The sequence below is a fragment of the Tauraco erythrolophus genome, chromosome 3, assembly GCF_009769465.1.
Source record: "Tauraco erythrolophus isolate bTauEry1 chromosome 3, bTauEry1.pri, whole genome shotgun sequence".
Classification (NCBI taxonomy): Eukaryota; Metazoa; Chordata; class Aves; order Musophagiformes; family Musophagidae; genus Tauraco; species Tauraco erythrolophus.
Genome location: NC_141467.1, coordinates 100,441,628 through 101,577,999, shown reverse-complemented (window position 1 = coordinate 101,577,999; position 1,136,372 = coordinate 100,441,628). Strand labels below are relative to the sequence as shown.

Here is a 1,136,372-nt window from a genome sequence, read left to right as displayed (position 1 = left end):
CTGGCAAGAGCTCCAGCTGCACAGCCCAAGTCACAGAAGGCAAAGGCAGGGACTGGGAGAATGAAGAACCACCCACTGTAGGAGAAGATCGAGTTTGGGACCATCTAAGGAACCTGAAGGTGCACAAGTCCATGGGACCTGATGAGGTGCATCCACAGGTCCTGAAGGAACTGGCAGATAAAGTTGCTAAGCCACTATCCATCAGATTTGAGAAGCTGTGGCAATCTGGAGAAGCTCCCACCAACAGGAAAAGAGAAAACATAACCCCATTTTTAAAAGAGAATAAAGGAAGACCCAGGGAAACTACGGACCAGTCAGTCTTATATCTGTGCCTGGCAAGATCACGAAGCAGATACTCCTGACAGCTATGCTAGGACACATGGGAAAAAAGGAGGTGATTGGTGACAGCCAACGTGGCTTCACTAAGGGCAAATCATGCCTGACAAATTTGGTGGCCTTCTATGATGGGGTTACAGCAACTGATGTCATCTACCTGGACTTGTCCAAAGCATTTGATGATGTCCCACATGACATCTTTGTCTCTAAACTGGAAAGACATAGTTTTGATGGATGGACCACTCGGTGGTTAAGGAATTGACTGGATGGTCGCACTCAAAGAGTTGCAGTCAATGGTTCGATGTCCAAGTGGAGACTAGCAATGAGTGGTGTTCCTCAGGGGTCAGTACTGGGACCAGTGCTATTTAACATCTTTGTTGGTGACATGGACAGTGGGATTGAGTGCACCCTCAAAAAGTTTGCAGATGACACCAAGCTGTGTGGTGTTGTGGCCATGCTGGAGGGAAGGGATGCCATCCAGAGGGACCTTGACAGGCTGGAGAGGTGGGCCTGTGAGAACCTCAAGAAGTTCAACAAGGCCAAGTGCAAGGTCCTGCACATGGGTCAGGGCAATCCCAAGCACAAGTACAGGCTGGGCGGAGAATGGATTGAGAGCAGCACGGAGGAGAAGGACTTTGGAGTGTTGGTTGATGAAAAGCTCAACATGAGCTGGCAATGTGCATTGGCAGCTGTCACGGTTTATCCCAGCCGGCGGCTCAGCCACCGCTCAGCCGCTCACGGCTCCCCTCGGTTAGGGGGAGAGGAGAGAAATGGAACAGAGGGGCTGAGGGTGAGACAGGAACAGGGAGGGAGCACCCATCGACTGTGGCCCCGGGTGAAACGGACTCAGCTCGAGGATAAATCAATTCAATTTATTGACAGTTACTTGAGAGGACAACAAGAAACAAAACCAGATCTTGAAAACAACACCTCCCCCCTCCCGCCTTTCCCTTCTTCCCGCCTCTCCCTCCTCCCCAGCGGCGCAGGGGATGGGGAATGGGGCTGCAGGTCAGTTCATCCATGTTGTTACTGCCGCTCCTTTCCCAAAGGAGGAGGACTCCTGACACTCTTTCCCTGCTCCAGTGGATCCCCTCCTCACGGGACAGCCCACAGACTTCTCCACCGTGAGCCCTTCCTGCAGGATGCGATCCTGACCCATCAGATCGCTCTGGCGCGGGCTGTTACCACAGTCACAGATCTGAGGGAGCTGCCGCCCGCTCTGCCATGGGTCTTTCCATGAACTTCAGATGCATCTCTACCTTGTCGTGCACCTCATTCTCCATGACCTCCCTCAGGCTCAGCCATCTCTTCTCCAATGTGGGCTTCTCCACAGGCTGCGAGTGGGTCTCTGCTCCACCGAGTGTCTGTCCTGGCTGCAGGGTGGCTGCCTGCCGTCTCGCCACTGGTTGCAGGGGAAAACTCAGCTCCGGCACACCTCATCCCGTTCCATCTTCACTGACCTGGTGTAGGTGTGGCCGTTTCTCTGTCTCAGCCCTCTCTGGATGCACTCAGCCCAGCAGCACCCCAGGAGCGGGGCGCTTCCGAGTTCTCCAAGCGGCACCGCCGCAGCCATCTCCAGCCGGGTGGCACTGGCTCAGTGTGGGCAGCCCCCACCCAGGAGGCTGGGGTGGGGGGAAGCCCCTGCCTCTCCCCTCTCTTCACTGCGGGTCCGAAGCACAAAGCATGTTTTCCGGCTCTTTTGTCCCCGGCTTAAATCAGGCATTGGCAGAGGTGCTGATGGCTCAACCCAGGCCTGAGGGGATGGGGAATCTGATCTGGCCAGAGACAGGTCTGACTGGTTTTGAGCCCCAGGAAGTTACAGGGGGTGAATTCCCTCTCCCGCTACCAAAACCCTTTCACATAAACCTGGCACACCCACCAAGGAAGGAGAGAGTGCTAATGAGGAGAAGAAAGTCTCCTTCACTCCACTGTCATCCCATAACCCAGTAAAAGCTTCTGCCAAGGACTGTATGATAACCATATGCAAGACTGGGATAAAGACATTGATAAACCGGAACAAATTCAGAGGAGAGCTGCCAAGGTGGTCAGGGCTGAAGCACTTGCCCTGTGAGAAGAGTCTGAGGTGACAGGACTGGAGAAGAGATGGCTTCAGGGACACTAACAGCAGCCCCAGTACCTACAGGGAGGTCATCGAGAAGACAGAGCCAGGCTTTGGTAAAGAGCAGCCAGAGGTGGAGAAATAATGATCATAAACTGAAACGGAGGAAGTACTGACTGATCTAAGGAAAATGGTTTTCATTCTGAGAGTAGCTGAGCACTGCAGAAGAGGCTTAAAGATGTGCTGTCTCCATCTTCAGAGGTTTTCAAAAAGAAACTGAACAAAGCCAGGAGCAAACTGGTCTGACCTGACAGCTGACCCTGCTTTGAGCAGGAGGTTGGACTAGAGATCTCCTGAGGTCTCTTCTGACCTGGATGATTCTGTCATTCTCATGGACTCTGTGTACAAACACAGCAAAAGGGTTAAAAATTTTTATGCGAAGGGAACAAAATGTTAGAATTCCAGTCAACCAAGTAGGGAAAATCCTCAGACGGTTGTACAGTCAATGACTTTTCAATTTAACATGAATAATTTTTTGTGAAGGGATAGCTGAGGCCCAAGGAAATAGCTTTGGGTGTCAATGCAGCACTTATTCCTCATCATCTCTATATTTCTGATAAGAAGGCTGGCTGTAGTTTCGTTTTTCTGAGAAAAAAAAGTAAATCTTTTGAAAGTCCTGGGAGAGGGGGGAAAAAAATCTGAGCTTTATCACAGCCGCTGCATCTAGAGAAATGTCGCAACACTAAGCTGTCAGGTCTTGGCGAAGAACCAGAGTAATGTGAGTGCTCAGAATATTAGAAACACTTTGCATTGGAGATACTGTGAGATGTTCCTGAGGCTACAGAAGAGCTTATTCCTGAATTTAATCACTCTAGGGTCAGTTTTAGCAGTGTTTTATTTACGTGGGATGCATAACATGTCCCTCAAATCTGACTTGCTTAACATGACATTTATTATACTGCCAGTTTTTTACCATCTGGCACAATCTCCAGCAGTCAGAGGTTTTGATAGTTTTGCAGCTGCTTCTCTAGTATCATTAAGACTCCATAACAGTTGTCCTTTTGCTGCAGTGCTGTAAAAGAAGTGCAGGTTCAGAATTACTGAAGTAGTGGGACAAGAGAGAGGAGAGATCGATTAGTGCACAAAGATAGACATATACAGAAAATAAAATTTCATGTAGAACAGTTTTTGTGTAATAGCTTCTTGTCTACATCAGTGTAAGAAACCTTAGAATACATAAACAGAGATACCATAATTCGTTACTATGAAATGTTGAGGTTTTTGTAATAAACTTGTTTTTTTCCCTGGAATCTAAAAAATGTCTTGGGATGCTCCACTGTGTTCAGAAAAGATTTATCAGCAGCTCATAGCTCAACAAAAGCACAACGTTGTAAGTTTCACCGGTAATTAATGTTAGCTTAGTGAAACACCTATTAAAAGCCAAACTTTCCAGTGCTTAAAGGGGGCCTGCAGGAAAGCTGGAGAGGGACTTTTTACAAGGGCGTGTAGTGATGGGACAAGGGGCAATGGCTTTAAACTGAAAGAGGGGAGATTTAGATTGGATATAAGGAAGAAATTTTTCATTCAGAGGGTGGTGAGGCACTGGAACAGGTTACCCAGAGAAGTTGTGGATGCCCCATCCCTGGAAGTGTTGAAGGCCAGGTTGGATGAGGCTTTGAGCAACATGGTGTAGTGGAGGGTGTCCCTGCCCATGGCAGGGTGCTTGGAACTAGATGATCTTTGAGGTCCCTTCCAACCCAAACCATTCTATGATTCTATGATTCCTCTTGATCTTTTTGTAGCTCCCCCTACATCACTCTCTTTATGAAGAAACATCATATATAAATGAAATGAACTTTGTTATATAGAAACCAATCTTCTCTGATCTTGGAAACTGTTTAAATATAAGGTTGTTAATTTTTAAATGTTCATATTAAAAGGTTGTTGAAGAAGATTAATCCAGGTGTGGATCCAACCAGAATACCAAACAGCTGTATTTTCCATATAAAATAACTGGCTTCCAAGTGACCTCTCTTTATCCACAGATAAAAAATTCATCAAGAAGAACTGCAATAAGGCAGCATACAACAAGTATCCGTAAACAGAAAAAGAAGATAATCCATGGGCATTAGCCAGTATGGGTACGTAGAGTGTGAGAGCATTCCAACTTCAGAGCATTTCGTGCTGCTGCTCCTCGTTCTCTAGTAGGCAGTGCAACATTGTAGAGAAGGCCTCATGAAAGCCATTTCTAAGCACGGAAGGGGCAGAAAGCACCTAGAAGTGGTGAGTGTGGGTTTACCAAGGCCAATCATGCCTTACCGACCTGTGTGCCTTCCTTTGATGACTGACTCTGTGGAGGAAAGAAGACAAATGGATGTAGTTTACCTTCTCACAAGGCTTTGACACAGTCTCCCATAGGTGCCTTGTAGCCAAGCTAAGAAATGGACTAGATAGGTGGACCACAAGGTGGTTGAAAACTGTCTGGACCGCCAGGTTCAAAGGGATGTGGTGAAGAGTTTGAGATCTGTCAGCTGGTTATGAGTGGCATTCCTCACTATTTGATACTGGGGCTGATAATACTTAGCATCTTCACCATGAACGTGGACCATGGGATGAAAGGCATTCTCAGCAAACTCGTGGATGCCACTACGGGGGCAGAGGTTGGTATGCTGAAGGGCAGAGGTGGCAGAAGAGAAGGCTAAGGAGAGCTCTAATTGCAATCTGTCTGAAGAGGGGTTATAAAGAGTGACACAGATTCTTCTCAGAGGTGCACAGTGGGAGGACAAGAGACAACATCCAAAAGTTGCAGCAAAGGATATTCTGACTGAATATAAGGAAGAAGATTTTCACCACAAGAGTGATTAAGCACTTGAGCAGGTTCCCCAGGGAGGCAGCGTAATCTCCTCCTTTAGAGATTTTTGAAACTTGGCTGGATGAGGAGCAGGGCAACCGGATCTGACTTTGAAGTCATTGCTGCTTTGAGCAAAGAGTTCAACTAGAGACCTCCAAAGGTCCCTTCTAAACAGCATTTGTCTTTGATTCTATAATTAATTAAGCCCATATTGTCTTATTTGCATCCGAGGGTCCTTAGAGATTTAAAAGTGCAGCAGACAGAGAACAAAGTTCTACAATTTGCATAGCCAAACATATCATACTTTTAGGTGTATTTCTATATCACTATAAAAGGAGTACGACTAAATGTTGCCTGACGTGTCAAATATAGCAAGTAGGCACATGTTGCTGGATTATGCATGACTGAAACGGGACAGAACGTGACTTCTCGTAAATAATTAACATCCGTTTACTGCTTCAAAATCCCAGATTTGCATGAGGACATCTTGGGGCACCTTCTACCATGAGAGAAGGTATGCTGTGCTGCCACGAGGCCACGGACGATTCTGCATAGCTGGCTGTATAAAGAAAAATTACAGTAGTACAAACACCACACAACAGTCTCTGCTTGTTTTCCGTGTTGCACTTCTCCTAATATTAAAAACCAGAATTGCCAAATTTGGGGATGGAAAATTTAATTGACAGTGTGTGCCCACTGTCTCATTTTCTGTGGTTCTTGTTTATTCCTCCATAATAGCTATTTCAGTTTTCTGTAGGGCATCTGGTTAGTTGAAGAACAAAGGTGAATTATTCATCAAAAGTATTTTAAGGAATCATTTTTAGAGCAATTTAGGCTTTCTTTTCTGGCACAACTGAATCTAATGCTGTCTTTCCTTATTTCAATTTATCTTTCTTTGGTGTTTGGAGGATTTTTCAGAGTTGATTTACCTTAAATCTTCAAATCTTCCAGTAGGAGAAAGCCACCAAAATATAATGTTTCAACTTGGTGAAGTAACATAACCTGACATAAATGGAAATGACTGAAAATTATGAAAGTAGGTTCATATTCCACAACGATTAACCTTATGTCAAATTTTCAAGTGTCAGAACGAGCAAACTGGTTATGACAGCTCTGGCCTTCCTGGCATGAGAGGATCCTTCTGAAGGGTGGCTGTGAGTTTGCTGTGTTTGTAGAGCACACACAAGGTCAGGAGCTCAGTTTGGTCAGCTGCCGAGTACTTTTGTGATGTGTTCCAGGGTTGCTCGTGGTGATCGTGAAAAAGGAGAGTTTTCTATTTGTTGTTGTGAATGCAATTATTGAATGCTGGAGTGGAAAAAGCATTTGTTGGGTGATTGGGGAAAGCTTCCTCTTAAGCAGTTACTCAGAATACGCTGCTGGTAGCTTCTGCAACGTTGTCACCAAAGCTGTTCACCTACTGAGGGCAAACAATGTAAGATAAAAATACATAGAATTTTCAGAGCTTGTATTAAGTACATTTATATGAAAAACTAAAAATAGATATAGCTCAAGCTAGAGTTGGAAACAAATTGATTAGTCCTTCCACTAAGTATTTATTTTTAAATCCTGGCTAAAAGAGACAGACCTCGTTTGAGTTCTCAGGTCACACAGACTGAAGGCTTAAACAACTAGGTTTTCTTCCTAGTTTTGTTCTCATCCATCTGTTACATATTGCAAATTCCCTTGCTGCAGCTTTTCTAAAATTAAGCCTTCAGCCCTTGGTTTCTTCTTCAGGATCAAGCCCACACAACTCATTATTGCATTGCAGCCTTAGACTGTAAATGCCTCGGGGTAGGAGGCGTTTCTCTGCTTGTTGTACAACAGCACCACAGCAATATCTGATTGCTTTCTGGTATTTCTGTGTTAAAATTCTGCCATTGTTTTGAAAGAAAGCTGGTTTACACCTCTCAGCAGGTTGCATTTTGGCCCCTTCACCAAACATGGCTGAAGTGACATTAATATAAATCCTGAAACGTGTCGTTCTACACTGTGCCATATTGCTCCAAAAGAGAGGTAATTTTTAAAGCATGCCAGGAATGTGTAGTTTGGCACAACCTTCCTTCAGGCAGTGCAAGTTGCTCATAGGTCAAAAAGTTGATCACACACTGATAGAATCCATATGTCTTTAATGTCCAGACTACATGCTCCCAGTAAAAGCTGCTTCAACAAAATTCCTTGTGTCTTTCCTTTGCTATAGTTGTAAAAAGCAGCATTGTTTAACTAAGAAAGCACATTAGTGGAGTTCATAAATGAATCTATGAACGGATTTTCCTCTGTTCTTTCACGTTTCCCTGAGTTTTCTCCTGGTTTTAACAAGATTTTTCACAGAAGCTTTCTTCCAGCGATTTGCTGCCAATATATTGCAGCACCTAATAATATAGAGATATTATATAATATATAATAATATAGAGAGCTGAGAGACTTGAACAAGATACGATCACCTCTGCATAGTGACATGCATGATTACCCCTGCAAATCATGCAATGATGATAAAGATTTCAAAGGAAAGAAGGTGATTTATTTACATACCGTCCAGAAACATTCAGCCTCCTGCTGTGGAGCAAGACCTGAATCTCAATACGGAAGTCTTCAGAGTTACTGCAACAAGACCAACTTGAGTTGGAAGGAAGGAAGCAAAGAAGCCATTCATAAAGCAGTGCCGAGAAAAGCGCTACAGGGCACTGTCCTGCAGTGTGGATTCACAATATGTTCTGAAGGCTGCATTTATTTCAAAATTAACATCTCTAAAAATCGGCACGTTTTGTTTGGGAGAAAAAAACCCTCAAACTGAGTTTCTGAGTGTCCTGGACCTATCTAGATCTTGTGAAATAACAACAGTCAAGCCTTCTGTTCTTCAGCTCAGCCAAAAAGCAAACCTTAAACATAAACAGCACAAAAGCTTTGGCACTAAGCAGAAGCTGTAATTCAGTGCTTAGCCAGCTATCGAATCGCTCGTACAATATTTCTGTACTCTGATTTATTTTTCCTAACACCTAGATACACCCAGGGGGGCTCAAAACACCATTGATCCTTGGTGCTGTATGGACCTACGGCATGGTCTTTTCTCTGAAGAGCTTACAGAGCCAACAGCCAAAGCCACATGGGCTTGTTTTGTCTTCATTCTCTGAGTGCAGATGGTGTTCAGTTCTGCTAAGTTAAAATAAATATCAGAACTTAAATATAACAGCTCCATCCTCCAGACAAGTGATTGCATAAATATGCAGAATTTGCAGCCTTATTTGCGTATTAATTCTCACTGCATCTCACGTATCATCGGGCAATGTTTTCCCCTTATTGTCGTTCACTACCAGTCACGTTTCAGCGAAGCCAGCTCCCGACACATGCCAATTCTATGACAGTAAAACATCCACGGCGACCTCTGTGGCAGAGCTCTGAAAAGCTATGCTTACCCCTCCAGCCACCAGCAGGAAAAGGGAAAAGGACTGTGAGATGAAGATTCAGACATTGCCGGCACATAAGCACCAGCTACTGATTTCTACTTTCCTATTCTGTTTAAGGCAGAACGAGCAAGCCCAGCTCTTCAAGGTTTTCCCATGAGTTTTCTAGCCCAGGTCTTCTCCTTCACCTGCACATCTTGTTTCACGTGCCAGGAAGCACTTGGTCTCAGCCAGGCATCTGTCCTCACTTCTTAGGATGACAGTATTCAGATTTCCTGCGATGAACAGTAGCCCTGAACTATCTATACCTGAAAAAAACAGGGGTTTATAGGTGTCCTCTGGTTTCAGTGCTTAACATTTGTTAATGTTGCTTTCACCCTGTAGCTATAGCACCACTTAAATCATCATGGAAATACCCAATTAATATTTTTTTCCTTTCGTCACTGTTACAAGGCAGTTTCTGGTTTGCAGCAGGGGAGCATGCAAGGTTTCTACAAAAGAAAAGGGTCTGGAAGGAGGCTGAGATCATCAGGTTTTTCAGTTACATGCAGATTTTCTACAGACTGTGACCCTTACCTCTGGCAATGGAGCTCAAAATGGTTCTTGTAGAAGTCATTAGTACTTGTACTCCAGTGGTACCTAAAGCCATCAGGATCCAGACTTTGCTAAATGCAGTGTAAACTCATAGTCTTTGCCCTAGGGAACAGTCACTCTCCATCTTTCCTCTACCTCGTTGCATATTCTGCCCCAAGGCAGAATGGGAGCAGTTAATGGCAGCTGTACCAATGATGACGGCTGTTATGTGAGCACTTTCCACTGCAAACTGTGTGGATGTCAATACTGATTTCTCTTCAAACACCGTACTAATTTCATGGCTTTCAGCCGCCCTCAGTACTGGCTATGTCTGAATTGCAGACTAGGCTCTAGTCTCCACACTTGCAATCACTTACCCATCCAGTTTTAATTCCTTTAGTAGATGAGGAGAGATGGTGAAGTTCCTACTCGGAGGCAACCTAATCTAATGTCCATGTTAGTCCTGCTTTGAGCAGGGGATGGGGCTAGAGACCTCCAGAGATCCCTTCCAACTTGAATTTTTCTCTGATTCTATATTTTATAAAAACAGGTGTATTGGGTGTCCCTGTCCAGGGGTACTCTCAGTGAGAAGAGGCCAGGGGCTGCCCCTGCGCCAGACAGAGCCGGCTCCAGCCAGCTTCAAAATGGACCCCCCGCAGGACACAGCTGAGCTCATCAGCAACGTTGGTGGCACCTCTGGGGAAATATAGTCAAGAAAGGACAAAAAAACAGCGCAGCAGCTGAGAAGAGTGAGAAAGATGTAAGAGAAACAACACTGTAGACACCAAGGTCACTAAAGAAGGAGGGGGAGGAGGTGCTGCAGGTGCCAGAGCAGAGATTCCCCTTGAGTCCATGGTGAAGCAGGTTGTCTCCCTGCAGCCTACAGATGGCCCTGCTGGAGCAAATATCCACACTGCAGCCTGTGGAGGACCCCACACCAGAGCAGACGGATGTGACCTGAAAGAAGCTACAGCCTGTGGAAAGCCCACATCAGAGCAGGCTCCTAGCAGGAGCTGTGGCCTGTGGAGAGGAGCCCATGCTGGAATAGGTTTTCTGGCAGGACTTGCAGCCCATGGGGGACCCATGTTGGAACAGTTTGTTCCTGAAGGACCGTACCTCATGAAAAGGACCCATGATGGAGCAGTTCTGGAAGAACTACAGCTCGTGAGAAAGACTTACACTGGAGAACTTTGTGAACGACTGTATCCTGTTGGAGGGACCCCATGCTGGAGCAGGGAAAGAGTGTGAGGAGGAAGGAGTGGCAGAGATGAAATGTTATAGGCTGATTACAACCCCTAGTCCCCATCCCCTTGCGCTGAATGGGGAGCAGGGAGGTAGAAGAGTTGGGAATGAAGGAGTGAAGTTGAGCCTGGAAAACAGGGAGGAGTGAGGGAAAGATGTTTTATCTTTGTTTCTCGCCACCCTGCTCTATTTTAAATTGGCAATAAATTAAATTAGTTTTCCCCAAGTCGAGTCTGTTTTGCCCATGACGGTAACTGGTAAGCGATCTCCTGTCTTTATCTTGACCTGTGAGCTTTTTTCTCTTATTTCCCCTCCTATCCTATCCTTTTGAGGAGGGGGAATGAGAGAGCAGCTGAGTGGGGTCTGGCAGCCAGCCAAGGTCAAACTCACCACAGCAGGTATTGAATTTTACAAGCAATTGCAGCCATGCCCTGATCTCTTTAAGCACATGAACACCACTATAGACTTCATACTGGGATTTATTGAGGTGCATAAAGGCATCAGGATAATGATTGTACTGGATCTCCACCACTACCAAATCTGCTCTCTGCGCACAGCAGAGTTCATGAAGTGTTGCACTCTGCCCCTCGCAGTACAAAATACTAACACACAAAAATACCTGTATCTCGTATGGTACAACTGTAAACCTGTACCTCGTTATGAAACTGATGCTGACAGACTCAATGCCAGTATTTTTTGCATAGAATGTTGAGGAAAATACGAGTGAAAGAAAATTTTGCAGTAAGGCTTTTTCCTATTTACAGTTAGACAGGCTACTTGAATCATTTCATATCACTCAAACCATTTAACAATTTCCTAATTTAATTAGGAAACAAAACTTTTGATGATCAATTTAAGTTATTTGCTTTCATTGCTGATCTTTTGGGTGAATAAATACAAGCATGATACATAAATGTAACACTGACTATTTCTCAACAGGGTTAGGAAAACCAAGAAAACCCAGTAGTAAGGCCATACTAAATGCTGGAGTTACTTACTCCAAATTGAAGGACTGATTGGTTTCGCACAAATGGTGAGCAGGAGTCATTGTTATCTCCCTTCCTCCAATGCAGCTATTTTCATTGTGAATTTTAATCCTCTCTTCTCACTAGTGTCCACTTTTTTCCAGAAGGAGGGAAAAAAAGATACTTCTGGTAGTGCCAAGATGGAAAGAATATGAAAAAGACAAGCTTGGGAAAAGACCGCACACATTTACTTGTGAGTACTGTTTGTACTGCATGTGGAGGTAAAACCTGCTTTGAGTGTTTCAAAACTAGGCACTTGCAGATCAAACAAAAGCAAAGCTCCAAAAACTCAGCAGCTGCAGAACAGAGTTACAGGCTCAGATGACAGCTAGGGAATTAGCAATGCCAAATGAAGTATGTCACATTAGATTCACAACGTCAAATCCAGCCATCCCTGCTTGCAACATGTACCAGCTCTAGCTGCACATAAAGAATAGGAAAAATCAAGAGGTGAGTTGGTAAAAAAAGCTTGGATGGAAAGATGACATTTCCTGGGGAAGAGAAGGGAAATGATATATTATTATTGGTGTTTTTATTAATATGACAGATATGACAGCTGTTTGTGACACACCACAGATATGCAAGGTCCTACTGGAAGGAACCTGTCTGTAAGTGTGTGCAAAAATCCTGGATGCAGACCATGAAACCATAAAAAAAGGTGGAAAGGTCTGCTTTTGACTAGTAGCGGTGTGGGCAAATGTGGTATGAGAAAATAATTGCAGCTCTGTAACCAGAATTTCCCTGTCTCCCCAGACTACCCCCAAGTAACCAACTCTGCAAAAGCTACTGACAATTAAGGATGTTCGACAAGCATTTGAATTTCTGAGCAATACTGCCTCTAATTTTTTGTGTTAGCAGAACAGAGCAGGTCTTTTCCCTCCAGCCTGTCGTGCTTCAGGCTTGTAGATATTGCTTGTGCACAGCAGTAGCTAAAGATGATCAGTTGGTTTTAAAAGTCTACCTTTTGCTCCTATCAACTGTGGAACAACTCATACTAGGATTCAAACTGACACTGGGATGAAGACACCACTGAGAACAGAAGGAGCTTAAAGTGGGTTTCAGCTTCAGGTACTTCAGCTGGTACCTAAAGACTGTGATAGGACAAGGGGCAATGGCTTTAAACTGAAAGACGGGAGATTTAGATTAGATATAAGGAAGAAATTTTTCACTCAGAGGGTGGTGAGGCACTGGAACAGGTTACCTAGAGGAGTTGTGGATGCCCCATCCCTGGAAGTGTTCAAGGCCAGGTTGGATGAGGCTTTGGGCAACCTGGTGTAGTGGAGGGTGTCCCTGCCCATGGCAGGGGGGTTGGAACTAGATGATTTTCAAGGTCCCTTGCAACCCAAACCATTCTATGATTCTGTGATTCTATGATCCTATGACTGATGCTATAAACCTCAGTTTAATTGTTCTAATAAGAGTACAGAGACACAGAATAACTAAGAAATACATATAGGAAGTTGCAAATTTCTCAAGAAACATTTGCACAGCTGTATCTTTCCAGTTACGACTGAGGGGAAAAAAAAAAAATCACGTTTGATGTAGTCTATGCATTCAGTGCTTAGACTCTCGTTGGAATGATTAAGAAGGTGCTAGATTATTTAGTATTTTTTCACCTGTTTTTGAATGCTAACAAGTTACTAAGACTAGCAAAAGACTCTGCCCGAAAGATTAGTCCAAAGTTTATAGTTCAGATGAGCAAGAAATAACAAGCTGGACTTCCCTTCCCTGCTAGCCCATTCGTGTTGAGTAGCACCGGCATCGTTTTCCATATGAAGCGTGGTAATGCTGTTATTTTGTTCCTCTGGTTAATAAATAAAATACTTGTATCTGCACCTCTGCCATGACTCACCTCTGTAAGATCACATGGGAAAAACCAGTGCATTGCTTTCTTCTTTGTCAGACAGAGCTGGCTGCCGTCATGCCTTGACATTCAGGACCTGAGCTGTCTGCTTCCTTGTTTCACTTTCTGTGCAGAAAAAGCAGGTGCAATATCTCCATAGGATTCATTTTTAACCAGCTTGGTTACCTTGCTCCATGTGTTCAAAGCAAACAAACATTGTGAACAGGACAGGGAAGAGGCTGGGCCAGATATATGGAGGTGGTTATGAGCATTAACTTTTATCTGTGAAGGAGCAGGTAGGAAGCAACCATTTCTTATTGCAGCTTTCCGGTACTTAAAGGGGGCTACAGGAAAGCTGGAGAGGGACTTTTTACAAGGGCGTGTAGTGATAGGACAAGGGGCAATGGATTTAAACTGAAAGAGGGGAAATTTAGATTGGATATAAGGAAGAAATTCTTCCCTCTGAGGGTGGTGAGGCACTGGAAGAGGTTGCCCAGAGAAGTTGTAGATGCCCCATCCCTGGAAGTGTTCAAGGCCAGGTTGGATGAGGCTTTGGGCAACCTGGTGTAGTGGAGGGTTTCCCTGCCCATGGCAGGGGGCTTGGAACTAGATGATCTTTGAGGTGCCTTCCGCCCCAAACCATTCTATGATTCTAAATGGAGGCAACAAATTTCAGAAGTAGGTATTGATTTTGACAATGTTTTCATATGTTGAGTTTGAAGTAGCTTAAAAGAAATCTTCAGAAATGCTGTGTCTCTCACTACGATTGTATTCAATATCAACTGGAAGTATATGGCCATCATGGCTTCTTGGCAGCCCAAGACACCTCTGAGGAAGCTTAGGGGAAAATTACTTACCCTTTTTCTGAAAAACAGAAGTCAAATAAAATGCTGGTGAAGTGTGGACTTCCCTTCCCTAGTACTGCTGGTAACAGAGGAGAAAAAGCTATAATTATTTCTTCCTTGCCAGCATGTGTACAGACTGAAATCAAAGTCCTGTCTTCTCCAAAGGGCATACTTGGAGCGAACTGTTTCCTTCAACCGAGATCAGGGTTTCCCCCACCACAAAGTCCTCCTTTTATCTTCCTCTTTACTTGCAGTATCTTCCAGCTGAGAAAACCCCAGCTCCTTTTGCCCACTGCCACTTAACTCTTGGTAGGCCTAGTTGCAGATTCTCTGGAAAAACTGTGTATTTGATTTTCACTGAGACTCAACAATCCTCTTTTAGGTTTCAGAGAGACTTAAAAAAAATTGGACTTGATAAAATACCCCAACACATGTGTCCACAGCCACAGAGTGAGCTCATGTCTGAGCTAGCCTGAAACTAGAGCTTAGGACTTGTTAAATTAGTACCCTAAGATACCTACAGAGATCGTCTAACCCACCACCTCTCTTCAAGAACAAGGAAATACTTCCCCATGTCACAAACCTCCCTTTGCTGTAGGGTGATCAGACTTAGGATTGCGTGAAAGAGGAAGAATGCTGTTCTTCTATGGGGCTCCAGCTCTGAAGGTCATGAGGAGAAGGCAGGAGTTATTTCAATTGGTAATGACAGAAAATATTCATTCAAATACATTCGGCACGTCTAGTGGCATTTTAAAAATCCTTTGAGGGCACAATGGACACAGCTGCAGGCGACTGCTTCTGTCAAGGCAGGAATAGGGCACAGAGGGGTCACATTTGCTCAGGCCTGAATCATCTTGCACAAATCACACCAGAAAGATCTTTCTACAGGCTTCCTGAAAAAGATCAGATTTGACAACCTCAAATTCAACTCTTAAAACTAGGACAGAGAACATATCATACGTTTAAAAAAATCACAACAAAAAAATCTCTGCAGTCATTCAAAGGGATACAAAACCAGAGGATCTGTGTTTCAGGAAATACACTTTAGCTGCTGTTGCATGTCATGGATAACTAACTTCATACAAAGTCTTTTTCACAGTGGTCCTCTCAGTTGTCTTCACTGCAGACAGCAGACTAAGAGTATTCAGGGTCAGTGAGTTGTGTCAGGAAATGACTCTGAGGAGCTTCGTGAGATTAAAAGTTGGAGTCCTTTTAAAGTTATTTTCTGTTCCAAATAATAATTTCAAAACCAAATTTTATGTGGCACTGCGACATGCTTAAGAGAAATGTTGGGTTTCGATATGACAGTTCATTATGGTTACCTCACTTGTGCTGGGACGGGCTAACCGTGCTGCGAGTCTTGCTGTGTATTTTACATCTTTCATGCCAACATGCAGGTGAGCAGCGCTCTCGCTCCCAGGGAAATGTCTTCTACTTCCTGACGTGAATGCACATACTAGTACTGAAGTCAGAGGACCCACAACCAATATTTCAGCCACTGCAAATTAAAATGAAATCCAATCTGATATGGCAGAGTCTGCAATTGCTAAAAAATCCCTTTGGCAATTTTTGTGTTAATGATGTCCTCTGCTTGTCAGAAGGTTATGGCCTAGTGGCTTCCAATTTCTTTGCTCATCGTCTGTCTAAAATCGTGCTGCCTTTCTTTAAAATGATTCTGTGACTTTCCCCTGGAATGATTAATTTAACAATTCCCTACTCTTCAATGGTATTTAAACACACTTAGACCCGCTTATGAATTAACCTTCGTAACCTCCATTACGAATTCATGGGTTTCATACTTACTACACAAATTAGTTACTGTTAGATGTTCAAACAATCAGTTTCATGCTTTCTCTCATGTTTTGGGCTTACAAAAACATTTACAGAGCTCTCTCATTACCTTTTCTCAAATCTGTCATTAAAATTTTTTTGCCACAATACAGAAGCCTTGGCAGCAGCTCATCCCCTGTGCTGGCTGCCTATCACGCTGATCAGTATTGCTTCCCTGCTGCCCTGAACTCCCCTCTGTGACTGTCTGCATCTGTTGTTTCTTGTCTCACACCTCAAAAGCAATTTGGGGCAGGATTACGGTTTCATTTCACAGTTTTATTGCTTCAGTCACAATGGAATCGTTTTCTGTGATTGAAATTCCCACATGAAAAATGCAGAGTAGCGAACAAATGGGGAGACAGATAGGAAGAGGGTAAACGACTTGCCTAAAATACTCTGTGATGGCTAGGAGTCAGGGCACTATCCATCTTTCTGTATTTGTGTCCTGTTTCTCATGGTTGTCATCCTTCTCATTACAGAGCAAGTCCAAGCATTCTAGCAAGGATGAAAAATCAAATTTAAAAAAGGAAGGGAGATTACAGTGGGTAATTCTATGGAAAGGGAAGAGTTACTCATCCAATTTCCAAGTGCCTCAAAACTGCGGAGCTCATATAAAACATGTCATGGGTGCTTTTAACCACTAGGAGCCGTATTCAGACTGTCTCCTGCCTCTATCGGACCTGGCAAATTTTAACATTTAGGTCAGGGAATAGTTAAGAGCTTCTGTCATCCAGTGCTGCCAGATGCTGCAATCACCTACACCTCATCTGTCCTTGTGTTCGGGATTGCCAGGCTCCCAAGACACCCAGGAATGCTCATGTCCCAGCCTGAGCTGAGACATAAGTTCCGTTGTAACACCAACTCGTAAAGAGGTACCTACCTCCAGTCTAGATTTCCTCACTGTCTCGGTGCAATCCCATCACATCCAGCACAGACAGCCGGTATCGACAGAGCTGGAGGGAAGGGAAGTGGTTCCACTGAATCTTACTCAAGAACTATAGGCAAAACGTGCAAAGAGAGGGTCGTAGGCCTTTCTGGTTCTCGAGGGGTTTGCAGCTGTAACTCCTGCTTCTCAGGAAGTGACTTCAGCTGAAGGACCGTTCTCATTAATGACCCATCCTGTTTTCACAGAACTCTGGACTCCACAAAGGTCTGGAAAGGGGGCAAACATGGCTTGGCTAGGACTGTTAATTGCTATGGTTTAATACACTTTTTTGCCTTCAGTTTGCCTAAAAAAAAATGGTGACATTGGGTGTTTGATTGTTGTAACCATTTATTCTTGCAAAGCTTGAAATGTCTCTTTGGGGAGATTTTGCACCTCCTGTGATCAATTCACCATTTCAAAGCTCAGATATCACAAATGCTTTCAGAAAAATACGCTGGGTCAGCTGCAGAAAGACTGTCATCTCTCTATCCACTGCCTGGTTTACCAAACAGGCTTCAAAAATATAACGAGCTTAATGCAAAAAATCCAGATCTTTGCCACTTTTCTCAATCAAATTCTGTCTGATTTAACCAGTTTGCACATACACAAGTTTGCAGGACAAATTCAGAAGCTGGTAGAGAATTCAAAAGCTCAGAAAATTATTTAGAAAGCTAACCTTTTGTTCACATTTTCATTATCCAAGGAAGTAAATAATAAACAAATCTGCATTTAAAAATGCATATGCAATTTTTTAGATATTATGCTGTGATTTATTATAGCAACTTCCACAGCCTAACTACATTGGTCACCTCCCTGGAAGCTGAAACACATCATCTCATATTTGCCAGCCACCTACAGGAAAGCTGGAGAGAGACTTTTTACAAGGGCATGTAGTGATAGGACAAGGGGCAATGGCTTTAAACTGAAAGAGGGGAGATTTAGATTAGATCTAAGGAAGAAATTCTTCACTCTGAGGGTGGTGAGGCACGGGAAGAGGTTGCCCAGAGAAGTTGTAGATGCCCCATCCCTGGAAGTGTTCAAGGCCAGGTTGGATGAGGCTTTGGGCAACCTGGTGTAGTGGAGGGTGTCCCTGCCCATGGCAGGGAGGTTGGAACTAGATGATCTTTGAGGTCCCTTCCAACTCTAACCTTTCTATGATTCTATGATTCTATGAGCAACGAAGATTAATTATTTGATACTTTTAGACATATTTAACTTCTATGTGATGCAACAGGATTGCAGTGCTGTGCGATTCTCATGTAAAGAACAAGCACTTAATAAACACCTAAATAACCCACAAACGAAATTTAGTCCCATGAAGTTTAGAGTCAAACAGGCACAAGCCAAACGCCGCTTTCTACAGTTGCAGGAATGAGAAGAAGTAGCCCTGATGGCATCTTTAATTCAGTGAGTGGCATCAGAGTGACCAACGTGTTAGAGTTTGGACATAGGTTTGAACATTGCTTGGCAAAAAAGTTGAAAGTTGGCTGGCTCAGCTGTCAACTCTATCTATTTATAGCTGATCATTCAAGGTAAAGACTCAGCTGGCTGGATGTGCAGCTAGCTACGTCTCTCTTCTGTGTGCTAGTGGCTACTGAAATCAGCATGCCTTAGCCCTGCTGCCTTTGGCACACCACGGTCTTCATGTATTGTACTGAAGTGTGACAGCTTGTTGTTACTTAACCTGGCTGGCAACTAGGCACCGTGAAGCAGCTCGCTCACTCTCTCCCACCCCCAAGGAATAAGGAAGAGAATTAAGGCGGAAAAGGGAAGGAGACTTGTGGGTTGAGATAAGAAAAATATAATCATAATACTACGAAATTAAAAGTAGTAATGAAATAATAATAATATATGAATATATATATCTATAGAATAATATATACAAACAAGTGATGCACAGTATAATTGCTCATCACCCAGTGACCAATGTCTGTCCCATTCTGGCAACCAATCCTGAAACAGATAAATCCCTATAGCACAATTCCAGTGAGAGGCCGGAAAAGAGAGTGAGAGAGAGAGAAAACTCCAAGAGTTCAAGTCTGAGAAGAGACCAAAAGAGTCCTCCCAGAAGAGAGAGAATAAGATTCAAACTTCCTGGTCAGCCCTCGTCACCTATGTACTGGGTGTGATGTCACATGGTATGGAATAAGCCATTGGCCAATCTGTCCCTCAATCCTAAATCTAAATTCAAATCATGAGAGGAGTTGTGGGCCCTTTGAACCGGCTATGCTGCACCGCAGCCTGTTGAGCTCCTGCACTCTGGCAAATCATGGGAAGCTGAAAGCTCCTTGATGTCTCAGGATCAACTATAAATACCAGTGTGCTATCAATATTCTTCTCATAACAAATCCCATACTAAATCCAAAACACAGTGCTACTCTAGCTGAAAAAGAAACTAACCCTGTCCCCGTCAAAACCAGGGCACAGATACATAAAATAAGCTGGTTGTACATGACCTGATGGTTCTCTGAACTTCATCTGCAAAGACTACAGAGCCAGAGCTTGAAAACTGTTGTGCTGGGCAACCAAACCAATGGGAACCAAATAGGTGGGACCAGGCCATGGTGTGTGGCAGCAGTGTGATGGACACATATCAGCCAAAAAACTGTGTCTAATGCACGCTCATGTGTCTTCAGGGCTGGACCTCCTTTCCCAGCCTGTCACGTAACCCTGAGCAAACCATTTTACCTGCCTGCCATCTATTTTTCCTCTGTAAAATGAGAATGAGAAGGCTTCTGTCATCCATGGGGATCACTTCCTAACATATGCAAAGTGCTTTGAGAACCTCTGATTAAAGGGGTAAATTTGGACGTTTATTCAGTACTACGTGAATTGTTTCAGAGGTCAGACTGCATTTGTAGCGTGTGATGCTGACACGCTGACAGCCTTTCCTAAAAGGCAGCAGTGTCACGGCTGTGGACTAGGGTTTTTTTAAACCACTTACACAGAGAAGTCTTTCTAGCAACCTGCAAAACTTGCACAAGTAATTTTTGAGCACCAGTGAATCCTGGTTTCCTAGAGAATTGTGGCATTATTAGCTGACTTTCTCATCTAAAGAAGCAAAATCACCAAGTGAAGTAGCACCTACAAGATCTCTCTCCCACCTGGATTCTCTAATGACTCATGAGTTTCCAGCCTTTACTTCAGTAAGTGTTCCTACAAGTGCTTTATTTTCTACTTATCTACCTATTTTCACAAAGGTGACATGAACTTCTGTTCAATATTTTGCCCTTCTGTCATATTTGACTGAAAACAGATTTAAACATTATTAGCAAGAGAAGGAAGGATGGGGGAAAATCCATCAGGTGCCGTGGTTCTGCAAGTGTCTATAGGAAACCAATCAGAAAATAAGCAATTAAACTCCAGTCAGCATCAGAGAAAGACGGGAGGACACGGCTCTCATCAGACAGAATGAAAATGCTCCGACAGTAAAAAATAAGAACTGTTTCACTCTCTGTGACGGTCTCTTTTCAGGCGGCACAGAACATCCAAACGCAACCTTTTCCTCTGGGATCCAGCACTGCCTGGACTTTCGCTCAGTTTGCATATGTTGTTGCTGTACCAGGAAGCACCTAGGTCTTTTATCTAATCTCCATGACAAAAAGCAAGAATAGATAGGCAAATTTGCAAAATCTGCTTTTTATTTCCCTGCTTAGAGAAAATAAATTCCATAGAGGAGGCGCAGAGAGGGCTGACAACTTCCTGGAGACGGTGAGGAAACCTCCTTTGGCTACATTCCCAGTAGGAAAACATTCGTCGTCGTGATGCTAATTATGTCACACACATCTGTACCTTTTTGTGCCTTTCGAGGAGTTAGTAGTTGCTGCCGCAGATCCCTCCCCGCTGCGCAGGGTTAATGTTGGCAAACAAAGGCACAGCCATTTGTTCACGCTCAGCTGCACGGACAATTCAGGCACAGTGATGTGCAAACAACACCTCCTTGTAGGCAGCAAGTCACGTGTCTGACGTCAAGCGTAAGTCGTGCAGACTCATCTCTGGCCCTTGTCCAGTCCCTGCTCACCCGCCCGTGTACGGATACACAACATTAGATGGCACCGAGTACCTAAAGAGAAACTCTCCTTGGTTTTACTGGAGTAACGGACTGCAGTTCCTTTTGGTCTTTGCCAGCACACAGGTGGGAACAGCCGTCTTGGTCCCGAGTTACATGCAGAAGGTGGCACGTTTAAGCATCTTACTACATTACTACAGCGTCTTAAATGACTTCTAACAACAGTTCAGAGACCTCCTACCCAGGCTTGGCAGGGCCTGGCCCCCATGGCCTGGTAGCTGTAGGGAGCAGGTGGCCTGAATTGCTCCCATGAACTCGGTACGCTGTGTTATTCCATCTGTCACAGGCACCATAAGGTGCGTCCACCCTATACATTAAGCCTGCCATGCCCAGCTGAGGCTGTGTTTGCTCGTGAGTTCCTCCGGCCCTTTCATTTCTCTGTCTCCTGGATCATTGAGCAGAGCTGAGCTCAGGGATCAGCTGAACCAGAGGAAGTAGCAGCTGAATAGCAATTAGGAGCAGCTCAGTGCCACCCCAGCCCACTCCACCAAGTTCTGACCCTGGGGTCTCCTAAAGACTTTGACCTTTGGCTAAAGGGCACTGTGGCCTGGAGATAGAGGTTTTACAGTGTGATCAGCAGGCTCAGGTTTAGAATCACAGAATCATAGAATCATAGAATGGTTAGGATTGGAAGGGACCTCAAAGATCATCTAGTTCCAACCCCCCTGCCATGGGCAGGGACACCCTCCACTACACCAGGTTGCCCAAAGCCTCATCCAACCTGGCCTTGAACACTTCCAGGGATGGGGCATCTACAACTTCTCTGGGCAACCTGTTCCAATACCTCACCACCCTCAATGTAAAGAATTTCTTTCTTATATCTAACCTAAATCTGCCCTCTTTCAGTTTAAAGCCATTGCCCCTTGTCCTATCACTACACACCCTTGTCAAAAGTCCCTCTCCAGCTTTCCTGTAGGCCCCCTTTAGGTACTGGAAAGCTGCTATAAGATCACCCCGGAGCCTTCTCTTCTCCAGGCTGAACAGCCCCAACTCTCTCAGCCTGTCTTCATAGGAGAGGTGCTCCAGCCCTCGGATCATCTTCGTGGCCTCCTCTGGACCCGCTCCAGCAGCTCCATGTCCTTCTTGTGTTGGGGACTCCAGAGGTGATGTGAACACAGCTATAGTAAGCAAGTGGGTGAAGTATTTGAAGTTATAATAAAATTATAGTTAAAAATATGTAAATATATATTTTTATTTTATTTTAATTTTTAAAATTATAGTTAAAATATGTAAATATGTAAATACATATTTTTAGATCTGTTTTAGGATATAGCCTAAAAAAACCCGTAGGTGTGATTCAGTGTGCTTTCCGAACTGTACATACAATTACCAGCACTCTGGGATTCAGGGAGGGGAAGGCCAGTGCCTGCCTCCTGGATAAAACCGCCTGCTGAGATCTGGCTTTGAAATGTTTTGTGCTTGTGGTCAAGATACTGTTTGTGCACAGCCCGAATCGTGCACGGGGGCCAGCACAGCCAACAGTGCTTCTCCTGGGAAGAGTCACCTCCAGGCTCCCATATGAGACCGGAGATTGCTTGGACCCATCGCTCGGCAGAGCGTCCGAGTGCCATCCCCTCCCTCGGCTGGCCTTGAGATGTGGTTCCAGGCGGTGCTCAGTAATTTCGGTATTCTGGCTAGAGGTTGTAGCACTTCAGATATGCTTTTTAACTTCAAAAAAAAGCACACTTGAGAGCACAAATTAGTCACAGCTAAGGAAAAACCAAGAAAATGCATTAAAATTAGAGCAAAGACTTGGCTCCCAGGAGAGACTCGTGTTTTCATTAGCTGCAAAATACAGATAAGATTTTGTGACTGTTTTCTATTTACATTTTGAGAGGCAGAGTTGCTGGATATTCCCTTCAACCAGGAGCTCTCGAGTGCTTCACACCCCAGTTGTTTTCCTTGATTTCTGCGCTAATCACTTCTCTTCTTGAAAATTCAATTCAAGCCCATGTCTACTTCTAATGTAGGGAAGCTTCAAAGAATCTGGGGTATATTCTTTTTGCATCAGTCTGTTTTTGTAACACGACAAAACGTTTTCCTGCTGCGGGGGTCTGCAGTAAAGTCCTTGCTATGAAACTCTTACCTTCTGAGGTACAATGGAGAAGGAAACCCGAAGGGAAATGTCCCTTTTTTCATGTCGTGGAGAGGCCTTGTGAGCCAAGGCATGGCCAAGCTGAAAGGCAGACGAGATCAAAAGGCCACACACAAGTGCCAGACGTGTCCACCTCTCACCGCTCGTGCCGCACACAGCAGCTGGAGCAGGATATTTTGCCAGGAAGGAAGGAAGTCACCTCCTCACCCCTGGTGGGATTTCCCCTGGCATGCAGATGGCTCTGGCGTTATCCTAAGCAACTTCTCATCCACCTCCTGTACCATCAGCAGCCGCTGTCTCGTCGCCGAGGTTGCTCTCAGGTTTTCCAGGGAGCCAGTCACAGCAAAGGGTGCTGGGTGGCTGGATCAGCCTTGCCTAAGCAGCAGCATCCGTGGAATGAGCAAGGATCCGGCCACAATAAAGAGATCGTAGGGCCTTTGGTTTACAGTCCAGCTCTAGTATTCTGCTGAGGAAGAATTTTGCCAGGTTATGTTCAGGATCAGTAATTAGACTGTTTCCAGATTTTGCCCAGAGAGACACTCAGAAAGAGGAAAGGAGGTGGTGGATTTTTGTTTTAATGAAGGTAGAAGTTTGTTTTCTGACAGCTGAACTGCGTTTAAACAGCCTGGCAAAACCTTTCATCGGTTTTAAAGAAGCACTTTACTACAAAGTGATTTCTGCTACAAAAAAAAAAAAACAACAAACCAACACTGGGGAAGTAGACTGTTTTTTATAAAAATATTTCAAAGGAACATTCTAGCAGAGGAAGCCAGAGAAGAGGCAAGCTCAAAGTTTCACTTTGTCTTCCTCATGAAGAGTAATCCATCACTGTCTATCACACACGGAGCAGGCAGTTGGGAAAGGAGGAGGTGAGCTCCTGCTGGACCAGGACACGGGAGTTCAAACTCGGAAGGAAGATGGCACGTTCTTTGGTGTTATCGTATGCAGAGGCAATAGTTAACCAGCAGTAATGTCCCGATAGCACAAAATACTACAAGATTTTCGTAATAAAGACAGAGCTGATTAGCCACAAAGAAACAATTAGTTTAGAGGACAGATAAATGAAAGTTTGGCCATCTACCTGAAGCCTCATATCAACACATTAATCAGGAGGAGAGCAAGAGACGGATCCCAGAGTGAAGGAAATGGATGGTGCCAAAACCAGTTCTATGAAGATAAATCTCCACAGAGGAAGAGCATGAATATTAATTTAGTAATTAATATTAATTTGTATGTCTGTGTTTTTTAGGGGCTTGAGATAAATTCCATTTGAGGTGCACCTACCAGAGTCCTGCGCAGTGCTGGAGAATTTGCTCCTGAAATTCAGGGCTGAAATCAGAAACTCTGTGGTCACACATACGAGAACCTCCAGCTATATATACACACGCTTTACACTTTGGAGAGGTGGCAAGCAATGTCTGTAATAGCTTTAAGTTGCTCAAACTTTATAGTAAAGTAGACTGAAAATATGAAGTGAGGGAAATGGGCTGGACAAGGATGAATTACTCTGGACTAAAGGGTCTGAGTAAGATGATTGAAAGTGAGGGTTTGAGCTAGAGATCCTGAAAAGACCCTGGAACAGGATAAGACCTGGGAGATTTCCTTCCTCCAGATATGGTTAAGCACGATTATCATTTCCACTGCAGTTGAGATGGCAGTCTCCTGCCTGAGCTGTTGCTGTAAGCATGGTGGCTCATTTCTATTTTGCAAATGTGTTTCTTTCTGCCCACCATAAACAATTCCCTGCTGGCAGCACCCTGCACCACCACTCACATGGCTTTTGGCCAGACCCGGAAGATGCAGCACCTAATGCTTCTAGTTGTGAACTGACACATGACATGCAGAACCACTCTGCAAGGGCTGCATCGAGCTACCCGCCAGACGACCTGTCCCCACCTGCCATCCTTCTCCAGGCAGCACAGGACCTCTTGCCTTTTTTGTGGTGGCCGTTGGGCAAGCAGCCTCTCCCTGCTTCCCATACTGTGGACAGAGGTGATTTTTTCTTCTCCTTGGGTCCCTTCCTCCCTTTGCATGGGCGTTGCTGCCCACTCGCTGCAGCAGCACTGGATACCAGCACTGTGAGTAAAAGCTGGGACATTACCAGCAGAGGAAATGCTTTGAAAATGAGATCTCCTAGTTCTGTGCAGAGGAACAGGCTATTTTAGGACCAGATTGTGTTGGAGATATGGGCTGGGACAGGATTACTGCAGCTAAAGGAAATGCTGTTGTATCCAAAGCTTCCCAATAAGCAAGGCGATAGACATCGCATAAAGAAACCCTCCAGGCTCATCAGCTCCTCTCCTCCCTCCTTAGCATGGCATCTGGAGTCAGAAGCTGTAGGTAGGAGTTTCCCCAACCACAGAGACCACCGCTGGATTACAGCAATGTAAGAGAGCAAATGCACCATTCACACCTTATAGAATCATAGAATCATAGAATGCTTTGGGCTGGAAGGGACCTCAAAGATCATCTAGTTTCAACCCCCCTGCCATGGGCAGGGACACCCTCCACTACACCAGGTTGCTCAAAGCCTCATCCAGCCTGGCCTTGAACACTTCCAGGGATGGGGCAGCCACAACTTCTCTGGGCAACCTGGTCCACTGACTCACCACCCTCAGAGTGAAAAATTTCTTCATTGTATCTATCTGAATCTTCCCGTCTTTCAGTTTAAAGCCATTGCCCCTTGTCCTGTCATTACAGACCTTCATCAGTCCCTATCCAGCTTTCTTGCAGGCCCCTTTAGGTAGTGGAAGGCTGCTAGAAGGTCTCCCCGGAGCCTTCTCTTCTCCAGGCTGAACAGCCCCAACTCTCTCAGCCTGTCTTCATAGCAGAGGTGCTCCAGTCCTCTCATCATCTTCGTGAGCCTCATCTGGTCTTGCTCCAACAGGTTCATGTTCCTCTTCAGTTGAGGCCCCAGAGCTGAACACAGCACTGCAGGTGGGGTCTGACAAGAGCAGAGCAGAGGGGCAGAAGCTCCTCCCTCGACCTGCTGGCCTCGCTACTTTGGATGCAGCCCAGGATACGGTTGCCTTCCTAGAAGAATAATGATTTCTGCACAGGCTCCTAATTACAGCAGAAAGAAAGGGTTGTCAGTCTAAGGGCAGCACAAAGGAGCATGGTAACCGACAAAATTCCAGCAGTCCTGGGCATGTTTAATAACACTGCTAAGAAAAACTCAGTCCTGAGCCGCTCCCAATGAAATCACAGCCCCTTGTCTGCCTGAGATTGACTGATTCCCCTTCCAGCTGCAGCTCCCCAGCCATTTAAGTGACATCAGATAATTAAACATACTATGAAGGCAGCTACAGTGTGTGTCAAAGCTCTGTTGGGTTTCACCAGAGATGCTTTAGATGAAACCTTCTTAAATTTTCTTGCAAGCTGTCCGTGGGGACTGGCAGGCCACGTACATTTGTCATCACCTGTGTCTTCAGTACATAGGTCCAATCTGCCTGTAGTGTGCAGTACTCAAAAGCAATTCCAGTAGCCTGACTTGGTATATACTTCTCCAAGCTACGTCTCCGAGCTACAAGCAGGAGAAGCTGCAAGCCACGCTGCAGAGCCCTGCAGACCTTTGTCCGTCATCGTGCTGAATGGTTGCTCCGAGAATTACCTGCAGATTTATTACCCTTCAGCATAACTTGAGAAGAATGTTGCTGTCTCTATTCTTACAGAGATTTACAGGTCATTCTGCCTAGAAATGGGGCTTCTTTCTTTTTTAATTGAGTGATCTGTCTTTTGGGGAAATATTTTATTTTGGGCTGTATGTTTCAAGGTCTTTGACCGTGTCACTTCCACTTTATTTAGCTACCCCGTCATACCAGCCTTGTTGTACTCCCTGTTCCACTATCCATGGCAACATTCATGGCTCATACATTGATTTTTCCTTTTATGCATCTCCATGATTCTTCCCAAACTGACTCTTGAGACTGGAATGTGGCCCTAAATTAGGACTTATCTATATGGGAGACTTTTCTAGAGATTTTGGGATAACTCCTCTCTGTGGAGAGACTTGCTGCAGCATACATGTGCACAGCTGGGAGTTACACCAGTGAGCTGTCACAGTTCACTGTGCCTTTGTGCCACGATAAATTAGTACAAGCACTAACTCAGAGAAAGTCCTTGGCTATTACTGGAGAAAGGTCAGTTCAGAACTGTGTTCACTGCGTGGCTGCATCCAAAAAGCAAACATATATGAGGCTATATGAAGGATGGGATAGAGGGTTATATAATTCAGTTACACAATGTATGTGATTGCTGTCATTGGAACACTGTCTTCAGTGCTTGTTACTCTGCTTCAAAAATAAATAACAGGACTGGGGAGTTCAGGGACAAGCAGCATTCTTATAGCGATGAACAAAAGAAACTAAAAGAAGGACTGGAGCCATTTATCTGGGAAAGATAAGATGTGAAAAATCAAATAATGAACAATCTAGAACATGTGGATAAGAATGCCTTATGTTTTCACTTTCATAGAACAAAACAACAAAGTGTCTCTCATTCAGAGAGAAATAGCAACTTACAATTTTACAGCAGAAGCACTTGCTCCACATAATTACAAACCACGGAGCTCTGGAATTTGCTTAAAACCCAAAAGTGAGAAATCTTGATGTGGTAACAGGAACATATACAGTTGCAACACTGAAAGCTAAAAAAACAGAAGGGAGGTGAATGCTTGAGTATCTATTATATATAGGGGATTGATATTACACCATGAGGGAAAAAGATATCAGGGCTTGTTTCTACCCTCTACTGATGTCTCCATTACTACACCCTCTCAGAAACAAGCTATCCCACCAAATGACCATGCATCCAACAGGACAGTGCTGTCTGTGTTCCTAAGGAACAATAACAGCACTGAAGGCAAAGGAGCTGCCTCTTATTTCCAGAAATGTGCAATGTCTGCCTATTGTGCCCTTGCTGATACTTAGCATGGCTGCACACACTAGAACCACTGTTCAGAAACAACTTTCAAAGATGCCAGTTCAGCCAGTGAAAAATATTATGTCTGAAAGAGTTCAGATTTGGTGAACTTTTATCAGATCTGAATTCCAGCTCTGGTTGCCCTGGAAACACTGGGATGCTGAAGACACTTCATCTCAGGGCATCTTTGTCTGAGGAGTTTGCTCGGCGTCCGGAGCCGCGGCCACCACAGCACTTGCCGAGACAGCAACAAGAGCATCGATTTCGCTCAGCAACTGCAGGGTGGGTCAAGTTGCACCTTCCTGGAATTAATATTGCTTCACATCCAGGCCAGACCTTTTGACCCGAGTTTTCTTAGTTCAAATGTACATCTGTGCCATATGGCAGCTGCTCCTGGCTTTGAGTTACTTGTTCCCCCAGGTGGGTGCAGACACTGCGTCTCTTATTTGCCCTGAGAAAGTAGCAGAAGGACCTCAGGCAGTTCAAACATCACCAAGAAGAAAGAGAAGAGTGAATAGACTTCTGGCCAGCATATCACGGTTTGCTACCACACAGCTGTTCTCCAGTTGCATTGCGAGATAGAATCAGATCAACTATTCTTCTCAGCTCCATTAGCAGTTTTCCCCTGATCTTCTCGGCTGCCTGGCTTCTGTGCTACATGAAGCCGAGAAACTGCAGCATTTACAGATTTAATTAGGAGTTACGTGTGCTCAGTGCCTCTCAGACCAGGACCCTATTTTATTCTGCTCTAAAGGATGATATTTAGTGGCCAAGTTTCTCGCTCAATGCCAAGGTTTTACAAAACTCTAAAAAAATATTTACACAGCCAGGATCTAAATCCCCATATTACGGGACATTCCAGGAGTTAATCATAGAATCATTTAGGTTGGAAAAGACCCTTTAGATAATGGAGGAGTCCAACCATTAACCTAGCACTGCCAAGTCCACCAGTAAACCATGTCCATAAGCACCACATCTACACATCTTTTAAACACCTCCAGGGATGGTCACTCAACCACTTCCCTGGGAAGTCTGTTCCAATGCTTGACAACCCTTTCAGTGAAGACATTTATCGTGTTATCCAATCTAAACCTGCTCTGGCACAACTTGAGGCTATTTCTTCTTGTCCTATCACTTGTTACTTGGGAGAAGAGACTGACCCCCACCTCCCTACAACCTCCTTTCAGGTAGTTTTGGAGAGCGATGAGGTCTCCCCTCAGCCTCCTTTTCTCCAGGCTAAACCACCCCAGTTCCCTCAGCTGCCCCTCATAAGACTTGTGCTCCAGACCCTTCACCAGCTTCATTGCCCTTCTTTGGACACACTCCAGCACCTCAATGTTTTTAAGTACCTCAGTCTTTTCCTCAGCCTTTGTCACTATGTTTCCCTCCACATCTAATAAAGAATGGAGAATCACCTTAGTTCTTCTTTTGTTGTGAATGTATTTATAGAAACATTTTGTCTTTTGGCACATAAGGATGGCCTGCTCCTGCGCCTACAAGATTTTTTTCTTGAAGAATGTCCAGCCTTCCTGGACTTCTTTGCCCTTCCGGACTGCCTCCCAAGGGACTCTGTCAACTAGTTTCCTAAACAGGCCAAAGCTGACCCTACTTCCTTACTTCTCTGAGAACTGAAAACTATCATTTCATGATCCCTGTGCTCAAGATGGCCTCCAACCATCACATCACCCACAAGTCCTTCTCTGTTCACAAACTACAGATCCAGCGGGACGCCTTCCCTAGTTGGCTTACTCACCAGCTACATCAGCAAGTTATCTTCCAGACACTCCAGGAACCTCATAGACAGTTTCCTCTCTGCTGTACTGTATTTCCAGCAGACATCTGGTGACTCCCTATGAGAACAAGGGCTAGAGATTGTGAGACTTCTCCCAGCTGCTTATAGAATATTTCACCTAATTCTTCATTCTTGTTGGGTGGTCTATAAGAGGTTCTCACCATGAGGATGAGGCTTTGAGCAACCTGGTATAGTGGAAGATGTCCCTGCCCATGGCAGGGGAGTTGAAACTAGATGATCTTTAAAGTCCCTTCCAACTCAAACCATTCTATGATTCTGTGATATCTGCCTTGTTGGCCTTCCCCCTGATTCTTACCATTAAACACGCAACTCTTTCATCACCATCATCAAGCTCTAGACAGTCAAAACACTCCCTAACATACAGGGCTACTCCACCACCTCTCCTTCCATGCCTATCTATACCCTCTGAAGTGCTTATAGCCATCCGTTGCAGCACTCCAGTAGCACTCCAGTTGTGTGAGTCATCCCACCACGTTTCCGTGATTGTAATTACATCATAGTTTTCCAACTGCACAATGGAAACTCATGTTTGTTGCCCGTGTTGCATACATTGGTGTATATGCACTTCAGTTGGGCTATTGATCCTGCCACCCTTATTGCAGGAGAAGCCTTAATTCCCATGTGACTGTTCTCAGGTGCTTCTGTGGTTCCTGACACATCAATAATCCTTGTGTCTTTGCTGCCACATGGATCTCCATCCTCTATCCCCGCTGAAATGGCTGCGGTGCTGCACGCATTAGTACAGGGACATTTCAGATGTGCTCCAGTGCACTCTGCACATCATGGAGCAGACTGAAGAACCCCACTAGCACTGTCCTTCAAACATTGGTGTGCTGCCCCCAGCTTATCTCTAGTGAGCCTGGTTTTATCCCTTTCCCCCTTCCAATCTAGTTTAAAGCTCTTTTGATCAGCCCTGCTAACTCCTGTGCGAAGATCCTTTTCCCCCTTCGAGACAGGTGTCGCCAGCAGCCCTAGTGTTGTGCAGACTGACCTGTGATCAAAAAATCCTAAACTCTGCCAGAGACACCAGGCTCAGAGCCAGGTGTTGATCAGCTGGGTCCTCCTGTTTCTTCCCTTGTCATTCCCTGCAACTAGAAGGATAGAGGAGAACACTACTTGTGCACCTGAACCCTTAACCAATCCTCTCAAGTCCCTGAAGTCTCTCTTGATCGCCCTTGGACTTCTTGTTGCAATTTCATCACTGCCTGCATGAAAAATCAATAATGGATTGATTGATCTGAGGCCTGTACCAGAATAGATCATTTTCTCATCACATCTTTAACCCAGGCCCCAGGGACGCAGCAGACTTCCCTGAGAAGTGGGTCCAGTTGGCATATTGGGCCTTCTGTTCCCCTCAGAGCAGAGTCTTCCATAAAGAAAAAGAGTTGGGTCACTGTCATAGAAGTGAGTTTGTTGCAGGGCGTAGGCTGACTTAACCTTGGTGACACCTTCAACCTGGATGAACCATCGTCCTCGTCATTGTTTGGTTCCACCTGCATAGTCTCGTACCTATTATGCAAAGGCATCAGGGAAGGTGGGGGAGTCACGAAGAAGATGCCCTGCTGCACCAGGCAGGAACTTGTTGCCATTACCACCTATCACTTAAGTCACCATGTTCAGCCAGGCTGAGAGAGGACAGGGAATCCTCCATATCATGAGTCCCGTCTGCCTGCAGGGCCTGTCCCAGGGAAGGTAGGGTGCGATTCCAGTGGTCTCTCTCTCTCCCATGCACCCTCTGATACTCCTTAACCTGCTCACCTCCTCCTGGAGCTCTGTCACTAAGCAGAGCAGTTCCTCCACCTGGGTGCATCTCCCACAGCTGTGCTTGCTGCTGCTGTCTGGGGCTGGCATAAGAGCAGGGCACACCCTGCAGCCTGGCACTGGGGTGGCAGCGTCTTCCTGCTGGAGCTCTGTCTGGGAAGCTGCATCAGTCATGGTGGGTACAGACTTTAGAGAGGATGCAGCCTTCTAAATGCAGCCACCTCAATGGTGGGTGCCATTGTTCTCTGGTTGATCCAGCAAAGTCACAGTGCTCTGCCATGCCAAGGCCCTTCATGGCATTCCTGTTTGCTGGCACTCCCTAGGAGTTTCTTTTATAGGTGTGGATCATGCCGGCACTGGAGCTGTTCCCATCGGTGGCTGAGTGGAAGTGTCTTCACTGCAGAGCACTCAATAGCTATGACAGCTGATGAGCATATGCCAGAACATCATGACTAGGACCCAACCATAACTGATATGTGCTTGTTTTTTAAAAGCAGCAAGTAGTTAATGACCACCATAATTAATTATGATAATTACTGTTCTCTGCGGAGTGCCTTCTACTTAAGAATCTCCACAAGCTCTTTTTGCACTGGTTTAATTGATGGCCCTGTTCTGTGAGATATGTGATATCTACAACTATGGGCAAGTGACACTCTTTAACTTCCATGTTAACAGAATGAGGTTAATGAAAACATCCTGTTTCACCAGTTGGAAGATACTATTTGAGACTATGGGATGTTCAACTTAGAAGAAGCTGGAGACCATATAAGTATCTAAGTAGAGAGACCTGTCAAGGGAATAGATGTAGACGGAAGCACCAGAGCTGGAAGCTTAACTGTTCTCTGCACTTGCTGCAGACCACACCAGTGGCATACCAGCTTGAGGCAACCCAGAGTCAAAGTGGATTTGGAGACTGGCTGTGGGCAAGGTTTCCCTGGAAGTGTTCAAGGCCAGGTTGGATGGGGCTTTGGGCAACCTGGTGTAGTAGAGGGTGTCCCTGCCCATGGCAGGGGGCTTGGAACTAGATGATCCTTGATGTCCCTTCCAACCCAAACCATTCTATGATTCTATGATTCCACAGATATTTTTCTGGTAAGTGCCTTCAGGCTAAGCAGCCATTAGGACTAAACACAAGCTTTGGTTTAGATTTTTGTTTTCTCGAGCTAGCCAAGCCAAAACAATCCCAGTTGTTTCCTTAGTAACCAGTCCATATGTCAGGAACATATTTAAGATTATTATATATGAGTTAACCAACTCAAGATTAAAATAGGTTCGAACAGTAGCCCATAGCTACCTAATTTAGGGATGAAGACACAGAATTTCCTGCATTTCTATTAATTCTTTTCCATACATGAGAGGAAGTGTCTGTGGACAAGAAATCATGAAATTATCAGCTCTGCTGTGGATTTATTGTCTGGGTAGAGAAAGAAGCAATTACAGTTAAGGGAGTGATATGAAAAATAACTGCTTCTGAATATTTCTTCCCAATTTTAATCAATGTTAGATATAACAGTGGAAAAGTTAGTGTTTATATTTAATGTCATAAGTTCGTAATTCTGCAAATTATAAAGTCCTTTTCAGGTAAAAGCAGTGATAGGGCGCACATCTCACATTCAGAATGAATGGCTAAGAAGAGTTTCATTTTCAGACAAATATTCACGCCTGATGTTTCATGCCCTTGAATGCAGAGGGAACAGCATCACATTACTTCTCCGACTAGGTGGAAATGACACAGCCCTAATGTTGAATCAATTCACAGAACAAATCCTGTGAAGAGCTGCTGAGGAAATCAATATGAGGAAATAGTGAACTGAACATCTGTTCTGCAAATAGTCAGAAAAAGAAAAATAGATTGCGCTGTCCTATTTTTAGTATCCCTGAAAAGTCTGGGCCTAAAAGCCAGTTGGGTGCCCAGTTCCCATCTAGATGAACAACTTAATTGAGAACCAAGTGGGGAGGTTGTGGATAAAGAAACAAAGGAAATAAATTGAAATAAAAGAAGGGTGATGGAGGGAAGCTGGGTAGTTACAGATTATCAGTAGCATGGATAGGTGAGAGGAGAAGAGTATCAAATGAAGGAACCGTTCAAAAGAGGAAGGAGCAGAAAGAGGAAGTGGGATGCGGTTAAAGGCAGCAGGTAGAGAATAAGTTCTGTGTTTTTCTTTCTGATACAAGATGGGAGTACCAGGAGGGACTTGCCTGTAAGAGAAAAACTGCCAGATAAGAGGACAAGACCTCTGAGAAGGTGGAGGGAGAAAGATACCAGAAATAGAGCCAGATGTGACCACTGGATTTGATGTCCTGTATAGCACAGCCCTTAAATTTCACTCTGCTGCCCTCTCCTTTTTTGATAAATGGCAGATTTCTCTGAAGTGATGCAGTCTTAAAGACTCAAAGAGTTGTGAAATGATCTTGGATAGCTGTGATCTTGTCCGTGATAGAGGAAGGATTCCAGGGACAGCATGACCAGTAGAGAAGGACAGGAGGAAGATGGTTGCAAGGAGTGAGAGTACACAGAGGCTATGGGAGGGGAGAGTCAGGAAAGAGAAATGTCAAAGATGAGGAAGGAAAAGAGTGTAAATCAAGCTTTATGCTGGTGAGAGAAGGGGAGGAATGGGGTGGGGGAGGAGAGAAGGAAGAGATGATTTTTCTAATGTGGATTAGGATGACATCAGAAAAACTGTCTGTGCATTGATGCTGACAGCAACCAGTTTGCCCAGGCTAGAAATAGATAATTGATACCATCCTTTGGGAGCTGCTGTTCATCAAAGTCCTTTAGTATAACCCTAGAAACCACCAGCCTCTCCTTCCCCTTAATTTGTTTTAATGGAACACTTTTCCTGCCTCTTCCTGTATTTTTTAGCAACTCCTTGCAACCTTTCTTTATGCTCAGCACTTTAAGCAAGTGATAAGCTGCTGGTGACTTTGTTTGCAATTTGCAGTCCATTAGAATGAAGTTCAGGCAAGGGCAGCTCTTGCGTGCAGGGCAAATTGCGGAGCAGATGTGTTTGGGCTGAGCCTCTCTCTGCCAGCCACTTACAGGTCCCACATAATCCTGACCAGTCAGCACTCACTGGGGTTTCCTGCTCTTCAACTCTGGTGTCAGTGGTGACAATCCTCAAAATGGGGAAAAAAAAACAACTCTTAGCTGTGCAAAAAGCACAAAGTTAAGTGCAAGGTCACAGAGAGAAACAAGGGGCAGGATAAGATGAGGCAGGAACAAGGTAAGTGAGCATTGAGGAGGTACTTACCGCATCCATCAGTTGCCACTGAATCGCAGGTTGCCAAACTCAGTCCCCACTCCCTTGTTTCGCACTCACCAAAATGCCACTCAAGGGAGGTGACGATTTTTGGTGCTCCACTTCTCTCTGACCTGCAAGCTGGTCAATGCTAGGAGGCCTGCAGACCCAGGACTGTGCCTCTCTTCCCTAGAGCATAGGTCACACACCCAATCCTGCAATTAGGCTGGGAAAGAAAAATGGAGGTGGATGAGCAATAAGGTTACAAGATTTATATTTGAAAAGAGGGAAGCCCATCTCCACTAGGCACGGTGCCTTAATCGTATATAGAGTGCCCTAATCGTATATAGAGTGCCCTAATCCTATATACAGTGCAATGTGACTCCAGGAACTTAATACTCTTCTCAGCCTCTCTGGTTTCCACTGCTGTTCCCCAAGCAGCACCTTTAAGCAGTGCAAGGAGGCTCAAAAGGGTGCCAGAAGGAACAGGGGCGGCTCCCACATACTCTGAAAGAGATGCAGGATTTCAGCCTGTCACATGGGAAATGTCCTCTAACACGGAATTTCTAGAAAAGCTGTGGCTCAGCAATATAACTCCTTATCATAGAATGGTTTGGGTTAGAAGGTACCTTAAAGATCATCTAGTTCCAACCCCTCTGCCATGGGCAGGGACACCTTCCACTAGATCAGGTTGCTCAAAGCCTCATCCAACCTGGCCTTGAACACTTCCAGGGTTGGGGCACCCACAACTTCTCTGGACAACCTGTTCCAGTGCCTCACCACCCCCAGAGTGAAAAATTTAACCTCTGCTCTCTCCTGGAAGAGGAAGTTGACTCCCTAGTCCATACAGTCAGAGCCCTTCTGCATTTTATTGGTCTGTATCTTCTTGCCCTGTTACAGTATTTCAAGGATCTCCAAGATTCTTGCCCAGATCTTAGCCGAGATCTCTTCTGATGAAGTTTCACAATGTAATTTCTGTTTTACAGTCCAAGACTGGTCCCTTAAGGTGGCCCTTACTGAGTGTTTGTGCTCTCATCCATCTTCGTGCAGGTCCAGAGCTTTATGCTGACACACGTACATAGATCAGTGCTGGGGACTGCATCCCAGCACATTGAAGGGATATCTGAAATAAAGTCAATAACCTGGGAAGTGTCTCCTTTTTCTTCCACTGCTGCTCAGTATGTTCATGCAACAGATGTACCAAACCAACCTAAGCATCTCCTAGATTGTCAGGTGTTGTGTGCTTTAGAATCTTGTGTCTCCACGATTTGCTCTTTTTTCTTCAATTTGCTGGACAGAGGTGATGAAGATTTAAGTACTAGGTGTGAACCCATCTGTCCTGGCAGAGTGGCTGGAGCTGCACAGAGCTGCAGAGCTGAGGATCACTGTAATCAGCTCGATGGGTAGTTCTGCCTGTGGCCAAATGGATTCCATATGTGAGATCATCTGTTATGCAGCCAGAAGGCACCATCTTTAGCTCCCTTTCTAAGAAGTCTTTCTGCTCTCCCAGATGAAATACACTTTCACGTACCCCAGCATATTGACTTGCCATGATGGTGTCAGTATGGAGCGAGCTCTCCGTTGGTAACTTTCAAAATTGCAATGCCCCTGCTCACTTTTTTGGACTCCAGACAGATAAGTTGCTGTTTTATTAATTTTATTCTTGATGCAATTTTGAGCCTCTGCATGAAGGTGATTCCAGTGTTCAGATACCTTTGAGAAACATCGACTTGGTGAGAAGAATAGTCTAGATTGAAGATATGCCCTATCTGTGCTGTTAATTTTAGGCTTACATTATTAACCAAAGAGCAACAAGCTGCTGCTCTGCATATTTGTGTAACATGCTGGACAATCAATCTATTGCAGCCAACATCTTCACCCTCATTTCTCTTTTTATAAGGAAGCAGGTTCTTATGCCCAGAGTTCCTCACAGAATCCTATATGACAATGGGCACGGTAGCTGCAGAAAGGGAGGATGTGAACTGCTCTCCATGTGCCCTGGGGCCACCCACACTCATTACACTTAGGTGTAACGAGTTTAAACTGAAACAGAAGAATTAAGTCAGAGATGACAGAAACCTGTTTGATAGAGGAGAGGACAGTGGGGAGATGCCTAGGGAGACTGTGAAACCTCTAGCACTGGCAGTTTGTCCAATCTGTTTCTCATCTCCCAGGAATTAGTTGGAGGCTAATTCATCTGGATTTTTTAGCAGCCAGTTTTTCAACTCTGCTTTCTACTGTTAAGTAGTGGCAGATGTTCAGGTTCTGAATATTTTCCAAAGCTGCCCAGTTATTATTAGGTATAATTAACACCAGAACCCTTAATCCATAAACCTGCTTTAGATTGGACCCAGTCCTATTCTGGTTTTACAAAAAACCCACCAAAACCTCAATGTGAAGATCACCTCTTTGAAAAGCAAGAAGCAATCCTAGCTCCCAGTCTCTACCTGCGAGGCAGAGAAATACTTGTAGAATATAGAAAGCAAGGAATATTCCTGGGACACGTAGCTGTTTGCCGTAACAGTAGCACAACTCAACACTTACCGACTCCCCAAATTTATTAGTGCTGAGTTAGCTACCTAGCCATACATCTAAACTTACATCTTCAGAAAAGTGATTAATATTACTCAGAAGTACCAGTTTGTGGATCATTGTCTGTAATCAGGTTATAGCAGTTCAATGAGATCCACATTTCCTGTGGCTGACAATGGATTATTCACATAGGATGTGCGGCATAATTGAGTTAAGGTTATGGAAGCAAACATACCTTCTGGAATTTGCCCAGTCTGAGTCACATAGTTTGGTAAAGGTAAAGTTGCACAATCCAGGGGTATTTTTATGCACTTACACTAAACAAACACTATGGTCATGCATCCTGAAGAACAACAACAATGTGGTAGGAACAGTCTTGGTTCAAACTAGGATCTAGTTGGATAAATTTGAAGTACGGTGCGGGGAGGTTTCATTCGTAAAGCTATTTCAAGAAACCCATGAGGATTTCACTGAACTCTGCAGCTGCAATGTGTGCAGGCAAACAGGATGCTGTTCTATCACCAAAGGAATAACAAACAATTCCAAAAGAGGGGGTAATTTAGTTAAATATAGTACTTGAAATAATATACTAAGAATTCACTTTTTTTTCGTGGTCATTCTACCTTTTTTATGCAGTGGATAGTAGCAAAATCCTCAAAGTGCTAATAACTGCAAATGGTGTTCCCATAAGAGAAGAAATGAAAAGCTGGAGATAACAGGCTGAAGGACAGCAGGGCGAGCACAGGCTCTAGGAAACAAGATAAAAAGAAAAAACCACCCAACTCTCCGAGATCATTGCTTTGTCTGCTTCCTAGGCCAAATCCTTGAGGTCTGAAACTCACAGCAATGCTGAGGAAAACATGCAATACTCCAACCACTGTGAAAGTGTTGATGGTTGGTGCTTGAGCGTATTCCCTGATTTAGTGCAGCCCAAGGACCAGCCTCTGTTGTCTCTAAGAATCCTGCACTGACTTCAGCCAAAGTAGATGCTTCAGGAAGAGGGTAAGAATTGGATAAAACAGGCTCTCCGTTTGCAATCATCTGCAGTTCAGGGACTTCCTGAGAAGGTGGGCTTGGTATATTAATAGCCCTCAGTCTCTCTCTCTTCCTTCAAGAGGCTGCTTGAAGGGATGCTTTTGAAGCCCCATCAGCTCTTAGTTCCCACAACATACTGTGGCAGGAAGTTCTAAAGTGTAACTACAGGCATGAAGAGTCACTTCCTTCCCTTTGCTTTGAGCTTGTCCTCTCCTACTTAAAATTGCTGCTTCCTTGTTGTTTTATTGGGAAATGCAATGAAAAATCAGTCTCTTCACTTTCTCCACGATGTTCATGATGATGTAGACTTATCCTGGTCATCTCTTAGATTGAAGAGGTGAACCTATTTAATTCTTCCTTATATTGAATAGTTCCTTACTCCTGTCATCCTTGTTATTCTCATCTGAGTCTTTTTAGCTCTATTGTTTCCGTTTTAAGTGAGAGGATCAAAGCTGCACGCAGGATTCAAGCTAGAAGAGCCACAGACTTACACAGTTGTGTCACAACGTTCTCTGTTTTGTTCTCTGTCGCTTTCCTGGTGATTCCTAACATTTGATTTCCTTTACTGAGTGCTACTAAATGCTTAGCTGATATTTTCATGGAACTATCTATTACAGCTGCAAGTTTTCACTCCTGGCCAGGAATGGCCAGCTCAGGGCCACGTGAGCTGAGGGCTGCTTTTCCCCTTGTGCATCGTTTCACCTTCCAGTCACTGAGATTCTGCAGTTCTGCACAGTCTATCCTCATCTTTAATACCCAGAGTAGTTTCATATCCTGAGTAAACCTTGTCACTTCACTCTTTACTCCTTTCTAGCTCGTGTATGAGTTGGCTGAGCAAACAGCACATATCTCCAGGGACACCACTGCTGATCAGCCTCTACCACAAGACCTGACCAGGAGCTCCCACTCCCTGTTTCCTAGGTTTTTTATTGATTCCTTTTTTTATTCATCCCGGGACCTGCCCATTTACGCCTTGACTTTCCTTAAAAGCCTTTGGTGAGAGATGCTGTCTGCAGCTCTCAGGAAATAAAAGCTGGTTATATCAACAGGATATCCTTTATCCAAAGGCTTATTGACACCTTCAGAGAACTCCAGGGGGACCATATGGCAGTACTTCCCTTTATAAAAGCCATGCTGACTCTTCCATGGCACATCACATTTACCCACGTGTCCACTAATTTAATTTTTTTTCGGCTAGTTTCTGCAAAGCAGCAGTACAACAGCAATCTGCACTCAGCTTCCTACACTGCTGGAAAGGCTGAGACCTCACGTTAATCTGACAGGCTGGGACAAAGGTGCTCCCGCTGGATCTGTATTTTCCAGACTGCAACTTTCAGCTGCCGGAAGAGCAGTTGGGATATTTTTACCAGAATTTCATCTTCGTGTTTATTGTTTTCGGTCAGATATACAAGCGGATGCAGGACACTCAGAGAGCAGCATCGTCTTTCCATGTCAGGATTAGTCTACCTATCCCAAAATGTTACAAGCAAAATTCCCTGCTGTGGTCAGTCCCCTCCACGTTGTCAGAACCGCAAGACGAGCTCTCACCTCCCGTCACTTACACCTCCAAGGGCAGGAAATGCCTCTTTCTCACCATGAACCCCTAAAAACCTGGGGGTGGGAGACCTGCCAAAGGAGGGGACACAGCACCAGACAAGTCAGCTGCTGCCAGCCGCCAGTTGCAGTCGGTCCCCATGTGCTGAAATGATTCTGTGTGGTGAATCAGGAACACGTTGATAGCTCCCAGGCAGCCAAACTTCCCTCTCCCTTTTAAGAGAGAAGCTCATGCAGGCAGCAATCTGGCTTCATCGAATCAGCCAACATGAATTATTTCCTGATCACTTCGGTGATGATTTTTGGTTTTGGGGTTCCAGATTCATTAGTCAATTTATCGGCACTGGGAACACAGAGGACTGGCTAAATCATCTAACCAGTCTCTGATTGCTCTTCTTCTTGGGGTGGTGGGGTTATGACTTCTTTAAATTTTGGAAAAATATGGAAAGCAAAATAAATGATGGAAAAAGAACAGCTGCTAAGCAGCTCAAGAAGGGCCTTGTGGTCATTTCCTCAAAAATAAACCACTGAAAGGTAAACAAGCATGCTTCCCTCTCATGAGAAGTACATTTCATCCCTTTCTAAGTTTTAACAACTTGTGAATGAAGTGAAACACCAACACTTTTGAGACTTGCGTTGGCTCCAGAGATCTTTCTGGATCCCTGAGCTACCCCAAGGAATGTATTGCTTTGCCTCTTCACAAAACCCATTCCCATATATTTTATGGGGCTCACAGCACGAAGCTAACCTCTGCGGGAAGCTTGACGAGGTGTAAAGGTTTTAGCAGACACCGGTAGGAGCCAGCTGTCACGCTGCAGAGTGACTCATGTTAGAGAGTGCTGCTGGCAGGAGCACAGATGTGCAGGAAGCAAACCTTCGTCAGGCTGAGTAATTCAGGTGAGCACAAGCGCGACACCTGAAGGCACGTACGCGCTGGGTGTGATGCATAAGGCTGTGTAACCCGGTGTGTCCTTATACAGGTGACCTCAGGGGTCTATCATATGACTTCCCAGTACTTTGAATGTGAACCACACTGTCCAATGTCATGGAGAAGAGCTTCCACTTGCCTGCACCAAAGGAAGCATGGTATGCTTGCTTGCTGTGCCTCCTGCCTTTCTCCCAGCAGCCCTGGGATGCTCTCAGATTGCCAAATCAAGAAGCCTCTGGTTTTGTTGAGGTTCCTGAGATCACCCACTGTGAGGGAAGACAGGATCTGTAGGCTGGCAGACCTCAGGATTCACTTTACTCTGCTGCTTATCTCATTCCCTTTGGAAGGGCAGAGATAGTCTAAATCCCATCTGATTTACCAGGACTTTGAACACCTCTTTCCTACTAACTTCAGTAAGGAGCATCCATATCCTGTAGGAATCTTTGAACACAAGGCTCTGACACGTTTTGATTCAACCCCTTCCCAATACATCAAGTAAAGAAGTGACCATGAAAAGAAAATAAAGGAAAATCTTAAACAAAGCCCAAAGCCTTATGAATTCAGAAGACCAAGATCCACCTACAACTTTGACTGTAGGTGAATTATAATAAGAATAAAATAAGTAATTTCCATGCATTTTTTTTTAATAAATGGAAAAGCCATTAAAATAACATGGACCACAGTCTAAAATCCATTACAGGCATGGAATAGCTGCCATGAAAATGGCCCAGTAAATGGTCATGGAATCTGGAATGTGAGTTGTCAGCAAAATTGCATCTTCATTGAAAACAATGATACAAGAATCTTCTTTTGCTAATTTATTTGTACTCTGCTTCCAGAGAAACAGGAGCAATGCGAAGTCTTTAGTCTCTTCTAGGCACTCTTTTCAAGCAGTTGTCCCAAAATCAGTATAAAGGTACCAGTTATAAAGTGGCATCTAAGAGAAATTGGTGGCTTGCCCATTTGCTCCAGAAGAAGATGCCCATGCAGAACAACTTCCTCCAAAATGTCCTAGAAGAATTTTCCAGTAGGTAAAAACCTAGGTAGTTTTGATAAGGAGCTTGATAAATGAACGAACTGCCTTGTAAATTATGACTGTCCTACTTAGGAGAACATTGGATTAATTTGGTTTCCAATTTTAGACTTTGCTACTCCTGTGTTACTCAGTTTATGCTGGACATGTACAAAGCATACATTGCACGCGCCAGCATATCGACAGCAAAGGAGAAAGGAGAGTTTGAAATATAGGTGCTACGGTGATCTCGTGTGCCCTGTTCTTCTATTGAGATAAATCCCAGTATGCAGAGCAGTGTAAAGAGCTGTCCTTCTTCACTCATGCCTGGAAACCTACCCTGAAAGCCAGGGGCAGCAAAGGAAGTTCTCCTATGGAAAACTCACAGTATTGTCTTAAGATCTCACCTTCTGTCCAGCTGCAGGATGGTTGCACATCTATGGGAGCAATGCAGAGATGAAAACAAGGGGCCATACGAAAACAAGCAGCAATTGGAGCTACTGGAACGAGTCCAGAGGAGGCCACGAAGATGACCAGAGGGCTGGAGCACCTCTGCTGTGAAGACAGGCTGAGAGAGTTGGGGCTGTTCAGCCTGGAGAAGAGAAGGCTCCAGGGTGATCTTATAGCAGCTTTCCAGTACCTAAAGGGGGCCTACAGGAAAGCTGGAGAGGGACTTTTTACAAGGGCATGTAGTGATAGGACAAAGGGCAATGGATTTAAACTGAAAGAGGGCAGATTTAGATTAGATATAAGGAAGAAATTCTTGACTGTGAGGGTGGTGAGGCACTGGAACAGGTTGCCCAGAGAAGTTGTGGCTGCCCCATCCCTGGAGGTGTTCAAGGCCAGGTTGGATGAGGCTTTGGGCAACCTGGTGTAGTGGAGGGTTTCCCTGCCCATGGCAGGGGAGTTGGAACTAGATGATCTTTGAGGTCCCTTCCAACCCAAACCATTCTGTGATTCTATGATTCTATAACAGCAGGGAATGGATGGATGGAAAATCCTGGAACTGCCACCTACATGCCTGGATCATCAAGCTGTGATTCATCTCAGTTACACAGGGTTTGCTGTAGGAAAATCTGGAATATACTGAGCTCCATGACTCTCCTTGCAAACCTCGTAGAGCTGTACACGATGTACCTGAACTGCAATCTCTCGGTCTCCATTTCCAGCTCACGTTTGCCGCTTTTTGCCTTTTGCTCAGTTCACAGTGAGGAATGTTCATATAAACACAAATTGGAAGGAAACGCCTAGGGAGTAGCTGCCTGCTGTGGAAATGCATGTGGAGGTCATTTGTGAATATCTGCAAAGGAGAGATACTTCTGGGTTAACCTTCTCCAGCCAAGGAAGATAAACTTGTCTCGTGATTCATGTGTCCAGTCAAAACTGACAGCACAGTTCAGTGTAACCCATCTACCATGTGCTGCTAATGCATAATTGATAAGCCATGACTTACTGAAAAATATGATGTGAAAAATACAGAATAACTGTGATAAAAATAATGACCTGCTCTGTTAGCTCCTGAAGAAGAAAAGAGATTGCATTTGTTGAACAAATTTCAATACCTTGCTTCTCACACTGGTTACTGAAGGGCAATCATCACAGGATACGCAGCTCCGTAGGGGTCTAGGTGACTATGATTTTATTATACAGCGGAGCTAACCTACCTTTAACTACTGCCAAGAAGGATGTCCGGCTCCCCGATGCTGTCCCTGACCTCGGCATGCATCCTGCAACTTCCATTTCACTGCACTGCTATGTCTCTGACCCACACTATGCCAGTCCAGGGAGCTAAACCAGCATGGAGTCCCCCAGTTTTTATGCCACAGAAGGTTTTTTTGCTGGTGTAGTTCCCAGCACCAGCGTGCAGCAGGATCAGCACAACGGACATAGTGGAAATGTGCCGCCTGGTGAACCTGATCATTCTTTCCAACAACAGCTACTCATTAATTAGGATCAAAAATATGATAAAATCTCATTCTCAGCCTCCTAATACCACCATGACATGCAGAGAACAACAGTTGATGCCAGGGAAGAAGCAAAGGGCCGTAAGGGGAAGAAACACGCAGTCAAGAATGACCATGAGAATTAATTTCTGCCATGAAATATGGCTCATAATATGAAACATCTGAGAACCACCTCGAAACCTTGTCCTCTAGCAGTTCATTTTAAAAGTATTAGTTATGGCTTAACATCCCCTGAAAGTGCACGGATGCCTCGCAGCACAGACTGACGGACAGGACTGCAGACCCGGGGAACTTGCAACCCAATTAGCGCTAGCCAGCACGAGGGCCACCGCCGATGAAAGAGAAATGGAAGGGCACCAGGTGAAGCTCCTGACCACAACAAGTGTCAGCGTGTGGCTTAGTCATGGGCACAATGTGGTGGTTCGTTAGACAGGGAGGAGGGAGTGCCTCCAGTGCCTGGCAGTGAAGGGACCAAGGGAAGGGACCAAGATGAAGGGACCCGGCCAACGCTGTTTTAAAGTTTTTCAGAAGCTTTTCGTATTGATTCACCCCAGGGAGATAAGTGGGGAAAGGAGAGTTGTTCGGGAGGAATCTGAAGCAAAAGGGGCTGCAGGGCTGTCCCTGCTCTCAGCACGGCCTTGCACTGCTGCAGGCGTCGATGCAGGAAGCGAGCGTACCGAATTAGTGTGCAGAGTAGGGGGTGACAGGGACACATCTGCTGCCTGGAAAACTGACCTGGAGGAACAGGGAGAGATGTGAGCAGCTGGATGCGTGAGCACGTATCGTATCGATTAGCGAACGGGCTCCTGTAACTGTCAGAGTCACACACGGTGTCAATACAAGTTACGGAGAGGCACTTCAATTAAGAGAAAAAACAAGAATAAAAAGACCTTTCTGTTCTTCGGAAACACTGGAAGAAGAAGGTTATTTTTAAATCGCTGCCCACACTGAGTCATGTTGTTCACATAAATTAGTGTGGCCCAAAAGTTCAGGAGCTGGCAACAGCCAAGCCAGCCAGGGGTATGAGCTCATGAGAGGCTGCCAGTCCCACGGAGTTCCATCACGGTTGGGAAAGGTCTAAAAGAAAGCCGGAGTGTGGGAAGGTGTGTTGGGTGACCTGCTTCCATCGGACACAGTGCTGAGCCAGGGGCTTTGCATGGTGATGAAGAACACCTCTGGGGGAGCCACGCAGCCTAACCATGTACATAACAGACATCGTGCATCCTTTAAACGCTGTGTCTCTCTCCGCAGCCTGCTGGATCAATGGTGTTATTCTGCTCCAGGCGGTACAGCAGGAGACAACTCAATGCAGATACACTTTTACATTCAAGTCATCCCACAAAATAGGAGGCTTGCTGTCTTTTCCAGAGATGACACTGAAATTCCATTAAACCCTCTGACCCATGCTCGAAGAGAAAGTATTCAGGTTTCTCCTGTCCACCGTTAGGGATTAGTGTTAACAATAATCAATGCTTCACACTTGCGTCTCTCCGCTTACGCAGCATTCCTAAGGTGTGTGTTTTTCATAGTCACCCAGCCTGTGTTCATCCATTTTGGCTCTGAAATCAGCTGTTACACACTCACATCCTCTAAACTGAACTCAGAAGTGTTTACTGGGCTGAAAAAGACATCACCAGATGGCTCCAGTATCAGCCTAGGAGGATTTCTGTTCTTCAACAGGCACCAAATGTGGCTGAAAAATCAGCAGGCTGTAGAGTGTCTGCATAGTCAAATCACCTCTAAGAGGCTTGATAATTGCGTCCAGTTCTGCCGTGCTGGAAAACAGGATAATAAACTCCATGTATTACACTTAAACGGAGAGGACAGACTCCACGTACAGTGGTAACAAGAAACACAGGCCGAGCTTGAAACAAAGGCAGCTAGTGGGGCTCAGCACTTTGCTGGGTGGCAAAGGAGATGCCAAGCTACCTTAGCTCACTTGAGAGTCACAGCTACCAACTCCTGAGTTTCCAGAAGTCCCCAGTGGTGGGGGATCACCTGTTTCAGTTGGGGTGAAAAGGCTCAGTTCTGAGAAGTCTAGTCTTCTGCTTTCTCTAAAAATCAGGCTCATGCAGTGATCGTAGGGTGAGAAACTAACGAACTACATAAAAAAAAAATCTGTAGGCATTTTTTGGACATTCAGATCAAAAATTGTTATTTTATTAGTCACTAGCTTTAAGGCTACAAGACTCTTTCTGATCCTGACGCTTTACTAATCATTAAGGTATTTAGTTTTGTCTTGCTTTGCCTCACTTTTGTTTCTAGCTTTCGTTTTCTGGCTCTGCACATGAGTTACGCTGAGGAGTTTCCTAAGAGTTGGCCATACTATCTACCAAAAAGTCTTGAACACTTTTCCATGAACATCTGCTCTGTGTATCAAGTTCTTTTCAACAAAACCTAAAAAGACCTGGCCTTCTACTCTCTTTTGTCTTTTTTTGCTGCACTGGGGATGGTGCGCTGGATGGGTAAGTCAGTAGTAGATAAGTCAATGTGTAGATAGATCACTCCACTGGGTTTCACTTTAAAGGAATACTTTTCCTTTATATACCATAGGCTGGAAAACACTTTTTTCTAGCTACTAGCCAGTTCAAGCAATCCCAACATCTCTTCCTGCTGTCCACTCCGTTGTGCCAGTGCAACTTTCCATGGGCTGCCCAATAAACCCTGCAGGGATTGATCTGGGATAATAATAGCCTGGCAAAACACGACTCCCTTTTTTTCTTAAAGCCCTTTTAACCCTTGTTGAGTCTACTTAGCTTCGTGCTTCCACTGGAAAGTTGCATGCTCGACTGCACCAAAAGCAAAAGGGAATAAATTTGAAAGTTGATTTTTAATTACTTTTGTGAGTCAACCAGCCACATCATTCTATGGAAATTCAGTGCAAAGTCTAATGTAGTCGTTTATCATCAAGCTCAGATCAGAGAACGTGCAGCCCCACAAACTCTCACTCTGTCGTTGTCACCACGTTCCAGGCACTAAACCATCTATTTTTACGTGTCAGAGCAAAGACTCACAAAACCTTCAGTAAAATTAGTCCCACCAAGGATTTGAAAGCCCAGTGAGGGATGCTAAAGTTCTTCTGCAGTCCCTGGGGAGAGCAAGGCATTTTATACAGACACCATGACACCACAAACACTGATCAGGAGGTTGGATGGAGTGAACCAACAGGAAACACGAAGCATATGGCTGCGTCAGAACATCTCCCAGTTGTGCAGCCCATGGGCTGCAAAATCATAGAATCATAGAGGCATAGAATCATAGAATCATAGAATCATAGAAAGGTTTGGGTTGGAAAGGACCTCAAAGATCATCTAGTTCCAACCCCCCTGCTATGGGCAGGGAAGCCCTCCACTACACTAAAAAATAGACCCCTTCTGTCAGCCTGGCTGTCAAAGCCTTCTTCTGGGGCTCAGCACTGTTGGGAGGAGCACAGTATTCACTTAACCCATCCTTAGCTGGTTTGTCACCCTAAGTGCCCTCTCTGGTCTTTGGTTAGGGACATTCAAAGGAATTCTGAAGAAGACTTTTCAGGTCAGACAATGACACTTAGGATATGATTCGTTCACCTCACTTTATCAGCCCACAAAATGCAGGGTTGGGATTCATTTGCCTAGGTAGGTACTAGATACCTAGTTCTGTATGGGATATTCTGGGTCACCCAAGACCTCTGTGCAGGGCTGGCAGATGTAACACCAAACATACACGAGACCTGCACGTTCTGCAATGGCAGCCAGCATTGCTCTTGTCACCTTTGTTAAGGCAACTAAATGTCACCCAAGAAGTCTACATCTGAACTAATGGTCGGGGTACTCATCGTGGCTAGAAGAGGTCTAATCATCAGCATTAAGTGTAGGGTGCTGTTCACCCAAACAAATGCAGGTATCTTCTTCAGGAGATTAACTGCACTCTGTGTAGTTACTACTGATTGCAAAGGTGACATGAGTGGGTTCTCAGGACCCATTCTGTAGATCTACATATAGTCAAATGAATCCCATGCCTGGGAGTTTTCAGGATGTGGTAGCTGCATAGGCAGGATTGGCTGGACTGCAACTGTACCAGGATCATTTCTTTAACCAAGAAGAATTTGTTGGCTCAATCCTTTGGACCTTTCAGGTCACAGACTATCACCAGCAGTGAAGGCAATAAAAACTGATGTTTGTTTTAATGGTCTTCAAATCACTTGACAAAGATCACTAAAAAGACAGTGCCTTGTTCTAAAATAGTTGATTGAACTGGTTTGCAAGCTACTGGGCCCAGCGTAGGACACTCTGAGGCCTTTGCTCCTTGAATGCCAGTGGAGAGGGTCATCTTGGCCCTTTATGACTGTTGATGGCTGTTACCTAACTGCTGCCAGACCAGGCACGCAAAACCACTGTCGTGGTTTTTTTTTTTTTTTTGGACTGAGGGTCGTGACAAGAACTGAAAGGGAGCACCCACCAAACATGGTCTCGGGCAAAACATGACTCAGGCTTTCTTAATAAAACAAAACAATTTATTAACAGTTACTAAACAAAAGACAAAAGGGAAAGAAACCGGTTACTTGAGAGGAGAAAGAGAAAACAAGGCCAGATCTTAAAACAACACCTCCCCACCCCCTATTTTCCTTTCGTTCCTGGCTCTGCCTTCCCCCCAGCGGCGCAGGGAGACAGGGAATGGGGGAGTACAGGTCAGTTCATCCATGTTGTTCACTGCCGCTCCTTTCTTAAAGGAGGAGGAGTCTTTACACCATTTTTCCCTTGCTTCGGTGGATCCCCTACTCACAAAGAAAAAGTCCCCAAACTTTTCCAAAGTAAGTCCTGCCCGCAGGATTGCAATCCTCCCCATGGATCGCACCAGTTCGGGCTTTACCAGTCTCGGCCTCTTAGGGAGCTGCTGCCACTCGCGTCGGCGTGGGTCGTCCCACGGTCTCCAGATGCCTCCACGACCTCGTCGTGCATTCCATGCCCCATTATCAACAGTACCTGGTCGTGCATCCCCTGCTCCACGACCTCTCCTGGGCTCAGGCATCTCCTTCCCGACGTGGGTTTCTCCACAGGCCACGAGTGGGTCTCTGCTCCGCCGAGCACACCCTGGCTGCAGGGGGGCCGCCTGCCATCTCACACCGATTGCAAGGGAAGCCTCAGCTCCAGTACACCTCCTCCTGCTCCATCTTTGCTGACCCGGTCGTTGTGGTTGTCTTCTCTTAGATATTAATCCTCTCTGGGGGAGCTCGGCCCGGCGGGCACCCCGGGAGCGGGGCGCTTACTGAGCCCCCCATGCGGCTCCCCGGCGCCATCTTGAGCACATGGCGCCGGCCCGGGCCCGGGCCCGAGCGGCCGCTCGGCCGGGAGCCGGGAGCGAGGGCAGCGCCCTCCTGCTCTCTCCTCGCTCCTGAGCAAAAAAAGCCCCTTTCCCGCCCCTTTGTCTCAACTTAAATAGGGCAATTCGCAGAGGCGCCGATTTGGCTCAACCTCCCCCGGGGGGGGGATGGGACTCAGATCTGGTGGCACAGGGAGCAAATCCCCTCTCCTGCCACCAGAACACCCCCCCACACATCAAACTATCACAACCACCTATGATGTGGGCCACAGGAGGTCAGGGTTCCTTCTCACGACCTTCTCTGTGAGCTTCAACAAAGCCTGCAGAGAAAGACAGTCTGTGGTGCAGGAGCAACTTCTGACTCATGTCAGCCAAACTTTGGCAGTCGTCCTCTCTGTGATTTTCACCATTCCACATCTCCTCACATACTCGTTTTCTCATCTGTACCATGTAAAAAACTACAGGATCTCCCAACGCTCAAAAACTGTCTTTCCATCACAATTACCTGGAGCTGCACTCCAACGACGAGCTCTGAACTGAAAGGTTTCTAGCAACTCACCTTTCTGTTGCCCAACGCTTCCTTCAAGCTAGTTGGACATTTCTGGTTAACCAGACTGTAAGTCCCTGCCCAGAAGAAGGTGGCTGTTATCACACAGCCTGCATCATTCCTTTGCTTGGCTCATTCAAGACAAATCACGTAACTGGGTACTGCCTCATGCTGCCTGCAGCTTAAACTAGAAAGAATAGAGCACAAGAACAACTGCAGCAGCAGAGGTGACTATAAATAAGAACAGGAAAATGTTTCTCTTAGAAACCTTTGTTCCACAGAGGGAAAGTGTAAAAGTAGTTCAGGATATTTTTGTTGCTGCTTTTTAATTTGAAATTTCATCTCTGGAATCATTTACAGACGTGGAGAGTTGTGCAATGTTTTTGCTGCAGAATGGTGATTGCCAAGATTAGCACAGTGACAGATCTTTTCAGAGTAAACTGCGTATAATTAATAGGAAGCAGGAGTAAAAAGAAATAATTGTACTTTCATCTAAATGCAAGTTCAGTTCTCCCAGAAGGTGGAAGCGGCACTAAGGCCACGCTAAAGAGGGGCTTTTCTGTTCCTTTCCGCTGGGTAATGAACAACTACGGACCCGTATTGCAGATTCTCATTTCCACTTTGAGACTAGTTTTACCAAAGTGCAGGGATGTTCCGAGCTGGAATTTGTTTCAGGTCCTTCCTAGCAGCGCTGGAGATTGTTATTGCTTTGTGCTTCTGACTTTTCTCCCGTCCAATGTCAAAATACATTGCAGACATTAAAACAATGATGTTTCTTTGTGAAGGAGCTGTATAAAACACAACTTAAATTTTGACCTCTAAGGCAGGACTTCATTGATGATCTAAACACAGCTTCAGTTCACCATTTCTGAAGTGAGAACTCAATGTCCTGTGGAAGGCAAGAGCAGTTCCTCTCCAGGTGGACACACAGAGGTTAAGCACCAGGACAAAAGCTCCTACACTCCAGACAGGGTTTCTTTGTGTTGGGAACACCATGACACCTCACAAGAGGGGATCCCACATCTCATTCTACCATGAGTAATTACAGTCTTCTCAAACCCTTTTGGAGCTCATGGTCAATAGGGAACCTGTGCTGAAGCCACATGGCACATCACATGATGAGCTCCCATCTTCTATCCCACTTAAGAAACCAAATTTCCCAGTGGGTCATTGTGTGCAGCAATAAGGAGGGACAAGTCATAAAATCATAGAATTATAGGATGGTTTGGATTGGAAGGGACCTTGAGGACCATTTAGTTCCAACCCCACTGCCACAGGCAGGGACACCTTCCACTAGATCAGGTTGCTCAAAGCCTCATCCAACCTCGCCTTGAACACCTCCAGGGATGGGACATCCACAACTGCTCTGGGCAATCTGTTCCAGTGTTTCACCACCGTAATTTTAAAAATTTCTTCCTTAGATCTAATCAAAATCTACTTTCTTTCAGTTTAAAGCCATTACTCCTTGTCCTATCACTACACACCTTTGTAAAATGTTCCTCTCCAGCTTTCCTGTAGGCCCCCTTTAGGTACTGGAAGGCTGCTGTAAGATCTCCACAGAGCCTTCTCTTCTCCAAGCTGAACAGCCCCAACTCTCTCAGCCTGTCTTCATAGTCCACACACCTGCTTCACTCAAAGCGTTTCTCAGCTCTTCGCTTCCCCAAACAGACGTTTCTCCCTGAAGACGTTCGAGCATCACAATATTGCCAGATGCACGGCTCAATAAAAGCACTGAAATAAATCATTGCCGCCAAGGTTTCACTTAGCTGCTGTTATTAATCATTAGCAAGAGCTATTGCTCATTAATGTCATTACACATCATGACTATTAATCATAATCTGCTGATGCAAGACATATTGTCTCTCATACATAAGAAAGAGGGAAAAAGCAAGCAAGCGATAACCAAACTGGAAAATGGTGATGGGCAGCGTCTGCAAACTCGCATGGCAAACTTCATGCGAGAAGTAAGCCAACGTCCCTGCCTCCATGGCTGCATCTCAACTGTGTTTAAGCAATGCCACTTGTCACAAAACCACACACCACCAAACCGGGAATACAGCTTTAAAATATGATTTAGTAGATGACATCTTTTGATGATACAAGCTCTTAACCATGTGGGAATGAGATTGGAGTTAAACTGTTTCGCCCATCATGCTAAACTGCTCCCCCCACACCAAGAACACTCCCACGCTGCTATCTTTACATCAAGGTCTTTCAGAAAGAGTTAAACTGTTCAGTTCAAATACGAGCTGCTAGGCTGTACACAAAATCACCAAGAAAATGCCCATGACCTTTGCTAGGTAGAAGGTGCCATTAGCTGACCCTAAAGATCTTTTGGTCCACATAGTCTACAAAACACTACGGTGCAGCAAATTATTTGACATCAGAAGTGCTGGGTCATTAAGATTTGTTTGTCATTAGGATTTAAACCTTCATTAATCACTTTTTTATTTCCTCCTAAGGAAGGAAAGGGATATTTCCTTCGTTTTATGTTTTAATCTCAAGTGGAAATTTAAATGCAGGTGTCTGAAGGTGAAATGCAAGAGTGGAATCAATTCTGTAGCTCACAAAATTGGTTTGCCCCAGACCTGAATGTGTAATATATCCCCTGAAGCAGGCAGTTGGGAGCTGCAAGCACTCCAGCACACCTGCTTTCCCCGTGGCACAGGAGAGAGCTCACATACAGCCTCTGGCTACCTACCTTCGTACTGATGAACGTGGATGTTGCCGGCTCAGAAAAGAAATCTCGAAGCAGGAAGCTATTGGCAGTGGTTTAAACGGGAATTCACTGCAACAGCAGTCTCACAAAGGCACAGTGCAAAGAGCAGGACATATCTGCTGGCTTTGGGTCCACAGACTCAGGGGTAATGGGGTGCCGAGGACAGTTGTATGGAGGAGAAGGTGTCAGTCCACTGAAACAAAAGTATTTCTGTCGCACGTTCAGATGGCCACATCTCCATCTGCTACAGGAGAAAGAGCTGTTGGTCACAGTGGTTAGCTCATTAAAATGAGATCAATAGAGATTTAATCTAATGCTGAGGATTATTCGAAGCGGAATGCTCAATTAAGTGTGGAGGAAAAAATGTAACACATCAAATGAATTGCCAGCTGATTCCCCTGCTTTATTTGGAATTTAGCCCAATATTGGGGAGGGCTGATGAGCTAAAGCAGAACTGCGAAGAACAGCTGATGCTGGAGTGCAGCGGTCAGCAAACACAAGTCAAATGTGCCACATCATTGCTCAAATATTTTGCAGTAAGCTCCCAGGTATGTAGCGTTTGGCCAGGATTATATACCTGCCCATTTCCCCTTTGTTCACACCAGTGGCTCTAAGAATATTTGAAAACTGCTGAGGTGAGGATTTGCATAAATAGAATTTACCATGGCTCTTGGAAAATTGGAAGAGTTAAGCGTGAGGAGTGCTACGAAACTTGCCTTTTCTTTGCAGTTCTTCTGTAACCCTCGTCATTTCTCCCTCCCTCCTCCTCCACCTCCAAAATCGAAACCGCTGCCTCCTCCCCAGCTCCCTCACCTCTCCAAGCAGTGGCCACACACGGGGACAAAGAGGATTCTGTTTTGAACAAAACACTTTATTCTCAAGGCATGAAAACGCGGTACCAGGCAGTAAGCCAAGAAGTAAGAAAAGAGAAACATATTCATTAATTAAAACAAGCGTTGCTTGCTTTGAACTAACGAAATCACCTTAAAAAAGTTGGAGCGATGAGTTCTCAGCCTCTCGAAGAGAAGAACATGCTCCAGCCCAAGCAGAGGCAGCGGCACAGCGAGCGCCCGCGTTGCTGCAGGAGAAGAGAGCAGTGGGAGGTGCGTTCCCCAAACTTGCTAATTGGCAGGCGCAGGGCTCCGTGCCGCTTACAGAGAGAAGAATTAATCTTAACATGAACAGCTATGTGGCCTGTTGGCACAATATCACAGCTTTTTTTTTTTTTTTTTTTTCCCCAGCAAGTAGGATTTAATCTTTGCCCAAGACATTTCAGAGCTGCCCTATTTCTCCCATTATGGCAGGACACTTTCCCATGCCATTTCCTAAAGCCAGAATTTTTGGGAGACCAGCAGCATGAGGTCCAGCCAACCACAACCTCCCTCATGCGTCGTCTTCTTCTCTTCCTCTAAGAGCCTCACTACTATTAAGGATTATGATTGCCTCTAAGAAGTTCAGCAATTTGCCATCCTGAGTATTTCACCCGAGCTCCCACACTCTGCCCCCATCTTCATGACCACAGAGGTTAAAAATATCCCGAGGCTGCACATTGTTGGCAGCGTATGAAGCAATGGTGCCTCTGAGGTTCTCCACACTGCTCCATGTCCTGGTCTGAGAAAGGTCAAGCACAGTTATCTTCCGTTGCCTGTTACCACCTACCCATGGCCCTGTTTCTTTGTGATTTATCACTGTTGTTATTGCTGTTTATCACTATTAGGATCATCTCCATTTATCTGTGGTCCGCGGTACACAGCAGGAGTCTTCCTCCCGCCCTCTCCGTGCTGTTCAACACACTAAAGAGGGGGTATGTTTTATACAGTGCTTCAAGATGTGCTGAGGAGAGTGGGAAAACACAATCCAAGGGATTTAAAAGACTGAGCGACACCTACGGCTATGGATTTCTCAAAGCAACTGATTTTGGTATGTTTTGTTGCAGTTAACCACTCAGTGGAAACAGTGGTTTTGCAGGGCCACCAGCACTGATCCCTCCGCTGTCTGTCCTGCTTCTGCAAAGTTTTTCCAGAGCGTTTTGCAAAACTTTTTGAACTCAGAGGGACAAGAGCTGCACTGGTGCTGCGGGGGGGGGCTGCATTACTCCATCTGGGCCCAAAGTGGAGCAAATGCCTGTAGCTTTTCTAGCCTCTCCTGTCATTGCCCTCAGGAGGCTCCCAACTGATCCCACAGACAACAAACTGTGTTGTCCTGTGCTTATAGTGCAGAAGAACACTCTGATGTTCAATCCACATCCATGCCCCTGTAGCAAACTGGTAGAACAGCACAAAAAAAAAGAGCTACTCTAGGATGAAACAGAGAGATTTGATGGAAACTTCCTCCAAAGTCTTCTCATGTGTTTATACAGGGGAAAAACATCCTGCAGGACATACTGTGGGATGTGGGATACAGCATCCTGGCTTCCCCAAGTACTGTGGGACCTGCTGAGCCTTGAAGGCAGCCAGAAGGGACTGTGCATCTACCGGAAGAGCCTCCTGGCTCCCCAACATAGGTAAAACATCTCCCCACCAATGCTTCTGGTGTTAGCACGTTGCCAATAGCTTGCGAGTCTGGGATAAAAGCTCCAGGTGAGAGAGGCATTTGAAATGCAAAAAACTCCTACATCATGGAGTCTAAGCTCCTTGACCCCACAACGAACACATTCTGGATGCCAGCAAGTGTGGTACTTTCTGTGGCACGAATAGCCGTGCAAAGGAAGTTTGGCAGGAGTTACCACGGGGCGCAAAGCAGAAATGTTTGAAGGACTCGCTATTTTAGTGATGGTGAGTACAAAACCCCAGAAGTGCTTTAACTTTGTACAAATACAGCAGTTAAATAAAAAACAAACAGCACTCAGTGGAGAAAAGGATAAATGATGAGGAAAAACCCAACAAAACGTGATTTATATATAGCATAGATCTGTGTGCTTGGCACTTTTACAGTCATAAATTCTACAAGACTTTCTATAATGTTCTGGCAATGTTTTGTCTCGGGGTTATTTTGAGGCTATTAGGAGAGACAGAGCGTGCCCAACTTCAGGGACATTTGAAGTGGAAGATGCAGAGTTGCTGGTGCAATTCCACCCCGACCACGCCGTCACCTTGCAGCCGCCACAGGGCAACGGCACCAGCCCCAACTCCTGCGTGCGCTGTGTCAAGTGCCAGGATCGATATCTTCATAAAGAAATGCTGTTGTGACTGAACACGCCTGTCGAGCAGCCCCGCTCACTGTGTCCTTGCTATAGCCAGCATCAGAAGAAGCTTTGGAAGATGAAGATCAATGCCCAGGCTAGACATTTTCAAGGAGAAGAGTAAGAAGCAGAATTCAATCCAGAATCGGTGCAGAATCTGGCATGGCTGTGCAGCCCCGAGCACCCTGCGTTGTTCCTAGTCGTGCAATCCTTTAAAAACAAGCAACTTTTTGCAATTATTTGCTGGCACTCCATGAAAAGCAATGCCTCCTTCAATTCTTTCTTTCTGGACTTTTTATTGAAACCAGGCAGTCAAAAAAAATGCAGTTCTATTGGAACCAGGACGTGAGGACAGTTTTCGCCTGTGTGGCAATTTTCTCCTTCCAATCTGCTCCCAGCAGCAGCCTATTCTTCTCCAGCACTTGAACAATAAAGGTCTCAGACAAAGGCGCATCACACAGCTGGAGAAAGGATGCTCGAGGTCAGGGCTCCTTCCCCAACCTCTGGTAAGGTCAGTAAGACAGGTTGTGCTGGTCCCACTTTCCTGGGTGAGGCTTGCCAGAGCCTGTGGGAGCTGCTTCGCCGAGCCCAGGAGATGAAGGAAATAGAAGGTCTCCTACAAGGCAGGGTTCACAGTGCTCATAGACTTTTGGGGTTTGGCCCCTTGTGCTGAGGAGAGGTTCTCTCCACCAAGATCCATGCCATTCCTGGGCTGAGGGGCTCCCTCCATTGCTCTAATCTGAAGCCTCTATTTAAAAGGGTGATTTTTGTCAGCTGCAGTCATTTTTAAGCCACAATTTTAGACTTTCTGGCTGTGATTTCTTTTTAACATTTTCTAAGCCCACTCCATCCATTTGGGAACACACGCACATACAGAAATACTCAAATCCGTATTTCGCATGCAGCTCTGGACCACTTACTAAGACTTTTTTATTTTTTTGCCCTTCGGACTCCGTGCCCCTCTCTAACACAGAAAGCCCGTTTGTCTGCCTCGCTGGATGCTGAGTGGATAAATACATGAAATACTTGAAGCACATTGGCCTGTTTTTTCCCTGGTCAGGGCATTGACGTATTCGCACCACGGCAAAACTCGGGAGAACAGGGGAACCATGTAAACCACAACACCGTGGGGAGACTGAAGTGAGCTAACGCTCAGCTCATACAAAACTCAGGTGGTTATTCAAAACTCAGGATGGAAAAGAAACTGATGGCAGAGCCAGGTAAAGCTGGCACAATCCAGTGTATTTGTGTGGTTAAACTGTTTTCCCTGGCAAAGCAAGACACAAATGGCAGGGACCATCTTTGCTCTCTCTTTTTACTCCCTCCCTGCCACTCAGTGCCAAAATGCCTGGTTTTTGTTGGAAATTTTGTCTCATCCATCCCAGAGGCGGTGCTCTGTGCTTTCCTGTTGCCTCCTCTAGCTTCTCTGGAGCCTTTCTGCCTCCGCAGACATTTTCATAAAGCAGTAGATGCAAAACCTTCCAATCAGCCACCACAAGCAGAGACATCTCCTTCTGCCACGTAACTTGTACGCATGAAGCTTCCCTTCTGCAAACCTTGCCACCACGGCTGACTTGCCATGACCACAGCTTTCTGTCCTGGGTGCTTTGCCCATGCTTTCCACAGTGATACTCATTCTCGAAGCCAGGAGAGACACTTTCCCTTGGATATAAGTTTGAACTGATTATGAAGGATCTTTTCTTTTAATTCCAGCACAGGCTTTACTGTACAATTGACACGTTGGGACTCTGACTTGCAGATCTGACTTGCTCTGAGCCTTAAATCATAGAATGCTTTGGGTTGGAAGGGACCTTTAAAGATCACCTAGTCCAAACCCTCGTGTCATTGGCAGGGACGCCTTCCACTTGAGCAGGTTACACAAAGCCCCGTCCAACCTGAACTTTGAATGTTCAAACACTTCCAAATCAAAGATGTTTCTCTTTGCTGTAGTGATGTAAACACAGCCTGAAAACGAAGGGATCCAGCTGTTCATTGTGCTTCTCGCATCATCACCAGCAGTAAAAACCCTGATGTCGATATTCTGCAAGCAGCCAGCCTTACAGCCCAGCCAGCAGCCGAGAGCCTGGCAGTATTCACTTGTAGGGTGGAACACATTTTTGCCCAGTAAAGCCAGCAGACTGAGCACAAGACCGGACACACCAAGCAAGAAGATGCACTTTTACATAGCCACTGTCCTGTCTGCACCAGCACTTGAAGGTACTAACGGCAGAAACATGATGTAGTAGCAAAGATGTGAATTTACAGATTTAAACTTTCAGGACTATCATTTCAGTCCCTGGAATCTCCTGTGGGAGTTTGGCAAGAGCCCAAGGCATTTCTCTTTGCACAGAGCGTTGCAAGGCATTTCTCTTCGCCCTCACATTTACAGTAGAACTCCCACTTTCTTTTTCTTGCCATGTTCTTTTACCCTCCTTTCGCACGTCTCCAGCCTTTGCACGGAAAACTGCCCTCACTCACGCTACGTAACGACTGCTATTGAAACTCAAACGGTATTAGCAGCTTATCCATGGTGCAGCCTTGCTTCAAGGATTGTCAAGGACATTTCCAGATTTAAGACCTGTTCTTGGTAAAACTGTCGTTTTGAACTTGTGGCAACACACATCTTCCCCAATGGCAGCTTATTGATGAATTTGGCTTTTTTGCTTTGGAATTGTTTGGTTTGTTGAGATAAAACACACAGTTTTTTCACTTCACTGTGCATATTCCTTTACAAGCCATTTGTACCTCTAAAACAGCAACATGAAAGGGTTTGTTTAGGAGTGGAGAGATATTTGGCTACTTCAATTCTGTCATTTTGTAAAAGCACGTGGTTCAGACGTGCAGTGGAGCAGATTCTTGTGGATTCATTTGGCATCAGTTTAATCTGAAATCTGGATGTTGATGACCTACGGAGGAGTTTTTGCCTAAAGGAATGGCTCTACATGAGGCATCACTTTAGGTGTGGGTGGCTATGCCATTATTTGCAGATAAAACCCTGGATGCTTTCAGCTTGCACTCAAAGGGAGTCACGTCAGATAACAGAAGTCCAAAATGGTAGACAAATTAAGGATTTTGAAACTTTAATATGAGAGTAACTTTTACTCCAGTCACCATGTGTGCAAGCATGCAGGTATGCTTTTATGCTATCAAAGTGTAGTGGAAAATTCCCCAACGATGGTAGTAATAAAGGCTCCTTCATGCTGATACACCAAGAGATCTCAGTGCAATTGTCATTAAAAAGAGCATCTCTGGAGCATCATCCTGCAGTTCAGGCTGGGAGGGATATGAAGGTGCCCATGTCTCTGCTCCTGGCAAAGAGGGAGGCTGTGCTCCTCACTTGCAGCACTATTTGGTATAAATATCCCTTTCATGGCAGAAGAAGCCACCTACAAGCACTGGAGTGGCTCCCTCCCAGCTTGGGACTCCCTCCTTGCCTTGTATACAGCTGGAAACCAAACTATACATATCCCATTCCCAGTGAATTGCTACCAGAAAACCATGTTTATTTTTCTTCTACTGTGTTTGCAAATTGGATGTTTTGGTTCGTTCCTAATTCAGAACATTTAACATATTTTTACTCTGATAACAGAAAGGAGCCAGCTATTGCTGTTACATCAAAAAGCAAGTCAGCACCAGGTGGTTTTGGCCCGTGTTAGTACATAGTGGGAACTTGACTACGTGAAGAGTGGAAGAGAAATACTGAGCCACTGAGCAAAAAAAAATCATCCTTGCCTGCAATCATCCCCAATGTCTCCTTTTCTTGCGATAGCCCCAAAGCAGGTGGCAGCTGAGAGGGCAAGCACAGGGCTTCATTTCTTTCTACAAAACAGAATGTAAAACGTCGTCACTTATGCTGGTTGGGGGCCGTCTGGTAGTGTTAAATTTTTTAATAACTTTCTCAGCTGGAACCAGCTTCCCCTTTGATGTGGTGCTGGTTTCATTAGTAGTTGTTCAAGGTGAATACCTGATTAGCTATGGGGATCTGAAGGAGGTTTTCTTTCCTTTTTTCTTTTGATTTTCGTAATACTTACTACAGACAAAGAGCACCTGTGCCCTTCCCATGTTAGAAATATAACAAGTGATGTTAGGCCAGAAAAAGGGAGTTTGGGTATGTTTGGCAGTTCAAATGAACTAATTCATGCAGCCATGGCCGAAATTTTTGTGTGAGCTGTTTCCACGCTGCACTTTGCAGTGATTTCAGTCTTTTGGGGCTCTTCTCTCTCTCAAATCCAAGGCAGCTGCAGAATGGCTTGTAACAAATATTTCACTGCCCCTCAACCTCAGTGGCTCTTCTCCACAATGGCCATGAAGGATTTGTGAGCACACGAGGTCTTACTGCAGGTCTGATTCCTACCCCTGAAGAAATGGAGCTCTGCAGATGGACGAGTTTCAGCAAGATCAAGGCTCGCTCTTTCAGTTTTCTGCTGAAATAGACCTATCAACCCACTTGGAAATGGTCCTTCTGAAAAGCTAGATAGGTCCTAAATGTCTTTTTATCCCTTCTTTCCCTGGGAAAGCACTGTAATAAGAGACAGATTATCCAGTATTATATGTGAGATCAAGAAAAGGGCTGCAATTTTGGGGAAAAAAGATAAGAAAACTGGTTACCTGAGAACTCCTAAGAAATAAATTAATCTGATCACTTACAAAAACCTCACAGATTTCTCTCTTTTATTTCCTGCATGATTCTGAAGACAGAAGACACAGTAATAAGTACTCAGAAGGCTTCTCAGAGATGCTACAAGCTGTCGACTGAATTTCGGGCCAGTTTAGACATCGCTCCTGCTCCCTTTCCAGAGCCCATCAATGTGTCATTCTTGCATAAGTTCAATTATTGGTGCAAAGGGAAAGAAACTACTTTCTCCCACTTTGGAATAAAAATATAATCATGGCAGCAAGCACTTAAAAAGCCGTTCTCCACAAAGAGATGCCAATGTCCTCTGTAAAAGATTGTTTTGCAGCCAGGGCAATGGGGATGCGGGAAGGTAGTGACTTGCTTGTTGTCATTCAGGAGAGCTGAGACGAGGATATGGGTCCCCTGAGAGGGATGTAGTGGCATAGCTACAGTCAGCTTTGCATAAAACCTCCAGCCTTTTCCACAATATATTGCCATTTCACAGTATTTCTGGTTTTGAACTTATTTTTTCCCATTCTCCTAGCCTTCTCCTCCTACCTTCCTCCCCTGCCATTCATTTGGCAAGTAGTTCCTTCGACTTACATTTGTCCTCAGGTGTCTGGGGGACTTAGGCAAAACTGGCCCTTTTTTCACTTCCTGCCAGGATGCTTCTGGCCTGGTCGACCTGTGGTCCCCATCTATCTAGAAAACAGCAATCAGGAAATAACAGGAACCAGAGCAACGCCCTCTCTGCCCAACATCCTCATTACAGCTTTTCTTTTTCCCTAGTAGAATGACAGGGCTCCAGGACTCCAAAATTCCTACCAAAACTCCCATCTTGCTCCAACCTGGGTTTCAATAGATCATGAGGCTCAATACAAAAGCAGAGAACCTTTGAATAACGTTCCCCAAGCGTACCTCACTGGAACTAGTCTCTCCTGGCACCCTGCCGAGTTTACGCCTGTGAAAGACAATGTTGCATCATTCCAGAAAGCTGCATGGAAAAATGAACAGTCTTTGTATAATAAAATGTCACCAGTGTCCTTACCAGCTTCTCGCAGATCCAGCTTTTTAAAGGCAGGAAGAACCACTGACTCACTTCCCAAGAGTACACAGCACAGTCTCCTCCTCTAGCCCTGTTTTCAGCCCCGGAGCTGCTCTTCAATTCAAGAGAATCCAAAGCCATCAAGAGGTGGAGAGTCTGTCACCAACTGGCTGCTGTGTTCCTGTGTTTAATGAAACTCTTATTTCTCATTTCAATTTGTCCAGCTTTCATCTCCCAGCACTGGCTGCTATCGTGCCTTTCTGCCCAAGATTAAAGAGCCTCCAGTTACCAGGTGCTTCCCCCACAAAATACGCAAGCACAGATACCAAGTCATCCCTTGGTCTTCTTTTGGATAAACTAAACAGATGGAGCTCCTAAATCTGGCTACGAAGAATTTTTGGTAGGCCTCAGGCTGTCTCTAGCTTGTCCCTCCCACCAACACCAGCTCAGCTCAGTCTTCAACATTTTCTAAATCTGAACGTGCAAACTGGGTGCAGCGTTTCAGCCACCAAAGGCAAAAGCTCACGCCCGCGCTGCCCTCTGGCATGCCCCTGCAGCGTGGCTGCTGTCGTGTCTAACTCTGCATCTGCCTGCTTTGAGGTAGAGTTTATTTGTCCCAATCGGCTTATTGAGTCATTTATCTCATACTCTGTGACATTTCCCCTTTTTAGTGGGATGGGGTTTTAATCAAAGTCATCCTCTGACATCACTGTGAAATCAAGGTGGTTGGTCAGCTGGTAAAATCCTCTTACAGAAAGCTCAACTTTCATTTTTTCATGTTCTGCTTCAGTACTGGGAAATTATCCCTTTTGAACTCCCCAATAGATTCATTACTGCCTCGGTCCATCCTCTGCCTCTATTGTAACGGAGTCCCAGCCATATGTTCCTAAGATATCGTCAGCTTCCAACGCACAGAGCAATCTGTCAGAATGAAATCTGAAATACTGTTATCTCGTGTTGGGTGTAATATCTTCTGGGCTAGAAAATGATCACACATCATTTGAGAAACTTCAGAGAGATTTATTTCTGGTTATATGAGACTTCCAGCATACATCTTTATGATTGAAATCTCCTATTACCCAGTACTTTTTTCCATTTATTACAGATAAAAGGCTCCAGGAGCAAGTCACCTCTTCATGTGGACCCATGGTCTATAAACCCCTTTACAGGCACATGCACACTCACGCTTCGCTACACCCCCTAACTTCTTTACTTAGAGGTTTAATATATCTGTATTTAAGAGCTAAACGGGTCACAGTCTTCTTCCCACTCAGCCTTTTCTCTTGGACACACACTACTGTTCTTACACAGACCGTGGTCAGCAGTTTTAATGTTCCAGTCATGTAAGTCAGCCTCCTCTCACTCCATTTTGGCAATTATACCAAATTTCTTGTAAATAACAAGAATTTGCAATTCCTGACATTGCCCACATTCCTCAGAAAGATGAAGAAGGAAAGTGTTCACACAGCCACTGAATTTCAAGCCCTGGTAACGACAATCAGACAATTTGCTTGGGCACGTGATCTGCCTCAACGGATAAACCAAATCTGCCAGTCGCATTTCGGTAGGTGCTTTTAGGCAAATAACGGCCCCTGCCCTGCTACACCAGGCAGCACGATTGAGGAATGCTATTCAGCATTGTCAGTCAGTCATCTGAGGCATAAAAAATAAAATTCACAGAAGAAATGGGATAAAGGTAGAGAGCTGCAGAGGACTGTCCAGTTCTGGGCCCCTCAGTCCGAAAAGGACAAGGAACTGCTGGAGAGAGTCCAGCGCAGGGCCACAAAGATGATGAAGGGAGTGGAGCATCTCCCTTATGAGGAAAGGCTGAGGGAGCTGGGTCTCTTTAGCTTGGAGAAGAGGAGACTGAGGGGGGACCTCATTAATGTTTATAAATATGGAAAGGGTGACTGTCATGAGGATGGAGCCAGGCTCTGCTCAGTGGCATCCAATGATAGGACAAGGGGAAATGGATATAAGCTGGAACACAGGAGGTTCCGCTTAAACGTGAGGAAGAACTTCTTCCCAGTAAGGGTAACAGAACACTGGAACAGGCTGCCCATAGAGGTTGTGGAGTCTCCTTCTCTGGAGATGTTCAAACCCATCTGGACGCGTTCTTGTGTGGTCTGATGTAGGGGGTCCTGCTCCGGCAGGGGGATTGGACTAGATGATCCTTTGAGGTCCCTTCCAATCCCTGACATTCTGTGATTCTGTGATTCTGTGATCTACAGAAGACGTTCAAAGTCAATCTTACTGCGTCCTGCTCGGAGGAAGGCCCTTTGCCTTTGTTTGGACCTTAGCAGGACAGGATGTTTATAGGTTGTGCCTTTTAAAGTACACCATGGCTGAGTCAGAGAGTGTGTTTACATCTGGTTGTTGGGTGCTTTTAATATCAGCACCAAGTCCAAAGAATAAATGGCTATAACGGGAAAATAAGGTAACGTCACTTTTAACTGACATGACAAATTTTAGTGCTGCAAAGCTAATGGGTAACAGGGCAAATCTGGCTCTGTTGATCTACCTGCTGCAGTAGTATTTGCTCACAAAGCTGAGCACTGGCAGGTCCATGGGATTTAGAAACAGAAAGACACACATGGTGGTACAAAACACCACCTTACCGATGGCAACTTTTTGGTCCAGGCATATGTAAACAGGGCAGGGAGGAGGGATGGCAGTAATTACTCCAGGACTAGGAGGCAATCGTGCCTGAAATAATAAAAACTTCTTAAAAGTCTCCAAAAACACTCTCCATACCCAGAGCAAGAAGAAAATGGGACTAATTCCAACCAGCACTGCACTGTGTACTGGGATTCCTCTCCCCGGTGGGGAGCGGTTCCCCCTTGGCAGAGCAAAACATCTTAGAGACCCCCAGCCAGCCCAGGAAGAGTTAAAATCTCACTGGAATTATTTAGCCCAGACCTAAAGCAAATAAATTGTTTCATATCAAGCCATGACACTCAGCACGATCAGATGCTGACAGGGGCGCAGAACACTCTCCAACCATCACAATGCCGTGTTATTCTAGAGTAGCTGTTTCCAGGACATTTTGGACTGAGCAGACTGACTAACTCCCCAAAGCAAACCTTGATGCAAGCAGGAAGAATATCTCCATTTTTCCCAATCAGGTGCTAAGAGCCTGGGCCCAGCTTAAAAGAAATTGGTCTCAACTTAGCAGAGAGGCTTGCACAGGTGTGAAATCCAAATGAATGGGCAGCAGAAACTGGTACGGGGATTGGAGGTGAGACCTCTAAACAAGCTGTCCCAGTGTTTTCATTGGGAGGGGCTCCTGTTCTTCTCAAAATTATTTCCTGCTGTTACGTTTGGTTTATTCTGTATTTTTATACACCACTGATACGGTGGAGTTCTGCCAAAATTGGACGTTAAAATGCCAAAAGGAGGAGAGGCTCTGCTGGAACCTGAGTCAGTAGGAGCCAGGAAGCAGGGAAGCCACAGGCACTTCTGGTCGTGCACCAGTTCCAGCCCCAAACTGCTGTCTCTGGAAGCTGGATTTTAGCTCATTATCCGAATTAAACCTATAATGGTCTGTCAAAGCTCGTAAGCAGGTGCACTTTTTCCAAGGATACTAATTGCCCTGGAAATAACGCTGAGAGCGCTGCAGCCCAAAAGCCCCAGAGAGTCCAAATCCCTAAGCGAGACACTAACAGTATTAATTTCACACAGAAGACCTTTTTTTGTTTGTTTTTAACATGAATACTGTCCTTGGCATCCTGTAAGACATGCTACATTCCTATGGGGATAAATGGAGGTTTGTTGCAGCTTTGACTAGTCTCTTGTCAGACACACAACATCTAATTCACTGCGGAATTTCTACTTGCCCACTCTGGTTGGACATACGTACTCCCACCATGACATTACTACTTTTAGCTGGGAGGGTTGATATTTTCTTTAATTGCTTTATTTCCTGTAAAGTAAAGGAAAAAGGGATGATCTTGGAGATCAATGTGTGGCTCGGCCCCAAGGTCAGGGCAACAAGTCTCGAGGGACCTTTCCATTTCTACAGAATGATACAGTGGGGTTTGCCTACAAGTAGCACCCAGTCTCTCTCCCTGGGTATTCCTCTCATCCCAACCTCCACTCGCCGAATTCAACTCACCTGTAGGTGTCTACATCTGGACTTGTTTTATGAGTTGCTCTTTTAATCAGTGGAGAGAAGCAGGTTCACAAAGGATGTGGTTCATCTCATCTTAAACTCGGTGTCTGAACCAGCTCAGGTGAACTGCCCCACGATGACTCTGCCTTCATCAGTGAAAAGAGAAGCCCAGATGCTCAGATGGAGCTGATCTCACTGAGAGGCCTGCTTTTAGGTTAGATCTGAGGAAAAATGTAGAGACCTTCTGCCCTTCAGTCGTCCTCGCTGAGCTGGGAAAGAAAGAATCTCAGACACAGCGTGTAAAACATTTCCCTTCCCACAGCCTTTTCCTTTCTTGTCATTGAGAAGATGACATTTATAGTCACATAGCATTTAGCACAAGGGACCCCCACTCTCATTTCATCCTTGGGCGCCGCTGTAGTAAAAATAATAAACAGTTGAATGTGGTGGGGGAGTTTGGGAATGATGCCAGCTAACATTTAAAGGACAGGCCGAGTTATTTCTTGATGAATAACAGCATTTACAGAAGGCCTTTCACCCCGAGGTGCTTCACAAATTATAAACATACATCACCACATCACAGAACGGGCAAACCAGCCAGCTTCAAAGTTTTGGCTGGGAAAATCCCACACGCAGCCCACTGCAGGGAATGATTCACCTGCCAGATACCGAAAGGCAAGGCAGTCCTACACACAAAGAGAGGTTTGCTGCTAGACTCGAGGCACGTCCAATCTGAAAAGCAGACTATAGGATCATCTTTCTCCTCTCTAGAAATTATCTGGACGGTCTTTGAGTGTCTGTGTTTAAACAACGTTACTCCTTCACTGCCAAAGTTGAAACTATCTATGTTTTATTGTGTTTCAACACGTTTGCGAGGTCCATGATTGTTCACTTTTATTTCCTCTCCAAACAAGTGTTCCTCTCCGTTTCCTTCACACGTGCTCTTGCCAGCCACCCCTTCCTCACAACCAGCAGTTGTGTAACACCACACCAGTGCAAAGACCCAAAGGAGAAACTAAAAAGATGCATGTCTCTATAAAAGTGACAGCCAAAGAAACCTTGAATAAGATGATTCAGGAGTTCTAACAGAGAGTATGTCAGGGAAATCCAGCTGCTGGAATTTGCTTTTATACCTTCTGAAAACCTTGGGAAATGAAAGAGCCTGAAACTGAGCATTCCCCGAAGGTGGGTCTGGAAGGACTTCCAGCCCCCTGCCCTGAAGTGTGCAGCCACCTTCCCTCTAACAGCAAACATGGGACTGGACCAGGACCATGTCATATGCAAGCTGCATTGCTGACATTTCCCAGCATCACCGACCAGCCGGGTGTTTGTCTATATATCTTCAGAAGCCTAGACAGTGATCAGCAAATCCAACCTCACGCTACAGTATAGTCACACTTTTACAGAGAAATCACAGGATACAAAGCGTATATAAAAACCAATGGTCCAGAGAGAAACTTCAATGTCCAACCGACATGCTTTAATTTGCATTCACCAGTTCATACTGGGACTTTCTGCTTTCTACAGCACTCCCCACCTGTCCCAGTGAAGATCAAGAGGCTTCGGTGCTGGTGGTGAGTGCAGAGGCTTTACAACCAGGATTTTTCTCATGTGATAGGTAGGGCAATGCAGATTCATTCCCTTCCATCTGGAGTAGACTGAATCAGCAGATAGACAGGACAGTAGAAGGACACCATTATAGTCAGAAGTAAATGGGGAATAATAAATTGAAGTATTTGGATGTAACTGTCCAGGAAAATGCAGACTGTGCAAAAAGAAAAGCTTCTCAACAGTGTAATCTATCAGACTACAAAATAATCACACAGGTGAAATACAGGAAACCCCTAGTTAGAGACATCGGAGCATCTAGAAACCACCGGAATACTTTCTTCCTCTCCCTAATTTCCCCAGTGTTCCGATTGCACTGTTAGTTCTGCAAGGCCAGGTTTGTTTTCAGAGGGATTAACGATCAGCAGCAGCAACAATTTTTTTCAATCCCTTCTGCAGACCAAGGGAGGAAAAAACCGCAGCTCAGACAGAATTTCTGCCTCACGCTTCCTGCTCTCGGCAGGGCCGGACTCTCTGAATAGCAAAGGCAGCTACAGGTGCTTGGAGCAAGAGTATTACCAGGAGAGGATTTGCTCCATCTCTTAACTGACCCACCCACTCATCCTTTCAGAGCTGACGTTCCTTTTCTTTTATTATATTCATGAACTCCACCTCAAATAGTTTGCTGCATGAGAAGAACTCGGATAATCTATTAACCACCTCCTGTCGAGCGGCTGCCCCCGTTGAAATGAGATTTGCATGTTGTCGGAGGTGCGTTCCTGAAATTTGGAGCCTGCCCTAACTGCATTCTTGTGCATATTAGCGTGAATTAAAGCCTGGTTGCAGAGATCTTGCCTTCCTACTTCGCTTTTGCTCGGGCTGTTGCTGCTGAACAATCCCCGCTTCGGCAATCAAACTGAACCTGAAAGCATCATCGGGCTTCGCAGCAAATGAGCCCGTTTTAGGCAGCAGATAAAGTTTCCGGTGGAAGAGCATTGCCCTTGAGGAGTTAACCTCCCTCTGCTCCAGTGTTTCCTGTTTTCTCAATGTCCTTTAAGCTGTATATTTAAGTTATTCATAAGCATTAAACCAGAATTTATGTACACTGAGAAATGTTGAAATTACAAATAATCTAATCCTAATAAATGTATCGAAATAAATAGGTATGGAATACTGAAAAGGTATCATTAGTTTGTCCTTTTAAATAGACGGTGTAGAAGACATTATTATGCATTCTTATGCCAAGAAGTGAGGCCATATCATGCCTAGACATTATCTCATTAACATCCTGTTCATTCCTAAATCTAAATCCAGATTACAATTGTTTAATTTTGTGTGTATATACAATTTGTGGCTTGTCTACCTTTTGGAGAAGTCACGAGATCCAAGGCTCCCGCAAATACATGAATTTCTATTCCCACATAAGACTAGCATATTCCACAGGACACTTCTCTGAGTTCAAAAGGTGTCTTTGGAAAGGACAACTCTTTGAATTGTCCTCTTTGCATCCAAGGAAATGATTACATTTGTACTGACCATACCACTTAGAGGTAACTAAAGATACGTGCAGTGACCTAAACCCTATTCCAGTCATCTCTAGCAGGACAAATACATTAGGAGCATATCATGTAAGATGTTGCTATAGCTGGAAAAAAGAAAGAGAGTCTGATCAACCTCATTCCCTGATAAAATCACACCAAACACTCTAGGAGAAGAGGATAAACATCCTGCCTCAAAGTTTCATTCCGCCCGTGTTGCCCTCCAAGTGGTTGAGAAACCAGAGAGGTGCTGCACTTTATTGACAGCTGAACGGAAGGCTGAGGTTACCTCCAACGTGCCAGAAATTTTTTTAAACACCTTCAGCTTAAAAATACTTTATGGAATTGTAAACAAGAGAGTCTCTGGTTACAAAGGAGTGGCATTAGTCTCGGGAAAACAGACTCTCCTCCAGGACGTCGCTCACTGGATCGTCTAACCGGCTTCCGAAGAGAGACCCTGGAACGCCAGCACTGTCTGCAGCAGCTTTTCACCACGAGCAAGGCTGCAGGGGGGAGCAGGGGGCAAAGATCATTTACACAGCACCGTCCTGGTGTGCCCACCTTGCTACTGATACCCAAGAGAGGCAGTTTAAGGCTATGATGGGTCTCTCCGCGCTATGCTGCTGTGTAGTGGGGCGGGTATCTCCCCTTACACCATTTTTTCATGCAGGTCAGGGGAAGTTTGCATTAGATTATGAGTTTGGCTGATGAGGTTAAGCTTCTGTAAGAAATGTGCCTCGTAACAGTACAGCACACTGAAGAAGTAACTAAAACAATACAAACCCACTGTAAAACACATTAAATGGATTAAGAATTGGCTAACTTCAGGTCTCAAATACAATTACAACCAGAGAAACTTGGAGTGGGTGTGTGTTTGGAGAGATTCCATGGGGACTGGTTCTTGGCTCTACTCTATTGTATTTTATCAACAACTTAGAAAAAAAAACACCTTTAAATCATTACCAACAAATTTTTCAGATGAGAAAGGCTGGGAAAATGGTAAAAAGAAGCAATAGAGGTCACTGATACAAATGGGTAATCTGAAGGTAAGCAAGTACAACCAAGCTCAGACACAAGATCAGAGAAAGAAGGTATGTGCCCAGGGCGGCTGCAACAGTTCTACACTGGAAAGCCATGACCAAAAAAGGGTTGCAAGACATGGTGAGCAATCAGCTGCCCATGAACTGACCAATCTGTATATATATAAGCAGAAGAAATCCAAGGAAAAGAGGATTATGTTGTCTGAGTATTCCCCTTCTCCCAAAACTGCCGCTGATGCATTGTGCCCTGCTCTTGCATCCACAAAGCAAGCGGGAGGTTGAAAAGCTGGAGACAATTCAAGAAAGAGACACAAGAATGTACACAAGTCTGAGAAAGATGACTTGCAGGGAGAGATTTAAGGGGCTTAGTCCATTTAGCTACTCAAAAGAAAGCTAAGGGTGGCTGCACACTGATCCAAGAGCCTCCAGGGAGAAATCCAATACCAGAAGTTGTCTTCAGTCTAGCAAACAGAAATGTCCCATGCCACCAGTCTTGGTCTGAGTTCCCATGCCAGCTGCACACCTTCGCCATGTCCTGCCACCATAGGTGGGGAACACACCAACCTTTCAAAGAGAAATCCAAGTGCCTGGTCCTACATCATGCTTTGACACGTCCTCCCATCTAGTCAAGCCGGGGACTGGGAGCCTGTTGGGCACCAGCTTTTGAGTGTGAATGTGGCCAAAGAATTTGGGTCCGGAATTCTCCAGCTCTGTTTTTATTCTGTGGCTTTTGTCTGTGTTCTGATCCCGGTGCCAAAGAAATGTTGTATTGTTTGAGAGATTTGAATCTGGTGGCATAGCCTGTGTCCAAACAAGCACTTTCAAAGCTCTCGTCTAATCTCTCAAGAGAGAAGCTAAACCAAGAGATGAAGATAGCAGGCTCAAGCAAGGAAGGTGCTGTGCCTTCTCCCCTCAAAGGATGGAAGGATTATGCATTGACCAGTTTGAGCAAGAGAAAAATGGAAAAGCTGGAGAGCAGCAACATTTTGCAATCCTGTACATGAGAAAGACACTAAAAATAACAGTTGTTTACTGGGCCCATATCTCAGCAGCATTTATTTCTGTCATCCTACCTGCCCCTTTTGGAGACCTCTTATCCCGTCACTTCAAAGGCCAGTAGCCAAACGTGACAGTTAAAGGTCAGAAAGGGGTGGCTGACATCAGACTGACTCCATCTGGCTGCAGATACTGCCTCGAGCGCAGTCCCGCCCTTTTCATGTGTGTGGGTTGTCTTCTTCAGCTCTACTGGGAGATAGCTGGAAGCACTAAAAGGGGAAAAATAACTGGTGAATACATAACAGGAACAATTTGTTCTTGGATTTAGAGCTGTCTATGGACAATATGTAAGCCAGTGTTTTGAGCAGAATATTTGACTAATGATCTCTGCAAGGAGTAGGGAATAATTAAGACCTTGAAGTGATATATGGGGTTATGGGGAAGTTGGAAATGAGTGTAACAGAGTGGGATATACGGGGTTATGGGGAAGTTGGAACTGGGTGTAACAGAGTGGGAGCATTTGAGAAAAGCCCACACCATTGGAGGCAGCTTTTCATGGGGGAACAAGCTGTGAAGAAAGTACGTGATGAAGAATAAGGTGGATGCTTTAGCACACGTTTAAGTGTCTTTAACAAGTTATAAGAATGTGTTTAAAAAAATGTTCCCGTATTTTGCAAGCAATCACAATGCTAGCTGCATATTTTTAACAGCAGCAAATTACTGACTTGCACAAGTTTTACAAAACGTTGTTGAAACTCAGGCCATTATACTTAAGAGTAATTGCATGAACTACTCGAATATCCAAACGCTGGTGAATAAGCAACTATCGTTCTGTAGTAAGTTCTCAAGAAATTGTCGCTTCTTCTGGTTGAACCTTGTGTTCACTGTAAAGACGACTTCCTTGTGGCACTTCTAAAAGCTGATGTGCAAGTGCAACATATAATTTGAGGTCCTTTTAGTTAATTGCCCACACAGCTGAGTTCCACATAACTGCTAAACTCCAAAAAGGCAAAATCGGAGCTGTTTGTTTATTTGCTCTTCAGTGGGAACTAAGCTTTCTACTAATCGGTGTCTGCAGCTGAAATGAATTCATCACCACAATGGCAAGACAAGAAGTGCATTCATTGAACAGCACGTTAAACTAGGCATGCATTTCAGCCCCTTTGCAATGTGGTTGCTATGGCATTTGTGGGTGGTGGTGAAGATGACAGGAGATTCTCCACATAAATGCCAGACCACGCTCTAAGATATGTCATACTGACCTGCTATTAATTCAGTGGCTGCTCTTTTATCATAAAAAAAACCCAAGATCAGCTCAACTTTCACTTCAAGAATAGATGTGAAATTCAAACCAGCAGTGGCTATAAGAGTGTAAATCACATGACAGAAACTTTAAAGGGTTTTTTTTTGTGTTGCTGGGGTTTTCTGAAACCACAGAAGGATTATAAGGAAATGGGAATAAGCTGACAGTCGCACTAAAAAGTTGGGCTGTGCACCTGCCCATGGACTGCATTCCAGCAATTTCATCTTGCCATAAAATGTGATGGTTGTCAGGAACATATGTGAGCTTAAATATAAGGTTTTATTTCCCTGTGAGTTTTTTCTAGGTGGATGTGAAACCTGTAGCAAAGCTGGTATTTCTTCGGTCCCATGCTCTCTATTTACAAAGGATTTGGAAGTTTTTTTTCCTTAACATTGAGAAGAATAATTTCAAATAATGAAAAATCTCTTTCATGGTCCTTTTGCTTGGGACTGTGCTTCTCATCTTTGTGCCAGGGTCTGGGACTTCTTTTAAAGCTCCATGGAAGCCCACCAACCATGGTCCTGGGCAAAACAGATTCAGCCTGGGGACAAATCAGTTTAATCCAGTAACGGTTACTTGAGAGGATAAAAAGAAACAAAGCCAGATCTTAAAAACACCTTCTCCCTGTTGCTCACCAGCCTGGGCTGCGGCACCAAGGACGCTGTTGCATCTTCCACAGCCAGGAGGAAATGGCCTGCCTCTTGTAGGCAGGGTCGCTACCTTGAGTTGCTTAGTAATTAGTTCATTATCTCAACTCAATCCAGCTGGGTAATAATGACTGGTTGCCATATCTCCCCATCGCTCCCTTCTTCCTGTCTCTACCTCCTCCCCTAGTGACACAGGAGGACAGGGAATGGGGGGCGTTGCAAATCAGTTGGTCACACGTTGTTTCTGCCTCTCTTTTTTTAAAGGGGGAAGACTCCTTACACTGTTTCCCCTGCTCCAACGGATCACTCACTTCTCCAATGTGAGTCCTTCCTGCAGGATGCAATCCTTACCCATCACATTGCTCCAGCGTGGGTTTTTCCCACAGAGTAATGACTTCTTAGGGCACAGCCACCTGCTCTGGTGTGGGGTCCTCCAGGGACTTCAGATGCATTTCTCTTTGTGATCAGTCTCCAGCAGTGTAGGGGGTCCTTCCCATGGAGACAATCTACAACCTCCCTTAGGCATAGGCATCTCTTCTCCAGCATGGGCTTCTCCTCAGGCTGCAGGTGGATCTCTGCTCCACTGTTAATCTCCACGGGCAGCAGAGGGTCCGTCTGCTGTCTCACCATGGGCTGCAGAGGAATCTCAGCTCTGGCACACCTTCTCCCACTCCATCTTCACTGACCTTGGTGTCTGCATAGCTGTTTCTCTCAGGTCTTGGTCCTCTCTCTGCTGCAGCTGTGCCAAGCCCAACTGCCTGATGAACCTCAGTAGTGCTGACAGGACGGACTCTGCTCAGCAGGCACCCCAGGAGCGAGGCACTTTGGAGCTCTCCAAACCATGTCACTGCGGTCATCTCCAGTCTAGTGGCGGTGGCCCAGTGCGGGCAGCCACCTGCCCTAGGAGGCCATGAGGCCCAGCTCCTGGCTTCCCCCTCCCCTTCACTGTAGGTCCAGCCCAGTTCAGGCTCCTTTGTCCCCGTCTTAAATAGGGCATTCGCAGAGGCACCGATTGGCTCAGCCCTGGCCAGAGGGGATGGAGGATCCGACCTGGCCAGAGGAAATGGGGGATCCAACCTGGCTAGAGGCCGGTCCAGCTGGTTTTGGAGCCTGGGAAGCTTTTGCCAGATTCTTACAGAGGCGATCTCTGCAGCCTTTCCCCTGCTACCAAAACCAAATCACATAAATCCAGCACAGAAGCAGAAGGTATCGATTTGTGTTTTCTCCCCAAAATTAGCAACCTCATGAGCATCCTGTCTAGACCATACCCATGGCTGATGCCTTCTTGTTCATGGAAAGGCGATACACTTCCTGCAGATACACATTTCTGAAACTACTTTGACAGCTGAGTATCAGCGGGCATTTAGAGTATGCTGGCACTGGACTATTCTCAGAAGAGTAACCTGTCTTAAACCTGAGCTTCTCTGATGGCTGTCGTATGGTGAGAAAGGTGGTGATGAAGACATTGCCTGCTGCTTGCATTGGCAAGTGAAATACTGCCAGAAATAAGTTCAGCAGAGGATGCGAAACCGGCTTGTAGGTGCCAAGGCTTGTCCTCTTGTCTTTCCTTGCATTGTTTTCTGCCCTGCAGATCCTGACCAAGGTCACAGCTGGCGATATGCCCATTTCCGCCAGCCCCCAACCATGGAGGGAGCCTGAGCAGTGAATACCAGGACTATTCACAGAGAGCACACAGGCTCTCTGCACAGAGGCAGCCAGAGTTTCTCTTGTTCTGTATAAGCATTTCAGCTCGTCTGGCATTTTTCATTCAGGAGCATTAACCTACAGTCCAATATAATTATGTTCTATATGCTCTTAAATTTTTAATTAGTTACATGCACTCAAGAGCAAACGGTCTCTTTTTTCCCCTGATAGACATATATAACTCCTCTCAGCGTTAATGGGATTTACATGGGTTTATCAAGTGATAATAACAGCCTAAACATCAGCTTCTGCTAACATTTACTATGTAATTTCCCACTCTCTCAACACACAGGGAGTATAACTATGTGCTATTACGTGCGACGTAACAAGGAGAAAAAGCATTTAAGGCTAATGCTCATCTTTATCCACGTCATCGTTGGAAATCTGTTACGTACGCGGCTCTTTCTGAAGTGTTAGGACAGATCACACAGAACGAAGCAAATCAAAGGGAAAACTGATTTAAAAGTCACAGATGGGTCTTTTCTCCCCTGCAAAAGGGCAGGTCCGTGCTTTGAAACATCTGGGTGAGCAGAAGTCTTTGTAGGAGTCTGTGTCAGAGGTTGCAGCAGAAGAACAGGAGGGTCCATGCAGCACCTTCTCTTGCTCCTGGGGGAATATATGAAGAAGATAACACCAGCTGGGCTGATTTAATCTATTCTTATGTGTCTCGAGTCTCCCGTCAGGCAGGCATGAAACAACAAGTCCTTCAATGCTACCTTGGCATTCCCTGGGGCTTTTTAGTCCCAAAGGGTGGGACTCATCTCTCCCAACTTCAGCTCTCTGCAGCGCAGGTGCCTCCCATAGCCTTCTTGTCCCTAAAGTGCCTATGTCTTTCCCCCAAATACTAAGGAATCCAACTAGCATACCTGAAGTTTGGTGGCAGCAATTCCACCTGAACTGTGCATGAAGCTTCTCCATGATTTCTAGCTACAAAGCTGTGGCCTGTTTCTTCCCTTGGAAGTGCCCTGGTCTTTAATGACAAGAGGAAACTGCTTCCAACGGGTGTGCACAAGGCTTGTCTCACCCCTGCTCCGTCCAGGCAGCTTTAGAGTAGAAAGGGCTACGTTATAAACTGGACTACTGAGGCACAGCCATTTCTGCAGTTGTTCAAAACAAACCGTTTCAAAATCTCTTCATAATGCCAGTATTTTTTAATCCTTTGAGGGATGAATTTTGTATGAAGAACTTACTTTCTGCGAAGGCTTCGCACGCAACACGCAGAAACACAGAGCTTGGATACATTTCTTATGCAGCTTCAGTGCAGAGTCTCAGTGTTGTTCTTCCAGCCATTTCTCACGTGCCACGACAGAGGTGACTTGGTAAAGTGGGAGCTGAATGGGGAGGGAGTGTGGAAACACAAGTGATTTTATTAACTGCTAATACAAATTCACACCACATGCTTAACCACCTCCCAGAGAAAATCAGATTAGCGTCAGCAATAACACCGGGCAGATTCATTTATTGGAAAAATTGAAAAGGAAAACCTCCACAGGGGGTGACTGCTCCAGGCTGAACTTCTGGTGGACAGATGCTGAAAACTGATCTCCCCTAGCACCCTACAGCCAGAAGGACCGACACTCATTTATCATGCCACCGTGACACGCCTGGATGGAATAGCCATGCGATTTGCTGCCTTATATCTAGCAGTTGAAATAAAATAGGAGAGAGGGTTGGTTTTTCTAAACTTTCATATTGCAAAACTTGTCTGTTCTAAGGGGAATGTTGTGCAGGCTCAGCTGCAGGCGAATACGGCCAGAGGCATCCCACACACATACCAACACATACATAGGGAGCCATACACAATGTGCAAACACCCTGAAATCCCAAATAAATATCTTGAAAAATCAGTTGTGCTCCAGGGGAAACAAGGGGCCTGCCCACACACAGAATTAAGAAGTTAATTAGTGTTTAAATATTTCCTTGCAAGCTTTGGCACTATTACTGCATCAATGAGTACAAAACTAGCAAGAACAAGTGACTGTATGGGAGAAGATTGACTCTGTTTTTCAGCATGCAAAGACAAACGATAAACAAAAATCGCGCAGGTGAACTGTACATGTTTTTTATTAGAGCTTTAATATGGCATGATTGGGAACTGAGGGAAATACTTTTTTTTAAAAAGCATATTCATTTTGATCTAGCAGTGACCTTTTAATATGTTCAGGTCCCTGCAGGGGAGACGAAGTTACTTGTGGTCTTCTGTAAGAGAGGATGAAGAAAAAAGGCACTTCAAGATCACATAAAGTCAAGGATCAGCCATGGGGAAATATGTTTTCACCCTCTAAAGTATTTCATTGGACTTGATGGTCTATTCATTTTGATACATTCCCCTGTATGACCTCAAGGTCGGATGGGTTTTGTTGGGTCTGCCAAGAAGAGTCATCTGTCACCTACAGTTAGAGAAGAATGGGGTATCTGTTGTTGGAGTGAGTCCAGAGGAGGGCCACGGAGATGATCCAAGGGCTGGAGAGGCTATGAAGACAGGCTGAGAGAGTTGGGGCTGTTCAGCCTGGAGAAGAGAAGGCTCCGGGGTGATCTTATAGCAGCCTTCCAGTACTTAAAGGGGGCCTACAGGAAAGCTGGAGAGGGACTTTTGACAAGGGCGTGTAGTGACAGGACAAGGGGTAATGGATTTAAACTGAAAGAGGGCAGATTTAGATTGGATATAAGGAAGAAATTCTTCACTCTGATGGTGGTGATGCACTGGAAGAGGTTGCCCAGAGAAGTTGTAGATGCCCCATCCCTGGAAGTGTTCAAGGCCAGGTTGGATGAGGCTTTGGGCAACCTGGTGTAGTGGAGGGTGTCCTTGCCCATGGCAGGGGGGTTGGAACTAGATGATCTTTGAGGTCCCTTCCAACCCAAACCATTCTGTGATTCTGTGATTCTACAACTCCAATGGGAATTTGGGAGGGGAAAAGGCAGCTCCTCCGGAGCCGGCCCGACCCGCTGCGGAGCGGCAGATCCCGGCGCCGCGGGCTTTTCCCGAAGGAAGGAAACGCCCGGGGAGAGGAGAGACCCCCGGGAACCGGCAGCCCTGGCGGGAGACGCTGGCGCGGCGCGGGCGTTGCCAGAGCAACGGCGGCCAGTCCCGCCCCGGCACGGCCCGCCCGCTCCCGCCGTGCCCGGGCCGGGCGCGGGCGGTGCCGGCTCAGGGCGGCGCTCAGCGGGGGCCGCCACCCGCCCCGAGGGGCTCCGCGGCGGCAGCGCCCGGCGGGAGGCTGAGCCCGCTGCGCCCGCAGGAGCGAGGTGGCAGCGCAGGCGGAGCTCCCGCAGAAACACGGCCCTGCCCGGGCCTCGGGGGCGGGGGGTGCCGGAGCCTGTCCCTGGGGAGGGCCGGCGGTGGGAGAGCGGCTGTGGGGGGGTGAGCAGTGGGGGATCTGCTCAGCGGGGTGGCAGAGCTGGGAGAGGGGTGAGAAAGGTGAGGGGCGTCAGGGGGTCCGAGAGAGAGAGAGAGAGTGGTGGTGTCATGGTCTGCCCCACCTGAGACAGCAACAGGGAGAGCACAGGAGAAACCCAAGGTGAAGGGCATTTTGTGTTATCTCCCCACCAGGCTGAAGGCAGCAGCTTAAAGGAAATCATAGAGCCATAGAATGGCATAGGCTGGAAGGGACCTCAGAGATCATCTAATCCAACCTCCCTGTCATGGGCAGGGACGCCTCCCAACTAGACCAGGCTACTCAAGGCTCCGTCCAACGCGGCCTTGAACACCTCCAGGGAGGGGGCATCCACAACTTCTCTGGGAAATTTATTCCAAAGTCTTACCACCCTCGTACTGAAGAATTTCTTCCTAAGATCTAATCTAAATCTGTTCTCCTTCCACTTAAACCCATTTCCCCTTGTCCTATCAGTGAACACTCTTGCAAAAAGTCCCTCCCCAGCCTTCTTGTAGGTTCCCTTCAGGTATTGGAAGGCAGCTATTAGATCCCCCCGAAATCTTCTCTTTTCGAGGCTGAACAATCCCAGCTCCCGCAACCTGTCCTTGTAGCAAAGGTGCTCCAGTCCCTGGATCATCTTTGTGGCCCTCCTCTGAACACGCTCCAACAGATCTGTGTCTCTGTTATGCTAGGGAAAGGAGTGAACTGAGCCAAGTCTGTGCTCAGGGCAGCAGACGAACCCCCTCCTTACCCACCTCTCCTCCCCAGGTGCCTCTGCATAACAGGTATGAGGCTCTGGAGGTGGAAGGCCCATCGACGGATGATGTGGCTGATGGTCTATCTACACCGGAGGTGTTGCCAGGGTCGGAAAGGACTACCCTCCAGATCACAACCACCTCAATGAGGAAGAAAAGAGGGGTAATAGTTATAGGTGACTCCCAACTGAGGGGAACAGAAGGTCTGATATGCCAGGCAGATCCTTCTCTTAGGCAAGCCTGCTGCCTCCCTGGTGCACAGGTGAAGGACAGGACAGGTTAAGGGCATCACTAGGAAATTTCCTAGCCTGGTATGACCCTCGGACTATTACCCATTACTGGTCTTCCACATGGGTGTTGATGAAGCTGCAACACAAAGTCCAAGGGTGATCAAGAGAGACTTCAGGGCCCAGGGACAGCTGGTAAACGGATCTAGGGCACAGGATATCTTTTCTTCTCTCCTTTCAGTTGCCAGCAGTGACACTGGAAGAAACAGATGTGTCCATTCTATTAATACGTGGCTCTGTGGCTGGTGTTATCACCACAGTTTCGGGTTTTTCGACCATGGGATGGCCTACATGGCACCAGGCTTGCTGGCACCAGATGAGATTCACCTTTCTCAGAGGGGAACAAGGGCCTTAGCACAACAGCTAGCAGGGCTCATTCACAGGGCTTTAAATTGGATTTGAAGTGGGGGATGGATAATATCAAGCCTGATCAAGACAAGCTGAGACACCTGAAGAGCAGCAGAAAGGAATTCCAGCCACTCCAACCAGGAAGTCAGATTCATCTGGGGCCCAACTTAAACGCCTCTGTGCTAATGCACACAGCATGGGGAATAAACAAGAGGAGTTAGAAGGTGTGTGCGTGCCTGCAGGGATGTGATCTTACTGACATCATGGAGATGCGGTGGGATGAACCCTATGACTGGAGTGTTGGAATGGAAGAACAGGCAAGGCAGATGAGGAGGAGGTGTCGCTCTCTAAGTCAAAGACCAGCTGGAGTGCATGGAGCTGCACCTGGGGATGGATGAGGAGCTGACAGAGCTTATGGGTCAGGACTAAAGGGAGGGCAGGGACAGGTGACGTTGTAGCGGGGGTCTGCTACAGACCACCTGACCAGGAAGACCGAGTGGTTGAGGCCCTCTATAGACAGATAGAAGCAGCCTCACGTTCATGAGCTCTGGTCCTCATGGGGGATTTCAACCACCCTGACATCTTTTGGAGGGACAACACAGCAGGGCAGAAGCAATCCAGGAGGTTCCTGGAACATGTTGATGATAACTTCCTTCTCCAAGTGATAGAGGAGCCAACGAGGAGAGGTGTTATGCTGGACCTTGTTCTCAGCAACAAGGAGGAGCTGGTGGGGAATGTGAAGCTCAAGGACAGCCTTGGCTGTAGTGACCATGAAATGGTGGAGTTCAAGATCCTTAGGGCAGCGAGGAGGGCACTCAGCAAGCTCACTACCCTGGATTTCAGAGATTTCCAGGTTGGATGAGGCTTTGAGCAACCTGCTGTAGCGGAAGGTGTCCCTGCCCATGGCAGGAGAGTTGGAACTGGATGATCTTTAAGGTCCCTTCCAACCTAAACCATTCTATGATTCTATTCAGCCTGGCCTTGAACACCTCCAAGGATGGGGCATCCACAACTTCTCTGGGCAACCTGTTCCAGTACTTTACCACTCTCATTGTAAAAAATTTCTTCCTTAGATCTAATCTAAATCTCCCCTCTTTCATAGAATCATAGAATGGTTAGGGCTGGAAGGGACCTTCAAAGGTCATCTAGTCCAACCCCCCTGCAAGGAACAGGGATATCTCCAACTAGATCAGGTTGCTCAGGGCCTCATCCAACCGGGCCTTGAACGTCTCCAGGGATGGAGCATCCACCACCTCTCTGGGCAACCTGTTCCAGTGTTCTACAACTCTCATGGTAAAAAATTTTTTCCTAATATCCAACCTGAATCTACCTCCCTCTATTTTAAAACCATTACCCCTTGTCCTATCACAACAGGCCCTCCTGAACAGCCTCTCCCCATCTTTCCTGTAGGCCCCCTTGAGGTACTGGAAGACTGCTATAAGGTCACCCCGGAGCCTCCTCTTCTCCAGGCTGAACAGCCCCAACTCTTTCAGCCTGTCCTCATAGGAAAGGTGCTCCAGCCCTCTTATCATCTTCGTGGCCCTCCTCTGGACCCTCTCCAACTGGTCCATGTCCTTCTTATGTTGGGGACTCCAGAACTGGACGCAGTACTCCAGGTGAGGTCTCACGAGGGCAGAGTAGAGGGGGAGAATCACCTCCCTCGACCTGCTGGCCACGCTCCTCTTGATGCAGCCCAGGACGCGGTTGGCCTTCTGGGCCACAAGAGCACATTGCCGGCTCATATTGAGCTTCTCGTCCACCAGTACTCCCAAGTCCTTCTCCTCAGGGCTGCTCTCGATCCATTCTCCGCCCAGTCTGTATTTGTGCCTGGGATTGCCACGACCCAGATGTAGGACCTTGCATTTCGCCTGGTTGAACTTCATGAGGTTGACACGGGCCCACTTCTCCAGCCTGTCAAGGTCCCTCTGGATGGCATCCCTCCCTTCCAGCATGTCGACAGCACCACACAGCTTGGTGTCATCAGCGAACTTGCTGAGGGTGCACTCCATGCCACTGTCCACGTCACCGACAAAGATGTTGAAGAGGGCCGGGCCCAACACGGACCCCTGAGGGACGCCACTCGTGACCGGTCTCCACTTGGACATCGAGCCGTTGACCACTACTCTCTGAGTGCGGCCATTGAGCCAATTCCTTATCCACCGAGTGGTCCATCCATCAAACCCATGCCTCTCTAGTTTAGAGAGAAGAATGTCGTGCGGGACAGTGTCAAAAGCTTTGCACAAGTCCAGGTAGATGATATCCATTGGTTGACCCTTGTCCACCGATGCTGTCACCCCATCGTAAAAGGCCACCAAGTTGGTCAGGCACGATCTGCCTTTGGTGAAGCCATGTTGGCTGTCACCCACCACCTCCTTGCTCTCCATGTGCCTTAGCATGGTTCCAGGAGAATCTGCTCCATGACCTTGCCAGGCACAGAGATGAGGCTGACCGGCCTGTAATTGCCCGGGTCCTCAGTTTAAATCCATTGCCCCTTGTCCTATCACTACACGCCCTTGTTCAAAAGTCCCTCTCCAGCTTTCCTGTAGGCCCCCTTTAAGTACTGGAAAGCTGCAATAAGATCACCCCGGAGCCTTCTCTTCTCCAGGCTGAACAGCCCCAACTCTCTCAGCCTGTCTTCATAGCAGAGGTACTCCAGCCCTCAGATCATCTTCATGGCCCTCCTCTGGACCCGCTCCAGCACCTCCATGTCCTTCTTGCATTGAGGACTCCAGAGCTGAACGCAGTATTCCAGGTGGGGTCTCACCAGAGCTGAGTAGAGGGGCAGAATCCCCTCCCTCGACCTGCTGGCCACGCTTCTTTGGATGCAGCCCAGGATGGCTTTCTGGGCTGCAAGTGCATGTTGCCAGTTCATGTCCAGCTTTTCATCCACCAGTACCTCCAAGTCCTTCTCCTACACAGGGCTGCTCTCAATCTCTTCATCCTCCAGATTTCACAGATTTCACAGATTTTTCTAGGTTGGAAAAGACCTTAGAGATCATCCAGTCCAACTGTCCCTAATCTCCCATTAAACCATATCCCTAAGTAGTTCATCCACCCTTTTCTTAAACACATCCAGGGATGGAGACTCAACCACCTCCCTGGGCAGCCTATTCCAGTGGCTGACAACACTTTCAGAGAAGAAATTCTTTCTAACATCCAACCTGAATCTCCCCTGTCTAAGCTTATACCCATTTCCTCTTGTCCTATCACCCATCACTAATGTAGCATACTGGGGGTTGCCCCAACTCATGTGCAGGACCTTGCACTTGGCCTTTTTGAACCTCATGAGGTTCACATGGGCCTACTTCTCGAGCTTGCCCAGGTCCCTCTGAATGGCATCCCGTTCCTGAGGCATGTCAACCGCACCACTCAGCTCGGTGTCATCAGCAGACTTGCTGAGGGTGCACTCGATCCCGCTATGTCATTGATGAAGATACTAAACAGTACTGGACCCAATACAGAGGCCTGAGGGACACCACTTGTCACTAACCTCCATCTGAACATTGAGGACGTTGAGTTTTCCATAGGTCCAAACCTTTACGGGAACATGCAAGAAGGATAGAGAGGAAAAACATCACCACTTTAGTGCTTACTAATTGCTGCCTGCATTGCAGTTGTGACAGCCTCACGTTTTACAGTTCACTTCTCCTAACGGCTGCTGAACGGTTTGGGTTTATGTGTGATTCTTTGTCTAGAGAAGTTCATTTGTAGCAACGAGAGGAAGATCCACGTTCCCAAGCACAGCTGCAGCCAGCAGCTGGCTGCCATCAGTACGTATTAAACACACCTCTCCAAGTTCTCTTCCAGCTTTGCCACTGACTCGTTTTTCTGACCTTGAGCAGGATGTTTTATCTGTTGAGGTTCCACCTGGTGTGCCTGCAGATGGGAATCCTTCTCACCTCTCAGAGACCGCTATCCATTTAGCTAAACCTGTATCCGTAATGCGCTTTGAGCTCTTTGGATGAAACCTCACAGAAGTGCAGGTATTATTGCAACACGGGTAGAAGCTGTGGATAAAACAGTCTTTCTGGAAATGACTCTCACGGTTTCGATTGCCTGTAGGCACTATTTGTCCTCGGTGCATTCTGGCCACAAAGGTCTGAATGTGTTTTTTCTTTTAGACATGAAGAGGTGGATCAGCAATGAGAATATTCCTTTATTTTATTAGAAACCGATGATTCTGTTTAACACTGAGTAAGAGGAAAAGTAAATAAATGGAAGTAAATCTCAAGGTTTTTTCCTCTCTTCTGGTTTCTGCAACTGATGTGCATGTTTCTGTGCATTTATCTAACAACTTTTAATTATATTTGAGAAAACTGTGTAATGGTTGAGAACCTCAAGATGCTTTTTTAAGCCAGACACGCTCCACAGTCCAGTTACCAGCCCAGCCCCTCAAGCATCATTACTGATACAGCTGTAGTAGCATCGGGCCGGAGTGAAAAGCAAGGAATGAGCGTGCTTTAATTGAACATGGCTGTTGAGGACTCAGCATCTTAAAACCCCGGCCCAAAGGACTCTCCTTCATCAGAGAAACTGCCAGCCTGAGAATACTAGGGATGCTGAACGTATCTGCCACAATATCTGATCCCTGGCCTGAAGGGAAGGAAGTGCGAAGCCATGATGTGCTTTGCCTCGCCATGGGAAGCGTTCAAGGTCAGGCTGGTCAGGCCTTTGAGCAACCTGATCTAGTGGAAGGTGTCCGTGTCCACGGCAGAGGGGTTGGAACTAGTTGATCTTTGAGGTCCCTTCCAGCCCGAACCATTCTATGATTCTGCGCTCTGTGTGAATTTCAGGGCTGAACTCTCTCTAGAGCAGACTGACACATCTACTTGGGGCTTCTGAGGCTCATCTCTGTCCCCATAAGGGCTAATCGAGTTTTTTTTGAGGGTGTGAAGCCTTTTAGTAGGGTGTTGGAGGACTGTGTAAGACAAAGGGAGATGAACCTGCCTGTATGGTCCCCTGGGAGCGGTCCTTGAAGTGAACAAACCCAAACACTACAGCTAGTTTTTATTTCAGAGAGAAGTATCTGAGAGACTCCCAAAGGCAGCTGGGACTGAACTAGTGGTTTGGCATTGTGGATGCTCAAGGGAGAGGACCCAAAAGTGAATGGGAAACTAAGTTATTTGGGAGGGTGGAGGCATCTGAAAGGGAGAGAGGGAACTGGCTGCTACCTGTAGATACCGAGCAGGAGAAAAGAAGGGAAGGGAAAGAAAAGAACTGTTTAACGGAAGGCACAACCTGGGGAAAAAGGCAAACACACGAAACGTCACAGACGAATGTATGGTGGAGACTGGAAGAAGGTTTCATGAGTAGTTTCCTACACACCCTTGAGTAGGACTGAGAAGTTAACTGTTTTGTGGCTGAATTTGACCAATTCTGGATCAGGCTTATGCCACGAGGTGGCTGGTGACAGCAGGGCACCGCACTGATGAGTCTTGGGCTTCCTTTCAGTCCCAACCTCGCCTTTTGCAGGATGGTCCCAATCTATGTGTTGCCATACTTTCCTCAGGATAGGTCCCCAGGGCTGAGTATTTCCTTTCCTAGAAATAATAATGAATATTAAATAAAAGCATTTATTTTAAAATAAATAATAAATATGAATAAAAGGGTAAGATAAAGGGCTTGCTCCTCAGTTGGGATGACTAGGGGCAGTTCTCACTTCTGTGACCACATTATGGCAACGAAGGATTTCGTTCGGATAAAATTAATCACCAAAAAAGGACTTGATCTTCTTTTGGACTGGGAGCATCATTAGCTCCTTCCTTAATCTGCTCTTTCAAAATCATACTGAACAAGAGAGGAAAAAGGGTGAATCATTGCAAAACTGCAAATATTTGGCTACTTTACCAGCAGTAAAAGCCTTTCTCCTATAATAATTTTTCCTCCGTGGGCTCACTTCAGTTTATTTTAGCTCACGCATGAATGTATCAAGCATGTCTCTTGAAATTCAAGACAAATACTTGAATTTAGAGCGAAAAGGCAAAATTACGAAGGATTGTTGATCTATATACCTAAAGATAAACATCACCAAGCCTATACTGAAGGACATAAAATATTCCACAGGTGACTTTTCAGTAATTTTAATACTTGACACTGCAGCTGCAGTGTGAGAAAGATGACAGCAGCCTAATGGACTCTGAAACAGTCCTCGTTTATTTTGGCCAATAGTCCAGTATTTGTATGGTATTTACTAAGGGGGTCATCGTTCAACACAATAGCTTAAAAATAACACTACTGTTGCTATTGAATTGGTTCTTTATAATTTCCATTTCCTGTGGAATACTTCTCAGGCAGAGAGTGACTGAAGTGGTGCAGGGACTGAAACTATCCACATAAAAACTAGGAACTTTTTCGTAATTTCCGCTAGATGTAAATAAAACTACTCCAACTCTTCACCAGCCCTAGAGAAAGGGTGTTCTCTCCACTGCAGGGAAGTTACAGATAAACTTGAAATTCCAGAAGCTCTATTGCCAAACTTCATGTAATATTTTATCTAAATTTCCCATTTCTATCTTTCCCACATGAACCACACTGCTTTCAAACAGTTCAGTGGTTACACCTCTTAGGTACCATGTTAAAGTGGGCCTCGTAAGGTAGTAACTCTGTGCACAAAACATTGGAAGTTAGAGTTTTTGGAATGCAGTATATTTAGAAAGACGTTAAATAACTGTTTTGAAACTTTTCAACTCACAAAGAGAAATCCAACTGTAAGACTGAACATAAGCATTTGAGACCAAAATAGCAACAACTGTAAAATGAATAATTTTATTAAAAGATAAAGTTTTGTAAAAGAAAAGTACTCATTTATACCATGACCCAGTGGTATTAAACGACACTAGCACGTTTTGCTGTATTTTGGCTGAAAAAGTTAGCTTGCAATTTGTTTTCAATACAGCAAAAACTTTAGAATTAATGTTAAAAATCTGTGAGGTCAGTCTCAGCTTTACAACCTGGCTAAGTAAAGCTGTGCGTGGCTCGGCAAACCGAAAATGGAACCGGAAGCTGGGTACTCCGACGGCATTTTCAGTAAGTGGTTTCTCTTTTTCTATCTAAAAATTTTGGAATTCTTTAGAAATCTGTTTGGTGTATAGTGAGTCATCTTAAAACACGCTAAATTAAAAACTTCTCTAAAACGTACTGGTGTTTTAGAGCTAATAACACTAGAGTGAAGTCCTACTTTCTGCACTGGTTCCATACACTCTCTATATTTACCATATGCATTTTCTCGCTCCCGGTAGCACGCTGTAATCCTGTGCACATGCATGGACACCATTGCAACGGGGTATTCTGTGCGTGTACAAACCATGTTATATTATGGCAGTTGGTATAGCCTGGTCCTTAGCAAAGACAAGTGCTTCTAAATGTACTAAAAGCTCCTAATTATTCTTGAACTCTCATGTGGGTTGGGGCAACCCCAAGCACAAGTATAGGCTGGGCGGAGAATGGATCGAGAGCAGCCCTGAGGAAAAGGACTTGGGAGTGCTGGTGGATGAGAAGCTCAACATGAGCCGGCAATGTGCGCTGGCAGCCCAGAAAGCCAGCTGTATCCTGGGCTGCATCCAAAGGAGCGTGGCCAGCAGGTCGAGGGAGGGGATTCTGCCCCTCTGCTCTGCTCTCGTGAGACCCCACCTGGAATACTGTGTTCAGCTCTGGAGTCTCCAGCACAAGAAGGACATGGAGCTGCTGGAGCAGGTCCAGAGGAGGGCCACGAAGATGATCCGAGGGCTGGAGCACCTCTGCTGTGGAGACAGACTGAGAGAGTTGGGGCTGTTCAGCCTGGAGAAGAGAAGGCTCCGGGGTGATCTTATTGCAGCCTTCCAGTACCTAAAGGGGGCCTACAGGAAAGCTGGAGAGGGACTTTTGACAAGGGCGTGTAGTGACAGGACAAGGGGCAATGGCTTTAAACTGAAAGAGGGGAGATTTAGATTAGATCTAAGGAAGAAATTTTTCACTGTGAGGGTGGTTAGGCACTGGACCAGTTTGCCCAGAGAAGTTGTGGATGCCCCATCCCTGGCAGTGTTCAAGGCCAGGTTGGATGAGGCTTTGGGCAACCTGGTGTAGTGGAAGGTGTCCCTGCCCATGGCAGGGGGGTTGGAATTAGATGATCTTTGAGGTCCCTTCCAACCCAAATCATTCTATGATTCTATGATTCTGAAACGTTATAAAGATTATCAGAGACTCTTTAAAGGATACAGAGAACGGTATAAAATAAGACTAAAGCTCACAAGTGGTCTCTTGCTACAGGGGGGCAGGAGAGATACACGTGCCACGTAGCCCAGGTGCCAATATCGGGAAGAAACACTGCGAACAGCACCCGGCTCTTTGTTTGCCTACCCGGGCGTTTCAATGGGTGGCTCTGCAGGTGCTTCCCAGTTTCAGAACTAGTCACTGGAATACCTGGATACGCTCAAGGAGCTTTTCATCCTTATTGAATCATAATAAGGACAAAATATAGAAATACTCCTGAAAGCTTCGCAGAATAGGCTGCCCAGGGAGGTGGTTGAGTCCCCATCCCTGAATGTGTTTAAGAAAAGGGTGGATGAACTACTTAGGGATATGGTTTAATGGGGATTAGGGACGGTTGGACTGGATGATCTCTTCCAACCTAGAAAATCTATGAAATCTATGAAATATTTACATATTTTTTCAATGTGAGCTTAAGGAAAACAACATTCTCTGCAGGCAGTAAGGTTTGCCTTGGCACCTGGTTAGAAGCAATGGACTTTCTTTCTGTTCTTGACACCAACACCTGGGAGTTTCTGCTGTCAGACAGATCGCAGGGCTGCTCTCATGACAGCAAACGGAATCAGTATGTACCTCTACAGACAAGAATTTGCTTTTTAAGCATGAAGTCTCTCAAATGTCTTAATGGTCTTTTTTATTACATATTTATTACATATTTAGTACTTATTTTTATTACATTTTGGTTGCATTAATCTGATTTAAATCATAGTGAAAGACAGCACTGGGGTAACTAACAGGAGCTTGAGAAATCTCTACTCTTGCTGCACCTGCTTGGTAAATAAACAAAGCAGCTCAGACTGTAACTAGCTTAACATAAGCAGATTTTTAAACAAAGTCTGACGCAGGAGCTGATCTAGCAACATCAAAACAAAACAGTAAGGATATCTTCACTTCTCTGCTATGCACAACTCTAATCTTTCACTGAAACTGTAGGGTTTTTTCTAAGATACAGATAAGAGGGTTGAGAAAACAACAACTGTATGAAAAAAAAGAGAAAAAACCTGGTTTATACACTTGCCTTCAATGTTCAGGAAGCTTCAGCCTCTTTTCTGAACCTCTGCTAATTGTAACTCCCAGTATCTTCCCATAGCTATGAAATTACTACGTCTGTTTTATAGACTAGAACAGGAGGCATCAAAACACTAAATGACATTAAACCCCACACGAAGTTCATAGCAGAAAAAAAAGATCTAACATTGCACAGCTTCTTCTCTAGCTTGCAAACTCTTTGACACTTAAATATCCTGTATATGTATTGTGCTCATAAGTAATACTTACAAAGTTAATGTTGTCATGTGCAAAAAATAGGTTCCTAAATAAATAATATGAAATAAGCCACATCTGATTTAGGAGGCTCTTTCCCTTCCTGCACACCAAAGCAGCTAGATAACTTTCTAGAGAGGCAGACATCCATCAGGAAGAAATGTTTGACTCTTTTAGAAAGAGAAATCTGTAATTTGGTACGCTCCTCTCTTGCTGTTCCTGAAGCAGCCTTTATTCAATGCAATAATTCCATTACAAAGCTAACTAGTCATACTTTTTAAACTGGTTCAATAAAAATTACTATTACATTTTTTTTCTTTTTGAGGAGAGAGTAACATTTTCAACAACAAATTCTGACGAAAAGTGGTGTGATAGATGATTCAGCTGCTGTCAATTCAGTTTTCTATAGCTAATAGTGACTTTGATGCAAGATTGCCACAAAGAAGAAAAATCTGTGCAAAATGAAATGCATCTGGCTGCAATCTTTCTATTATAGCAGTTGGGTTTGGAGTAAAGGAAACCAAGAGAAATATTTGTGCTTTTCAGTGTTTGCTACATCAAAGTGAAATGGCAGACAGGACGAGGAGATATACAATTGTCAAGGAATGTGGTCTGGTCTTCAGAGGTTATTGCAAATCAGAGAACGGTTTGGGTTGGAAGGGACTTTAAAGATCATCTAGTTCCAATCCCCCTGTCATGGGCAGGGACACCTTCCACTTCATCAGGTTGCTCAATCCAACTTGGCCTTGAACACCTCCAGGGTGACCTGTTCCAGTGCTTCGCCACCCTCATTGTAAAAAATTTCTTCCTTATATCTAATCTAAATCTCCCCTCTTTCAGTTTAAAGCCATTGCTCCTTGTCCTATGACCACATGCCCTTGTAAAAAGTCCCTCTCCTGCTCTCTTGTAGGCCCCCTTTAGGTACTAGAAGGCTGCTACAAGATCTCCCCAGGCTCCTTTCTCTGCAGAATCCTAAAAGAGAATAAATGGTCAATTTTTAATTAGGCAACGGAAGAGCAAGGACCTGAACTCAAGAAAATGACAATCCTCTTTTATTCCATTTTTGTTCCAGCTTTCAAAGTAGCACAGGATAAATGAATTAGAGGAATGTCAGAAGCCTTCTACCTTCTGGCTGACTGAAATTTATGAAGTCACTCCTTCAGTGGTTCCCAAGTAATGACTTCATGCAGACAGCAGGGACTCTCTATGCAGCCATTGTAAAATGAATTCACACTGGTCAGCAATATCTTGCCTATAACTTAGAGTAACTCTTCTTAACAAAAGGAAAATGTAAGGCAAGGGATTGCCTCTGAAACAGGATACAGGATAGGAATACTCAACCCACCCCAGAAGTAAGTGCTAGAACATGTCCTCTTCATGTCCCACAGTGCAACACAGCTAGTGAAGCCAAGGACATCTGGTCCAGTGGAGTGATTAGAGCGCCTGTCCCCTCTTCTTTTGTTAGAGAGGAGAAAAACAGTAGATTTCCAGGGCCACAATTTTAGGGCAGATGAAGAGAACCCTATAACTCAGAGGAAAGACATAAAGAACAAGTACGAGTCCTGTATCCCACTTCTAAAATCCAAATCAAAGTACTATCAAAGTCTCATGATTCTGGGACAGATTCCAAGATGACTGGTCACATTGTCTCATCAGAACTCCTTCTACCTAGAATTAAAAATGGGGTTCATAACAAATTTGTAGATACTACAGCTGAATAAACAGAGACTGGAAAATAAAACATTAGAAAAATCAATATTCACATACATTAAAAATCATTCACTGAGTATGAGACTGGTCAGCAGTGACCATTAATACCTACTGAAAATAGTTTCCTACTTAAATAATTTGGTGCTGTGTTTGAAAATAAATCTACAGAAAATTATTCTCTGATGTCTAAAATGCCATTTAAAGTAGCCAAAAGGATTGCAGAAATGAGATATTTTTTGGCCATTTGCTCAGATATTGAAAAAAAAAGTAAAACCACAAGTTTTCCCAAATGTGGTCATTGTAACCTTTTAGACAATAGGTGTTCTTATCATAAATGAATAAAGCATAACACAGGCTGAAAATAAAATAAAGAAGTCAAAATATTCCTCACCAATCATTGCTGCCCTCCTTGCTAGCTGGACTGATGTCCCGTGGGCCCGTGTCACTCTGAAGATCAGGAGGATCAGATCTATACATCTGACTGCTGTAAGCGTTTTGAACTTTGCATCAAGTACAAGAACTCCTTTGATCAAAACATCGCATACATTTTACACATCAAGAGGCTCTACAGAAAAAGTGTAAGCTTACCAAAGCAGCTGAAGGGATTTTTGGGAGGGATTTGACAGAGAACAGAGTGATGACACTACTGTCACAGTTCCTGCAAAAAGCCAACTTGATCTGATTAGTGACAAAGAACCAGAACTGCTTAAGGACAAAAATAATAATAATAAAAAAAAAGAGTTTTTTCAGTATCAGTCTGAATAAATGAAAATATAAGGATCATGGGGTGGCTCAGAACTGGACGAGATGAACGGCTGTGTCTTTATGGGAAAAGCCACCAAGTGCACTGCTGGAACATAAGCGCTGCGGCTCCAACCCTGGCTGCCCCACAAGCTGCCCCACTGACAGCACATACTCCTGAATCCTCTCCTCTCGAACCCTTCTGAGAAGAGCATGCCACGCAGCTCAAGGTCTCCAAGTGGCAGAAAATTGCAGAAGAGAAGTCAAAGAATTCATGTCCGTACGAGCGCCATCCCTTTCCGCTGCTTGGGCTCAACAGAACGCCGTTTTAAAATACGTGGTTTGATTTGGCTCAGCTGCAAGTTTGTCTGAGAGTTGGTTGGCAAAAAGAAAACAAAAGGTTGATTTCTGTCACGGAAGCCAAAATAAAATGAGAAGGAAAGGATCTCTGACGGGAAGAACAGCCCTTTAGGACACATCATGAATTTTGCTTCCCATGCCATCACACCAGGGCTCTGTCTGAGAGTCTCCTGACTGTCTTGTGCTTTTGTATCGGCAGACAGAGAATCTCTCCTCTTCCTTTTTAATTTTCATTCTTACCTGGAACCCGTCTAAGCCAATCTGGGACCTTTCCTTTCTTTCTAGAAATCAAAGCTACCAGTCAGGACAGAGATTTTGTTTGATTTTCTAGAAAGAGAAATAAACTTCTAGATCCCACACTGAAAAGCCAGGTAAGGTGGTCTATGTTACCATTAGGGGAGCAATGCTGCAAATACATATCAAAAAAAAAAAAAAAGTAGCTGTACTGGGAGGGTTCCTTTGCTACCATGTTTGGTTTTAGCCAGTTATTTTCAGAAAAAAATGGTCTTGTTTTTGTTTTGGTTTGTTGTTTTGTTTCCCACTGGGAAATCTAGATTATTACCCTGCTTCTAATTAACACATTAACATTTGCTTTGGAGGTTTTAGTTAATAACAGCAACTCATCAAGTAGGTCCTCCAGCTGCTAATTAGTTTTTTCCACACCAAATTTTCTACCTGAAATTTCCTTCCTGATTCTGTGGAATTTTGTTGATTTTCCTTGGACCTTTTCTTAAGAATTTGTGTTTGGTTTTTTGGGGTTTTTTTTAATAAACTAGAAGAACCTCCACCAGTGACTTTCTATTCAGCTTCTACTCTAGATGCTGCACAGAAATGCTAATATAATGGTTTGCCTTTTTTTTTTAATCCTGAGAGAAGCAGAGAGGTGCATGTTAACATTATTAACATTTTGGTGCCTTTAATCGTTTAAGTCTGTACCTTCCAACCACGAGGCTGCACATACCACTCTGCCCCTAGTTCTTGTAACATTCACCCTCCATCTGTGTGGTGTCACTCATTGTTAAATGTAGGACTTGATCCCTCAAGGTAACCCACGCCACCGACCCTACCGATTAAATACGAAAACGCCGACATCAGAAAAACTTGCAGCATCAGGTTTGCAGAAGATTGTAACTCTGATAAGATGGGCATTGTCATTTGATTTCTATCTACTTATAAAATAGGTATTTACTATAAGTTTTTCCTTCACCAGTGTCAGAGTACTATGTGGTTTCCTTATGTATGTAGTTGAAGACTTCATCTGGGGTTGATTTAAAAGATTTTTAAAAAATCTTTTTTTTTTTCCCCTCTTACGATGAAGAATGTTACTGTGTATTTTGTGAAATGTTCAACATCTTGCCACTTTCTCCTTTCCTCCAAATCTCCCTGTGTTTCATTGTCACATCTTGACATAGCCCTGAAGTTCAGAGCAACCCGTCTCCCATAAGCCTGATCAACTCCCGTTGCTTTAATGAATATTTACTATCCCGCAGAAAAGCTGAAGGTACCTGGCTGCAGCCGTGCTCCAAAACACTAGAAAGAACTAGTTCTCTGTAGAGCTTTCACCCCCAGCTCCATCACGTAATAAAAGGAAAGACAATAAGTGGTCCACTATAATGAAATTTCCTACGTTTTTGTTTATAGCGATGCAGCGCAGGTTTAATAACCACTGTAAATTAAATGAGGCAATGGCATGGACTGGGCAGATAACACCATTAGTATTAAACTGAATGGCTTACCTCAACATTAATCATTCTGTAATAAATTATAGAGGATAGTCTTTTTTCCACCTACCAACAACATCTGTGTAGACAGAGCAGCCAAGACAATTATTTTATTTTTCTGCATAAGTTCTTAAGAATCAGAAGAAAACAAGGTTCTTAGAAGACAAAGGTGCAAGTCGCAACTTACAAAAGTTTAGCTGTGTGAAGATTTAGGCTGATGACCTAAGCTCTCCTGTAGCTGATTGAGAAAAATAGGGGTAATCAGAGAGTGACTCGTTGTGTCCTCAGTAGGTGGGATGGATGAGCTTCTGGAGGTGCCTTTGTCCTAGGCAGTTAGTTCGGATGAGACTCAGCTTGAAGAGGTCAAAAAAGGGCACCTATAGACAGTGCAGACAGAGATTTGAATCTGGACACTTTATAGTCCCTACAGAAGCCATGACTGTCATCCTACTTGTGTCTCACGAGTTTCTGCTGAAACTATCATTTTGGATAATCGTGTAACTTTTCATTGGACTTCCAACACAGCTCCCCACTCCCAGCTGAGAGCTTGAATCACCAGATTTTATGGAACTTCCTCTACTCTGCTCTTGTGAGACCCCACCTGGAATACTGCATTCAGCTCTGGAGTCCCCAACACAAGAAGGACATGGAGCTGCTGGAGCGGGTCCAGAGGAGGGCCACGAAGATGATCCGAGGGCTGGAACACCTCTGCTATGAAGACAGGCTGAGAGAGTTGGGGCTGTTCAGCCTGGAGAAGAGAAGGCTCCGGGGTGATCTTATTGCAGCTTTCCAGTACTTAAAGGGGGCCTACAGGAAAGCTGGAGAGAGACTTTTGACAAGGGCGTGTAGTGACAGGACAAGGGGTAATGGCAAGAGGGGAGATTTAGATTAGATCTAAGGAAGAAATTTTTCACTGTGAGGGTGGTGAGGCACTGGAACAGTTTGCCCAGAGAAGCTGTGGCTGCCCCATCCCTGGCAGTGTTCAAGGCCAGGTTGGATGAGGCTTTGGGCAACCTGGTGTAGTGGAGGGTGTCCCTGCCCATGGCAGGGGGGTTGGAACTAGATGATCTCTGAGGTTCCTTCCAACCCAAACCATTCTGTGATTCTATGATTTGACTAAAAATTGCATTCTGTAACATGAGAAAGATTTTCCAGCAAGTGTTTTATCAAAATCAGTACATTGCTGGAGGCTTCTGTTTTTACAAGCATTTTGCTGATGAAAGAAAGCAACAAGAAACTAACAAAAAAATTCTCACCAGGACCTGAAACAGAGACTTTCCAGGAATTGCTAAGAACCATCAATTTGATATATTATTTTAGGCTTGTGTTCATCCCATTAGAACCAATGGGAAAGCTCCCAAGGACTGCAGACAGCATGCTTCTCTTCCATATGAAAAAGTGTAACGGTTAAAAGATTGAGCAGAAATATAAGAATCAGATTCACAGTTCTACGATCTCTCTGGCTTTTTTCTGTCTTCTCCGTAAATCATCCACGTATCTCTTGTTGGTTTTTCCACCTGTAAAATGGAGAGAATTGGTAAACCGATGTTGCCCAAAGAACCTGCAGAAGACAGTTACAAAAACACAGGAATAGAAATTATTTATTAAAGCAAGGACATTTGAAAGGATATCTAAATGAAGAATGTTTATTAAACCTGTATATAAAATCAATCATCTATACTATGCATGACAGAAAACAGGTATTCCAGCTATCTTACATGTGTAGGATATAGCCCTGGAGAGGAGCTATTTACTTTTAGGCCTGTTCATCCAGTGAATAATGTGTGAATTTGGCAACTCAAATACTGTCTCAGCTTTCCAGTGCAAAAAATGGGGATAACGATGTTCTTCACAAAGTTTGCTCAGAGGGTAGAGCACTTTGACATCTTTGGATAAAGGCTCAGACAAAGGAGAAATGATTAATAGTTGGGATCAAATGCCTGGAAGGGTCATTTAGTGCAATTCCTTGCTATTGCTAACAACCATATCATAAACATTCATGAAGTTCCATTTTCCCTTTCTAGTATTTATACCACGCCTTCCCTGTGTATTAATCAGAAAATATGCTCCTGTTTTACTCATGCATTCCCTTCCACTTTCACTATCTCAGTCCTCAAAAGCATCCAATTTTTCCTGTGTGTTACTGTGACCGTCCTCTTTATCGATGTCTCCCAACTTTCTGTCATCAGTAATTTTAATTAGTACATTTCTACCTTTTCTGGCAAGACGATCAATAGTGACCCCAAGACCAATTACTATAAAATGGCTGAAATCATTCTTCCTTCCTTCCTTCCTTCCTTTCTAGTGGCCAAGCTTCAGCAGAAAGGATCAAGTGTATTTGCCATCCTGTCCAGCCTACAGCCGGCTGGTTAAAGGACTCTCCCAGGAGACTGACGGATTCAGGTAGGGATCTTTTGGGCTAAGAAAGTCACAGAGTCTCCCATTTTGTTAGCAACTACTCTAATGGCCAAGCATTTCTACGAAAGATGCATAGGAATGCTGTATTAAAAGAGAGTTTCTAGGACTTATTTTTATATGGTGCTCAATGCATTTGTGTCATGTTCAAAGCTTACCTGGCAGATTTGCTGCTGTAAGGATGTGAGACATTCCAGGTGGGATTTCACCTGAAAAACTGTATTTACAATCTAGGTGTGTAGCACGTCTCCCTTGAGTTTCCTGGTAGTGCCTGGAAGTAATAAACATAGCAATGGCTTTAAACTGAAAGAGGATTTAGATTAGGTGTGAGGAAGAAATTTTTTCCATTGAGGGTGGTGAGGCACTGGAACAGGTTGCCCAGGGGAGTTGTGGATGCCCCATCCCTGGAAGTGTTGGATGAGGCTTTGGGCAACCTGGTGTAGTGGCAGGTGTCCCTGCCCATGGCAGGGGGGTTGGAACTGGATGATTTGAGGTCTGTTCCAACCCAAACCAGTCTGTGATTCTGATGGGTGAGTTTAAGAGTGTGACTTGTCTTACCCTGAAGTAAACCCCTCATGTTTGATCAGATGGATCACACCCCAGGTGGGACTACACTGACTGGTTCTCCATCAGCCACAAAGGCAGCCCGCCCAGCTGCAGGTACACTTAAACCAAAGCAAAACCCATCCTACTTCCAGTTTCCAGACACAGCATCAACTTCCAGAGGCGGAGGTTCGGGGGGGCCTGGGGCACGCAGAGGAGCAAAACCTGAGTTCGGCTGCCACTAGATGTAAGCGACGGATCAACAGCGACTTTTAGAATTCCCATTTCGGACTTGGGTTGTTAAGCACACTCCGTGACTGACGGCGGCGCAAGCCCTGTGGCCACACGTACGTGAATACCCGAGTGTTCCCATGGGAGAGGATATCCCAGCCTCGAAACGAGAGAACAACCGTGCCAACCGGTGCCACCGCGGAGGCGCGGCAAGGCCGGAGCTTCCCGCAGAGGCCACGGAGCGAGTCCGCCTGCAGCGCTTATCCCGCCCCGCGCAGCCGGGACGCCCGGTCACGGACGGACCGGGAGGCACGGCGGGCGCGAGCCGCAGCGCGGAGAGCCGCTTCCCAAACGCGAAGTGAGCACAAGGGGTTAAACTTCCCCTCCTCCCAGCTCGCCCCCCACCCCCGCCCTTTCCACCGGGGAGTCCGCGGGGAAGGAGGGCGGGAAGAGGCCGGCGAAGGGACGGGATGCGCCCCGGACACGATCCGAGGTGGAGGCGGCGGCGACGACGACTAACGGGCTCGCGCCACCGGCGGGCCGCGCGCCTGCGCAGGCGGGGCGGGGCGGCTCCCCCCGGCCGGAGGGGCGGCAGCCCGACCCCCCCGCCATCCCCCGCAGCCATGTTAGTGCGGGGAGCGAGCCGGGCGGGGAGGGGGAGCCAGGGCAGCGGCGCATCCCATGGTGCAGCGCGCCGGGAGGGCGGGGGAGCGGCCTGGAGTGGCCGGGGCGGGTGAGGCGGCTGGTCGCGCCGCCGCGCAGAGCCAGCGAGTGAGGGGCGGCAGCCCGGCGGCCTCGGCTGACGGGACAATTCCGCTGCTTCTCCTCCCCTCGCCCCAGCTCGCCGCGGCCCCTCCGCCCGCCGGGGGCCGGCCGGCCGGAGGCGGCTGCCCGCAGCGCGGTGAGTGCTGGCGGCAGCGGCTGCCCGAGAGGAGGAGGAGGAGGGGGCGGAAGGGGCGCGGGGGACAGGCGGAGTGAGGCACGGCGGCCCCCACGGCCTGAACTTACATAACGGGAAAGGGGGGAGAGGGAGGCGGGGGAAGGGGTGTGTGGGGGCAGCGGCTTCTCCTTCCGCGTCCCCCCCGGCTCGGGGTGCGAACGGCGGCCACGTCCCCTTACGGGAGCAGCCGCCCGTTTCTCTGTATCCCTCGGGAGGGGCTGCCTTGGGCACCGGGGAGGGGGCGGCACAGGAGACATCACCCTTCCCCTTCCCCCGCGGGGCACGCGTGTGTGTGACATGCCCACGAACCGCACGCCGGGAGTGCCTCCCCCGGGTGCGGGCACCCGGCGGCCGAGGTGCGAGCGAAGGGTGCGGGGGAGGTGGGCCGGGGGTCCGGGCAGAGCCGCTTCCCTCCTCCGCGGCGCCTTCGTTGGGCGGTGTTGGGGGGCCGGACAGGACGGGGAGGGAACGGGAGAAGAGGCTGCGGGGAGAGGTCATCCGGTGCACCGCCTGCCCCTTTCCCCCCGCCTCCCCGGGGCGAAGCCGGCCGCCCCCTCCGCCCTGCCCGGCCGCCCGCGCCGGTCCGGTCCCACCGGATGTGGCGGGAGGCGGCTCGATGCCGGCGGCTGGGCTCAGCGGAGCGGGACGGTCCGTAAAGTAAACAAAGGGAAAGGGAAGGGAGGAGGAGGAGGTGTCCCCCCGCTGCCGGAGCCGGGCTGCCTGGCGTGCCCCTTCCTCTCTCCAGGCGCGCTGGTAAATCTGTGGTTGCCTCTTAGAGCCTGGGTGGGAGCGCAGGGGAAGTGGTTGAGGTTTCTTCTTTTTGTGCGTGTTGGGGTTTTTGGGGGTTTGGTTTTGGGTGGTTTTTGGTTTTCTTTTTTTTGTTTGTTTGTTTGTTCTGTTACTGCGCTCGGTGGAGAGTGGGATTGTTTGAGTCAGAGAAGGAGCAGGGGCAGCGCTTGGGTCACATAGACATTTTAACCCGGGGGTAGCTTCCTAAATCTGTAGCGGAGAAGGGACAGCAAGTGCTCCTCAGCGTGGCTTTTGATTCACCCGACTGGTGCCACAGAAGTTGGATGACATAAAGGAGCCTTTACACTTCGTGAAGAAATTTGGTTTGATTTTTTTTTTTTTTTGGTTGTAAACCCGATTTTGGAGTGAGAGTTGTACTTCTGCAGCTGTAACAGAATATCTGTTTCCTCAAATCCCTGGGACTAATTTCGAAGCAAATGCTGTATATTTCCAATTTTCATATCCATTCTCTTTTCAAACCTCCTTTACTCAGATGGTTCTTTTTTGGAACAAGGAGCAGCCTTTCTCTTTGGTTTTCCTTTTTTGTTCCCTTCCCCTGGCTGAAAGGCTGTTCACTGTATTGTTTCTGTTAGCTGACTTGCAGTCAGTCTTATTTAAGTGCTCTGAAATCAGAGTGTATCCTGTAGGCCCTTGCAGCGATGTTGGACTCTGGCAGCGTCAGCCAGCAGCTCAGTTTTTGGCAGTTTGAGTAGGATAATAGCGGTGCTGTAGTAAACGTGTTGAACCAAAAGTTCACTTGAAAGAAGAAACACTCGGAGATTCATATTGAAGTATTTAATGTAAATGTTAGCTTAAAAGTGAAGTGGTATGGCGGTGTCACTTAAAAATTCAGACTTCTTTGGCCTTTGGTTGTTTAATAGCTTTTTTTTCCCCCTATGTTAATTGGAAAAGTCCCGCATTCCTCAAAGCTAATCTGCCTTTATCATCTCTGATTCTATTAAACCTGGGTAAGGTCAAGAGCATTAACTGGATTGGGGCCAGAAAATATTAAATGCTACGTAGTTATTTGAAACAGCTTGTTATCTTACCGGTGTCGATGTCCAGAATTCCACTGCTTCCATTCTCCACCCGGCTCCTTTTTTGTTACCTCTGAAATTAGCCTACCTTGTGTCTTTGTTGGAGCACCTTTGCCCATATGGTGTGATTTGCAGGATGGGGGCCACAGCCTCTGGATTTCTTAAAACAAGGATTTTGGCTGAGAGTTTGTAAAGAATGTGTGTGTGTACCTGTGAGATCAGAGCCTGTGCAGTAAATTCAGTGGACCTAAAATCTGGGGTACTGTTAACAAAACAAACAAACAAAAACCCAAAAGAGGGAGGAAACGCTTTACTAGTTGCTGGGAAACATTTTCTCTTGCAGGACTGTAAACTCTACTGCCTATTCCACAAGAGAAAAACAGTTCTGAACTTAATTCGTCTTTTGTGCTATTATGTCTGAAATCCAACTTTTGTAGACCGTGGCTTGGGTTGATGTTTGTGTTGGTTGACCTTTTATTTTGCGGGAAGGCTGAAATGTACGCATAAAAGGAAGAATCATAGAATCGTAGAAGAAGGCATAGTAATTATTTGTCAAAAGCTCTAGGCTTTATTCCGCCTCAGCCTTAGGTATTACTAAGAGTACTATGCACGTGTAGTTGATGTAGCAATCAACTAGCAGTGTGTTGGAGTACTTAATCCAGAAATGACAGCGCTCTTGTGTCTTGAATGTGTAATTTGCTTAAATAAATTTAAAAATTGTTTCAACCTCTAGGTATCTAGTGATGCAACTTTGCTTCAAAGCATGTTACGTGTTGAAAGGGCACTTTTAAAAATAATATAATGATTTAACCACACAGTGGCTAATAGTTGAATGGGGGAGTCTTGCTTTTGTAAATTCCACCAAGTTAAGAGATACTTGGGGGAATGACAGGAGGAGAGAAAAGCAGGAGTGCTTTTTGGAGATTAAGTAGTAAACCAGGAGGCTTCGATGATTTATTTTCTGTTTTTTAATGTATATATAAATGTGGCGAGGTGGTTTTTCAGTGGTAGGGTAACTCACGGAGCTGAGTGTCTCTGGAAACAAGAAGTTATTTCTTGCTGTTTGTGTAACAAAATGATGGGTTTTCTTCCTCTGGTAGGCATTGCTGTCTTTCATATGATGTAACATTCATAATAACAATACAGGCTGCTCCCTTTTTTCTCTCTTAGGATTTATGGAAAGGTCTTTTTCACTGTGATAGAACTTTCTGTGTTCTCAAAGTATAGTTTTAAAGGACATTGTGTTGCTGCTTGCTCTTAAATATATGTACCTGTATTCACCTGCAGGTTTTTGGCAGCTGCCTGTACTGGTGTTTAGACAATAAGTCATTTTTGCAAAATATTGGTAACTATAAATGGGTTGTAATTTTGCTGTAAAAACTGTATGTTCAAATCTTGCATATTTTTAGTCTTGTATAATTTTTTGTCTTAAATCAAACATTATAGCTTTACTTTTGATGTAGATTATTGCATATAGTGCCTCCATATTCCCACGTTCTGGACAAATTTCAATGACTTGGAAGAAGGTATTTAAAAAGGACACTTTTATGCTGGAATTCATACTCCAGATCTTTTTTCCTTGTGTTACGACTATCACAGTGGATACTAGTAGTGAAAACATGGGTTTTATTTACTTCCTACCAGTAAGCTTATGAGTCTTCATTTCGGACAGCTGTCAGTGAAAACTCAAGTGTGTGACTTATATTTAGCGCTATCAGATGTGGTTTCCAAGCTAAAATCTGTTTTTTTCGTCTCATCTGGTGATAGTGTAATTCTAAAGTACCGAGTGCCATTGCGGAATAACAGGAAAACATGGACATACTGACTTAATTTCTTGAAAAGGTTTTAATTACAGGTCAGGATTTTAAAAACAAATCCATACTGTGTCACTGTGAGCTCTTGTGTGGAATGGCAGCAGAAATGATTTAGGAACACTCTGAAACTGATTTTGGATGTGCTTGTTTAGCATCTGAACTATGTTGATTCTTAGCTCCCTGAATGGTAACTTCTATGGGGTAGTTATTTTGTACTAAAAGCTGTCTTTTTAAATTTTTTTTTTTTAGTGTTTGGAAAAAAGCTATAACTTAATGCAGATTAACGCAAGAGTAGAGTTTGTAAATTGGTAGCAATTTCATATGAGTCTCTTGATCTGTGTGTGACTGACACTTGGGAACCTTGAAGTCCAGGGTGTCCTGAGCAGCGTTCAATGAGTGTGGTGTATTGTCTGTTAGAAAGACATGAAGTTGAAAGAATGGGAAATTAAATGGAAAATGCGATATCCAGATAAATACCTGACTTCAAATAGTCTCTTTAGTGCAGGAGGGGAAGAACTTCTGTGGAGATGAGAGAGTAGGTATTTCTAAAAGCTCTCATTTTTCATGTTCTGCTCTCCATATTCAGGCAGTGGTTGATGGCTAATCAGATGAACTGTTGAAAAAAGTGACTTTCGGGGCTGAGCGGCTTAAAAACCTGCAAGTTTTGTGTTGTAGGCTTAGATTTTTATTTTACCTATCCCATTCCTTTGTAATTTTGTGTTCTTCTACCATGTAAGCTTCCTAAGGTCAGAGTCTTACTTGCTCAACATTTAGTGTTCCCGATACAAGTCGTGCAACTGGAGGGGACTTCTGAGTGTTAAGTCTTCATGAATAGAAAGTGATTAAAAAAAATCCCCATCTGCACAAAAAAAAAACCAAACCACAAACAATCAAAAGCACTGAAAACTTCAGACAGCTTGATCTGATTTTTCTCTCTCTGTATTAAAGCAGACACAAGAACCAGTTGTGATTACCCAGGTGTGCTGTGCTGAAAGGTGTATGAACTACGAAAATTTGCAAGGGGATGTTTGGAAAGCTGTGTCAGAGGGATGTGGTGTTGGAGAGAGTTGACACAGGGAATCATGTACATGGAATAAATAGTTTCAGAGGTGGCAGAACCACAGAAACAATGCTCTCTGGGTCTGACAGTACTTGAAATCTAGAGATGCGGATCACTGGTGGTGTCAGTCGTTCGTACATTGAGAAAAGATTGGAGAATAGTTTCTGAAATCTGGTTTACAATGCTATTTCTGTCAAGCAAAAATCAGAGTGGAAGAGGTAGGTAACAAAAGCTTAAGGCAACACACTTTGTTAGAGAGCATCTGATGATTCACTTGCATCAGAGTTAATTGTGGGTACGTCTGAACTTTCTTCAGATCTGCAGCAGTCCATGGCTGAACTGGTAAAACTCTCCTGTACTGGATTTTTATGCCCTGGGACTTCAAGACTTCCCCCCCCACCCCATCTAACTCTGCATTGGCTTACCTGTTCCTCTGCTCCTTTTTTAATCGTGTTCAGTGTGGAAAGGGCATCTAGAAAAAGCTTAAAGTAGTTTTAGGTAGCTTCCTACTGCACCGAAGTTTTACTACTACTCTTTTTTTTTTGTCTTGGAAGGGGAACTGATAAATGCCCAACTCCGTTTTGTTTTGGTACGGGGTCACAACTTCGTACAGTGTGATATAGGTGAGTTTAGAGCTTAATCCTTAAGATTAATCTTGACCTTTCCCCTGCCCATGGAGCTGTAATGTAACTTATTTTAAGACCCTGGACTAATTTCCTTCCTTTTGACCAAAAGCGTGTAAGGAAAATGTGTGCATCAGTTGTCCTGGAGACAGTGATGCGAGATGACGTGTTCTTTGCCACTGCTGTCATTGTAGGTATGTGGATGGCCAGTACATTTAGAAACATTTAGAGGGTGCATAAGTCGAGATCTTGGAGAAGGCACTTCTCGTTGTCTCTGCAGAGACAGAGCTGAGGGTTCTCGCTGTTTGGGCAGTAAGAAAGGGGTCAGAGGGCTCTGCTAGCTGCTCCTGCTTCCTGCTGCCATGCCTGGGGGTTTTCATTGTTTACCCACATGAGAAAATGTGCAATTCCTGCTTTTGTTTTATTTTGTTTTGGGGGAGGGGAGAGGGAGTAGACCATCTCAAGCTATAAAGTGTCTTTGGAAGGCAAAGGTAAATTTTTCCTTTAGTCCCATTAAAGTTCCTGGGAAGGATTTGAAGCAGCAGTTGATTATTTTTTTTTTTTTTTTTTTTTAATGTGGGAAGGAGGAGCTGCTGCTCTTTCCTGTTTTCTTGCTGTCAGGATAGCAAATAATTTGGTTGCAAGGGGGTAGCAGAAATCTAGCTTAGCAGAAGCTCAAAATGAGCTAAATGATCTGTTTTGGGGATCTGCCTGCACCTCTTTAACCACGTACCAAGCTTTCTCGCAGACCTTTCTCAGCTCTGCGAGGAGTGTTTACTGGTATAATAGGTGTGCAATTGCCAGTAAGATCTCCGGTCTATCAGCATTTGATACGTAATTTCCTAGCGTTGCCTTCAAGATTACTATTACTGAAGGTACCAGTAAAGGATTTACAAATCCCAGTGTTTGAATTATTCCCAGTGGTGGAGATTGATATCAGTGGATACCTGTTTCATCCCGTCTGTTGTAGGTTTTATGTGCAGTGTGAATGCTGAGGCCAGTTTGGCCGCAGTAACAGTTTGTAGCATTAAGATTCAGAAATTCTGTGATCTTGCAAAGAGAATTTCCTCTTACTGATTGTAGGCAATCTTTTAAATTCTTTTTCTATGAAAGATCGCATGAAAGCATGAAATGTACTGCCATTTTCTTATTTTCACACAGATATCTGTTCTTGATTTCATTTTCTGGACTAGGCAGTTGTAATCTTTCTGTCCTTTGAGGGAAAAGTTGTCTGTGTTCTGGTTTAGAATACTGAAACTTTTATTGCTTGCATTTCTCAAGTAAAGGTTAATACTGAAGGGAGAAAAATAAAGTTAGTGTTTAAAAGAGTACAGTTCCTTTTTATTTTCACTTAATTAATCAAGCTGTTTCCTAGATTTTTTCCCGCTATTTCTAATACACTTTTTTCCAAGCAAATATTCCTTTTGCTAGTGGCTCTTGTGGTTCTTCTACGCCTGCTTATACCTCAGGTTTTAGCTGTCTCCTTCTCCATCCTGTTTGCTTTTTTTACTGATGCTCTTCTGTAGTGGAAGCTGTTCAAAGCCAGGATTTCTACTTCAAAATGGATTTTACGGTCTAGGCAGTAGCATGCAAAATTAACATGTGTAACAGGTGCCTTTGTAGTTCAGTTGCTTGAACTAGTTTGGAAAGAGTTAAACTTCATACTACTTTAATTTCGTATCAGTTCTTATCTCCCTTTCTTCACCCTTTCTCCTAGCAAGTTCCAGAACCTGATGGAGTTACTGTGTTTTTGCCAGTGCCTAGGACCTCTTGTGCCCGATACCACTGTTTAGTTAACCAGTGGTGGAAAGAGATGGGAGACGTTGGTATAACCACAGTATTGGAAGTCAGGAGGAAAGAGCTTTATTTCTTCCTCTTCTGTGGCTTCAATTTTACCTTTAGATGTTGACTAAACTAATTTACCTGCTGTGCCGGTGTTTGTTCCCCTTTAAAATCAGGACAGTGCTTTGTTTGGAGTTCGTCCACTGGCATATAAACACATGGCACTTCAGGAGTGTTTTCTGTAAGAGGGATTTGAAGCACTCCCTGCGAGGAAAAGTAGAAACCATGGTGTTGGGTCCAGGTTGTTCATTAAAGGTGCCATCTTACTGCTTGGAATGAGCCTTGTCATGGTCATTGCAATTAAATCCCGTTTGTCAGTGTACTGGTTAACCTTTTAACCTTTCGTGATGCCTGACTTGGAACTGCGTTGGGATTTACTAAATAAAATGCTCTTGCGTTATGTTTCATGAGTAGGAACAAAAGATGGTTGATAATATGTATTTAAAAATGCACATCCCTCTGAGATGAGCCACAAGTTGGAGGTTTTTAGTCTACAAGTTTCATTTTTAGTTGTTGAAGACTGTTTAGTTTTGTTACATTTTTAACTGGTTCTGTATTGCCAGCCTTTCACCCAGGAAACCTTTACACACTGCTGACATGTAAGAGTCTTCCTTTCAGTGAAGCTCTCTGTAAATGTTACAAATTACAGTTTCTGCTCTTACTCCTGTGTTAACAGCACCATTATGAGAATTCTGTTAATTAATGGCTAAAGAAGTAATTCTGAATTTTTATCAGCTCTCATTTTCTATTCGAGGCTTAAGCACTATATCCTAGAGGCTTCTAGATTCCAGTTGGTGTATTAATTATCTTGTCACTTTCACTTTAGTTCGTATAAACCATAAAGCTGGCTGTTTTCTGTACTTGTGCCTCTTAACTCCACAGCTTCTTTCTACTCCATATTTAGTGCATTTTTAATTTTGTTGTTCAAATGCCTGCTCAAAACGTATTCGTCAAGTTCCACAACAGCTGAGTAAGAATGATGTGCAGATTATTGATTGATTGGTGCTCAGTTTATGATTAACCTTGTTCTGCTGGTGTAGAAAAAGAAATGTTCCCCTGTGGTGTAGCAAGGGGGTAGATGCTTGGAGTAATGGTTCTACTGAATTTGGTACTGGTAGGATGTAGTTAGAATGCTATTTTCAGTTTTGAGCACTGTTCATGGAGAAAGGGTTTCCCTGTCTTTTGGCTGCTTTCAGTAGCAGATCAGATACCTGAAGAATATGATGCCCAAGAATTGAACAAATTAAGATGCTAACTTTTTTTTTCCTCATAGTCTTAAGTTATTCACATGCTACTAGTTATAACTAGTAGCCTAGTTATTAGGCTACTGCAAGGAAGATGAGATAAAGGCTTATGGAGGCCAAGACAAGAAGTCATTGACTTAAATAGTAGGACTGAAGACTTGGGTTACTTGAGGAGGAAGGCTTCTAACGCTAAGAATAACAACCCATTGGACTAGATTGGGGGCTGACAGTCTCTAAGAACAAATCAGACATCTGTCAGAAAGGAAATGCAGTTTATCCTCACCTCAGGAGTGGCAGGTTGGCAGGATGACCTCTTGAGTACTATACAGCGCTGATTTCAGTGATGCTAGCAGGTAAAGAACGTGGGGTTATTATTTTCCGGTTTATGCCAATAGTCAAAAGGTACTTGACAGTCACCCCAGCAGCTGATGGTTTTCTCTGAGCTCGTGTAAACAAGTCCTGTCTGTTGCCTTGTTAGCTGTTGCCTGAGACTCTGCAGCTTTGATGGAAACCTGTTGCAAGCAAAGCGTTTTGTATTTTCTTTGTGGAATGCTGTTCTCGGCTTGGACTGTAAAGGTCACAGGGAGAAGATCCTTTCCATAAATGAAATTCGTGTTCTTCTGTAGATGCAGGTGTTACCTAGATATGGCTTGAAAAACAGAATTATAAACTGGTTACTGATACTGGAACAATTAGCTTAGTTGCCATTTTGTTGTACACTTAAAATTTCATGGAAGAAAACATGCAAGACTTCTAAACTCTGCAAGCAAGTTCTTAAAAGTGTAGAGGATGACTTTTCTTATTCCTTTTGGGATTGCCCTTGAATTAATGACTGTGTTTTATTACATATTAATAAACTGAGCTTTGCTTTCGGAATAATAGGAACTTCTGATGAATCTATACTTTTATGTCTTTCACTCTTTAATGTGATAGCTTGTAATTTGATGAGGCACCAGTAGGCTTCCTCTTAATCGTAACTCGAATTAATCTGGTTTAAAGCAAGTAAAAATATTTCTCAGCATTTTGTCATGGAAGGAGTAAGTCACCACTGAGACTGGGAAACAGAATTAAGTAATCTTTAATGAAACTGTGTACAGAGAAAAATTAAAATGTGGCATGCATGGCTGTCTGCTCAGTACAGCCTCTGCTGGAAACCGGTAATAACGACACACCTTTCATTTGAGATGTTCCTTCTGAAAGTAAAGAATAAACTCATTGATCTAATAGCTTTTTAAACACTTCTGTTAAAAATTTAGAGGCAGAAGCTGCTGAAATCAACAGCTTCTGAGCTTGACAGAACAGCTATATCTGAGTTTTCAGAAGCCTTGAAGCTGAAAGGTCAAGCTAAGAGTGTAGATCTGTAAAATGTGTATAAGCTTTTGTAAGCTCTTTGCTATGGTGTGGGGAAAGAAAAGTCGTTAAAAAAACCCAAACACCTATGTGGTGTGGAGGCAAGGGGAAACCTCTCTTGTCATTTGTATTAAATTCTGTTTAATCAGTTGTAAAAGCACCTAGTCAGACTAGATACTAAATCTTCTTTATCAGGATAATCTGGTAATTTCAGAGTTATGGGGATTTCTTGTTTAACACTGCCTTTCTAAACGGTGCGATTTTGGCTGGCAGGAGGGGGGATCTCCTCCCAGGAGGAGGATAGCATTGTTATATTAATATACCTTAGTGCATATGTACGTAAATTGTTTTGGATGTATTAATTAATCAATGGTTATCAGGAAAAATTAATCCATTTCCAGAAGTGAATAATCCTTTTATTTTGCTCATGTGTTTTGATGGTACAGTTTAACGATTGGAGTTTATAGGAGAAATAGGGGAGAAAAGTATATGGCATGCGATTCTCCTGTGGGAATATTCTGACTGTCTCTTGTTGAACACTTTGTGAATATTGGATTGAGTTTATTGCTTGTATTTCTTGGGTTGTGGGCAGAAACAAAAGTAACACAGTCAGAGCCCCTGTCAAACTGAGCTGTAGGATGGAGTTAAAAGAAGGAGCTGTATGTAGCACCAGGTAGGTTTTTGTTCCGTCTTCTGCTTAAAGTTCACGCCAATATTTCATTTCTACAAGAAATCGAGCTTTAGTACTCTGGCTTTCATTTCCTTGCTGATGGAAATTGGTTACCTATGTGAAATAAATAAACAAGTGGAAACGAGGCACCTTTAGAAGAAGGTGGTGTGCAGCACGGGTGGTTGATTCTCAGAAGGGGATTTAAATGCAGTGAAAGTTTAGCTGTGTCGTAGGCTGCAAAGCTCCCCGCTTATTCAGCCTTAGTAGAAGGAGGAGAGTTTCTTTGTGTGGTGGCAGTACTGCTTGTCTCATGCTGTTTCGGTGCTTCCGAGAGCTAGTTTTGTGCCTTGCTCTCTTTTCATCAAAAGAGGAGAGGGAATTCTGAAAGACAGGAGTGTGCATCATTGGCTTCCTTTTACAACTCAGTCAGCTTTTTCTTCTCTTAAAGGCAAACAAAACCTTTAAACTGTTTCATCATCTGAGAGCAGTATTGAACATAAGAACTCCCTCTCCGAGGAAGCAAATTTTGGAGTTCTGTTGTGTGTTTATCTGTGTGGCTTTTAGGAGATGAATGAGGATTGCATTGAAGCTCTTTCTCTCAAAAGTCTTTGTTACTTCTGCTGAAATAGATACCGAGCTACGGTATTCTCAAGTGGGAGTAGGAACTTTGGTCGTTATAGCAAGCAGGAGATCGTAGAGTGGACGTATGGGAAGGGTGAAGACTGAAGCAAGCTGTGAAAATAAATGTACATAAAGCACATTTGCTGTAATACCTTGTTCTTGAAGTTGATAGAAGTAGTAAATAAGGCACAACTGTGAGTTGCTGAGTCGAGATCAGTTTTGGAAAGGCAAGATGAAAGTAGTGAGTCTTGACAAAGGATTGGAAGCATAGTCGAAATGGGGAGGGGGTAACTGTGGTGACCATGTGCATATAATGGGAGTACTTAATGCACAGCTGTCACTTGAAATATGATACTTCTAGACTGAGACTATGTTACAGCAGTTTTAAGCATTATATGGAATTTGTGTTCTATGTTGTTAAATCTTTGTCTTTATTTTGTGTGATGGCCCTTATGAATAGGAGGTGATAGTAAGTATGGGCTCCTTTATTCTTTGGTGGTTTTAATATGATATGAAAATGCCATCTTACTGAAGTTTGCCATTCTTCCCCAATGAAGTTACAACAATCTGTTTAAAAGTTTCTGTAGAACTGCTGGTGGTGAGGCTGACAGCCATATGGATATGTTTTGTGGTGACATGCTTAGGATCTGTGTTAGGGTCCAACGAATCTGTTCCAAATTCTGCTTTTCTGGACTACGTTCTTCTGGTGTCTAAGCCACTAAGCAATGTTAGGATCAAGTTAATGCTTTTACACCAGTTATCCCAAAACACTAAGGGTTCAAGACTTCTTAATCTCTGAGGTCCCTTCCAACCCTAACCATTCTATGATTCTATGAAATCTTCACAGCATTGTTTTTGTGCAAATAGCGCCTTTAAGTCAGTCTAGAATTCAGTAACTGCCTCGACTGTTCTGGGACTTTTCCTGAAGGCCATAGGTCGTTTGTTAGTAGACTGTACTTAAAGCTGTGCTGTACTATTCTTCTGCATAGGTGGCTTCTTGGTGCTGCTGCTGAAAGTGCTCCAGGCAGGTCCATTACCCTTATTGCTTGAGGTGTTGAGAGGTGTGTACATACAGTTGTTTATGCAAGATATAGGAGAGTATCTAACAACCTCTATGTACTGTATGACTAGCAGGAACAATGCATTGCAGATAACTTAGTTATAATTATCATAGACTCATAGAATGGTTTGAGTTAGAAGGGACCTTAAAGATCATCTAGTTCCAACACCCCTGCCACGGGCAGGGACACCCACCACTACATCGGGTTGCTCAACACCATATCCAACCTGGCCTTGAACACTTCCAGGGATGGGGCAGCCACAACTTCTCTGGGCAACCTGTGCCAGTGCCTCGCCACCCTCAATGTAAAAAATTTCTTCTTTAGATCTAGTCAGAATCTACTTTCTTTCAGTTTAAAGCCATTGCCCCTTGTCCTGTCACTACATGCCCTTGTCAAAAGTCCCTCTCCAGCTTTCCTGTAGGCCCCCTTTAAGTACTGGAAGGCTGCAATAAGATCACCCTGGAGCCTTCTCTTCTCCAGGCTGAAAAGCCCCAACTCTCTCAGCCTGTCTTTGTAGCAGAGGTGTTCCAGCCCTCGGATCATCTTTGTGGCCTCCTCTAGACCCGCTCCAGCAGCTCCATGTCCTTCTTATGTTGGGGACCCCAGAGCTGAACACAGTATTCCAGGTGGGGTCTCACGAGAGCAGAGTAGAGGGGTAGAATCCCCTCCCTCGACCTGCTGCCCACACTGCTTTTGATGCAGCCTGGGACATGATTGGCTCATCTCTGCTGAAGAAAATATAACTGGTGTTCTGAAATTATTGTGCTGTTCTTCCCCTGCACTGGCAGAGCTCTTGAAGTGTTTGTATCTACCATGAGCTTTTGTGGCGTTTTCCTGTGACTAACTCTAGTGCCAAAGGGACATGATTAGACCAGATCTGATCACGTTGAATGTTTTATAGGATAAAAATGTTTATTCATTTTGTTGCTGTGGATGAGAGGTAGGAGAGGGAAGTGACACAAGTCATATTGACCTTTAGTGGTCCACCTTTCGTTTTGTAAGCTTTGAGATGATGAATCGCTCTATTGAAGTTAAGTGGAGGATCTGGGAGAGGGTTAGGAGGAGAGCTATTTGTGAAGACTAAACTAATGGAATGATGAGAAAAGAGCAAAGAGGACGAATTTTCTTGAAGAACATGATCAAAGACCATTAAAGGTAGCTGAAAATATGAGAAAGCTGAGGAACAAGCTCCATGCCTAGGAGGTACTTCAAGATTTTTCTTCTTGGATACTGGTAATTGGTTTGTGTCTTCAGTGGTTTGCTTAGTCAAAGAAGTCAGGCTGGAAAGGGAATGGAATGATACTGGAACACAAAACTTAAAATTTCATATGGTGTATATGAAGGTTTAGATCTGCAAGTAAGATGCTCTATCTTTTAATTGAAAACCAGGATTATTGTGATTTTTAAGAGGAAAATAAGGTAAGACAGAGCAATAGGTAAAGCTGAGTAAAAATGAATAAGGAAACAAGTAAAACTGGACCAAATGGGCGACTTACAGCTGCCATTTGGAAAAAGTCTAAAGAGGAGTAGTTTTGCACCACAAAAAAAAGTGTTAAGTTTAGCATTTAGATATTGTCAGTTTACTGAAAATCTTTCCCTTTTGGAGAAAGGTAGAGAAATTTCCAAAGTTAGGAAAAATTCCTCGCAATTACACCACCAGATGTATTTTGGTTTGTTTACTTCAAAGAAATAATTTTCTAAGACATACAGATTTTTTTTTTTTTACAAAAACTTGAAGTAAAAGCACAATATTTTGCTTAACCCAAACCACCTTTAACGTCCTTTTGACCACTTGAGAAGCTTTCAGCATTTATCCCAATTAGAATGAGACTAATTGATGTTTTAAGGAGCGTTACAACTGGTCAGACTTGTTAAGCATAGGAGAGTTCCTGTTACTGCTTGCTTCCTGAGCAACTGATGGATAAATTAAATCAGTAAGTAACCTGGAGAACAAATCTTGGGAAGGTGTGCTGGGAAGGCTGTGGGCGTAAGGGAGATGGAACGATCCCGTGTTTGGATCATCGGAAAGCGAGGCCCTTTATCGGTGCTCTGGGGTTGTCGTCCAACATCAAAGCACGTTTGTACACTGAATTTTACATGCATGGATGGTTCTATTGAAAATCAGTGGGATAACTTGTCTGGAAAATTCAGCAGGCTTGGAAATGTTTGCGTTATTGATGCCTAAGCAATTAAAATAATATTTTTTCTAGTGCTTGTGTTTGGTGCATTTTTGATGTTGCGTGTAAGTCCCATGGTATTACGCACACAATTATTTTAACAAATGCTTTAGGGGTACTAGTGACGTAACTTCCCAGGGTGGGGAAAGGTCACTACTGTTGGCCTTGGAAATTAAAAGTAGCTTTTCCCGTATCTGAAAACACCTTTAATTACATCAGTAACTGCACAGGTTTTTCAATCGGAGACAGTCTCATGAGCAATTTCCCTTTTCATAAAGGAATTGTCATGATGTCATTTCCATTGTGTTAATTGTTGGTGCTTTCATGAATTGTCCCAAATCACGACTAATTCCCTAAAAATATTCAGAGCAGACATGATTCTGCAGAAAACTCTCGTTTGCCACTCAGTCTGGCAGAGACAATGTTAAGCCAGCTGACTTAACAGATTCTGTGTTAACTTTAAAATTAGTATTTTGAGGCAATGCCGTTCCTCTTACATGTGTCCACAAAAGCAATTCAAGTTCTCGGTGATATTTTTCCCGATGGTACGAATAGGTGTTTCACGTGAGTGTCTGTGGCTCACTTCTGGGGCTTTCATTTAGAAATTCTGTTTAATTCTCTTCTGGTTTTAATGTCTTTATCAATGAGGTCCCTTCCAACCCTAACCATTCCATGATTCTATGATCTGGACGAGGGGATCTAGTGCACCCTCACTGAGTTTGAGGATGACACCAAATTGGGTGGGAGTGTTGGTCTGCTTAGGGGTAGGAAGGCTCTGCAGAGGGATCTGGACAGGCTGGATCAATGGTCTGAGGCCAGCTGTATGAGGTTCAACAAGGCTGAGTGTTGGGTCCTGCACTTGGGTCACCACAACCCGGTACAACGCTACAGGCTTGGGGAAGATTGGCTGGAAAGCTGCCTGGCAGAAAAGGACCTGGGAATGTTGGTTGACAGCTGGCTGAATATGAGCCAGCAGTGTGTCCAGGTGGCTTGTATCAGAAATAGTGTGGCCAGCAGGACTAGGGAAGTGATTGTACCCCTGTACCCAGCACTGGTGAGTCTGCACCTCAAATACTGTGATCAGTTTTGGGCCCCCCACTACAAGAAAGACTTTGAGGTGCTGGAGTGTGTCCAAAGAAGGGCAATGAAGCTGGTGGAGGGTCTGGAGCACAAGTCTTATGAGGAGCAGCTGAGGGAACTGGGATTGTTTAGCCTGGAGAAAAGGAGGCTGAGGGGAGACCATATTGCTCTCCAAAACTACCTGAAAGGAGGTCGTAGTGAGGTGGGTGTTGGTCTCTTCTCCCAAGTGACAAGAGAGAGGACAAGAGGAAACGGGCTCTTCATGGAGAGGGTTGTCAAGCATTGGCACAGGCTACCCAGGGAAGTGGTTGACTGACCATCCCTGGAGGTGTTTAAGATGTGTAGATGTGGTACTTATGGACATGGTTTAGTGGTGGACTTGGCAGTGCTAGGTTAACAGTTGGACTCAATATCTTCAAGGTCTCTTCTAACCTGAAAGATTCTGTGATAAATTTAAGTATTTTGGTTCTCTTCCTTTTTTAGTTATAGCTTAGATGAACACTTAAAATAGGCTTTGAGTGTTGTATTTTTATATATATATAAATAAATCTCTGCATGTTTTCTTTGAGCTTTTTTGTGTTAATCTCATCAGATTCTCTTCTCTTGGGAAATCTTTCGGTGGCCTTTGTGTGTGGGAATAGCTTAAGTAGCTAAGGTGAATAAAGGTTCAGAAATAGTTCTTAAAAATTTATTTTCAAGTGCTTAATATGTCAGCTCAGGCGTTCTTCTGGTACTGCCTTTGTCCTTCTAGTGTATATTTGTTCAAGAGGCAAAATAGCAAAACCAACTCTGTAGATTACTCAGCTCTGGAATTCCTTCAGTTCAATCATTTCCTTTAAGGAAAAAAAACCACAACTTACTACATGTGTATTGTGAGCTGTGTCTGTATGTGCCTGTTACTTCAGCTAAGAACTGCGTTGTCTGTCCTGTGATGCACATACCCCGAGGAAATAAATGCTTTTCACTAGTTCCTCCCACGTGGGGTGTTGTTTTTTTTTTTTCCAGGGAAGCACTCTTCTTATTCTAGATCTGGATGCAGCTAAGGTTTTGAATCGCTCACCAAAGTTTTCAGCGGAATTGTTTCCTTTAAATGTATGTTAGCTATATTAAAGCTTCACTTAAGAATCTTTAACCTTTCTTCTTCAAAATACCAAAACCATACGACGTGTGAAATTTCTGGTTTACTTTCATGGGACCTACAGGATTGCTTTGTAAGATATCTGTTTTGAGCTCTAATGTAAGCCCCTGGCTTCTGCTTCTACAACTCTTTTGTGAGGTCCCCCCGTCCCAGAACCTCCAGCGAAATAATCTGCCCTCGTAAAGTAGGATATATGCCTATATATCCTTCCTTGGGAAGGTTAGCTTGTCTTCATAAGAAGAGTGTCAGGGATTTCCCATTAAGTTTGTTGGATATTGGACGACTTTGATGGTAGGTCAAGAAAAGATCTGAATGAATTCTAAATGTTTGTTTCAGATTTGATGTTTCATCCTGTACTGAGCACCGGCTGCTGAGAGCTGGAAAGTCTGTTGAAGGTATGTGGAACAGCTGATGATTTCCTTTCTCAAAGGGTTTTATTCGGGGTAAAACAATTCAAGTCGGGATTTTTTTTTTTCTTGTTCTTGTAATTTTTTTTTGAAAATGCTAATTTTTTTAAACAGTGAATGTTAAAACAGAATTTCCAGATTTGTCTTTTTCCCTGAGCCTCTTTGAACTGGCCTTTCTGTGACATCCCATTCATGGCCCTTCCATTCAGCCGAGGGGTACAGAGGTGGGTGGGCTCGTGCAGCAGGTAATTCCTCGTGCACAGGAGGAATCTGTAAGGTGTTTTCTCACCTGCCAGATCTACTTAGCTGGAAGTTGTCGTGTCAGATCGATGCGCTGGCTTTGGAGCGAAATGTTAATGGTTCTCTGTTTTCACGTTCTGCTTTTCTGTAGCACATAAATTTTTCTTAAGCAAAATCTTCACTGTAGGGACACGTGGCCCAACCTTAAGTAGTTTTGCTATAAGCAGGAGTAGAGAAGCCTGTAACCGTGGTGTTCTTTGTGTTACAGGAATCTTTCTGGTTTTCTTTTTTTTTTTTTTGATTCGTTGTGACCCCTCCTGTCCCAGAGTGAATGGTTTTATTTGCAAACTTCAGTTTTTGCTCCTCAGTATACTTGGTATTTCTGACTTCTGCTTTTATTGCTGCTGACATGTATGGATGTTTGGAGTATTCTTACATTTGAGTGTGGCTAGAGAAGTGTATCCTTTTTTTTTTTCTTTTGCTTTCTTTCTACAGGCTTTTCTGTGGTTAGTCATTTGGGAGCCTGCATTACGTTACTTTTTTTTCTATTGCTTAGGCTCTGGCAGGTAGCAAAATTCATCTGCTACTTCAGAAGCACTTTTACATCTGACTTACTGATGCAGAGAGCCTTATTTAACAATTTTATATAACCTGTTTTAGACTACATTAATGTTCCCTTGCCTGGGCTGTGATGCACTTGAGAACAAAGGCGATGGGACTGCTAGCGTTTCACATGGACTCGGCCACTAATGGGATTTCAGACTTACCTTGCAGTTCAGCTTGAGTCTTGCCTCTCCGAGATCTCTCCATATTTTCACCTTCAGGAGACAGCAGAGGATCACTTAGTGTCTCCTGACTATTTAAATTCACAGGGCAAGATGTCTTTATTCTTCAGTGGCTTTTTTTTGCCTAACTTCTTACTTCATGAATGGTCTGCATTTTAGTCAGCCTTTCTTAAACTTCAATTCTCATGTTTATGGTGATTAATTACTTCTCCTTTCTAATGTCTCCCTTCCCTTTTCTGGTATGGGATGATGTTTGTATTATGCAGTTAGTTTTTTCCAAGGAATTCCATTTACTTTCACCACTCCAAGGAATAAGTTGAGTATGAAAAATAGTAGTCTTCAATTTTGTCACCTAAACTGGAAAAAAACACAAAATACTTTGAATAAAAAGGACCAATACTGGTATTTTTATCAGTTAAGACTAAAACTTGTTGCCTTATTTATCATGTTAAATCTGAATTATGATTCAGATGGAAACCCAGACATTTTTACAATAGTTTTTGAACATGGCAAACTAATAGCATGACAAAACCAGAAAACAAGGGGAAGAGGGCAAAACAGGCCCCCTCCTTCAGTTAATCGTACATAAAGGCCTACAAATCAAACCTGTGATTCCAGGTTTTTTATACTGGCTTTCATTTTGCTTGACCTTTTAAAAGGAACAGCTCTGACTGTCGTGATGTCATAGATGAAAAAGCACACTTGCACGTTTTGTGAACTGAAGCCGTTTGTTCTTTGGAATACATGGTTTGTAAAAGGCTGAAGTGAGTCATATCCTGGTAAAACCATGACAACTGAGTATTTATTCGTTTGTTAGGTAAATATCTTGCGGTACCTTCCTAGATAAGACTTTGTAGGAAACCAGCCCTGTGAATATCAAGGCTGTGAAATATAATGGCAAGTGAGGAGAAACAGCAAAAGGTCTTAAATGTAAATTGCAAGTACTTCTGACTTGTCAGGTTTGCATTGAAATATGTGTGTGTTTTCTGGCTGGGGATTTGGTAGGAGGAAGAGATTAGTGCTACTTACTCTTTGAAATTGGTATTATATATGCAAATACTAGAATGACAGTTCCAGTGGAAATGACAGAAAAATGTTCTGAATCTCTTGCTTACCCAGCTGCTTTATAAACTGGTCTTGTAAGTTTTGTCTTCGTATTGCAAAAACCTAAGCTCTTACATGTATCGCGATAGTCTTTTCGTTACATGATCGCATAGATTCCCCAGAACCACTGCCTTTTTTAGTGCCAAAAATGTACTTGTCTGTTCACTGCACTCCTCAAACCCTTGGATTTTTCAACAATGTGGATTTTTCCTGTTAAGTTTACCATGGTAGTGCTGACTTTACCCATTCGTCTTGTGGTGGTATTAATATCTGTATTGGATTGGATGGATCAAAGGTTTCAGTTTTAGGTCCCCGCTCAGACATGCCTTTTTTTGTTGTAACACTTAAAATTTGGTCTCACAGCAGATCTCGCTGATTTCAATAGCACCTGAAAGTACCTGGCAGTTCTGTATTTAACCCACAGGTATCAAGGCATGTGTCCATGAAAGAAGAGCGTTGTGGTTGCAGAAAACTTGACTAAATGACTCTGTTAACATCATCCAGAAACCCTGAATGCATAGATGACACTTCATTGCTTCAGCTCAGAAATTATTTGTTGTCTTCTTCCTGATGCTGATTACAGGCAATTGCAGAAGACATGGATCAATACTGAGGGATTATGAGCAACAGTTCTGTTTAGCTTCATAATTCTGACTTAGTCCTCAGGCAAGTTTTTAAGCACTGAGTTGGTGCTGGGATTCTGTAAGTAAAGTGTGTGTAATTCATATTTATTGTGTTTTCACAGTTGTGGGACAGCCATTGACAGTAGGTGGTGCTAGCACTTCCACCTAAGCAGCAGCTTCCAAAAGATGTTCTCCTGATTGTATCATTGCTACAAGTGACATCAGATCTTTCCCACTTTATGGTTTTATTTCCGTTGAAATTAAACTAGTATTTGATGAGCAGCCTTGTGTTCAGCGTGGCACTCGTTTAAAAACAATATGGCAGATCGATAAATTAATGTTCCTTTTTATCTCTTGCAGTAAGAAGTGCTTCCCTAATGGAGTCCTTAAAGATCCATGTTTTCTATTTTGGACATTATGCTTGTAATCTTGTTTTAATACATTCAGGGCTTTTCCCTTCTTGCAACAAAATCTGTTTCAAAAGATTGTACTTTGCACTTAAAACTCTAAAGACTAAGCACTCTCTTCTCAAGTGTTGAGGCAATTAATATATATTGCTTCTTGCCCATAACACCCATGTGCTTTTAGCTCCTCCTGCCTTCTGAAAGTGGAATTTTGCTGGGCTTGCTCTCTGGTTTATTGTTCTGGATGTTTGGGGCATTGGAGAAAGAGTTACTTTTCCACTACGCTTATGGTAAACTTCAGCTTCTCCTGAGCAGGCTGGGTTCACAAGCATGTGCGAGTTCACCAGCACTTCAGTGCAGAACAGGCTCTTCTCTCTGGCTGGGCTCTTGCTGTGAAGGTCTCTGTGCTCTGTCTGTACTGGCAGGCATCTCCAGAGTTTTAAAAGCAATGAACTTGAAAGTAATGGACACAAACCATGCCCTGTGATGCTTAACGCCTTCCCGAACTCTGTCCTGGCCTTTGCTCAGCATAGTTGTTGTTCCACAGCCTGACCCCAGAGCAACTAGTGTCTTTTACGTAGAGATAAGTGGGCTGGGAGAAATAAATTTCAGTGCTTGTGAGATCCTCCTTAGTTGTCTCATTCTTCTGTGGAGTTTAATAAAACCTCAGCCTGTATGGATTATCTTGGAATATGTTACTGAGGCAGAATGAAGTAGGGTTTTAGTCTTCCCTCTGGAGGTGCCAAAGGTCTTCTGTGTACCAAAACAAATTATTTGCTTTGGTTGCTAGCCGTTCTGGTAAGTGTGAGTAGGGAAATACAAAGCAGAAAGCAAAGTTTGACTCTGTAAGTAGTACTCCTTTGTGATACAGCTTGGATGGATCTGTGGTGGTATGTTCTGATGATGCCAGGCATAGCCATGTGCTGCTGCCACCTTCCAGCTTTCTGAATGTCTTGGTGAGGCCCTTCCCCCCTTGCATCAGGGCGTTAGCCTGTGCGTTGTACCATTATTTCAGCTTGGAAATGTTGAAACCTTTTCAGAGTAGATTTTTCTTCCCATCTTGGGGCAACTAATTTTTTCTTCATCCCAGCCCTGCAGACACATACCTGTTCAAATTTGTGCAACCATGCTGAACCTGTTCAAGTCAGCAGGAGTGGTTCTTATGTCTGAAGTCAAGCATGCTTATTTATGTGTGGTTGGTTGGTTTTTTTTTTTTAGCTGTTATGGTGGTAGGCTGTTATAGTCGTAATGAAGGTGGATGCAACCCATTTTATTGGTCTAAAAAGCAAAATGACTTCTATTTCATTATGGCTGTTCTGCTCCATCCCACTAGTGTATCACTTTCCTAAAAATAGACTTAGAGCTTTTGGGAACGCAGGGTTGTGTTTGCAGTGAAGTTCACTGTAGCCCATTTTCATGAGAACACTTCATTTGCTCGCTGGTGATGTCTAATCGTCCTTTGAGCCTGCATTTTGGTTAGTGGGTTAAGGTCTGTTCTGCCTGTTATTTGCTGTGGGAGATACACGACGCTTTTCAACACTGGCCCAGGAAAGCTTCTAAAAGCAGCAGGTTATTCTGAATCATTCACCAAGACCATTCTTATACAGAATAATCCATGATAATGTGCATCTCACTGATAGCTGGTAGGCTTTTTAACTTTCCACTGTGTCCAAATTTCAGAGACTTAAAGGATCAACTGCACATCACCCTTGAAAATCCTATTACCTTCCTGCTCATAAGCAGAAAACTTGAAGAGAATTTTCAGAGATAAAAAAAAAAGACAAATTTAAACCAGACCATCATCTTTTCAAGGCTTGAAAAGTTTGATTTTTACCTGTGAACTGAGGTAGACCTGCCAAGCTGCCTGATACCTGTTGTGATGGCGTTTGTTACTGGTATAGCATCTTGAGTTGTAGTTGTAGACCAGGTTGTAATGAGTACCCTTAGAAGAAAAAGAAAATTAGTGGATACAGATGTATTGACAAGTCATAAAGTACCATGGAAAAAGTATTGGCCAGCTTGATAGGCAGCAGGACCACCAAGTGACAACCCAGGGGTTGCCAAGGTTGGTTTGTGTGCGCTGTTGTAAAGGAAAGATCTGGATTTTTTCCTGGCAGATGTTCATGGAGAACTTCAGAGGGAGAGAAGCAATATGGAGTGCAGTCCCTGAAACATGTTTTAATTAGCAGTGCCTGAGTTGGAGGGAATTTCACTCCTCGGGAAATTCAGGGGTTTTATAAATATTGTGCTGTGCTCAAAATGGGACCCGATATTCTACCTTAACGCTTATCAACATTGTATAAAATGCGAAGATTACTTGTCTGCCTTATTTATGTGTGGCACCCCTTGTTCAGAAGTCCCAACATAATATTAGTTTTTTATTTTCCCCTTCTCTTAGTAGTCTAAATAGTTCTTCGCTTTCGGTTCACTAAAACCCCCAAATCTTCTGTGGCATTGTAATCTCACTCCTAATCTCATTTTGTCTATGCGTGGTTGGTTCTTCTTACCTAGTTGTAAAGCTGGTGGGAAATCATGCAGTACAGCGTTAGAAGCCTTTAACACGGCGTCTTTCCTTCTCATGTATTTACAAGACATGTCACCAGTTACGTGTGAACAGCCAGTATAAATCCCTTCCAATTGGCCTGACTCCCCTTTATGTATAGATGCGTGCAGATAATTCGGTTGGCTTGTTCTCCCATTTCTTTGGGACCTTGAGTTGTGTAAGTCTTCATAATGCTTCATAACTCTTTAGATGCCAGTTTCTTTTGAAATTAAATGCTTTGAATTTGTTTGCTAAGCTCTTAGTTGAGTAAAATATATTTATAAAAGGCTTTTTTCCTGTTTAGTGCGCTTGTGCTTCTGACTGTCTCCATTTAAAAACTCCAGCTTGGCAACAGAGTTTTTAGCCAGTGGATTTGTGGGCCAAAAGTGTTGACAGTTAAATTTTGGAAATAATACTGCTTTTTCATGTGCTTGAAGTTCATTAAATCCCTTTACAGTAGCAGGAATTGGCAGAAGTAGTGGTTTATTTTTGATTATCCACTGTTCACACATACTCCTGTCTTGGTTATAGAGTAGATGACTGTCAGAAGTGATGCGATTTTCTTCTGGTTCTTTCTTACTGGTAGCTATGAATGAGTACTTTTTCTGTGGTAAGAAGTAAAGCAGAAAACTTGAATTCTCTGCAATATTCTGGACAAATGCAGCTTGGACAGTGTTTCCTTATTAAGGAGTATGAAGAGGATGTGAGAAGGCAATAGGAACTCTGTAACTGCATCCATAAATGAATGCTTTAAATGAGTTATAATGTTCTGTACCAAGAGGGAGCCTTGATCACCTAGCAGAAGTTATTAATAGCTCTTCCATGTACCACTGAAATACTGCCCATAAACAACATGTGGAAGGTATTTTGTGACACAATCCACTCCCAGCTATATTGTGGCAGATGTGTCTTTAAATTGCTAACCAAGATTCTTTTTTTCTTTTCTTTTTTTCTTTTCTTATAAAAAGGTCATTTCTTATTTTAGTAAAACACACTTTAGAATGTGGAAAGGAAAAGGACACTTAAAAAAGCCACAGTCGTCAACAGAACTCCAAGTTTTGGCATTCCAGGTTATATTTGTATGTACTGTAAGCAGGTGGCTGTGCTGTCATTTCCCTCTTCCAAGATCAGTCTACTCGGTTGAACTTTCAGGATAGCGTGATAAAAGTCTGGCAGAATCATGGCAAATGTTAAGGTCCAAAGGAATTGAGGCAGCTGTGATCATGGAGTTCTTCATTTCAGTCTGTTCCTTTATTCTAAATGATCTCTGCAAGAACAATGTCCAAAAGGAACGGTAGGCTTTGTCTCATAGTATAATGCCCGAAGTATTTTAACTTTCTCCTGTTTCTGGAAGTCTTTTCATGTTGCTTTGCTGGTAGTAATATTCTCACGAGTCTGAACATTGCATCATAGTTATTTTAAGCAGCACAATTCGGGTTGTACTCCTCTGCCTTTAATATATGCTGACTCTAACAAATCACCTTACATGTAAATTTGAATTGGACTCTTATTATGGTGAATAGTTTACCTTAGAAGCCTCTGCATAATCGTATTTGGTTTTGAAAAACAGTCAAGCAAACAGGACGTTAACTTGCCCCTCCTTTTTACATGATGTTAGGATCTGCGTATTAATCCTTATATAGCACTCTAAAAAAAAATCCCAAGCACAGGATGTATTTGCATCCAGCTTGAGTCCTTGTGCTTCTAGCTCTGTGCTAAATCCTAAACAGATGTAGCCTGAAATGAAGGTGGTCATTAAACGACAACCGCTACATCTTTTTGGGAGGAGGCTTTTTTGGGTGGCTATTTTTATTTTAAGAGGCTTGCTTGCTCCAGGATATCTCGTGTAGATGTAGGTAGTTAGTAGGACATCTGGTGGTAGTGGCGAAATGTAGGCTTCAGTTCAGAGGTTTCCTGTTCACAAGGTCTGAAGAGAAGCCACACCAAAGCTACCTGGAAACTTGGTTTGGGGTGTGTATAAACATAAGTATATGGCGTGAGACATCACCAGTTCTTCTGCTTCTTGAAGGAATAGGGTAAGAGTTAGAGCTCTGTACCAAACCTAGAGTTCCAGTGACATAAAAATTACTGAATCCCAATCATAATACAAGGAATTCACATTTTTGATGTTGCTTTTGGTGAGAAACACTTAGCTATGGAGACATAACATAAAAGAAGCTCTCCCCCAGGACAAGAGAGAGAATGACATAAGGAAACCAGTAAATTACATTACTTAATATGTTGATGGTCCATTTTATGACAAAACTGCTGTATTTGCTTGCCTCACCTGCAAAAGCAACATACTTTCATTTTGAATGGGTTTAGTTTTAGATTTTGGGATGAAGGGAGACAATGGGGATTTAAGTCCTACTGAGACTAAATCTTGGAAGCCTGAATAGACACGAAGTCCTTAGTTTCTTAGGCTAGCTTGTTATTTTTGTCCTTTGGGGAAGAGATAGAGGAGTTGGAACTTTATATTCTTGTAGTATTATCAGTAGAATGGTTTGGGTTGGAAGGGACCTCAAAGATCATCTAGTTCCAACCCACCTTCCATGGGCAGGGACACCTTCCACTAGATAGAGCCTCATCCAACCTGGCCTTGAACGCTTCCAGGGATGGGGCAGCCACAGCTTCTCTGTGCAACCTGTTCCAGTATTTCACCACTGTCATTGTAAAAAATCCAAGCAAGACAGTATTTTTCTTCAGACTTCTCAGAAATAGATGTTCTGGATGTGGGATGGTCAGAAAGGTCAAACTCAGGTGTTCTTGCATTCACACTGGTGCTTTGGAAAGAGGCCTCAGGATGAGTCATGGCAAGTCACCGCTGTCTGCCCAGCCTCAAAACTGCACTTTAGGATTTTGTGGAACAGTGTCTAATGAATTTGTAGACTTTAAATTTTAGAGCTGTATGTAGTTGCCAGATGTCGTGGTTTAGGCTGCTCCGGCAACTAAACTCCTCGCAGCGGCTCGCTCACCCTCCCCCAGCCCCAGGGGATGGGGAAGGGAATTAAAGGGGAAAAGGGAAAGAGGCCTGTGGGTTGAGATAAGAACAATTTAATACTGTTGCTACTAATATATGAATATACACATATGTACAATAACATTTAGAAACAAGAGATGCACCGTGTAATTGCTCACCACCCCTTGAACAAGGGCCGGCCCGGACTAACCATCCCGAAACAGATAAGTCCCGACACTGCAATCCCAGATGAGCAAGAGGCCCGAAAAGAGAGAGAGAGCGCGCACTCTGAGAGTGAGAGCCCCGGAAGAGCAAAGGCCCTTCTTTCCAGCTGTCCCGCATTTTATACTGGGCACGACGCTGCATGATAGGGAATACTAATTGGCCAGGTTGGCCCTCAGTCCTAAGTTCAAGTACAAATCGTAAGGAGAGTCGTGGACCCCTTGTCCTGGCCATGCTCCTCCCTTATCCTGTTGTGCTCCTACACACTGGCGAGAACACGGGAAGCTGAAAAGTCTTTGAGACCTCAGTGCCAACTATAACCATCAGAGCGCTGTCAGCGTTCTCAGAGCGAGTCTCAGACTAAAACCAAAACACGGAGCTCTTCTGGCTGTTAAAAAGAAGAGCCAGCTCTGTCCCAGCTCAAACCAGGACACCAAACCTGTTGACATTGTATAATTTCTACAGGCAGATGTGAAAATGTCTTCGTTAGAAAAGTCTATGTGGGAAAAACCTGAAATCTGTCTTTTTTGGTATTGCTTTTTCTGAGGTGGCCTAATGAATTTTAGGCAGCATATTGTAATCGTGCATTGTTGGAATAAGCCTTTTTGTGTATGGTGTCTGTAAGAGGTAGTTTGGGCCAGATGGTGCCCTTCTTTCCTGCACAAAAACTCCCTTGGGTGGGATGAAATCATTACAAGTCACCACCTCTGACATCACACTTCCCCTCTCTCTGCAGTCATATTCTTAATGACAGTGTTGTCTGTTGTTACCTTGCTCTCCTAAATAATTAGATTTGTGCTGCATACCATGTCTGTTCTCACCCCTGCGCTTTTTGGCCATAAGCTGCTTCCTGCTGAATTCAGCACAGAGGCAGAAGCTTCAAAACACTGGATGGAGCTGCTGGCTTCAGGCTGCCCACATCAGCGTGCATGCAGTGTCCCACTAACCGTTAGAGTTGGGACGTCGAACCGTCCAGAGCCCTGTGATGCTTCTTGCCAACTGGTCCCACTAACCGTTACACTTGGGACTTGGAACCATCCAGAGCCTTATGATGCTTCTTGCAACTGGTAGCAAGGAGATGGGATTGGGGCTTGGGGGTTAGCCAGAATGGCTGTCAGAAGGCAGGTAGTGGTAGGTTGGATGAGCTTCATGAGAGATTTGCTAGTGGACAGGTGCACTGGGATAAAGGGGCTGTGCTGGTGGTGGTTGTGCTTTCTCCTTGCTCAAGGGTGTTCTGAACACTGTGATGGTGTTGAGTATAGAATCACAGAATGGTTTGGGTTGGAAGGGACCTTAAAGATCATCTAGTGCCAACCTCCCTGCCATGGGCAGGGAAACCCTCCACTACACCAGGTATACGAGTGTGTGATAGGTAATGCTTTATTAAGAAGATTCTCAGTTTTAAAATATTTTAATTCTGTATTTCAAAACAATGTATTGAAGTATTTTAATATTTTTAGGAAGGTAAAATTGTGTTGGAACTGTTTAAGGTGGTCTTGTGATCTTGGATATCCTGTTAAGCACCGTACTGTGCCATTCATTTGCATCTTACTCTTACTCTCCGGCATTGCTTTCAGTTTTGCTTTGCAGTGTAAAAAGTGAGGCGATCTTGATGGCTGCTGAGAGAAGAATAAGTCTGAAAACTTGTCTGAAAACATGGCTAAATGGGGTAGCAGGAGGAATTAGTCTTTTTCTAGAGTTCCAGTTTTGGAAGTTTCTAGTTTGGAGGGGGAAGGCTGTGTACTCAAACTGTACTTGTGTACTACCAGACCGTATACTTGAAGAACGGTACCAGACAGAGGTTTCCAGCTAGTTCTCCAGCTGTGGAGAGTTTGTTGTAGGGTGGTTTGTGTTTTTTTTTACTGAAGATTGATCAGGGAGTCCAGTCTAAAAGATGATGCATTTGCACAATGTGCACTGGCAGCCCAGAAAGCCAGCCGTATCCTGGGCTGCATCCAAAGCAGCGTGGCCAGCAGGTCAAGGGAGGGGATTCTGCCCCTATACTCTGCTCTCGTGAGACCCCACCTGGAATACTGTGTTCAGCTCTGGAGTCCCCAGCACAAGAAGGACATGGAGCTGTTGGAGCGGGTCCAGAGGAGGGCCATGAAGATGATCCGAGGGTTGGAGCACCTCTCCTATGAAATCAGGTGGAGAGAGTTGGGGTTATTCAGCCTGGAGAAGGCTCCGGGGGGACTTTATTGCGACCTTCCAATATGGAAAGGGGGCTTACGAGAAAGGCAGAGAGAGGCTTTTTGCCAGGGCCTGTAGCGATGGGACAAAGAGCAATGGTCTTAAACTCAAAGATGGTGGATTTAGGTTGGACAAAAGAAAGAAAATTATTTTGATGAGGGTGATGAGGCACTAGAATAAGTTTCCCAGAGGAGTTGTGGATGCCTGATCCCTGGAAGTGTTCAAGGTCGGGCTTGTCTGGGATTTTGACCAGCCTGATCCAGGGGAAGGTGTCCCTGCCCATGACAGGAAGTTGGACTTACATGATCTTTAAGGTCCCTTCCAACGCAAACCGTTCTATGATTCACTGATTCTGGCCTTGCTGGGTTACTGGGGAATGCTTTAGGCCACTGGCAGACCTGATCCAGCCGGATCTTTTACAGTTGCATGAAAAGTTACTGCTCTGCTCTTCCGGAGGTCAGAGTTGCCCAGTTTGCCCCACATTCTTCTGGAGGATTTCTGCAATTTTCCCTTAGCTATAGGAACAGAGACACGCTCCATAGGTTTTCTTCTGGGCTCATGACTTTTGTCACTGCTCTCTGATTCAGGAGCTGGGAGGAAGGAGGTAAATGGACTTACTTAAATTGTGTTCACGTGGCAGCAGGGTTAACATCCCTGTTCTTTGAGCTCCCTCTGGTTTGCTCTGAGCTTTCACTGTCCTTTTATTAAGAACTCGTGCATTTCTTACGTGATGCTGCAGCAGACACACGCAAAGTAGAAATTATTTCAACTCCAGTTCCGTGACATGTTGTTAGCACGTGCAGCCCGAAATTCTGTTGTACTGTCACAAATGCTTAGTTTGCAGAATGAGAAATAAACATTAACTGTGCCAGAGCTGACACTGGAAGAAGTAGGCACTACAGCTCTTTAATTTGATCTCTTTCTGCATATCAGCAAAGACCGATGTGTTCAGAAGTTCCTGAAATACAGACATCGTTATGCAGTAGCTGAATAATTTTGTGCCAGAATTACTTTAACGTTTTCGAGCAAATTCAAGTTCACGTCCGCTCTGAACCTGGTTAGATCTTGAACAGCTTGTGCTTAAAATGAGTCTTTCTGTAATAATTATTGGAAATTTGAATAAGGCTTTTATTTTGCACCTTAAGCCGTTTTCTTATGTTTCAAGCTTGAATTTGAATAATTTTTATTTTTTTATGGGGGTAAGTTTTCAGGATACCTTCACCAGCAATCTGGAGAGGAAAGATTGGAGGAAAGAGATCTTGATGAACTCAATGTTGTTTCAATATTTTAATTAATTTTAATAAGTACTGCATATGTATTCAGCATGCTATGGGAGACAGAAGATATCATTGCAATGTAATCTAAATAACTTAGTGTGCTGGGTGTACCTGACACTTCATACATGAAAAATTGAGAACTAGATCGTAGTGTGACTAAAAAAATGTTCCCCTTCTTCATGTTACTGAGGCTGAAAGCGTGTGAAACAACTGTCAGTTCGGTTCTAGACAATCATTGTGACCAAATTTAATTCTTTGTTCTTACTTGTGTGGGATTCAGTGGCATCTGATTTTGTCCAAGTTGGATCAGGAGCAGAGAAAGCTGCATAGCTTTTGGGTTTTTGCTGGTCGTTCCTTCTTCCATGCTCAATGAATGATCAGAAAAGGAAAAGCTTTTTAGAGAACAGTCCTCAAATAATTTATCTTTGTTGGAAATGACAAAAGCAGTGAGCTGGCCTTGGTTTTTCAGGCACACGGAATGGTGGGGTAAGAAATAAACTACAATATCAGTGAAGAATTTAAAAAGCTTAACGTTTTTTTTGCTTGCTTTAGGCTTTATTATTGTTTCTGTAATTTCCTACAGGTTATATTATGGTACAAAAGACTTACATTTTACTGCCTCCTAGCACTCATTGCTGAGGCAAAAGCACACATTTCTTCTGTGTTCTTCTTTGTGGTCTTGAATTCTTATCTTTGTGCAGAAAATATTTATTCTCTGAGTCCACCCTACACAGGGCTGTACCAAATAAGCTTACATAATTAGGATCTTTGTGGTCCTTTTCTGTTTATTCTTCAAGGACTACATCATGATTTTCTTTATTTCTGCCAGGGCCCATTACAGCTAACTTGGCTTGGTGATAAGGAATCGTTCTCCATCAGCAGTGTGTGTACTCGCCATTGGAATTGCCTTTTACATATCAACAAAGCAAGTCCAAGTAAGATGTGATTGTACAAATGTGCACACTATATAATCCCCTTCCATAAACGGAAAAAGCTGGTTCTGGAATATTTGACTATTTACTGTTCAAGGGAGACAGCACTGTTTCTTAACATCAGCAGCAGAAATAGTAAATTTCAAATGGTTTATTTTAATTGTAGATGCATTTTGTGTTGGAAAAATATTTTTTTTCTGAGAAATCATGTCTATATACAAAATCATGACAGTCTTAAAAATCTGTTTTAAATAGACCTGTGATACTCTGCAGTACTTAACTACTTATCAATGTAAGGTAAGGTAGAGTTACTAAGGGACTTGCTAATTTTTAGCTAAGAAAGTAACGAGCGTGTTTTGTGAGCAGCACTCTGTCAGGATTCCTTTCCCTGCTGCTGTCCTCGAAAATTGGTCTGTTAATTATTGGTGAGGAAAATGGGTTTGACAGCCCTGAAGGCGGAAGTGTTCACAGTACAAATAGTGCTGTCACGCCGGTGTCTTGGCACTGGGATGACAAGAACTGCTTCTCAGAGAACCAGCTCCAGTCTCACTCCGGGACCATTTGGGTACCTCCAGCTCTGAGATTACTAGTAGATGTGGATAGGGACTTTTGAACTTTTGGAGAGGGACTTTTTACAAGGGCGTGTAGTGATAGGACAAGGGGCAATGGCTTTAAACTGAAAGAGGGAAGATTTAGATTGGATATAAGGAAGAAATTCTTCACTCAGAGGGTGATGAGGCACTGGAACAGGTTGCCCAGAGAAGTTGTAGATGCCCCATCCCTGGAAGTGTTCAAGGCCAGGTTGGATGAGGCTTTGAGCAACCTGGTGTAGTGGAGGGTTTCCCTGCCCATGGCAGGGGGGGTTGGAACTAGATGATCTTTGAGGTCCCTTCCAACCCAAACCATTCTATGATTCTATGTGTTTCCTGTAACGTATATTAAGTTCTAGTGTCAAACTATTCTATATGGACCTCCAAACATTCGTATATGGCAGCTTTCTGTCTTGTCTTTTGCTATTTCTGGGGATGATCCAATTAGTTTAAATTGAACTTTGATAAATTTGAGGTAGGGTTGTAAGCTGCCTGTTCTCACCTGAGGCAGGAGAGACTTGGATGTTCTGTTCTGACCCATGCACTTACCCAGTCTGGTTTTGGCCAGAAGCCTACACAGGAGATAAAAGTGTAATAAGTTGAGAGTTGGCTTTGCTGTCCTTGTTCTTTCTCCCTGGTGTCCGTGGAGTTTGTCAGTAGTGTATGAAATAATACTTTATGAGATGTTACTTTAAAAATCAGTCGTGATTTGTGTAGGAGATGCAACTTGGGTTAGGTTAACTGAAAAACCCATAGCTCTTAGACACAGCGTTGAGTCTGCAGATGATAGAGTTTATAGCATATCTAATGTTTATCTGCCACCTAAGATGTAATGAGTCTTAAATCTTTCTGCAAGTATTTCTGGTAGTCTTAATCTGTTTCACGCCAGAGGCAGAGAGAAAGAATGCATTCAATTGTGTCAAATTAAGTTTTTACTGTGCGTTAAATTGATTAAATAGAGCAGCAGATTAAGGCGAAAACTACTGTCTTAAATTACAATTCAGGACTGATCGAGTCTTAATGATGCTGAGCTGAAGTTTTTCGGTGGGTCTGTGGATGTGAAATCCATTAATCGCATGCGCCAGACCGCGTGTTCCTGTGTTGGGAACAAACCATCTGACTGGCTCACGTGGCTGATGTGTGAGTAGCGGCCGTGTTTGGAAGTCACAGCAAACGCAATATGGAAGCTGCACGCGTGTTGTGTTCCGTCAGGCCAGCTGAGTCTCTTGTTTGATCATGTTCTTGCAGAGAACAGACGTGTTGGGGTTTTTCCTTTTACGCCAACGGCATTGTCTCTTGACAGTCACTCTTCGATGGCTGCATGACAGAACCAGTTAGGAGAAGAAAGCCTGTCTCATGTTGTGTCCTGAAAATCTTCTGTCTGCAGTCTTCTTGGCCCCTCACTACCCTCTCTTTTTTTTTTCCTTCGTAATTTAGTTTTTGTCAGTCATCTCTTGGTTTCTTTGTCCTGACGTGTGTGTGTGGTTTTTCTTTTGCTGTTTTTTCTGCCTGTGGTTCGTCCTCACCTCACTTGTCATCTTTTTGTTGCCTTAATTCATCCTCCATTTCTTTTCCTTCTGGAAAACTGTATAAAAGGGGATAGAAGCGGAGGAGAAGCTAGGGAGAAGATTCTTCTCTATTTCTGGTGGTACATCTACCTTGCAGGGGAAAAAGGGAACTGATCTAACACAAATACCGCTATCATGAAAGATAGCAAGAAAAAGTAATTATATCAGTTTAGATGAATGCATGATATATAGCTCTCTTATGACTCTTTTGCCCTTTCCTGATTTGTTGTCTTTATTTCTGTTGCCCCTAAATTGCTATTTAAGACCCTGAGATAGGCTCTTTTTGGCTTAAAAATAATTGTATATGTTTGTTTCACAATAGAAATAGTAACATTTGTTTGTATCTCTTTGCTGATTCTCATTACCCCATGTCCGCTCTGTTCTTTGACGAATAATTATTTGATCTAGATGGTTCTTGAAACAACATTCCTTTGTGACCTAGGTTTTGGAAAGCTTTTTTGACTTTCTTCCAAAAAAAAACCAAACCAGCAAACCCCTCAAACCCCACCAGAATTCCACTTTGCAGCAGGTTGTGCCTCTGCACAGTGCAGCAGTTGGGAGCGTTACAATCTGTGTCCCTAGAAAGACACGTAAGACTTGCTGGAACAACAAGATCATATTGAAGGAGTTGTCCTTGTGCCTGTGGTGGTAAGTTTATGGGATGCTTGTCTAGCACACTGAGCATGCTGTCCTCAGTGCTCTGTTATTTCTGACAGCGTTGAGATGCAAAACTGTCATGTCTCACTGGAGAACTGACTTCAGACCCGCTGCAGATGCCTTAAGCCATACGCTCGTGGAAGTGCCCGTTGCTTGTGTTATGCTTCACTTTGAGAACAAGTTCTAAATGCAGCAAAATTTTTCTCCATCTATAGTCTGTTAGACTAAGAAAACACTGGTATTCTTGTTAAAAATACATTTCATCTTGTTTATTGAGGCAGATTCCTTTATAGAACAAAACTTGAGCAGCTGCTGCCAAGCTGACTGTGAATGCCTTGCAGTAATCCCATTGAGATCAAGAAAATGTTTTATTTTTTAAGGCACTAAGTTAGTCTTTTCATGCATGCAAGTGTTAACTAGCAACAGTCCTTTTTTAGCTAAGTACAATGTATGTGCAAAGATGATAATCTTCTGTTAAACTTTTGTCAAAACTTATTTGTGTGTGTTCTTTACTGAAAAGTTGTCCTTTAAATTTTTTTTTCCTCCCTCCCTCTGTGCTGGTTGCATTGATTATCTTCAACCTTCTTTCACTCATCTTGAATGTTCTGTAACTTCAAATGCAAAAACTTAAAACTTTAATTCTAGCTTCTGCAAAACTGCTGTAACAATGGAATCCATGTGTGGGCCATAACCATGGAAACGGCATAATTTTACAGTGGTGGAACATGAAGGGAAGTGACTCCGAACTTTCTAAGAATTTATCTTTGAAAAAAATAAAAAAAAAATACAAAAAACCTGGTTGCAATATACTGTTGTAGTATTCCAAGGGAAACTTTGAGTGTTTTTTTGTTACTCTAAATCTGCTTAACTAGTTACCCTTATAAAAACAAAACAAACCCCTAAAACCCTGTAAAAAAAACAAAAACAAAACCAAAAAAACAACAACCTGAAACAAAAAAAAACACCGAAGAAAGTGGTTTTCTCTTAGTGTTCTGGGATCTGTAGCTCAGCTTGAGTTAATCTTTAGTATTTTACCTGAAGTAATTTCTCCTGACTCTCTCCTGTTCTTGGTTTTGCCCTTGGTGTTCGTTTCTGTACCTGGAAAAACACTTATTTGCCCTTCTGAAACATCGACACGCTCTCGCTGAGCTCCTGCCGTACCCACAGTGCGGAACAGCTTTACGGCCGTGCAGTGCTAACTCGTGTTTGAGCACAGGAACCACGAAATCCTGTCACCTTTTGCAAACGCGGGTGACTTGTGGTGGCACACTGCATGTCACAAGTCCATCATGGAAAACGACAAAAGACATTCAATGGCAACAAGCAATATGCAGACAATGTGTGTGTTTGGCTTGTTTGTTTGTTGTTGTTTTTTAAATACTCCACTAAAGTTATCATTTTTCACAGCAAGCACTCTGTAGTGCAAAGGGAGAGGAGTTACAAACATACAGAGTGCGCATCTGTGGCTTTCCCTACGCTTGCCTGAGCGCCTGAACTGGTGGGTTCATAAAACGTCACAGTATTTCTGTCAGAATTACATGATCGCAGGCCATAGTGCTGGAGATACTCCTGGTAGATCTGAACCATTGTCAGCACATGAATGTCCCTCCTTAAACATAGAATCATAGAATGCTTAGGGTTGGAAGGGACCTTAAAGATCATCTGGTTCCAACCCCCCTGCCATGGGCAGGGAAACCCTCAACTACAGCAGGTTGCCCAAAGCCTCATCCAACCTGGCCTTGAACACTTCCAGGGATGGGGCAGCCACAACTTCTCTGTGCAACCTGTTCCACTGCCTCACCACCCTCACAGTGAAAAATTTCTTTCTTATATCTAACCTAAACATCCCCTCTTTCTGTTTAAATCCATTGCCCCTTGTCCTATCCCTACACACCCTTGTCATAAGTCCCTCTCCAGCTTTCCTGTAGGCCCCCATTAGGTACTGGAAGGCTGCAATAAGATCACCCCGGAGCCTTCTCTTCTCCAGGCTGAACAGCCCCAACTCTCTCAGCCTGTCTTCATAGCAGAGGTGCACCAGCTCTCTCATCATCTTCGTGGCCTCCTCTGGACCTGCTCCAGCAGCTCCATGTCCTTCTTATGTTGGGGACTCCAGAGCTGAACACAGTATTCCAGGTGGGGTCTCACGAGAGCAGAATAGAGGGGCAGAATCACTTCCCTCGACCTGCTGGCCACGCTCCTTTTGATACAGCCCAGGACACGGTTGGCTTTCTGGGCTGCCAGCGCACATTGCCGGCTCATGTTGAGCTTCTCATCCACCAGCACTCCCAAGTCCTTTTCCTCAGGGCTACTCTCAATCCATTCTCCGCCCAGCCTGTACTTGTGCATGGGATTGCCCCGACCCATGTGCAGGACCTTGCACTTGGCCTTGTTGAACTTCATGAGGTTCTCACAGGCCCATCTCTCTAGCCTGTCAAGGTCCCTCTGGATGGCATCCCTTCCCTCCAGCGTGTCCACAACACCACACAACTTGGTGTCATCTGCAAACTTGCTGAGGGTGCACTCGATCCCACTGTCCATGTCACCAACAAAGATGTTAAATAGCACTGGCCCCAGTACCGACCCCTGAGGAACACCACTCGTCACTGGCCTCCACAGGGACATTGAACCGTTGACCACAACTCTTTGAGTGCGACCATCCAGCCAATTCCTTATCCACCGAGTGGCCCATCCATCAAAACCACGTCTTTCCAGTTTAGAGATGAGGATGTCGTGTAGGACAGTGTCAAATGCTTTGGATAAGTCCAGGCAGACAATGTCAGTTGCTCTTCCCCTATCCATCAATGCTGTAACCTCATCATAGAAGGCCACCAAATTAGTCAGGCAGGATTTGCCCTTAGTGAAGCCACGTTGGCTGTCACCAATCACCTCCTTGTTTTCTATGTGCCTTAGCATAGTCGCCAGGAGGATCTGCTCCATGATCTTGCCAGGCACAGAGGTGAGACTGACTGGCCTGTAGTTGCCTGGGTCTTCTTTTTTCCCCTTTTTAAAGATGGGGGTTATGTTTCCCTTTTTCCAGTCATTGGGAACTTCACCACATTGCCACAACTTCTGAAATATGATGGATAGTGGCTTAGCAACTTCATCTGCCAGTTCCCTCAGGACCCGCGGATGCACCTCATCAGGTCCCATGGACTTGTCCACCTTCAGGTTCTTTAGATGGTCTCGAACCTGGTCTTCTCCTACAGTGGGCGGTTCTTCATTCTCCCAGTCCGTGCCTTTGCCTTCCGTGACTTGGGCCATGCCGCTAGAGCTCTTCCCAGTGAAGACTGAGGCAAAGAAGTCATTGACAACCTCAGCCTTCTCCATATCCTAGGTGGCCAGGTCTCTCTTTTCCTTCCGGAGAGGGCCTACATTTTCCCTAGATCTCTTTTTATCGCTGGCATATCTATAGAAGTTTTTCTTGTTGCCCTTGATGTCCCTGGCCAGATTTAACTCTATCAGGGCTTTGACTTTCCTAACCTGATCTCTGGTTACTCGGACAATTTCTCTGTATTCTTCCCAGGCTACCTGTCCTTGCTTCTACCCACTATAGGCTTTCTTTTTCTGCCCAAGTTGATCCAGGAGCTCCTTGTTCATCCATGCGGGCCTCCTGGTGTTCCTACCTGACTTCCTCTTTGTTGGGATGCACCGCTCCTGAGTTTGGAGAAGGTGATCCTTGAATATTAACTAGCTTTCTTGTGCCCCTCTTCCCTCCAGGGCCTCATCCCATTGTGCTCTAGCGAGGAGATCCTTGAAGAGGCCAAAGTCTGCTTTCCTGAAATCCAGGGTAGTGAGCCTGCTATGCATCCTCCTTGCTTGTCTAAGTAGCTTGAATTCTACCATTTCATGATCGCTGCAACCAAGACTGTCCTTGAGCGTCACGTTCCCCACCAGCCCTTCACTGTTAGTGAGAACAAGGTCCAGCGTAGCACCTCTCCTCGTTGGTTCCTCTACCACTCGAAGAAGGAAGTTATCATCCATGCATTCCAGGAACCTCCTGGATTGCCTGTGCCTTGCTGTGTTGTCCTTCCAAGAGATATCAGGGTGGTTGAAGTCCCCCATGAGGACCAGGGCTTGTGAACGTGAGGCAGCTCCTATCTGTCTGTAGAGGGCCTCATCCACCCAGTCCTCCTGGTCAGGTGGTCTGTAGCAGACCCCTACTACTATGTCTTAAGTGGTTTTAAAGTTTCTTGGGCTTGTTCAGAGTTAAACACGTCTCCTTTTGCTATAAGCTGTTCAAGGGTAAGAACATCTTTGTTGGCGACATGGACAGTGGGATCGAGTGCACCCTCAGCAAGTTTGCGGATGACACCAAGCTGTGTGGTGTTGTGGACACGCTGGAGGGAAGGGATGCCATCCAGAGGGACCTTGACAGGCTGGAGAGGTGGGCCTGTGAGAACCTCATGAAGTTCAACAAGGCCAAGTGCAAGGTCCTGCACATGGGTCGGGGCAATCCCAAGCACAAGTACAGGCTGGGCGGAGAATGGATTGAGAGCAGCCCTGAGGAAAAGGACTTGGGAGTGCTGGTGGATGAGAAGTTCAACATGAGCCGGCAATGTGTGCTGGCAGCCCAGAAAGCCAACTGTGTCCCGGGCTGCATCAAAAGAAGCGTGGCCAGCAGGTCGAGGGAGGTGATTGTGCCCCTCTACTCTGCTCTCGTGAGACCCCACCTGGAATACTGTGTTCAGCTCTGGAGTCTCCAGCACAGGAAGGACATGGAGCTGCTGGAGCAGGTCCAGAGGAGGGCCACGAAGATGATTCGAGGGCTGGTGCACCTCTGCTATGAAGACAGGCTGAGAGAGTTGGGGCTGTTCAGCCTGGAGAAGAGAAGGCTCCAGGGTGATATTATAGCAGCCTTCCCTGCCCATTGCAGGGGAGTTGGAACTAGATGATCTTTGAGGTCCCTTCCAACCCAAACCATTCTATGATTACTATAATGTAGCTGACATAGTCTTAAAACTGCGCTTCTGATTGAGTATTCAGATCATGCCTGAAGGTCATGCCTGAAGCTTGTGACTGTCCTACATCTTCACAGAGCCATAATGGGGAGTTTAAGAGCACAAAAGATGCTGCTGGATGAGACCAGTGATCCTGCAGCCCAGCAGTGTGCCTCAGTGGCAGCAGCAAGTGTTGTTTCAGTAGGGTTTGCACACCTGGCCCTGTGTTTCTTCAGCATCTCCATTGCATCAGGGATGCCATCTGGTACCTTCCTGGTTAGTTCTTGTCATCTTTCCGTGTCAATCCGCTGTGAATCTGACAACTGCCTTTGAACTTGCTGGTGGTACCTGCCTCCACATCCTTCTCCAGCAGGAACTTCAGGAACCTCACTGCCAACTGTGAAGAGAGGCACTCTCACTGGTTTGAAGCTGATCCAGTAGTTTCCTCAAATGTCTCCTACTCATACTGGCAGGATTTGATGAACACTGGTGCTGCATTGATTTGCTTTTCCTTTTTCCTTTTCTTTTCTCTCTTTTTTAATTTTTTTTTTTCCCCACTACATGTAAGCTGTGGTCATGTTCACTGTGTGCCTCATCCTCCCAGCTGAGAGGTCCCAGGTTTTGTAGTCTGGCCTCACATGGCAGCGGCTCCTTCCCTTGATCACTTCAGCTGTCCTGCTCTAGACATTCTCTGCCTCTACTGTGTGTTCCTTCTTTTGCAGAGACCAGAGCTGGACACAAAATGTGATGCTTTATTGTTTTATACAGTGATGTGTTTAAGGACCATGTTTTCAGTACTCTTCCAAATCGTGCACAGTATTTTATTGCCTTTTTTTGGTCGGCTACTGCACTTTGAGCTGATGATTTCAGAGAAAACAGTGACTCAGCCTTCTGCCGCAGTTGGAACTGGAGAAAGTGCAAGTGTGAAGTGGTTAAGGAGGTATTGCTCAGAATACTTTTTCCCCTAGATGCATTACATCACGTCTGTCTACATCGAAGTGTATTGGCTGTCTTTTAGCATCTTGCTTCATACTGTGAGATCCTTCTGTTTTGTGGTTCTTTTTTTTCTCCTATCCCATTGACATGGCTCTTACCTACCCATAAGAGCTTAATGTCACCTGCAGACTTGAAGATTTCACTTGCTCATTTTGTGATGCTGAATAAAACCAATTTTTGGGGACCTTACTCCAGTCTCTTCTCTATCGATACCTCTCATCCTTCCAGGCAAAAGTTTTGTATAGAACTTGTGTAGATATTGAGAATGAATTCTTTATCTGAGTTGCTCAGATGCTGCATGTTCTGTAATTGTGTGTAATGAGATTGATCCCACCTGCCCCGAGTAATGATTGAGTAATTTCTTTTGCTGCTCTTAACCTCCTTGAATGTAGCTTCCATCACAACTCTTTCATTTAATCTCTTACTGTTCAGTATGTCTGGTCTATAATTTGGCTCCTGATGGCTGGATGGATAGCTTTACGGACATGCTCAATGATGTGGTGTAAATGAATTGAAAGTTTCCAGGTGCATGCCCCTTTAGTTCAGGGCAGAAGTCAACTGAGATGAAGGAAAACACATGGATTACTCTCAGCATCATCATTTTTTATTTCAGTTTCGAAAGCTAGTATTTAACAACCATAAGTGAAGAGATTTAGGAGGAGTTTCAGTGGGAGAGGGGAAATTGTGATTGGAAGCTGTTGAGAGACTTTTGTAGATGCTGTAAACTAAAAAAATCATTGCTTTTGGTTTTGTATCACGGTGGGTGGGAAGCGTAAGGCTGGTGTAATAGGAGATTAGGGCAGTGAGAAGAATGCAGCAGTTAATTAGCCACTGATTTATCAATTTGTTGTCAGTTGTGGAAGCAAATATAAACTGAACATGTTCTTGAGGTGCAGGACAGGTTAGCTGACTCTGACACTTGTACAGCTGAAATAACGTTATGCTCATGTGTCTTTAAAGCTATTTGAAGTGTGTCAGAGATGGTGATGATCACACTGTAAGTGTGCCTAGTACGTATTTTGTCAACCAAATATATAATCTGAAAAAAAGGTGTTCTGTGCAGTACTTCAGTTGGTCCTCCAACTCTTCCTTGCCTTAATTTTGTGTTGCTTTTGTGATTCAGAGGCAGCCACTTGCCGTAAAACCAGTAACTACTTCAACAGAACTTCTCAGAAATACAACGTAGGCTGCACATGGTTCCCGAGGAGGGTCTCACAGCGGTTCGTTCTCGGCTGTTTGCTGGTTAACCTTCTCAGCAGACGTAAGTGGGAGCATTACATCGTTGCTGCTGATACTCCCTGTTGAAGCCAAGAGTTAAATAAAGATAATACAAGACTCCAGTGCAATGCGAATCGCCTATGAAGCAGAGTTGTAAACGAAAGATGGGTGGTTTTCTACACTGAATTTCTTCTCATCTGGCCAAAGCACAAAAAATATGCTGGCAAATTCCATGGATGGAGGTGTCAGTCCTGTAAGCATCCCCTCCCATCTCTGCCCGGGGTAACTGATACAAATTTCCAGCTAATGGTGGATATTCAGCTGCTGCTGTGCCTAAGGCAAATGCAATAAATATGTCAATAGGGGGGAAAAACTCTAAACAAATGTTATTTTTAGTGCTGTTATCACTGACTTACGAACACTGTGTCAGGTATTGGTGTCTGCAGATTGTGGAAGCTACTAAAAGTAAAAATAGTTTAAGCATTAAAAAACTTGTAAGGATGATCAAAGATTTAGAAAAACAGGCCTTTTTAGTGATCTACTTCTGCCTCTCCTTCTACATAGCTAATATAAGAAAAGATTTGATTGAGTTGCTCTTTAAAATTGCCCTAAAATTGCCGTAATGGGAAATGATATAATAAAAGGCTGTTAAAATTCAGCTTGCAGACTGCTAAATTAGAAGTAGGTTAGAAATAAGGGATGCACTTTTAAGGATGAAGGAAAAAAAGTGCACACGTGGTACAATCTAACCGGTGGATTATGTAATCTTTTAATCATATTGTAAAACTTTTCAACAGCTTTTCCTGAGTGGGTGTGCTGTCAGAATGAATTCATCGTATCTCTGAGGTCAGATGATCATGGGTTAATCCTTGAGATTCTCAACACATGTCATTTTACAAAACTGGTTTTGTGAAAGGTGACTTGTGTTTTCTGCTGAATTATTTGCTCTTTAAAAAAAGAAAAATATTTTGACGTAGATGATGAGATCTCAACTTCATTAAAGATTACGGGAACATCAGGTCTCTTTTAGTCTGCCAGAGTGTGGGAGGAAGGGAGACTTCCAGGCTGTTGAATCCAGCCTTTAAGGCAACATCCTTCAGCATCAGTCACGCAAGGGCTAAAAGTTGAATACCCGCGTGTTTTACTGGGTGGTTTTGGTACCAGTAGTTAAACAGGAAAATTGAGGTCGAGTCTGTGATATTCCTCGTTCAGTTGGAAGGATTGCTGTCGAATGACGTGTGCTGCTCGGCTTCCTGGAGACTGTGGTCTGTGGCTCCTCGTGTGCTGTGAGCCTTTACTCTTCACTGGAATTAGAGATGGGTTCATGAACTGAATATCTGAATTAATCTCAAGGGAATACTGTTAGGTTGGAGTCAGTCGGTTCCTGCTACAGGAGAACAGGATTAAATTGTGGTCTGTTGCTTACCACAGCTCTGGAGAGAGATCAGTGCTGCAGATGAGGCGAGAGCCTGAGCCTCTCTAGTTGTCCATGGAGCCGTATTCTCATTTTACCTTGAGGTAGGAACATGAAACTCACAAAATATTTCCGTTTTCGATGATTAGATGTTACTCTTGGAAAGAAGATGTTAAACTGCAGCTCCATTTCCAAGAAAACATTTGAGGAAACTCTGCAATGCAAAATGCATAGTTTCATAAAAACAAATATAGTGTTAGAGAGATCCGGTAGTAAAGGCACCCATAAATCACAGAAAAAGCTATTTGTGACAGGATCCACAAAGCCTATTTCAGGGCTATACTGTGCTCAAAACCATCTCAATGGGTATAGAAGTAACAGTAGTATTCTTTCTTCAAAATGGTCTTTTTTTGTTCCTCAGTGAATTCATAGACGTAATTGGTTTACTTGGCAAGTTCTTTTTGGCTGAGAAACTTACTTATTTTGTAGTACCTCTTATGTTGTTACAGCTTCTTTTCTGTTCTGTTATTGTCATCTGGGTATGGTATTACAGAAAGCTTGGTTGGAAAGGACCTCTTGAGGCCATCTGCTCCATCCTCTCAATATTTATTTGGAATAAAACCAGCTTTCCTTGAGAACTGGTTTACTTTTACAAGATGTGTAGAAATTTGTGAAGAATATTGTCCAAAATTTTTTTTTTTTTTTTGCCTACTCAAACTGACCATTTGTTCCCTACCTGGTAGCACAGTAAGACATAAGAACAGAAGTGTAGAACATGATTGATCCCTTGAAAGTATCAGTAGGATTAGGAATACATGAAATCTGATTAATTTTAAATTTTGCTTTGAAGAACTACTGTGGAGCAGATAGGAGACGTAAGGTTTGGTTGTGTTGTACAAAACTGTGATTTGTGCATTCACATGCATCCAGGAAATGAGTTGTAGGAGAAACGTCAGTCCAGGCTTCCATCCTGTGAAGGAATGCTTACCAACAGGACTTCTCCCTCAGATGCTCTCAAGTCTCTCCTTAGAGTCACAAAGCAGATTAGGAGCCTAATTTTTGGGTTTTTTTCCTGTTCAAATTTCAGCATTGAATGACTTTCTCTTACACAGAGATCTGAACGCTATAAGGTGCTTCAAAAAGGGAAAGGTTTTGCACGGCGAAGAAGGCAAGTTTGGAAACGTGATCTGAAACAAGTAGCTACCTACATGTGTAGTCTTAGTTTACTTCTCCGTGAATGAAGTTTTTAAAATGTTGCCAGATGCACTAATCTCTGTTCAGTGTTAAATGAAAACCTTGTTTGAAGAAAAAAGCTAAGAAGTTTCAAACCAGAAAAGATCAGAGCGCTCTGGGGACAGGGTAAACCCGAGGGTAAGAAATGGTGGAGGGTTGCTGGTGTGACTCTGCAGCTACTAAAAATACATGAAAGTAATGAACAGTCACGTACTGTTGTGGTGTCGGAATACACAAACACACACAAAAAAAGTGGAATTGCTACTTTTTGGAATCGTGACAGTGTTTGCTTCGTTTATGCTATCATGAGTCGTTGTTTCTGTAGTGATTGATGCTTGCCAGAATGAAGGTGCATTAGTGTATAGAGGACCTTGTGCTTAATGGGAATCTCAAAAAAATATGACCCAAGCAACTTGCCAAGTGCGTTTATACAATATTAAGTAGACTAGTAAGACTTTCAGGCTCCAATTTCTTTGGCCCTATTTGTTTTTAAATCTAGTGTGTGTCAATTAATTGTAAAAAACAATCTTTCTTACACTAAATTGCATAAAAAGAACGTGCACTCGTGAGGTGTAGCATCTCCTCAGTTGATGCACTTACGGAACTAATTTGCAGTGGAGCATGGAAGTAAGAAATAATTACAGGCTTTGACTGAAATACGGGAACGGTGCTGATCTTGTAGGTACTCTGGGTAGGTTCCAGTGCAGTAATGGGATCGATGTGAATGCTGGTGCCTGTGTGGGGAGAGATGACAGCGGCTCAGGTGTTAAGGACAAGCACTAAAATACAACCAAGGCTTTCTTAAGTGAAAAATATGTGCATGTCTTAGCTGCAGAGCTTTCCCTGGAGGTGTTTGAAATTGCATGGCTAAGTTCCTGGAATGTAAATTAATGTTTTCTGCCTATCTGTGTGTATAGGATAACGTGTTTTTCTAGCAGTTATGTTTACTGTTACTTTCCTGAAATCTGCTCTGTAGGCACACTTAACCAAATGGTCTGCTCCAAGAGTAATAAATGCTGTGATAAAGCATTTCCAGAACATCAAGAATTGGTGAATCAAGAATATAGCAAGAAAATTTGAATGCAGCTTGTCATATTTTTGTAGTAACTTTTTCAATGTTCTTTATTTTTACTTATAAATGGAATTTAGAAATTAGTTCCTATCACTGTAGAAAGATTAACATCGAATACAGTATTTTCTATTCTACAGTTGTTTTACTCAAGTGACTACAGTTGTTTGGATTGTATATCCTAGTGACAAGCAGGATTTTTTTTGTGTCTTCTTAAAAAAGTGCACGGAAACTATTAGACATAGAAGCAGACAAAAAGATGCAACACTTCTCTTCATTTAACTTTCCAAATTAATTGTCACTGCAGCATGTTTTTCTGCCAGAGGAAAGCTCTGTTCTGCATGTGCTGATCTGGATTCTGTGCAGGAGGCGGCGTGAGGTTTTCCTTTCCTGCAGTTTTTGTGTCTTCTTGCTGTCTGGGTTTCTTCTATCTCCAGGCATTTCTTATTCATCAGATGATTTTGTTCATAACCAGACAGCATGATGAGCATCTTTTAAATTACCTTATTACCTTTTTAAACTCTGTATGTTCTACCGGAATAAAACATGCAATATTTCAGTGGAGTCTCCTTTTCTGGAGATGTTCAAAACCCACCTGGATGCGTTCTTGTGTGATCTGATCTAGGTGGTCCTGCTCAGGCAGGGGGATTGGACTAGATGATCCTTTAAGGTCCCTTCCAATCCCTAACGTTCTGATTCTGGGATTTTCTCTGTGTGTTTTTTTTTGTTTTTTTTTTTTTGTGGTGTCCTATTGCTATTTTCATTTTGTGTTTTAAGTGTATTTTAAATGTGTTTCAACTTTGTGTGGTGCCATTTCTTTGTCTCAGAGTACTACATTTCATTTTTGAAAATTTTAGTAGGCTGCCTTTAAATTTCAGGTGTAATTCTCTTTGATATTCAAATTTTATCATGCTTTGCAGCCGCAAACCTGAATTGTAAATGAAAGCAAGCATGATGTTAAGAACCTGTTGGTGAGAGCAGGGCTAATAAATTTATTAAGCCTTGTTATTTTTTCTAATAGGTAGCAAAGCAGTGACCATCTGCCCTGATAATCTTTGAGTCTGTTCCAGTTGCTACTGCTGTGATTAAAGTGCAGTTTCCATGTGGATTTTGTACTCAGTGTGACGATTTTATTACTCAACATTACTGTCTCCTTTTAACCAAACAACTGTGCAGACTTTGTTCTTGTTCAGCTCAGTTTCTTACCTATTTGTTTGCCTAGTTCCCCTTTCTCGTCCCCCCATGCTGGTATTTATTTCAGCTTTCGTTAACCCCTTGACGTGTATCCCCAGTTCTTGTACTGACAGACTGAGTAATTCTTGCTTTCTTGTTCTTTGTGGATTCCAGTTTCTGTTCTGGACTCTGATGGGCACTTCAGGCCCCAGTTACCATCATGGGTACTGAGATGCCAAGCAGATGTATAAAAAGCAGGCAGAAGGAATAGAATGAGTTATAGTCTATGCAATTACCTATTTAGGAAAAAGTAATGTATATTCATTTATATCTATCTTTCTTTAGGGTATAATTTTTAATATGATCTATTTAGACTGAGACTTGTGAAGTTGGTTGCAGCTCAAGACAGCCTTGACATTTACTGTAAAAATATTCAGCAACTGTCTCGTTTGCCTCAATGACAAAAATCAGTCCCCTTTCTTTTAATATTATTTCTTGTGTTCCATGCTTATCCATTTGTAAGTTTGGCTGCCTTTTCTCTGAAGGTTTAAGAATAAAGAAAACACATAATAATGTCCTATTCATATGCAAAGACTACCCCTGCCACTTTCAGCTCTGAAATTACGTATAACACTTAATTTGCGCGCAGTGACCTGTGTTCTGCTGTAGTAATTACCCTCACTGCCTGGCTGTATAATCTTCGTCCTGCAGTTAGGTGGGCAAAACGAAATCTTGTTAACAAACAGGGTGAGACAAGGAAAAGGCTTTTCATTTGCACGTGGCGTGCCTAGCAGCTAGCAAATTGCTTCAGATAAAGTGCTTTTTTTAAACAAGCACAGTCTTGCAGAAAAGTGATCAGGCCAATGCGATTTTACAGCTGTTGCTCTTTTTGTTTCTAAATGTATTTCTTTATTGTTACAGATATTTCAAGACTTTCCTTGCCAGCAGGTAAGTTCTCTTCTTTTATTTATGTCTTGATATGACAGCAGGCAGCTTTTGAGGGCTTGCTTGCAATGCAGTCTTGCTTTTATATAATGAGAGTATCGGTTCTTATTGTCGCTGTCACGGTGCTTACTCGTGGGGATCTGAGGTCAAAACAAAACCTGTTGAGATACCAACTTCTTTACATTGAAATAATGTATTTTGACAAGAGAGGAGGTACCTGAGACATAAATACGTGCAGTTGTTAAATACGTGTGTGATGTAGTTAATGCTCAGAACGACTCAGCACAGTGCGTGATGCAGCTGTCAAAGAACAGATCAGCAGCAGCCACAAACAGTATGAGTGGTGAATCCAAGGGACAATGTGCAGGGAAACGTGGATGGGCTGTTTATGGTGGAAGAAATCTCCCCAGGTGCTAGTGGGGACGGTGAAACAGACAGTCACTTGCCTGGGGTCACAAGTGACTTGTGCCAGAGCTGGAAATATCCCTCTGCTCCGTTGGACCCTGTGTCTACTACTAGTGGTGGTTAAAAACAGAAAAAAAACTCAACCCAACTCATCAGCCAGTCCCACCAAAACAAACCAACTCTGAAACAACATCAACCAATCCCACCAAAAAAATCCAAAAACCAAAACACCAAGCCAGAAGACCTGATTTATAAAACCAGCATCTTTAGTTTATTGTTTAATAGGTTTGGTCTTTAACCAAGTATTAAGCTTTATAAATGCACTTGTGCTGTCAGCTCAAGTTGTGCTGCAGAATGATGATGTCTTCTGTTCCCCAGCATTTTATCCATCTAGTTACTGTTTGTAACGTGAGCTCTAGAATCATAACCGTGGTGTGCTTTTACTCCTGGTTGAGCAAGTTTGGGATTAGATGTTTGTTATCAGGCCTGTTGCTTTTTGTCCTTACTCTGCGTTGGTGATTTTGCTTATGTACCTGTTCTTTTATTTCTTCTTACTGAGATGTGCTTCATATCAGTCCACAAAATACCTTTTTACAAGTGAGTATCTGAAGTGTAATGGTACTTAGTCAATATGAATCTGCTCTGGATGTAGTTGCTCTTACCTGTTTGAATCAAATAGCAATTAATTAAATGAAAATTAATTAATTAAAAGCTTGATAGCTGGTCAGTTGTGTCCTTGTGGAAGGACTTTAGAGTGACTGTTCTGAAAAAAAATTATGTTCGCTTGAAGCAGTGAAGAGAACTCTAAATGTGGAAAACACTAAATGTGGAAAAAAGGTTTTTGGTGTGTTGCTTTTTGTTGGGAGATGGTTTTTATTTTTCATTTAAGGAAGGCATCTATAAATGATTTTCAATACTGAGAGCAGTTGTCAGGAAGGGAAGTACTTGGGGACAGTATTGGACAAATAAATGCCTGGTGTTTAGGTCAGGCTGATGGGAAGATAAGGGTTGTTGTAGTGGTTTGGTGGGTTCTTTTGTTTGTTTTATTTTTGCTGCAGCTTCTAAAACAAGGATGTGTGATGAAACTTCTTCCGAGTTTCCATTTGGAACTTGAAGATTTGTCTGATACCGTGAATCTGAGTCACGCTGAGATTATTCTTTCAGTTTAGATGTGTGTGTGGGAGACTGTCCTAATTGTACTTTTTAGCTGCGTCGTTGAAGTACTGATAGATGGCAAAATTTTCCCCAGGATTTTGAAATGGTAATCTTTTTCCATGGTAAGGCAAGAGGCCTTTTTAGAGGGCAGAAAAGTTGTACACCACAACTTGCCCATAGCAGGGATTTAACAGTACTCACTGAGGAGCTAACTAAGGAAACCTGATTTTTTAAAAATGCTTAAAATACTGTCAGAAGTGAAGGGTCTGTCAAATGGAGTCCCACAGAGGTCTGACTTGTCCTCTGTATTACAGTATCTTAATTAATGACCATAATGACGGACTTTACGTGCCTGTTCAGTCTGCCAGTAACACCAATACAAAAAGTTACAGGCACATTGGATGATGGGATTAAATTCCAAAGAAGTTTGACAAATTGGAGAAATAGTCAGGCTAAAAGATACATTTGACTAAAGATGAGGTTCGACATTCCGATGAGAAGTTTAAGTCATCAGAACTTGTATTTGCAATAAATAATGGTATTTCCTTATTGAAAGAAGTTTTCTCTTTTTTTCTGGGTGTCACTTTTAGCAGTGGACAATAGATGTCACTAGACATGCTCTCTCAGTCTTGCCACCTAATTTTAGTACTCCAAATTTGCATCATAATACGGTGGGCTTTCTGCAGTGTTTGAAGACTTTGTAGTAGAGAAGACAAAACTTCAAATGATCTTTGTTGTAGCGTCTCTCGTTTGAGGTTGTATTGCATGTGGATTCGTCCTAGTCAGTGGTGCACCAAGGCCAGCCAGAAGATTGCCGTTTCGCTCCGATTTCCTAGCAAAATCTTCTTGTAAAGGATTGTTTGTGCGCTGTTGAACGCGTTAGTTGATTCGGTCATTAGTTAAATCGTTACTCAGGAGAGGTATCCTACATTAATGTATATCAGTGCTTTGAAGTCTGTGGGTTCCATGGGTAACTTGGTTTTTTACAACCTTGTAATTGAGGCCATGGATATGAGCATAAAGAATTTTTGGAATGTGAACCAGTAGGGGCTTGGAGGGCAACTTGCTAAAATATTATAATTCCAAAGCCGGACAGAGAACAGAGTGCTCGTGTCCACGTGGGAAGTTATCTTGGAACATTCCTTCTTCACGGTTCGCCGGGAGGAATGAAAGACGATTTGCCTTTGGTAAATGCAGTGAAACTTTGTCCGTTGGCATGGTTGGGATTTAAACCAATCTTTCCTGAGTTTTGTCACCAGCTGAATTTAAAACAGGTACAGTGTCTGTGCGATGCAAGGTGACTTTTCTTTAGACTTGCTCCTTTGTTCTCGATCCTGTAGTGCAAATAAGTATTCATTACCAGAATCAAGAAATAGTAAGAAAGCAAAAAGTGATGCTAAAGAACTGTACCAGATTGGTAGCGGAGAATAAAAAGAAATAAAAGAAATGGGCATATGCTGGGTTTTTGGTTAGAAATGGAAAAAAACCTTCTCCCAGAATGGAATCTTTGATACAGACTCTTGTTACTGATGACTGTTCTTCAGAGAACATCTGGTGAGTTGAGGAAAATCAACTGGTATTAAAAAATTAACAGGAAATTAGTATCCTTTGTGTAGCTTAATTCCAGTTATGCAGTATATTTGAAGCCTGTCTGATGTTTTTATGTGCATTTTTTGGATGCGTAGTGTACAATTTAGGTAAGCACCATCCGCACACAATCATCGTTTTCTTGAAATATTAAATCGTTTGGAAATGATTTTTAGTTCCAAGTGCTCATTTAGGACTAAAAAAGAAGAAAATTGTTACATAATTTCAGCTCAACCTAAAGAAATTGATCTTTCTGAATTACAAACATGTCCTCATTCAATCTTTCGTTAGTGAGTATGGCCTTGCTTCTTGTATAAGGCCTGGTAGTAATCCATGTGATTGAGCAGGAATCATCTCCTGGTACCTTCCAGAGAAGCCCACTGCCTCAAAACAACCTGCTGCTGCTTTTTTCTCTTACCCACCAGATACGAGGTGAGGTGTTTAATGCTGTAACTGTGTAATTAGATCATCCTTATCCTAAATCTACACCTGCCTCTGTGCTGAACTTAAATATAGCAGCTTGAAATGCAACTTAGCTTTTTAGACCAGAATAAAACAAAACAAAACAAAAAACTAAAAACACCAACAAAAAAAAAAGGCATGGGCACTTTCTAGGATGTTAAAAGATGGAAAATTAAAAATTGGTTGAGGAATTGCCAGATGAAGTTGCAGTAGCAAGAACTGGCACAATTGAGGATATGCAGAATTCTCAAAATAAATGTTCACATGTATTGCAGGGCATAACAAATTATGCAGCGATTATTCTGCAGCTGAGAACAAACTCAATAACGTGAGCAGAGAACTGTTGTTAACGTCCCTGCTTAAAGGGGGGAAAGAAGTAACCATGTAGGCAAAAGTAAGAAAGTGCAAATTAGTGGCGTTTTGATTTGTCACTTTAATTTTCAATAATCACTAAATACAAGCTGCACTGAGACTGTAAACAGCTCCTGTCGTGTCAGAGTGCCTGACATGGTGCTTCAGGGATTGCCCATGGAAACCTGCACTGTCTTTTCACTAAAGGTTATTTTGCTATTGTAAAAGCATTTTCAGTAATCCCTTTCAAAATCAGAGTTGTTTTTTTTTTTTTTCTTTGAGGAATCTTTCCAAGTTTTGTTAAGAATTCTGATTTTATTCAGCATTAAACTTAATTTTAAATATATTTCATAGAATCATAGAATCGTCTGGTGGGAAGAGACCTTCAAGATCATCGAGCCCAACCATTCACCCTGCACTGTCAGGGTCCCTAAACCATGTTGCTCAACACCAAATCCACATGGTTTTTAAACACCTCCAGGGATGGGGACTCCACCACCTCCCTGGGCAGCCTGTTCCAATACTTCACAACCCTCTCTGGAAAGAAATTTTTCCTGATATCTAACCTAAATTTCCCCTGGCGCAACTTGAGGCCATTCCCTCTTGTCTTGTCATTCATAACGTGCGAGAAGAGACCGACCCCCATCTCCCTACAACTTCCTTTCAGGTAATTTGTAATTATTTTGGCTGTAATTTTTTTATTTGCACTTAAATTTTGAAGTACTCTTACAAAGGAAAGAGTACGGAACTGAAAGCTCAGTTTACAAAATGCGAGTGCCACGAAGCTGGGATAGCTGTCGGCATGCCCCTTGTGGTCCCGAAGATGTGAGAAGGCTTCTCTTCCTTTGATGCAGATATGCCTTAGAGTTCTAATTCTTTTTGCAACCAGTGAGGTGTGTGCTATTTCTAGATTTCCAAATACCATGTCACAAAACTTCTGTTACTACTGGGTGAGATTATTGCCGACAAAACTTAAATGTCACTTTGAGGAAGTTTCCCTTGCTATTGGTGTGTTAAATCTTCCTATTTTAAAATTTTGTGGAATAGTTTCAATAATCTAATCGTCTGTACCTCATAAAATGCATTTTCCCATTGCTCTACACCTCTGATACTCAGAAAAGCAATGTATTTATCCTTGGTCAGCTCTTGCAATTAGGTGTGTGGTTTTCTGCGCTGAACGCTTTGGAGAGGAGGGGACATGGCAACAAAGATCTTGATGTTAAATCTAATTGCAGCCCTTTCTAGTGAAGCTTTCTATGCTTATTTTGGCTGTGCTTTTGACACTGCCCTCTTCCCTGCACGCCCATCCATGTTTTCTGGCAAATGTCCACACAGGTCAATAGCGACAGCGTGGTTTGATAAGAAAAAGGTCACATTTTTATCAGTGAACCTGACCTGTGTGTAGTAGTGTCGTTCATGAGACATACTAAATACCTCACTAAAATTTAAATAACTTAAAATTTCTTCTTTTTCCTTTAGAAATTGATATTCTTACTAATCTTTCTTCAGCAAGACTTAAAGCTGTCGATCACAACCCTTTGAGCCTGGCAGTCCAGACAGTTTCCAGTCAGTGAGTTTCATCCCGCTGTCCGTTTATGTAGTCCATACTTCATCAGTTTGTCTATTAGGATGTTGTCATGGGAGGCAGTGTTGAAAGCCTTGCTGAAGTAAAGACAAACAGCATCCCCTAGTCCACCAAGCTAGGACTTTCATCATAGGAGTCCATCAGGTTGGTCAGGCCTACAGGAAAGCTGGAGAGGGACTTTTTACAAGGCTGTGTAGTGATAGGACAAGGGGCAATGGATTTAAACTGAAAGAGGGCAGATTTAGGTTAGGTATAAGGAAGAAATTCTTCACTCTGAGGGTGGTGAGGCAGTGGAACAGGTTGCCCAGAGAAGTTGTGGCTGCCCCATCCCTGGAAGTGTTCAAGGCCAGGTTGGATGAGGCTTTGGGCAGCCTCATCTAGTGGAAGGTTTCCCTGCCCGTGGCAGGGGGGTTGGAACTAGATGATCTTGAAGGTCCTTTCCAACCCAAACCATGCTATGATTTCCCCTTCATATATCCATGCTGGCTACTTCAGATCTCCTTGTCCTCATATGTTTAGAAATAGCTTCCAGAGTTTTTTGCTCCATCATCTTGTCAGGAATGGAGGTAAGACTAACCAGCCTGTATCCAAACCCACCCTCCTTGCCCTTCTTGAAGACAGGAGTACCGTTTGCTTTCTTCCAGCTATCAGGAACCTCCTCCATTTTCCATGACAGTCTGTAAAATCATTTACAGTTAAGAAACTTGTCCTGGCTGCAGACCATTGTTTATCTGGGAGTATATAGAGGGATAGAGGAAAAAGGAGGCGACGGGTAGAAGGCAAGCAGTTTCAATACAGTGCAGTGAGAGTTAGGAGTATTGGGAATGACATGGCACACTTAATAACTGCTTTAGTCTGTTTGATGCTCGAAGAAGGTGAAATTTGATATATTTATCACTTAACAAGGCTGTGATGTGATTGCATGAGGAATTAGGGAGTAGGAGTTGATGATGTGAAAGGTCCTTTGAGTCCTGTGCCTGATGTTCCTGTAAATGTTAACAAGCTGGGTTAATAGTCTGAGAGTTTAAAACAAACAAATAAACAAAAAAAATGCAGCGGTTCAGCACATTCCTCTATTGTGTTCTGCCTGGAGTTCTGGCTCCCAAGGTTTTGGGGACATGGGCGCTGCTGTGAGGGTTGTTCTTGCTTGCTCCTATGCAATCGTCTCCAAGTAGAAGAATTCCAGTAGTCAAGGGTACCTCATATACAGATTGTATCGTTTCAATATAGAGTATGTAAGATTTTATTCTTCTGTGTTCGAATTAATTGCAATTTTAGGACAATTGGATTTTTTTATCTGCTTCCTTAGAATTTAATATTACAAACAATGTCTTTGGAATAGGAATTTTGCAGTGTCTGTTAAAGCCACACAGCACATTGGTCTCCTATCCACTTACATTCACATCCCATATTGTAGTGTCCTACTGCGGAAGCAACCTGAATGAATGAGCCTTGATAGGATTTTCAAGATGTTACCTTTTTTTTAAAGTTTTTAGGTTTTCTGTTTCTCCCTGCTGATAAAACACAAAGCTTTCCCCATCCCTCAGTCTTGTCAAGAAGTTAATGCTGATGGAATTGGGCACAATTAGCAGTAGGTTTTGATGAGACCTGAAGCTTTCTTGGATGAGTGCACTGGATATGTTTTCTGTAGTGTCAGAGAATGTTAGTACCTACGGTTTTCGTAGCAGCAGCTGTGAAGTAAAGGAGGGGTGGGATGACAGTGTTACTGGAAGATTCAGAAAATCAAGCTGGATCTTGTGTAGTTGGTTTATATAAAATGTTAGTTGTTAGAGTATGTTTTTTGTTCTGCAAGACCTAGGTTGGGAGTGGCTTGGGATCTTCTCCCAAAATACACATAAGCTTGTTTGAAGTAGAACATCATGGGCTACAGTGAACCAAGAGGAAAAACACTGCATGGCTGAACTTTTATCAACTATTTTGTTACAAGTTACGCCTAAAATTACCATGAATGAAAGATTATATGAGCTTTCTTCTAGTCTATTTTTACATCCTTGACAGCTCTTAATGTACAGCTCCACTGCTTTCCCTGTGTAGTTAGCCAATAACTCTTTATTTGTGCAAAATTTCTTTGCTCAGCTGAAGACTGGAAAAAGGAATTAGTAAGAAATATTACAGGTATTGTACCTATGACTTCTTCCCTTTTTTGTTTTCGGAAGGTAAAGAATATATTTAAGAAAATATCCAAGCAGCTTATGATAGCTGCGATGTTTCCTGCAGGCCTTTCCCCTGTTGGATGGGAGTTGGGGATCAATAATTTAAATATGAAAAACTGCAGAAGTTATTTTGTCGGGCAGAAAGCTCATGTTCTTCAGGTTTTCATATGGAAGGGTCAAACTTAAAAAATAAATAAATCTGTTCTCCTAACGAGCACATTTTTCCTCAGGGCTTTGTTCTGATGAGGGGTCAGAAGAATAGAAGTGATGTGTTAAATGCTTGCGCTTCCGTTGGTGGGCTGGAATTACGTTTGAATCTATAAAGATTGGCTGGGCCAGGGTGTTAACACACATGGTTGTGATTGTTTTTCTGCTTATCCTGCAGACACTTTCAGCAAAACGGTTCTATGTCCCAGTGAAGGAAACTTCCACGGCCTCGAAGAGCAGCTGAACTGCTAATGAAAACTTAGAACACAACTAAGGCTTTTCGTCTCAGTAACACAAATTGCTGCCGACTGTTCCCTGGTCAACTGTGCATCCTCCAAGAGGAGGGGTAAAAGGTGTTACTGAAACTTGAGGCCTTATGATAGAGAAAGGTGGGGAACCAAATGATACGGTGGGATGTTAGAGGTAGTCATGATCGTTGAGGTTCTGGAAACATCGGTAACTGAATTATTAAGATTTTTATGCAGAACTTCTTAAATAGGGTTTTAAATAGAAATTTCAAGGACAGTGATCAGGATTTGTTTAATGACCTGAATCCTTGAAAACTTGAGGGGGAGAACAAAGTCTGTCCTTCTGCTCCAAGGCAGAATTGACTAGTCTTAAGTCATTCCTTGAAGATATTTAACCTATTAGGATGGCAGTTTCACAGCTCCTTCTGCAATTTAATAATTCTTACTATGCTTTCCTTTCAGGGTACTTGAACTTCTCTACTACCAGTTTAAGTTTACTACACTTTGTTCTCCGTGTCGTGGTGGCAGGATAAGGCTTATAGTCTTCCTGTTTATATTTTCACTGATTTTTGCCTCAGTCTCTTCTTCTCTTAAAAGCTTAAATACTGTGTCTTGGTTGAAATGCATCAAATGGGATTGTGGAGACCAATACCACAGGTTTTTTGGAAGCGGTGCTCAACATCTCAGTACCGCACAAGAGATGAGCTCTTGGCCCTCCCAGATGCTGTAACATGCCAACAAAGTTGTTTCTGTGATATTTGGTTACTGTAGGTCATACAGGCTGCGATCAGAAAGGGAATTTTTTAATGTTCCTTTTACCACTGCAAAACACTGGATATTTATTTAATATTGTGGAGGCCAGTGACGAGTGGTGTTCCTCAGGGGTTGGTACTGGGGCCGGTGCTGTTTAACATCTTTGTTGGTGACATGGGCAGTGGGATCGAGTGCACCCTCAGCAAGTTTGCAGATGACACCAAGCTGTGTGGTGTTGTGGACACGCTGGAGGGAAGGGTGCCATCCAGAGGGACCTTGACAGGCTGGAGAGGTCGGCCTGTGAGAACCTCATGAAATTCAACAAGGCCAAGTGCAAGGTCCTGCACGTGGGTTGGGGCAATCCCAAGCACAAGTACAGGCTGGGCGGAGAATGGATTGAGAGCAGCCCTGAGGAAAAGGACTTGGGAGTGCTGGTGGATGAGAAGCTCAACATGAGCTGGCAATGTGCGCTGGCAGCCCAGAAAGCCAACCGTGTCCTGGGCTGCATCCAAAGCAGCGTGGGCAGCAGGTCGAGGGAGGGGATTCTGCCCCTCAGCTCTGGTGAGACCCCATCTGGAATACTGTGTTGAGCTCTGGAGTCCCCAACATAAGAAGGACATGGAGCTGCTGGAGCAGGTCCAGAGGAGGGCTGTGAAGATGATCCGAGGGCTGGAGCACCTCTCCTCTGAAGACAGGCTGAGAGAGTTGGGGCTGTTCAGCCTGGAGAAGAGAAGGCTCCGGGGTGATCTTATAGCAGCTTTTCAGTACTTAAAGGGGGCCTACAGGAAAGCTGGAGAGGGACATTTGACAAGGGTGTGTAGTGATAGGACAAGAGGCAATGGCTTTAAACTGAAATAGGGCAGATTTAGATTAGATCTGAGCAAGAAATTTTTTACATTGAGGGTGATGAAGGTTGCCCAGAGAAGTTGTGGATACCCCATCCCTGGAAGTGTTCAGGGCCAGGTTGGATGACACTTTGGGCAACCTGGTGTAGTGGAGGATTTCCCTGCCCATGGCAGGGGGGTTAGAACTAGACGATCTTTAAGGTCCCTTCCAACCCAAACCATTCCATGATTCTATGATCTCTTCTGAAACGAAAGAAAGGCTGTGCCCAAAAAATCAGCTGTATCAGTTGGTCATGTAGATTTTGTTCTTGCCTAGTTTAATTTTTGTAGGAGTGTTCTTGACCATCTCTTCAGCTTCATCAAAACACCACCTGTTGTGCTTAAGTTGTCCTCCAGTCAACGGATGAAGTTTAATACACTGAAAGTTCAGTTGAATTTGAAGCTACAGAGAAGAGGTTGTGTTTGTCTGCTCACAAATTTACGTATTATAAAAATATGCAGACTGGGGATATTTGCTGTCTTTGAAATACCGAGTGCTGTTTCATCTAGTTTCACAGCTGGTTAGTGAAACTAACTTGGGCTTTATTTGGTGGTGAGCTCCTGGAAGCCTTTTCAAACTGGGCAACATGTGCTTGTGTTTTCCGAGCACTTCGATATGGCTCTGCAGGCATTTATGTAGGTAAACATCACTCGTTCAGCAGAACCGTGCTGACAACAAGCTGTCTTGTGTAATTGGAGGAACAAATGAGGCTATTTAAGGTGTTGGATTTTGCATCAAATAAAAGGTTTTGCGTTGCCTCAACATGACCTTTGATTCTCCATAATGGAGCAGCAAATGCCTGAGGAATTGCTCCTTGCAAGTTTATTGCTGTTCTCATGAAGCAGCAATATAGGTGAAAGCTCTTTTAAAGTTAATGTCCCTTCTTAGCATAAAATTGGGAGAGGGATTGATGAAGGTGCAGAGGAGTTGAATTTTCTGTGGTTTAGAGGCTCAGCTACACCAGGACTCTGCTAGAGGTTCTCCTAAACAAAACATCAAACTCTATTTATTGGAGTTTATCTATGATCCTATGAATTTCTCATGCAACAGTTTTGAATACAAGTTATGCTGATTGGAGAAGGAAAAGGGGGATTCGTGTCTGTTTAAAAATATTTTCTTCATTTTTTTAAAAAATACATAGTCTGATATTTTAGCCACAGAATTTATTTGGTTAATAGAGCAGCCTTAATGTTTGTGTTATAAAACTTTAAAAAGATGTTATGTGAAAATTAATTTTTAATTTCCTGTTTTCTTAGACTTCAATGGTGTCAACATTGACTGGTTGATTTGTTCTGTAACACTGCGACTTTAAAGTTAGCTAGCTGTTTGTCTCAGCCTGGAAGTGTGTGTTTATACATAGGGGATTTATGCTATGCTCATCCTTCACTAAGAAATACAATGTTAATGGTTCCACCAGTATCTTTTCAAGCATAACTGGAATAATGTTGCATTATTGTGAGCTCATGGATTTTATTTTTATTCAGTTTGTAATGGCATTTACTCGTTTGGAAGTCTGAGGAACTGCTAATGTTCTATTTGTGGTTTATGTAACACTGAGAGGGGCAGTGATACAGAGATGAGGTGCAATTCTTTGTGCTAAAAGGATGTTTACAACTGACTTTTTTAGTAAGCTGTTGTTCTAACTCTGTGTTTATCGTATGGAGGAGAAGCAGGACAAGGCAGACATGTCCAGACTACACCATTTCTGGTAAATTCATTGGACCTTCCGTGGCTGCACAGCGTTCTTACTTTCTTTTGTGTAACCGGTTACTGCATAGGTGAGAGAGAAAGCGGCTCAGATATTAACAGATGCTTAAGAGATTTGCTGACCCATAAGCAACTTCATTTTCCTATGTCCCTCTTAGATGATGTGACTAATTATTTCTAGGTTACCCTTGAATTAACGAGGAGAGGTTTGAAGAAGTATCTGTAAGGTCACCTGATCCACTCGTGGATCCCGTCCACAGAACAAAAGTAATCCTCGCAGAATGTGTTTCCTTTACACAGCATTGAAGGAGTGGTGTCCTCCCCCTTCAGGTACCTTCTACTTTGTTTACCTCATAACCAGAAGGTTTTCCCCATAAATAGAGGAGGCTTTCTGAAGTCAGGAAAGGTTCTGGTGACCATTGTGGATAGCTTTGTCTCCCTCCTCCTTCTGTCACCCCTGCTCTTTCTTCCCATCTGAGAAGGTTAGAGAGAATCAGTGCAAACAGCTAAGCACAGTGAGCCTGTCCCAGAGCAAAAATTAGACTTTTACTTTGCAGTAAAACAAGGAGCAGGATGTGTAGGGTTCACTTTTTCTCCTCTTAGTTTTCCAGGTCTCCATGAAGCAGAGTTTTGCTTTAAACGCTGGAATTGTGAAGGAACTTCTTAAAGATGTTTTGAGGATATTAACAGTTTTGTTGGTTTTTTTTGTTGTTGTTGTTGTAAATCGCCTAGAAAATGAACAGGCAGAGGATCGGAATCAGTGCCCTAAGGAAGGAATAATTTTAAACCATTCTCAGCTTTCATGGTGCTGACTTTGTACTTCTTTACAGTAACCCTTCAAAAAGTAGATGGAAGGAAGTAGGAGAATATGAGCGGGTTAGTCCACCCACAAGAAAATCTGCTACAACTGCCATGCCTGAAAATTAATACAACCCATATGGGTTTGAAAAATGGCTAGTCTTTATTTATGAAATAATAAAAATAAAGTTAACATAGTGGTCCTTCGAACATCTGTGATTTTAACAGCATGGGCTGCCTGCTCTGCTGCTCAACATCAGAGGATCCTTTGGGAAGTATGGGAATCTTCATCAACACTAGTTCCTCCTGCTCTCTCCCAACATCCTGTTCTATTTCCCTTCCCCACCGCACTCCTACCAATAAATTGAGATTTGAAAATAAAAGCGGAGAATTCTGTCAACTACTCTTAAAATGTAGCTCAGAGGATCCTGAGGCTTATTAGGTGACTGTGGCCCAGCAGGTGAGAAAGTTTTGCTTTAGAACGGTGCTTTTCAGAAGTACGTTAGCTGTGTTCTGCTAATAAAGCTCACCAAATGAAGGAAAATAACAATAAATTCAGTATTGGATTGAATTTTTGTCAGAAGAATGTCTTAAGCAGAAATCTGAAGCAGTTTATATTCTAGAATGAGTTGATGTTGGAATACTGGCATCTTCTTCTGGTCAGCTGGAGCACTGTGGTGCGAATCTTGCGGTGTGTTTTCTTCTTGTCTCGGCTGTCCACTGCCCCCGGTTGAAGCTCGGGAGTGTGAGCTTCACTGTCGCACTCGTTCAAATCTCAAGCTTCCTCCGAGCAAGAAATCTTAAAGCAGATACCATGGGAAGTTCAAAATGAAGACTAAAATCACAAATCCAAATTTTTCATTTGACTGATGGGAACCTCACAGAACAGCACTTAACTTTGCAGGCAATGGATGTTATTAGGAGTTTGCGTTGCCTTTTTTTAATTTTTTTTTTCTCTCTCTCCGGTTTATTTCCTAAGTCCTCTTTACCTTTTTCCAAGGAAAAGTGACCTAATCCAATGGAGAGCGTGGAATTAGACTTTGTCCATATTGCAGAGGGTCAAATGAATTCATGGAGATGATGTTGCTTCTCAGTTGTACTGAATTATTTCTGTCGGAGGACTGGGCTTGGATTTTGACACTTAGAGTAAAATGTCATTTGTCTTCCAGTTTTATCTGTCAGAATGCTCATAGTTAATTAAGAAAGAACATCTCTGGTGGCAGTATAATGATGACTGAGCTTCTCAGTCTTCAGAGATCCTTTTGAGTTCATGGAACCTGTCATCTTTGTTCGCTGCTGTGCCCTTTAGCAAAGGGTCTTCAGGAGAAGACTGTGCTAGAGAAGATGTGGGAGGGGAAGGGGTTGCTAGTGGGCAAGGATGGTTAGACCGGATAATCCAAGGCACATTTCCAAGACAGTCTTAGTAAACTTGAGCTTAGTGTAAGGTAGACTTCAGGAGCTGTAATTCCAGATTTGATGTAAGAGCGATGCACCATTTTTCAGTAGTTCCTGGGAACAAAGGAGATGTTTGTTTGACTTTGGCTAAAGGGGAGCTTAAGGCAGAATCTTTCCCACTCTTAAACATTATGCACATGCACACAAAATAATTATAGTAATTAAAAAAAAAAGCATAAGGAACAAGCTTGAGAGAATGAAGATTAATGAAGATTACAGTGCAGTTTCAATATTTGGAGCACACCTTTGCAGAATTCTGGATATAAACATGGAAAAGCAAATTAATTAGGATGCAGAAAACTGTCACATAAGCAATAAACATTTTAATTTTTAGAACAGTCATCAGGCACTCTTAGTTTTACGGGCTGTTCTGCAATTGTCTCAGTAAAAAGCATTTGTGGCTTTACAAAAAAAACCCCAAAATTCTTCACTTTTCCTGGAGCAAACTTGGTTTGGGAGCTCTCATTTTTTTATTAGCAAAATGAATGCGATGAAATGTCCTTCTCCTGTCTCTTACATCAATATGCAGATCTTCTTAAAATAAATGTTGTTGTTCTTCAGCTTCTGGTAACTAGTAGGGGTAAGCAATAGCCCGTGAGGTGGCTCAGACTGAGAATGATCAAGTCCAAAATAATAACGATGATGATGGTGTGGTTGCTGTGCTCGGGGCTGTAGCTCGTCATTTTGTCGTCACAAGCAAATGGGCGGCTCGTCTCCCTGTTGGAAGGAGATCTCTGTTGCTGCTGTGTTCATCTGGAAGCAGAGGTGTTGCAGAAGAGGAGCTGCAAAACAAATCTTTATTCCGCTGTCAAACGCTGCTTTGGAACAGATCTGCATGCTTTCTTCACAAAATTTCTGAATACTGAGTTCGGTTTGCTTTCTCGGGGCAGCGAAACGCAGACATTGCTCTCTGCTTGGCTCCGTCCTGTTCCCCTTCCCAACAGCGCTCACACGCGCCAGCCAGTTTGATCAAGATCTGATGAGCAGAGACATGAAGTGATGTGAAAATAATTGGTTGGATAGCAGAGAGATCCTAACGATGCCATTCACTGGGGAAGCTGCAGTTGGCTCTCTGCTGAGTGGGTACCCGAGACACCCCGCAGGAGCTCCGTCTCTAGACACAACCCCTGAGAAAGCCAGGCTTTGCCAGTTCATGATAGGCCTTTGACATCTTTAGTTTTGTTTGGATAAACGTGAGCAGAAAAAAATTGTACAACCTTTTATCTGCCTCTCAGTTGTACAAACCTGTTGTTTAACCCTTTATTCCACAAGGCTTGGTGATTTTTTTTTTTTTTTTTGCTGTCGACTTCAGTAGGAGACAGAATCAGCCCTGCAGGCAGAATTAAAACAAACAACTAAATGCCTTGATACAATTCAAAAGCTTCTGACTTTTTTTCCCCTTGCTTTCAAAAAGCTGCTGCTGGTATTCAGTAGTCTTTAAAACCAGGCTGAAATTGAGCAACCAAAGTCGTAGTCATAGTAGAAAAGTCTTGACTTGAATTTCCTTGGAGGCAAAATACCATTTCTTAGCTGAGGACCTTGGCCTGTCTGTTACTCCTTGGGGTAGTATGAGTTTTTTCTGGTTCTAATGTGTATTTTAGGAAAAAAACAGCCAGTGCTTCTACACGTTCTTAGCATAAACTGATGTATTCATTTTTTAAATAAATATTTTTAGCATTTTCTTTGATAGCTGTTAGCATCATTGCTTACACAGTGAGTACTAGGCAGATACTATCAGTGCATGTCAGCATATGCACCTTACACAACAAGAACCAGTGTTCCTGTTCCACAGTCCTAATTTCTGACAGATGTTCCTTACCTCAGTAAATGTTATGATCTGATTGGCATTACTTAAATGGATTATTTTACATAAATGGTACTCGGATACCTACTTGATGAACATTATGAAATGTTGCAAATACTTGGTATTAAGTATACTGGAGACATATTTAACTTTTTCAGGTTTTTCAGGGTTTTTTGTGTTGGTGTTTTTTTTTTTTTTTCCTCCACTTTATGCGTTGTCTTCTGCTCTATTCTTGCCTCAGTTCCCCCCTGCAACTGAAAGTTTTTGGGGTTTCTGACTTTCTCCAGGACACAAATGTTATGCTTTTGGCTTTTTTTTGTGCAGAAAAACTGACCATCTTATTTGAAAGAGGAGAATTGAGTATGTCTACTGGTTACTTTTAAGTAATTAAAAAAAAAAACCTACCTTAGCATCAAGGAAGCACTTGACTTATTTTGAAAAATCTGTACTCGGAGTGTAAACTACTGGCTAACTTCTGAAACTGAATTAAAAAAAAAAATCATCCTATGTAGTGCTTTTCACCTTCATTTTGTAGCCTAATCTTACAACAAGAAAGCATGTCCTTGAGGAGAATGATTATAATACTCATAGCATCAGTGAGGACAGCTCCAACAAGCAGACACTTGGACAGATAATCTGTTAGTCTCATCTGTTACAAGCTTAAAGAAAAATGCAAGTCCACACATTCTGTTTATTAAAATTCTCCTTGGTAATGCACTTACCAGTTGATATTTAAGGGTTTGGTTTTCCTTAATAAAGCTTAATTTAGGCCCTACCATTTTTACGTGTTGAATTTTTTTTTAGCTAGTTTTCTGCAAAAAAAGAAAAATGTTTTCACTTTATGGAAGAAATGGGCCTTTTCTATTTTACACCCTAAAGCACGGACCAAGGCAACTTGGGGAAAACTGAAGTAGGATCAGCAGCTTTCTGTTTTGTAATGACTTGCTCAAGGTCATCGCAGAAGCCTGGAGCAGAGCTGCGTGTTTGAAAGCAGCTTTCCTGCGCTGCCAGCTGCAGCATGAGCCAGAAAGGACCTATCCTGCGTCCGTGCATCTTCTGGAGACACACAAATACAGAAATCCATCTTCTGAATATTGCTGTAACAGTCTGTAACGTGTTTGGCTTTATTATTGAAGGTAAATACAGTCGACCTTGTTGCCGAAAGTATTTGGCTGCCCATGCAGCACTTGGAGGCTTGGAAAACTTCATGGTGGGGTGGGGGAGGAAGGCATCCAGGCATGTCTTCAGTTCCCTTTGGCTTTCTTCAGCCCCAGAAAGAGCTTTGTGCCTGAGCAGTGATGCAGAACAGCTGATGGGCCTGGTTGTGGCCTAATCTCTTTCTCACTCTTTTTTTTTTTTTTTCCTACCAGTGAATATTTTTTCGCCTTTAAATATAGAAGAAAACAATACTTAAAAAAAAGTCAGGAACTGTGTTTATTGATAGTTTTGATGTACACCACTGTAGTTCTGCGTAGCCAGTGTTTTGGGAAATGGAGATGGCAGTGTTACAGGTAAAGAATGGTGATTAAACACGCACTGCAGACGAGTGCGTGCTGCTACAAGTAGGCAGATCGGTTCGGCTGAAGGCTGCTGGCTTTAGATTAATTCCCTTTCGGTTATAGTCTTGGATAAGCCTTGTGCCTTACTGCTGAGGGCTGGGAGTGAGAAGGGATTACCATGGAATATAGAAAGAGCTTTAATGATCTGTATGTGCATCTTGTTCCTGTTGATTTTTTTTAAAATACATATTAATCAGTAATTAATCAGTTGTTTATAATTTTTATGAAACCTTTTGCTAGGAATAAAATGGGGGTTTTCTTTATTTCTGTATACATACAATGCGTGTTTATAAACATATGCTTTTGCAACGTTTATACTCACATTTTTAAAAGAAGAAAAATTGTTGTAAGTAGTTTTGATGTTACATGCTGCGAGGTTCAGAAGGAACAAATGTGCAGCCATGTGGTGTGTACGTTTGTGGTGACCTTTGCCTTCTGATTAGAAGCATAGAAAGCAGCTCTGGTTTTAGAGGAAGGTCAGACATGGTACGGGCAATGAGTGGTGTGGGCTGTGATTTTGGCTCTTTGTTTAAGGCAAGGGAAGCCACCAGCGTGCTTTCATCCATAACCTTGTTGTGGTGAGCCAGGCAGGTGGTGATGGAGGGTCTCACCCCAGTTCTGCTGAAGTTATGGAAGTTCCGTGCACTTTTAGGGTGTTGGGTTCTTTTTTCATTACCGCCCTGTTCAAGTATAGATGTAAAACGTTAAAAAGCGATGCCAAAACCGGGCTGCTCGGTGGGAAGGTGTGATCTGCTGGCGCAGTCGCGGGCCCCGGGCCCTGTGCGGGGCTCGTTGCCCGGGGCTGGGGCCGGCGGAGAGGCCGGGGGCTGAGTGCGGAACAGCGGCAAAAGCGGGGGGGGGAAGCGGATCTCGGGGCACGACCCGGGCCGGGCTGGATCTGCAGCTCGGAGCCTTTCAGGAGCGGCTGTCGGTTCGGCAACAGGCGGCTGCCGGGTGCTGGAACAGCAGGCGGAGATTAGCATGTTAATGCGGCGGCCGCTGACCGCCTCCCCGCCTCCCGCCGCCCTCCCGCCTCTGCGAAGGCGGTACGGGCGCCCCCGCTCGCTCCGCCGCCCGCTTTCGCCCTCCCGGGAGAAGGATGCTCCGCGCTTTCCGGCGCCGAGGCGGGAGAAGATGAAGCAGCGGCGCGGCCGTCCCCGCGCTGCGGAGCGCGCTGCCCCGGGCGCGCTGCCGGGCCGCGCTCCCGCCGCGCCCGCCGCCAGGTGAAGGCGGCACGGCCGGGCAGCGCCGGCGGGTCGCGTACGGCTCCCGGCTCCCGCAGGCCCGCGCGCTGCCGAGCGCCGAACCGGGACGCTGTGCCGCAGCCCGGCTGGGGTCGCTACGGCCGGGTGTATGTGGCTGCTGGAGGTGGCCGGCCAGCGGGCCCCGCGGCGAGCAGGTGCTGGCTATATGGAGAGAAGCGGCTGTAGCCCATTCCCGATGTGCTGGGCTAAAGGTACACGTACCTTTTATATATATCTATTTTTTTTTCTCCCCATTAATTTAGTGTTTTACCACCTATGGGTCTCTAGGTGTTGGTGGGTTTTTTCCCTATTTAAAAAAAAAGTAAAGCTAGAAAATAAAATATTCTTATTCCGGTCATGCGCTTGTAATGCGAAGCAGTCCGCAGGATCTTCTTTCACCTGACAGCTGGAATGCTTTTTTTTTTTTCCCCCATTGCTTTTCAGTATTATTTGAAATGAAGAGCACTTGAACTGCTTGGCTTTTACTTTCACTGATGGGAGAAGCTGAGGGCTTTGTTTTTGGCCTTTGTATGTTTGAAGCCACCGCGAGTGTAATTCTGCTGTCACTTACCTTTTGGAAGGAGTAGTTTCCAAGTGGCCGATCGTGGGTATCTTTTTACTTGATATCTTGGAAGTCGCCACCCCCCTTCACCCTCCCGGAAACAGACAAATGCTGCTTTGTAGCTAGTTACTATTACAGTGAGAGGGGGGTTCACTTGAATTTGGAGCTTAACAATAATTACATGGAAATGGGAAACTTGTTCACATGATTATCTTAACTCGCATCCCAAGACATTTATAACATTATAGATATCCCAAAGATATTTACCCTGTTATAATCTAGAAAGTGTTTGTACGTTGATGTTGCGGGTGGGAGTGTGTACGTGGAGGTACAGTACAGGGGTAAAGCTCGAAATTCCGTTAGTAGTCAAAGAATCAGATTTTCCTTAGATGGAAAACAACTGTAAAAGGTTGAGTGTTGCTGATTGTAAGCATAACTTTCCTCGTGTTCACTTCCATTTCAATGTACTTTCTTTTTTGGAAGAGAAACTGGTAGTGAAGTGTTGCGTCACCATAACCTTGGATCACAGACAGAGGCAGTTACTTCAGAAGTTCCGGGGAAACGTAACTGAGCTAACCAGTTGGTGGGCATAGCTGGTGATTAGTTGTCTGGGAAAAAATAGCAGTAAATTTATTCAGAGTTTTTATTGTCTCGACATTTAGAGGGGGCACGAAGGAGCGTTTAACGCGGTCTTTGTCTCGCTGGTCTGCTCAGGCTCAACCAGCGTTTGCCACGTATTGACTTGTTGTAGTAGCACAGATAGTGGAAATAACTTAAGAAATCCCAAAACTTGAACACCGCATCCTGGTAACGTCTCCTGAAGCTCAGAATCTGTCAGCTCACTGGGGAATAATAGCTAATAAAAGAGTGATTAACAGTAGCTGGAAACAAAGCTAGAACAAAGCTGTCCTTTGCTTTTACTAAAACTTGTTTACCAGGAAGAGGCAATAGGGAATCCTACTCCTGTGTTATGAATTGGATAATAAAAGTATTAGGTGACTTAGAGATTAATCTCCCTCTTGGGCTATTCTAAGGGTCAGAATGAAGGTACTTTCTAGAGAACAACTTTCAGAAGTAGAGAAGAAATAGCTTTTCCAAGAAGAAGCAAGTTGTTACCATCTGTCGCTAAGGCTGGTTAGTATTGGGGCTATCAGTTTTCTCCCTCCTGCTCCAGCACCAGAGGATGACTACCGCAGGGATGATGGCTGCGTTGGGCCATGATAAAAGGTATCGATTCCACCCCCTGCCCCCCAGCAACTAAAATCACTGAAAACTGATCCCTCCCTCTTCCCCTGGTCGCCTGCGAAGTGTAACTTCAGGAAAGATTACTTCTCCATCCTCCTCTGCCCTGAAATGGAGAACAGCCATGTAATCTCTCTTTATTCCTGGCAGGGGGGAGAAGGGGGACACCAGGAATTGCATAAGAGGACAAAGGCACCAGCAGCTTCGAGGCTGCCAATTGTGGTGATTTCTAGAAAAAACTACTTCTCAGCCTCCAAAAAAAATAGGGCAGATGAGAAATAGCTTGTGCTATATTTGTCATCGAATGGTGGCCATTCCTTAGTTGATGAATACTCTGTATACTGTTCAGCAGCTGAACCTCAGGGAAATGAAACGGATCTGGCCTACTTTGATAAGGGCTGTGAGATATCTACAGTCGAAGAAAGGTAATATATTAACGAGAGAAACGTTTAATTTGGATGGCTTTATTCTGAACCCTGTGGCTTTTCTGTTAAAGCTTCAGGTTACCTGCAACAAAAATTAATACAACTTTTTAAGTGTCTTATAATGTCTTAAAATGGGATCTTGATTTATATGTTTTATTATCCATAACTTCTTTCTAAATTGTCTGTTCTCTATTTGAATGTGATAGATTAAGCTTTTGATGTGTTGTGTGGTCTCATAGGAAATGTTCGTTCTTTGAAAATGCTTTGAAATGTTTCAGGTGGTCTGTGTTCATGTAGAGAGTGCTTCTACTTTTTTTTTTTTAGTGTTCTTAAATCTAAAATCTTCAGTCTTCTTAGTGGTGCTGTGTGCTGACCTAATTGCAGCCAATTCTGTGTGCTCTATCTGTAGGACCGCATCAAAGAATAAGATAAGTTTTGCTTTTTTATAAAGTATTTGTGTAATCTGTATTGCACGATTTTTGACTCCTCTTCATGCTCAAGTCAGACCTGAGCAATGCTGCTGAATTCCGTAGTTTAGTCTGCATCTTCATACTCCAGATTTGAGAGCATTGTGATTGGCAAACGAAGAGAAAGTGTGTGTTTTGTTTACTGGTGTACTTCCCAGCAAGCGAGTCTGTATTACTTGACTTCAGTAGTGACAGGAGCAAGACGATTTTGGCTGGTTTTTTCCCCTCTTTCTCTTATTAAGTAATGTGAAACTTAAAATCTCAGGTTTTGTGCAATAAAAAGCCTCAAGCTTCGTTACAGCTTTGGGGGATGCTGAAGTGGGTGGCTTGGTTCCCGAGAAGGCAGTGCGTGTCTTCAGCTCAGTACTGGAAATTTGTGCCAGCATCATACAGGGGTGTTTTCTTTCTGACCATAACGATAGACTAGAGTATACTTCAGTTGCCTTAAATTGTAACAGATTTTTTTTTTTTTTTATCATTAATAATCATTCCAAAGCTTAGAGATGTTAATTAAAAGTTTTAAATGGTATGATGGTGGTGTGGTTTGTTTTTTGTACTTTTGCTCGTGGCCTTTTTTCCTCGAGTTTCACATGGCATACTGTTCGAATTTTACAAAATAACTCAGTAAAAAATGCAAATGGAGGATAGTTGGGTAGCTGAGCTGTATAGCTGTAAATTATCCACCTAGAGAAGGAAGAAGTTTCTTAAATATCTTCCCTGAGACGAGCTCTGTTTAATAATTTATGAACAATAAATTGACGTGGTGTTGTTAAGTGTATGTCATGCGAGTGGTTAGTGAAGGGTGATCACAGTTCTTAACTCAGTTCTTCAGTTCAGACTGGCATGAAAAGATCTGCCCAATTCAGTCAAAAACCTTCTCTTGATTTTAGGAAAAAAGAAATTGAGCCAGCTATGTTGTGAAATTTATTTAATCAACTGGGAAGGGGTTTTAACTGATTTATTGCGATCTGTTAATGTCACAATCTTTTTTTTTAAAGTGATAAGCAATTCCAAGTTAAATGTGGTTGGTGGTTGGTTTTTTTCTGATGAGCCCTGCTGTTTCAGGAGGTGTGTTCAGAGGGAACCTGCTGGTCATCTGTTGAGTATGAGCAAGATAGTTGTATATATATAAGGGAAAAGTTCAGTGCTGTTTCTCCTTTGTCTCCATCTCCTAAGTCTCTGCTGTTTTGCTCACAGAAAAATACTGGGTGGTAACTTGAAGTTAACAGATGCTTCGATTTTTAGGTAAGCGGTGAGGACTAGAAGGGACACAGTGGTAGAAACGGAATGAGAGAAGTTGCTGATACCACAGCAGGGAGTATATAGTCTCTAAACCAAGATTGCCTACTTTTTTGGCAAAGACACTGTATATATAACACAGAAATATAATAGCTGTTGTGTTTTAGGAAAGAAAAAAGCCTGAGTGTTCTGCTGCGTCTTCGTAGTGAGCTTCAGTGGAGGTGACTGGAGGGTGGCACCCGCTTTTGCGCTTTTTATGGATCTATAGGTGTAGTTTGGGAATGCCATGAAGTCCTTTTTCCTTGGTTTCTGAGGGCGTAACAACCGGGAAAAAGAGCCTAGTCTGTAGTGTGACAGTCTGTTGTTGCCTTACTGCATTGGCAACATCAACTGGCACATCAGCCGTTTCCTTCCAAACCCTAAATTTGTCTAAACTAGTGTTGAACTTTATTAACTTAGTGGCTTCTTAAGGTGTGAAATTTGCAAACTGTTAAAGCATCTGTTATTTCAATTCCCGTGTGCCTGTTTTTTTGTTGAAAATCTTTGTAGAAAAAAGAATAGTGTTAATCTCATCAAACTACTAATTTTCAATGGCAGTTTAAAAACAATTCCTGAAATGCCTGTGTTTATGTAAAAGTAGAAAATAGTCTGGAAAAGCAAGGGAATTTCTTCAGCCTTGCCGCAGCATTGATATTCTTCGAAATGTGCAGGAATTATGCAGCTATGAGAGCACCGATGCATTTCCATGAGGGTGATTTGTTTGGTATTCAAAGACTACTGGAATAGAAGATGGAGCTCGAGATATTTCTACAAAAAAGGAAAGTGATTGTTTTAAACGCTGGGGGAGCATTCAGTGTTCCCTGTGTAATGGAGATGGATGATCTTATCAATTGTAGCACCTAGTAATGAAGCAGTGAGCCAGCCTGGAATTAAATTCTGAGTTGCCTGGAGAAAACTAAAACTTCACAAGGAAAAGGAAATGTTTTCAATATCCTTTCGAAGAAGCATTAGGAAAAGGCCGAAGAGCAAAGTTTGGAAGTCAGCATTTAAGAGAACAGTGCATTGATTGAAATGATGCATTTTTGCTGAAAAGTCAAGCAGGAGTTTGTGGCCTGAATAGCTTTCTTATTCAGTTTATATTTGAAATTTTTTTATCACAAGTCACCGCGTGTGTGTATATATTTTTGATATGGCACGCACACACACACACATATATGTATGTATATATACACGCTTGCACGTGTGAGCACGCACACACAGCATCGTTTTCCTTACCCAGGTAGCCTGGCAACAGCTGCAGTATTTCAAAATTAGCATCCTTAGATACCAAAAATGATCCTTTACCTGATTTTGATGCATTTTTAGTGAACAGTTTTAGTGATTCATTGGGCAACTGATCTTCATGCACAGCTTTTATTGAAAGAAGTATTGTAATTGAAATTAAATTGAAATAAGCTTTTTTGACTGGTGTTGCATTTGTAAGAAATACATTGGCTTGTCTCAATCCTGCCACTTGCTGAAGTGTCGCTTACACGGAATAGTTGCAAATTCATGTCTTGTAAAAAAAATTTTGTTGTATCAACACGAGTACCTAGGTTTCATTAATTACTAGTCTGGGAAAAAAACCTCACTAGCATAGAATCACAGAATGGTTAGAGTTGGAAGGGACCTCAAAGATCATCTAGTTCCAAGCCCCCTGCCATGGGCAGGGACACCCTCCACTACACCAGGTTGCCCAACGCCTCATCCAACCTGGCCTTGAACACTGCCAGGGATGGGGCATCCACAACTTCTCTGGGAAACCTGTTCCAGTGCCTCACCACCCTCTGAATGAAAAATTTCTTCCTTATATCTAATCTAAATCTCCCCTTTTTCAGTTTAAGTCCATTGCCCCTTGTCCTGTCACTACACGCCCTTGTCAAAAGTCCCTCTCCAGCTTTCCTGTAGGCCCCCTTTAAGTACTGGAAGGCTGCAATAAGATCACCCCGGAGCCTTCTCTTCTCCAGGCTGAACAGCCCCAACTCTCTCAGTCTGTCTCCATAGCAGAGGTGCTCCAGCCCTCGGATCATCTTTGTGGCCTCCTCTGGACTCGCTCCAGCAGTTCCATGTCCTTCTTGTGCTGGGGACTCCAGAGCTGAACACAGTATTGCAGGTGGGGTCTCACGAGAGCAGAGTAGAGGGGCAGAATCACCTCCCTCGACCCGCTGGCTACGCTGCTTTGGATGCATCCTTGAAGTCATGACCTGATACGGATTTGTTGATGGTAATTATTAAAAACTGGAGACATATTAAATCCCATTACAGTAGGCAAGCCTGCACAAGCTACTGAGTTCCATAAACTAGCACAGCCAGCAAAAGACAGATATGAAGGATATGAGGAAACGTCTTTGTAAATGTTATATTAAACCAAGCCTAAATACAGCGTGTTATAAATGTATTTGATTACAGTGGTTGTAAAAATATTGTAGTGTTTGCAAAGATTTCATCTTGCCAGATGAGATCACTGCAATATCTACTGCCGAGTTCATGTTGAGAATTAAGGATGCTGGTTTTTCCTGACAGGTTGTAGAGGATGAAGACTGCAGAGGTTATGGAGTTAGCTGGTGGTTGCTGAGCACCTACGTGACGTTTTATTTACTGCATATAGGAGGAGGATTGGGTTTTCCTCTTCTGATATTGAATGTAGCTTATCAAAGATGTTATGAAAAGTGTTTCTGGGTGGAATTCAATCCTGCTGAGTCATTTCATTGGAAATAATCTGTAAACAAACTTCTCTTTTTGTTTGTTTTTAATTGATAACTAAGATTTATTTCTTTGCCGGAAGAGAGATTGCTTATCACTTTTCCCAAGCACCATCACTGCTTTCCAAAATAGCATGTCCCCTGCCAATGATTTCAAATCCATAAAACTAAGCACTAGAGGTTTGGTTTTTCTTTCTTTTTTTTTTTTTTTATTATTATTTATTTAAATTGGACTCACTTTGTGAATTAAGTATTGTCCCTTGCTTTATGGAGGAAATTTCTGAGGAAAAACAGCTTCTGTGGCCTAAGTCTCCTCGTCTTGAGACCAGGAAGAAAATCAGTGTGTGACCTTCAGTTCTACTATTGGTACAACTACTCAGTGAAGAGCTGTAGAAGGTGTTGTATCAACAGATGAAAAGCATAATAAATCGAAGTGTGGCATTTTGAGACTGAAAGCTAAACTCTGACATCAATTTGATGTGCTGTAGAACTAAAAGTCTCTTTTTGTCAGATGAAATTGGAAGTGTCTTAACTTCTCCTGCAGCCAGTGTTTGGTGGCTCATCTTATGTTGGCTGAGTGGGCCCTCAAGGATGTGGCAGTTTCCTTCCAGAATTAGAAGAGGTGCAGATACAATAATTTTAAACATGTCCAAAACGATGGAAAGCTTTTGCTTCTCAGCCTTGTAGAAGATGCAGATCATTTTCACTGTCATGTTCCATATAGCATGTGACATCCTGGGGTTGTCTAACAATTAAAGAATGCTAGAGCCTTACTTTTATTGCGAATTTTTTTCTAATTCCTGTAAGAATTTGGCCTAAGCCAATTCTACTTAAAATTGTCAGTAAAACCAGACTGTTCTTCATTTAAACGATATTACTTCTTGATGAAGCTAGACTAATTACTTTATTGAATCATAGAATCATAGAATGGTTTGGATTGTAAGGGACCTCAAAGATCATCTAGTGCCAACCCCCCTGCTATGGGCAGGGACACCCTCCACTGCACCAGGTTGCCCAAAGCCTCATCCAACCTGGCCTTGAACACTTCCAGGGATGGGGCATCTACAACTTCTCTGGGCAACCTGTTCCACTGCCTCACCACTCTCAGAGTGAAAAATTTCTTTCTTAGATCTAATCTAAATCTCCCCTCTTTCAGCTTAAATCCATTGCCCCTTGTCTTGTCACTACACGCCCTTGTCAAAAGTCCCTCTCCAGCTTTCCTGTAGGCCCCCTTTAAGTACTGGAAAGCTGCTGTAAGATCACCCTGGAACCTTCTCTTCTCCAGGCTGAACAGCCCCAACTCTCTCAGCCTGTCTTCATAGCAGAGGTGTTCCAGCCCTCGGATCATCTTCATGACCCTCCTCTGGACCTGCTCCAGCAGCTCCATGTCCTTCGTGTGCTGGGGACTCCAGAGCTGAACGTAGTATTCCAGGTGGGGCCTCACGAGAGCAGAGCAGAGGGGCAGAATCATCTCCCTCGACCTGCTGGCCACGGTCCTTTTGATGCAGCCCAGGACATGGTTAGTTGCTGGTATTTGGTCATGAATTCCCATAGTGGTTGAGTTTTCCCCTTTAATAAGCATGTAAAGGTTATTGTAGCAGAGAACTTTGTCATCACAAGTAGTTGCAGGATGAGTAATGATCTGCAGTTCTGTTAAATCTTTATTTCTAGGGAGGAGGATGGGAAGGACCTGGATGGTTTCCTGAAACTTCTCAGCTGGCTTCTGAAGATAAGGGGCAATAAGATTTAAGCTCTTCTCATAGACTTTCTGCTATTACGCTTGCAGCTCAGCAATGGTTTGTTGTCCTTGCTGTTATGGGGAGATAGCAGAAGGAATCGTGTTCCTGAAACCCTAGTGTACTTGACTCAGAGGGTTTTGTCTGGTCTGACATGATGGTTGGTCAAGATAAGCTGAGGAATTGCAACAAAGATACTTGAGAGTAGAGCGATCTTTTCAACGGGATCATGATGGCTGGTTCCCATCCAACACCTTGCATTGCCCGTCGGCTCGAACAGCAGCTTTTTGTCCATTCAGGTGTTTGATTGCAATGATCTTGGATCATACTGGCTGCAGTAAAAGTCTGGCTTAACAGGTCCCTGATTTTCGGTTGTGTGGAGCTGTACCTGTCAAAGCGTACGTGTGCTGCAGATACCCGTCCCGAACCTTCAGCAGAGGGTACAGGTGCCACTCGGATGGCAGCGACTTGTGTATCTGTTCTTCAGCCGGCGGGGCTGGCAGTGCAGAGCTAATTGCTGTGCAGTTTTTATCACGCCAGTGGCAAATAAAACCGGAGGATTTGCACCCTCACCTGTTCTGGGCACAGTGCCCTCTGGCACAGCAGTGGGATGGGCAGATAGCACTGGTGCCTGTCAGCTTCGTGCGTTAATGTTTTATCAACCAACTGTAGGTTTTAGCAGAAGACAGGCTTTTCTGTACGTGTTTCTAAATCTGGGCTTTCTAATATTTTTTTTCTTTTTCTCTAGTTACAATGGGACACTTAATGCCTGGGGTTGCAGGAGAATGTCATTGCACTGTTCCTGTTCTGCCCTCGAAACAAGGGATTTACACCTTCCTACTTTTACTACCAAGTTCCTTCGCCACTTTGCTTTTGCTTTTCTATTTTTTTATATATATACACACACACATTATTTTATAGAGTATAGAATATAAAGCATAAACTAAATAAATGGATGAAATGAATAGTCCATGCTTGGATAGGAAAATGTCCATTACTTGTTCTTTCTTCCAGAGTCATTTTAGGAGTTGCACAGGTTCTGGTTTAATCTGGATATTGAACAAACTTTGAGCTGGTTTTAGATGCACTCGTCTCGTTTTACTGAAACAAGCTGTGTGACCTGTATTGGCCAGTAGTCGTGGACATGATGTTTGAAGTACCAAGTTTGAACATCTAAACATAATTTAAATATCTTCTGTTGATCTGGAGGTGCAGTAAGAATTCACTTGGAATATCGCTGTCGTCTGTCGCATCTCACTTTTTGCAGACCTCTTGAGTTTGATGGTTGTACAGTTTGAGTATGCTCTACCTCGATGAAAACCAAGGTATTGCAGTTGGAACAGCAGCACTTGCTATGGCTGTGGCTACCTGATAACTTCTGTGATAAACCCTCCTTCAGGTTGTTTTCTGAACTCAAAGTTAATGAAGTTCTTATTGTTCATGCTGAAATTAATTTCTGGAATGTCTTTGCTCCAAAATTGCTCATTCCAGAAATTTGAAGGAAAAGTAGTGACGCCGTTTCTGTGGGCGGTCTGATCTGCAAGGTAGCATTGACTAAGAGATATGAGTGGGGATGACCTGGCAATAAGGATTGTCTGAAATCAGGAACAAGCACACCCTGGATACAACTGGATACACAAAAAGGTCATGTTCATTATTCCTGTTTCATACTGTAGGAAAAGCCTGGCAAGTTACTTTTTTTTTTTTTAACTCCAAGATTTCATCTATGTTTCTGTTGTTGTTCCTCTACTCCAGTTAACAACCACGTTGCTCACTGAAAATATCAGAGGGCTGGAGCACCTCTCCTCTGAAGACAGGCTGAGAGAGTTGGGGCTGTTCAGCCTGGAGAGGAGAAGGCTCTGGGGAGACCTTATTGCAGCCTTCCAGTACCTAAAGGGGGCCTACAGGAAAGCTGGAGAGGGGCTTTTGACAAGGGCGTGTAGTGATAGGACAAGGGGCAATGGATTTAAACTGAAAGAGGGGAGATTTAGATTTGATCTAAGGAAGAAATTTTTCACTGTGAGTGTGGTGAGGCACTGGACCAGGTTGTGCAGAGAAGTTGTGGATGCCCCATCCCTGGAAGTGTTCAAGGCCAGGCTGGGTGAGGCTTTGGGCAACGTGGTGTAGTGGAGGGTTTCCCTGCCCATGGCAGGGGGATTGGAACTAGATAATCTTTGAGGTCCCTTCCAACCCAAACCATTCTGCGATTCTGCATTAAGAAGAACTACTAAATAAAAGAAATTATTTTCTAATTGTTAACATTTTATTTTTATGTTTTCTGGTTAGGTGCCAAGTAGAAAATACTTTTAGTTGCTAAAGATTGACTGGAAAGTAGCAGTAGATTTGAAAAAGTTGATACCATAGTGCAAAGCAATGATGAAAATAGCTGTAAGCATCTGCTTAGCACTTCTTGAAGGGCATTAGTTCAACAATTTAAAGAAAAGCGTAACAGATTGCTTAAAGAAGAGTGAGGAAGGAGAGGAAAGTGTAGTTAAGCACTTTAGTGATGCTGTCATTAAGACACCAGCATCCTTTAAGTCATGAATGTCAAGTACTGACATAAGCCAGTGAAGGTCACAACCTGTTCCTCTGCCTTTTCAAGTCTTGCACACCCTTACCTGATGTGTGATACCCACCAGCCCACTTCTACTTAGAGAAAATACTGAAGGAAAGAATTGTTTTTCTGAAACATTCATAGTTCAGCAATTAAAGAGAAAGCAGAAATAATAAGTAAAGAAATAATCACTCATCCCGTGTGAATGTCTTTGATATCCTGTGTCTGCTTTGTGAGCTGATAGAAATAAATTTGAGGACTTGTTGCATAGAAAGTTTGCAGGAATTCAGATATGTGAATTAAAAAAACCCCACAACACTACTGACCACCACGAATGTTTATCCAGCACAGAAGAGCAATGGGAGATGCTCACTTCTGTTTAATCTAGATTTATCTCCAATTTTTTTTTTTTTTTTTTTTTTAATGTTAGAATCACAGTCAAGCCAAAGTGAAATTAACCAAGGTGGAAGGGTTTGCACTTAAGAATGTCAGGAACAAGTAAAATTTACCTAGAATGTGGAAAAACCCTGTACTGGAAACTAGATATTCAAAACTGGTTGTAAGATGGGGTCATACTCAGGTACTTATTTATGAGTACAGAGATGTCCAAAATATTAACTCAAGGGCTTTTACGTTCAAGTATCCCCAGTTGCTGTACTCACTCGTGTAGCCATGGTGGCTTGTGCATCTCCAGGAGAATGGGCAATGAAGTGAGCTTTGAAACTGGCACTTGGATCTCTTCTGTCTTTCTTCAGTGTGACATTAGGTGGTTCAGAGGCGTTTAGTGTAACACACTGTATTTGGAGCATAAAAACAAAGAGGACAGACCAGAGTTTGCAAACCAAACCTCATCTTAAACTGGATTTACTTGTTTGTTAAGCGTGCTTGCCTGTTGTGTGTGTGTTTATGGATCTACAAGAGCTGTTGTTATGCTGTAACGATTGATTTCGGTGCTTTTTTTAAAGAATCAGTCACTGATGCCTTAAGCCAGTCAGTATTTTCCTGTTTGGGGATGGGAACATAAGCAAGAAGTTGAGTAAATGTCACTACATTTGGGGGAGTGGGAGCCATTCCCTTTTCGCTGGTGTGGATGGGACCTGGACCAAGGATGTGGCAAATATCAAGAATTTTAATTTCATTTCTGTCTCTATGATATACGTGATGCTTCGGCATCATATGAAGCAAGAGTTCATCTGTAGCTTTTTGTAGCTTATTACCGTAAAATTCTTGGAGGGAACATTTTTCCTTCTTTTAATTAGACTTTCCTTGCTCTTTAATATCCAGTCTACACTCATTATTAATATTGCTCTAGTTCTGTTGGAAATGGAAGTAAAAATGCTGTCTTGTTCCTTTCCTCCAATGGGAAAAATATTTCTTGGAGCAGGAATAGGTAGGACATAAGCTGTTACCGTGTCCTGTGCTGCATCCAAAGCAGCGTGGCCAGCAGGTCGAGGGAGGGGATTCTGCCCCTCTGCTCTGCTCTCATGAGACCCCACCAAGAATACTGCGTTCAGATCTGGGGTCCCCAACACAAGAAGAACATGGAGCTGCTGGAGTGGGTCCAGAGGAGGCCATGAAGATGATGAGAGGGCTGGAGCACCTCTCCTATGAAGACAGGCTGAGAGAGTTGGGGCTGTTCAGCCTGGAGAAGAGAAGGATTCAGAGTGATCTTATAGCAGCCTTCCAGTTCTTAACGGGGCCTACAGGAAAGCTGGAGAGGGAATTTTGACAAGGGCGTGTAGTGACAGGACAAGTGGCAATGGCTTTAAACTGAAAGAGCGGAGATTTAGATTGGATCTAAGAAAGAATTTTTTCATTCAGAGGGTGGTGAGGCACTGGAACAGGTTGCCCAGACAAGTTGTGGCTGCCCCATCCCTGGCAGTGTTCAAGGTCAGGCTGGATGAGGCTTTGGGCAACCTGGTGCAGTGGAGGGTGTCCCTGCCCATGGCAGGGGGGTTGGAACTAGATGATCTTTGAGGTCCCTTCCACCCCAAACCATTTTGTGATTCTGTTCCTCGCAAGGACAGTCAACCTACTGTAACACAATGAAGTTGCTCATAAAATGTGTCCTTTTTGACCGACTGTGCAGTTTTTTACAGGTTTGTGGGGTCAGGTCTTTTCAGGTGTTAAACGCTTCCTCTTTCCCTATCCACGGGCACACATATGTCCCAGTGTTTTATCACCTGAACACGAATGTGCTTGTCTGTTCAAATCTGCCATTCTCTCCGAAATCCAGAGGTATCGTCTTCGCTTTGCCAAATTAAGGCCAAACTGAAGAAGGTGGATCCTGAACACTCAGATTGTTCATTTAATTATGGCATTACGTTTTCTTTGGCATTGGTGGTACAGTGTAATTTGCTACAGGATTTTTAGGTGGACTGTTGTTTCTGGCTTTGAGTACTTCTTTGTGTTCTTTCCCTTTTTCTCTCGCTCCTTTGAGGCCACTGAGATGCTGTTTGTTCTGTCACTGTGAACTGTTTTGTTTAGCATGTAAGAGTAGATTATATAAATGTTATAATAACTGGATGTATAAGTTCTTAGTTGTCTGTCAAAACAACATGTTCTTAGGAATATTCCCAAAGAAATTTGTTCTCTGTCTCATGTTAATTTTGTTGCATTAAAACAAACTAATAAAGCTTTTAAGCCTCTCCTGCAAGATATCGTGGAAGAATTGACAAACCCTTTCCTAAAGAATTTCTTTCTCAATACCTTAAATTTGTATATATTTTTGCTAAATGCCATATAAAGTAAAATAAAATGATCACGTAAATCTGTAAGGTTAAGATGGAATACTTGCTGTGCAGCAACATATTATGTCTTTTAAATTAAACTCTAACAGAACAAGTCCAGTTGTAAAAGTATGACTTACATTTGGAAAATGAGAACATTTATCTGGTAAAAGCAACAACTAATTTTAAATACTTGTTTTTATCAAGTATTTTGCAAATGGCAGAAAATGAAAGAATCGAAGGAGACACACCAGTGAAGTAGTTTTTCAAATAAAGAAATTACATTTTTTTTTAAGTCCTCATTTTAAATACTGTTCAAGTATCTGAATTGGTGTGTGTAAGGAAAGATGGATAAGTGATAACCAACTGTATCCTAAATGTGAAGTAAAGAGAAACTGAAACAAGTTTTTGCATAGCTTTAGCATCAGTTGTCTTCATCTGAAATGTTTGAGCTGCAAGTTTATTTTGAGTAGTTGTGAAAATGAAGAATCTTCAGTTGTCTAGATTAAAACCCAGGACTCTCACGTTGGGATGAGGAAAGGCTTCCGTAGTTCAGGTTGGCCTTGGAAACCCGAACGACAAATCTTGTCAGAAATGCCGCTTTCTGACCTTCAGCAGGAGCTTGCTATAGGGGATGGTTAATTGAAGTGAGTGAGACCTCACTTTCAGAAGGAGATCTTTTGGCAGGGACTGATCCTCCTCACTCTTTCCTTTTTGCTGTAAGAAGGGGATGTTCCTGGGTAAGAAGATTTTGATAGCAGCACATTCAAATAGCAGAGGTGCTCCCAAGGGCAGCAGCTAGCTGTAAAACCTGAGATGGGGGCCAGGGTCACTGCTGGCAGACCCATGGGCACAAAGGAAGAAGTCATAAGTATTTGGCAAGAGAAACAACAAACCATCATCTGCACAGTTCTCCAAGACCAAGGCGAGTCTACTACAGAGCAGGCGTGTTGGGAGGAGGCAGCAGTGGCAACCCCAGCTTCATTTTTTTCACCGTCTCTTCTTTTTGGGTTCCTCATTCTCATCTGGCTGCTCCGCGGTGCTGCTCTGGAGAGGGAGGGAGAGAGCAGCAGTACAGAGTGTGATTGTTTTTGTGTGATTAGTCTAAGGAATGTTTACTTGAAGCAAGAAACCAGATATGCAGAATAGGATTTAGCTTTTTCCTCTCTAACACAATGGCCTTAACATGGGACTCCTCTCAACCACTGAAACTTTCCCCGTAGACCTCCTGAAATTCCTGCTGGAACTCAGGCCCCAGTTTATGAATGGCACAAGATGGGGACTTTGTGCCGGACTTTTGCTTGTTGAAACACGCAGGAAAACGTGGACAGAGGCACCAATAAAAACCTAGACAATTAGCAATAAAATTTTTTTTTTATTAGTTGTGGATGCCCCATCCCTGGAAGTGTTCAAGGCCAGGTTGGATGAGGCTTTGGGCAACCTGCTGTAGTGGAGGGTGTCCCTGCCCATGGCAGGGGGGTTGGAACTTGATGATCTTTGAGGTCCCTTCCAACCCAAACCGTTCCATGATTCTATGATTCTATGAGTGGGGCAGGGCTGTGCTGGCACTTCGGCAATATCTGTTTCTGCAGGTTTTTTCTTACACCAACACCCTTTTTGTGTGGATCTCGCTTTAGCTGAGAGGTGTAGCCGTGAAACAGTCCGTGCAGCTGAAGTTCTTGTCATGACAAATAACATTTTTTTTCACAAGAAGTGAACAGATGTTTTCAGTGTGTTTATTAACTGATGCCTTACATGAGGAGTTAATACTGTACATTAATGAATCAGAATTTGCTCTTCTTGAAACTTTCTAACTGTGTAGTTTTACAGTAAGTGAAAGATGACGGCTTGGGGTGTTTTAGGGGGCTGTTGGGTTTTGGGGTGATTTTTTTGTGTGTTTTTGTTGTTGTTGTTCTTTTTTGTTTTTTTGGTAGGTGTTTGGTTTTTTTTGTGGGTGTTTTATTTTTTTTTTACCTGAAGGGGCAGAGTAAAAGACAATGGCTCATAAAGTATGCTGCTCTGTACTCCTCATTGTGTTACTGAACTGTTCTTCTGTTCAGTCTTTAAGGTGGGAAAACTCATTTCCTTCTGCAGTGTGAAAATAATCTCCAGCTTATTTCTTTGGAGCAGATCTTATTAACTCTTAATGTCTCAAATTTGACGTTTGTGTAGAAGGAACGTTGGCATTACAGGGGCAGAGCAGTATGTACCCTGCGTCCCACAAGGTCAGTTCCTCCTTGTCTGAGTGGAACAAATATGTTCTCGAAGCCTGACAAGCTCTGCTTTTTGCTCTTTGCTTCTCATCACCTCTTTTTGGTGTCCATCATGTCTCTAAATAGTGTTGTCTTGGACAGAAGAATGAGCTTTTGTCTTTGAATGCCTGTTGTCTGTGAAACTTGGTTCACTTGCTCAATGAAACATTCTGCAGCAGATTACGATGTAATGGAATCATGTTTCAGACAGATGCTGGGCATCTTTAAAAACCATACTTTGACGTTTACAAAATGTTGGGAAATAATTAGAGGTTAGATGTGCATATGCGTTGACTGTGCCAGGCAAATTTCAAATTAACCTTTTTTCTTTACATTTCATTGTCAGTACTTACTCTATCACGTGTTCAAATGGTCTCTGGCCCAAAAGTTGCTTTTAACAGGTAATGTGGTGCTTGTACCACCTCTTTAAATTCTGATCCCTTGCTGAAGATCTCTAGATGGTGCCATGATGGTTCACTCTCAGGTGCTTTGTTGATTGTGGTGCAAATTACAGGTGCTCATCACCCTCTGTCTTGTGTCAATGGAAGCAAGCCTTACTTGGTCTGTCCTGTTCCTCAGGAATTAATAAACTTCTGCCCCTGTCCAAATTACTGGAATTAAATATTTCATTGGTAAGAATGTATCAAATTATAAAACCTGCTGTAGTACCAGAACTACTGTCTAACCTGTTAGTAAACACTGATCCTAAACAAAGGGAAATTGTAATTGTTTTGAGTTAACTAGAGAGACATTTTTTTTTCCCCTTCAGACTCTGCCTTCAAGGCCTTCAGCTCGTTAGTCTCATCTGAACCCAAAGTCAGGAGATGCCTCAATTTTTAACAGTAAAAGTTTCTAGAAATAGGAAGTTCTGATACACTTTTGTGAATGCGTTCAATATTTCACAAATACACTTCCCATACCCTGTTACTCTTCCTTCACCTACATTTTATAATGCCATCAAAGTGCATGTTGCAAAACATGGAATCATAGAATCATTTAGGGTGGAAAAGACCTTGAAGATCATCAAGTCCAACACTGCCAAGTCCACCACTAAACCGTGTCCCTAAGCACCACATCTACATGTCTTGAAAACACTTCCAGGGATGGTCACTCAACCACTTCCCTGGGCAGCCTGTTCCAATGCTTGACAACCCTTTCAGTGAAGACTTTTTTACTAATATCTAATCTAAATCTCCCCTGGCATAACTTGAGGCCATTTCCCCTTGTGCTATTGCTTGTTACTTGGGAGTAGAGACCAACACCCACCTCACTACGACCTCCTTTCAGGTAGTTTTGGAGAGCGATCAGGTCTCCCCTCAGCCTCCTTTTCTCCAGGCTGAACAACCCCAGTTCACTCAGCTGCTCCTCATAAGACTTGTGCTCCAGACCCTTCACCAGCTTCATTGCCCTTCATTGGACACACTAAGAAAAATTTCTTTCTTAGATCCAATCTAAATCTCCCCTCTTTCAGCTTAAATCCATTGCCCCTTGTCCTGTCACTACACGCCCTTGTCAAAAGTCCCTCTCCACCTTTCCTGTAGGCCCCCTTTAAGTACTGGAAAGCTGCTATAAGATCACCCCGGAGCTTTCTCTTCTCCAGGCTGAACAGCCCCAACTCTCTCAGCCTGTCTTCATAGCAGAGGTGCTCCAGCCCTCGGATCATCTTTGTGGCCCTTCTCTGGACCCGCTCCAGCAGCTCCATGTCCTTGTTGTGCTGGGGACTCCAGAGCTGAACACAGTATTCCAGGTGGGGTCTCACAAGAGCAGAGCAGAGGGGCAGAATCCCCTCCCTCGACCTGCTGGCCACACTGCTTTGGATGCAGCCCAGGACACGGTTGGCTTTCTGGGCTGCCAGCGCACATTGCCGGCTCATGTTGAGCTTCTCATCCACCAGCACTCCCAAGTCCTTTTCCTCAGGGCTGCTCTCAAGTAAAGGCTGTTTCGTATTTCAGCGTCGGAGGCTTAGAGCTGCCAGATTTGGACTGCGAATGATTTGTGCCGCTGTACTGAAAAAAGCAGTTTCACCAAAACAAAACTCACTCGTTTCACTTCTGTGAGTGCAGGGGAAGATGGTTTCTGTCTCCCATTGATGTATTCATCCCCCTGCCCCAAGATGTAGGCCAAGAGCAGTGAGCCAACATAGCAGCTGCCAAAAATTGGAAGCCTCTTCCTCCTACTACTGACCATGTGCTTGTGCTGTTTACTCCGTGCTGGCTCCAGAGCTTTTTAGAGGTTTTCTGAGCCACTTCACCTCATTTAAATGGACCTCCCCCCTAAAAGAAACCCACACAAAACAAAACCAACCCCCCCACCAAAGCCAGAAAAAAGAAACTTGGACTTTTTTCTTCTGTCTTAATAAGTTAAAGCAGCTCAAAAACTGTTTTAAGAGGCAGCAGGAGGCCACAGGAGGGAAGCAAGGGCTGTATGGTCAGGAGAAGTGAATGAGGGCACACTTGGCACAGAGGAAAGGGGTAGCAAGCTCCACAGCCTTGGCAGCAGCAGGAGCAGACTGGTTATATTAAGTTGGTTCAGCAGCCTGTGGTGACAACTTACTTGCCTTTAAAAAATTAACTCAAACCTCTGTACAAAAACGTTCTTCAGAAATAATCGTGTATCAGTTCTGCAGCTTCTTACAGAGGCAGATCTGGGAAACCAGATGTAAAAATCCTTTAATGATATTTAAACATTAAACTATCCACGGGAACCTGAACTGCGTGCAAGAAAGTATTTAACACGCTTAAAAAGCCTCTGAAAATATTGCATGAGTGATGGGCCAACTTTATTTTTTCTTTTTCTTAAATATACTTATATGAACCCTTATAAGGATCCGAATATAGAGTGTAGGCTTTTCTGATGCATTCATAGATGCGCTTTTTTCTTGGATTGTTTCATTTTCTGATTTGTTCTATGCCAGAAAATTGTCAAAATGTTATTTGACTTTTTATTTCTGACTTGATGGCAGTCTTTTCCAAGCCTGGGAATCATCGTCTTGCCTTGGCAACTATTTACTATAAAGCATAAGATATGAGAAAGCTCATGGAGGTGGTGTATCTGAGCTTTCTGGAAGCACTCAGGGTCATAGTTCAGCTTCAACAGTAGCAGTAAGAGGTTAAGCTTTTATGGATGGTCTTAATATAAAAAAATATATCTCATCAGTGGTCTTTTAATATGTATTGATGCACCTGTTGTCCATACCTTTCTGAATTTGCTGCTACCATCTGCCTCCACAAACTCCTGCCTCCTGTTTTAGAAATAAATCTCATGCCTGGAACTAATAGGGGATTCTTTTAGGGTTCAGTTTATCCATCATTTTAGATTTTGTAGATATTGATCAAGTTAATATTTTGTAAATACTGATCCCTGCCCATGGCAGGCGGTGGTTGGAACTAGATGATCTTCGAGGTCCATTCCAACCCAAACCATTCTATGATTCTATGAAAAGTTCTAGGCTGGAGTCTCCGCTTTTTTAGGCTCCCCTCACATGGCTGCTTCTCTGTCCTTAATCATTCTGATTGCCCTTCTCTGGACTTTCTGGACAGTACTCAAGATGTGGTGGAAATTCCATTGACTTTTCCACTCTGTTGCACCTTGGGGTTAAAGAAGAGTAAACTTATTCCACAGTTCTCTGCTGACGAGGGATTACATGATGCTGAAGATGCTAGACAGCCACTCCCTGCCTTTAGTGTGCCCTGACAGAACCTCTTCCAAGTTCCAAAGATCCTGAAGACCCAGTTTCAGGTGAAAATGAATAATGCAATGAAATTCCCTATCCTTCGGTTGGAATACGTAATCATGTTTTATCCTTTTGTCAGTCTTTGATAAAGCTAGCTGCTCTACCAGTTTGCATAGGGGTTTGAGTGACAGTAGGTACCTCTGACCCGTGAAATACTGCTGCATGGAAAAAAAAGAATTGTCTGTAATGTGGAGGGTGTATTGTTGCAACAATATTCTGTTTTTGTGCGGAAATGTGTGTATTTTCATACATATTAAAGCACATATTCTCCTTGTTGAAGGAGACTGTTTTCATGTTTTCTCTCTAGCTACTCTGAAGTACTTATTTTAAAATGGGTTTAAACATATTAAGAGCACAGATTGCAGATGCATAAAGACTCTTTACTTCCTGAAGCTCTTGTGCAAAGGTGTTTTAATTATCGGATCCTCTTGGAGGAGATTGTATTTTCAGGCCAGGTGCAGCTCAGCCTTTAAAAAACTGCACGTGTTTAAGCAGCCCCCCCAAATTAATGTTTCTCTGCTCCAATAGGGATTGAAGGAAGATTGGATTGGTAGCTCTGTGTGTGGTGTTGGCTTGTGGAGGTGTCTTGTTCGTGTACCACCAACTTAATTTATTACCACCTGCTGTTTCTGCAAGTGGTTGGATCGTAGTACACAAATTGCATATTTCATCACTATGATGTGGTAGGAAATTGATTTGTCGTTTCCAGAGAAATAATTGAGTAGAATAAAAACACTATAAAGTAACAGTTTCATTTTTATGAGTCGTCTTAATGCTGTGAGCAAGAATATAAAACCTGTGAGCAAGTATATTATAAAAAGATGCAATAAATTCTTGTGCACGTAGCGATACCTACTTACTTGACTTCTTCAGGTTTTGCCTAGTTTCTGGACCATAAAGATGTTACACCAGTCATGCCGTGTGTCCTTTGGTGCTCCTGCATGATGAGGGACAGCACAGGCTGCTGGTTTTGGACCTAAGTGAGTGTTGATAGATCTATCGTTATGTTTTTGCTCATTAACTAGCTGGTGGGCTGTCAAAGAATGCAAAGACTGAATTTTGCTACTGATTTTTTCAAAATGTGCAGCAATTTCATTACCCGATACTTCTGTCCCCATTCTAAGTTGTTTGAAATCAGATAACTGTCAGTAACTAATAAATATCTGGGGTTGTTCAGGTGGGATGAGATGACTAGACGAAACAACACAAAAACTTGCTCTAATGGAACAGGCTGAAGCTCGCCGTGGCACAGACTGTGGTTTATTTATTGCTCATGCATTGCAAAGCATGGTGTAGTTTTCACCCAGGGTGCCCCCTACCATGGGAGGGCAGAGGGGAGAGGAAAACAGCGCCACACATACTGTGAAATCATCTTGAGATGTTCCTGCATGATTTTTTCCACAAGTTGAAGTGACAAAAACAATAAAGCTTAATTGGAACAAAACTTGTCTTGCTGTAGGGGATTGAACTCAGCTCTTCCAGGTTCTAATTATTTTTTCTACCACAGGCCAATATCTTATCCTTTGAAGTATTAAATTTCTCTTTATTTTGAAGAGAACTTTGTTGAAGGAAGCCCTAAAGTAGATGTATTTCAGCTGGTCAATACCTAGTTTAAAAATTGCTTTTGTTCTTTGTTTAAAAAGTTAAGGAAATAGTGACTCGGTTGGAAATACAATGGTCTAATTAACAGCTTTTACAGTCTTTGACTTAGAAGTCTTAACCTTTTTGATGGCTTATATCTCATGCAAAGCTAAATCTTTGGTGATCCAACACACATCTTGGAGATGGTTATAGAAAAAAACTTCCTAAAGTAGTTTTTCTAAAATCAGTTGTTTAGTAAGTGGTTGTCTGTCTTCTGTCTCATTTACTACACCTTGAGAAAATTCCCATTCTGAACCCACTTTGTGTCCTAATCAGGTTACCTAAATGACAGCTTTCCCTTAAAATTGTGAATTCCTTTATTTCTCAGTGCAGTGCAAATGTTGAATCTCAGGACCTCTAGTATATTAAACATGCTTCTTTTCTCTGATGTAAACTCAAGGAAGGTTCAGTAGCCCTGTGTTAGTAGATTGGAGGTAAAAGACTGAAAAATGCCTTTGGTGAGGGCCAAGGGCGTTCTCTTGGATGATAACCTGTCTTCAGAGCTTTTCAGCATTAATGGTTCTATTCCAAGACTTAATGGAGCATTCACTGGAAAAACCCACAAGAGTCAGTAGCATAAACTCAATCTTTGTGTTAAAACCAACAAAGATAGCGAATGCTCCTCCCGCTAGATGTGCAGTGGACAGGACAGCAGTCCCTAGTTTTTTGGGGAGAGAACATGGGAACAGTGGCTATGTCCAAGGGAGAATTCCAGCTGTTCTGAGATAGTGAGTGAACGGGCAGAGGTCCTGGGTTTAGATTCAGCCCTCCACAGCATGTCAAGAGGATCCACCTAGGATGAAAGCACAGGTAGAGAAACCTTAGATCTTACTCCGCCACAAAGCAGTGTGGAATCACTGGTATCAACACCAGAAGTCTAGAGAGGGCCCTGATGTACTACTGTTCATGAGGCCGTATCAAGTTGGGGTTTTTAATAAAGAAAATCTTGAAGTGGACCATACAGTGTATATCTTTTCTGCTTCTAGCTTGACTTATCAGCGTACTGAGACTCATTAGTCATCATAGTAGAGGTTTGGACTTGTGCCTGTTTCACGATCATGTCAGTACTTGAATCCTGGAGGTCACCAATCGGCTTCTTATCAGACATTATGCCTTTGACTTGAGTGGTAAATACCAAATTTGAGAAGGTATCACTTCTGTTCTTTGACTAATTAAGCTAATTCTGCTTGCTCTTCTATTTTTTGGGTGCGGTGGATGGAGACTTCAGGAGAAACAAATACCTAGCTAAGAATGATGTGGCTAGTGTTTAGGTCCTCAATGGAGGAGTCTTGAGCTCTTGAGGAGCCAAGACCTTTGATTCCTAGGGGGATCCAAGGGAATATCGCAATTTACTGTACTTTTCAGGATCTTATGTGAAGATGCAAGGAGACACGTGGCACACAGAATCATAGAATTGGTACATAGAACCGTACGTGTCAGGTTCCCATGACCGCAACTATGAAAATCACAGGTTGTTTCTTTTTTTAATAATGTATGTGGAGATATGCAGAAGCATCATCTGAAAAAGTTTGTAATTAGGAGAATTACTATGGTCAGCCTACAATGAACTTCCATTCAATCCCTTGAATAAGAATCACTTTGATCTTCATTTCTTCCTCTGAACCAGAAGCTGTAATTACTGGCTTTGGAAAACACTTGAGCTGGAATAGGTCAGACTTTTTACAGGTCATTGATTTTTGTCGTAGGCCGTGGTCATGCAGCACAACAAGGTAACTGTTGTCATGCTCTGTTCCTCTTGAGCACTTAAGATGCTTCTTGTTTTCATCAAAACCAGGGATAACGCAAACACAGTTAAAACTGTATTAAAGGGGATTAAAAATGAAAAGCCGATAAAGTTGAATATTTTTAAATATGGAGCTGGGATGATATATTCATCAACTAGCTGCTTCTAGTTCAAACACTTCTAGTTCTTGATTTCTGGGAAATCACTAATTCTAATTTATTTTTTGCTTTTAATATTCTAGAAAGACAGTATACACTCAGTGCGTAGAGCGGTATTTCAGTAAGTGGTATTAAAGCAAAATTACTTGAATTTGTGTAGCTTCACTCTTATTTCCACCTTCATAAGTAAGACTTCTGCCAACCAGTGGTGCAGCTTCAAAATAAAATTTTAACCTTTTTATAAAAATACAGAATTTTTACTTGCTCAATTCTGTGGTGTCTTTTTTTAAGAAAACTGCATCACTGTAGTTCTCCACAACTTGCCAGTGAAATTTAAGAAAATCAGCAACAGAAGATGTAAAGAGAGGTTAGTGTTTACTTGGGTTTTAGTGGTACCCGGGGACCTCGGTGAAGGTTCAAAGTGCTGTTGAGAAATGAAGCAAGTGTCTAGCTGGATGCCTCCTTCTAATGAAAGCATACACAGACGTTGATTTTCTTTTATTGCCAACACAGCTGATGTTTCTTCATTATTAATTTTTCTTAATGTTTCAAATAGAAATTGGTGCCGACTCCAAAGGGAATTGCTGATAGCACAGGTTATGCAATGTTAACAATAAAATTGGGTTAAATTGAGTGTTTAAGGTATGTCAGAACGTAATCCTGTGGGTTTCTTAATGAGAACGATGGGTACCATTTGGAATGTCGCTGGATGGACGGAGTGCAGGACATCTTGGTAAATTTGAATTGCTGCTTGACAGTACAGACAGTTCAGCTGGTTGTCTGTACCCGTTGCAACTTTTCTCAACCTCTTCATCCCAAGGTGCAGTGCTACTGGAGTGACAGGCTACTGCTTCTGCAGCACTTAAAAAAAAGTGACTTACAAGTCCTTAAAACAGCCCGCATCAGTAGCAGCTGTACATGGAATATGCCCTTGTTTCACATAGTTTAGGCAATATGTATATTTATTGATTGATGTTTTGCTGAAATAAGCTTGCTTTCTGTTTAACAGGCTAAAGGTTGTCATGGAATCGTGGAATGGTTTGGGTTGGAAGGCATCTTTAAAGGGCATCTAGTCCAACCCTCCTGCAATGAGCAGGGATGACTTCAACTAGCTGAGGTTGCTCAGAGCACCAATTGCTTTGATTCGTATGGGTTTTGTAGTTCACGCTTTCTCGGAATTCCTCCTGCATGCTCCCCTGAATGTTTAATCTCCTAAAACAGTCGTATAATGGAAATAAGTTTTCCCATGTTAGCAACGTCCATTGTTAAACTGGTTTTGACTTTGGTCTGTATTATCTTTTCACGTTGATTTTCTAGTGTGTTTCTAAAATACTTAACTCTACCAAGGAAGAAAAAGTGTATGTTTCTGCTTTGAGCTGTATTGAGACATAGAGTTAGTAACTGTTTAGGCAATATTCCCTGGGGGGGCGGGAAATGTTCGGAGAAATTGTGAGTACCAGGCCGTTCTTCCATTTCATATCGATGTAGTGAAATCACTACCCAGTGTTTCAATTTAGACTAAAATAAATACTAAGAACTCATTATTTAAATTGTTTTAAAGTGACTGGCCAGGCTGCTTTATACTTTGACCTGGCGCCCTTGTTAAGTGCTTTTGACAACAATTAGTGCACTTTCAAAATACACATTTATCTGGAGGAGGGGGAAGACAGCAGTGAGCAGGAAGGGATCTGAGAGGAGGCAGCAAGAGAAAGAAACGTGTTCTTGGATGTAGTCCTAGCAAGTATTACCAAGGAGAGTGAATATAGCTGAAGGTGTCTAAGGTGGAAGAAAAGATTACTGCTTCTTTCTTTTGCTTTTGAACATCAGCATGAGCTGAAAGAACAAGAAAAATAAACTCGGCAGGAAATAAACAGAGATTCCAGTGTGACTTATGGAAATAGGTGAAGTTATGGACACTTTCTGAAGGCAAAAGTGATGATAATAGGAAAAAATACCCTTTCTCCTCGCTTTCTATGTTTGTCCCTTATTTGAAATCGCAAACCTAATGGTTTTCTCAAAGTTTCATCTGTAAATGTGCATCCTTAAATTTGTAACGAGATGTTAACATCAGATAAACACAAAAAAACCCCATTCTGTCTGGTCTTCTGGGAATGGGACTGTTGCCATAACCAGGCACTCCAAACGTGCAGCCGTGCCACATGACCATCAACATGTAGTTGAATACACGGTGACTGTTTTCTTGGAAGAAACATGTCTTTTAAGTGCTGCTAAGAAGGATTTTAGTGAGTTCATGCACGTTATGTCCAACAGCAAGTATTGGGACTGGATCTCATGATAAATGCGTGTGTGTATATGTATCACAGAATATGATATGATATATCACAGAATATGTATGAGGAGATGCCATACCAAAAGTCAGCAATGTGCTGACTCGTAAGAGACTCCTGAAAACACAAGCTTTGTCATGAGGAACGAAGTTAAAATTGTATTTAACATCCTTCCTTTCTGTGAGGTCGAGATACACCAGTTAATGTTTGCCAGGTGAGCTACAGCAGGATTTTACATAAACTGTGAAAATGGATTAAGCTTGAAATTCATGAGGTGTTTAGTGCCATGTGTGAGATGCAAGGAATTTGGAGTGTGGAATAACCTCTTAATTGCCAAATCACAAAATCGCTGAGGTTGGAAGGGGCCTGTGGAGATAGTTTGGTCCAACTGCCCTGCTGAGAGCAGAGTCAGCTAGAACAGGTTGTTCAGGGCTGTGTCCAGTTGTGTTTTGAGTATCCGCATGGGTGGAGACCCTACAACCTCTCTGGGCTACCTCTTGTGGTGTTGATCCACCCATATATTGCAAAAGCTTTCTCTTAAATGGAATTCCTGTTTGTTGCTTTATGCCCATCGCTTCAAGGGCCCACTTTGCTGCAAGGGCGTGTTACTGGCTCATGGTTGGCTTCTTGTCCACCAGAACCTCCAGGTCCTTCTCTGCCAAGCCACCTTCCAGCCAGTCAGTCTGGTAAAGCAGCATTGGTTATTGACGATGCGAGTAACCTGAAAGCTTTTGTTCATTTTAGTAACTTCAGTATTTAAAGTATTTTAAGTCTTGTAGAATTTTTACAGCAGGACCAAAGAAAGAAATGAACTCTGAATTTTTACTGTGTTTTTAAAAGATTCTTAGGATTTTTTATAGATTTGCCTAAGTTTTAATTGAGATGGACTGAGTTATTTTGTGGAAATGCAGCCTAGATGGGACATTATTTCATAGATGTCGGTACGTTCAATCCTGAGATAGGGATCAGAATATGGAGGATGGGCAACATTTTAAACCTTCATCATACCTACACAGGACACCATGGACTCTCAGTGTGAGCAATTACAGCTTGGTTCTTTGTCACAGGGACTTGCTAACACTCTGTTCTTGGCCATCTGCCAAGGCTAGTATGAGGAACAGTTTTGTTTATTTTTGATTTTTAGTATATTATCAAACTGCTAATGTTGGAGACATTACTGGCATTGAAAAGATTTTGCTTACAAGACCACTTCAACTTTTGTATTAGTTTACTAACCAATTTTTAGTTGATTTAAATATTTTCTAAATGATTTTTTGGCTCTCATTAATGGAAGTGATTTATAGAATCATGGAATGGTTAGGATTGGAAGGGATCTCAAAGATCATCTAATTCTGATTTAGTTTCTAGTTTCCATTTAGTTTCTAGGTACTCAGAGCTGGTAGTAAAAGATGACTTTGAACTTTGTGCCACTGAGAGTCATAACACTGACTTTGTTTTTAGAAAATATGGGGAATGTGCATTGCTCATACGATGTGTCAGCAGGAGTCAAGTGGAGCAACAATTGACTTGCAAACAGAATTCTAGAGGATTCAATTAGTTCTCTCATCATTTCGTGGTGGGTTTTTTTGAGAAAATAAAACAACTCCTATGATACTTTCCTAATGTAACCGGTGCCTAAGTAATGAAAATGGCAGGTATTCAAAACCAGGTTGTATAAAGACAGGAGCACAAGAGAGTTCAACAGTGCTTTCTTGTAATTCGCTTTAAAAGCTGTGAAGTGCAGTATTGTGGATTTTGTTTTTAGATTCTTTTGAAAAGCTTTATCTTCTAAACCTCAAGTACTCCACCACAGTGGAACAAATCATCTGAAGGATAACACACATTGTAGTTTGGTAATAACTACATTATCTTAGCAGAGCTGCTAAATTTCAGCAGGCCAGGTTTGGTTTGCTCCGCTCTGCTCCCCAAACTTACAATAAGCCTTTACAGTACTGAGAAATGTGGGGTTTTTTGGAAAGTGCGAGCATTTGGGGAACAACAGTCTTTACTCTGGCAGCTCAAAGGGATTGCTGGCACACAGCTTTGTGTACAGACAAGTTTGACCAGACTTGATTAGATCATTAGTCTTCAGGGACATCTTTCAGTAGATGAGGTTGCTCAAACCCCGTCCAGCCTGACCTTGAACACTTCCAGTGATGGGGCATTCACAACTTGTCTGGAAAACCTGTTTCAGTGTCTCACCACTCTCATAGTAAAAGATTTCTTCCTTCTATTTAATCTAAAACTACTCTCTCTTAGTTGACTGTAGATTATTTCCGTTCCATAATAGTATACTACTTGTCTCTTTGTAAGAGGAGGACCAAAGCTGCTATTTTAAATTGAGATCTGCAATGGCAGGGTTACAAACCAGCCTGGTTTTAATTGAGAAGAACCCAAGTACGCATCCTAGTCTTGTAATCTTGGCTTTCTTTGTCTCTTAAAACCAAGCAGATCTTGTAAAATAGTTGTTTAACTATCCCTGCATTGAGAGCGGCGATGTTTTACAAAGTTTTGTCCTGTGGCAGAGTTTTACAGTCACATTATAAACACAAACTCAAGGGTTAGTTTTAGTGGGAATCTTAATAGGTCCATAACCAGAGACAGAGCATGTGTTTCTATAACCTGAGCTGTATCAAATTTATTGCTCTTTTGGTACCTCATGAAGTAAGCATTGGGATTTGTAAAGAAGATGTAAGGAACCCAAAGATGATCCAATTATGAAGGAAGACTGCTTTTCAGTTTTGCATAGAAGGTTGTTTTACTTTTAAAAACCTCCATCCCATAAAACTGTGTGAAAACTGGCAATGCCCTATACCCAGTCTATATACCACTCTGCTGTTTGAGCCCACATATTCCCCTCAATGTGGTCAATATGAAGAAATTGCAGTAGGGTTTTGCCGGCCCACTGACGTTCCGCTGCCTCGGGGTGCTGCTGTGCGTAGGAACCGGTGTCTTTCATCGCCTTGCTGCTCCCCAGGGATGGGTTGTCTGTGGTCACGCGTCCTCTTAGCGCTTGTTTTGCTGTTTTCCTGTAGCTTTTCTCCCTGTTCTTTTTCTGCCAAATAAAACTTGATTAATGTGTATGTTAGGTGGATGAAATGGAACAAATTAATATTAAAGCAGGCTTTCTTTTAGTTCTCCTTTACTAAAAAAAGAATTACTGATCTCACTTTGGTTTATAGTGAATTTTCCTGCTGTTTGCGTGTGTAAGCTTGAAATAAATCTTAGCGTTTTCACTAGTGACTTTGAGGTAGAGTCGGTTGTTCTGAAGGAGGCAGAAAATAATGCAGAAGGATTAAAAGTGGCCCAAGTCTGAGCCTGAAAACTGCCCCTTTATTCCTAGCAGTTGCACTGTTGGAGGACTTCATCTTCACGAATTGGTCCTGATGAAACTCCCCGGCCTGCAGACATTTTGAGTTTCACAGTGGCTATTTTAACCTTACAGGAGAGGAGCCCTGCAGTTAGAACTATGGAATGGTTTGGGTTGGAAGGAACCTCAAAGATCACCTAATTCCAACCTCCCTGCCATGGGCAGGGACACCCTCTACTACACCAGGTTGCCCAAAGCCTCATCCAACCTGGTCTTGAACACTTCCAGGGATGGGGCATCTACAACTTCTCTGGGCAACCAGTTCCAGTGCCTCACCACCCTCACAGTGAAAAATTTCTTCCTTAAATCTAATAAAAATCTCCCCTCTTTCAGGTCAAAGCCATTGCCCCTTCTCCTGTCACTACACGCCCTTGTAAAAAGTCCCTCTCCAGCTTTCCTGTAGGCCCCCTTTAAGTACTGGAAGGCTGCAATAAGATCACCCCGGCGCCTTCTCTTCTCCAGGCTGAACAACCCCAACTCTCTCAGCCTGTTGCATGTGCAGTCATGTTGTCCTGGTATTAGCCTGCCACAGGGGAGATCTCTGTACCAACTTCAGCTTTGAAGTCAAGGCTTGTATGAAAACAGCTTGCAAGCCCTTTGGTGAGGAAAAGTCAAAAGTAACATTGCTGAGGGGTTCCTGGCGTTTTCGGATCTGTATCTGTTCGTGTAGAGTGGATAGAAGGAAAGTTTTTAACGTGGGCATAAGGTTGGCTTAATACATGATTTTGTTTTAATTGATTGCCAGAAAAGAGAACAATAGAGCAAGATACAAAAGCTGTAATAGTTTCTTGAGTTTTCAGACCGAGGCAACATGGATATGAAACGAAGCTAGCACTTGGCAGGTGGGGAAAGTCCGTGAAGGGTCAGGTACTGGGGGAATGCTTGGGAGAAGTGTCTCCTTGGTGTGCTCTTTCCATCTTCCCTGCGGGCAGGACACAGAGGCCTTTTGTCTGACCCAATACTGCCAATTCTAATGACGAATGCAGTTCAGCCATTTATCCAAGAGGTGAAGAGTATAGCACAGATGGGCTGTTTGTTTCCTCTTTGCCTCTGGGTCTGAATTAGGTAGATGCTGAAGATCATTGTGTTAGGCTTCAAGTCCTGTTTTAGCTTCTAGCAAACATTATTATCTACAGTCTGGAGATTTCAAGCCCCGATATTGCTGGTGCTGGATTCCTGTTAGCTGAGCTCATGGTGTGGTTTGACATGACTGGTGGCTGCTTGCTGGAGGGGACACCAGCTTCCCCTTTGCCGCTGACCACCGGCTGCTTCTGCTTCTCTTTCTCTGTGCTTGTCTGACGTCTACAGTGAGCTTCTCCAGGCAGCTGTGGTATAAAACTAAGCCAACTCTAAAAAGACAAATAATTTTTTTCTTTTCTTTTTTTCTTCCCCTGGTAGTTTCCTGAACCAGTTGTCGGGGAGGTCAGCAGAGCACCGTGGTGGGTGGCAGGTTGGTGGCTGAAGCTCTGTTGAGAAGCAGCCAGGTGTTACAGGAGCTCAGCTGGAAGCATCGGGTCTCTCTTCTGCCTCGTGATGAAGTAAACTAAGGCTCAGGCGTTCAGTGGCTGTGCTGCTTGAAGCAGTGTCACTCTCCTCCAGCCTCCTTTTGCAGGCCAGCTTTACTACCAGAAAAGCATTCAGCCTACTATGCCAAAAAGCAGGTTTATTTTATTTTTAATGTCTCCACATTTCCAAAACTACCTCCCTACTGGCCGCTCGCTGTGAGGAGGAGGAGGTACAGAGAGCTCAGTGCTCTCGTCCAAGGCCTGGAGCAAAGTCCCGCAGCAGTTTGCTCTTTCCAGCCAGCAGACTGGAATGATGCTTGAGACTGTCAGGCAGGGAGGAGGTATTGTTTGCTCTTTTTCTCTCGTGCTGCATTGATTTCTCAGACGCCATCTGCTGTGGCTGACTAATTCACAGCAGTAGCCAAGAGGAATTTTTTCTTTGTGATGCAGACTTGTACAATGGTCCGTGCCTTTTTGTGTCCATACTTGGAAATCACTTGGAAACCAGGCTGGTCAATGGTAAAACTAGCCACTTATTTAGTAGTTGATGAGATGAGGGACAGTGGTGTTCTTAGTGATTCCTCAGTGAGGAATTAATTTCGCTCTGGATGGTTTTGAGTTGTACTGGTTCCCAAAATAGCACGAAACGAGTGATATGACAATGTCTTAGCGTTGAACAGGAGAACCTGGTGTTGGTGTGTGGCTTCTTAGTGGAGACCTCCAGTTCGGTGACTGGGCTGTCAGGGTTTCCCAGTTCTCATCTCTAGAGGCTTGTTGGGAGGTTTTAGGAATGGGAACTCCTGTTAAAACTGGAAGAGCTTATTCGAGCTTGACGGATTTGACGGGGCCCTGCGTTATTGAGAATCTAAAGGGAGAAGTCTTGCCAAAGATACGACTTCTGTTGGTGATTGTGGTGTTCAAATTCGGATCACTTGCTCCAGGGGGCTTGGAGTTTTTGTGGTAGTCATCTGGGTAGATTTTTTTTTAAATGTTTGTAGATGGTATAACTGTTTTAGGAGATAACTCCAAAAAAGGAAACTAAATGACCTTTAAAAATGAGTCTTTATGGGTTTCCAGTAAATGTGTTGTATGAATTGGTGTAAGATTCAGGGATAACTGAAATTAATTTATTTTTTGTTTCCCTTTCCTAGAATATGACAGATACCTAGCATCTAGCAAAACCATGGCAGCAGCTTACCTTGATCCGAACTTGAATCATACACCAAGTTCAAGTGCAAAGACACACCTCAGTACTGGGATGGAGCGTTCCCCAGGGGCCATGGAACGAGTCTTAAAGGTTTTTCACTACTTCGAAACTAGCAGCGAACCGACAACATGGGCCAGCATTATCCGGCATGGAGATGCTACTGATGTCCGAGTAAGTCTGGTTTTAGCATTCTCATCCCGTCTTTAGGTTAAGTGTCAACTTCATGCTCAAAAAATGAGAGGTGAAAGTCTGGAAGCAAACAAACACAGACATTTTGTGGTTTATTTTAAAAAAAACTTTACCTGTTGTATATTGTGATAAACTTCAGAAAAAGCTTTGAGAGGTACCAGCTTTCCTTGAGAACAAAAACCACATCATATATAATTGTGTATTATCTTAAAGAAATGAGAACTCTTCCTGTTTGTGCAGAATAGAAACTCGAAATTTAGAACAGTGGTCATCAGATACTACTACTGAAGTATGTCAGTTGAATTTTACCATGTCATACTCCCCAAAAGCCTGTGTGGCACCTCATGGCAGGATGGCAGGGACGAGAGCTGGGACAAAGGTGACATTAAATCACAGGTTTTATGTTTTTTTAAAAAATAGTAAATTTTTATATGTTTAAAGGTAAGATGTGTATATTTAAATGTTAAAAATGTTTAAACGTAATGTGTGCATGACTTTTTTTTTTTTTTAATAAAAAAAATATTCTTGTTTGGGGACTCATTCCCTCACAGTGTGGGGAAATTGAGTGCTGAAGAGTTCTTTCTCCCCCTAGTAGGTCTCTTTGTTTCCCTCTCCCTGGTAATCACCTGCTGCTTGTGTTTGTACAGTGTTGTCCTTCAGTTTATGCAAAAAAAACGAAGGTTAGGATTTTTTAAAAAATAACTTTAAGTATCTGTAATGTTAAAAGTATGTGGAAATGTCATGCATGCATGAAAAACCAGTGTTTATCCTGAAGCATATGTTCTCTCTAATACTGAGACCTTTACGTACCATTTGCTACACGTATAATTTTTTGAGGTGTTGCGGTATTTAAGCTGAAATGATGCTCAATTTAACATGTCAAATGGTTTTAAAACTTCGTGGTTTGCTTGTTTTTTAATTATCCTCCAGGAGCAGAATCTTGCATGGTGGTAGGTGGTGTGTGGGGTTGTTTTATTCTATGATGTTCTTACCGTAGGAGCAGGTTCCCATCTGCGCATTTGTTCCAACATTTGTATTCGCTGCCTGGTACTTCAAATTCCACTACAAAGATTCCAGTCTGCTGAAGGGAGAGGGTTGTCAGAGTCAGGGAGACCTGTTGTCTCCTTCTGCCCACTATTAAGTTTCCTTTGTGCGCGAGAAAACCAAGTAAAAAAAGACTAAAGAGTTTTCTCTGTTTTCTCTTCCTTTCCCACTGTTTATTTGCTAGCGTGGCTGCGTATGAAAAGACCTAACAGCATTCCCAACTGGAATAGATCTTGTGACAGTGATCCTAAACCTATGAAATTCAAGGATTTTCATTGGTGGCCATCAGAAAATGTGTCTCTTGTCAATTTAATAAGCTCCTGTCTGTGTTTAGGGATGGCTTGGTGAGTGAGCAGATTAGAGGTCAATGAGAATCGTTATCATAGATAACCTGTGCTTATTTTACATGGAAGAGGGTTTTTGGGTGCTGCTTGAACCATCTTTCCTCTCTGGCTTAAGTGTAATGGTTTGATATATCTATAGTGATTGATTTGTTTCATAAAGTGTATTACTTGGTACAAGGGAAGAAAAACTGAAGTTCTGCATTTATATTCAAGTTCATACTTGAAATCGAGGTGATCTTTCCCAAGAACTGTGTAGAAACTTGAAAAACAGAAGCAGAGATTACATCTCTGGTTTCTCCAGCTCAGAAATAAATACTTGTGGTTATGGGCTTTAAGGATCCAGAACTTATACTCCCTGTAAGAAATTCAATGCTGAGTTCAATTTGCAGAGCTACATATCCTTGTTTTAAGCAAAAATGTGTTACATTTTTAGTAAAAGGAGGATCAAAGGAGCAGGCAAGTAGCAGATATTTGAAGCTTGCCTTAATTTTTAGTTTCCTTATATGCACATTTAATTGGATGGTTGTTTCTAAAAGTAATGGGATTTTTGTAGTGTTCTCCTTTCCGGATAAGAATGTGATGGGTTGCTGTTAATCTTTCTTTTAACAAATGTGGGTCTCTTTATTTTGTTAAATAGGGACAATGACTGTTGAATGTGCAGGTACTCCAGTAGTAAAGATCCAGCACTGGTGTATTCCACATCCTGACATTTATTTTAGAAAGAGTAAACCCTTGTTGGAGTACAAGCCTACATTCCATTGGGATGACTGCTATTCAACCAAGCCGAATAATTTAAGATTAAAATAGCCTTTAAGGTTTTTATACCTTAGTTTTACACCCCCCTCCTCCCCTTTTGTGAAGGAGATGGTCTGCAGTAGAGCTTCCATTTCTTCTGAATTACAAAATGAGGAGGAGACTGGTGCTGAGTTTGGCCTTTGGCTTGTTTCCAAGGAGCTGTGTAAGAATATTCAGAGGTGAAGGTCTTTGAGACAGCTCTGCAATTAAAGGGAGAAGAAAAAAAGGGTTTTCAAGACTACTCCCTGGTTAACATAGCTTCTGGGATGATAGCCGAGGAACCTTTCCAATATTCAAAGGAAGTGAGACTTGGTCTGAAATCTCCAGAAGAGCCAATTAAAGGTATTTCTGCTGGTAAATCAGAGGACTTTGTGGAATGTACTAATACTAAGGAAACTAAGGGTGGAATTTTCTTTCCTGATTTGTGATTTCTAACATCTTCTCTTTCTAACAAAGTCAGGTTTGCCTTTGTCAATGCAAAGGCTGTGTTTGACACTGAAAGAAATGAGGAAAGACCCTCACAAAAGAAACCCACAACAAACCAAAACAACCCCAAACTTTTACCTCTTCCTAAGAGGAGAATTGGAACAGAGATTTAACTGTGAACCTGATACACAAATTCTTGATCATGAGGGGAAACCCTTTTCAGTAAAAATCTCGTGTTGTTAAGCTCAGATGAACAGAATTTAGCGTTCTCCAAGAGTCTCTGAAGTGGCTAGACTAAAGGTACGGTTTCTTTGCTATTTGACTTGAAATATCTTTAACTAAGACAGCAGTGTGGCTCTTCATAGGCTTTGCTTGAGGAGGACTTCTGGCTGTGGACCTCTGCTTATTCTGGATGGATTTAGTCAGTCAAAGACAGCTGTTTCCTCCAAGGGATGAGTCTATTCTGCAATGGATTCCAGGGCAGCTTTTCAATTCCTGGAAATGCTTTCTTGGATTTCAAAGAACTGGCACGCTCTCTTTACCCTTTTTTCCTTGGTATTACACTAAAGACCTGCTTGTTTTCCAAAAGAAAAAAAAAAAGGCTTTTATGAGTGTGCAAACAGAGTTCTCCTGCTGTGAATGCGTGTATGGATAGCCATGCCCATTCCAGAGAAAGAAAGGTTGTTTATCTTCCCTATTTATCTTGGTATGGCTTGTTTGGATATGTTGTCTACGTGCATATTCACAGAGAGGGATTTCCAGGGCTTCCGGGGTTGGAGAGGATGCAGGACATGCTCTGCCCTGTTCACAGCCTCAGGTGTGGTGTGCAAGTAGGTGGGTGTTGCTGAGATGGAATTTCTTTGTCTCTAGTGCACCCTAAAAGTAAACACTGCCACCACATCTTGGTCAGCAGTTACAAGTAAATCACTTTTCTGTTTCCAGAAGATGTGGTTGAAGCAGAATTGTAACCATGTTTGACAGAGAAGTGTGTGCACTGCATTTAGCAGACTGAGGAGGTGGGGAAGGGTTGGGTTTTTTACAAAACAGACTTTTGGGAACCTTATGTGAGCCCATATAGATGACTTTTGGTGAGGTGCAGTTCTGCTCCCTGGTCTGCGTTCCCACCCCAGGGGTGCCCAACTTGCATCGATTACACCTTCCTTTAAACTTCTGGCCCTCAAAACTTATCTTTGATTTTTGAATAGTAATTGTGAGGAATAAAGATGACGTTATTTATGTGGAAATAACAACTAGAAATCTCAAACTAGGTTATTGCCAGGCATGCATCACACCTTGATTCTTACACAGGTTTGTTTTCTTCCAGTTTTGTAAGACTGGCTGGCTACAATGTAAACTGGAAAGAAATAGCATTAAAACTTTTAGCTGTCAGCTTTGTCTCTACTTCTAGAGCTAGAGAGAAGCATGATTAGAAATCTTGGACAAATAAAGATACAGGTTCAGGGTCTCTTAGCCTGTTCATCATTTGTCTTTTTCTCCCTTTTCTATGCAGCACCATCCTGAAATGTTGGCTTCTTTAATGTTGACAGAATGAGAACTCAAAAAGCTGAAGAAAAAAAGATCATCATCAGCTAATGATAAGGATATACCTAACTGGAGAGACTTGGAAATTTTGAAGTCAAGGGGTGTGCCTTGACTGTGTCCCATCCCTACATCAGGGAAGAAGACCAGAGCAGATTCATCTGCTTCTCTACTTCCCTGCAGAATCTTATTTTTCGTGGGTAGAAGGCATGGGTGCAGGGTTGGAAGATTGTGTATTCCAGCCAGTTCCCTATTTCGAGGTTTTTCAGAAGAAGGGCTGAAGCACATTCAGCCAAGACATCACTGGAGCAGTTCAGTAAACTGCTTTACTGTGTTAGTATTTGTTGCTTGCTTTTCTCCTAATTGCCTCTCCCCTTCTATCCATATCCAGTTTTTATCTTCCCAAACCATGTGTAATTTGCATGTCTTGGTCCATCCAGCAGTGTCTGTATTTCATTTCGTTTTAGCTAGCTGTTCTTGCAGTATTTCCTTTCCTTCCAGGTTTTTCTGCATTAGGCTCCTGAGTTTTTGCAGGTACTTCTGCGCCATGGATTGTTGATGTATTTTGCCCAGTAATACGTGAGACCTGAGTGTTTGATTGGAGATCCAGTTTGTGGTAGAAGAATTGAAAGAGCCTCTAGTGCAAAGGTCTGTAACTCAAATGATACCCTAGTTAGAGAAGTGTTTCTTCTGGCAACAGGCAGTGCCAGCATCCTTCTTGCTGTTTGTACACCTGCAGGGTGACACAGTTAAGAAGACAGGGAATAGAATCATGGTTAGGGTTGGAAGGGACCTCAAAGATTATCTAGTTCCAACCTCCCTACCATGGGCAGGGACACCTTCCACTACACCAGGTTGCCCAAAGCCTTATCCAACCTGGCCTTGAACACTTCCAGGGATGGGGCAGCCACAACTTCTCTGGGCAACCTGTGCCAGTGCCTCACCACCCTCACAGTGTAAAAAATTTCTTCCTTATATCCAATCTAAATCTGCCCTCTTTCAGTTTAAATCCATTGCCCCTTGTCCTGTCACTACATGCCCTTGTAAAAAGCCCCTCTCCAGCTTTCCTGTAGGCTCCTTTAAGTACTGGAAAGCTGCTATAAGATCACCTCGGAGCCTTCTCTTCTCCAGGCTGAACAGCCCCAACTCTCTCAGCCTGTCTTCATAGCAGAGGTGCTCCAGCTCTCGGATCATCTGCATGGCCTCCTCTGGACTTGCTCCAGCAGCTCCATGTCCTTCTTATGTTGGGGACTTCTAGAGCTGAATGCAGTATTCCAGGTGGGGAAGAAAGGAAATGCCCGCTTGTGCTGGCACTGCAGTGTTACTGCCCTATCAGGGAACAGGCTATTAAAGCCTCATTTTTTAGCATCCCTCATCAGCCACTGCAGCATTCCTTGTTTCCAGACACTTCTGAGGAAGGATATTGCCCATCTTGATAAAGGGCAAGAGGCCTGTCAGTCTAACCTCAGACACTGAGAAGACTTAACTTTTAGCCACGATTCCGTTCCGCCTGTTCACCTTCATCGCTGTCCTCCAAGTCATTGTCACTTTCTCGAACCCGCCTTCTTTTGACCCGTTACATGGACGAAAGGGAGCAGATGCTGTGGCTAGTCTGGAGCATAGCTGCTCCACACGATACCAATCGTGATTGACTACCAGGTAGCCAGATGTTGGACACGCTGCTTTCCGACTGCGGAATGGGCTAAATACGCTTTATTGCTTCTGGATTCCTCCTAAACCCAGCAGATAGCTTGAAGAGTTACAGGGGAATGAGCATGTGGTAGGGCTGTTCTGATGTCTCTGCTGCTGTCTGTGAAGTAGAATGCAAATATATTACACAGGAAGCTTTTTTAATCTGCTGAGTTTCTCTTTGAAAATTGATTCTTATGATAATACAGTACAGGAGTAGCAGGCTGGTCATGCAAGGTTCTGCAGAAAGAGCCTGTGAACATTGGCAGGACTCAAAACCATGGCAGGTGAGTATTTTTGGTGTTACAGAAGTCAGCTGTAGGCAGCAATCGTTACATATCCAAATCTAATTTCTACGCATACGGAGTAATACATGTGCTTTGAGGCAGTGGAGCTTTTTGATGGATAGAAGCAGACTAGAGTGCACTGGTTACTAACGTCGATTAGATACATGTAGAAATGTTTAAAATCATTTGTGATCTAGTAAAAGAGCTGGAAAATAGGCACCGTTTACCTTTTTTCTCCTTCCTTTTCTCCGCTGCATGCCTCCATGCATCGTACCAGGTGAAAAGGCATAGCCGCGTTGTGAGTTATTCCGTGCCTGCCTTCTGAGAACTTGGAAAAAGTACCAAGAACTCTAAACTCTAGACTTCCAAATGTATACAAAAGAAGGTATATGGTACTGTGATATTCAGAATAATTACAACAGACAAAAATACCCTTGGTCTTTAGAATGCCACTTCTACTTGTGCAAAATACTCTTGATGTCCTTGGATGAGACACGTGCAAAATAACATTTTAAGAACAACGTAAGTAGCTGTTTGACATTTTTCTGAAAATGCCTGGATCTACAGATGACTTCACGTCAACAGCACGTCCTGCATTAGTGTTTAACCCTACAAGCACTGGATCCAGGGGAGCTCTTAGGCTTTGCAGGTGCAACTGAGGATAGGGGATAGTGAGTTCTGGATGTTAAGCTTCTGGAAAACTAAAGTTACTGTCAACACTGAAATTACTGTTGTGTTCCTTTGGGAAGTGTGCAGTAGGATCAGAAAAATGCTGGTTCAGCCAAGGAGAATGGAAAGCACTGCTGTGCCAGCTCTGCTCTGTCAGTAGTGTCAGCGTGTGCTTGGAGGTTCCCTGTGGAATTACTGTGAGTGTGGAGAGGTGCTTTGGGTGACAGATCTGTGTAGGGCTTAAGCGTGAAAGATGCCGAGGCACTTAGGTGCATGCGTTCCGTGAGTTGGTGTGTCTGGGCTTGCATGGTGACTACATACTAGGCACCGGAATAATGTGTTTCCAGGCTGTAGTTTCAACATACACTTGTTGCTGGCCTTCAAGTTCTGGGCCCCTCAGTTCAAGAAGGACAGGGAACTGCTTGAGAGAGTCCAGCGCTGGGCCACAAAGATGATGAAGGGTGTGAAGCATCTCCCTTATGAGGAAAGGCTGAGGGAGCTGGGTCTCTTTAGCTTGGAGAAGAGGAGACTAAGGGGGGACCTCATTAATGTTTATAAATATGGAAAGGGTGACTGTCATGAGGATGGAGCCAGGCTCTTCTCAGTGGCATCCAATGATAGGACAAGGGGAAATGGATATAAGCTGGAACATAGGAGGAAGAACTTCTTCCCAGTAAGGGTAACAGAACACTGGAACAGGCTACCCAGAGAGATTGTGGAGTCTCCTCTGGAGATGTTCAAACCCGCCTGGATGAGTTCTTGTGTGATCTGATCTAGGTGGTCCTGCTCTGGCAGGGGGATTGGACTAGGTGGTCCTTTGAGGTCCCTTCCAATCCCTGACATTCTGTGATTCTGCAGGAATTTCTTGTTCAGCTGGATCAGTTCCCTAGCTCATCATGCAATCATAAATGCGTTTACTGGATCAGTGCAGGAGAGAGAAAGCAGTGCAATACTGAGAAAGAGGGATGTGGGCTTTTCTCCTTAAATGTCAGACGCAGTGTCACCAGAGGACAACCTGCATTTTGGTGTTGTGAGGGCATTCTGGAGTTTTCCTTTATGGAAATTGTGAATTGATTTGCATCAGAGCTTTGTAGTTTACTTTTGTCCATCTTTTCATTTAAGCTCCCCAAAGAAATCTCTCATCAGGAGTTAGAATACTTGATACATGAACAGTGTTTGACATATTTGAGGTGCTTCGCAAACATGAACACTGTGTCCCTGTGTCAGAGGTGCTACTTGGACTTTTTCTAGTGCAAGACACTTTCTCCTTCCTACTAAATTGGGAAATTAGGTTTGTAGTCACACTGGGAGTATATTGTTCCAACTTCAATTTATTCATAGTATCACATCAGCTTTGTTAATTTACAAGCAAGCAATTCATTTTCACTCATTTGCAGAAGCACAAGGTATTATGGATACATACTGGGAGAGCCTGGGATGTCCTGTGCCTTTTGGCCTTTCTCTGGTCTGTCTTGATTTTTCAACAACCTCCTAAATATACTGTACTATAAAATCTAGTTTTGGACACGTTACCCTAATTTAGGACAAATATTAATCTCTTTTTTCAGATTAACTGTGTTTTGAGTATCTGTGGGTTCTTTAGACAAATGAATAAAAATGAGTGCTATCCAACTATTGAAAAAGCCTTTTTTTTTCTTTTTTTCTTTTTTTTCCCCCTTCCCTCTGGGTGAAAGGGAGGAAAGGTGACCTATCACTTATCTATTATTGATAGAAAATACCTCTGAGGGCTTCCCATTCTCTTTGCTCAGCTATACTCGCCTATTTTATGTTCGGGATGTAAATGTTAGCTCTGGAAACCTAATTCAAGTCAATGTGATTACAGTAAAAAACGTTCAACTGGCATGGGATTGCGTGACTTGCTCGCAGTTGTAGAGTATTTATGAGAAGTACAATAGGCACGCGAAAACTCCTCGTAGAAATGTATATTCATGTGTACACCCAAAGTGAAATCTCATTCTGGAGCGGGTTTCTGCAGGAGTCAAGCTCTCCTGCGAGTATTTCTAGCTGTATTAATTTGAGGTTGTGAGTTTGTAATGAAGGTTGAAACTGTGATGTTCCTTACTAGTTTGTTTTTTTTTTTTGACTTCAGTAGTGCATCTGAGGAGCTTCCTGAGCTAAAAGGCTAGTTGTAGTCAAGTCTGCAGAGATTTCAGCTTTCTTTGGCTATGCTTCCAGTGAAAAGATTGTCATGACATATCTCAGCGGGATGTCTTAGTCGCTATTGTGCAGTGGTTAAGCAGTTAAATTGTTTGTCTGGAAACCTCTGATTAAGCATTCTGATCACTACAAAGAACATCAGGCTGCTTCTGGCGACCAGGAAAGACTGTCACCCATCCTGGAGGGATGGCGGTGGCTTTGTTCAACGCTCCAAGCGTCTCCACTTGGTCTGTGAAGGCTGTCCAGAACCCAAGGAGACTCTACGCGTTGTTTACTACTGATCAGAGTTAAATGGCTGCGGTGCCAGTGCTGCTCATGGAGATCAGTCTTGCACTGTTTGGAAATAGCAGCCAAAGAAAACGAAGCCTGCCCTGCCGCATGGGAACCTCTTCTGTTCATCTGCTGCACTTCCCTGCTGTGAGTTCTGGTTGCTGGATGAACAGCATGTTTGTGGTGCTGGGTCGTGTTGGTCGAAGGTGTGTCTAAATGTCTTAAAATTCAGCTTCTCTGGTTTATTGATAAGAAAGTAAATAAGCAAATAGAAATTTTACTTGAGTCTTCCCCTGCAGATCAGCCATTCTGAGTGTCTTAGTCACCATGTTTCTGTCTTAATAACCGTTTCCTTATTTCTGTGGGTTTAGATTCTGCATACGGTTTGTTAGCATCTGGAATGAGCTCTCTGGCATTCCTAAATGAAAAAGAGAAGCCACTTCTGTGTTTGTTTCACATAAAGCATCGGTTCTTCCTTTCTGGGCATGCATAAGTTCTTAGAGTATATTTTCAAACACTTGCACTTAGCAGTGTTGGTGCAAAGGAGGTCATCTCCGTAATGTTTACTTTGAAGTTGACTTTTCCTTGAGTTGCACTGTGTACTAATTGTTGCTAATTGTGTACTAATTGGGCATGTGAGAACCTCATGAAGTATAACAAGGCCAAGTGCAAGGTCCTGCACGTGGATCGGGGCAATCCCAAGCACAAGTACAGGCTGGGCGGAGAATGGATTGAGAGCAGCCCTGAGGAAAAGGACTTGGGAGTGCTGGTGGATGAGAAGCTCAACATGAGCCGGCAATGTGCGCTGGCAGCCCAGAAAGCCAACCGTGTCATGGGCTGTATCAAAAGGAGAGTGGCCAGCAGGTCGAGGGAAGTGATTATGCCTCTCTACTCTGCTCTCGTGAGACCCCACCTGGAATACTGCGTTCAGCTCTGGAGTCCCCAGCACAAGAAGGACATGGAGCTACTGGAACGAGTCCAGAGGAGGCCACGAAGATGATCCGAGGGCTGTAGCACCTCTCCTATGAAGACAGGCTGAGAGAGTTGGGGCTGTTCAGCCTGGAGAAGAGAAGGCTCCAGGGTGATCTTATAGCAGCTTTCCAGTACCTAAAGGGGGCCTACAGGAAAGCTGGAGAGGGACTTTTTACAGGAGTGTGTAGTGATAGGACAAGGGGCAATGGCTGTAAACTGAAAGAGGGCAGATTTAGGTTAAATGTAAGAAAGAAATTCTTGACATTGAGGGTAGTGAGGTACTGGAACAGGTTGCCCATGGCAGGGGGGTTGGAACTAGATGATCTTTGAGGTCCCTTCCAACCCAAACCATTCTATGATTCTATGATTCTAATTATTTTCTTAGGGTGGTACTAACTACCTGACCAGAAGGGATGTGGTACCCTTCTTAAATAACATAGAAAATACATTTACTTCTTTCGTTATTATTTACTTTAGGTGCTGCAACATGTTTAGAATTGATGATACAAAAGGGATAGAGGCTTAAAAATATCACTTGCTTTTGGTGGGAATTAAGACATCTGATTTCTTCAGTCCTTTTGAAATCCCAAACTGAAAATTTGAGAAGTTCTGAGACTGAGGTCTGGCTTGGTTCTTTCTTGACTATGTACTAATGGTTTCAGCTGCCTTATGCATCGGTACTCTTGGTGGTTCAGGGTCATATACCATTTTGCCTTCCTTTTTGTCCTTCCAAAGCCATTTGTTGTCACAGCAGGAGCAACTGCCTTTTCGGAACATGTACCCCCCCGACGTCGGCAGGGGAAGGGGTGGATTTCGGAAAACAGGCGCTGCGTGTTATGTGCCCTGTTTATCCAGGGTGTAGAAGGAGATGAAAATGAATGAGTCTCTCCTCTCCGCGTGCTTGCAGAAAAGCTGGCAGTGTGCCCTTCAGAGGAGAGCGCGCCTGCCAGAATGTTGGGCTTCCCTGACTAAGCAGAGATTGTCCTTTGGGTGAAGAAGGGGTTAAATGTGCTGCTCTCACTTCTGAGAGTACTTGGTGGTTGTTAAGTGTTTCCCTGGATACGGGCGACTGTTCTCCTTCGCAGTAATTGATACAAAGACCCTTAAATACAGGGGAGAAATAAATTTAACGGATTTTTGTTTTAGTTCAGATATGAAACCGTTCACTGACCTGATAATAGATCTTTGGAACTGGCTGGGAAAGGTTGCAAAAAGTTGGGTGCTTTAAGAGGAGACAGGATGAGTAACTGGAAGAGTTTCACTGAAGGTTCAGGAATGACAGAAACAATGCTTGGCTCTGGAAATCCAGTCGGATAAAAATAGGCAGAGGCTGCGAGGGCACTTGGGGGAAGTGTCGGCTGTGCTTGTCTGCGGTCACCGCTTCCCCCACCATCCGTCTGTGGCCACTGTGGCTCTTCCTTCAGTTGTTCTACCAATGTACCTGGACTTTTTGGTTTTATCAGGCGTTCCCAGCTTCTTGGGCTCCTTCTGGCTGCCGGGACTCAGCTGTTGCTGGTTAGTGCTGCCAGCCAGTAGTGCCACTTGGAAACTTTGATTTGACAGGGTGTTTTAAAGTCTCCCACTCACATGATACAGTCCTCCTCCAGCATCTTTCGTGCTTTGTTGTTTGTGTCCGCCTTCCTTCAAGTGTAGGGCTTGTCATCCATCCACTTAGCAGTAGATGTCCAGCTCCTGGGCATGGAAAAAGATGAGGGTGTTGGGAGGCACTGCTGGTGCTGAAGCAAACGATGCTTCTGAGGATGCTCGTACTGCTTCTGTTGGAGACAGGGTGCTGGGCTTGATGGAACCTCTTCTGACTCAGACTCCATGAACTTACAAACATGGCTTACGCTTCCTTCTTTTAGGCTTGGGGAGTTTATATTTACATTTCACTGTGCACCGTGTTGCTTCTGGAAGATTATTTAAAGGTTGCAGTTCCGTAAGATGTGTGAGCTGATGTTAAGAACTCGCTGTCACCTCACCAAAACCATGATGCCACTCCAGTACGTGTCATCGTCCCCCTCCGTTCGGATTTAGTGCTTCCTTGATTCTTTTTTTTTTTGCAGTTAGTTTTCTGCTTGCTTAATTTGCAGAGTCAGGGTCTTAAACAGTTTCTTTGGGTTATAAAATAATACATTTTGGGAAACAATGTCATCCTGTGAAAAAAAGCTTTTACCTAAGTCATTCCAGTAGCCCATCTCTGGCTCCTGTAGTACTTAACCACTGGCTACATGTTGATGTTTTCCAAAATTCTGAGCAGGAACCAGCAGCTTACGCATCTGTGTGTGTATGTGTATATATATGTGTATACACAGTCTTACACATGGAAGTAGGAAATTTTCAGACCATTGCAGAGTCAGAAGCAGAGGACTGCGAATTCCTGACAAAAGCATCTGGGAACAGCGATAGACTGTGCTCCTGCTGAGCTCCAAACTCTGCACCGGCAGGGATCTGCTGCTGTGCAGAGAGACGAGCCTTCCCTTCCAGCGGGTCGTGAGGTTGCGGCTCTGATCTCCTGCCGACTCTTTAATCCGGGTAAGAGCAGGACAGCCTGGCACGCTGCACCTGAGAGGCTGCTAATCCATGATCTGCTAACACATTGGAATTTTAGTTACTGCCTGTTAGACCTTTCATTTGGGAAGGAAAGCAGTGATCTGTGACGTGATGGTTTTTAAAGGGTCCTTTCTTGGGCGAGAGATCCTCAAACGCTGAAATTTTCCTCAAGACAAACAAGTAGGATGTTTGTTTGGTTTGAGAATCTTCCCAAATAATTATCTGTTTCCTCATTTTATAAAGGATCCGTGCTGAAGCTCAGGAGCAAATGAGTGGGGGAGAGAGGAGGAAGGAAACTAAAGGGCTGTGGCATGACCTACAAATCCTGACTGTTTGAGCACTAAATAGGATGAAAGTCAAGACGATTTTCCAGCTGTAGATGACGAGTGACTTTTAAAGACCAGTGATGGGATTTTTTTTTTGGGGGGGGGGGGGGAACAAATACATCTCACTTTCATCCACAAATCTGCTCTTTATATTTTGACTTCTGTGTTATTCTGTTTTACATAGAGGAAGTAGTGGCTTAATTCTGATAAGATGCACAGAAACGTATTTACTGATGTTTTGTGAAGCCGTGCTGGTAAAACTTCAGAAATTGTAAATGATTATCTGAAACAGGAGCTTACAATTGAACATGTTTAGTATTCTTTACAAAGGTGATACCTGATTTATTGAGTGGTATTTTGTGTAGGGTATTACATGGTGATGTTTAATTTTTTTTCAAAATATATATTGCATTTTTACGGTTGTAAGGAGTGTATGTTTCTCTGTTTTAGGGCATAATTCAGAAGATTGTGGACAGTCACAAAGTGAAAAATGTGGCCTGCTATGGGTTACGACTCAGTCATCTGCAGTCTGAGGAGGTTCACTGGCTACACCTGGACATGGGGGTGTCCAATGTGAGAGAGAAATTTGAACTAGCCCACCCTCCAGAAGAATGGAAGTAAGAGCATAAATCTGTTCAGTGTCAAAATCAAGTCATATAAGTCTTTTTACCTTATCATTAAATATGACTAATTTGCATTGTTAAGGAACATCCTTGTGTTGTGTAATAGAGGTGTGGAACGGGGTGTGGGGGAGTGGAATAAACAAAAAAGCCACCAACCAACCAAACTTTTCACAGAGCTGGAAGTGGTGTTTTCTTTGCTTTAAAGGTTTTTTGATGTCGTAAGGAGTTTCCTGCAAACTGAGGGGAACAGATATGTGTAACCTGGGATTTAGAGGGGGCATAAAGTAGGAGCAGAAAACTCCTGGTTGTTTCTCCTGAAAATCTGCAAAAATTCTGATATATGTGATTAACCAGCCTCATCTCAGGTTTTGTCATCCTTAAAGTTTTAGGATAAGAATCCTATTCCTGTCTGTAGTATAAGCACACTTCTGAAAATTTAAGAGTAAGTATTGTTATTTAAGTGAAAACAAGAAAATATTGTTAAGTACTGGTTGTATTTATATATAGACTAAGTAGGAGAAATGTAGTTTGAAAAGAGTGAAATGCAGGGAATAAATCAGTTTATCCCTCTGCTGTTGTAAAACTTTTCAGTTGTAAAACCGCTTATTGAGTAATCTCCCAGAGCAATAAGTGACATCTGCCTTTCTTCTAACTGGAATCTTCAGTTATTCCAGGAGCAATGAACAATAGAAAGGTAACTCCAGAATTTGGAGGGTTTTTTTATAGCTTAGGTACATTTGCCAAGATATTTTCATGATACCAGTTAGTTGGATAAAAGAAGTGGTATGAGCTATGCTCTGCTGAAGGTTGAGTTCACTTCAGCTTTGTAGTAGAGTAAGCTGATGGTGCAAGCTCAGGAGAGGAAGAAGGGAAAGACTGGCTGCTTTCCTGGTAGGAAGACAAGAGGAAACTAAAATTATTTGCAGAAGGACACAATAGTCTACTAGAGAAGACGGGACACAGAGTTTTAAAATACCATTCAAGCATGGTTACTGGTTCATTGCAGGGGTTTTGTGCATGTTTTTCTGTGGTTTGTGTTCATAACCTTAACTTGTGCAGAAGTTGCTGGTTATTTGAAAGGCTCACGTCTCCTGCAGAATTATTGTAAATAGTCTATACTTATTTTCTTGCAAATGGAGTTGTTACATACTAGCAGATGTGACAGTTGGCAACCTTCAGTTTACAAATCCTCTCTAGGGGCCTGATTTTAACAAATGCAACAAATTCAACCGATTATGAATGCTTAAAACTTGGGTTTCAGAAATGTTGCACGTTGTCTTCTGTGCATGTTACGTTTTATCGTTTCTGGGATGTGTGTCAGAATTTTTCCTTCTGTACCTCACAAGAAGTTTTTAATTGATAATGCTGTGAAATCACAGCTTAGGAGGTAGACAGTTCCATGATAGTAGTGCTTCATGTAAGATATGATTAATAGATGCTGTGGAAATTTGTTACATAGTGTACAACTGTCAGTTCCAATTTTATTAGGCAGCACAGCTTGCGTTGTACGTGTTGCAGAACAAAGTTAATCAGTTTCAAAAGCAAAATTAGATGATTGTTTTGAAGTTTGTGTAAAGGAATTGTATAAAATACTCATGAAAGAGCTATGGCAAGATGTAAATTATTCAGTAGCTTTCCGGAGTGTCATTTAATGTTTTATCAAACACATGCAGCCTGACATACCTTTTAAACCTGTGGAGATTTGCTGTGCGTAATCGAAACGCTGCTGTCATATCTGTAATACCATAACACAGAGTGTTTAAGATCATATGACAGTACTTGTGAAAATATTTAGATTATTAAAGGGAGAGAAGTCTTCGAAGGGTTGTTACATTAATAAGCTTCCTATAGAGTTAATAAACCAGTAACTGCCTCTTGTGTAATTATTATTTTTTTAATCATCCAAATTAAAAGGGCTGTATATTCACAGTTGTCAGAAATTAGATCTCAGACATTCTCCTGGACTAATCTTGATACTAGAAGTTAGAAAATCTGTCTCCTGTATAGACAGCTTTTGTTTGATGCTGTACTGTTTGTAATCCTGCAGAGGATGAGTAGTGAGGGGGAGCAATAGGGATATGACTGCTTCAGATGACATAGCTGTAGTTAGAGCTTGGGAAGAGTAAATAATAGTGGACTTCAGGGCACCAAGGTCACTGAGAATTCTGTCACTTCAAATTTGCTTCCCTCTTCCTGTGACACACAGCTTAGTTGAAGGAGCACACACGAGTTAGCTTTGCCAAACTGCCAGTGGATAACCTCAATTGCGTTGCAAAAGATGAACAGGAAATCATTGCTTACTGGAAGCCTTCTTTTTCCCATCCTTATGTTTGCTTTTATATACTACTTTGACCTTTTTGCTATAAAAAGGTTTGTATTTTGCACAAGACAGCAAAAGTTGGAACTGTCTTGTGGTGGGTTCTTGTTTGATTTTTTAAATAAAAAACAGGATAGACCTAATATTTTGTTTTTCTGTACAAAGAAGAAAGATTGACTCTAAAAGTCACATAGAAGCCTTTTAAAGACCATGCCCGCGTCTTCACTTATGTTTGCTTTGAGAACATTCGTGCTAGTTAACTGTATCAAACCAAATAACCTTTTTTAATTTTATTTTTTTTCCTCTGGCAATGAAGATAATTCCATCCAGTATCAGAAAATTCTAAATACCTCTAAATTGTGGTGCCAGAAATGATCAGAGTTACAATTATTGGAACTGCTTGCTTATTTGTTTGTAGTAGTTTGTTCAGGACATAAATATTCTGGAGTCTGCTGTGGTTTATATCACATTGGGTAATACTGTCTTCTTTGAGTTTTGCAGGATGCAGCACTACAGAAGCATTGTATAGTTTGAGTGTAATTCCATGCAATTGCTTTAAAATAACTGGAGTCTTCCAAGTGCAGTCTGAAAGTTTGTTCGTTACTGAATTCCAGTAACACTGCTGCTGTTTGGTTCGTCTGACAGTAGCACAAGTAGTTGATTCTTCTTTCAGCCTTCCTGTGAAGATGTTATCAACCATCTGGGTGAGGGGATCAAGTGCACCCTCAGTGGGTTTGCAGAGGACACCAAGTTGGCCAGGGGTTTTGGTCTGCTTGAGAGCAGGAAGGCTTTACAGAGGGATCTGCACAGGTTGGATTGATGGGCTGAGGCATGAGGTTCAACACGGCTGAGTGTTGGGTCCTGCACTTGGGTCACCACAACCCCATGCAATGCTACAGGCTTGGGGAAGAGTGGCTGGAAAGCTGCCTGGTGGAAAAGGACCTGGGAGTGTTGGTTGGCATCTGGCTGAGTATGAGCCAGCAGTGTGCCCAGGTGGCCAAGAAGGCCAATAGCATCCTGGCTTGTATCAGAAACAGTGTGGCCAGCAGGACTAGGAAAGTGATCATCCCCCTATACTCTGCACTGGTGAGGCTGCACCTCAAACACTATGATCAGTTTTGGGCCCCTCACTACAAGAAGGACATTGAGATGCTGGAGTGTGTCCAAAGAAGGGCAATGAAGCTGGTGAAGGGTCTGGAGCACAAGTCTTATGAGGAGCAGCTGAGTGAACTGGGGTTGTTCAGCCTGGAGAAAAGGAGGCTGAGGGGAGACCTTATTGCTCTCCAAAACTACCTGAAAGGAGGTTGTAGGGAGGTGGGGGTCAGTCTCTTCTCCCAAGTAACAAGAGATAGGACAAGAGGAAATGGCCTCACATTATGCCAGGGGAGATTTTGACTGGATATTAGTAAAAAAGTCTTCATGGTAGGGGTTGTCAGGCATTGGAACAGGCTGCCCAGGGAAGTGGTTGAGTCACCATCTGTGGAGGTGTTTTCAAGACATGTAGATGTGGTGCTTAGGGACATGATTTAGTGGTGGACTTGTCAGTGCTGGATTAATGATTGGACTTGATGATCTTAAGGGTCTCTACCAACCTAAACAATTCTGTAATTCTGGTTGCTTGTATGAAGGCCTGTATAGCTGTGCATGTGAGAGATGATCCCAGATGATAAGTGAAATACAAACAAAATCCCAGAGCTCTTTTGTGGGAAGACAAAAAAGACTGGAGTGGATTTGTTTGCTTCAGGTTTCCTCTTAGTGTTTATGCTAGCAAGGCAGACTTGGGCATGTGTTAAACTCACTTTTTAATGAAGAAATTAATCTTTACTTGTAGTATTATTTTAATGATTGGATGTTTTCAAGGGCATGAGGGTGAAAGATTAAAGAGCCTTCCTCCCTTAAGCTTCATTTTTACCCTGTACAGGTAGGTGAGCTAGAGTCAGCAGGATGTGGGACTCCTAAATCATGGCATCGACCCTGGTTGGTTTTGATAATATTGAGCCTTCAAGAGCAATCACAGCAGCTGTCCTTTCTGTCCATTCACTGGTCTTCTTTGTCCCACAAGGGGAGAATCAACAGGTTGTAGTAACAAATTTTGCCTCAGTCTTTGCCTCAGTCTTTGCCTCAGTCTTTAATAATAAGGTCAGCAGTTCCCAGGTGAGCTGGCCTTCGGTGTCTGAGTGCAGGGAGGGAGAGCAGATCGAAGCTCCTGTGATCCAAGAGGAACGGGTCAAGGATCTGCTCCTTCGGCTGGATGCCCACAAGTCTATGGGGCCTGATGGTATCCACCCGAGAGTCCTGAGAGAGCTGGCGGATGTCATTGCCAAACCCCTGTCCATTATCTTTGGGCAGTCTTGGCTCACTGGGGAAGTTCCGCTGGACTGGAGGCTGGCGGATGTTACCCCCATTTACAAAAAAGGGCGGAAGGAGGATCCGGGGAACTACAGGCCTGTCAGTTTGACCTCGGTGACGGGCAAAATCATGGAACAGGTTATCTTGAGTGCTATTAATGAGCACATACAGGTTAACCAGGTGATCAGGCCCAATCAACATGGGTTTATGAAAGGCAGGTCCTGCCAATCAAACCTGATCACCTTCTATGATGGGGTGACTCGCCTAGTTGACGAGGGAAGGGCTGTGGATGTAGTTTTCCTTGACCTCAGTAAAGCCTTTGATACAGTTTCTCATAGTGTTCTGGTGGAGAAACTGGTAACTGCTGGCCTGGATAGGCACACCCTCCTTTGGGTTAAAAACTGGCTGGATGGCCGGGCCCAAAGAGTGGTGGTAAATGGGGCTATATCCGGCTGGAGGCCGGTCACCAGTGGGGTTCCCCAGGGCTCAGTGCTGGGTCCAGTTCTGTTTAACATCTTTATCAATGACCTCGATGAGGGGATTGAATGTACCCTCAGTAAATTTGCGGACGACACCAAGCTGGGAGGCTGTGTCGATCTGCTCGAGGGTAGGGAGGCTCTTCAGAGGGATTTGAACAGACTGGATCGTTGGGCTGAGGCCAATGGCATGAGCTTTAATAAGGCCAAGTGCAGAGTCCTTCACTTGAGGTATAAAAACCCCAAGCATCGCTATAGGCTCGGGGAGGAGTGGCTGGAGAGCTGCCTGGCGGAGAAGGACCTGGGGGTGTTGGTTGACTACCGGCTTGATATGAGCCAGCAGTGTGCCCAGGTGGCCAAAAAGGCCAATGGGATACTGGCGTGTATCAAGAATAGTGTGACCAGCAGGAGCAGGGAAGTGATCCTGCCCCTGTACTCGGCACTGGTGAGGCCGCACCTGGAATATTGTGTCCAGTTTTGGGCCCCTCGCTTTAAGAGAGATATTGAGCTCCTGGAGCGGGTCCAAAGAAGGGCGACTAAACTGGTCAAGGGGCTGGAAAATAAAACTTATGGGGAGCGGCTGAGGGAGTTGGGGCTGTTTAGCCTGGAGAAGAGGAGGCTGAGGGGAGACCTGATTACGGCCTATAAATACTTGAGAAAAGATGGTGGGGAGGTGGGGGAAGGGCTCTTTACATTAGTGATGGGTGATAGGACAAGAGGAAACGGGCATAAGCTTAGTCAGGGGAGATTCAGGTTGGATGTTAGGAAGTATTTCTTCTCTGAAAGGGTTGTCAGCCACTGGAATAGGCTGCCCAGGGAGGTGGTTGAGTCCCCATCCCTGGATGTGTTTAAGAATAGGGTGGATGATCTACTTGAGGATATGGTTTAATGGGGATTAGGGATGGTTGGACTCGATGATCTCTAAGGTCTTTTCCAACCTAGAAATCTATTAATCTATGAAATTGTTCCCCACAGGGTACCCATCTGGTTCTACACCGATTTGTAGGTAAAGCAGGTAACATTCAGGCTTTGGCTCTGACAGGTGGAGGGTGCCCCAGTGCTTAGCAGTCCTGTTCTGTAGGTTTCGATAGCTGCAGTACACGTGCTGTGGCACGGACACAGCCCAGACCACCTGCAGAATGATTTCCTGAGTTGACTAAGTTGATCTAACGGCTCTATACCTCTTCTCTCCACAGTCTGTCTTCTCCCCTCTCTTGCTTCCCATTATCCAGTCCTTTTCCTTTTCTTCTATGAGTCTTAATGCTTGTCTAATCCTTCAGCAAGCTGATTCAGCTCATTAAGCTCACACAAGGCTCCTCCTTTGTCTGCCCTTTTTGTTCCCGTCTTCTCCTTTCTGGTCACTATTCTGCTGTTGTGAACTGAATCGGAACCTGCTGGAAGCAACCTAGGTGGTTGGGACTGTTGGGATTATTTCTTTCAGTGCCACAAAATGTTGAGTTGGATCATCCTTCTTTTTTTTTTGGCTCCACCAACTGCCCAGATAGTGCTTGTTATCAAAGGGAAGCTCCGAGAACTGCTCAGCAGTGTATGCTATGCTATGGACTGGTCACTCCACCATACAACTTGTTAACTCTATAGGTGCCCACTTTCAGGTCTGAGTGGAGGCCCATAGTGTGCGTCAGAGTGCTTCTGTACCCCAGCGTAGATGTAAAGCAGTAAATGGATTTGCAGTCTTCCAGTAATAGTTTTATCACATGTAAGGGAGGCGATCAGCAGCTGGGATACTTGCTCGGAAAGCAAACATGGTTTGTGGAAAAGGGTCTTATCATCAGTTGGCTGTGCTCCAAAGACAGTAGGTGTAGAGGATATTGAAAATGAAGCCCTGAGTTGGCCTTTGGAAGTCAGCTGCTTCATTCCCATAGGTGTAGTCAGAGAGTAGGTTATAAATAGGTAATGAAGATCACTCTCAGTGACTGTCACAGCCAAGCTGCTTTGCCTTACCTGATTTTTCTCATGAGATCGTGTTGCAAAAAGCAGTACTTTTCATGGCTCCTCAGTTAAGAAGTCCCTGCAAAGGAGAAAATAAGCTTTTCCTTTATTTATTTTTTTTTCAATCGCAGAGAGTACAGGTGTTTTACATCCCGATCCAGATCAGGGTGACAGACAGTATGTTCGCTGCTGAAGGTCTGACATCAGTTCCACCTGCACTTTGACAGGCCTAAATGGTCTCTGACTTTAGGATTTACAGGATGACTGAAAAATAGGAAAAGAGGTGGTGTGGAGTGACTACCAGTCAGCATTTGTTCGTAGTGCACTGGGAGACCAAATAAAGGATTCTTTGCGTTTGCGTAGCGTGAAAATTCAATCCCATCTTCAGTATCTTATTATGAATGAAGATGTCTGAAACACACTGCCCCACTGCCAACACCGGGGCACCCAATACAGCTCCATCGGGGAGGAACCCTTACTAACTTATTCTTCTTTTATTTGAAATGATTGAAAATACCTGATCCATTAACTGCGAAGCGCTGTGTGCTGGTAGTCTGTGCACAAACCAAGTGTGTAGAGATCCGTTCAGATACAGCATAGCTTTGTGCCCAAGAAAACTGACCACTGTTAGCTTGCAAGATCCTGAATTGTCTTCAGTTGACTTCACTGTCTGTTTTATAAGTTCTCTTCTGCCATGGTAATGCCCTCTAGTTGCACATCAACCTTTGCTGCGTGTTTGCCAGTCCGTCACAAAGATTGATCAGTGCAGTAAGAGAACAGGCATCAGATTTAGTGTTAACATCCAGTGGTCTGAGAAAGTGCCGTTCCAGTGAGAAGAGATGAAACTGTTTAACTGGGAGGTACTGCAATAACCAGTTAGCCAGCCACCTTCAAGTGTCAGATCAATCAGCTTCTCCTTGCTCAGAGGTCAGATCTTCACTTTTGAATGCTCTTTTCCCTGCTTGTTTTTTCGTGCAGCGAGGCTTGGAAGGTGATTTGGAAACCTAGTGCCCTGGAGAGGAATTCAAATAGAAACAGATAAAGGACGAAGAGAGAATAGCAGGAGAAAATACATCTGGGAGATGATGAGAAATACATAAGGACAGTTTTCAGAGAACAGTGTTGGTTTTAATCTTAAAATGTAGAATGCACTGGGTTATAGATCAAAAATAAATGCAAACGAGTAATTTTTTACACAGATTTGTTTTATTCCATATTAGTCTCTGTAGTGGTGTTCAGTGGTAGGTTTGAGGGGACATGGCAGAAGCAGGCAATGGGTGAGGCTCTGCTTTCCTGCTTCTGGACAGTGTGCTCATGCTGCTTTCTCTCCCTGGCATTTAAACACCTGCAGGTACCATTTGGCTTACATCTGAAATTTTAGTGAATAACTAGTTACCTGCTGTGTGTCATAAACTGTAAACACTGATCAGCAATAGAAGGCGATTCTGCGTGCCTTCTCAGTGGGAGTAATTTTTGAGAGTTTGTCTTAACTGTGACTTTGAATTGGCTTTTGTTTATACCTGTCTCTGTCATTGTATCAGAGAATGGTTTGGGTTGGAAGGGACCTCCAAGATCATCTAGTTCCAACCCCCCTGCCATGGGCAGGGACACCCTCCACTACACCATGTTGCTCAAAGCCTCATCCAACCTGGCCTTGAACACTTCCAGGGATGGGGCATCTACAACTTCTCTGGGCAACCTGTTCCAGTGCCTCACCACCCTCTGAGTGAAAAATTTCTTCCTTATGTCTGATCTAAATCTACCCTCTTTCAGATGTCCTCCACCTCTCTTGTGTATCTTACAGAATGAAGATTCTTTTTAGTTTAAGAATGTATTTTCTGTGCACAAGACTTAAGTGTGCATTTTCCTTTATGAAAAAAAACTTGGAACACTACGAAAAAGCATTCTATTTTAAAGAATTAAAAAAATTCTAAACATTCTTTGTTTGTATACAGTGTGTGCATGTGTTTTCACTTTCTAAATATTTTGTGTTTTCACTTTCTAAATGTTTTCCTTATTTTAATGATTTCTAATGGGACAATGTATTTCCAATTATTTCAAAGCAAAGAAGAATACTGCAACTTCTGTTTGGGGTGGAATCCTAAGCAGCAGCAGCAACTCTTAGTAACTTTTTATCAAATTCCATATAAATCTTGAACACAGGCAGCCAAATCACTTGCTGAAAAGAAGTTCTTGTCCTACTGAAGCCAACAGATTGAAATGCTGCAATATTAGCCCTTACCATCATGAGTAGGTTGTTCAATATACTTATTTCGGGGAAGGGCTGTAAAGAGTTATATATTTATGATATTATTGGCATACCCAAAGGGATGAGAACATTTATTATCAGAATTTCACTGCAGGAACGTGGCAGAGGAAGAAGCATGCAGTATGTGGCAGACCTCATAGGCTGTAACCGCAGGACGAGCAATAACTCTGAATACAGAGTTTGGAAGCAGAAGTTTAGGGTTTGAGAAGGGATGCAGATTTGGCAGAGGTCATGAATCAAGGCTCATTCTGAGTCTCCCTCACTCTGTGGTGTACTATTAACTTGGCAAATATGACTGTCACTGGTTCATTCAGCTTTTGCCTACATCTTGATGAAGAATAGGGAAGTAGGAAACTACTTTACAGAGAAATCCCTTCAAAACCTTGGGAACAATTCAGAGGTGAATATTGCAGCTCTTGATCAGAGAAGGAGCAGAGCCATCTTCCTTGACTCAGCCCTTGTTTTATCTGTAGGATGAGGCTCCCTGGTGAGTAACACTGATCAGCACTCTTACTTGGAGCGGTGGGATCTGTGTTTTAAGCACCCTGCTTGTGGTAACCAGAGATAAAAGCTGTTGCCAGGGGGTCACATCAGTGGTTTGGCAGCTCATCTGCTGTCCTCACCTGGTTGAGGCCTCCCTTCCCATGGATCTGGACCTGACAGCTTATCTGCTCCAAGTCTTGGTGCTTCAGTCCTCACTGGAGCTTTGAGAAGGCAGCAGGGGTTTAGGTTTGCTTCTGGTAGAATGATTCTTCGTAACTGTGAGATGGCAGGTGCTGCATTCCATTGTGGTTCTCTTGAGAAGTCAAAAGAGGAAATTCTGCCTTAGTTTTCTGAGTTCGTTTCGATCTTATCCTTCTTTTTAAGAATGTTTGAAAACATGTTTTATTTGTGAGCAAATCTCAATTATTATTTTTCTCATCAGTTTAATTCTCTTTTTCTTGCTTTTTAGATACGAATTGAGAATTCGATATTTGCCAAAAGGATTTCTAAACCAGTTCACGGAGGACAAACCAACTCTAAATTTTTTCTATCAGCAGGTATGTTCAGTCCTACTACTTTTTCTTTTGTGAATTTGCTGAATTTTTGCTGAATTTGGAAAATTCTGGATTTGTTTATGTGGATAACATATTACTGCAGAAACAGAAGTTGGTAAAATTTAAAGTTGCGTATATAAAGCAGAAGGGGCATGAAGCCCATGGCATTTTTCTCCTTGAGAAACGGTGAGGAATATTTTCCAAAGACACGGTAATTCTGCAGTCATCTTCTTAACTCAGCTAAAATTTACTGTTGGTCAGTTGACTTCTTACTGTTGTTTCACACTTAAATTGCTGAATTTCCTTATTTTTGCAAGCAGAAATAAATGGGCAATTTCGCTACAACCATGGAATGTTTTTTCCACTTATACTGTAGGTTATTTTCTCGATTTCATTCTCTTATTGATTAGTAAAACTATATAATAGTAAAAGTTTTGTAAATTAAGCACCTAAATCTTCATTTTGTTCATTCAAATAATTTTAATCTGCTTTTAGACTGGCAAGCTCAAAGTTAAACTTCATGGGGGTATTAGAGGAGTCTGGACTAGAACGGTTACAGTATCCTCTAACTTTTTAAGAATCCATGCATCTCTGAGAATAAAAACCTAAACGTACTTGTTGGCTACTTGTTAGGTGGGTCTTTTCCAGGGTCTGGATGGAACGATGTCTGTGTTCATACACTGAAATACTGTTAGTGTTTAACAAAGAGTTGTGTTGCTAATGGTGATAGGTTTGTGAACCACGTATGTGTTTGTGTCATAGTTGTAAGCAATGCTTTATACTACTGTATGGAGGATTAGTTTTAATCTAGATTATTTAAAGAGTCATTTTATGGAGTATTGTCATGACAGAGATGGAATACAGTAAGAATGAGAGGCAGGAGGAGAGGGCTTGTGAAGTCTGCTGAAATGGGAGAGCTCAAGAACTACACCATGAAAGCTCTGGAGTTTAGTCTTGAAATAAGAATTTTTATTTTTTTTTTTTTTTACCTGATGCATTTTGTTGTGTCAAAGGACCAACAATATGAAGTGCTGATAATGTTACTCAAGCCCCAAAGGCTTCTACCAAGGAAAACTATTCCCATGCACTGCCATTCTTTTTGTTGTGCCTCTGTCACGTTCAGAAATATCCTCATGTTAGGTTGGTTGCTTGGTACATACCATAATTCTTGAGCAACATCCCCTAAATTAGGATATAGCTGGAGCTGATCCAGAGCGTGGCACTGTTCTGCCCTTGTGAACAGGCACGTTTGCAGATGAAGAACCGGGAAACAGTAATTCTAATTAAATTTTCTTATTAAGTTTCTAAAAAGAGGAAAACATAATCCTCTGTCTGTCCAGTACTTCAGCTGAAAGCAGAATATGGAATTAACATGCTCAGACTCATTTTTTAGATGTCTTCTGTCCTTTAGTGTACAGACACACATCCCTGCCTGAAGTAAATGACTTAACTTTTTTCATGTGTGATGAAATTCTTGTATTGATATATGATGGAGTTGACTTCTCAGAAGACAATTCTAATGCAGTGCTTATCTGAACTTAGCATTCGAGTTTAACTCATCCTTGTGATAAGCTTGTTTCAGCCTAAAAATATCTGCATTTTGGCAACGTTTTATTACTGCCAGGGCTTCCTATAGAAGCAAACAAATCATGTTCCTTATATATAACCTCAGCAGAAAGTGACTTAGTTCATATTGGCTTTAAATATAGGACAGTTGTGTTTCCCATGATGCCTAAGTGGGTGATGAGTTCTGAAAAAATGTCCTGAACTCCGTCATTTACCTATTCAAGAGCTGGGAAGGCTGCAGCATCCTTTCGTTTGTGCCTCAGAGAACTTTCTTTTTTCAAGTAAGGAATTTAAATTGCCAGAGGAATATTTTTTAGCATTTTCTGTGAAACATGTTTTTACTAAATTTGTGAAAATCATTAGGAACAGATACAAATAGCTCAGAAGAGCAAGCAGGTTTGTAAAGGCTGGCAGGAACTGATATGCAAAGGCGACAGCTGTGCGTACCTGATGATGCCCTGAATCCTAGCTCTGTCATAAAATGAAAATCAGAGGTTCTTATCTCCTTGCTCTGCACGCCACACTATTGTTCCTCTTCCTTTTTCTTCTCCATCTTATCGTGAGGTATTTCTAAATCCAGTTCTTCAGAAGTCACTGGTCTTGCTTCTGGGTGCTGCAAGGTATTTGGGTCTCCATTGTCATGGAGGTCAGGTGCCTAACTTTTTAGAGCTGTCATTCACTGTCCATGATTCTGTTTTGCTCCAGAAGTCTCACTTGGCCTCTTACATAAATTAGAGCAATTACTTTTATCTGGTAAAGTGTTAAGGCAACTCCACTGGCTTACGAAAAGAATTTGAGCGGTAACGCTGCATCATAAACCAGACCTAAATAGAGGAGGATTTGGAAAAACAAGGAAGAACGATTTTTCATGTTCTGTTCCTCTTGTCATTCCTGCAACATTTTAACATTCTCTTTTGCTAACCACAACTCACAGTCAAACACATCATGTTCTATATAGGCAAGAACAACAGAATGGACGTAAATCCTACACGTGCACATAGATATCTTAAGTTTTCTGCGCAGAAATAACTGTTGGAGAAAATGAACGTAGGACCCAGTTACACAATTAAAAAACATCCAACAGAATAACACTTCTGTACATCAAGTTGGCTTTTGTAAATGTAAAAGTTGAATACTTTGCTGTCTCATATGTTATAAATGGGGAAAAAAAAGATTTTGAGGACCAGATGCTGCCCGTGACTAAATCTTTTTTTTTTTTTCAAGATGAGGCTGAGAATCTGTTACTAACTTGCTAACATCTAAACACATGTTGTCTGGCTTATTAAAAATGTAGAACATCAAATTAAAAAGTTCACAGAGAAGGAAAAGAAATATGGTGACCTCTCTCACCCATGAATTGTCCATGGATTTTAGAAAAATGTAATTATCTTCTTGAATTATAATTGCAGTGCAGCAGCATTGTTGAAAAACAAGCTGAAAGTTTGAGGCTGGATCCTCAAGTGATCTTCATCTTCCGGAAAAGCGCAGAACATTTGTAAAGATAACAAAACATTACCTTAATTGCTGTCAACAGACACAGTTTATTGACAATTATCAGGCTGTTCCACTGAAAACTGGCACAGGCTGGTCACTGCCCATGCATGACTGCTCCCATTCACGTCAGCGGGTGCATTGCCCTGTATAAATCGGTGCCAGCTTTGCAGTCTTCTTAGCTTGGATGTCATATGTGAAATCTTCACCCTCTGCCCCTTAATTTTGACTGCTTTAAGGTTGCTGTGACCTCTCTTTGATTTGGGCATTCTTGATTTTTCAGAGTTTTGAACAAATCAAGACCCAATGACCAGCACCGTTGGTAGCTTTCCGCGCAGCCGTAATGAGTGGCGGTCGTTCTGCCATCTGCAGCGGGCGTAAGCCGTTCTAATTGGGAGTGTAAAAGCAGAGCACTTAATGAGACTTTTCGTAAGGGTGCCCCTGGTTTGCAATCTGTACACAAGGGATTAAAATTAGTGTGTGTGAGGGGAGGAACCACGGAACTTGTTCGTAACGTCGGCATTGGCCATATTGGTGCCGTGCGGTTCGGCGGCGCGTCTGTGTTTCGGGCTGTGCTTCAGCTTTGAGACTCGAGTGGGGTAGAGGCTGATGCTTAGGCCATTCCTCTCGACTGGAGGAGTTGTGTGTTCAAGACATGTCGTTTTACGTCTGGGTGGAGAGCTCTGATCAACAGAGTAATGCTGGAATAGTTGTCTTTTTTACTTGTCTGTTTGGAAGGTGTCAAAGGTGGTGGGTAACTTGTCTTTGGAGGTGTCTTCTCTGTTTTTCATTAAGTGGAGCATTTGGGCGGTGATTCTGGGTTGACTGCATTATTCCCTTGGGTCTAACTGCTTACAGTTTCAGCCAAATTAGGCAAATTGGATCCCACCCAGTGCTCTTTGAATTGTGAGGTTAAAGAATTAGAAAATGGGGAAATGCCAGATTTATGGTTGTCTGCACAGTTGGCAGATGCTTGCTGTGTGGGTTTTATGTGCCAACCTTCAGTTGTGTCCTGGTGGTGTGTACCCAAATCTGAACCACAGTGAACTCTCATCCCTCCCCCAAAACCTCCAACATGAAGTAGACTTAGGATTGCTGAGTAAATGAATGTAAGTTAATTTTTATCAATAAGTAACGTGCTCTTTTTGTTGTCGTTGTTCAGTTGCCTTTTGTAAATCTCAAAAGAATAAAGTTACCTATCTTCGGTATGAATTTTTGCCATTTTTCAAGAAAACTTGAAACAAGGTACGAAAAGAGAATTAAAAATTGGAGTTTTTCGAGTAATGAAAATTAGGCTTCCCATTTTTCTTGTACTTTTGGGAGCATTTCCAGTTGCTTTAAATAATTGTTGGTGAAATTCACTGCGAGTGTCTTCCTTTCTCTCTGTTCCAGTGACACGGCTGTTGGGAGGTGTAAATAAAGGAGACAGGCTTCTGTTTTTTTCCTGAATAGCTGAGTGAGGAATGAAAGCCATATCTCACATCAAGATAGAATACAGCTTTTAAAAACATTCGTATAATGAGAATCAGCCATAAGCTACTTGAATGGCTTTCCTTTTATTGTGGGACAAGAGCCTGCACACATTTATCCTTGAATAACGTGCTAGCCCCCAGTAATTGGAGATGGTTTATCCCTTGCTGAAAAGGGAGAAAGCATCTGTATGAGAGGAGGGGGGAAACCAGCTCTTAAGCATCAGCTGTTCCATTGTTTCTGTCCTTGTGCTTCAACCAGAAGACTTAAAGTAACTTTTGGGTTGTTTTTTTTTTTTTTTTAAAAAAATCCCAAAGAACAAGAAAAGGGCATTTTTATCAGCATAGAATTTTTCTCTATGCTGCCTCTTTCAGCCTTGCAACGTGGAACTGCCCTGAAAGTGTACATATATAATCGAGACCATAGGACTGGATCATGTCTTGGTTTTGCTTTTTAAAATGAACCAAAGTTTGTGTAACGCCCAAGAGAAGGAATTACAAGCAGAGGGAGAATAATCTCAAAGTTAGGGCAGGTAAATGATGATGTTCTGTAAAAACTGAGCTGAATTCTGTGCTGCAAGGGACTGTTTCACCACACAAGTACAATGCAGGTTCATTTTCATAAGAAAACTATCTTTTCAAATAAAAGAGAAAAAAATAATACTTATTTTCTTCAAAAAAGATGAAAATTCTCTAAAAAAAGAGGAGGCAAAGTTTCTCATGGACAAATGGCACTTTCTTGCTCTTTCTCTGTCGTGTCTGTGAAGATAATGTTAGTGCTTAAAATGTATTTCCCTAAATGAAAATTCTCATTTATATTGTGGTAGATAAAAGCATCATGCAAATTAAATTATTTTTATAACATTGTTCCCCAACATGTAGGAAGTTTTAAGTCCAGGCAATTACTGTAATAACTTAATGATTAAAGTTTTATAAGGCTTAGGTGCATGAGATGTAATTTGAAGTGCAGTCTGGGAATTAGACTCTTTAACCTAATTAAATAACAACATCTCTTATACCCTAATAAAAATAGGAGACCTAAAGCAAATGACTTTGACAGGAAAAGCTTTGAAGAATATCAAGGACAGAGAGAGAAAAGCTGATGCTGTTCCTGATACTGGCAGCCTATTTAAACCAAAAAAAGAAACCAAAAAAAGGTCTTTCAGGAAGAGTTGATGGGTGACACATAAACTATGCCCTAAAGGGAAGTGGTAATAAATGTAAGAATTGCAGCTGCTTAAAAAGATACTTTAATTTTTTTTTTTTAAATTGATAAAAATATAAATCAAACTGAACATCACCTGTCTGCTCCTTACAGCTTGTAAAAGTAATTATAAGTGAGATATCCTTTACAGGGATCGGTTTCGTGAAGCTGCAGAAATTCACAATTCCTCATAAAGTACTTGATTTTTTACCTGTAAAAGTTGATTTACACTCTGAAAACTATGCTGACATTCTTGCTGTCGATCTTGCTGTTAAAAGTAGCTACACAACTACACAGTGTCTTCCAAATGTTTGTGTCAAACGTCTGGTTTCTGTTAGCAGTGCTGTATGATAGGAATGTAAAGCCTACTCATGTTCCTAAATACTTCTTAAATAGCCAGCCAAGCTCAGTCCGAAGAAAAATGACTGCTTTGATTTTAAGATTTCCACCTGCCAACTAGAGCGGTGAAAATAGTGCTTGTGGACTTTCTTCCAGTTGTATGTGAATTACTCTTAATTCAAGACGATAAGGATAAGGCTCAGGACAGGTTTCCAGGTACCCGATGCGTGGATATGCCTGTGTTAGTGATCTTGAGTAAAATGTGATTCCCATTAGTGTATTATCATAGAATGGATAGAATCACAGAATTAGATTCTATGTAACGTGCATCAGACAAAAAAAAATAAAAGGTGAATCGCGTTGATGCTTGGATCATTTGTTCTGGAAAAGCCAAGTTGTGTGTCGGAGAGGAGAATTATAAAATAAGCTGTTAGCAAGGCGTGCTTAGTAGGTTGAGTACTATATGGCTCCCAAGAGTATAGACCTACTTTATAGAAGATCTGAGGCAGCAGCGTGTGTTGCAGTGACATCTGGAGACCAGCCCGCTCGGACAGAAGGGGTCAGTTTTAGTCATTCTGTCCCCAACAATGCCTCATCAGAAGTTGATTCCCCCCCACCCCCCCATCTCTAATGCCCTTATTATTAACAGAGGAGCTTCCAAAATTAGTTAGAGATGTCAAAGATCACCTCTAGATAATACAGAGACTGTGACCTTGGAAGACAAACAGGAGGAGCAGCTGAGGGCAGATGGCAAGTGAACGTTGCCCTGAGACTGAATCGGTGCTTTTAACTCCACTAGAAAAGGCCACAGCCTCAATTTTCTCTAATGTGGACTTGTCTTCTGTAATCAGTCTGATATTATCAGGTGGGTAAATAGGGGTGGAGAGCAACCACATGTGTTTCGCTCTTGTGCATGTTTTAAAAACTACCATTACAATCACTAAGCTGGGCCCTAAAAATACTGATGACACGAGAAGTGTGCTTTGGGCTTTTGTGCAGCTGGTACCTCATCCAAAGCAGGTGAGGCACAAATCTTTGAGGGTTAATTTTGCGTAAGATTACTGGAGCTGTAGTAATGTGGGTTGAGACCCTACTCTTTCAAGCTGCTTATTCTGATTCTGTAGTGCAGAAAATTCCATGTCCAACAGGAGCCTGCTACTGGGAAACCAGAATGGGCTCCGCTGTGGAAAAGCGGAGGAGCTATCTCCTTTTGCAGTTTGGTGCTTACAGTTACAAACAATGACACTGGGTGACTGGTTTACGTCCAGCTAATGCTATATCTGTCCCAGGGTACACTACAGCGTTTCTATGGTGCATTTAATGCATAAACTACAGAATATTTGAGTTTGTTGTCTGATAGGGTGCCACGAAAGAGCTGTGTCGTGGATCACGGTGGACTTGCACGTGGTACCTGCTGCGGGTGTGGAACAAAACGCTGTCTGAACAGGAGTGCTCTGACCACAGAGCAACATTGTTCGTCTTGAACATGAAATTGTGGGGAAAGGACATGGTACGTGCTCCAGTCGTCGTCTTGGTCACATAAGTAGTTGCTGAAGATCAGCTTTTTCGATGGGTATGGTGTAAGGTTTCATAGATTTCATAGATTTCTAGGTTGGAAAAGACCTTAGAGATCATCGAGTCCAACCGTCCCTAATCCCCATTAAACCATATCCCTAAGTAGATCATCCACCCTTTTCTTAAACACATCCAAGGATGGGGACTCAACCACCTCCCTGGGCAGCCTATTCCAGTGGCTGACAACCCTTTCAGAGAAGAAATACTTCCTAACATCCAACCTGAATCTCCCCTGACTAACCTTATGCCCATTTCCTCTTGTTCTATCACCCATCACTAATGTAAAGAGCCCTTCCCCCACCTCCCCACCATCTTTTCTCAAGTATTTCTGGACTTTTCTCAAGGTGAAAAGTGAAAGTATTTCACTTTTCTCAAGGTGTTCTGGACTTTGGTGTTACAGAAGCTGGAATTTAAGAGCTGGTAAATTACAGGAAAAATTTCACTGGACTTTCGTAGGAGCGATGTCACCAGAAGCGTGGTGTGGTAGTGTAAAACAAAGATCCCGAGGAGAAGTTTCTGTGGTGGCTGAGAGTGAGCTATGACATACAAAAAACAAACGTCAAAATGCTTCCAGGTATGAGAAACTTGATGTTTAAAAGCGGGTGCTAGAACACACCTGAGCTGTTGAAAAGGGAGAATAAATCAGTAATTATTGCAGATACAGGAAGGTTAAGAGGAAGGTTGTGTTTGTTAATATAAATGCCACTACCTAAGCACATCATTCCTGAATATAAAAAAGCAAAACCACTAAAAATACCTGGATATAACAAATGGGTAAGGAGAAAATGATGTAATGCAAATCTTTGTTTTCCATGCTTCGTTAAACTTTTACACTTACAGTTCTCGTGCTGTTTACTAATGGAGTACAGAAGACATTTTGTTTCTTTGTTTGCTTATCTGCATCTCTTATAATTTGTGGTGGTGATTTTTTTTGGTTATGCACTTAACTCTTTAGGGGGTACTTCATCACTGAAGTGCTGTTTAAGTGCAGTTTTCAAAGCAATTGCGATTTGAAAAAAAAAAAATTAGAAAGGACAAGTTGTGTAAGTAGGTCATAGGCATTGAAAGTAAAGCAAGAGAAATGGATTGCTTATTTTTAAACTGTCCTCTTACAAAATTGAAGATTATCCTGTGGGAAATTTCTTGGTGACATTAAATGAGCTGGGAAAGCCAATGCAGTGGCTAATTATTGGTATTCGCCCTTTTTGAGGCATCATTTGATAGTACTGTTGCTAAAGAATTTCCACAGTAGTTATGCTTGAAAAGAAGACTCAGTAGAAAGTTTGAGAATTCTATTTATCATTCTAAGTATGCAAACAAATTTAAACCTAAAATTTTTTTTTAGGGCACAGCAAGTAGGCTTTGGTTTAAAATCCCTGAACTCCTGGAGAGCATTCAGTACTAAGTTCAGAATGATTTTACTCTTTGTCTTAATAAAGAAATTTAAATCCAGCGTGGTGTTTTTATGAACTGCACTGACAAGATGGCTTGTCAGCCTGAGTGAACATTTTTCTGAAATACTGCAGCTGGGTAAAAAAATCGTGTGCAGAAAAATGAAGCAGATGGCTTTTGAAAGTAGCAGCTGGTATATAAAATACAAGGCCTGTGATAGATTTCTTCTTAAATCATGTGTGCTAGCACAAGGCTATTCTCTAATTTCTTCATCTTCACAAACATGGGCTTTGCCCTGTCTACCGATTTTTGTTTTAAATTACACCAGCTGGAATTTGCTAGCCATTTATGTAGCTAGGAAAGTGCCCGTTATTTCTTAGTAAATTTGGATAAGTTCGCAGTTACACCATCAGTAATTTGTTCATTCAAGTAAAAGAACAAATGTTTTAAAAGTCTGACATCAGGAGTGACACTGGGCTTTTGTTTACACGCCTGTCTTCCTTGTGGAAAAAACTGTTAGTTTATGGTTCAGTGTTCACCTCCTTTTATTCTTACGATTTAAGAGTATCTTTGAACTTTTAATGCTCAAAACACTAGAGACGTAGCAAGAATTTTGTTCTGGTTAACCAGTGAAGAATAGTGAGAAAAATATTTTAATAAATTGGTGAGAATAGAAGATAATAAAGTGAATTAATATGGCAAGAAATACATTATGGCGTAGGATTATGTCGGTTTTCTAAATTCTTGAGGTTTTTAAAATACTACTGCCCTTTCTAAGCATGTATTCATGGAACACAGGTAGTGTATGTTGGGAGGGGGGTGATAGTTTTGTTTCACTTTCTATTTTATCAGGACATGTAAAAGACTTCTTTTTCCTACCTCCGTGAGGTTTGTTTATGCTTGGCAGTCGTGTTTTCCACGTACTACATCCCTTCCTTGTCGTAGACTATTTGTAGCTGCTGTGACCAAGAACTTGACCACAAATGTGAAGTGTAGGTCGTGTTTTAATTCTTATTGTCCAGCCTGTGAACCGGCAAATGCAAGTTCAGTTAACTTCTTCTAACACTGGCATTCAGTAGTACTCATCTAGAAGCCTGAAGTAGTTTTCATTTCCATTATACCGTGTTTAATGGAACTTAAATAGACTAATCCTTTCCCCCCTAAAGTATACACCTGCTTGACTGTAAATCTCATTTAAACTTGTTACATTTGCAAAAAAAAAAAAAATCTGAGGGAAAAGGTGCTTGAAATCAACACCACACTTACAGCAAGGAATTATTTTTGTCTCCATCCTCCTGTAAACTGTTTTCCGATATATTTGTCTCTGTAAGGTCAGAGAAGTGCATTCTGCTAGAAAGCAGAACAGGTAAGTGGAAGCAAGTGTGCTGCAAGCAACATAAACCAAAGTGATTCATTTAAGGCATCATATTTTGGGGTTTCGATGGTTACCAAATAAAAAGTATATAGACTTGTAGCAGTATAACACTTGAATTCATAATCCTAGTGTAAATCTAAGGGTTTGTTATCTTTATGCATTTTTACTGCTGAAAAATCATGACCAGGAAACGTTTGAGATCACTGGAGGCTTCACGTAGTCTTATTGCCAGAGCATCTGGTCTCTAGTGTGGTCTAACTGGGGTAATCATAGAATCACAGAATGGTTTGGGTTGGAAGGGACCTCAAAGATCATCTAGTTCCAAACCCCCTGCCATGGGCAGGGACACCCTCCACTACACCAGGTTGCTCAAAGCCTCCTCCAACCTGGCCTTGAACACTTCCAGGGATGGGGCAGCCACAACTTCTCTGGGCAACCTGTTCCACTGCTTCACCACCCTCTGAGTAAAAAATTTCTTCCTTAGATCTAATCGAAATCTCCCCTCTTTCAGTTTAAAGCCATTTCCCTTTGTCCTATCACTACATGCCCTTGTCAAAAGTCCCTCTCCAGCTTTCCTGTAGGCCCTCTTTAGGTACTGGAAGACTGCTATAAGATCACCCCGGAGCCTTCTCTTCTCCAGGCTGAACAGCCCCAACTCTCTCAGCCTGTCTTCATAGCAGAGGTGCTCCAGCCCTCGGATCATCTACATGGCCTCCTCTGGACTTGTTCCAGCAGCTCCATGTCCTTCTTATGTTGGGGACTCCAGAGCTGAACACAGTATTCCAGGTGGGGTCTCACGAGAGCAGAGTAGAGGGGCAGAATCACTTCCCTCGACCTGCTGGCCACGCTTCTTTTGATGCAGCCCAGGATATGATTTGCTTTCTGGGCTGCCAGTGCACGTTGCCGGCTCATGTTGAGCTTCTCATCCACCAGCACTCCCAAGTCCTTTTCTTCCGTGCTGCTCTCAATCCATTCTCCGCCCAGTCTATAATGCCACATAGATTTTAGCAGGAGGACTTCAAAGGCTTCCTTGGGTTGGTGGAATTGGTAAGGGTTGCTGCTTTGCCATTTCTTGTTTGGCCGGTTGTTTTTTGGGGGGTGACTTCTTCAGAACCGGGTTTGTGTGACAAGTTTATGTAAATACGTGTTCTCTTACAAACTGGGTAAAATTAAGGTATATTAAATAGCATCCTACAGTTTTTTTCTGATTTAGCCTTTGGAGAGATCCCATTCTGAACAATTGCCATGGGGAGCAGAACACCACCAGTGGTACTTGATCTGCTTGAAGAGTATCTGTGTCTTGATGACGTTCTCTTCAGCCTTCCTTCAGGCGTTGCATGCTGTCAGCTGAACTTCGAGCCGTGCCGAGGAGGGCGGTTCTGCAGGTATAACATGAGCTCTCAGATAACAGAATCTTCAAAACCCACAGATCAGGGTTCATCCTCTGCCTTAACACCTTTCTTCTGAATTCATAAACAGAAAAAACTGGAAGAATTCTTTAAATTTATCAGAGTTTCATTTTCTGCTCTTAAAGATAGGCCCTTTTTTCTCTTAGACAAAAAATGTTCTCGTTTGTTTCATTTAACTGTATTAACAACAATAATAAAGTAATAATTGAGCAAACACAAAAGATTTCTGGAAAACTATTCAGTTGCCTTGTGGCAGTGCACTTAATTACCATTAAATTATCTCTTGTGTCTCTTCCATTTAATATTTGTTCAGACTTTTTCCTTAGGAGGTTGTGCAGCTCGTGCTGAACCTCTTGCAAAATCCTTATCTAATCTGCACGACCGTTAGTTCATGCATCGATCTAATGCCATCTCAAAGAGAACAGTCAAGAAAAATTAAAGGTAGTAAGAGGAGTTCTCATTAGTATTCTGAGAGTAGAAATTGAAACTGCTTTTTTTTTTTTTTTCCTTAGACTTACTGAAATTTAAAGAAGAATGTGTGTGGACAGGTTTCTGAAAAAAGCAAGATAAAATTAATTCCTTCTATCAATTTATTACCTTTACTGTCTATAATAGGACACTGCTCAGTCTAATTAGACCACAAGATTATGGCCATAGGCTTCCTGAAGTTTATAATTTCTTTATATACCTTCCAAATTTTAAACACAAAAATAAATAGGTGTGTATAACGTATACATGGTGCTTCGTGATAATCAAGTGCAGCTATTAATCTCGATGCGAAGATGTCAGGGCTGATTTTGTGAACACTGCTATTAGTCACTTGTAGGCACTGGATTAGGGTATTTTTTCTGTTTTCGTCTCATTTCTTAGGTGAATGAAAACATTTTTATCCCACTCTTCAGGTTGAGTAAAGCAGTGAGTTTGAAAGACTTGAAACTTCGTGTTACTGTACTGAGGAACTTCAGAACCAGCACCCTCCTGCACCCCCACCCCCCCAATAAGTAAGCAGGGGAGAGCCTCTGTTGGCTGAAACGTGAGGTGGAAGGAATATATGTAATTTACTCCACCTTTATGAAATATCAGTGTTTGTCCATCTCTTTTGGATTGGGATGTGCCAAAAACCTCCTTTTTTTTCTGCTTGTCACTGGCAAAATTATGCACTGGAGGAGGCAACTGTCTGCATTATGGTGAAAATGCCTCACTTTTGTCTTGCAAATAAGCTGAGAATTTTCACAGTACTTACTTTTTCTTCCAAATTGTTGGCATTGGGAGTGTGTTTGAAATTTTCTTAGTCAAGTTCTGGTGCCTGTAGTTGCGGAGTCAAACTGGGAAAACGTGACTGGAATTTCTGAAAGCTCACACGCTGGAGGGAAAGAGGAAAAAAGACTCCAAACTTTAAATGTTTGGGTAATGTTGCTTATTTATTTATGGCATAGTAGTTACTTGAGGCTAGCAGCATTTTAAAATATGTTTGCATGAAACTGAAGATGTTCTTAAGCTGTTTAGTTTCACAAATGAAGTACTTTGGTACTGGGATCTACAAGGCAGTGAGCTGTGAAGATAAATGCATACAAATTTGATCATGATATACTAGTAGCCTCAAATTAGCATAGTTTCTGCAAGAGGGAGTGTTCTATATGTCAGGACTGAAAAAACGCTTTGCTACAGTCAGTTCTTTTTGGTGTCTGAGTGCCTCAAGGAATAGGTGGGTAACAGCTCTGAAATTTCCTGGTGATGCAAAATTGTTGAAATGGTTCAAAAAATTAAATGTGTAGCTTAAATAAAAAAAGTAAATACAAGTGAACTAGCCAATGGATATTTGATTTGGCTGGATATAAGGTAGGCTAGCTAATGGATTTCGTAAACTGGAATGGTCACACTCAAAGAGTTGTGGTCAATGGCACAACGTCTACATGGAGACCAGTGTCAAGTGGTGTTCCTCAGGGGTCTGTTCTGGGTCCAGTGCTGTTCAACATCTTTGTCAGCGACATGGATGACGGCATTGAGTGCACCCTCAGTAAGTTTGCTGATGACACCAAGCTGTGTGGTGCCGTGGACTCACTTGAGGGAAGAGATGCCATCCAGAGGGACCTTGATAGGCTTGAGAAATGGGCCAGTGCTAACTGCATCAGCTTCAACAAGTCAAAAGGCAAGGTCCTTCACCTGGGTCAGGCCAATCCTAGGCACAAATACAAACTGGGCACAGAGTGGGTTGAGAGTAGCCCTGAAGAGAAGGATTTGGGGGTGTTTATGATGAGAAGCTCAACATGAGCCGGCAGTGTGCTCATGCAGCCCAGAAGGCCAACCGCATCCTGGGATGTATCAAGAGAAGCGTGGTCAGCAGGTCAAGAGAGGTGATTCTCCCCCTTTACTCTGCTCTTGTGAGACCCCACCTCGAATACTGCATCCAGTTCTGGTGTCCCCAGCATAAGAGAGACACAGATCTATTGGAGCGTGTTCAGAGGAGGGCCACAAAGATGATCCAGGGGCTGGAGCACCTCTGCTACGAAGACAGGTTGCGGGAGCCGGGATTGTTCAGCCTTGAAAAGAGAAGACTTCGGGGGGACCTAATAGCTGCCTTCCAATACCTGAAGGGAACCTACAGGAAGGCTGGGGAGGGACTTTTTACAAGAGTGTCCACTGATAGGACAAGGGGAAATGGGTTTAAGTTGAAGGAGAACAGATTTAGATTAGATCTTAGGAAGAAATTCTTCAGTACGAGGGTGGTAAGACTTCGGAATAAATTTCCCAGAGAAGTTGTGGATGCCCCCTCCCTGGAGGTGTTCAAGGCTAAGTTGGACAGAACCTTGAGTAGCCTGATCTAGTTGAGAGGCGTCCCTGCCCATGACAGGGAGGTTGGATTAGATGATCTCTAAGGTCCCTTCCAGCCTATGCCCTTCTATGATTCTATGAATGTTGGGTTTTTAGGTGAAGTAACTTGACCTATGCATGAAGGTGAGTTCTCAGAAAAAAAGACAGAAGAATGAAAGGAAAGCTTGTGTTTAAAGTACGTCTGAAGTTCATTAAACCTCAGTACGGATGATATAAACGAGAAGTAAATTGATGGTCGTTTATTTTAATTTGGTACGTTTCTGGAATACAGGCATTCATATAAGAACTGAACTCACGTAGAATTTGCATTTTCAGTTTGTTTCTTACTTTTCAAATATCCCCATGTAGGCTTGGAGACGAAGAGTGCTGTTCTGTTGTTTGCCACTGTGAGTATTGCAGAGGTTATTTATGGTCATAACACAGGAGCCTGGAAATTGCAGTCCTGGTTTTAAACGCTCTGAATTTGTGTCTGACAGTTTGAATGCAGGACAGGTTTCATGTCCTTACTGATGGACAGAAGTTCTAATTTTCTGTTTAACTTGTTACATTGTGCCGTTTGTGAAGGCGTCCAGGTGGTTATGAGTTACACAAAACCTTGGATATAGAAGATTTTCTCTTAGAGAAATACTATGCTATTCTGCAGGAGAATGAAGAGTAATTGGAAATTGACACCAGTTGGGATAAGATACTACTCAAGATCTCTGTGGTTTTTGTCTTGTTCCCAGAAGTGCCCTTTCCAGGGAAGCTACTTCCCACTTTGGCACATGGTAATACTGAGCAGTACAGGCTGCTCAGAAATGCCCAACCTTCTGAATCGCCAAATTTCTTGAAAATGCCTCCACACTTTGTAATGGCTTTTGAGTACCAGAGAGATCAAGCTTCTGGAGAGAGTGCAGTGAAGGGCCACAAAGGTGATGAAGGACCTGGAGCATCTCTCCTATGAGGAAAGGCTGAGAGAGCTGGGACTGCTCAACCTCAAGAAGAGAAGGCTCAGGGGGACCGTACCAATGTCTATAAATACCTGAAGGGAGGGTGCAAAGAAGATAGATCCAGGCTCTTTTTAGTGGTGCCCAGTGCCGGGACCAGAGGCAGTGGGCACAAACTGAAACACAGGAGGTTCCCTCTGAACATCAGGAAAGTTTTTTTTACTGTGAGGGTGACTTAGAGTACTGGCACAGGTATTCCAGGGAGGTGGTGGAGTCTCCATCATGGGAGATACTCAAAAGCCGTCTGGACATGGTGGGCAGCTGGCTCTAGGCGGCCCTGCTTGAGCAGGAAGTTGGACCAGGTGACTCCCAGAGTGCCTTCGCTGGGTGATTCAGATGGGAGAACTCTTCAGTCACTTCATAATATTAGGCAGTGTTTTACACCTAGTGCTAAAGACTGGTACCTTGAGTTCCCCCTGAGTTCTCCAATGCCATCTTTGCCAAGTTTTTCAGCTGAATGGAGTGTATCTGCCATATCTCTTAAATAAATAGATAAGATGATATGTACTGTGGGTACACAGAATATGTGTGGTCATATAACTGACAGTTCTCTCTAATTTATACGTGGTTGTTTGTAAATGTTTTGGTCAATTAGAAGATGTTTAATCCATTAGAGCAACGACTGTGTGCGTGGCTTACACGTAGGACTCTGCACTTGAGGACCTTCATGGTTTTGAATGAAAAGATGGAATCAAAACATCTTTACTTCCTGGAAGGTGCATCTCTCTCCCAGTTCATACCACTTACAGCCATTGTAATTACCAGATTATAGAGTCTGTAGTTTTGGGGGGGGGGCTTCTGTTTTTTAACCTTTAATCAGATAGATCTTTGTAAATGTTGCCAGAAAAACTCAAATAGAATGCTGTTTCACATGAGAAGTTATTTTTTTAATTGTAAGCACAATGAAGAAAAGGACTATTATTATTTCTGTGCATTCTAATTTGTGTATTGCCGCCATGGGAATACGGAATGACCGTTTGCGTGTGTGTTTACAAATTGCAAACCGTATGATGCTGAAGGACAGTTATTTCTTCTCCTGTCTCTCTCAGTATGTGTGGGAGCTGAATGGAGAAGAGTGAAAAGCTTATTGTTTTGTCATGTGGAGTATCCGGATGCATGAAGCTTTCTCCTGATGTTGCAGCTTTTGTGATAATTCATATTCTCGCTCTTTTCACAGTTTATCATATTTCTTATTTCACATCCTTCAGTAACAAAATTTCTCATGCACTTCATAACTAGGAAGGTCTCATGTCTTTGTTGCTTTGTAGTCTAGGGCTGGATCCAGCTGTCGTATTAGTGGTGGGGGAACGCTGGGGTGCATGCTCATGTGTTACTGGGAGAATGCTGACTGGAGAGAACCTCCAGCTGTTGAATCTGCTGCTATTCTTCTATATCTTTTAAATTACGGAATTTTATAGTGGTAGCAGTTTGAAAGAGTTTTTCTTACAACCTGTCATCACTCAAAAAACATGTTGTGAAGTATATTTCTTGCATAATGTATAATCTCCTCTTTGATCTGCAAGTAAGTCATGTGGATTTTTGTGATATTTCAGGACTTTCTGCAATTTTAGGGTCTTAGGCTTTAGGATCTCAATAGCACATTTCTGATTTCATAAGTTGGAGCCGTTAAAGACAAGCACCTCTGTAGAGATATGTTACTGGTAAAAAATGCCTGTTGCACAGAAGACAGGATTTGCAAAGTTCTTCAGCACTAATTCTCTCTTATTGTCTTTTTTTTTTTTTGTTAATTAACTGTATAAATTACTCCGATGTGGTGAAGTATTACCTAAAAAGTAAGCTGGCTGCCTACATTGATGTTAGTAAATAAAACAAGTCCAGGACACGTGATGAAACTTTGACTCGCCGTAGTCCATCTTGTTGAATCCTTAGCATGCTCTGTGGTACATCTTTTGCATGTGCCACTCTACCACTCTTCTAGACTGTGCCCAAGCACAGCTGGGGGATGTGACATGCCAGCAGTGGTCCAAATATGCTGGTTTGGCCCAACCATCCTCCTCAGGAGGGATGACGAGTTGGCCATAGCATTTGACCTCCTCCAGGTCAGAGCAGACTCCTTGGCCCGTTTTATTTCCTGCTGTATTATAGACTCATAGAACGGTTTGGGTTGGAAGGGACCTCAAAGATCATCTAGTTCCACCCTCCCTGCTATCTAGTTTGACTCTTGTTTCTTCTTCTTGCTAGTTCAAACATTATTTGAAGTCACTATGTAGTATGATCATAGAATCATATAATGATTTGGATTGGAGGAGACCTTAAAGGTCATCTAGTTCCAACCTCCCTGCCATGGGCAGGGACACCTTCCCAAAGATCAGGTTGCTCAAAGTCTCATCCAACCTGGCCTTGAACCCTTCCAGGGATGGGGCATCCACACCTTCTCTGGGCAACTTGTTCCAGTGCCTCACCGCCCTCAGAGTAAAGAATTTCTTCCTTAGATCCAATCTAAATCTCCCCTCTTTCAGTTTAAAGCCATTGCCCCTTGTCCTATCACTACATGCCCTTGTAAAAAGTCCCTCTCCAGCTCTGATTTTCACATACTACTCTTTTCACTTGCTGCTACTTTTATTTTCACAGTCATGCACGAACATTTGTGTATATGCATGATTAGATGCACCTACAAAACTAAAAACTCTTGACCAAGATGGTTCAAGAATACAGCGTATGTTCACATATCTTGAATGCAGGTGCGACCATCTGCTTAGCCTCCTGTGGAGATTTTGATTATATTTAATAAACATGGGTAATACTGATGCAGATAGGGAAGATTTGCCTTATCAAATTCATTGCCGTTGAAATGGGTTTCTTAAAAAAAGGGGTGGCTATTTGTGGAGAACTTGAACATAACTTCATGCACTGAAAATAGTAATTCCAAAAAAATTAAACTCAAGACGTATTTGCTCTGAAGTTGTTTGAGTAGTATTTTAGTCCGTATCGGCACTGACCTGATCTTTCTGTGATGCGTACCTACTTCTTTTGCTGTAGGTGAAAAATGACTATATGTTAGAAATAGCAGATCAAGTGGACCAGGAAATTGCTTTGAAACTAGGTTGCCTTGAAATCCGGTAAGCTGATAATTTCATTTATTATTCAACATGTTTCTGGCATAATAGATACATTAATTTTGAAACTGCTTATAGTTCATCAGTTTCTGACCAGTATAGCTGAATAAAACATCGTAAGAATTTTTGGTTAAAAAGTAGTTTGAAGAAAAACTGAATAGACTTATTGTAACCAATTTCTAGTGATTTTTAAATTACCATTAATTTTAAAATGATAATTAATTACATTTCATGCTGCCTTTTGGGTGAATTCTTTGTCTGAATAATTCAGAGGCCTGTAGAGTACAGTGAAGTATAATTTAAAAAAAAAAAATGCATCTGTGATGTTATTTAGCAAATAGTCTTGTCATTATGCGTGTATAAATCCTTCAGCCAAAGAATGTAATTAAAGGTAAATGCTACTACCTTTCCTCTCTGCATTTACTCAATTTTTAATGTGCTATTTTCAAATTATTAAATCTTAAGGTTTCTTTTGGGTGGTTTTGGTGTTCTTGTCAACTGTATAGACAGCTGGAAAAGAAAGATAAATTTATCAGATTAAGAGATCCTTGAGAGAGCTCCCAGCACAGGCTTTGAAATGCATGTTTTGGTTTTTGCTAATTTATGGAGAACTTCCAGCCTGAAGCATTTGCTTTAGTTCTGCTGTTGTCTCGCACAGGGAGATTAGGGTAGAAGTAAAATTGATAAGAAACTAATGGCAAATGTAAACTTGTTAGCAGAGAAGAAAAGTGTTCTTTGAACAGAACTTTCCAAAATAAAACAAAATACCGGCTTATGAAATTGCCCAGGTATTATAGGAGAACCTGGTGTCTTTGCTGTAAGTTTTGCTGGTGGCCCCAGAGAAAACAAAAATTCTGTATGTAACTGCAGACTCCCTACACACTTGGAAGATTGTTGGTTCCTTATTTCAAAACATGTAATGAGTATCATAATCCGTGATTATTTTGTCAGCCAAGTCCTGCTTTCCATGGTTCTCATGCGTGGCTCTTCAGAGCATCTTCATGAGCTGTTTCTAGTAGGTCACTACTAGGACTAGTAACCATAAGTGTTACTAGTCCACTTTCTCGGAGAAAACAATGAGTCCAGCCCTCTCCCAACAACAGCTACTCATTCTTGATTTATTTATTTATTATTTTGATGTGAACATGTCTGGATTGAAAATACTCATTTTCGTCATTCTGTGCTTCCTCTGGTTTTCCCTGTTAAGTGCACAGGCACGAGTGGGATACCGTTGGAGGTAGAAGGGAGCTGCTGGAGGGGGTTAGATCGCTTCTTTGGGTAGTGGTGTAGCCAAACTGGTTTGAAGTGCTTCTTAAAATGCAGTTCTGCTGTTGTCCTGTGTAATGTTCCATACTTGAAATCATTTTGTAAAATAAAAATCTGATCTAGGAGGTAGGAGAAAAATTTGCTAATATTTATATTTGAATTCATTCTACCAGTGTTTTCTAATGATAAATCTTTGAAAGATTTGACTACGTTGTTGTGTTAGTTATAGGCTGGATCATCCAATAATTGTTGCTTTCAAATATTTTTCCTGACTTCAGGAGATCCTACGGAGAGATGAGAGGCAATGCATTAGAAAAGAAGTCCAACTATGAAGTGTTAGAGTAAGTATTGTGTTCTAGCTTGAGGTTTGAACTGTTTCTTAATCAGGAACATTAAATTCAGTTCTGTAACAGAACATTTCTGTTGTAACTTTTTATTCCACGAGGTTTGTTGGAATCTTCAAGTGCTTTAATACAAGAAAAGAATGATGAAACCTATCGAGGTATGGAAGTAGAAGGAACACCTTTAACTGGGGTCCAGGGAAACAGGATTGGAATTGTTTAAACTTGACTGTGAGGATGCTTATGATTTTTTGGAATTTTGCAAATGTTTATGAGTTCATCAAGTCTAGTTCTAAGGTGATTTCGTTTCTAAATGGTTTTCTGCACATAGTGGCGTTCAGTTGTGACTCACCTGTCGTAAAGCTTGAGTTACTTGTAAATGTTTGCGGTTTTGTTTTTTCTTCCGTTTGCTCAATATGTGGATTTCCTGAATCTTGCAGTTAGCAAATTTATTATTTGTTTGTGTGACACAAATTTTAAGAAGACTAAGAAGCATCCCCTACGCTGAAAGTACTTCAGTTACTTAATCATGTTGTACAGTAGATGGCTTCATTCCAAACAATCCAAAGTCCTTTAGAAGCTTCAGGGATTGCAAACTGGTTCTGTTTGTATTAATTTAGTGGAACAACGTTTCATACATACACACACCAACAATCTGCTCTTCACTACTGGTGTCTTTGTGAAAAGATGCTGTACAGTTTAACATAAAATTGGGATAAAAGGTTGGTGTAGCAGTAAAGTCTATTTTTTATTTGTAATAAAACGTGCTTTTAGAGGGGTGAGATTAGAGAATTTGGAGGTGGAATATAAGATTTTTTTCAACACTGAGTAAGTTCACAAGGATTTGTGAGGGAACTATATTATTTGAATAGGTAAAGATAACTTTAATGAATTGCTTTCTTATTTATATAGTGCTGCTATTTATATAGTGCTTCTCTACCTGTTACAAATTTTTAAAGCTTTGGGTTTTTTTGAATTAGGGGTTTTTTGAAGGACTTTAGTTTTTTTGCCAGTAGTAGAAATATCCTGGTGGAGGAACCGCAGAGAAAGGACTAATAAAGACTAGCAGGATGGGCAGAGAGACAAGGCTAAAAGTTATTATAGAAAAGATTTGAAAGTACTGTGACCTGGAGAAATTCTGATCCCATTTCATCCTCTTCAGGGAAAAGGGAGCCTGTGAGTTACAGTGGTTGCAGTTGACACATGTTCCCACAAGAACTTGAGAAAGGTATTTTGAAGTCAGTTATTTAGCAGCTCCAAGGCTACAAACATCAGTAATTAGGTTATCAACTTTGGAAACAATGAGACAAAGGAAACAAGGGTCGTAACAGATGACACAAAATATTAATTAATAATTGTAACAGGTGAGAGTTCCTGGAGGACTCAGTATGGAGCTGCTTCCAGTTTAACACTGACTTGTTTCTTTCAATGCATGTGTTTTCCAAGCAGTAACTGTTTTGATAGGAAATAATTTCCTGCTGTGAAAGACAAAGTGAAGCAAAACTCTAATATGCAAAATCTAACAGCTTAATGCCATGCAAAATCGGAAATGTAGAGTTGTGCACTTGGAGATTTTATTTTTTTGAGGGGGGAGGAAGCAAAGTGTGTTTTGTATGGGATTCGGCTGGAAGAGATGAGGGATTAAAGCACCTTAAGTGGTCATAGATAATTATAAGCCAGTAAGAGTCTGCAAAATGTGCCAGCCATCCTCAAAATGTACTAATTTGATCTTGCCACCTTAATAACCTATAAAGGTTTATCTACACAAGTAATATTTATTTCTGAAGTGAGTTTTTTTTGTTTATTTGGGTTTTTTTTTGCTAGTTTTAGTGCATTATGAGGCACTTAACCAGCTGAGTGCAATTTTTAAATGGCACTTTCTTGCATTTGGTGTGATTGCTTCTAGCCTGTCTTTGTCAGATGTCTATTTGATATATATTTGTCTTTGATCAGATTTTCATACAAGACCAAATCTGCATGGGAAATAGTAGATAGAATCAAACTGCTAAGTAGCCTTTAATAGTTGTGCCTTCATGTAATGAAAGAAGAATTTTTTGGTAATGAATGTGAAGTCTGTTAGCACAGAACAGGGATAATTACAAGTACAAAAATGGGAGCTATATGAAGGAACAGCTGCAGCCACGATTTTGTAAAAAGCATGTTGAAGTCCATTATGTTAATCTAACATTATTTTTTGTTGTAACTTCAGTTGAGATAAAAACCAGAAATAAAGATATATGTTGCCTAAAGCTGCTTATTGTTATATGGCAAGCGGTATCATCTATCTGTAGTTGTTATTTTATTAATCCTGTTGAAGTTTATGCATTTAAAAAGATACATTTACATTTAAGCCCACAAGTAGGGTAGAGAAGCTGGGGTTAAATACAAAACCATAATAGAACTGTATGAACCAGGACCTCGCTACTAATTGTCATATATTGTCACTAATTGTCTCTTACTGGCAATCAGAAAACAGATGTCTGAGTTCTTAATCTGGAGGACTGAGTTGGTGTGTGCCCCCACGCAGTGCAGCTGAGGAGGGGAGGGAAGGAGGTTGTGGGATTGTGTGTTTAAAACTGTTTGTATGTTCCAATTTCAGTGCTTTTTTTTTTTTTCAGAAATTTTTCAGAATTTTATTCTCATATTTATAGGTACCCATGTTGTTGACCATGGCATTAAATCTGTATGCTTCTTACATTAAATTCTCCTGCAGTCAATAAAGTTACCATCTCAGTCAAACACAGGATATGCTCTATTAACAAATTTTATTAAGAGTTGAGAATTTCTTCTGAATGTGTTGCACACAGATCTGCACAAAAGGCTGCAACTCCTTTTGATAATGAATGGAATCAAATTGTGGCAGCCATGTGCTGCAGTGCTGTTAAAATGAGTAACACTGGAGTAATGTAGGGTGCTTCGTTTTTGAAAACACCATTTCTCTCTCAAAAGCTTAATGCTAAACTAATATATTCCTTGTCAAAATGTCTTTGCATGTTATTTAGATGGTAATAGTGTGTTAGATTTATTTAACTGTGTGGGATGATAAACCGCATATAATTTGCATTTGAGAAGAAATGCATCAAAGGAATTAACACTTAGGAAAGTTTTCTAATCTTTCAGCTTACTGTCACTGCACAGATGCCAGTGTTCACTGCTGCACGTGACCGTTCTGCACCTCTTAGTTGAGGATGTTTCTAGTATACTACTTGTCTTCAGAGAGCTTTACACATACCCTGTTTCATTCTTTGAGTCAGCTTTTCGTATTGACTTTAATATTGACTCTCTTCTTGTGCCATTAGTTAGCAGTAAATACAGACTGTATATCTCAGGCTCGCTAATGGCTCTTTTTTTTTTTTGGCCAAATGTAAGAATTTCAAATGTGTATCTGTTTATGTTCAAAGGAAGCAGTCATGGAAGGTTTGATTTCATACTCATTTCAGAAGCAGATAAGAGTTTGTTTAGAAGAGATCATAACCTCTTATTTAAAGGACAAAAGTTAGTAACACCTTTGAGAGGCAAGGATATAAGTCCTTTTCCTATTCACATTTTTATTTCCGTTTTTCTTTTTTCTTATGCAGATTTTCTGCTAGTGCTATAAAAGTAGTTCACGGTCATGCAATGTTTGTTATACCTGATTGTATGATCCTATGCCTCTGGGTTTCAAACTAGGGCTGCAGCCCTATTTACAAGTGTGAAGGTGAAATTGGTGAAATTCAGTTTGCAAAATCCAAGCTTACAGACAGAATTAGGATCCTGATTTACAGATGCAAAAAGTAAGATTACTTGCAGTGAAAAGCTGGGAATTTTAACATTCGATACTCACTATGAGCAAAAAGTGACAGCAGAAATTAAAAAAACCCTTCAATTATAGTGCTGCAAAGGGTAAAACAGTAGTGGAATGGCAGTCAATGTGCTTACTGAGGTGATATCATGAGAAATCCTTTTCTTTATCTTGTATTTCCTACTCAATTCTAATAAATGTTTGTTAGAAATTGCAGTTTTCATGTTGTTTGCTTCTCACCTGACTACATGCTGTAAGAATATTTTTTTCAATATTCTTTAAATTATTAAAACACGTACAAAGAACAGTTTTTATTCTCTAAACTTCTCTGTGCCCAAGCCACCATTTCAAATAATACTCTTTCCATGCCAGGTACCTGCCATAAATGCACTATCCTTTTGAGTTGTTTAAACTAGGAGATACTGCTATCCCAGGGTTGCTGTGGAGCAGCTGTGGTTAGCATATTAATGGTACTGTGTTTGTTCCTCTGAGATTGTCAAGCACCTTACTATGAAAATCACTTACTATATTGCATGTGCTAGTTAAAAAAAAAAAAAAAAAAAAAAATCAAAAAACACCCACACACACACAAAAAAAACCCAACAAAACCAAACCAAACCCATAACACCACCCTGAAAAAGAGCAACATAATATAGGATGATGTTTTTTGTATTAATGCTTTGTGTATTTTTTATTTCAGGAAAGATGTTGGTTTAAGACGTTTTTTTCCGAAGAGTTTACTAGATTCAGTGAAGGTAATTCTAGTTCCAGTCAATTACATACTACTACTAAAAAAAAAAAGTGAGAGAAATCTGAAAATTGCATTATTGTTTTCACCATATAGTTGTAAAGGAATTGCTGTGCGGTTGTGCTGGTAGAACTAAAATAATAGTGATTTACATGGCCTTGACCTCTGCCTCTCAAACTTGGTGAACAGAAGTTCAAAACGAGTCCTCAGATCCTTTAATATCAAATAACTCCCCTGCCAAGAGAAATGAGACTTCTGGAGAAAGAGGAAGGGGACCTGTAAGAAACGAGCATGTTTTCAGTGGCGGCTCGATAAACCATATTCTGCCTTTATTGCTCAAGACTCTGTTCGACTCATACAAGGAATATTTCCAGTAATTTCCACTTGTGTTAAGTCTAGAAGACTATAAACATTAGTTGAATCTCACTTCCATTGAAGTCTGTATGTTCCCAGAGTAAAAAAATGCAAATTTTTCTTGACATGTTTTGGAAAAGGGGATTAAGAATGGTCACCAACTATTTTTACAGCTATAGCTGTCTTGGTATGAATGTCTTGGTAAAATATCTTGTACCATTCATATGTGAAAGTAGAAATCATAAATTGGTGTTTCAGTACTAGCTTTGGTAAGCAGTGACTTTTTTACAGAAATAATACAATTCAACTTCAGATTTAGAAAGCTTCTACATTGTGATTTAAATGGATAAACAGAAGAGGTCTGTCATGAAGGAGCTTTGTTTCGAAAGACTTTTGAAAATCAGGAGCTAATGGACTCAAGTGGATTTAAGTAATCCCTCTGCATTTTAATTTAAGCAATTATCTGACACTGTATTCTCTGCTAAAGGGAGAAATTGCGGTGAAAGGCTCCACACGACAAAGAATTAATAACTATCTCAAAAATGATATTACAGAGCCAGAAAACTGACCAACAAAGAAAACTGCTCTTTAGAAATCATGAAACGGCAAGAATTGCCAGAAGGTGACACTGAGTAGAACCTTGCAAAGACAAAAAATGTTGGACATACGAAGAGGAAGAATGGGTCTGCTTTTGAATGAAAGTGAAATCCCTATTAAAAATAATCTAGGATTGGTTCAAATGATTAAATGACTCACTTTTTGAAGACCAGTGATTTTGAACTGGCAAGCAAAGGAGGGCTCCTGATGGTCATGAAATATAAAATTAATTATTTCTCTCTATTAGTGCAGTAAAGCTTAGAGTGTAGTGCAATAGTGATCAAATTTGTTGATGTTAGGTACTTGGGAGATGCCAGCTCTACAGAGGATATTGCTCTGTATATAAGAAGACTAGAAGGCTGGAAAAATGAAAATTAAAATATTTAACAGTGTAAATTATGAGGTGATTTACAGGGGTTTAAAAACACAAAGTGCAACTTTATTTGGAGAGCTTATTAACTAAAGAAGTCAGGAGTTTAAAGACATCTCTGTGTTAGCAGATCACAGTGTCTGTAAGACATAACGTTTTAAAAGAAAGCAAGGGCTGTCCCAGGAGGTGTCTAGGGAGGTTTCTCCAGGAGGAAACATTGAAGTTATCTCTGCATTGAAGTTATCTCGTGCTCTCTGTATGTGGGTATGTCAAGTATGGAAAGACCATAGGGGAAAAAAAATTAAAATCTACTGACACTTTGGGGGATGGAGGGGTGCAAGGAAATGGATGTAAGCCAGGTTGTGTTTGGTTTGCAAATTAGGAATCTTCCCTGTCACTCTAGAGCATGCCTTGAGCAAAAAAAAAGATTGTTCTTGGGAAATATTTTAGTATTTTAAGAGCAAATTTTCAGTGTGTTTCCCTTGAAGTTGTCATTTGCAGATATTTCTCATAAATGGCTCTCTTCTGTTACGGAAGAAGTGTGTTTCTCTAACTGGCTTCCGATGTTTCTACCTTATTAATGATCTCAAGGTCTTCTTAGTGGACTTAAAAGAGCCCAATAGCATGCCATTATCCATGGAAGTCCAGATGATGCTGAATGAGGCCAGGAGAGCAAACTGTGGGCAGAATAAAGTGTTTTTCAACAACTGAGTGCCTGAAATACTTGGTACAACTTGAGCTACCAGATTTTTTTTCATTGCTTCTGGTATTTGTCAGGCATTCAGTTAAGGCTAAGGCCTTCAGTTCCCTTACCATTGGTTTTCTCTGTAAAAAGGTGGATAACAGAAGGGTCCCATGTAGTCTGTCTGAGTCCTATCAAAGTCTGAGGCAGCTCTGGGTGCAGTAGGGAGGTTTCCTGACTGACAGATGCTTTCTTTATCCTACCCAAGTATCTGCAGCCTGCTAGAGCAATGATCCACCTGATGGTAGAAGGTTCTGCTCAAGTGACACCATGGTTTGAAGTGACACCAGAATGGCAGATGGCTTTGTTAATGTCCTGACATAGAGTTCATGTTCTGAGCTGAGGGGGTTTTTCAACCCATAACTCCATCACTGCAAAACTGATCCTCGTTTTGCGTGTGAATATATAGCACCGTTGGATCACTGCTAGCAGAGTAACTCTTTTCTGAACACTCCTTTTAAAAAAAGCTCTTGACTATTTCAAGTTCTGAGTGGTTTTTAAATTTTATTGCTCCCTAATTTGACTGGAAGTGCTCACAACGACAGGAAGTTTGTATTTGTGCAGTGCCTGGAGCCGTTACAGGCAGCATCAAAGAATGAAGAGTTTTAATGCTGGTACAATAGGACATTCTGGTATGTTTTGGGAGAGGAACAATGGTAATTCCTGTCTTAACCTTGACATATTGCAAAAATAAGCATGGTTTTGCCTTCTGTCATTGTTGTTCGTTGGAAGATATATTAGAAATGGGTATTATTAAGGTTTTTTTAAGTCCATCCAGTCACTTCAGACACTGGTCAAGCTTTGGCAAAGGGAAAAAGAATAGATGTGTCTGTGATTTTGACATTTTGGCACTATGTGACGTAACCAGTGGGTCGCTGACTCCACACTGCTCACAGTGCATGCCTGCGCGCTTACGATCGGGGCAGGTGAGGAGAACATACTGCACTTTTGCCTAGGTGAATTCTAGAGTTTAGAAACATGTTTTTATTCACGATTCTCATTTGCTTGTTCAGTTTTGGGGCATGTTAAAGAGATTGTTTCTCAGATTCCGTTTTTATTATGATATGGGTGGCAGCCTTCCCAGGGATTATGTTATCTACAGGCAGATACTTCACTTTTCATAGGTCTTAGTTATTTTATACATTTTTTTTTTTAAATGCAGTAGTTTGAAAGCCCGCTTGTATCCTCTACATGATTCATTTTTCAGGATGTGTAATTAGGTGTCTTGCTCTATCCCACTGTCCCAGATGTTGGGAGGATGGTTTGTGCTGCTCTAAGTGGTTATTTCGACCCTGAAAACAGTTAATAAAATCATAGAATCATAGAATCATAGAATGGTTAGGGCTGGAAGGGACCTTCAAAGGTCATCTAGTCCAACCCCCCTGCAAGGAACAGGGATATCTCCAACTAGATCAGGTTGCTCAGGGCCTTGTCCAACCTGGCCTGGAACGTCTCCAGGGATGGAGCATCCACCACCTCTCTGGGCAACCTGTTCCAGTGTTCTACCACTCTCATAGTAAAAAATTTTTTCCTAATATCCAACCTGAACCTACCTCCCTCTATTTTAAAACCATTACCCCTTGTCCTATCACAACAGGCCCTCCTGAACAGCCTCTCCCCATCTTTCCTGTAGGCCCCCTTGAGGTACTGGAAGACCGCTATAAGGTCACCCCGGAGCCTCCTCTTCTCCAGGCTGAACAGCCCCAACTCTTTCAGCCTGTCCTCATAGGAAAGGTGCTCCAGCCCTCTTATCATCTTCGTGGCCCTCCTCTGGACCCTCTCCAACTGGTCCATGTCCTTCTTATGTTGGGGACTCCAGAACTGGACGCAGTACTCCAAGTGAGGTCTCACGAGGGCAGAGTAGAGGGGGAGAATCACCTCCCTCGACCTGCTGGCCACGCTCCTCTTGATGCAGCCCAGGACGCGGTTGGCCTTCTGGGCCGCAAGAGCACATTGCCGGCTCATATTGAGCTTCTCGTCCACCAGTACTCCCAAGTCCTTCTCCTCAGGGCTGCTCTCGATCCAATCACCACCCAGTCTGTATTTATGCCTGGGATTGCCACGACCCAGATGTAGGATCTTGCATTTGGCCTGGTTAAACTTCATGAGGTTGGTACGGGCCCACCTCTCCAGCCTGTCGAGGTCCCTCTGGATGGCATCCCTCCCTTCCAGCGTGTCGACGGCACCACACAGCTTGGTGTCATCGGCGAACTTGCTGAGGGTGCACTCCATGCCACTGTCCACGTCACCGACAAAGATGTTGAAGAGGGCCGGGCCCAACACGGACCCCTGAGGGACGCCACTCGTGACCGGTCTCCACTTGGACATTGAGCCGTTGACCACTACTCTCTGAGTGCGGCCATTGAGCCAATTCCTTATCCACCGAGTGGTCCATCCATCAAACCCATGACTCTCTAATTTAGAGAGAAGAATGTCGTGCGGGACAGTGTCAAAAGCTTTGCACAAGTCCAGGTAGATGACATCCATTGGTCGACCCTTGTCCACCGATGCTGTCACCCCATCATAAAAGGCCACCAAGTTGGTCAGGCACGATCTGCCTTTGGTGAAGCCATGTTGGCTGTCACCCACCACCTCCTTGCTCTCCATGTGCCTTAGCATGGTTCCCAGGAGAATCTGCTCCATGACCTTGCCAGGCACAGAGGTGAGGCTGACCGGTCTGTAGTTGCCCGGGTCCTCCTTGTTCCCCTTTTTAAAAATGGGGGTTATGTTCCCTCTCTTCCAGTCATCGGGGACCTCGCCAGACCGCCACGACTTCTCAAATACAATGGCCAGTGGCTTGGCAACTTCATCCGCCAGTTCCTTCAGGACCCGCGGATGGATCTCATCAGGTCCCATGGACTTGTGCACCTTCAAGTTCCTCAGATGTTCTCGAACCTGGTCTTCAAGTACAGTGGGCGGTGGTTCATCCTCACAGTCCCTGCTAGTTCTTTCCACAGCTTGGGTGGTAAGACAAGAGGCTTTACCATTGAAGACTGAGGCAAAAAATTCATTGAGTACCTCAGCCTTCTCTATGTCCCGGGTAACCAGAGCACCAGTATCCTTCCGGAGGGGGCCTACATTCTCTTTGGACTTCCTTTTGTCCCCTATATACCTATAGAAGCATTTCTTGTTGCTTTTTATATCCCTTGCCAAATTCAATTCCTTCAGGGCTTTAGCCTTCCTCACTTGATCCCTGGTCACTCTTACAGCTTCTCTGTATTCCTCCCAGGCTATCTGTCTCCGCTTCCACCCTCTGTAGGCTAACCTCTTCATTTTCAGTTGGTCCAGGAGCTCCTTGCTCATCCACGCCGGTCTCCTGGTCTTTTTGCCCGACTTGTTCTTCGTCGGGATGCACCTCTGCTGAGCTTGGAGAAGGTGCTCCTTGAATGTGGACCAACTTTCCTGGGCCCCTTGTCCCTCCAGGGCCACCTCCCACGGCACTTTGCCCATCATGCAATATATTTTAAATAGTTTAATTTAAATGTTTGGTTTAGTTTTGACATTAATTTTAATTTACTATTTAAATGTTATCTTTTTATATGGAAGTTATTTTGCATATTATCAGACTTCAAGAATCCACTATATTATAGATAGCCGAAGATACAGTGTGCAGAGATTAAGATACAGCTACAGCAGGATTGTTACTACTAGGTATAAGAATGGTGATTTAAGATTATAACCTTGTATGAAGGTGTAGGTTTGCTTAAGAAGTTGGGAGAAATGAAGAATCTAGAAAAAATAGTTCCCACAAAGGTTAGCATGGTGTCTTTTGTTATAACTTACTCAAAACGTTATTAGTTATATAGTCCCTTTATAACGTATAGCAGAAATAATTTTGTTCCCAAGCAGGCGTTAGAAGGCAGAATTATTGTATTTGGAAGCTTCTTTTTTTCCTTGAGAATTGTCTGCATCTCATTGAGAAAGAAACTTCTAGTGATACTAAGTGACTGAAACTCTTGAAATGCACCGTCGCTGATTAGATTCAAAATAATCCATTTTTAAACATTTTAATACACAGGCCAAAACGCTGCGAAAATTAATCCAACAAACATTTCGACAATTTGCCAACCTCAATAGCGAAGAAAGTATTTTGAAATTCTTTGAGATCCTCTCTCCGGTGTACAGATTTGACAAGGAATGCTTCAAGTGTGCTCTTGGTGTAAGTAGAGGAGGAACGCGACAGTCACCGGAATACATGCTGTGGTTATGAGTCCAATTGATTTTGCTTTTTTCTGCAACTAATTACTTGCATAGTTCCTGTTTTGATGTAGAGATGAGATCTTGGATTTCATTTAACAACAAAATATACTTATTGATGTTATTTAGAACGTTCTCAGTTGACTGTTAGTAGGGTAAGAATTGTACGTTATTAAATATTTTACTGGTGCTTCGGTTGTGAAAGTCAAGCAATTTTTAATCTGGTTTCCTGAGGAAATGAGGCTTCTCAGCTTCTTCCGATTGTAAATTTTGCTCTAATGCCTTTTAAAATCTACCAATTTCAAACAAATTTTGAGAAAGGGTCTTAAGTCTGCGAGCTTTATGAAAATAGAAATAGAAAGTAGAAATTAGAACACGAACAGCAATGTCCCCAAGAAGAGAAGAGGAAATATAGGAAATACGTAGTTCTCATGTAAGCCTAAGATAAAACACATGGAAACATATTTTAAGTAGCACGGATCCCCAGGAAACCAGTCATGAGGAGTTTTGCTACTTAGAGAATTACTTGATTTCACTATTTTTTAAATTGCTTGAAGAGTTTAAAAGCTTCTGGAGATTATTTGCTAAAAAGTGTGTTTAAAACGCTGGAGTATAGTGTTGCATAGCAAGGTCTTGTCTTACTGTTGAAATTTTGCCCTTTCTCCTTCAATTCTGAAGTCAAGCTGGATTATTTCAGTGGAACTGGCAATCGGCCCAGAAGAAGGAATCAGTTACCTTACAGACAAGGGTGCAAATGTAAGTCTACTTCTGTTTGCTTTTCTCAGTTACTGTCTTAACAACCATGACCTGTCGTGAACTGAACTTCACACAAAGGGGAACGACAAGTCTAGTCTTTGAGTTAAACACACAAGAGCTGGTAAATTCAGCATACACAGCTGTTATTCACGTGTTAACTCATGATTTGGGGTCGGAGACAATGCAGTGGGGTTAAGCAGAGAGACAGTGTCAGCCTTAGCACTGAATTTTTTGGGTTTTGTACCCAGGGAAGTGCTCACTTGCAGAATTCGAAGCATTAGTGTCGACTTTTTAACAGTGAAACATGAAAATTATTCTGAATTATTCTCCTCTTTTTTAAGAACATGTACATGAAGAGCTTGTTTGATCAGTTAGTGGTGAGCATTTGTGCAGTAATTGCTGGCTTATTTGCTTTACTTCGTCCCCTTAACAGCTTTTTTATTCCCTGATATTGACTGTGTTACTGTATTTCCGTGGTGCAACGAAGTATGTTCAGACAGATTCTCATAGCAAAATGCTTCAGACCTTTACAGTCAGGACTGAGGTTGAGCCCATGTCCAACTTCTGTTGAAATTAACTCAAAGGTAGTGGCCAGCTCTAAGAGCATACCGTGTACAGCAGCCTAATGGGTGTTAAGTGTGCTGTGAGTGCATGTTCCATGTGGTTAACCCGTTGAGTCTGCCTGACCTCCAAGAGGTTGTTTCCACTGTGTACTTAGGCGTGTGCCTGGAGTTACTCAACAGTGACCTCTCTAGGCAAACTTGGGGCTTGGTTTCGTTTTGCAAACACTGTATTTGTGTATGTTGGTCAAAGTGTGAGGAAACTGTAGAAAGAAACAAAGGAACAGCCTTCTGCAAGTGTAATTTGGAGAACAAATTCTACATGTGCTTTTGCAACTTTAGGAATAAAGGCAAAGTCTTTCGCTGAAATTTTGAAATTTTCTCCACTCTTTCTGTTGTCTTTCTGCAGCCAACTCATCTAGCAGACTTTAATCAAGTGCAAACGATTCAGTATTCAAACAGCGAAGACAAGGACAGAAAAGGGATGTTGCAACTCAAGATAGCAGGTGCACCTGAGGTACGATATTAACAGTTGTGATAAACTTACTGTCTTTGGTTTTCCCGGGCAGGAGTGGTGATTATCTCTTAATGAAGATATTCTGTATGTTGTACTTTTGTTCTGGTCTGTAACTTTGTTGTAGATTTTTCTACTGTCAGCATAGTTACGATGTACTAAAAGTGTACTTGACTTTTGCATGTGCATGTTTAATCTGGGGACTGCCTGTTTGTGTGTGTCTACAAAGACCTCGGTCACTGTTGAACTTTTTTGCTCCTCCTGTAGTTACGGCCGGTGCATTATGTTGTAACATTTTGCATTCTGGCTGTTCTGCAGTTGTTTGATTTTTCTTGTTCTTTAAGGGCAAAGAGAAGTTGAGTGTGAGCAGTCATCGTTGTACTAGTCAGATGTTTTTCTTTTTAAAATAGATTTAGAGCTCATGACATGTTTTAGGTTTTGCATCTGGTGCTTGTATAGTTGGATGTTTCGAAAAGAAGCTTGATTTAAAAATGCTGGCCCTTAAGAGCAACTCAGTAGTAGCCTCTCTATGTATACGATGCTGCATCCTAAAGAGGAAACTGAACAATTTCACTTTTATGAAAAGGGGAAATATGAAAGTGGAAAAACTTGTTCCTTTGTATTACATGGAGGCAGAGCTGGAAGTGATATCAAATCTTTTCCTTGGTCCAGTGCACAGGAAAACAGTCACTGTGGTAGAGGAGGATTGAGGGCGAGTTAGCAAATCTGTGCAGAGGATGATGCATGTTGGTGGTATTAAAATTGAACAGCTCGTCTGTATGTCTCTCATCTTCTTTTCCACTATCTGTCTTATTTTTTTTCCTTTATGTTTTTTGAAACTGGGAGATTGATTTTTAAGGACAAAAAATAAATTGCTGCAAAAGAGTGGAAAAAAAAATACCACCTTGTGGTGGGTTGGCTCTGACTGGTTGCCAGGTGCCCACCAAAGCTGCTTTATCACACCACCCCCCCCACTGAACAGGAGGGAGGAAATAAAGTGAAAGGCTCGTGGGTCAAGATAAGGACAGAGAGAGATCGCTCACCAGTTACCGTCATGGGCAAAACAGACTCTACTTGGGGACAAATTAGTTTAATTTATTACAAAGCAAATCTGAGTATGATGCTGAGCAATAAAGCCAAATCTTTAAAACACCTTCTCCTACCTCTCCCTTCTTCCTGGGTTTACCTTTACTCCTGACTTTCTCTACCTCCTCCCCACCACGGCGCAGGTAGACAGGGAATGGGGGTTGCAGTCAGTTCATCACACATTGTTTCTTCCACTCCTTCCTCCTCAGGGGAGGACTCCTCACACTCTTCCCCTACTCCAGCGTGGGGTCCCTCTCACAGGAGGCAGTTCTCCACGAACTTCTCCAACGTGAGCCCATCTCACAGGCTGTAGTTCATCATGCTCCAGCGTGGGTCCCTCCCATGGAGTGCAGTCCTTCAGGAACAGACTGCTCCAGCACAGGTCCCCCCACAGGGTCACAAATTCTGCCAGCAAACCTGCTCCAGCATAGGCTTGTCTTTCCATGGGTCCACAGGTCCTGCCAGGAGCTTGCTCCAGTGCAGTTTTCCCATGGGCTCACATCCTTCATCAGGCAGAGACACCTGCTCTGGTGTGGGATCCTCCACAGGCTGCTGGTGGATATCTGCTCCACCATGGACCTCCATGGGCTCTAGGGGGACAGCCTGTCTCATCATGGTCTTCACCACAGCCTACAGGGGAATCTCTACTCTGGCACCTGGAGCACCTCCTGCCCTTCCTTCTTCACTGGTGTTGGTGTCTACAGAGTTGTTTCTCTCACATATGCTCACTCCTCTCTCCAGCTGCAGTTTTTCTTGCCTATTTTTTTTTCCCCCCTTCTTAAAGATGTTATCACAGAGGCATTACCACCATCGCTGATGGGCTTGGCCTCGACCAGTGGCAGGTCCATCTTGGAGCGGGCCGGCACTGTCTCTGTCAGACATAGGGGAAGCTTCTAGCAGCTTCTCACAGAAGCCACACCAGTAGCCCCCCCACTACCAAATCTTGCCACTCAAACCTAACAAACATCTGTAAGAGTTTTAAAGAACAAGCATCTGCCCCAGAATTGCCATAATTATAGCCGTAAAAGTCATAGCAGTTGTAATGAACAGTGGTTGACAAAAAGTTTAGCTGGCAAGCCACTTAATAAGCCCAGATTTTTATGTTTGGGTGGAGGGTTTCCTCAGCTGTGCTTTCTGAACCTCGTCTTTTAAATTTGCTACATAAAAGGTAAAGGAAGAATCTAATTGTTCTTTGCTCACCCACATTTTTTTGTTTACTATTTGGAAGTTTGTGTGAAGTTCTGATGCAATGACACAGCTGTTCTACTCAGTGTTTGCAATGACAATAATACGTCTTTGTTGGTGCCTTGTTTTTTTCCTTCTTCAGCCTCTGACAGTGACAGCACCATCCTTAACCATTGCAGAGAACATGGCTGACTTGATAGACGGATATTGCCGACTGGTGAATGGAGCTACGCAGTCCTTTATTATCAGGCCACAGAAAGGTAAGGAGATGTTTCGTTCTGGTAGTTGCAATACTCGTATCTACTGATGCATTCTTTTGCATTTGAATAAAAGACACAAGGTATCAGCAAAAACCTCACTTGGAGGCTTTTGACTTTCAGAGAAGAACCATGAAGTACTTTTGTGATGAGAAAGCACTGATAGTAAAATGTCACTCCATCAAAAATTACTTAGTGGCTGATAATTTAGATGAGTTTTCAGTAATCACTGCTTCACACTATTCTAATCTTAACTAGCAGGTGTAAATAAATTGTGAGCAAAGGCACTCCTAACAAGGGCGTGTTATCTTGAAATGTGATTCCCTAATATACAAGTGGAAATTCAGAGGCATTGGTTAGAATGCATTTGGATAAGGTTCTGATTAGTGAAAGGTTTTTTTAAAATTTCTGCCTTCCTCCTAGATACTCAAAACATCTGTTTAAAAAATAGAAACTTTGAGAGAAGTCTGTCTCATGAGCTTTTCTCAGAAAGTAGGACTAAAGCAGAGATACGCATTCTGTAGTGTTGATCAGTTGCTTTTTGTAGCAACCCACAAACTGGAAACAGTGAGACCAGGGTACAGGTACACCTAACTTTGAAGAGAAAATTTCAATTAAATTTCATTAGAATTTCTGATTTCAGCCAGCTTTAATTATTGGAAAACACCCACGCAAAGCTGCTTAAGAATGGACATTTCTGTCCTCTTGTACTAATCTTTACTTCTGGAAATTAATCCAACATTGTTTGGTATCCGAAACAATTAATAAAATATTTCCGTCCTCCCTATTTATAATACAAGAAAGTACACAACCATCCCAGAAGCTCTCCAGTCTAAAGCTGAGTCCCTTTTTAGCCATGTTTTTGCTTTTCTGTGCCACTGGTTTTCCCTGGTCTTTAGTTGTTCAAATGGGATGATGTTATTGATGTAGTTCAGGTCTTTCACGGGTCCATGTATAGCATCCTGCCTGTGCATGGCTCTGAAGTCTTCCTGTACCCTTACATTGTCAAAAAACCCAAAGAAATGTGATTGCAGGGTGTTAGACGTTTTGATAGCGCTTAGTAAGTGTTCAGATTATTCTTAAATTTGCATGTTTGTTATTTCTCACCCTTAGTGTGTGTGACTAACCCTTAGCTCCAACGCAAGCAGCTTTGTTAGAGTTTCTGTTAGTCATAGAATCATAGAATGGTTTGGGTTGGAAGGGACCTCAAAGATCATCTAGTTCCAGCCCCCTGCCATGGGCAGGGTAACCCTCCACTACACCTATCTCCATGCAACGGAAAATCTTCCCTCTTGACACAAACTCCGCTCTTCTTAAGTCAGATTAGTGCACAACTCAGTGATGAGGAACCGCTGGCATGAAACTCCACCCCAAAAGGATGAGCTAGTGTCAGTGCTAATGCTGGTTTATTGTTCTAAAAGTAAAACAGGCATCACAAACCAAGATTTTAATTTCATTTGTCTAGTCTGTACCTGTGAGCGATTGTCTTCTGTGCCTCCTCTTTTCGGAAAAATCATAGTTTGGGGTTTGTTACAATCCTTGTTATTCACTCCCCAAACTTTCCTGTTAATACCCAGTGGATTGGCTGGTTTTCAGCCTGAACTACAGTAGCCAGAGTTGAGCTTTTAGAACTTTTTCACATCCTGATGCATCACTTCTCTCCACCTCTCAGTCTTACTGCGGTAATGGATAGCTCTGACTCTGCCCTCTGCCTTTTTTTTAGAGGCACATATGCAGAGTGTGTCCAGTTCTTGCCACTTCTGCACTGGTGGTGTTTCAGAAACTGGGTCCCTTCAGTCTACATTGCCAGTGCTGTTACTGGCGTGTTCCTCTGCTACTAGAGTGGCTTTCCTTTCCCTTTCTTACCTGTACATAAATGCTCTTAACTCCACAAAATACCACTCCTTGATGGTTTCCAGTTCTGTCATTCACAGCAGCAACCGCCGGCAGCTCTTAGCTCCGTTCATCCAGCGGGTAAGCTTCCAGCGCTGCGCATTGTGACGTTGATTGTGCTCCAGTCACGTGTGTTTCCATTTCTCAGCCAAACCCTGCTCTGCTGGCCTCTGTGCTGTTCTTGCCCAAGCAAGGGAGCAGCTCCCACCCAAAATCTCTACGGGATTTACCGTGTCGTCTTCAATACTTGTTTCATGATGCATAGGAACAACTGCTGTCTAAGATTAGCAGGGCACGTGGGTCTTGGCTTACTGCTGCTGCAGGGGGCAATAAAAACAGACCCACTCTATTTGTATTTTTTCCAATTCTTGTCTTCCTCTGACCTGACTTCCTTATCATTCAACTGTTACGTCTTCTAAGCTCCGTAAGGGCAAGATCTCTGTTTTCTCCATGTGTTGGGCAGTACTAGGCACAGCTGTGCCTTGCACTGTGTTTGTTGGTAGGCACGGATGCAAAATAAATCGATGCATTTAATGGAGTGTGTTGATTTGTGTGATGTTCTTATGGGTGTATTTTAACCTAGAGCAGATGAGCAGCGATCGAGTTAAAGGAACATTATATAGCGCTCTGGGAACGCTCCTCTTTATGCAAACATTAAGAGGATCCCTCCAGTTAAAATAAATGGTGGGGTTCTTTTGTCTGAGGTTTCGTTTTTGAAGTTCACAGCAATACTCAACATATGAATTAAACATTTCATAGAAGAGCTGTCCCCACCATGGTCTGCATTGCCAGATCCCTCCCACAGTGAGCTTTGATTCTACGATGCACATCAGAAACAAATCATGTAGCAACTCTTGATCCAACAGATGTGTTTTCTCCTCTCTTTGAGCTTTTCCACTCCCTCTTTGTTGTAAATTTACATGTTTCTTGCAAATCTCCTCATAAATTATCCTTCTTGATTACTAAAAGAACCTGTGTTTTTGTGACATTATCTGTCTCGCTATCCGTTAATAATCCAGTTTCTCTGGAGAGCACTCGGTAATGTTTAAGACCTGGACAGTGTTTGGCAATTTCCATTCAGTTTGTTTAATTTTTCATAAACATTTTGGTATATAGGTCCCTTTAGACCCCTGCAGAAACTTGAAACTTAATATTTGTGTTTCCATTATCACACTTAACTCTTACAGGCAAAGAACACAACTGAAGCAACTGATAAAAACTTAAACTGATATTAAGTAGCTATTTACTGATTGGACTGTGCAGTAAGTAGCTTTTTTATGATGTAAGTCTAGTGGCTGAATTTTATCTCTATTAGTCACCTTAAAGAGGCTTTATAGGTAATGCAGAATTGTCAGAACTCTTAAGAAAAGGCTAAAAAAACCCTGGACAAAAAACACTTGAGCAACTGCAATAGTTATTTGGTAGTCATTCCATTATACCAGAACTCACCTTTACATTAAAATATGCCTTTGAATCTAAAAGGATTACAGCTAAATAAAACCTCAAAATTTTGGGTTTCAAAATACCAAAATTAAATAATCTGTGAAGTTCTCCAAATAAGTGTTTTCTGTTTTCATATAGATTAACTGTGAGCACCATTTTCATTTTAATTGAATGGTAGAGTGTATTCTAATTCTTAGGAGATCGTTATCACTTCGACTAATTTGGCCCCTCACTCATTTTACTTTCACAATTACATTGGATCATTTACATTGTGGTAAATCAAAATACTTGAGAGATCTTTTCACATCTCCTGGAGCAAGGGCTGATAGGAATGGTGGAAGGTACTGGGTGTACGTGCCAAAGTTTTGGTAGTAGCTGGGCTGCAGGGGTGGCTGCTGCGAAAACAGCCCAGGGGCTGCCCTGTGCGGTCACAGCTGCTTCCGCACCGTTGTGCCCCTTGGCTCTGTGACACACACGCTTGATAATTATCATTAAAACACACATTCGTCACACGTTCTTTAAGGTATCATCATCACAAAAGCAAAAAAACCCAGTATGTACACAATAAAACTCCTCTCCTTCACCCATCAGCACTTCACGACAGCAAGTTCCCAACACCAGCATCCAAGCTCCCACAATTATTGCTCTCCCTGGTATTCTCCAGCCTGACTTTTGGCTGCTACCTCTTCCAGTTCCTGTTGCTCCCTTGAACTCCTGAAGCCCCAGCAGCCAGCCTCAGCTGTGTGCTCCCCGGCACTCCTCAGCAGGACGAGGGGAGAAAGTAGGATGAGAAGATTCATGGGTTGAGATACAGGCAGGAAGATCATTTACTAATGGCCGTCAAGGGCAAAACAGACTTGAATCAGGGAAAATTAATTTAAAATAATTTGAGGAGTGACAAACAAAACAAAACTAGAGGAAGAACTCCCCCCTCCCCCCATATGATTTGCATATCCTTTTTTTTTTAATATAAAATTGAGCAAAATGTTCATAGATTTCTTAAACACATCCAGGGATGGGGACTCAACCACCTCCCTGGGCAGCCTATTCCAGTGGCTGACAACCCTTTCAGAGAAGAAATACTTCCTAACATCCAACCTGAATCTGCCCTGACTAAGCTTTTACCCATTTCCTCTTGTTCTATCACCCATCACTAATGTAAAGAGCCCTTCCCCTACCTCCCCACCATCCCTTCTCAAGTATTTGTAGGCTGTAATCAGGTCTCCCCTCAGCCTCCTCTTCTCCAGGCTGAACAGCCCCAACTCCCAACCTCCGGGGTGATCTTATTGCAACCTTCCAGGTTGCCCAGAGAAGTTGAAGATGCCCCATCCCTGGAAGTGTTCAAGGCCAGGTTGGATGAGGCTTTGGGCAACCAGATGTAGTGGAGGGTGTCCCTGCCCGTGGCAGGGGGTTTGGAACTAGATGATCTTTGAGGTCACTTCCAACCCAAACCATGCTATGATTCTATGATTTCTCTACTCAGTCCCATAATACACAAAGGCAAAACTGTAATTTTCTTTTGTAAGGTCTGGAAATTTCAGGAATTTTAACATAGGATAAGAACAAACCAGAATTTACATGATTTTTGTGTCATCAATACGTATCACCATTTTCTAGAAGTGTGGCTCTTCCATTTTCTCTCAGGTCGCTTGATCAGTACTGCAGTGATTTAGAGAGTGATGCCCATTGTAATTGCCCACTTTCTCTCTTTCCCTTCATACTTTGATCTACTAGAAATCATTGATGTTTTACTAAAGGATTAGTAACTTCCCCTCATGCTTCTCCTTGTGGATACCAAGTATCTCACCAAATCCAGTAGAGAAAAAAAAACTTGTTTACGTACATCCAAGGTTTTATTATGCCACACCATTATCAGAGGACAACTGACAAGGATTTGGAAGTAGTTTATGAGAAGCTAACTTTGTCTCTGGCTGCTAAGCATTACTGTTGTGTAATATCAACCAAATATGAAATCGATATGCTATTTATGTGCTTTAATGATTGATTTCAGTTGTCTTGCCTGCAAGTCCAAGTTGACTTCATTTGCTTTATTTATATGTTAGCACTTAGCACATCTTGGAGATAAAAGGAAAGCATTTCTTACTAGAGAGATGAGATACTGTCACATTTTCTGCAGGTGATTTATCTGCATTAGTTGTTGAGAATAAAAAAGAACTTTTATATTCTGTATACGTTGTTTTCGCAGATAAGAGTTTGCCATAGAGTCTGTCAGTGGTTAGAAGGAGTTGTGTTGATACGCTGCTCTTAATATATGTATAGAACAGGTTTTTGAATCAACATAAGTTTCCCTGAGAGATTGTGATGGTTATTGTTTCAGGCATGTATGTATTGCACGTTGAGAGAGGTTATTTGGAAACTTGAAAAAAAATTAATCCTGTTTTCTCCTTGTTTACACAGAAGGTGAAAGAGCTTTACCATCAATACCAAAGTAAGTTTTATGCTTTCTTTTCTTATATATTAAAAATATGTTTGAAAAATAGTTTTGCTTAAATGATGCTTTAAGACTTTTTATGTGTGCTTGATTTTTATTGTTGCTTTTGGATTCCAGCACCAATAGACGGTCATTTGGGACCATGGGGCATAAATGACTGACAGCAGCATTAAACTGTAAAGATACCAGAAATAAAATCTGAGGGAAAAAAGTGCATAATGCATTGATCATATTTGACGGTAACAAAAGAAGGATGTTTTGGAAAAAAACTTGACTGGGATTCAGGCTATTTATTTTGAGTCCATGAGTAAATTTAGTTATATAAGTGGTGCTAAACAGTTTCTGAATTGTGGTTTTAGTCTTTGAGTCAGTCTATGCTCTTGTTTTTCCTACTTACACTCTTTTCTGCGTATGTGAAATACAGAAAATACTTTTTTTTCTCCTATCATAAATCTGTAATGTTACCTTTTGGTAAAAAAATTTCCATAATGGGGCCAGTCTGTAAGTTGGGATCCCTAGGTTCAGTGTAAGAAAGAATATCATTTACGTAGCAAATACTTCTTAATCTATTTTTTTAATATAGTAATATAGAAAAATTCTTAGATACTGATCATGGATTTGTAGAAAATGCTAATCTGCATCAGGCAAACAGTCTTTTTTTCCCTCTGGCTAGTTTTATGGTGATGCAGTATCTAAGGTATGCTGAGAATTGCTGTCTGCATCTAACAATTCTTTGCCCCATCCCTGGAAGTGTTCAAGGCCAGGTTGGATGAGGCTTTGGGCAACCTGGTGCAGTGGAGGATTTCTCTGCCCATGGCAGGGGGGTTGGAACTGGATGATCTTTAAGGTCCCTTCCAACTCAAACCGTTCTATGATTCTAAAGTATGCTAAGATAATTCTCTGCATTTTTCTCCTTCTCAAGCTTTAAGGTAAATAAGAAAAGATTTCTAATTTAGCTCTGGTTGATCTAAGAATACTTCTGATGTTGTTGGAGTTGGTAGTCCATAACACAGTGGTAGGAAAGCCTGTTCACTTTTCCTGCTGATTCTCTGCACTCCTGCTGTCAGTGGCTAGGTCTCCATCCTATCAGGCAAGTGGTGATGGTTGTCTCCCCTTTCCATGTGTACTTTCTTATTGTGGCCTCCTAAACTTCAGTCCTTCAACCAAGCCACCCTTTTTGCTTGTTTGTCATCTGTTTTCTCAACAGCCATGTTGAGACCCAAAGCCACATCTCATCAGACTGTCCTCCGTGAACCTTATCAGGCAGTATCACCCGTACCAGTAGCAGGACATAACTGTTGGGAGACCAAATGAAATTTAGCAGTTTATAGTGACTTATTTCTTCCTTTTTGCATTGGGAGACAAGGACTGTGCCCACTTTGACCCAGCCACCTCATTCTCTTTCTTCCTTGATTCTTGGAAAGAGTCCAGAATTATTATTACTACTTTTTTAACTATTGGGTGGAATATGGAACACGATTTGTTCCCAATTCTGCAAGAAACTGGCCACTTAGACACCAGTGGTTGCTCTTCCTTCCCAGGTCCTGCTGCCATCCTCGCTAGCCAAGTAGCATTCTCATGGTGCAGAAAGAGAGGGGTTAAAATCCAGGGAGGAAAAGGAAATGAGAGTTGAGGCTGAGAGCAATAAAATTGGTAAACTTAGTGTGCACTTATATGGAAGAGGAAAATTTATTTTTACTTCAATAGATGCAACTTTGAAACACAAAACAACTTTCTAATTACATTTTATCCTTTTTAAGTTTGTAGGAATTTCTGGAATAAAACAAGGTTTGAAGGAAAAGCTTCTTTCCTTTTTGGGACAGTTTGCCAAAACAATTTGTACGTTTGAGTCTGTTTGAAGAAGGGCACCACATATGCTGTTAGTCTGGCAGCAGAGGAGTGGGGTTTTGTCAAATAAATGAAACTACTGGCCAACACCATCTTGCATCTGGAAAGATTTGCCTTTGCCGGATGAAATTCCACATTTCTGAAAGCATGACGTGCAGTACTCTTGTTTTACCAGTAAAATTAGGTTTATGTATATACATGAAAAAAAACGTAGGCAGCTTCATTGGAATTTATGTTACTAATGAACATTTACAGGTAACTACATTTAAATGTAATTGTTTTTCTGAATTCACTTGACATGTAAATCAATTTAAAATTGTTGTACAGGGTAGGTCATCTTACAGACAAAAACTCGATTCATACTTTGTTTCCAGTCGATGATACAGAAAGTAGAAGCACCATCAAATCACATACATTGACAAAGTTTAGACATGGACAGATTGACCTAAAAGTTCATAAAACCTAGGTTTGGTTTTTTCCCCCTGAAATTCGCTGGTCGTGGTGAATCAATGTGCTAATTAAAACGGTAACGCGTTGGCTCTTACTCCCCCGGATGGGTTTGAGGTGGTAGATTCCTTTCTGACTTCTCTCCCCCTCGCAGTCCGTCACTGTGGGGAATGGATTGGCCCTGCTAATTACAGTAGGTGCCCTGTTGGGATGAATTCCCAGTGTGTGTGCCTGGGAAGAATGTACAGCATTCAGCGATTCCAACCTCTGTCTTACAGGCTGGCCAACAATGAGAAGCAAGGAGTCAGGTCACACACAGTCTCTGTCTCAGGTAAGACTCATTAAGAAAAAAAAAAAAGCAAGTTTATTTATAAAGCTAGCTTAGGCAGATTTTTCACTTGCATTTAGCTCACATTTTGACTTTTCCAAGACCATGGCTGTGCTGGCTTCATAGTGCAGTTTCTAAAGAGAAACTTCCTGCAGCTCTCCGGGGTAGCATCGCTTGCGAGAGCGGCCGTATCCCTGCAGGAGCGCAGGGCCGGTGTGCTTCAAAGCCAGCCTGCTGCCAGCACGTCCGCTTTGCCTTGCAGTGAAGTGGGCTGGGATGGGCTGGAGCGTAAATTACCTGAGGATGTGTTAATTATGAAGGAGCAGCCTTGAAAAGTGAAAATAGGCAATTAAATAGTAATAGTCGCTTTTCGGAAAGAAGAAACTCAACCGCTGGTTTTTTGTAGCTGCTGTTTAGATCAAAGCTTTAAGTTTTGCTGTTGAAAGTCACAAGTTAGTTGAAGGATGAGCATGTGAGGTAATATATGTTGTTTCTATAGCTCATAGGCTTCTGAGATTTCTGTTAGTCGCTGTGGGGTTTTTTAAGTTTTTACACTAGAGAGAAAATATTTTTCTTTTACAGAATCTCAAAGCAAATCCTTTCAAGGGATTTATTCAGTGTCTTAGTAGGAAATGCATTTCTAAATCCTTATACATAATATTTATTAAGCAGATTATTCAATGCAAAAGTGTATTGATATTATGATATGTTCCTATAGATTTCTAGTATTTGGCCATGAACTTCAGGAACCAATACTGTGACCCAGTGGAGTTGCCACACCTGACTCACACAGAGGCTACAGCCCCACTTTAACATTTATGTGAGCGCTTATTAGCACATATTCAAAAACCCAACACATTTCATTGAAGAAGGAGGAAAGATATGTAGATATTTGATCAATTTCCTACTTTTCAGATTCCTCTCCCCACCCTTAACCTTTTTTTTTAAAGATGTTTGAGATTCATCCCGTGGCGTAGGAAGCCCAAGTAAACAGACCTTGTGCAAGAAAATAGGTGAGAGGATGTGGAATTAAATCGTGTATCTCTCTGCAGAGGTGTAATAGAGCTTCACCAGTTACTCTTACCTCTCAGAGTCAGATAGCAGCTCTTCTTCCTTCAGTACCTATCGAGCAAGCATGGGTGATAAGGTAACATGAAGCATGGTCAGCGTGCTCTCCCTTGGTTCTGACCTGTGTGGCTCATTTCAGCTGTTAGAAAAAGTTGGAATTTCTGAAGTGATTAGTGCTGTGCTTTTTAATCACTCCACTCACAAAAAAAGCTAGTCTTGGGGCTAAAAAAGTCATACTCCCCTGCCACCTCAAATTTTCGCCCTTTACATTTTTCTGAGAAAGTTCTGATACACTTTTACTATTAAAAGCAGCAATAAATGCTTACTTCGTGATCCTTTATTGCTGTCTCTTTAACTTTGCAAACTTAGGTCTCTTTTACTCGATGCAGTATATCTAAATACTGTTGTGTCTCATAGTACAAGCTCATTTCTTCTCTACTCTTTTGAACTAGTGTTTTGATGTTAATGTAGTGAAGTTAGTTGTAATCCCTCATAACTCTGGCGTTTAGGGTGTCACATAAAGGTGTCTGATGAGAAAATGAGAGCTTTGCTGTAGCACCACAGGAAAACAGCAGTAGCAGTGCTGGGGACGAGCTCATTTTTCCAAGTGAACATCAAGGACGCTGTAAGGCATGAAACTGGCTCCTGATGCCATAAGCAAAACAATCGAATTATACCAGCAAATGTCCTTCCCTTTCTTTCCAGTATTGAAATCAAAACCAGTTAGGTATTTTTCTGGTATTGTAGTAGGGTTTTGTATCTTTCCACTTGTGGAATTGTTGTGCCTGGTTCTTGTTTTTTGTATTGTGTTACAAACCACTGGAAACACTGACATAATACTGGAATGATTCGAGCCATTGCATTTATTATTCATTCTCAAGGGTTCTTTTTAATAAAGGTGCATAGAACACTCACATACTTTCCTTTTTGTTGGTTTTTAGTTTGAGGTTTTTGCCCCCAGATTGTTTGAAATGCATCGAGCATGGCACGGATGTCAGTATATTGAATTTAAACCACAGGCAGATTGTTGAGATGAGGTGGTGTGGTGAGGGTTTTTCCTCGGCAGGTGCTTTCTGTAAGAATCTCTGAGTCCCCAAAGGAATCAACTTGTTATAAATGAAGTAATACTTCACGTAGATGTGAAGAAGTGTCACTCCTGTTGTCACATGAAACTGATCCACCAGTGCACAACATCGGAGGCAACAGATGTACATGATGTTCAGTTAACCCCAGAGTTACAGGTCAGCAGAGTCTGACAGCTGACAGCATCCAGTGCAAAGCCAGCTGTGGGGGCTGCTGTCTCGGTTTGCAGAATAAGAGCTTTTCTCTGGTGACATTTAAATGACTTGGAGCTCAAGGCTTCTAATAAGACAAGCTTTTATAACTTAGTGACAGCTGTAACATCCTTCATGCCTTTGATGTTTAAATCATACATTAACTCTGCTGGTTGTTTTCAGTGAGATCACTGCCCTTTGTTGAAACCTTTTCCAGTGCTAAAGCTGAATAGCAGAAATGTGAGACACATATTCAGCGAGAAAATTAATCAGTTAGACATATTTATAGTATCAATACTCTTTGTTCTAAAGGAAAGTTTCGCGGTGAGTTCCCCACCACACTTTGGGGAAATCAGCAATAGCCAGAAACCAGTATGGAATATGATTTGGTGGTCTAAAAGTTCAGGTATTTCTCTGAAGTTTCGTAGGTTTAAAAACGAGGCTGTCAATGAAAGACGCCTTGTCTTTCTTTTTGAAATATTTATTAACATACCTTGAAATATTTCTGGTCTAGTGAAATGAAAACTTGTTCTTTCCAAGTGTTTCAGTATTCCAAAGCATACAAAGATAGAAGGTTTTTAAAAACTTTTTATTTTTTCTCTCTGAATAAAAGCCTTTTCAAACTAGTGAAGGGTGAAGTTGGTTTCAGGAATCCAAAGCAGCAGATTGCTTGACCAGGGAGCCAAGAAACGTTCTCTTACGGCTGTGTGTCACTGCACCAGGTTTCACCACACACCTCTTACTGCATGCTTCTGTTTCTGGGTTTCTGGTGTTATTTGTCTGTCTTGCTTCTTCAAATTATATGTTCCTTGCAGTGGGCTCTGTCTTTAGCTGTGTACAAGTAATTTCCCGTTTTTATTTAACCACTGTAATAATTTTATCCCTCAAATTTTACATGGAGGGGTACAAATAAATATAAATAAAAAGCCCAATTAAATATGAGTCGGAGTTCAGATTTCTTTGGAATCTATCTGGTGTTTGATTTAAGTTACTGTGATTCACCAGAAGCAATTAGTGTCTTAGCTAATGGATAGTACCAAATTTTCTCTCCTCCTCCCTCTACTTCTCTCTTTACATTAAAAAAGAATTCTTTGTCCTTGGCCAAGAGTGTGCACTCAGGAAACAGTAAGGCTAAACCATTTGCTATGTGCAAATCGTGTATCACATTTGTAAGAAGCAGCGTACCAGCTTACTATAGTTTTATTGACTAGATTTCCTCCTGGTTTACTTGGAGTCACCTTATTAAAATGCTCTGCTCTAGCCTACAGGAACTTATTTTGACCACCAAAAGTGGTTTTGAGATAGCAAACATAGGCTTAGTAAGGTGATGCACGTATTTCCTGATAAACATATTTCCAAAAATAATAATTTACCCAGTCAATTATGTATTATAGAAAGTTCTTCATAAAATGAAATCAAGAAAGCCTTCGTTTACTTGCTCCCTCTTTACATAAATTCTTTCTGACACAGGGTTCTTTGGTTTCCACTGCCCTGTTCTCACTCACATAAATATGACTGGGAAGAATAAATACGTTTTTGCTTCCTTTGGCTAATCACTGGGCCTCCTTTGCACTGGAGAATTCTAGGAACATAAATTTTTTTAATCGTAGCTCAAACATTTACATCAGTGCTGCAGAATATGACATTCAGGCCTCCTTGTTTCGGTGCGTATTGAACAAGCAGGAGTATTGAACAAGTCTTGGCAGTGTTGGGTTCTTGGCAGTGTTGGTTTTATGGTTGGACTGGATCTTAAGGGTCTTTTCCAACCCAAATGACTCTGTGATTCTAAGCAGTCACTCTTGGCGTTTGGATATTCAGGTACTGCTGAATAAAATACCATGTTTGTGGGAAGGAACTGTAGCTGGAAAGATGACAGTGAGGAAGAAGATGAGCTGTTCTGCAGGAGCCAACACAAAGCATGTTCCTGAAGTAGGGTTTTAGGGCCTGGCACAGGGTTGGTCTCGGTTCAAAGCAGGTGCTGGTTTGGCACTTTCAGTACGTGCTTATTTGGTGAAGGAAATTGAAAGGTGTTTAAAAACACTGTTTCAGATGTGAAGGCAAGCTGTTCAAGCCATCTAAGTCACAGATCCCAGGACATACACTTTTAATAGGGAAATAGGTGTCTTAGAGAAATTCATTTGTCACCTTGTTCCCTCGCTGGCGTGGCTGTCATTAGCACAAGCGGCGTTTTGAAGTCAGTAAGTGCACGCTAATACCATGGCATAAGTTTCTAATAACGCTGGTGTGCCATTGCCTCTTTATAGAGGAAAAAAAGGAAATTTGTTTGCTTACAGGGACTCTGTAAGAAATTATAACTGCATCCCATGGTTTGGATCTATCCAGTAGCGTCCCCTGTGAAGAACAAATTGGAGCTCTTGGAGAGAGCTTCCTTATGAAGCATAAGGAAGGAAGGTTTTTAGCATCCTGAAAGGGGCTTCGCAGCAAGTTTCCAAGTTCTGCCTTAGAATCACAGCTTTGTAGTATAATATCAATCATTCTGTATAATATCAATCACTATGTTTAAATCACAGAGTGTGGTTAACTCCTGATCGTGGCAGTGAAGTGGCATGAGAGTTCTTCTCTAAGGTGCTTCTTATGAGCAGATCCTGTTTGAAGTAGTTGGCGATTTAGTCATATCGTAGCTGAAATTTCAATTTGAATGAAAGTAATTCTCTTTTGAAGGAGACAAGCATGATTTAAGTGAGATTTTAGCATGCAGGAAAAAATCATATGGTAGAGTTATCTGTAAGAGAGACTTCCAGTAGGTTACCTAGAACAAACTGAAATATAGTGGGAGCCAAATGTCAAAACACCACAAACAGGAGAGAAAAAAAAATAATAAATGTATTCACCTGATTTCAGTATTTACAACACTTCAAAATGTTCTTAATGAAGGAGATGTTGGCATGTGAAAAGACCTGAATGTACAAGTGAACGATGTGGACTAATGACAAGCAAAGCTGTGAGCAAGGATGGAAAGAAAAATAGAATTTTATTGAAGCACTTCTGCAGAGCACAGTGCGTGTTCTGTGTCGTGGTTCCTGTGCTCAACATGAAGGTCTGGCCGGTGCTGGACTCGGAAAGTTTCTTGTGCAGGACCTCTATTTCCTAGTTCCATTTGAATTGGTAGGGGGGAAGGTATTCTTTGCTCGAAGTTGTAAAGTTGTGGGTTTTTTTGTGGTTGTTTTATCAAGTCACTCCAAAAGGCGACGCTGAAAAGCATAAGTAAGTTTTTAAAATGAAAAATTGTATCTTGAGTGCTTATGACTGTGTCTGCCAGCTCAGATATGTTGTACTCTCCAGCTTACTACTTCTGAAAAGAAAGACTTAACAGTCTCAGCATAAATTGCATAGTTCTACTTTCAAATTATTAAGTAATTAGAGGCACTGGAACAGGTTGCCCAGAGAAGTTGTAGATGCCCCATCCCTGAAAGAGTTTAAGGCCAGGTTGGCTGAGGCTTTGGGCACCCTGGTGTAGTGGAGGGTTTCCCTCCCCATGGCAGGGGGGTTGGAACTAGATGATCTTTGAGGTCCCTTCCAACCCAAACCATTCTGTGATTCTATGACTATAAAGGCTCTGTACAGCTGTAGCTCTGCCACATGGTCAGGACTGGGAGACATTTAAGCCTAAGGCTTACTGCAGATAAATTTTACAAACCTTGAGCAAGTCATTAGGCTCCAGGTTCACAGTTACCTACTTCTTACCCAGCTATTCTGCTGATTAATAAAATCATACAGTTGAGTGTACCCTTAATGCTAATAAGTTACAGTATTTTATATTCCCATCAGAGCTGAATAGACTGGTGCTGTTATCTTTTTGTATTTTAGACTGACTAAAATGTGTCTTTTCATGCATAAGACGACCAGGATGAACTGTGGTGGTAGTCTAAACAGATTTCTTCCATATCAGCACCTGGGAAGTTGCTGCATTGATTTCATCACTTTGTTGTTGGCTGACGAGGTCTTGCCCTCCTACGGCTCCTCCTTTTTGTTCCATTCATTTGATTTGAGCAAACACTTTTGCTTTGCTAGTAATAACACTGTAGTATGACTAAAGAAATGTTCCATGCAGTATTGGGTTTGGGATTTTGTTGTTTGTGTATAAACATACTTGATGTGACAACTGCATAGTACTCATTTTATTTCAAAAGATTGAAATCATCTACAGATTTTTTTTTTCTTTTTTTTTTCCTCAAACTGGTTCAGGAATTTATGACTTAAATAGAATGGATCATTGTAAGTTCCAGTGTTGGTTGTCTAACGAGGAGCTCCAACAGTAACTGCCCTCTAGCCTGGTTACTCCTTTCGTAACATAGTCCATTGCAGAGCAAGGGATGCGTTCTTTTCATATGCAATAATTTTAGTGAATACTTAGCATTGGGAAGAGGAACTAAATAAAAATGTTCAGCAAGGTCTGTTTTCAGCCCCATTTCTGATGTTTAGGTAGACACTGGTGATATCCTGGCTGGAAGCTGGTGTGGAATGGTGGAAATCCTTCTAAGTAGTATTCATTTCAAGCAGGTACTCTATAAGATCCTGAAAAATTGTTGTAACTTTTTTTTTTTTTCAACTTAGAGTCACCTTTTCACCTAAATAAACTTTCTTTTGTAGCTAGACTTGAAGATGCTTTAAGTTTAAGACAAAGCAGTCTTCCATTTAGTGTGGCAGAATAGCTGAACAAACTTTGGACAGAATCATAAAGGCAAAGTTTGAAATGCAGAAGACGAGTTGGACTGAGTACCACAGGGCATCAGGACGTGTACCCGATAAATTAAACCCACCTTTGTCGTTTCGATGTGCCCTTCATGTGAAGCAGGTTAGTCAGGTTTCAGTCCGCTTCTGCTACCCGTGCATCAACACAAGAGTGAGGAGCATTTCAGGCTGAAATTAGCTTTGTAGCCTGAGCAGACAGGTCAGGAGTTGAAACATCTTTTCGCTCTCAGATAGCTTACGTTGCTTCCAGTGACTCTATACCTGTTCTTCTGTTTCAGTTCGGAGTATTGGATTCCTTTATTCTCATTTCAGTGCCTTTTCAGCACTCTCTTAAAATAGCTGTAGTATTTTTTTTCTTTTCTTTCATACTATGTCTGAAGCGTTTTATGAATGTTGTCTTGGATTTGTGCTAAAATGATAGTGCTGAAAATTGTGCAGTGTGATGGTAGGAAGGGAAGTCCCTAGGAGTGCAGTAACGTGGTGTACACGAAATGCTGATACACTGACTTACTCAATAATTTTGCCTTCTTCTTGCACCTCTTTTAGTTTTTTAGTGTTGAGTCTGACTCATGTTCTGTCATTTTCAATGACATGGAAATTTTCACAATGGAATGATTTCTGTTTATTTAATCACCCCAGCAGTTTTTATTGTTTAGGGTACAATGATAAATCTCACCCACTTGTTTTAACTTTGAATTAAAATTGCCATCTCAGCAAAGCATGGGCTGTACATGGTACTGTGTTACCCATTAGATTTGCATGTGTCAAATTCAACATGCAGCTTCCAGATTGAAGTGATGGAACACACTTCATGCACCCTAAAAAAAGTTCTGCACATTATCCCTCAAAATCTGGCCACTAAAAACTGCACAACTGTGTGTAAGATGGTGCTTTGGTGTAAGTACAGCTGCTTTGATGGGTCATACATTACCAGAATCTGTTAAAAGCGTGAAGTTGTTTTTATTAAAACGTGATTTTCCTTTTCCACCCTTCCTCTGCTCCTCCCACCACTGACTGGTATTCTGTGCCAGCAGCTGCCTCTGTGGTACGTGGGCTGCTTTTTTAACAACGGTGCCTCCAGCCTGTATAACTCAGGGTGGTTGGACCTTGCTCTTGAGTTTTGACTGTGAAGGAGTACCAGCAACAAGATGCAGGTTTTTAGTTGATTGGCTTTTTGAACCATCTCTTGTGTTTTCTGAGATAGAGGAGAGAGGGGAAAGAAGCAGAGAGGACCAAACAGATAACAAGAAATAAAAGGAGCAGCTATCCTCACGTTCTTAGTGTCGTCTTATGTCCTCCATTCTCACCTTGTGAAATTGGTTCTGGCTTCTTTGTATTTTCTCCCACTCAAAAATCTCTCTCCTCCTAAGTGCTTTGCTAATGAAATGCAGTAGGGTGACTAGGAATGGGGACAGTGAGGACAGCACCAGGGGGCATTTGCCCAGTGATCATTGGAGAGTTAAAGTATCAGTTGGCAAGACAGGTCAGCCCTGGGATGGAACTCCGGTGGCAGATCTCTGATCATATGGTATGTCAGTGTTGTGTTTCAGTGGAACAGAGAAACTGTGCTTTTGCTTGCTCTGTGTGACTCTGCTGTGTGAAATACTTGTTTTGTGTTATATTCTTCTTTTGAAGGTCTATAAAGTCAATACTGTCAGGTTTAAGTCTGGTGACTGCCACTTACGACAGGATTTAGCTGTAGCACAATCTAGTGGAACACAGATGGGGAGCTTACACTCTGGGATGGATGGTGTTCTTTGTGCTAGCAGTGAGTGGTATATGTAGTTGGCAAAAGCTGACTTTTTAATGGATTCTAGTCTCACTTTTAAAAAGTGAAGTAATAATAACTTTACTGTCGAAAGGAATTTGAAGGAAAACACCAAATGTGCTTTCGAGTTTCAGCAACATCCGTCTATCCATGTTGCGTACACCGAATCGTAATGTAAACCTTGACTTTTATGTTCATTCGTTGAAGATGTTCTTTCCGGTCTCTTTTCTTTTGTTTCCAAATAATTTGTTTCTGTTTTTCTCTTTCCTTTCTTGCCTCTTTGTAAAGGAGTCAGTCACTGTCAGCATAAAGTAAAGAAAGCTAGACGCTTTCTCCCCTTCGTCTTCTGTTCCCATGAGTCGCCGCCTAAGGGTACTGCACTGCTCTTTGCACAGGCTGCCTTGTTAACCCAAAAGCTGAATATACTCACTCAGTTACTGGTTTTTTACTACTTTAGCCTGAGGTAAACAGAGTTCCAAGAATAATTTCATTAAATTTTTGCTGCTCCTTCCCTCCTACTCAATTGGATTTTCATGCAGTGTCACAAACTTACTGGTCCCTGTTTTTACGGGGGGTTTGTTTTTAAGTACCGTATGCTACAGTGACAAACGTATTAATAATTTCATTTGCATAGCTCTGCAGCCCTCATGCACCATGTGGTTTTTATTCATTTGTTTTGACTTCATTCTTGGACCCCTGATACAGCATGCTTATGAATGAAATAAAATAGCAACAATAAGCATCAGCTCTGATCACCTCAAGCAGTGATGCTTTTGGCTGCATACTGGTTCAGCACTTGGTCTGGACCAGTTTGGCTTTGTTAGGGGTAAGAAGAATGGGAGTAATAGATATAATAATAATACTTTTGCAACATTAATGCACATTTTCCTTTTACTTATGAATAATGCCTAAAGTGCATCAGCTTGTGCTGTGGGTATTGGTGTGCAGTAGGGCCGCTACAGTCCATGTGGAATGGTGCTGGTTTGAACGTCTTCCCAGTAGAGTTGCTCCGTTTGCCACTCGTTTAGATTTCAGCGTTGTATAATTGCAATATGCTCTGTGTAATTGATACTTAGATGGTTGAGTTTCTTGCTTATGTTGTAGCGTTAACACGGAAGTGCATTTCCTTTGAAGGGATCTACACCAACTCATCCAAAGCCAGAATTGTGAGTGCCAGGTCAAATCAAACTGGCTCATGTGGCTGTACATCTATTTTGTAGCGAAGTATTGAGTAGAACCAGAAATTGACATTTCTTAGCGATGCATTAAAGTAACTAGTTCCACTCCCAAATTTATTTTTTGTGTAATTTTGTATTTGAAAGTCGTTAACTCTGTTTCATCATGCAAGCTTCTTAGAACGTACCTTTGTCCCCTAGGTTTTAGGTGAGAAGTCTTAAATTCTGCTACTTTTCTGGTTTCTCTTGAGTCAGGTATATAAGATAACTGCAGTCTGAATACTTTTGGATTACTCATGAATTTAATAGTATATTTTCCCCTCCCCCTTCTCTGTCCCTCCTCTCTCCCCCTCTGTTTTTCTCTTTCCTTGCATGCCACCTGGATCTGCAGATGAAATTAGTGGGGACGGTAATATGTTTTCTAGTCTGTGTATTACTAACGTGCAATATGCAACTCTTATATCCATATACCACTTAATGCACATTTCAGTAGTGAATTTTACACAGATTTTAGTATTAAAAAGCAGTCTGCTTTGGTCATTAGCTGATAAATATTGTACTTTTCAGGCTGTGCAACTAACACTTACTGCTAAACTGGAATTGAAAAAGGAAAAACTATTTCAAACGCGCAGGGATGTGGCGTTGCATGTGTTTACAATGAGACTTCTGGCATGATGCTGAGAAGGTTTATAGGTTTGCAAGAGTGTCCGTTCAGTTGGATTGAAATAGTTGTGTCACCGAGTGTTTTTGACTAGTGGATGAGATGGACGGATGTAACACGTGAGAAACGAGTCTGCTAAACGACGCTTTAAAGGCGTGAGAGCGTCCAAGTGCTCTGTAGTCCCCTACTGCTCCTTGCATAAAGAGAAGCTGTACAAGATAGATCAATGTGGATTGAATATCAATCAGGTTTCAAACACTCAAAATTCTAATTTTAAAGAGATTTTAATGTTTTTCTTCAAAATTCTGAAATTTATTACAAAATATTTAACTTTTCTGGAATTCTGAAGTCTTTTTTTTCTAGAAAATATTGACTTGCTATCCTCTGCAGACAAGTTGGGTTTTGCTGGGGTTTTTTTTAAGAGATTTTTAGCTGTTTTTCTAGAGGATTCTATCTGATATTGGGAAAAAATCAAACTGCTACTACTGGTAGTGTATGTGTCTGTCTTCTCATAGGTAGGAGGTACTAAAAGGATGTAAAAAGCGTTATGCAAAGGAAGGCAATAAGAAGAAACAGATATTTCTTGTAGCCTTTCTCTTAGTAAAATATAAAGGGGTGTATAAATTCTCATCTCCTTTCTCTGCTTCAAATACAAATCATGTTAAGATAATTCTACCTAAATTTTCTTTCTTTTCTCAGACATTGCAAATGCCTCAAAGGGTGTTTTTTCTGTCATAAATTCAGAAATTGTATTTCAGATACTAACCCTACATTGGTTTTTCTTGGTGCTTATCATCTTTTATAAATTACAGTCTCTGATAAATGGAGAAAAAAATCATGGAAAGAGAAGTATCAAAGAAGTGGTTAAAATCATAGATGAGCTATTACGGATTTAATGTACTGAGATTTTTTTTCCTACTGTTTAATAAATGCATTCAGATTTAGTAAAGCTCAAATTGGCTCACTCACCTCTACCACCAACACTGTATCTTTGTCCAAAAGCAACCTATTTGTATTTCCACCTAGAAAAGTCTAGGGTTGACCAGCAGAAGAGGGTCAGTGCTGGTTTTAAAACGCGCAAGAGAGCAGCAGTAACGAGCCCTATTTTGAAACATTCGTTTTACTAGACTTACCAAGGGCCTCCAAGATAGAACATCCCCTGGAATCGCTGCTTGTTGCGTGTTTGGCTCTCGAGACTGCTGTAGCACGTCCTTCTTCACAAAGCAGCCTGGAGAGCCTCCAAGAGCATGGGCTCTGGAGTGTCTCGTAGCAGACACAGTCCTAGTCCTCGCACACTTGGTGGTAGTGTCACTATGTGACTCTAACCGTGGGGTGATGACTGTACGTGAGAGAGGTCAGTCGTCTTTGTGGCAGAAACTTTGAGCACATCACTGCTAATGCCTTGATTGAATTTTCCTCTAACTCCCAGAAACAGTGCCAGACATGTGTAGGAAATATTTTCTGAATTTGTATTATGTATTCCTCTCCAGAGTGTTAACTGTGTAACAGAAAATATTTGTTTCATTAATTGCATGCATTTAATTTATTTGAATTGGCTACTGAACACCCTTTTAATGTCAGGACGTTTTTAAGGAATGTATCAAAACCGTATAAAGTGCTCTGCAGTGTTCTGATAATGCTTTTAATACGAATTAACTTCATTGATTTAAAATAGAGAGATGCACAAGCCAAACTGTTTATCCCATTTTGTAAGCACTGTTCCATAATCTAGCGGGACAAATGTTTTGATTTTTTAGAGACGAGTGTAGCACCAGTTCTAGTTTCCAGACATTTAAATTCTTCTAAAATATGTTTATTTTTCATTCAGTCTTGCTTTTTAATATAGAGTAAGAACTTTCTGGTATCCTCAGATACTAGCTTGTGACAATAGTTGATATATATCACACTTAACAAAAGTTTAAAACATCTTACACGATATTACAAGGAAACAGAGAGATTTATCCCCATCACATTGGTGTCACACTAACGATTTATTTCAAATGAATGTTTATTTTTGAGATCAAACTGGGGCTTATTTTCTACAGAAGCATGATGTAGGGCAGAAAAAACATACCGAGAAAGAGTGTAGTTCCTCTGGAGTATGCTGCCTGTTTAGAATCATGCACTGTCTTTACAATTAATTGAATTTTCATTAGGTGACTCTCTTTTGCTGTGTGCTAAACAGAAATTGCCTAGCAAAAATCTAAATGGCATAGAATTTCCTGGTTCTATTTTTACAAGACATGATATATTCCTACAGGGGTTAGAAAGAAAAATAGCTTTAATTTTATTTAAGTAATACAAAATTAGGATCATAAAACCACATTTACTCACTGAAGTGTGTTGAACTTCAAACGTTACAGGCTACGTGTAGTTTCCTGATTGTTGAATATTCAGTTTATCTGAAAATTAAGCCTCTTGTTTATGTATGTGTATAAAATTTATTAGCTTTGCTCTGGTTTCAGAGTTGGCTTAAGTTGGTTGCACTGAGGGCTGCTGCCAAAAGGGATCGTCCCATCCTTCTTTCCAGTCTCACTGTGGCTTTGTCCCATTCACCCATACTTCTAGAAATTATGCTGGAGAGTTGTAGGAGTATACATACGCTCCAGGGCAGATGGGGAGAAAGGGGGAGTGAATCATGCCTTTCAGAGGTGGCCCAGTATGTGATCACCTGAAACCAACCATCAAAAAAAATCACATACTGGATTTGCAATGATTCATTTCCAGAACCTCTCTATGCATTTCAGGTTGGTGAGTAGAATTTAACAGTCTTGAAGTTGTGGACTGGTTTTGTAACCCCCAGAGGAATTTATCTGACTGTTAGGAAACAACCTACACACACTGCAAGTTCTTTAGGGCAAGAAAAGAACCTTCTGATGTGACTTGACACCATTTAAACTATTTTGAGAACAGATGATGTAAAAGTTGTAGGTTTTAAACAGAGGAAGAAAAACAGTATCATTTTTCGGAATATTTTGAAAACTGGTTGTTTTCAAACACTGTCCATGAGATGTTGATTCTTGACAGGAAAACTGGTGGTGAACTTCCACTAAACAAGGAAAATTGAGACTAATGCAAGAAAAAATGGGTGTAAGGTGAGAGTGTAACTTAAAAGCTCTTCATGCTCTATGGAAAATAACTCACCTTGCCACACTAATAGCAGGTAGATGCTGCCCTGGCACATCTTTACTGTCTGTTCTGGCTGTTCGACATAAAAAAACTAGTGAAGTGTTATTCACACTTTATTGATGGTAAAGCAGTTTAGTCCCTTAGTAATGTTTTCTACTTACTGCAGTGGAATTAGCTGTTAAAAAGATTTTGGTTTTAAGTCAAGAGTTTAGATGGGTTTCAATTACTGACCTTGAATTTCTTTGAATACAAATGAATCTTCCTTTTATTCCTTGTTGAATGCATCTATGTGACGTAGTATAATTGACACTGAGGTCATTATCATACCATAAATTATGCATGAGCAAGTTTTATTCATGCTGTTGTAAATGCATCCCAGCAATGTTGCAGTTGGGGGTTGTGACATATCAGCCTTGATAAATTGGAGATATTGTTCTGGAGAATTGTTTTCATCTGCTTTTCCCGAAACTCTTCAATTCCTCCCTTTACAGAGACAGATGACTATGCAGAGATTATAGATGAAGAAGATACTTATACAATGCCATCCAGTAAGTATGTGGGTAACGTGGGAACTTTTCTGTCTGGAAGCTTCTTTGATTTAGCAGGGACTGAATCTTGTATTTCAGCCTTAAGTAATATTTGTGGAATGGAAATATTCTTTATGAGGTTTCGAAAACTCATCGATTCAGTGTTGATTTCAAGTTCAGATTTTGAAGCAAATAAAATCAAACTGTTTTGCTGCTGTTAGTGGCTTCACAGTGAAATTCTTTTCATGTCTCAAAATGCAGATTTTTTGGATTGTGGTGCTGAACACAATGCTTAAAGGAAGATTGGATAGGATTTCTGTGATAAGAGCAAAGAATTTGGAAAGCTTCTGTGTGTTGCTGTCTAACTGTATCTCACCCTTGCTCTATGACACACTTGCTGCTTTCGAATTCCTTGATAGAGGATAGTCGTGTATGCCACATGCAATTTTGTTAAAGATGAAAGACTTTAAGAACAAAAACAAAAACGCAAAAGTTCTTCTGAGTCTTCATCTTTGAAGTCAAAAAAAAAGATGCTTTTAGCCACCATAAGGATTTCATCTTATGGTATATTTAAATTACAATATAATTGGGATATTTGAATTACAATATAATCTTAAACTGGTCAAGGCTGACTAATTTAATGTGAAAGTCTAGTATTCTGATCTTAAATATGTGTCTGCAAAATCACAGATTTGTTCTCACAACCAAGAACTTCTCTAGAAGTAGATGGTCAGATATGCAGATCTGTAAAAACAACGGGTTTAGTTCGTGTAAGAGGGGAGGATGGTGGTGAACTGGTGCCATGTTCTGCTGAAGAACCATGAATGTATGGATGGATTTCCAGTGTTTATCATGTGGCAGGAATGTTTCATGATCACTTCAGTGTTTACAGCATAGTTTCCACTCCTGTGGAAAATATTGAAAAAGCAAGAATATGTGTTTTGAAAAACACATATACTTGAACATAAATATTTGAAAAGCAAGAATATGTTTTCCAGAAATGAACAGTCTGTTTTGAATGTCTTGCAGTAAGTCACTACATGATTCTACTAAAATAATTGCAGGATCAGAGAGTACTGTGATAAATTATAGCCTTCATTTTTTAATTTACATATTAACTTTGTGTGATTTTTTTTTTTTTTTTTTTTGGTAATTCTCATGGAAGTAATTCCTTGTGGGCCCAGCCCTGGATGGTGCTGAACGCTCAAGTGTGCCTTCAATCTGAAGCCCATGAGATGGGCTATTGAAGTGAAATTCGTGAACTGCTTTGCTGGATTGAAGTGGACTTGAGTGTTCAGCTCTCAAGGGGCTGAGTCAGTAAAGATCACAAGAACAGACCTGTGACTTCTGCTAATGTAAACTTAAAATTGCATCAGTATATTTCTTCATTTTTAAAAAAAATGTTAAAAAATATTTGTCCTTGTCTTGATTTTAAGAAGCTGTGTCTAAGTAAGCATTTGATTTTTCTCTTAATTGCACTGCAGAAAGCTATGGAATAGATGAAGGTAACAGGAGACCCTTTACCCATCCCTGTGTGCTTGCAATTTGGAATGATGTGGAATTTTTAAGTTTACTATTCACTTTCATTTAATAAACATTATTTATTTATAGTTAAACCAGTTAGCTTTGGGATTTTAAAGAGGAAAATGCAGTACTTCAAAAAGAAATGAAAAAAGGCATTTATCACTTTGTTATCCAGCTCTAGATGACATTATTTCTTAGTGTTAATGAAGTCACAAAATCCTAAGCTGGTTGATTATATTTTTTTTTCTCTGAATAATACAAGTAGACGTGAAAACATATACTGTATGTGCTTTTCTGCTATTCTTGAAATATTTTTCCATGTCTGCTAGAAATTAAATTGCAAATGAAGTAATTCAATTGCAATTGATTAAATGTTTTGCCGAAGTACTGAGCCATTTTTATCAGTGATATTCTCAATCTATTAAACCACAAAATTAACAAAATTGCATAAGTCCATAAAACATATCAATTTTACTTCAGTTATACACTGGTAGAGGTGTAGTGCACTCAAAATTTTGCTCTTTGATTTTATCTTTATTTGCCATGTTCTTGTTTCTGTATTTCTTTCTTGCAGTTACCTCTTTAAAAATTCTCTGGGCTCATTTGATGGTTCCAAGATCTAAAATGCCACATAGTGGAGTTCTCTTAAACATGCGAAGGGATTTGTGCTAAAGCTGTATTTAATATCATCGGTATTGCCCGAGGCTATTTGTGTTCTTTTTCTTTTACTAGCTATAATTAAGAAGGATTCAGTTGTGTCTATTGCATTGAAATAAATAATGCATAGTAGTTAATTTAGCAAATTAGATTTTACAATTTCTTTTTCATTGCTTTGATTCAAACCTTTGTTTAAGAGGTTTCCACTGTGTGTGTGCAGCATTTGTATAGGTTGGTGTGCAGCAAACGTTAATCTTAGTTATTCATATGTGAGACATTTGAGTGACTGACTTCGAGTTTCGTATCTTGTGGATTATTTCTTTGCCCTCCATCAGAAATTTAATATTTTAAGTGCATTATATTCTTATAGCCAGAGATTATGAAATTCAAAGGGAGAGAATTGAACTGGGGCGCTGCATTGGCGAAGGACAGTTTGGAGATGTACACCAAGGAGTTTACATGAGTCCGGTAAGCCTCACTTCTGAAACAGCAATAAACAAACAATAAAACCCTTCTAGTTAAAAAAAAAAAAAAAATATATATATTCCTTAGGTGCCTTGGTTTGAGTCTTCCAGAACAAATAAAAGCTGACTTCGTGATTTATTTTTCAGAATAATCAGCATGTAGAGAATATTTTCCATGTTTCAGATAAGTAGAAAGTAGCTTCAGAGTACTTTCTCTGCTCCTGTATCCCCATTTCTTACAGATTAGGAAAGGAATCAAAAGAAACAAGTAAATTATTCAGGACCTTACCAAAGCCATTGGCTGAGTCGGAATTAGAAGTCATTGCTTTTAACCCCAACCGTACACTTTCTCCCTTATTTTGAGTGTGTCCAAGCATGGTAAGCACACATCCCTTCGGCCGTACTCCCCCACTGAGCACTCAGTGCTTCAGAACCTTTTCCAAAGTTTAAACCTGCACTTCTGGGCATTCAGCCTGACTTGGGTTTCGATGCAGCGTTCGGTGCAGAAGCTGCCAGCTGTGTCGGGATAAGCTGATCTTCCTGTGCTGAAATACAGAGAAGAAATTTTAGTTTGTTACGCTGGAAGGGCAGTAGCCTACAAGAGAGGGACAATAACATTAAACAAATGTGTCTGTTTCTCCAGTGAGCATCTTATTATATGTCTCACAAAGGAGCTTGTATGTTAATAAAGTTACAACTTTTCTTCTGAAAGAAAAGATACAGAATCCTTGGGCACTGATCCAGCAAAACTTGGGCCTGTGAGAACCTCATGAAGTTCAACAAGGCCAAGTGCAAAGTCCTGCATGTGGGTCGGGGCAATCCCAAGCACAAGTACAGGCTGGGCGGAGAATGGATTGAGAGCAGCCCAGAGGAAAAGGACTTGGGAGTGCTGGTGGGTGAGAAGCTCAACATGAGCCGGCAATGTGCGCTGGCAGCCCAGAAAGCCAACCGTGTCCTGGGCTGCATCCAGAGCAGCGTGGCCAGCAGGTCGAGGGAGGGGATTCTGCCCCTCTACTCAGCTCTCCTGAGACCCCACCTGGAATACTGTGTTCAGCTCTGGAGTCCCCAACACAAGAAGGACACGGAGCTGCTGGAACGAGTCCAGAGGAGGCCACGAAGATGATCCGAGGGCTGTCTTTACCACCACTGTTGCGCCTTTTGTTTTTTGGGATCAAAAACCCAGGATGGTGCAAACGCAGACCTCACCATCAGCAAAGGAAGAGTTGGGATGAGAACTGTTCCAGGAGCTGACCCCTACACATTGATGGGCCTGACAATATCTACCTGAGGGTGTTAAGAGATCTGGCTGGCATTGTTGTGAGGCTGTTCTCCATAACATTTGAGAAGTCATGGAGATGGGCGGACGTCCCAGAAGACTGGAAGGCAGCTAATGTCCCCCCCATCTACAAGAAGGGCTTAAAGGAGGATTCAGGAAATTATAGGCCCATCAGTCTTACTTCAGTCCCTGAGAAAGTTATGGAACGAATCCTCCTGGGGCTATCGCAAGTCAAATGAAGCACGTGATTGGGAAAAGCCAGCACGGATTCACCAAGGACAAATCATAGATTTCATAGATTTCTAGGTTGGAAAAGACCTTAGAGATCATCCAATCCAACCGTCCCTAATCCCTCATTAAACCATATCCCTAAGTAGTTCATCCACCCTATTCTTAAACACATCAGGGATGGGGACTCAACCACCCCCCTGGGCAGCCTATTCCAGTGGCTGACAACCCTTTCAGAGAAGAAATACTTCCTAACATCCAACCTGAATCTGCCCTGACTAAGCTTTTACCCATTTCCTCTTGTTCTATCACCCATCACTAATGTAAAGAGCCCTTCCCCTACCTCCCCACCATCCCTTCTCAAGTATTTGTAGGCTGTAATCAGGTCTCCCCTCAGCCTCCTCTTCTCCAGGCTAAACAGCCCCAACTCCCAATCATGCTTAATAAACCTGATGGCCTTCTACAGCAAAGTGACCTGCTCGGTTGGTGTGCAGCAAGCAGTGGACATTGTCTGCCTGGATTTCTCCAAGGCTTTTGATACGGTTTCCCACAGCCTCCTCCTAGAGAAACTGATGCCTTACAGTCTCGACAAGTGGTCTCTGCGGTGGGTGGGGAACGGGCTGACTGGTCACACTCAGAAGGTGGTGGTCAATAGCTCCTTTTCAAACTGGCAACCTGTAGCAAGTGGGGTCGCCCTGGGATTGATCTGGGGCCCAGCGCTGTTTAATATCTTCATAAGTGATCTGAATGGTGGGATCAGGTGTACCCTGATGAAGTTTGCTGATGATACCAAACTGAGTGGGGAAGCTGACACCAGAAAGGAGATGCACTCTGCAGGAAGACCTGGATAGGCTGGAAAAGTGGTCTAACAAGAACCCTAGGAAAGTTCAGCAAGGACAAGTGTAAGATCTTGCACCTGGGAAATCATAATCCAGGAGTGCAGCACAGCCCGGGATCTACCAGGCTGGGGTTCCTGGTGACAAGCACCTCAATGTGAGTAAACACTCTGCTGCTGCGGTAAAGAAAGCCAACAGGATGCTGGGTTACATCAACAAGGACACGACCAGCAGAGATAAAGAAGTCATTACTCCACTGTATTAACACTTGCCAGGCCACACCTGGAATGCTGTGTTCATTTTTAGTCCCCACTATACAAAAAAGATGTGGACAGGCTGGAGAGGGTCTAGAGAAGGACCACAAAGATGATGAAAGGTGTGGGAAGCCTGCTGTATGAGGAAAGGCTGAGAGAACTGGGTTTGTTCAGCCTGGAGGAGGCTTAGGGGAGACCTTATCACCATGTTCCAGTGTTTAAAGGGTGGCTACAAAGAAGATGGAGACTCCATTTTTACAAGGAGTCCCATGGAAAAGGGGTAATGGATACAGGTTGCTTCTGGGAAGATTCCAATTGTATACAAGAGGAAAAATTTTCACAATGAGAACAGTCAGCCGTTGGAATAATCTCCCCAGGGAACTGGTGGATTCCCCAACACTGGACACAAAATTTTAAGATTTGGCTGGGAAGGCTGCTGGGCCATGTTGTCTAGATCATGCTTTTGCCAAGATAGGTTGGACCAGATGATCCTTGAGGTCCCTTCCAACCTCATATTCTGTGATTCTAATGTAGAAACTTGCCTTTAAAACATTGCAGCTGCTTTCAGCCCGTTGAGAACTTGTGTGAGTGGCATCTTCTGAGCACCGCATGTTATGGTGGGCATACACCCTTGTAAAAATACCGTTTTCTAAGGAAGTCGTGGCGTTTTGAAAACCAGTGAAGCTCAAATACCTAAAGCTTCTTTTCAGGAGAAAAACGCCTGCAGCTGCTCTGTGCTGTCTGTAACTTATGGAAAGGGTATTTGTAGAACACACCAAAGCAAGAGAAGATGAAAGATGCCACCTGAGCCAAGAGGCCTCCTTTGGGCTGCCTCAGTGCTTCTCATTTTTCAGAATTCTGAGGTTAAGCAATCGGATAGTAAATTCTGTTTCTGGTTTTGAATACGTGTGTTCTGTTTACCTCAATTTTAAGCCATTGATATAACTGTGAGGCTAATACGTAAAATCTCTTTTACTTTCCTTTGTAGTCTGAGTTCAAAATTGTAGCCAGTCTTCGCTCTGCGAGAGCTACAAAAAGTCCTTGATTTGGCTTTCCAGGTGGCTTGTTTGCATAAGCCCAGCGTGGTTTTTAGGCATGTGTCTACTTGTTTCCTCTTCTTTTGTTAAGTGTTGTCAAGAGTTTACCAGCCTCAAGAACACAAAAAGTTAAACTTCCTATCTTCTGTTATAATTTTCATACAATTTAACATAGCTTTAAACAGATTAAGTATTTCCTAGGTGCATTTGGTGTAAATGTTGTACATTAGGTGTCTTGGTTACTTCAGTTTTAACATCGAAGCTTTCAAAATGTAATATCTTTATTTAAGATATTTTAGTTTGTAGTCATTTTCTCTAAAGTAATTTTGCTGGAATTTTAAGAGACTTAGCTTTTGCTGGGCTGTGTTTCAGTTATTTCTCAATAATATCTTTCAGGAAAATCCAGCTATGGCTGTTGCAATCAAAACATGTAAAAACTGCACCTCAGACAGCGTTAGAGAAAAATTCTTACAAGAAGCCTGTGAGTATTAAAATACTTCTTTTGGGATAGCTTCTGAAAGCGGTGCTTGCAAAGACTGCAGCCGTCTGTGCCAGAACTTCTGATACTAATGTGGATCTTTCCTAAATATATGGCATGATCATCTCCTTTCCTGCAGTATGTGCCGGGAAGACCGCTTTACATCCTTGCGTTGCCCATGTGTGTGATTATATGTGGGTTCTTCAGTTTTCTAGGTTGAACAGTGATGTCTGACTCGTGGAAGGCTTCAGTTTTGGAATGAGATGTGATCCTCTATTTCCTTCTTTCTCCTTAATGAGTTAAAAAAAACCCATATCACTTGTCAGGTGGTTGTCTTTGTTAACAAAGTTGCTAATGTCTAAGAGAGATCTGTTCTGAAAATTTGGAATTAAAAATTACGATAGAATAGACCAATTTTGGAAGTGATTGCCCACAAATATTGCATTCCCCAAACGGGACGTTTCATACCTGGAGGAAGGCTTTGTGTTGAGATGAGTGCTAACACAAAACTTCTAGAAGCATATTGTGGTTAACTGATTTCTCTACTGTTTGGTTTTGTAAGCAAATTAAGATATTAATTAGGTCTTAATTTTTGCCTGTTATCCTCTGCTATTGTTTATCTATCAATCTCACAGAGGTATTGTATTATACCAATAAATTATTTGGTTATGGCCAGATGTTACAGTATACTTTTATTCACTATTCCTTTGATCAAGGATTTTTTCCTAATTGTTCAGAACATCTGTGTTGATAGCTAATAGGTTCTTATTTTTGGATGTCAGATTTTTCTTAAATTACTATAATTTTTCCCATTACATTTCTAGCTGTTGGAAAAGTAAATACCATTGCTTATAGTAATAACTTAGCAGTCAAAGGTAGGCTGCTGTCTCTTAACAATGTGGAAAATAATTGCTCATTGAATGCTCCTTATTATGCTCTGCACTTGACAGATTAGGAAATGCCAATGTAGTAGACAGGTAAATAGTGCTTTTCAATTTTGATTTAATAGTTTTGCCATTTCTTCTTTCTTTTTTATATTCTACGTCCCATCTGTTACCTTTCTCTCGTTTGTGTGCAGATTGCAAACTCTCTCAGAAGATACTGCCTCCTAGTTTTTAAAAGCACTCTGCAAAAGGCCCAAATCCAATATCTGGAGAGGCAGAGTTGGTTATTTCACTGAGTTAAGAAATTTATTTCCTAATATTTTAATATTAGCAACATTAAAATATTTTTGGGGTTTAGTTCTTTGCTGGTGGTAGAGTTTTCAATGCTGAAATGATTTAGTATTGATTCTTGCAAGGAGGAACACATCAGTATAAAAAGTAGATGAAAGAAAATGTTTTTATGAGCAGCACCTGTCGCTTCATTCCTATCCACTTTTTTGTAGCAGTATATTATTATTAATTTATTTATGTATGCTAAAGTACAAACCACCTGATTTGGGGAGATTTGTATTGATGTTCCACTGGCTTTTGTAAATTGCATCTTTCTGCAAGTAGTTCATTCCTCTCACCTCTAGAAGCTGGATGGCAAAAAGATGTAATAACTCTACTACCTTTCTCAATTTGTGAGCTTGTCAGCTAACATTGAATTAATTACTGGGAAGTACTTTCTAATAATGGAGTATTTTATGTTTAGAACTGGTAGGACGATATGATATAAAACTACTTGTGTTAATTGCCTTGCCATTGCTTTGATAATTAAAACTGTATTCCTGCTTCATTTTTGGATCAATGAAGCAACGTTTCCATGTTACAAAACAATGTAAATTGCATTGAATTAGATTAGCACAAGAGAACCCTAAAGCTAAATAATTAGGGTTTTTTTTGAATATGCACTTTATTTACCAAGATTTTAATACTAACATTGGGTTCAGGTACACTAGTTTAGCAATGCACACTTTTTCAGGGTGTCAGAAATAGCTTCCCTCTTCGGAATTCATTTACTTCAAAAGGGAAGAGGGGAATTGAGTGATGTAGGAATCTGGCTTCAATTCTATGTAGTATTTTAGCAGTTGTTATGTTTCACCACATTATTTATTCCTTTTTGTTAATGCATTAAGCTATATCGTTGATAGGGATGTTTGTTTTACTGATTTTTTTTCTGTATTATTCGTAACACATTAATATTTAAAAGAATATGTTACCTTAAGGTTGCAACTGTAAGTTTGCCCATATAAGTTTCTTTGCAGGAAAACACATTGTTGAACTTTTACAACACTAGGTCTTACAAACATCATTGCACAAGGATTTTTCTTAGACTTTCTGTCGTTGCAAGTTGTTTGGTTATACAGCTGCACAGAAGTAGAATTCAGAGCTTATCAGAGTAGAAATCCAAAAAACACCTCCTGGTTTTTGCTTGTGGTTAATTGAATGCCAAAAAATAGCATTTTTTATTCTTGTCCAGTTTGGCAATTACCATGTATTTCTGTTGACACTACAAATTAAATGTAAAGGAGATACTAATTTAATATTAAATTAAGGATATTTGTCAAGATTAAGTTAAGGATATTTGTCATGCATGTGTTGGAAGAGAAGAACTTAATCAGAGGACTGATGTTTCATTTAACCTCCCCAAAACGTTGATAAGCAGCGAGTCACTCACTGAAGCGAGCAGCTCCCGTGCTGGCATGGTCAGCGGTGGGGAGCTCTAGCGTGGTGTGCAGAGGGGTTTCCTGAACTGAGGAAACCTCAGGGGAGCATAGACACCTGCCAGGAGCCACAGTGCCTGAGGAGGCCTGGGCAGGGCCAGGAGCAGCAGTGCAACTGCCACTGGCACTCATTCGCCAAAGCGAGCAGCTCCGGTGCCAGCAAGTTCCGCAGCAGAGCGGAGGATTGTGGTGTACAGGGGGATGTACAGACACCACTTGGAACACTGCATTCAGCTCTGGAGGCCCCAGCACAAGAAGGACATGGAGCTGCTGGAGTGGGTCCAGAGGAGGGCCACGAAGATGATCCGAGGGCTGGAGCACCTCTGCTATGGAGACAGGCTGAGAGTGTTGGGGCTGTTCAGCCTGGAGAAGAGAAGGCTCCAGGGTGATCTTATAGCAGCCTTCCAGTACCTAAAGGGGGCCTACAGGAAAGCTGGAGAGGGACTTTTGACAAGGGCGTGTAGTGATAGGACAAGGGGCAATGGATTTAAATTGAAAGAGGGCAGATTTAGGTTAGATCTAAGGAAGAAATTCTTCACTCTGAGGGTGGTGAGGCACTGGAACAGGTTGCCCAGAACAGTTGTGGCTGCCCCATCCCTGGAAGTGTTCAAGGCCAGGTTGGATGAGGCTTTGGGCAACCTGGTGTAGTAGAGGGTTTCCTTGCCCATGACAGGGGGGGCTGGAACAATATTATGTTTAAGATCCCTTCCAACTTAAACCATTCTATGATTTGTGTGTCTTACTGCATAAAATGCACTGTGAATGCACTGCTGAGACTGAAAAATTAATTAAGTCCATGGGAAATAAAATGAGATGTGAACATAATCGTTAAATGAGATTTTTTTCTCTGTCATAAGCTGGCACACATTTTTTCCAGACATTGTGAATTGCACATACTGTTCTCTTGTAGTAGAAAGGCGCAGGTTAATTGTTCATGCACTGGAGTGGCAGGTCGTTGTGTTCACTTCGGTTGTGCTCAGCTGGGGCAGAAGAGCCGCAGAGCCTGGCCTGACTTGCACCATCCACAGCAGGTTACTTTATAAGAGTGGGAGTAGCACCACTAGAGCGAGCAGCGTTCCATGCTGCCTGCAGAACCTTGAATGACCAGATACTGTTGCTTGCAAGCAGCTGTTTTCAAGTCCTGCAGAGCTGTGATGATGTTTTCTGATCAGGGACTAAGTGCTTCTTAAGTTACTTTTTATTTTTGTTTTAAAAAATGTTTTATTTAACACGCCAACGTGTTTCTTTTCCTTTTAGTAACGATGCGTCAGTTTGATCATCCTCACATTGTGAAGCTCATTGGAGTTATTACGGAAAACCCAGTTTGGATAATCATGGAGCTCTGTACGCTTGGAGAGGTAAGAAAAATCTCCGTGCAGCTTTGCTGTTCTCTCTTTTAGCTCATGGGTACCTTTACAAAAGGCTGAAAAAATCACTTCTCAGTACTAATGTGAGGGCACTCTTCTCACACGTGGTCTCATACTCGTTTACAGAATTGTAGTGGAGGATTTCTCTGCCCATGACAGGGGGGTTGGAACTAGATGATCTTTGAGGTCCCTTCCAACCCAAACCATTCTATGATTCTATTCTATGGATTATGCACTCAGAAACAGGAGTGGCAGAATTCAACCTAACTCCTGCTGAGGGAAGTGCATCAGCTCATGCCAGAGGGATTTAGTCATAGTTTGCAGAGAACTTCAGTTGCTCTTCCCGAGTGAGAGCGTGACCTGCGTCAAGATGATGATAATGCAATATCATTTAAACAGCAGTTGCAGACATTCCTTCTGAAAGTTAAATGATATGGTCCATCTTTATTCTTCCTGAGTAAGACAGCATTTTCCCTTGGAACACTGAATTTCTAAGGATTTTTTTCTGTACAGCTTCTGCAGCAGAGACCCTAGATAAGATGACTTTCCTTTTTATTATGTCTTTTGGATGGATGGTTTAAACAAAACTAGGTCTCAGTTTTTATAATCAGATTGTTTTCTTGGAGCTGTGTGTTTCTGAAAACATGAGCTGAAGTGATAGTTCATACTGCATTGTAAGATAGCCAGTGTCATTATCAAACTGCAGGATGTTGTCCAAGAGAAAAAAAAGGCAAAAAAACTTGTAGTGGAGAAGTCATTTTCTGTCAAAAGTCACTTTTCAAAACCTTGTTTTAATTTGTAAGGAGACTCTAGTGCCACCTTCCATGAGGTCCTAACTGCCTTTTACTAGGAATACAGCTTATAAAAATCCTGCATTGATATTGGCTCCTCTGAGCTAAATCCAGTTGTTTTAGCAAATGTAGATTAAAATTAATGCTTCCAAAACCGTACTGATCTAATAAATGTTCAGATTGGCCATGTCCTGTTTTGTTCTGAAATTATTTAGGCCAAAAACGTGCAGAGTTCTCAAGGGAATAATGCATGAAAAGTCCAGGGGTGCTTTACTCTGGAAGAGCAGCAGCATCTGCTCTCATTCTTCAAAAGGAGCCTGAAAGCAATGCACAAAGTTTTTGTTTTGTTTGCTAACAGTTTTCATGTAGAAAAAACTGCTCAGATTAAACCCAGAGTCAGATTTCTCATGGCAAGTGATTTTCTTCTCTTGTCCAGTCTGAAGGGGAAGATACCCATTGATTCTTATGCCCCATCTTATGCCCCAACTTTAAAATTTGAGATACGTCTTGTTCCAATTTATTAATTTTTTTGTCCTAACTGCTTTCCTTTTTTTTTTTTTGTTCTTCATGCACAAAGTTGAGATCGTTTTTGCAAGTAAGAAAATACAGCTTGGATCTGGCTTCTCTGATACTCTATGCTTACCAGCTTAGCACAGCACTTGCCTACTTAGAGAGCAAAAGATTTGTACATAGGTAAGATTTTATACATATATATGTGTATGTATGTATTTTTATATGTAACCATTTGAAATGCTAGAGAGTATGAGGTGTCCTAGATTATTAGATTTTTGACTGGCAGTGTTCTGGCTTTTAGATACACTACCTCTAGTGAAGAGAAACTCTTACATCACATCGTTGGATTCTTGCAAGCTTTCCTTTTGTGTTTCTTTTCCTTGACTACGATGATTGTGTAGCAGCAATACTTTGAAACTCCTAAAATCCACTGACCTGTTTCATGTCAGCCTCTATAGCAGTATGTCACTTTTTCCAGAGGCTGTCACCAAAATCACACCCTTTTCAAGAGTGACACCTGCTGGCCGCCTCCTAGATTGACCCGGAGATGGTGCTGGATTTTTAATTTTAAAGCTGAGTTGTTGCTTTGTAGTTACAATATGTTTTAAAGCTGCGGGTCAACTCTAATCTTCCAAACATAGAAGAGCAAAACAAGGGGCAACCAGCTTCTTAAGTAACAGAGAAAACAAAATATTTATAAAATATAAGTATTTGCTTAACCAAAAGAGAATCTAAATTTTCTTTTAGGTGTGTTTTGAATTTTATTCCTTTGAATTTGAACTTGAGCTTTCTAAGGAGAGTAAAGTGGCTTTAGCCTACTACTGTATGCAATTAAAAGTTCACAGCACTCCAATTATCATGTACCATTTCATTTTGGATTTGAGTGGTTTATTTGTGTTTAAATATTTTGGTTCAAATTGTATATACATGTTGTATATACTGTATATAGAAACACTTATATATTTTTATATATATAAGTATTAGGTATGTATATAGAAACATTGTAAATAACAGACCCTTGCAATTGTTATGGATACTTGGATTTCAGCCAGGTTAACTGCAGCAGAAGTTGTTCCATATATGACTTTCTCATACTGTGCTGAAATGGGAGGAAATGGCACCGCTCGGTTTGCTGTGCTTATTGTTGCTCAAAGCAAAATCTGCCCATGCTTAGTCAAGCCTGCTGAAATCCAGAATCTATGGACACATAAGGTGTGTTGTCTCTCCTGGGAAACTGCAGGAGAAAAATGCCCCATAATATTATCATGCCATAATCCCTGTGGCGTCACTAAAAACTGAGCTCCTTGTTAGGAAGCCTCTTACAGGACTGAGATCTTAAAGCAATTCCTTACCTTCACAAGGTCAGGAGGCAACTTTTCTTCTTTCCATCAATTCTAATTGCCAAAAATTGTTAGCCTGTGATATTTCGGTAGATGAAGAATAAAACTTTTTCCTCTGATGTTGACATTGATGGTTATACTCTTCCAGTACCTCAAGGGGGCCTACAAGAAAGATGGGGAGAGGCTGTTCAGGAGGGCCAGTTGTGATAGGACAAGGGGTAATGGTTTTAAAATAGAGGGAGGTAGATTCAGGTTGGATATTAGGAAAAAATTTTTTACCATGAGAGTTGTAGAACACTGGAACAGGTTGCCCAGAGAGGTGGTGGATGCTCCATCCCTGGAGACGTTCAAGGCCCGGTTGGATGAGGCCCTGAGCAACCTGATCTAGTTGGAGATATCCCTGTTCCTTGCAGGGGGGTTGGACTAGATGACCTTTGAAGGTCCCTTCCAGCCCTAACGATTCTATGATTCTATGATTCTATACTTCCAGAGAGTTACTGCTCATAAGGATCAGATATACTTAGCTTCTCAGAATCACTGGACAAACATGTAGTCCTCTTTTTCTGTACGTGCACACCCAAACCGTGACTAGAAAGATAATTCAGTCCTCTCAAAGGCATTTGATACTTCTGGGGTTTGACAATTTTTTCCAAATGGTATTTCACCACTCGAAGTTTTTCTGATTACTAGAAATGTCTCCTCTGTTTGGCAGGGACATTGCTGCTAGAAACGTGCTGGTGTCTGCCACTGACTGTGTCAAATTAGGGGACTTTGGTTTATCCCGATACATGGAAGACAGTACTTACTATAAAGGTGAGTTGACACTGGATCCTCCTTGCAGGCCAGTTAGGACATGATTGCTTCTCACACATACTGAGTTTGTTCTCAGAAGAAATTAACCAGAATTTCTCGGTCTAGCTGTTGTATTTGTATAAAAAAGCAAGCTATTCAGAGAAGCTGTGGATGCCCCATCCCTGGAGGTGTTCAAGGCCACGTTGGTTGAGGCTTTGGGCAACCTGGTGTAGTGGAGGGTGTCCCTGCCCATGGCAGGGGGGTCGGAACTAGATGATCTTTGAGGTCCCTTCCAACCCAAACCATTCTATGATTCTATGATTCTATGATTCTATGATTCTATTCAACAATTTAATAGATAGAAATCAATTCCTATTCCTGTATAGGTAAAATTCCACTTTTTAGGACAAGCTCATACTGCTTTCTTCACGATTTTTAGAAGATTATCCACATTTGAGGCCTCTTTGAGATAATATTCATATTCATGGCATAATACAGGTGTTCTGCAATGATTTCAAGGTTACCTACGTATAAATTCTGAGTTTGTGCTGTCATTGTATGCTACATAGTTCGGATGCTGCTGGACTAGGGAGATTGAGGTCAAAGAAGTCTTTGAAGCCTACATTTTCACCCATTTTGGATGGAATACTGATCTTCCGTGGCTCCAGCAGCTGTGAGATGTCCTGCAGTGCCTGATAGATTGGAGATACAGCAGGAGAGTAGGGATTGCGTGTAGGGTACTAAACAGCAGCATTTTAAATCTGGTGTATATTATGAAACCATGTATTCAGAAATCTGATCTTCAGTGCCTCTCTAGTTTCAGTCTTACATTTTCAAATAACCTTCATCTGTCCCCTTACACTCCGTCATGTTTCCTTGTTCCGTTTGTCTCGAATCGCTGCAAGCTATGTATCGTCGTTTTAATTGCCGAGAGGAGAGGAGGAATACTTTTGACTTAATCATTTCTTGTTGTGCTTTTGGTGTTAGTTGTTGGAGGCTTTATTGGGAGGTTTGGGGGATTATTTGGGGGTTTGTTGGTTCTTTTTTCTGTTTTATGTAAGGCCAAACCAACCTCCCCTTTTTTAATGAATCATTTAAAAACACCTACTTCCTTGCTGAGGTTTTGTGACTGTTTCAGAGTCGGTGCGAGCACGTTCTTAACTGGAAGCAACAGTCGCATCTCGAAATAAGAATTAACTTGAAGGAGCTCAGTCAGTCTGAATATTTAGGCAAAGTGCTGCTCTTCTCTCTAGATAAAAGACTGCCAGCAGAACTGATCAGACCATGCAGAAACCTCTTGTACAAAATCTAAGCGCTTCGCTGAAGATCGGTTTTGCCTGTGAATTATTTCACTGAGAACAAAATCTATGAGCTCAGTAGTAAGAATAAAAGCCTTCCTTCTCTTACCTTCCCTGTAGCTTCCAAAGGAAAATTACCTATCAAATGGATGGCTCCAGAGTCAATCAACTTCCGACGCTTTACCTCAGCTAGCGATGTGTGGATGTTTGGTAAGTGCATACCAAATGGTGGGATTTCTGAAGTGTTGTGTTGGCAGAGTTCAGTGTTTTTAACATTTTCACTATTGTAAATGAATAATTTCCGGATATTTGGCACTGTTGTTCCTGTACTTTCTGAAAAATCTCGTTTCTTCCAGTGCATTTTCCATCCTGTATTTTCCTTTCCTTTTCCCACTCAATAAGCCTAACTTTCGTGTGCCTTTTCACCTGTAGTAAGAAGCTGACAGAAATGAAGGTACAAGGAAATCAGGGCATAGTCATAACGGAGATGATTTTTTTTTTTACTGTTATTTTTCCCTCTGATTTCTTTTTGTTAAATCATTGTTATTTAGCCACTGGAATAGGCTGCCCAGGGAGGTGGTTGAGTCCCCATCCCTGGATGTGTTTAAGAATAGGGTGGATGATCTACTTGAGGATATGGTTTAATGGGGATTAGGGATGGTTGGACTCGATGATCTCTAAGGTCTTTTCCAACCTAGAAATCTATGAATTTACTGTTTCTATTTTATATTTTCACTTTTTCTTTTGTGGTGATATGCCTACTTTCTTGCTTAATGCATAGCTCAGCCTACATGATGTCCTGTTTCCAGATCTTTAATGCTAAATTCCTACTTAATTTGTCTTTCATAGCTCCTGCTAGCTTACAAAATATGACCAGAAACTGAGTAAAAATAAGGGGAAATGGAAATATCCTGAAGCCTTGGTCTTTTTTCCTAAATATGCAGACTTGTATATGTATCTATTCACCTGTGCTCAAACTGGTCCAAACTACTGTAGGTCTGGACAAACAGGACAAAGATAGTGTAAGAGAACAAAACTGATGAGGCTTGAAATAATAGCAGGGCAGACAAGTTAGGGCTCACCTTCTCGACAAAATAAAATTTGAATGGTTTTAAGTGAAGAGTATGTGAATTTTAGCAGATTTATAACAGTTTGAAGAAAACTCTAGTACAGTCTGAGTTAGAAAAATGAAGTCTATGGAACATTCTGGCCAATCCCAAACTGACAGACCGTTTTTCCCTTTGTGCTTTTAACGTAGTTTCAACAGAAACTGTTTTATTACATAGTTTCAGCACAAAAGATTTGGATCAATGCCAGCGTTAAAACACTCTCAAAGTGAAAACACGCTCTACGTGTCGAAACAAGCCAGTGGGAACTCGTCAAAGGGAAAAGCAAACACAGCTCATTCTGCCTCATAAAAGAGGAGGTTTGAATATGAGCAACCATTCTGATTTACAACAGGTAAAAGGTAGCTACATGTGAAGCTGCCATGAGCCAGCTGTGGGTCATGCTTCCTCATAAATAGTTCAGATGAATTCTGTGTGTATAATCCTACTGCACATCACTCCTCCCTGCTGCCAGCCGGTAAGTCAAAACTGATTCCCTGGCTATACGTTTCAGAAGAAATTGTGTTTGGCTGTACAAAACTGGGCTTCGCTTCTTTTTTAAGAGGTTTTGTTGTTTGCTGACACTGGGGAAAACTGTTTGTGTGCCTTTCTCAGGTGTGTGTATGTGGGAGATCCTAATGCATGGGGTAAAGCCCTTCCAGGGAGTGAAGAACAATGATGTGATTGGGCGAATTGAGAACGGTGAGCGGCTCCCAATGCCTCCAAACTGCCCTCCTACCCTCTACAGCCTTATGACCAAGTGCTGGGCGTACGACCCTAGCAGACGACCCAGGTTTACTGAACTTAAAGCACAACTCAGGTAGGGTTATACTTCTGAAAGGTTCATTCCTTGTTCAGAAATATTTCTTTACGCTGTATCTTCTCTTACGGTATTTCTTTCCGTGGAAAATGCAAGACAGAGGTTTTCAGTTATCTTCAGAAGGCCAGGTTGCCGGTAGTCTTTTGGAAATCCAAACTTTATCTGTTGGAGAGAATTAGACTAGACAATAAATTCACGTAACTGGAAATATGAATCACCTTTCTCTCTCAAGAAGAACTTCATATTTTACTAGAAATTTGTTTTATAATTTTAACTATTTACGCTACAGTCCTTGGGGAGGGGAGTAGAAAGAATTTAGAGTGATGACTTAGTCAAACATGCATTGTACAGTTTTAAGGTAGAAATATGTCCTTTCTTAAGTGAACCATCAGGTGAGTGCTGTTGAAAGTTATTTCCTTAACATATGCAGCACACTGGCTGCCCCGTGGCAGCTGTGTCTCTGCAATTGCGGAGTCTGCAATAAATGCAGCGTCATTAACTAGAAATTCCTTTGCCCTTTGTAAACCAGGATATAGACTACCTTATGTTTATCTTGGAATAAATGTGAGCACACACTTTAGACACCAGACTAAATTCACACCCTAGTTTATTCTGCAATGATTTGTTCCAGTGTCTGTATCTCCATTTCACCAGGCACAAAATGGGAGTGCTGTTTAAACTGTGAAACATCACTGAGAGATTGTGTAGACAAATTTTATATTTATGACCACCTTTAGGATTTAATGAGTGCTCAGTATCTATTTTACCTACGTCAATATAAGCCTCAAACAGTATGTAGGTATTGTACACTGCAAATTCACTCTTGGAATTGTTGTCATTCATTGCCAAATTCTTCAGTTTTATGTCTTGTTTCAAAGTTGTGCTTTGTGGCATATTTTATTTTCGTAATATGATTTTATGCTGTCACTGGGTGTTCATGGTAGAAGAGAATTCACAGGTGGTTAAAAAAAGAGACAATTTTAATATGATGCTGTTTCAGAGTTGCTGTATGGATAACTTAGCTACCTCTAAGTTTCATCCCATTTCTTAAAATGTGTGGTTCTGCCATCTGTTACTCTGGGAGCTCCTGTGTAGACGAGTAATTTACTAGGTAGAGGAAGACGTAGCCCTTCTCACCAAGAACTTATGCTATTGACTGGGTGGAGTTAACTGCAAAGGAAGGAATGGTAAAGCTTGGTAGGGATTGCAAGGAAAAGATATGACACGGTTGTGTGATTTGAGTAATAGGAGGAAATTGGCAATTCACTTGCTTTTTTTTTTTTGGCTCTGGAAGAATAGAATTCTTATTAATTTGCAGTCAGATTGTACTGATAATTTACAGCTGGCTGGCACAGAGAAGAGTGAAGCCCTAAAAAAATGTGACTGGGGAGATGGCTGTGGCATGTAAACCCAGGCAGAGAGAGTATCTCACTAGCAAGGGAAGAGGATGAGTAAATTCAGAATAAAAGTAATTGTGTTGGAGAGTGAAATGAATGTAGGCTGTACTCAGAGAGAGAGCGAAGGCAGCAGCCCTTGTAACAGCATGAGTCTGGAGGGGGAAGAGGTGAGGAGAAGTGAAAGATGTGGAAAGATATCACCAGTTCAACAGGACAGATGAGTTCCCAAGAGCCTGGCCCTCCTCGGAAGCGCAGAGCCAAAGAGCGAGAGCCAACGGTCACAACTCGCAGCAGCGCAAGTTCTTGTTAGTCACAAAAGCATCTGGGTAAGCACTGAAACAGGGCACGCAGAGAGATTCTGGAATTTTCCATGCTGGGAAGTTTTCAGACCTTGACTGGAAAAGGATCTGAGCAACTTGACCTTGCTGTGCATGGAGCCCAGCTTTGCCAGGAGACTGGATTCAAAACCTCCAGGAGCCTCTTCCAACCTAAACGATTCTCTGGTTCTGAATGAGACATGCGCCAAGGGGGGTGGTTTTTTGTTCCTCTGGTCATGCCAGATGATTTGAAGCATTGTTTAGAGGACAAGCTCTCTCCTGAGGCCACAGCAACCCTGGTTTTACTCTCTTCTCACCAAAGCAGAGAGTTTTCTACCACTCCAAACTGGTGACCTTTATCTCCTGGAAGTTAGGCACCACGGTTGTCCTTACGGTGTATTTGCGCTGCTCACAGTTGGAGTCAGCGTCTCGTTGGAGAGGCTGCCAATTCTCTTAGGATGAGGCAATCTCAGGCAGCTAGGAAAGATTGTGTTTCAAAACTCAGATTCCCATGAACTTGCAAAAACAAGCCATTTCCCTGGTGGCCTTTTCTGTGTGGTGTTGCCGCTGCTCGTTCTGGATCCTGTCCAGGGTAGTCTTTTCAAGCTGAGAGCAGACTAGTTGTTTGCTCGAAGCCAATGATACAGCACCGCAACGTTTCTCTCTGTTTTAATGAGAAAAAGTCCATGGCTTTGGGAAAAAACTTCTTTTCTGCATCTGAAATAGCACTGATGGGAGCATAAGCATTTCGTGTGTTCTCTGTTATTTGATGCTTTTCCCATTTCAGAGTAACATCTGCTTTCCACAAACTTGATTTGCAGCAGATTGTGCACTGCAAAGATGCTGATTTCTGTAGAATTTATTTAGTGTTATTAAGGTACTAATAAGGCCTGGTATTTTATAGCATTTGGTCTGTCTGAAGTGGGTAGGGGTGAGTTGATCTTCGTGGCAAACGTAGAAACAAATGGGTGGATTGTGGATTTCGAAGTGTAATTCCTCCTCACATCCTAGGTCCCTTTTTCGATTTGCAGGGAGGAAAGGTGATAAAAGTGAGATTAAGTCAGGAAGGTGAGGTGCTACCCTGCTGCTCTACTCTGACTGACTGGGCCAGACTTAGAATCTGGGATATTTTAATCAGGAAGCGTGTGTTCCCTTGCTGGTTTTGTGTAGAAGAGATTTTTCGTCTTGCTAAATAATATAAAAGGCCCTTTGCAAAGTGTTCAGTGTACCCAAGTCATGCAATGTGACTTCTAGTGTGTTTCTCTTCAGAATGACTCCCAGCCCCTTACTATACTGTAATTGTACACTCGCTATTACCATACACTTTCATACACATGTGTATTATCAAATTTAATTTATTCTTTGCCGTGTTCAATATGCTGCAAGTGTGCATTGCTAAGGTAGCACCAGTATACACCCAGGTTTTCTTACAAGGTCCCAGGCTTGTGCTTGTGGGTCGTGGTGCCCTGAATGTCCCTTTGGTTGGTAATTCTGTTAAAACTGGGGTTTTTTGCGTTGGAGGTTAAGTTGGATTCTAATTTTGAGGTTTTGGATTAATGTAGTTGCACATTTTTCACTGCATCATTGAATTAATTTCATCTAAAGTACCTGTTGATAACTTTCTCTCTACCAAAAATAGCAAAACAAAGAGCAGAGGTATCACTGCCGTGGTACGAGTGCCAGTCCCAACTTCTGTTGGTCACTGATGAAGAAGCACAGGTTTTAACACAGTGGATGACCCCACTAACATCCCAACGCTGCAGGTCACATATTAAATACAGCTCTAAAAAGAGTTTTTAAAAAAAAAAGAAAAAATACTTATTCATGCTTTTAACATCTGTTTTTATGACAACAGTGAGATAATTAACTGATGAGAACTTGAGTAGAGCCTTTTTGTGACTGTATTTGATGTAGGTCTTGAAACGTTGCTTCTAAGTAAAAGAAACAAAACTGATGAAAGTGAGGGCAGTTTGAGTCCTCTCCTTTTGTGGCATCCTGCCAAAAAAATATTTTGACACATACTTCAAATACATGATGGAGGATGCAGAATGCTTCATTTGCCTTTTGCTCTTTGACAGCGACCATTAGGAATAATCTATAATCCACAGGAAAGTCTATTTAAATTAGAGCAGGATGTGAAAATATGTTCTTCTGCGTCCAGCTTTGCATTTCTGCTGGGCAGAGACCTCAGAGGGGAAAAAAAAATGCTGCTTGTTCGGGGTCAGCGTTTACTGTAGGTTCCCTCACCACCATAGCAGCAAACACTGGCATTGCTGTGCCTTTTGAAATGTAAGGATACATTTTAGTTCTTCGGATATTCCTACACTGAAGCTCCCAGTAAATGTTTCGTTTTCAACATCACAGGCCAATTTCAGTAAAAAGATTATTTGTAAATGAAGTAAGTTGATCAATTATGCAGCCTTGCAGTAGTTGAGATTCTTCGTCAGGCTTCACCTAGCCAAGATGATGGGTTGAGATTTGCTAGAGAAATCAAATGAATAGAAGTACTTCTCTGCTTGCTCCTCTTTGCTGCTAAAAATATGTGCAGTTTGGGAAAATATGCCTAGATTTGACTTTCCTGACCTTCTGCAAATTATAATAAACTGTTCAGAGTTCTTAAGCAGCTGCACTGAGAAACAGTCAAAAATATCTCTTGGCACGCTTTGACTTCGTCTATGGATTAGTTTTCCCTTTGTAAAAACAAAGATGTTTCTGTGAGTCATTTACATCCTGTGTGGTTTTTTTGAATAATGCTTCTCTGAGGCATTTCTATTTTATATTCTCGTCAGTAGTACTCAAGGGCATCCGAGTACCAGTTCTGCGGCAGCTGAGCAGCCTTTGCCCAGGCTGCTTTACTGGGTTGCTGGGGAAAGGACCTCCTGATGACACAGGCAAAGAAATAGCAAGATGGGATGAAACGGAGTTGTAAGGCAAGAAGCTGAGGCTATGTGATGAAAAACAAGTTGTTTCAGTAGAAATTTGTCATTTCCAGTAATATGATTGAAGTTGGTTGTATTATATTAAATATCGTGACATAACAGATACAATGGCTTTGGTAGCCCAGCGGATGGGCATTGGTGTTTCATTCCTTTTTATGGAAAAAACAGGACCGTGCTGTGACCAATTATGTTCATGGCCCCAAATTGTCAATAAGCCATCTCTAAATTTAGGCAACGGCTTTTAGCCGCCTCCTGTTCCAGTCCTTTTGCTGAGATTAGAGCAACGCTGTATCAACAGCTTCCTTAGAACAGCTTTGGTTTTGCCGGGGTGGGATTTTTTGTGTTGTTGCGGTTTTTAGATCTTGAGATATTTCTTGGAAGATCATAATGCTGGTTCGTGGCTATGGATGTGTGTTGGCCGATTTCTCCTGCTGCATACAAATATCTGAATTATGACCAAACTTCAAAGCAGTGGGTTTTTTGCTAGTTCTTCATGGGTTCAAGTAAGAAATACTGCTGTTTTCCTTGTTCTGAAGGAAGAGAATGGTGAAATCAAAAGATTTTCTCTTTTTACTTCCCTCCATTGGGCTGTGGCTGAGTTTCCGTGGTAGTTTTATCAGGATGGCTTTTGCAAATAGCTCGACTGATTTTGTTTTTGTTCCACATTCTTGTGTTACTCCAGCAATGATGGATTGAAATTGCAGCAATACTTATAAACTCGGTTTAGCTGCAGTGGGACGAGATGGCTTCTCTGCTTTTTAGAAGTGGCACAGATTTTTATTTTTTGGCTGAGTAAGGAATAGCAAAGTTCACATCTCCAACCAAGCAGGAATTTATTCTTGAAATAAGCAGTAAAGTTCCAAGATTAGAATAGATTGCTGTAGTTGATCTCATCCCCTGCATGAGTAATTCTGGGTGGTTATTTAGCAGGCTGAACAGGAGATTATAAACGCAGAACCTAGCTTTGTTCTGGGAGCTCTGGAGTGATAAAGAAGCTGGAATAGCTCCTTTACAGGATTATTTTTGCTCTGGGGATAGCGATACGTAAATCGTCAGCCCTAGTCACATCTCCAGACTATCCATGCAGCGTGCAGCTCCAGCGAATTTGCAGCTCACTATTTCAAAGCTTCATTCCGAGTATTTTTCAAATGGCAAATATCCAACATTAATAATCCACATAGCAGAACTGGGAGGAGGCAGCTGCGGGGGCAGCAGTATCACGTTGAACTTCAAACAGTCTTTTTAATAGTCAGAACAGTGGTAAGTAGCAAACTGCTTTTACTACTGTCTCGTTCTTCGGTGAAAGTGTAGCCTTTTGACCTGAGTGTTCGGAAGCCGAGTGAATACTGTCAGATATTTCTGTTTTGCTGAATTAGTTTGCTGAATGTGTTCCTGGTTAGACTAAAACGTAAGAGCTGAAGCCATAGTATTTAAAATGTTTTTGATTACTTTGTTTAAAACAAAAACCAAAAAAACAGGGATTTGAAGCTCTGTCGAGTTTCAGTAAAGAACATTTTCAGTTTAGAACCTTTGCAGTGGTTCAGCAGAATGTTTTCTTGTGAAAAATAAGTTTTCATGCAAGTAAGTGCTCAATTAATTGTCTTTGACGATTTCTCTGTGTAATTGCACATCAAAAGAACTGTTAACATGCAAAAAAACATTTTGTGCCGGATCAACAGCTTTCTAAACACTCGGTGCTGCTTGTGTTGTTAAAATTATGCTGGTAATCCTGTGGAGTTTCTTCCTGGTACTGGTTTTCAGAAACCTGACCAATATAAGTAAAAGAAGTTTGTGTTTCAGTGCTCAATCACTTTGTCAAATGGTGTTTGTTAGTCTGAACAATGCGAGAGCTCTGGGGAGAGGTTTTTTAGACCCTGAACTGGAGTTTTACTTAAATATGATGCGTTTTTCTTAGTACAATACTGGAGGAAGAGAAGCTGCAGCAAGAAGAACGAATGAGAATGGAATCCAGGCGACAAGTCACAGTATCCTGGGACTCAGGAGGATCAGATGAAGCTCCTCCCAAGGTACCTAAGACTGCAAATGATATGTGTTTAAAAAAACAAACAAAAAAACGCCTTTTTATTCCATTTATTTCTTCAAAGCCTCCTTTGACAGGTTTTTTCAAACAATGGCATTCTGGCCAGTTTTGTCATCATCTGCTAGTACTTTCCTGAAACGACCCAGCTCTACTCGAACTGTTATTAGAACTGATCCAGGCTGTAATGTCACACTAACGATTTTCTGTTTCTTGTTATTTAACTTGAAAAAGACTACCATAGTTGCCACAAAATTGTTACCTGGCCTTTGCTTTTTTCTGTTTTCTCACAGCACTCCTAAGAAACGTTAGCTGGTGAGTTCTCAGACCACCATGAAGTTTATAGCGAAAGGATAGAAATCAACTAATTGCATTTTCCTAATTCTGGACAGAAAATTAAGGGGTTATTTCCAAGGACCTTATATATTTTAGTTTACACTTAATTTTACTTCATTGCATGTCTGTCCTGTTTGGATTGCTGATAACATAACACATTGCTGATGTGTTCTGCAGCTGTGGTAGTCTAACCCCACCAGTTGCTGAGCGCTCTCTTCTTTCACTAACTTGTCTGCTTCTCATTGGAATTATTTTGCACTTCGTGGGATCAGCCCTGTGTTTCAAGAATTTCATTTCGTGCGGTTACCACTGAAATGTGGAATATTATCTGCGTTCTGATCAGTTTGTGATGAATTCTTTTAGCTCCCTGCTTGAGCTCTGGTGCTGCTAATGGTTTCAGTAGTATTCATGTGACACCTTCTGCCGCACATATCCCCCAACAGTCGCAGGAAAGCAACTTATTTTGATTTTGTTTTATTTCCAGATTGTTGCCTGATAGATTTCCCAGCTTGGTTCTGCAGTTTGATAGCTTTATGGCAACCAAGAAATATGGGCACTGGAATTGTTGCTTTCATTTCAAGCTAGAAACAGCAAACAATCCATCAACCTGTTCAGTCATCTGAGATTAACTAGCAGGATTTGGTGTATATATCAACAGACAGTGTTCCAAGTTAAAGAAGCGGATAAACTGCATAAATTGGAACAATATGCTACTTAATTATTAGAACCTTGTTTTAAGAATTTGTTTAGTCTTGAAGCTTTGGGGCTAATCCAGATAGAATAAATACTTTTTACTGATGTCATGTATGAGCTACACCGTATTAGAAATTGCCATCATTTGAGCTTTAGGTGTGATGTGTGAACTGAAACACTTGACAAAAGATGTGGTAAGATTGGCATTAATTATAGCACAGCATATCTATTTTGAGGGGGTGTCCACATATCCTCGCTGTATATGTGATGCAGTTGTTGGTTAGGGTTTTTATACATTATTTTTGTGTAAAATATGGGTGCGTGTACTAATGACGTTTGAACGAGTTGAATTTCGTAGATACGAGATTTTAAGTATCTCTGAAGTTATTATTTAATTTTCTAATGGTGAAAACTGATTTTTTTCATCCAGCAATTCATTATGAAAGTTTCAGATCTTTATAGGTCTTAAACTCCATTTTATTTATAGCCCTGAACTCCTACATATTCTCAAACAATTCACGGATATCGCAGTTTGTACTGTGAAATTACTTGTATCTCACAGTGATTTCACTTAGAAACCTAAGACAGAAGATACCCTAGTACAGAGTGATAATGACATTTTTCTTAAAGTGATGATAAAATTCTGCAATCTCAAAGTAAAGTGGTCGTTGCCTTTAACTGCCAGAAGGACTGAAAGAGCCCATTTGCAGAATGATGAGGTTTGGAGATTTTTTTTTCCACTCTTGAGTTGATTATTCTCCTCCCGAATCACCCAGCAGCACTGTTCCTCATAAGAAAAAAAAAAAAAAGTATATATATACCTTTGGAGGTTAATATCAAACAAAATAACAGAACACTTCTGCTTAGAACATAAAAACATGTTGTTCTGAGCAACATTTTCCAACATCACTTGTTTCAGTAGTGTGAAATTCATATACCTATTATGCCAAAAGGATAATCTGTTCCACGTGTGCAGAAAACCAGGCTCCTTTTCTTGCAGTTTATTGTAATACTGCTGTCCAAATTTCAGGTGACTTTTCTCAAGCATTCCTGTGATTATACATCTTGTTTGTTTAGGTGGAAATTATTGTTGTTTCTTCTGAAGGGGTAAAGTAAGATAGTCAGATAAAGACGCTTGGTAGCCTGTTCTTTCGTTGTCCTTTCTAATAGGAGCTAGTTCTGTCTTGTGTTTTCGTGGCTGGAAATGGGTTGCAAAATAAAGCATGGATAATGAAGCGACCGTGGAGTTCAGAACATGATCAAAAGCAGCTTCCACATTGAGGCAATTAGTTACACAGAAGTTAATTATCAGAACTAACTTTAGTCCTCAGAATAACACATGGAAATATTCATGCTAAACAAACTAGTTTGATGTGTGTTCTGACTGAAGCAAAAGAATTTAGTTTCGGGAACAGTCACAAAAGCAACAAATTAATAGCAAAACTTTATCTACTGCAGATTATGAACTTAAAAACAATCCTTTATTTGCACCTGGAGGCTTGATTTAAGAATTACATTCTTAGCTCATGTCATCTCTAGAGTTAAACAGCACAGAGCAAGTCATTTAGTGTAAGCAATTACATGTGCACAAAGGATTCACAGAGCAAGCACTGTTTTTTGACATACCTAGCAAACAGTTCAGCTGCTTCCATTTCTAAGGAGTGGTGGAGGAAAACTAAATTTTAGTTTTTCAGAAAAACGTTAGTCATTTTGCAATATTTATTTCAGGGTGGTTTTATTTTTAAGCTTGCTTTTGTGATGCATCACCTGTAAATGTTTGTCTCACTGAAAAGTAATTTTCTGGTTTTAGTCTTCTGTTTCTAAAGACTATAAACATTCCTTTACATTTGCAGCCCAGTAGGCCTGGTTACCCCAGTCCGAGATCCAGTGAAGGGTTTTATCCAAGTCCGCAGCATATGGTGCAGCCGAATCATTACCAGGTATTACATCCAACACTGTCCATGCATTTTTTCAAACGTGGGGTTTGTAACTCGGTTGCAGCTGGTGGGAATGATTCACTGAGGTGGTTTAGTTTCATTGAGTTCTGTTAAATGGTTTTTGGTTTACGTCAGAACAAACCCCAGACTGAGGCTGGTAGGTTTACTCCACGTGGTAAATATTTTCATATCTGATACGGTGCTTAAATTCCTAAAACTGCGATGAAACACATCAGGCATTTTTGTGTTTATTGAAGGAACGTGGGGTTCACGTTAACTTTATGCTAAGCCATAAAATTACTTGCCTTATAAAATGGCACGAACTGATAGACTTTCCTGGGGCTTATTGATACTCTGCTCCCTGATGTTTCTCTGGAATGTTTCTATTTTCTGTTGGCGTTAGATCTACTACACCGTATACTCGCAGGTTTTGCTTTTCACCCTAACGCTGCTGAAGAAATTTAAATCAAAAGTTTGTCATGAAAGTACTTTAGGCATTCTTGGGTGTGTTCAAAGCTACAGCCATATACAGGAGTCTCAGTCGAGGGTTGTCTTTTTTTTTCCATGGAGAGAGGGACATTTTCGTTGTTTTAATGAGTACTTGAGACTCATTAAAACTATTCTGTTTTTTCTGCGGAGAAGTTCTCAGGCGGCGCAGCTAAGCACACTAATTACGTGCTGTCACTCAAGAATTAAGCTTGTAACATACACTGGGGGTACATTTTTGTGTGGCTCCACAGGGCCGTGTGTGCTGGCTCCTGTGGAGTATGAGGTCTGCATGTGTAGCTCTTGCAAATGCATCAATAGATTTATTTTTGTTCGTCAGAGGACATTGATTTCTTGGCTGCGGAGGTGAAAACACACTTTCTGATGCTTCTGTTTTGATAACAATCCTAAAATAATTACAGTTATCCTCTAAAGTTACATATTTCTGTATATTTAGATACAGTTGTCCTCAAATAGTTATTGTTATGTTAATGGTAGGCGTCCTCAAAGACTTCAAAAAGAGGATTTGTGTCGTATTTTGGCTTGGCTTCCTTCTTCTGGTGTTGCTTCCCCTCCTCCTCCTCCATCTCAGTGGCTACTTGAATTGGGAGTTTCTGCACTCGTGTATTTGCTGCCTTGGGGATGGGGAGCTATTAATTATGGGGAAGCATAGGTCTTATTAATATAACTCTTTTTTTTTTTAACCCTAAAGGTGTCTGGCTACCCTGGTTCTCATGGAATACCAGCCATGGCAGGCAGCATTTATCCTGGACAGGCCTCTCTCTTGGATCAAGCAGATTCCTGGAACCATCGGCCTCAGGAAATATCAGTGTGGCAACCAAACATGGAGGTACTGTGAACTGTCCCATCTCTTGTTGCACTCTGTACAGGAATTTTTGATTATTTAGGTACATGTGGAGATTACTGTAGGAAAATTAAATGTTTCTCTGGTGTTTTTTACATTGCCTCACTGCAGTGGGATGGGAGTCACAACTGAATTCTGTTCTTTTTGAAGCAAATCCTCCTGTGTGAGGTTGGGCTTGAAGTGAACTCTTAACACAAATTTTTGATGAAGCTATTACTCCCTATCGTCTTAACGAAGTGAGTGGTAGCAAATATTTTGCATTTGTTGAAAGAAGGCTTTAGTGAAACTTATTGCCGTTAGTAGAAATGGGAACATTCATGCAGAAATACATAATATCATAACTGTTTAAAAATACCTCTCGTGGGAGATATCCAGCATAGCTAAAGTATGAGAGGCATCTCCGTAATTTACCCGGAACAGAAAATGGATCATAGAATCATGGAATGGTTTGGGTTGGAAGGGACCTCAAAGATCATCGAGTTCCAACCCTCCTGCCATGGGCAGGGAAACCCTCCACTACACCAGGTTGCCCAAAGCCTCATCCAACCTGGCCTTGAACACTTCCAGGGATGGGGCAGCCACAACTTCTCTGGGCAACCTGTTCCAGTGCCTCACCACCCTCAGAGCAAAAAATTTCTTCCTTATATCTAATCTAAATCTGCCCTCTTTCAATTTAAAGCCATTGCCCCTTGTCCTATCCCTACACACCCTTGTCAAAAGTCCTTTTCCAGCTTTCCTGTAGGCCCCCTTCAGGTACTGGAAGGCTGCTATAAGATCACCCCGGAGCCTTCTCTTCTCCAGGCTGAACAGCCCCAACTCTCTCTTTTGAAACGGCCTGCAAAACTGTTCTTGAGTTATATTCCTGTTAAGTGCTTTTCAGCCTGTCACGACTGCACAGAGCTGCTGCGAGGAGCATCAAATTAATTCCCTCTTTAACCTTCCGTCTTTTTTTTTTTCTGTTCTCCTCCAGTACTTTATACTTTTGTCATTCTGGTCTATCCTCCCGCAGAGATTCACTTTGTGCAGTTTCTGTCTTAAATCCTTTTCCTCTCTAACCAGTGCTCTGTTCTCTCTGCCTTTGATAAACATTTAAGTGATAACTGAGGCTCACCCCTTAACTGCAGGTGAGCAGACAGGTGTCTGAGTCTGCAGTCTGACTGCCCTACTCTCCATGGATTTTCCATTGCAACTTGCTGTCATCCTGTCGTTGCTCACACTGGATATGGCTGAGGGTTGTAGTCTCAAGTAGCTCAACATCCCTGTGGTTTATTGACTGTGGAAACAGCTTAGTCTAACTATGTTGTCCTTGAATAAAGTGTTGGTGGAAGCATGTGAATGCTTTGCAAGTGTTGGTAATAATCAATTGCAGCCAAAGTTTTCACAAAAGCTTGGCAAGTCGGTTACTTACAAACAGTCTTAATGAAGTTTGTTACCAAAGTCCCTTTGGCTTCATTAAAAATACTAATTTGTACACTGTTTGCTAATGATTTCCAGACAGTATTGGGATATGGTATATTCAGTATCATAAGCTTAAGATATGCATAAAAACTTGCTCAAAAATAATTTAAAATGTTTTTGTGACATGGTTTTTGCAAGTGTCGGCTAAAACTGAAAAGCATATTTGTTTTGGGTAAAAATGTATCTTGCATCTTTTAACAATTGCATAGTTACATTATTGCTCAAGACCAAGAAAACAAAATTGATAAATCTGGTTTTGTTGTCCAACGTAAATGATGTGCAATATATGATGTTACAATGTTGCTGAAAAACAAAACAGAATTTTTCAAATTTTTTTGGTTCCAGTGATTAGGAACAAGACAGATAAAATGTTTGTAGTTGGAAAGTGTTTCTTCTGATGGTCTGCTTCAGTTTATAAAGAGTTGAAGGAACTCTACTTGACTGCTGTTATGCATTTGGACTTCTAAAAATCTATTCTTTTATAATCTGTCAGTTCTTGTAACTGTTTATACAAATTTTAAGTTGTTGTGAGACTGAATAAACCTACTCTGTTTTGCAGGATTCAGGCACTTTGGACATAAGGGGAATGGGGCAGATTCTACCCACGCATCTCATGGAGGAGAGATTGATACGACAACAACAAGAGATGGAAGAAGACCAGCGTTGGCTTGAAAAAGAGGAACGATTCCTGGTAATACTTTGTTTCATAGTGTTTCTTAATTTATTTTGGTTTTTCTTTTTTTATTGCAGCTTGATAAAACTAGTCGCTTTGTGAAATGAGAGCATTTACTGAACATAGGAGTTACTACTAAAATGTAGGTTTGGAAACAGTTTTTAAATTAAGTATTCAGCTAGTAAGTGAATCCTGTATTACAAATAACCTTCAACAGCTGGGTTTTTTAGTCAGTCTCACTTTATCCAGCTGAGTATTTGTGTGGGAAGTTGTGGGTATAATTCTGTGCCAATCTGGAGATTGGTTTGAAGCCTGTTTGGTTGTAAGGAGATAGATCTGTTCATACTTTACTCCTCAAAAAGGGATAACCCTCAAGCATCTAACAATCCTGACTGTAGTAAGAGTTGTAAGCAGTCTTGCACTGAAGGAATAATGAGACACGTTAATGAGAAGAAGTAATTTAAGAGAGCTCTGTGAGGATGGGAAAAAGTTCTAAACATCACCTGGATGAGGAAGAAGAAATGCATTGGTGATGAGATCTTCTGTTGCTGTTTCTCTGCTGTTCTATGTGTTCTCATTGTTAGTGCCACTAGTGTATGGTTTTCAGTTTAAATCTGGCTTCTCAGTTGTCAAAATTCAAGTTCTGTGTTAGAATTCTCCTACTGGAGGCTGATGACTACAGACGCAGCAGAAGATGGTAGTGCCACATCACTCTGTATTGGGCTCATGCTGGGGAGCCTACAGGTGCGTGAGCCTCACTGGGCAGGTGGATCATTTACAGTGATGTGGTACAGGTCATGACAAACATCGGTCGTGTGTTTGTTCTGAAGTGTATTTCAAGGAATGTTTCGCTTTGGAAGCATTTTGTTTCATGTCGTTACAAGACATGCCTCTCTAAATGCAGGTGCCATGGGTTTGTTACGAGAGGTAAGTTTGAATAAATGTGATCTCTGTTTAAAGCAGATGATGATGATGGTCTGTGGTTTCTGTAAGAGTTCTCAGCACTGTCTACAGCTGGTGTCCAGGAAGATCTTAGTTGTTGTCGTGGCTCAGCCCCGCCGGCGGCTCAGCCACCGCTCAGCTGTTCACGGCTGCCCTCGGTGAGGGGGAGAGGAGAGAAATGGAACAGAAGGGCTGAGGGTGAGACAGGAACAGAGGGAGCACCCACTGACCGTGGCCCCGAGTGGAACAGACTGGGCTCGGGGACAAATCAATTCAATTTATTGACAGTTACTTGGGAGGACAACAAGAAACAAAACCAGATCTTGAAAACAACACCTCCCCCCTCCCGCCTTTCCCTTCATCCCGCCTCTCCCTCCTCCCCAGCAGTGCAGAGGGACAGCGAATGGGGCTGCAGGTCAGTTCATCCATGTTGTTACTGCTGCTCCTTTTCAAAGGAGGAGGACTCCTGACACTCTTTCCCTGCTCCAGTGGATCCCCCCCTCACTGGACAGTCCACAGACTTCTCCACCGTGAGCCCTTCCTGCAGGACGCGATCCTGACCCATCGGATCACTCCAGCGCGGGCTGTTGCCGCAGTCACGGATCGGAGGGAGCTGCTGCCCACTCCGCCGTGGGTCTTTCCACAGACTTCAGATGCGTTTCTGCTCAGTCGTGCATCCCTTTCCCCACGCCCCCCCTCAGGCTCAGCCATCCCCGCTCCAGCGCGGGCTCTCCCCGGGCTGCGGTGGGTCTGTGCCCCACAGCCTGCCATGGCTGCGGGGGCTGCAGCCCCTCCCCGCGGGCTGAGGGCGATCCCCGCTCCGGCACCTCCTCCCGCCCCACCGCACTGACCGCCGTGCTCTCCGGATCCCTCGGCCCAGCGGCACCAGCACAGGGCGCTCCCGTGCCATTTCCAGCCGGCGCCGCCGGCCGGGGGTGGGGAGGGGCAGCCCCCGCTCCCCCCTCTCCTCCCCGCAGGGCCGGAGCACCATTGGGCTCCTTTGTCCCGACTGAAATCGGGCACTGGCAGAGGCGCTGATGGCTGACCCGGGCTGAGGGGATGGGGGTCCGACCTGGGCAGAGACCGGTCCGAGCGGTTTTGGAGCCCAGGAAGGTACAGGGGGTGAATCCTCTCTCCTACCACCAGAACCCCTTACACAAACCCAGCACAGTTGTGCGGATGAATTATTTTTATTTTAGACACCAAAGTTGCTGGTTGTGGTTCTCATGGAACTTAAAACAGTCTTTTAGGGATCTTGAAGTCAGGACGTTGAGATCCTTCGAAGTAAGAATTTATGCTTCATTCTACAGGAAGCCAGTGGGTGGGAATGGAGAGCTCATCTTGTACATAGACAGTGTTACCAAGACATTTAATCCTTGACAATGGAATTGTCTTAGTCTCTCAGGGGTCAGTTACGTATAGCATTCAGAATCGTTCTGAACAGCCGATGGCTGTGAAGACAACCAAGGTAGGATAAATCTCTACTAGCTCTTGAGAGCTACCGGTAGATGCCCCCACGTCCAGTACAAGTTCTGGCCAAGGTCCAGATAGTGCCGGAGTTAAGATGTTACTTCTGATTAAAGGATGTTGACGCTTGCTTTTGGCTGGTTTCCTTGTAAGTGCACGTGGGAATTCACAGTTTGCCATTGGATGACCGTAAAGAAACCACTGTCCCCAGCTTGCTTTCTCCAGTTTATTACAAGCTGAAGAGAAGGAGGGGAAAGGAAAATTTCTTCCCTAATTTAGGCATTAGCTTTTCCAGTCTTGAGTGGCACCAGTTGCTTGTGACTTTCACAAGGAGGTCAGATTGATCCATTGTCGGTTAAAACTTTCAAGATGGTCAAGAACTTTTTGAGGAATCAATGTACTTACTGAGACATTGTGATTTCAAGTGGCAGGAGATTGTGTGGGAACTTTCTGCAGAAAACTTTCTGACCTTTTTGAATTTTCTGACTTTTTCTGCAGAAGAGATTATAATTATTGGTGGAGTTTGTTACTCTTGTTTTGATTCAACCTCTGGACCATTAGGATGTTTACCGTCCTCCAAATTGCTGCTTGAGGAGGGACTTGCTGATTTTTCTTTTGATCTGTTATGCAGTCTTAGCATACGTTTGGAAAAAAAATTACTGTGTTTTCATTATGTGTTAGTTTTTATCGCAGCCACCCACTCAAAGGAGAACTAGCACTGATGAACTCGTTAGCAGCCTTACAGCTGTGCAGCTTTGCCAGAGCTGGATTTGGTTGATGTAAACCCTTAGAGAGTTAAAAAGACAAAAACCAGAGGAAGTCTTGAGTGGAAGTAAGCATGAACTTAAAGGGCCAAAATGAGGAACTGGAATCCATAACAGACTTCAGTTCTTTTTCTTTCCATACTAACGTTTTGACTACACAGACTTTGGGGGTTATATTTTAGCCGCAGGGTATATTTTAACCCATAGCAGGATGGATGTCAGAGGAATCTTCAGTTTATAGATTAGTCTGTTGTGGTAAAGGAGTGTCATTTTCTAGGTTTAGCCCTGAAGAAGTCAAAATGGTAGAAAAGTCACTGTGGGGAGTCACACTTGGAGTTCTTACAGATCTCCTGAAAGATCCACAATTCATACATGAGAGTCCAAACACAGGTCCAGTGTAGAAATAATCCATATATTACACACACACACACATTTTGCTTCGTATCCTCTAGTGAGTGACTAGTGACATTTCTTCTTTTGGGAGAAGGTGCTTCCCGAATTTCACTCCAGGTGATTTAGGAGGGAGAAGCAACTTACTTTTTTCAAATCTGATGTCGTGTCTCTCACTTGCTTTGAGACCCGTTTCTGCACTAACCTTTAGATGTTGATAAAATTGCTTTGCTGAAGCGTTGCTGTCCCTTGCCTGCTACAGGCAGGTTTCAGAAGAATATTTTTCCTTTTGAGCACAGAGAACAATAGAGAGAGTAGAGTCAGATTTTATTTTTTAACTTGTGTAACTATACAGTGTAGTGTTCTCAGTCAAAACTGCCTACTTTCGAAATCTGCTCTGTTTACACAGTCTTCAGGCTCCTACAGTGTATCTCGATTCTACTGCTGAGAATTGGACTCACAGGGGAGTAACTGCAAATCGTTTGATGTAAGACACTGCAACGAGAAGCAAAATCCTCAGTGAGGTTTCTGTTAGTACAATTTTTGTTTCCCCAGAGTGACACCAGTTTGCTCAGGACTCGAAATTTATTGCTGCTTCTACAGGGAAAAAAATACGACTCAAAGCATGTTAGTACAAGTACAAACAGCACCGATGCTGTATCTGCTAGAAGAGACACCCCAGGTGAAGAATGCAATTGCAGTGGCACTGAGAGGGAAATTTGCCGGTCTTCGGAGAGGTTGTTATCTGTGTTAGCAGTTTGCCTGAAACTGGTCCGTTGAGAATATGTGCCTAGTCAATACTTGAAAGGAGATAGAAATTTTGTTTGCAAGCTGCAGCCTTAAAAGAATTCAGAATTCTGAAATTCTGCTCAAAAAAAAAGAGAAAACAAACATTTCTCTTCATGGGAAGCTCCTGGATGAAAATAAATCTGTTGTGTAAAAACTACAGAGTAAAGAAGAGTTTAAATTTAAATTGTACTAAATATATCCCTTGGGACCTGAGAGGAGAACTAGGGGGAGGGCGTGATTTGGGGGACTTTTATCCAAGGACTGACACTCCCTCCCACACCCTGATAGAGAGCTGATGTTGCACACTACGCCGGTAGCTTTAATAGACACCATAAGCTTGTGGGCTTTCGTGCTCTCTTGGTAGCAGCACCTCCAGGAAGGAGGACAGGAATCTCTGAATTATTTTTGAGGAAGCCGAAGTGAAGACAAAGCATAACTGCACTTAAAGCTTGGTGCAGGTTAACTGTAGAAGACAGTCTCTGTCCATGTGCAGGCGGAGGGGTGAGATGGCTGCAGTACAAACTCGTTGCGCCAAACAAGTGGGCATCTGGGTGGCCTTCTCCGTAAGGAATCTTACTGTTAGGGTTTTTTTTTGGTGCTGCAGTCTTGAGGACTGAGCTTTTCACTCATCGTTACATCCTGTGGTGTGTAGACCTCAGCAGACAAGCAGGATGACAAGAAATTAATGAAGTTCTCACGCTGCACTTTCTCCTGAGTTGTTTCTGCACTTTCTCCTTTCAAGGGGAAATGGATATAAGCTGGAACAGAGGAGGTTCCGCTTAAACATGAGGAAGAACTTCTTCCCAGTAAGGGCAGCAGAACACTGGAACAGGCTGCCTAGAGAGGTTGTGGAGTCTCCTTCTCTGGAGATGTTCAAAACCCGCCTGGACGCGTTCTTGTGTGATCTGATCTAGGTGGTCCTGCTCCAGCAGGGGGATTGGACTAGATGATCCTTTGAGGTCCCTTCCAATCCTTGACATTCTGGGATTCTGTGATTTTTTTTTTTTTTTTTTTTTTTTGGTAGGGTTGGAAGGGACCTCAAAGATCATCTAGTTCCAACCCCCCTGCCATGGGCAGGGACACCCTCCACTACACCAGGTTGCCCAAAGCCTCATCCAACCCGGCCTTGAACACTGCCAGGGATGGGGCAGCCACAACTGTTCTGGGCAACCTGTTCCAGTGCCTCACCACCCTCAGAGTGAAGAATTTCTTCCTTATATCTAATCTAAATCTGCCCTCTTTCAATTTAAAGCCATTGCATTTCTTCTGAGTTGTTTTTTGATCATATGGGTACTTCCACCCCAAAAAAAATTAAAATTGGCAGGGATTAATCAAGATTTTGCTTGTACACAGTGCATAGCAAATAGGAGCCGAAGGAACAGCCTCCATCCCCAAAAGTGATGCTCCACAGACACAAGAGCACCTCTCTCCTGCTGGCACTTGCAGCTTGCTGTGACTGAAAGATTTGGCCCACGACTTGGCAGGCTGGCAGACACGCCGCGATACTCGCACTTATGTCCAGCTGGCTTTCCTTCGCAGTATTTGCACACACAGAAAATCATCCCATGAGGATCAAGTTACTCCCTTAGGGCCACAGTATGTGTATGTTCAGTCTTCCAGCCCTGACTTTTTGTGTGTAGAATTAATTTAAAAGCAAATCAATCAATTCATTGAGTTAAAAGGCCCTCTGAGGATGCTTTGGTTTTGACAGAAGTTTGGAACTACCAAAACCTATCCTCATATTTAATTTTTTTTAATTGCTTCTAAGACAGGGTATCCCTTCTGTATTTTCATGTAGAGTTTGACTTGGAAGGAGAATCATCAGTAACCAGAGATAGGAGACCGAGGGAGGTGATGATGCCAGGAGAGAGCCTGCTGAACTGGTCACTAGTTAGTTTGCTTCGCAGAAGTTCCAGCAAAGAAACTGTGTCACTCGGTGTCTTCTCAGGTGGCCTTTTAAGTTCAGCAGTGCAGTGAAGTTAGTGATTTTTATTTTGTCACTTTTGGCATTGTTGCTAACTCTCTGAACGTTTTGCAGAATGCTTTTCTTCTTTTGGGCCTGTTTAATTACCTGCTTCCTCGTTTGTCTTTAGTTTCCAGTTTGAACCTTTCTTTTGTGGCTGTATTGCTAAGATGTGGCATTGTTTTTTAATTGTATAAAATAAAGATCTATATATGTGCATGCCTTTTAGTACTCCTCAGCAGACAGAGCAGTGTTGTGCCAAGAAACTTATAGTCCTTTCCTGTGAAAGGTTAGGAAGAAATAACTCACATAGTTTCCTTATCATGTTTGGCTTTGTTTTTTTTCTGAAATTCCCACATAGTTGTGGGTTTGTGCTATTTTGACACTGAGAACTGCAATTCAAATATAATTGATGTGAACTGTTGCTAAAATAAGATTTTAATTTTTAGCCTGAGAAAATCCCACCGAGACATTACAAATTGGCATGTCCTGAGAATGCCAAGACTTCCATGTTCTCTTATTAGTGAGTAACCAGAAATGCTGGAAATAAAGTAGGTTATGTTCCAGTTTGTCAACATACACATTCTGTCTGAAAAGTCCTCTTGACGTTTCCAAAGATTTCAGGTAGTAGACTATTAGAAAATAATCCATTGACTTTTGAACAATTTTTATTTTCTGTAAGGTTTTAATACCATATATTTCCTCCTTTAAATATGCATCTGTAATGGATATAATAGTGAGTAGAAAAGGCTTTGCTTAAACTTGCATTTTAGTTTAGCACAGTTGGCACTTTCACCAAAAAAAATAGTTCAGAGCACTATGGTCTGTATGCTTGAGAAGTCCCATCTGAAGAATCTCAGTATTAAAAATTCAGCAATGCATTGCTAAGTAATGCCAGAATGAGGGACTGAAATTAAAGCTCTTACTGCTGTAGGAAGGCAAGGATTGCTGCTAAATAATATTTAGAAATACAATGAGAGTTTGAGCTTAGATATCACCTCTCCTATAAAATGGTCTGTCTTGTGAAATTTCTGCAGCTATACAAATGAATAAATTTGAATATCATTTAAGGAAATGGAAGTTGTGAGAATTTATTAGAACACAGTCAAGTCACTAGAAATATATTTGGCCCTCCTCTTAGTCATTGGGCACAAAAGCGTGTTGAATATTTCTCTGTTGTTCCCTGTGTTCCCAACTATCTGAGTTCTGGTGGGGCAGAGGGAAGAAAATGTTGGGAGAAGTTGAAAGGGCTTGTGTTTATGTACCACTAAAGATTTTCAGTCCTTCCACCACGTCAACATGCAGTTCGCTGAGGTGCAGGTGAGTTGTGTCGCTGCACAAACTGCTCATGGACCCTCTGGTTTGCCAGTACCCATTGGCACTTGGCATCTTCATTTTCAGATGAGGTTGTTGGAGATGCCTGAGCAACATCACGGTCTTCCATGGCTTCGCTTGCATGGGAGTAGTCAACAGGACTCAGTATTTTTGTTGGCAATGTGTGAACCAAGCGTTTGTCAAGTTAATGCTACTCATTTTAGTAATATGTTATGATTATTTGTAACTCTTCTGTTAAATTATTATTAGACTGTAGCTAGATGGTTGTATACTGGTTCATGTACGTGATGTCCTGAATTCCACTTTGATTTTAGGCACTTCCCTGGCCAGAAACAAGCATGAAACGAAGGCAGATTGGGAACATCAGTGCGACAGAAATGTTGTTAGTCATGTGCTTAGATAAACAATGATAGCTATTTGCTTTAGTTTAAAAATAGAATGAGAATCACAACTTAAGTAGCTAACATACCCATATCAAATGAGACTTTAATCAGAAAAAATTCCTTCATTATAATAAAGGAAATAAACGAGATTCGTCAATGGTAGGTTTCATCATCAAATTTGTCACAAATTCCCAGAGAAACATGGGAGAATCACTTGTTTGTGTCTGCATCAGTTCTTCGTGCTTAAGATGGGGTAAAATATTTCCCTGTCTGGTACGATTTGTCTATTTTTAATCTGCAAGTTCTTTCAGGCAACGACTGTCTCTGGTTGTGTCTCTGGCTGCGGAAAACCGAATGAAAATCCAAAGTATGAGCCCTTCTGACAGACTACCAGCACAACTGGAGTATTTTTAATGATAAAAAAAATCAATATTGGTGTGTCTTTGCGAGTTCCATCTTCTCTGCTGGCTTTTTAAGGTCATTTAGCAGGATATGCGAGTTGAATTATTCTTTAGTGCTTTTAGAAAGAAAGAAGGAAAGGGATCTGGAGCAGCTTTAAACAAGAAACAGATACATTTGTCCCCCAAAACTGACCCTGAAAGAACATGTGTCTGTTCATGGGGTCGGTTTAGTTACAGTCAATACTCGCGTGCCTGCATTTCTCTAAACAAAAGATTTTCATTCTCGTTTCTGCGCATCCATTTTATGTGTATATCCACACAGACTTAGGAAATAAGTCGTATTTACACTGATGCAGATGTGCATTTTATCTGTTTTCAGAAGAGGAGGAACTCCAAGTCTCATAGGTTAGTGAGAGTCAGATAAATCCTCCTCCTTTGTTGCTGTGTCCCAGAATTCGGGCACTGGAAGAGCACTCTCATTTTGCTGAACTAGTATCTTCGGATCGGCGTTGACCTTTGTTTCACATCCGCTCTTCCTTTGTCTTCTCATGTACTTAACGTTGTCCTCGAAGAATAATCATGCCTAGATTTGCTGGGGAGATGAGAAAAATGACCAGTTTCTATGCAAAAAAAAAGGGCCAGTCTTATTTTCACTTTTTAAAACAACCAAGCCCTGGGTTCCTATAGCTTGCTTAAAACATATAAAATAGAAATTCATTTGTTGGTGGCTTGTATCAGGAGAACAGTGCATCTGGACATCTTTATTAGCTTTCCATATCCAAATGCCGTGTTTAAAGGGCTCCAGTAATTGGCCCCATTTGCAGGCTTGGAGAGGGAGCCAAGTACATATAAACCGTCCTCCGGCAGGAAGCGGGAATTAATGCGCAGCGTTTCTCATCCCGTGGCTGAAATTTTGCTCTTGGGGAGCAAAAAATTTGCTTTTTGCTGCCTTTGAGAAAATGAAAATGCAGGTTTTCCGATGTTGTGTTAGAGAAATGGTACTGTGGATATTTATAGCATGGATTTTTCCCGGGGTGCTGAGGACGGGCGGTCGAGAAGGTGCCAGGAGTTTCCGTAGCTGCGGGCACGCGTAGTCGCAGCGGCGGGGCTGCGTGGACTGGAGTGAAATGACATCTTTGGCAGTGCAAACTTCCAACAGAATCTTCCTGGCCTTGGAATGACTTTAAGCGTAGGTCGCGCGAATCGGTAAGCGGAGCACGGAATGACATTTTGAATTTCTGTTTTAGAAACCCGATGTGCGGCTCTCCAGAAGCAGCGTTGACCGAGAGGACGGAGGTCTCCAGGGCCCAGTAAGTATGTGTGGGATCTTTTCGTCTCCCAACTCTCCCTCTGGTCTCCTTGTAGAACATGTACGCCGTCTTGATTAGGGGAGATGATTTGAAGTTTTTGCTAAATGTTTCCACTATTATTACGTGGTTCTGCAGCTTTCCAAGAGGCTCAGCTTCTGTGGGAAGAGCAGCCGTGGCAAACTTGTTCATGCAGCAGTCTGGGGGATTTGGGGTTTGCTGGGCTTTTTCCCCTTGGAGCAGCTGTTGAAACAAACACTAAAATGTTTCCACAAATATGTTGCAATAATTTTTAAACGTTCGTGTGCTGTATAATTGGGCCTTTTATCTAAAAAATGTGGATATTTTTCTGAAAGTTCTGTCAACAGGAAGCAGGATTAAAATAACTTTTGCAGTTGTTTAGATATCTGAAGGGTTTTCTTAAAAGGAATGTAAATGTTACTGTTGCATTACCCAGAAATCTGTTTGGGGTACATGATCTGCTATGAAACAAACGGAATAAACCCCATAGCCATTCATTTATTGCCAGACAGCAGCTGTGGTGTTCTTTCTTTCTGGCTTAACTCCTGTCTGTTTAACTAAAAATGTCTCTCCAATTGCTGAATTGCCATTGGAATCTCTGAATCATCCCGATCAAAAGGAGGGGTTGGGCTGGGGGCTGTTAATAATAAGAACCTGATGCTTCATCTGCTGTTTGTCCCCAGGGATCGCCTTTAGAAGAGTTAAGTTAATATTTTAAATTCAGTTTCCTAGTTTATTTGGGATGTGATTGTAAACTCATAGTTTGGCTTCAGTATTTCTTCACTACCTAAGAATTTAGGCACTCTTGCCACACTTGCAGCCGAAGTACAATCATGAATGAGTATATTAATGACACGCTGCAGCATGGTCTCTAGAGACATTCATGTCTGGAAGCTGCTGGGATTTTTTCCGTGAAATTGGAGAAGACTGTTAGTTATTGTTGTGTCTTTGCTATTGTTGCATCTTTATAAAAGAACAAGGAAAGTGCTGCTGTATTTTGTGCTGCTCATGAAGATGCTTTGAGATAACAGGGCGGTTTTGAAGTCATGTCAGAGGCTTGATTCAGGTGGCCGGTGGTGGCAATGGGTTTAAGGTACAGCTTCTTGCAGCCAGCTCGTTTCTCTGACTGCTGCTTGATTGCAGAATGCCTGCCTGGGGTTAGAATAAAAAACAAAACCCAGATCCCGAACTGCTTGTAGGGGAAATCCTGTCTTCCCAGACAAGGTGGTACAATTTCACATCTCATTTGAAAGCGTGAGGAAAACACTTAGTGATCATTGAAAAAATGAGTTTTAAAAGAGACTCCAGTTCGTGATAATGACATTTCTAGTTGCAGAATTTGATTTTGCTGTTTTTATAGTTCTTAATACGTTCAGAACATCACTCTGACTGACTTTGTTTGCAGTGGAAATGGCTAATGCTTCTGTGAGTCAATTTCGCATCGAGAGGATGAGGAACAGGCAGTAGTTATTTCTAGGAGAACTAGGATTAAACAATTGTCCAGTGTAGCACAGAGGTTTCTGTGACAGTGGTGAAGACAGGATCCAGCTCACTGAGGTGTCGTTTACATCTTCTCCACAGAGTGATTTTTTATTTGGGTAGTCATCGTGGTAGGAGGAGCGAGAAAGCTCAGCAGCTCTGATTCCTGCTCAGAGCAGCAGCATCTGTGCAGTTCAGGGACACTGGGAGGGAGAAGGAATAATACATGATTCTGTTCTTGGATGTGTTGGTGCAAACAAAAAGGTACCACACGCGTTTTGGTAGTTCCTGACTGACGAGCACGTGGCTTTGTGCACATTCTTCTGACATGTACTTTTAATACACAGTTTTCTGGAAGTGAAAATGCAAGAATTAATTCAGTGGAATTTTACTCTCCTTCTTCTCTTCCCCTCTTTCTTTTCCCCCAGGGTTATCAGATTTTAAATATTTAGGTTACCGACACAAATCAAAGTTAGTGACGTGGCTGATGGTGGTGGCAGAAAGCAGATGTTTTTTCTAACTGTAGAGGGCAGTTTGACAGTGTGTGAGATGATCGGCCGCTGGGTTTCAGAGGTTTGTGGTGACAGCAGAAGAGTTTCAGGGCTTTGGATCTTTCGTTTCTACACCTGGTTCCTGAAAGTGAAATACGATTTTTTTCAAGTCCGTAGTTACACTCTGGATTAGGCAGGGTGAACGTGGTCTTTTATTTCTAGCCATCACGTTTCTGCTCTAAAGTATTAAGTTGATAGAATATCATCTATGAAATTTAGAAGAACTTAAGATTCCTCCCTATGCAATACGTTTTTATGTGACCTTACTTTCTGGAAGTTGTGCTTCTTGATACAGTTTCCCAGAGCAAACTGTTAGAAATGAGCTTAGAGTAGATTTAGTGTGACAATTTTCATTTCATATAGTTAAAATTTGAAAAATTTTTAAGCCACTGAAAGCAGGCTTCACAAAGTGCTACGCAACCTTGGCCATAGGAGCCATTGTCAGAGCTGCCTGTAATTTTGAAACTGTAACATGAATTTCTAAAAGTGCCAGGATGAAGCTTTGGATAAATGCTGAACTACAATCTGAGTATCCTTCGAGTTTCTTAATGAGTTGGTTGCAAGGTGTGAGCTTCTTGGTTCAGTTCGGAGGATCTCCTGCAGACTTTCTCTGTGCTTGGTATCCTCACAGTCATCTAGCACTGAAATGAGGTGATGCTGGAGTTAGAAGCTGAGGAATAGAATCATAGAATGGTTAGGGTTGGAAGGGACCTTAAAGATCATCTAGTTCCAACCCCCCTGCCATGGCAGGGACACCCTCCACTACACCAGGTTGCCCAAAGCCTCATCCAACCTGGCCTTGAACACTTCCAGGGATGGGGCATCTACAACTTCTCTGGGCAACCTGTTCCACTGCTTCACCAACCTCAGAGGGAAGAATTTCTTCCTTAGATCTAACCTAAATCTGCCCTCTTTCAGTTTAAAGCCATTGCCCCTTGTCCTATCACTACACGCCCTTGTAAAAAGCCCCTCTCCAGCTTTCCTGTAGGCCTCCTTCAGGTACTGGAAGGCTGCTAGAAGGTCTCCCTGGAGCCCTCTCTTCTCCAGGCTGAACAGCCCCAACTCTCTCAGCCTGTCTTCATAGCCGAGGTGCTCCAGCCTTCGGATCAGCTTAGTAGCCCTCCTCTGGACCCACTCCCAACAGGTCCATGGCCTTTTTATGTTGGGGGCCCCAGAGTTGAATGCAGTACTGCAGGTGGGATCTCAGAAGAGCAGATCAGAGGGGCAGAATCTCCTCCCTTTCCGATTGCAAGCAGTAAATGTAGGAGGGCACCTTTCCTACTCAGCTCCCTTAGTACTTGTTCCAAGAAGTTATTAGCCTCGATGTAGCCCTGTACTGGTCAGGCAGTTGGACTCGATGATCGTTGTAGGTCTCTTCCAACCAAAATAATCTGGTTTGTTCTATTCTAACATGCTTCAAAAATTTCCTGGACCTCTTTGTGTCTGTATATGATACTCCTAGCTGACATCGGGAAGTTAGAATTACCCATAAGGACAAGGGCAGTTGATCTAGAGATATCCCTTAATTCCTTGTAGGAATTCATCGATGTCACTGTCCTGGGTGGGTGGTCGATAGCAGGTCACCACAACAACATCCGCTTTCTTTGCTTTCTCCTTCATCCTTATGCAGAGGCTCTCAACCATATCATCACCTACTGGAAGCACCACACAATCCAACCCCTCCCTTACATACAATGCCAGTCTTCCCAGCCTCACCTGTCCCTCCTGAGGAGCCCTGTAACCATCTGTCATGGTGCACCAGTCACAGGACTCATCCCACCAGGTTTCATTTATGCCAACAATGTCCTAGCTCTGGGACTGGGCCAAATCTTCTAGCTCCTCTTGTTTATTCCTCATGCTGCATGCATTAGTATAAAGACATTTCAAATGTTCTCCGGTGTAATCAGTACATCATGGAGCAGACTGCAGGACCTCACTAGTACACTGTCCCTCAAACACTGGTGTGCTGCCCCCAGGCTTATCTCTAGCAAGCCTGGTTCTATCCTTTTCCCCTTCAAATCCAGTTTAAAGCTGTTTCGATGAGCCCTGCTAACTCCAGCGCAAAGATCCTTTTCCTGCTTTGAGACAGGCTTACTCCGTGTGTTGCCAGCAGGCCTGGTGTTGTGTAAACCAACCTGTGATCAAAAAACCCTAAACTCAGATGGAGACACCAGGCTCAGAGCCAGGTATTGACCAGCTGGGTCTTCCTGTCATTCCCTGCAACTGGAAGGAGAGAGAACATGACTTACATGACTTGTGCTCCTGATCCCTTCTTAACCAGTCATCCCAAGTCCCTGAAGTCTCTCTTGACTGCTCTTGGACTTCTTACTGCAACTTCAGCACTGCCTACATGAAAAACCAATAACGGATAATAATCCAAGGCCTGTACCAGGGTAGGGTGTTTTGTCTTCACATCTTTAACATGGGACCTAGAGAGGCAGCAGACTTCCCTAAGAAGTGGGTCCAGTCTGCATATTGGGCCTTCTGGTCCCTCCAGAAGAAAGTCTCCTATGGCAATCCCCGACTTTTCCTTTATGGAAGTGGTTTTGACACAGGGTGTAGGCTGACTTAACCTCGGCAACACCTCCAACCCAGATGAACCATTGTCCTTGTTACTGTTCAGTTCCACCTGCAGAGCCTCGTACCTGTTATGCAGAGGCACCTGGGAGGTGGGACGTCACTGAGGAGGTGTGCCTGCTGCGCCAGGCCAGAACGTGTCACCACTGCCCTCTGTCCCTTAGGTCACCCCGTTCTGCTGGGTGGAGAGAGGATAGGGAGTCCTCCGTGTCATGCATCCTGGCTGCCCGCCTCGGCAGCCGAGGTTGGCATAAAGGTTGTGTGACTGCAATCACCACGGAGGAGCACTTCAATCTCTTAGGAAATACTTCCAGATGAATAAGCAAGTTGACCTAGATGCAGAGCTTTGCAACAAAACCGAAAAGTAACCTGGCTTAGGAACCTGTGGCCACCATGGAGGCCGTTCCGCAGTGCAGGAACACCTGAGCCTTCTGGTTGTGGCGCTGCCACTGCGACAGTTCGATGGCTGAGCACAGACTGGGAATAATGGTGAACGTTCCACCACGTTTAGTTAATAATGAAGGATGAACTGTAGCGCAGAGGCCAGGGCTGTTGGGAGTGATGGGAAATAAATGAAAATTCTTTTCTTACTATATAAATAATGTACCTGTAGGCAGGAGCTTAGCTAGTGATGGTGAAGAGAGACGTGTTTGTTGGGAAATGTGCTACTCTCATTGTGCTGATGAACCTTGTGAGCACTGTAATAACTAGTCTAAATGTATATTTTATTTTATAGGCTGGTAACCAGCACATATATCAGCCTGTGGGTAAACCAGGTAAGCAGTAAATTCATAGACTGTCATCTTGAATCCTTGATTGCAAGTCTTCTCGCAGCAGTAATGAGCAAATATTTATGCCAATATTTCCATACAAGGGGTGGATTCAATTCCAGATACCTACACATAGATGTTTTCGTGCACTGGGGGTTGAAATTCCCCCTGCAGTCCCCAGAGGTGTAGTCAGCAAAGCCAAGACAGTGTTTCGTCAACGGGCGGGAAGCGTCTGGAGGAAGCTGAGTCGCTGTGTAGGACTTCACCATGTGTGGAGTCCGGACATGTAAAACAAAAGTAGACACCGAAATTTAGGTTTCTCAATCTCAAAGCCAGGATTTCTGCCATGAAGAAGTCCGATTTTCCCAGACCTAGGCAGCATGTGTGGCACTCAGCTGTGGTACGAAGGGCTGAGTACTTCCCAGCTCTGGGGTAGATGTACTGAGAGCAGTAGCAGTTGCCCCACGAAGGGATTTTCAAAGTATCATACTGAAAGAGCCATGTTCTCATAATCACAGGAGAACTTTATGAATTCCACCATCTTTTCTGTCTGCATTTCTTCAGTTGAAATACAGGTTGAAGTGTAGCACCTACAAGCAGTGGATTTACTGTAAGACATGTACATCTCCTGCTACTACAGTAAAGCACGTGTAGTCTTTGCAGTGTTGACAGACCAGAATTGTGCAGGTATATCTGTTATGTTGCTCCTCTGTAATGCAAGTTGTTTTGTTCATCAGATCACGCAGCTCCACCAAAGAAACCTCCCCGCCCTGGAGCCCCCAGCCATTTGGGCAGCCTTGCAAGCCTCAACAGCCCCGTGGACAGCTACAACGAAGGCGTGAAGGTACGTTGCTCAGTGTCACACGAAATACACTTCAGAAAATTAAACATTACCACTCTGAGATAGTTTCCTGTTCCTGAAGTAGAGACCGTGGAAAACAAAAGCAGCTAAACTTCCCAAGTAAATGTTGTCATGGGGCAAACATGCACTGGCATCTCTCCAGGGAAGTGGGGAGTTAACTGGTAGTCTCATATCCTCCATTATTGTGATTCAGCATGTTCCTGACCTAGAACCTTTCCCAGGTGAGCTTATTTCTAGTTTGAAGAGCAAACGAGATCTCCTGTGTGGACTCAGCCTCCCTGCTCAGCAGCTCTGTTAAGCAGGAAGCACACCCAGGGTTCCCAGTTAGTCAGGTACTACCAGAGTCTCCTGCCCTCAGTCCCAGAGAAGTGAGACATGTCCCAGCTGTGCTACTCCAAAAAGCTCTTATTGGAGCACCAAGGCTCCTAAAACCTTAGTAGCTCTGAGGAACAAGGGGAGAGGGGAAATGGTGTAGTCAGGGCTGTCTGAACTGTGATTGAGACAGTTCTAATGTGTTGTTTCATCTCCAATAAATAGGCAATAAAGCCAAAAATGAAACTTTACCGTTTTCTGGCAGAGAGATGCTGCAGGGTGCTGTAAAACACAGCATCTTGTCCCCTGCTGCAGCTGGTGTCAGTGGAACTGCTCCTTAGTGTCAGTCACTTTTCAAATTGTGCCTCGAGGTGTTGTTCCCAGCCTTTATCTTTCTAATCTTCAGGAAACAGAAACCTGGGTGACCTCAGGGCCTCCCAGGGGAAAGAGTTGGGGCTGTTCAGCCTGGAGAAGAGGAGGCTCCGGGGTGACCTTATAGCGGTCTTCCAGTACCTCAAGGGGGCCTACAGGAAAGATGGGGAGAGGCTGTTCAGGAGGGCCAGTTATGATAGGACAAGGGGTAACGGTTTTAAAATAGAGGGAGGTAGGTTCAGGTTGGATATTAGGAAAAAATTTTTTACCATGAGAGTGGTAGAACACTGGAACAGGTTGCCCAGAGAGGTGGTGGATGCTCCATCCCTGGAGACGTTCAAGGCCAGGTTGGACAAGGCCCTGAGCAACCTGATCTAGTTGGAGATATCCCTGTTCCTTGCAGGGGGGTTGGACTAGATGACCTTTGAAGGTCCCTTCCAGCCCTAACGATTCTATGATTCTATGATTCTATGATTCTATGAACCAGTGAAGCTACTTCTGATGCTAACAGTTTCCAGCAGCCAGATGTGATAGTGGTTGGGAATTCTCTGTCAGTAACACTTGACAGAAACGCAGCTGATCTATAGACATGGCCAGTTTATTGTCTCACAACCTTTGCAGCCAGACAAACCCCTCCACCAAGACGGTTGGTCCCACGGCAGTATCACTGACTGGAGCGTTAAAGCAGGATCACTCCTGCTGCTGCTCCCATTCTGTCAGTTGATGCCATCAGTAGCCCCCAGGGAGGTGATGTGTTTGTGCTCCGGCTGCTTCTCCAGAGGAGGAAGATGGAGACTGTGTTAGATCACAGGCTTCTGCAAATACACCGGGGCGATCTCTAACACAACAGCTAGTGCCAGTAGTACAGCTCCTCACGGAAGGAGAACCTCCTGCTCATCTAAGCCCTGCCAAGCCTGGAGTAAAGAACCACAGTCCATGTTGTGGTAGACACAGCTGTTGTGATCAGCGACATTTATGTCAGATGGTTTAAGAAAACAGAGGAAAAATCCAGTTCATCTGACCATGAAATTCAGAACTTGCCATCAAAGCAGTATGTTTAGCACAACTCAGTCTCGGCCACTGCCTGCCTGTGTCACTCTTGCTTTCTTGTTCTGAGATTATCAGAATGTTGAAGAGTCAGAGTAAGTAGACAGCAGTGGGAAATTTGAGCAGAATTATTTATTAGAAAGTGAGGCCAGAGCTTTTCAAGCTGCCAAGCCTCGGAAAATGCCAAAAAGCAGTAATGGATGTGTTGCTAAACTTGGCTTCTCTAAAATTTCCTTTCTAAATGCTGATACTGGAACATGAAAAATGTTTTCTGAAATACATCCTTTCGACAACAAACAAACCTGAGCAGCCAGAGTCATCAGTAACAACAAGTGAACAAGATTCGTGTACTAAATAGCTGCTTCAGTAGAAAAGAAGGGCTGATTTTGTTTTTTCTTTCAAGAGTTTCTTAAAATTGGGTTGATTTATGCCCTTTCAAGAAAACAGCCCATTATTTTTGATAGCATATAGCTTGGTTATTGTCTGCAGTCCTAAACTGAAGATGCTTCTGGGGTTCATTTCAGACTCCGTTCTCTGTACACCCATTTCAGGCTCCTGTTTCGGTCACCCCTTTCTGCAGAATACAAATGGAAGTAAGAGGATTCCCCTGAGGGCTTCAGGAAGCCCTTCAGGGCTTCACCTTTAGGGCACGCACCAGGAATTACTTGGGTTTCTGTTACTTGCTGAGGCAGAGTCAGCCAGTCCACACAAACAAACTCCTGACTTCATGGTCTGCAGAGCAATAGTGTTGATGTTGGGTAGAAACAAAAAAAACTCTTGAGTGTTAAGAAACACCTATGTCCATGGTTTTGAAATGTTCAAAATGAATTTTGAAATGACTGTAGGAATTCAATGAGCTTGGTATAATCCATCTAGAATTAAATGAGGTGGGTATAATCCCTCTAGAATTCAATGAGGTGGGTATAATCCCTCTAGAATTCAATGAGGTGGGTATAATCCATCTGGAATGGGTTCTTGGTAGTTCTTGACCGCAGCTGTGATTAGCCATCACGAACTGGAGCTGCACAATTAGACGACCTTATATTCCCTATGACTTTCCTAAAGTAAAATAAAGTTCCAGAAAGAGGGATACAACGTTTTCTTAAATCCATTGAGCACTGGATTGCGTGTGTAAAGGGACCAAGGTTGTGCAGGACACGTTTCCCACCGCTGCAGAGGCCCTCTGCTGCACTCACCACTTGCCAGACTGGCTTGCTCCTGTCGAGCTTTGCATGATCTCTTCCCCGTGTGTTGGGAAGTCAGCATGGGTGCATGGCAAACACTTCCACTTCCTACGCGGGCGCACAGCAGGTCGCCAGCACACGGAGCTTCCGTAACAAATGGACCGGGAGCTAACGTGAATGACTGCCCATACTGTTGAGGACGCGTTTTTTGTTGCAGGCTTTTTAACTGGTCTCTTATTGCTACACATGTTTTGGTTTGGGTTTGGGTTTTTTCCTGCTGAGTTTTATTAATATTGTTTTTCTTTTTTCCCTTCTTTTGGTAAAATTCTTTAACATTCCCCCACATTCTGCTCAACCATAGCCATGGAGGGTAAGCAGTGCGTGAGCGTGTGTGTACGTGCCCTATTCCAAAATGTCTTTGCATGCAACTTTGCCAGGTGACTGTTTAACTTCTCGGTTGCTGGAACCAATTAGAATCACAGCCTTTCTCTGGTGATTGAGGCAATTTCCGTGTTCTTTCTCCTACGGTGTTTTCCAATCGATACATCACATCAAATCTCTGTAACCGTTGTCAGTACCCTCTTAGTGAAACGTAACAAAATGGGATCACCATGCACTAAATTCTGCGCTCCTTCCTTAGACAAAGTTTCATCGAAGTATTTTATAGTTTCATCAAGGTAGTATCTCAGGTTCTCCCAGTGAAACATCCCTGTAGCTAGGACCAGTTGAAAGAGCCAGTAGTAACCCAGTGTGATGGGCTGAAATGGGGTGAGCCATCTCAGATCATCAGGATGGACGGCCGCTGTGTGACCAGTAGGAAATAAGCAATTTTTTTACCTCCTGCTTCCCCTGAGTGGTTGCTTGGGCATCCCATAGTAGTGAAGAGCTGCAGGGAACTGGGATGCTTGGAGTTGTGCAGTTCAGCAGCAGGGGTACTGAGGGACCTCATGGAGGGAGTTCTCAAAATTTCTTTTCCAACAGGTGATCATTGCAGTCTGTCTTGGATTTAGCTCCAGACAGAGCTGGCCCAGTGCCAGTTTTGCTTGAGTAAGGACTGCAGGATTTTTAACCTGTGGAGTTTTTTTGATCTATTGGGAACAAACTGTAGGAAAACATTCAGTGTTCCCCACCTGTACTGGTGACACCCTTTTCACTAATTTGCTGTGCGTTTTCACTAACAAAACAATAACACATGCTGCAATATTCTCTCTGTGCTGTGTCACTGTGTTAAGTGCGTACTCTGAGGTTGTTTTGGGGCACAAAACAACTTTCTGGAACGAGGGACCTGACCTCTGTTGCCTTAGCCATAGAACTTGTCCATCAGTAGTGAACCACTTAGATGCGTCAAGTACTCTGTACTCCTCGTTCCTCAGATTATTTTCTTCTCTATTGTGGGAGTTATACTGGAAACTCTGCAGGGAAATCTTGGTAAAAGTTCTCCAGCGTCGTTTCACAGATCAGGTTCAGTCAGAAGAACTAAAAAGCAGCTTCCTTCCGATGCGGGAGCTAGCGCGGGACCGGGCGGGGGGCTGTTGGGAATAGGAGACCTTCTCGGCGGTCTGCGGAGGTTGGGAAGCTGCTGAGCCCCATCTGCTGGGAACAGGAGGTTAAACAACCCCTCTCTGCTTCCAGATTCAGCCGCAGGAAATCAGCCCTCCTCCTACGGCCAACCTGGACCGCTCCAACGACAAAGTCTACGAGAATGTAACTGGGCTGGTGAAAGCAGTCATAGAAATGTCCAGTAAAATACAGCCAGCTCCGCCAGAGGAGTACGTGCCCATGGTAAAGGTATGGCAGCAATTCCTAAAATCAGCATTTCATTTCTCTCCTGAACGAGGACTTCAAGTGGTGTAGGAGAAACTTTCTGGAAAGTTGGAGGTAGAAGAGCCTTTTGCATTTGCGGGGCGGGTGACTTGTGGTCAGAGGGCTGGGGCTTTGGGTACTGTTGGCATTATTCTGGGCAGCAGTGCTTTTATTTCCCAGCTTGCCTGCGCTTTTCCAGGTGCAGCCAGTTGTGCGCTGTCTTCTCCGTGTTTCACTTTTTTAAGAAAAACTTTTTTTTTTTTAATTAACCCCTTGGCATCTTTTTTTGATGGTGAAACACAGAACTGCAGGTGGGTTCTAAAGTCTCTCAGCCATGTTCTAACTCCCTTCTTATCCAGATGAGGAATTGAGTGGATCTGTTGCTTCCTGCACTCCTACAATTCTCTGATCCATTCGTTTTTAAAGTTTATTTCCCTAATTTTTTTTTCATAGGAGGTTGGTTTGGCACTAAGAACCTTACTGGCAACAGTAGATGAGACTCTCCCAGTGCTTCCCGCAAGCACCCACAGAGAGGTACGTAGAGCTCCACTCCCGATGCTCAGTTGTTAGGTTTCAAGGTAGGCTCAGCCAGGACAGCTGCCTCATGTGTTGCAGCTCTCTCTTCCATTGCACATGCAGATGTTTGGTTCACTAAGCACTCTGAACTCCTGTGTTAGAATTCTACACGAAATAAATTTTATTAGAACTGCTGCGTGGACGTAGGCTTGTATTGACTTAAGTGCAGACGCTCCAACTGGATGTAATGGAAGCGTGTACAGCACACCCCAGGAAAAAAATCACCCTGGCTTGGCTACGTGGTTCTGTGAAGTGACCTGTATCTGGCTTCTTGACCAGTTTTGTTTTTAGAGCTACTTTTATGCTTTAGAGCTACTTTATTCATAGTAATAAAGAGCGTGATGATAATCATAGAATCACAGAATGGTTTGGGTTGGAAGGAACGTCAAAGATCATCTAGTTCCACCTGCCATAGGCAGGGACACCCCCCACTACACCAGGTTGCTCAAAGCCTCATCCAACCTGGCCTTGAACACTTCCAGGGATGGGGCATCCACAACTTCTCTGGGCAACCTGTTCCAGTGCCTCACCACCCTCAGAGTGAAAAATTTCTTCCTTAGATCTGATCAAAATCTATCATAGGGACCTGGAAACCTGTAACAAGGTGTTAAAACCCACTGTTAGCAGTTTGGGTCTTGGTGCTGTTTAACAGTGGACGGCTCAGCAGCTGACAAGGCTGCTCTTGATCTCCAGGCAGCGTAGAGCAGCAGGTGCCGAAATTCCACCTGCCCCCCGCGGTGCCCACAGAAACAGCCCCAGTTTCAATCGGGAGTCTCAAGCCAGGGCTCCGGAGGGAGGGAGGGAGGGAGGGAGGGTGGTGCCGTTGCTCTGCAGCGTGGCTGTCACGAAGGCAGCGCGTCCGACGGCTGCATCTTCTCGTTGCAGATCGAGATGGCGCAGAAGCTGCTGAACTCCGACTTGGCCGAGCTCATTAACAAGATGAAGCTGGCGCAGCAGTACGTCATGACCAGCCTGCAGCAGGAGTACAAGAAGCAAATGCTGACGGCTGCTCACGCGCTGGCTGTGGATGCCAAAAATCTGCTGGATGTTATTGATCAAGCCAGACTGAAAATGATCAGTCAGTCCAGGCCGCACTAAGTCCCGAGGGAAGAGTTTCATCAGTCCTAAGAATTCTGCTTGCGAAAGGATGTTGTTTCACCTTCCACCAGCAGTGAGGATTAACCCGGTGTAGTCCTGGCTTTCCAGCACCTCTTGCTTCAGCAGAGCTGACTGGCAGCTGTTGGTTCTCCCTCCTTACAAGTTTAACCAAGTTTTTGGCGTAAAGCCAAGCTGGTCTGGGATTCAAAGAGTGGCATTATCCCAAGATGAGGTTTGTCCAGAAGTCCTCGGGAACTCACAGCTGCGGAGCACACTTCAGTTTTACACCATCGCATGGGACACGCTTAGCCTAGAGCTGCCGCGGGGCTACGGTCGCAGAGCCCAACCCTGTCGGAGCAGCGGATCGGGGAAAGATATTGTGAAGTGAAGAATTCGGGGAAACCTCAGGGCTGAGAATTCTTGCCCACAGTATACGAACTATCCAGACTGGAATTTTTTTATTAGAACACTTAAGTCGCAATATGCTAATCACGATTTACAGAGAAAGAATAAAAAGCTATATTTTCAAGACTTCGGCCATTTCAAGACAAACTAAAGCCCTCTCCATCTTCCTGCCTTTTACTTCCATGTGAATGTGTGAAGCATTTGTTTGGAACTAGCTGTAGAACACAACTGAAAACTCGTCTTTTTCACCAGAATAACGTGCCAGTTCTTTTGTAGCAATGTTGTTTTCCTTGGAAGCAAAAATGCTGCTTTGTACCAGAGCAATTCAGAGCTGCATTTAGAGGAGTTCCGTAGCCATCCATGTCCCCCAGTTTTATATAATTTATAAAGACAGAGCAAAGCCATGTGGAATATTTTAAACCCACTGTAGTTAACTAACCCATCCTTTCGTCTGTCTTGCCTGGGAGGAGTGACAGTAGAGCAGTGTAATTAGATTTTCCTTGGTTTTCCAGTTATGCCATCTGTTCTGTTAAAATAAAAACCACACTCCCTTTTTGCTGTTGAGGGATATAAATTATTCTCAGGAAGAATATAATGAACTGTACAGTTACTTTGACCTATTAAAAAGGTGTTACCAGTGAAATTCGGGCTGTATTGGTTTTTGTGTGCATGCGCTGCAGAAGAATCCACTCCCAACTTTTCTCTGCTTGGAATTTTTCCCCAACTCTAATCCGTAAGCTTTTAGGAATTGACTTATGCAGGACTTCAGGAGCAACAGTAAGTATTCAAGGAGGAAATCCAAGATTTTAGTCTTCCAGAAAGCAGTTTTTCCTCCCAACTGTGGAGCACAGGAACAAGTCAGTGTTACCATCTGTGCGAGTGACTTATAATTATGTGGTGTCGCTCCTTGCACTCCTTTGGACTTTTTAAAAATCAGTTTTCCGAGGGGAAGGTTCCTTTAAAAAAGGGGTGGGGGGGATGTAGCGGTTGAGTGGTTTACAGGAACTATTTTTGAAGCTCCACAGAGCATCCCAGCTCTCCCAGCAGCAGCAGGGGGTGCCAGCATCTTACAAAAACCAAAGGTGCTCCACTTTTGTGTGAAGATGGGACAGTGCAGAGCGCATCAGTTTTCGGTCTAGATGTGCAACAACTCTCCTACACAACTCCAGAGTCCTCCTTACACACTGGAAACATTTTGCTTATTCATAATTTTCATTTAATACTTCAGAATACACATTTGAGAGGCAGCCCTTACCTTGGTTCAGCTGCTCTGGACAAGTCCTGCTCAAAAGTTAGTTTAGAAATCACAAACTTGTCAAGTTACTCCTTTCATATGCAAAGTTACACACTTCCACACTCACCCTTCAAAGCAGTTTTCAGAGTGGCTCCTTTTTTCTGGAAAGGCAAAAAAAACCAAATCACACACCTATACAACGTGGGCTCGGTGCCTGGCACAGCAAGACTCAGCCTGCTTGTAACTTACACCTACTCACAAGTAGTATCCTGGCTTTAGCCTCCAACAAGGGCCTTTCCCGGAGAACTGGAGCATTTTCCCTGCTCAACAACTGTCCTCTGCTGCCCCATGGCCCTTGGCTGCCCCTGAGGAGGTTGTTACTGGAACTAGAAGCTGCGCCGGTGCTGAAGCTTTAACAACACATTGCAGCTCCACCACGAGGCTGCAGCACCAGCAGCTCCCGCCTGGAGCTGCCAGGCAGGACATGGCACTGTTGCCAAAGCTGACCACAGCCTGTGCTCACCATGACTGGTTTCCACTTTTGTCCGTATGCCATGAATGCAATTTGGAGCTGGAACCATTGCTGTGCCGGTGTGAAGCATGAAGAACTGACAAGGAATGGTGTAAAACGCTACGTTAACACGTGACAAGTCTCGGTACCTGCAAGAAATCTGGCCCCCTTCCTCACTCCCCTTCACGTGCACCCACAAAGACCAGAATACAATTAAACGTTCTTTATTACGGACAGGTACAAAACCAATTAGTCAAAAAGACCAAAGCCCATGTCGTCATCAGATTCCTCTGACTCTTCCTTCTTTTCTTCTTCTTTCTTCTCCTCAGCTAAAAAAATAAAGAGAAAGGAATCAGGATTTTTCCACTTTATCAACTCATAAAAGTGACATGTCACAAAAGATTTCATATGCAGTGACTGTAACAACATCAAGAAGCAAGACCTGAGCAACCCTAACAAGCCACGGAGACTGGCGTTTCCACTATAAGAAAGTGGTTTTGTGCCTTCAAAATTAATTTCTACCAAATCTGAAAAACTTTGGAGAAGATCCTGACGATACACAGGAAGATCAGCCTTAATTCTGATGCTGACTCGGTGCAATCCCAGCCCTCCCAGTGAGGGTCTGGTTTGCCGTGGAACACCCACACTGCGAGGCACAAACCACGTCAGCGCTGCCAGGGGAAGAGCCAAGCGCCGACTCCCCAGGTGGCACCGAGCCGCTTTTTACCCCGGAGTCTCTCCCAGCGGCAGATGAGGACATCGGACATGGAAACCCACTTACCAGGGGCAGCACCGCCCGCGGGCGCGGCACCGCCCGCGGGAGCCGCCGCCGCCGGAGCCCCGCCGCCGCCGGCCCCCACGTTGCAGATGAGGCTGCCGATGTCGATGTTGGCCAGAGCCTGCGGAGAACGAGCAGCGTCAGCGCCGGGGGAAGCTCCGCGCCCGTCCTGGGCGCTGCTCGCTCTGTCGTGAGCGCCGCAAGACCGACCGGCAGCCGCCGCAGTTCGGTGCTTCTAACGGAGTTCCGAACGCGAACGCCCCCTGCCCAAACCGGCACCACCGGGAGCCGCGCTTCGGTGGCGATCTGCGCCCGGCAGCGCCCACACCGAGACGGGGACGCGCCCAGACCCTTCCCGCCGCTCCACCCGGCCCAGCGCTCGCTGCTCACCTTGGCGAAGAGGCCCGGCCAGAACGGCTCCACGTTCACCCCGGCCGCCTTGATGAGCGCGTTGATCTTGTCCTCCTGCAACGGCAGCAGCGCTCAGCAGCCAGCCCGGCCCGGCCCGGCCCCGCCGCCCCTCGGCCCGGCCCCGCCGCCCGCCATGCCGCGCCTCGCCGCCATCTTGCGCCGGCGGGGCCGGGCCCGCGCTTACCGTGACGGTGACCTCGTCGTCGTGCAGAATGAGGGCGGAGTAGATGCAGGCGAGCTCGGAGACGGAGGCCATGGCGGGGCGCGGTGCCAGTCGCCGGGCGGGTCGGCCTTAGCTTCGGCTGAAGGACAGGGCACCTTGGGCCGCCGCGCACGGAAGGGGCCGCGGGCCCGCGAGGCAGCTTTATAACGGCGCCCCCAGCCAATGGCGAGCGCGGCGAGCCGAGACGCGACGGTGTCGTCAGCACCGCCGCCCAACCCGCGACGGGCCAGGCGGCCCTGGCCAATGGTGGCAGGGAGCGCTCCGCCAATCGCCGCCGAGCGGGGGGTGACGGCAGCGTCGCGTGGGCGCGGCGCGGCCGGGCGGGCGCTAAGGCTGCTGGCGGCGCCTGCGCGGCTTCTGCGCACCTACCTGCGCGGCTCCCTGCGCGCCTTCTGCGCACTTCCCTGCGCGGCTCCCTGCGCGCCTTCTCCAGCACCACCGCTGCTTCCCTCCGCCTGGGCCACCGCGGGCGCGGAGCCGGCTCCCGCCTGCGTCCCGGCCCCGGGAAAGGCAGGCGCACTGCCGGCTTTTGTGCGGCTCTGCACACTCCAGAGTTCTCCACGATATACACGTTGTTTCCTTGTAGAGGCCTTTCTTTTCCCCGCTTTTTGTCAGGAAAAAAAATAGTCTCAGATGTTGTTACACTCCAGAGAGGGAGTATGGACTGTGAGCAACCAGAAAAAGAAAATAGGATATGGAATGCTCACCAGAGCCGACAGCGGCGATGCAATGATGATCAAGAGGGCAACGCCGTGGATGGGAGCGGCTGGAACCTGCGTGTCCTGTGTCCAGCTGTGTCCCCGGGCCTTCCATAGAGACACAAACCATTTAAATCAGAGCACGGAATTGCCAGTTTTTGTTAACGTTCTCCAAAACCAGTCGGAATCTGCCGTGTTCCAGGTGTAAGCGGTGCTGTTGTTTAGGGTGTCATCGCTTGGCTAAACATACTGTTTTCTGTAACGTGTAAAAAGTTAAAAAAACAAAGGGTGCAGGATGAGCCCCTGGAGAAAACATCCCACTTCCCAACTTTGCATAACGTTGTAACCTTAGGAGCCTTAGCAAATTCCAGTGTTCCACTCCAGAATGGAAAACAAACATGCTCTGATTTTCACGTGTTCTTTGCAGGCGCATGTTTGATGGGTGTCCCTCGGGAGTCCCGCGGAGAGCGGTTTATGCCCGGAGTCCTGGGACACAGGATGGATTTAGACCTTTGGGAAGGCGCCTGCAGGAAGGACTGAATCCATTGTGCTCTGCCTGTTGCTTTCGGCAAATGAGGCCCGCTCCCAGCTGTGGTCTCCGGGAAAACACCGGGTCCCAGGGAATCCGCAGAGGCGTTGTGGCTGGGTCACATGCAGCCGAACCAGGAAGGGCTGCGTTTTAGTTTAAATGTCGAACTGGTGAGATGGGCGTGTTCGTCGTTCCTACAGAAAGACAGGAGGTTGGTTGGAAAATATTTTGTCCAAAGGAGCGTGAGAAGATAGTTATTTTGAGCGAGAGGTGGGTACTGAACCGAATCAGAATATCTTCCCCACCAAAACAGCTTTAGTTTCTATTTCTGTGTCATCAGCTGACTTCCGGACAAGGGTGAAGGTCAAAAGGGTGAACTGACAAAAGGGCAGTTCAGTTGGTCGCCATCGCCTTCTCAGCAGGAGCTGAGCTGTGGTACCACCCAGCAGAAAGCTATGATGTCCTCTGCGCTCGCCAGAACTGATGTGGCAACTCAGGCAGAGCTCCCAGGAGAAGGTGCAGCTGCCCAGGTCTCAGCTGCAGGGAGGGCCAGAGGCATTCCCTGGTAACAAGTGGCAGCAGCAAGAACACCTGTGTCAGGTGTGACCAAGTGGACCATCTGCTCAGCCTGGTGGCAGAGCTGTGAGAGGAAGTAAAAAGATTAAGGAGCATCAGGGAGTCTGAGTAGAGAGACAGACTGGTAGAACCATGCTCTGCTGTCCGAGACAGAAACAGGAACAGCCACCAGGAAAAACCAAGATCAAGAGGATCATGTACCCTCCTCCACCAGGCTGACAGCAGTAACTTAAAGGAAAGGAGTGAATGGAGGCACGTCCATGCTCGGGGCAGCAGGCGAACTCTCTCCTTGCCCACCTCGCCTTCCCAGGCACTTCTGTGCAACAGCTATGAGGCTCTGGATGTGGAAGACCAGTCAGTGGATGATGATCCATCTAGACCAGAGGTGATGCCAAGGCCAGAAAAGCCTAGCCCCATGTCATGACCACCTCCATGAGGAAGAAAAGACGGTTATAGTTGTAGGTGACTCTCTTCTGAGAGGAACAGAGGGTGGGATATGCTGGATAGGGAAGTCTGCTGCCTCCCTGGGGCCTGGGTTAGTGCAGCTGTCAACTAAGTGCCACACAGCCATTCGCTCCCTCTTCTCCACCCCCAGGGAACGGGGAAGAGAACTAAAGGGGCAAATGGAAAGAGACTCGTGGGTTGAGGTAAGTGCAATTTAATATCACATTAAAAGTAATAATGATAATAATAAAATATGAATTATATGTATGTATGATTATAATAATATATATGAACAAGTGATGCACAGTGTGATTGCTCACCACCCGGTGAACAATGCCTGTCCTGTCCCAGTAAACAGTTCTGAAACAGGTAAGTCCCAACACCACATTCCCGGATGAGCGAGGGGTCCAAAAAGAGAATGAGAGAGAGAGCACTCGGAGAGTCCAAGAGAGAGGGCCCTCAGGAGAGAGTCCTGGAAGAGCAAAAGCCCTTCTTCCTGGTCACCCCTCATCTATACACTGGGCATGACATTGCGTGATACAGAATACTCCATTGGCCACTTTGGCCCTCAATCCTAACTCTAAATTCAAATCATAAGATGAGGTGTGGACCCTCCGTCCCAGCTGCGCTCCCCCCTCTCCTGTTGTGCTCCTGTACACCGGCAAAAACACGGCAAGCGGAAAAGTCCTCGAGGTCTCAGTACCAACTACAAACATCAGTGCGCTGTCAGCGTTCTTCTCATAACAAATCCCAGACTAAAACCAGAACACAGAGCTGCTCTAGCTGCTAAAAGGGAAAACTAACTCTGTCCCAGTCAAAACCAGGACAGCCAGGAAACTTCCCAGCCTGGTATGCCCTGGGACTATTACCCATTACTGCATTTCCATGTGGGTGGCGATGAAGCTGCAGTGTGCATCCAGAGCAATCAAAAGAGACTTCAGGGCCTTGGGACAGTTGGCAAGGGAATCCAGAGCAGCACGGGTTATTTTTTCCTCTCTCCTTCCAGTTGTGGGCAGTGACATTGCAACAAACAGATGGACCCAGTTTCGTAATACATGGGTCCATGGCTGGTGTCACCACCAGAATTTTGGGTTTTTCAATAGTGGGATGTCTACAGGGCACCAGGCCTTCTGGTGTCAGATGGGATTCCACTTTCTCAAAGGGGTCTTTGCTCATGAGCTGGCTCTGGTGAGACCCCACCTGTAGGACTGCGTCCGGCTCTGGAGTCTTCAGCATGGGAAAGACATGGATCTGTTGGAGCGGGCCCAGAGGAGGGCCACAAAAATGATCAGAGGGATGGAATACCTCTCCTATGAGGAAAGGCTGAGACAGTTGGGGTTCTTCAGCCTGGAAAGAGAAGACAGACCTTATTTTGGTCTTTCAATACTTAAAGGGGGCTTGTAAGAAAGATGGGGGACAGACTTTTTAGGAGGGCCTGTTGCGATAGGACAAGGGGTCATGGGTTTGAACTAAAAGAGGGTAGATTGAGACTAGACACAAGGAAGACATTTTTTATGATGAAGGTAGTGAAATATTGGAACAGGTTGCCCCATCCCTGGAAACATTCAAAGTCAGGCTGGATGGGGCTTTGAACAACCTGATTCAGTTGCAGACGTCGCTGATCATTGCAGAGGGCTGGACTAGATGACTGTTATGGTTTAGCCCCAGGTGGCAACTAAGCCACCATGCAGCTGCTTGCTCACTCGTCCTCTTCGGTGGGGTGGAGAGGAGAAAAATGTAAGAAAAGGCCTGAGGGTCGACATGAGAACAGGGAGCTATCACACTCCAAACATGGTCCCAGGCAAAACAGGCTCGGCTTGGGGACAAATCAGTTTAATTTGTTTTCAGGTCATTCAGGGAGGATAATGAGAAACAAAGCCAGATCTTACATACGCCTTCCCCCCATCCCTCCCTTCTTCCCGGCTCTATCTCCTCCCCCGAGCAGTGCAGGAGGACAGGGAATGAGGGTTGTGCTCAGTTCATCACACGTTGTTTCTGCTGGTCCTTCCTCTTCAGGAGGAGGACTCCTTACTTGCTTCCCCTGCTCTAATGTGGGGTCCCTTCCCACCAAAGACAGTTCTCCCCAAACTTCTCTGACATGAGTCGTTCCCACAGAATCCAGTCCTTACCCATCAGACTGTTCCAGTGCGGGCTTTTCCCACGGAGTCACAGCTTCTTAGGGCGCAGCGTGGGGTCACTTCCCACGGACTGCAGATGTATCTCTGCTCCACCGCTAATCTCCAGCAGCGTGGGGTCCTTTCCCACAGGAAAGAGTTCTCTATTAACTCCTTTGGGTGCAGCTACCCACTTCAGCATGGGGGCTTCCATGGGCTGCAGGTGGATCTCTGCTCCACTGTTAATCTCCATGGGCTGCAGGGGGGCTGCTGCCATCTCACCACAGGCTGCAGGGGAATCTCAGCTCCGGCACACCTCCTCCTGCTCCATCTTCACTGACCTTGGTGTCTGCATAGTTGTTTCTCTCACATCCCACTCTTCTCTCTGCTGCAGCCACCCCAGGCCTGACCAGCCCAATGAACCTTGGTGGTCCTGGCAGGACGAGCTCTGCATAGTGGGCACCATGGGAGCAGGGCGCTTTGCAGCACTCCAAGCTGTGCCGCCACAGCCATCACCAGTTGAGTGGTGGGAGCCCAGTGTGGGCAGATGCCCGTGCGGGAGGCCAGGAGCCAAGTCTCCCTCCTTGCCCCTCTCTCTTAACTACATGTCCCTCAGGTTTCTTTGTCCCCTTCTTAAATATGTTTATTCACAGAGGCTCAGTCCTGGCCAGAGGCGGCTCTGACTTGGAGCCTGGAGCATGGGAAGCTTCTTGCAGCTACTTACAGGGGCTATCCCTGTAGCCCCTCCCCTGCTATCAAGAACCTCACCACATAAACCCAGCACAATGACCTGTAAAGGTCCCTTCCAGCCTAAACCATTCTATGATTCTCTTACAAGTCAAACTTTCAAAAAAATGTTTAAACAAAATCATTCAAGGACTTGCAAAAAGCCTGAAAGCTTAGAATCCTAAAAGGACAATTTTCCAGTAGTAGCAAAGCATATCCAAAAGTCTAATGTTGTAATGCTCTTTCATAAAACTCTGAGGATTTGTTAGACCATTGCAAGTTAAAACTGAGGTAGGCAGTAGGGACTTGACCTCTTGTATCCATCCCTTTCCTCATGATCAGAAATAACGCAAAGTTTCACTAAACAAAGATTTGACACTCCTACTCACTAAATGCAGAGTGTTGCAGCACTTAACTTGTGGGTGCTTAACCCTATCAGCGGAGTCACCAGCTCCGAATTTAAGCATTTGCTTAAACCTCCTATACAAGGCACAGGGCAAACGTCCACATTTTTAGTACCGAACACAAAGTAGCAAATAAATGCATCCTTCCGTTAGGATGTGATATCCTGGAACCTCTGTCATTGTTAGGTGCTTGAGGATGGGATTTCACAAATGACTTGTATGAACCTCCCTTGTCTGTCCCTCACTCCAGTGTTGCCGTGGCCTCCCATGTGAAAGCACTCAGAGCTGTGCCAGTAGGTCCGCGAGATGATCCGACTGAAAACTCGCAACACGGAAAGACGAGATTCGTTTTCAGTCAAATGAACTTGCCACTGATGGTGGCCTGGGAAGTGAGTAACGGAAGTGTGCAAACAAACAACAAAATTGTAGGCTTGATAGAGACCCGTCATAATTTGCTTCTGAAGGAAAGTTCACATGAAATTCACATACAGTATAGAATTGTGTTCCAAGTATCAGGAAGCAGAAACTGGAATTTGTTCAAGGGCCTCAGGATCTCACAGTAACTCCTCTGGAAATGTATAGCTTGTGAACAGGCTAAAAAAACCTGCAGGAGACCCAAGCTATTCAAATAAGAAAGATTCCCTCCTAAGTGGATCTCACACCAGATTACAGTTATACATGTAAGGAAGGAACTAAAGATTAGACCAGCCCACATCAGGAACAGCTCAGATGGCTCTTACTTTATGGCTAAAGGTACTGCCAGCTAAGAAACTAAAAAATCAGAAAGCTAAAAAAAACAGTTTTATTGCTTCCCAAACCTTTTTAAAGCCCAGCTATCCGGTCAGGATTGCTGGTTAACAAAGCTCAATTCCAAGGCAGACCAAGGAGGAAGGTCTAGCAATCTGCAGTGGTATGTGCTTTTCATAGAATCATAGAATCATATGGTTTGGGTTGGAAGGGACCTTAAAGATCATCTAGTTCCAACCCCCCTGCCATGGGCAGGCACACCCTCCACTACACCAGGTTGCCCAAAGCTTCATCCAACCTGGCCTTGAACACTTCCAGGGATGGGGCATCCACAACTTCTCTGGGCAACCTGTTCCAGTGCCTCACCACCCTCAATGTAAAAAATTTCTTCCTTATATCTAACCTAAATCTCCCCTCTTTCAGTTTAAATCCATTGCCCCTTGTCCTGTCACTACACGCCCTTGTAAAAAGACCCTCTCCAGCTTTTCTGTAGGCCCCCTTTAGGTACTGGAAAGTTGCTATAAGATCACAACTTCTCTGGGCAACCTGTTCCAGTGCCTCGCCACTCTCAGAGTGAAGAATTGCTTCCTTTTTCCCTCATAACTAGGTTATTACAACAAAGAACAAAACTCTGTTACTACTTAAAACGATAATAATCAGCATGCCTAAGAGATCCCCAATAGGTGGTGCTGCATCTTTTTCATAGTCTTTAATTGTTGTACTGTTGGCCCTGATCACCTAGAAAAGTTAAGTCTTTCTTGAGTGAACTGAAGTCAGTAATCTAATAATAGTATATATTTCGGAGTTTTTCTTATAAATAAGTATTGCAATTTGTTTGGCAAAAGAAATGAAGTGTGGCTTTGTAGGAGAGTAATTGGGACAGTCATCTGGTTGTGGAGAGACAAAAATCAGGTTTTGGTCCCTCTACTATGGATTAATTGGGATTGAATCAGTAATTGTAAAATAATAAACAGTCCCTGGGGAGAGGACCAAACCCTCAAAGTCTTTGCAACCATGTGAACACATTGGATCATAGAGTCATGGTCGTCTTCACTTTTGTTCTGATCTCGCTCAGTTTACATTGTGCAGAGCAGAACACAGAATACGTGCGAGGTCTGACGCACACACTCTATGCTAATGGCTTCAAAGTTGGGCCTGCTGAGAGCTGGAAAATGTAAGCTTAAATCCCCACAGCGCCAAGAATAAAATTTACATCTTTCTGCTCCGAGTACGTTTTTTTTTGCCACTGGGTCATTGTTATCAATGACTGAAAGACATTTATAAACTGTGGAGGGTTTTAATTAATTTACTTTAAAAAGGGAAGTGTTGTTACCTAGTGTTGTGGGGGCTGAGGGATTTAAGTGACTTAGAAAGTCACTGTTCAAGATATTAGCAACAATGCTGGAATGATTTGCACAGGGATGAGGGAAAAGATGAGGAAGATCCTTTCCTTGAGTCACAAGATTTAGAACGGACCCCCTTGCTCTCTAAACTTCTCAGAGAGGACTCCAGGTGCAGCTGGATCCAGACTTAGTCCCAGACTTGGTCAATAGTTTATGTCTAAAAGGGGTGAGGGAAAACCTCTCATTGAGTCACAAGGTTCGTAGTGGACCTGAACCCACTCCTTGTCCCAGACTTGGTCAATGTTTTTGTGACTAGGGATTAGATAAGGAGAATTTTCTGATAAGTGTCCCATGGGGTTAAGGATGCCAGACTAGATTTTTGTATCTGTCTGTCTCTCTCTCTCTCTCTCTCTCTCTCTCTCTCTCTCTCTCTCTCTCAAACGTTTATTGTAATTAATAATTAATAATAATAAATACGTAAAGTGAAAAGTTTGTTGTAATTGATAACAATATATTCCAGGCTGAACCCCATTAATTAGAACATTTACTACGTTACAGCAGCTGTAGCATTAAATCACTATTCAAGTTCTCAGTGATCACTACTAAATTAATACTCGATGTGTTGAATAATAGTTCAAAGTTGGCTTAATATGTTACAGAGACTGATGTTTTGTACCCATATTGATGATGACGGTGGGTAGATCTCTTGCTTAGCCTCAAGAGGTAACTTGGAGGAGCATCCCCACTCAAAGGAGAGATCCCACACACGCACTCCTTGGAGAGGTGTGTCAGGATCTCAACCATCTAAAGCTGGGACTGGGCTTTTATAGTATGAAGTAATTGACTGTCAGTCATTTGTTGCGAAGCCAAGCCTTCTGGCTCAGCAAAACAGTGTTTAGTTTATTCTTACTGTTCTTTGCTCACTCTCCAGAATGATCTGGATTCACTTCCTCCCCTGCAACATCAGTTGGGTTATTCTTGGGGTTGTAGTTGCTGAGCTTGTAGTGTTCTCCACTGTGGGAGAGCTGGGCGGGGAGAAATTTAATGAAATATCACAAGGGCAAGTGTAGAGTCTTGCATCTGGGTAAGAACAACCCCATGTACCAGTACAAGTTGGGGACTGAACTGTTGGGGAACAGCGCAGGGGAAAGGGACCTGGGCGTCTTGGTGGACAGCAGGATGACCATGAGCCAGCAATGTGCCCTTGTGGCCAAGAAGGCCAATGGCATCCTGGGCTGTATTAGAAGGGGTGTGGTTAGCAGGTCGAGAGAGGTTCTCCTCCCCCTCTATTCTGCCCTGGTGAGGCCGCATCTGGAATATTGTGTCCAGTTCTGGGCCCCTCAGTTCAAGAAGGACAAGGAACTGCTGGAGAGAGTGCAGCGCGGGGCCACAAAGATGATGAAGGGAGTGGAGCATCTCCCTTATGAGGAAAGGCTGAGGGAGCTGGGTCTCTTTAGCTTGGAGAAGAGGACACTGAGGGGGGACCTCATTAATGTTTACAAATATGTAAAGGGTGACTGTCATGAGGATGGAGCCAAGCTCTTCTCAGTGGCATCCAATGATAGGACAAGGGGAAATGGATATAAGCTGGAACATAGAAGGTTCCGCTTAAACAGGAGGAAGAACTTCTTCCCAGTAAGGGTAACAGAACACTGGAACAGGCTGCCCATAGAGGTTGTGGAGTCTCCTTCTCTAGAGATGTTCCAAACCCGCCTGGACGCGTTCTTGTGTGATCTGATCTAGGTGGTCCTGCTCCGGCAGGGGGATTGGACTAGATGATCTTTTGAGGTCCCTTCCAATCCCTAACATTCTGTGATTCTGTGATTCTGTTCTCCAACACTAAAGTCAGTGTTACCTTCCACTATGTCTGGCTATGGATGTAGGATAGAGTGAATGTCCAGTTTTACTCAAGTAGGATGAAGTTCTTATTTCACCCCTCTTTTTAGGCAGAGTGTTTTGCTACACCCAGTAAGATCAACCTGTGTTTTCTCATCACAACAAAAGCCATAACATTTGTCACTATCCTATTTGTACATAAAATACTTTCTCAAGATTGCTCCTGCTAGTATGAATTATTTTTGAAAGCTATTCCTAAATACCATCTTTGCTTCCAAAATAATTAGGAAGCGCTCAGTTTTTCCAAATTTAATAATTCCTTCTTTCAGAGATATCAGTTCTGGGAAATATCAACTTGAAATCTTGTAGATATGACAGGTATTGTGTCCAACAGTCACTCAGTTTTTTCTTTAAAGAAAACACTGATTTTACATGTTCAAGCAGTTCTTCTTATCGTAGAATCACAGAATGGTTTAGGTTGGAAGGGTACCTTAAAGATCATCATGTTCCAAGCACCCTGCCATGGGCAGGAACACCTTCCACTACACCAGGTTGCTCAAAGCCTCATCCAGTCTGGCCCTGAACACTTCCAGGGATGGGGCAGTCACAGCTCCTCTGGGCAACCTATTCCAGTGTTTAACCACTCTCATTGTAAAAAATTTCTTCCTTGGATCTGATCTAAATCTGCCCTCTTTCAGTTTAAATCCATTGCCCCTTGTCCTATCTCTACATGCCCTTGTCAAAAGTCCCTCTCCAGCTTTCCTGTAGGCCCCCTTTAGGTACTGGAAGGCTGCTATAAGATCACCCCGGAGCCTTCTCTTCTCCAGGCTGAACAGCCCCAACTCTCTCAGCCTGTCTCCATAGCAGAGGTGCTCCAGCCCTCAGATCATCTTCGTGGCCTCCTCTGGACCCGCTCCAGCAGCTCCATGTCCTTCTTGTGCTGGGGACTCCAGAGCTGAACACAGTATTCCAGGTGGGGCCTCATGAGAGCAGAGCAGAGGGGCAGAATCGCCTCCCTTGACCTGCTGCCCACGCTGCTTTGGATACAGCCCAGGATACGATTTGCTTTCTGGGCTGCCAGCGCACATTGCCGGCTCAGGTTGAGCTTCTCATCCACCAGCACTCCCAAGTCCTTCTCCTCAGGGCTGCTCTCAATCCATTCTCTGCTCAGCCTGTACTTGTGCTTGGGATTGCCCCGACCCATGTGCAGGACCTTGCACTTGGCCTTGTTGAACTTCATGAGGTTCACATGAAGTTCATATGCGAAATATGTATAACGAACTATATAATTGTTAACACAGCATATGAAGAACTTGTATAAAAGAACACTTTTATACACCTTTCAAGCTACTCTGTCAAATAAAAGCTTTTCAAAAACTGAGGTCTTTTTGTCTTTTTTGGATGAAATTGCCCAGTAAGACATAATTAGGTTTCACTGTGCTCTGAAACACTCATTCTCAGAGACAGAAAGCATTAGAAATGTCGCAAGTGACATCGCCCAAAATGAGTGTGCGTCCTGTTACTTCAACAACAGAGGTAGAAGAGAGCTGTAACTCCTCTTTCCTCTTCCTCAGTAACACAGAAACACTCTGGAAGTGTGCAGTAGCATGAAAATAGCCTGCAGGAACAGCAGGACTTCTACATGAGAAAACCTCTGAAATAAAACTATTTAATTTATTATTTAACTGATTGTGCAAGCTTGTGGTCATGTATACACAGCGATAAGCCCTTTTGCTTATGAAGTGCTAAATCCACAAAAATCAGCTTTAAATCAATACGAGCATATTGCACTCTAGGATGTTCCGGGTATTAATTGCTGTTTTCGAGATCTCTGTTTTCCAGGGAATTTCTGAAATCGATTGCAGAGTATCCTGTGGAGCCCGAGAAGAGTCTGGGATACGTGTTCATTGCTTTGTGAAACCTCTCCTTGTATTTCACCTGCCGTCTGTTGCTTGTTAGCTTGTTATTTTCAAACTGCTAGCAGAATCCCATAATCTACTTTTATTTTTTTCTTTCGCAATTGTGTGAAGTATCCAATGAAGTTCCACGTGGCCACATCCCTTCAGCATGTAAGCTTCACTGGCTGTTGCTTTCAGGCCAAGATTTCACAAGCAGAATGATGTAGTAGAAAGGTGAGACAGAATTATCTGTGTTCATGTGTCCAACAGCCAGCCAGTTTGGTTTTTGTCCCTCCATAGGGCGGAGATGGCCATTTTCCTGGAAGTCTGTGTTGAGCTCACTCCACATGTCTACAAACATGATCTGATGGAGGTTGGCTTCAGTGCTGCTAGTCAAGGTGACCAAACGAGTCAAGTGGACTGTTCTAGAAACCTGTCAGTGTATTTTTATGCTCTCTTGTACTTAAATGCAGGAGGTCTAACAGGCATGACAATATGCGAAATGTTGGAGCGCGTTATCCTCCTAATGAGATTGAAGAGATTGATTTAAATATAGTAGCAAAAAAATGGGATGTCGGTACAGGGACTGCATGGTTTCCTCTGTCACTTTAGCATTTAGTGCTATCTAAAAAAGCAGAAAGGCCAAATTTGCCTCAGATAACTCTCTTCTGACTCTTAGTTTTGGGGATTTCCCCACCTCCCTTCCCTGTTTCGAGCCTCTAGGAAGATTATATAGCATAAACCAGGAATTACTGGTGGTTGTGCAAGAATGTTACCCAACTCCTCACGGAGGGGAAAACAGCAACCCCAGCCAGCAAACTCGGCAAGTCTCTCTTCAAAATTTATAATTTTGCTAGAGCTACTTGACTTTACTCTAGAACTAAATTTGAGCCATCATTTTGTCCTTTATTTGTTTACAGTTACTGGTAAATTTTTACTTTCCAGCAACTTGAGGAGCTTGGAATGCAGACGGATCCAAAAGCACTTCAATGGAAATTCTAGTGGTGACAACGGCTTCAGGAACAGTATGCTTGAAGTGACAGCTGAGCTGTTAAGAGCAACCCTTGAATATCTACAAGTATGACCCAAAAGGAAGAGCAAACATGTAGTTGATGTAACTTTGAAACACCAAGATGCTTCTGTATCACTTCAAACATATGATCCGATGAAGGAAGATTTTAATTGGTTTGACGAACCACACAAGCAGTATGTTCGCCTCATCTTTGGCAGATAATACTCACTGAAGGTATTCAGTTGACCTTGAAGGGGCTTGACTATTCCAGGATGAGAACTGCATTTTTTTTAAAGACTTCCACACCAAACCAGAGCACGTAAATGAAAGTATGGATCACAGCTACTATGCTGTAATTCTGCAGGTAACACTTTCTGGTGGAAGCGCGCATCATGCTCTTTGCCTCCTTAGCAGGTTTAAGAGGGTTTTTTTCCTGCTTTCTCTTCCTGAAAGGAAGAGGTGCCAATGAGGTGATTACAAAAGGACGACAGTTCCTGCAGGAATCATCACCACTGATATCTCCTATCATACTGACCAATACTATGCCTCTTCCACGTTGTTGCTAGTTGGTATTCCCCCTGACTAAACTTTACATGTGTACGGCCAGAGATTATCATAGAATCATAGAATCATGGAATGGTTTGGGTTGGAAGGGACCTCAAAGATCATCTAGTTCCAACCCCCCTGCCATGGGCAGGGAAACCCTCCACTACACCAGGTTGCCCAAAGCCTCATCCAACCTGGCCTTGAACACTTCCAGGGATGGGGCATCCACAACTTCTCTGGGCAACCTGTGCCAGTGCCTCACCACTCTCACAGTGAAAAATTTCTTCCTTATATCTAATCTAAATCTGCCCTCTTTCAGTTTAAAGCCATTGCCCCTTGTCCTATCACTACATGCCCGTGTCAAAAGTCCCTCTCCAGCTTTCCTGTAGGCCCCCTTTAAGTACTGGAAGGCTGCTATAAGATCACCCTGGTGCCTTCTCTTCTCCAGGCTGAACAGCCCCAACTCTCTCAGCCTGTCTTCATAGCAGAGGTGCTCCAGCCCTCGGATCATCTTCGTGGCCCTCCTCTGGACCCGCTCCAGTAGCTCCATGTCCTTTTATCTGTACAACCAGATTATCTGGTTGTACACAACAGTAGGGTATCTGTCGCAGATGAAATGTTTTAACACAGCTACGATTTAGAAACAATTCAAGATTTACTAATAGTATGAGGTAAATCAAAGGTTGAATTGTAGCAGCTCTTAATGATTAACCAGTTTAAATATTAATAAGATGATTCAGTAAGATATGTTATAATTAAAACAGTGACTTAATTAGACATTCGAAAATGACAAGATTCACACTAACTTACTACAAAGTATCCTAAATGAAAATGCATATATGTATATGGAACTAGATGATCTTTGAGGTTCCTTCCAACCCTAACCATTCTATGATTCTATGAATCTATAATGATTCTATATATGTATAAAACGTAAAGCACACAGATAGAAATATTTGGATCCAGTGAAATAAATAAAAGACACCCACATTTGTAAGGACAAAGGTGTATATTCAAACACGTAGATAGGTAGAGAGATGGATGGAAGAGGCTAGCCTACAGGTAACATTTCCCTCTCAGGTTTTGAGTAAATACTCACGGTGCACCTGCATTCCTCAACGGACAACAACTGAGCCTCGAGGAGGACGATCCGCCTCAGCCTTCCGTCAGCTTTGTCAGCAGAGAGTCTGCAGGGCTGGTGCCTTAGAGGTATACCAGCTCAGGGGAGATGCTGGTCACAGCCTGCTGTGATCAAAGGGTCTCACTTAAAATGGCTATTTATAAGGTCCAAGATAATTGACTTTTGTCAGGTACTTTTCCATTTCGGCCCAACTCAAATGGTGAAATATTCTAGTATTTTCCACCAGTTGCTCAGGTCCAGAACTTGGTATATTTTGAGATTCTGATATCCCCCTTTTTGGGCCACAACTCAGGTACAGCTGTACCAGGTCAAGTGACAGGGGAAGCAGGAGCCAGGTTGGTTAAGGGGGTGCCTTAACACACTCCGTTCCACTGCCTTTTGCAATCCACACCCGACTCATCCCGGGCTGGCCTGTGGCCCAGGAAAGACGGGGGGAATCACACTGAGCACCACTGCGTGGCCCAGGAGGGTTTGAAGGGGTTGCACCATCACAGCACCACCCCACACCTGGGCTTCATAGATATAAGGAAAGTGGATGTGGTACGGAGGTGTGAGATCCAGGCGGTGGGACTGATCTGAGGTTTTCACAGCAGCGTTGCCTTCGTCTCACAGGGCAGCAGGGAGAAATAACAGAAGTGAAACAATCGAGTCCAGTTTTCAAGTAAACAGGGCGTACCGAGATCAGGCAGTATGCGTAATACTGATGCCATTCCAGCATCCCTTTTAAGTATGCATAACTAGGGAAAATGCCTTGGAGGAGAGGTAGTGGAGAGAGCTAGAGGCACGGAGTTATTTTCCAAGGTCTCTCCGGAAGACGGAACAAGTCTCCATCCAGCAGCCCTGGCTGCAGCACGCACTTCGGCTGCTGATGTTGCCCCTGCCTAAGGCAGAGGCTTGCCACAAACGAGCCGTGGTTCGTCTTGGTGGGTGACTCCAGGGCCTGGAAAGGCTCCTGCCACGAACGGCTGGTGCCCGGCTCGCCGCACCGGCCGGCTGCAAGGGGCGCAAAGCGCACGGTGCGCGGGCACCGACGGCCGGGCCGGGGAAGCGCTGTCCGAGCCGATGGAATTCCTGCGGGGCAGGCGGCAGAAAGGCGCCGGGAGCGCGGCCCGGCTGCGGGGACCGGGGCCCCCGGGCGCGCCGCCCGCCCGCTTTCCCGCCCGCCGCGGGGCCGCGGGCGGAGCAGGCGGCGGCGGGCGGAGCGCCCCTCTCCCGTGACCCCGCGGCTCCTCCCTTCTCCCCACCCACCGCCCCGCTCCTCAGTGCCGCCGAGTAACCTGGTTTCCCGGCGTCGGCCCGGCCCTCCTCCCTCTTTTCTTTTCTTTTTTTTTTTTTTTTTTCCCCCTTTCCCCTTTTCTTTTCCTCCCCCCTCCCCTCCCCCTCCTCCTCCCCCTTCCCCCGACGGCGTAGCCGGGGCTCGGGCTCGCTCCCTCCCCCCTTCCCTCCCCTCGAGCTGCCGCCGCGGTAGGGACCTGGAGAGAGGCGCCGCCTCCGCCGCCGCACACGGAGACATGTACCCGGGAGCCCCCTCCGCCGGACCCGGTGAGGCTTCGGCCGGTTTGCTTCCCCCCCTCCCCCCCGTCGGGCCTCCTCCGAGCCGCCGGCGCGACTTTCCCGTTCTCTCTCGGGGCGGCGGGGGCCGAGCTCGGCGGCCCGTCTGTGCGGTGACCGCGGGCGCACGAGGCGCTCTGTCAGCGCGGGGGGCGGCACGAGCCCCCGCTGCGGCCCGCGCTGCCGCCCGCCCCGGCGCCGCGAGACGCGGGGCGCGAGGCGGCGGCGGCCCGGGGGGGAGGCACGGACGGACGGCACGCGACCCTCTCCTCTCTTCCTTCTCCCGCCCCAGGCCCGGCCTGGCCCGAGCCGCCGAGGCCGCGGCCGGCGGCGCTGGCGGGGGAAGGAGGGGTCAGGCCGCTGCCGCCACCGCGGGGACGGCGGCGAGCGAGGCTGCGCGTCCGGAGGCCCCTTTCAGGGGAGGGTCGCCTCCCCCTGCGCTCCTCTCCCCCTCCCGCTGCCGCGGCGGGAGGCTGGCCCCCGCCTGAGGAGAGGAGAGGCGAGCCCCGGGGCGGTGGGGAAGGAGGGGCGAGGCGAGGGGGCTGCTGGGCGAGAGGAGCCCTCGCGGCGCTCCGGTAGCCGCTGCGGGGTCTGCTGGGGCGGTGGGAGACGGCAGAGATCCCCCCCTCCTCCCCGCCGCTCCCCTTCCCGGTGCTTCCCGGCCCGTCCCAGAGGTGTCCCTGGGCTGTGCGCTACGTGCTGCCTTCCCCAGGCCCGCGCCCGGCTGTTCTGCCAGCTCGGCCTCCTGCTGGCAGCGCGGCACGGACTGGGGTCTCCATTTCCTCCCTCCTGCATCCTCGTAGCGGCTGCATCCTCCCGGGCGAGCCCGGGATACCCGTCTCGGCGTGCACACGAGCTCAGGCCGCTGTGGCTGCGCTTCTCTGTTTGTCAACGACTTGCTGCGCTAGTTTGTGTTGTTTAGATGTCGGGAAAGCGTATCCAGACGTTGGGTAGGGCTGGGAGAGGTTATCAGCTTCCTTACATGTCTTCAGGCTCTGCCGTGTAGCGAAATCTGGGAGCAAAGGAAAGATGAAGGTGGAGAGAAGAAAGGTTACCAGCTCACTCAGGGGCGTGTAATATTTAGGGGAAAGATAGTTAATATTGTGGGAGTTCGTGCAGTTAATAGGGACTGTTTTTGCTTTCCACTGTTAGGCTGTTTCTGTGGTAAGGATTCTTGTGTAGAAACAACGTTTGCGTCACTGGTACCTGGTTTTCTTCTAGAAAAGTTTCAGAAGAAGTAGAATTTTATATTACTGTTCTCAACAGTTTTGCTTAAAATCTTTTCCTTAGAGGGATAATGTAGCAAAGATTAGTGTAGTGAAATACAGGACCTGTAGCTGAGGTGTCTTTTACTGCTTCTCGTATGAATGCTTCTACTGTAAGAGCATTCACATCTTAGCATCCACAGTTAGGTGCTGGCTTCTTTTGTTTTCTCACTTGATTCTCTTGGAGGGACAAGAATCAAGAAAGACAATCAGGATGGTTGTTTTCCTCTTAGAATACAGCTCCTCTGTTTTTACTTTCTTACTTTTGTTTTTACAGTGCACGAAGGCTTTTACTAGGCACACCAGGAAGATAGGTCTGTGCAGCTGTGTGTATCCAGACTGATGTTCGAGATTTTGGTTTCATGTATAACATCATTTCCACATTTCAGTACCAGTGACTGTATATAAGTATTGATGTAATCTTTTGGTGGCTTCTAGTGTCAGGTTCTCTTTCAGTTTACAGATATTCAGGGTGCTCAAACTGTGCTGTGTTGCTGAGGCTGTTATGTTCATATCCTACTGATACATCTTTTCCAGAGCTGTACGTAAGGAGCTAAGTCATTTAAAATATTGCCAATGTATGGGCTGAGAGTAGTTTTACATGTGGGAGTCTCTTGATCTTCCTTTATTTACTCTCTGTCTGATCCTGCCACTCTCCCTTTTGCTCAGACCGATCTTACTTCCACGACACCAGGACTGGTGGCTGCTGTTTACCATCAGAGACTCACGTTCTGTGTGTAAGGGTATTTTCCCCTTACCAGAACAACCCTCTCTTCACCTCGGGTTCGTGATAGAGCGAACACTATACTTCTACTGAGTTCTAGGTTGCTACATGTTACTGGTGCGTGTCTCAGGCTCCTGCTATTCTGCTCCTTCCAGCCAAGCTCATCTTTTTTCTTGTTTACCTCCTAGTTTATCTCTGTGGCTCAGCCCTTTCCCTGTGTGCAGAGCTGGGCAGTGACAGTGTCTCTCTGGGGTATGAGCTGTGAGTTGTTCTCCACATCGTGAGGCTCTCTGTTTCCTTCCTGTGAAATCATCCACAGAGAGAGCCTTAGCAGCACAGCGGCTTCTAGCAATCCAAACAGCTTCCTGCTCCACACCAAATCATAAGGCAGGGCATTTGAGTGGAATTTTTGAGAGAGTGTGGCTGTGCTGTGAACCGGTCTGGAAACAGGGACTGTCAGCAGGATGCTTAGTTGTCTTGTGTAAGGCTACGTGTGGCCCGTGAGCTGCCAGTGGAAGTTAAATCTGGTACCTATAAAATGAATGCACGCTGAAATCCTGTTCTGAGGAGCGAGCAAGAAGTGCTTTACAACCATTCACTGAGCCGCAGCTGCCATGAATACACAAGAACTTCAGCCTCTGCACGTCTGTCAGCACATCCTTGACAACCACTTAAATGCTCCATTCATATCTCCTGTAGCTTGGATCTTGCCGCCGTTTGCTTCTCCGAACGTTGCCGATGCATGCGAGCTACTCGGCTCTTCCGGCTCCCGTCGCCAAACTGGACACCGCGGCCAACCCCGTTCTGAGGGTGCCGCTGGCGCTGGCCTCCTGCCAGTGTAATCGCTCCGTTTGCCACAGGGTTTGCTATTTTAATCTTAATTCTTTTTCTGGAAACAGTATAAAGCAAGTTAGGAGGCTGTATCTGACTAATTTTTAAAAATTGCTGCTGAACATGGAAACTTTGTTCAAACATGCTGTTACATCGGGAGTAAGATGTTTTTTATACAAAAGGGACACGTCATGAAATCATTGTTTTCATGGTTAGGAAACCTATGAGTTCTTGACTTGGTGTTGAATTCGCTGAAACATTACGCTATACGCTTTTTTTTGCCTTCAAGAAAAAAAAAAGCGAAAAATCTGAAAATACAATAGAGGGTTTTTTTTTTTTAAGAAAAAGAAGTTTGATACTGCTACATTTTGGTATATCTTTTTCTAGAAGGACAAAAAATGTCAAAGCAGCATAATAAAAATACTGTCATTCAGTTTAAAGAATTGATTAAAACCTGTGTAAGCTTCTGTTACTTACACTGCTTGGTATTTGTGTATTTATAAATGCTAAACCTTGCACACTATAGATTGTCTTTTTATTTGGGAGGATATTTGATTTTTGCCTGAATACCCAAGGTCTTTATTGTTGAAGCAGCAGTTGTCTGAAAAAGAGTGACTTCATGAAGGGGGTGTGTAAAAATATAACCTTTTTTTTTCCCTACTGCAAGAAAGAACTTTGAGCCCTCTTTGTCAAACTAGTGAAACTAAGGTTATTTTCTCACTTGTTTAATTGTAAGTTACCTCTTTAAAATTGTTAATAGACTTCTGAAAATTTAGATCTTTCTTGTCGTTTTTCAGTGCGTGCACTTGTTTCTAACTCCCGTGTATTTTTTTCAAGAAACGCGATGGTTGGATGTTGATTCTCTTCAGGACTGTCTAGTCCTGGAATGTGGTGCAGGGAAGAGGGTGTGTTCCTGCCTTACTTTGGCAACATCTCCATTTCGTGGGATTCACCTCCACCAGCGTCCTCTTAGCTCGCGCCCCAGTAGCAGCAAGAACTCCTGTGTACCTCCTGTACAGGGTCTGCTCTTCTCATCTTGGAAAGGCTTTTTGTGTTCTTTTGGGGATGGATCTGCACCTGCTCCTACTGTGCTAGCTCTGCTGTTAGCACAGTTGCCCGGTTTCTTCGACTTAATTTTAGACAATAAATTATGTTGAAATTCGTTGTAAACTGCCATACGTAGAAGAGGAAATGAGAAGTTAATGTACAGCTTCAGCTCTCTTCCTTTTTGTGTGAGAATTGTTCCTCACGTTTAAATTGCGTTTGACAATGTTGCAGCCTACAAAATGCAGCGTCACTTTTTCAAGCGTATTGTCGGCGTAGCCAGTATGTTTTCCTAAGGAAGAAAAAAATTATGTGTTATTGTGTTGCTTCAGCTAGTTGTGTAGTCTTAAGGTGGCTTAAAGATGAGGTAGTAATTTGATGAAGAGATAATCGTTGTTGTTATATCTGTGAGCCAAACTTTCTCCTCTCCTTAGTGAAATGTCCTATTTGCTATATGAAAAGTGAAAGATTTTTTGAGCAATGATTCTCTGACTCTGCAGTTACATGGGATTTCGTACGCTTATTTTTCCTTTGGCTTGAAGTTTTTCGCTTTTGCAGAATCGTCGTGCGCTCGTACGCACTTTGTGCTGTGCTGTAATGTATGTAGAAAGAGTATGGAGGAACAGCCAAACCTTCCTGACTTCCAGGAAAGTACCCCTTTCACTGTTCTTTATACCTGCTCCTGCACCGCTGTCACCACCAGTCTTCCTCTCTTTTACAGAAGGGTGAGAAAGAGAGTTAAATGCTTTAACTTGGTGAGAGAAAATACGTCTTAGATTATGATGTGATGGTCTGTTCTTCCACCCACTTTGAACAGGATAGGAGGGAAAGATTTTTCCATTTCAGAAAACACTTCTAAATACTTCTGGCCTTCCATTGAGCCGATGAACGCAGTAAGCGTCTAACTGCTAAACTGGCTTTGCAAACACACACAGTTCTAACTAATTAGGAACTTTGCATGCCTAATGAAAGTCTTGTTCCTGTCGACTGGGCATGTGCCAACCATAGCTGTACAAAACTTAGAAGACTTGTCAAAACTTTGTCGAGTATCGCCTCCCTTATTTCAAGTTTCAGCGGAATACTTGGTCGTGTTTTTAGTGACGGAATTTTTAATATTCAAGGTACCAGAAAATATTACTAAATTTGAAAATTAAGAAAAGTCAACCTCCAGTATCTTATTTTTGGTAAGTTATGAGCTAGAAAAAAATAGCTGGTGGAAAATATGAGGTAGTTTTAACTGTAGTGGCTGTGGGTAGGGATCAGTTCCATGCATTGTCCAATTAATTTTCTTTAGTATCATGCATCCTTTCTGATGCACACACAAAGCAGCCCACTAAAATGTAAAATATCTCTTATCCTGTCAACTAGGGAAGTACAGCACTTTCCGACTCAGTGCAAGGGTGTTTTTTTGTTTTCACATTTATTGTAATACCCGAAGTTGAACTTAAACATTCCCTTATATGTTTTATGCGATCGAAATTGGGAAAAGTAAGACAGACCTGAGTAACTTCATCCCTGGATACACTATGCAAGTCCAGTCTATATCGTGTCTTACACCAGAGCTGTAATTTATTAGCACACAGTTCTCTTTGGTAGCCATTTCTAAGAAGTAGTGCTTCGAAGAGACTTTTTAGTACTGTCCAGGAAGTGTTATATTTTAATCCTAAGACTGAGGGGATGCCCTTTTTTTTTTTATACTCACGACTGTTTTAATAGATGATATCTTTCAGTGTGTTTAGTGAGCGCCATGGGTTAGTCTAATTTATTTTAGCTTCTCCATTTTAATTTCTTTTACTTCTGCTGGAAGGGAGGGATGCCATCCAGAGGGACCTCGACAGGCTGGAGAGGTGGGCCCGTACCAACCTCATGAAGTTTAACCAGGCCAAGTGCAAGGTCCTACATCTGGGTCATGGCAATCCCAGGCACAGATACAGACTGGGCGGAGAATGGATCGAGAGCAGCCCTGAGGAGAAGGACTTGGGAGTACTGGTGGACGAGAAGCTCAATATGAGCCGGCAATGTGCTCTTGCGGCCCAGAAGGCCAACCGCGTCCTGGGCTGCATCAAGAGGAGCGTGGCCAGCAGGTCGAGGGAGGTGATTCTCCCCCTCTACTCTGCCCTCGTGAGACCTCACTTGGAGTATTGCGTCCAGTTCTGGAGTCCCCAACATAAGAAGGACATGGACCAGTTGGAGAGGGTCCAGAGGAGGGCCACGAAGATGATAAGAGGGCTGGAGCACCTTTCCTATGAGGACAGGCTGAAAGAGTTGGGGCTGTTCAGCCTGGAGAAGAGGAGGCTCCGGGGTGACCTTATAGTGGTCTTCCAGTACCTCAAGGGGGCCTACAAGAAAGATGGGAGAGGCTGTTCAGGAGGGCCAGTTGTGATAGGACAAGGGGTAATGGTTTTAAAATAGAGGGAGGTAGATTCAGATTGGATATTAGGAAAAAATTTTTTACCATGAGAGTTGTGGAACACTGGAACAGGTTGCCCAGAGAGGTGGTGGATGCCCCATCCCTGGAGACGTTCAAGGCCAGGTTGGACAAGGCCCTGAGCAACCTGATCTAGTTGGAGATATCCCTGTTCCTTGCAGGGGGATTGGACTAGATGACCTTTGAAGGCCCCTTCCAGCCCTAACGATTCTGTGATTCTATGCTATTTTAAGAGTAAACTTAGTACTTTTAAATAAAAAGTTTTAATATGAGTGTTATTTCGTCTGTTTCTGTAGTCTCTCTTTACATTTTGCGTTAAGGAAAACTATTTTTCCTAAATATCTTTCTTTAGCTTCGCTACAGCTGTGAAGCCACGTGGTGCCTGATGACCAGGCTTTCTAGAAAGAAAAGTTTTGTTTTTTTTTTTTTAAACTGTATGACTTCACCAAACTGGACACAACCAAGGTAGAAGCAAACCATTGATTTAGATGGGAAAGTATTTAATGACATAATCAAGTCAGTCCAAAGCTTGCTTTGATGTTTTTCTCTCTTGTTGCTCTAAGTGTTGGCTTTTGAATTCAGTTCTCATTGAGCTGTCCACAGTGCTGCCAAATTTTCTTTGTATTTGGGTTGTGAAACATATTCTTTTCTTTTAATCATGATGTGGTGAGAGTAGTTCATTCTCTCCTGTCGTAATTTGTTCATCCTCTTCTGTTTTTTGCCAGTGCTGCTCAGTTGTGTTTTGTCTCTGCTGTAGGTTTTAGTCTCCATTCAACCTTCATTAAACAGGCAACTGAAAAATAAACCTCTTTGTGCTGAAACTAGGTTTAAAAGCTGTCCATGTGTTAGCCTGTAGTTTTACATTCCTTTTAATCTAGCCTAATGGAGCCCTGCTGCAGGAAGAAATGGTTGTGCAGGCGTTGGTGTGGGAGGCTGCCATGTGCACTGTTGAGCAGACAGATCCCAACCGAAACCATATCCCTTTCATTCCCTGCCTTCGTGCCCCCCTCCCAGTTAGTTTTAGCTGCTTCGCTTCCCTGCAGGAACGCTCGTGATAACGCAAGTTTGGGGATCACAGGGCAGACTGAACAGCCGTGTGAATGCAGGATTTCTCTTTTAGTGCTGGCTCTGTCTTACAGCAGCTTAAGTTGTATGTGAGCTTATTATGGGCTGAAGCGAAGGTGGTAAGGGCTGGGTGTCGGCGGTAATGTGTGCCACGGTAGCTCTGCAGGCATGAAAGTCCCTGTCTTTGAATGAAGTGTTGAAATATTTAACTTTTCAGAGATGCAGAATAACTGCGTACATCTGCAGCGTTCTGGGCTCCACATGCCTTTCCTAACAGCTCTTCTGGCAGCAACCTGATTGCATTCCCTCCTGCAAGTTGCTTAGAATCACAACGTGGAGAATGGGGTTAACTCTTTCAACTATGTGAAGAGTTAAATCACATAACATGTAATTCTATAAAATATGTGTAAGTCTGAAGACTGTGTGTTTAAACACTACATGGATTTTATGTCTCGTGATGTCGCTTCCAACCTGTATCGGGGTGTGAATGAAACGAGGGGACTGCAGAGCAAAAGTTCAGTCTTCAGTCTTTTAAGGAGTAAACTAATCTCAGCGTGTCATCTTGGGGAACTTGAAAACATGCTTTTGAAACTGTGTTGGTTTTACAGTGCAGATTTGCATATAGGGAATCAAGCTGATGATTTTGTGTGCAGTCTAAGAAAAAAAAAAAAAAAAATTGAAACTCTTTTCTGGCCAGACAAGGAGCTGGCTTGGCAGTGTTGGGTACCGTGGGTGGCTCTGTTCAGCACTAATGTCACAGATTGGAGCTCTAGAACTTTTTGTCTTGTTGGTCTTTTTTTTTTGGTGTTCTTAGTTCAATCATGAAATTTATATTAGAACTTATTAATGTGAGAAAATAATGAAATTTCAATTTTAATTTAGTAGTAGGAAGTGCGTGGATGTGCTAATTTAGATTTGTTTTAAATAAGCCAATTTTAGAAGAATTCCCAAGAGGGGAGGTTTCACTGGCTTAGCTAGATCAATGTAGAAATTGTTTGAAGTTAAACTTGTCATGTAGATGAATAAGGCTTTAAAACATCATTATATACCTTCTGAAACTCGTTTAGCAAGTGTTTGCTATTAAAGGACAGGCGTCTATTCATATGGAGGGTAAATTCCTATCTAAATGTTGCTGTGTTCTTGGCTTCCCTTATCCTTTGATAATGAACTTATTTCATTGTCCTTTCATACAACTTGTGGTTTGCAGTGAATGCTCCCTTTCTACTGTTTGGTGGTTTTGTTTTTCGTTTTTGTTTTTAAATCAGTCCCTCTGTTGGTTGTGCTCTCTTGCCCCTTCATACTCCTCCATTGTTTCTGAAATCTTTGTTCGCTCCCATGTGGGGGACATGTCTGAGGACTTTGGGAGAGCAGGGGTTTTCTTGTTTGTGCTTTTTCACTGCCGGCGACATGTAAAGTTTCTCAAACAATAGTTACTTGTGGATTTCAGTTCTTCTGAGTTGAGTGTTTCTGTTGAGAAAGCTAATGAGACATAGGTTTAAAAAGAAAACCCAAAAACCCACTAACCCTCTAAACCGCAAACAAACCAAAAATAAGATAGAGAAGAAACCCAAGTTTAGGTAGAAATGACAATAGAGAAGAATGAATGTTTGGGTGAGACAGTATGTTGGTTGTTTTTTTTTTTTTCAGGAAGAGCTTCAGTGTTTAATGAGGGAATGCTTAGAGACAATTTGTATGGATTCAGAATATTTGCATAAGGGTGTGTTTAAAAAGTGAGAGCTTCATTGAGAAGGAGGAAACTTCCCACCAGGGCAAGGAAGTGGAGCTTTATTGTTTGGGTCTCGTTATGTGATTAGAATACAGTAGTGGCATTTTTTTTTTTTAATTGTTTCTGACTTGCAAACCCCCTTTAATGTAAAATTTCAATGGAGATGCAGACCTCTCTAGGAATCTTGCATGTGCCTTTTTTTTTTTTAAACTTAACCTTTCACAGAATCCTTAAAGTAATGCGCAGACCAAAAATGGCAATTTATAGGACGAAGTGTCACGTGGAGTAAGGTTTTGATAGTGGCACTGCAAGACAAAGTCAATTATTTCCAGAGGAAAAAAATCTGTGGGGATTCAAGTCTTCCTGTAGTAAGATGCCATTATTTGCGGTCGCCTCCCATGTTGTTGCCGTGATGGCTGGGGTGGTGCAGTGCCACAGCTGAGTTTTGGTTTGTGTCAACTCATAGGAGAACTTAAGTTACTTACAAGAAGCAGGTGGAGGAAAAAAACCCAAAGATGTAATAGGAAAAAAAAATTCTCACAGGACAGAATTTGTCATGTCTCGGTTGTTCCATTATTACGATCCTGTGTTTTACCCCTCTTCTCAGTGGTGCTGCAAACCACAGCCATATCTCTCGAAACCACATTAGGTGCTGTTGGATCTCTTGCGTGTTAAAGATGCTCCTACAGCTGCTTTCACTATCTAAAATGATAAAATAAAGCATAACCTCAGCTCTTAACTGTGAATTTTCTATTTTGAAACCAGGCCACGGGAGTGTTCATGTTTTTGTAGATTAATCCAGTGTGGGTATGGGGAAAGATTTTTATTTTTTTTTTTCCCTTCAGGGAAAGCATGACTGCTTCTGAGTTACAGCTCAACAGTTGAGTTTTGTAAATTAAAAAAATATTATAGGTATGAATACGACTTACAATTTTTATTTTTAGATTTTAGACAAAAACACGGCTAGCCAAAGTCTGTTTGGGGTATGAATGTGCTTCCAAAGATACAGCGCAAAATATGGCTGTCCTAGCTTATTGCTTTAATAAGCTGAAGGCAAATTATTTCTGTGTTTCATTAAATTGTATACAATGTGAATACCACAGGGATCAGGGATTTGGGGCCTCTGTGGCACCAGTTGCCAGCTGGTGAGGCACAGCTCACTAGAAAGATGTGCCAGGGGCAACAGGGCAAAGCCCAAGCTGAAGCCCAAGCCCTTGGAGCTCGGCAAGCCTAGCGGAGCTTGTGTGCATGTGGGCACTGCCTCTAGTAATATGGAAGGCTGGAGCAGAGGCATGGGATGTGATGGCAAGAGATCTGGAAGGAGGACGAGAGGGAGGAAAAGGTGTGAGTAGAAATGTTGGGAGAGCAACACTGTGCTGAGAACTACCACTCATTCAGGCAGCTTCATCTGTCCAGTGTCTGCTCGTGGGCTATAATAGAGAGACCAGTTCTTACTATTTCTAAGGGGAAAAATAAATAATCTATGAAATATTGAGATCTTGAGTGTGATAGCAGAGTGGCCAGCAGGTCGAGGGAGGTGATTCTGTCCCTCTACTCTGCTCTCGTGAGACCCCACCTAGAATACTGCATTCAGCTCTGGAGTCCCCAGCACAAGAAGGACATGGAGCTGCTGGAGCGGGTCCAGAGGAGGGCCACGAAGATGATCCGATGGCTGGAGCACCTCTGCTATGAAGACAGGCTGAGAGAGTTGGGGCTGTTCAGCCTGGAGAAGAGAAGACTCGGGGGTGATCTTACAGCAGCCTTCCAGTACTTTAAGGGGGCCTACAGGAAAGCTGGAGAGGGACTTTTTACAAGGGTGTGTAGTGATAGGACAAGGGACAATGGCTTTAAACTGAAAGAGGGCAGATTTAGATTAGATTTAAGGAAGAAATTTTTCACTCAGAGGGTGGTGAGGCACTGGAACAGGTTTCCCAGAGGAGTTGTGGCTGCCCCATCCCTGGAAGTGTTCAAGGCCAGGTTGGATGAGGCTTTGGGCAACCTGGTGTAGTGGAGGGTTTCCTTGCCCATGGCAGGGGGGTTGGAACTAGGTGATCTTTGAGGTCCCTTCCAACTCAAACCATTCTATGATTCTATAGTGAGGTGTACAGTACTAATGGTGTTATTTGATGGCAGATTGTGTGTGTAAAAGGTGTTGAAGTACTTAGTGTGGGGGATCTGGGGCTAAGTACCCCTTGGCTGAGCTCCGTTCTGCGCCGGGCACTACTTGGAATGACTCTGCGTGCTCTCCTCGGGACTGAATGTGAGCGCTTGTGCGTCTGATGTTCACATCAAGTAGTTTGATGGAAACTTCAGTCTGTGCATTGAAGTAAATATTATTGGAGGAGTCGGTATTGATGGATAAAGAAGTTGTAAAGAAGGATGGGTTATGTTGTTTCGCAGATACACATGCAGTCAGTCAGCTAATAGGGATGGCGGGGAAGCCACATTTCTTTTCTAACATAAATGCAACATTTCAGCAAACAGGGGTAAGGGAATGGTAACGTGGGGTGAAGAATACAGATTTTCTGGTCTTGCATTCTATAGGGAAGAAGGAACATAAAGGGAGGAATAGAGGCTAGTGGGTGTTTTTATTCCTCTCGTAGAAGGTGTGTGTATTCACTACGTAGGCCTTTTGGAGTAGCAAAGAACAGGGATTGTATTGAATGGAGGCATTGCTCTTTATGAATGCAGAAAATAGTTACATTCTTTATTTTAAATTGTTAGAAAAAGCATCTGGAATTAGTTCAGCATCGTTTTCTAAGGTATGGAAAAGTGAAGAAATCATTAAAGTCAAGTGTGATAAGTAGCACTAAATGTTCTCCATTTCCTCCTTCATCGAGTAGACGTTTGCCTGAAGAGGGAGTTATTTTGTAGTTTGAGTTCACATTTTACTTCAAACTGGGTAGCTGACTTGTAGGTTAGCCGTAAGCATCCTCTCCGTTGTTTGGATGAGCCTCGCTATTTGGGTGACAATTCAATACTGCAGTTTGTAATTAAATGCATTTCTCTGCATCTCTTAAGGTTTGCAGTAGTACTTTGTACAATTTTGCATACAGGAATCAGTTAAAGCACTTGGCTTGTTAATAGTAAGGATGGATGTTGTGTGCTCTTTGTGTGCTTTGATGGTGCACTTCTGCCACTTGCCCCACTTGCAGGTGGCCAGTGGAGTGCTGAGAGCCAACTCATTAGCATTTGAAAATTTGGAGAATAACTTTGAAGGTCTAGACTGGAAGGAGAATGTAGAAGGTAAAAAAAAAAAAAAGGTACTAAGAGTTGGTGTCTTTTGCAAGTTGGCATTGTCCAGAAGAAGCTTGTGGACTAGAGAGAAGAACCATTCTTTTTTTTCTCACCTGCTGCTTTCTAGTGGAGCATTGCTGTCTTCGTCTTTGCTTCTCTGACATTTTGTTCTTGTAGTCTTTCACATATTCTTACTTGAAATGTGTTCATAACTTAAGCTGTATTGCTGTCTTGTTTCTCCTTTTCATCTCTGACTGCAACACCTGTTCACACCATTGGTGTCTGGGAGTGGTTCTGGCCTCTCTGGATCATCTCACTTCTGGCATTATGAAGAGATCCTGCCTCTATCTTACAGGGGTCAAAAAGTAACCAGGATAACCCAGAGAGCGACAGATCTGTAACGGATTATTTATTCCAGACAAAATAATCATGTAATGATTTTGGTTGAAAGGGGCCTTTAAAGATCATCTAGTCCAACCTCTCCGCCAGGGGCAGCGACACCTTTCATTAGATAAAAGGATTGACTTGAGAATTACCATTGCTTGAATTCTTTTGCAGTAAGTGACAGTTATTCCATAAAATTCATGTCTCAGTTAGGCCTACTGAACATGATGAGATTATGAAGAACATAATGACGGCAATGCTGTTTGTCTAACAAATTGACTCTTTGTTAAGGATTTTAATTTCACACTACAACACTGACAAATTAAAAGAGTAGGATCCCTAAACTTCTCAATAGTCATATGTGGGACATAAAATATGACCAAATATGAGGACAACTCCTTCTTTTTTGCCTGTCAGTACTGAAGCAGCCCTAGGTCTGATAGCTCAGCTCGGCATACACAATGTGCTGTGGTTAGAAAGTGTTAGTTGCTCAGTGAGAGACCAAAAGAACATTTACAGAGGAACTCCATCAAAAATTACATGAAAGGCATCATATATGAATCCTTGACAGGATCCAGGCACAGTTTATATGTGGTCAGAGTGAGAAAAGAAACAACAGAAATGTAAGACAGGTTGAAAAAATGAGGAATGCAAGAAGATGGTTGAGCTAAGCGTCTTTAAGGGTTGGCTTCCGCACGTAAATGGAGACATGTGATGTCCTGGAATGAGCAGGTACTGGAGAGAAGTACAGGAACAGACTGAATGCAATGGGCAACGGGAACACCTCATCCCTAAATGATCTAACTCTTGATAACATTCTAGGGGCCATTCCAGGAGAATAATGTTTTACCAACTTGGAGTGATACATGGCTTAGAAACTTGTGACAAATGCTAGCTTAATGTTACCAGGTACGTGTTTAGAGGGGGAGGGCACTCTGGTGATGAAGAATGTACTTTGGATTTCTAGGACAATAAGGATTTACACTAAATTTATGGATTCCTTGTAGTGGATATAGATAAGGTTTACAGGCTTACCTCTTCCTCGCTCCTCTTTTTTTCTGAGGACACCTTTAGTAATCTGTTAGCCTTCCACCCAGTTGCATAATTGTCCCAATTGGTATAGCTAAGACAGCAAGTGGGTAAAAGGAGTTGTTCTAAGTATTCTTAGATGTACTTTATTTGCATAAAAAGGTAAGAAGAATTGGGTTTCCCTTTCAGTCTTTAACTGGTTCCATTCCTCCAGATGCTTATCAGTTTGGTTGCCATGCTGGGCTCTGCAAAGCACTGTTGTTCTAGAACATGAATTATTAGCAGAAAACCTCATGAAATTTTCTGACAGTCGCATGTTCATGAAGAACCTTCAATAGTTGATATTTAAAATAGTCCTATAACAGATATTAGATTTAAATGAAGTTCTGATTACATCATCTTGTTTCTCAATTGGAGAGACATGGTATTTGACAGATGGACCACTCGGTGGATAAGGAATTGGCTGGATGGTCGCACTCAGAAGTTGTGGTCAACGGTTCAATGTCCAGGTGGAGGCCAGTGACGAGTGGTGTTCCTCAGGGGTCAGTACTGGGGCCAGTGCTATTTAACATCTTTTTCGGTGACATGGACAGTGGGATCGAGTGCACCCTCAGCAAGTTTGCAGAAGACACCAAGCTGTGTGGTGTTGTGGACACGCTGGAGGGAAGGGCTCGTCCTGGGCTGCATCAAGAGGAGCGTGGCCAGCAGGTCGAGGGAGGTGATTCTCCCCCTCTACTCTGCCCTCGTGAGACCTCACTTGGAGTACTGCGTCCAGTTCTGGAGTCCCCAACATAAGAAGGACATGGACCAGTTGGAGAGGGTCCAGAGGAGGGCCACGAAGATGATAAGAGGGCTGGAGCACCTTTCCTATGAGGACAGGCTGAAAGAGTTGGGGCTGTTCAGCCTGGAGAAGAGGAGGCTCCGGGGTGACCTTATAGCGGTCTTCCAGTACCTCAAGGGGGCCTACAGGAAAGATGGGGAGAGGCTGTTCAGGAGGGCCAGTTATGATAGGACAAGGGGTAATGGTTTTAAAATAGAGGGAGGTAGTTTCAGGTTGGATATTAGGAAAAAATTTTTTACTATGAGAGTGGTAGAACACTGGAACAGGTTGCCCAGAGAGGTGGTGGATGCTCCATCCCTGGAGACGTTCAAGGCCAGGTTGGACAAGGCCCTGAGCAACCTGATCTAGTTGGAGATATCCCTGTTCCTTGCAGGGGGGTTGGACTAGATGACCTTTGAAGGTCCCTTCCAGCCCTAACCATTCTATGATTCTAAGGGATGCCATCCAGAGGGACCTTGACAGGCTGGCGAGGTGGGTGTGTGCAAACTTACAAAGTTCAACAAGGCCAAGTGCAAGGTCCTGCATGTGGATCGGGGCAATCCCAAGCACAAATCCAGGCTGGGTGGAGAATGGATTGAGAGCAGCCCTGAGGAGAAGGACTTGGGAGTGTTGGTTGATAAGCTCAGCATGAGCCGGCAATGTGCGCTGGCAGCCCAGAAAGCCAAACTTAGCTTGGGCTGCATCCAAAGCAGCGTGGGCAGCAGGTCGAGGGAGGGGATTCTGCCCCTCTGTTCTGCTCTGGTGAGGCCCCACCTGGAATACTGTGTTCAACTCTGTGAGCCCCAACATAAGAAGGACATGGATCTGTTGGAGTGGGTCCAGAGGAGGGCGACGAAAATGATGAGAGAGCTGGAGCACCTCTCCTCTGAAGACAGGCTGAGAGAGTTGAGGCTGTTGAGCCTGGAGAACAGAAGGCTCCGGGGAGACTTTCTAGCAGCCTTCCAGCACCTAAAGGGGGCCTACAACAAAGCTGGAGAGGGACTTTTTGCAAGGGAGCATAGTGATAGGACAAGGGGCAATGGATTTAAACTGAAAGAGGGGAGATTTAAATTAGATCTGAGGAAGAAATTCGCTCTGAGGGTAGTGAAACGCTGGAAGAGGTTGCCGATAGAAGTTGTGGCTGCCCCATCCCTGGAAGTGTTCAAGGCCAGGTTGGATGAGGCTTTGAGCAACCTGGTGTAGTGGAGGGTGTCCCTGCCCATTGGCAGGGGGGTTGGAACATGATGATCTGTAATGTCCCTTCTAACCCAAACCATTCTATGATCTTTTCCTCCGCTTCCTTCTGGGACTTTCCGTGTGGCTTGTTGATTTTTTGAGGATAAGTCAGTTGCTTTTATTTTTTGTGCATCATTTAATCCAGCAATGCTATAGTTTGACTGAAGAACTTTTAATTTCCATACTCCAAAATATGCTTAATGAGTAGCAAGGACAGACCTACAGGTTCCATATAGGTTCCTCTACCCCCGTAATATCAAGGGACTATGAGCTGCAGCTTTGAGCATTCCTTATCTCATAGAGAACACTGCCAGCCTTCTTCCTATCTTTCTCTAACGGTTCTTAACAGAAAGCCAGTGCAAAGGTTAAACTTCTCTATATAACCCAGACTTTAAGAGAACTTGAAGACACCCCAAAGCTTTTTTAGTTGGGTCCTATAAAGAACTGAACTGAACTCCCCGTATTCCTTTTCTTGCTCTGACCACATATATATAAATAAAATACTTAAAAACTCTGTGCAGATCCTGTCAAGGATCCGTATTGGATGTTTTCCATATTATTTCTGAACTCCCTCTGTTACTGGTATTTGAATAATTGTTTATGGAAATCCTTTTTGCTGCGCCATGGGATATCCTCTCTCCAAGCCTCCCATTCTCCCACTTCAGATTGCACTTGAAAAAGGGAACATTACCTGTTTGCAAGCCCAGGGACAGGCCACGGAGGTGGCATGGGGAAGGAGCACATGACATTGCAGGAGAGGCTGAGAGAATCAGGTTTTTTCAGCCTTAAGAAGAGAAGGCTAAAGGGTGATCTTCTGGCTGCCTCCAACTACCTAAGGGGAAGTTATGGAGAAGATGGAGCCAGACTCATGGCAGGTGCGCCAGAACAGAGCAGGAGGCGATGGGCAGAGGCTGGAACACAGGAAACTCCAGTTAAGTGTAAGTCAAGTTTATTTTACCATGGAGGTGATCAAACACTGGAACAGGTTGCAGGAGATGTTGTGGAAACTGTCCTGGAAGGTAGTCAAAACTTGACTGGACAAGTCAGCCTGGTCCCTTCCAACCTACGTTATTCTGTGTTCCTGATACTTGGCACCTCTGCAGCAGCTGTGGGAAAGCCTTTCCAAGCAGATATGTCTGTTCCTTTGCCAGTCTTGGTTCTTTTTAACCTGATCATGATGAGCACATTTGTCCTTTTGTGTTTTTGTTGTTTGTTTTTTTTTTTTTTTTGTTCCCTGCAGTTCTGGAGGCAAAACAGCTGATTGCTAGCTGAGGACAAGTTATTAACTGCCTTTTTTTTCCAAGGAGCAACACCTCCTTTCCGTGTCTGTGTGATGGAATCAGTAACTGACTTGGAGGCAGCAAAGTATATGCACAATGGTTGTAATAGCCCGTGCTGTCTGCAAGGCTGGGATTGGCAAGCAAGGTAGATCAAATCAAGCGCTACAGGAGAACTGAATTACGTATTGAGTTAAAATTCTGTGTACTGGCATGAAATTTGGCCTTTTATGCTTGGGTATTGAGTAATCAGTGTATCTAACATACTTGGAAAAGTGCATCTTTTCTTGCACAGCAACATCTGAAAACAGCCGTAGTGATGATCCGGAAGAGCAAGCCCTGTTGTCTGATATTAGAAACCTTAACTGAAAGTGAAGCTTCCAAATAAGGCTTCCTTCCTCATCCTAGTTTCACTTATAGACTATATTTTTAGAAAAATGGTTTTAGAGAGACTTCCAATCGACAAACATAGGTTGCTTTAGCCCAATGCTAAAACATGCCCTGATCTGAGAAAACATCACCTGATTATTAAATATGCGTTAGGACTTGCCACAGGAGGAACCTTACTGATATAATTGCACTCGTATAATTATGCTCGGATGATTTCCTGTGTTGACAAGCCTTTAGATGCAACTAGTTTGGCCCCTTCTTATTTAGTAACTTACTAGACTTCTGACTGCACATTAAAATTGCATAATTCTTTGCTAAAAAAACTTCAACGTGCAAGTTTAGTGCTGACTGGCAGTGCTTCCAGGGTGCTGAGCAGACCAGCAGTTAAGCTTTAAAAAATGAAGAAGAATGAAGGACAAAAGAAATGAGCGCTCCGAGTCTGGGAAATGGTTATAAATTAACTGGTCCTGAAAAATCGTCATCACATAATTGCGCGGATTTTGGAGTAGACGAGCTGAGCCCTGCTCATTAAAGAGCGTGGCTCGTTTGCAGTTTTTATGTACTAGGAGTGTCTTGGCCAGCTGACTCCTTGAGTCACTTTCTTGTCTTTGGTTTTGATCCACAGTAGGGTGCTGGAGTAGGACCACGCACACAGGCAGCTTTGCGTTTGCGGTCCTGTTCTCAATTTGCAAAACTTGGTGTTTGTACTAAATTTCTGAGATTGTGCAGAGTTTCTCTACCATCCGCTTTTCCCTGCTGCTCTCTTTTGACAGAGTGATATTGCTTGATGTTTAATTCTATATCAGAGAACTGCCACAAGAATGTTATTTTTCTAATATCTGTCTTCTTCCAGACTTCTTTTTTTTTTGAATTTTAGAAATTATAATTCTTAAGATTGATAACTATGAACGTTTGGTCTATGTAAATTGGATGAATTATAATAGGAAGTCTGTTTTTTCATGATAAAATAAGCCTAAAGACACTATGCTGGCACCTTAATATTCAATACACAGCTTACTTTACTTCACACCTTTAAAATGAGGCTCTTGATGGTCTCAATCATCATATCAAGGCTGAAACGTTCTTATTATTCATATTATCATCTAGCAAATGAGCGAGGCGCTTCTGATATTTATCACACGGATGCTCCAGTTTATTAGTCTTTCATCTTTCTTCCAATTCATTCTTCCTTGACAGTGCTTTAAAAGTAAAATCCAGGGACGCATGTAGATTTTCCAACGCTTTGAAATACTGACTCTGCAAGCGTCATCTGTGCTCGTGAAGGAGTCTCTGAAAAACAGGAACGGAGCAGATGACATGCGTTGGGGTATGAAGTTTGGCAGGTTTCCATGGGCAGGGCGTCACCTCAAGCTCCGGTGTCCAGCCGTATCCTCTGTTTTATACCTCATCATGCTGCAAAACCTCCTTAGTAGGAACCTTTCATGCCAAGAAAAGCGTTGATACGGCTTCTGTCACATTTAAGAGTGAGCAGATGATAGGAATTTTTCAGGAGGGCTTGAAAAAGATTTTGGGGCAGCTGAAACACTTTGAATGTAGCAACTGTGGTTTATGATTGAGGCTCACGGCTTTTTGACTTCAATAGAAGAGAATAATAAGGCTCTAACCTCTCCTGTCAGCACCAAACTCGGTATTTTGTGACACTAAACTTCACAGCTGGTTGTTGTATACATTTTACACAAGATAGTTTGATTTTTGTGTTCTTAAATTTCAGGCAGTAGACCAAAAAGTGATTTCAGAGCAACAGGTGAAATTCACATCCCTCAGTTTTATGGTTAGCACATACGCATCTGGTTTATGCCACAAAAATACAGGTTGGCTGCTTATCGGGTCAATGCTGCTGTTTAATAAACAGTGCTTATCTCCTTGGAGCAACACCCTGCCCTAAATTAAGTTTGCACTAGGGAGTTGAGCCAGAAATAGCTGCTTCTTTTTTTTTTTTTTCTGTTAATTGAATTGTAAAAAAAAAAAACAACATTGAAAAAAAAATGTTAAAAATGAAAATACAGGCTGGTAGTAGCCTTGCTTTCTGAACAGCTTAGTGTTTTTATTTTTCCTCCATCAGAATTTCAGGTTGTAAAACTGTGATCCCATCTTTTCGCAGGAGTCTGTACTTCTCTCAGCATTTCATGTTATTCTCAAAACTGAATCTATGCCCTCACTTTTCCTTACTGTTTGTCACTCAGACTCCAGTGCGGGAATGTCATGATGATGTTGAGCAACATGTGATTGTATTGATCCCTGAACACTTATAGGTACAGCTTCGTTATGCCCCTGTGAGAAGTAGTAAATGATCTCATTTTAATACAGCAGAAAGAAGATGTATTACTTAATCAAAAATTACTTAATTTTGCAGTGTCAATAGCTTGGAGGGGGTTCTCCCCTCCATGATGCTAGTTTTTGCACTTCCAAATCTTGTTAGCTTTTATTTTATGTTTCTGAAAACTACTGTGACCTGGACTTGTGCAAAGCGTTAGACACTGTCCTGCATGACATCCTTGTCTCTAAATTGGAAACATACAGAGATACAGATTTGACAGATGGACCACTCGGTGGATAAGGAATTGGCTGGATGGTCGCACTCAGAAGTGTTAGAGTCAGCGGATCAATGTCCAAGTGGAGACTAGTGACGAGTGGTGTTCCTCAGGGGTTGGTATTGGGGCTGGTGTTGTTTAACATATTTGTCAATGACATGGACAGTGGGATCGAGAGCACCATCAGCAAGTTTGCAGAAGACACCAAGCTGTGTGGTGTTGTGGACACGCTGGAGGGAAGGGATGCCATCCAGAGGGACCTTGACAGGCTGGAGAGGTGGGTGTGTGCAAACTTAAAAAGTTCAACAAGGCCGAGTGCAAGGTCCTGCACAGGAGTCGGGGCAATCCTACGCACAAATCCAGGCTGGGTGGGCAATGGATTGAGAGCAGCCCTGAAGAGAAGGACTTGGGAGTGTTGGTTGATGAGAAGCTCCACGTGAGCCAGCAATGTGCGCAGCCCAGAAAGCCAACTGTGTCCTGGGCTGCATCCGAAGCAGCGTGGGCAGCAGGTCAAGGGAGAGGATTCTCCCCCTTTGCTTTTGTGAGGCCCCACCTGGAATACTGTGTTCAACTCTGTGGCCCCCAACACAAGAAGGACATGGAGCTGTTGGAGCAAGTTCAGAGGAGGGCCATGAAGATCGTCCAAGGGCTGGAGCACCTCTCCTCTGAAGACAGGCTGAGAGAGTTGGGATTGTTGAACTTGGAGAAGAGAAGGCTCTGGGGAGACCTTCTAGCAGGCTTCCATTACCTAAGGGGGCCTACAACAAAGCTGGAGAGGGACTTTTTGCAAGGGTGTGTAGTGATAGGGCAAGGGGAAATGGCTTTAAACTGAAAGAGGGGAGATTTTGGTTAGGTTTTAGGAACAAATTTTTCTCTGTGAAGGTGGTGAGACACTGGAACAAGTTGTGCAGAGAAGTTGTGGCTGCCCCATCCCTGGAACTGTTCAAGGCTAGGATGGATGAGGCTTTGAGCAATCTGATGCAGTGGAGGGTGTCCCTGCCCATGGCAGAGGAGTTGGAAGATGATGATCTTTAATGTCCATTCCAACCCAAACTGTTCTGTGATTTAATGATGTACGAAATCTGACACAGAAAAAGAAAAGGGAGGGGAGCTGGGATGTGGCAATAGATACAGAAATGTTAGAAGGTATAAAAATAGACAGCAATGAGAAGGGAAACGCGTAGTATTGATACCAGTTTGCCAGGTAATAGTGGTAAGGCAATATGTAATGTGGATAGAATGCAGTAGGGGCTTAAGAAATGGACATGTTAAAATACAAACAAATGCCAGGAGCCTGGGCTGAAAATGAAAATATTTTTGAATGGGTGGTGCGATGGGGATCATGGAACAACACAAAAAAAACCCATAGTGTAACATTAATGTCTCGGACATGACTTTCAAATGGGAACGTTCTGTTATGGAAAGATAGAAATGAAAATATGTGCAGTGATGAGCTGTGAAGTATTAAGCAACAGAACGGCTAAAATCATAAGTGGGAGCCAGATTGCTTTGGGAAAGTGGTGGTAAACAAGATTGTGGTGGAGTAGAGGTAGCTACTTGATGTGTGTGCCCCTGACCTGGTTTGGAGGTGGATAACAGAAACCTTTGTCATATTGCAAGTATAAATATTTGTGGGAGTATTTTTTTGTGTTACTTTCCAGCTGTAGTGATAGTGCTATAATTAACTTTGTTAGTTGTCATATCCACTGCGGAGGGTTCTTTCTGCGTAATGACACAGAAACTTGGCGGATTTGTCATACCAAGCAAGGGATATGGTGACTGCGGGGGCCACCTGAGTGAGTTAACCACCTTCCGACAAATATGTGAAGTAAGCAGAGGTCCTGTAAGTGTTGGGAGAAGATGAGAAATCCGTGTCTTACAAGTGTGGATGGGCAGAGATAAAAAAGAATTGCTGAAGGTTGAGCGGAATTAGTCAGCTAGGTATTTCGACTTGCCTTCAGGGATGTAGATAGGAAAGGTCAGATGCAGAGGCAGATGGGCTGCTTGTGGTGAGGACTGGGTTGCAGATAAGAGTCTAGACCTATTGTGTGAAAACAAGAAGCTACTTTGCTTCATTTCTCAGTACAGGTGTGGATATTGCAAAGGCAAGACGGATAAATAGTAAGAGTAATACTCAAATGATAATTACTCTTACTTCCATTGAAAGGAAGACTGAAGCTGTCAGTGTATTTAAATTAGGGAGACAGAATAATCTTTTATCACAGAAACCTGAAGTTTTAAGTCATGAGAATGCAAGTCTTCAACAATAAGCATCTTTAACTTGATCAATACGTTAGTGTTAGAGAATCACAGACTTTAAGGCTATATTTATGAAAGGGAGGGATAGAAGCAAACTGAACTTCAGTAACACGGCATCAAAAGGGTGTATGCCTCAGAACATATTTGGAAGACAATATATGAAAGAAGCTTCCTAAACGTAAACCAAATGAGAAAACCCAAGATTAAAAAAAAAAACCAAACAAACAAAAAAACCAAACTAACAAAACCCCCTATCATATTCCCAATGTCAAACCAAACTATCTGGATTCTAATGAAATGTCTGGTATGTGGGGAAATTGGTGCTGAAAGATTAGTAAAATGGTAAAAATAAGTAGGGAGATGCTGATAAGTTGGAAACTGGCGAGAGGAGATGTGGAAAGGTAAAGTGAGGAAATGATGGTGCACAGGTTGAGAATGGTGTTGTTGATTATTTCTTTAACAATCTTTGCATAAATGTTAGGGATAAGTACACGAAACTTCGTCAGGGGACGTAGGAGGCGTTGTCAGAAAAGGAGGACCCGAGCATCATTCAGAAAGTAGTAGGGTAATAGGTATGGGTTAAAAAAAAAATATATATATATAAAAGATCACGTAGCTGGGAGTTACTAGTGAACTGGGAGGCAATCAATCATAAACAAGAGACCAGCATGCACCTACTGACTGGCCACTGGATGGCCAGGAGCTGCCATGAGGCAGTGGTACAACAGCCAAATGCAGTTTAGGGCTCATTAACCCAACATTTCCAGTTGAGAGATGAAAGTATCAGTGTGGTTGTGCTGGACCCCGATGGGACCTCATGTAGAATAACACTTGATCTTCTTCAGGAAAGGTGAGCTGAAAATGCATTAACTTGAAAAAATGACTGGAAGGATGAGAATGAGGTCTGTTTTATGAGAAAAGGGTAATAGAACTAGTAAGGCTTAGGATTCAGAAGGAAATGGAAATTTGGTTTAAATCTAAAAATGCGATAAGGAGTACTTAATCTGAAGGTCAGCGAGTATAACCTGACAATGAATAAATAAAAGTGTAAAGATGTTTCTGAGCATTAGAGCATCTCAGTTCTGGAACAGCTTTCCAGTAGGGAAAGCGAGGGTGGAAAAGTGGTGACTAATCTGATCGTGAAGGGATGTGTATTGGTTTTGGTTCTAGCAGAGGACTGAATTTGATAATCCCAGGAAACCACACCTGGATTCTTACATAACTAATGAGAAACCTCCTGGGTTATTTCACATGTGAAGATTTTGCTGCAAGTTATTATTGCTCTAGACCTTGGAAAACCTCAGTACTGATGCTGCAGGAGTTTTGAATACTTGAGTTGGTACCTTATGAACTTCTCCGTGGATTTTTAGTGGAATTTCCTAGATTGAAACAACTGCAAGCAGCTATTACACTTCTACTTCACGTTGTCTGATCTAGGGTTGGCATTTGAGCTCAAGAATATAGTACAGCAGCAGCAGACTATTTGTGCCGTTTCCTTTCTGTTTAAAGGAAGCAGTAGGATGTAGTTTAATAAATAGCATTTGCCAGACAGCTGCAACACGCAGGAATGGCTCCTGTGCTTTCAAATTCCCACCTAGCTGACTTGTAGTGTAGGAAAATGCAATTGGTTTTACGATATTGTTCAGTAATCAGGGCTAGGAAAGAACAGCAAATGGTGAACCAGCATGGGAAGAAGCGAGTCAGAATTCATGGACTCCTGTTAGCAGGGCTTTTTTTTTTCAGATTTTAGATTGCTCAAAAAAAGTTGCCAGTTTAAATGTGCTGTGCTCTGTTGGTCAGATAGCCTGTAAATTTGTTTACTGTCAGTTTGATATAGCTGATGGCTAATTTGTGCTTTCTCTTTTTTCAGTGCTTGCACCTCCTCCACCATTGCCACCACCAATACAGGGATATGCCTTTAAACCCCCTCCTCGACCAGATTTTGGGACTTCTGGGAGAACAATCAAACTGCAGGCCAACTTCTTTGAAATGGACATTCCTAAAATAGATATCTACCATTACGAATTGGATATAAAGCCAGAAAAATGCCCTAGAAGAGTTAACAGGTAATACTGTGTTTTGCTTTTCCTCAGTTTGTTTACATTCTTGTTTTTCTTTGAAAATGCTGGAGTGTGCCAGGCTTCACTGATAGTTTGGAGGATGTGGCTGTCTTTGTACTGATAGATTCCAACTTTGCATGTCCATCAACAGGGACTTTTCTTCTCCAAGTCTTTCTGTGCCAATCCAAGATTTCTATGCTAATTGCCCCTTATTTTGCTTGATCTTGTCAGTATCCTGAGATGCTGATCAAAACCACTGGTGACAGATGGATAAACTGTTGTAACTCTAGTGGAGCTAGGTCAGTATAAGACAACTTGCTAAATTGCTTGGTTAAATATCGGAGTCCAATTGGCTGACAAATCCTTCCATAGGGAGTTGGTTTTACCAGCTTGTTTTCCCACGTTCCCCTACTGACAAGGGGAGGCAAAACCCATTTGTTTGTGCTACTGCGAGAGGATGGTGGAGGGACTAAATTAGGTAAGAAATTGTCCTTCATCAGTAGATTCTATATAAGGGAAAGCTATGCTCCTGAAACAGATAGCGAGGTGAAAACATGGATCAGTTGGCCAAGGAAACAAGCAATTAGATCTTGTGTTTTGCATATGTGCCCCATTAGTCACAGTGTGGCAACCTCATTGACTTGAAAAAGAGTGGTGTTGCCAGAAGTGAAACTTGAGAACAAGATTTGGCACTAACTGGAAACCACAAGTGTCTTCCTCGTAACTACCTACATCTTGACTGTAGAGGATTGGAATGGCATGTTCATATATTCAAGAGCAAAACTTTTCCTTATTAAAAAAGGTCACATAGGTGGAATATGCAGTCATGAGCAAAGCGCGGAGTTGAAAAAGCCACCCAAAAGCCAAAGTTTTCCTAACATGAATTAATAAACTGGAGTGTGTTATCCGTTGTTAAACTAAAGAGTTGGTAATGATAGCCTTTTCATAAAGCAGCATCACTGTGCTTTGCTGGCTTGTTTTCTTTCTGTGGTGATCTGCTGTAAATTTAATTTTTAAGCTAGTTAAAAACTGAATTTAATTTTAAAAGCCAACACTGTTGTAAGTGTATTAAACTGAACTCTCTTCTTGCCCAAGGCCAACCCTGCCGATTTCACTTACTGCATTGGAGCGCTGAAAAAAATTCCCAGCAGTCACTTTTTTCCTAGTTGAGAGCCTTACTTTCATGAACTGATATCCCTGCCACCAGTTCCAGCCCCGACGACTGGCATGCCACTGGCTGCGGCAGCTTGCCAGGCGTCTGTACCTCCTTGAGGAGCCAACTGCTGCGTGTTGTAGTTCTGTGTGATGGTCCAGCACATGGGCTTTGTCCTACATGTGTACCTATATCTTTGTGTGTGCTTATATATATATATATATATATATAGGATTATGCAGGATGCACATGGCCAATTCTAAATGATAGTTTTTTCAGCTGGTTTACATGTTTCTGGTATTTTGGTTATATAATTCAGATGCATATTTATAGTAAATAGTTTTTATCATTGCTTCATATGTCGTAACCTGTAGAAAGGATAGAGGGAGATTTTGTTTTCATTTCTGCTACTGTCGTGGTTTAACCCCAGTCGGCAGCTAAGGCCCACACAGCCGCTCGCTCACTCCCCCCCAGTGGTGTAGGGAAGAGAATAGGAAGAGTGAAAGTGAGAAAACTCGTGGGTTGAGATAAAGACAGGTTAACAGGTAAGGCAAAAGCCGCACACACAAGCAAAGCAAAACAAGGAATTCATTCAATATTCCCATTGGCAGGTGAATGTTCAGCCATCTCCAGGAAAGCAGGACTCCATCATGTGTAACGGTTGCTTGGGAAGACAAACACCATCGCTCCAAACATCCCCCCCTTCCTTCTTCTTTCCCCTCAGCTTTACATGTGCTGAGCAGGATGTCAAGATGATCCGAGGGCTGGAGCACCTCTCCTGTGAAGACAGGCTGAGAGAGTTGGGGCTGTTCAGCCTGGAGAAGAGAAGGCTCCGGGGTGGTCTTCTAGCAGCCTTCCAGTACTTAAAGGGGGCCTACAGGAAAGCTGGAGAGGGACTTTTGACAAGGACGTGTAGCGACAGGACAAGGGGCAATGGATTTAAACTGAAAGAGGGGAGATTTAGATTAGATATAAGGAAGAAAATTTTTACACTGAGGGTGGTGAAACACTGGACCAGGTTTCCCAGAGAAGTTGTGGATGCCCCATCCCTGGAAGTGTTCAAGGCCAGGTTGGATGAGGCTTTGGACAACCTGGTGTAGTGGAGGGTTTCCCTGCCCATGGCAGGGGGGTTGGAACGAGATGATCTTTGAGGTCCCTTCCAACCCAAACAATTTCATGATTCTGTGGTATGGTGTCCTGGTTTCAGCTGGGACAGAGCTGGCTCTTCTTTTTAGCAGCTGGAAGAGCTCCATGTTTTGGTTTTAGTCTGAGACTCGCTCTGAGAACGCTGACAGCGCTCTGATGGTTATAGTTGGCACTGAGGCCTCAAGGACTTTTCAGCTGCCATGTTCTTGCCGGTGTGCAGGAGCTCAACAGGAGAGGGGGGAGCATGGCTGGGACGGAGGGTCCACGATTTGTACTGAGAGTTAGGATTGAGGCCAAACTGGCCAATTAGTATTCCGTATCATGCAGCATCATGCCCAGTATAAAAGTGAGGGACAGCTGGAAAGAAGGGCCTTTGCTCTTGCGGGGCTCTCACTGTCGGAGTCTGAGTGCGCTCTCTCTCTCTCTCTCTCTCTCTGTTTTCGGGCCTCTCACTCGTCCAGGATTGCGGTATCGGGACTTACCTGTTTTGGGATTGTTAGTTCAGGACGAGATGGGCCTCAGTCAAGGGGTGGTGAGCAATTACACCGTGCATCACTCGTTTGTATATATTTTTCTCATTTAATTCTCTTCCTCATCCCAGGGGGGTGGGAGAGGGTGAGTGAGCGGCTGTGAGGAGTTTAGCTGCTGGAGCAGCCTAAGCCACGACATATGGAATATCCCTTTGGTCAGCTGGAGTTGGCTGTCCTGGCTGTCTCCCTTCCCAAATTCTTGTGCACCCCCAGCCTACTCACTGGTAGGATGGTGTGAGAAGCAGAAAAGGCCTCGACTCTGTGTAAGCTCTGCTCAGCGATAACGAAAACATCCCTGTGTTACCAACGCTGTTTTCAGCACAAATCCATCTGTCCCAGCTTCGTTCTTGAGCTTTATTCTAGGACTTAACTGTGATTTGGGCTGCGACTCTGCAGGCCCACTGCAGGGATGTGTACAGTGTAACGTGCAAGTTCCACGCTGATGAGACAGGAGCTGGAGCAGGACGTGAAAACACAGCTGAGACAACACACTGCTGTGCAAAATTACTGCAGTCTGGTTACAATTATTCACGTGTCACAGAAAGCTCAGATCTGTTTGGATAGTTAGATAGAGTGGGCTACGTGGGTTTGGTTCTGCACCATGGACGCCCTTGGTTTAACTCATGGGGACAGCTAGGACCTTTACAAGGTTCAAAATGAACTCTGCTTGCAGTCACTGGCCCCCGGGTTCTTGGTGTGCTTGTGTGATCTCAGTACAATAGCAGTCCCAAAGGGCTGAAGTGAGTGAATTGGTAAATAACTCTTATTTCAACTTCACATGGAGAAAATAACTTACTTTTCATTAAGATATCTCCACCCACCGCTGAGACGCACCATTGCTAAATGTGATTTGAAGCTTGAAAACCTTAATTAAGTGGAAGTGTTTGTTTTTATATAAAGTAGTTCACCATCGGAAGAACTTGCTCAGTAAGAGAATGGGTTTTCCGTTGCTCAATCTTTACTCAAGGTTGAAAAATACCTCCTCCCTCCCTCCCACCCTCCAGATTATGTACTTGTTCAGTCAGACATTGCAGAGGCAGATATTACTGGGTCAAGTTTTATTCATACTTCTCAGGAGGTCAAACAAATTTCTTTCAGTGGTTACATCTTGTCTGAAAACCTTGGGACACAGCAAAAAAAATGTAAATTAAAACAGTCTTCGTTGTTTTCTTGAATGAATTCAGAGTTTCATCTCAATTTTGCATCGCTATAGTATCTAACTGTATGCTGAGTTAATTAACTTTCCCAGTCAAGGTATGTGAAACGGTCACCTGCAGCATCTCTGAGCTGCTGGATGACAACAATACTGAAAAAATGGTGTTTTCCTTTCTGTGTCAGTTTAATTTCTTAATGTCCTTTTGCCCCAAGCTGTATGTTACGGATCTTGTAGGCAGCATATTGCAGACTGCTGATGGATTTCAGATTCTACAGCTTTGTGATACTGATAGCCTGAAGGATGTCTCTTTGTGGCATTTGAACCAAAGACCTTTGGCATCTAAGGATGTTATTATTCCAAAAGACCTCTCATCGGCTGGTGAACTGCTTTGCATGACCAGCGTGTAAACACTGTGGTTTGACAAGAACTTTGTGAATGGTTACTTCATTCATACAAACATGCAATCTTATTCCAGCTGTGCTTTAATGAGTATGTATTTTTTAATATGCACGGGTCTCAGCGAATGCACATACCCAGTTTTGATGGAGGGATCCCAGTTTTGTTGCATGTATGAAGAAATTACATTTAAAAGTAATCTTTCTCGTGCCGTGCAAAAAGTTAGCGTATCACCGTCATCATAGAACTATCATCCTTACGCTAAGGCTATAAGCTTGGATAGTAATTTTTTGGAAAGCTTCTCAGGCTGCTGAGCTTTTGGTCCATGGTCCTCTGCAGAAAGGGCTGTAGGACAGGGGAGCAGAAGCTCTAGGAGAATACCAAGCACCTCTCATTTTGAGCTTGAGAGTGCAGGAGCTTTTGCTTTACCGCTTTCAGTAGATCACAGAAAAGAGGAAGGAAAGTTTCAATCTGAAAAAGCTAAAAATAGATGCTTTAAGAAAACAGTCTGTGAAAACATTGCTTTGATTCAGATCAGTCAAACAAATCTTGCCTTTGATACCCAGAAGTGGACAACCCTTTCGTTTGCTTAATGCCTCTATTCATAAATATCAGTGCTGGTGTTCGTTTGCTGCTTAACATCAAAAGTAAAAAGTTGGATTAATGTAATCTTTTTGTATTTTCAGAGAAATAGTGGAGCATATGGTTCAGCACTTTAAAACCCAGATTTTTGGGGATCGCAAACCAGTGTTTGATGGAAGAAAAAACCTTTATACAGCTATGCCGCTTCCCATTGGGAGAGATAAAGTAAGTTTTAAATAGAAAAGTTTCTATTTGGAGATTTTAATGTAATATTTGCAGAGTCTTTCTAATAACTGATAGGAAATGATTTTATATTTCTGGAATAGATGTCTCTTCCTTTTGCCACTCAGGGTATGCCTTGCCAGGACAGAAATGTGAGCTTGTTGTCATCAGAATAGTTACTCTCTTTTCCATATTCCCTCTTTCCTCCCTCTCTTTCTCCCCACTTGCGTGGTTTCTGCGGGTTGGGTGAGCTGGATCAACTGCCCAAGGCAGCGGACAAGCTCCATACTGGCACTAGGTAGAAAGTGAAAGCACAGTTGAGTTTGGGAGAGGGGAGTAGAAGCACCCCTCTGGGCAGCAGCAAGCTGTCGTGTCAGCTTTTTAATCCCATCAAAGCCCACTGGGATTGTTGTCCATCAAAGCTGGTTGTCACTATCTACTAGCTGGAAGAAACTCCTCCATCCCTCTGTTGGCAGTATGGAACCTCTTCTCTAGTCCTTTACTATGTGAGAACCGAATTAACTCAAATTGCACAGGTTAAGACCTGTTAGCTTAGCCCTGGGCCAGTTGAGGACTTGCATGTTCTGTTTGCCAGCTCAGCACGTGGGGCAGTGACCTCTTCGTTGGTCACTCCGGTTGTAGCTGTGAAGCGTACCCACGTCTGTGCCCATTGATGACTGGTGAAGCAGAAGGGACTGTGTTGAAACATGCTGACACACAAACCTGGTAAAATAACTTAGCCTACGCTTCTGTGGTCTTAATATCAGGCTGAATTTTCTGTGACCTTTTTTATTTAGATGATGAACACTTGAGGATACAATCATTCTCGTTACTCCCTCACACTACGGTAGTTCCCAGAGGCCATTAAATTCTGCTGAGGGTGCAAGGTGAGGCATGCACAGGTAGAGAGGAAGACTGCCTGATCCTGTAGGAGTTGATTACAACCTAATTAGACAAAAGTAAACTGTCAAGGGGAAAGGGCAATACAGAGAAACCTGGAAACTTGCTTACTGATAAAACTGGGAGCAGAGCTTAGGTCTTCCTAGAGCGAGTAGCAGTGTGCTACAAAATAGTTCGTGCTGGCCTTCCCTGTCTGGTGTCGTATGCCTGTGCAGCACTTGACATAGTTAATAGTTCTACTTGAATCGAGCTCTTCATCTTATATGTGTAATTTTTATTTCCCCCAAATGTATTTAAGTGAATGTCATGCAGTAAAGGTCAGTATATACTCCAGTCTTGGATATTTTTCATAAACTGATAACCTAAAGTCTAGGAAAACTATAAAGGCATCATTTAAAAATATTGAAGATAATTATTTCTTTTTCACTTTTGCATGTGGTATTCCAGTTCCTACAGACTTGCCATGCAAGATTGCAAAGCATTTGCTGAAGATGGAATGATACTTGTTGAGTTTCTCCCAGGGATTTAAACAAGTCCTCTGGATGCACACAGAGTTGCTGTGTAATACTTGGCAAGTTGTAGGAGACTGACTATATTTCATGACAAGTATGAAGTTCTGCATTTCATCAGTAAAGATGAATGAAAAATAGTTGTATGTCCGTGCAAATGAGTGTTGTATCCTGCGGCTGGGAAAAGGCTGACTTTAATGATTTTGTTACCCATTTTGGGAGGGACAGTATTATCATAGAATCACAGAATGGTCAGCATTGGAAGGGACCTCAGAGATCTAGTTCCAATCCCCCTGCCATGGGCAGGGACACCCTCCACTACACCAGGTTGCCCAAAGCCTCATCCAACCTGGCCTTGAACACTTCCAGGGATGGGGCATCTACAGCTTCTCTGGGCAACCTGTTCCACTGCCTCACCAGCCTCTGAGTGAAATTTTTTTTTCTTATATCCAAATCTAATCAGCACGTTTGCAAAAGACGGTCACTGAGGAGAGCGGTTTTGGTGGAGGGTACCACGAGATGGTTCAGATAGTTTCATCTGTGGCTCACATTTGGGCTCGCTTTTAATAAACTCGTCTCTTTTCCATATTTCTATGGAATATAGGATTTTGTCGTTTTTTCTGCCATACATATATTAATGTTATTACCCTGGAGGAAAGAGCTGATAGAGATAAATCTTCAGTTGGTTTAAGTGGGACGCGGGGAAATTTAGCTTAATGAGGGAAGTTTTTTATGTGATGCTAAATTGGTTTAAGCGTGGTTCAGACCAGTGCAAAGCTTGTAAGTATTATGCCTTTCCTCCAGCATAATTAGATTAGGTTTCTTTGGGGTTTTTTTGACTGTTCTGTACAGAACAAATGTAGCAAGTTTACTGCACATCTGATTACATTTAGGATCATATTGAAAAGGGTCATGAACATACAGTGATTAATAGATGATCCTTAATCTAAGTGGAAGGACTTGATTTCCTTGCAGCGTGCATCGGTGGTGGAAGAACTGATGCTAAACAGAAGGCTGACACCAAATTGGCAACGTTTTTGTCCCTCCTGTTGCACTTTAACTTAATGAATGCACTCTGTCCTCATCTCTTGTCAGTGGTGGTTGTTCTGGGGTTGTGTTTTTGTTTTGTTTTTTCCTTGCTGACAACTCTGCTTATTTTCTAACTTTTTCTATTATATGAATAATCTTTTCTGCTTGGCCTTCATGGTTATCATACCTATTTTCATTCCTTGCTCATCGTACCTTATTTTCACTCTTTACTTCCTTTGTTTCTGTAGACCTTTCGGAACAAATACAGAATATGTAAATATTAACAGAATGTTTTTGTGGTTTTTTACTCCTACACATTGAGAAGAAAGAAGTGTATAGAACACTGTCAGGGTATAAAGATGGTAATAGTCTGCCCTTCCCTCATAGGTTCTAACAGCAAGCCCAGGTCACCTCTAACTGTGTCTTTGTACTCTACTGCTCCGTGACTTATTTCCCTAAAATGTCCGTCTACAGTTAGAAGCTAGAATTATATTTTAACTGGACTTGAAAATTTTCTTGCCTAGCAAGATTCAAGAACAACTGATATATCTTAGCATATATCTTCAACAGTCTGTAATTATAAAACCAGTAATTATGAGTGAACCAAGCTGCAGTTTGATAGAGAAATCCTACTGCTGTTCCCTTTTTCAGAAGGAAAGTGTTAGAATCATAGAATCATAGAATGGTTTGGGTTGGAAGGGACCTCAAAGATCATCTAGTTCCAACCCCCCTGCCATGGGCAGGGAAATCCTCCACTACACCAGGTTGCCCAAAGCCTCATCCAACCTGGATGTAGCTACCAGCTTACTCCTCTTGACTTTATCTGTTTGAAGCACCGCTAATGACTCTGTACCTGAGAGCAGCAGACCTCTGTGTTACATCCATAGCTCGAGATTTCCAGACAAGTCCATGGGAGGCAGGCACCCAAATATTTGCTCGGAAACTGTGCATCTGTTTTCCTCTGAATCACTGGGAAGGAATGACTCTTAGATTAATAAGATAAAAGGTACATTGTATGCTGAAAACGTGATAAAATATGCAAATATTTTGTAGAGAAGAAGAAATGCTAAGAATTCCCCAGAAACATATGATCAGGTTTGATTTTTATTGTTTTAAAACACTAGTGTATGCTGATTTGTATGAATCAATCAGACTACATCAGCTACAAGACCTCTTCTTTTTAAGAATGACTTTCGAATTTTTACACAGGCTTCATGATTTTTCACATCCCTACTTCGTTTAGTTCTTTTAGCTGCAAAATGATGTCAACTGCGCTGCAATTTAGCAATGGATCTAGCAGGTAGTAGATTAGTGACTAAGGTTGTAAATTTTTTTTATTTGGAAATAGATTACACCTAGTGAAACTGTAGGAAATCAAATATTTAGAGTTTATTCCTAATAAAGTACATGGTAAAGTTCTCATTTAAAACTATTTTGTCTTGACATTTTTCATATTTTGCTTACTCTGTCAAACACGAGCATGTTCGTTTGCCCTTAAAAATATAGAGTGGGATAAATAAAATATTACTGAGAGATTTAAATTCTGATTTGCAGTGCCTAAAAGTGAACGCAGTCTTGTGAACGTGAGTTAAGGACACATTTTTTGGTCCTAATATGTTTTTCTGTTTTTTTGTTTGTTTGTTTTTTTTTTAAAAACGTAAACTCTTCAAGTTGTTAATCATCTCGATGAGTTGTGTGTTAAAGGTATCGGGAATAATAGAAATTACAAAACTGGATTTGGAAGAGGAGGAGAGAATTAAAAGGAAAACGCAGTTCCGGTGTGGCAGATGTCTTCCAGCCGCTGTTGAAGACTTCTTGATGGCATGGTGGAAAAAAAGGCTTCTTATAAAAACTTCCAGCCTGTGTCAGCTGAAAACCTGTACCTTTATTTGCACAGCTTTTCAGCAGAATTAACCTTCTGGGCCGGATTCAGACCAGGGACCCTGCAATTACAGACTCCAATTCCTGTTACTTTGCCACGGTCATACAGCTCCTTCCTCTGCTCAGTTCTCCTACTCAATGATGTTTGACCTAGAGGAGAGATACAGCTGTAATATTAATTTTGCCTGCCTACTGTAAATTGTCAGCTCGTTTATTTTGGAGCACAGGCAAAATATTTGTGTTTTATCTTTCTTTGCTGTTTTTGAACTGAAGCAGCTAACTGTGGCAGAAGACCAGATGAGCGCATACGTGAGCTTGCTGTCACCCATGTTATTATTTTTGCTAACTGACTAATTACAGTTTGTCTGTTAAGTGGATGCCTTTTATATTTAAATTGTAAGCTTTCTAGGACAGGAAAATGCAGTGGTTTTGTTTATATCCAGCACAAAGGATACTCTGATCTTGTTATTTCTTGTAGTCCTCCCAGAACTGCTCATCATTTCAGACAAGCCTTAATTTTAGTTGGTTTCAGAACTTATGTGCTCAGGCTTTCTTTCTTTTAATAAAGAGGAAAAATCAGCATTACAAGTAATTACAAGTAATCAGCAAAGTAGTTTACCATAATGTAGTTTGTCCGTGGTTTTTTGACAAATTCAAAGTAGGGCATAAAATGCCAAAGGAGTGCCCCTGTTTCCTGCCGGATAGCGTCACTAGTACTTAGGGGTCATCGTTTATTCTTTCTTTGGTATTTAAAAATAAGAGGTTTTTTGGGTTGGTGGGTTTTGTGGGGTTTTTTATTTTGCTTGGGAGATGATGGTGCTTGGGTTTTTTCCCTTTGAAAGCTCTTTGTAAATTTTATTTTCTCTCATTTGATCTATGCCTGCAGTAATTTTATGTAAAGCTCCCTGGTGCTCTAGAGAGTGAATACCAGAAATTCGTGAATCTTGGCAGGTAGTGACAGACCACTTTTTATTTTAGGCGTGCAGGAGCTGACATGAGCGGTGATGCATTAGTATGTGTTAGGTATCTGAAATCAGGGATATTATGGGAAATAAAAATTATGAGATTTTCACAGAGACCTCCCTGTTGACACGCAAGCACTTCCAAATTCCCATGTTGCCTTAAAGAGGAAGATAGATGCCAGCTGGGAAGCATGCCAACTTTCTGAAATACGCCTTTGGAAAGAACTAGCTATAAAAAGAGGCTGTACCTAATGTATGCTGTTTCTTCATCCTTGCTTTTTGTCTCCTCCCATGCTTTATAGCGCTATTCAGAGGAATGCATCATCCCTTCCAAGCCCCTTCCATTTTCCCCTTTAAATGGAAAGAATCATCTTGGTTTGTTGTTTGGCATTGTTGCAGGTGGAGCTGGAGGTCACGCTACCAGGAGAAGGAAAGGACAGAATATTTAAGGTGGCTATAAAGTGGATGTCCTGTGTGAGTTTGCAGGCTTTACATGATGCTCTTTCTGGTCGGCTGCCGAGTGTCCCGTTTGAAACCATCCAGGCACTGGATATAGTGATGAGGCACTTGCCTTCCATGAGGTGAGGGGAAGACCTGGACGTTGTTTAGGAAGTTGCATTGCTATTTGCATCGCTTCAGTGGCTTTTTGGATAGGATGTACTTTCATAGCTCAACCAAAATAACAGCTATCTAGCAGACGGCGTGCTCAGGCAAGAGGCAATCCGGTGCTTTTCTGCTCATCCGGTGGAATTAGTAGCTTCCAGCCTGGACGCAAGTCTCTTTCCTCGCTGTTCTCCGGACTCGCTCCATGCTTGTGTGCTCTCAGGTCAGGGGTGCCCTCATACCCTGTTTCCCTGTAGGCCTCAGGGAAGAAGGCCTTTCCTGAGTGGAAAGCAGTTGGAGGTTGGTAGACACGTAAGGGTGGCTTTAGAACTTGTTACCCTGGTCCTCCGTGTCCTTGGGCAGACGATTATGGCCAATTTGTATAAAGGAGACTGCTAGCAGGACATTAACATCATTCAGTATAGCTGTTTCTATAGAAAAGAAAAGTTTGAAGATTATTTAGTTTTTTTCCAAGCAGGTGGAGTCTACAGCGCTTGCAGTCAAACCCAAGAGATACTGAGTTTAATGAAACTGCCATGAAACAAGTCACTGAAGACAACTGTTCAAATTACTTTCAGTTGGAAAATGAAGAACAAAGCTTAGCAGGGCTGAACTTTCTGATTTTAAAGGGCTAAAAAGGGGAAATGAGTTAAATTTATGTAACTATCTTTAAATAGCCTTTTGTTATATTGACTTTATCCTCACTTTAAGGATAAAAAAAAAAAAAAATCACTTTAGTCAGGTTTTGCAACGCAGGAAACGTCCCAGACTAGTTGGTCATGCATCTTTGTTCTGATAAACATATGAGCACTGGTTTTGAGTAGTTTGATATTAAGTGTGCAGTAGCGAATTACCAAGATGAAAGATGCATGAAAAATATTTGTTAGATCAGTCGTTAACCCGCACAAAGTTTCTATGGTTTTTGGAGGAGGCTGTGTGCAAGTAAGGAGAGAGATTATTACATTGTTGTTTTAATAGCAGAGATGTTTAATTATTTACTTACTGAAGTGTAGCTGAGTTTTTAATGGAGTACACAAAAAATTATTAATGCTTTTTGTTTGGATTAGTAGGTAAATTAAGGAGTATACTGACAATAATTTAAAAAAACCCGTGAGTAGTAGCCAGTTTCTTACTGCAACTACCTGGATTTTGAGAGGTGTAACCTGAGTCCTGACAGGACTGACACAGTAATTTGAAACACTGATATTTCTGTACTTTTGTGAATAGGAATTTGCATTAGTTATGGCTTTATTGCAAATTTTTTTTTGCTTTAGTCTGAATCTGAATTTATTTTCTTTATTGCAGATATACTCCTGTGGGGCGATCGTTTTTTACAGCATCAGAAGGGTGCTCAAATCCTTTGGGTGGGGGCAGAGAAGTTTGGTTTGGCTTCCATCAATCGGTCAGACCTTCGTTATGGAAAATGATGTTAAATATTGATGGTAGGTCCTACAAAAATCTTTTCTTTTTCCTTCTTTGCCTTTCAGTGGAAAGGCAAAACTTTAGTTCCATTTGTTGGATTTCTTGTCAATTCCTTCAGTAATAAAACATCAACATTTTTGTCTACAGTCTCTGCAACTGCATTTTACAAAGCACAGCCAGTTATCGAGTTTGTATGTGAAGTTTTGGACTTCAAAAGTATTGAAGAACAACAAAAACCTCTGACAGATTCCCAAAGGGTAAAGTTTACCAAAGAAATCAAAGGTAATAATTAAATTACATAAACCTGCTTTATTCTGTCTAATGATGTGTTGCCACTACATGTTCAAAATATTTTCTATGGCAGTTGCCTTACTGGGCAACAGATTATCACAACGAACAGCGCACCTACAATTTTGAGCAAAACTAAGAGAATCATAGAATCATAGAATGGTTTGGGTTGGAAGCAGCCTTCAAGGTCATCTAGTTCCAACCCCCTGCTATGGGCAGGGACACTTTCACTACATCAGGTTGCTCAAAGCCTCATCCAACCTGGCCTTGAACACATCCAGGGATGGGGCATCCACAACTTCTCTGCACAACCTAATCCAGTGTCTTACCACCTTCACAGAGAAGATTTGCTTCCTTAAATCTAATCTCAATCTCCCCTCTTTCAGTTTAAAGCCATTGCCCCTTGTGCTATCACTCCATGCCCTTGTCAAAAATCCCTCTCCAGCTTTCCTGTAGGCCACCTTCAGGTACCAGAAGGTTGCTAGAAGGTCTCCCCAGAGCCTTCTCTTCTCCAGGCTCAACAACCCCCATTCTCTCAGCCTGTCTTCATAGCAGAGGTGCTTCGTGGAGTTCCTCTGGACCCGCTCCAATAGTTCCATGTCCTTCTTATTTTGAGGGCCCAGAGCTGAACGCAGTATTCCAGGTGGGGTCTCACAAGAGCAGAGCAGAGGGGCAGAATCCCCTCCCTCGACCTGCTGCCCACGCTGCTTCAGATGCATCCCAGGACACGGTTGACTTTCTGGGCTGCCAGCGCACATTGCCGGCTCATGTTGAGCTTCTCATCCACCAGCACTCCCAAGTCCTTTTCCTCAGGGCTGCTCTCAATCCATTCTCCACCCAGCCTGTGTTTGTGCTTGGGATTGGCCCAACCCATATACAAAGAATCGTTTTATTACTTGCATACCTATTAAGACTTTCAGAAGTCTACTGATCAATTTTATGTTTCCGTCTACTTGTCCTTTTTTCTTACGCCATCGATCAATCTCTGTAGCTTGACAGAGTTACTTTGCAAATATAAGTAAAGTTGGGTCAGTGCAGGTAAGTATGTGGCTTCAGGTTTGATGAATCACTGATATGAAAAGTTAAGTGAACGTTTTTTTTATTATTCTTTTTTGAACCAGCCACATTCAGAGCTCAGGTATGCACATAAGTGAATTGTCACATATTCGAGAATCTGTGGTAACTGTATATGCATGTGCGTTTTGCCTGTGGCAAATATAGGGTAATTTAATTAGCTTTGTCATTAATGGAAGCGCTTTAGTGAAAGCATCAAGATTTTACTCTGATGAGATGAACTAAAACTCGTAGCAGATGGATGGTAATTCATTTTAGTGAGATTAGTTAGTGGGTTGTGACTTGTGCAAGCTTCTCTTCATTTAAGTGTAAGTTCTCTTGACATACCTTCCCTTTTTTTTGTGCCTCACCACCACCCAGTCACTTGATCAAATATCATGTCAAAATTACTGGTGTGCGTTGGCATCTGAGAGCATCTCAGTGCAGAGGTGCTGCTGAGATCTTTTCTTTTCAGTAGGTAGGGCAGCATCCCTTTTTATGTCAGTCTCCTTCAAAACAATTTATTTACTCTTCTTAAAGTACCCTCATCACTAGAGTAAATATGAGTTAACAGTTAGAAATACAAAAATTTCGCTTTTTTCACTTTGAAATATATCGATAGTGCCAATCCCAGTTCCGTGACAAAGATACTCCAGTTCCTAATCTAATGATTTCAAAATCATAGAACCATAGAATGGCATAGGCTGGAAGGGACCTTAGAGATCATCTAATCCAACCTCCCTGTCATGGGCAGGGACGCCTCCCAACTAGACCAGGCTACTCAAGGCTCCGTCCAACCTGGCCTTGAACACCTCCAGGGAGGGGGCATCCACAACTTCCCTGGGCAATTTATTCCAAAGTCTTACCACCCTCGTACTGAAGAATTTCTTCCTAAGATCTAATCTAAATCTGTTCTCCTTCAACTTAAACCCATTTCCCCTTGTCCTATCAGTGGACACTCTTGTAAAAAGTCCTTCCCCAGCTTTCCTGTAGGTTCGCTTCAGGTACTGGAAGGCAGCTATTAGGTCCCCCCGAAGTCTTCTCTTCTCAAGGCTGAACAATCTCAGCTCCCGCAACCTGTCCTTGTAGCAGAGGTGCTCCAGCCCCTGGATCATCTTTGTGGCCCTCCTCTGAACACGCTCCAACAGATCTGTGTCTCTCTTATGGTGGGGACACCAGAACTGGGCGCAGTGTTCGAGGTGAGGTCTCACAAGAGCAGAGTAAAGGGGGAGAATCACCTCTCTTGACCTGCTGACCACGCTTCTCTTGATACATCTCAGGATGCGATTGGCCTTCTGGGCCGCATGAGTGCACTGCTGGCTCATGTTGAGCTTCTCATCTATAAACACCCCCAAATCCTTCTCTTCAGGGCTACTCTCAACCCACTCTGTGCCCAGTTTGTATTTGTGCTTAGGACTGGCCCGTCCCAGGTGAAGGACCTTGCATTTGGACTTGTTGAAGCTGATGCAGTTTGCACTGGCCCATTTCTCAAGCCTCAAGTCAAAATGTTTACAAAGACTGGGATTTAGTATTTTTTTAAATCACCTGACCCTAAATTTTTCCAATTACTGATGTCAAGATTTTCATATTCGAGGTTTAACTAATAATTTAGCAATATGTTTTTGCATAATTTGACGTTTTTGCATAATTCGATATATTTCATATATGTACTCTCCTGGAAGTAAATTACAGTTATTCTAATACATAATGACTGAATCAAAGAGTAGGAGGAAGGAATCTTACTATTTTTGTTCACTAAAGGTTTCTTCTGGAAAATGAAGGTCTTTCCTTCATGATATGCTTGATAGAAAGAAAGCAAGTTAAAAAAGAAAAACAAACTCCATAAATCTATCATGCAGCTTCCTTCTTTCTACAAAACGTCCACAAAATCATCTTTGCCCAACTAGAAGTGAGCAAGAAAAGCATAAATAAATCCTGAGATTGTACTGGTTGTAAGTGTTTTGAAAAAATACTCAAGCTACTGAATTGCCATCTGTTTTTGTAATTTTTTCCATGAGGATTTTTGTTCTTCAGACAGAAGCCGTCGTCTCAAGTTTGTAGCAAAGCTAGTTGTCAGCTGAGGTATTGAGGTAACAGTTTATCTTTTAATGAAAACACTGTGATACAGATTTGGGAGATATCTGTGAAAACTTTGTATTTATTGAAGGTTTCGTACTGGATGGCACTTTGAGCTGTAACAAATTATGTGGAAAGATGAGTCTGTTGTTTGGCAAATTATTAGTGCTTTGACAGATAGGGGCAATGTGCACTGTTAACTCGGCAGCAGCCGGAGCTTATACGCACGTGCGGATACGTAAGGAATTGCTGTCTACAGCCCCCTCTTTCCTATTCCCACACATTCAGCTTCCTATCCCTAATAGCCCACCTCCATCTGCTTCTGCCTAAGCATGAAAGTATGTAAATGAAACTGCTGTATTCAAGCTTGTGTTTGTGGGTAATGGTCAATCAGAAACAATTCTGAGGACAAATTAAGGACAATTCGAAACAAAGGAAGAAATGTTTCACTCAGAGGGTGGTGAGGCACTGGACCAGGTTTCCCAGAGAAGTTGTAGATGCCCCATCCCTGGAAGTGTTCAAGGCCAAGTTGGATGAGGCTTTGGGCAACCTGGTGTAGTGGAGGGTGTCCCTGCCCATGGCAGGGGGGTCGGAACTAGATGATCTTAGAGGTCCCTTCCAACCCAAACCATTCTGTGATTCTATGAATTCTTCACGGATAGCGGTGTTGTGCTGGCTTCGAGTGGATAATTCGTTCTTGAAGTTCCTGGCTTTCAGGTGGGGAACTTTCCCTTATGCCAGTGGGGGTTGCAGCAGATGTTTGTCTTCATGAAGACTAAAGCCCTGTGGCTTTGTTCCCACGGGCTCCTAGAGGCTGTGTGGGTATTTCCTCCCCTCCCCCTGACGCCGTAGTTCAGGGGTGGTTGCAGTAGTTGGAGGTCTCACAGGCGCCGTATGTTTAGACATAAAGTATAAACGAGCTTCTTGTTACAAGGAGCTTGTGTGCCCTTTTTGTCCTTCCGCCATCCTCGACTTCCTTAGAGGTACAGAATTGGAACTCACAGAATGCAGTCAGCTTCATCTGTGAACTCTTGGGGCTTTGGGGTTTCATCTTGTCTCTAAAATTCATTGTTGAACTTTGGCTGAAGCTCAGGGGTTTTGAATTTTAAGACTATGAAATATTTTTTTGGGTTCTGTCTAGAATACCCTTCAGTGCTTGGAGAAGGTGCTAAATAGTGAATAGCTTTACTGTACAGTTTAAGTGGGTTTGTGTAGCAATTTAGGGAGATGACACTGATTTGGAAGAAATGGTGATACGTGTTTTCCAATTTTTAGGTCTAAAGGTGGAGATAACACACTGTGGACAGATGAAGAGAAAGTACAGAGTGTGCAATGTCACCAGACGACCAGCAAGTCACCAAACGTAAAATTATTCTGCTTCCTTTTAAGCGTAATTTTAATTTTAGGCTGGGAAAGTATCTTGCCTGCCTTACTGGCATAGGAGGAGATGTGTGGAAAAACGATGCTTGCTTGGCTCAATACATTTAAAATTCACCACAAAGAATTTCCTAATTTTGCTGTTCTTTTTTGTTTAAATTTTTTTCCTATAATGAATATTATGGCAGTTGAACCAATTGCTTTGTTTTAAATGAGTGGTGGTTTTTTGGTTTTGGGTGTGTCATTTTTGGTTTTGTGGGTTTTTTTTCCATTTATAGATTTCTTCAACATTGAAACAACAGGGTGCTCTATTGGTAACATAATGTTTCCCAGAACTGTTGAGCAGAAAAGTAGTGCCAGTTGGGATCAAGTTTCTAATCTTGCTTATTACCAATCTATTTTTCTTCTGAAAAAAAGTTTATATTTAATCACTAACCAGAGATTTACAGATAACTTGAATATGAAGGTATTTATTCCCATTTTTAAGAGAGCAGTATGAGGAACAAAACTATTACCAGCTTTTTATAATAAGATAACTGATCAATATCTAAATCTGATATTTAATTGTTTGGGCTTTGGTTCGTACTTTTTCAGTGACGTATTATTATTAATGAAAAGACCATATTTGTGCCACCTCGATGTAAGTATATGCAAATATGTGTGCATATATTGCATATACTTGTAAAGAAATATATTTGTAAAGAAAGATATAAATTTTTGTAGCAATAATTGATTTTGTGACGTTCATAGTAGGCTTACTATTTTCTGTGCATGACATGCCATAAAATGTAGTACTGCAAGTATCCCAAATAAGCAGGAAACATTAGTCTCTTTCTCTAAGGCACCTGCTCTTAGGAAACTTCATTTATAGCTTCAGATATCAAGAACGTTAGAGAAATAGCCTTCTGTGGTAGTATTAAAAGACTCACTGTAGTGGCAATGATGGATTCTTAATTACAGAAGTACACTTGCATCGTTTCAGCAAGGCAGGTTTAATCTCCAGTGAGGTTAACTCGTGCCAAGAAGTGTATTGGGCAAGTGCAGGAAAGTATTCTGCGTAAAGTAATGGCTTATTCTCGTCTTTGATTCCCAACAGATTCCCACTTCAGCAGGAGAATGGACAAACAGTTGAATGCACTGTAGCTCAGTATTTTAAGGACAGGCACAAATTAGTTTTACGCTATCCTCACCTTCCATGTTTACAAGTTGGACAGGAGCAGAAGCACACATACCTTCCTCTTGAGGCAAGTAAATTTTGAGATAATACTGTGTTCTGGGATTGGGGGAAGAGGGTCAGAGTTAAAAAGGCTCAAATGTTGACAAGCTGTTTTCTGAGTAGCCAGCTTTAGAAATTGTGTAATGCAGCAACGAAAGAGAAAAAAAAACAAAAAAAAACCCCAAAAAACAGTGCATGGTAGGTTTTAACTTCATTTGTGTGGGCATGTTTTAGGTGTGCAACATAGTGGCAGGACAAAGATGCATAAAGAAACTCACTGACAATCAAACTTCCACTATGATCCGAGCAACTGCCAGATCAGCACCTGACCGTCAAGAAGAGATTAGCAAATTGGTGAGTGTTCTGTTGAAGTTGAGAAGTGTAGTCATGGACTTAATTTTGCTCTTACTATCAGCAGATATTACATAGTTTATCCACTACACACAGATTATGAACTTGATTTTATAAGACTTTCTCCATTAATCACAGAGAAATACATTCTCACAAAAGATTTCCGAGTGTTCTTTTGCTGCTTTACTTCAAATTTTGAGGCATCCATGTATCCAATTGGAATTAACAGAGGCTCTGAGTGCTTGGCATCACTCATATATAAGGGAGATGTGCCTGAATACAGATTATCTCGGAAAGTTTTAGATTTCATAAAAAGAACTTCTTTTTCTGCAAGAAATATCTAATTTGTTTTAATTTCAGATGCGGAGTGCGAGTTTTAATACTGACCCTTACGTTCGTGAATTTGGAATAATGGTCAAAGATGAAATGACAGATGTGACTGGTAGAGTCCTACAGCCTCCTTCAATCCTCTACGGAGGCAGGGTACGTTGGACAGATCCTGTACAGTCCGTGATAGCTTCCATCGCCAGCGGTGATAACTTCTATAACGTGGTTGTTTTAAATGAATGATGTTGGGCGTAGAGGGATAAAATCATAGGTGTAATGTTTAGAACTTAAGTAATTTTTCAGAGTCCTTAAGTGTAGTGAGCGTGTTGCGTGGGATAATGCTCTGTGCCTCAATCACTTCTTTGTTTCGGAAAGTAAAGCTGGGGTAAAAATGCACTTACGTAAACTTAAGAGAAAAATGTGTGTAAGCTGTGCTTTTTCTTTCCCATACTGTTCTATTGTGTGTTGGAAGAAGAAACCTGCCACTAGTGGTTCAAATCGGTGCGTATGGAGAACAGACACAACTTCAATTATTCCTCTTCGTTTTTGCCTCCCCTAACTCTGAAATCTTCCTGAACTTCTGGTTGTTTTTTTTGTGTTCTGGGTGGAGCAGCTGTGTTTAGGACAACTGTCTTAAGGTATTATCTCTATCAGCATGCTCTTCTCTAGAGCCATCTCTTCCTGTTGGAGTATTTACTCACAGGTTTTTTCTTTACAATGGCTTGTAAAGAAAATTTCTTTACAAGGGCTTTACCTGAAGGTGGTATTTCTGACATAATCTTCTTACCCTGGTGTCCTTCAAAAAAAAGCTTGAGAAACAGCTTTTTCTATCAATTACGTAACGTGTCTTGGTTTTATGCAAGATGAAACCTTTGATAGCTGGGATAACTTGATTTGTGAAGGCTTCTGATGAACCTCTTCTAGATGCATTGCCAACTGAAGATAGTTCTGTCTCTCTGCACAAATCAAACTCTTACTTCCATAAACCTGCACCAGGAGAGGATCTTGCGTCTTCTACCTAAAGCTCTTCAGACAAAATCAGACGGATTAGCTCAAACCTTCCTTTACTGACAGGTTAAGATAACCCAGCTGTCTTTCCCTGATCCTCATTAGGGAGAGTGCTCTCATGAACTACTCTGGCACCAGGGGAACAGGAGGAGCAAGAGCTTAATGGCATATGAGTGATGGAAAGTCAAGAGTGCGGGAGGTACTGGTTTTAGCAGACACAACACTTTGCAAAATGAATCATTGAATTTGTGCATGTCCTGAAGAATTCCTGTAAATTTTAGCTATTGCTGCTAAATGAGAAGGCAGACATCATGGTAACTTGTCTAAAATATATACTGGATACTGATACTTCTTAGGGTAATTAACATCACTGGTAGTCATCGTGTCATGTCCCTTGTCTTGTAGATAATCCATCACAGTAATGTCTGTTTGATGGTTGAAAAAAAGTGTTGCACAGGTCAAGGATGAATAACTGAGTTTGGTAACTCCAGCCAGTAAGACAGCTTCGCTGGGGGATGAACTGGTGTCGTGGCTCAGCCACCGCTCAGCCGCTCATGGCTCCCCTCCGTGAGGGGGAGAGGAGAGAAATGGAACAGAAGGGCTGAGGGTGAGACAGGAACAGAGGGAGCACCCACCGACCGTGGCCCCGAGTGGAACAGACTCGACTCGGGGACAAATCAATTCAATTTATTGACAGTTACTTGAGAGGACAACAAGAAACAAAACCAGATCTTGAAAACAACACCTCCCCTGTCCCGCCTTTCCCTTCTTCCCGCCTCTCCCTCCTCCCCAGCGGCGCAGGGGAATGGGGCTGCAGGTCAGTTCATCCATGTTGTTAACTGCTGCTCCTTTCCCAAAGGAGGAGGACTCCTGACACCTTTTTCCCCTCCCCTCGGCAAGTTTGCAGATGACACCAAGCTGTGTGGTGTCGTGGCCACGCTGGAGGGAAGGGATGCCATCCAGAGGGACCTCGACAGGCTGGAGAGGTGGGCCTGTGAGAACCTCATGAAGTTCAACAAGGCCAAGTGCAAGGTCCTGCACGTGGGTCAGGGCAATCCCAAGCGCAAGTACGGGTTGGGCGGAGAATGGATTGAGAGCAGCCCTGAGGAAAAGGACTTGGGAGTGCTGGTGGATGAGAAGCTCAACATGAGCCAGCAATGTGCGCTGGCAGCCCAGAAAGCCAACCGTGTCCTGGGCTGCATCCAAAGCAGCGTGGGCAGCAGGTCGAGGGAGGGGATTCTGCCCCTCTACTCTGCTCTCGTGAGACCCCACCTGGAATACTGCATTCAGCTCTGGAGTCCCCAGCACAAGAAGGACATGGAGCTGCTGGAGCGGGTCCAGAGGAGGGCCACAAAGATGATCCGAGGGCTGGAGCACCTCTGCTATGAAGACAGGCTGAGAGAGTTGGGGCTGTTCAGCCTGCAGAAGAGAAGGCTCCAGGGTGATCTTATAGCAGCTTTCCAGTACCTAAAGGGGGCCTACAGGAAAGCTGGAGAGGGACTTTTTACAAGGGTGTGTAGTGATAGGACAAGGGGCAATGGCTTTAAACTGAAAGAGGGCAGATTTAGATTAGATTTAAGGAAGAAATTTTTCACTGTGAGGGTGGTGGGGCACTGGAACTGGTTGCTCAGAGAAGATGTGGATGCCCCATCCCTGAAAGTGTTCAAAGCCAGGTTGGATGAGGCTTTGGGCAACCTGATATAGGGGAAGGTGTCCCTGCCCATGGCAGGGGGGTTGGAACATGATGATCTTTGAGGTTCCTTCCAACCCAAACCATTCTATGATTCTACGATCATATTTTGTCAGCTTGTTCGCATTTTTTTCTAGAGTTGTGTAAGTGACATCACATCACTGTTTGCATCTACTTAGTGATGTGTAAAATATTGATAATACTTAAAATAAGTCACGCTCAGAAAGTTCACTGAGCAGTTGCAAAGTTGCTGCAGAAACGTACGTTGTTGTTAACGTGACATACTGAGCATGAATTTGACTTACTGTCCATATGTAATTTCTATCTGCTGCTGATTTATATAACCAAAGGAAACCATCAAGAATAAAAATGTACAATATGAGCTTAATTTTAATGAGCTTCATTTCTCACCAGGCTAGCAAGGTGTCTTGCTACAGTGATAGAATGAGATGTGTAAGATAGGGTAGATGTTTGTACCATGGAGAGGAAGACCTGCGATTATAAATAGCCTGCTAGTTGGAGGGCAGCAGAAGCATAACTGGTTTTTGTTAGCATGATTCAACTTTTGCACTAGTTTTTGTTTTTCTTTTCACTTCCAGAATAAAGCAATTGCTACGCCAGTTCAAGGAGTCTGGGACATGAGGAACAAACAGTTTCACACTGGAATTGAAATAAAGGTTTGGGCAATTGCGTGCTTTGCTCCCCAGCGCCAGTGCACTGAAGTTCATCTTAAGTAAGTGTGTTTCATCAGATGGTGATTTTATTATTTATTATGTATGGAAATATCATAATTTTGCTTACTTATTTAGAATATATATTTTTTTTAAATTGTTTAACGTATGACAATACATCTTCAACAGTGGTTTTGAAGTTCTGTCTCTTTTTCTATTTTGAATGACACCAGTATGATTTCAATTCTAGCATCATGGAATCCTCCAGATGAGACTGAACCAAAAGCAATTTGTACTGTGTGGCGGGTTTCTGACCAGTGAGGCCTTACGACAGAGTTCTGGTGTTTATCAAAATGAAGATAGATAAAGATAGAAGATCTTTGATAAAGATGACCAAAATGAAGGGTGTTTATCACTAAGTATTTGTCAAGAGCGAAAGCAAACACATATGTCATCTCAGGTTCTTTTCCTGGTTATATGGAATAGATTTATTCGTGCTGAACTTATTTAAAAGGAAAATTTTAAAAAGCAATCAAACTTTTGTCTAAAACTTTCTACCCGCTAGATTTACCGTAACGTGAAAGTTGCTGTATTTGCAAGATGAGTAGGACTAGTTGTTGTTTTGTTGACTTTGAGCATTTGAATGAAAATTTCCCATTTGGCTTTGCTGTCTTTGGATGGAACGTGGTTGTTGAAAGACAATTGTTAAAAGTGACATCTGCCATTCTTAAATCAGGGAAAGCGTGCGTGCTTTTGTGGATTAATTGCCTTAATCCCTTCTTTTGCACGCAGTTGCCTTCCCTTCATGCGTGGGCAAGTGCAGCTCTTATAGCTGCCCTAGCAGGTGACTCAACTGCTCTTTGTATGGGGAATGCAAGACAGTGCTTATTCATGACAACGGTATTGCCATAGCACAGTTCCTTTAGATGATTTGCCAAATAGCTTGGGAATTTTTCCCTAACAAGTGGTGAGAAAACAGTGGGAATCTTACCTTTTCCTTTCCTTCCCATGGTGTAAGGCTAGGGACTTGTTCTCTCCAGGTACATGGCAGGAACTAAGGTGCCAGAGAATTTTTCCCTTTCACACTGTTGCTTCTAGTGGAAATGTTGCGTGGGAGAAGTTAGTTTTGAGAGATAGGTGGAAGTCTTCAACATAATGAGCCAAAATAAAATTATTTGATGGCTTAATGGAGTTTGTTCTTACCATGAAAGGACATTCCTTCATACCAGGAATACGGCTGCATCCAGTTGCCTCCTGTTACATCTTGTTGAGCAAGTTGAAGCTTGGCTGCTGTAGATCCATCAGAGTAAACACCTTCAAAATCCATAAAAGTCTTCAAAATCATCCTGCTTTACCCTCAGGAACAGGGAGAGAACCTTTCCTCTTAGGCATCATGCTTACAGGTGGACTTCTAAAGGCTCAAAACCTGTGATGTTTTAGACTTGTGTATTCTGCCACTGACTTTTTCTGCTTATAGTTGTGAGTAGTGCCTGTTTTGCCAGGGAAAACGCTTAATGTCCCTATTTTCTGCAAGAAGCTGCAGGGCTGAAGCTCACAGACTGTTATGATTTGTGAAAGTTAATGATGGGTTTGGAAGAAACAAAATCTTCACACCCTCTCAGTGGGCAAGATGGTATTATCTGGCACCCTTTGGTGAAGACAAGCAACTTTTTGGACACCCACGGAGGCATCCACTCCAAAATAATCAAAGGGGCTTTGTCAGCATCTATGTCAGTTAAGTGTTGCTACCTGGAATCACACTTTTACTGTGCTGGTCGTTAAACCAGGTGCCAAAGAAGGACATCTCTGAGTGCATCTGCACCAGTGTTTCAGTTTGGATCAGAAGTGCATATTTGAAGTGATGCTCCTGATGGTCACCAGTTGCCATACCATGTTCTGCATCAAGGAGCAGCCTGAGTGTACAATGTGGATTTTTTTTTTGGGGGGGATAAAACTGGACTAGAGGATGTGCTTCAGCCACTAATGGACATTCAGCCCACCGCACCAGACTAAGAGCCACTGTGGTGAAAAAACCCAGAAACACATGGAGTGTGGATGTTGGTCCCTCAGCACCAAGCGCTCCGCTCTACAGATCTACGATGACGCCTCACTTGAAGATGCTTCCAGACTGGATATACTCTGTAGAGCCCTGGACTCCCACACTGAAGTGCTTTTGATTGTCTTGCTTACGACAGGCACAGTGTGGTCTTGGTGTCACTTCAAAAGGAAAGACAGCCAAACCTTGAGGTTCTTCCAGTACCTCAAGGGGGCCTACAAGAAAGATGGGGAGAGGCTGTTCAGGAGGGCCTGTTGTGATAGGACAAGGGGTAATGGTTTTAAAATAGAGGGAGGTAGATTCAGACTGGATATTAGGAAAAAATTTTTTACCATGAGAGTTGTAGAACACTGGAACAGGTTGCCCAGAGAGGTGGTGGATGCTCCGTCCCTGGAGACATTCAAGGCCAGGTTGGACGAGGCCCTGAGCAACCTGATCTAGTTGGAGATATCCCTGTTCCTTGCAGAGGGGTTGGACTAGATGACCTTTGAAGGTCCCTTCCAGCCCTAACCATTCTATGATTCTATGAAACACTACTGTGTCAACAAGAACCTGGAGAAGGAGGCAGGCTTCTAACGCAGCAGACCCTGCTAGCAGTGGACTTGAAGCAGTTTTCACTGATAAAAGGCTCTGAGAAAAATCAGGTTGTCTCTGTTTCTGACCGGTTCCATCAAAGGTTGTCTTATATTTGCACCATTCTTGGAGAAGGTTTGCCTTCACCTCCAGGAAACACCTTTTCTCTGATATCTAGCAAGGTTTTCTTGTGCATTAGTGTGGGTGTTAGATCAATTTGCTGAGACACAGCTGTTGGTAACTTCTGTTGGTTGTTTTCCTCACCATGAAAAAGAAGGAACTCCAGCTGTTTCTTTAGTAGTAGTACCACACAGAAGTGTGGTAGAGCAGGCTATCCAAAATATCATCCTTGCAGTGTTTTTGGAAAAAGTAGGTTATACTGTATCTCCCGTAGAAAGATCAAATAAGGTGGAATTTGCTTTGGAAGTGCAGTTTTTAGTAATGGTGTTACTTATACAGTGCATTTCCTCATCTTCCCCTGTCTCCTTCAGTGACTACATAGGCACAGTCAATTAAAGATGCACTTGGGGTAAATTCCTCGGTGTTTGGACAGTGCAACTCTGCAAATGGAACGGGATTTTTTCATTAAAAAGAACAACAAAAATCAAGATGGATTTTGCTGCCTGAGAATCTAACGTATTTATTTACATCCTTGAGGTCCTTTACGGAACAGCTGAGGAAGATTTCCAGAGACGCAGGAATGCCCATCCAGGGGCAGCCGTGCTTCTGTAAATACGCGCAGGGAGCTGACAGCGTGGAGCCCATGTTCAGACATCTCAAGAACACTTACACTGGGCTGCAGCTGGTCGTAGTCATTTTGCCAGGGAAAACGCCAGTCTACGGTAAGTGCAGATCGTGACCCTGTGCGTTTCAGTCACAATTTCATACGTTTTTTGTGAAGTTTCCAAATGAGAGGAGTTTAATTCTGGTTTAACTATATAAATTCCATTTAGGGAATGGGCTATAAATGAATTTTATTCTTCTTGCACTACATGATGTTTTATATTAAGACCTTAATTCTCTTCATTATTTTTGTCTATGCTTTTAATTTGCTTTTCCACATTCTTCTCGTTGGTTGTATTTGAGATGCAGTTTGTGAGTGAGAAAGCTAAACCGGGGCTTTGGTGAAATGGACGAAATTGATATGCAGTGGATTAAAATCTGCTTACTGTAATTTGTGTGCCAAAAATTCCAAGTGATCGAAGCAGTAATGACCTCAAGGACTGTATAGCTTTAGAACATCTTTGCTTACTGCTGCCATCACCCTTTGGAAAAAAAAGTTGAGTGAAGGAGAAGATTTCTGCCCATCACTTGTTTTTTGTTTTTTTTTTTTTTTGTTTTTTTTGTCCTCTCCTTATTCTTTCAGCTTTTTAACTCTTGGGTTATGAGGACACAGATGCATGGAAGGTGAAAATTCAGCAACTTAAACTTTTTTGGAAAGAGATTTTAGTGCATTTTACATAGCACATACACATAGGTTTTAATACGTTTGAGATAAAGCATGCATTTTGGTTTGGACTAGCTCTTCCTGTAGGCAAGACCGCTGGTTTTCCTATCGTGCCTTCCTCCTTTTTTCACTTAACTTGCCTAATTACAGCAACAGCCACTATTTTTTCTCCCATAGCTTCATGGACTCTCTCTTCTCTAATGGTTCAGATCTACCAAGCAGCTGCAGATTTGTTTTGTCCTTTCCCTCACCAATTTAGTATAGCAGAAAATAATTCCCTAATTTCCTTTTCTCAAGATTATCTCATATAAGGTAAAAAGAAAGATTAAAAAAGGAACCTTAACAAAGTAGTACCTTTTTTCCCATTGAATTCAGCCTTGCAAAGGAAGTTGCTTGTCTCCAATTTGTTCAATAGAAATTCAGTGCGAAATGACATTTCACTTTTCTGTTTGGCATTAGAAGGGAACTTTTTCTTCTGCTTAACCACTGAGAGGATGTGGTACCACTGATCTGCTTTCCTTGTCATTATCTTTAATTATAGTTCTTTCTGCCCCCTCTAATCATCTCCTTATTTTCTCCCTGTGCTCTTCCATACTCTTGCATGGCCTATAACCACGGTCTTGTCTTTTGTCCTTCTCTCACCCTGCTCCTCAAAAAGCCTCTTTCCCTCTCCTGTTGCCAAAGGGGGGTTGTATCTTCTCTGAGCCTGTCTTGGAGCCTAAATTTCTTCTTTTCCTGAGAGTAGGAGTATGGCTTTCTAAAAGCTTTTAAGTCTCAATTTTGTTGTTACCTGCAGGATTTGTTTTAACCTTTTGAATAGTACAGTGCTTAAGGAATATGCTTTGGAGTTTTTATGGGTCATCTTTTGCTAAACTGGCCACATTTTATGCAAGTGATAAATGTGCAGCGATGAGCTGATAAACTGGTTGGCTAAATATTACTCAGCATGTTACCATCAAGTTTGTGTTACTAGTCCAGTGTTTAATAATGAAACAAGTGCTCATCATCCCAGTATTATCCACATTATCTACTTCATTAGCCAAAGGTTCTTCCACACGGATGATAAAACATTGTAATTGTAATTTTGCAATCAGTGTAATTTAAAAAAAATCTGAGTTAAAATAAGGCAATGATGCCTTGAGTTATATTTAGGACACAGTTCTTGTGCTGTTGGTGGGTGAAGCATGACAGAACTGGGACAAGGTTTACTGGAGGCTAGGGTTGGGTTTGGGGGTTAGGTTTCTTCTTGTTTCTTTAAGCTTAAGCGACCACTTTGCTACGCGTAGTTAATTGTCACTAAACTGATGTCTCCTACGTTGTTTGCTTTGCAACATGCAGATGGGTTTTTGTTTTTACTTTGTTTTGCAGCGGAGGTGAAGCGTGTTGGCGACACTGTGCTGGGAATGGCTACGCAGTGCGTTCAGATGAAAAACGTGCAAAGAACAACACCGCAAACTCTGTCTAACCTTTGCTTGAAAATAAATGTCAAATTAGGAGGCGTAAATAATATTTTACTGCCACAGGGGAGGTAAGCCATCTTTCAAAGAGGAAGAGAGTGTTGTGTTGTGAAGAGAACACGCGTTATGTTAAGATAACTGAGTGCTTTTGTCTGTAGTCATAGCACTGTAGTTCAAGCGACTCTTCAGTCGAACCATGTTTTGAATTCTCATAGTCCTGCAAAATTTAGCTTGTGAAGACTGGAGAGGAATGCTTGCTCCAGTTGCAATGATAATAAAAATATTGTTGTTGCAATCTGACCGTTGAATTATACAACTTCTATTCAAATGAAAAGTTCGTATATTTTGAGTTTTCAGAAACACATAGCATCTTGAATAGTAGTGCCCTTTCCTTTATAGTTCAATTGTGGTCAAGATTCTTCATCTTGTTGTCTTAACTTACATAGACGTTTAAAAAAACAAAAGCTGGGAGCAACGAACTCTTAATTGGTTTTCTGGTCCAATGTACCTTGCAATTTCTTATTAACAAGACCTTGATAAGTTTTAGTTATGCTGTGAACTATATTCTGTGAAGTTGCTTTGATACTACTGAATTCCACGTCTGATATATCACTGAAGTCTTGTGTATAGTTGAGTGGGAGTGAAATAAATATCATCTTATTTGTAAAAAAGGAAGGACCCTGCTGTTAAAAACTGTGTTTGGTTTGTGTATCACCTTAAAACAAATGTTCTTAAATTGAAACTTTCCATCGGTTTTATTGAAAAATCAGTGACAAGAAATTCTGATGGAAGAATGGACAGAATGCAGCTTATTTTGTCTTACCTGTGCAGGATAGAGAAAGCTGGTGTAAAGATATATAAAGTTACTTTAATCAAAATGAACAACTGGGTTTCTATGTCAGTAAAAAGATGGCATTTTTACAGTCATTGCATGTCAAGTTGCAGAGGGAGCTCAGGCAATAACCTGCTACATCATTCTCGGGAGCATATTTCAAAGAAGTCAACATTCTGCTTTGCACAGATAAGCAAATTCTCACTTTGACGTATTTAGGCAAGTCGGAAGGCAGCTGCTGAAAAATAATCCACCAACAAGTACTTAGGGAGGGGAAGAAAAAGAACATGTTATCAGAAGGGATATATATTTTGTGTGTCTTGCTGAATTCTGTTTATGGAACTAAATATACTCAGCCTGGGCAGTGTGCTTCTTGGAGACTCCTCCTAAAGCAACTAAAAATCGTTGTGTTACAGAGCATGTGTTTCAAAAAGGCACAGTATTTTTTTGTTGGGGTTTATTTTGTTTTGTTGGGGGGTTTTTTTGGTTGTTCTTTTGTGTGTGTGTTTGAAAACAAACCAGAAACACACGCACACCTCACAAGTAGTTTTATGCTGGATCCAGAAGCGTAAGGTCTCTGTGAAGTGGCACGTGCTGGCAGCAGTAATGTGGCCAGAAAGTTGAGTTCTGCTCATTATGCCAATAAACTGTGCATTCACAAAAATGGAGTTGAAGAAAGGGAGAAAAGACAAAATGGCCCAACTACACACAACACCTAGTTAAAAGTGCAGATTTTGGGTGTTTAAAACATAACTATAATTTTTCTGTTGGTTGAGGGGATGGGAATAGAACCGCTTTATTTGTGTAATTGCATATAAGTTCTGTTGTTATAATTACCTTCAAATTCCTTTTTAGAGAAGGTCTGAAAACAGCAGAATCCATCTGCTTAACTGTTTCCCTACACACATGCATGAAAAAATTCTGGTGGCCCAAGATTTCCTATTTAAAATTGTTTTATTAAAAAATACGAGTTGAAGCTTAAAACTTCCAGTGTAGCGTTCTGGTGTTCTACTCTTGATGCAATGGATTGATATCTTAAAGGTTTGTTTAAAACTTTGAAGCAGAGTTTAAAAAAATAAACCTACTTTTAAAATAATACCTACAATATCCACATTTTTTGTACTTTACCAATGCTGGGCTGCTTTGTTCAGAAACAAAATCATAGCGCGTATATATGTGGATGGTCCTTCAGTTTTCTCCGATGCTGTTTGATGCTCAGGAATCAACTTTTATTCTTTTCCGTGGTCTAATTAAGAAAGGCTCCAATTCTCCAAGTTAAAAAAAAAATGGATATTTTATTTTTTTTACTCATTTTTAACGGAAAGTAACAATTAGCTATGCTTTAAAACAAGGCCAAGTGTTTAGTATGAGGACCCTAATCAGGACCTCTAATTAATGCCACAGTGCAACTGACCAACTCTGATCAAGTTCAAATTGTGGACTAATTCACTGCAAGAGTCTAGAGCGCTGTTTACTTGAGAGATAACGTGCTTTATTAAGTGCAAGCCTTGCTGCTTTCACAAATTTGCTTTCTTTTTGTCAGACCGCCAGTATTTCAACAGCCCGTCATATTCCTTGGTGCAGATGTAACTCATCCACCAGCTGGAGATGGAAAAAAGCCTTCTATTGCTGCAGTGAGTAAATGGTGCCATGGTCTTTAACCCCGGCGCTCTCCCGCCGCGCAGCTCCGATGCATTTTATTGCTTTCGATTCTTTTGTGGTTCAGTGCTTCAGGTTGCCTGATTATATTGGTATAAATTATTTTTCTGCAGGAATCTAATGAAACTTCAGGGAGTTTGCTCTGATGCTAATTACTTAAATGTATGTATTGGCTTGTAAAATGCCTGAGATGCCAATACACAGAAGAGCTTTTCTAATAGCTCTTATTTTTCAGCAACCTCTAATAAGCTGGTTCATGTTTAAATCTGCTTTTTCAGCAGTTAAAAATGTTAAAGAGTTTATCCGTTGCTGATAGAGAACTAGGCTGGCTTAGTTGTGGGTTTGGGGGGGTTCAGGGTTTCTGATGACACAAATTGTACAGTAATCTCTTGAAAATGTGCTCCTTAAATACAGGGGAAGGCTTTTCACTTGCATTATGTCAAACACCTGTAATGGCTGTTCTGGCTTATGTAATAGTTAAGATTTTTGGTGTCAGTATGTATGGTATTTATCTTAGGCTTAGCTCTCGTGCTCAATAAACACTCAAATACTTGTTTTTAAAAGTTATACACATATGTCCAGGGAAAGCCAGGTGGCGACGTGCTTAGTTTTGATTTTTGATACGTGGAATTTCGATTTGTTTCCTTGTCCCATGCCGTTTTTTAAAAATTGTGAATTTTGAGGTTTCATAAACAGAAAATTCTCTTCCCTCGATGAGCAAGGTCTGTTCATTGTGGACATTTCTGTGGTGCCTCACCATTTCAGTTTTATGAATTGATCCACAGCATCCCCAAAAAAGCACTTGGTCTTCAGGAGTTCAAATCCTTATGTTGCAGTCTGAACTAAATCAATGGTGTCGTGGTATCAGCACTCCAAATCGTATTTGTGTTTTTAGTTGCATGTAGGTGCAAACAGGAAATTAGTCTTTTAGATAAAAAATCTTTTTTTGTTGTTGTTTTGGCAGAGTATTTTACCACAGGTAGACTAAGCTCAAAGTTCTTTCCAAGCACGTTATGAATTTGACTGTGTCTTTGCTTGGTCAACCTCTTACTTTGCAAGATACTGTTAAAAAGCTGGTGCATTTATTTTCATGAAATACCTTTATTTGGTTTGATACTAAGCATTTTTCCAACAGGTTGTAGGAAGCATGGATGCTCATCCTAATCGATACTGTGCCACTGTTCGGGTTCAGCAGCACCGCCAAGAAATCATCCAAGACTTGGCTGCCATGGTCAGAGAGCTGCTTATTCAGTTCTACAAATCCACCCGATTTAAACCAACTCGTATCATCTTCTACAGAGATGGCGTTTCGGAGGGGCAGTTCCAACAGGTGGTATTTTTCTTTCTGAGGCTTTGATTGTGTAGTTTTCTGATAGTAATGTGGTTTTATGTAGTTGGAGGTATGAAAAGAAGTAATACCTTCAACAGATCTTCCCTGAACAAATTTGTCAGATTCTAACCAAGCAGAGCAGGGAAAGTGTTTTCATATTTTTCATGAGCTTTTTAAAATACTTTTCCCCTTTAAAATGCCTCGTTTTGCAAAATGACAAATGATAAAGTGTACTTTTAGCACTCAAGTTATGTGACCTATTTGAGATATATTAGTCAAACTGTATCCCACAGAACTTGGACAGTAAGGAAAAACTGAGCGTAAGCTGATTTTCCTGTGTTTTTAACCAGGATTAATACATGCTGTATTTTCACACTGTCACTTTTCATTCATTCCCAATTAAATTCAACAGATACTTCATTGTATTTTTTCTGTTTGCTTTCAAGTACCATATTTTATGAAATATTTTGGTATATATTTTAAAGATATTTACATACGCTTTCCTTTCCAGTATTTTTGTGTGTAAATTAAAACATGGATAATTTAGTCAACTTCTCAAAATCCAAGGAGAAGGGAGTAAAGGTCACTTAGTAAATCGGCATTAATAAAACTAATCTTTGTATGAACCTCTAATATTTTTTCCATTTATCACTGATTTTCACTGAATTTGTAATTTATAATTAACAGAAATCCCAAATTGTTGCTTTTTGGTTTATTGCGCTTCCCTCTCTCTGGGTTTTTGCTGATGCCTGTAAGCCTGCATGAAAGTTCACAAAGCTGGGAAAGAGCATGCAGTTGAGCAGTTCTGGATTTTATCCCTTGTACTAGTCTGAAAAATAATTAGGCTGTTATATATTCAGCAGCCTAATTAAATGTTCATTTGTATTTGGCAGTTAAAAAGATTTTGACATACAGCTTATTAGTCCAAGCCTCGTGCTTGGAGCTGAACAAATATGGAACCAGCTCTCACTTGGCTCAGGAAACTGGTGATGTAATTTATTCTCGTTAAGTGGAGAGATTAAGGTTTGATCCTGCATGCTTTGCCATCTCACTACTCAGAGTGACAATGCAAGGAAGAACGTGATAAATAGGAATAATCTAGAAGATAGCTGTCCTATTCCTCACACGTCCTTATGTTTATGATTCAGGTTCTCCATCATGAATTGCTGGCTATCAGAGAAGCGTGCATTAAACTAGAAAAGGATTACCAGCCCGGAATTACGTTTATAGTTGTGCAGAAAAGGCATCACACCAGACTCTTCTGTACGGATAAAAATGAACGGGTATGTTCGAATTGTGACCAGCAAGTATTTACCAGGCAGCCCAGTTACCTATTACTTACTGCTTATTTAAGCAGTAAGAGACTTGTTTGAAAAACTACGGAACATAATGGGTGAGATCTTCCTGCCTGGAAAGGAAAACCTTCATCTTCTGTCCCATATAATAAACAGGCAAGAAGCTTTTATGAAACGTGGGCAGAATGTGTCTTTTAACAAGTCTGTCCATCCTTTTTTAAGTTCATCAGATTTTTGTGGTTTCATGTAAGTTTTTTTTACTGTCTCAAGATCCTCAAGGGTTGAGATTGATCCGTGTAGTGTTTATAATGTAGATATCTGCATCTGGAATGGTCACCTCAGGCATTCTGTTGTAAATGGAGATCTGTTTATTCCCAACACACGTTAATGCATGTTTCATCTGATTCTGGCACTAGTGAGTTCACTCCTTTGGTTGCCATTGACCACAGAGTGACTCTTGGGTCACCAGCTGAGATGTAGACACTGAAATTGGTAGGTAAGGTGAACACTACACTTTGAGAATCCCTTCTTTTTCATTAATGCTATCTTTAAGGTATCTTAGGTGTTTAATGTCTTAGACACGTGGAGTCAAATGTCACAGCACGTTATTTTTAGTACTGAACATCTCAAACTGCTTTATGAATGTTTCATAGCTGTTAAATTTCTACGTGTACTTCACGTAGATACAATTTGATTCCACGTTTCTGGGTGGACAGGAGACTCACTGAGTCTAGGACTGAGTCATTGCTTGAAGTGAAGAGTTACTAATGGCAAACTCTGTTCACAGATGGTTTTTCATGTTCTTTTTCAGGCTGTCAGGCTTCTCTGTGTGAGCGTTTGAAGCCTACTAGGCCTCAAGGCAATAATTAATAACTTCCAATGCTGACATGAAGGTGGTTTTTATGTTGGCAACATGCTATGAGTACAGTTGTTAAATTGTTTTAATGTAAAGAGTATTCTTAAGCTCTGCTTTAACGTGAAGTGGTTTTGAGGGAAAGAGAGGCCTGTCTTACAACTATGGAGTGTCCTCTTTCAGATATAAACAAGAAAAGTTACAGAGGAGTAACCCGTCCTGGAATGGGAAGGTGAAAAGAATTTGACAAATCAGTTGCAGGAAGTTCTTTTTACATTAATCAGAAGAGCTAATCTTTGTAGGTAGCTTCTAAGAAGATTTTGCTGCCTATCTTTTTTTTTTCCTCTGTAGTAGAGACACTCTAGATTTTCAGTTAAATATTTCAGTTTCGTTTATTCTTTCTTGACTTTTTGCTTTTTACAGTTCTTTCTTTTCACAGTTTTTTTTCTTGTGTTTTTTCCTTATTGTATAGCTGAAAAGAAAAAACTTTGTGTGTACCTTACTGTGTTTGTATTTTCTGTTCACGCAGGTCGGAAAAAGTGGAAACATTCCAGCTGGTACCACAGTGGACACAAAAATCACCCACCCATCCGAGTTTGACTTTTACCTGTGTAGTCATGCTGGTATTCAGGTACAGCACATTGTGTGAGATGGTAACTTTCAAAGATAACACTGACTGTTGGTGTTTCCCACGTTCCTTACACAGGAGACAAATAGTACAGCTCCCATCTGTGTATTGCAGCTTTTCCTCTGTGCCATCCACAGTGCTCTTCTGTCATCCTTAAAATCTGAAGGAAATAACGAAACTAAACACATATGCAGCACACTCTGCATTTGGTTTATTGTGCTTCTCTCCTGTTTGTGTGCTGCTCTGAACAGTAGTATTTGGACTGTGTTACAGAGCAGTTCCTTGCATTAAATTCTCTTGCAATGTACGTCCAGTTCCTGGGAGACAAATCATGCATTTAGAGAGCACCGTTGTAGTTTCACATTTCCTGCTGATTTCTTCTTCCGTCAGAAACTATTAATCAATGGCAGTACCGAAAGTTGGCATCTGGTAGTGTCTAAAAAAGTGTATTTAGTAGGGGCATAAGTTAGATTGCTGGGGGCTACTAATGTTTTGCCTAAAGCCACTTTATGAGATGGCTTTTTGTCAATCTATGTTTTACAAGAGGAAAGTGCATTGCAGTAAGATCAGGTAATTTCAGTAACAAGGCTGAAATTTTAGAAAATGCCATCTATCAAAAAATGCAGAGGGATTAGTTATATGGGGAGCAAGGAGGGAGGTTGTTTGCCTTTTTAAAGGAGGAATTTGCTGAAGTATCGTAGAACTGCTCATGTGATTTGTTTTTTGAGGAAGCAGCCGGTTATACGGCAGTTCACCTGCAGAGGTGGAAATTGAGAGAGATGTTTTTGAAATGCTGACGTCCTGTGTGATCTGCCTTCAGGGAACAAGCAGACCTTCTCACTACCACGTCCTCTGGGATGACAATCGTTTCTCTTCCGATGAACTGCAGATTCTTACCTACCAGCTGTGTCATACGTACGTACGCTGTACGCGTTCCGTTTCCATCCCTGCACCAGCATATTACGCACACCTGGTTGCCTTCAGAGCCAGGTATCATCTGGTGGATAAAGAACACGATAGGTGAGTTGCATGGGTTTGAATTATTACAGAGTTTGAGAGGATGCGGGAAGGAAGTGGGCCTGTTAACTCTGGGGTCAGTAGTATCCTCAGTTAGCAGTTGGAGGGTAAATTTGGTTTTACCACTGAAATACGTTGCGGAAAAAAGCAAATGTTCCTGTATCTGTGCTTTTTTCTGTTTCAGAACTTCAGTGGTGTTTTAAGGGTAGTTGACTTTTGACCATTCTGTTCAGAAAAAATGAATGATATGAAAACATGACATACAAGGAGAGGCAGATTAAATAGGGTTTCTCTTTTCCCCCCAACCTCTTTTTTTCTTTTTTTCCTACCTCCCTTCTCTTGCAGTGCTGAAGGAAGCCACACTTCCGGGCAGAGTAATGGCAGAGATCATCAAGCACTTGCTAAAGCAGTTCAAGTTCATCAGGACACGTTGCGCACTATGTACTTTGCTTGACATGTTCTAATGTTCAGCGACTCAGTACAGCACAGAGTTGGGTTCACGTGAGACCAGCTGCACTTAGACCAACAGTTGCCCAGGCTACAGTGACAGCCAGCAATGAGTGATGCATCTTAACTTTTTTTTTTTTCCCATTTGAAAGAAAGCCTTCCGTCCAGAATTTCAGACTTGATTATGAACTGCGTTCTTGTACCAAACCCCACTGTTGTTGGAAACGTGGTTTGCCAAAAAATCTCTAAGCTGCTTGGTATAAAACAGACCCATATTTTTTAATTAAAGCAAGAACTGTGATCTCAGGGCTTAGGGGGGGGAAAAAAAAACCAACAACAAAGAAACAACCAACAACCCAAACCACAAAACTCCTCATTCAGTTTCCTATTCATTGAATTGCTTTTAATAATTTGGAAATATCTAATTCATACTAAAGTTTGATGGGCTAAAATGCTGTGAATTAGCTTTTAATGCAAAGGAAAGCAAAGCATTTTTTGACTATTTATGAAGCCTTGATTATTCTAGATGCATTTACAAAATTTTTATTTTCAAAAGAAGAGTGACAAAATCCTGGTTTTCAACTGTCTTATAAAGATTATTCTCTGCGTGTCTAAGGGCAAATGTATTTTCTGAAGCTTGTTCTTGAATGTTTTTTATTGTGCTGCATTTGAAAATGTTTTTCATAGACTAAAGAAGAATTTTAAAAAAGAATGAACTTGTACCTAAGCTTTTAATAGGTCCAGCTAGATTGGCAAAAGCAAATGTGCCATTTAAAAGAAAAAAATTTGTAAAGAATTTTTTTTAAATCATACTGACAGCTAACTTTAGAATTTGTCATACAGGACTGTGACACTTACTTTCCAAAGTCTCTAAAGAATACGGGTCTGTGGTGATAAGTACAGTACAATCCTTTTTCACTGTTGTTTGAGTTAATGTAAATTTTATATATGTTTCACAGTATTAATGTGATAGACTAGATGCTATTATTTATTTTTATTTACTAAGGAGTGCTCATTATACTTCTATTAACATATCAAGAATGCTTTGGATTTAGAAATTAAAACCTTATCGTGGGGACGTTACTATTCAAATGCAAAAATATGCAACTGACCTTGATGTGAGAGTTGAGAGATGCACCCAGTGTGTATCTGACGGCTTGTAGTTTGTGGAAAGGCTTTTTAAGCCCGCACACCGCGTGGCAGGTTTTACCTGTGCAGTTCAGAGACGCACACGAGACCAACATTCTACTTTCGTTCAAGCACAAAACAATTGTATTTTATTTATGAGTTGAATATTGGTGAAGCAGGAGCTCTACGTTGTTTGTAATTTAGACAAAAGTCAGAGAATCTATGCAGTAAAGATAAATCTTAGGAAACCGAAGTTTACTTACGAAGGGAGGTGAAACTCTCTTCATTATGCATAAGGTCAATAGTAAATGTGAGAGTTTTGCCATTCTCTTAGGAGAAGCATTAATTAAAACTGATACTTATTAGACAAACGCTTCTGTTAGTTTGCACACTGGGTTCATAAAAAACCATAATACATATGTAAACCATTGCACTAATTATGACGCCACAGGCAGGTTTAGAAGAAAATGGAAAAAGCCCAGGAAACTTGTTTATGCTGACTTGATTTCGTTTTGGTTTTTTTTTTTTTTTTCATAGCATGACTGAATTAACATGCTAAGAGGCAGGTTTTGAAAATTTCATTCTCTTCCACTGATTCATGTTGCTTCGTCTTTTCCCTTTTCACTTAGCTCAGTCGCTGTTCAGAACACATTTACCTCTAGCCACGGAGACGGGCCAGTAGCTTTAACCAGTACAGAGGTCCGTGCCACGCAGCGGATAGACTACAACCAGTTGCTGTTGAATAAGCTAGAAAATGCCCAACCTTTGCTGCAGAAAGTGTTCTAGGTACATAACTTTGTGCAAGTTCAGATCTTCGCCTCGTAGCAGTGTGTGGGTTGTCGGTGTTGTCGAGGTGAAAGAACAGTGTAAAACCTGTGAATACATTAATTGTATTTGTCTTGGTCTGATTTAGTGATTAGGCTGCTGGGTCAGATTTTCTTCTTGGTCATAGTTATGTAAATCCAGAGTTTAAATGATGCTGGTACAACAGAAAGCGAATTCCAGGTTGCATCATCTGTCTTTCCGTGTTCCAGCCAGGCTGTACGTACCTCCTCGAGAGCACCGCTGAACTGCAAAACCCTTCCATGGTGGGCCTCTTGCACTTCTCCGTGCGTTTGCTTGCCAGGTTTCGGAGTTCAGTGGAGATTTTAATTTGGCAGAGTTTTATATAAGAATTATTTTTTTATATGAATTACTCTTAACAGATAGGGCAAAGATCAACCGTTCTAAGATGCCCTTTAGTTCATGTGCTGTTCGTTATGCAGAGACCTCTTGGATGTGAAATTCATCCTCCTCTTTCCTCTCTGGGCAGATCTGGAGTAAATGACTTCTACAGGTGGTCAGATGGGGCGAGGAGGGCAGAATCTATCTTGACCTCAAATCTTATTTCTGAAGCAGACTGTGGGACTTGACTGCATCCTATTTAGGATGTATTCTTTGGGCTGGAGTAGTCATTGCAGCTCCTTTTTGTGAGAGAAGGAGTATTGGGCAGACCCTTAATCTGAGAGTAGCTGTTGTCTCTGTATCCCCTTGGAAGGACAGAAATTCTGTATAGCTTTCCTTCCCCAAGTATGAAGAACTTGGGATGGTTATATGCATTTCAGGCTAGGGACGTTTTTACCTTTTACAGATCTTTTTAAGCCTCTAATACCGCTTATTGTTCATGGCTTGATGTCTCCCTCCTTTGCCTTCCCTTCCCACCTCTGCAAGTGGTGAATTAGTAAATAACTTAAAGCATTTTTCTAAAAAACTTTTGACTAAGGATATACTTTGAAAAGTACAGCAGCTATCTTTCTGGGAATATTTTTGATATAAATTATGTATTAAAAAATGTCTTTTGTCAAAAAAAAGCAAACACCTAAAACCCTACTTTTTTTTTTTTTTTTCTTTTTTTCCTCTTACCTCCCATGTGTCTTGTAAGAACAGCAATATCTCAGGTAAACACGAAGCTCAAGATGTCTCTCTCTCACACGTTCTCGCTGTCGAAGTCACAGCTGAGGTTGGCAGTTAAAACCACTAAGTCACTATGCAGCTCAGGTCAGCAATAACCAAATGTGCGTTACCCTCTGGCAGCTGAGTTTTTCCTTTGCCTGGTTTGGTTTTTCCCAGCTCGTGCAAAGGAGTTTCGTGACTCCCGTTGCAAAACAGCGCCAGGCAGGACCTCATCCCTCACCTTCCTCTTGCTCTCCGTTAACGTTCCAGGCAACGACCTTTCGCTCGAATTCGGCTGTCGGTGCGGGGGGTCCTGGTGCTTAGCAGCCTGAAAACTGATAGTAATTCCAGCTGGGTGACAAAAACATCTTGTTCCCATTGCGGGCATGAGTGGTGGTATGGGCAAACTCACTATGGATTCACTCAAGACTCACTACTTGCCTGCTATGGATTAGTTTTTTTCTGAGGTTTGTTTTGGTTGTGTTTTGTTTTTTTTTTATGGAAATGGTAACACTATTGAAACAAAAATATTGAAAGAGTGAAACAGGTTGTAGAATCTCGGTCTTTGGAGAGGCTCTGGGCAGGTCCCTGCGCAGTCTTGGCTCGCCGGACCTGCTTTGAGAAGGGATCTGGATCAGACATCTCCAGAGAGCCCCTCCAAAGCACTTGGTTCTGTAGCAACCACCCAAAAACCAGCAGCAGCAGCAGCAAGTGCAAAATGCTCCTGTTGAGAGATGAAGAATAGTACCAACAAAGTTGTCTTTCATTTTTTGTCTTTTTTAATGATTTTTTTTTTTTTTAAATGTAGGAGATACAATTCATTACTTAGGTTTGCTTGGATTTGGAAACTTCTGTGCTCCAGTGGCTGAATACTATAACGTGTCCACGCCACCTCTTCTGGCACCCAGGAGACAGAGCTGAGCTGACCCTTAGGAGGAAATGCCCTGTTGTGACATGATGGAAGCAGGTGGATGTGTCTCTGCCTTAGTGAGTTTGGCATTCAAGGTAGCCCTGTGCAACCTTAACACTTTCAGTTTGTACGTATGCACTGATGTACGGAGCGAGGTCACTTGGTTTTGTGCGAATTCCTTCTTTTAGCTTGGTTTGGGTTAGAATATTTCAGCAGCCATATCTGGCTCGCTGGATTACAATCGATGATCTTCCGTGTTACAGAAGCTTTGGCATATTAATTTCCTTGTTTCTAGATCTGTCAGGTTCGGGGTGAGTTGTTAGGGAAAGGTGTTGTGTCTTAATCTGCTGGAGCCAGCATGGAAAATTTCCAGGAAACTTTTATGCTTAAAACAAGAAACCCGTAATAAATATTTCTGATCTTCATCCAGGCTTCCAGGCAATGTTGCCTGATTGTAAAAGCAAAAAGATTGCAAAGCTTTAGCTTTAATTCTGACTCTACCAATAACTCCTGCAGCCTTTCTCCATTTTTAACATAAGTTGTGTTCAAATGTTAGTAGATCATTTTTGTAACTAAGACAAGAAAGAATATTTCCACGAGGATTTTCAGTTTAAACGTTTGAAGGATAGACGTGAGGGCTTAGGTGTTTGTGTGCCCAGGTTAGGTTGTTAAAAGATTGAAGTTTCTAATCGAGTGAAGGTGCTTCTGAAGCTTTTATCTAAAGTTTAACGTGCACAAAAGCTTTCTGTTAAATGGCAGATTGTGATCTGGAGGGCTTAGCACGTTGCGGCCAATACCGTTTTCTTCACTGCGGTGGTAGATTCCTGGAATGCTGTGGTGATGGGCGTGCGGAAACCCCAGCCTGTCTCATGCCAACGAAGCTCTACAGTTGAACTGAGAGCAAGGATAGGAGGGAGGTGGGCATTAACACCCCCCCAGCCGATCCATCCACACAGTGGATTGCTCTAGGCTCTTCACTGTGCTTGCAGATTGTTTCTTTTCGAGGAAGAACATTGATATCTTGAGGCGAGAACAGGTTGGTTATTCAGAACTAAAGTACTAGAAACGCAGGGCTGGGACCTTTGGAGATTTGGATGGACAGACTTGCCTCTTCACGTGATCCAGTAAACATCTCTGGTGGCATAGGTAACCCATTTGTTAAGAGATCTGATCTTGTTCTCGCTCAGTATTTTTCACTCTTGATATCAGTGTAATAAAATCACATTTTTTTCCTGTTTTTTTAATACACTTCTACAGTAGCATCTCTTTTTGTGTATTTCTCCTGCCAGTGTGGCTTTCTCAGTTTCTAATGCAGGACAGTACGTTTTTTTTTACTTTTGTATTACGTTTGGTAACATGCTTCCTGATGCATCCATGCAGTCTTTTCTAAGGAAAACTTCAAGGAGAAGGTAATTGCACTGATTTATTTTTTTTGTAAACGCCCTTTTTACTGTAAGACTTCTTTTTTGCATCTGCTGTAGCTGTTTGAAAATACTGTAAATAGTGCTGTGTCTAGCAAGTACTGAAATGCTGTGGACACCATTCCTTGTTGTTCTTACCTTTTTTTGGAAATACTGCCATATTTTACAGTACCGAGATACGAGCTTTGGTTTTAAATGTTGTTACACTTTCTGTTTGCGTTGTGGTATGAATCCAAGGGCACAGCTGCTTTATTACAGTGCAAATATTTAGGGTTTGCCTGTTTTTATAAAATTCTTCTTCCTTCTCTCCTCTATGCACGTTTCTCCCACACCATAAAGATACGAAGGTTTCAAACTACCAACGTCCTTGTGTGATGTTCAAATGCCAATCTCTGATGTCACTGTTGGATGGCTGATAGCATTAACGTAATATCCAGACTCTCAACTGTAGCCATCAGGCGTTTACCTTGCTTCTTCCAGCATCTGATTCTTGTGTCATACGAAGAAGCACCTGTCCGTGTGGCAGAATTAGTGGAATAATAGGGATTTGGGATCCAAGTTAACGATGTCTTGGTCTCTGTCCCTCCATGGGTGTGGGACTGTCGAGTGCAGTAGATGTTTTAGTGCTCTGAACTAAGAAATGCTGTTGCTTCTCTGATTGCCCACATGAGAAAGCCATCCATCTCCTATCCATCAGTAGTTGCCTTTTGCTTCTGTAACCCTTGGGAACCGGAGAGACCCAAACTCCAGCCCGGTCGTCTACCGTTAGGATGTGAAATAGCAAGTTTTGCCTCCTGTTTCTGAGAGTTAATGACTGGAAAGATGCATTCCTCTGAGATGGTTTTAATCCGAAAGAAACTGGGGCGTCTTGGTGTGACACGTAATCCGTTTTATCTCATCTAGTGTGTTCCAGTTGCTTTTTCAGTGTCGTTTCTTTGCCTGAAGTGTTAATATGAATGTAATGGCTTGGCCAAATCACTACACAAGGTGGTTTTGTCAGACTTTAATTAGCAAGCAGGTGCAGTTAAAGGCTACCTCCTGTGTTCCTCCGCAGATGAACTAATTTTTAAAGTGAACCTACTACTAAGCAGCCAAAACGCTCCCAAAGAACTGTATTTTTACTGTTTTAATTCTTGCTGGAGAACTAGCGGTGCCATACTGTGATCTTGGACGGCTGCTTGTCGCTCCTTCTGTCTTCCCGAGGCGTGGATGTGGTTTGTGTTGGCACAAGGTGTTAAGAAGGTACCAGAAACGGCGAGGCACATCGCACATCTGGCACGTTCGCTTTCGTGCGGGGTGACGCCATAGCGACTCCCTCTGGATCCCGTCCCTTCCCTCGCTGAGTTTGTATACTGTTGTTCCCGATGAAAAAAGTTTTCATATGGCTATTGGCTGAAAAATGAAATATATTTTGAATCTGAGGCAAGAATTAGGTATTGGAATATTTTTTTTTAACGTATTTTTAGGTAAGTTGATGTAAGACCGTAACAGTGTAAATACTATATTCCCCGCTCAAATCGTAAAAAATTTTAAAATGGAATAAAAAAATGCTGCAAAACAAAAACGCCAAAAACCAACCCTAACCTTGAGGATGTTCTTGTTGGGAATATTTAGTGTCAGTTACGTGCAAAGCCTTGGCTGTAACTCAACCTTGAAATAAGTGCGCTCAGACTAAAGGTGCTTTCAGTGACCCGAAATGAAACTGTAGAAAACCGTGTTAATACATTACATTTTGGTTACAGTGAGTCCAAACAAGCTTCCTCGTTTTCTAATTAACCACTCTGCTGACAGAAATACTGCCTGGTTAAGCACGACGTGCTGGGGTGTGGTTTCATAGCAGTGTTACAGGGGTTTTCTGTTGTTATTTGAAAGTAACTGGGCTTTAGGCTACGGGCGTTAGCATCTCGGAAACAAGTCTGCTGGGATTATGTGCTACCTGCAATTTCCTTGTCTTAATCTTTGGGCATAGACACTAATGAAGTTTATTGATGGCAGGGAATATTGCTGAAGTTCTGCCTTTCTGGAAGCCAATTCTTGTTGAGCCGTGGTGAGTGAGTGATGAAGCTCGCTAAGAACTGAATGGGGTAAAATCTCAAAAATTTTACTCAGTTCTTAGTGATAATTTAACAAAGCTCCCCTCCAAAAGCTTCAAGTATAGAGTTTTACTCTGGGCTAAACAGCTGCTTTTCAGAAAATATTTCACTACATCTTGTATTTATGGATCCATAGACACTATTGGCGTTGCTGTGGCCTGGAAGGAGTCTCCCTGTGCAGGTGTGCCGAACACACTCCTCCGTGAGCATATCCTTGTGGAACGGCGAGGGTGATGCCGTGGGCTTTCTAGACCAGGTCTGCAAACCCCAGGGAGCATCAGGAAGCTTCAGCAAGGAAAGAGCCCCATGCTAGGTGCTCGTCGTGCCTACGTGGAAGAGAAATGCCACCTGCACTATGCTGGCTACCCCATCCCATGGAAATGAGGCGAGGAGGAGGCGGGAAACGTTTTCTTGCAAAGCTGCTGACTAAGCACTTGTTAAGGAGACAGTTGAATAATACTGTCTTGATTTTTCCTTCTGGCTTCTGGCAAGGGGCCCCTGAGTGTAGCCAGAGCTGTGGCACAGCCCCTTGCAGATCTCCCACCCCACACGTGTCCGTTGGCCCCTTCCCCACAACGGGAATGTTGGTAGGCAGTTCCCTCGAGTTGACTTCTCAAGGGCTTTGGACCTGGTCGGAGCAAGGACAGAGCCGTTCGGTGAATTTGGAGATGGGAGAGGTTGGCGAGAGCGAATCTTGGGTGTTTTGCATGTGGTAGGGCTAAGGAAGTGGACTCACAGCACAAGAGGAAGGCTGGCTGCTCCCTTCCTCCCATCTAAATATCCTCAAAAGAGTAAATTTGTCCATGGACTGCCTCAGCAGATGCATCTTAGAACTACCTGTGGCTGCTCTTCAGCCAGCCACCCTACCTGTGTTGTTTCGAAAAGCCCGATATTTGCATTACGCATCTGTATTAAAGGGCATATTCATTTTAACACGGCTCTTATGAATGCACAGATATATTTTTCTCTTTTCCCTCCCCTATTTTGGATGTGCTGTTGTACTGGTCCGCTTTAGTTTTGCTGGTTTTCCCCCCTTCTTTAAGCACAACTAGAATACCTGCCGGAATAACGACTGTCTCATCAGCAGCAGGGATTTACAGATGTTGACTAACCTGAGAGGAAGCCTAGGAATTGTCCCTGAAATACAAATTTAAATTTTTCTGGCTATTTTATGGTTTCTTGAGCATTCCTTGCAAGCATGAATTGTGAAAAGGTCAGCAAGCAAGCTTGGGAGTTTCAAATCCCCTGGCTGGTGCTCTTTATATTTGCTTTGTTAGGTTAGATTTCCTGTCAGGAAAAGAAAAAATACACTTAATGTGGACCCTATTCTGTGTTAATCAGCCTTTTCTGGTTTTAAATCCATGAACAGAGGAAGCTTCGCCCGTGCCAGTACATGTAAAAGGGCATGTTTTTGTTTGCCATGTACTTGACTCAAAGCACATCTGGTCTACCCCAAAATCTCCACCATTAAGTGGACGCTTGGAGTAGGATCGTGCCCGTCATGTAGCAACACACCGTACCGTACAAAGGAGTCTCTTTCTGGATTTCACCAAAGTGAATTCTGCATCAGCTGTGAGATGCTCAGGTCTGTGCTATTAAAAGAAAAAGGGGTATCTACTCTAATTTCATTTTTCCTGATATGTTTTCTCATGGAACTTAACCAGACTGAGCCCTTAAATAGCTCATCTCATTTACAAGTGACAATTTTGTAATTTTATTTTAAAGTAAATAACACGTCTAATTGCCTGACCGACTTGAATCTTTAACTGATCTTCAGTTGTCTGTCAACGTGGAGTCCCCAGAATATCTCCCACCAAGAGCTTGTTGCATTTTTCCAATTCTTTATTACCTGGTTTTGGGCAGTAGGAGTAACTGGAGTACGCGGAGGTGGAAGGGTCAGATATGATAACGCTTTTCCTTAACAAAGTTTGCTTGAGGAATAATTACCAGTAGACCATTTGTGAAAACAAGGCATTTGTTTGGAGGGTTGAAGAAAAGAAAGAAAAAGGAGGAAAAAAAAACCCAACAACTAAACCAAAAAACCGCACACCATTAAGGAGCAATACTCGGAATTCTGTATCTTGGAAAATCAAATTTTAAATTGGGTGCAGTGAGGAAGCGTATCTGGCAAAGTTACATGGTGTGGTGAAGAGTGTTGCTACTTGTTTTCCGTAGGTTGTTGGTAAAGTTTAGTAGGTTTTGTGTGTGTGTGTGTGTGTCGCTGTGGGTTTGTGTGTGGATCCGTGTGTGTGTGCACAACACACACCTTAGTGAAAGGAAAGCGGGACTGTTTGTAAAAGATAAAAAGGCAGTATTTTGCTGGAAATAATAAGCACAATTTCACTGGCTTCTGCAGTACTTCATTAGTCTGTCCAATCAAAAAAAAAAAAAAATCTCAAAATTTAGGGCAGTTCGTAAGTAAAGATCCAGTCCCAGATTTCTGTGCAGCAAAGTGGTTAACTTGATCTCGGGAGGGTGAGAGGGAAAACAGAATGTATTGATTAAATCTTCTTTTTTTTTTTTTCTTAATTCTGGTACATGACAGATTTAACTGACATCTGTTAAGGTTTTAATCTTTTGTTTAATCGTTTTTCAAATTATTTTTTTTTTTATTTTTATAAAATAACTGAAAAAGAACCAAAAATCAATTCAGAAATTTCATATTGTAAATGCTCCCTTGAATCAAAATGTTTTATGACACTTTAAAGTTTGCTATTTTTTTGAAAGAAAAAAAAAAAAAGAAAAGATACAACGTTAAGGGCCTCATTCCAAGTGGTACTAAGTGTGTGTTGCCTGTTTGTCGGTGTGTTGCATCTGTATTAAAATGTCTTGTGCTTGCGATACGTAAATGACGTCGTGCTGGTTGGGTGAGAGGAGCACTTGTCAAACAAAAAGCAGACACAGAAATACCCTCGGCTGACTTTTAAATGCCTCAGGGGCGTAGTAGGATTTACTACATGGCTTCTTTGTGCTACTCAAAGCTGAGCTTTGGGGGGGTGTGTAGTTGAAACACCTTGTGTGTACCTCGACCACGTCGTTTGAACGTTCGCCTGGCGCCGTGTGGCGATGCCACTTTCCGTTAAGCCTTAACGAAATGATACCTTTGTCAGATTCTTCCCAGAGTATGCCAAAATACTGTTCTGGCCAGAGTAGGATGTTCCTATAAAGCTGAACTAGTGGGAAGGGAAGTCTCCTCACCTGAGGAATAAAGGGAAAATTGTAGATCCGTGCGCTGTGACTGACGTCTCTGGGCACCGGTGGTCACTGTTGCTCTGCAGAAACGGGGCGCTCGGGCGTTTCTCTGGCAGTCTACCCAAAACAGGCTTTCTCAAATCTCAGCTTCTTTTCTTCCCCGCCCCGAACATATCCTCCTCCTTCTCCCTGCTAGGAATTCTCTGCCTGAAGGAGGATTGTGACTTTAACAATTTACATCGCAAAAAGCTGTTCTTGAGTTCTGTGCTGGCTTCATAGTGCCATCGTTTTCCGCTTCTTACCACTGACGTAGAATCCTTAAAAACATTTTTCAGTAGAGGCAAATAAAGTGTTGGGGACCCAGCTTGCTCTTTTTTTTTTTTTCCGATTTGGATCTACCTCATTTAAACAGTTGGGTGCTATTTACTCAAATTGTCGATGAGATTGGCAAAAGTGACCAAACTGCGCGTGATAACTGACCTCTGCGGAGGCGGCGCTCTGCGAACCAAAACCTCTGGGTTTATTGTTCAGAGACAACAATGTCGTAGTTGAGTTTTATTCTTTGTGCCTTTGTGTTTTTTTTTTTCCCAGTGCATAACAATCAAAAGTCGTAGTCTTAATAAAAAACAGCAAATGAATTTGAACCACAAAGGAAAAAAAGGAAAAAGAAAAAAAAAAAAAGCCGCAAAACAAAGTTCTAGTGAATTTTAAAATATTTTTCAGTGTGTCAAGTCATAAAATTTAGTGTCACAGCAGAAGTAGGCAAATACCCAATAAAGAATTTTTTGAAATATATAATCCCACCCCTAGATAAATACATCTCTGTGTATCTGTGTATCTATGTATGCATATATACACACATATATTACTCAGTCTTTTTTTCTGTGTGCATGTGTGTGTGTATATATATATAAAATGAAGCGATACGTGTGTGGAGGTATGGGAATAAAATTTCATTGACTTTTCCGCTGTTTTCTATGTAACAGTTTACAACTATGTGTAAGTTTTTCTACTGTGTGAACCTTTTTTACTTAAAAAAAAAAAAAAAACCCTTTCTGGAAAATTTTAAGTTGTGATACGCTATCATTTTTTGAAGTTTAAAAAAAAAAAAAAAGAAGAAAAAAAAAGACAACTTTTTACCAGTATCTAATATGGAGGGGGAATCTTTTCTGTAAAATTGTACTTAGTTTAAATATTAAAGAAAAATCTATATATGGAATTGTAGAAGTGCTGACATTCCATCGTGGCAGGACTTCAAAGCTGTTTCCTAGGGCTTTCTGCTGCAGAGAGACTCGAACAAAAGGAAAACGCCTCTGTTAAATGTTTTTATAAAACTGCTCCATCAGGTCTATCCTGAAGCTATATTTTCTAAAGCCTAATCATCCTCTAATATGCTGCATATAAACGATCAGCATGGTTGCACTTTCTCAGTAATAATGTATGCCCTGCGATTGGCTCATGGCAAGGACTTTAGTTTTTTAACAAAACAAATAGTACTTTGGGCAGAAGGTAATATTTATATAGGTACCTCAAGAAAAAAAAAAAAAGAGCCTGAATATGCTGCATTTTGTTCCTTTAACATTTTCCATGTAGCATTTGTTTGCTTTTTATCATTTTTTTTTTTTTTTAGTAGATTATAGCTACCTGATTTGCTCTGGGGGACCCCGGTGGCATTTTAGACCGTTGGTTTCTGTCCATCTCCCAGAACGTAGTGTCCTTCCTTGGTTTCACGCAGTAGGTCAGGACGGGCTTTGCCCTGCGTTGCGTACGCAGCGGGGGGGAGGGGGCCCACGGGGAAATACGCTTTCCGTAGACTTCAGGAAAAGGATACTATATTTCTAAAACAGACAATACGTGTTCCTACGTCTTAATTTTGCTTTGTTTTTTTTTTTGCTCGTACTGCTTTCTTGACTCTTTTCTCAAACACAAGTGTGGAGAGGGGCAGCTTATTAACGGAGGAAAAATGGACCGACCAGACTTGTCCTCTTGGTCGATGTTTTGGGGGTGATGGAGAAGTGGTGGGACATGGGCTCAGCCGTGCTGTGCACCAGGTTGCCCGAACGCCGGCTTCGGTAAGAGTTTGGCCCCGTGTCGGAGCAGGATCCCTCCTGCTCTCCACCCGCTTGCTGGTGTGAGTGTGTCGTCTACTTCTTCGTTTCCGAGTCAGTAAAAGTCTAAAAACGTGCAGAGATGGGGAATTTCTTTGTTGAGAACTGTTGAAGGAAGCTTCGAAGGCTGTGAAATTGAGCATTTATTGTCATGTTTTTAAGCTTAGGTGGGTCCTTTTCCAAGTTTGTTTTACAGCTTGCAAGGTAAAATAGTTTGCACTACTTTTGCAATAAACTCATGAAAAACCTAACAGTTTCTGTTTTGGTTTCTTACTGTATATATACAACTAATACTAAAGATTTAGCATAGTGTTTTTCACCTCAAAACCAGACTTGTAACAAGCTCAGAATGCTGTAATTCCTGACAAAATAATGATGTGAATGATATTTTATAAAGTTATTTTGTATGGTGTCAATTTTGTTTTGCCTCATAGTATGTCAATAAAATAAAATTCCTCATCTTGACAAGTTTCTCTTTGGTGTCTTTTTAGTTAATTCTGTCACTTTCTGCAGTTACTTGTGCACTGTGAGACTGTTTTTTCCATGAGGACGCAGCGGGATGTATTCATGGTCCAAGTAATTTTCCATAGTGAGCAGAGCAGAGTGGTGGGAGAACCATCTCGTGAGCGTGGAGCTGCTGAAAGCCACCAGATAGAGAAATCCCAGGACATGGGTAAAAATTCCCTGTGTACTAGGCAAACAGCAGTTATTTTCCAGCACTGGTGCCGCGTTTTTCTGGCTGCCAGAGGTCAGAATCGAATCTAAAATGCTTGATGGCTTCGGTCCGTAGCTCGGAAACAGTTGTTAAAAGCCCCAGTGGCAGACTGGAAATTGTACTGGAGCAGAGATCCTTATGCCGAACCACATTCTGCTCTGTCAAATCGTGATCCAAATTCAAATGTGCTGGTCTGGAGGATTTTTTTTTTTTTGTGACAAGAGAGATGATCTCTGTTGCCCGAGAGCCAAAAAGTTCTCTCAGTCCCATCGCCCTCCCTTGCGTTACACCGCTTGGGTGCAGTTTCAGATGTTCCTGTGGGCGCTCACCTGCTCTGTGCCCACATTTCCAGAGGCAGTACGTGCTGCTTTTATTACAAGTTATAATCCTAAATTACTTATGGAAGGTTGAGCATTCACTTTCCTGAAATCCTGCCTTTTATTGCTTTCCGAGTGGACGCCTACAGCGATGAGTTTTTAAAGAAAAGCGAAGTAAGCCCTTGGTGCTTTACTACAAACCATCAAGTGGAAGGGGATGTTGAGAAGAATTGCCAGTTTGCTCAGGAGCTCCTGCTGGTAGCCCAGCCTGGCAAACACAGGTAAGTTTTGCCAGATGATATGAGATAAAGTCACAGCTGTCTCTGCCATTTCAGGCAGAGCTTTATTCTTTCTATTGGTTTTGGAATACTGCCTTGAATTGGACATGTTCTTGCTCTGTGTCAAGCTCTTGGGAAAACAAATACCACTTAACTGGGTTTGATGGCAACAAAGCTTTGGCTTTGGCCCTGGAGTTGGCTGTGGCAAATTTTGGCAGCTCTGAAATCCCCATTGAGGATTCTGGCTGAATGAATCCAGAAGAGTGCTCAAGTTCTTGTGGCCTCATTAATTGACAGAATATGTTCATTATTCCACAGGAAACTTTGAAGAGGGATGAAATATGGTGCTTTATACTTCGTAACTACAGTTCTTTTGTCATTTTTGCAGGCTTAGGAAGCTTCATCTCCTTTGAGCAGCCATGCCTTGGGGGAGAGGGATCTCACAAGCTAGTACTGTAGGGCAAAAAAAATAGCAGTATGTACATCCTGGAAAGTGTTCCCTGGCCTGTCTTCCACTGTCTAAAATCCCTGAGCACCTTAAACAGGCCAAGATGCACCTGGTAGTACCACCACCTTCCTGCCTCGCAGCTGGCTTCCCTGCAGCACTGGAACATTCAGCAACTGCAAACTTGGAAAACTTTTTTAGAAAAAGCAAAGTGTCTGCAGTGGCTGCTTTCCACTACAACCCCCTGTTTAGGATGCCTGTAATTTTGCTGTTTATAGTTTCCCATATCCATGGAAGGATATGCAAGGACTTGAAGGTTGTCCTTGGCATTATGGACTTCCCTGTGCCTCCTTTGGGTGTAGAAAGAGGCTGTTGGCCCAGGCCATGGTGGTTGAAACACTCCCAGTTGTGATGGCACGGTCCATAAGCAGTGAGCTCCTCACCTGAAAGGTTGGCAGGAGGAAAAGTCCTTCGACGGCAGCAGGAGCAGCTGTGGCAAAGCAGAGGGATCACCCAGTCCCGAGCTGTGCATTGTCTGCTGACCAGTTTGTTCCAGCTGCCCCCCAGCTGTGCTCTTACTCCCCCCAACAGCCCAGCAGAGAGAAAATAAGAGATAAAGCTCATGGCTTGACATAAAGACAGAGAGATCCCTCACCATTGCAGGCTAAGGAGACTCAACTTGGGGAAAATTAATTTAATTCATTGCTAATTAGATTTGGATGGTGAGAAACAAAGACAACAACTAAAACACTTTCCCCCCATTCCCCCCCTTTTTTCCCCATTCCCAGCTTCACCCTCATTCCCCACCTTTTTTCCCCGTTCCCACTCCTGACTCCTCTCCCCCCGATGGGCACAGGGGTGGGGATGGGGCAGCGGTCGGTCCGTCACAGCCCCTCTCGGCCGCTCCCCCCTCCTCACCCGTCTCCCCGCTCCAGCACGGCCCTTCCCCGGGCTGCAGCCCTTCAGGGACACCTCGCTCCCCCCGGGCTCTCCATGGCCGCAGCTCCCGCAGGAAATTCCCCCTCGCTGCGGCGCGGGGCCCCCCCCGGGCTGCAGGTGGGTCTGTGCTCCAGTGGGGTCTCTCCAGGGCTCAGGGCATCCCAACTGTGGGCTCCTCGGCTCCAAGTGTGACAGCAGAGGGATGCCGAGAGGAGACACGGCACCGGCCGGTGTGCAGAGGGAGACGGGGCCATCACTGCAGACACGGGCGTAACTGGGGTGCCATGAGGAGAAAGGCTCATGGGAGTGACTCACCCTTCTGGTTTCCGTGTGGGTGTCCTTCCTTACAGCTCCTCCACCCTTTCAAAGATCAGGATTTTTCTTTCTTTTGCTGTCCCTCCTCATCAGGTCTTTTGTCCGACCTTCAGAGACAGCGGTGGTGTAAAGCAAGGACCTCGTAACCCACGGTCTGTGCTCGCTCCTTCTCCCAGGTGCACACCGCAGTGTTTTGCAGTCCGGCTACAGGAAGAACGCGACAGCCAGGCCCGGCGTGAGGACATGGTCCATAGCGGGTCTCTTCCCAAGCAGCCCGGTTCGGCTCAGGCTGCGTAGCCATCCAAGACGGAAAGGACACATTCCCTCTGCTGTGAGTGAGGCTGGCTTAGAGGACAATGAAACACGGCAGGCTGGTGGTGTGGTGACACCTCTGCCAGTTGTGAACGTAGCCCAGGTATGTGGATAATCATAGAATCATGGAATGGTTTGGGTTGGAAGGGACCTCAAAGATCATCTAGTTCCAACCCCCCTGCTATGGGCAGGGACACCCTCCACTGCACCAGGTTGCCCAAAGCCTCATCCGACCCGGCCTTGAACCCTTCCAGGGATAGGGCATCCACGACTTCTCTGGGCAACCTGCTCCAGTGCCTCACCACCCTCAGTGTGAAAAATTTCTTCCTTATATCAATCAAAATCTCCCCTCTTTCAGTTTAAAGCCATTGCCCCTTGTCCTATCACTACACGCCCTTGTCAAAAGTCCCTCTCCAGCTTTCCTGTAGGCCCCTTTAGGTACTGGAAGGCTGATATGGTCAAGCACTGCATCAGCCTCTTACCACAGCAGCAGAATTCTCCCCCTTCAGTTGGTGCTCACAGGGCTGACCGTGATCTGTCATGTCGCTGTCAAAATACTTTGTCTTCAGTCCCAGAGTACCAGTGGTCCCAGTTGTGTCAGCACAGGCACACGTGTACTGGATCATGGTGTCAGTTTTTGTCCTGCTCACACTGAGACAATTCTCCTCTCCAGGCTCGTGGGGTACTAGTCTGTAGAGCAGTGAGTGAAAAATATGTTGAGTGTTTTTTTAATTTTTTTTTTAGAGTGTCAAAAAACAGAGTTTCTGTCATCTACCAAATGTCAGTGTTGACAAGCTGAGTGGCAGCTGAACCGGCGTGCCAAACATCCAGGAATGATCAGCTCCTGCAGATTATGAATGGTAGGAGATAATTACTTGGGTTTGGTGGCTATTTTGGCACCTTTCATCAAGACTGGCCTTCATAACCTATACCAGGCTCCAGGACTGCCTTAAAAAAAAAAGCTTTTCAGAGACTTTGGCATAATGGACAATTGAGTTGGCTACCCAAACAGAATCAGTGGTGGAAAACGCCAGGTCTAAAACAAAGCAGAATTGTCATTTCTATAAACCTGTGTGCCCTTGTGCCCTAAAACTTATCAGCCCCGATGCCTTTACCTCAAAATACAATTTCCAGCATCAAGACCTCTTGGCCAGGGCTGTTTGAGGTCATTGCGTTCCTCAGCCGTGACCCACCTAACGTAACTGTGGGTCAGGTAGCCATAGTACCAGTGAGTTAAAGAATGGAGATGCCAGCTCTGGGATCAGGCTGCTCCTCTGGGACTCTTTAACACAACTGGTGTGGTGGCCAGTGGTTTATGGGCCCCCGATGATTTAAATTATCTTCTTGTGCTCTGCCCTGGTTATGCTACAGAATTACCATGCCATTTTGTGCTGGAGTACAAGTAGCTTTTTCTTTTTTCTCCCAAAAGCTGGCAAGCATCAGACCCACCAAGTGTCGAGCAATACCACACAATTTACATATCCTCCTGCAGTGTCCTGGTTTTGACTAGGCCAGAGTTAGTTTTCCTTTTTAGCAGCTAGAACAGCTCTGTGTTCTGGTTTTAGTCTGGGATTTGTTATGAGAAGAACGCTGACAGCGCACTGATGTTTGTAGTTGGTACTGAGACTTCAAGGACTTTCGAGCTTCCCGTGTTTTTGCCAGTGTGCAGGAGCTCAACAGGATAGGGGGGAGTGCAGCCAGGACAAAGGGTCCAAAACTCCCCTTATGGTTTGAACTTAGATTTAGGATTGAGGACTAGATCGGCCAATTAGGATTCTACATCATGCAATGTCATGCCCAGTATATCAATGAGGGCTGACCAGAAAGAAGGGCTTTTGCTCTTCTGGGGGCTCTCTTGGGAGAGCTCACTCTTGGACTCTCAAGGTGCTATCTTGCTCTCGTTCTCTTTTTGGGCCTCTCGCTTGCCAGGATTGTGGTGTCAGGACTTACCTGTTTCAGGATTGCTTGCTGGGATGGGACAGGTGTTGGTCACTGGGTGGTGAGCAATTACACTGTGCATTGCTTGTTTGTGTATATTATTATTATTAAACATATATATATTCATATAATTATTATCAAAATGGTCTTATCTCAACCCACAAGTCTCCTTCCCTATTCCCCTTTAATTCTCTTCCCCATTCCCCAGGGGTGGGGGAGGCTGAGCGAGCAGCTGCGTGGCACTTAGTCACCAACTGGGCTAAACCACGACATGCAGGCACCCCCCACCCCCAACCAGACAGCATCCAGCCCCTGGTTTCCCAGATTTCCATGCTCTTTTAGTAATCACAGAATCGCAGAATGGTTTGGGTTGGAAGAGGCCTCAAAGATCATCTAGTTCCAACCCCTCTGCCGTGGGCAGGGACACCCTCCACTACACCAGGTTGCCCAAAGCCTCATCCAACCTGGCCTTGAACACTGCCAGGGATGGGGCATCCACAACTTCTCTGGGCAACCTGTTCCAGTGCCTCACCACCCTCAGAGTGAAGAATTTCTTCCTTAGATCTAATCGAAATCTGCCCTCTTTCAGTTTAAATCCATTGCCCCTTGTCCTATCACTACACGCCCTTGTCAAAAGTCCCTCTCCATAATATTTTTTACATCCCCAAACAACCCTTTCAACAACAGGACAGCTCTGCACATCCACCTGGGAGTTTCTCTAGGGATAAGGCATCACTTGGCACTCACCGCAGTATTCCTGATACAACACGAGTTTGGTTTATGGTAACTTGGGGAAACATTTTTTACAGTGCAACATGTAAATCAAATATTTTTTTAAAAATAACAGCATTTCTTCTGCGGCTCAGCAGCATTACTCGTCTGTAAATCCCTGAGTGGGCTGGGGGTGCACAAGTTGGGAGGGGACGCAGCCAGGACAGCTGACCCCAGCTGACCCAAGGGATAGTCCACACCGTGTGACATCATGCTCAGCATTTAAAGCTGAGGGAAGAAGGAAGGGGGGATGTCCGGAGTGATGGTGTTTGCCTTCCCAAATAATGGTTACATGCGATGGAGCCCGGCTTTCCCGGAGATGGCTGAACACCTGCCTGTCGACAGGAAGGAGTGAAGGAATTCCATGTTTTGCTTTGCTCGCACACACGGCTTTTGCTTTACCTGGTGAACTGGCTTTGTCTCAACCCAAGAGTTTTCTCACTTTGACTCTTCTGATCCTCTCCCCATCCCACTGCGAGGGAGCGAGCAGCTGTGTGGGGCTGAGTTGCCAGCTGGGACAATTAGTTTTCCTTTTTAGCAGCTAGAAGAGCTCAGTGTTTTGGATTTAGTCTGGGATTTGCTGTGAGAAGAACGCTGATAGCACACTGATGGTTGCAGTTGGTGCTGAGACCTCAAGGATTCTTCAGCTTCTCATGTTTTGCCAGCGTGCAGGTGCACGGCAGGCTGGGGCCAGAACGAAGGACCCACAGCTCCTAGTTTATGACGTGAGTTTAGATTTAGGACTGAGGTCCAAATTGACCAATGGAATATTCCATATCATGCAAGTCATGTTCAGTATATAGGTGAGGCTTGGCTGGGAAGTTTGGATTCTCTCAGATTCTTGAGTTCTCTCTCTCTTTTCTCGGGCCTCTTGCTCTTCCAGGATTGGTTTCAGGACTTCTTTGTTTTGGGACTGCTTGCTGGGACAGGATGGGTGTCGGTCACCAGGAGGTGAGCAATTACACTGTGCATCACTTGTCTGCATCCATTATTATCATTTTAAATATTACCACATATTATTATAATGTTTATCATTATTACTTTGGGATTTTTCAATTACTAAGTTCTTAACTCAAGCCACAAGTGTCTTTCCCTCTTCCCCTTTAATTCTGTTCCCCATTCACGGGGGGCGGCGTGCAAGCTGCCGCACGGTGTTTAATCGTCAAGTGGGTTAAACCACAACAGCAGGGTTAAACCACTTCCTCACCCAAATTTTTACATTGTGAGAACAAAACGTGGAGTTGCCAGAGCCTTATGCCTTCTGTTTCAACAACAGTTTAGTGTATTTGTGCCTCCAAAGAGAAGCTGTTAGCATTATCCTCTCAGGGAGGATGGACTTTCCTGGGAACTCTTTACCATGTCATCCAAATTAGGGTGCTCCTTGAGACCTCTCCCTTCCTGACTGATTTTGGGCAGGTTGCTGCCCAGCTTTTTGGAGTGGGAGATTTTGTTCTTCAGTAACATTCCCATGCTTACTCGAGCCATTCCTCACAGCAGGGAGAGATCTTGGTCACTTCTCTCTCACTCCGACCGTGACACTGTGCAAGCGTTAGCTGTGTAATCAGCACAGGCTGCTAATTAACACAGCTCAGACTAGAAATGGTTAATATTGTGCTGACAGAGACCATTCAAAGCATCATGTGGCCTTCTGTCCCCCTTTCCTTCCACGACAGGTGACCAGTGAGCATGCTAGGCTTGTACGGACGTGACTGAAGCTGGAAAGAACCATAGAAAGGGCTCGGCATCAATTGTCACTTTTCATACAAAACCTTTATTTTAAAAAGTTGCATATAAAGTTCTACGCAGGATGGTTACTCTTTTAATAGTACAAACAAACAAACAAACAAACAAAAAAACCAAAACCAAATGAAAAATCCAGCTCTGCCACCCAAATGGCAAAAGGGTTGCTCATTCTCAGCAATTCACATCTAATGGACGTCAATGTGTGTTTTGGTAGAACACCATGGACAAACTGCAGGAATTCATTAGGAAAAACAGTTCTAGACCCATGTATTCATACCATTACTTAACACACAGACTTTTTACCACCACACCAGCTCTTGGAACGGATCGATCTCGTCCTCTCCCCTGTTTCTGTGCCCACATGGCTATTTTGGCTGCATTACTGGAGAAGCTGTTTTTACACTTGGCTTTTTTAATGGGCTTGGTCCGCGGCTCATGCCCTGGCACTGTCCCAGAAAACTGAGGGAGGGTTTGATCAGTTCCCAGCTCCTCAAGGAGGAGAAGGCTGAGGATAGTAGACACTGTGTAAAACACCTCACCTCATCTTCCACCGTGAGAAGAAACACAAACTGGGGAAGGACTCTCTTCTAGTCAAAGGGCAAAAGAGCTTTTGGACTGAAAGCTGCCTGTAAGAAATTTTAAATTTGGACAATGATTGTCTGAAGAAGTAATTTTAAATCACCTGAGCAAGTTCTGCTGTCAGATTTACATTAGCTCTTCTTACCTCACCATGTTTCTGAGGGAAGAATTCCATTCTTCAACGAGTATAAAGTTCCATTTCTAAACTTCTTATAAAAAGCAAAAGCAGATGGCTCAGTATATAAATATATCCAGCATCTGGATTCTCAGTCACAAAAATGACATCCTTTATACAACAGAAAATGAATCAACTATGAAGCAATTCTCCGTTGGTCTTAAGATCCAACATCTTGATCAACAGCTTCGTCTTCATCCTCTTCCTCCTCATTCTCTTCATCATCTTCCCCCACTTCTCCATCTCGCTTCTCTTTTTCAAGCATTTTTAGGTATTTGCTAGCTAGGATCTTCTTTGGCAAGATATCTGGAAGGTAGAATTTTTTCTTTTATAGTTTGAATACTCATATTGTCTCATTAATACTGTTGCATCCATATTGCTAATGAAGTCGAAGAGAGGCTTTGTTAAAAACATTATTATTTGAGTGAATAATCTGGTTGTTCACACACTATATTGTAAGAAGTCAGTTAGTCTGACTTACACAGCTGTAAGAGTAAGAGGGAATTACCCACTTAACCAAAGATAAGGAATATATTTTACAACTGGTTACTGGTAACTATCTTTACTATCTGCTCATGTACGTTATTTATTTGATGTAATGATGTAATTTATTTGATTACTCAGCTGCCTTAGACAGATTCTACAAGGCAGCTATGCCATTCATGTTCCTGTAGAACTGATTCTTCTGCATCAAGGTAAGACACTTGTTCAGGACAATAACGATGGACCTGAGACAAAGCAAAACTGCATGCTCGTAAAGTATGTTCACAGGGAACCCAGAAAAACATGGGTTAGCAATATCTTATTCTCCTATATATTCTCCTTATCTCTATATCCTATGCCAATACCTCTTCTGAACCAAGTGCTACAACAAAAATTCAAGGATCACTAAAAAGCATGTGCGCACGCATTGTATGTACATATATATATGAAAAGAGAGAGAAACCATATGACGAACCATGTTAAGAAACAAGGTTTACAGATTTAAATGTGTAATTTTGGGGCCACATAACTTCTCACATAAAAACGTGCAGTGATCTTGTTCTACAGGCTGAAAGCTTTCAGATTGTGTCGCTGGAATTTAAGAAATGCTTAAGGCAATATGCGGAGAACTAATTAGCCTTGTAGAATTTTGAAGCACCAGAAAAATTCCCATTCACAAAGGCATGTTTTCAGTGATGCGTAACATTCAACTGGAACTCAAAAACTACAGGAGATTAATGACCAGTAGGAGAACTGTTCTCTCCCAAAACAATTCCATGAAGGCAAGATTTCATTTTGCAAATTGCATACTGGATTCACCATCACGCTATAGATACCTGCAAGAAACTGAAAGGTCTCACACTCTTCTGCAGTATGAGACAGGTCGCTGTAAGTTAGAGCGTTCTTCTCCTTGCCTCTGCCGTGTTTGTAGGAGTATGTAGCCAAATACTGAACAAAAAGCTCCTAAAAAATAAAAACAAAAGAAAATATTCTAACTATGAATTCACACATAGAGTTAGCAGTTTCATTTAATCCCTGTTTAAAGACACAAACGTTTCAGTGCACGGATACTGGACACTTTGTGGACAGACCCACTTATTTCAGAAGAGCTTAAGGTCAGGATTTAGTGGCATCTCCTCGGACTGCAGGTTTGGGCTCCGAAATTCGGTACGTAACTGATTTGTGCTGCTCTTCAACACTTTCCACAGCCCAGCGGATGGCCCTTGGAATCGGAAAGCGGCAGGATACCGCTCCCACAGAGGCTAATTTACACTAACTGACAGCGGTGGGAATCAGAACCTCTTGCACTGCCCACAGCTGCGGGAGCTCAGCCGGGCAGGACGATGCCCAAACCCCCCTTCGCTCAGAGGGCGCCTGAAGCGCCACGCTCCATGGCCGCCGAGTGCCAGGCGCAGGCGGGACGTGCCGAGGTCGGAGACACCGCCCTGTCACACTGCCGGTGCCCCGGCGGCGGCGAGAGGCGCGGCGGTGCCTCAGGGAGGCGGAGGCCCCGCACGGCGGGGAAGGCGCGCGGCCGGCCGCGAGGGACGGGAGGAGGGAACCGGTACCGTGGCTTTGGCGGTGAGGAAGAGCGCGTCCTGGTTGATGCTCGAGACCTCCGGCGAGCTCTTCATGATCACGCGGATACGCGACAGGGGCAGCGACACCAGCCGGTTCTCGCCACCGCTCAGCCTCGCCGCCATCTTTCCCCCTCCCGCCCCTTCACCCCTAACCCGGCGGGAAACGGGCGGCCGCCGCCGCACGGCCCGCTGGGAGCTGTAGTCTCCGGCCGCTCGGGGGGGAGGGGGCCGCGCTCCGCCGGCCGCCAGCGCCGGCGGGACTACAACTCCCATGACGCCGCGCGCTGCGCCGGGAGGCGGAAGGACTACAAGTCCCACAGTGCACCGCGCGTCCGCCCGCCCCTCCTCCCGGCGGGTCCCGGGACGCGCTATGGCGCGCTGAGGAGCAGGAGGCGGCGGAGGAGTCGGAGTGTGGCTGCGGGTCCCTTCGGGTCCCTCCGGGGTGCGGAGGCTCCGCTCCGGCCCCGCGGGCGCCGAGCGGGTTTCCACGGGCCAGCGCAGGCGGGAGGGGGCTCAGGGCCCCTCGCCGTGGGCCTTTGCCTCAGGCTGACAGCTGAGTTTTGGGAGCTTGTTCGTAATGGCAAGTGGGCTCATCCTGCGTGTATTCCAATTACAGCCCAGTGGCTACAAAACTGTTAACTCCACTGTAATTACAGGCTGCTAAACACCTCCATCGCTGCCGTGGTGCAGCAAAAGGGAATGCTGGCTGGTCATCCCGGCACCTGCCGGAGGTGCGTTGCGGTGTGGAGGGCACATGTGAACTATTACGTGACCATGAGGCTGTGTCTGTGTTATTAACACATTCCCCAGAGAGTGTTTCTCTCTGTGTCTGCTGTGCAGGAAGCTCGTGACGTGGTTACGGGCGATGCGCCAGCCTCGGCCCGCTGAAGGCACCCAGGGTGTTGCTTACTGGTAGCGTTGGCTCCAGGAGTTCGTCTGTTCCTGTTTGGGTAAGAGCTACTGTGCTCTGCTGAGTGATTTAGCACTTCCAAAAATGGTGACGCATAGTTGGTGTTTCATTAATGGCTTTAATCAAAAGTTTCCAATATGCTTTACAAACGATATGCCTGGTCCTTTGTATCAGTAAGAAGCCGGCTAGGGCCACTAATTTCATCACTACTTGGCAGGAGAGGGAAGAATCCTTACTGTCTTGTGACATCTTGTGGAAACAGTTGACATTACTACAACAGCGAATTTCTTACACTACTGGGGTCTTTCATTATTTCAACATACATATAAACCCCCATCAAACTACCAGGATTTCTGAGGGTAATGAGCTATTTGGGTACAGGTTTACGATCCATATAGATCCCATAGGATCTAGGGACCTGCCTGTAGTCATTTTACTCAGCCGTGGACAAACGCAGCTTAAGGTGGTCTGGGCAGACCAAGACTCATTCTTCTTAAGAGCACTGAAACTAGTGAAAGGTTTAGAGAACTTGTCCTATGAGGAGCGGCTGAGGGAGCTGGGACTGTTTAGTCTGGAGAAGAGGAGGCTCAGGGGGGACCTTATTGCTCTCTACAATTACCTGAAAGGAAGTTGTAGGGAGATGGGGGTCGGTCTCTTTTCCCACATTATGAATGACAGGACGAGAGGGAATGGCCTCAAGTTGTGCCAGGGGAAATTTAGGTTAGATATCAGGAAGAATTTCTTTACAGAGAGGGTTGTGAAGTATTGGAACAGGCTGCCCAGGGAGGTGGTGGAGTCCCCATCCCTGGAGGTGTTTAAAAACCATGTGGATTTGGTGTTGAGCAACATGGTTTAGGGACCCTGACAGTGCAGGGTGAATGGTTGGACTCAATGATCTTGAGGATCTCTTCCAACCAGATGATTCTATGATTCTCGTCTAGGTCCTACCTCATTATCAGGCGTTTCCTCTTTTCCCATGCAGTGCTCCCTGAAAGGCCGCATGTGGGACAACTCCTTTTTTCTTCATTACCATGCTGGGCAGAGGACGGCTTTCAACTGATAGAGAACGGGAGCAGGAGTACAGCAAACTTAAGGCATCTCTCCATGCTGCTAATACAGCTTAAGTTTGCGGGAGACAGAATCACCATGGAGCTGTACAGCATAAGGTAGGTTTGCACACGCTCTGAGAATACCACGAGATTGCAATATTCCTGCTATTTAATAACTGAACTTGTTAAGGTATATTTTGAAATTGCAAAATTAATTGCATACTAATAATGGAAGCAAACCTGTTTCTAATTAAAACAACAAACCCATAGAGCAGTTGATAGTAGAATTGTTTCTCTTGAATTAGAACTGGATTAGTATTGTTATTCAGAATTCTTTGTTAAACCTGACGGGGAACACAGGTGAAATAAATCTCTCCTCTGGTAAATTCAAAACAACAGTTTGCCTAAAAACAAATACACCCTGTTCAGTATAGAGACTGTTTGTACTAATGATAAACTGCAGAGCAGCACCACATCTCAGTCTCTCCTTTTCTACTCTTGCTTGACTCACCAGTCTAATGCTGCAGGAATCTGTTTTGCTGTGCTTTGCAGACCCGAGTAAGGAACTGCTCAGTGGAGGTACTTTTGAGCTCTCTAACTAAATTAGGTCTAATGGAGGAGTGACCACAGATGCTATTCTTGTCCCATAGCGAAGATTTGTTTCTTGTTACTGCCACCTGTGAGCTTCCTCGAAGCAATCTCATTTCTTTACTTCGTTGTGTAAACATGTATGTCTAGGTGGTGCATACACATGCACAAATTTCCCAGGAAGAAAAGGAAAGATTCAGATTCTTTCGCCTGACTTCTGTCTCTCACTTCCCCTCTGCAATTTCTACTCGGAGTGCAGAGCCATGGCTTTTGTAAGCTTCTCAACCCGTTTCATGCTTAGGGAATTGGAGAGGAACTCTGGCACTCTGTTAGCAGTGTAGGTACAGGGCAAGCTCTAGCAGGAGAATAAGAGGATGGTGTTAATGCCGTTTCCTAGCTGCAGTCTCACCCTGCAGTCATCACCCTTTTAATTGGTCATACGTGAGGCAGTGTGCATAAATTCCAGGTCATTGGTATGAACATTTAGATCTCTGAACCTGAACAAACCTATTCATGGGCTGAATCTGAAGCAGAACCTAACTAAAGTAACGTACTAATTTGACTCTCCAATTCACTGATTTTACTTCTGCTGTCCTGTGCTGAGTAGAACTGCAATGGCAGAAGTAAAACCTGCTGCTCCAGTAAATAATCTGCTCAAATGGGAACAATTTATTTACATATACTATTGGGCTACCTGAAAACAGAAAAGAATGTTAAATCATTGACAAGTCCTTCTCTATATCAGATCTTCATCGCATGGTATTAGGTATTAGAAGAAAAACCTGATAAACCTGATATAATCAGAATTCCCCATGGAAGAGAATCTGGAGAATGTGCCTGCAGAATTCCCAGAGGTTACTGAGAGAAGTTAGAGTACTACTGAGGAAAGAGCAAGTATATTGTAGAAAGAGCATGAGGCAATTCTGGCTGCAATGAAGATCTTCCAGTTTTTCCAGAGAGAATCCGAAGACTCTATTTCTTGGCATAGCCAAATAAACCCCTGTAGAATACCTTTTCTTTACACAAAAAATAGAGTATGGCTAAAAAGTTTGGTCACTATGTTGCTGAGTGACATTTTAAAACTGATCCATGCATGTTTAAGTTAATAGACTAATTAGAGATTTAGTTATTTATGATCTGGGATCACAGAAAAAAACATACTGAAATTCACCATTATTGTGTTGTCATGTCCCATTTAGGACAAGGGGAGCGTGACTCGGATTCGCAAATCCCCTCGGATTTGGTGGACAAAGGTGACGTAACACTCAAGGTCCAAAACAAACATCAGTTTTAATGGAGAACTTGTATACAACAAACACTTGGAACACGTGGGCCCTCTCCCAATTATATCCACCCCAGCCACGTGGCTTTACAGAAAATCAAGGTAAGCCTTGTGTTACTGAACAACTTTAGGTGAAAAAGGAGAGATGGGCAGGAAAGAGAGACAGAGAGAAAGAAAGATCGCCAGTCCTGGATCCAGCACTGGACCTGCCAACGGAGGGAAGAGAGTCCCTAATTGGAGTGGGGGAGGGATGCCCCTACTGCCCCCTGCTCCTGGAGTTCTGGAACCTTCCCTGATCCATGCTCCAGGAGCGGAGACAGGAGAAGAGACACTCGGCCCCTCCCTGTAACTCAACGCTGTCGAGGCAGTGCTGACAGCACAGACACTTGGGGCTTGTCCCTTACATGTGTGCAGAACAGCGGATGAGTGCTGGGCTAGGGAAAAATCTGCCCACAGGGAAATAAAAATCAGCAAATAGGGAAGGAGCTGAAGTCAGTCTGGCAAAATATAAGCACAATATGTGGATAAGGGGTTGGCACAGACAATAACAAATGTAAGGTTATATTAAAAGAAGGAGGTGTCTAGCACAAGGTGCATGCTGTAACAAAAGGAATCAACTTCCGTAGTAGCGATCTCTAAATTTACAGCAGAGCAATAGACAAGCAGCATTTATAACAGTGAAACCAGACGAGTTCGTGCCGAAGCAGAAGTATTTCTTGTGCAATGCAAAAAAGATATTCTGAGGGGATTGAATGCAGTGTTATTTGGTGGGGTAAGAAGGTTGCGTCGTATTCAAAATACGAGGTAAATCTGAGCAGTTATATGTTAATGCACAAATGCAAATAGAAAATGACTGAATTGACAACCGTCCCTTTCAGACATGTGAACATTCGGAATCGTCAGGTAAGGCTCTCAGTGTAGGAGTTCTTCTAATGGAAGATCTCCTACACTTCATCGCTGGAGTGATGAAGATTTCCAAAAGCAAAAATAAAGTAATGGAAGCCAAGCTTTTAGGCAGACAAGACCATGTCTAATCTTCCATTTCCATTTTTGCCAGATACACATTTAGGCAAATTTTCTTCAGAGCTGTGCTACCGCTTGGAATTATTCCGAACATTAGATACCCTCATCCTGGAGGATCTCAGGAAACTAAGTAGTCTAATGGCAGCGAGAAAGCTCTAGATCACAGCATTTAGAGAGCCACGACCTAAATGATCTTCTAGAGATGATAAAATATTCGATATTCCAATGTACATTTAGTCATAACTATCTTAATTAATGCAAACGATACGTTGTCATCACCTTTTTGTCTTGTATAGAAGAAGTGAAACAACAATAAACTGCTGAGATAAAGCAGGTAAAAGAGTGTTTCTAAAGCCCTCTCCAACCTAAGCTTAGGGTAGATTGATACCTAATGCTGAGCATTGGCTGTGTTCATGAGACCAGTTCTTCAAGGAGTTTTGGTGTCACCAGTATCACAACCAAATACTGTGTCAGCATTTGCCTCTCAGTTAGTACTCACATCAATAACGTAGAAATAAATGTAGCAATCATTTCTCTGTGAGAAATCTCCCTCCTTACATTCCTGGCAAAATTCTGTGAGAGAAAATAAGTTATTTTCTTCACTTAGAACTGTCAACCTCTGTCCCCTCCATCCTAAATTTGGCCAAGTTGGAACGTATCTTTCTTCTTCCTGAAAGTGGTGTGCAGCTTCCTAGCTTTCCATTCCTACTGAGATCCACAGAATGGCCCTATTTTAACCTTGCAGTTCAATCTGTATCATCTCTGAATTCCTTAAATCTGTTTACACCTGCTCAAAGAATACATCTATGAATGCAACTGCTTGTCCATAATCTTCAATTAACTGTGAATGCTGCTGAAGTTAACCTTGTTGGAATGCCACTACCTTGAAGCCATTACATTCCCCTTTCTACTCCAAGAAACATTTGCATTGGAAAAATACAGACAGACAGGTTGGGAATGCTGCCATGCCAGAGGATTTGCAAACTGAGGCTGAGGGCAGTTTTCAGTTCCCTTGCTTTGGTTGAAGAGCAAGGGTGGCAGGGGAGGGCTTGCAAGAACAGGTCATACAACTTTCCTTTCCCTTGACATTCAGACAACAAAAAGATGGTTTGCTTGATGATCTGTCTGGATGAATGGATAAAATATTTGGTTCAAGCAGCTCCATGGGGAATGGAATGGCAGCAGGTAGGTCTCTTCTATGGGGAGAAATAGTAGCGTGTTGGAAGTGTTGGTGGCCACCAGGAATGGATGTCTGCTCTCCTGCATTACTGTGGAATATAAAAAATAAATACTGGAATGAGGAAAAGGTGGTCAGAGGTGATTATTCCCAATGTTTTGTAAGCAGGGTTATATATATAAAAGCATACATATGTATATATATATATAAAAAAAGTAAAACTATAGAAGAGTCTGGTTGTTGAGTGTTGATTTCAAGCTCTCCCCATAGCTGGCACGTCAGCCATGTGCAAAGAAGCAAGTTTGCAGTATGTCTCTGTGCTTTCACGTGCATCTGTAAAGCTTGTAAACATTGTGGATTTCCAAGAGAGACACCTAGCATCCATGTGTCTCTTTGAAATGATGTCTCTCCATTTTTTCTGTTGAGATTTCTGACCTGTTGTTGAGAAATATGTGCTTGCCATGTTATTAAAGTAATTAATCTCCTAAAATGGGTTAAGACCATGCATTTGCCTACATTTGCATTCAATATTTGTGTGTTGGAGGTGGGGTTGTGATCCAAGGGACCCTTCCCAGGCTCTGTAATCTTTCCCCAACAGTACCCTTGTAATAAGGTCTCCCTAATAGCGACCTTTGAGGGAGCCACGCTGCCAATAATGTAAGTAAGTGACAGTCTCTATCTAAAGCTGGTAATTAACTGTATTTTTTAATATCCAAAAAATGTTTGTATAAGTAGTTCTAAAATTTATGTTTCGGAAAATTTAAAGACTAACACTTTCTAAACTCAGAGGTAATATAATTCCCAGGTTTTTGGGGAAAGGGATACATTTGCACCACTTACACGAGCTGACTGTTGATAAATGACACGGCGATGTTCTTTGGGCTGCCTGCATGAAGGATTTCCTGACGCTTTATCAGACTGTCTGGCCAATAGAAGTCTCATAATGTAACATCATAGTTCCATTGATGATCAAGATTTTGGATTACGGAAAATCCCTAAGGGTGCAGTCATATGGAGTGGGATCTTAAATGGGAAAAGAGGCAAATATGGCACCACTCAGGAGATTGCTGTTTAGAAAACAATGCTGGAAGGATATATATATACGTTGCAGGTACATCCTGTCAGCTCTTGCCCAAGTGAAAACCAGAGGATCCTCCGCGAATCCGTCTCAGAGCGCTGCTGTAACGAGGTGTGCCAATGCTTTGTTTTCTTTACCAAACCTAGGAACTGGTTTCCTAAGTTTGCAGTTTAGTGAAATGAAATGTTCTTTATTTTTCATTTAAATGCTGCCTGATTTCAAGAGCAATTTTTAAAAGTATTTGGCAAATACTGATCTATAAGATGTCATTTTCACTGAGAACTGCTGCTGTAACTAGGATGTCACGGAATCACACAACAGTTTGGAAGGGACCTCGAAGATCATCTAGTTCCAACTCTCCTGCCATGGGTAAGGGACACCTTCCACTAGATCAGGTTGTTCAAAGCTCCATCCAGCCTGAACACTTCCAGGGATGGGGCATCCACAACTTTTCTGGGCAACTGCTTCCAGTGCCTCACCACCCTCGTTTCCTCCTTATGTCTGATCTAAACCCACCCTCTTTCAGTTTAAAGCCATTTCCCCTTGTCCTATCACTACACGTCGTTGTAAAAAGCCCCTCTCCAGCTTTCCTGTAGGCTCCTTTAAGTACTGGAAGGCTGCTATAAGATCACCCCGGAGCCTTCTCTTCTCCAGGCTGAACAGCCCCAACTCTCTCAGCCTGTCTTCATAGCAGAGGTGCTCCAGCCCTCTCATCGTTTTCATGGCCCTCCTCTGGACCTGCTCCAGCAGCTCCATGCCTTTCTTGTGCTGAGGACCCCACAGCTGGACGCAGGTGGGGTCTCACAAGAGCAGAACAAAGGGGCAGAATCACCTCCCTTGACCAGCTGGACGCAGGTGGGGTCTCACAAGAGCAGAACAGAGGGGCAGAATCACCTCCCTTGACCTGCTGGCCACGGTTCTTTGGATGCAGCTGAGGATACAGTTGGCTTTCTGGGCTGCAAGCACGTGTTGCCAGCTCATCTCCTGTCTTTCATCCATCAGTATCCCCAAGTCCTTTTCTGCAGAGCTGCTCTCCTTATTCCCCATCCTGTATTGGTACTGGGGATTGCCTCGACTCATGCACAGGACCTTGCACTTGGCCTCACTGAACTTCACGAGGTTCCAGATCCTCCATCAGAAAAGCACCCTAACTCTCACACAAGGCTCACGCTTCCCAGAGTCTTCGGGATTTTGGCCCTTTAAGCTACAAGACACCAAAGACTGATTCCAGGGGTTGGCACTGGCAGGAAGGCTCGCTTTTGGCTATTTCCAGAGTCCCTGAAGTTTTCAGTTAGAGCTGCTGGAACGGGTCCAGAGGAGGCCACAAAGATGATCCAAGGGCTGGAGCACCTCTGCTATGAAGACAGGCTGAGAGAGTTGGGGCTGTTCAGCCTGGAGAAGAGAAGGCTCCAGGGTGATCTTATTGCAGCTTTCCAGTACCTAAAGGGGGCCTACAGGAAAGCTGGAGAGGGACTTTTGAGAAGGGCATGTAGTGACAGGACAAGGGGCAATGGCTTTAAACTGAAAGAGGGGAGATTTAGATTGGATATAAGGAAGAAATGTTTCACTCAGAGGGTGGTGAGGCACTGGAACTGGTTGCCCAGAGAAGTTGCAGATGCCCCATCCCTGGAAGTGTTCAAGGCCAGGTTGGATGAGGCTTTGGGCAACCTGGTGTAGTGGAGGGTGTCCCTGCCCATGGCAGGGGGGTTGGAACTAGATGATCTCTGAGGTCCCTTCCAACCCAAACCATTCCATGATTCTATGATTCCATGTCGGCAGCTGGGATTCTCCTGCTGGCCGACGCTCACCTCTTTTAAGGAATTCCTCTCCGAGGAATGTCTGTTTGCAGACACGAGCGGCGTTCCCGCGGAAGCGCCGAGCCGAGCCCAGCCCCGCGGGCAGCGGACGGCGCCATCGCTCCGCGCCCGCCTCGGCGCATGCGCCGTCTTCTCCGGCGGGGCGGGGCGGGGCGGGGCTGCGCGCGCCCGTTGCCGTCAGTTCCGCCGCGCCCCGCCCCGCGCGTCCGGCGGCAGGAGCAGGCGGGGCCGGTTCCCGTCGCGTTCCCGCTCCCGTCCCGTCCCGTCCCGGTGCCGGCTGTGAGTGCCCCCCGCCCCCCGCGGTACCCACCTGAGCGCCTGGGCCGGCCGCGCCCCCCCCGCCCCGTTTCCCCGAGAGACGCCGCCCCCGCTGCCCCCTTCCTTGCCGGCGGTGGGGCTCGTATTCCCGCCGCGCTTTCTCCGCGCTCGTCTCTTGGTTTAAAATCGATTTCTTTGCTCCTCCCCAACTTCGTGGGCATCCGCCTGGGCAGAGGGAAGCGGGGGAAGCGGAGCTCTCCCCATCCTCCCTCCCTGCCCGCCCGCCCGCTGCGGCGGGAGCGGCGGGACGGGCCGCGGGGGAAGGGCGCTGCTGGGCTGCTGCGGGGTTTTTTATTTTTAGTGACTTTTTTTTTTTTTTTTTGGTATCTATACGTTTTAGAGGGTACTTCGAGAGCTGAAACCCACCGAGAGACCCGTGTGGTCCGGGAGGTCTCAGGGAAGATGGGAGAGCTCAGCTGTGTGTGTCTTCATTTAAGACAGTGCAGTAATCATTATCAAACAGCTCAGGGAAGAAGGAATTCTAAATATTTAAGTATAAAAGCAGAAAACATTGCCTGGTCCTTCTGATGAAACTACATGTGTTTTGAGAAAACGACGACTTCGCTTTTTCTCAAAAATAAGTGTTCTGGACCTGATTTTCCTCTGCCTGGCCATGCGCGAGCACTGACAGCTGTGTAGGGTTTGGTCGTTCCGATTTGGTGTTGGTTTACATCCCACCTCACACGATTTTCTGTGCTTTCCCCAAGGTGTGTTGTGGAAGCAGACCGGAGAGCCTGAATCTCAGAGGACATCTCTTCTGAGGTGCTGCTTTAGCAAGTGCTTAATCTGTGGCTGTGGTGGGAAGAGAGTTTTTGCTGCCCATGTGTTAGGTGGGCTTGTGTGGCCGCACAGTGAGTGGGAACCTGATTTGGTTAAAAAGTCCTAATTTCCAGATTTTTTTGGTTGTGGCCATACTGATACGTGACTAAGGACACTCCTTGGGCGCTGTGTAACTTTGTCAGCAGGCTGCATGAGGGAAGATTTAGTAAAAGGATGAAGGAATTAGTGTTGTAGCGCGTATGTCCAGGGTGCAGAAGTGTTTAGCATCGAAGCCCTGGTTTGATTCAGCAGCTGTGTGTACTTCTGAAAGTTTGAAAATAATACACGTTTTTTTCTTGCTAGCCTGCAAAATGAGTGTCCCGGACTACATGCAGTGTGCCGAGGATCATCAGACTCTCCTGGTGGTGGTTCAGCCCATTGGCATTGTGCCCGAAGAGAGCTTTTTCAGGATCTACAAGCGAATTGCAGCAGTGAGTCAAGTTAACGTGCGTGACTCTCAGCGTGTGCTGTATATCCGCTATAGGCACCATTATCCCCCAGAGAACAATGAATGGGGGGATTTTCAGACACACCGGAAAGTTGTGGGGCTGATAACTATTACGGACTGTTCTTCTGCAAAGGACTGGCCTCAGACTTTTGAAAAATTCCATCTTCAAAAGGAAATGTATGGCTCGACTCTCTATGATTCCCGGTTGTTTGTCTTCGGGCTTCAAGGAGAGATTGCAGAGCAGCCCCGCACAGACGTGGCGTTTTATCCCAGTTACGATGAATGTGAAACCGTGGAGAAGAGAATAGAAGATTTCATTGAATCCCTTTTCATAGTGTTGGAGTCTAAGCGGCTTGACAGAGCCACTGACAAGTCTGGAGACAAGATCCCGCTGCTCTGTGTTCCTTTTGAGAAGAAGGATTTTGTAGGTCTGGACACGGATAGTAGGTAAGCAGCTATTTTTGTCAGCCCACAGGTCTTGAAAAAATGTGTGTGGCAATTGCTCACCTTTAGAATAAGCCTGTTAGAACGGACAAAGTGCACTTCGTTACAGCAAAGGTCGTGTGCTGTCTCACTGTGTATGTCTGCTGTAGTTTAAGAGAATTTAATTTGTAGTCTGACCAGAGTTATGTTTTGAGTTTATATTTATATATGTATTTAATTTGTGAGGGTAATCAAATAGTAGGAAGAAGTCACAGGAAAGGTTTGACAGATTCTGCTGTAAAGAAACTTTTTGCTGGAAAGCTTCAAATGGTTTATAGATACACACTATTACTAAAGAAATTCAGTTAACATCAATGAAAAATAATTTTATATTACATCGAGTAGTATTTGACTAATCCTACTTAATTTTTCTTTTTCCTAAGCCTCCGTCTACTTTTTCATCCTATGAAACAGTGATGGTTTATTTTGGTCCAGCATCTTTTCCCATCTTTTGTTTTTATTTCATTATTTGATATTCTTGACCTGTCTTGTTTTGATAGCATTCTTCTCATAACTGTTCTCTTAAGTTTTGTGTATATTACAGGTGTTGTGTGTTCCCTGCCCCCCCTCTCCCATATTTCCTTACTAATCATTTGCATGCTCAGCTTTCAGATTTGAGTGTCACATAGTTCTTGTGTTAGGGATTAGTAATTCTGGCTTGCTAGCTACAGGCAGGTGCAAAATCTGGTTGGCTCCGCTCTTTGCAGTCAATTCCAAAGGATGGAAGCAACCGTCTTCCTTTGGTTTTGTAAAAGGCAGAGGTGTGGAAGCCCTGTGAAAATACATAGTATGTATGGGAATAGTATCTTACACATCTGTCTTGTACTACTAGGGATACCAGTGTAGTGGTTATCGTGTGTAAAAGCTCAGAGGTGTCCAGGCAGGGTTGTCCAGAGCTGTCCAGGCAGGTTTGTGAAGCCTTCTGATCACGTTAATTAGCTCTCCTTGCATAATTAGCTTTAGAATCCCTATAGAAGAATGTGATATACTGGAAGAAAGTATTCTAAGTTTCTCGTTAGTTTGAAGCTCTCCATTAAATTATCTCTGGTTGTTTGAAGGACTAACAGCACCTTTCTCTCCTGCTCCTGGTCCTTTTTGTTGGGGAGCAGTGGAAGTTGCTCTGGCTTGCTTACCCAGTGCACTCAAGCTACACTTCAGTGCTCTGGTTAGTTCCTGCACTATTCAGCTTTGGGTAGCGGGAAAAATTATTGTGTTATTGATTTTTTTACTCTGCATGGGCAGTAGAGTTTTGTAGACTAGACGAGCCCTTTGAAAGCCAAGATTCTAAATACTCAACTTGGATGAATTTTGGCTGAACATAATGGCCAAGATTTCCTGTTCCAATTAGCTAAGAAAACTACGAGTTTTGGCCAAGAATCTCAAAATCAGAATGAATTATGCTGTTCAGTTGTATCTTCTAAATAGCATGCTTCCGAATTGTACTTTGGAAGACAGTTCCTTACATAAATTAATTACTTATGAGCAGTGGCTGCGTTGTAACGTAGGTAAATATTTCCTGTGAAGTTCTGAACTGGTGAGGAGCTCAACAGGCAGGTTTTGTAAACATATGGGTTTGTACAGAGTTAATTCGTGGTCAAATCACCTGCTGGGTGGTTCGAATACCAAATAGTTTTTCAACAAGTCTAGATGAATGGATATACTTCAAATGTTTGCTGCACTTAACTGCTCAAAGGAAAGGTTTTAAATATTCTGATCTTTCCTCTTTCAGTTAAACAGTAAGAGTTTTTCAGCTTTGTTTTGCTGTGGAATTGGTACTTCTGATTGTTTTAAAACTTAGGATTTATGTATGAATAGCATAAGCAAGCTGAATTAAAAGATCTTTCTGTTCAGTTTAGTATTTTGTGTGGATGATCAAGAAAATACTCTAAATGCCTGGCCTTTTTTTTTAAAAAAAAAAAATAAATTTTTCAGTTTTGTGACAGAAAAGAGAAAGGTATGTAATCCCAAGTAAAGGTCAGAAAAGGAGTTGTCCTTGATTGAGTTAGAAATACACGTGCATGGTGTCCACACAGGGACCTTTCTAGGCACCTTTCATGTAGCCTGATGTTTTCTGCTTAGCAGAAATTCAGGACCATGAAATGTGGTTGAACTGAGAGCAGTTTATTAAACTAACCTACGCTTTCAAGCCTAAGTCTTTAGAGGTAAAATGATAGTAAATTGCGTTTTATTACTGGGGTTGCAAGGAAAAGTTTTTGTTGTAGCATTTTCTCTTTTGCAGTGACGGATTCCCTGATGAAGGGGAAAGCACTGCATTAAGTCATCATGGGGAGGTACAGGGCTAGAGAGGAGCTTCTTCAACAGAGTCCAGTTTCTGTTTTTGCAAGATGCAGTGTTGTATAATTCTGTTCAGGGAGGATGAAAGTTGTCTGAGTTGATGCAGTGCATATGAGAACATCTCGTAGAATAACTTTGGCCACTTTGCTGGTTTTCAGTCTGTCAGCGTAATGAGTTTAAAGAATGAAATAAAAAAAGATGATTCATAGATTCATAGATTTTCTAGGTTGGAAAAGACCTTAGAGATCATCGAGTCCAACCATCCCTAATCCCCATTAAACCATATCGCTAAGTAGATCATCCACCCTATTCTTAAACACATCCAGGGATGGGGACTCAACCACCTCCCTGGGCAGCCTAAATGATAATATTGAGGCAAATGAAACAGCTTTTTCTCGAAAAGGTGGAAATTTCTAAAGGGTTAAAGGCAAATAATGTCCCCTTACTTTGTTTTAAATACTCTCCATCCCTTTTTTAATTTTTTTTTTTTATGTATAATGTATCCTGACCTGGCAGTCAGTGTGCAAGTAACTGGTTAAAAAGCACAAATATTCTCTATTAAACTGATGGAAGAGAAGGCACACTCTGTGTTTGTAACAGAGTGTATGTCTTTGCTGCTGGAGTTACAGATGTCTAGTCAGGCTAAATAAGCCTATCTTTTCCCGTAACTTCTGAAGTTGAACTTCAATTCCTGTAGGGGGCCTACAGGAAAGCTGGAGAGGGACTTTTGACAAGGGCGTGTAGTGATAGGACAAGGGGCAATGGATTTAAACTGAAGGAGGGGAGATTTAGATTAGATATAAGGAAGAAATTTTTTACATTGAGGGTGGTGAGGCACTGGAACAGGTTGCCCAGAGAAGTTGTGGATGCCCCATGCCTGGAAGTGTTCAAGACCAGGTTGGATGAGGCTTTGGGCAACCTGGTGTAGTGGAGGGTTTCCCTGCCCATGGCAGGGGGGTTGGAACTAGATGATCTTTAAGGTCCCTTCCAACCCAAACCATTCTATGATTCTAATTTCACTGCATAGCAAAGGTCTCATCAGATGCAGAGCACAGTGGTAACCTTGAGCTGGTGAACTGTCAAGAAGTTCCACAGGACATGGTAATTATGATCACATGATTTGCAGACTAATTAAAACTACTGAACTTTTTTTTTGCATCTTAAAAAATACTTTTCTCCAAGCAACTTACTGTAAAATATTAATTCTGATCTTATGATCGGGACTAGACACATAGAACTCATCTTCTCTCTCACCCAGTTAGTACGACTAAGTGGTTGGCACTACCATTAATTAATGGTTAGTACTACCATTAATTTGGTCGCATAATAATTGCAACATGATTGGCTTCTTTTAAGATGCAGAGTTCATAAATTAGGAAGATGTTATTATGCTGCGTTGTAAATCAGATAGTTCTTGGAAAAAGTGGAGCTGGTCCTTGTCTTCTGCAAGTTGCTTGTAAAATGAGAAGGAGAGACAACATTCCCAGAACTCCTACTGAGATGACAATATACACAAAACCACTGTTTTATTTGTGTAGGAGATTTTTTTTTGGCTGGTAGAAAACTTTATGTATGAAAAATTGTGGGATTAAGTCCGAAGAAGTTTTGAAGAAAGATTGTCCTGTTAAATAGAAGTTGCAGGACTGGGTATCTGACCTTGGTTTAACTCCTAGAGCACTCAGCTGACAGATGATCTTGGCAAATGTGTTAATTTTTCCTACTGTTTCTTCATCTGTAAATTAGGTAAAATCTTTATGTGGTCACAAGGCTGCTGAGGATAATTGGAAAAGTTTCTGAGATCAGTTGCTCAACTTTTAGTTATTTGTAGAGGCCAGGAGACTGCTTGAAAAGGATGAAAATACATGTCCTCGTGGTGATACAAAAGTCCTACAAGCTTGAAACTAGGAAACTTATTTGCCAGAAATCCCATTTGTTTCTTTTTTTCTATTTCATTTCTGTTTTCAGCGAAAAAAATAAACATACTCATGTATGATTATAAATGTACTTAGATAAGCTCATTTTAATGTTGTTTACATCAGTTTATGTCTTAGGTTCTTTGTTTTTTAGTCCTGGTAAGGCATCCAGTAATAAGTAGTATTAAAATACTACTGAGCGATGAGGAAGCAGGGCTGTAGTTACAGATGTGTCTCTACACTGTGTCGTAGATGGGATTTGTTCGCTGAATTATCAGAGTTTGTGATATCTCAGTATGTGTATGTGGCTGTTAATTTTCTTTCTGTTCTCTGTCTTTCTAATTTTTGTTCTGTTTCTTTCTTTTTTTTTTTTTTTTTTTTTCCTTCTTTCTTCTCTCATACTGCCCTGTGAGTTTGTTGTTGGGTCTAAAAAGGTAGGCTGTGATTGCGTCTATTTACAAATAGTCAGCTTTCCTCCATCTACTGCCTTCCCACTCCGCCTTCATCGCATATTTTAGTGTTGCTTTTTGGATTTCTTTTTCGGTACACACAAAAATAATTGCTGCCTGGAGCCTTACTACCGTGGTTGACCCCTTTTGGCGCATTTGGCAATTATGTTTGGTAGCAACGCTGAATTTTTTTTGTAGGACACATAATTTGCTTCGGCGGCTGCTGGCCTCTGGAATTTGCTTTATTTTTTAAACTCCAAAGCCATGAAGCTGTTGCTGCCTGTGTTTGGTTTCCAAATTCAAAAGTCCTGGCAGTCGATCAAACGCCGTAGCTGTGTCTTTTACGTCTGGATAATGTTATGATTGGTGATATCTGTAGTTCTGCATGCTAATTGGAATTAGCAGAATTTGATGGAAATTGTTGTTGAAGCACTTTGCATGAATACTTTTGCAAATTCATTTTGCATGTTTCTTGTTTTTGAATTTAGCCACTTTTGAAATGTTGAGGATCCAGAAATTCCTTCAAAGCTGTTGCTGGATGGTTTGTAGTGAAAATAAATTCTGTCTTGAAATTCTAATATTGTTGCTCTGAATTTTCCATAAAATTATCTTGTGATCCTAGAAAACGGTTGGGGATGATGGGGTAAAGCATGTATCCTATATAGCAAATGAGGTAGAAATGGAAATGGGGTCTAGTAGTGCTTTTTGGTTCTTACAACATGTTTATTGAGCGGTAGTGATCACTGATGGTAATGATTGTGGTTGTTATTCTAAAGAGAACGTAAAGAGTGTGTTAAGTACCAAATTGACACAACTAACTTTAGAGAATAAGATCTGGGACTACTTGAGGAGAGGTCTGAAGCGGAGTTTGGATGACTGATGCTATGGAGTGTTCCACATGTGGTCCTGCATGAGGTGGCATTGCCTTCCTTGAGGATATTTCTGAGTGCATCGCGCTCCAGAATGGGTTTGTGGTGTGTCTTTGGGTGAGACTTGGGTGTGTATTTGAAACTTAATGTCTTAAATGATCTTCCAGAGGAAGAATAAACAGAAACAGCTCGTAGCAGTAGGGTACTACAAGGAGCTGACCTAGGAAAAGGTTGTCATCTTATTCTAGAAAAAGTAGCAGTTAATTTACGTGGCCTTCCTGTCATCAAGTAGATTAGGATTAAGCAGTAGAGAGCCAAAATAATTGGACAGTGTTATTTTAATAAAAAAGTAAATTAGAAAGAAGATATCTATAAGCTTCTCACTTTGAACTTTTTGGCCAGATTCTTCAGGTAAAGCTGTGGAGCAAAACTAGCTAGGTATTAAATTCCATAATCATAATTTTATGCTCATCTATGTACGCACATATGATTTTTTCCATTAAATTTGCACCCCAGTGTGCATTGAAGAAACCATCAGTTGCTTTTATTGACTTGATATTGTAGATACTAGTTTTTTTCAAAACAGGCTTCCCAAATACAAAGTAAATTAAGTTTTGCTGTCTTGGAGAGTGGGTTTCATTTCGATGAAATCTTTGCTTTTTGGTTTTTTGGACATACTTGCAGTAATTGGAGGGAAGGGAGGCGCGGGGGGAAGAAGCCTGAACTCATTGTACTTAACTGTGAGAGCTAAATTAAGACACAATTTATGCATTTGTATAGTGGAAACTTATTGTGTGATTAGTGAGAAAATGTTTTCCAGGCGGATGGTGAAGGCTTGCTGGGACTGTAGGAGATAGACCCTGTCTTGGCACCACAATTAAGAGCCTAAAAGTAGGTGGAATGAATTCAATCTTTGGATAATTAATAGTAAATTTCTTCATCACTAGGAATAAATTATCTGCTTGTTTATAAATAAGGAGAATTCCTAAGAGAACAGTGCTTTATATGACCAATGTATTGATGTCCATGTGAATAAATGCATTCAAACTTGACAACAAAATTAGGAATTGGTTAGGAAGAGCTGTTGGTGAGCCAGTATGATTGAACTGATTCCAGTATTAGGTTCTGGTTTAGGAGTCTGGCACCATCTCTTTTCTTTTGCTCTGTGACTCGGATTTGTGTGCTATCTGGAAAATCTGGAAAAACACTTAAAAAGTAAGAAATGTAATTTGTCTATAAACATAGAGATTACTTGAAAGTGTGGAGAGAGGAAATTTGAAGTGTTAGCACCTTTGGAAGGAATTGTAGCTGTGTAAGGAAACCGTGATCCTCCAATTCCACTATTTTTTTCTGTGTAAAAAAAGTTAAAAAGCATTTAACACTTACAACCTTAATTTCTGGACTGCAGAGATCAGTAAAACCTGATTTGTCAACAATTTATGCTCTCCTATACAATAGTGATTCAAGATTGTAAAGTAACTTTGTGCAGAGGTATTGCTCTGTAACCCAAAGCTCTGATTGAAATCTTGGTGAGATTTGGTGCCTTTCCGTAGTTTGTACGGAGCAGCTTTCATTTTCACTTTGAATTTTCTTGCTTTTTTTTTCCTTAAAAAGATCTGTAAAGTACATGCTTGTCAAAAAATAAAAGATAAGAAATATTGCAATTTCTTGACATATCTGAAAGATAAAAGCTTCATTTAATGTCATCTTCATGTCAATTGTGAGTATGATAGATCAGAAAAGTGGGAATGTTTATATAGGAGTTATTTGTAGCTTTTTAGGTGCAGAGGAGGAATATGAGACATCCTTCTTGTCTCCTTTTATAATCTCCAGTTTTTCTTGTAAACAATGACACTGGTTCTGATCACTTTTCTATTTAATTTTTGTAAGGACATTGTATATGCTTCCATATATCTCCTTTCTTTAAATTTCTGTCATCCATCCATATAAATCAGTTCCTTTTAATCTTCTTGATGAACTATTCCTCTTTTGAACCAGCTGCAAAGAGTAAGACATTATTTGGTGGCTGAACGCAGTGGTGATCCTTTGGGCTTGGTGCTTCTCTTTGGTTTAAAAAACCCAAACCGAGAACCTCAAAAGCAAACAAACCAGTAACATGTCATTGTTTTTATGAGTACCATTTCTCCTACGCCTTAAAATCTAAAAAAAAATAAATTAATATAGTTATTCTTACCCTTATACTTCATATGTTCTGTCCTCTTTTTTTTTTTTTTTTTTTGGGTTTTGTTTTCCCCCACATTACAGACTTCGTGAAGACAGTCTGTTCAGATGTCTTATGAGAGATTTTCAGTGATCCCTAGGGTGCTCTGGCAAGTTCTTTACTGGGAAAAAACACACCAACTCAAATGCCATTTCGTTCCATAATCGTGATATTTCCTCTGATCTGCAAGTCTTGCTCTAGGGTATAAGAGTTCAGCATCTGGAGAATGGATGTTACCCTGATTTTCCCTTTTTTTTTTTTTTTTAATATTGTTAGGTTCAAATTTGCTAGGCAATTTTTTAAAAGATACTCTGTTGGACTTAGTTTAATTGAAAAAGTATCACTACATCTACTAAAAGCTAAAAGTGTAGAACTAAGACAGTCAATCTGAGATGGGTCTTTGTATTTTTGGAAACCCTGTTTAAGCAGATTCTTTGGAGATACTTCATGTATACAGTAAAGCATGACATCTTCAGCAATTCTTTTAATTAAAATTTCATTCTCAGGTAACTTTTATTTTAGTTTAAACCATCCAAAGAAAAAAAGATACTTTTTTTTTTTCTTGCTATGAATTTTGGACAATGAAATTTGGACAATGAGCAGGGCTCATTGACAGGGCTTTAAACTGGATTTGAAGGGGGAGGGGGATAATACCAAGCTTGATTAAGTCAAGCTGAGAGCACCTGAAGAGCAGCGGAAAGGAATTCCAGATGCTCCAGCCAGGAAGTCAGATTCATCACAGGCCCAACTTTAATGCCTCTATGCAAACAGACGTAGCATGGGGAATAAACAAGAGGAGTTAGAGGTGTGTGCGTGCCTGCAGGGGTGTGATCTTACTGACATCATGGAGATATGGTGGGATGAACCCTATGACTGGAGTGTTGGAATGGAAGGATACAGGCTCTTTAGGAAGAACAGGCAGGGGAGATGAGGTGGAGGTGTTCCCCTCTATGTCAGTGACCAGCTAGAGTGTATGGAGCTCCGCCTGGGGATGGATGAGGAGCTGCCTGAGAGCTTATAGGTCAGTATTAAAGGGAGGGCAGGGACAAGTGACGTTATAGTGGAGTTCTGTTACAGGCCACTTGACCAAAAAGACCAAGTGGATGAGGCCCTCTATAGACAGATAGGAGCAGCCTCACGTCATGAGCCCTGATCCTCATGGAGACTTCAACCACCTCGATATCTGTTGGAGGGACAACACAGCATGGCTTAGGCAATCCAGGAGATTCCTGGAATGCGTTGATGATAACTTCCTTCTCCAAGTCATAGAGGAACCAATGAGGAGAGGCGCTTTGCTGGACCTTGTTCTCACCAACAAGGAGGGCCTGGTGGGGAATGTGAAACTGAAGGGCAGCCTTGGCTGCAGTGACCATAAAAGGTGGAGTTCAGGATCCTTAGGGCACTCAGCAAGCTTACTACCCTGACCATCAGGAGGGGCAGACTATGGCCTCTTCAGGGATCTTCTTGGTAGAGTAAGATGGGATGAAGCCTTGGAGGGAAGAGGGGTCATAGAATCATAGAATCATAGAATGGTTAGGGCTGGAAGGGACCTTCAAAGGTCATCTAGTCCAACCCCCCTGCAAGGAACAGGGATATCTCCAACTAGATCAGGTTGCTCAGGGCCTTGTCCAACCTGGCCTTGAACGTCTCCAGGGATGGAGCATCCACCACCTCTCTGGGCAACCTGTTCCAGTGTTCTACCACTCTCATGGTAAAAAATTTTTTTCTAATATCCAACCTGAACCTACCTCCCTCTATTTTAAAACCGTTACCCCTTGTCCTATCATAACTGGCCCTCCTGAACAGCCTCTCCCCATCTTTCCTGTAGGCCCCCTTGAGGTACTGGAAGACCGCTATAAGGTCACCCCGGAGCCTCCTCTTCTCCAGGCTGAACAGCCCCAACTCTTTCAGCCTGTCCTCATAGGAAAGGTGCTCCAGCCCTCTTATCATCTTCGTGGCCCTCCTCTGGACCCTCTCCAACTGGTCCATGTCCTTCTTATGTTGGGGACTCCAGAACTGGACGCAGTACTCCAAGTGAGGTCTCACGAGGGCAGAGTAGAGGGGGAGAATCACCTCCCTCGACCTGCTGGCCACGCTCCTCTTGATGCAGCCCAGGACGCGGTTGGCCTTCTGGGCCGCAAGAGCACATTGCCGGCTCATATTGAGCTTCTCGTCCACCAGTACTCCCAAGTCCTTCTCCTCAGGGCTGCTGTCGATCCATTCACCACCCAGTCTGTATTTATGCCTGGGATTGCCACGACCCAGATGTAGGACCTTGCATTTGGCCTGGTTAAACTTCATGAGGTTGGTACGGGCCCACCTCTCCAGCCTGTCGAGGTCCCTCTGGATGGCATCCCTCCCTTCCAGCGTGTCGACGGCACCACACAGCTTGGTGTCATCGGCGAACTTGCTGAGGGTGCACTCCATGCCACTGTCCACGTCACCGACAAAGATGTTGAAGAGGGCCGGGCCCAACACGGACCCCTGAGGGACGCCACTCGTGACCGGTCTCCACTTGGACATCGAGCCGTTGACCACTACTCTCTGAGTGCGGCCATTGAGCCAATTCCTTATCCACCGAGTGGTCCATCCATCAAACCCATGACTCTCTAGTTTAGAGAGAAGAATGTCGTGCGGGACAGTGTCAAAAGCTTTGCACAAGTCCAAGTAGATGACATCCGTTGGTCGACCCTTGTCCAAGAAAGCTGGTTAATACTAAAGGATCACCTCCTCGAGCTCAGGAGTGGGGTGCATCCCAACAAAGAGGAAATCACGCAAAAGCACCAGGAGGCCTGCAAGGAAGTACACGGAGCTCCTGGTCAAACTCTAGCACAAAAGGGAAGCCTGCTGAGGGTGGAAGCAAGGACAGGTAGCCTGGGAGGAATATGTAGAAATTGTCTGAGCAACCAGGGGTCAGGTTAGGAAAGCTAAAGCCCTGATAGAGTTAAATCTGGCCAGGGACATCAAGGGAGACAAGAAAAGCTTCTGTAGGTATGTTGGTGATAAAAAGAGGACTAGGGAAAATGTGAGCCCTCTTTGGAAAGAAATGGTAGACCTGGTTACCCGGGATCTGGAGAAGGCTGAGGTTCTCAATGACTTCTTTGCCTCAGTCTTCACTGACACAAACTCCAGCTGCACAGCCCAAGTCACAGAAGGCAAAGGCAGGGACTGGGAGAATGAAGAACCCAATAAAGATCAGGTTTGAGACCATCTAAGGAAACTGAAGTTGCACAAGTCCATGGGACCTGATGAGATTAATCCTCAAGTGCTGAGGGAACTGGCAGATGAGGTTGCTAAGCCACTATCCATCATATTTCAGAAGTCATGGCAGTCTGGTGAAGTTCCCACTGACTGGAAAAGGGGAAACGTAGCCCCTGTTTTCAAAAAAGGGAAAAAAGGAAGACCCAGGGAACTACAGGCCAGTCAGTCTCACCTCTGTGCCTGGCAAGATCATAGAGCAGATCCTCCTGGCAACTATGCTAAGGCACATGGAAAACAAAGAGGTGATTGGTGGCAGCCAGCATAGCTCCACTAAGGGCAAATCGTGCTTGACAAATTTGGTGGCCTTTTGCGATGGGGTAAAAGCGTTGATGGATAGGGGAAGAGCAACCAACATTATCTACCTGGACTTGTCCAAAGCATTTGACACTGTCTCACATGACATCCTTGTCTCTGAATTGAACAGACACGGATTTGTTGGATAGACCAGTTGGCAGATAAGGAATTGGCTGGATGGTCGCACTCAAAGAGTTCAAGTCAACAGCTCGATGTTCAAGTGGAGACCAGTGACGAGTGGTGTTCCTCAGGGGTTGGTATTGGGGTTGGTGCTGTTTAACACCTTTGTTGGTGACATGGACAGCGGGATCGAGTGCACCCTCAGCAAGTTTGCAGGTGACACAAAGTTGTGTGGTGTGGTTGACACACTGGAGGGAAGAGATGCCATCCAGAGGGACCTTGACAGGCTGGAGAGGTAGCCCCATGCAAACCTCATGAACTTCAGCAAGACCAAGTGCAAGGTCCTGCACCTGGTTTGGGGCAATCCCAAGCACAAGTACAGGCTGGGCGGAGAATGGATTGAGAGCAGCCCTGAGGAAAAGACTTGGGAGTGCTGGTGGATGAGAAGCTCAACATGAGCCGGCAATGTGCGCTGGCAGCCCAGAAAGCCAACCGTGTCCTGGGCTGCATCCGAAGCAGCGTGGCCAGCAGGTCAAGGGAGGGGATTCTGCCCCTCTACTCAGCTCTCGTGAGACCCCACCTGGAATACCGTGTTCAGCTCTGGAGTCCCCAACACAAGAAGGACATGGAGCTGCTGGAGTGAGTCCAGAGGAGGGCCATGAAGATGATGAGAAGGCTGGAGCACCTCTGCTATGAAGACAGGCTGAGAGAGTTGGGGCTGTTCAGCCTGGAGAAGAGAAGGCTCCGGGGTAATCTTATTGCAGCCTTCCAGTACTTAAAGGGGGCCTACAGGAAAGCTGTAGAGGGACTTTTTACAAGGGTGTGTAGTGATAGGACAAGGGGCAATGGCTTTAAACTGAAAGAGGGGAGATTTAGGTTAGATATAAGGAAGAAATTTTTCATTTTGAGGGTGGTGAGGCACTGGACCAGGTTGCCCAGAGAAGTTGTGGCTGCCCCATCCCTGGAAGTGTTCAAGGCCAGGTTGGATGAGGCTTTGGGCAACCTGGTGTAGTGGAGAGTTTCCCTGCCCATGGCAGGGGTCTTGGAACTAGATGATCTTTGAGGTCCCTTCCAAACCAAACCATTCTGTGATTCTATGATATAGTATTAGAGTAATGTCAATCGATAAATGAATAAAATATCTATGTTCTTCTTTAATTTTTCTCTAAGAAAACAATTCTATAAGGTAGAGCAAGGACATTCTTGGCTAGAGAATACTTTTGCAGGAGGGAGAACAGGAGAATTGCTGATGGACTCAGGAGAACAGCGTTGTTCTGAGCTGTGACTTAAATCATGAGGCCCTTTGAAAGTCTGGTGTGTTTTACTTTGCCTGTCTTCCCTTTCAAAAGGATAGGAAGGGAAGAAGAGGGGCTAGAGTTGCACTTCATGTGAAAGAGACACTTGAATTTATGGAGCTGAGCTATGGACACCATGAAAAATTCTATAGAATGCCTTTGGATCAAGATTAGAGGGATCATCACCAAGGGACATCTTACGTCAGATATCTGTTACCAGCCTCCCAATCAGGGTGATAAGGCTGACAAAACCTTTCTTTGGTTGCTTGAGGAAGTCTCAGGCCAACAGAACCTGCTCCTTATGAGTGACTTCAATTCCGTGTACATTTGTTGGGAGAGCAACACAATGGTGCACAAGTCGTCCATCAGTTTCCTGGAATGAGTTGAGGACTGCTTTCTGCTATAGGTGCTCGACCTACTGACTAGGGACAGCACAGTGCTAGATTTACTGTTCACAAACCAAGAAGACTTGCTTGACAACACGGCTCCCAGTGGTAGCCTTGGACACTGCGACACCAACATTGTGGAATTTAAGATCCCGCTGAGCAGACTGAAGAGCAGTAGCAGGACAAAGACACTGGGTTTTAGAAGAGCCAACGTCAATATGCCCAGAGCTCAGATGCAAGGGATTCCATGGACAGCAAAGGAGCTTGTGAGTGCTGGGAGTTTTTCGAGAACAGCCTCCTGGAGGCATGAGAACGGTCCATTCCCTACCAAGGGAATGGAAGAAGGCAGAAGAAGACACTACCCTGGCTTAGCAATGAGCTTTTGGGTGTACTTAAGAGCAAAACTAGAGAGTCATACCAGCCATGGAAAGGCAGCCAAATGCCCATTGAGGGCTACAAGAACCTTGCTGTGGAAGTTTTCAAGATAACAACTGGACAGGGTGCTAGATAGTCTCATCTAGGCTTCCTTTCCCATGAAAGGCTGGACCAGATGATCTTTTGAGGTCCCTTCCAGCCTGGTGATTCTATGATTCTGTTTTCTTTAGTCTTTGACAAGGCTATTAAAGTGCTCTGAAGTGCAGTCTTTAACTTTGTGACTCTGTGTAAGTGCTTTGTAGCCAAAATAAGTGATGCTTTGTTGTTTGTTTGTTTGTTTGTTTGGTTTTTTTTCCTCCCAGTATCTCCTTAAAACTTTACTTCTTTTGCATATTATGCTGGTTAGAGTTCACACTGGATGCTTGCTCAGAGAAACAGAGTAAATTAGTGTTGATCTGCTATTATTAAGGAGGGAAGAAAATTGACTCTAGGTGTTTATTACCTCAGATGTTTCCTGGAAATAACTGTAAATCGTACCTTTTATTTTGCAGGCACTATAAGAAGCGTTGTCAAGGCCGGATGCGGAAGCATGTTGGTGACCTGTGTTTACAAGCTGGGATGTTACAAGATTCCTTGGTCCATTATCACATGGCAGTGGAACTTCTGCGATCTGTGAACGACTTTCTGTGGCTTGGAGGTAGGATTAATTGGTAGTGGATTAATTGCGTGTGACTTTTTCATACTTCTCTGGAAGGTGTTTATTTTTTCAGTGGATTGTACAGATGTTGTAAAAAGTCCTTCTTGCAGATTTCTACTATGGACCGTTAGCAAAAGATTTTTGCCTTTACACCTACCAAAGCCACAAGTGTTTAACTTCCACAAGCGTAACGTCCTTCCTTTCACATTAGTTCCTAGGCTTCACTTTTTCCCTGACTTTTCTTTCCTCCTTTCCTTTCCTTTCCTTTCCTTTTCTTGTTTTTCATCATGCTTTTTTTCTATTTATTATATATACAAGTCATCTTCAAGCACAATTTCTGCCTCTCAGTTTCATACCCTTTTAGGAAAATTGCTGTCTCTAGTTCGGCTTTTAGCTTTCTCCTTCTACTGGGAAATCCATGTAGCTTCCTAATGGCTCCGTGTGTTACATATTATGAAACCATAACACCTTCCGACTTTTCACTTTTTCCTTCTGCTCTTGCAAAAGGTTAAATGGCTCAGGATTCTTCAAGAAGAAAAGGAGAACTTTTCTACTTCTGCAGGGCAGGGAAATATTTCAAGGCCCATCTGTTGGACTACCAAATTATACTTACAGCCTCAGAATAATTTGGATGGGAAGTGACCTCTGGAGGTCCTCAAGTGCGATCTCCTGCTCACATCCAGTTAAATCAGGTTGCTCAGGAGACCCGTCCAGTTGAGTTTTAGGTATAGTTAAGGATGGAAGTCTGAGCAACCTGTTCTAACGTTTTGCTGCTCATAGCTTGAAAAAAAACCCAACATAAATTGTTCTTACATTAAAATAGAATTTTCTATGTCAGTGTGATAGTTTGATGTGGGGGGGGGTGTTCTGGTGGCAGGGGAGGGGATTTGCTCCCTGTGCCACCAGATCTGAGTCCCATCCCCCCCGGGGGGTTGAGCCAAATTGGCGCCTCTGCGAATTGCCCTATTTAAGTTGGGACAAAGGGGCGGGAAAGGGGCTTTTTGCCCAGGAGCGAGGAGAGAGCAGGAGGGCGCTGCCCTCGCTCCCGGCCAGGCGGCTGCCCGGGCCCGGGCCGGCGCCACGTGCTCAAGATGGCGCCGGGGGAGCCGCATGGGGGGCTCGGGAAGCGCCCCGCTCCCGGGGTGCCCGCCGGGCCGAGCTCCCCCAGAGAGGATTAAGATCTAAGAGAAAACAACCACAGCGACCAGGTCAGTCAAGATGGAGCAGGAGGAGGTGTGCTGGAGCTGAGGTTTCCCTTGCAATCGGTGTGAGATGGCAGGCGGCTCCCCTGCAGCCAGGGTGTACTGGGCGGAGCAGAGACCCACTCGTGGCCTGTGGAGAAACCCACGTCGGGAAGGAGATGCCTGAGCCCAGGAGAGGTCGTGGAGCAGGGGATGCACGACCAGGTACTGTTAACAATGGGGCATGGAATGCACGACGAGGTCGTGGAGGCATCTGGAATCCGTGGGACGACCCACGCCGATGCGAGTGGCAGCAGCTCCCTAAGAGGCCGAGACTGGTAAAGCCTGAACTGGTGCGATCCATGGGGAGGATTGCAATCCTGCGGGCAGGACTCACGTTGGAAAAGTTTTGGGGATTTTTTCCTCGTGAGTAGGGGATCCACCGAAGCAAGGGAAAAATGGTGTAAAGACTCCTCCTCCTTTAAGAAAGGAGCGGCAGTAACATCATGGATGAACTGACCTGCACTGCCCACTCCCTGTCCCCCTGCGTCTCTTGTTAAGTAACTGTTAATAAATTGTTTTAAGAAGAAAGCCTAAGTCATGTTTTGCCCGGGACCATGGTTGGTGGGTGCTCCCTCTCGGTTCTTGTCTCGACCCTCAGTCCAAAAGCCACGACAGTCAGCTTGCGTTGACCCTCAATCACTGCACCTCTGAGAAGCATCTGTCTCTTCTGTAACTTCCCACTGGGTGTTTAAAGACAGCAAAAAGATCTCCCCTTAGCTTCTTGTTCTTAAGGCTTAACAAACCCAGTTCTCTCTGCTCCTCGCATGTCATGGCCTCCAGCCCCCTGACCATTCTGATGGCCCTCCACTGGGCTCACTTCAGGATGTCAGTGTCTTTCCAGTGCTGGGGAGCCCAAAGCTGGGCGCAGTGCTCCAGGTGTGGTTTCTCAGACGGAGAGTAGAGAGGAATAATTGCTTCCCTTGACTTACTGGCTACACTATGGCTGTTTCAGCCTAGGATGCACTTGGTCACCATTGTTGCAAGGGCCTGCTACTAACTGCTATTAACTTGTCTATCACAACCCCTAGATCCAAAACTGTTTGCCAGCCAGCTTCCAGGCTGCACTGCTCCATAGGGTTATTCCGTATGAGATGCATGAGCCTTTCTTCAGCTGCATGAGGCTCCTTTTGGCCCATATGTCCAGACTGTCAAGTTCTGTCTGCATTGAAGGGCTGCCCTGCTGTTCTTCCCTAATTTGGTGTCACCCAGGAGTTTTCTGGGCATGCTCTGTGTAGTCATCCAGGCTGTTAATGAAGACATTATTGTTCCTGGTATTCATCCCTGAGGGACACCACTAGTGACTGGCAACCATTTGAACTTTGTACTGCCAATCACAATCCTTTGAGGCTGACTGTCCACCTGTTTTCCACCAGCTATCCAAATCTTACCAATTTAGCTATAAGCGTGTTATGGGAGACCAGATCCATGTCTTGTGAAAGTCAAAATATATAACATCTGCTGCTGTTCCTTTGTCCACTGAGCTAACCATCTCATCATAGGAGGCAGTGAAGTTGCTAAGGGCTGATTTATCCTCAGTAAATCAATGTTCATGCTTCCCAGTCACCTTCTGTCCTTCATGTGCTTGGAAATGGATTCCAGAAGGATTTCTTTATAGCCTTGCCAGGGAGCTGAGGTTGACCTGCGTGTAGACCCCTGGTACTTCCTTCTTGTGATGTTTTGCTTTGTCCAGTCATTAGGAACCTCTCCCAATTGGCATGACCTGTTGGAAGTGATAAGAGTGGCCTCACATTGGCCAGCTCTCTTAGCATCCGTGGATGCAACTTACCTGGTTTTATGGATTTATGTCCAATTGGATTAAGTGCTTTGTATGTCTGTCTTCCTCTGCTGTGGCTAGCGTGTACTCCTGCAGACTCTGCTAGTAGTTTTGGGGACCTGGAAAGTCTGAAAGTAAACCTTACCAGTGAAAACAGAGATAAAAAGGACATTGAGTATCTCAGGCTTTTCCATGACCTTTGTGACAAGGTCTCCAATGTGAGGCATACTTTGTGTAAACAGACTTTACTACATGATACTTCACTTTTTGCAAGTATCTCTACTAATCTGTTGTTTTTTTTCTTTACTCTCCAGCTGCTCTTGAGGGGTTATGCTCAGCATCAGTCATCTATCATTATCCCGGTGGTACTGGAGGTAAAGTTGGATCTCGCAGGGCGCAAGGAGGTTCTCTTTCTGCTGAAGCAGGCAACAGGCACAGACCAGGTAACGACAGGATTTGTTTTTTATTCTGTCTGCCACCACTGAACACCTGAAAATTTCCTCCCTACTTCCTATCTCTGTAAAATTATACCAATAACAGGATAAACTGGAGGGGGGTGGGAGGGGAGAACTTTGTAATATTTCTTTGTAATATTTTTCCATGAATGACTTTTCTCCTGCTTTGGTATTAATGTTGACGTGTGTGCTTTGCATACAGTTGCAAAGCTTTTGATCTCTTCATCTGGTTGTTAATAGTGTCTGTGTTAGGTTTAATTTTGCTAGAGGAGATGCAGACAGTTTTCATAAAGTACCTGTGATGTGGCAGAGCTGCGCATATTGAGAAGAGTAAGCTAGGTACATTTATTCGGAGATGTTTTGCTGTTCTAAAGTCAACATTTAATAAATAGATTTGGTTAACTAAATACCAATAAACCAACATAATTTTTAAGATTTAGTATACGTTTTCTAAATTCTCAGATTGCGTAACTAATATGATGATTGTGTTAACGTGGATATGATAGACATTCTTTGAGAAATGGCTTGCTTAAACTATTTTAGAAATTATTGGGAGAGTAACAGAGAGGGAAAACCAGAAAATATCATTAAGTCTGCAGTTTATCTGCATCTGGAATATTGCATGCCATTTCAGTTTCCCAGTTCAAAAGGGTGTTCATGTTCCCTGTCTCCCATTTTTCTACTGGAAGAAGGTTGCAGATAGGCAACAAAGATTATTTTGATATATGTTTCTGTACAAAGAATAACTGAATAGCCTAGAACTCTCAAGTTCTGCTCAAGGGATGGCTGAGGAGAAATAAGAGAGAGCTCTAGAACATGTTGAATGTTGTGGAAGAGGATGGATAGGGATCAGAGGTTCAGTGCTTTTTCTGACAGAAGAACTAGAGGACATCAAATACATCTACATCTGTCCTTTTCCCAATTTATAGGTATGATGTGGAAGTCCTTGCTAGGAGTTTCTGAATCTGGTAGAGTGATACGGTGAGGCTGATGCAACTCCCTGTCGCCAGGTCCAGCCAGTTGTGAGGCCGAGCGTGCCATCCCAACAGGTGTATGTACGTGCACACACACCGTGTACATACACACAGCCACGCAGACCAGCACAGGCAGAAAACACAGAACTTGGGCAAACACAGACAGTGCTCACAGCCTGATCCCGCTCCCCTTTCTGGCTGATCAGGAGGAAAGCCTGTTAGTAGTGTAGATCCATCCAGCAGCTGGTTTTAGTCATTCAAGTCTATCCAGTAGCTGGCTACTGGATTGCCAGCTCTCACCAGTTGCTGGCACCTGGACCTACAAGCCCCCCAGACTCAGAGCCCCATTCCAGTTGTTCATACTTAGACCTACGCACACACACAAACACGCAGCACTCCCCTTATCCCTCTATTTTTCCATGGTTGTTCGCTAAACTGCCTTGATCAGTGTTTTTCCCTGTCTGTGGTTTGTCCCCTACATATCCCATAAGAAATCTTGTACAATCCCAAGATGTTCTTTCCCTGCATCCTGTAATGAGTCTTCTATCTCCATCGGCAATAACTCCCCACAGTCTGTAAGGTGACCTGGAGAGCTGCTCACGTTAACGGATCTTGATGAGGTTTCACCCCCAGACAGCTCTGTTGGCTCTGATGAGGTTATTGGGGTTCAGCTGGCTGTCACTGTTCCTCCAGACTCCTTTGTGTTGTGGAGATGAGCCATTAATTGCATAACTGAGCACTTGCTGCATGGTGTTAAGGCTCCTGAAAGTTTCTGTGACTTCAGGAGAGGCTGGCTGGGGTCATGAAAGGAAAATATATCCATTATGATTAGCTGGACAGGCCTTTGGTGTGACCCAGCACAGCTGTTTCTGTGTGTATACTCAGGTTCTTACGCTGTACTGAGACAAACAGAAGTGAGTTTAAGTGCTGGTGTAAGTAGTGGTGTGCAGTGTGATCACAATGAATTCCTTCATCCAAAAAACCAACACCCATCTTTATTCAACTGTAAGAAAACCAACCACCCATCTTTATTCATCTCTAAGTCACAGTCTAGTAAAGGCTTGCTTTGTATTTATTGCAAACTGTATGTTGATACCAGATAATTGTGATAGTAAAATTACCTTATTTCAGGAGAGAACACTGAATTTTTCATGTAATACCTCGTCATTAAAATCTGTTCATTTGCCCTGTGACCTGTGAGTTCATTTTAATTGGCTGTTACAGTATAATTTCACATAATTCCTGACCTTTGTCCACTTTTCAATGAGTATTTAATAGCAGGTGTTGCAATCTGTTTGTAACGGGTACTCCTGGTTACTAAAGAAGGTAACAAATAAGTCACAGCTATGAGAACAATTGAAGAAAATATATTTTGGGTATATTATTGCTGCTTCTCTATATAAGTTGTCTTCTAATTCCAAGTCCTGTTTGCAAACTTCTTAGTGTGGTTGTATATGAAAAATGTTTTAGTTTCATATGACAAGATTCTTCAAAATGTGAAGAAAAACTAATTACAGGTTTTTTGTCATCCCTTCCAGATGCAAATGTTACTTCATGGTCCAGTAGATATTGTTCCCTAATTTGGTTATGAGCTCTTAATGTTTTGAGATCTGAACTCTGTCTGGCCAAACACCTATTGTTGTGATGTCTTTTTCTACAAGTTTTTCTGAAAGCTGCTTTTCCATACCTTTTTTGACTCCGCAGTGCCTTTCATTTAAAATCTTTTCAAACTACACCTCTGTTTATAATCGACTCTCTTATAATTAATTTTGTGAGGACAGTGTTTAATCTGGGGAACAAATTCCAGTGTACTTTTCTGTAGGGCAAGGTCAGAAACAAAAGGCCTTTCTAAATTCTGCACAAATCAAGAAACGCCGTACGTGGAACTGATGTTTAATCCGTGCCTACTTTTGAGGCATACAGATGTGAGAGTTACCTTTGTTACTTCCTGATGTGCCTGGAATTGCCCCTCTTCTTGTGCCTGTACTCCAGCCGTGACGGGATGGGCTTTCTTGGCATTGCCTTCGTGCCCAGACCTGATCAAGAGAAACCTCTTTCTCTTGGATCTCCTGTGACTTCCACCGTTTGGAATTTTTAGGCTACAGCACAGGACTTGGCTGCTTACAAAAATGTGGTGTCTGATTTATTTAAAAATGTCTATGAAGAGAGCAGCATTAATATTGTGTCTCTTTATATATAGAGAGCAAAAGCATAAGAGGGCAGTGTTAAAGGATTTTTTTTTGTGTATTTTTTTTTTTCCTTCTACTAAGCAGAATTGAAATATATTTCATACCTCTCTGTGACCATCAGAATATTGCCATTTTTTTTTGCTGGTGCGCCCTTCCACTTCTTTTGAAACTCCTTTTGATAGGAGTAGTTCGTTCAGAAGAGAATTAGTCCATAATAGAGTGTTTAAAGTATTTGCCTGGAGGAGGGAGACGTGAAGTCTCGCCTGATCCAAAGACAGATTTCTTCCTTGGTCGCTGCCATGAGCCCCTGGCCTGTGGTCTCTTACTGGTTGTGAAATGGGAGCTTTGACGTTTTAAAGAAGTGTGACTTCTCACATTCCTAAAACTTTTTGGTAGGGGGAGAGCTTTAGACTCTGTCTGCTTGAATGGCTGGGTTCATTTTTGCGGCCTTGGGTATAAAAGCAGATTTTGAGTTGCTTGGTTCCTGCTGGCCAGGAAGCTGGCCATGATGTTTGCTGTGTGATTTGTGCATAAGCTGGGTTTAGATTGCTTTATGTTTAGCTGACAAGCTGTTTGGAGTTTCTGATTGTGTTTTATTTGTGTGATGAGCTCAGCTTTTAATTTTATCACCTGACCTTCCTCTTTCCCAAGCAGAATTAGGACCCCTAGAAGTGTTCAAGGCCAGGCTGGATGAGGCTTTGGGCAACCTGGTGTAGTGGAGGGTGTCCCTGCCCATGGCAGGGGGGTTGGAACTAGATGATCTTAGAGGTTCCTTCCAACCCAAACCATTCTATGATCTTTCCGATGTCTCTCTAAATCTCCACTAGTCTGGAGCCTGAGCGAATCAACTGAAGGGAGGTCCTGTCTCGCTTATAAAGCAGTTGGTTTTGACATCTTAACCCTTGATCTTAACAATTTTATTGCCATGTTTAATGAAAGTTTAGGGCAACAAGGTGTTATATGTCTGATAATCCAACTTTGCGATGCTCATGGCAACTATTTTATGTGAATAGTCTGGCTTGCTGGGTTGGCATGACTCAGTTATTCAGAAAATTTGATGGAGTGAAATTAATGACAACTGAAAGGGATACAATTACTTGAAAATGTTATTCTGGAGTATCGTGTAGATTAAACGAGCTCCCCCAAGGACGTTTAAGCACTGTAGGACCTGATATTAAAATATAGTAAGTGGATTGTGATGGAAACTTGCCAACTAAAACAAGAATAAAGAAAAAGGAGAAAAAGGATATGGCTCGAAGAATTTCTAGTATATAATTTAAATTCTTCTTGATGTTTCTTAGAATTCACTGCAAGTTTATGGGATTTTTACATCTGTTTTTTAACAAAACAATTCACATATAGTGACTACTTGAATTATAATTAGTAGTCCTTCAAAATAGCAATGATGGTCCTGATAAATCTTGTAATTTTGTTCAAGCCTAATGTTAGTTATAAAACACTGTAAGATCTTATTTTGTTGGCTGTATGTGAGGCTGAAAAAAAATCATTTTTGTTCCTCCTTTTAGGGGCACAAGAAGTTCTCATTGATCCAGGTACATTATTTTCATGCATGTTTCCAAAGTCTTCTCTTTTTATTACTTGCATTTGTTTTGCATTTGTCTAGATAGTTACTGCCACTTGCCAAAACTACTACTGGTTCCTGATGCTTCAGGTTTTGGCTATAAATCTTGAGGAAGCAAAGAGGCCAGAGGGTAACTGACACAAAATAAATGATGTAATTCCATGATTGTCCCCCTGTAAATTCTAATCAAGAATGTTTCTTCTCACGAGTAGTGAGGATTTATTTATTTATTTTTTTTTTAAACCGACAAACCTGAATGGTCACATGTAATCTTGTAGTGTCATGGTATTCTTTCAGTCATCACTAACAGATTTTACACTTAACTTCCATAAAAACCTTAAGGTCTTAATCTACAGATATACTCGATATTATTCTTTAAGGTTGACAAACGTATTAAAAAGTTGCTTTAGCATATGAGCGTGTAAAATATCCCATTTCTGATTTTATAGATGGAGTAGAAAGTATCTTTCACAGTAGTTTTTAACTGTCTGTTGAGAGTTAGGTCCAGCTCTGAAACACAAAAATTTTTTTTTGCTATTTTAGTAGAGAAACCTCTTGAAGAAAGAAATTACTGTATAAATTTAGGCATGTAATCCTACAGATTAGGTAACACTTAAAAAGGTATAGAGCCTTGCCAAACCTTTTAATGTAGTTTTCAATTTTATTAACACTGTAATAAAATTAAGTTCTAGAAATAAAACTTCATGTTCTTTGTAGTGTCCCAAATTTCCTTGCCTTCTCTTTCAGATTCTTATCCATTATGTATGTAAAGACGCTTTCTGTCTCTCACCTTCTTTCTTACGTAAAAAAAGCAATTTCTTACTGTTTTGTCTGAGCCTCAGGTAATTTTTTTTTTAATGTAGAAGGCTCAGTTTTTGTGGCCTTTATTACAATGTCATACTTGGTTTTCTGTGGTTAGACATAGGTTAGAGAATATGGTTAAAGGACGGGAGAAGGTCACTGGTCTAATAATTAGTTTATAAAAAAAATGCTAATTTCTTCTTTTCTTAGGTGTGCTTTAGAAATAAAATTTTTAAGTAGAACAAGGAATAATTCAATAATTAAAACTGCATATATAGATGTGGCCATCATTTAATTTTAGCAGTATAATGTTTTATTCACAGTCTAAATACTCAGATAAGTGTAAAAGATAATGAATATATTTGTTTTTTACCAAGTGAAAGATTATTTCTTGTTTGCTGGTTTATGATGGAATCTATTTTTCATTTTCACTCTTGAAAATAGCATAGTAAAACAGAACTAATGTTTTTTAGGTAGGACATGATGTCTTTCTAGGTAGGGCAAGTATTTTTTTGTGTGTGCTTTGATCAAACCTACAGCATATCCTAGTTTTCTTCTTAGATATTTAGTGTTTGCTAGAAGTCCTTCTGCTCATTTCTTCCCCTGCTCTGTTCTAGGCGCGCTGACTTCCAACGGTATAAACGCAGATACCAGTGCTGAGATAGGACGTGCCAAGAATTGCCTTAGTCCTGAAGATATCATAGAGAAATACAAAGAAGCCATTTCCTACTACGGCAAGGTAATCCTGCTTGTTTTTAAGAAACTTCCCTGAGATTTTTGTGAATAATGAGCTGCTGTGGTTTTGGTTTCAGAGGTTCTTCTAAAGCATGTGCAATAAAGTTTGTAAAACATACAATAATGGAAGAAATAGGAATAATTTATACTACTGAACTAAGTGCTTGGTTTAGAATCTGGGAATCTCGGAACTTTGGTCGAAGACAACACCTAAACCAGCAATGTGCTGAGTAAACCATTTGCTGTGCCTGCTGGTACCTGGGTGTTTTGGATTAATTTCTTCTATTTTTAAAGCACTCTAAGCAGAAGAAGTGTTAGATATTTGAAGGTTTGTTAACCTTTACATGTGTTTATGGTCCTTAACACATACATCATCAACTCCAGTAATAGCATAGAACAGCATATTTCAGTTGGAAGGGACCTACAACAGTCATCCAGTGCAACCAGCTGACCAGTTCAGGGCTGAGCAAGAGTCAAAGCGAGTTACTGGCGACCTGCGACCTTCGCGTTGTCAGCACCACGCTTTTATGCATTGTGTAAGCTGAACACTTATTTACTGTACCTGCTGGAATGATCTCTGGGGAATTCAGGAGTTTACGAAGAGGTCACTGCTGATGGTTAGGATTTTACAGGATTGCTCAGGGAGGCGAGTGTTTAGAGCATGTGGAGAGGTAGGAGGTCGTGGAGGAAATGTGAAGGACATTCTTAAACGATGATTTAGAAAAATGAAACAGTTTTCAGCTCTACTGAAGCATTTTTTTTTTTAGATTTCTGTGCAAATGCTCAGAGCATAAGATAGTAAGGTAGCTTAATGTTTGCATTCGTAATGAGAGGAAAAAAAGATTTCACATTGTGACCATAAAGGCTCAGTATCGTGTCAACGTTAAAGATAAGTTTAATTGTATTGCAGTGTAGTTATTTATGCCTTAGTAACGTTTTAACTTCAAGTATTTCCGTTTGATATTGAAAGTCTCTTTAGACTTAGCTGTGTAAACGTGATACGGCATTTCCACGTCTGCGTGGGAGACTCTCCAAAAGCAGCGAGATAAATTGTGTGCATGAGTTAGTTTATGAGCAGAAGCAATGAAATGTGATCATTTTGGGGATAGTTTCAGATAAGTTTGAATCCATCAATATAACCATAATTCTCCAGTATGCATTCAGCTTTTTATGTTACCTTAAGGGTCAGTTGCTCATCTAGAAAAGTGTATGACTTCTAAAGAAGTATGAAATCATTGGGCTTTCTTGGACTTAGGGCAGGATATTTATCTTTTGGTTATAATAATATACATTATGCTCTCAGCAAGTAGTAACTATGCTTGGCTGCAGCTTCACTTGCAAATAGCAAAGAGCTTTGTCTTGGCACTGATCTATAACTCTTTAAGACAAGCATAGTTACCTTTTGTCTAAGACCTACAGATAGAGTAAATCCTAGCTCTAGTGCTCAGGAAGCAACACTTCGTACATGTTTTTTATGTTGTCACTGAGCTTAAGAAACTTTTGTAGCATCTTCTAAAATGGGTTCAATCTCCAGTGATTTATTTTTGCTGATACAAAGGCACAAGAGAGGAATATATAACTGTTTTGATGGAGTAACTCTTGCGTTTTGTTCTGAACTTCATTTCCCCTGTTAAATTTCAAGCATGATAAATACTTGAACAGAGTTTAACTTCAGCAGGAGATAGGCTGACTCAAATATCCAATATCAGTATTGTTTGAGGGAATAACTAGATCAGATTGTTTGTTTAGGAAATTGCCTGTGTTTGTCGTTTGAGCTGAAACACATCAATGCACATCTGCATTGTCTCCTGCCTTTCTTAAGCAAGCTGAATAATGTAACTGGGAAATGGTCATTTACAGAAAATGTTTTGTAAACAGATGGTAGAAAATTCAGAATAGTTTGTAATTCACTTGTCAGCTACTCACTGTTTTAGCTAAAGAGAAAATTGATGCAGTAAAGCTAAAGTTCTGTTGCTACAGATTCCTGTGCTGTGTAACGTATTTTGTAGTAAGTAGAAAAGGCAAAATTAATTCTTTTTTTTTTTTGTGATAGAACAGTTGTAGGTGGTGAAGAATTACTGTAAAACTGACGTTTTGCTTACATACTTATTACAGTGTCTTTGTTGCAGACACACCACCACCTGCTCCCACCATATATATGAGATTATCCTAAACGATATTCCCAACATATCTCCTTGTCTGAACTCTCAGACTGAACTGTGCTGTGTCTCAGAATAAGAAAAATGAGTGAAGAGACTGAAAAGACTGAAAACAGTTGTTTTGCAAAATAACATTTTAGATGACACCTTAATTTTCACTTGGGCATGTGTTGATAATTTAACAGTACAGTCACTAGCATTAAGGGATCGCTGGGTTTGGAAGATGTGACAGATGATTTGTGTGTTGAGCAGAAATACTTTGTGAAGTCTAACAGTTGCAATTCTTCAATATTATTTTAATTTTCTCTCTCTCCAAGTACAAGAATGCTGGTGTGATTGAACTGGAAGCCTGTGTGAAGGCAGTGAGAGTCCTTGCAATACAGAAAAGGAGCATGGAAGCCTCTGAGTTTCTTCAGAATGCAGTTTATATCAACCTTCGTCAGGTTAGTGCCAAAAGTCCAGTTATTTTTCTTTTCTCATTTGAGAGTGAAAGCAAAATGTGAAAGTTACTTACCTTCAGGAGACTCCAGTTTCTTTTCTGTAACACTACCTTCCTTCTCACTAGGACTTGATTTCTGGGGATTTTCACGTCTGTGAGTCTGGTCTAAAAGGTATTTAGAGTTCATCTGAAAAACATGAAGACTTGGTTTGAGATTAGAGACTCTATTGGTTATTCTCCCTTGTGAAGAAAAAAACTCCCATCGTTGTTCTATTGTGATGTTGTACTAGGGAAAAATAGCTGTACAGTGGATTTTCTTTTTTTTCTGGATTGTGTCTCATTCAATGAAACGGAGCAGATCAGGAATGGCCTGTTGCAAAGTGAGCTAAAAAGTCTGACTGGTGTTGTTAATCAATTGAATTTTTGTTGTATAGTGTGAAGTCTTGTTTAGGCCAAATCAGAAAGGAATTCAGAGGAGAAAAATCAGTATTTGGAAGTGTGAGAAAAATGCTCAGTACCACCACAGAACAAGACTAACACTTTATCAGTGTCTCAAGCATGCTGTTACTAATTACGGAGAGACTGCTGTGGTTGTAAGAATTAATAAAAAGCTGTTAGGTTTCTTACTGTTTTCTTTTTTTGCTCATTACATCTTGGTAAGACTAGCATTCCAAGCCCACACCATTGATCTTATTAAGCCCAGATTGGGACAGCAGATTTTGGAGGGAGGTAGAATACTTTCTTGCATTTGCGAAGAATCCTTTCTGTGGAGTCAATTTTCTAACCTAACATAAACGAGAAATTAATTGATAAGCTATCATAAAAATAATAACTTTTGTTGCAGAGTACCTTAAGTGCTCTAATCCTTGCAGCGCAAAGGGCCTTCTCTTTGCTTCTGTAGTCTGTCTTTCGCTGGCAGCTCTGTAGCCTTTGGTGGAAGCCGCTGTGGCAGTATTTTTCCCTTGTTCTTGTGCTGTTATTCTCATGGCCTGCAAACTCCAATCTTGTCATTATGTTGTTTTTCTTATGGAAGTGATTACCATCATTGTGAGAATCACCTGTCCTCCTCCTTGACACCACCGATGTTGCAACTAACCTGCAAGGCGACAGAGGGGACTCTGCCCCTCTGCTCTCGTGAGACCCCCCCCTGCAGTGCTCTGGGGCACCCGGCATAAGAAGGACATGGACCTGTTGGATCAGGTCCGGAGGAAGGCCATGAAGATGATGAGAGGGCTGGAGCACTTCTCCTCTGAAGACAGGCTGAGAGAATTGAGGTTGTTCAGCATGGAGAAGTGCTCCGGGGTGATCTTATAGCAGCTTTCCAGTACTTAAAGGGGGCCTACAGGAAAGCTGGAGAGGGACTTTTTACAAGGACGTGTAGTGATAGGACAAGGGGCAATGGCTTTAAACTGAAAGAGGGCAGATTTAGATTAGATCTAAGGAAGAAATTCTTCACTCTGAGGGTGGTGAGGCACTGGAACAGGTTGCCCAGAGAAGTTGTAGATGCCCCATCCCTGGGAGTGTTCAAGGCCAGGTTGGATGAGACTTTGGGCAGCCTGGTGTAGTGGAGGGTTTCCCTGCCCATGGCAGGGGGCTTGGAACTAGAAGATCTTTAAGGTCCCTTCCAACCCAAACCATTCTATGATTCGATGATATTAGAGGGAAAAATAGGACTTAGTGGATGGCAGGGTATATAAGACATTTAAATAGCTGGTACGAACTACCTAGTAATACAAAAGCACAAAGCTTGGCAGCTGGTCAGCATGCAACGCATGCCCTGATCAAAGCTTGCCTCAGACAGCTCTAAGAGTGTCACAAATAGAAACAGGTAAGAGTTTGAGTGGGTCCTCATGAAACACATCCAGTGAAAAAGCGTGGTGAGAAGGCATCATCGTTTTTGTCACCTGCTGTGTTGGAGAGATCCAGAGAAGGATGTTCTGGAGGCCTCATTGCTTTTCTTCCTAGCTGGCTGGTCTCTTTCTCTTTGCTTTGTCTTTTCCCTAAAAGAGCTTTGAACTTGATGTATACCATCTGCTATTGACCCTGCAAACAAATATTTGTGCATGTAAAGCCTTCCTCAGTGTGCATTGTAACACTATATAAAATATATGCTATAAATTCCAGATCTCCACTGTCTGGAAATCCTTGAAATAAAAATTAGGTATATTATGTATTTTTGTTGTAGCTCAGTCAGATTTTAGGGAGCTAATGGAGATATCATCTAGCGACCTTCAGCAAAGTGGTTGCACTGTTTCCCACGGCCTTCTCCTGAACAAACTGGCAAGATGCAGACTGGATGGCTGGTCTGCAAGATGGGTAGAGAATTGGCTAACAAGCCACACTCAGAGAGTGGTGATCAAAGTTTTTTTACTTGGGCTAGCAGCCTGTCACAAGTGGAGTCCTCCAGGGGTTGATACTGGGCCCCGCACTGTTCGACACCTTCAAAAATGATCTGGATGATGGGATTGATGATGATACTGAACTGGGTGATGAGGTGGACACATCAGAAGGGAGAGCCATTTTACAGAGAGACGTGGGCAAGCAAGAACTGTATACAAATGCGAAGTCCTGCACCTGGGGCAACACAGCCAAAGAGCCCAGGACAGGCTAGGACCTGTGTGGCTGGGAGCAGCCTTGCTGGAAGGGACCTGGGGGTCCTGGTGGACAACCAGCTGAACAGGAATCAGCAGTGCACCGCTGTGGCAAACAAGGTAGATCAGAACCTGGGCTGCATCCACAGGGGTATTGCTAGCAGAGCCAGGTGTGATCATCCCACTCTACTCAGCCCTTGGGAGGCTGCACCTGGAGTACTGTGTCCAGTTCTGGTCCCCACAGTTCAAGACAGACGTGGACAGATCGGAGAGGATCCAAAGGAGTTCCATGAAGATGATCAAAGGGCTGGAGAACCTGCCTGATGAGGAAAGACTGAAGGAGTTGAGTCTTTTTTCTTCCTGGGGAAGAGAAGGCTCAGAGGGGATCTCATCACAATATTCCAGTACTTAAAGCACTGCTATAAAGAGGATGGAGACTCTTCCTTCACAAGCAGCCATGCCAAGAAGACAAAGGGCAATGGGTATAAGATGCACTGGAAGATGTTTCATTGCAATATAAAAAAAACTCCAACAAACAACTTACAGTGAGAACAATCACTCAGTGGAACAATCTCCCCAGGGATGTGGTGTTGTGCACATTGCTGGAGCTTTTCCAGGTGCTACTGGACAGGGTGATAGATGATCTCCTCTAGACTCCCTTTCCCCTGAAAGGTTGGAACAGAGGATCTTCCAAGGTCCCTTCCAACCTGGGCTGTTCTGTGATGACTCTGTGTCACTGAGTGTGACTCTTATAGTTTGCACGATGTGGGAGATCAAACTAGATGATGATGGTACTCAGTAGATGTGTTCTATGAAAAAAAAAAGTTAAATTGGATACTAAGGAGCATTTTTCTTCTCAAGTGATACTGGTATTCACTGATTTTTAAAATTAAAAAAAAAATCATATTAATAGTTCGGGATGGATCTTTTTCACTGAATCCTCTGCTGTTCCTTGTCTACCTAATGATCACATCTTCATTTCCTGATGTCAGCTGGATCTTCTATTATCTTTATGCCACTGTAGAAGTTCAGTATACGATTGCTTTAAAAAAGCCCAGAAACTGACACCTTGACAATATTGATGATTTGAGCATTGGGACCCACTGCTGAACTGTGAGCTGTTTTTTACCTTTACTGGTTTCAGTCAAGGATGACGTTCATCTAGCTTGCAACTTCACACATCTACTATTTTGTCATTTTCTTGGTGGAAATGTTTCTAGAAAGATTATGAGAAATGCAAGTAAGATAATCTTTCCAGTGCTGGGGTATGTATTTTCCATAGAGATGAGCATGGCTGGGAGTTATATTTTCTGTATATAGCATGGAATCAGATAATAGTTACATTTATATTTTGGACTAACTCAAAAGAGGAGTCATCCTGTGACAGGTTAGAGAATCAAACTGTAGGATAGTGTTTTTCACTTGCAGGTAGGTAAGAACATCAGCACAACTAATATTCAACAGCAGAAAAAACACCTCACGGGATAAAGTGTTAAGTCTCTGATAAACAGGAAAACCAGCTGATTTCCATATATTCAACCTCCTACCCAGTCTAGTAACATTATTTAATTGGTGTTTTCTGATTAGAGGAGAGCTGCAGGGTAATAAGACTTATCTTTGCATCCAGTTATGAGGAATAAAATTGTAACATCTAATTACAAGGGAGATGAAATTATAGAATTTTAATAGAGTAAGGAATAATTGAAAAACAAACAAAAAGCTATCCTCTTGAAAGCTGCTCTTAAAACAAGCCTGTAAAAAAACTGGCTCCGTTTCTTGTCTAGTGAACTACAGCCTTTAGAGGTGGAATTGCTACCTGGGTTTGCATGGAGTGATAGGACAAGGGGCAATGGCTTTAAACTGAAAGAGGGCAGATTTAGATTAGATATAAGGAAGAAATTCTTCACTCTGATGGTGGTGAGGCACTGGAACAGGTTGCCCAGAGAAGTTGTAGATGCCCCATCCCTGGAAGTGTTCAAGGCCAGGTTGGATGAGGCTTTGGGCAACCTGATGTAGTGGGGGGTGTCCCTGCCCATGGCAGGGAGGTTGGAACTAGATGTTTGGGTTTGTTAGAAAGGTTAAATGAAAATTAACCAGATGGAAAAGATGCTGTGCGCTGCGTGTTGGCTGTTTTGCAGCCACTTGGTAGACCTTAAGCTTCTAGAAATTTGGAAGGTCAGGAAAGATATTTGTGAATGCTACACTGATGGCCGGCAGAATGCCTGCTGCAGCCCTCCCAGAGTTAATTGCTTGGAGTATCTGTATGTTTCTTTTTTTTCCTTCTTTTTTTTGTATTTTTTAAGTCCCTGGGTTGTACTACATAACTATTTGTGCAGAGGCAAAAAGCGATTTTGCTAGCTATCTTTGAGGTGATGAAAAAACAGCTTCCTGCAACTGCAGACAAGATTTTAATAACTTTGTGGGCAATCATGAAGCAAGAAGTTAGGCAGCAGTGTTAGAAACTTTCTCAGATATGAAAGAGGGCAGATTTAGGTTAGATATAAGAAAGAAATTCTTTACATTGAGGGTGGTGAGATACTGGAACAGGTTGCCCAGGGAAGTTGTGGATGCCCCATCCCTGGAAGTGTTCAAGGCCAGGTTGGATGAGGCTTTGGGCAACCTGGTGTAGTGGAGGGTGTCCCTGTCCATGGCAGGGGGGTTGGAACTAGAAGATTTTTAAGGTCCCTTCCAACCCAAACCATTCTATGATTCTATGATAAAAATAAAACTTCCTGAGAATTTGTTGCCTCTCTAATAGTTGTTCCCGTTAGTAGTGAGTGCTCATGTCTACCTAGATAGCATGACTTCTCATCTTAAAAACTTCATTTCCATGGATGTGTGAACATTGTCAGTATTGTGTATTTGAGGGATAGCTTTTGATAGGTTTTTTTAAGCTTTTCTAACTTAGTACTTGATCATGTGCTCATACCCTTTCCAGCTCTGCTCCCGTACTTTTTTTATTGTGCTAACTTTTTAAGATGACATAAATGGAAAAAAAGGGGAGAGGGGGGAAAAAAAGGTGGAGCAGCTTTTTTTCTGCTAGAGTAGGTAACCTTAATCTGACACGTGTTTTTTGGAGGTTCTGATATACTGGTTTAAAATTGTTCTGTATTTTCATTTTGTGCCTCGTGTTTTTTCTAGCTGCATTGATTCATGGAAGTTTTCAGTTGGTGCAATTGCTGTAAAGAACAGCTCTCGTTACAGGGGTTGGTCTTTTATGTGGGTGGGCAGTATTTTGGCTTTGGGCATTGTCTCCTGTTGTCTCTTCTGAAGGAAATAGCAACTTCAGCTTCAAAACTTGTCGGAAACTTTCTAAAACGATTTGCTACTCTGTCTGTGTCTCTTCATCTCTTGAACTTCTAAGATTTGAACTATCAGAAAAGGTCGTGGTGCCTTCTGAAAAGTCCAGGCTGCTTTGAGGTCTCTCATATCTGTATGTCCAAAATTAGAAGTGCCTTTTGAAAATAGACGCTTTTTTTTTTCTTTTTGGTAATTATATTAGGATCTAAGTGACTACAAGATGTTCTGAAGCTTCATTTATAAGATCTAATTATTTCTGTAAAAGTTAGCTTGGTGTGGCTAGCATCTTCTTTTGACTTTCCAAGACTTTAAGTATCTGCAAGTTAAATGCACAGAACCCACTGAGCGATACTTTCAGTTTTGAAGAATGAGTTGCAGAAATGCTGTTTCTGTCTTTTAGTGCTATTTTTGTAAGACGTTTGTCATTTTAAACGCCTTTGCAAAACGTGTTAGCAGCTTTAGAGCAATTTCAAATGTTTTATATTGCGTTTGGTTGTGCACGCCAGGCATTGTGCACTAGGTGTCAGCATTGGTCCACCGTCAGAACTCATTGTTGCGTGTTGCTGGGATGTAGACTTGAAGTAGAATCATAGAATCGTTTAGGTTGCAAAAGCTCTTTAAGATCATCGAGTCCAACCGAAGTAGTTGATAGCAGTTGATCTTATAGCAGCCTTCCAGTACTTAAAGGGGTCCTACAGGAAAGCTGGAGAGGGACTTTTGACAAGGGCATGGAGTGACAGGACAAGGGGCAATGGCTTTAAACTGAAAGAGGGGAGATTTAGATTGGATATAAGGAAGAAATTTTTCACTCCGAGGGTGGTGAGGCACTGGAACAGGTTGCCAATAGAAGTTGTGGCTGCCCCATCCCTGGAAGTGTTGAAGGCCAGGGTGGATAAGGCTTTGAGCAACCTGGTGTAGTGGAGGGTGTCCCTGCCCGTGGCAGGGGGGTTGGAACTAGATGATCTTTGAGGTCCCTTCCAACCCAACCCCTTCTATGATTCTATGATAGCCTCAAGAGTTTCTGCAGCAGTTTCTTCTTGGCTGTCTGATTTCAAAGCAAGGTTGTCATTCAAAGAATGGTTACTTGGGACTCGTGCCAACATATTGATAAGCTAAAGCAGCACATGCTGGTGGTTCCTTATCAGGTTTGTTTCAGCTTCAAACCTAATGGGGCTTTCACTGAATTCTTCCTCACTAGTTGGCAGTCTGCATATATATGGTATCATGGAATAAACATTCTGTGGTTTACAAAATCAGAGACACACAAAAATTGAGGCAGTAGTTTCCTTGCTTTCATAGCTTGAGATTTCAAGATTAATAATTAGGTTTATTCTAAAGGGATGAAAAAGTTGAACTTGGTAAATTGATAGATATTGGAAGTGGTGTATTTTTATGTTCTTATTATGCACGTATACATCATGCTAAATATCTTCCATAAAATGTTGAACTGTTTAGCTGTTATTGACTGTTTTGACTATTTACTTGCTGATTCTACTGAAAAATAAAGTTAATAAAGAAATATATCTTTCAAAGTTAATAAAGAAATCTATCTTTGCTGCTCTTGTTTAGGTGTTGAACTTGAAGCAAACTTAAATTTTCCTGGTAGTAGAAGCTGTCTTGAGTGGCTATATGCAAAATCACTGACCCTTCTGCAGTGTTGGAGATATGCCTGCTGCATTTTTTTTTTCCCCTTCTGTTAGTTTTTTTTTTTTTTAAATCAGATATCTACTTTAAAGTTTTATTTGATTAAAAGCAAATCTTTTCTCTTTTCCCTTTAAATTTCAGCTTTCAGAAGAAGAAAAAATCCAGCGTTACAGCATTCTTTCTGAGCTGTACGAACGTATTGGGTTTCACCGCAAGTCTGCTTTTTTCAAGCGTATCGCAGCGATGCAGTGCGCTGCACCCAGCATCCCAGAGCCTGGGTGGAGGGCCTGCTATAAACTGCTTTTGGAAACTCTCCCTGGCTACAGCTTATCCTTGGATCCTAAAGATTTTAGCAAAGGTAAGTTTCTCTGGGAAAGTGTGGATTTGCATCCTAAGTCACTCAACTGGCTTTCTGTAACTAATTTCCTTGAGAGATTTCGAACAAAACCCAAATCCTTTACCTGTCTGAAACTAATTGTGGCAAATAGAGCAGTTCTTTAAAGTGGTACCTTCACTTTTTGGCAGTGTTGCTTTCAGTGATTTCAGATTTCTGTGAGCCGCCGCTGATTGTGTTGCTGTATTCCCCTGTTTGCAGCAAATTATGTTTTATTTGTGACAGCTTCACTTCTACTTCATTTCAAAAGTGTCTTTGTTTTTTATTATATGCTTCTCAGTACAAAAAAGGTAATGTTTTATTTTTAAGTATTTCTTAAGTTACAGTGCATCCAACTTGTATATCAGAAATTATATTTCTTCTGTTATTCGTTGTTATTTCATTTTATAATGAAAGAATGAAAGATTCTTTTACATATTTTTGTATATAGACACACATACATATGTACATATAATGTAATTATATCTGTAGGGTCAAATACATCATGTTTTTCGACAAATCAGATCAAAGTGATGTTATCCATAAGACTAGCATTAGGTTAAGACATTTCAACAGATTTTAGATGCTGTATATCATTTGAATTACTATTTCATTGCATCTATTAAAAACCAATGCAAAAATAGCCCATAAGAGCACATGCCTGTTCTTATAGCTGTAAATACTGCGTTCACTTTCTGCAAGCTACGTGCTGCTCGCTGCTCCTTTTAGAATCCTAGAATCACGGAATGGTTTGGGTTGGAAGGGACCTCAAAGATCATCTAGTTCCAACCCCCCTGCCATGGGCAGGGACACCCTCCACTACACCAGGTTGCCCAAAGCCTCATCCAGCCTGGCTTTGAACACTTCCAGGGATGGGGCATCTACAACTTCTCTGGGCAACCTGTTCCAGTGCCTCACCACCTTCAGAATGAAGAATTTCTTCCTTATATCTAACCTAAATCTGCCCTCTTTCAGTTTAAAGCCATTGCCCCTTGTCCTATCACTACACGCCCTTGTCAAAGTCCCCCCCAGCTTTCCTGTAGACCCCCTTTAAGTACTGGAAGGCTGCTATAAGATCACTCCAGAGCCTCCTCTTCTGCAGGCTGAACAGCCCCAACTCTCTCAGCCTGTCTTCATAGCAGAGGTGCTCCAGCCCTCGGATCATCTTCGTGGCCCTCCTCTGGACTTGCTCCAGTAGCTCCATGTCCTTCTTGTGCTGGGGACCCCAGAGCTGAACACAGTATTGCAGGTGGGGTCTCATGAGAGCAGAGTAGAGGGGCAGAATCCCCTCCCTCAACCTTGATTTTTGCATAAATCTTCCGTGTAGCCCAAAAACTTGCCTTATTTTTGTATAGTAGCGTTTCTGGGGTCAGTTCACTCAATGTTGTAGCTGCAGGAATGGAGCAGTAAGCAATGGGCTGAGCATGTGTTGATGGAGAGGCGGTAGGGTTCACCCATAAGAAAACTCTAAACTGGTTTAAATATGGATGAACAGCAGCTGGAAGAGTCTTCTCCCTTCTGTGACAGTACATTGACTGTCTGTTGTTGGGATTCCAGTTGGAAGTTGTCCTGTAAATTTAGATGTTTCCTTATGTGCTAGGTCACTTAGCTCCATTATTTTTGATGGTTATCTAGTCAGTTCAGTCAATGGAGAACACAGAAATGCTCAGCTGACTGACCAGGACATGCTGTTTTCCAGGCTGTCCTACCTGCATTTGTGATTCCCGTTGATGAAATGGCATGTAGACAACCTGCGGCGTGTGTGGATGTCTTTTTTTTAAAAAAAAACAGGTGATTTTAGCAGTTACCAAAAGAAATGACATGTGAAAGGAGGCAGAAAATGCCAAGTGGAGTAGATAGAAAGATACAAAGAGTCTAGGAAGAGGGAGTGTACTGGAAAAAATATGCTGTGGCTTCTGATGGAAAAGGAGAAAACTGGAATGGGACAGCCTTGGGAGAAGAGGTTGTAGAAGTTCTTCAAGAACTGACAATTATCAAAAAAAGTTACATGATTGGTGTTTTACCTTGCATTAAGTTACCTTTATGTTGCACTGAAGTGCTTTGCCAGATGTTACCTCTAAAATGGCTTTTTCGGAGATATATGGAAAGATCACTGCAAACCGTATGGACTGCTTGATAAGAACGATATTTTGCTCCTGGAAAATAATGAGACTTGTGTGTGCAAAATACAAACTCTCAAGGTTTAGTTGCAGTAAATATTTCTAGAAAAGTTTGACAGATGCTGAAGGGTAATATTAGAAGAAAGGCTGTTTAGAAGTTTATGAAGTATTGTCCATCTTGGAATATCTGTTATTTAAAAATTATTGCTCCTGCTTACTACTAAAAGCAGGTTTACATTTCATGAAGAGTACTGCATAGTACGTTTTTGAAAGAACAGTTACATTATGATGATCTATTTTATTGTTACCATAGATACTCTGAAAATATGAAATAATTTATAGTCTGAAACTTAGTTTTTAAAGACTGAAAATCAGGAAATGTCCTGCAGTTTTATTGCTTCTTACTGACTTTTAACGACCGGGAAAGCATTTAGAGAAAATATCTTTTGCTTGTTCTTCAAAGAGAGTTAAGAAGTACTTGATTTGGATAAAAATAAAGTTTCTGTATGAAATCTCCTGTGAATTTCTTGTTCAGAGAATTTAAAAAATAGAAAACTTTAAAGGTTTTATGTATAATTTTATTGTTTACTTTAGGGGAAGTGTTAACTTCATTTTCTGAATTCTAATGATAAATTCATTAGTTGATGGACAAGCATATAAAACGAAAATTGCTTTCACATTTAAATATTTGAGCAATCTCAAAGATCCTAATTTTTCTTTTGTTTTGAGTACAAGATTTGGATTTTGTAATTATTGATTCCATTGGGTGATTTTTATATATATATATATATATAGTTAAATCATGGCGTAGTATATAAAGAAAACCACAACCAATTGGTTTGTGATGATTTACAGCTTAAAAAAAATAATTTTTAAGTAAAAAATTTCAAAGCTTGCTTACTTTATAGGAACTCATAGAGGATGGGCTGCAGTACAGATGCGTTTGCTTCACGAGCTAGTATACGCTTCCAGAAGAATGGGCAATCCTGCTCTGTGCGTCAGGCATCTGTCTTTCCTTCTCCAGACCATGCTGGATTTTCTTTCCGATCAAGGTATGATTTTTGTAAAAAAAAGTTGATATCTGCACTTTCTGCTGTCTTACAGTCAAATAATGTCTTTGTTTTGAAATATATTTGATTTGAGAAGTAATGGAGAGCACAGAAGTTAGGGAATTCTGTGTATGTATGAGTAATGGACAGTAATCAATCATGTGTACGGTGCTATTGGTTTTAAATATTACAGTGTTCTGACCTTGATGTGTAGTATTGAAAATAAAACTGGCTTAACTGGTTTCCATCTGTAGATTGACTTCCTCAAGCCTGATGCTTGGTTTCCTTGGTAAATATTAGGGATATGACCAGAGGGCTTAATTTGTGTGTGGATTAAAAAAATACGTATTATTTGAAAATACTAGCCTTCTTCAAGCCTTTGTAAGTGCTAGTAATGAAGAGATTGAGAGGAATCGAGGCTGAAAAGTAGATTAGGAAGAGAAGAGTGCGCTGCAGATCAGAGTGAATCTGCGATGAGTTTTCTGATGAGAGATGTTTTCTGATGAAACATTAATAGTCTGGATAAAGAAGTCAGCTAAGGGAGTAGGCACAATCCTTGTCCGTGTTTGAGCTGAACATGGTTCAGTAGTATTTAACTAGGACAGTAGGCTTAAGTTTCTAGAAGTAATATAAGTTTCTGTGGGTTTTTTTTTCAATTTGTGTGGTTTTTTTTCTTTTTTTGTTTTTTAATTCAGCCATAAATTTTGGTGGAATTTATTAAATTTGTCAGTGGATAACAATGGAATGAATGTGTCTGTGGATGATTTTCAGAAATGGTAATGATATGTTTGAGGATCCTTCTGGGAGGTGGTAGCACTCAGAAAATCACCTGGAAAAGCAAAAAGCGACAAGGATTATGTTTGTATTATGCTTCTTAGGAAGAAGGTTTCAGAAAAATTTATTTACCACCCAGAATAATGAGACAGAACTAGTGGTGAAATATTTACAAAATGTTTTTGACTGACAGTAAGTTTCAGACAAATTATTTATCACCCAGAATAATGAGACAGAATTAGTGGTGAAAGATTTTAAAAATGTTTTTGACTGACAGTAAGCTAGTAAAAGGTGCGTATTTTTCAGTGATTCCCTCGTTTAGGATACAGATGGGAGTAAAATGATTCAGATTTTTCCCCTCTTTTCTCCTTTAGTAGTGGCCAATCCTTGGTGAATCCTGCAGCAAAGAACTTTGCTGGCAAGCTTTAGGTCTTTGCCTGCCAGTGAATTCCCTCTATTTGGTGGCTCAAATCAGTAGTGGAGGAAGGACAGGAACTGAGAGGAGCTGATAAACTGGAATAAATAATCTTTCTGTCCATAGATCTTATTTGCTGTCAGAAGGTCTTTGGATTTTCCTGGACTTTTAATGAAGCTTTGTTGATTTATGTATGGAAGGTTTGGCCGGAGACAAGGCTTTAATCTCTTCCACTACACATGTCCACATGTGATATTGCTAATCCCTAATCCTAAAAAGGTTTGAAATCTTGAAGAGAAACAACTTTTGTGTTTCTTGTCTGCAGACGTGATATGTCTGAGTAAAGCTTCCAGTTTCATAAGACCTACGATAACTGTGATACTTAGTGTCTTTGAAAAATCAAACTACATTTTCTCCAGTGTGTTTGAAAGGAACCTGAATCTTTCTCCTTTTCTGCTGAAGACATCCAAAATGGAACTTACTGTTGTGTTTGAAGTCTTTATTGATAGCATGTTGCGCAGACATGGTTAGTGGTGTTCCAAACTAGCTAGAGAGTGGATGACATTGCCAGAAATGTATTTCTGGCTTGTAATTTTTTATAATTCTTCTGAGATTGAAACTGTAGTTCAGCTGAAGTTGAGATACTGGGCAGAAAACAGAAAAGAATGATTTCTTCTTCACTTGAAGTTCAGAGGATGGGATTTAGTAGTTATAAGGAAAAATCTATTAATCAGAAGCTCTTGCTTCCATTCATGGAGTACAAATGCATAGTCAAAACTAGTTTATGTTTAAAACAAAATTTTCTTATATTTTAATTGAAAGACACTTGATAATTATTTCAAAACACAACTTTTATATATGTTTTCTTGAATTACAATTTCCAACCATGCAGCCTGGCAAATCTGAATAAAAAGTATCATCAAGTAAATGGAAGGTATCAGTCATTATTTTAACAACATGGAAGCTAAGAGTCTGATTTAAAATTAAACTATTTAGTTACATAAATATGTAAAATGCAGTCTTCTGCTTAGCAAAAAGAGGTACCAAATTCTGCATAAAAGCTCTCTAATCTCAAGCCATTATGTTTTAATGTTAACAAGCCCTTGAGAATCACTCTTTCTTTAAATAAGAAATAAATGTGCAATTGCAAAGCTGCTTGGAATTAAATCTCTCTTTTGCATAAAGCTTTTTGAAACATAACACTGTGCGTACAGCTCACCCTGAATTTGATTTGGGTAAGGTCAGATGCTTGGAAAAACCCTGATGTTTTATTGTGGCTCTTTATTGATAATATCCATAGTACTTAAAAGGACTGTGATTTGTATTGTGTGCAAATGATTCTGAGTTAGCTTATCTGTTACGGCCTGTCTTTAGACAGAGCTACTTGGGAACAGCTGTGATTGAAATGTGACTGTCCACACGGGAACCACATGCAGAGGGCACGTCTGTCACCCCTGCGAGCTCACGTTCTCTCAGATATTGAGTAGGTTTCCAGGTGTCATGCCTGCTGTTTTGCCTTTGGTGGTCAGAATCTTAGTGCACTGAGTTGACCTTTTTTCACCATGCCTGGTGTTACCCAACAGTGAAGGGGTTAAAACTTCTGTAAGGATTTCATGAGGGGTTTAGTAGGCGGTTTGTATGTACCTAAGGAATGTAGAATCATGGAATGGTTTGGAGTGGAAGAGACCTCAAAGATCATCTAGTTCCAACCCCCCTGCCATGGGCAGGGAAACCCTCCACTACACCAGGTTGCCCAAAGCCTCATCCAACCTGACCTTGAACACTTCCAGGGATGGGGCATCTACAACTTCCCTGGGCAACCTGTTCCAGTGCCTCACCACCCTCAGAGTGAAGAATTTCTTCCTTATATCTAATCTAAATCTCCCCTCTTTCAGTTTAAATCCATCACCCCTTGTCCTGTCACTACATGCCCTTGTAAAAAGTCCCTCCCCAGCTTTCCTGTAGGCCCCCTTTAAGTACTGGAAGGCTGGTATAAGATCACCCCGGAGCCGCCTCTTCTGCAGGCTGAACAGCCCCAATTCTCTCTCAGCCTGTCTTCATAGCAGAGGTGCTCCAGCTCTTGGATCATCTTCGTGGCCCTCTTCTGGACCCGCACCAACAGCTCCATGTCCTTCTTGTGCTGGGGACTCCAGAGCTGAATGCAGTATTCCAGGTGGGGTCTCATGAGAGCAGAGCAGAGGGGCAGTATCCCCTCCCTCGACCTGCTGGCCACGCTGCTTTGGATGCAGCCCAGGACATGGTTGGCTTTCTGGGCTGCCAGCGCACATTGCTGGCTTGTTTTGAGCTTAACATAACGAGATGACCATCCTTGAAGCTGCCGGGAGTGATTAAAAGGGCGACTCTTTGTCAAAGAACTGTCTGCCCTTGAAGGCAACATCCCAGAGAACGTGTAAACTTTGGTATCATGTTTTTCTGAATTGGGAACATGTGCAGCAGTGACTTGGGGAAAGGTAGTTCCAGCCGGGGGAGATCACGACCACCGACTCACGGACCACCTGCCCTAAACATACCTCAGACCCAAAAGAAAGGGGTGGAGGAGAGAAGTGAGCATGCGAAGGAATTTACATGTAAAGCGAGAGAAAATTAACCAATTGTTTAAGAGAATGACAATGACTGTGTAAACATGCTCGTAGTGTATAACGAAGTTTCTGTCCGGGGCCAGGTGTGCGTGCCAGGAGGAGACATCCCCCGTGCACCCGGCACCCCAATAAAGCAATGCCGCTTTCTAACACTGCAAACTGTGTTAGAGAGTTTCCATCCGGATTTTCAGTGATGCTGGTGTGGGATGAAACTAGAAATACTTAATTTTTTTTTTTTTTTTTTGTGAGTGGGTTGAGTTTATTAAAGATCCTCGAAGTTTGTTTCTTTTATTATTTGAGAAATAATGTACGCTTTGCAGTACTTCTCAGTATACCTCTGCCATTAAGATCTTCCTGTCCTGTGACTGTTGTTGTTCTTTTCAGGCTTCTAGTGAGATGATAGTCTTCACATCCGAGATCTCTACTGGTCTATCTGTTGGATACTTGATTAATTAAACTACTGACTCTATTGTGATTCTGCCTCACATTAAACATGCAGAAGTCATTTTTCATCTGTTGACCAGTGTTTTGGATGTCTTCATTCTTGGGGTGACAGTAGGTGATGGAGAGAACAATATCTAGAAGTATTACCTGAAACGTCTTAGGATGTCTTCCTGTAATTCCTGTGCGTGGTTGATTCTTGTATCATTGGACACCACTGTTTGTTCCAGCTGCATCCTCTGTTACCAGACTTTAGGGCATAGGTTGGTTCCCAAAGCAGTTTGGCAGGGGTTTGAGATTGTGGAGGCTAAAATGAAGGTGCACATCGGCCTTTGGACACCAGTTCTACCTGTTGGTCCTGGATAGTCAGCAGGCAAAGGTGGCAAGACATATGACAACGTTCCATATTTTTACTTCTCTTCATCATGGTTATTGATTTTGGATACAGCCTACATGATTGTCTGAGCTCTCTTGGACCTTTTAGGTGCTTCTCTAGCACAGGTATTGTTGCAGCATTAGTATGGCCTTTGGTGTCTCCAAACATCTGTTCTGCTTCTCTTACCAGTCCCTAGATTAACACAAATACTCTTTTTAGAAACAGAACCACGTTGGCTAACAATCTCAAGAACGACCACATGGCCTTTCATGTAGGTACATGTTTACCTTTCAATACCAGAAGGACAGAGAGTAGTGCACCAGAAAGACAGACAATAGTAGATGTCATGTAATTCAGAATCTTTCTGTGATGACCTTTGCCTTTAGTCTTTTCAGCAGCAGCAGTACCAAAAATAAATAAGTTAAGTTCCACAGCCATGACCGCAAAATGTCTGGCAGGTTGGCAGATAAGATACACTTGTTCTATCTGGTTATCAGGGTTTCTTTGCTCACTGAGTATAAGATTTTGAACAATTTTAGCTTATTTATCTTTCTACTGGCATCATGAAGAAATTTGTTTTAGCCCTAGCAAACTAAAATTATGTCCTGGGCTTCATTACTAATACCCTTTTGATAGAGGCATGGCCTCCCCAGAACGGATAGTCATCATCCTGGCCACAGTCATTGATTCTGCTGAAAGACATGAAGTATTCTGTGAAAGACTTAATTCGCTATGACACTTCTCTTCAACCAGAGGACAGATGAGGTCCTGCATATGATGAAGGACTAAGGGGCTTTCCTTGCCTTAGCTGGATATTTTGTCTTCAGAAGCAAACCTTATCAACAGAGTTCATGGGTTCTCCATTAGGAGGGATTTCTGTGTGTGGATTTTGATTTTCAGTATGGCTGCTTTGCGTGTCTCCATAAGGCATTGCACAGGAAGTACCACGGACTGGCCGAGATCATTACTTACTCAGGAGTTGTGTTTATGTTTATCTCAGATGACGACTGCATGCCACGGCTGCACTTGGTCAGTGGGATGATAAAAACATAGCTCTGCCTAAGAAAAAGGTTTTTGGTCCTTTGAAAAGGCCTTAGTTAAATTTCTAGAAATATCCCTAGGTGTCAAAATTTCATTGATGTGATTTTTTACTCCATGGTGGCAGGATTCTGTCCCTACTGCAGTACTGGTTATCGTTTGGCACTTCAGAATCTTATGGCACGTTGATCCATGCCATCCAACCTTAGAAGTTTGTACATTTGACTGCAGGCTGTTTTCTCACGAAAACAATCTCTCGCCTTCCCGAAGATGCTTATTCGCAGCCTGTGCTGAGATCATCCTCCCTGATGAAGAACTTCTGCCAAAATTTATGCTGAATGTTATTTCAGTTCCCCTCATCCTCTAGATTGGTTGTGATGGACTTGTCAGCGTTGGCTGGGCAGACCACTCTGATGCTTTGACAGCTTAGAGTTGTTGGTAGCTGGAGGACCAGGGACTGCACGCCAATAATCTGAGATGGCTTTCAGAACCTTTTCATCCTCCTCTCAAGACTGCTGTGCTCAGGTGATGGCTGACATGTCAACTGCTGGGGTGAGCTCTGTGCCTTTTGCAAAGAAGCGATGAGCTTGATCTAAGAAAAAAATTCCCGAACCTTGTTTATCTTTAGAAATCATGGTTAAGCCTGGACTGATCGTAATTTGATGATGTCAGACGCGGTGTCTGACAACTCTTAAAATATGCCTTTCTATCTCACAGCTTGGAAGAGGAAGCTATGCAGTATTTCACAGACGTTTTTATTTATAGAACAGATTGCATATGCATTCACTTGCAGATATTTAAATTTCAAATCGCTATGTAGAAATATAGGAAATTTGAAAGAATGTTAAACCGGGCTCGTAAAAATTGACAGCTGGACCAAAAGCGCATGTGTAAATGCCCTTAAGTGGAGCCCTTCTGCCAAGCCTGTATTGGCAGCAGTAAAGACCAGGCTCAGTTTCTGAGGATCTTCACTTAAAACATTGGCTTGGATTTCAACTCAAACACCTGGGAAAATGAAATCAAGCTGCATGGGCAGCTCAACAGATTTGACTAAATGGCATTTCACTGGAGAAAGGGATAAGTAACCTATAAACCTATAAATAATAGCTGCTACACTAGAGCATGGATTCATTTAGAACCACTTCTTATTTTGAGGGACTGCTGGAGCCACTTGTTACTGTATTTTCACCCAGCTGTACCCAGTTCTCTTGTTTATGTCTTACTATGACTTTCTTTTTTTTTTTTTTTCCTTGTTTAGACTGCTGTAGCAAGAGTTCTTGAGACCTTCAGCTCACTTTTTGGGTGCTCACCATTGTTCTCCTCTGTCATTCCTCCGGCCTAATCCCATAGTGCTTCTCCACTTTTTTTTCTCCTATTCTTCATATGTAGGTCACAGGAAACAAGATTATAAGTATTAGAAATAAAATGTAGGATAAACAAATATGAATGCCTGATTTTAAAATAAACAAACCTCCTTGACAGTAGTATTGAACTTTGAAAGGAGGAGATATGTAAAAGTAAAGAAGCTAATTGGAAGAAATTAAGGGAGTGATATGTTTGCTGGTAGCATGGAGACTGCTTAAAGATGTCATAGTAGATTCTCAGTAAGTGTATTGTCTTCTCCATTAAAATAAATAAAAAATAATTAAAAAAGCAAGGTTAATTAAATAATTTAATTAAATAAATGCACTTGGGGGAGGGGAAAAAAGTTTACTCTATCAAAGTGGATATTGTGTTCAAACATAGGAAATAGAAGGGAATGTCAGCCCTGATAAATTAAATGAGGGGTGGGAGGAGCATAAGCCCAGAAGAGATTTTGGGGCGTAACTTGCTCAACTTCTGAAAGCTGATAACTTCTTCGAACAGATTAGACGCAGGAGGCCTACCAGCACTGAAACATAATTGAAGTATGAAAGGAGACACTCAGGGAAGATTGAGATGTATCAATGACCATGCCGGTCAGCCTCACCTCTGTGCCTGGCAAGGTCATGGAGCAGATTCTCCTGGGAACCATGCTAAGGCACATGGAGAGCAAGGAGGTGGTGGGTGACAGCCAGCATGGCTTCACCAAAGGCAGATCATGCCTGACCAACTTGGTGGCCTTTTATGATGGGGTGACAGCATCGGTGGACAAGGGTCGACCAATGGATATCATCTACCTGGACTTGTGCAAAGCTTTTGACACTGTCCCGCACGACATTCTTCTCTCTAAACTAGAGAGGCATGGGTTTGATGGATGGACCACTCGGTGGATAAGGAATTGGCTCAATGGCCGCACTCAGAGAGTAGTGGTCAACAGCTCGATGTCCATGTGGAGACCGGTCACGAGTGGCGTCCCTCAGGGGTCCGTGTTGGGCCCGGCCCTCTTCAACAACTTTGTTGGTGACGTGGACAGTGGCATGGAGTGCACCCTCAGCAAGTTCGCCGATGACACCAAGCTGTGTGGTGCCGTCGACACGCTGGAAGGGAGGGATGCCATCCAGAGGGACCTCGACAGGCTGGAGAGGTGGGCCTGTGCCAACCTCATGAAGTTCAACCAGGCCAAGTGCAAGGTCCTACATCTGGGTCATGGCAATCCCGGCACAAATACAGACTGGGCGGAGAATGGATCGAGAGCAGCCCTGAGGAGAAGGACTTGAGAGTACTGGTGGACGAGAAGCTCAATATGAGCCGGCAATGTGCTCTTGCGGCCCAGAAAGCCAACCGCATCTTGGGCTGCATCAAGAGGAGCGTGGCCAGCAGGTCGAGAGAGGTGATTCTCCCCCTCTACTCTGCCCTCGTGAGACCTCACTTGGAGTATTGCGTCCAGTTCTGGAGCCCCCAACACAAGAAGGACATGGACCAGCTGGAGAGGGTCCAGAGGAGGGCCACGAAGATGATAAGAGGGCTGGAGCACCTTTCCTATGAGGACAGGCTGAAAGAGTTGGGGCTGTTCAGCCTGGAGAAGAGGAGGCTCCGGGGTGACCTTATAGCGGTCTTCCAGTACCTCAAGGGGGCCTACAAGAAAGATGGGGAGAGGCTGTTCAGGAGGGCCAGTTGTGATAGGACAAGGGGTAATGGTTTTAAAATAGGGGGAGGTAGATTCAGGTTGGATATTAGGAAAAAATTTTTTACCATGAGAGTTGTAGAACACTGGAACAGGTTGCCCAGAGAGGTGGTGGATGCTCCATCCCTGGAGACATTCAAGGCCAGGTTGGACGAGGCCCTGAGCAACCTGATCTAGTTGGAGATATCCCTGTTCCTTGCAGGGGGGTTGGACTAGATGACCTTTGAGGGTCCCTTCCAGCCCTAACCATTCTATGATTCTATCAAAAAATTTTGATCAAGGTTTTCTTTTTAGGAAGGAAGATTCTGAGGCTTGGTCCTTCCTCTACAGAGAAAAAATCTGTCGAGTTCTTTCAAAGTGTAATTAGAAAAGGTTTATGGTGGGGAGTGATCTGAACTGTAAAATGAATAGTAATAAATTTCAGGTACCAGATGAAATTCTTTTAGCATCTTCGAACTTTAAAATTAGATAGTTGAACTACTAACAGTTGCAATTAATGGATTTCTTAAATCGTCTTCATCCTCATTTCTAAATCAAAAATGGCAAAGGCATCTCTGCATTTCTTTTTTTTTTAAGAATTCAGAGAACGATGGAAGTTCTTCTGAGGCAGGTGTGTCTTCAGTGTAGATGGCTGCATCTTAGTCATCCTAATGATCCCGGCCATCCTAGTGATTCTTTTGACAAGATTCATCACTCCCTTTACACATGTCTGGCTATCTCAGTGCTGAGTAGGTGTCTGCACTTGACCCTTGTCATTGACGCCTCTCTTGAAGTAAGGTAAACTGAATTCCATCCTGTGAACCCATCTGGAGTTCAGTAAATTTAGTATATGTACTGGGTAAATGATAAGAAACTATAGTGAACAATAGTAGGTGTATGGATAATTGTGATCTCATGGGAAGGCAGTAGAACATCTTTGAAGCATGATTTCTTTCTGAGGAATGATGGAGCATTTAAATGAGTGTGATTTAGTTAATACAATGTTCTTGAATTCCAAAAAAGCTCCTTTCGGTGCATCAATTAATTAATGATTAGAAGAGACAGAAAGAAACAGTAAGTGAATGAGATTATGGTGTTGAGGAAAGAGATTATTAGTCATGCGGCTTTTGCTTTTCAAAATAGTCGTAAGCTATTTGGAGACTGGAAAAACGGGCAATATCACGATTTGTTGCTGAGCCAGGGTTATTTAGAAGAGTTCCTTCTAAACGAGGGACCTTGATAGGCTTGAGAAATGGGCCAGTGCAAACTGCATGAGCTTCAACAAGTCAAAATGCAAGGTCCTTCACCTCGGTCGGGCCAATCCTAGGCACAAATACAAACTGGGCACAGAGTGGGTTGAGAGTAGCCCTGAAGAGAAGGATTTGGGGGTGTTTATAGATGAGAAGCTCAACATGAGCCAGCAGTGCGTTCATGCGGCCCAGAAGGCCAACCGCATCCTGGGATGTATAAAGAGAAGCGTGGTCAGCAGGTCAAGAGAGGTGATTCTCCCCCTTTACTCTGCTGTTGTGAGACCCCACCTCGAATACTGTGTCCAGTTCTGGTGTCCCCACCATAAGAGAGACATAGGTCTGTTGGAGCCTGTTCAGAGGAGGGCCACAAAGATGATCCAGGGGCTGGAGCACCTCTGCTATGAGGACAGGTTGCGGGAGCTGGGATTGTTCAGCCTTGAGAAGACTTCAGGGGGGACCTAATAGCTGCCTTCCAATACCTGAAGGGAACCTACAGGAAGGCTGGGGAGGGACTTTTTACAAGAGTGTCCACTGATAGGACAAGGGAAAATGGGTTTAAGTTGAAGGAGAACAGATTTAGATTAGATCTTAGGAAGAAATTCTTCAGTATGAGGGTGGTGAGACTTTGGAATAAATTTCCCAGAGAAGTTGTGGATGCCCCCTCCCTGGAGGTGTTCAGGGCCAAGTTGGATGGAGCCTTGAGTAGCCTGATCTAGTTGAGAGACGTCCCTGCCCATGACAGAGAAGTTGGATTAGATGATCTCTGAGGTCCCTTCCAGCCTACGCCCTTCTATGATTCTATGATTCCTAGCATTGACTCGATTGTCGTATTGTTTCTTGAGAGTGGAAAGTAAGAGATCCTGTCTTGGAAACCTTGTTTGGAAGGTCTACTTATGCTGACTGTCACAAGTAATCCCCTGGAGTTTCTGTAGTGTAGGCACCAAGGGCTTTGCTCTATAGCTTTTCTTTTTTTTGTGCTGCAATACCTGATAATATAGATGTAGCCCGTCAGCACTTTGCAATGGTTCGTAGTCATAAGGAATGTTATTCCTGAATTTCGTGTTTAAATTAGGACAGCATTTCCCCTAGGATCCTCTATAGTGTGTGAATTAATTTTTAGAAAGGTAGAGGTTATTGTTTTCAAGGGCTGGAAAGAGTCAAGCTTTAATCAGACTGAACAGAGACTATAAAGCATATTAAAACTTGAAGTCAACTCAAAAATTCAAGTGAGATATACTTAACTGACACTAATGAACTGGTTTTAATGCACTGCACTGTGGTTTAGTGGACAAAGTACTTGCAAGTTGGTTTTGCCTAGCCAATAAATCGTTCAAAAGGGAGTTAGTTTGGTTGGTCTTAAAATATTAAAACGAACCAATTTAAGGATGGAGACTGAAATCTTCAATATAATCAGTGGAGGATATTTATAGCATCATGGTAGGTTCTTAGCCACTAATCAGATATCTTTTTACAGCTTCAGCATAGTGCCACATCTTACCTGTGTATGTATATATAAAAAAGTGTATATGTGTGTACATATATAAAAAATGTGATGGAATAGACCTGTCACCTCACGTGTGTTTGATGTAGAGCAGTGGCACAGTATGGTGTAAGAATGAATATATAAAAAAAAAGTTTGTCTTTAAATGATTTCTGGTATATTGCAATAAAAGACTTCGGAGATTGCATGTGAAGTAGGAGGATGCTTCTTGGAAACCACTTAACTCATCTTCTTCATCACGGTACCATGAATTGTGCAGTTTTCCATCTAGTTCTGTATTTTCTTCAGTTGTGTACTATAGAACTTCAACACTGTTACGTGCTCCTGTTGCTGAGTGCTGTTTATCTGCAACACTTTCTCCTGCCTTTTTTTTTTTTAAAAAAAACCCTCTTTCTATTTTAATAGAAAATAGTAGCAGCAGGATAAAACTCCCTCGGTTTGTCTTATTTTTTAAAATCTCTCTCTGGAATTGACGTTTTCTAGCAAAAAGCTGGATTATTAAATAACTTTACTCAAACTGCTGTATTAAAAAGATGTCATTTATTTTCCTGAAATACATGTCTTTTAGACTATGTAGGAAATGAGGACTGCTAAGAAGAAAACCACAACGACTAGATGTGTTTATCTGTTTCAAATAATGATCTGCTTATCCTTGAGTAACTCTGATTCAGATGTTAATTCAGTGAATTTATTAATTTTGAAGTGGAATAAACAAATGAGACTGAGAAGACTAGCAACAGCGATAAAAGATTTCAATTTATTTGCGTAGCACAAAATACTAAGGCAACGGTTTTTTGAGTCATATGTTACATGAAAGAAAAACACTGTAATGTAAATGAAGACTGATCCAAATTGTCTGGCATTGTAAAGAGACCTGCAAGTCTTTCACACATGATTTACCTTTGTTCAGACTTGCCTGTTGATGAGGTGCAGAAAAAAACTCCAGCCAACACCATATGCAAATTCTTAAGTAAAACAGAAGATCAATCATTCCAATAAAGTGGTGCATTTCTATATGGTAAAAGTTTCCTGTTAATTTGTATAAAGTCATTCATGAACAAAAAGAAGCTTCTGAGCTTTAGCTCTAAATTCCTGTCTTCATGTAGTTACCTCTGATTTTTGAAGAAGCCTGATTTGATCAATTGAGGGAAAAGATAAGGGTGTTCAAATAAAGACAAGTTGCAAAGATTTTGTTCCAGAAAAAAAAGTTTACTTTGGAGAAGACTTCCTTTAATTGGCGATATGAAGACATGAAGAATTCGTGCTGTGTGTTTAAAAGCGCAGGTTTTTGTACTGAAGGAGGCTGTTTTAGGAGGTGCTATACTATTTTACTAAAATTCAAATAAATTTTGTATGACACTTAACAGACTCAATACTGCTCCCTTTAGCCTAAAGCCAAATGAAGGCACTGGAATCAAGCTGCTCCTGAAAGTAGCAGTTTATATGTAAAAAGAAATATCCATGTTTAAAAGTGGATCACCCATGTGCTTTGGTGATGTCCCTTGAGTATGTGGATGTGCTCAGAAAAGGGTAAGATCTAGGAGTGATACTGAAGAAACGTTCTTGCAAAAGGATTAGAAAATTCAACTATATGTTAGTTGAGAGACCCGTCATGTCTTCTTTGTAAGTTTTCAGACAGTTTTCTAGTTTTTTAAACAATTAAACTGTCCTTTTCTCAAGCAAGGGTCTTTCCTCTTTGTATGCTAGTGGAGCCATTGAAACTTTGCAGCATGATAATCTTCTCTGGCCAGATTCCTGTGACTTTGCATAACAGTACATTGGGAAAAACATCTCACAGAAACGAGCATGTTGTCCTTGCCATCTTCTATCTCTGTGTGCTTCTCCCACCCAAAATACAAAATCAGATGTGTTTAACAGTTATGCCATTGTATCTGTAAAGTTTTACAAAGACTGCTTTACTTGGAAGCAGCTTTTCAGCAGTCCTTACTTTTTTTTTGTTTTGTTTTGTTATGGAAGTTACCAATGCTTAATTTGCTCCACTTTATGGTAAGGTATGTCTTCTGGTGTTTCTTAACATGAAAAAAACATTAATATTGTTCCGTGATTTACATACTGATTTTGTATGTACAAAATATATTTGTTGTAGTGTTCAGAGTAAACAGACATCTGAAGTTCTCAGATACGGTGAAGAACTAGATACTGAAATTTTAATGGCATGTTTCTGAACTCTGACTTAAGCTATATACATTTTTCATGAGATTCATCTAAAAATATTTCTGTGCTAGCTGTGAATTTCAAACTGACTGTGACTTAATGTGTACATGTTTTGTATCATTATTAAAAATCTTCTGTTACAAGACCATGGTGTGTTTAGTCAATCTTTTCCCATTCTTTCTCTGTCATGGTCATCTCAAAAGCAGAAAACTTGATTATGACACACACGTAACTCTTCTTTTTGTCTAGGTTGAAAATATTATCTTCTTCCCTTCTCCTTCTTGCAAAGTTAGTAGTAAAGCTGATAATTTCTTTTTCAAGGATGGGCTGCTACACATCAACTAACTGAATCCTTTTTCCCTCATTCTCTTCTTTGTATGAATAGAGCCACTTTCTTTGATATTGTTCATGATGATCTGTTCATGAAAGTGGCCCTAGCTCTGTGGGTAGCATATATTAATTAATTTCTTGTTGTTCCTGCTCTTTTCCATGCTGAACTGTGAATTTTATTAGTTTTATTCTCCACTGTATTTATTTAGAGATTTATTTTGCTTGATTTCTCAAAGAAACAGGATTCATATAATATGCTGTCTGCCGATGCCTTCCTGGTTTTTCCCATAACAGCTTTTGAGTCTCTTGACTAAACGTGGTGTGGAGAACAGATCAGAGATGTTCATTTTGTGCCAGTTGCGTTACAGTTGTTTATACATAGCAAAGGTAGATGCTAACAGTGCCCTGAGGGGGCAAAGAAAAAAAGAGCGTTAATTCTCACTCGCTTTGGTCATTTTGTCATCCAGTTGGCCAGTTCACTTGCGTGTGCTTCCTGTCCAACTGGTGACCTAATGAATATGGGCAGGAGTGTGAAACGTTGCTGTTCAGGGCGGTATAAAACCATAGGTAAGCAGTAGGGAATACTGGAACGAAACCCCAGCATTCCTTGTGTTGCTTTTAAAGCAACTTGTTCAAGTATCAGATCTCTGAGCAGTTTGAAGTTGTGTTTCCTTGCTCCATGTATTTTTCAGGAAAATATTAGAGATGCTATTTGTTTCCTAAAACTGTGGATAATGCTGTCATCTAATACCTATTAGATTTAATGTAATGGAAACCCAGGTGATGCTTGCCTGCAAATTAGAGGAGACCTGCTCTGTTCTGCTGAATTAAACAGCTGAAATACTGAATTAGTGGCTTGATCATGCAAATCTTGCCAAGGCACTTCACTTACAGCAGTAGCTTGCTGATGGTAGTGGAGTGATGTGCTGCGTATACAAATAGGATGCTTACTGTCCATCTGCATCTGTCTGAAACTGGAGGTGAGGGACTACCTGAAAGGTCATCAAGACCTTTTTATACATGCTATAATCTAGTGATTAACTTCGAGGTAAATGTTTACAGTGATTACTGTCTATGAATACTCAATTTCTACTTCAGCTTTTGTGAGGGTCTTAACGTATTTTGTGGCCTTTTTGAAATTCTTTTTCAATTTAAAGAATACACTGCATCTTGATAGCAAGGGGATGCTGAAGATCTCCCTACCAGGTCAGGCTCTTTTCCTTCTCGAGCTGTAAGAGGGCTTACCAATCAACTTTTTTTTTGTGTGTGAAAGAAATATCTATGTTGTGCAGAAACTAGTTTCTCTTGCTTTTTCTGCTCTCAGGCTGACTTTTCTCTCTTGTTACATGGTACTAGTATTTTATCAAGGATATGTTTGATTCTCTGTTCCTGAGAGAGTCAGGTAGGCCAGCAGGCTGCCACTTCGCAGGGGCTGACTGCTGCGGGAGGTCTCCTTGGACTTCTCCTTTGTGAACATTATTTGCTGTTTTCAAGGGGGAAGGAGAAGCTCAGCCAGCACAAAGAACCCTGGGTACTAGTTGTTTTTTGTTAAAACTTTGATTCTGGGCTTATCACCAGAGGAAAATTGAAGTCAGAAGGCTTTTAGTTGTTTCCCAGCGTCCTTTTTCAATAGTTTAGCAAGTTGCGTAAGGAAACAGAAAGTTGTTTGTCTTCCAGTGTAATTGGCAGGTCAGACATAAACTCTTCCCTTTCATAGAATCATAGAATGGTTAGAGTTGGAAGGGACCTCAAAGATCATCTAATTCCAACCCCCCTGCCATGGGCTCTTCATTCTAACTTGCTGTGAGTTGTTCTGCAAGGGACACAATGACTTGATGAAAACAAGATCAACCAATTGTTTACCAGAGAACAAATGTTTTATTTTCAATATTTGACTTCGTTTTTAATGAGTAGTGACTGAGACAGAGTGCAGATACTCTAAATTTCTTCAAGTATTAAAGAGCTGAAACGTACAGTTACATCAGTTGTGTTCTAATTTTCTCCGTTATGGACGAAGGCATGGAATGCTGTTTGTGTGATACTGTTAAATCACGGTTACTGAAGTGCTTAAAAGTGACCTTCTGTCCTGTCCTGGTCTGAATTCTCAATGGCCCCGATTTTGTGAAATACTGCTTCACATTATTGTGAAACTAGCAGGAGGACTTTTCTTTTTCACATTTAGTAACTTTCAGTCACAAATGGTTTCTAACTGTGCAACTCAAGCTTTCAGATTTTTTGTTCTCACATTAGAAAAAAGAATGAAGCAGCTTAGGGACAAAACCAATGTTTGTTGTGTTGATATGAAGTAGTCAAGCAAAAATTTACCAAGAATGTTGGTGAACTTGTGAAGTTTTCAGTTGTCAGAAGTAGCCAAAAAAAGGTAATGAAAACAATTTGGTATGAAATGGAGGAATTGTACTGTGAGATTAAACTGAACTAACGGAGAGGTTATGTGCTCAAGTGGCAAGACTGACTATGGCTTTGTTCAGCTTTGTTTAGTTGCAGCCGTTCTGTGATGCTGGAGAGAAACTGGAGAAAAAAAAAAAATTATGAACGTAGTTATTCCAGATAAGAAAGTAACTCATCATTCCTCACTCAATAAATGAGTGTCTGTAATACCTACGGAAGAGTATCCAGTAGTGTTTCCAGCTGCAGTGCAGGCTTTTAAAGCTGGTGAAGTGAATTCACAGGTCGAAGGATCAAGTGGTGATGGCTGTCCTGCTGATGTATACAAGCGTGAAGACACTAGGTGGGTAAAGACCTCCAAGAGTAGCTGTTTTCTATCTCTTCTTTGCAAAGAGAAAGAGAAGAGAATTAATGGTGATAAATGTTTCTGTCACAGACAGTCTTCTGAACTATGGGTCAGGAGACTTAGTAGTTGAATAGATCCTCCCAGGAGGCTGATGCAGTTTCTGATTGTGTGAAAATACGATGACAGCCAGGCAGATGCTAGGAGAATTCTGAGCTGTTTGAAAGCAGCAGTCTGTAGCAGGTTTTTGGCAACTATTAGGCTCTGCAAATTTGACTAAGTAGGGAAGTTTGTATCGTTCATTCCTACCACAGAGGTCAGGTAGCAGAGGTGCTCAGTCAACGGAGAAACAGTCCATGTTTTTGCTTTCAGATGTGGCTCTGGGGTAAGATCATGCAGCTCTCGCTCTTTTGCATCACGAATGCTTCTTGATATGTCCCATTGATGTAGATTCCTTCAGCATCCCAGCTGAGGTGTGGTGCTAAGTAAAAAGTAATAGAGCTGCTGGCTTGACAGCAGCATTTTTTAAACTGCATTCATACAGTATCAGCATAGAAAAATGTCTTGTTTTAACCTTGTCTTTGCAGAAAGCATGCTGAGCTTCTACTGTGAAATAAAAATGTGGCTCTCAAATCTATAAACAAATTCTTTTTGCATGTGGCAGCACGCTTTCTTTGACTACAATAATTGACAGTGTTTCACACTAGGGAATGAAAGGCAATTCTTCAGAGTGACAGACCTCAGGTTTCAAGCGGAATTAAGCACATACTGTAGTGTCGTCGTGTTCGTTCTTGGTAACGGTGATGATTTCCATCTCAGTGGATTCTAATTGTACTGTGTGCCCTTGCTCATGTAACACGGCAAACAACAACCCGAATGCTGTAGCCTGAAATTTTTATGAAGATACTCAGTCTTGAATCACTACAGCTCCTGGCTGTGCTACGCTGATCCGGCTGTGTGTGTAGGTCTCATAATGTATTTTTGGGAACGTTTCCTACACACAGTTACGATGTGATGAGTGGCTCGTGAGAGGTCAGTGAAACATAGATACAAGCAAGGCACTTTGTCAGTTATGTGGCATTAACTTCATAATAAAAGCAGATACAATCAATGTGTATTTGCTTTGAAAAAGTATGTACTGATGGCCTCAGAAGCTTGTGAACTAAGCTGGATTGATGTGGGCAGCACAAACATCAGTGGATGTTTGTGCCTTTCAGTGCCCAAGATGGTGTGTTGGGCTGCAGCATGGTTTACAGGATACATTTCTCTCACGTTTTTCTCACTCCTCCCTCTCACAGCTGCTATTTTTTTACTCTTTCTTAAATATGTTCTCACAGAGATGCCACCGGCATAGCTGATGGGCCCAGCTTTGGGCAGTGACGGATCTGTTTTGGAGCTGACTGGGACTGACTCTTTCCAACCTGGAGCTACTCCTGGTCTCTTGTCCCTAAGACCGCCCCTGCAGCACCCCTCGCTACCAATACCTTGCTGCATAAACCCAATACATGTGCCTAAGCCGTTCTTTTGGAGAGCAGTATTTGCTATCACCCTTCCCTTTTTTACTTTGTTTTATTGTTGGCTATTTTGATCTCTGAAGTATTTTCTAGAAACAGTTTAGTTCTTGAATGGTTATTTTTATTGGTAGCACATATATGGAGGAATGTTCATTGTGCTTTAAAACAATACAGGTCTAAAACTTTTTGGCTATCCCATTCTCCTCTCTAAACACAAACTCTCACACTTATTTCTGTTTACACACTTATTTCTGTTTACAGACTCCCATTTCATCAGAGAAATATTAATTTTGTGTTCAGGTCATATATTCCCAAACAGACGTTTTCTCCTGGAGACACAATTGTATACCTTGTTGAAAATAATTGTTGGATAAAATTCATAAGCATTGGTTACATATTATTGAAGATAACCCAAATAATGTTTGTTTGTTTGAATGTCTTGTATTTTTAAGTAAAACCAAAAATTCTTACTGGTTGTTATGATTTAGTAGCATAATATAGTACAATTATTTTAAGAATTAGGTAGTTTTAACACAAAGTAACATCAAAAGTAATTTGTTTCTCTTCTTTGAGGTGTTTCAGCTAATGTTTCACAGCAGGGCTTGTTCACGTAACAATTCTATTATTAACAACCTTAACATGCTGGAGGCCAATTGTGTTGGATATGTAGATTTGTGAGATAAATTGTAGAAATTTTTATTCTGACAATGAAAAAAATTAACAAAAAGTAGGTATAGACTGATGTTTTAGAAATTCTGAGAAGTCCAGAAAACTGTTTTGCTTAAAATCACTCGATCAAATGTAATTATTCCATTAAGGCTTCTGGAGCATAACTCAAAGCATTTTATGCGAAAAATTAGTTGTCATTCCATTAGAATTATTTTGTATAAATACAAAAAAAAACAAGTAAAGCTTTAGGTTGTAACTTCATCTTAAACTTTCATTACATGTAAGTTTGAAATTGTTTTTTAATTTTCTTTTAAACAAATTTGTTTTCTAGAAAAGAAAGACGTAACACAGAGCTTGGAAAGCTACACAGCAAAATGTCCTGGTACAATGGAATTCATCACTCTTCCAGATGGCTTGAAGTTACCTCCTGTTCCATTCACCAAATTGCCTATTGTGAGGTAAGACTCCAAAATACAATCTTTAACTTTTCCACAGTACCTGTCAAATGTTAAAGGACACTGGAAGGATGTAGTCTTCTCAGTTTACGTAAGTTGTTCACAATAACATAGAAAAATGTCAAAATGTCAGACTGGTTTGAGAAGTTCTTAAGCAAAAATAGAGCCTTTGAGCAGAAAATACTTTCTGTGGCCTTTAGTTTCAGAAGCAGAGAGGGTTTTTTTCTTTTTGAACTGTCATTCAAGAGTTTCTGATACAATCGAAGAAAAGTATTTTGTAATTGCAGCTGAGATTCGAGTTAGGTACCTGATCATACTGAAGGTTCACAAGTTGGACGCTGTCTCCATCTGTGGAGCCTGGAACTCAGCTGGAACTAAGGCCTTTTGTAGCTGTTCCTTTCCAGATGCTGCATTTCCAAGCTGGCACCTTCACTGGCCTTTTCTAAACCCATGTGGGTTGGCCTGTGTGCCAAGGTCCATCATGCAGTCAGTCCAGAGAATAATACCTTGTTTAGATTAAAGCTTAGCATGAAGTATTAGAGAGAGTCAGAGAGAGAGAAAACAGTCATTGGACATCAATAATAAAAGAAAAGGATAAACGAAAATCTTTGTCAAGAAGTGGCTTTTTGAAGGAAAGATAATTGCTATTCAGAAAAAAATATGGTAGAGGTTACTGAAGAGAGTTCTCAAAGAGATTTGAGTTCTCAGTGGGATGTCGTCAAATGTTTCAAGAAGCAAGAGTTTCATCATCACAAAGAGATAATAAAGTGTGTAACCTAAAAGGGAACATCATATTTATTTTCAGATTACTCTTTGAGTCTCTAAAATGAAAACAAATGTTTTACTCTATGACTATTTTTCATGATACAACTAGTTTTACTATGTTCTCTCTAACTTCCTCCATTTTTTTTTTCTCCACGTTTACTGAAGAAAGAGGCCTTGTCTAACTCCTTGTAGTGCAGTTAACGTGACAGGTCTGTTCCCACTACTTGTTGTGTGGGAGGTGCTCACTTAAGGTGCAGGTTTCACTCAAGCATATGGTTGTATGCGGTCAGATGGAATCGTATGCACAATCAGAACGGTCCCTCCGTTTCCAGTGATGTCCTGGAAGCAGTGATTTTTTTCCTGGTTCGACCAAAGCTTTGCACTCCCTGGTCACCCAGGTCACCTCACTTTTAATGTGTATTTGCAAAGGAAAAATTGTCTTCCCTGAGGTCTCCCAGCATTGTCCCCTCAGTGGATGCAGTTAGCACTGGCAGATCGTCTAGGATGACTTTGCAGATACCAGCTTTGTGTTGCCTGTTGAGTGGTGCAGCACATACTTTGGAGTTGCTGCTGGTATCAACTTCCTTGCTGGAAAACATGCAATGTAGACATATGATCCCAAAACCTGAACTGTTAGAACCAAAGCTACCTAGTACAGTGGGAAAGTTATTTGAGTAATTTAGTACCAGCTGACCTTGAGGTGGATTTAATTTCACCAAAAATCTATGTATAGAGCTAAACTAGTCATATTTGACTATCCTATATCGTATTTGCCATCAGGACACAGAGGTAGTCGCTCCCAGGTTTATCAAACCTAATTTAGGTATCTGCTTCAGGATGAGTTGAATTACTGGAGTGGGTGGGCTGTACTGATTTATTTTCCATTGACCTTAAAGATGTCCAGTGACACGGTCAGGTACCTGTGTCTGTGTTAAATGAGTTCGCTGGTGGGTCCGTTCTGAAGGCAGGTTCCCAGCTAAATACATGAGGGAGGCCTGTATTTCTCCTGAAGTTTTTAGACAACAAACGTCGTTTTTAGACAACAAACGTCGTTTTTAGACAAAAGTCGTTTTTAGACAACAAACGTAATCTTAACCCTGGCCTTTTTTTTCTTTCTCTTTTTTTTTTTTTTAGAAAGAAAAAGGAAATAGTATTTAAAAAATTGAAGTTAATTAAACAAATTTGTATAGTCCTTTCTAATTACGTGATTGTAGAGAGAAATTAGAGCAAAAGCCTCCATGAAAACGTTTTTAAGGCAAAATACTTTCTTTTGAGTGCAAGACTGCTGTCAGCCACGTACTGCTTCTTGTAGATCTCTGTTCTAGGAATAATCTTTATATTGCACAGTTTAAAACCAAAACTACCTTCCTTAGTCTGACTGTGTACAGTATCTGTCTGCCTTGGCTGTCAAATAGGTGCAGAAATGTGATGCCAAAGTTCTCTTGAACTTCAAGGTTCCCTAACACTTAACTTGTGCTGAAAAGGCAGCATTGTGTTTAGCTGTGAAGGGTCAAGTCTTGAATTAGTCTCAGGTTTTTGGGTTTTGCTTAAACCATGGCAGAGGTGGATTGTACTGGGTGTATTCCATAGTGCTTTCTTGTTCTCCGTGCTGAATACTGAAGAAAACTCAAGTCTAGAAGATATGGAAATGCTGATTGAATTCTTTTTTATAGGAGTCATGCATATAGAGGCCAGTTGAAACTTTGACAACAGATGACCAAAACTTCAATGGGAAAGGCTCTGCCTCACTGAAAATGTTTTGTATGTTGACAGAAAGAGACAAGCACCTTATATTTACTTGTTATTCCTAGGCCTAGCTTTAAGAAATTGCTCACCATCCAGGTGCTTCATTTATGCTATCAGCTTGCACTGACCTGCACTCTGAGGGTGGTGAGGCACTGGAACAGGTTGCCCAGAGAAGTTGTGGCTGCCCCATCCCTGGAGGTGTTCAAGGCCAGGTTGGATGAGGCTTTGGGCAACCTGGTGTAGTGGAGGGTTTCCCTGCCTATGGCAGGGGGGTTGGAACTAGATGATCTTTGAGGTCCCTTCCAACCTCCAAACCATTCTGTGATTCTAGGATGACCTGACTGTGCTTGGAGTGTTGAAAATAGTTGCTGCTGTTTTGCCATAGGGTGAGAAACACAACAGCAACATTATTTAACAGTTAAGAATTGCCGTTTGTGCTTCTCTTCTCCTCCTCCCTCCTTCTTGTCTATTGAAAGTTCTGTAAAGGCACAGTGATAAAAATCTGTAATCCAACAAAACATTAGTTGTGTTGGAATAGAAAGCCTCCAGTTGTACCTCCACAGCAGAACTAGTGTATTGCTGAGCTGCCCAGCTCGCTGGGAAACGGCCGTGCTGCAGGACTGCGGAGCTCTTTGAGCGAAATCATGCTAATTTTTGAGACATAAATTATAAATGTGTTTTGATCAATGCTGAATAACCTCAGCTTACAATTCAATCCATGCTAGAGCCCTCTAGAAACATACGTATTTACTGACAATGATGACTTCTGTTTACTGTCGGCATTTCAGGGGCCACTAGTTTTTAATCCATTTCATTTGGGGTGCTCCTTTTCCGTTGTCCCAGTTTTAGCTGGGACAGTTAGCTCTTCTTTTTAACAGCTAGAAGAGCTCCATGTTTTGGTTTTACTCAGAGGCTCACTCTGAGAAGAATGCTGACAGCAAGCTGATGTTTGTGGTTGGACGTGAGACTCCAAGGACTTTTCAGTGTGCCGGAGTGCAGAAGCACGGCGGGATAAGGGGGGAGCATAGTTGGGACAAGGGGGACACGATTCCCCTTGTGATTTGTGGTGGAACTTAAGATTGAGGGCCAAACTGGCCAATTAGTATTCCATATCATGCAGTGTCATGCCCAGTATAAAAGCGAGGGTCAGCCGGACAGAAGGGCTTTTGCGCTTTGGCTCTTTCGCCGCTTTTGCTCTTTTGCGCTTGCTGCACTTTTGCTCTATTGCCTTTCCCCCCCCCCCCCCTCCCAGTACTCCCACTCTCGGAGTACTCTCTCTCTCTCTCTGCCCCTCTCTATTTCGGGGCCTCGCGTTCGTCCGGGATTGCAGCTTCGGGACGAGACGGGCTTCGCATACGAGGAGGTGGTGAGCATCTACCCTGTGTATTAAATCATCTGTATTAAATTGTTCTTATCTCAACCCGCGGGTTTCCCGTTTCTCCTTTAATTCTCTCCCTCATTCCTGGGGATGGGGGAGGGTGAGTGACCGGCTGTGTGGGAGGGTCAGCCTAACCCACGACATCCGTGCAGATTTCTCAATCAAAACACTGCCAAACGTTGGAATGCCACAGTGAAATCAGCACGTAGTTGCACTGTTACCTTCTCCCCTGTACGTATAAAGCGATAGAAGAGATTGGGCTTGGCAAATTCTTTATACTTGATGTTCTAGTGCTTAATGTGTCGCAGTCCTTTATTTAAGTCTGGTATTCTTTAGAGTCTTTCTTTTCTTCGTGTGTATCCTGTCTTTTAACTAGATGCCTGGTCTATTATTGATGTGCTTTAAATATTATCATATTTTTATGTATTTTCTTTTAGCCTTTGGAATTTTTGATTTTTATTTTTTACGTTTCAGTTATTGTAGTGCAATGTGGAAAACTCCTTGATGAATTTTTATCTCTTTTGATGAAGCTTCAGAAATTCAAACCGTGCTGGATTGGAAAGTATTCCATTACAGCATACTATGAAATCATCATCTAGTATTTTCTCAAATAAAAAATAGAAGAATTTATTGTCTTTCTCTTCTGATAGATGCGCTATTCTCTTTTTCACAACTTACCTGTGTTAAAACTTGTTTTCTTACTAATATACTTAAAAGAAGAAAGAATTTTCTTCCTTTTCACCACTGATGTGTTTTAGTTGTCCTTACATACTTTTCGTACTACTTTAAATGTACTTGCTGCAATTTTTTTCTTTTCCTCTGTTTACTTGAGTGTTTTGATATTTTTTTAAAATTATTTTAATTGCTCTCTAAGCAAGGTTGTTTTTAATTAACACAACTTTTTCCAGATACAAGAATTTGATCTTCTGGGTAGATAGTGAAATTATTTTCTAGTAATTCCTAATTGTTACTCATTTGAATTCAGTTGGGCTAGGCCAGGGTCTAGAAAATGTACATTACTGAAGCTTTTTACACAAAGGAATTAAAAAATTTGCCATGTTCTATGTATGACCTGTGAGGGTATAAGCTGCCTAATACATGGCTGAAGAACATTAATTCCACAGTGATGCATTAAGATAAAAAAGGTTATGTACCAGTATTTATATAGTAATGATGGGTGGCCCAAAGCACTTTTTTCTATATATGAAATAAAATAGCTTTTTGTTAGCAATTTGTCAAATTTAATGTTTGTTTCCTCAAATAAGTACCGTCCACATGTTTTGCTTTAAGTTGCATTCTAATGTGTAACAAAACTCTATCAGAAGGTTTCAAAATATGAAATATTCAGGAATCTGTCATAGTTTCTCTTTGTTCCTCAGACTTGTCTTTTATTTTGCATTTGATTGCGATGCTGACGTTAAGTATCACCAACAGATAACATATGGATGTGATTCCTTTCTTGTTCCAAAATACTTCTAGTGTTATCTAGTGGCTTCTTATCAGGTGTTTTATAGCGCAGAGGTAACGTGTCCGTGAAGGGTTTTTCTTACAGCTTCGTTGTTTTTCAGCAGTAGCATGTTATTTTGAATGACTGGGGTAATTTTTTTAAAAATTTCTTGTATGTATGTACTTTTTTTAGTGGGATATTGATAATGGTTCTTTAATTCGCTGAGGACTTACCTTATTTTCATGCTCTCAGTAATAGTTTATTGTTTTGAAATTTAGTATAAATGCTGTAACTTCAATTCTTGTCTTTTGATGACATTCTTAATTAAAAGCACAATTACTTCAAGCTTAATAGTCTGTAGCAAAATAGCTATGATACAGAATGGTGCCTTTATTCACCTTTTGGTTTTCCTTTTCCTGATCCTTCCTGACCCTAAGTAACTGGAGTCTTACAGGCTTTTATAATGATGCTATTTGTACTGAATAGCCAGTAATTTTTCACTTGTTCTTATGCCCAATATTAAGTCTTTGATTTCCCATTAGCATTGGAAGGCCAGTGATTTCCCTGCATGTTACTGTAGGGAATTGTGTCTAACAGGGGTATAGTCTAATAAATCATTCATTTTCTGTCTATTTGTAATTGCTTTTCGGTCGTTCAGCAAACCATCTAAAATTTCTGGGATGTTCCTTCCTTCCAGAAGCATTTTAACTGTTTTCAAATCTGTTTTATTCACCTTAGAGAAGTTCTTTATTTGTATTACATTATCCAATGAAATTTTGTCTGGCTTCTAGTTTGGGTTTAAGTTAAATATTTGGTTGCTTTCTGCACTGCATTTGTGGTGTATCTGTTCAGTTTGCACTTATCTTGGAAATGGATAACTGGATTTCAGATGGCCAATCTGGTTAGTTTTAGTTTTGTTGGTTTCTACAGAAGATGTTTTTCCTTTGGTATTTTGTTTTCTGAGAGCTTTCTGAAACTTTGCTTTTAGTTTCCTTGGGTTGGTATTTCTTCTATACAATAGATGTTTACTTCACACTTTCCATTTCAGGTATTTTAATCATTACCTACTTGCAGTGTCATTCAGTATTTATCGGTTCATTTTTAAAACAACCACCTATAAAATTATTTTTTACTCAACAGATCTGTGAAGCTCTTGAACCTCCCGACCAGTCTCCGACCTCACAAAATGAAAAGTCTACTTGGTCAGAATGTGTCAACCAAAAGCCCCTTCATATATTCTCCAATTATTGCACACAGTCGTGGGGAAGAACGAAATAAGAAAATAGGTAAGAATATTTTTCAATATTTCCCATTGTTTTTCTAAATTAGAAAATCTTTCTTGGTCAAGGTAAGCAAATCTGAACATTACTTTCTTGTATTTGAAATAATCAACCTGAAGTTCTGAAAGAGCAGAACTCTGTGGGACAGTTTCAAATTCAAAAGACAAATAAAGTCTCATAGATGATAAAACTGATTTTCAGAAGAGATTAACTAGTTTTATTTTCTTCTCAAACGAAAGAGAAATCAGAGAAAACTTAGTTCTGACACATTCTGTTCGGCAGCAGCCAGCTCAGGCAGTTATCATGTGTGTGCCCTGAGCTAGATGCACTGTTGGGGTTTCCCCTTTTCCAGTAAGGTTGTCATCATGGAGATGAAGAAAATAAGATGAATGAGCTGCAACTTCTTGGGCAAAAGATGAAAATCCATAGGAAACTGGACTGTGGAAGTTCATCACTCATGGAAATTTTTTTAAATTTATTTTTGGTTAATAGTGTTAGACCACTGGGGTTTTAAAATTGGTTTTCAGCTTCTCTCTTTCAGGAGAAAAACAAATGCATCTAGTTGATATCCTATCATTATTTAACTTAAACTCAGAATGTTTAACTGTCTGATTAGTCAGTTTTTCTTAAAGACAGTTCAGCAAAAGTCAGAAAAGCCTTGTAAACAATGTTTAGAGTACTACAGCCATTTTCTGCTAGAGGATTATTTCATTTATTATAAAGGTTCAGTGCAGCAATTGTGCCATTGAAATTAGATTACAAGGCTTGCTTCAAATTCTGGATTAAGTTACAAATACTGGTATTTTTTTGTTGCTTTTTGTGCACGTCACATGCATGATAATTTTTAACATAAGCGTTATTGTCAGCACAAAAAGCACTCGTGTGATTATGGAATAGAACTGATTGTAAAAACTTAAATACAGAAATTTGCAGAATAGTGTTTATCTTAATTTGACTCCTTGTGTTACTGTTTTACTACTGTGTAATCAACAACAAAAAAAGTAGAAAAACAGTACTTTGAAATGTCATCAAGGTTTGTTAGATTTTCTGGATCATGCTTTGAATTGTAAAATACTAAACATTTAGCAGTAGTGGCTCCAAAAACTTTTGAGTAGGACAAGCACGTGTGCTCCTCATCACCTGAGCTTCATTTTCTGTCTTCTGCCCCTTTCAAGCATGAATGTGAATGAGCGAGATGATGGATGCTTCCCAACTCTCATGTGCTCCCTTTCTCCTGGTAGTGGTCATGTGTTTGTATTGTTGAGTATTCATTGTTCTCTGGAACTTGTTCTTTCTTGTCTCTCTCCTTTTTTTCCCCCTTTCTGACAGTCCTTCATCTACTTGAAAAATTAATTTTCTCCAGCAGTGTAGCAAACTCTTGGGTTGTTCATCTGGATTGTGCCTGGCCTGCGGAGCCAGTACTTGGAGAATCTCTCTGTATGGTCTCTTCATTCTAACATGTGGGGCCACAGGCTTTTTCCACACAATCTTCTAGGTCAGATGTTGGACCCACCTGCGCTGTGGACCCCGATTATGATGAAGATGATATTTCTCACCTTGAGAAGAACATGCGCATTTTTTAAGTTGTTTTATGATGTATGTTTTCAATAAATAGTTGAAATATGAGGAGTTAGCAAAGAGGTGTGGATTAGTATCTGACAGTTTGCATGGACACGGTTTAGTGCTACTTTGCTGCAGTACTGCTTTGATTTCACAGGATAAAGGCTAAGAAATTAAACAAAGGATAAGAAATAAAAGGATAAGAAATTTTGAAAAAGTAGTGATAGGAAAAGGGGCAATGGCTTTAAACTGAAAGAGGGGAGATTTTGATTAAATACAGGAAGAAATTTTTCACAATGTTTTCACAACACTGGAACAAGTTGCCCAGAGGAGTTGTGGATGATCTAGATGATCTTTAAGGTCCCTTCCAACCCAAACCATTCTGTGATTCTATGTGTGGGAACATCTTAAAGTGCTTTCTCATTAAAGAAATATTTCTTTGGAAAATAGCTTATATTATTTCTCTTAATTTGTTTAAAGGTTGATCACAGTTAAATTTTGAACATTTATTCTCTTAGGTTTACTTTGTCATGTTTTTTTCTTTTTTTTCATTCAAATAAAACCTTATTGCTAACCGTGTCAAACAGTTGTGTTATGCAGTGTTCTTGTTCCTTCATGGATACAAAAGGAGCCTGCATTTTTTGGAACAGTTCGATTTGGGATTTGTTTAAGTGCTGTGTGTACCATTGGAGTTTTATATTATACAGGGCAGTTTCTCCTTTCAGGTTTTAATTTAGCCTAAGGAGATGTCTGAACAGCTTGTGATCCTGTAAAGCGTTTGTCTTTTGAAATGTATACACAGTGCATTCACTTTTAAAAGCCTCTAATGTTGCATTCAAAGTTTTGCAAACAAAAGAATATACAAAATAAAATCAGATACTTCCTTTAAAAGAAGCTGAGAATTTAATAAACTTTGAAAGTAATGAGAATATTTTAATATATTTAGCTTTAATTAAAAACAACGACAATAACAAATGAAGTGTTTTTCTTACATAGAAATATGTAAGCCATGTTTTGGTTAAATTATTGTTACAGCAGAGGAAATCAAGTACTGTCGACAAACCAAAGGGAAACAAAAGCCTTCAGGGGTTGCCTTGAGGAAATGGTTTCAGCTTTCAGCTTGATAAGCTTTTCTGACTGGAGAGAAGAAATGTGATAATTGTATTCTGGTTAAATTGCTGGAATGGTACACTAGTCGTAAGAAATAAACCTACTGATTTTTAACATAAAGGTTTTTTTGTTTGTTTTAAAGTGCTGATAATCTAAAGAAACAAGACAGTATAATATAGTCCCGTTAGTAAATCTGGCAACTAATGTCATAGCTATATTAGATGATGTAAATACAGCTCTTTACCTAAGCCCATATAACCCGATTTTACCTTTTCCTTTCGAAGATTTACCCCCAAGGAGACAATTCTGTAGCATTGCCCCGACGTCTTTGACATGGGTAACCAGACGTTCTGGAAAGGAAACCAGGGGCAGCTAGTGAGATCTGTAGAAGTATCTTTTTTGGTGGTGGTAGGGACTACTCATGTTTTCCTGAGGGAATGAGAAGACTATATATATATATAAAAAATTTATATATATATTATATATATATAAGACTAATATATATATATATATTTCATCATGTCCATCCTCCTCTCTGTCGTCCTCCCTGCCCCAGCAAATAGATGTTAGAACCCTAGAACAGCCCAGGTTGGAAGGGACCTCAAAAGATTCTATGATTCTTTGGTCCAACCTTTCACAGGAAAGGGAGCCTAGATAAGATCATCTAGCATCCTGTCCAATTGCATCTCAAAGCTTCTGTGATGAGGACTCAACCACGTCCCTGGGGAGGTTGTTCTGGTCAATGATTGTTCTCACTGTAAAAAATTTCTTTCTTACGTTGCAATGAAATCTCTCACAGTCCAACTTGTACATGTTGCCCCTTGGAGAATCCATATGGCTCCTTGTGAAGAGAGCCTTTGTCTCTCTTAAAAGCAACCTTTTAAGGACTGGAATACTGTGATGAGGTCCCCCTGACCCTTTTCTTCTCCAGGGAGAAGAGACCTAACTCCTTTAGACTTTCCTTATGAGGCAGTTTCTCCGTCACATTGATCATCTTTGTGGCGCTCCTCTGGATCCCTTCCAGTCTGTCTGTGTGTTTCTTGAACTGTGGGGACCAGAACTGGACACAGTACTCCAGGTGCAGCCTGACAAGCACTCAGTAAGTGGGATGATCACATCTCTGTTTCTGCTAGCAATGGCCCCGCAGATGAAGCCCAGGGTTGGATTTGCCTTTGTTGCTGCAGCAGCACACTGCTGACTCCTGTTCAGCTGGTTGTCCACCAGGACTCCATAGCAACCTGATCTAGTTGGAGATATCCCTGTTCCTTGCAGGGGGGTTGGACTAGATGACCTTTGAAGGTCCCTTCCAGCCCTAACGATTCTATGATTCTATGATTCTATGACTCCCAACATGGGTAGGGAGATGGGGGTCGGTCTCTTCTCCCATGTTATGAATGACAGGACAAGAGGAAATGGCCTGACGTTACAACAGAGGAAATTTAGGTTAGATATCAGGAAGAATTTATTTACAGAGAGGGTTGTGAAGTATTGGAACAGGCTGCCCAGGAAGGTGGTGGAGTCCCCATCCCTGGAGGTGTTTAAAAACCGTGTGGATTTGGTGTTGAGCAAAGGTTTAGGGACCCTGACAGTGCAGCATGAATGGTTGGACTCAATGATCTTGAAGGTCTCTTCCAACCAGACGATTCTATGATTCTATTACCTCCAGGTCCCTTTCAGCAAGGCTGCTACCCAGCCAGAGATCCTAGTCTGTTCTGGGCTCTTTGATTATGTCATCCCAGGTGCAGAATCCTGTACTTGTCACGGCTTTGGACACTACCCCCCAAGTTCAGTAGTTTAAAGCGCAGTTCATGAAGTCAGTCAATCTGCTAGCAAAGATTCTGCTGCCTTTTCTAGGTAGGCGGATCCTATCTCTCCCCAATAGGCTGGATTCGTTGAAGGACCTCCCATGATCATAGAAACCAAGGCCCTAGTGACACCATCAGCCATGAAGCCATGTACTGATCTGCACGATGCATTGACTTTCTGCTCATCAGAGACCGTGGTGCCTTCTGCTCCCAGGTGCTGCCAGTTCACTGTGGGAGCTCTTTGTCGGGCAGTCTCCGGAGGTCAGTGCCACAGGGCCCCGGTGTTTCTCCTTGCCAAGTCTGGAGTAACACTCTGCTTCTTGTTCACCCTCCCTAACACAGTAGAACGTGCACCCACTGCCCGGGTGGCCCCACCAGAGCACGCCATGCCCAGGTGGAGCTTGTGCCCTCCTCCACGCAGGAGGCACTCTGCAGCCCTTCTAGTGCTGTTGTAAAGAGATAGTTCATGGGGGTGCTCTATACTGAGGGAGAGATCATGACTGTGAAAATTACAAAATGAGCCTAGAATATTTTCTTTTTGGAAGGAAAATGAGATTAAAGCATCAGACAAATCATCAGTTGGCATTTGTTTGGATTTCATCTAAATATTGCTCTAGAGTTTCCAATATGTTTTCTGGTTACTGACTTTTTCAGAATCACTTTTCACAAGGTTGCATTGGAAGTATTTTCAGAAAAGACATTTCAATCTTAGGGTAGTTGTTACCATGTGGAAATTACTACTCTTTAGAAGGACCCAGGTGCCCACTTTGGCTGCTGTGTTGATAGAGTTAACCGTAATGGGGTTAAATACCTTCAAAGCCCTGTACAATACCTCTTCAGAGGAGCAACTGACTCTTTTTGAGCAACTGACACTAGATGATCTTTGAGGTCCCTTCCAACCCTAACCATTCTATGATTCTATGATTTTTGGAACTGCAGAATGCATAAGACGTTGTGGTCACTAATAAGCAATTTGATAAAAATAAATTTACAGAACATCTCATACAGTTGTACTTTCAAATGTTTTTTTTTAATAAACAGTTTTGCTTTTCAGGTTTCATAGTAATATAGCCTGTTGATATCTGTGAATGTATGTTCTTAATTTCCACGAGCATTAATTGGAGTTAAACATTTGCATTAAGTACATGTCCCTTGAGCTCTCTAATATTACTTGCAAAATGTAATCAGATAGTAAATGATTGTGAATGTGGAATGAGAGTACAGTCTTAATGTTAATAATCCTTTTTTTTTTTTTTACTGGACACTTTCTAATATCCTAGTAAAAAAGTGTTAGAAATGTGTGTTAAAATTGCTGAGTAAACTAGTAAAAGTTAATCCACGTATGTCATAGATTAGCTTATGGTCATGATTTATTTAACAAATACAGTTAAACCACCTTTTATTTATTTGGGCTGCAGGTCCTCATCTTGTATGGAGAATCTTGTCGCATTCGGTTTTAAGTCTGAACATCAGGTGCATGTGGTTAACTGAGAAATTTGGAAGGTAGACAGGATCTTGTGTGCTGAAAAGATTATGAAGTGCTGATGTAAAATAATCTTTCTACATTGAACAGTTCCTCAGGACTTGTGTCTCTGCTGCTGACCTCGCTCCCATAAACTTTGTGCCTCCTTAAATTGAAAAAAAACCCCAAATTTTAACCTTGATAGGGTGAAGTGTCTTTAAAGTTGAACCTCTGTCTCTTGTAGTGAGACACAAATCCAAAGTACCTCTTAGTACCTGATCTATTTTTGTTCGTTGTCTTTCTTAAGTATTTTCACGAGTGAGATAATTCGTTTTATTGCTTGAGTTTCCATTTTGTAAACCTAAAAAAAAAAATCTGTATCTGTAGATCCTAGTGTTATCTTGCCCTCCCACAGCATCTCCCAAACTACTTAGTTTCCCAAAGAAAATTAGTAGGAGGAAACTGAGGTGGCTTCTTGCTGGTGAGCAGTTGTTTCCTTCTTAATTTAGAATGATCTTATATGTACTCCGTATCATCAGCTGTGTCTATATGAAGATTTGTTTCTATTATTGTTAATTTCCTTCTTCCTTTTCTGCTCGTTCCATATCTGGCTGCTTTTTATCTGCATCTTAATTATCCAAGGTGATGTGTGCTCTGTTCCTAACTCCAAGTATGTAAGCTTTAAGTGTTTAGCATGAGGGATGTGTTTAAGTACTGCTTTGAATTGATGCCTGAGTTAATTTTGCCAATGTAATGTTGGCACACTGGGTCTTTGGAGAACCATTGCTGTATTAATGACTGATTCTGGTCCTTTAACCCATTGCTTTGACTGTGATTTATGGTTTGTGTCCCACAATGCACTTGAATAGGACTTGGGCTGCTAAGATTCTACAGAAATGTTAATTTAGAACATAAAGATAATATAGCAATCTGACAGCTAAGCTAATGCTACTTTTTTATAACACTATGTTTAAGTAATTTTTGCATTAATTCTGTAATAATTTCATGTAGATTTCCAGTGGGTCCAGGGAGATGTATGTGAAGTTCAGTTGATGGTGTACAACCCTATGCCTTTTGAGCTTCGAGTAGAAAACATGGTATGTATCTTCCTCAATCTCTCCTTTTTTATTTTTTTTTTCTGAAAAAAATCTCAATTGAACTTTCAAATATGGTTTTCTATAAGTCAAACAGTTAAAAGAATCGTTTAAACCAGTGTAACCTCAGTTAAACAGTGCAGTACTGTCAATTTTCTCAAATTTGCTGGTAATGAGGTATTGAAATGAAAATCTGTGCCACTCAGAGTGTTTAAATGCTTTACTGTTACTGACCCGTAAATCAATTCTGTACCTTTCTGCATTGATTAGAACTCATGCTACATAATTTACATATACTGGTTTTCAAGTAATAATTTTATCCTGAAACCTAATAATTACTGAATGCTTACTACTGTAATTTAAAAATCTGCATTCATCCCAGCTTTTCAAATTCCCATTTTGACCACATTTTTAAAAATCAGGGAAATTAAAATCATTCTGAGCAGCTTTGTTTTTTAATAGAAGCTTCAGCTCATGGATCTGCAGTTCCCAATGATATTTGTTAGTTGAAAACGCTGTAAGGTAACATGATCAAGAGGGAGGAAAAAAAGGCTAAAATACCAGAAGAGCGTGTAAGGTTAAAATAATTAAGCCTAAACCCAGTAAACTGTGTGATACTAATTTTGTGGACTGTTTGCGGTGTGCCTTGAAACAAAGTAAATTATTTTTTTTTTCCCCTCTTTATTCCAACTAACAAGATTTTTTTTTTTAATTGTTATCTGTTTAAGCGTTAAAAGTCCTTTAACTACCAAACCAGCTTAATCTCCACTCAGTCCTAATCCAGTGTTGTCCTTTATGTTAAATATTTTTACCTTTAATATGACTTGAAGAAAATAAATCCTGTCTTTTAGAGCCTGTTGTTCTGTTACGCTAAGTGAATTAGTGTATATTTATTTGCCCAGGATTTAGTGGTTGGTTTTTTTTTTTTTTGTTGAGAGGTCTACTGCAGTGGCTAATCAAACAATTTGACCTAAATTACTGATAATATGCCACGTACAATAAAGTGTTTCTCCACAGCAAAAGAAAATGCCCAAAGATTGTGTTTATAACATAATAAATTTTGTTCTTGGAAGCCAGTACACTGGTTTCTTCAGCAGCATTTTATCTAACTCTCACAGTATCCCAAATTGTTAGGAATGAATAGAAAAAATAATTGTAAAGCTGCGCATCAGAAAGGACTCTATATGGGAATTTATAAAGCAAAATATTCTTAAATTGTCTACATTGTATTGTTTAAGTAATGATGTAATTATATATTTAAAAAACTGGGTTTGGATAATTTCTTAATGAGGAAATTACTTACGAGTGCTTACATACACTTAAGAACTCAGAATATAGTTCTTTGCATAGATGTGCACTCCCTCCATTCCCTGAGCAAATTAATTGTAGTGGCATGAATACTTCTTTTTACTCTTAGCGTGATAAAGTTCTACCTTTGAATTAATTCTGAATTTCAGTTTCATTGGTAAGCGTAAGAGGATGCAGGCATGCAAACTAGATACAAATAATTGAAGTGATTAATGTGATTCTTTAGTCAATGCTCCATAAACAGAGTACTTGGAGAAATTCTGCTGTGCACTAGTGTCATCTCTTTGGTGGAAATGAGTTGGTTTTGCTTGATCGCTGGATCAAAAACTGGCTGGATGGCCGGGCCCAGAGAGTGGTGGTGAATGGAGTTAAATCCAGCTGGCGGCCGGTCACCAGTGGTGTTCTGCAGGGCTCAGTGTTGGGGCCTGTTCTCTTTAACATCTTCATCAATGATCTGGGTGAGAGGATCAAGTGCACCCTCAGCAAGTTTGCAGATGACACTAAATTGGGAGGTAGTGCTGATCTGCCTGAGGGTCGGGAGGCTCTGCAGAGGGACCTGGACAGACTGGATCGATGGGCTGAGGCCAGCTGTATGAAATTCAACAAGACCAAGTGTCAGGTCCTGCACTTGGGCCACAACAACCCCCTGCAGCGTTCCAGGCTTGGGGAAGTGTGGCTGAAAAGCTGCACAGCAGAGAAGGACCTGGGGGTGCTGGTCGACAGCTGATTGAACATGAGCCAGCAGTGTGCCCAAGCAGCCAAGAAAGCCAACGGAATCCTGGCGTGTATCAGAACCAGTGTGGCCAGCAGGAGCAGGGAGGTGATTGTCCCCCTGTACTCAGCACTGGTGAGGCCACACCTGGAGTACTGTGTCCAGTTTTGGGCCCCTCACTTCAAGAAGGACGTTGAGGTGCTGGAGCGAATTCAGAGAAGGGCAACAAAACTAGTGAAGGGTTTAGAGAACTTGTCCTGTGAGGAGCGGCTGAGGGAGCTGGGACTGGTCAGTCTGGAGAAGAGGAGGCTCAGGGGGGACCTTATCGCTCTCTACAATTACCTGAAAGGAAGTTGTAGGGAGATGGGGGTCGGTCTCTTCTCCCACATTATGAATGACAGGACGAGAGGGAATGGCCTCAAGTTGTGCCAGGGGAAATTTAGGTTGGATATTAGGAAGAATTTCATTTACAGAGAGGGTTGTGAAGTATTGGAACAGGCTGCCCAGGGAGGTGGTGGAGTCCCCATCCCTGGAGGTGTTTAAAAACCGTGTGGATTTGGTGTTGAGCAACATGGTTTAGGGACCCTGACAGTGCAGGGTGAATGGTTGGACTCGGTGATCTTGAAGGTCTCTTCCAACCAGACGATTCTATGATTCTAAGATTTGTCTGTGATACCAAGACTGTAGCCAGCAAGTTGAGGAAAGTAATTATTCCCCTGGATTTGGCGTTTGAGAGACAATGTCTTTAGAACCAAGGCCAGTTTTGAGCTCCTTGTGCAATAGAAATATTGACATACTGGTATGAGTCCAGCAGCATTACCAAGGTGATTGACAGGCTGGAGCATATGACAGATGAGGACAGGTTCAAAGAGCTGCATGTGTTCCATTTGTAGAAGAGAAGAATACTGGAGTAATTCCTGTTGCTTTCCTTGATTCCAAAATGGGAAGGTGCAGTGAAAACAGAGCCAGATTATTCCCAGAGGTGCCCAGCGTAAGGGTGAGAGTCAGTGAACATGTTGCAGCAATGAAAACTTTTCTAATAAAAAATTCCCTTTTTTCAATCATGAGGGTGGTCATACATGTGGGGTTACACCATTGGTGGATAAGGGAAGAGCAACTGACGTTGTCTACCTGGACTTGTTCAAAGCATGATTCCATTTGATACTGTCCCACACGACATCCTTGTCTCTAAACTAGAGAGACATGGATTTGGCGGATGGACCACTCAGTGGATAAGGAGTTGGCTGGATGGTCGCACTCAAAGAGTTGTGGTCAACGGTTCAGTGTCCAAGTGGAGGCCAGTGACGAGTGGTGTTCCTCAGGGGTCGGTACTGGGACTAGTGCTGTTTAACATCTTTGTTGGTGACATGGGACAGTGCGATCGAGTGCACCCTCAGCAAGTTTGCAGATGACACCAAACTGTGTGGTGTTGTGGACATGCTGGAGGGAAGGGATGCCATCCGGAGGGACCTTGACAGGCTGGAGAGGTGGGCCTGTGAGAACCTCATGAAGTTCAACAAGGCCAAGTGCAAGGTCCTGCACATGGGTCGGGGCAATCCCAAGCACAAGTACAGGCTGAGTGGAGAATGGATTGAGAGCAGCCCTGAGGAGATGGACTTGGGAGTGCTGCTGGATGAGAAGCTCAACATGATGCAGTAATGTGCACTTGCAGCCCAGAAAGCCAACCGTGTCCTGGGCTGCATCCAAAGCAGTGTGGCCAGCAGGTCGAGGGAGGGGATTCTGCCCCTCTACTCAGCTCTCATGAGACCCCACCTGGAATACTGCATTCTGCTTTGGAGTCCCCAACATAAGAAGGACATGGAGCTGCTGGAACGAGTCCAGAGGAGGGCCACAAAGATGATTCAAGAGCTGGAGCACCTCTGCTATGAAGACAGGCTGAGAGAGTTGGAGCTGTTCAGCCTGGAGAAGAGAAGGCTCCAGGTGATCTTATAGCAGCTTTCCAGTACCTAAAGGGGGCCTACAGGAAAGCTGGAGAGGGACTTTTTACAAGGACGTGTAGTGATAGGACAAGGGGCAATGGCTTTAAACTGAAAGAGGGGAGATTTAGATTAGATATAAGGAAGAAATTTTTCACTCAGAGGGTGGTAACGAAACTGAAACAGGTTGCCCAGAGAAGTTGTAGATGCCCCATCCCTGGAAGTGTTCAAGGCCAGGTTGGACGAGGCTTTGATCAACCTGATGTAGTGGAGTGTTTCCTGTCCATGTGAGGGGGCTTGGAACTAGATGATCTTTGAGGTCCCTTGCAACCCAAACCATTCTGTGACTCTATACACTGGAACTGGTTGCCCAGAGAGAACGTGAGATGACCGTCTTCAGAAATCTTCAAAACTTGAGTGTATAGGACAGTGAAAGAACTAAACTACCATCAAAGTTGGCCCCATTTTGAGCAGTGGACTGGGCAAGAAGGCCTTTAGCATTTCCTTCCAGCCTAAATTGTTCTGATTTTTCAGTCTCATCTGTGAGCTTTCTAGAACATGGGAATAGTTACTGCTTTATCACAAGTATAAGTATTTTGTTTTCATTTTAATAATTCAAAGAGTTGTTTAATATTTTAAAATGTTTTGTTTTATTATTAACATGTACTCCCGCCTGCAGTCCCCATGCCCCTGTGTCTGATTTCTCATCATGAATCACATTCTTTCGTATTATTTAGTCTCATGGAATCATTTTCTTAGCAAGCATATCCTTTTCTGTCATTTAATGGGAGTTTCAACTTGTTTATCCCACAACTTTTTTCCTTCTGTCTGTCTGACTCAGCACCTTACCTTTGCAGTATGACTACTTGTTCAAGCTGTTTCCTATGACTGGCAGTTCTTTGAGTTCTCCATTGCTTGATTTCCTTTGTTCTTCACCTTTTTCATGGTTCACCACTCATCAACATGTAACTGTCTTGAAATCTGTAGTCTTATTCCTGTTTTCTATTTTTCCATTTCCCTCATCTCTCCGTTTAAGGTTTGTTGTTGTGTTACCTTACTCGTTTCATGTTAAATGAGTGCTGGAAGCGTAGATCCAAACTTTTATCATGATAATTTTCCTCATGCGTCTTCCTGTTTCTTGTGGCTGAAAGCTGGGATGGTAAACAACTTAGTACTGAGCAGAAGTTGTTACGGAGAATGATTCCTCCTTGGAAGGCTTCTCCAGCCTTTTTCATTATTTGAAGTATTTATTCAAAGTACGTGTAGTTTCATTGAAGTATGCTTAAGTAAAAGAAATTGAATATTTAGACTTGACATGAGAATGTGGAGATAAGACTTTATCGTTTGCTCAGCCTTATACTGTCTGAAAAGTTGGTTTTGTTGTTCTGTTGTTTTATTTTATTGCTCTCAAAGCTCTTTGCCCATCTCTGTTGTTGCTACTGTTTATTCCCTGTTATGCATATTCATGATTCAGGACTCTATTTAAATACCTATTCTTCATGCGTGTCCCAATTCTGTATTACTTTTCTGTCTTTTTCTATTTCTTGTTTTTTTTTGTTTTGTCTGTACAGTTAGAAGCCTGATCCATTGAAAGGTGCAATAGTATTTATAAAATGACACATGAAAATGTTTAATCATGGAGTGTGGAGGTGATTAGGTCCAACAGCTGTGTATTTCAGTCGATAAAGCGAAGTAGGAGAGATCATAGGGCTTATCAGACGAAGTGCTTTAAGAAAATTTAGCAGGAACCTTAAACCAACAGAGTGAGAGAGGCACAAACATGAACCTAACAAGCTTTGACTGCAATGGGTTACACAGAATATTTTGCTGTCCTGGTGATGAAGCCCAAGTTAACAGGACATGTAATGTTCAGCTGTAAATAAATGTATTTACCATTTTACTTTTTCTCTCAGGAATGTTGAGTTTGGTATAGATTTGTTCAGGTATGTCAATGATAGCTTCTATCTCTTTTGCAGTTACTAAGCCTTTTTTTCTGACCACGAAAAAATGACCTTCAGATTTCAGACCTTCAAAAAAATCTGAAAAATTCCGGGAAATCTCTGATGAATTTATTTTTTATCTTGGGACAAATGTTTAAAGCAGTAAATCATAGTACAGTCTGGTGAGATCTACTGTTAAAATTGAGAAACTAAAAAATACTACCCCAAAGCATGAGGATAACGTGTATTATAATATTAAGTCATTATTCAGAAGGAAAGTCTTTATTCTGTAGTTCTCCTTCTGTTTGGAGCAGGTATTTATTTGAAGGCAATTTATATATGGTGTATTGATTCATGATGTTATAAGAATGGATGTTACATTCTTTTTCTGTAAATTTCAAATCTGTCTTGTTAGCCAAGAGCTCTATGTTGATGTTTAAAAATACCATATTTTGATAAATCTGTATGTATAATCAGGCCCATAACTTTGCTTATGATGGTTTAAATTGTTCCTGTGAACTGCTCTTTAGAGAATTCATATCTTTGTACTGTTTCTGCCATCTTGAGACAATATTTACTTTCTGATATGCTATATTTAAGTGAAGCTATATTGGGCGAAAATATACACAATATATATGGTCATGTTTGGTGTTTTCACAGAATCACAGAATGTTAGGGATTGGAAGGGACCTCAAAGGATCATCTAGTCCAATCCCCCTGCCGGAGCAGGACCACCTAGATCAGATCACACAAGAACACATCCAGGCGGGTTTGGAACATCTCCAGAGAAGGAGACTCCACAACCTCTCTGGGCAGCCTGTTCCAGTGTTTTGTTACCCTTACTGGGAAGAAGTTCTTCCTCATGTTTAAGTGTAACCTCCTATGTTCCAGCTTATATCCATTTCCCCTTATTCTGTTGTTGGATGCCAGTGAGAAGAGCCTGGCTCCATCCTCGTGACAGTCACCCTTTACATATTTATAAACATTAATGAGGTCCCCCCTCAGTCTCCTCTTCTCCAAGCTAAAGAGACCCAGCTCCCTCAGCCTTTCCTCATAAGGGAGATGCTTCACACCCTTAATCATCTTTGTGGCCCTGCGCTGGACTCTCTCCAGCAGTTCCTTGTCCTTCTTGAACTGAGGGGCCCAGAACTGGACACAATATTCCAGATGCGGCCTCACCAGGGCAGAGCAGAGGGGGAGGAGAACCTCTCTCGACCTACTAACCACACCCCTTCTAATACAGCCCAGGATGCCATTGGCCTTCTTGGCCACAAGGGCACATTGCTGGCTCATGGTCATCCTGCTGTCCACCAGGACCCCAGGTCCCTTTCCCCTGTGCTGTTCCCCATCAGTTCAGTCCCCAACTTGTACTGGTACATGGGCTTGTTCTTACCCAGATGCAAGACTCTACACTTACCCTTGTTGTACTTCATTAAATTTCTCCCCGCCCAACTCTCCAGCCTGTCCAGATCTCTCTGAATGGCAGCACAGCCTTCAGGTGTGTCAGCCACTCCTCCCAGTTTAGTGTCATCAGCAAACTTGCTGACCATGCACTCTGTTCCGTCATCCAAGTCATCAATGAATATGTTGAACAATACTGGTCCCAGTAGTGACCCTGGAGGGCCTCCACTCCCTCCCTCCACTGGAGGGCCTCCAACTGGGCTCTGTCCCATTCACCACTACTCTCTGGCTTCTATCCTTCAGCCAGTTCACAATCCACCTCACTATCCGATCATCCAGACCACACTTCCTCAGTTTAGCTGTGAGGATGCTGTGGGAGACTGTGTCAAATGCTTTGCTGAAGTCAAGATAGACCACATCCACGGCTCTACCATCATCCACCCACTGGGTGATGTCCTCATCAAAGGCTATTGGGTTTGTCAAGCACGACTTCCCCTTAGTGAAGCCATGTTGACTGCCCCTAGTGACCCTCTTATCCTTGATATGCCTAGAGACGGCACCAAGGGTAAGTTGTTCCACTGTCTTTCCCGGGATGGAGATGAGGCTGACCGGTCTATAGTTACCTGGATCTTCCTTCTTGCCCTTTTTGAAGACCGGAGTGACATTTGCTTTCCTCCAGTCCTCAGGCACCTCTCCCGTTCCCCATGATTTAGCAAAGATGATGGCGAGTGGCCTGGCAATGACATCCACCAGCTCCCTCAGCACCCTAAAGGTCTGAGCACTTTAGATCTGCTTAAATCTTCTTAGAAATAGGAGGGAAAATTTCCTTTTAAACAAATATTTGACAGGTTTTGTGTCAAGTATTTGACAACATTGTATAAAGTATATTCGGCATGAAAAGTAACTTTGATGGCAATGTTACTTTAAAGAAAAGAATTGTTGCATTTCAGGATTGGTGGTAAAGCCTAAAAAAGCGATTACGTACTCATGTTGTTTTAACAGCATTCCCAAGTGCTGCCATTTACATACAAGTTGTTTTGTTTCTCTAAAACTAAATAAGTTTGAAGTGACTGAAAGACACGGAGTGACATGCTGTGATAATAGGATGCATATATTCACTATAAGACAATTTAAATTGTTTTATAAAAATACGAGAAAATGTAAAATTGGGACTTTGTGTGATTCATATATTCCCTGGAGGAAACCTCGTATATGGGTAAAGTTGTCCTATAAGGTCAGTTACTAAATATTATTGCTTCAAATAAGGTATAAGACTGTAGGGAAAAGAAATCTTAATACTTATTTAGTTAGTGTTTTTTGTTTTTTTTTTTAATTGTGTCTCATATGTTTATGTAAAAGATACGACAGTGCTTCAGCCTCGATTTGTCACTGTTAGGCTAAAAAAGTTTTAGGCACCAGAGGGCAATGTTGGGCAAATATTGCTGAATTCTGCTGTCCAGCAAACTACAATATTGAACGTGTCTTTCAGACATTCTAGATATGTCATTGTCTTTTAAAACTTATTTGTGTGGTTAAGTCTTACGAGTAAGTATCTTGATTTCATTTTATGTCTGGAACTCTGAAGCCTAGTTGAGGTTCATATCGTTTTGGTTTGGTTTTTTTTTTCCACTTCAATTAGGTTTTATGCTTCCTTAATATCTTTACTTTTAAAAACTTGAAGTAAAACTCTTCAGTAAAAAAATTATTCAGTAAAAAAAAAATTCAGTAAAACTCTCTTAATGAGACGGATGAATGCTGCATTATCCTTCGTGTGATAATACACGAGGCCCTTTTATTTCTAGTCCAGGCACAGTATGTAGAGTGCAAGTGCTTTGGCATTTCCATTGCACCACTTCTCTAGAAAAGCTCATCATTTTCATGTTTTTTTGTTGTTAAATAACAGCCTTCTTCATTCTTAATGCCAGCGATTTCACTTACTAGTAACTCTTCCTTCTTGTCCCTAAGCACATGCATGTTTGGGTGATTATACTCCAGACGCATTCATGTGCTTTTTTGGCTATTACTGTCTCTATTTATCTTAATTTTTGTCTGGATTTTTTCAGCTGTTAACATACTCATTTTAAACCCTTTGGCGAGGAAGGTGCTTTCTCTGGCAGCTGGGTTGTGTGATCATTGCTTTTCCTCAGCCTTGACCATTACCCTTTAAAAATATTACCATTGATTCATTTAATTTTTCTTCGGTTCCTTTCTCTAGTTTTACTCCCAGGGTTGTCAGCTTTGGTTTCTTCAAGGTTATTTGGCTCTGGTCCATTCCAAGCCTTGTTTCCCTCCAAAGAGGGAGTTCGTAGTCATAGATCAAAGTTCTGGCTGGGCAGTGAGGTTTTGACTGCCAACTTTGGGGTCGCGTGACAGCCTATATATGTGCACACGTGGCTAATATAGATGCATTTCTTGAGGCCATGCTGGTTTATGGTCCCCCTTGAGGTTATTTTTTTCCTTTATAGGACCCTAAAAAGCTTCCCGTGCACCCTCTCAATCCAACTTGGTAGTAGTAGATGTCTAATTGCTGGGATGGGGGACCAATTCATATTAAGTAAGTGAAATGAATGTATAAATGTATGTCCCGTCATCCAGGTTGATTAAAAATGTGAAGTAGAGGAGTAAGGACATGGGAGAAAGCTTTATGAAGCTTCCCATATTTTAGAAAAGTGACCTGACTATGGTTTTGCAATGATATTGTGATTTCTTAGTGTTTTGTATACGTTTATAAGTATTTGATGTATTTACTAATTTGGGGAGTTAACTGGGAATGGAAAAACAATGACGTGTGTTAATTGTTACAAGGTAAGTTCAGTGTAGAATTAGGAGAAAGTTTGATCTGGAAACTTTCCAGTTTTAACCACTGCATTGAGTTACCTCATTCCCTCTTAGAGACTACCACTGAGAGAAATTCCAAAACTCCCTAAATAATCATTCTGGGAATGGTTAATGCGGAGTCACCTCTGCTTCAGAGTAGGAAGATGGTTTAGAAATTGTCCCTGCCGGTTCTGTGTATTTACATTTGCTATAGCTGTTACTAAACAAGACATTGGAGGGTTTTTTTGACGTTGATTTTTTAGGACTTTAAGCCCGTGGATGGGAGTATTTAGTTGAGGTGAATCCTGAATAATTAAAATGTATTTGAATATTTGGCCAAGTGATAACTCAGTGCTTTGGGGATTGAAATAATCTTACAAAGCCTTCTGTACCTGTTTTAGAAGTGAGTTTTGGAGTGTGTATGGGGTCACCTTTTGTTTATGCTCAAAGATTTGCTTCAGCCAAAGCAAAAGCAGAATGATTATGATGAAGACTGAGGCTAAGTCAGTAAAGTGTGAACGTTCACCACATTTCTGTCTCACTGGAAGGATTAATATTTAGTTACATGCAATCAATTATGTTGCATCGTATCTAAAATTAGTTTGTATTGTCTAGTTATTGCAGTAAGTATTTTGATGTCTTTATTCTGAAGTATTGCAAGGAGTATTTTGCCGAGAGTGCAAACAAGACCTGCTTAAGCTCCCAGCTACATAAACGTACCTATTTGAAAAGTATGATCAAACTTGTGTTTGTGAACTGGGAATCAAAAAGCATTGCTGTGATACACTGGGTTGGGAATGTATAGGAAGACAGAATTAGCTTTTACTTACTTTTTTTGTGTATTGTTTGTGACAACTGAAGTTTCCATGTGATACTGGAGGAAAACTAGAATTCACAGAATCACAGAATGTCAGGGATTGGAAGGGACCTCAAAGGATCATCTAGTCCAATTCCCCTGCCGGAGCAGGACCACCTAGATCAGATCACACAAGAACACATCCAGGCGGGTTTTGAACATCTCCAGAAAAGGAGACTCCACAACCTCTCTGGGCAGCCTGTTCCAGTGTTCTGTTACCCTTACTGGGAAGAAGTTCTTCCTCATGTTTAAGCGGAACCTCCTATGTTCCAGCTTATATCCATCCATTTCCCCTTATTCTGTCGTTGGATGCCAGTGAGAAGAGCCTGGCTCCATCCTCGTGACAGTCACCCTTTACATGTTTATAAACATTAATAAGGTCCCCCCTCAGTCTCCTCTCCTCCAAGCTAAAGAGACCCAGCTCCCTCAGCCTTTCCTCGTAAGGGAGATGCTCCACTCCATCGTCTTTGTGGCCCTGCGCTGGACTCTCTCCAGCAGTTCCTTGTCCTTCTTGAACTGAGGGGCCCAGAACTGGACGGTAGAACTTCAGTAGAAGTGAGGTTTTGACACAGTATTTCTTTACAACTCACAGGAAACGATGGCACTGAATTTTGTGCAATATTAGAGAAGGGTAGAGATCTCTAATGCACCTTTCCACAAGCAATAATAACTTTGATTGAATTAGGTGTTGTCTCAACAGTGTCAGGTCTACAAAGAAGTAATTGCTGGAACGAAGGATATTTTTAGCTTTTGGATATATTGTAATCATAGAATCATAGAATGGTTTGGGTTGGAAGGGACTTCAAAGAACATCTAGTTCCAACCCCCCTGCCATGGGCAGGGACACCTTCCACTACACCAGGTTGCGCAACACCTCATCCAACCTGGCCTTGAACACTTGCAGGGATGGGGCAGCCACAACTTCTCTGGGCAACCTCTCAGAGAGGTTCCACTGCCTCACCACTCTCAATGTAAAAAATTTCTTCCTTAGATCTAATCTAAATCTACCCTCTTTCAGTTTAAAGCCATTGCCCCTTGTCCTGTCACTCCATGCCCTTGTCAAAAGTCCCTCTCCAGCTTTCCTGTTGGCCCCCTTTAAGTACTGGCAGGCTGCTGTAGAATCACCCTGGAGCCTTCTCTTCTCCAGGCTGAACAGCCCCAACTCTCTCAGCCTGTCTTCATAGCAGAGGTGCTCCAGCCCTCGGATCATCTTCATGACCCTCCTCTGGACTCGCTCCAGCAGCTCCATGTCCTTCTTGTGTTGAGGGTCCTTCTTGTGTTGGGGATATCTTGAGGACTTCAGATCTTCATTAGAAGAGAAATTAAGAGCCTGACAAACCTGTTCAGTTTGCTTTCTTAAGCTTCCAGTGTGTTTAGGACTTTGCTGTTAAAAATCTGAGGTGCAAAGTGTCTAGTTGTTATGTAGCATGTATGTAAAAGACAGTTGTGTGTTATTTTCCGGAAGGCATGCTGCCTTCTGAGCAGGGAGAAATTCTCACAATGGCTTTTAGTTTAGTTCAGTTTTTGACTGCTGGTGGGTTGATTTTGGTTACTATCTAGGAAATGCTTGAAGAAGACTTGCCGGTGGTTAGTCCCAATGCAAATCAGGCCATTAAAACATAATATACACCCGGACCTCCCCCCCCACTTCAAACCATGACACAGGTCAAGTTTCAGTCATTGGCTGGGTAATTCTGGTGGTGTCATTTGCATTTCAAGTACTTTTTATACAAGTATCAATTTTCCTAATTTCTAGTTGAGAATTAGAAATGTAAGAATGCTTCTCTTCCTTTTACAACTGACATGAGCGTTAGAGGTGCGCCATTCAAAACCCAATTGGATTAAAAACTAGGCAATCAGAGGTGTTGGCAAAGGAAAGCATCTTAAATTCATTAACTTATTGCACATTCAGAGCTTAACACCCCCCCCCCCCCCGCCCAGTCTACTCAGGACAGCAATGCTGTGTTTGAAAGTTTGTTAAATATATTTTTTTTTTCTTAATTTCTTATTTTGTCCGATGTTTTAAGTTTAGGATGCTGAGAGAGTTCTTTGACACACGCTAAGAGAGTAAATCATATAGTCTAACCACAGGCATCTAGGCTTGATAAAGGATTGATTTAGCAAAGCAAATGTCTTGTTCCAACTCACGGTGATGTTTAGGCTGGATAGTGAAGCGAGACTTGCTCTATTACTTGTAAATACTAAATTTTCTTTCTCCCCATAGATAAATTTTCTGGCCAGGAATTTAATTAAAGCTAAGCAGGAGCCGTTACTGATGTTTGATTTCTACTGTCCAAAATATAAGCAAATATATAAGTAAGGTCACAGGTACAATTAACATTTGTAGGTACAAAACAACACCATGCAGATTATCTCACTCATTGCTTTTACTGTGCTTGGGTATACATTTTTATTAGTTTTTCATACATTTTTTTTAAAGGGAGCCTACAGGAAAGCTGGAGAGGGACTTTTTACAAGGGCATATAGTGGTAGGACAAGGGGAAATGGATTTGAACTGAAAGAGTTTCGATTAGATATAAGGAAGAAATTTTTTACATTGAGGGTGGTGAGGCACTGGAACATGTTGCCTAGAGAAGTTGTGGATGCCCCATCCCTGGAAGTGTTCAAGGCCGGGTTGGATGAGGCTTTGGGCAACCTGGTGTAGTGGAGGATGTCCCTGCCCATGGCAGGGGGGTTGGAACTGGATGATCTTTGGGGTCCCTTCCAACCCAAACCATTCTATGATTCTACATTGTTCCCACCTCAGATCTTGAAACACATTTCAGTGTTGAATACAAATTTTGCTGTGTTTGTAGATGCATACTTCAGTCTCTGGAACTTAAAAACCAAAATAACTGCTATGAGCAAAGTGGAATAGATCGTAAAAGCTTGGGTGATGTAATGCAAGGGATTAAAATACAAGTATATATCATAAAAATTTAAGTGTATGTCATAAAGGGATTTATCTATGTAATATGACTTTTTCAGGGTCTCTTGACAACAGGAGTAGAATTCGAATCTCTTCCTGCAGCTCTTTCTCTGCCTGCAGAATCTGGTCTCTATCCAGTAACTCTTGTTGGTGTTCCTCAAACTACTGGACAGATCACTGTCAATGGTAAGGAATGTCTTTTGTCATTCTCTTCCTAGTGGGACAACCGTGTGTTTTACATCTCTGTGGATTACATAAGTTTGTATGACACAAAGGTATTTGGCACTCTGAATTCTCCTAGGAAGTAAAAGAAAAAAACAAACCAAAACAAGAAATCTATTTTCTATACTAGACTTCATAAAAAAACATAGCCTGAAAAATCATTTGGATGTTACAGAAGTAATGAACACATATTTGCAATATCTCACATATGAGAGGAAAAGGATAACGAACTCAAATTCCCCTTTATTAATTCTTTCATCTGGAAAGCTTCTGAGGAGGATTACTTGAACTTTTTGATGAGAATGCAGAAGATAATCTCACAGTTCATTTTTCTTAATTAATTGTGTTCATGTAAGATTACGGAAATTCTTGCAGATTGCTTCTGTTAGAAACAGTTTAACCAATGTGTATAGTCTGTTGCAGTCGAGATATCATTTCATTAATAAGCCTAAATAAAATTATGTTTGTAGTAAGTAGAGAAAATTAAAGAGCTTTTGTAGAAGACAAGCAGATCAGTCTCCTAGGAAAGGAAGTATTTGTGAAGATGATATGTTCAACAAGTAGTAGGACTGATTCATCTTACCAACTCACACAATTTTAGGTACGTGTTCCTGGAATACAGAGTTACAGGAAAAAAACCAAAAAAGCTAAACACCAAAATAAGTTGGCTTTGAACTTGAAGAAAGTGTTCTCACTGAAATTTTCTGAAGTGCTTTTCTGTCTGCTCATAAAACGATTCTTCATTTGATTTTTTTTTTTTCCCAGAAACTTATTTCAGTAAATACAAAATAGCATCAAAGCATTCAGAACATTTGTGCTGTAGTTGTCTGCTGCACACTAAAAATGTATTGCAAGTAGAGAAGTTGATTTCTCTGCTTGGTGGCTGTTTGTGTGTCAGTGTATCAATTTTTCCTTCAGAAGTGGCTTGTATATGTTGTCTCTTAAGGAATCAGTGTACAGGTGATTTCTTACTAAATTGAAATTTTAGAGGACAAGCTGTGGTCTTTTCTGGCAGATGTCTCTGTGTGTATGCATGTGTGCATATGTACTTTTTTTTCCCCCGAATTAATTTCCTTTAGGATTCTTTTTTTTGTTCACTTCTGGATACAGTTGAGACTGTTTCGTATAAACATTTTTTAGAGGAACTAGTTAACACATGTTGAGGGGTTAACAAGTTCTATGTGCACCAGTGAATTAGGTGATATAGTATAAAATGATGGTCTCTATACTATGACTTGTGATGTTAATCTTGTTAAGGATTCTACAGAATTTACGACAATGTGTGGTAGAAATCATAGACTTTTTTTTTTTTAATTTGCATGTCACAGATGCAAAAGTTTACATGTGTGTTGTTTGTATGTTGTCATGTAGTTACAAATGTTATTTAGGGGGTTTGAAAACCTTTTACATATTTTGTATCCTGAGGGGATTCTTCTGTAGAGAAGGTGGTGGTTTGGGTAGCAGAAATACTGGCAAGATCTGACTAGTAAGCTTAGTGCTTTTAGACCTTTCAGAAAACAGAAAAATTCACAACATACTGGTGTTTTCTTCTAAAAATCAGGTTACCATACTTCAGTTTTTGGAGTCTTCAGTGATTGCCTTCTGGACAATCTGCCAGGAGTGAAGACCAATGGCTGTACTGTTGAAGTCATTCCAGCTTTGCCGAGGCTGCAGATCAGTACCTCCCTTCCAAGGTGAGAAAATGAATTAAATGATGGTTTTATTTGGTTGTATTTAAGCATTAGTCACATGCTGAATACAATCTCCTTCATCTGAGTATATAATCAGTGCTTTAGTAAAACAAGACATAAACTATATCTGCGCTATTTACTTTAGAATATAAATGTAAGCTTTTTGGTTTACCTCTTTAAACCTTGGAATTTCATAGAAAATATTTTGAGATTTAATTAACTGAGGGAGTGTAATGGTTATTCATTATTAGAATCATAGTTTTAAAAGACTGAATCCTTCAAAGGCTTAATGTTCATAAAATCTTGAAGTGAAGAGGTAATCTGTGGAACAGTGTAGGGTGGGAAGAGTGCCTCTGGAGGTCACCTGGTCCAGGATCTTACTCAAAGCAGTGCCAGCTTTGACAAGTGATACGACTTAAGTGTTAGATCAGGTTTCCCAGGGCATGATCTAGTTAAGTTTTAATTATCTCCACGGGCATTGTTTCCATCACCTCTGTGGGAAATCATTCCCAATGTCTGACTGCACTCACAAGAACAAAAATCACCCACTCCTCTTTTTTGCAAACCGAGCAAACCCAGCTCTTTGAACCTGGCATTGTATGTCGTATACTGTAGCCTCCTGATGATTTTGATAACCCTCTCCTGACCTTGCTGCAGTATATCAATATTTCCATTGTTCAGGAGGGGACCAAACTTGATACCATGCTACAGAAACAATATTTTTAAGAGCTATAGGAAGCATCAACTAAAATAACTTCCTTATACACTCACCAAAAAGGGCGCAGCAGTAGCGTGTTTTTTTTGTGGAGTTTTTTTTGAGCTTTTTTTTCGTGAAGAATGTGGCTGACTAATTCCACGATTTTAGAGAGAACTGGTAAGATACCAGTTCAATTCAATTTTTGGAACTTTTCAAAGTTCTAGAGCATTTGCCTCGTAACCTGCATGTTGATCATTGTATCTCAGAGCTTTGCCATTCATCTACTGTTTTGCAAATAGTTGCAAAATTACGGAGTTTCAGTTTTCCTTTTTTTAAAAAATATTATTTTTAACTATGTATTAGGAAACACCTTTTTTACTTAGTGCCTCAAGTACCACATTGATTCAAAGACCCCAGCTCCGTTTATTTATTGTGTTCTTCAGTATGATTTACTTAGTAAAGCAAAGGAACCAGTTTGGTTCTGATTTTTCTGTACTGAATTCTACTTTTCTAATGTGGAATGAGCTGTGTTGATGGCATTGTATTACAAAGATATAAAAGTACTATCTTGATGAAGACAGCAAAATAATAAAATGCTGCAATTGAGTTAAATGTTGGTAAATTCCCTATGAAAAGTCTGCCATATATGGAGCCTGTGTGATTTAGCTGTAATCAAAATTAATATTGGCTAGCCAAAGTTATGAATATATTAAAGAACATGATGGGTTTGAAAATACAGAAAGAATTGCAAATATTCTTAAATGAGCATAATATCTGCTCTTTTTGGATATATGTTCAACTGATAATGTGGAACATTAACAAGACTTCTTTTGTATATTGGTGTATATTTCCTTTTTCATTTGTGTTAAATTAACTCTTAGTTCCTTTAGATGCTTTAGTTTCAGTAGTCAGTCTCAGTTCTGGTAAGCGTGGGAATTCAAATGAGCTCCTGGCTGCCTCGCAGTATCATAGAATCAGAGAATGGTTTGGGTTGGAAGGGACCTCAAAGATTATCTAGTTCCAGCCCCCTGCCATGGGCAGGGACACCCTCCACTACACCAGGTTGCCCAAAGCCTCATCCAACCTGGCCTTGAACACCTCCAGGGATGCACAACTTCTCTGGGCGTCCTGTTCCAGTGTCTCACCAACCTCATCTTAAAAAAATTCTTCCTTATTTCCAATCTAAACCTACCCTCTTTCAGTTTAAAATCATTGCCCTTTGTCCTACCACTACAGGCTTTGATAGGCCTTTTATTCTTCAGACTTTTTAGTCCCTCTCCATCTTTCCTATAATCCCCCTTTAAGTACTGGAAGGCTGCTAGAAGATCACCCCGGAGCCTTCTCTTCTCCAGGCTGAACAGCCCCAACTCTCTCAGCCTGTCTTCAGAAGAGAGGTGCTCCAGCCCTCTCATCTGTGGCCCTCCTCTGGATGTGCTCCAACTGGTCTATGTCCTTCTTATGTTGGGGACCCCAGAGCAGAACGCAATACTGCAGGTGGGGTCTCACGAGAGCAGAGGGGAACATTCACCTCCCTCAGCCTGCTGGCCACGCTTCCTTTGATGCAGTCCAGGATACGGTGGACTTTCTGGGCTGTGAGCACACGTTGCCAACTCATATCTAATTTTTCATCTACCAATACTCCGTGACAAGCCTCAGTCCTGAGGTCTTGCAAGTTCAGAACAAAATTGGTGGCTGTACAGTGCTTAAACAATAATTGAGATGACGGTTTTCCCTTTACAAAGTTGTATTAAGGAAGGATGTGTAAGCTGAATTAGCCTGGGCTCAGGTTTTGGATGTACATTTATACAGTAATTGAAGGTACCATTTATTTGCTTTTTTAGTATACACTTCCTTGATATTTCTGTCTGAGGGGAGAAAAGAAATTCTTTCTTTCCTGTCACTCAAGTGCCCAAACTTTAGGGTGCTGCAATAATGATGATACATGACAGTAAGGTTTAAATGATAAAAAAATATGCGTTTTAACTACTTGTCATAGTTGCGTTTTGAAAGACTAAAATCTGCTCTTGTTTGTGTAAATTGCTTGTCTTCTGCTAAGGAAGGATAGGATCGAAACGAAGGATGCCAGAAATACCTGCCAAAAGACATTACTGAATGTGGGTTTACCAACAGATTTATCGGTCATAAATCTCCGTAGCTTTTGCCCTTGTGTCCTTGATGCCTTCTGACCACTTTGCATTAGCATGAAAAATATAGTCAGAAACTGAACCTCTGCCCATCTGTCTTGTTCTGCAATCCTCCTCCTCTCATTCATGTCCTAAAGAGTTCATTTATATTCACTATTTCACCTTTCACACAGTGAATTTTTTCCAGGATCCACTCCCAAGGGTTTATGCCCTCTGCTGTCCACTAAAATTGCATTCTCCCAGCTCCTGTATTACTTCTTCGCAGCAAAGGTCAAGGTTACTGCTCAATTCTCCTTTATCTGTGACACGTGTCGTAGCGCTGTGCGTATCTGCTGTTTCAGGAATTGACTGGTTTGACACATTTGTTACTTTAAAATGAAATGCTTGATACTCATTTAAATAAATTCTCCTGGTTCTGAAGAATTAGGTATCCATGCACTTTCTCTAGCAGGTACAAACTGTAGAAAAACTTTTGTTTCATCTCCAAGTTAGTGCTGCTTGTCTGTCATTAAAGGTGTTTTGTCTTCATTCCGCGTGTATCGTATGTTGATGGAGTTTGGGAATGCTCAACAGTGTAAGATAACGTATCCTTGCTTGTGAGTACAAAGATTTCATCTTTTCTGAGGTTTCTTCTACCAGATAACTTTATTCTCACTTTTCTAATTTTTACGGGCTGATCACAGAGCAGTATGGACTTCAGGATCTTGCAGAGGACTCTCACTCTGGTTTCTCCTATGTAACACTCAACTTTTTATCCTCCTCATTTTTATTGCGTATTATTTTTTGCTTTACATTCGGCTCTTGATACTCATTGTTACTCAACCCTTATGTTCAAACACTTGGTAGATCAGATACCACTTTTTTCAAGTTTGCCCATTCGAATGAGCTGCTCTTGCTTTTTTGCTACTTTCCCTTTCTTATGTTTTTTTTCCAGCAATTTTTAACAAGCTTTCACAGTTAGGAATACATATTTTATATTTGAAATCTGACTTATCTCATGCATAAAATATTAATGTTTGTCCTCAATGGTTATAAAAAATGACGCTGGCTAAAATAAGAATGGAAAATGGTGTCTACTGTCTTCAAGATTGCGGAGCAGTAGTTTCTGAGTCTTCAAAGAATAGTTAATAGAATACAGTAACTTGGACGGGCTTTTAATGTTTATGGTAATATTTTGTTTGTGTCACATTTTGTAGGTCTGCTCATACACTTCAGCCTTCTTCAGGGGATGAAATCTCCACGAATGTGTCTGTCCAGCTTTACAATGGAGAGTCCCAGCAGCTTATCATTAAGTTAGAAAATATTGGAACAGAACCACTGGAGAAACTAGAGGTCACTGCGAAAACGGTCAACACTAAGGGTGTGTATGCTGGTCTATATTTGGAAATAATAATAATAATTTTGCTCCGATAAAAGGGGGACTAGTTATGTTATTCTTCTTTTAGGTCAGTTTAGAATAGATATCATAATCCCCGTTATGGAACTGGAATAACTGATTTTGTTGTAGGAATGTAGAAATGAAAGAGAATGTAAGAAAATGTAGAAATGAAAGAGAATGTAAGAAAATGTAGAAAGAAGATGAACGAAATTGCAGAGCCATCTGTGTGTCAAAGGGTCACCTATTTTTTTGAAAATCTATATTTAATTTTAGTGTTACCTGGGGAAAAAAAAATCCTGAGGCAATAACTAGTAAAAAGGAAGAATCTTGATTCTAAATGTTTTTCTCTTTATGTCTAAATACACTGATTAGTTAATTAAATAAATTACCATTAGCAGTAATGTTGTCTTACTTGAGGGAGCAAAACTAAATAAGCCTACTTCTATCTCACTCAGTGAGCAATAAGAAAAAATTGGGATAGAAGACTTTAAAAAACAAAGTAATAAATAAAATAAGCTATTGTGAGTTAAAAGAATAATTGAAGGTGTGGAAGAAATACAGTACATCTCCTTTCCACTTATTTCTCCTAAAATATTCTGTACATACTAGGTTTAAAAAGTCATCTGATCGGTGCATCTTGCTTTTGTTTCGTGATGTGTTTTACCTTTTTTGGTTTGTCCTCTGAGGAATCGTTATGAAAATGATATTAACAGAAGAATTGCAGATGACAAGCAAGATAATCTTCACTTACAATAGAAATACTTTTTTTATTGCAAGTTTTATTCTGTCAATGCCTGAGTATTAAAATGCAATGTGATACCTGGTGGTTCTTGTTCATTTCAGTGTTAGAGCTTGTGGGTTTTTTTTTCAACAGAGTATCCTCTTCTCTGCAACCTGAGAGAATGGGACTTGCCAGTCATCTAAGAATAGCTTTTCTGTCTGATACTTGTTATCAAGAATAATTTTAGAAGCTGAAACATATGATGACTTTCTGTTCTTATTTAAGGAATCCCGAGGTGCTCCTACTGTGCCAGGTGCTGTATGTATGTAATGGAAGGACCAAATACAGCACACATATTACATTGTGACGTTTATGTATTGAAATGTATTAAATAGTGGAATGCATGGGCCTCTGAATCAGAGGTTAATCAGACTCTTAGTACATAACATGATGCAGGTAATTGGTTCAGAATTTTGAAAAAGAGACTCCTGTGAACTTTAAAACCATCATCTCTCAGTTGCAACTTTTGTGAAAAACAATGAGGGAAAAAGGAGAAAAGTTGATACGCAGCTATGAGTTCAGAAAAGCTTTAATTTTACTTAGAATCATAGAATCTATAGAACCATAGAATGGCTTGGGTTGGAAGGGACCTGAAGATCATCTAGTTCCAACCCCCCTGCCATGGGCAGGGAAATCCTCCACTACACCAGGTTGCCCAAAGCCTCATCCAACCTGGCCTTGAACACTTCCAGGGATGGGGCAGCCACAACTTCTCTGGGCAACCTGTTCCAGTGCCTCACCACCCTCACAGTGAATAATGTCTTCCTTAGATCCAATCAAAATCTCCCCTCTTTCAGTTTAAATCCATTCCCCTGTTGTATCACTACATGCCCTTGTAGAAAGTCCCTCTCCAGCTTTCTTGTAGACCTTCTTGAAGTACTGGAAGGCTGCAATAAGATCACCCCGGAGCCTTCTCTTCTCCAGGCTGAACAGCTCCAACTCTCTCAGCCTGTCTTCATAGCAGAGGTGCTTCAGCCCTCAGATCATCTTTGTGGCCTCCTCTGGATGCACTCCACAACAGCTCCATATCTTTCTTGTGTTGCCGACCCCAGAGCCAAATGCAATACCTCATCCTTCATTTGCTTTCTATATAGAAAATATTTACAATGAAGCCTGTTTGTGTATTTGACAGTCTCTTAGATGTTAGTAAACACGATAATAATTATTTTTATCAAAAAAAGGAAAATTTCTGATGAGTAAGTTCTAAGTGTACGTACTCAAAAAAATGCAGCACTGAAATTGCCAGTTTGGAAAAATAGCAATGAGCACGATTTCTGAGAGGCATCAAATGATACTTATTCTGAGAGCGTGAGAACCATGCCGTCAGAATCATGGAATCGTAACAGTCTACGTGGACAGGGACCTCTGGAAATAGTCTTAAACAACCTTCTGTTGAAAGCAAAGGTTTAGATTAAGTTATCCAGGGTCCTGTCAAGCAGAGTCTTCAGTTTCTTGCATTGTCTCTCAGAAGTGAAACGCACCTCTGGATTTGGAATTGTGTGCTCAAGATGAGCCATGTCATTGGAGGAAAATATATACTTAAACACTTTTTACGTAACTGTCTGCTGTGGGTACAACGTAAAGCGCTGAAAAGTGCTATCCATGGCAAAAGAACTAATGGTCCATGTTAAGCGTGGAATAATCGTGTTATTTCAAATGTGATTGCATGTAGGTTTTGAAAAGGATGGACCTTTGCCTTTTTTAATGGACTCTCTTCCATTTTAGTTATTATCATAAATTGATACAAATGCATCAGAATGGACTCATGGTACAGTGTGACATGGGATTCTGGTGATCAACAGGGAACTATTTGTCATGTCCGCAGCTCAGTGTGGTCAATGAATACTACATGCATGGAAGTAATGTGGATATGACATTAAAACATCTCTAATACCAACACAAACTCTTAGCTTGATGTTATGTATCAAGTTGAGAGCATATGCAGAGACTTATGAACTACCTGTAGCACATTAAGAAGTTGTCTCTTGGATGTTTACTACTCTTCAGCTGAAATGTGTCTGTGGTTTGAACTGCTCAAGGTCTCCTTGAAAGCTGTTAAGCATCTTCATCTGCCATGACCACAGCTTGGCTGTCAGCTTGGGAGCCCGTGAGAAGTTGTTGTCCAATTTCAGCCAAATACAAAGAGCTTTCAATCATCCTTGGTTTCACCTGATTTGCTTTGGTTCTTTTAGTCTTGGCAGTTGCTCATAAATCTTTCGCAACTGCTGCGCATATGCCTGTCTGACTTCCATTTTCTTTACCTTCCATTTCTGTAGCCACAACTTTTAGCACAAAGATGAATGCTATAATGGCAACCATTCTGATTTTTTTGTGTAAATGAATGGATGGGATTAGCTGGTGCAGTGCAGTGACCTGATGTCCCTCTTTCGTTGCGTTAGCTATAGCCGGTCACTTTTCTTGAGGAAGCCCGCTTCTTTGGCATTGTTTTCGATGAGAACCTGTGGAGATCAGGCTTTCAGACCTGCCTTCCCTTACTTCCTTTCTCCTGTTTCGTTCAGGTGCAGCTCTTTAGCTTTTCTGCCCTGGCCCTCAGATAAATGAGCAGAAACGGCAGTTCACCCTCTGCATTTCATAAAGGACATCACAGGGTTTCCGAGTCCTTTAGCAGCCATGTGGTATGGAACAGATCCTGAGGCAAATCAGCAAAAGGGACTTGTCATGCTGCCACAATAAACGTGTCTGTCATGTCTTTTACTGTCTCATTGCACCACTCTGTCTACCAGACGGTGGTATCTGTAGGTTGGACATCACATGTGTACTGTCAAGGTCAACTCTGTGTCACCTCATCTAGTCCCTCAGCAGGTCAATTGGTCTAACACTTTTTTTTAGAATGAGGACATGTGCAAAGGGGGATGGTTTTCCATTCTTTGTCTCCAGTCAGCTCTTGTTAGAGGCTTGTTATGTCTTAGTTAAGGGATGCACTCTAAAAGCTTTGATGACCCAACTATTTGATCTGCTCAGGGGCAAATGTGACACTGATGTTTTCAAACTTGAAGCCCTGAAAAGACTGTCAGGTGTTCTCACCAGCCTCACAAGTTGTTAGTTAGTAGTGAGCACCAGCTGCACACACTGAATGAACTTGGATGATGAAACAAAACCTTGCTGAACTTTCTTAAAAGTGGTTGACCTCAGGAATTTAAACATAGAGAAATGAAATAAATTCACCTGTTCTTCCCATTGTCTTTGAACACATCTGCTTGTGGTCTCAGCTGTTTAACTGTGCCAGATCAGAAGTGAAAAAAATCTACTCTGAGGTCCCGGTTGTGAATGCAGGCAGGCTTTTCTCCAGTTAGTCCAAACGTGCTTGTGAAGGTAGGGCAACAAGGAGTCTTGGTAATCCAGCCCCAGTCTAGCTGCCACGGTTTTACTATCCGAGTTTCTCAGCTCAAGTCGCTTCCTCTGCGCACACTGGCTGACCGAGATCATGAGTTTGTATGATTCTTACTGCTATTTCCACTCATACGATAAAAGTCAAATGGTTCATGATTTTAGAGCATTTTTTTTTCTCCTTTTAGAGATAATTGCTAATAGCCTAGAGGAAACTGCTAGATACATTGTACAGAACATGACAAGTCGTGCAAGTTCACTGCTATCGACCAGGTTAGAATTCAAAATATTCTGGATTGTCTCTTCAATTTGAAAGAGGCTGTTTTTCCCCAGTCTGAAAGGAAGATACATAATAATGTCAGTGCACTGCCTACAAACTGCGTGCACACCCCACAGTTCCTCGTTTTAAAAAAAGGTGGCGGATACTCTGCAGTGCTAAATGCGCAGCTTTCATTTTTAGTAGAATTTCATGTGCTCGGAGAAGTTAAGATGTATGAATGTCAATGCCTGTGCGTTTAGAACTGATAGTTCTTTTGAGGTCTGGGATAGTTTGATGGGGGGGGTGTTCTGGCGGCAGGGGAGGGGATTTGCTCCCTGTGCCACCAGATCTGAGTCCCATCCCCCCCCGGGGGGTTGAGCCGAATCGGCGCCTCTGTGAATGGCCCTATTTAAGTTGGGACAAAGGGGCGGGAAAGGGCTTTTTGCTCAGGAGCGAGGAGAGAGCAGGAGGGCGCTGCCCTCGCTCCCGGCTCCCGGCCAAGCGGCCATCGGGCCCGGGCCGGCGCCATGTGCTCAAGATGGCGCCGGGGGAGCCGCATGGGGGGCTCGGGAAGCGCCCCGCTCCCGGGGTGCCTGCCGGGCCGAGCTCCCCTAGAGAGGATTAAGATCTAAGAGAAAACAACCACAGCGACCAGGTCAGTCAAGATGGAGCAGGAGGAGGTGTGCTGGAGCTGAGGTTTCCCTTGCCATCGGTGTGAGATGGCAGGCAGCCCCCTTGCAGCCGGGGAGTACTCGGTGGAGCAGAGACCCACTCGTGGCCTGTGGAGAAACTCACGTCGGGGAAGAGATGCCTGAGCCCAGGGAGAGGTCGTGGAGCAGGGGATGCACGACCAGGTACTGTTGATAATGGGGCATGGAATGCACGACGAGGTCGTGGAGGCATCTGGAGACCGTGGGACGGCCCACGCCAGAGCGAGTGGCAGCAGCTCCCTAAGGGGCCGAGACTGGTAAAGCCCGAACTGGTACAATCCATGGGGAGGATTGCAATCCTGCGGGCAGGACTCACGCTGGAAAAGTTTGGGGATTTTTTCCTCGTGAGTAGGGGATCCACCGAAGCAAGGGAAAAATGGTGTAAAGACTCCTCCTCCTTTAAGAAAGGAGCCGCAGTAACATCATAGATTCATAGATTTCTAGGCTGGAAAAGACCTTAGAGATCATCGAGTCCAACCATCCCTAATCCCCATTAAACCATATCCTCAAGTAGCTCATCCACCCTATTCTTAAACACATCCAGGGATGGGGACTCAACCACCTCCCTGGGCAGCCTATTCCAGTGGCTGACAACCCTTTCAGAGAAGAAATACTTCCTAACATCCAACCTGAATCTCCCCTGACTAAGCTTATGCCCATTTCCTCTTGTTCTATCTCCCATCACTAATGTAAAGAGCCCTTCCCCATCATGGATGAACTGACCTGCACTCCCCATTCCCTGTCCCCCTGCGCCGCCGGGGGGGAAGTAGAGCCAGGAACGAAAGGAAATAGGGGGTGGGGAGGTGTTGTTTTAAGATCTGGCCTTGTTTTTCTCTTTCTCCTCTCAAGTAACCGGTTTCGTTCCCTTGTGTCTCTCGTTAAGTAACTGTTAATAAATTGTTTTGTTTTAAGAAGAAAGCCTGAGTCATGTTTTGCCCGGGACCATGGTTGGTGAGTGCTTCCTCTCGGTTCTTGTCTCAACCCTCAGTCCAAAAACCACGACAAGGTCCTGTGTATTGTCCCCTCATCGTTCCAGGTGTTTTAATTAAATTGCCAGTAGTGTTGCTAGCGTCTCGCTGGACCTTCAGACTGAACTGCGTCTTTGTATCCTCCTATGATTTTTTAAAAAAATACCTGTTCATCAGGAATCCACAACTGTGCTCAGAAGGTTATTCCATGTACAGTTTCTCTGAGATTTTAAGTGCAATTTGCAATTTTGAGGCTCTCTGCAGATTGTAATGCGATGGTTAATAGAGGATTCAGTCTCATCTGTCCCATTTTCCCACAGGACAAAGGCTTAATAATTTAAGAGAAGTCCTACTAGGGGGCTGATGGTCCCTCTAGCTCAGAAGTCACTGGATATTAGGAGATGCTGCTTAGGGATAGCATGGAAGTCTTGCCACTCTTGTGGTGTTTCTCTTGTGCTTGCTCAGCTTCTGGAGTTGCTGTACATACATAGTCCTTTTCAGTAGCCGTTTGTGGATTTACCCATGAATTTTCCTTAATCCCATTTTGAAGTTGCTGGTACTGCTTTACCTCTGCTGCCTGTAGCAGCAGATTCCAGAAGTTCACTTGTAGCTGGATAGAGAAGTGCTGTGTCTGTTTTCATCTGATCACCAATTAGATTGGTGAAGTGCTCCTGGTTCTCATACCAGAGAATTTAGTGAACAACAGTTCTGCGTTCACTTTATTTGCCATCTTTGTAATTTTTGTGTAGTCATCTTCCCTTCCTCAGCCTTTTGTTCAAACTGAAGAGTCTCAGCATTTTTGGTCTCTACTCACATGGTAGCTGCTCCACTCCCTTGATCATTTTATTTACCCATCTTTAGGCTGTCTTTAGCACTAATATGTCCTTCTTGCAGTACCGTGATCAGAACTGCAAATAACACTGAAGATGTGAGCACATCAGGGTTTTTTATGCAGTGGCGAAATGCCCCTCTTTGACTTGCTCTGGTATCCTTTCTAATGATGACCAACTTTTTTTTTGTTTTTTTCACTTTTACTGTTCACTAAAATGGTGATTCCAGAGGACCATCAGTGGTGAGTGACTCTGGGGTTTCTTTCTGGAGTTGTAACTGCCAGTTCTAAGTTCAACATACCAGGCTTGGCTCATTTTTTTTTCTTTCCCAAGATGCTTTGTTTTGATTTTATGTATGTTGAAGTCCATCTCTTTGTCTACTCACTTGATTTTGTTAGGTCCTTTTGAGTTTCTTGCCTTTCACATTATTACATTATTTTGAAACCTAGTCAAGATTAACTGTCTGGAAATGGATCTGATCAAGTGGTGGATATAATTTGCAGAACAATTTAATGCAGATAACTCTAAACATTGTTATTGAAAGAAATGTCTTTATCTACACTGGTGTCCTATAAAGCATTTTATGAAGAGAAAAAAAAAATATTGGTAATTTAGAAATTCTACACGTTTGCAATCTATGCAATTGAGATATTAATGTTAAAATATACCAAATACTAAATACACATTGCTAGTCTAACTTGAATTTGTTCCTATGTAAGTTAAGTCATTCTTAAATTCATCATTTTATGGTTTTGTTTGTTCATTGCTTACCTTAAGAGCAAATAATTTTGAGAAAAATGGTAGCAGTCCTAATACATGTTGTTCTATACGATGGCATTGATTCGTGATGGTGGGAATATACAAACAGATTATGGCTTCTCGTAGTGTTTTTAATAGCCACGTAAAGTTAAATACTCAAACAAAGAGTTATTTCAGGAAATAATTTTATAGATGTGCTTACATTGAAGTAAACCATTCACGCGTCTTTTGAAAGAGGTGCAATTGGGAAAATGAGAGACAAAACAAAAAGCCAGATTTACCTGGAAATTTAAGAATTCCAGGAGAGTTGAGAAATGGTTCTTCTGATCTCAAAACACTTAGATTCTATGGAGTTTCTATATGCAAAATGCCAATGTGGATTTTTTTATTTGCAGACCTTAAAATCTGTTAAGAGATTGATTTAGGGTAACCCAAAGTTAGATTGTGGGTAAGTTCTTATATGATATTTGTTATGATTTTAGTTATTTGGTATCCAGTAAAATGATAAAACAAGTTACTAATTTAAACTTTTGACTGAAAGTCATTTTTGACTTCAGTTATTTCCTAAACACAAATTTTGGACTCTAGAAACAACTGAATGCAGCCATGCCCCAAATAAGAGTCTTTCCCACTGAACTGAAAGATTTGAATCCCCGTGGATAGTGTAATTTGCTGTAATAATGATTACTGAACAAGGGGAAGAAAACCTTGAACTCTAAATCAATGATAAATAAATACAAACTACATTTTTCTCTACCGTTTAACTTTTAGCTTGAGCTTCAAACCTTGTCTTGTAATTACAGGTGTTAAATTAGAGAGTATCTGCAAGGGCTGTTCTCACTTGCAAGGTCTTTTTGCTCTTAATACCTCCCACATAATGAAAATACATTTTGGAAACAATTTGTTCATTAAACTGAAGATGCACTCAAGTGCTTGGGATGTCGTTCTTCTTTGCTTGCACTGAAGAAAAACATCTCTTTAGCATATTAAGTTTTTATGTATCAGGAAAAAGGGATAGAGGTTGCTGTGCTTGTTAAACTACTTTTGAAAACAGAAGAACATCAGAGCACTGATATGGGTACAGGTAAATCATTAGATGAAGTGGAGGTGATTTTAAGGAAACAATTATTAGCAGGATTTTTTATTTTTACCTCATCTTTGTTCTTCTAGAGAAGTCTGTAGTATTGATTGATGTGGAAGGACACAAGACAAGAATTGATAGTCTGTGAGAAAAATATATCTGAGGCAAAGCAGTTATTGTTTAGGTAGGAGTTAATGGAAAAATATTCTCTCCCCACTCCCCTTTCCCCCGATGCTTTTCTTTCTGTGCAAATTAAATTTTAGACTGGAATTCTAAATACTTTTTTTGAAAGATCCGTAATTCTAGATTGTAGTTGTTAAGGCAGTCTTCCCACGCTGTGTTCTCACACATGGATCTTAGATGATGGTTTTGGAAAGGCTCTGAAATGCCAGTACACTACCTTGCTCTGAAATACAGTCGGCTGGTATGAAGTAGGGACGGACTGTGTGACTTCCAGTGGTCTCCGTGTTATGCAAAGCCGTGCTCAAATGGTGTTTAAATGAGCCTTTAGAAGAGTTAGAATCATAGAATCATAGAATAGATTGGGGTGGAAGGGAGCTCAAAGACCTCATCTCGTTCCAACACCCCTGCCATGGGCAGGGACACCCTCCACTACACCAGGTTGCCCAAAGCCTCATCCAACCTGGCCTTGAACACTGCCAGGGATGGGGCAGCCACAACTTCTCTGGGCAACCTGTTCCAGTGCCTCACCACCCTCAGAGTGAAAAATTTCTTCCTTATATCTAACCTAAATCTCCCCTCTTTCAGTTTAAAGCCATTGCCCCTTGTCCTATCACTACACGTCCTTGTAAAAAGTCCCTCTCCAGCTTTCCTGCAGGCCCCCTTTAAGTGCTGAAAGGCTGCAGTTCCTCAGTGTGCTTTGGAGATAGTATGCTTTGCTACAATAAATTAATAAATATATTTTTAGGTTGCTGCCAGTCAAACCGTCAAGCTCATTTCATGTATTAATAGACTTTTCCACAGTGTTTAGTATTATATGGTCTTGCAAATATTAGTGAATTTATGGATATGTTGGGTTTACCCCAGCCAGAACCTAAGCCCCACCCAGTTCCTCGCTCACTTCCCCCCATCCTCTCCTCCAGTGGGTTGGGGAGGAGAATCAGAAGGGCAAAAGTGAGAAAACTCATGGGTAGAGATAAAGATTGTTTGATAAGCAAAAGAAAGAGGAAGAAGAAATGAAAACAAAATGATGTTTTACAGCATGGAATATCCCTTTGGTCAGTTTGGCTCAGGCTGTCCTGGTTGTGTTGCCTTCTACTTGCTGGCAAGGCAGAGTGAGAAAAGGGAAAGCCTTGATGCCCTGCAAGTACTCTGCAGCAGTAGCCAAAAAGCTGGTTTAGGCACAAATCCAAAACATGGCACCATACAGACTGCTATAAAGCAAATTAACTCCATCCTCTGCAGTGGGAACTCCATCCTGTGCAATGGATAGAAGTGAAGCACTGAGAGATTGATTGATCCCCTGTTCTCCCCGGATCAATCAGCAAGTGCAGAAAAGAAATATGATATTGGCAGATATTTCTTGTGTCTGTTTACTATCTGAAGTAAGATTAATTCAGGAAGAAGTCACTGTGTTATTGTGCCATTCTAATACGTAGCAACCTTTTCTGTCATTCTAAAAAAACCTATTTGCTCTTGTGTAAAGTTTGTAGACTATCACTTTTTTGATTTCTTCTGGTGAAGGTACTTAAATGTCCTTGACTTTCGCTTTAGGCATACTTAAGAGCTTGAAACAACATGTAACTAGCTCACCCTTCTTCCTGAAGTAGGCTTAACCCTCTGCTCCTCTTTATTTCAAGATGGATCTTTTGATGTTACTAGACTAATAAGGAGATGTAATAACTGGATAAAGTATCTCAATGTATTGATGAACAGTAAATACTGGTTTTGTGGTGTTGGTTTTTTTTTTTTTTTTTTTTCCCCTCATGTTACCTTCTGGCACTTTCGGCTTAAGGCAGAGGAGCTAATAATTACAGATGGCATATCTCATATGGACCAATGATCTATAATTTCTCCAATCTTAAGACAAACTATCGTGTCTGACAGCATCTTTAATATTTGAGTCTTGTATGCTTTGGGCTTCTCAGTTTTAAGAAAGGACTTTGTTTTATAAAAAAATGAAAGCCAATAGTCTTCCAAGCCTTCTGCATTGTGTTTCAGAATGGTAACTGCTTTATTTTAGTGTAATATTTTGATGAAATTTCTGGATTCATGTGCCGTTTCCTAAGTTGGAGTCTGTATGGTTCAAAACTATATGAACTTTCAGGATCCCCTTCAGGCTGTGTTCTTGAGTATTCAAAGTTTATATTTAATGCTGCCTATTGAGCGATATTTTTCTTCTGGTAGTGTTCTTCTCTGAGAGTCAGATTTTGAGCTTTGTGATCTACATGCTTCCAGGTCAATGTCAGTAACCTCTCTGGTATCTTTCTAGTGTCGTGTTAATTTTTAGTGCTTAATTTGGAATGTTTTAGAATATAAACAGAAGATGACAAGTCAGTTAATACTCTGTACAACAGTTCTTTATTAAAGAACTTCTTTATTAAAGTGGTTATGCTCATGAATTTTTTCCTGATATTGATACAGAGAAGCTGTATGGGGACTTCTTGAGTTGGAAGCTAGAAGATACCCTCTCCCAGTTTCCTCTAAAACCTGGAAAGACTGCAACGCTTACTGTAAGCATTAAAGTGAAGCTGGACTTTTCATGCCAAGAAAACCTTCTGCAAGATCTCAGTGATGGTGAGTTTTTAGTTTCTCCTTCCTTAGGAGGGTTGTGTGTGCTTCTGAGAAACACTTATCCGATTGTTGTGCCATTTGTTGTAACACGGGGTATGATGTGGCTGGGTATTTTCGTATTTGTGTCCTGTAATGCAAAGACAACTGTTCAATGAGCTGTATGGATTGAAGACTGAATTTTTGTGACAACTATGGACGTGATAATCTGACCAGACTTTCCCATCAGCAGACCTTGCCCTGCTATCTTTTTAAATCTTTCCTGACCAAGTGTTTTTGATGTGTCTGTTTGTATCCTTATCTTATGAAGATAAAGACAATTTGCAAACATCAATGAGTTTTAAAGAGAAATAATGTTAAGTTCATCATTTAGGCATCCAAGATTGTAGAATTCTGACTGTAGTTTTGCCAGAAGTGACGTAGTGAGATGTAGGGCATAATCCTTCTAATACTTGTACTGTATAGAAAGTTTCATGTGCTTAAACTCATAGTGTCTTTTGAATAAACCCTCCCCCCAATGCTTGTTTGTATTAGAATTATCTGGAATTACAAGTACCAGATACTTGTAATAAGGATTTCCTTTTTGTAATAAACACACAGTCTCACTGGAGTAGTTGCTATACTCTGTATTTTTTCAATTGCCTGATATATTTACACTGATTCAATTAACTTGACAAAACAAGATATTCCAATATTAAAAAAAAAAAAGTATCATTATTATTTGGACTGTTTCCCAGGATCCAGTTGCAGGTGGGCATTGTAAGTATAATTAATCTTTAAAAAGTACATATTTTCAGTATAGAAAAAATACAACAAAATTATATGAATAGCTTATTTCAAGTTGAACAGGAATGAGTTCTGTGAGTTATCTTGCAAATGCATTTAAACAGAAATTATATTAATTGTTAGTAAAGATTAAGAGACTTCTTTGTTTTTTAAACCTCCCTGGTGTAAAATGCATCAATTATATAATTATTTTAGGCTTTAACTGCACAAAGCCCACGGTGTTGCTACAGTAAAGTTTACTTTAGAACTTTTTGAAGAAGCTGATGGTGGAGGAAGAATATGCCCTGATATTATTGTGAAAACACAGGTGCCAAGGAACTGAGGCTTTGAGAAATGGCCTTGGTAGGAAATGTAATTCCATACAGCACGGATTTGTGCTACAAATTCACAGAACTGGGCTGGTGGGGGAGCAGATCCGACGCTAAGTGTAGGATGATTTTACTATTTCAGGAGCAGATGGTACTGCATTAAAGATCCCTGAACTCTTGGTCCTCATGTATCCCACGGATGATCTCTCTTTTCCATGGAAATTCCAATGGCCTCTTGCTTATTTTATAAGAACTTTCATTAGATCATAATTCAACTAATCTATTACATTGTATGGAAAGGGTATAGGCCAGTTTATTCAAAATTTAAATTGAACTTCGGAAACTTAACTTTTATTTGTCAACAGCTTAACGTTAATAGGAAAGACATCAGAGGCATGGAAATGAGAAGGAGCTTGATCAATATAATCAATATGACTTGAAAAATAATTGTGAAAGTCAATATTTTAAAAGCTAGCTATTAGTGTCGTTAGTGCCAGTTCTGCTCGTTTCATTTTTGTAACTTCCAAATATACGTGTATAGTTTCCTTCATTTGCCCTGTCTCCAAGAGGCTTTAAAGGTGCTGTGAAGCTGCACGTGCCCAGCAGTTTTTCAGATGAAATAACATACAAACAAAATATGCTATAGAAGGAGAAGGTAACATACTTACTTCTCGTTGTTGTGAGACAGTGGATTTGGGCCTCCGCTTTTTTCACCTGTACCTTTCTTTTATGGGACCGCATGCAAACGAAATCTTGGAATGACATTTTTACGTTGTTTTTTCTGCCTACAGCTGCTTTGAAATGTTGTGTAACTGAAGCCTGGAAGCAATTCAACCTTTTTTGATTCATTGATGATAAAGGAGTAGAATCCCTTAGTGTTTCTTTAGAACTTTGGTCCTTGGGTGCTGCACACGGGGTGTACTTTGAAAGGATTGTTAGAGATGCTAAGTACATTGACATGTTTACTTGCTACTGTAATTTTTCTATATTGCTTTTAACTTTACAAATATCGTATTTTCTAAAGAGGCAGGTAGGATCCTGAAGTGAAGGACAGTAAAGAGTGAGAAAAATCAATGGCAACTATGACATGACTTTTAATCATATGGTAGCTACGGTACCTTTTTCTTTTGAAGACCAGATTTACAATGATGATCAAAATACTTCTGTCTTTTAAAAGTAATGCCCTTAGCAGGGCATCTGTTACTTTGATCTCTTTTCATTTGCTGCTGAAATTGTTTCCTTTTACGCTGTTTGTAGTAAGGACATAGTACAGAAAGGATAAATTACTGATGTTTCTGATGATACACTTATCCAATTGGAAAGTAAACTAAGTTATCGATCAAAATTGCTGATCTAATTCTTGTGTGTTGATGGTATACTATCTCGTAAGGAAAAATGTTAGATGTTCTTCTAGATTAAAGGAAGCAAAAACACACGAGTGGCTGTACAGGATCAGATCAATGACCGTCTAGTCCAATATCCTGGCTGTGATAGTGGCTAAGAGCAGATGCCTGTGGTAGGATATAGGGAGAATCATGAACGTACGTGCTGCTTTCCTTTAGGATTTTGGGCTGCAACTCTTGTTAGCTCAGGAGCTTCCGGAGCCTGATAAGGTCCCTCTGTTTGTGGGCATTGTTAGCCATCCTTAGTGAGTTTCTCATTGATAAAATTCTTCATTCTCTCAGTCAACGCTGTATGGCACACTGTGGTGAGAAGAATCATAGCTGAATTACTTCTAGCAGCTTTGCACCTGCTGATGTCCTTCTGATGTTACCTGGTTCTTGAGTAAAATCACTCATGATTTTATACATTTCTTCATGTTATTGCCACAGTGGTCTCTCTCACAGACTGAAGATTTCTAACTGGCTTAGTTGTCCCTGTTACGGAAACAGTTCCATGCATTGATCAACCTTGTTGTCCCTTTGGAACCCTTTCAGTTCTGGATGTTTGAGGTAGGCTGTAGGCACTATTTGAAAAGTGATTTATGTATTTCTGTAGTGACCAATGATGCTCTTTATTTGGTTTTCTGTTCCCTTCCTTATAATAATGCAATAATGCATCATTTGTCATTTGCTTTTTTGACTGTTGCTGAACATTGAGTTCATAGATTCAGGAATCTGTGAACCAAAGCTCCAGGATCTTGCTCCTCGGCAGTATTGTGTGCTGAGAGCCCCTTAATTCACATATAAGATTAGGGTTGTTTTATCCCATTTATTTATATTGAATTTCATTTGACGTTTTAGTGCCCAGTCATTAAGTTTTGTAAGATCTTGGCTGTGATGTCAGAAACTTGCCATTCTGTCCGTTGTATAGGCTTCCATGCTGGGAATGGGGTTTATGCACATACAGCCTAATAAGATGCCAGGCAACACTGCAGGAGATTGTGCCTCTCATTAAAGCACGTCGTTTAAGATTCTTGTCACAATCTAGTTTGCCTTGGTTTATTATCTTTGGAATTAATTACTTTGCAAACACTTTGAACAGCTGGGCAGATGTTCTAGAGACGCTTTGTTAATTAGGAATAAGATGACCACACTTAAGTCTTGAAGGCAGTTGACCGATATTCAGAGGTTTCCTGCAGGAGATCTGTTTGCTGCAAATGCTAATGAATTTTTGGATCTTGTGTCCCTCAGCTGGGTGGTTCAGGGTTCCTTCTACGTATGTTCTTGGTTCTCTGGTCAGGTGTGCTCGATTTGATTCCAAGATTGTTGCACTAGGTAGGACAGGAGCAAGCACACTATCTGCTTGGTACAGCCAGGCTTAAGGCAATTTAGCAGTAAGGTCTCCATCACCTGTTAAATCAAGGAGGTCAACAGGACGCTCACATTATAAGCATAATCAATTATCCTCCCAGTCATTCTACTTTAATTTATGAAATCCAGTATTTCCCTGACACTAAATGGGAAAAGAACAGCAACTGTGCCTTCTGGATTGAATTATAAATGGAAAATTGTCAGTGGAAAGCAGTCTTAAAAAAGCCTCTGTTACTTGGGAATAATGTTTTGCAAAGTTAATGAATTAATCTACAATGAGTACTTCATTATGTAAAATGTTAGTGTTCATTCATTCAGTGTAGGGAACCTAAAGACAGGTGTGAGAATATTTAAATTCATAAACTCATCAAAGGAACTAATTAATTACATGCTAAGAGAGAAGGAAATCTATACTTTAAGCCTCTCCTTCCCTTCTCTGGGGGAGGAAAGGTTGCAGAGAAATAATAGCATATTTCTAAAAGCAGTGCTCTTGAATATTTTTTAATATTGGTGTGCAAGGCCATTGTCTGTTTCATACTCACTTTGTTGCTTTTCTGCTTAAATGGCTATATTTTATCTCCTTAAAAACGTTCCTGCACTGAAATAGTGTATAAACAATGTATTTATTTGTTAGTAAGATACCTGGTTTTGAATTTCAACGTAGTCTTGACAGCTCTTCTGAAAAACTAAGCAGCCTAGAGGACTCTATTAGGATAATTGTATTACTGATGATGATGATGAAAGTCCTCAGAGGTATTTCAGTATGATCATTTACATGTTACTGTGCTTAGTTGCCTTTATTACATTTAATCATTCAGAATGTTTTTTCAAAGTGACTTCATTTCTAAGAAGTTTTTTGTCCCAGCAGTTTGAAGATGTCGGTTTTAATTTTTGTTCCACTGTTAATCTGAGTAAATTAGTTTTTTTTTTTTAAACTACAAATTCTTCTGTGTTCTCCATAAATTCATCACCCTGTTACTTTAAAAACATTCTTAACATTTTGAGAACTTTTCTTACAGACTTCTTGAATTCAAGCTTTAGTGCTTACAGAAGATAAGGTGCCTTTTTCTCTTCCAGCTGCCGTTTAATTCAGATAAATAATCTTGTTTTAAAATTTGACTGGTAGGGCGTTTTTTTTTTTTTAAACAGTATATAAGTGCCATAGGAATTAGCCTGTATCAGTTGTACCAGCCACTGTACAAACATGTAGTAAGACGTACTTTAGGCCCCAGATCTTTACAGTGTAAATAGGAAAGACAGTCATGAGGCAAATACCAATAAATTTATGATTAGCACATCCAGGCTACTTGACCTGCCATCCCGTTACACTATTTCCTTGCTGAGGTACTTCAATTTAGCATCTAATGTGGTGTGTGTAAATAATCTCTAGCCTTTGATTATGCATTTCTTTGCACTTAATTTGCTCCCTTGCGTTATATTCACCCTTATTCTAAATTTAACTTCCAATTCTAGTTTAGTTAGTTCACCAACCTCAGGAAGGAATCCTTAGTGATACTGCATTTGCTGTTAACTATTATTACCATCCTCTTCAGATGTAATGGAGTCTCAGAGAAGTGCTTATTCTGCTACACGTCATCTCTCCCCTGCTCCTGGGAGCCGGAGAGTTGATGCATTTGTAGTAACTTTGCCCGGAGTCGTGCTACCTGTGGTCTCTCCTGGAACGTTTTTGAGAGAGGGAAGGAACTGCATCTCAGTGCCCATCAGGAGTGTGAAGGGTGAAGTGGGCGATATTGCCTGAAACTCTGTGTTATTCCTCTCTCTGTTGCTGCAGACAGCAAGTTTCTAGAATTCTGCCTACTTTTACCAGAATACAAAATTGTTCTTTTTTTCTAAGGAAGAAAAGGTGTATTCTAGTTTGGCAAGTACTCTCTCTCCTGTCTTGATTTTTTTTTTTTTTTCTTTTTTCTGCATACTGAAAGTACTTCAAAACGGTTACTGTATTCTTAGGAGAGGTTGCCTACCAAGAGGCTTTTTGTTTTGAAATTTATATCAGGCAATGGATTGACAAAATAAACAAATGGGTTGAGGGGGCATTTAGTTTTCATATTTTATGCTCAAGTTGTGTACTTGGCAAAAACTCTTGCATATCTCTTGGGTTATTATTTCATACTGTTAAAAAACTCATGTAAGAAAAAATCTACTATGTAATATTTTTTGTGTTTTTTTAATACGCGGTGGTTAACCTTGGACTAAAGGCCAAACATGCTCCTCACTCCCACCCCCACAAGCTGCGTGTTCACTCCCCATTTCTTCTGCAGAGAAGAAGCAGTTTAACCTAAAATATTTTGCTCTTTTGCATCTCATGTGACATTGCCAGTTATCTGTAGACTGCCTTGGAATACAGACAAACTTCTGTGATGTCCTGGCTTCAGCGGTAAGGTTATTAAAGGGTTTCTGTGCCACAGAGTTTGAGAGCACCGTAGTTGTGATGCAGCTGTTGAAAAGCGTGTGTGTTTTTGTCACCTGGATCAGGCCAGTGGCTGTTGTACAACACGGCATTACGAGGGAGTTGTGTGTTAGTTGTGTATTTGATGATCCCAGGGCTGGAGCGCCTCTCCTATGAAGACAGCCTGAGAAAGTTGGGGCTGTTCAGCCTGGAGAAGAGAAGGTTCTGGGTTGATCTTATCGCAGCCTTCCAGTACTTAAAGGGGGCCTACAGGAAAACTGGAAAGGGATTTTTTACAAGGGTGTGTAGAGATAGGACAAGGGGCAATGGCTTTAAACTGAAAGAGGGGAGATTTAGATTAGATTGGCTATAAGGAAGACATTTTTTACACTGAGGGTGGTGAGGCACTGGAACAGGTTGCCAATAGAAGTTGTGGCTGCCCCATCCCTGGAAGTGTTCAAGGCCAGGTTGAATGAAGCTTTGGGCAACCTGGTGTAGTGGAGGGTTTCCCTGCCCATGGCAGGGGGTTGGAACTGGATGATCTTTGAGGTCCCTTCCAACCCAAACCATTCTATGATTCTATGATTCTATTAGAACGAGAACGAAGCTGCCCCATGGCAGCTGCTTCTTCAGTGCTTAGTCATCGGGTTGTAAATCTACCAGTTTAACTCCCTTAATAAACTTTGCCTCGTTCAAATATGAAATTGTGTGGGATTCTTCTCTACAGCATACTGTGAGAGTGGCTAATGAAGTTAAATTGACAATTTACTTAACATTTGAGGAAAGAGAGGAAATGCCGCTAAGAGATTTTGCTCTGTTGTGACAGCAGTGACTGCGAGGTTGGAAAGGCAAGCTGTGTTTTGCAGTTACCATGGAAAAAGTATTGGTCATGTGTTGTTACCATGGAAATATTCAATGTGGATTCTAGAAATTAGGAAGATTTCTGGACAGAACAGAAACACAATTGTTCGTTTTATAGTGAAAGGCTGCTCAAGCTGTTTGACAGTATGGATTGACAAAAGAAAACTCTGGAGAGTTTAGCATGTTGAAATCTCTAAACTTCGTGAGAGAAAATAAAACAGTTGAAGTCTCAAAAAATATAAATATCAAGTAATTTAAAACTTCTTGTGAACTGATTCATTGATGCTCCACATTTTTCAATTACCTGTTTTATTCTGCCATCAAGTTCTGCAGATTTCTGAGTCCTTTAACAGATCTGTGGTGACTGTTTAATGTATTACAGAGGAGCTGGACAATGTTTAATCACCTTTTCTGCCTGGTCAAAGAGCAGAAAACGCTATATAATTTTTAAAAAACAATTGCCAGCAGCAGAATGTTAATTTCTTTTTGGTACTCTGTCAGAGAAGTCCCCTTTAGTAGTGAAAGTTGTGAAGAGGTGAGTTGTTTGAAGTATAACACAGTGCCTGGCACGGGGCTCTGTGTTGTATGCCCAGTTTGAGTGCAGAATCAATCATAGAATCATAGAATGGTTAGGGCTGGAAGGGACCTTCAAAGGTCATCTAGTCCAACCCCCCTGCAAGGAACAGGGATATCTCCAACTAGATCAGGTTGCTCAGGGCCTTGTCCAACCTGGCCTTGAACGTCTCCAGGGATGGAGCATCCACCACCTCTCTGGGCAACCTGTTCCAGTGTTCTACAACTCTCATGGTAAAAAATTTTTTCCTAATATCCAAAAATGTTTGCTTTGCTATCATACTTCCTTTGGCAAGTACAACATAGAGATTTAAAAATTCCCTCTTCCCCAGAGAAAAGCTTTAAACTAGCCTTTGTCTTTGTTTTTTTGTTTTCCTAAGACAATAAAAATGGAATGGGTTGTAAAGGATAAAACAATTACAAAAGGCGTTATTCATCCATGATGTTTTTTAGGTATTATCTATTCTTTTCTCAAAGAAAATTCCTTTCTTGGGAAAATCTGACTAATGCCATACAATTTTTCATGCTTGGTTCTTTTCATGTTTTTCTTTGCAGTTTTATGCACCAATCAGTGTCAACTTTTGTTCTAAATATAGAACTGGTGAAAATCATTCATCAGTTTGAAAAGTGTATTTTTCTTCGGGTAAAACTTCTTTATTTTCATTAAAAAAGAGTGGATTTCAAAGCCTGTGATCAAATATATTCGTGGTGAGTTTTGTTGGCAAGCTGGCTTGAATATTTTATTGTATTATTGCCTCAAATCCTAGGCTGGTAAGTTTGATGGTTTGCTACCTTGTTATTTCTTGTGCAAGTTAGAAATAAAATATCTATTAGCCCATACAAAATTCTTTTGTGCTCTCATCTCCCTTCCTTTTCCTTGGTCTTCAAGGTCTAGATTACTGCATGATGGAATGCAGCTTATATTATGAGAAGAATATATTATCAGATAAAAAGGTTTTTTTTAATTTTAGTTGAATATCAATAAAATACTAAGTTTAGCTGATGTGTTTTCCAGGATAGTCATATAATAACTCATATGATTGTCTTCTCATTTGTAGCTACCCTATTCAGACTTACCTCTTCTGATTTGTTTTTATCAGTTAGATGCTGCTGATTGATGTTTCTGCAGTGGACCTGCATGGAAAACATATGATTTAATATTTAATATTAATACACAGTCTTAGTTTGCATGTTCATGGACACTAAAAGAAGTTTTCTAACAGTGAGGAAAACGAGGCTAATTCTGCATGCATTTCAAAGTAGTACAGTGTGAACATGTTCCCTTCATGCTCTGGTTGCTCTCAGGGTCTGTTTTTTGTTGTATTTGTTTGTTTGTTTGTTGTTTTTTTGTTTTTTTGTTTTTTTGGATGTTTCTGTGGGTTTTTTGGTTTTGTTTTGGTTTTGTTTGTTTGTGTTTTTTTTTAATGTAGAAGTCATTAACTAACTAACCTGGAAAAGAACAACAGTGAAGGTGAAAAAAGAAGGTGAAGTGGGGTTTGTTTGGCCTAGATGATCTTTAGATGTCCCTTCTAACTCAAGCCATTTTATGAAAATGCATAGATTAGCATACAAGCTAATAATCAAAATACAAACCTTTGGCATGTGCAACTGGAACTACTGTTGCATGAATTTGAGACATCATGTTGCCTTATCTTTGTTGTTCTTGTCTATAATGCCATCTAAAAGATGGAACAGTTCTTGCATCATGTATTTCTCTTACTTTGATAAGCCTATGCAAGTCACTTTAATGTCTGTTTCTTAACAGTAACCTATTAAAAAATTTGCTACTGTTTGCACATGGATAAATATATTTATGCACAGTAAGTTTTGACTAATTCTTAGTAAAGCTACCTTGCAGAGGCAGAGTGTTCTCACCTGCCTGTCCTCTCCCCCAGTAACTGATACAGCAGGATATTCAATGCTTTGGCAGAATACTTGAGCAAAGATACAACATTGGAAAACACATTGTTAGTCTCTCGCTTTTAAATTTTTCAGACTGTCCCTTGAGGGTTGCTTGATCTGTCCTGGCTGTCTGAAGGTGGCTGGAAACTGTAATCTGATTGACCAAGAGTAGTTCCATCGGATCACTGGCCACCTTGATTCATTTAGGTAGACTGCAAGTTGTCCGGTTCTGAAAATGCATTAGGGGCTTCGTTGTATTTGGATCTTGCATGTAAGGAAACTCTAAATGCCTGGTCTTAAATGTCTAGTATATAAAGTCTGATCACTCAAAGCTTTTTTCTGTTCTTATACTTCCTGGTGATCTCACTATAATTCCTTATTTAGAATGACTGGATTTAGTGACTAAAGGCTGTATCTACGTTACGATGATGCAGTAGGAATAGATTGGTACGTAGCAGCACTCGTGCTAAAGCTCTTATATTATGTTGTGACGTGACTCAAGTATTTTAACTGAGGCCTGACTTATTCTGGCCCTCTGGGTAAAATATCACCTTCACATTTGTGATTCAAATTTGTCTGAAGGGCTGCTTGTTGGTTCAGACTATTATGTCGCTGTTAGGGGTTGGAGTACGTTACTCTGGGATTGAAGTCGTAGAATCACAAAATAGTTTGGGTTGGAAAGGACCTCAAAGATCGTCTAGTTCCAACCCCCTGCCATGGGCAGGGACACCCTCCACTACACCAGGCTGCCCAAAGCCTCATCCAACCTGGCCTTGAACACTGCCAGGGATGGGGCATCTGCAACTTCTCTGGGCAACCTGTTCCACTGCCTCACCACTCTCACAGTGAAGAATTTCTTCCTTATATCCAATCTAAATCTTCCCTCTTTCAGTTTAAAGCCATTGCCCCTTGTCCTATCACTACACGCCCTTGTAAAAAGTCCCTCTCCAGCTTTCCCGTAGGTCCCCTTTAAGTGCTGGAAAGCTGCAATAAGATCACCCCGGAGCCTTCTCTTCTCCACGCTGAACAGCCCCAACTCTCTCAGCCTGTCTTCATAGCAGAGGTGCTCCAGCCCTCGAATCATCTTCGTGGCCCTCCTCTGGACTCGTTCCAGCAGCTCCATGTCCGTCTTGTGTTGGGGACTCAGAGCTGAACACAGTATTTTAGGTGGGGTCTCACAAGAACAGAGTAGAGGGGCAGAATCTGCTCCCTTGACCTGCTGTCCACGCTTCTTTGGATGCAGCCCAGGACACGGTTGGCTTTCTGGGCTGCCAGCGCACGTTGCCGGCTCATGTTGAGCTTCTCATCCACCAGCACTCCCAAGTCCATCTCCTCAGGGCTGCTCTCAATCCATTCTCCGCCCAGCCTGTACTTGTGCTTGGGATTGCCCCGACCCACGTGCAGGACCTTGCACTTGGCCTTGTTGAACTTCATGAGGTTCTCAAAGGCCCACCTCTCCAGCCTGTCGAGGTCCCTCTGGATGGCATCCCTTCCCTCCAGCGTGTCCACAACACCACACAGCTTGGTGTCATCTGCAAACTTGCTGAGGGTGCACTTGCTCCCACTGTACATGTTACCAATAAAGAAGTTAAATAGCACTGACAAAATCAAGTCTTTGATTTTGTTTTGTTTACCCCAAAAAGAATCTAGTTTGTGTGCACTGAAATTGCTCTTCAAACCCAAGTAAGTGAGGATTGTGATGAGATTTGCTTCAGAACCATGCACCAAAACTGGAGGTGTGGAAGAATCCATCCTAACTGTTGCACAAAGACTTACATCTAATGAGTGATCATAAATGTGACAACTTGTGCTGTGGGTTGAGGGAGAAGAAGACAATTTTTTGTGCGCCCTACACAAAAATTGATACATATTTTATTTAGCTGCTAGTTCTTTTGCTTCTATGTGTGGGTCACCGGAACCATCAAAATAATTTCCTGTTCCTTGAAATGAATTTCACTTCCTTAAAATTCCCTTCCTTTAAAGCTCTGAGAATTGTTTTTGTGAGTTGAATCATTCCTTCCACTACGTCAGCGGTAGCTTCTCATACCATCTTCCGAAGAGTAGTGCTTTGGCCCTTGGGGAGCCAGTAGTACACCGTGGCAACTGAAAGAATGGCATTTTGGCCATCTTCACTCAGCTTCCAGTAATCCTCTGCAGAAGTCAGTGACAGCCTTGAGAATGTCGTGGTTTTACCCTGACCGGCAGCTAGGCACCGCAAAGCCGCTCGCTCACCCCCCTCCTCTGGTGGTGGGGGAAGAATTGGAAGGGTAAAAGTGAGAAGCAGCTTGTGGCTTGAGATGAAAGAAGTTTAATAATTAACAAAAGAAATAATAATATTTTTTAAAAAAAGTAAGGATACAAAAAAAGAAAGAAAACCCAAGAAATTAAGTTATGCAAATAAAAACAATTGATCACCGCCAACTGACCAATGCCCAGTCCCTGAACAGCGGCCCCCCCACCAGCCTCCCCGTCCCAGTTTTATTGGTGAGCATGATGTTATATGGCATACAATATCCCTTTGGTCCATTGGGGTCAGCTGTCCCAGCTGTGTCCTCTCCCAACTTCTTGTGCACCCCCAGCCTACTCACTGGTGGGGTGAGAAGCAGAAAAAGCCTCGATGCTGTGTAAGCTCCACTCAGCGATAACAAAAACATCCCTGTGTTATCAACACTGTTTTCAGCACAAATCCAAGACACAGCCCCATACTAGCTGCTAGGAAGAAATTTAACTTTATTCCAGCCAAAACCAGTACAGATACACAACGTCAAGTCAGGCTTTGCCCACGTGAGTTACATCAGTGGATGTGAATACATCTTTTCCATAATCTGTAAAGGTTTATTGGCCTTTTAGTACGTCTTGAATGCTCTAGTTTGATTGAGTGGATGATGTTGATATGGCTGGTGGTAGAAATATTCATTTCCTGAGAAATAAGAATCTTTTTTGTAATTCTTTTTTTTTTTTTCCATATGAGATAAGTTAGTTGTAAATTAAAAACTTGTTAATTGTGTTTTTTTACTAGTAAGGCTTCTGAATCAGTATCTTCAGTTCTGATGTGTATCATAGTGTTGTAGCTTTAAGGCTGAACTAAAGTTCATTATTAAACTAGTTAGTGAAGGAAATTGGAAGTAAAGGAATACGGGAAATGCACTTTGCTTTCTCATTTGGTACCTGTGAAGTTGGTTTTTAATGAAGCAGAACCATTACATGGTCCATCTTGTTCTTCTGGTTTCTTATTTTGAGGAATTTATCCTCAACATGTCCAGATTTGAAGTCATCCATGGAACCGGATTGTGATATTAGCAAACATGATTTGATAGGAGCCATTTCTGTAGGGGAAATGTGTTTGGATTTTGTGTAATAATTTGGTGTTTCCCATATGTTCAGATATATGTGTCTGCTGCAATATATTGGTTATATTTAATTAGTGTTTATGGTTTGCAGTTTCTCTGCAAAAGGAGCAAAATGCTACCCTTCTTTAGATGTAAATGTAAATAATAATAAATTGTTAATAATAAGTTTTAACTCTAGGTTTAATGTATGCTAAAACTTCCTTATTTTAATTTTCTTGTTCCTCTTACTTTTTTTGATTCAACAGTAATTTTCACACATTTTAGTGGGTTGTGCTTAGAATGTAGGTTTGTTAGGTTTGAGAAACCCAAATATGCTGCAGTATATTTATTTACCTTCGAGCTACACAACCTTGTCAGCAACAAAAAACACTGCTAATTTGTCATATCGTTTTTTATTGCTGTTCTATATGCCAGCACACAGGCTGCTAGTAAATACCAACCTGAGGATGTTCCTCTAAGGATATCCATTTCTGCTCAGCCTTTTGTTGACTATTACAATGTAGACCTTAGTTTCCAATCTCTCTTTGTTATACATGACAAATATTTTATATATTTATGCATCAGTACATGGCACAAAACATGACTTCTCTATTTTGTGTTCTTTTTCACAATATATACTTGAAAAGGAATCCTCAGCCTCATATTGGAAGTTAGTGTAAAGATATTAAGCAGTTGGTAGGGTCACTATGATGGAAAAGCACTAACTTTAATCTTTGTTCTTTTTTGATCTTGTAAATGTTAGAACTAATTTTATGTTATTAACTCTGACATCTCTGTTGTGATTTTTCGTTTATTCTGTTTCTAGATGGGATCAGTGTTAGTGGACTTCCTCTCTCCAGTCCTTTTCGGCAGGTTGTCAAACCGAGAGTAGAGACTAAACCTGTTAATCCCCAAGAAAGCAGCAAAGTTGGTGACTTCAGTCATGTGAAGGTAAGTAAATGACATCAAAATAAGTAAAAGATGTGTTTTTCATTGCACTGTGTGTGTTAAGTGATTAAAAAATAAATATTTCTTTGTCTCATAAATATTTCCCTTTTATTTTTTTAGAACAGCTTGATGTTCTGTGTTTGTATCGTTATGTTAGAACACAAACAAAAAAGTGAAACAAGATCTGGCTAACAGCAGAAGTTGTAAAGAGTTGGTTATCAGCACAGTATGTTCAAGAACTGTCAGTTCTTCCCCTCGTGTTGCTTGCTTTCGCTACAGACCCTGTAGGAAGGTGCTTCTGTATGAATTCTTGGTTTTCTTATATTAAAATGTATTGAAGGATTCTTACCTTCTAAACATTTTAGGATCAAAGTCTTATCTTCACACTTCAAGTAGTAAGGCTGTTAGAGGTGTTCATATAAACAATAAAACAGAATAGTTGAGAGAGCCAAAAGAAAAGTAAATAAAAAGAACAGGATGAAAGAAATGTGTCGGTAGGAGCTGTGCTGTGCTTTCTGATAGAGAGCCTTTCCTGGAGGAAGCTAATATTTGGTTTTTCCGTTGAAGATCTTACTTGTTGAAGATTTAAACTTACTATTTTTGAGCACTGAAATAAGAACAGCTTCATACTGGCCAGAGTTGCAGAAGATATAATTTAAGAGTAAAATAACAAATCTTGTAAAAGACATACTGTAGCAATTCATTGGTCTCTTCCATAGCTTTGGTGAGAATTTTGCATGCCTTGTAGTATCTGATATGTTTCCTACATGGATCTGTGTTCCACGTTCATTCATTCATTCAGAATTTAGATCGAGCGCTGTACACTACGATGTTTGGCTCAGAATGTCTTTGGCCAAGAAGCAAACACATGCTTTGCTTTTCTCAGTAACTTGCTTTGCATGTGGATTTGCTTTCTTCCCAGTGAGGTTATTTACAGTTCTGTTTGATGAATAAACCAGGTGAAGCTGTTAATTTTTAAATATGTTTCTTTTGGACCATTAGTACTGCTAATTCATCATCATTTGATTCTGCAGTACAAAAAAAGATGATGACAGCATATGAAAGATGATAAAAAATTAGTAAATACTTTCTTTGTACTTTGACATAGCAAGATATCTCCCAATTGCTCATAAATATAAATCATCATGATTGAGGAATCAATTTGATATTTAAGTGGTTAAAATGCCCAGCATTATTTTTTAAGTTTAAACTTTGTGTAGAATGTCTGACCTATAGACACTTCTGGCTTAAGGAAGGAAGGGGAACGTTATTTCAAAATTGGACTAAAAATCCAGAAATGCAGAATTTCTTTGCACCAAATACAGGAAAAAAACCTTTTAGGGCACTTTTTCCTTGTCATCCAATTGTTCTGGCAACCAAGAAGTTGCAGGTTCACAATGACTTATGTGATAGTATTATAAGGATGTTGGAGAGCTGTAAAGCAAGAACTTGCTTTTTAACAACATATGGTGAAACTGTGGTGAGAATGCACGTGCTTGATTCTGTTGTGAAGTTTATGCGATGAATTTTGATTTTATTAATTGGTGTTTTGTGATGGAAAGACATTGCAGGGGATCAAAACCATGTTCGATAGAGCATACACATTCCAGTACCATCAAGGGGTTCCTTGCTTATTAAATTTGTCTGTGTGTTGAGCTTGATTTGTATGACTGCTGTACAGCTCCCACAGCATGCCCCAAATGAACAATTTACTGCGCAACATCTATTCTAAAACATGTTTAATCACTAACCTTGCACTTTTTGTAATGTTTAGAAGAGGTGATTTATAGAGGGGGTAAAATAAAAATCAGGGTGTTAAAGTAGCCAACAGGATAAAGCTCTGGAGGAAGTCTACAAAATTATGCTTCTAATTACTTAATTTTTTATCATTTTGGTCATATATTTGCAGCAGACATCCATGACAGGAAAAACATATCTTATATTTTTCCTGTGTTTATAAAATTGGTCTATTGTAGATGAGGAGAGAGAAAACCACAGTAAGGTATCACCATCTGTAGGGTGATTTGCTGTCATGGCTCATTCCATTTAAATAAATACCCATTTCTGTAACTTCCATTTCCATTTACCGCATTAATGTACTCAAAAATAATGATCTTATCCCCGTTTTTCCCAGTTAAACTACTATAAACCAATAATTTGATCTACCTTGGTAAAAAATGCTTTTGAAGTTCAAAACCATTTAGAAGATCTTAGAAGTATTTTTTGATTCATTGGACTATCCACATAATTAAATCTCCATGTATATGGACATACGTAATTGGTACTGGGCAAATGACCAGAAGAAATCACCTGTCATAAATGAAGAGACTGCATTTGGCTGTTTAGGTGGCTACCTTACATCTGACTGGTAGTCATTCTGGGCCAAGGTGTTATATCCAGCTTTTTCGCTTGTTGTCCACTACTTCTATTTATTACCAGCCGCGTATTTCTGTTTGTGACTTCTCTCTGCTTTGACGGTGCTCTTTACTAGGAAGAAACGTAAGAAGCACCAGAAGCTTAAAATAAAAGCTAGATAAATTCCAAATAAAATATCAGGCAGTTATTGTAGACAACTGAGTCAATTAAGCATTTAAAGCTATAATTGGAATGTGTTCTGGTCCAGTTTTCTTGGGTTCTGAGGAATTTTCTGTATTTTAGTTTTGACTTGCTTGGTTTTAGACTGGGTATCTTTCAGAGTACGTGAATACATATGTTTGTTGTCAAATGCAAAAGCTTTTGCTCACTGAGAACATTGTCCAAAATGCAGCAAGATGGGATATATACAAGAAGGATGATCCAAGTTCCCTTTGAACCTGAGTCTCAAAATATTTGATACTTATATTTTTGATATTTGATAGATATTTGGTATTTTTTTGAGTGCTCTAGAACCTCCTTAAAAGATACTTCAGTGTCTCTCTCTTGCTGGAGAACAGTTCAGCACATGTGGGCTATTGCCTGTGTCCTGCACAGTGCCAGGTAGGATGATGGCTGGATTATGGTTTAAGGTTTATCTTGTAATAATCAAGCCAATTAAAATGGTTTGACAAGACCTAATGTAAAAACCAAGTGGGGGTTTTTAAGTTAAGGAACAGGATTGATCTTAAACAATTTGTATGTGTGGTGAAAATGCTCTGCTGTCATTTATTCATGATTTAGCAATAGGTGTCTGTTATGAATATTCAGAAATAGTAGTTAATTTTCAGTCCTATATGCTGCACATAATCCAGTCTTCAAATAAAGGTGAATTTTTTGCAAATGAAAATTAATGCTTCTCTTGTCGCTGATTCTGAAATGTCCTTCTTCAGATATTTGTAAGTCTTAATGCTTAAAACCTTCCCTCCTCACTTGTTTACCTTACAATTTTTGTGCTTCAGTCTTGGATATTGCCAATATTGCAGTTGAACTTCTCTGCAATCTACATTTTCAATTTTACTACAGGCTGTCTTCTAATAAACCAGTCACTGGCTTCTGGAAATGACTGTTATAATGATCTCATAAATTCAGTATAAAAATTGCTTTATGACCTCATCATAAAACTTGCTTATACCCTCAAGCTGAATAGAACATCACGGTGTAATGTTATGTTCAGGTGTACTCTTTTCCTACTGTTCACTACGGAGTAGTTGTGGTGAGCATTGTCTAAACCCCTTGGTCATTCTAGAGCACACCTGCACGGCAGAGTGAGTTAGCTCTGCATTGCAGTGGTTAGTCTGGTACGTAAATTAGTCCTTTTTAAGGCAGAATCTGTATTTTTTTCGTAACACTGCAGTGTGTTTAGATATTCAGCTGTTCTATTTCTTAATGCAAAAGCTGCAGAGAGAAGTTTAAACAAATATCGTAATCTCTCAGTAACAATGTGTTATTTTTAACCTAGGGAATTCTGTACTGGTTTTCATGCTTGGAAAAAGTTTATTTGGCTTCGTCTAGTTCTTCCCAGAAGTGAAAGAAACACGCTTTTACTCTATGCTGCATACTATGGACTTGAGGCTTTGAGATCAGTTTGATCCGTCAAAATTTGGTCCTGAAAATCACAGTAATTACCATCACATCATGGTAATTCATTGGTAGTTCCTTTTTGTCACAAGGTGAAAAAGGAGAATTATTCATCAAGATATCCTGGTTCAATATGATGTCCATGGTTTCTTTCAAATAAATCTTCTGGGATTAGGAAATGTTACATGACCCTAACTGAACAAAAGACCAAATCAAGTATTGAAATGGAGAAGTCTTTTAGTTGGGTGAAGAAAACTTTGAAAGCATGTTGTGGGTTTTTTAACATCTTGGTTTGAGCTGTTAAACATAGACATTGATTACTGGCCAGTTGTATGGCAGACTGAGGGCTGGTTTATAATTTATAAGGGCCTCGGCTGACTTACTTATTTGCTTTGAAACTTGTATGTTCAGGAGAATTTGCCTCTGTGTACTGAATGTGAACTGTGATTCCAGAGATTCATCTGCAGAAACTGGAGAGGTTTAAGTAATTTCATTGAACTACTCTGTTCCTGCACGATGAGTAAATGGTAGGAAGTATTAAAATACGGTACGTAGAGCTAATCTAATTTAATACACTGTCTTTAGTGTATCTTTTCTGATTTAGTCAGCAGTGTATCAAAACGAGATACAGGCCTTAGCTGTTTCTTTTTCGATGCAGTTCTCAGCATCTGCTCTTGCAGTATGAAATGTGTTGTTAATTGAGATAAACTTTATAGTGTTGATACTTTAAGTTCAAACTCCTTTTATCCATAAGCATTAAATCTCTTCTAAATTTAAGCCCTTACACAGAAGTTGCATTTTTTTATTTTCTCGAACCTTTAAATAATTCTAGACTTTGCTGAAGTTAGTCGAGATGTTGAATCTCCAAGTATAATCCAAGTTAGATGTTCTACTTCCACACTTTGCTATTTTGGAAATCAATGCTATGTTTGTTAAATCTGTGGCTGAGTTCTCCATCACTATTAAACATACGAAATCGTATGACAGAAAAAGGAAGGCACAAGTCTCTGTCTCTGTTTCCCTGATAACTTTCAAGCCTGTAAAAGAATAAAAATCACAAAAAGACCTCTTTCTCTTCCAAGTTAATTTTGGTCAAAATTATATATATATTTTTTTAATATCATTAGTTGATAGTTGTGAGGTAAGTACCAGAAAGCCAGTCACATTTCTTGAAGTCTGCTCAGATTGAAGCCATGAACCAATTTAACATTTGCCAGGTCAGCAAGGTGGGTTTTGTTGCCCTTCTGGCCAAGAATTACGATTTTGTAGAATCATTAAATGGTTTGTATTGGAAGAGACTTCAAAGATCATCTAGTTCCAACGCCTCTGCCATGGGCAGGGACAACTTCCACTAGATCACATTGCTCAAAGCTTCATCCAGCGTGGCCTTGAACCACCTCTACGGATGGGGTATCCACAACTTCTCTGGTCAACCTGTTTCAGCATTACACCACCCTCAGAATGAAGAATTTCTTCCTTATATCCAGTCTAAATCTCCCCTCTTTCAGTTTAAATCCATTACCTCTTGTCCTATCACTACATGCCTTTGTAAAAAGTCCCTTTCCAGCTTTCCTGTAGACACTCTTTAGGTACTGGAAGGCTGCTAGAAGGTCTCCCCAGAACCTTCTCTTCTCCAGGCTGAACAGCCCCAACTCTCTCAGCCTGTCTTCATAGCAGAGGTGCTCCAGCCCTCGGATGATCTTTGTGGCCCTCCTCTGGACCTCCTCTAACAGGTTCATGTCCTTCTTGTGTTGGGGACCCAGAGCTGAAAGCAGTATTGCAGGTGGGGTCTCACGAGAGCAGAGTAGAGGGGCAGAATGACCTCCCTCGACCTGCTGGCCACGCTTCTTTGGATGCAGCCCAGGACACGGTTGGCTTTCTGGGCTGCCAGCGCACATTGCCGGCTCATGTTGAGTTTCTCATCCACCAGCACTCCCAAGTCCTTTTCCTCAGGGCTGCTCTCAATCCATTCTCCACTCGGCCTGTACTTGTGCTTGAGATTGACCTGACTCCTGTGCAGGAACTTTCCCTTGACCTTGTTGAACTTCATGAGGTTTGCACAGGCCCACTTCTCAAGATAAGGAGGATAATAGCAGTAGAGTTGTTCTGCAAAAATGAGAGAGGGCTGAATTCTTGGCCATTGGTACATGCCTGGCAAAATTGGTTATGATCTGAATTTGGACGAAAGCCTGCCATTTTGAGTAGTCTGCATCTAAACCCTCTTAACTTTCCTTCCCTGCTCAGTTTGGCTCCGTTTACATTCCTTTGAGTGGTTTTGGATTCTATAAATAGTTAGTTGAGTATTCACCAGCCCTCTTCCTCTTCTGTGAATTGTTCATCAAGAAATGAACACTCTGTTGTGCCTTAAAGAGGATTGTACTTCAGAACACGAAGGAAATATTTTACTAAATCTATTCTCTAGAGCCATGGGAAAAATAAATTTGCTTCTCCCCCCTGGATTTGAATAAATTCAATTCATTCATCTCATCTGGTATTTTATATTCAGTATTATCACTGTAGTAGCTGCAATTTCAATTCAATGTGTTTTACAACTTCAAGTACTTCCTATTTTTGCCATTTTATTTGATGTGAAAGAAGCATTTAAAGTTTTGTATTGTATTGATAGAAAAAATTTTGAATAGTTTCACTATCTGCCTGTCAAAAGCACTGTTTTCTCCAAACTTTTTTCATTGCCACTCAGTAGACACGAGATGATTGTCTACTTATACCCAAACAAATGTCTCATCAAGGACAGTTGCAGCAGGTACAATCTACTATATAAACCACACTTCATCTTTCTTGTCTAAAGATGCACAAAGAAGAATTAAAGTTGACATCGACACAATAAACAGAGCTTATATGAACAGTAAGAGACTCTGCAGTCATGAGAGCTTCTTTCCCTGAGGAGTCATCCATGGCCTTATTACTCAACTACAGTAAAATCCTGTTGCTAGAGATAGGACGTTTCAGTAACTCAAGATGAGCAATTTCTGGTAGTTTTTCATCAGCTTGCCAGACTACATTTGAATCATTAATATAGTCAGTGAGCATCAATATTAGACCATTTGTATATATCTGTTATCTGTGTTAAGAGTGTTCCAGTGCTGTCACACTGGAAATATTTCAGACAAAAGGAATTTCCTCTGAGCAGCTGTTGTAACTCAGAAAGTTGATGATAGATGAACCCATTTGAGGATGGGGATACCCTGAGATCACTCTAAAGTCCAAAAATTACTTTGGCTTGTTTATCATGGTTATGCGTAAGAAGCGCTCTCTATAAATAGAGCTGCAGTAGGTGGTCACTTCCGTAATGACATTGTGATAAGGAAGCAGAAAATCTTGATACTGAAGTGGGCTTATGTAGGAGGACATTGGCTGTAGAGAAAGCGAAGGAAAAAGTGGAGGTGAAGGTGACTGGGTTAAAGTAATGGAGAAAAATAAAAAATGGGCTCATGTGAAGACTTGCTGAGGTGGAAACTCAAAGGGGGAGAGGACTGGTTAGAGTAGGGCAGTGAAAGTCCAGTCAACTGTGTAAGAAATTTTAAGAATGGTTGGAAAGTCAGATGTTTGTTTCAACGCTCTCCTTGCATTGGATGATACATTTCTCACAACAGCTCTTCCAGAGGACGGAGATCACGTGTAGCCTAGAGCTCTCCAAATGTAAACTGCTGTGTGCCACATCATCAAGTGTCACAACTTCAGGATACCTGTGGGTATATATACTTCAGGTTTGCTCTAAAAGTTCTTGCGTGTTTCATTTTTCTCTCTTAATGAGAACAGAGGAGGTAGGCCAGACACAGGGTTTAGACCAAAACCTACTCTTTATTTCAGGTGCCTTATTTAGAATGTTTCTCAATCTCTACATTTTTACCACTCTTAATATTGATCCTCTGGCAATCAAGAGATGCTGGAGTAGTCCTCGTGGTTGCTTCTGTGAAAGGGGGAATGTTTCAGCCCCAAGTTAAGAATGTGGTTGATCAGGCTTCTGAAGACTCGTTCTACTTATTAGACTTGGTTCACAGCAATGAACTGCCTTTTGTCGGTACGCAGCTTCCCTGCTCGCGCTTCGGATTTGGTCTGAATGTCTAATTTAAGAAGTTTTTTCATCTCCTCTGCAGGTGGATTTTAATTCATTGTACGTGCTCCTAAAATGAGAGTATATCCTCCAGGTCTGAATCAGAAGCCTGGTAGCACATTTGGTATCAAGCTGTGCTTCAGCTCATAAACCCTTTCTTTAAACAGTGCTTATTTTATTCATAGTGCTGTACTTTGACTACACGTCTTCCAGTTCTTAACTGACTCATGGTCAGTCATATCGGGTTCTGGACAGAGTCAGCTCAAGTGTCTTTCTGAAAAAAGCTGTAGGTGAGATTTAAATGATATTTTTTGCCCCTAGAGGCAGAAAAATTTTAATTGCAACACAAGAATTCTTCCAGAATGACTTACCTGGAAGTGTGAAGGAGACTTGCATTCTAAGTAGAGACTCCTTCAAGCATTTGATATTTAGATTTGAGTTAAAATAGAAATTCTGAGTATTATATTAACTTTATGGCCAAATACATTTCCACACTTCATCCTTACAAAAATTTGTGCAATATTTTAATCCATTTAATTTATGGGTATTGATAAACAGAATTTTTCCATGCTCATTTTTACCAGACTCATGATAATTTCTAGTATTTTAACTTAACCAGAAGTGTGGAATTGGCTGGGAGGAAGACAGCTGCTCTGGTGGAGCTGTGTGGTGGTGGAAGCTGAAATGCACCAGAAAATAGAACTGGGGAGACCAAGTGAGAGGGCAGGCTCTGATCACCTGGGAGGTTCTCCAGTGTCTACTTAAATTGATCCATTGAAGTTGTTCATGTGCTTTTGAAAGCATAATCGAGTTTTCTTTTGAATGTGAGTGTGAAATGAAATGCAGGGAGTGTCATGCAGGTGCTGTCTTCCTGCAGTTAACTGTAACTTACCTGAAGGACGTTGTTGTTCCTGGCACTTACGACAAGGTAGTGCCATTTAATGAACAGTATCAGAGATAACTTTGTTCAAATCCCTAGATCTATGCCTAGAAGAAAATGTTACGCCATATAAGATTAGTATTTCAATGTTATGTGTATCTTGCATCAAACAGTTGGAGAAAAGCTGAAGTGTATTTAAAGTAATTTTGTGGATTTGAGTTGTTCTTTTCTGTAAAGAATACAAGGAATAGATGGAATCATGTTTTTATTTAATTTTGAAACTACTGCTATTTCATCTGTTTCAAAATCTTGTGGGTACAAAGTTGTCCTGAATTGAGTATCTGTACATTCTGTTTAGTAGCTTTGAGTTTGTGAGTTGTTCCATGTAAGTTCAGTAAAATTCATGGCTGCATTTTCATTTTTAGCTAGATAATAAAATCTTAATAATTTTAAACGTGTTGTGATACAACCAATATTCTGAGAACTTGCTTGAACAATTTTTGTTTTACCGTAATTGAACTTGTGCAGTTTCGTAGGTGCCTTCGCAACACTAAGGGCATTCCATCTGCCATTCTTTCACCTACAGCTTAATTCACATTTTTCTTCCTCCATTTCTTCTTTTTCATCTTGTAGGTTTTAATTTATAACTCCATACTAAGGTGTTTTCACCCTTATCCTCATAGCTTAGTTTATAACCGTAGAGCCCAGTAGATAACATAGTGGGTAAATCACATACCAAATAAATACAACTCATGTCTTGTTTACTTTTTTTGTCTCTCTTTGCTTCTTGTTTTGCCCTGAAAATAAGGAGGACTACTTTGTAATAGCTCTGGAAAACTGCTACCTGAAGGACTTAATTTTTCCAACTTCTGAGTGATTTAGTGAGAAATGTAAGTTTAAATGCAGCATTGTAAACATACATTGTATTTCATATGACTTAGATCCTAATAATGATATTACTGTTATAAATATTCCCCTGAAACAGTAACAAATGTCCTACGTCAAGAAATCATTCTGATGTGATAGACTGAACCAAATGAGCTTGTAAACAGTCTTTTCCAACCTAGAAATCTATGAAATTTAGAGTAAAAATGCTATGTTCTTCAGAAGAGTAGTTTGTGAGAGAGAAGGCACGCTCTCCAAATTATGGTAACTGGAACTGTTACTCCATAAATGTAAATGCCACTTTTGATGCTGTGCAGGAATTGCATCCTGATCATCTTCACATCCTAAACTGCCTGTTCAGGCTTTCACTTCATTAATAGCTTGTGGTAGCAAATAATGTCTCTGTCCTAGTTGTATTAATTTATGTGGCACTATTTTTTAGCACTTTTTAGTTACACTTCTTGTGTAGAGCCAAACACCAATAGCCTCTTTGAATACGTGGAAGAAGACATGGATGAGAAAGAGTAATTTAGGTTCTTTTTCCTCTCTTTGGAACATGTTGTTCTGATCACTGCAGTTTGGTTCATACGTTGTGAAATGGTCAAGTTTCAGATGTAATGATCTAGAAGTTTACTGCTGAAGTTGGTTTTAAACTTATGTTACATTTTTGCTTACATATTGCTCATCCTACATAAAATAATCTCTTCTGGCCAAATGTTTGATGGAACTGTTTTGATATTCCATAAATTTCATCAATTGAATCCTTTTCTGTGGTCTTTTAACCACAGGGACCCAGTGCATTGACAAATAATAAAGAATAGCTTTTCTGAAGGCTGAGATAAACACCATGTACCATCTGCAGGACTTTCTTAGCAGAACATCCTTGATTAGTTTGGAATTGCTCAGTTGTTATTCTGTTCTTTTAAAAATACATAGATCAGTTCTTTTTCTCTCAATTTGAGAATAAATAAATCTGCAAACAAGTTCAGTTTCTTAAGTTTTCAAATAACTTTCTTCTGGAAACATTCCTGATTTCTCCATCACAGGCAGAGATCATAGTTATGCATGGAGGTTTGTTCTGCTTTTTGGGCAACTAGCCAAAGGAGTTAAAGAGCATCTTAATAAAAAAGAAGAATCTTTAGACTGAAGATCTTCTGTTTTGCTGAAAGTGGCATTCTTAATAGCTGCCTTACCCAGGAGTATGAGAAAGAGAATGAAGTTTAGTAATTTATCACTGTGGGGACTTGAGAAGAGTAGGTCAAGTGTGGTAGTTTTCCGTGGAAGAAATTGGAAACACAGGATGTGATAGCTGTAATTGATGCCAAGCCATTTTTGAAAGGGCACATCAGAATCTACTTTACCAACTTCGTTTCACCTAGGGAAACAACTGGATAATCATCACAGCAAGCTCCACATTTACTGTTTATTGGGTAAAACAGATTTTAAATGTCATAGTTTGCAATTTTTTAGTAAGATGACTTGGACATACTCTCATTAAGGGATTGCTTAATTTACTTATTTGTTTAAAGCTTTCTACTGCTATCAGTGAATCCAGGCATGAAATCCCAAGTTTTAATGCAGGTTTGTATCTCAGTACAGTACTAAAAATGGCGTTGTGCTAACTTTAACATTGATCAGTGTCAAAGGCTGACTCTTTGTTAGGGTGGGTAGGAGAAGTTTGACTTGAAAAGCCTTAAATTTCCAGGAAATGAAAATTATCTAAAATTGTCAAAAGTAGAAGAGAGGAAAATCCTAGTACAAGAGGAAAAAAAGTGAGACTTAAAATGAATAATGCAGTTTTTAACATTGCATTACATGAGGCAAATCCAAGTTATAACTCATATTTTGTTGGCCATTTTATGAAACTGGTTTCTGTGCGTTGTCATTAAACTGCTGTTCTTGCTGTATATTGCAGTGACTGATAATGTGACAGAGGAAAAACTGTTGATGAAAAGAATTCTTATATGAAGAAGGGAAGTGCAGGAATTTGGGGATGCTGGTCAAATAGAGTGTAATTTCTTAGATTTTTCTCTATGATTGATTTAGACTTGATTTTCTGTATGTCAAAACTTGCAGTAAATTAAATTTCTAATTTTACTGTATTTAAATGGAATAAAAATCTTGTTTCTCTGGTGGTAGATGTACAGAAAAGTACTATGACCATTACTGTGGAAAAAATAATCCTTTCCACTGATGCACACTGTTTGTGCCTAGAATATTTTCTATGCCCCTTGACTTAGAGATCTGTAGTTTGATGATGTATTAGAATAAATATTACTGTTAAGTGACGTGGATGTGCAGCAACAGTCTGTAGCCATTAAGTACAGTGAAGATAATATATCATTCTGTGCAATTATATTTGTAGAAGTGGAGAAGTCACAATGACTAGCTAATTTTAAACCTGGGACTCTTGAAAACATATTGATTTATCTGAAATAGGTCTGAGCAAGAGAAAAAGAGAAATGGCAAGAAGCAATTAAAATGCATGTTTTTTAATAAAGTGATTCTCAGGAGCAAGGGGGCTTCCAGATTACTTCGTGGCAGGAGCTACTTTATATAGATTTTATTAAGTTCCCTTTCAGTTGTGTTACATCTTTGTGTAAAATGAGTAGCAAACTGCGCAGTACACTTCAAGCACTGTACAGGTAACTTTATTAAAATAAGGCATTCTCTAAAACTCCTCTCATTTTTTGTTAGACACTGTGCAAATGCAAGTCACGGACAGTTTTCTTGCTATTGCTGCTACTCGATATAGTGACTGACAGTCCAGAACAGCGAGTAAATGACTTGCCCAAGATTGCACAAGATGTACAGTTAGGAATATTTTCCATATAACCACCAAATGTTCCTTACTGTGACTAGGGTGGGAAACAGGTGATGTAATCCTGTTGCTTAAGAACCTAAAAAATAGGCTAAAATCCCACATTTTCACTGCTGGAGAAATTCAACATGAGGTTTTTTTTCTGCTCAGCATCTTGATACTTTTTCCAAAAGCCATGTCTAGATTTCACGCCTTTCCCAGTGCTTGTTTCCTGTGGGTAATTATCTATGACTATTTGTTTTAATTCTTGTAGGTTAACTTCTGTTGCACCTTAATGTATTTTCCTGCCTCTCGCTTAACCAGTGCAGTGGTGTGGTCAATCCAAACCTTCTCCCTGAGTTTATCTGGTGGCTTGGTAGCCACCTATAGAGACTATATCGTTAGCTCCTGCTGCAGTCTAGAATAGTGGGGAATAGCTACAAATGGAGAGGAAATGAGTTAAAATGTAAAAAGACGGAATACTATCCAGATGCTGCAAATTTATTCTTGTAGCCTTGGTGGAAAGCTTCCTACTGATGATCCATCTAATCGAGTCCTGATAAATTTACCTCAGTGATTGCAGCATCAAGCTGAGAATTCGGATCTGAAACGTGCATTTTTGGAAGTCATCCAGTTTTATTAAAATATTTCAGTGACAGAAAACTTTCTATATCCTTCAGCATTTACTTCAATGGTGGCACACTCATGTCATTCAAGAGTGCATTTTACCATTAGCCATAATTTGTCCACCTTCAGTTTCCACAAGTGGGTTTTGAAGCAAGTGAAGGGCTTCCTGTCCTAGATACCTGTTCTCTACTTATTGTAAGTGAGCTCATGTGAGACCAATTATTTTTAGAGTTTTATTTCAAACTTTGGTGTATGACAGAGATGTCAAATTCAGAAAGAAGGAGAACGTTACCTTTCCAGTGGTATTATTCAGCTCATGATTTCCCCAAAAGTGCTGGTTTTGCTATTCAGGCTGTTTCTCTGTAAAGTTTTAAAGTTTTACAAATTCTAATGAACATTTTTTCATGTTGCAGTTTTGAAACTAACCTTTTGGATTTCCTTTGTGGTGGTACTGTCATGCAACTCTAATGCATAACTTTGCCCAGATGATTTTTCTGCTACAAAAAGATTAAAATGGTTTGATTGAATCGTAAGTGTTCTTTGTACTTGGTATCCAAGTGTGAGTTATCTCCCAGTCTAGATGAAATGAAATTGAAATGTTAGGTGATTGTTAGATTTTTTTATTAAAATTATGAAAAATTAATAACATTAATAATAATTGTATTATCATGTTCTATGCCACTTAATGAGTAATGCTCAAAGTGCTTGTCATTCAACTTAAGAGAAGTCAGGTGAGAAAAAGCTGTCCCCAAATTTGATTGTTTTAACCCTGTATTTGTCTGAATAATAACTTTGACTATGATTTTCTGTTGAGGAAAAAAAACCCCAAACCACACAAACCATAAAAACCTAATCCTCAGATTTTCGTGTAGTGGCAGCTGTGCTTACTTTACATCTTTTGTGGAGGTCACTTGCTTTGAAAAGTCTCCGTTGTAAAAGGTGACTCCTGTGGATGTGTGAGTCACAGATGACAGTGGAGTTAGGATAACCAGAGGGGCCATTTCTAGTGGTCAATTTGATAATTGTGCTTTGTGAGAAAAACACCTTTTACATTCTGGATAAAATGTACTGATGCTCCTCTAACCTTTGTTATAGAATTATAGAATCATAGAATGGTTTGGGTTGGAAGGGACCTCAAAGATCATCTAATTCCAACCCCCCTGCCATGGGGTTATAGTGATATCCGGTTCACTTCAGGGAGGAATATAGAGGAAATAATACCAGAAGGACAACTTGACAGCAGTAACCTGCAATAACTCCGTTTGTCCTTCATGACAGGGAAGAACTGTTGTAATTGCTACTGTCCAGCGACAGAAGAAATGGCCTAGATCAGTTCTGACACCTGGAGAGTGTCTCCCATGCACAAGGAACATATGGAAGAGCAAGGAGGGCCCTGTCATTGATGTTGAAGCATTTTCTTCCACTTCTACATCAACACGTCTCTGTTTGTAATTTCAGACATGCATACCACTGCCGTATCCCTTCACTTAATGTTTTCCTCTGTCACAACACTAGCATGTGCCTCGCCGTTTCTAGACTTGTCTCTGCTAGGTAGGGTCATGTTTTTATAATTAAGCTGTTTGAAGCTTTCCTGCCTTTTGTTTTTTTTGTCTCTTCTCATCTCAATACTCCAGTGAGTATTTTCTACTCACTGGAGTGCTTTGCCGTGTACAAAACTCTGTCTTTTTCAGGAATCTTGCCATCTGTTGAGGACCTTGTACTAGCCTAATATGTGAAAGTTAGTAGCTCATGTTCTCTTTTCCTCATTTGTTCAGCTTACAGGCTTCCCATCTTACCCAGAAAGAAAGTCATACTGCATGAACATTAGACTTTTTAAGGATATCTATGAATATGTAAGAATATCAAATGGAAATAGAAGTCAGTCTGTAGTTGAGACTGTGGTGCGTTTTTGTTTTACTTCTTAATTTTTGGCTTCCTTTCTAGGTTCAACAACAAAAAAATCTCCCTATTTCAAAATACTTATGGTGTGTATGTTAGACTACATTGTAATGAGGACATACAGTTTGGAGTTCAAAATTCAGTTTTTCCTCATACATTTGAATATACTCAATTGGGAGTTGGTTGAGAATCACTGAAATAGCGGGTGAACATGAATTTACTGTTAGTTTTTCAGCTCTTTATTAAAAAACAACAAACAAGTTTTGGGTAAGCCAACTTCTTTAAAGCCCTCAAACAGGCATATAGTGCCTTTAATTCTCAATATTTTCTTTATCAAAACATTTTTTTTTTCCCCTGGTTGGTACAACAGTGTTGTAAAATATGTGATCTGGGGAATGTAATGCATTCTTATCAGGCTCATGTCCCTCGAAAAAAGGACTAACAAGTAAAAACTTACTGGGACCTTTTCAGTGAAGATTGTTTCCTGCAAAAGAGTTAAAAAGTCTTTCTGCATCTCAGGAAAGAGAGGAAACTGCTCGGTTACCATTCAGTGTGGTTTCCCTGCAGACAGTCTGAAATTTATAGAAGTGGAACTTGCTTTTGGAAACCAGAAACTTCAGATCAGAGGATTAGAAAGACAATGGAAAATGCCCTTTGTAAACTTACTGTCTGAGACAAGAAAAGTGTTTTTTTGAAGAAGTCAAAAGGAAAAACTCAGAATGCTGCAAAATGAGGAACTGTTAGTCCTTTGCACTCAAATGGTTAAAGTCTCCAGTATAGTGAAACACTTCATTAAATTTTTGTCAGCCACACTGGAGTGTTAGCCTTGGACTACCCTAAACAAATGTGATGGATTGGCACAGGAGTATCTTGCAGTGCTACATCGCAACACAGTTTCACAGTTTCTCTAAAGTTTTATATTTTTTTTTTTTTTTTCCCGCTACTGTATTCATCTTTTAAAGGAAGGTACGTTTTATTTTGATCATTTAGTTCCTGCGTTCTCAAAATTCATTCCTTCACATTCGTGTGGCTACCTGTTTGGAGTTATGGTGGGCCTTTTATTTTTCTGACCATTAAATAAGCCTTGAATTTTAGCTCATCATACAGCATAAGCTGCAATTTTTCATACTTCTCTGTCTGTGTGACTGGGTTGCTGGTTTATATTTTATTGCTGTTTTATGGATTCGAAAAACCTTGAAGAATAGTAGCAGGTTTCAAAAAGAGATTTCCATATTTTCCTCTGTGTAACTGAAAATGCATTTCCTCCTAGTTTTGTCTGTGGATTTTGTTCAGGGCTCTGTTTGATTTGGAAGCCGTTAAATGGAAAACAGACATGACAGTTTCAGAGTTCCTCTGCTGGTTTCTCTGCAGCGTTGATGCTTGGGGAGTAGGTTGGGAACTGGAGTGGCTGGCTGTAGTTGTGGAGAATATCAAATGTGGGTTTTCAGTATGGGGTGTAAGAAGCATTGGGCTCCTGTGAGCTGAGGTTATCTGGGGAATTCTGAACTGAAAGGAATATGGATTGAGTAAAGTCTACTGTTAAATGAATTTTAAGGCGAAGAGATGAGGGATGTCAGTGCATCTTTAAAGAATACTGTTGTTCTGTAATATATTCTATATTTCTGCAGTACTGTTCTTTTTTTCACTAAGAGAAACAGGGACCAAAATTGACAAGACAGGAAGAATAAGGAAGGATTTTCTGGTTATTGTCATACTAAATTGGGTTACAGCTTAAATTTAGCTCTGTATTTGACTCCAGTGCATACACAGTTCCTAATTTGAGTAATGCTTTATAGATGATGAGGTAAGGATGCACTTTTCTCATTGAACTGACAGTGTTAGGATGATGCTTCTCATCTACTCATTGTATTCAGATCAGGTGCTGTTTTGCTGTGTGCTTATTCTTGCTTTAGCCAGATTAACTCAGCAGCAATCAATTTTAGTGTGAATAACTATGACTGCAAAGAAACTGAACAAGAAAAACACTGAAGTTTGAGTATTATTTGCCTTTTCCTTTATATCCTGTGACAATATCCAAGTTTTTAAAAATAATAGTGATTGCTACAATTTTTTTTCCTATTTTCCCCCTCTCTCTAAGGAATTCCCCTAATTCCCTGCCGCTAACACTTCTTCAGGTCTATCTATGAGTTTATAATAATATAATTTATGACAAATTGCTACCCTGAATCTTTGATAAATATTCAGAGCACAAAGCGAAAAGAAATCTGTGATGTCATAGAAAGAATTAAGATTTTTCTGCAGCTAGAGGTTTTTATCTGTAATCTAAACAGAATCATTTAACTGCAAATAAACATAAGTGAATTGTTAACATTTCCCCCTCGATTGCATAATTTTGTGTGCTTGCTTCTGGTTTTCACTTTTCCTTTACTTTTTCACTTAGGAAGTTAGAAGAAGAGGTTATGGCTCTGAAACTTAGGTGGTTCTGTATCACTGTTGTGATAACCATGTCATGTTAAAAATGTCAGCAGTGTAAATTCACCCACAGATAACCATGACTATTTATGTCACTGGCCTTTTGGGAGCAATCTTGTTGGCCATGATATGTATGTTGGTGCTCATTCTTGAAAGTGTAGTGATGCACCTGCTCTCAAATGAATTCAAGAGGACGTTTCAGTGTTGTGGCGGTCTTGGCAAGTGCTAAATGCATTAATCCTTATGTCCTACCAAAACTTGCGTGGTGTTTGGATAAAATTCAGCTTAAATTATCACAGCATCCCAGCAACTTCTGTTGTTTTTGTTTCTGTGGTGTGGGTTTTGTTTTTGATTTTGACTGGGGCCTCTTTTAAAAAAATCTGATTGAAAGTCAAGTGTCTTAACATGACACCAAAATGAAATTTCTCCAAACTTCCTCATAAAGATAATAGTTTAATTTTTAATAGATTTCTATTTTTCAATAATATGTGGTTTAAGATAAAGCTAAGTTCAAGTTAAAAAAAATAATTAATGATAGCTAGAGAAGGCATGTGTGTATTAACTCATCTGTTGGGCTTCAAGGTAGCCAGGACTAAATTAATGTTATTTAAAAAAAAATATCTTTAAGGATATTCAAATTCACTATGCCTTGAAACCTGGAAATTACCTGTCCTCCTACCAAATTGTGACAGATTTTAGAGAGATGACTCTGGCAAAAGAGCTACTGGGACTTGAAAAGATGTTATCTACATGGAATTACAACTTATGTTCCTATTTCAGTTAAGAAATTTACATGTAATCTAAGCAGGAATTCCTGCTATAAATTTAATACTGAAAGGAAGGAATTTAGATAAGATCTAAACAGGAATTCCTAATATTAATTTAATATCACAAGGCGAATTGAATTGTGAATGACAAACTTCTGTCATAAATATATACAAATGTTTTTTCTGGATGATTTGCTCATGTTCTGTTGAAAGTAGGGTTTTTTTTTTCCTATATGACATGCAGGAATACCAAATTTAAATAAAATGACATGTTTGTATGCATGCATACAGGAGGTTCGAACCATGAAATGGTGGGGAAAACTCCCGAAATAATAGAGAAGAGAGATCTTCTTTAGGAGATACATTTATGCTTCTATAGGAAGTAATTGCTCTATCAGATCTTAAATAACTGCAATGGAAAGGACTGAAATTATCAGTTTTAAGGCCTTTAAAAGCTTTTATACTTCCTAGCACTTCAATAGAGCGTACCAAAAAACCTGAAGAAAATGATGCACCAAAACGATTTGGGAATAGTCAGACTATATAATTAGGAAAAGTGTTCAGAAAGATTGTTTTTCTTAGACTGCAGTACAGAAGAGTTGTGAAATACCCCAATTTATTTAGTACCCAGGGTACACCTGTAAGCCTATGTGTTCTACACTTACACTTGCCCTTAGTGATTCAGGTGTTTTGAAGATCGATCATGCAAAAAATGCAACAACACAGTTTGCAGGAAAAAAAAAACAAGGAAAGCAAGACTTTATGAGCATATAGTAGTTCTCTTTGAGTCAGAACAGTGCTTAGGTGTGGAGCAGAGATATTTGGACCTGCTCTTTTTTTGAGAGATATTAATGAAGGCTACCTGGTAAGCTGAGATTTTTCCTTGATGTAGTCTTCGTGTTCTCATGCTGTGTCCTTTCCTTTTTGCTGTATAATTATACGATACATTCCCTGGAAAATTGTACTGGTTTCATTAAATACTTGTATCAGTGCTTTTAGTATTCTAATCTGCTGCCAAGGTTCTGGTCACACAAGCTACCAATAACTTGGAAATCGCAAGATAAAATGAATTAATTCAGCGTTATGAAGAACAATTTTAAATTAAATAGTGCCAATTAAGATTTTATACAAGTAGTTAGATTTAAAAAAAGAGACATGTAACTTGCTTATTTATAAATGAAACTGAAGATATTTCAGTCTTACTTGATTTATATTTAGAAAAAAAACACTGTGACTGTTCTACTACTTTCAGCTGTCATTTTTGTCAGTTCTTAATTTACTTCTTTCTAAACAAGTTTACAAATTTGTTCATTTAAAATTGAAAGTTGGCTGCTGCTGTTTCTGTTTAACACATGCTTAAAAATGTGCTACTTCTGAAGATGCTTATTTAGGTGAAAGCTTAAGATAAGCATTTGAATGTGTTTACTTTCAGAAATCTGTTTCGATTGTCCGCCTAAGTCTTCCAGTGTTCCTATTTTCTAGTTTTAACTTGGAAGTGGAATAAAAAACCAACCACCATTATCTGTTTAATATGAATTTTTGGGACTGGTTTGTTTCTGCTGAATAATAGACTACATGAAGTTCATAGAATCAAAGAATGCCAGGTTGGAAGGGACCTCAAGGATCATCCGATCCAATCTTTCTTGGCCAAAGCACGGTCTAGACAAGATGGCCCAGCATCCTGTCCAGCTGAATCTTAAAAGTGTCCAGTGCTGGAGAATCCACCACTTCCCTGGGGAGATTATTCCTATGGCTGATTGCTCTCACTGTGAAAAATTTTCCTCTTGTGCCCAATCAGAATCTCCCCAGGAGTCACTTGTTCCCATTACCTCTCATCTTTTCCATGGGACTCCTTGTAAAAAAGGAGTCTCCATCTTCTTTGTAGCCACCCTTTAAATACTGGAACATGGTGATAAGGTCTCCCCTAAGCCTTCTCAAGGCTGGACAAACCCAGTTCTCTCAGCCCTTCCTCACATGGCAGGCTTCCCAGTCCTTTGATCATTTTTGTGGCCTTTCTCTGGACCCTCTCCAGCCTGTCCACATCTTTTTTTGTGTAGTAAGGACTAAAACTGAACACAGTATTCCAGGTGTGGCCTGACAAGTGTTAATAGAGTGGAGTAAAGCCTTCTTTATCTCTGCTGGTGATATCATTGTTGATGCAACCCAGCATCCTGCTGACTTTCTTTACTGCAGCAGCACACTGTTCACTTACATCGATCCTGTTGTCCACCAAGGACCCCCAGGTCCCTTTCCACAGAGCTGCTTCCCATTCAGGTAGATCCCAGGCTGTGCTGCACTCCTGGATTATGTTTTCCCAGGTGCAAGACCTTACACTTGTCCTTGTTGAACTTTCATAAGGTTCTTCTTAGCCCACTCTTCCAGCCTATCCAGGTCTTCCTGCAGGGTGGCTCTCCTTCCGAAGTGTCCACTTTCCCACTCAGTTTGGTATCATCAGCAAACTTCATCAGGATACACCTGATCCCATCATTCAGATCATTTATGAAGATATTAAACAGCGCTGGGCTCCCAGTCAGTCCCTGGGCGACCCCACTTGCTACAGGTTGCCAGTTTGAAAAGGAGCTATTGACCACCACCTTCTGAGTGTGACCAGTCAGCCCGTTCCCCACCCACCGCAGAGACCACTTGTCGAGACTGTAAGGCATCAGTTTCTCTAGGAGGAGGCTGTGGGAAACCGTATCAAAAGCCTTGGAGAAATCCAGGTAGACAATGTCCACTGCTTGCTGCACACCAACCGAGCAGGTCACTTTGCTGTAGAAGGCCATCAGGTTTGTCAAGCACAATTTGACCTTGGTGAATCTGTGCTGGCTTTTCTCAATCATGTGCTTCATTTGACTTATGGTTGTACTCAGGAGGGTTAGTTCCATAACTTTCCCAGGGATTGAAGTAAGACTGATGGGCCTATAATTTCCTGGATCCTCTTCTAAGCCCTTCTTGTAGATGAGGGCGACATTAGCTGCCTTCCAGTCTTCTGGGATGTCCCCTGATCTCCACGACTTTTCACAGACCATGGAGAGCACTCTCATGATCATGTCAGCCAGCTCTCTTAACACCCTCGGGTGAGTATTGTCAGGGCCCATCGATTTGTAGGGGTCAAGCTCCTGTAATAGTTCACATACCAAGTTATATATGTATAGTTATATATAATTGTAGAAGGATTCTTCTCACTTTCTACTGAGAAGTCCTGAGAAACTGTACGAATCCTTACAGTGTAAGAGTTCTGTGAACTGATTTTTTACGCTACAGGTTTTGTTGAATGTTCTAATTATGAAAGTTTACATGATACGTAGTGTTTGGGATGCGGCAGTCCTAATGAAGCTTTGTGGTAAATTTCTCTTGTCAGGAGGGAATTTTTTGTTACAACAGGCTACCAGTGCCTTGGCACACCAATAGACTGGTAGTGGGGGCAATTGTTTGGAGTAGTTCAGCTTGAATCAAGCAGGAGAAGGATTTTGAATAGATTTTTCCATTATTATAGAAGTACACTTTAATGGTTGGCTTGGCCAATATCTTCTGTTAACTGTTCTTTCTTTAGATAAATATTTCTGGAGACAGTAGAAGACTCATTGGCTTAACACAGTCGTTTTGGATCAAAGGTCTCATTTTCAAGACTTTAGCCATATTCAGGGCAGTATACTCTCTTAGGAGACTGCTTTTCCATTTTAGTGTGGGTTGTTCCATGCCGTTTTTCATCCAAGAACTTCAAGGTCAAAGTGCTAAAAACATTGAAAAACATTTTTCAGAACCAAACAGTGTGTTTTTGTAGTTGTGTTACCATCTTTCAGCATTTCTCTTGAGTGATTTTCAGCATTTCTGTGGCATTTTCCAGCAGTACATGAAGAAGTATCGAGAATGTATGATGCTAGTTAAATTCTACATCATAATCATCACTATCAGAGTGGAAAACTTAAGTAAAAGTATGAAATTGTTTGAACTTTCAGGTTTTAATTCATTAAGGAAAATCTATTTATAAGTCATCATTCACAGAATCAGACTTACAGAATGGTTGACATTGGAAGGCACCTCTGGAGGTCATCCGGGCCAACTCCTTGCTCAAGCAGGGAGGGCTTCCTAGAGCCCAGGACTGTGTCCAGACACCTTTTGAGTAACTCCTAGGATGGCGACTCCATAACCTCCTGGGCAACCTGTGCCAGTACTCACTCACCCTTATGGTAATAAAGTTTCCTGATACTCAGATGGAACCTTCATTGTTTCCATTTGTGCCCATTGCCTCTGGTCCTGTCACTGGGCACCACCTCGCTCCATCCTCTTTGCACCCTCCCTTCAGGTGTTTATATACATTGATAAGAGCCCCTCTTGTGTGTCTTGAGGATCTTGAAACTTATGAACAAAACTGACAATGGTATGGCAACAGGGGAGAGTAGGTGAAGTACAAGAATAAAAATCTCTGATGTCTGTGGTTACACGTTTGTTGAGAACATTGTGACATATACATAAATGTAGAGTCACAAAAGATATAGAATCACAGAATCATAGAATTGTTAGGGTTGGAAAGGACCTCAAAGATCATCTAGTTCCAACCCCCCTGCCATGGACAGTGACACCCTCCACTACACCAGGTTGCCCAAAGCCTCATCCAACCTGGCCTTGAACACTTCCAGGGATGGGGCATCCACAACTTCTCTGGGCAACCTGTTCCAGTGCCTCACCACCCTCAAAATGAAAAATTTCTTCCTTATATCTAATCTAAATCTCTCCTCTTTCAGTTTAAAGCCATTATCCCTTGTCCTATCGCTACATGTCCTTGTAAAAAGTCCCTCTCCAACTTTCCTGTAGGCCCCCTTTAGGTACTGGAAGGCTGCAATAAGATCACCCCGGGGCCTTCTCTTCTCCAGGCTGAACAGCCCCAACTCTCTCAGCCTGTCTTCATAGCAGAGGTGCTCCAGCCCTCAGATCATCTTCGTGGCCCTCCTCTGGACTCGCTTCAGCAGCTCCATGTCCTTCTTGTGCTGGGGACCCCAGAGCTGAACACAGTGTTCCAGGTGGGGTCTCACGAGAGCAGAGTAGAGGGGCAGAATCACTCCCTTGACCTGCTGGCCACGCTGCTTTGGATGCAGCCCAGGACACGGTTGGCTTTCTGGGCTGCCAGCGCACATTGCCGGCTCATGTTGAGCTTCTCATCCAGCAGCACTCCCAAGTCCTTTTCCTCAGGGCTGCTCTCAATCCATTCTCCACCCAGCCTGTACTTGTGCTTGGGATTGCCCTGACCCACGTGCAGGACCTTGCACTTGGCCTTGTTGAACTTCATGAGGTTCTCACAGGCCCATGTCTCCAGCCTGTCAAGGTCCCTCTGGATGGCATCCCTCCCCTCCAGCATGTCCACAACACCACACAACTTGGTGTCATCCACAAACTTGCTGAGGGTGCACTTGATCCCACTGTCCATGTCACCAACAAAGATGTTAATTAGCAGTACCCCTGAGGAACACCACTCGTCACTGGTCTCCACTTGGACATCAAGCTGTTGAATAGTCCACAGATGTTGAATCATCAGGAGATGCTATCCTTTATTGTGCTCAAGCTCTTCGTTTATGGGCAAAGAGAAAGTACACCTTACTGATCTGAGCCAATAGTTAGTACAGTTGAAATCTTAACTTTTTAGTCATAAAAGTAATATTTAATATTTTGCACACGTGATTCCTTGTGGATATATTTAGTAATAAAAGAGATATTAGATTGGGAATTGAGGTGGTATTAATGATTGTAAGCACCAATGATATGAATTGATTTTCTAACTCATCAGGTACGTACAGTTTGTTTCATATGAAGTTGGGATGTGATTACTGCTATTGAAAATCTGAAAGAAATGTAGTATTACATGGCATCTTTTTATTCAAGAAGGAAGGAGAGACAGAAGTCTACTTGTAATTCTTGTTCCACAGCTTCTTTTTTATGTAACAGTTTCTAGGTGAATTGTTTGTACTGTCTTAACTTCCAATCAGGTATTATTTTTACAATATTGAGGAAAAACATTACCAAGTATAACACAGTATTTCCCTCGATGGTCCTTTTCTATAGATCTGCAATATATTATGGTCTTGTGACTTGTTTTGTTGTGGGAAGGGATGGAGGGTGAGTAATGATGGGAATATTTGTTGTGAATTTGGGGAAGGGGAATAAGTAATGGTCAACACCGATATGAGAAATCTCTCTCCCCTGTTTCTGTCTTCATCAAAGTGTCAGAACTTGGCTCATCACTTCTGTTAGAAGAGATAAAATACATAATGAGCCTGGGAAGTCTATTTGAATTTTTCATATGTGAACACAATAGGCTGATCAATAAATTTTATGCTTGATATTCAGATTTATCTTCACTAAGTTTATTTATCTGCCACCACTTTTGAAATGAAAACTATGGTAATTTTAGCAACAGAACTTGAAAAACAAAGTTCAGCCATGTTTGTCCTTGCACAGCTGGCTTTTAGAGGCCAAATTCCAGGGAAAAGCAAACAAAAAGCATACCCTTCCATTTGTCTCATTTTTGGGATCATGCTGTTCATTTCCACTAATAGCAACTTTTCTTATTTTAAGGCAATATTTATATGATTTAGTGGTTAAAGTCAGCTATGTTCCTAGTGCACATTTAAATTTGCAAGAAGAACATGCAGATTGGAAATTTTCAACCATTGCAGTTGATAGAGAACATTTTTGTCCTCATCTTCAGATAAAACTTCAGACAAGGAGTGAGTTAATGTAGAGTGATGGATGACATGAGGTGGTTGGATGAGCCTAGAACACACCATCTATTTAAAATGTATAAGCATATAAATAGTCACCAGATGGCACTGTGACTGAAATTTAAACCAAACAACCATAAATATAGTCAGCTAGATCTTGGAATAAATGTTAGTTTTCTCTGAAGTTGTTATATCAAACAGGTTTTTTCGTTTGGTATTTTTTTTTTCTATGTTGAAGTTTAACTGTACCTTTTCTTAGCTCAGTAGCTGGTGCCTAGGAACTGCTGGTTTATCCAAGCAAAAACATTGATACAAACTGAGCCATCCAATTGATACTTGCTGAAGATTAATTTTAGACCATCTGATTACATTATCATAAATTCAGGCAACTTTTGATATTCTGCTTTTACTTTCGAGGGAATACATGCAACAAATTATTTGAGGAAAACAGTCATTCTAATCAGAGTCAAATGCTACTTGACCAAAGATTTATACTGGAACAGAGTCATAAAGTGATAGTCATAGTATTCTGTTTAAATTTGGGGCACAAGTTGGACTGGAACTTTTATCAAACCCTTTACTGCCCTTGGAACAAAAGCAATTTTGTAGTAGACGTTGAAGTTAAGTGGAACAAAAATTACTTTCTTCTGCACAGAGATTTATCTATTTTTTATTATATTTGCAAGAATCAGTTACCTAAATGATGTTTTAAAAGAACGCTACCAGTCAAGCTCTTGCTCTAACGGCTTATATTGTCATGAATTTTTCTGTTTGAAAAATAATTAACCACATCTGACATCACTTTTTTTTTAGTCCTAAGCATCACACTTTCACTGGTTGAGTAAACATCTTAGTGGCAGTAACATCACTTGGCAGATATGCATAAATCCTAGAGAGAGATGGAGTAGTACTGTCAGTATTTATATAAATTTTCAGATGTTCAGAGTTGTAGTGTATGCTCTAGGTTCAAATTCTTGTGTGATAAATCTAGAAAAAAGATTGGAAGTGTTTAAACTTTGAAGAAAGAACCAGTGTGTGGTTGATAATGGACAAATCTGGGTAGAAGTGTTAAGTTTTTTTGCCTTACAGCCTATATACTTTATGAAAACAGCAATTCTAATTATCCCAAGAGCTTAATTTCCTTGCATGAATATTAAAATCTCATACTGTGGTATAGTTAACTTTTTCACTATTTAAGTTTTTTATGGCAGATTACATTCTCTTACCAAAATAAGGCTTTAAGAGGGACACAACTGATAGAAGCTGTACTGTTTAAATTTTAGTTCATCCTTAAATAATCTTCAAGAAGAATGGCAAGTGTAATATAAACCTGCTCTAAAACTTACTTTCATTTTGACTGGGAGATACTTTTTCTTTCCTGGTGTCTTGTTTTCACTTGCATTTGGAAGTACACATCCAAGGTCTTTACTGCTCAGGAACACAAATTGAGTGCACTTTAAACTTTAATTTCTTATTTTTAATGTAGGCAATACCTGTTAAAACCCTGTTACTGAAGCTTAATGCACACATGTACACTTCTAAAATAAAATTAAATACTTATCTTACACCATATTTCTCCAGGCAACAGTATAGGCTGGATGCTGGCTGGCTAGAAAGTGGCTTTGCAGAAAAGGACTGAGTGGGCAACAGATTGAAGAGTAGTCAGCAATGTGTGTGTCTTGCAGTGAAGGCCAGCTCCATACTGGGATGTACCAGAAAAAGTATGGTCAACAGGCTGAGGGAAGTGATTCTTCTTCTTTGTTCAGCACTTGTGAGGCCACTTATGGAGTATTGTATCCAGTTTTGGTTTCCTCAGTGTAAGAGAGACATGGACATGCTGGAGTGAGTCCAGTGGAGGACTGCCATGCTGGGTAGGGCATTGGAATCTGTGATGTGTGTGGAGAGTTATGAGAGCAGGGTTTCTATGGGCTGAAGTGGAGATGGCTAAGGGAGTTACATGGTGGGAGAGCGTCGAGAGGAGGGATACAGTCATCTCAGAAGTGCGCAGTAAAAAAATAATGATAATCACAGAATGGGGGAGATTGGAAGACGCATCTGGAGGTCATGTTGTCCAACCCACCTGCTCAAGGAGGGCCACCTAGAGTCAGCTGCCCAGGACTGTGTCTAGATGAGTTTTGATTATCTTTGAGGAGAGAGACTCTACAGCCTCTCTGGGAAACCTGTGCCAGTGCTCAGTTACCCTCATAGCAAAAAAAGTGTTTCCTGATGTTCAGTGGGAGCCTCCTGTGTTTTAGTCTGTGCCCATTACCACTGTCCCGTCGCTGGCACTACCCAAATAATAAGCACTAGGCATAAGCTGAAACGTAAGAAATTGCAGTCAAATTTTAGGAAGATCCTTGTTCACGGAGAAGGTTCTCAAACACAAAATGGTTGCTTAGAGATGTGGCAGAATCTCCATCTCCAGAGATGTGTTCAGAATTTGACTCTATGAACCCCTAAACAACCTGCTGTAACTCACCCCTGCTTTGAGCAGCAAGTTGCACCAGATAACCTCCAGAGATTCCTTCTCAGCTGAAATATTCTTATCATTTATGACACTATTTACTTTGCAAGCACATCTTTGTTTGTGAAGGCCTTCGTCATTTTTATCACTTTTGTTTTGAACAGCCACATTTTCCAGTGTATGGTTACTTATTAGGAAATCAGCAGTCTGTATATTTTTGATAATTTAAAGAAATGTAAACATTTCCCTGAATAATAAAGGAAGCTTGTTTGTTTTCCATCAGCTGACCTAACTGGCCACAATGGTGTTACTGTACTGTAATCAACTGTGGTCACAAAGATGATGGAAATACTCAAAGGAGCAAGCGAAAGACACCTCTTTTTGAGAGTGTGTGTCTGAATTCATAACTACCGAATTTAGAAATCTGTTTTCAGGCAGTTTTCCTTTATTCATATTGAATGGCAGCTCATATGGTTGTTAGTAACAACTGTGTAACCATCCTTTCCTTGTTTCAGTTATAAGAAAGTATATTAGGATGAAGTTGAGCTCCAGCAGCTCGGACAGATGATTTGTGTGCTCTTGATTGCCGTGTGTTCTTTTTTTATTTTCCTTGTAAAATGATTTTTGATTCTGCCCTGGCTTTGTGTACTTTGAATTCTAGGCATTACTAAATGTTTTATAGCAGCCGTTTCAAGATTTTTACTGTTGTGCTTTTATTTGTAGTGTTACAGGGAGGAGGGAGGTCAAAAAATGTCACGCTGTCTGTCTCCTGCGTGCCACAGATGTTCATTTCCAGCTTCACGCAGAAAAAAAATGAAATTCGCTATGTGTGTGTGTGTGACAAAGTGTTTCTGAGGACAAGTGTTCAAATGCAATATTGTCAAGCTATTTTTAGCCAACTGCTGTCCCTGTAGTGCTGTTTAAAGATTCAGCTCAGGCTGCTAATAGATATATTTATAACCATTCTGTCAACTGCCACAGCATGAGTGCTGTTACAGATGATAATTCTATTCTTGGAAGCAGTGCCATGGTTACCATTCCCCTGGCTGCTCGAATGGAAGCCATACATCTGTATACGCTTCGTAACATTTTAATATACTAACATGTTTTTACACTGCAAGAAAGAGCAAAGCTAGGCATTGTGTTAAAAGAAATAACACATGCAGAAAAGCACACGAAAGAATTAAAATCACTTAAGAAAATACAATAACTTCGTTAGTATTGCATATTCTGAAGTGTGGGTGTGGAAGAAACTGCACGAGGGTTTTTAACTGCATTTTTCTGGCATTTATTTTTAACGTAAGCGGTTTGACTTTACTGGTTGTTGTTTCATGTCAGATTGCTAATGTATAGGCTCTCAAGTACAGTAAGAGTGTGTGTAGACATGCTTTTTGTACTGTAAAAAGTCATTGTGCTGATAAGGGTGGTGTTGAGCCTTCTAAAAAATTCAGAATTTTGCTGAATTAGAGATTTATCTGCTTAAACGTGAAATTTGATATGAAAAGTTTCATGTCTTTCCGTTTGTGTGTTGTGCTCCAAGCATGGGTTCATGAGATGCTCTTTCCTCTGGAAGCCTCCAGCAGCGGCTTTAAATGACTGCCTGGCATCACAGAAAGGACCTGAGTCTTTTCGGAGGCTGAGTATGATGTAGAAGCCTTGGATACTCCTTCATTTGGGCCTAAAGCCCAAGTCATCCAAGGTCCTGCAGCTTTCTTAGTCTCTGTCTCTTGTGGGTAAATATTTGCTAAACGATAATACGGAGACTGGGACTCAACTGCTTTATTTACTTTCTGGAAGTACTAATGATGCTTTAAGTAAGGGTGACTGGAGTGAGGACATGAGGTCCCACATTTGAATAGACGATGTTTCTAGTGGCTGCAGCACTGCTGTATGCCTGAGAAAGAGACTAGAATAGACAGTGCAGAGCTGCGTGGTAGGGGAGCTGTCAGGACGTTGGAGGTTTTTTAGAATTGTAGAATGTTTTCAGTTGGATAGGACCTTAAAGATCATCTAGTTCCAAACTTGCTGCCATGGGCAGGTACAACTTCCACTAGACCACATTGCTCAAAGCCTCATCCAACCAGGCCTTGAACACTTCCAGGGATGGGGCATCCACAGCTTCTCTGCACAACCTCTTCCGGTGCCTCACCATCCTAACAGTGAAGAGTTTTTAGCTTAGATCTAAACTAAATCTCCCCTCTTTCAGTTTAAATCCATAACCCCTTGTCCTATCACTACATGCTCTTGTCAAAAGTCCCTCTCCAGCTTTCTTGTAGGCCCTTTCAGGTACTGGAAGACTGCTAGAAGGTCTCTCTGGAGCCTTCTCTTCTCTAGGCTCAACAATTCCGACTCTCTCAGCCTGTCTTCATAGGAGAGGTGCTCCAGCCCTCGGATCATCTTTGTGGCCCTCCTGTGGACCTGCTCTAACAGGTCTATGTCCTACTTATTTTGAAGGCCCCAGAGCTGAACGAAGTACTCCAGGTGGTGTCTCACGAGAACAGAGTAGAGGGACAGAATCACTTCCCTCAACCTGCTTGCCATGCTGCTTTTGTTGCAGCTCAGGATACGATTGGCTTTCTGTGCTGCAAGCACACGTTCTTGAGTCATATTGAGCTTCTCATCAATCAACATCTCCAAGTCCTTCTCGTCAGGGCTGCTCTCAATCCATTCTCCACCCAGTCTATATTTGTGCCTGCGATTACCCCAACCCATGCACAGGACCTTGCCCTTGGCCTTGTTGAACTTCAAGAGGTTCGTGTGGGCCCACCTCTCAAGCTTGTCGAAGTCCCTCTAGATGGGATCTCTTCCCTCCAGCATGTCTATCACACCACACAGCTTGTTGTCATCAGCAAACTTGCTGAGGGTGCACTCGATCTCACTGTCCGTGTCTCTGACAAAGGTATTAAACTGTGCTGGCCCCAATGCTGGCCCCTGATGAACGTCACTGGTCTCTGCTTGGACTTTCAAACTCTTGACCACAACTCTTTTGAGTGCAACCATCCAGCCAAACCCTTATCCACTGAGTGGTCCATCCAGTCAAATGCGATGTTGTATGGGATAGTGTAAAATGCTTTGGACAAGTCCAGGTAGATGACGTCAGCTACTCTTCCCTTATCCACCAATGCTGTAATGCCGTCATAGAGGGCCACGAAATTAGTGAGGCACGATTTGCCCTTAGTGAAGCCATGTTGGTTGTCACCTATTACCTCCTCTTTCTGCCATGTACCTTAGCATTGTTGCCAGGAGCATCTTCTCCATGATCTTGCCATGCACAGGGACTGTGCCTTGACTGGCCTGTAGTTCCCTGGGTCATTCTTTTTTTTTTTTTTTTTTTAAATGGGAGCTATGTTTCCACTTTTCCAGTCAGTGGTTACTTCACTGAACTGCCAGGACTTCTCAAATATGATGGATAGTGTCTTGGCAACTTCATCTGCCAGTTCCCTCCGGACCTGCAGATGCATCTCATCAGGTCCCATGGACTTGTCCACCTTCAGGGCTTGAACCTGATCTTCTTCTACAGTGGGCGGTTCTTCATTCTTCCAGTCCCCTGCCTTTGCCTTCTGTGACTTGGCCAGTGAGGCTAGAACACTTGCCAGTGAAGACAGAGGCAAAGAAGTCATTGAGTGCCTCAGCCTTCTCCAGATGCTGGATAACCAAGTCTCCCATTTCCTTCTGGAGAGGGCCCACATTTTCCCTAGATCTCTTTTTATCACTAATGTACCTATAGAAGTTTTTCTTGTTGCCCTTGATGTCCCTGGCCAGATTTAACTCTATCAGGGCTTTAGGTTTCCTAACCTGATCCCTGGCTACTTGGACAATTTCTCTGTGTTATTCTCAGGCTACCTGTCCTTGCTTCCACCCTCTGTTTCCCTTTTGTACTTGAGTTTCTCCAGGAGCTCGTTGTTCATCCATGCAGGCCTCCTGGTGTTTCTGCCCGATTTCCTCTTTGTTGGGATGCACCACTCCTGAGCTTGGGGGAGGTGATCCTTGAACGTTATCCAGCTTTCTTGGGCCCCTTTTCCTTCCAGGGCTTTCTCCCATTGTACTCTACCAAGCAGATCCCTGAAGAGACCGAAGTCTGATTTCCTGAAAGTCAGGATAGGGAGCTTACTGTGCACTCTCCTCGCTGCCCTAAGGATCTTGAACTCCACCATTTCATGGTCACTGTAGCCAAGGCTGCTGTCCAGCACAGCACCTCTCCTCGTTGATTCCTCTGTCACTTGGAGAAGGAAGTTATCATCAGCGCATTCCCGGAACCTCCTAGATTGCTTCTGCTCTGCTGTGTTGTCCCTCCAATAGGTGTTGGGGTGGTTGAAGTCCCCCATGAGGACCAAGGCTCGTGAACATGAGGCTGCTCCTATCTCTTTGTAGAGGACCTCATCCGCTTGGTCTTCCTGATCAGATGTCCTGTAGCAGACCCTCACTATAATGTTACCTGTCCCTGCCCTCCCTTTAATCATTTTTTGTTTAGTTTTGGTTTGGTTTTGCTGTTAGACTTTCAGGAAATTGGACTTAAGGACTACTACCACGAGTAGCAATAAAAGGCTCTGAATAATGATGATGCACGTGTTGGGATGACGTGCTGTCATCCACTATGCTGGGAAAGAGGTGACCTAGTCTAGTTTTACTCTATTGATTCTGTGGAGTTGGGGAAGGGACTTCTGTGAATCCTGGATAGCAGTGGTTAGTTTTCCTTTGCCTTTAAATTCATTAGGTACACAGCAAAAAAAAAAGCTTAAAAAAGACTTCTCTGCAACTACTGTAGTCATAAAAAGATCAATATGTTTTTTTAGTACATGATCGTTGTCATTGAATGTATCAGTTTTCTGCTAGACGTTGGCATGAATTACAGATCATGCCTGCCTGAAGAATTGAAAATGAAATGAACTTTGTTTTTGTAGGAAGATTTGTGGAAAGATTAATATTTTGATGAAGGGTAGCATCAGCATTGCTGCTTTCTTCAGCTGCGGGAATTTCCATGTGAAGTTTTAAAATCATGGGAAGGAAGTTTGTTTTCATAATGTGCATCATTTAAACTGCAGAATTAATTGCTAATAAATGTTAGGAAAACCAGAAGAATAGACAAGTTCAGCATGGAACCAGAGAACTGGAAACCTGAATTTCTTAGGTAGCTATTGTCTTGATGATCCAAATGCAATGTCTGTGCTAAAAACTTTTGTTGCTGGATACTGAGAATAAATGAGAGTCATCATTTTGTTGCCTTGCTTGTAACATTCCTCCTTAAACAGATGCTGCTGTCCCTTGCAGGATGTAGAGCTACATGAATGTCTGGTTTGTTCCAGTAAGATAAGCCCTGCATTAAGGAAAAGAGCGGCAGGGCTCCATGTAGCTAAAGGATTTTGTTACAAAATAAATAAATGTTCACAAGTCATCTGTTATATCAGAAAGAATCTTACTGATGTATGTAAAATGCAGAAGCTAAGTTTGTTTGGTTTGGCTGCTCAGAGGAAATTTTTTATTTTTAAGGTTTTCATACTTTTTACTGGTCTATTAAATGAGTTTCGTGAAATCTAATGAATTTACTGAACAGTTTAGAGGAAAAAAAAGATAATGGACTGGCTCGTTACCTAGTAATTGTACATTTTGCACAGAAAAGCTTTCAAAAAATGTTGAAGTCATGTGGATGTTTTTATGTAGATGATAGAGCAGTTACTAGTTTTGCTAATGTTCTTGGGGGGAACTTCAGTCATAATCGTTGCAGGCGAGTAGTCTGTGTCTTCTAATTGTGAAGGTGAGGGAGGAATGAGCAATTACAAATCTAGATTCTTTTCGTAGGTTTGCTCGAATTTTGCACCAGGAATGCCAATCATACTGTGACTTATCTTTCCAGTTTCTTATTGGAATTGTGATGTGCCTCATTGTGTCTACAAATGAAGTGGGTGACCAGCTTGTATTGTGAATGTTGAACGCTTCAGGCAAAACTGTATTAAAAAAAGACTAAAATCTGGTTTGAGATGGACTGAGTATGGCTTGTTATGCTCAGAATATGTAGTCCTTAGAATTTGTATGTGGTTTCTAGAACGTACAAGAGGCTTAAGTATTGTGTAAGGTGTCTAAAAATCAAGAGAGCAAATAAGAACCTTCTATCCTGGTTTTGCACTTGCCTTCAAATCAAGAAAGAAAGAGCAGGAAAACTGTCATGCCAGTGATTAACAGTGATTCTACTTCTATGGAAAGAAAAAGTAATTGATTGGCAGGAGAAGAGTTTTTACATGATATATACCTGAAAGCACATCACATCTGTGAGATTTGCTGCTCGTAATCTTGTAATGCTATCAAAGCTATGTTATGTATTACAGTGAAGGTGACTCTGATTAAAGCTGCCCATGTTCCAAAAGTGCTTGGAATGAAAGTGTAAGCAGATATGCTGCAAAGCGAAGGGTCTGTAGGGCTGTAATTTCTGAAATGTTGAAGTTTTTTTTAAATGAGATAGGAGTATTATCACAGATTCATTAGTAGGACAGCAGGAAAACATGTACAGATGGTCAAAACAAACTTTATTGGACAGTGAAGTGCTTCACTGCACTGGTTGTTGACTTGTCATACCCAAAATTCTGGATATATATGCCTATATAAATTACTGGAGATGTATATACCTCTGTGTGTGTGTATATGTATGTATTTGTATATGTGTGCACCTAGAAACAAGTGGGAGAACTTGGTGTTTTGTCCTGGGCGTGCATAGAAAAAGAAAGAAAAAAATATCTGAAGATGAAGTTACGGTAAAAACCAAAAATTTGTAAAGATGATGCTAGACAGCATGACAAAATGCGTTGCTAAAGAGGAGAACTTTGAAGGAAAGAATTACTTTATTGTTAAATAACATTCCATAAATGACATCCAGATGTGATTTTTGAAATGATGCAATTTCTTTTTTGAAGTCTTACGAAGGATAATGGTATTTCTTATATTGAAGGGACAAAAGAAGGTTTGAAATTGGTGACTCAGGAAATTTTCTGATGACTGGAAAAAAGTTAATGTTGTGCCCATCTAAAGGAAAGGTAAGGAGGCAGATTTAGGGCTGCGTAGGCTGCTCAGCCTCATTTCAGTTTCTGGAAAGGTAATCGAGCTTTTTCCAAACCTGGGAAAGACACAGCACAGTCAGTGTGGACTTGGTCATTTCAGCAAGGCCAAGTGCAAGGTCCTGCATGTGGGTCGGGGCAATCCCAAGCACAAGTACAGGCTGGGCAGAGAATGGATTGAGAGCAGCCCTGAGGAAAAGGACTTGGGAGTGCTGGTGGATGAGAAGCTCAACATGATGCAGTAATGTGCACTTGCAGCCCAGAAAGCCAACCATATCATGGGCTGTATCAAAAGCAGCGTGGCCAGCAGGTCAAGGGAAGTGATTCTGCCCCTCTACTCTGCTCTCGTGAGAGCCCACCTCTGGAATACTGTGTCCCCAGCACAAGAAGGACATGGAGCTGCTGGAGCAGGTCCAGAGGAGGCCATGAAGATGATCCGAGGGCTGGAGCACCTCTCCTATGGAGACAGGCTGAGAGAGTTGGGGCTGTTCAGCCTGAAGAAGAGAAGGCTCTGGGATGATCTTATAGCAGCCTTCCAGTACCTAAAGGGGGCTACAGGAAAGCTGGAGAGGAGAGGGACTTTTTACATGGGCATGTAGTGACAGGACAAGGGGCAATGCCTTTAAACTGAAAGAGGAGAGATTTAGATTAGATCTAAGGAAGAAATTTTTCACTGTGAGGGTGGTGAGGTACTGGAACAGGTTGCCCAGAGAAGCTGTAGATGCCCCATCCCTGAAGTGTTCAAGGCCAGGTTGGATGAGGCTTTGGGCAACCTGGTGTAGTGGAGGGTTTCCCTGCCTATGGCAGGGGTGTTGGAACTAGATGATCTTTGAAGTCTCTTCCAACCCTAACCATTCTATGATTCTATGACTTGCCACCCTCAGCTCAAACTTGACCAACCTGATTGCCTTCTTGGATGACATGACTGGTTCTTTGATGATACTGAGGCTGATATCATCTATTATCAACAATTCAGATGGTGAACCAGAATGCATCTTCAGGAAATTTGTGGATAATACTGAGTATTGGGTAGACATTGTAAATGGTAGAGATTGAGTTTGGAGGTACCTTGGAAAACTTGAAGTTGAGGCCAATAGGAATTTCAGAAGTTCAGCAATGAGATATGCCAAGTTCTTTTGATGAAATGATCTTTGTAGTCATAGTGGGTGCCAAGCTTAATATGAACTGTGAGTTTGTCCTTACTGGGAATAAGGCTCAGCTATTCTTGATTCCATGTATTACGGAGTATTGTAGAGTCCTTTGTGGAGGTAAAACAAGTTTGATCATTGTTAAGTTCTCAAACATGTTTCATCTGCTTCCCCCTAACATGCAGAAATCACACTGATTCTATTGCTTAATAATATTGCATTAATTATGGAAGATGTCAAGCTTGAGTGCTGTGTTCAGTTTCACTGGCCATAAGAGATGGTTGCCAGTTCTCCATGTTACCGTAGTGTTTGGCAGAACCATGCTTTAATTGTTTCCTTTTTATTCTCTCCCAGGCAACTTCTCTTCCAGAAGTTTTCCCATGGAATTTTTTAGATTCCTGCCAACCTTGCCTTTTATGTGAGACTGCGAAGGTGATTGTGACAGATTGGTTTGCAGTTTCATCAATATGCCGCTAATATTCGTTTTTGCATCTCCCTTTCATGAAACACAGATGGTCAAGTTTTTTAAATGATCAGTATGTGACTGAGTTGGGTTTCGGTTAAGAGCTTGTTGGCTGAAACTCATCCTAGCTGAAACAGATGACACTGGTTGACTAAGAGGAAAAGGTGAGATGGTAGGAATTTGTTTCTTCAAGAAGGTGTAGCTCCAGTTAGTTGTTACGACACATGATGCTTAGCTTAGATGAGTGTTGCTTTTGCTTTTTGGATATGAAGAAAGAAGAGGCATCCAATCATATTTCCTAATGTTCATTTAAAATGCAATTATCTTCTTCTATTTTACTGAAGAGATGCTGGGTTTAGCTGATGATGTCCAATGTCGTTTTTGGGGCTTCATTGTCAGATGTATTGAATTCCAATTACCAAGAGTGTATGTGTGGTACATGTACCATCCTCTGTTTCGTGTTCTGCATAGAACACATTATATATAGCCTTTTGGAAAGAGCATTACCTTTCAGAGTGGTTTTAATTTCTGTTTGGAATCCTAAAACCAACTTTGCTTGCGTCCGTGTATCTCATTTTCCTGTTCTCTTGCCTGAGAGCAAATAGAATTCTTAAGACACGGTTTGTCGATTGAGCTGCTGTCATTCATCTTCTGCTTGGTGTGTTAGTTTATTTCAAATTAAGAAATAATAATTTCCATAGCTCGGTTATCAACAGATGTGCATGACAGACAACAGTGTTCATATCCACGTTTTACTGAGATATTCCTGTAGATGTACATTTTTGTAGCACTTACACAATTAAATGCCTACAAGTCTCAAGCAAATACCTGGGAGAACTGTTACATTTGAATTAAAATTTAAGAGAGATGATTTCATATAAAAATCTCTGTAAGCCTAAAATATTGTTTACTCTTTGAAAACATTTTGAACTTTGTTAAGGGATATCCAGTTCCATTTATTGGAGCTGTGCATTGAGAATTCCACCCATGTGTGCTTAGAAATGATACATTTTTATGCAACTCTCACTTAAATTTGTTTTGTATGTACTTAGACAAAGTAGAAATTTAATTGGCAAAGTATTACTTGGCCGACATTGTCTTGTTTCTGTGATGATTTTTTTTTGGTGATCTGTTTAAAAATTGATATACAACAGGCAAAATTACAAAGACAAACCTCTTTTTAGTTCAAAATGATGGTTTTCATGGTCTTGTTTGTTTAGAGAGATGTCCCATACCTCAAAAAACGCGACATCAAGTTGTGTCCACTGTATTTTTGCATTGAATGGAAATTGGAGAGTATGGTGGGAAACTGAAGGGGAGCAATACAACCGAGCCGATAGTTTGGAAACAAATGACATGGACAACTGTCAAGTACTAATCAGTTGTAGTTTGCCTGCTGGGCGAGATGGGAGAGCTTCTATTTCATGCTTCCATTAAGTGTGAAAGAAATGTCCTTCGGATGAGAGAAGGATGTATACTGTGAAGGGGTGAAGTGGCCTCGACTATTCTTTTCTCTGTTCTTTTTGGCTGTAGTAGCAGGGGATGGTGGTACTGTGTAGTTTTACATAAGATTAAGAGCAGTTGGATTTTTTTATTGTAACTATAACTTGTGTTGATATCTGTTAGCAAACGTAACATACACGAATTTGGAAAATTCCCTTTGTAAAAAATACAGTTCTAGTTTTCTGATTTGCTGGTTTTTTCTCTTTTCTTTCCTTTAAAGAAAGTATCAATAGTTAGAAAAAACCATCCTTTCTTTCCTCTGTCTTTCAGAAAGTATCTTTAAAAAAATTTTAAAAAATGTTTATCATTATTCTATAGTATAAAGAATCATAGACCAGTATTTGTATTTATCGTGGCCCTGCCTTTAAATCTTTACCATAACTCTTCTTCCAAGGGATCAAGTCTTGTAAATCCTTAATGCTGTGGGGCAAGTTAAAACCTCTAATAGCCAATCTTTGGAAGAGTAAGGAGGAACAGGATTCTCACCCTGTAGATATGGGCCACACTCTTGGATGTCCTGCCTAATATCAAAAAGGCCTTTCTTTTCATTGTGATCTGCTAAAGAAGGTTGATGAACTATTAGGTCTGATTTCTTTGAGGTCACAAGTTAACTTAATGACTTTCTCAAAACTTTTTTGTGTACATCCTTTGACAGTGACATTAAATTTTGACATACTTACCCGGTCTTCCAGAAACCTTGAATTCCCTGCAGAACTTGGCAATGTTATATTGCAAGAGAAATCCTGCAAATGATTGGTTAGCCCGCTGTCCCATTCCTCAGAGTTTCAAGAATCCATCATTAGCAAGTTCTTGTTTGTCTGAAAATTTGTGGCCTGCTCAGCATCTATCTGCTCCGTCGATATTTAAGAGAAGCTAGTTGCTACTAGATTCCTTGTGAGAACTCATCATGTTTTTTAGACTGTCAGATTTAGGATCGTTAGTGGTAGCACTGCTGATGAAAGCTGAATGCTCCATTATGAGAAAGCTTCTTGAGAAAGCTGTGAGTCATAAGTATAAAGAACTAATTTTTATAGCCTTAACGCGAGGACATCCATCTTTTTTCTTGATAAAAGATCAGCCAAGAATGCTCTATCTGTTCAAAAGTGCTATGTAAGCAGATCAGTGCAAAAAGTATTTGTTTTACCAAGGTAAAAGTAATTTATTTGATATACTGCAACAGTAGTTTTTTAAGTAGACAGAAGTTTCTACAAGGTTAGAGAAAGTAGGCCTGTCCAACATCTGTGACAAAAAATTATCCTTTTCACACTCCAGAAATATTCCGGATTTCTTGTGTCCTGCCGTGTTACCTTCCTAGTAGATGCTGAAAGTTTTTTATTCTCCGTTAGAAGAGGGATTGCAATTGGGAGACATGGTAGAGGGGTTGGAAAGAGATGGTCTTTAAGGTCCCTTCCAACCCAAACCATGTGATGATTTACTAGGTCATCTAAAGCAGTCCTGCAGAGAGATGTGAGACTTATCACATTGTGCATTGTCAGGCAATCCCTTAAGCAATTTCTCTATGCTTACGTTACGTATTTATTAGATGCATTAAGAGAGGGCTATATATGTAAATAGTCAGTATAGAAAAAATTTGTATGAAATAACAGGAGAAGCTGTGAGAGCTCCACATAGAAATTAAAGATCTCCAGTGTAAACATTTTAATGTAGTTAGTGAGTGTGGAAAATAATTTGTTGCAAGCATGGTATACACGAAATTTTCAATTGCCTTTTCTTACTGCTTGTTTTTTTTAGATTGGCAAAGAATGTATATGCATATGTAGAGATGCACATATACACAAATTTTAAACAATCTTGTTTGCGGGACTCTTTTTCTGTAATCAGTAAGAATATTGGGCAAATCCCTTTTAAATGCTATTTGCTATTTAATTTTTTTCAAAGAAAACTTACACGTGCTATTGCTATAACAGAAAATGGTAAACTTTAAAAAAGTAATAATCCATTTCCCGGTTAATAAAAACTTGAGAATGGGCATTATTTGGAGATTGATACTTTCATGCTAAGCTTTGGGCATCAGTAAAATTATTCAATTCTTAAATCATATTTAAAGGTAGGCTGAAGTTGACAATAGTTTGAGAGGTGATATACTGCATTCTCCTGGGAAACATGGCCTTGAATCTCTAAAAATCACCTTTTCAGAAAAGCAAACATTCAAACCTGACCATGGAAATTCATCTTCTTTTTATAATTCCATGTAACAACCTTTTTGATTGCTGCCTGTTTTTTTTTTTTGTTTTGTTTTGGGGTTTTTTTTAAATTTTATTAATGATTTGATGTTCCTGTGTCAAGCATCCTTTAAAAGAAGGTTGCTGAAATCAGGGCTCTGAAAAAGGTGTAAGAACAGCTGTACTTAAGAAAGCCCCATCTAGCCTGGTATTGTGTCCCTGATACAGACCACTAGTGATGTGACTTATTCAAGGTAATAATATGAAAAGATGGCATAAAAAAATTGATTGTTTTCTGCACCATTTTTTCAGGTTTCAACATTTAGTTGGTTGCTGGCTTCATTAAGCAGAGAGTGTAGCTGATCAGTCTTATTTAAAACTTGCCATTTAGACATCTTTTACGTGAATTTTTCAAATCCCTGCCTGAGTTTATGGCCTCCAAAGTATCCTGCTGAAATTGTTTTTTATTTTGTGTGTAGAATTTCTTATCTGCCAAATAATTCTATCAATTAGCCTTTTTTTTCCTCAAAAATATGGTAGCTTCCATATTTTCCAAAATATTTCCCCCAAAATATGGTAGCTTCCAAGCACAAGTGCAGGCTGGGCGGAGAATGGATGGAGAGCAGCCCTGAGGAAAAGGACTTGGGAGTGCTGGTGGATGAGAAGCTCAACATGAGCCGGCAATGTGCGCTGGCAGCCCAGAAAGCCAACCGTGTCCTGGGCTGCATCAAAAGAAGTGTGGCCAGCAGGTCGAGGGAGGTGATTCTGTCCCTCTACTCTGCTCTTGTGAGACCCCACCTGGTTCAGCTGGAGTTCACTGTGTTCAGCTCTGGAGTCCCCAACATAAGAAGGACATGGAGCTGCTGGAGCGGGTCCAGAGGAGGGCCATGAAGATGATCCGAGGGCTGGAGCACCTCTGCTGTGAAGACAGGCTGAGAGAGTTGGGGCTGTTCAGAGAAGGGAAGGCTCCGGGGTGATCTTATTGCAGCCTTCCAGTACCTAAAGGGGGCCTACAGGAAAGCTGGAGAGGGACTTTTTACAAAGGTGTGTGGTGATAGGACGAGGGGCAATGGATTTAAACTGAAAGAGGGTGAGTTTAGGTCAGACATAAGGAAGAAATGAGGGTGGTGAGGCACTGGAACAGGTTGCCCAGGAAAGTTGTGGCTGCCCCATCCCTGGAAGTGTTCAAGGCCAGGTTGGATGAGGCTTTGGGCAACCTGGTGTAGTTGAGGATTTCTCTGCCCATGGCAGGGGTCTTGGAACTAGATGATCTTTGAGGTCCCTTCCAACCCAAACCGTTCCATGATTCTATGATTCATTCTTAATCATTCTGTATTCATCTTCTTCACCCACCGTGTTTACTAGTTGATAGACTGCGTTCAAATTGCCTTTCAGTAGTTTCTATCCACCTGAAGAGTCTCATTTTATTGAATCTCTCCTTTTGGAACTTGCTAACTACTTAGCAGGTTTTTTCAGAGAGCTACTGCTCACAATGATCAAGCTGTAACTTAAAACTGGTGATTTCATTGAGTGCACCCTCAGTAAGTTTGCCGATGACACCAAGCTGTGTGGTGCCGTGGACTCACTTGAGGGAAGAGATGCCATCCAGAGGGACCTTGATAGGCTTGAGAAATGGGCCAGTGCAAACTGCATCAGCTTCAACAAGTCAAAATTCAAGGTCCTTCACCTGGGTCGGGCCAGTCCTAGGCACAAATACAAACTGGGCACAGAGTGGGTTGAGAGTAGCCCTGAAGAGAAGGATTTGGGGGTGTTTATAGATGAGAAGCTCAACATGAGCCGGCAGTGCGCTCATGCGGCCCAGAAGGCCAACCGCATCCTGGGATGTATAAAGAGAAGCATGGTCAGCAGTCAAGAGAGGTGATTCTCCCCCTTTACTCTGCTCTTGTGAGACCCCACCTCAAATACTGTGTCCAGTTCTGGTGTCCCCACCATAAGAGAGACGTAGATCTGCTGGAGTGTGTTCAGAGGAGGGCCACAAAGATGATCCAGGGGCTGGAGCACCTCTGCTACGAGGACAGGTTGCGGGAGCTGGGATTGTTCAGCCTTGAGAAGAGAAGACTTCAGGGAGGACCTAATAGCTGCCTTCCAATACCTGAAGGGAACCTACAGGAAGGCTGGGGAGGGACTTTTTACAAGAGTGTTCACTGATAGGACAAGGGGAAATGGGTTTAAGTTGAAGGAGAACAGATTTAGATTAGATCTTAGGAAGAAATTCTTCAGTACGAGGGTGGTGAGACTTTGGAATAAATTTCCCAGAGAAGTTGTGGATGCCCCCTCCCTGGAGGTGTTCAAGGCCAGGTTGGACGGAGCCTTGAGTAGCCTGGTCTAGTTGAGAGGCGTCCCTGGCCATGACAGGGAGGTTGGATTAGATGATCTCTAAGGTCCCTTCCAGCCTATGCCATTCTATGGTTCTATGATTGTGGTTAAATACTCAATGTGTTATTATATCAACATATTATTAGTAAAATTTGCCTCTTATCAGCAACCCCATATTTTGGTCATGTTTCTGCATTACACAGCGTAGGATGAGATAGGACCATCTTGACCCTGATGGTACTAATTCCCCACACTGTTTTGAAAGTGTCTTTGTACCTGTGTGGTGTTTATTGCCTATTGAATCATTTTTCTGTGAGGAAACCCTTTTCTCTTATCCCATGTACCTTGGTTCCTTAAGTGCTTTTCAGGAAGCTTTTGGAAAATTTGAACGTACTTATCATGTTGACATTCACTCCCTTGGAGAACAGATTTGACAAACATCATTTCTGACCTTAAAAAACATTTGAGCACTTACAATGTATCACTTCAATCCATTTGTCTACCAGTTTTCTGTTATGGTTCTTTCCCATTTGCCCAGTATAGAAGTAATTTACATTTACAGATCTATAATTTCCTTTATCATTTGCTGAGAATCCTCTTTCTTTAAAAAGAAAAAAAAAAAGGCACATTGGACGTCCTGTGCTGCCGGTAGTTTATACGAGTAGTTCACCAGTTTAGTGTGTGAGTTCTTGTAGGTCTCTAATGTGAATAGCACTGTAGCAATTTGGAGTCATAGAATCACAGAATGGTTTGGGTTGGAAGGGACCTTAAAGATCATCTAGTTCCAACTGCCCTGCCATGGGCAGGGACACCTTCCACTAGACCACGTTGCTCAAAGCCTGGTCAGGCATTACCTGGAACACTTCCAATGATGGGGCATGCTGGAACCCCATTTGTTTCTGTTCTTCTTATTTGTTCTAAAATTTATTGACCTTCCAGTTTGAAGGAAATTCTACAGACTCATCCTTTGTAAAGGAAATTATATGTAGTCTAATACATGTGAAAAGAAAAAAAATATTGCCCATCTACTGAGCGGTATGTCGGGCACTGAGAGATATGCCAGAGTATTTTGGTGCATGTATGTTGACAATCTTTCTTCCTCTGGACCTCTGTGGAATATGAATGACTAAAAAAAATACTCTTGAGTAACATTTAAAATGGTATGTACTAGAAATGCTAAAACCCTTTTTGATTTGAAACTTGCTCAGAAACTGAGTTGAAAAATTGCAGACATTATTGTGATCTGCTTAGGTGGTGTAAAAAGTAAAAAGAAGTGTTCTTAACACCTAGAAAAACCTCACCAAAAAACCCTACGGATTTTTTGTGCTCAGAATCATCTGTAAAGATGGTTATTTTCTGACCTAATTACAAATAAGGGGAATCACAGGGAGATTTTCTCAGGTGAAAATTACTTTTTGCTTGACTGTTGTTACATTTGTGTGTATTGCTCTACCTTTCTGAGCAGTGTTTGATGTGGTAACAGTGAACAATAGTAGCACTTTTTTTCAAGAAAGGCTTGAGGGGGAAATGTCACGCTTGTCAGTGAATGATAAATGTATTGAATAAAGGTTAATTACTTTGTGATTCACAAAATAGCTGAAAGCACAGATGAGCGCACCATGGAGACTAACGTTAAAGCAGGATCAGAGCTGACCTTAGATGCTGGAAGAAATAGTGAAAATGCAGTTTTCTAGGCTAAGAATTAATAAGATGAGATGGCTGTAGTAATGTGCTGTGTTTGAAAAGCTTCAATGTCTTGATATAAGGAGTAATATCTTTTATCTCATATTTGGGAACCTTTTGTGTAGGAACGATTACAGAAAAACCAGTTTCATGTATGTATGTATTTATTAACACCATTGTTATACTGTATCATCTTGAAAATTCTATAATTATTTTTGCACTGTATAAGTTTTGCTAATAAAAATAATAGATAAGAAAAGACAATACCCCAGCTGTAGATACTAATTTATATCTTTAAACTACTCAGATAATTCATTACCCCTTAAAGCTTTAAAATAATACTCATTTTTGTAATATTTGATGAGAAAAACGTGCATGCTAGTTATGGTGGTTGTATTAGTCATTCACTAACTGCAAGTTGTAGAATTGATACTTAACATTATCAGTAACATCAGATTTTTCTGTTTAAATTTTAGATTCATGAGATACTTCCTGGTACTTCGTGTTTCCCTGATCTTACGAGTGTTCAGCATAGTAATATGTTCAAATGTTAGAACTTGAAAAATTGCAGATTTCCTCACAAAGAGGAGATTACTGATGTAGAGACTGCGTTACTACAAAATGTTTCTCATTATACTTTACTCTGACTGTCTTCTTTCTTCTCATTAAGAGGCAAGGTTATCTGTTCTGTAGCTGCTGAACACATTGATGTTCTCTCTGCGGCTGATATCTGAGAGTCAGTAAAACCTAAATTATTTTAAAATTCCTGGTTAACAAAAAGTGAATATGCTGTTCTTTTATGTGTATGCCATTAAAATAAAATAGCTTCAGTTAATAATACTGCTTTATGATAAGGTTTTTTATCAGAACCTTTTAAAAAACTTGTTATTCTGCCTGAAGAGAAAGTAGATTTCTAGGAGGAAATAGGATTTCAGTTAGCTTGTACTCAGTTTCATTACTGACTTCTTAAACAAATATCCCAGCTGCAGTTAATAAATTTTCCTGTCCATGTTTGTACAGGAGATGCTAACCGAATCCCAGAAGGCAGAGCTGGGAGGGACGTTAAGAGAACGTCTAGTCTCTATCTTGCTGCCTCAGAAGTCAGGTTACAGAGAAACCATGTCTGCGCTATTCTGGAAGAAGATCTAGTGATGGAAATTCTACAACCCATATTTAATAATTCCTAGCCTTTGCTATTGCAGAAACCTGTAGCAAGCTTTTCCTTTTTTTCTGTGCTGGCTCTTCCTTTTCATAGTTTTCCTGTCCTCAGTTGAAGCTGTTCCTGTCCTCTACGCATCAAACTTTTAATTACTTTTAAACTGTTATTTGATCTTTTCTATCAAACTTCTTTGAGTCTTACTAGTTAGGAAAAAGGATTGTATATAGGAAAGAGCTAGAATTTTCATTTAAAACTGAATCACTAGTTCATTTGTTGACTTTGGGAGAGACATCTAACACTGCCATTTCAGGGAAAATCTGATTCAAGATGAAGATGATCTGCTACGTCTGGTTGAGCATAGCTAGATTAATTTCCTGGAGTGGAGTGTTTCAGTTATAGTCACCAAGCTGTTTCAGATGGAAGACAAAACTGAATTTTTAAAAAAAAACTCAATGCTATAACTGAAAACTGTGGTCCATGTAAGAAGCAGGCTCAGACCAGTTTCACAGATTAAAAAGTCTTAAACCAGCTTCTGGCATTCTGTAGATGTATGGTTGATTTGGCAAATTTTTGGTGTCAGAGTGACTTTGATTATAAGTTGAATAATACTGTATGATTGTGTGCTTTTTTTGTGAACAACTGACTGGTGTAATGAACTAGTTTGTGAAACTATGACAAACTGATCTTAGCAACAGTAGAATTCTTAAAATTTTTGCCATTCTGGTATTTCTTTTAAAAAGGCTTTTAAGTGGTTGTCATAGTAAGAAAAAAGGACAGTGATCACTATTAGCATACAGTTTGAGAAAATATGGACAAACTTTTTGTTTGTCTGTGATATAGAGTTTAGAATGCTTTTACTTTCTTGAATGCCGTGTAGTTGTAATTTATTTTAAGGCTTTATTCAAAGGGGCATGTATTTTTTTTTTCTTTAGGCTTATATAGACTGAAGTGCCTTATGGCAGAAGGGTAACAAATAAAAGAATTGAAAAAGTAAATGCACGTTATACTGATTGGAGCTTTAAAAAAAAAGAAAGTAATTTTCTTCCCCTATTATATTTTAAAAATTGCTTCACTAAACTGCAAAAGCTAGGAAACATGTGGAATACTCTGCATAAAAACCATGATAGACTGGGAATTACCTGGCAGAGTAGTACGCAGTGCTGACGCGTGCAGTACTTGACAAGAAATGCACTGTATGTATTTGAACTAAGACCACCAAGAGCTGTATTGATTACTGAAACTCCGTTCAACAAAAGAGTTTTTTAAATAAATAGTTTGGCCTTTAATATATGGATTAATTAGTCATAAATTCCATTTCACTCTGTGTTGTTTTTTTAAATTTCCATGATCAGTTTCAATTGCATTAATTGACCGCAATCTATAAAGCTTCACAACTAAACAGGGATGTGAAATTGGACAATACTTTCTCCCACTTTTCTTTCACTTTCTTTCTATTCCCTTTCTTTCTGAAGATCCTAGATATTGTTTAAATGTTGGATGCATTGATTATTACGTACGGCGGTTCCTTGCAGAGATGAAGATGGCTAATGTGTATTTTCAAATACCAATTCTGTGAGCAAGGCCAACTTAACATTGCATACTAAAAGCGTGTGAAGATGCAGGGTTTATTTTATTTATGTATTGTATATGTGTTTACAAAATTTATTTTTACTATTTGTGAAAGATTTAGTACACACTGAGCACTAGTTCTATTATTTTTGATAAAAATGGGCATATTGATGGAGACATTTATATTCAAAGAAGACTGCATTCTTTTAAATTTGAAGTAGCAGTGATACATATGGAGCTGGTTATTCAGTTTGCCTGGGCAGTTATCTTATTAAGCTGTCATCTTGCATAGGATATATTAAATGATTTACTAAAATTGAAAACATTTTTCCGTAATTACTATTAAAGTTACAAATATTTGAGAAGCCATTATAAACCATGTGCTCTGAACCAAAAAGTGCCTTTGTAAGTCAGTGAGTTTTAAGTTGCAAAAGTTTATGTATCAACAGCGGATTTTTATTTTTTATTTTTTGTTGAGGATGGAACATGTAAAACATTCTTATGCTTAAAATCTTGATGCATTTGATAACTTCTAAAAGAAAGTCTTGCTTTTTGGGATGGCTTTGCCTTTTCAATGTTTTCCTGCAGGAAGGAAAGATTGAATATAATGCATCTTTTGGTGATGTCAAACTTCTCCAGGTGTAGCCAATGAGATTAGTGTTTCTGCAGAGTTTTGAGGCTAAGCTATAAATTTTAGTGTAGGTGTTAATCCTTTTACATGTTGTTAGACATTTTTAATTTAGTCTGGGATTATATGAAGGCACGTGATGTCCTATAACGACTTCAGGGTTATTTGAAGTCACCGTCCCAAACTTTAGTTGTCATCTGATTTGCTTGTCAGTTCCTGATGTTCTTGTACATAATTATGCAATATAATCTAGAAAAACAGATAACTTTTTCCTCTATAGCTACATATTTGCATTATATACACAGTGATATGACTGTAGCCTTCATTAGATTTTTAGATGTACAATGCTGATAGCTTGTTGGTTTCTAAGAACATACTCAATTAGGTTTGGTGGACTCAGCTATAATATTGTGCTCACAATTGACATTACTGATTAGATTTTTTTTTTTCTGGTTGCTGGTATAATCAGGTACATACTTATTGCCATAAAGAAGCAAAAAGTGTTTAAATTACTTGCATAGGTAACCAATGGAAGCTCCATGGTGATTCTATGGAAAAATCAAAATTTTAATTAAGCAGGCTTTGAATAGAAAATATCTAAATGCAAATTCATAATATAGACTTTTGTACATCATAAAGTCTTCAAGGCTGAAGCCTTTTTTTTTAGACTAGGTAGTGTGTATAGACGATGCATATCCCATGTTCTTTCTACTTAGATGTGCGGTGTATGTGTGATAGTGTTTTTCTGTCTTGGACTTTTTACCTGTTGAATACTCCATCCCAAGTCAACGGAATTCAGTTGATCCTCTGCAAAAAGTCTGTTTACTCTGACTATCTAGAACATTCTTTGAGTTCTTTTATTCGTTATTTGTTTACCATTCTTTTTATTTTGTTTTAGCTCAGTGGCTTATGCTGCTATCCATTTCTTTAATGTGGTAGTTGTCTCTGGGCCATAACTTTGAAGAAACTTCCCTTCTATGGGTATTCTTAAGACATTTTATTTTTCTTTCAATTTTGTTGTCCCTTTGACGATTCGTGTTAGTGGGTTTTTTTTGAGAAAGGACTAATTGAGAGTTATAGTGATGTTAAATTATATTACAGTCACTACAATTTTTGGAAACACTATTGACTATGAGCTTACTTAACAAAAACATAAAAAACTGGTTTCCAGATCTCAATATTGTATTGCATCTCTTAATCTTTTAAGATGCACATTGACTTTGTCATACATAATAATAAAATATCTCTTCAGAGAATGGGAGACAGTTGTAGTGCTTCAAAACTAATTCATTGAGCCTTCTTTCTTTTCTGTTTTTTTTGAGGCTGCACATTAACATACTGCTTCTTGTGCAAGACTGGGTCCTGCTTGGCTTTGGCCTGCACAGTGTTGCTTTAGGCTGTGATTTCTGCAGTGTAACGTGTCATGTCACAGTTTAGCAAAGTTAAATAAGTTTGGGACTCAGTTTACTCCCAGACTTTAGATTTTTGCAGATGTGAAAGGTCAAGCAAACACCAGGTCTAAAGTACAAGATTGGCAGTGGAAAAGCTATCCAAACTGTTGCTTTGAAGATAAGTACTTTTTAGATAGTGTGACAGCATGAGAACATTAATTTGATGAGCGACGTAATGAGATACTTTTTCATTAGCTTGCTTAGTTATTAGCCATTATTAACTGATTATTACCTTGATAATATTCCAGGTATTATCTTCATTACCTGCATTTTAAATTTCCGAGCCATGTGGGATGAGGAGAATCAGTCAGAAAGACCTTAGGAAAGTGCTTATGGGCAAAAGAGAATGGAGTTGCTGAATACTCTTGTGCCTTTGTCTAAGCGTACTGACAAACACAAAGCTGTTTTAGAAAGTCCAAATTCTGTGAGTTTCAGTATCTGATTTTGAAGCCATACTTTTGGTATTAAGGTGAGCACCTCAAACACAATCTTTTTGCTTTCTTGCAAGTATCCTGTCAGAATGGAAGAACTCCTTTGAGGCCTTGAAGACAGCACTACAAAATTGATCTTTTCTGCAGGGTGCATAGGTGCCTTTTATGAGTCTCAGCTGAATAGAATTCCATTCACAACAAATAAAGCATTAACATGCCTTTTTAAAATGGCTATAATAAAATTATAAAATCAGGCATAGAATCATAGAGTAGTTTGTATTGGAAGGGAACCTTAAAGATCATCAAATTCCAGAGCCCCTCCCACAGGTAGGAACACCTTCCACTGCATCAGGTTACTCAAAGCCTCATCCAACCTGGCCTTGAACACTTCCAGGGATGAGGCATCCACAACTTCTCTGCGCAACCTGTTCCAGTGCCTCACCACCCTCAAAATGAAAAATTTCTTCCTTATATCCAATCTAAATCTGCCTTCTTTCAGTTTAAAGGCATTGCCCCTTATCCTATCACTACACGCCCTTGTAAAAAGTCCCTCTCCAGCTTTCCTGTAGGCCCCCTTTAGGTACTGGAAGGCTGCAATAAGATCACCCCGGAGCCTTCTCTTCTCCAGGCTGAACAGCTCCAACTCTCTCAGCCTGTCTTCATAGCAGAGGTGCTCCAGCCCTCGGATCATCTTCGTGGCCTCCTCTGGATTCGCTCCAGCAGCTCCATGTCCTTCTTGTGCTGGAGACTCCAGAGCTGAACGCAGTATTCCAGGTGGGGTCTTACGAGAGCAGAGTAGAGGGGCAGAATCACCTCCCTCGACCTGCTGCCCATGCTCCTTTTGATGCAGCCCATGACACGGTTGGCTTTCTGGGCTGCCAGCGCACATTGCCGGCTCATGTTGAGCTTCTCATCCACCAGCACTCCAAAGTCCTTTTCCTCAGGGCTGCTCTCAATCCATTCTCCGCCCAGCCTGGATTTGTGCTTGGGATTGCCCCGACCCACGTGCAGGACCTTGCACTTGGCCTTGTTGAACTTCATGAGGTTCTCACAGGCCCACGTCTCCAGCCTGTCAAGGTTCCTCTGGATGGCATCCCTTCCCTCCAGCGTGTCCACAACACCACACAGCTTGGTGTCATCTGCAAACTTGCTGATGGTGCACTCGATCCCACTGTCCATGTCTTCAACAAAGATGTTTAATAGCACTGGTCCCAGTACTGACCCCTGAGGAACACCACTCGTCACTGGCCTCCACTTGGACATCGAGTCGTTGACTGCAACCCTTTGAGTTTCAAATTGTACTACATATCTATAAACATAGGGATATAAACTTCTTAGAGAGAGCTTTAGAAGGTTTTTCAGCAAAATGATTATAGTTTGAATAATGGATGTAGTTGGATGTCAAGTAGTATAGCACTGTTTCAGTGGTTTCATGTTTTTTTTTTTTGATGAATTATAGGTTATTTTAGTAGGATATGTTATATCACCAATGGCAATGAAGATGTGTCTTGGGAGTGATCTGAAGGAAACAAATTGACTAAGGAAATATTTTCTTATTTTCTTAGTGCACTTCCTGTACTTCTTTTTTCGATAGAGTTTATTGAATGGCTGATATCTTAATTGTGCTGTAAGTGCTAAACTTTCCTGTTATATTTCAATAAGGGAATTTTGTTATTTTGGTTTTTTTTTCTTGCCTTTTTCTTTCCTTATTCAAAAAGTCCTTGTTTTGCTCCATTTTTTAAACAATGAAAATGTCCCTGTTCTACTCCAATGTGTTGATGTGTGCAGTTTATTTGAATTTATCAAGTTCCTCATACGAAAAATATCAGTGATATAAAAATATAATTTTCTATTTTATCCCTTCTCAAGCTTTTCTAATGTTTGAAATTTTACCTTTGATATCATAGCCTTAACTCTTCTGAGAAATTAAACAAATCTGTTACATTTTTGTAGTTTGTGTAGGTTCTAAGTAGAAGTGTTGCTTTGACTTCATCCATTTTCAAGGTTGTTTTTAGGTAATTTTTTTCATTCCTGCACCTGGTCAATCATTAAAGCATGTTTTATATTAATCTTTTTTACTACTTGTCTACTTGTTTCGCAACGGAGTAGTATTTCTGCTGTGTCTGTGATATTCCTTGTAGTGTAAGGATTATGGAAGAATTATCCTTATTCTGCTGTCTTGTTTCTGAAAACAGAGATTATGCACATGTAATACATCTTTCTTTGGCCAAAGTGCAGAGAGCAACTGCACTTAACAGGACAATTGCTTTTTTTAGTAAATAAAGGCTGTAAAAGGAGCCGCTATCTAAAATAAAACTCAGGTTTCCTGAGTTAAGAAATGATGTTCACAGCCTATGGAGCCTGTTACAAAAGATCCTATATACTTTTCAGCATTATTTTCAAAAATTTTGCCTTAGCTCTCCATTGCATTTTCTATCCTACACAAAATTACTTGTTGACATTTAAAATTGTCTACCAATCTATTGCTGTTTATCTCCGTGACCTTCTAGTTCCTTATATTCTGCTCTGAGAGTTAAGGTATAGTGTAACTTGTTTTTGTGACTATTAGACATTTGAAATTACTAGAGTATTTAGTTGGAGTATAATTATCCGAATGAAGTTTGGCCAGAACATGAAGGTTAACACTATTCTGCTTGCAAAAACTATTGGATTTTAAGAATGGAGGCCAGAGTTCCAGTTTCACATCTCATCAGAAGTATAATGCTTTCAACAATGTATTTAAATATTATTTTAGGATAAAAGTCAGTGTCTTACCTAAAGAAAGAGTGCTGCCTTCTGAAAGGTGGAGGATTGCCTTTCTTTAGACTGCCATATAGACTTTTAAACTATATACTCATTTTTTCCACAACTCAAATGCGATTCTAAAATCTTTCTGTAACTTGGCCCCCTTCACATTTTGTTTTCTGCTTCCCACAGGCTGCATGCAATGTGCAGAGCCTCCATTCTTAATAAAAATATAGAATGTGTAGAGTTCCTTCAATTTTTGGAACTGCTAAGGGTGAGTCCTAAGTGGCACTTTTATTACAGTTCACCACCTATATTTAACTCCGATTTGATGATGTTTCTGACAAGCTGCTTGCATTTATACCAAGTCAGCAGTTCTCCATCATGACACATGGGCTGAGGCAGGAGAACAAATCTTCTGAAAAGGGCAGAAATAGAGGATTCAGTGACAAGACGTTAGGAAAGACAGTTTAAAGTAAATATTGAAAGCAATATTGTTGTTAATTTTAATCTGTCAGTTTGACATCTGTGAAGTGCTGAATGCTTGACTTCTTTGGTTACACAGATATAATGACTGGAATGAGCAATAGTGTCAAAGACTCAGAAAAATTTATCTCTTTACCATCTTTACAAGTACAAGAATACATTGTTTTAACAAAAAGTTAAGATTCTACATGCTGTATTTTATTTATTTGCCATTTTGAGTTGTTTTATGATCCTTGATCCCAACTTCTGTACTTGTTTTTCTGATTATTTCCAGTACACACTTTATTTTTAACAAGTATACTAGACTCTATCCAGGACTGTTTAAAATTACAACATTGAATGAATTTAATTAATAAATATGAACAGCCTAGGGGAGAAGGGAGTTCATAAATTCAATCAATCCAGTAAACAGAAAAAATAACATAAAAAACCTTCAGTCAAGAAATAACTTCCACCCCAAACTTACATGCCTCTTTTTTCTCCCCTTGTTTGCTATGTTCTTGTCAGATCTTCCTGATAAAATTCCTTAAACTCTCAGGTTGAGCAGACAGTAATGGTGAAAAATCAGATCCTTTGTGAAGTGATGCAGTGAAAAACATCAGAGAACTCTACTGAATTTGTGTGTAATTAAGACATAAAAATATTGCTATGCAGAACACTTGTTACCGCATCCATCATGATCATTCAAAGGAACTGCTATTTTAATAGCAGAACCAAATTTTATTTTGCGTAGCTGTGAATTTAACAAGCAATTTGCTCTTAAAATATTTGGAAAATATGAAGGAACAACATTTGCAGGTCATATTTTGAATGTTGGGCTTTTTACAGGAATAATTTATCTTTCAAAGGTACGCTTTTTAGGTATCACACAGAAAATCAAACCACGGTCCTTTCTCCTGTTTCTGGTGCTCTCCTCCGTGTGGTGCTGTGTATCTACAGCAGTACAAAGCTGATTTTTTTGAATCGTTTTCCTATACGTTAAAACATTTGACACCGACGTCTTAGCTTGATTGAAGTAGAAGAAAACATTCCACTTCTATAGCTAAATCAGCAGCCTGGAATTTTGCGTGCATGAATTGTCTGCCACATCTCTTATGTTTTGACTGATATAACAGCATTTACAAACGCAGGCAGATTAGTGAGTTCCATTAATAAGGAGTTAAAATATATTAGGTTAATTCTGATTTTTATCACCTATCACATAGTTCCTGGCTTAGAGATTAGTGCAGGACAGGTATTCTAGGAGTGAGGAACACTCACAGTGTGGTGAGATAAGGAAGTCTTTTAGACAAGTCTGCAGATATTTGAGCTTTGAATCCGGTACTGAAGTGTACCAGACCGTTCTCTTTAGCATCACTATAATCTGTAGAACATCAATTTACAAATTTCGTTAACATAATGTAAAGTTTCTAAATATTCCCTCTGCATTACAATGGTGGGTATTTCAGTGAATGCACTGTAGATTTTTTGATGGCAGTATAATGCTACGAATTAGGGAAAATTTTAAGCAAATCAGATCAATAAACCAACTGCATCTCTGAACAACACTGAATTTCTTTGTTAATAGCTGCAACAAATAACAGAATTCTAAGCTTGAAATTTCAGTCTCAAGTAGGAAGAAGAAAATAGTGAATCAACACTAAGACCTGGTTGGCATGATGGTACTGATTGTAGGTGCTTAAGAGAAATTAGGGAGGCTGTGAATTTTGGATACAGTAGTAAGAGATGACTCCAACTGTCCTCTTCTAAATTAGAGCAGTGCTTCACTGGGATATGAGACAGACTAAATTTGCAGACATATCTGTTTTGTGGAGCAGTTGGTGAGAAAACCAATGAAAGTCAGTCCATGGCATTTTCCTGGGGAACACATAGGGCCTGGTTCACAATGTGAGGCTGAAGAGCCACCTGGTAATACGGATTTTGGTGTGCTTGGGTACAGCATAGAATCATAGAATCATAGAATGGTTAGGGCTGGAAGGGACCTTCAAAGGTCATCTAGTCCAACCCCCCTGCAAGGAACAGGGATATCTCCAACTAGATCAGGTTGCTCAGGGCCTCATCCAACCTGGCCTTGAACGTCTCCAGGGATGGAGCATCCACCACCTCTCTGGGCAACCTGTTCCAGTGTTCTGTAACTCTCATGGTAAAAAATTTTTTCCTAATATCCAACCTGAATCTACCTCCCTCTATTTTAAAACCATTACCCCTTGTCCTGTCACAGCTGGCCCTCCTGAACAGCCTCTCCCCATCTTTCTTAGCAATAACATTCAATAAAGTAGTGCACAGCTGCTTAAAGCTACTTAAAGCAAGTATTCATCAAAATGAGAAAAATTGTTGAAAAGAAAGGAAACAGAGCAGCTGAGAGGTAAATCCTGGTAGGTAGCATGGAAACTCTTTGAAGGCACACTATCAGACGCACAGAACAAAAATATTTCCACAGGAAGAGCCTTTTACCTATCAAGAATGACTTGAGAAGAGGGCAGAAGAAATTGGCATGTCAAAAGAGTAAGGCAAGAGAGCACGTTAAAAGCAAGATGACATCTTTCAAAAGTACCCTGAAAACATTTTTTGTTAGGATCCAAATTTATGTGGAAAATAACGTGGTACGAATCAACAAAACAAGAACACCTCTGTGAACTGAAGTGTTGTAATGGCGAAGTTGTCAACCGTAGTTTGTCACCTCCTGCTTTCAGCCATCTTTGTGCTTGAGAACTGATTGACAGATGGCAAATACGATGCCAGTACTTTCTGAAAATTCCAGATCTGGGACGCTGCATACTGCTAAGCCTGATGTCTCTGATGGATACTTGGATAGAAATTGTAATGCAGAATTAGTGGACACGTGTATGTCCGATATACTGGGGACAAGGCTTTTTTATTTTTTCTTTTGAAGTCAGTGCTTCACAGTCCATATGCTCCGCATACGGGAGTTCTTTGAAGATGTGAAGAAACACTTGAAGGAGGGAGATGGTGAAAGTGTTTCTAGATTCAGAGAAACATCGAACAGGATCAGAGAAGAGAGGTTCAGTGGAGGTTACTAAATAGCCAGAATTCACCTTTGTTTCAAGGAATTCTCTACTATTTGTGACTGGGAGAGTGGGTTGGGAAGTATTTTGTGTGCTTGCTCTGTTCTCTAGGCATCCTGTTTTGGTTACTGTATGCAGCCACTCTTAAGAGTATAAACTCGTTGCAGCTTTCCTTTGCAGACTGTATCATCAGTTAAATCTTATCTTAGATATAAGACTCTTTGCTTTTAGATTATGTTAGTGAAGCTCAGTAAATTTATGTGAGCAGGTGTCCACCTAGGGAAAGCGTTGGACATGCTGCATAGTGGTCTTGTTTAACTGAAAGAAAGAAGAGTTAAGGAGAATTAAAAACACACTGTCTTAAATATTTTTGAAGAAGATGCATCCTAGCAAGTACTGACATGCATAGGAGATGGATCTTTTAATTCGAAAGGTGTGAAGTAAAAAGCATCTATTAACTTTTTAGAGATGTGGGTTTGTATTAGAACCGTTAGTGAAGGCCAAGTTTTATTTTCGTTTTATATTTATCTGTTCTTGCATCAAGCACTTCAAAGAAGCCCCTCAAAATGTGAGAGTGCATTTAATGTGGTGTCACAATTTTGAGAGAATCAGTGAAAACATGCAGCCACTTCTAGCACATTTGATTGCTTAAATTTGTATTATAATCTCCATTATACCGAAGATGGCTAAAGCTCCTAATCATTCTCGCTCCAATTACCAAGCTTGTGTGTTGGGTTGGTCTTTCTTTATCTTTCTAAACTAGTGTATGAAAAAGTAAAAGAGTTTCATTTGTATGAAGCAGGAGAAAGAGAGAGCAAGGCTTGAAATGTCTGAGTATGGGCAGAGGGTGAGTAGTGTATAAATAATAATTTGCCATATATATTGCTCTGTGGAACAACATTTTTTGTTGACGTCATTCATAAAGCCGTCATACCCACACCGCGGTAGAAAGATACTTCACCTCTACAAATTTTACAATATCTTGCAAGCTTGTTTGACAGGGCATGTGACAGGTCTATCAAAACTGGGAGTCTCCTATGACAAAATTCAAGACAAGTGGTAATCCTGTAAATGGGAAAGGTAGAATTTACATCTGTTAAAAGGAACCCCATTTTTATTTAAATTTCTAAGAATAATCTTGTTATTTTTCCTTCTCATTTTTCTATCGAATTTGAAATATTAAAATGAGAAACACTGAAATGCTATCTAGCTGTACCACACTTCTTACTTGAACACTTTCTCGTCTTATCCTTAGATCTCTTCCTTTATCTCAATTAGCTAGAAAGAATTAAATTAGAGAAAAATTGAGAAAAAAACATAAAAAAAAATTTCTTGTATTTTTTCTTCGAAATATTAGAGGCTTATTGTCAGCGAAACAGATGGCTGGAGCCTGACCTGCAGACTGCTGTGTGCTGAAAAAGGCTTGTGAATTCTTCTAATTTGAACAGGTGCTCTAACGAAGCCAGCTAAAAACGAGCAAAGAAGCAAAAGGCAGTGGTGGATGGGCAGTCCATAAATCAAGCGCAAATGCTACATTTCAATGCCTGAGGACATGAATGACTGATTTTTATTAATTGAGGATATATTTAGAATGGTGCAGGCTGTCATCCATGCTACTTTCTTAGTGTAAAGTGGTGAGGTGGCAGCACGTGTCGATTGTGACACGTAAAAATGCATCAGCATTCACCCGTGTTACGCAGCCCAGCACAAACGTATTCTCCTATGAGTAGATGTAGGCTGTGTGGCTGGGTAGCAGAGAAGATGGCTAGAAGTTCCCTGCTTGCCGTGTCCTGGCTGTTGGACTCTCGGTTCTGAACCTTCTGGAGAGGGAGAGATTTTTCCTTCTGGGGAAGTCAGAAGGCTTGAGAGGGAAAGAAATTTTGCAAGTGAAGGGTGAGAAATGGGAAAAAGGAATGGCTGAAAGGATGGGATCTCTGCCATCAGGAAGCCTAGACCTCAGCAGCCAGGGAGACTCCTAGGAATAGCAAGAATTGGATCGTCAGCTTGCTCTGGTGACAGAATGGACTTTATCTCCATTAGTAAGGAATGTGGCCAAAGAATGCAGATTTTATAGTGAAACAGTTACTGCTAAGGATAGAACGTCTGTGGTACCAAAGCTTTTGAGGAGAGATGGGGGATTTTACTTTAGACTGTCTCTGATTTGGTATTATGGATTGAAATGGCTAGGAGTGGATGGAGTGCACCTTCTGATTTAGTATCACGGAATCTTTTCTGTTGGGGCTCTGCAGATGGTCTAGTCCAACACACCTGGTCAAAGCATGGTCAGCTAGAGCAGGTTACTGAGAGGCGCGTCCACTCAGATTCTGAGTTATTTCCAAAAATACACTTCACAAGCTCTTTGGGCAACCTGTTCTAGTGTTTGACTATCCTAACCATAATAAAGCTCTTCCTTATGATTATAGGGAATTTTCTGTGTTTCATTTGTGCCCGTTGCCTCTAGTCCTTCCATTGGAACCCACGGAGAAGAGCCTGTCTCCATCTTCTTTGCTCCCACCAATGAGGTGTTTATACACGTGGATGAGATCTCCCTGAGCCTTCTCTTCTCCAGGCAGAATACTCCAAACTCTCTCAACCTCTCCTTGTATGACAGTTGCTCAGATTCCTCAATCATCTTCATCCCTGGGCTGGACTTGCTCCAGTATTCCTGGATCTCTCCTGTACTGAGAAGCCCAGAACTGAAGACAGAACTCCTGGTGGGTCTCAGCAGTGCTGAGTAGAGGGGAAAGATCTTGACCTGCAGCCCTTCATAATTCACCCTGAAGTAATCAATTGTGCATGCTTCAAGACCACTCCACAATGTGAACAAAGTCTCAGTAAACAAGTAGGAGATTGACCACAAAAGGATATTCCTGATCCAGCCGTACCAAACCCTGAAAATGCACCCATGAAGACCAACAGTGGATTGTGCAGAGTTTGCAAAAGGCCACCAAGGTGGACCCATAAAAAATGTGACAAAATATAGTAGGCAGGGGAAACTTATTTACAAAGCTTTAAAAATTGTCTCACGTTTTGTTTGAGGGTTTTTTTAGTTTTGTTTTGCTTTAATGGTACCTGTTCTCAGAAAATTGTAAGTTCTAAGAGGTGGAAAGGGAGGCTCTTAGGAGAGAGAAGTCTAGATAAATCTGTCTCAAAGTTTTGGCTGACTTGAGGTCCCATCATAATTTTGTGGTTGATTTTATCCTGTAGTTTGAAACCTGGATATGTTCTTTTTAACATTTTTAACATTTTGTGTCTACTGCAGTTATCTTGACACATTTTGAGGACCAAATATTTGAAATATTATGTATAACTCATATTTTTCAGAACTCATTTGGATTTCTCGTCCACTTTGTAAGAGCTGATTTCCTTTTTCAAATCCATATAGCTTCATTTTTCTCTGATACGAGTCGAATGGAGATAGGTTGTCTTAGGCAAACAATTACAAATTAACCCTCAAGCACAGATCTTAGGAGTAATTTACACTTCTCCTATATTAAAGCTGTGAGGCTTATATATGTAAAACTGAGTTCTTATGTGTCTTTATTTGAACAGGAAAAAATTACCCTCATGTTACCTGGTAAAAATAAATCATAAGTTGCCAAACAGATTGTTTACCATTTGGTGTGATAAAATTAAAATGTTAGAGATGGACAAGAAGAACTTGATTCTTTATAATTTGATTATTTTTTTAAAGCAGGGTGTGACATCATCTAGATAAAAGAATGTGTAGTCTACTATTTGTGCTTTATTGTTGCTTGACTTTGAAAGCAAGTTTTGACTCCTGTTTATCTTCTGCTAAAGGGAGTATAATACAAATTTATTAGTAAACAGTTCTTGACTTTTAAATGTTACAGTTCCTAACTGTATTCAGTAAAAACCTATGTGTAATAGGACACAGATATGTAATACTCAGTGTTGGTAATTTCTCCTGCTAAGCAACTAGAAGCAATGAGTCTGTGAATCAGAAGGGAACACATTTTTTAGCAAATAGGAAATTGAATCATCACCTGATTTTAATCATTTGGCTTAAAAAAAGCAGAGCAGGCAGAGGAGGACTTCTGCATGGCTGGAATTACGTATTTTGATACTTTAAGTGACCAAATCGAATTTTCCTGTAATTACTCCTTTTTTTAAAAAAAAACAGAAACTTTCCAAAAAAAGAAAGAGAAAAAAAATAATGTGATTTTGAATGAGGCAAAGCACCATCGTTCAAGTTGAATCAGGTTGAATAAACAAACAAAAGAATTATGATGGAATGGTGATTTTAATTGCTTTTTTTTTTGGTTTTGTCTCAGAACTTAGTATTCCATACAGATTTTCCAAGAATAGAGTATTGCATTTCTATTGACTATTGTGTAATCGAATAGGAACATACCAAAAATTATTCCTGACTTTTAGCCAGTGTTGCTACAATAACTGGAAAGTATTTGGCCTGTTGGCGTGCAAGTACCAGCACAGTGTCCTGATCTGCTGTGGGAAGTGAGTATGTAGCACAGGATGGAGCAGGTCAGGACTCTATTCTGACTTTCGGTGAAATGATTAATAAAGTGACCATAAACCAGCCAGTATTTTACTAAGATTTGCAAGAAGGCATTTCTAAGACATTGATTTTACAGAACTCATTGCCTTTACAGTCATTACATGTATCTTAATACTGTTAAACTTGAAAAAGATACTTTTTTTTCATTTCAAGACAAAATAGGAGCGTTATGATGATATTTAGCAAATAACATTTATTCTAAGTATCATAATTCTCTAAGAGTGGATAGCTAGAAAGGTGCCAATACCTTTTCTAACTAGGAACTCGACAGCATCATTGAGTTACAACTTTCAATAGAGTTCTAGGGAGGAAAAACTTCAGGATTGATGCATGTTCTTAGATAATTTTACACTTTTATTTTTTCTAGGAAAAAAGTCTGGCAAAGTTTTTCTTTGGTTGTTTTTTTTCGAATCAATCATTCATTCTTAAATAAGGTGTCCCTGCCCATGGCAGAGGGGTTGGAACTAGATGATCTTTGAGGTCTCTTTCAACCCTAACCATTCTATGATTCTATGTTTCTAAGACAAAATCCACCCATGCATCAGTTGTAAGGGAAAGAATTATTGTTCTATGTGTGTTTATATGAAATAGTTTTTCCATACAGGCTGTTAAGAATTAGCACTCTGCCCAGTTACCAGATTTTGGTTGTTTTTTCCCATAGTGCTCTTGTTTCTGTAGAACTTAATGATGGTCAAGTGGAATTCACAGAAGCAGGATGGTTTTGGCTTAGGTTTTAATTGAGTATGAGTAACAGTTGGAAAATTCATGATTATTTGTCTGTTTTAAAAACCTTTGAAGTTATGAGTCACTGTTTGGGAGTTTCCTGCTGCATATTTATGAAGTTTTCTGAGTGAGCTGACTCAGTTTGTTTTTTAAATAAGCATTTGTAATCCTTTTAAATGTGTGCTAACCACTTAGATTGGAAATCAAGTTAGCATCCCTAATATAATCAAAATAGCGATTTAAATATCAGACACCAGTACCTTACATCTGTCTGTCTATCTGTTGATCTGTAATATTTATATAACTGAAAGAGGGGAGATTTCGATTAGATATAAGGAAGAAATTTTTTACAATGAGGGTGATGAGGCACTGGAACAGGTTGCCCAGAGAAGTTGTGGCTGCCCCATCCCTGGAGGTGTTCAAGGTCACATTTGATGAGGCTTTGAGCAACCTGGTGTAGTGGCAGGTGTCCCTGCCCATGGCAGGGGGGTTGGAAGTAGATGATCTTTGAGGTCCTTTCCAACCCAAACCATTATATGATTCTATGATATATAAAATGTGTATGCACATATTTTGCAAAGATCTTTTAAATTTAAGAATTTGTTTAGGTCAGTTCACCACTGGGGATCTCTAGATAGTAAAGTGGTCACATGAGAAAGTGGTTTTTGCTGAAATTTTGTTTATGTGTAAGCAGTTGTTGGAAGATGGAGGAATATGTTTCATGTTCTTGAGTGTCTCAGAGAAGAGAGGAAGGAATCAGAGACTAATTCACACAGAAAGGAGATTTTCTGTTCCTTCCGTTAGAAAGTGGAGAGTTCTCCTGATTTATTAGCATATGATGGTTTTAAGTGGTTTTGCAACTTAAATTCTGGAATTAGATTTGTTTTGTTTCCTTCAGGAAAAGATCTCTGAATCTGTTGATTAATTCTTTTGTTAATGGTGAGTTACTGGACCTACTGGTACTGCCCTCCAGTTGACTTTTGGGAAAGTATTTTGCTGGAGAGGGAAAAACTAAAAGTAACGACATATATTAAGCCTCTTTTCGGATGTTATTTTTATAGGATTTTCTGCTATTTTTAGAGTGTAACTGATCTAGGTGAACAATACAGATGTGCAAGTAGTGGGAGCTCGAAAACAGTGATGGTCTGAGTATTGTCCGAATTGCGAGTTCATGCTCAGAAATCAGTAATAAACCCATATTGCAGACTAGTCTGACATACGCTGCTCGAATTCATAGAGTCATGAAATCGTCTGGTTGGAAGAGACCGTCAAGATCATCAAGTCCAACCATTCGTCCTGCACTGTCAGGGTCCCTAAACCATGTTGCTCAACACCAAATCCACACGGTTTTTAAACACCTCCAGGGATGGGGACTCCACCACCTCCCTGGGCAGCCTGTTCCAATACTTCACAACCCTCTCTGGAAAGAAATTTTTCCTGATATCCAACCTAAATTTCCCCTGGTGCAACTTGAGGCCATTCCCTCTCGTCCTGTCATTCATAACGTGGGAGAAGAGACCGACCCCCATCTCCCTACGACTTCCTTTCAGGTAACTGTAGAGAGCGATAAGGTCCCCCCTGAGCCTCCTCTTCTCCAGACTGACCAGTCCCAGCTCCCTCAGTGAGTGACTAGCCCTTTATAAATCTATATTTCTGAGAAAACGTTTTGTGATGCCTTTCATCTGCTTTAAGACCTTTGCCTTTGTAAAATTTGTCTGTTTTTGTTATAACATCACAGAATTTAAAGTGTGTTCTCAGCCTTCAGGAACCTTTAGTGTAGATGGGACCTGGAGCAGGGAATGGTGCTGGAGCTCCCTGCACGGACCGTATTTACCTGGCTGAATTATGGCAAAATGGAATCAGTGAAGAGAGGAAATGAATTTTAGTGTCATCTCTACTTCTGATTTGTATCTGCAATTATCTTCTTGTGTTTACTGAAGAGCTAAGTCCAAATTCCCTATATTGAGGAAAAACATTTGAGGAAGTCACATACACCGAGTTTATTAAGAGAACTGTATGTTTTAATAATGTGAGTGAATGCTTGGTTGCTCGGCATATTAGTTTTCGGACAGCATGCCCAGTGAAAGAAAGAAGATGCATTAGAATGGAAAGTGTTGCTGTTCTGCAACTCCAGGACCCAATTTCTAGCTAAACTATAGGACAGATTTAATTTCTGAAGCGTTAGTCCCTGAAAACTAATTTCACTATTTTTTTATTTTGTTAGTTTTTATCATCGTATTAAGGAGTAGGAATTTGCAATATTCATTCCGTATAAAACTCATTAAATCAGTGATATATTTAGCTCAATAACTTTACTGATTTTGAAAATGATTGTGCTACTAGAGCCTCTATTTCCAACCCAAGTAGCAGCTGAAAAATCTGAAGTACTCAGTCTTCCACATTTATATGTTAATGGCTATGCTGAATAAACAGATCTATTGATTCAGTTATTCAAGCATTCCTGTTTTGAAACCTCTTTTTTCACTCACTCCTACTTTTGAACAATCACTTAATTGGGCTTATCCCTTCTAATCACAGGAATTCCTGAAAAAAAAGAGAATTGTTTAACACAAGAATACCGAAGAGCTCTCATGTCAAAACTGATAACTGAGTTTCAAGGATCTTTTATGTGTTGTAGTCGATTTTTTTTCTGATTCGCTGGATGCATTATTTCTTTTTAAAGTGCTTCAGCTGTTGCAGAGGAGGATTTGTTTTATCTTCTGAGGGTGTATCATTTTTGTTTAGAGTACAATACCGCAATAATATGAGTAAAAAGTATACGAAAAAAGAACGGAGCTGGGTTCTTCAGGAGACTGTTTTGAACAGTGAATGGATTTGAGATCTTGAGGAAACCATTTGTACTTTTTGTTTGCCTTTTATATGAGATGAATTTGTGTGTTGTAAAATAGAAACTCTAAAATTTGCTTACTTGGGAAATGGTGATGATCTTGGACCTTTGTCAGACCATACGTTCATAGGAGGATCCATGTGACCCTTCTTTCTCTGCGATACAATCATCATATTCTCTGGTGTTTTAAAAGTTTGTAAACTTTGAAAAGTTAAATTTTATCTTTTCATTGGGGAAGGAGAGTAAGTTATGCAATTACTTTACTCTTATTTTTATTAAATATAGTAAAACCAGAAATATAACAGCAGAGTTAATAATAATAAGGTACATATGTTGGGGTTCTGTTGAAAGCGTTAGGCCGGTGCTGTTTAACATCTTCATTGGCGACATGGACAGTGGGATCAAGTGCACCCTCAGCAAGTTTGCAGATGACACCAAGTTGTGTGGTATTGTGGACACGCTGGAGGGAAGGGATGCCATCCAGAGGGACCTTGACAGGCTGGAGAGGTGGGTCTGTGAGAACCTCATGAAGTTCAACAAGGCCAAGTGCAAGGTCCTACATGTGGATGGGGGCAATCCCAAGCACAAGTACAGGCTGTTCAGCCTGGAGAAGAGAAGGCTCCGGGGTGATCTTATTGCAGCCTTCCAGTACTTAAAGGGGGCTTACAGGAAAGCTGGAGAGGGACTTTTTACAAGGACGTGTAGTGATAGGACAAGGGGTAGTTAAAAAACATTTCCATGAAATGTTTTTTTTGTGAAGGGCAGTCATTGTAAGCAAATCTGTCAGAATTCTCTGAAGTATATGCTGAGCTCATAAGCAAAGGGAAAATCATTGATACTGCTTACTTGTTTCCTAAAACACTTCCAAAAAAAACTCTCACAAAAGGGTCTTTGAGAGAAACAAATACTCTGTGACATAAAAGTGAAGGTCCCATCATGAGCCAAGAGTTGGTTCGAGGTAGGATAAATGGCCCATTTACTCACTGAAAGGTGATCTCCGGCCGAATTCATAAGGGTCTGTATGGTGCCTGTGCATGCTCCTAAAAGATCTGGATATTAAGGTGATGAGGATTGTGTGACAGTCAATCAAGGGTAGCATACATGAAAACCAACTTGTAGGGATTAAAGGTTTATCTCGTGATAGAGGTGGGTTGTTAAAATTTGAGATGAAGATCAGCATTGATCCACATGTGCATTGCGAAGTGATGCACATGAAGAAAATGCAGTCTTAATTCCAAATACACAGAAGGACATGGAGCTGCTGGTGCGAATCCAGAGGAGGGCCACAAAGATGGTGAGAGAGCTGGAGCACCTCTGCTATGAAGACAGACTGAGAGTTGGGGTTTTTGAGCCTGGAGAAGAGAAGGCGCCGGGGAGACCTCGTAGCAGCCTTGCAGTGCTAAAAGAGAGCCTACAAGAAAGCTGGAGAGGGATTTTTACGAAATAGTAATGAATCAACGTGAGTTGTTGGTCTCCACATAGAGAAGTTAACCCTTTGAAGGATGTGTGTGTGTGTGTGCACGCGTGCACTTTAATCATCAACATCTATCCCTGCATTTCCTGTCCTTTTGTACCTTCTTACTTCAGAATCGGGGTAGGATTTCAGAATTGGAGAAGTTATTGAGGAACGTGTGTGATGACCTACCCCTCCATTACTTCAAGTTCTCCAAGAACAGAAAGCAGGGCTGCCTGGTTTCCTAGCACATGTTTTTCTAGGAGATTCTGCAGTTTAGTATCAGTAGACAGAAAATTCTTGAACATTCATCAGCCACTTGGGCGTTCGGCTGCAGTAGTACGGCCCTGGAGGCCTGGATGCAATTTGCCTTTAATTACAGAAAGCAGAATTCTGTGATTAATATTACAAGAAGAATTATGTATTATATTTCCTGAATATTTCCAGAGAGGAACTGAACTCTAGGAGGGAGTACTGTCTAGAGGAATATTTCCATATACTCCTCTCTTTTTCCTGTCTTTGGAGAGTAACAACTTGTGTTCCAGCTAAAAAACGCTCACAAACCAACTTGGGAATATGTGGCTGCAATAGCCAGTTAGGGAGTGCAGAGTTTAATGCGAGATGAATACTCTTCAGTAAAAGATTGCTGTATGTTGTGTTTTATCTGTCATTCTGTAGATCTGTTTGTTAGAATGACCTTTTATTCACCCTCTTCGTTAATGCGGAATGACTAGAGCGTGCCTGCCTTTGAACTTAATATTATTCTGCTCACATCTTCATTCTCATTATAAACACGGCTATTTTTAGCTAGCACGGATTCAGAATATGCCTTGTAAGCTTAAGGGGGATTTATTGAGCTCCTGTGTATATTCACTAGAGATTCCTTGTTGAAGCTTACTGCTGTAGGATTGGGGAGGGGGAAAATGTGCTATTTAATTCCCAGCATATGCCTGCAGGAGCTATATTTAGCTTCAGCTACTTGTCATTGTCATTGTGCTATTTTTACAAAGGGATGCAGCAGTTTCATTGTTCAGGGGCTCGAGTAGACGTAAATGTGGATGGATGAGCTAGATAAACATTGGTGTGCTGCAAAATTTGCTGCTGAAAGGCAGTGTGCGTGCAGTGGGTGTACTTGAGTGAAACTGCACGAGAGCTTCATCACAACAGGCACCTCGTTCAACAGACCGGTTGTGTGAATTCACCTGATTAACACGTGCTAAAAATTATCATAGAATCATAGAATGGTTAGGATTGGAAGAAACCTAGTCTAGGGTCATCTAGTTCCAACCCCTCTGCCATGGGCAGGGAAACCCTCCACTACACCAGGTTGCCCAAAGCCTCATCCAACCTGGCCTTGAGCACTTATATTATATTTAGTTTTGCTTCTGACCGATAAAGTAGTTTAACAGGAGTAGCAACGTGGGCTTTGTTTGTGTTTGTACCTAAAAATTCCTGAAGTGGCACAATTTATTTCAATGCTTAATCAGTTATTAAGAATTTTCTCATAGCTTGTGTAGTTGCCATGTGTGTTTTTAATGGCTACAGAGGAGAAAAATTAGGATGGAGAATGTTTGCTGCAGTTCAGTCCTAGAGGATGATTACATATGCATTACAAGATGATTCCATACGCATATCCTTTTTATGATGCGTGTATCAGGGCTTTTGCTATCAATTGCTATACTATTTGGTGCTTTAAGGTGCAACATCTACTGGGAGAGTCTCCTTTTCCTATATGGGGAAAGTTAGGAATTCTGCTTTGATCAATTATTTATTCCAGTAGATTTAGATTTGCTTCATAATTTGCATTCAGAGAAATGTGTAGGTGCTTTCTGTCCTTTCTTGGCTGTTTGGTTTCCCCTTAAAAATACAGAATTCATTTTTTAGCTAAAAAAAGAAAAATGAGAGTTTTTATGTGAAAATATAGAAAACCTAAAGTATATTTTGTGTACCAGAAAATGGAACAGTTTAGCTCTAAGTGAAAAGATTACTATTCTCAGGGGAGAAAACAATGAATAGATCTCTTTCTGCAAAGTTGCGTGATGTCACTGCGCACGCATACGATCAATTATTTACGTTAAAAAATTCCGTTTATCATATAATTTAATTTTTATGAACCATGATATGGTGTTTTCTACAGGTAGAAAAAATTTCATATATGATTTTTAGTGTGTTCCACTTCTGATCTTCAGTTCTTACTTGTGGACCTTTCTTGGGCAACCTAAGATTTGTGCTGGATACTAAAAACATCAGGGAGGACTAATTTATTTTCAGTTTTGGAATAATACTCAGCTTGAAATAAACCTTCTGAGGTAAAGGTTTGGAGCTCTCCTTGTCACAAATGACATACTCCACTTCTCCCGCTTCTCCTCCCAAATGTCCTTTAAGTAAAGGAAGAGAATATTTGAATCCCTGCATGGAAGAAGCTTTGAAGACAGCAGCATCCTAGACCCTGTGGTCTGAGTTGTGCAATAAGAGAGTGGTCCAAAGAGTCAATGCTAAGAAGTTTGTGCATCCCAGAACCCATAAACTGTTCTGTGAGAGCATTTAGATGTCAGTAACGCTGTTTGCTTAGCTCTCATCAACAGGCAGTGATAGAAACATGATGCTACTGACACTTAGTTGATGGTTTTTTCCTACTAGATTGGAGATTTTTGTCCTCCCAAGGGGAATTATAGAATCTCTAACTAGTCAGCAGTTTCTCTGCTTTTCCTGTATAGTGGTGTGGGAGTCTGTGTTTTTTTCTTTTTTTTCCTTTTATCCTCCTGAGAACATGTGGGCAGGAGGATATTCAGCTTATGGATGTAAGGACACCTGTTGCTTCTCCCAACACTGCTGTTAAGCCTTATTTTCGTATACGGATTTTATCCCTCAAGCCTGATTTTTATACAGACTTTATCCTTTGTCAGGTTATCCTGTGGAATCGCGGACTATAGATTCAGTGACGGGAGAAGGAAGCAAGAATAGCAAATATTTGTCTTTTGTTAGACTATTGTAAATTAAAGTGCCAATTTAAATTAATTTTCATAGCTAAATGAATTTATATGCAGAGATGTGTGCATTTCTGAATGCCAGGACTGTTTTTTTTTTCTTGAGATAAACTCTTAAGCGTAGACACAGTCTTTGTATTCACAGATTGGTCCAAGGACTGGAAGCTTCATGTGTTTGGGTCCCATCTTCTTTGGTTTCAGCTGCGTAGACATCTCCATTTCCTTCACAATGTTCATCTTTCCCTGAAAAAGATTCAACTGTGTTCAATTTCCTGCATTTCTGTATGAACCGTGTTGCTGGAGCAGCATATTGCACTTGATTGAATTCCAAAGCTTGCGGTCTCCCAAGACTGGACCTTTTTGGGTTTGGTCCAGTAATGCTTAGGCCAGGTAATTCTGATAGCAAAGATGGGAAATTGAGGTATGGAGCCACATATAGAAAGAAGGATAAAAAAATTTAGTCTGACTAGGGCAAAAAGCTCTACTCCACTCTGTAACTGTGTGCTGCACAGATGGAGATAAACCACGCAGCTTCTCAGCGTGATGAAGGTAAACTAGCAGAACTGGCCTGAGGCAGCAATGAGCAAAAGTTGGCTTGAATCATAGAATGATTAGGGTTGGAAGGGACCTCAAAGATCATCTAGTTCCAACCGCCCTGCCATGGGCAGGGAAATCCTCCACTACACCAGGTTGCCCAAAGCCTCTGCTCTGTTTGGAACCGTGGTCTGCAGCCTGAAGCATCTCGGAGGCCCTGAGGAGAGCTCAGCCTCACGGCCCAGAAGCAGCGAGGAAAATATGGAAGGGCAGAGGCCAGGAGATGCCCCACCAGTGCTGCATCGCTGCACCCAAGGAGCTGAGGCTGTGGGATGGTGTCTGTGTCAGCAACGTTGGCACTCCGAGAACTCCGTTGACACTCTGGCCACTCCAAGCACGCTTTCGACTGGCCGCCTCTTTGCTGTTTCCAGCGTGTTTATTGCCAGGGTTGCCTCCTGCTGTTGAGAAGAGTGTGGTTAATTGGAGAAACTCGCTTGCTCTTTGTTACTGCCGGGTAATTTAATTAGTTATAGTTAGGCAGCTGAAATTCCTGATCCACGATTTATTTTTGCAATTCTCAAAGCTCTTAAAAGAATTTAAGCATGGCACCCACTAGAAGAAAAGGAGAAATTAATTTTGCATAACGATATTCTCTGGAGCCTTTTACAAGATGGAATTGATGAATTAGTACGTTTTTATTCCTCTTTATTACTGGTGAATATCATTGATTGCGCATCAGAGTTGAATGTGGGAGTGGAACGGTCAGAAGAGGAGGGGAAAGAAGAAGGAAGGCAGGAAGAATTTAACAAAATTGGGGTTTATAGTCTGTTTAAGGAAAAAAAACCCCACTCAAACCAGAAACAAAAGGCATCCAATGAGAAAAGAGGCTAAAAGTCAGAAAGATGGCAAAACACTCATGGATGCATGGAGCATGTCCTGCTAATTAGTGTGAGAAGCAGATCAGGAGCATGATGGGATTTGGGAAGAAAACATGTTTACTGTGGGGCAAATATTTTTATTTATTTATTTAAAAGGAAGTTATATTTGAAAATTACAGACCTTAAAATAAATTCTTTTTCAAATTTCTAGCCCTAATCCCATGAGAAATTATACTCATTAGTAAGAATTGTTTTCTACAGGCAGTTCAGAAACTAAAATGCAAAGATTATGAGTTTTTATATTTTAAGTAAGTCTGGTCTTCATGCTGCTTTTTCTTTTCTCCTCCCTCCCCGATGTTACATCTTAATGGGGAGCCTGAAATGGTACATTCTGGTATTTCTTCACAGTTCTCGCAGTCTCTGGAGCAAACTGCCTGTAGCTCAGTGCTGGTACTTCATCTTGTATTAAATGTTGAGATCTATTTAGTGTCATTTTTACCGTACTAAAGGAATTTAGAAAAGACCTGAAAATGCAGCACATGTGAGCCTTTCTTACAAAGTATGATTTATTAATTTAATTGTGGAAAACACTGATAATAAATATTTCAAAAATTAATGTTCCAGTTTGGAAAAAATTTGAGGACAAAATCTTGCTCTGCTGTCTGAAACACAAAATGCTGGATGTGTGGTGATGCAGTACTGTAAGAAGAAATATTATAAACTGGAATCTTCTGGTTCTTCCAGTAGCAAGATACACAGAGGGATAAAATCAGAGTTATTGCTGTTGCCAGTAAAATTGCTTAGGAGTAAAGAAAGAATAAAGAAACAAATTTACTAAACAAAATAGGTGATGCAAAAGTTAAGCCCAGGAACTTCTGACCTGAACTGTTTCCAACTTTGTAAAGTTTACAGAACCAAAAATTTAGATGCATAAGAGTATTTTTCAGCAGTGAGGAGGGAAGTATCTGAACGTTTTATTGATTGTTTTTATTGATTAGCGATATATTATTATAAAATTGAGTTTCCTGACTAATTCACCTACTCTGTATATCGTTCTCATTGTTGGTAGTTTTTCGTTGATTATATTTAATGTTGCTGTTGAGTAATTATTCCTTTTTTTTTAAAAAAAAATGACTCCTTTAATGAGAGTCTTTTTTATGAGAGTTTCTAATATAAAATTAATGTAATATTTTGTGATGTTCTGTGGTTTATTTTCCTTTAATCAATATAATGATTACATCTCTGCAGGTGGATTCTTATACACTTGAGTTATAGCTACCTTAACATACTCTTGGTCTAAGTCAATTTTTTGAGCTAAAGTAGTGTTCTTTGCTACATATAACTTTGAACACTATTTGGGGGTAAAGCTTCTTGGCTCTGGTAGTCAGCCAACCCCGTTGCTTGAGAACAAACATACAGAAAGGATTGAGCACCGTATGTAACATCCCAGCACAAGAAATCCCATTCATCACTGCTCTTTCCTCATTAATTTGTGTTTCTTGGGTCATTAGCTGTTTTGAGGAGATGTGTTCGCCATCAGTAATGTTCCAGCTTGTGCGTAAGTAGCAATATTCTGTAAAATTATATGGAAATACTCTTTGGATTTTACTCTCTACTTCTAGGTAGGAAGTACTATAGTAGTAGTTTAGTAGAAATAATTGATCTGAGTTGCAGATTGTAATTGTTTGAATTGGTGGTTAAATTCAGTATCTGAAAGGTGTTACTGTGCAGACAGAGTCATTATTTAGGGATTGGCAGAAGGGTACTAACTGTTGTCATTTAGTTAGGAAACTGTAATGCCCGATGTTTTGCTTTTCAGTAGTGGCATAGTGTTATTCAAGCAGCAGTTCTTTTCTAATTTTCCTTTTAATTCTATTATGAAAGTGAATATGGAAAGGATTTCCATGAACAGACTGGAGAGAATGGTTTTCTTTTTAAAAAAAACTGGTAACTGCTCTATGCAGAAAATATGTTTGAGGATAAAATGCGTGAGAGAAACCAAAATGGTAATTTTTTGATAGTTTAACTGTGAAATATTTCTGGTCAATATAGTAGGTGATGCTAATGTCTGGTGTCGTTGCTGAAGACTCTTGGCATCTGGAACTTACACACAGAAACACTTATGTTTCCTTTCCTTCATCAGTAAAAGGAAGCAGAAATGAAGTAGTAAAAATATTTATCAAGCCAAAGTCATCATATAGGTTAAACAATTTATTCGTATTTTTACTATTGAGTTCCCAGAATGCAACTCTGCTTAAAAACAAGAATCCCTTTCCTAGTCCAGAGGTATTTTGAATTCCAGATGTGTTCAGTTGACGTTAGGCTTCTTTTCCTGGCTGCCCTCCCTGAGAGGCCGATGTACTCCATCCTTACTTCCTTTTCTTTTTTTATGGATCATCCGCAGGCAAAATTATGTTCGTAGTGACACCCTGCCGTTTCTTTTTGGTCTGCAGTGATGCAGTTTGGAGAAATCTAATAAATTCTGTTGGTATTTGTAAAGATGAATAGAATCTGCAGCTCAGTCTGTTATTTGTGTAGGTTTGATAAGGCCACTGGAGGAAGTGTACAACATTATTTAAATCGGGCGCTGTAGCGTTTGGGCCGTTCTTCTCTGCAGGTGCTGTGGGAGAGAGTGGTAAATTGTTTTAAATTGGAGCTTTGTAAGCTTATGAAAGTGTAGGACTTTTTTCTATCCTAGAGATAGAAAATCAATCTTTCATATTGTGTGTGGAGTCCTTTCCAAGGTATGTGTGCGTAGAGGGGCTTAAAGGAGATTGAATTTGTGGTTTTGTTGTTGTTTTTGTGTTTTTTTTTTTTTAATTATTATTATTTTTACATCCTATTTGTGTTATATGAATCTTAAACAATAAAACTTTCTCTGATGACCTGAAGACTCCTGGAAAAATTATTTCCTTCAGTCATGCTCTCCCCTTACACTCCCCATCTACACTCCTGATGTAAAGTCTGCCGAATGTTTTAGCTCTGTGCATGCGTGTACGTTCCTAGGAAGCCTGCAAATTGTCATGGCCAGAGAAAGAAAATAGGTTTGGGTGTTCTGTGGTTCTCTGAGATACTCAAAATCTGTTACACCCTAGTGTTACGTGTCCCCAGTTAGATCTCACATTTTGAGTGAGAAGAAATGTCCTCCTATTGTCTAGATTAATAGAAGACCATTAAGTTTTCTTTTCCCTGTTTTCTACATGGGGCATGGGACACACGCAAGGTCATCAGCAAGTTTTCTTTCACAAATTCCTCACTACAATAGAGACCAAGATTATCATGATGCCCTTGAACTCTCCTGGTCATCAAAACTGTATGTTTTTTAGCCTTTTTCTGGAGGTTTTTCATTTGGTATAGGATGTTAGGAAGGGTTTTGCATGTGGAATGACAATGCTTCATGACCTTTTGAACTAAGGTTTATCACGTTTACCTGCCATTTTATGGGGCTGGGTTTAATAAAGCAGCCTTGTGCCATGGTCCTATGTAGAGTCATCCGTGGAACCATACCACAGTAACTTTTCCGAGCAGGATACTGTGAGTATTACAGCAGTAATACAGAACATACATCACTAGGGTTAGTACAGATTTCCTAATTGAAATTGGGGTCCATTGTCACATTATGATGTAAGTAGTGTCAGATCCCTGTACTTGTGGAGTCTAGCTCTGATTTTTAATAAATGGTCTAGCTGGTTAATTAATATGAAGTATGTTTTGAATGAATTTGTGCTTTTTTACTTTTGTATTTCATATTGATTAGCTCTCCTGACATAACATAAACTTCAGTTTATTAACTGCAAGTTAGGAGTTGACATAAACAGAGTAGACGGGTATGTCCAGAGTGCCCAGTGAAGGTTTGTGTTTGTATTATTAAGGTGAATCTCATGAATTTTAATGAAACTAAATTAGGAATTGGAGTTAGCCCACTTTACTTAAAAGCAAGCTGGAAATAGGCAAAAGATTTAAGTGTGCACGTGCATCAAAATATTAAACTCTTGATTTTGATATTCTTTAAATCACTGGATTTTGGTTATTTTGAGAAATTGAGTGCATCAGTGTTTCTCTTCCTTCAACCAGACTTAGAAACATGAATGTTTTTTCTAAGTTAGAAAATCCTTAGATTGTTCCTTAAAGTTTATGAAAAAAATTAACAGGTTTCATAAAATGTTTTGTAAATATTCATTTGAAAAAGAGAGTACTTTAATTATTGGAGGATTGATGACGTCTGAGAATTATAATTGGCTTCCTGGATAAGATTTTAACGTGAGGTTTGAGGTTTTTTGGTTGGGTTTTTTGTTAGTTTCTTTTTTGTTTTTGTCTTGTTTAGTTTAAATAATAAGCTGAAAACTAATCAAAGAGGAGGTTGACATTGTTTCTAAATCTTTTTGAGAAACAGATTATGTCCTTCTAGACATAAGCTTCTGCATAATGTCCATGTTAAGGTAGAGATCTGTCTCTACCTTTGCCCTTGCTCTGAGACTTGGCAATAGCAGGTGCCTGGGGACCAGAATAAGAACTGCGAGTGACACTTCCAAAATTCCTGCCTTGCTTCCACCAAATTATATTTCAGGAATGTAATGAAAGAAGTGGTGTCTTTGGACAAATCAGAGGTTTGCTGTGAGCTTGAACGCTGTCGATGACATGGGGACTGGTAGACGGGAAAGCTTCCCACGTGCTGTTCATTGAGGAAAAAGACACAAAGTCCAAAATTTCATCACAGAAATAAAGGCTCAGTACCACTGAGGGTAATAAGTGCATAAGACTAATGCTAGAGAATCATCTTCATTTTTAATATTTGCTAACCAATCATGTTTTGTAAAATGAACATCAAAGAAAGACAAGGTTCATGCGCTGGATCTAGCCAACAATGTTCCCTTAACCTGGCAGTTAACGGAGATGAGTGTATGTTTACAATGATTTGTTAAGAGCCCAGATGCTTTTAGTTTGATATAATCTTTATCTGTCCATGCTCAAAAACTTTCAAGGTTTTCCAGTTGAGTATGAAAGTAGTGAAGTGGTCAATATTTTTCAAGAATATGAAGGAGCGTATCATTTAATAAACCCTAAACTCTTCTAAGCAAAACCAAACTCTTCATTTTTCCTATGTTAAATGTGGAATAGAGAGGAATTACATAAATTAAAGTCCAGCTGGCTTTGTTCTGTGCTCCCTAGTTTTTGAAAAGATTAGGAAAACAAGCAACTGTTTACATAAGATGCAGTTATTTGTTAGATTGCTTTTTTTCTCGAGATAATAGAATGGATGGGTTAGGAAGGCAAATTCTTGAGGGCATAGGAATTTTGTTGGTAAATCACTTCTGTGGTCTAATTGAATTGAACTTGTGAAATGCATAGTAATGAAATCTAGCTAATAAATAATTTACTTTTATTTCTCTAGACACTGGAAGCCATTTTGAATTTTAAGTACTCTGGTGGACCAGGACACGTTGAAGGATATTACAGGAACCTTTCACTAGGCCTTCATGTAGAAGTAGAACCATCTGTTTTCTTCACGCGCGTCAGTACCCTTCCAGCAACAAGGTAAGCCTTGTTTTGACTCCTCTGTGTTTGACTCTAGCTCTGTTATATTGTCTATAACTTAAAAGGCCATGCTGGAAACTTTCAATATCCTCAGCAACATGTAGGTAAAGAATTATATGAAGAAATTTTCAAAATTCCTCATTAGGAGTTTAGCCTCCTTTAATTGCAGACTATCCTTAAAGAAATCCATGTGCATTGGACAATTTCTGAGGTTCAAAGATTTTTTCATGATGATTTATTTTACTAGGGACAGGCTATCGCCTGTTTATGGTAAAATTGGATGACTTCTTTCTATATCTTTTTGCTGTTATGGTGGGTCGTGCATTACATTGTTTTGTGTTTGTCTATCAGAATCTTATCCCAAATGCATGTGTCATTGATTGGATGTGAGGAATAAATTGTAATCATTCTCTCTTGTGATGCTTACTTTCTCTTCTAAGACACAGTAGTTTCCCATATCGTAGTGAGTTCTAAAAATCATGGCAACATGTGATGGTGGTCAAATGCCTAATTACTAAAATCTGATTACCTAAAATTCATCAGCAAGTGAGCGCAATCAGTCTACATAATGGTTTGTTTTGCTAAAATTGTATTTATTTGGTGCTAAATACACAATTCCTATTCTGTATTTTTCCATTAATTTTATATTGCTTTACATGCTGCTTAAGCAAAGCAGCTTTTAAAAAGATGAATTCCATAAGTTAATGAGTTTACTGATCCTTAATCAACAATTTTTTGTTAACATAAGCTCACCTATTCTTGTAGTTAAATACTCTACAGTCTTTAAATATTTGGGATGTATTCAAACTGACAGTTCCAGAGGTGGCCTTTGAATAGAGAATCCAAGAGATTCCTACTGGTCCTGGAACGTTTTTCATGACGGACTTACAAAATAAAAACCAAAGGTAGGCAAGAAGGGACTATAAGTGTAGGAGTTATTTGGACCATTGCAAAAATGTTGAAAGATGGATGGACAGCAACATAGCTTGCAAAACATGAGTGTGAATATTAGAAGTAAAGCCCCAAGAAAAGTTACTGTATCTAGTTTGGGGCTTGAACTTGGAGCAACAGGAAGAAAAGGGGACAAATTGGAGAAAGTCTAGAGGAAGAAGAGTGGTAAAATGTGATTTTAAAAGCATAAGTTTAAAGAAACTCTTGGTCTTGCTGAAGCATAGGAGAAGACTGACAGGGGACTTCAGGTTTTAATTACATAAATGGCACTGCCGAGAGGATAGATGGCTTTTTCACAGCAGGTAATATGGTAGATATTGACCTTTGTATACAGCACGGGAATTTTAGGTTAGGCAAAGATAACAAAACACTGAAATAGTTTTTGTAAAAGATATTTAAAAACGAGACAAACAAGATTGTTTTAATGAGGTTTTTTTTTCCGTTTGTTTGTTTTTTTTTTTTAATGAGTAGATTGTGTCCCGCTCACATAAAAGAGGCCTAAAACTCTACGGCTTTATCGCTAGGCAGGTTTGTCAAGCGTTTTGCTGCTTGAAAGTGTAGCATAATAGGCATTACTTTATTCTTTTAGGAACTGCTGTAGTAAAGTAAATCTCATACTACCTGCAAAGTCATAACACAGTATCTGGAGCAGCTGTTTGCAAAATCCCAGGAACCTTATTACTGATTTTACCCTTATTACTGATGTTGCCTTTCCAGTACTTAAAGGGGGCCTGCAGGAAAGCTGGAGAGGGACTTTTTACAAGGGTGTGTAGTGATAGAACAAGGGGCAATGGATTCAAACTGAAAGAGGGGAGATTTAGATTGGATCTAAGGAAGAAATTTTTCACTCAGAGGGTGATGAGGCACTGGACCAGGTTGCCCGGAGAAGTTGTGGCTGCCCCATCCCTGGCAGTGTTCAAGGCCAGGTTGGATGAGGCTTTGGGCAACCTGGTGTAGTGGAGGGTTTCCCTGTCCATGGCAGGGCGGTTGGAACTAGGTGATCTTTGAGGTCCCTTCCAACCCAAACCATTCTATGATTCTATGACTCTATGTTCAGAGTTTCATCCCTGCAATGGCACATTCTTAGGCCTTTGTAAGATTTTCAAGGTTTAAGAAATGATCTCTATCAACCTGGAAGTACCACAGCATCTACTTCAAATAGTTTTCAAGAATATTCATTATGCAGGCTAAAATACTCAGTTTGCATCTATTATTTGCATGCATAGTCCTCTTCATTCAGTGTCAAAAAAGTCCTTTGTGCTCTGTCTGTGTGTACTTTCAAATGGACGGCATGACTGCTCTCTGGTTCACTGCCATTACCTTCCTGTGGTCACAGAGCAGCTTGAGTGGGAAGCTGTGAACCTTCCATAAAAGCTTCAAATCCAACGTGATGCTTTTATTTGAAACTCTCTTGTTGGTAAGCTGACTTTTTGCACTAGGTGTCCCCAGCTGTGTTTTGTGTAAGACAAGGATATCCTGCCCCTGCCTTGTCAATCTGTTCTCAAGAATTTACTATGTGAGGAAGGTATTTAATCCTAAAATCTTTAAAAATAGATCGAGGTGCTCATTCAAAGGTAGAGTTTCTACGATGTTCAGCTGTGTACAGGTTCACAAGTCTTACAGCAGCAGGTGTTACGTACAGTGGCTCCAACTCAGCCAAGTGCTTCGGCTTCTCTTGCATCCATTTGCTTCATTCTTTGCCTGTTCACCACAGCGACCAGCATTTAAGTCAGTGGAAACTTTATTTTAAACTATTTGCTGATTTGAGATGTAGTGAAAGATGTGATTGCTTTTAATTAGGGTGCCAAAAAGCTTTACTGAGTTGGAGGAAAATTCTGTAATATTTAAATTTCTTTCAGCAATGTTTTATTGCAAGACTTGTCAAAGGCTATTCAAATCTTTTTTTTTTTTTTTGTTACTTTAGGTGCATATTGTCTGCCAAGTCATGAATGCATTTTGGTTTTAAGTGCTTCTTATCCTTTGCTGTTTCTCCACTATTAGCTTTAGTCATAAGTAACACCATTCCTTCACTCTTGTGCTTCCCTCTGTTGATTCTCCATCAGAAGTCGTGTCATTCGATATTATGTTTTAGAGTGAAAACCAGCAGAAATATGTCATCTTCCAACCTGCTAAGGATAAATATTTATCATTAAATGAAACGAAGTTTGTTTTTTGACAGTTGATCTCTGCCAATATCTGAGACTGAATGACAGCAAATTATAAGTCAAATTTTGTACTTGTACTTGCTCTGTTAAGATCTTGAATCTGATTTCCTTTTGATTTACAGTTGAGATTTCATTGCTTAAATTCTGTCTGAGGTGCTGAGCTGTTTTGTTTAGTCATTTCGAGAAACTGTATTTTATAATTCACCTTCTCAGCTGTCATTTCGAAATGAAAGTTATCATTGCTTTCTTTTTCTGCATTCAATTTTTCCCTTTTCTTTTATGTTTTTGTTGGTTTAATTTTACATTTTACGTCAACAAAAGTAAGAAATAATATCTTACTAGCTGCTGGGCTTATAAAGTCAAAGCAAAATAAAAAACTTTGATTCTTCCCTTAGGCCTTTACTGAAGAAAACAGGAAAAATAATGTTAATGAAATCATTTCCCACCCCCCTCATTTGTAACATAAAGATTGTGGTTTATGAAAAAGGTCTTCCAAACTTAATTGGTATTTCTTTTATTTAGCTGCTTGAGCAGATATGCATGGGAAATTCCACTGAAACAGCTGGGGGTTTTGCTTTGGTTTTTGCTCTTTTTTCAAGTCTCTAGCCAAAACTATGTCTTCCTGTGCTTTATAGGGAGAAGCTTCATCAACTGCATCTTCAGTATATCTTAAGATGCATTCAATCCTGACAACAGGTCCTTTTAACCTTTATCTGTGCTGGTCTGTAGAGGCATCTGTACGTAGCGTGATACAGCCCTTAACATGCCACAGTGCCTAATCTGTTGCCTAATTCTGATTCAGATATCAGCTCTCCTGTCGGAAGAGATGATGTTCTGTCAGTAAACGGCCGTAATCTGCTCCGAGGTTTTTCACTGGGTATATTAACCTATGCTCACTCAGCTGCCTGTATCCAAAAAGACTGGCAGAACAGCCTTGTGCTGGGAAATTGTTTGCCTCTGATCGTGTTACCTGTAATCCTTGATTCTGCTTGTTTATGCTGGCAGGGAGATGATTGTCCCATGATGCATAATCAAGAACGTAGATTTTTGAAGCAGCCCTGCAATAGAGTGAGTTAATGTTGAAAGTTCTCCTAGTCTGTCTCACAGCTCAGTGAAGTCTTAAAGAACTTCAGGGATCTACTTGCTTAACCCTTTATTTACCACAAAATTCAGTTAAATCTATATGGTAAAATTGTATTGTCTTCTGAAATTGGGCATAACATTTTAATCGATTCCTTATCAGTTCTTAGCCCCAAAACTGCTGGTGTGATTCCAGGCCTCACAGCTCAGTTGCCAGCAAATTATATACTACCAGTGGGGATCTGATGGTCTGATCCTAGACTGCCAGCGGGGATCTGATGGTCTGATCCCAGACTGCCAGCAGAGATCTGCCAGCAGAGATCTTCTGCTAACGGTTCAGTGTAAGGGAAGTGTTGCGTTGACAGTTTCGTGTGATACACCTCTTCATTCTGACATACCCTCAGCTCTAGGAAAGTCTACCCTTGAACCTGGTGCTAGCTACATTGTGTTGAACTATCATCTCCTTTACACGTGTTGATTCTCTCAAAGGCACTATCTGCCAATTTTGCTGAGCACTGAATGTCTTTCCTTGTTGCCTTTATCAAAGAGCAGAGAGCATGAAAAAGTGCCAGGAAAAATGCTGCTTCGCTCCACACGTTTGATAAGAATTCAAGTGAAACGTGCTCTGCATGCTGTGAGGTGTATGTTGGTCTCCTCGTGTCCCTTGACATTATGCCATCAGTACAAAAGTGTCTTAAATAAGAGCCATCTACAAAGGTTGGGAGATCTTGGTTTTGCTTATTACAAAGGTGGTGGGACAATCGGAATTTGTAGATGAAGTCGATCCGCAGTGCAACAGGGATGCTGCCTTCACTTTTGGGCAAAGATAAGCACCTAGATATGTAATAATATTATTACTTGAAAATTCTACAAATTCAAGATGATGAACAAGGTAAATGGTTTCATTTTTTTGAGGCAGTGGACTTTTCTTCTTATCTTAAAACCACCATACAGCTGATGAGACATCAGCTGCAGATCTCTTCTGGCAAGTGCAGAGGCTTAGACTCTGTGCTTGTAATTGAGTCGGAGAAAAAAATTTAGAAAGGAACTGCAGCAGCTCTGACACTGTTAAATTCAAAGTGTCAGTTCACCTAACTCTAGGTTCAAGTTAATTTTCCTTTGTACCATTAAAGTACATCATTTAATGAAATGGTTTAGTTTTGTAAAGAAGACATCAGTTCATAACAAAGCCTGCAGTGTGGTCCTTAGTCTAAGGCCTTTCATTGTTTAGTATTTAATGTTAGGATGCAGATTTTCTAACTTGGTTTCCCCGAAGTGTTTGGAGATTGAAAAACAACAACCTTGACTATGTTGAGGGTTATCATAGAATCATGGAATGGTTTGGGTTGGAAAGGACCTTGAAGATCATCTAGTTCCAGCCTCCTTGCCATGGGCAGGGAAACCTTCCACTAGACCACATTGCTCAAAGCCCCTCTCACCTGGCCTTGAACACTTCCAGGGATGGGGCAGCCACAACTTCTCTGGGCAACCTGTTCCACTGCCTCACCACCCTCACAGTGAAGAATTTCTTCCTTATATCCAACCTAAATCTCCCCTCTTTCAGTTTAAATCCATTTCCCCTTATCCTGTCACTACACACCCTGAAAAAAGTCCCTCTCCAGCTCTCTTGTAGACCCCCTTTTAAGTACTGGAAGACTGCTAGAAGGCCTTCTCTTCTCCAGGCTGAACAGCCCCAACTCTCTCAGCCTTTCTTCACAGGAGGGGTGTTCCTCTGATCGTTTTTGTGGCCCTCCTCTGGACCCTATGTATCACAGCTTTAGCTTTCCTAACCTGATCCCTGGCTACTCAGACAATTTCTCTGGACTCCTCCCAGGCTACGTGTCCTTGCTTCCACCCTCTGTAGGCTTCCTTTTTGTGTTTGAGTTTGTCCAGGCCCTCTTTGTTCTTCCAGGCAGACTTCCTGGCATTTTTGCCTGAACTTACAGTGTTGTCCCTACAGTGTTGTCCCTCCAACAGAGATTGGGCGGTTGAAGTCCCCCCTGAGGACCAGGGCATGTGAACATGAGGCTACTCCTATCTGTCTGTAGAGGGCCTCATCCACTTGGTCTTCCTGGTCAAGTGGTCTGTAGCAGACCCTCACTATAATGTCACCTGGCCCTGCCATCTGTTTAATTCTGACCCATAAGCTCTCAGTTGGCTTCTCATCCATCTCCAGGCAGAGGTCCATGCACTCTAGCTGGTCTTTGACATAGAGGGCAACATCTCCTCCTCATCTCCCCTGCCTGTCCTTCCTAAAGAGCCTGTATCCTTCCATTCCAACACTCCAGTCATAAGATTCACCCCAGTACATCTCCATGATGCCAATAAGATCATAGCCCTGCAGGCATGTGCACGTCTCTAGCTCCTCTTGTTTGTTCCCCATGCTACACGGCGTTTGCGTAGAGGTGTTTAAGTGTGGTCCCCGATGAATCTGACTTCCTGGCTGGAGCGTCTGGAATTCCTTTCTGCTGCTCTTCAGATGATCTCCTGCTGACCTGTGATCCTTCTCCAGGCTCTGGAAGTCTGTTGCTGGCACTGGCATCAAACTGGATAGGAGTGGGATGGATTGATGTTCCCAGGAGATGGGTAGAACTTTGGGTCTTAATGAAATCAGACATAATTTTCGTAATTTCCATTGCAATTTCCAGGGTTGCCCACGTTTTCAGTACAATAAATTGCAACGCAGCCTCTTCAGCAGTCAATTTCGGGTTAGAAATGCTAATTGTTATATATTTACAAATCAGAGAAGGGAAAGAATAAACAGCATGTTCTAACTAACATCTTCATTACACACATAAAAATGTTCTGCAACATTTTCTGAAATGTTGAAACTTCTTAGTTTTATGTATCTGAATTTTTAAATTAGATGTTCACATTTGCTACATTCAGAATGAGGATTTTCTACCTACTGACAGGCAGCTATTTCTAGTCTTCTCTGTCTCTGTATTTCAGTTTTTGAATGTCATAGAGCTTTGAAGGGTGGAGAAAAACTCTTCTGGTTGGTCCTTGAAGAGCAGTCTGTTTGGTTTTGAGGAAGGCTAAGTTATGACCTGTTTAAAATGAACGAATGTTTCTACATGGAGAAAATAATTAGTATTAAATTAACTGTTTTGTTAGTGAAAAATAGTGATAATAAAAGCCAGTCAAAATGGAAACCAGGCAAATTCAACTACAATTAAAGCTCTGATTTTGATCAATTACACTGATTAACCGTTAGAAAAATCTGTCAAGCGATGGATTTAATAACCATTTTTTAATATTCCTAGGACTGGATGTCTTTCTAGAATATATTCTTTATACACACACCACTGAGCTCAAAATAGATTCTACCAAGTGGGAACCCTTGACAGGTGGGAGGTTGCAGCCAATGGTTAAATCATCTTGCTAACCTTCAACTCTGCTAATGGTGTAACGTTGCAGTGGGTTCATGGGAGAGCAGCGAAAAGTAGCGTACAGATTGAGAGAATTGATTTTTGAGATCAAAAGGTTAAATATGTACGGTTTGGCACATGAAGACGTGAGAACATAAATCTGCAAATATTTATAGATGTGCTGGGAATATTTAGCGTAATTGAAAAGGTTTACAACTGGGAGAAGTCAGCTGAGGACAGTTCTTGGAAGATGTGAAAAAGACCTTTTAACAGTAAAATGAATAATCTGACTTAATCATCTAAAGTTAGTCTCGAAAACTTTATTTTTAGAGAATTTAATAAAAATTGAATTGAATTAAAGAAACCTTATTGAAAACACAATAGGACCAACAAAGATGTTCAAGATGGTCGTTTTGCTGTGTTGCTTTTTGTGTTTGTCAGTGGATTTTGGAGAACAGGCTTGTCATCTGTCACACCATGGCCTGTCGTCACTGCCGGTGCTTCCCTTCGCGTTCCGATGTCTCGTTTTTGCGCCGGGATGCCTGTTTAAAGAAGACGGAAGGGAAGCAAACAAAAATGTGGATGTGGAAACACTCCCTGATTTCAGTTGATGGGGATGCTGATCTGAGTCAGGATGCAGATAAAATGCCAACCCCCCCCCCTGAGCCTTTGTTGTTTAAACTGACTTTAAGCTGGAAACGGAACAGCAGTGAGATGATTGAAGTGGAGCCGCCGTTAGAGCATGGCAGCTGCGTCTGGTTTTCATATTGTGTTAAATTTTACTCAAGTATATCCTCTGCTGTCGTTTCAGAGCGCATTGGAACAGTAATCGCAATACCCTTGAAAGAAATTTCTACATCACAGTGTAATTGTCTCTTGCCTTAAGTTCCCATGGTCCCAATTTTGTGCCTATTTTTGGAATCATAACTGTCATTGTCAGATTTTTAAAAGACGGCATGATTCATCATGTCACTAACTTTTGTTTGTGTTATATCCTGAATTCTGCAAGAGAGGATAACAAATTAATTTATACAATAAATCTTCCAGACACTAGTGAGTTAACTCAATTTTAAAGGAAAAAAAAAATTCCTTTTTTTATTGTTTCAAATGAGTATTGACTTAAATTTGCCCGTCTTTCTGAGACCTTCAGATTAGAAGTCAATCAACTGAAAATAAGTTGTAATTCTAGTTTTTGCATGTACAATTTTCTGATGTGTAGACTTTTGTGTTACTTGTAAAAGAAAATCTTGAACACAAAGTTGATTGTATTCTAAACACCATGGACAAATAAGGAAGATCATTGAAATGGAAAATGTTTGTACGTTGTGATTTTTGTTATTCTTCCACTTGGACTCTGAAACTGTTTGTTTGACCCAGGCTTTATTTCCTTTCCATTAGCAGGTGAAATGACAGATGGAAAGAAGACTAAAACCTTTTCAAGAACTTTTGTTCTTTATCCTAACCCCTACATACAGTCCAATCCTGCTTTAATTGGTCTTCATTTAATTTAGAATTTTAACATAATGCAGTAATTTGTATATCATTCCATTCAAAAAAGACAGATGTTGTGTTTGTGGCGTCTGCTGTATTTTTCTGGACATTTTTGTAGTTATTTCATAGGGAAATGAAATGTGTACGATCACTTTAACTGTTTCCCCCTCTCCCTTACTAAACTTTGACTGATTTCAACCAGTTATATAGGGAAATGTTAAATAATGTTCCTGTGTATTGATAAGTGGACAGAGAAGAGATTTATGTAATTTATGTCCCAGTGAGGAAAGGCAGAAACACGATCTGACCAGTTACCTGCTCTCTTCCCTGCACCAACTGGCATGAATGAGCTCTGGCTTAGCCAAAAACCTTGTGCTGCCCACTGTCATTGATAGATTGGTGAAGAAACTGAGGGTAGTTTGGGAGGGATGTATTGTGGGCTGCATCCAAAGAAGCGTGGCCAGCAGGTCAAGGGAGGTGATTCTTCTCCTCTACTCTGTTCTGATGAGACCCCACCTGCAGTTCTGCGTTCAGCTCTGGGGCCCCCAATATAAGAAGGACATGGAGCTGTTGGAGTGGGTCTAGAGGAGGGGAAAAGATGATGAGAGGGCTGAAGCACCTCTCCTATGAAGACAGGCTGAGAGAGTTGGGGCTGTTCAGCCTGGAGAAGAGAAGGCTCCGGGGAGACCTTCTAGCAGCCTTCCAGTACATAAAGGGGGCCTACAGGAAAGCTGGAGAAGGGCTTTTGAAAAGGGCACGTAGTGATTTACCTAGTGTGGAGGCCAGGGTTAATGGTCTAAAATTTATGCTGTTGTCTTAAAATCCTTAAAACAATATGATGTTGGAAATTTCTGTGTTGCAGAGCTTAGTTAAGCAACAGATTGATGGCTGGATTTACGTGTAGAAGTTCAGTGAAGTCCTGAATTGGAGTTCCTTTATCACACTTTCGTGACTATTTACCTCTCAAATCTCATTTACTGACAGTTTGAGATAAATTCTTGAAGTTCTGTAAGTTCACCTGTAGTGAAAATTGATATAAAGAGTTAATTTGACTTTCTTGCTAATTCTTTGTTTTCTTGGAACTTTCATTTCACCCGGATTATATCTCAGCATCATCAGTTCTACACAGTCCTACTGATTGTGGCTTGCTAAAAAACATAAAAAAAATCATGCTGGTTTTCAGATCTTTAGTAAATTGCTCTTTACTAACTTGAAGGTTTCTTTTTTTCCTTTTTAACTTTATTATGGTGTTTCCTCTAATTTTCCAAAGCTTATGCTTTGTCTTTGTTTCCTTACTTGGATACAGCTTCCAGTTTTTGAAGCGATTTTTCATTGCTTCTGTACTCTCTTTGATACCGTCCTGTATTTGCTCTGAATATCTAATGCAATCTTTTTCTACAGTCTTAACGTTACCTTCAATCTTTTTACACCTGTATCTTATTCTTCTAAGTTTTCAAAGTACTATAAAAATTTTGTAACTTTGATTTTTATTAATTAAAGATTTCCCTGGAGAATTAAATTAAAATTGACAAGGAATGAATTATGTCTATTTTTTGTAGTGTTCAAAGAGGATGAAATAGATGTCATGATGATGAATAATTTTCACTGCAGAGTCTAAGAGTTCATATTTGGGAATTTTTAGTATTAATGATGGTGTTTAGTCCTGAAGGGCTGCTGCTTGTGTAGGTCCTTTATGTTTATGACATAAATTGTTTTGTTTACAAAACTTTGATTCTGCTGCCCAAAGATATTGCACAAGGCTTGAATGTTATTTCAGACAATTGTTTGGTTTTACTATGGGATAAATAAAAAATTCCTTCCATGTTGAATTCTGGAAGCTTAGTCTGCGCTAGAAGTCTCTCTTCAGGATCATAACTTTGTGTCTACTGGAAAGGCAGAACTTCTCTGTGTCATTACGGGTCTTGCCCCACTTTCCCAATGATGAGATGGAAGCCAGGCTTTTCTTTTTTTTCAATTCTCTTTTTGATTCCCAGTAACAGGATAGCTACCAACTCAAATACTGCCCTTCCAGTTATTTCTTTCTTGTGAGCTGTTAAGGAAGGAAGTTTCTAGTAAGAGCTGTGACTCTTTATTTGTTCTAAATTCTTGAGTTTTGACATGTTTGCTTCAGGCACTCGAGATACCTTCATGTGTTCTTCTCTATAATCAGTATTCATTGAGGTTTTACCCAAAGAGACTGAAGACCCTTAAAATATATATTAAAAAAAGCCTCCATGCCCACTTTTACTTTTTGCTTTTGCTAGGACACTTGCCACTGTCCTCAAGCGGTGCTTGCTTGTCATTTAGGGCCTGATTGCACGTGACATATCTATCTCTGTTGTGACCTAAACCTTAACCTCCCATTCTTGTCCAACGAGTGTTCCCATCTCAGGGATTTGCAAGGTAGCAACACGGTTCCTTCTGTATATGCTCTGAAAATGATCTCTTTTGATTTTCAGAAGAGAGTTGTATTAAGAACCAGAGTTCCTGTTTCCAAAGTAGAAGAGCAGTTCTTAAACTCTTCCACTTCTTGAGTTCAATTGCCTTTGGAATGGCTGACATTTGAGTTAAATTGCAAATTATTATGCAATAGGATAAATATACGTGGTTGCCTGAGACACACAGCTGTCTTACTCAGTGTGAACATGTGTATTGTTCAGAGGATGGCTCTGAGGATTCTCGCCTTACCAATGTATTCCTCTTTCTTCCTTTTTGGGGAGCTCCTGATTTCAAGTGAACTCTCTCAAATTAATGCTGCTGGTGGGTTCTAATCCTAACACTGAATACAAGTTACTTTCCCCTACTTATTGATTCTGATAGCAATTATATGGGATGAGATAATCCGTAATCTTTGTACAATGGCTTTATACTGTAATTCACAATGGTAAGCCACTTAATTTTGTTATATGTGCATTTAAAATTCAAAGTCATTGATAGCTAAAGCTAAATTGTTGTGGTGCTTGAGGCTGGGATATGCAGCTTCTTAGGAAGTTTTGAATTTCAGAGCAGATTGATGAAGCAGTATTGCAGCTATATGATAGTATTTGGCATTTAGGTATCAGGTTCTGATATTTTTCAGTGTGTATTATGTTATAACCTTTGCTCAGTGCTGCAGTTTGTGCTTAGTTTCAGAAGGAAGAAAAATTTATAAATAAGAATAAAAATTGACAATAAAGTTTCTTCTCTGTCGCTTTGTTTCCTGAAGTACCCAGAAATGCGGTTGGCATATTTATGCTGAATGCTTCTAGGGAAAACGGGATTTGACAGACAGTAGCTGACAAATATAAGGTTTTCTGTGAGAGGTGCCTGTGTTTGCTTTTCTTACAGAAAGGACAGAGTTATCTTTCTCAGAGTTTTTGGGAGAATGGAAAAGTACTCTAGTTGCCAACTTGCTTTGGTTTGTAGACAAACCAACTATCACAGTAGATGGAATTGCTCCCTGATACTGAGCAAAGATTTAAATTTTTACTTGAAAATTTGTTTCTTAAAAAGGTAATGTCAAGGTAATCTGAAATAATAAAACTGTTTCACGTGAATGCTCAAAGAACTGAAAAAAATCTGTGGCTTTTTCCATGGAAGTGAAACTGAAAAGCGGTAGAATATATACAGGTGATCAAATGCTGTGGGGCTTAATATTGTGCAGGTCGTAATTGCCATGAGAGTTCTCCTTAGGAGATACGTTTCTGTCTAGTTTTAGTTAAAAAATATTAAATTTCCAGTTATTAAAAATGAAAAGCTATTTCTAGTAAAAGAGTAAGATACTCTTATAATTGGAGTAGGGTATAAAACGCACGTATTTTAATGTATGTATATTAATATTTATGAATATACATGTATATTTATGTATAAATATTAATTCTGATACATGTATCATTCAGGGCCAGGTTGGATGAGGCTTTGGGCAACCTGGTCTAGGGGAAGGTGTCCCTGCCTATGGCAGGGGGGTTGGAACTAGATGATCTTTGAGGTCCCTTCCAACCCAAACCATTCTATGATTCCATGATTCTGTGGTGTGTTACTGAAGTTGTGCTATTCTTTTTTCCCCTCTGCCTGACCAGCACCCGGCAGTGCCATCTACTTCTTGATGTCTTCAATTCCACAGAGCACGAGTTGACCATTAGTGCTAGGAACAATGAAGATTTAATTCTGCATGCTGGGGAATGTCAGCGGTAAGTGCTTTCAGTATTAAAAGGGCCCTATTTTTAAACTTTTAGTTTATTTATACCCTGTTCTTTAAAAAGAAAAATAAGCCCCAAACATAATCATTGTACCCATGTGAAAGAATGTAATAGTTTCACTTTCTTTAAGGTGCATCACGGTTCTAGTAATATCTCAAGTGAATTTATTTTGGCTGTTAATCTAGTAGTACTGAAAATAGTAAAATACAAAACAGTTGCATGTGAGGTGTACAGACGTAATAGCATCGACCCAGCTTGTTTAGCTGTGTTTTTGTAGAATGTTTTAATATAATTTTCTTGTGCTCTGGATGTAGTTGTTCTGATGGTAGAACCTGGTATCACTAGTTTGTTGTCCTTTCCAAGTTTCAAATAGCCTTTTCTTTATGTAGTTCCCCAGCTATTTAATCAGTTTTGTAGAAAGAAAACTGCAGGAAGGAAAAATAGATTTGAAGAAAAAGCAATCACAATCTCAGTGGAAAAAATATTCTAGATTAAGTAGGATGTTACATGTATTGGTTCTTACAGTCCTACTATGGTGATGTAAAGGTCATTTTGTAGCTTACTATAACCGTTATTTTCCATAATATATCTCCCTAGGATTCCTACTGCTGACTACTCTAGGTTGCTTGGTTTATCTCCTTCAGATGATCATTACATCTAGATGGCACTGTTTTCATCTTAAAAAGGTGAAACTGTGACAAAGGAAATGTTTCCATTTGGTCATGGTCAAAGTTCTCTTCTTTGGGAGGGTTGTGCTGCAGTCTTAAACCGTGCAATTGATACATTATTTAAAGAGAGCTACTTCCATGTCTTCAAATCTCAGTCTGAATATTAAGTTCAAAGTGAAAACAAATCAATTACAAGGCCTGCAATTGTCGAAAAAAAGCGTAGAATATGCAACAAAAGCAGTAAATTCGGAATGCTTTTTGCCTTAGTGACTCCAAAAGCACAAACATGAGAAAATACGTTTACTCAAACCAAGGCTGAATTTTCTCAATTCCGCTTTATCAAGGAATGGACAAAAAATATTGGTGCTTGCTCTTTTTATTGAGAAAGACTTAGATTATTTTCTTTATTTAAAAGCAGTCTAAATACTAACGAATTGCCATTTCCCATCATTTTTGTAGTTGGTAAACTCCTTGAAATTTTTCACTCCCAATTTTCGAGATTCATAGATTCATAGATTTCTAGGTTGGAAAAGACCTTAGAGATCATCGAGTCCAACCATCCCTAATCCCCCATTAAACCATATCCCTAAGTAGTTCATCCACCCTTTTCTTAAACACATCCAGGGATGGGGACTCAACCACTTCCCTGGGCAGCCTATTCCAGTGGCTGACAACCCTTTCAGAGAAGTTTGCTTCAAAGTTTAATTTTTATTCTAGATGATCTGCTACAGAAACTTAGGTGGAACATACACTAGGTCTTAATTAGCCTACTCCTTCTAGCAGAGCACTTCTGTTAATCTTACAGAAAAAAGCAGAAAAAAAATCAGAGCTCTACCCCTTTCTTGGAGCAATGATTCTAGATCTTTCTTTTTTAACATAGGCCAATCATTCTCAGGAGTTTGCATTTGAACCAAGTCTTTTCAGTCCACATATACAATGCTTTTCAACAAAGCCTATTCTTAGATTCTCCTTTTGTCATTTTTTCTTATGTTTGGACATTAATTTTTGTTACTATCCGGTTAATATTTAAAGAGAGGCTCTTCAGTCATGTTTTTTTTCCCCTTCCCTGTAACTTCTTGATTCCGTCCTCATTCTTAATGTGTTCCTCATTCCACTTAAAATTTAAAATACAACTTTTTCACCATCTTTGGTCACTCTCGTTTCCTTTTGTAATTTACTCTCCTTCCATTCATCATCATCATTTTGAAATCTTCTGTCCTGACAAAGTGTAGATAGCAGGAAATTGTTTTCTTCAGTCTTGTTCTTACTGCTGGAGACTTTTAAGTGTTCTCATATTCTCTGCCTACAGACCTTCAAAGAACAATAATGCTGCATCCTGCGTACTGCTCACATCTTTGGTTCCCACATTGTATGTTTAGAAAGTAAAATAACTTGGAAGTCTCTGATGTGTTGCTCCTTTTTTCTGTATTATGGAGCCATTGATGTAGAGTAGAAGTTTCGCCCTCCTGTGCCTGATGAGATGGAATTTGCAAGAGATTCTTCCATCGCTTTTATGTAAAATGACAAATGGTGATGGAAGGCTCTGGGTGCTACACTTTCTAAAACACTCTCCATAACATATTGATATAAATCAAATTATTTATAACTAAGGTCTACGATTGACTATGATGCTGAAAGTGGGGAATGTGTCAGAGCTGGAAGCAGAGAGGCCAAAAGAAGTCTGGGATTATCAGTGGATCAGTACTGGCACTGCCAAATCTTGCTGAGTCCATGCAGGGCAGTCCCTGGTGTCCAGCTTATAATATCCTTATTATTTGGTGCATTCCAGCCCCATCCTGTTCTCCAGTTTATTTATGTAAAATGGATCAAATGTGTAGAGTACTACACACCTTTTTTGCTTTAAAGTTTGAAGTGAAGATTGCTTCAGTTAACTTGGAGATAGGGAAATAACAGCTGTTAGAGTAGCACTGGATGCAGTCTCAAAAAATGGGATTACACTATTAAGGCAAAGTGACATCCTTTAGGCCATTATAATACTATCTGGGAAATACACGCCTTTTTGTACAGTAAGATTATTCTGCTGACTAGTAAAGATTGTCATTTTAGCTTTCAGGAAGCCTTAAGCTTACAATTTAATGTGATTTTTAAACCATTGATTGGGAATATTTAGTATGTGCATTGTAACTGTTCTCAGATACGTATGTAAGTAGTGTTTCTGAGAGGCAACACTCTTTCTCCTTTAGTTAAGGACAAAGGAATACATACTTTACTCCTCATCATTTTATGGTAAGAAATGATCATTTGGGCTCAGTCATTATTTTGTTCACTCATTTTTTTTTGTCTTTTACCTTTATATTTTCTGCGGACACACAAATGGGAAGGATCAGCCTTTCATATTTTTCCTTTGTCTCTAGAGGTTATTCAGACAGTGATCTTCATAGAACCCTTTGTGTTTCTCATATGATTTCACAGAATCACAGAATGTCAGGGATTGGAAGGGACCTCAAAGGATCATCTAGTCCAATCCCCCTGCCGGAGCAGGACCACCTAGATCAGATCACACAAGAACACGTCCAGACGGGTTTGGAACATCTCCAGAGAAGGAGACTCCACAACCTCTCTGGGCAGCCTGGTCCAGTGTTCTGTTACCCTTACTGGGAAGAAGTTCTTCCTCATGTTTAAGCGGAACCTCCTGTGTTCCAGCTTATATCCATTTCCCCTTGTCCTATCATTGGATGCCAGTGAGAAGAGCCTGGCTCCATCCTCGTGACAGTCACCCTTTCCATATTTGTAAACATTAATGAGGTCCCCCCTCAGTGTCCTCTTCTCCAAGCTAAAGAGACCCAGCTCCCTCAGCCTTTCCTCATAAGGGAGATGCTCCACTCCCTTCATCATCTTTGTGGCCCTGCGCTGGACTCTCTCAAGCAGTCCCTTGTCCTTCTTGAACTGAGGGGCCCAGAACTGGACACAATATTTGAAACAGTTGAAATGTTCCTTTCTGTCCCTTTGTGGGACAATTAGTGATGTGTTCTACTTTGTTCTCAGAAGATCGCTGAGGTGAGGAGAGGATTGAATTCATGAGATGGATGAGGGAAACAAGTTCTCTTATAGATGCTGTTGGAAAGTTCAGCCTTTAGATATTTTTCCAGACTTTTGGAGCCTCCTGTCTGCAAAGCTCTTTCTTGGAGTAGGCAACTGCATGCTGTTGAAGGGGCTTTGCTATGGACACAGAAACGTTTTGAATATCATCAGCAGTAAAACTGAACTTGTTTATCACAGTGATGTGGCATTCAACAGGTTTTTCGGGAATGAAAGAATATAGCAGCCAGCTCTGGGAGGGGAATCGTATTACGGATGTTAACAAAGAAGCCTTGCCACTAGCAGGGATTTTAATTTATTGAAAAACTTAGGTATGGTAATGATTGTGTTTCTTACTTGATTATCAAACCATTAAAATTAAATTTCATGACAACCCTCATTTATGCGTAAATCACTTCATAATTTATGGTAATAGATGTTATCTCATTATGTGCCCCAGGATATCTCATTTTGTACAACATATCCTACATTGCCTTTACATTTCTATTCTGTGCACGGTGTGTCTGGCATTTGGGAACGGCAAACATCATCAGTGGAAGATTTATCATGGTGCTGGTCTGAGTAGATCAACCCTCTCATCTATCCTTGTGGTACAACACAGTTGAGTTCTTAAAGTCTTCCATGTAGATGCGGTTCCACAGTTGGCTGCTGTAGATGTTAACTCTTTTAGACATCAGAGTTTTCAGACTGTTTTGCCCTTGATGTGAGGACTGTAGGGATTAAAGCTTGGGACTGCCCAGGAATAGAATCATAGGGTTGGAGTGAAGAGTTAAGAAGTGAAGATCAAACAGGATCTGGCTAAGAAAAGGCTGGGAAAAAGAGTCAAATGGTGTCAGTCATGGAGGAGCTGTGAAGGATCTCCAGTCGTTCAGGCATCTTCCCAGCCAGAGAGGATATCTTCTCCACTAGATGCTGGAATTTTTTGAGAGTTGTAATTCCTTGAAAATAGTAAGTATCCCTGAAGCCTCTGGCTTGGTGTATCACTGGTACAGGCCATCATAAGGGAGGAAATTGTTCTATTGATGATTCAAATGGCAGAGGCTTTTATGCAAAATTTACAAGTTCTGACAAGAACTGGTGATCCATGTGAATGCCAATGTGAAACTACATGATGGAATTTTGGCCCTTTTTTTTTTTTAATTAGGAGTTGCATAAGAAGAAATAGGCTAAAGAAATACTACAATAACAAAGTCAACACTCAGAAGTTAAGAACTGCCAAGCTCTTGCTAGGTTGGCAGTTTCTCCCTTTTAGCAGGGTCGAATGAGTGACTTTACTTACACATATCCACCATAGTAAGTTTTGTTGTTTTTTTTTTAAGTGAATAGAAGTATAGGTATTTTTCTCAGTTTTGGTAAGTGAACTTTTGTGTGTATTGACTTCACCTATTTTTAATAATTAAAGAAAATTTTTTTTTTTTTTAATACCTCTTATCACATAGTATGGTGTTTCTTTCATCCATGGAAAACAGAATTTTTTAAAAGTCCTTTGTGTGCATGCTAATAATGAGGGCCACTGACTACTGCTTAGTTATTGTGTTTAAATGCGTTGAATAATTGAGCTATGAAGTCTGTGATGTGATGTACTGCAATTTCTGCAGCATTAGTTAATAAAGCACATACCTATTGAAAACATTTTGAAATAAGGCCTCTTCCAAAGGGTATGAGAATTGAAAATTCTGCCCCTTTTTTATCCGTAAGTTCCCTTAATAAATTTATTGTCCGTGTGTAAGTAAATCATGATTGTTATTTCTCATAGCTGCCGAGTCAGTGTTTAATTTGTGCTTCTGTTTATGACAGGGCATGTTGTCTACGTGAGAGATTAATGATTTTTCCCTTCCACTGCTGTTACAGTTTATGTTTTAAAGGCAAAGCTGCTATGATTAGGGCTTTGCATGCTTTCATCGAGATAAAATAAAGTTTCACAGCAACTTCCCTGAGTCTTCGTGTTAAATCCATGGCAAGCTTGATGTTTCTGAGATACTGTCGTGGTTTAACCCCAGCCAGCAACCAAACACCATGCAGCTGCTCACTCACCCTCCCCCTGCCCCTGGGGGTTGAGGGAGAGAATTGAAAGGATAAAGGGGAGGAGACTTGTGGGTTGTGATAGGAAGAATTTAATAATTAAAATAAAATAAAATGTAATAATAATAATAATAACAACAACAGTAACAATAATAATAATAATAGGATATACAAATGAGTGATGCACAATGCAATTGCTCACCACCCACGGACCAAGACCAGTCCCTGTCTAGCAATCCTGGAGGAGAGAAATCCTGAAACTGCCATCCCAGGAGACAGAGAGAACAAACTTTCCAGCCAACCTTCATCTATACACTTGAGCATGATGTTGCATGATATGGAATATCCCATTGGGCTTAAGCCTTTATCCTAAGCCAGGAATTGTGAGACTTTTGCTCCAGCTATGCTCCCTCTCAACTTCTTATGCTCCTGCACATTAGGAAAAACATGGGAAGTTGAAAAGTCCTTGATTTCTTAGCAACAACTTGAAACATCCGTATGTTATCAACATTCTTCTCATTATAAATCTCTTACTAAATCCAAAACACAGCGCTATTCTAACTACTAAGAAGAAAATTAACTCTATCCCATCCAAAACCAGGACAGATATCTTCAAGTCAAATTAAAAAATGTCAAAGATTTTATTAATTAAAACATGAAAATCACCTGCCATTTTCAGTGTAATAGCTTTTATTTTGTCTTTTACTTGACATTGTTTAAAGACACATTTAATTTTTTTATGGCTTGCCTTTTTTACCAATAGCCAAATTCAATCTTTAAATATACTACATAATTTTAAGTGAATAATTAGTTATTTTTAACAAAGAAATTGCAAAGAATGTGTTTCTTTGAGTAGGGAAGGGTGATATATCTAGCACTGGTCAGATCTATAGTATGATCCAGTTCTAATGTTTATTTCAAAGCAGTTTGCAAAAATTGGAGATGTTACAGGAAGAATCTGCAAAAATGATAGGCTGGCAAAATAATGATAAGAATAATACAAAAATAAAGAGCAATAGAAGGAATAATGAAGTGAAACTTTGGGTTTGGACTGCTTGTAGTTAGAGCACTCAAGAATTGCTTTGATGCAAGAGACATGCTTCTCAGGAAAGGTTGGACCAGATGATCTTCTGAGGTCCCTTCCAATCTTGACTCTTCTGTGAGTCTGATTCTTTGGTAAGGTGCAAAGGCATGATGGGTCATCACTGGGTAGCTGAGAGTCCTCAGTGTAAGTGTGTTGCAAAAAATGAAATGTGATCTGAGAATAGGACAGGCAAATAGACATAGGGAATGATACGTGAGAACTATGACATTCCATTCTGGTCACGTGTAGACAAGAAAAAGAGGAGACCAAATGGTAGAAGATGCAGGTAGCTGGTGAAAATAGCATAGACCTTGACTTTGGTTTGATAAACGCAGTAAAAACTAAAAGGGATTATTAATGTGTTCTATGAAATTGGCAATAGAGAAGAGCTCTCTTCTCAACGTTAAGCAAGTTGAGGACACTAAGGAAAATTGAGCTTTGAGCTGTCCATGAATATCACGAGAAGTGAAGACATTTCCAAGCCTCAGACATCATCAGATGGTCAGTCTCCCTTGCAGAGAAGTGGAGGCAAAGAACCTGGCTGCTTCTATGGTGTCCTCAGCTGAATTCCTAGAGACCTAGGACTGCCAACAGGAAGACCTGTTCCAGTGCTAAGTCCCTGTAATTGTTGATGATAAAACCAGTGCCCTTGTTGGTTTTACAGCAACAAATACGTGAATAGCTGCTTGTTCCTCCTTCCATTCCCTCCCCAGTGCAATGTTATCCTTTTGTTCTGAAAATATGGTTAGGGTGTATTTTTATAGGCAATGTGCAAGATAATCCCTTTGCTATGATTTGTGTTTGAATTTAACATTTCTGTTTCTGTCAAAACCTCACATATTTGGAACACAGATAAATGTCCCTTCTCTAATTGCAGGTATAGAGACTTTCCCTTTGGGTAGGCTTTCTCGGATTTATCTGTTAAAGGTGTTTCTCCCCTTTCCTCCTCTTCCCCAGCTTCATTTGAAAGACTCAGTGTATCGATTCTATCAGTTGGAGGATGCTGCACTGTGTAGGGAACTGGTTTGTTACTATATCACTTCTCATAAGCTTCTGCTTCTCTTCCCACTTACTCAAAAGTAGGTCTAAGTGAATTGACTGTTCTCCTAAATCAGGGGTGACTAACTCGCTGGATCTAGCCTGCCTGGCACTTTTTTTGACCTCTTTGAATATTGACTTGACCTCAGGAGACCCAATTTGCACTATTTCTAATATTTTGTGTATGCAGCTAAGGAGGTTTGTGAGTGCAGGCCAAGTTTGTCTCTGACAAGATTCATTAAGTTCAATAGGGTACAGCATAAACATGGCTAGATAGGTTGGCCCTTATACAAAATGTCACACAGATATAGTACAAGTTTACTGTACTAGTTTTGGGTGATCTATAAATCACTCAAACTCCAAAATAATCATCTTCATTTTCCCCTTAAATCATCAATAGATCACAGATTGTAGGGTTCAAAAGCTATCTCTTGAAAAAAGACAGAATAAGTGATTTCAGAATTCAGATTTAGAAATTATTTTTTTAAAAAAAAGCTTTTCTTTAAATAGAAGAACACAGACTTTTTCCTTTCTTCCTTCCTTTCTTGAATACTTGGAAAAATTCTTGTTGAAATTTTTGGATGCTAGGCACATTTGTGGAAGCATTCGACAAAGTGCAGGACTATTAAAAAATTGGCTGAAGTGCTAATACTTTTTTGTTGGGTTTTCGTTTTTGTGCAAGATACGTGGAAGAAAAAGTAAGAATGTAAGAAACTTTGTAAATGTTTCTTTTGTTAGATAACAATGGAGTGACAAGCTAAACAGGAAAAAACTGCTCCCTGAAGGAAGTCATCGTTGAAATGGCTTGTGCTTGCCCTTAATTAACACATGTTCAAGCCAATAGGTTTATGTTGTGAGTTTAGAAAATTGTGTTTCTGCATTGATGGATGGTGGAAAAAAGTGGAGGATGAAGGTGAACGTTATCAGCCTTTCACTGGGCGTTAGTCTCCTCATTAGAATTCAATAAAAAATACCAATATTTACAGGAAGAAATGATTCCAGGGAAATTTGGGGGTTATCTATTCTTTTCCTAGTGGATTTTCTGAACATTGAAGGGGAAAGGTAAGTAGTATAAATCAACATTGTTTTTTTCTACAGATGTTTGTCAGTATTTCTGTGAGATGGAAACTTAATCAAAATTTCTGTTTTGTCCTGAACCTACTCAGTGGTCAGCACACCTGAGGTAGGCTGTTGCTGTCTGTCTTCTTTTAGTAATTTCCAGTTAGAAACCTGGAAATACTAAGTGAAATGATGATAGACAACAACAAAATAAAAAGAGATGCCATACAGATGAGCACAGACCAGTAGGGAAGTGCATATCTACAGCTCCACGAATGTACCTGGCACAGCCCAAATTTCTGGAAGACTAGCCTTGCAGCCTAAATTCAAGGTAGGCTGCAAACATTGTTATTGCAGAGCTTATTTCATAATTCTTATTTCATAATTCTTTCTTTTTCACAAGACTGCGAAAAATAAGTATCGCTGGCATGCTGCTGTGCTGCAAACCTGGCTCTTTCTGGCCAACTTCCATTTAGCACTGCTTTGAGTGAGGGGTTTGAACTGGATACCTCCAGAGGTCCCTTCCAACCTACAGTATTATTTGACTGGAAAATCTACCTACTTATTGATAGACTTGCTCATTCTTCCCGGAGCCAACAGCGTTACGGGTGCATGCCCATATGAATTGGTTCTTCTGTCACTTTCTCTTGTCCTCTAAGACTTTGTGTCTTCACAATGTTTGTCCTATTCTGTGGTTTGTGTTTTTTTTTTGTTTTGTTTTGTTTTCTTTCCTCCAGAGGACGAATTCCTCACCTTAGCCTTTCTTCCTTTTTTCTGCTGTTATAGAAGGCGTACTGCCAGTTTATGGCAAGACTTTTGGCATCCAGACTCATATAGTACTTTAAGCAGTATGTTACTAGGAGTAGCGTGTATTTGCACATTCCTCCTTCATAGGTCTGATTAGATGCATTATTTTTTCTCTTCACTCACGCCTAAAGCCTGGTGCCTTGTGTGTTCATCTAACAGATGAAAAGTTGCTGTGGAATTTATTTTCCTGATAAATTGCTCTAATGCAGTATTTAGAGAGTTAGAAATAGGGAGTGAAAGGTATCTGGATGTGTAGAACCTTTGAGGTTGTAGGTTCAAATGGTGAAGATAACTGAATAGTTCTAGTCCATTTCCTAATTAACCATTATCTTTATTTTCAGGGAAAAAGCTACTTAACACATTTCAGAACATTTTTGTTCATGCTGCTAGGAAAAGAGTGAGCGTTTGGGTGTAGGTACAGCTCCAGGTCACACCTGGTTTGATCAATATCTGTAGATAAATAGATTAATTTAGCCCACAGCACTGTCTATATTTAGGAGCACTTGCTGTGTTTTGCGGCTGTGGTGACATGGTGAGTGCATTAATGGGATGAAAGAAGATTGTCTTGAGTGGCTGCCAGTTATGTCTACTTTAATGGCCAAAGGATTTGTTAAAGTTAAACTCTGATGGTTCACTGGTTTGGTTTTCTGCCTGCTCTCTGATATTCTGTAAAAGATTGTGATGGTACAGTGTAGAATTCCTGAAGTTGGAAATGAAAATACCCAATTCCTATTAATTCATTTTAGATGATCAAAAGTGTAATTAAAATAGCTGCTTTATGAGTCTTTCCTTCAAAGAGAATTAGTGCTTCAGCAGCTTGAATTTATTTTCAGTCTTGACATCCATTTACTTCTTCCTGCATTAAATGGAAGCAAAAGCTAAACCAACAGTGATCTCAAAAGATCACTGAAAGATGTTATGTAAATGCTATATGGTATATAAAGCTGGCTTTTTTACGACATTTACATTTTGAAGTTATAAAGGTGTCTCTAGAAGTTGTTTTGGAGTCTTTGTTCTCTGTTTATTCTCCTGACGCTACTATACTAGCTGGGATCATAGGCAAAAAGTTGAAGCCTTCTTTGGAATGCAAAGATTTATAGGGTGTAAATTAAAAAAACCCAACAATATTCTGATAAATTTGACTGCAATATATTTTTAGCCCTGTGGAAGTATATAGTCTTGGCAGGGGATGGGCTGATGTTAAGTCCATAATCTTTCCTCTTCAGCCACTTGGTCTCTCCACTCTAGCCCATTCTTTTGATGGCTGGATCTTCCCAAGAGAGAGCTTTACCCAGGTTAGCTTGGTGTCTCTTAGTCCACAATGCAGCATTTGGAGTGCATTTACTCAGTCTTCCAAAATGCAAACTGCTTCTAACTTGTTTTCTTACAGTTGACAACTGTAAGAAAAATGAAGAATTCTGCTCTAGCTTTGGATTTTTAAAGAATAATAGACAGTTCTCGAACAACATCATTGGAGTTGTTTAATTTTCTGGCCCTCAAAAGGACTGTTGCTTGAGGGAGAGGAACGCTAAATCTGAATCCTGTAGTACTCTGATTTCTGTCTAGTGTGGTAGGTGTGTTTAAAATCTCCATATATACACTTTTTAAATTACTCCTTGTCTTATATAGTGCTTTCAGGCTATGAAACATCCCAACATTATGGAAACGTTCCAGATTTAATATGTTGAATTGTGAGTACCCTCAGGAAAGAGAGTGATTTGTAATAAAGAAGGTTAATTACAGGTTCATTTCAGTTTTTCTTTTTTTTGTGTGTACATCTGTATTGGATAAGTATGCTGAATTGGAAAAGAGTAAATACGGTTTTATGCAGGGAAGATGTAGCTCATAAATACTTTGAAGTTCTGTTAAGGAGATAACAACTTGTGGGTAAGGAAGATCTAATTAATATAATTGTTGACATATGAAAGAATTCCCAACCAAAGGCTGATAGAGACTCCAAGCTGCTGTGGGATAAGAAGGGAAGGTTATTAATTGGTTAAGAGCAAGGTGACAGAGGAGTAAATAATCATTTGTAGAGATGGAGTCATCGTTGGAGCCCTGCTGGGGTCTGAGCTGGGCCCTGAGCTGCTCAGTCTCTTTGGAACCTGTGTGGGAAAAGGAGCGAGCAGTGGGCTGGGAAGGTCCCTGGTAGTAAACTCTGGGCTGTAAAGGGGGAAGCTGACTGCGAGGAATGACAGAAGGACGAGATGGTGAATTGGCAGGTGATCTTCTGCCTTAATAAATCCAAAGTGATGAACAGGGTGGAAGAAGAATCCGAACTTTAAATAGTGAATGATGAGCTCAGAGTTGTCTTTTACCTCTTAGGAATTGGATGCATATTTTAATGCATCTCTAAAAATGCTGCCCACAGTCCAAGAGCAGTTGAAGACAAAAATAACATCTTTTTGAGCAGATGTGTTGTATCAACACAGGGTAGGATGTTTTCACTTCTTTGGTATGATCTCACCTCTGAGAAGGTGATACTCGAAAACTATTTAAATTGAAAGAAAGTACTAGGAAGGAAATATTTGCAAAAGGAGATATAATATGAGAGCAATGTAGATGCTGTTACTCTTGAGAGGAAAAAAAAATAAAAGCAAGCACACATTGGAAGGATAAATTATAAAACTATTCTAAGTTTAATAGCCTGAGATGATTGAAAACATCTTTTTTTTTTTCTTTTTTCTCATTTCAATTATGGGATTAAAGTTTTGATATCTGATGCAACTATTGGTAAGGTGGTTAAATGGAAACTGGTTTATTGATTCTTATCTTCACAAACTAAATCATTTACTTCTCGGTGAAGGTTTTGCTATTGTCCACAGATTTCTTCCTGACTCCTGACCTGAAGGTTTCTGGAGTGTTCCCAAACATGCAGTTGATGCAGGATTTGCACTGCTGAAGTTCAGTTTTAAGGAGAGGAGGCAGTAATGGGTTGGAGCCTGTTTATACTAGATTATTTGGGGATGGAACAGAGTTTTTCCTCACTGATGAGAGGTGCTTTTTCAAATTCTTCAAATGCTCTAAGATATTTCTCTGTTTCCCCACTGCTTATTCTCCTCTTCCTTTCAGAGTCTTCTTTCCCATGAATTGTGCTGATGACAATCAGTTAGTTGTTGGTCTGTCCTTTGACTGACAGGGGAAAGCAGTGGACAAGCAGGAACAGCAACCTTTTCTTTAATATTTTTAAAGTCAGATGAAAGTATTATAAATTATATGACAAAATGAAAAATTATAATCTGGATAAATTCAGGTATGTATTGAAACTGGATATACTCAGAGTAACAGAATAGAGTTTGGCCAGTGGTTTCGTGTGGCTACATGTCTTTAATAGAATTAAAATAATTTTTCCTCTGTGCCGTATAAGTCTCCAGAAGCTAATCTTGTTTTGGAAAGAATCTACTGAGTCATTGCTTGCATGAGGAAATTTTTCTCTCTAAATTTCTCCTGCTATAACAGTTTACTAGGTCATCTGTATTTTTCCTGAAGTGTTTATTTGTTGTCTTTTTTTTTTTTTTTCAGTTCAAACTGAAATATATGTCAACTCCACAGAACACATGGCAGAATATGAATTCTCTTAGCTGCTGTGAAACACGTATAGTAAAACCCCAGCCATGGATGTATCTCAGCTAAAACCTTTCCCTTTGACAAATGAGGGCCTAACATGCAAATTATACCTATCAATCACCAAAATTTCCTTCCAGAGTTACTCCGTCAGGGAATCTTTGTTCTCAGCCCTGTCTTTTATATCAAAATGGTGTTAACGAGTTGTGCATCTCCCGATGAGTTGGCACAACAGATTGAAGGAGATCCCACACCTGCTAACACCAGTGTGAAAGCTTGGCTGCTAAGTTGCCAAGACCATATTTAACCTATTTAAATCACAAGCCACCATTGATCTGGATTTTGCGGTGTGTTCTCTTGAGTGCTTTTGTTTTAGGAGGTGTATTATTTAAAGAAAGATTTTAGTATTTAATGTGCAGTGTTTTAAAGGAGAGAAGCTGCCTCTTTGGGATTGATAAAGGTAACAGAACACAGCTTAGTAATAATCTATTGTCTACATAACAATTTCTGAGCTCGTGAAGAAGTTCCTTCTCGTAGGATTCTTCTACGACATGAAGACTCAGTTTGGTATGAACAAAACCAAGCTCGATCAAGAAGAAACTTCACATGGTGTGAGGAGAAAGTTTTAGTGAAATGTATCCGTGTTAACAGTGAGAGCAAGAGTAGTGAATGACACTGTGTATAAACAAGGTGTATTCATGTGGTTCCGCCATAGTTAAATTACTGCTTTCACCTGGCTGAGATTTGGAGAATGATGTTGGTTTTGAACACATCCACGTGTGTAGTTCGAAATCATAGAAGCATAGAACAGTTTTGGTTGAAAGGGGGTTAGATGTCAGCTAGTCCAACCCCCTGCCATGGGGAGGGACATCTTCCACTATACCAAGTTGCTCAAAGCCCTGTCCATCCTGACCTTGAATGCTTTCAATGATGGGACATCCACAGTTTCTCTGGGCACCTGTTCCAGTGTCTCACCGTCCTTATCATAATAGATTTCTTTCTTTCTTTCATCCAATCTAAATCTACCATCTTTCAGTTGCCCTTGTCCTGTCACTACAGCCCTTGGTAAAAAGTCTCTCTTTGTCTTTCTCATAAGCTCTGTTTACATATTGAAAGGCTGCAATAAGGTCTTCCCAGGACCTTCTCTTTTCCAGGCTGAGGAACCCCAACTCTCTCAGCCTTTCTTCATAGCAGAGGTGCTCCAGCCCTAGGATCATCTTCGTGACCCTCCTCTGGACCTGCTCTACAGCTCCATGTCTTTCTTGTGCTGGAGACCCCAGAGCTGGCTGGGGTACCAAGGAGTTGCAGCAGCACATGTTTTATTATTATTTTTTCACAGTCCTGAAGAATATGTTATTTAGAGTTCTGATGGGAACAGTGTCATTTTGCGTGTACCTTGATGACTTCATGCAGGCTTGTCTTTAATGAGGATGCTTGTGGTGGCAGTGACAGTCCAGGTTTGAAATTGGCTTTTCTTTGTAAACACCAGAAACGGAATTGAAATGGACTTTTTGTAGAAAAAGAAGCCGCCTCATTTTTTAAAGCTGTTCACACTGAATTCTTGTTTGTGTGTTTTTGGAAAAAATATCAGACATGTATCTGAGATAATTTCCAACTGGTAAAATGTATTTTGTAAAGATACCAGCTGCACATTGTATTGGCAAATAAGAGAATTTATACAGATCTTTAAACAAATATTTGTCTTGGCTTCAGAATGTCTTGTTTCACAATACAGTAAAACTGCTTTATTTTACCGTAAGTCTGTTTGCACCCTTAGCTGAAACATTTCACCTTTTGCTACTTGGAGTTTTTGTACGAGTTGTGAGCTAAATTTATTTTTCAAAGAGTAGGCAAACCATGAGTAATATCCGTACATCTTACCTGTTCAATTTGAATGAAGCTTACGTTGAGATCTTAACAGTTCAGTGACTGAAGAAGGGGAAAGAGAATGCAAAATTAGAAAAAATTACACATATTAAAGCTACTTGTGTAGCAGTTTACTTCCCTGCTGCTCTTTGAAAAAAGGGGGCAGGGAAGAAAACAGTGTCTTTAAATAGCCTGTCAGGCTGCTGCTGCATCTACTTCCTTGTGTGACAGATACTGCATTTCTCATTAATTGTACCTTGCAAGTGCCTGTGGTTGCCATAGTAACTATCTCCGAGCCTTATACCTTAAATTTATCCTGACAAAGGTTATTGTGGCAATTCCTACTAATTGGCTTTTTTTTTACTGCTGCTATTTTTAACTCATCCCCTCCTCCTCCATTTAAGTTACGGATCCTAAATGGAATGAATTGGCAGAACGGCTGTGGGTGAGGAAAAGGCTCTACAGGGCAGGACTAATTGGCAACTAAACTGTATGTTTTGTTGTTCAGTGCTTGGTCAGAAAAATCTAAATCATAACTTTCAGTGGTAACTAAAATGTTCCCTGTTTTGTCCTTCAAATGTTTTGATATGAAATAATACAGATGCTCTTGAAACACGGTTTTAGTTCATGCAGGCTGCTACTGTTGTTTATTGCCAAATATTAGTCATGTTATTTATTAGCAGATATTACTACCAGCAGAGATACGAGGAAATAAGCCATATCCTGAAGACCTGAAAAGCTAATTTAATGGAAGTCTCTAATAAAGAGAGGATCACACAATAAGGAGAGTTAGCCTTGTGCTATATTAGCACCTGGGACAGGTGCTATATTAGTACAAATTCAGTTACGTGGCATATGCTGGTACAGCAGGTCGAATTAAAAAATTATACATAGGCTGATGATATCATCGTTTAATTTCCTGTAGGTGTTTTAGAGGACTACTGCTACAACATTTCCAGTGGCTAAAAACTCTCAAGTTTAATTGCTTGATTGACATGAGTTAAATTTTTCAGGCTCAGGCTTGAGACAGCAAAGCGGTGACTTGATGAGCAGACCCAGAGTATTCATTTCATGGGTACAGAGCAGCAGAGAAGAAAAGTTATAGGAGAATGGGGGGGCTGTCAAGCACTGTAACTTTTGATGGTGTGGAAGAAATAGTTCAGTTCTGCTGAACAGCAAGAAATGTGATTGCAGCTATGATAAGGTACAAAATGTAGCCATAAAAAGGCAACATGATTGGAGTAAATCAAACCGTGCTATTAGAGGAAGGGAAGAGGCAGAGGATTCTCAACTTTTCATTAAGGTGAAGGATATAGATGTACATTCAGCCCACTGTTTTACACTCAGCCAATTTCTGCATGGCAGAGTTCACCCAAAGGTGCAGCCACCAGTCATTTGACTCTCTTCTTTCTTTCCAAACATATGAGAAAAACTGTTAAAACTTCACAACCTTTAAACGTTGAACTTTCTCATTTTCGTGTATTTATTTCAGTCCTGATGTAGATGAGCATTTAAGTTTGGGGCTCAGCAAACGTAAAAGACATAAGAAATGTTTATTCACGGTTGACTTCTTCTGAAACAAGAAGGATGATGTATTCAGTTTCTTTGAAGCCCAGGAGTACGTCCACTAGAACTTCTTAGGACAATTTAATTTTCTTTTCACGCTTTGTCAGAAGGAATTTACAAGGACTGTAAATTCATGTCTAGGAATGGAAATTTGCTATGAGAGCTAGAAAGATCCCTGTGGAAATTTGGAAAATAAAAAAAGGAGATTTGGGAATTATATACCTTTTCGAGGGCTATGCAGGGGTATGTTTCATTCAGCATTGTTTTTTCTCGTATATAACTTTGACCAGAAGTCTCTTTTTCAATATAAAAACAAAACAAAAAGTTCTGGAAGATTGTCATTGACTTTCAGCATCTTTAATTCTCCTGAAGCTTGAAGGATAAGATGGAGAACAACTGTATTTTAAGTAGGTGGAGAGGATTTGTATCTTGTTTACAGTAAGTCTGCCTTTCATATAATTTAAAATTAAGATAATGGAGCTTTGTGGTATATGAAGCTGGTATTTTGTGAAGCCAGTTCAGTGTGCTTCTGTGGAAACCTCATTCTCTTGTGTATTTGGTGCTCCAATTCCTAACACACTGTTGAACTTTCTAGAGTTTCCTATACTGTTCACTCACTATGTCTGAACAGGAGCAGAAATGAGAACTGGTATTTGCTCATTTTTGGAAACTTCAGTCATTTAATGTAACAGGTAGTGAACTGGAATAATGAAGTCCACCTTACATGTTGTTTTATCCATATGCTTAAGTACGTTATAAAAGAGGTGGATGTTGTGGTTTGGGGCCTGAGAGACAGAATGGGCAGCAATGTTCTGGCTGTCACTCAGCAGGAACGTGCCAAGAGCAGAAATACAATCTGCCTTTCTGGGTGTGCTGTAGCCGTTGCCGTTGGGTGCTGAATTCACTGCCCTGGCAGCAGCTGAACACGTGCCGTGTACCGCACGACAGATACACACACAGTGATACCAAGAGCTGAGATGTGTAAAGAGCAGCTTGCAAATTTCCAGAAGTTTTTACTTAAAATCCATCAGCAATAGTCGTCTGAAATGTAAATGATGATTTACAGTCATGTAGAAAATTACAGCATTGGTAAAGACAAATCATTTCTTCCTGTGGTCAATCCTGGAAATGCCAGAGCCCTGTGGGAAATGTAAAATTAAATATGGATTGAAGAAAACAGCATTCACATGCTGCTATAATTTTTCAAGCTTTGAAGGCATTTAAACTTAAATTTTATATAGCAAATTACACTAATTTGCTGCATAAAAGAATTTCTAGTTGAACACCCACTGAGGAGTTTTTCTACTTATGTTGACCTTTTCTGTTGTGTTGACCATTAACTGTAATTTTTTTCCCATCTCTTCTCAGTTCTACTCAGCAATTTTATATCTTTGTTTTGTTTATAAATTCCTTGACAATGGGATATTTTTTCCTCTTTATGTGTGTTCTCCCTGACACAAAGTGATTCTGTTCAGTAGCTAGGATTTATACTTGCTGCTGCAGGAATTACAAAAGATTAAGGAATAATACAAAATTGTGGAAAAAGAAGAAAACTCGTTTAAGTTGCAGCAACGAATGCGTTCTCAGATCTTTCACTTAGGCTTGCAGAATGTATCTTAATACATCATAGATACTAATTTTGTTATCGTAGAGGGAACTATAAAAATGGGGTTTGATACTGTGATAGAATATAATACATTGTTCTGAATTATGAACTCACCATTTTATTCTTCATGAAATATTATTTCATTGTAAGACCGGTACAGACAGTGCTTTGTGCAGTGCCCTAGAAAAGAAGGAATTAACAAAACCAAAAAACTTATCTGTAATAATAGGATTGAATCCTGACTGATTCCAAACAGGTAGCATAGTTTCGGAAATACTTGCTCGTTTCTTGACTAAGTGCGTGCTGGAGTATTTTGGTCAATGTAAGTGGCAAAGCAGTTTTGGAATTTGGATGGAAAGGGGAGAGATTTTTAGGAAGAGCTATTCATGATAACGTAGGAGAAGACTGGGCTGGAGTGGAAACTTCAGGAGAGAGTATGTTTTACTAAAATATTGATCAAATCTTTGGCAAAGCAGTTTTGGAATTTGGATGGAAGGGGAGAGATTTTTAGGAAGAGCTATTCATGATAACGTAGGAGAAGACTGGGCTGGAGTGGAAACTTCAGGAGAGAGTATGTTTTACTAAAATATTGATCAAATCTTTGACAAGCAAAAGATGCTGAAGAAAAGGCTAAGGTAACGGTGAGTTTCAATGGAAGTTAGTCATATACCCGATTCTAAAAGAATTTCTATTCGTGTACAAGTATTTAATGTGAATGTGTGATTTAGTGTGAATTCCAGATAACTAAGCAGAGTTAGAAGCTGTGTGGAGTACTCATGAAGTTAACATGTTTCTATGTCTTCTTGCCATACGAATCCAATTTATGAATGACTCACCATAAGAGGTTTGTGAAAGCTCATGGAGAGTAACCGTCTAATAAAATCTGCAACAAAAAATAATTTGTTTAAAGTGACATTAAATTTTATCTTCATGCATTGAAATGTAAATCGTAAGCTCCTGACAGCTGGAGCCATTCAAAGTTTTTTCTTTGTATTATTAATGACAATAGATACGGTTTAAATACTCAGGAAATTTAGTTAAGACCATTTTGGTTTGGATGCGAATGCTTCATCAAAAATATTAATGAAATACGTTTTCACAGAATCATTCACAGAATTATTTAGATTGGAATGGACCTCTTGAGGTCAGCTAGTCCATCTCCTCCACTCAAGCAGAGTCATCTGAGACAGGTGCCCAGGAGCATGTCTTATTTGCTTTTGAATGTCTCCATGGATGAAGATTCTACAACCTTTCTGGATAATCTGTTTATGTGCTTGACTGTAAAATGAATGTTTTCTCTTGTTTAGATCAAATTTCATGTGTTTTAATCTGTCTAGAGTCTCTTGACCCGTCACTGGGCACTACTGAGAAGAGTTTGGCTGCCTCATCTTCATTTCGTATCACGTTTATATACAGTGATGAGATGCCTGTTGAGCCTTCCTTTCTCCAGGCCGAATGGGTCCCAGCTCTCTCAGCCTTTCCCCATATGAAAGATGCTCCAATCCCGAATCTTCTTAGTGACCTCATACTGGACTTGCTTCTCTAAGTCCATATCTTGCAGTAGGTAGCCCATCACTGGACCCAGCACTCCAGATATGTCTCAGCAGATGAGAGGGATCAGCTCCCTCGACCTGCAGGCAACACTGCCTAATTCAGGCCAGGTTGCTGTTGACCTTTTTTGCAATAGGGGCACATTACTGCCTTGTGGTCAGTTTGTTGTCCACTAGCAAACCAAGGTTCTTTGATTTCTAGCTGTTTGGTCCCCAGCAGATACTTGTGCTTGGGCTTATTCCTTCCCAGGTGCAGGACTTCGCATTTTCTCTTGTTCAACCTTCATAGGATTCCACTCAGTCCATTTGGAGTTGGAGCTCTTCAGCCTGGAGAAGAGGAGGCTCCGGGGTGACCTTATAGCGATCTTCCAGTACCTCAAGGGGGCCTACAAGAAAGATGGGGAGAGGCTGTTCAGGAGGGCCAGTTGTGATAGGACAAGGGGTAATGGTTTTAAAATAGAGGGAGGTAGATTCAGGTTGGATATTAGGAAAAAGTTTTTTACCATGAGAGTTGTAGAACACTGGAACAGGTTGCCCAGAGGGGTGGTGGATGCTCCATCCCTGGAGACGTTCAAGGCCAGGTTGGATGAGGCCCTGAGCAACCTGATCTAGTTGGAGATATCCCTGTTCCTTGCAGGGGGGTTGGACTAGATGACCTTTGAAGGTCCCTTCCAGCCCTAACCATTCTATGATTCTATGATTCTATGATTTCTTCAGGCTGTTGAGGTCCCACTGAATGGCAATGTGACCCTCTGGTGTATCAGCCATTCCCTCCAGTTTTGTATTATCTGTGAACTTGCTAAGGATGCACTCTGCCCCATCAACCAGGTCATTAATGAAGATGTTGAACAGCATTGGACCCAGTGTTGAACCCTGGGATATGCTGCTAGTGATTGACTTCCAACTGAACCTTGTGCTGCTGATCAGTAGAAACTCAGTAGTTCAGCCAGTTTTTAATCCACTTCACTGACCACTTATTTAACCCATACTTTGTCAGCTTGTCTATGATAATGAGAAAAAAAAAAGTAAAAGGCTTTACAAAATTTGAGGTAGAAACAACATCTGTTGCTCTCCCCTCATCAATCAAACTAGTCACCTCATTGTGTAAGTGTGATAGTTTGATGTGTGGGGGGGTGTTCTGGTGGCAGGGGAGGGGATTTGCTCCCTGTGCCACCAGATCTGAGTCCCATCCCCCCCGGGGGAGGTTGAGCCAAGGCGGCGCCTCTGCGAATTGCCCTATTTAAGTCGAGACAAAGGGGCGGGAAAGGGCTTTTTGCTCAGGAGCGAGGAGAGAGCAGGAGGGCGCTGCCCTCGCTCCCGGCTCCCGGCCGAGCGGCCGCTCGGGCCCGGGCCGGCGCCATGTGCTCAAGATGGCGCCGGGGGAGCCGCATGGGGGACTCGGTAAGCGCCCCACTCCCGGGGTGCCCACCGGGCCGAGCTTCCCCAGAGAGGATTAATATCTAAGAGAAGACAACCACAACGACCGGGTCAGCCAAGATGGAGCAGGAGGAGGTGTACTGGAGCTGAGGCTTCCCTTGCAAATCGGTGTGAGATGGCAGGCGGCCCCCCTGCAGCCAGGGTGTACTCGGCAGAGCAGCGACCCACTCGTGGCCTGTGGAGAAACCCACGTCGGGAAGGAGATGCCTGAGCCCAGGAGAGGTCGTGGAGCAGGGGATGCGCGACCAGGTACTGTTGATAATGGGGCATGGAATGCACGACGAGGTCGTGGAGGCATCTGGAGACCGTGGGACGACCCACGCCGACGCGAGTGGCAGCAGCTCCCTAAGAGGCCGAGACTGGTAAAGCCCGAACTGGTGCGATCCATGGGGAGGATTGCAATCCTGCGGGCAGGACTTACTTTGGAAAAGTTTGGGGACTTTTCTTTGTGAGTAGGGGATCCACCGAAGCAAGGGAAAAATGGTGTAAAGACTCCTCCTCCTTTAAGAAAGGAGCGGCAGTGAACAACATGGATGAACTGACCTGTACTCCCCCATTCCCTGTCTCCCTGCGCCGCTGGGGGGAAAGACAGAGCCAGGAACGAAAGGAAAATAGGGGGTGGGGAGGTTGTTGTTTTAAGATCGGGCCTTGTTTTCTCTTTTCTCCTCTCAAGTAACCGGTTTCGTTCCCTTTTGTCTTTTGTTTAGTAACTGTTAATAAATTGTTTTGTTTTATTAAGAAAGCCTGAGTCATGTTTTGCCCGAGACCATGTTTGGTGGGTGCTCCCTTTTCGGTTCTTGTCTCGACCCTCAGTCCAAAAACCACGACAGTAAGGCAATGAGGTTGTTAAAGCAAGGTTTCCCCTTCATAAATCCATGTGAACTATTCCCAATTATCTTCTTGTCCTTCATCTGTTTGGAAATGGTTTCCTTGATGGATTTTTTTCTGTCACTTTCGCAGGGATTGAGGTGAGGCTGACTGGCTTTTAGTCAAATATAGAACTAGGTGTTTATAATATATTCTGTCCAATGCATTTTTGTCTTTGTACAAACATAATTGCTGTATAGTACCCAGATGTACTGTAGCTACCTCAAGATTCTTAAGTGCATCTTTGATCTACAAAAGTTGGTTTCAGGGCTATTGCTACTGGGTGCCAGACCAGATAAAAGTACCAGACCACTAGAAACAGAGCTCCCTCAATGGACAGTTGAGTATGGCCTCACCGAGGGACTGAAGTCATGGGAAAACCGTTCATGATTCCAGGTACCTCTCAAATGTTTTACAAACTGAGCTGAGGCTCAAGACTACCTCTTACTAAATTTGATTATTTTACCGAAAAATGACTTAAATCCTGCAAAAGGTATTTCATTTCATGTATTCTGAAGCCATGCATACTATTTAAACACTATAATTTGTATCAGAAATAGTGTGGCCAGCAGAACTAGGGAAGTGATTGTCCCCTCTGTACAAAACACTGGTGAGGCCACACCTCAAATAATGTACTCAGGGCCCCTCACTACAAGAAAGACGTTGAGGTGCTGGAGCGTGTCCAAAGAAGGGCAACGAAGCTGGTGAAGGGTCTTCTGGAGCACAAGTCCTATGAGGAGCAGCTGAGGGAACTGGGGTTGTTTAGCCTGGAGAAAAGGAGGCTGAGGGGAGACCTTGTTGCTCTCTACAACCACCCGAAAGGAGGTTGTAGCGAGGTGGGGATTGGTCTCTTCTCCCAAGTAACAAGTGATAGGACAAGAAGAAATCGCCTGAAGCTGCACCAGGGGAGGTTTAGATTGGATATTAGGAAAAATTTCTTCACCAAGAAGGTTGTCAAGCATTGGCACAGGCTGCCCAGGGAAGCAGTTGAGTCACCATCCTTGGAGGCGTTTAAAAGATGTGTGGATGTGCTGAGGGACACAATTTAGTAGTGGACTTGGCAGTGTTGGGTTAACTGTTGGACTCAATGATCTTCAAGGTCTCATCCAAGCTAAATGATTTTATGATTCTATGATTGTATGATTTTGTTTTCATTATCAGAACCAGGAATCTAGTGTTTATGGTGAGAACTAGTGCTCGGCCTGACCTTTCCAAGCTCTCTTTTTGAATCTGGTTTTCTAACAAAACAAGTTTGATGCAATTGCTTTTTCTATTCTTTCACTACTAAGTTTTAAATTCACCAGAGAATTGAAGACTAGCAGTCTCAAAGATAGATTTCATTCCTAAAAGTTATGTCAAAATCATTGATGGGTAGAGGGGAAAGAAAAATTGCTGCCTCTATTCTGAGGCAGACTTTAGTGAATAGTATCTGGTTTGACATCTGGAGCTTTTGGTTGTTTGCCTGGGAACATGGAGAAATCAAGACTGAGTTTAAAGAATGAAGAAGAGTCAAAGAACACAAACCCTTATGAAACGGACTTTATTATTCTTTCTGATTATGAAAAAACTTCTTTGACTGAAAGTAACGTTCCCGAAAATTTCTCAGAGGGAAGGATTTTGACCAAATACTTCCTGTGCTTCTGTTTTACTGTTAAAAAAAGATTCTGAGTTTTTATCTCCACCTGAGATAACTTGTTAGATTGTCTTTAAGGGATATAGTAACTTGACAAATTACAGAATCCTAGTATTAAGTGTGCTCTTTCTGTTAAGTTTTCTAAGACGTGATTCTTCTAAGTTGCCATGTGCCTTCTGCTCCCATGTCTTTGAAGAGTAGTTTTACAAGTCCAAGCATTTGTCTCTGCTTCCGATGGGACTCGATCTTGAATTGTTGAAAGGAGTAGGAAGGTTTCCCACAGAGCAGCTGATGCGCGAGTTGTGTAGGATGCTGGAAGTCCTCCCTTAACTGAAAATGATCCAGGAAATAATGGTGCCCAATAAAAATTGGTCTTTCTGGGGTTCAGCGTTATGACTTTTTGCCCCTTATTTTTTGAATCTCTCTCTTAAAAAACCCACAACTTTTAAAAGTATTTGTTTTGTTTCGTGGATTTTTTTCCTTTTTTTTTTTTGCCTTTCAAAGATAACAAATAGTTCCAATATTACAGTCAGTTTCTTTGAGCTGTTCTTTATCCCTTTTAAAGATGGCTTTGTTGGCATTGTGGATTGGACATGAAACCTACCCAGTCTTTTTTCCTAGATCCAGAAAAACAGGAGATTATGGTGTTATTTTCCCTATCACCTCATTAATGGGTTTTCTTTACACCACCAGGGACACATAGCTATTCTTGAGTATCTAATGGGAGATTTCCATTATGATCAGATCTCCTTAAAATCTATATTGATTGGCATCTCCATTTTTTTGTTGTGCTTTCTTCAATGCACTTTAATCCAGTCTGTTCCAGTCTGACCTGTGTCAGAGATTGGTGCCTCACTCTTTTGTAGACTACATATATATATATATATATACACACACACATATATAGTCACAGCTGTATTTTTCACTCTGGAAGCCTTTGAGTTTTTTTTATCCTGTGTATCCCTTAAATTTCCTAGCCTTTATTTGAGGAATGTTGCTTGTTCAGTTCACAGTTTTCTTTTAGTGGTATATGATAATTAGAAACTAATTAGAGGTTCATAACTCAAAGGTTAATATATTAAGTGTGAATACATTTGTAATTTTCTAATGACAGCTGTGCTTGCGGTTGATAGCTGATCTCTTGAGATCAAAGGTTATTTGGGAGTTAATGCTTTTTAAATTCTAAGAGATATCTTTGCTGCCTCAGTACTGTTAAAATAAAATTTGGTTGTGGTTTAAATTGTTCTGTACCCTTTTCTCAGTTAAAATATTTTGCTTTCTTTTAATGAAGAAAAATTGCAAATAACTTATCATAGAATCGTTTGGGTTGGAAGGGACCTTTAAAAGTCATCTAGTCAACCCTCCCAAGCAATGAGCAGGGACATCTTCAACTAGATCAGGTTGCTCAGAGGCCCCCATCCAGCCTGGCCTTGAATGTTTCCAGGAATCCGTCATCCACAATTTGTCTGGGCAACCTGGTCCACTGTTTCACCACCCTCATTGTAAAAAATTTCTTCCTTAGATCGAGTCTTAATTCTACCCTCTTTCAGTTTAAAGTCATTGCCCCTTGTCCTATCACTCCATGCTCCTGTCAAAAGTCCCTCTCAATTTTTCTTGTAGGCCCCCTTTAGGTACTGGAAGGCTGCTAGAAGATCTCCCCAGAGCCTTCTCTTCTCCAGGCTGAATAATCCCAGTCTCTCAGCCTGTCTTCATAGGAGAAGTTCTCCAGCTCTTTCATCATCTTTGTGGCCCTCCTCTGGACCCACTCCAACAGGTCTCTCTTATATTGGGGACCCCAGAACTGAACGCAGTGCTGCAGGTGGGGTCTCACAGGAGCAGAACAGAGGGGCAGAATCACCTCCCTCGACCTGCTGGCCACGCTTCTGTCGATGCAGCCCAGGATACGGTTGGCTTTCTGGGCTGCACGCACACATTGCTGGCTTGATCAATGTCCGTCTGTGAATGAAAACTGAATAGATGCTGATCAAGATTTAAAATACATGAACCTAAAAGAAGTCAACAGGTTTTAAAAATTACTTTATTTGCTAGAAGATATTTGTGTTGCATCCAAATTAAAGCTAAGCCTTACAGGCAGGATACTAGAGGAAGCACAAGTGTTAAAGATGTGTTTTCCTTTAGTGTTGGTGAGATAATACTTACATATATGGCATTACAGACTACCAGACTGATCAATTCTGCATACCCATTTCTGAAGCAGAGGCATCCATGTGGCTAGTTTGCTTTATTGCAATCCTACATGCATTCTAGAAGTGATCTCTGTTCTTGGTGGTGGGCAGGTGCGACAGGTTGTTTCACAGTTCCACGCAGTTAATGGCTGTAGCGATATATAATGGTTGGTTAGCTGCTTTTCCAACAGGAGGCACTCCTCCTTCTCTTCAACATCTGTTAAGATATAGTATCCTGATAACTAATGTTTTCCAGATGTGGTTTCCTCACAGCCACAGCACATTCCAGTCATACATGGCAGATGTACTTGTTTGAGGGTCTCTGAGTAGGTGAATTAGAGAATCACAGTCACACATTTGTTTTCTTGGAGCATGAGTTCTGTATATTTCTATACAGCACAAGTTCATTAAAAGAGTATGTAATGGATTTGCAACCGTTTGTTATTAATACCTGAGTAGTTACGGCAATGATCCCATCTGCTTTCTTAAAGTCATTGAATTTACTTAAACTCATGTAATTCGTGTCAGATTACAGCAGTAGAGGTGAGACCCTGATACTTTGCCCAGGCTCTAGAACAGAACACAGATTCTGGGTATATACTGTGTGTACTAAGTATGTAAAATACATATAATTTGGGGGAATAAGAAGCAATTTATCTTTTTTTTTAAGTAGAAAAAATTTACTTTTCTTTAAATGGAACTTTTTGATTATTTTCATTCAGACAGAGAGGTAGAAACTGCATGACAGATACAGAATCATATAAATGAATTTCGGGTAGAAGAAGTTATAGTAGATTTTTTTTTAAAAAAATACTTTATTCTTACTTGGTTTGGAATACTGTGGAAATGTTTAAACTGAAATGGTAGAAGTTGTAGGAAGTATTCCAGGGACATGGGATTCTATTTCTCACGTTAGAAAATTTAACCCAACAGAATAATCTCTGTTGAAATTCAGTTAAAATGATTGCATATGTAATGAAAAATGAAACTGAAGAAGACAGAATTTTTTGTCATCTCATGGAAGATCCCCCAGTGCCAGTGTGTTTAGGTGCCTTTAGGAATTTAAAGCGTGTTAGGGTCTTAGTTCGTGTTCGGAAAAGGAAGAGGTTCTGCAGTCCTGATCTCTGAACCGTCTTTTGGTGAAAGACTGAGCCTTGGTATCTTCTCTGCATGTCTTACAAAACTGACTGTGTCAGCTCCAATTAAATACTGATTTAGCCATTATCCTGTATGTAACTGGAGCCTGTAGGAAATTGTTTTAGTAGAATTTGTAAGAACAGGGTGCATAGACTGAATCTGAAAAAAAGTTGTCATTTTCTATTAACATATTGTACTCTGATGAGCTCATTGAACAGTTAGACTGATGTATGTTTAGCTTTGATTTAGGCTCCCAAAAGTTCTGGCAGTACCTGGCAAGCCTACCGAGTGATGAGCGCTGCCTTGCAGACTACCTGTGGGCTGTTGCAGGTAATAGTTTAGCTCTGCATCTACTATCAACAATACTAATGCTGTGAAAAAAGTACGTAATTCTGTAGTTGAAAATACATTGCATTCAAAAGTAACCCTAAATAGAACATGTTTTTTTCTGAATCTGCTGAAAAACAAACATGCTGAGAACTAATCACTTGGAAATTCATCATTTTTCAAGTCTGGTGCAGATCATACAAATGAAACCTATTCACATCTAAGAGTAGTGTCTAATATGTTCACGCAGAAGTCATAATCTTGCACAGAAATAATGATTGTCTACAGGGTTTTAAAATCATTTAAAGTAAATAATACATATTATGACAGCGTTTTGTTGCTGCTCTGAGTTTTTTTTTGTTAAAAAAGTCATCATTTGCTGTTATCCACATATTTCATTGCACATTTTTAATGTTTTTCTTTGCTTCATTTCAGAAATGTCTGACAAATTTCCAAACCCAATCTTGTTCTCTTAGTGTTTAAAGCAAAACTAATTATTGTCAAAGGTCTTGAATAATGTGCAGAACATGCTGATAAAGAAATAAATTATGTAACCCAGGAGAAACAATACTTCACTTTTCAGAAACAGTTTTAGAAAACAGTAGTGGCATGCACAAGATAAAAAAGCTGTAATATGCTCAGCCAAAGTTCTCTGACAAGCAATACTGGAACCTCTACTGTTAATAAACTACTTTTGTACCGTCCAGGTAAGCAGAGAGGGCACAGAACTGCCTTCAGCCAGCCACTGAATAACATCCTATTTTAAGAAATTCCAAGTAGACAATATGATCTTGGGGGTATTGTGTCTGAGTAATGGATTAAAATTGGATTAAATCCAATTTTTCAGACAGGAAAAAAAGTGCTTGACCAAGCAAGTGCTTGATCAGAAAAATGTGTTCAGGACTGACCTGGCCTGAAGCTCAGAAAATTGGAGAACCTAAATAGTCTACAAACTTAGGAATAAAGTGCATCAATGGCTCGAAGTGAGGCTGAAGGCAGGAGACTGTGAAGTTCGTGCCAAAAACTGTAGTGGTGTAACAAGAGCAAGGGCAGAGCTTTGGCTAGGCTGGATGATTGGATGAGAAGTGGAAACTGAAACTGGAGTCCAGCAAGCTGGACATAAAAGCATGGCAAAACCCAGAGTTGCCACAAATTAGACATTTTCTAGTAGGAATAAAGTGGTGGTGTTCTTGATTGCGATGTAAATAAAAAGCAGCAAGGGTCAGCTGTGTCAAACACAGCACAAGTATTATAGACGATAATGATGCAGGTGTTCAGATTGTATCTCGATGGAACATTTGTAATCCTTGTTAAGACTGTGAAATGGAGGAAGCGAGGATTAGGTTGGAGAGCATCAAAAACTGGTCTAAGGAAATGAGTTTGAAATAATAAGTTTGGATAACACATTCAGCCATTTCAGATTTAGGCACAGAGATTGCGTTCGAGAATGGAGAAGATAAAGAGCTGGGATTTCTTAGACTGGAAGGAAACAATCTAATGAAATGGAAATATAGAAAGAAAAATCAGTGAAAGAAGTGAGAACATAGGAACCTACATTCCTACGCAACGGGAAGGTTAGTGTTGCTGAAATAGCAAAAAACATCAGAGGGTTCAGGAAAGAAGAGTTAATCTTAGTATGTGCTTAATAACACAACACCCTTGTAAGTATGGAAGAGGAGAATGATGCTGATAACCTCTCCAGTTCTCAACAGCATGGTTCTCCTCTCTCAGCTGCACACTCCCCTCTGACACGCACTGGAAGACTGGGCTTTTTCTATGGGGTTTGTGGTTATCTACCTTCTCAGGCTCTGTGTTTCTCAGGGTAAGTCTGAGTCATCTTTGAGACCTTGGTCTGCTAAAGCAATAAAACATTTTTCTTGTCTATAAACTAAAGGTTCAATTTTGCATGGTGTGCTAGAAGAGTGATTATATTTGACAGTTTCAATATTTTGATTTCACACCGTGCCCCGTTTTGAATTGCATCTGTCAAGGTAAAGGAAAGGTTTGCTCCTACACAGAGTATTGTGTATAAGACATGATAGTCTTTATTATACTGGTCTGCAAATTTGTGTATTTGTCTTCAGATTTGTCTTCAGAAGGCGAAGAATCAGTTTCATTGTGAGTATGATTAAAAAAAAGAAAGAATCAATAAGGAATTAAATGGTCATAAGTCAGATAAGGCCTGATTACGATGGAGAGTTTTGTTACAGTTTTCTACCTTTTTCTGCAGGCTAGTGAAATGGAAGTGCAAGAATTAGAAGTTACAGAAAGTAAATAAAAAGAAATACCCAAATTAGCTGAATTACGGTGATTTAATGTTTGGGGTACATGGTCTGCCATTAATTCTGTTCTTTCTGCTTGCACTCATCAGTAGTAATTAATTTAACATAACTTTTTTTGAACCTACTGGCATAACCTCAGAAAATTGTTTTAGTTGTTTTGGTAATTTGCTCTTTATTTCTATTATTTTAGCCTTTTTCATTGGAGAACACTTACTATTACGTGATGTAGTGGCTTCTTGATAAAAGTAATAATGAGACTGGTCAAGGACTTGGAAGCCGCGGTGAAGACAGTACGCTAATTAATTGCTGTGACATCATTTATATTCTTCAAGTCTTTTCAAACCAATATAGACTTTTTCAAGTTTCTTGTTTCGAAGACTCTTGAGTATCCTCCTGGTTTATCAGGAGAGTGTTAATGAAGGCAGGCAGTGTTTTGGCCTGTTAATCCAAAACGAGCTCCTGCTGTCGAAGGAGCAGTAGGGCTTCCTTGATATACGTGGATGTAGCAGGAGATGAGCAAGAAGAACTGGTTAGCACACGCATTTCGAGCTCTGGTTTAAGTGCTGAGAGTAGCAATAAACAGAAGGGGACACTAAAGAAAAATCTCCTTTTATGACTAATTTTTGAAATATTTCAAATTGCGGAGAGATGCGTGAAAGAAGTGAATTTAATGGAAACAAGTGTAAAAACTGAGAAATGCTTTATTTTTTAAAGAACAGTATTTACAGCCATTCAACATCATCCTGAAATTCACTACATTTACGTGATACAAGAATTACAGATAGTTAGTGCTCTAACATGGAACATTTTGAGGAATAAAGGTCGAGACCTTGAATGTCACCAAGAATCCTCTATGAAACCATAGTAGAGGGAAAGTACAGGTTTGATGAACTTTTAGTAGTCTCTTACTGAAGTGGTTGTTTTCAATGTTTTTGTGATACTAGAGTCAGAGAGGTGCTTAGGTCTCAAAAAGAGAACGTGAGAGTAAGAAGCTTTCCAATTCTGGGGAGAGCTGTCTGTAAATGAAGAGTGAATGGATACCACGTACTGAACATACTGTTTTGAGTTCATGTAACTGTTTTGGAAGCGCTGCATATTGATCTGTTGCATTATAATCAGCAATCTGAGACAACAATCAGAGAGGATTTTCATTTTTTTTCTGAATGCAGCAGAAAGTCATCCCTGAAGCCCAGTTTAGGAAGGACTGTGTTGCATCCTGAGTCTTAGTGATTCAAGATGCTGGCAGAAGATAAATGATACTGAGCATAGATGCACTAACTTCTATGACCTTCTCAAATGAAAAGAGAATAGAACTTTTACTGTTACAGCAAATTCTTCATCTATCTGGAGTTTAATGATGCGTGTTTCATCTGAGCTATCTTGGTGTATTGTGGTTAGTTTTACTTACGTCTCTGAACCAGCAGCCTCCTCCTTGCATGATAGAACTTAGCAGTTCAGGAGATTCCTGCTAGAACCCAGTTTCCTATTCATTAAGTGCTCCATAAATACTATGCTTTATTGGTGCAGCATGTTGTTGAGTAAATTGACAACCTTAAACACTGTAGCAATTAAAAGCCATAGCAAAATGCAATTCCACAATCACTGTGATGATTGGGCTTTTCTGTGAAAACTCTCATTAGATGAAGTTCAGAGCTCACTTTGAAAGCTGCTCGGTGATTCAGAACAGCACGCATGTATGAGTTTACTTGTCTTTCATGTTATCTGTTTATTTGTCCTTGGGTGCTAAAGTGCTAAATTCTGCAAACTCTGTTCATCCGACATACCCACTGGGTTGTAGTTGAGTGTTGACCTGGAATATGTATCATATCTGCCTTGAGTCAATTCTGAGTGCGTTAAATAGCCATATATAAAAATTAAGGTTATAAAATTCCTTAGGATTTCCCTTTTGCATATTGCTGCCCTTCTTTGTCTCACTTATTCCCCATCTTAACCTCTATTTTCCTCTTGCCCCTTCCCATTAAGCTCCTCTCCACCTGAAATGAAGAGATTTCTGAAGCAAAAGGTTTTCTTTTTTTTTTTTTTCTCCCTCCTTTCAGGCAGTATTTTATGTAGATATTGAGAATAACCAAAGGTTGGAGATTTCCTTACAGAGAATTCATTTTTGTGAAATTAATTGAAACAAGAGTATGAAATGAATGTACAAGAAGACTTTCAGTTTTTCTGAGGGCAGAGATAATGAGCAGGAGATGATCCCGCAGGTTCTTGTGTACATTTCCCCTCCACTGTGTTAACATGTTTTCTGAGTTAACTGTGCCTTATGCAAGCACTCTTTCAAATATTTGAATGTAAAAAAAACCCAACAACCCAACTCTGCATAACTTCACCTGATAATACTTCACCTGAAATGCTTTCCTTTTGCAGATGACATAAATATTTATCCCTGTAGAGAAATCTTCTAAATGTTTCGTTCTGTTTTTGAGTCCCTTTAATGTTTAGGAATATTTTATTTATTATCAATTGAAGATTTTTCCTCATTCCTTTATATTTATTTATTAGTAAACAGAACCTAGAATAAAGAACTGTTAGAGGATAGACATTCTAGAATAAACTTCAGACTGGCTTTTTGCCCTCACAGTCTTCCAAAGTAGTTTGAAGGCAGAATTGATAGTTTTATGAGTAAGGTTACAGCATCAAATACATAATCACAGACTGCACAGAGACTGCACAGCCTCTCCAACCAACCTGTTCCAGCGTTTGACCACCCTCGCAGTAAAAATGGTTTCTACTATGTCAAGATGCAATTTCCTTTATTTTGATTTTTGCCTTTTGCCTCCTGTCCTGTCAGTGGGAATCACTGAGAAGAGCCTGGATCTGTCTTCTGTACTCTGTGCCCCCGTCAGGTATTTATTCACATGGATAAGACCCTCCTGAGCACTCTCTTCTCCGAGTTGAACAGTCCCAGCTCTCTCAGCCTCTCCTCGTATGACAGATACTCTCATCCCTTAATCATCTTCATGACCTGGGCTGGACTTGCTCCGGTATATCCATGTCTCACCTCTTCTGGGGAGCCAGCACTGGACACCTGATGTGTCTCACCAGTGGTGAGAAGGGAGGACAGATCCCCTCTCCCAACTGCTGGCAGTGCTCTACTGAATGCAGCCCAGGATGCTGTTGGCCTTCTTTGCTGCAAGGACACACTGCTGGCACATGTGCAGCTTGTCACCAAAAACCCCAGGGCCTTTTCAGCAAAGCTGCTTTCCAGCCAGTCAGCCCCAGCCTCTACTGGTGCCTGGGGTTCTTCCTCTCCTGGGGCAAGACTTGGCTTTACATGATATATTGCTTATTGCAGCTGGAAGCTTGACTCTGTGACCCTGAAGAATCTTTCCGGCTATAGGTTTTAATTAGACTAAAGAGAAGAATAATGATCATACTTGCTCTATTAATTTCTTTTCTCTAAGAGTTTAAATTCAATCTGTAGCTTAAATATTTTCTCCATTGATACAGAATGCAGTGGGGCCACAGAAGTATGCGTTGTTACATCTTAGGAAACAGAGATGCGAAAGGTCTTTATTTCAAAATGCTGCTGTATTTCCTTTGAAAAGGGAATACTAAACACTGCACACTTTTGCATGGAATTTCATTTTATTTGTCGCCTTAGCTTTATTTTCAATGAAAAATCAGTCAGTTGTTGATGTGAGATACCAGCTCAGACCTCATTCCTTTCTTTTCTCCTCTTCATCTTTTTCAGTGGTAGTCCTTAGTCCTCAATATATACCTGATTGTTTTGATCTACTAGAAGTTACAGGTATCATGTTTTTAAGAGATTTTAATTAGAATACGACTATCACCTTATCACAAATGTGATGGTAGACCATTTCAAAACTATTTGCAAAAGTTATCAATATTTGAATTAGTTTCCAATTTAGAAGAACACCTTGACTTGCAGGAAACACTAGATAATTCTGACCATGTTTTCCTTGTAAGTAATCTGTAGTTGAGAAGTACTCTAAGGCTTATCAGTGGATTGCTGCAACTTATATTTTCTTCTCAGAGACAATATTGTGGGTTGGTTTTTTTTTCTGTCCTGACTTCTAGTGGTGTTGCATTAACATCATCTGATGTTTGATGAGTCTTCTACCAATGAAGAAAGGAAATTAAATTTGACATCTTGTGGAAAGTGTTGTTTTCTAAGTTTCAGTTAACAGTAAATCAATTCAGCTTTCCTGTTTTTGTCCCCAATTAGATAAGTATTCTGCAGAGAAGAGTCAATTTACTTGGAAATATATTTGCTCTTTTCAATGTTTTGTTAAGATTTCCACCCACATAAATATATAATATTTCTTATTTTTAATAAATGCTCAGTCATTTTACTTGAAACAATATCACAATCAGTAAAAAAAAGTAGATTTTGATCATGCATTATTAAGTGGGTGCTGCAGATACTTTCTATCCTGAAATGTGCTAGAAGAATTTTATAAATACACAGCAAAACCCCCTAATTTATTTTGACGTGCATCAATGTTTCACTGTATTGTCTTTCTTCCAGGATATAACAGCCAAATTTACCTCGTTTAGTACATTTAGTATATGATTCTTAAGGTGTTTCATAATTTCTCCCAGGAAGTTTTACATTCATCCAGTTGAAGGGAGATTCTTAAAGCAGAGAGAAAAAGCTGTTTTGGTGTTCATGACTTGTTTTAGGTTGTATTACCCAAACTTAACAAATCTTATCAGTAACATTGAAACTGAAAATCGAATATAATTACTGAGGAAAGTAGTATTTCTGTACATAGCTTTAGCTAAAAACATGAAAGAACCCCAGGACATGACGGTGGTAAATCTATTTTTAAAAGAGCATTGCTATTTAATGAAATGCTGAGCCCAGGGAATGCAGTCAAGGATAATCTGAGGCACTTATCACCTTTGACAGGCTGCAGTATTTCGTATGGCTTTGTTTCAGCCCATGACTTCCTACCTTGGTGATCAAATTCTCTCTGTGACCACTTCTAGGGAAAACATTAAAGTTTAAAAAAAACATAGTAAGAAAAAGGTATCGCTGGAGGGGTTGAGAGAATGCTCGAAACATTAGTTTGAAATATTTAGACTCCTTAAACCCGAGGTTCAAATCCCAGGAGGATTGACTTAGTGCTCCATCTTTTGCAAGCTAGGTAAACTCAACCCGATGCAGAATCATTGAAGTCCCTAAACTGTTGTATCTGTGAATCACTGTACTGGTGTTCAAAGCACACTTACTGGTGGTCTTTTTCGATTGTTTTTCAAGGTCTGCAAAGAGGAGCTCTCTATCTTGTGGTATGATACTCTACCAAGTGTAGACCTGACACAGCCAAAAAAAGAATTAGAAAAAATTCTCAAGGAAGTCTGAGCCCCCATCGTTATTGATATTTCCACTATATTTTTCAGCTCAGAGAAGCATCAAGTATGTTAAAGTAATGGTTGTGCTGTGGTATGGCTGATTGAGTATCTACCAGGAGTTGGAAAAGAATCCATTAGAAGATCCACATGGACAAGGTTCCTGATGTACTGTGATCAATATTGTACATTCTCTGCATTCATAGTAACTGAGCACATGGACTACACTGAATTGTTGAAAATTATTGATTTCTACCTTAATGCATCTCAAATACATTTTTAGCAAAGAACAGAAAGGACATGAGAACCTCATGAAGTTCAACACGGCCAAGTGCAGGGTCCTGCACATGGGTCAGGGCAATCCCATGCAAAAGTACAGGCTGGATGGAGAATGGATTGAGAGCAGCCCTGAGGAAAAAGACTTGGGAGTGCTGGTGGATGAGAAGCTCAACATGAGCTGGCAATGTGCGCTGGCAGCCCAGAAAGCCAATCGTGTCCTGGGCTGCATCCAAAGAAGCGTGGCCAGCAGGTCGAGGGAGGGGATTCTGCCCCTCTGCTCTGCTCTCATGAGACCTCACCTGGAATACTGTGTTCAGCTCTGGGGCCCCAAAAATAAGAAGTACATGGAGCTATTGGAGTGAGTCTAGAGGAGGGCCACAAGGATGATTCGAGGGCTGGAGCACCTCTTCTATGAAGACAGGCTGAGAGTTGTGATTGTTGAGCCTGGAGGAGAGGAGGCTCCAGGGATACCTTCTAGTAGCCTTCCAGCACCTAAAGGTGGTCTACAATAAAGCTGGAGAGGGACTTTCTGCAAGGGCATGTAGTGATAGGACAAGGAGTGGTGGATTTAAACCAAAAGAGGGGAGATTTCGATTGGGTGTAAGGAAGAACTTCTTCACTCTGAGAGTGGTGAGGCACTGGCACAAGTTGCCCAGAGAGGTTGTGATGTCTCATTTCTGAAACTGTTCAAGTCCAGGTTGGATTAGGCATTGAGCAACCTGATGTAGTGGAAGATGTCCCTGCCTGTGGGTTCCCTTCCAACCCAAACCATTCTGTGATTCTATGTGCAAAAGTTTTTAATTTCAGTTAATTAGTTCAAAGAAGTATGCTCTGCACACCAGTAAAGTGTTTCATTGATGAGAACTGCACATTCAGGATTACTCCTACATCTCAAGCCCCTTTAGCATAACTCAGCCTAAGTTGACACCGAGGAGCTGCATGGAAATAGCTGTGAACTAGTGGCAACACTTTCACTTTTGTCAACAGTGTTTTCCTTACTGGAAGCTCTTTGTAGAGCTTCGGTTCTTTGCGTCTGCTGCCTCTGACCTTGTGGGTAGGCAGCTTCAAGTTATTTTTAGACCGTTTGTGAGCGTGTTTATGTGACGCTGACTTTTTTAAACTCGAAAAGCTTTTTATAACGTTGTTAAAGAGGCAGTGGTCATGGCTCAGTAGTTAAAATTGAATTCTCTTTTGCACTTAAAAGCTGAGATTTATCCTCTTAAGCCCTGTGCTGCCTTAATGATTCAATACAACTGTATGGTTGCTGGGAAGTGGTTTCTGGCTGCCTTGCTCTGGCTGTGTGGATTTTTCCCTTAAAAAGACCAGGTATGGTTTGTCCTGTGTATCATCTTTATGCTGTCTTTTCCTGTTTTAATGGGTATTCATTTTCGACATTGTAGATATTTTTGAAAAACGATGCAATTTCAGGATAAACCCAAAACCCCAGCTATACATGAAATAGCTTGAGGTTTGAATGTACCAATCAGCAATTTAAACCAGGGGGAAAAAAAAAAAAAAGATTACCATAATTATCCTCACATTAATCACTGCAATAAATTCACAATTAAAACTCAGCCCAGAGAAAAACTAATGTGTAAGGTACTGGAACAGGGACAGTTTCACCATGCAATGACTTGCATTTTTGTCTCTCTAATTTTTTTTCCCTGGTGGAATTGAGAGAAGATTGTCTTGGAATCTCATAAAATAGCTTGCTGCTTCTGAACACATTATTTGATCAAAGTCTACGATCTTCAGGTATTTTTCTGTTAATGAAAACTGGCAGTGGAAATAATGCTTTATAGCGACTACGTCTGTTCTCTTTGTATAGTTTGCTTTTGACACTTTTTTTTAATTGTTGTTAAAATAAATACAGAGGTTTTTTTCTTTAAGTGATTGTCCCATGTACACTTTCTAACCAGGAGGTGTGTGTTTCCAACTGCTTGCCACCAAATACCTCCTCTTGAAGGAGACTTCATCTACCTGTGTCGTTCTTAGCATGACATTGCAGCTGCATTTTTCTAGTTTCCTTGCTGTCCCTTTTAGAATAGTGCCTTGCTTGTGTTCTGAGTGCTTAGACAAAAATTTTTATAGGCAATTTGCAATTTTAGATGTTGACTTTCAAGCTGTTGGGCTTTGAGGGTCTCACTCTCTTCAGTTTGTTTCTACCTCTTAAGTAGTTATCTCAATTTTTGATGTCTGATCCCAAAGCACATAGATTTTCTTTTTGTGATTTCCTTTTTACAAATGAAAAAGACAAAAAGTTTTGGAATATTGAGTCTTGAGGAAGATCGTTAGTGCTCTGTCATGAATAGCAGACTTACCTTCTCTATTGCCTCATGGCCATGTAGGTATTTAGTGTGGGATGGAGCAGACCTCAGTCAAGCAGCCTTTATCAGCCAGAATAGAAGGAAAAATAATCTTCATCTGCTCTGATGGTGGTTATGGCTGTGAGCGTTTCTGCCATCAATTCCTTACTGCAGCCCTCTGTCACCCCACATTGCATGGTTCTTGGGAAATCTCAGTCTTTCCCTAGAGCTTCCACAGCACTAAAACTTCCAGGACTTCCCAAGAGCATCTTGGAACCTTTTTCTTGGTAAAGCAATTACCTTAATGGAAGTATATCATCTATCTGTGTCCTTGACATACCTGGAAGTGTTCCCATCCATAACATGTTATTTACAACATACCTCTTGTTACAGTTGAGGTACCCGTGTCATTCTTGAGTCACAGATTGATGCAACGAGCACGTCCTGCAGTTAGATACTGTTTTCTCACAAAGTATTCTGCCAACAAGAACCCCATTGTGGAAGAGCTGGAGAACAAGGAGATGAATTTCCTTGTGCTTAATGAGAACCTCTGAGGCTTGAACTAACTTTGCAAAAGCTGTCCTTCGTTCTCTGCTCCTCTCTACTCCAGCATAGATCTTTATCTTTACAAGGGGATTGTCAGTCTCCCTTACCTGCTTTGGCTGCACTTGTTGATACACAGCATTAAAGGTCATCCTCATGGATTTTTGTTAGGGGATCACCCTCTTTATCTTCTCCCTTGAGTTTAATGGTGCATTTAAGCACCTGTGTAGACGGCAGTACAGATTTCTTTATTTTGAAGTAAGTCCCACTGTTAGATCCCTTGCCAGTAAGAGTGACTACTTTGCCTACTCATCTTTGTCCATCCTTTTTCGGGAACATTCCTCATGGAAGCCTGCTTAAAAACACTAGTACATGTCTTCCCCACTAGGTTTCCTCTCATTTGAGAGGAGTGGAGCTTTACAGCAGCTGTTTTATGATAACAAAGAGGAAAAAAAGATCAGAGACTTACTCTGAATTTCCAAAACAGAGAATGATTTTTGTAGTTCAAGTTAAATATGGTAAATGCAGTTGAAATATTCTATGACTTCATAAGGAAAACCAGTTTGGTTTTTATATGTCTTCTGGGGACTGTGTTTTTCGTATTTTGCGTGTTCTTGTGTAAACAGAATCAGTTTTTCATAGGTCAAGACCATTATGAGTACATAATGGATGTTGGAACTAGATGATCTTTGAGGTCCTTTCCAACCCTAACCATTCTATGATTCTGTGATTCTACAAGGACGTGTAGTTTGGATTCTCTGTGACTCTGAGGCTGTTCATGGAGGTCTCTGCACCAGTAGATATGTACACTTCAACTTAAGTGGAGTTATTTTTTATCATTACTTCGAACAGGTACAAAGATTTCTAGAGATGATTGTGCAACTGTTTCAGTTACTTGAGTTAATTTGAGCCATGCTTTTTGTGTGATGATGAGACATGGCCAGCATCTGCAGAGAGGAGCCTTTCATCTTCAGCCCTCACCCTGTTATGGTTTCTCCCTGGTTAGGACATGAAATCTCTGATGCATGTAAGTGCTTTGGAGCTCTGGGCTTCTTTTGTATCAGCAATGATCGTGTTGCAGGTCCTGATAGGTACTGATAGGACTGTGTGGTAAGTAGTCAGGAAACTAGAGCAAAACAAAGCACGAAGCATTTTGATTTGTCTGCATCAGTTCTGGCTTCCAAATAAAAGAGCCAACATCCAAGATAATCTCCTTTACTTAATTTTCTGAAATGTCTGGAATTTCATTTGTGTTGAGATTTGGCCCTGTTGTGGGTGCTATGCTGGCCCAGTTCAGATGTCTTTCTAAGCAACAGATTTGTGTTTCTAATTAACAGATTTGTGTTTCTAATTCTCTGATTTGTGTTCCTGATTCACTAGGTGTTACTAATGATGGATACTTTCCCCCAATTCCAGCTCTTTAAAAATACCTTAGGAAGAACACGTCGAAGCTGCTATAGTCATTATATTCATATTATCATGACTAAGTTTCCAACAGCTGCTTGCACTTCAGAGTTATAAAATTGTCCCAAAGTTCAGACCAAAAGTCTGTGGTCTGGAGAGCATCTCTGCTCATAACTGAGTGGCTCACAGAGCTACAGTGAATTTACCCCAAATCAGCCAGACATATTTTTGTTGGCAGGAAAAGATGCAATTTGTCTTTTCTCCACAGTGATGGAGAGGCCAGATGACATGTCAGATGACATTTTCCTTTTATCAGTCTCTTTTTTTTGTTTGTTTTTGAGTTTAGCTTGGACAATGAGAGAAGCTGAAGGGACTGAGGGAAGTGCACTATCCTTTTTTGGGTCATTATCCAAAATGACCCGAACTGTGGATAGTCACAGCTTGAATGAGATGTTAAGTGAGGTGATAAGGCTAAGGCTAGAAAAGTGTCTTCTGTGATACAGGTGAGCGTAACCAATACATAAACACTCAGGTGGACCAGGCATCTTAGAAGAACTTCCAGTTTTTGGTGAATAACCTTCCTTTTCCATATTAATAAATATGAAAAACTGTTTAGCCACTGGAGTGGAAGAGCATGATAAAGGGTTTCATTATAGCCTGGACCGTGTATTATCTACAGAAATGTTAACTGAATTCTAATTACTTGGCCAAATTCTGACCTTCCTTTGCACTTCCTGCTCTTCTGAGGATAGCAGAGAGTTTGGAAAAGCTTGTTGTTGATAATGATGGATGGGAAAAAGATTATAAACATTAATAATCTGAGTGTGGGGATTAGAAGACTGGAAGGGAGGAATTAAATGATAAAAGAAAGAAATTTGATTTGGACTCGCTGACCCAATACACCACAGGATAGTTTTTTAGAATGTAAGTGCATTTTAAACAAATGAATATTATCCCCCAAATTAACTTAGTTTAAGCAACAAGGATTTATGAGCAGGGCTAAAGTTTTGTCTAAAGATTTGTCTATATTTTTGTGAAAACTTTGTGTTATGAAAAGTCATTTTAATTATTAATAGAACTGACATTGAGAATAGATCATTTGTTCCCTGAAATAAACAGAATATATCAAAACACAAAATGTTTTTGTACCTTGAGATCAGTAAACGTACATCTCCTAAAGATGTCTCACAAAAGAGTAATTTATTTTTCTAGAAAGGCTTATGGCAATAAAAATCATGAAACAATCAAAATTTTCACCCTTACAAAAGAAACTGTGTTGCTGAATCTACTGAACTTTGAAAGAAAAGGCAGTAAAAGAATGCAGTGACATCTGTAGGTTTAGTAAATATTTTATCATTATCAATTCCATGCACTTGCAAATATTTTTTTTCTGTATATCTTTGAAATCCATTGTTGTTATAAGTGTTGTCTTTTTAGCGGCTTGATCAGGTCTTAACTGCCTTGGGTCCTGACATGACTGTAACAATTTAGCTGCATTTCCCCCCCGAGTTCAGTTTTTTTTCAGGCATTACACTCTGTATTGTGTATTATTCATTATTCACTGGAGGGAAAAGCAAAGTACGTATGTAAAATGAAAGATGAAAGTGAAGAAGTTCAGAAACATTAATTTAAAGATAGGAGAGCGTGTGCATCGTCTAAAGTTGGGAGCTGAGGTCCTGTTTTTCATTTGAATTTAGGCTTGGAAGTACTCAAGTGAACTGAGAAAGTGAAGTTTGTCTTGAGTCATTGAGATGTTTTTTAAAATATCCATAGGCTTAAATAGTAGGCTGTGCTGTTTTGTCCATAATACTCTAAACTGTTTCTTATTAATGTGTTTTGTATTGCTCATGAGCAGCCTTTATCCCATCTCATCCTACAGCAGCACTGCCATGCGTCAGGCACAATAGATAGAATCATAGAATCATAGAATGGTTAGGGCTGGAAGGGACCTTCAAAGGTCATCTAGTCCAACCCCCCTGCAAGGAACAGGGATATCTCCAACTAGATCAGGTTGCTCAGGGCCTTGTCCAACCTGGCCTTGAACGTCTCCAGGGATGGAGCATCCATCACCTCTCTGGGCAACCTGTTCCAGTGTTCTACCACTCTCATAGTAAAAAATTTTTTCCTAATATCCAACCTGAACCTACCTCCCTCTATTTTAAAACCATTACCCCTTGTCCTATCATAACTGGCCCTCCTGAACAGCCTCTCCCCATCTTTCCTGTAGGCCCCCTTGAGGTACTGGAAGACCGCTATAAGGTCACCCCGGAGCCTCCTCTTCTCCAGGCTGAACAGCCCCAACTCTTTCAGCCTGTCCTCATAGGAAAGGTGCTCCAGCCCTCTTATCATCTTCGTGGCCCTCCTCTGGACCCTCTCCAACTGGTCCATGTCCTTTTTATGTTGGGGACTCCAGAACTGGACGCAGTACTCCAAGTGAGGTCTCACGAGGGCAGAGTAGAGGGGGAGAATCACCTCCCTCGACCTGCTGGCCACGCTCCTCTTGATGCAGCCCAGGACGCGGTTGGCCTTCTGGGCCGCAAGAGCACATTGCCGGCTCATATTGAGCTTCTCGTCCACCAATCCGTTGTCCTTCACCAGCATTTCCTTTTTCCCCCTCGATATATTGGTGATGCTGATATCTTAAGATGGACATCTTAAGAAGAGAAGAGAAGGCTCCGGGGTGGTCTTCTAGCAGCCTTCCAGTACTTAAAGGAGGCCTACAGGAAAGCTGGAGAGGGACTTTTTACAAGGGCATGTAGTGATAGGACAAGGGGCAATGGATTTAAACTGAAAGAGGGGAGATTTAGGTTAGATATAAAGAAGAAATTTTTTACTCAGAGGGTGGTGAGGCAGTGGCACAGGTTGCCCAGAGAAGTTATGGATGCCCCATCCCTGGAAGTGTTCAAGGCCAGGTTGGATGAGGCTTTGGGCAACCTGGTGTACTGGAGGGTTTCCCTGCCCATGGCAGGGGATTTGGAACATGATGATCTTTGAGGTCCCTTCCAACCCAAACCATTCTATGATCCTATGATTCTATGACATAACTAGCGGCTTATTTCGTCTTTCACTTATTTTCCTTCTGAATACACAGTGACTTGAGTAGGACGGGACTTAATTAAGAATATTCAGAGTCATGACCTCTTTAATATGAAATAGAGGATTTCATGACACTAAGTAATGGAGTGATCAGTGAGTGATGATAAAGCGGTGACAACAGGCAGTAAGTACATACGCACAGGCTTTAATTGTGGAATTTAAATCTAGATAAGGAATATTCTTATGTCAGTACTGCTTGTTGTTTGTTTCCCAGGCTGTTCCATGTGTATTCAAGTCAACTTCTTCCTTGTATTCTCTCTTGTATTTTGTTAGGTCTCCTTTTCTGGAAAGAAGCACCCATCTGTAATTTTGAAGGAGAGCTTCTTGTCCTTTATCTGGCATTATCTGAGAGGCTGTGCAGGCTGGACTCCTGCACAATGATATTTTCAAGCACACAGTGACATTAGACAGTTGGTTTTGTCTGTACTACTTGTCCTGAAAACACACTCACCAAACAAGCCCTGTTTTTTGTCTTTCATATTGTCTCTTGCTCTTCTCAATGCTGCTGTCAACTACACAAACTCACTTGTTTGTGATCCTTTGTGCACAGGAGCTGATTTATGCAAATAATTAAGATTTTAGACAAATCTAACATTTTTAAAAGTAAGCTGTTAATTCTTTTGATATAAACTGGTTATTTTTTTTTCCTAAGGTGATTGAAACCACATGGCTTTTTCGTTTTCTGCGTTTCCATAATGTTCAATTGAGAAAGCGAATCACTTTATTTCATTTCCAAGTCTTCCATTTTAGTTTGTGTACATGTATGAAATAAACAATAAACTGATAATTCCAGTAAGGAAATCATGGTAATGATTTAACCAGAGTCTCTAAGCCTGCTTGGCAAATGTATTCCAATAGGATAGGGACTTTCTCGAGACAGAAGGTCACAGATTTGCTATTGATACGGTATTATCTAAAGAAATACAACGTAAAAAGAGATAGATAAAAAGTCAGCTTTTGGGAATTACTTTAAGGAAAATACCAATTTGGCTTTAGGTATACAGGTTGTCCCGGGTTTGTAAAACTATTTACACACCTTGTCTGCCAAACAATTGCAGTATTAATTTTGTTCCAAAAGGCAATTTGTGCTTGGAGCTGTTAATCTGTATCTGATATTCTCATTATCAGCCAGATGAACAATTATTGGTTTAACTGAATCCTATTGGATTGTTCTCAAAATGAGGTGAAGGTGCCTTACTTTTTGACTGGTTTAGACAATTTTTAGAAAGGGAAAGTGTCAAAAAGCTCCATGGGTGAGGTAAGCGTTGCTTCTCCTGCTCCTCTGGCTTTTGTAGCCTGGGAGAGTCCCTCGCATCTGCCTTCTAGGCTATGTTTTCATCCCAGCCTGTGTTCCAGCTCCTGAAGTAGCTGCCAAAGGCTGAACCAAAGCACCTGTGCAGTGACAAGGACAGTGGCTGTGGGCACGCAAGATGGACCCTGCAACGAGCAATAGTTTGCCTCAATGCTGAGAATGGCTAGAGATGAAGAGCCTGAAAGCTTGTAAATGAGAATGGTTTGCACTACATTTTTTTTTCCCCCTACTGCATTATTCTTTTTGATTTTCTTTTTACAACGACATGTAGTGATAGGACAAGGGGCAATGGATTTAAATTGAAAGAGGGCAGATTTAGATTAGATCTAAGGAAGAAATTCTTCACTCACAGGGTAGTGAGGCACTGGATCAGGTTGCCCAGAGAAGTTGTAGATGCCCCATCCCTGTGTTCAAAGCCAGGTTGGATGAGGCTTTGGGCAACCTGGTGTAGTGGAGGGTGTCCCTGCCCATGGCAGGGGGGTTGGAACTAGATGATCTTTGAGGTTCCTTCCAACCCAAACCATTTTATGTTTCTAGATTCTATGATGTTCACGCTTACAAGCCAAAATTGTCCCTACTTATTGCCACTCATGTTATAGTTGGAAATTAAGGTGGTGGTTTGATTTAGTGGTTTCTTGCTTTCTATGCCAGAGATTTCTGTGAGAGAACAGTCCAACTGAAAAAATATGTGTGCACACCTATTTGAAGGATATTACAGCTTAAAAAAAAACCACAACCCTACTCTTTCATGACTTTGTACTCAATTATGCATCATTAGAGTCTTCTGTATTTAGGAATAAATACTATTTAGCCCATTTCCTACCACCTGAAAGTGGCTTGATTTACAATTAAGAAAACTGCTCTTTTTAGTAATACCAAAACTCTTAATGTGCTGTTTTAGTGCCATGTCATACAATGTGTCATATGCTGATCAAAGTCAAGTTTCGTCCTTTTTGGGAAAGGATTCTAAAGTAGTCTAGTCAAAGAATTTCATTTAATTACATGTGTAATACAACTTTCTGCCTTTTACTTAATTGGTCTCGCCTACGTTGTTTCTGCGTATTAGATGATAATTTTGCAATTTCCAATTTGTATATCCCTGAGGGAGGCTCAATGGGAATAAATGGGAGTAAAAAACCTCTGCAGCTTTATTCCTTGATTTACTGCTTGATGGTGTCTCTTTTAGTTGTATTGAAGAAGAGAAATGGAGAAGAGTAGGCAGTAAAAAGGGAGATCTTTTGTATAAAAAGCTTAGTTTCAGAACAAAGCAGATGGTGTAATCTTTGCTTAGCGTATTTACAGTATTATTTGCTTAGTATAGGATATATAAACCCAATTTTAATAACATATGCTTCCAGTTTTAATACTAACCCTGTAATCCATTTATACCTGTATAATTGAATAACTCAGTGCAAATTAGCACATCAGAAGCGTGTGGGCTTCTCAGCTTTTGATGGGAAAGTTTATAATACTGTTACACAATTCTGGGATACAGTTTGTCTGGTAGTACTAGCTTATAATTTGGGGGTAATCTGACTCTGAGATTTCCTATGTTAAATTTTGCTTTGTAAACAGGAAAGAATTTTTATTTTAAACTGTTAAATTGGCCTAGCAGTGTGTGTGTGAATATGTGTGCCCCTCTCTGTGTTCGTTTCGGGGTTTTGAAGGAACTGAGAACCAAGTGGGACAGGATGTTTTTTTAAAAAAATGCTGGTGATCTATATTAAAGTGAATTTCTACTCTCTCGTAAGCTAGAAGTGAAAATATATTGATTTTTACCCCACTCCCCCAAAAGGTGGAGAATAAGACTGGTTCCTAAACTGTGATGCAGTTTGAAATGGATGCCTAAATCTAGATATGCCTACATATGTTTTTATTATAGTCAGCAAAATCTAGTCAATGAGAGGAAAGTATATGTAATTTTCACAAAAGAGATCTCAAATAATGGTTTTCTATTTTGCTTCCATTGGATTTTACCTTGCAGTTTGCATATTTGTTTAAGGAAAAATTCTTACAGAAATTTACATAGCATCATCTTCTGAGCTTTTATTATCTATAAAGGAATACTACAAAGAAACAGAGATTCACAGAATTTTCATTAAAATTTTTTCTTAGTCCATAAAATTTAGATTTAGATTAATTAAAAGACACTGACAATTTCTAGGTTAAAAAAAAAAAAAAGCTGAAATCCCCTTCACCTTCAGGATTTATGTATTTTAGAACCCTACCAAAGCTTCTAGGTAATATCAAGTTAATTTTTTACTGGAAACAATTGTTTCTCAGTTTATGAAGCACTGAAAAGATTAATCTAAATATATATATTTTTAAAGCTAGACATTTGAAAAGCATTATTTCAAGTAGACATGAGTGAAATACTTAGATGAAAAATTACACAACTCCTTAATCCTGGTAGGATATCTCTCATTTTAAGAAGAATACTTTCTGTTAAAAATACTGAAAATTTTGAAAAGGTTTAGTAACATACTTAAAACGATACCTTCAGTGTGAACTTTTATTTGAAAGGTCATGATTTTGAAGTTTTGTTTTAAATTGTTTGCAGCTGGGGTCTTTGTGCTCATGATAATGAAGGGTGCTCTGGAAGTCCATCAAAACCAGAGTATCCTTGTCTCAGATACCATTAGTTGACTTCTCATAACTTGTCATATTTGTAATCCCACTTCCCTCTACTTCCTCCAAATGTAATGAAATCCATTCTCATGTAAGAAATTTATGTGTATTAAGATAACAAGAAATGCTGGTTTACTAGTGGCACCAAAAATCCTGTTTTTACCTCTGAGTTCCTTTACACTAGCTGCATAGTCTATGAAAGCTTCCCAAGGATGGAGCATCCACAACTTCTCAGGGCAACCTGTTCCAGAGCTTCACCACCCTTAGAGGGAAGAATTTCTTCCTTATATCTAATCTAAATCTTCCCTCTTTCAGTTTAAAGCCATTGCCCCTTGTCAAAAGTCCTCTCCAGCTTTCTTGTAGGCCCTCTTTAAGTACTGAAAGGCTCCTAGAAGATTTCCCGGAGCCTTCTCTTCTCCAGACTGAACAGCCCCAACTCTCTTAGCCTGTCTTCATAGCAGAGATGCTCCAGCCCTCTCATCATCTTTATGGCTTTCCTCTGGACTTGCTCCAACAGGTCCATGTTTCCCTTATGTTGAGGGCCTCAGAGATGAAAACAGTACTCCAGGTGGGGACTCACAAGAGCAGAGTAGAAGGCAGGCAACTGCTCCAAAATGAGCGTTTTCTCATTTTAATAATTAAATAAATACTGACTTTCTAGCCGTAGTGTTCAGATCTGAGGCTGGTGGCCGTTTGGCTTTGCTACCCTTTCCTATGGGAACTCAAGGTCACGGCTCGATGAATAAGAGGACAACTGGCAGAGCAGTTATTTCATAAGATACTGCCCTTTCCAAATGGCAAGTTACAGCAGTTGAGTTTCGATGAAAATACAAGGTATTTTAGAGCTGTGCTCATTGTCTTGTGCATTAATCAGGCAAATCAGACAACTAATGCAACACAGCAATATGTGGGGCAAAATGTACGAAGCTAAATCAATGTAAAGTTGATGAGATGCAAGTGAAGACAGTCCTAGCTCTGCATATTGCTGAAGTTCGAGCCAGGGGTGCTAAAGGCTGAGTGTAATTAGCAACAGAAGCAACGCCTTGGGTTATTAACCATTATTTCCTGGGCAGAGGGGAAATGCTTTGAGGTTGTCACATTAACATTCATTAAGGATCTAACTTTTGATGAGAACTGGTAAGACCAATATGGTCTTTCAGGCTGCTGCACTGCTCAGTGGGAGAGTTTGTTTTCTGAAAACAACTTCTTTCTGAACATGCTTCTAAACACATATTTAGGTGTTATTGCTGGAGGAAGCACTAATTAAACTTCTCATGCATACAGTGTTTTGTGGGAAGAGTATTGTTTAGGTGAAAATTTTGTGTGTGTGTGTGTGAGATACGTACAATTTTTATTAATAGTGCTGAGCAGTTGATGGCTGTGGAACCTGTACACCTCCTCAGGTGAAGCTTTCTCACTGGGAGCTATGATTTAGGGAGCGTGATAAAAGCTTCTTGTGTTCCCACTCGTGTCTGGGAACATTATTCCTGGTAATAGTTACAAAATTAGCTCTATGGGTCAAAACTCATGGACCATGTTGCTACAGTGGGAGATGTTCGCTGTTGTACTGGTGCTTTGGTTTCTTAAACTGATTATGTCCTGATTGTCCCCAGCTTTACTCTTTGGCAGGCTAGTTTGAGTATGCTGTCACTCACAAAGCTTACTTCTGGGACCTGAGAATCTGTAATAAAATCTGTATAACTCCTTTATATATCAAAAGAATCAATGAGGCTGTGACAAAATAAACACTTTCAAGTCCTTGGAGTGGACTAACTTGAATACAAGACTCTTCAAAGAACTAACCAAGGAGTGCTCTGAACAGCTATTGTTTTTTTAAGAAATCTGAAAAATGCGAAGGTCACGTGTGATAGAAGTGTGCAGATTATACAGCTAGGAAGGCTAATTGTTTGGGAAAATAATGGCTTGGGAAAGAATTTGATTATCATCTCAAGGTGAGCTTCTACTGCAGTGCTCTGGGAAAAGGACAAATGTTATCTTTGTCTATAAAGAAAGCAAACAAGTAAATTATTAATTCACAGTGAATGTAAAGTCTAGTTGTATCTTGAAGTGAAAGTGCAAGGCAAAATGCGTATACTTGCACACTGAGCATTCATGCATCCTGTTTTTTACCCAAAAAATGTTTGAATCACTTCCTTTATGAAAGAATTGTATGTAAAGCTCTATATCACTTCGTTTCCTCTTTTGTAATCACTGAATTCGACTGCTTCATGTATGAATGATTTCTCAGTTGCATGGGCTGTTCTGGTGTCTTGAGCACTGTTTAGTTTCGAGCACTCCTGAGTTTGATTTTGAGTAGGATCTCAGTATCTTCTCTGAAGATAACCTTTCAGGAGTGTGCCACGTGTTATGGTTACATTCCTTTAAAAGAGAAGCATCACCATCAATTGCATGATTTACTGGAGATCTGTAAGCTTTTTCTCGGAAGAGAAAGTGGGTTGATGCTCCAGGTTTGTCATATGCGAGAGGCTGTGAGACTCCTGTGAGGGTCTTGGTGTCCTACGTAGGTCCTGCACAGACCCAACTGCACGTGTACATACTGCTGTGCCCTGGACCAGCAGCAACTGTTGGTGTTGGGACAGGACAGAGACCATGCTGTGAAGTGTTCTGGTGGTGATTCCTGATCACAGGGCTCCTTACCAGAGTTTCTGGTTTCTTTGGAGTGTTCCAAAGGCAGAGGCACTTGACAATTTGGTCCCATGTTCCTTATAGCTAGGTGTGTGCAGAGTCAGAAGGAACATGAGGGTTGGAGCAGGTGAGTACCTGGGTCCTCCACTTGAGGCTGCCTGGAAAAGATGCTCTGAAGATAACAGAGATGCTTGCCTTATTCCACAGTATTTTTCTCTTTATTTTTTGAGTGGAAAAGCTCAATCTTTTCCTGAAAAGATTGAGAGAGCTGGAATGATGACTAGGCATGTCTGTAGAATGAGTTTTTTTGGTCTTGTTTGTTATATCTGGCACAAAATCCCGTATTTTTAATTTACGTATGTTTTCTTTTGAACTTTCTGCCATATAAAGGCAATACTGCAACTGTATATGAACATATACCTTTTACAATTTATTTCTCTGACCATTAATATTGCACTGAGAGAGAGGTAGAAGGCACAGTATGTCATTATTTTGGGTAATGTCAGGATTATAATCCTTATGTAGTTCAGCTGCAATAAATAAAATAAAGGGAGGATATTCAACTCAATCTTTGAGTATTGCCGTGCTTAGCCTTTCCTAGATTTCCTAATGGAATTGATGACTATCGATTATTAGTCTCTTATGCCCCCTATAGAAACTGGTGTATTTATAGAGTAAGCTATTACCATTATTATTTTAAATTTATTTCATTAAGTAGCTAACAGTTTTGCTGCATGGTGATTGCCATAGAAGTCCAAATTATTTAAATAGGCAAGTGAAAAAAGGTGGAAGTTGAAGGTAATTGTTATACCTCTTCATTTCTAGTTTATGGTTTCCAGATTTGAAGTTATGAATTAAAAACTCATATTCTCAGCATGAATAGTATAATCTCATTTAAACCAAAGATTTATGTAGCTAACTATCTCTTAATGCTGTTCCATTTTCAAATATTACATTACATACAGTGGAACTGTTCTTTCCTAGTTTAACTTTTTATCATCTGAAATGTTGTGGATCAGATAAGCATAAGCCGTTGAATTTTACAGACTTCAGCACTATAGTTTGACTTTTATCTGCTCTTCAATTATTTTAAATAAATAATTAAGTTCTAAATGCAAATTTTTTAATTTAATTGACCTTTCCAAGATTAATGGAAAAATTTATCTTTTACTCTGCATAGTTCAGATATTAAAGCAATCCTTTTCTTTTATGAAGTCAGTTTTAGACCAGGAGGAGAGAGTATTACTTACAGGCTGCTTGAGCTACTTATTTTTACAGTTGTGTTTTATTGTAGTGAATGAAATACAGATTGCACTTGTAAAGCAGTCAAATAATTAGAAGTTAACACAAAGTATATGTTAATTTGAGTTACTTTACTGTCTCGTTTTCACCTAGTGATACATATGTGTTCATCTCACAAGAGATTCGATTGTTGAGATCCCTCTCTGCCTCTAAGTTTTGGTATACTGAAGTGTCACTACCGTTTTTTATATCAGCTGCAGAACTTGTATTTAGGGTGGAATTATGTGTACCTGAAGCGTGATGTTGTAAAAATGTTATTACTGAGATTGGACAATGGAAGAATCAGGTGAAGCTTCTTTTATTTTTAAAGTAGGCTTGTCTTTATGCATATTTTTTTTCCTTCTGAAAGTGAGAACCAGAGTATCAGCTAGAAGCGAGCTTCTAGCTTCTCCTGAAATTTAAAGTCATTTGCTATACAGGGATTATTCATATACATAAGCATTTTGCATAAATAGTAGTAATATGGTCTGGCTCTGTGTCCCTGCTGTCTGCTTGATGTAAGAAAGGAGGATGAACGGGAAGCATAATATTGAATAAAGTCTCCAACTGCCTCCTCTCAGCTTCATTATGGAAACAGCTTGCGAACTCGTCTAGGGATGATAGTATTTAAGTAGGTAGTTAGCAATGAGGAAGAGTTTTTGAGTTTCTGTTACATTGTTTCTTCCTAAAGATAATTGAATAAGGACTATCTCTAGATTTTATTCTTCCAGTCGAAGCAGCAGTATTTTATTTACTTAATGAAAGAGAAAATCCAGTTATGTTAACCAGATTGCTGCTTTTCTTTTAATACCATGCCTGCTTTTAACCTTGTTTTGTTTGGAGAGTGTGCCATATTTAATTTCACTTTATAGATTCATCCTCTTACCCGAGATGAGGACATCAAAAGAGCCGAGATGCATCACTGGGGGATAGGACATGCCTGAGACTTGCCCGCTCTCCTGCCAGGAACAAGAGCAGGAGTTGATAGCACTACAGGCAATATTCTCTTACTGAATTTTGCACATATTAATTTTATCTGCTACTTGCCACTTCTGTGAAACTGTCGATGTTGCTTAATTCTAACTGGCACTGCTTTAGTAAAGAAGGATGTGCAGGGCGCTGGCTCTTGAACAGTCATGATGCCATTTAAAGGAAGTTTTTTTTTTCCTTGATACAAAGTCCTTTCTGTTGTGCATTTTGTTGTCAGACCAGAGTAGTATTTCCAGTAAAGTTGAAACTCATTTTATGAGAAGTGGTGAAATAGTCTATCTGATGTCTTTAATAATTCTGTGCTGTTACTTTAATAGGACTTCAGAAAGCTGTTATTGAAATGTCTGCTGCACCATCAGAAAGTTTGTCATTTTTTTTCCCTATAAGTCATGCTGACAGGTAACAGGAGATGATACCGTACAGACGTATCATCAGCATTGCCAATGAGTTGACCTTTTCCTCTTTATTCACTCAATTTGTATTTGAATAATTTGCATCCCTGTAATGATGCTTGGTTGTCTGAATACCTGTCACAACAGCTTGGGCTCGTTTCATGACAAAACCCAGTAGTTTCAAACCCCAGATTGTTTCATTATTCATGAAAACTCTTGTTGCTTTATCCCTCCTCCCGCACAAGCAAGGTTAGCCAGAGAGAAACAAAACCTGTTTTGCATTTGCAGGATTGGCTATTAAATATTTTTGCATAATGCAGTGTTTTTATACAAATATCTCATGATTTATTGAAGACTCTTCTCGTGGGAAATTTGGATAGCTACCCACGAGGCAAAGAAGGTTAAAATGAAATTCTAGTCCCTTTTCCTGGAGCATGTATATGTTTAAACTTCTGCATTTTATGATCTTTTATGTTTTCCCTGATATGTGATTACTCTGAAGGGCAAGGTCCTGTGTATTACTGTTACCCCTGCACAATGTGAGCCCTCGTTATCCTGCCCATTTGTAATAAACTGAATGCTAATTTCAATCTGAATTGTCTTTTTTTTTTTTTTGCTTCTTTTTATTTAGATTCTATAGATTCTTGTATATCGCAACAAACAACGACAAATTTGGGGAGACAAGAAATGCAGAGAACTCTTGACGAGAAATATAGGTTGTAAAGTAACTGTAGACAGAAGTGGAGAAAGACTTTTACAGCTAAAATACATTTCAGTTCCATTCTTTTGGTGCAGAGTGACAAAGTTGGGTGTTGGTCAAGAGGTTGCCTTTCACTGCCTTCTCCTTCTTTTAGGATAAAGCCTATGGGATCTCAACAGATCACTTAAAAATTTAAAAATCCTTTTTTTGATTGGTGATTGTAAGCCAACGTCCAGTTTATCCATTTTCTACCTCAGTCAACTGACTTCAGGAGTTATTCATCCATTCATTATTACCTCCCTGGTGAAATGCATCTTTTGAAATGGGAGAAATCAGTGTATTAAAAGTAAAGCAAAGAAGCCGTATTTGTGTAGGGGTAAATTTTTAAGCATGAGTGACTGATTTAGGTTACAGTATTTATTTTTTGTTTTGGTTTTTGTGTAAAACCTTCCAATTCACTACACATTCCATAGGCTGAGGAATAAATACTGAAGCAACATTATTGACAAAAAATGCAGAGACGAAGCTCGATGCGAATATTTTTAGCATAAGAGAGGAAACAGAATACTGATGATGAAAGGTATAAATGTTTAAGAAAAAGAGCTAGGATTTAATTTTGTCCTGCTTTACTTTAAGTGTAACTATATCTCTGTTTGTTGCTTTCATATATTCTGCCTACAGCTGTATTTGTCATAGTGTTTTGTGTGGGTTTTTTACTCTTCATAATTCTGTTTTACTCAGACCTCTTTATAGCTGACGAGTATGTTGTTGGGGGTGGTTTTGTATCTTCTTGTGTGACATCAGGTGTCACTGTGCGACAGTATACAGAGCATGAATAAAAACAGGATTAAAAAAATTCGAAATATCAGTAGAGGTTCTGAGTACTAGGAGCCCTGTTTACTAAAATTTTCCATACCTGAGAGCTTAATAAAAGTTATTTCAAACAGACCTGTACAATGAACTGTTGTTAAGAGTAATCTAGGCTGTATTCCTGTAGCTGGTGTGGATTTATTGTCAACTGTTGGGGAAAAAAGTGCTTACATGCATATTTAATTTCCAGAAAAAAAAAAAGCCATATTGCCAGTGATGATCCATTAACAGGAGAATGCAATCTGAATGCCCTCAATTAAATATTAACTATTGTTAGGCAGGACTGTTTTTCTAATATATCATTCACTTAGCAAAGTGTGGCAAAATAATGAGATGAGAGCTGTTTTCCAGGTCCATTGGGAGATGAATTCTACATATGTTTGATTGTTCAGAAACCAAGATAATTTGTTGTCAAAATATGACTATAGGTAACCAACTGTGAGTATTTATGTGAGAATTTAAGTAGTACTGCTAATATAATAGAAGTGAAGTACTGGGTTTGCATCTGCTCAGGTACCACAGAGTGATGAAGTAATCTCAGAAACAAAAGCAAAAGTGGTTTTGTAATGTTCCAGTTGGGTCTCTGTCTGCCTTCCACATGCGTTGCCCATGCAAAATCCAGGAAACTCAAGGGGCATTTGCGGAATCAAATCATATTTCGATGCTAGTAGGAACTGATGTTGTTAGTCATCGTTTCAGGCCTGATGTGTTTTTTAAAATCCACTTTTTGTCGTTACCTTCTTTATTCCTGGCTTGATTCCTGCAGTTACCGTGAGACGCTTGTGTAGCTTTCTTACGCGCCCAGCGTTTGATGGCGTTTGCATTCAGATGAAGAACTCAATGATCTCTTGCTGTAGGGAAAAACAGCCAAAACGAAAACACCCGTTAGAGAGGAATAGGCTAATTCCTTTGCCTTTTTTGCTTTTTAAACGTGAAGATCAGCAAAGATGCAGTCTGCAGAAGTAACGTACAGAAACAGTAATTGTGCCACCTTTGTCTCAGTGCCGTATCTGTACTTTTTAATGATGAAGGTAGTTTCAGAACACTAACGGCTTCTCCAGAGATGTCAGTTTTTGCTCATGGTGTAGCATAACAGGCTGATTCAAATTCATCTTTCCACTGTAAACTTCATAAGCTCTAGATTAGTCCTTGCTGTTGTAATTACCGTGTATTTTCTCCGCGTTTCTTTTCGGGTCAAGATTCTCTTAAACTGGTGCTAATTATAGAAAATCTCTTCTGATCCGGGGGATTTCAAAGCCCTTTCTTGTTGACTTTTGTTACTAGTGCTTTCCTTTTGGCAACATTTATGGAACATGTTTCCCTCTTTATATGTAGAAATAGATAAAAGAATAATAGTACTCCTGCGTTTTTGTGAAATGCCCTTCCCATACCCCTTCTCAGATTGTATTTGCATTTTATCATGAATAGTTTTCAAAGCTGTTGCCTAGTCTTCTGTTTTCCTTAAGTGCAAAGTCATCTCAAGAGCAATATATTTTAATTCTTCCCTAATTATTTTTCTATTTCAGACGATTCAGGAAATTAAAGCTGTTTTGGCAGCACAGTATATTAGATCTGCTATAACCACATTTCATGTGATGTGAGCTGGTCTAAATTCCCTTTTATATTAGATTAGTGATTCTGGTTTAACATATAAGTATTTCGCATGCATTATAGCATAATATATTTAATTTAATTTGCTGTTATGCCTTACCGTACATTTAATAAAGTGATTATTTAACAATTTACTACCAATGAATTATACTATGATATTGAAATTAATATTGCTTGTAATTCATGAAGATTCATTAAGCGAGATAGAAGTATCTTCTTTAAGACAAGGGCCAGAGTTAGGCCCTAGTGTTGTGGTTATTTCATTTTTCCTTCCTGAGTTTTGTAAGGAAATTTTTAAAGGAAAATTTAGGAAGTTGGCTTGTAAATCAATGAAGTGCACATGACTTTCTAAGTATGTTACTGTTCACTACAGGAGACACTTTTGTGTATATTATTTTGCTTCACTTGTGTTTAGGTTGAGATTAATAAACTACTTTAAATAATATCTTCATCAGCATTTGGCCCAGTCTTGTTGCTTTTTTTCAGCAAATCTTAATCACACCAGGAGCATTTACCTACCAAGAGTGAAGGCAGATGAACCTCTGCAGAACCACAATGAGGTCAACTGGTTGCAACTGCAAAACAGATGTCATGTGTACCCCTCACAAAGGCCTTAAGATGTTGCTTGATGATTTCTTACAAATCTTATCATCTTTAGTAGACTTAGACTTCTGTTTTCGGTAGCAGAAATCGTATGGCTTATGTATCATTAGCATAGAGACTGGATGCCGCTGTGACAAATCCACTAATATTGTAGTGCTTGGTTTCACAGTGGTCTGCATTTTCTGCAGAAGTAATATCTGTAAAATTGTTACAGTAAAAATCCTGATTGTTTTCTGTTTCTTTTCCTTTTGCTACAGTATGGCTATCCAAGTCGACAAGTTCAATTTTGAGAGCTTCCCAGAATCCCCTGCTGATGGCACACAGTTTGCGAATACAAAGCAGCTGGAAGAAGAAAGGCAACAAGCAAAAGGTCTGGAGATTAACAGCAAGCTGGATATTTGCTGGAAAATTATATCCTTTCCTAAATACTTGCTTAAAAAATATAGAAATAGATGCCCTATGGCACATTTTAAAATAATAATTCAACTCACTTTATAGCAGTGTTACCGAAAAGTAATTAGAACTGTGAAGCTTATCATAATTATAGACTTTTTAAGGTTAATTGTGCTGTATTTTATTTAGATGATGCTTGGGTCGTACTATAATGTTTTTTTCTGAGTCATTGAGCCTGCACAAACCTGGTGTGTTTTTCTCAACTTTTAGGGGACTGAAGAAGTATAGTTAACATTGATGAATAGTAGTTTTATAGGGTCAAATTCTTCTGTTTTTCCCCACACCAAGTAACTGAATCATAAAGAAATACGTGCAGCTGGATTTAGAGAGTTTTCATATATTTAATTAAATTTCAGCAAATCAGAACGTATTAAAATAATTTATTTCCAAGTCCTCTTTACAGATTTAGTAATACATCTAATCTTGGGTAGCCTTTTTAAGGCTTAGAAAGGACTTGCGTGATGACTTACTCATACCAAACATAAAATCCCCATAACCGTTCTAAATGCAGTAAAATACTGCCTTATGATTATTAAGAAGAAATTACATTCAGTTTAGAGTGAAAATAAACCAATGGCCTTGCTGTAAATTTCATCATTTCCATAAAAAATCTCGTGTTTGGCTTGTCAAAAGTACAGTTTTTCATGATTTTCATCAGGCAAATGTTCTGTGCAGCCAACAGCCCCCCAAGCCATGTGTTAATACTCAGCATCTTCCAGGAGATTTATATTCTTCACTCAGATCATCCTCAAATTTGAATGGTAGTGGGTGGCAGGAAATGAGGGAAGAGTGGCAATCAAATCATGGTTTATCTTTAGAGATATCTTTTTGTACTTTTAATTAACTTTTATCTAGTGATCTGAAATGATTTTTCATTGCTAATTGTTAAATGAGCTGCACAGGATTTTTCAAAGGCAAGACTTGAGACATAAATGAGGTTCCTAGTACCTGCTTCTGTCCAGGCTGCCTAAGTGACGTTTCAGAGAGATCCATTTATGCAAAAATGTCAATATTTAACCAGAACTCTCTTAGAAAATTTCTGTGTTATGGAAAGATAGAAATATTCTTTGCTAGCATACTTGTATTCTTATGCTGGAATTGAATGCATAGTTGTAATAGTTTTGTCAGGGTGTAAAAATACATCCTCATTCATTTCTGTTGCTGAGCAACACCGTTTACATCCATTCCGTGTTCTGTATTTAAACCCAATTTTGCTACCAAAACGATCATGGCTGACATGTAAGTCAGAAAACCAAGAGAACAATGCATGAATTCTGTGTGTTAAATTCAGTAGTATTAGTTTCTGTGTTTTAAGATTTGGTATGAGTGTTCTCCCTTCCTAGAACTAAAACTATTCTAATGAAAGGCAATGAATTGCCTTTAAATTAAAAATTATTGAAGAAATGTGTGCTTTGTTTTCCAGAATTCATGTCCCAACTAGAGTCAGTCTTTCTCTTCCTTTTACTTCTTAGAGCAACATTTAGATGTGAACCAGTAAAGAAAAAATTATCCTCTCACTTGTGCAAAGTTTGAGAAACTTCATTTCTGAGACATCTGTCCTCCTGCCAGAATAATTTGACACTGTCCAGCAGAGTTTCTTTCAGACATATTGAAGGACAGACACACGGAGAAATGGATGGATAGCTTAACTGCCAGCCTAAATGCAGCCAAGAGATAAAAAACATTTGCAAAAATACAAAGAGAGGTAGTTGCTTGTATTTCTTACTAGAGAAGGCATTTTGCAAAAGTCTTTTGAATGGTAAGACCAAGTGATCTCTTTGGTGTCTTCCATCTTTGAACGACTTTGAACTCTCCAGCTAACCTTTCCCTGCTAAGTGTATGCATGAGAAGAGTTCAGACCATTTTGTTACAAGTAATCTTACGTGGCTTACAAAGGAAGGACGACATTATTTATCTTGCAATTCCTTAAATTCTTATCATACTGATTGATAACCGTATGAAAACATCACCTAAACAAAGGCTTCAAATTTTAAGTGTGTAGATTACATTGACTGCAGTGAAAATTTAGTTAGATGGAACTCCTGTGAGGGCCAAACATAGTTCATAAAGGATGAGGATTTCAGGTTATTTCTGTATATCTTGAGGAGCACCAGAAATATTTTCCAGTATGCAAAGTCCGTTTTCTATGGCTTTAGCCATTGGCATATTCGGGGTTTCAAGTGATGAGATTTTTCAGAGCTTCATTTGTGAAAGTATTGTAAAACTTGATTGATTTCCATACACTCTTTAGAGGACTGAAGCAGGAGGTAAAGACAAAAGAGCATATTATTCAATTCACCCTTTGTACGTTTTTGATGGAATGAAAATTATTAGGAACATAGATCTTATGAGAAAGCCAACTGTCATGCCATTTCAATGAAAAATTCTAGAGTAATGTAATTTAGTGTATCTTCGAGATTACAGGTGTATGGAGATCTTTTAAATAAAGAACATGCTGTCTTGGTTTTTAGCATCTGTTGGGTGGCATCTGGTATCAGCTTAACAACTGGGGTTTGTTTTAACATAGGATTCGAACAGAAGGAGCACAGGTAGTGTAAAGGAGGCTCATGTTTTCAAATTATGCTTATGTTCATATTTTCTAAATATTTTTAAACAAAATTTGTATTTTCTTCAGGGACCTTCTGTGCATTCTGACTCATGGATCAAGGCATCCCTACTAAGTGTCCTTTAAAGTTTCTAGAGTGCTGCGTCTGTTGCTGAGTGCTCCAAGATTTTCTTCTTTTTACTGATACTTTGTACCTGACTTCTTCAAAATCTTGTGTTAAGAAACATCATGTTTCCTGTGTGGAAGATTGTTAAGCTCAACATGAGCCGACAATGTGCGCTGGCAGCCCAGAAAGCCAACTGTGTCCTGGGCTGCATCAAAAGTAGCGTGGACAGCAGGTCGAGGGAGGTGATTCTGCCCCTCTGCTCTGCTCTCATGAGGCCCCACCTGGAACACTGCATTCAGCTCTGGAGTCCCCAGACAAGAAGGACACGGAGCTGCTGGAGTGCGTCCAGAGGAGGGCCACAAAGAGATTTCACATGAGACTGCCCTCAGGACTAGAGGGGTCCAGGAGAGCTGATGGACCTTCAGGGGCAACCTTCTCAAAGCCCAAGAGTTGCAGGAGTCAAAGTGACTGTAGCAAGTTGCAACCAGGTAAATTCTGATTAGGTGCTAGGAAAAATCCTTTTCACAATGAGGGTACTCAAGTAGTGGAACAGGTTGTCCAGAAGTGCTATAAAATTGATGTCTTTAAAGAGATTGAAAAATTCTGGATGAGGCCTTGAACAACTCCATGCAATTTCAATATTTTCCATGCTTTGAGCACAGGGTTGGACAGTGACTCCAAAATTGCCTTTCAATATAAATTATTCTGTGATTTGTGCAGCCACACAGTGGGCTGGGTCAGAGAATGGCTGCTGAAAACTAAACTCCTTTTCCTCTCCCTGTCTCCCACTCTTCCCAGGTTTGATTGCAGCCAGGGAAATTTTCTAATGTACTGTGAAAGAATTGCTATTTCAGTGAAATGAGACTATAATGTTTTGGAGTCATTTTCTTGAAAATATTCTAAACCTGGTCCTAACAGTCTTTACAAAATGAGACTCCAGTGCAGCCCTAAATATCATGTTCCATTTTTAAGTTTTCTAATAGTTAGATATTTTTTTCTTACTTCATTAATTTCTGTGATCTGTATGAAGCCTATCCTATTTGACATTCTTTCTTACATTTTTGAAATTATATTCAGTATCCCTTCCTCTCTTTTTTGTTTTCTGTTTTTAAACCTAATTGCCAGCTTTTTTCCAAAGCACATTTTCTTTCAGTCATATTGCTGATGATGTTCTGCAGTGGAGCGATGTTTTTCTCGATATGTGGGATCCAAAGCTGGAAGCAATACTTCAGGTGAGGTTTCTCATAGAATAAAAGCTATGCCTTCCATGTTTCACATATAATGTATGCTTTTAGAAATATTGTTTACTTTTTGTGCAAGTGTCCTATGTCTGATAGAGTTTTTTTTCCATCTGCTTCAGCCTAACTGACCGAATAATTATTCTTGACTTCTCTTTATAGATTTGTTGATTTCCTTCCAGGATGATACTTGAAACTTTTCTTCATTGAATTTCACCGAAGTGATCTTCATAAGTTCCACTCATTTATTAGGTTTGTGAACACTGACATCTTTTCCAAGTACATGAATTTTATGAATGTTTTTGAATTTCATCATCTAAGTAGCCAATCAGAATTTTGATGTTACTTTGTATCAGACAGAACCTTGAGTCATCTCGTTTGATGTGCTGAGCTTGACAGCAAACCATTGATACCTGTTATTGAAAATTCCTTTTCTGTTTGTCGATTCAGCTTTTGATGACTTCATCTTCATCATAATTATGAATCTTCAGTTATGAGAATATTCCATATTGGGGAACTTTTGTACATCAATAAAGGTTTCCTTAGAAATACTTTAATTGGATGGAGCTTTACATTTCCATGCAGCTTCTTAACATCAATAATTGTTTGCAAAAGTAGCTATTACTTAAGAACCTCAATATCTGGATGTAATTAGTTTTAATAATAAAGTCCCATAATAATAATCAAGCAGATAGCTTAAAATATGACTAACGCTACTGCTGTAAGTGAACTGTGATCATTAATCATTTAAATTCGTTTTTCATTAGTATAATTTTTATTTATGAACATTTGCTAATTTGTTTATGATTGTATGCACGCTTCCACCTGTATTTATTTGCAAAGGAACTGAGAAATATGTTATTCAAAATAAATCTTCTCAGAAGGATGCAAGATGTGGAATGCTGCATAGCAGAGAGAAAAAACATGAGTAACTTTAAGTTATAAACCATTTTTTAAAATCTATTTTCTTTTTAAGCAGTAGGTTTTAGATAACATACTGTGTTATAGTATATATATATATATAGTATATATATACCCAGCTACACATTAGACAGTCAAGATAATATAAAAGACCAGAGTTTTCCTTGGGGAAATAACTAGTTCTTTTGGCTGTCATTCAGGTTTTTGGTATGAAACAGTTGATACATACAATCTGTTGCTAAAGAAACGTGAAATAAAGGTGTCTGCTGTGAAAAATTAGGTTTTGGTTTTTATTTTTTTTAAACAGCATTTGGTGGTTGTGTGTTCGTTGGCTCTGAGGCCTCCATTGAAACTCATTTGATTGTGCAGAAGACAATGTCTTGAACTGCCAAATGGGAACAGTTGCACCAGAGACTGGAAGTTAACTCTTTCGGTCCTGGCTGATGCAGGTGTTGTTAATAATAAAGATTTGACTGTTGGAAGTGAGGCCTGAGTCAACAAAGGCATTTTGGAGTTTTACTCCTACAGAATAGCAGATTTGTAATGACAGTAAGATTTCAGCAAAATGTTTGGAGGTTTTGTTAAGTAGATAGATACTACAAGGTCAAACTTAACTTTGGCAGTCTGTACTTCTGTTTATCTGTGCAATTTTTTTTCACTGAATTTTAAATTCTGGATCTTACACTTTCATCAGGTTCCACTTTGAGCTAAGAATAAAAGGGTATATTGGCACCCCCTGTACCAACTGCTTTGCTTTGATTGACATCCAGAGGCTTGTCTTAGAAAATAGGCAAACTCTTGAGTTAAGCTTTTCTGTCTGTTTTCGCTGACGTTTTCTTACTGCTTATTTTGGTTACTTTTTGTCTCCAAGGCTATGAAATTGCTACCATGTTCAGTCTGTAGTTGCACTATAATGAGCAATTTTATATAATTGCCTGTTACACAGTCAGGAGATAGGGATCAGTGAGATGAAGTTCAATGCTATTTGTGTCCATTAGGAATGGTTAAACTATACCAACTTTATTGAGCTTCTGTGTCAACTTCAGTGATTTTTGTCTTTGAGACTGTCTGGCAGCAGAGCTTAAGTTGGGCAAGCTAGGTGGGCCCGTGTGAACCTCATGAAGTTCAACAAGGCCAAGTGCAAGGTCCTGCACGTGGGTCAAGGCAATAGCAGGCACAAATCCAGACTGGGCAAAGATTGGATTGAGAGCAGCCCGGAGTAGAAGGACTTGGGAGTGCTGGTTGACAAGAAGCTCAACATGAGCCGGCAATGTGCGCTGGCAGCCCAGAAAGCCAACCGTGTCCTGGGCAGCATCAAAAGAAGTGTGGCCAGCAGGTCGAGGGAGGGGATTCTGCCCCTCTGCTCTCGTGAGACCTGACTTGGAATACTGTGTTCAGCTCTGGGGTCTGCAACATAAGAAGGACATGGAGCTGTTGGAGTGAGTCTGAAGGAGGGCCACGAAGATGATGAGAGGGCTGGAGCACCTCTCCTGTGAAGACCGGCTGAGAGAGTTGGGGTTGTTGAGCCTGAAGAAGAGTAAGCTTCGGGGAAATCTTCTAGCAGCCTTCCAGCACCTAGAGGGGGCCTACAAGAAAGCTGGAGAGGGACTTTTTGCAAGGGTGTGTAGTGATAGGACAAGGGGTAATGGCTTTAAACTGAAAGAGGGGAGATTTAGATTAGATGTAAGGAAGAAATTTTTTAAAATAAGGATGGCGAAGCAGTGGTACAGGTTGCCCAGAGAAGTTGTGGATGCCCCATCCCTGCAAGTGTTCAAGACCAGGCTGGATGAGGCTTTGAGCAACCTGATGTAGTGGAAGGTGCCTCTGCCCATGGCAGGGGGATGGGAACTAGATGATCTTTGAGGTCCTTTCCAACCCAAACCATTCTATATTTCTAGATACTCTGAGGGCAAGATTTTTGGTACTGGTTAAACTAAGTACTTTTGGAATTGGCTGGCAAGGGAGAGCCTGTTTTCTAAATCAATTTGTGCAACTTGGGCATTTACATTACGTTTGAGCCAATTCTGCCATTCCTGTGGGGCAGCCTGAATACTGCACTGAATGCCCCTGGCACTGCCAGGTCTTCCTGTGAAGTAATTTGAAGACAGCGAGGTTACATTGATTGTAGAATAATTTAGGTTGGAAGGAACTTGTACAGCTTTGGTATAAAATCCTGATCTGAACCTTGGGTCCATTGCCACTCTTTGTATGCTCCCCCAAGAAAAGTCTAGCTCCATCTCGTCTATACCCTCTCTTTATAACAGAAAGCAATAAAATATCTCCTTAGGCTTCTTTCTTCTCAAGACCAAACAAACCCTGTTGTCTCAACTTTTTATGTGTTACGTGCTCCAGCTCTCTAATCATCTAGGTGTCCCTCCAGGGAAATTTGTCTTGTGTTTCAGTGTCTTGAACTGGGGAACCAAATCTGGACACAGGATTTAAGAAGTGTAGGTATATCATTTTTTTTTGGTTGAGGAATAGCTATGCATACTCTTTGCACTCTAATCTAAGAAGCAGTTGGCTTCGGGAATAATCTGTACCCGAAATTGCTACAGATTTCGAAATCGTAAAAAGTGTTTTCCTTATGAATACATGGATCTGCTTTGACAGCATTTACCAATGATAAAGTATGGAGAATCACCTATTTTATAGTCATTTTATAATGGTATCTGAGACATTAAGCTTTCCATGGAGCTTTAAGCCATAAAAATTTGTAATATTGCAGGCACCACTGTGAGCCAGTTGTATGTAAATTACAGTTAAGTTAGTTTAACATTACAGTTAATGGCAGCCACTCTGTTTTAGAACTTCATTTAAATACTGCCTTTTTATTAGTGTTTTCTCTCACTTATATTCCTTACATTAAAGATGTGATAACAGAATTATTTATCTGCTGCTTCTATGAAGTAATCCAAATTATGTGTTCTCTATCCTGTAGTTTGGTTTATGGAAATTATTCTGTTGTGCTGGTGTCCTGGGTCCTATTTTCCAGCAAAAATGTTTTTCCGAGGTGATATTCTGCTGCCTTCAATTTCCAAATAGGTGCTTTTCTTTAATGGTGTTTACAGCTTTCAGAGTCTTTGGGGTTTCTGAATTCTTCATTTGTAGTCCTTTTAGGGAAAAAAAAAAAAAGCTATTTAAGACATTTTTCAGGGTGTAATGAGAATATTAAAAAAAATAGTTGCAAGAATGCTATACGGTGTATTGATTTTCCTCTTTTATCATCTCCTTGAGCTCTTGAGTCTCTATCACTAATTGTTAGATCTCATTTTGGTCTGAGGTTTCAAGACTTTTCTTTTAAATCTCATGCAAAATTATGTCTTGTGGTAGAAATTTGTTATCTGCAGTACTTGTTAATTTTCTTTTAAATGACTCATATGAGAACATACTTTATCAGTCAGATGATGTGCCTCTTATTTCCAGAGTTTTGGGGAGAAAGGACTCATCAAATTTAGGAGCTGTTTAAAAAAGCTCAGATATTCTTCTGTTTTTTAAAATCTATTTTTGACGAACATGATTCCACTATTTTTGGAATCATAGATTGAAACCTTGATCAACTTGCTAAGGAGTTAGCCCTGAATTATGGTGTGACACGGCTTCACCTATAATTGGATATATATTTGAAGTTGGAAAAGGAGTTATTTTTAAGTCTCAGAGAAAATCCTACCTCTCTTTTGGATTTTGTTTCCTCCCATTCTGGGAAATGGATTTAAACTGAAAGAGGGCAGATTTAGGTTAGATATAAGAAAGAAATTCTTTACATTGAGGGTGGTGAGGTACTGGAACAGGTTGCCCAGAGAGGTTGTGGATGCCCCATCCCTGGAGGTGTTCAAGGCCAGGTTGGATGAGGCTTTGGGCAACCTGATGTAGTGGAGGATTTCCCTGCCCATGGCAGGGGGGTTGGAACTAGATGATCTTTGAGGTCCCTTCCAACCCTGACCATTCTATGATTCTATGAAATCCTCCCATTCTGGGAAAGCATGAGCCCAGCTGTAAAGATGATAGAATTTTTTCCAGAGGAGTTCCAGTGTAAGTACACAGGAGCTGATAGGCTGTATGTGCCATCTGTAAAGGTGCTGTGCTTGCTCTACCTCCACTTCTTCCTCTTCTTCCTATCAGCCCAGCTGAGATAGAGGTTGGTTGTACAGAATTGTACCAAACCCCAGTGAATGCAGCTTTGGCCAAGTACAAGATGATGCTAATGTTTGCGTGTGCTTCAAAGGCCTTTGTGCTGCTCGGTGCCTTTCTGAAGTCAGGGAATTAGAAAAAATAAATCCAGTGCTCTTCCTGATACAAGATCCATATTATCTTGATTGACGCATCACACATGAAAGTCTTATTAATCTGTTTGGAAAATGTTATATTTGTGTTACATCGAATATTGCCTAAGCTTTTACATTAGCATTTGCATAACTTGTTTCGAAGTCCTTTGAAAATAGAGATGCTGCTTTTCCCAACGGTGTATTTCAGTGCTTCGCTGTCCTTAGAGTAAGAATAATTTCCTAGTATTTTCTCATTTCAGGCAGAGCTTGTCACTGAGCTTGTAGAGGAGTGAGTAGAAAGGGAAGGTTCTGTGCCCGTGCGATTCTGGTGTGATGTTTGCCCTCGATAACGACACTGTCACTGCGTTGTCTGATGTCCCTGTACCTCCACAGGACTGCCACCGAGCCACTGTTCAAAGCTATCCGAGCCCTGTTTTGTGTTGCCCTATTAAATTTTATCCCTTTTGCTTTCAGGTTGCTCTTAATTTGTCATTTTGAATTCTGATCCTGCACCACATAGTTACAGGTTCTGCATTTTTACAGCTTCCAGACTTTTTTCCCCTTAACTATGGTTCAGCTACATTTTGCCTTTGCATCTTCGTATTTAACACTCCCCAGTGGAATTAAATTTTTATATTCTGAAGGTATCAACGGGTGTAATTATTATTGTTAGCCAATTCATGGGTTAATAAACCAAATATGTAACATTAACCTTTAATGAATCTCTAGCTTGCAGTTTTGATTTCCAATAATAAAAGTTTTATGTATTACATGCTCTTTTTCTTGCTGAAACAAAGTTTTCCTTAATTCCAATTTACCCTTCCTTGAAGCGTGAAGGGGAAGCAAGTGTGGAAGGTGTTCTTAATCAGCTGGTCCTGGAGCATCTGCAGTTGGCTCCTCTCCAGTGGGGTGAGTAATGTCAAAATCTATTGATGATCATTTTAGAGGATATATTGGCTCGTAATTTTAGCAGCATGAGAATGATAATGTTTTCATTTACTGATACTCTATAATACAAGAGAATTCGCTAGGAATTTTGTTTTCCTTTAGATATTTTACTTAGCTGAAGATAAATGAAAAATTGGTATTTGTTTTATTCTAAGTATTACTATTCAGGAATAATAAACATGAAACCTGAGTACGCAATTTTTCCTGTAATTTGCAATCCTAGCTCTGTTGTATGAGAGGTGGCTGCTTAATTTTCCCTTTGCCTGACAGTGTGTGTTTTTAAAGTAATTTCTCTAAAATATTTTCATACTGAATTGTAATATACTTTATGGTGTATTTCTTATCACGATGTAGACATTTGTGTTGCTGACTTTTTCGATAGAGAAAAAGTTGTTTCTCTGTGCGGTAAGGAAGAACAATTTCATTTCTCTAAATTTTGCATTTAGAATGGTATTCCAACAATGAAATACTGAATTAATTTAATTTTGAAAAGTCGTAATAATGTGGCTTCTGTCTGAAGTTCTTAACGAGGTTTGTTCAGAGGCATTGGAACATGGCATGTTTTATCCCCAACACTTCTGTGTTGGTTGCAAGTTTCAGAAAAAGTCCCTAGTTCCTAAGAAAGTAGTTTTCAAAGCTTTTCATTTTAAAGCAATTTTAACTCTATACTCCTTATTTTAATTAATTCCATGACCTGAACAGCACCAGTTTTACAAAACAAGAATCCACTGCTATTGTCTGTGTTAACTTTTAAAAGTAAAATGACCCCAAACTCTAGTATTTGTGCACTTCTACAAATGCTTGTAGGCACTTGGTTTATAGATGAGAATATTAGAACTGGTAATGGTTTAAAGTTGTTTATTGTAAACATGTTAAACTTGAAGCATTATCTGTCTGAAACTGTGCTTATCTGGCCTCTGTTCTGCAGAGGATTCAAGGATTTAGTAGCACTTGCTGGTATGACTGGCTTTGGCTATGGTTGCCCTGCAACATGAGTGGCTTTGTGTCACATGTATGTTGTGAGCTCAGACAGGTCACTTGAGTCATTCTAGTTCTTCTGAGTGCCATTGACCTTCAAAAGGTTTGTAACCTGGGCTCCGAGTTGGAAAATTTCCCCTTGACACTTTCACATGGGAGATCACCTTAAGGATGAAAACTGTGGTTTTTTTCTTTTCGTATTTTCTTGATTTTCTTTTCATGCCAAATTCTACTGTTTTCTTAGTAAAAGAGGCTTTTAGATTCATAGGATTGATTCTGGTATTCCTGCCTAAATGGTGATACTCATTGGTACTTTGATGCAGTAGCTGGAAAACATGAACGTAACGCTGATTTACCATGAAATGTGATTGCCTGTGGAGTTGGTAATTTCTCAGGTTGTTGTTTAATTCAGTTAAAGAATCCCAGTTACTTTAGTTTTCAGAATGTATGAACATGAGAGAAAACTGATATTCCCTGCCTCAGAACTACAAAATGTTTTGAAGCACAATCTCTTGGCTGGTTGTGGCCTAGATGTGAATTTTCTGCATTAAACAAAGCAGGGAAAGGGAGATCCTGTGGGATCTCAAATACTTGATTTCCCACAATTTATATATAATATTTCCTTTTGGAAGGTTCTGATTGCTGAAAATACTGGTTTTGCAGAAGTCTACTTTGTTTTTTTGTCTAATATTTTCTCAATCTGAAATTACGATTGCATATATTCTCTGTTTTGTGTAACACAAAAAATATATCCATGTAGAAACTGTAGCTCACTATGGAGATTATTGAAAAGGACGTTTTGATTAAATGCCTGATTTTGCTTGACAACAAAAGCAAAAAATGAGAATTAAAAATAATGGAGAAATTTTAGTTTCTTTTAATTAACTATAGCTTCAAATATTAAGCAGTTAAATCTTTGCTAGTTGGTTTCACAACGTTGTAGCCAGGTAGCCCTACCTGCAATCATCAAGAGGAAAGCTGCTGCAATCCTTCCAGAAAGTGTACCTTGGCAATGCAGGCTATTTCGATTTTATTAGTGTGTGGGATGGCGAAAGAATTAGAAGATTTTTATGTTTTTTGGTTTGGTAGGTGGGAGTAATAAGAAGTGTTGGAATGCCTGGAAAATCAAGAGCGTGTGTGTGTCCATACGTATTTAGACAATGTGACATACTGTCTTGTGGAGTTTAAATTGTCTTTTGTCAACAGAATATATTTTCTATTAAACTCTTACAGACCTGGAAAAGTGTTATGTGTTTCAAATAATCTAAAATGTAATGCAAATTCTGTTTTCCCTGCAATTTTTTCTTGATATATTTTGAAGTGATTGACAGCTATCGTGTAAGAATCAGATCTTTTAGTGGTCGTAGTCTGAACTGAATACCAATAATGGAATAAACTTACGCAAGTTGTCTTAAAAATTCTTTGAACATTAACATTTCTAGTAAAAGAGAACTATAAACTTAATATATATAATTAATATGGCAATAGTCTTCAGATTTTCTCTTCTTGTCCTGCCTTGTCCATTATTTTGATGTTATCAAAAATATGTTAGTGTCAGCCAGATGTTTTTTTTTCTCACAATCGTCACACTGTCTGTAGTCACAGCCTTGCTTTACTTTGAGTTCTGATTTTCTGTGTTGAGAAGAGCTTGCATTTTAATGTGAACCCTTTAATACTAGCCATCGTTGTAATATAATCTTTGCATATATGGGCTGAAAATTTTGCCTTAGAATCAATTTTATTGCATAGCACTATGATTATTCAAGACTTTTGCTTTATCGATGGTTACATTGAAGGGTTTACTTTATTATAAGTGCTCACACTGAAACATGAATGAATATTTAACATGGTTTTGATTAAAAAAATGACTGGCTCTTGTTCAAATTTATAAAAGCTGGACTTCAAAATTCCTTTTAAATTTGGCATATTTAATTCATAGTGGAGTTAATATTACATTTCTAAAAGTATAAAAGCATATTGAAATAATTTTTCATGTAAATTTGACAATCTTGTCTTTTTTCATTCAATATAAGGCAAAGAGTGGAATTAGAAGTTAGTGGCATTTAAGTTTTGATCTGAGGGTTAGAAGTCAGCTCTGAAGGTTGTCAGATAAAGGAAAAAAGTGGCTTTGTGAACAGCGTTGATTGTGATTTCATATAATTAAATGGCTGGGGAGGGACAAGTATTTAGAATACGAGGAATCATAACAGAAAATATGTCAAAGGCTAGACTGAAAGTTCTTAATATGTTGTTAAAATTGATTTTAAGATTTAGGACATCTCTGTAAAATGAAGTTGTCTATTAGGCAGGTTAGTAAATCACACGTAATTGAAAAACATAATCTTGCTCAACACCACCACGTTCAATGTTCTCTAAAATTTATGACATATTTTCTTTTTACTGCTGGGCAACAAACCAAATGTAGGAATAGATGTGGGTTTAAGGTGAATATATTATTATCATCAAATCAAGGAAACATAGCCTGCAAAGTTTAATGAGGAGAAGCAAGACTCTTCAAAGGCATATGTCGTGCAAGTTCCGTGGTTAGATTTGAAAATGATCAGATGGAGGCATTTGTAGTTGCTGGCTGTGTGATATTTTTTTCAATCTTTATTTGATTTGTGTTGCTAAGTTTTGCAAGCAAGCAAAATTCTGAGGCTGAACACTGATCAGCGTGATGGTGCTCTTCTGCATTTTATAGTAAAATTATCATAGGTGTAAATGCTATGCCCAAAATGGTGTTATTGAACTTGAAATAGACTGAGTTTGAAATATAGACTGTTGATTGAACTTGGAATAGGCTGGACCCAGGATATTCCTGCGTTCACATGAGAAGTACCTTTTAAGTGAGGGGTTCCCCATACTTTGCATGCTCTACACAAATTTCACAACAGAAACATATTCTAAATTCTGCTACATAAAGCAAAATAAACTTAACTTCCTTCACTGCCTTCAGCCACAAGATAAAGACATCTTTTCCTGATGGTTCTCATTTGTATAAGAATGAAGATTTATTAGAGAAATTTGATTTAGTATTTTGGAACTGTAGACAGATCTAAATGTGCTAAATGTTTTAATATACCGGGCAAATACTTAGCTTTTCTTTCTCTGTAGAAACTAACTGGATAACTGAAAGCCAATGTTTATACCTGAACTCTAAAGACAATATTTGCAGTATCACTCTAAGAATCATACACAGGTAAAGCTTCACTGTGGGCAAAGGCCAGAAATAGCCATTTGTTTCAATTAATTCTTTTATTTCATTCACTCATTTCATTCATTCTTCACTTCTTCCTTCATAATAAACATGGATTTCAGAACAGTTTATAACATTTAAATTAATTGTGGTTACCTTCTCACAATGCAGGATGTTTCATTCGCTAGTATGTGATCGAAGGGAAAACTAACAATTGTGTTGCTGAATGCTGGCCTGATCATACTTAAGAAAAGTGATGGTTAGTAGCCAAACTCTAGCTTTTAGGTAGAGAATGCTACACATTTTGTTGTGGGTTCACAGTAAATTGTGTGTCTACTTGCATCATGAAGACTATTGTGCTTAGAAAAAAAAACAAATTGAAGGATGGTTTTAAATTGCCCCTCGCAGGTAGTTGGCATCAACAGAAGTAGATTTAAAAGTCTTCTGCAGTGTTTCATGAGTATGTGGTTCATGACAGCTGTTTGGAAGTTCTGTCTGGTTAAGTTTCACAAAACATTTTAATGGAAGCATTGCTTCTAAAATAAATTACCTTTATAATTCATTGTATGTTTTAGCACCAAATCAAAATCAATTTTCACAGCTTATATATTTCATGGATCCTAAAATTAATTACTGAAACTACTCACCCATTTTATTTTGCATTTTCCAGTCTGACCTTCGACCATAATTAAATCAATCTTTCCACAATTTATGTGATGAAGTATTAGGGTTTGCAGCAGTGTCAAATCACCGCATCCTGAATACAGAGAAAAATATTTTAAAGTATCTGTCAGTGAGTAGATGAAGAAATGATACATCTCTAAGCCTGTGTTTTGGATGCCTTCTCGATACCCTGACAGCTTGTTGTCCCCAAGGACCTAGTTAAAAAGAGCCAGGTCTCTGCAGACATGATCATTGGTAACAGTTTTGCTTTAGTCGGGGCAGTCCTTCAAAATTGCTCTTCCCCCACATTTGAAATTCCAAGACCGTCTTGGATGTTTGTTGAAAGACTGGTTTTGATGGGGAGCTGCAAGGAAGTCGTTTTATTTTCTCTTTTAATAAACAAACTCCTCGTAGGCCCTCCACAGGATCATGTAGATTATATAGATATAAGCTTGGAAATATGGAGAGATCAGCAGGCTATGTGAAGGTTTGCCCTTAAAAAAAAATTATTCTGTTCATTCATCAAACTAAAATATTATTTAATTATTTCTATTTTAGAATTACAGTAATCTGGCCATTATCATCGTTAGAAAGATGAAACAAAGAGTGTTAGCCAGAAAATCTCAGGACTGTCCTGTCTATAAGGTAGAGAATCGCGGTCTGATTCATAGGAAGACCAAAATCAAAAAGCAATCTGGTGGTAAATGGATTTTACTAGATAACCAACCTTTCTCATCCATTTAGAAAAATCTTCAGGTTTTTCATTTTTATTTTTAAGATGCAGGAGAGGTGGGAACACTTTCATGTCTTAACAGCTTGTGTGCAGGCTGTTTTGGAGGATATTTTGGCAATGTCAAACAAGCAACATGCTTTAGTTACTGGGAAGTGTTAAGGGACTGGGTCAGTACATTGAAAAAATGGTCTAACTTGATAAAACTAGGGCATCTGGCACACAAAAAATGTTCTTGTGTGTCAAAACATGCTATTGTGTGATATGTGTTTCATCAGCTGTTGCTTCTAATTCCTACCGAAGCCTTGGTTACTCTAAACTGAGAGGAGAAACTTGTAGAGAAAGAGTTTCAGACATAACCACGTGAGTAGTCATTTCAAAGAAAAGATACTAAGAATAAAGAGAGCACCCTAAAGTGAAAATAAATTAACAAAACCTCTTATGCAAAGACAGATAGCTTGACACAGGCTGGGTGAAGTGCCAGTGGTTGCTTCATAATAGATTTCTGAAAGAACTAGTAGCTAAAGCTGCAGGTCCAGCATTTCTAACAAAGCAGTGAGAAGAGGTGGGAGGGAAAATGAACTCGTCGATACTAATGGAGTTGTCATTGGTCTAGGACCAGTTTCACCTGTGTGAATCATTAGTGATTTTTGCTTAAAAAAATAGAATCATAGAATCATAGAATCGTCTGGTTGGAAGAGACCTTCAAGATCATCGAGTCCAACCATTCACCCTGCACTGCCAGGGTCCCTAAACCATGTTGCTCAACACCAAATCCACACGGTTTTTGAACACCTCCAGGGATGGGAACTCCACCACCTCCCTGGGCAGCCTGTTCCAATACTTCACAACCCTGTCTGTAAAGAAATTTTTCCTGATATCCAACCTAAATTTCCCCTGGTGCAACTTGAGGCCATTCCCTCTCGTCCTGTCATTCATAACGTGGGAGAAGAGACCAACCCCCATCTCCCTACAACTTCCTTTCAGGTAATTGTAGAGAGCGAGAAGGTCCCCCCTGAGCCTCCTCTTCTCCAGACTGACCAGTCCCAGCTCCCTCAGCCGCTCCTCACAGGATAAGTTCTCTAAACCCTTCACTAGTTTCGTTCCCCTTCTCTGAACCCGCTCCAGCACCTCAACGTCCTTCTTGAAGTGAGGGGCCAAAAATTGAGCACAGTACTCCAGGTGTGGCCTCACCAGTGCTGAGTACAGGGGGACAATCACCTCCCTGCTCCTGCTGGCCACACTGGTTCTGATACATGCCAGGATTCCATTGGCTTTCTTGGCTGCTTGGGCACACTGCTGGCTCATGTTCAGTCAGCTGTCAACCAGCACCCCTAGGTCCTTCTCTGCTGTGCAGCCTTCCAGCCACACTTCCCCAAGCCTGGGGGTTGTTGTGGCCCAAGTGCAGGACTCGGCACTTGGTCTTGTTGAATTTCATACAGTTATGTTGAATTTCATACAGTTATGTTGAATTTTATCCAGTACGAATTTCATACATACAAATAGGAAAAAGGAAAGCAGATAGGAGGACTAGTAAACTGATGAAATAACACTGATGGCTCAAAGATAAGCACCACCATCTCATCAAAAAGAGATTAGGCTGCTACACAGAATCATAGAACGGTTTAGATTGGAACGGACCTTCAAAGATCATCTAGTCCAAACCTCTGCAATGGGCAGGAACATCTAGGATGCTAGATTAGACTGCTCAAAGCCCCATCCAGCCTGACCTCAAACACTTCCAATGACAGGGCGTCCACAGCTCTTCTGAGCAACTTGTTGCAGTGTCTCACCACCCTCATTGTAGAGTTTCCTCTTTATGTCCCATCTAAACCTACCATCTTTTGGTTTAAAACCCTTGCTCCATGTCCTGTCACTACAGGTCTTGGTCAAAATTCTGTCTCTGTATTTCTTAAAATATTTTGATAATCTAAAAACCAAAGTACCACAAATGAAATGGATGAAATGTAGTCCAGAAAAGAAGCTTATTTGTTCAGAAACTAGAAACACAGAAATCTGTGAGAAGTTCAGCTGTCTGAAGTGTTTGGAAAGGATTTGATTGTTGCTGTGAGCTACCAGTGTAATTCAGCTAAGAAGAAAGGTGTATGTGGTATTTGTCCAAGTTTCTAATGAAATCTCCCATGGGAAACTTCTTACTGAAGAGCTTAAATCAAACCAGAATAGGAAAAAGTAAAGTTTTGGAGGTGATCAAGGAACGAAGACTTATTGTTGGATTTATGCTATGGAGATAGTACACTGAGTAAAATTAGATCAGTTCTCAGAAGTTGAGTAAATCTGGCGGGTCAGTTCTGTGTTCACTACTTTGACATCTAATACAGTCTTACTTGCTTTGAGTTGCACTATCTCTGAGGCACATTTCTTTAATTTTGTAAAATTAAGAGTTGACTGATTTCCAGGGATCCATCAGAGGACCGGGTCTCAAGGAGGGCAAAAAAAATCGCTGAAGTAGGGAAACTTGTTGTAAAAGCATACTGGATAGAAAGAGTCTGTTAATAAATGCAATTTAGATTTTGTAAAGACCATTAAGGTTTTCAAGACACTGTAACAGCAGAAATACTGACCAAGAGGAAAGTACTAAATAGTGATGTTTAATCAGATATGAAAAGGAGAAAAAGAAACAGGACATTGCAGTAGCAGGAAAATCAACTCATTCAAGCTTGATTCAGACACATGTGCCTAATACATTTTGTTATGTTGAGTGAGTGAGTGACTTTGTTTTCAATATTTCATTTACAAAAACATTGTAATTTTTCGAGCAAAAATAAAAAAAAGCTATTCACATTTTACTTCTCTATAGGAATATTGCTTACGACATTTCAGTTAAGCCATAACAAGTGGTTGAGGAACACCATAATGATGATAAATTGTTACACAGTTATGCAAAGGTACTTAATTTTCTAGGTATTGTTAGAAGTAAATTGAATAATAGATTAATTGAACATCCAAATTAAAAAATGAAAAGCTATTGAAATAATTATGAAAATGGGTTACATTTTCAAAAAGAGCTGTGAAGATAATTGTAAGGAAGGAGATTGAAAAGGAAAAAGCTGCCTTGTAAAGCTGGTGGTGAAAAGTAGCACTGAAGCTGCAGAGAAATAGATTTGTATTACTTTGATGGACATAAGATACCATTCGAATAAAAATCTAGAAAAATATGATTCAGCTTGTGAACAATTAAGAAAAGAAAAAAGGAAAAAAGATCAGAGGATGTATGTATTAACAAGAGAGGCAAGAAAGATGCTTTGATCAGGCAGGATTTTAATTGCCCACCAATTAAATGAATTGTACAGTTAAGTGTGTAGAGAATGAGAAATGGAAAATACACTAATTGTAGTGGTGGAATATTCTGAATAGCCTATGTAGGACAGGTTCAGCGTGTAATTAGTTTTGGACAGTAAGCAAGGAGGGAGATTTATTCCAGAATGTATATGCTGAGCTTTCCTTATCTGGCTTCCAACATTTTTTTCAGCTTTTGTTTTATTTCACTTGAAAAAAACGATGCATATGCTTGGAAGTGAATGCCATGAGTGTTGTATATGAACACAGTATTTTCACTGACTACATTGCACTTTGGATCAGACTCTTTTTTCACTAAAAAGTGTGGTTTTGACTGGAACGTTACTTCTCAGTGGAAGTGCAAAAGTACTCTGTTGTAGTTTAAAGTTTGTACTTAAATGGAAGGTTTTCCTTTATTTTTTGTTTTTTTACTAAAAGCAAAATTTTCCAAGTATTTTCATGTGTTCTCCTCCCACCCCCATGACTCATTGGTTAAGGCTAGCATGACTTATCAGTGGAAGTTCTCTGGCAAACAGACATTTTGAGGGGAGGGAAGTTGGTTTAATTTTCAGTGTTCATTCTGAAGTAGTCCTTTATTTCATCAAGGAAGCTGAAGTGAATTAATCACTGTAAAGAATATAAACCCACCTCAATAAGCCTTGTAATACTGAAATTATTAGCTTCCAGCTATCAAAACTTCAACAGTACCAGCACAGACCAGAACAGACAGATTCGTATAAGCAAACATAAGCTTCGACTGAATTCCTCTCTCTTTCATCTCCTTTTCTCCTTTTAGTCTCTCTCTCAATATTGGCAGCTAATTGTCTGGGTTTTGGCATTTTTTTCCTCCATTTTCTGATTTTTCTTAGTCTGTTCCTTCTCTGCATTGTCTCATTGGTAAAACAGTGTCAGAACTTGATTTTACTTTTGGTTTTGTTTTGTATCTCAGACTTTTGTATTATAATCATAAAATATTTTTTGAAAAGAAAGGTTGTACAGTTTTAGACCAGAAAGAAGTTAATCTCATTTGATTGATTTGAGTCATTAATTGATTTGATTTTACAAAGGAAGCTGGTCAAACAGGAAATCTTTCCTGACCAGTGATCCTGTGTACTTGTTGATACTGTATACTCAGTAGTGAACTTGCTTTTTATTTTAGTATCTGTTTCCTTGTTCGGCAGAAATTTAGGCTCACTTTAATAACATTTCTGATTACCTATGGATACATTAGAAAAAGTTACAGAAGGAGAAGGGCTCCTTTTATTTGCATCTTAGGATATAAAAGAGGAGCTGAGCAAATGTGTTCTGTAGGATGGCTTTGTACAAAAGGGCTTCCATCAAAAGATGCTTGAGTTGTTTTCTGTTACTCATTACATTTTGTATAGTATCATATGAAGTTGTGGCTCAATAATATCAGACATGTCCAGAGCTGTGACAGAACTTTTATATCAAGGCCAGACACGAGTTTAAATAAGGAAGAATCTTAATTAAAAATGTTAGTGGTACATAGAAAGGGTAAAATGTCTCGGCAGTGTCTGGAGATACATGGAGAGAAATAATTGGTTGCCTTGTGTGAAAACTTCAGGAAAGAAGGAGAGGCAGCAGCAACGATCCTCAAAAATTAAAAGAAGTGTTAAAAGATAATCACATTTCTATGCTTTGATAAACAGTCAACTGTCAGTTATCTAAGTGAATGATGGGGTTGGGTTGTTCAAGCTAAAGGAAAAACTCAGGTATTGAAAGTGTTGGAGACCATAAATCAGAAACTTTAGAGCAGAAACGAGTGCCACCAGCTCCAAATGGTTCTGGTTGGAAGTCTTCCAACAGTGCTCTCAGCTGTGGGAGCATTTAGTAAATTTGTTTTAGTGGGACATGAAGTCTCAAAGTTGGTTTTATGCTGCACACAAGCTCCAGACTGAGTGGAGGGACCAGCAGCTCAGCTCTGACAGGGCTTCTTGACTTGGGCTTTGCCTTACTCTTAGCTCCGACTGGCAGACTGAGGAAAACATGACTTTGCACCTATACATTAGGCCACTTGGATTCAGAGCCCTTGTCTGAAATGAGATATCTTTGTAGCTCCTTCATTCTTCCCAGAAATTTAGTGTAAACTCCCCAAAACAGGAGCTTACCCCACAGGGATGGATGTCCACACTGTCCTGCCTAGCGGGCTTCTTCATGGCATTTGCCTCCTAATAATTACATTGCCTCTTGCTTTACTATGATGGTTTTTCACATATAAGCTTCACTTACAGAAAGAAAACATGCAGGTTTCTCTCACTAATGAGTGCTAGTGAAACAAAGAAAATGAAAAATGAGTGAGAAATGTAATCTACGTTTCGAAATTTGGATGAAAATAAGTTCAGTGAACAGCTGTCAGTGGAGTGAACATCCTGAACTTTGCCTGTTAAAGAGGCAAAATGACCTCTTCTGGTTTCCTAGTGACAATAATTTTGTATAACTTGCTGAAGCAACCAGCGAGTTTCTGAACATCTGTTCCTGATGAAGGTATTAATCAGCAACGTGCTCACTGTTCGATATTTATGAACTATTTTTATTAAAACAGGCTGTATTTGGAGGAAATTATTTCTGTTTATGGGTACTTAATACACAGTGATTTGTATTGTCCACATGTTGTTTTAAATTAATATCATAACATGAAATAGACATCTTCGTTATTTAATTCAGAAGTGGATTACAGAAAGTGTCTCAATATAATTTTGTTTGGAGAGCCTTTTGTAAACTCATTGAGCTCTGTCCGAGAACCTTGCTGCAAATAAGAATTTCAAGATTAAATTTATTTGTGACTCATTTCCAGCCCTTTTGTTCTCGTGTCAATATTGTTCTTTAGCTTAAATAGCTTTTCTCAGTCTCTGGTGTTTCCTTCTCTACTCTTGCTCTTTCTTTTGTGCATTTCAAGACAGCAGTCAGGAATACCTCTCTAGTTTCCTTGATAGCATAGGGTTTTTTTCTGTCACCAACCCCACAATTATCTCAGTAGCCTCTGTCTGTGTCTGTAATAAAGGGTGTTTTTTGTTTTCTTAGATATGGGTGTGAAGATTAGATCTTCAGCAGCATTATTCCTGACATGAATCCTTAGCGATCTCTACCTTATAAAGTAAATCTGCGCTTTCATTTTCAGGACTATCCATTGTCCTTTATTAATCATCATAATTATGGTGATTATTTAGTATTTCACAGAACATGATGAAGGCTATCGAAGCCAACATTACCTCTCTCACAAACGGTAGTTTGAGACTGGTCGTGATGTGTGAATTTTGTTGGTATCTGGCTACAACATGGTGGTTAGCAAGTTGCTGCTCTCTCTGCAGCGTAGCAGAATCTTGAATGTTTAAGGTGGGTAATAATGTAATCACTCTGCGTAAATACAAAATAATTAAACCACCAAAACTTTCAGAACTGAATTCGGATTAAATTTCAAGTTTCAGGTACTCAACACCGTGACCAGTAGTGCAGTAAAGCAGTATCAGGCCTTATTTCGGTCAGAGGTTAATGTCATGTTGTGAAAAAGCATCTATAATATTTCAAATGGAGAACAGTTTGTCCGTTGATGTGACATTCCTGTGTTACTAGGTTTTTTCATCACTTCATGTCTTTCTTAGCAAACAGTGAGGAAGATGCTCGGCATGATTTTCAGGAGTCATTTCTCCGAACAGCTGGAACGATGTCGTATTCGTCGGGTCTGTGACATTCCCCTGGCTGTGCTGATGATGTTGCTATAGAAGGTATTTTCTGAAGAAAAGGCTCCTTCCTGCTGTCGTTTGCCCTGATGCAGGGAAAACCATCCGTTTGTGGCTGTGAACCCCGCACCTGGGTAGCTGGCTAGTAAGAACTGGATTGATGCCTGCAGCTCCATCACTACATACTCAGATATAGAAAAGTTTTTTTTTTTTCTGATGATCTAGACTTGTATTCTGAGTGACAAAGTGACGTTTGTCTATCTGGGTGTCTTGTATTGTCCTTATGAATGTAGAATCAAAGAAATGTTTCTTGTAGTGTGCATTAGTGTTACTAGCTAGAAATTCAACAATTGTTGGGATACCCAGATATTCAGATGAATTTCAAGTTTAGGTTAGTTTGCATTACCCAGTAGTCAACAGTTTTCAACACATGCGTGTGCAAAATCTTGGAAATCAAAATGTATGAGGTGTCTATGCCCGGGTGTTGCCTCTGTGAGGATTCATGAGGTTTTTTAGCTTTTTTTTTTTGTTGTTCCCCTGTCCTGTTGAGGTGGGAGAGTGAGAGAGCAATTCGGTAGGCATCTGGCAGCTGGCAAAGGTCAACTCAGCACAGATTATTGCTTCAATATCCGGATATTCCCTTTCAATTCTTGTCTTCTCAGGAGGTTGTAGTGCAGTCCATGCAGTTCCTTGGAGCCAGTAATGCTCAGAAATCTCTGCAAAGGCGATAGCTACTACACAAAGGTAAAAAATATGCCAGAATGACGCAAGGCAAGGAATGAAAATAAGACAATACAGGATTGTTTGCTTGTGAGAAGTTGTTTTGGTTTTCTGGCTGTCACAGTACATAGTTTTGGTATAGGAGGTCGGTTCAGAAAGCTGTGCGTACTTCAGTTGAGTAAAAATGAGCAGAGGCAAACCAGGGCTGTGACATGTAGCGATACATGGCTGATAGGGGAGGCAGCTTGTAATAGAGGTTAGTGATGATAATCTGGAAGCTGTTCTTCACAAGGCACCGTGGCAGACAATGAAATTCCTCTGTTATTTTGAGAGAGTGAAAAAATCCAGCTACTTGATCATCATGCAGAGCTAGCCTTCACAGGTTTCCTTCTGTTCTTGTAATAAATTGTTTCTTAGGCAATATATTCTGTGAGATTAAGAACCGCTCTGACATACTGTATAGCATCATTCTTAATCCTTCTTGTTCTCTTTTAAAATATCTTTTGTATTGCATTGGTGCTGACAACTTGGTAATAATCCAGTAGTGTTACCTAATTTATGTAAAAAACCACAGATGGTGTCTGCCTCTGTCTTTTCATCTGGAGTTTCAGTCTGTGGAGCTGTTTGTTTGCCTTACAGCATACCAGAATAATCAGCAAACCTCTAGTCAAATTAAGTTGGATAGTTTGATGGTAGGAACTCAGCAGAAAATTGTTACATGTCTAAATTTGAAGATGAAGGGACCAAAGCATTACAGATAACCAGATACTTCAAATAGCCCAGGAACTACATTTGATTCACATCTTCTTGTCTGTAGATACTGACTGAAACATTGCTCCAATGGATTTTTGAAGCAGGTTGTCTGTGCCTTCATTTATCTCACATTATAGTTTAGAAATTCACTGTATTCTGTATGGGATAGTGGATGTTTCCCCGTTGAACAGATTCCAGAAGTGACCCTTGAATGTTCAGTTATTATGCCACCCAGAGGGACCTTGACAGGCTGGAGAGGTGGGCCTGTGAGAACCTCATGAAGTTCAACAAGGCCAAGTGCAAGGTCCTGCACGTGGGTTGGGGCAACCCCAAGCGCAGGTACAGGCTGGGTGGAGAATAGATTGAGAGCAACCCAGAGGAAAAGGACTTGGGGATGTTGATTGATGAGAAGCTCAACATGAGCCGGCAATGTGCGCTGGCAGCCCAGAAAGCCAACCGTGTCCTGGGCTGCATCCAAAGCAGCGTGGCCAGCAGGTCGAGGGATGGGATTCTGCCCCTCTACTCAGCTCTGGTGAGACCCCACCTGGAATACTGCATTCAGCTCTGGAGTCCCCAAGAAGGACATGGAGCTGCTGGAGCGAGTCCAGAGGAGGGCCACGAAGATGATCCAAGGTCTGGAGCACCTCTTCTATGAAGACAGGCTGAGAGAGTTGGGGCTTTTCAGCCTGGAAAAGAGAAGGCTTCGGGGTGATCTTCTAGGAGCCTTCCAGCACCTAAAGGGAGCCTACAAGAAAGCTGGAGAGGGTCTTTTTGCAAGGGCGTGTAGTGTTAAGACAAGGGGCAATGGCTTTAAACTGAAAGAGGATAGATTTAGATTAGATATCATAGAATCATAGAATGGTTAGGGTTGGAAGGGACCTCAAAGATCATCTAGTTCCAACCCCCCTGCCACGGGCAGGGAAATCCTCCACTACACCAGGTTGCCCAAAGCCTCATCCAACCTGGCCTTGAACACCTCCAGGGATGGGGCATCCACAACTCCTCTGGGCAACCTGTTCCAGTACCTCACCACCCTCAATGTAAAGAATTTCTTTCTTATATCCAACCTAAATCTGCCCTCTTTCAGTTTAAATCCATTGCCCCTTGTCCTATCACTACACGCCCTTGTAAAATATAAGGAAGAAATTCTTCACTCAGAGGGTGGTGAGGCATTGGACCAGGGTGAAGCTTCATTGGACCATTGAAGCTTTATCAAGAATAGTGTGACCAGAAGGAGCAGGGAAGTGATCCTGCCCCTGTACTCGGCACTGGTGAGGCCGCACTTGGAATATTGTGTCCAGTTTTGGGCCCCTCGCTTTAAGAGAGACATTGAGCTCCTGGAGCGAGTCCAAAGAAGGGCAACTAAACTGGTCAAGGGGCTGGAAAATAAAACTTATGAGGAGCGGCTGAGGGAGTTGGGGCTGTTTAGCCTGGAGAAGAGGAGGCTGAGGGGAGACCTGATTACGGCCTATAAATACTTGAGAAAAGATGGTGGGGAGTTAGGGGAAGGGCTCTTTACATTAGTGATGGGTGATAGAACAAGAGGAAATGGGCATAAGCTTAGTCAGGGGAGATTCAGGTTGGATGTTAGGAAGTATTTCTTCTCTGAAAGGGTTGTCAGCCACTGGAATAAGCTGCCCAGGGAGGTGGTTGAGTCCCCATCCCTGGATGTGTTTAAGAATAGGGTGGATGAGCTACTTGAGGATATGGTTTAATGGGGATTAGGGATGGTTGGACTCGATGATCTCTAAGGTCTTTTCCAACCTAGAAATCTATGAATCTATGAATCTATGAAATACTGTAGTGATGACTCTTATGCTTTTCCTGATGGGGGGAAATCTAGAGAGGAGGCTATTTGAAGGGCTTTTCTGAGCTCTGAGATAACACTGAAGAAACAGGAGATGTAAGTGCAAGTTCAACTATTTTCACTGCTAAAGTGGAATTGCCCTGAGCATTTCACTAGAAATTAAATCTGATTACATGGTAGCTAGCAATTAATAGCAAATTAAAACTTTATATGCAGTGATTAGACAGTCTTTAATTGTCATTACTTCATATTCTGATGGCAAAATGAATTTATTAAAGTTTGCAAACACTGAAATGAACACAAGTAAATATTTTGTTCAGTAAAATTTTACTCATATGTAATAATGTCTGGATGAAAAGTCATTTGGGATTGTTTCTGTTTTGAAACAGGGATTAAAATGAATCTGAGTTGCCTTGCTATTCATTAAGTAGCTCACTCCTGCTTCATCATAAATAATAAATGATACGATGGGAAGACTCGTCACTTGTTAAGAGATACAAATAACAAGCAAACTAATGCCAAAATATCTTTGAAACTTTCCGAAGCTGTATGATGAAGGTCAGGATTACATACTTTCTACTGCCTAAGGAAGTGGCAGTTACCAAGCTCTACCTGTAGAGCTGTTGCCTGATTTTTCCATTCCCATACCCCATTCAAACTAGCTATAAATGGCAAGAATAGACAACATTTAGTTTCTTGGTCTTATCCATGAAACTGAGTGATTTTCAAATGATCAGATTCTATCTTATCCATTCTATAAGATCCTTAAGATGACAGAAATAGCTACACGTTTCATCCTTTCAACCACTGTTAGCAGATAAACCTCATTATGAAAGGTCAAGGCATTATAAATAGACACACATTGATTGCCACCACCCCTCAAAAAAAAAAAAGCAAGCCCCAGCCCAGCCATAATACTTCACCTGAGATCTCTACCCCATTTCTGGGGTTGAATATCTTAGAACTTTTACGGGAAATTAAAAGGATGGTGCTGTCAGTAGCAATGCATCTTCCATTCTCCTCTCTCCCCGTCTTCTCCTTTTAAGTCTTCTGTGTGTGGAGGTCTCTTACAGGAGCCAAATCATGTTTGTGATTTTGAAGATGTGTGGATTAAAATATTGTAAGCTCTGTTGGATGCCTGAAAGCACCAGCGACACTAGGAAATTTATACTTTACCCTGCTAATTGTTGGAAAATATGAGCCCTTGATTGGTATGCAATTAGAAGTGTAACATTCTGTTAAACATATCACACAGCATATGGCATGTTAGTAGCAAATCCTCTAATTGAAAGTGAAAAAAAGTATGTAGTTCTGCATATTAGCAATTTTTGCAGGAAATCAAAATTTGCCATTTGTCTAAATGTCAGAGTGGAAAAAGCCATCCTTAGTTATTTTGGTAGTCTAAATTTGGTTTATGTTTGATAAAATTTCTGTTCCCTAACAATAAACAAATATAAAAGAGGAAAAGCCATAATATAGATAAATATGCCATTAGTTCTAACTAATTGAAACTATGCCTTGTATTAAAAAAAAATTGAATTGCCTTATCGCATCTGCTTTAATTCAAGGAAGTTAAAAATGCTGAAGCAAAAACATAATTGCAGAATCACAGAAGAAAACAGTCAAAAGACCATGAGTGGAATTCATTGATGGGCAATCAGGTGGTGCACTGTTTTGTGAATTAAAAACATAGAATGGATCCGTAGACAGACAATCCTTTCTTTAACAACCTCAGGGATCTGAAGGCTTGATATACCATCTAGTTTTTCAGTATTCTCTGATCACTTCTCTTTTTTGGTGATGTGTTTTGGGGTATTTTGGAATCATATTTTCACAGAAGTACAAAGGTGCTGCAAGAAATACCCTTCTGTTAGAGGCTGAAGTCTTGCTTGTATGGACCCAGGTTTAACGAGTACTTAGAAGATGTACTAACTTTTTTATAAGGCTAATTGTAAGCACTGCTATGGTTCATTGAAAGATGCCTTGGTAGTCCAGGCTACCATGGGAGCAAGTAAACTGCGTCTGAAAAAGAAATAGTTTCCTTTCACAGTGGTTGTGCAGGGTTACTATGTGTCTTCAAATATGATTAGTCTTGGAGGAGATTGCGTTTCATTGACTGCATGTACACCACAATTTTTATCAGTGAAGTTTAAAAATCTGTGAATGCTTCACACACATTTTGGTAACAAGGTACTCGACAAGCTTGTTATTCCTAATATTGGTAGATGGTCAATTTATCTCATGTTTGGCAGGTAGTATTTACCTTCTTCCTCGAAGTTTCTGACTCCCTAGTCAGTCTGTCACTGTTGCTATGTTAGGATAACTCATCACTTTAAATACGTGCCTTATTTCTGCTTTAATTTACGTCTTGTCTCCGGTCTTTTTCCCATGGCATAGTGTTTGTGAGATGTCAGTCTAAGGGTCTATTTGCCGATGTATCTCAAAGTAACCTCCTACCACTGGTTTTATGAAGTGTTGATCCTGAAATGGTAAGTAGGAATCCCATTCTGCTCGTCTCCTCGTCGTCCCTGCCTTTGTCACCCTCCTGCTTCAGCCACGGAGAGTGACTCTTACCGCAACACAGCCGAGCGCTGCAGAGCCGCAGCCGATCCTGGTGAGAATTTGTGTGCCTGTCTTACACTGGGCAGGAAAGAAAATTCCTCTGCTCTAGCGGATAACTGATCATTTATTATGCTCAAGTACTGACATCAGTTTTGTCGTGACTTTGTACTTCATTTTGACATTGCATTATACAGTCCATTTGGCGTTGAACTGGAGAAAATGAGAATACTAGGAAGCCGATTCCTCAAAACTATTAATTTTATATCAAAGACAGCTCTCCAAAACGTTGGATGGGGAGGAGGGAGTTCTTTTTCGTTCGGCTTTACTCACCAAATGATGCAGTTACTTTGTAAATCTTAAATCTAGTAAATTTAAAATCAGCTTGTGCTACAAAGCCTGAGGTTTGGTCTCGGTTGTTCCTGTTGTGTGTTATAGTCACTAATCCTTTTAATGAAGAGCTTTTAGCATTGAAGAGATTCTATTTATAGTAAAGCCATTAGAGCATAAAGCTCCTCATTGCTATTCTGCAGCATGTAGCTGTAATGTTTGTCAGTGGAGAAAAGATATTTTTAGCTGCAGCATTGAAAACCGAGGCTGAAAGGTCAAGAATCCTCACGGGGATATGTTCTGCTACATCAGTGCTATCACACAGCTGCTGTTTACTCGCTTATCGTTCTTCAGTAATAAGAAGATTTCTTTATTGTGACACTAAAGGTATAAAGCATCAAAAGGATTTTGTGCATGAAATGAATACTCGGGGAAGGATGATGTATGCAATCACATGAAATGTTCTACTTCTCCTTAAGTGAACGATTTTATTTTCCCAAAGACTATCTCAATACCTATTCATCAAAAGATTCATTCTAGGAAAGTTTTTTATTAAAGGGGATAAGACCTAATGCAAGCAAAAGGTAATCTGCTGAAATAGTGAAGAATTTTAAGTACATGCTATTCTGCCTGACATCTACACCATTCATTTTCTTGGAATCGTACCGCATGAACGGAAGACATAATATCAACGTGTAGTTTGCCAAAGAAAAAAGAGCCCGGAGATTTCTAGTGGTAATTGGAGGAACAGAATTGTGGGTGGTGGTGATTATATCTGCTACAGGACAGCTCGTGGCACATTGGATAGGTACTCAGCAAGCACAAAAAGATCATGTGGTCCTATTGAAACAGGATATGATAGATGATATGTAAAAGGGAGGAGGGAGAATGGAGGGGAAAAAAGGGATAATTATAGGAATACAAGGCTGCATATATTAGCTGAGTGTACAATGTGGAGGCTTCAGAGGGTTTTCTAATATCTTTATATAAAAATCAAGGGGAAAAGAGATTAATTGCCACATTGAGAAAATTAGGGCTGTGTGATCAAAGGAAAGGCAGAGAAGAAATGGCCTGTTGACAGATGGCTTATAAAAATGAGAAGATTTTTTGGAGGATATGAGTCTAGAGTTTTGTGCTGCTTGGGGAGACACAGACACTGTCATCATATTTTAATAATAAGCTGCTATGTAACCCTTTTTATTCACCAAACATTATGTAGCATAGGAAAAGTATGAGTAAAATAATACACTAATAGGTACACTTTCTTCTCAGGGTATAATGAAATTAATTATACTTCTTCTCTAAGAATTTCTTCGAGGTCTTGCTGCTGGAGGTTGTTCTTATCCTCTGACACATGGAGTCCATTATCACGTACCTTTTAAAACAGGTTCCTTCATATCAAGAAATTATTTTAATTCTACTCTTTCTGCATCCCCAAAACAGTTTTTAACACCAAGCTTTTTCTATAGGCTGTGTTTGACTTAGTCTGTGTGGTTGTAACTGTTACGTTGTTCTGTCTGCTAGAATCGTGCCAGGCAGCAGCACAGTGAGCACACATTAATAGGCAGTTCAGGATCTCGTTCATAAATAAACCAAAAATTGAAGGATTGTCAAAAAAGAATTGGAGAAACAGAAGAGATCTCAATTGTACAATTATTTTCCTTTGTAGTTCAATGAGATTTAGGTAAATGGGCATTGGCTGAAGGGAATGACAGAGAAAGGGAGGGTGTGGCTTTATGAAAAGACAAGACATTAATGGCTTGTCCCTATCAAAACCGACAGATGTTGCTTAGTCCCATTGTCTCTCATCTCTCTCTCTTAATGTGAAAGAAATTCATGTGTTTCTGGCTGTGTCACTTCATGGCACAGTGACTCAATTCAGCTCGCTAAAATGGCAGGAAGAAACGCCAGAAAAAAACATAAAACAGTGATTTTGCTTTTTTGGGAGGAAGGTCGGGTTAGGAGGTTGAATCGGTGTGCTTTGTAGCAGTGATGGTGAGTGCTGGGGCAAAGGAGCTGTTGACTCACTGATGAGGAGGCAGGGGTGGGCAGAAGAGGAGGGCAGGAGGGAGCCCAGCTTCTCCTCCTCCCTCTGGAGGTGCTGAGCTGTTAATTTAGCTTACCATCACGTGAAACACAGGAACAAGTTTGAGGAAGGCCATGAGGAACAGGGATGGTAGGTGGAGAGAGGCTCAGTTATGCAGGAGGAAACCTGCGTGAACAGCCGGTCTTCGTGTGGAAGACAATGTCCTAAGAAAGGGCTGTCAAAAGCTGTTCTGACACCATGCAAAGGGCTTGGACCATCACTTTTCTAACTCTTTAAACCTACATTGATACCTGGTCCTATAGTTTCAGGTCCTATGGTGCCCGGATATTTTTTTCTTTTTATTGATTTGTTATCTTCGGATATGCCTGACTTGGAAAAAGGAGGACACTACCTGGGGCTTAACGTTGACTCCGGATGGTGTTGCTCATGTTTGAGATACGCACATAGGATATGGAATGGAGGAATTGATTCTGAGTTCTTGACTTGATGACGTGTAAACATACACACTTTCTTAATGAAAGAAAAACGTTATGAACATCAGTGATTGATATAATCTATTGAGAGAACTGGAAATTCTTGAGATTTTGGTGGTAGCACAAAGATTTCTTTCAAAAGAAATAACTCAGGATGTTTTTTGTTTCTTTCCATAACTGCTAGACTACAGAAAGAATCAGCAGAGAATATGATAAAAAATTACATAAACTTAAAATCCATGATCTTATCTGCAAATTAATCAGTTATTTGTTTATAGTTTTCATAGCCTGTAGAAGTAGTCATGATGTTTGTTTGCAGACTGATAAAATAGCATTTAAATTGATTGTTGATTTTTTGTGTGAAAACGCATATGATTTTTCTGTTCCAACTACTGGAGTATGGTAGAAATCCTGATGTATACTCAGTTTTCCTCAACTTCCCTAGTTAATCTGGATGCTTTTTATACTCACTAGTCCTGTGAAATCCCATGTGGGTTTGCTATCTGTGCTGCATTCTCTCTTGCTTTCTTAGACTATTTAATTCTTATTTGGGCTTGGACCAGCTTTAATTACTTTAATGGTCGTGTCTTTGCTGCAATTTTACAATTACTATGACGTCTTTTTTTTTTCCTATAGTTGCTTTTTTTACGGTTAGCTGTTCACTTACTACCTAATTTGCTTTATTAGCTAAGCATTCTTGGGTGAAACAAAGGATTTTTTTTCTTTTTTTTTACCAACAGTGGCTTTTGTTAGTAAAAGCAAAGGCAGCTCTTTTGGAGCCTAATGGACTGAATGCTCCTGCTAGTCATGCATTGGCGTGAAGGCGAAAACTGGTGAATTTTGGTATCTATTGACATTCACTTTTGCTGTAAATTTGTAAAATTCAATGCAAGTCAGTTACTAAAACACTTTGTTTTCATTAAATTCTCCCCTAGATCTTTTCCATGGGCAGAGATAAGTTAAACATAATTGCAAAGTAGGCATACTGGCCTTTATTGACATAGATTCAACAAACATGCAGCGATTGACAGTTGCCTTTTACTGGTTTCATATTTTCACTTTAAATACATAGTTTCCATGAGAGAGTGGAAATGTCAAAGCTGTATCTGTAGTGAAGACAAAAATACTTGCCTGTAATTACTGTTCTCTGAAAATGTTTTTTGTGAGAGAGGTTTTATCTGTTCTCCTTACTGCTGTATCTGAGACTTGTATATTCTTTTCTGGATTTGTTTGTTAACCAAGGGGAATTTTTATCTTCTTACTCTCTCGTGTTTTGAGATTTATTATGTGATTTTTCTCTAATTTGAAACTTGGCAAATTTGATAAAATATGGAAATATGACCTAGTTCTGACCTCATATACCTATGCTGCATTTTGTGGCAATGCCCCTAGCATGTTTGATGGCTCTGCATGGCCTTTTATTTGCAGTCTGTCATCACAAAATGTGTTTGGCTCCTGGTTACTATATAAAAGGATTAACGATTCCTGACACAGCCCAAGTTTCAGTTTAGGAATCTCAGTTTAAATCTCCTCGCAACAACGGAAATATCAAAGGTTGTTATTAGAGAAAGATTGAGTCACTTTGAGACGTGTGTGCAAAACTCTACGTGCATTGGAGAATCTCATCATTTCAACTGCACTCTTCTGGCTGGTACAGAGCAGCATCTGGAGAGTTTAGTTTATCTGCTTGAGCTAATCTGTGATTTCAGGTTATTGTATATAGAGAGCCTGTGCTGCAGATCCACCTCAAATTAAAACAAAGTACTAAGTCCTAGCGTTTCACTCTGTCTGAAGCAGCAGTTGTTTGATGGTGGCAATGTTGAGAACACTTTTGCAAATAAAGCTGCAGGCGGTGGCTAACGTTTTAATTGTCCTGTCCTTTAAATTTGCGCCGCTCAGGAGTCTCGTGGATGCTAATGCTGTCTCTGTGCTACAAAGCTAGGCTGACTTGTGATTCCAGTCCTATTTGTTAAGTGGAAGCATTTTAGGTGTAAGTAGTGACTTGGTGCTAGTGGATGGTAAGTGTAACTACTGACTTGTTTTATTGTCTATTTAAAGCTCTCATGAATCTCTGAAAGAGGCTTAAGACACATTTTTTTTTTTTGCTGTAGTTTCCTGCTTGTGGTTGAGTGCTGTTTAAAATTTGTAAGGAATTACGAGCTATAGGTAGCCTTGTCTCACTGCATCTCTTTCTGTATCGCATTTCAGCATTTGGGATGTGGTGCAGTTTATATTAACAAAATCCTGAATTGGGATGCTTAAGGGGAAAACATTTATGGAAATGAACTTTGCTGTTCTTGCTGTCAGTTAAATGACTAGATCTTAGTGTAAAATCTTCCCCTTTGTTCAAGATTCTGACTTGGGTGCTGTCGACATGCCAGAAATGTAGATAAGATGTGATAAAAGGTACTGTTACTATTGCCTGCCCACATACATAATTTGTTTGCTGCATAAATACACCTACAGGTTTGTTCCACGCAGAGGTCTAAGTAACTACATAGAAACATATATTTGATTTGTTGATTCACATAATTTTTCTGTGATATGTTCAGCATAAAATTAGATAAATAAGGCAAGAATTTATCAGAGAAAACCATATTTCTGCCAAACTGCATTACAGTACGCCAGAAAAATTCCCTCCAAAACATTCCTTGACGTTTCTGAAGGGAAGACCTCAACTAATGTGTGCGAATTCTAAAATAATCGATCTGTTCCTAGGGAGTAAAAGTGAAAGATGAAAGAGTAATTTTGCCTTTTCACCCAATAACTCTGAGTCTAGAAACTGTACCATGAATAATCCAAACTGATTCTTAAAAATCTGAAAGAGAATGTAGGTATGTTATGGGGGAGCCAAAGCCTATGAAGATTTCTAATTCGAACATCATGCATTGCATCCAAGAACAAAGCAAAATACTAACTAGAAACATGACTACATAAGCAGATGGACTCTTTGATAGCTCTAGTTTGTAACTAGTTCCCAGAAGAAAATGTTGCAAAATTCTCCTGCATAACTGCTAGAGCTCCTCTTTCGTAGTGTGCGTATCTGAAAACCCATATTGTTATCAGTCTCTGCAACTGCATCGCCAAATAAAACTCCAGTGGCATTTTAATAAAATAAATGAGCAAGTCTATTCAACTGAAGAAGCAAATCCTATCTTCACCATTTTATCTGGTTCCTTCCCTGAACTCCTCTCCCACGTCAGCTTTCCAACTCGGCTTGTTCTAATACGCTCTTCCAGCATCTCTTTTGTTTTTCTTGGCTTTGTGTTGTCCCTCTCAGCAGCCAGAGCTCAAGTCTTGCTGTTCTCCTTCTCTCTCAGGGTTCGTGGGATGACGTGGAAGATCTCATCCCTTCTGGCTCCAGATTAGAAGTCCTGAGACAAATGGGTATCTTTCTCTGAGGGCAGGATGAACTTCTGACTTTTCTCTTCCGTCCACCGTTATGTTTATAAGGCTGGAAGCTGACTTGAGAAGCCAAATTATTATTTTTATTTTTTTATTTTTAAAACACAAACCTTGGAGAGCTTAATACCGGAGAATGGTATACCTCTAGGTAAAAAAGTTTGTTGTAACTTTTAAATTGTCCAACTGCACTGGTATGAGAAGACAGTTGTTTTCACTCCGTTGCTTACCTCTTGTGAATTTATGATGCTATTTTTCTGCGAACAGTGAAATGTTTCTTATCATCAGTGAGCGCATCATATCCCTGTGAGAAGCATAATGTGCATATTACATATAGACAGACTGAGAAAAGATCATTACCTTGCCTCAGGCTACAAAATAAGACAATAATGTGGTGGGAAGCTCAGTCTCACAGTCTCCCGGTTTAACCAGTGAATGACTCATGATACTGGCTTAAAATGCACTAGAAATGAATGATGGTGAATAAAGCTTAGAAAATGATTGGTCAGAGCAATGTCTTCTATTCAGAGTTTAATAACGTGTGACTTTCACACCAGTTTTGAAATTAAACTAAAACTATTGGACTACATTTTGCCTCTGGCAATATCTCTGATTAATAAGGAAAAAAAAGTTTTTCTACACTGAATTACTTCCAGTATCTTTATTTACACATCAGTGTGTCAGAGTAGTCCTTTCACTTGTAGTTTGGCTGTTTAGCAAACCTTTTTTTTGTTACTCTCTTTAGCTGCCACTGGCTTGGCAATGAGGTAACATTAGGCTTATGTCCTTCTGAACGTGAAGACTTCTAAATATCCTCCTCAATATCACAGCAATATTTCTGTCCAACAACCTTCCTCATCCGGGAACTGCAAGAAACCACTTCCAGGAAGAGATTTTATTCTTAATTGTAAATAGAGCAACCACAAATCTATGCTTAGTTTATTCCAAGCCCAGTTCAGCATCAAGGGTCAGAGGAACTTCAAATGGGATGTCAAAATTCCTGATGTCCTCCTGATCCTGCAACCCACTGCATTCCTTCTCCTTGCTCAAGTGTAGTTTGAGGGGAGCTTCTGATTGACCTAAGGTGAGGGCTGCCACGAGGGACTATTTGTGCATTCCCCTCTTCCTGATTGTGTATCCTGCGTTTTGGCGCTAGTGTTTGTGTAGCTGCTGGGTAAGTCAAATTAAGGAGTTGATCTCTCTGAAAATAGTTTTCTCCCCTCACTTCCAAATTTTTCTCCAGATTATTTCCTCAATTACTTTGTGCAGTTTTACTACCTACTTTGTTCCAGCTTTGCCTCTTGCCAGACTTCCCTGCGCTGGTGTAACGCACCAGTCCGACAGAAGACAAACCCAGTGAGAAACGCAGATAGCTTTCTGTAGCGTTAGTGATTTGAACGACTGGTGGGAAGGTGGCCTTGATGCCTTTGAGAATTGCAGACTTAGATCCTCTGTTCCCAAAAAGAGAGAGGAAATACGTTTGCTAAAGAAGTAGAATCTCCTTCGTCCCTATCCCAACCCATCTTTATGTGATCCTCATTAAAAATTGTGTCTTAAGACTGATGCCCTTCTCTCTGGGCTTCAGCGTACCAACCTTAAGACCTTCCACTGCTGAAGTACGTTATAATTCAAGGCTGCTTCTGTGCCTTTAAAACCCCATTGCAGAATACCCTTTGATGCATATCCCTATTCAGCTAGATATGTTAAATACAAAACTCCTAAGAACTGACTGCTCAATTGTAACCAGAATTTGCAAATTATCTGATGAAGTTTCATTTTTCTCCAGAGTTGTATGACTAAACGCAAGAAGGCAAAACAGAGTAATCATCAGTGAAAGTAAACATATAATGACTTAATATTCCGAAATCTGAGAAAGCAGTATTAATTATTCATAGAGGGTGATTTGTCTTAAAACTTACTGTTAGACTGACAGCTGAAATAAAAACAGATGTTTCTGTTTTGTCCCAGAGGGCTGGAAATACAGGATTGGAGTCCAATTTGATATCCTCATAATGATCTGGGAGGATGTGGAAGTCTGTATAGTTGTTATTTGTGTATGAAGTTTGTTTTGAGTGACAAATGGAAACACTTTTTGAAGTATTTGTATTATTTCTCGTTTCTTCTCTACGTTGTGTAGAGACTGCACTGTAACGTTTTTCATTTAGCACTCTTGCAGTGTATTTTGGAGCAAATATTTACAGGAATAAAGACAAATGAAAAATGTCATGTGTTAAAATTTTAATAGATATTTTAAAATTATGAAATCACTCTAGTGGTTTCACTTTTGAAGTGCTTTGCAAATGCACTTAAATACCACAAACCCATAGTTTCAGAATACAACACTTGGAGGTACTAAAGCAAAGCTGAGTGAGAAGGAAGAAATAAATCTATGACAAAAGCTTTAAGTTATAGGTCTCAGAATATCCGATTTTGTCTTCCACCTTTATTATAAATTTATTGTGATACTTTGGCTAAGTTGGTTTTGTTTTCTTTGGTTGAAAGGAGTGTTCTGAGTGACCTATGAAATTTTTCAAGAAGTTGGAAAACACTAATCAGTACAGTATGGAATCAATACTGTCTGGACCTGTGTCATCGTCTGGTCCAGACCCCACTCAGAGCATGGCCAATCTTAATATTAAAAAGAAATGCCAAGTCGGGCCAGGTGTGAGTGTTTTGTAATTTTTTTTCAACTTCCCCAAGGTCAACCCATGAGTTAGTGACTCAGATTTGACTGCATGCTTCCACCCCAACTCCATCTTCTGGTTAACTTGCTTATAAATAGCTGCAAAGGCCTCTTACGTGCACTGTAATTTTTCTTCAGTAATTACATTAATTATATTTAGAATTTAAGGTGAGATGAAGGACATAGGGTTATGATGAGGAAAGGGAAAACATGTTGCGAAAGTTAAATTGCTTTCTGGGAATGGGAGCCCTGAATCTGTTGCCTTAGTTAAGATGTCAACAAGATGCAGAAACACGGAAAACTTTGTTGGCAGACAACTGATTTCTCCTTGTGTCGTCTTTTCTTTTAAAAGAATATATAGTTAAAATTTTAACCAGTGATTTAGCTTCTCAGCATTTCATTTCATCTGGTTGAAGTATATGGCATCATCTTTCTTTGAAATGTGATAACATGATCTTTCTTTTGAAAAAACCAAACCTAACCTTACCCAAATCCAATCAGCTTGTGTTTGTATTCAGTGCTTATCCTACTCATCAGCACATTTATGTGAAAATAATCCAGATTTACTTGAGCGCATTCGGAAAAGTTGTGGTGTTTAGTTACGTTTGTATTTCTCTTCTTGTTCCCGAATTTTGGAATGCGTGCTGTTACAAATAGAGTTTATTAATGTATAGAAATACATCAGGCAATGCAACAACAGGGAGCCAGCAGTGGCCTGCCTTGCTCTGCTGTCTCTCATCGTAAAGTTTACTTGTCTTGTACTGGTGGTGTACAGAATTTCAACAGGCATGTAAAGATGTGCAGGCAGCTACGGAAGGTAGGTGTTGCCTGCCTCCAGCACTGTGCATCCATGGCTTTTGCAGATCCAGGTTTGGAGTATGTTTTGTAGTTCTTTGATGGGACTCATGGCTGGCTTTATTTGACACAGAGACCAATATGTCTTCGATGTTTCTTATGTGGAAATGCTAAAAACAGAGCAGTTTGCCTTAAAGATGTTGCAAGAAAGCTGCTCTCCGATTCTTTTGTTTAGCCAAGAATTGGATCCTGTGGGGTTAAAACATCTAGAATTGTTTATCGTTAATAAATAAAGTTCTATACACTATTATGCTATGCTCAAGTTTTCCAGTACTAACTCTTAGCATTCCTAATTTTTATCTGAGCTATGACAAAATGTAATAGCTTCTTATATGTTTTAATTCACATTTATCCTGGATACCCTGAGAATGTTTCCTATCAGCATCTCTGTCTCAGAGATTTTAATGATTTTTCTCAGAAAAATCTTTTCTTTAGAGAGTCAGTTCTTTTCTGGAAGCTTGTTGCCAAGCTAACTTCATTTTGTTATTATTATTTAGTGATTTTTTTTTTTCCACTAAAGAACACCAGAACTTGTAAGAACTTAATTTTGTGAGAGTGGTTGACCTTTTGTGTCATAGAAAACCCACACATTTTCTTTGGGAAGATGGTTCTATTTTATCTGTAGGACATCAGTCTGGAAAGACTGAGAGAACTGCTCAAAAACAACTTCTTCCAGCTACTTTTCTGTACTCATGCCTAAAATAAAATAGATAATAATTACCAATGCCTCTTCACATGGCTTAATAATAGAACCTGTGCTAGAACATTCTATCAACTGAAAATTTCATACATCATTTCAAGACAGAAAACGCGCGTGGAGTTTTAACCGCCTCAGGCCCTGTCAAAACAGGTGGTTTTTAAAATTTGAATTTTCTATTGAAGAGAATGTTCATTTACTTCAGCTTTAGTGGTATTTGGATCACTGACTTAAACACACTGCAGGCTGTTAATCTGAACCAACGTACACTCAGCCTCTTAGCTGTGAACTAGACTCAAGCGCATGAGGTTGTAGGAAGAGGGGTTTTGGCTTCCAAATATGTACATTCTTTTCTATTTTTCTGCAAAAGTACTTTTGGAATTATTTATGCCCACCTTGTCCAGGAGCATACTTCTTTTGTGTATGTCGAGTAAAAACAAAGCATGAGACCAGTGATTTGATCTCGTTGGAAAAATAGGATTTTACCACATAATGAGTTCTGGGGGAACAATTACTGCTGCTATGAGTATTAGCTGTGGCACAGATTTCTATTTCTGCCAGATAAATCCAAGTGACTAAGGGAAAGAGAATTAAATTGGGTATTTGCAAGATTTAGCGGTCTTTGTTCCTACACCCAAATCATAAAATCATAGAATGGTTAGGGCTGGAAGGGACCTTCAAAGGTCATCTAGTCCAACCCCCCTGCAAGGAACAGGGATATCTCCAACTAGATCAGGTTGCTCAGGGCCTCGTCCAACCTGGCCTTGAACGTCTCCAGGGATGGAGCATCCACCACCTCTCTGGGCAACCTGCTCCAGTGTTCCACAACTCTCATGGTAAAAAATTTTTTCCTAATATCCAACCTGAATCTACCTCCCTCTATTTTAAAACCATTACCCCTTGTCCTATCACAACTGGCCCTCCTGAACAGCCTCTCCCCATCTTTCTTGTAGGCCAAATCATCTTGGTGTTCATATGAGGAGGTTCATTTTTTTTGTCTCAGCTCTCACGTTTTTCTGTAGAATGTGTTTATTGCTGTTCCTGTGTCTGCATTTATAGCATTTCTGTCGCACGTGTGTTTAAGTACACGTACAGAAAATTTACTGAGGCTGTATGCAGGTCACTTTATGTTGACATGATTAGCATGTGATTCTGCAAAAATATAAAATTTGGAGGAGAAAAAAGCTTATGGACAGCATTATGGAATCCAGTATACAGAAACTTGCTAATTTAGTCTTTGAAGACACAGTGATATTTTCACTCTGCATCCACTTGCTGAATATTCCATAAATAGACTTATTCATATCCCTCTAGGAGAGACGTGGCTGCAATTTATGGAAACCTCATCATGCTTCATGAAAAAGCTGAATGCCGCAGCTTTAACTTCAGCGCCCTGGTTCATAAATGTTGCAATGCTACGAGCAGTTTAAAAGTGTACTTTTTTTTTTTTTTTTCCTTTCTGGCAGGCGATATGATTTTGTTGCTTGAAGGTGATTCCTACAGAGTTCAAAGAGAAAAAAATGATCTCAATGAATTTTTGAAAGAATTTGATCTGGCTAGTGAAAAGATTTTCCAAATAATGTGACAGCTTGATTGACAAGGTATGGTTTCAGTGGAGCGTTAGCCTCTGTTGCTTCTGTTCTGATCTGTGTACGGTGTCACGTTGCAATCAAGTTCTCCATTCTTGATTTACCTGTCAAGAAATGAAGTTCAGAGAGAAACTTATGCTGGGCTCCGCTCTGGATAACTGCAAACCTTAGAGCTTTCATTCATTAACGGTGGTAAAAAATTGATCAATAGAAAAGAACTTTGCTGTGTAGCGATTTTTTTTTTTTTCTGAAGATGAAAGCTGTTAGTCACAACAAATTATATTCTTTCCTTATACCAACAAGTGCATACGTGCTGAGAAGAAATACTACCACAGTGAAACTGGTGCTTTTAGTGTCCCTGCAGTGTCCTTGGCAACGTGTGTGATGGATTAGCAAGAGAGTGGTTCTATTACACAGATTAGGGGCAACTCATTCTTCATAATAACAATTGATTATGGTGCATTGTTTTTTACCGTTCCATGCGTACAAAATTAAAGTTTTAATATACTTATATTAAAATCATATATTAAAAAAACCACAAAAGAAAATAAAAAAGGATTAACTGTAGTTTTAACTTGCTGATTTTGAGTTTCTGAAGCACCCCCAGCTCTCGTGGGGCCCACAACCTTAGGTTCTCAGTATCTTCTGAGGCTGGCATGAACACCAAAGATTCTGAGTCATCTGAAAGGAGGCATCAACTCTTTTAGCTCAGATTTGTGTGTTGAACTGTACATGCCTCTACATAAAATAGATGTGAGAGTTCAGATGGAATACAGAGTATAGCCTAATCATGCTTTAAGTAGGATATAGCCTACAACTGGTTTCCCTCATTCCTGTGACCTGACTGCCACCTCTGTTCCTTCTAAAGCTGAAAATAGTGTATATGATTACTGCAAAGAAAGAATGTTGGTGTTGGATTTTTGACTTTTAACTAAATGGAACAATGTAGGGTGTCAGGAAGATGTAAGAAAGCCCTAAAGAAATATTGAAATGAATGAAAATTTCAAAGGAAGAACTATTTTTTTAAATTTTTTTTTTTTTAGAAAGTAATTAAGAATCATGAATATTTTGGTTACTCTGCAACAAGCAAATCCTTAAGGGATGAAAATACACTCTAAATAGCTGCTTTGCAAATGTGTAAAATTCAAAATGTGTTTGATTAAAACTTCTGTATTGCGTACTTAAGCTTTGCACAAATTCTAGAAACATTTCATAAAGAGTAGTTCATAAATCCTGTAAGGTACACTCACCATCTCTGTCAAAATCTGAGGTATGCACTGTTCAGAATTTTTTAAAAAATATTCAAAACTCAATAGGAAGTTAGATATACTGCAAAGAAAGAAAGAGGTCCTTACGTTACTGAGGTTTGGTTACTGAGACCTTGGGCTGGGACTTGATATTTTTGCTTAGAGTTGTCTTGTATACGTGATATTTCAGATATACTTGAGCATGCTAGAGATACGTGACAAAGGATGAATGGGAAAGCAACGCAGAAAATAGGGCAGAAATATGGAACTTGAGTTCTAAACTGGCAACAGATTGTTGAGGGGATCTATTTTAATATTTTTAAAATAGAATAGTTAGGATAATTTTACTTTATTTTTCTGAAAACCTTTAATGACTTGCTATAAAATAAAGATTTTTTTTTTTCCGTAATTTTGAATCTGTGGGTGAACAAACTAATGTGATTCTCTCGGTACAAACACTTCCAAATAAAGTCAGCAAATTAGCTTATAAGTTCTTCTGCTGAATACATGAATTGCATAATAATTAGGAGTTGTAATCAAGTCTTAAATAAAGTGAGTTTCTCTAAATAATACATGTACTGCAAATGCTGTTAATACAATGTTTTTCAATAACTTATTTCTTGAATGATCATCTCTAGGTCACCTGAAGTAGCCTTCTTACCTCTTTCCTTGCTGAATTTTATTATATACCCTAGTGATTTTCCGACTCAGAAATAGAGAAGGGCCATAATGACATTATTGCTGTGGTTTTTGTTGCTGAAATTTTCTCAAAGCCCTTGAGCAAAGTGAAACTGAACCAAAATTGGTGGCATTCATCAGCCACAGCGAACAAATACGATCACTTTTCACGTCAGAAAGAATTTTAATGTTTCATTACAATCCATAATTAAGTACCCGCTCTTTCCTCATCTCCCTCTCCCCAACCTATTTACTTGGCCATTCATAATACTGACATTTATGCTGACCTGTGTTCCTTAAAATTATTTTGTAGATCTTTAATTCTATTTTCCAGCTTACCCTGAGGTGAAAATTTTTGCCATTCTGTTCAATGACAAAGGCTGTTAGAAACACCAGCTAGTCTTAGTATAAACTTAATCTCAAAATTCAGTTCCAAAACTCTCAACAAGAAGAAATATTGAATAGAAAAAAGAGAAAATCCCATGAAAACCAATGTAAAATGTTTCAGTTGGAGGGAAAGAAAATCAATTGGATGCTTTCATGTGTTGCGACATCTGAGATCTGATGTGGTGCAGAAAAAACTCACAAATGGTAATTCTATTGTGAGAAGAGGGTTGATCTTGTAAATCACAGAAAGAAAGAATGTTAATTTATATAACTTTAAGATCCCTGACAAAGTAGCCACTAAAATAAAAATCAATCTGCTTGCATTTCAGGTTAAATTCAAAAAGTAAACAGTAAAAGATATAAACTTTGAACAAATCAAAGTTCTAGATGTTTCTAAAAATCTTCATAGTTAACTCTGATCATTTAGCAGTTTCATTCTATACATTTGTTACAAGAATATCATCATATTTGATCAAATAAAGGGCGATAGAAATGCAACCATGAGTTTTGGATTCCCAAATGTTGGTATGTTTGTGACCTGAAAGCTGCTCCTAAGTGGCAAAAAAAGGAAAGAAAGAAAAAAGGCTATTTTCTTTCCCTGGTCAAAATGAATCCCAGCTCTCCTTTCATACTGCCCAGCACAGCGCTTAGAGCAGCTGCTTCTGGTTTTCACTTTGGTGATTCCCAGCAAAGTAAGTTTGGAAGCCCCAAATTTTGCCTTTTTAATATAGTTTAATGCATATTACTTTTGAGCCAAAGTATGACCAACAGCAGATCCATAAGGACTTGCAAATTCAGAAGAGTTACGATGCGGATTTATAAGAGATTTTTTTCAACCCAAGAGGAACAAAATAGTTGCTTATTTCAACAGAAATGTAAAAATCTGCAGAAGCTGATAATGTTTGCCAAGCCAGGCAAGAGGAATATTCCAGACCTTTTAGGCTTACAAGGAGGTTTTTTAACTATGTTCATCAACCTGAATAAAATCCTGCCATAAGAACAATTACCAGTTTCAAATTATAAATTTTATTTTAAGATGCTAGAGTGAGGCTTTAGTTACAAACTTGACTTTCAGTTTTATTCTGTGATGCACAGAAGCTTAAAAAGAAGTTTGTGCCTGTGAAGACACGAACATGCTTTCTTGACTGTAACCTTTCAAGTTGATTTTAACTTCACGTAGTGCCTTCAGAGCACCCTGCGTAGCACATCGCATCTGGTCAGGAGCTTGGCGGTGAACTTCAGCATGTGGGATCGGCGTACAGCAGATAGGAAAAGCAATCTGGGAAGTTAGATCGATTGGAAAAACAAGCAGTGATCTGATTTTTAGTTCAGAAAGTTCAGTTTATTCTTAATTTTAGATGCTGTGGCATTTGCCTGTTGATGAGATTATGGAAAACTTGTTTTCATGTGTCAACACGTTTTCTCTTATGGGTCACTTTCAGTTGTGCGTTGCAGTTTTATGAGTTTAAAACCATTAGTAAGAGAAGAATGTGGAAATTTATTAGGAGTATGTGCACATTTTGGAACAGTGTTGAAGATGATATGTGTTGGAATGATTAATTTTTTTTGCTGTTAATTGCAAAGATCCATTTGAATTTAACCGACTTTTTATTCCAATTTCGCAATGCATCTGTGCATGATGGCTGGCACTAGTATTTTTTAAAATACAAATTAAATTGATTAAGAAGCATTTAATCCCAGGGAGATTTTTTTTTTTTTCTGAATACTTTTTTTTCCCTCTAGAAATAGCTCTCAGTATTTTAACAACTGTTCTCTTTAAATGAAATATTATACATGTTTTTGTTCATAGAGAATTTTAAAAAAAATAATTTTGCAATGCCTTTTTTACAAAATCGAAATACGTGGTGCTGCACATAAGAATAGAAAGTAGAAATATTCATTAGAGTATGAATTTGATCACGTAGAGCCCAAAAAGCAAATCATCACCTGGGCTGCATCGAAAGAAGCATTGCCAGCAGGTCGAGGGAGGTGATTCTCCTTCTCTACTCCACTCTCATGAGACCCAACTTGTAGCAGTGCATGCAGCTCTGGAGTCCCCAGCGCAAGACAGACCCATGAACCTCTTAGAACCTGTCCAGAGGAGAGCCACAAAAACAGTCAGAGGGCTGGAGCACCTCTCCTATGAAGACAGGCTGAGAGAGTTGAGGTTGTTCTGCCTGGAGAAGAGGAGGCTCTGGGGAGACCTTCTGGCAGCCTTCCAGTACCTAAAGGGGGCCTACAAGAAAGCTGGAGATGGAAATTTGACAAGGGTGTGTAGTGATAGGACAAGGGACAATGGCTTTAAACTGAAAGAATGTAGATTTAGACTGGACAAGAGGAAGAAATTTTATACAATAAGGATGATGAGACACTGGAACCAGTTGTCCAGAGAAGTTGTGTCTGCTCCATCATTGCAGTGTTCAAGGCCAGGCTGGATGAGGCTTTAAGCAACCTGGTGTAGTGGAAGTTGTCCCTGCCCATGGCAACAGGGTTGGCCTAGATGATCTTTAAGGTCCCTTCTAATCCAAACCATTCTATGATGCTATGAAATTGGAAAAGGAGTTTGAGTCGTCCATCACTCATTTCCAAAAATAATTTAAAATACAAATTTTCTTTTTTCTTAATATATTCTCTCAATTTTTTTTTTTTTTTTTTAATGGCTAGTCTTCTCTAAGCAGGTACTTTGAAGACTTAATGCAGTTATAGTTGTGACTTAGTATTTTGATTATTTTCAAAATAATTTTATTTTTCACTACTTTTGCTTTTACATTCTGATTTAGTATCATTGAGCCATGTTTTAGAAGGGAGATTAACTGCATTTTTTCCTACTCACTATGTACTTATGTTTAACTTTCCACTAATTCTGGCTGAGTGAGTGGGCAACGGTATTTGTTGCAGTTCTTTGTGTGGGTACAGCAAAGTAAGAAATGTAAAACTAAATTCAGCAAAATAATTCTCAAGGAAAACATTGTTTTAAAAACAATTATTAAAAACAAAATGTAACGTGATACACATGCTGAGTCAAAGTTCCCTGCTGTTTTATTTTTTATTTTTTAATTATATCCCTCCCCCTCTAATTTTCTGTAGTTCCTGTTCTACCTAAGAAAGTAAGCCAAGTACGAGAATTTTCCTTCTAAAAAATACTCCAGGATAGACTCAGTTTAGGTGTATTTGACTACATTTCAGTTGTACCCACTCTGGGTGTCAAGCATACATGGTAGAGATCAGGGCAACTCATACTATGGAAAGTGTATTAAAGGCATACATGTTTAATTACAAAATGCTTCATAATGGGCTATCTTATAACTTAAGATTTAATTCTTTAAATGCTGGGGCATTGAGTAATTTTACACCAAGAAGTATTTGTGTGGAACTCCGTGGGTTGTTCACTTTATTCCCTTATGTACCTTCCAGGTTTGGGGCATTGACATGCACAGACCTGGGAGCCTGGAGTACTTCAGTTGGTTCTGCTACCACCTTGCTTTGAATAAGTTGCCAAATTCTTATATTTTTGTTTCTGCCTCCATAAATTTCCAGGATTTTTTAACCCTAGACCTTTATTAGCTCTTTTGACTTCTGACTACATATTAAGAAATAAAACTGACTTTTGTCAGGTCTCAGAGAAACGCAGTGGAGATCTTTTCAGCAAAGGTGAATGCACTTTGACAGAGAGATTTTAATGATGCAGCAAATTTCACGGTAAGAACTATTTAATAATTGTATAGCATCAGTCTCTTGTTATCAGAGGGTCTTTAGGTTGCACAGTGTCTTGATAGACCTCCTAAATAAACTAAGGGTGTCCAGACCTCAAGTCTTTTTGGGGTTCTGCTGATATTTGTACAGGAAAATTCTGACACCGCATGTAAAAACTTCTGAAATTCTACTCAGAGAATCGGGAGCACAGCAATAAAATCCTTATCTGCCCACTTCTCATTCTATACCTTATCCTGCAAGACGAGCCCTTCTCTCATTTTATTGGAAAAACTGCTTTTGCCTTTGCATTTCTTGCAGGAAAATTGACCTTTAGTAAGCCTTCCACTGCTTCCGCAATTTATAAATCATTATTTAACAGTGTAGTTCTTTCTACCCTATGCGTAAATAGAAAAGAAACAGATCTGTGGAGAAGTATCCTGAAGGAGACCTGTAATAAAATCACAATTAAAACCAGAAGCAGTCTCACACTTGAGCTAATTCTTCTTATCCTGGTGCACACGGAGCTGCGCTATGAGTTGCGTTGTCTTGGGCATTTTTTTCGGCTGTATGCAGTCTGTAACTCTGCAGCAAAACTATCACAAAAGGTAGTAAACCTGTTTATTTTACTGTTTCTGTACCAATTTCTTTCGTGACATACTAGAAGAGCTTATCTTCTATGCACTATTGCTTCCTATGTCCTTAGTAAAAATAATATCTATGTCTACATATTTTACCTATCCTTCCTCTCGTAGGGAGTGAGTTGACAGAATAGAAGTTGTAAGTGGAAATATGCGCAATATCAAGAATCAGTTCTTCCTGAAATATGTTAGAAATCACATGCAGCTGACTGCTCAAGATTGGGAGATATACTGGTGGAAAGGGCATGAAGCACTCTTGCTTCCTTTGTAATTTTTTCTGCTTTAGCTTTTGCCATCAAACTTATCAAATTTGATAAGTTTATCAAATGAAGTTCAAGCTAGTCATTTAATCCAAGACTTAGATCTAGGCACCTGCCTAACTTTAGGACGTAGGGGACAACAAAAAAAATTTTATTATATAAATGATTCACTTGCTACTTTCTGGCAGGGGGGTTGGAACTAGATGATCTTTAAGGTCCCTTCCAACCCTAACGATTCTATGATTCTCTTCAATTTAACATTCTGGTTTTTTCCTGCGAGTTTTAACTTAAGCTAAAGCCGACAATTTCACAGTCAGAACATGCTGATGTTAAACCAGCAGCCTACCAGATCTTGCTCTCAAATAAAATTATTTTTAAGCATCTTATTTTCATTCAGAACCTTAATGAGTGACCATGTGTCCTCCGCTTCCTCCTCAGGCCACCTACATCTGCAGCCAAGTCCAGTGTTCAAACACTAATGTGATAGTCACTTAAAACACCCCAATGCCATGTGCTCATGATGCTTGTGAAGTGGGAGAGAGAAAATAAGTGTATTTGTTGCAGATTTTAACATAAATTAAGGAAATACAAAGGACTCACAGAGTCTTTATATTCCTAAATGAAAAAATGTGTATTGCAGTAAAATGAGCTGTTGTACAAACTGCTGACTGTATTCGTATTACAAACTTGTATGTGCAGTTCTCAGGTAGGAACCGGGTTTGCCCAAATTTAAGAATTTATAACATAGTTTGCAGTTTCAAAACCAGGAGGGCTGTTAGCGAAGATGCTGATTCTGCACTGAATTAACCAGTACTTGAGAGGTGGTGGAGAACGGCTGATTTTATTATGGTGGAGAATAGCTGATTTTATGAGATCCTAAAGCCACCCTGTTATGCAGCTCTAATATGAACTTATTTATTCAGTGGTGGTTGAGATCTGGCTGGGCAGCAGTGTGGAGTCCTTTAAGGGGCAGAGAAAGATCACTCCTATGTGAAGGAGAAAGGAGTTCAATCTGGAGACTTGCCTCCTGCAAAGGAAGACAGGCAGAGAGACACCTCGTTGAAGCTGAGGCTGCTGAAAAAAAGGAGGAGGAACTCAGCCAGCCCCGTAGCTCAAATAGGAATGGAGTGAGTCTGTTGCCACTCAGAAAGGTGATGAAAAAGAAAGAAATTCAGAAAGAAAAGCAACTGGAGAAGGCTGCAAGACTTGTTTCAACCTCTATTTTCATTCTTTCTCATCCTGTTGTTCTGAGTGAACTCTATTTAAAGTAAATTTCTGGTTCATATATAGGAAAACGTAGTATTGGTGGTAATTCCATCAGAAATTCTGCGGGTTATGTCCTGTCTCACTTCACATCTGCATTTGCAATTGTATTCGTCCTTGCTTTCCCTGCTAGCTCTTAACAACAAATTGGGCTTTTATTACTACAACATATTCTTCCAAGTTTACAATTTACTATAGTCATATTTCATCCAAGACAAGTAATTTACACTGAAGAGGCTTTCAGGAAAAAAAAAGGTTCTTCTATTATACCCTTGAGGTCAGTGTTCAGTCCGTTCCCATGTACAAAGCAACCCTCATTTGCAGAAGAATTCAAGTGAAATCTATCCTAGTTTAAGTGTCACGGTAAGTTTTACTACAAAAGCATCCCTCAGTTGTTTTTGAGTTACTTTTTAACCTCTTTCAAAGATGTTTGATGAGGTGTTGAGCAACCTGATGTAGTGGAGGGTTCCCCTGCCCATGGCAGGGGGCTTGGAACTAGATGATCTTTGAGGTCCCTTCCAACCCAAACCATTCTGTAATTCTATGTCTTTGATAGTGGCTGAATTAAGGTTTTTTTTTGGTGAAAATGTTTAGTGCATAAAGCTGAATTTTTTAGGTAGTCATTAGGTGTTGCTGCTGGCAGTGATGTACAGTGCAACATGAGAAGCATCACAGAGATGATGTTATTTTAATGTCAAGCAACCATCCTATTCTGGTTCATTATTAGTGATTCTGTACGCAGAAAAAGATCTTAAAATACTGGAAACCTTTTTAAAACGGCCAGTATTTTAAACAGCATCATTGTCATCTGTGTGCCCTCTTGACAGTATGGACAAACAGGATGATTTTCTCGGCAGAGTTTCCATTCAAAATTGAACCTCAACAGCCACTGTGTACAGCTGTGGCATGAACGTGTGCTTTGAAAGTCGGTCTTGCCAGTAGTGTGTTTAATGGGTCCATATTCAACAAATTGTTTCCAATCCGAGCATTTCTCAGCTGTGAGATTGATCTCTTGAGTGGTGATTATTCCTATACACCTGCGTTTTCTTCATATACCTTGCTCAGGAAGCTTGACACAAACTCTGACCTTTCTGCAACAGGCAATGTAAAAAGTTAGAGGACTTTTCAAATAGAGCAGATCCTCCTGGCAACTATGCTAAGGCACATGGTAAAAAAGGAGATGATTGGTGACAGCCAACATGGCTTCACTAAGGACAAATGCAGTGGCCTTCTATGATGAGGTTACAGCATTGGTGGATAAGGGAAGAGCAACTGACATCATCAACCTGGACTTTTTCAAAGCATTTGACGCTGCCTCACACAACATCCTTGTCTCTAAATTGAAGAGATATGTATTTGACGGATGGACCACTCGGTGGATAAGGAATTGGCTGGATGGTCGCACTCAAAGAGTTGTGGTCAACGGTTCAATGTCCAAGTGGAGGCAAGTGGTCAGTACTGGGGCCAGTGCTATTTAACATCTTTGTTGGTGACATGGGCAGTGGGAGCAAGTGCACCCTCAGCAAGTTTGCAGATGACACCAAGTTGTGTGGTGTTGTGGACACACTGGAGGGAAGGGATGCCATCCAGAGGGACCATGACAGGCTGGAGAGGTGGGCCTGTATGAACATCACGAAGTTCAGCAATCCCAAGCACAAGTAAAGGCTGGGTAGACAATGGATTGAGAGCAGCCCTGAGGAGAAGGACTTGGGAATGCTGGTGGATGAGAAGCTCATCATGAGCCGGAATGTGCGCTTGCAGCCCAGAAAGCCAACCATATCCTGGGCTGCATCAAATGAAGTGTGGCCAGCAGGTTGAGGGAGGTGATTCTGCCCCTCTGCTCTGCTCTCATGAGACCCCATTTGGAGTACTGCATTCAGCTCTGGAATCCTCAACATAAGAAGGGCATAGACCTGCTGGAGGGAGTCTAGAGGAGGGCCATGAAGATGATGAGAGAGCTGGAGCACCTCTGCTATGAAGACAGACTGAGAGAGTTGGGGTTGTTGAGCTTGGAGAAGAGTAGGCTCTGGGGACACCTTCTAGCAGTCTTCCAGTACCTAAAGGGGGCATTCAAGAAAGCTGGAGAGGGACTTCTGACAAGGACAAGGGGCAATGGCTTTAAACTGAAAGAGGGGAGATTTTGATTCGATATAGGAAGAAATTTTTTGCAATGAGGGTGGTGAAGCAGCGGACTAGGTTGCCCAGAGGAGTTGTGGCTGCCCCATCACTGGAAGTGTTCAAGGCCAGGTTGGATGAGTCTTTGATCAACCTGATGTAGTGGAGGGTGTCCCTGCACATGGCAGGCATATTGGAAGTAGATGATCTTTGAGGTCCCTTCCAACCCAAACCATTCTATGTTTCCATGATTACTGTTAAGAGAAATTTTAGTTTTCAGAATTGGACTTGAAGATGCGTGATTTGTTAACAAGATGTGTATGCTATTTTGTTTTAGAAACTTATAAAGGTGTTAGAGTAAGCATCAGTAGAAGTGAAAACAGTAGTCCTAGAAAGTCAAGGAATGGGGTATGAGTGCAGGAGCTGGTTCAGTCTCTTTCCGTTTAATGTGTGCATTAAGCTGATTTTAAGAGATATCAAGTAAAGTGCTTGTCTTGATTCCCAAAGCAAATAATGAAATATTCCTGCTTATAAAATATAAATAAATTATAAATATATTTTTGTACTCATCCTTGTGAATGTTCCATTACATTGTGTGTTCATCTATTTTTTATTATTCTTACCTTAAATTTGTCAGTGCTTGCTCTCCTAGGAAATATATGCTCTTGCAAGGGGAAAAAGGAAGAAAAATAGTTTTTGCATGTTGATTGCAGATAGAAATGGATGAGATATACATAAATAATGGAATCGGTTTTATTCGCTGGTTTCAGACCACCAATGGATTTTACTGCGAATTTTGGTAGCAATGGGAATGGATAGTTTTGAAGTTGAATAGTGTTGCCGGGGGCTCTGATGCAAATAGGGAGATCTGGAGACACGAAGCAGGTGGTTCTTGTATACATTAATTCAGTCTTTCCTAATCTACCTGTCAACTCCTTCAGTTCAGGGCTTTGTGACTAGATAAGATGGAAGAGGGTGGCTGTGAGTGCCCCTGGCTTTGAAGTAAATGTCAGAAACAACCACAATTGTAAAAATAGTAATTGCAGAAAAAAAAATCATATTCATTTATCAGTATGAGATGTCAGAGGGAAAGCAGTGAATCTGCATATGCGCTGGCAAGTTTGCATAGCACAGAAAAAGGGATTACTGCAGAATACATTATGTTCTTTGTGTCCTAAGTTGTCAGAAAGTGGCAAGATAAATCATATTTTCATTATGAAGCAGTCCAGTTCTTAATACTTCTAATAAAACCTAAATATCCAGTAAAGGCTCAGAGGAGTTTTATTGCAGGACTCCAGCCATGCAGACCTGTTGCTAATTGGTGCCATTTTTGGGAAGGGTGAGACGGCTTAGAGATAACAATATTTATTTTCTTACTTAAAAATCAATTTTCATAAGACCTGGAGGAAGAGAGTATAATTTCAGCCTGTTTTCTGAAGTATGATTTGTAACAATATTTTTAATTATGATGAATTTTACAGTCTAACAATGCTGGTGAACTCTTCCCCTGGTGATACAATTTTCTGGGAAAACCTGTAGTTCTGCGGATTTTTCAAGTCATTTGGTAATCTCAGCTCCTGAAATAAGAGTACGCTTGTCTCCTCCATAGGTTTGGAAGTCATTAGTTATCCTGGGTCTACCAGATTGTGTAGACAAAGCAAGGGTTAAAGATGATTTTTCTATTGTTTAATTATGATGATCAATTATGTGTATTGTATAAAGTCTAATAGTTTGTGACATACCCACGTAGTCTCACTTGGAATAATCCCTTAGCGATTTGCAGGATGCTGAACCAGTTGAAGCTGTCATTTATTGGTAGGATAAAAGAACACTTAATCTGTGATTTTTATTTTGCAAGTGTTCGTTAGCATCATGAATTCCCCTTGGGGGGTGGGGTGGGGGGAAGGGAAAACAGAAAATGTTGAATTGAGAATATGTCATAAGGTGGAAAAACAGTCTGGAGCTAAAAATGTGAATTCTGTAGATGGGTACTTTGTGTTTAGTGCACATGAAAATATTATTATTAATCTACGGTAGAATGTTGAGGGAAGAAATCTTTGGTCCGCAAATGGTATCTCTTACATTGGCAGAAAGGTCACCATCAATCACTGTGGAAGGGAAATTATCAGTAGAAAGTTCTGTAAGGTTTCTTTCCCAGCTCCAAGCAGAATATTGGCAAACATGACCTCACTCTGAAGCTCTGATTTCAGAAAAATTTGCCTGCTTATTGCAGACTGCCATTGTAATGAGCGGTTGTAGCATGTTCTTTAAGACTGATTTAAAAAAATGTCCACACAGCTTAGCTAAGTGAATTTATTTTGAACTATTTATCATAGTTCATAAGGATATGGGTCTAAATAAATGGGATTTTGTCGTGATGAAATGACAAATTAAATGCAAATTAGATCTTAAAAAAATTAAAGCATAGGAGAGATGTAATTGCAGTAAAATGCATTGATAATAAATACTTTAAAAAGAACTCCCAAATGAATATACAATATGGATCATTGATAACTAACAGAAGGTATCTAGTTAGTGCTAATTTCAGCACAGGAGAAGGCAACTGGGAGAAAGCCAGCAGAGGAAGAGGTTTAAGTCCCACATCTTGTCTCTAGTTTTTCTGTTGATTATAAAGTGGAAGCTTCAACATAGATTTAGAAAATTATTTTTTATGATGTCGATATGTTGATTTTTTAAAAAGCACATTTTTTTCCTTTTACTTTTTCAAAATACTGTTTTTTGTTTTCATTTGAGCCCTAAGTGGAAGAATAAAACTAAACACAAAAGTTGCCATGACCTATAAGCTGGACTTTCAGACAGTGTTTCAGATAAGAACCAACACTGACATCTCCCATTTCGCTTTCAGACGCTTTAGAAAACAAAACGAAAAGCCCGTAACAATTTTTATTTGTGTCCAAGCAATGTTATCTTTGCTTTATCTTACAGCCTGCCAGAGTGCTCCGCACAAATGATGCTGAGATGTAGCCTCTGGCCTATTTCATAGCATCAGGTGGGAGCAAAATTGTGGTGATGAAATGCATTTTAGGAATGAAATGCAGATGTGTAGTGGGGTGAAGCCGTAGCTGCAGTAAGCCTGCCGGCCTGGGCAGTAAGAGGTCCAGGACTCTTTGGTACGGTGAAGAGCAAACCTCTCTTATTCATTGTAAGCCAAATTAAAAGTTGTGTTTGAAGTATGGAGCTGAGAGTATTTTTTATTAAAATCCACTTAACGTGCCAAAACCACAGTATGTATTTTATTGAAATTCTGTAAGCCAATGTAAGCCAACTTTGGCCAGTTCTCTCCTCTGAAGTTCAGGACTTGCTATTATTCACCCAGATCAACTACTCTGGTATGGATCTGAGAGATACTTCCCTCTTTCTCTGTAATCAGGCATGAAGGAAAGTGGAGGCGAATAGAAGAGAGACAGGGATGCATTTTCCCTGCTTATAGCCTCCTGCAACCTTGTTATATCTCTCCCTGAATCTTACCCTCTCCTATCTACTGTAGACTCTAACCCCACATTTTCATTGCGTACATTTTTGTCATTCATTCATCACCGTAGCCGTGACAAGAAAAGAAGCGTGCTCTGCTGTGGAGTTCGATGAGCTTGAATTAAAAAAAGAGAAAAAAAGAAGAAAAAGATGAAAGACTGAGCTTAGAGGGATTTCTATGTTTTTATATTAATATGATTACTTTTTTTTTTTTTTGGAAACATGTCGACCAGATTTGACCAAGGATGGGAGGTGACATTTTGGAAATGCAGGGAGATTGGTTTCTTTTTTTCTTGGTAGGCAGGGATGGAGGGGGGCAGTTGAAAACTAAAGGAAATCTTGTTCTAACAGATAAGAAGTGTTGGATTTAGTAGCTAGAAGGTGGCTGGTTTATTCTTGCCTTTATCTTAGTGTGAGAATTAGTGGAGTTCCTCTGCTCTTGAGCATTCATTTTTCAAGAAACTGTTTGGAACATTAAGCTTTTTAAGACCTCTACTCGTTTTGAAAAATTTGGTTGAAATAATAAAATGTGTTTTTAAAAAAATGACTAGAAAGGGACAAATTCATTTGGAGGCCGTGTGATTGAATAAACTGTGTTTTGTTATGAAGCCTGATACACATGAACAAATCTGAGCCAGATACATAGGGGTTTTGTGCCATTTTTCTCTGCAAGCATTGTCATCAAACTCAAACTTAGCTGGATTGTCTCCATATTTTCCCCCAGCCAATCAATTAGCAGAAACATTAATTTTTTATAAATGTCACACTGTTATAAAATTACTTTGTGTCAGTTGTTTTTCCCTGGGAACTAATTTTTATAGCACAGGGAGAGAAGTACTAAAGTGTGTCATTTTTTGGATCAGAACGAGATTTGTTACAGTAGGATAATAACCATATGCTTTTAAACAGATGGGAGATCATTTGTTTTCTTTGGGCCTACTTTCTTTCATCACAAAACATTTAATGAAAAATATGACTCTTTATCAGTAAAGTTTTTCTTCCCACCCATCCCGATGAGATATGACCATCACGTATGAGGATGAGATCATGATAAAATATCGAGTGATACTTGAATCAGATCCTAAGCAAGTATCGAGTGATAAAATTATTTTTCATTTCTTGCTAATCCAAGGAAGGATTGTTGTTGGATTTTTAATGGTCTTGCAGTTCGTTAAACTAATGTTACTTCTATTTTGCTGCAATTTTTGCTTTGGGTAAGGGAAAGAACTGGGAGCAGAAAGAAAGATGTCTCAAAATGGGTCATTATGGTTGACTTCTGAAATTTTGTATCAAAAACGTCAAGTTTCTTTGATGAAGTTTTAACCTCTGAGACTCTAGTTAATGTATTTGGCATTTTCTTATGACTACAGTGAAATGTACTGATCTCCCTGGCATTTTACTCATTTTTTTTGGTAAATTTTTACTATTGCAAGGAGGTGTTAAGAAGACTATGCTATAAAAGACTACTATGCTCTTGAGCACATATGGAAAAAATTCAATTGGGGACCAATGCTCAGTGCATTTCATAGAATTCCTCTGAGCTGTCTGTGCAATGGGAAGCGGGGCACTGAACAGTCTTCCATCAAAAACTCTTGCCTTGAAGATACACTTTCTTAGCATCCTGATCATTATTCACTTACGAAAAGCTAAAGTTTCCTTTCCTTTTGGGTTTGCAAGCTCTGCTGAGCGAGCTGTGTTCAATGAGACCTGTGCTTTTGATGTGAGGCTGTAAGAATTCCTGTTCGCTCAGTTCTTAAAAGTGTGAATTGTATTTTACAAAAGTTTTCCTTTCTTCTCGCTTTCATCTGAATTTCTATCTCAGGAAGTAGTTTCACTTTCTAAAGTCCCAGCACTTTCATAAAGCTCTGCTTATAGAGATGATGTGTGTACAGGCAGGAAGAGGAAGTTCTTAAATAGTTCTGCAATAACATTCCCAATTTCTCCTTAATATTGTCATGCAAATTTTACTCTACAGTGAATGTAGAGCTGCACTCAGATTTTTCCTATAAAGAGGCCTAGGGAATCTCAGTTTTTCATCTAGGATATGGCTACCTGTTTGCTATACTCCTGCTCCTCATTCTCTTTGATTTTCTGTTTCAACCCTACCAGGTAAAAGACATTTGGTACTTTTTACTAAGAATCCGGTTCAGATATAACGTTCAAAAGAAATAGTGTTTCAAGAATACTTAGCAGCTGTCCTGATGCATATTGCTTTCATATAACGTAGCTGTATTTTGCTATTGTTTGTTTAGAAAATACAAATGTGTATCTTTTTATGTTGTGCTTTGTTCAGGTAGGCTGTATCGTGTTTGTTCTTTATGACAGCTATATCAACTTGGGTTTTTGTGAGGGTACATAATTGGAAAAGTAGGCTGTTAATTGTACACTCAGCGGGTTTGATCCACGGTCGTTGGCAGACAAGAAACATTGACTCACAAAAATATCAATGCTCCTACAAAGCTATTTATTACTGTCTTTTTAAGAGAGTCTCATATGACAGAGCCATAATGCACCGCACAAAAGGAGATGTAAGATGTTCACCAAGAATGAGCACTGCACTCATACTTAGTAGTCAACAACCTATTTCCCATCATTTGTTTGTAAAGAATATAACGTGTGTCATTTTTCTGCTCTTTAAAACAGCTAAATATTCTGGGTGGAATTGTTGTTTGGCACTTCTAGTGAATTTTGTATGCGTGCTGCTCATCAAACTGATAGTAATACAGGTTCTGATATATTGGTATATCCACCGCATCATTTGGAACTATTATACAGAGTAAACCCATTGTTATCCTTTAGAATTAAAAAAGAGTAATCAAAGACAATACCCTCAAACAAGGAGATAAAGGACAGTGAGCAGGAGGTAGTCAAAAAGAAATGTCTACTTTTTCGAGAGGATGTGGCAAGCCTTTCAGAGAGAAGAATCAGTAGATAACGTGTTTTGGGGCATTTAGTAAGGTTTTTGATATTCCTTCTCATTACACGTTAAGCTGAAGTAACACAGTTTATGTTACTCTGCTGTATGGTGAATGCATAACTCGTTGGAAAATCACCTATAGAAAACAGTCCTGAGTGGTTCGTTGTGAGACTGGAAGAATATGTTGAATGGAGCGCAGCAAAGACTGTTTTGGTGGACTAGAAGATATTCTTATGAAATTTGCAGGTGCAAGGAAGCTGAGAGAGATCTGAATACAAAATTAAAATGCAAAATTACCTGAAGAACTGAACTGAAAAATAAGAATTCTTACTGGAACAGGGACAAACTACTAAGTTTAGGTGGGAGCGCTTCGTTAATTCTCTCATGTGCCTTTCCAGTAGAGTGCAGACTAATTACAGAGAATTCAGGATCCAGTCATGGTTATGATTAGACATCTGCACAGCATGACCTGCAGGAAGAAAGAGAGAATTTGGGTTATTTAACTTGACAGAAGACCAGGAGGTACATAACAGCCCTCTGATATGTTACCTCTTGTACTGATTTTGGCTGCAGTAAAGTTAATTTTCTTCATAGCAGCTTGTATGGTGGTATGATTTGGATTTGTGATGAAAACAGTGTTGGTAACACAGGGATATTTTAGTTATCGCTGAGCAGTGCTCACACAGCATTGAGACCTTTTCTGCTCCTCACACTGCCCTGGCAGCGAGTAGGCTGGGGGTGCATAAGGAATCGGGAAGGGACACAGCTGGGACAGCTGACCCCAAATGACCAAAAGGATATTGCATGCCATATGACATCATGCTCAGCGAGAAAAACTGGGGAAAGAAGGAGGAATGGAGGATGTTCGGAGTGATGGTGTTTGTCTTCCCAAGTCACCGTTAGGGATGATGGAGCTCTCCTTTCCTGGAGATGGCTGAACACCTACCTGCCGATGCCAAAGAGTGGGTGAATTCCGAGGTTTGTTTTGCTTGTGTGTGCAGCATTTGCTTTACCCATTATTTATCTCTACTCACAAATTTTCTCACTTCTACCCTTCTGATTCTCTCCCCTGTTCCACTGGGGGAGAGTGGGCGAGCGCCTGTGTGGGGCTTAGCTGCATACTGGGGTTAAACCACAACACCTCTGCTGTAAAAAAGAGGAGGACAAAAATAACAGATTATTTGTGTTTCTGGTTAAACCAAATTCTGAAACAAAGTTGCAGGAAAAGCGATTTATAGGGGATATTTGAAAAAAATGGTAAGTTACCACAAAGTTATGGAAGAGATTGTCTAGGGAGGCCGTGGTGGCTTTACCATGAAAACCTCTGAGATCTGACTAGACTGACATGTCTCACGAATGATTAGGTGTAACAAGATCCTCTTGTGGGCAAAGGAGATGGAGCAGATGTCTTCTTCAGGATCAAGGTCTTCTAATTTTCATGACAATCTTGCAAGGTTGCCATATGTGGTACACCAGAAATTTATGTGATCATCCATCCTCACCATTTTAATTGGTGGGTGTGTGTTCAGGCATATAAACTTGTCAAGCTGTATCCTCCATTGTTGATGAGTGAATAAATTAGATCTTTTATTTTTACATTTATGAGACTACAAAGGCTTCCCTCGCCTATCAAAACAGAAACTTACACATTTACTAATGGGTTGTAGGAAGCAAATGAAGCTTGAGTTCAGTTCTTTTCATTTTGACAACTGTTATTGATATGAAATGTAATGAAAACAGCCTGTCTGTTGTTAGGTTTTTAATTATTTGGTATGCTGTTGCCATCCTTTAATTTACAAGGATGAAATAATTGACCTTGTATCCTTCCAGGGCTGACTGGGAATTACTGACTGCAGTTGTGTTTTATTTAACCGGTAGCACTGTACCATTGAGAATAAATGGACATGTGTCTTTGATAAACGTAGAGGATGGTCTAGTTAAATGTTCTCCTAGAGATTTTTTTGTACTTGATAGCCTTCTGATTGAACAAATATGGACTGAAGAAACCTTGTGAATGATGAGCGACAATAAATTCAAAGGAAATGAAGCAGAAAATATACATTAATATCACTATTGCCGAGTTTAGGTTCTCGTGACGAATACAGAATATTTTACTTTGCTTCCTACTACTGAGCCCTGAGGTACTTGTGAAGTAGCATGCTTTTTGGTGTAATAATTGGAATTATTTAAGTGTGATTATTGTTTCTGTCACTTGGATCTGATTACCATAAAAGTTAAAACAACTTAATTCCTGTTATTTACCTCATAGATGTGAGTATCCTTTGAAGAAAGTCCGAGGATAACTACTAAACACAAGTAAGCCTTGCAGAGTTCCCCAGGATATAGCCATGGCATCACAGCAAATTACTCACTTTTTTTGTTGTTGTTGCAGTTAGGGACAGATTTCTGTCAATTTAACAAAATTGAGTTGCGTGTCAGTTGTATCACAGCTAAGTTTTGGTGAGAAGATTACATGAGCTCTATGATTCACATAGTGAAGGATATGACCTGGAGAATTTGAAACATCATAAAAACCACTTCTTGCTGACAGAAACTTGACACCACCCCCTCCTCTATACACATTTTTGAGCTATGCCCCATCCTACTGCTTTGATGCACGTATCTTCTTTAGGTATATCTAATGAGAAATGATGTGTAATTATTTTTAATTATTAATTTAGAGAGTTATGTAAAGAGTGGGTTTTGTTGGATAAGCAAGGTTATTGGCAGCTGTCAGCAAAGAGTTTTGCTAAATTTGCTGTGAAGAAAGCCTAGCATAGTCACTTGGCAAGGAATAATCTTAAACAAAAGTCTAAAAATCTTGACCTGAAACACTGAATTGCCTTTTGCCCAGATTGCCATTTGCCATTCCATTACACCAGCATTATCATACAGCTTTCTTTTCTTTTGACTTGTTATAAACTATCCACATTTCTGACTGGCACTTTAATATCAGCCTTTCACATTTGCTCTACAGCAAACTCGCTTAGAATCATAGAGTAGTTTAGATTGGAAAAGACCTTTGAAATCATTGAGTACAACTGTTAACCCAGCACTGCCAAGTCCACCACTAAACCATGTCCCTAAGCACCACATCTATTTGTCTTTTAAACACCTCCAGGGATGGTGACTCAACAACTTCCTTGGGCAGCCTGTTCCAATGCTTGACAACCCTTTCAGAGAAGAGGTTTTTCCTAATATCCAATCTAAACCTCCTGTGGCGCAACTTGAGTTCACTTCTTCTCGTCCTGACACTTGTAACTTGGGAGAAGGGACCGACTCCCACATTGCTACAACCTTCTTTCAGGTAGTTTTGGAGGGCGATAAAGTCTCCCCTCAGCCTCCTTTTCTCCAGGCTGAACAACCCCAGTTCCCTCAGCTGCTCCTCGAAAGACGTGTGCTCTAGACCCTTCGCCAGCTTCATTGCCCTTCATGGGACCTAGTGAGGTGCTGAGATTCTTCCGTGCTGGCTCATCTTTGGCACATGGGGATGGCCTGTTCCCGCACCTTTAGGATTTCCTTCTTGAAGCCTTCCTGGGCTCCTTTGCCCTTCAGGACTGTCTCCCAAGGGACTCTGTCAACCAGGCTCCTAAACAAGCCAAAATCTGCCCTCTGGAAGTCCAAGGTAGCACTTCTGCTGACCTCCCTCCTTACTACCACGAGAATCGAAAACTTGATCATTTAATCATTGCTGTGCCCAAGACATTCTCCAACCATCCCATCACCCACAAGGCCTTCTCTGTTCACAAACAACAGGTCTAGCAGGGTGCCTTCTGTAGTTGGCTCCCTCAGCAACTACGTCAGGAAGTTATCTTCCTCACACTCCAGGACCCTTCTTTACTGTTTCCTCTCCTGCTGTATTGTATTTCCAGCAGACATCTGGTAAGTTGAAGTACCCCATGAGAACAAAGGCTTGTGAGACTTCTCCTAACTGCTTGTAGAATATTTCATCTGCCTCTTCATTCTGGTTCAGTGGTCTATAACAGACTCCCACCATGATATCTGCCTTTTTATCCTTCTTCCTCATTCTTACCCATAAACACTCAACCCTTTCATCACTATTGTCAAGCTCTAGACAGTCAAAACACTCCCTACCGTACCCCACTGCCTCTCCCTCCTTGCCCATCTGTCCCTTCTGAAGAGTTTATAGCCAGCCATCCATTGCAGCATGACAGTTGTGAAGGTCATCTCACTATGTTTCTGTGACGGCAACTATGTCATATTTTTCCAGCTGCAGAATGGCTTCCAACTCCTCCTGTTCATTGCTGTGTGCATTGGTGTAGATGTACTTCATTGGGGCTATTGATCCTGCCACCTTTTTGTAGGGAGAAGCCCTAATGGCACTTTCTTCAAGTGCCTTTCGTCATGCCCTCTCTGTTTGTTTGGGTTTTTTTGTCTCCTGCTCCTAACTACTTATCCTTGAGCTTCCCATCTCTCCTCAACTTGCTGGTGAATACTGTATTTCCTTCTTTCTGTGTTTTTTCTGCCAAACCTATTTAAATGTTAAGATACACAACACAGGAGTAAGAGATTGGTTCATCCCATACTATCGGGGATGCCTTGATGCAATGTTTGAGGGGTGCATCACTCTTGGTGCCTTCTCTCTCTTGGTCCTTGCACAGTGACCTATGCCAGATTATTTTCCTTGGAAGAGTTTACTTTCTTGTTTAAACAAACAAAGCCATATTGGCTGGTGTGTTGGTAGTTGTCTACTGAAGCTTCATTTCCCTTCTTCTTGCCATGCATCTGCTCTTCCTCTTGCTTAAAGCCTGCCTGGTCTCTTAAATCCTTTCATAGTTTTGCAAACAGATTTATTGTTGAAAGTATATTATTAGTACAGTGCCTAACACAGAGCCTCTGGGTGGCACCACAACATGAATAATGATAATTATAATGAGTCGAGTCAGCCATTAAATCACTTCACCTTCAAATCTTGGCTACGTGTGGAAGCCTTTTTTATTTCTAGAGCTGACTTCTTCCAAATCTAAAATTCATTACTCTCTGCATTTTTCATCTCCACAGACGTGCTGGTGCTCAGAGAAAATTGGGCCGCGAAAAGAAACTGAAAAAGCTTTAATTAAAAAGCAAATAGCATTTTTCAGCAGGGAAAAGAGGTGGTGAGATCTCCCCCAGGCTTTTCTTACTATAAAAAGATCCTTCTATTTCTGTTTCACTTGCCTTTTAAAATCCACCACCTACTTTATTTATTCATCCCCACTCGGAGTTTACCGATCCAGTTGTAAGAGAGGTGTTCAAAATTAGCAGCTGTGCTGTGGCAGCCTTAAGGGCTCCACGGCTTCCTTCTGCAAAAGGAAAATTGCAGGCTCTGCACATAACTTGTGCCGCTAGTCAGCTGGGGGGATGAAGCTCTGATAGTGTCAGTACCTTTTATTTTCAATATTTAATTGCCCAGTGTGTAAGGACAGATTACTTTTGGCAATAAGTAGAGCAAGTAAGAGGTGAGGGGTTTTATTTTTGATTTTTCAGAACAGGCTAGGCTGATTGGAGAAGACAAAGTGAAATGCTGTGGTTATTTCAATTTTATTTAGAACGGATTGAGCTAGCAATTCCAGTATCGATATTCTGGGGAGAATTAAGACATTTAGGATACAGATCTTTTAAAATATTATTTGCTTCTTTGAATAAATAATGTACTTACCACACATCCAAACTTTTCACAGTGGGCTAAGTTGTGGTAGAACTGCTCTGAAAGCTTTTGTATGCAGATTTCTTCCATTCAAAATCGAAGGGATGAAAGCCCTTTAGAATTTATTAGCTATTTGATGACCAATTTGAAATAAAGTGTGATCTTTCTTTGTACTTCACAAGAGCATATCTTGTTCTGTTATATTTAGCTGTAATTGGCATCTTTATTGGCAGTCTTAAGAAACTGAAATAGTGAGGTGGGCCCTGGGAGCTGATTAGACCCTCTTAATTACGGCATGTTTGTACTCCTGGGAGACACTCGACTAGCTGTGGCAAAGGGGAACGTTACCCTGCTGCTCCTTTTTTTAATTATCTTTGCAAAAATGTAGCAACTAACACTCTGCTGAGCTTTCAGTCCGCCATCCTTCATATAAATAAAAACCAAGAATTATTTTCTTAAAACCATTTTAATTTATTTCTGAGTGTTGGACAGTGTATTTCTAAGTGCTTACTCAGGTGTTGAATGTTTCCATGTACCGGAGCACGTCATCCATCCTACGGTGTAGTGTGATCTTCTCAGAGATGAAATCCTGGGTTTATTTTAGTTGATGACAGTTTGACGTTTGGTTGAGTGACAACAAGGATTTCACCTCTTGTGTCACATGTTGGGGTGGCCTAGCCATCAGCACATGCGGTGAATGATGTTTCCTGGATTTAGGGAATAAGATGTCTTTAGTATTTTTTCTCAATTGACATACTGTTGAAAAGTACTATGCAGAAAACGTGTAAAACCTGCTTGTTCTTACAGTGTTGGAGTTGCTCTGAACTGTACTGACAATACCACCTTTTTCTCTTAAATTGTGCTTTATGGAATTCGGAAGCAGCATATAACTATCAGCTCTAAAATGAGTACAAACTATAGCTTGATTATTCTGAAAACTATAGTGCTTTTCAAATAATGTTTGGGGTTTTGAGGATTTCTTCATTAGTGGGCACCATTTGGTTGCTGTGGAAAGCTCTGCTCTCTGTGTGAGTGATTAAAATGTCTCTGTGTACAGTCTCTCTCGAGATACGACGTGACTTCTGAAATATGCCTCTTTATGACTGTTTTGAAATGGAGAACTTGCACTTCTACATTTTCCAAGTGGCATGGACATTACTTCCAAACACTCCTTTTTTGAATAGTGTAAACTCAATCAATCAATCCATCAGTCAATATTTTCTTTTACATCAGGGCTTTTCTTCATCCTCCAAAGAATTGACTTGGTCCTGATGATAACTTAGAATATGCAGTGTGATAAAGCAGCAGCTGGAAATGATTTGGCAACCTGTTTGTTTTTTTTTTTTTATTATTTTAGCTCATTACTCATGATAATCACATATACGAGGCCTTCTTTTTTGTTAGGACATAGATGTTGGGTAGTAATCCTTCTGAGCAGTCTCTACATAGCTGGCACTTTTGCATTTGAGAGAGTATAAAACCATGAGAGTTTGCAACTACATTTAACATTCTGCCATCAAATACGTGTGTAAAACTTTAAGGCTTGTAGTTTAAAATCTTTTAGTAATATAAAAACCTTTGAAGTCATCAATTTTATTGTAGACTTTTAGGTACCTTTTAAGTCTTCTGAGAGACATTACCTTCCTCTTGTCTGGTATACCTGAGTGCATCTTCCTCTAGTTCTTTAATATGTAATTATTAGTGATTGCAATGAAGTTTCCATCTTGATTCATGTTCTTTACTTAAAGACTGCTGATAAAATGGGGGGTGGAGCACCTCTCCTATGAAGGCAGGCTGAGAGAGTTGGGATTGTTCAGCATGGAGAACAGAAGGCTTCATGGAGACCTTCTAGCAGCCTTGCAGTACTTAAAGGGGACCTACAAGAAAGCTGGAGAGCGACTTTATACAAGGACTTGTAGTGATAGGACAAAGGGTAATGGCTTTAGACTGAAAGAAGGTAGATTTACATTAGATTTAAGGAGGAAATTCTTCACTGTGAAGGTGGTGAGGCACTGGAACAGGTTGCCCAGAGAAGTTGTGGATGTGGAAGTGTTCAAGGCCAGGTTGGATGAGGCTTTGAGCAACCTGATTATTTGAAGATGTCCCTGCCCATGGCAGGGGGGTTGGAATGAGATGATCTTTAAGGTCTCTTCCAACCCAAACCATTCAATGATTCCATGACAAAATGAACTCTTAAATTGTATGTTGAACAGTATTGAACCAAGTAACTGTTGAAGTTGGAAACTATACCTGGAATTGTTGTAGTAGCAGATGACATATACTTCAGAAAGGTATTTTTCTTATCCCTGTTATTGATTGACCTTATTCTTACCATATAAATAAACTGGTACTGGATATGTTGAATAGAAAGTGTGATTTTTATGAATAGAAATAAATTAGCTGTATTACTAGATGAAAGTATTTCAAATTTCACTCTTTTAAACTCTTATTGAAATTCTTTCATAGTGAACTTGGACTTTCAAAGATGATCTCAGCTTCAATTTTCAGATGAGAGGCTTTAGGTGTGCCTCTGACGTTCCTGCTTTTCATTTTACTGCCTTATAATTTATATTTTCGTCTCGTACTTCGAAACAGACAATTCTACATATACTTTGATTTTTTAAGTGCCCCTTTGTTTCCAGCTTTTTAAGCAGTGTCCATCACCTTCGTTATATCAAGCTTCTTGCCTTTTTTCCCTTCCTAGCAATCTGCACTTGTCTTTATTTCTCCTCTAGCCAGACCAATGCCTACTTTTCTCATGACATTCAGATCCCCTCGGAAGATGTATTTCCATTACGATGCCAACAAAACTTGACAAATTATAATGCTGCATTTTAAAGGCATTTATCTATTTTAAAGGCATTTATTAAAAAGGGGAGCATAACCACACTACTTGTTTTATTTATACATGGTGCTATGTCTCTAATTATCTTCTGGTTTTAAATTCCTTTATGTGCACAATGATTATAAAAAGAAAAGGAAAAAATGGGAATTCAAGCAGTCTCCAAGTAACTGTCTTTTCGTTGTCATCTTTTAGAAGTAGTTACCTCCAAATTACCTGCAAATTGTTTAAGCATCTAAGGTCAACTGCAACAGTATAAACAAACCTTAAATCTTTGGAAGAGTGTTTGCAGACCTATTAGGCGTTAGCAGTAGTCTAAAATTTGAGAAATGATACTTTAAAATCAGTTTCTGTAATTAAAATGTTATTATTAAAGGAAAAGAGGAGAGAATATCTAAAGTGTCGACAGAAGTTAACGACGTGTAAGGTATCGGTGTTGCTAACTGTGTATCACAGGTTTGAAATTTTCTTGGAAGTTGTCACAACGAAAGTACAAAGCACCAGAATTTTATATCAGTACTTAAAAAAAGTATTTTTGACTTGTTGGGAACAGTGATGGTCTCTCATAGGCTTCAGCTGTTAGACTTGAAGACTAATAACAGCATTTTTCCCTGGTGATGAATGACCACTTAGATTTTCCTTTCAGTTAAAATTACTTTGGTGTAAAACACTGTAGATTTTAAATTGAGAGAGGAGGCTATTTATCCAGCCCTTGTTGTTTGTTATGTTTCTCCTTTAATATTGCATGGAGAAATGATCCCCTTTACACAGAAACAGATTGTAAGCGTTAGACAATTTGGTATCATAAACTATATTTCTGCCCTTAAATATTCTATTGGGAAAGAAGTGACCATCTGAAGTTCACCAGGAGCAGGAAGATATATCTGTGATACCTGAAGTTCTGTAAATTGAATAGGAGAGTAAAGGGATCACACAGCACTTGAGTACTTAAAGTAGGAGGAACTGTGCGGTAACTACTTACTAAATCAAAAGTCAGATTCTCCTTTGCAGACAAATGGAGGGAGGAGGAGGAATGGAGGTTTGTGCAATGTGTCCTTTCAATTTTCCAGTTAAATTGTGTTCCCCTTGGGACACTTCAGCTCACCTTCTGAGCTGTTGGGCCCTTCAGCAGGCGTTTGGTCACCTGCCCTGAGAACTGATGGGAGCAGCCGTGTAAGCGGAGGACGCAGTTTTATCTGCCCCACGAGTTGTCTTCTAATCCCAGCCAGAGGCTGGTGGCTCAGAAGGGAGCGTAAGGAGCAGGGACAACAAAGTGATCCCTTCCTTCCCATATGTACGTGTCCAGGATTTACCTTCCCAGCTTCTGGGAACAAGTAGGTTCAGGACTTTCTCAGCTACAGCTACAATGAACTTAATAGCTGCTAATGGTGTTATGCTCCACAAATCAGCCTAATCTCTTTCTGAGCTTCTCTACTCTTGGTGGCTGTAGTAGTAACCTGTGGTGGTGGAGTCCCAGAGTTCAACTGTGCTGTCTCAAATGTATTTTCTAGAGTTTGCTTTGCCTTTGTCACTTGGTAACTTCATTCTTGCCCCAGTTGCGGCATGTGGAACTGTGAAAGAATTGCTTCCTCATCATCTTTATTTTATAATTCTTTATTGTATACTTTATATTTTATATTCTATAATTCTATATTGTATTAGAGCCTATTAGAATCTACAGCTGTAGAATCAAAATACCATTTTTTTCTCGTGTTAAAAGTGTGATTTTTTTTTTTTTTAAATCATCCTTTTTTTTTTTTGTTCTGCTCTCTTTGAGATTGCTTTGCCTGCAATTCCCGAGGTAGAGGCACACCCCGGATTTCTGTACGGCAGCACACTAGTCTTTTCTCTCTTCCTTTCAATCCCACTCTTTATTAATGTTTTATGTGCTGTTTTCTTTTGGGTTGTCTACTGAGCATTCGTATTTCTTATAGTTCTCATAGAACTGCCTGCTGCATATCTGAGATCTCTTTCCAAAGTGGTAATGACTAACTAAGAACCTGTCAGGGCTTACATTATACTTCAGACCTATCTGCCTTCCTTTGCATTTCAGCTGCCATTTTATCACCCCATCACTTAGATGGTTTATGCAGCACTACAATTTTTCACAGTAAGCTTTTTATTTTTATTCTGAACAATTTTCTGTTGTCAGCAAAATTCATCCCTACACTAGTCAATCATTTTCCAGATCATGTGATAATCTTTTCAGCTGCACAGGTCCCCTGTGCGTTTCCCTGCTGTAGAAACCTGGTAAGTGAGCTATATTTTTAGAAAACATTTTTTTTTTTCCCTATGTTATCCAAAAGTCTGTCTCTTTTAGAAGCTTTTCATAGATCTCATAGATTTCTAGGTTGGAAAATACCTTAGAGATCATCCAGTCCAACCGTCTCTAATCCCTCATTAAACCATATCTCTAAGTAGTTCGTCCACCCTTTTCTTAAACACATTCAGGGATGGGGACTCAAGCACCTCCCTGGGCAGCCTATTCCAGTGGCTGACAACCCTTGGAATAGGCTTCCCAGGGAGGTGGTTGAGTCATCTGTATGTCAAGAATTTGGTGGTCTTCTCTTTGGTCTTCTGCACATTGTGCTCATAGAATCATAGAATGCTTCGGGTTGGAAGGGACCTCAAAGATCACCTAGTTCCAACCCCCCTGCCATGGGCAGGGACACCTTCCACTACACCAAGTTGCCCAAAGCCTTATCTAGCCTGGCCCATTGTGTTAGAACCAAGAAAGAGCAGGGACTTGAGTAGGTGTTGAAGTAACCTCCTCCTGAAGTAACTGCTCTGTGGTTTGTCTTCCTTAGGACAGAGGCTCATTGTGTCCAAAAGTTGTGAGAGGTTTGTATGGCCATGGCCTGTAGAGCCCCTCTTTTGTGCATTAAATGGAGATTTACGGATGAATCACCGTCAGCTTTGAAGTATTGCTCATGAATGCAAAATGCCATGTGTTTTTTTTTTTTTTTCCAGGAAAGTTTACGAAGCTGTGCAATGATTTTCTGCTGCAGCCATTACTGTGTTATGAATCTTTAGACAGAAAAATAGCAAGCAAATAACTATTGATCATCTGATATTCCCCATATTTCAATGCACATAAGTGCAATTTCCCTTTGTTAGTTTGCACTATGGCCCTAGCCTGGCCATCAGAATGAAGTAATGTTGGCATATTTCAGTTTTATGATCCTTTTTTTTCAAAGCCAAAACTTTGTTTGATCAATGCTGCTAAATTTAATATCCTTTGCTGTATTTCCTTAAGTACTATGATAGTGTATGCTACCGTGGCAGAATAAAACTCTGGAAAACATAATGTATCAAAAGTTTACAATGAAGTATTTTTTAGTAGTATTCCAGCACTGGATTTTAATGGCCATTGTGCAAGCTGCTTACCAGATGCATCAACATATTTGGATTGCTGATTTTTTTTTTTTTTTAACAGAAAGCCAAATTCTATCAATCTGAGGAAAATTCCTACAGAAACGATGGCAGGCAGGATGCCCTCTCTTGAACACTGCTGCTTTGGAAGTGGGACTGCTGTTTGAGTCTAGTACTTAAGCTGCCCATATACATTTTAAAGCAAACACTTTTTAGTATTTCTACAAAAAAAATAAATATGAAAAACATTTCTCTGTTACCAGGCAGAGCTGAGTACGAATCTTTAGTTGACCATGATGTTTAGCGCCAGAGATGTTCATAGCCTTGTGGGTTTATTCACATGTGTCTATCAAGCTTTGATGGGTAACAACAGGGAAAGAAGGTCCAGTTTCCATACAAACTATCCAAGGAATTAGCACTCAGGCATGCTACAGAGCTGGAGTCAGAGGCTTTGCTGGTCCTCCCTTTGCTGCTGCTGTTACCTTTCGTAGCCACAGTACAAATTCATCGAATACAAGTTTTTATGGTATTCCTGCAAGTAGATCAGGTGCAGGGTAGCGGTTACTCAGCATGTTCTTTGCAAGCTAAGGTATGCCATTGTATGGCAGATGTTTAATCCTGTATAGTTAAATTCAAGGAATCTCACTGGTTGTGTGAAGTCTGGCTGTATGCACTGGCTTTTCTTTTATTGTCTACTTTTCGTGCTAGGAAGATTTAAGTGGAACCCTGGAGACTCTGCTTATTAGTGTTAAGGGTTGAATTTACATCTTCTTGGAAGTAGTTAAAAGGAAGAATAACAAAAACTGAATATGTGAATATTGTTTATGCGAAAAATCTTTTGTATGACTATTCATTAGAGAAATGTCCACATTAGTTTTGAAAACCGGTACATTTCTTAGAATTTTGGCACAGAGGAACTCCAGTGTGGAAATATATGTTTTGAACTTTATTAAGTTAATCTAACATTGTACCAAAAGCTAGAGAGCTTTTCTGTGATACGAAATGGCATGGAATATTTAATGACTGTACATCGAAGTTGTTCGGGGAAGTCTGATAGGAATTACGTGCCGTCGTGACATGCTTCTGGCAAATCCAACTGCGAGTTGTGTTCGCATCGAGGACATACTGCTCTTAGCTTCTTGTGTGTACTTGTGACCTTCGCTAACACTTAATTTTGGTTTGCTGATATATTTTGCTACTCTTCGCAGTGCTGTAGGTTCGGATCTTGACAGATCAAATAAGCTTGGCAGGGTTTTGTTGCTGATGAGCCACAAAGAAGATTTTGCAGAACGCAGTCTTGACTCGGGGTGAGTTTTATTCCCCAGTTGTTTCTTCCTCTTGTATTGATGCTAGTTCAGTCCTTTCTCCTCAGGAAGTTGTGATCTCTCAACTCTGAAGAGCTTTAGAAAGGATCCATGCTGGATTTGAGGGAGAAAGCTTCACCAAGAACTCCACCAACAAAAGTTTAAATGGGTTCACCAAATCGTGAAAACTCCTTTTAAAGATTAAATAGGAAGAGAGTGCAAATGTTATGTTTTTTAGACATACATTAAAATTAGGACGTAAGAGTCTTATTAGAGAGGTGCAGAGACAAATTAGAGATGACACCTCTCTGGCATGGTAATGGTTGTCACTTTGTAATGAACAATTGAAAGATTTATGGCTTTTAGAGCTACTCATTACTTTGTAGAATAAGACTTGTGAACTACTCGTTACGCTGCAGGTCAGGCAGATGTGTTGCTGTGGATGTGATTCCTGTTACAGATGCAGTTGACACTTTTCTTCCCAGTCCTGTTAGCAGTTATTTTCCAGCAGTTTCACTCTACTGTTTACTCAGTTACCGTTAGCTGAGCTGGCAGCTCTTATTTCCCAGAACCTAGTGCAGTATTATGTGGCAGTATTATGTACAGAATTTATTCTAGAATGACTTTCAAATGCTTTCAACTCCTCTTTTGTTCTCACTGGTCTTGTGGCAGAGCTATGGTTAGCAAATCTCATTGCAGGTACGCACTGGAAGCAGTCTTGTACTGAGAGCAGCAGCAAGGAGGGAAGTGAGAATGGCTTTTACTGGACATACCTATTAATTTTTTTTTTTTTTTTTTGCCAAGTGAAAGACAGCTTGGCAGGGAGGTTGGATTAGATGATGTCTGAGGTCCCTTCCACCCTATACCATTCTATGATTTCCACACTTCAGGGGAAAGTCTTTGCACACAGCATGAAAGAGGAGAACAGAGGGCAAGAGAAGAGTGGAGGGGATGCTACTGTAGTTTCTTTATCTTCCTTCAAATCACAAAACCTGAATATTGAGTCATGCAGTAACATACTGCAAATACTTCCAGTATAAACTATGCATTTGTTTGCAAAGGAGGCCCTTAGAACTTTCTCAAGGCAAGACCCACCTGGAATACTGCATTCAGCTCTGGACTCTCCAACACAAGAAGGACATGGAGCTGCTGGAGCGAGTCCAGAGGAGGGCCACAAAGATGATCTGAGGGCTGGAGCACCTCTGCTATGAAGACAGACTGAGAGAGTTGGGGCTGTTCAGCCTGGAGAAGAGAAGGCTCCGGGGTGATCTTATAGCAGCCTTCCAGTACTTAAACGAGACCTACAGGAAAGCTGGAGAGGGACTTTTGACCAGGGCGTGTAGTGATAGGACAAGGGGCAATGGCTTTAAACTGAAAGAGGGGAGATTTAGATCATATATTAGGAAGAAATTCTTCACTGTGAGGGTGGTGAGGCACTGGAACAGGTTGCCCAGAGAGAACAGTTATGGTTGCCCCATCCCTGGAAGTGTTCAAAGCCAGGCTGGATGAGGCTTTGGGCAACCTGGTGTAGTGGAGGGTGTCCCTGCCCATGGCAGGGGAGTTGGAACTAGATGATCTTTGAGGTCCCTTCCAACCCTAACCATTCTGTGATTCTCTATGTTGGGTACTTGGGATAGGGGTTGCTGGATAGTCAAAGGGCAGGTGATGCAAGATTCCCTTCTCTGAAATCCTGGTAGAAACATCACTGTCATGACATAGTTTTGTTGCATTGCTGTAATGTACAGATAAGTGTTTAAAAATAATTTAAAATAATTAAAGCCAACATTTTGAAATCTGTAGTTAGCTTAGTGCCTGGTTAAACCAATACTTGAGTACCTAAATAAATAAACAAATAATTTTCATTGAAGCTGGATCCAGTGCCTTCCATTGAGTCAATAATAGTTGTGGCTAAATTCAGCTGCATGCAGCAAAGCTCAGTGCCGTTACAGATTAATTGAACTCATTCATTAAATTCCGAACCTTGGAGAAGACTCAGCCCTTAATAATGTATTTGCAGGGCTGGATGAAATTAGTTTGCACTTGCATGTTATTTTTTTTTCCCTAATAAATGCAGAAATTAGTAACTACAATGTATCCAAAGACCCTCAGGAGAAAGCATCCTGAGGAACAGAGCTTTATAGCATGGGTTGTGCTTATTTAATTTCTGGTTTATAGTGTATTCAGTAGTGGTTTTCTGAGAACTTTCTGGGACTTCACAGCCAGACTTTAAGTAAGAGAAGGAGATAGATTTTTGAATTAGAAGAAGTCTGTAAAGAGTGGAGGGCAGGATTTTTCATGAATTTTATCAGGATGAATATGCATTTAGACACAGATATTAGAGCCACTGCTTGCAGAAACCTGCTAAATTTGCCAAGAAGCATTACCAATTAACGTAGTTAATTAACAAGAAGCTATGTTAAAATTAGTTTGGGGTTGGAGGAGGGGAAAGAGAGTGAATTGTAATTAGAAAAAGAAATCACAGCTGCTATTTAGAGAACTGGTAGGGAAGTTTTCAGGTCTCGCTGTTGGAAGAAGGACTGCATTGCGGCTCTGCCTCGTTCATTCATTCCATTCTCAGTTTTCTAGGAAAGAGCTACTTTGGTATTATGTATCACGATTTCTAAGCAATATTGATTATCCTAATCAAATTTAACTTTCTGCAAGCTAAAATAATAATACAAAACCTAATTTTTCAGAACTTCTCAGAAAGGTGAGACTCTCAGTGTTTCTTGAGCATCTAATGTTTAGGAAATTATACTGATTTTCTCCAGTTAAGAATTTGGATCCTGCTGAGTAGAATTCGTTCAAAGAAAAATGCCAGTTTTCCCAGCTCGTATTACCCTGCATGCTGCTACTAAGCAAAGAGGAAAAATCAAGGCATTTATCTTTGCATATTGAAATGAGTTCCACACAAGAAATACATGAAAGTTACCCATGAAGAAGTGAATGTCTCACACATACCATTTTATTTTCCCAATGAAAAATAAACTACAATTTATTTAATAGATTCATGAATAAGCCTGATGTTAGCCCAGGGAATTTCACGCCCTTCTCAAATATATTTCTTCATTTCAAAAATAAAATTGGGCATACAGATTAGAATGTGTGAACCAGGCTTGAATCTTTGGTTCACCATGGCACAATGAGGCACATTACAAGTAGTCTACATTACAAAGGTTTTTGTAAGATAGCTACTCCCATGGTGGTATAAAGGAGATACGGTTTATCCTGTCAAAAATTGTCGGTTCTTGGCTAGCGTGAATAAACATTTCCATAAAAGGTACCAGACTTGTACGGAAAAGCACCCTCTTGCCAATGTATTCTGCTCATAGGGGAAAGGATTTCCTGCTGTGCCCTACAGTCAGAGTTACAAACGATCCGTTCAACTTCAAGAGAGAGCAAATTCCAACCTTGCTGTTGAGGCAGAAGCTTGATTAATAGAAGCGCATGAGACTTGGACAATCAATACTCTGGTTTCCCCAGCCAATGCTGTTTTGACCATCTCCAGGTGAGATAGTCTGGGTTTAGGTGGTCAGGGCTTTCAGGTTTCCTTTCTCACGTGCTGTTCATCATTATAGGTCAGGCAAATCCAAATTGGGTGCTCCTTTTAGGTTACCTTGTGCACGTGTGCTCTGATCCCCGTTGGCCTTACTATACCTTTTTGAAGTTCGTTGGCTATGTGAGTACAACTAAGCTGTAATACAACTCAAAAAAAAATTAATTACACAATGCTCAGGTTTCAATTCAGATAAATAAAACCAACATCTGTACTGCTTCCCTACATAGCAGGTTTTCTGGAGGTCTTCTTAACACCAGCATTCCACCAGCTGAAGTAGGTGTTTGTGCCAGAAGAGACCAAGGGTTGAGTATACACTGGGTTAGCCATGCTACTGATTGGTGGTTTTTAAAGATGTGCTGGCAAAAGTTTTGCAGTGTGGTTTAGGTCACACATTTTGATATTATGTGCTGGTTTTGCCAGCTGGGGTTAAACCATGACATATTATTTAAATAGATGGGACCCAGCCACCAAAAGAATGGGACCTTCCTTTTGTGCCTAGTCAATTTATAAATAACATCAGTGAGGAACTCTGTTGTAGATCTGCAGAGACAATATCTGTGAAGAGCTCTGGTTACTGTATTTATATCTTAAGCACGTGGATGAGAAGTTGTCCGTGGCTCTTGTGAAGTGCATGTATAGGTAGTGAAACTAGCTAGGTGTCTTCTGAACACCTTAAATCATTACTTATTGCTCTAGCTGCATTCAAGAAAGGTTAGAAGAGATAATATTTTTACTCTTTCTTTAAAAGATTTGCTTTTTAGTTTAATGTAACATTTATTTGACTTTTTAATGCAGTCAATACATCCTATCTGTATGTACAAGCAGTTCTATTTAAGGATTATTAGAAATGACATTAATAGCAAAACTAGTAGCTTCTGCTTCCCATTCTCCATTAGAAATCACGATCCTTTGTTTTTGCTGTCATAATTACCTCCATATGAGCCAGTTCTAACGAGACAGAATTAAGAGTTCACATTATAAATGAGCAGCAGGAACAGATGGACTGAGAAAACAGTCAGGTGTCATGCAAATATCAATAAAGGTGATTAGTAAAGCAATAAAATCTTTTGGCTCTTATGTTGCTTTGCATTAATGAAGGCTGTCTAACTGGAAAGATTTGGAGGCCAGTTGGAGGTCTGGAGAGTTAGATGTTCTGCATCTGTACGTTACAATGTCAAGTTTTGGGTTGTGAGAAGACGACACTGCCAGGAGTGGTGTCACACTGCCAGGCCCAGTATTAAAATTCGTCATCTCCACAGATTGGTTTAGCATTACATTTCAACCACTGAAACAGATACTGAGATGAGGAATTAAATTTGATTAAAACACTGCTGTGACTAGGTAAAATGTGATTAGGGCCCCTTTTGCCTGAGTTTCAGTTTTCTGGTTGTTGAACCTCCACTTGCAGATTCCCCTGGCTACGAGCCTTCCCACCGTGCCTCTCTCCTTACTCTTTCTGGAGGTATCAGTCTTCTGCAATGCTTTGAGTTTGTTGTTTTGTGGTGATGCTGGTGCACTCGCGTATTTCTCTGTGCCCTATGGATCTATGCCTTTGGTAGATCTGTTTGTCCAGAATTTTCTCTCACTTCTATAACTGCCAGAGGCGGAGAGGAGAGAAGCAGAGCCTCTGGCAACATAGAAGATAGGAAACAGCTGAAATATGTGTATTAGATGTATAGCACACGTCTACATATTCCTCTTCAGGATTTTTTGGAGAGAAACGTCATTCCACATTGTGTATCATTTGCTTGTTGACTCACACGTGCTCTGGACTCATCAAAATATCAACATGCATGTTTGGACATTATTTGTGTGTGCCCAGCAGGTGCTTTGGAATTGCTGCCCAGGTAGTTGATGCGCACACGCACTGTGAATTGAATTTCCAAATCGAGCCTGTAGCTCAGACGTGCCTCTCAGCTATCTTGAAAAATATCAGAAGTCCTCAAAATTCATCTAAACGTAATTTCCTAACAGATATCTGGTAAAACCTAGGCTGCCCTTATCTTCATCAGAGGGTTAAGGTCACCTCCCTCGTTTTCTCACATGCTCTGAGCTGCTAAGAGTCACACCAATGTAGACCTGTATTTTAAGTGGGGAATAGTAAGTAATGTGTAAAAAGCTATATTTACTCTTGAGAACAAAAATGATTTCCCAGTCTGGTAAAGCATACTGTATGGAAAGGCATCCAGTGATTTTGTTGTTATTTCTTCTTTACTAGTGAATGAATACTTGGAAAAAAAATAATTCTTCACTTAAAATTCTAGTAGCTAAATTCTTTCGGTTGTAAATACAGGAAATACTCATTGCTCCAAGGAAGTCCTTAGGCAGAATGAAGTGAGGTAATGAGATCTTTGATGGTAATAGGCTTTTCCATTGCATGTTTTAGGTGTACCTTCCTGGAAGAAAATCTCTCATGGCTGTCCTTGACTCTTGTACATATTTCTAGTTCTTAATGTGGGGTCTTGTGAGGAATTCAGAGAGGCCTTTGAAAAACAATACTATGGAGTATTTGCATATAGTAGATCTCTTGCTGTCTTTGGATCACTTTGAAATAATGTAATTTGATTATTTTTTCTTTCACTTAATACCATTTTTTCTCCTTGTTACTAACAATGGATATAAAAACTTGGCTTTAACCTTGGTTTCCTTAGTTTTGCTGTAACCATTAAGGCTTCTAGCCAGAGCCCACTCTTGGTTTTTTTTGCAAGCTGTTCTGGGAGGACAGAAGAGCTTTCTCAGCTAGAACCAAAGCTTCATGCATTTCACTTAGCTTGTGATCGATTTTGTTGCTGCTCACTGTTGGTACTGTATTGAAGTTGTATTTTTATTGTTGTAAGCTCCTCTGTGCTGTGGTGGATGGCAATCTAGAAATGTGTTAAATAATATTGATTTCCCTTTTTTTTCCCACTTGGCAAGCATTTTATTTTACTCTGTCTCTAATACTATTTAAAGTATCATTTACTGGTTTTATTTTCTTTCTTATTTACGACTTGGCATCTCATAGAGCAAGGGGCCATCGCAGTGCCTGGAGAGAAGTCCTGAGATAGAGGATGCTCACAAGAATATGCTTTCCAATTTTGATGCTAACTGCCTTTAGATTGCAACAAGATCAGTTTATATATTGTATTCTTATGACATCATTAAACAGTAGGTTTCCATGTTTGTCTCAGAAAAATAAAAATTATTTTAATTTTCACTGCAGTATATGTAACCTGTCAGGTAGCCACCCTAGAGGGGTGTTTTGACAAATCAACTTCCAGAAAACATCCTTCCTGGACCTCTAAGGGCCAACAAGATGATACAGGACGACCTGTCTATTTCTGATATCTTTCACAATAAATACATGCATTTAAGTGATTTTCACTTCATGATAAAACATGGGTCCATTACTGAAGTGACTTTTTCTATTAAAAGTCACTTTCTATTCAGTATTAAAAGTGACATTTTCTGCATTGTCTTTGTTTGACATATGAAGGTATTGGGGAAAGAAATGCCGTCCTTCCTAGGGGGAAATAAATAATAAATAAATAGGGGGATTTTATTTGAAGTGCAGGTCCTGCCTAATGCTTCAGAAGTTGTTACTGCATCTTAGAGCCTTCCACTGTATTCTTGTGGTCTTACTCTGAGTAGGAAACCTGGGCAAGGCACACGGAGGAGAATACGGTACAGAAAACAGCTGGGTGATAAAGCTGTGGTTTTTAACAGTGGTTTTCATTGCACCTACTAAGGGAGCACAATGGCCTTTTAAGTTATGGTAATTGTCTGTTTCAGTTGAGACTTTTCTTGAAATAGCCATGGGAGACTAGTTTGTAAATCAAAAGAGGTTAATATGGTGGTTTATTGTCATGGATTCTTTGTTTTACTTTTGCTCTGTACAGATTTGCAAAGCTCTGAGTTGTTCCCGACAATGAAATGTTTCTTTAATAAGTCGTGCTTCTATTCCAAAATTTGCACAGCTGTTGAAGCCTTTCATTTTGGAGGAAAAATGTGAACCTCAGGTCAGGATATTATGGTACCTTCTCGGAAGCTCTGTGTGTGTGTATGAGGGGAAAAGGTTAACTGTTTTTCCTGAAAAGATTTCTTTGTTCCTGTGAAGACAGGCTGAGAGAGTTGTGGTTGTTCAGCCTGGAGAAGAGAAGGCGCCGGGGTGACCTTCTAGCAGCCTTCCAGTACTTAAACGAGACCTACAGGAAAGCTGGAGAGAGACTTTTGACAAGGGCACAGAGTGATAGGACAAGGGGCAATGGCTTTAAACTGAAAGAGGGGAGATTTAGATTAGATATTAGGAAGAAATTCTTCACTGTGAGGGTGGTCAGAGAATTTGTGGTCAGAGAACTTCACTGGACCAGGGTGCCCAGAGAACTTGTGGCTGCCCCATCCCTGCAAGTGTTCAAGGCCAGGTTGGATGGGGCTTTGAGCAATCTGGTCTTGTGGAAGGTGTCCCTGCCCATGGCAAGGAGATTGAAACTAGATGATCTTTAAGCTGACATTTGTGGTTTTTTTTTTTTTTTCAAGCACATACAGTTTTCCTGCATTTCTATACAGACACACTCTCAGATCTCCAGACTGTCTTTTGGATTTGAAAATGAAGGAAGCCTTTGTGCCTCCCTCCTCTAGGATAGTCAGTGGCACCATGAACATTAAATACAGACTAATTCCAGCCAATTTATAACTGTACCTACAGCGTCCAATGTTCATCTCCTTGTCTTCTAAAATTTGCATTACTTTGTAACACAGTAGTCTGGGGTTTTGTCTTTGCATCCTTAGCGTTAGTCGATATGTTACAAATTCATCTCAGTCATGTGAGTAATGATACAGGCATTTCTGTCAAATGTCTGTCATGGAGAGATGCTGTACTGTCTTTTACTGAGCCCTAATACTATCTTTGGCTGACTACAAAGGCGCCACTTGGACGAGTAACTTACCTTCTAGTTACACCGATGCCATAATGTTCATCTCACTCCCTTTTGCTAATGTAAACAAAGCCTTTTTCTCAAATCTGTTATGCAACTCACTTACAGTTTTAACGAAGGCATGTTGGGGGAGTTAAACTTTGGCGATAATGTTTACGCAGAGTATTATTTATGTCTGACGCTGCGATTGTATGCACGACAAGTTGCAGGCGAATGTAAAACGTGAATCCTAATTAATTTGTAATCTGAACTGAAGACAAGGCAGGGTACAGCACTGGGGCAGCAAGCAAAAGGAGATGGCAAAGCAGATGGTGAGGCTACAATAGTAAAATACCATGGCAAAGGTGTATTTTCAGTGTCCATTTCAATATCACTGACCTGTTTTTCTAAACCTGACCAGCCCCTTGTAACTGTCAATAACTCCCAATGTCTGGATGAAACTTTATTTTAGAATCTATTTGATAACCTAATTCTCCTCACTTAGTTGATTTCTGACCTGACTTCCATTCTTGATTCAAATGGTTTTCTTAATAGCTTAGCTAACTACAATTGCCAGTAATTGATCCTTATTAAACATTTTTTTTAACGTATCCCAGCATTTTTGCCACCCATCTGCTTTTAAACTGCCCATTTGTATGGATTCTTTGCATAAATATTTTGTGGCTCGTTTGATTCTTTGCATAATTAATTAATTGCTTCTCACTTAGGTTTCTGCATAGCTAATCTACTGCCACATAATTAACAAACTCTTTAATTCCTTATTAATTATTTACTGTTCTTTTTGAATATATGAATTAATTGACTGTTTAAATTTGCTGCTGTGCTGATTTGACATCTAGTTAATTGTTTTGATTAATCAATTAATTAGCTGCTTAATCTCTGCTTAAAAGTATAACCCCATGACTGCTTTGCAAATGTTCTTAGCACCCTTCCCCATTCTCTTATCATTCAGAGCTATCATCTCATCCACGTCTGGATGCTCAACTTACTGTCCAGGCACACATGGATTGTTTGGGCGTTTATCCCGCCAGTGAAACCATCTCTATTAGTGATGTTCTTTATATTTCTGATCTTCCTCCAGATGTGTTTTTTTTTCCATGTGACACACTCCTCATGCACTTGAACCTCAAGAGAGATTCAACTCTGCTTAGTTATGCCAAAATGTAAAGGGGAGAATCAGGAAGAAAAGCATTAAAATATTGAGGAGTGAAAATCCATGAGGTAGATGTAATACAAGAACAGACCCAGAGAATGATGCATTTTTATGGCACACAGGATGAGGATGTTCAGATGCAGTATAACAACTGAAGACGTAAATTGATGTAGCTGATAAAGTTCCTGAAACTTTATTATTTATGTATGTCTTCCACTTGTCTTAACTTGTTTTGGCTATTTTTCTCCAGTCCTTCACTACAGAAGAATTTTGGTAGAAAAGAACCTTTTTCTTCACACTTTGGTTTATTTATGTGATAATCCTGGATTTAAGATTTCACAACTGGTTGCTGTAGAAACTGCAGTTCTCTTTGGGGACAAGGCCTTTGAAAGAAGTGTTGCCTTAAGAAGTCGTTTGGTGTTATATATCACGAATAAGCCAGCAGAAAACATATCTGATATTATGAAAACTTCTTCAAAATGGAATGGAATGGTTTTTTTTAAAGTTTTCCACAAGGTGTCAGCTACTCTTCGAAGGTATTAAATCATGCCTTCTCATAGAAGTGTAAGTGTAAGAAGTGAAATGGCTTTATCAGTCATGCAATGTGAAACACAAGAAACTCATTTATGTCTTTAAAAGAAGGCGCTAAGTTGAGTATCACATTTAATAGCAAGAAACCAGGTCAGAATTAAAATTGATTGGACTTGCTCCTGTGTTTGATGGATGCTCTCCTAATGTTGATCAATCTACAGACTTAATAGTGAAAGTGATTGCCAGAAAGACAATACTTTTGGAGCATATGAAAATGTATAAAAACTATGTTATCAATAAAATTTTTCAATTACATGGTGTTATAGGTTATACTGTTATAATATGTATTTTAGAAGTTACAATATGCATGATATGTATGTTATAATATATCTTAAAAGGACTGTTTAGCGTGGTCGTGTGTCTGCTGAACCACATTAGACAGTAAAAGGCTGGAGGTGGTAGAGCAGTTCCCTGGATCCTAGAAGTGATCTGGTACTGGCTGCCCAGCTCCTCCTTCTGCATGCCATCACCTATGGCAGCTTGATCTCCATGCACTAGCATGGGACCATAAACACCTCTCCTAGTTTTGCTGGGATAGAATCATAGAATCAATTTTCTGTTCAGAAAAGCTACATTTCTAAAGTAAGCCGCATTTTTAAGAAAACTGCAGCACCCGATTCAGTGAGAACAAAGTTGATAATGCACACTTTGATTTAGTTTGTAGCCAGCTGTGGTATGCAAGTATCCATAATGATCAAGGACTTTCCAACTTGTTTTCTTAATGACTCAGATGTCTAAGAACTTGGAGGGAGTGTGGCCAGGGTGATTGACATGTAAATTGGCAAATGGATATTCCATCCTGTGTAACGTCATGCTCACTAGAAATTGGAAAGTTTGTTGGGGACAAGCTCTCTTTCTCAATAGTTGCTATCCCTGGAGGGTCTTGTCCATCATTCTGCTCTCCAGGCCTACTCTTTCTCTCTGGGATTGCAGTTTGAGGATTTTCCTGCTGTGGGATCGATAGCCACGATCGGGCTGGATATTGGTCCAGGAGTGGTGAGCGATTGCACAGTCCATCACTTGTCTGTATATATTATTGTCATTATCATTTTCAATTTTATTTTATTTAATTTCAGTTATTAAATAGTTCTTATCTCAACTCACAGGTCTTCCTTCCTTTTCCCAATTCCCCTCCTCGAGTAGGGAGGGAACACTGGGTAATAGGACAGCTGGCTATTATTTAGCCCCAGATCCAGGTTAAACGTGGACACACCTACATGCAGATGACTACATTTACATGTCTTCATCTCAAGCTGAATCCCACCCCAAGGTGTTTTTGATTAAACACTTTGGAAGAAGGCACCAGCTGGTCCATGAAAAGTCACCTTTAGCAGTGGTCTCCATGCCCAAATGTTTGAGACTCACTCATCTGCTGAAGAACGTTGAAGAACAGGCAGAAGTTGTTAATATTTCAACAGAGTGGATGCAAGAGTTTGCTAATCTTTTTGATCTCCAATTTCTTTGAAACTGATTATCATGAAAACTTGCCATGAAAAAAAATGCTAGGCGTTATGCACAACCTGCTAGCTTGCCTTTTTGCTGTAAGTGTAGAGGTGAAGAATTTAAAGTAGTTTGCTTTTCTTTGTTTACCTTGGGCAAATTAATGAGAGGCTTTTTCAGGGCTGTTTTACAATATATTGAGTCTAAATCCTAAAGAATCTGAAACAATTGGATTCCCTGAACATGTAGAGAATAATAATGAAAAACAAAAGACAAGGTGGTTGTTATTCCTCTGATGGTACTTTAATTAGTCTGTGATATAGTGAGTGTGCTGCAAAGTACAGACCATCTCTTAGTCCTATATGTATCTCTGAAGACTGAAGCTTTGTTTTTAATGTTTCCAGGCAGTGCCTGATACAAAAGCTATTAATGACTATGATCAGCATTAAGCATATGTAAGTGTTACATTTCAGGGAGACTATTAATATGATTAAAATTAAGCTTTAACGTTAGATAACTCAGTGGGCCCAAGCCCTAATAATATTCCCACTGGAGAGTTGCGATTGCAAAAAAAATATTTTGAAAAGAGGTGCAATCTTAATGAAAAATGAGCTTTTCAAATAGTTAAAAAAATAGTAGATGTGTCATAACGTGATATAGGAGAAATACGTAAGGAAGTGATATAGGTGGGAGAAATTAAGATTTTTATCATCAAGAAATATATATATGTCTATAGATATGTATATATTTATTGTCGGTATTTCTCAATAGTGAGATAAAATATATCAGCAACCCAGTGGTCTATATGAATTACTAGAGAAGGTGAAATAGCTGAGCCTGCAGGAATATAGTTCCCATTCAGCTCTGTCTCATTGCATTTTTATGTCAGCATAAATCCACTGATTCAGTGAAATTCAGCCCACACCTTGATTTCTGTGTTTAAATGAAGCTGTGCAAGCAGAAGCCCATACGTTTCAGAGTTCCTGTTTTATTTACTGCTGATAGAGCATTATTCCAGTGTGGTACAGAGGATAACATGGTTATTCCTTATAATATTTGTTTGAGGTTTTTAAAACTGAAACTTCTTCCCTGGCTTCCTGTACGTTTAGTAGCTCACTCAAATTAACTTTCATAATAGTAAATTCAAATTGAATTTTAGTACTCCTTTTCTTTAGTCTTCGTTCTTAAATGTAGGAGAATCTCATACAAAAATGTGATTACCCACTTGTTTAAAAATCTTTTGCCATCGTAGAATCATAGAATGGTTTGGGTTGGAAGGGACCTCAAAGATCATCTAGTTCCAACTCCCCTGCCAAGGGCAGGGACACAGTTGACCACAACTCTTTGAGAGCGACCATCCAGCCAATTCCTTATCCACCGAGTGGTCCATCCGTCAAATCCATGGCGCTCCAGTTTAGAGACAAGGTTGTCGTGTGGGACAGTATCAGATGCTTTGGACAAGTCCAGGTAGACGATGGACATCCTGACACCTTCCTATTGGTTTCATCAGCAGAGTTGAGAGACAACATTTCAAATAAAAACATCTAAAACACATCCTTCACATGAACACAAATGTGTTGAATACCGAATGATCTCTTTTATTCAAGTGTTTACCTTTCTGTCTTTCTACTAGAAGCAAAAGGTTATGAAAATAGATAAAATGTAAAAGATACATCTATCTTTTTGCAGGATCAGACATATTACTTTGTGTGTGATTGAGTAGTTGTGGTTGACAAAAAGGATGGAGGCAGAACCATTTATTTGTCATGGGTTTGTGTTGTATCTCAGCTTCAGTAGTCTGTTTTTTTAATGATTATACGTACTTGTTAACATTTGAAAGCTGTAAGAGAGGATGCAGTGTTTATACTGGAAGCATATCAACCTAAAAATTAGGTTGGCATTGTTTTAGCAAAACTTTGGAAAAATAACTGTCAGTGCTAAACAGGGAAAATTGGCTTCCTTTGCTGCTTTCTTTTCACTTTAGAATTTCAATATGTTTGAAAATAAGATTTTGGGAGAAGCTTCATGTTCAAAAAACTAATACTTTAATTACCCGGTATTAAATTTGCTTGATTATAAAACAACACATAGAACTTTTTGACATATCAACAAAACATTACCAACAGCTTTCTTTTGAAATCTAAAAATCCACAGCAAAAAGCAGGTGCCGAGACATAATGCTCAGTCATTTTACAAAACTCCTTTGAAAGACAATGGAGTGTTTTAATGGATAAATTAGAAATCATTCAGCTGTTATTATTTAACTTATGTAAGAAGCTGAACAGCAAATTGTTTTTCTATCTGTGTGCCTCAATACTTTCAGAAAAACAACAAAAATCTGTCTTTGAATTTGACTTAAAGTAGCTCAGTGGTGCCTTACACCTTTCCAGAAAGCAGAGAGTTGCCCATACAGGCAACCTCACAGCGTTAACTTTGCCCTGCTGCACTTGGGCATTCAAATCGGGCAAAACTAATAAATGGCCTAAATTGAAACATTAAGCTCAGTCTCAGAGGGTTTATTTTGCCCAGCTCTTGAGTAGAGAATTATTTGCCAAAACAAACAATTACCTTTTTATTGCAGTTACAACTTAGCTACTCCTCGTGATTCATTTCTATGAAGGTAGCTGGGTCTCAAACCTGTGGAATGAAACAAAAATACTGGAGCTACCTCTTAATTGTAATGTTTGGTAGACTTGTGGTTTCAAGGGCAGCGTGCTCATCTATATAATATGGGAAGTCAAAGTAAACTTCTTCCAGGTCACTTCTATGTGAGATTTAATATTGTATTTGATTAAAAATGTTCCAGAGGTACACTGGGTCCTGACTTGAGCTTCAAGAACTGGAGGAGTCCATTTCCCTTTCATTCCTCTTTCCCAATGTCAACTGGGAGCCGCTGAAACCAGAATGAAATTGGTCCTGTAATGCAGCATCAACCTAACTCCAAGCTCTCTAGTTTTCATAAGCTTGTTTATAACTGAGATTTTCAGAGGCTCTGGAAAGACACACAGCAATGCTGGATAGCCGCAGCTACGTGTAAGTAGTGTTTCTGAGAACTTTGCTTGCGTTGCTAAAAAAGATGCTATAAAGTACAGCACAAAACTTAACGCCGCGGCGAGCAGCAGTTGAGTTCTGCTCCTTCCGCTCTTTGACAGCGACTGCCTCAGCTACAGAGAGTGCTGGCTGCAAGCAGGGTCTCTCTCTCCTTGTGTTATATCTCATCCATGCATCCCTGTCTTCTGTCCTCATGCCTCTTTCCTAGAATTAGCAGATTTCTCCAAGAAATTAGGGAAAAGGTGCAGGAAATGATGTAGGACAGAAGGACTGAGTGAGGATGCTTTTGACAGGGAAAGGAAGAAAGGTCATTTGGGAAAGATGAAGAACACAGGGATTTAAGAGTTGTTTTCACAACTTGACCGTGTGTTATATATTATCTTTCAGCAATAGTTTTGCTTCTTAAATAGTTCTGCTATTCAAAGCATGCTGCTAAAGTTTAAATTCCCCTTGATGGTAACATCTATCCCTCTGATTATCGTCCTGTTACTGACAAATTGGAATTTGAGCCCTGAGTGCATGGATGCTACTAAGGTTCAGTAGCAACAGCTTGTTCCCCCGTCCGAGGCAGCCGTCTCGCTTCAGCAGAGTCCTGGGTTGCCAGATGTTTTCTTTGATCTGAATCGGTGACTTAGTCCTTAACAAATCCTTGAGTGTAACACCATGTCCCAAAGCCAGTGAATGCCAGCTTGTTTATGAGGCACATATTAAGTGACTAAAATGAATTTGGGAGGATCAGAAACATAAACTTGTCCTCCTCATGTATTAAAATAAATTTGGACTAATTCATTCTGATCTTTTAGACGAAAACATTATTCCGGGAGATCCTTGCTTGAGTTAATCCAAATGTGAACCTTTAATCTGGCATCATTGATATATATGGCAAGCAGATACCAAGATTATCTGGGTAAGCACATGGATAGAAGAGCATTTAGGCTATTGAATCTTTGGTTGAGAAGTGTTCTTTGTTAAATATAGAGCTGGTGCTCCAGTGCAGTGATGGAAAATCCAGTTCTAGATTCTGTTCCTCACTCTCCAACTCAATAATTGTTGCTTTGTTGCCGTGGGCAGTCTGTTAGCTTTTAACTTTAGAAAGTGTGGGGTTCCTGAAAAGTCCATTTGAAATCAGGAGGATCTGTGAGATACAGTGAGAGCATCAGGGCAATCACATCTTCTTTGGTCTTCCTTACTACCTGTGAAGTCTGCTGAAATGAGACGGTGAAATAACTTGATCTGTTTGCATTCATTCTGTCATTTGCCTCGAGGAGGCAAGAGCTAGTCCAATCATGAAGAGATTTAGTAGTATCCTACCTCATGTAAAATGTAACCTTGACCATATATCGTTTGTGGCACTCCATGAAAAGTACTAGAAAATAAGAAAGTCTGTATGTCAGAATTGGTTTTCTTCCAAGCCCAGTGCAGGGCAGTAACCTGTTTCTTCTTGCCCGGGTGCCTTCTCTTCTGGAGCACTTGTCCCAGGCTGGCTGGAGAGGATCACATTGGAGCTACCATCTCCTTGAGATAGAGCCTTGACAACATTTCTGCTCTTAGCTTTGGCTCACCAAAGGATCAAGATGTACCGTGATGAGAAATCTCAACAGAGAAACCTGAATTCTTTTATACATTTAATAGACAGTGTTTTCTAGTCATAAATGGCCTGAAAAGCACGTCTCTCTTTGACATATATGATGACTATAAAAAGATTTATAAAAGGCCTAGACATAATAAATAATGCAAAATTTAAGAAGTCATATGACTGCCACATCTTGACTTTTTTTTTTAATTTTTTCTTGCTTTTCATTCCTCCTCTGCGTGTCTACAGCATCCAGGTTCTGATAATATTGTAAAGTTGATAAAGGAAAAAGTAGGAGGTCATGGTTAGTGTATTGGCAAGGCTGAACTGCAGCTTGTAAACTATTTGTTATAAAGTTTGCTTCTAATAAAATAAGACCATTCTACATCTCTTTCTAAAAGCATCAAGTTCACTTCAGGGCACTGCTAAGAATCTGTAGAGAAAGTTTTTCCAACTAGTTCTTGTTTAGAGAAATGTTTCGTGCCACAAATTTCTTCTGATACAATAGCACAATTGGGACTGGAGGAGGAAGGCAGCTGGTGGGAGGCTGAACATCAGTGCACTTGGTGTCTCTGCCTGAAGGACAGCTTCTTGGTAGACAATAGTGAGAAAGTAGAGATTTATTTCGAAAAACCCTGGAGAGTAAAGATGCAGAAAGGTCTAAAAGCAGCACGTGAGACAATAGTGTCTCTAACTATAGCAGAAAAATGAAAATTTGAGCCACAAAAAGTGCAGGGAGGATGGAGAACATATTCTTGGGGAAATTATCATAGAGTCAAACCCAGCAAATTGGTAGTACCACAGACAGGGCTTCCTTTGGATTCCTTCTTTGCATATAAACCATTCTGAACAAGTAGTTTCCATTCCTTTGAACATAAATACTCTTTCTGAACAATACCTTGTTTAGGATTTTCCTTAAATGGGCCTATTGTGCATTATGGAGCCACCAAATCGTGCTGGATTTTCCTGTTTGCATCTTGGTGAGCTGCAGCTCAGGAAAACTCAGCTGCTGTTTGGCTTTCAATTCCCCTCGTGATCTGAATGTCAGTTCCTGCTTTTTTGGGATTAGAAATAATCACTGCTAAATAGAGTCTGCACGATGAATTTATTTAATGACTGTCTGGATGCTGATGGAATCAAAATAGATTTGTTTAACTTCCCATACCTTTATTCTTTACTCAAGAAAAATCAAGACATATATTTGGTTGAATTAGTGAAATATGAAGATAGAAATCGGAATGCTGAAGGTATCTTTTTATAGAACGAACAAGAAGTATTACTTTTGAATTTTGTCACATGATTATGAAAATTCTCAATACAGTATTCCTGAGAGAATGCCATCTTAATAGGAGATAACTGGCTTTTCCAACTTCTTCAAATAATTTGAAAAATATGGTGAAGATGATGGTTAACTACATCTGCTGCATACAGAAAGGGATGTGACTTTTATTTTTATGCATATAAATAATTTTTGGCAGAAATATCAGCCAGAAAATTGTTGGTTTTGACATTTTCCATTAGGGTGATCAATTTTTTTTTTTTTTCAAGATTTTAGGTCTTCTCATAATACTTTTTCCATCCTTGAGCCACTTCTTGAACCATGATGATTTTAAATGGAAGAGGCAGAGCAAAGCTGCTGCTGTTCCAGTTCACTGATAAATATTCAGTCTGCCTTTTGTAGCTGCTACGTATGATAGGAATAAACCAAAGCACAAGGGTTTAGTGCTGTTAACAGCTGCACCTTTGCTTTGACTCATTTTGCTAGCAATTTCCATTTTTTTTTTTAACTCTTCTTCCAATGAATGTCCTCACACTGGTCCCCAAAATATCTCCTAACTTTCAGTTACCCAGTAGATATTTTCTTCATAGACAAGTTGACATCAGTAACGGGAACTGCTGGTTACTTTCCTGCTTATTTTGGTATTGCATTTTAGTAACACCCAGTCTGGCACTGCGTGGTGGTGAGTAGCTCAGTACCTTTGGCTTTTCTACGGCATCGTGTTTTCTAATTGTGTTCCAGCAGACTTGCAGAACGTGAATGCCTTTATTTTGAGCTGTTAATTAACAGTGGAAGCAGGATGCGCAGTAAACTACAGATTTAGCATCTCATTTGAAGGTGGTGAAGTTATGCTTCAGTTTCTGCAGAAGACCGGAGAAGGAGCAATAGAAAGTTTTTAGTTTTAGCCTTTCTTCAGAAACCACACGCTGAGGTTACAGGAAAGTATCTAAGGATAAATGAGAGAACAGGACAACAAAGAACTCCTAAGCCTGGTTATGTTGGAATTTAGCAACTCTAGAGATTTTCCAAAGGCTCTGAATTTTAAATGTTCCTTCAAATAATGGTTTAAAACTTGCTGACAGCAAAACCTCACATCTCTGGAAGCTTTCATTTGAGTAACAGTTGAGAATACAGAAGGTCGCTAAGCATTTAATGGTCTTAGTTGTGTTTGCATGTAAATACTTGTTTATATTTTTAATTAAAGTAAGCTAACTACTGATATCTAAACTATAAACCCACGATAAAGCAGTGAGAGGATTCTAGAAAGAATGGGGGGCGTTGAGATGAGCCTCCCAGTACCAAAGTGTATGGCCTTGAACTGGAGTCTGCAGCTCCTTGCAGAGCTCAAAGTCTTGTGGGTTGGTGCCTGTACATGTGAGCCTCGGGAACAGTAACAGTCCCGTTGCTTAAGGGTCAGAAAAACTGAGGTTTGATTTTCAGAAAATTAAGATTGTTCTTCTCTTCCTATAAATATTTATTGCAAAGCTGGTGGTCTTGACTTGGAGACCTCGTTGGATTTGAGTGAAAGTAACATCAGTTTAATTCCTTGTGCATATGCACCAGCAAAATGGCTTTTGGAATCAGTGAGTGGAGCTTACTGACTCCGTAAAAATGTTAGGGATAGGTGCCTGAGTGTGGTTTCTTTTTTTCGCTTCTAAAATTACTTGTGAAGTTAATACTTAGGTATTCTGTGAGCTTGTTGAGTTCTTCTGAGCTGGTTATAGCTAGTTAAAACTGAAATCAACCTATTAAACTGTGTTAATATATATGTGGGGGTGTGTGTATTTGTACAGGGAATTAAATGCAGCTTCATTCAGTATTGCTTTTACTTTCTCTTCTTGTTGATTTGAAACTTTGTGTCATGGTTTTAGGCTGATCCAGCAACTAAAACTCACACAGTCTCTCCTTCTCCAGTAAAGTAGAGAGGAGAGAAAAAAAAAAAAAACAAAGGGGCTGAGGGTTGAGACAAGAACAGAGGGAGCACCCACCAACCATGGTCCCGGGCAAAACAGACAGGGCTTTCTCAAAGCAAAACAGTTTATTAATGGTTACTTAGAAGGACAAAGGGAAACAAAACCGGTTACTCAAGAGGACAGAAAGAAACAAAACCAGATCTTAAAACCGACACCTTCCCCCCTCCCTTTCCTTTTCCTCCCGGCTCTACCTCCTCCCCGCAGCGGTGCAGGGGGCAGGGACTGAGGGGGGTGCAGGTCAGTTCATTCCGTGCTGTTACTGCTGCTTCTTTCTTAAAGGAGGAGGAGTCCTTACACCCTTTTCCCCTGCTCCAGTGGATCCCCTACCCACAAGGAAAAATCCACAGACTTCTCCAGCGTGAGTCCAGCCCACTGGAAACAATCCTTCCCCACAGATTGCTCCGGTGTGGGCTTTACCACAGTCTCGGGTACTTAGGGAGCTGTAGCCACTCGCTCTGGCGTGGGTCGTCACACAGACTCCAGATGCCTCTCTGCCTTGTCGTGCACCCCAACACGACCATCCTCAGGCTCAGGCATCTTCTCCCCACGGGCTGCGAGTGGGTCTCTGCTCCACCGAGGCCGTCCTGGTTGCAGGGGGGCCGCCTGCTATCTCACCATCAGCCGCAGGGGAAACTCGGCTCCGGCACACCTCCTCCCGCTCCATCCTCACTGACCTGCTGTCGATGCGGCTGTTTCTCTCAGATCTCAGTCCTCTCCAGGTGAACTCAGCCCAGTGGGCACCCCGGGAGTGGGGTGCCCCTGAGTTCCCCAGCTGGCTCCGCCGCCGCCATTCTCCGTGGGCGGCGCCGGCCCGACGCAGGCAGCTGCCCGGCCGGGAGCCAGGGAGCGGGGGCAGTGCCCTCCTCCCTTCTCTGCTCGATCCTGGGCGAAGCACCTTTTCCGGTTCCTTTGTCCTGACTTAAATAGGGCAATTCGCAGAGGCGCCCTATTGGCTCAACCCCGAGGGGGATGGCAGTCTGACCTGGTGGCCAGAACTCAGCCTAACCCGGTTCCAAAACCGGGGAGGTTGCAGGGAGCAAAACCCCTCTCCTGCCACCAGAACCACCCCCCCTCTACATCAAACCATGACACTTCATTATCCTTTCTGTTTCAAAAGCTGAGAGCAAATAGAATTTCACGTTTCTTTAAAAAAAAAAAAAAACCAACAGAGAGAGAGAGAGAGAGGAGGTTGTAATCTCTTCTGCTTGCAAAGACTCCTGGCTATGTACTTTGTGTAAACCTATTCCTTACTTGAAAACTGATTTTTTCCTAAAAGTCAGAGAGTTGTTATTCACATTTCCCTCAGCACAACCAGGACCAGATTCAAAGTTGCAAAAAGCTGCTGGGATGTTGTTTTGGTTTTGGTTTTGGTTTGTTTGGTCGTTTTTTTTTTTTATTTATTGCCAAAGGAGGCTCCAGCTCATTTGGAGTGCCCAGCTCTCCTGGAGAAGGTACAAGCTGCTGGCAGGTGACTGCTGGGGCGATGCCAGCTCCCCTCCAAGCCCTGAGCCTGAGGTCTCTGCAGCCCCTGTGAGTCCAGCACACAAGGCAGACTTGTCCAGCAGCCTGTCAGAAGTATTACTTTCAGCCACTATGCTGTCCTCCCTGATTGTCCCTTAGTTGTCTTTGTCAAGCTATGTAATATTTTAAGATGATTATTGTAATTTGAGGTTATTATTATTTTTTAGCTGATACTTAGCATTGGTTGGAAGAACCTGACCTCAACCATTGCTCATTCTTATTTTCCTTGTTTTGTACATATTCTCTTAGAGTCATAGAATGATTCTAATTCTCATAGAATGGTTTGGGTTGGAAGAGACCTTAAAGATCATCTAATTCCAACCCCACTGACATGGACAGGGACACCCTCCACTACACCAGGTTGCCCGAAGCCTCATCCAACCTGGCCTTGAACACCTCCAGGGATGGGGCAGCCACAGCTTCTCTGGGTAACCTCTTCCAGTGCCTCACCACCCTCAGAGTGAAGAATCTTGCACTGTATATATCAGAAAACATGTCTGTCTTACGTGCAGTTATCATCACTAGGTATGATAACACACAGCAAACCATAAGGAAAAGGATAGTTGTAAAAATCCCTCCAATGCCATGTGCCAGGGGCCATTCACAGATTCCTACTGCATGGTGCAGGCACATAAGGAGATATCAGCCTTTTCTACAATAACTTCTACTGTTGATTTCAAACTTTACCAAATAGTAGCATTTTTTTTTAAAGTGATCAGTTTCGAATCTTGATAGTTTGAAAGAAAATTGAGGTTTCAGCATGTTCTTGTTTTTCCTTCTGCACTTCACCTACTTGCAGTGTAGTAAATTGGTGCCTGTGTTTGTATTTAAGATCTCTTGATTTTCCTGCAATTTCATAAAGCTAAAGAAAAGAACAGTTTTAATAAGCTGAATACATTATTGTTGCACTATGAGTAGTGCTTTGTGCAGATTTTTTTCCATACAGGTATGAAAACAAGGTTCTGGGCTTAGAGCACTCAACAGAACAACTTAATGGTGAAAGAACTCAAAAATAACAGACTTCAGAGCTGCTCTTTCATTAAGTGAGGCAGTATTCTTTTATCTCTCTCTGCTTGTTTTTTGCTCGTAGCCATTTGCTGTTCTGAACAGTTTTGCGAGCTGCCTCGTGTACCATGTTAAAAAAAAATAATATTTCGTTAGTCCTAGATTTTAGATCTTACATCCTTTGTAAATGGAAATGGTGTTGTTTGGACCAGGACATAAAGAGTTTGCACAGCATGTGGGTGTCAAGTATCTGTTGGATAAGAAGCCAAAAATCACTTCGCTTACAATGAAATGTTGCGTTATCGGACTGTGTTTTCTCACTGCTGGAAAAAAATCTCTCTGGTTGGTCACTGGGAGCTTTTTTTTATGGTACAAAAGGCCATACTCAGACAGCACTTCTGCTTTGGAATAGAAGAGGAGCTCCTGTCTGTGTGCTCTTGCTGATGCTTCAAACCTGCTGTGGGAGACTGAGGTGAATCAGCCCATGGCACAGCCCTGCTGGGGCCAGCCTGAGCACTAGTAAGAAGATTAAAGTTAACTTTGGTATGTATAGATGTCTATATATTGCACTCCTGTCACCTCTGGGATGGTGGGGTTGACCTTAGCTGTGAAATGAGACAGTGGCAGCACAGTGGTAACCGTGCGGTTTCACAAGAGCTCAAGTGAGCGGCTTGCTCTGCGGGCTGGAGGAGCAGGTGTTTTTCCATGGGAATCAAGCTCTCTGCCTCTGTGGGAACTCTCTTTGCTCATGCAACTCCTATAAATATATTTTGAAGAGACAGTTTAACGACCTGAATGTGCATCTTGTATCCTACCTAGCAAAAATGAGATCTGAAGATTGAAAAGCCGATATTTTTGATATTTCGCTCTTGAATAGCGTTCCTCTCTTCAAAATAGTCCTGAGACTCTGCAGAGCTGATGCCCACAATATCTGGGATGCAGCTGCTCCGTAGAGTACTGCTGGGAAAATATTAGCCCAAAGCTGAAAAAATATATAGAGTTGGCACCAACTTTAGGACTCAAGAACTGTCCCTTTATTCCTCTATCCTCCATAAAGAAGAGAGGGAGAAAAACATTTATTTTCATATGATAGGCTGGATATTTTTGGAATGTATGAACCGTGGTTCCTTCCAGAGCTATGTGATTACGAGAACGGTAAATTTATGGAAGTTTTGTTTAACTCTCAGCAGGCGGATGTACAGTGCCCCAAAAAGTAAATCACCTTGGAATCACGGAGTTGAGCAAGCACCATCAGTGTACTGCTGTCGCAGGCTGCACTCAGAAATGGGAAACAAGGTGATAGCTCTCTGTGGTTCAAAGCTGAGGCTCAAGCTCCAAATGTTTCAAGGACTTTGCATGAATTTGTGAATCTTTTATGTGCACGGTAGTTAAGGATGCTTGACGCTTCAGAAAAGCGTCTTGCTGTGCCTTCAGTATTCAGCCCCTGAGCTCGAAAGAAGTTCTAATAGAAATGCCACAACACTCAGGTTCTTGTCCAAAAATATTAAAGTGAGCAACGTGAGGAAAGGGGGTGGGACAGGCTGAATTTATAATGTGGATTGCTAATGTTTGCTTGATCTTAAACCAGACTGCCAGTTTGAATTTGGAAGACTTACTACAACATTTGACCTGTTTGATCCAGTCTGGAGAGACAGGAACACCTGATGCTGTTGTCGAGGCTTGTCTCAGCATGATTTTAATGAAAAGAATTCTCCTCCAAATTTTGGAATCACACAGGAATTCCCCATAAGTCACTGTCTAAAGTTGCAAAGCAGTAAAAGACCAAGTAAGACTCTGTTGAAGAGGCCAGCAATTTTTTTCTTCTTCTACTCCTCTAAAAACAGTGAACTCTTTTCATGTTCATGTCTTTCAGAACCTGAAGACCTTTTTTTTTTGTTTTTTTTTGTGTGTGTAGAGTGTTGACTCAAGGATTCTTCTTATAGCTGTTGTGTGGTGCACCTACCTCAGCTGTCAGCTGCAGTCTGGAGAGAAGAAAAGAGTGGTGTTTTTACTGTGCTCACTGCTAATGATTAAAAAAAAAAAAACACCAACAAAAAAACCAAAGAAGGATCAAAGGATTCAACAAGAAAAAAAAATAAATTATGTTCTGTGTTTATTCCGTAAAGACTGTTCTAAGCTATGCGGAAGGTCTCACACAATGAGCTTTGATATATCTGCTACGTATTAAATGTTGAATATATAAGTTAGATCTGAGAGTATTAAATTTCATGATAAACTCTATTATAATCTGTTGTATCCCTTTATGCCAAACCACATTTTGTGGATCACAGTCTCTTAGTGTAGTCTCTTAGAAGTGGCTTCCATCATTGGTCTTTTGCTTTGGACAGCAGGGGTACCTTTTATGGGCTCACAGCTCACTACCATTTATGTATCTAAAATTTCTGTGCTGATTTTGGTCCCTGTGATAGCAGGGAAGTAGTTCTGCATCTTAGCTAAAACTAATAACAAAAATAACTATTCCTTGTTTTCTTGATTTACCTTTCTTAACTGTGTCTCTTTGCTGTTCAAAGCTTTATCCATTTTCAGGAAGATATGTGGGTCCTCCCAGGAGAGGCAATGCAAGAAAAATTCCTCCTGCTGATGGTGCTGGGTGGTTTCTGCAAAGCGTGCTCCAGAGAGCCTGTTCCTCTCCCTTGACATAGAAGGAGACTGTACTCCTAGCATGGATGCTCACATGCATAATCATTCACTTATAATGATTTTACTTGCAGATGCGTTTTATCTAACAAACTCAAACTGAAATGGATTTTATTGCGTCATTAAAACTTAAAAGGGCAAAAAAGTCTCAAAGCCAAGCAGCCAGCCTTCTGAGACAAGTTAGCTGTGCTTGTTTTACAGCAAGAAGCAAGTTCCTGCGTGTTGAAATTTGCTTGCCTAAGGTCAAACTGAATTGACAATGGAACCCAAACCAGGACCTAAAACCACGGTTTCAACGCTCTAATTACAAGCTGGAAAGGGAGTAGTTGTCTTACGCTATTTTATTGCATTGCTTCTTTGACCTGAACGTAGGCAAGAAAAATCAATATTTTCCGTAGACTACTGGAGTTGGCTTTGTGGGTGGATGAGGGTAGTCTGATTTATTTAATGAAGCTGGTGGCATGGAGTAAATACTGTCATGGAGTTTGTCACCACATATTGGAGGGAAAGCAATGATTTCTAAAGAGGCTGCTATTTGCACCTTTATTGATATTTGGTGGAGCTGTAGCTGCTTGTCCTTTTGTGATGCCAGATTATGTTATCAGTGATGCATCATGTGTTTCCTCCTGAATCCATTTATATTCCCTTTAGGCACTGGCAGAGCATTACGAAGCAGGCTCTGTTTTCTGGCAGAAGGTGGCATTTTCTTTCTGAGTTGGAGCATTCACCCTCCATCATTGCCATGCTAAAAAATGTCTAATAATTAAGAAGTTTGGTTATAAAGAGCCAGTGCGTTCCGACTGCAGGCTTTAAGGTTGTTGCTTTATGTGCTGTGTCTTTCTCAGATAAAAATGGGAGAGTCTCAATCTACTGTTCAGTGAAGCAAACCCTTCTCAGGCACTCAGAGGATCCAAATAAGTCACAAAAGGCTAAATAAGAGAATCTATATCATTGTTCTTGACAGTAATAAAAGACAACTTATGATGTGTTTTGGCTCATGAATTTAAACGCCAGCGGAATTAAGAAAGCCTCTTACAGTGTTACCAGACTGATGATTGCCAGTTGCAAATTACAGGGCTTTTTAGATCTGCTTACTGTGCGCTTCGAAGTCGCTTACAGAAAGATTGACTGGGTGGTATATTTTAATATTGCTAAACTGCTGCATGTACGATATAATGAGTCCCTAACCTTGTTTGGTCGAAGTGAATCAAGCAAACTTGTTAAAGTCCTTAAAGTCTCCTGATTTACGAAGTTTAAAATGATTTTAAAAATAGAGTCTAATTGAGGTACATATTGCCATTTCTGTTTCTTCATGCTCCACAAAGCCAATTAATTCTCTCAGCAAACCAGAATATGTGACAAGGAGGAACCGAGCACAGCCCAAGGGTACTCATATCTTTGAAGGTTTATTTCTGGATGGGACGCAGGCAAGAAACTTTTGAGCCTGTGAAATTTCAGAAGTGCCTAGGTAGTCGCAAAGGCACTGAATGCCATTGGTGTCTGAAATCAGGGAGATGTGTGAGAGAGGGACACTGTGTCAAATGGGAATCTGAGAGGTTGGATGGGCATCATACTTCATGCTGATGGAAGTTATTTGGTGTAAGTTGGCCACCCTTGTAGATGGTAGTGTTTGTAAGATCATATATTCTAGAAAAATCATTTTTTTATCTTGAGTAGGCAAGCATGGGGTCTTTATGTGTGACATCTCTTTTAAGAGGACTTGGAGAGATGCAAACCTTCTTTCCTTCGAAGATTTCCAGCTGCCACTGCACCACTAGAGGGAAAAGGAGGCTAGTCTAGGGAAATCCGTGTCCGGATGGTTGGAGGAGTTTTGTGGCCCAGATCAGAGTGGTGCAAAATTATAACATCAGTAAGAACTTGCTGCCTTAGAGACAAGTTTTATAGTTTATTTGTAATATTCATAACTTCCAGATAGTTTATGTCAGTCCTCCTTACTCAGAGCAGAAGATAAATGAAATATTTCAGCAGTGGCTCATCAATGGCATGTGGCATCATCTTAATCCTTTTCCTCCTCTGAGGATTCCTTTTTTTTTAAAAAAAAAAGTCCCATAACTCATTTAATTACTGAATTCAACAATGGTATTCTAATAAATTGTTGCTTTCAGTTCCTCTGTCTCTGTTACTTGTAGATGTTTTCATCTAAACCAAGAAAGTTGTCATTTAGAGCTCACAGAATAATTTATTTCCTACCTGGCAAAAAGATACTGGTCTTTGTAAGCAGAATAAAACAACCAGTTGCTTCTTTACCCTCTGGTGCTCTTTAATCAGTTTACCATCCTGTTTTCCAAGCAGGGTTTTCTTAGTACTACCAGTCTGATCCTCTGAAGATAGATTTTTTTTTTTTTCCTAGTATATCTGTAAAGTGCCTTGAGCACAAAGTCATTATCTGAGAACTACAAACTAGAATTGATCGGGTTTAGGCTTAGCATAATTTCCATGTCTGGGCTGACCTGAGTGTTATTGTCCAACAGGTTTCTGAAAATGTCAAGAGCCAGAGGGGAGGTCCCAGTGAAATTGAAGTTCTTCCTTCCCTCGGAGTAACTGAATTTTCATGTCCCCAAGCCCTGTAAATAAAAGAGAAAAATTGGTAATGAGAAAGGGAATTAATAGGATAGTCTTTCACACGATTTATATAGCTTTCAGAAACTGTTGCATTATTGTGTTTAAAAGTGCTGGTCTACAGAACTTTCACACTAGGAAGATAAGATTAAAAACTCGAAGGGGCAGCTCTGGGATTTAGAAGCTAGAAGAGCTGATGGATTTGAAATGAAATAAAAGCTGCTATTGGGGAAAATTTATTGTGAAGCTAAAGTAGCGTGGCTGCCAATAAAGTATTCAGAGGACTAGGATGTTTACCTTGATATAGATGTCACATTTCAATTTAGTAGACAAGTACTTTTTTTCAGCTACTGTTGTCATTATGGAAATCAGCTGAATGAATCTCTGCCATGTGATACATTATAGAGTAAATTGGAATCTGAGGCAGACTTACCGTTATGCAGATGTGATACCCTCTTCGGATGCGTGCGTGGTCATGTCACTGCAACCCTCTGGAACATACTGCACTTGGACGGGAGAAAATTCAGCCAGAAGTTGGAATGGTCTTTTAATTAGAAGGGAGAAAAATGAACAGGCACTGATGCATCTGCACAACATCTGTCTTTATTAAAGATTTCTTTTTCGGGGAAGCTATTTATTTCAAACTTGTAGCATTTATGATGAAATACATCTTTGCAGTGAACCTTAGTTTAGAGAAGCGAGAGCACAGGTTCTGGTATCAGAGGTGATGTGTTGGCTCTTCATGCCTTTATTTAAATTTCTGTATGTCTGTAAACTCCTCTCTTCCTCTTCCTCTCAAATGTGTATATGTTCTCATTTATTCTTGCTGTCAGAATGGCTGAATTTGTAGGCATATGCATGGAAGTATTGTCTTACTCATGGTTTTACTGTGCAGTTAATGCATTAAGGATGAGATTGAGCTGATTGCTTCTGAAGTAAGGTACCTTTGGAGCATTCAAGTTCCTACAGCTTTCTAGCTTTTACCAGAAATTCTTCTCTTTGAATACAGTTCTTGAAAAAATCCCGAACTTTGGTACTATTTTTTGGATAATATCCTGCATGAAAACTCATGCGAAAGGGGTCAATGTTGCTGAAGTAAGGACAGGAATGCTAATTATTGTTTCTAATTGAATACCTGATCTTTTCATTGTAAGCTTTCTTTTTTGCCTGAAATTTGCTGTAGGGAGTTTTTGCTAAAAATTTCCATCTCCTGATATTGTTGAATTGTCTGTCTTACTTTTTTCCTCCCTTACAAGAGCTTTAGAAGTTTTTTAGGCAAACAAATTGATTGTTACACTGCAGTGTAGGAGGACTTTGTGTTGCATTTGTTTGAAAATGTTATTGCTCCTGGAACTTCGTTGTTAAACTAACAAACTTCTGTAGTCCCTGCTCTGTTTTCTGCTCCCTTTGCACTTTTTTTTTCCCATCTGCATGGAAATAATCTATGGTAGCATTAAAAGGAAGTTAATGAACATAATGTAAGAGTGCTGCAGGAATTAACAGAACTGTGAGTAGGAAATGCATATTCTTAGAAGTTGTGTGGTGTCAGCAGAAGCCAAGATAACAGGATGAATTATTTCTTTTCTTTTCTTATTTGTTCTCAGGCTATTTAGCTACAGTATTTAGTACAAAAGGACGCAGAATAAAGTTTCTGCCAGTATTTCCAGGAAAAAAAAAAGAGAAATTTTATTTTTACTCCTTTAGAAACGAAGTGTAGCAAAAGCATCTAAAGTAGTCTGGGGCTAAAGATTTTTAAAAGTTAACCTCTTTTTTCTAGTACATAGCTGCTATGCTGTTTATTGGTAGTTAGCCTACTAAGACCATATAGAATACTTAAATGTTAGAAAGAAATGTCTATAGCTAACCATTCCATAGATGCTGTGGATGACATTAAAAAAACCCTGCATACCTGAACACGATTTCCACCTACCAACAACATTCTTCCAGGGGAACTGGGCTGCATTTTTAATGAGTGCACACAGAAATATGGCAAGCCATGAAACAGAAGGTCCTGTTGACCGTAGCTGGTGATTGCATTCAGCCCAGCATTGGAAAATATATTGAAATCACTAAATAATTGCAGCATATGGTGTAAGAGGGAAACTACCCTCTCTCCCACCTTTCAAACACCTCCCCAGCACTGGCAGATGCGTTACCAAATGGAAACTTCACATCAGTGCCAAAAATTAAGAACAGAATGCAACTTGCTGATGCTTCTATGTGTATCCCCTACTATGCGTTTCTACCAGTGAACATAATGCCTTGTGGAAGTTGGGGGAGGAGGGAAGACATGAGTCGCACAGCAGGACTTCACATCACAAATCTTTGGCCTGGCAGGAGCATCCATTCATTAGTGGGAGAGTAATTGCCACAAGCCATTTCCTTACTCCTGATTTCCAAGAAGGTTCCACAAAGTACCTCCAGAAAATGAACCTGAGTGCTAAAATTCCTGGCAGCTCATGGAAATGAAGATTTCTCTAAGATAGTGTTTTATGGCCCAAAGATGACACTTGTGTGTTAATCACAAGGACTCCACTGGTGGCATTGGGTTTTTTAGGTTTATTAATAGATTCATGTAAATCCATGTTATTAATATGACAATGTTAAATTACAATTGGTAAAAGTATTTGGTACAGTGAAATTGCCCAAGGATTTAAAAAAAAAAAAAAAACACCAACCCAAACCCCTCAAAAAACTGCAAAACAAATGCAGTTCTTTTCCTGAATTTATGTAGAAATTATTACTGACACAGTGCCGAATAATATTTTGGGACTTGCTGGATGCTTCAGACTTCAGAATATCAGGCGATTTAGCAGGATGCTTAAACATAACACCAAAACCTTTTTATTTGTCCTTTGAATTTTATTGAAAAAATAGGGATTCTCTCACTCATTAGAGTCAGGAACCCAAAACAAGTCAGTTAAAAACTCCTTAATGTCCAGAGGAGTGGGACTTTCTCTTTGAAATTCATGCAGAAACCTCTTCCTTGGTTCCACAATCACCATTTTATACCAATGACTGAAAGAAGTAAGCAGGCTTTGCTTTACCTCCCCTATGGACACAGGGAAACTCCCAAGAGAAAATGATGGTTTCTCTTCTGCATAGGCATCTAGCTGTCCTCTGCATGTTGTATTCAAGCCTTGAAATTCAGCATGTCACCGTGGCTTATGCCCTGGATCTTCTTACAGAGGCAGAACTTTGTAAGTATGAAGGGAAAGGCAGAATTTGTTTTATAGTTTATGCACTTAGCTTGAAGTGTTTAAAGTGCTTCAGAACCTGTTCCAGTAAAAGTCCTTATAAAATGTAAGAATTTTGGCATTAATTGCTTTGTCAATAGCCTGAGAAGATGGTAAAGAAGAGTACTTATCTGATGGCATCTGCCAAGAGGACAAATGGAATATTTTCTATTGGAAAAAAGTCAAAAAAAAGTAAAATAAAAAAAGACTTCTGAAGTGCTTGTTGTTCCTCTCTGGATCTGCAAGAGAGGCATGGAACAAGACCTGGAAGTCAGCAAAGTCTGATTTTTGGTAGAATTAGTAGATATGTGTAGAATGAAGGAAGAAGAATGGTACGTGTAGGTACAGTGTTATGTTCTTGCCAAGCCTGGCTGCTCATCTGAGTGATTTATTTGCACCGTGGAGAAGCTAACCTCAGAAAATCTACTTCTGCGATAACTTTTGATGGAATCAAGGTGGTTAAGCAATACTGAAAACAAAAAATGTAAACGTGTTGTCATAGTTAAAAATAGGGATTAATGGTCTGATACGTTTCATGTATTGGGGCATGCATAGCTCTAAATTACTGTGATTAGATAAGGGGAGTATTTCTTGTCTAAACATAGGTGAAGTGTTTTGTCTCAGCACATTACTCTCGAAGCAGTGATGTTATCTGTGTGTAAAATGCCACGTGCATCCGGCGTTTCTCCAAACAGGAGTCAGTGCTTTAGAAAGGATATCATTAATGACTTGGAGGCTTCTTCAGCGAAGGGATCACAAAAGAACTGATAAGAGGAGGAGAAAGTCTATCTCATGGGAAATCTCACTTTGCTGTAGTTTGAACAGAAGGATCGACCATGCTTTAAATAATTAATACTTCCCAGAATGAGGTGGAAAACTATATGTCATCTTGATGCTGTGTGACCCACACAGACAATGCATATTGTCGTGGTTTTTGGACTGAGGGTCGAGACAAGAACCGAGAGGGAGCACCCACCAACCATGGTCTCGGGCAAAACATGACTCAGGCTTTCTTCTTAAACCAAAACAATTTATTAACAGTTACTGAACAAGAGACACAAGGAACGAAACCGGTTACTTGAGAGGAGAAAAGAGAAAACAAGGCCAGATCTTAAAACAACACCTTCCCACCCCGTTTCCTTTCGTTCCTGGCACAACCTCCCCCCCGGCGGCGCAGGGGGACAGGGAATGGGGAGTGCAGGTCAGTTCATCCCTGTTGTTAACTGCCGCTCCTTTCTCAAAGGAGGAGGAGCCTTTACACCATTTTTCCCTTGCTTTGGTGGATCCCCTACTCATGAAGAAAAAAGTCCCCAAACTTTTCCAGCATAAGTCCTGCCCGCAGGATTGCAGTCCTTCCCCATGGATTGTACCAGTTCGGGCTTTACCAGTCTCGGCCTCTTAGGGAGCTGCTGCCACTCGCGTCGGCGTGGGTCATCCCACGGATCCCAGATGCCTCCACGACCTCGTCGTGCATTCCATGCCCCATTATTAACAGTACCTGGTCGCGCATCCCCTGCTCCACGACCTCTCCTGGGCTCAGGCATCTCTTCCCCGACGTGGGTTTTCTCCACGGGCCACGAGTGGGTCGCTGCTCCGCCGAGTACACCCTGGCTGCAGGGGGGCCGCCTGCCATCTCACACCGATTGCAAGGGAAACCTCAGCTCCAGCACCCCTCCTCCTGCTCCATCTTGACTGACCCGGTCGTTGTGGTTGTTTTCTCTTAGATCTTAATCCTCTCTGGGGGAGCTCGGCCCGGCGAGCATCCTGGGAGCGGGGCGCTTCCCGAGCCCCCCATGCGGCTCCCTCGGCGCCATCTTGAGCACATGGCGCCGGCCTGGGCCCGACGGCCGCCCGGCCGGGAGCCGGGAGCGAGGGCAGCGCCCTCCTGCTCTCTCTCTCCCCTGAGCAAAAAGCCCCTTCCCGCCCCTTTGTCCCAACTTAAATAGGGCAATTCGCAGAGGCGCCGATTCGGCTCAACCTCCCCCGGGGGGGATGGGACTCAGATCTGGTGGCACAGGGAGCAAATCCCCTCCCCTGCCACCAGAACACCCCCCCCATCAAACTATCACACATATACACAAGGCAAATAGTACATGCCGTGCTTGCACTCTTATCTTGCAGTGCTGTTGTATTCTTAGTGTTCATAGTGTAAGAACAGAAAACATGTTTGGATTCAGAGTAAGTCAAGCCACGCTTTATAAAAAAAAAAATTCTGGCTAGCAAATCTAAGCATTTGCGCTACAGGAAAAAAAATTGTATGCCTTAGGCTGACAGGCAGGCTCTACCCTTCAGCCCTTCCTGCTATGGATATATTCTGGATCTGAAGCCATGGGCATCAGTGTGACTCCCTGGAAATTATTCTCATATCCTAAAATGTTGAGTCCTTGTTGTCTGAAGGAACTGACAGTCAAAATCAGTAGAGGATTCTGATTTCTGTGCATAGATTGTTTAGTTTAGTTTTCAGTCTTATACATTTTGTGCTGTTTGGTAGCAGAAATAATTAGTATATATGAGAAGCACTGCTGCAGTGCTTGTTTTTCTGGCTCTATACCTGGTACAGAGTATTTCCTCTCTCTAAATAGACTATCCTCTCATTCCCACTTCCCTTCTATTAAACATTTTCTATTCTTCACCCTGATGCCATCCCCTGTTTGCTCTGTGAATCTTCCTCCGATTAAAATTCAGGTATTTCACCCCTGAAGTCTTCATTTCTTCTTCTTCCCTTGTTACCTTGTGAAGAGATTGTGGAGGTGATGAGAGGTGGTGAATTGAGATGGGAGACTTTCATCTGAACCTCAGGTGTGCAGGTACGCAGGCACTCGTAGCGATGCTCAGCCTCCTCCCTCTGTGGCTGAGAGCCTGGACTATATCTATCTCCATGCTCTGGCTTTTTTCTGTGTTTGTGTGAAGTTGTTTTGCTAGTTGGAGTTTTGCTTCTCTCACTTAGAAGAAGAGCAGAGTTCAAAGTCCCCTCGGGTGTATCAGCGGTGTTTCAAATAGGCAGAAAATAAGCAGACATGGGAGCTCCGGGGATGGTGGTAGCACTGCTGCCCAGCAAGCACTGCCAAGGAGAAATTGAGAATGCAGAATGGACGTGGGCAACCTGACCCTTAACGATGATTCCCTGTGCGTGTCAAAAGTTTCCGAATTAATGAACTTCGAGCCAACTATGGTAGAGCTGGAGACATTACCAAATCTTCATAAAAATCAACTGCAGGCCTGGCATTCGCAAAGATGAACCACCAGCTCAGAAAGCCAGCAGGGGGTTATTTCAGTGCAGAAATGGTATTGTCCCATGAAATTACGAAGTTCCTTGAATTATGTGAAACACCATGATAAGCTTAAAAAACCCCTAGCTAAAAGCTGAAGTGATCTCCCAGATTGACACAGCACAGTCTGTATAGAGTAACCATCACTACCTGGTCTAGTAATAATAGCAAAATGTAAGTAAAGCTTTTGGGAAGAAAAGAAGGAATTAGTGAATTCATACTGGAAAAGCTGTTACGGACCAGCACCTTCTTGATGAGAACAGATTTGCCCAGAGAGGCAAGTGAGTGTCTTAGCTTGTCCTTTGGGCAGAGATTGTCTCCAAAAATGAGCTTGCATGCATGATGTGTGCCTTGCTATGGTGGAAAATGCTTGATTTGGATATGGTAGGCTTTAAATAGATAATTCTATGAAAATAGCCTCTTTTTTTTTTTTTTTTCTTTTTTAGTACATGAAACTAAAGCTTTAATTAGCTTTAGAAGAGAACAAAGGCCACAGTATATGTATTCTGAAAGCGCACAAGGGAAATAAAATGCCTGTCATGGAGAGAAATGAGAGAACCATTTTCCCTCAGTTAATACAGTAAAAATTCAAAAAAGTCTGCGTATGGATGTTTTCTTAATCTAACCTTGATAACGTTAAATTTGAAGAACTGGATGAACTGTGCATCGAGCTACTGGTAACAATAATCCCCAAAATCAATACTGAAAATATCTTGCTTATTTAGCAGAAATGTCTTAATGGGGACATTCAAGCAATAAAATAAAATTAACCATTTCCTCTCTGAATATATTTTGAAAGGAACATGTGTTTTCTGACTAAAATGGTTTATGGGAGAAGAGATTTCATTTAATCTCAAGTCTTTGGGCAGTTATTTCAGCTGAGAGCAAAATCCAATTTTTGTACATCTGTACTAGGAGTTCAGTTGCTATTTGCTGCATTTATTTTTATTTTTAGACTGTTTTCCTGTGGAATGAGGCTTTCTGTGCTTGTGCTTATCTCTGTCAATACCTACTACCTTTTTAACCTATTGGGCAACCTAAACCAAATTTAAGAGTGAAGGAGTACTCAAATGTAATTTAAAGATCTACCAGTTTTGCAAAAAAAAAAAAAAATAGAAGAAATGTACCCCAAACGTTAGCAAACTTGGGAAGAGGATGGAGAATTTACTATTTTGTGTCATGTTTGGCAGCAGCTAATTCATAGGTCCAAATGAACCCCAGCACTTAATAGCTTTTCTTTAGTGAAGGTGACCTTACGATGGAGAGGAGTGCAGAAGCAGAGCACACGTGTCTCTGGGGAACTAGGCTTTGACAGTTGTGCTGTTTGCTCTGGTGTTTTTTGGCATTGCTTTGGCAAGTTATTTTATGTCTCAAAAGCAAGCTCTGAACAAACCAGTGTGGGAAATAGTGGCCGTCTGCTGTGGATACCTGACATGCATCAAGGACTATTGCACCCTGCCCACAAGCAGAGTGAGCAAGCCTGTGGCTATACTGTATTTCCTACTCAAACTCTTATTTTAAAAATCAGTTTACTGTGCTGTGTTTGTTTTACTAGATGATGTTTTTGCTTATATTGTTCAACGTAGAGACCAGTTATTGTTGTGGATAAGTGCTGGACAAAATTATTCCCTTAAGCTTGATCAGTAGTATCAGATTGTGAAGTATCTCTCTGAAGTGTGTCTTTAATTGCCTCCTATATCCTCCTTAAAAATTGAATAAACCCCATCTTTTACAGCCTACTTTAAAAATTAGGTAAAAACCCACAACAGTGTCGTTTCAATGATACGTCCTGAAGGACAGCACCAAGCTATTGGCTTTGCTTCCTGATGCTCCTTTGGGTTAGGACAAGAATTGCGCTCTCAAGTTTGTTGGGGAAAGGGGGCTTCATCTTTTATGAACTGGTACAGGATGATTGACCATGCTTCAAAGAGCACAGCGTCAGAAAGATAGTTTATGAGCAGGAAGGTGAGATGAGCAAATGGTTTGTTGTGATGGACATCGAGTATGGAATACAAAAAGGTATCTGCAGTTGTTAGCCAAAACAGTTAAATTTTATTCTTTGCTAAATGTTGCCCTTAAAAAAAACAAATTCCAAAAAACTCATCAGTTGTTTTGAATTTTGGGAACTGAATTCAAGCTTCCACTGAGATGGCAATAAGCTGTACTGGGCTGGTGACGTACATTAATTTCTTGGCTGGTGTAATGAGGCATATAGTTGTCACGCAGGGTCACTCTGGGCGGAGGAAATTGTGCCAGTCGGAAGTGATAACTTGCATTCTGTCCTGCCCAGGTGGAATCGCAAAGATTTGGCTGCACCAGCCCAGGCTGTAGCCAAGGGCTCATCATGCATGCAGAAACTTGAAAGATCAGATGGTGCCTTATGTGAATGGCAGGGGAGCAGAGATTAGTCAGGAACAGATACAGTTCGTATGTCCGCATATTTTATGTTCCCGTTCTTTATTCTTGACTTCATAATTCAAATCCATTGATATCTATCGTGCCATCTTCTGCTTATGTCTTTAGCTTATTGGACTACATTTCAAACTTCATTGGTGTTGCAGTCCTTTCACTGCTGCGCTCTTGACACAAGCTGAGGATGCATCATTTAGTATGATCCTGTGTTTTTTCAATGAAATGACGACAGTAGGATGATGTATGTTGTGCTAAATATATCTTCAGGGTTTAAAAATGGCATTTGGTTGGACATATGGGGCAGTGCTGTACGACATCACAAGTCATGCTTGAAAAGATTGCATTTCTTCATAAAAATCATACATTTCTGGCAGTTCTCAAGGTGTGTTATAGACCCAGTTACTTTTGCTATTGGTGTGATCTTTACAACATGTTTCTTTGGGGTCCGAGCTGTGCTGTCGGATGTGGTAAAAAGATGTTCCAACCTGTATGTCTAATACTGGAAGGACATTAATATAATCAACAGATGATCTTTATAAACTAAAACTAGTTTTAAAAGTAAATTAGAGTATTTTCTTAATACCTGTTTAAGAACTTGGTCAGCTGTTAATTGAAGGACCATAAATCCAGGCTCTGATTTTTAAAGATATTTTATTTTTCTTGCCTCATTGGCCATATGACTTTGAGCTGTCATTGAAGGGCTTCTTTGCTGGAGTCAGTGATTTAGTTAGCTGCAGTGCAATATGCTTTAGGTTAGTAGAATTTTTCCATAACTCAGTTTAGCATAAAAATGTAAAGAATTGTTCTTGTCACTTTTTATAGTGGAATAAAAAGAATAACTGTTATGTCAAAGGCAGCCTGCATTATTGATGGCTATTCACAAATATCTATTTTGAATTTAAAAAAAAAAATTTATAAGAAGAGAAACCTGCAAAGCCATCTGCCTGTAGAATCCAGACTTAGCTTTTGAGAAGATGCATCATGCTTCTTCTCATGGGCTGCACACAACTGGTACCTTGTCCTCTGTTCAGGTGTTTCAACTGCTGTTGAATCGAATTCATGTTTTTCTGATATCACTTTAGTATGTGATTGTGAGTGACTTGCTTATTATCTGGTGTAGCAGAACATTAAATGCAATCTGGAGGTGCAGGGTCACTCCTCGCACACTTGCGTACAGCCACACTGGGATATGATGAGAACATGTGCCTTTATTTGAGCTACTGGACAGTGATGAAAAGGAATGGGAAAGAAAAGATTTTTACTCGGACAATTCAAAATCCTTTATCCATTAATGGCTAAGGAGAAAGCATATTATCTCTGGGAAGACAACATGGCATACTTGAGTTGCAAGGGCATTAAGCTGAAAACAAGCACTCACATGATCCTAGCTGGGAAGGACAAAAACATGATGGAAATAAGGAAAGGAGGAAAAATTGTCTGTTTTTCTTTCTCAAACAGTCTTACTTTCCCACCCTGGTTTCACTGGCAATGGCAGAAATCAGTTACTACAGACCTTCAGGGAAGATATTCTGGTTGGCTGGTTGGTTGGTTTAGTGTAACTGATACGATGGGTTCACCTTAAGAAGAAACAATTGCAGGAATGGGCTGGAAGTAGAAATGAGCTGTTCTGGAGTTGGCAGCTCTCATGATTGTGGTTGAAGCTACATTTGAAAGCTCCAAAGTTCAGCAAAGAAAAGGTATCTGGTGACTACTAGGTGAGTGAGATCTATTGAGACTAATACTGATTTATTTTCACCCAAAGACATGCCCATGAAAAAGATGCTTATGCCCAGCTGCTTGCTCTGAATAACAGGCTGAAGTTTCTCTCTCCTTCCCCTTCATCTGTCGTGGCACTCGTGCTAAAAAGTTGCATAAGGATTTTGTCCATTTTAAATTTCTGCCTCTTGAAGCAAAATGAGGAGTTTTGCTATTGTATATGATAGATTTTTAATTCCTGTGGAGAGAACAGGTCAAAATTTTGGTTTATATTCTTTGTCTTTTATTCACATAGAAAGGAAAGAGTGCAAACTCAGTCAGGTTCTAGACTCTAGTTGTCTCTAAAAACAGATGGAAACTATGGTCTGGTGATGAATTGAGAAATCATTTAGTCAAACTTTTATCTGATGGATTTTGCTGTGATTTGTTATGCTTACAGGCTGGAGGAAGAGGAAGCAGGAAGGCTTTAGCATATGGACTAAACTTAATTTGTGTGTGCTTAAAAATGGGAAAAAAGTTCTCTGTCAGCCCTTTTGTGGGAAGTTAGAGAAGCCGCTGGCATGTTAAGCAAGCTGTTGAGATTACGTAGTAATGAATAATACATGTGCACCAGTGGAGAGATTTCACTTCTGATTATTTAAGTGGATATTTTTGTGGCCGAACTACTTGTGAAATGCGCAGAGAATTTCTTATTATTAGCGGAAGAGATAAAGAGAAGATTGGAGAAAGTTGTTTTATGATTTGGAGTGATTAGTTATAGGAAGTGGTTAACCACACTAGTTGCATGATTTTTAGGAGACTGGCCATTTGAAAGCAAAATTGTCATCATGACTCACAACGTAGAGAGTCTTCAAACTACCTGGCTCTGAGAAACTCATCTGGAAGGTAATACCAAGGTCATCTTAGAATCATAGAATCATTTAGGTTGGAAGAGACCCTTAAGATCACTGAGTCCATCTTAAACCTAACATTACCAAGTCCACCACTAAACCATGCTGCTAGGCACCACGTCTACACATCTTTTAAATACCTCCAGAGATGGTGCCTCAACTGCTTCTCTGGACAGCCTCCTCCAGTGCTTGACAACCTTTCCAGTGAAGAAATTTTTCCTAATATCCAATCTGAACCTCACAATGCATCACAGCCATTTTCACTGTCTTCCCCTTTTCTCTTGAGTAGTTGATACTTTTTTGATCCCAAAATATGAAACTGATGCAACAGGAGAAGTGTAGGGTTCCCAATAGAGAGTTTTCATGCTGAGGACAGTGGGAGAGGCAGACTCCCACATTTTGGGAGCAGCTAAGCAATTCGATGAAGCAAGGTAGAACCAGTTCTTCACACTGTGACTATTTCTTTAGGAAGGCTGACACTTGCGTTTTTCTCAGAGACAAATCAGGATTGCAGCTTTTAGGGAAATAAAACTGTTTCCCTGCTGTTTTAAAGGATTTTGCTCTCAGTGAGGGGCAAGATTTAAAGATGCATCTGTCACCTACGTGTTTCCTCCCAGGAGAGCTTGATGTCTCCTCCAAAGCTTGCCTGGATCTGTGGAGTCTACACGACAGCAAGTTATCTGCTCAGGTGTCCTTCACACTTCCCAGCTCAGATGTGTGGCTTCAGCTAGACTGAAATTAGGTTAGAAGGAATATTGCAACATCTATTTCTATTTGTGCATCCAGCTATGGTTGCCTTCTAGTACTACGTCAATCAACAGGACTGACAACTACCCCGTGTCTTCTTTTTTTAATTTATTTTAACTTCTTCTAAAATTAAATGTGCACACTTTAAATAATCTGTTAAAGCAATTATTTTAATATTCTCGGGTATGGTTTTATTGTATTTTACTTGCTGTATCTCTTTTTGACTCATATAACTCTTGCAGAAAAGACAGAAAATGTGTTTAAGGTTCCTTATTTAAGGATTTGATGTTATTGTATATTGACGACAGAAGCCGTAGGTGCAGTAGCTGGGCCGTCAGAATTCCTCCCTTCATGAGGATGAGCAGTACATGGCACGCTTCTTCCATGCAGCAGTGCTAGCGTCCCCCAAATCCTGTTCAAGGAGAGGAGCATGAACTCGTTTCACATGTGCGTTTTGCTTTTGGCTTTTGTTTTTTTGTAAAGTTACACTTGTGTGTTATTTCACCCAGGATCTGTTAAATAGCTTTCATCCTTCATTCCAAAGAGCTGTGACTACCCTGCAACGAGGTACCAAAGATCTTGACTGTTCTCTGATACGTTTACTCAAATAAAGAAATGTATCTCAGATATATCTATTCAGTGTTGGCTCGTTACAGTGAGCTGAATTCAGTGTATTGCCCAGGGATTGTGGACAGTACAGGATGCAGGATGCCAAACATCTTAGAGAATTCATGTTGTTGGAAAGATTCATGGTAGGGTGCCTCAGCTGCTCATAAATACGATTTATTGGCCCCATTGGACACACTTTGTCCCCTTCTGAGATCCTGTGAACTGAAATTGCTAAAGATAACTTCCTCCCTCATATGTTTGATCATATCAAACACTTCACACATGGATTCTAGTTCATCATTGGATTGGATATAAAGAGCTTTGGCTTCACTTTCAAAGGTCTGTGCAGCTCTCACCTCTCAAGTCAAGCGTTACATCCTCTGCTTTGCTGTCATTCCCAGTACATTTTTTCAGCTAATTGCCTCCTTTCGGTCTCTTACATTGCCTCTAATGTATATCGTAACACTGTTTGGCTCACATTTAAGTTCACTTAGATTCTTCATCAGGACTATTTTGCTTAAATTGAGAGTGAAAGAGTTCTTTCCCTTTCCTAAACCTCTGTTGACCTGACTGTGACTCCATGCAAATCCTATACCAAACCTTATTTGGTTGCACCTCACTTCAGTTTGTGTGCCTTTTTGTATTTCTGTTTTGCTTTTGGTTCCATAGAGCTTCAGAGGTTTTGAAGCTCATTTATAAATTTATTTCATCCTCAGACTGTTTGCATCAGACATTGCCTTGTTCCAGGAGCTGAAGACTTAACTCTGGTAGGTTATTTTTAGTTAAATGGTGATATTATTGCTAGGAATTAAGTCTAAAATACACTGCATGTCATTTTTCTCCCACTCTTTACAATAATGACCCCAAATTCTTTCTAAGATTGCATCCTGAAATAAGACAGTGACCAGGAGCTGGAAATACAGTTCTTGACAGAGATAAGGTACTTTGGCATTAATTGTCTCTGTTCATCATCACATGCTATTCATAGTGGAATAAAAGTGCCACCTTGGTTTGCCAGAGTTCCTACCGTCTCTGGCTTCTTCATTTTCCACTTCTTCTTCCATATATCAAAAGCAATGCACAAATAAAAGCAGTTTATAAATAGAATGAAGCAGAGATAATTAGTGGGACTAGGGGAAGAGTTTTCAGCATTCTTGTAACTTGGTTCATTGATGACTACTAGATTTTAGCTCAAGAAAAATAATTTTAACAAGCATCTTTGCTATCTCTGCCCATCTCTACTTGCCCCAGGAAATGCATTAATACTTCAGAGCTTTCATGTGCTCATCTGTGTCTTACTTTTGGAGGAGTTAATGGAATTTATCCTGTAATTTCATTGAGCAGATATATTGCTTTTCTGTCTTGTGGAGGTTGCATGAAAGAATCAAGAAAGGAAAAAGCTGTGAAATCTTGTGGGAACAGAGATTGTTAAAGGCACAAATATTCTCAGAATTACGTCATAATAATATATTATTTTCATTAATATGTCAGTTATAATGAAACCATGACACTATTAAATATTGATTTTTGTTTTGTGTGTTTCCACATATGTAGAGTAGCAAGTTTGTGGGGTTTTTTTTCCCTTTTCCTTTGGGAGTCTGCTAACAGGAGGGTCGTAAGTAGAAAATAATTTACAGAAATACACTGTCGAGAAATGGAGACATCACAATTAACTCAATCTCTAACACAGGTTTAAATGTGCCTGACCAAAAGGATGAATTTAAATCAAGCTTTCAGATAAGATTTAGGAAAAAAAGGGTATTTTTGGGGAACAGTAACAATAGAGCCAGAGGAGCTGCCTGGTCAGTGTCCTCTGCAGTTTTACTGATTGCATATCACGTTTGTCTGTTTAGAGCAGTCTTTTGTGTAAGGCTGAAAGAAGTATTTTCTGTGTATATTGTTTTTTTTGTATTGGTTTTGGATATTCATGAAAATGTTTATATGTTAATATAATATCATTTAAGCTTCTGTAGAGTTGTAGACATTTTGATTGACCTATGCTGGTCATCTAGGTCCAGCTCCCATTCAGAGAGGCTCTGCGTTCAACAGTAAATGAGGTACTTGTCTAGCAGGGTGTTAAAAGTGTTCTCAGAGGTTCCTATACCTTGATCTCCATCCTTCCAAATACTAATCTCTGACCCTTTTGAAGGGTTATTGGTTTATCTGTTCTCTAACTGCTAACCACTGATTGCTGAGTTTGATGGCAGCCCATATGAGGCCAGCTGCATCATTTGGATTTCAGCATTTCCACTCTTGGAAGGCCGTACAGAATGTAGCAGGCACAAAGTAGTAAACATCAAACGTCTCTAGTGCCAAGATTGGAGCACTAGCAAGGAATTGATACAACCCAGAAAGAAACAAATATTTGAAGAGACAAGTCAAGTCCTAGGCTACCGAACACCTGAGAAAATAAATCCAAGCTCTTCTTTGCAAATTTTCCTTGGTTTCTGCCTCATTAGAAAGTCATGGTGTTTTTGTACGCAGTAACCAATGGCTAGTATGTTACCATGAAGCATATTCACCTTTTTTCCACAGACAACTCTACTTTCTGTTGACTTGATTTTGCTCTCTAGCCCAGTTTTTCTTGGTATGTGTAACCATCCAGACTGCATCTTCCAAGAATAAGTCGTTTATCCATACAATAAGACCTGGATGATGGCAGTCGGTTGCCAGTTTTCGAGTCTATCATGTCATAAGAAGGGTTATATAGATCCACACACAACTCCAGAGTCATCAGCTGTAATGGGAACGATGGGAAAGAAAGTCATCTGGCCTTGACCTCCTGAGAGCAGAGTGTGATGGCTCCAAGAGGAGATGCAGCAAATTTGTGTATGGACTGTATTGCGGATTGATTATCGACGCAGTTATTTTCAAGGAGCAGTATTTTCAGAGATCTTTGTGACTATACTTACGAGAAAGCAGCTGGTTTTTGTCAGGGTAACATGCTCCAGGATTACTGGAAAATGTTATTTTTATCCACCTTGGCTCTTGGTGGATCACACGTATTTGCACTTACCCTGAAAGGGAGGAAACCTTGTCACTTTTAGCTGTAGCAAGTTGTCAGCGTCCTGTTGACTTGGAAGAAGCAGACTTGGAAAGCCAAATCCCATCCACAGGTCAGTGCTGCCTGCTCCCCCGCAGTGAACCGGAGTCTGACTGGGATGTTTGTAGGCCATAGCTGTGGTCTTTTGAAAGCTAGCCACAGGTTGTGGTTAGAGAAATCATTTCTCCTCTAGCAATAGGTAGCAAAGTGAAATACCTCTTGCAAAAGCCCTCTACGATCTGTGATCCTTCTGCTTGTCTGTGCTCCTAGTTTTGCTGTGCTGGAAGTAGGAGGCAGTGCTGGAGATTTTAATTTTGTGCCATCAGGAGAGGGCAGTCTGAACTGACTTGGCCAAAATGAAAGATTATGATCAACTTGCAACCATTGGACAGATACTGAGAACAAACAATTGTTAACATTTCCAGATTATTTTATATTTAGAATCTGAACAAGCTAAATCCAGGATGAAGGATTACAGCAAACCTTTCAGATGGAACATTGCAACAGTCATTTTTGAAGAGATAAAGAAACTGTATTTCTGATAAGGTTTGCAAGAGGAACCCTTGAATCCTTACGCCATTTCAAATGAAAACTCAGTTGAAAAGAAAAAAGGGTAATGTAAAAATCACTCCTTTATGTCAAACCTTAGAGAGCAAGACATTTTCTTAGCCATTCATAGCCATCATGTGTTCAAAGCATTACATGGGCTTTTGTAAAAGCTGGAGAAGATTAATCTGTGCAGCTCCTGACTGTGCCTGACGCATTGGTCAGACGTCAGTTTTCCACTGGCTTCATTTCTCCCTGTCTGTACTTTTGGTGTTTCCATTTCCTTTAAGGTAAACTGTAAGTCTGACTTTCCTGACTTTCTAATATTTCGAGTTCATTTGGTTTATCACTACAGACTCTTAAAATCCCTGCATTATCAAAATGTGCCTTCAGGCTTCACTTTGTCTTAGCATTTCTTTGCAAGCGTGTAGCGTATCACGGTGCATCCTTGTGGTGCTATGAAGTTCGACTTCTGGCAAACACTGTAAGCTTTTATTTGTAAACATCTCACTGAAACACCACCACTAAGGGTGAAAAATTTGAGTACCACTTGAACTTTCACTGGAATATTATGAAAAATGGATGAGACTAGAGAAAATAATAACCTATTGACAGTTACCTCTTTGTCAGATTTTCCCCAGAAAATCTCCTTGCTTTGCATGCTTTTGAAGGGAAGAATAAAAACTTCTTTTCTTCTCCCTAGTTCGTATCATTTAATCATTGCTTGTTGTGTACCGGCTCGTAGAGTATCAGTTGTAGTTCAATAGCTTTTGTCTAGAGCTCATTATCTGTAATTGAATGTATGCACCAAGCTGAATATGTTTATTTGTAACTTGATAATTAAACTGCTGCAGACACTTATTCTGGGAGAAGGGAGGAGTGGAGACAGACAGCTTGTTATCCCACAAACACTGCTCTGGCCTGAAATGGGAAAAACAGGGTGTGCTTGAAGGTGATCAAAGTTCATCTCCCAGCATTTATGACCACTGTTTAAATCTCACTGGAGTTACATTTGTTTGTTTATTAATTTTCCTGTCTGCAAACTAAGTAGGCACTGAGGAAAAGGGGCTTTATTGTTCTTTTTATAGATCGTGTTGGCCCAGATGTTACTTAACACTGGTGTCTTAAGGTTGTTTAAGACTGATATTTAACACTGTAACTCCTAATTTTAGTATACTCTGCCAGTTAAGAAGTGATGATTTCACTAGTTCTTAGGCAAAATGGGTAGGATGTGTGGGAGCACCTTTTTGTTGTTACAACTGATACTGAAGTATGCGAAACTTCTTTAAAAAAAAAACAAAAACTAAGAACAAGTTTGATGGGAGTATATTTCATTTTGGTATTTCTTGGTGATGAAAATGAGAGCCTACTGACGTCTGGTAGCCATGGTTGCTAACATTTCAGGAAGCACAAAAGCAGGGATGAACGTAAAAGTCTTTCTTTTTCAGTCCTTAATTCCTTTCTTGTGAGGTTTTGAATAAATCAGACAGATAGTGCCACCTTATTTTTTACTAAATATATCTTAGTTTGCTAATGCTTTCCCAGAGCAGACCTGAGATGACTTTGTAGAACATAACTGCTTTGTTTTTGCTCTAGTTACCCTTATGTATTTTTTAAAGTAGAGCGTGTTCTGTTGAATTTTTATTTTCTGTCAAGTGTAAGTGTACTTTATGTCCCATTAATCATGTTTTAAAAATAAGACCAGATCCTGAGAGAAAAATCACTACATTCCCTGATTGACTCTCTAGGTAACAAAACACGAAAAAAATATTGCCTAGGGAAGAGCTACAGCGCTGCAGGGTCCTGATCACTAGCTGTATTCTTGCAAGACACTGAAGGGCACGTTTAATGTCTGTGTGTAAGTTGTCCTTCCGAAGCCAGTGGGACCAGAGTTTTTATGAACCTGAAAGAAAAAAGAGGATGTGACTCTTAGAGGAGTGTGGTGCATGAGAGACGATTCTTTCTGTTGCTGAATTTGAAGCCATCTCTCTATTCGGGTATGCAGTGTGTGCAAAAGAATAATAGAATCATAGAATGCTTAGGAAACCAAGGAATACATTAATCCAAGGAACACATTTCTATCACTTGGTTAAGGATCTTAACTAGTTAAGGATCTCAACTCCTAGTTGAGTTAGTTTGTTTTACCATGTAGTCAAACTTAGTATCCTCTTAAATAGTAAAACACGTTGAAGATGAGGATTTAAAAATGAGGATGCGACCAGTGCTGAAATCTCATTGCCAGGTTTGCCAGGCTGTACTGGAGTTGTTGGTTTTGAAGTCTGCAGCTGTTTTTGCAAGCTAAAATGGGCCCTGACACACTGGTACAGGAGGTGCTGAAAACAGCTGAGTAGCATCTGTGTGCAGAACATCTCAAAAAAAGGACAGTTTGGTTTCAGGCAGAACTCCTACAGGTATTTCTCATTAGCCAGGTAAAAACTGGTTTATGATCTGTACTGCCATTGTTCATCAGTTTATTTCACGGGAGCAGAAAAAGGCAACAAGTGAAGAAACGGGTGTTGTGAAAGTGAGCAGTGGTAGTAGAGCATGTGCTGGAAATTGCAAACCTAGCGTTGCTGGTGTGTGCATGTATAGATATGCACATCACAAAGACACACCAGATTTTGTACCCTAAGGCTGGGTTTATTACCTAGGTTTCATTTATGTCCTTCTTGGTTTGGGGAAGTTTCAGGTGTTGGGTACGCTCACAGTTGCATGAGCTTTTATGTACACCTTAGTCATCTCCTGGGTACTGCAGCTGTCTGTGATGATGGCTTTGGTCCTCTGAGTTTTAAAGACAGGACTGCTTTCTGCCTGTTTTCTTTAATAACTGTTGTTTGGGAATGTTATCTTTGTTTCTTGATGTAGGATCACAGCTCAGGGAAGATTGTTTTGAATCTTGCCAGCTTGTCTTGGTATTTATTTTAGTTTTGAGAGGAAATGTACCCAAAAGCCATTCTGAATTAATGCATCTTTATGGACGTAAATGCAAAGAGCAATTGTATGAGGCTGCAGACAGATTTGTGGTCTAATTTCTTCACTTTTTTTCTGACAGTTATTAGAGACCCAAAAAATCGACATTACTGTTACATTTTTGCATTTATAATCCCTTAGAATTAGTGTTATATTCTAGAATGAAGTGAAATATAAAGGAGAAATAAATAGCTGCCTCTAAATTCACGGTCTTCCCTCGAAGCTGTATAAGTCAAGTCTCTGCCTGGCATTATGTTTGAAAGACCGTTAAAATCATCTATTTGATGTGATACTGTGAAAGCTTTTTTAATTCTGAAAGGTTGCCTTAATGCAGAAAAATGAGCTTAATATATAAAATGATTAGAACTTCTAAATTTGTAGGATATTGGAGTATGGCAGAATTTTTCCTGGAGTGACCATTGCATCATACTGCTATAAATTATTCAAGTACCTAGGAAGATGTTTTCTCCACAGGGATTTACCACTCTCACTTCATTCTGTAATGTACTTGCTCCCTTTCCACAGAATAATTTCCATTAGAAAGAGGAGGATCTCTAGAGGTCATCTCATCCACGCTCTGCCTGCACAAGTTCACCTATCTTCCTAGGTATTTATACATAATAAAAGTATTGTGACAGTTTAAAAAATAGGGATAAGAAATCTCCGTTTTCTTACACCTGGATTGCCTCAATTTTGTTTTTGCTAATCCTTTGTGGAACTTCTCAATGAAATATTTTTCAGCTGGTGTCTCGCTACCTTGTGGCTTTCTTCTATGGTTCTCATGTTCTCCATATGTTGAAATAGTTTGGAAGACTACTTCTCTGTTCATTTCAGCATAACCTGAAAGTCTATGGTTTTGCTATTTAGTATTCTTTTGTGCTTGGAAGTTGGCAAAAGTTAGGATTTATTTGTGGGTGGGAGTAGTTTAGGAGTTAGCCTGTTGTGAATTTATTTTGCTTGTTTGAATGCACTGAACAATAATTCACTGAGGGATTGCTGAATGCTCAGAACAAGAGAAAAAAAATAAACTCTGAATATTTTCTGTTTTCACAAGGATACTGTCTTAGAGACAAAGAGATAAAATGACGGAGTTTTTAAAAGCATCCCACCCAAACACGTCAGCATCTAAGCTGTGAGTCAACAGTCAACAGTGTGTGAAGATCCATGTTGTCTCTCTGTATATGCATGTATACACATATGTATGTGTGTATTTGGAGTTGTATAATTCACATGTCCACTTTTCCAATCTGATTTCTTATCCTATGCCTTACATTTATCATTTATCACATACCATTATTTAAATACCAGCACACATACATACACATAATCTACACATGTAGATTATATATGGTGATCTTTGATGTTGTGGTAGCAAATCAGTGGAGCAACCACATTGGACATCCTCTGTTATCTTACAATTATAAAAATCCAAGAGTATTCCTGAGCGGCGTTATCTGTTTACTGTGTTTTCTTTTATTGTTAGCTTGGCATCGCAGCAAAGGGGTAGTGAAGCTGCCTTTGGGGTAGATTTTGTGATTAGGGAGACTTGCTCTGTGCTCCTTTCCATCTGGGGAGGAAGCAGAGCATGCCACACCTGCGGCCTCCCTGGGACAGTTTTTAAAACTGGGATGCTTTTAAAAACCTGGGACCTCTCTGCCAAATGCCAATGGTACGCAAAGAAATCGAGTGAGATGGTTTCTAAATTAGGTGTTTTGAGCCCACGAGGCAGCAAACCAAAGTTAAATTATCAGACAAAATGCTTGACCAGTTGGCTTCATAGGCATCTCATAGCCAAATATTTGAACAAAGCCTGCTTTTTGTATATTTTTTTTTTCCTTCTGCCCAAACATATGCATGAGTTTTGTCTTCTTGCTAACAGGGCTAACATCTGTTGCTGAAAATTTACCTACTCGCTATAATGGTATAAGCAGTTGAAACAGGGTTTCTTGCCACATATCTCCCCTTTCGCTTGAGTCCCATGCAGTTATTAAGTCTTCACAAACATAAAATCTGGTAGAATTGAGCCAGTTTTTAGTTTTCATAATTACACCGAATAATAATGAGAGTTGGACCTATTTGATGATGCCTGGATGGGCATTTTTTGCTTTACTATGTCACCCGTGCTTTCCATAGAGACTGCTGGAGATAAATAACCACCATCACCTCAAAAAAAAACTAACCCAATGACAACAAACTTAGGCCCTATTTGGGCCATTTTGGTCATGAATTATGTGAAGGACATTTTGTGTCTCTTGCTGTGGATTATGGGCAGTGAGCAGAATGAGGTGCTCCATTTTGATCTGAGTGTTTCAATGGATGTTGCAGGCTGGGATAGGGCTGAACAGCATTTTCAAATGAGATAGAAGAGCAATTTCCAAATCCCCTAAGCAAAGTTGGGACTCCTCCTGACCTTCTGACAAACTGCTAATGCGTTCCCTGTCTGGCTGAGTTTGGATGGCATCAGTAGGTTTGTACATATCAGAGTTTACAGTACATTTTCCAGTCCTTTTGGAGCAACTGTCTGGATTTCTCTTGCTTGAAATGCAAATGTTAAGATGTATTTGTTGCCAACTGACAGAAAGCAAGAAAAATTATTTTAGGAGAAAGAAATCAAGCAAGCAAGCATAGCCATTCATTATTTAAATGATGATGTTTCATGGCAATTTTGCTTGAAATAACCTTCTGGTTTTGTAAATTGTGCAGCACTGTTTTTCAGTAGCCAAAACTCTTTGTCACACACTCAAAACCCTTTGTGATACATGCATTGCTATCTCAGTAATGGAAAGGTGGGAGCAGATAATTGGCAAATAGTTTTAACCAGCAGTATGTTCCAGTGAGGGTAATGAATCAGTATTCACTTTGGTAAATGCACATTGGTATCCAAGCAATTTGGCAACCCTTTAGATTTGACCTGAGAAAATAACTAGAAGAGGATTTTTTGTGTATTCTCAGCTTCAGTGTCCCAGAGTCGTCTTGCCCGTCCTGCCCTTCCACCCAGACATGTGGAACAGAGGGCTTATTCCCCACCACTGCAAAGAAATTTGTTTGTGGGCTTTGTCTCTTTCATTAGGATGACCATAGATGATGGAGATTCCTGGTGAGGCTCAGTCCCTGAGCTGAAGTCATGGGACATGCCAATTTTTGAGTCTGCCAAGGTGTTTCAGGAGATAAGTTAGAAAGTGGCCATGCTGTATATCCAGTACTTTTTCTTTGCCAATATCTATAAGTAGATTCAAATAAGGGAAGAAATTGCAGTAATTGTTTCCAAGTGCCCCATTTTATGCCAAATCAGTTGCTTTAAAGGTATGATCTTTTACAGCTTCTCTATTAGAGATATTTGGCTTTTTTCCCCTCCTTTTTATTACCCCACCAATATTTCGTGAGTATCCTTAACATAAAAACAGAAGATTATTTACAATTAGGTCTAGTTTTGCATTAGGAGACCATCAAAGAGCTAGCGATACACACAAAAGGTGTTGGTTCTCCCCAAGCTACTTGTATTAGAAAAGAGTATCTGAAAATTGTTGCAACGTACCTACGTGCAGCCATCTAAGCACTGCTTTTGCTCGGGTTTTGAGGCAAAATGTCTGACTTTCAAAGCCGCTTTTAGATAAGAAAATAATTGCCTTAGGACTCCAGTCATCTTCTCCTCACAGATGAATTTCTTCAGCTATACCCAGAGGAAACTTTTATTTTGTTCGTATCTCGGCTGTTTTGTGATCTGTGTGATTTTTTCGCAACAGTCTTCTGGCTTGCAGCAAGTTGCCGTGTGTGTTCTTAGTGAACTCTCGCCGACGGTAATCCCTGTGTCTGTTATGATACGGATGAGCCCTACAAAAGCTCCCATAAAAGCTCTCATAAACACTTACCGTGTGAAAGTAAAGAGCTCCAGGCCAGGGCTCGTTTAAAAGGTGTGTTGTATTTCTCATGTGCTACTTTTCGGACTCTCAATTCAGGAGTGGTTTACTGGAATTAATTTTATTTTATATCTGACATTAACAAAAAATTGTCACTGGTTATTATTTTTTTAAGCAGGCATTTATTTTGATAATTTAAGTTTGGAGGGGAGGAAGGAGCTGCAATACACTCGTGTTAGAGCCCCTGGTTGTCTATGATGGGACTATAATGCTGATGTCCATTGGCACAGTCCTTACTAATCGTTATTCCCTGTAAAATCAGCCTCATTTTGTTGGGTTATCATAACATTTAGTAGAAGAACTTGCTTTGACTCAGCTGTTGAGGAGGAGGAATTGAAGCTGGTGCTCTCCTGGCCCTTCCGGGACTCGGCATGGGAGCTGCCTCCTCTTGGTGTGCAATGCTGGAGCAGTGCTGGAGTATTTACCCACAGAAAGTGATAATAAATAGGGTTTGTACTGCACATTCAGGTCTCGAGCAAAGCAGCGCTTTATATTGGCTTCAAGAAATATGATAATAATAAAAATTAGCTACCGTGTTTGTTTTATTTTATAATAGTGCTATGCAAAAGTATAAATAAAGAAGTAAGCACGCTGAAGAGAAGGAGATGGCTGTTAGGCAGAATCCATGCTGACACTGTTTGTATCCAGCACCTAAAATCACGGCTGTGTCATTACCGGGGCCTCTAGGTATGGGCACCGTTCAAAAAAATTAAATAATCTTTGTCGGTCAGTATCTCAGTCTTATTAAATCAATGTTTCATGACTCTACACAACAAAAACCTATTGTTGTCTGCAGACAAGTGGGCTGCGGTTCAGACCTAAAAAGGGAAATTAAATTCCTGAATTAGTGATGATATCCAATTTTATGTTGTGATTTTTTTTTTTGTCCTGATGCTGAGATTGCATTATTAGCATTATAGATGCATCAGAAAACACCTGGTGCTGCAGCTTAGCGAAGTGAATATGTGATGTTCCACAACAACATGTGACTATGGCAGGCAATGAAAAAAAATTAGTCCATTATTGGCAAAGATTATACAGGCAAAATACATTTCCTTCATGTAGCGGGAAGGAAAAGCGCCAGCAAGGATGATGAAGACTCTCTTAATAAGATTTCTGTTTTCAAATATTCCGCTTCAGACCTCTTAATAAAATGAATGCATTAGATGCACTGAGCTAAGATCACTGTTGAACGAGATTACACTCTCATCCATTTAATAATGATGCAGTTGTAGTTTTTTTCCCTACCTTCTCTTGTAACTTTAAATATTTAGTGCTGAGCAAATTTTACTTGGATTTGAACGTACATTTGGTTTGTTGTTTGTTGTTGTTGGTTTTTTTTTTTTTCCCCAAATAAGCATTTGATTTACATAATCTGAATGGTACTTCAACTCATAACAGGTTAAACATAATTTTTCTAGTCATCTTGTGACTTCAGTGTGTCTATTTACTGCAGAGGCCACATGGACAGGAGCCTTTTTAGGACAGCGTTTGAAAATTGAATTTAAAGAGAGCATTTTGGTTTAATTTGCAGGGTCAATTTATTTAAATAAGCGATAATCTTGTATTTGTCCTGGTGAGACCTTGGACGAAGAGTACATTTGGGCATCCTTTTTGATGCTGGAGAATACAGCACTTGTGCTAATAACTGCTGGTAAACCGATACGTTTATGTATTTTTACTCGGAATGACTGATTTTTGGCTTATATATTATTTGTGACTGACTGCAGTTTGCCTATTCATTTTCTTTCTGGCTGGGCTATGGAAAGAGAAATTACTCTTTCTCTTTACTTCCTTACTCCCCTCTGTTCTCAGCCGCCTCCCCAAGAGATCAGCTCCAATCTCGGCACCGCGTGACAGTTAGCAGTTGTGACAGGCTAGCCTATTTTTGGAAGTCTGTCCCCACTCTTTCCCCGCTGGAAAAGAAAAGCAAGTTATCTTTAAAAATTAATCCATCTGGAAGAGGAGGAGAAAAACTTTCATGAGGCGCTCGCTACTCCGCGCTTGGGCTGCGGTTTTGCTAATTATTTCTTCAGCTCGTGTCACGGGATCGGAGACGTTTGCGCATCACCTGCCCTTAAGCTGTGCAGGAGCCCTTCTGTTCTGCACGGAAAAAGCAGCAGACTGAAATACAGCACAGAGCTGCATGGATGTTGTCCAGTCATGTCTTATATTTCACACATTTCTGAGATGCTTTTGCAAAACCAGAAATACTACTGCTTGTCTCCAAGGAACAGAAACAGAAGTTCAGAATTTGGCAGTTAAGGTGGAAAGATTTTATTGGTTTTTTTTTTCTTTCTCATTTATTTTGCCCCTTCTTTAGACTCTGCAGACTCTACAAGTAGTAAAATATATGCATTAAATCGTACTCGCAATGGGGTAACATTCATAATTCTGTTCTGTGTGAAGAAGTAACTGCTGTGTGCTTAGTGATTACATCTCTTATTTTGATATGGTCTGCTTAGAATCAAACTGCTACATCTCTGTGCATTGCAAACCTAGCCTGAAGAAGGCAGATGTAGTCCTGGAACTTTCTCAGGATTATCAATTAAAAAAATATAAAGCAAATGCTAATGTCTGGTAGGGAAAGTATGGCAGCAGAATTACTTTATCAATGGATAGTTGATATTGTATTGAGAAACTAAGAAATTCAAATATGTGAAACTACGACTAAAATGGCTTTTAAATTCTCATTCCATGTTGTCAGTGTTCCTAAAGCTCAGGAGCATCCTGGACAACTGAATGATAGTTTTGATCTCCTGAAGCATTATTATAGAATCATAGAATGATTAGGGTTAGAAGGGACCTCAAAGATCGTATCATTTTGTTTTCTCATAGGTGGTTGTTTTTGGAACTTTAAAAGTAGACTCTGCTGTCTGTCTAATCTATTCATTTAATCTTCTTCTAGATGCTTCACTTTATTTCCTTATGTATGATGTGAATACCTCTGTGCCTACACTTTATATACCTGTCATCTATAGACTGTCAGAACACCTTTCCCTGGAAAGTCAGTGCTAAGTCATCTTCAGACAGTGCTCGTCCTCCTCACATCAGCTTGGTGTACCAGAAAAGAAATATTTAAAATATCATTGATGTAAGGAGCACACAAAGAGTGGGTGACACTTGGCCCTTCAAGGCTGATCCTGTCTTTTCAAGGTCAGTGTAAGCTGTCTCCTTTCAGGCTCCTGAACCACAAGGCACGGATTTATAATGTTAGTTGGCTAATGAGGCAGATGACATAAAATCTCCAAAACAAAGTACCTTTGGAGGCAAGACTGCCATAGCTAATGACAGTGCTCTGTTTACATGGATAACATTTCCTGAATGTGGCTTTTCCCTTGTCCTCTTTAAAAGATCAAGATAATACTATATGGCTGTTCCTGTCATCTATACCAACTGAAGCTCAAAATGTGCGTGGGCTTGTCTGGTTGAAATGGGTTGAATTGAAAGTGAAGCAATAAATTAATTTACAGCTACAGTAAAGTACGTATTGATTCCTCCAACTCTACATTTTTTCTTCTTTCTACCTCCCAAAGAAATAAATGCATATGTTACACATTTTAACCCTTCAGGGTTAAGATCTTCATGAGGAATATAGCTCACCTGATTATATTCTCACCTAGAGGCTTTTTTTTTTTATTATTGTGTGACATTAAATTCACACTTGTCTATCTAAGCCTTCAATACCATAAGGAGATGCCCACCACATTTAGATTGTTCCATATCAACAAGTGTAATGCATATGCACACTGCATAAATTCAGACTGACATGGATGGTGAACCAGCCCCACGTGTCTGCAGATCTTTGGTGTGCACCCTACGTGATCTGAGGCTTAAACTACATATGTGTCATTCTGTGTATTTTGGGGACATTTTATCGTACTAGTTAGATGTTTTTGTAGAACAGAACAGTTTCCTTGTGGAAGACAAAGAAACCAGAGAGGAAAAGGATTTTAGGATAACTTTTGGTACATATCTATGTATATATTATCTGTTGTTTTTCAAGGTAGGTCAGTAAGGGACAGCTTCCATTCCTTCTGCATGGTTTTATGCATGAAGGGAAAGTATTTGCTTAATCCTACCCCTCGTCTTATTTACAGAGGAGTAAGCATAATTAGGCCTGTAAATTGATGATTACTCTTTCATATCCATCACCACTAGGATGCAGCGTTTTTTAAATATTCATTTAAAGTACATGTGAACTAGAAAGTAATGAATGGGCTGTGCTTCTGGACTTTGTCTTTTCATATGCTAAGCGGTAATAGTTAATCAGCATTGGTATGTGGTACAACATCAGATAATCAGACCAAAAACATCCATCTGCTTCTCTTGAAGTGAATCATCGTTCTAGCGTCCTCGCTCAATATCTTCTGCAGGAGAAAAGTGAAGCAAACTTCTTTTAGCATAATAAGTGTTTGCTTGCTTATTCTAAATGAACATCTAAGAGGAGAGGAAGAAGAAGTGAAGCCGTGCAGGTATGTATTTTTATAAGGCTGACTGATCTGTAACATTTTCTCTACATCCTTTTTTTCAGTCCACCAGAAACAAATGTGATTCTCCACGCACTGGCTTGCCTGGGCGTATGGGGAAGAGTCTGTCCGTTGAAGTTTTACGCTGCTCTTAGTTTGTATCTTGAGCAATAGACTCCAGTTATCCAGTCTTTCTACCTTGTATACTTTTTTTTCCTGAAATATGAATTAATTTAATGTAAATGTACGTATTTCAGTTAATAGCTTTCTGCGCACAGTGATCAGCAAATCATTCCTTCCCTTTTGGCTGTATGTGTGGATTTCATCTTTTTATCTGCTTTTCTCCACACATGCAGTTGTACTGGTCTGAATTTCCTAAATCAGTTCCGTGGCTATAAAATATCATGACAAATGTCAAGTAAGTCTATATTTGGACATACAGACCAAATCCTGAGAAGTTGTTCTGAACTATTTACACGTCTAGACTATTGTCCTCCACTTAAAAAATCATTCTTCCTGCAAGAGATGATGGGTTTTGCCTTCACCGCTCTGCAGTTGCTTTGAGAATAAATGCTACTTGCACTGCGTTTTTTTCTGTGGTCAGTGTTCTTTTTTATCTTTTGAATAATTATTTTAGACAGATGATGAAAATAGTTCTGGTTCTGTATTGCTAAATGCCCAATTAAACCTATCAGCTGCAAGAAGTTACAACAATTAATACTTTAAAAGATGTTGACTGAAAAGATGCTAGTTTAAAAACTGATGGCATTCTTTGTTTCCTTTGAATGCCTTTTGGTTTTGAACCTTCATGTTGCACTTCCCGTGTTTTTAGACTTTTTACCATGATTGTAAAGACTGTAATTTTTTTTAGTAAGGCTTCTGTGAGGAGCAGGCAGTTGGACTCGGTGATCCTTATAGGTCCCTGTGATTCTATGTTGATGGTCTGATAGCTGTAACAAAAATTTAATCAGTTTTTTAGCCTTTTTTGAGGATGCTTGATTTTGTTCTGCATGAATTTGTGCTCTGAGTTTGTCATTTGCCAGATTGTGGCACAAGTGGTGTGAAAGGGGCACTTTGCCCAGCAGCTCCTGCTGTGCCTAGTCCAATTCATGTGCCTAACAGGACTGATTGACAGGCTGGAGAGAGCGTCCCAAAGACTCTCCTGGTTTGTTCCTGCTGTAGAAGTGATCAGATTGTACAGAAGATATTTATTGATAGTCAATAGAAACTTTCCCGCAGAAATGATTATGCAAAACAGTCTTTCGTACGTCGTTAAGATACTGAAGGGGTATTTTGTATCTAATCAAGGTATTTCAATAGCAATAAATTATTCGTATGATGGGGTGGTCACAGAGAACCACGGTCAGCTGGATTAAATAACTGAGCAAAAGTGATTTGAGGAGTCTCCTGACTAGCTCACACAACCTCCCACGGGAGGTTTTGGAAGTGTGTAGAGAAAAAGGAGGCAAAATATGTATGTAAGGATGTCAGTTTGAGATGATCATTTTGAGATCCGTGCAAATAGATGTGTAATGTGCCTCTGCACTCAACTGAGGATGTGTGACTATCACTTGGAGCAAGCGAGGAAGTCTACCCAAAGCATCTGGCAGAAGATGTCTGGTTTTCTCCTCTCCCTCCCACCTCCCTTGATCTCCAACAGTGTCTCCTGTTGGGGTGCCTTTGTTGCATCCTGCCACAACTCATGCAAGTCTGTCCTCTGTCGTTTCCTCTCCTTGGAGCCTGAATCAGGGAGTTCACAGGGCATTTGAAAATGCAGAGGAAATCTTGCTTTTACCAGCCTAAGGTTAATTCTCTCTTTGGCCAAGGATTGTTATTTCTATAGTGTATATATATAGTATATAATATTTCTGTTATTTTTGTTATTGTGATAGGACAAGGGGCAATAGCTTTAAATTGAAAGAGGGCAGATTTAAATTAGATATAAAGAAGAAATTTTTCACTCAGAGAGTGGTGAGGCACTGGAACAGGTTGCCCAGAGAAGTTGCGGCTGCCCCATCCCTGGAAGTGTTCAAAGCCAGGTTGGATGAGGCTTTGGGCAACCTGGTGTAGTGGAGGGTGTCCCTGTCCATGGCAGGGGGGTTGGAACTAGATGATCTTTGAGGTCCCTTCCAACCCTAACCGTTCTATGATTCTATGATTCTATTGACAGGCATGTTCATCTGGTTTTAGCGTTAAATGCTTGCCACTCCTTTTGTTTGCTTTTTGCTTATTTTAGTCTCATCCAGATTTAAGGCTTGCATATTTTTTTTTCCAAATTCTACTATTTCACTGGCTTTCCAAGGGCTAATTATGCATGTGATTGTAGTTCTGCAAATCATGTGAGTCACTGAAATTCCAAAGCATACAAATTAAAGTGCTTCCATATGGCCACCTTGACTTTAGCGCTTTGTTAATCAGTAGAGGAAGGGGTCTAGCTGGATCTTCTATTTTTTCCGTATGAACATCCATCTGTTGTATGATCGTCCTCATCTCCATGACTTTGACATCGTCATGCTTTGCTCTGGCACTTAGCTAATTGTAAAAAATGCTTCCTTATACATTTGGTCGTTATACTTGTTTCTCTTTGATTACCAGCTTGCAAGCTGATCAGTGTCAAGAAGCTTCCATCTATTTATTATAATACAGAGTAAATCAATATCTGTGTAATGGAACAAGAGTATATGCATTAAGATTGTGAATTATGATGGTGTCCCTAATGTCATTTAGTGTTTCTGGATTCTAGCCTTTCAGAAGGCTGAGATGATGCTGTTTGACAAAAATATGAAAGATGTAAAAGAGCTTGTTCATGTAATTTTTTTTTACATGGACTCCCAAGAGCAAAAGCGAGCTGTTTGCTGTTCACGTCACTTTTTAACGCGATGAACCAGGGTGCTTTATACTAACATATCTAAAGCCTACTGTGTAAGCAGTTTATTTTTTATTTATTTCAGACCTGGGGAGAATACTCTGATTTTTCCCCCCTATTGATTAAAAAGCTCCCATGTTTACATTTCTAGAAAACTAAAGAAAACACAGGTGAAAGCACTGATTTCTAATAGCCAAATATCACAATGTTAATGTGCTTTGTTCTCCTGCCCTACAGACTAATGGTAATGAAAACTAAACTGACATTGGCACAGAGAGAGCTGCCTGCTATTTAAGTTAGCTGGAGTTACCTTATCTGGTATAAGAAGAAGCAGCAAATCAGCAGGTACATGATTTCATCCAGTTACCTAGAAAGGACTTCTATGCTACTCTTCAAGCTTGCTCATGGCTGCGTTTTTCACATAGTTACATCTTCTGACTTGTGTGGCAAAGTGTTTTTTCTGCTTCTTATTACTCGGGACCCTGGCAGCCAGTTCACCGAAGACAGCCAGCTAATGCCTGTGCATCACCATCATGAGGTTTTTATAACCTTACTGAAAGGACTATGCTGAGATTGTTGAAAAACATGCACTTTTGTTCCCTTTGATGCAGTTATCTGTATTACATCCATCATGACATCTCGTGTTATAAACACTAGCAGTGTTCTTGCCATGTTCCCCCCCAAAAAAAAAATGGTGTAAGGGAATAGAGGAACTATTTAAGCGAGTAATTAATTAACATGATATATTTTTGTTAGGAAAGGCAAAGCTGTAGAAGTTCACCTATATTTGGAATTTGAGGACATGGTTAGGGACATCTAGTGTTTTCTTCAGCTTTGGATCAGTCCTCTGGCTCTTGGGCAATTTTCTCTTGGCACTGTTGTATCTGAGGAATGGATTTCTTACTCCCAAAGTATTTAATAATTGATATTTGGTGATATTTTGGGTGTCTGGAATGCAAAACTCTTGGAGGCATTAAGAATTGTAGGGCTGTGTGTGATATTAATGATGTAGAATTGAGTTTGTGAAATCTTTACTATTGGTGATGCTGTGTGAGAAGATGATAACACAGATTGACTTTTAGATCCTTTTTAGAGCACAGGCTGATCATCAAGCACCAACTTTTAGGGGAAAGCAGAACTGATGCAATAAGTATGGCATTATGGAATCTTAGCATGGAAAGCCATAAGGCTGTTTTTCTGGGAATATTTTTCGGACCAGAGTCAATTTCTCATCTCCAATGTCCTTCATATCATGTACTTTTATTAGATATTCAAATAACATGGGGAAGGATATCCCTACCATGCTGATTTGGTCTCTGATCTTCCAAACACTACGTTATATCCTTATGTTTATTCATGTGAGTTCTTCATTTGACTAGTCTGGTTGCAGAATAAGAGATGCGTAAATAGTGCATCTTGAGTTTATTATGCTGGATTAAGAAAGATAAGGGAAAGTATGTATATGTCATTGCAAGCTCATTTATTTCCCAATGTACTGTACAGAACACACCAGCATGTTCTACAGTGAAATTTATCCTTGTGCTGCTGGTGGTACAGAGGAGTGAATAAAATACATTCCTTATAACATAATAAATCATATTAATACCGAATAAAACAGCACATACATCTTGTTATAGATCCTGTGGCTGCAATATAACCCAGGGCAATATGTGAATAAGTAACATTTATTATTAAGCATAATTGTTATGCTGCTTTGAAAGTGACAAACATTTGACATGTTCACTTAATAGATTTAATTAAAATTCAAGATTAATTATGAAGATGAGTAACTCTCCTCCGTTACCTTGAAGGAACAAAAGATACTTACGTTTTGAAAAACAAAAGATGATTAACCCAGTAACATGTATCAGAAGAACTGCAAATACTCCCTTACAGGAGCAGAGATCATAAATATTAAATTCTGCCTCCCCCAGCAAAGAGGGAATGAGATTCAAAGCAAATCGGGTTTGCAGAACTTCTGGGTTTCAAATAAGTAATTTAAAAATAATCCTAGGTGCACTTGTCAAAGAGGTGAACCATTGCTTCAGACAGATCAGAGAGGATTAGAACGGGGGAAGGCGTTGGAGTCTTGCTCTAAATTTCAACACCTTATTGAAGTATAACTCAGATGTAAAACATTGAATGTGGGATTGGTTCCCTGGTTTAAGTTTTGAATATTCATCCCATGGTCATGTAAAAAACTTGAAAGAGGGTATTAGACAACTTTCCTAATTTCTTCCACTGTTTCCAAGAAAGTGGCAACACTGGCTGATGCATTGTAATATGTTATATTTATAGGTCAATTTAGCAGCTTTTTCTATTAAATCTTGTCAGGCTCTGTGATTTGTATGATATTTGTTCAGCATGCCTGTAGCACATATGACTGGGTAATTTGAAATATGAAACGCGTTAACCTCTGAGTTGAGCTAATGATGAAGTTGAATTAGGCTAATAACAGTTTAAAACAGCCATATGTTTCTTCTCAACTTTGTAGACTTTCAATCATAGATATGTTTTAGCCTCGTATAAAAATAAAAAACATTATTTCTTTGTAAGTACAGCGTGTTGTTCTGAAGGGTCACCTCCAGGTCTTCGCCTTACGAGAAAAGGGATTTTGTTCTTGACATGTTCTGAAGTTCCAATTTTTGAAAGATGTCTCCTTCTCATATTTCCTGTGTCAGTCATCAGTATTTAGCTTAGATTTTTAATCAATTGCCAAATCTCACAATTGGTTTAAAACAACTAGTATAGTTGTTTCATCTCTACAGCCTTTTCTGTTGGGTCCTTTGAATTAGCTCATAATAAGCTATGAGCACCACAACTCACACCATTTTATGGATTTGATGTGAAAACAAGGCATTGCTGTACCTGTTATACAAAGAAACTCTTGAAACTTGTTTGATGAGAGAAGAGTGCATTCTGGCCAGGATTCAACTCCTTACTATCAAACTTGACAAGCAGGTTCAGCTTTCCAAAGCTGCCCTCACTTCAGTGACATCTCAGGTGGTTGGTGTGTCCAATCTTCTAGTGTGTGCTTCAGTCAAACTGTTTTAAATGTAAAACACTATTGTGTGCCTTTTCCAAAAAATGGAGTTCTATTTTTTGCTCGTAAATGATGGAATTCAGTTTTTGGGAGTGACATTCCTGTCAGTGTCATGCCTTGAAGACAGCTTGTTTAATGATGTCTCATCATTGCTATTCCTTTTATCCCAGTTTTCCTACTTGTATAGCCCACCAGTTTACATACCAATTCCTGGGGAAACCCAGACTAGGGCGTTCGTTTAGACCTTGCTTCATCCGTGACAGTAAAATCATAGAATCATAGAATCATAGAATCATAGAATGGTTAGGGCTGGAAGGGACCTTCAAAGGTCATCCAGTCCAACCCCCCTGCAAGGAACAGGGATATCTCCAACTAGATCAGGTTGCTCAGGGCCTCGTCCAACCTGGCCTTGAAAGTCTCCAGGGATGGAGCATCCACCACCTCTCTGGGCAACCTGTTCCAGTGTTCTACAACTCTCATGGTAAAAAATTTTTTCCTAATGTCCAATCTGAATCTAACTCCCTCTATTTTAAAACCATTACCCCTTGTCCTATCACAACTGGCCCTCCTGAACAGCCTCTCCCCATCTTTCTTGTAGGCCCCCTTGAGGTACTGGAAGACCGCTATAAGGTCACCCCGGAGCCTCCTCTTCTCCAGGCTGAACAGCCCCAACTCTTTCAGCCTGTCCTCATAGGAAAGGTGCTCCAGCTCTCTTATCATCTTCGTGGCCCTCCTCTGGACCCTCTCCAACTGGTCCATGTCCTTCTTATGTTGGGGGCTCCAGAACTGGATGAAAAGTGCGGATCTGAAATGCGCTCTTTTATTCTACATGTTGGGAAATTCTTGTTTCAATTGGGAAGTCCCTGCTGATGACTCCTTGAACTGCTGCATGAGTATCCAGGTGTAAAAGCCAAGCTTTTTGTATCACTTGGAATAAACAGTAATGACTAGAAAATGTAGAAAACTTCCAAAGTCCCTTCACCTTATTCTCTTTCCAATAATGAATTTATATACAAATTTAGCCTTCTTTTCATCGTCTTGGTTAACAGTAGACTTTTTTATCCCCAGTAACCATGCAGGTAAATTTTTACATGTAAGTCTAGATACACTTGCTACGTTGAGCGTGTTTACCAGCACCCACAGTCTAAAGCTCGTGGTCATGGAGATTGGCTGTGATGTCTGGTATAGAAGCCACAGAACATAATTAAGTTCCCTCAGAAAAAAATGGCCTCTGTCATCTGACTCATCTGACGCCTAGAGGTAACCCTTAAAATCAGGCATATTTGTGCTGTGTAAATGGTGCTTGTCAGAACGTGTCTGTCGAGGGGATGTGGGTTTTTTATGCGGACAAGGTTACTGCTCGGGCGCTTCAGCGGAGAGCTGTGCCGTGCCATAGGCAGTGCAATAAACTTCCAGATCTTGACTGTCACAGCAGAGGTACCAATCTAGGGTGAATTCAGATTGCTTTTCAACACATGGCCGTGAGATCAGATTGGAAGAGCCCAGGAAAATCTTTGGAGTGGAGTGTATCAGTCACCCCGTGCATCTAAATGTACTTGTGTCTCACATGAAAATGTCCTGTAAATATATACAACGTATTTCTTGGGCAAGCCCTTGCCTGGTTGCGTGTGGTGGACTGGAATAAAATAAAGATTATCTGCAGCACAAATGAAACCGAAATGGAAAGCCTTTTGTTGAACACAGCTGTGCTGCAAGTTGTTCAGATATCTTATGTGTCATTGTCCCCACTTCTTTCCAATGTATATCATTTACATCGGAGGCTAATGGGACCTCGGTGTCCGTATCTGTTCAGGGCATCTTGAATGGTTTCCCAGCTTTTTGCCAGCAATGATTTGGAAATTTACTCAGTGATAGTGACTCTGCCTTGGGATCCTTCAGACAAAATGGAAAATTTGATGGGTTTACTCTCTTATTTTATGCGGCAAAACTTTCTCTTGTTTTCTTGAAAAGCATAGCTCCTAGCCTTGCATCATGGCAAGACACCAGTTCAAGAAAATGTAGATTGCCAACCTATACAGGGTCACCTTGTTAGCTTCACTGAGACCTTCCCAATCCGCATCGTGAAAACGTTCTTACAGAAGATTCAGCATTTTCTGGAACCTTGGTAGAAGCTGCCTTCTCAGTGTCTTTCAATACAAAGCCAATCTTGTGATTCATGGGATCGTTATTGCCGTCCTTCTGTTTTACTTTAGGATCTGAGGAAGAGCGTTAGATGTCCGTGATAGCTAGTTACAGTAGCTGGTCTAACCAAAGTGGTTACCTCTTCCAGAAAACTTCACCACATCAAAGAAACTATTTACTCTCAAGGATGAGAAGCCCAGATGTTGTTGGAAGCTGTGATCCGATGCTGGAAGTTCAGTGGGAGGAAAAATAAAAAAGAAAAATACAGAGTTCTTCATCTGCAGATATGTTTAATGTAATGTACTGCATTTTGGAGAAGAATTAGAAAACTTGCGTTTTTTTTCAGTGTACACAGTTATAGGCTGAATAGAGATTGCAAGGCCACGTGGTTAGAGGCAAACATTTGTGTGGGATGACAAATGATAGCTTTTATGCATTGTTTTACTGTTGATATTTTTTGTGTTAGGTAACAAACGCATTTAAACCCCGAGCACGTTTGGATCTTTTTCCAAGTGCCTTAAAACCCAGAGCTAGGCTGCATTTCAGTCTTTGCAAGGCATAGTCCAGAAAGTTGGCTACTCTGACAGATGGTGCTTTTAGCTCTGAGGATTTCTTAGAACACAGCACAAAGAAAGTTTTCAGCGAGGGAAGGAGCTCATCCCTTTTACATTTGAGAAGTTTGTGGTCTAGCAGCAAATAAAAATAACTATTGGTCTGTGCATTTCAGTCCTTCAGAAGGGAGGCTATAGAGATCTCTTCATGTTTATTTTTCATTTTTCCCCAGAAGACACTGTAAAAGAAAAGTTTTTGTCCAATTTGGGTTGGTTTATATTTGTCTTAGTGAGATTTTGTATGCTTCCTCAGGAAGGTTTGGCCCACAAAGAATCAGATCATACCTCTTCTAGAACTGTTAGTAAGGAGATATGAGAAGATCACAACTTCTCGTATTGAGGCAGGGATGTGAAGGCACATTGAAAAGAAAGTGAGATTTCATTTATTTTCTAGTCAGAGCCATCTGAATTTTTCAGAACCGATATGCCCTTCTGCCACTTCTGTTCTCTGTCTGGAGCCTATCTATAAATAATAAGCCATTTTCTGTGTTTTCCTGCTGAACTTCTCAGTAGCATTCCCCTGTGTCTGAGCCGGTGGGGTATCACATCTCAAAAATTCTCACCCTTGGGCTCCTGTATTTCCATCTAGCACGTCCAAGGCTTTTATTCAAGTCAGAAATAGGTGTCCATAAGTTACACTGAAAAAGAAATATTCTCACAGAGCACTTGAGTATTTCTCTTCAGCTTTTTGAGGTCTAGAATAGAGTAACCATACCAAGATCTGGTTTAGGTGTGACCAAAGGTCCCACCCTAACCCAGTATGCTTTTCCTGACAGTGGTCAGTAGCATGAGTCTTTTTTAGGAAATAAAATGTCAAGTCTAAAATAATACTTTCCCAAATGTATGCCCTTTCTAGTTTAGGAAAACCGCATCCTAGGTACTTTTTGAGCCAGAAGTTGTATCCGCAGCTTTGTGTTTATTAGGTCATGCTGAACTTTCTTTGATGGATTTATCTAATTAGTCTTTCAAAGCACTTGTACTTTTCAGTGCCTATATCACAGTGAGTAATATTTTATGCATTTTTTGTAGAGACTTAAAGCACCTCCTACGATTACCTACAGGTTTTTTTTTTGTCTACCATAAATCCTTTTCTAAGTGCATAAATCCAATTAGTATAGCTTTTATTCTATCTGTTGACATTTTGGTAAACATCTCTGCATCAACATTGTTATCAACAGGTTTATGTAACAAGCCATTATTCCAGTTTCTAAGTACAACTGTCCTTTCTTAGTTGTGGTAGAAGGAAATATTTTTATAAAATAAATATTTTATAAAAGAAATCTACTAATAAAGATTTGAAGCTCTTCTAAGCATGTAAAATTCAGATATGAGCTCATATATAGTTAGATTATCCAGCCTCATCCTCTCATCTTCTTTTTTTACTGAAACTGGTGTCAGTCCATAGGATGGTTGGTTGTCTTTTGTGTAAAGAAGATGTATCTGTTCCACATAAGCCTTTATGAAACATGTCCAAAAACTTTTACTGTTTATTGTGAAGTAGTTATCAGATATTTCTTGCTATTCCTAATAAATTGACTGGCCTCATTGTCCCTTTTTTTTCCTTAAGCTTAGCATCCTATTGTTTTCTCTACATTGTCTTCTACTGTTAAGGGGATGTAGTTTCTCTCTCACTTCTCTGTTATCTGTAAAAAGTTTTAGATCTGCTTGTGCTTTAATTCCAGGGATAATGAGATTTTTGTCAGATAGCATTCAGTCTTTGGTTTTAGGATTGGAAGCTTTATCAATTAAAGATGCTTTTCATCACAGCCATGCTGGTATCCAGTTCTATTTTTTATATGTTTCTTCTTTATCTTTTTCTCTTAGTTCTGAAAAACGTGTTCGTAATTTTTAAGGGGCACCAAGTAAAAGTGTGCTGAATCTCTAAGAATATTACTTGTTTTTTCGCCTCTTCGCCCTAAATTGGTGGGTGATCCTGTATCTGCAGTGTTCAGGGTATTTCTTACCAGCCAGAAGGGAATAATGGGCTTGCTTTAATATTTAATAGAATTTCTCCTCTGGAAGCCTTATAACTGTATGTTATTCTTTCATGCTTTTCTTATCCTCCATGTTCTCTGTAGGGCACCTCTGTGGTTTTTGTTTTTTTTTAACAATGATCTTTATTTTACTGCTCTTGTCTTAGTTGTAGCTTTTAAAATGTATTTATCTCTAGCTTAGAGACTGTACTTCCCATTCCTCCTGTCTCCTTGATTCAGTTTTGGACGTATGATTTCTGATCTCAGCTCGTCGGGGACCTCTCTCCTCGCAGAGGCTGTTTTATGTCTCTTCTCTTCTGCATATTCTGTTTCCCACTTGAGCAGCCATATTTTATTTGCCAAATTCCATGAGGTATCCAGAGCTGTGATCCTCCCTGGGAATTTCTTTTGGGAAACAGCACTTGTAATTGCTCCCTTCCATAGAATATCTGTTTCATAACAAGAGGAGTAAGGTATGGAGTGAACAAGGAGTGGTATTTTTAGAAGATTTTGACATCTGCCTCTTCAAACTCCAGCATCAAGCAGTGACACTGTAGGCTTTTGGTCTCCTAGTGTTTCTTTTCCTTTTTATAATTTTTCAAGTTTAGTGTAAAGGTGAATTCAGAAATTAAAAAACTGTTTGGATGCTACCAACAGACAGTTGTAAAAGATGAATACAGGAGAGTGTGTGTCTTACGGGTTTTAAAGTACCTGAACTTGCTTTTAAATTGCCAAGACATGTTGCCAATGTTCCTTAATATTGTAATATGTATCCTTATAATCCCCAAAGGAAATAGTAAAAGTTATCCAGGTAATGATTTCTGCAAAGAAGAAAAATAGGAAGAGATTTTAGAAACCAAAATTTGTTCTTGTTATAAAGCACTGGTTTTAAGATTATAGCATGTTAAGTGTTTCCACTTTTTTATGTAAAGCAATTTGTCTGGAAATTCTTGAGCTTTTCCTGCAATGGAAAGTCTTTTAATGGAAAACCTTGCAGTAAGAGATACCCTGCAGTTTCATCTGTGGATGATTGAGGGAGGATAACAGAGGAGCAATAAGAAGAAAAGTGCAGAGAAAATAAAGGCGGTGGATTTTGTGGCTTAAAGAAGGAGCAAAGGGCCACAATAAGAAATGAAATCCAAGATGCAAGGCAGGGATCACCGCAGAGCCGAGAACATGCACATGCTGTTGTTAGGCGTGATGTGTTGGGTGGGAGGGGAGGGCTCTGTACAGTAAAAGCTTATGTATCTTGGGAGGAAGGGAAGGATGTTTCCAGATTATCAGACTAGGAAGATAATTTTAACAGCTGTGATTCGAACAGGCTGGAAAGGAAGGAAGCATGTGGGAATTGGATACCAGGTAGGAAGGAGTTGCAGTAATTGAGGCAGGAGATGATCAGGGCAAGGATGAATGATTTAGCTGGGCTGGTAGGAAGAGTGTTTGATGTTCAGTAAGTTGCAAAGCGGGGAAGTGATGTGACCTGCTGAGCATCCAGACGCTCTGCTGAGGACAAAGCGAGTGGCAGAGCGGATGGTGATACTGCAAGGCTGCTTGAGCACAGGGTTGGGACTGGCATTCCCAGGCATGGAAAGAGGAGATGTGGCAGGGAATTCACCCGTTGCTAGTGTGTGATGTGCCCTTCTGGCTGTGAGGTCTGGAGGCTGCACTGAGAGACCACACAGCAATGTTTGTGTTGAATTTGCATGTTAGCTGCATAGCAGTTGCTGCTAGCTTGTGAATGAGCGTGCTTGTAAGGGAGAAACGTGGAGGTGAGGGCTTAGGCACCCAGACATTGTCCGAGTGGGAAAGTGAAATGAGAGAGATGCTGAGCAAGTGCTCGGAGCGGAGGTTAAAATTTATCAAAACTCATAATTACACTATCACTCTACACTGCAGCAAAGAAAGAAGCTTTTTAGCAACATCTAACACTATTCACTCCAGCAGGTTTTGGTTTTTTAACGGAGTAACTATATGCTGTGTTTCAGCTGGAGGGAAGTGACATATGGTGTTGTTTAATAATTAAATTTATTTTAGAGCATCATGTAACATAATTGCCCTGGAAGTACTGTACATACTGCTTAGCTACCTCTGAGAATGAAGAGCAGTGCTTGTTTCTTGCCTGCAACTGTACTGTTGTGCTGGTAGATAGCTGTGAACATCAACGAGGCAAATAAGTGATGTTAAATGATTCTGGAACCACTTATATTTGGGGAGGTGAGAGATTTTTCCTGACTTTCTCTGCGCTTTTCTTGTCAGCTGGTTGTGACCATTTGCAAGTCATGATGAGACCAAGTTAAGGCACCTGATAATCACTGGCTGCAAATGCAGTAAATATATGCCCCAGCAGTTTTTATTCTTGACTCTTCATTGTCCATTAATACTTTTATTTGTGAAATTAGATAGAAGGGTGACATTTACTCCACTTGTCTTTCCTGTATCTACAAATTTTTCAGAGTGAGTTTTTGGTTAGGCTCCTTTTGCCCTGGCATCCTCTTTTTAACAGAGCTGGCATATGGGAGCACATAGGACAGCGTTTGTAGAGCTGTCTTGGGCAGCACTTGTAGTGGCAGAAATGCTCTCCCAGCATGGCTCATGCCCACTGCTTTGTCTGTCATTAAAAGACCCTGTGCGACGGGGACAATCTTCTGCTTTATTCTCAAAAGGAGTCCTTGGTGATATTTTTTTGGTCCTGGAAAAAAAACTTTTGTTTAATTGGATTATGCTAGTGCGTTATTTATGAATATATTTTTTAAAATCTTCCTTCTGTCTCTTCATAAGATTGAGTGTAAGCCAAAAACAGCAGGATTGATATTCTGCCTTGGTTAGATATAAATTTTTTATCATATTAGCAATTTCGTTGTCATATTGGTTTTCACTTTCATTAGTACAAGGCATTCAGATGTTTATTTTCCTTTTGAGTTATCTGACATAAATTATAATTTAATAAATGCAAATAGCTGCATAAAAACAACATTAAGACTGAGGCATAAGAAAAGTAAGAAATAATTAATATAGAGGTAAAGATTCTCATTTCTCTCCTTCTGCTCCCACAGGGTCTCAAAATAGGCATTCCGATTGCAGACTCTGCTTCGTTTTTTGCCATGCAAGAAATTGCCTTGTGGAAGTGACCACAACGTGGTCCTTCCTCACACTGCTCTGAATCAAGTAGGAACGTTATGCAGTTTGTCAAACAGTTTTTCACCCCCTTGGATTTGTGCTTTTTTAATTATAGTATAGTATATGCTTTTTAAAGTATAGTGTAGTATAGTATATTATTTATTGTATTGTATGATCTATTTTTAATGCTATTAACTGCAGCAAATAACTTCATTTGTAGCCACCTACATCATGCTTGGGTCTATAGGTCCTTAAAAAGGTAAACCTCCTTTTTTAGGGACCATAATGGAGCAAGTTATTTGCTTCTACAGTTCAACTTTGGGTCTTTAGGGCCTCCATTAATTCTCTTAGTACTCCTGGATGCTAGATTTTCTCCTTCAGAGGGAAATTCCTCACTATATTTGAAACAGCTAAATCATTATTTCTGGATAATGATTTAGCTGCATAATGTTTTTTCCCAGTTCTGAATTATATCTGCAATTGCACTTATTTGGGGGGAAGACAGTACTTTTGCTGAGCTCTCTCAGGAAATTGTTTTTACCAATAGATGCTTCAGGAAGGAAAGACAGAAGGAAAGCCAGAAAATCAAAGGCATCAGTCTCTGTGTCCATTATGAGCCCATTACCCCTGTGTTACAGTGGGTTATTTTAGCTTTTTGGCTGATAAAAGAGGCAAATAAGAGAAGCAGAGTAGCTGGTTCCTGCTGAGGGATCACCCCTTCTATCCTTCCCTTCCATTTCCTTCAAGAGAAAAAGAGAAGAACAATATGAAAGTTACTATCTATGTCTGTAAAGATTTCACCAGCAGTTCTTCTAGGCATGGCTGGCAGTCAGCGACACACCGTACACACTGTCAGTCTTAGAGAGTGGAATAACTAGGAACTGCTTGCAGTGACACTATGGATGAGGCTATGCTGGTTTAGGGAGGAAGAGAATTTAACCATGTGTATGTGAGACTTGCCATGGCTCTTACTTGCCTGGTCAATTTTATTTATTAATACAAATTTAGTGTTCGAGGCTGTCAGTGCTCCTTCAGGAAGTTGAATCTCCAGCATCTTTCAGGAGAAATTCATATGTGACCTCTTGGAAAGGGAAGACCATAAACTTAATCTTCAGACTCCCTGGTTGGGATATTCATGGCCAAACGCAAATGACTGGAGTTTCAGTAGGAGAAATGAATGAAATGTCTTGGGAAGTACAAGAGGTCAGAGAAGAAAAAGATATAGTGTTACCTGTTGGTTGTAAAGTCTATGAATCAGGGACAAACTCTCAAAAGAAACATTCATAAATCCGAACTAGTTACCCTGCTCAATTTATTTTAAGCCAAACTGATGGATTCGTGGTTGGCCTCTTTGCATTATGAACAGCAGCAAAGTCCCTTCTCTTCACTTGTTATACAGGAACCTGAGATCTCACATTATCCTTGCAGAAATGATAAATGTTTCTGCCAGATATTTTCCCACTGATCTGCATGGCTATGTAAAAGCCATGAAAGGAGAAAGACTATGCATATAATTTCTTGCTTCCTGACCTGTCTAGAGCTTGCATGGCAAGTTAACATCACACTGTACTGTTTGATGATGCTACATTATGAGAGGTTACTATTCCCTGTCTCTTCCTACCCAACAACAAAAAAATACCCAACCCCTAAAAAACCCCTCAAAACCAATCCACCAATTGGCATCAAAGAGGCCCAAAGGAGAGTTATTGGATGAAAGGCATATCACTACTGTGGGCTGTGGAAATAAACAAACAAATCAACAAATTTATTCCATTCAAAACAGGGTTTGTGATTTGAGTAGTTAAGAAGAAAGTAAATAATAGCCTTGCATTTGTTTGAGAGACGTCTCATTTGTTTGTGTAAGCATCCAAGAAAAATGATTTTTTTTTTTTTTAATTAACTCAGGTAATATTCTGTGAAAGGAAGGTGTCTTCAAACAGAAACAATAAGGACGTGATTCATGGTACTTGATGTAGATGTCTGTATCTAATCCCGCTGGATTAGGCTGCCTTTATTCTGAAATGATAATAATAGGCACTTGCAAGCTTTGGGTTGCTTGGCCTATATAGCTGTCTGGGTCAGGACTAAAGAATGCCTGTGTCTCCCCATTGACCTCAAAGTGAAGATAGGGAGATGTAAAGCTGGTGAAAAACAGCTACTTCGCTCAGCTGAATTGTGCCTTAATTATTTCTTGTATTAAGGAACTAAGTTTTTTTCTGGCTCGCTGAGTTAACAGAGTACAAGCTTGGAACAGCTCTAACCATGCAGCATGCTTTAGTATGGTCTAATGATAAAATCTCTATTGTTATTAAAAAGTCAAGGAAGGTTTGCACTAACTACCGATCCAAATTTTACTTTACATCCTGCTAACAGTCATTGGCATGTATGCCATGCCAGAGCAAGACTAGTATATAAATATTGAAGTGTTAAAGGAACATGGAAGCACTGTACATATAAGCTATAAATGAGAGAAGACTGGAAATGCTAAAAGGGAATATCATTAGAAGAAATCTATTTAAATAGTTTCTTTATAAATTAAACTCATTTGTGGAATGCTTATTGTCACAGATAAAACTTTGCAATGGAATTTTCTAGGAAACGTGGAACACTGTGTGATATTCCCCAGTGCATCGGAGGGCAGCATTTAAGGGACACACAGTTAGACTATCAAACACTGACACATGAACAAACTCTTGATTCACAATTTTGAGAGTAGGAAGAGCAGAACACACACTGATTTCATAAAGTTATCTTAAAAGTCTGGCATGTTGCATTTAAAGGATATTTGAAGAATGCAGGTTAGTTTTATTGGATCAGACCCAAACCAGATGGGTTGTTTAATACACAAAATTGAGAGGAGGAAAAGATTTTGAGTGTGTCTTGAAATCTAACAGCACAACTACTGTAGTTTGCCCAGGGAAATCTAACTAATTTGTTTACTGAAAATGTGAAAGTAAATGAAACTGGCTGCTAAAATGTTGATGTTTGTTTTCTTTTCTTTGTCCCTTTGAGGTTTGCTCTTTGTAGGTGTCAGTGTTATTGCAAGTTCGAAGTTGAGTAGCTTTCTTTTGTTATAATTTATTTTAAACTGTGTCCCAGAAATTAGAGGGTACTTAGAGAAAGAGAGATAATTTCCAAAACAAATGAAGTCTCCTGAGTTGAAGCCTCTGTTGACAGCTCTTTAGGGCGCTTTCTAGAGCATTGCAAAAGGTAGCCCTGATGTATGATACTGACTTTCTATAAATTCAGTAAGTAACAATTTTACTTTTGGTTCCTCTACTTCCCATTGTTACAAGTTTGCTTTTCTGCATTGTGTGCCATGTATTTTCATGTGATGCAAAGAAATGTAGTTAAGAGGAAAAGGAAAAGGAAAATCCTTCCTATTGGGAAATCTGTTTGGTTGAGGTGTGCTGTGCGGGTCTTCTCACAAGAGAGGTGGTTGTCCCATCACTGCAGGGCCTTTGTGACTGTTTAGCAAAAAAAAAAAAAAGGAAAATATGGACCAACCCTTTTCTGTTTCATACGCTTGAGCTCCTCAGCCTACTTCCTACCCCAAAATGAAATATTCAGCTAAAACTATCTTGGCCTCATAACTTCCTTCTCTTGCTTCCAGTTGACTGCTCAGCTTGGAATTCTTTCACCTCTCTCACTAGACAGAATATCTTAGATGACACATTTAGCCACTAGACAATTCAGGTAAAATACTGTATGAAATAATAGATCCAGAAAGTTATTAAAAAAAACCCCACAAAATCAACAGCAACCTTAACCCCCTCTATTCTATACATTTAGCACGGATCAAGTGGTAAAGCATATGTGAAAACAGAGTATGCCCACCAAGGAAAGTATTACAATTAAATTAAAGATGTGAAAGAAAGCATACATGAGGTAAGGAATTACCTGGATTTCAAAGTAGTTTCTGGTTTTGAACAGCTCTTGTGAAATTTGAGGTGAGTTCATGAGCAGCTTCCAAATGGACTGCATGTCTGCTTCGTTCAGGTCGCCCTTCTGTGGGTTTCTCCGTGTTCTTGTGACTGTAGGAAGGATTATTGCCCAACTTGAGTGAGGAGTTGTGTGATTTAATAGAGCATTTTTCTCCTTAATTCCTAAGATTTTTTTGCCTCAGGAGTTAGCATGTGTCTGAGTTTTACTGGGCTTAAAATTGCTCTCCTTTAAAGGTTCATTTGGTCACCAGCCCCTGCAAAGTATACCAACTGTAAAGTGTTCATTGTGAGTAACGGCCTCCTTCCAGCAACTGAAAATAGCACTGCTTTTCCCGTCCTTGTCTGTGAATCCTGGTGAGGATTTTGAAAAGCCAGCCACTAGGCACAGATATAAATCGTTCCTGTCTGACAATGAAAATCCCATTGGTACCTTCAAGCTAGACTGTATTTCCATGTGTCTATGTCTTATATATAGGAATAATTTTAGTTATAATATTAGGAAATTCGTGTTTCTTTACTTTTTTACTTTTGATTTTTGAAAAAGTAGAGTGAATAAGTGCTAATTTTGGAAAGTGAATTAGAAAAGGTGATCCACGCAAAATTATTTATTTTCCCAAGCTCCTGAGAAGTTATTTATTATTTATTATTTCTGCTAGCATAGAACTTACAGATCCGGCTAATTCTGCTGACTAACAACACGACAAAACAGGAGACTGTGTCCAGAAATAACCATCTGTGTAAAAGATGAAAAAAAATAACTGAATGAGCTGGAGAGCGTTAAAGAAAACAAAGAGATGCTGTGGTTCACTGTGATAGGCAGCAGTCTCTAACATGTCAACAGCATAACCCTTGTGAAGCCTTTGTGGGCATCACACCAAGGAAATACCTGAAGGAGAGAGTAAAGCAACATTATTCTGCCAATGGGCAGCATGAGCAACAGCTTGAAAAAAGGCTTGGTTTAAAATCAAACAGATGGGCAGTGGATGTTCTTGCACACCTGCTAGAGGTGAGCACAGCCATCCAGTGCAGAACAAGAGAGGAAAAGACACGGGAGGACAGACTGCGGGAGAGGCTGAGAGCAACAAAATGTGGCAGGCGTTACATTCCTATACTGCTTGTGTGATGGTATGAAGTCAGAATTCATTAAAGCCTTTTTATAGGTACGGTAGCAACACCATATGGAGTATTTCTGTCTTGGCCATGGCCACATGATAATCCCTGAAGAATACCATGTGTATTCAGTACATAGTCTGTGTCACTGGAACTTTAGATTTGCCTGGAAGGGATATACGAGCAGAATCAAATGTATCTAGTAGCCAACTAATTTCTAGTAAATCCTGTTCTCCTTACTACTTATCCCCTCACATGTATTTTATCTATGGAGAGATGAATAGGAGAGCTTTTAACTACCGTAATTTGATGAGAGGCTACTGAGCAGCATACCATTAAGCTGCAGAATGGCTTTTCTTCATGATTGTGCTATTTATTTTTGGTATGTGATAGCAAGCTCGTTCAGTAAAGTTTGTTTATTAAGTGAGAACAAGCAGACCACATTGCCACAGTCTTATTAACGGATATCTACAACTTCCAAAAACCCATGTATTTCATGTGCTGCAACTTAACACAGCGTGTGAGGCCCAACCTGTGGGAAATAACCACTTCCATTCCCATCCCAAAACATCCCCTTTCCAAATACCCATTCCAGGGAGGTGGGAAGGAAAGGAAGGCTCTCTATATTGTCATTACACTGACTGCCTTAGGTGTGGTAGAGCCCGTTGGTGAATTAACCTCTTCAGTCTGCACAGAACTTGACAGCGTGGAGGAGCAGCATTAGGCTGTAACTCTGGGTCTGAATTCTCAATCTCTAAATAGACAAAAGAACTGTCTGCCTGAACGTCTATAAACTGAGGAATGCAAATAAATCAGAACATGAGTGGTGGTTTTATTGCTGCCATTGTTGATAAATAGCAAAATACTCAAATTCCACCAAACCAGGGAGTGTTTGCAGTTCTTCATCATATGAAGCCCCTTTCAAAGCAGAAGATAAAATAAGAACGCTGATGCAAGTCTTGGTGCAGAATTCAGATCTGGAGCTGAAACCATTTCCATTTTCAGTTCAGATAATTGGTTTCCAATTGCCTCTTTCATTTCACTGCACCCAAATGCTCATTTTCAAATCTGGAAGCAACTGCATTGCTAACTCTATAAAACAGAAATATTTTTGCTTGGCTTGTTGATTATCTGAAGCATTTTTCTGGTATCAGTGAACTTAGAGCTACTTATAACACTGAAAACTAGGGTTACTTGATTTACATTGCTCCTACAACATGTAAACTTACAAGGTTAAAATTAGGTCCCACTCTACCGTTGTAGCCATGTCATGAAATAAGTTCATCAGCTGAAACTACTATTAAGACAGGACAAATACCTTGATGTCAGAAATGTTTTAGATTTAAAAGAAATTCACATTAAGGAAAAATGCAGGTTTTGTAGGCTGTCTACACCCAAATGTCATGGCACACGTATACATCAGATGTATGTGTTTGATGTGTACCTTTTTATCATCTATCCCTTGCTGGCCCAGAAAAGGAATAATATAGTAGACTGTGGACATTTTTATTTCTTTCTTAAATGTTTACATGCTGAGGAAGACTTGCTGATTTGGATTAGAGGTCTACCCTGCTGTCTGGATTTTCAGATTGTGAGGCTGAGGTTGTCTATGCCCATCCTTCATGATGTGCTCCATGCCTACTTGCATCATTGCGCTGTGTATGAACTTCACGAGTTCATGCTTCTTGAACCAGTGAGTTACTGACTCCATTTTCAGTAACATCAGGGAAGATGAAATGCATCAATTAAGCTTGATATATTTCATGTAGAAGCAAAGTTGAGCACTGGTAACATCCAAGGTGATATTAATCACAAAGATAAGAACATCACTAATACAGCTTATGAGATGAAGATTGTTAATGTTTCCCTGAAGAAACTTTCACATTTTTGTTTGCCTGATTTGTGATGCTCTCCTCATTCATTTTAATATTCCAGTTTTCTCTTTTACTTGCCTACTTAGAGAATGTCTGAGAAACCTTTTTATGTTTATTTGAGCACTTAGAAGAATTAATGCTGGTTTACTTCTCTCAAAGATAATTACATTTTATAATAAGCTAAATTGTATTTTAGTTCTTCTGTCTAGTTGTTTAGATGGCAGCAATACTAAAATTGCTGTGGTCTTTCATATCTCCTCTTCTCTGAGTTGGCCCGTGTTTACTACAAAGAAGCCTTTGGGAAAACACTAACTAGCAAAAATTTCATTGTTCAAAGGCAGCGCACATCATGTACAGAGCATTAAATTCAGTCATTTTCCAGTTATCTTATGTAACAGCAGTATGGAAATCTTGGTAAAATCTGAATATGATAATTCAAATATATATATATAATGTATACTCTTTACACATATTCAGTTACAAGTTATTTTTTGTTTCCTTTTTTTATAATGTAGTACTTTTATAATAAAGATTTTAAAATGTTATGTTAAAGCTATATAGATTCCCAACATACGAACAGACTTTGATATATCTTTAGACCATCGTGGTTACACCAATGCTGCTGTTATAAAGAAAAATAGCTGTAATTTAGAAAAAATGAATGAGATTCAGAAATGCTCAGATGACTAGAAAAATATGTTAAATGGATTAGGAGGGAGCTCAGAGTATTTAGCGTTAAGAAGACAAGGTTATGAGATGTTGATTACATTCTATGAGTATCTTTTTGAGGAACAGAAAACTGATGATGGAAAGGAAAACTGATGATGGCAAAGAAAGTTCTAGCAGCTGGAGACTGAAGCTAGATACATTTAGGCTTGAACCGACTAGCTCTTCTGATTAGGGAGAATAACTCACTAATCACAGGAGCACTCACACGAAGGGTGTTGGATTTACCATTGCTCAGCACTGATTTTTTCCAAAATTATTCCCATCTGAACACAGATAAATTGGAGGAATCTGGTGGCAAGTTCTGAGAAGACCTCTTTCTGTCTGAGTTACGGCTAACATGGATGGACGTGCTGGAGATCACACAACCTGTGGAAGTGACAGGGTGATCTGTGGATGAGAATATTTGTTTGAGCTGGTGTCAGGTTTCCTCAGGGATGTGATTACTCCCTGAACTTAAATGTTTTGCTGGTACTTCTAATGCCCTAATTCTTTTACGTGTAATAGGCAAATTGACTGGAACAATCACTGCCTACATCGTGAGAAGTTCGGTTAGAGGGCTGAAGTGTGTGTTCTTGTTCTCCTTTTCATTACTCAGTAATATTCTTGGTATGAAATGATCGTAGCCAACATACGTGGGTAATCATTTTTCAAAGTGACAAGGTTTTCTGCTCCACTCTCAGGCACATGATTCATCCCACTGCATGACTTAGGTTGAAAATAAGCATGCTACAGTTTGCATTTTTTTTTCAATGCAAGCCTAATGCCACAGGCTGAGCTTTCAGGAGGAGGTTAAAAAAGCCAATGCTTATTGATGGCAAGAATTGTCTCTTTTATATGTCAAGACCTTTTGTAAATACAGATTTGATTTATTCATTCTATTTTGCTTTATCTCTAAATTGAGATCTCCTATACAAGTCTGCAGTGATCAAAAAGAAGGATGCAGGATTCCTTGAAATTTTTTTCACTCATGCCTCATTGGAACTAATACAGTATTGGAAGAACATAATAAGAATTCAGACTCTCAGTTGGTTATTGATTCCGTGCTACCAGTGAACCTGCTTTCCTTAAAACTTTGTTGTTACTCTGCATTTAATTTGTGTTAGTTGCTGAAAACAATCCAGAGATTAGGTTGAATAAAGTTGGAATGTTAAATATTTAAAAGGAAATGGTTTTCTTTTGTTACAAGTGGACAACCAATCAGAAGCAGAAATGTCCCTTTTGGATATAAAGAGCTTGAGGATTCTTCTTGGTAGACATCGGTGTACATGATGATAGTTTTTCATGTCAACAAAAGTGACTTTGCAGCCTTCAGAAACAGTGCTTCTGTCTCACATATGGGATCTATATTTTCCAAACAGAGACCTGTAGCAGTGACACACAAGTATAAATATATTCATATTTGCATGTATCTGTGAATGTAGTTTAAAATGTTTTGGTATATGCATTAATACTGCTATTTAAAGTTCTATTAAATGTGAAAATCATTACTGACTAATGAATCATAATAAAGTACATATTTAATAATCTTTACTAGTCAGTGCTACATGAAATCCTGTGTTTTCTGTACATCATGCCGTCCGTTCTAAGAATATCTCACGTACCACTATGTTACAAACTCCAATATTGACTTTTATGAAATGTACACTTTGAAAAAACTATAGCAGTATTTCTACCTTCAGATCTCACATCTGGGCTAACCGTGATCAGCTTGCTACCATGGAGTGTTAAACAAGAAATCCCAACTACACTCCAGAGACGAAAGGTTGGCAAATGGTGACTGGCTTCCAGACTTACTAGGGAAAGGAAAATAATCTCTTCATAGAGATACAGAGAAAAGAAAGAAATATTAGACCTGTTTTTTAACATCTGCTTCTCTTTTTCAATCTCTAATTGATTTTAGCAGTTATTACCCTCTTGGAAATCTCATTTTTATGTGTAATATTTATATAGTCCAGATAGTGAACCCAACAGTAGGGGCTAATAATTAAGGATACTATAAGATACACTGAAGTTGAAATTGATTTTTTTTGAAGGAAAAATGCTATAACTGTTTTTGTATTCTTAGATTTGTGCTCCTAAGTGCTAAGTCATACTGATCAGCATGGGTTTATTGCATTATTTCAACGGTGGAGGTAATTAAATGAATGATGACTAAAAGAGGACATTTATATGACATTCAATTATTTAACGATGTAAACTGTCAAAGTGTTTTATTCCAAGACTCTAAAGGCTGAATTTAGAAGCCAATCCAGTGAAGTCTTTGGAATTGAATTTTTCATTAGCTTTAATGACTTTTTTGAATGGTTATTGTATGGGTCATCTGCAAAATGTAGTAATTAAAGCAATGGTGGTAATTATAACTTACAGAAAGTAAGTGACACTGAAGTTTGAGTATAATGTCTGTCTTAATGCCACGGGACTACACCAAAGGCAGGTGTGCATGCTTTGTTTTCAGTTGCCACGCTTTCCTTTCTGTGGTGGAAGCCAATGGGGAATAATTGCTCAAAAATTATGAACACCTCCCACCATATTATATTTAAGGTTCTCTTGAGGATTTTTTCTAGTCAAAGTTTAAAATAAGCTCATAGTTGCTGATATCAGAAGTGTCTTTCTGTGCCAGGTAACCCTCTTTCTCAGCCCTTGGACGTTCTTTATGTACACTTCATGCACACAGTCCAAAGTATTTCACCATTAACAGATGTGTGAAAAAGTGTAGATGCTCACTTTTCCCTAAAGCCATCATTCTCCCTCACTCTTCAATCTTGCCTTTAATGGGTATAAATATCAGAGCATGATGTAAAGCTCCTTACTTGAAGGAAATTGGTGTATGTCCTTTGATTCAGCAGTCTTCATTGATTCAGATTAACTGATGATCCTCAGCATGTTTTAGCTTTGACCCCCAATGGTTTATGTCTTTACAATCCTTAGTATTGGGGCACATTACAGTGGATAGTGTGCTAGACTAAGACTGAGGAGGCCTTGTTTTCCAAGTGTTTCTCTACCCTACTGGACGAACACAACTTTCCATGTCTGTAAAAGAAAGGGTCATCTTTCCTCCCCTTGAGGTACTTTGAGCCTGGCAATGTGAAAAAAAAAAAAATAAATTTAAAAGGTCCTTTTATTATTATTTTACTTTGGACTTTACTGGAAAGCAATGCACTGAACATATTCTTTTAAGAATACTCTTAGGTCGATTTGGGTCTCTGCCATTTATTTACTTTGAGTTGGAACAGTCACTTAATGGTATGTACCTTGCTTTATGTCTGTAGACCAGAGAAAGTGATGCTGCACTCCTGTGCTTCACATATAGTTTGATGACTTAAAATACTGAAAGATTTTAAGTAGTGGTGGTCATCATTAGTGCATGTTAAATGCCCTTCAACACAGTCTCAAGGTGCACATCACGTGATTAAAATTGAGGACAGTGTTGCTACTACTAGAATAACTCTTCCTGGTTTGGGGCTAAGTGTCTATTTCAACAAGTACTGTGACAGAAAGAAGGGAAAGGAGGCACTTTCTGGTATTATGGGCTGCTGGCCTGTTGAAATTCTTCAGCAGAGTCCCAGAAATGAACTATCAATTGAAGTGATATGGTAACCAGATTATCCTGTTTGAAGATGCTTTGGGACCTATGAATATGCACAGTGTTCCCTGTCAAGGGTTAACTGTGAAGTGAGAAGATATATAACATGCTCGTTGGTTAGAGTAGAGAAAGCTCAATGCAGTTGAGATTGTTGTTGTTTTCTTTCTGACATCTTGAAAAACAGATGATATCCGTGTTGCTTGTTTCATTAATGTGCAGAAGTTATAAATGTCTTAGCTTTGGGGGGGTTCCTCAGGAAATACAGTTATTGTTTTGTTTTTTTCCTGGTTTTTGAATCATCTGTTAAAGTCACAGGTCCTTGTTTACAAATCAACATCCCATATGTGAAGCAGAATTGTAATTTCTTGGCTATTACTCTTATTTTTGTTCACATTTTTACAAAACAGTCTAGTCTCAGGGAAGGATATTAGTAATACTTTAGGTTTTTAATTTTTTGGTATTGTGTGACTTCCAGAATACATGCAAATTCTTTCCTGGGAAAGCCTGTTTTGAGTTTATAGTAAAAAAGGATTTAAAGTTTGCAGATGTTCCAGTTTTGGAAGCAGGCCAGACTAGAGCTGCAAACTTGATTTTATACCCTATAAGGGTAAAGAGATTAGAGGGTTTTTACCAAGAATACTTTACTAAAAGACTGGGCTTCACTTCAGAGGAAGTTGCCAATTAAAAAACTCCCTCCAATACTTATGTGTTTTGCTTTTAAAGGGCAGAAGTCATGTTCCTGTTGAAGTTAAAGGGATCTGCCCTTCATCAGCATGTGACATTGTGGTTGGGAGAAGCTTTCGTCCTGTGTGTCACTAAGCACCCAGGAGCCCAGCTCTGAACGTCTGACTCAGAGTCTACCTCAGGCGAGAGTAAATGGAGACCTTGCCTGAGGAACAACTGACTGTTTCATGTAGGAATCCTTAGGATATAAAGTGATGTGTAGTAAATGCAGGGAATTTGATTCCTCATAAAGCGCTGACACGCAATTCCCATTGGCTTACCCAGGGAGAAATTATTCCTTCTTGTCTGATCTAGTAAAAGTAATGTCTACAGAACCTTAAAAATCCCGCTTTGTGCCACTGGCAAGCTGAGGAGGTGATGGCCAGCTTCTTTCTGCTGGCTGGGAGGGGTTGGTTTGGTGCAGAGAAACGTTCATTAAAACACTTGATGCGAGCCTGAGTGGCATTTCAGAAAACTGAGAAGCTTTTGGAAAATTAGAAGATACGGAAAATTGCTATTGGCCTTATGTTTCATAGATGTTTTGTGAAGAAGCTTTCAAAAGGTTTAGTACCATTTTCGAGCCCTCTGTTGGAAAATCCAAGTTTTGTTAAACGCCAGGTTTCTTGGGACCAAGGCAGAAGAATAAAAAGGGGGTGTTGCTCATTATTTGCTCCCTCCACAGTAGCAGAAGTTGAAGCTATTTGACTTCCTTCTGAAGTATCTAATGCAGAGGAAGTGTTTGACTAAATGAGTCTTGTGTGCAATTCAACGTAGTGATTTCCACAAACATAAACTACCATGAAATTGCATTACTGATCCATATGAATAGCTTCTGCCAATGCCTCGTATCCTTATGATGCTTTAAAGAAGCACAATGCCCTTAACATGTGTGGTCTAAACTTATGGCTGTTAGCTGCTCCTGTCACAGCGGGCAGGAGGAAGCAAGAACAATTCCTTCTACTCTAAGACACTGGAATGTAGTGGATCTGGGTCTTCCCTGGCAGCAACTGAAGGTTACAGACCTTGGTAAGGAATCCAAAAAAGGATGAAAATATGTATCACAAACTCAGTATTGCTTACCAAACCTGTCCAATATTTTGAGCCTTCTAGATTCCTCCAGTGACTAATGTACATGTCATTTTGATGGTAAGAGAAAGCTTTGACAACAGCAATCTCTATTCATGTACTGAATCTAGATTTCTTTAGACAGAGGATTTAAAAAGAAGTGAAATTTTGGGCTTCTGAGGAGAAGATTGTTACATTTTCCCATCTTGACAGATGAGATTTTAAGTAACCAGCTGAAAACTCCAGTTGAGGTGTTTTTGTCTGGATAATGATAGGTTCAAATCTACCTTGCAGCCTGGAGTGCCTTTTAAATTTTTTGAACTGAATTGCTATCAGGAGGAGAAAAGAGTTAAGCAGCCTAGTGGCTGGTGTCTCCAGTGGAGACTGCCTTGAGCAACCTGCCTTTGTCTGAGTTGTGAACTTAGTCCACCTTTGAGAGAGCAGCAAGCAAAGGTGAACTTAGTCCACCTTTGAGAGACCACCCAAGACAGAGCTAAGTGAATAAGGGCAAGAAGTGTATATGAGGGTGCTTATCCAACTCTTCTCCATGGAGTCACTAGCATATGTGCTCAAAATAAGAAGATAATGGATAATAAGACAGTTGTGCAAAAATCTCCTGAAAGTTATTTTGGGTAGGAAGAAACCTACCCCAAAATCCTTCTATTACTCTGTCCATAGTGGAAAGTTTTTTGGCCACCAAATTCTCAGATAAAGAAGCTTGAGGTCTAATTGGAACCTCAGTTCTTTGGGTGATTTTCTGCTATGTAAGTACAAACTGTCAAAAGTCAACGTTTGAAGTGTTTGACATCTGAAAACTCTGCTTTCACCTGATATTTGGAACTGCCTTTGAGCAAAGGTAACATTGTGTTCCCATTTAAATGTATAGATTTAGATATGTGGGTTCTTGATTTACAAGGTGAATTTGCTCTGCAGTTATGATTGCTTTAAATCTATCTGCTAAATTATTGTACTTGCTTTCAGACTATTCTTTAGAGGGATTATTTTGGGGTTTTTGAGAGAATGATGATCAAATTTATGACTGTGCTCTCTATAGCAACATCAATTATTCCAATAAAGGCCAAATAAAAAGAGCTATTTACTTGTTTTCTCAGACAAAGACTTGCTGGGACTTTCAAGTAGCTCAGATGTCTGCATCACAGCAAGCCTCTGTAACACAATGAATTCTCATGCTGCCTTCACATGTGTTCCCACACTAGTCAGTAGAGAGGTCTATGAAAAGGCATTTGTTGGTGCCCTAGAGACTAGCTTGTTATCGTGCTTTTTGTAGGCTGTTTCCCCAAATAATGCAGTTCAATGCAATGGAACTTAAAATAGGAGTCAACAGTGTTGAAAATGGTTTTGGTAATTCACTGAGTGAGTGTCACTTTAGCAGGAGTGTGTCTTTGGTCTGCTAGACCGAAATAAATTTGTTGCTATTGAATGTGAAAAACTAGGAAACTCCCTGCTGTTTAGTTTGCCACAACAAAGATTGTTGTGTTTCTGTTGGAGTTTATAGCATCCTTCTACAGAATGAAGAGGCAAGAAATGAAGTGTTTTTAAAGGATGGAGAAATCTCCATTCCTGCTGATATGAGGCAATTCCATTCTGCATGGAAAGAGGGAATGGAGGCCTTGTCCTATGCATGTGCCATGTGGCTACTTAAGGCTTAAATGTAAAACAAGATCACCTCGCTGGTTCACTTGGGCTCTGCTAAGGTATCACTTTTTATCTGTTTATTGCATAGCTGATTGCTTGGCATCAAAGTTACACAAGTGAAATTTCTCAAATGTCCTTTTTTAAAACTATGAGGAGAGTGATAATTAACATAGGATTTGTTTAGATTTGTTTTTTTCTAAGAAACTTCATTTTCATTAAGTCTGTCTCACTTACACTCTGACCATGATTTCCCTTAGCCTAAAACAAGGGAAATGATCTCCCCAATTTAATATTTTCCTTTGATTAAAAATGTGTAACTCATGCTGAGAGTAGTAACACGTTTTACAGTTTTTTTCTTTATCTGTACCACTCAAAGGGCCCCATAAGGAGGCACGTGGCATTAACACCATTTTGTAGAAAAGAAATTGAAACAGCAAGAAGGAACTGCCTTTCCTAAGACGTCACTGTGTTGACCAGTCTGGTGCTCTCTGAGACAAGGTGATGCGATTTATCTGTAAATGACTTAACTGAATGCTGGTGAATCAGATTGTTTCGTATTTCAGCTCTGTTGTTGGTGATTTAGCTGTATGCTAACCTAGTCTTGCTTTGCAGACAGTGTAGGCTGTGACATGCTAGTTGTCCTAATGCTGCTAAAAGAAAAACGTATGTACCTAATTTTGAGCACTTTTTTTTTTTTTTTTTTATGGCCCATAATTGTAACAGAAAACTAAATCTTTCTAGAAAAATAACACTGAACTGTAACAGACGGGAGAGATAAGCTGCTAAAATGTGCCGAAGTTCAGCTTCAATGCCTGGGCATTGGAGATAAATTATAAAATCATAGAACGGTTTAGGTTGGAAGGGACCTTAAAGATCATCCAGTTCCGACCCCCCTGCCATGGGCAGGGAAACCCTCCACTACATCAGGTTGTCCAAAGCCTCATCTAACCTGGCCTTGAACACTTCCAGGGATGAGGCATCCATGACTTCTCTGGGCAACCTATTCCAGTGCCTCACCGCCCTCAGAGTGAAGAATCCTTAAATCTAATTGAAATCTCCCCTCTTTCAGTTTAAAGCCATTCCCTCTTGTCCTATCACTCCATGCCATTGTCAAAAGTCCCTCTCCAGCTTTCTTGTAGGCCTCATTTGGGTACTGGAAAGCTGCTGGAAGGTCTCCCCAGAGCCTTCTCTTCTCCAGGCTGAACAGCCCCAACTCTCTCAGCCTGTCTTCATAGGAGAGGTGCTCCAGCCCTCTGAGGCAACCAAATCTCGACATGAAAAGCTGTCATTCTAAGAAGCAGCCAAAGAACTGACACCTGAGGGACATGGATGTCCAGCCATAACCCTTGAGAGCAGTGGGTTTTTCTGAAGCCACCTTACTACTGGTTTCCTCATAGCACTGGAGACTGAGGTATTATAGTTGTACCAACAACTTTAGATCTTTTCTGAAGCCTGCTGTTGGATGATACTGATGGTACTTGGTTTCCAGTCATGCATTGCTTAATTCTTGTAAAACATCTTCATCCACAGTATCTTTCAAAGCACTTAAGATGAAACAAAACTTGAGTTTCTCTAGCTTCATCGTTTTCTAAAAGTAGGAGGTGAAAAGTTGGAGCAAAGAATACAACAGCAGTACGTAAGGGGTGGCCTGACTCTTTTCAACTTTTGATGAGTTTCTGTTTGTAGGCAGCTTCATGAAGAACTGCCAGTCGTGCAAGATTGTTTGCAAAAGTAGACTTAAGCAACATTTTACAAGTTTTCAAAGGCAACAGCTATGAAAAGTTGTTGACTCCTAAATTCCATAGCCAGGTTTGATTGAAAAATCTCCATTATTTGACTGCATTTACTCACATGACAAAGAACTGTTCATAGTAACCTTGTTGTAGCCATGATAGTTAGGTAGTCTAAGGATATAGATGAGGTAAAGTTTGTAAGAAGAGGTCATGTCTTCTATTACTTCTCTCTACCAACTCTTCATTCTCATCAATATGCATTCCTGTTCCCTCTACTATAGAAAACATAATCATGCACCAAAACGTCTGTTCCCTTTGAGCTTTGTCACCTCAGGCTTTACAGTGTTATTTCGTTTTGATTCTCATTTAAGAAATTACTCAAGTACTGTTTCTAAAAGAGGTTTGGAATGTTAATTAGATCCATTAGGTCTATGCTGAGGCCATCAAATTAATTTTGCTTCTGTCCCATGTAGATACGAATCTCAGCTTCCTGAATTGAAAAGGCTATTACATTATATACAACCCCTTGTGTCCTGGAACTTCTCTATAATGCCTTTATATTACTTATCTGCCCCAAAGAAATATTTCTCTTCATTCGGGATGAGTTTAAAGCAGCTACTTTGCAGAAGAAGGCAGTCTCCTCTGTCTCTTTTTACTTCTGATTTGTGGCAAAGGTCTAACTGAAGTTAAACTGAAATAATAAATATGTTCTTATTTAAACCACAGGACTTTTATGATGACTTCAGAATTCCTGGACATTTAAAATAAAATGAATAAGAAATTCTACATCTTTAGTTCTAATAACCTTGCTTATTTTATGCAGAGTCCAGTATATAAACTGCATCTAAAATACTTTGCAAAGTTGAATGGTAACAGACAGGAGAAGAATTCAAGTCCTCAGTTTGCTTGAAGGAGGCAGGACTTTGTATCATTGGTGTCAGAAGTCCATTCTGATCTTACCTGAGAGATGGGTACAACATTAAAGCTACTAGAAGATATTATGACAGGTTTGCATCTAAGGCAATAAAAGGATGATAGTCATAAACAACTGCTTAAAGAAAGCATTATTCATGTTAGCCAAAAAATGCACATAAAAATGTAATCTGTGGTGTAAATGAATGAAATTATGAATTTCAACCATTATTGCAACTTTCCTTGTGAAGGGAATCTGGAACATGGGGCTGTTGTGCATTTTGTGAGGTGAGGAGGATTAGAATTTGTCTCAGGACTCCTTTGGTTCACTTTTCCACAGTGCCTTTGGCTCTGAGTAGCCTCGGCCGTTCACATGATTTGCTCGTGCTTCACATCTCTGTCTGCTTCACTTACAACTCCTAAGTATCTCAAACACCCACCTAGGAAACCTAATTTGTGTGTAAAAGTAATGCCAGTTGGGAAGAACAGATCTAAAACCTATCTAAAAATCATCTGTCCCTGGCCCTGAGTTGGGATTTACTAAGGGGAGATAAGCAGTAATTGCCTGATGACACTGGGAGTTCTTACAGTTTAATTAATGAATGACTGTAGATGCACTGAGAACCTCTAATAAAAGATATCCAAGACCTGGAAAGTATAGTTGTTTAATGTCTTGTTGCAAGTGCCCTTTCTTTAAATGAATATCCCTGGGATAATATAATTGTCATGATAGTCAATTAAAAGTCTGTGTGGTTCCTCTGTAATCCTTTTTTCTTTTCTAATTGTCACCTTAGGAAGAAATTATTCCAGTTACATTTTTTTGCAGCCAGGCTGTAAACTGTAAGTTCAGCTTAAAGGAAGCTAATAAAGGAATGCAGTAAGAAGATGCAGTTTTATGTGTGATGTCGGGAATACGGTATAATTAGGATTTTTCTCTCAGAGGGAGGAAGAATAAAATTGCTGGTCTGGAGCACAAAAACAAAAAGAAAAGTCTCCATTTCTGATATTTCAAAGGAGAAAGAGATTAAAAAAAATCTGAGATGGAAGCACTTTACTGAGCTCTGTACTGAGGAGACTGATTATTCAGTGATAGGAGATGTAAATAGGAACTTGTCAGTGATGTCTTTTCAGGCCTTGAACAAGCCATCGAACTGTGCCTTGGTTTCCTCATCAGCAAAATCAAATTACTGACATTTTGGTTAAGAATATTGTGATGAACAGAGGTGAGTAAATTCGAATAGTTTTTCAGGCATGTTTGCTGGTAAACTGAATTTAACCATCCAGATAATCACAGCTCATATTAGTAGTACATTAAATCAATTTTATTTCATATGTTTTCCTTTAAGCAATCAAAACTAAAACAATGTACAATTTGATTTAATGTCTTTGAAGTTCTCCTTGGGGACATACTGAGGTTTTGAGCCTGCTATATGCCCTACTGTTCTGCAAAAGAAATCACAGCTCTTTTCCCCAGGAAGTTTACAAGGTAAACACCATGGTGAAGTCAGTGATATGGACATATTTTGATTTCATATGTGTCTTTTCCCCATAACCTTTGATGTTAATTCTGAAAACAAATTTGTACAGTTTCTTTTGAGGGATTCAGGGCGATGAGGCTTGGTTTTCCCAACAGCAGATGGATTTTCATTTCTTTGTTCCATTTAATTCGTTGTTCTTATTAACCTGATCCCTGAAGGTATGCAGCAGTCAAGAACGCACCATTCCTTATTGCTTTCCTTTCCCGATGGTACAGTAGCCAAATACATCTTCACTAAAAGTTTTTTTTTATATAATAAGAATCAAGGAAAAGTTAAACATTACTGCAGAGAGACTTACTTGACATAGCTAGGGGTGTCTACTAGGTGATTGACCAGAGATGGATAGATGTCTTTAACTTTGGAAATGTTATGACGTTAGAAGTCTAAGATGAAATACCGCTGTGTCATGAGCTCAGTCAGCATTCAGGAGATGAATGCGTCCGTCATTGGCATTGTGATTAAAAAGCATAAAGTGGCATAAATCCTGTAAATTATTCCAGAAGTTTGTGAGGGTTTTTGCATCTTGTGAATATCAAAACTTACAGTTTCCTTGTGACAGGGGTTAAGAAATATCTCGACAAACTACAGAGTAATAGATTCTCTACTTAAAAATTACGATCCATATCAGAATGAATATATGGCCAAAAACCCTATGGTAATAAAGGAAGACAGCCAGATCCATGGCAAAAAAAAACAAAGTGAAAACATGCCCAATAATATACCTCAAACAGTGTGTGAATTACTGAAACCAGAGCATAAAAACCGAGCTGGCTCTAATGTGAGTAAATTGGGTGTTCGAGGTTACAGCAGAACTTAGGTAGGTGCCTGCTCCAAGGGAAAGCCGTGCTGCTCTGCCACTTCTGTCTGTGTCCACGCTGCCTCCAGTCGTTTGTATTTCAACTTTTTGCTGATGATGCTTGAAAAGACTACAGTCTACCGAGCAGAAATCTGGTTTTCCTAGATTGTATGAGTGCAATATAGGTTTTAGCGGAAGATTTTCTGTATTAGTTGTTTTGATTAGAAGAAAAAAAAATCTCTTTGATCTCTGTATCTTCTGAGATAAACTTAACAGCCTGTGAATTCCTGCTAAATCTATTAATGTAACAGGAACGTGCGAAGGCCTTTGGAACTGTCACTGGGTTCATCCTAGTGTTGTCCCAGCACTGTAGAAAGGATGTCCAGATTGGAAATGAGAATAAGTACAGCATGAATTAGCTATTTGAACATTTTGATCTTCAGGCTAATTGCTGATTGGCAAATAGGAAATTTTCCATGCAGACTGGACAGTCAAAATCAAGGCGTTTGAGCTTTATAATGCAGTATCTTTGTTAAAATAGAGGGTCAAGAGATGCCAGTTAGGAATTGCCCACTGTTTGAGCAATATTGCTAGAGGACTGCACATGCATGTGGTTTACAAGGTCTGGTGACTGAAATACATGTAGGGAGGTTATGAGGAACATCTCTGTGTCTTCAGGATTTTTAAGGAAGTACACACTGTGGTAATAGCAGTATTTGGCACTTAGGCATTTTCACATATCCAATGCATGGTTAAGCCATTAAGACATCCTCATGACATGTCTGTGAATGAAGAATAATTGCTTATAAATTCACACTCTGTGGCATAAAATGCATGCTTTGATCTTTGGGAAGTTGACTGTCTCTCTGTTAGTGAGTGAACGGCAGATCATGGTTTTAACTTACATGTGTTTCATACCCAGAATCTACTTATTTCAGCTGTGTGTGTTGAGGAACCATAGAAACCTTCTTGGTTTCAAGGAAAAAAAAGAAAAAATAGAAATAAATTAATAAATAAACACCAAGGCAACAACCCAGTATATTCATTGCTACAAATCTAAATGCATTTAACAATAATCCTCTTTTCCCCTATCTCGTTTTCATTGTCCTGGATACGCTCAGATCTTCTTTCTGTGTTGAGTTCGTGGCTTCAAGTGGTGCATCTGCTGCAGTGTGCTAAAGATGTGAGAAGGAATCAGGGTGAAAGATTACTAGGACCATCTCCAGTGCAATTCTAATGTCTTTCACTTTGAAATCTAGAAAAAAATCCCAGAAATACCAAATTGTAGCAGAATGGTTTGGCTTTTTCTTTTTTACTGTTCCTTTGGCAAATGAAGGAAGTTATTGTCATCCTCCAGTGATTTTTCTACAGCATTTTTCCTTTTTCAGTTGCAGAGCATATATATTTGTTATTTGAGGGAATGCATTGTCTAATGCCTTGAAGACCTTGCATGATTTGATGAGTTCAGATTTAGTGTCACTGCTCCAAAGTAACTCCCTGGGCATTCCCCCTCACCCTGTCCTCCAGGGCTGCTCCATGTAGCTCTCAAGTCTTGAACCTTGTGATGTCTAAGCCACTGGTCACAGACAACATCTCCAGCATTGCGGGCAGATACAGGAAATTAGGAAGCTGAAATAGACCCCACCAAGGGGTCTTGCACCTAATGTTGCTTGCCCCTTTCACCGTTACTGCCTGAGGCCAGTGAAGGGTAGTTCACCTGGCTCATGCCTAAAGATCCTGAATTTTCCCAGTAACACCTTTGAGGAATCACACCTTCAGCATGTGTGGTTTTGTCCTCTCACAGGTAATGACAATGTTTTCAGGGCTCAACTTTAACAAAACAAAATGCTACAAAATTGGAACAAATCTTGTCTGGAAAATATGTTTAAAAAATTTTCAACTGAACCAGTTCAGATCACTTGTGTACTTCCTCTACTAGTCAGGAGGAGCACTTTTTAAAATACTTTTCTTGAATAATTTTCTTGAATTCCTCCCCCAAATGCTTTTTTTGGGGGAGGGCCATGAGTCCCTCAGAGACCATGTGGCTTCTTATGGATTTAGTTAGAAATTCTGTTGCTAGGAAGCCTGCAAAGAGATATATGGTATGAATAACATGAATACATACAGTAGTCCTCAAATAGCCCTTGTATCCATCTGTCACATGTCAACATTTGTTTATGGAAATATCCTTTCCCAAATGTCAGTCTACTTCATTCAAAACTTCACAAGTTTGCTGTAAAATTGTTATCTTCAAGTATGCAGATGAGTCCAAATAGTTCTAGTGCAAATAATAAGCTTTGACCTCAAGCAAAGCACTTTTATTGTTGAGTTGCTGCATTTCTCCTTTAGCTTTCGCTGCCTTTGTTCAGCTGTATGTGTAATTTATTCTTTATTTAAGTTTTTCCTGTTACAGACTTCGTAATTGCAATTTAAGTGTTACACAGGGACAGGGCAAAGATTAATTTGATTTTAATTCATTTTTTAATTGCAGTTTTCTCCAAAGCTTGAGTTACATTTCTCTGTGTATTTAGAGTTGCTGCATTGGTCTAACATAAATATTAACCCACTTAAAGCTACATACTACTTTTAATCCTCTCTTTAGTTTAGGAAGACATTTAGTCTCTGTTCACCATGAAATTGCCAGAAACGAGCAAGAATTGAGCTGTGCTGTTAATTCCATGTGCGTGGCATTGAATCGTTATTCTTTAAGGCATTTACGAATTATCCTTTGAATAGGGAATCTAGTTTTCAAAGAAATTTAGGGATTTAATGTTATCTCGTCTCAGAGATGTGTCTGTGTTTTCCATGTTCTGTATCTAGACTAATGTTTGTCTGGGCAAGGGCTATCTATCTACTGCCACTTGGGTCAAAGGAAAAGGTTAAACATTTGCACTAGAAACAAAAATAGACTGGAGGATCTGGAATCACAGTCAGCACCATGTTGTCCCACTGTCCAGAAGCTCTTTGGAACTCAAAATCCACTTTGGACTTCAAGTTTAAAGGGGGATCTACTTCTTTGTTGCTGGGTACTGCGTGTAAAATAAAAAGGTCTTGTGCTCTGTGGATTAGCCTTGCTTTTGGCACACTGATATGTTGGTAATACATGCCCATGTTGGTGCTCCTTCTCAAAACCTTCAAGGTTTAATATTTCTACCCATTTGGTTCTTATGGGAGAGATGTCCCCATTGTACATTCCTTTCTTTTTTCCTGGAAAGCTAGTTGGGCCAGGACAGATAACAATGTTGGCAGCCAAAAAAATTATACAAGTCTTGACAGGCGGAACTTACTTGACTTCTAAATTTGTCTGAAGAATTAAAACAACAAAACGATAGCCTGTTACAGTAAAAGCTGTTCGAATTTGTATGATCTCAGAGTTCTGTCACTGTAAATGTCTCTGGTTTGGGAAATGGTGTTATCCACCTCTCGCACAAATGTGAGGAAATTCAAGAGCGTGGACCTTTTCGTTCTCATAGTAGCAATTGTGCTTAGTAAGAACAGAAATAAATTCAAGTTATTAACTCTTTGGTTCAAGAACAGGCACAGGTAATGTTTAATGTTACCTCCTGATGTTTTTAGTCTCACTCAAATGAGATCACTTTGAAGGAGCCAACTGAAGGAGCCAGCTCTTAGTCATGTAACAAGGCAGTAACTGCTGTGTCCCATCACGATCCTGATACGCCTTCCTTGAGTTTACTTTGTTTTCAGTCACAATATTTCAGGAAGATTTGTAAGAATTTCAGGGGCCTTTTGACGAGGAGTGAGAGCAGATACACGCCAAAGGGTGCAGCGAGGGCCGGTGGCTCCGCCAGGAACAGGGAGCCACAGTGACGGCAAGGCACGCAGGAGTGCTGAGCCGGGATGCTGGGTGGCAAGTCAGGATTGGGTCCAGAGGCACAGCCAGTGAGTCCATAGCCATGAGACAGCTCCAGGGTCAAGCCAGGAAGCCCAGACATCAGGTGCACATCTGGATCGGAGAGCGCGGAGACCAGATGCAGACGTAGCTGCTGCACAGCAGCAGCTTGAAATCAGCTCTGATGTTTTTATTGATTTCACTCCTTTCACCACCTTTTCTTTTCTGCAGAGAACAGCATCTGACGGCATCCCAGCAATGCCATGCCCCTGCCTACACACACGTGTTTGCCAAGCGTGTAGCGTAACAGTGGAGCATCAAAGATCATAGTAAACAGAAAGACTTACAGGAACTGTCCAAAGACTTACAGGAACTTCAGACAGGTCATTTTCATAGATTCACCACTTTATTTAGCCATTGTGAAGAATCTTAGAAATGCATCTATTCCCCAGCAATTTGAGAGCCATTTAATTAAGGTGTCACTCAAATGGATTATACTTGCCTGTAAAGTGTCACCTCAGCACTGGCCCTGCATATAGTGTTTCCTACTTGGTGACAGTGGTAAAGTTTTCTGACGTTGTTAGGAATTTGAATATGTACCAAGCTTTTATGTAAGTACTGGTGTAATTCCCCTAAGTTCCCTGCATTTTATGTGCTGGTTTGGGTACTGGCAGCTTAAGTGGTTTCATGGCTAGTTTGTGCTGCCACTGTGACATTAAACCATTTGGAAAGATTTTGGTGAATCTCTATGACCTTCTCTTACAGAAAAGTTGATCTTGGTGGAGATGAGGAAATAATGAAGGAATCTACAGTTTTCATATTTATTTAAAATAGGAATATATTTATTGAGAATTAGAAAAAGTATAAATATATCATGTCAATGAACTTTCCCTTTCTGGATAAGGTGGCCTTCCATTACATGGTAATATGTAACATTGCAGAGCTACCTCTCCAATAAATTTAACTGCAACACTGCCAATGATTTAATAAGATAACTGGGAATTACTGTGTTTTTACACTACATTTGATACAGTTTTACACTTATATTTTGAAAAAGAGAAGTGAAATTGGTAAAGATTTAAGCCTATTAGTAAAACCAAAAGTCAGAAATCAGTATAGCAAGTGCTGGTAATGTGCCCTTGCTGCTGCAGATACCAGTGCTCAGCCTCTTTTAAACTTACTCGTGTTCGTAGTAGGTGGGTGTCAGCAATGGGTTGGTGTGTCATGTTCCATATTGGCAATGTAACCAGAACTTTGTCTAAAGTTTCTGTGAATGAGCTTAGGTGTCTGTTTTTCTGATAGTTGAGAAAAGGGATCCAAGACAGGAAGATGAATTTAAAGGATTTGGTTGAGTCTACTCATTTGACTCCTTGTGCTTGCACGGTGAGTGCTGAAGTGATTTTTTATATTTCTTTTTCTAGTTTTTTTCCAAGCTACTGGTTATGGATTTTCTCTCAATGAGGTGTTGAGGGTTAGATATTTGAAAGGATTTCTTCCCTAAAATCGATATAATCCATATTATTTACTATACACCTTGAACCTTCTGTATGGTCATGTGTATTTGTTCTGGAAAGATGACAGAAGATTTCTAGTAAGAGTTGTGTGATAAATCAGTATTGCACTTTAACTAAGGCAATTGCAATCCTAAATTTGCTCAAGTGTTTAACTTTTAATACTACTTTATTCTAAACTTAGAGGTGATCTACATGTTGGTTTTTCAGCAATCAGGATGCGTGGAAATACCTATTATGTAGGTGGCTGGCTATGGGGTTTTATCCCATCTCTAAAAGAGAAACAATATTCCTTTTCATTTGTGTGGAGACTTTTGCCTGAGGATGTTAATGCAGCTTTATAACATTCTTGGGAAGGAGACCTTTATTAAATCTAGTCTCCCAGCAGAGTAAATTTAGTCACACTCCAGCAGAGAGAGTGCACCCCAATGGGGAGCAGAACCATATTTTCCCTATCTCTCGAGTTTAGAGTTTATATTGGACAAAGTCACGTGGCAGATACGTACTTCTTTGTAGATAAATAAGTCTTTGCAGTGTTCGTTCCATCTCATCAATGTGGTCCATCAAATCATAGAATCATAGAATCACAGAATGGTTAGGGTTGGAAGGGACCTTAAAGATCATCTAATTCCAACCCCCCTGCCATGGGCAGAGCAGCAAAGTGCTTGCAGATCATCAAGATCAAACTGGAACTAGTGTACGCGAGCCTGTGCCATCCTAACACAACAATTCTCCATGTTTTATGCAGCGATGAAATCTGACTTAAATCAGAGGATGTCTTTTCTATGGCATGAATAAAAATAAAACAGCATAGCACTTCCAAGACCAATAAGAATTGTCTCATTCAGGAATCAAAGCTCGTGGCAATCCATTTACCAAAGGAATGCATAGACTCTGTTATGAAGTTTTAAAAACCACAATATGGGTTTATCTTTGTTAATCATGAAATAGAAATTAGCATCCTCAGCTAACATTAGCTGGCTGATGCTGTGGGTAGTTCACTTTCAGAAATGTGTTTTTCTCACTTTGAAATGCCTTTTCCTTCCCTTTCTTGTTTTTCCTCACCTTATTTTTCCTATTTGGCACATGGAGACTGATGGAAGTTTGTTGATTAGACACCGATGATACTGCTTCTTTGGTACATTGGTCCTGGCAGCCCTGTGGAACACTCCTTTCCCCAGTGATCTTGTCCTCTTTCTTCCTTTGGAGGTGTAGTGATCAATTTTGATGGAAGATGGAGGCTTAATTTTGTCCCTGTAGATTTTCCCTGTGGTCTAGGAACTGTCATTGTAACTATGGTCAAGCGAAGTGTATAGAGAAACAGGTCACACATAAGCTATTTGAGTCATTTACTGAAGACATTAAGGAAAAGGCACGTGGAAATTTATTCTGTCAATAATTGTCTGAATGTGACAATACATGGAAAATAAAGTGACTGTGTGCAAGACAAGGCTGCAGAGAGAGGGGATGGAGAACATGGTGGGAAAGGTGGCATTGCAGGCAAGGCAGGTTCAGCGGGACTGTGAACTAAGCCCGGAGCTTCAAAGCACTTGGCTGTGTTCTCGCTCCATAAGGCCAGCCAAAAAAGTCTCCTTCATCTTTTTCACTTTCTCTGCTTTCTGGAAAATTCACAGAAACTGTACCTGCCTTACAAATGCCTCGTTGTTTGCAGGCAGGATTTATAAATAGATGTGTTTACGTGGCAGTTGATTAAAAAAAAATAAAAATAAAAATAACAAACTCTGATGAATTCTACATGCTTGCCTAAGAATCAATACACTCTTTGATTTTCACAGTATGGATTCAATTTATATGTGCTGAGAGAAGCAGGAATGCACTTTTCTAAAGGAAACAAAATGATTCTTGAAGTTGTTTGTATAGACTGTTTTATTTGCACATGAAGAATATCATGTGCAAGTGTAATGGAGCTGTCAGTTGCAAATGATTTCTATGTATATAAAAAAAGATCAAAGATATAACCTTCCTAAAATAGACTTCTTTATATAATCATTATAAAGTACTACCACAGGCAAGATAAATAGAGGCTCATCATGGTGATAATATACTTAGAAAGTTGAGTTCAAGCCTAATAAGGAAAGTATTTTGCTTTTATTGCTGTTCATATATTTTAATTATTTATAAGTGTACTATCAAGAACAAGACAGGGGCTTTATAGATAAAAACATAAGAAAGCTGCTTTTTCCTTTTTCCTTCTTAAAGGTTTTGACCATTATAATTTTGTGCAAAATGTTTTATGTGGACTATCTGATGTCGGTTCAAAGTGGGAAGGAAATGAGAATAATATAGGAGAGGTCTGAGTATTTGACTCAGGTGAAAGGAACTAACAACTAAATTAATTTAAAGCACGAAGCATCATTTCAGTTGCTTTTACTAAGGAAATAAGGTCTGTGCTTTCAGGTTGTGTTTTATGAGCAGCTTTATAAAACACTTGTAGTTTCAGCAGAGATGGAGAAATCAGAGTTAGGATCCTGGAAGTATTTTTGCAGAAACCTTGACTTGGATGTGTAGAAGCAGAGATCTGGTGCTGTTTACGAACGTTTCTAGGGCTAAGGCCTAAAAAGGGAAAAGAACTAGTAGAGTTTTTAGTTCACCCTGTTACCAATATAGAAATGTTCAGCAGAAGATCCAGTTGCTAGAGGCACTTCTGCTGGTTCCTGCCTCCTCTTCTCTAAATTAAGCAGTTGTTCAGTGCAGGTTTTTTTCCTTTTTTTAAAAAAAAAACACCTTTTCAGTAGTCATTTAATTATTATTTGGCCAAGCTGTGCTTACTGCAGTATCTTTCATACTAATTTAGGCACTCCAGCTTTTGAATGATTAATGTTGACTGTGCTCAGAAATCTTGTTGAATCTTTCCAGCTCTGAGATGTGTTGAAGTTTTGATGTGAAGTCCGTTGTGCTGAACAAGAATAATTAACATTTCTGGACTGAGCTAATATATATATTCAGTAAGCAACCTGCTGACCTTACTGTCTTGGCCGGTCGTAAGGCTTGTCTGAGTTAGTCTGTCGTTTCTCTGGGGGCTCTGATGTTGCTACTTTCAAGGTTTTTCTGTCTTCTCAATTTATTTTTTTTTTAATATTATTCCCCCTCACATGTAATACTTGCTGTAACTCTTAATTCCGATCACTCTACATTCATAGCTATATTTTAACCTTTTCCATCTTGACAGTATTGACAATACTCACTCTGATGATGTATGTGAAACCATTTTATTTTAGCTAAATCCAGGTCCAGCATTAGCCTCACAGCTCTAGCTCTTATTAATCAACCCATTGCCATCTACCATTCCCACTTCTTATCTGTCCTTTGACCAATTTTTGTTTATAAATAAAAAACTGAATTAATTTTTCATTTCAAGTCTAGTAAGTCACAGCGAGGAGTGCTTTCCCGGAGTTCAGACAGGTAGTTCGATGCACCAGGTCCCCTCTTCATTCACTAATTTGTGTAGGTTGATCAAAAAGTGCTTTCTGCATGAAATTAGATATCCTGGGAGAGAGGATATTTTGAAAGCTGTGTGGCAAGAAATGTTCATATAGAAATTAATATTCAGTGCAGAAGAGAAGTTGGCTGTTAATTTTCACAAGTGTTTTATGATGGCAGTAGTACTTTAATACAGAAAGCTCTTCATAGCTAGAGAAAATAGATAACTCTATTATCTGTAAACAACAACAGAAACTATACATCAAGTTGTTTATGTAGCCATCCCATTTTTGAGATTTAGTGAGCCTTACTTTTAATTTTAGTTTCTACCAAGCCTTCCGGATTTATCACTTCAATGTCTCTCAGTTTATTGTAGTGCTGAACTGAGCACAGTCTCCCCTCCATAAATAAACACACCCCATTATTGTATTGTCTATTAGTTAGTACAAAAGTCAAAAGTAATATTTAGGCAATAAACTTGCATGAAATTTGGTTGTTGTTTCCTCTAGTTTGTTCTGTCTTCTTATTTGCAGACCTGCTTTCTCATTTGCAGACCTGCTTGACAGTAGATGGAAAATAAAATAGGAACATAAACTCTATTTTACGAGCTCGGGTGGTCCTTGTCACCCGCTGTCCCTTTTCCAGGACCAGGCTCTCCCAGGTCTTTTCAGCAAAGAACATAGCTGAGAGCAGGCATTTCTGAAAATACTTGCCAAGAGACAAAATGGCTTCATAACTCTCCCACAGTCTCACCTGTTCTCCTGAAGATGAAAATGTACATCTCTGCCATGTCTTTTTTATTAATTTCAGTACAAGTGTATTCCTTTGATGGAGAAGGGATTGTTTATAAGGTCTTACTCAGCCATTGGCTTTACTCATACCTTGGAGAAATGAGTTTAAAATATTTATATGAAGTTGTTTTTTGATTCTACTGCATCTAAAACACTAGTCAGCTAATTGGTATCAACAGGACCTGTTTTCATGTGTGTAAAATTAGCATTTGGAATTAAGAAAAATATTTTTAAATTAGACACAGTTATCAAATGGCTGCAGGAAAGGCAGAGTCCGCTGTACACCTCTCTCTTTGCTTGGACTTGTTTTAATTACTTTGACATTGCCCAGCAAATAATTCAGGTCTTAATTTTCAGGTGGGACATACAGTCTTAATATCAGAGTATCTTCAATGGCAAGTGAGAGGTTGAGCAGAAGGCAAAAAGAAAAAAAGAAAAAGAGAATAAGAAAAGAGAAACCAAGTACCAATGACTGCTTGTGCTGCTCTCTCACACATGTGCATGCTTTCTGCCCTAAGTCAGGACCTTTCCATCAGTTTATGGAATTTGATTTGAGTTGTGGTTCTGCTTTTTAACCTTCAGAGAAGAGATGAGGTCAAACCTAGAGGAATCGTCCTATATCTACTGGGAACCTGTAGGTAGCACAACATCAGAGAGATGAGTTGTGAGTGTGTGATGAGTATCCTTGTATCCTTGTTAGACTAGGTTTTCCCAGAATTGAGGAAAGAGGTTGGCAGTGTAAATGAAAGTGGGTTTATTGCACGGAGAAGTGAATTTGTGATTGGAAATGTTACGGAACAATTGCTACAAACTGTCATGACTATGTGTCTTTGTCCCCAGTTACATATTCACAAGGGCTAAGATTAAGAGATAGACCAGTTCTTCTAACAACTTCATACCTTCTGGATGCTGTGTCAGCTGACCACTCTATGACAGCAAAATTTGTCTTCCTCAACATTGGTCTTAGTCTTCTGTCTGGTCTTCCTTTCTAAATGCACTGGAGGAATACTGTGATATATTGCCACTTGGTGGGTTGATGTTTCAGTCATTAAACCTGGGAATGAGCAAAGCATTGTGTCAGCAGCAGTGAAGGACGGGCATCTCCACAGGTCTCCTGAGAAGAGCAGTGAAGGGTTTTGTTGTCTGCATAGATTCCTGCAAATTTATCTTGAACTCCTTGGGGAGATGCCTTATGCGTGCGTTAGACTGGATCATCCCAAGAAATACGCTCTCACGAGAGGCCAAAAGAGGACATTATTCCATTTGTGTTTTGACTTATTACTATGCTTTCCCAAGTCTATTGCACCTCTCTTGGAGGAGGGAAAAAGGTGGGGAAGAGCCAGATGTACCAAACCCTAAATTTGGAGAGGTCTCATGTGAAAAACTGCTTTTTCAAGAAGAAAAATCCTATTTGAATCTAACTAAAGATGATTTAAAAAAAAAAATAAATAAATGGAGGTGAAAGTGAGACTTGCCTGTGTAAAAGAAATATTCAGTGGCACGTGGGATTAGATATGGATTTCCTTTCCTGGACGAATGCCCTTCTGCTGGTCGTATGCTTACATATACGAAGTGCTCTATATAGTGTGCTACTGTATAGCCAAGCAGTTAACAGTCTCATGAGAAGTAGGAGACTAATGGAAATTCCAGCTTTGTGTAGCTAGAGAGTGGAAATTAATGTAAGTAATTAAATTTGGAGCTCTATCCATTTTTGAGAACTGAACTTTGGAGACTCTGAAACAAAACCTGGCCTATTGCAGACGCTCTGTGGAAAGCTGACTTCTTTCTTAGGGTTTATTTTTAATGTGCTCTTGAGATCTAGCAATGAGATTTCTACCACTTCCTCAGCTGGCAGTTTGGAGGTTGATCTATTATTTCCAAGATATGTTTGCCAGGATCTGAAACAGTACTCAGAACTTTCCTGTTCTTCCACATCCTTAATTGAAACTATGGCTACAAATTTCAAAGGTAATCATAGAAGTTCTGAAAAAGCAAAAAGAAAGAGTATTTTTTTAAAGCAGCTGGGCTACAACCTTTTTCTGAAAAGGAAGAGTGAGGAAAATTAATATTTTATTTGAAATAATGGAGAGTGTCCCTGTTAATGTTGGATAAAATATCCGTGTTTGCACTCAGATAATGACTGTTCATTTTAGTATTTGTAAAACATGGAAATATTTAGATTTCTCTTGTAATTTGTGTAAACTTTGGGCCAAACAGCATTTGGCTGTGAGTTCAGTTACTGTGAACGTTTCTTTCGGTCCTCTCTTGAGAGGAATAAAAACCACATTAGGAAAAGCTGCGGGTACTCATGGTTCTTCCTAGCCAAGCGCTGAAGCATTCAGGCTCATAGCTACAGAGATGAACTGAGCTATAAACTGTGGATACAAAGCTGTGTTGTAAAGCACTTTATAACCTACCAGCACAATGTACCATTTTGCAAAGCAATTTATGGCACTATTCAGGGCTGGCCAGAGAAAGCACATTACCACTTTGCAGGTAAGAAGCATGTTTTAAAACATGGCAGTCAGGACAGTTGTGAATCCTGCTATAATAAGGGTCCTCTAAGGGTACCAGAATGATGCTCGATGTGTCTTAAGAAGGAGATGTAGTCTTGTCTGTAGTCTAGGGAGGTGATATTTGATGAAATTGCATCTGTAATTCCTCATGTTATTTATATCAAAGCTATTGTGTTCTATGCCTGATAATAATCTCTGTGTTATCTCTGGTACATATAGTCTCCCTCAGGCTTCTCATGAAAATGAGGCATTAATGATTTCTGTGAAAAATTAGATTTTACTTAAATACATCCACATCAATTACAAAAAGTGCTGCAAAAATCTTCATATTTAGGATGACATCAATGTTTCCATCCTAATTCCTTGACTGCAGCATTAAACCTTTCAGAATTTTCCCTCTGAGGAGAATTTTTTCCAGTTCTGATTTCTGCCTGAAGACTAATATATCGTTTTTCAACTTTGTGTAAAAGTTGTTCATCTGTTTTTGAACAGAATGGTAGACAGAATGCTATTTTTCTTATCATTAAGTAAGCACAAGCAAATATATCCTGCAGCTCAGGGTATATCCTTGATTACGCAGTGCACCATCACCCACAGCTTGAATACCTGTAGAATCTTTAAGGGATAATTGAACTTTTAAAGGGTTAAGTGGAGTTTATTTGTGGTATTATGATGGTTTCTCCTTGTTTAACTTTTGCAATTCCCCTAAAGAATTTTTGCTGATGGTTAAAAAGAAGACATACAGTTTTTATAACCGTATTTTACTTAAAATGCGACTGCATTTGAAAGAAAAAGGCGTTTGGGTAGAACTTTTTGCAGTTTAGCACTTGGTATCAGACAATGGCACTGTGAATCCCATAGCACACTACATGATCTGGAAGACAGTAGTTTTTAGAAAGCAACCCAACCTGTTACTTCTGTCAAGACTATTCAGCCTCGTTTACCTGTATTAAAGCACCACTTTAGGGGACCACTGAGAGGGGACGGGTTTAGGATTTTATTTTGTTAAATGTCGTAACAATAAATGCAACAATATCGTTGCAGAAAAGAACTGGGGCACGTACTTAGCTCAGTGCAGCAGCTGAGATTTCTAATAGGAAGCCATTTGGTTTTGATCACTGGCCGGATGCTCAAAATTGACAAAATGCTTTGAAGTTACAGGATTCATCCTGATTTGTATCATTTCACTCTGTAGCAACGGGGCCAGCAAGGAGATTTCCCTGTTGCCACAGGAGGAAAAAGCGTGAGATGACTGGTGATTGCCACTAAAAAGAAGTGTCCATTCCAATTTGCCATTCCTCATGTTCGTTACAATACAAGTGAACAAATTATTTCTTCACTTCTAAATCACCAGCAGCACCTGAAGTCATAAAGAGAGGATGTATTTTGAGTTTTGACAGATATGGATGGATAAGAAAATTGTTTGCCAAATTTATATTATCTGCCGTGGTTCAACTTTCATTTTTTTCTTATTTAGCTCTTGTGAAGAAGTGCAGCCTTTAAACATTATTAAGTTCACTAATGATAAATACAACAGTGGAAGGGAAAGGAGGAGAGGTTAGTTTAAAGGAAGACTTGGAAATCATACAGGAAAATCCTTAAACAAAAATTTAGAAATTTTATGTAAATCAGACCACTGCGTTTAAAAATGCTTGAAGCAGCGTATAGAGCCCAAGCAACTGAAAGTTAATTTTAATTTTTAATGATAACACTTCTGAACTTAAGCAAAGCTTTTGCTTTGGAAAAGTAGTATCTACTTCATCCTCAGTACGTAGTTGAAAACTTCTCTGTGCCTACTAAGAGCCACCTACAGTGATGCTTGTTGCTGGCACGTTTCTACCTGTTACCAGAATGTGTTTGAGGTTCTTGAATAAGTTCTAGCAATGAAAGCAAATCAGCAAATCAGAACCTTCCAATTTCATATATTAAATTCTTTAAAGAATTAGGGAAAAAAAAGAACATTGGAGTTGTAAATTGGTAAAGCAGAGGTATGGTATACCGGCTGTTGTAAAATTCAGTAGCTTTGCATGCCCTGAATAATCGAAAAGAAATATGTCCAGCTAAGTTATCACAAGTATGTGTTTTCTAGCACCCTGCATATTTAAAGAAGAGCCTGGTTGCAAATTCTTAAATGAAAAAGATCGTCAGTCTAATTCGATAGAGGGGAAAAAAAAAAACTGGACAAGGTGAGTGAAAATGGAGGTAGATTAATCCTTTGCACTAAATCACCATGCGCTGCATAAAAGATGCGGGATGAGGTGAAGTAAAGGGCCTTAGACCAAAGAACACAGTTATCATTTTGGACACCTTGGAGGGGAGAAGGGAGCTGGACGCGATGGGTTTTGAGGGCTGGTTTGGGTAGCAGCTATGACATTGAGAAGATCACAGAAAAGGAATGTTGACACCCTGCAGAGGTGGGGAAAGAGCCCGATACTTCCGTATCCCTGTGCTTTAGTCTGCCCAGAAAACGGGGAGTTTTCTTAGAACCCCATCAGTAACTTGGTAAGAGCAAACCAGGCACAGCAGAGCACACGGCTGAGTGCAGTAAAGATGACTTTAATCAGAGCTTGCTTTTCTGTATCATCAACTCTGTAGCAGACAGGGTAAAACAAATCCAGTGTCGGATTTCTGAGCGAGTCTGAGGTAGAAGTAACATGGTGTCGCTGGCATGGCCATCTGACACAGGGGAGGCTTTAAATTATGTCCTTCATTTGCAGTGGGTTGGCTAGTTTTCACCCAGCAGAAACTGGCTTTTTTGTTCTCTCCAGTTCCTTTGTGTAAACAGATATTAAATAACAAGAACCTTGTCCCCGTCTCCAAATTATGGGGAAATTTATGTTATTGATGGCAGTTTGATGAGAAGTTCTTACGTAGGGTTATTTCCAAGCCTCAGGGATGACAAGGGTTCATCAGGCAATGGTGTGGGTGCAGCCTTCAGCTCCTCTTGCTCAGCTCTCTAATGGGGCAAGTCCAGTGGCAATCAGATGCTCAATCCCAAAATAAAACACATCATGTTAATCCGCTTGCACCACAAATTGGGATTAGAAGGGTTACTTTAGTCCTGTTAGCTAGAAACTATTAATCCCTTTCTTGTCTTGAATGGTGTATTGGAGAGGACTTCTGCAGACCTCATGTTTTAAATAAAGCCTGTGACATTATAATTTAGGGTAGCTATTGCACATTTTTTTTTTAAGTGATACACTGAGGAGCTGCTTGCAGCATCTTCTGGGGATCCAAGGGTTGTAAACACCTCTGAGGTGTCTTTTCCATTTGCTTGAGAAAACTCCATGCCCATAGGTGCCTACCTACTCCTTCACACGACATTCATAGGGTCTGAAATAATTCCCTAATGAGAAGGAAGCTAAAACCTATTACTGGCATTCTGTTGTTTCATACCATGGAAATGGCTAAGCTGGGGTATGCTGATAGTTTTCATGCTCTTCTGTTGTGTTTCTTGTACATCTTGTCTTGATTTTGACATCAGTTAACTTCTCTTAGAATCATAGAATGGTTAGGGTTGGAAGGGACCTCAAAGATCATCTAGTTCCAACCCCCCTGCCATGGGCAGGGACACCCTCCACTACACCAGGTTGCCCAAAGCCTCATCCAACCTGGCCTTGAACACTTCCAGGGATGGGGCATCCATCCCTACTCTTGGGTAGTTTGGTCTACTCAGAGCACTTCAGTGACCACCGTACAGATGTAATGAACGAGCAGTGTTGCAGACCAAAAAATTGACACTGCTTGAGAAGCGGTACTGTACATTTTTTTCCCCGCAACACTATGTCATCGATGTGCCCAGGCAGAGATTTACAGTGTAGGCACTTGTCACTGTGGAAGTAGGCAAAGGCCACTATATTACACCATGAAGCAGTCTGGAAGGCTGCAGATTTTATGCTTTAGATTAGTGGTTTTAGTTATTGCAGAGCAAAGGAAAAACTGCCTGAAGCCTGTAATTGAAGCCTTTGCACTTCTGAAGTACACCAGCTTGTATTACTTTTGAAACTTGTCCCATCATTGTTAATGGAACCTGTTCGTAAAATCTGTTTCCCCAAATGCTTACCAGAACGAAAGCATCATACAACAAAATTTGTAATTATAGCGAGATGTCTCTTTTCTTTTGTGTACTTCTTAGTTTATTTGTGCTTTCTCTATTATATAGAAACATATGGAAGAGAATAAATAGAAAAAAACATGTGATAGGGGGAAGGCAGAGAAATTAGGAGACGTAGCCAAAAGAGAAAAAAATGTGTTTCTACGTATGTCATTTCCATCACTACACTATATCAATCATAGAATCATAGAATGGTTAGGGTTGGAAGGGACCTCAAAGATCATCCCGTTCCAACCCCCCTGCCAGGGGCAGGGAAATCCTCCACTACACCAGGTTGCCCAAAGCCTCATCCAACCTGGCCTTGAACACCTCCAGGGATGGGGCATCCACAACTTCCCTGGGCAACCTGTTCCAGTACCTCACCACCCTCAATGTAAAGAATTTCTTTCTTATATCTAACCTAAGTCTGCCCTCTTTCAGTTAGTTTATAACCATCAAGTTAGTTTATAATCTCTCTCTGTGTTTGTAAGAGTATCACAGTCTTGGCCAGAAGATGATGGACTGAAGCAGGGACACTTGAACTGCCCGCGCGAATCCGTGCCTCGCCCTGGTGAGCCCCCTGCCGCAGCCGCGACGGTCCGGCTGGCTTTTTGGGTCGTGTCCCGAATGACGTGCAAAACGCATACTGAGTGGAGCAGTCCGTGGTGAAAAATTCTTGTTTTAACAATATACGGGAAGTTTTACGCTGTTTCCAGTGACAGGATATTCCAGAGTCTTTGAGGCTTTCGATTTGACCGCCAGCCCAACTTTGCTTGCTGAAGACTTTGCAGAGATGTGAAATGAAGGCTGGAGGCTGAAAGAAATGTGACGAGAAGGAAGATGAGATATTTTTGTAACCAAGAACAGAAGCACCTGTCCAGTATTGAGTTTTCCTGGCAAGCCAGGCCTGGTCAGTCCAATGCTCTGGGAAACTAAAATACCTCCTTGTGACTGACATGGATTTATAGCTCTCCATCAGTTCTGTTTTAGCTCGTAACTATCATTTAAATACACTTATTAAGATACGTACCTTGTATAAAATTGTGCAAATAATAAAATATTGCAAATACTGAGATAAATTAGAGCTTTTTCCTTTAATTGCTGTATATGGCTGAAGGATAGTGGAAATAGAGAAAATTTAAATAGGTTGAACTGAAATGCAGAAGCAAGTGGAAAGTTTTCAAGTCTCCCCTGTCAAATACAGAAACTCTTGTGACATTGATCCCTTGCTTTGTATTAGTTCCAGTGGTAGAAATGCCCCTTATGAAAATTTGTGAAAGTACTTTGGAAATCTCTCTTCAGTTTTCAAGACTTAGCTGTAGGATTATTGTTACCATTGATTATAATTTGAAGTGACTCATCTGCTTTCCTGTATGTTGAGGCATGAGATCCCTTCGTTTTGCACACAGATCCACTTCGTGGCTTGTGGTTGAGGAAATATGTACCCTTTGCCTTAAGGATAAAGGGGCAGCATGAAATGTTGAGCATTAACTTCAAAAATATCTTCTGCACTGTTGTGTTTAGGACTTGCTTTGTAGAAAATTGTTTCTTTTCACTGCAATTTTGCTGTTAGAAAGAGGAAAGTTAGCGGCACATTGAGCCACGGCGGGACGGACAGTCCATTAGAAATGTCTCTCTTTGATCAGAGTAAATGCATAACTATTTGCACCTTGTCTTGTCACCCAGTGGATTGAGGCACTTTGGGTTGTAGTGGCTTCTGTCCTTTTGAGTCGCGGAGTGGGCTATTAGAGCTCCTTTCACTTCTCATAAGCAAGAGAATCTCCTTGGTTAGCAACCTGGAAAATGGTAGTGATAATTGTTACCTCGCCAGGAGGAGTGTTATGAAGTCTAATTAGTGAATGTTTTAGTGCTCATGGGGAAAAAAAAAGAAGTGCAAATGCTGCTTTGATTTTTCTCTTTTAAGACTGCATCTATTAAATTTGCTATTGTGGAACTGTTCTCAGTGCTTTCAGGTATGAAATCAGTAATCTAAGAGGGCTTCGCCATCCTGAAATACTGTGGGTCTTGACCAGCCTTAGGTATAAAGGCTTTTTCTTCACAAATGTAAGGAAAACAATGCTTCAGAGCCCTTTGTTCCTTTCAATAGGATGTTTTAAAGGGAAACTGTTTTTAATAGGAATGCAAAGCAAATCACAGCATTTCAATAACAGCCTCATCTTGCCACTGTTTAAAGAGGTAAGTAACTTCGCACTTTTGAGTTTTCTTGTAAGTTTGCAATGTCTGTTTGTGTAGAAGAATTTCCAAGACAGACGATGTTACCTGCCTTTCCAGCAAGCTTAGATGATTCTGTCTCTAATATGAATAGTTGAACTGGAAAAATCAGTGGAAACGCATTGTAATTGCTTTCCAGTCTGAGATTGCGGTATGGAGCTGGATAGAGGGCTGGCCACTGGTTTTGGCCCGGTTTACCGTGTAAACATTGCAGGCTATGAAGTGTGTTGTCACTGAATGCAGCAGCATGACTGCGATTTCAGAAATATGGTCCTAGTTTCTATTTTGAGCTGTTAACTGTAAGAAAAAGCCAATGAGACTTTCACAAGTGATCTCCCTGTCTTCTCCTCTCTGTTCATCCTCTTTCTCCATTGCAGTTTGAAAAATCCGTGGGTGAGTTGGTTCAATTGCTGTAGCCTGTATCCAGCATGTGATAATGAGATGTGACATTGGGACATTGGGGCACTGTCTGAGAAAAGCCTGGTTAAACTAAAGTTATCCTGATGTTTAATTTAATTAAGTGCAGGTTTCGGTAAGCAGAGGATGAGATTGCAGCTCTGTGCTGTGTTTTCACACCTTGCCCCTTTCCGTCTTGTGTATATAAAATAATAGATGGGCTGATTTTTACTTGCTGTTGATTTAATAATCTAATAGCATAGTGACAGAAGACCTTCCTACCGTATCTTTCTTTAGGAACAGGGACAGTTGTGCTTTGGGATTTCATTGCCAGAAACCATACGCTGATGTCCACTTTTTTGTCCGCCTACGAATTTATGGTCCCTTGTACCTTCTCCTACTGAAATGAGAATCTTACAAGGGCATCTTGAGGTTTAGTGAGGCAATTATGGTTCTGATTTAATTGTTAGGCATAATGTTTTTATTTAATTATATAATTAACTTCCATTAATGTCTTAAACCATTAAGGAAAAAGAAGCGTGGTTAAATATTTGACCATAATTTTGACAGACTAATCCTTGCCTGGAGCAAGGGCTTCTCTTAGTTGTTCTGTCCTTCTACGATTATGCAAGCTCCTCCTTATTTTTAATTTTACACTTGATTAATTCTACTTTGTTTATGAATTTGTTATTTGCGGCTGACTCCCCAGGATGCTAATTGCTACTGTAAACTACAGATACTGCTGAGCTAATGTATTCTGAAAATATCAGGAAAAGAAAGGATGTCATGAATGTACAGTTCAAAAATGAGACACTGATTTGTAATTTTGAGTTCTTTCAAAAAAAAAAAAATCCCATATTCTTTGCTTCTTTTGGAGAAAATGCCCATCTGTGAAAGATGAGAGTGGATCTGGTGAAAAGAGAGCTTTTATCTGTATTTGATCTTATATTTTATATGTTTTATTCCATAGTTATTAAGAAGACAGTATGGCCTTGCATATTCCAGTAAAAATTTCAAGGTTATTTAGGCTACATAATTTAGCAATTGGGTCCTGGATAAAGTCATAATCACAGTGGAAGGAATACAAAAATGGATGACATCAAACTTACAAATTCTTTACAGTGTCCTTTCATTCCTGCCTTTTTCCTAGTGAAGAGAAAGTGAGATGATCAGTGGAGTGCAGATTAGCTGTATGAAATACAAATCAAGATAGTCCTTTCATAGGGAGATTTGTCCTATTGGATATGTGATGATCTGGATGAGGATTAGAAAAACTTTTTGTTGCTACGTTGATCTTCCAGATCAAGTCTCAAAGACAAAGGAGGTCTCCCATGCAGAGATTGGCTTTTGGTGGAGAGGTGTTGGGATGGACATCCAGATGTTGCAAAGCTTTTGAATGGCCTCAGGCAAAGCAGTTTGATCAGTTGGACTTGAATTTCTTATCCTCACCAATGTAGGCATATTTGTGTTTAACTGCTGTTATAAGATATCCCAGGCAGCTCTCTTTCCCTGCCAGATGTCAGAGAAATTTTCTAAGTCATACTGATTTTCCCTATTTCTCTAAGGTTTTAAGGGTGGCATCTCCTTTCCTGGTTGAGGATGGATTTTGTCTGCCTTCTCCATCTTTCCCCAAAATACGACTTATCCTTTATCCTACTCTCAGCCAAACCTTTAGCTTGATCCTCTGGGCAATACTAAGGTTTTATTTATTTTCTTCTTGTGCCTGGACAGTGAATTATTATGTGCCAATGAGAGGCACTTTGTAGTAGTCTTTTCCCTTCTTCAGTCTTCATTAAATACATTAATTAGCATGTCTCTGTTTTCAGGTTGCTTGTTTTTTAATTTGAAGCCTGCTGAAGAAACACTGGTAATACTTTATATGTCAGATTATCTCAAATATTTAGACACACTTGTCTTCAATGTTGGACTATTTTATTTACATGAACATTGATTAAAGAAAAAAAAAATGGGTGCTTAGACCAAATGCAATATCATCCTCTCCAACAAACCCTTTGATATAGGATGAGTTTTACTCTGGCTCTCAGCGGGATTCCTCTTGCACCCACACTTTGAGAGTGTTTTGAGATCAACAAGTACACAGTTGCAGTTAAAAGCATGGTGTTACTTCTCAATGGGGAACACATAAATTAGTTGTAAAATAGATGGAGATCCTTGTAGGAGTTGCTTAGATAGCCATGGCTTTCCCTGGTGGGGTTTATAGAGTTTAACAATCAGGGTAGCTAAATACTTGCCTGCGGGAGCGGACAGCCCAGGCGTTGGGAGCATCTGCCAACTGCAGGAATGTCGTTTACGGCCCCGAAGAGCTGTGCCATGCCATGTTTATCGGTGAACTACTATAGCGAAGGTGCTAATATCTCATGATACTGCAAACAGGTGGTGCAGATTCTTGGTGTTGTATCTGGAGAGTCTACAGAAATGTGATGATTCGGCTAGAAAGGCATCGCTGGCCACTCTGGATTTTCTGTAGTTTCTGCCTATAACCAAGCAGAATATTATTTGTGATGTTTGTCCAGGAGCTAGGGCTGTGAGCTGTGTTTTCATGCTGCGTTTCGGCTGAGGCTTTGAATTTTCATCGGGAAACATTATCATGCTGTAATGTCCTGAGGACGGAGCAATTACCTTAATAGATGCTTCTGCCTTGTTGTGTGGTCTAGAGCGTGTTTCTTGCCATCCCTTTCTCAGTGTTGCCTTCTGGAAAATGAAATATTTACTACCCAACTCCTGCAGAGTCTTCAGAATAGTAAAAAAGTATTGTATTGCATATTAATGTAGCATAATAATAGTAGTATTCAGAAATTAGATGCTGACTTGGTTTGTGTAGAAGAAAAAAAAAGTTATTGCATTATCTTTATTTAATCTTGCGAATGAAAAGTCTGTGTGGCCTAACATTCATCTCCCTGCCTCTGGGTTTTTTGTTTAGGTCCAAATGAGCTGAATTCTAGACCGTTGCTAGCTGATCCTTCATTTTTATGATGACTGGGTTCCTGTGGCCTCTCTCCTCCTCTCCTTTGACACCATGTAGTACTTTGAACTTCAGTTCTAATAACCAAATGTGGAGTTTGCAGGTACTGAAGTCAAAGCAAACGTTAAATCAGGATGTGCCCAGTAACTATTTAACTTGATTAGCATTTTGACTGCATAAGGAACCTGAAAAGTGTTTGATGGATGCAATATAAGGCTTTCCAGTGACAGCAAAAGATATTACTTGTTTAATGTCAGCACTAAATAATCTGATGTTGATACTGTTGTCAAATGTCAATTTTCATTGCTATTTTCAGTGCAACTTGATTGCTGGAAAATTAATAGATCACAGTTTCAAAAATTCTTACAGCTTTTTCATGAGAAAGTAATCTTCAGTGACAGTATTCTGAAGAAGGAAGGCTTATTAACCCCAGACACCAAATTTTAAAATTAATTCTTAAGTTTTATTCATTAAGGTCAACAGGAAGGAAATAAAATATCAGACTTTGAGATTTTAGGTTATAATTCTGAAAATCTTGTGATCTGAGACTATTTCTTAGGAAAGAAAAGCAGCTCTCTGCTTTGCATCATCAATGAAGTATCAGTTTTCTCCTATGAATAATATCCTGGCTTAATTAAAAAGTATTTAACCAAATATTTCAATCAGAGCAACTGTAGGAAAAATAACATCCTGATTTAATTAGAAAGCAGTTAAGAAACATTTAAATCACTATAAATCTGAGAGGTGAATAAATTATTAGAAAGTATGGACTCGTATCTTTGAAACATCAGAGCTTTGAGAGTTGATGTCACAAAATACCAATGACTGTTTTGCCCCTGTGGCCAATAAACATGTTTATGTTTGTTCCCACCACCAAAAGCCTCTGCCTTTGTATGGATGCACCAAGCACCTACAATAGATTTTGTTTGGCATGAAACTCAAACACTGTCTCCTCCGGTGGCAATCTTGGTAAATGTGTTTGTGTCAGTTGTTTGCGTACATACATTATAAATATTTCTTCAGTTTATTTTATTCTGACATAATTCAATGGCTTTCTTTCAAAGTACAAGTGAATATTAGTCTACTAAATTTCATTACTACTTGGGAAGTCCCTTTGGTAGTTTTTCGTAGTCATTAAATACACCACAGCAGTCTAATGCTGCATTTTACTTAAGCACAGCTAAGAAGCCTTTATACTGTGAGGTGGGGCACAGGATACTCGGCTCTAATGTGACCACATCAGTTTCCACAGATGGAGGGAAAATTTCAGTTTCTTATACTCAAGACACTTTCAAGGTGAGGCCATGATTTGTGTAGCTATAAATCTCACCGTTGAGTTTCTTGGTCAGCTTTTCTTTGATGCATTGTTATAACATGTTAGTGATGAGACACCCAAAAGACAGTTTGCTGCTGGAGTCAATGTACAGCTCTCATCATTTCTGAAAATGACACTGAAAGAATGTTAAGTCAGGAAAGTTAAGACTGAATTGCAAAGTCAAATCTTCAAGGTGTTAGGAAATGTAAAATTAAGGCTTCTTCTATGACTTTGAATCTTGATGAATATTCAAGCTTTTTGCAGGCCCCAAATTTTCAGTGATCTGACTCAAAATACAGATGTGGGACTTACCTTGGCTTTGTGCTAATTCCTGTAATTTTACACCTTCAAACTCATTTACAAGCAGGGTCCATGGAGGCCATCTGTAAGAGAGCTCAGCAAAACCATTGCTTTGCATGCTGCAGTTTTTCCCAGCTCGCTGATAAGCTTTACACATCCTGATGTTTTGTGTGGGGTTTCCTTACTTTTCTTTCGTTTTCTCAGGTGTAGAATTTAGGTTGAAAACCACATTACTGTGAAGCTGACGAGGGCTCCTCAGCTTCCTTAGGTGAGACTAACTGTGTGCTTGTACGTGTGGGGAAGCACCTAAGGAAGGATTGGATATGCTTGACAGTCATCCTGCTTTCTTCTCCTCTGATACTGCTGAGACCTTGCTACATGTGTCCTTTCCCCTTTTGGAATGGACACACTATGGATACGGTCCTTAGCAGAGGCTTAGACGTTAAATCTTTTTGCTCCCCTATGTGTACACGCAAGATTGTTCTATTTATTTGTGCTGTGACAGCACTTTGTACCTCTGCTAATTGTTTTGATCTGTCCCAAAGTTATCTCTGCAAAAATAGCCTACTTCCCTTCTGCCTGAGCTTGCAGCAAAGAGAGGAGGAGGAGAGCAAGCGAAATCAAGATTCCTGCTGACTTGCATGGCAACAGTGATCTCCTTCCAGTTGGCATTAATCAATTGTGTAGCTGTGTGAATCAATTTGTCTGCAGCGTGCTGTCAACTTACTAAGCAAGTGAAAACGAGTACTAGATAATCGCTTGCAGCAAATGACTGAAAGGGTTAACTGCAGGCTTGGTAGTCATAGAAATAAAATTATGGAAGAAATGGCTTCTCAGTATGATGCAGTTCTGCCTTGGGGTGCACTAATAGGCCAATTGACCGCGCCTTGGAGTTACTTGCAATCAGTGCTAGGATATTTTTCTCCAACTTTGAATGCAGAATTTTATGGCTTTAAGTGAATTTCAGGAGAATATATTGATTTACATCTCTCATCAGTTTAGGGTTAGATGTTACACTATGCATTTGAAGCAAAAAGTACAAAACGAACCACTGGGGCCAAAAAGGGATCCAATTTTGTTAACAACCGTTGCATCTGTTCAAGACAGCATTTTTCTCTATGACCTTTTCAAGTCGCAAAGGCTTATAAAGAAGCCAGGAGTTCAGTGAAATTAGGCAAATGGGCAGAATCGATCATTGGAACCAAAACCGTTTCTTGCTGTTCATGGCACACATCTGCTTTTATGCAGACAACATGGTTTGGTGATGTTTGTCTTGGCACTTGGCTACCATGGTGAAAAGTGCCTTAGCAGTGCTATGGGAAAATAACACGTGTATTATGAATGAGCAGGTCAGGGCATTTTGTGGTTTTGTTTTGGTTTTGCTCGGTGCATGTACAAACATGACACTTTTTTTTTTCTTGTTTCCCTTCAAAATTTTCCTCTACTTTGTGATTGATCTTAGAGGAAAATAACTCCTCACTTTGTACCTTAAATAGTTATGGTCTCCATCTATGTATACAGGGAAGATAAACATAATAAAGAATGCAACGTAGGCACTACAAAGACATAAATGACAGCTGAAGGGAGACTAATAATTTTGGAGATTCATGTGGGAATATGTTCTGGAGCAGCTATTACCAGGACATTGCCATTCTTGATTCAAAGATATATTTTTTGGGATGTACCAGAAGGTTTCCCAGTTATCCCAAGATAGTACATTAAAACTCATTTCATAACTGTCATTATTATCTATGGAAGGTTTAGGAATAGAAACTGGATGGATCTCTGCAAAATCTCTTTTGTGAGGATGCTGACTATTCAAGACTATTCAGGTGATTCAGACTTTTTCTTAATAATGGAAAAACCTGTTGCCTTAAACAATGAGAATGACACAGCAGAGGAAAATCAGCCTCTTACATCATATAGAAGGCAATCGGAAAAAAACTCTCAGTATTTTCTACAATATGAAGTTATACAGTGTGTGGATTCTTTGTCCAACAGCTTATCGTGCCTCCTTTAAAATATAATAATAATTGTAATCAAGTATCTGTGACATTAATGGTGTAGAGTAATTTTTCATGCCTGTAGATAATTCACCAGAAGTGGCAGAAAGCCTGTTAAGTTGTATCAATCACAGCAAGTATGGTATCCTCAAAGATTGGGTAATGAGAAATAAGAGGAACATGAAGAAAAATTGGACACAATACAAAATTATTACTACTTCTCACCTAAGAATATATTATTTTTGTTTAAAAAGGATAGTATTACCAGAAGGAAACTACACGTTGACCTTTTTTTCTATTTTGTATGCAGATAAAGAAGGATATTTTACATGTAAATGCTAGAAATAACGGCATTGTTCCGTATTTTGATACTGCAGGAGCATGTTTAGCAAGTGCCAACAATGTAGCATCATAAGTGGGGACACAGAGGTGCCCTCTTGCTTTATTGGTGGCTTGTACCGCTATCTTCAAGACAAAACCCCACTGAAACTGATGCAGACATCATCCTGCATTTGAACTGGCATCTTTTGCAGTCAATTTAAAATACTGTAAATGCAGTGTAAAATGTTACATATCTCTGCTAGTAGGTACTGCCTGCCCGTAGGATATTGGGCAGAGCTTATGCTGCGATACTCTGTTATAAAATCTGGGTACCCTTCAGATTCAAGCAGCCTAACAAATTGGTTAAGGCTTCTTTGCTAGCTTATCGTGGAAAGTCCATGTTTTTTTCTGCATATTGTTCATCTGCGATACTATAGAGAGCTTTAGAGAACAGAGCATAACATTGAAAAAAATAAAACTTAAAGATATCAAGGCTATCAGACAAACAACCTGGCAGTGAATGTTTGCTGGTATATAGGAAGTAGCCAAAAAGACCTCAGAAATACGTCTAAGATAAATTTAATGGATTTTTTTTTTTTTTTTTTAAACTAGAAGGGGTTAAAAGTCCAACAGGCATACGATTAAAAAGGAATGGACATGAAGCTCTCTAATACCTTCATGGCTGGCATGTGGCATATGAGATTAAATTCCAGCAATGAAGAGCAGATAGAATTCCATCTCTTTTGGTATCTGGTTGCTGAGGCCATCCTTCAGCAACTGAAAAAAACCCCAGATTGGTTATGATATGTTGATGGTTTAGAGAACTTAATTGAAGTGTATGATCTTTTTTTCTGTTTCATCCAGGTGAGTCACAGTAGTTGAGACTACGCTGGGTTTGCTTGAAGTATGAAATACTTTGATAGCTTGACTTATAGTTTAGAGAACCATGTGAATTTTGGTACCAAAATTGTATGAAACCAAAAGTTATTTCTTACCCCGGTAGGTTCCTATTTCTGCTGTGCTAACTAAATCAGACTAGTTTGGAAGTTCAGTTCCTGGACTCCTTTCAACTCATTTTTCTTTTAACAACTGTGCATCTTCAGAAATTAATGAACATGCTTTGGCTCTGTTCAACAGGTTTATCTGTGTTTAGGACAGTTAATGAGAATATGCTGAAATTAAAATGCCCTTAAATTCTTATTATTCCATAGTGATTTAAATAAACTTGTAAGTTTAACTTGTGCTTAAGCATTGTTTTGACTACCAGTCCTTTCCCGAATTTTTAATATTAAGATTTGACTTTTTTAGAGTGTGGTTATGTCTGAGCACCCCCGATTTTTTTGCCTGACGCACTCTGCTAAATTAGGGAGGAACTTTTATCTCTGCTGTGCAGCTGAGAAGCAAGGGCAGAGATTTCATGGTGTGCCTCAAGGTGCACAGGAGTAACTGTGGCAGAGCAGGGAACGCAGCCTGGGTCTCCCAAGTCTCCTTGACTCCAGCAATGTCACTAAATCTTGAAACTGTGAACTGTCTTCTTTCTTCTTGATTCATTCCTTTTCATGCAGCTCCTCAGTCCCACTTGGACCAAGGAGTGTGAGCTGATTTTAGGTATGAACATTTACTCCTCTATTCTGAGTGATTAAGGGCAGATGGGAAGTGCATGGTGAGCATGAACAATTGCAGCCAGTGCTTGCAACTCCTTCTTGTCTCAATGCTGGAAAAAAACCTGAGCTATGGCTGGCTAGTACTGCTTTTTCTTAAGCTTTTTTATAATCTCTGTTGAACTCAATGTCTGAGTTCCCTGGGCTAGCATTTGTTAGCCTAACTCTGGGCTAAACCATCCGTTTTCTCCAATTACAGGCCTTGGCATTGGTGGTTTTTATAAATCTTCTTTTTCAACATTTTTTTTTTCTCCATGGATAAGATTGGGATATTGAATGACTACCTTTCTGTAAGCTAATCTAATAACGCAATGATTTTCAGACTCTTAGGTACAAAACGAGAGAAAAGCCTCTTTAGACTTCCTGCTTAATAAGATTTACAGTGTTTTCTATTAACCACAGACTTAGTTTCATTCCTAGCTCGGAGTATGTTCGCTTCACACTCAGGCTTCCTAAATTAATACCTGATTCTTTTTCCAGCAGTTTTTCATCTCTTTTAATTGGCACCGGTCGCAGGCCACTCTTGTCAAATTTTACCACCTCCACTTCAGCGCCGGCCGGCCGCTGCTCCCTGAGCTCATGCATTAACCTCCATTCATCTCCACCTTTCTCTCTTTCAGCCCTTTCCATTACATTTTACCTACATCTGCTCTCTGTTAGCAGTGTGAGACTTTCAGAGCGCATCCTAGCCTTTTTCATGCACGCTCGTATCTGAGAAATAGCCTATTTTGTTTGGTTTACGTGAAAACACCTAGAAAAGGTAAGCAAGGTCCAGCAATCTCTTGTTTCAGATAAACCTCTGATCTTTTTGCAGCTTTTAGGATATTAAATACTGAAATTATACCCTTAACAGCAACATTGAATTCTGTAATATTCAACTTCTGTGTCCTGTGAGATTTATCTACAGGAAGGATGTCAGATGTGTAACCTTAATTTTTAATTATATAATTAAAATGACATAACTCGCTGATTGGTATTTTAAATATGTAACTTTTCATACAGAAAAATGTATTTTTTATACCAGATTCTAATTATATGAATATGTTGTGGTTTAATCCCAGCCAGCAACTAAGCCCCACACAGCCGTTCACTCACTCCTTCCTAGAGGGATGGGTGAGAGAATGAGAAGAGTAAAAGTGAGAAAACTCATGGGTTGAGATAAAGACAGTTTAATTGGTAAAAGCCGCACAAAAAAGCAAAGCATAACAAGGAATTCGTTCTCTCCTTCCCATCAGCACGCAGGTGTTCAGCCATCTCCAGAAAAGCCGGGCTTCGTCATGCTTGCTCGGTTACTTGGGAAGAAAAACACCTTCACTCTGAATGTCCCCCCATTCCTTCTTCTTCCCCCATCTTTATATGCTGAGCATGACATCATATGGTATGGGATATCTCTTTGGTCCATTGGGGTCAGCTGTCCCCACTGTGTCCCCTCCCAACTTCTTGTGCACCCCCAGTCTACTCACTGGTGGGATGGGGTGAGAAGCAGAAGAGACCTTGACTCTGTGTAAGCACTGCTCAGGAATAACAAAAACATCCCTGTGGTATCAACGCTGTTTTCAGCACAAATCCAAAACATAGCCCCATACTAGCTACTAGGAAGAAAATTAACTCTATCCCAGCCAAAACCAGCACAGAATAATAACCAGCACACAACTACTCCGCTTTTCTTCATGTAGGTGGTTGTGACTGCTCTCTAGCAGAAACCCTGTGGTCTATTTACTTCTATTTCACATATTTCCTACTTTTTAAAATGAATGCTTTAGACTTTACTGCAGTTTATCTTACCTTACACAGACTTAACTGCATTGACTTCAGCAGAGTTAACCATAATCTTCATTTACGTAGGAGGTAAATTGTGCACATTTAGCTAATTCTCTAGGTGTCTCGGCTTGAAATGGAATGTAATGGGTCTTAGTCACTTCTATGTTTTAATGCAAACTGTTAAAACAACAATTTATTTGCAGAATTTCCCAAAGCAATGGAAAATAGAGAAGTTCATGAGCATGCTTTTGGCTACAGAAATGGAAATCTAAAATGTGCTGATTTCACAGTGAATGCCCTTAGGAGAAAGGAAGGAACTTTAGTAAGATCAGGGAAGCTCCAAAATATCAATGGCCAACAAACATTTCCAGCTGCGACTCCTTACAAAGTATTTTCTTAATATTTTCTTAATGCAGTCTTATCTATTTTTATTTTTATTTTCCATTTGAAGCTGATGTAGGCTAAGCATGGTCCCTGCAAATGCTGTTAGGAAGCAGCAGAGTGTAGCTAAATAGGGAAAATAAACCAGAACACTTTTTCACTCTCTTGTTTTAATTCCAAACATAAAACAAACCCATAAGTAGTGCAAAATGTTTAGACAGAAGGATGTAAACATCAACTGATGGTGGGAGCTGATGGGTCAGGTTCAGAGGACAGACCAACACAGGCAACGCTGTGCTGGGTGTCCCATCTTCTTCAGGGAGAAGTCGGTGAGACCTTCTTCAGATGACTGGAAGAAACCTCACATGAACAGGCACTGGTCCTCATGGAGGATTTTAACCACCCTAAAAACTGCTGGAGGGACAACAGAGCAGGGCACAAGCAATTTGGGAGGCTTCTGGAGTACGTTGGTGGCAGCTTAAAGACACAGGTCTGAGGAGCTGATGGGAGGGCATGATGTGCCTGGACCTGACGTTTTAAACACAGAACTGGTCAGGGATGTGAAGGTCAGGAGCAGCCTTGGGATGGTGGAGTTCAGGATCCTGAGGAGATGAGAAAAACAGGAAGTTCACAACCCTGGCTTTCAGAACAGTTTTTGGCACTGTTTCCCGTAACATTCTCATGACAAACCAATGAAGTACGGACTAGAGAACTGGACAGTGAGGTGGGCTGGGATCTAGGATCTGGCAATCTCCGCTTCACGTGACAAAGCTTCAGAAAGCCTAATGGTCCTCTCTTTCCATGCCTCTTGTTCTTGGGTACCGATCACTGTCAAGGAAGAAATCTGGAAAAGGACTTGTATGTTATCCAGTTCACCTCTGCCTGTCGCTGAGCTGTTCACAGAAATTCTTCAAAGTTGCATGGGGAACTATAACTTCCTGCAGTATTTGGAAAAGAAAAAGAAGGAAACAGCTACTGGTGAAATCTCTTGGTCCATGGACCAGCCTGGTGGAAAACCTACTGTGTGTAGTTATTTAAAATGGCATAAAACAATACAGGAAACACAGCACAGTAATGGAATAAGAGGATGTAGTTGAAGTTTCTCTGAGCAGGGGCAGCAGCAATGCCCTCAGGCCTGTGCTCTGCTCGTAAGAGCTGCAAACTGTTTTCAACATCTGCCTCCTGTGCCATAGAGATTAACATACTGTCTTTTCCTTCTGGGAAAAGGCATCTCTGTGTGGTAGCACAAGTTCAGATATACCCATCCCTGCTTCCACCCCAGCCCTGTCTTCAGACTGCTCTCCTTGGTTTTAACTCCCATTTGTTTTTCCGTTGCTGCCTTCTTTCTTAGTTGCTAATGAATATTTTTATATTCTTCTGTTTGTTTTGAAGAGGTCTAGATGAGGTGTTTGCCATTCCATTCTCACGCTCCCTTGTATTAGCAAACATCCATTGTTCCCTGTTTACCAGCTTTGGTCTCTGCTGTACAGGCATTGTTGAATTGAAACAGTCTTCTGAGGAAACTAGTCTACCAAATCAATAAATATATGAGAGAGTGAGCAGTGAATCAGTTCTGTGAAAAGCTCTGAGTCTGAGAAGACGGAAAAACTCCTAGTTCTTCCAGACCTCTGGTTGGATCTATCCTCCTTTTTAGATTCAATACAAGCCAATATATGTTTGATGTCTCTTTATAAAGTGTTATATTTAAAGAAAATCTTTGGGAAATGACCTCCTTTTCTGTAGACAACTCTTTTTTAATGGCTATTTCGACCCAATAAAATTAGATCCCTGTCAGAGACTTCCTGCTTTTCAAAAATAACTCAGATGTCATCTATTTTATATCTATGATATCTAGAAAAGCTATAATTTCTGTTCTTGTTTTAGACTTAATGCTTTGTATTAGAATTTCTGTCTTAGAATCATAGAATCATAGAATGGTCAGGGTTGGAAGGGAGTTCAAAGATCATCTAGTTCCAACCCCCCTGCCATTGGCAGGGACACTCTCCACTACACCAGGTTGCCCAAAGCCTCATCCAACCTGGCCTTGAACACTTCCAGGGATGGGGCAGCCACAGCTTCTCTGGGCAACCTGTTCCAGTGCCTCACCACTCTCAGAGTGAAAAATTTCTTCCTTATCTCTAATCTAAATCTCCCCTCTTTCAATTTAAAGCCATTGCCCCTTGTCCTATCACTACACGCCCGTGTCAAAAGTCCCTTCCCAGCTTTCCTGTAGGCCCCCTTTAAGTACTGGAAGGCTGCAATAAGGTCACCTCGGAGCCTTCTCTTCTCCAGGCTGAACAGCCCCAACTCTCTCAGCCTGTCTTCATAGCAGAGGTGCTCCAGCCCTCAGATCATCTTCGTGGCCCTCCTCTGGACCCATCCAGCAGCTCCATGTCCTTCTTGTGTTGGAGACTCCAGAGCTGAACGCAGTATTCCCGGTGGGGAATATTCCATGAATTTCTTTATGAGTATACGTTGCCCCAGACCCTTATCCTTCCCAGTTGTTGTCTTCAGAAGGTGACTGAGGAGTAGGCACGTACTGAAAACCACAAAGGATTGAATCTCTATCTCAGGCGAGGGGTTGGTTCCCCATATTGCCTGCTTCACCCAAGCCACCCCAGCTACAGCCGCTCTCATCGTTCACTGCTTGGGTCACTTCAGTGATTGCTTTAGTTGGAGTTATTTGCATTCATCCTTCATGCCCTTCACTCCTCATCCTCCCACCCAGGCTTTCCACCTTCGCCCTTCGTGTCTGCTAGGTGCTCCTTTTTGTCAGACTCTTTCCCCAGTTTTGACAACAGACTTTCTCTCTTTTATCTCATGGTAAGCTCCAGCTCTCTGATGTCTTATCCCTTCTCTCCCACTAACCACTGCAAATGGATATCCTTGAGTCCATGGGATTTGTAAACATCTTCACTGAAAAGATACCATTCAATCTGATCTCCCCAGTGCACTGGGAGCTTAGCTGTCACTCCTTGCTAATACATTGTGCTCGACAACTGGAGTTTGATTGCAGAAAGGCCCTGGTCTTTGCATGAAGAGGTCAGGATAGGAGTAATCCTCCTCTTCCCTGCCTAATTTTAAGAACTTCTGCTCCAGCTTCCAGCCGTTACTTTTAATAATGTGTTTATCTACTAAATTAAAGAGTCCTTTATTGTTCCTCATTTTCTCTCCACAGAGATACTTACACACTAATGTAATATTTTTTTAAGTCTTTTTGATAAACTGAACAGATTAAGCTTTTTAAATCTATCACTGAAAAGTATTTCCTTCAGCCTTCAGTTATTTTCTTTTCTTTTTTGACTCTCTATTGTTTTGCATTCTCTCTCAAAAAGGGACACCAGAACTGCATTCTGGTTATAGGGTTAATCTTGTCAAGGGCGAATACAAAAGTAAATTATTTCCTCGTGCTTTTTGCCTGTTCATGCGGTTCACAAATCTTTTAATGCAACTTGGCATTAGAAGCAAAAGGTACTGATTTCCTGTGACTCTTTACATGCGAGAACGTAGAAATGGCCTTTCAGGGTTGGACTAAAGGCTCATCTGATCCAGGATCTTGTCTCTGACAGCACCCAGTGGTAGACCCTGGAGAACAGTACGAGAATAACTTGAGCTCCACAATTCGTGGTGATTGTCATAGCAGCTTATGGCTTTCCCAAGAAGTAGTGGTGCTGTATTTAATAGATCTCAATGACTCTCTCTTCTGATCCTTTTGTCCGCTCACTTTTTTTTTTATTCCAAGGAAACCTTTTACGTTGATAACTTATCTTGGCAAGAGACTCTAAAGCTTAACTGTGGATTATGTGTCGAAGCATATCCTTTCTTTGTTTTCAGTGTGCCATCTGCTACTTTTGTTTGACTTCCTCTGCTGCTTCTGATAGAAGAGACTGTGAACCGTCATTCTCTGCTCACCTACTCCATGTCACTCATGATTTTATAGACCTGTATCATAACCCTCCTACATCAGTTTCAAAACTACTGATTTTCATGGCAGGTCTTCCACTCTCTAAGCATAACCTTTGTTACTTGAAGAAATACGGAGGTATTCGTTTGTGCATGTTGGTATCACAATAAATGCTTTTTTGAATGAATTGAGCTCTCCGAGTGGTTTGAGTTGTTCTTAACAGTTCCCCTGTCCTCATTAGTTACTATTACGTCTGTGCTTGCTAAGAAATAAAAGGAGTGTAATATTTCTGTGCATTATTTTCTTCATGAGCCTCTTTTTAAAACTCTGACATTTAGTCTTTTTTATACTTTTTCTCCCAGACAGGTTGACAGTAACCACAGCTCAATAACAGCAATGTCACCTAATTAAGTCCACCTTGCCGTCTTAGATAATTAAACAGGATTAGCCAAATAATGTTAGAATCATAGAATCATAGAATGGTTAGAATTGGAAGGGACCTTAAAGATCATCTAGTTCCAAGCCCCCTGCCATGGGCAGGGAAACCCTCCACTACACCAGGTTGCTCAAAGCCTCATCCAACCTGGCCTTGAACACTGCCAGGGATAGGGCATCCACAACTTCTCTGGGCAACCTGTTCCACTGCTTCACCACTCTCAGAGTGAAAAATTTCTTTCTTATATCTAACCTAAATCTGCCCTCTTTCAGTTTAAATCCATTGCCCCTTGTCCTATCACTGCACGCCCTTGTAAAAAGTCCCACTCCAGCTTTCCTGTAGGCCTCCTTTAGGTACTGGAAAGCTGCTATAAGATCACCCCGGAGCCTTCTGTTCTCCAGGCTGAACAGCCCCAGCTCTCTCAGCCTGTCTCCATAGGAGAGGTGCTCCAGCCCTCTGATCATCTTCGTGGCCCTCCTCTGGACTCGTTCCAGTAGCTCCATGTCCTTCTTGTGTTGGGGACTCCAGAGCTGAACACATTATTCCAGGTGGGGTCTCACGAGAGCAGAGTAGAGGGGCAGAATCACTTCCCTCGACCTGCTGGCCACTCTCCTTTTGATACAGCCCAGGATACGGTTGGCTTTCTGGGCTGCCAGCGCACATTGTCGGCTCGTGTTGAGCTTCTCATCCACCAGCACTCCCAAGACCTTCTCCTCAGGGCTGCTCTCAATCCATTCTCCACCCAGCCTGTACTTGTGCTTGGGATTGCCCCGATGCACGTGCAGGACCTTGCACTTGGCCTTGTTGAACTTCATGAGGTTCTCACAGGCCTCCCTGGCATGTGAGGTTCTCACATGGCATCCCTTCCCTCCAGCGTGTCCACAACACCACACAACTTGGTGTCATCTGTAAACTTGCTGCAGGTACACTCGACCCCACTGTCCATGTCTCCAACCAAGATGTTAAATAGCACTGGTCCCAGTACCAACCCCTGAGGAACACCACTCGTCACTGGCCTTCACGTGGACATTGAACCATTGACCACAACTCTTTGAGAGCAACCATCCAGCCAATTCCTTATCCACCGAGTGGTCCATCCATCAAAACCACGTCTTTCCAGTTTAGAGATAAGGATGTTAAGGATGTTGATATATTTGTGATCATTTTTGCGATGAACTTTCTTACAAATCTTTTAATGTAAAGGATTGCAATACCTAATAATTACAAAAAACTCTATTTGAGGGAGGCAGATTAGGAAGCCTTTAATGTAACGTCAAGACTTCAGGTGAACTTAACCCACTGATATGCCGTTGCTGCAGGTTTTTTTATGTTACATACTTCAAATACATTCTTATTCATAAAAAACACCAAGAGTTCACTTTTACACGGTAAGAGCAGCTCTGCAAATGCTGATTTGTGTGGAGAGGATGAGTTGTGAACTTCTTGTTGGAAAAAAAGAAAATCAAATCTTGTCTGTTCTTGCCTGCATCATATACCGGCACAAAGACAACCTCCCAAACAAGTAGCTTGTTCCATATGCTTGGTCTTCTAAGCCAACAGCATTGCATGAAAGGGTTTGGGTCGTGGTGTGTTTTTTAACATTATGCTGGCAATAATTTGAAAGAAACCAACCTGCAAAGTATTTCATAGTCCTAAAAAGAGTCTAACAGTGAAAATCAGGTTATTTCAGTTCTGTATTCTACTACAACTAAAAAAAATCTGATCAAACTGGAAACATTAGGAAATAATGGGCAATTGCTTGGCCCTGGTCTGTTAAAAGTGTTCAGAGTGTAACACTGAATGCACCCTCTGAAGACATTAGATGAGGATATTAGAGAAAATATTAGGAAAGAAGCAGGTTTTTGCAGTCCTGAAGAAGTGACAGCCTAACCTAGTAATAATAATTTCTGTGTGAAAATAATGAAAAAGAATGTTAAAAATAGTTCAGGTGTCTTTTCAGTTACTCATAAAAGTTAGTCAGATTCTTCTTTTCCCAGTTTATTCTTCAAATTAGGATGTTATTTGTGTTTCTGAGGATTTTGTACTTCAAAATAGTGCAGTTAGGAATCATGTAAGAACTATATTTCTTCTCAACCAGATAGTCTTTTCAGAAGTTGGTTAACTCAGTGCTTCTTGGGACACCTTCAGGATTTGCATTATCCAGAAGCACTGAAGATAGATACACTTAAACAGACTTTTGACTCCAGGACATGTGAGTAAGAGCACAGGGACCTTACCAAAGAGTAATGCAGGTTCTAGGCTGTGTTTACCTCTTGTTATGATCCTGATACAAATAGGACTAGGTGCCTTTAATGGGTACCTGTACAAAACCTGAAAGAAACATATGTAGAAACTTGGGACAATCCCTGCAACATGCTAGAAAATGTGTCTAAATCCTGACCATAGCTCACTGCAAGAGTGAAGAGAGAAGAAGATGAGTCTTTCCTTCCCTGTTGGAGCAAGTCCAGAGGAGGGCCACAAAGATGATCAGAGGGCTGGAGCACCTCTGCTATGGAGACAGGCTGAGAGAGTTGGGGCTGTTCAGCCTGGAGAAGAGAAGGCTCCGGGGTGATCTTACATCAGCCTTCCGGTATTCAAAGGAGGCCTAGAAAAAAGCTGGAAAGGGACTTTTTACAAGGGCATGTAGTGATAGGACAAGGAGCAATGGATTTAAATTGAAAGAGGGGAGATTTAAATTAGATATAAGGAAGAAATTCTTCACTCTGAGGGTGGTGAGACACTGGAACAGGTTGCCCAGAGAAGCTGTGGCTGCCCCACCCCTGGAAGTGTTCAAGGCCAGGTTGGATGAGGTTTTGGGCAACCTGGTGTAGTGGAGGGTGTCCCTGCCCATGGCAGGGGGGTTGGAACTAGATGACCTTTGAGGTCCCTTCCAACCCTAACCATTCTATGATTCTATGATTCAGAGACTTGTAGCTGATATTTGAGGAGGACAAAGGTTTACCAGTACTAGTGAGGGTGGTAAAATGCAAGCTTGACTTGTAGAGCTGTTGTGAGTGAAACCATGTTTCATATTTCAACACTCTCAGATCTGTCATTGCTTACAAGCTTCACAGGATTTGCAGAGCTGTATATCTAAAGATTTCGTATGCTTTATAAAACATCATTTAGCCATGAGTTATATCAGCATTGTCTCAGGAATCTGCCCTGCCTTTTGTCTGTTTTCTTAAAAGAATGTGACTTCTTATTAGGAAGATGGGTAATGGAACTCAATACCATTACTATCTCAAGTAGTGAATTTTGTTGTGATTTTGAGAACGTGATTTCCCTTACTTCCCTTCCATGCACAGAAAAAAATAAATAGCACTTACCTTTTACAAATAACTTGAATTGTTGGAAAAAAAATAGTTGATCTGTTGATCTGAAATTACAAGTCAATTTTAGAGTGAGAATAGATTTGTGTGATACTCCACAGCCAGAAGAGGTGCTGTGAGAATTAAATTTATATTCACAATATAAAATATTTCCTACATAGGACCACAGAAGGACTGTTTAAAAGTTTCTTTGATGCAACTAAATGCCTATCAGTGTAGTAACAGAGACTCAGACTTGCTCTCCCACTTTTCTCTTATGTCGCTTACTTCTGGTTTATGAGGGGGAGGGGAAAAATTGAATATTTTTTGTATAAGCTGTCTAAATTTCTGTAAATTAGGGCTAAGAGTAAATAATGAATTATTCTTTCTCTAACTTTTCTCATGCCTGTCACAGATGTATACATTCAGATGCTCAGAAATAGCATGCTCTTTATGCAAACGCTCCCTTCTTTTGAAATAAAACCAATATATTTTTTAAACATTTCATAAGCAGCAGAGAATTCGATTACCTCATGCTCCTAAATTCAGCTGTTAATTATTTATTTGGAAGTGTTGGGTGGGCTACCTCAATTAGCCTTGACATATTAAATAAATAGTTTTTTACAGTAATTGGTGGTTGATGCCATGCTGCTCAGAATAGGTTTCACTTTGGAGCTAGCTGTAGTTTTTAATTTTGTAAAACACTTTAGGACACCGTAAGAAAAAGTAATCACGTTACAAGTGAGAAACGTTGAGTAAATTTCTTTTACAAAACGCACCCGTTATAAATTTAGCCCTTAATTGGTAGCATTACAAAGTGCTGAGATGGAAAACAAACAGGAGGAAACCTAATAATCCGTAACGCCAGGAGTCTGCACCTGCAGCTTGGTCGTGGTCTGCTTGCCAGTTTGCACGCAGGCTGTTGAAGAGGTAGGAGCCTTCAGTAGTAAGGCAAAATAATCTTCAGATACTCTGTGCCTATGGTGGAAAGATGTCCAGCTGAGGGAACAACAGGTAGGCAATGACCTTTCAGTTCTTGTTTACTTTTATGGTCTCAGTCAAAGGGCTTTCCTGTGCAGCAGGACAAGTCATTGGTTCTCCAGGTTTTCTTTCTGCCAGGCTGCACGCTCTCCATGGGCAAGCTGGCCTCTGAATGTTATCCAGTCTTGCTTGCTTTCATCTCTAAGCAGACAACTTTCACTTCCCACATCACAGTCAACTGGATGGAGAAAAAGCCCCAGATGTGGCTGCATAGTGATACAATTGGGCTGTGCAGGTATGTAGATCTGGCTCTGTAATATCTTCTGGCTGACTGGAAGATGACCAAACTAAAGGGCTGCTCGTCTCTCACTCCGGGCCACCTGACAGGACAAGGGAACAGCAGGATTTGGGTTTGCATAGCAAGTCTACCCATCCGGGAGCTCGTTTGGCATTCCTTATGCTGCCTCTCCTTCCATCACCATCCGGGTAGTCTGTGCCTTGAAAGGCATACAAGGATGATAAAAAGGGCACTTTGGGAGCTTTACTGTATCTCAGGCTTTCATACCTCCATCAGGGTAAGATGTTATCAACATCTTAGTTGATGTTTCTCAGGGAGCTTCAGCACTCTGGTTCTTCCCAGTTTCCCTGGGTTCATCAACTTCAAAGACTCCTTCCTTTCAGTTTAGGCATGAGTTCATAATACGATAAGTGTCTGTTGTGGTGGGCCCTTCCTCCCAGTCCTTTCATTCCATGTTTGGGTCCAAGTTTCAGACATAGACTCCTGCTTACTCACCAGTTGGAAAAGCAATTTTGTCTTCTAAAGTTCTCCAACCTCTCCATCTTCAGGAAGCTACTGGTTGTTCTCTGTGGACATTACTTGGGCAATTGGCTGCAAGCTTCTATAGTGAAAAATGCTGAGACTGTAGTTAAAAGTCCCTGAACAATCCTTTTTATACTGGAAGTCTGTAAGTCATAGAGAGCTGACTGTATTTCTACTCTTTTCTGCTTATAGGAAGATTCATTTCAAAGGCTGCTTCATAATGCTGGAGGTTTGATGGTTGCACATTTCCAAATGATGAACTTTGTGCAAGGTGATCTGTGTCTCAGCATGCTCAGAGACCAGTTCTTCATTACCATCCCTCAGTAGTTGGCATTAGGGCAGCATTTTTAGCCCTGTCTTCCTTTTCTTCCTAATCAGAATCCTGTTTTTCATTTTGCAAATATGTAGCAATATCTCTGTACATCTAAAGCCATTGACCTTGCTGTGTTTCAATCTAGTATAACAATATTCTGAGGAGACAGACTTTCTTCCGTGATATCACTATATTTCCTCTACAATGCCGTGTGTTAAACTTCTATCTTCATCAGGACCTTCAAGAAACAGTAGCCACAAGTATATCTTATTAAAAACAGCCACATTTTGGAGTGGCAGTTTATGGATGGTTGAGGGGAACTGTATGATAGTTATGTATAATATATAATACATAATATAGGAACTATATAAATTCTCCTTGGAGGAGAAATCAACTTCTTGGCTTTCCAGAAGGCCTATGGTTTTCTTTTTAAATTGTCCTATAAGTGGTAGGAAGTTTTGAAGGAGGAGATATGGTAATACGTGTGATCTGGGAAACCATGATAGACTTTGCTGCTTATTCTGCACTTCTGCAGGGATAATGTCTGACCTGGAAGGATTCCTCTTACTGTAAGTCCCTGCTGCACCAATGATCTGTGATTGTATTTTCTGTAAGCCGTGGCTTAGTCAGTGGAGGGAACAAGAAGAATCCTGCTTTTTTTCCTCTTTAGAAGTTCCCAGTCAATTACTATGGTCTCTTGCATCATGTTGTTTCTCTTCCTCTGCTCCCTTCACATACTAAACTGCCCTTTTCAAGGGGATAAACTTTTCAAGAGATGTGCTTGTGAACTGACTCTGACAGACTGCAGTTGTCTAATACTGGAGGAGGTAAGTCTTTTTAGCCTTTATCTATTCCTTTAGGTATCTATAAATTCAAACAGTGGTGTTTGATGTCATGATTGGTTGAATTTTAATAGCACTTTGAATTGAATCTTAATAAAACTTTTATAGTGGCAAATAATCATATACACAGGTCAGGAAACTGAAGTCGTCTGTCCGTTCAGCCAGAGGATGAACTAACTTCTGCCCAGTGCTCTGTGAATATGTTTCCTTCCTAAATTGAATCAGTTATGTAAATACTTATTTCTCTCTTTGAATAGAATCATTTAGGTTGGAAAAGACCTTTAAGATCTTCAACTGCAACTATAAACCTAACACTGCCGACTCTTCTATGTCTAGCCTAACACTATTAAAATACGTAGTGGAAGAGTACCTACCTAACAAACGTCTACCACTTATAGCTTATTTTGGTAACCCAGTGCCTTATTGCATGAAGTTGGTTTTGTATACTCAAAAGTCCTATGCTAGCAGTAATTACAGGCTATAGTGCAATGCTTGGTGTAAATCTTAATCAAGATGCCTCATTTGAACACGTTTTTTCTGGTGTTACGATTATTGTAACGCTTCCAGCCTTATTGCATGCATGTGTAACAGAGAAGATGTAGTGAGCCTGTCATCTAAACACCAAAAAAGAGACTCCAGTGGTTGACAATAGAGAGAAGAGGGGAGATGACAAAGATGAGCATAATCTGCTCTTTCTGCTGTGTGCTCGTGGCCTGGCATGGGCGTTTGGGTGAGAAATCTCTGAGAGTACTGCTGTGAATGGGGACAGCTGTCACAGTAAAGGTTTGCAAGACTGTTTAGTTTTAATGCAAGAAGGAACTGAAATATGAATGAATTTCATAAAAAGCTGATATAATCTGTCTCCAGTGTCTCATATCTATTATCTTTCTGCTTTTCTGTAACCACTTGAGAATGGATTTCCCAGTGGGCTAATTAAAATCCTCCTGTGACATCCCATTTTCTCAACAAACTCCTGTCTCCCTGTGTGATGATTTGGTACTGTCACTGAGAGGATAATTTTGAATTGTATGGACTATATGGCATAAACATAGGCTTCTTTGATGTTGGTCTGGTTTTGCTAGAATGTGACTGTATTGGTTGGCTTTAAGAGCAGGTCTGAGAGGAAAGTAATGGAAAACTGATGGCAGCAAAATTTAATAAGGTCAGAAGAACGAAAATGCTGTGCCTGTGACTACCCAAAGAGAAAGATATGAACTAAAATGCAGCATGTTAATGAGGGTTGAGGCAGTCTTCTTCATTCATTTCTGAACTGGTCTCTGCAGAAGACTGTGCATTCTGACTTTCTGCACATAACTCCATTAATTTAGTTGAATTTTATGGTATCTCCAGGTAGCAAGAATGATACATTCTTTCTCTTCATAAGATTCTCGTTATTTTTTTAAATGGTGGGTACCATTTTGGGGTAGGGAAGGCAAAACTTTTTACGGTAAATCATGAGAGCTTATTTTGCATGTTCAATTAGTTGCTCCAGTGTATTGGATTTCCCTAATGTGCCAAAAGTTAAGCTGGAGGTCACAAATAGTAAAAATACCTACGAATTTTTCTTTCTTCAGGTGTACTCTAATTGTCAGGTCTCCTGTTTGTCGTAGAGGATTGGTCCTTTGAGGAGAGGAAAGGTCATTAATAAGTTGGAAAGAGCTTTTTAAAACCTATGGTTTCACTTTTCAGGCCTCATGACCTGGTGAGGTGTATTTGTGTGGTAGTCATGTATGTTTGAACGGGAGGATTACCAGAGTAAAAATGATACTTTGAAAAATTGCTTAGAATCTGCTTGTGTTTCCAACATCTGTACGGTGAACAGAAATGACGTGCAAGTGGACCCAAAAAAATCATTTTAGGCTGCTCAATGGCACAGCCATTTTTTTTCAGAATGGCATTACACATATTGAAATATATTGTATGTGAAGAAAGCCTGATTTCCTTTAGGAATGCATTGGTTTTTTGAGACTTAATGTCATGGATCACTTTTATGGTTTTCTGTTTCTGTCCTTTCTCCATAGTCTGAACAATAAGTCTTGTTATCCACAGGCGGTTTGTGTTGCTTCCTCGTGGTCCCTATTCTGGGGATTGCTTTTTAAAGGGTTTTATATCGCACTAAAAATGAAGATAAAATAAACTGTCGAGATGGGGCTTTAAAGATACGGACTGTGGAGATGTACAATCTCTACACGCTGTGAATGGTTTCTGATAGTCCCACAGCATTATAAGGGAAGTGCACTTTTGTTTACTTCTGTTCTACTTGGAAGCCAAGTAAACCAGAAACCCCTTTTTTAGCATCATAGAATCATAGAATCATAGAATGGTTAGGGCTGGAAGGGACCTTCAAAGATCATCTAGTCCAACCCCCCTGAAAGGAACAGGGATATCTCCAACTAGATCACGTTGCTCAGGGCCTCGTCCAACCTGGGACGATCATCAATAATCATTATTGCTTTCATTTTAAACAAATCCAGGAGTATGAGGAGGGTGCAGGTAAAGGAAGTCTGACAGCACAGGTTTATGCCATAGATAGGACTTCTCAATCGAGACAGCTAAGAAATCACTATGATCTCTGTCTTGGGTTGTTTCATCTTCACGTCTGCTGAGGCGGTACTGAAGGGGTGTATGTGAGAATAGTTTCTATGTTGGTTCGCACAGAGCTGCATGAAACATCTCAATATTTTTATACTGAGTCCTAGAGTTGCTTGGTAGTAATTTTAAGTTGGTCATTTAAAGATCAAAGGCTGCATATTGTCATTACTAGGCCTCCAGGTGCCCAACTCCACTTTGACAATCTCTGTACATACATTTATGCTTTAAATGGAGGCTTAAAATATCACCTTTTAAAATGCTGGCTGACTAATAAAAATTATAAATCTCATGATTGTCACAAAGTTGTATTCTAAGTTTCTCAGTAGTCAATTAGCAAAAAGAGAGAGAGCCATGATGCACTCCAGCAGGACTCTGCTTTAGGATTTGGGGGTCCAGGACTTTGGAGCAGAGCACCTGTGTCCATCAGCCAGGACATAATCAAAATGCACAGCCAAAAACTAGGCCTGTAGGTCATATAATTCACATTGTGGGTGCAGGGTGACATTCTCATCAAAATATAATACAGGAACAAAATCTTGTAGAAGAGCACTTCTGTCACAGAGAGCAAACCTGAGCCTTATGTTTAGCTAAAAACCTAAACCATGTAACTCTTTGAAAGCCATTTAATTTACTTTAGATCATTTCTTAATGCAAGCAAATGTCTCTTTGTACTAGTAGTATATTCTAAGTGCTAAAAATCTTGCTTTTGCTTGCCAGTACATCAATGGCTTAAGTACAGTATGTGTTTGAAACAAGGACAATAGTAAAAAATGTAGATTTTCTTTATTGTGCCAGGTGATACATTGAAAACCCTAAAATCTGTAGCCTAAGTTAAAACTTGTTGAAAGTTGAAATCACATCAGTGCAGAAAGCTGTAACTTAAAAGCTGAAGCTGGTTTTATTTCCAAAAGGATATATAGGTTCAGTGACTATGTTAACATAAAGATGCTAAGATGTATAGGATGGGCATGTTGCGCCAGGGAATAACTTATCTCATGGATTTTAATGTCTTTCAATAAACTATTCTCAGTTGCATTTATGAATACCTGAGCAGTAACTAATAAATAAAATATTAATTGAATAAGTTAGTAAGTGGCTTTTTCAGTGATTACCACTATATCTGTGCTCGATTATTTGACAAGCTGTCATGGGCAGTTCCCGTCGGAAGCCGCATTTGGCCAGCTCTTATTCCAGCACTGATTTAGAGGAGACTGAAATAATCTTTTACAAGTTTGCTTTACAGTCTGGTCAAAAGGTTGAGAGCTAAAGCTTAAATTGATAATGTCCAAGTGAATGAAGGCAGTAGGTGGAATATAAAGCTTTACTTGGTAGACGTATCTGAAAAAGGGGAAAGAAACGTCATTTGAAGTCAAAAAGCTTGTCTTTAAAATTTCTAGTGAGTCAAGGCTCTTCACTGAATGTTCATCGAGTGCATAAGAGTATGAGGAAGAGGAAGATGAGTTTTTTCTGTGGGTATTGCCTCCCCTCGGCCATCTCTTTGGCAATTTCAAGAGGATTACAGGTTTGTATCAGCAAACTGCCTGGGAATTGCCTGGTGCTGCAGAGATTTTTTAGGCTTGCGTGTCTTGGATTAGAGGAGCCGCATGGCCAGACAAGCTGTGCTGGGGGGAGCTGCGGAGGTCTCGGGGTTCATAACGCTGGTTGGCTTCACGAGCCTGGTGCTCTCGCACTGCAGGGCACCTCAAGTGGAGAAGTGGAAGAAATTTACTATCCTGCAGTTTCTAAGTATCCATTTTATGAGTGCACAGGGTGGTAAATTCTCCCCCTTTTTCCTTTCCCGCTTCTCTTCCCTGGCTGTCCCAGTGATTTGTGGGAATTAATTATTTTTTAAGTTATCTTTTAAAATAAGTCATTTTTAACTTGACAGTCTTCCTGCCAAGCACACTTGAGCGGAAGGGACCACACAAGGCACTTGCTGCTACTGAACAGATCAGAAAAAAATGAAAGTGGGGAGTTAGAAATCTTTCATGTTAAAGACCTTGGGGTTTTCATTGTGTTTTTTCCCCAAGATTTATTTTTTAAATAAACTTTCTGACTAGAGCAGTGTTCCAATGTCAAAGCCTGATTTTTTTTGCCTTAAAATGCCTTTAAAAATAGTAAGCAGTGTTCTGCTTGCCTGTTAATCTTAGCTAGGGTGTTCTTCAAAAGAAAAGATACACGAGAAATACAGTCCGACAGAATGCAGTTAATTTGGTGTCTTTTGCAGCAAATGCAGCACAAAATTTTTAGACTAAAGAGACTTTCAAGTTTGCTGTGTCCCGCGGAAGGGGAGGAACTGAGGGAACCATTGTTAAATGAGAATATCCAATTTCTCACTGCAGGAAAAATGAGGAGAAAATGAGGATATGTTTTTGAAAAAGTTGTTTTTCTGTTCATTATAGGTGGATGGAATCAGCATATTATTTCGTAGTGATACTAAAAGATGTTCCTAACCGATCATCTAATTTAATGCTTGATCAGGGAGTCTCTCCTACTGCATTCTGGAATCCCTAACTAAATGTCAGGTTGTATTCAAAGACTTGAAGGGATTGGCCACTCTTGGTTTATTTTAAAATAGTGATATTTGTTGTATTAATAATGATATTCTCTTTGACAACATGTGCAGCAGTCCATTAAATCCTCACTCACTCAGTTTTCTTTTACTGTGTAGTAACCAGTTTCCCGAAGCACTGATAGAAAGCACTCTATAAATATCTTTGGCCTTTGGAAATAAGAGACCCTTTTTTGCAGTTTATGTATCCTCAAAGCGTTTACTGAAGCAGAAGTACCTCCATTTTGGAGTGTTTTGCTCGTTGCACATCTCCCTTCCTGTTTAACAGGATATTAAAAAGGGTAGGCAGTGAAATGTAAAAACAGAAAGGTCACCCAAAGAGCAAGAAGATGGGCTTTGAAGAGCTAATTCTGCGGGAAATATAGAAGAGAAAAGTTTGCTTTCTGAAATTTCATTTCAGAAATAAGAGGTTTTCTTCTTTTTACCCCCCTTTTTTTGAACCCAGCATTGCCCATTTTTTTCCCCTGCATGGCTAACAACTGCTCTGTTTTTAAGATTTTAGGATACTTTTCTTAATATTCTGGATGCTGTAGAGGCCCAGAGTGCTACGAATTTAAAGTTGTGCCTACCGTGTCTAATTTTGGGTTGTGCTTCAAAAGCCAATTTTAGCCTGTGGAAAATTTAATAGACCTCTGTTTTCTTAAAATGTCATTACTTTTTATAACTTTGATATAAACTTCGCTGTCTGATGGTGTTGGCAAGGGGGTGAGTCCTTCTAACTCTGAAGTAAAGGAGTGTCAACAAGGACTGCATGTGTAAACTCTAGGTCAGCTAGTGTTTTCAGATCGATGGTGGCCAGTTTGCCTTCACAAATGCTTTCTCCTTAGTAATGAATGCTTGTTCCATGGTGGTGTTATCCTTCAATTTAAATGAAAGTCATCACACTTCATTATACATGAGTACAGGGAAGAAAATAGTGCACAGGAGAAGGCATTGCACCCATGCTCTTGCCCTTTTTTAGTTGCTTCGGTTCACCCAAGTGATTTAAAGATGTTATTGGTGCTACAACATCAGTTGTTGAGAACTGCATGTCTTATTTTAGACTCAAAATTGTAGAGGAGGTCGGTGTTGAAAATGTTCGTGTTATGTTTCTTCCTAAATTTCCAGCTCACTTTGATGTTACTGTTAGGGAGATGAGTTATCATTAGAAATATCTTTCCACAGAGGATAAAACAAAGAATTTCTCTGGTTTGAATGGAAGTTTTGCATCTCTGGACACCTTAATTAAAAAAAAAAAATGGTGAGGAGGGGGAGAGGAATGCAATACCCCAACTAATTCATTGCTTAACAAAATAAATGAATAATGGAACTAAAGCTGTTTTGATGGTCCAAGCAGATTAGTCAATAGAACAATGACACTTCTCTGACTCACCAGTTAAAATTAGTAAAGGAGTTATGATAGATTGTGTACATGCAATAAAAACCCCAGACACTTAATTTCATTTTTATGCTTTGATTTTTCTTCCCATTTTCTGCTACCTATAGAAATAACATTCCTTGGGGTGCTATTCAGGTGTTCTGATGTTATGAAGAAGCTGTGTTTGTTTCCTTATTACTGTTTTCAGACTGATTCTTTAGCAGCTTTTTACTAGAGATCCTAGAGATCCTTCTGTGGAAGACCTGTATATATGGTGTTTTATACCATTGTATATTCTGTAAAAATTCCAGTTGCTAAATTTGGATCAAAAAATAAAGACATTTAGGTATGCTTTTTTGCTAAGGACATATCTTTCATAAAAATGAAACATGTTCCATGATCCTAGTATGAAAAACAGTGCAAAGAAATGGCCATCTCTTAATTCAGCTATTTCTTACTCCATTTCAAGTTTTGAGGATGGATGCTGTAAGATACTAAAACTGTTGGGGTTTTTCGTTGGTTGTTGGTGTTTTTTTAAAATTTTGCTTTCTGAATTTGTATTTCATAGGTCACCTTAATGCCCCAGGAACTCCTTAAAAACCCAAAACAAAATAAGTGTTGTTCTTCTGGTATGTGAGTGACTGTATGATGAAAAAAGAGAAAAGTAATTTTACTTTTGCCACCCAATTAACTGTCTCAATTAGCAGTCTTAAGAGAAGGGGCACAAGTGCTTAAGAGCTACCTTTCCTTTGTTACTCTGCTTTCCTGATTGCCAAGCGCAGTCCTTCTCTATACTTCATCAGTGACTGTTTCCACAATGATTTTGCTTTTCTCTTGAATATTTTAAAGGAGTTAATCTAACTCCAGATAGTCTAAATTCAGGAAAACTTTATAGTTTTGCTATGTGTAAAATCTCTGTTAAGCCTTTGTTGACCTCATTAAGACATGAGTATTATTGAGGCAAAATACAGAAAATGCGGTATTAACACCAAAGCATTTTTCTTTTTCATGCTTTATTGCTCTTAGAGTAAGACTTTCTCTTTGTCAAGAGGTTGTTGACCTAGATATTGAGCATCATACAAAATTTTTGGTTGGAAGGGGTTTCTGGAAGCCATGTGGTCCCATCTCTTGCTCAAAGGAAGCCTGATGTCAAAGTCAGGTCAGAATGCTCAGAGCTGCCTCCAGCAAGTTTTACAGATCTCCAGGAATGGAGAGTCCGTGCTTTCTCCTAGTGTGGGTGTTTTTTTTTCCTTGTCTCTGAACAAGATTTCCTTCACTACAACTTGTAACCATTGCCTCTTGTCCTTCTGCTGTGCTCCTCTGAGAAAATCTGGCCCTGCTTCTCTGTAGGCTCCCTTTGTGTAGGGCTATTGATGGTTAGAAGTCCCCTGAGCCTCTTCTCCCAGTTTGTTTAGTCTTTTCTCATACATTGTGTGCTCCAGTCCCCAGCATTGTGAATTCATTCCAGTTTCTCAACATCTGTCTTGTACTGAGAAGTCCCAAAACTGGACATGGTATCCCAGGTGAGGTAGGTGAGTAGAGGGGAATAATCACTTCCAATTGACTTGTAGACTGTGGTCCCAGGAAACCGATCCAGCATGCATTTAGCTGTTGTTGCTGCCTGGGCACCTGTACTGAGGTTGTTCCTTCCCAAATGTAGGATTTTGCTTGTGCTGCTTCTGGCAGCCCATTCTTCTGGCTTCTGGGTGTCCCTCTGAATGGCAAAACTCACCAGCATCTTGACAGCTCTCCCTCCCCATTTTGGGGTCCTCTGCAAACTTGCTGAGAGTGCATTACATTCAGTCAGCCAGGTGAAGATGGGAAACAGTATCAGCTCCAGTATTGACTCCTAAGAAGCATCCCATGTAACCGCCTGTGAAAAGTTCAAGCTCAGTAACAGCACTCTGGCTATGGTCAGATAGTTTCTTTTTGTCTATGGAAAAGGAAAATGGCTATAGCAAGCAGGAGCTCTTTTTCCCTTGGCATAAGAAAATCCAATTCTTAATGTCAAGGTGGGTTTTTTTTTGAATGAGAATGTTCTTTGCTGGATTTTATGGGAATGTAGTAGACTAGAATTATTACATAAAAAAGCACGAAAAGAACATTCTTGTAACTTTTTTGTATGCAATGTGATATTCAGTTTTGTCCTAATAGGCTTACTAATGCCCCTCATCTATTTCAGTTCGCTTGCAAAAAGTAAAAGTACTGCTGCAGTTATTCTAGAAAAAAATGCCCTTTTGAAAACCAGCTTAAAACTTCACATAACCACTGGTATGGAACTGCCAATACTGGTGCTGGTCTGCATAATATTGATGTATCCGTACGCCCGTGGAAGATGAGCGCACTAAGCCTCGGATGAGTTTGATTGCCGAAAGGTTATGGGCGCTTAGTTGAAGGATTTGGGGAAAAAGAAGGGGGATGGCTTCAGCGTGGGGTTGCGGTGTACAGAACTGCCCTCTCTTCCTCACAGCCTCAGCCCCCCGTCATTCTTTTCACTTTGATCAATTTAATAAGCTGTCAGGTACAAATTTTCCTTACTGTCAGCATGGCACAGCCAAAACAGGAGCGAAAGATCAAGCCGTGTGCCTGCTCCGCTTCCCTTAGCAGCAGCGCGGTCGCCAGCTCGGTTGTGTCTCTGGGATCCTCAGCGTGGGGATGAGGATGGACTGCCGGTGGGGAAGAGGTCCCCAGCTGATCTTCTGGTGCAGCAGGCTGAGGTTGCAGGCTGAACAACATGAAATACCTTGTTCTGATTTGTAAACCGAGCAAGCCAAGAAGGAGAGCCGTTGGGGGAACAGCTCTGAGACCATGTAACGCCATGGCTGTGCATGGCTTCGATACACCAAGTCAGTGCTTCTCCCTTTCCTTTATAAACGTCTCTTTCAAACAGACCAGGATGACTTTTTCTTGTTCCTAACGACACCTCCCTAGACAGCTGACTTTTGCTATATGGTGAGGATTACAACTAGGGGAAATCCTCCTCCCGTACCCCATCCCCACAAGCAATATTGTCTTCTCCTGGGAAAGCGTGCATGTGCCACGTCTGTCCACCTGTCCACCCGGGACCCAGTTCAAGGACTGGTTTGACCGCCTGTGTTTTTGTGGATGCTTCTGAGCAGTTGTGCTCCAGCGTCCAAGCCCAACATTTGGCTTTTTAATTTGTATTGCTTTAATGCAATCAAAGGTGGTAAATAACAGTGCTCTGCTTCTGGGAAGTGCAGGAAGATCATGTTAGCTTTAGCCTGGGCTGGTTAATCATTGATGGAGCGGTGATAGCTCCTGGCCCGTCTCCTCCTTCCCTCCCTTTGCTTTCATTCTCTCTCTTCCCTGTATGAAACTCCATTAATATGCTGCATTATTTCAGAACAAAACCTGATCTTAAAATATGCAAAATAAAGTTTTCAATTTTATGCCTTCAGTCACCTTGGCAGGGGGTATTTTTAGCACGATTTCCACATGAATATTATATCGTAAAAGGGCTGATTAAAATGAGGTAACATGACAGGAATGGCTCATGGTGAATGGATATGTTATTTGTCCTGTTGAAAGGACATCACTGTAACCTTGCCCGCAATCCTGCAGAGTGGCTCCCAGTAAGTTATGTGCCATCTAACCTTCCCTGAAATTTATTCCTAACAATTGACATGTGGATTATCAATGCAGCAGAAGTCTTTTATGTTCTCTTTGGAGCAGGGGGTGGCAAGTAAGCAACCTTTCAAACAAAAAAACAAAGCATCCACTGATAAAACTGGAGATACATAGTTTAGAATTTTTAAAATTCTGAATTTTAGCAGAGGAGTAAAATAAAAGCGTTGAAAGAATTTGGCAGTCAAAAAAAGTAAGCGTTTTGTTCTCGTTTCAAAGGGTTTTGCCTTCACTTGAGTAAGGTATTTCATTTTTAAAGCAGATTCCTGCTATAGTGTGAGCTTATTATTTTAGAAAAATGACAGAATGTAATCCTTTGTCTTGAAGGTTTACAATTAACCAATGAAAAAATGTCCTGAGTTAACAGTAACATCACTTTAAGAGAACACTTTTCAGCAATAGGTCTTGAAGTACAAAACAGAAGACATCAGGGTCATCCTTCGCACGTGTTGGGAGGGGAAACCAAAGCACAGAGTGAGCCACCAGTTTGCCCAGCATACCAGTGGCACAGCTCTAACCCAAATGCGGGTTTTCAGAGTCCTGATCTGGCACTGTGTGCTCAATAGTATCACAGGAAGGTCTGCAATTGATCATATCTTATTTTCAAGAAACATCATGGAAATACTAGAAATAAAAACTGCATTTAAAATCTCTCTGCAGAACCTAGTGCTGGAGTCTTTCACCAGAATAGCTTTCTTCTTTCAGGCATTCTACTTCTCTTCACTCCTTTCTTTTCACAGATCTGATGTTTTAAAGATCTGAGGGACATTTGCTGTGGTCATCCTGTCCCTAAATGTCACAGATGCTACTACTTCACTTTGTAATTTCAGCATGATATCCAGTAAATTGTGGCTGATGGACTGCAGAATTTTCAGAAGAATATCAGATTTTGCTTTGAATTTTCCAGGTCCTTTAAAAATCAAGCACCCCTATGATTCGTCTTTTATTTCCCATTCTAATTTATCTAGGTTTAACCTCTGCCACTGGATGTCATTCTGCCTGTGCTAGAGTGGAGCACCTTTCCAATATCAAATAAATGAAAGTAGCCTCTTATATCAGTTCCCTGAGCAGATATGGTGACCCAGGTGGTGGTTCATTTTTTTTTCCATTCTGCCTTTCAGTTTGTGCCCAATGGAGTCAAGACTAGTTTAGAAAAGGACACAAACCTTTTCTATATTTGGTGGTAAAAGGCTTGGAGAAAGTCACCAGTGTAGTGAATTCTTCCTCAAAACTGAGACTTGTTTCTGTGCTCATTGAGAATTAAAAAGATGCCAAAGGATATTTGTGGTCCTAATGACAAAGAGCTACATGTACATTGTGCACTTATTTTATCAGCCCCTGCTATGTTAATGATTGATGTAACTAAGGCTGTGGCTTGTTTCTTTAGCTTGGATATAAATTAGGGTTGCTGTAGATACAGCTAGAGGCACATGGGGTTAAGGAAAGGGGACTTCTGCCTGGTAATTCAGACAGGAAGCTGGTTTTTAGCTGTATTTCCTATGGAAATTAGCATCTCTGTCTATATACCTGTTCCCAGTAATTTTTCAAGACAGTAGTTGATTTCAACAGTATTCGAAATAGGACAGAAATCTCAAAAAATAATTGTCTTTGTACAAGTTGGCACAGGTGAGGATCTCAACCGGCTAGAGATGATTTCTCGTACACTTGAGGGGGTCACAGAGACTGAGTGGGAGCCGGGGTGATTGCGGGAGTGATGGTGCAGGACATGGGACAGTGAGCAGAGCTTTGGCAGGAAAATGGGCATTTTTTTTCTTTTCCTGCTTGCGTGAAAGCCTACTTTTGGTGTACACATGGGAGGGCATCATGCGAGGGAATGGCTCCTGTGGCACATCGCATCGGGGCTGCTTCGAGGGGAGCGAGAAGGTTGAATTTCCTGACCATGTGCTGTGTTTTTGAAGAGGTAGTGGCCAACCTGTTGGCTGGAGGGGGTAGACTGGCCCTTCAGCCAATGTGGCAACGGGACACAGTTTAGTGCAAATTTTCTTTCTCTGTTTCTGTCCTTTTGTTCTCTTTCTGTGAAGAAAAAGGTGTTTGCGGGAAAGGATTCTTCCAACTCAAGGTTTGTAGCTGGTGAAGCCAGATCATCCTTGGGCTAATTAAGGCTGAGGCTCCTGGTCGGGTAACAACGTGCCGTTTCTTTTGGCACAGTTATTTTCGCTCGTTTGGTTCAACACACAGGGAAGGGAAGTGGGTGCCAAAGAGATGGTTAGGACAAGCTGTTTGTATCTGGTCTTAAATAGGAAACAGTTTCTCCGTCCTTGATTTCTTTCTCACTTTGTGTGAGCTATATTAAGTGAATGTTTTGCACAAGCTATTTTCAGAAAGTGGTAATTATATTAAATTTTCTCCTTCCGGTATTCTTTCATTTTCTAATGTATTCAAATGCTGGTAAGATATTGTCCAGACAAGATGATGATAAAATCTGATCATCTGTTACTGTTTAGTAATGAAAGCAAAATTGGAAGATTGTGTAGCAACTTTAAAAGGATACTTTGACAGTTTTTATTTTATTGGAGTTGTTCTAGTCTATTATTTAACAAACCATCTCTTTATTGCTTAAAGAAGTGATTGCAATATTTCACAAGGAGCTCATTTTTCTTCAATTTCTTTTCACTTGTGCAGCGTTCTTCTGATAGCTTTGTGCTCTGCTTCTCATGCTAATTCCTTTTACAGCAGCTGCTGGAGCATCCTAATGAAATTTGGCTTTTCAGCCCCCTTCGCTGCCTGCCATATACAGGGCGGCAGCACAACGTGGTCAAGCATCCGCGTTACCACTTGAGCACAGGCTGGTGTTAAATCTGACCACTCGACTCCTGAGCCTGCAAACCTTTCCTCTAATAATCTTTTATTCATATGCATATCCCTTTTCAAGTCATTGTATATAATGCAAATACTATAACATCTTTTCAGGATCTATGGTATTGCTCCAGCAATGGCAGCAAATGTTTGTAGCAGAGGGGAAACACATGTAAGGCAATTACTGTTTATGGTGGTAGAAAATTGTTGCTGTTTTTTGACCAAAGGCAACCATCAGTTCTTCTCTGGTGCTATAGACTAGTGTGACATTTCAGATCTAGTGAGTGATATGGTGAAAACTGTATTAATTCACATGAAAATCAGCCCTGGTTTGAAACTCTTGGCAGGGAGCTCTGCAGGTTAATTGAATTAGAGTTTGTGCGTGCTGCTTTATGCTATCAATTTTTATCTTTTAGTTTTATTGATGGATCTTTTGCTTGCGTAGTCAGGAGAAAATGAACATAAGAGTCCAACCAGCTTTCTCATTCTTTTTCAGCTGTGCAATCATCAGTACTTTTTCATTTATCCTCTATAAGGAATTTATTGAGTGAGTTTTCTACCTTCCTGCAAACACAACAAGGCACATTTCATTGGGGCTGCAAAGGTTTGTGAGTTCTAGCTCCAAGTCTGCTACTGTTTATCTGGGTAAAAATAATAGTCTTCTTTTCTTTACGCTTACAGATATATGTGAAAATATGTATGAATATATATGTTTTGCAGAGAGAAGAAATTTTAGAATTTTACAATTGCTGATTTAAGGTGTAACAACTTGTATTTACAAGCTCTCAGAGGAACTTTTATAGAGGTTAGAAATGAAAGTTAAAGGGTTAACCGTCTTTTGGTATGCCCTGTCATTGACTCTGCAGGGCAGCTCTTACAAAGGAATTCTCCTCTGTATATCCCCTACTGTATACCAAAAATCAGTCCTGAACAGAATTTGGCAGTCAGTGGTTGAACTCAAAGAAAGCTGGGAGGTGGTATTTCTTCAGCCACCTTCTTCTTCTTCACCATTCTATGATTCTATGATTCTGTGATTGACTCTGTGATTCTCAACCAGGCTTGAAGACTTTGCTACCAAAGAGCCGTTTTACACTCCATACCCTGTTTCACTTACCTGAAAGACAAACCCATTGCAGGAGGCAATTTAATTGCTTGCTTGCTTTTGGCTCTGCTGTTGCTGTATGCTTCTCTTAGCTATCAGTTATAGAATCATAGAATGGTTAGGGTTGGAAGGGACCTTAAAGATCATCTAGTTCCAACCCCCCTGCCATGGTCAGAGAGATCCTCCACTACACCAGGTTGCCCAAAGCCTCATCTAACCTGGCCTTCAACACTTCCAGGGATGGGGCATCCACAACTTCTCTGGGCAACCTGTTCCACTGCCTCACCACCCTCAATGTAAAAAATTTCTTCCTTATATCTAACCTAAATCTCCCCTCTTTCAGTTTAAATCCATTGCCCCTTGTCCTATCACTGCACGCCCTTGTAAAAAGAGGGTGTAGATTTGCACATGCAGATTTGGGATCTTGTGTTTCATCTAGAGTTCTGAGGCTCTAGATTTCTGCAAACAAAAAAAAAAATAATTTTCTATTGTGTGCTGTGGTCTGGGAGATCCATAGGTTGGTGTATATCACCAGACAGTATTTGTTCTTACAGCTCCCAGCCTTCAGATACTGCTTTTCACTAGAGCTCTGTGTTCCCCATTAGTATTACTACTATTATTTTTAACATTTATGCTGATACTGCACTTGTCAGGTGGACTCTGAGCGAGGCACTTTTCCCATCTTACTGTACTTCACAATTTCCATGTAATCATCACATGTTTCAGAGCCAAATTTTTTTCTTGCATACACAAGAGTTATATTCACACTGAGCAAAGTGCCAGCCCTCTGCTTTATTTCAGGTAGACAGCAATGTGTTTAAGGTAGAGGGTGTCATAAAGTTTATCCCAGCCCGTTCCCTCCCCTCAGCCCCAGCTCTGTACTCATAGTGTGTCTGTTTTGAACTCACAGATTGATTGAGGTTGAAAATTGTGATAGAGAGATGAGATTTTCCTGCCCTGGCCTGATGGTGAGCCTGGGAGGGGAGAGTCATGCTCCACATCCTCATCAGCTTTTCCAAACCTGCTCAAGGAACGCAGGGGATGTCGACAAGCAGAGTCTCAGCAATGTGTGCAGTGTTGTGATGTTGCTACACTGCTCAGAAGCAATTCCAGTGGATGGTGAAAGGCACTTTTAATAAGAAAAACAACCATTTACTGCATGCTTTTCTGAGCAGCTGGATTGCCACTGGGGTAATCACTCTAATGGAACTGGAAGGGTATCCTGCTACAGTTGTTTTCATATTTATGTGGTGCTCTCTTTGGCTATTATTTTGCTTTTACTGGGTCCACTATTGTATTTCCCAATCGGAGCTAAACACTCCCAAGCCCTGGGGATTTTTGCAATTATTGCCACTGACAGAGCAAACAGGAGCAAGGAATCTAAGCTGTCGTTATAGAGGCTGTATATAACACAATACCCATGGAGCACTGGGCATAATAACCGTAACATGAAAAATGAGCTATTGATTCTCTGCCCACTTCTAGGGAATGAAAAATTTCCTCCCAATCCGTAAGCTGGTGCACTGACAGCATCGTCCTCCTGAGTGTCCGCAGAGGTCTGACTCTGTCTTCTGGTCACCGTTTAGTTTAGGCTAATGAAAGTGCGTGCATATTTGAGGAAGAACCTTGTCATAGGCTTATTTAGCAGCTGTACAGCGTCACCCATGCAATGATTTCATGGCACTTAGGCATGCAAGATGCTGTTTGACTTCGGTGGGTACCAGTCCTGCCTTACGTCTCAGGGAGGAGCAAGGGCTGAATCATGGAAAGCGTCAAGAGGCAATTCTGGCATCCTTACTCATTTGGAGCATGGTTTCAACCTCTGCATACTCGTCCTGTGCCTAAATGTCCTCCTTGATGTGAGCAAAGATGTCATGGTTTAAGTGATTTTAGCCTAATTATGCAGGAAATGTTAAGGAAAGATTAGCCCCCAATCCTGTGTCATAAGTAGACACAATACGAGAAGTGATCACTCCCATCCTCATGAGCTACAATTCAGCTTTTTCCTTTGATGTGATCAACTATTTAGTCATGCTTGAAGTACTCCTTTTGCTTCTCATAACCAGGATTTTCAGCACTGCCCATTGTGGGGTTGCTCCCACCTTTTGTGTGTGCAGTGGCTGTGGGAGCTGATGGTCCCACACGTCTACCATGAGAACTGACATCGGTTTTCCTTTCCTTGACATCCCTCTCATTGGTTTTAGGTACTGATTATAGGGCAAATAGCCCACAGAAGGCAGTATTAGGTCTTCGTGGGCAGCTGAAAGAGAAGCACCATGTGGATATCAGTAAAACTTGGCCGCTTGTTTCGCTGGCACCGGTGCCAGCGTTTTCTTTGGTTTGCTCCATGCAGATTTGGGATCTTGTGTTTCATTTGGAAATCTGCTCGGGACTGAACCCAAGCTTGGGAAATGACACTGCCAAGTTTTCTCTGGTTTTGTGTCAAGAGCAACTTTGGATTGAAGCTGGAACTGAACCAGGCACGTGATTTAACTCCTATACTGTCTCATACCTTGAGGAAAGCCAGCTTTGTCTAGCCAAAATGGAGTCAGACAGAGGGTGCTATGTATTCCTGATGTAAGATTAAAGTAACATCCATAGATATTTTTACTCTCTCTCCCTTTTGCTCTTGCTCTCACAAAAGAACATTTCTTGGAACAAACCTTCCATGTGAAGATTACGAATGTTTTTTCTTTCCCTTCTCCGTTTCTGAAGTAGCGCGTTGAAGGATGACTCTGCCCTTTTTGAGTGAAGAAGGAAAAGGATGTGAGAGCAGGTGGTGGAGCCCACTGGTTGAATGCCCGGTGTCTGGAGCTGCCGCATCGCTGTAGCCTTGGGGGCAGGCCCCCAAAGTCAGCCTCTGAGCCCCTCTTTTAAAGCTTGAAGTGTTCTGCAAGGCACTGTGCTAAAGGCTGTCACCTGAGTGTAATATATAAGAAGCCAAGTAAATTGTTTGATGTGTCAGCATCTCTGTTAAAACAAATAATTAATGAGAAAATTGAGTTTTGGACCAGATTCCTTCTTCTCTCAGGGAGAGAGATGATCTCACTAAAAGTCTTTATTTCGGTATTTCTGCACTATTTGTCACATACCAAACCAGGCATTCCAGGAGAGGACTGGGATGGCATTTTTTAAACCTGTTTTCAACAAAATCCAAACCATGAGACTCTCAGAGGTGAGCAGTGTCTCTGTGTAACCCCACAAGCAGTCAGGGGGAACAGACAAATGAACGCTATGTGTCTGCAAACACCTTTTGTGCCTCACTGTTACCTCTCCTGGATCATTATCCTTCTGACTCATGCCAAAGCATCTGTGTGCCGTTGTGCTGGACGTTTCTGTCTCGACACTGGGTCTCTGAAACTGGAGCGCCTCTTCCATGGTCTTCTGCTGAGCTTTGCCTCCAGCACAGAGGAGAGACTTTTATGTTCCCAGGTGTAGCTCCTGTTATTTTTGCTCATGCAAAGCATCTGTGCTGTTGTCAGGAATTAATTTGCCCAAATTGAGAAGACCAAGAGAGATGTTTTAGGGTGTATTTTTGTTTTGGATGGAGATCCGACTCCCACCTATTCATAGCTAACAAGTTTTATTTTTAGCACTTGGATGCAGAGTGATAAACAGGCAGGGAAAAAAAAAAAGCAACCTCAAACTCTGTTTTCAAATGTATGGAAATATCTCTCTATTTCATGGAGTTTCTGCTCTCTCTTGTATCGGTGCGTGTTTCTGATCTCTGTGCTGAATCAATCTATTTGCTTTCCCTCTTGGGCTGCCTTTCACGCAACACCTGACCGATGCTGATCAGCTGAGGGAGATGTGAGATGCGACCTACCCACTCGACTTACAGCAAATCACGCTCTGCACAGTCTATTTTTAGAAGTCCAGTTTCTGCGTTAGGCTCCTGGAATTCTATGTTTGCTTCATCTGGAGTACGACACAAAATCTTTTGATTAATTTTAGCGGCAAAGCTCCTTGGAATCAAATTTGGTTTAATAATGGAAGGGCATTAAAAATTTATATGAGAATCGGGAATTTATGTCTCTTGGAGAACTTAAATTTAAATACAATCTACCTGAAACAGACACTCAGGATGTAATAAACACAAGGTGGAACGTTTGAGCCCTGTTGAGATCTTCAATCCCATCCTGCTTAAAAACCTTTCTGCGCAGGAGCTGCTTACCACGCTTCCCACTCAGAGCCTTTTCCTATTTTCTAGGCTAAGTGAACACACTCCCTCGAGGTTTTTCCTTGGTAAGGTGAAAGCCTCTTACCTTTCTTGTTACCATCTTCTGACCAGTTTTCCCGCTGACCTGAGCTGAGGCTTGAAGCGTGGGCCAAACTCAAACCTGGATTTCGTGCTGAAATGCCGGCAATGCTGCACGCAATGGAGCGATGCCCTCCGGGACTTTCCTACGGACATTAGTACAGCTCAGTGGGGCACGTGGGTATTTTGCTATACAAGCCACTTGTGCCTGGTTAGGCAACCTGCTAGCAGGGATCCTTCCATGAGCTACTGGTCTCTAAGCCAAGTTTTTGGGTGGGTTTTTTAGCCGCTAGATGTTTATGTTTGCATTCTCTTGCTGAAGATTACTGTTCTCACCTTCAGTGAAATGCGTTTTACTGGTTTTTGGGCTGAGTTATCAAAATCTCATTGAATTTTAATTTGTGTGCTTCAAATCATCAGTAGCACCTTCCAGTTTTGTCACGTTGCGACACAAAGTAAGGTCAACACAGATCAGGGAGCAATTTGACCAGTCTGCCAGCTTCCCAAGAAAGACGAGACCCTTGTACCCAACCCGCCTGCCCGCCCTGGGCAGCCCACTAAGTCAGAGGGTGTTCACCTCACCTATTGAGGGACCCCACGGGCAGCAATGGGCCAAATCCCTTATATCCTCTGTATCAATTATGAAGTTTCCAGAAACTTATATTTATAAATGACGAACTTTATTACATACGCTCATGACAGGATACAGATTCGAAGATAGCCGGTGATAGGGACTGACTGAAAACACAACTCATCAATAATAATTCTAAATAGCTAACAAGATGTTAGTAACTAAGCACACATAAGATAGAGTTCTTACCCAATAGGCATCCCTAGTGGGGGAGAGAAGAGAGGTCCAGCCCATCAGATGATCCCAGATATTCCGATGGAGGTCTTCGCCCAACAACCCCTTCTCTTAAGCCATTTTAATACTTTTTGATGAGGCTTGAGTGACTCTAGTCAAGCATATCTTTGTCAGGACTGGTGCAAATTTTCCTAGCTTCAACTTAAAGGTATAGGCAAGAAGAAATTCAGGGCGCCTGCTCAGTGGGAGGTGGTTGCAGCCTGGAGGTGGGTAGCTTTTGGGATGGAGGTGTGTTTTGGTATTATAATGATATTATAATGAGCAAAGTTCACCCAAAAGGCCAGGAATTTGGCAACTTATTAGATGTCAACATGCCCAAATGGCTTGGTTGAGTGACTCTATCCATCACCATTGCTGAGGCCAGGGCCGCGATCCATCTTTCTTGCCAGCCGTGCGGTTCCCTTTGCCAGCCATTCTTTTATCCCTGAGAACAGGGACGAGCCGTGGTACCTTCGTACCACTTTGCTCCCCATTTGAAGGGTATTATACATTCTGTTCGGCCAGGGCAGGCCTTGGCCATGCCAACTGCCTTGTGTTCCTGGGAGCAGCAGCTGCGCCTTGCCTCAGAGCTACCTTTAATATTACAGCTTTTGAGCTGAACTTTGCGAAGCAGTGTTTCTCCATTTCCCCAATTTTGGTTATTTTCTTACAAGTTTGAATCAGTTTTCCTTTATTTTTTAGATTTCCCCACCTCCACAACTTGAATTGTCAGTGAAGATATTGGCTAGACCTCAGGACTCGCCCTTATAGGTTTCACCTCTTTGAAATATTCTGAAATAATTTTGGCAAAGATACCAGATTTTCAATGATCTCTCTTTGAACACAGATTTTCAATTAGCTTTAAATCACGTGCGTTACATACAGATTCAGGACACAAATGGAAAGGTGGATAGGGAAGTGCCATGGAAAAGGCTGTCATTGCTGTTCTTTTGTCCCAGGCAGAAGCTGGAAACTCTGTGATTATCAATAATTATTTTCTGGTTCAGCCCTGTTTTGTAGCCCCACCTCAGCCAGCCTTTGAGCTCAGAACAAGGATTTAAAAGCAGATAACCTACCAAAATTGTCTGTCTGTGACAATATGAAACGGGGAACTCTGAGGTAGCAGAATTCAACATGAGCCGGCAATGTGCGCTGGCAGCCCAGAAAGCCAGCCGTGTCCTGGGCTGCATCCAAAGAAGTGTGGCCAGCAGGTCGAGGGAGGGGATTCTGCCCCTCTACTCTGCTCTCGTGAGACCCCATCTGGAATACTGTGTTCAGCTCTGGAGTCCCCAACACAAGAAGAACATGGAGCTGCCAGAGCGGGTCCAGAGGAGGGCCACGAGGATGATCCGAGGGCTGGAGCACCTCTCCTATGAAGACAAGCTGAGAGAGTTGGGGCTGTTCAGCCTGGAGAAGAGAAGGCTCCAGGGTGATCTTATTGCAGCCTTCCAGTGCTTAAAGGGGGCCTACAGGAAAGCTGGAGAGGGACTTTTTACAAGGGCGTGCAGTGATAGGACAAGGGGCAATGGCTTTAAACAGAAAGAGGGGAGATTTAGATTGGATATAAGGAAGAAATTTTTTACAATGAAGGTAGTGAGGCACTGGAACAGATTGCCTAGAGTTGTGGCTGCCCCATCCCTGGAAGTGTTCAAGGCCAGGTTGGATGAGGCTTTGATCAACCTGGTGTAGTGGAGGGTGTCCCTGCCCATGGCAGAGGGGTTGGAACTAGATGATCTTTAAGATCCATTCCAACACAAACTATTCTATGATACTATGATGCTGTATTGTTAAAGTTGGGTTTAAGAAAATGAAAAAAAGAGATAATGTTATTCAATTCTGGAGTCTAAACACAGAGCTGAGAATCCTGAAGCTTAAAGCTTTACACCTGGCTCAGTGACTCGGCATTGTGAAAGGGAAATTATCTTCTGGATCACTTTGTCTTCTTTTAAAAAAAATGTGTGTGGGCAAAGTGCACTAATTTACCACTGTGAAGGCATAACATTTTTTAAATTTACTTGTGCCCACACAAGTTGAAATGGAAACTGTTATTTTAATGTTAAGTCTTACCTTTTTCTTTGTTACACTGCAAGGTCTGGATCCTGCAGTCTTTTCCAATGAGTGTTGGACCTAAATCACATTTCAGTCTTACAAATCAATCTCATTTTTTCTTCCAACTATCTTTTATTCCAGTTTGTTTCTTGCCTTTTACAACTCTTGTAAAATCTATTTAGTTTTTGTGTTCTGCTTAATATACTCTCCCAATATTTAATTTCTTGGAGGTTAACAGCATTCTGATTGAAATTTCCATCAGCTCTGAAGTAGTATCAAAGGAAAAAATGATAGGCAGGCGAAATCTAGGGTATTTTTAAATCTAAAAGGCTAATTTAGACTAAATGTAAAATTGGTGTGAACAACTGCCCTAGTATTTTCACAATAGCCATCCAGATGCCATCTGAAAAAAAAAACCCACCACAATAATATCGCCATTTCCTTTTAAGCTAAAACATTGGAAGGTATTGATATAGGAAGCAAACTAACTCATTTAAACTAAATTGGGCAGTTCACACTGAACAAAAGGCATTCGGTTGCAGTTGCGCAAAACATGGTACAGAGATCCCTGGATCTTGAAAAGCAATGTATGAAATTGCCTCAAAAACAATTGTCAAATTATTGTTTTTCTGTAAATATCACCTACTTTTGAGTTTGTTTTTATTGAGATTTTCTATTCAACTCTCCTCTCATTTCCAGAGTGCAGACTGGAGTAATTGCATCTAAAATTTGGGAGCTCAGGACTGGGAGTAAGGAACGTGGTACTGCTTAATCTGACCAGCCTCTCAACAACTTCTTTGGACATATCTTGAAAAAAGTTAATAGAAAGTTTGGAGTATTTGCCCAGAGATAAATTTGGTTTTTGCCATGACAGTAAGAAATTTAGTCTTGGTTAAGATTGTTGCCTTGAAAACCCTGGAGATAAAAATCCTCTATAGATGTGATTGTCATTACAGCAAAAAGACTCCACTGAAAGATTTTCTATGGAAGTGAGAGAAACCTTTGGGTGCAAAGAGTGCCTTTTTTCTGATGAACTTTTAGCATTGATCATGATCTGTTAGGAACAGGAATGAAATGTTGTGAAGGGTATACCAACTTGTTTTTATTTTCACAAGATACTTTTTTTTTGTATACATTATGAGTATGGCCTGTGTGTAACTAAAGCTTCCTGCCTAGCTTAGTTAAATTCTCTCCGAGGATCAGTCCTTCTTCCACCCCTGACTATGCTGCAGTCACTTGTCAGCTCGTTTGAGTTTTTTTCCCCATAATATATCTACATCAAAACATTCATCCCATTGCTAAGAGCACAGTCCATTATGGAATTTGGTCTCTAGATAGGCAGATGCAGTGAATGACTGGCCTGATTCAGCTCTGTTAATTCATTAACTACACAGATATAAAGAAGTTGAACAAATTTATTATGCAAGTAACATCAGGATCAAGCCTACAGAAAAGCCATCCCTACTGCAGTAATTGGAAGATTCCATCAGTAGATATTTGAGGTCATATCCTGAAATTCATAATATCAGAAAAATCACTGTGGGTGAACTTCTTGAAAGTTCAGCCACTTTCTAATCTTAGAGTTTAATCCAAGCCCATTTCATGAAGAAAATTGTTTTAAATTTAACTGATTAGTACAAGTCACTCTAAGGATGATGAGGATTAATTGTCTTTGTCTATGAGCTTTTTTGATCTGCCAAATGCCTTTGCAAGAAGCATCACATAAGGCCAAAAAAAAAAGAAAAAGAAAAAAAAAGACATTAGAAAATCAAAAGAGGAAGGAAAAAAGAGCCCACTATGTGATCTTTGAGATTCCCTTTTGTAGCATGATTTATTGGTCTCTCAGTTTTATTTCAGGCCGCAGCTTGGAGGATAGTAGCTTACAGTGTGGCCACGTAGGCTGGCTTGACAGAGATGCATGTTGGATGCGTAATGTAGAGAAAGCTGGAAGAAGAGGTGGCTGAGAGTTCAGGGAAATAAGGCAACCTTTATCCTTTCTTGCTCTCTTTCTTTTTTTCTTTTTTCCTTTTTTTTTTTAAAAAAGAAGTTTGTGTGTAACATCACTCATTTCCTAAACTATTCACTTTCCCTAGGCCATTGAAAGTTTTTATCTGCTTGTCCTCATTATATTTTTACATTGCTTACTACTTGTATGGGAGTCTAACTTCATGTCATTGATTTCTACTAATGACCTATAAGCCATAAATCAGCAGCAAGATAAACAACTTCCAGTAATAGTGCCATGCGTTGATATTTATCTTTACAGTGGATGTGAAACAAGATGAATTACAGAAACTCCTCCTACACTTGCAACACCTACAAGTTTTTCAGCTGTTTTTATGCCCATGCTATCTGAAAAGGGATTTGGCATTAGAAATGTGCCTTCAAAATATTGATAACAATAAAAAGGCATCCTACTGAATTAGGGTAAAGTTGTGACTGTAGGAGTTTGGGCATAATTATCTCTCTTGTATACAACGGGTGGTATTTGTCTCCCTTAATTTGAATTGCCTGAAAGAGCAGACTCTGTCCACTGTCAGTGGAGTGAGATGAGTAATCTCAGGGCAATTCTTCCCATCCTGCAAGAACTGCCCAAGATAGGTGGAACGGAGACACCTTTGAAAGCGCACTTTCATCTCCGTGACCTTAGAGAGGGTCTTGCAGTGTGAGGAGATGAATCCTAATGATGGGAATGATTATATTAGTTCTGTATCATGCCTTATATGTAGAAGACATCGTAATAGTACTTACTTTATGGGGCAGGTCTGAAGAAGAAATATATTGTACCTGAATAAAGAACTTTCCTGTGTGGAGTTGCACATATAGATTCATTAGGAATTAAGGACAGGTAATCAACTCTTTTTGTCACAGGCCACTAAGTGTTACTCAGCTGCACTATTACCAGCCTGAAGACATTAGGGGTATATGTTTTAGTCTTCCAGAAATTCAAATGTGGGCTTCAGGCAGGAAAAGAAGCAAGAAAAATCCTAGTGCCCATAACCCATGTTAAATTATTGTGTAGGTGGAGTTCATTCAGGAGACCCTACTGATGTGCGATGTCTCATCTTCCAGAGAAAGGTGAAAAATCCCAAAGGATGGGAGGCTCAGTCTCTGCTCCAGCATTATTGCACATTAAAAATAGCAACAGCTGTCTCATCCGATGCTCTCCTGGTCCTCTTCTTCCTGGTTTTCATTAAAAATGCAGAATTTGTTGCTGCCTTCCAAGTTGCTCGGTGTTATGCCCCTTCGAGGAGAGGCTGCGGTTGCTCTGTGAGGCTCCTTCTTCCTTCTTGATATTCCTATCATGGCTTTGTATGGGATGAATAAGCTGGGGAGGCAATTCAGCTGGAATTGTTTGAAGGAACGGATGATTATGATTTTCCATGGCGAATGTAAGTCTTGGCATTGTCAGACAATAACTCATCCTGGGTTCTTCTGATAAATTGACTCGATCATGGCTGATGAGCGCTGTATAGCCACAGCGACTGTGGCAGCGAAGCTTTCAGAATCATTGCAAATGTGTTCATCTCCAGATAAAGCGATAGAGGCATTTTTTTTCAGTGAAACCTTTGTGACTGATGCCACAGAGTGGTTTGGCATGACTAAAAAATTCACTCCGTCCATTTTCATTCAATATCTCCTATTCAGCCTCACAATGTCCCTCTAATGAAACCATTTAGGAAAATGATTCTGTTTCGCGGTAATACTGGCAGGCCAGGGAGGTTCATGCTTGTTAAGCAAACTGGCTCGTGCACTGACCAAATCACTGCTGCAGTACTCTCGTTGAGAAGGCATTTACCACTAAGTGTTTGTTAGCACAGAGAGAACCCAAGCTGTTTCTAAACCTTTGCAAATCTAATACAGAGCAGTCTTATCCTGGAATATCTTTTTAGGAGGTGAACTCAGGAGCTATTAAGAGGCCAGGGTATTGTTAGCAGAAAGAAGAAAATAAAAAACATGCTGAAAAGAGAACATAAGATTAAAGATAATAGTTCTGCTGTAGGGGCCCCTTTAGGCAATCAGGAGAAATAGAATAAGGTTTGTAATATTCCTCTCTTTCTCTCATAGCCTAGAGAAGTCTTCATGTGCAAAATATTTTTAATCTCGTTTTCTATTTCGAGACTCTTTCACAAAGTCATTTTTATACGTCCCAGTATAAACACTGCAGCAGATTTAAGAGGGATTTTGTGTCTGTCAAAATTAAGTGCATCAGTCTGTGTGCGAGGCTGGGAAATGTTAGGAGGCAATCATAGTGAAAAACAAACATACAAAAAAGGCAAACATCAAGTGTGGAATGGTTTTATGTTTCAGATAAGTGACTTTATTCCCAGGGCTGACTAATGATGGAGGAGAGAGGGGTTATTCAGTGGTTATCACAGTCGATGGATGATTGGGGCTTTTGGGTTCTTTTTCTTTGCTGACTCATTTTCTGGCCTTTAATGAGTCAAACTCTGTGTCATTGTAGTCTGTAAAAAAGGGTGTAATAAGGATGTGTGTCCCAGAAGCATTCTGAGTCTTAATTGACATTGATAAAATATTCTGATATTTTTGTTTGAAGACACTAAAATGAAAGTAGCATCCCTAACAGAAGCACCAAGTCTTTCCATGTGAACATTTCTGCATGGGACCACACTCTCATGAACCTAAATCTTTCGAATTTTCTTTACTTTCCTATAGTTTTTGTACTTCACAGATCATGCAGAAGGCTGAACATTTCTTCTGCTGCATTCAGGAATGCCACTCGACTCCGACCTTTGAATCTTCTCATGCTCCTCTTTCTTTCTCCAGTGTGGACGCTTTTATATTGAAATTCAAGGTTTACCCAAATTGTGCTTTCTCCTTGACAGATGCTGTAGCTCAAGTTTTGTATATGCTGCCAGGTCTTTGGGATCGTAAATGTGTTAAGTCCCTCCCCCATGGAAGTCTGGGATAAAATTCTATTGATTTTCAGTAGGGCAGGTTCAGAGTCTATATTAAGAAAACTCAATTTCCTGCTAATAATCTATTTTGGTCTCCAGACAATTTGCAGAGTTGCCTTTAAAACAGATATCTAAATCTGATCGTCTGCTTGTTTTGTTCTCTCTAAATAACCTGCAAAAAAATTACATTTATAAGGTTCAGTCCTGCAGATTGTTATCAGCATCGTTGCTGCTCATTCAGAGGTGACCCTTTTCATAAATAAGGATTACTTCTTAGAGTAGAGGCTGGCAGTATCAGGCGCTGAAATTCTCAAAGCCGTTTGTATTTCAGACCAAATTTCATGTCAGTCAGCTGACTACGTTTGCTTTCACTGCAGCAAAGCCTGGTAAATAGAAAGCAGATGAATTAATAGTGAACTCAACTAAACCAGGACAGTTTTGAAGAGATGCTGAAGAAAAAAAGGTCTTAGGCAAGTAGAGAACATGTCTTGAATTTGTCATGTTGGAGGGCCCTTGGATTTCATGGTCAATAACACTTAGTGCAACACCAGCCCTTTTCTAAGCAGTAGTCTGTAAATTGTATTAACTGGAATATAAACAGGATCTACAAATTATTTTCAGATAGAAAATAAAAAATGGAGAGGGACTTTTTACAAGGGCATGTAGTGATAGGACAAGGGGCAATGGATTTAAACTGAAAGAGGGGAGATTTAGACTGGATATAAGGAAGAAATTTTTCACTCAGAGGGTGGTGAGGCACTGGAACAGGTTGCCCAGAGAAGTTGTGGCTGCCCCATCCCTGGAAGTGTTCAAGGCCAGGTTGGATGAGGTTTTGGGCAACCTGGTGTAGTGGAGGGTGTCCTTGCCCATGGCAGGGGGGTTGGAACTACATGATCTTTGAGGTCCCTTCCAACCCAAACCATTCTATGATTCTATGATTCTATAGAGATTACATAGTGCAAATTAAGGCAAGTACCAATAAGGAGGGATAGAAATCTTGAAGCAGAGACATAGTTATGGTAGGGGTTCCAGGAAAGAGACATTGAAGTGCTGAGCATTTCTTGCAGCACTTTTGATGAGATTTTGAGAGGTTCAGAGGTAGGCAAACACAAATCATAGAAGAAAAATTGGCAGAGATGCAGGGCCATATTCAGACTGTTTTTCTACAGAAGCCTATCTTTAGCATCTGAATTTGAGAAAGTGATCAGTGATTCAGGCCACCTACAATCCAGTGCTGCCAGACCTGGCTGTCTGCACTGTCAGTGGAGAAAAGCAGTCATGATACCCAAATTAGCTACTGGGAGCAGATTATTCAGAATATAGCCCTGAATTTAGGAGTGGAAGTAAGTTTTCGTACTGTTTAACTAAAGAAGGCTGTTAAAACAGCTGGGGACCCAAAAAGATGAAAGTGTGCATATTGCTTGGCTCTGATTTCCTAATTTAATAACTATGGAGGAACATGAAAATCTGCTTTACTTTAAGGTAAAATTTAGGGGAAAAAATATACGGAGAAATAGAAAGTAATGGTGGTTTCTCCAGTGCCCCTACATATTTTGGGCAAGGATTTAAAGTCATGCCCAATGAGAAAATTCTAGATATTCATTGAGGAACCTCAAAACAGAAGAAGTGCAATAAACATTGCAGAACTGCAGCTTGTAGAAAAAAAGGCCACATAATTGCAAGTAGGATTTTGTGTTTAGCCGGTACGGTGATTCCGGTGAATGTATTTATCAGGAGTCACGTATTCACTGTTGCTTTTTATCTTTTTAATATGGTTGCTTGTTGTCAAGGTGCTTTTGCATTGTTTTGCTTTTTGTAGCTGTATTTTGGTTTTAACTCGTTGTCATGCTATAAAATTTTAGCGCTAATAATAATTACAGATGAATTTTAGTTGTCCCATGTGGGTCCATTATGTTCACTCTTCCGTGTGGTTTTTTTTTTTTTCTCCCTGCTTTATCTGGTATGTTGTGCTTAGAGTTGTGTAGAATAATGCCTAATGAATTTCATGGATAAGTAAAAGAACTCGTGCAAATAGGAGTAGGAGACAAAGAATAGAGAAAAGGGGGAAAATGAGGATGCTTCAGCTCAGAAGTGTAAGAAAAGCTAAGGAAATTGTAGAAGAAAGCCTGTGTTACACAATTCTCTTGCATATCACTGACAAAGTTGATTTTAGCCTCTTGATTTAAAAAAAAAATTAAAAATTGGAAGTCAGTGGGTGGCTTTTCTAATGGCTCAGTAGGTTTTGGCTGACTAATACTGAGTCTTAAAGAATAAGAGCCAAATACTGTTATCTGTCAGGGAGGACTTGATTGCTCTGCCCAAGAATTAAGCAATGTTTAGGGTGGAATTCACTTGACCCGATGTTGGGTGGCTGCATCTGAGCTAGTTCCTGAGCTTGTGCCAAACCCAGGGGAAATCTCATCAGATACCTTTTTTTCCTTGAGTGGGACCCAACCCAAGGGGTCAAGAAAATGAATGCTGTCAGTCTCTCAATCTTACATTGCTTCAGATAGGCACAAAAGATCCGGCTGGTTTTTAGTGATGTAACATAACGAGACTCCTTTGAAATCTCCCCACCATAAATGGAAGGAGTAAGGTGAATCAGAAGGCTCCAGACATGCTCAGGTGAGGAATTTATGACAGTAGAGATCTGCCTCTGGAATGAGCCCACAGGCAGATGGTGTGTATCCAAGCCTTGACCATCATTAAGAATTAGTGCTGAACTTCTTTCGAAAAAATAAATTATATGAATGGCATTCACAGTGCTGCTGCTCTCGCTTTCCAGGCATAGTCAAATAGCAAAACAAAGAAAGATCAAAAAGCTCTTTCTCATTTTGAGTTGTTATCAAGACAGAGGTTGCTGTCAAAAAAACTTAAGGACTTTTGATATTGAGTTTACATGGCAGGTTTGGGGAGTTTTTGGTGAAAGGTGGTGGTAAATAAAACACATTTTGTGATAGATGGAGTCAGAGCTCAAAAGACTCACTGGAATCCTGTATGTCTTCTTTTCCTTACCCACTGGGCCAGCATCCCTGTCTGGGAGTGTAAAATGGACAGCTAATCTCTTCCAAGCAAGCCAAAAGGATCTTTTCTCAACCCAGATGTAATGGCTGGTATTTCAGAGATCAGTTCATGCACTGTGTTGAGTGCACATTGTGCTTATCGTTAAGTGCGGAAAAGAACAATTAGATCTGTGAAGTATTAAGCGAGGCTTCCAGAGTCTCTGCTCAAGAACTTCCCAACATGGGCAGCTAGACGTTTCCCACTGAACTCACTGGCTGGCAATGCTGGTGTTTGTGATGCACAGAAACATCTTTCACTTGGCAGTTTTATCTGCTAACTTTGATTTCTGCTTTAGCATCTTGGAGAGCCTGCAATTGTAACGTACTTTCTCAACTCAGTCAATACATTAGGAGAAATACCACTTGGAAGTCATAACATGCTGTTCCATCTGCTCCGTCCTGGCCTATATCCTCAGCTGGATTTGCAAATCAGGTCATGGACATAAAAGTTATATGGGAGCCAGAACACAGGGATTACAATACCAGGTCAGAGCAGTTGTCTGCCTCGTTTGGGATTATGTCTGGCAGGGCTGGCACCATGTGCCTCAGGAAAAGGAGTGTGCTGGAGAGTAGGACTATGTTGGGAAGATTTCAGCAAGGACAAGTGTAAGGTCTTGCACATGGGAAAACATAATCCAAGAGTGCAGCACAGGCTGGGGAGCAGCTCTGTGGAAAGGGACCTGGGGCTTCTGGTGGACGACAAGCTCAAGATGAGTGAACACTCTGCTGCTGTGGTAAAGAAAGCCAACAGGATGCTGGGTTGCGTCAACAAGAGCATCACCAGCAGAGAGAAAGAATTCATTACCCCACTCTACTCAGTGCTTGTCAGGCCACACCTGGAATACGGTGTTCAGTTTTGATTCCCACTACACAAAAAAGATGTGGACAGGCTGGAGAGGGTCCAGAGAAAAGCCACAAAGTTGATCAAAGGACTGGGAGGCCTGCCGTATGAGGAAAGGCTGAGAGAACTGGGTTTGTTCAGACTGGAGAAAAGAAGGCTTAGGGGAGACCTTATCACCATGTTCCAGTATTTCAAGGGTGGCTGCAAAGAAGGTGGAGACTTCCTTTTTACAAGGAGTCCCATGGAAAAGACAAGAGGTAATGGGAACAAGTTGCTCCTGGGGAGATTCTGACTGGACACACGAGGAAAATTTTTCACGATGAGAACAATCAGCCATAGGAATAATCTCCCCAGGGAAGTGGTGATTTCCCAACGCTGGACACTCTTTAAGATTCAGCTGGACAGGGTGCTGGGCCATCTTGTCTAGATCGTGCTTTTGCCAAGAAAGTTTGGACCAGATGATCCTTGAGGTCCCTTCCAACCTGGCATTCTGTGATTCTGTGAAGATGAATGGTGGTTTTATGCCTTCATATCTCTGTGTTAAGGACATAGTGAAAAGGACAAGAATTCCCACATGCACTGGCCTGCGGCAATCTGCCCTGTGGCATAACTTTGTGGGAGGAAAACAAAAACTAAAACAAAAAAAGTGTGTGATCATTCCTCTCTGGAAAGAAAGAGTGAGTGAGTGTGTTTGCACCTCTGTCTTCTGTCTCTCTTTTCTCCCTCTGTCTCCCTCAACATCTTTTGAATTTGTTTGCTGATTTTTTGTGCAATTTGATACAGAGGTAAAGAGCTCAGGAACAATGAAATTCCTGCGAATCTGTGAAATCTGGAGGAGAGGAGAGAGACTTTAAACGAGGGAAAGGCGCTAACAAGCAGACTGCAGTCTGGGCAAAAACCTTTGCAGGCACCATCAAGCCCGCATCATAGAAGGTAGGAACATCCCTTGGAAGGGGCAGCTGGAGGTCTCCAGTCCAAACCAAGCCACATCACGTCAGCTTTGCCTGGGCTGAGTCTCAAATACCTCTAAAGCTGGAGATTTGACAGCCAGCCCGCATGACCATTTCCAGCACTGCACTATTCTGCAAGTGAAGAATAGTTTCCTGGCGTCCAGTCTGAATGTCCAACTTGTGGCCATTTGCCGATGACGGAGAAGCATTTGTCTTCATCATCTTTACAACTCCTCTTGGGGTGGTGGTAGCCTGAGATTAGGTTCCCCCTTAACCTCCCCTTCGTAAAACAAGCTGATGTTGAGTCACTCAAGCACAGTAAAAAGAAGACATAGGCAACCAGTACCCTTGGAATTACTTTTTCTTTTATGAACGGGAAGGAAGACAGAGGGATGAGAATTAGATGTTTTTGCTCTTCCTGCAAAATTTTATAAATACAGCTCTGCAATGCATTGATCTCTACTTTTTCCTATAGTCCTTGAAGAGTAACAGCTATTGTTACAAGAACAAGTGCTTTCTTTCCAAACAAATGATAAAGTATCTTACCCTATGTCAGCATTAAAGAACAGAAATCAGTCTTCAGTCTGGCAGCATTATGTATTTCATGATAAATTCAGATACTCTCCTCTCAAGTGCAGTTTCAAATCAGTACCTCATTTGCAGAGTTTATGTAATGCCTCATTGATCTATCATAGTGCTCCCTTAATATTCAAGAGTTTGCATTTCAGAGCTGGGTTTTAAATAATTTCAAAATTGCAAACTTATTATTGTTTTGCTGTTTCTCCCGTTGCCTTTCAAAAAATCATGAAAATATTTCCATTTTACTTTTCCATAAAGAATTGTAACACCCGATGGTTACACAGGAAAATGAGGACATCAAGAAAACTGGATTATGTAAAAGAAATTTAGAGACTTGCAGTATTTCCCATTAAAGGACAATTTACATTGGTAGGGCAAGTGATGGGCTAGGATTTAGCAACTGTATCTCGTTGCAACCCAAGAAGTTCAACTTGCTAGCTTGTGTGTCGTTGATCTGTAAAGTTGTACTCTTCTCTGTAGTTCCACAAAAAAAGGACGCTTTGGACACAAGCTGCTGTGGTTCAAAGCATTCATCAGGACTGTAGTAAACTCATGAGGTGAGCACAGCTAAAAGAGACAGCCAGCAGATGAGCAGTTCCTCTGCTTTTCTTTGAGATCTCCTGGGAACTTCTGCGGCCCTCGGAGGACACCTGGGACCTCTTTAAGGATGTTCAGGGTGCCAGCTGCAGTTGGGAAAGGGTAGCTACAGGAGGCCAGTCTTCCAGCAGACTCTAGCAGCTTTTAAGGAGCTTTGCCAGCTATTCCTGATCAGAAGGTGCATTGAGCTTGTGTTTTTCCAGCCGACTCCTGTTTAGGGAGGATCAAGCACCCTTTCAGCAGGTGCTGTGGAGAAGCCTATATAGCTACTGGTCTTAAAACACAGCTCCCAAATGCAGCACTTAGTGCAGAAGTGGTCCAGAAAAAAAATTAACTGGTTCTACTCCAAGATGCTGAAGATACAAAAGCCTGAATCCCAGACTGTACTGAAGGAGGTGCTGACAGTCTGTGCTTATCAAGTTGGGAAATTAAGACTTCCAGGATGGCAAAAGTAGAAGCCTGTGGCTTCTGGCCTCCGGAGGGAAGCACCTGCTCCACCTGTAGATCTGCAGCTATAGAATAGCTTCAGTTCTGTGGGTGCAGATGAAGGGCTGCAAGCTCTGTCCAGTGAAGCATCTGAGCCTGAGGAAGGCTGATAGTAGTGGATGACTGTCCTTGGGGGGATGGAGTCCTCATCTGTCAACTTGACCTGCTGTCTAGGGATGCCTTCTGCTTACCAGTGGCTCAGATCTGGGATGTTGTAGACAGACTGCTTGGGCCTGTCCAGCCCTTGGGCTATTACCCACTTCCATATGAGCACCAGTGATACAGTCAAGGAAACCTGGAGCATATTTTTGGGGTTGTTCAGCCTGGAGAACAGAAGCCTCTGGGGAGACCTTCTAGCAGCCTTCCAGTACTTAAATCGAGCTTACAGGAAAACTGGAGAAGGAGTTCTTAAAATGGCATGTAGTGATAGGACAAGGGGCAATGGCTTTAAACTGAAAGAGGGGAGATTTCCATTAAATCCAAGAAAGCAATTCTTCCCCTGAGGGTGATGAGGCACTGGAACAGGTTGCCTAGGGAAGTTGTCGATGCCCCATCCCTGGAAGTGTTCAAGGCCAGGTTGGATGGGACTTTGAGCAACCTGATCTAGTGGAAGGTGTCTCTGCTCGTGGCAGGGGGGTGGGAACTAGATGATCTTTAAAGGTCCCTGGCAACCCAAATCATTCTATGATTCGTATCAAGTATGGCTACATGGTTTCACAGGTCATGGTTAAGGACATGTGGCCCAGATGGTTTTTGTCCTTTAGGTGGGAGTGCTGGAGAAGGAGTGGACAGTCTCTGTAGGTCAGCAACTATTTGCACAGATGGTGTCAACAGCAAGGATCTGGCTTTTATGACTGTGGGACTTTCTTTGAGGATCAAAGATAGCTACACAGAGACAGGATCCACCTGACCAAGTGGGGCAAAAACATTACAGGAATGGCAGAAGAGAGCAGTGATGACCCACAGTGGTGTGACTTTATGTGAGAGTGCAGAGGGAATGCATGGAGCTCTGCTTTGGAACTGCTGATGAGCTAGCTGGGAGCTGATGGGCCATGCTCAGAGGTCAGACCAACGCAGATGATGCTGTGGTGAGTGTTTGCTAGAGACAGAAAGATCAGGAAGAAGATGATTAGGCCTTCTTCAGACAACTGGAGGAAGCCAGCCTGGAGAAGAGAAGGCTCAGGGGGATTTTATCCATATGTATAAATATCTGATGGGAGGATGTAGAGACAGAGCCAGGCTTCTCAGTGGTATTCAGCAAAAGAACAAGAGGCGACAGGCACAAACTGAAATTCAGAAAATGCCATTTAAACATAAGAAAACTTTTTTATAGAGAGGGGGTCTGAACACTGGCACTGGCTGCCCAGAAAGGTTGTGGACTCTCCATCCTTGCAGCTATTCAAACCTGGCTGGACATGGCCCTGGGAAACCTGCCCTAGCTGACCCTGCTTTGAGCAGAGGTTGGACTCACAGCCTCAGCAATTCTGCAGCTGTGTGAGAAACCACATTCCCTCTTCTCCTTTACATCAGTGAAGTAGCACAGGAGCAGTGAGGAACAAGGTACCTGATTTCTGGGGATGTGATTGGAGTTTACGTGAAGAGAGAACAAGTGGGAATGGTTTGCAGCACAGCTTTCCCAGAGCATATTTGCTTAGAGGAATGTAAATTTTCGTTTACCTTGAATTGCTTAATTATTGGCAATAAAAGAAACCACAAGGCTGACCTGCAAATTGCAGGGATAAAAGACTAAGTGTAGGTTTAGACTTCATTGAAGCTTTGTTGAAACTCTGTAGGTATTCCAAGTGTATGTTTAAGAATGTCAAATGAATAAATAACAGCTACTCGAGACATCTATTCTTTTCAACTGCAATTAGTGGTACACTGCAATCTGCTTTCTGAAAGAATTGGAAATCTTCCAAAGACAGAACAGGCCACAGGATTTTGGTATAGTTGGTAGAGATGAAGTGATGTCCTTGCAGGGTTGTTCCAGTTTTAGCTGGGACAGTTAGCTCTTCTTTTTTTTAACAGCTAGAAGAGCTCCGTGTTTTGGTTTTACTCAGAGGCTCGCTCTGAGAAGAATGCTGATAGCAAGTTGATGTTTGTGGTTGGATGTGAAACTCCAAGGACTTTTCAGTGTGCCGGAGTGCAGAAGCACGGCGGGATAAGGGGGGAGCATAGCTGGGACAAGGGGGACACCATTCCCCTTGTGATTTGTGGCGAACTTAAGATTGAGGGCCAAACTGGCCAATTAGTATTTCATATCACGCAGCGTCATGCCCAGTATAAAAGCGAGGGTCAGACGGACAGAAGGGCTTTTGCGCTTTGGCTTTTGCGCTTTGGCTTTTGCCGCTTTTGCTCTTTTGCGCTTGCTGTGTTTTTTCGCTCTATTGCTTTTCTTTCTTTTTTTTCTTTCCTCTCTCTCCCAGTGCTCCCACTCTCGGAGTACTATCTCTCCCTCTCTGCCCCTCTCTATTTCGGGGCCTCGCGTTCGTCCGGGATTGCAGTTTCGGGACGAGACGGGCTTCGCATACGAGGGGGTGGTGAGCACCTACATTGTATTAAATCATCTGTATTAAATCACTCTTATCTCAACCCACGGGTTTCACGTTTATCCTTTAATTCTCTCCCTCATTCCTGGGGGTGGGGGAGGGGGAGTGACCGGCTGTGTGTGGGGGGGGCGGTTCAACCTAACCCACGACAAGGGTGGAGGAAGGGAAGCCAAAAGAGAATGACCAGGCAGATGCTGGATGGTAAATGTCTGGATTTCAGCTCAAGCTTGACAAAGGAAAAGATTTCACAGACTCATAGTCAGAGAATAGCTGGTGGTACTCTCAAAGCGATACTTTGAAGAGGTCTTGAACATCTCTTCTGAAAAGAGCAGCATAAAATGAATAACAAATTCCTATATTTCAGTGGCAAATGATATTCAGTGTAGGTCATTTGCTAAGTGCTCAGTTCCAGTAATTCATACATCGCATGGGATAAAACATAGTTTAGGACAGGTAAGTTTAGCACCTACAGGAATGTTTTAGAGACCATTCAAGGAATGTAGGAAAAGAAGCTGTTCGGTTAAATCAGAAATAGTAACAAAGGGAAAGTCAGTGTCACATGGTAAACTTAGTTAACTGAAGAAAGGCATGTTTTGGACTGAAGACAGCCCTGGAAACAAAGTCCCTTTAGATCCAGAAATTCATCCAATTTACCTGCAGTCAGAAGCATGTTGGGTGGTAGATTAGATGGCCAGAGACTTGACCAGAGCAGATGTAATTTAAAAAAAAATGTAATTGCCAAGTGCTTGAGAGCTGCCTTACAGATAAATAGGATCAGTTCTTTTCTGCTGTGCCAAAGGAGGAGGTCCTTTCCTGTGTTCTGCCTCTGGGGCCCAGGATCACTGGCAATGGAGTGATGTGAAATTGTGTGTTGCAGTTTTGGCGGGTGCCGTTAGAGCATTCTGCCAGTCGGCAGCAAAACTATCGCCGTTCACTGAATGGCATGCCTGGTCTGTCCCCTCTTCTTGCACGTAGAGCCAATTGCTTATGTGTAAATGGTGACTCATCCCTACAGCCTCTCTCCTTCCTCTTGGTTCTCCCAAGATCTAGCCAATGCTGCTGCAAAGACTGGCAAGGTCTCCTTTTTTCTTGCTTATTTTTCATTCTTCCACTACTCTCTCACTGACAGAGACTTATCACTTTCTTTTTCTGTCTAGTCTCTTTACAGGCCTCTTTGGCCTTTGTTTGCAAGATGATTTCAGGGTCTTCACTTTTGCACCCTCTGTGTTCCTTCTCTTCACCTTGATGTCGAGATTTCATCTTCTTGTCAGCCCCGTTTCATGAAGCCTGCCTTGCGCAGGGCTGTATTTCCTTGTCTCCACTTTGTTGATTCCTAGAAAATCCATTATTATTTATTATTGTGTTGCTTTAAAAGTTAGCTATAAAAATATATACGCTTCAGAACTGCAGCTATTTGCAGAGACATAGCAAATAATATCCTACACCTATGCCAAACAGCTCTACTACAGTTCACCTTTCCCTATTGAAGGGGAGAGAAGAATTGTCTATGTAGCTAATGCCAGTGTGGGAAAAAGAAACCAACTTCAAAGAAGTGATGAGTCTGTTGGTTGCTCTGCTGAAAGGGAATAAACTATGAATGGAATGAAAACAAACATCAAAATGTGACATTCTCCTGCAGAAAATGGAATAAAATTTGTTTTGCCCAGCTGCAAGTAAAGTCGTTCTTTCGCTTTTGTGACGTTTGGAAATAATTATTTCTTACGTGTGCTGGAAATGAATTTGTTGCTAGAGACTGCATTACAGTGGACAGAGCTGAGGAGTTTGGGGGCCCTATTCCCACCTATATATCTGGTGTATAGTGTAGTTGTGAGCAAATTGTTTCACCTCTTTGTGCCTGTTTCTCCCTATTAAGCAGGACTAATGATACTCCCTTCTTTTGTAAAGCCTTTTCAGTCTGACTGGAGACCCAAGCTATGAAAGGTATGTATCCTTGCTGTTATTACGCAGCAAAATATCTTGAAGCCTTATTTTAAAATTTAGGAGAGGACACATCCACATATATCCAAAGTCAGCATGAAGCATTATGGCTGTAATATTAAGACCTAAGAATCCAAATAAACTAGATTTGGTGCCCGCTGCACATTTTTATGCTTTATGTTGCTGGTTGTTCATATGTATAAGAGGATATTTCATCTATTACCCACCATCCTCCTTTCTCTGCGTAGAGCTTTTTAAATTGCCAAGAATAGAAATGAGTACATAAATGGATGTATTTCTAAACCACCTTCCCCTTCTTACAGAATTTAAAATGAGGAGGTTATTTCTGCTATGCTATAAAACATGTAGAGTTGCAGTGGCTTTGAGAGGCTTCAGCTTTCCAGTTAGTTTAAGGGATATGGTTCTGTTACTAGGACACTATAGCATCTACCAAAAAATAATGAAAAATAGTCCTTTTCTTTTATTTCTCCAAGGCATTGTATTTGTATTACAGTACAGAGTGATATGATCTGATTACTGCAAAGATAATCTAACTTTGAGCTCCTTGTGTTTATAACTATTTGGTCATCACGCGTTGGTCTCTCTGAAGGTCTTGGGTAATGATGTTGCCATCAGACCTTTTATCTGTGGGTTAAGTATTTTAGGGAATTCGTTCAGAGCAGCTCTGCTGCAGAGACAGCATTGACAATCTCTTTTCCTTTTCTGCCTTGCTGTTTGCTTTCTGAGATAGCTGTATTTTGAGAGAAACTCTGTGTGTGTCTAAACAAAAAGCTTGGTCACTGTAAATGTATGCAGGTAGAATGAGATCTGCAAACAAGGAAGACTTTGCAATGCGACCTCTTTTTTTTTTGAGAAGATCCCTGGGGATAAATGGATGGGTGGAAGTAATACGCTGGAGGAGTTGTAGGTCAGCCTGACTAAACCTCGTATTTCTGGAGAAAGATTGCTAAGGAAGAATTTTTCAGATGTTTTTGCTGAAAGGGCCTGTGTGACTCTCAGCATTGATATCGGTGTGTTAATCTTAGCTTAAGCTATCAGTTGGTATTCAGTGCAGATTTGGAAAATGTTGTCTTCTGAATAGTGGTTCGAGACCTCAGTCCTGGTTGTCCACCTGACACCTGCACCTTCTTTATTTGCCATTTTAGCAGGGAGAATAAGACTTCAGCGTACACAAATACACCTTTCTGAGAGTTAAAATGAGCTTCAAATCCAAATTCATGTTGTGCTGCTAGGGCTAATAGCAGTCACAGTCCTCCCTGTGATGTTAAGGGATTCAAAGCCAAAACTCATTTATAATTTGAAAAGCTACAAATCCTTCTGCCTTGGAATGTGTTTTCATCTTGAGATTGTATCTGTCAAAACAGAGAAGTCCTATACACAATTATCCAATGCCGGAGGTGCGGATCCAGGACAGAGGGCTGCATTCCCACATCAGTATGATTCTTTGCCAGGACGTGCAGTAATGTTTTCTTTTTTTTTTTTTTTTTCTCCCTCTATGTCTACATATTAGGCAATGAAATAATTAAGAGAAAATAAAGAAATTATTTCAAATGGTACCTGTAAAGAAGTGAGGCTTGATGCTCTCCAAATGGCTTGCTTTCTTCAAAAGTTAAAATAGAATTTAAAATTCATAACTGAAACCATGTGAAAGACCATTATTATTAGTAAAATAGTTTCTGAAAGAGGATGAAAGTTAGGAGATGCGTAGTCTGGTCGTGTTAATTAATGGCTTTCATTTGTGCCATAAATCTGTCTGAAAGTAAAAAAGTTGTAGATTTGCCTTTTACATTTGTTTGCAGCTATTAGAGATGGAATATAATGGCTGGAAAGTGTTTGTACACATGTCCTTCTTAAAGCGTTGAAGTGTTAAGTGTTGATTGTTCTTCTTGTCTCAGATTGGACGGCCCTCGTGAGCTCATTGCTTGAGTTCTTCTGGCAAATACTATTTTTGGAGTTTAAGAAAGGACACAATAGTCAAAACAGCATCAAAACTTACATGTTGAAGTTTCAGGATTAGGAAGAGCTGGATTGAAAAATTTATCCCTTATCTTATTTATAGAAGTAACAGAATTTAGTGTAGTGCTGCTAGACGGTGAGTTATGAACAACACTGCTCCTTCTGACTTTTGATTGTTAGCAAAAAATGTATCTGCTAGGAGAGGAGGGTTTGGACATGCGTACATTGGTCTGACCAAAAGCCTGAGACAAGAAATCTCACTAATGAAGTTATTGAAAATGTCTTTTGGCGCTTATCCCCCATAAATTAAGTGACAAGATCTCCATGGTTTTCCATAACCATACCATTCCTGAGTGTTTAACTCCTTTAATTTGAAGTTTCTCGTGTGGCTTTGGGTGTAGGCAGAGGAGTTTTGAGGAACCAGGCTGTTCTGACATACAGCACTCACAGCTGTAACAGGCTGCACATGATATTTAGGAGGGAAACCTTCCATATCTTATGGTGCTGGAGATGGGACTAGTCAGTAAAGGGAACATAGAGGGTATCTGTGTAAAAAGTCTTGACTACAAATACAGAATACATTATTTTACAAAGCTTATAATTGACAGGAATTTGGGTTTAGCAGGGAAAGTATCACGCTTAACATGCAGGCAACTGCACCTCTCCAGCCAAATTTCAGGCCCTAGCTATAATGCCTGAAAATGCTAGAGCTGCTCAGGAAAAAAAAAAAATAAATCTGTGCAAATTCTAAGCTCATCTTAGAAATTTTTGAGTCATACTAGATGCTATACTAAAAAAAAACCCTGCTGTAATTGTGCCCAAACTAATTCATCTCAATGCTGAAAGACAGAACTGGCATCTTTGGTCAATATTTATCCAGGAATATTGAAAAGAAAAATCTCTGCTGTCACTCAGAGCACTGTATTATGAGAAAAAATCTGTGGCAGCATTCAAAAGCAAAAATTAACCAAAATATAATTCTCCTTTTGGAGAAAGCAATTTAACATTTAATAAAAAAAGTAACTTCACTTGGGGGGTGAATCTGCAGCCTATCAGGCCTGCTATATCATTTTAAAATTTATAACTCTCATGATTAGAAAATGTCAAGATAATCAAAATACAGGGGAAATTACAGCTGCTACAGTAAATGAAGGCTCTGAAAGTACTCAGATTGTGCGATGCTGTAACATCCCCGTAACAATCTTAACTTTCAAAACACTTCTGTCACACACAGTTTTTTGCGTATACATTGCTTGAAGATAGTGAAGATTTGGGTATGATTTCATAGTTGATCTTAAAAGCGAGTTGTTAAATCCCTTACATTTGATACACTGCTCCGATAATGAACCCGCGCTGCAGAGAAAGTGTCAAAAAGTTGAATTTCTTTTGTGCTCAAGCCTTCCGTATAAATCTGCGTGGGTAATAAAATTATAATCACATATTCATACCTCTTTGCAAAATAAATGTAATGATACTTCGTATTCCCTCGGCACCAGCGCTCTCAAGTTCTTCAGGCACTTTATAAACATTAATTAAGACTCGCACCTCTGTGTTGCATAAGTGCCATACTGATCACCTTCATTGTTTTCTAAAGTGTCTGCCATATTTTGATTACTCCAGAGCTGCTTGTTAATATTACACACACCAGTAAACTGAGGCACGGCGGTTAAGTTGCATGATTAAATCCTTGCAGCAAATCAGTGATTAAGGTTGGGGCTGCAATTAAGAGAGTTTCACTTTCCAGTTCCCTATTGTAACCACTGGACTAACTCCTGTGGGGACTTCAAAGCACTTTCAGTGATTTAAATTGCTTTCTGTGTTGAAAGAAAATTAATTCATAACATTAGTAGGTGTAGGATTGCTAATGCGTTGTCACTTGGTATCTCTTGAGGGCAAACGTGTGACAGTAGGGCAGCCACGAACCGTACCGTGGCACTCATTAAAGGCTCTTTTCCTACAATAAACTATAATAGGCATCTGTCTGCAAGCATAAGCTGTGCTGTATTATAGTGACTCTATGGCTCATTTATGACTAAACGGACTTTTCCTGTTGGTCTTCGGCTTTTTCCTCATTTTCCGATCGAGAAAATTGTACATTCTCCTGGAACTGGTGTTTCTCTCCTCTCTTGCCAAAGGCTGTTTTATTAACTCCTGTCCAACTTCTGTTTCCTGTCATTTTCTGCTACTTTTCCATCTGAAGGAAGACAGTGGTCATGTCATAATTATTTTCTTTAGTAATTGCCATGAAGATGCTGAGTGTTTCCTAATTAGATCAGGCAGCGTTCATGGCGAAACCTCAGAGATGCTGTCCGAGGACGTGAGTTTCCTTCAGATCTCAGTAATTGAGTTGTACAGCCTATGCTTGTGCAACCCGAGTTTCTCCCTGCAGCTCTTGAATCACACCAGGGGGTTGGGAATAGTGGTATTTAAAGAGAAAGAGCAAAAGAGCTTAATTGGGAAAGTAAAATAATGGGATTTTTTTTTTTTTTCTTCTCCTCTTCTTTACTTATGTCATGGTGTGGAAATCTCCTTGGTTGTATCTCATTACGGTCTCATTTTGCAAATAGCAAACTGGAGTTAAAATACTTCTGTATAGGTGAGGAACAGCTAAAAAAATTGAAGACTTAGATGGGTTTTTGGAGCAGATGGATAAAACTTACTTAGGGATTGAAAACCCCTTTGCAACTGTACCGTTGTTTTGATGCAAAATAACTTTACAAAATATTCTAAATAGTGCCTTATTTTGCTGCTAGAGGGCTGTAAAATTAAAGACCATATTGCACTGTAGATGAGATGTTAATTCAGGAGAATTTGTGAACAATGTAGAATTGATGGATACATTCAGTGTGCCGCCTGCTTTCATTTTTTGTTAGTCAAAATGAACAACAGGGTGGTCAGCGTTTGAAAGCACCAGCAGCGAGGATGTTCCACCAGCAGGATTAATGTTCATGGCGAATGCCAAAAGCAACGGAAGAAATGGGAAAACTGCCCTTTATCTAACATCAAGAGAGGGACACAATATTCTCTTTGCTCTGCTATTTGTGTTAAGAGCACCTCCCTTCCACCTTTTTGTTTAATAAGTAGGAACGGGACGTTTTTCTGGAGATAGGAACAGGATGCTTATCCAGAGATAAACCTACAGGGTAGCTGGGGGAGGCTGTGATCTGGTTATGCCTTTGGCCACTGCTGTGCGTTTTCCATGCCATTTCGGCACAATCGCTGCTAGGGCAGGATTAAATAGTTCTCTGTACCTTGCAAGCATCATTACAAAGCAGATTAGGAGGGAGGGTGAAGCTTGCTTTATCCTTCTCAAAGTTGAGGTAGACTGAAGATCTTCCACCACCTCTCAACTCCATGTTTCTCTTGAAAATTGTGCTTTTAATTGTAGATTCTTGAAAACAATTGGGGCTGATCAGCTTCTTGGATTCATGTCTTCATGTAAAACCCACAGCAACACTCTGCTCAGGCATTTCTGGGGAAAAAGGGCACCTTTTTGCAGCACAGTGTTTCCTTGAGCTCTCACCAGTGTGTGATGGTCAGACCATGTGCTGCTTGGCTTGTGACTTTTATTGAGCTTTCAACTGTTCAGGGCTAAAACTGAATTTAATCTTTAGAAGAAAGGATTAAAAATCGAAAGTATCACTTAAAACAGGTCCATGAAGCATGTGGTGGTGTTTATCTATTGGCGGGTAAAATGCTGGAGAAGTGGAAGCCTGTCAGGAAAAGAAGATAATTTAGTTCTGTGTTAATAGTGGTGTTTAATAATAGTAATTATTGTACCAGATTATACTTTTCTGCTATGATGATAAAAAAACAGACCAGCCTTCTAGGTCTGGAGTGATAGGTAGATACTATGTTTATTCTAGTTATTAAACCCTTCATTTGATGAGCTACTTAGCGTAACTGCCATCATGGAACCTCTAAAAATGACCCTGAAGCCTGAGCCACAGACAGGCAGAACACAGCTAGTTGTTTTGCTAAGGAGGAGGATGAAAAGCTAACCATGCCCTGGAAAATGGGCAAAAAGGCTGGAGAAAAGCATGAACCCTCTGCTTCTCTCCTATCAGGCCCTGTGGTCTAATGGTTAATGATACAAAATGCTACTGAAGGACACCGAAGCAAAGTAACCTTTACTTCATCCAGCAGGTGATGGAAAACGTTGCTGTCATTTCCAGGGCTTAGTGGATTCATTCTGTTTTCCGAAATTTCATCCTGCCGATGCTATGCTATATGTACACGGTATAATGATGGGGGAAAGCCATTGCATGCTGCACGAGGAGGAGGCACATATCAGCAGTTCTGCTTTGGTCTGTTGGTAATGTGATTCAGGCATCTTCCTCTCGTAAGAAAGATTAGGAACAAAATCAAGAAACTTGCTACTCCTCACAGACAGAAACCACTGCGATATATAGGATGGCAGAGCTTCTGCGTACTAGCAATGCTGCTTTTTTTTTTTCCTTTCTCCAGATAGAATTCACAGAAACAACTAAAGAAATAGAAAACCTGGTTCAACCTGGCTGTCCAGTAGAAGAGAAGATAAATTTATTTGCAAGATTCTAAAATATGTTATGATAAAGCAGACTTGTGGCTGGATTCTTCCCCGTATCTTGTGGTCTCTTTGCCATTCCCAACTGGTTTTGCTAATTACATTCTCCCCAGAGTCTGTAAGATCATACACATATTTGAGACTTTTGAATTCTCACCTTGATATGAAGATAACAGTCACTTAACTTGCAGTGACAAAAAAAAAAATAATAATTTAGGATGCTTTCCTGCAGTGTGTGGCAACAGTGAATGCAGCTTCTCAAACACATCTTACAACTCAGGATGCTGTTTGCAAAATCAGAATCAAAAGAGTTGGAATTGCTATCAAAAATTATGCCAGTCAAACCTGTTTTAAGGTTTGGTTGTGAAAATAATTGGTCCTGCATTAAAATTTGGGAAACCTGAATGGATCCCTTTGACCTTCCAAAGATTGGTGAGCATCTGAACTCATGTTCAGGGCATATGCTTCCAACTACAGTCTGTCAGGCCTATCTTGAAAAAAAAACCTTTTTTTTGGTAAAGATATTCTGGACACTGTAGGCTTTTATCATCATGAATAAAAGGATTTTTCTTTATACGGAATCTATCAGATCTCTCTCATTGCAGTCTCCAAGTAAAAGCTGTCGTAATTGTTGCTGTAGACACTAGTTTTTCTTTAAAAACCAGAGCATTGCTATTCAAGTTCTTGCTGTTCATGGTGTCTTAAAACCAAAACACCAAAGCCATGATCATCTTAAACAGGAGCTGAAGAAACACAAAGCAAAACATAACACTGTTTTCTCTAGACTGTCGATTGTGGTTTAGATGTGGGATGTCTGCTAATCTTTCAGGACAAGTGAAGTCATTACATTACCCATTTTGAGTGTTCAGAAGTGAAACTGAAATGTCTTTTTATGTGCTCCTTATGCAAAAGGGAGGAGATAAGGTCCCACTCAGCACTTGAAGCCCACTGTGCCTGAAGTTTTCCAGGAGCAAGGCAAATGGGAAGATCAAAAGGGAGCTGGGACTGTTTAGTCTGGAGAAGAGGAGGCTCAGGGGGGACCTTCTCACTCTCTACAATTACCTGAAAGGAAGCTGTAGGGAGATGGGGGTCGGTCTCTTCTCCCACATTATGAACAGGACAAGAGGGAATGGCCTCAAGTTGCGCCAGGGGAAATTTAGGTTGGATATCAGGAAGCATTTCTTTCCAGAGAGGGTTGTGAAGTATTGGAACAGGCTGCCCAGGGAGGTGGTGGAGTCCCCATCCCTGGAAGTGTTTAAAAACCGTGTGGATTTGGTGTTGAGAAACATGGTTTAGGGACCCTGACAGTGCAGGGTGAATGGTTGGACTCGATGATCTTGAAGGTCTCTTCCAACCAGACGATTCTGTGATTCTATGATCTGAACCCCATCTTGCGTCTGCTGTGCCTTCTGAGCGGAATGAGAGCATCCTTACTGAAGTCATTTACATATGTCAGCAAATGTCACTCCTGTAACAGGCCTGAAGAGGCTGGTAATAAAATAAAGCAAGATAATTTAGCAAAGAGACAAGGCACTTCAGTTTTTCCCTAGTGGTTAACAATGACTGCCATTTTTCCTGCTTTGCTTAAGTTGCTAAGGAACCTTATTTGCTCTTGAATCTATTTTTAATTGGCCCAACAATGAAGAGTTTTGTGACAAGAAAATGCTTTCTTGACTCTAGATTTGTGAATCAAGATCATTCAAAGAAACAGAGTTCATTCTAGACTGCGAGGTCTGCTATTTTCAAAGCAACTCCTCAGTCCTTGAGATTAGTGTTTAAAAGTAAATATAGACTGTAAGATTGGAAATTAACTGTGGTTTATTTGTTTAAAAAGTTTAGGAACAACTTTACTGTTCTTCCTTGAGGATCCTCTGTTGAAAAAATGAAATTACTTGTATCTTGAGCTAATTCAGATATAACCACAAAGAAAGCTAATAGAAAACCTAACTGAAGTGGGGCTGCTGGTGATCACAGTCATGCTACATGGTCTGACTTTTGGAATATGCATTTAAGTTTATGTTCCCTTTAAAATAACTTCCACGAGACTTGCACATTTGAGATTTTGATGTACTGCTGTTTCCTTTAGACCATCTGTCTTCTGATACCCTGAAATGGTATTTCTTGTAACACAGTTCCTATCAGAGTTGTATTATTAAAAATCAAATTTCATCTTTTTTTTTCTTTTTTTTTTTTGCCAGGCAGAGCTGCTTGGCATCAACACTGTTGGTAAACAAACACAATCAAATATTCTTCCAGTACTGCATTCCCATGTGTGTTTGTTGAAACTGCAGCTCAAATGAGGTTGGATGCAGCAGTTTTACCTGAGTACAGACAGGCACAGCAATATTTCCCTTTGCACTCAGTTTGAAGAAGGCACAGGCTTGACAGGTAACTTCAGTTACGTCCTGTCCAAGATCTTCACATTGGGGATAAGTTTGCTGTAAGACGAAGCACATTGTTTTCTTAAAAATAAAGAATTTAACTCGAGTTTTGAGAAATAAAAATTAACACACCTTCAGGTGCTGCTGTATTAGCATTTTGAGACATATTGTATAAAGGCCAAGAAATTCTAAATTAAAGAAGATATGCAAGATTCTGCCTGACCTTTTGGCTTAGATCACATTTAATATCAGATTAATTTAAGACATTCTGTATTCAGGGACACATTCACCAATCTAATAGGCCTTCTCCATTTTTAACTACTCTAATTGTATTTATTTTTAAATTAACTGACATTCATTGGTTTTTCTGACAATTTTAATTTACTCTACTATATTTTTCGAATGTCTCCCTATGCCGCAGGGTAGTGGAGGCTGGACATATTAGAAGGATACCAACCCCATGTAGGAGTGGAATTATTTTGAGGCTAGAATGTAGGCTATAACTAAGACTAATGGGATAAAATGAAGATGGGAACATTTAGACTGAGACTCAAGGAGCCTTGACAGTAAGATCTATTGAACTGTGAAGGCATTTCCTAGAGGATATGGTGAAAGTCTCGTTATTTTGAAGTTGCAGCTAGACTGGATAAATTAGAAGAATTACTATACATGGAGCAATCATAGACTTACAGCTGCAGATTACCTCTTTTCAATCTAAATCTTGTCTATTTCTCCTCCTTTGCTTTATCCAGCTCCTTCAGTGAGACTGGAAAGAATTTACAGAGAAGAAAATATGCTGTATTGTAATAAAAGATTACCTGAGAAAGCTGTACCACAAGAGACATATGTAGCTTTTTTCCAATAGAGAGAAGAAAGCACCAGAGATTTGATTTTTCTCCATCTCTGTCTGCTGGGGAGAGAAGTGCTGTGACTGTTCTCTGCCTTGGTACCCAAAAAACTTGTAAGACTGGTTGTTTTCATTGCTAATATCGTATTTGAGACAAAAGAATGAAGAACGCAGAATAAAAGATCTCTTCGTTGAGTAGCTGTGATGGCATCAATAACACAATAAAAGTGAATGTTGATAGTTAATTTGAGAGATGTGCCTTTCTGAAGTGCTGAGTTTGATTCTCACTGGGAACTTGCATTATGATAATGACAGTGTAACGCCGCAGCACCTGGGTGCGGTGGGATCTGAGTAGCCATGACTGTCAACTTTACACATGCATACCACAGAGATCTCTGCTGCCCCCGTGAAGTGGGGGCAGGTGCTACAAGTGAGTAAGAAGCTTGATCTGCAAGCCTGGGGAGAGAAGGTCTGGGAGAACTCTACTATGAAAGTGTATGTAATGTCCAGAAAAAGAAATAGTGGTCATTTCTTCTGGTCACCTCCCAAGCCCTTATCTTCTGGTAGTGTCCCTGAAAGTGGTGTGCTGGAAATGTGGTGAGAAGTAAGGTCACATTGCTATCTAGGTCTTATTTGGAAAGGCCATCACATGTATAATTGGCGTTTTAGGAGAAGGCTGGAGAGGAAGGAGCATTTGAGACCAACCTTGGTGGCAGGGCAGAGTGTGAGGAAGAACAAAGCCATGGTCGTGGGTGGTGATGGGGGCACAGCTCTGAGGACCATCAGACGTAGCAACTGTGACTTTTTTTTGCAGTTGAGAACAGGCATTCAGGGACAGGATCCAAAGAAAGTGTAATGCGATCAGAACGATGGTCCAGGAAATAAAATCAGACTGTTTTGCTGGTTTGGTTAAGCTCTTTTGAGTCTTTTTCGTTGAGCCCATTAACTGTCTAATTCGTAGTGGTCACCGATTTTTGGAATGTTAGATATGCAATGCCAGCTTTAAGTAGGGAACCATTTCGAAGGCATCTGTTTGGTTGCTGCCAATGTAACAGAACCGTGATAGTGATGCAGTGAAGATAAAAGAGGGAAATATAAGAGAATCCAACTAGGCAAGTAAACAAATTTTTAGTCTTTGGAGGAGAAAGGAATTTTTGTCTCTCTCTAACTTGAGTGTTCTTTTTGAACAATAACCATTTCAGAAGTATTAGGACTTGTTTCATGTAATCACTGTTATCTTCATTGCTACAGGTCTCTCTCTGCAGGGCAGTCCAGTAACTTGAAAAGCAATGGTCATAAGACCAATTCTGCTCATTAGTTTAAACAACCTGCAGACAAACGAGCTGTTTTATTAATTAACAGCTGTATTTTTCTCCCTTGGAAATCTCAACAGAAAGGCCATTCATGTGACTGCCCAACAGAAATTGCTCAGCTGTCAGAGCCAAAGATGGCAGGTGGTTTTCCAGGGCTCTCAATAAAGTCTGTGTCATATTTTTATTCTACCCAGGGCTCAGCGAGTGGGCAGTCAGGAAAATGGTGTTTGCTGGCTTTGATGGCAATTGACAGTATGGCCAAGAAATAGAGTCGTGCTTGCAAATGATCCAAGAGGAGATTACAGTGCCCAGTCTCACACAATGCATATTCTCATACAGGATTCAAGTATTTAGGACTGTTTAGGTAGAATGATAAGTCTAGGTAAGGTAAATCAGGCAAATCAGATCACAGAACAAATATTTGTGTAAATATTTCAGCAGGCTGCAAGAAAATCAACCTTGTGCTGATCTCAGGTGGATTTTGCAAAGTGATTTTGCCATGATGACTTTCAAAACTTTAGATTTATTGTTGGGGTTTTGTGAATCCCACGGATTCACAGTGCACGAGAAGGTATGTGTGTGAAATACTGCTTTTGCAAGGGAGAGGCTGACTGAGCAAATGTAGCCTTTTTTCCATCTCAGTGTCAAGTAGAAATATTCCAGATAATAACTAGACCTCGTACTTTTAGGCACAGAAAAGTTGTTACTGACACAGAATGGAGTCCTTCTGGATGGGCATAATTTGCAAGAAAATTGTGTACTTAGTGAGATGTGGACAGGGATGGACAAGGAATATATGAAAATGCCCAAGATTTGAAGTGCTACAATGACTCTCAAATGGGTGAGTCAGTGGGCAAAGGAAGCTGACATGGTAAAATGTGTGTGATGTAGCTGTATATATGGAAAGCTACTAGCAAATAATAGTAAATCAATTAGCTATCTTAACTATGAACTTGATAGCTGGAGTGAGTGATTACATGTATTTCTCTATAAACCTAGTGGATGTATCCATGGATAATTATACATATCATGAGTTCAGCAAAGTCCTAATACCAAGTTTTAAGTAAATGCAGGAGGCCCAAATGCCAAAGGCATACAGAAAATGTGCACGGGTCGTGTATATTAGTTATGGTGTCTTATGTGTCATAAAGCTGGAATACCCTTCCTTTCTAGACCATCAAAATGTAGACAGGACAAAAATGTATTAGAAGTTATCCCCATGGATCCTATCAGAATGTATCCCCATAAATTTTTTACTGGGTCAGTTACTGTTTACTCAAAGAAGACATAATTACAGCTTGTATTTTGTTAACCAAACTACAGTTTACATTTTATGAACCACTGGCATGTTCCTAGATTGGAAAGAGGTTGACTGTTAAATCTTTTCCTCATTCTCACTTATCTGAATTTTTTAATCATGTTTTCTCATTAGCAGAATATACTTGATTAGCTAACTCACTTGTTTAATGAGAAGCTTTGGGATGGTAAAGACAGCAGTCCGTTCTGCTGAATGACTTTGAGATGTTAAAAAATAAATAAAACTTTTAAGTGCCAATAGATGTCCTGTTGGTCGTTACTGGTAGTTGCTCTTTGATGTGAAAATATTCAATTCTGGCTAGTGTCCCCCTTCAAGAAGTTGATTTTCAGATTGTTGTTAATAACAAATGTTGCCACACTGTGGCAGATACTGGCCTCTATGCTTAAACAAATACTTAAATTAAGTAAGAATAGATCAAGCTTGCCTGATTTTCAAGTAATTAACAATTTTATTAGTTTCTTTTTTGTCCTACTTTTTAGAGAGAAGATAGCCATATTAATTTAAATTAGATCTCAAAGAAAAGTATCAGAGGAAATGGACCTTTGCTCTTACAAAGCATTTTTTACTTGAGGCTGCCATGCTCTATTATGTAAAAACGGAGCCTAGCTACAAATAAAATTGGGAAAACAAGAGGATGGATGCTACAGTTGAATTTTGTATGATTCAGGTCATTAAAGACAACTAGAATTGATCTTTCCTGTCAAAGACAATTCTCCACTATTTTTCTGTGATTTTTCAGTGTTTCATTTTGTGGGTTTGTTGCTTCTGTACTTGTGTAAGAAACCTGAATGTAATGTTAATATTATTGCATTTTATGGTGAAAAAGATCTTGGCTCAGGGTTTTTGAGACAGAGAGTGAGTTCCCTATATGCTGAAAGGTCGAATGTTTGGAGTCCGGTGTGCTCAACATCTGCATGTCACTTCAACAGCTGGCAAACTCCTTGTGGAACATCTGCTTTCTATTACACCTACTTTTCATTGAGGCAAATCAAATGTGGCATCTGAAAGGGCTGTTTGCATGCAGGGAGATTTCACTGATCATTATGGGACAAGGTGATTATTTAAGGACAGAGATTTTTGCCAGTTTTCATACAGTGCCTGGTACACTGTGATTGCTGTCAGGCAAATGCAAGAGACATTAAGAAATGGTGAGGAACAATGTGGAGAGAGAGGAGAACAGGGGAGAAAAGATAACAAGGTTCTAAATCTGTAGATATTTACTACTGAGTTTCTAAAATGCTCAAACTTACCTTTATAGATTTTGAATACTTTTTATAGTTTTGAATGAGATGCTTCACTTTAGCAGATTATCTTACTCTGATAGATGTTCAAACTTGATGCTATTTTTAGAACCCTTTCAAAGTCACACCTCTCGTGAAGGTGAGTCATTTTTCACTTCTGATTTTTGTTTCGGTTGTTTTGATCAGGAATACTCTTTTGATCAATTTGGTATCTAAATCTCATGAAATCTCCTGCATTTACCCTATTAGGGTGTAACTATGTGCTTTTTTCAGTAGATATGGCTCAGGAACCTCAGTGATACCTTTATGGAAGTAGTAATACCTGGGATTTGGCCAGTGATCTTCCCAAATTACTATCTTATGATGTCTGTCATTTCTTGAGAAAGGATTTTAAGAGATTCTTATTGAGTAGCCTCAAGCAAGAAATGTCTTTAGAGAAAAGGCCCATGAATGGTATACTAATAGGTGACTGTATAGCTATGGACAGGAGGCTGAAGCCACCTGCACTGACACTGTGTTCCAGAAATAACATCTGACACTATGGGTCAGGGCGTTCTTTTGACTCATACTGACATCTGTGAAGACTGGATGCACCTTTTGCCTTCCTTGAAATCACCTTCTCCTTGAATCATCTATGCCAGGTCAGACCAGATGCCCTCTGCTTCTCCCCACACATGTAGTGCAAGTGACTATCATCTCCTCCATGCCCCGTTGTCTCTTGGAGTCCCCTCTTGGAGCACATAGGCTCATGTTGACCAGTGGACCTCATGGGAACTAAGATTCACAACTAAAGTTTCCTAAAGCTCATGGTCAAGTCTCTAAATGTGAAGATCTAGGAAGTGACCACAAGTTGTTTTCTTCTGACTGCCATCCTGGCATCTGACATCCATTCTGAAACTTTAAGCCAGGAACCACATAGTTGGTACTCTCCAAGTGAGCTCAGTTGTGTGCCCTGGTTTACAAAGAGGACTATAGTATCTGTTCAGGACCTTTTTGAAAAAATAGTTCAATCTTATTGTTGCTTGCTACTGCTTCCTTGTAGCTGTTTATCCAGTTGTCGTGTTCTCCTGTGGTCTTGCCAATAAGCGTGCTAATGCCATTAGTGGAAATGGATGAGAGAGAGCTTTATTCATTTTAGAGAGTTTTCCAGGAGAGGGCAGCCATAGTTAATTCTGGGTCAGTTCATGTAAAACAATGTGAATATAGATTACTCGCAGCGTTTGGCTGTGATGCTCTGTTGCCCAGCATGGTTTGTGTGCTTAGTTCTTTTAATTTGTTCTTTTGTTTGGATTGCAAGTGCATAAAAGATAGACTTTTTCACAAATTGGTGCTGGAAAAGACAAACCACATAATAGAATGGTTAACTCTCAATACCCTGTACTTGCTGAAATCACAAATGTTCTTGAGAACAGTTTCCATTATTTGTCACTGTTTGCTTTATATGCTTTTCAACCAACTCATAAGATTTTCTTCATTTTCTTACTTCAGAAATATTTATGGAAAAACAGCCCAAAATCTTGCTAGAGACCCGAAAATTTCAGGAAAAATATTCCCTTGCACTGAAAACTTACCTCTTTAGGAGTTTAGAAAGGATCAGAACAAAATTAACCTCTCTCCTCTCCTGTTTTGCGTAATGAGGATACATCTAAAACCTCTCTGGGTTTGGATAGAAGGGAGGGACGTATCCCCTATTCACATGGAGGCTATACTCATCCAAACAGCAGTAATGATGCAGATGACATCAGAAGACATTTCTCAATACTGCCATCCCAGGGCTATTGCTTTGGCAGGACTGTTTCTGCGACTGGGGTGGCAACCAGGACTCCTTGACATGCACCCTCAGTCTTTGTATTAAGACTGCAAGGAAAGTTGCCTTTTCATATGAAATGGGTAGTTTCATTTCTTGGATCAGTCTGAAACAGCAAAAGCTATTTTTCTCCTTTCCTCCTTGTTTTGTTTTTTTGTTTAAAAAATCCCCATCTTTCTTTTTCTGCACCACAAAATAAAAACTCCATGAAATACCTTTTGCCAGAACCCTAGGTAATGTAAATCCATGGATTTTTATAACATTAAAAATCTGATCCCCACAGGGATAGCGGTTTTGGGAGAATTTTTTGTTCATATTTTATAAGAGAAAACAAGGTGCAGTCACTATCACTTCACATGTGAGTCCACAAAATGATAGATGACTTCAGAAGTACGACTAAGGAAGCCATAAAGTCTTTCCATACATTGAATTTTGAAGACTTTTATCTTCAATTTCGTGAACTTTGTCAGCTTCCTGTACTTTACAACCTCTCTTCATTTCTTAGGCATTCCACTGATTCTCATCAAATATGCACACGTAATCTCGAAATACATAACCATTGAAAGATTGCACCAGTGAGAGTTTGTTAAACGATGTGGTGTTGCTTTGCCTGCCATGGAGGGTGAGGAGTTAATAATTTCTCTTCTCTGCTTATACATCTGTGAGTCTCTAGAAGGTAGAGCAGACACAATACTGCTTCTGTAGATGAGCCGATAGCTCGGGCCGGACTGTGCACAGAGCCTTGTGCAAATAATTCTTAGAAAAGAGACCTAATCAGCCGCCACACTACGCTGGTTTGCACATAATTGTATCTGTCTTTTAAAAGCGGAAGATAAAAGGACAGAATTTGACACCTGCTCATTGCTCATTTTTTCCAGCGTCTCGGTGGGCTGGAGCACGGTTGCAGGGTTGGAGCGAGGAACGGTTTTGCCACCCGAATGGCCAATTAAAAGGAGAGGGATTTGCAGGAATGCTTTGCAGCACTTGACAGGTGAAGCCCAAGGCATGGCTCGCAGCCTTGAATATGGAGAGGGTTTAATTTTTTACTCTCTCTAGCTGAACTTGGTGTTTCTTTTCTTCTCTCTCCCCCAATATTTAATTTGTAATTTTATTTAAACTCAAAGTTTTCATCCTCTCTGAACTTCACTGTGCTGCAATCTGAGGTCTCCGTTCCTTCAGAATGTAGTGATGTGGAAGGACAGGTTTCTGGGCTCTTACTTTAACTCTCTAATCAAAGAGTTCTCCTTTAAATAGCATTATTTTTGTTTTAATTTAGTTTTCCTTATGGTTGAGTTTCCTTTTAGCCTCTCTCTCCCTTCCTGCATGTCCTATAAATCCTCAGGTTTTATGTTTAGTTTAGTGTAAGACAGTATTCCCATAAGGACTTGGTACCTTGATGAGCCAGCATAGGGATTTTGAAAGCTTATAATTAAAATGTTTTTCTTTATCTTCTGGAAGTCACCTTCCCCTCTCAAGTCTATTGGAGAGCTTATGCATCCAATTAGATCTTAGACAAGGGTTTGGAAATGTAGGCAGAGTGAAAAGGTCAAATTTGGAGAAGTTTTGTAGAAAGTGACATCAGGATTTAATCACAGACTGGAGGTGTGAGTCATGAGAGGAGATCAAGTCAAAGAGATAGCCGAGATTGGCAGGAAAGAGTCTGATTTTATTTCTGAAATTAAGACATGTATGGAAAGGAAAAGACTTCATGAAAAATTCAGGAGCTAGGTTCTGAGCATGTTCAGTTTTAGCAAGTAGTAAATTATTAACAGAAAGATCTCAGAGAGAGGCCAAAAGTTGTTTGGGTTGATGACCCTAGGCTTAAAGATTTCTTATTTTCAGTAAGTTTGATTGTTATTTGTGTGTTCGTATTCTATCTAGCAAGGAGAAATATGGATTTGTGTCACAGAGGATGACTGAAAACTTCAGTCTACAAATATCTATCAGTGCAGCTCTTTTGTGGATTCAAATTGGATTTTGAGACAGGTCATGATGCAGAAGAAGGATGCAATCAGAATAAAGAAGTCATAGCACACATAGTAGGGCTTGATAGTTTCCAAGTCACATCTACCTGGATTACTGTCTCACGTCTTAATGCAAAAATGGCACGATGGACTAACCATACGTAGGAAAAATAGTAAAAATTTAACTCAATCCAATGGTAAGTAAAGCAACTTAGAGTCATTAGACTGAGATACGCTGTGACTGAAATTCAAAGAAATTGAACTTGAAACTTGCAGCCTTCTAGTACTTAAAGAGGGCCTACAGGAAAGCTGGAGAGGGACTTTTTACAAGGGCGTGTAGTGATAGGACAAGGGGCAATGGATTTAAACTGAAAGAGGGGAGATTTAGATTAAAGGAAGAAATTCTTCACTCTGAGAGTAGTGAGGCAGTGGAACAGGTTGCCCAGAGAAGTTGTGGATGCCCCATCCCTGGAAGTGTTCAAGGCCGGGTTGGATGAGGCTTTGAGCAACCTGGTGTAGTGGAAAGTGTCCCTGCCCATGGCAGGGGGGTTGGAACTAGATGATCTTTGAGGTCCCTTCCAACCCAAACCATTCTATGAGTCTATGATTCTATGAAACTTCATTAAGAATATGTCCCTTTTAATGTGCGCCTTTGCTTTTGAGCAACTTCGATCTGTAGACATTAGCCACGTGTGGTCTGGTAACCACGTCACACCTTCCCTGTCCATGAAGTGCTGCGGTACAACTTTTGTACCTGGAGCTGTTTAATATCTCTCATTTAGTTCAGCTCGTTGCGTTTCAGTCGTGGTTGGGCTAAAGGAGGCCCGTGAGGCTCAGTGTCCTACTGCTCGTATTTACACAGTTACTGAAATGTGGTAAATCATCTACCCGCCTGCTAATAGGGGGTTATATATTACCTTGTACCAGGCTTTGGCTGCTCTACAAGGATACAAAAATTCTTACGGCCTGGACACCTTATGCAATATTTCATTGTTCTTTTTTAAGACAAGCATGGAAAATGGGTCATGTACCCATCATTTTTCTTTGAATAATCAGTATCACTTTTTTTTTTTGCTTTCTTAAAGCATGCTGCTTCTATGTCTCTGCACATCTGGGCATGGAGATACCTGCTGTCTCTCTTCTCAACTGTGTTGCTGCGTTCCTTCTGCTTCAGTCAGTAAATAGTATATTTCATCCTGCAGGAACCACAAATACTCCTCAAAAACAACAATTATACTACAGATAGGATTAATTTAACTAGCAGTTTAAAAAACAGCTATCTGTTAGGTTTGATCCCTTACCTACATAAGAGTCCGGAGTACCCCATGTGCCTGTTGAATTGCCGATGAGGAAAATACCGATTCCACTTGAAACACCAGAAAACCCAGAAAAATGGTTTCCACTTCCATATTGCCATATATATGCAGTGAGAGTTTAGATAAGTAGATTGTGTGGTGAATTCCACATATTTGACTTTGCTTGCACAGAATTGAGGGCAGGAGCCTAGCTTCGCCTCTCTGCTGTTAAGCAGGCGTTACTTCTGTTGTGACCACGTGCTAGCTCACTGCTCTCTCCATAGGAAATGTGGCACAATCACCACCCTTATCGCTGATTTCTAGAGCAGGTAACACTCCCTGGAGGTCTCCAATCTACGTAGTGTCTAGACTAAACCTGCTTTGAGATCAGACAGACTCACAACCCCTCACATAAGGGCTACAAACTCTTTTTTTTACCATTACCTTTTCAGCCACAAGTCAGAAACTCTCACAAAGGTTGCACGAGACCTTTAAAAATCTGCTCTGGAGAGGACGAGGTTTGTCTCACACTTGTCATTGCAGAATGGCAGAAAGAAGGAGAAAATTTTAAGTCTCGTTTGCAACCAGTGAGGCATAAGGTGATTTTCTTTCAGTAAGCTGTAGGCTAAGCCACTTTATTCATGATCTGCAGTGGTTTTGCACAAAGCTGCCACTATACAAAAAATAGTGCTATATGATATATCCTAGTGTGGATGAGTTTTGTTTAAATGTAATATAGGGCTTTTTTTTCTTCTTCCTTTTTTCCTTTCCTTTTTTTTTTCCTTCCTTTTTCCTTTCCTTTTTTTTTCTTCCTTTTTTCCTTTCCTTTTCTTTTTTTTTTTTCCCCACCAGGTAGGGTAAGAATGCTCTGAAGTTAGTCCAGACACAGATAAACTAAAGAAAGAAAGTTTTCAATAACCTAAAATAACATGCAAATCCTGGGATCGTGAAATTTCAAAACACGCGCATACGCTGTATGCCAACCTGACCTTCTGGCTGTGTAGCAGATAATCAAAAGAAGTCTTCTGCAAACCTGCTTGTGATGAATAGATAAAAAGGGGTTGGCCCACATTCAGAAATGAGACTATTTAAGCAAGCTGGGACTATGTCATGGAATATTTTAAAGTAAGGCAAAAGGAGCTCAGGCTCTCTGGAAAACACAAAGCTTTGAGAATTATAAAATTTTAGAGGTCTACCTTTGAGCATTTAGATTAGGACTGGACACAAAGAGTACAAACTCTGAAGTGTTTTTCACTTTGGTAGCAAATTGGGCAAATCACTAAATGACAGGTTATCTTGCCTGCCAGAGGAGAAATGAGACAAGCAAGTACTATCCGTGTGCCAGCAATTTCACAGGGCAGAAGAAATGTCTATCGTAAAAGGCACGTGCAAAATAAAATAACTCACACCAAAACTAGAGAGGTTAAACTGAACAACTCATTTCTTAAATAAATCTGTAGTTAATGTGCATTCATGTTTGCTGTTTCAAGATGCCGAGTACAAGTTGGAGGCTGTCACACCCAGAGCACCAGTCATGTTCATGCTTCTCTTTTCAGCTAGCGTTACCCTGGTATTTTTGTACTACATCTAAATGTTTACAGCTGAGATCAAGTAGCACTGAAACTGAACGCTGATCACGTGTCTGCCAGGGATAGATTTGGAGATTAAAATTGGACATAAACATTATACTGATTTGGAGGAAGAAAGCTTACTTGGTGCAAACGAACAAGGTTGAAAAATCCTTTTGCAAACGAGTCCTACAGGGATGCTGCAGCATCCTCAGTCTGTTGTCATCACAGAGTTAAGAACAGACACAAACTCAAAACGATTTGGCAAGAACGGTAATCGGACCAGTCGAGATCTGTCATCAGCATACTGGCCACTGCAAAAGTGTGATTAAATAGGAAGACACAGACAATTATCAAAGACTAATTGCTTATTGTTGCTAGAACTATCTTTTAAATGTGTTTTTCTTTTTAATTGCTTTTGGAGTGAATAAAGTGTCCTTAATTCAATTGTAAAATGTTTGGGAATGGGAAGTCTGCCAGGAATAGGGTGGCTCAGAGGTCTTGTGAAAGCAATTGCCTCTTTCTCTAGCCTACATTCGTGTTCGGTCATCCCATCCTCTGCCAACTTTCTTGTTTTCAGGTCCGCGCCCCTGTGCTAGCAGAAGGTCTCTGGGTTGTTGGTACTTGCAGGAAGCTGCACTAGTTTGTTCGTATCTTTCCTGTATTTTTTATTCATCCCTATCCAAGGGCTTTGACCCAAAGAGGAGCGGAACTCTGCAGGTCCGTAGGGGTTTTGGATCAGCAGGCTCTGAGTATAGGGGTACTTTCCAGGACAGGAGTAGCAGTAGTTGACAAGGTGAGATATTTGTGTAATGTGAAGGTGTTACAATAGGAACATCTGTATACCTCTGTGCTCTCTTACTATTGACTGCAACAAAATTATGCAGAGGATGGATTTGGCTCAGTATTGTGCCAGTATAACAATGAATGAACATGAGGATGTGATTCCAAGTTAAAATGCTCAGGTTTGGAGGAGCAGATCCAAACCACATACAGAAGATTTCATGCAAATAACTATGAGGCTCTTGTGCTATTAAATAACCATTCAGCATTTTCATTATGAGAGTGACAGAAAAAAAAGGTTTTTATATTCATAGAAATATCTTTTGTATGGATGTATTCAGCTCTGGAAATACTGCAGGACCTCGTAATGGACAAACAAATGTAACCAATGCTATATCTCTATGTGTAAATAATTTGCATGAATGGTTTGGAAAATGAAAGGGAAATGGTCTACATGAGGGAGAACAAGTGGGAAGAGGGAAAACAGAGTGTTTAGGTTCATATATTGGAGGGGATACATAAAAAAAAAAAAAAATCAAGGAACCTGTTGTCCCAATAGAATCATAGACTCATAGAATGGTTTGGGTTGGAAGGGACCTCAAAGATCATCCAGTTCCAACCCCCCTGCCATGGGCAGGGACACCTTCCACTACACCATGTTGCTCAAAGCCTCATCCAACCTGGCCTTGAACACTTCCAGGGATAGGGCATCTACAACTTCTTTGGGCAACCTGTTCCAGGGCCTCACCACCCTCACAGTGAAGAATTTCTTCCTTAGATCTAATCGAAATCTGCCCTCTTTCAGTTTAAATCCATTGCCCCGTGTCCTATCACTACACACACTTGTAAAAAGTCCCTCACCAGCTTTCCTGTAGGCCCCCTTTAAGTACTGGAAGGCTGCAATAAGATCACCCCGGAGCCTTCTCTTCTCCAGGCTGAACAGCCCCAACTCTCTCAGCCTGTCTTCATAGCAGAGGTGCTCCAGCCCTCTCATCATCTTCGTGGCCCTCCTCTGGACCTTCTCCAACAGCTCCATGTCCTTCTTATGGTGGGGGCCCCAGAGCTGAATGTGATACTGCAGGCAGGATCTGACGAGAGCAGAGTAGAGGGGCAGAATCTCCTCCCTCGACCTGCTGGCCACTCTTCTTTGGATGCAGCCCAGGACACAATTGGCTTTCTGGGCTGCCAGCGCACATTGCTGGCTCATGTTGAGCTTCTCATCCACCAGCACTCCCAAGTACTTTTCCTCAGGACTGCTCTCGATCCATTCTCCACCCAGCCTGTACTTGTGCTTGGGATTGCCCCGACCCACGTGCAGGACCTTGCACTTGGCCTTGTTGAACTTCATGAGGTTCTCACACACCCACCTCTCCAGCCTGTCATGGTCCCTCTGGATGGCATCCCTTCCCTCCAGCATGTCATCCACACCACACAGGATGCCACGTTATCTGTTGGCTCTTCTAAGCAGCCAACTAAACCCCACATAACAAGCTGCTAAAACTGTTGCTGGCCTGGGATACAGCATGAGAGGAGGGACAGGGAGCTTGCTTATTTGGTGACAGGCTGGATCAGCTTGCTCTGTAAGAGTTTGCCTTTAGTACAGTTTTTTTTTCTGCATTCTGATCTTTCTTCCATCTGCATAATATATAAGATCAGAAATGAACAGAATTGTTCAACCATTTTCTAAATGAATGATTAAAAAAAAAAAAAAGAAAAAGAATTCTCTTTGCATTGTTAAGTTCCTTGCAAAATCTTGAACAAACATTGTTGCAGAAGAGGGCAGGAAAAAAAAAAGTTATTCCAGACAGTACGGCTGGCCCGTTCATTGCTCTTTTAGGGCAATTAGAAGAAAAGCCAGCCTGGGCAGACAAATCAGCACTTTAGATTTGGTGAACACAAAATCTGAATCATTCTGCAAGACTTTCACTGCAGCAGCTCTGGCTTGGCCTTATGGTCATTGGCTTTCCTCCATTGAAATACTTGATAGACGTTATCTAGAGATGTCAGCGTTGCTGCTCTACTCCCCTCCTCAGACCATGGCTCTCCCAGTTCACAGACTGAGATGAGTAAAACTAGTATTTTGGAATAGCTCTAAAGGCATAAAAAAATTGTCGATTGGCTAAAATTCCCCTAACTATCACAGTACAGTTGAGCAAAGCTTGCTTTGCTGGGCTCGAAGATCTCTTTTACCTCTTATGTGAGATGTATTTACTCATTTGAGCATCTACTGCCTCGAATTTTGTTGACCTACTTGTTTGTGCAAAGCCATGCCTCTTTGATTGTCTTCTCAGCTGCAGCGAATGGCAGGGGCCAATGCATCTGCATCAGTTGAGGTTTCAACATCAAGTTTAAAAGCAAATATCTAATGGCAATTTCTCCACTTCCCACTGTAAAGATGAGCAAACACCCTGCCTTCCTCTGCAGCCTGTTTTTTTAAAATCAACGCAAACTTGAGCGAGGAGAGTAAACGTTGCTGGAATGTGCATTTCCACTGAGATTAAATATGTATTTGTATGCAGCTTTCCAAAATTAAATTTTTACAGTGGCAAACAGGGAGTTGGGTGCGGAAATGCAATTAGCCATGACTCAGGACTCTTGACGTACAGGTGGGCCCATGAGTTGCAAGTGCTTACGCGGGAACTTGACAAAGTAGCAAGAACAACTTACTATATGTTAACATGAGCAGAGTAAATAACACAAAATGTTAATAATGTTTGGTATTCATTTCCAAGCTGCTCCTTTGGGTAATGTAGACAGAAGTGCACCTGGCAAATGATGGTAAATGATGTTTTTCTTGTGGAATAGTGGTTGTCTTCCCGTTAGTAACATTCATTCCCTTTTCTTGATTTTTGAGATCCTGAAAGACAGACACCACATGAAATGTGATATATTATTTTCTTATAATGGTCTCCCAGGCATTGTTTTGTCAATAAGCACCACCTATCAACTGGCCATGAAGTAGTTTTTCCAACTAAAATGTGAATTCATCAAGATCTTAAAAGGCTTGGCTAAGGCCATCAGTGAAAAAGCAAGGCTTTCCAATCACCCTTCTCACCCATTCTTCAATGATCTTAAGGGTCTTTTCCAACCTAAATGATTCTATGATTCTCAGTGGCTTGTATTATCTTCATCCTCTGCTTTTCAAAATATGTTGGACATTTTCTCCCTTGGTACAGTGATCACTTAGAGAAGATCCTAGAAATAAAATATCCTGCACTTCCTCAGAGTGGTCCCGTGTCTGTTCATGGGTTGTGGCAGAGACTGTGTCTTCCCTTTTTTCATGGCTGTCAAGCATTGCAGGGTAGTATTGGCACCCAAGAATGCCAACGTAGTGGACATGAGCTGGTAAACTAGCAGGAAAGGGGGGAGAGAGAGAGGGAAAAAAATAAAATTAGAAAGCAGCATTCTGTTGGCTTATTAAAGTACTTAAAAAAGGATTTAACTTTTAATTGAAAGGAGATTGCCAGGTCTTTTTGCTTTTTTTTTCCCTGACAGCCAGAATTTACATGTCCACCTTTTTTATGTAGTCTATACATGCTGTTTGCATTCAACTTGTTCCTTCTAAGTTTTTGAAATACAGTTTTTCTTGCATCAGAATCTTTGCAAGAGGGAGATACGGTCACCACTGTGTTCTGTGCTAGCAACTGTGTCTTCTAATTCAGAGCTACTGTATGCTGGAGCCAATAATGATTCACTCTCATAGCAGTGGTGTGAGCAGTCTCAGCTTTTATATGCCATCTGTGTGAGTGAGCTAAATCTGCAGAAATGGGACCCTGTACACATGGCTTTTCCTCTGTTCGTGGATGAAAATATTAAAGCAAATCCGTATGGTCCATGAGATGTTTTCTGTGTCAGGAAGGGAGTAAAACTGCCTGTCAAACCAAGCTGTTCTCTCTGATGAAAGGGGACTGTTTTTAAACACTCCTTTCCATAGTATTTTGCACGCCAGCCGTGTGTGTTTTCTCATCTGACATCTCATTGAGATCCTTGGCTTCGGTACTGCAGGAGGGAAGGGTGTGCTGGGAGGGAAGGAAATAATCTCTCAATATGTACACATGCACGTGTGCACACACACGCTCTTAAATCAATCTTAAAAGAATTGAATTTTTTTTTTTAGGAGTATGAAATAAAACTAACCTGGTTAAGCCAGACTTAATTGCTTCCCTTTTGTTTGGATTTTCCATTTCCACATGAAGATATTGGGAAGCAATGCTCTGAGCTATTATTAGACACAAAGGTGGAGACAGAGGGCAAAGGGTTCATTTACAATTCCTGGAGCAGAGCATCGAATTTTAAAGCTAAAAGGCAAGTTGATGAGCAGCTTGAAATTAAAGATTCATCCACTGAGCTTAGTGGGTATTTCTGAAGGTTCATGCTGGTCTGGGGAGCTAACCGTTCTCGCAGCTGTAAGACCCACTGGCAGGAGGAACCAGAAAAAAATAGATTTTTTTTTTTTTTGAATGAAAGCATTTACCTTGCAGGGAGAAGCTTAAAAACATAAACTGATATAAAGTCATGAATTTATATAAATGCATTTCTTTTGAAGGAAGCAACTGGACTTCACTTCTGTGGCAGGAGACTGGGAGGCATAAAAATTATACACACACGCACACACACATCTTTGTGTTTTGAAAAATTCAAGCCAGTTAATCCCAGATAATGGTATACTATTATAAATCCCACTTCATCTCCATGATTTTAGGGCAATCCTGCAAGAAGCAATTTGATCATGTTGGTCAGGAGAGCCCATAACATTAGAGTGTGCTATTGCAAAAGAAATCCAATGCTAAACAGATTTTCTAGCCCTTTCCTAAAACGCAGTGGTGATTATAACTTATTTTCACAGAATCACAGAATGGCTGAGGTTGGCAGGGACCTCTGGAGGTCATTTGGTCTAACCCCTTGGTCAAGCAGGGCCGCCTACAGCCACTTGCCAAGGACCATGTCCAAACTGCTTTTTAACATCTCCAAGGATGGAGACTCTGTAACCTTCCTGGGCAACCTGTGCCAGTGCTCAGTCACCCTCAGAGTAAAAAAGTGCTTCCTGATGTTCAGAGGGGACATCCTTTGTTTCGGTTTGTGCCCATTGCCTCTGGTCATGTCACTGTGCAACACTGAAAAGAGCCTGGCTCCATCCTCTTTGCTCCCTCCCTTCAGTAAGATAAGATTCCCCTGAGACTTCTCTTCTCCAGGCTGAACAGTCCCAGCTCTCTCAGCCTTTTCTCATAGGTGAGATGCTCCAGTCCCTTAATCCTCTTCATGGCCCTTGATGGACTCTCTCCGGTATGTCCGTGTCTCTCCCGTATTGACAAACCCATAACTGGAAACAGCGCTCCAGATGTGGCCTCACGAGTGCTCTCGTTGTCAAAAAACAAGTGTCTCCTTTGGAAAGGGATGTTTGGCATGGGGACTGTTCCAACTGCGACACCGGCACAGGTTTTGGATAGCTGCAGCTTGAGCACTGCAGGGTTTCTTTGTTCTCGCTCTGCCAAGCCTCTTGTATCTCAGACTTGCTGCTACATTTGGGCAGCTTTGGTCAAGGAGAGGTTTTCATCTGGGTAGTTCAGCTTTGCTGACCTGACCTCTGGAATAAATGTCCCTTTCTGAACTTGTTTCTTCTTTAGCATTAGCTTTTTTTTTTTTTCCAGTTGCTGCGCTAAGGCTTGTTCAGTTTGCCAGGCTAAAGGGCATCACGAGAACATGCATCATTTTGTAGTTTTTTGTCTAAGGCAACAAAACAAAAATAAGTAAAAAAAAAAAAAAAAAGAAGAAACCACTTTGGTGTAAAATGTTTTTTTCTGCGAAAGCTCCTGAAGCATAGTGTCTTTTCTTTAAGAGGGGATGTTACTAATGTAAATACGATACTGTTGGCAGAGGAACAATATGCTGCATGTTGTAAGGCAAGCTGGAGTGATCGAAATGTCTCGTGGGTATATGAGATTGTGGGGATAGGTATTCACAGAGGATGCTTTCTTACATGTGCCATGGGCTTTCTGTTATCTTTGAACATGAACCCATAGTGAATTAGAAATGTTCCTGTATCAATAGTGCATCGGAGATAACCCTCATCTGAAAAATACAGTAATACTGCCCAACTGGGAATCCTTTCAGAGCGGGGAATTGGACTAGCAATTTCGTAGTGTGTTGGTAATGAAACATTTTGGTTCTGTATAAGCAAATGGGCAAGGTTAGTGGACACATTACTCTGGCTGTCGTTGTCCCAGCAGTAAACAATTTAGAGGCTTTATATTTTCTTCTAACCCAGTAAGGGAAAGAAAAGTAGAAAGTTAAAAATAGAAATTCCAGAATGAATTAAAGCGCAAAGAGTGAACAAGCTCATAGTACTGCTGTATAATTTTAAAAACCCTTTTTTTTCTTATTATCTGGACTTGAATGTATGTATTACATTGCAAATTCTGGCAGTGTCTGTCCTGCTCCAAAAGGTCACCTCTATACAGGAGGATTTATTCCAGCTGCAACATGTGAACATGTGCATCCAGCTCTGGATCTATCTAACTACAATTTGTACTGATGATTCCTGTTTGTATTTCCATCCACCTGATGCTGTTGATGTGCAGGAGAAGCATGAGTTGTCATCTGTGGCTTTGGCCTTCAAGGGAGGAGGTTACAAAAATTATCTCTGGTGCCTGTGTGTAGATTGCAATTCGTTTTTTTTCAAAGCTCTTTCAACAGATGTGGACAGATATCAGACCTTCATGAACTGGTTCTTACAAGTAATTTCCCTGCAACACTACCCTACACAACATTGCAATGTTGGGTTTTCTTTCCTAAGGTTAACCATCGTGCACTCTTGGTTTCAGATTGGTTACTTTTTCTTGTTAAGGTTCCTATGAAGATTAATACAGTTTCTAAAGCAGGAGTCCAATTTAATGTGGTTTCTAAAGCAGGAGTCCAACTTAATGTGGAATTGTTTTCTTGATTTGCAGATATCCTCGTTGACGGCAAGCTTTGTGACTGTGATATTGTGGTGGACTGCAAAGTGGGAGACCCCATCCCTCTGGAGGTGAAGCTGACCAACTGGAGCAAACACAGCGTGGGCCCCTTCGCTCTCACCGTGACACCCTACCAGGATTACCAAAATGGGGTGCACAACTATGAGCTGCAAGATGCCATCACCTTTGTGGGATCCAACACCTTCTACATCGATTCAGTAAGTCTTTCTATCAAATGAATCATGATTCTGGATGACATGCGTTTGCAAAAAAAAAAAAAGAAAAAAGCTTCGTTATTCAATTGTGCATTTTAAGGCAGATTAATTTTCGGAAAGCACCATGATGAAAGCACCATGAGCACGAGAAGCTCAATATGAGCTGGCAATGTGCTCTTGCGGCCCAGAAGGCCAACCGCGTCCTGGGCTGCATCAAGAGGAGCGTGGCCAGCAGGTCGAGAGAGGTGATTCTCCCCCTCTACTCTGCCCTCGTGAGACCTCACCTGGAGTACTGTGTCCAGTTCTGGAGCCCCCAACATAAGAAGGACATGGACCAGTTGGAGAGGGTCCAGAGGAGGGCCACGAAGATGATAAGAGGGCTGGAGCACCTTTCCTATGAGGACAGGCTGAAAGAGTTGGGGCTGTTCAGCCTGGAAAAGAGGAGGCTCCGGGGTGACCTTATAGCGGTCTTCCAGTACCTCAAGGGGGCCTACAAGAAAGATGGGGAGAGGCTGTTCAGGAGGGCCTGTTGTGATAGGACAAGGGGTAATGGTTTTAAAATAGAGGGAGGTAGATTCAGGTTGGATATTAGGAAAAAATTTTTTACCATGAGAGTTGTAGAACACTGGAACAGGTTGCCCAGAGAGGTGGTGGATGCTCCATCCCTGGAGACGTTCAAGGCCAGGTTGGACGAGGCCCTGAGCAACCTGATCTAGTTGGAGATATCCCTGTTCCTTGCAGGGGGGTTGGACTAGATGACCTTTGAAGGTCCCTTCCAGCCCTAACCATTCTATGATTCTATGATTATGGAAACTCTTGCTAAAGGTACTGCTAGGTTTAGGGATATAGAATCATCTTTCTGAAATTATTTAAGACTGTAATTTCCTATCATGTAAACCTCTAGCAAACTATCAGAGACAGTAACTTTTGGTGACTCCAGATCTGACTAAATGTGAATGGGTAACCTAGATAAAATAGTTAATACCATATTGCCAGTTCCTTGAGCCATCTGGTGCAGCCTGCAGTGATAGATTTTAAGTAACTTTTTCTCTTTAGTCCTTAAGATATTCTTCAGGCTGAGCCAAGGAATTCGGCAAATCAGTTTTAGTAAGGTCCTGAGGAAATGCAACAGACTACAGAAAGAAAATGCTAAACATTAATGACCAATATGATGAGCTGGCTCATTTCCTTGTTGCTTAAGATACTCTTATAAAACCATAAAGAAAAATAGAAAACATGCTTAAAATGAGACAAAAAAGTCCCTTTTTAGAACAATTGAGAGTTTTATTTTTCTCTCAATCTCTTCTTTAGAAAATTGAAGTCTAGGAGCTTTTTGTGTCCAAGGCAAGACACTGAAAATAAAGATAAAACTACTCTCTCCCACATCCCTACCCCCAAAACAGCAACAAGAAAAAAAAAAGAATGAAAAACATATGGACAGTACTGCAGAGTGGAATAAACAATATTTCTGGTAACTTATAAAATAAACATGGAGAAGAGGGTCAGTGTTTGAGATAGTGCTTAGGACTTTTGCTTCGACTGGCTCTTCGGATAGCTAATAAAATGTACCTGTCAAAACTGAATATTTAAGTGAATCTTAGTAAGAAAGAAATTAAAGGTTAACCACGGTTGTCATGCATATTTTTCAATTACTCATCATGGGAAGAAAATATTTCAAAAAAGCTAATGAGCCTGGAATACACCATCAACTTGAATTTTAATGGGGGCTAACTATATTCTTAGCTGAATAATTTAAATATGTCAACAGAAATAATCAAGAGATGGCTTGCTTTGACTCTCTTTCTGACAATGTGGATTTTTTAATCAGAGTGGTAGTGTTTGGATGCCCAGCTGCTGAAGGGCCTAACCCTCCAGGCTAATGAGGGAAAAGAGAGATGTCAGCGTCATATATTCTTACCTTCTGATTGAGACTCCTATGGGGCAAAGAGTCAGGAGGTCACATCTCTTGTGCCTGCCCAGGCAGCCTTCTCATACGTTACGTTGCCCCATTGTTCATTATTGTGGCATTTCTCCTGTAAACACCATCCTTGATAAGTTAAAAATAGAGTTGTTTTCTGCTATTTGTCCTCCTTTTCATCCAAAAAAGGGGAAATGAAGAAAATGTTGACTCTTACACAAGAAGTGTTATATTTCACGGTAGGTAGTATTGATACTTGTCCGACACAGACTCTCAGAGAAAATGCTTAGTCGTATTTCTTTGAGGCATAGAGCCCTCATCATGGAAGAAAATTCTTCAATGTACCCAATGCTGTCAGAGGCCCTTTCATCGCCCGTAATAACTAATTCAGTAATGGAAAAAAGATTTCAGAAAGCCGCACCTGTTTTGGGGACAAGAAGAAAGTCCTGGTTTGTGCGTTTGATGCTTCGGGGAAGAACGAACGTACTCGGAATTTAGCCCATGCTCTGAGTTTGGCAGAAACTCAGACAGACGCTGGTTAAGAAGTCGAAGAAGCTCATCACTGAGATGAAAGAGAATCATCATTTCTCTTTTTTATAAATGAAAGCTGAGAGACTGGACCGGATTCCCTCCTGGTGTAACTCAGTGCTCTTCTAAGCTATTAAACATCTGCCCATTATTTTTACAAACTGAGGTCATAGGCAAATGCTTATTTTGCTTGTTTCATGGAGGTGGCTTGAGATGCTACCGTTTCCCAGCTGCTTGTTTCTGCCCCTCTCTGGAAGATGGTCCCCATTTCTCCAGCAGACCCAGCAGGAGAGATGATGTGAGCATTCTTTTTCGTGCAAAGTTGGCCAGTTTAGTAAAAACTACGTTCGTCAGCAGTTTAAGCTAATTGGGTTGACTTTACACTGACACTGGCAAGGAGGTGGTGACATGATTTATTGCACAGCTGAGCTGGGTGGGAGAAGGAGGATGGAGGACTCGCATATGGTTTGGTGTATCGTTGGTGTATGGTCAAGAACGAGTGGGAGCATCACGTATTACACCAAGAGAAGATACTTCTCATGACCTGAATGTCTGGCCTGTTGTCATGCTGATGCAAAAACTACAACACTATTGGTGCTCAATTGAACGTGATTTCTCTGGGGGGAAAAATAAACGAAACAAACAAAAAACCACACACACAAAAAAACCCTCCGAACCTTTTCTACTTTCCTAAATATTAATTTCATATTAAGCATGATGCTCAGCAAATCACAATTGTTTTCATTTCCGAATTAAAAAGTTTCAAATCAGTTTCTGCTGCTATTTAGAAGACAGAGGATACATACAGGAATTTCAGCATGCACATGCTGCTTCACAGTATGAGTATAAATTGTTTAAAGGGTAAAAAGTCAGACAATTTTGTATTTCTCTTTCTTGTGGCTTGAAGTCCAGGTTAGATGATTTATCTTGGAAGTAACGTAGTAAGTGCTTGTTCACCTTTTTGTGCTCTTACTTCAATTCAGTGCAGCAGCCTGGGTTTGTGTCACAAAGTCTCTGCTGCGATATACTACTTCAAAAAGTAAATTCTTTTACTGAAGATTTTAAAGGATATTGAGATATTCCCATGCATTTTAAATTAAGTAAAATCTCTGGGTTTAAGCATAACTTTTAATTTGGGTAACCTTACCTTTCTATGCCTGTACTTAAGAGAAAAGTGACTTCAGCAGTAGACATTTTTTTGGTGAAAGGTTTTGAAACATGAGATAACACAGTGAACCTCAACCCATTAAAATATATTGCGTTGTTATTTTTTGTCTTGCTTCACAATCTGAAGTTTAGCTTTAGCCATATTATTAAAAATTCTTAGTTCTTACTAATGCTTTTTTTTTTTTGACTAATTAGTTGATCAGACAGAGTTGCTTCTTGCCAAATTAAAACCAAAAATATTGTCTTCTATGGAGATTCCTGTAACTACCAGCGATTCATCTTTCCTTGCTGTTCCTGCTTTCGTCATTACTATTCTCAATCAGGTTCTTTCCCTGTGTGTGTTATCACACACTAGCTCAAGTGATTGGTAGTGGGAGATGAGGAGAAATTCATTAGTAGATGGTCATTTTGAATCAACTCAGAAGCTGTGATGAACATTTACTCACTTCTGGCAGGTCTTCTGTGGCCCATCTGCAACAAATTAGTTTTCTTGGCGCTGTTTTACCCACACTGTAAACTCTTTGGGGCAGCGAACAGTAGCTGGCACTAGCCCTAATCTCCAACTGAGCTCCCCAAGTACTACAGCAGTATAAATAAGTAGTAATTAGTTCTAAGCAATCGCAGTCCCACATGGTAGCCTAAGTCAGGGAAGGATTAGGCTGGAGCTAGAAACTTAATTTTTCTTCTGTCTCAGTGGAACAGAGGAGTGATGTGGGCATTTTTGTCTTGATTCTTCAGTCATTTTTTTCATGATTTGGTGGAATTTTAGTAAAATCTGCCTTGACTCGACTCAGCAAGCATGTATTCAACAGCATCTCGGATTGGCACAACATGTAAGCACGTATCTGGGTGGTGACGCTACCAGACCTGTGTGCTGCTAGATCAAATGACAACACAAATTTGGTCTGGATCAGGTATGCGATCTTCATGTTTCTTGTAGGTTAGCTGCATGATGCCTTGCAAGCAGTGGGGTGGTGTGTACTGTCAGCTACAGTGGGAAATGTCTGACTCATGTACACATCTGAACAAATCACCCCGAGCTCCCTTCACAGGCAGTGGAGAGCAAATCATAGATTCATAGATTCATAGATTTCTAGGTTGGAAAAGACCTTAGAGATCATCCAGTCCAACCGTCCCTAATCCCCATTAAACCATATCGCTAAGTAGATCATCCACTCTATTCTTAAACACATCCAGGGATGAGGACTCAACCACCTCCCTGGGCAGCCTATTCCAGTGGCTGACAACCCTTTCAGAGAAGAAATACTTCCTAACATCCAACCTGAATCTCCCCTGACTAAGCTTATACCCATTTCCTCTTGTTCTGTCACCCAACACTAATGTAAAGAGCCCTTCCCCTACCTCCCCACCATCTTTTCTCAAGTATTTATAGGCCGTAATCAGGTCTCCCCTCAGCCTCCTCTTCTCCAGGCTAAACAGCCCCAACTCCCTCAGCCGCTCCTCATAAGTTTTATTTTCCAGCCCCTTGACCAGTTTAGTCGCCCTTCTTTGGACTCGCTCCAGGAGCTCAATATCTCTCTTAAAGCGAGGGGCCCAAAACTGGGCACAATATTCCAGGTGCGGCCTCACCAGTGCCGAGTACAGGGGCAGGATCACTTCCCTGCTCCTGCTGGTCACACTATTCTTGATACACGCCAGTATCCCATTGGCCTTTTTGGCCACCTGGGCACACTGCTGGCTCATATCAAGCCGGTAGTCAATCAAGACCCCCAGGTCCTTCTCCGCCAGGCAGCTCTCCAGCCACTCTTCCCCGAGCCTATAGCGATGCTTGGGGTTTTTATACCCCAAGTGAAGGACTCTGCACTTGGCCTTATTAAAGCTCATGCAAAATCATCAGGGTTGATGGAGTTTAGATCATTCTACTTTTGATCAGATGCATCCTTGTGTTGAACAGCTGGCTCAGATGAATCCTTGTGTTGAACCGCTGGCTCAGATGTGGACATCCGCTTTACAGACATTTGGGTGGATTCAGTTCCAGTCTGAGATATCTGAAGGAGTAAGTGTTACCGTGGATGCTGGCCAGCTAAGCTCCCATTAGTCAATGGAGATGTAGTCTGGAGCCAGTAGAACATGGCTTACATTAACATAGACTCCAGGAGTAAGATTCAGTTGCCTAAAATTAGGTGTCTACCATCTTTTAGGTGCTGTAGGTAGCCCACCTGACCTCCACCTACTGCCAGAAATCCTGTAAACTATCCTATAAATCTTACCATCCCTATGCAGATGCCTTAGTGCTTTAGGTCATCCCAAACGTCACAAGGTGCCTGTGTTCAGGCAACTGTATCATGATTCTGTAGGCTTGTTAGGTAGACCATTCTGTGTTTGCTGCGCTGGCTGCATTGAGTAGGTGTCTTCTTACTGTAGTAGGAGCTTGGATAGCATGCAGAGAGACACCTAAATGTAGGTGGTTTAACTTCAAAATCAGTCCTGTGCCTTGTGCACCGGTTGGGTTGGATCTGGCCCTCTACTGACCTGACTGCTGCTGATGTTCTTGTGGTCTTCTGGGAATGTTTGTAGGCAGCCTCACTAGCAAGGCAACCTTACTTTCCAAAGTTAGTTACTATTTTGGATGAAACTTCTTGTAACTTCCGCAGAGCCACTTGCATCTCAACAGTGCAAAGGTTTCAAGCTACTGTTGCTTCCCTGTTTCTTCCCCAAACCACAAGTGTTGATTAGAGTAATGGTTGTACAAGAGACTATACAGATGTGGATAGTCCCCAAACCATGAACTTTGTTGTCTGGTCTGTGCATACTGCACACAGGCAGATGGGCTGCAGGCAGAACAGGACACATACTGCTACCTGCCTCGCTTGCTCTTCTCACGATGAAGAAAGTGATGACTGGTGCAGAGACTTGTGCTGTAAAGGCAGGAGGAATGAGCAACCATGTAGATTCTTCTTTCAAATGAGTGAAGAGACTGCATTGATGCTGATGTGGCTGAAGCCATCTTCCTGCTTGTGAAGGGCTCTGATCAATGCTGTTACAGATACTTCTTCATGGTGCAACTAGATCAGGAAAAATGGACTGGGAGCTTGAAAAAGATGTGGTCTTGGGGAGGCTTCATTTGCTGTTTGCTTCCACCTATTGCTTGCATTAGTGCCTGCCTCTGTCCTTCTCGGGATGCAAGCCCACATCAGTTCCACTGAGGCGGAAATAATGCAGGCAGCTCTGGGAGGAGGGGAAGAAAGCAAGAGCGGAGACTGCTTGATGTTGTTCTTCATGTCCAGACACAACGCCAGAGGGCAAGAACTTGTACCCAGCGAGGAGGGGAGATGCCAAGGACAGAGGTCAGGAGAACAGCTGTGGCTGCTCTGATCACTCACGTGGATGATACGATGCTGATAGAAATTTGCTGTAGGTCAGCAAAAGTGCTCAGCACCAAAGCCAAAGGGACCCTGGACTCTGCCAGCGCTGATGATGATGATGCTTGTGAGCACCCAGGCCTCTGTGCAGGGGCAGCAATTTAGGGAGGTTCAACAAAGAAGCCTGATACCCCAGGGAACTATACAGAGTGCATGTCTGCTGGCTAAAGGACCCAGCAATGAAGGTCCAAAAAAACTAGAATAGGAGAAAATGGAAACAAACAGCTCATTCCCCTCACATCTGAAAGCTACAGAGAACCTTCCTCACTGGAGATGGGGGCAGTTTCAGCTCTCTGGTGTATTCTTGAAGTGCACCACATTCCTCGCAAGTTTTTCTAGTGGTTTGTCTCCCCTTTCTCCCTCACTGTGGTCTAGTCATCTTCCTTGTTCTGGTCTTCCTATGCAATGGCAAGACGCTCTTCAGCAAAGGATGTCCATAGGTACTTTCCCAGTTAATACCCCATTGTTGATGTCCCAGTTTACCATATGACCAAATTTTTTTGTAGTGGGCAAGAATCCTGATAACCTGTCTCAGAGCCTTAGCCTCATCCCTTCACTGTTCCAGATGGCAATGTTCCATTGGTTCCTTGTGATGTCCCTTGCAAAGGTTTTCTTACTCTGAATGCAATCAAGTCCAGCACATCTGGACAGCTCGGTGCTTCTGGATTCAACAGCAGAGTTTCTGTTGTGGTTGGGTTTGAGTCTCGACTTGGCTGACCAGTGGTATGCCATGCTGTCATTTGGAATCAACATTGGACTCTGTAACATGATGGACACTGAGGTGTTTGGAGATGGCCAAAAGAAGGCCCATTACCAATGAGTATTCAAGTAAAAAAGAAAATACGTGGACACAGGTCTATCTGTGAAAGTAAGGATGACCCCATGAGTATCTTAAGTTGATGGTTTCAGGGTCCAGAGAGAAGAAAGGAACTGATAAGATGGTCTTGGCTGAGGTAAGACCAGTACTGAGGAGCCTCAGGTGCCCTTTATTGGGTCTTTTCTGCTGCCATGAAGCTGCCTTTTCATAATCTTTTGAATAAATTCCATCCAATGGAATGGCTTTGTGCTGATTCCATGTTTTGCATCTGCAGCAGCTTTAACCCAATTCTAGGCACTCTGCAACTGGATTTAACTTCTTGTGGAAGCAGATATTAATTCAAACATTGTCATATGGTGAGCAGTCATGGGATTGTTAAAGTTAGAAATTACTTAAGCATCTTGCTGAAATGATTGACTGAGATGTTATTCGTTGTAAAGATAAAGATCGTAAATGGTTTTGTCATTAGTGAGATATATAAATGTGGAAACAGTGGGAACTCTGGATTTAATCTGGACAAGTTAAATCAGAGTGGCTACTTTTCGTGGGATGTTTCTTGCTGAACTTAATTATTTCAATGATAGTGAATATTAAAGATTCCTGATTAGAATTTGCAGTCAGATTGTCTGAATAATAAGATGGGATGAATTGAGTTATTGCTGAGTTGTTAAATGGTGTTTAACCGTGTGTTTAACATGAGTTCAGAGACATGATTTAGACCTTTAATAGAGATGTTGATAAATGCAGTCTAAGAAAAGATCTTGGGTGACCTCTGCCTTAAACCAACTCTGTTCTGGAATCATTGACTCCTGAAGATCTGTATTCAGGTTTGAGCTGTGCCACAGCTTTGCTGCATGAGAGGATAAAACAGGATTTAATTTTCAATGCTCCAGTTTTACCATTGCTAGAATAGGGACAAGATCTTTACTCCGTTTTGTGTGAAGGAACTACTGAGGTGTGAATCTAGAGTACTTCGAGATCGTTTGAAGGAGCTACTGAATTACAAAGTGCAATTATTTTGTTTTCTTGGTGGTTTAATTATAGTGGTTCTCACGTTCTCTTTTCCAGGTGAAGCCAACCAAAGACTCGGTGTACTTCGGAGCACTTCTCTTTCTCTACACGGGCGATTTCTACCTGAATATCAAATTTCATGAAGACAACTGCAGCAGGGAGCTGCCTCTCTCTTGGTTCTGCCTTCCTAGTGTCCACATCCGTGCTATGGAGCCTGTAGTCCAAACTAAGCCATAAATGTACTGTGTGCTCTTTGATTAACCACAGCGCACAGAAATGCTTGGCACATCCTCTGCTTGACCCCAGCTTGTTTCTGCCCAACCCCAGGCCACAGTCCCTACTTTGGATGAACAGCTGAACACTTTCTGAATTGGCTGATAGTCATTTGGGCAGCTGCTTTAGCTAATTTCAGAGAGAAAAAGAGAGAAAGATGACTATGCTAGAGTTTTCCTCTGTTTCCAAAAAGCCTTTGAAACTGCTAATATATGCATTATGCTTTCATATACTCTATTGATATCAGTGGGTTTGAAAGGGTCTTGAGGGCTGAATTTAAGAGGGCTGAATTTAACTGTGTGTTTGAAGGTCTCAATTCCAACTTGAATAATCCCATTTTAGCATTTCTCAACAAGAGTTGTGTATCTGTATGAAATTCCTCCTGGCTTACACTGGCCCCATGGCATGTACCCTTGAGATGTAGTCCTCTAGATTTGTTCATAGGCTTGTTCACTTGTTTGCTGAGTAATTGATGTCTTTGGTATTAAATAGCAGTAGTGCTGCTTTTTCCTGTGTCACTAAAAGTAAGAATAGCAAATGTGCTTCCAGTTATTCATTTCCTCCCCTGAGCCCAGTGCCACTTGCTCCTGGTAGAGTCACTGCCTTTAGTTTGGTAGATCTGTGAACAAGAAATGAAAGAAGGCAATGAAGAGCTAAAGAGTTTTGTCCTTGAGAAAAGAAATAAGCCAACTATTGGTTTGCCTAGGGCTTGCCTGTGAATTTGGGCTTTCGCAGTTCTGTTCTGGCCCATCACAATTTCTTGAGGTGTCTGCAACACTTAAAGAGCCACCAGAATTAATCAGCTGGACATTAATATCATTTTGCTTGAGTTTTTGCAAACTCTTCTGATCAGATTTTTCATGCTGATAGACTGTGCTTGATTATATGGTTGTTTTTTTTTTTCCTTTTTTTTTTTTTTTAGAATGATGAAGTTTAATTATTAGTCAATTAAGGCCATGGAATTCCTGACCATAAAAGTAGTTGATGAATGTACTGAAAATTCAGCCTCTTATCTTTCAGAATAATGTTTTTGTTTAAGAGACGCGTGTTTACCCCATGTAAAGCAGGGAGGTATCTTAGCTCTATGATTAATATTTTATTTCATGGACCATTTGTTTCAGACCTGTCTCATTTTTTTTCTTAAATTTACAGCCTGCAGCTCTTAAATTTGGTGGTAGTATAGTTTTGGGGGGTGGATAAACCAAGATGTGGCAGGTGCGCTCCAGTTAGCTCCATTTAGTTCTCTATGTGCTAAATCAACATGCACGACCTCTTTGAAGATTTTCAGTTTGTTTAGGCTTCATTCAGATGTGGGCACACCGCTTCATGCCTGACCTGGTCCGTCCTGCTCATGCTGTGGAGCACTAGCCCAGATAGCTCATTCTGGCTCTCCACACCGTACCTAGTGGTACTTAAAGATGTGACTGGTATTTTCCATAGGAATGACAGTGCTCAAAACTCAGTTCATTGCATGTTTGCAAATGACTGTAATGTGTTCATCCTAAATATATTTCTAATTTGAGGGAACTATGGCTATAGCATGATAGCTATATTTCCAGTGTATGCAGAGTATTATCTTTAAAAAACTGTCTTGTGGCAATGTTATCAGTGTTTGCTCTTGAGCTGTGGCTCTGTACACAGTTTTGAATGCCAGAGTGGAAGTCTTCAGTCTTAAACTGATGGAAATCTGAGACCAACTGAAGATATATTTGCAATGATGTGCAGCTCTATCAGCTGCCAGCATGCAGTGTCTGGTAAGATAACTATTCCTAAGACTTGCATGGTGGTTCTGGGCCAGAGACACTCATGGAAAGAGGGTCCAAGCAGCTGTTGGGCATGTTTTTTGCATTAGTGAAGCTCAGCTGACCAGTTTGTGCCATGCGTTGGAATTCTCTGCCACTACTTAGGCATATACACAGAAAAATAAGATCCCAGGAGAGCAGGAATTAAACCAGTTAATCTTCTTCATAAAAGCTTGCTTTTGACATGTGTCTCAGTTACACAACACTGTTGCAGCGAAATCCAAATTGGGTTTTATTCAGTATTCCCAGCAGGTAATCTGCAGATGCTAGGAATGCAGCTAAGGCTTTGTAAGGACCACATTGCATTTGAAACAAAAATATTGTGAAGCAGATGCTGTTGCAGTCAGGATGCTTCAGCTTACCCAGCTAAGGGATCATTTCCCAGTTTATTTTTGAGAGTGTTCTCTGAGAGCAGAGGATATTGTTCTGTAAAGCCTATACTTGGATGCAGCACTCCTGTGCCCTTTACTTATAAAGGATCCTGATCCACAGCCTGCTGGAGCTGTTGGAATGGGAACAGGTTTTATTATAACAAAAGCAAGCTGCGTATTTCCAATATGCCATCATAAATCTGCCGTATGTGCTCATAAATGTAAATTCTTATGTGTGAGCTGACCCTTAATGGTCTATCTGTTCATTATATAGTAGACCACTCTGTTCCTTGTCAACTTTGATGCTTAGTTGCTTTTGGCATTTATGATATCTTTCCCAATTTTCTCACACTTCTAGTTGTCTTGGTGAGAGAGATGAAACACAAGAAATTCTTCCTTCTGGGAATCATTTGTGACTTGTCCAGAAGGAGAATATTTAACTGTCAGCGTAATGTGGAGAAGGGTGAGGGGAAGGTATTTGAAATGAGAATACTGCATCATTTTTGATTTTCTTTTTAGTGGAAGTTTTCTCTGGGATTGCTGTCAGGATTGGTCCTTGCAGTGCTTGAAAGAATGTTAATACTTTTCTGATCTGCCATCCTTTCTGGAACTGAAAACTTATTTTTGTTTCTCCAAACCACCCAGCTATTATTTTGAACACGACGAGCCAAACTGCGTATTGTTACACAGATGTAACTCTGATATGATCCCACTTGGTTGAATTAAAACATTCCTAATTTAGATCACCATTACTGAGAGCAGACGTTGGTCCAATATATGTATGCATTGGAGAAGCATAAGTTGTGTAAATTTAAGTGTCTGAATAAATACTTATCTTGTGTTATTTACACCTCTGTCTGTCTCTTCTGTCTATAATTCTTGATAGTGTTCTTTTGTGTTTTTACTGGTAATAGTCACATATCTCTTGATGCTGCATTCTGTCTCTGAAAGAATGTATTTGACCGTGGAACTGAAATTTCAGCTTCGCTCAAACTTTCTCTTCCTAGATGAACTCAGAGCTGATGAAAGCTATATCCTCCATAGTGTGGCTTCTGTGCCAGTGTCCATTAATTGTCAGCTGAGGGGAGAGAGGTGCACTCACATGAAAGGTTATTTATGCCTCAGTATCCTAATATTGACAATGAGGGTGGTGAAACACTGAAACAAGTTTCCTGGAGAGGTGGTAGATGCCCCATTCCTGGAAACATTCCAGGTCAGGCTGCATGGGGCTCTGAGCAACCTGCTCTAGTTGAAGATGTCTCTGCTCTTGCAGGAGGTTTTGGACTAGATGACATTTAAAGATCCCTTCCAACCCAAACCAGTCTATAATTCTAATGTCTTTTCAGTCCTCTACAGAAACTGCTCAAAGGCTGGAAGGAGGACCATAAGCCGAGATGGTACGTCTAGGAAGACTGATTGAAAGCACTTGTTTTGTATGCACCATCTGATGTCCAACTCTGTTTGAGCTCCTTTTGACAAACAGTCATGAGGCTCCTGTGTTTGTGTTCCCAATCTAGAAGCTCTTAGGCTTTCCTTAGTGAGAGCCAGCTGCACTCTCCCTTCCTTGGATCCTCTGTCTTCCTTCCTGGGTGTGGGTACTTTGTCTCTCACTGAAATGGGACTATGCATCCATCCTACTTGCACTACGCACACTAGAACCGTGCTATCTACCAACTCTGCGAGGTGTTAAGCGTACCATCTAGAGCTCTGGGCTTACAATTCAGCTGTTTGGGCACAGGTGAGATTTGAAGGCTTTCCTACAGGTACATGCTTTGCAGAGATTTGTAAACCCTAATGCTCTTTTCTTAATACAGCAGACACATAGATCTGGACAATTTTCATGTTCAGTGTTCAATGATACATGTTTGCTTCTGCAGGTTAGACCATTCTGGGGCTTAGGTCAGGGTCCTTGGGTTGTCCAGCATCTTTCTAATTTAGCTCTTGATTTCTCATTGCTCTTTTTCACCTCGTCCTTCCCACCAACTCTTCCAGTCAGTGCTTTTCTGTTTTTCTTTGGCTGATTGCAACAGAAAAGATCAACATGTCCCTTTCTTTTTCAGTCTCCTTCCTCTACCTATCCATCAGAGACCTCCTAACACTTGGGTCATCTACTGGGGAAGAAAATTGGATCAAACATTATTTCAGTTGTTAAACTGGAGTTTGGCTCTCAAATCCTCTCTTAAAAGCATCTCGAGATATTTCAGTTGAATGGGACCTTGTCTATTTTATTACCATCTAGTGTTGCTTGTTGGAGTGACACTTAGGCTACTATATTCATGGTGCATCAGTTCCATAACACCCATGGGACTTGTTCTGTGTGTAGGTGACGTGATTTAACATGTATCGATCACTTATTTTCCTTGTATTCGTGATTCATCAAGCACATTAATAGACCCAGTGATTGAAGCTAATTCAGTCACACATCTGCCTGAGAAACTTTATAAACCTGTGTCCAATCTGCATCACAACCTGCAAGCTGGAGAATGAGGCCCCTGTCCCACTACATTGCACTGACCATCTTATTCTTGGATCACCACTGGCTCCCAGGAATCCTGGTACAAGAAGACATCTCATCAAAATCAGGCACTGTCATTTTAATACATGAGGGATAGATAGATAAAACGAATCTGGGAGTGCAGAAGATCCTTCTAGGCCAGGATGTCCTCAGTGTGCATCTGTATCAACCACAGTAGTGAACCTTGGAGGCATAAATCAGACGAATAGACTTGCCTGGCAAATCATCTTATACCCAAAGGCTGTGCCTAGGAGCTGTGCACTAGGTGAGACAGCGCTCATCCACCTCCTGCTTGCAGCTGCTCTTCCAAATGTTCCTCTTCTACTCTCTGTGGTACCAGCACAGGCTGTGCTGATGGCCTCAGCCTCCTCATTTCCACATCCATAGGAAATCCTGTTCAGAAATTACTTGGCATAAGGGGAGACATATGTTAACAATGAGGAAGCACAGCACCGCTTTTGTGGTGAGGGAGCACTGGATCCTCTGAAGAGGAGAATTTGTTATGGCCCAATGTCCTCTGATACCGTGACTGAAGAAGGGCGATTTCAGCCCCTTTTCAGCATGTGTTCAGTTTGAACAAAACAACGTAGACACTGCCAGAAAGAAATCAGGCCAACTATTGAAACAGTTTAACAATGAGCATCTTGTTAATGGCTATGAGGATGTCATCACTAATCTGTGTCAGAAACAGGGTCTTTCTGCTCTTCAAAGTCTGCCCATGTTCTTACAGAACGGTCCTGGCCAATGGCTGAAGTGTTGCCATGGTCCTGTTTAGGCATCCACCTACCATCTCCTTTACCAACAGCTCAGATCCAGAGCACAGATGCCATTCCCTCCCCATTCCTTTGCCTGATTGACCTCTTCGCGTGGCCGCACCAGGCTGAGCCTGTGTGGCTTGAAAAGGGGGAAGAAAAGGCAGGAGAGTGATCTCCTTGAGCGTGTGCAGACGTGTGTGAGGGGGTTATCGATGGGCAGCCCCATCATTGCACAGACTGTTGAAGCCTGTGAGGCTGCAGCATCCCTCACAGACACATTTGCAGCACTCTTCAGGCCAGCACAGGGGTAAATAAGGAGTGGGAGGGAGGGAGGGAGGGAGGGAGGGCAGAAATGCAGAGAGAAAGGGTACAGGGCTACAACCAGAGACACCTCCACAAGGTGCCTGAAGTTAACTGCGATGAATCAAGGCCGAATGGGTTATGTAACTGCCACGACATTAAAAATAGCTTACACTGTATATTAAGATTTCATTTATAAATTGTTTATAAAGCATTCATAAATGTTACATGCGGTAAGCATGTTATGCACACGAATACTTTGTGTTCCAACATTATCGATGGCTGTATATATGGCAGCTGCAGGTGTTATAGATGGTTAAGTCACAGCTCTAGAGACCAACAGTTCAATAGCAATATACAATAAATGATTCATCAATCACTTAAACATGTATTAAGCATTTATGTGTTCTTTATAAACGGAAACTTAATATGAAGTGTGACCTTAAGAAGTGTGAAACAGGGAACTTTTCCCCTTTCATTTTTTTTTTATCTTTCTAAAAAAAAAACAAACAACCCTCTCAAATCACCGGTTTAATAATGATTGTGCTTTCCCTCACCTCTGGCTTGAGAGAGGCCACAGACTCCTGCGAAATAAAAAGGGTTCATGGAATGAGTGCGACATTTGGATGTGCTCCTCTCTGCCAGCAAATACGTTTTCTGTCAGTTGAAGGTATGGGCTCCAGGAATGCAGAAGGATGTCACCCCAGAAGGATGTCACCTAGCCAGTCAAGGTGTCTGCAGATCCCTGGAGGAAGCACAAGAGCAAAGGTAATGTGAGTGTAAAATCAGTAAGGTCAAGGGAGGTGATTCTGCCCCTCTGCTCTTGTCAGACCCCACCTGCAGTGCTGCCTTCAGCTCTGGGGTCTCCAACATAAGAAGGACATGGAGCTGTTGGAGTGGGTCCAATGGAGGGCCACGAAGACAATCAGAGAGCTGGAGCACCTCTGCTATGAAGACAGGCTGAGAGAGTTGGGGCTGTTCAGCCTGGAGAACAGAAGGCTCCAAGGAGACCCTCTAGCAGCCTTCCAGTACCTAAAGGGGGCCTACAGGAAAGCTGGAGAGGGACTTTTCACCAAGGTATGTAGTGATAGGACAAGGGATAATGGCTTTAAACTGAAAGAGAATAGATTTAAATTAGATGTAAGGAAGAAATTTTTTACAATAAGGGTGGTGAAGCACTAGCAGTGGTTGCCCAGAGGAGTTGTGCTGCCCCATCCCTGGAAATGTTCAAGGCCGGGTTGAATGAGTCTTTGGGCAACTTGGTGTAGTGAAAGGTGTCCCTGCCCATAGCAGGGGGGTTGGAACTAGATGATCTTTGAGGTCCCTTCCAAACCAAACCATTCTATGATTCTATGATAAGTAAAGAGCAGAGCAGGAGAGCCATGTAATGAGACTTGAACATGATAATTTAATCCATTAAAATAAACCCTACAGCCAGTTATGGACATTTGCTCACATGGAAGATGCCACCAAAGAAGATGTCACCATTGCAGACCTCCAGCACAAGGCAGACCAGGTTAAGAATTTTCTCCTTCCCTACCATGGCATCTGCAATGTAAAAAAAAAACCTGGAGGAAGGTGTAAAGGTGTAAAGCCTGCTCATCTCATCCCAGCTCTCACTCCCTTGGAGAGCTGAGCCCCTCAAGACTCTTTTTTGTTAGTGGAAGAGATACAACATGCTCCTGTCTTTCCCCACTTGGCTGAAGTCCGGGCCAGGGCTGTGTCTTTACGAGTCTCTTGAGGAGAGCATTACAGGGACCTGGCCCAGATCTGTAGTATTTGAATTGTATACAGGTATTAGCCACTTCCATGTGGTGGTGTCAGAACAAAGCCATTGTATAACGAGCATTTAAATTTAGCACAAAAGTGAGACAAAATACGTGCAAATGCTTTGGGATATAATTTTCAATACAAATATTGAGTAAGTCTACCAGATTTTCCCTTTTGTAAGGCTCTCCAAATGTTGCTGCTGTTGGTTTCAATATAAAATCATGTCCTCTAAAGCTCATGGTCAGTCCACATTGAGGGCTTGGGGTCACACAAGCTCTGTTGGGAGAAACAGAGACATCAGTGATGCTATTAACGTGAGCCTCTTTCGTAATTTAAAACTAGTAGATGTGAACAGGAGCCACATGATGAGCTGTTGTGATTTACAGGGCAGTCATCTGTTTTCCCCTGGAAATCCACAGGGAAAAAGGGGCTCTGTGAGGAAGGAATCCAGCCATCTCTAAGCAAACACCCCACCCTACATCAAAGTCATGTTTCCAACCCGAAATGCCTATTTTTTGCCAGTGGCTATAAAGAGAGGCCAAGGTGACTGGTTGAGATAGAGACATCCACTTACCAGATCACTGCATTTGGGTGGCAGAAATCCCCCTGCCCTGTCCCATCAAGCGCGGATGAAGTTAACTAATGTGTTTAAAAGTTTAAAAGGACCCAGGGAGATACCTTTGCCTGCAAACAGCATGAGCACAGGAGACTCATTTCTTTGGAGATGGGCTAGAGCAAACCCCTTTACCTCCCCATCCAGGGTGCAGCTCCATGGAGGCCAGGTTCATACATGGACCCTTCAGCACTGCTGTGCTACAAATACCAGGACTATGGCTTATTCCCAGTATTTTTCCTTTTCACTGTGTACACCACCGGCCAGGTGCACAGTGACCTTCCGGGCGAGCAGGACATCACGCGCCATGTCAGCAAGAAGCCACATGATGGGGAAATACAGGTCTCCTGGGGACCACCAATGTAAAATGTCCGGGGGAAGGGGGAAAACTGCTGCAGCTTTATCTTGGCTTTGCGCAAACCTGCTCTGACGAGACCCTCGGCTCAGAGGCGTGTTGAGCTGTAACTGAACAAGCACGGTCATATTTTCCCCTCTCTCTTTTCCCCGCGCCCCTGGCTGCACTGTAGATAAGGCAGCAGTGTTTTGGCAGCTGGGAGGGGATGCTTTATCTGTTTGCACATATAGGATGCTCATGGAAATGTGCCACCCATCACCGTTCCTGGGGTTTAGCTTGCCTCTGCTCCTTGCGCTGGGGACATTGGCTGGTTCTTCTGGTGGCAATGCAAGGAGCAATGATGTTGGGCACAGATCAACGACTGGGTAGACGACTGCATTCAAAACTGAAAAAGCCCCCACATTAGCCTTGCTTAGCACTTTTGCTTCTCAAGGCTGTGTTTTAAAGCTTGATTCCAAACTTTTTTCCTCCCACCTTTTTAGATTTTCAATTTCAGAGAATTTTTTGCTGGCATCAGATTTATTTATTTTGTAATCCCTCACTCTTTGTTGTGTCACTTTTCTGCAGCTAGACCATACTGTTTTATCCGTTTGACCTAACCCTCACCTTCTGGGTTTGGAGTGGTCAGAGGGAGTCCTGGGGTCTGTGCTGCAGATGAAGTCCTCCTGTCTGTTTTCAAGTGCATCCTTCACCTGCTTACGGCTTGTCCACCCCCTGCCCTGCTTGCTGCCTGCCTTATTTCAAGGCTAGGCACTGGGAGGAGAGCAAAACCCCTGCCTGGCTAGGCTCTCCCTTCAGACCTGACACGTCTGGTTTGAATTAGTCCACGATACTGTTGTCCTCTCTTCCCTTATTCATCAGTCCTACCACCAGCTCCCAATCAACACACAGGCAAGACTGGCTTCTAGTGACCTTCGTGCATTAGAGAGGAGGGAGGAGGAAAGGAGATTTAGTATCACCTTGCTATCTCTTGCAAAATCCTTGTTTTGTTGCTTAGTGACAACATCTTTACACGCAGTCCCAGTGCTACATGTAAAATACTAAATGTGAGGCGCTGCGTGCATCAAGAAGTTAAGCTTTGCTAAATGCCACGTCTCCCTGCTTGGCGCTGGCAATGTGGCTGCCAGCATCTCTGCCAAACACTGAAGAGCACATCAGGTCCCAGCACTGCAGGTCAGCACGGGTCCCCCTCCCAGCTCCATGGCAGCATGGTGCTTTGCCAAAGCAGTAGTGGTGGTCTCAGATCTCTCTGCCGTATTTGGGACATCCCAGATATTGCTGCTGTCCAAGCATGTGGGATCTGAGGGCAGATCCAGACTGCCTAGGAGGAGAATGCTCTTCAAACCACCCTGCAGAGTCCAGGAGTTTGAGGATGCAGCCTCGCTTTGCTCAACCTGAAGTTTATTTTTACTCCACAATCTTTCCCAGGAGGAAACACTTCAGCAGCTTTATTTCTCACTTCCACCTAAAGATATAAAGATGACTCCTAACTGTTTTCGAGCCTCTGTCTTGGTGATACTATAATTCACATTAAGAGAAGAGGCCCTGGAGCTACTGGTGGTCCAGCCCTATGGTGACAGCCGCAGCGTGTACCAACCCCAATAACTCGAGCAAGGGAGCGTGTTGCCCTGCCAAATGCCTTTCCCTCACCTTGTGCACTTTATGCTCGTGAGTCCAAGAAAAATAGAATAGAATAGAATAGAATAGAATAGAATAGAATAGAATAGAATAGAATAGAATAGTTCAGTTGGAAGGGACCTACAATGATTATCTAGTCCAACTGCATGACCATTTCAGCGCTGACCAAAAGTTAAAACATGTTATTAAAGGCATTGTCCAAGTGCTTCTTAAATACTGACAGGCTTGGGGTATTTACCACCTGTCTAGAAAGCCTGTTCCAGTATTTGACCATTCTCTCAGTAGAGAAATATCCCCCCCCCAGCCCCCAAAGCCAATCAGTGTGAATTGGCAATGATCGATGAATCAGGATCAGGCCACCCTCCCTGTAGCAGATGGTGGCAGTGACAAGAGGAGAGGTTTTTCTGTGCCTCCTCAGCATCTCTTCTCCAGTAGGAACAGTTAGCAGCCACTCATTTGCCACTCTGACAAAGCAAAGCTGGGAATCATGGATCTGGCCTCTGGCTTGTGACCCACCTTCTTAGCAGTAACTGGATGTACAAGATAAATAAGCCAAAACCAAAACAGTGGCAAAATCCCCCAGCTGTATCAGAGAGAAGAGCCCAGGGATGAATAGTTCAACTGAAATGAAGCGGCTGCTGTATGGAAATACATATTTCATGGGCTACCTGTGACTAACAATGCACCAAATACATTTTGGACGATCTGCCTTGCTAGTAAACTCTGCCTAATCGACTCTGGGGACTGAAGTGGTTGCAGCAGCCTTGGCTACACCAACACAATATTCCATTTTTGTCTTGTTTGATACCGTTTCATACAAGTCGGCACGCTCTCAGCCAAAAGCTGCATTGCTATTCTTATAACAAAAGAAAGATCCCCTCTCGTTTTAGGTGAAGTCTCCATCTGCATTGAGAATGCCCAGGGGATGCAGATACATGAACATGCGTTATCCGAGGGAAATGTTGAGCAGGGTTCCTGGTAAGCCCCAGCTCATTTGTCTCAGGAAAAAAAATTAAAAAGCCAAGTCAGGGCTGTAGCAACACAGTCGGCCTTTTTTTTTTCCTGCCATGCTGGGCAGCAAACCCGCACCTGCGATGGTGCACAGGAGGGCTGTAACAGTGAGAACATATCTCTGAAATGGATTTAGAGATAATAAGAAATCATCCTAATATGACTGTTGAATGTACAAGGGATCTGGTAATAGTTATCACAGGTACACTTTCATTAACTCCCTTTAATTTAAAAGCTCAGTGTTTGCAGCAATCTTTTACAGGCAAGAAAAAGCCAAATCGAATAAAAAATATCCCGCTGAAGTGCAGTGCTGCTGCTTCCCCCAGGAGCTGTGCAGCACAGTCTGAAATCCATCTGCAGAGATCCCTCCAGCCAGGTCCCGCAGTCCTTCGACAGGCCAGGTGGGCACTGCCAGTCCCCTGAAACAGCCTGTGCCATCCAGTCCCAACTTCACTCTGTACGGCAGGGACCCACGCTCGCTGCGTAGGAACGGGGCTTGGGTGGGATCCTTCCAGAGAGCGAAACTCAAGTGATAGCACCTACCACGTCACCAGAGCTGCAGCTTTTCCATATGGTCCGGGTGAGACAGCAAGCACAATTCAGGCTTGCAGCAATAATGTTCCCCAACCCGTGAATAACCCATGTTCATACCTACTGGGGGGAAAAAAACCCCAAAGAAAATAGATGGTTTAATACCGGAATCTAGTATAGTTCTGTGACAAAAACCTAAATTATATAATCAGGATGCAATGTAACTCTCCTAAAAGTTAATAAACTCTTCAACCTACCCAATACGTTAGCTGCACAAATCAATAAACATGCCAAAGAAATCAGAGATTTCAAAGAGAAGCCCACAGCTTATGTAACTCGTGACTGCTGAGCGGAGGGAGACAGACATTGCTTCAACACAGCATTGTCCCCCTTTCCTGCTCCACTCCCCACCCTCCACCCTACAGAAGTTACACTGAAAGCTGGCAGGGAGCAAAGAGAAAGGCCGACCCAACTGTGTGTTGGTTGACTTTACAACAGCTCGTTGATCCCTGCTCTTTGTTTTTCTGTGAGCAATTCAGCTTTGTGAAAGCCTTCGTACACATCGAGGCATTTCAGAGGACAAACGCCAGGAAGGCTGTAGGAAATTTCGGTGCAGTGATGGAGCGTTCCTGTGGCTGCAATAGGAAATGCCTTTATTTGTGGAAGCAGGATGAGGGGTGAGGACACAGAAAGGAAAAATAGTTTGGTTCAGGAAAGGTTTATTAAAGGAAAATAACCCGATGGTTAGATGCTATCAGTGCTGTGAATCATACACATTTCCAGCTCAGCTTCAATGGAGGGCCCGTAGTAGCGCCTTGCTCCGTAGGGAGTGTGATGCAACAACGTGGTGGCCTTTGGGGACAGTTAGGGGCTTTAGGGCTAAATGTGCCATAGCTGCTTTGGTTAAGGTGTCCCCTCACCTTGTGGCTGAGACTTCTGTCACAGGTGAGTTATTAAGAGAATTCATCACTAGGGGGTTAACTAAGAGAGTTTTATTAACGATCAAATGATGATTAAATGGTAATTAATCAATGATGGAATGAAAATCAAATGGTAATCAAGTGGTGATTAAGCAATAATTGAATGTTTGTTAAATGGTGATTTAATAATGATTTGACAATGATTTAACAACGATTTAGATGATGATTTGAATGATAATTTAGACCATGATTAGACGACAATATGGACAGTGATTTAAACAACGGTCAGACACCCTACTACCTACTACACTTCTAATAATTAAACTATAGCTGGATATATATGTTGCTAGCATACAACATACTTTTAGACCCAATGTAAAATATCACTTCCCGCATTTTAGATATCAGACGCTGGGTAAGCGATCTCTCAGCCTTGAGGAGTAACCCTGAGAGGTGTCCTTGCTCAAGGGGGAGGTCGCCACCATGCAGCCCACTGCCGCGCAGAGGAGCTTGATGGGCTCGGAAGGGCTACAGATTTTTATAGCATAAAGTGGTCGACTCATAGTCAACCTCCTCTCCCTTTGGTGTACGTGCAGTTGTGCAGCTGCAGCAGTTTTAGTTTTGTCTAGTCCCAGCTCAGACTGGTACTGTTAGCTCCTGCTAAGACACGGCCCAGATTCCTTAGTTCCTGAGAAGATATGGCCAAGCACAGTTCTTACATTTTGTACGGCAGGGCTGATTTCAGTCAGACCTGCTCCTCGGTGATGCCTGAACCAAAGTGCTGTTCACTCTCTCGGAGTGGGGCATCCATCACAACGTCCTGTGCCCTCAGCACGAGTGAACTTCAGGCGGCAACTTACGGTAACACTGACAGCAGGGGGACAAATGGGCAGAATATATTAAAATAATTTGAAATTAGGATCTAGGGAGAGAGGTGGGGAAGGAGGAGCAAATAAAACAGCACCTGCATGGCCTGTGGAGAGATGTGGGCGTTTGTGGGATGTAGGGAGCTTGCCTGAAGATTCTCAAAAGACACCTAGCAGGCAGTCTAAGCCCAAAGTCTGAGATGATGGGCTTCCAGCAGCTGGAAGCTGCTCTCTGGAAGCTGAATCCCATGCAAGACAAAACTGATTTGTGGGGCTGGAGGTAGAGGAAGCAAGGGGTGTAACACGGTTATGGCATGCACTCAGGAATCGGTTATACCTGCCTTTCCCAAGGCAGTGTGTGAGGGCTGCTCTGATCCTGCTCCAAAAACTGACCCTGCAAGGAGCTTCTGTGCCTCCTTGTGCCAGGGCTGGGTCTCTGGCAGGACTGGGGCTAGGATGCTGAGGCAGGAGCAGCTCCAGACTTGTGGGATGGATGTCCCAGTCCAACAGGAAAGTGTCTGGGACAGGCTCTCTCTGGCAGGGGCATCAGTGAGATGGGAGACTTCTGGGCTATGGTTTTAGGTGGAGACACAGAAAATCTTTGGTTATCTTGTAAGTCTTTTTTCTTTCCATTAACCTACAAGGGTGGAATTCAAAATAACCTGCAAGAAGTTTTGGGTGCACTGTAGGCTGTTCAGATCAGGATTTATCTAGGTCTTGCTTTCTTTCGTTCTATCCATCCCCCTGCCACTCCCACAGGCTCCAAGGACACACTCAGATCAGACACACAGAAAGCTGATGTCTTTCCCCACCTCTCCACAGAAGGTCGTAGATACTTCCAGCTGGGTCCCCTGGAAGAAGTTAAAGTTCCAAGGCTGAGAGGTTTTATGGGGTAAAATAGGAGCACAAAGGTACTTGTGGTTATTAAAGGGGAAGGAAATATATCTACATGAGTGTCTTCTGAGTGCTTTCTCTATGGAGTATCCTGGGCATCTCCTTGCCCTTAGCTTGCCTTCACATCATCACTAGCTTGAGCAGAAGCTCACATGGGCTGTGGCATAGGAAATGTGAGATGAGAGGCTTCTCTGAACAAGACCTGAGATCTCTTCTTCCTAAAGATGAAAAGTGAGATCAAATGAAGTGACCATTACTCACCATCGTCTATCAGTTTGCAGGCAATATCCTAGTAAGGATACGGGTTCCACACCAGTGAGGCTGACTGATGGATAGACAGAGAAATTATTCTGTGCTAAAAACAGTGTCTGGAGAAAGGACTTGGCAAAGAAATCGGAGTCACAAACTGAATGTCTCCGTGCTGCATGAAATAATGATCAACACAGTCGATCTGGACTTTACTTTGTATGCTGGAGCTCTCCCAGGGCTCTTCTGGGCATGGCAGCCTGAAGGACATGTTATCTCTTCTCCAGCACTTGTGTTGTTTTCTCACCTCTCCTTTCTGGCTTGCTGACAATCTGGTTTAGCTCTACCTGCCATCTGGAGTGATTATGTCCCCTTTGCAGCTGGGTACCAGGATCCTGTGGGCCCACAGGAGCAAAGAGGAAGACCTTGTATGGAGAAATGGCAAAGACCAAGCTGCAACAGGGAGGCCAGACAGGCCTGATCCCAGCACCTGAAGAGTGGGTTGTCATCCATTTCAGAGCGTCTGGTCCACAGGCTAAGCAGGAGAATAGGAATCTCAATGGAAAACAGCTCAGAGAAGGCTCCTGTCTTGGTGAAACCCATCTCACCGTGGGTCATGACGCCCACAAAGCATCTCATTATGGGAAATGGCCGATCATCCAAACCTTCTCTCGTAACCTCTAGTGCTTTGCCCCAGGCTCAGCAGGAGCCTCAGAGCCATCAGGTTTGGTCTCTGCAAAGTGAAATTGAATCCATCTTCTCTTGTGAGGGGTTCTACAGTGTGCAGTCACTCCAAGGCTCTGAGTTTCATTCACCTACACCCAACTTTTCAATGTCCCTCCCCTAGCCCCGGGTGCGTGTGACAGCCTTGCCTGCTGAGGGATGTCCCTTGGTACGTTTGATAGCTTTGGCTGCATTTCTGCAGGCAGTGATGGTGGCCTGTGAAAGGGCTTTGCAGGACTGCAGCTCTCTACTGCCTTTTGAAGCAAAAGCACCAACACTACCAGAAACTCCTGCAGGCTACGGGTCCATTGAAGGACGACGAGCAATGCAAGTGCCACTGGGTCCCTCCATGAAAGCTGGAGGAAGCCTGTCCCCATGCAAGGGGCAGCTGGCACATGGATTTTGTCTGAGCAAGCTGTAAAGGATTTCTTAGCCTTGCAGTCTCTTGCCCATACGCTGCAGAGCGGCTGGCACACAGGAGTTGGCAGGGCGATTCACACCTGCACCCCTCTTTTGAACACAAGTCTCTACATGCAAAATGCTCTCGGGGGGGGTTTCATCCTGGTACCCTCTGTGCATCTCCCCTTAGCTATAGCACCTTGTGTAACTGAGAAATATGGCATATTTATCCCATACCTCAGGCCGTCTCTATGCTCTTTCACTGTACCTTGGAAACCAAACTTCTATTCTTGCCAACAAATCACTTTCAGACGAACGGGGGAGTGTGTGGTAGCTTGGGTTTCTTTTCTTTTTTTTTTTTTTTTTTTTTAAAAAAACATTTTTTGCAATCTAAGAAAAGACTTGAGGATCTATTTTTAAAGATTATATCCCCCCTCCACCCACTGCGCTGCAACAACTGAACACTGGCTTGATGAGAGTATTAGTAAAGCAGTCACAATCTGTAGGGTGCACTGCTTAAAACTACATTGCATAATGGGACAAGCGGTGAGCATAACACAACAAAATGCAATGGAGGCTGGAATTTTCTGTAGCATGTGAACTAAAAAGTCCTGTCTTCAGCCAGGACTGATCGCCAATTAGTTTGCAATAACCCACCCCCTGACCTTTCCTGCTTTTGTCTCCCTAGATTTAAATCCATCTATCCTAGAGGTATGCTAGAGCATGGTTAATACAACATTTTGTGGGAAATGTAGCTGCTAAAACAATCTCTTTCTCCTCCTTGATGTATTTTGGTATTTAAGGAAACCAGTAAGTACAAGTAATGGCAATGACATGCCTGTAAGATGATTTGAAAAGTGCGTTTTTATCATTAGAATCTAGGGGAATTGCATTAGCTCTAATAAAATCCTATAGGACTTCAGTGAGGATAATAACTTTAAAATGTTGTTATTCGTAGCATTGTCAATCCTATTCTGAGATACACAGTGTTAACAAACTAGAAGTAAGAAAAAAATTCCATTTGATTTGGTTGAAGGCTACTGCGTTCAAGGAAAAATATAGCACTTTCTAGATTTTATTGAAAGTCCTTGGGAATCAGCCACCCACCCAGGTTGTACTGAGTGATTAATGCTGGTCATGTGCTATTTATCCCTTAAAATGTAATCACAAGCTGATTATTTTGTTCAACACATTTTTGGTGATTTGATTAAAAAGCTGCATGGACTTAACAGATTCAAAGGAAAAGACATGGAAGAGGACTTGAAAGACAAAGTTTGCCGCTAGGTAAGGATGTTCTTGAGACCTTGGTATAACTAAATATCTCTGATTAAGCAGCACTTGAGGCTCTTGTGTGTTTTCATCTATCTTAAAAGAAGTGGGCTACATTGATGAGGGTAGATGAGGGAATATGGCCTTTTTCTGCAGACCTTTGTGTAGCTGAAAGAAACAACATTGGACTTCAGGTCCACAGAACATGTAGGAGAGAAAAAGGTGAAGATTCGATATGATGTTTAAAATTAGAAAAAGGTGTTCGTTCTGAGCTGAGCTCCTCTGTTGGAACAACCACTCTTTGTGCCCACCTTGGGATCCCGCAAACAGGAACCTTTGGATAACAATAAAATAATAATGTTTGTGTGGCTCTTTGTATTAGCATATAATGAAGAACGTTGAAAGACAGGTATGTGTGACTATCCCTGCTACTGAGATGGGGTACAAAAGCACAGAAAAATCTTTCTTTTTTTGATTAGCTAGTAGCCACAGCACCACAAAGTCTCGGGATGGATGTTCTCTAGCCCACTGCTTGGTTCTGATTTTCTGAGCTAATCTGTACTGGCCTACAAGAGAGTTGAAGCTATGTTTGTTTGGCACCAAGTGAAAAAAGAAAGATGTTTTCTTCAACAACATTCTGTCTTCTCTTTTGGGTGTTTTTTGTTCAGTTGGGTTTTTAAGGGTTTTTGTTTTTTCGAGGGGTTGAAATGTGACAACGACAACTGAGATGGCCTCTCCGGTGAGTGTTAGGAAAATCTAGCAAGAGTCTTGTGAGAACCAGGAGATGGATCTGAATCAGTCACAGAAAAGCTATGAGGTGTATGTCTGAGAATCTGCTGGCCTTATGCTGGCAACTGCAGGAAGCTGAAGAGGAGACCATGCCTGCATGTGAGTGCAAAACAGTTGATGTGAGAATGAAGGCTTATCCTAATTAACTGAGTGAAAGTGAATTCAATTTGTCTGGCAACATGTGCATGTTGGATTCAGTTTGCCTAATAATGATTTGAATTTAACCCTGTTAAGAAAAGAACTGGGATCCAGGACATAATGTCTAGAATTTGATAGGATGCTTCACCCATGATGTGTTTGACCCTGTGTAAGGAAGCAACTCCTGAAGAAACATTGACTACAAGATGAGGCAGAGTTCCCAACATTGCTGTGTGGCAACTAGTTTTACAATTAGAGAGACTGACTGCGTTAATGTTCGGAGGTCCACAGGCACTAAATGGTCTTTGGCACTATTTGAGTTTGCGTGGTCTGAGATGACATTCAAACATGTTGTCTTCAACCTGCTAGCTGGAAGACAGGAGAGAAGGTTTGACAGGCCTTGAAAGTAGCTGATGTTTTTGCCTGGGATCTTAAAATGAGGTGAACTTATTCATACAAAAATCAGCCTTTTGTTGAGTCCTGTCATTCACAGTCTCTCTGAAAGCTATTTGATTTGGAGGCAGTTATTTTATTGTTTTCTAGGCTGTGTTTCTCCTAGAGGTGGTCCTCTTTCGTGGCTCCTCTAGGCATTGGTGGAGATTTTCTCACTGAACAAATGTCACCGTCTGTGCTTTCCATACTAAATCCCTTCCCCAAAATCACTCCCTTGCCCTTTTCTGGGGGTCCCATTCCTACCTTCCTCTGCTTGCCACCTTTTGGATGCTGCTTCTCACTATGGCAGACACATAGCATCAGCTAAGGAACTTTGCAATGCAGTGCCTCTCTCCAAGTAGCTTGATTTATGTGTCCCATACTCCTTGCCTCCAGGCTCTCCCCAAGACATTGCTCTCCCAGTCTTCTCCTGCCTTTCCTAGCCATCCCACCAGCATGTGTTCTGTTCTTTTCCATTTTCTATTTTTCACTGAAATTCATCCTCTTCTTACATTAAGTCCAATCAGTGACTCCCCTGGATGCTATGGATGGCATCAACATTTCTAGGTGTACATTTTGTAGGCGTTCCACTCTCAGACTGCTCCTCCTGGTTCATAGCTGCTTCTTGAATAGAAGAATATCTCATGCTGCACTGTTGGCTAAAAAGGAAGACCCAGTGAACTACTGGCCAGTCAGTCTCACCTCTGTGTTGGAAAAGATCATGGAGCAGATACTCCTGGCAGCTATGCTAAGGCACATGGAAAAAAAGGAGGTGATTTCTGACAGCCAACGTGGCTTCACTAAGGACAAATCATACCTGACAATTTTGGTGGCCTTCAACCACAGGGTTACAGCATTGGTGGATAAGGGAAGAGTAACTGACATCGTCTACTTGGACTTGTGCAAAGCATTTGACACTGTCCTGCATGCATCCTTGTCTCTACATTGGAGAGACATGGATTTGATGGCTAGATCACTCAATGGGTAAGGAATTGGCTGGATGGTCATATTCAAAAAGGGACTTTTTATGAAGGCATATAGTGACAGGACAAGAGGCAATGGCTTTAAACGGAAAGAGGGCAAATTTAGATTAGATGCAAGGAAGAAATTCCTCACTCTGAGGGTGGTGAGGTACTGGAACAGGTTGCCCAGAGAAGTTGTAGATGTCCCATCCCTGGAAGTGTTCAAGGCCAGGTTAGATGAGGCTTTGAGCAACCTGATATAGGGGAAGGTGTCCCTGCCCATGGCAGGGGGGTGGGAACTAGATGATCTTTAAGGTCCCTTCCAACCCAAACCATTCTATGATTCCATAACTGAGAACCAGAGATGGTCTTGATATGTACCGACTCCTAAATACTAACACAAGAGAGTGAGAGATAAGAAACCAGGAAGTCTCATTTATTTCTACTTAAGAGAGAGAATGATATGTTCAACATTGACAAATTTGCTTTTTTTCATTATTCTTTTTTTCCTAAAACTAGACAAACTGTTTCAAAACTATTTCCTGCAGAATTGCAAGAGGCTGAGAAATGGAGCTGAACAGAGGAGATGGCTGTAATTTCCAGCAAACCCAAGTAAAGAATTGTTACTGACAAGGCTTCTGCCGGACCATTAGAAAATCCAGCAGCCATTTTTTCACTCCTGATATTGTGGGAGATAACAGAGCCGGCAGCAGTACAGTCAACTCCTGCCTCATTACTCTGACACTGTGTTCAATAGGTTCAAACAAGTTACTGCTGGAGATGGGACCAGAGGGCCTGTGGGGACTGACTGACACACAGGGACCATCCAGGCAAAGCTGAGGGTCTCAGGCTGGAGACTTCTGTTAGCACATCTGTTTGGGCAGCCAGAGACCAAAACCACGGTGGTAGTGGTGGTGTTGAAGTTAAGGGATAAAAATGCCCCTGGATCTATCACTCCTGAGGTGATATAGCTGCTTCTTTCTTCCTTTGAGAAACCAGTTTCTAAAGCATGAATAGTCTCATCTCCTCTAAATGATAGTTTAAACTCTTCATGGCTCTTCTAGTTACTTCAGAAAACTGAATTCTGTGAAATTTCATATGATGGCTTAAATTCTTTTTAAAGGCCTATTTAATAAGAAAGCCTTTGTTAATTTTCTAGAGGGAAACTCCAGACTTTGACGGAGGACGTACCTGTGAAAGGACAAGGTTTCTGAGTGATGACCAGGAGGAGATATGCATCACTTGTGGTCTGTGACTCCATCTCATCTCTGATCACATAGATTTGGCCAACTGAAATTATGGAAAACTCTCACTGCTTTTAGTAGGGTTAGATTAAATCCCTAAGTAGAATGGTTTGGAGGCAGAAGTGTGGCCTACATGATCCTTTATCCTTGATGTCTCATCAGGATTCCTTCGAAAAGAGTCTGACATGGGCATTTCACTTTAAAGTCACAATCTTGGAGGCAGTTCGGATCAATAGTGACTGAATTGGTTGCCCTCTCCTATGTGATCAGAGGGTTTCAAGACATGGACATGTCTTAGGGCATCTCACTGCTTAGATGTCCACATCCTCCTAACCAGAGCCTTTGTTCTAGGCTCAGGGGTGCAATGAAGATGTGGCTGGACCTGCATGCTAAATTATCCTCTCATCCTGTAGGTGATCCAATTAAGCCAAATTTGAAGAGAACCAGAGAAGTTCATACTCTGCCTTGCTGTTCATGAAGTCAGCAAGTTAATAATGGACATTGATCTCTAGGACTGTCAGTCTGTCTAGGGCTAGGTCGAAGAGATTTCTTTTTTTTTTTATCACATCATTAGGTTTCATACTGCAAGCAATAAACTCCATAGCCTGCAGCTGTGAAAACACTAATTTGAAAGCTATTATTTTTTATATTTTTGGGAACTTGCTGTTGTATTTTTTTTATATATATAATATTATTTTTCCAAGACTCCAGTAGTTCTTTCAGTTTACTTTTCCCTTTTCTGATTTTCTGGACTTTCATATCACTTAGGCTATTCTTTTCCCCCTCTTCCCTCTGTTTCCCCTTCTCTTTTTTTACGTCTCTCTCCCTTTATTTGCTAGAGCAACAAAAGCTTTCAGAGCAGAGGGGATTTACCCCTTGAGAAATCTTGAGAAAATGTTGTCAGCCTGTGTCTTTTGCCTTAACAAAAGAAGATGCAATACCTGCACCCTTCTGATGTCATGGGGTGGTTATGGTTAAACATGCTGGCATATAGCTCTGGGTGATGAAAAGCCACATTTCCGTCTGCCTTAAATACAGGCTTGGAAAATAATAACGAGAGTTAAAGTGTGACTAAGCACTTCCAAGGGCTGTCATGCTTGACACTGAAGGCAGCTGGTCATGCCCTTAAAGTCCTTTTTAATAAGATTACTGTGTTGCTCATTATTTGGAGGTCTAGAAAAAGCAATAAATTGTTATGTTCTTATAAAGGCAACTAGCTGCTCAGGTATGTCTTTATTCCTCTTGTACCAGGGCTCCCAAAGAGCCCTCCCTATGATGGCCAGGCTGAACCTACAATGTTTAATTAGGATGCCAACATCCTTCTCAGTTGCCTATTTCCTAATGAACCTTTAGCTCACCAAAGTCCTTACGTTTGTGCCTAAATACTTCTGAAGTCAGTAGCACATGCTTTATGTGTGTGACAAAAGACACACCAGTGCTACAGGTACTGCGAAGCAGCAGCTGGGGAGCTTCCAACACCAGTCCTGAACGGCATCGTGTGGTCACTGATGTCCAAGCCGGGGTATGGCCGACAATAAGGGGTGCTTGGTCTGCCCCTGATATTAACGAACATAAAGAAATCTCTCGCTCATCTGAATCTACGCTGGGCTGGAGAATGAGCCATACAGGAAACCTGACTTTAATTTCCTTTCCAATCCCCATGTTCAAAACTCCATGACTGTGATTCATTACTGAGAAATAACGCTGTTCTACCTTCGTATGTTGTAACTAGATTAAAATAGCCATTTCGCAGGTATTGGTGATGTTGGCCAGTGGTTAGCACACCTGGGATTGAATTAAAAGCCTCTAGAGCTAAGAGCATGAGTCATACACACAGATGGAGCTCAGGAGTCAACCTTTGTAGCCGGGGCTGAGAAACACATCCCCTGCAGACAAAGATGTGAGGCCTCTGTGCAGAGCTGGGTGGTGATCTCAACCCAACTACTCCCATCCTCTATAAAGTTCTCTGGAAAGGATGAATACATTTGAGATTACACGCATGAAAAGGTTTGAAGGTGTATCTTTAGTTGCAGATGGTTGTTCACAAGGGTTAATCTCCATCTGAATTCATCTAATGCAAGCGCTGCTAGTACCACCAGGGAGACTGCGGGAACCGTATCTGTATGAAAATACTGTTCATTGCAGCAAGTGAAGTCAAAACTGAATTTCATTTGTGTGCTGGTTTTGGCTGGGATAGAGTCAGTTCCTTCTTAGTAGCTCGTACAGGGCCATGTTTTGGATTTGTGCCGAAAACAGTGCTGGTAACACAAGGATGTTTTCGTTATTGCTGAGCGGTGCTCACACGGAGTCAAGGCCTTTGCTGCTGCTCACATTGCTCCACCAGCAAGTAGACTGGTGGTACACAAGAAGCTGGGAGGCGACACAGTCAGGACAGCTGACCCCAGTGTCCCCACTTTTGCAGTGATGGAGTTTTTCATGCCATGTAACTGCTACGCTTGATGGAGCCTTGTTTTCCTGGAGATGGCTGAACACCTGCCTGCTGATGGGAAGAAGTGAATGGATACCTTGTTTTGCTTTGCTTGCATGTTGTGGCTTTTGCTTTACCAATTAAACTGTCTTTATCTCAGTCCATGAGTTTTTCACTTTGACTCCTCCGATTCTCTCCCCCATCCCACCCAGAGGGAGAGAGCAAGTTGCTGTGTGGGATCTAGTTGCTGGCTGGGGTTAAACCATGACAATTTGGAAGAGGAAAGGAACTGGGAAACACAGCTTGTCTTGAGTGTCTGGGTAGATCAATTTAGGCACAACGAGAGCAATTAAGAGAGGATTATTTCATTCTGGACAAATATTTTGCTGGACAAAGCAACCGACCCTACCGAGATGCTGTATTAGGCAGCATTTGCTCTTGGAAAACTTTGCCAAGTCTTCTGCTTTCATTAACTCTATAAATCATTTGGATCCAGAGCATGTCCACTGTGATGGCTTTAGGAAGAAGTGTATGTACGGGGGAAGGCTGCGGTGATGCTGACATTTGGCAGCATGTTCTAGTTGCACTGTTAGGAGGGACTCAGCAAGGGACCCTGGTTGATGTAGACAGAATTTAATGTATGGAGACCTGGTCATTGGTCCCCAGCTTGCACTGGTCAGTGATGCTGGAAACCTTCTGCAGCTGCAGCAGGATCGGCAACAAATATTTAACTAGTTTCAATCTCTGAGAGAAAATATGCATACTACTGAAACTAAAAATAAAATCATGGCAGATGGTACCTTGACAGCTGCTGACGTGGACTGGCCAGGCCACAGAGGCTAAACTCCCCTCTGCTGCCACCCAGAAGCACCCTCTTAAAGTGAGGCTGATGGGAATTTAAGTGCTGTTTGTGTTCCTGTTTTCTCGCTCTGTGGCACAGGTCCAATGTTATTTGCAAACTGCAAGCAGCAGAAATCACTGTGAATTTAGACATGAATTCTCTCTCTTTTTGCTTTTATTTTTTTAAATTCTAGAATTTCTAGAATTTCATTAGACTGCCTTTTTATACAATGAATTCAGGTTCATTTTCAGCTTGGAGAATGTGAGCTTAAGCTGTCTCTGACTTCTTTGAATCCGGGGGAGTAAGGATAAAACATGACCCTTTATGTCCTCGACGGCTCAAACTGAATCGAAGCAGATGATTATTTAAGGTACAGAAGAGGTTAGCTATCTCCTCCATTGTACTGGCAAGTCTCTCTCTCTCTCCCTCCCATCTTTTTCTTGCTTTTCCCTCATTTGCACTCTGGCCAAGCCCTGGAAAACAGACATGCTCAAAACAAAACCAAAAAACTTGGATATATACATTCTTACCCAAAACAGAGTGGGAGTACTGGAAATCCAATAAGTATATCCTCAGAGGCCAAGTGATCTGGGCAGTCAACGAAGCTTAGGAATTACCTAGTGACTGTTGGATGTTTCCTCTCATTATTGATTTTGTTTGGGTTTTTTTTGTTTAAAGATGAAGTGTTTGAGGCAGCCTGAACTTATTTTTGTTAAGAAGCAGATAAAATTATTTTCAACAGAGAAGTATACTGGAAAAAATAAATCACTGCTGTAGTATGGCCCTATCTATCTGTGATGGTTCAGTGTAAGCATCTGAACCCACCATTGCATTTTAGGGTTCCAACACAATTTGTTAGCTTTCTAACCATTTTTACTGCCACTGGGAGCCCCTGGTATTTGGGATCAATCCATAACAACTTCTAAAATCTGCTCTTTGCATACTGGTTATTTCTACTGGTTCTTTCTAACTCCTGTGTGCAGAACTGGTGTTGAAAGGGTTTTAGTGCCAGTCTCAGCCATCGCAGATCAAGACACAGCCTTTTTTGCAGTAAAAGGTTGGAGCAATTTCTACTGTTGCATTTAACTAGAAGTCACTCTCCCTGCTTTTTTTCGTGGCAGAAAATCAATGCCATAATAGCTATTCCTTTTTGGCAAGAGACTGATAGCATTGGCCAGCGCCCAGAATAATGCAAGCTGGAGATATAGAGTTCTGCCAATGTACCTTAAACCTCCTGACCTTCAGCATCTCAAGATTTCCAGCCCTGAGAAGAGAGCTTTCAGGAGAAGAGATTGATAATTCTGCCTGGCAGCGAGATGGTGTCCAAGAAAGAGCCCCAGCGGGAAGCTGAAAACCTCTTCTGTGTTGCTTCAGCTTTCACAGTAAGGTAAATAATGGCTGATGCCACTGAAGCCAAGGGAAGCGACTATCAAAGCTAGGGCTAAAGACAGCAAAATCAGTCCTCCTAAGCATGTTCTGGCTCTGGGACTGTGCTGTGTTGAGTTTGCTCACAAATGTCTGTTGGATGAAAACAAGCATGTGCTTGGTGTGAATTTTTTTTTTTTTTTTTTTTCCCTGCAGATCAGCCTGTGCTTTGGAGAGTGACCTCTTTGTGGATGCTGATATGCTGTTCCCCTGTGGGGTACCCACTTTGGGTCAGGCTAGCAGAGGTCTCCCTGACGCTCCAAGGCAGCCGGACTGTCTGACCCTTGCAGATTGTCGTAAGACTGCGGTTTCAGCTCAGCATCTCTTAGCTTCTGGGAGCACAACTTCCACTGATTTTTACCCTGATTAACCTGCTGTGTGGCTGATGTGCCAAGACGAGCTCACCCCGTTCTTCAGACGTTAACATTTTACTTCTTGCTGAACGAGAGGGCTTGGTTCACTAGTCAAAGCACGGCTCTGGGAGCCAAGAGCGCTGACATCTCAGTCTGCCTTGAGCAATGACTTACCACATGACCTTGTCCCAGATGCTCTGCCTTTATTTTCTCATCCGTAAAAATGTGTTTACGGATTCTTAGCAATCCACCTTTCCAAGACTGTTTACTAACATGAAGAGCGGTAATTTTTCCTCTTTAGTGCTCACTTGACTGGCTTCATGAACTGGAGTGGGCTGCTGGATGTAATGATGCAAAAGAAACATTGCCCCAGGCTGATCCCCATAATATAATTCCACCATGAAATATGACTTCTGAAGAGATATCGAACACGAGGATACTTATGCATTGCTATATCTTTTCACTCCTTCAGCTTAAAGCTTGCAGTCCTGTTGTCTACAACACAACTGCTGCTCTAATCTTCCCATGTTGCTTTCACTTAATCTGAGGAAATTCCTTCAAGGGGATATTGTGTTGTACATCTGTATCATTTTTTCTTTACAGTGAATGAAATCATCCTGCCCACATGCGAACAGTCTTCTGAGAAGTGAAAGGGTGCTGCTATTTCGTAGGTCTTAGATCAACTACATCCATTGTAATTTTTGAACCAGATCTTCTGCATAGCCAGACTATTGAATTTTACCACAAGATTTCTGCATCAGTGTATATTTTTTACGTATTTAATCTTTTATTATTTTTTATTTTTCTTAAATAAAAGCAGCAACAGCTAGCATCACTTGAGACACAAGTGTTAGGAAAAAAGGAGAAGCAAGAGTTAAGCTAAACTGGAAAGTGACAGTGTACCAGATGCATTGACACTAATGTGCCTCTTTAGAGTTCATGCCTAAAGGCTTTGTGTGCAATGATAAATATATTTGTTTTGGTTGCTGGAGGTGTCCTTAAATTATTAAAAGACTAAACAGAAAAAGGACTTTTCATTTTCTAGCCCCATTAACTTGTTTCACTGGCCATGAGAGACTCAAAAAAGGGTTCAGAATTGAAAAATCAAGGCTCAAACAGCCCTAAACTTAGTTATAATTTTCAACCTTTTGTTGTGTTTCATGTTCCTATCTGTCTAGGTCCAGTTAGCAACGCCTCTTCATCATAAAACCTACAACCTCTGGCTTCAGCAAAAGTTTCGTTATAATAAAAAAGGGAAAACAGGGCATTTTCAATATTTCTTTCTATTGATTTTGTTTATATGTCTGCGAGAGAGAGAGAAGGCGAGAGAGGAAAGGAGAAAAAACACAATTGTGATAAAATAATACAGTAGCAGTATAATTTTAGCTAAAAGAAAAATGTTAAAGCGGAAAAATACTTCTGGCTCCATGAAGTTTTTTGACACAGGCAAAGACATATTTTGGGCTAAACTTTTTAAAGTGGAGATTCACTTCCATCATATCTTACCTTTTATCTGCATTTTCTTCCTGTTACCCATGCATTTAACCCTCTGCTATTCAGCAAATAATTTCATGTCATCTGCAATTTTTCATTCTCTCTACAGCCTTCCAGATTGCAGAGCTTTTTAAAAAGGCAGGATCTCACCTGGATCTTGTGGAGCTCCATAATTACCTTTTTTTTTTTTTTTTCCCCCCCAAATTGAAAATAAACTATTTGGTTGCATGCTGCAGACCTTCTTAGCATTCCTCCACGGTACACTGCACTCAGCTCAACCTGGTAGCAGTCAACGTAATGGTGTGTGTCCATCAACTCTCTATGTCCTCCTACACCTCTGTCTACTTGCTCTCAAGTACAGACAGAATGTTGATAAAAAAGTAACAAGCTTTGGGTCTCTCAGTTCTAAAAATATTAGCCTTCAAAAAAAAAAAGTTATATTCACTGATTACCGGGCAAAGCGTGACCAGGTACAACATGATGAGACAGGTAACAATTTCCCAGGCTCCGTTAGTATTGCAGATTGTCTTGAGGTCCTCGACTGTTTCTGACAGCAACCTCCTGACTGCTACCAATAAAAGAACAATATCCCATATAACAACATGCACTTTTGGAGGAAAACCAAGTTAATCAGACACATCTGTTTTCATGAGTCCTGTGCATGAAGAGGGATGAATCTGTGCAACTAAATGCCACACAGAGCAGCATGGAGGGCTCAGGATGCTTATAGTCTTGCTTATTTTGCTACCAGTGAGGCCTATAGGACACTAGGGAGGGCTGCTTGTCTTGGGCACAGGATAACCTACCAGCGTTTTCAAAATCAAGGTTAGTGATATGGTAGATGGAGGCTAAACTGAAGATACGGAATTGATGAGTTTCATGGTTCATGGAGCATTGATTCAAAGAAAAGAAGGTGACTTCTTCTGTCCTTCCAGTAGGAGAAGGTTGCTGTGCTCTTCACCCACATCTTTGGACACCTTTTCTATATGTCTCCCCCACGGCCCCTCTACACACACTTCAAAGGCCTAGATGCAAGATTGGTCCTACTGACGCCAGGTGATGTGTACATAACATATATGGGCTGATCAGACTAGGAGCAAGAACTCAGAAAGTCTTGAATGAAAAAATATCAGGGAACAGTTAAGCCTTGGAGGAATTTTAGGCAGGCACTGAAAAAGCAAATGCCACAGCAGTCAGCAGTGGTCAGATGCCTGGGGCTGGAAAGCAGCACCTGCCTAACCATCCTGAAATGAAAAGCTGTTTCAGGGCTAGCTAAATAAAACTAAAGGCAGCAGTTCCCTAGGTAGATTAAACTCTAAGTAAAGTCTCCCACAAACTTTCAAGAAACTGGCTTTACCACAGTAAAATCTATTTATTTATTTTCGAAATTACGTTCTTTCAGGCTAAGAAAGGTCCTTAACTATGACAACCTGTGATGATCTTTATCCCATTAAACACATAATAAAACATTATTACTTCTCCCTTTTTAGTGGCTTGGCTCAGTACATTGCATTTTAAAATATCAAGTCCCATTCATTTCATAGGTACCTTCACCACAGGTAGCGGAACAAAATTTTAAAGGTGCTGCGAGAGAAAACCTGGGCAATCAAATATAGATATACTTGAATGCAATTACAGGAGCAAATGATTGTGTACCAGTGAATCTTGGTTTAATCTAAGCTATGCAATCACCTTCTGTACCCTTTTCAGTATCTTATTATTAACCTCTTGTCTGTGGAAAAGCCACTCTCAAAATGAAGGAGCAAATGAAAGCAGTTTTAATGTTAGGCTTTAAATCTTAGCCGGGTCTTTATTCAGGAACAAGCACAGTCAGAGCTGACAGTGCAGTCTATAAAGCTGCCTAACACTTTCACTTCTACATGACCCCTCTTTTCAAAAGTTTTGTCAGACTTTCAAACAGTCATGGAACAACTTTAATTGCTTTGGATAAAATATTCTGTCTGTCTGTTTCTGAGCTGCTATTTTCTGGGATTTTTTGTTTGTTTGTTTGTGGGTTTTTTAAAATATTATTTTTTTCCTCCAAAACCTGTGCCTTAATTTCAGAAAAAATTATTTGGCTGTAGATGTAACAAGGAAATGGAAAAACTGCTTATTTGCCCAGGTCTTGAGATTTGTTGGAAGATGAGTGTCCAGATGTTCCACAGCAGACATGACGTCCCCCTTGTGCCAGAGATGTGCCTTCTGCTACTCCTATTAAAATTCATCCCCATTAATTTTAAAGTCATAATTTTAGTTATGAGCTGCTGAAATATCTGTTTGCACATACTCAGAAGGGCTATATTGGAGTCTGCATGCTACATTTTATTAAGATGCCACCCACCTTGAGTGTGCTCTACTCCCTCACTATACCTCCTTGTTGGCAGCACTGGGTGTACAACTTTCTAAAATACATATGGCTAAATATGTTAATCTACAGTGCAGACATCTCCATCTGAGAAAGGCACTCTTCCTTTACAGACAGTGCAGAGTGATCTGTATGGTCAATGGAGCTCAGGATATGATACGTTTCACCATATCTTTGGTCAGATCTATCCTGAACCCCGAGTTCTCCGTACTAACCCCACTGGTTCTCCATGGGACGTTAAAACGTCAGGTGCAGACATCTACATTGCGGACAGGTAAAGTTAGTTGAGATGAATTTTGCCTGCACTGATTAGTCCAGTACTGTAGGGATTGAGAAGTAACATGTCCTGGGAACCTGTGATAATGAAATATTTAGAGGAAGAAATTACTTGCCTGAGCATTTGTTTAGCATCATTTCTGGGTGGAATTTTTGACACTATTTCTTCCCAAATTAACTCAAGCTACTAGGGATTTCAGATCCATTCCAACTTCTCTAATGGAATGAGAAGAAGAAAGAAACTGCAAACCTATGGAACTATCAAGCTAGCCAGCAACAGTGAGATGCCAATGGAAATTTTTATTGTGCAAGGATCAAGAGTAAAAGGAACGAGGCTATATAAACTGACATTTTTTAACAGAGTCATATTCCTGTGATAGAAAAAAATCTTTCTCAAAGAAATACCTGTAATTAAAAAAACAAAACAAAACAAAAAACAAAAAACAAGAAAGAGTTCAAATATTTGAAGAATAGTTATGGAAATCAGTTCTAGGAGGAAATGTGAGACCTGGACTCACATAAACTCAGGTGAGCTAAAATACATGTCTAACAGGTGGCAGAATACGACAATCTAATTGAAGTATCAGTTAATATTGTGGCTCTGGACTTCCTAGACTCAAATTCTGCTGATGCTCTTGTCTATCAGGCTTGTTAAATTAGCTTGGATACACTTTATCTACAGCAGGAAAACCTGCAGGTAGCCACTCTTCACATATGCACTGAGATTCCCTCCCCATTTGCTTTCATGATGGACATTAACCAGTGCTCAAGAAGCTAGAACAGCACTCCAGAAGAAATCAGTGAAGCACTAATAGTGCCTCAAGATCTTACGTTCTCCTTTCTCCCGAGTCTGCTAAGTTAGTTTTAATTCCTTCCCCAGCTTCTGACCCCTGTAAGAGTTCCAGAAGGAGCCAAGCATGAGGATGATCCTCTCTTTTCTAACAGGCAGGAAAAGGAAGAACTGCAGAGATGCCAGAAGAAATTATTTTCACTGCAAAAACTCGACTGAGAAATGCTTACAGAGAAATGCTCTCCCCTTACTACTGTTTGGACCTGTTGTTTGTATACAGAGAAAGACTTGTGGTTGATGCGATAGTTGGAGCCTGTTTTGGGCATAGTGATCACGAAATGATAGAGTTTTCCATTCTTGGAGAAGTAAGGAGTCAGCAGAACTTCTGCCTTGGACTTCCAGAGGACAGACTTTGACCTGTTTAGGGGTCTGGCTGACAGACCCCCTTGGGAGGCAGTCCTGAAGGGCAAAGGAGTCCAGGAAGGCAGGCCATTCTTCAAGAAGGAAATTCTAAAGGCACAGGAGCAGGCCATCCCCATGTGCCGAAAGACAAGCTGGTGGGGAAGAAAACTGACCTGGCTGAACAGAGAGCTATGGCTGGAACTCAACAAAAAAAGGAGAGTTTGTGACTTATGGAAGGAGGAGCAAGCAACTCAGGAGGACTACGAGAATGTCATGAGGTTATGCAGGGAGAAAATTAGATGGGCCAAAGCCCAATTAGAACGTAATCTGGCTACTGCTGTAAAATACAATTAAAAATGTTTCTGTAAATTCATTAGCAACAAAAGGAGGCTAAGGAGAATCTCCGTACTTATTGGATGCGGGTCAAAACATAGTGAGAATGGATGAGGAAAAGGCTGAGATACTTAATGCTGCCTTTGCCTCAATCTTTAATAGTAAGAGCAATTCTTCTCTGGGTACCCAGTCCCCTGAGACGGAAGACAGAGATGGGAAGTAGAATGAAGCCCCTAGATTCCAAGGGGAAATGGTTAGTGACCTGGTACCCCACTTAGACACACAAAAGTCTATGGGGCCAGATGGGATCCACCCAAGGGTACTGAGGGAACTGGTGGAAGTGCTCACCAACCCACTTTCCATCACTCATCCAGCAGTCCGGGCTAACCGGTGAGGTCCCAGTTGACTAGAAGTTACCAAATGTGACACTCATCTACAAGAAGGACTGGAAGGAGGATCTAGGGAACTACAGGCTTGTCGCTCTGACCTCGATGCTGGGGAAGGTTATCATAGAATAACAGAATGGGTTGGGTTGGAAGGGACCTTAAAGATCATCTAGTTCTAACCCCCCTGCCATGGGTTTATGAAAGGCAGGACCTGCTTTACTAACCTGATCTCCTTCTATGACAAGGTGACACATTTAGCAGATAAGGGAAGGGCTGTAGATTTTGTCTACCTAGACTTTAATAAAGTCTTTGACACTATTTCCCACAGCATTCTGCTGAAGAAACTGGCTGCTTATGACTTGAATGAGCATACTTGTTGCTGGGTGAAAAACTGGCTGGATGGCCAGACCTAAAGAGTTGTAGTGAATGGAGCTAAACACAGTTGGCAGCTGGTCACAAGTGGTGTTCCTCAGGGCTCGGTATTGGGTTCAGTGCTGTTTAATGTATTTATCAATAATCTAGAAGAAAGGAACTAGTGTACCCTTAGTGAGTTTGCAGACAGCACCAAGTTGGGCAGGAGTGTTGATCTGCAGGAGGGTACAAAGGCTGTAAAGAGGGATCTGGACAGGCTGGATCGATGGGCTGAGGTCAACTGTATGAGGTTCAACAAGACTGAGTGCCGGGTCCTGCACTTGGGTCACAGCAATGCCATGCAACACTACAGGCTTGGGGAAGAGTGGCTGGAAAGCTGCCCAGTGAAAAAGGACCTGGGGGTATTGGTCAACAGCTGGCTGAATATGAGCCAGCAGTGTGCCCAGGTGGTCAAGAAGGCCAATAGCATCCTGGCTTGTATCAGAAATAGCGTGACCAGCAGGACTAGGGAAGTGATTATCCCCCTGTACTCAGCACTGGTGAGGCTGTACCTCAAATACTGTATTCAGTTTTGGGCCTCTCGCTACAAGAAAGACATTGAGGTGCTGGAGCACGTCCAAAGAAGAGTGAAGCTGGTGAAGGGTCTAGAGCATGAGTCTTACAAGGAGCAGCTGAGGGAACTGGGGTTGTTCAGCCTGGAGAAAAGGAGGCTCAGGGGAGACCTTATCGCTCTCTACAACCACCTGAAAGGAGGTTGTAGCAAGGTGAGTTTTGGTCTCTTCTCCCATGTAACAAACGACAGGACAAGAGGAAATGGCCTGAAGTTGTGTCATGGGAGGTTTAGATTGGATATTAGGAAAAATTTTTGCATCAAAAGGATTGTCAAATATTGGAACAGGTTGCCCAGGGAAGCAATTGAGTGGTCATCCATGGAGGTATTTAAAGACATGTAGATGTGACACTTAGGGACATGGTTTTGCACTGGATTTGGCAGTGCTGGGTTAATGGTTGGACTTCATGATCTTAAAGGTCTTTTCCAAGCTAAACGATTCTATGATTAGAGGTGGACATACATTTACTCCCTCAGCAAAAGAAATAGTGGTTCTGGGGAATTCCTGTCCAAGAACCGAAAAGGAAAGGACAGTCAATCCACAGAGATATTTCCTACAGACCACTTAAGGATGACAGTAAAGAACAGGCAGCTCCGTGATGTGAGAGACTGAGGATGTAGATAAACAGCCAGCAAATTCCCTGGTCTCCTGATATACACTTTGGGCTCTCCTGGCCTCTCAGTTGTAATTTGTCTACATGTTAGTGCTGTAGAAGCTGAATTCTCAATAGGCAGCGCCTGCAATGTAGCAAGAGCATTGGAGAAGTGATCTCTGCTGACAGATGATGGGAAGCCTGACCAAACTGGTAACCTCTGTTGCAGACTCTGTGAACTGCTCATCCAGAAACTTCTCAGTTGTTTGTTAGCTACTGCACTTGAGAACATGACTATCCCTGGTGTTGCTGAAGAGTCTGTTTACCACTAGAACCCTTAATGGGATACAGCATGTCTCCGCTGCGTGTTCTACCAGCGCTAACTGCAAAAGGGAGGAGGGGAATTAGGGGGAAGGGCTTTGATCCCGCTTCCTTTTTCCATCAGGAGAATTCAGAGGGGACCAGTATTCAGTTGTGAATGGATGCTGCATGCGGATACTGGGGTCTGCCAGTCCATCCAGTATCTCTACACTGTGCATTAAAAAAAAGATATGGAAAGACTTGTTGATTCAGGGGTATTGGACAGTTCCAGGCATGGGATTTTCAGCAGCCTTAAACAGGTTCATCGATGACTTTATAATGTTCGTCATTCTAATATTGCTACTGGTAATGACGTAAGCGATCGTTGTGGATTTCATGAGTTCGTGCAGAGTGTCGAGGGAATGGAGAATATCTGCCGATGCATTGTATTTGGAAGCGCCCTTCAGCAGTCACATTATATACCTGGAAGATTGAGGAGGAATCAAGAATGAATGGATCGCTGCAGATGATGAAAGATCTCACTTATTGCTCACCACAAGTGAATGATGTGTCTCCAACATCTACTTTTCCCGACTGCAGTGGTCGCCTGGTCTCAGACTTCACAGGTATAGATGAAGATGATTTATTTCTTATTTGTAAACTTGTAAAAAATGTGCTGGGGTGTTGCAGGGAAAGAAAATGAACAGTTATGACATGGTTTCTACCCTGGAAGGCCTTGCAACTTGATTCAAATATGATGCTCTGTGTGAGCAGAGCAAAGAATAAGGGGACTAAGGATGAGGGTCAAAGGGGTCAGAAGTTGTGGTGAGTTAATCAGGTGTTTGCGTGTGTGTCTATGTGTTGCTAGTTCTTTTCTGTCTGTGAAACAAGCACCAAAACTAATGAGTTTGGCTATGCTCTTTCTGTCTTTTGAAAGGAGAGGGGTCTTCTCCCAGAACATGAGAATGCATTTGAAAATAAAAATAACCCTTTTTGTCCATTCGCGAGGAACGTAAGTTATCTTAGAATGCATCCTCTTCTCTGGTGGCCAGGAGAGGGCTTGCTATCTGATCTTTTCCACAGCTCTTGCTACCGTTTTCCTCACTTTCAGGCTCCCTCATGCATTCAAACGTTTCTTCATTCCTCAGTGTCTTTCTGATTTTCCTACAACCTCTTTATCCTTTTTTCTTTTTTTCCCTCACTAACAACATGTTTTCTATTTCCTCTTGCATGCCTTTTGCAAAGTTCATAAGACTTTTTGCAGTTCTAACATCATCATATCCTCTCTGGTCTTTTCTGACAGGGATTTTACATGTCAATATGAAAACCAGCAGGAGGTGGCAACCACGTTATAGGTGTAAGTAGGTGTGTTTTCCAGGAAAACATAGTAAGAATTCAGCTCCAAATCACTAGCCTAGCAATAAAATAATGAGCAACCTGAATACCTGACATCCACATAGTATAAGATTTTGCATCGATGTATCTTTAATCTGATCTCATGGATCAGCATTTGGGGCTCAAGTGCCTTAGGTGCATTCCCAGAGAACATCTTTTAGTTCAATTTTATCCAAAGTGGAATAAATTTCACGTGCAATTCCATTTTATGAAGGAAAGTGCAGCAAGTATGACTGAGAAATTCACTTCCAAAGGAAATCCCGATCTAAACTAAAACTCTAATGTAGACAAATCCAGTATGTTCATCTTCACTATTCTAGTAGAAAGGCAATAGTTTCCCCTTATCTCTGGAAAATACTAAAAATTCTACTATAAAATGCACTGGAAAATATATTGTAGGTCAGTCCTGAAGATTCCAGGAAGCTGGAACTTGCTGGAGTATGTCTTTCAAGACTTTCAATCAAGTTCTCTTGAAAAGACATGAAGAAGGTACCTCTTCTGTTTTCAAATTCAGACACCTCGTGGCCTGATGGATTTTCTTTCCATCCAGAAAATAGTGTTTCCCACTTAAATGAGCTTCTTGTGATTGATCAGGTTTTTATGAGATTTGACATCAGTCTTCAGGTCAATGAGAAGCTCCAGATTTCTCATGAACTATAACCTGGAGCCAGATAAGCTTCCAGTGATGGGTTGCTCATCCCACTTGCTTAGTTTCTAGGGTGGAAGCAGCCAAACAGGGTTGTCAAGGAAATATGCTGAGCTCTCAGCTTCCCTGTAGCTACCTACCATTACTCTGATGGAAAGTGAGAAAGGAAAGCAATACAAGACATGATCTAGTGGTCCTCTTCTGTCTCTCATCTTGGTGAGTTCTGTCTTAGAGTGAACTTCTATTTATGCCTTGTGAACAACCTAGGGACTAAGATTCAGAAGTGAACTGGGAGCCAAAATATCTTCTGATGTAGCTGTACCAGCTGACTCATCTGCCCACTGACCCACATGTGCAAGGGAACTTTTGGAACAGGAAATTAGGGATGAACGTGTCAGACGATTTTTCCATATTGAATAGCTGTAGGGGTTGGTAGGAGGGAGAAGCTAAAAAGCAAAGATGCTGTAATGGTAGAAGGTTTACTTTTTTGTTTGATTAGGTTTTCTAGTGGGTTATTCCTGTTTGTCCAAAGTTTGAGCTAGTTTCTTTATACCCTTAAAGACCAGTGCAGTGATTCTGCGCTGATCTGGTGTCAGTGGGTGACTAAATAATAGTCCAATTAAGGTAGCCCAAACCAGTGATATTGATTCATTTTTTTTGGAAAAGCTTCTGAACATTTCTTTCTGGCACTTGGTGCAGTCAAAAACATCCCCCAGAAGCTTTACACAGAGATGATACCCTGAGGAAGGGCTTGACCTGACCAGCATGGCTTTAACCCAGTGAGGAGAAGGGGGACCTCTCCGCTTTGGTGGGAAATTGTAGCTCTCAAGAAAGTCACCACATGTCTTGTTCCCTGTCAATCAAATCAACAGAAAGGATCTACATAATTACTAAGTCTCACAGCCATCAATGTACTCATAAGGTCATTTTCCAACCTAGGGAGTCCAGTTAGGTGTAAAATATTCCTTTGATTTACGGCCCTGAGATAGTCAGCTCATAAATTAACATTTCCGTTGGCAGCTTCAATATGTGCCTTTTACATCTGAAGGCTGCAGGTAGCAGAGAGTGACAGGGAGGCATCAGACTAAGACATGTAAAACATACAGAAACTTTGTTTATTTTCCACGTCTAAACTGAGAAGGCATTTCACTATGAGTGTTACACCCTGGCTCTTTAAATGCTTTATTATTTAGAGACATGACTTGGATAGTATTGAAAGCAAGATTTCTGGGTGATAGCAATTGGTGAGGAGAGGTAAACAATGAAGAACAATGCAGTTAGACACAAAAGGTCTTAGATCATTTAAGTAATTGGGCAAAAAGATGACAAATTCAGTTCAGTGCAGATAAATGTAGAATAATGAGTCTCGGAGCAAAGAATATACAGAGAGAATAAGTTAACTAGGAGAATGCTGCAGCATACTGACTAGCAAAGAGATCTGGGGAGCTAATGGAGAGGAATCTCCTTAATGCTCAGGGTATAACTGCTTCTGAATGGGTGGAGTCACAGAGGAATAAGAAAAGGGTCAAGAATTGAATTTTTCATAGACATAAAACCCTCTTAGGTTATGTCGTCCATCCCCTTGCATCAGTTGTGAGATAATTCTTTCTGCAAAGAACCCTATTATGTTGAATTATGAGGACTGTCAAGGTGATTTATAAGACAGATTTAGTTGGAGTGTGAACATTTTTGCTAGCCAACACAAAAGCTGAATGTTTTGGATGAGATTCTGACCTCACTGACATGGATGTAAATAAAGTCACCTGTGGAATTTTGAGCAGAATGTCTCATGCTATATGGAAATATATATGCACTTATTGGTTCTCAGAACTGGAATTCTACCCCAGGCTTTGCAGTGCTGGAACTTTAGCTATAGCTGCAGCTGAGACTATACGGAATCTGGTGAAGATGGTTTTCTACCAGGGAAACTCACAGGATGTGTGAAGCACAAGCTGACTGAAGAGTGATGAATCCTATCCCCTCTCTTGCGTGGGTGCTGCATGGTGACCCAGTTCAGATGCTGATCTGGATAAAGGGTTATCTGCTTTGTCAGCAGACCCATTGACTTCAGAAGATATCACTGGAGAGTGAAAAGAGTAGGAGTTGACTCTTGAAGTAAGAATATAAACATGAAAAGCAAGAATTAGAGCCAAAAATTGCGAACTTAAAACCCCGTGTTCAACTCCTGCTAGAAACATGCACATATTCTAGCAGGGAGTATTTGACACCAATATTTTTCAGGTTCTTGAAGTTCTGCTCTGTTCTTGTGTTCTGCTGCTGGAATCTGCACCAAAGTCCATCTGGGATCCAGAAAAAAGTTCAAATTCCTTGTCTTATCTGGGAAGCAGAAGACCTAGGTTCTGATCTTCCTCCAAGGGCTAGTCCTAAACTTTACATTTAACAGGCATAGAAACAGTGAGAGGAACCCAGATTTCCCCTTTCCTCATGAAGTGCTGTTATGAGCAGACTGTAACCCTCTTATGCTACAGTGGGTCAATGAAGATTGTGTTCCTTTCTTCTTTTGACACAAGAAGTGGAAACCATGTCCCCAAACCTCTCCTTTTGAAGCTTGGAGTTACAGATATGGGTGAGATACCCCTTGCTTTGAGGGGGGCACTGATCTCAGCAACCATGTTAAATGACACAGAAATTACAACTGTGAGTAGTACAGCATTAGTCTAAAATGGAGAGAAACCCCTGCTCGTGTCTCAAAAGAGGAAAGAACTATGTTGCTTCTTCAGGGATGGTTGAGGGTCTGCAAGGCTTTCAGTTCTGAAAACACGGAGGAACCCTCCCACTACCCTGTGCTGGGTTGTAGTGGTTTTAGGCTGATCCAGCAACTAAAACTCACACAGTCTCTCCTTCTCCAGTAAAGTAGAGAGGAGAGAAAAAAAAAACAACAAAGGGACTGAGGGTTGAGACCAGAACAGAGGGAGCACCCACCACCCATGGTCCTGGGCAAAACAGGCAGAGCTTTTCTCAAAGCAAAACAGTTTATTAATGATTACTTAGAAGGACAAAGGGAAACAAAAACCAATTACTTGAGAGGACAGAAAGAAACAAAACCAGATCTTAAAACCGACACCTTCCCCCCCCCCCCCCCTTCCTTTTCCTCCCGGCTCTACCTCCTCCCCCCAGCAGCACAGGGGGCAGGGACTGGGGGAGTGCAGGTCAGTTCATTCCGTGCTGTTACTGCTGCTTCTTTCTTAAAGGAGAAGGAGTCCTTACACCCTTTTCCCCTGCTCCAATGGATCCCCTACCCATGAGGAAAAATCCACAAACTTCTCCAGCGTGAGTCCAGCCCACTGGAAACAATCCTTCCCCACAGATTGCTCCGGTGTGGGCTTTACCACAGTCTCGGATACTTAGGGAGCTGTAGCCACTCGCTCCGGCGTGGGTCGTCACGCAGACTCCAGATGCCTCTCCGCCTTGTCGTGCACCCCAACACGACCATCCTCGGGCTCAGGCATCTTCTCCCCACGGGCTGCGAGTGGGTCGCTGCTCCACCGAGGCCGTCCTGGTTGCAGGAGGGCCGCCTGCTATCTCACCACCAGCCGCAGGGGAAACTCGGCTCCGGCACCTCCTCCCGCTCCATCCTCACTGACCTGCTGTTGATGCAGCTGTTTCTCTCAGATCTCAGTCCTCTCCAGGTGAACTCAGCTCAGTGGGCACCCCGGGAGTGGGGTGCCCCCGAGTTCCCCAGCTGGCTCCGCCACCGCCATTCTCCGTGGGCGGCGCCGGCCCGACGCAGGCAGCTGCCCGGCCGGGAGCCAGGGAGCGGGGGCAGTGCCCTCCTCCCTTCTCTCCTCGCTCCTGGGCAAAGCACCTTTTCCGGTCCCTTTGTCCCGACTTAAATAGGGCAATTCGCAGAGGCGCCCTATTGGCTCAACCCCGAGGGGGATGGCAGTCTGATCTGGTGGCCGGAACCAAACCTAACCCGGTTCCAAAACCGGGGAGGTCGCAGGGAGCAAAACCCCTCTCCTGCCACCAGGACCACCCCCCTCTCCACATCAAACCATGACATGGGTGAAGGAAGGGTGAGAAAAGGATGCAGTGGAGCCCAGTCTCCCTGTACGGTGCTATAGAGGATCAGCAGTGGGTGCTGGGTCCTGGATCTCAGATGCCTAGGATCCTGCACACCAGGCAGGTATTATGGTGCCTACATCTTTCCATGGAAAAAGCCTGAAATCTACAAGCGAGCTTAATGCAAAACTAACAGGGTAATCTAATCAGAGCACTGTTATTTTGTTAATTCAGCCTTGGAGAAATTTACCTCCAGGTAAACAATAGCTGCAATATCCTTTTTTCGTGTCAATGAGGTGTATATTCTACTGCATCATTCACCTCTGTCAGTTCTTATTTCCAAACACTGCTGGGGGACCAGAAAATGCTTACAATGTTAAACACAGGCAATTTAAGAAACTAACAGTCAACTGGAATTTGAGATGTTAATTAAAAGGTTGATTTCCAGATCAAGTTCCTTTCCAGATCTAGTTCCTTTTTTCTTTTCTGTTTGCATCAGGCTGGCAGTACTTCTGAGGGGGTAAAGCAGAGGCTGGGTGAGGTAGAAATAGATAATGCAAGCTGGGATGGAAGCAGTACTGCTCTGCTGCTGGAAGCAAGCTATGCACATTGGACTATGGTGGGCATCAAACAGCTCCCTTTGTAGAAATGGTCCATTTTAACGCGGATTTTTCAAGAGCTGTACCTAAGATGTGGAAAGTGGAGGCAAACCCTTGATCCACCATGAGCTTTCCATACTACCACTGCAAAGGTACTTCTGGTTTCGTATCAATGTCTGTAAAATATATACAAACACACAGCATGTGTACAGAGCCCCTCCACATCTTCCAGGGGCAGGATACCAACAAATGCATTAAAACTCTCTATTTCTGATAGCTTGGCCTTGGGAGCCTTTAAAATGTTTGGGAGATTTTTTTTTTTTTGACACTTAATTCCTCTTTTTAAGAGATGTGCTCTTTCTATAAGGTGTCTTGTTTGTGAGGAGACAGTAGGCTCAGCTGAAACTCAATGCAGCTTTGATGTTTTGTGGAAACAGTTTTTCTTTGTAACGAGGTACTGACTTTCTGAAGCAGTACCAAAATAATGCTATTTTACTTATTATTATTTTCTTTCAAAGCTGGGTTACTGCCTGTGTCTAATAAAGCTGCTAACAAGCCTCTGCAGCAATTTGTTTCCCTCTGATGCCTTGTTCACAAGGCCCTTGAAGAGTGCGACATCACATTGGCTGTTCAACATATAAATGAAATGTTTTTTGCTGCTCTTTGATCTGCTGTAGGTTCCAAATACCTTTACTTGGTTATCAAATGGATGCCAGTGTTCAGTTCCATGATTATCAGGTACTCATTTAACCTTTTTGACACACCAAAATGTCAAATGCTTCAAGACACCTTCCTGTCTTGAATACAAAACTACAGAACTTTCTCTTAAATTCTTATGTGTCTTAACAGCTCTAGGATTCTGTTGTTTTAAATGATATATGGTTTTAAAATAAAATAATACCTGCTTCTGGGTATCATGATTACAGCTCTGAAAGTCTATCAGCTATGTAGACTAATATATAGTCTATATAGACCAGTTATATAGACTAATATATGTTCTATATAGGCGAGCTATATAGACTAATTACAGTTCCCTCTGATGGGAAATCTCTGTAGCCAACCACGGGGAGAACAGGATGGTGAAAAAGCCTTCTGGTAGGTAGCTAGTATCCCAGCTTGAAAATTTATCTTCTTGTGAAGAACAAACAGCAACTTCTGACATGGGGTACGAACAGACTATGAACCCTGGGTTTCTGTGGGCATGGGAGATAACCTGACCTGATGAATAAACTGGAGCAATTCCTCATGAGGTTGCTGTTATCTATCATTTTCTCTATCAATGAACCCTTTCTGCAGTGCTTCAGATTGCATTCCCCTTTTTCAGAGGAGATGTCCCAACACGCATATGAGATTTAGGTTAGATATAAGAAAGAAATTTTTCACTCTGAGAGTGGTGAGGCAGTGCAACAGGTTGCCCAGAGAAGTTGTGGATGCCCCATCCCTGGAAGTGTTCAAGGCCAGGTTGGATGAGGCTTTGGGCAACCTGGTGTAGTGGAGGGTGTCCCTGCCCATGGCAGGGGGGTTGGAACTAGATGATCTTTAAGGTCCCTTCCAACCCAAACCATTCTACGATTCTATGATTCGACACATAATGATAATAATGTATTCACATCTGGGATCATATCTCACCAGCCCGGACCCTGGTTTAATGTCACTTTGAGAAAGGAATTCCACATTTGAAAGTCACAGTATGATCCTTCCTAAAAGAAGAAAAAGATTTGTCTGAGATATCTTGGTGGGATGATATATTGTGCTGAGGAAGCGGGAGCAAAAGAGAATTGAAAACAGAGGGATGCACAAGATAGTAATTTTTATAGGATCGATGCATGTCATGTAGTACACTTTACTGGAGACAAAAAGTGTCTCTAGTAACTAACTTCTAGGGTCAGTTATGTAGAGGAAAAATGGTGTTCTTTCCCTTAAATTTTTTAAACCAAGAGTAGATATCTTTCCAAAAGACATGGCTGAAATCGAAGAGGAAGGAGGAACTGAATGCAGCAGTTGCTGACTGGAAATCATGATAGCTGGTTACAAAGGTGCCCTCCACTTGAAACCCCTGGGTGAAGTCCTGGCTTTGCTAAAATAGGAGAGGATGGGATTTTACCATATCAGATGATGCCTTGCACATCCAGAAGATAAATGCACATATCAGTATTTTATATTAAATCAAAATTTGAAACATTGTTAATTTGTTTTGCATCAGTCAGTACAGGAAGAACTCCAGAATCAGCTGCAAGAGTACAATCAGTGTTTTGATGGAAAGGTATCCAGCAGCATCACAGATGGATGAAGACAGCAGTTGCTGAAATGACGGATTTGAGCCAGAAAGGCCAGAGGATACTATCTACAAGCCTTGCTTCTGAACCTTCGTAGTAAGATCAGAGCAGGACATGAAGTAGTATTGTTGTAGAGGAGCAATGTGGGCTGATTTTTGAAAGGATGGGCTGAGATCAGCTATACTGCTGCATTTAGTGTCAAAGCAAGCTTTCTACGTCTGAGACTGTAGTAGGACATATTATCATGGATTGGCATATTTACAGTGATGAAAATTACTATCTAGGCTTGAAGGAAAATGTATAAAATGCGTTGTAAATGTAGTGTGTGTATGTAGTGTGTGTATATATACATAAAAATTTGGTTTGCATTGACGGTGTGATGTTTTAAAGACTTGAACATGAAAGGCATGTACATGGGACGTTTGGAGCACTGACACCTGTTTTGTAGGACAGTGCATGGTGTTGTGATCCAGTGAAAAGGGAACTGGACAGGAGCTAAATTCAGCAAAGGAGACCTGAATTTTACTACAAGCTTTGTTGAGATAACTTGGGATATGGAACCAGCCTGGACAAAATCAGTGTAAGTCTGTGCACCTCATCTTTGCAATCAATAAAATGCAGACACTGTAGCATGCTCTGTGAATGTAATGAAATCTACCTTGATGTCAGAGTTAGGAGGCTCAGTATGGATTTGTGGTGCACTGTCTTTTGGATGAGTAAAGGACACACTCCTCGCTCAAAAAGAGGATTATAACCTTCTTATGCTTCTACTGCTCCAGCAGGACATTGCTATTGGTGAAGCATCTGATTAAGAAGTAGTACTTGAGAGATAACAAATTTTTAGTGATTGCCATGGGAACCACAAATGATTTCATAAGGGTGGAGAAATTACTAAAAGTTCTAATTGAGAGAGGATGAGGCTTAAAACAGTTTCTATGGAAACCAGAGGTGGCATCCAAAAAAAAAGTGTGTACTAATCTGATAGTATGATTGGCAGGTAATTGGTTCAGTGTTGGAGTGGTGAAAGCCTTGGGATGTCAGATGAAGCGTCCATCACACGAATATATAAAACATATCATCTTCTGAAGAGGAGCTGAAGCCTCAAACTCTTTCCCTCTCAGCAGAATATGCTCATCATTGAATTGGTGATTCATTTTCATTCTTGTCTCCATGCTGAGTGAATCTGGTTTGTTTTTTTTCCTTTTTTTTTTTTTTTATTGTAATGTGGAACAGCTTCAACAGAGGCAGTAGATGGAGGTTGCTCCCTCACCTTATCCAAAGGGTAGAAGACATGAGCATGCTTTTCTGATAGCTGGAGATGGAGTGCTTTTATGGATAGCAGGTGTGGGCTCCAGTGTCCTTCTCAGACAGAACTAAGAGAAATTAACACAGACTTCCAGCCTTCAGTAAGCACTCTGAATAGTTGGATGAGATACTTGCCTGTGTTTTCCAAGACTTCAATTTCTTCTGACTGAGTGGCTAATATCCAGCTCAGCTCAGTTCACAGAATTCAGAATTTCTGAAGTACTTTTACTTGACAGATCACAGTGGAAATCCCAAGGGCACCATGTCCTGTACGACTTGTGAAGGAACCTACAGGCATACAACAAACTAGCTAAACTAGTATTTATATCTACCAGAACCATTCTCTTTTAGGACAAGTGGAAAATTGTTGTCAAGAGTTTTGAGGAACACATAGGATGAGCAAATCAAATCTTTGCTCTCTTTCATGGGGCTACAACCCACATACATTACGATATCTTTCAGCTTGATGTCTGAAGAAGGAAAATAAAATAACACTTTTGTCAGTAAATCAGGTAAATAACAGGCCTTTGGCCAGCTGCAAGTTGCTGAAGTCCTCAGCAAAATCTTTGCCAGCTCAGTGGTTTGGCAGAGACAAACTTTCCTCCAGTATTCTCTGAGCTCACCAAATTCATTTCTCCATTCAGCCAATGTAGACAGAAAAGCCTAGCATTTTGAAATATTTTATGGATCTGAGGTGTTTTGAAAGAAAATAAGCTTTTCTGTTGAAAGACCTAGAAGACTGGTCTGCAATCTCTGTGATGCTGCAGTTCATGGCCCCCTCACTGATATCCATAATCATGATCTAAATTAAGTATTGAAAAAGCATTAGGAGAAAAAGCATCCTTTAACTTAACAAATGTACATTTGGAGAATTTACTTTGCCCATTTCTGCTCATAGAATTACCAGTGTCAGCATAAATCAGCATGGTCTAGGCTGGAGCCATCTGCAGGACAGCCACACTTCTCATAGAATCATAGAATGGTTTGAGTTGGAAGGGACCTCAAAGATCATCTAGTTCCAAACTCCCTGCCATGGGCAGGGACATCCTCCACTATACCAGGTTGCCCAAAGCCTCATCCAACCTGGCCTTGAACACTTCCAGGGATGGGGCAGACACAACTTCTCTGGGCAACCTGTTCCAGGGCCTCACCACCCTCAGAGTGAAGAATTTCTTCCCTAGATCTAATCAAAATCTGCCCTCTTTCAGTTTAAAGCCATTGCCCCTTGCCTTATCACAACATGCCCCTGTCAAAATCCTTCTCCACTTTTCTTGTAGACCCCCTTTAGGTACTGGAAAGCTGCTAGAAGTTGTCCCCGGAGCCTTCTCTTCTCCAGACTGAACAACCTCAACTCTGTCAGCCTGTCTTCATAGCAGAGGTGCTCCAGCCCTCTCATCATCTTAGTGGCCCTCCTCTGGACTTGCTCCAACAGGTCCACATCCTTCTTATGTTGGGGACTCCAGAGCTGGACACAGTATTCTAGGTGGGGTCTCACAAGAGCAGAGAAGAGGGGCAGAGTCACTTTCCTCGACCTGCTGGCCACACTTTATGGCATCCAGTCATTATTGCCCAGCTGGATTGAGTTGAAGATAATGAACTAATTAAGTAATCAACTCAAGGTACCGATCCTGCCTACAAGAGGTAGGCCATTTCCTCCTGGCTGTGGAAGATGCAACAGTGTCCTTGGTGCTGCAGCCCAGGCTGGTGAGCAACAACTGGTGACCCCGATGTGATACATCCATGAGACCCTGGGAAGCCCTGACTCCCTCGCTGGAGCTGAGAGCCTGAGCCAAAAGAGCCGGAGCCGGGAGCCTGAGCGAGAGTCCTTTGGAGAAGAAGGTAAGGCCGCAAGCCCCGATGTGGTATTCGCGGGAGGGAAGCGTGCTGGAGTTGGATGAATGGGCTGGGTCTTTGCTCACTGTAAAGCCTTTGTGAAAACAAAAATTGGTAAAATAAAAAGGGGGAATTATGGCATCCAGTCATTATTGCCCAGCTGGATTGAGTTGAAGATAATGAACTAATTACTAATCAACTCAAGGTACCTATCCTGCCTACAAGAGGCAGGCCATTTCCTCCTGGCTGCGGAAGATGCAACAGCGTCCTTGGTGCCGCAGCCCAGGCTGGTGAGCAACAACGCTTCTTTGGATGCAGCCCAGGATATGGCTGGCTTTCTGGGCTGCAAGTGCACATTACTGCATCATGTTGGGCTTCTCATCAATCAACATCCCCAATTTCTTCTCCTCAGGGCTGCTCTCAATCCATTCTCTGCCCAGCCTGTACTTGTGCATGGGATTGCCCCGATCCACGTGCAGGACCTTGCACTTGGCCTTGTTGAACTTCATTAGGCTCTCACAAGCCCACCTCTCCAGGCTGTTAAGATCCCTCTGGATGGCATCCCTTCCCTCCAGTGTGTCCACAACACCACACAGCTTGGTGTCATCTGCAAACTTGCTGAGGGTGCACTCAGTCGTCAGTGGCCTAACTTTTAGGCAAATTAGGTGCTATATCATAACCTCTGTATGCTGCAGCATAGACTGGATTTGAAGAACGATACACTAAGGTACTCAGGGAGATCAGGAAGATTTCTTGTTCCACTTTTGGTCTGGCCATTTTAGATTAATCTTGGGTGAAGCTTCACTCTGTGTTTTATATTTAGGATTAAGTTTAGGTGAGCCTCATACATACCACACCTTTGCAAAACATTGAAATAGCTGCCTGGATAATAAGGTTAAGCTGTAACCTTTCAAGGATTTCGTCTTTATGGTATGATAAAAATATTATTTTCCATAGCCTGAAGGGCTCATAGAAGCTATGAGGAAGGTGGTGGCATCTGCTGAAAGAAGATTCTTAGAATAATGCCACATTAACAGGCATCATGCAACTGAAGGGGCTCTCAGGTGGTCACCCCTGGTGACCCACCGCCTTGTGGTTCGGTGAATCCATCACTGCTTGTACCACATGTTCTTTTTAACAGCATTTCACAAAAACAGGGCAGTGCACTAAACAGAGCAGCTGCAGAAAATGACAGGAGATGTAGCGCAGTGCAAGAAGACCCAAGGCTCCATCCTGCTCACTCAGCCTGGATAGCCTTGTTGTTGCTTTTTTTCTCTCAAAAACTATACATTTTTGAATTTTCATGTATGTTTTTATTCACAGTGGCACCTGTGGGCAAGGAGACAAACAGAGAAACAAACTTGACCCAGACATACTTCTTGGGTGCTTTTACATCTGCTGTTTTTCTGATATATTCACGGATGCTGCTGGTCTGTGCCCTGTCTATTATGAACCATGCAAAATTTTCCTGGCAACTGAATCATTAATCTATATTTAATTTAATTTCATTTCAGATCTTGCAATTGCACTTGTCAGAAGTGCACGTCTGCCTGGGAGAAGGTGTGTAATAACCTTATTTATACACATGCTCAATATAAAGCAACAGTGAAAGTTCCTGGTTTACACAGGTGAACATTTCTGTGCGGGTTTTGCAGGTGGTGCTTCATCCTTTCCAGTACGGTGTGCCAGTAGTTATAAGCCCCTCTGGAGACTCTCACATCTTTTCTGTGGAAACAAAATGTTCCACTAGTGCTGCGGTTTAAGCCCAGCCAGCAACTAAGCACCACACAGCTGCTCGCTCACTCTCCCTGCCCCCAGCAGGATGAGGGCAAGAGAATCGGAAAGGTGAAAGTGAGAAAACTCATGGACTGAGATAAGAACAGTTTAATAATTGACATAAACTAAATTAAACTAAAATAAAAATACTATAAATAAAAATAGTAAGAACAAATTGTAATGCAAAGGAAAATAACAAAGAGAGAGAAGTAAAACCCAAGAAAGGCAAGTGATGCAAATGAGAACAATTGCCCACCACCAACCAACCCATGCCCAGCCAGTCCCTGAGCAGCAGCCCTGCCACCAACCAGCCCCTCAGTTTACTGCTGAGCATGACGTCACATGTTATGTAATATCCCTTTGGTCAGTTGGGGTCAACTGTCCCAGCTGTATTCCCTTACAACTTCTTGCCTATCCCCAGCCCACTTGCTGGTGGGGTGGTGTGAGAAGCAGAAAAAGCCTTGACGTTGTGCAAGAACTGCTCAGCAGTAATGAAAATATCCCTGTGTTATCAACACCGTTTCCAGTACAAATCTAAAACATAGACTCATACTAGCTCCTATGAAGAAGATTAATTCTAACCCAGCCAAAACCAGTACAACTAGCTACAAATCTGTCAGAGTTCTGTAGAGGCAGCAATCCTCTGCCCTAGTGGACAGAAGACAGCATCTCCCGCCTTATGTGGAATCAACATGCATGAATAACCGCCGGGTCAACATCAGCTGAACTAAATGAAGGAACTTTTGTGGAGCTCAGACAGGAGATACTTAGCCTGTGGAATTAAGAGATGTTTGAGCACATGCAGGCAGTTGTTTATTATCACTCAGGTGCAAAGTTTTGAGGGTAGAGTAATACTTTGCAGGAAAATATAAGTGCGCTGCTCCGCAGGGGTCAAAAATACAAATCAGATGTTGGAAAAAGGAGTTGACAACATAAGAGAGAACTTCGTCATACCTGTGGAAGTCCACACTGCTCACATCCTTACGACTCTATGGAGTTGTGTCCTGTCTATCTCAAACAGATACATTAGAACTAAAAGGCATGCAAAGGGTGACACAGCAAGGGATAACTATGAGGGATGATTAAAAGACTAAGATTCTTCTCCCTCAAAAGGGAACAGCAGAGGAGGAATTTTAAAGAGTCCTTTTAAAACCTGAGTAATATGGAGAAAATGAAAGAGGAGAGTTTTCTTCGTGTCCTCTTTCAATAAAAGGACTAGGGGATAACAATGAAACTAGCAGGCTGCAGAATGCAGATCCAGAGCAAACAAGAGGATTGAGTCCCTTGTGTAACGTGTAATTAGACTGTGAAATTTCTTCCCATGGGATGCTGTAGATGCTAGAAGTTTACATGGGTTCAGGAAGTGATTAGGCAGATTCATAGAAGAAAATATCTGCTAAGGACTATTAAACACAAAGACACAATGTCTGGTTCAGGAATTCCTAGATGACAATTTACAGAAGCTGGGCAAATATCAGCACATGCTGACTCCGTTCATTCACTTTGTCAGGAATCCACTTCTGGCAAATATCAGAGGATGGCATAATGAGCTGACGGATATTTGGGTCCCACCTGGAAAAGCTCTTGCCTCATGAAAAGAAGTGGACTTGTGCAGGGATCTAGCTGTGAGAAAGAGAAGCTGGATGTGGAATGGGGAACAACAGAAACTAACAGGACAACAATGATCCGCTGATGAGAAATACAGTTCCAGAGTAAAAGGTAGGGTCTCAGAGCACTGTTTACTTCTGTTTGAGTTTGAAATCATAACCCCAACTGCCACGAGAGCCCTTCAGAATTCTTTGCAACATCACAAATAAACGATCCAATAGATTAATGTTTTGCCACAGGTTTTGGAGCTCAATTAAAGGCATATTCCAAGACCCTTGTGTTCACATGGTGGGTAGTCCCATCCTTTTTCAATGATGTCATGAAGCTGAGGAACAACCAGAATCCTGTGAGGAAATTCAATTGAAAGGAGTTCACATCCAGGTGCTTGTCTGATCCATACATTCAATGAAGAAACTTCCTTGAGTTTCTTCTTTTTGTTTTCAGCTCTTTTTTAAGATCACAGTACATCTTATGTGTCCCAGACTACAACTTCAAGATTTTTGGCGTCATTGAACAAGTTTTGGGGAGGGTGAAGTAGGAACGTTCGTAAGATTTAAAGTCCTTATGTAATCATGGCTTACATAGGACAGATGTGTTTAAAATACAAAACCAGACTTGTTTGTAGTTTTGTTCTGAACGTAGTTCTTATTTAGGCCTTAATGACCTAATGACACCATTATAGGTATTTGTGCAGATTTAAACTAAATGAAAAGAAGTCAGCTTTTTTTTTTCTTTTTTTTTTTCTAAAAGGGGAACATTTGTCCACCATAAAAGTGACGACAAATCAAGCTTTAAACTAAACAGTGCCAGTTCTATTTGTAGACATGCTCAGAGTTACATGAGAGTGAAGTCAACGTGCCTGCTGCTGAAGATTGCTTACAGTGATTTGCTTGCAGAGTTTGCAAATATAATGGTTTGCTCATTTGTTGAGTGACAGTTAATACAGTAGCCTGGTTAATATATTAGCCTTACTTCCTCCCCGCTGTGAGGTAAGGTAACATTAACAGAGCATAGGGAACAGGCAGAGTTGGGAGAGTAATTTGCCACCAGTAATTTCTCCGATAAATGTTACCTTTCTTTTTTTTCCTTCTGTTCATGAACAGGCTATGATTGGAATTATGTGCTGATCAATTTCTGCCACTGTGTCTCCATCTATCATGAACTCTTTTCTATGAATGTCTGATTGACAAAGATCAAGCAGCTTTGACTACACACATACGTTACATGGATTGTTTCTTTTCCATCATTGAATGGCAGAAAATCTCAGAGTAAAGCCTTCTGGAAAAACAGCTGTAAAACCAAGTTCTGAGTCTGCCTGTTGATAGATTCAGTTATGTTTTGCTGCTCTTTTAAGCTTTCGAAGTGCATTGCATGTTCCTTTCCAAAAGCTATCATTCACAAAGAACCTGGTAGCTCTTCAACTCAAAAGCTGAAGGAACTCAGGAGCTCAAATATAGAGGCCTTCAGATCCATCTTTCATACCATTTAAAATGAAGAGTATTGTTCTTTGCCAAGGCACTCTGGACAATAAAATTATCTTACAAACACATTTTAAAATCAGGTATCACTATGGATTAGAAAGAACCTCTGGAGATCTCTATTTCAACCTCCTGCTCAAAGCAGGGAAACCAGGGCTGATTTCAAAGTTGGGTCATCTTGCTTGAGGTCCCCTCCAGCTGAGTTTGATATATCTAAGGACGGAGGTGCCGTAGCCTCTCTGGGTAGTCTGTTCCAACTGCCTAGCTATCTTCACTGCAAAAAATGTTTTTTTGCAAAGTGCTGAAATTTCCCTCACTGCAATCTGTGTCCATTGCTTCTTGTCTTTTCCCCGTGCACCCCAAGAAGAATCTGACTTCATCGTTTCTACAAGCACTCACTAGATGATAGCTAATAAAGTCTTCAGCTTTAATAAGGGCAAATATGAAACACTGGAAACAATACTTGTCTGTATAAGGTTATGTCCAACGGTGAGCCACTTACAATAATCCGGATATTATCCTTCCTTCTAATGGCAAAATTCATCAGCACAGATGTCATTGAGACAGGGCACATGAAAATATAAAAGTAAAGAAAGTAAACAGAGACATCTTTAATGAATAAGATAGTTTCTATGTCTGTAATGTTTCTCATTACAGCAAAGTTCTCTTTCTTCCCAAAACACTCAGCCCTTACCCTGACTGCCACTTCTGTGTGTGCACGCAGTGCTCACATAACCTGTCTCAAACACGTGTGACTTTCTGCAATTTGCTAATACTTTCATGGCATTAAAAGATTCCCATATAGAACATCACAGGAAAGGAAGAAAAAACCACCATGTCCCATTGAAACTACAGGGCATTTGTTCTGTGGGAAGCAAATCTGCACCATAGGCCATACCATATGCAATGTAATAGCAGGATAAATTCAGAGTGATTTACACTAGTCACTGTAATGATTGTAATTGCCAAGCAGGACTTTTCAGATGAGATTAACATAGACATTGGGGATATACAGTTACAGTATTATGGCCTTTAATGGTACCAGTGGTGCAGAGAATCTGACTATTACACACTGCCTACTTGCTGATACTGAAGTCCTGAGAGATAAGGTTTGCTAATGTGGCTGAAGAATCGGTTTAGGGTATGTGGGTGGTGGTTTTCCATCCCCCGAAGGCAGTATGAACATGAAGTGTAGCTTTCCAAGCTGTCCTCAGCTCTCTGTCCCAGCTCCCTTTTCCCACACTGGAAACAGCAAGACCTGATATGATCATTAATATTCACAGAATCATAGCATCATTCAGGTTGAAAGAGACCTTTTAAGATCATAGAGTCCAATCGTTAACCCAACATCGCCAAATCCACCACTAAACCATGCCCCTAAGCACCACATCTACACGGCTTTTAAACACCTCCAGGGATGATGACTCAATCACTTCCCTGGGCAGCCTGTTCCAATGCTTGACAACCCTTTCAGTGAAGTTTTTCCTAATATCCAATCTAAACCTCCCCTGGCGCAACTTGAGGCCATTTCCTCTTGTCCTATCACTTCTTACTTGGGAGAAGAGACCACCTTCACCTCGCTAAAACTTCCTTTCGGGTAGTTGTAGAGAGCGATTCAGATCTGCCTGTGTAAAAATAGCTTTACTTTTTATGGGGCACACTTAGAAAAAGATACCAAATCTCTCAGGAGGCACCCTGGGTTCACTTATTGTTATCAGTACTAAGTGGTTCGTTTCTGAAAAGTATCAAGTGGTTCATTTTTGCAACGGCAAAGAATAAAACAACTGTTACATACCAAAGCCCTTATTCTCCTGTGTGTGCTAACCTAGCTCTTCAAGGAAACTTTCAGCAGTTGTGTGTCACTAGTCAGACCCATTCTCCATATAGTACAGCTGGTTTAGTGCCTTTCCATAACCTTCACAGATCTCTCCTAGGCACTGAGTCAATAGAGTAATTTTAAATGAATTGCTGTATCCAGCTCTTATATTTGGGGTCTGGTAATAGGTCTCATGGGGAAGAAGGAGACAGAGTAGTGCTGCTTGATGGCTATTCATGACCAGTGGGATGTCAATTGACAACTCTGAGTCTGTTTTAACCAACACCATGAGCAGACAGAGTAAGGGCCGCCACTAGGACCGGGAGGATATGAAGGTAGGTTGAAGCGATTTTGATTCATACCAGATGGCTGTTGTGCTGAATGCAGACATCTGGAACAGAAGCTAAGACAACTTGTGCAATATTGTCGAGTGGAGGCACTGGAGTATTTGGTCCCGGATACTTAAACCACAGCAATTGGTGTAAAACTTCTTTTTCCAGCTCAATTGTGTCAAATTATTTCAGTTAGGTTCAGAACTAATTGGTATCTATTCCAACTGATGCTGGCATATGTTAAGTGCTAGGCACCTCCATTGCACTGTATGCTGATGTTAAATTATATTAAAAGAGGGGTTCTGTTAGCAGTCAGGCCATCAACTTTAATGAAATAGCTAATTTGATAATTTTAATTATGAGTTGAGGCAAAGCAAGAGCATAAATGTTAAAATATCATTTCATGCCAGTAGAGAGAAAAGTTGACATTTACCTAAACCAAAGACTAGATTGCCGAGAATGAAGGAGAGAGATAATGAGCAAGTGCAAAGGGAAATAGGAATGAAAAGGTGAGACAATCTGAAAGCTGACAAGACACTAGAAGGACACGACCTGGAGCCAGAGATGGCTGAAAAAGCCTTCAGGCGGGGAGAAGATGAAAAGTTTTGTGAAAAAGGTTTCATGTCCTTCGTTAGTTAGGGAGGAAGAGTCTTGGTACTGAAAAATGGAGCCTCTATTTCCTGCAGTTCTGAAACAAAGCATTGGGTATCACACACACAACAATATCTCTGGATTCTCTTCTGAATGGAATTATTTCTGCATTTGTAAACCTAAATTTGATCAAATTCCCACAGGAAAAGAAGCAGGCACACAGATTGCCTTATTTTTTTTTAATAAATAAAGCCATACTTTCATTGCGAGAGGCTAACAACTACAACAGGCTAACAACAATATTAACAGAAAACAGGTTTAGAAGAGAGAAAGAAAAATGGGATTACACAATCCCTTCAATACCAGAAGCAGAGCAGAATTACCAAAGCACTGCAATTGCAAACCATTCCGGCACCAAAGTACCTCCTCCTACACAGATTGAGTTCTTTTGCTTTAGCCATTGATGAGGTGTGTGGACTTCACATGATCATCTGAATTCCCTGGGTGAACTTGTGGCGCTGCTGAAATCAATGAGAATTTTACCACTGGTGTCACTGGGGGGGCCAAAATGCGGTTGTACAATTTTTAAAAGGGGATGTAAGAATATTTACTGACTTTGCAGGGATGTTAGTCACTCACTATTTGGTGTTCATTTAGCACTTGGATGGACCTGGTGCTATGGGAAGGCTCGCTATGTTTGAAGGTTTATCAACTCCTGCTTTATGTACCTTATGCTAGAGCCAGATTTTCCAAGATTTTTTTTTTAAATCATTTTTGTGTTTTCAATAAGAAAATCTATGACTCGAATAATTGCACTGAGCTGTGTCAATACCTTTGCCCAAAAGCTGAGGGGTCAAAATCACCTTAAGAGCTGGGGCCTGATACTGTCATTCCCTAGCCAGACTTTACACGGGTCTGGGAAAGTTGCTGTTATTCAGTATACTCACCAGGAGGTCCTGAATGATATTTGATGGAAATATAGAGCTGGAGAAAGTAATTTTTCATAAGTAATTTCTCATGAGAGCACGTTTCCTCACAAAAGAAATTCCCTGTTGCTAGTAAATTTAGTAGCAAAACTGTAAAAAGAGGATCCTTGCCTTACATTAAAAATTTTTGTTCTTACCAATCCAGTAGAGAGAAATTCCCTAAGATCTAAGTCTAGAAGATTGCTTTGATCTTATATTAATGATATATGATATCTCACAATTTTAGTAGTTTATCGTCTGTGTAATTGGATGCAGTGAACGGATTGGGCCAAATTCTCAGCAGGTATAAATTGACATTGTTGGCAGCTTTGAAGCTGTGTGTCTTCCACAGTTTCTGTCAGCTAAAAATTTCTGTATGGCTTTGAGATTATGATGTAGTGATTTGAAATCTCATTTGTGCGGGCCTGGCGAGGGAGCAGTCTCAGGGAAATCTGGTCCCCATAGGTACTATACAGAGGTGCCTGGGGAGGCAGATTTGGCTCCTGTTTATAGCCTTTGTGTCCACATTGCTTTTGATTGAGAGGTTTGATCCACACAGGTTTCCCATGTGTGTCCAGTCAATGCTGTAATTTCTCTAAGATGCAGATCTCTGTCTGAAAGATGAGGATAGTAATTCAGCACTGAATTTCTCCTCACTCAAGCGATGCAAGGAGAAATCCATTTGTATTGGATCTGCGTGGCAAGGTTTTGGTAGCAGAGGGGCTACAGGGGTGGCTTCTATAAGAGGACGCTCGAAGGTTCCCCTATGTCCAATAAAGCCAATGCCAGTCAGATCCAAGACGTATCCGCCACTGGCCAAGGCTGAGCCCATCAGCAACAGTGGTAGCACCTCTATGAAAAGATATTTAAGAAGGAAGGAAAAAAAACCTATGCAACTGCAGCTGGAGAGAGGAGTGAGAATATGTGAGAGAAACAACTCCGCAGACACCAAAGTCAGAGAAGAAGGAGGGGCAGGAGGTGCTCCAGGCGCCAGAGTAGAGATTATCCTGCAGCCCATGGTGAAGACCATGGTAAGGCAAGCTGTCCCCTTGCAGCCCATGAAGGTCAATGGTGGAGAGGATATCCAGCTGCAGCCTGTGGAGGACCTCATGTCGGAGCAGGTGGATGTCCAAAGGAGGCTGTGACCCTGTGGAAAGCCCACCCTGGAGCAAGCTCCTGGCAGGATTTGTGGACCCGTGGAGAGAGGAGCCTGTACTGGAGCAGGTTTTCTGGCAGGACTTGTAACTCTGTGGGGGACTCATACTGGAGCAGTCTGTTCCTGAAGGACTGCACTCTGTGGAAGGAACCCACACTGGAGCAGTTCATGAAAAACTGCAGCCCATGGGAAGGACTTACATTGGAGAAGTTTGTGGAGAACTGTCTCCCGTGTGAGAGACCTCACGCTGGCGCAGGGGAAGAATGTGAGGAGTCCTCCCCCTGAGGAGGAAGGAGCAGCAGAAACAACATATGATGAACTGACTTTAACCCCTATTCCCTGTCTGCCTGTCCTACTTGGGAGGAGAAGGTAGAGAAACAAAGAGTTAAGTTGTGCCCGGGAAGAAGGGAGGGGTGGAAGGCCAATGTTTTGAGATTTGTTTTTATTTTCTCATTACCCTGTTCTGAGTTGATTGGCAATAAATTAAACTAATTTTCCAAAGTTGAGTCTGTTTTGCCCGTGAAGGTAACTGCTGAGTGATCTCCCTGTCCTTATCTCAACCCACAAGCGTTTTGTTATATGTCCTCTCCCCTGTCCAGCTGAGGAGGGACGTGATAGAGTGGCTTTGGTGGGCACCTTGCGTCCAGCCAGGGTCAACCCACCACACCATTAATGCGAAGCATTTAGGTAATGGAGTAATGGTAGCTATGAGCATCAGAAATACCTGAGTCTAGTCCTGCAGGGGGTACACTCTTACATTTATATGGAGACAAGAGCCATGTTTTTCTATCTGCTACTAAATCATTTGACAGTCTGTGTTGAAAAAGTACAAGATAGGGAAATAAATATCCTAACTGCAGTTCCAGAGAAGAATTGTGTGGAAATAAAGAATGGAAAATTGGAAAGTGCTGCTTTAACTTCTGTTGTTATTTGCTCTACTAACTTACGGGAGGGTTTTGAAAAATAAATGCTGTTTTGTGGCTCCTGCTCTCCCTCTATAATGGTCCCCTCTCCTTTGGTGTAAAGCATGATGACAGTGTGGCAGTTAATAGTGACCTTACGTAGAATTAAATTCTCCCTCCCTTCTCATGTCCCTCAGACTCTGCTCCAGGTCAGGCCTGGAGCTCCTGTCCCATTCCTTAACCCTACAAGTTGTGCTAGGATGGATTTAATGACATATTCATAATAGATGCTTTGGGTTAAATCCTAAATGTCTTTTCATTCATTCTCAGACTCTGCTCATGCAAGTGCCCAGTGAAACCACCCCTTTCCACCAGACCCAGACTTTTGATTTACTAGACCTCAAGACACATAGAGAATTATGGCTATCACCCAGCTGGCTTGAATTAGTAATTATCTAATTAAGGTTTAGGCCCTGCCTACAAAAGGCGGGCCATTTCCTCCTGGCTGTTGGAGATGCAATGATGTCCTTGGAGCTGCAGCCTAGGCTGGTGAGCAACAGAGAATCAATCCTCTGCCCTGTGTGACATTTGGGTATGGCATTGGGTTACGGGTTCTTCTTCTCATATGTGAAGAAACTGAGGCCCAGAGGAGTGCAGAGACTTGCACCATACCAGTGCAAGTGCAGTGCCAGGAACACAGACGTATGGTGGCATCCGATGAAGGATGTCCAGAACTTTTGGCTTGTGTCATGGCAGAAGTGACTTTTAGTGACGACTTGCATGAGCTGGTGGCATTGGCGGTTCAGCAGGCAAACTGAACCCAGGAAAGTGAGAGACATGGAAATAGGTATAGAGTTAGGAGAGGAAGAGCAAGATAAACAGAGCACGAGGGCCAGAGTAACTGCGAGGTGGGAGTAGAAGTTGGATGATGGTGGAGGATGTGATAACAGATGAGGCTGCTATAAGAAGCCTCAACTATTAGTAGTGTATCAGTCTTCTGTTTTACTTAGCAGTGTGCTGGGAAGTGTGATGAATTCAATCTTGTGTAGCTTGTGGAAAGGCAGTTCTAGGTCCATTTGAAATGCAGGACATGCCGTGATCTGGAGTGGATCTCAGCCCGTTTTATCTCGCACACCTGACAGTTACCGTTGAAGGAAGCCTGCAGCAGGAAATGGAGTGCGGTTTATTTCACAACGTTTATATGAAAAACATTCAATCATATGCCCTGCTGTTCATACAGTTGCTAAGAGGACGAGATTGATAGTAAGTGGTCTCATGAAGCTATCAAGCAGCTTCGTATTCAGAGCTCAGATTTCTGCCTTTTCAATCTGCCCAAAACAGGCCTTTTCAGGACTTTTCAATCTGCCCAATGGGACTTTTCAATCTGCCAGAAATTATTATCCTTGCGAAGACACGGAAAACCAAAAAGTCCCAACCCCCTCCTTCCCCAGCTCCTTTGCCTGACTCAGCAGGCCAGAAATACCATTTGCCATTTTCTCAGAGACTTTTGACCTATAACTCTTGCCTGATATTTAAGCAGGTTCAGTAAGGAAGAGCTCAGCAGCGCCTCGAGCTGTAGAACGAGGGCCAGCTCCAGCCACACTACTTGGCCAATGCTAACCATAAGCTTTTTGCTGGCCGAGCGACATTGCCCGGGGGTGTGAGGAGGTGTGAACCGTGACTGTCTAGCTCTGCTGGCACCAAGTTCTAAAAGCAGTGCGGTTATACAGCAAAAGCTGTGTGCTGCAATCAAGACAGCTTGCTTTGCTGATGGGGAAAAAGCTACAAAGCTCTGCTTGGCAGGCAGGCGTCTGCGGATACTTGCAAAAGATGCTTTGCCACTATAGTTTAGCAGTAGGGGAATGTATCTACCGTAGACATAAAATTAATCCTGAGGAAAGTCTATTTAAACAGCAATTTTCCCTCCTGATCAGTGTGTCCTAAGCAGTCTTTTCAGGAGAACGGTGGGAAGGGTTGTTTGGCAGGTGTGTTAGGGTTAATGCCCCCCCCCTCAGCTATCAGCACACACAAGGATTCTTCAGCTGCACTCAGGGAGGCAGAGATCAGAAAACTGAGAAGCTGGTGGAGCTCTGGCTCTTTTTTCCCTCACACCATCAGCTTGACACGCAAGCACAGGCAAAAGTCTCTGCAGTGTTATGTCCATGCAAGAAAAAAAGCCTGAGCAAGAGATGTGCTCAGAAATCTCCAAGGCACTATGTCTGTTGGAAAGACAGTTTGGGTCTGAGAGCCCACTTTATTCTGCCAGTACAGCAGTAACTTCACTGAAAATGCTATGCCTTTCCCAAGAATGCCCCGGATTTTGAACACTGCATGACAGACTATCTGCCCCTCTGGGGACACTAAAACACGGGTGCTATCTGTTCCTTCCTCTACTTTGTTGCCTTCAAGAAAAAATGCCAAGAGGACTCAGCCACGGTCTCCAGACAGCTGGAAAAGCTGCAGACGCAGCTGAAGTGGACATTGATAGACATTTTCTGCAATTCTGACAGCAATTTTTTTCTGTCCAGCGCCAAATGGCTGATTGCACCAACCATCTCCCTCCTATCCCTGCATCCTCAGCTCCTAATTTCTTTGTCCACTTCCTTCCGTGCTCTCTCACATCTTCTTTCCAGTCTGCTCTTCCCCTCGTCTAGATTAGATTCACTGCATGGCAACCATCACTGTCATACTCTTCACTCTCTTTGTGCGTTCTGCCCTTACCACTGGTCTTTTCTGTCTTGCACATGTGTATTGTGAGCCATCAGTGGCAGCCATCCCTAGTCTTGGCTGCTCCTTCAAGATGGCCTTTACTGAACCTGATGCACAGTCAATCATCTCTAAACCTACTAGTAAGCATAGCTTTTCAATTCCTACCTCAGCAACTTAGATGGAACATGGACTGTTAAGAAAAGCCAGGGATCTTGGAGCGATGAGATGCGACACCATGCAGATATAAAGGCAGCAGCAGCATGACAATGCTAAGTCGTCATTTTTGGTAGCCAAGAGAGAAAAAACTGCAGAAATTCTCCCTATGCTTAGGTACTACTATAACCGTGTTCAGTCAGTCAGACTGGCCTGTACTGAGCAACCACAAGGAAGAAACGCTGTCCCAAAGTGCTGCGGTGTGATAGTTAGGATATGGCAACCTGCATTTGGTTCACGCTCTGCCACTAACTCATCTGGTGGGCTTGTAACCATATAACAATGCTATGCTTCAGAGCAACCATCTGCAAACTGAGTGTAGTACTTACTGAATCACAGACGTGTTGTGAGGCTTCATCAATCAATTGTGGTTTTAAAGGGACTATCAACTCCTGGCCCGAAAGTGTAAATCATCATAATTTATGTCCTTGTTAGAATTTTTATACATGTCTTTGTTCTATTATTTTTTTATAACAAATGTACACTAGGTCAATTCTCAGTGGGTTACTCCTGATTTAAATGTGTGTAACAGAGCTGAGAGTCAAATTCCTCATCTTCAGCCAGGGGAAGGCTCTTAATACTGTAGCCACTTACCCAGTCTCGAAAGTGAAAGCTATTTAAAAGCCTTATTTGACGTCAACAGCAGGAAAATGTGCACCTCACTTTCCTCAGCATCAATCCTTTATAAAGCATATTGTGTGTTTACAAGCTGTCTCGAGCACTGAAATTGATTTCAGAGCTGGGCAGTTATTAAAGGTTCATTTTCCCTCCCTCCTCTGGTTTCAAAATAAGTGATAATATGAGGTGGTGAGAAATTCTCTCCATGAGATGGTACTGCCTTTGCCCTGACTCTCAGGAAAGGTTTTCACTAGAGTATATATCCTGCTTGATCTCTACAAGTAAAACTATAATCTTCCTTTCAAAGAAACAGTTTAGCCTTGTGTGTATATACAAGTTCGAATTTATTCTGGAAAATAGCTGTAAGAGACTCTGGCACAGCTAAATGTAATTGAATTAGCTGGGGTTTAAGCTACTGCTATGCTCTTCCTTCCATTTCAACACAGTCAGAGACAGTAATAACAATATTTAGCATCAATTTCTTAATTACTAGTTAGTCCAGCCACTGCCTGATTTTGGTGAGGTAAAGCTGACACTTCCAGCATCTCTGTGGAGAAGAGGGAAGATGCTGTTCTTCCACTTGCTCTACAACAGATTGTCATGCTTGGTTCTAGTCTGTCCCAGGCAGGTTCCAAAGTCACACCACAACTGGAGCACTTAGGGAGTACATTGCAGTATTCAGGGATTACATTGGATTATTCAGGCCTTGGACCACTGAGACAGATTTGCAGCAGATGCAAGTGGGGCACCCCATAGGATGTCCACCTTTGTGAAAGATCTAGACTCAGGCTACATCTGGATACCCCACCTGCCACAGGCTTTCTCTATGGCTTTGGCAAATCTCTCTGTTCTCTACCTAAAAAATGGCAGGGAAGGAAAATGCTGGAGGAAAATGTTGGTTGGGAAAAGATTTTCCATTACTGGGAGGTGGTCAGGTCATAAACGATGGGAATAGAGGTCAGAAAAAAATATGTTAGAACAAAACGCACTCTGAAAACTAGGGAGGTATCTGAAAGGTGAGTGCATTCATGTGTCCTCAAAACTGGAAAAAAATAGGAGTTGTGGAAGAGCCCATTCAATCTCTTCCAAATAAAAAGGGTGTAGATACATCAGCCTTTCATTCAAAGGAGATAAAAGCTAGGTCCTGCTGCTCAATCAATCAACACAGAGAAGCCAGTAAGGTAAATCACTGGATTTTATTCAGCCTTATTTTAAATATTCCAAGCAATATGGAGTCTTTCTTCTGGACAAGACAATCCCACAGCAAACATTCATGATAACCCCTATTTTCCCTTTACAGTGGCATTCTATTAGTAACAGTTGTAGCTTATTGCACTAGCCAGGAAGCCCCCTAAGCAATTAATTTCCTCCTTCAGTGATGATTTAACAAAATGCACACTCCCACAAATTCATTCAGAAGTTGTTCCATCGAATTATATTACCTGTTGCTACCGGAAGACTGTTGTCTCTCCCAGCGCTCTGTATCTTTGCAGCTCAATTACCTTTGATGATGATGGAGAAGGCTGTACCAGTACAAGGATCTTCCTTTCTTCTTTGCCAGGGTTCTCCTTGAAGACTTATTCAGCGGCAGTTTTGATAGGCAAGGTAGTCATCTAAAATATGCATTAAATATTACATCGAGGCATCAGCTGCAGTAAATGCAAAAGCGACAGTCACACTGTGAACATTTGGTAATCTACAAATAGATCTGGAAGTCACATTGGCTCAGGAAACTTAGGTGGAGTCAGTTCAGTAACAAATGCATCAATAATCAACACCTTTGCTGTATTAATTTCTCCAAGGCAGCCTGTTCCTCTACAGCGTGCCCACAAGACGTGCATACATTACCGTCAGTGACTGATGCTGTCCCCTTAGCTGCTCATGTTTAATGAAAGCTTTGTGCCTATATATAAATTCTGTGTTTGGGTGAAAGATCTTCCAAATCCTTCACAGTAGTTCTGGAAGAGACCTTTGGCTTGTATACTGAGAAGTGAACTCTCCCTTTCCGCCATGCACAAGCTCTGCGGAATAAAAATGATACATGAGTATAAAAATAGAACAGAAGAGACTATTTAGGTTGGACCAGATGCTCACATTCCTGCCACCTAGGTGGATTTAATATCAGTGAATTCCCTGTAAAAAGAAATGAGTGTGGGAAAAATATGAAGCGTAGGTCTGATCTTGTTCTTTTTTCTCCCACGTGTAAACTTGCTTCACACAAGCACCCTCTCCCTAAGTCAATGAGACTCTCCGTGCATGTTTTCTGTCACTGCTGATTACTTTCAAGAGGACTGTCATGTTGCAGGCACAGAGGGGGGATGGCGGCAAGCATTAAAGCACCAGTCCCCTGTTCTACCTTCTGCATAAACACTGCTTGAGGAAGGGAACGCTGCCGAATCACTTGAGACCTGCCTGAGCGCGTTCAATAGAGGTTGCGCTCCTTTGAACATCAGTGGGAAAAAGGTACAAAGAATAAAATGAGAGCTGCACACGGAAGGTTCCCTCCTCCATCATTTCCTGAGCTACTGCTCTAAGGACACAGGTGTACTCACCTAGTAACCCGAGCTCGGCTTCCTCTCGCAGTCAGCCCACTAAGTCCATGGTCCACAAACACTTCAGTGACTGTGCAAACGCACACAGCCGGTGAAGCAGAGGACAGGAGAGCTTGTGAAGCTAAAGGGGAGTTTGGCTCCTTACAGTCCAGTCTCTAATGCTTGTCATGATGCTCTTTGCATTCTTGATAACAGCCTGATCCAAAGACCATCAGAACTGACAGATATGGCTATGACAGGCTTTGAGTCAGGCATTACATTTTCAAACTGAGCCACTTTCTACTTGTTAAAATTGCAACGTTTACCTCGCTGCTGCAGCTGCATTGTAAAGGACAGTCTTCATTCATGGTCGGATCATTTTGTGAATGAGTTTTTTAAACTTGCAGGGAAGAATTATCATGGGGGACCTGTGGTGAGCTATTCTTAATCACTGAAACTGCAGCGTTTTAGTTCTGCATCCCTGATCTTGCTGGGTGTTGGAATCCCTACAGATCTGAAGCATTCCTCTCATGTAACAGTGTGACAGCAACCATTCCTTCTGTGTGACCGCTTTCCATGAATAATTGCCTATTGTCAGTCAAAAAAACATCCACAGCAAATTTCAACATTCATCAGGTGTTGATACATATTTCCTGCTTAGGGCATGCAGCCCTGGAGAGGACAAAGCCTCAGTATGGTACTTTTATTGTAGTAATTCAAAGAAATCCCCCAAAGGGCCAGAGACACTTTACAGGGCAAAGTGAGCCAGGGCTGCACCTCTGTCTTGCTCGCCTGTACACACGGAGCCTCTTCTCTTCTCTTCTCTTCTCTTCTCTTCTCTTCTCTTCTCTTCTCTTCTCTTCTCTTCTCTTCTCTTCTCTTCTCTTCTCTTCTCTTCTCTTCTCTTCTCTTCTCTTCTCTTCTCTTCTCTTCCCTCTTCTCTTCTCTTCTCTTCTCTTCTCTTCTCTTCTCTTCTCCTTCTCTTCTCTTCTCTTCTCTTCCTCTTCTCTTCTCTTCCTCTTCTCTTCTCTTCTCTTCTCTTCTCAACTGTGGCAGGCAGATGGGGACATCACACAGAGCTGTCACGTTACGCCCCTGCATGGGGGACAGTGGCTAAAAATGGGGCTAACTTCTTGAACTTCAAAGTCTCTACCAAACCATGGGTGGCATGGAGAAATTGCACAGTTCACTCTCTCCTCCAGCACAGGGGCTGAGGATAAACAAACAAAAGGGAGTGCTCTTCCTACTCCGAATAACAGATCTGCTGAACTCCTCCTTAGGGGAGGATTAGAATTCTTGCTGAGGATGCAAAAATTTTAGCTGGATTCAGGAAGAGAGAGGACAAGTGCTTGGGAGAAAGATTCATCATGGGTCACTGAACAGAGCAACTAACTGAGGCCCAGAAAATCCCCTGAATTAAAATTGTCTGAGATTGGGAGAGTATTTAAGGAGCTGAAAAAGAATCACATGTACTCGTTCTGTTCGCATTTCTCCCTCATGACTGCTACAGCCTCTGCGGAAGAGAGACTTCTGGGCTAAGTGAACCTTGGCCCTGAACCAGAACTGCCGTTCCAGCCATCTTTGTGTCACTGTTTCATAAGAAAGAAAATGGTTTCGTGATAACCTGTGTAGAAAAATAAACAGGTTAGCTCTTTTTCTTTCTAGCTTTGATCATGTTTTCAGTTATTTTCTGGTTTAAGGGCTTTTTTTCCTTATCTGGTTTGTTGTGATTCCTGTGGTTCAGCTGGAAGATAGCTCATGGATTGGCAGCTCTCAGCCCCTTCTTGTGCAGAGAGAGATGTTAGATCTCTCTGAAGGAGCATCTCTGACAGGTCAACAGGAGTGACTGGAGAGGTCCACAAAAGCAACTCAGAAGCCAGTCGCCTTGCAGCTAGCTCTTGCCTTCGTTGCAGAGTGAAGTCAAGGTAAAACAGGAGAGCTGCTATAACACAACAGCACCCACACACTCTTACCTTGGACGTGGGTGACTTCTTACTCATGGCTTCTCGTAGAGGGAGTAGGCAAATGTTGGGGTAGCACAGCTGTCAGCAGCCAGGGCAACCATTACACAGCTCAGGGCTATCTTCCAGCCTGCTTGCTCTCCTTCAAGGTAGGCTTAACTGAGACACACTAAGATACTGACACTTCGAATTCATTTTCCTTTTGGTGACTAATCAAGGTTTGCTCCTTCAGTAGCTCCATTTACAACTGTACAGGTCCTCAATCAGTCACTGAATAAAATACTATTTTTTTTTTTAACTGACGGAGAAAACTTTTGGCCAGGAAAGATCTTTTTAGCCACTTCCATCTATATTAAAGACAGAAAGCTCTTCATTCATCCCTTACCCCTCCCATCCTTTCCATGCAAGCTTTACAAAAAGGCATTTTCTAGATTCTTCATCTTTACGATTTCCTCTTCTTTCAGGCATACACTTCTGGGTCCCAAGCCTGCACTCAGGCTGACAACGAACTTTCTGTTCCTGGGTGTATTCTTCTCTGCCTCTCACTCGGGTGATGCCAGCTCAGCCTGGCACTCTGGCAGAGCCTGTGAGCTGAGCCATCGATCGTCCTGTCCAATGCCAATCCTTTTCCCTGAAGTTTGCCTGACTGCTCTGCTGTAGATGGAAGGATTGAAGAACACTTGTCTTTGGATGTTATTTGCTCTGCAATTCAAACATGGAGTTCTGCTGGTGAGTCTGGATGAGCAGAGACTGGTCCTCAGAGAGGTGGATACTTTCTTAGCAATGAGGTCTGCAAAAAAAGAAGAAAATATCAAATTACTGTAGACGTAAATAGATGTTTAAAAAGTGTCTGTGACTTTCCTCTAAGCAATGTTGAAACGTTTGCAAGTACACAGAAAAACAAATATTTCCTGTTCCACAACCCCAGCAAAATGCTAATACCAAGATATTTCTCCAGAAAGCGCTACACCAATCTGCAGCTTGACACTGCAGCCTGATCAGAGGAAGGCTGGGAGCTCGTGGCCCTGCCTGTACCCTTCATGACTGTCACGCTGCTCCGTGCCCTGAAGTCCCATGGAGACCTCGTTGCTTCCCAGCTGCCCACAGGCTCTGCTTTGACCCCATGCTAACCACCGCTTTCCAGCTAAAGGTTAATTACTCCAGGGGACATTTCCATCTAAGCCGTCGCCCGCAGGTTGCAATCCTTGCCTGAGCACTATTTTTAGACCAGCTCCTTCGTTGCTATTGATCCCAGTCACCCTCTCTTAATTAGATACACACAACACACACAGCATTTGCAACGCATTTATCAATTCCATTCAGCACCTCCCTCCCCTGAGATGTAATTTGAGGCCCTCCTTGAATCATGCTATTGATCTTTCCCAGCAACTTTGCTATAGGATTCTCTATGTTGAAAACTATTTATAGATCCTTCTTCTTCTCCTGCTCTTCCTTGGGGAATCAGAAACGGGCAACGGTAATCAGACTTCTATTTTTAAGGAGGAGTTGATCAAAACCAGATATTTCCTCTTTTCTCCTTCTTTTCCCTCCTTCTCCCCATTGCTGTTACGTACAGGCTTCCTTCCACAGGTGAAACCTTCCTGCTCCATGCAGTGCTGTAATGATTCTGGTAATGCTCGGGAGATGTGACGCAGAATTTGCCCTGGGTGAAATATTGTTTGCTGATTTAACAAAATTAATTCCTCCTCCTCCCTGCCTCTATGAGTTTCATGAAGGGCTTTATGATCTGTTTTGTCTACTCAGCCTGAGGTGGACCTTTTAGAGGGCTTCAGTCTTTCTCAGTCCACAGATCTGATTCGTTTGGAAGGTGCTGGGTTCCCATTGCCCACTTGTATCTCAGGAAAGGCATCCGAAGGCCTTAGAAAACATGTAGGCAGGAGTGAGATAGGTAGAGCTGCTTTTCGGGATGGAGGATGACAGTAACGAGCCCTGGGGTAGTAGGATTTGGAAAGACCTAAAACTAGGGGATGCCACCTGAAGCTCAGAGAAGTCGGAAGCAGCTCAGACTTCACCGTGTAAGGTTGCAAATCCCAGCTCCAGCGCACGAAAGGGCCCACAGCGACCACGGGCACGGCGACACCCGAAGGGACAGCCTTGTCTCAGGAAACACAGGAAAGCAGTCCCAAGCTTCTACGGTGGCACCCGCTGCTGAAAATCTGACGGTGAAAGTGGGAGACGGTGCCCGTGGCTGGGGAAGGGGCTGCGTGGAGAGGGCCGTGCCGCGGGGCGGGGGCGCGGTTCGCGGGGGGGCCGCGTGTCGTGCGCGGGGCGTTGGTGGGCGCCATGCCGCGGGGCGGCCGGCCGCGGGCTGGAGGGGCCGTCGTGCGCGGAACGCGAAGCCGCGCCGTGTGCGGGGCGGCGTGTGCGCGGCGCTGCGGCGTGCGGGGCCGGGGGTGCGGGGAGCGGGGCGGGGGTGCGTGCCGCCGCGGCGGGAGGTGGACAAGACTGTTGTAAGCTCGCCGCCCGCTCGCTCCCTCCGTCCCCGCTCGCTCCCGCCCCCACCGCGGGGCGCGGCGGTCCCCACCGAGGGGCAGCCCACCCGTCCCGGCCCGTCCCCGCCGCCCCGCTGCGGGGTATCCCTAAGGGAACGCCAGGAGCCCGCCCCGCCGCCGCCACCGCCCGGCCCCGCTCGGCGGCCGGGGCGTGGCCAAAGCCCGGGGGAGGCGGACAGAGCCGCGCCGGGGGAGCTCCGCAGCTTCTTGACAGGGCGGCGCCGACGGGGTTAACCCGCTCCCCGCGGCGGACCGGGGCGAGCTCCCGCCTCCCGTGCCGGCGGCGGGGCGGACACACGCACACACTCGCACACACACTCACACGCGCAGGCGATGGCTGAGGGGCGCGGGGCTCGATTTTCCCCGAGATGATGTCAAGAGCTTGGGAGAAGGAGGAGGAGGAGGAGGAGGAGGGTTGCTCTTTTTCTTAACGGCTTTGTTCTAAAATCATCCTAAATAAAGCAGCCCCAGCCCCGAGCGCCGGGGGAGCAGCCGCAAAAGTAGCTTTTTTTTTTTCCTCCCCCCCCTTTTTTTTTTTTTTTTTTTTTTAAATTTTCTCCTCGTCTCTGGCTTTGTGTCCGCGTGGGGCTGAGCCCCCTCCCCGCGCTCCCCGGCCGCTCTCTCCCCGGGGAAGCCGCCGGCTTTTTTCCGCTCCTCCAGGCAGCCCGAGGCCGGAGGCAGCGCCCGCCGCCGTCCCGCCCCGCCGCTGCCCCGGGCAGGTGCTCCACGGCTGCCGGCTCGCCCGGCGGGCGCCTCCTCGCTGCCCTCCTGCCTCCCCGCCCGCCTGCCGGGGCGGCTCCGCGCCGCTCCTCCCGCTCGGCGCGGCTCCTGCGGGGCGCTGGCTGCCCGCCGCCAGGGCCACGCCGGCGGCCCGGCGCTCCCGCGGCCCGCCGCGCCCGGGGATGCTGCCCCCAACTCCCCGCCCGCCGCCTGACGCCGCCGCCGCCGCCCTCGCCGCACCGGACGCCGCTCCGCTGCCCGCGCCGCGGCCACCTGCAGCAGCCCGGCTCCCCGCCGCCCGCCTCGCACCGCGGCGGAAGGAATAAAGCGCCCAGCCCGTCCCGACCCGCCCGACCGGCGCTCACCCAGGCAGCCGGGGCCGGGGCGGGCCGGGCCCCCGCGGACCGCCCCCGACGGCCGGAGCCCGGGTGCCCGCCGCCCCTCGCCGCCTGCGCGGCTCCCCGCGGATGGGCGCGCTGCCGCCGCCCGGCGTCCCCCGGCCCCGCCGCGCCGCTTGAAGAAACTTGGGGACGGCGGCGGCCTCCGCCTCCCCGCCGCGCCCCGCCCGGGCTGCGGGGGACCCTTCCCCTCGCCGCCGCGCCAACTTCGCGGGGGGACCCGCCCGCCGCAGGACTCCGGCCCGGGGCCGCCGGTCCCTCGTCGGGGCGCCGCCCAGCGCCCCCTTCCCGCGGCGGGGACCCCCTGCCCCTGGCCTCCGTGCTGGGGAGGAGCGGGGGTGCCCTGGATGGCCCTGCGCACTGGGACGGCTTGGTTTGGGCAGGTCCTGCGCAGAGTTTCTCGGCTCCAGGGCACCTGGTCCCGGCGCTCCCAGCAGCCTCCTGTGCCTCTCCTCCTCCCAGGAGCCCGAGCAGGCGGGCGGAGAGCGACCGCCGCCGCAGCGCAAGCTGCCCCGGAGCAGCGGCAGCGGCGGCGGCGGGCGCCGCCAGCCCCCTCGGCGCCTGCCCCCTTGCTGCGGTTGCTGCGGCCTGTCGGATCCCCGGGCGGCCAGGGGGGGACATGGTCCCCTCACTCGCCCCTTGCTGGCGGCCATGAAGAGGCAGAACGTGCGGACCCTGTCCCTCATCATCTGCACGTTCACCTACCTGCTGGTCGGGGCTGCCGTCTTTGATGCCCTGGAGTCCGACAACGAGATGCGGGAGGAGGAGAAACTCAAAGCCGAGGAGATCCGGCTCAAGGGAAAGTACAACATCACCAGCGAGGACTACCGGCAGCTGGAGTTGGTGATCATGCAGTCCGAGCCGCACCGTGCTGGTGTCCAGTGGAAATTTGCCGGCTCCTTCTACTTTGCCATCACGGTCATCACAACTATCGGTGAGTGTCTCACCTCGGGAGGCCGTCTGGGGCCAGCGCCAGGGCTGGGGCGAAAGCCTCCCTGGTTGGGAGAAAGGGAGAGGGGCAGCGGGGCTGTGGCATGCAAAGGGTTAAGTGCTGGATGAGTTTTTTGGCTTTCCTCCCGTGTTATGTAATTCATTGCTCTTCATGGGCACTTGTTGGACTTGACCGTGTCCCGCACCTCTTCCCCTGGAGATGGAGCCTGTGTCCCCTGGGTGGGACTGGAGAGCAGTGAGGCTGGCCTGGTGGGGGGATTGGTGCTGGCCAGGTGGCTGCCATTGAGCTGTGGCTTGGGTGGCAAGGAGGAGGTGGGAAGAGGCAGGGTGACACTCTCCTGGGGTTCCCCTCATGAAGAAGGAGGCCCTGTTGCCATGCTCCTGCTTGCACCTTTGCTTAAGAGACACGGGGAAAACTTAGGCAGTTGGATGAGGATGAAAGCGATGAGGGCATGGGAACTGCATCAGCTGGGAAAGCCCCTGCTGTAGCCAAGCGTAGCCCTGCTTTCGCAAACTTTGTTTTGGCGTTGGTAAGGGCGGTGGTGGGGGTTCCCACAGCTGTGGTCCCGTCGCTGGGCCTCCCCTGGGCATTCCAACGTGTTCCTGAAGTTTTTGTTGCAGCTGGAGGGTCTGATGTGCCAACAGGTCACGGTCTGCGTCTCCTCTTTATGGGCATGTGGTCCGACAGGCAAAATGATGCCCGCTGTCACATCCATGCTGCCCAGCTTTGCAGATGTGCCATTTCCCAGGACGGTCAAGGGACAGTCAGTGGACACAGCCACAGGCTGTCATTTTGTACTTCTCTGCTTCCCGCAGCTCAAGCGGAGCGTTTCGCATAAAGTTTGCTTCCCTGCCGTAAAAATAAATACCACGATAACTGGAGGCTGCAGAGTGCACACGGAACTGTGCTACAACTCTGGCTTTGGCTTGATGAGCAGCTTTGTTCTTCCTGGTTTTGTATTCGTTAAGGTGGATTTACTGAGGCAGTCGGTAACGTTCTTCTCCCAGCACTTCTAGATGTTCCCCCCCTAACATCTGGGGAGATCTGAAAAGACCTCTAGAGCAGTGGCTGTTTGATAGCGTGTTATATTGAACAGGACACGAAAGACTGGCTCGCTTATTGATACAGAAGGACTCAATCTTTTTGCCATTTAGGGCTTGTTACAAGAAATTTGCACATTGCCACCTGAAGATACTGACAGTTTTCAGCAGAACGTGCTGCCCGCTCGCCTTTGAGCAGTGTTTTACTTACGTTCGCATTTGACTGTGTTATACCTGGGGCAGTAAAAAATTTCCTTTGAAAGACCATCTGACAGTATAAAGCCTATTTGTCCTTACAAAGATAAGATTTTTAGGGAATAATCTCTTATTTTCTGTTACTATATATATAGGAATACATATATTAATAGGTTCTAGAATATAAAGTAGCATGTAACTGTGGCTGATGACTTAGATTTCCTGCTCTTCATTATGATGTCAGAACTCTCCTCCTTTGGTCACTGATTCTGTCTTCTTTGATCTGTCTCTTGTCATTTATTTGTGCTAAGTGAATACTGGACTGTTGTGCCCCTCTGTATTACAACAAGGCTTCCTTGCACACGCCAGTGTACTCACGGTGCCCTATGCTTCTGCCTGAGAGGTGGCTGCAATACTTTCTGTGTTCTTAGGCTCGGTCGATGACAGGTAGAAAGGGCTGGTTTTACAGTAGTTGGCTGTTTTGATCGTATTTTATCTGGAAATGAGTACGACTTGCTTGGGAAGCTTTAGCATTTTCTCCTGCAAGGGGCTGGGGTTTGTTAGGAAGCTCGGAGCACCTCAGCACGCAGAGGATAGTGTGCATTTCTGTAGGCAGAGGTGCTTTGGGATGTCAGAATTGTTTAAATTTAAAATGTGTATGGCAACGGGGAACCACTGGGAGGAAGAGTGATAATAAAGAATGGTGCAGAAGAACAGACGTTCTTTAATGATTGTTCATTTGGGAAACTCTGCTCCAGGAGGATATCTGATCTGTCTTTCAAAAGTTTATTAATAGTTGCTATCTGCATCTCGCCAAACGCACTTCTATTTTGTGTATCGTCTCTTCAGTACAGAAGTAGCTTCGTGATGTTATCTGATCTGCTGGTAGTCTGTCAAAGTGAACATGGAAGAGTTTTATTTCTTACTTATCCTAAAATAATTTGGTTCAAAAGGGGGAAAAAACAAGACTTTCTATATCTAAGTTCTCAGGAAAATAAGAGATTTCTTCTCTATGTTTCTTGCACGGGGCAGTGATCTTAGATATTCATATTAATCTTTTGTGATGATTCTTCCTTTTAATCTGACTGTGTGTATGCTCTCACATACATTTCCTTCTCCCTCTGAAACCTTCCAGACAGACTTCAAGAAGCACATGCGGTGGTGTATGTGTTAGTGATCGTGCCATAGTCGGTAGGTGCTCCTGCAAAAGTGCATCTAACTAACCATCTCAGGCTGATTTTTTAAAACCGTGTGAATGAAACCCTCTGTTGCCTGATCTAGAGTGGTACATCCATCTCCACAAAACTTCTCTTCAGACAAGTGCAGTGGGAATCAGCGGACCACAGAGGCCACGCGATACGCATGTGATAGCAGACTGATTTATGTCTAACTTAATTGTTCTTCATACTGCCGTGCCAGCCCCGTGTCTGAAGCGATCCCCTCTTCACTGTGTTGATTGAAACTACTGGGGCTTTAACTCACTCGCAGGCATTTATCCGTGGCCGTGGACCATGAGCCAGCAGCGGTTGGTGGTCAGCCCAGGGTCCGGTTCTTCAGCGGCGGAACCGGGAGCGCGGCACTGCCAGGCGGGGTGGGCCGGGCCGTGGTGCTGAAGGGACAGCTCCGCGCCGGGCCGGGCCGTGGTGCTGAAGGGACAGCTCCGCGCCGGGCCGGGCCGTGGTGCTGAAGGGACAGCTCCGGGCCGGGCCGGGCCGTGGTGCTGAACGGACAGCTCCGCACCGGCCGCCCCACGCCCGGCAGCCGTGCGGGAGAGCGCGTCCTTCCCGACCCGTTGGGACGTGAGCGTGGGAAAGTGCGAGCCTGAGAAACTGCGAGCCTGAGATTTGGTCACATTTCCTCTCATCTGTGGCATCTGGCTTTTGGTAGAGGGTGGTAGGGGCTTGTTGCTCACTTGTCGAGCTGAGTGGTGAACAAAGAAGCGAGGGCTGGTCAAGTCAATGGAAATTCTTTTTTTTCACCTGTGACGCAACATTTTTTTCTACTCCTCAGGTGCAATGTTGTTTTTTTTCTATTTTTTTTTAACTGACCCAACAACAAAAAAACCCACCACAATGACAAGTGCTACAACATTCGATGAGTCTGCTCTTAAAACTCATTAGCAGAAGAATAATACCCTGCTTTCACAAAGTTTCAGTCATGTTTGAGTTCTGTGGAAGTTTTTAGGTGATCGAAAAGAACTAATAAGCTGTTCTTGGCTCTCACCAGTTGCTGAGCTTATTTTGGGGTTGTTCTCACTTCAGAGTTAGCTAGTATAATTTCCTATCTGTTTCCAATTACACAGTCATTTCCAGTTACACAGCCAAAATGATGACAGAGAGCAATTTAATCAAGTTCTCCATCCAGCTATTTGTCTTTTATGAGATATACTGTAGAATACACCATAGAGTTCATCAAGAGGCTGGACACTATGAATGAAAACACCAACTTTTGAAAACTAAAGGTAATTCCTAGAATTCCTACTAAGTTTTAATGCCCTTTTCTACAGGTTTATAGGAATGAGTAAACTGCTTCTATGTAAGCAGGTGTCAACACTGTCAAAATGTGTTATTGGTATGGATATCACTCCATCATTTAGGCCTTAAAGGGTGATAGTCATACTTGATTTAACACCATCGAGCTCTAGTAAACACTGAATATTTCTGGAGGCTTGTGTAGAATGTAAAGAACTGAAAGCTGTTTATGTCACCCTAGAATGAACTGAAACAACAAACAGATTGAGGATTTTTATTTATTTATTTATTTTCCTGAGAAGTGACTGTAAGGAGAACAAAATTCAGACAGTGTGTGCTGTGAATTGCTAGTCTCTTTTTCTAGCTTTTAGGCCTTTGTATTGAGCCTCAAACCTACTGCAAGCAGTGACCGAACTATCCTGGTGAACAGAGACAAAATATTCTTTAAGAGTGTGGTACAATACCAGTAATGGTGAACAGAATATCCACTCATTGACAGCTGTTTGGCCACTGAGTAGCTAAGCACTTAGGAACTGTCTGCATCGAGATGAAGAGATTGCATAGTTCTGGCAGACGGCGGCCTGACAGGGAGTTTGAATCTGCATTAATGAACTAAGCAAACATATGGTTAAATCCATTTCAGGATAATAGTTAAGTCTCCATATCCCTTCTCTGCATCATTTTGCCCTTCTGTAAAATAAGTATCAAAATACTAAGCTGGTGGTGTTGCAATGTCTCTGATTTGGGTTAGGAAAAGACATAAGTGTGTTTATGTGTGAATTATTTTGTCAATATTACTCTTCCTTTAAGATCAGCCTCTGATGTTTTGAGTCTGCTTTTCGTTTTTGATGGATGGTAATATTTAAAGGCAGTCTACTGAAAAGCTTTGAGTAGGGTATCATGGCAGATGGACAATTTGCAATGGAAAGAAAGAAAGGAAAGAAAGAAAAAAAAGGAAGAAAACGAGATAAGGGAGGGAAAGATAGAGAATAAAGACACCAATGCTTTGTTCAGTTAACTGCTACATTCATGACTTACCAGGACCATGAAGGTCATATCTCATAAACAAACAAGCATGGAGTAGATTAAAGCCACTCTATTATTACTAAACTGAGGTGAAAAGTGGAGAGCAAGATTTTCTGGTGATACAAATGTGTGTAGATGCACTGAAGTAATGAATCTATTCATTCACACCATCTGAAGCTTCAGTGGAGAATACTGGATGATCAGGACTTCATCAGGATCAGTTGGTGGTGTCTCCCAGGCAAGGAGGAGGTCAGCTTCAGCGAGCCACATGACAATGAACTATATGTAGGATTTTGCTCCCCTGGATAACTAAAATAATCTGCAAGGTCTTTTCACACTATATTTGTTGTCTTATGGCAATTATTTTATTTTTTTAAAAAAAGAATATCCAAAATAGTGTTCTGCTCACACAGAGGGGACTTTGTGGCTACTTTGCTCACATGCTTATAGAAACAGTTCTTGAGTTCTTGAAAACTGGTTTTGCAATGGTGTCTCACACTCCAGCCAGAGACACATTAGCAAAATCTTTTTAGAAATCACTGATAAGCAAGGCAAAAATACAGCTCAGACTGATGCTGAACTGCATTTCCTGCTTACTAGCAGTGCAAAAGCAATGTCCGGTAAGACTCTGAAAACGATTTTGGGGAAGCATCGAGAAGCCTCTAGCCACTCAGCTGAGTGATGGAGTCAGCAGATTTTCTTAGTGTAACCAAGCTTGAGAAATTAGTGTCTTGTAGTCTTTTAGGATTTGGTGCCCTTTGATTTCCTCCTAACTATTCATAGCTTCTTTCTTAACTGAAGCAAGTGAGATTTAGATTAGGCATGAGGAAACTCTTTCCAGCTGTCGGAGTGGTTGCGTGCTGGAAGAGATTACCTTAGAAGACTGTGGAATGTCTGTCGTTGGAGTATTTTAAAAAGAGTTTAGACAAAATTCTGTCAGGAATGGTTAAGCTATAGCTGCTTTGCCTTTGGGGAGGAAGGTGGACTGGCTGACTTCTTGAAGTCTTTATTACCCGTATGTTCTATGATTTTCTGATTCTTCCTTTTTCCACGTCTTGAGCTCTGATAGTTCCTGGGCTAGCTTGTTTTTCTCGAGAAAGAAAACGAAAGATCTTTGAAATTCCATTTTCTCCACTATATATTCTTTTCTTATTGATTATTTTTCTATGCAGGAAAACCATTTACGTGCCTTTGCAAGTGTCAGCATAGAAATATCTGTGTTTGCCCACAGACAAGGCTATAAGTTAGAGGTGTCGGTGAGTCTTTTGGGAAAGAAGTTAGCTGAAGAAGAAAATGATCCTGCTGATACAAGGACAGCAAGCAGAAATTTACAGGGCAGAACTTGGAGGGAGAGGAAGTGTTCTAGACTAAGAATAAAGGAAGAAGTTTAGCCATTAGCTATGGGCTTATGCCTGCTTCCACTAAAAAGAATAAAAATCCCTTTGCTTTCTCTGGGAACAGCATCAGATCTGTGAGGCTTGATCTAAAGGAAAACTGATTAACGGGGAGCTTTCCTTCTGGACACCATGGGTTTTGGGACAGACGCTGCTGATCTGGAACACAGCAAGGACGAGAATGCTGTTTTCTTCCCTTGAAGGCAATCTGAGCTGAGGTGCTTACTTCCTTCAATGCCAGAGCATATTCCTTCATAAATGCTGAAAGCCATGCTCATGGCTTCGAGCTGAAGTTACACAGCACTTTATATTCAGAATGCTGTACTGACATTAGGTGATTCATCTTCACAACACCTCTGTGTAAAAATTATCCTCATTTAGAGACAAGAAGATGAAATGACTTTCTGAAGGTTCAGGTTGGGAACTATTTCTAATTGCCGAACAGCTCACTTCTCTCTCTTTCAGACCACATGGCATTAGTTTATAGCCAGATTAAACAGTGAAGATGAACCAAAGGCAGAGATCCGTAATGAATTCAAGGTGGTATTAGCAAACTCCTGCAGCTTGGGTCTTCTGACATGCAATAATAGCAAAACCTGGAGCTTTATTACGTGAAGGAACGTATACAATTCTGGGTAATTATCTCTGTTTTTACTATGCATCTTCTGTCAAAGGCCCTTTAGGTTTTTAGGTACTCAGTTTCTTTGGATTTTACTGAAGATCCTTGGCTGGATTTGGATAAAGGCCGCATGAAATATCCACTTCCCTTGTAACAGATGCTAGCAAGGATGTTTGCTGGTGATGCAGAACTGATCAGTAAGAGTCCTTGCTGCTTCTAAGTTGAACTAACAGGTTACTATGGACTTGCAACAGATGTTTGCTGTGTGTAGCAGGCCTATTCATCTCTTTTTGGCTTGTGGATATTTTTGAGTGAAGCCATGGACTACTCTGAAATTTCATATATGTCAATTGCTGTGATGCAAATTAATTTGAATTCATTACCTTCTCTGAATTATAGTCCATGGAATCTGCCGACTTCAAGATAAAATATATGGATAAAGTCCTTCCCCCAGGTCACCTATACCCTACCAGGTGTCTGTGACTTGACTAGCTACACCTAACATTGATATTGGTGGTGGTGTAGCTACGGCAGTTTCTTTGATTAAAGTGAGAGGGTCTATGGATTAGGGAATGTTAGGCAAAAAACACCCCTAGAAATTAAGGCCTGATCCAAAGTCTGTTGTAAATAACAGAGAGCATATTTTGAGTCACAGTAGTTTTGGATCAGGCCATAATTTGGCATGAATTCTACAATGCAAGGAGCTATATTCTATAGCAAACCAACTCCTGGGAAATGTCTGTAATAGCAGTTTTCAGATTTTTTTTTTAATAATGAAGCAAATAGAGTTTGTGGAGTTAAAGCATATGTTGACTTTGGCATTTATACTGATTTTCCTTTTTTAATTGAAAGTGAAAGGCTAAACTACATGCATGCTGCATACCTTAAACTTAGAGCAAAGAGAAATCTTGAGGAGGAATGTTGATGCTTTTTATTCCATTTATTTGCTTTGGTGTTTTTTGTTTTTACTTTCTATCATTACTGCCAGACAGTTAACAACCTCTTCTGATCCACTAAGACTTTTTTTTTTTTTTTGGAAATGTATTGCACACTTCCTTCTTTTCTGTTTTGCGGAAAGAACCTCTTAAGTTTCTTAGCAGTTTTTTTTCTTTTTAAGGAGTTAAGTGACCATTTTTAAAAAATATCTGGCCAATTGCCACGAGGCTAATGCAGTCATCAGCTGATTAAAGAGTTCAGTATCCTTTTTAGCCGCTTTCATTAGGGAGATGATTAGATGTATCTCTATCAAGGACTTGTATTTGTTACTTGTTAGGATGATTAGGAGGGAACAGGCTAGTATTGTCCTTTCAATTCCCTGCACCAGCAAGAAAGAAGAGCTTCAGAGAAAAGCAGGGAAGTAGTGGGGTTAAAAGATATCTGATGGGAAGCTGATTGTCTCCTTGCTCTCCCGTGACAGAAGAGGATCACTCCCTTCTCTAGCTGCGTGAGCCTTCTCAGACAGGAAAATTTCACAGAGAGCTTTAGGGCACGGATTGATGAATGAAACCTGCAGCAGCTCTCTTTAATTGTATAGTGCAGGAGATTAGCTGCGAGGAAATGTTCGTAGACTCCAATTTAGGGATATGCTTGACATATTGAAGGGAAGGTAGACGTAAAAGAGATCTACTCCCAAGGCAATTGGCACTGTCAGCAATTTCCGATGTACGCTACCATTAACTCATTACAGAGGTGTTTTGGGTGCAGATGGAATATTTTATTTCATCCATTCTCTTTTCTTTTGATGTTCTCTAGAGAGGATGTCCTCCTCCTATGTTTGAAACATCACAGGCCATTGCTATGGGAACTGTATCAGAAATGAACGGTAGTAACAAACCCGTGACCACATGGAGTTCTGAGTTGTCACTTTGCTGCATTTCACAGCAATCTGGAACTTTTCAGGACCAGACACACTAGGAAAAGATGTTGAATATTCTTGTTTCAAAGGTCTAGGCCTCCATTGCTTGAACTAATGAACAGTTGCTGTTAGAATCATCAAACCATTTGGGTTGGAAAAGACCTTTAAGATCATTGAATCCAGCTGCCAGCTGTTAATAGTTTGGACTGTATGGTAAAACAGGTCTGACTTCACTCAGCGAATATAGTATTATTGGCAGTAATAATTTTTAAAAATCTGCAGTTTGGTGCTTAGGTTAACTTTGCTCTGGAAGCTAGAGGACCTGCTATAAAGTGAACTCCATCAGCAGGAAGGACATGGAACCCTGACCATAAGGCTCTACATGCAGGCTTTGTCATGTAAGATACTGCATCTGAAACGTTCTAATACTGTTCATGACGTAAAGATGACTGAGCTCGCAATTACAATCTTGCATCAGAGAAACACCTCATACCTGCAGAGGTGACTTGACATCTTAGTGCTCCACTGCAGTTTTTATGGCCTTTGGGAACTTCTTGGGCTTCCAGAAGTAAACTAGGAATTTTAGAAGAGTTGCTTACTGGATAAGGCATATAGTATTTTCTGCTGAGGACTAGAAATAGTAGCAAGATGTCTTTTCAGCATTATGTTTGTAACTAGACATAGTTATATACAAGTTATGTAATTAATATACTAGACTGCCAAAAAACTGGATTGCCGTAGACTGCCAAATAGGAAAAATGCATATTTTGGGATGTGGAAGTCTGGGGACCAACATTTGGGGAGCAAGAGTCTCTCTCAACATTTAAAGGGATCTACCCACCATCACTCTGCCACATCTTCCATCGAAGTCTCTGATGTACTGTTTCTTTGCTCCTGGACACCAAATATGAGTTGTCATTGCAATCCTTTTTTTCAGTATTACTTAGGTGTGTTAGAAATGAGATAAAGCTAGTTCTAGGCAACTGATAGTTAAAACAACGACACTGGATCTGTGCCGTCGGAATCACCTGGAAATCCCAGAGATTTGACTTGAATTCTTCAGCTGATCTTTCAACTGATACATTAAAAATTCGGTGATCTTCTCAAACTCTCTCCTTCAGTTTCTCCTGTCCTTTGCCGTTTCATGTGGGAATGAACAGCCCAAGAAGAGGGAGGAGATGGTAGCTGTTCAGTCTGTACTGATGCCCTATCAGCTTTTGCATTCTTTTCTTGTATTTTTTCTCTGACAAACAAATAAGTGATCATTCAGTCTTTTGGCAGCAAAGGCTTAAGCTCATGATTTGCTCTTAAAACACATCCTGCCTAGTAGTAAAAGGCCTGTTATTTAAAGGGCACTTTTCAAAACAATTAGGGCTTTAGTAGCAATGTGTTTGCCTTAATGAGTGCACTCTGCCAGTCAGAGGTAACAGCATAAGCTGATACCTACTGATGTAGGCCAACAGAGGCAAATTAGCAGTGTTACAAGTCAGTTCATGAATATACTGCACATCCAAGAGTTTTATTTTAATGCTTGAGAAGCACTAGACGTGATTCAGAACGGCTTCAATTTTGTTTTCTTCCCAAATATCCACCCGCAATTATATTTTCATTTAGAAGCCTTTGTACAACTCCCATGCTTGTGATAGCTTAATCTGTATGGGTTCCATTCAGCTCTGGTTTGAATGGTTGGACTGGCACCAGAGATAATTTTTCATAAAGCCTCAGTGACTACATTGCTGCTGTTGTATGACGTTTGAAGTCAACGTCCTTACGAGGTAGGTTGGTCAGCAGCTGGCATTTTGGTATGACATAGATTTCTTTTTTTGAAGGTTTCAGTAGTTTTTTCTTTTGTCAAGATGGGCTACAGTAAAGGCTGGTGGTACTGAAGAGGTACATGCATGGGATGCAAGTTTGGCTCTGAGTGTCCAGTGATAGATATCACAATGGAAGTTGCTGGCTCTTGAGCATAGGTGGGTCTTAATTCGGATGACTGGCTGAAACCTGACTGCAGGTTGGGTGATGAGCAGTTAAAAAATATTTCCATTATCTCTTTGAAAAGCATCCAGTCTGGGGAGCTTTTCAAATCTGATCAAAACCATGGTCTGTTCCTGAAGAACGTGACTGCAGTACAGTGAACAAGAAAAGCTGTTAAACAACGGCAGTGGAGAGTTAGACTGGCCACAGAGAAAAAGTCTTTCTAGCAATGATGTTAGTGAAACACTGAAATTCATTGCCTGGGGAGGGTGTGGGCTGTTCTTTGCTAGGTCTTGAAGAACAGGATAGACAAGCATCTGTCAAGAATGACCTATGCATACTGTCCCTGCCTTGCGGCAAGGTATGGACTAGCCTCCTCCTGCCTTAGTTTTAATGGTTCTGTACACACACAGACTGTTTGAAGTTTGTCTTGGATCTTGCTTGAGATCTATGTAAGTTTATCTTGTCCTTTTTTGCTGAAGGTTCCTGCTTCCCTGAGGGATTATCGGTGCATCCTACAATTTGGTCTCCAGCTGAATATCTGGATAAGAATCAAACCTCTTCTCTAAGCAGCAACTGTTCACTGTCAGCAGCGTCACCAGTTTTTTATGGCTGCTGTTTGAACAGCTCTACCAGTGGCTGTTGCAGGGAAAAACAAACACGCTGCCTATCTTTAAAAAAGGGACATGAGAGAACATGGGGAGTTAATGCTCAGTCAACCTAAATTTGATACTCAGAAAGATATTTGGCCAAGCTGTTAAACAATCAGTGTGAAAGTGCTGAAGGGATAACAAGGGTCAAGCCGGAACGATTGCAAATTTTTTTCTTGAGTAACTCACGTCGGACTTCTCTGGGTTGTTATTTTTCAATAGAGTAGCTTGTGTAGCTGATAGTGGGGGAGCAGCAGGTCTTGATGTCTGTTACATATGTGGCATTATAATAGCATTGAGTTCTCATAATTAGAGTAGCAAAACATAGACTGGATTGAATTACAAGGTCTGGATGCACACACAGTGTGGACTAGAGGTTGCACTGTGGCTGGACTTAACCACATATGTGAAAATTGCATTGCACTGTGGCTGGACTTAACCACATATGTGAAAATTGCATACACTGTGCAGGTGGTTGTAAATGGGGCAGAAAATACAAACTCATTTTCCCCCTGCTAAATCTGCACTAGATAATTTTACAACTGGATTAAAAAAAAAAAAGCAAAAATATGTATTAGTAGTTTTCTGTCAAATTGGATGGACTTAACATGTACAGTCTTACAAGGGTCTGTCTTGTGGTTGGTACTATTCAATTTTCTCATTAATGGTTTGGTTGATAGAACAGCGAGTACACATGCTAATTGTGAGAGGGGCAGCCAGCACTTCAGAGGGCAGGAGCAGAATACAAAATGATTTTGATAAATTGGAGAAATGGTCTGAAATCAATATGATGCAGTTCAATAAAAAGATAAGTGCAAAGTATTACACTGCAGAAGGAACCATCAAATGCACACACAGAAAGATGCTATGAACTGACTAGATGCAAGTACTGCAACATCACGCTGGTAAAGTGGATTGCAGTCTCAGTATGACTATATGGTGGGAGATGTTCTAAACAGGCTAGTCTTGGATATAAGTCACAGAAGGCAGCTATTATGTTTTGTTGGCATTGGTAAGGCTTCAGCTTGAAAACTGAGTCCAGTTTTGAGCACACAGTGTTTTGAGAAAGAAACAGAAAAATCAAAATGCTAAGAGAAAACTTGACCTGCATTCAGCATGGAGTGGACAGAGGTCGTTTAGTTTAAAAAAGAAATATATGAAGGGAGGAATAATAACAGTCTTCAAACATGTGACAGGTTGTTGTAAAGAGGACAGTGGTAAGTTTTTTTCTACATATCTACCCAAGGTTTACTCTGCAGGTAGATGTAGGTTCATTGTCAGCTGTGAAAACAACTGTAACATGTAAGGAACCCCCAAAATGCCAGTAGTAGGATATTTATCTGAATGGAATAAACAGTTGTCCAGAATGCATGGGCTTGGTATACTTCAGCCTGCTTAGATCTGAATGGACTAGGTTACCTGTTGAGGTCCCTTCAAGCCATGTATTCCTAGGAGTGGGTGGGTGATAGCTGCTATATAGGAGCTGATTGATGAGTTAAATAACCCTTAAGTGATGGACTGATGATCTAAGCATCCTGAAACAGGTCAAATAAGTAGTTTATTGAGGTTTCTCCCAGTCCAGATGTTTTCGAGTACCATGTTAAATGTACAGCAACATTTGCTATCTGGCAGTGGACTTCATTACGGTCAAGGCTGAACTTGCCTTTAAAAGAGCTGTTCTACTAGAACAGCCATCAAAATGCATCTTGCAACCCCTGCTCATTTTGCATTTTGGGTTACAAATTCTGTCATGGTGAAACAAAGAGGTTTCTCCTCTTTCCCTAAATCCCATCCATACAAACCAGCAATTTCCATAACACAGACAATCATCCAATCTGTTATCTTGGCAGACACCAATGCCTTTCTGCTTTGGAGGAGGGAAATCTATCCCATAATACACCTGTGCAATATATGGCGATGGTGATTTCGTTGCTAACCCCCGCAGCAATCAGTTTATGCCCTCAAGCATGGGATTTGATTATCCTTGTCATTATCTTAGCTACAAATGTTATTAGCAGCCATAAAATTGTCCATTAAAGTGAGAGGAATTACTTGCCTGCACCAAGGGGAGAACAGATAATTTACTATGCAGATTTTAAGCCCAAATGCACTTTTTTCCAGAAAAGCCCTCTAAGACTTTGTACAGCCCCCATTTTTGTATTTTCAAAACCTCCTTCCCGCTCCGTGGGTTTGAAGTCTGGGTCTTTATACCATAACAATAAGATAGATACATGCCATTCTTGAAATAATCTCAGAAATCATGACCATGTATTTCTTCATGTTCCATGCCTTGGATGAATTCTTCCCTAATTCTGGAAGTGCAGATGCCCAAACTTTGGTCGAGTTCTGTAACTTCTAGACTTCAGTGTTCATCCGGACTTCATTTACACTCAGACAATTCTGAATGCCTTGGGCTGACTCGGCACCCATGGACTGACGGTACATCACTGGTTGAGTGTAGGATCAGTTGATCTGCTCCTGGCGGGGTCATTTTTACAGGTTTTCTTGATACTTCAATACTAGTTTTTTATGAGAGGAAGAGATGATGTATCACAAGGGCCAAGAAAAGATGCTATGTCTGAGTGGGTGAGATCCAGAGTAGTGTCTGAAAAATTTCTTTGTCTTCACTGGGACTGGCTGATTCATTCCCTTCCCACCTCCCTGTTAATTCCTGTTCATATATCAGTTCACCGTAAAGCTGCTTTTTTATTCCCATGTGGTATTGCGTTCCCACCCACTTCGATCAACAGGGCGTGGGAGAGAACACCTACGTCTTTCCCAACAGACAAAAATGGTGGACCCTGACAGACTGGGACAGATTCTGATCACAGTTGGTCTCTGAAAATCCTGTGGAACTTGGTTGTTTTGATGTATTTGTTGTCTTTAAACGGAGATGAATGTGTGCAGAATCTGGTCTAGAGAGCCTGTATTTTGAAGGAAGCATCTCCTCCTACTCACCCAACAAATTCACACACACACAATGTAGCATCAATATTAGCTCTTGTAGCGAATGTAAAATGTGGCAGTAGCCTGAAAGGAACAGAAAATGTTCTCAAACAGGGCTTAAAAAAGTAAATAAACATCATATAACCAACAAAATCAATACAGTTCCATATTAGCCCTTACAGTTATCTCTGTCTTTCTCCATCATACTGCACACATTTCAGTGCTGTGGAAAATGTATAACACAGGGACCTCATTTCAGAACTTGGAGATGGTCTGTTAAATGCAGGCTCTGGGATAGAAGGCCTGACAGAGATTGATGATAAATAACAGAAGAGGTTTTTTTCCCTTTCCACCCCCCAAAAGAGCATTAACTGAACCAAAGAAGTGTAATATATATCCAAAATGGATATATATTCATGGGTGTTACAATATTATTAGAAACAACTCTTCAAAAGCTCTTTTTTCCTGAGTCATCTCCACTGACTTAAAAAATGACTTTGCAAGAACAAGCGTTAGGTTCAGGACGTCCAAGATGGGACAGCCTTTCAGCTTTCTGCATTGTAAAAGCTTTGTATTCCTCAGCTGCTCTTCTGCTTGGAGGGAATCCTAGACAGAGGAATGTCCTTATGCTTTCCAGTTTATGCCTCATGGCCTTCTTCCTTTACTCTTCACGTCTTCCAACACAATTGGTAACATTCAAGCTATTTTTGCAGGCTTCTCTATTGAAGAGAAGGCCGGGTTGGATGAAGCTTTGTGGAGGGTGTAGTGGAGGGTGTCCCTGCCCATGTCAGGGGGGTTGGAACTAGATGATCTTTGAGGTCCCTTCCAACCCTAACCATTCTATGATTCTGTGATTCTTTGAATTTGTTCAAGCCAAGCTACTCTTGGCTGCTGAAGGCATTCCCTCTTCTCCTCTTCCTTTGAGAACTTGATGTCCCTATTGATCCAGGAAGCAAGAGACAGGGCTGTGGACTAAGCAGGTGGTTGATTATCTTCTCAACAAGACCATGTCATCCCATCTCAGTGGAAGTTGTGTTAGATTTAAAAGAAGGAAATGCTCCTGTGACCCAGGGCCATTCTTTGGTTGCTTGCCTAATATACATAATATTGGGGGAACATCCCGTGTTCTTTGAATGGTGGCTTTTGCTTTCATTCATAGTGCAGAGCTCTTTGCCAAGGAGAGGCTGGCAAGTTTTCCTGCACAGCACATTGGTAGAGACTTTGAAGAAGAGAAAGAAGCTGGAAACGTCTATTAGGACAAAATGGACTATTGCTTGGGATCCTCCATTCAGGCGATTTCCTGAAACAAAAATGTCTGGTTTTGGTGGTCTTCAGTCTCCCAGTGTTTTAGTTGTGGGTATCAGAAAAGGTGTGCGCACTCACTGAGGCTGCTGGAAAGCCACAGGAGCTGTGCTTCACAGCGCTTGCTTTTCTATTAGAATGATAGGTTACTTGAAATGTAGATTGAGAGATGGATAGACAGATAGATAATTTATTTTCTTTTGTATGTAACTTTTTCATGTGACGTGCTCACACGTCTAAGTGTCCGTAGGCCCTCTGGGAGGTCCACAACCTTTCGTCTTGAAGGGGAGACGGAAGGCTTTTGTCTCTCCTCTGGCTTCTTCACTTCCCAACTGCAGTGCTTGATGTCAGTCTTACTGCTCAGAGTGCCTGCAGTGTGCACGAGACCTGGGAGCCCGGGTTCCTTGTCTCTTTAATGGCATCCTGTGAGCTTGTGGTCAGAGGGAGACAGAAAGATCAAAGGCTGTGCAAGCGCACTGCGTTTGATTTTGCTTACACCAGTATGAATCGATTGACTTCACTGAGTTATGAGGGATTTACAGCTGGGGGAGAACAGATTCTGACCTAATGGCTCCAAAAGAGGCTTTTCTTGGATGAGCAATGTAATTAGAGCACTGGAACAGACAGATTTCGTGACTCATCTGTGGGTCTGCAGTCTTTTCTTTGCTTCTAGTGGGGTGTTCACTAATGCCACCACACTTTCATTTCACCCGTGGGCTGATCTAATGACGGACAAACCTTTGCTTGAACAGAGATCCCCATTCAGCTGCAAAGCATCCTCCAGTCTTCATGTCACTGTACACACTTTATTTATTACAGAGCACCCTAGGAAGGGACCAGCAAGCTCAGGGCCAGACAGTTGGGTAGTGGAAAACTTCCACTTTCTTGCTTTGTTGCTGTAAAGCAGAAGGTTAAAAAAAATAGAAGCGACGCAGGGAGAATTGATTGATGACTGGGTCCACTTAGTAATCCCAAATACATGTCTTAGCAAGGGGCAAGATGGTGGAGCACACGTGCCTGCATCAACCTGCACTGTATATCTAGCTGGAAAGCAGTACATGCATTTTGAGATCAGTAAAGCTCCTTTTCAGAGCTGGTTGGAGGTCTGAGGATGAAATATTTTTGTCAGAAGATACCAATTCATTGAGACTGCAAGGCATCATTTTGGGGAACTTTGTTGAGAATGTTCCCCAAGTTTGGGGAAGAGGAGGTAAGCAGCAGTATAAGAGGGACTGAGCCCCTGTTTGGAATGAGCGGAGGCGAACGTAGTCACAAGGCTCGGGCTTGCCTCCTCCAGGGTCTGGAGGCTGTGCTGGGCATGGGGGCCTGATGGAGAGAGAGGTGGCAGCACTCAGGAGGTGGAGGTGGTGCAGGTTTGGCTACTCGTTCTCCTTCAGTCCCAGTGCAACAGGAATTGGAGTCAAGGGCCAACTGTTGCAGTGTGGCTGGTGGCTATCACCATGACAATAACAGTAGCAGGGTTGTGTCAGGGCTGAGTAGGCAGAAGCCCCCACCCTGCTGCATACTTAGTCCCACCCCTTTCTCACCCACCCCTCGTTTCAGCTGAGCTTGAGCTGTGAGACCTCTTCAATAACAGGGCTGTTGCAGTGTCAGGCAGCAGTGGCCTAGCTTTGGTCCACCAAAGTAACAAGGAGCCAGTAGTTTCAGGAAAGGGTAGGGAGGCAGTGATGCAGTGGACTTGAGTTCAGCATGGGGTGGGAGAGATGAGGCAGAGGCACCACATCTGGCATCATTGAGGATTCCTCTAAAAAGACTGGGGGCCAATGATACAGGGAACCCAATGGAGGTACCTACCTTACATGCAACCCTATCCTTTGTGCCTGTTTGCTATCTTCTGAAGTCTTCGAGATGCCAGTGTGCATCTGCTCCAAAATCACAACCTACTGCAGCTATATCTCGGCTAGATTTAGCCTTCCCAAGTGGGTTGCTGCTGGTGTGGTCCTCAGCACAGATTGTAAGACCCACCTGGGAAGAAGGTGAGTTGCTATGTGCTGAATTGTGTGCCTCACCACTTGGCAGTGACAACAGCACAGCTATATCTGTGATTGGATTTGATGTTGGTTTTCTTCTGATTTGACACTTGCTGAAACTTAGAGCCAGTCATGATGATTGGTCCTGTCCTTGGATTCAAGCCCTGCGGCACTGGGCTCTGTACCAGCATGAAATTCAGGGTAATTTCAAAAAAGTGTCTAGAAGACCACAGAACTAAAGCTCCATTTTCAAAAGTAGCTTTTGCACTTAGGAGGCTAGTTTCCAAGCCAAATAAGCTCGTATCTGCCAAATACGGCTTTAGAAAACAGGTTGGTTGGGGTGTGAAGTCATTGAAGAATATGTGAAAAATAAGCCTTTCAGGACAGTTCAAAAAAAAAAGAGGTACAGGTGCCTTGTAACTCTGAGTCGTTTGGTAATCCACCTCTTCAGCTACCTGTCACACAAGCTTCCTTGGAAGATTTTCCTCTCCTGTTAGCCCTGAGGGAGTAAGTCACCACGTGAAGTATTAATGAAAGCTGCAGTAGGTGCTGGGCTGCTTGTACATAGAAGTTAAACCAGCTCTTTCTGCATACTGACTCACGAAGTACCAACTCCTGTTGATATTCACAGGAGCTTGATGAATACCTGCAAAACACAGGAGTAAGTCACTGCCTTGGAGAAACTACTGTTGCTTTGAAACAAAACACAAATGAGTGCAAAAAGTAAGAGGATGGAAGGAGAAGAAATAATGAAAATAATAACAATTATGTTCTGCTAGTTGCTCTCAGTTGCCACCATCTCTAAATAGCTGAAGAATTTATCCCAAGAAAGATACTGGCCTTGTGGGTTAGTTCAGAGACATCTTTTGTGTCCAAGATGCTGTGAGGAACAATGCCTGGAGACATTTTTTGAAGAAGCCAAAAAATGCTAGTCACAGCTGGCACAAACGGCATTGCAGATGGGGAAGTGGGTGATGAGAAATGGGAGCTGGGAAAGATGGAGCAGGCCTGTGTGGTCATGAAAAGCTTGAAGATGTGGGGAAAAGAGAAGTCAATAGAGAGGGAAGGGTGAAGTTCTTGAGGTACTGTGCTGTTCGGAATAGAGGTGTTGACCTTGGTTTCCTTTGATGTTTTTTTCAAGATAGGGGAGGATATCCCACCTGGCTGTGGTAGCCTGCAGGTATAGAACATGGCAGCTTGTGTGAGTGCTATTTAGAACAGTTATGGCTTGATTAACCTTCCCTGGCATGCCAGTGGTAATTGGCCTTGGCTGAGGGCTTTCCTTATGCCTTGCATAGTCGTGGGGATCTGGATGCGGAATGCATTGTCCTTTCTGAAAGAGTCTAAAGCTACATATTTGATTTTTTAAGCCTCCAGAGATAAGCACTGCCATACGTTCCCAGGTTATCTGCACTGCACAGCTATCTGTAACACGGTCTAATACAACACAAGAGGTTCACGCAGCTCACGAAGCCGCAACCCAGGCAGGGTGGAAGCATCCCAGCACAGTATTGCCTGAACCTACTGGTTTTGTGTGCTCTTGGCACTAGGTTTAGCATCCTAGCATCAGCCTCATTAGTAGCACAGCTCTTTTTAATGGTCACCAACACTTTTCTGCAACCTTCGGGGTTAAAACTCTGGTGGGAGAGTTGCAACTCTCCCACTGTTCTGACCTGTGGAGGTATTTGGCTGTGGAAGCAGTCATACTTCAGCAGGGTTAGACAATGTCTGAGTAGAAATGCTAGACCTATGGCGTCGAAGCCAGGTCGTCAATCAATAATCTGCAATCCTAATTTTCCAAGCCCAGATACTTCTTAGTGACTTCAGCTGGATTTGTGGACACCTTCCAGCTTTGGGTGTCTTGAAACAGACCTCTAAGGAGGGAAGTCGCTCTTGCAAATGTGCCACAAATAACGCTGATGCATCTGGTTTCAGTCTGGGGGCAGGGCTTCCTGGAGCTGTTCTCTGGGTTAAACCATGCTCAGGGAGTACTAAATATTGTTGTTATTACTTGTGTGGCTGAAGAGAGTAAAATTGCCTCAGGGAAGAAGGAACTGGCCAAATCCACTCTCCTGGCTGTGTCGCCCCGCAGAAGAATTTTGATTGTGAGCAGCACAACTCCGAGCTGCTGTGATGTTCAGCTGTCGTCATTGTAATGCTGAGGCAGACGTGCTGCTTCCTCTCTGGATTGTGTATTTTGAGCACGTTTCAGTAGTCCTCTGAGTTAACATTTTTTTTTTCTCTTCCTCTACAGTGCCAGTCACTGCCTTTTCTTCATTTTAGTGATTAATTGCTCTAAATACTCCTGCTCCTGGACTGCGGGAGTACAATTTCTGAGCTGTATTTCATTTGAACTCGCTATGCAAGTACAAGCAAACTTGGAGGAGTGCACACACCCACGTATTGCTAGGTAGAGATGGTTGCCAAAAGGACACCAAGTAAAAGAACAGTTAGTTCTCAAACAAGGGTATAATCTAATAAGCCAAAAAAGAAAAAATTACATACTGGAATCTTCAGTGCCTTCCTCCTCCCCCCATTTTCAAAATTTACAGCTAGTGCAACCCCTGACTAGAGCAATGATTTAAATATATATAGGCATCTGTGCTTCTAAGAAAAGGAAGTGTGTCTGTTTGGGGAGCTGTGTGGAATGAGTTGGTGGATCTCAGTCCAACTTCTGGCAGCCAGGTTTTCACATCACTCAAAGCCACCTCCTTGCCCAACCCCCCTCAGGGCTCGTGCCAAGCTCTTCATCTCTTTCTTGTATGATGCCACCTGCCTTAGCACCTTCTGGAGAGATGGAGTGTTTCTCATTTTTGGTTGTGATCCTTCTGGGCTGGTACTGAGACATGCTGCTGGTCTGTCAACGCTGCACGTGGAGGGTAGGATTGGCTGTCTTCTTGCTGTCACCTCCAATGCGGCCAATCCTTTGCACGTCGCTCCCTGCAGTTCCCATGTGTTAGACCCTTTTAGCTGTCCCCATGACTGGTTTTGCCTGGCATGTGGCATCATCTTTTTAGGATGCTGAAAGGAGGCCAACTAGAAGGCATGGTGCTCTCTTGAGTTAAGACCATGGCATGTCCTCCTTCACAGGATGGACATCCTGACAGACACCTCTCCTTTGTCCAGTGTACCAGACATATCAGGAGCATGGATGTTTTCTAGGATGTTGTAGGACAGCACTTCTTCACCTTTTCTATACCCTGGCTCTGTTTCCTTACAGGCAAAAATCTTCAGGACTTGCAACAAATTTAGCAGCGCTGAAATAGAAGGTTATTTCATGCTGCCTGGAGGTTACAATTTCCACCTCAGCTCCTAGGTGGAAAATCCATGGCTTGCTGCTCCCCTCCTTCATCTGTTCTTAGGATGTCCATTGCCAGGACCCTCAATCTGGTCTTGTTTACGTGCTGCCTTCCAACCCTGACTGTGCGAGTTGTTTCTTACAAAGCTGTGGCTGTGCCTGGGTGTATTTAGTGGTTTAACGATCCTCCTGTGCCCCTTGAAAAGCGCAACAGCCCCTTCTGATGAAAGTGGCACTCTGCAGGCCGAATGCTTTTACCTCGACTCAAAAACTTAAAAGGAAACGTTAATTGCTTTAGTGGTGTTATTGTTGCAAAAGGCACGCCGGGCAGACTAGCTCGGAAAGATGAGTCCTGGTGCTGATAAGGGAGAGAGCAATCTGCGCGCCTCTGTGAAAAGTCAGTAGTGCCCAGGGCAAATTCAAAAGTGGAATAGAAATATCTCGGTGATTTGATTTGCTTTCCTGTTGCTTTTGTCTGGAGATGGCAGAACTGACTGGCATCTCAGGGCTGTGTTAACTTCTGTGCTGCTTTGTCACAGGCTCTGCGCGCCATCGGTGTGCTGCCTGCGCTGCTTTTCTCTGTTATGGAAAGTGGCCAGCTGCGATGGAAACGCAAAGGGAAGAGGGAGAAGAGACTCTTAAGGGAATGCATTAGTTACAGGAGTCATGAAGGACACAGGCAAGGTGCGTGCTTGCTCTTCTCCTAGATGTGGAGGTGCTGTGCATGGAACAGCACAGTCAAATTCAATGTTCATTCAAGCCTGGGGAATTGAATGGGTCAGGAAAAGGTGACGCAGCTCTCCAGGAGCCCGGATTCAGAATCGATGCATACTACCCCAGAAACACGAGGATGTCCCAGCAAGTTCCCTTTCTCACCTCCCATCTGCCATAAAGCCAAATCAACATCGCCCTGTAGTTGCTGGTGGTTTGAGATGTAGACGATGTGTCTCCATGTTTCAGGCTAGCTCTCTTTGGTGCTCAGGTGACCTAACCTATACGTTTCTGGTGCCTCTACTGTTTTGTTTACTTTTTTTCCTTGAATTTGTGAGCTCTTCCAGTTACTGCAGTTGCAGTTTTGCATGTGTGCAGAACCACCCTTCTCTTATCATCTTAACACCTAACACACATTTAGGCATGCTCAGGATCATGCACAGAGGCTGCTTGGAGCAAGAGGAGGCAGGGAATGAGCACTTTCTATCTGTGCTGTTAAAACTGAGGTATTCTGTAGAGAAGGATCCAGCAACAGATTACACGGGAGGGAACATGTAATGCTCTAGCGTGGTCTTCGGATGAGGAGGAAATCTTTGACTCTGTTTTTTGTTACCTGTGCTGGTTCCAGTTTTTTTATTTGAATAAAATACTTTAACAGCCATGACAGCCACATCTCCCAAGCCCCTGAGACGAGGTTTTCAATTTTACTCTGTGAACTTGACACATAAAGCATACGCATTGCTCTACTTCTGTTCTGGGTGCCCAAGGACCTTACTGTTTCTGCCCTTAATTTGACTGTGTCTCAGTTTCCTACAAGTGAAATAGGTATAACAGTGCTTGTGTCTTCCCCTTCATGAGCAGTCTACGCTGAAAAAGAACTCTTCCCTTGTCTTTTACTGTATTTGTGCAGTATGTAAGATATAGATGCTTGGCTGCCGTTTTAAAAGCCCAGCTCAAATCCAATGAACTAATGTGCTATTTCAATTTCTGTATGCGCCTGTTATCGTTCTCCAAATTCCTGGATTATATTTTTTTTCTTCTACAAATTCATGCTCATTCTCCCCAAAGAGGTTTTAATGGGCAGAGAGAATTAAGGTAGACAGCCTGTAAAAATCCAGACACTTAAGAAGGAGCAGCAACCTAAATTATCATCTCAAGTTATCGCTGTACTGTGTTACTGCTTACCCTGCAAAGTGCTGTGAGCTGTGGGGAAGCAGCTGGTTTGTAATAGCAGAGCTGATTGGTATTAGGTAGAATCAGAAATGCTCCATTGAGTGCTATGTTGGAAGGGTGGTCGTCTTCATGAGAGCATGGTTGAAGCTCTCCTGTTATGCGAGAAATGCCTACTGTCTTATGTGGCCACAAACTGGCTATAAATTGCATTTATTTAACAGTATCTCCAACTCATACTACAGAATGCTCACAAAGATAGCCTATAATCAGTTAAATCTTAGTGCTGGCTGGTGGGTCAGAAATAAAACAGCAGAAAAAATGTCTTAGTAGACAAATGGGAAAGTAAAGAATCTGTAGTTTGTAGTGTGGGAAATAAATTGGCCTGAGCCAATCTTGGAAAAAAGGTAGCCTTGTGCTCTGCAGACTTCCAGGCAGCCAAATCATCCCCTACTTAATTTTTCTTGCTCTGTCATTCCCTGATAGACTCACTCTCTTTGCATTACTCTGGGTTTTTCTTACTATATCTCAAGCCATTCCCCCCATTTACTCTCTTTTTGACCCTTAGCCCATGTTATGTCTAGTTTGTGGAATTTCTACCCAGGATCTGATGCTGAAGGGTTATACAGCAGGCAACTGTTAAGTATCAGAACCATTGTTGGTAGGTGAACAGTGATGGCTGCTAAAAAATGCCAATTAATGCTTGTTTGAACTATTCGGTAGCCTACAAAACTGGGCACTAGCCTGAGACATTCATAACATTCCCACAAAGACCTGGGCTTCAGATTTCACAGGCAACTGAGAGTATTTAATCCAAGCATAAAGTAGCATTTTTCCTGTCTTGTGACTTTTTATTCACGAGTAATGCAGACCGTGACAGTGTGATAGTAGTGCTGTGGCAGAATGTGGCTGTTTGGGTTTAATATTACAGTTATGATGGTGTTTGTGGGGGTTTTCAAATCAACTTCTTCTACTGGGATGGTCCTTCTTTGTACTTCTCATTGCCCCAAAGAGAGCAAGTATTCAAGGGGTAGATGGGCTAGTCTGGTAGTAAAGATAGTGACTTGGGTGAGATTCATGTTACTGCTCTCCTAATGGCTCAGTAAGATGTATAGAGAAGAACAGGTCCAAGGGACAGTGAAGAAAATAGTATTATTGGAAGCTCAATGGTGGGACACCAAGATTTAGGTCTTTTGTGACTGGCGCTGTGCCACTCGGTCTAATGATGGTGATTTTCAGCCTGAAACTCCATGCTGCTCCTACAGATAATGCCGTATGCCAGAACTGGTGTACTCCCAAGCAGGGGGGCAAGGGCTGAATTGACACTTCTAATTAAAAATACAGGGAAGTTACTGTATATTCAATATCTGTCCTCCTTGCTGCAAGAAAATCCAGCTGGGTGTCCCGTCTGTCTCCCAAGAGAAACAGCAACTCTCTCTCCAGCACTGAAGTAAGTTGAGCACAACCCCAGTGCAATCAGTGCTGTTCCTAAGGCGAGTGGAGGCTCCTTAATATGTCCCTGCAAATGCAGCGGGAACCCCAGAAGTGCACCCTGAGATCTACATCTCTTGGTAAAATCTAAGCAGGCACAAAGGAAGAGAGAAGAGTGAACGTCTTGTTCAGCTCAAGTGATAGGGACAGGTCTATCCTCCCAAATACACTTCAGTTACGTGCTGTAGGCAGGAGCGTGACTGCTCCCCACCCTCTGGAAGAGTTATTACTGCTGGGCAGCCCCAGAGGGTAATCTAAATATCTGTCACATTATTACGGCTACTTGAGGAAGTTAGCTTTTCTGGCCACTTGTAAGCCAGGCAACTATGAGAAGAGCCTAAGAAAACTGTGGTATTTTAAAAGCTGTGGATGCAGTTACAGGGATCCTGGATGCTGGGGAAGGCAGCTGGCAGATGGGACCTGATGGGTAGATAAGGATTCCTCCAGAACATACCCTGAGATGTTGAAGTAGGAACTTCATTAGAAAAAACTTCAGCCCAGTATCATGCTTCAACCAGTTCGAAGTCATCTAATACATTTTCCAATATCCTGCGAGCAGGAATAATGTAACTGTAGTGCTTTTTCTTTTATCCCTGACATTTATCACAAAGACGAAAGCAATGATGTTGTGACTCAGCCAACCTGAACGAGCCTGACAGTTTGTCTCTCTGATGGGTTGGGACTGGGTTACGATATGGAGTCATTTACTCTTAGTTGGCTTTCAAGCAGTAAGGACTTCAGAAATGTCCCTGGTGAGGTAGGGATGAGGGCACTTAGCAAAAGCCAGTTCTTATCTAAGTGACAAAAAAAAAAAAAAAAAGCTGTAAGAAGCTCCTTATTCCTGGTAGAAATGTAACATCGACACAAAGAAGACAGAGTTGGAAAAATGCCTCATTCCAAAGTGTGTTTATCCATGGTAAAGTGCTTCTATAAAAGGCATCTTGGGACTCCATGTTTATTCCCCCTCAATGACTTCTAGACTGGGTTTGCTTGATTTTCAAGTCAACAGTTTTTTTTTTTTTTTCTACTGCCAACCATATAAACTCAGCTGGGTTCTGGAAATCAAACAGTGCTTTCTCCCTCATGACTGTCGCCTCCAGTAATATCCTGCAATCAGCACATGGGAAACAGCTTTATTGGCGATACGTGAGCCAGTTTAGATACCAGTTCATTCCCCACTGCAGTGACCCTATCGTGCTAAGAATAGTGAAAACCAGTCCCTCTAAACAAAATTGGAAGACCTAATTGAGGACCTGCCACCTTGAGAAAGAAGGGAATGCTTTTTACTTTGACGTGATGGTAACAGCAGACTTCTACCTTTTTTTTTTTTTTTTTCTGGTTCTCACACTCATATTTATACTGTGGTGAAAAGCTGATGCTTCTGTGCCTGTTTGTGGTGGAGAAAAAGAAAAGCACATAATTGTATGTATTTTCCCTCTTTCGGAGGGTCATTCCCCACTTGTACATTACAGAATCTGTAGGTTGGGATGTGCTGTATTCTAAAGGTAGCAGCTCAGAGACTGATTCTCAATGGGAGAGCGTGCAAAGGGGACATAAGATTTCCATTTGTATTTTTTGGATTTTAGGTGTATGTCTGAGACAATTTGAGTCTTCAACAGTGTTATAGGGAAGGGAAGAAGGAGAATGATTTCTGTGAGTTGTTTCTGATGCAGCTCTAAATCCATTTTGTACTTCTGAGGGCCCTTGCTCCTGATCTCGCTCCCAATTTTGGTTCATGTGAGCTCCTTACATGGAACCACAGAATGGCTTAGGTTGGACGGGACCTCTGTTGGTCATCAGTCCAAGCCCCTCCTGAAAGCAGACCCAGTCCTGAGTTCAGAGCCTTGTCCAGTTACATTTTAATCATCTCCCAAGGCAGATTTTTAATCTGCTGTAGGTTGCACATCTTCTTGACCCCTGTTTTGGTGTTTGCTGTAAAGATTTTTATCCTCATACTGAACTGGAATTTCTCTCTCTGCAATTTGTCTCTCATTTTGTGGTGCACCTCCAGGTGTACAGCTCTCCCTTCTCTCGACCTGCTAAGTTAAGCTCTTACTAACTCAGCTTGGTGTGGTTGGCCCTTGTTGCTGCAAGAGCACACCACTGACTCCTCTTCAACTTGTCCACCGGCGCTCCCAGATCTTTTTCTGCAGAGCTGCTCCCTAACCAACCCTGATGATTTTCAGGCCCCTCATGACAGTTTCCAGCACTTATACTTCCAGAGGTTCACAGGGGCAAAAGCAAGGAACTGGGAATCCATCTAGATGAGTATGAGAAAAAAAAAGGAATAGAAAATCTCCAGCGAGGGATCTGTCACTGAGGAGCAGAGCGGAGCTGCTTCCTCTTGTAGCTGGAGTGATGGTTTTTTTCCTCCCTTAGTGTAGAGCTGCTAAAAAACTGCACAGTATCAGTTGTAACAGCAGCGTTGCAATTTGCAAACATGCTATGTTAAGCAGTCAGTGTGAGGCTGCGCGCCCGAGCCTGCGGGTCCTCGACTGATTTTGGCTGAATCCTCGTAGATGTCAGGGAGTTCTGAGAGACGACGTCTGCGTTAAATAAAATCTTTGCTGGACGGACTGTTCCCCTGATGTATAAGCCCAGCATTTGGCATGAGCTCCTGATTTTTATCCTGCATTTTGTGTTTCATAAATCCCTTCAATTCTTACCAGTTTTACTGCCTCAAGTAAAGTGTTCGCATCCTTCCAGTGTTTACAGACTGTTACAAAGTCCTCACCATAGGTTGTATTTAGTCAAACTATATATTTGTTTGACTGTTTTAATCTCCCCTTGTTAGTCAGTTCTTTCCAACACTGAAATAATTTCTCGTGCCTTTCTTGGATTTCCTTATCTTTTAGAATTGGTTATCGTCCCTTTCAAGACCAGAGAGTACTATGGAGAAGCAATCACAGGCGAGCTTTTCTTCTCTCATTTTTTTCATCAGAACATTCACGTCAATTGTATTTCATCAGTGATTGCAGTTTTTAATTTTGCTTTCCCTGATGAAAGTGTGAATGCAAGAGTGGTGCAACTGCGTCAGCAGGTACAGCATTGAACCGGGGACTTCAGGAACTGAGAGCCATGTCTATAACTTAGGCTGAAATGGAGGAGCAACACGCTGACCAGCTGCCTTCGTATTGCTGTCTGGTCCTCAGAAACATGGCTTTTCCCAAGCTCAGCTTAGCTAATGTCAAGGACGATCAGAGCTACAAGCCCAAAGTCAGACCGGCAAGGGGGATGGGAACAGAAGAGTCACAGATTCTCTTCCCCCATGGAATGAGAGGATGCTTAATGTATATTCCATGTAGACTTTGCTAAGCAAGAGGTGTTCAGAGAGCTGTGTTTCACCGAAGCATACGAACAGAGTGCTCTGGTCCTCAGTGGTAATACTGATGGAGATAGCTGGGACGTGTGCTGAGCAACCAAGGTGGAAGATGTTGAGATGAATTAATTCAGAATCCATTCAGAATGCCTGAGGCTCTGAGAGATCACACAGGAGCTGGTGGAAAAACGTGCTGCCAACTTCGGCATCGCTGCTGGTACTCATGGCGGTGCCTGGGACACCTTGGCCAGGATCAGGCCCTCATGTGCATGATCCTATACACAGGTACGACTCGTAGCACCCCAAAGAGGCACTGTTGTTGAGAGCAATGTTGCAGAGCCTGGTACGGGTTTGCTCAGCCCTCGTTTTTCTGTTTCTTCTCGAGCGAGATGACAAAACACTGTGAAATAGATACCTGCGTTTCCAAACTGAATTTCCAGGGGCAGAGGATGCTTAATTTCTCAACCGAGAGACAAAGGGGAGAGAAGGCTGTTTTCTCTCCCCTCTCCTAATTTCGCAGCAGCGATAGCGAGACGGAAACAGCCCTGTGGGGGGGCGAACTGCGGTTCCCGAGCTCCCCCCTGAGGCTGCCGGCGCCCCGCTCCCCGCCAGCCTCGGCAGGGTTACAAAGCCTCTTTTTCTATTTTCCCTCTTCTTTTCCTTTTTTTTTTCTTTCCCAAAGAAAGCCATAGGTAAGTAAAATATTCCGTTTCCCTTCCTTACAGATGGATTTTGTTCGTAGAATAAGGCATCTGCCATCGTCTGCGATGTAAAAAAAACCACAACCCCAGGTGCTCTCTGATCAGTCGGTTGTTAAGACTGTTGTGGATACTGGGATAATAAAAAAAGGAGAAAGAAAAGGAAAGAAAAAAAAGAAAAGAAAAAAGAAAAGAAAAGAAAAGAAAAGAAAAGGAAAGAAAAGAAAAGAAAAGAAAAGAAAAGAAAAGAAAAGAAAAGAAAAGAAAAGAAAAGAAAAGAAAAGAAAAGAAAAGAAAAGAAAAGAAAGAAGAAAGGAAAGAGAAAGGAAAGAAAGGAAAGAAAGAGAAAGGAAAAGGAAAAGAAAAGAAAAGGAAAGGAAAAGAAAAGAAAAGGAAAGAAGAAAGGAAAGGAAAAGAAAGGAAAAGGAAAGAAAAGAAAAGGAAAAGAAAGAAAGAAAGAGAAAGAAAAGAAAAGAAAAGAAAAGAAAAGAAAAGAAAAGAAAAGAGAAAAGAGAAATAAACCCCTCCAAATTTTATTTTAAAGAGTTTTAACTGCATTATTTTTGGTGTTAGCTTTTTAGGAGAGACTTCAGGTTAAAAGAGATTTGCAGATGGCTGAGAGCATACAAACACTTCTCATTTACGCTCTCTGTTTTACTACAAGCTGTCACTGGAGCGAGGGCATAGAAGGCAGAAGGGACACTTGTGCGAAGTCCTTTGAAGGATGTGGCTGTAATTGGGTTTTGCCTTGTGTGGCATTTGGGCATCCTCATATTAGAATCATAGAATCATAGAATGGTTAGGGCTGGAAGGGACCTTCAAAGGTCATCTAGTCCAACCCCCCTGCAAGGAACAGGGATATCTCCAACTAGATCAGGTTGCTCAGGGCCTTGTCCAACCTGGCCTTGAACGTCTCCAGGGATGGAGCATCCACCACCTCTCTGGGCAACCTGTTCCAGTGTTCTACCACTCTCATAGTAAAAAATTTTTTCCTAATATCCAACCTGAACCTACCTCCCTCTATTTTAAAACCATTACCCCTTGTCCTATCATAACTGGCCCTCCTGAACAGCCTCTCCCCATCTTTCCTGTAGGCCCCCTTGAGGTACTGGAAGACCGCTATAAGGTCACCCCGGAGCCTCCTCTTCTCCAGGCTGAAGCAGCCCCAACTCTTTCAGCCTGTCCTCATAGGAAAGGTGCTCCAGCCCTCTTATCATCTTCGTGGCCCTCCTCTGGACCCTCTCCAACTGGTCCATGTCCTTCTTATGTTGGGGACTCCAGAACTGGACGCAGTACTCCAAGTGAGGTCTCACGAGGGCAGAGTAGAGGGGGAGAATCACCTCCCTCGACCTGCTGGCCACGCTCCTCTTGATGCAGCCCAGGACGCGGTTGGCCTTCTGGGCCGCAAGAGCACATTGCCGGCTCAATTGTTTATATTGGATGTTTCTATTGATTCTGGATTCCTGGCCAAACCAAACTCCCACTTTTTGGGAGTGCAGTCTCATGTCTCTAGGTAACGCTGGTTTCTGGCTGAGTTGTTAGGACTTCTGCAGGTTTGAGAGATGTGCTTGATTAAGCTTATGGGTTTTTTTCTGACTTTGCTGGGGAATTTTGGATCTATTCCTGCTCCCATTCTACTCCTCTTCCTTTCCTCCCCAAAAGGGTAGGTTATTGCGATTAAAAAAATGAGCTGCAGAGAATAGCAACATCAGTTCGACTGCAGTGTGGGAACCGTTCGGTCAACCTTGTGAGTGGTTGCTGTGGAGGAGAGGGATGACACAGGCATTAAGCTCGTGTTTTGTAGAGGCTTTTCAAATTCCATGGGTTTCATGCAAGGGATTATAGGAGGAGATGCTAATGCTTTGCCAGTACTTGTCTCCTAAGCCTGTGTTATGGTGTTTGGTTAACATTATAGTGACATTTGGATGGTCTCATTAGCCTCCTCCAGGATGAAGGAGGAGAAGACAGAAATCTTTGCGTTGTCAGCAAGGCTGTGGCCAAGTCCTGGTCAGTCAGTGAATGGAAAGCAACGTGCAGTTGGGGAGCTGTGGGGATGCCGATTTATTTGTAGAGAGTTCCCTTTTCAGAATGGTGGCTTTTCAGCTATTCTTTCTCACCTTCTATTTGTTTTGCTTGACGCTCTGTAGACACAGTCTTCTCCCCTTTTGAATTTATTCTGTATTCAGCTGAGACACACACAGACTGACGGATTAATTATTGGATTTCTTTTTGGCACCTGGGCTAGATTTTTAGAATGGACTGTGTACTTACTAAGGATTATTTTCTGGTATTTCCCTCTTTATTTTGTGCAGTCTGACTGTATCTGTCCTGCTTGAGCACAAGCTTGGTCTCACTCACCCAATGTGATCCAAGTCACTTAACTGCTTGTCATGAGCAGTTGCATTTGGGGTGGTTTCTTCATCTCTGGTGAGGAATTTCTTCACTTGTTAGCTAACTTTTTTATTCCAGACTTGAGGCAGAGTGGGAACCGATGTGAGACCATTTGGGAAGTCTGAGCTCAAGCCCTGAGTAACCCTGTCAGTGAAAATGTTCTCAGGATACTTCCACGCTTCATGTGACAAGAAGTTTTGTGGTGGAGACTGGTCCATGCTGTGCGTGTCACCCAAAGTAAATCTCTAAGCTGCTGTCGGGAGGTTCTCCACCAGCATGAGTGGAAAGAGTAGGTACATTTTTAGGCATTATGCTTTTCTAATGAATGAAGTTTATGTAGGAATTTTTTGTCCCTTTATGGCTTGAGTGCTAAAGACTGGAGAATGTTCTTCAGCAACTAGATTTGTCATCAGTTCAGCTCATCTGAAGAGTTGTACGCTGGGGTCACTGGAGCTACTGGTCAACAGAATAATACCAATTATTTGGTATAATTATTATTATACCAGTAATACCAATAACGGGCTTTGACGCCTGTTACAATAAAACGTCTATGGGAGCAGACCTGACCTGAAATTGGCTGGTCTGACATTTCGTACCAACAAACCTGCCTCCTTCTCTGTAATCATGAAGCTCAGTGAGGATGGAATTGGAATGCCTTTTTTTTTCTTCTTTAAAGTATTATTTCTACATTTTTGGTAAATGATAAAAAAAAATAACAGGCTTTCAGGCAGTGATGTGTAAACAAGAAATAAATAGCTGATGGCTGAGTCCTCTGAATGCCATGAGTAGTAATGCTGTTTTAGATTAAAAGGACAATAATACCATGTAAAATCTTTCCAATATGTATAGATCTCATTCATAGTAAAATACATTCAAAATATGCTGTTTGTTAGCCAGTATCTAGTTAAATTTGACCTGTTCAGTGACTATGGAACGCCTAGAAAATAAAAAACCCTGTACCTCATTGAATGTGTCAGTAAGTAAATGCAAATCAAATTATGTACTGGTTAATAAATGTTTAATAAAACAGGATAAGCAAATGCTGCTTTTATACTTTTCATTTAGAAGCCTATAAAAAAGCATGAAACTATGTTGAAAATTCACATATGTTTGGATAGATGCGCTGCTTCTAACTCAAGGAGGTTTTAGTACCAGGAGTCATGAGAAAATATACACTCAAGTTCTTCTTTTAAGTATATAGTCAAATACATGTTCAAGATGAGCAAGGAATTCTATGGGAATGATGCAGAATTAGATCTCTGTTGATATTTTGTTAAGGTAATGATTTTTTTTTTACTTTCCAGAGCATAGGTTTCAATAAAAGAAAGTGAAATTGAAGAACAACAGTGACATTCACATTCTGATGGAATTGACTCAAATAATCAATTCCCTTGTCTGAATCATTCAACTTTTCATCAACAGATTCATTTCTCTTCTTTTTTTCCCTTGATTTGACTATTCAGAAGTGCCACTACTTTATCATAATCATAAGAGACCATTTTTAGTATCTTTAGCAAAACGATCTTTGGTGGGAAGAAGAAAGGAAAGAGTGAATCCTAACGAAGACAAACAAAGGCTTTTTGTTTGTTTGTTTGTTTTTTTCCTAGAGAAGGTGCTATTAAAATGTTAGGTGAAAATTATGAGATGTTTAAAAATGAAACAATACTTGCTGTTTGGTCTTTCGGTTAGGATCTGATCAATCAGTCAGTCACGATCTAACTTCCACATCAAACCCTCAGTGTTTTGCATCTGTAGGGCCTCATGGTTCACCACTAGCATAACCACCTCCAAACTCTCACAACGTTGCAACAGGGAAGCCAACCAACTAAAATCCACATAACTCTCATTTAGTTTTCATTTGTTGTTCTTTCAGATTTCCCTCTGCTTTAGTATCTGTTGAACATTGTTGGCAATTTTCCAGCAGAAAGGAGGGTGAACTTGTATTTATGGTGTTGTTAGGAGGGGTTTAGGGTTTCTGCTACACCTCAGATTGTGGGACTCAGTTCTGGACATGAAGGAAGGATATACCCACTCCTAAGTGTGCTATGAACCAATCAACAAACGTGGGATCAGTAGTCCTAAAAGTACCTGCACTGACATTATTGCTTGTAATGCAAATGTCTGATTACGTCATTGCTACCTTATAGTCTTACTTTCTTGGCACCATCTCTCTGTCTAGCTCAGGAAGCATCCCACGCCTTACAACTGCATCCCACTGAGTCCACTCTCAGGACTTTGAGGTCCCTTCCAACCCTAACCATTCTATGATTCTATGATTCTATGACTGCAGGACCAGTGAAGAGACCTGGGAGCAGCTGGAGCTGCTCTGTGTTCCATGAAATCTGCTCTACCTGTAACAAAAGCCTCTTGTACCTGCAGCAAAATTAAATCATTGTTCAAAAGCTATAAGGAGAAGGTTTCTCCTGGAAGCCACGTGAGAAGTCAGAACTGCCATACAAGCCACACTGGTGTCCTGGCTTTATCTTTCTCTCTAGAAACATTTAGAGGGACAGACAAACCCCTCTGAGAGGTCAGTCCCTGGCCTCACAATCTGGTTCACTGGGCAGATCTGAGGTAGAGATCCTCTTAGCTTTGCTCCTTCTCTTCTTTTCTTTGTTAGGTCATTCTGAGCAAGTGGCTTAAATTTGCTTCCTTAGTTTCCTCGTCTAGCTGCAATGGCACCTGCCACTGCCTGCCTTCCTGAACCCTTGCTGAGGACTATTTAGTTAATGTTGGTACAGTTCCGTGGGAGTGAAGAAAAGTGCTAATTGTTAACCCGAGTGATGAAATGCTGTTGTGCACAATAATTCATTTTTTTTTGCTAGATGAATTGGCTAGTGGCAGATTAGCTCACGTTCAGAACAATTCACTCCAAGGTCCTGCTTAGCTGGGTTCATAAGCCATTGAATTGTTCGCCTGGCATATTGTTACATATTACGCAGCGAAGCCATTGAATATGCATCAGCACAGCCTCTGTTAACAAGACAGGATGGGTATAATGCTGTAAGTTGCAGCCAAGCCCAATTACCACGCGAGAATGCCTCTCCCGTTCGGTGGCTGCCAACCATTTCGATTGCATATTAATGGCGTTTACTCCATTTAAGTGGCTTCGCCATCCTGCCCCCAGCTCCTCTTTCTCTGGCAGTGCAGTGACAGGCATGTTCAGAGATTGTTTCAGCTCTGAGGTGAGATTGTCTTTTGAAGACAGGGCTGAGGTCGGGGCTTTGCCATGGTCGGCAGCACCAGTTGCTGCTCCAACCACCTCCATCATTTAGGTGGGGTAGGAGTAGCAAGTTTACTCTATGACCATCTCCACCAAAACTTTCCTTCCTACTCCTGTCTTCCCCGCAGCTTTGAGCTTGGGGTTTGCTCTGAAGAGCTCCAGTTTAGCTTCTGAACAGAGAAACCTGTGTAGTTGGGCTTGTCCGTACAAGCTTTTTCAAGTCGATGTAAGATGACCCATCTGATGAGGCTTCCTCCACCTCAGCCCTCTGGCTGCTGGTAGAAAAGAGGGATTAGGCCCATGTCTGATCCTCCCTGGTAATCTGAGGCCAGACATGGTATTTTCTTTCAAGAACAGTTGCTGAAAAGATTTTAAGGATGTTGTCACAGCTACACTCACAAGCAAACGGAGCAGTTCAGATGCTTCAGGCTGTGAAGATTTAATTGAGCTCTGAGGGAAAGCTTGAAGCTGAATTTAATCTTTTTCTGATGGAGGGCAAGGTCTGCTGTAAAGAAATACTCCTCATGCTGGCCGTACTGACCCAGGACCGGCTCTGACCCAGTCCAGGGCAGAGTTTGTGCTGAGAAAGGGACTCTTTGCCCTGCTGGTGTTACTTCCCATAAGCAAATAAACTATTTTGTTCTCTGTTCTGCATGTGAAAAAGGCATTCAGAGCAACTGAACTGTCGTTTTTAAGTGCTGCTACTCTGTAGCTAGAGATCATGATATTTGCAGGCTCTCAGTTGAAATGTCACAGCAAGATTGTTCCTTATAATCGTGTAAGAAACAGTGTACGTGGGAGAGACAGGCCAAGAGACAGTAGTTTATCTTTTTCCTTAGTAGTATAAGAATGATATGTGTATTAATTTCAGAGCAGACTGTGGGGATTTGTCGTAGGACCTCATGGGTTTTAATCCTGAATTTTACTCCAGAATAAATAAATAAATACTCAAACTCTAGGATGTTTTGAGTCTCGGGCCAAGTTTTCAGCCTCTTTACTACCAAAGGTACCTGATGGGACCATCTCAGTAAGGATTACGTTTGGAGATCGTCACGTTAAGACACAAAATTGTGTCGACAGAGGACAGAACGGGGGCTACCTCGAGCCTTTCTCAATTTGACCAGTCTGCCCCTTTTCCAAGCAGGGACCCTCACGGGCAGTGGCACTAGCACAAATCCCTCATAACAGGGGCTACCTTGAGCCTGTGTCAATTTGATGAGTCTGCCCCTTTCCCAAAGAAGCACAGGCAGCAGCACCGGCACAAATCCCTTATATCCTCTATGTCAATTATTGAAGTTTCCGGAAACTTAATTTATATATATGACAAGTTTTATCACATATGCTTGTGACAGGATGCAGATTCGAAGATAGCCAGTGATAGGGACTGACTGCGAAAACAGATTTGATGTCGAATAATATAAAACTAGAACTGATCAGTGATAATTCTAAATAGCTAGCAAGGTGTTAGTAAGTAAGTGCACATAACACAGAGCTCTTACCCAATAGGTGTCCCTATGGGGGGAGAAGAGAGGTCCAGCCATCAACTGATCCCAGACATTTCAATGGAGGGCTTCTCCCCAACATCCCCCTTCTCTTTTGTCATTTTATACTATTTCTTTAATTTCAGGTGGAGCTTGAGTGACTCTAGTCATACATACCTTTATTAGGATTGGTGTAAATTTTCCTTGCTTTGATTTAAAGGTATAGGCAAGAAGAAATTCAGGGCACCTGCTCAGTGAGGGGTGGTCGCAGCCCGGAGGTGGGTAGCTTTTGAGGTGGAGGTGTATTTTGGTATTATAATGACATTATAATGAGCAAAGTTCAACTAAAGGACAAGATTTTACCACTATTGCTGAGACAACAATTGCAATCCATCTTTCTTGCTAGAAGCTGTGCAGAAGATATCCTTATCTCTGATAACAGGGATGTGCCGTGGTACCTCCGCATCTACTCCCCGTCTCAGGGATATCACACATTCCATGGGGCCAGATGCAGGCCTTACCCGTTTCCTACACACTCTGTTCCTGGGAACAGCAACTGTGTATCACTTCAAGGCTGCTTTAATATTAGAGCCTTTGAGCTGAACTTTGCAAAGCCATATTTCTCCATTCCCCCCAGTTTCGGTTATTTTCCCACAGAGATCCTAAGGGACTAATCTTATGCTGGTTACTTGGAATCAATTCCCCTGGATTTCTGCACAGTAGACACCTCTTAAAATGGCTTTTTAAAAATACCTGCAGGCCTGTGTTGCTGTTGGTAGATTTGGCAAAGACATCCTCATCAGCCAGCAGTCCACTGCTGGAACATGGGTTTGTGGGGTCCTCTGGAGATGGACAAAGGCTTTACTCCTGAGCCTCAGAGCCCCCGTGATGTCTTTAGGGATATGTCAAAAAGTGATTCCATGGAAGGGGATCTTTATGCAGAGTGTCATCAGCTGACTTGGGTTCGCCTGTGCTTTGTGAACAGAAGAATTTAGGTTGTTCTGCAAAATAGTATGTTTTTATTTAGGATAAGTATTTTTTTAAAATGAGGAAAGAAATACTGAAAATCTCTAAAAAAACCCCAAACCTCTGTCTTTTGAGCACCTTGGCAAAACCAAAGTCAGATGTCAGGGTAAGGATCAGAACCGCGGGATGTTGGTGTGAATGAAATTTTGGAGAATTTGTTAGGTACCGCTTTTTGTTACTCACTATGGAGAGATGCTTGCTGAGAAGATATTTTTGCAATCACACAATCTTTCCATGGATTTAACAGGAATGCAGAGAGATCTCCTAAGATCAGATCAGTTTATTAACTTACCCCTGAACTTCAAGTCTCCTAAAGACTTTGTCCTTTTTTCTTTTTTTCAGAGATCCTCCCATCTTGTAACATAGCTGAAAACTTTTTCGTTCAGATGTAACCAACCTAAGACCAACACTAAGGTGTCAGAAGTATTTAAACTAGAAAAGAGTTATTACAGAGTACAACCTTGAACTATCTGGGATTGCAGGAAAGCGCAGACCTAGGCATGAATTACGGGGGAATAGATGTGAGGTGAGTGATAGGTAATATTCTTGGAGGCTTTATGATTCCAGGAAGGAGGGAAATGTGAAATGGAAGGTGAGTCAAAATTAAAGACCCTTGAGAGACACTAATAAATCTAAGGGGTGCTGATTAGTGCAAGGTTTGTGAGCAGCTTTCCATCTTTTGTGCAATCGAGGGAGAATTCTTTCTAAATCAGTGCATACTAACCTGGTTCTCACCTTGTACCATTATTTACACAGGCACAAAAGGTGACATAAATCAGAGGTGATCTGTTTTGGTAGCATTTTACCAACCCTCTGGACACATAAAAATGAAAGAAAACGTCACCGCAGCTATACTGAATTTTGCCCTGTGACTGTGGGATTTCATTGCACAGTTCTGGGTCTTAATTATTTTCTATTTCTCTGACATGACGAAATGGCAGGAGTCTAAACCAGACGTAGCCTCATCCATATCAAAACTTAAAGTGAATCCAGTGCAAAAATGAATAGGCTGGTGCCTGTGACTGAAGCTTGCGGACACCTTACCCCTTTTGATGCTAAAACGGCACTGGGAAGGGATTACCTCTCCCGTAGGAGATCCAGGATCCCGTTGTGCTATAATTCTTCCTAGTGATTTAGGTACTGCATCAAATAATGATGCGTGTAGTTTATTGCTGGAGCTAAGGCTCTCTGTGACCTTGGTGAGGTTAATCCTCATGTGTCCTAGCGTGAAAACAGAATCCAGTCCATATGTTCAGCCTTGCATGTGGCTCGGGGAAGTGCCATGGATGTTCTCAGTAGTAGAATCATATCGCTGTCTCCTTGGGTAGATGGAAGCTTGCCAGGACTGGAGGGGAAAATGTTAGCTGATGTTCATGAAAGCAAGGACATCCATGATTTTTCCTTCTCCCACCTAGGTTAGACTCCTGGAGAACCTGAGGACTTTTTTCTTCTGTTTTGTTTTGTTTAATGAGCAAAGAGATGGAAAGATTGATTTTGATTTAAATGTCAGGTGACAGAATTATAGCCTTGCCAATGCCTTGGGTGCCCTTTTATTTAAAAGAAGCATCGATGTGAGAATTGGTACCCAAAACAAAGGCAAGGTCTCAGACAGCAAAATTAAAGTGACTCTATCCAACCAGTACATGCAAAGCACAAGTATGCCTGAATCTGCCTCAGAAGTTTCAACTTCTCTTCGAGCTGCAGGATAGGGGTGACAGATTTTCCTAATCCTCTGACTCACATACCAAATTGTTCTGCAAAGCCTGTGAACCATGGGAGGTTTCATTGTCCCTGGGAGATGAAGGAATGGCAAGATTCATGAATACTTTTAGAGATGATGGTGGTTTCTCAGAGTGGTTTCTCAAAGGTCGGTCACTCATTTGGCTCTGCTGGGTAATGTGATGGGGTTGGCCTTAAGAGTCCTGGACAGTCTCAGGGGTCTTGTGTCCAGTTCTGGGCTCTCCAGTACCAGAGAGACATGGGAACACCAGACAGACTCCAGTGAAGGACCACAAGGGTGATTAAGGGACTGGAGCATCTCTCCTGTGAGGAAAAGCTGAGAAAGCTGGGACTGTTTAGCCTGGAGAAGGCTCCGGGAAACTCATCAATGTATAGAAATACCTGAAGAGAGGCTGCAAAGAGGATGGAGCCAGGTTCTTTTCAGTGGTGCCTGTGATAGGACCGCAGGAGGGGCCATCTGAACATCAGGAAACACTTCTTTTACTGTGAAGGTTACCAAGCGCTGGCACAGGTTGCCCAGGGAAATTGTGGAGTCTTCATCCTTGGAGATGTTCAAAAGCCATCTGGACATGGTCCTGGGCAACTGACTTTACATGGCCCTTCAGGGAGGTGGAGCAAGATGTCCTCCAGAGACCCCTTCCCACCTCAACCATTCTATGATTCTGTGATTCTTTGTAAAACTAAGAGTTCAGTTTACTGAAAGCTGTGGTTCATGTGGCCTTGTTCCTGAAATGTGAGTGGCTCTTGAACTATTCAGCCTGCATGCTACTAAAAAGCCAAAGCCTGGCCTTGCCTTTCTTGGGTTAGAAGCAGATTTCATCAAAACCCAGATCTTAGCTATTCCAAATGGGAAGGAGAGCGTGTTTCGCATCTGGCAGCCCTTGCAAGGATAGACCTTACCTGCTGTAGAGAAGGAATTGCATCTAACCACAGCTGTATGACCACACCAATATCTTTATTAGAGAAATCTCTAGTAGAGGGTATCTCAGTTTCTAGAGCTCCACTTGGAAACATGAAGTTAGCCCAGATTATGGGACAAGGATGCGTGGGCTGGTGTTGAGGTACAGGCTCTGTGAAGCGATGTTTCGTTGTGCTTTGCTCCCATAAATGGGCTTTGATGGAAGGAGTTCCCTGCGGTGGGTGAACCCGGCAGCACCTCAGGTCTGGGTAGCGGCAGTGTCCTCATCTGAGGGGTGAAGCTGCAAACTCTCAACCTCCATCCCAAGTGGGCTTGCTGGGAGCTTTGCAGTATACCCAAAATAGCAACACAATGCGACTGACTCACCTCATGCGCCACCGAAATGCCATGCAACATTGCGGGTTACCCAGCAGGGATTAAATAATATCTGCAAGCCCACTGGTGCCTCCTGGAGAGGTCTGAACTGTTGGCACCATGTAGCACAGCGGAATAATAGGAAATGAGTCTTGATGGAAGGGAGGGTAACAGTAAAGACAAAAATCCCTTCTAGATCACGAGGTTAATACAGGCCAGGCCAGTGAAGCGTTGCTGATAGAGGTGCGGATAGACCATGAAAAATTCACAAGCTAACATCTCAAGCCCCTGTCAGACTGCAAAATGTGACCTTAATCCCCCAAGCCTGTGATGCCATTGCCAGGCAGTAGATGCTGAGCCTTTGCAGAAGAGCGAGATCGGCTGCTGATGGTCAGTCTGCTTTCCCTGCAGCATTCTCCTAGGATCTGCTGATCTCTGTGTCTCAGTCAGTGTCATCCTGAATACGGCTGGATGTCTGATCTGTTTGCTCTGAGAACGCAGAGCTGAGGCCTCACTGGAGGGTTGGCAGGAAGGTGGGGGCTAACTGGTCTCTGTGTTGGACTTGCTGAACTCTGGGCTTGACAAGAAACACAACAAATACATCTCATCCTAAATGGTGGTAAATGTTTCCCATTCCACATCACGCAGGGGTCTCTTTGGCATAGCAGTGGCATCGTAACTGCTTAACATTTCTTTGTCTTCATTAATACTTTTTCTTCAGAGAATTGCTGATCATACGTCTCTTTATCTGAAGGAAGGGAAGACTCATCAGCTGTGGTTGATCAGCTGAATACTAACCTAAAGTGTTTAAAAGTTGTTGTTCTAAGGATACATATGTAAGACTTTGTGCTTCATCTAAGCCATAGGTGACGTGGTCAATGGAAAACTAAGGAATCTCCCAACATCTCAGTCCCAAAGAGGAGAGACTGGTTGGAGGACCAGGCTAAAAATTAACTCAGCTGTGTCTTCTTCCCAGTTTTGCTCCTGTCTTGCCATGATGGTTGTGTAAGCACTCTCCTTCTCCTCTGAAGCAGATATCTCACTGTCAGAAGTGTGTCAGAAGGTCTGATTGCCTGGTGTTTATAAAATGTTGGAAATCCTCCGGTGAAAGGCTCAGTACTACTTCACTCCTTTAACAACCCACCATCTTGTGTGAGCTGTAACTGCAGTGACAACAGTATGTCACTCTTATTTTAAGCTTAATCTGATTTAAACTTGCTTACAGAAAAGCAGAGAGAAAGATGAGGAGAGTTGACCCTATACATAGCTACTTAGATTTCCAGTGTAAAGGCAGCGTAAGTAAAGAGTAAAATCTGAGCAGGGTCTTCAGAGCTTGATCTAGGGAGCTCTTTTTCCTCCCATAGAACAAACATAGCAGTAATGGGAGACCTTTGTCTCACATCTCTGGGCCCACCTCTTCATGTGCTCTTGGAGACATAAGTTGTTTCTACCTCTCTGAAACACAGCCCTCTTCACCATGCACTGCCTCACCCACGCACCATCGAGCCATGACAGAAAAAGCCAAATCTAGCTGATGCTTCGAGGTCCATCAGCTGGAAACTTAACACTCACCAGCACTGAAAATGTGTTCTCCAGCTGGTGTGAAAGGCACTAGCACTGGAGATTGTGACCGTGCTGCCTGGCGAAGGGGTAAATAGGTGCAAAGGAGAGAACCTAAGCCAGTTGGAGTCTTCTTAGCGGTCTCCAGCCCTGGTAGTGGTCAGGCAGCTGTTTGTCTTGTGAAAGATGGAGTATCTACTTGCAGGGTAAATCAAGCAAATAGATGTGAGAAATCCAACTGAAGTCTCCTAACACATGCTGATTGAGTATCGGCTAATAAAAGCACAGATTGCTTGGCCTCCAGTGAACTATGTGACCGCAGACCTCAAAGATTTTACTGCTGGAAGTCAGGGGAAAACCTGGGTGCATAAAACGGTAATAAATCAGAGCCTGAAACGTTTTTGGATTTAGTGGGGCAGTGAACAGCATGGAAACAAGACCAAGTATTTCCCCTTCTTCCATATCTCTTTCTCTCCCTGTCTCCCTTCAGCTTTTGCACTTTGCCATAAGGAATTACTGAAGGAGGCTGCACAACATCACTTTTCCTAAGATAAACTCCCCAACTGTTGGTTGTTTTTTTTCCAGTCTGCAGGTGCAGATTTCACAATGATACAATAAATCGATGGCGGTAATATGCTCCCCAATTTATCAGTGAATTAATGTATAAAAATGAATATGAAATACAACATTCCTACTGCTGACTTACAGTTTTGTAGCAAGGCAGTCAGAAACCATAGCTTCCCTTTCCATAGAGGTGGGGACCCTGCCTATTGGCTTCATTCATGCAGAGGTGATCAGGCTTCTCATAAAGCTTTGTGGGCTTCCAAGTGATGCATCATTTTCAAATTCGTTTCCTGCTTGGGTTAATAAACAGTTGATTCATCTCCTTCTTCCTCGTTACAAGCTAGTTGTGATGACTCTAAATACTAGACGGTCAAGGTGAAAGGGAGGCAATCATGAGCAATAAACAGACTGCAGAGGAGTTCAATTACTTGTTTGCATCAATCTTCACTCCAAAGCTGTGTTCATATTGAATTGGAAAGGGTTTGGGTGGCAGGGTGAGAAGAGCTGTGTGGGAGGGAATCCCTTTCCTCTTCTGAGTTTTAATTTCTGAGTGCCATTGAGCTATTCCCACAAGAAAGCTCTGTGCCTGTGAGCCAGAGGATTTCTGACATGGTGTCTCCCCTGTGAGTGCATCACATCAAAGCAACTAGAAGACTATCCTGACACTGGGGTTGCAGTTAATCCAGGATCCCATTTTGGAGAGTTTTTCCTTCTTTACTCATGCTTTGCCAATAGAATAATTAGGGAGGGGAGGGCAATGCAGAGGCTGAGAGAGGCAGCCAGAGTCAACATGGCATTGGAACAAATGAGGATTGTAAGGCTGCAGCCCGGTAAGAACCACGTCATGGGCACATCTCTGTTTTATCCTGCTGAAGTTGACTGGGCAGAGGTTTTGTTCCTAGAGACCAGGTCCCAGAAGAGTGGTCTATATCAGGGCAGTGCAGAAAATCTAAATGTCTTGAAAGAGCTGAGCAGTTCAGTAATACATGAGAGATGCATAGCTGTGCTGTTTAGCATCAAAAGCAGATGGAGAAATGGAATAATAATACAATTAAAATACAGTTTTTGTCTTTTGAGACTGAGCTCTTGAGTTCACTTTGCTTTGCTTAATTCACTGCATGTCATTTGCAAGTATATTGAGAACCCCAAAGGATTTGGGAAAGCATCTTCCAGTCTCCAAAATCCAGTGATGATAAATCAATTTATCATTGATCATGATTTTCCAGTGTAGCATGTGGCTTTTCTAATAAAGCAGTTACAAAAGATCATGGACATGGGGAACCAACCAGGAACCAACCACTCAAAGTGAAGAGTCAAAGAAAATTGTTTGCAAATCACTTAAGGTCTATTTGCCAAGTGCTTATAAACAATCAATACATTTAAAGAAAATCAGGATGGTTCCCAAACATTCTGCTAACCAAAATGGGCCTTTATCCATGATAAATACTATTTATGATGAATAATTTGACTAGGGAGGACTGGAGAGAGGCCAATGTATCCATCTATTTAATAGGAACTATGGGTGATCCAAAGAATTATAGACTTCTCAGTCTTATTTCAGTTGCTGAAAGAATAACTGAGAAATTAATTAAAGAACAGGCAATAAAACACCAGGGTAAGTATAAATTGCAAGTAGCAAAACTCTGTAGATTTTAACGGCAAAATTCTGCATGCTTTCATTCTTGTTTTCTAGGGCTGAGGTAAGAATTGTTCCATTCACTGGCATTTCTGTATCTGCTGAGATCATGAGCAGAGATGAGGACTTTCACTTGGTGTAGACAGAGCTTAGCATGTTGCCACCTAATCTTTGCTGATGTCTGTGAACACTGCAGCACTTGAATACAAATAGTAAGTTATGTCTCCGATGTTAATGATCCCTCAATTTCTTTGGAAAGATTAAGAGCAGAGTAGATAAAGGACGACTAGTAAATACAGTTAATTTAGATTTTCAAGATGTTTTTGAAAAAGTGCCTTACAAGAAGCTATTAATGGGATTTGGTGACTATAGAGGGAGAAGGAAGGCAGAGACATAGCTTCAGCAGTGGTGAAGAAGAGGGACAGAAAGAGGAGGGCTGAGAGTTCAATTCTTAGCATGGGAAGAGGTTAATAACAAGGTCTGTCCAGAATCCGGTTCGTGAAGACTAGCGAGGAATAAAAGCAACTCCATAAAGGCCTAATAAACCTCAAAAATTGCCAAAATGAATTTCAATATAGCCAAGCAGAAGGCAATGCTTCTCGAAAGGACTGATATAAATGCTTCGTGCACGCTGATGATTTCTCCGTTCATTTTAACCCTCCAGACCTCGGGACGTCATTGCCGACAGCTGAAAGAAGAGATTCACGCAGTACGCAGCGGGGGCTTGCAGCGGTGAAAAGACCGCTCGGCTGAGTTAAGGAATGGGTGGAGGAAGCTGTGTCTAATAATAATGATGTGGCTAATAATAATCCGATGAACTAATGCTTCATCTGTACCGCCTGCTGTATTGAGTCCCGATCGCCCTTTTGTTGAGAAGAGGAATAGTAGTGCAAATAGGGAAAAAGTAAGAGTGATCAGCAGCATGTGGTTCCTCTGTACGTTGCGAAGGGAAAGTGATGGGGTTTAATCCGAAGGGAAAGAAGCTGAATAAGTTTGAACTGACGTAATTTACAGGGTTAATACTAATAGGGAAGAGCTCATCTGCCTCTCTCCAGTTTTGCTTTTTGTCTTTTAATCCTTTTTATGAAGTGATGAGTACAGAGGAGTACAAAGAAAGCTGAAGGCAGTTTGTTTCAGAGAGGAGAAGTGTTCAGAGGCTGCATGACAACTATTTTCAGTTTGTGGACCTTGGTGGGGGAAGTATTTCTTGAAAGTAGCTGTATATTTTTATAATATATGCTTTCATATAGATATATTCTTAGTTAAGGATAGAATCATGGAATCATAGAATGGTTAGGGTTGGAAGGGACCTCAAAGCTCATCTAGTTACAACCCCCCTGCCATAAGCTGGGAAACCCTCCAGTATACCAAGTTGCCCAAAGCCTCATCTAACCTGGCCTTGAACACTTCCAGGGATGGGGCGTCCACAACTTCTCTGGGAAACCTGTTCCAGTGCCTCACTACCCTCAGAGTGATAGTACTTTAGTGCTCTAAAGGAAAGAAAACGTCCTAGACTGTGAACAGGCAAGGTGCATGCTGATGTCGCACTGGGTATGGGAAGGGATGCCATGGAAATACCACCCTGTTCACAAGCGCTGCTATACACAAAATCCCTTGCACGCAGCAGCGATTGCAGTGTGGGTTATCTCCCTCCAAACTGCACATGGTTCAGATTCGATGGCAGTTTTGGGCTATCCAGAAGTTGCCTGTGCCCAGTGTGTGGTGTCCCGGATCAATCTGAAATGACTTGGACAGGGGTGGGAGACTTTGCCTGTGTATGGCTGCAGCTGGGAGAGACCCAGCAGTTTTGATTCACTCTCAAGACCAGTTTTTGAGCTCATTTGAACCCCAGGAATGAAACCAGGGCAGGTCCGTTCATCCCAGCTCTCGGACAGCAAAGCTCCAGATCAGTTTCCCTGGAGAGGTGCAAGGTGAAATCCCTCTGTGACGGGTTTGTGTAAGGGGTTCTGGTGGTGGGAGAGAGGATTCACCCCCTGTACCTTCCCGGGCTCCAAAACCGCTCGGACCGGTCTCTGCCCAGGTCGGACCCCCCATCCCCTCAGCCCGGGTCAGCCATCAGCGCCTCTGCCAGTGCCCGATTTCAGTTGGGACAAAGGAGCCCAACGGTGCTCCGGCCCTGCGGGGAGGAGAGGGGGGAGCGGGGGCTGCCCCTCCCCACCCCCGGCCGGCGGCACCGGCTGGAGATGGCCGCGGCGGTGCCACTCACAGAGCGCAGGAGCGCCCTGTGCCGGTGCCGCCGGGCCGAGGGATCCGGAGAGAAATGGCCCCACGGCCCGCGGTCAGTGCGGTGGGGCGGGAGGAGGTGCCGGAGCGGGGATCGCCCTCAGCCCGCGGGGAGGGGCAGTGGCCCCCGCAGCCATGGCAGGCTGTGGGGCACAGACCCACCGCAGCCCGGGGAGAGCCCGCGCTGGAGCGAGGATGGCTGAGCCTGAGGGGGGGCGTGGGGAAAGGGATGCACGACGAAGGAGAGACGCATCTGAAGTCCGTGGAAAGACCCACGGCAGAGCGGGCGGCAGCTCCCTCAGATCCGTGACTGTGGTAACAGCCCGCGCCGGAGCGATCTGATGGGTCAGGATCGCATCCTGCGGGAAGGGCTCATGGTTGAGAAGTCTGCAGACTGCCCTGTGAGGAGAGGATCCACTGGAGCAGGGAAAGAGTGTCAGGAGTCCTCCTCCTTTGGGAAAGGAGCGGCAGAAACAACATGGGATGAACTGACCTGCAGCCCCTTTCCCCATCCCCTGCACCGCCGGGGAGGAGGGAGAGGCGGGAAGAAGGGAAGGGCGGGAGGGGGGAGGTGTTTTTTTCAAGATCTGTTTTTGTTTCTTGTTATCTTCTCAAATAACTGTCAATAAATTGAATTGATTTGTCCCCGAGCTGAGTCCGTTTCACCTGGGGCCACGGTCAGTGGGTGCTCCCTCCATGTTCCTGTCTCACCCTCAGCCCTTCTGTTCCATTTCTCTCCTCTCCCCCTCACCGAGGGCAGCCGTGAGCAGCTGAGCGGTGGCTGAGTCGCCGGCTGAGTCAAACCATGACACCCTCCAAAGCTGAAGAGCACCTTGAGAAATTGCCTGTGACCTGACACTCCTGTGTGCCGACACAGGCTGGGACACTGCTGCTGTGCACGCACGTGCTGCAGCGGGAGGCACACCAAGCTCCAGGCAGCTGCGAGGTGCTTGCTGAAAGGTAGGACTGCTCCTGTGAGTGAGAGGACAGTTCCCTGTGCCATCAATGGGGATGGGTTGCTGGAGGACTAAACTATTGCTGACTTTTTTTCTCCTTTTTCCTGAAGTCACTTGATGTGCATGTTAAGATGTGACCACCCGAGGCACCTGAGAGGTCTGTTTTGCCCATAATGGTGCTTGCTGACCCAGCCTTACGCTAACTGGAGTTCCCCCAGCTGGTGTTGAGAAGTCATCTTCTGTCCTCTTGCCTCACCTCCTTTCTCCGCAGCACTGTTGCTATTGCTGCTGTTATTATTGTTATTGTATTAACCACAAAGGTAGCAAGTAGGACAAGGAAGGTCTAGCTGGACGCTAAATAAGCGCTTAAGACACTGATCAAATGTGACACAGGGATCACATCTCCCCTTTGCTTGAGAAGGCAGGGAAGTGCTCCATCCTTCAGTTATCATCGGAGGGCTGAGGCACAGAAAATGTCCTGGCCACACCATGAAGAATATCAATGCCAGCAACTGACTTTGACTTTCCTGGATCCCAGCCCTGGGCATAAAGCAGAAGCTTGATTCTTCATCAAGGCTATCTTCTCCCCTCCTGCCTGTTTGTCACCATACCTCATTGCTTCATGCTTAGCGTAAGCATCCACATGTGCTATGGACAGGTCAGGTCTTTCTGGGGTGCTCTGTGGGGGATGAGCCTCGTTGCAGGGCTGTTATGCAAATTCATAACAACAATGATCCAGAAATAGTAATCCTTAATCATGAGTAATTTATAAAATGAATCAAACACATTCTTTTCTTTCCAATGAATAATTCTCTTAGTTCTGAGCATTAGTAATGATAAGGGCTTTCTGATGTCCCTACAATATGTTTTTAAAAGGCATCTGTCTCTCCTTTCAATAAATCCCCTTTGGAAATGTTCTGTTTAATTTAAAAAACCTTAGAAAAAAAGAAGGGTCTAGTCGAAAGCAGTCACTGCTGCTCAGCCTTAATCACATCAAGATGGTTTTCGTCTGCAGATTTAACGCATGTGTGTGGAACGTGTGGCTCAGACCCTTCCTTAGGCATGCACTGACTTGATAAGCCTTAATGGCCATGTCAGTGATCCATGGATGATAGGTCACCGGGAGATGGGGCATTTTGAAACTGCACCTTTCAATCCACGCGACTGCGCCTTTCGGGGGGTTTCTGAGGCAGCCACAGGAACCAGCCAAGAAACAGTGATTTTGTACCCATCACGGAGCATCCTAGAAACACCCTGGGCAGTGAGTTTCATCATGCCCTTGGCCTTTGAACAGCTCTGAAGGACAACTCTAAACTGCAGGAAGTTGTGCAAAATCAGAAAGCCAGGAGAGGTATTATGGAACCACATTGCCCTGCACTGGTATTTCTTTGCTAATTGGGGATAAAGCTGCTGTGGGCCTGCTGAATAAGCCTAGAAATAAATGCATGAGCCTAGTCTCTCCTGGTGACACTGTGTGGAGTCAGTGGAGGGATGCCAGGAGGCATCTGGCTGGAGGTGTCTGACTTGAAGTACTTGGACTCTAAGAGAGGACATAACTGAGCTGGGCTGGAGAGACCCAGGCAGTCACACACGTGCAACACGTGCACATGCCCTCACTGTCAGGAATGTATTGCTTTCAGCTAATATTGATTTTCCTTACTGCCCTTCTGCTCTTTCCTCCTGCCAGTCTAGATGAAAAAAAGCACTGTTTCCTTAGAACTGCGACAAGGAAAGACCAAGGGAGGAAAGTTTAACGGATGTAATCAGGGTTCGAAATGCTGTTCGAAGGACTGTCAAGAAAAAACACGGATGCTTGTGACTTTGTAGATGCTGTGGTAACTGCATGTTCAAAATGCCTGTACCAGCTGTCCTGCTGCATGGGGACACACGATTCCATGTGGTTCCCCACTGGCATGCTCACAGGAGAAGTTTCTGAGTGCTGTGGTTGTGAAGATTCAGTCCCATCTTCAGGAAGACAGGGTTATACTCAGGAATTCCTGGCACTTTTGTTCAAACTTCTCCCATAGGATGCCCTGACCACCTGGCACAGTAATTATTGTACCAACTTATTTTTTGGTAAGTTAGAAAGCATGGGATTAACAACAGAAAATCTTTATCCCTTTCAGAAACGTATTTCACCAGGAATTGAGAGCTTGTCCCCACATGCAGTGCCCGAGTGCCAGAAGTCCATTGCCAAGGATGCAAAGCTTCCTGCTCCTGCGGCGTGGTTGCTCTAAATACCCAGCATGAGCATCTGATCTTGGTTTTTCCCTCTTTTACAAGGTTGTCCCACAGACAGCGGTGAGATCTCTACGTGGGGCCGCAGCATTAGATTTGAACTTTTGCTCTGTGTATATAATTCACTCTTCCATGAAGGGTATGTGGATAAGGGACATATGGCCTTGTGTTACAGACCCAGAAATGGGAGTCTGAGCTTCCCTTTGTGCTCCTTCTGAAGGTTAAGTGTTCTGGGTAGTGTGAAGAAAAAGACTCTCAGCTGAAGAGCTGATGATCCAGCATGCAAAAGCAAGGGGAGTGAAAGAAGTGAACATCCAAACCAAGAGCTGAACAGGGAATCTTGCTGCCCTTTGTAGCCTGTCCAGTGTTGGTTTGATGTTGGTTTCAGTGCTTTGTTCGCTGGAACTGGTAGCCTTTGATAAATAAGATGTTAGAAAGTGATAGCTGGAAAATTTGATACGGCCATGTTTAAGGGTGAGGACAAGGTAAGTAGCTTGTGTTTTAGGCAAAGTATATTAATGTGATTGAGTTGTTTTTTTTAACATATTCCTTTAGTTAGCCTTCTAAAAGCATAGGTGCTGGACAGATGAACTATGCTGTATACGGAACCAGTAAAAAGGATGGACAGAGGCAGGCAGGTTGGATTGTATGGTTGGAGGCATGGATATCTTTTAAACTGGATTTGCCTCACTGTAATATGAAATTGCGCTGTTCTCCATTCAGTGTATCAAGATGGTTGTCCTCTTTCCCTTTGGGATAATCCAGCTGATTTTGCTGCATTTAAACAGCAGCTGCTCCTTGGCTTTCCATTTGCTCTTCTGTGCTGCACAGAATGTGTAGATCATGGGAAAGGCTATTCCTGGGAAGTGTTCAGATCTTCTCTCGGTGCTCTTGCAGCTCTGTTCCCCTTGCCTGGTATTGCAGTCGTAGAATCATGGAATCATAGAATGGTTTGGGTTGGAAGGAGACCTCAAAGCTCATCTAGTTCCAACCCCCCTGCCATAGGCAGGGACACCCTCCACTACACCAGGTTGCTCAAAGCCTCATCCAACCTGGCCTTGAACACTTCCAGGGATGGGAGTCATGGTTAGCCCAGCCATCAGCTCAGCTACCACGAGGCTGCTCGCTCATTCCTCCCCTCAGTGAGGGGGAAAGGAGAAAAATATAACCAAAGGACTGAGGGTTGAGACAAGAACAGGGAGGAATCATTCACCAACCCTGGTCCTGGGCAGAACAGACTCAGCTCAGGGACAAATCAGTTCAATTTATTGACAGTTACCTGAGAGGACAACAAGAAACAAAAATAGATCTTGAAAACAACACCTCCCCCCTCCCGCCTTTCCCTTCTTCCCGCCTCTCCCTCCTCCCCAGCGGCGCAGGTGGACGGGAAATGGGGTTGCAGGTCAGTTCGTCACACGTTGTTTCTGCCGCTGCTTTCCCAGAGGACTCCTGACACTCTTTCCCTGCTCCAGTGGATCCCCTCCACACGGGGTAGTCCACAGACTTCTCCACCATGAGCCCTTCCCACAGGATGCAATCCTGACCCATCGGATCGCTCCGGCACGGGCTGTTACCACAGTCACAGATCTGAGGGAGCTGCCGCCCGCTCCGCCGTGGGTCTTTCCATGGACTTCAGACGCGTCTCTGCTCTGTCGTGAGTCCCATTCCCCACGCCCTCCCTCAGGCTCTGCCATCCCCGCTCCAGCGCGGGCTCTCCCCGGGCTGCGGTGGGTCTGTGCCCCACAGCCTGCCATGGCTGCGGGGGCCGCTGCCCCTCCCTGCGGGCTGAGGGCGATCCCCGCTCCGGCACCTCCTCCCGCCCCACCGCACTGACTGCGGGCCGTGGGGCCGTTTCTCTCAGATCTCAGTCCTCCCTGGATGAACTCAGCCTGGCAGATGAACTCATCAGGTCCCATGGACTTGTCCACCTTCAGGTTCCTTAGATGGTCTCCCTTGATGACCTTGGCCAGATTTAATTCTCTCAGGGCTTTAGCTTTCCTAACCTGATCCCTGGCTGCTTGGACAATTTTTCTGTATTCCTCCCAGGGTATCTGTCCTTGCTTCCACCCTCTGTAGGCTTCCTTTTTGTGTCAGAGTTGCTCCAGGAGCATCTTGTTCATCCATGCAGGCCTCCTGGTGTTTCTACCTGACTTCCTCTTTGTTGGGATGCACGGCTCCTGATCTTAGAGGAGGTGATCCTTGAATATTAACAAACTTTCTTGAGCCTCTCTTCTCTCTAGGGATTTACCCCATTGTACTCTATCAAGAAGATCCCTGAAGAGGCTGAAGTCTGCTCTCCTGAAAGCCAGGGCAGTGAGTTTGCTAAGCACCCTCCTTGCCGCCCTAAGGATCTTGAACTCCACCATTTCATGGTCACTGCAGCCAAGGCTGCCCTTGAGCTTCACGTTCCCCATGAGACCCTCCTTGTTGGTGAGAACGAGGTCCAGCATAGCACCTCTCCTTGTTGTTTCCTCTATCACTTGAAGGAGGAAGTTATCATCAATGCATTTCAGGAACCTGGATTGCTTATGCCCTGCTGTGTTGTCCCTCCAATAGATATCGGGGTGATTGAAGGCCCCCATGAGAACCAGGGCTTGTGAATGTGAGACTGCTCCTGTCTGTCTATTGAGGACATACAATACCTCATACACCTGGTCTTCCTGGCCAGGTGGCCTGTAGCAGACCCCCACTACAATGTCACCTGTCCCTGCCTTCCCTTTAATGCTGACCCATAAGCTCTCAGTCAGCTCCTCATCCATCCCCAGGCGGAACTCCATGCACTCCAACTGATCTTTGACATTGAGACTGAAATCTCCTCCTCGTCTGCCCTGCCTGTCCTTCCTAAAGAGCCTGTATCCTTCCATTCCAGCACTCCAGTCATAGGATTCATCCCACCACATCTCCATGATGCCAGTAAGATCATAACCCTGCAGGCACACACACCTCTAACTCCTCTTGTTTATTCCCCATGTTACGTGCGTTTGCATAAAGGCATCTAAGTTGTACCTCAGATGAATCTGACTTCCTGGCTGCAGTGTATGGAATTCCTTTCTGCTGCTCTTCAGGTGCTCTCAGCTCGTCTTGATTAAGCTTCATATTATCCCCTTCCTCCTTCAAATCTAGTTTAAAGCCCTGTGAATGAGCCTCGTTAGCTGATGTCCAAAGACCCTTGTTCGCCTTTGAGAAAGGTGAATCCCATCTTGTGCCAACAAGCCTCGTGCCGTGTAGACCATCTCATGGTCGAAAAACCCAAAATTGTGGCGATGACACCAGCCACGGAGGCACATACTAATAGACTGGGCACATCTGTTTCTTCTAGTGTCACCGCTCGCAAATGGAGGGAGAGAAGAAAAGATATCCTGTGCCCTAGATCCCTTTACGAGCTGTCCCTGGGCCCTGAAGTCTCTCTTGATTGACCTTGGACTTCGTGTTGTGGCTTTTAGAACCTCGTGAAGTTCAACAAGGCCAAATGCAAAGTCCTGCATGTGGGTCGGGGCAATCCCAAGTGCAAGTACAGGCTGGGCGGAGAATAGATTGAGAGCAGCCCTGAGGAAAAGGACTTGGGAGTGCTGGTGGATGAGAAGCTCAACATGAGCCGGCAACGTGCGCTGGCAGCCCAGAAAGCAAATCGTATCCTGGGCTACATCCAAAGCAGTGTGGCCAGCAGGTCAAGGGAGGTGACTCTGCCCCTCTACTCTGCTCTCGTGAGACCCCACCTGGAATACTGTGTTCAGCTCTGGAGTCCCCAGCACAAGGACATGAAGCTGCTGGAGCGAGTCCAGAGGAGGGCCACGAAGATGATCCGAGGGCTGGAGCACCTCTGCTGCTATGAAGACAGGCTGACAGAGTTGGGGCTATTCAGCCTGAAGAAGAGAAGGCTCCAGGGTGATCTTATAGCAGCCTTCCAGTACTTAAAGGAGGCCTACAGGAAAGCTGGAGAGGGACTTTTTACAAGGGTGTGTAGTGATAGGACAAGGGGAAATGGGTTTAAACTGAAAGAGGGGAGATTTAGATTAGATATATGGAAGAAGCTATTCCCTCTGAGGGTGGTGAGGCAGTGGACCAGGTTGCCCAGAGAAGTTGTGGCTGCCCCATCCCTGGAGGTGTTCAAGGCCAGGTTGGATGAGGCTTTGGGCAACCTGGTGTAGTGGAGGGTGTTCCTGCCCATGGCAGGGGTCTTGGAACTAGATGATCTTTGAGGTCCCTTCCAACCCTAACCATTCTAAGATTCATCACCACACACATGGAAGAGCAGTAACGGGTAATAGTCCGAGGGCTGTACCAGGCTAGGAAATTTCCTAGCGATATCCTGCACCTGGGTGCCAGGGAGGCAGGAGGCTTTCCTAAGAGAAGGATCTGCCCGGCATATTGGTCCTTCTGTTCCCCTCAGATGGGAGTCACCTACAACTATAACCCATCTTTTCTTCTTTGTGGAGGTGGTTGTGATTCAGGGCATTGGCCTTTCTGACTCTGGCAACACCTCTGGTGTAGATGGACCATCAGCCACATCATCCATTGATGGGCCTTCCGTGACATTTGGATGTCATGCAAGACCAAGTTGCACTCTTGGTGGGAGCCGTGGGTTAAGTGATGCATGGGGGCTTAGAATTACAGAAGGCAAACATCTACTGGCAGATTCTTCCTATCCCGTCCTCTAACATTCATTCTGTACTTGCTCTCTTACAGAGAAACTGTTCTGCAAACATTATAGAGCGCTGCATAACATTAAAATTAGGTTCAGATTAGTATCCTCCCACCTGGAAATCCAGGTGCTTTACTTATCATGAGTTGAGCTCTCCGGAGCTTGGGAGACAACCGTAAAGCTTCTGTGAACATCTTTAAATAGCTGTTCTGCACATATAAATGCTGCTCCTTTAAAATCAACTACCTAATTTCCAGAGCAAGTGATATGTATTGCTGTGCGTAGCGCTCTCCTTCTCTCGTTATGAATTGCCCTATTCCTCTGCTGAAGAGCATGGACCAGGGCCCAGAGTGGCTTTTTTTGTATTACATACTTCTGTCTGGTTGAATTTTCCATCTCCGTTTAGTAGAAGGTGCAAGTGAGCAAGGGAAAAGAAATTTTCTGTCGGAGAAAAAAAAAAAGAAGGAAACAGTGTATGGAAGATTTGAAAAATAGTAATCAGTGGTAGTCATTTGGATGTGTCCAGATAAGATGGTGGAGGGGTAACGTCACGACATATCAGTGTTCTTGTAATCACCAGTGTTATCCTAACGACTTTCTAGCTCATCACAGGGGTATCATTTCCCCAGGTGTGGAGTATATCAATTATTTTTGAGGGCACTCCAAAATCTTATCTGTCTTCAGCTGGTGTGGGGTAGCATAACTACATGACCTCAGCAGAGCTCTGTGGATTTGTTGCATCTGAAGTTCACATTTATTGTCCAATTTCCATAAAACACCCCACACATTGGTTCGAGGTGGTGAATGCAGAGCGCTGCCTCCAAGGGAAATTTTGCGGGAAGCAGAAATAACACAAAACTGGCTCACCACAGCTGGCAGCCTGCAAGGATACTGGGATTAAGCCAGCGAATGCTTATAAACAGGGCAAGTGGCCCTGGTTGTAGCTTTCACCTTAATCTGCGTAGTGTGGTTCCTCCTGAGCAGCCTCCTGATCCTTGGGGTCAATACCACTTCTGAGGAAGAAAAGCTGGTGCTGAAGGGGCTGGTTACCTGGTGTCTTCTTCTTCTGGCTTGTGTGTTGGGAGGCTAATTACAGAAAGTTTCCAGCTTGAGGGGGAAAAAAGAAGTGGAAAAGACAAATGGGGAAAGGATGATTGGATTTTGCTGTCGGCCTGAGGAGGTGAATGGTTGCAGTATGGAGTTTATTGTGAAATGGAGGCCTTACTCAGTGGCCTTTGAAATCAATAGAAAGCCTCCAACAGTCTTTGGTGTGTCTTTGTTCTAAGCAAGGGAAAGATCATGGAAATAGGAAAGCAAAATGATAACAAGCTTTAGACCTGCAGAATGCATAGTACTCCTGGACTCTACAGAGGTACAATTACCTGTCTAAGCTCATGGAGAGGTAAAATAGTGATGTTTGCCTTAAGAGAAATGATTTAAAAAACCAAAACCAAAACCAAACCAAATAATACATTCAGGGGAGTTGGAGGGAGGCGACTGCAAAGGATGAAAATTAAAGGCTTGGTTCTGCCTCTTGCACAGCTGCCCAAATATGAGTTTAAGAGCATTGTAAAATAGTGCAAGGAGCAGAAGAGCCAGTTCCAGTTCTACAAGGAGATGGTAGGTATCATTAGTCAAAAGATAAAGGAGACTAAATTAAAAAACAACCAATAACTTCCTATTGTAGAGTCAAAGAACCGAAGAGATCTGTTGGAGAGTATATAGGAGGGAGTAAACCCAAGTTGGCAATGAATTGAGGACAGATGGGTTATCTTGGGAGTCTTCAATTTGCCTGGCTGGTGGTGCCCATTGGCCATCTTGTACATGGGGCATCCTATAAGTACAGTAGAAAATCAGAATAGTCAGTGACACATGCTGAGGGTGTTGCTTTGCATATGTATACCTGAACAGTGCCTGGTTACTATGTGATGGGCACTATAGAAAGCGTTCATATGGATTCTTTGACAATTTATAATCTGGTGGGGAAAGAGAGCTGTCTGAGAAAGGGTCTTTGCCAGATGGATAGCCTCTAGAGAGCACCCCTACAGACACTAATGGGTCTTCACTGGAGACCTGTGATTCATTTGTTGAATTTCTATTCTTTAAGAGAAATAAAATGAGCTCTGAACACCTGACCTCTGCAACTTAGGGTCTTTGGTGGCACACGGTTAGACATTGGTTCAGAAACTTACGGACATCTGAGTAAATACCCTGGATTTTACGTTTAGGGAGACCCATCAGATATTTAAACATGTATCTGCTTTTAAACAGCTGAATTCATTACGTAGGTGATATTAATATCCTTGAAGGGCCAATGAACTGAGGTGAGACTCACAGAATCACAGAGTTATGGAAGTTTGGAGGGACCTCTGGAGATCATCTAGTCCCCAGCTCAAGCAGGGCCAGCTAGAGCGGGATTGCTGAAGACCACATCCAGCTGGGAGTTGGATATCTCCAAGGAAGAAGACTCCACAACCTCTCTGAGCAGCCTGTGCCGGTGTTGACCACTCTCACAGTAAATAAGTTCTTTATGTTTAAATGGCATTTCTTGTATGCCACTTTGTGCCCATTGTCCTGTCAATGGACACCACTGAGAAGAGTCTGGCTCCATCTTCTTTACATTCTCCTGTCAGATATTTATACACATTGATAAGATCCGCTCTGACAGCGAGGCCACGTTTTCTAGCGAGGCTCAGGGATGCTTCCCTTCTCTGGCTTCTCTTCCTTGCTGTAATGAAAACCTGGTTGGACTGATTCTCAGAAGTGGAGAAGTTGATGAGTCACTGTCTTGTAGAGCAGCGCAATTTTGTGTGGAGCGCTGCACTGATCTGCCTACCCATCTCGGGTGAAGATTTATTTATGGTGCTCTCCGAAGTGATACTGTAATATCCTTTTCTAGCCCACATTCCCTCTGGTGCTTGCTCACTACGAGATTTCTTTTTTTTTTTTTTTTCTCCCCCAATATGTTAAATAAGATTTTAGTATATTGAGGTTGAAGGGAGCAGGATATTGTTAGGATTTTTATCATGAAATTACTACTTTAAGCAAACTGGAAGTCTCTGATCAATCATGTAGAACACAGTGTGCTGGTCCTGACCTTGACGTCCTCTCTCCTCTCAATGCCCCAGCAAGATTCAGTGAGGATCCAGAGGTTACCCGAGGTAAAGGTGGAAAATATATTGGTGTGAACAGCTGCTCCTGGTGCTGGCTCCTTCACTCTCAGGGAGAGTTCAGAGGCAATAGATTTGTCTCAGTGAAACATTTCTCCTGCTTGGTAAGTCGTGCTTCACTAATGTACTCATCTACCAGGAGGCTATTTTCAGTTTATGCCCATTCCAGAAATGAAAGCACATCTCCCCATTCCTCCTCAGCCTCCTTGCTCTGCCCTGGGAGGGCTCGAGGGGCTGATGAAGGCATCTGAAGCCTGCAGGGAAAGGTGGGTATTTTGCCATCTTCTTCAATGCAGCATGAGAAAAGTGACCTGCTGAAGCTGTCTATGGCAGGCAGAGCTGGCTAGCCACTAGCTTCTGCTTGTCTGTTGAAGGCATGAAGACGGTCAAGTCACATTTAATTCTGATATAAAATTAGAATGTGTTTAGAGGCAAATTCATTGCATTGCCTGGCAGGGGACCTGCATTGCCCTTGGCACTGTTGAGTTTAGATTGCTAAGCCCAAGTGATAAAGTGGTACTTTTTCCTGCTTCAGAAGTCAGATGTCTCTCCTTCAACAGTGGGCTGGTGGATGCAATGGTGGTGATGTTCCTTTCACCTCCTGAAATACTAGATTTGCTTTATTTTGACTCATGCTATCGTTCAGTCAGTGTACAGAGGCTTTTCAGTCTAATACCCAAAAAGAGAACCCAGAGGGGCAGCAGTGAAACGGTTAACAAGAAGGGCAGGAGAGCGCAGAGAGATGGAGGTGAAAGGGAGATGAAACGGGATTATCCAGAACAAGTGGTTTTGGTTTTCTGTGAGGGCATGAGTCACTGGTGATGGTGGCTAATGTAGATTGCGAGAGACGTGCGTCTTTTTTTTCTGAGTGATTTTTGATGGAAAATATGGTATAAATGTGGACTCATGTCAAACGATGCAGCGGGGACAGCAAAGTGCATATGTTAAACTGAGCAGTTCTGCAGCCGGCCAGTGAAAGGATTGATGGGTTATTTATTGCAGATTATATAACGGGAAGAAATCTGGCTTATCTGGGGCCAGGGAAATTAAATGTTCCTCTCCTGTCACGGTAGGTGCTGAAATCAGTCTGTTACCTCCTGCTACATCTTTGATGAGTATGCAAAGCACTCTGTTGCTCCGTGGATGAGGCCAGCTTTTTAGATTTGTAGCTGACTAATTTTGAGGGCAGCAATAACATTTCTGATTATGAAGTTCAGAGCATAAAATGTTTTCTGCGTAGATCAAGAAAGATGACATCCCTGCTAGGTAAAATATTGATTACCCATTATGGAAGTGTTTTTAGATAAAGAGAGCTTCTTTGAACCATCACATAATGGTGCTACTAGAAGCATAATACTGAAGCAGAACTGCCTTTTTTCTCCTGTTTTGTGCAAAATTTTGACTTTCATAGGTTTCAAGAAAGACCACCCATTTTATACCCCTATAGGGTTTGACCCTGTTTCAGTGTCATGTAATTCTGTGTCATTATGTCAATACTGTGTCTCTACTTCCTTGTGGACATGTAACAACATTTATCAAAGTCTGAAAACATGTGTGGGGAATGTGTTAGCCAGGGCAAATTTAGTCCCGTGCTTAGCACCTAGTCAGCAATACTTCTCCCCAAATCCTTCTTAGATCTTTAAGCCTGGTTGTGGTAAGGGTTCTGCACACATAATTGGTGCCCTTGGTAACTGATTCAGCTGGCCCAACTTTTCTTAAACCAGGAAAAGATAGTTCCTGCTTTGAAGACGTTTGAACTCATTTCTTTGCTAATCTGCCAACATCTGTTGGTGTGTGCCAGTCACCACTTGTGTGTCTTAATCCAAAGTATGCCATGCTCTATCATCTACCGAAACCCAGGCCTAAAGGGACTTGGCTTATGCCCATGGCCTTTGGGAACTGTTGGTATACAAATATAATATATACTAATGGTATACGAATGATTAACAGTGATAGCATATATGCCGTGGCCCTCCGTGGCTGTTGGTACCAGCATCTGGCAGATTTTGGCAAGAGTGCTGAGCATTGAGGGTTGCCTTATGGCCATCCTTGATGTGTCACGTGGTGCTAACAAGTGCCGATAAGTGCCGATGAGTGCTAACAAGTACCGAAGCAGGTAGAGCTGCAGAGATGCGACGGGTGCTTTTGCAGTGGAGGCACAGACTATAGAAATCCAAATCTACCCTCTGGTAACATACAGTTTAGTTTTGGGTGGCTTTATGTGCAAACTGATTGCTCTTTACTGGAGACACAGTTCTTCTACTATAGAGAACCTGGTGGCTAGCACCGACATTTGACTTATAAAAATATTATTTATGTATCAGCAAAGATTAAGGACCTGAGTCTGTTCCTACTGAGATGGCTGCGAGGTTACCAAGCACTCAGCATTACGAAGCGATGTGGTAAATCTGAATGAGATCAGCAGTCGTTGTTGAGAACAGCCTAAAAACCACCACAGACGAGGCGATCTGAATGGAAGCTGAATAGATGGGACATACTGCTTTATGCAAGAGACGGTCATGTGGAGTCAGGACACGGGCAAAATGCAAGGCTAACCAGCTTAGGAGACAATTAGGCTGTGGCTGAGCGGAAGGATAGTTTTGTGATTTAAATGCCGGCAGAGCTGCCGGATCGGGGTTCTGCTCCTAAGTCTGCTCCAGGCTCGCAGGCTCCTTCATTTGCTGTCGATGCTCTCCCCTGCACAGCCTTGTTTTGTGCTGCAGAGCTGCCGAAGCACGGGGTTGCCATATGGGGAGCAAAATGTTTTGCTAAAGACTTTGAGCTCATTGCAAAAACAGTCAGGTCTTGATTGAGAGATGAACGCTGGGAGCAAGGCTGGCTCCTACAGTATCTATAGCGATATATGTATATATATGTGTGTGTGTGTATATATATTTATATAGCTACTTATGTAGAGGTAGCTGTAAGACTGTCATTCTTGCCTCTGCTTATCACAGACTTGGAAGTGCTTTTTAGGAGGTGATGGGGGAGGTAGGAGCATAGCTGCTCCCTCACCTTCTCCACCCTGATCTCTTCTGATGTCTCTGGCTGGCTATGAAGAGAAGATGAGAGGAGCTGCACCAAGGTCTGCAGCAGGCTAAAGCAAAAGCTGAAACTGTCTGCTTTATAGGAAAAAGTATTGTAAAACAAGGCGTTGGTGGCCTCTTGGGTAGAGGAATCTGCTCACTGTGATCATCTAGCAGAATGGTAGCCCTTTTGAAATACCCCTGGTATGTGGCAGAGCCGTATTGGGAAAATAGATCAATCTCCTGCTCAGAAGGCAGTATTTGCCAGCAGGTTTTATGCCAAAGTGTCCAAGTCAGTGTTCTGCATGTGGGGAGCTTCTGGGTTTCCCAGTGCAGCCTCAGTGACCAGTAAAGCCCAGTGGTGCAGGAGCTGGCACTGGTCTTTGGAGGTGGCCAGTCTTCCTGCCACTGCTCGCCAGCACTGTGGAGTGGCAGGAACTTTCACAAAATGAGCTCAGGAAGCTCAAAGTCAGTTGTTGCTGTCTCATGCACATGGAAAACTCTCTAGGAGCACAGAGTTCGCTGTGGAAAGGGGAAGGGAAAGGGAGGGACAGATGGTAAAGAAAGTGGCAGGTGGGAGAAGAGAAATAGGGCAAGTGCAGGACAGACTTGGAGCCAGTGGTGACCAAATCTGCTAGTTAGAACATGCCAAGAGGATACAGGGGTCATGACCAGCCATCAAAACATCCCCGGAATCCCTTGCCAGTCATTTCTCCCTGGAAGGACAAAGAAAATAGGAGGCTCACTGACTTTATGTCATCCCAGGAGCCTCCAGCACAGCGTCATCAGCCGTAGCATGCCATAGGCTGACCTTGTCTACCCTGAGTCAGACCTTGTCCTCTCTTGGTTTGGAACCCTTCTCTTGGATGGGCCAGAGAGGATCAGACTGCCAGGAGCCAGAGTGTGAAGGACTCAACAGGCCGTGACAGCCGTGTCCTGCATGGCCAGGAGCAAAAACGGATGTGACACGGCTCTCCAGCCAGAACACAAGAAAATGTGAGGAGCACTGTCCCTCATTTGTCAGTCAGGCAGAACTGTGGTGATGTGAGGAATGGGAGGTGACACCCTGTGGCACAGTCACCGTTAGGGAGGAGGACGGTGTGTGCATGTGCTCAGCCCTGCTCCACATCAGCAGGGCAGTTACTTCCTACCAGTCCCCTTCCCATAGACATACCAGAAAAGCTCTGCCAATTAAGCTGAATACGCCATTTGACTACAAAAGCCAGTGAAATAGTAATTTTGGCAAAGAACAAGTTTTCGGGAAATCAATTACCTAAAATTCAGCCTCCAGCTGGGTAAGGTCCTGCAGATTCCAGTATAGCGTTTGTGTTGCCTGATGGATTTCTTGCATTGAGGATTGTTCTCTCCTCATTTTCATTATGACCACTTTCAACAAGTGCAGCAAGGAACACCCTTTAAAACCAAGTCAGGCATCTCTTCCCCACGCACCTTTCAAATATAGGCAATGAGGCCATTGATCTTGCCACCTTGTTACATCCAGAGATCATAAAATGAGACTCAGGCTTAAGTGGATTATGTAGTTTTGTTCAGTGGCTTCACGTGGAGAGCAGAGTCCGTGAGCCAAGATTTCTGGCTCCCTGCATTGCCTGTTGGCAATGGCTGGGCTCTTCCGCAGTGTGTGACATGGCCACCTGTTTCATTATTTGGTAGAAAGCTGGGGCTTCCTTTGAATGCACCTTCCTAGCCTCCTGTCCTGGATCCCTCCCACAGAGCTGGATTTCTTCCCTGTTTATTCCTTTCCTGTTTTCTTTGTATGCTTCAGTCTTTAACTCTGCAGAATGCAAATGGAAAGACGCTACATAGACGAGCGCAGAGATTGCAGCTTGCGTGCGAATCGCCCTGGCCTCTGGGCATGACCTCCAGCTATGCTGTGGGTGCTAGGAGATGAGTAGATGGCTTCATGCCACGATACAAAATGTGCAATACTTCCTGCAAATGCAAGAGTAGCAGGGAGAAGCAATCACCAGTATAGCCACTGGGGAGAAAAAGGAAGAGACTGAAGGTGTTGTACTCTATTAAGAAAGGGGAGTCCCCCACTCATAGCTTCAGTAAAGGTGGGTATTTAGACCGTGTTATACTGTTACCAAAAAAAAAAAAAAAAAAGGTACATTACCAGGAAATGCACAAAAAACAGTGGGCAGGCAATGCAAAATACTAGTGGAGGGTTAAATGTGGAGACCTTGTCCGAGGGATGAGTGAAAGGACTTGTGCTACCTAGCTACAAAAATTTAATGGATGTAAAAACTGATGAAAAAGGGGAATGATTTGGCTTAGTCAAAGGGCATAGTGCTTAGCAGTAATGCGGGGAAATTATGGAAGGTTGAAATCCAGGTTGAGTACAGTACAAATTTGCAGTCAGATGTGTTCGTTTAGAGAATAACCTCCTGTGGAGATGTGTGGCACTTAGTTGGCGTTTTGTAACTAGGTAAGTGCACAGAAGGGATGAGGGCGAGTGGGCATCTGGAGAAAGGAATAGTGTATGAGCAAGTCTGTTGAGATGTGATCGCATGTGAAGCTGTGTTGCGAGGACCCACAGGTATTTTGCCTGTAAATAATATGAACAGAAGAACTGGGAGAATCCAGTGGGATAGCTTCCCAAGCAGCTATCCCAAGGAAGACTCTTATGCAAAAAAGGACAAATCAGCAGGGTTTATTGGAATATTCTTATGTCCAGTGCTTTCTGCTCAGAGATCCCACAAACGTTTTCACTTATTGATGGACAGGCACCACTATTGCCAATTTATGGAGTCTGTAAAGAGAAGACTTGGAAGGCCAGTACTCTCTGTAGTCTCTTAGTTGGTTAACAGCTGACCTGAAAAAAATTATTTGTCATTTAGGCTTTTCTCTGAATTGTACCATCTCTGAAGCTCATATATTTTTTTTCCTTTTCCAATCAGTCCTGGAACCTGCTGTACCAAAGTGCTGCTGAGAATCTATTTCTTGGAGGTGGGGTCATCTCCAGCTGAATCGCAAGAAAGATTGTACCTGTCAGATTTACATCACAACTTTTGAGATTTTTTTAATGCTTTTTAAAAATATTTGAATCTGTAAACGGTTCTCCAGACCCAAAAGGAGAAATGTCTGAGGTCTTTTTAGCAATCATGCTGGCAACTTCATCCAGGAAACAGCAGCTTTCTTGGCTTCTTGGGGTACCTGTTGTTGTACCCAGTATGAAGGAGTTGCTATATTCTAAATTTACAGGAAGCCACAAAGTTCATCTGTTCATTCATTTATTTTTCATCTGTGCACTGAGAAGGAGGCAGCCAACAGCTGGTGTGGTGCACCAGGATCCAGGGAGAGAGGGAATGGCAGCAAATCAGGCATTACAAATAAGTCCCTCATCCAGTTTGAAGTGTAGCAAAATTTCCGGGTGAACAAGTCAGAGACAGAGACATCTGTAATTTTTAAGGAGCCATTCCCTAGCTAAGAAGTTGGTCTAGTGAAGAGTCAGTCTGGAGCTCCAAAGAAATGTCCACAGAATATCACAACCCTTTTAAGTCTGCAAGCAGTTCGAGCAGTTGTGGATTTGTCCTGAGACAGAGAAGTCCAGTGGTGACAAGAGACATTACATTTTCTTTTTTTCCCTTGCTCATTTGATTTTCCTGTTTATTCTTAGTATCACATACAAGACACAGTCATTTTCCCAATCTCTTTAAAGCTCCAGTATTCAGTTCTGCTCATTCTTCATTCTGTATTTATTTAATATGTGCAAGCAGAAGTTGGTTGATGAAACATGCTGCTGAGCTGAATGAGGCCATCACAGGAAAAAATGGGTTTATTTTTCTCCTTAATGACAATTCAGATGAGTAGGCAATGAATCCTGGAGGATTTTGTGTTGAGATCATGGAGTTACAGGCAGCTCTCCTTCCATAGTTCCCCTCAAAGCCTTGGCCTTGGTCCTAATGTTTCATGCTCACATGCTTTGACCTCTTGGTATCGATGATGTTATGCAGTGAGATGCATTTGGGACTTGGGACAAAGCAGCCAGCATGGACTTGATGTTCAAAGATCTCCTGTTGATTACCAGACCCATAAAAGTCAGTAAAAAAGTACTACTCAAGCACCACACCTCTAAACCTGAATAAAACCATGGAGCCGTGTCCTTCCGCTCAATCTGTGTGTAGTGTTGACTGATGACAATGAAGGAGGCGATCTCTCTCTTACCTAAGGCCCATGTTTGAACACAGTGGTCTCCATATTAGTAGCCGGAAAGACACTGCCATCCAAGTCCACGAGCATATACACAGGTGTGATCATGATGCTGGTGTGAAGACAGGCTTTGACATACATGCAGTTGGCAGCCCAGACGCCTGCTGCAGTGTGATGGTTGGTGGTTGGCGTCATGGCTAATAGACCAGGGTTTTAACCAGCTACACAACATTAGGTTAAAGAGAAGCTATGTCATGTTAAGACTTCCAGAACTGACCATAGAAGAGGATGTATAACACACTGGTATGTCCTCAGATCTGTATATGACTATATCTGACATGCTTTACTGCTCAACTTAACTTACAAACTTCGCTGGAGCAGATATCTTAGACATGCAAACAGCAAGATCTCCTTCCTGTCTGAGATGGGATTTTTTTTTTTCTAAATTGGTTAATGCCAATTGCCTGTGCTTCCTGATAAGCTAAATAACTGCAGTTGGGATCATCTTCATGGAAATTTCCATATGCCCCTTGCAGAGAAGCCAATAACCAGCTGTCAAGCAATGAACCTCAGCCCAAACACCCGACCAGGACAGCTGCTAAATGGGTGTGGAGGGAGTGATGACTCCACATCCGACTTATGCCTATGCGTGACGACAGGGTTGCATGACTGCTTGCACAGTGGGCTTGGGCTGCTGCAGAGTGGCTATCCCAGCTATGCCAGAAGCTCCCAGGTGGAGATATGGGAACTGCTGCTGCTGGACTGCCCATAAATTCAGCCCAATTAGGGATGAAGAGGATGTCTTCTTCCTTCAGTGCCTATCCCTTTTTCAGTGCAGAGGTGGAAGGAAATGCTGTGATCATCAGTGCTGGGTTTCAGTCACTCTTCCTTGGTGGCCAGCAGTCTCTAAAAGTGGTCTTGCCTCCTCCAGCCCTGACAGTGCTCCCACAATTCATAGCAGGGTGAGCTTTGTTTTTGTCACTTGTCAGTTCTACAGCAATACAGTTTTTGCAGCTTTGTTCTTTCTTTCCTCGAAATGTAGTGTCCCCTATTTCCCTATGCTACTCAAGGAGTAGTAGAGATGGTGTATTTGAAGTATTTAGAGTAGAAGTTTGCAATTATCTTCTCTTGAGAGAAGTAGTATTTGTCATTCGGGAGTATAGAGAGTTGTTTTGTTATTATTTTATTAAAAGTACATTTTTTGGTAAAGGGGATCCTTAGCCAATAATCAAATAAGAGAAGCTGCAGATCATTAGGAAAACAATAAAGGATCAGACTAATGACTCTTAGGGCCTCATTTGCTCTCCAGTTAATTAAACAGACAACACAGATGCTGCTGCTGTTAATAATATCATTCAATTACTGTGCTGCTAAGTATTATGGTCCCTAGGAAACCATTACCCAGTGCTGATTGAGAAGGGGAACTGTGAAGGGCTACTTAGGGGACAATAAACCATGTCTCTGTTGAAAAGGGGGCTGAAAGCAGCGTTTACCAGAGACACTAGGTGCTCTAGTACAAGTAGGTGCAAGGTTGTTTGAGGTGATGGAGGAGCTGAAGGGCTAATCTGAAAAGCTATGCTTCTACCTCAAGTGTGCTAACAAAACTCAGAGCAGTTGGTCAAGGGTCAACGGGAGGCATTTTTGTGAGGAAGAGGCTGGGGAGGAATGCACTTTGCTTGTGGAAAGAAGACAGTGTGTAGGTATTGCAGCCGGGAGATGGATGGTGAATAAAAGGGAATTGGAAATGGAAATGAATGTATCTCAATACTCCAGAGCATACTAAGCATCCCTCCAAGGGCGACAGGGGGTATCATAAAAACCTCATTGAGCAGTGCAGGTAATAGATTCACTTGTCTGCTTGTTCCACCCTCCTAGTTTGAGGGCAAGTGTAAAATCTAAAGCGGACAGTAGAAGATCCCATCTCAGCCCGTGGGACTTTATCAAACTCAGCTTTCTCATCCAGGCATTGCAGTGACGGGGACTATCGAGCTGAGGGAGCACAGCACAGCACGGTCCCAGGTGGCTCCCATTCATGGCACAAACCTGCTTCCCCTGGCATCCTGGGAGCACGATGCACAAGGGTGTGAGAGGGCATAGGACAGGTGTTGAAAGGAAACCTGAACCTTCCCCAGAGTCTTGATGTCTGTTGCACTCTTTCCTCTGTCCCAATCTGTTGGGTTTCCCTCATTTCTCCCGTAAGGGCCAGAATGTACTAATTTCTATTTTTTTTCCCTCTTTTTCTCTTTACTTGTGCAAAAGGAGCTTTTGTAGTATTTATGTGCTGTGGTAGCAGCTGGAGACCTTGACCAGGGATGCAGAGAGACTGGTATGCTGTGAGGCTCAAGCTGGGAGGTAACAATGGTCTGGGGTTAATGGTCTGCGTGCTTGGTACTTTCAGCTGTTCTCTGGTCCCCAGGAAATGCCTTGGGTCACGGTCATAATAGCTTAAGTAATATGAAGAAATGTGTTGGAAAATGCTTGGCAGTAGCTCGGTGTAAGAAAACTGCTCTTGCATGGCTGCACTGACATTTTGAGCACAATGCCGAGGAGTTTGCTTCTGTATCAGGCTACCTCTTTGCAGATTCTCAGGGTAAGCGAGTGACTATGAGGGTTTGGGGTCCTAATACTCCATCCGTAAGAAGGTATGGCAGTGTTGGGGGCTGCACTGCCCTGTGGTGTCACCAAGCTGCATTATAACTGGTTTTGCTGGTTGCAGAGGGATCCTTTAAGTGCTCTCTTGGAGCACTGCGCCAAGATCAGGGCTTCAGTTCGCGTGTTAAAGGCTAGAAAGATATATGTGCGTGACTTTGCCCATGATACAAAATGCTTCAACCCCAAACCAGTAAGAAGAGAATTATATTCACTTCTGAACGATGCTCTGGGAAAGTGATCCATTTTCTTTAAAGATCAATTAAAAAAAAAACCCAAACTTATATGTTTGGGTTTTTTTACCCAAACTTGCATTTATTCATTCAGGTTCTCTTTGTTGCTATCTTAATACACCATGCCAAAATAACTTCAAATGGATTTAATCCCCCAGACACTTGTGTGCCACTGAATTACTATCTGAGCGCCTCAAATCCAGAACGCAGAGACTGGTCTGGTCACTGGGACTTCTAGTGTGACCTCGCAATGAGCATCTCTTTGCTCTTCTGCCATGAGGAAGGTATGGACTTGGAAATGTGCTGGGATCTGAGACCTGGGCATGCACCACCATCTTGCCAGCCCTTGGGCTGGAAGGACAGCATGAAAGACCAAGGTCAATCCAGATCTGGTGGTGTTGCCAGGGGGTGGACTGGGACCATCCAGATGTTTTCAGCAGCTCCAGCTCACTGGGGCTATGTAACACCTCTTTCTGGAGAGTAGGGAAGTGTCTTGGTGGCCAAGACACTGCACATTCCTTGGCCCAAGGCAGTGGTCAAGGACAGTGAAGTGTAAGACTTTTTCAGGATATGTCCTAGCACCGTGGCAAAGTCAAGCAGAGAAATTTTACATAGGAGGATAGAATGAAGCAGTAGCAAAGGAAATTTGGACTCAGTTCTGTGCTTGAAACATGGTGAACTGGGACTAATGTCAGTTGGAGGAATTAAATGCAAGAACAGCCCAGCCCCTTGCGATCGCCACTGCGGAGAAAGGAGATTTATTGGGAATGAAATCATTCTCCAGGGTTCTTTGGTGTAGGCAAAGTGTCTCCTCATTTCCGTACAATTTGTTTCCGCTGGCACTGACCTGTCAAAAGGCAGCTCCGGATCTCCTTTGCATCAGCAGGATGGGGATCAGCCTTGCAAGGCAGCAACGTGCCGCTACGCTTGCCCGGTCGCTCAGGGTGTGTGAGAGGCGGGAAGGGGCTGGGTGGCATAGGTGAGCAGGGCCAGTTCTCTGCTCTGTGTCTGGGGAGATTGAAACCTTTTCCAGGATACCATTTTCCTTGCATTCAGCTCTTTCCCAGCTCCCTGGAAGGGGGCTGGCAGCTTGTGCCCTCGAAGACACTCGCCTCCTGTAATTTCAGGGGTGCTTGATGACTGTGCAAACCTTCCCAGTTTACTTTTTTGTGGTATCAGCTACACGCTCTTCCTTTTTTACAGATATAATGGGACAGACTTTTTAGTAGGGCCTCTTGTGATAGGACAAGGGGTCATGGTTTTAAACTAAAAGAGGGTTGGTTCAGAGTAGATACAAGGAAGAATTTTTTTATGATGAAGGGGGTGAAACCAGGTGGCCCTGAGAGATGGTAGATGCCCCATCCGTGGAAACATTCGAGGTCAGGTTGGACAGGGCTCTGAGCAACCTGATCTAGTTGAAGATGTCTCTGCTCATTGCAGAAGCATTGGACTAGATGACCTTTAAAAGTCCCTTCCAACCCAAACTATTCTATGATTCTATGTGTTTGTGACTTGCCAGCTGGCTTATCTCATCACTAGCATCTTGCTTCTATCCCAGGAATGGAAATATTTATTAATATCAGCCCCACCATAAGGAGCTCCACGTGTGGCTGCAGGAATGGGACCTCACTCCAGCAAGGCTTTGGCTTTATCACCTCTGTGAGTTACCCGGCCACCATCCCATGTCTGCAGCCTGCTGAGATCCCTGGATCTCTGCCCCTGCCTCAGCTGCTCCTTCCTCTGATGTTTCTTTGCTTACCGGTTATCGTACGAAAAGCTTGTATTGCTCATAAGCTGCCATAGACATCTGTTTAATCACAGTGATAAAAAAAGAGCCCTTAACTCTTTCTGGGCCAGTCCTCTCCCATCCCACATGATGTGTTGACATTTCTTATTTAATACCTCAGCATTCCTCATTTTCAAGAGGGATTCCCTGTGGGGCATATTAATTAATCTCACTGGAGTGCAACAAGAAACACACCTGCAAGGATTTTTTTTTTTCTTTATTTATATATTTGTTTGATTAGTTAATTCTGATGCGGGGATATTTGGTTTCTACATTTGAGGATGTGGGCAGTTCTTCAGGACATGTTACCAGTTGTCTGTCTCAGTTACCGGTCTCTCCCTGGACTTTACCTGAGCGTTAAGTAACCTCCTTTCTGCTGAAAACCAAAGCAACGTGTTCTTCTGATGTATGGTTCATCCTCATCCTGCCCTTCTTCCCTAGCTGCCTTCTTTCCTTGCACGTCCAAAGAACCCTCTTCTATTTGTTTTGATGTTTGTTAGGCAGTTCTCATCTTTCTGCTACATGTAGAAGCTTAGCAGACATGGATTTGTTGATTTGTCCTTTTCCCACTCCTTTTAATTGTCTCTGTCAATTCTTCCCTTGCAGTAAGTACTACTGTAATCTTGCAATAAGTTGCAAGATCTATTGCAATAAGCATTATTGTCATCTAATCCTGTATTCTTTGTGTGTTTGTCATGGAGGAATTTAAAGCTGCTTTTTTATAAACCATGTTCTTCGTACCAAGTGATTCAGTTACTAGTCCCTTTAATTTTTCAGCGTTGTGCTTTGGAAATGAAGGACTTGGATACCTGCTTTTGCCTATCCTTATTTTTAATTTGAACAGTACTCGTGAACACTTGATCAAACACTTCTCCATAGTGTCCTCACTGTTCCTCTAAACCAAGTATAAAATAGAATTGCTTTTTGCTGGCTCTGATGCTATTTCAGGGGGGAGAAATCTATTGCCCATTACATCCAGGAAGGATGGAGCTCAAGTGTTGCTAGTAACAGGAATTCTCCACTTGCCATCTAGAAAATTGCAAAATGACACATTTCCCAGTATTATTTATCTTTCTAATAATTTCCCAGAGATCTCTTGTCATGTCTGGATCCAATGGCAGAGATACATAACAGCTTCCCAGAAAATGAATTGTATTCAGATGGATCCTGTTATATGCATGATGTCATTTTTTAAATCTGTATGAGCTACTGTGTTACTCACCTGCACTGCAGTTTTACTATTACTGCTTTTATTTCTCTCTCAGATGATATCCCCCAGTACTGTGTACTGATCGTATCATGTTCCTGTTATTACGGAAATACTCTGTTTCACATCTGGCACCAGGAGTTCTTGTTCTTCCAAGCATTCACATTGCATATCTGCCATTTTCCATGGGCAATTTTTCCTCATATTTTTATTTCCTTTTCCCTTTCTCTTGTTCTCTCTCCTTTCTCTTTCTTCATATCCTCCTGTCTCTTTTTCACCTCTTCTCTCTGCTAATTTCATCTCATTTTCACACCCTTCCCCATCTTATCTTATTTTGCTCTTTTTCTCCTCCTTTCTCTTTTTCCACTCTCGCTGTGAAATAGCTCCCATATCCTTATAAATCCATTTGTGCTTGTCTCCCTGCTTTAGGTTAGCCTCCAAAAGAGTCACAGGGAACCAGACTTTAAAGGCATTTAAGATGTGCTTAGTCTATAAAATATCGAGCACACCCAAATACAGTGAATCTGTCTCTGCTAACGTCCTGGTACGTCAGCGAGAGTTAAACAATCAAGGTCAGTGCAGTTTGGGGCTTGTGTGCACACTGGATTACTCAAAGCCCTGCACATAATGACACTTGTTATCTCTGCTGGCTGTGTTTAACTATTTCGCTTGTGTTCCCAAATCCTGATGATTTTTACACTGAACTGCTCACCCCAGGGTACAAATGGAGAAGGGAGAGGATGGGTCCAGGCTGAGAAATGGGGGAGAAGGTGTAAGAATCATAGAATGGTTAGGGTTGGAAGGGACCTCAAAGATCATCTAGTTCCAACCCCCCTGCCATGGGCAGGGAAACCCTCCACTACACCAGGTTGCTCAAAGCCTCATCCAACCTGGCCTTGAACATTTCCAGGGGTGGGGCATCCACAACTGCTCTGGGCAACCTGTTCCAGTGCCTCACCACCCTCAGAGTGAAAAATTTCTTCCTTATATCTAATCTAAATCTGCCCTCTTTCAGTTTAAATCCATTTCCCTTTGTCCTGTCACTACATGCCCTTGCAAAAAGTCCCTCTCCAGCTTTCCTGTAGGCCCCCTTTATGTACTGGAAAGCTGCAATAAGATCACCCCAGAGCCTTCTCTTCTTCAGGCTGAACAGCCCCAACTCTCTCAGCCTGTCAGAGAAAAAGAGCTGAGAAATGATGAGTGGGACATGAGAAGAAGCTGGAGGGTGTTGATGGTGGAGAGGAGAAATGAGAGGGGAAAGTTGAGAAGGTTTGGGGGGGAACCGTGGCAGTCAGGATGGCATAAGAAGGGCCATTCAGATCCCCGAATGGTGCTGGAGATGGTACATTGGCCAAGACAAGCTCCAGATCTGTGCTGTATTGCATTTCTGCATGCAAGGGGAGGGAAGGAAAGGGGCCATGAAGCAAAGGGGAGCAGATGTATGAAGAGAAATTCATGGAAAAGGGACTAAGTTATAAAATGTACGCAGTGGGTTGGACGTGGAAGAGGAGCACCCCTGATACCCCATGCATGTGCGTCTCATAGCAGAAAGCCAGTGTTCTCCCCCTCCCAGTCCCACTTGGTCTCTGGGGGGATGCCAGAACCATCTTGATGTTGCCTGCCTGCTGCACCCTACGAACACTGGCCGGCCAAGGCTTCAGCGCTCGCTCCCTGGATCAGCATCAGCAGCGCTGGCAACAGCAGCAAAGTAACGGGGTCAGCCACTGGCAAGCTGCTATAGTTAAAAAACAAAACAACAACAAAAAAATGTATACATAAGAAAAGGAAAATGAAGCAATGATGGGTTGGGCAATTAAGCTAAAAGCATTTGAGAGTATAATCCAGCTCGCTCTATCAATAATTCACGACTCCAAGATCAGTCTAATTGATTGAACACCTTCCACAGTAGTCAGCCACTAATAAGACAAATGAAATGTCTTTTTTATTGTCGAATCTCCATCTCACATTTGCACAGGCAAAATCCTGCAGGGCTTTTCATTTGAGGAGCTTGGGTATTTTTTCCTCTTGATGGAGATAAATTGAGGGCCAGCGTCTGTTTTTAAACAGCAGTAAATTAAGCCAGTCTGCTCTTTTGGCTGCGGGTGGGTGGAGAAACAGAGCTGTGCTGAACAGGATTCACACGTAAAACTTGTGTGGGTCATCAAAAGTTGAACCCAGTTCCCAGAGGACGTGTTATCACTGTGTAATGATTTGAGTGCCTAGGACACTCGGCCTTGACAGACTCCAAAGGACTACAGATCTTACCCTAAAGCCAGTGTCTCTGTCTTACCTCCCTTCCTCTAAAGAAGAACCACGTTAGGGTCCTTGGTTCCCTAAAAGTGATATTGATGCTCAACTTTTGACGTGGCATAGATGTTTAAAGGGGGCTAGACAAGTGTCTAACTTTTCCATGAGCAAACTACATCGCAGGTTGTGAGAAAAAAAAAAAAAAAGAGAAAAATAGTTATTGAAACTGTTCTGTATTTTTAGCTTTCTTCCAAAATCATGCCACTTGCAGTGATTTGGAGGACCTCTGTGATGACAAAGTAGGGCATGCTCAGCAAATGTACTTGATTTTGTTTCCTTTGGACCGTATCCCTGGGAGAGGGGAGAGTCACCACAGCAGGATGGAGCTTGTGGACACCAGCTCCGGAGCATTGCCTGTCACTAATCAAAAGCTGTTTTGGAGAAGAGGTAAGGCTTGAGTTGCCACTGGTGTATGTACAAGCGCCTATCTGCACGGTGAAAATCTGTGTGTGAGCAATGCTTCTTTAAGCCCAGATACTCACCAGTTAGGGTAACACATCCTCTTGTACACAGAGAGGCTCTGGGACTGGATTTTTAGCCAGCATAAATCAAAGTAGCTCCTCTGGGGCATTCTGCTGACTTCTACGAGCTGAAGATCCAGCCCTGGGGTGAGGGAGCAGCTTTGATTATGATGTGTGTTTAATTAGGAAAGACTGCAAGCTGCGTGTGTGCTCCGGAGTCCCCACCGAGTTAACCTTTTCACTGGTGTGGCACAAGTCACCTTCTGAGCAAACCCAAAGTCTGGAGGTCTGGTAGCGACTTTCCTGTTGTTACATGTGCTTCCCCCGTGGCTTGGCTGGGGAGGGAGGGAAGGAGGGAGAGTGCCTAAGAGGTTTCGTTTTGCCTTTAAACTGAAAGAGGAGAGATTTAGATTAGATAGAAGGAAGAAATTTTTAACTCTGAGGGTGGTGAGGCACTGGAACAGGTTGCCTAGAGAAGCTGTGGATGCCCCATCCCTGGAAATGTTCAAGGCCAGGTTGGATGAGGCTTTGAGCAACCTGGTGTAGTGGAAAGTGTCCCTGCCCATGGCAGGGGGATTGGAACTAGATGATCTTTAAGGTCCCTTCCAACCTAAACCATTCTATGATTGTATGATTCTATGATATTACCTCTGAAACATTATAAAATGTATTCGAACACTTGATCTAACCAAGGAATAGTTGTTTTACTTCCTAATCTAATAACTTCCATGATGTCTGTCTCCTCTTAGCTTTGCTCTAGCTTGACCGTGCAAATGCCATTTAATTGTGTTCTTGTGAAAACTAAAGGCCAGTAGCTTTGCCAAGGATGGCTAATTTTATAATGCACAATGCCAGAATTAATCCTGTCTGCAAAGATAAGGCTGATGGTTTATAGCTGGCAATTATGGTCATAGAACAACTGTTGTATAGGGTGGTTATGGGCTATGAAGTTCTTTTAACTATTATACATTGCCTAAGGAGGCAGGTGTTTGCCATAGTCAAGACAGAGGAGAATGAAGAAGGGGGGTAGAGGGAATGAAAGAAAGTGGGCAAGAGAAAGGAGGGAAATAGGACTAGAAAAAAGGGGATGACAGCAAATGAAAACAAGTAGAGTGAAGGCACGAGAACGGCCTATGGGAGTGGCATATAGGTGGAGCAGAGAAATGGCTATGGCCAACAAGAAGTGAGAGAATATGGAAAAGAAATAGAAAGAAAACGATGGGTGAAATAGGCCAGTGAGTATAGAACTCTGAGTTTCAGTGTAGTCAAAGAAGATTTTTTTTTCTTCTGAAGGATATTTTCAGCTTCTCTGTCTTTAGGCTGTGTACCACCTATCTACCTAGTCAGAAAAGCAATTTGGTTACCCAATAGATGTGCTGGAGTCTTCTCTCTGGGACAGGTTCTTTCAAGCTGAGAGCCAGTCCTCTGTAGAGATAAATAAAACATCTTTAGATTTATAGTTCTCCTACACAGCCAGGAAGTCAGGAGGTCTTCAGGACTCAGAAGCGGCTTCAGCTTCAGTGTGAGCACTTGAAGCTGGTGACAACAGCTCCATCAAACTGCTTACAGTTTTGCAAAGCAAGTAAGACCCATGAGAAAATGAGGTAGCAAGTCTTGAGGTGGAGTTGTTACTTCCAAGACTTACAAGCAACCAAGCAAGCAAATAAAAAATAGCTATTGATCTGTGTTGAGTTTATGTAGCAAGATTTTGGTAGCCAGGGGCTGCAAGGGTGGCTTCCATGAGAAGACACCGGAAGGCCCCATGTTGGACAGAGCCAGCTTTTAAGAAAGTGTAAAAAATGTCACATGGCAGCTGTGAGAGAGGAGCGAGAATATGTGAGAGAAACCACCTTGCAGACACCAAGGGCAGTGAGGAAGGAGAGGGAGGAGGTACTACAGGTGCTGGAGCAGAGATTGCCCTGCAGCTCGTGGTGAAGACCATAGTGAGGTAGGCTGTCCTCCTGAAGCCCATGGAGGTCCACGGTGGAGCAGAGATTCGCCTGCAGCCTGTGGAGGACCTCATGCTGGAGAACATGGATGTGCCCTGAAGGAAGCTGCAGCCTTTGGAAGGCCCACGCAGGAGCAGGCTCCTGGCAGAAACAGCAGCCCATAGAGAGGAGCCCATGCTGGAGCAGGTTTTCTGGCAGGACCTGTGGCCCATGGGGGACCCACATTGGAGCAGTCTGTTCGTGCAGGACTGTACCCCATGGAAAAGACTCGTGCTGGAGCAGTTCTTGAAGAACTGCAGCCTGTGAGAAGGACCTATGTTGGAGCAGTTTGTGAAGGACTATATCCTGTGGGAGGGACCCCATGCTGCAGCAGAGGACGAACATGAGGAGGAAGGAGTGGGAGAGGTGAAGTGCTATGGACTGGCCACAACCTCCATTCCCCATCCCCCTGCACCGATTGGGAGGGGAGGAGGAGATAGAAGAGTTGAGCATGAAGGAGTGAAGTCGAGCCTGGGAAGAAGGGAAGAGTGGATGGAGGGGGTTTTTAGTTTTGCCTTTTTTTCGCACTATCCTACTCAGTTATTAATTGGCAATAAATTAAATTAATCTTCCCCAGGTTGAATCTGTTTTGCCCATGATGGTAACTGTTGAGCAGTCTCCTTGACCTTATCTCGAGCCACAGGTGTTTCTGTCCTACTTTTCCCTTGTGTCCTATTGATGGAGAGAGAGAGTGACTTGATGACCGGTCAAGGTCAACCCAGCACATGATTGTATATATTAATTCTCAGAAATGTACAGTTGAGAAAACTTGACTCTCATAAAACTGTGCTAAGAGTCCAAAGTTGAGCATGTGTCTGCAAGTCCAATCCCAAATGAAGGAGTGTGAGATGGTACTGCACTGGAAACACAGGGCACGCATGGGAGGGGTAGTGCAATGGAAGGTCGTTACGTCTTACAGACAGGAGCTCTAGTGGACCCTCAGCAGTGCTGCTCCTTATTTATATAAGCTTCAAAGCTTGCAAGTGAAGCTGAAACTGAAACTTAAATCATGACAGGAATAGTTCTGAAGGATGTTAGCCAGAGTTTTGTCCGAAGCAGTTTTACACAACCCTCCTAGTGGATTTTCTCACTTGTTGAACAGATTAATAATTTTCCTCGTTTCCCCCTCCTTTTTAGGGGTGCATATCAGACTCTTAGACTGATCTGTATTCTTCATGACTAGGCACTCTCTCTCTCTCTGGTATCCACGTCTGGAAAGTGCAAACAGTAATTCCCAGTGTCACAGGAGAACTGTGAATAGTCAGGGATCATCTCATGTTATTCTGTGTCATTTATACAGCCCCTGTCACTGTGAGGTCTTGGATCACAATGGAGGTTCTCAGATATAAAAACTGTGCAAATGATGATTATTACTGCTCAGAAATGCCATGTGAAGTATTTTGTCAGTCTGATTTGTTGAGCTGCCTCGTATGGAGGAGTTCAGAGGTGAAGTAAAATGAAAAACACTGGGTTATGATATTAAAATAATATAGTAGGACACTGTTTCCCACCCAGCAAAAGGGAAATGGTGAGGGGTAGAGGTTTGAAGAAGTTTTGGTAAACGGCTTCCCATTTCTTCCCACTCAGTTTGACTATTCCTGTTGGCTGGGAATAGAAAACTGAAGTGATGGATTGCTCTGATTATGCCCAGTCAGGTGCATTAAATGGTGTCTCACTTTACTGCCTCCTGCAATCTTGCTGCTCGGTGTGCTTATCAGGGCTGACGTGGAAAAGGTAGATGTCTGTAAACAATAAAGAAATAAAAGGGGAGGTGAAAGATCTCAGACTGATCTCAGCAGAAAGATTTTTTTGGGAACTGGAAATGGGTTGAGGACACTAAACTGAGCTGCTTTTAGAATAACTGATTGGGATATGCCTGTCAGCTTCAAGACTCAGTAGTGCACATGGACCCAGTCCTTTTATTGGGTCATTTGTTGGAGAGGTGCTTGCAGTATACAAAAAGTTTCTTTTTAGCATCTGTCTGTTTAATGCTAACATGGAGCTTTGCTCAAACGCTTGTCTCCAGTTAAACCATGAAGTCATGTGTACTTGAGTTACAGTGCTGTGAGCTCATAGACACCAAGAAAGATTATTCTATTTTCAGCAGTGTGAGACAAAATAAGATCCCATGGATTTTTAGCACTGCAAACCGAAGACAGGTAGGTTTGAGATACAGTACTTTTATTTCAAGTTTGGTAACAGTGCTGTCTACAAGATCTCTCTAAAATGGTATGAAATACTATTCAAAGTCTGTACAAATGGAGCATTGAATTTCTCTGTTTCTGTATCTAAATTTGGGTTGTTGATGGACAAGAAAATTGACTTCAGGCTGGAAAGGTGCAAAATGCTATGAAAGTGAAACTGTCTAGTGCAACAGACTAGCAGTGCCTGGTTTATTCATCCTAGGAAAAAAAAAGAAAAAAAAAACAGGCTGGTGAGATATGGCTGATCTTTATTAACTTCTGGGAGTAGGGAAGACCAACTGGGAGGATTGCTGTTTGAGCTTTACTTTTATGAGAACAAACAGACCATGAACAATTTTGGATTGAAAATAGGAACAATTTTAGCTGTAAGAGCAGTGAGTTTAGGGACAGGCTTACAGCTTGATTAGTGGAGATGGAAGCCGTAACTGAGGTGGACCTCCATCTTTTTAGGAAGGAGATTTTCACTGTGTGTGATCTCAAGTTCTGGGTTTAATATCTCTTAGGCTCAATATTCTAAAACACCTGACTTACCTTGGACAGTTTCTGCTGGCTGGAACAGCATCCATGAGAAACACCTCTGGTTTCGTCTTGGTGGGGAAAGGTACAGTCGGTCTCCACGCTCCTGGTGTGTGCTTGCTTCTTTGAGATAAAAGTTGCCATCAGAAAAAAAGGATGAGGTGGCTTCATCTGAAAGTGCCAACCCAGTGAGTTCGACTGGTCTAGCTCCAGCGATGTAATTATCCTGATACTGCAATTCCAGCAAATCTTCCCATAGACAACGCTGAACAATGTTGCAAAACTTTGACCTTCACATTTTAGCTCAGCTCTTCTGTCTTCAAAGTGCAAGGATAAATGTACCTCAAAGTTAGAACTAGCTCAATGGAAAACTGAGCAGGACAGTAGATATGGGCAGTATATTTCCATTAACTTTCTTGGTTGCAACTTCCAAAAATGCTTTCTCAATCAGAATTGAACTTCTTCCTTCATAAAATTTTTGGTTGAATTATTTCAGTTTTTCAGAGTCAATTGACAGAACACACTTAAAATTTGTAAAGGAAAATTGAGAAATCTCTTTTTGCTTGTATTTTCAAGCATAAGCCTGTTTTGGGAATAAGAGCAGCATAAATGAAAAAATAGTACGTTGGTAAAATAACTCAATCTGAAGCATTTGAACGTTTTGTTTTTTTTTTTTTTTTAAATGAAATACATAAACTGCTTTGATGAAATCTATCTGTAAATCCAACTGAATCACTGCTCGGTCTATATGTGATGTAATGGGGGAAATTATGATGGACTCCACTTGCTTTGGCTATTAGATCACTGAAGCCAGGTTTCAGCTAATAAAGCTACTGCAAAATTAGAATGTCTGCAGGGAAAACAGCCTCAGCCAAAACTGCGGCCAGCCAGAGTCTGAAGACGCGTTTGGGAGTGCTTTTCTTCAGAGAAAGGTACAATAAATGTTGTAATTAATGTAAAGAATCATAGAATTATAGAATGGTTTGGGTTGGAAGGGACCTCAAAGATCATCTAGTTCCAACCCCCCTGCCATGGGCAGGGACACCCTCCACTACACCAGGTTGCTCAAAGCCTCATCCAACCTGGCCTAGAAGTCTATGATTGCAAAGATCTAGAAGCAGGAAAACTTGTGTCCCTCTGGCTAATTCCCTATTGTGGTCATGAAGGGACAGAGAATGAGAAGCAAAGGAGAGGGAAGAGGAATTGGTGGTTCCTCCACACTCGACTGTTCACTTGCTGAGACAGAGACTACCCTGGGAGAAGTACTTTTGTATCTGTATGACTTTGTCTAGGTCAGATCCTGCACCATTTGATCTGTATTAGTAAAAGTTGTGTCTCCTAATTCATTTACTGACATATTTTTTTAGCAGGGCCCAAAAATAGGTACTGTGGGAGTCGCTAACCCTTCCTTTAGCTGCCCATTTGAATGGGGGAAGCCCTGGTTTCTCAAAGAGCAGAAAGGAGAATCTGCTCAAAATACTGTGTGCCTGTTAGTGTTTTCTAAAAGTTTGAAAAATATCCTTTTCTTTTTTCTTCCACATGGAAACAATCTGCAGCAGATACAACACGAAATATAAATGGATAGGTGAGCAAATTCACGGCAGGTTTTATGTGCTCTTCTAAGTCTTTTAGTTGCACAGAGAGGAGAGTCGTGGGGGCTTCAGTGAAAACACAGCTGAACCACTTCCCTAAGTGTCACCCTGCCTCTCTCGCTGGAGCTACTGTGTTTTACCAGACCAGCTCCGACAGCATTTGATGTCCCACTGATTTGCAGACAGAGCTCTGTGGACTGCAGTGGATAATGATGTCACAGGTTCAGAGGTCATGAGTACTACGTCATTGATGATTCAAACCACTCTGCTATGTGCTGGCCTTTGGTAATGTTTGTTTAGCAGGGCTTTCATTGAGATCCAGCTTCTCCAGCCCTGGCAGTGTCAGACTGGGAGCTGTCGAAGGCATTCAGCAGGTCTGAGAGCAGAATCCTGTTAACCCCGTGAAGGCTCAGACTTGATGTGGTTTGAGTTTGAAAAGAACTAACCCTTCAGACAAAGAGAAATCAGAAATTTCTCATACCCTTTTTCAGTCATGGCAGAATAGTAAAGAAGAAGAAACCCATTCATTTTTGACCTCTTGTTAAGACGAGAGCCCCTACGCTTCTTCCTGATGTATTTTTCCCCCAGAGTGCTGTTTGGATCATCCTGCCAGCTCTGCAGGTGGTGAGTCCTGCATCTTCCCTTCTCATGGAGAGATCTCAGATCATTGCCAATAAACTGGAATCAACCAAAATCAGTTACAGAAAACTATTAAAATTGCCCAAGAAGGCCATTTGTAGAGGGGATTGAGGAAAAATAATGCTTATTGCAATCACATACGTGCAGTAGAAGGAGCCTTTGGGATGTATAGAAAGGACAGCCTCAGGAAGAGTTTGCTATACAATGAGGACATAATGTTATAGCGATGAGCAGTCAGACTTACATACCCAAAGAGGATATTTTTCAGTCCAGGGAACTGATAACCCTGCTACCATGGTCCTGCATCTATAACAACTGTGCACAGCTCTAGCAAAGATCCTGAAACCTTCTGAAGAACAAGAGGGATTTTAAACAAGTGCGATAAAAGTCATCACGTAAAGAGCTGCTTCTAAAGAGACATTTAAAATCCAAATCTAGGTATGTGCTGTAAACCACCTATTGTCTTCCTCGCTGCAGGACTCTGCCCCAAAGAGCTCTGATTATAACCAACCTTGACTTAAGGAATGAAGCTGTGGCTATCTCCAAGAAGTGTAAAGGAGCAAGTAATGATGGAGAGAAATGGAGTGTGTTGGATTGAGGGCTATAAAAGAACACTGTGATAAAAGACAGCATAGAAAAATACAGACTGTGTATCAAAAAAACCTTCCTAATAGCTGGATCTGCTAGACAGGGGACTAATTTCCTAAGGGACAGAGCAGAAACCCTGTTATTTCAATCATTTAAACAAAACTGGACAAAGCCCTGGAGAATATATTGTAGGGAACAATCATATGCTGACTCCTGGGAATGGATAACATGACCTGATAAGTCTTTTCCTAGTGGTTGCTACGATTCTCTTCAGATTGAGAACTTGTTCTGGGCATGATTTGTCTTGGGACTAGATGTGATGTGAGCCTCAGGTCAATCCTCTATTTCACAGAACAAAATGGAGAGGAGGAAGGGGAAGAAAGGCGTGCAGGGGCAGTCAGAAATAGGGAACATGGGAAAACGTTGACTCAGAAGCGCTACAGGGCTTTATGCAGTCAGGTATTTCAGTGCCAGAGAGATATAAAACACCCTCGGGTTCAGATCCAAAGGTTTTACGCTGAACTGGTGGTGTGCAGGCTCCAGAAAACCTGATCATTTGGTGCTTACCGCAAAGCTAAGATATACGAACCCAAAGAGTCACAATCAACCTACTTGTCCTTGGACTTTGGAGGTTTGTTTTTCTTGCTGTCACAAGAATCCAGCTTGTTGGCTAATCTGTCCTGCTGTGTCCCTGTGGTGCACACACGCTTTCCAGGTGGTGTGCCTGGCTGCCGATTTGTACCGCAGTTGATTTCTTCAGAAAGGTGGCCAGGCTCAGCTGCGGTCCAGGGAACTCTCAACTACTGCCCAGCTAGAAATCCAGCACAGAGCTGATGTCAGTTTCGGGAGGACTTGGGAAGTGGTGTACCAGAAACACGGCCCAAATCACTGCTGTTTCAATTCTAGTCTTCTCACAGAGTTGGAGAGGAACCTCTTCCCTCTTCCCAGTCTCTTTTCTAAAGCAGAAGAAGTCGCAGAGAGGAGTAGAGGTAACGTTGTCGTGTTTGGACAAAATTAACTGGCAAGTGTTGGCATTCTTGACTTCCTGGGGCGTGGTACACCAGATGGCAATTACCTTGGATGCGCTGTCATTTTATTTAAAAGAATCACCAGTGATTACAGACATCTCTTACCTAAGCAGTAAAAGTAAAGGCTGCCTAAGTTCAACAAGAGGAGGTTTGAGATGATCAGGTCTTCTGTGTCATATAGATGAGCAGGAAGATTGTCAGTGGTTTCATGTGACCGTTTGAAAGTTTTCACTTTTCCTCATCTACTTTTTTTAGTAAAACCCTTTATAGTGTAAATTTTACACAGAAAAAATGGAAGAGGTTCACATGGAAAAGAAAAACAAAAGAACAACAAACACAAACAAATGCAGAACTCTCAAATATTTGTTTTTTTTTTTAAAGCAGTATTTTTCAAGTTTTGTCTTTTGCCAGAAACAAGTAGTTTCTCAAGTAGTCAAGCCTGATTTCCTGTCAAGTTTGAAACATTCCCCAGTTCTCTTGAACCCTGATTGGCATCCTCATCCTCACAGGCAGGTAGATATTCCATCACAGGCTGTCTTACAAGGTGACGGAGACATCCTATTCCTGCAGTTTTTCTCTCATCCCTCTATGTCTCACCCCACAGCTCCTGTTTCTTTCCTGTAACTGGCCAGAGAAAGAGCTGATCACACTGCAGCTGAGTGTGCACTGTGTGTGTGTTGATTCTTTGGCCCTTTTATGTGTATTCACAGATTGGCCAGATGGCAGGCCCAGCAGAACAGATTACTATCAGGTTCACATTACAGCTTCTTCTAAGTGATGGAAATTGGTGAGCAGCTTCAAAGCTATTGGGGAGGAAAGACAGATGGGCAGAGAAATAGATATAGGTGGCTTATCCTTGTCAAGAAACAAGAATAAAACCAGAACTATTTAGAGAAAGAAGAGTTTCTTATGGCTTGGTTTAAACTTGTAAACATGTTCTTTCATGCAGTAACCCAGTGGGTATCTGAAAGGGCCAAATGTTGTGACCAAATCTGTGCTTCTCCATTAGGCAGAAGCAGCATCTCTCAAAACAGAGGAGCTATGTCCCACTGGGGTATAAGTTCAGGAGGAATACAGGATCTTTTCCAGGGGAAGCAGAGAAGCTCCCAGGTCTCTCCAGCTGAGGGGAGGGTTGAAACTGCCTGGGTACACCCCTCTGATGGGCACACAACTGAACAGGCAGCACTTCCAGCTACTCTGCCCCAATGAACTGAACTGATTTGTCCTCTCATGGCCCCAGGTAGGCATCCAACAGCACAGAGAAAAGACCATCCTGTGTACATGCTGATGGTGGAGTCCAGACAGGGAAGCCCAATCTAAGCACTCTGAGAACCTCTGAAACACAGTTTTCCAACCTGTCCTATGGAGGTGACCTTACTGAGAGCCTTACTGGGACCAGGACACGTTATTTGCCATGATCCTCTAAGAATACAAGAGAAGTCTCCTCAAGAGTGCCAACTTCTTATGGGGAATGCCTGACTGTATTGCATGTGATCTCCAGATGAAAACAGCCAAACCTGAAGTCCTAAGTCCTACCCTAGATCAGAAAAGATGATGGCAGTGCATGACTGCGTTTCACAAAATTGAATTGCTGCCTTTGGATCATTATCATTTAAGGTAGTGTGAGAAACATATTGTCTTCCCAAGCCGGACCCACAGGAGAACTAACCACAGTGACTATCAATCACCAGGTTGTCACTGCTGATGACCTCAGTTCTTGCTCCATCGTGGCTGTAAAAGTTCAGGGCTGTGTTCTTAAGCAGTGGCCCGATCACACTTGAAGTAGTAGTTTTCCTATGATTGTATGTTCCGATGGGACATGGTTTAACAACATCTGGTAATGCTCAGGGGAAGGAATTGATGCCAATAGGCAGTTTGGGCAATGCAAAGCATTTTCCATGCTGGTATTTACTGCAGCTTGGTGTGGCTGGAAGAGAAGCTACATGAAAAAATTACTATCAGTAATGCTTCAGAGCAGAAGGTTCAGGTTTCATAAGGCAGAAGGTATTGTGTGATGGCTGCAGACCAGACCAATTCATGGAGTGAGGAAACATGGTGGAGGTAATGAGTGGCATGGAAGCTGGCATTGTGCTGACTCAACAGTAATTTTCAGTCTTATAAGTCGTTCTGGATGAGACCTTCAGCTCTGCTACTGGGCTGTCATACACCGAGCATGCTGACAGGCAGTAGATTCAGTGTGCCTGGTGATCTTACAAAAATTGCTGTGCCAGGGGTCATTTCTGAGGCTGAGGCAGTTGTCTGTCCTGACTCAAGATGCACATGGGTCAGGGCTGGCCTCCTACCCACAAGGAGACCGTCTTTGGCTGTGCCTTCACCTGCCAGTCCATCAGCGGATCAGAGAGAAACCGTTTCCTCTCCTCCTTGTTTCCTTGCAGGACACGCCTGCGTGTGCCTGCCTAGCTGGTCAGAGCTGCTTTTGAAGCTGCTTTCTCTGAACTTCCTGAAAGTTTGGTTCCAAGATCAAGAAGAGACATCTGTGCTCATGGTGGGGAGAATGCAGTAAGGGAAGCCCGCTGGTCCCTGCTGCCCAGAATAGGAGGTCTTCTGCAGGTCTCGATGATACAATGCAAAGAATGTTTTTGAGGATGGAAGGGGACGCTGTGCAAAGTAAGAGAGATTATTCGGTTGATGTGCTGCAGTGAGGTCGACTAGCATGGGAATGAAAGAAAAAGGGAATCCTGGAGATGTTTGGCAGCAGGATTCAGGCAGAACCCAGACATCTGAGAGAGAGAAGAGGAAGCAGCCAGCGGTGCTGACATGGCAGGTACAGCAGCATCCATGATGTGCTCTCAATTTCCTTGCAGGAGAATGCCTCTGTCCTGGTAAATGAGTTACTACTACCAGTTAAGTTAGATGAAGTATCTATCTCCCTGATCCCTACTGAAAACTCCTTCATCTGCACCGCAAAGGCCACGTTGTGTCTTCTCCCTGCTGAAAGCACGAGCAGCAAATCCAGGGGAGAGCCAGCCTGTTCTTTGTGGCAGTTTCTCTGACGTAGATGAACTCTGAAGTGAAGTGTGTGACATCAGGAAGATGTTTTAATCTGAATTATGCTTGCTCATCTGAGTAACAGGTGCCGTTATCCTCTTTTCATTATCTCACGGCCAGGGCTGCTGCCAGCATGAGTAAGAAAGGTTTGAGTCATGGGGATGAAGTAGTTCATTTCTTTCCAGAGGCTGTTGTCAGAGATGCCCAGGCCCAAATGTCCATCACGGGGATGAAGGATGTGTAGATGAATGAGGGGAGAAACCTACTCCTGAGAGAAATAACACGTCCCTCATGAATAACACAGAGTGTTGCTTTGAGATTCAAGACATCTAAAACCTGTTGTACATTGAATGTGAATGTGAATGAAGCTGAGCCGCTCTGCAGCTACACACTGGCCTGAACACAACCTATAAATAACTTGCCACTGCCACATTTAATTTTTATTTTTTAACACTGGCCATGTATTTGGCCTGGTACCAATGCACATCTAGAGACAAACCTCTCCCAATCTCTGACAGACCCCAGTGTAGAAAAATACCCTTTGCTTTGCACCACGCAGCCTCTGTCTATGCTGCTAAGTAGAGTAGGACCTGTGTTTTGTAAGACACAGAGGCGAGCAGAGGTGGCATGGAGAATGCCCGTAACAGCTAAACACACATACTGCTCCAGAATGGTGCTTAGCTGCAGTAGTCCTTGGCCAGTGTTAACCTCCATGGGTGGACCAGGCATGGACTTTGCCTGGGGCAGTGCTGGTTGGTCCAGGGTAAAGGCATGACGGGAACTGCGCTAATGACTTAAGAGTATGGACAGTCATGGGTTGGTGGTGGAATGCATCCCTTGTCCCAGTTTAGTTTGCTGGAGTAGATACCGCCTTGCAGTATTGGAGGTGGTTACTATGTAGATGCAACACACTGAAAGTATTCAGGATTTTTTCCCATACTGTTTTATTTTTGTTATGGATTTACTTACTCTGGGCAGTCTGCATCATTGCAATAGCATGAAATTGTTTATTGAGACCCTTTTTGCCCCAGAAGCAGAGTGTTACTCAAGAGAATTTGTGTTGGAGGAGAAGACAGACGTTATGAGCCTATCTATACCCTGCAGCTGAGCGTGGTACAAAGATCACTGATGTAGATCTAAGCAAGCTGGTCTGTCCACATGAGGCTAGACAGTGCCAGAGATACTTGCAGGTACAGCATTTTTGTTGATGAAATGTCTGTAAGATCATGAGTGACACAAAAAAAGGGGAATAGGGAATGTTTGTTCCTGGTCTTTTCCATGGAGGAGGTAGGGACATCAGATGTTAGTAAAGGAGAAGTAAAGAAGCGAAGGTGATTTTTTTAGAGAACACATGGTTGATCTATGGATCTTCTTGCCACAGGATGTTGCCAGGTGCTACATTCACAGGACTATGCCCAACCTCATGGAAATCCATTGTGTTACTAAAACCAGTGAAACTATATGCAGCTTAGGAAATCTCTGAGCTCCCAATGATGAAACTGGGTCTGTGAATACTTGAGGGAAAGGTCACATATACCATTCCTGTACTCTTCCCCAGCCATCTGCTTGTGGTCACTATTGGATTCAGGGTAGCTATGCACTGTGTTCCACCACACACAATGTTTGTGGCCTTGTACCCCAGCACGATGTCCCTTTAGAAGCCAGAGAACGCTATTTGCCCTCCTGAATGAACCTCACAGATTGTAATAGGGAGTTTCTCTCTGTGTTTCTTGTGAAAGGCACCATGGAAAAATAAGCTTTGAGGGAGGCTCAGTGGGTTTTCCCCAGACTTTCATAGCTACACTCTGGCAAACAAGAAAATTATATTCCCTTTTTTTCTATAATTACATATAGATGCACATAGTCTTCGAGAGTTTTCCACCAGAAAATGGACAAGGCCTGGAAAAATTAAAGGCAGGGAAGACCTCAACAGAGTACTTATTTGGTGCCAGCCCTTAAGGTCTGACCCTTTGCCTCCCTTACCTACACCTTCCTGCAGTTCTGCTCCATGTGTGCAGCCCAGCCCTTCCATAAGTGGGAGGAAACGGCTTTTGCAGTGCATTGGTGCTCTGCAGTCCAGAATTGGAGAAACACTCTGAGACATGACATTTTTTCATGCCAAACTATTCTTCTTGGTGCCAACCCGGATGAGCTCCATCTTGAAAGCCTAAGCAGCTGGATAGTGTTGTAAAAGAGTGTTAATGACATCACTTTGAATCAAGGTGAAAGTTGTTCAGACTGTCCTTGATCGTTCAAATTATGTCTCATTAAATATCAGACAAACCTGCCTGCTGTGGTGACATTGCTGTATTGTGGGACCTCAGCAAACTGGTTAGTATACTAGAGTGGTATAGGTAGTATTTACCTAGGTGTGCTCCAATGTAAAGCTCCATATATGCCTTCCTCACGGTTATCTCAGTGCCATGGCTTGTTAGGGGATGCATTTGCTAGTTTTACAGTCTTCTATTTGATCTTTCTTCTTCACCACAGAAGACTGAGAAATACATTGGCAGCCTTCCAGTACTTACATGGGGCCTACAGGAAAGCCGGAGAGGGACTTTTGACAAGGGTGTGTAGTGATAGGACAAGGGGCAATGGCTTTAAACTGAAAGAGGGCAGATTTAGATTGGATATAAGGAAGAAATTTTTCACTCTGAGGGTGGTGAGGCACTGGAACAGGTTGCCCAGAGAAGCTGTGGATGCCCTATCCCTGGAAGTGTTCAAGGCCAGGTCGGATGAGGCTTCAGGCAACCTGGTGTAGTGGAGGGTGTCCCTGCCCATGGCAGGGGGGTTGGAACTAGATGATCTTTGAGGTCCTTTCCAACCCAAACAATTCTATGATTCTATGATTCTATGCTTAACCATTCTATTTCTCTTTAAGCCTGGTGTTTCTTGTGGTTCACAGGGAGTCATCTCTTTGCACTCTGGTAGAGTGCAGCGGCATTCATGTAGAGGAAGTTAGACTGAATTCTGGTAGCTGAAATCTGCTGCCAAGGCAATTGCTTCTGCTTCTGCCTTTACTTGACACAACTACTCGGACACTGACCCTATGCACTGCTGAGGACTATTTCCTGACATTAATGCCCCTCTTCCTCCGGCAATTGCTGACCTTCTCATTTTCTCCTGAGGCAGTCTCTGATGTTGAGAAGACAGTGGTTTGTTTTAAATTTGAGATTTACGGAATTTCAGAGAACATGCACTTCTGGAGCTTGCTTTTCAAGCATTGCTGTGTGTATTGCTGGATAGATTCTGTAATGCTAATGTAATGGAGAGTCAAGTCTTCCTTTGGTGTATTCTGAAACCCCTCACTTCCGAGTGCTGAAGGCAATGACTAAGGTGCCTATTCCTTAAAGCCACGTTGTGCTGGAGAAATATATATCTCTGATCCCCTGTACACAAATCTGTTTGCAAAGTCTTATTTCGGCTCCATGAATAAAGTCCTTTCTTTACCCTAGCTTCGTGGTGAAAATACAGTAAAACGTTTATCTGATATTGCGGAAAGTGAGTATAGCATGGGGCAGAATGGAAATCACAGTTTCTGGATATTCTGTCTACCTGTGTGAATGGGAGAGGAATTATAGCCTGCCAGTGTCTGTGCTTTCCTATCTGTAAAACAGGGATATGGATATATTCCTATCTTATGGGAGAGCTGTGAGTCCCAAATTAATTACAAAGTCTGTGACAAATCTTAGAAATTCAATTGTGAGATAGTGTGTAAGCATATCATATTAATGTATTATAATCTCCCTAAACTGTCTCTGTGGATGTCTTTAGTGAAAGGGCTATACCGATATCAAAAAAATCTTTTTCCACCCCAACCATTTTCTTTAGAACCCAAAGTGAAAGCTGTTTCCACCAACTGCCATCTCTGCAACCATCTGGAAAATCACATTTTCTGAAGCTTTCCTTCTCTTTATCAGCTGTAACTAAAGCTATAAAATGGGAAGATGTCCCTGGTTTAATTAACACCCCTGTAGTTCAAAAGCTGATCTTAGTAATGAGAGGCAATTATAGCCTTTATTGAGGGACAGTCAGGTGGAACAAACCCAGCATCAATCTATTGAAGACACATCCCTTTCCAGGTAATTTGGAAACTGCTTTTTATGATGAATAGGCTACCTGGCCCAGTACAACAGGGGAAACTCTTTGTTTTGTAACCTGAAAATAACTTCCTATTTTGATTTACGTGCTTCTTTTGTAAACCGGTTTTTGCATCCCATTCATCTGCTAACAACTAGCAACTGAGCTAAGGAAATACCTGGGGTTTTTTTTTTTGAGGGCATTCTTGCTCGTTTTCTCGTTTTATTTCTCTGTCCACTGTTGCTTTTCATTTTGAAGGTTGCCTGACATTCATATTTTTGTTCTAGCAAAACTGCAGACTCTGTGGTGCACCCACATCCTGAGGGCTATGCAGAGTTCTGGTCTCTACACCTCAAAAATGATGTGGTAGACCTAGAGAAGGTCCAGGGAAGGACATTGAAATGATCAAGGGAATGTGATCTCTGCTATGTGAGCTGAAAAGATCAAACAGGAGACAACTGAGGGCAGAGATAAAGCTGAGTTTAGCTGAAGTCATGCAGGTGATGCAGAAGGTGGTGCAGGTAGAGGCAGAACTTTAGTACCAGAGCTAATGGACTCTAGCTGAAACAAAGATATGCTTGAAATTATGAAGTACTTTTTTTGCACAGCAAATAGTGAACTTCTGGAATCTGTTGTGACAGGAGATTGGGGCAGTGGGCAGTGTCAACAGGTTTAAAAAAAATTAGACAAATTTAGAGCAGCAGGTTCATAACCTGTCTCTAAAGGTAATGGGCAGTACAACGGAAATGGTCTGCAGAGAATGGCCATGCTCTTCTGGTCTGCCTCGGTAGCATCTCAGGTGCTGTCTGGCCTCCAGCTTTTGATCTGTAAGAGTGTGGGTCTGCTATATGCCCTATGTTTCATCTGCCAGACCACTATGGATATCCTGATATCTCAGGGGTCTCAAATGATGCTAGATGCCTCTTTCTGGAAAGCTGATTTAAACCCTCAGTGTCGACAATGGACACCGAGTGACTCAAATGGACACTGAGGGTTTGAGTGACTACAATGGGCTAGCACCTACATTGGAGCTAGTCACTGAAGGTGGAGCTCTACTCATGATAAAGATGCCTGCTTTCGGCTGTTTGGATGTAGTTGTCTACCTTTGCCATAGGTGTCTAAATTTTTCTGCAGTGGGCAGATGTCTAGTCAGTCTAATGGGAACCTAATGAATACAGTCAGTGGAACAGTAAATTTCATCTCGCTATAAGGTAGACTTGGGACGGTCAGTTACATAACTGACTGTTTTCATTAAATCTTTGTTGACTATAATGGGAGGTTGGACACCTAGTACACATGTAGATACCAAAATTTAGGTCTCTTAATCTTGAGCTGAGTTCTGTCCCGAGATTTCTATTACAATAACTGTAGAGAAATAGATGTCTCCTGAGAATAACTCATTGACCTGTCTTAGACACCTAGGTAAACTAGGTGATAAGCTGCACTTGGGGAGCACGTATTTCTATTCATGAACTTTAAGGGGAGTCTAAATGGTGGTACCCACGTGGTCAGTGCACACCATGGCCAGGTAAGTCCCAGCCATCCCATTTCGGAGACTTTGGTGCTGTCACAGTCAATCTTAGCTGTAAGAAATGTAGATTTTTAAAGCAATGTGATGTGATAAAGTGAAATTATAATTTCAAAACAGACCCCTGCACACTTATGGTTTGATTTAGCATAAAGGTTTAGTCATGATTTTACTGTCTGTAAACTATGCTGTGAAACATGCTACATCCTCTGTCCGGGATTAGTTTAATATCCTGACAAAATTGACTTTGCCAGACTAGCTATAAAAGCTGTAAAACTATAAAACAAGCTGGGAAGTTATTTAGTCTTCAATAATTAAAGATAGAGCAGGCATTAAACCCCTGAAGTCCTGTGATGTCCCAGCAGTGAGTGACTTTCGTAGGTTGTCTAGGAGAAAGGTATAGAAGAGTTTGGAAAGGAATTTCTTTGGTCGGTGGGTCTGTGGATGGAGTTAACTCCATGCTGCCAGCAGACACAGAATTTGGATGCCATCAGTGTACTCTGGTTTTGGGACAGGGCAACACCAACTCCTCTCAAAAATACTGTGGACAAGTCAACCTATTTCCAAAGTTTCCACTATTGCATGTGATACAGGATGGACGTGAAATTTCTTCAGCTAATGAATGCAATATAATCTTGTTTAGAAGACTGCACAGTTGAGGTAGGATGGATTGCCCATTCTTTCATCTTTCCCACTCCTGTTTGTACAACTTTGTTGTTCTGTGTCATGTTTGCTTCAGACAGAGGACGTGAGCAAGGAGATAGGAAGATCGTGTGACTGTAATGTTCCTGTACCTTTGGATCTGGCTGCGGCATCAGTCTGCTATTTGTGTGGCTTGAATGAAGGGGGAGCTGTAGCCATCACCTTGCTGACTGTCCTCTCTTTTCATTCCCATTCCCAGGTTATGGACATGCTGCTCCAGGGACAGACGCGGGGAAGGCCTTTTGCATGTTCTATGCGGTCCTGGGGATCCCACTGACACTCGTCATGTTCCAGAGCCTGGGCGAGCGCATGAACACCTTCGTCAAGTACCTCTTGAAACGTATCAAAAAGTGCTGTGGGATGAGGAGCACCGAGGTCTCCATGGAAAACATGGTCACTGTGGGTTTCTTCTCCTGCATGGGAACACTCTGCATTGGAGCAGCAGCCTTTTCCCAGTATGAGGAATGGAGCTTTTTCCATGCCTACTATTACTGCTTTATAACATTGACTACGATAGGGTTTGGAGACTATGTGGCCCTGCAAACCAAAGGGGCCCTTCAAAAGAAGCCTCTCTACGTGGCTTTTAGCTTTATGTACATTCTAGTGGGGTTGACAGTCATTGGGGCATTTCTAAATCTGGTTGTTCTCAGGTTTTTGACCATGAACAGCGAGGACGAGAGGCGGGATGCTGAGGAACGGGCGTCCCTGGCAGGGAACCGCAACAGCATGATTATCCACATCCAAGAGGACTCCCAGCATGGTCGGCCACGGTACAAGGCCGAAGTAACAGACCTTCAGTCAGTTTGTTCCTGCATGTGTTACAGGTCCCACGAGTACACCAGCCGGGTGGTGTCCCACCAAAATTCATTCAGCTCAAAGCTGAACCCCCAGTACTTTCACTCCATCTCTTACAAGATAGAGGAGATCTCGCCAAGCACATTAAAAAACAGCCTTTTCCCATCTCCTGTCAGCTCCATCTCACCTGGGTTGCACAGCTTTACAGATAACCACAGGCTGATGAAAAGGCGAAAGTCCATTTAAAGGGATTTGTCTTCTTTTGCTTTCCTTGTTTTCCCCAGTTCTTCTCCATTGTTTTGGTTTTTTTGTTCCTTGAGTGAGACGGAGCGAGGCCCAAGGGAGTAGAGAAAGCCAGTCCTCCTCTGAGACTCAGCCCTTGAGCATGAAGCATGGATTATTCCTGTTCCAGCAAAGTATGCCTTACATTACCCCCTCGGTGGATGTCAGAGGGTTCAAGGTGACGTGAAGT

At 41.6% G+C, this 1,136,372-nt stretch overlaps 6 protein-coding genes across 35 annotated transcripts; 4 read left to right on the top strand and 2 right to left on the bottom strand.

Moving 5' to 3' along the window:
- The first annotated feature begins 161,552 nt into the window (after window positions 1–161,552).
- On the top strand, window positions 161,553–328,555 carry PTK2 (protein tyrosine kinase 2). 28 transcript variants are annotated; one of them, XM_086608868.1, is made up of 34 exons: window positions 161,553–161,655; window positions 192,981–193,207; window positions 206,768–206,934; window positions 217,254–217,341; window positions 235,977–236,056; window positions 237,598–237,660; window positions 242,142–242,196; window positions 248,271–248,411; window positions 249,128–249,205; window positions 250,175–250,282; window positions 252,693–252,810; window positions 258,562–258,592; window positions 261,169–261,221; window positions 270,330–270,413; window positions 271,608–271,625; window positions 275,498–275,554; window positions 277,018–277,038; window positions 278,085–278,182; window positions 282,206–282,290; window positions 286,195–286,295; window positions 287,673–287,788; window positions 289,661–289,761; window positions 291,159–291,248; window positions 292,760–292,964; window positions 299,533–299,644; window positions 302,538–302,624; window positions 303,820–303,957; window positions 305,990–306,121; window positions 315,785–315,847; window positions 321,209–321,248; window positions 321,980–322,086; window positions 326,652–326,807; window positions 327,276–327,356; window positions 328,284–328,555. In XM_086608868.1, exons 1-34 carry the CDS (start codon window positions 161,553–161,555, stop codon window positions 328,494–328,496), a joined length of 3,417 nt encoding a protein of 1,138 aa, XP_086464994.1. In that variant the 3' UTR covers window positions 328,497–328,555. The 28 variants fall into 28 exon arrangements, with proteins under 28 accessions (XP_086464994.1, XP_086464993.1, XP_086465023.1 ...); XM_086608867.1 differs by having other exon boundaries at window positions 321,980–322,098; window positions 326,658–326,807; XM_086608897.1 differs by lacking the exon at window positions 161,553–161,655 and adding an exon at window positions 325,381–325,389 and having other exon boundaries at window positions 192,986–193,055; window positions 206,925–206,934.
- RPLP1 (ribosomal protein lateral stalk subunit P1) lies at window positions 323,490–332,171 on the bottom strand. 3 transcript variants are annotated; one of them, XM_086608898.1, is made up of 6 exons: window positions 332,020–332,171; window positions 331,815–331,889; window positions 331,428–331,545; window positions 330,910–330,975; window positions 330,263–330,296; window positions 323,490–323,583 (listed from the first exon to the last, which is right to left on the bottom strand). In XM_086608898.1, exons 1-6 carry the CDS (start codon window positions 332,089–332,091, stop codon window positions 323,505–323,507), a joined length of 444 nt encoding a protein of 147 aa, XP_086465024.1. In that variant the 5' UTR covers window positions 332,092–332,171; the 3' UTR covers window positions 323,490–323,504. The 3 variants fall into 3 exon arrangements, with proteins under 3 accessions (XP_086465024.1, XP_086465025.1, XP_086465026.1); XM_086608899.1 differs by lacking the exons at window positions 323,490–323,583; window positions 330,263–330,296 and having other exon boundaries at window positions 330,855–330,975; XM_086608900.1 differs by lacking the exons at window positions 323,490–323,583; window positions 330,263–330,296; window positions 331,815–331,889 and having other exon boundaries at window positions 330,855–330,975.
- Window positions 332,172–347,504: 15,333 nt separating this feature from the next.
- Window positions 347,505–414,353, top strand: AGO2 (argonaute RISC catalytic component 2). Its single transcript, XM_086608866.1, has 19 exons — window positions 347,505–347,614; window positions 371,761–371,956; window positions 377,018–377,138; window positions 382,816–382,997; window positions 384,325–384,461; window positions 384,589–384,723; window positions 389,134–389,221; window positions 390,332–390,479; window positions 390,686–390,805; window positions 391,163–391,285; window positions 394,427–394,560; window positions 397,785–397,969; window positions 399,943–400,102; window positions 402,407–402,497; window positions 403,658–403,852; window positions 405,001–405,135; window positions 406,530–406,631; window positions 407,449–407,648; window positions 407,991–414,353. The coding sequence occupies exons 1-19, from the start codon at window positions 347,584–347,586 to the stop codon at window positions 408,097–408,099; spliced, it is 2,592 nt and encodes an 863-aa protein (XP_086464992.1). The 5' UTR covers window positions 347,505–347,583; the 3' UTR covers window positions 408,100–414,353.
- A 14,308-nt stretch (window positions 414,354–428,661) lies between these two features.
- CHRAC1 (chromatin accessibility complex subunit 1) lies at window positions 428,662–431,613 on the bottom strand. The gene is made up of 3 exons (XM_009981140.2): window positions 431,455–431,613; window positions 430,723–430,849; window positions 428,662–429,709 (listed from the first exon to the last, which is right to left on the bottom strand). The coding sequence occupies exons 1-3, from the start codon at window positions 431,587–431,589 to the stop codon at window positions 429,564–429,566; spliced, it is 408 nt and encodes a 135-aa protein (XP_009979442.1). The 5' UTR covers window positions 431,590–431,613; the 3' UTR covers window positions 428,662–429,563.
- Window positions 431,614–440,655: 9,042 nt separating this feature from the next.
- TRAPPC9 (trafficking protein particle complex subunit 9) lies at window positions 440,656–976,235 on the top strand. The gene is made up of 24 exons (XM_086609585.1): window positions 440,656–440,669; window positions 441,831–442,422; window positions 447,080–447,100; window positions 456,488–456,633; window positions 459,966–460,094; window positions 464,796–464,822; window positions 466,270–466,391; window positions 468,864–468,989; window positions 476,662–476,878; window positions 479,922–480,065; window positions 499,251–499,377; window positions 505,851–505,996; window positions 512,939–513,024; window positions 526,981–527,107; window positions 528,705–528,837; window positions 532,872–533,035; window positions 544,394–544,546; window positions 558,286–558,410; window positions 633,157–633,299; window positions 646,416–646,526; window positions 702,544–702,697; window positions 712,651–712,741; window positions 966,954–967,177; window positions 976,056–976,235. The coding sequence occupies exons 2-24, from the start codon at window positions 441,839–441,841 to the stop codon at window positions 976,233–976,235; spliced, it is 3,480 nt and encodes a 1,159-aa protein (XP_086465711.1). The 5' UTR covers window positions 440,656–440,669; window positions 441,831–441,838.
- Window positions 976,236–1,044,493: 68,258 nt separating this feature from the next.
- On the top strand, window positions 1,044,494–1,136,146 carry KCNK9 (potassium two pore domain channel subfamily K member 9). Its single transcript, XM_086609584.1, has 2 exons — window positions 1,044,494–1,045,080; window positions 1,135,305–1,136,146. Exons 1-2 carry the CDS (start codon window positions 1,044,798–1,044,800, stop codon window positions 1,136,144–1,136,146), a joined length of 1,125 nt encoding a protein of 374 aa, XP_086465710.1. The 5' UTR covers window positions 1,044,494–1,044,797.
- Window positions 1,136,147–1,136,372: the final 226 nt, after the last annotated feature.

Coding starts and splice junctions, on each gene's coding strand:
- KCNK9 (XM_086609584.1), top strand. CDS start 1,044,798: ATGAAGAGGCAGAACGTGCGGACCCTGTCCCTCATCATCTGCACGTTC. Junction 1,045,081..1,135,304: donor CACGGTCATCACAACTATCG/GTGAGTGTCTCA, acceptor TCCCATTCCCAG/GTTATGGACATGCTGCTCCA.
- PTK2 (XM_086608867.1), top strand. CDS start 161,553: ATGTGGCTGCTGGAGGTGGCCGGCCAGCGGGCCCCGCGGCGAGCAGGT. Junction 249,206..250,174: donor TTACAGACAAGGGTGCAAAT/GTAAGTCTACTT, acceptor GTCTTTCTGCAG/CCAACTCATCTAGCAGACTT. Junction 315,848..321,208: donor ACGGAGGTCTCCAGGGCCCA/GTAAGTATGTGT, acceptor TTTATTTTATAG/GCTGGTAACCAGCACATATA.
- TRAPPC9 (XM_086609585.1), top strand. CDS start 441,839: ATGAGTGTCCCGGACTACATGCAGTGTGCCGAGGATCATCAGACTCTC. Junction 476,879..479,921: donor TCCTAAAGATTTTAGCAAAG/GTAAGTTTCTCT, acceptor CTTACTTTATAG/GAACTCATAGAGGATGGGCT. Junction 544,547..558,285: donor TCTGCAAGATCTCAGTGATG/GTGAGTTTTTAG, acceptor TTCTGTTTCTAG/ATGGGATCAGTGTTAGTGGA.
- AGO2 (XM_086608866.1), top strand. CDS start 347,584: ATGTACCCGGGAGCCCCCTCCGCCGGACCCG. Junction 390,806..391,162: donor AAGAAGAGATTAGCAAATTG/GTGAGTGTTCTG, acceptor TTTTAATTTCAG/ATGCGGAGTGCGAGTTTTAA. Junction 391,286..394,426: donor CAATCCTCTACGGAGGCAGG/GTACGTTGGACA, acceptor TTTCACTTCCAG/AATAAAGCAATTGCTACGCC.
- CHRAC1 (XM_009981140.2), bottom strand. CDS start 431,589: ATGGCGGCGAGGCTGAGCGGTGGCGAGAACCGGCTGGTGTCGCTGCCC. Junction 430,850..431,454: donor TCCTCACCGCCAAAGCCACG/GTACCGGTTCCC, acceptor TTTATTTTTTAG/GAGCTTTTTGTTCAGTATTT. Junction 429,710..430,722: donor GACCTTTCAGTTTCTTGCAG/GTATCTATAGCG, acceptor TCTACCTTCCAG/ATATCTTGCCAAAGAAGATC.
- RPLP1 (XM_086608898.1), bottom strand. CDS start 332,091: ATGGCCTCCGTCTCCGAGCTCGCCTGCATCTACTCCGCCCTCATTCTG. Junction 331,546..331,814: donor GGCCGGGCCTCTTCGCCAAG/GTGAGCAGCGAG, acceptor CGTTCTCCGCAG/GCTCTGGCCAACATCGACAT. Junction 330,976..331,427: donor CGCGGGCGGTGCTGCCCCTG/GTAAGTGGGTTT, acceptor TTATTTTTTTAG/CTGAGGAGAAGAAAGAAGAA.